At 36.3% G+C, this 1,153,433-nt stretch overlaps 4 protein-coding genes, 4 long non-coding RNA genes and 1 pseudogene across 9 annotated transcripts; 4 read left to right on the forward strand and 5 right to left on the reverse strand.

Annotated features, from left to right (window-relative positions):
- Positions 1 to 18,786: 18,786 nt before the first annotated feature.
- LOC129748113 (zwei Ig domain protein zig-8-like) lies at positions 18,787 to 889,144 on the forward strand. 2 transcript variants are annotated; one of them, XM_055742607.1, is made up of 10 exons: positions 18,787 to 20,194; positions 204,345 to 205,836; positions 318,327 to 318,669; positions 681,501 to 681,646; positions 706,089 to 706,159; positions 788,154 to 788,317; positions 839,537 to 839,748; positions 860,768 to 860,873; positions 872,342 to 872,392; positions 877,354 to 889,144. In XM_055742607.1, the coding sequence occupies exons 3-10, from the start codon at positions 318,591 to 318,593 to the stop codon at positions 877,464 to 877,466; spliced, it is 942 nt and encodes a 313-aa protein (XP_055598582.1). In that variant the 5' UTR covers positions 18,787 to 20,194; positions 204,345 to 205,836; positions 318,327 to 318,590; the 3' UTR covers positions 877,467 to 889,144. The 2 variants fall into 2 exon arrangements, with proteins under 2 accessions (XP_055598582.1, XP_055598583.1); XM_055742608.1 differs by having other exon boundaries at positions 877,358 to 889,144.
- Positions 169,491 to 170,388, reverse strand: LOC129748116 (uncharacterized). Its single transcript, XR_008737653.1, has 3 exons — positions 170,271 to 170,388; positions 170,088 to 170,214; positions 169,491 to 170,027 (listed from the first exon to the last, which is right to left on the reverse strand). It is a non-coding gene; the product is annotated as an uncharacterized LOC129748116 (long non-coding RNA).
- Positions 172,181 to 173,078, reverse strand: LOC129748117 (uncharacterized). Its single transcript, XR_008737654.1, has 3 exons — positions 172,961 to 173,078; positions 172,778 to 172,904; positions 172,181 to 172,717 (listed from the first exon to the last, which is right to left on the reverse strand). It is a non-coding gene; the product is annotated as an uncharacterized LOC129748117 (long non-coding RNA).
- Positions 512,539 to 513,948, reverse strand: LOC129748114 (uncharacterized). Its single transcript, XM_055742609.1, has 5 exons — positions 513,818 to 513,948; positions 513,657 to 513,753; positions 513,405 to 513,592; positions 513,152 to 513,324; positions 512,539 to 513,089 (listed from the first exon to the last, which is right to left on the reverse strand). The coding sequence occupies exons 1-5, from the start codon at positions 513,866 to 513,868 to the stop codon at positions 512,939 to 512,941; spliced, it is 660 nt and encodes a 219-aa protein (XP_055598584.1). The 5' UTR covers positions 513,869 to 513,948; the 3' UTR covers positions 512,539 to 512,938.
- On the forward strand, positions 515,780 to 517,321 carry LOC129748115 (uncharacterized). Its single transcript, XR_008737652.1, has 2 exons — positions 515,780 to 516,091; positions 517,164 to 517,321. It is a non-coding gene; the product is annotated as an uncharacterized LOC129748115 (long non-coding RNA).
- On the forward strand, positions 671,552 to 672,086 carry LOC129747846 (60S ribosomal protein L8-like; annotated as a pseudogene).
- Positions 889,145 to 890,659: 1,515 nt separating the features above from the next.
- On the reverse strand, positions 890,660 to 891,488 carry LOC129741509 (uncharacterized). Its single transcript, XR_008736449.1, has 3 exons — positions 891,445 to 891,488; positions 891,009 to 891,376; positions 890,660 to 890,814 (listed from the first exon to the last, which is right to left on the reverse strand). It is a non-coding gene; the product is annotated as an uncharacterized LOC129741509 (long non-coding RNA).
- Positions 891,489 to 918,879: 27,391 nt separating this feature from the next.
- On the forward strand, positions 918,880 to 921,982 carry LOC129742543 (uncharacterized). Its single transcript, XM_055734451.1, has 3 exons — positions 918,880 to 919,096; positions 921,700 to 921,826; positions 921,898 to 921,982. The coding sequence occupies exons 1-3, from the start codon at positions 918,880 to 918,882 to the stop codon at positions 921,980 to 921,982; spliced, it is 429 nt and encodes a 142-aa protein (XP_055590426.1).
- A 50,010-nt stretch (positions 921,983 to 971,992) lies between these two features.
- Positions 971,993 to 978,151, reverse strand: LOC129742548 (uncharacterized). The gene has a single exon (XM_055734456.1). It carries the CDS (start codon positions 978,149 to 978,151, stop codon positions 971,993 to 971,995), a length of 6,159 nt encoding a protein of 2,052 aa, XP_055590431.1.
- Positions 978,152 to 1,153,433: the final 175,282 nt, after the last annotated feature.

Here is a 1,153,433-nt window from a genome sequence, read left to right on the forward strand (position 1 = left end):
CGAAGGTAATCATCGCCTTTTTTTTCGGAAAAATTTAAAGAAGAATAACTCTTGTACGTCTGTTTGTACGTCCTGATATAATAAGCAACAAGGGTAGCGTGCGTGAAAGGTGCAAAAAAAATCATGATACAAAAAAAATGTTTTGAAATAAGTATCAGGCGAGAGGTCCCGAACCGTATTTTGAAATCGAGCGAGAGGTCTCGATCTATTAAAATGAAATAAAGTGAAAGAATTTGAAAACAAATGGAATAATGAAATACTGAATAAATGAATTTGTACTCTGTACTGAGAATGTGTAACTTAATTTTAAAATTTACTTATGTTATCAATTCGAGCGGGAGGTCTCGAACTAGAACAGTTAAATCAAGCGAGGGGACTTGAACTTTAATATAATACATAATCGAGCGAGAGGTCTCGAATTATAGTACTTAACTCAAGCGAGAGGACTTGATAAAAAAAAATGTATAATCGAGCGAGAGGTCTCGGTTTACAGTACTGAAATCAAGCGAGAGGACTTGATATAAAAAAAATGAAAAAAAAACGAGCGAGAGGTCTCGATCTATTAAAACAAAATCAAGCGAGAGGACTTGATATTTGAAAAAGAAGAGTAATCGAGCGAGAGGTCTCGATCTATTAAAATCAAATCAAGCGAGAGGACTTGATACAAAAATTGAATGAATGAATTAAACGAACGTATGTTTTCTAACTATTTCAATGAAATCAAGCATAATTATTTGAACATAATGAAACATAATCAATAAATGAACAGATAAGTGAATAAAAAGAGCGAATGGTTTTGACCGGAGAGAAAATTTTGATGATCTTTGGAAAACTTAAAAAAAAGTAGTAAATTATATAATTTATCAACATAGAACAAATAACCAAAAACAAATTTTTTTTCTTCAATACATGAAAAACTAAAACAAAAAAAAATATTCATGGCTGATGTGTTGGTTTTCTATTGATGATGTAAGAAAATTGATTTGAAAAGGAAAGAGATTTAACTTCACAATTTAGTTAAGCCCATAGAATGAAATCTAAAATAAATTTCTTACTAAGAAACATGTTTGGTTTTGATTGAAAAAAAGCGATTTATTATTTAAGTTGAAAATATATATTGGCGATTTAAATATTTTGTTTTGAAGGAAGAGTGAATGTCATCTTTCAATGAACTACATAAAAAAAAAGTTTTTCATCTGTGTAAAGTTTTAGAATAAAATGCCTGTAACTGTATGCCTGTGAATTTAATATTTAATTTAATGTATTTATTTTTACCTGAGGAATCTTCGAATCAGTTAACGTCATCCTTTGGCTTACAATTCACTTTTAGAAACGGAACTGCATCTACATCCGATTCTTAAATATGTTATCGAGGTTCGAATCAGAAAATGTCATCCTTCGGCTTAAAATTTACTTTTAGAAAAGGAACTTCATCTAAATTCGAATCTCAAATCCATTATCATTATATGAACAATAAACATCACTCTAAGATTCAAATCTGGGAACTGTTTCTGAAATCTGTTTACAGTATAAATGGTATAAATTCCTAAGATAATTACTTAACGCCAAGTCTTCGACATGAAAACCTTAATCTAAAAACAAACAGACCTGACTCAAATAAGACAACCGCTTAAAAATGTTACTCAGATGACTTCAAATTTGAATAAATAAGTTGTTTTTGGCATCTCAGTTCATGTCTTACTGATTGATAGCTATTAATTGGAATTAGAATTGGAGGTTAATTTGATTTAAAAAAAATTTTTGTTTAGATTTTATAAAGTTATAGATAAATTTCTTTGAAGAAAAATATCCTTTTCTATCATTTTAAGACTAGACTCGAATAATATATCCGATGTGAAATCTTACTGTGAAAAAATGTCATCTCAGTTCGTGTCTTATATATAACTGCAATTTATTTGAACCAGAAGTTTAGGTTTATTTCGTTTATAAAAAAAATTAATTATATTTAGATTGAATAAAATAAGAGATACATTCCTTTGAATCAAAACAAAGGAGAGAGAAATTAATCGGAAATCTGAATTCTTAAAGTATATCTGGAAAAGAGTGAGTTCTAAAACCTAAGACTAGATCGAATATATAGATAAATCCGCGTAAACTGGCAAGAAGTCCAATGAGACAGCCGCTTTATTATGGGTATAAGTAATGCCTATAAGAAAAGATCAAGAATATTGAACAGATATCCTTTCGTTTGATAAGGAGATATGTTCGATTTATTATACATAACAGGGTGAACCCTCTGATGTGAGGATGACGATCTTGATTAAATATCTTCAATTTATGCAAAAGCAAAATTGGGGGTTCCAATAATTAGGGTACTGTCGTTACACACATATAAAATTATTTTCTGGCTACCGAAAATAAAGAGAGGCATTTTGCTATATTGAATTGCAGCAACAAAAATTAAATTTAAAAAGATGTGTGTCAATTATATAGCCATTAACAAATCTTTGAGTTTAAACAAGTAACGAGAGAAGGTCGTACAATTTACAACGCGATTGAAAGAAAAGACTATGATGGTTTTCCGCTCGAGAAATGTTGGTTAACATTGGTTCCATGATCCGTTGTTGCGTCTCCTATGGACGTCCCTAACATAAATGTAGTGCAAGAGTCACAATCAAAAATCCTATTTTTCTCTCCGTGTTATAACGCTTAGTTTTTAGTGTGGAATACATAAACCATAGAAAAATACCGTATGGACGGCGGTTGAACGATGCTCCGTTGTGTTCTTGAAGTAGATACATGTAATTAGTCATGCATAGGGAAGTCCTCGCCGATGATTGGTACAAGATTTTGATTCTTATCTAGTTTTCAGCAGTGGCGAAGCATTGGATTTGACACGGATGAGCTTTAAAAATTGGGTCGATAAGTCATTTTCGGGTGTGTGACGTTCAATGCAACTTTTGCGACTTGCTGAGGGCGCTTGTGGGCTAGCGAGATGAGAGGTAATTAACGTCCATTGTTTCTAAAAAAAAAGAGAGGAAACTTTACTGATAGATGATACTTTTAATGGTATATTTTATAACACATCGAGATGTTTCGAGTTTCGATACCTCTATTGAATCTACAAAAATAACACTTATTCCCAGTCTTGCCGGGAGCAGCAGATTAGCAGACGATAAACCGGTAACATTAGCTGGCGAGATTTACATTCGTTTCGGAGTTTGCTTAGTCAATTTTGCTCTTAACGGACTAGGCCGACTATGCTTTTCAATTAATGGCACGTTAAAACCTTTAAAACAAAAACAAACAAAACAGTATGATTCATTGTTTACACTTTTTACACTCTCCACGTGGAAACTTGATTTTGCGTTAATGTACTCATAAGGGAAATAGGGTAAAGTGAAAATCTGAGGTCGCTTGAGACATGAACACATAGAATTATTTGTTGAAAACTTTATTTTACGAAAATCGCAGGGATTTTAATACTGTAAAGTGTACTTTACATAGTTTCACGTCCGTGAATACGAGCTTTTAAGATTCATACGGAGTTTGGAAATAAGTTTTTTGAGTATCAGTGGGTTTAGTGGGTGAGTGGGTTTAGATCCAAATAACTTTAGTTTAATTTTTAAGTAGTTTTTTTTTTCAAAAGAGATGCAGGTCTTCAATATTAAAAAAAAACAAAAACAAAAAATCACCGAAAATGATTCCAGAAGAGTTAAATAAGTTCCATTAAATAAATAACTGGTTTGAAAGTGTTTAAAATTGCATTCTTTCAAGGTAGTTGGCCTTAGTGAATCGGGTATGAAAAAGAATCTTGAATCTTGGTTCATTAAATATGAGGGTAGTGCTCAGCGTACAGATTCAAACCGATAAAATTCCAAACACCAAGGGTGCCAGTAAGAAAAAAAAAATCTTTATATGAATGATATATTTACATGATTCTTGACAAACTTTAGTGAAGAATAACCTTTAGTTAGTAATGACTGTTAAAGATACTTAATACCTTTGAGTATTTTCGATTTTGTATTTTTTGTGTGTTTAGCAATTGCTAGGATATTTTAAATACATTTTGTAAATGGGTAAAAGGAACTGTAAAAAAAAAGATGAGTTTTAATAGCAAATCACTAAAAGGTTTATTTGGAATCTTATAAATTTGATTGTTGCTGGGATGTGGTTTAATGGGACAACCCCTTAAAATTTTTTAGAAAATATTTAAGTAGTTTTGACCAACTTTATTCATAATTGTACGATAAGCATTTTAAATAAATATTCAGCACTATTTATATAAAGTTAATAACTGCAACAGAAACGTGGCTTAATGTAAAAAAAAATTGCTTCAGGTTTCCTGTACAGAAGGGGGGTAATGTAGGAAATAAGAGTGGAAGAACAGATTAAATATTATAACATTGATAAACTCATTGGAAGAAAATATACGCGTTCTTCATAGTATTACTTGAGTATAATTTGAAAGCTAAATTATTCAAATGTGTCAAAAGTTATAAAACAGCGTAATAGAAACATTAACTCTAATATGCTTCAATCGAGTCGAGAGTGTAACATGAATGGACTGAGTGACATGATGCATGAACCTGGGGTGAATGAAGAGAAAGATCGAGCACTATATAGTGCGTGAGAACGTTGATTCATTCGTAAAACTAATGTGGTTAAAATATGTCGCGTTTTTATTTTGTTGAAAAAATAATAATTGTTTCGAAAGTGGGAATACCTTTGAAGTCACTACAGTATGATCGCGTATGATGCTGTAGACTCTCCCGGCAGGGGGATCCTACAACTAGACAGGAATGATTTCCAAGCCGATTCCTCCCAAGCTACCGCAGTTACACCGGGATTAAGAAAATATTAAAATTATATTTCAATCCACCATTTGCCGAGGGTTTTGTTCCGGATCTTGTTCCAGATCGTTCCACTTACTCCGGAAGTTGTTTTTGACAAAACCTGGAAAATAGAAATATTTTTTTTAGAAGAACGAAACATTTTAATTTTTTTTTTTGCAAAATTTATATCATCCCGCTTTTAAATCGCTAGAATTTTCTGGAGATGTTCAATAGTATATGAAAAAACTCACCTTTTCTCCTGCTTTTCTTCTTCAAATTAGAGTCCCATATCCGGATCTTCCATGTTTCTATCGATTGATATATTCGGCACATTTTTCCACTGTAGCTTATCAGTTGAAAATCCGTCGATTAATGCGCCTTTCTAATCAGCGAACCACAAGAGAATATCGTAGCATTGTTTTGAAGAAAATCACCTGACTCGAATTAAAAAAAAAACAATGGCGGACGCGAAACGAAAAATGTTTGTCCATCAATGAAATTTTTAACCATTATTTTGTGTTTCCACAAAAACTTTGAACATGCTTGAAATTGAACATTTTATTTTGGTTCAAAAATCAAAATTTTGGACGTTTTTGAAAGAAAATCATAAAATAGTTAAAAAAAAATTCGAAAATGGTTATAAAAAAACGAGCGTGCACACTTTGACGAAAAGTGTTTGCCAACAATGGGAAAAACAATACAACTTGCGCTTTTACGATTGCCATCGCTTTTTTAACTTTCCCGCGAGTGTGCTGTTGCGTCGGTGTCGGAGGACAAAACCGGGATAAATCCCCATCGGAACGAGCCGACTCATAGATCTGTGCAGCGGAAGCCGTTCTTTTGGAAGTGCCGCAAAAGTTGTCCAGAACCGCTAGAGGACACAACAGCACAGACGGAGCTAGAAGTGTATCAGCACCGCCAAGACGATCCGGTACATCTTCCCTAAAATTGAGAGCCGACATTCAGTTGACGGATTGTTGGGCGAAGCCACACCATTCAGTGATTGGAGGGAAACGCAAAACCGGTGCTTGAATTGCGACAAACATCGGCCTTGAGAGCTCAGCGTTAGTTCATCTGTGGCGTTAGTTAGTGCGACTAGACCTCAAACAGGGATCTTTTGTCGGGAGCTGGAGCTATATTTGGATTGGCAGTTGGCAGTCCGATCACTTGCTGCCCGTGGTGATCCCTTACTGTTGGTCATCTGATGACGTATGAGGTCGCTGCAAAGAAAAAGTAAGAACGAGAAAACGAGAAGGAAAGGAGTAAGAAGTGGTAGAGCGAAAAGAGGCAAGAGAAGGTGTGGAAGAAGAGTGAAGTGAGAAGAAGAGGAAGAAGAAGAGCGAGGCAGAGAATAAGAAGAAGAAAACGATGAAGATAGTGTAAAGGGAAGAAGAAGGGAATTACAGCATGCGAAAGAAGGGGAAATGAGCATGCAGTAAGAAGAAGAAGGAAAAAGGCATGCAGACAATAGAATTATAAGCAACAATTTTTTTTTGGTTTTGTTTTGTGCAGTAGTTTTATTAATGTTTAAGTGATTTGTGTTTCTTCCCCAAGCAAAAGAACTTCAACATTGGCGCCCAACTAAAGCTTAGTTCTTTTAGAAATGGGACAGTTACGAATGCCTGTATCTAAAAAACCATTCGTTTGAACGAAATACTTTCTATGAAGAAAAAGAAGGTAATGTTATGATCTTTCATGAAAAAATTTGAAAAAAAATATTTACCGTTTTTTATTAAAGAAATTTCTACTTTATTCTTGGTATCTCCCATTGGCTGGCGCACACTTTTTTCAGTCAAGGTATTGATCAGTTTCTCCAACTTATGCTTCGTAAAATCTATATTTTAGGTGGCTTCACCCTCCTTCTTCAATTTCTGATACTTTTTGGTCCAATACTTCTCTGGAAACTGGAAACTGGAAGCATTTAAGTGGATACAGTTGTTTCGAAATGAAAAAATTTGATTATTTTTGACCACATTTTTGAACGTTTTTTTTTCGGTACCGGTTTTACAGCTTATGAGCTTTGGAACTATCAAAAAATGGTTGTTTGAGGTTGGATTTCAATGAGTCATCACTAGGCGACACTTTCAGCTTATCGGAGAAAATTGTTTTGGACATTTCAGCGATCTACCCTTAGTTTTTCGTTTATTGAAAATTAAAAGTGCTGGTATGAGACTTGACTTCCTTGATGATACTTAACCGTTGTTGCCGATCATGTGCTTCTCTCCAATGCTTGATTTGAGCTTTGTGGACATTATTGACAGTGTTTGCATACTTATCCACCACAAAAACTCAGTAATTCTTTGAATAATCAACGGTTTTGTCAGCTATCAATTTGATAATGACATATTTTCAAGGAAACTGTGCAAAATTATTTTTTTCTTTTTCTCTCGCATCGTACATATCTCAAAAACGCGTAAATTTTAAATTTTGAAAAAAATAGGTCGAATAGTACTTTTTACAGCCAACAAAATGCTGTCAAAATTTTCAATATCCAATAACTAGTTAACGAGCTATTAGCAAATGAAAGTGTCCCATTTCTAAAAGAACTAAGCTTTAAAAAACCATTTTAAGCCATTTTTATTAAAGTATCAGTCTTGTTTAGTTTTGGTTGTTGTAAATTTTAATTTGAATTTTAGTACCTACACCCATAGAAGAGGTTGCAAAAATCCAATGCCTATTTGGAACATCTCTGTGCCGATAATGCGCTGAAATGTGCACTGTGCCGAAGATGATATGTTTGAAAAACCGTAACTGGAATAAGGACTCGGTTCCCAACTAAAATGATGCATGACCACTACATTCAAGCAAAACAAGAAAAACATTTTATGGGATTTCGTTCCTATTGGATAATTAATCCCAGAAACAAGAAAATAAAAGTATAATCCACAGCGCCCGTAGGAAGAATCGAACACAAATCACCATCCATATGGCCTTGCCAGACCGACATCTTAACCAGTGTACTATTTGAGCTTCATGCAGGAAGAGGGATATTTGTCATACGCATTCTGCCACCGATCAATCACAAAAGAAACGCACGACAGTGGCTTCCCGACGTTTGGCCTCCTTTCAAGGTATTCATTTGTCTTGCGATGGAAACGGGAAAGGGAACGGGAGTGAAGGAAACGGGAAACCCATTGAATGAGAACTGTGCTTTGCTTAATGCCTGCTATTACATACACACGCTACATATACACAGCTGCTAAAGCCGGGCAGCTTGGCCGGTGCTTGTTTGCCGGTGAATTGAAGGAATATATTCTTGTTGCTTTTGCTACATACACACGCACAGCTTAGCCGTGGTTGTTCGCCGGCGAATTGAATTGAAGGAATGTTTTTTTTTGTTGCTTTTACTGCATACACACGCACAGCTTGGCCGTGGTTGTTTGCCGGTAGATTGAAGGGATTGAATTAGAAGGATGTTTTTGTTGTTGCTTTTGCTACATTCACACGCACAGTGCTCGGTTCGCTGGCTGCCTGGTGTTGGCCGGTATTTATTTCCATCCTTCTTCGTCTTGTGATGCGATAGGGAGGGACGTGAAAGCGTTTTTATTTTGTTTCTTTCAGACATACGCAATTCGGTTAACTTGGGAGATTAATGCCGGTGGGAGCAAATCGAATCAGCACCGATCGCGTTATCTTCTTGTACCAATGATGCTATGTAATTGAGTACACGCCATTGGCACAGAGGCTGAATTTTGGGTGTACTATTTATTTTAATAATTTTTCAAAATGGATTTTATTCACCTCACTGCTGAGGAAATTCGATATGAGCTAGCATTAACACATGTCAAAAATTTAGGTCACATGACACACAGACAAATGGCTATCAAATTGAGGACTCTGTCACTGGAAGGTATCAACTACACAAACTCTATGCATGTGATGAGCCCTACTTCCAACATAGAAACTTGTCAACGTCGAATCTATGAGCTTAGCATTTCCACATTGGGGGCTGAGCAGTGTAATGATTTAAATAGTTTGATAATTTATAGTTCGCAACTATTTCATTATAAAAAAAGGCTGTCAAGAATTGTACCTCCAAGAGAGTTGAATGAAGTGGTCGATATTTTAAAATATAGTGTCAACAGCATGCTCGAGAAAATGGAAAGTGCTATCTCCAAGTTGGGTCCGAGTTATTCTGTCACAAGGAATCCAGCGATTAGTTCAGATGCAGCTAGTGATGAACAACCAAGTTCTATCAATTCAGCGAACAATGCAGGCAGGAGAGCAGAGTCTTCACCACCATTTGCGGGCTTTGAAAACAATCAACAGCAGATCGAGTTGCAAGGTGCCAGATTATCGATTAGCGGCCCAGGACATCAAGAATCAATACAAACCAGGAACAGTCCACTCCGTATGACAGGCAGAGGTAGAGGTCGAGATAGTCAGGCATCGCAATCGGTACTCGGTCCAACACAAGGGATCGTTCCGTAGAGTGCATCCAACAGAGACGAACTATCGCAGCAAGAATGGGATGAGTTAGTTTGGCTAAGAAAACAGTACGAACTGCTCACAGAACAGAATTGCTTGGAAAGGCATCGCGCTTTTGACAACAACAATCTTCAGGATGATATTTCAAGGGCTTTGTTACGGCAATTCTACAGAGAGCCGCGTGGGAACGAACCTTCGAACCCGAGGAGATGGACCAAAGCTGTACACAACTGGTCATGTTCATCGGTGGATAATGTGCAACTCGAGACCCCATAGTGCTCATATCACCTCTTATTCACAACTCCTATCTCTACCTCCCCGTGGTACCGGCTGGGATGCGAGTAACCTAAGCGGAGATCGGGTACCCAACCCCGCAGAATGCAGAAGGTCAAGGTGCATGCATGCAGACTGAGAAGGCGTCTGTTCTCCAGGTCAGGGGCGGCTCAAGCAGCGTCTGTCTCGCAGCGAACGGCTGAATTTATGAAATGCGGCTCCCGCCAGCTAAGTCCAAGATTGCAGCCCCATCGCGGGATAGGGACTTTAGGCTAACAACCTACTGCTTCTGATACCTTGTATTGTTACAGAAACTGAGAGAAGAAATAACCGAATTGGAACTTTGGCAACGATTTTTAGCATGAAAACACGGACTAGAATTGGAACTTGGAATGTTTTGACCCTTGTCCAGCCAGGAAAGCTGGCTCAACTTGCTAGAGAAGCTTGCCGCCTCAAGCTAGAGATATTGGGACTGAGCGAAGTTCGTTGGCCTAACACTGGAGAACACAAGACACAGTCCGGGCAAGTACTGCTTTACTCTGGCATACGAGGAGAACATGCTACTCGGGAACGAGGAGTTGGTTTCCTGTTAAGCCCGCAGGCCCATGCGGCCCTCATAAGATGGGAACCGATAAACGAAAGAATAATCGTAGCCAGATTCAGAACACGGGTTAGAAACCTTACAATGGTCCAGTGTTATGCGCCAACTGTCGTTGCCGATTTGCAGGAGAAAGAGCAGTTTTACAGTCAATTGAACAGCGTGGTTGAGAGAATTCCGAAGGGTGACATTCAAATCCACTTAGGCGAATTCAACGCAAAGATTGGCTCCGATAATCAGGACTTTGAGCGCATCATGGGGCGCCATGGCCTAGGACAGATGAGCGAAAACGGAGAGCTGTTTGTAGAATTTTGTGGCAACAACAACATGGTGATCGGTGGATCGCTCTTCCCCCATCGACCAGCACATAAGGTCACTTGGGTATACCGAGATGGCCGAACAGAAAATCAAATTGACCACATCTGCATCAGCCGAAAATGGAGAAAGAGCCTTCTTGATGTCCGCAACAAACGAAGCGCAGACATTGCATTTGACCATCACCTCGTCCTTGGCGAGATACGACTGAGAGTTGCGCGTGTCCAACGGCGCGAGGAGAAAGTCGGGTGTCGATACGACGTCCGCCGGTTGGAGCATGCAGAGGTGAAAAGGGCATACGTTGAACAGCTAGAATCCCGAGCCTCGGAGTTGCCGACAGACGGAACAGTCGAAGAACAGTGGTGTGGAATCAAGAATGCCTTTATCACGACGAGCCATGGTACTCTCGGTAAAGTTCGTGGAAGACGAAGTGAATGGATGTCGGATGAAACCTGGAGGATGATCGATGATCGGAGAAAGGCGAAAGTCGGAATTGAGCAGGCATGTACCGGGTCAGCCAAAGCAGCCGCCCGCTTACGATATGCGGAGCTGGAAAAGGCAGTTAAACGAGCTTGTAGACGAGACGAGAGAGCCTGGACAAACTCCCTAGCCGAAGAGGGAGAAAGAGCCGCCGCCATTGGAGATATCCGATTATTATATGATATTTCTCGCCGCCTTAGTGGTGCAAGGACTAATGCAAGAATGCCGCTGAAAAACCGAGCAGGTCAGCTGCTGACAGATCGAACAGATCAGCTCAAGCGTTGGACTGAGCATTTTGATCAACTTTTCCGAGTTACAAATAGCAATGGCCAACAGAACCCGCAGCTCCAGCTACCAAGAAGGACATCGAAACCCAGATCAGAAAAGCCCGATTTGCGTTTGCGAGTCTCCGAAACATCTGGCGATCACGCCAGATCTCTCTACGAACTAAGATCCGAATCTTCAACTCAAACGTCAAATCCGTATTGCTGTACGGGTGTGAAACTTGGTGCACATATGCGGTGACGACGCGAAAACTGCAAGTTTTTGTGAATCGCTGCCTGCGGAACATCATCCGCGCTTGGTGGCCTGGCAACTGGTTCTCAAACGTTGAACTTCATCGCCGGTGTCATCAAAAGGCGCTAGAAATCGAGATTCGGGAACGTAAGTGGAGATGGATTGGGCACACGCTGCGAAGAGATGAGAACGAGATTTGCAGAGAGGCGCTTGACTGTAATCCAGATGGGCATCGAAGAAGAGGCAGGCCCAAAAGCTCGTGGCGGCGAAGTTTAGCCGCTGAAATCCGCACAGTTGACGAGAACCTTGGCTGGCAGCAAGTGAAGACGCTGGCTCCGGATCGCCAGCAGTGGAGATCTTTTATCTCAGCCCTATGCGCCGGTCAATCGGCGCTGGACCCTTAGGTAGGTAGGTAGGCTCTTATAGCATCCATTAAGCACCTATTGAGGAACGATGCTCTCAAATGGTACATCACAGCTATGACTACAGGCCAAGTGAACCACCGCGTCAGCGCTCAAAACACCGTTAGCCGATCGGGAGAAATCGAGCCCTTAAAGCGCAGCGAGCAACATCTTCATTTACCTCTTCGCGAGTACAACCACATCAAGCTACGTCCACTATCAATGGTAGTCAACAAGAACAGAAGAATGGTCACCAAAACACGCATAGCGGAAACCATAACCCACCAACCAAAAAGACAGCATGAGAACCCCGACAACGCAGGAGAAATCCGAGAGCAGGAAGGTGTTTACCGAAGCAAAAGGAGGTCAATGTTTGGACAACGCAAACCCACATCTGATCTAATCCACTAAAGCATGGATCACGCAGAATCTGGACGCATGTAGGGTTTTATTGCACTTTAAAGGAAAAATAAGAAAAAAATTATCTCGATGTTGTTTTGATGAAATTTCGAACTTTTCGTCTAGAACCACTCATCATAGTTTTTGGACACCCTATTAACTGACCTCAGCGGCCATTTTGTTCTACAATATCTTCATCCCTGTTACATCCCAAGTCGTCCTACCATTCTTCTTCATCTTCTACTTGACAATGGCCCAAAATTTTTCGATAGGGCGGAATTGAGGGCAGTTGGGTGGGTTGATGTCCTTTTCGACAAAATCCACCCGTTGGCCCAATACCACTGAAGTACCTCCTAGCTGTAGTGGCAGCATGCCAAATCTGGCGAAAACTTTACTGGTCCTTTGTGAAATCTAATGTAGGGGAAAACTGTACAAGACGCGCCACCGGGGTAAGATGGCCAATGTCATTCTTTCTCAAATATACACTAACCTACGGCTTCGAATGATGTTTTTATTCATTTTTTATTGAAGCAAACAATCTTTTTCATCATTCAACTGATGAAAAGTTCACAAAATTTACATTAGTTCTTAGAAACAGAGGAATTAATGGAATCCGCGTGAAACTTGTACTTTTTCATAAGTAAGGTATAAGGTTTTATAATAAAACAGCCTGCGCAATCTGATCAAACTACAGCTTATCGTTTTACCACTCATGTGCACTTTCGGAAGACTATAAATATTTTGTTGTATTTTATTAACTTCCCACAAATTTTATCAAAAATCAATCATATGAAAATTGGGGCAGAATGCCCACAAGACCACGTGTTTTACGCTCAAATTTTGAATGTTGTTAACTTTTGAGAAAACCCGAATAACAAAACAAAATGCCATTCTTTTTATTTGCTGACTCCCAAATTACGATAACAATGCATAGTTATAACATATTTTGTCCTTGTTCGAGTTATAACGGTGCACCGATATTCGACTCGAAAAAATTATCGGTCGCCATGTTTGCCGCGATATCACTATATCAGTCAATAAAATTGAACTTCGTTGCCTACTTGAAGGCGTTTTATCTATGAGGATATAAAAAAGTGTATTTTGAAAAGCGAAATTTTCGATGAGTTTAGCAATACTAAATGATTTTTAGCCAAAAAATGGTAGTATACAAAAATACGATGAACATGTAATTAAACATTTGGTGTTTCAATAATTACATTCCGTATAATCATTGTTCTATTTCTTACCACCCTTCCTGTTTGGTGCGTTCTGTCCACTATTTTTGGCGTTCTACCCCGCGGTTTGTTTTCTGGCTGTTTTAGTTTTTTACAAAAATACAGTCAAAATCGTGTTTTATAATATTTTTTCTGTTCGATATTTACGTATCCTTGAATCGTCGTCAACTTTCAATTTGGTTCTTAAATGATTGGTATCGCTGTAAATAGCAATTATGCTTAGCTGGTGCGTCTTGTACAGTTTTAGCATACGAAAAAAAAAAACGTTTTTAAGGCACTCCTCCTTGTACATTTCGAAGTCCATGGTCTTGTTTTTCACAAAAACCGGGGTTTTAATATTTGAATTTGTGTGTTATCGTAAATCACGCTTCTATTCAGTGCAATAAAATTTCTTGGTGCATACATTTAGGGGTAATGAAGTATCAAAAAATTTATGATTTACAAAACTAGTCTCCCAGCTTGCAAACATTGATTGCCATTATATTCTGGAGTCACCTGAAAACCAATATTTTCTTTGACTAACTTTTCGTTCTCCAGACAACATCATGACAAATTTCTGGCCTTTTTATCAAATGGTGGATCCGGGCATTTCTTGCCGAGAAATGGACGATGGGCGCGCTCGCAATCCTGGTATACGTTTTCTCGTGTGTTAAACAGAAAAAGCAATAGCCTTCCCTCCAATTTCACTCCGATTAGCTGTCATTCTCATGGAAATCTGTGTAAGAGTAATGAGCAAGCTTTAGCAAGCCTAAGCACAATATCCCGGTTATTAAATTTGGATTCTTACGGAAGCGACATCTGGTGGTTAGGAAAAAAAGTTGGAGCCGGGACTTTAAGGCAAGCGCTTAAAGCAGAACTACATGCAAATAAAAGCCAACTAAAATCTTTTGATTTTCTTACAAGTTCTGTGAATAATATCCATAATTGACCACAGCATACATGCAGGAATAGAATAGTGAGGTGAATAGTAATTCACTCAAAAACAAGTTGCTAATATTGATTCAATCCTTGTTACGCATGATCAAATCACACTTTAGAGTAGATCAGCCAAGTTGAAGACCATGTCGCAACTGAAAAATCTTGCACGCTAGCTTAAGGTTACCATACGTACTCTTTTAAGAGTACATGTACACTTTTTCGATCAAGAAATGGGCGTACTCTTCTTTTTGTGAAATTTTAACAAATGTACTCTTTATTTTTTGTTGAATGACAATTGATATGAAAAATCTACGTATTTCTTCCATTTTATGAGGTTATTTCACATCTTATGCAATACGACTTACAACAAATTACTTCATTATTTTGTTTTCATTAACTCGCATTTTTAGTCGTAATAAAGTCAGCGCGATAAGCGCCTTTGAGTATGCAAACTGTAATCAATGTATGCACAATTTAGGTAATATGCTTAAATGCGCACAAATCTCAAATATTTTATTATATTTATAAAGTTTTATTTAACACTTTACTAGCGTTATAGCATTCAAATAGTGGTTGTAAAGTAAATGTGCGCGTCAATAAAAAAAAGGTCTTCTTGAATAGATTGTTTTACAATGTATATTTTGTGTCTTATCAGCATTACATCTTAAAAGGTACTGATATCTCTTCGAATAATACAACTTTTGCATAACCTCGACAAATTGACAGAATTTGATTGAACAGAAGTACTACATACCTTTCGGGAGCAAAGCTCGATAATAAAATGGAACTTGTATCAACCTGATGGCTGGAGGCTCAGAAGACCAGAGTTATATCGTTTCTCCTGACTTTTTGGGTAAATGATCTCAGTGTACTCTTTTTTGTGTTGCGGGATCTGGTAACCCTAATCTAGCCGTCATTCATTAGTAAGTGCTGTACAAATGTGCTGGTAATCAAGAAGAAAAAAAATCACTTCTAGGCTTCATATCGCCACCACGTGCATTCAAAATATGCTTGAATGAGAAATACGCGCCCAAATGTTCCCACTATGTATGGAGACGCCCAAATGTTCCCACGACCATGGAGACGAAAAACAAACCCCTCAAGGGAATGAAAATCTCAAAAAACAAATGGACTTCAATGGCCATGGCAAATGACCATGACTTCAATTTGATTCAAATTATTACCAACTTAATTATAACGGACAATTGATGCGACTTTATGTTTTTTTTATTCGATATAAACCGATTCGCATGCCTACAGAATATTCTATAAAAACTTCAATTTGTTTATCAATTCATAATAAACGTTTAAAAAAATTTCGTTAAATTTTGTCGCTGAACAGAGCAGAAATCTTCGATACCGTAAAGAATTTTAAAAATTCTGAAAAGTCGCCTGATGTGACACAATTTAAGAAAAGGGCTGCATCTTGAAAACCACTGCATAGAAAAATCCCCAGTATTGTTTATCATCACATCACTCATACTTGAAAGATTATTTAAAATGGTGCCTAACTCAAGGGGCAAACAAATAGAAGAAATTTAAAAAAATCTCCTGATTTCCAAAAAAAAAACAGAAAGTCAAATTCTATTGAGAACTTGAAAGTATGTTTTTTCTCTTACGGTAGTATGGGACTTTAGACTTGTGATACCATACGTACTCATTTAAGAGTTCATGTATTCTTTTTCGATCAAAAAATGTTAGAACTCTTCTTTTTGTGAAATTTTACCTACTGTACTCTTTATTTTGAAGACATTTGATCAGAAAATCAAACGTTTTTCATTCATCTTACGCAAGAACTACGAAAGAAATAAAACTGAAAACAAATTTTTTAAACATCTTGTTTTCATAGTCGTATATAATAAAAAGAGGGCACAATAAGCGCATTTGAGTATGCAAAGAGATATCAATATGCACAATATTGAGGCAATATACATACTTAAATTAGGGATACTTTACGTACTCTTTTTCGATCGAGAAATGGGCGTACTCTTCTTTTTGTGAAATTTTACCAAATGTAGGTACTCTTTTTTTTCATTCACAGTAATCAATATGTACCCAATTTATTTAACATGCTTAAATGCGCATAAATCTCAAATGATGATTGAGAATGATTGTTTTATATCGTTTTCTTGTAGTTTTTCAGCATCATCAACATCTAAATATTGCTATCTCTTCGAATAATCCAATTTTGCATAGCCTCATAAATTGACAGTATTTAAGTTTAAATATCTCGGTGTCCAATTACATTAGAACCCCGCTTATTCAAGTTAGAAGGAGCCTCATCAGATAAAACGAAATTTGTACATCCTTTTTCTTTTGTTTTGCATACTTCAGGGCGCCATGCTCGATAATTAAATGAATCTTGTATTAACCTGATGCCTGGGAGATCAGAAACACGAATTTCTATCGTTTCTTCTGACTTTTTGGGTAAATGATCTCAATGTACTCTTTTTGGTGTTGCGGGATCTGGTAACCCTAACTAGCACATATAGCTCACACACTGGTTAGCTGGGACACAAACGCACATAACTCAAAACGTTTATTTGAGAAAAAATATCGCGCTTATTACATTTTATGCTTTGGATCATGTCTTGACAAGAAATGGTTATGAGTTATTTCTTCTTAATGATTTCAGTTTATTATCACCAGAGAAAGGGCCGAATACCTGAGAAAAAAAGCTCAATCCATATGCATGTGCTACAACATTGAAGCGTACAATTCCAAGGTGTACGCGGCTAGCATTTCACTAATGCTAAAACCGCCAACCTTCATCATACTATATGTGCCAGGTTATTTCATGACCGGGATTCGATCTCACGACCGTTGGCTTGGAAGACAAAGACACTTCCTCTAGGCCACGATCTGCTGCCATCTTAAAAAGATCAAATTTATTTCTTCCTTTTGTAGGTTTTTGAGGTAGATAAATGATGACATTTTCCCGTATGTTTAGATAACGTGCCGCTATGAAGCCTACCCCCATTCTGATCCTGGAGGAAACTTTTTGTCAATTAACATTGTCTCAGATTTCCTATCTTTCAAAATCATCTTTGCATTGGATTTTGAGTAAACGAAAGATTTCCGCATTGCCGGTTCTAGTGGGGTAACTACTTTAGCGCTACGATACTTGCTTAGCAGGTCTAAATCCGTCTCAGCATTGTTTGGTCGTCTATGAACCATATGCTTTTAAATCCTACCAAGATGCGAAGGAATATGAATCGCTTTAGATGCCTTTTCAACTTATCACCGAAGATTTTTATCATGCTGCGAGTAAATCTCTTGCTTTGTGATTAAGTTGTTTGTTTCTTTCATATCATACGACCTTCACCTTCCTCACGAGCTGACAACGTTTCAGCCATGTTCAGCATCAAAAGATTATACGCGAATCCATTTTTTTCTACCAATATCAAGCATGTACGTCGGCTGTTTTCAATAATGTGAGAAATTGCAGAATCCTTGGAGAAAATCCTGCTCCCATTCGATTTTTTATGACTTCATCCACAGCGTGTAGCGGCGTGAGAAAATCGCCTGGTAATTTTTTAGCCGGTGATACGGTGAGAAATGTGGAGTTTTATGAGCATAAGGTAATTGTTTGGACAGTGCGTGAGACAGTTGCCAAAGGTCCGGGAGAGCCGCTATACAGCTGTCACAGCGAAAGATACTTGACGTGAGAGTCTAACTAATAGAACATCATGTGAGTGGAAAGGGCTGAAAACAGCATCAAGTGGTGATGCGTAATGTTTATGCATTATGTAAGAGAAGTTTGCGTGAATGCACTTTTGGGTGTGCTTCTTTCTGAGACGAAGTTCTCTTTTGGGTTGTCTCTCTTTCTCTCAATTTCGCTCAAAAGCTCGTCACGCTGAATTGTAGAATAGCTAGCAGCAATAATTGATCTCGGACATATTGCATCCATTATTCAGCAGCTACTACTCCAGCCGCACTAGCGGCGGCAGGACCTGAATGGGAGAGTGCCCGTGAAAGCTTTTGAAGGGATTTCCTAAACCCGAGAGTGACAATTCTCTCAAAAACAAATAGTAAAAAATATCAATTGGAGAGCGAACAATTAATGCGAACAACACTGTTAAGCTTTTGAAAGCAGAATTCTTGGATAGGTTCGGGTCGAGTGTGAAGGAATTCTGTTATCACGAGAAGGATAGCGTCGGCGCAGTAATCGGAAAATGTGAAAAAGCTTTCAATTTGAACAACAGAGAGAATTTTGACATTTCTATTCTACGGTTTTGTTTGGTGCTGAATAGAATCAAAAGAGAGTCTGCCCTTGGAGGGGAACTTTGTTGGAAGAGCGCATGTCTTCAGCAAGTGTGGGAAAATTCCAAAAAGCTTTACCGTGGCCTCCCAGAGCCAGATGCGGCCATGGAGTTTGGGGGCATCCGAAATATCTAGGTTCTGTCAGATTAGAGTTTGCATTCGGTGGTAGTGCGTCACCCGGGTCGTGTTTTCCGCGTTTTCGGTCCGTTTTGTTTCAAAGAGCTCCAAAGGCGAGAAGGATACATTTCACTCAGCACAGTGTCCTCTGTGACAACAAAAACAAAAACAGGAGTCGAGTGGGTTGCCTTGCGGCATCTAGAGTAAACACATGCACGGCTGCTTGTGTGTATTTTGGCTAGAGGTGAATTTAGTGGATAGTTCACAATAGTGTTCCAATACGAATCGAATTGGTTGCGGTAGTAGGTGCCCCGCTGAAGGGACGTCAGTTTTGGTGGTGAATGATTGATTGCTCAATGGTTTGAAGCAATTTTCTCTTCTTTGATTTGACAACTCTCCCTCGGATGTCACGCTGGATCATCACCTAAGCTGGCTGGGAATACGTCGATTTAAGTGTGCATTTGTAGAGTGTTATCATTATTGATATATTGGTGGTAGCTGAAAGATGAATTATCGGCGAAATAGAATGCTAGGAAAGCTAATATCAACGCCTACTACTGCAGTTTACGGAAAGGGAGGATAAATTATTGGCGAGAGGTGTTTTGTTTCTCCCCACATAAAGTGTGAGCAAATACTGGATGTAAAGCACAACAGATGATTCCCAGGGGTAAAGTGGAGGATTTGTGTTGTGTAGATGAATCAGAAATAAGGTGAAAAACCATCAGTGCAGAACATAAGGAGTGGCGAAGATATTTTATATTCCTCGTCCTGAATCGAGCAAGTGCAAAATAAATATTAGCGAAAGAAGATATCAAATAAGAAGAAAAATCACGAAAAGGAAATTGTTGTGCAATAAAAGTGGTGCAGCAATAATACATGCTATCATTGCAACCATAAGTAAAGCCAAATTGATGAAGGACACTTCCACTCTGTTATGTGAAGTGCGACGGCAAACAGGAAAAACGGAGCACATAAGCCGAATGGTAAACAACTGCATGTGAAATTTAAAAATGTGCAATCTATCTTGATGCATATGAATGTATCTGTGTATGGTTCACTGAAGCGGAAAAGGATTATCTCTGACACGGAGACGGAGGTTGAATGAATATTAATTGGATCTAGCAGAACACGGATTACACGATTCCTTCATTACATAATATCGCTGCCGGTGTTGCTGCCGGAGATCATCGAGTGAATAAATAAATACTGTGAGCACAAAACGCTCATTGAGATAAGCAAGAAATAAAATAAATCAATTAAAAGACATCGATACCCGACCCGCATAAATATATCGATAATCTAGTCATCATTGGAATACACTTTGTTGTTCTCGTGTGTAAACGTCAAATAGTGTCCGTTCGTAATAGCGTGTTTAATCTACCCATAATAGCGAACTGTTTACTAGTTTGAAAATTTGTGCTGATAGTTGGAGTAAAAGTTAATTAGATTCAATAGGTAATTATGTTATCATAAATTAAAGATAAAAAAAAATATCACCATGTATACATATTAATCAACACCAAAGTTGTGATCTGTGCCAATAACTGGGCGACCAATTTTCAGGGAAACGTTTTTCGAATGCCAGTTTTTCTGTGTTTCGGAAAGTTTATATTTTCCAACGCTCGGGTAAGCTCTTCTGAATCTGATTTTTATTGTTTGACATTCGCCTGGGCGCGTTTGCTTCACTGTAGGATAATAAAATCAGGCGTCTATAAATTATTTATATTCCGTTAATTGTCACGAGCGCGTTTTTGCCGAAATCCCCCAAAGCCTACTCAGATGGCCAGCGATGTTTGTTCCTTTGGGGGTGGGAATCGTCGAGGGATTGGCCAATTTAGAAAGCGAGGCGGCAAAGCTGTCAACTTACTGGGAAGGCGACAGTTTGATGAATTGTATTGTAATTTTTCTGCCGCTCGTTCCAGAAGGGAAATTTGCCTTGAAATTTGAACGTCACCAGGAACGGACTTTTGCCTCTCCGATATGCTGTCATTTTGCCTTTCCTATCGAGTGACAGACGGGCTTTTAGGATTATTTAAATTGTAAGTTTCCCAATGTATATTAATTATCAGACCACGGGAAGCTTTCATTCTTTTCTTTGTTTCAATAAAGACCTTCGGCGAAGATGATTCGGAAAAATAAATGGTGACGCTTAATGATTGGGGAATCACAGGGGCCAAAATTGGTTTCTTAAAAGTTGAAAACTGTGTGAGGGTAACTTTGGTACTTTCGTTGTGTTCGATGAGTATAAAGATTCAGAAAGGAACGTAATTTGTTTCAAATACTTTTTTTTGTTCTTATGTATTTATCAGCAATGGTCATTTTCGCGCTCATTGCATAGTTAAAAGACTTAGATGGCTTACAAGGTTGGAAAGTAAGTAAAAAGTCAAGTGCCCATCTTGTTAGCGTCAGTCCCGAAATACCACTTTAACTAGGGTTGCCATGTCCCGCTTGTTTGTTGAATGTCCCGCTTTTTTCTTGGAAATTAATTTACAAAGTTAACTGAGTAACACTAGAAAAAATCAAACTTAAGTCTGAAAAAAAAATTGAATTCTGTGATGAACAATAAAATCTTTCAAATACATCTTTCCCAAATAACACTTGATTTATGAGACTCTTCAGGCCACTTATGAAACTTAAATTTGGTCTTGTAGCCTGTTATAAAACCTGAAATGTTGCTCAGATTTTCTCAAAAAAAGCAGCATTTTTCTTAGTTTATATAAGGCAATACTGAATAACTCTGGAGCTCTAGCGTTACAGTAAGATTATGATTCAGTTAAGTGTTTTCGGAGCACATTCAACCAATGTATGAAGAAAATATTGTTTAAGTTGCCTCCAAATAATTATTATAGATTATAGAATTAAAGAGATTAATTTTCGCGCCATAATCTTAGTTAAATTGCGATGTATTAGACACCACCATTTTCGACTCAATTGTCCAGTATATAAAGATGGAATGTGATGGAAGTTTTCTTGAGTTTTCAAATGTTTAAAGAAATTACCAAACAAACCAATTTTTAAACAAATTACACAAAAGTTTTTTTTTTCACGGTATCGAATCCGCCGTTTTCAAGTGGAATTGAAATATTTCCTTTTTTTTCAATGTCCCGTTTTTTCGGCTGTGTCCCGTTTTATTCTTAGTGAAATGTATCGCTTTTTCTGAAAGTATCTGACAAGCCTAACTTAAACCAATGCCAGAATCGAACCGTGTTTACATTTTCGTGCGTCGGTGGCCAGATGTCGAACGGCCTATTTTCAACAGTCTGTAAAACTTGAAGGCCACAGATCATGAAAATGTTTTTGCATGGCAAAAATTTCAAAACGTGCAAAAAGTGACAACATTTTTACCACTTTTTCCCAACACCAGTGAACTTGCTCGAAGATATGAAAAACGCCCACTTGAATGACTCAAGAATATTAAATCTACCTACTTGGTCCATTTAATGTCGTAATAATGCACGTAATAATGCAATTTTTTTTATTGTTGGTTTTCGCGGTTTTAATGGTGATAATGAATTACAAAAAATGTAGTAATTTTCATTGATTTTGATGTTTTTACAAAATAAAATATTTATCAGCCCAGATTTATGAATATTAGCTGCTTACTCAGAAAGAAAACAATGATTTTCAAGCAGAAAGTAACTGGTTTTTTCGGTTTTTAAGTAATCATTTATAACGTCCAGCACCAGGACACCAACAACTTTTATAACTTTTAATGTATCTTCAAGAGGATCGTCAACGATGTTTTGTTTTCTTCATGCCGGAGTTGGATTTCTGGAAATTGGCATGGATTTTTATCTCAAAAGATCAGTTACATCAAACCTGGTAGTTTTCACATCATTCTGTTTATCCCATATCGATGGCGGCAAGCAAATTGTGTTTATGGATCAGGAGCTACCTAAAAAAACCGTCGCAGAGTGATCTAAATCTTTAAAAAGCTGGCAAAAATTCTTTTTTACAAGTAAATGTTATTTTATACTCTGTGTTTTGATTCATATTCTGCAACAATTTAACAATAAAAATACGTAGGAATTGAATTTTAAAGATTTTTCGTAAAAGCGTAGCCTTAATTTGTCAGAATTATTTTTTATCAATAAAAACATAATTTTTCAATCACTTTTAGCAATTATTTGGATAAAAATATCGTAACAGATTTTTTTTATCGATTTAAAAAGATTCGGTAATACAAATGGATTGAGGATAATTATAGGCTTTCACTTTCGTTTCCAAAATTTTATGATAAGAAGGGGAAATATTAGCATTATTTTTTTTCGATAAATTTTCTACTAAGCCGTATTGGGCTCGACTTAAATTAGCTTCAATAATTAAAGAAACGGCTTCTTCGGAAAAAATTTTTCGTGTAAGATTAGATGAAGTTTGGCAGGTTTTCCAAACAGCTTCAGCTCGACCCGGATCCTGTGATATTAATTTTGTTATTTTGGCTCCACGTTCATATCCAGCTTTTCTCAGCTGCATAGATGCAACAGACAAAAGTTTCTCGAAAGATTTTGCCTCCCAAATTTTCTCTGTTTTAAGCCTTCTGGAGCGAGGAGCCGATTCTTCGAAAGACTTTTTTAAACGACCCGTTTTTTCGTGATATTATTACTACTGGACAATATGAATTTTTCTTGTCCATTAAGCCACTGAAAATTTCGTTTTTCGAAAGTTGGGCGATACGGTTTACTTCTCTTCCAACGAGTCAAAAACTTTGCAAAAAATGCATAAAGGACATTATTTTCTTTCAGGTTAAGTTTTGGTTGTTGAATCGTCAGTCATTTGTTCAACTAAAACGTTTTCAACATACAGTTGCAAAAATTCACTTTGAACCATTCTTTTCTTGTTGATGTTGTCAAAAATCACTCCACAGAGCAGAGAACGGCGAACCGATAGCATAATCTGCAGAAGAATAAACGTAGTTTAGTTTTAATCACTGCACGTACTTATAATCTTTTTTGATTGATATTTTTCGGTGAGCGCAAGACGAAAAAAAAGAAACAAATAAATAAAACAAAAAAATCGTGAGACGGCCGTTGAGGAAACACGCGGCAAAAATGTTTTTCTGAGGATGGCCGAAAGATAAGTAGGTCGAAAACGTTAAAAACAGCATTTTTATTTCGTCTTGCGCTCACCGAAAAATATCAATCAAAAAAGATTATAAAAAAAATAAACAGAATAATCACAAGGATTGTTGTAATAAAGCAATACTTACTATTGAATCTTTTCTATATTTTTTCCAAAATAAAACAGCTTCTACCGCTTTCCTTTCTTATTTAAACTGAATAGAACTGGATTATTGGTCAAAAAGTAAATCGTTTTCCAGATAAGAGTGGAGTAAGGACGTGGTACCTTTATGTGATGGCAGATTGAATTGGACTGTATTATATTATTGCAGTTTCACTTTTATAACTTGATGATTTCATCTTCATAACCTCACTTTAATGTTGGCATTGTTCCAAAACTAACTGTATGTGTGTTTGTGCAATTGACAGTTGTCTGCGATTGCTTTGATTGTTGAACGGCAACTGCATCTTTTTTTAATTTTTCAAATTCAATTTAAGATATTCTCCAACAGTTTACTATCTGTTCGCTCTAGAACCCGGTCATTGCAAAACAACTATGTCAGATGGTTTTTAAAACAAAAAAAAAACAAAACAAAACAAAATCCGCTTAAAATAAGATGACATAGAGATATTGAATTATTTGAACCGGAATGGTCACGATCTTCATTGAAAAACGCCATTTTTTTCTGACTAGTTTGTCTTTCGGCACTATTTCCAGGCGGTATCAAAATTATAATAATTTGTGTTTTTTTTCATAAAAGATAGTGAACTTGTATACGATTCAAAAATGGTTTAATTTATACAAATCAGTTCGGTAGTTTTGAAGATACACCCAAATAAAAAAAAAAAAAACAAATAATAAAAAAAAAACAAATAATAAAAAAAAATTCAAAATTTGCAACACGGGACCCTAACCGGTAAATTGTCCTTTTTTAACCTTAATCGGAGACTTCCCTATTATTAATTTTACTTCCAGGTTGGTTAAATTTTTTTAAAAATTTTTGTTAGTCTATTCAAACTTTCAAAGTATCTTACACAATACACAATGAGATTGATAAAGTCTACGCCAAGAGCTGTTTTTTTCAGATTTTACTGGATGAATTCTCGTCTCACTTCAAAAATGTTGTCTAAATTTTTCCGTAATTGCTGTTTTAATGCGTAACAGTCTTTCTAGCACCATTAAGGATAAGGTTTCAAAGATAAAAAAAAACCTAGTACCAGATCAAACTAAATCGGCATAAAACCAGCTTACTTTTTACGCAGAATCTTTCAAAATATGTAAATGAAGGATCGAAGTAGTCATCGACTGAAGAAAGACGTGTTTTTCCAAGCCCTTAATTTTCGTTTATTTCAAAAGTGAAATTTTAATACAAAGATATCAAGAGTTATCATATTCAAGCCGGTAAAAAGGACCCTAAATGGAAGAAGTAATTTGTGTCGGAGGGTTCTCCAGAGTCATCAGGCACGGCCAACCGCTCCGAGGGTGCAGTCAATCAAACGGCATTAATCGAGCGGCGGAAAGTGGTCTTTTCTCAGCAGAATTTAGTCTAGCGGTACATCCGTTTGTTATTCAACAGCAGAAATCTCAAAGCTAAGTATTCGCTTTAAATTTAACTTCTTTGTTTAAAAAAGGCACAAATAACTTGCAACAAGTTCTTTTGTCATCTCAATTTCAAGTTAGACTAACGAACAGTTGCATATTTTTGGTTTTAGTACTTCTTGAAAACAGCGAACTTGAAAAACTTTTAGTTTGTGATGAAATGAGAATCTTGCCCCCACTGCAGACAAACATGAAGCTTTTTCTGAGTTTAGTTTCCTAAATAGTGCAATTATAAACTCTCTAAAATTTAAACCGAGTAATTGGTCTTACAGCCAAACTATCAGAATATGTTTCTTCAATCTTAAAAAAATTGTTGCTTTCAAGTCGGTAACACCAAGTTTTTTTTGTGTCAATCATATTGATATTTATTTCGAACAAATAGTTAAACTGAATAGATTTACAGAACAGAAATTTAATATGAAAGGCAAGTGTAGAGCATGATTCTTGGAGTTAGAATTTGTACTTCGAAATACTGAAGCTATTTTAGGGCTCTGAAAGTAAAAATATTTTTTTTATTATTTGATGAATGTTTGAAATGATTTGAATTTTCGACTGCTTAATTAGAAACTCGATTTCCGTAATAATTTAATATATATTACAACCTATATGAGGATTTTTTGTTTATTTACACTATTTTCTTTTTAGGCTGTTTTACGTTCAGTGCAGAATTTACTCAAACCTTCACACTAGTCAAAAGTGTCTCCTAATCAAATCCTTTATCCCATTCCTCAAACCAAATTCTTTGCTAGGGTGCAGAGGTGACCTCGGCCCTAAAGCGCTAAATTGATCTTTCATCCTTTTCTACTTTTTCCAAACTATCTTTTGACTACTAGGACGTGGCCGGCGCCGTTATTGATGGTTCAAGGAGAGAGCATCAGTTTTGGATATTGTGAATGTGATGTCAATCCCAAACACCATTCTTTTGACCTTTGATCAAAATTGATGGCCTCGGCCAATCACGGAGTAGTAACCATTGGCAATGTTGAACTAATTCTAATGAGCCACGCCGCGATCATGGAACTCGAAATGTATTGCTCGTTACTGAATTCAAGAACCCATGTAAAAACATCTTCAATTTCACAGTTAAAAAATGTATGAAGCATCTCGGGTTCAATGATTCAAGGTGGATGTGAGTAGTCAATCAAGCTAAGCTAAGCTAAGCTAAGCTAAGAATTCTTTCAAAATATGTAAATCTAATAATCCATGCTAATGAAAACTGTTTGACTAGCAGTTGTGGGCAGTTCGAGCCCAAGAGTTTACATCGGTCACAGTTGTACCGGATAAGTTTTTCAATGACTGTCTGCCTACTGCATCGTTGATATAAGTCACGAATGACATAAAGGTTTTAAAACCGACTATAATCGAAACAATAAAAAAACCAGTTGTCAAACGATAGAGAAGCTAAGAGAAGCTTGATAACATGAGAAATCTGGAAATGGACCTATTTTTTTTTAAATCACCAATTTGGTGGCCTCGGAAATCTTTGACCCTTGACTTTTTCAAACCAAAAAAGTGATTGATAGTTTAGTCTTAGAGTTACCAAAATTCTGGATTGATTTTTAGTGAAAAAAAAATCTATGTTAGGTAGGAGAGAGGAAGCATAAACCGGATTAGGGAATCAACGACAACAATTCGAAAAATATGCGCAATATTTACTTTTCATACAAATTGAAATATCTTAGTTATTTCGAACAGGAACAATTTGAAGAAAGAGTATATTATATTTAGAAAAAAGTATGGTTGGAGTGTGTTAAAAACTACAACCGAAAAAGTGCTGAAAGTCAAGTTTCTTAGCCCCTGTGCTTATGCAATTATTGGAAAAGTTGTCAAACATATTTCTCATTTATAAAGTTTTTACTAGAACAAATGTTTGTAATCGTAAAATCAAATTTCTGTGAATTATTCAGCAAATAAAAACTTGGGCTCAAGAATACTTAAAATTAAAATTTATCAAATTTCAATAGATTGGTTAAAAAAAAATCATTACTCCTATAGAATAGCTCGTTTTAAACTGAACTCATAACTGAAGGGATCAAATTTAACCCACGGAGCGGCCATGGCGTTTTGAACTGTTGAGATTCTTGAATGCCTTTTTTTTCGCTCTCCCAAGGTATGACCTATCTAACAAATTGTTTTGCCAATCAATCATCGTGGAATAAGGCATCGATCAGCGACAGCATCGAGCCAAATTCGATGATTGAAAATTGAATCCCATCGAATTTCGTTACCTACCATACCATACCAAGTGTGTTTGTGTGCTCCTCCTAATCCGACTACGCCCCACAGCTTTTAATCCTACACGGTTATTTGATGTGGCTTATGCTCACACCAGCATCACGCTGGACTGGTTTCGGAGGTAATCATCGGTGAAAAAAATTCGAAATCTTCATTCACAGACATGTGGAGGAAAGTTTGTCAAAAAACGTAATGTCCTTTTGAATCCGTTCAGATGAATCCATCCTAGGCTGCGTCTGATTGTCTGTGCTTCACCCCTTAATCAATACACCGGTATGTGGGTTTTGGCAGCAGAAACAGCAGCCTAGAAGCTGCAGTCACACGGTCTCCGAATCGAGACCGGAACCATGGAACGGAACACATCATTGAAGCCGTTGTGGTTTGAGTGGGCAGCGCTCTACGCGTTCAAAGGATTAATCCGTGGACTGGACAGGATACGAGTTTTGTTGAGTAACAAATTCAATTACCAATTATACATATATTCCTCAACCAATCTTACTTACCACACTTCCTGCCAGGCGAAACCCACAGAAAAAAAAATCTGTCAAATTTACTATCGATTGTTTACCAAATTGGCTGACCACACCTGGATGTCAGAATAATAAAATTCAGTAGTACGTGGTAGTACCTCTATTCATCCGATTCCTAACATGATTTTTTGGACAATCATTTCCTTTGAAAATAGTGGGTTTTAACATTCATAGAAGTATTATTTAATTGATATCTTTCTATCACAAATACAGCAATAAATTTTATTATTGTCTAAATTTATTGATAAATTGCAAGTGCTGTTAGATGAAAATCTTTATTCCGTTGTACCTAATTTTCATAAGATTAAACGCCTGAAGTTATAAGACTAAATTCAATTGGCTAACATAAAATGAAGCTATCTGACGAACGACAGTATTCCTGCTACGTAAAACGCCTCAAATTATACACATGTTTTTCAGTTTCAATTTTAAAATGCAAAATAACAAATTTTCTCAGCAAATAAACTTTAAACATATTGGCGTTCATTAGAAATAATGTTCAATGGTCTCATTGGACATACTTTGCTCCTCAGTTTAGATGCTATCATATATATAATTTCTACAAATTCTGTGTTTGTAAACAAGCTATTCGATTGATGCACTTCAGATGATAATAATCTATCATAAGAAATCAAAGATACACCGATTCGAAGCTTTTGTAGGCAGTTTTCTATATTGTGCTACCTAAACCCTACCTAAAGAAAGAGTTCACCGGTTTCTCCAATTTCAAAATTATTACAAGTCTACATACAGGCGTTTTATGTTGCGTAACATTGTCATTATGCCCCTGCAGTGACTTGTTTTCAGCTTTCGGAAAAAAAATTTAAAATGCATTTTTAAACGTTTTCAACTACTTTTTCAAGTTTCAGCCAATAAGGAAATGAACTATTTTAGTGTCTGAATACGAAACAATGATGTAATTAACATATGATAGCTGATTTCTATGGTTAAATAAGCGTATTCCTTAAGGTGGCTATTATGCCCTTATCTCCCCTATGTAGCTAACTGAGGCTATCAAAGTGATAATTTTTTTTTAGAATAAAAGGTCTTTTTCGAGTTCTATCGTGAACTTTTCTTCGATGTAGCTCTTGATAACATCTTGTCAAACAGTTGTCAGTGGTATAGATTGTGAGATGAACATGTTTTGAAACATTCTTCGCAAAAAGTGAGCCAAAATCTCGCGAGAGCTTTCATTACGTCGTATGAAACATCTGAAGAATTCACAGAAGATTAATGAAATTTTTAGCGAGGCTGCCTTGTTATGTAATGATTACATGGGCAAATTTATGTTACGTTCTATGTAATGATTTTTTTGATTTTTCGGTTTAAAATTTTTGGGCACCACGTGCGCCATCTATATGCCGCCCTTTTTCCAAATCAAGGCTATTTTTGATAACGTTTTCTTTTTCCTGAAGCTTTCAAAATTACTCCATATTTTAATTTTGGTCGAAATTATGAAAAAATTTAGACGATTGTTCTCCTTCGGTACAAAAACAACCTTAAAATCCTAAATTATGAGAAATATTTCATCCGAAGACTGTATTTCGATAAGAATTAAGATGAAAAAGTTATTAGGCTTCAAAAATGCGCTAACTTTTTTAAGGATGGTATTCATCACTGTTCATGAGTCGAGGCGGTCGAACATATCGTCACCTTATTAACACTGATGAATACCACCGTTAATAAAGCTAGCCCATTTTTGAAGCCTAATAACTTTTTTACCTTAACTCTCATCGAAATGCAGGCTTAGGATGAAATATTTTTCATAGTTTAGGCTTTAATAAAATCCGTTTTTGAAAGAATTTGGCCGACGGGAATCAAAGTTATTGATGAAAAACTGGTTTTTCATGTTTCTCCCGAACAAAATGTCTCAAAATCCCACACAAACTTCAGGCTCGTTGAGCGACCCCTTCCCGTGATCCGATCTGGCCCAAATTTGGCATGAGATCTTGTACTAGGCCCAGGATCAATTTTAGCCTGCGGGGTATAACTTTTTCAAAAGTCGAGTCATTTGGGGCACTCTTGGCAACATGCAACACTTTTCAACTTCAATGGCTTCTAAAAAACTCACGCCCACAGATAACCATACCCTTTATGCATCAAAAGATTTAAGGTTAATGGTACATGGTAGTTAGAAAAATTATTGATTTCTTCAGTTATTTTTATTTTTTTCTAAAACATGCGATTTTCACTTTATTTAGAAAAATGGGTAACTTGCAACAACCTTTAATTTTAAAGAAAAACCCAATGAAAACGTATGTAAATGTATAGTTTTTGATAAATTTTTGATGCCATTAAAGCCATTAAGCATAAAACACTAAATATAGCAAATTCTGATTCTGTTGAAACTAATTTTTACAATTTTTGTGAAAATGAGGCTATTGCATACATTTAGGAGTAAAACATTCTGCTAGCTGAAATAATAAAAATGAATGATTGGATGAATGAAACTTCAATTTTGACAAATGCGTGATGCAAAACAATCATTTTCGAGCATATGGAACCAAAATTTACAAGGTGTCGCTTTAATTTGTATTTTGTTGCATCTTACCCCAGGCAGGTTACTGAATTATAAAAATATTTATTTAAAAAAAATTGGTGATTGTTCTAAAAATATTTTTACTCCAACAGTGTTGGAATGGGATGATTAAACCAGTAAAAAGTTTGAAGGTGATATAATTAAACCAATCCGTCATACTGGGTAAAGTTTTCTACGGCATTGAAAAATGTTTAAATTTGTACATTTATTGAAGTTTTTTTTTAATTTTGCATGAAAATGAAAAAAAAATCTTTAAAATACTACCTTAAGATGTGAATAATAATGTCATCATCCTTTTATATTCATTAAAAGAATTCTCCATTACGTTGCGACAGATTGCAAAGCTATTTCCCCCTATTGGTAAAATATGCAGAAGGCCTTTAAATTAATCCATAGAGATGCTTGTTTAATTCATCCTCCGAATAACCTTGTTATCACAGAGTCATTTCAGCACCAACACGTGAAAAGGGTCTATGTTCATTTATGACGTTTCGAGAAAAATGCGTTTGAAAATTTTGCAATATTTTTTAAATCGCTAATTAAAATTAACGAGGAATCTCCCAAGTCTTTAGGGTCAAAACGGTGCGTAGGATCATTCTAAATATGTTTTTATCGATACGACGGTTTTATCATTTAAAAATAGCTCGTAATTGTTTATAGACCCTAGCTGGAGTATGACATTCGTCTAAATGTTTTATACACCCTTCGCTTTGTACTGTATATCTCATGCGTGTGAGTGAGATGGAGATAAAATTTCCCCTATTTTTTGACAAAGGCTTATGGTTCTCGCTATAGGAGTGAGTGAATAGCTTTCCGCATTCTTCCACTTTTAATGTTTTGCATCTAGACCGTTTGCTTTGTTGTGGAGTAAAGGGTGTAAAAAGCAATCTGTGTGAGGATAATGTCATTTTATGGCTCTAAATTTTTTAGATCCTTTACTCAAACTGCATTATAAATCTTACGAAAACTGAAAAACTAAAAACGGTTTTTATGTTAAGTAGAGCTTGTATTGGGCTATTTGAATCCACTGAAAACCGGTTTTGTTTACTTTGTCTTTTATACCCTTTTCACATGTTGCTGCTGATTTCTTCCTTCTGAATTGCTGGATGCAACCGGATCTTATTGGCTTTTTAAAAAAAGCATCGCTTTGTAAGTTCCCCACTCTTTTACGCACGTCGCAGATGAATTTCTGTGAATAATAGTTATCATTTTGAATATACAGTTGAAGAGAAAAATTAATTCAATTATTTGCACTTTTCAAAGATTTTCTTCTACATTAAATAGATTTGAGCCCAAAACTTTCAACCTTGGGTCCAAAAACAATGCTACATTGAAGGCCATGTTGGTCTTTAATGATTCCAGGCGTTCAATGAGGGATTGAGAAACCTTGTCTTGAAAGGGATTATTTCTAGGCGACTGCACACTATCGACAGAAATCAACCAATCTAGGTAAATTGTGATAATGGATAACGTTCAGTCTGCAGTTAAATAATGATAGCGTAACTGATTCGAAATCCTTTGCATATTTCCAGACGTCCTCTGGAAGAGCTTAAAAAAACAATTAAAAATTATGTTAATTAATAAACGTAGCTAGTTCTTCAAATGTTTCTGCCATGTCTCTTAATTCATTTTCTTGTGCTGTTATAGTGGGTTCCATTTTATGTTTGCCTTCCCATGTGGTGGAAGACCAAATTGGTGGTAATTTCAATTGTTTGCTTTCTTCATAGCTCCGGAATTTGTTGAGTCGGATAGGTTTTGAAAAATTTGTTAAAAGTTATATTGTATCATCATTTTTCGGAAATGCATCATAAATGGCCAATTGTAACGCATGTGTAGCACAGCGTATCAAAGAAATTTGATCAAATTCGGAAGCTACAAACTTGGCATAGTTCCTGTTGTCCTGTTCATTAACTTCGTTAGAATTTTCTTTCAAATGATTTTGCAACTTTTTTATTGCTGCAATCATATTTTTACCATTGTTGGTAGCGATAACATTCTATTTTATAAAAATCATGAACTTGTGTTGCGGGAGCAATTAACAGAGAGAGAATTTATTTTCCGATGTTTTAACAGCCTTTATTATAACTCTTTTGTCGTTTGTGACGACGGCGGCGTTAATAAATTCCTTTGAGGAAAGGCAAAATATTATTAGTCTAAGTTATTTTTACAATTTGTTTCAAATCATTGAAGAGATTTTAGGAAAGTAAAAAAACGTGTGACTTACGTTTAGTATCTCAATCTCCTTGCTATTCTCGCACTCCAATAACGTCCCTCCATGTGAGCTGTTGGGAATTGTAGGTTAGGTTCGATTTTAAATATCTAGCTCTTTCAGTTACCTGGCGAATTAATCGTGAAGCTATATAGAAACTGATTGGACTTCCTGGCAATGTCTGTAGCTATTGTATCTATATATATTAAACAAATTTCACATTAATTGAGATTAATTTTATGATTTTCATTTTACTTACGCCTTTTGCACAACTTGCACTAGCTTTCCTCACTGACTCATGAATTCGAAAACTATCAGATTGCTATGATCAGTTCAAATCCTATAGACTTATCTAACGGCCAGAAACAAGGTGTATGCTACGGAAGGTGCTTCACTCCGTAGGTGGTGACAACTTGTAGAACTATGTCATTCAATACGGCAGCTGTTTGGCGTGTATGGATTTCCAACACAGCTAAAACGAATTATCAAAATATTGAAATTTGATTTAATCCATACTAAGCTAAAGTACGAATGACCAGTTTGCCGTTCAACTCATATTGAGCATTAATGCCAAAAATATTACACCCCTGTTTCGAAGTAGAATTCAGCTAAATTGAAATCAGAGAGTGCCTAACTTCTTCACAGATCGCGGAATGGATTCGCGACCTCGGCTTCCGATATAGGATCAACAATCATGCGCAACGCTTCCCACTCGAAAGCGCATAGAGGAAGATGATGTTTAGTCACTAGTTTCACTCTTGCTTCAATATATAGCTGTCGATCAATAAAATCAATTTTTCTGGGGACGATCGTCTATGTTTTTTTTAGATGCCCCGAAAACAGCCCGTGCCGATCTGCCATTTCTCGATGCCTGGAGCGCATGTGTCGAATGAAGTTCCCACTTTCCATGTTGCGCTTCTGCATGTAGCCACAGTTTTCCTTATGAATTTGTTGGCAATTGACACAAAACTAGGCTCGGAGCACTTGCGCTTGCCTCCTAAGCTCTGTTAAAGGCAAGTTCCAGGTGATTGGGATTCAGACTTTTTTTTTTTTTTTTTTGAGCAGGGAAAAGCCCCCTGGAGCAGTACAGTTTATCTGACTCCTCCAAAGGGCATAAAACCTCCTCATCGTTTTTATTTTGCATTTTTTCAACTTGTGTTTTTTTGTAAGGTTTGCGTACATATTTTTGTAGTTTTTCACGTTTCACACTTCATAATTATTCATTTTAATATTGATCACTAGCGATAGTTGATGATAATGGCGGTGGGTGGCGATGGGTGGCGGTAGGTGGCGGTAGGTGGCGGAAGGCGGTGGGCGGTGGCGGTCGGCGGTGCGGTTGGCGGTTGTGGTAAGCTGTAGGTGGCGGTGGGTGGCTCGGTGGTGGGGAGAAAAACAAAAAAAATATTGCAAAACTGGCATTAGTCGGATGTTTGCGCAGGTTCATGATGAGGACTGATAGCTGATGGTACCTCCAGCGAGATTTAATCTCTTTGAAGGAGGTACACTAGAATCACTGATCAGTTAGGGACGTATTGGCGGATGGTTTTTCAGATTATGTAGTTAGAGATTTTGTTACGAATATGTTGTTTGCACATATTTTTAAAATTGATAAGACTCCTTTCTTCTTTCAAATTATTTGGCAGCTGATTGTACTTCGACTTGGAGAAGTAATTGTAAGATGCTTTAGTTAGGTTCGACTTTGGACATCTAACTTCCAGCATTTGGTTTCTTCGCAGATTGTAGCGGTGGTTGCGGATTTGTAGTGTTTCGTTGTGGTGGGTTGACGGGTTGTGCAATTTATTGTGGATTTGAACGAGGCATTGTAGTTCTCTTAATGCTAGAATGGGCATTATAGATTTCGCAGCTTCTGTGTAAAGACTTATTGTTGGGTGCAATCGTGTTTTTTTGTAGATAGTTTTCAAACATCGATTTTGAGTTGCTTGAAGCGACTTTAATTTTGTTTTCGTGGCACTTCCATATATTGCTACCATGTAATTCAATCTGGATTGAACGAATGCTAAGTACATGGCTTCTAACTGCTTCGTAGGGACAAACTTTGATACTTTCCATAAGAGGCCACAGGCAGCGCTGATATCGTTTTTTATTTGGTTAATGTGGGGGTGCCAAGATAGTTTGGTATCAAAAGTTAGGCCCAGATATTTATAGCTATCGACGTTTTCTATGACAGTCGAGTCGATGGTCAAAACTCGGTGCTCTTCGAGTCGTTTTCTAGGTGAGTGGAACACCATGTACTTTGTTTTGGACAGGTTTAGCGATAGCAAGTTTTCGGCAAAATACCCCATTAACATGTGCATGTCATGTTTCATCCGGCTAATCAAATCGTCTGCGTCTCTTCCAATATATGTTAACGATGTGTCGTCAGCAAATAAGCGTGTTTTACCTTTGAGCACTAGTTTCGGTAGATCGTTCACGTACAGTAAGAACATTAGTGGTCCTATGTTACTACCTTGTGGTATGCCAACTGACATCGGTAGAAATGTACTTTGGGTATCGTTTATTCCTACGTATTGGACACGGTCGGATAGGTAACTCCGAATCAGGTCATTAGCTGTTCCTCGAATTCCATAGTAGTTCAGTTTATCTAACAACAGCTCGTGGTCTACGGTATCGAAGGCTTTTTTGAGATCGAGAAAAAGAACTGCAGCAAATTGTTGATTTTCGAACGCATCGTAGATTTCGTTAGACAACTCACTTGCAGCGGTCACTGTACTAGATCCTGTTCTGAAGCCATATTGATGACTGTAGAGAAGTTGGTGTGACTGAAGGAAACCAATTAATCTGCAAACTAGCAGTTGTTCCAATATTTTACTCAAGATTGAAAGTACAGATACTGGTCTATAGTTGTTAACGTCAGTTTTTTGTCCACTTTTGTGTATTGGGACGATCCGTGCAATTTTCAGAAACCTTGGGAATGTACCGGTCGTAATACTTTCGTTGAAAACATTTTTCAGAAGATCAGCAAAAAGAACATGATGCCTTTTCACAAATAAGGCCGAAATTCCGTCTGGTCCTATGCTCTTTTTTGCATCCAAGTTATGAATTTTGATCAAAACCTCCTGCTCAGTTGTTGGAGTTAGAAAAATTGATTCGGATAGAGCATTTGTCAATGTTCCATATTTATTTATGTTGCGTTGACTACAAATGGTGGAGGCAAGCTGGGGTCCCACATTCGCAAAAAAATCGTTGAAGTGGCTGGCAACTGACAAAGAATCGCTGGTGGCCTTTCCGTTTATGTTCAGTATTATTTTATTGGTTTTCACATTTTCCCGATTGGTCAGAGAGTTTATAGTTTTCCACATTTCTTTTTGACTTGAGGATTTGAAAAGAGATCCATAGTAGGTCTTTTTGGCTATCATTTTCGCTCGTTGAACTTTTTTGGACAGCTGCACAAGCATTTCTTGGAGTTGGGAGTCGTGTGGGTGGCGTTTGCTTCTGGCTAAAAGGCTGTTTTTAGATTTTACTAGCTTCCAAACATCATAGTTCATCCAAGGGCAAAAACCTTTTACCCTGGCACAAACTTCTACCTTTTTCGAATATTTTTTAATAAGATTCTTATGCAGGTTGACAACATATTCGAGTCTTTCTGAAGCAGGGCTTGTGGAAATATTGCGAGTTAAATTTTCAAATTCTTCGTCCACTTTGGAATAATCAACGATAGTTTTCTGAAGCTGCGTTTTGGTAATTCGTCTATCAAGGTTAACACTTGAGAATATAATACTATGGTCGCTTATATCAGTCAACAGTGTTTCATTAACTATCCTGTCGGCTAATGCTTCGGAGCATACAACATGATCTAATATGTTACCACTGGTTGGCCTAGTAACAAACGTGTTCGTAATAGTGAAGTTGTAACTATCCAAGATGGAGCAATAATCTCTAGTAGAATCGATGTGTATTTTGTTCGCAGGAATATTGATATCTCCGACTACTAAACATGGAGCACCTCTCTTGGAACCGGCTAATAAACTCTCCAGTTTATCAAGAAATATTGGTAAACTAAACGACGGAGGTCGGTAGATTGCGTGAACATGACCTCCTTACGGAGAGTTAATTTTGAACTTTCAAACCCGACCGAAAATAGCACACAAATTACTGAATTGAAAACCGTGTCAAGCAAATTAACGATATTTATCGCGTTCGAATGTCACGCAACAAAAGTTTCTGCCAGCAACATTATTACAGAAAAATGGAATCCTTTGATCTTTATGATGATGACAGGAGTGTAATAGAGATGATATTGACATAGTCTACTGTGGTGAATATAGGAAATGAATGGATGAGATTAAAATATTTAAAAATAGTTTAAAAATAAATAATTATAATTAAAGACTTCAAATTAAAAATAAGTAATAATTTTGAACCAGCGTAATATCTGCAAATAAATTCGATGAGTAATGTTTAAAGAAAAAAAAGTAAACGATGTTAAGCGTGCATTCAAGAGAATAAAAAAAAAGAGATCAATCAGTAAACGAGTTTTGGGAAGAACGGTTGTTGTGTCGTGAGTGTTATAAACAAAATGTTGAAAGAATATCAAAATACTATTTCGACATTGTGAACACACGCGAATCATACTAAAAGTACGACAGCTACCATGTTAAGAGCAAGTTCACTCGTGTTGGGAAAAAGTAGTAGAAATTTTGAAACTTTCAGCACATTGTGAAAATTTTACCATGCAAAATTTGAAAACATCTTTGACCGTTGATTTTTTTACAAAATTGTTTCTGTTTCAGCCGTATGTGATAGAAATATTGCTATTTTTGCATCACAGCATGCGAATATAGAACAGGTGTTTTAAAAAAAATTGATGACGAAGATCTTGAAAATGTTTTTGCATATTAAAGTTTTCAAAATGTTCTACAAGTGTCATAATTTCTACCACTTTTTTCCAACACCAGTGAACTTGCTCTAAGGTCGAGCAATAAAGAGCGATATTTATCAGCACTGGTACCAAGGTTGCCGAAAAAAAATGTGTTTTTGAGAAAAAAAAATCTGAATTTCTGTGATTTTACCCAAAAGTTCTGTGACGGTTTCCTGTGACTATATTTCCTTTTGAATTCATTGAAATTTTTTTATCATTTTGGTCTTTTTTACATTTAAGTTGGGAAAAATTAATCAACACTACCAATCTTATCATTCTTTTCTAATTCAAAATAAGAAATTTAAATTTTATATTGGCCAAAAAATAATAATCCCGGAAATTCATTCGAGATTCACAAATTCTGTGAAATCTATGATTGTTTCAAAATTCTGAGTGCTGTGACACAGATTCTGTGATGAAAATTTGTTTAAAATTCTGTGAAATAACAGATTTTTTTGTGATTTCGGCAAGCTTCACTGGTACCACAGACGAATATTAGTCTGTTAGATGGAACATTTTTACACCACAACAGTTATCGAATTTTTATTATAATATAAAGTAATAAAGTTATCATTTAATGACAACAAAATGATCGTTACAAAATTTCTCTTATCGTGAGATAGTTTATATCTTTTATGCTGTTCAGATTTCGACTGTTTTTTGTTGATGTGATATTGATTTTCTTTTTGAAATTGGCGCTGCAGTCTATTTTCGAATTGACGATTATTATTGGACATAGGTCTCATCCTCAGGGAAAACTACAAAGTTGTACATATTTTGTTGAGTTAATGGATTTGAGCATAATCTGTTTTGTATAATTATGTTAATTTTGGTAAGATTTGTTTAAAAATTACATTATAAAAACACCAATTAATTTTAATAGTTAACTTATTTTTTGTAGCATATTTTACCCCTAAATGTATGCAGCACCCTTATGCTTTGCCTTTAATCCTATTTTTGATAGAAAAAATGTAAAATTTAATTCGAACAAAACCAAACCAATAGACTCAATGGAATACTCAGGTATTGATTTTTTTTTTCAATTGTTTCTAAACATATGTATTTTCATTTAAATTTAGCTTGTAGGGGTTGAATTTCCAATAGAATTGTCATACCAATGCTTCAGCCGGAGTATAGGTGCTTTCCCGTACAGAAATCAATAAACAAACTTTAAAAATCATAGTAGAAAATTTATTTATTTATTTATTTTTATAAGAATTGAACCCAATAAGGTCATTCTTTCTCGACCATTAGAAAATTTATGAAGTTTACAAGAATCAAATGAGCGGAAAACGCCCAAAGGCGCTTATTTGAGTGAATCATGTTTATCGCTGCTAAAATCAAAGGGATGAGTCTCAGACTTCAAGACCCAACCTTCTGATTTTCTGCCCGACAATGGGAAGTCTTAGTAGCGCAAATGTCAAACGGAGAAGATAATCCGTGACCAGGAAAGGTCTGATCCATTGTTAAGTTTTACAATGGACTAGACGGTGGAAAATCGACTTAATTAATTTCCCAGAAAAGTTTATTCATACGCTAACATATCGCACCTTTTACGAATCCTTCCATTTGTGTAAAATATACCTTTCGGCCCTCATAAAGGCAACCTTTTCATGCGTGGACTTTACATGACCCGTAAGTTTCTGTTCATTCGAGGGTTGAAGAAAGCGCTATTAGCCGGCACTAAAGAAGCGCAACAAAGAAATCTTCACCATCAAATGGAGGAGGATCATGGTGAATGGGAATGATCCGAAATCACCTGCAAAAGTACCACTTCAGAGACTTTGGGCGTTCAGTCGTCGAAGGAATAATGGAGCCCCTTGCCTCCCCAAATCTCAACCCCTCTTTTGTCTGAGCGCTTTCTCTTCATTCACATGATGGAAAAATGGGTTAGCCAATAAAAACAAACGAGCTTCCTCGGCATGGAAAAGGTGAAATCCCACTTTCTCTCATTGAGATGGGACGGTACCTTCCTATGGCACACGGCTTCTGGCGAATGGATTTTACAAGATGAACTGGAGACTCGTTATCTACCGGGAATGACGTCAGTTGATTGCTCTTTTTCCCGGCTCGGCAGCGTCGGAGAAACTTCTCGGGCCAGATTTTGTTTATGATATGGAAAGGGATCCCGGACAGCTGATGATAATGATGTCTACCATCCTAACTGCATTTGGAGCAAATTAAAAGGTGCGTTATCGTTTCGAGCCAGCAGTTTATGGCTTTGCTCGCTCGGGCCGGTTGAACTAATTTGCAATAATTTTTTGTTTCCATCCGGAAACGATGTTTTTTTATTAGCTAACCCCCGCACAGATCAAACACTAATGGGAGGCGATAGATTTTATTCGAATGGGTTGGTCTGTTCTGTTGAGAAGATCATGGCGGTTTAGTTTTGGCAGTTTTGACCTTGAAAATATTTTTCTTTTAAGAGCTTGATATTCATAGCCAAAAAGATTAGAGAACTTTATTTTATTCACTTTGTTGAGGTAACCCATTGGAAAGGAAAATATAATTTGTAGTGGGCATTTTGGCGTTTTCACGAATGAACTTTGAAATTCTCTGTGATACACAAAAATATTGTTTCGATCGAAATAATGTTACTGCACTCATGAAAAGTTTTACACTGAATCATATTTTTTAGAGCCAGAGCCTGAATTTAAACCGCTATTCCGATAATCGCGAAGTGGTCCGCTAACTTCCGACTACCGAAGTAATATTCTCGTATTTTTTTGGCCAGTAACGGATGTTAAAATTCCGCAAATTTCTAGTTCCTATTACTAGGGAACATAGTTGGGCAGCTCCTCTCAAACAACAAAGAACCGGGAGAAATTTCGATTCGGGCTCCGGCTTCCGAGTGCAATGTTCTTTCGCTGACCTGATGATGCTCCACTCGTTATCCGAATTTACACGAGCTGTAAGCAGATTCGCCAACATTTTTTTTTCCCAAAATTCAGGAAACCGTGACTACAAAAATCAGTACAAATCAGGCTTCAATAAAAAAGCCGGACTGATGCCTCGGACTGATGATCGATAAAGGTGATATCTTAAATTATAGTTTTACACCCCATTTTCTTGCTATGTAGGGGAGAGTGGGGATACTTGATCCCCTTTTCTTATTTTCACCATATCTTTTTGGAAAAATTTAGCAACTCGCACTCTTTAACATTTTCTGACAGCGTGTAACTTCAAGTTTCTATGCTCCTAAAATTAGAACGATACTTGAATCCGTAGATGAACTATAAGCATTTTCGTGGGAGTAAAAAAATTGCGATATTTTTGAAGTTAGGGGAGACTTGATCCTTTATTCAGGAAGCCCTAATCCATGCAAAAAATCAAACAAAACCCCAAGATAGAATGTTAATTGACTATTTTGGTGATGTTTGTTCTCATTTCACAATCTATAGGGGAGAATGAAGATACTTGATCCCTGGGGATACTTGATTCCTTAGCTATATCTCGAAACTGGAATGTCTTACAAAGATCAAATGTTCTAGAAAAATGTGCCAAAATGAGCAAAATAACAATGCTTGTAGTTTAAAAAAATCTAACAGAAAAATTGTTTGAGTAATTTAACTTTGTTTGAAAAATTTCACAAAATGTAACTTGAAGATCTTTTTTCATCACTTTAAAATGTTCCTTACATGGGAAAATTATGAAAAAAATATTTGTTCCAATGTATCAATCGTTCGAGCGTAAAATGAACTTCATAATGCCATATTTTCAAAGCAATGGAAAACCCTCAACTTTTTTCGGAAAAAGTTTTCTAAAATGTTGATTATGGGTACAATTGATCCCCCTTCCTAACGGCATATTCTTCTTCTGAATTGATCGTTATGATTGCTGATTACGAAATTACTAGTATTTATCCAAAAACTAATATTTATCAAACAATTGTCTGAAGAAAAGAGCAAAAATAATTAATTTTCTCTTAATTATAACAAAAAATAGCGCCTTTAAGTATGCAATGTTATTAGCGTTGAGACAAAGTTATAGAATTTTCTTCTTGTGTCTGCTATAAATTGTGAAATGAGAACAAACATCACCAAAATAGTCAATTAACATTCTATCTTGGGGTTTTGTTTGATTTTTATACAAAGATTAGGGCTTCCTGAATAAAAGATCAAGTCTCCTTCAATAGGGGATCAAGTCTCCCCTAACTTCAGAAAAATCGCATTTTTTTTACTCCCACGAAAATGCTTCTAGTTCATCAACTGGTTCAAGTATCGTTCTAATTTTTGGAGCATAGAAACTTGAAGTTACAAGCTGTCAGAAATTGTCAAAGACGGCGAGTTGCTAAATTTTTCCAAAAAGATACGGTGAAAATAAGAAAAAGGGATCAAGTATCCCCACTCTCCCCTAATTGTCAGAAAAAAAATTCTAGAGCTTATTCTCAACCCTTACGACATTGCATACTTACGGGAGCAAGTTTTTATAAACAAAAGAAAATCAATTCTTTTAGCCCTTTTCTTCAGATAATTGATGGATGAATATTAGCTATTGGATAAATATTAGTAATCTCGTAATCAGCATACCGGGATCATTTGTACCCATATATTAGGGATCAATTGTACCCAAAATCAACATTTTAAAACTTTTTCTGAAAAAAGTTGGTTGTTTTCCATCGCTTTGAAAATATTGTATTTTGAAGTTCATTTTACACTCGAAAATTTTTCTAGAACATTTGATCTTTGTACGACATTCCAGTTTGGAGATATAGCTAAGGAACCAAGTATCCCCAGGGATCAAGTATCCTCATTCTCCCCTTTCGATACAGCTCGGTTATTTACTAAGCTGTAATTGCATTTTTGTGTGCGTGTGTATTGTATTGTAATGTATTGTTGTTCACGTTTTTAAGGCTAAACTGGACTTAACAATTTTTATTACCTTTTAATTGACAGTTCAATTATTCATTCAATGTGCGTATTCCTTAAACAACATGTTAAAATATTCTATTAGGTAAAATTTACTATTTCTCATGAATAACGTTCTTATCACGACTCCAAAACAGGTGATAAATAAAGGTAGAACAAAAAATTGTAAGAATACCAATGCAACTGTACGAAAGATCCATCCATCAACCAAAAAGAAGAATAGAACTGCGAAGAACAAAAAATCGCTCTAAGGTTTCAAGCTCACTAGTCCTAAGAACTTATCCAAAGACTATGTACGCTCATGGTCAATCTTAGTTCATTCTCAAAAAGGTTGAATTTTCGCTAATTTCAGACTGTTGAGATTTTTATTGTTGTGTTGTTCCTGAGATAAATTATCGCCATTTCGTTTTTGCGTTTGATGGTGAAAATTTTCCATGATTTTAAAGCTTTACACAGTTGGGATGAAATTAAATTGAATGAGATGATAAATTTCTCAACTGCTACGAGTTAAAAATGGGATTCGAACTCCAAATTTAATATTGGGGTTCGTTAGGGTATATTTTGCAAAAACATTAGATTTCCGATATGGAATTCATTTTCAAAGCTCGATCAAGTGTATGTAATATCAAAAATTTCTAAATAAAATAATGATTAAAAATTAACTTCATATTTTCAAAAAGAGTAGTGCATAGGCAACTTGTAAATTTGAAAGTTTGAACGATCAAATGCAAAAATACTGAGCTTACATACTCTAAATCAAGTGAAAAGAAAATTTAGGTGTTAGAATAAACACATATTAAAACGTAGTTGTAAAAACAGCTACCTTTAAAAATCCGTAGAAAATATATGTGTTTCGTATTATCTAATGATACCAGAATGTGTAAAACTACGTCAATTTTTATTACATCAATGAAAATTGTCCTGCAAGTGACTGAAACAATTTCGGAGGTTGATCGATTGTAAAGTACGGTTTTACACTTACACGATTGTAAAGTACGGTTTTATGGTTCCGAAATCACCGTGTCTAATCAAGTTAAATATTTGGGTGTCATTCTTGACTCCAAATTAAACTGGTCTGATCACATCGAATTCAGAATCAAAAAAGCATGCATGGCCTTCGGACAATGCCGACGTGCAATCGGAAAAAACTGGGGACTCAAACCCAAACATATTCACTGGATTTACTCCACAATAGTAAGACCAATTCTGGCCTATGGGTGTCTAGTGTGGTGGCAGAAAGGAGAAGTTGCAACAGTTCGGACTAAACTAAATCACCTTCAAAGAATGTGTCTCTTAGGGATGTCCGGATCGTTCACTACAACTCCTACTGCAGCACTAGAGGCTCTGTTTTCTATCAAACCTCTACACTTGTTCCTAAAACAGGAAGCCTTCTCATGTGCTTTTCGTCTACAGGCAGTTGGTTTCTGGCTGTCAGGAAATATCGAAAGATCATCGAGTCATACAAATGTGTGGCCTGAATTAGTTAAATTAAACAAGTTTAATCTAGCGCCAAACGATTTAACACTCTCGAGTAGTTTTCCCTACATGGGGTTTAAAGTCAAATTTCCTTCTCCTCAAGAATGGTTATCAGGTTTCGTAGAGGACCAAATGTCCTCTCATATTGTATTCTACACTGACGGTTCATTATCAAACGGCCGTGCAGGTGCAGGAATTTACTGTCACGAGTTGAACATAGAACATGCTCAACCTCTAGGAAAATATTGTACAGTCTTTCAGGCTGAGCTATATGCTATTATGTATGGAGTGCAAATTGCACTTCAAAAGAAGATTATGTTCAGAACAATTTATTTCTGTTCAGATAGCCAAGCAGCTATCAAATCACTCAGTGCTTCCAGTTCTAGATCAAAACTGGTAATCGCATGCCGGAAAGCAATCGAAGAACTTGCTGAAGGCAATGGATTAAACCTTCTATGGGTACCCGGACATAAGGGAATTTTTGGAAACGAATGCGCCGACGAACTCGCTAGAGCTGGGTCGGAAAAGGAATTTTACGGACCAGAGCCGGCTGTCCCAATATCACCATGTTGGTTCAGAAACCAAATTCAAACTTGGTCCTCTAACCAGCATGAACGATACTGGGAAGAGTTGGACACTTGTCGTCAAACTAAATTATTTTTAGAAAAACCATCTCCAATCATATCGAGTTACTTATTAACTTTAAATAAATCTCATTGCAGCATCTTGATCAGAGCACTCTCCGGTCATTGTAAACTCAACTATCACATGCACAACATTCAGCGTGCTGAATCTCCAGTATGTGGTAGTTGTGAATCAGATGTGGAAGATCCCTTCCATCTTATATGTAACTGCCCCTCATTTGCCAGACTACGTTTTCGTACTCTGGGATCTTACGCTTTAAGCGAATCTGAGTTTAAGAAATTAAACTTGAAAAACATTCTATCATTCCTTACCGAATGTAGAAAAGAGCTTTAATGCTAATAATCCCTAGTGGAATGGCTTTATGCCATCTTAAATAGATTGAATTTATTTCTTCCTTTTATAGGTTTTTCAGGTTTCTCAGGTAAATGATGAAATCTTGGATAAAAAAAAAAGGCTAGGCACAATTTTCCCGTATGTTTGGATAACGTGCCGCTATTAAGCCTACCCCCATTCTGATACCTGATACCTGAACCTTAAAAAAACATCCATACGTCTAACATAACGCTTTAACATAAAATTTCTTATGCACTAAGCGAAATTTTTTTGTATAATTGGTAGCTGACCTACAGCTTTTTTACGAAGCATGTTTCATCGATTATTTCCTTTGACCTTGAATATCATAAAAACCATTGATTGAAGCTGAACATTGTCTGAGTATCATATTAGAGTTACGTTGCAAGGTTTACAAAACTATAAATTTTCTACAAATTGTAAAGTTGTTTAATTTATACGATTGTGAAGCAAGAGAGATATATCGATTTAAAGCGAAAAGTGTAGAATTATTTAACACTTTCGATACCTAAAGGGACTTTTTTGTCAGGGCTTTCAGGAAGTGTTTCATGAATTCATTGGGGGTCCCAGAAATGTTTTTTTAATATTTAGGTGCCTAAGAAAAAAAGTTACAAGTTGACACTTTAGAACGGATGATTGCTAAAATGTACATTATTCTGTCTATTGAAACATATATTTTTCCGTGAAATTTAGAAAATCAGGAAAAATCAGGCTTATTTCCAAATATCAGGAAAAAATAGAGGCTTACCAGGATAAACCTCGAGAAATCAAGCACATTGGCAACCCTAGCTTTAAGTGACTCGCACACAGGGTTGAATACATTTTTTTCAAAAATCAGGGAACTGATGAAATAAAAATCAGGCTAAATCAGGCTACGTTAAAGTAACGGAAGTTAAAGCCCAAAGTGATGATTTTTTTATGTGTTGTGCTGCTACTGCTACTTAGTCGAATAATTCTACTGAATCAAAGCAATCGAAAGATTCCCTTTGATTCCCGTTTCTAAATAAGAATTAAAGGGAATCTTTCGATTGCTTTGATTTAGCCACATTTTCTCGTTTTAACTTCAGAAATGGTACCTAATCCAGCTCCTTACTACCCATTTTTCATCACATTCGCAATTATCAGACGAAATCAGGCATATTTTAAAAAATAAGGAAAACTCAATGGTTTATCAGGTTGTCAGACTGAACCTCAAAAAATAAGGCAAATCCTTAAAAACCAGGCATATTGGCATCTCTGCTCGCACAGCAATGTTAGAGCTCTCGCATCTGAGTGACAGAAAGAGAATTCTAGCCAAGAGCAAGACATGTAGATAAAAATTGAGGGGTCTTCTTGTTCGAATAAGTGATCAGTCGCATTCTTTGAAATAACTTGTGTGGCAATCAGTGAAATGTATGTTCAAAAGCATCCAATATAATGACTACGAGACAGTTTTTCTTTGGAAATTGATGGACTCTCAAAATCAGGAAAATTCTGAAACATCAGGACAGCTTAAACCTCATAAGGTAGCTCTCAGACTTCTCAATATAATACACAATAGATTTTTCCGGAGCAGGGAATTTTCTTCATCAGTGGATGTCAATGCTCTCGCTCATTCTTATGTGTTGACATTCTCACTGTTCTCACTCTTGTTTACAGTGCGATTAATCTCTGTTCGCACAGCTTGGAGGGAGATGACGAAACAAATGAACTCTTTCACTGGACAAGCCGATCTGAAGAGTTTTGCCAGCTATGCTTGGGAATTGCAAACTGCTCAAATCCATAGATTAGACGAAAAACGAAAAATGCACAGATTTTGACAAAATTGAACTTGATGACCGTTTTCCCTAACACAATTTTCAATTATTTGTAGAAAATCTGTAGGAAATGTTAAAAATCCATAGATCTACGAAGATCTTGTAACGCTGTTGGGAATGTTCCACGCTGAGGTTTTAAAAAATTGGATTACACAAACGAAAAACATCTGCTGATCGAAAAATGTTGTTTCTACTAAATACATAAACTGAATCTAATTGTGAACGATGAAGCTATGTTGAACAAATATGTTTCAAAAATAAACTCAAAACTGATTATTTTTAATTAATTAAACAGCATCACTTTTTTGGTAGTACAATGTAATGATTCGAAATGACAAACGTATGCGGTTTGATCAATCCACGGATGAATGAATCTTTCAAAATTGGGAATTGATAAGTTTTACACAACATTTACAGATTTCTCGAAATCTCGTTCGAGCAAGCTGTTTGATAATCTCCGTTAAATTTCAAGTATATTTAGTCATGAGAAAATTGCTTTTTTAAAACAAAATATCAACTATAGATGCGTTCACTTGCAACATACATTTTATCTGGATACCTACTTTCAACCGATACTCTCCCCCTACCCTTTTTTTCCCGGAAACTGTGATACGCTTGAAATACAAAGTTTCTGAAATCAAATATAATCTCATCGTTCCAATTGGATGTACGGAATCCAATAAAAGACTGCGTCCCATTGCCAGGTTTAGGTCACCAGCTCGGCCCTCATAAGCTGATTGTCACGTGAGCGGAAAGATGCATGTCCACATCCATACATACATACGTATATAGCTTTTTGATGTAAAATTACCTTGCTCGGAGGCACTGAAAAGAATTTCCCACCGTGTGGGATCGAAACTGACAGTTATCGTGCTGTAATTTGATAACTATTCCACGAAGGGTGCTGCCATTGATGCCATTTCATCACGGTGACGCTGATGGGTAGATTTTTTTACTTCTTTCCCCGGAGAAAATCATTCCCATCAAACGTCATGCCGAGATACGGAAGGCGAAAAACATGGAAAAAAGCTCTGTTTTGCGGTTTTTCCTTTGAATTGGATGATGGTGTACACATGTCAAAAAATGTTCGCCTAATAGCGATATTCAAACGGTAAACAAGTCCCTTCTCCCACCAACTCCACAGGTTTATCTTGTGTAGAAGCAGCATCAGTTTTCAAGTCAGAGGAGAAAAAATGGTTTATCTTCGGTGAAGCCTTTTCAATAGAAACGCGTCCCTTTTGGGGTAATCTACCTGTTGCTTTCGATATTCACGAGTTAAAATCATCAACTGGATGAAATAAATACCAGTCTTTTGCATTAAAAATTCATTACTGCAATTACAACTGGTGCATTGGGTCCTCGGAATTATATCTGCGTTCTTTTTTACCATAGTTTATTTATGAAGACATTTCACTTGGGAAATTTCTTTTTACCAAGTGTATCCACTTGATTATTTTCGATATTATGTGTGGTGTGGCTCAAGCATGTTCCTCAGTTTTTAACAGATATTTTGTTTTGCGGAAATTTGCTGTGTTCCAACTTTTAAATAACGGGCCCACCGTGGCTCTGGTAGTAGCTTCCTAGTCGTCTGAGCTTAGAGTCAGGAGTTAAAGCCCTAATAGTAAACGCAGCTGCATAGGATAAATTTTACAATGCCTTTTCTCCAGCTGGATTAAAACATTTTAGGTCGCATATGCCTTCAAAATACAAAAAAGTAATGATGACAAAAATACCATCATTATTGAAAACGCTTCATTGTATGCAGTTCCCCCACAATCATTAGTCAATTAACGTGTCCTTCCACAACAAAATGTACGTTTATTTGGGTGTTAGTTAACCAAATATCAAGCTTTGCATGAATTTCAGTCATTAAATACTTCCTCTTTGATTTTAAATATGTTTTTTAGTTCAATTTAAAAAAAAATAAAATAATTAAACGAAGCAATCAACGTTTTTCAAAACCACAATTATGGGTCAAAATTGTAGCTTGTAACAATTTTATTAGTCAAATCGCCCACAATTCTTAGTCACATAGAAGTCCATGGCAACACCCGAATATCAACATGAAAATCAACAAGTTTCTGGCAAACATTCAGGGGTATTCTTCGCTAGTATACATTCAAGGAGCAATTGGGTCGAGCTAGCAACCAAGAAATGTTTTGTGTTGCTTGCAAAAAAGTGGCCCATGATTGTGTGGAACTTGGTGGATGCTGTAACAATTATGGGTCATTTTTATTTTGCGAAGTATTATTGAATTTTCGCATTTCATTCACTCAGTTTCACTTGGAAAATGTAAACTCGTCCTTTGTGCTCATATGGGACCAATTCATATGGTTGGAATCTTTGAAATACCCGCATAAGGGGCTTAACGGTAAGATGTCAACTTTATAACATTGGAATTTTATGCGATAGTTCGACAGCTCGTTCTTTTTCAAGTTTAATTAGTATAAAATTCAGGAAAAATATTCAGTTATGCTTTCGCTTTTCCAAATCCGAATTGCCGGGCCTTACGCTTAACCCCTGCCATCAGATTTTGTACAGCCACCTTGTCCACCTTCTTCGCCGCAGAAAGCCAGTTTGCCTTGAACTGCTGCTCGTCCTAAGCAGTTTTTTCGGTCTTCTTTAGGTTCCGCTTGACAATAGCCCAGTATTTCTCAATTGTGCGGAGCTCTGGCGTGTTTGGAGGGTTCTTGTCCTTGGGAACCACCTGCACGTTGTTGGCGGCGTACCACTCCATGGCCTTTTTACCGTAATAGCAAGATGCCAATTCCGGCCAAAACAGTACGGAACAACCGTGTTTCTTCAGGAAAGGCAGCAGACGTTTATTCAAACACTCTTTCACGTAAATTTCTTGGTTAACTGTTCCGGAAGTTATGAAAATGCTGCTTTTCAAGCCACAGGTTCAGATGGCTTGCCAAAACAGACATTTCTTCGTGAACTTTGACAGTTTCGTGTGCTTGAAAATATCTGCTACCTTTCCCCTTCCTGTTGCCGTATAAAACTCCTGTCCCGGAAGCTGCTTGTAGTCGGCTTTGACGTAGGTTTCGTCGTCCATTACCACGAAGTTAAACTTCGTCAGCTTCGTCGTGTACAGCCTCCGGGGTCGCGCTTTGGCCGTCGTATTTTGTTTATCATCGCGATTTGGAGTCACTACCTTCTTGTAAGTCGATAGTCTGGCTCGTTTTTTGGCTCGATGCACGGTTGTAGACGATACACCCAGCTTATTTGGGGCATCTCGGAGGGAGAGGTTAGGGTTTCGCTTGAAACTACCGGCAACTCTCTTTGTCGTCTCAGCGGCTTCCGGTTTTCGATTTCCCCCCGATGCAGACTTCCTGGCTGTCGTCAAACGTTCCCCAAGCACTTTAATTACATTTGTAGGGGAGATGAGGGCATAACGAGCACCCAGGGCATAATGAGCACTATGCTTTTCTACGAAAGTACGTATTTTCTTAAATAAATTCTCATGAGGATTTGTTTCGTACTTCCCATAGTATTAATTTTTCACAAAAAAAGAAATCTCCTTATCATATGCACAGAAATATTAAAAAAAAAACTAGCTTGGTTCTCAAGTTACGAAAATATTATAATTTTTGAGCAGCACGAAATAAGCTCTTATGATCTTAAAATAACCTTGATCTATAATGTACGCACTGCAACATGATGTACACATTGTTTCTCAATTTTTACCATCATAAAATTTTTGATTTTTCACTTTTATCAATTTTAAAACACGTTTTTACTTAAATTTGTTGATTAGGGGCATATAGAGCACCATATTATCGAGGCATAATGAGCATTTCAAGCCGTAAAATCTAGCAGCGAATTAAAATTGATTTATAGCGCCACACCTTGACTAGTTTTCATCCGACGATTTAGCCTATTGGTAAGGTGTCGGAGAGGTAATCAAAAGACTAGAGTTAGATTTCTGTTCGAGGTATTTTTTTTCCATTCTCAATTCAAGATCGATTTTTTTTATTGTTACATTATACGGCTAGTAGCATCATCCTCCGAACAAAGCACTTAATGTATGAGCGTGCGTGAATTGTTTGTATTCTACAAACAGACCTAGATTATTTTGTTATTGCTTTGTTTGATGAATCTTCGACTCACCTGACTTCATCGAATTGAATTCGCTGCTAGATTCCCCGGCAAAAACGCACATCTTGCTCTGATTAATGGTGCTCATACTGCCTCAGGGGGGGTTCTCATTATGCCTCCACAGTGGCTGGTTTTCAGCTTTTCTCAAAATATTTTAAAATGCATTTTTTTACGTTTTCATCTAGTTTTTCACGTTTCAGCCCGTTAGGGAATAGGCTTTTCAAGTGTCTGAATACGAAACAATAATGTAACCTCCATATTATAGCTATTTTCTATGGTTAAATAACCGTTTTCCTTAAGGTGGCCACTATGCCCCCATCTCCCCTAACGGTTAATTTGGCAACTTTAAGCGATTTTGCCAGCTTTGCGTGCGAGTAGCTCGGATTTTCGCGATGTGCGAGCAAAATTTTGATACGCTGCTCTTCTTCCTTGGACGACATTTTGACAACTGTAGAGTGAATTACAAAATCAAAATAGGAGCAACATTCTACACACACCTTCAAAATGAGGGGTGTTCAGGTTTTTTAAATGCAAAATTGAAAGAAATACGTCAAGTTGATATTGACCAAATTTTACCGTATCACCCTTTATTTGCATAATTAATTAAAGACTTACCGGAAATAGCATTGAATCGAAACATTGATTCTGGTTGATTTTGTATTGTATCAGTAAAACTTATTATTTATTAGAGCATGTATCAGCAATGGTTATAGAAATATATTTCGTTGTTTGTTGTGCATTTTTGATATTTTTTATTATTTTTAGCTCAATTTAAATTTTGGAAAACCCTCCTCCCTCCATGGACGAGAACTTCGCACGGGCCTGATATGAAAAATACATATGCGTTAAAAAGAAACATTTAAACACTTAAATAGATATATATATATATATTTGATGTTGAGTGAGTTTTGTTTCTTGACTAAATAAAGCACAATATATCTATTGCTTGACATAATTTGATCATTATTGAAACCATTGTTCCAATGCCTAAATTTTTAAACTGCAGTTGTCAAGAGCTACAGTCTAATGTGTTGTGAGCCTACTTGGTTGAATAATTCTACTGAATCAAAGCAATCGAAAGATTCCCTTTAATTCAACCACGGTAAATTTTGTCTTTCGATTGCTTTGATTCAGAAAAGCTACAGCTAAAAGAAGTTACAAAAACACAAAAAACTAGAAATGGACCTACCTATATTATTGAAAAACTATCTCATGAGCCTCATGAGCCGAACAGACATTCATACGGCGCGCGGTCGAACTATCCATAACTCTCCGTATCCATCTCCTCAACCCTCACCTAGAGAGGCGCTAATTTGTTTATTTGTGTAAAAACATCAACGGATCACATGTTGATCCTAATGATAACTTAACCTTCCAAAGCCGTTCGCAAAATATCCGTTTCGGGGAAATTTGAGTTGTTGTTTGATTTTGTTCTCCTGGCTGTAAATGTTAACCGATTTTAATGATATTATATTCATTGAGTAGGTAATTTAGTCTTCTTACTCAACATTCCAAAATAAAGTCGAAAACTATTACCAGGTTATCAGAAACTGGTTCAGAAAGTAAAAAGTCCGGAAAATCAATTTTCTTCTTAAAATACTCATAACTCTTGATAGCTTCTCTGTATTTAAGTGTTTTTTTGATGTTTGAAATCGTGAAGAATCCATCTATCCGACAATGTATAGATATGTTGGGGTCCAATGAAAGTTTTGACCGTTATCTCAGATCTTTCGATAGAAAAAATTCTTTCCTTTAAAAAACGACATTTAGTTTTGGCTTTGCTTAGCTGTATTTCACTTACCAATGAATCGATTTTCAAAACTCAAATTTTAATTTCTTGTCGTTAATTTGATCATTATTTTCATAGAACATACTTGGTTTGTCAAAATTCTCAGTTCTTCAGTATATTGGAATGATGATAAAGAGGTTTGAAATGTGCGCTTCGGGTCATATTGACCCGAACAGCTTTGGAGGGTTAATAAAATAATGAGTTAAAAACTAGTTAAATCTACAAAGTTCTCGAAACCATTAAAATTTTTCTTCGGAAAGTAGCCCTTGAAACGTCGGCGAAGCGGTTGAAAGTTCTCAAAATTCCAATAAGAGCGCTGTTGGCTCCGTAATTATTCAGCCGGATGGGAACATAGAGCTGTAGATTTTGGTTCCTTAATCCTCGGGGTCGCACACTGAGAGGAATAGCCTCCAGCAGCATGGGAGAGTCAATCCTCGACGCAAGGAGATCCGCTACGACTAAAGCACGTGCAGCGTTACGACGAATTTGAAGCGTGTCTAAATCAATTAGGCGGCAACGGTTTTCGTAACTGAATAAACGAAACGGATTCAACAAGTTCAAGTGTCGCAGGGCATACCGTATGAAACGCCGCTGGATAGCCTCTATTCGTTCAGCTCCGTTCTGGTAAAATGGACACCAAACTGCAGAAGCAGACGTTCAGCGAACAATGTTGCAATACAGACTTTTAAGGCAGTACACATCTTTAAACTCCTTTGTTACGCGAAATAAGAAGCCAAGACTTCTAGACGCTTTCCCGACGATGTAATTCGTATGAGTCTTAAACTCCAGCCGATGGTCAAGGATAACGCTTAGATCGTTGATGTGGTCCACCCGGGCGATGATTTCGTTCCCAAGAGTGTACTATGCGTGAAGAGGGTTCCGCTTGCGAGAAAAAGAAATGACCGCACATTTGCTGTGGTTCAGAGGCAAGCAGTTGGTGTCACACCAGTGAGCGAAGGTGTTGAACTGCATTTGCAAGAGATCGATATCGTCTTGGCCATTGATGGTGTGGAAAAGTTTGAGGTCGTCGGCATACGCAAGTTTTGGGCCGTCCAAGACAGTGAGAACATTGTTAAAATAGATGGCAAAATTATCGGTCCCAAGTGGCTTCCCTGGGGCACACCTGAACAAGCGGAGAATTGTCTTGAAAAGAAATTTCCAGTTTGCACTGATAACTTTCGTCCCGGTAAATAGCTTCGAAACCAGTCCAGTAGGGGTCCACAGAATCCTTAGCGTTCGAGTTTAACAATAGCAATATCGTGATTTACTTTATCGAAAGCAGCAGACAGATAAGTATAGATGACGTCATTTTGTGACTTCATGGTGAAGCTATCTTGCACGAACGATGTAAAAGTCAGCAAATTTGTTGGCTCGTTTCGGCAGAATTCCGTGCTGATCGTTGGAAAAATATGTTTTGAGGACGAGAAAATCGAATCCAGAACAACCAATTCGAACAGTTTGGCTATCGAACAAAGAGCTGATATTCCGCGGTAGTTGTTCACATCTTTCTTATTTCCCTTTTTGTGAACAGGGAACATGTAAGCTTCTTTCCAGAGCGAGGGAAAGGTTGCGAAGTTTAGCGAAGCTCGAAAAATATGTCTGATTAGAGTCAGCAAATGTTGCATGAAACGTTTCAAGAAGATAGCTGGTATCCCGTTCGGACCAGTAGATGATGAATTTTTAATCTTTGCTGTCGCCTTTAAAATGGTTGCGTCATCACAGGGAATACCGTTTAAGAAAGAATCTAGAGGTGCGATATTTCCTACAGTCATATCCAGTTGCTCTGAGGAAATGGACCCAGTTGTGAAAACGCTAGAAAATTTCTCAGCAAAGAGGTTGCATATTTAAAGATCGGTGTTCGTTGTATGGCCGTTCAAAAGCATTTGAGACGGAAGCTGATTTTTGACGTACTTCCAGAAAGATCTCAGGTTGGTCTTGAAATTACGCTGTAGCCGGTGAAGATAGTTCTGGTAGCAACGCCTACTGCTTTTTTTGTACACCGTGTTCAGCTTGCGGTATTCTTCCTTTGTGCAGAGGGACTTGTGCTTGCTGAAGTTTCGAAGAGCACGGTTTTTTGCCGTCTTCAGTTGTCGCAGTTGATTAGTGACCCAGGGAACTCGTGGGTTGGATTTACGTTTCGGAACATGGCGGTCAATTATATAGTTCAGTAGGGGAGAGTGGGGATACTTGATCCCTTTTTCTTATTTTCACCACATCTTTTTGGAAAAATTTAGCAACTCGCACTCTTTGACATTTTCTGACAGCTTGTAACTTCAAGTTTCTATGCTCCAAAAATTAGAACGATACTTGAACCCGTTGATGAACTAGAAGCATTTTCGTGGGAGTAAAAAAATTGCTATTTTTCTGAAGTTAGGGGAGACTTGATCCCCTATTCAAGGAGACTTGATCTTTTATTCTGGAAGCCCTAATCTATATATATAAAAATGAATGTTTGTCTGTCTGTCTGTTCCCTATAGACTCGGAAACTACTGAACCGATCATCGTCAAAACTGGCATCTGAGGGTTTTTGATGCCGGGGATGGTTTCTGTAATAGTTAAAACTTCATCCGACTTAAGGAAGGGGGGGCTTCCATACAAAATTTGTAGTTTTTCGAAACAAATTAAAGTCATGACATCCATTTTCTTGAGATTTTTTTTTCCTTTCGGCGGTTTGTTTTTCGTCTCTATGGTCGAGGCGTCGCGAGGCGTCGCAAAAGGAAAGTAACCCAGGCATAGCATACTGATCAGTAGGAATATTTTGGCGCGTATTTCTCAACCAAGCATATTTTATTTGAGGGGTTTGTTTTTCGTCTCCATGGGCGAGCAAACGTCGTCGCAAGAGGATAGTAACCAAAGCACACTGTTCATTGATTGCTGGAAAATTTAACAATAAGGCGCCTGTTTCTCAAACACGTTGGGGCGATATGCAACCTAGATGCACGTGCACGATGCACAGCACGTGGTAATTAATGACGCCTAGATGTGACACGGATTGATATTTTATCAATCGAATCAAAACCAATTGAAAGATTTGCAAAAATACTTCCATATTTAGTTCGTGTTAATGTAGGTAGCATTCGACTTTTCATTCAAGGAACATTAGAACATGTTCAAACGTTAACTTTTTCTGTTAAAAAAAAAATTATGTTTTCTTCTAGAAATCGTTAATTCGGCCCAAATACACAACTGAAACTGAATTTAGAAATGAAAATGGGAGCTGAAAAAACCATCGTACTTTTTGCTTACATACCAATTCAAGTACGTACTTAACATGAAAAGTGTTTTTGTGTTACATGGCTGCATAAAAGAGACTTTTGATCCGCTTCGTTTTTGAAAAGCGAGACTTTAGAACTGATATTCAACTGGACGCAAAAATTTTAAGAGAAATTTTTAGTATACCCTTAAAATGATAAAAACAATATTCCCTTCTGTCAACTTACACGGTGGGGCAAGGGCAAACGTCGAACTTTTAAGAAATTCATCTTCAAAATGATTCAATATGCTGGAAAGACCAGAAGGGGTATTCCATATGTTGAAACTGCAGCGGATATTGAAAATTCTTAAATGTCTTTGTAAATGAAGTTAGTTTTCATTACCATTACCTTTGAACAGCATTCGTTAAAAGTGGAGTAACAAGCATAAATTTATACTGCATTAATACTGCAGATATATCAGTGAAACTTGATAGAACAAAAAACAGGAATTCGTATTAAATCCATTTTAAAGCCATTACTCTGACGCATCTGTAAATAACCTTTGCATTGACACTTGCCCCAATATATGGGACAAATGTAAACTTAGAAATTTGTTTTTGCCAACATTTTTGAATATTTGACTTTCAAAGAGAAAATAAAAAAAAAACGCTGAGAACTTATTTAGTGGTGCAACTGATATTTTTTTTAAATATTTATATTTTTACCGTAGTAAATTTATTTAAAAAAAAGAAGAAATTTGCACTGTATTTATACATAACTAATTTAATATACTTTTCATTATCATGATAAGTGCTGATTGGGTATCGAGCCAGTTTAATTTGCCTACCTTCTTCAAGCAGTGGGGAACCAAATTGAAAAAGATGGGAGAGCTCCCATGTAAATTTAAGATAAAGAGCTTTTCAAAGAAGAGACCATATTTAAAAAGGTTTTTTTGGGTACAGAGTACAAATTTCAGATCTTGAAAAACGAGTTTAGAGATCAAGTTTCAGTAAATAATATATACCATCTTTGAATTGCAATTCAGCACTGCAGCTGCAGCTCTCATTTCAAAGTTGTTGGTTCTGAAGTATGATGAGGTTTGATTTAAAAAAATGGTCTCTAAAATCTAAATTTGAATAAATTTTTACAAATTACGTTTATTTCCGGAAGGTGTAGCAAAGCACAACGGGTCAGCTAGTCCTTTATAAAAATCAAACAAAATCCCAAGATAGAATGTTAATTGACTATTTTGGTCATGTTTGTTCTCATTTCACAATTTATAGCAGACATAAGAAGAAAATTCTATAACTTTGTCTCAACGCTAATAACATTGCATACTTAAAGGCGCTATTTTTTTATAATTAAAAGAAAATTAATTATTTTTGCTCTTTTTTCAGACAATTGTTTGATAAATATTAGTTTTTGGATAAATATTAGTAATTTCGTAATCAGCAATCATAACGATCAATTCAGAAGAAGAATATGCCGTTTGGAAGGGGGATCAATTGTACCCAACTCTAGGGGATCAATTGTACCCGTAATCAACATTTTAGAAAACTTTTTCTGAAAAAAGTTGAGAGTTTTCCATTGCTTTGAAAATATGGCATTATGAAGTTCATTTTACGCTCGAACGATTGATACATTGGAACAAATATTTTTTTCATAATTTTCCCATGTAAGGAACATTTTAAAGTGATGAAAAAAGATCTTCAAGTTACAATTTGTGAAATTTTTCAAACAAAGTTCAATTACTCAAACAATTATTTTGTTGAAATTTTTTAAACTACAAGCATTGTTATCTTGCTCATTTTGGCACATTTTTCTAGAACATTTGATCTTTGTAAGACATTCCAGTTTCGAGATATAGCTGAGGAATCAAGTATCCCCAGGGATCAAGTATCCTCATTCTCCCCTATATTTGGAAAAGTCGCAGCGGCTGCATCGGGATTAGATATATCGAGCTAATAATTCCAAAAAGAGAAAAGAGGTTTAAGAGAGTTCAAGTGACTTTTTTTATGCTGAATTACACTGATCACTATCTCGAGAAATATCGAAATCAAATTAAACCTGTTGGAAGTGTCAACATCCATTTAACAGGTTATGCGCCTGGATGATATGCAAAACCAACGCAAAAGGATAAGGTTTGCAGTGTATTTCGTGTTATCCGAGATGGCACTTCCCTCGACTACCTCAGATAAGCGGTTTTCTACTGGATATGTATTGAGAAAAATCTCCGTCAATCGTACATTTAAAAAATATGACAGCTGATTACTAAAAAGTTCGCGAAAAATGTAGAAATCTGCAAGGAAACGTTCGTATTCGAATGAAAAAAAACCTCAAATTCAGCCCAGTCACGTACGACCAAAGCTAAACAGTGATGATTTTGTGTACCATCCTGAAAGTAAAAAAAAAACCGAGCTCAGCTACTTCTTGTAGAAACCGCCCAGTATGTTATTTCTATTATGTATTATCCCGGTGATGGCCTAAGTGATTCCATTTTCGGATAAGTTTACTTTAGTCCCCGTAGTGTGTCCCGTTCATTTGTTTGTGTTTACCATTCGCACATTTTTTTTCTTTCTTCTGCTGATGCTTTAGAATCATGTCAGCAGGACAAAGGACAATGAACCTATTTTCGTCTTTTTTTTAAATGGACAAAACATGTACAAAATTTCAAAGCTGACCATGAAGATTGTGGAGATCGTCAAGATTTTATCTGAAAAATTTAAACCTTTTTTAAAATTCTATTTTGCACCAGTCGAGTCACATTTTTCAGGGAGAGAATTCAAAACAAACCCCTCTAATAACGCCAAGAGTAGCGATGGGCGCCAAGTGGGTGGCATGGTGGTGGTTCTACACAGAATATGAGTGTCAAAACGTGTCCGTGAATACGGGAGGCGAAAACATAACACCACCGTCAGCAATAATGGCATAACTTTTTGATGTGACGTCACATAGAATGGCAACTAGGGTTTGCGCCCTCTTCTGCCCTTGCTCCCTCTTGTTCCATAATAATTCATACACAAACATACAGAACCAAAACTTGTCGCGGTAAGCAAACAGTCATCGTTTCTGGCGTTTGCTGTTGAGGCAGAAGGACTTTTCTGGGCACGTTCTATGAGAGCCTTCTATAGGTGCCAGCACGAGGTATGTGGGTGGGCTTTGCTGACGATGGGAATATGAATTGGCGTGGTGGAAACCACCTTGCCAGGCCAGCCCTCACGATGATGTTCGACGGGGGCTAACTTTTTTTTGTACTCCCTATTTTTTTTTGTCGCCCTTCTGGGGGGAGAGCGAATTCATGTTTTTACACCCCAAAAATAAATCCACAGTATGATGAATACTTTTCATTATAAATTTTTTTTATGACGCCGCTGGACTTTTCTTTGCAAAGTCATCTGCTGATGAACAGTTTACGGCCGCAGGGAAGCGACGAGGGAGCGCAAAGGCTGATGAATCAAGTTGATATCCACCGTAAACTTTGCACCTGCTTACGAATTATATTATCATATTTGATGTGGTTTATAGGATAGATTAACTGAGAAAACAATTTAAGTTTTGGGAACTTCTTTGGCTGGCTCGCTGCTGCTGCTGCAATAAAATAAAATCTTAAAGCATCCATCCAGCTTAAGCATTCCAGGTGTTTATCGGTTGAAAAGCTCAAAATCTTCACAATTTATGCACAAGATTTGCATGTTTTCTTATTCATGTGATTTCATTCACCGACGAAGTTATTCCCATTTTTTGCAAACGATTCAATATCAGTAAAATAAGCTGTAAGACATCAATGAAATTTGGATTTGAACATAATTTTTTTTTGTACAAACTTTTGAGAGATTGCTAGCTCAACACCCCCGAATTGCAGTTCATGTTTCTAAGGAAGTAATTTGATTTTTTTTGTATGAAATTCCATGGAACAACTAAAGCAGTAGCAGAATATTTTCATCCGAATGTAGTCTACTACACTTTCCAGGTTAAGAGATTGTTGTACTACTAGGGTTCAGCCAACTTGACCACCCCCCGTTTTGTCCCGCTTGACATGTAAAGGTGGGAAAACAGAACCATGCTGATCCTGTAGGGTTAGTTGATTAGAAGGATACCGCATAAACAAGACTTGTGTTAGGTTGTGCAAATGATCGTGCAAGATCACATTACAAAGTGAAGGAGAGGTGTTTAGTATCAAATCATGAAAAAAAAAAACATTTGACATGTTTTACTTTCATGTTTTTGAATTTTTGACTGAAAATTTATAGCTAGGCGCAGAATACACTATGGAAGATCAGGGGGACGAAAATCGAAAAAGTGCTATTGTATTACTTAGCTTTGGCTACTTGAAGAGCCATATCCAAATTAAAAATGGATGCCAACATCGTGTTCAGCATCGTGTCCCGAGCAGACTTTTATAGCAAATTTTGCTATCAAGCCCTGAGAGCCAAATGTGCTCTCATTTTGCTTGACATAAGGTGGTACACAGCAAAAATGAGAGAACAAATTTCCATACTTGGTTAGCAAAGTGATGCCTAATTTTGCTAAAACTGAGAGCCTAACTACACCTCATTTTAAGAAAGCTTGGAGAGCAAAATGAGGCCAATATAAGGCATCGCAAATTTTCGGCTATAGCAAAATTTGTTATCAAAATGCTCTCAAAATTTACGAAAAACTACAGCAGAAAAGGTTTACTATAGGATTCAATACAAGCTAAATTTGGCTTTTTGTTTATAAATATTATGCTTCCATTTTTCCGTTTTTCACCTTAAGTCAACCAAACTGGCTGTCAAGGCGTGATAACTAAATTTGAAGTCATTTTACCGTTAAAGTTTGCTATCCTTACCAGCGTTTCCTTAAATTATGCAACGTGTAAATAATATAAATAAAAATCTTATCTTGGATAAATATTCAAATTTAGGTTGCTTACCAAGTCTTCGTTAAGCCGGTAGTTTTTTTAGATGGATTCATTGTTGCTTAATACTCATAAATGTGCATGAGTTGTCGGGTTCAATTGATCGATTTTCGGACGCGATTCAGATCTTCGTCGAATTCTACTGTGTTGTCCTTAAAAAAAATTAGGAAAAAAAAATTAATGATGTATTTTTTTTAAACTGATGTGAATTTTCATAAGAACGTTGAATCTTAATTCGGAATTATGAATTCTCAATTCCGAAATTTTCATTATTAAATTCTGAAATCTACATGTAAAACTAGGTGACTGTAAAGAAACAAAAATTTAGAATTCTCAATTCATAATTTAGAATCATTTTCAAATAAACATTTAGAACATTTAAATTCGTAGAAATGAACCATCCAAATGGATTAAAATCCCGTTAAAAAAAACATTCTTTTCGAATCAGATGTTAGAATGAAGAATTCATAACTTATTAATGGAAATTCAAAATTAAGGATTCAGAATGTCTATAAGCAGTTGCCATTTTTTCGAAAACATTTAGAAACTTTATTGATATAACATACAAAAAATGTGTAATAAATGTTATCAATGTAATTGATATATGCATGTATGAATGAATGGAAAAATAATAGATTTTTCGTTATTAAATTGAATTGACAAACCACAACAAAAAGTTCCTCAAGAAAATTTTCTTTCGCGTAAACGCCTGAATGTATATTTAAATTTTCTTGAATGGAACAGAATTTGATAACGGTAAGCGCCTTTGTATAGGCACCGCAGAAGATTCAGATTACAAACAAATTTTGTTATATATAATTAGAAAGCCGCTATTATCCACACAAAGGCGTTTAAAATGCACACTCCAAGTAATTTAACATCTGCTATTTTTGTAATTGCAAGAAATGCAAAAATATAATTCACAGATATATGAAATCGTCAAATGTTCAAATAAAAACAATCAAAATGTTATCCAAAGGTTACAAAATGTCAGTTAACTTAAGTTTCTGAATATTTTTTGAAGCTGAAAAAATTTGCAGTATTATTCTTCGGTTTTATTTTATTTTTAAAATATATTAAATTCCGAGGGCAAAATATAGAGATCCATAAATTATAGTAACTTTTTATACATTTTTGTTTATTAATTATTATTTTAACATTTATCTGTGCGATATTTTTTTAATTACTTGATGATCATTTTTAAACGCCTTTGTGTTGTCAATCTTATCTAAAAGCAAATTTTGTTATCTTTCATGACAGATATAAAGTAAGCCAATTAGTTCAAATTATCGATAATTTTAGCTTAACTGTTCGTTTAAAAATATTTCGTTTCTTAAAAATTACTACAAAAATTTTTCTTCAATATTGCACGGCGTTTTTATTGACGAAATACAGGAGAGGGTCAAAATTCTTTCATTTTCTGTCCATTTAATATCTGATCGCCCTCTGATCATATTTTCCGGAATCAGATTTGGCCATAGGCTCTTAATAGAAGCAGGAGAAAATAGTGATTTATAGTCAAATCTAAAAAGAAACTCACCATGCGAGTAAGCCTTCAACGTGACAGAAAAAGCCCCTTAAGTGGATTGCCTTCTGTGTCGATCCTTCGAAAACCGTGTTCTAGTCAGGGACTGCGTCATCATTTCCTGCAGATCGGTTTTGACGTTCATGGAATCTTCAACAAGCACAACTGAGGCTTCCAACTTGAACGTCCGACATTTTGGATGATTTTGAAGAAGCTTTAATCGTAGGTATTCAACCGCTGGGGAAGAACAGTTTGCCGAGGTAGCTTCTCTCTCTCTACAATGGGGATGAGACTGGAACTAGACATTCTTTTACCGCTTCGTCGAATCCGTTGTGACGCACAGCGACGCTCAAACAAGCACCTGAAATTTTGTGATAAGTTCAACGGAATCTTTTTGGAACAATAATTTAGACTTGCATACCTGCTTAATGATAACGAAAACATCCTTCTCCGGTGAAGTTTTTCAACAAGCCGCTGTGCGTCCTCGCGGCAGAGCATCCATCGACTCCGGGATGCTTATCAGGAAGGGCCTGGAATGAAAATTTGCTGCCACACTTTCGGGTAAGGGTATATGTTTATCTAAATCAAGAGAAAAATTATAAACGGAGACTCAAAAGCACACTAAAATTTTACACAAATCCACAAAACAGGCTATGTTGTGGCAACTTACCTGCTGGTCGGTAGCAACTGAATTCTGATAAAGCCACAGTCCTCGGACGCAGACCATGCCGGCATGTGGACGGGACACTTCTCTGTTCTAGTCTGGCCATTCCTCCGGTGGCTTTTCGATCGGTTCCCTTATTCAAGGCTCCTAGGGAACAAAACTACAAAACAGACAGACAGCTGACTCGACAAATTATTTATGTTTTTGTTATCACTTTTGCACTGCGACAAAAACACTGTGCCTAATTAAATAGTTGTTCTTGGAAACTTTGAGGTGCAATTTTCCATTATTGGACGACACAGAGCCAACGAAGATAAAATTGCGTTTAAAGTTTGATTGCAAAAATTTAATTTTATTAAATTAATATCTCGAATTCAAAAAAATCCTGTGAATATTGAAAAAGTAACTATTTCAATTTCAACCAGCTAACATGTTATTTTTCATATTTGAAACATTCTTACTTTTGACAAAGCGATACTGATCTGAATTATTGTATCCAGTGTAATTAATAATTGTTAGTATAAGTTGATATGGTCACTTCATGAACTATCCAGTTATTTTCCAGCCATTGTAGAATAAATTGCATCTTAAAAATCAATTCATGTCATTCATTCGCAACTTGCATCAACGATGCAGTTGGTGGACAGTCATTGAAAAATTTATCCGGTACAACTGTGATCGATGTTTACTCTTGGACTCGAACTCATGGACATCGGCTCAGGAAGCAACTGATTTGCCAATTGAGCTATATCACAAGCCCGTGTCAAAAATATGTTTGAATAATGATTGATGATTGATTTGTAAGAATTTTTTTATTCAATATAGCAAATAAATTATGCTACTATTTCAATATTGCATCGAAGTAAATGATAATTTTGCTCTCATATAAAATCTATACAGAATAGGTTTCTATGCAGAATTTTAGTTTAAATTTCATATAAATAAAAATTAATGTTACCTCACTGATGCCTAGTTTTGCTATCAGACTAAATTCTACTTCAATTTATGCTAGCAATTTACTGTTGAAAGCTAATTTTGGTCTTCTTGTGCTATCAAATGAAAAATAATGATGCTTTATTTTGCTATCGTCTAAAACATGAGAGTAAGTTGTGCTCTCAGTATGCTGTGGATACCTTATTTTAGTCTCAATTTGCTATCAATTCAGGCATCATAGTCTACTCGGGGTATTTACAAGAACTTTTTTTTTTTTTTGCTTGGCTGGCCTCTGTAGGGAGACATTCCACTGTGCAGTGCGGAGGTTGGCGCCGCTAATATTATCTTTTTTATCGCTTTGAACTAAAGTCTTAGTTTTTTTCTCTAAAGTTGTCAAAAAATCAACTTACTGCACTTTGCAGGATTTGAACCCTCAATCTCCGGCATTCTAGGCCAACTCATTCCCGACTTTACTACAGGACACCTACACTGTCGCTGCCGGCAAGTTTGTCCCATATGCAAAAACAACGAACCGAGTAAACGGCTTTAAAGATTTTTATAAACTTTCGTGGATTTCTCGGTTGAAACTTCACCTTTTCTATTTCTTTCTTCACAGATATTAAGATAATTGTTGTAGAATTTCGTCGAATGTTTTTTTGCTTTGGAAGTTGTTGATACAGAGGAGAAAATAATGATGGGACAGCCTTGCGATTATATTTCGCATACGTATTAAATGTACCCGCGAAGCTGTCCCATATTTGGCTTTTCTTTTGTCAGTTGGTCATTTGATTCTCTCTATTTGCGCTGTATTGTTCACTTTACTGGTTGTTTACTGATGAAAATGAGTTTGAAATGATGTTTATGACATATTTAGATAACGATAACGTAAGTTTATCGTAAGAATTGAGTAGGTCTAAAATAAAATGAATAACAACGTTTCATGAATAAAACAACCTGTACTTTCATCTTTTGGAAAGTTTTTCAGTCGATTATTTTTTTAGAAAGACTATAAATACCTACAAATTGAATTAATGCTCAATCAGAAACAGCAAAGCATCTTGGCAGCAAATATTTAATGAGAAAAATCAATACAATATGACTGCGTGTCAGGGGTGCCAGGTGGTTTCGTCAAAAATCAGGACAACGCGAAGTTTAAAATCAGGATTTTTCAGCAAACCTCTTGATTCATGAAAACAATAAGGATTTCTGCCTAGATTGCACAAATAAAGGCGCAATACAGGTGCTCTAAGTGCCTTGATTTATGCAATAAAAGTACGCAGCTTGTTGGCTGGCCAGTAATTCATGTCGAAAAATACAATTTAAATATCATCTGAACCGAAGATTCCCATATGTTTAATAGGTTCAACTATTTTATAACCTATTTATTCGATTTTCTTATAGTTTAACTACAAATTCGATCATATTTAAGAAGTTTTTGTAAAAATCAGGACAAATCAGGACATTTTAGGGACACATTTTCAAAAATCAGGACATCTCGAAAGTTTTTAAAAAATCAGGACGGACTCTTGAAAATCAGAACAAATCCTGATAAATCAGGACACCTGGCACCTCTGCTGCGTGTGCTACCAGGTACGCGTATTTTGGTTCATAGATTTTATGAAAGTCCAAGCAGCCAGTAACAGCATGACAAAAACCTAAAAAACTATTGTTTTGTAGCTGACTATTTTTCATGTTTTACAACGAACAATTCAATAAGCCTCATGCGAAATAAAAAAAAAACATTTTGGTGGAAATTACCCATTAGGCTAAACTTAGCTTGCAAAAATTATGGAAATTGTTATTTTTGACTTTACTGTACTGTTGTATCTAGTCTAACTTTCCTAATTTCAATGAATGCTTATTTTGTCGCACACATTGTAAAATTAACGTAGATTAGAGGAGCAATTTTAAAGCATTCTGTAAAAATAGACATATGGGTCAGCTTTGCGGGTATATTTCATATGGGATAGACATGACTTGGTATTTTTTTCATATATGTTGAGAACAAAGTTATAAATGTTTTTAGTCTAAATTGAAGAACTAACTGTATTTGAAAGATTTATGAGATGAACTGAAAAATGGCGAAAATGCATATGGGACAGTTTTGCGAATAGCGGCAGTACAGGAGTCTGTAGTTTCGGTACCCAGGGAATTCGGGGCAAAGTAGCAATCTTACCCAGGAAGGAAGATTTTTTTCTTAATCGTCCAAATCTTTTTTCATTTCTCTAGTCTACTTGTCGTATCGTGAAAGCGTTGATTTAGGAACTGTATGTTTAAAAAAGCTTTCATCATTTTTAATTTAAATCAGTGCATGGCTTTCTGCTCAGTTGATATTCTTGTGTTTTTTAATCCTAATCACAGTAGGACCCCGTTTATCCGAGGTAGTCGGTGAATGGACCACCTCAGATTTGTTATACCTTGGATAAATTGGGAAACACTTTGCTGGTGGCTCGGACAACGCGGGATCTCGGATAAGCGGAGCGCGTATAAGCGCTTTTCTAGTGTAATCATATTTTTAATAGGAATTTTACCCATTGAGATCATTCTTCCTCTACGGTAATCATCTTTATTATCACTCACGTTTAAATTCAAAGAAATGTAAATGGTGCTACCTAACTTCAGGTGTAGAAAGTCAGAGGATTTTCATTGTTTTCTCTACTCGCAAACTTTCAGCTACTCAGTTCAGGGTGACGGCTACACAGTTGTCGCCAAAACCGCACCTTCTAAGTTCTGACTAAACTAAATCCTTAATTTCTGAGCCTTGCGGAAAAAAATCAAACCTGTGTTTTTATTTGTGTAAAGAGTTGAACAAAAACTTCTATAAAAAATCCTGGCGTTAGTCCTGCAGTTCGATCAACTTCAATAAACTGTTTGTCTCAACGAATATTACAAACAATAATTTGAAAAACTACACGACTTGACAAGAGAAAACATTCCGACAATCCATAAATCTGCCTTAACACTTCGTTAAAAAAAAACGTCTCTTATTTCTGCGCACTGAGCGCCATCGCATAAGAGTAATGAATTGGAGTTCCAAAGTACCGACAGGTGACGGCCTACACGCTCCATGTGCTCAAGAGTGTGCCCTTGAGCCAGGCAGTGGGAACTGGGAAGAGGACTTCCCGGAGAAGCAAAGAAAAAAAAATCCCACTGTCTGAGAGATATCAGAAAAACTCACCCTCTTACAAAACTTGCCCCGGTTCCCTGGGTTGATATAAAATTCATGATTTCCTTGCGGGCAAACGCTTATAATTCCCTCGTTCTTGTGCCCGGAAATTTCCAACTGCTGCAGACTTGAGGAGGGGGTGGAGGGAACTTTTTCAAAACTGCGTCTTGCGTTTGGTGACATGCGAGAGCTAAAGTGTAAATTGGGTTTTACATAGCTTATATTCGAGAATTTCTCCCAGCATGTGGATGCCACTCAAATGAAATTTGATAGAAATACCTGAGAATTCTACCCGGTCGTCGGTGTGGAGAAATCTGATCCTGACGACACTGACGAAGGGAATGAGCGACAGAAAATAGTAGTAAAGATACGTCCCACGAGATAAAAAAGATCGATAAAGATGCGGGTGTCCTCACACAACAAAGAACAGCTCCAAAGAAAAAGTTCAAAATCAATATCAGTCAGAAATTCCATTTGTGTTCGAAAAGTTCTTGATGTATCTACACAGTTTTCAACTAAACTTCATTCTACTCTAACATCGCGTTATAACTAAAGATAAATGAAAATTTCAGATAAATATATCAAATGAAGAATTCAGACGCAAGATTATTAGGGGAGATGGGGGCATAATGGCCACCTTAAGGAAAACGGTTATTTAACCATAGAAAATAGCTATAATATGGAGGTTACATTATTGTTTCGTGTTCAGACACTTGAAAAGCCTATTCCCTAACGGGCTGAAACGTGAAAGACTAGATGAAAACGTTAAAAAAAGCATTTTAAAATATTTTGAGAAAAGCTGAAAACCAGCCACTGTGGAGGCATAATGAGAACCCCCCCTGAGGCAGTATGAGCACCATTAATCAGAGCAAGATGTGCGTTTTCTGCCGGGGAATCTAGCAGCGAATTCAATTCGATGAAGTCAGGTGAGTCGTAGATTCATCAAACAAAGCAATAACAAAATAATCTAGGTCTGTTTGTAGAATACAAACAATTCACGCACGCTCATACATTATGTGCTTTGTTTGGAGGATGATGCTACTAGCCGTATAATGTAACAATAAAAAAAATCGATCATGAATTGTGAATGGAAAAAAATCACCTCGAACAGAAATCTAACTCTAGTCTTTTGATTACCTCTCCGACACCTTACCAATAGGCTAAATTGTCGGATGAAAACTAGTCAAGGTGTGGCGCTATAAATCAATTTTAATTCGCTGCTAGATTCTACGGCAGAGAATGCTCATTATGCCTCGATAATATGGTGCTCTATATGCCCCTAGTCAACAAATTTAAGTAAAAACGTGTTTTAAAATTGATAAAAGTGAAAAATCAAAAATTTTATGATGGTAAAAATTGTGAAACAATGTGTACATCATGTTGCAGTGCGTACATTATAGATCAAGGTTATTTTAAGATCATAAGAGCTTATTTCGTGGTGCTCAAAAATTATAATATTTTCGTAACTTGAGAACCAAGCTAGTTTTTTTTAAATATCTCTGTAAAGATGATAAGGAGATTCCTTTTTTTGTGAAAAATTAATACTATAGGAAGTACGAAACAAATCCTCATGAAAATTTATTTAAGAAAATACGCACTTTCGTAGAAAAGCGTAGTTCTCATTATGCCTCGGGTGCTCGTTATGCCCTCATCTTCCCTAGCTAGCGAAAATACACATTTATGCCTTCCAAACCGATAAATTTGAGATAAGATTTGAAATCCATAAGATATTTTCATTTGCTGAACCGTAAAAAATGAGAGGTCCGGGCTCTGCTTATCCGAACTTCCGCGTAATTCGAGGAACCATGTCCATACAAACTTCAAGGAGTTTAGGTACCGAGCTATGCGCCTGGATGATATGCAAAACCGGAGCAAAAGGTGGTTTCAATGTTATTCGTATTAGACTAGGGTTACTAGGGTCGCGTGACACCAAAAAGAATACAATGAGATAATTTACCCAAAAAGTCAGGAAAAACGTTCATACATTATCGAGCTTCGCGCCCGGATGGTATGCAAAATGATGTACAGTAGAACCCCGCTTACCCGAGGTAGAGGGGGAGGGTCCACCTCGGATAAGTGAAACCTCGGATTAAACGAAATACATTGACAAGCATTGCTCTGGTATGGCATATCATCCAGGCGCAAAGCTCGGTTGTTACATGGATTTTATTTTTCTATTTAATCGACATTTCCGGCGAGATATGATTTAAAACTTAACAATGTATCGCGATGATAAAACACATTTTTACACGGATTTCGGATGAAAATTGTGGCTCGGATGAGCGGAGTTCTACTGTACATATTTCGTGCTCTCTGGGATGGCACCGAGATATTCCATTTTAATCAACTACTGTTAATGTCTTGGAGGTTATGTGACTTACATGACAATTATGAACTTTCTTTTAAAATATTTCTGTACTTTACCTAGATTTTGTGCATATTGATTACTGTTTGCATACTCAAAGGCGCTTATCGCGCTCATTGTTTATAGCGGCTAAAAATGCATGTTTATTAAAAAAAAAAATTAGATAAAGTAATTTGTTGTAAATTGTATTCCTTTCGTTGTTTTTGTATAAGATTTGGAACAACTTCATAAAATGGAAGGAATTCATTGGTTTTTTTCTTATCAAATGTCTTTCAACAAAAAAAAGAGTACATTTGGTAAAATTTCACAAAAAGAAGAGTACGCTCGTTTTTTGATCGAAAAAGAGTACATGTACTCTTAAAAGAGTACGTATGGTAACCCTATATTAGACCTATCAAGCCCCGGCAGTATGACCCATAAAAAAAGCGAAAATGTTTAAGAGTCTGTTTTGGGTTGTTTTTAATGATTGAAAACCACATGTTTTTGTAAATTTAAAAATAATTGGTAGAAACAATAATTATTCTGACAACGTAAATTTGATTTTCCATCAATTTTAAACTTTTGATTTATAAGCGGTATGACTATCTGTGGCCATAAAGTTTTTAGAAACCATTGTAATTGAAAAGTGTTGCATGATGTCCCAGTTGACGGTACCTACTCAAAAACCGAGCTGAAAAAGACATATTAGAACACACCATTAAGCTGATAATACCTGATAGAGGAATGTTATCCGAACTTTTTGGTTGTTTGATCTAACAATCTCTGGTTTAATAATGAAACCATCTTTATATATCTATATACACAATGCTTGTTATGTCTGAATGTTTGCAATGGACGCGGTCACAGGTCAAATTATGGAAAATATTGATTAAATTCAACACAAGTCTAAAAAATTTACCTTTTCCATGTACCAAGATTTTCAAAGCAGATAATTTCTATCTGTTCCGTAAAATTTGGGAGTTAGGAGGAAAAATTTAAGCGACCTTTTAAATATTTTTAAACCGACCCGGCCTTGTGGCGATGTTTACTCAAATCGGCACAAGTCCAAGGCCAGTGAAAAAGTCTGAGTTATACATTGTTGAATATGGATAACTTATCGAATGACAGAATCTTAAACAGTCATAGTTCATAAAATTAAACCAGGAAAAACTTAGACAAAAAAAAAATTTCACTTTTCACCTGATTTGTAATGCGTTGTATCAACATCTGTCATCGCGGGATGGGTGAAAGTGTATCTTCTTCGAATCAAAATCGAAACAATAGCGCGCGCGGTACAATCAAAAAGTCATCAATCACTGAACGATGGCAGATTAAACGGAAACCAGATGTTACTGTTGAATGGAAATCGGTCAATCAAAGCAATCGCGACTGGCGAATGAATGAATCGGAGTAGGTAAACACACAAAGCAAAAGCAAGGCCACCTTCATTCGCACAGCTGGGCAGGCACACAAACGCAATCGCAAGTGTTTCTCCCCCTGGTGGCAGTGGTTACTTTGATTTATGACAATTTTGACGGTTTCGGTTGGCGGGCCCATCTTGTTGCCAATTTCAGTCACGTGTTGAAATTTCCTGCGAACTTTGCACTCGCAAGAGACACTCAAAGGGCCTCTCGAGCATCAAAGGATTTTCCCTCCCCCTATGCATGTGTTTTTGTATGTACGTACATACCTATTTGTGTGAGTGTGGAAATTTTCTTCTCAAATGAGGGTAGCTTCCGGTGGCAAAAAACGGCATTGCGACTTCACCTGAATTTGCGGTGAATAGCTCATCATTTATTCAGCGTTCAATGCTTGCCAACAGCAGTACCTACAAGTCTGTCCGCCCCCACTCTCCGCCGCCCCCCTCTTCCTCCTAAAAATGCCGCCATCATCATCAGCATTTGAAACTCTTCAGTACCAATCTTCATGCTTTGAAAGGGTTGGTCGGAAATTCCTTTCGGTTCGCATTACTAATACTACCGATTCGAAATTGCACATTGCTGGCGGCAGTGTTGCCAGGCACTGGTCGTTTTGTGGAATGATCTTAAAATGAGGTTTGAATTCTTAAACGCTCATAGCTTAACACTTTACCGACTATAAGCCTATTAATTTGACTTTTTAAAGGAACCCCCAATAGTAAGTTATGGTTATAATAAACGATATAAATGATAAAGCTTAGCTCATTTAGAAATGGGACAGTTTCAATTGGTTATGGCTAAGGTCCTAGTGATTGGGCATGCAAAATTTTGACAGCGTTGTGTTGCCTGTCAGAAGTTGTATACTGCCTAATTTTTTTTCAAAACTTAAAACTAACGCATTTTCGAGATATTTAAGATGCAAGAGAAGAAGACAACAATAACTGTGCATAGTTTTCTTCAAAATCCATAATTCTGAAATCGAGGGCTGACAAAATCGTTGTGTATACCGAAAATTACTATGCTTGAGAGATGAGAAATTATGAGGACACTGTCAAAAATGTCCACAAAGTTCAAACCAAGTGTAAGAGTGAAGAACATAATCGAAATATACGGATAAAGATCATCAGGGATTTCAAGGCTTATTCCCGCATTTTAAATTATGAATAATCAAAAAATTCAGTTTAGATTTCTGGAATTGCTAGAAAATCTGTCCATGTGAGGCTCGAAGTGTTGCCTAGCAATCAATCATGTAAACTTAACCTCAAACCACAAATTGTTGCTAGTTCCAGCGATTGTAAGCTGTGTAACCGCTGCCGAGCCAATGCGACAGAAAAATTTTGATGGACCACAAAGTTCGTAAAATAAATAAGGTTTCACAAATTACGACAGTTGGATTCTGTAACATCTCTGCTTCTGACAAGGTCCCTAGCAGAATAAAGTTAATATTTGCTGGTTGTTTTAGGAAAAATATCATGATTTAGCAATACGCTGCTCCTGTGGAATAAAAACAACATTTTCGTGACGAAAACTTGGAATCTCGATGATTTCAAAAGCCAAATTTAATAATAATTAAACAGAAATGAAAACTGAAAACATGAATTTATTTGATGAGTATTTTGACTTACAAAACACCATATTAAAAAACGTTGAAATAAAACATTTTAATTCTTTGTAGTTCGATGTCCCAAAATGCCTCTAAAATAACACCTTTGGTAAACTTTTTCTTCACACGGGACTTCTCTTCTTGGGCTGATCGAATACGCATTGCACTATTTGCCTAAGCTTCTTAGAAGAAAGGAGCCATGAAAAACAGAACTAATCCTACCTGAATTTATAAGAATCATGACGAAATGTTGTCTTGATTAAACGAAAACTTCAAAGATATCTGGGCCACCCACGTTCAGCGAGTCTTTAACACGATGAACGAAACACAAATTTGCAAGGTTCCGTATGCATTGGATCTGTACCTCGGATGGCCATCGGTCATGAAACTTCGCATCTGCAAACGGTGACAATCCATTTCTGTAAATATCAAATGAAATAATGCACAAGTAGAGTAAAAAGTTGAAAAGAAAATACTCACCTTCAAATCCGGTTGTTTTCAATCCCCTGATTTTTTTCTTCCGCTGTTAAACAAAGGCCAAAATGCCTGAAAGTAGAAAATAATATATGTAGATAAATTATGATCAATTGTTTTGCTTAGATGTTTTTTAAATATTGATATGACTTACCAGCAAAACAAATCCTCCTGAGCCCCACAATCCATTTCTGATTTTTCGGAACGAAAACAGTTTTGAATGTCAATTGGAATAAACAATGACTACTTGATGTATTACCACATAGCAAGTAGAAATATTACACATTATGACGCGTTCAGATCGTGTAAGTCGTTTAGATGTAATATTTTATCCGAAATCATTAACAATACATAGGTTGGCTTAGAGCAAGTTCACTGGTGTTGGGAAAAAGTGATCTGTCGCCTTCAAGTTTTTTTTTACAACACGTGTTGTATTTTCGCATGCTGTGATGCAAAAACAGCAATATTTCTATAACATACGGCTGAAATAGAAACAGTGCTGTAAAAAAATACAACAACCAGAGATCTTGAAAACATTTTTGCATGGTAAAATTTTCAAAATGTCAAAATTTCTACCACTTTTTCCCAACACAAGTGAACTTGCTCTTACATCGTCAAAAATTACATCGCCCACAGTTACTTTTTTTTGCTGTGTACATATAAAGGTGCTGTTTAAGACAGAAAGGGAAGGGTTGATATGTTTTTAGGAAATCCTACTTGGCACATAGGATTGATTAATAAGAAAAAAAATAAAATAAACACAAAAATACAAATAAAAATGGAAAGAGCTCACCAATTTTTTTATGTAATCAGAGATGCTACGATGCGAAACCATCCACACTTGTGTTGATAACCATGGGATATAAGAGTGTTGCTACTTGCGGTCTTCTTTGAATCCATTATGGAGCGACTTTTCACTGTCATTATCAGCGGCGCTTTCTACACGATTTTGTTTTCTGCTAAATGCAAATTAAGATTAGGTAACGTTTACCATTAATTGTTTTATTCGTTCAAATGAGGAAATTCTTAAAATGGATGTGTTGAAAAATCTTTAAAAAAATGTTTCCCCTTGTTATTCCTTTATGGAATAATGTAAACATCTGTCACCCCAGCTTGTAGAAGAATTTAACAAAAAATCGATGAATTTGAGGGAAATGTTTTTTTCATCGACCTAAAACTGTCAAACCATCATCACTTAATTGTTCATCCACTTTACATGGACTCCAGATTCTTGAAAGCTTCCTATACGTAAGTTTACCGAAAATTAACGTAATTGTAAACTGAACAAAAAATATTACAAATAAAAATACTTATCTTAATGAGTTCTCCGAAGTTTACCGATGAAGATGATCCTGACCAGTCTGGAAGGCGTAGCGCTAGTCTTAAGGCGGCAGCACAATAGCTCGTCGTGCGTCGCGTCGTGTCAGCGTCGCGATGACATTTAATTTTGGGGATACCATTATCTGTTTGAGCCACCACAATGTTGCTTCGCGTCAGTGAAGGCATTGTACTAAAACATAAAACTTGTTCAAAACAGCAGCGTTCTCCAGCGTCGAAGTTTTGGTTTTGAAAAAAATCAAAATTCTTGCGCGTCAGCAGGGTTTTAAATTTCCCTTTTCAAGTTTTTTTTTTGTCAAAGTTTGACACAAATAGACTTAATAATGAAATATTCGTCCATTTTTTTTCAAACTATTTTCAAACCATTCATATTTAATATTCAAATTAATCATTAATCATAATGGTATGAAGCCGTCACATGAAAATATTATTGTTGTACAAATGAATTTTCGGATTTGCAGTTTATCTTTCAACAATCATTTGAAGCCAATACATTTATAACTATATTTACATTTAAATTTACATTAATATACTAACATTTATGCCAACCTTTACTCTTCTTCCGTTTTTCGTTTACACCGTGCAGTAGTTGAACTAATCTGGTTCGTTCTACAGCTTCAACTGTTGACCGATTCAGATCGTTCCCGCAACCAATTTGGCTTCCGAAGATGCGGAAAATTAACTGGAGGTCGATTCCTTCGATGTAGCATACCTAGAAACAGAAAAGAAATCATTATTAATAATTCTGTTCAAATATTTCTGTATTGTTTCTAATCTCTTACCTGCTGTATCATTTGATGTTGATTAAATTTTCAAACTCGAATTTTCCTTCTGTGAGGCAGTAGCCGTTTTCCAAGCAGCGTAAATTTCTAGGAAATTGAACTGGGGTTGAATAATAAATTTGGGAATTTGTTCCGCGACAACAAGTTAGAACGAACAAACCAAAACAAACTTTTGGTTGCTATGATTCTTGACGCTGCATTGTGATGCAAAAACGTTTTAGTACACAACGACGTCGTTGACAGCTGACGATACGCGACGTCTGACGCGGAATTGTGTGGCTGCCTTTATACTCAGTTTATTTGGCACAACTTTCAATTCTTCAAAAATAATTTCATTTAAGGGGAAAAAACAACCGTCATAAACGGTCACAGCCTACTCTGTCCACTCATTTGAATGGATTTAAACGATTCTAAATTTTAAATCCAGCGACACGCAATGCACTTTAAAGAAAATTATCCGATTTTTTTTTGTTGAATTATCGACCAAGAAAGAGAGGAAAAAGTAATGTGAGCAATAAATTAGTTTTAAAATTTTCCCCATCATAAACATGGCGAGGAAACGAATCAAGTGCATCCATAAATCAGGCAAAATCAAAAACCCACTTGGCAACGCTCCCTGTTGTAGTAGCGTGCTTTCAAGAAAATGCTGATTGCTAGAGGTCGGAAGATCCTGCTGGAGCAGTTTCCGACCCGTCCGTGTGCTCCTTCCTCCTTCCTCCTCCCCCACGTGACCCCCACTGCTCCACTGCTCCTCGGTGGTTCGTTTCCGTTCCGTTCCATTCCGTGTGACGTTGCCAGCAGCTAAGACTCTTGTGCGCTGCCAGCAAAAAGCGGCCAAATTATGATTTTACATTTCGTTGAATATGATAATATCCTGCACATATAAGCCCCAGCTATGGCATCATCGGAAGAAGGCGAACCGGAGCTTCTTTCTACTAGCTCTCTCTGTGTGGGATCAGGAAGGCGCGACTAAGTCTGTGCGATCCGGAGCAGAAGCGTGATTCCTGCTCAATTTCTGTGCTTGTCCTTTTTTTCGCTTTTGCCTCCCTATAGGCGGACCAACAGCCAACAGCATTCAGAAAATCGCCCTCATTGCCCTGCTGTTGGAATGTCGCTGCTGTTTGATTTTTCTGCCCGAATGGAACCATATTTTGGGTATAGTATGCTCCTTTTCCATCGATAGTGATCTTAATTTCCTATGTTCGCAAATGAAGTCTTGCTTTTTGGTTGTCGTTGTGGCTTCATGGTTTGCCGATTTCGATTGTTTGTGCTCTCCGAACTTGATGAAACGACTGAATCGAGAAATGGTAGTTTGAATTTATGGTCCAATTTGATGTTTGCCAAGGTTGAGCGACTGGGCGAGCAACCAACTGGCGAAAAGACGAATGTTTGCCAAAATACTGCATAAATTTGTGCAATCGCAGTTGCGAAATTCGGTATTCCAGATTGAATCTCCGAGCAAAACAAAAATTCGTTTCATAATAAAAAAAATGGATCTAGAGTTAAACGGTTAGTTTGTATTAGACGAGTTAAGTACCGTAAACCGGGGTAACATTGATCAACATGAATTTGTTCCACATAATGATCAATAACTAAGTCTAAAGTTAAAATATCTCAATACTTTTTTCAGCGTTTAAAAACCTATAAGTTGAGTTTCAAATTGGAAAAAACTTGGTTCTTTTTTGAAAATTCCAAATGTAAGTAAAAATGTAATTTCAAAGTTTGAAAATATCTATTTTTCGAAGGCACGCAAACAAACAACCTTCCTGATGAAATGAAAACGTTTAAAAGCAAAAAGTTTAATTTATGTGAGAGTTACACTTTTTTCCTTCAAAAATGTATAGTTTCGATGTAGTTGTTGTTGTAGTTTGAGGTAAATTTAGGATATTTAAAGGCACATTTTCCAAGACTAAGCCAGTCTAAGACAAAAGGCTAGAAACCCTATCAAATGGTAAAGTTTTAAGGGGGGGGTAGGGTCTAACGGGTATAAAAAAACACCATTTTCACGATTTTTTTCTAGAGCTATCGTTCAAACGAATGTATTCAAATTTTTTGCATTATACAAAGCATTGTTAAAAGAACATTTAGTAATTTTTTCGTAGAAAAATATTGAAAAATGAGTCAGTGACGGAGCATTTTCGAGGATGCCTCTTAGAAAACAGGATTTGCGGTGGACACTGTATCTCAGCACAGAATCGTCTGAAGTCAAAAAATCAGAGCAAAATATTTTAAATAGATGTTTTTCTGGACCCCAACGTTTTTATTTAACTTAAAAATATTTTTATGAAATTTTTGTGGCTGTTTGAAGTAAAAACTACGATTTTTCACTTAAAAATCCGCCATTTTCACCTCTAAAATCACCCCAAAGTAAAAAAAATCAAAAAAGAAAAACGTTGGGGTCTGGTAATTTATATGTAGAAAATATGTTCCAAATTTGAAAAGAATCGGATAAGTAGTTTTCAAATGACGATGTCCACGGACTTTAAAAATGTGCTTTCGAGAAAAACGCGTTTGAAGTTTCTGCTTTTGCTTTCTTGCAGTATTAGATAGGAGGAGATAAAGGCCTGTAAGTTCTACAGTTTTGCTTCAATTGACTTGAAAATTTGACACAACATTCTTGAAATGTTTTACAATAAGAAAATAAAAAAATAAAAAAATCGATTTTTTGAAAGTGTTAGACCCTACCCCCCCCTTAAGGAATAAAAAAAGAGAAATAGTGCGTGGGGCTATGGAATTGATTGAAGGGAAAATTTTATTTGTTTTTGAAGTGCAAATTTCAAAAGTAATGTTAACAAATTTAGCCCCTTAATTTATGCAGCATCATTTTCCATCTTTCAATATGAATTGTTTTTCGACCGCAATGTTGTTTCTTTTGGACTGCAAAGAATAAAAACGCCGAAATTCAGCATTTTATATCTCAGAATTCACTGGACCAATTGTTACAGATTTAGTATCTTTGAGCCACCGAAAGTATTGTGCTCAATTTTGTAGAGTTTCATGATTAATTTTATATTTTTGAGTTTATTCCGAACTGCCTTAGCAATTGATAAACTAGCATTTGTAATTATTATGAAGGTGTTTCGTATTATACGGTATTGACGGTAGTTAAACACACTTTAAAGTTCACAAAAGATCGGGATAGTAGAACAAAATTGAAATTTTCAATAAAAAGGTACACCCATAGAAGAGGTTGCAGAAATCCAATGCCTTTTTAGCAAATCTCTGTACCGATAATGCTCTGAAATGTGCACTGTGCCGAAGACGGTATGTTTGAAAAACCGTAACTGGCATAAGGACTCGGCTTCCAACCAAAATTATTCATGACCACTACATTCAAGCGAAACAAGAAAAACATTTTATGGGATTTCGTTCCTATTGGATAATCCATCCCAGAAACAAGAAAATAAAAATAATAACCACAGCGCCGTAGGGAGATTCGAACTCAAATCACCAATTACATCGTCTTGCCAGTCCGGCATCTTAACCAGTGTACTATTCGAGCTTCATGCAAGACGAGGAATATTTGTCATAGGCTTTCTGCCACCGATCAATCACAAAAAAATAACGCACGACGGAGGCTTCCCGGCGTTTGGCCTCCTTTCAAGGTATTCCTTTGTTTTGAATGGAAAGGGGAAGGGGAACGGGAAACGGGAAACCCATTGAATGAGAACTGTGCTTTGCTTACTGCCTGCTATTACATACACACGCTACATACACACAGCTGCTAAAGCCGGGAAGCTTGGCCGATAATTGTTTGCCTGTGAATTGAAGGAATGTTTTTGTTGTTGCTTTTGCTACATACACACGCACAGCTTAGCCGTGGTTATTTGCCAGTGGATTGAATTGAAGCAATGTTTTTTTTGTTGCTTTTACTGCATACACACGCACAGCTCGGCCGTGGTTTGCGGTTTGCCGGTGCCGGTTGATTGAATTAGAAGGATGTTTTTGTTGTTGCTTTTGCTACATTCACACGCACAGTGCTCGGTTCGCTGGCTGCCTGGTGTTGGCCGGTATTTATTTCTATCCTTCTTCGTCTTGTGATGCGATTGGGAGGGACGTGAATTCATTTTTATTTTGTTTCTTTCAGACATACGCAATTCGGTTAACTTGGGAGGTTAATGCTGGTGGGAGCAAATCGAATCAGCACTGGTCGCGTTATCTGCTTGTACCGATGATGCTATGTAATTGACTACACGCCATTGGCACAGAGGCTGAATTTTGGGTGTACAAATTTGACGAAAGCTTGTATGCAATAAAATTTCAGAAAATCTATATTGCAGAATATCGAGTTATTTAAGAACGAAATTTAGAAAAATCTTCATAAGCTGACTAGCTGACCCGGTGTGCTTTGCTACCCCTTCCATGGATAAAATTGAGTTCGTTAAAATTATTATATTTGAAATAATCTTCCTTTTTAATAAAATTTCATCACTATTCAACAGCGAATCATCTCACTATGTGGAAACGCTTACGTTTATCAATTTTAACAGGAGGATTGTTGAAAGGCAAACATTCATTTTTATTTAGGGGAGAGTGGGGTATCATGGGCCACTTTTTTTCTTTGTTTCATAACTTCTTTATTATAAACAATAAAAAGAAAAAAAATAAATGGAATGTTTTTCTACATTTTTAAGATATCATAATGATTTTTTTTTATTATTTTTTGAATACATCAATTTTAAGAGTTCCGAATGCTTAAAAAAACGACTTTTTTGGGATTTTGGTTAACGGTGGGGAACGTGGGCCACCAAATCCAAATTGACTAGATAACAAGCAAAGTTTATGAGTAGACCCAAAACTGAAATTTCATAATTCATTTTGTTATTTTAAAGCAATTTCAGATGAGGAAATAAAAAAGAGAGTTGTGCATGATCGAATAGTTCCTTATTCCTGGCTCGCGAACGTTTCGGCAAAATTACATATACAGGGTTTATGCTCGTCTCTATTGCATTAGAAAAGATGGACCAAACATTTTTCATAACTCTTAATTTGGCATAAGAAAACTTTACATATAGTAATAACGTATTTCTAGTTCTGAATGTGTATAAAAACACCAAAATAAAGGTTGCCCAAGATACCCCACAAAATGGGGCCCACGATTCCCCACAAGCAATGAATTGCAAATTGGTTGCCTTTGTGTGACTTATTGATGTTCCATCAAAAATTCTTTTTCCACGTGAAAGAACATGACAAAACTAAGATCATAAGCGTATGAGCATATTTTTGTTATGTACTTTAGGTCTCCAACGGATGCAATTTGGCGGGTGTTTGTTTATTAATGTAAGTACATTTTTCTAGGCTAGTCAAATAAACGAAGCATATGATAAGTCAACAACATATAGAAAAACATGCTTACGCAAAGCGACAACGATGACAGTTCGATTGGGATTCTTATCTCAAAACACAGCTGAGATATTTTGAGTGGCCTACGTTTCCCCATGGCCCACGTTTCCCCATGGCCCACGTTACCCCACTCTTCCCTATATATAGATAAAATTGTCATCTTCTACTACTTCGATTTTTGCTCTTGTTATTGTTCGAATAGTTTATAATTTAACAAAATTTTCAACAAAATAGTTTACAACTTTATTTATTCCCTTTTCGAGGTTTTCGTAAATATCTATGGGAAGCTAGAGGGGGTGTCAAAATCAATTTTCTCCAGTATAATTGTAAAAACTGTGTCTTTAATGGTTTCAGAAAATATTTTCGGAAAAAATCATACCTTTCCAAAGCCGAGGAACAGACTTAAGCGACACCATCAACATTTTATCACATGAAGTGATTACACAAGGCAACAAAATTTACATTTTCCGAGGTGTAAAGAACTTAAGAGCTGATTAAGACTAATTTGGAGGCACTGATTCCAAATATGCATTTAGTTGTTTTTAGAGCAGCTCTTGGAAAACGGGTAGAAATTCATTTAATCAATTTAGGTACCTTTTTGGACAAACTGTAGAAGATTACGAGGATTTGGAAATTATGGTTTTAATCTACACAGCAAATTTTTTATTGCTGGAAACCAGCAAAATTTTGCTGGTTTTTGTCCCGCTGACTTTCCAGCAAAATTTCCAGCAATTTGAATTGCTGGAAAAACCAGCAAACATTAGTGTTGTATTCCAGCAATTCAAATTGCTGGAAATCAGCAATCCAGATTGCTGGAAACCAGCAATTTTTTTCAAAACATTCGGCTGTATTTGGTATCAAATTTATGTTTCAATTCGAAATTAAGTATTGAATACTGGCTGTACCTATAATGACCAATAAATAAGAGTTATTCCATTTTTTTCAATTATGTGGTATTTATTACCAAAATTATACATTTTTTTAATATACCAGCACCGGTTTTGCTCTGGGGTGGAAGCTTTGTGCCAAAGTGTTGACCACCTGAAATAAAGTTTTGATTAGTATCTTTCATAAAATATCTACCTATCCAATGAAAACTCACCCTTGACTTGATGTCTGCAGACCATGGTTGCTATAATATAGAGGAAAATAAGAATAAGGTACACCGGGGTAAGTGTGGACGCGGGGTAAGTGTGGACGATGGCTATAAAAACAATACTGTGCACTATTTTTTCAAACTTTTGATGCAGAATGTTCCATTTACTTGTAAAGTCTGCTTCATTTAATATTGGAACACAAACAATTGCGTGTAGTTCAGTCATTTATTAACGAATTCATAATTTGTTTTTCATACAAATGTAGCATTTTCTATACTCTTTCATAAAAAAAAATTAAAAAAATATTCATTGCTGTTTCGAAAAAATTCTCGTACTTCCCCCGTAATACGGCACATTAGGCGGCGCACACCCTTTTCGTCCACCGTTTTGGCGATTTGATTCCACCAGTTCTTCATTTGAGTCATGTTCCTAACAAGTTTTCCCTTTGCCTTAAGCCTCCGCTTCGTGATTGCCCAGTATTTCTCTATCGGCCGGAACTGGGGGCAGTTTGGGGGGTTGAGGTCCTTAGGTATTACGCTGACCCCGTTCGTTGCGTACAATTCCATAACCGTTTTGCTGTAATGGCAGCTTGCGAGGTCCGGCCAAAACATTACTGGACGGTCGTGGGCACGAATAAACGGCAGAATCCGTTTCTGTAGGCACTCTTTTTTGTAGACTTCTGATGTCATTGTCTTGTCAGTAAGAAAGACTTTGGTTTTCTGTCCACAACTGCATATCCCCTGCCAAATCATGTACTTGCGGGCGAATTTATCCGCACGAACTTAAATTTTGCAGGTACATCCCCCCGAGCCGTCGCCAAATAAAATTTTTGACCTGGGATTTGCCCAAAGTCCGCCTTCACGTAGGTCTCATCGTCCATCAGAATACATCCGTCGAACTTGGTCAGCACTTGGTCGTACAGCTTTCGAGCACGGATTCTGGCCACATTGTACTGCTTCAGCGTCCGATTTGGCTGTTTGCTGGCTCGGAATGACATTATTCCTTCCCGGAGACAAATTCGTCGCACCGTACTGTGAGCGGCCTGGAACTTATTGGCCAAATCGCGGTCTGAAAGATTGGGATTCCTCTTGACGGCCTTGATGACTTTCCCACGCAGTTTCCGGTCGACAGTTCCACTCCGACGCTTCGAATGCGGCTTCCGAGCCGTCGTCAATGTTTCCTTGTACTGCTTGATAACACGCCATACGGTATTTCTGGGCATTTTAAGCTGTTTAGCTAGCTTCGATGCCGACAACAATGGATTTTCAAGAAAACTGTGCACAATTTGATCTCTCCGTTCGGCTTCCATGGCGGTTGTTTACAAAATGCTATCGTTTGGTGTTATCACATAAATACATGGTGAAAGGTAATGAATTTCCCGACACGTGGGTGAAAAAAGTTTCCAAATCCGTCCACTAGGAGCGCCACAATGAGCAAAAGAATTTGTTCCAATATTAAATGGAGCAGACTTTAATCTATCCAATAACTGTGAAAAAGATACGATTCAGACAATAACGGTTGTTTACAGCGACTTTTTCGGAATTTTCTATTTTCAACTACGATGTCGAGTTGATGTGCATCTTTTTCAATTGCAATTTTCTCCTAAACTAGCTGGCTCTCGATGAAAAACTCTACATTGAAACAATCCTTACATTCCAAACAACCAGTTAGGAAAAGAAACGGCGGTTAAAAATTATGAAAAAAGAGTTTATTTACAAAAAACTAAAATTTTGTCTCCAACCCCTACCTGGGGTAAGTGTGGACGGCTTTAAAAAGACTTGATGTTTACACATTTTTTCAATTTTCTGTCCTTCATCCTTTATGAGTTGTATTATTTAGCTATATTAAGCATTCGGATCATGAAAATTTGAGTAAAGTACTTATTTGTTATGTGTTTTTGATGAAATCGGATCTCGTGTGTTGTAACATAAATTACACACTATAATTATAGTATCATGAACTTTTTTCAAAATTTTGGACGTTTCAAGCAAAAAAGTAACGTATTCAACCAAGAAAACACAAATTTTTTGAAAATTTCCTGAGAAATCAAAGGGAAAATCTACCGTCCACACTTACTTCATAAAGCGGGGTAAGTGAGAACACCAGCCGTCCATAACGATTTGCGTGATAACTTTTTTCGCTTTGCTTCTATCGAGCTCATCTCTTCAGCTTTTGTAAAAAACATGTTCTGCATCACATTGATAGTCAATTTATCAAAATTGCTCCACTGCTGATTTTTTAATGATTTTTAAAGTTGAACTATACGAAAACCCGTCCACACTTACCACGGTGTACCTTAATTGATTAATCTATTCAAAGTTCGTGAAATAAATTCTCACCTTTTTCCGCGTACGAAAACAAACCGACTCCAATTTGACAACTCGATTGCTGATTTTCCAGCAAACTAGATCAGTTGCTGGAAAGTCCAGCAATTTGAAATCCGATTGCTGGGTTTTCAGCAAAAATGACAAGAACACAACCGAATGCTGAAAAATCCAGCAATCAGAAAACCGATTGCTGGTTTCCAGCAAAAAATTGGATTGCTGAAAATTTCCAGCAATTTTTTTTGCTGGAAATCGATGCAAAAATTTACTGTGTAATGATCAACTTTCCCGAAGATCGCGAGTAATTTTGACTTCTGAGAAAAAAATATAGTAGTTTTCTTATTGTTTATTTATTCCAATTTTTTAAATTACGGCAATTTTGACGAAATTTTAACCCGGATTAAATCTTAGATATTTCTTAAACCATAAGTTAAATAGTCTAGCGGTGTCAGAAATAGTTGTAATATTACCGTCAACTAAGGCAACATGCAACACTTTTCAACTTCAATGGCTTCTAAAATCTTAATGCTTACAGATAATCATACCTCTTGTACATCAAAAGTTTTAAGGTTGATGGAACACCAATCTGACGTAGTCAGAAAAATTATTGGTTTTATCAGTTATTTTTAAATTTACAAAAACATGCTATTTTCACCCTACTAAGAAAAAGGGGTAAGTTGCAATAAATTTTGTAATTAACGAAAAATCAAATGAAAACGTTTGAAAATTTAAAGTTTTTGGTACATTTGTGATGTCATAACGCATAAAGCACCAATTTCAGTAATTTTTGGTTTTGTTCGAATTCAATTTTACATTTTTTCTCTCAAAAATGATTTTAAGAAAAAAGTGTTAATCTGCTGCATACATTTAGGGGTAAAAATACTACAAAATATTCAATTATCTTAAATCATGTAAATAAATCTTAGGATGGATGAAATTTTAATGTTAACAAACTTGCATGATACCCCCGTTTGACGGTATCTATCAAAAATTTCTAAAAATTAAACCTATTTTTAAAACACCATATCTCTGAATCTATAATATCTAATCTAATTTTGTATCCCTGATTGATTGGAGGATAATAAACAGGTTGAAAATCAGTTTTTGTTTTTTTTATGTAGGTTTGTTGGTTCATCCGTTCATCAATTATCAATGATTGATTTTACTCAAAATCGATCAATTTCAACAGAAACAAGAGCTGATAGACAAAATCTGACGTTTGGATATTTTTTCTAAACTTTTATTCCGTTGCACACATGGCGAACGTAAAAAAATTATTGAGATTTTTAAAGATTATTAACGTAAATCTTAGTTATTTTTGGGCTAACAATGTAGAACCAACTTCAACTCCTAAGGCTATGATCATTTAGTATCCGGGCAATTACAAACGTGTGTATTTTAAAAACTATTCATTTGATCGAAAAATTTTCTATGGAGGAAATGAAGGTGTTAATATGACATTTAATGTAAAAATATAAAAAAATATATTTATCAATGATTTCAAGAAATACTCTAACTTTTTCATAAAATCTCTTTTTTATCTTTGCACACTTTTTTCAGTCATGTATTGATTTATTTTTTTTACCACAGAAGCAAAACCTTTGCAAAATCATGATACTTTACACAAACTCACCTAGAAAAAGCAATTGGAATCTGGTTGGAACCTTTTCATGAGTAGGCATCTCGAAGAATTTGATATCTTAAATCCGGTTTTAACATAAATTGGAAAATCTTTGGAACTGATCATTATAAGTTATTTACTTGGTGTCTACTAGTCAGGCAACACTTTTTGCCTACCGGAAATGGATGTTTAGCATTATTTAAGGAGTCTGCATTCAGTTATCCCCAATAACCATATACTTTTTACCATATTGAAGATCAAGGGTTGCACTCCGACGGTTGGTTTGAACTTCGTGTGGATCCTAGAGCTGCTCCATATACTTCTTAACCATTTGTTCCGAAAAAAAATCAGAAAAAATCAACAGTTCATGAGCTTTCAAGTCAACAATGAAGAATTTTCGAGGCGCAAAATGCGTAAAAGGAAATTTATGTGCATGTAAATTTGTGCAAAATTGTTTTTACCATGTCTTTTTGCATCTTAAATATCTTAAACACACGTTAACTTAAAAATCTATCAAAAATAGGCAAGATAGTCCTTTTTATAACCAACACAACGCTACTAAAGCATGTCGCATGTCCGAGCTCTATTAACAAAGTTATCACCGAAATAAAGTGCCCGGATACTAAATGATCATAGCCTTATGTGAGGTTGAAGCCAGTGATTGGTGGTTCTTTAAAATTCTAAATATACCAATAACTGTTCTTCATACCGCTGTCAATATTAATAAGTTCATTTTTTTTCTTTGCAGGTATGTTTCATTGAGGAATCCCAACACACCAGATTCGTAAAGCGTTGATGTGCCTGAAAGCTATGATATCTTCATCAGATAGACTCTAGCTAGTCTGGAGAAACTTTTTCGGCAAAAATAAAACGAATAACGGCAAACTGTCGAAGGTAATTAAATCGTCTTCGAATCAAGGGAAGGGGAAAAGCCCCTCCTGGTGTAATTTATAGCCAGTCTTTCTGTGAAAATCGATTGCAATCAAGATTGTTGAAAATTGAGCGCGATCGCTGATATTTATACCCATTCATTTTTCATGGATCTTAATTTCAACTTTTCACATTTCCGTCACCGAGCGCACAGCTAATTAAACTAATTTAAGGATTCCAGCATCAATTGTTTGAACGTGTGGGCGTGTTTTTTGGCGTATACGTGTGCGTGTTTGATGAGTAATTACGGGTTTGTGAAACCTTCTAAAAAGCGGCTAAACAAGCACCGAAATGACGCTCTGGCTAGGCCGTTATTTATGTTGTGTCTTTTGCTAATGAGCTTATACAACCGAAAGCCCACCGCCTTGAAATTTTAAGGACATCAATGCTTGCCAACAACCACCAGCCAGAGCGCTTTATCGTTAGTCTCACAACTACCGGATGACGATAATTAAGAAGCTTTATTACGGAAAAAGCAAAATGAGTGAGAACGTGTAAAAGTTTTCTAAGGGTGAGGGAATCCTATGCAGCCATCCAGGAAGAAGACAATTGCGTTCATCCAAACTGAAACCCACTCAACGAACAACGAACCCACCCAGCTTTTCCTCCCAACCAGCCTTTTCCTCGGACCGGTTCGCTGATTAAGTCGTTCCGTTCCCAACATCCCGGAAGAAGTAGGGGAAAGGTTTCCTAAATGGGCCTATCGGGTTAAATGACCCTATGGCTGTTTGATGAAATGGCTGACTAGACAGCTTATCTGACCAATGCATTTTGATGGTGATACGCTTAGAACATAAGGCAAGAAAAATTTTATGAATTTACAAACTCAAAAAAATTTAAAAAATCATACAAGGTTTTGATACATTTTGATGTAATATTTCGACTTTTAAAAATTATACATAAAGAAGCTTAAAACAAAAACCAGGATGGTTTTTGTTTCTTACTCAAATGAACTTTAGAAATTAAACATATTTCAGCTTTTGTGGAGGTTTAATAATGATTATATAGTGGAATAATAAAGTGTTTTTGTATGCCCCCATCATGTTTGTAAAATGCCTCCATCCTAAAATAACAGGTTAAATAGAACAAATAAATGATTTTTATCATTGAACCTTCAAATCTAAGCTCTGAATAACATCTTAAGAGAGAATTGAAGATCTAAAAACAGATTTCATAAAGTTTTTCTAATGGATGAACTGCCTCCATAGTATGGCAACAATAACTTTTGATTAATTCCATAAAATTATAATGTACATAGATTTTTATAAAACTTCAGCTTTGTCGTACGGAAATCATTACTTTCTAGCAGTTTCAAATAAATTATACGGAAATATTGGCCAAGAAACAGGAATTTTGTTCAAAACAAAAATAGGCGCATTTAGCCCGCACGGTTTGAGGTTCGGCATTTTAGACAACACTTACAATAAAATCATTTTCTTGGAAACAGAAGAAAATTTTTACATAAAAATTACTCCAATGTATAGAAAACAGATGCCTGCACACGTGCATATAGTTTTTGTACACATATTCGATGTGATATTTGATTAAATCAGTGTTCTGCTTAATAGGCGCATATAGCCCGCTCCTCCCCTAACCAACGCTTGGGTGAAATTTTCCCCAGAACCATACATAGGTGAGGAAATTGCCGTCTCAACTGATTCCTTTTTGAAATCGTACCTATAGGTATAGCTGATAGAGAAGGATTGTGCGATGAAAGCGGAAGAATTATAGACTTCGAGTGTCATGGGTTATTACCTTGAGACATATTTCCTGCCTAGCATCCTGGAATTGGGCACCAGATGGATCGAACACCATTCGGCGATAATTAGTCGTGCTTCAGTTGAAATTCATCGGGAGTTTTGGCGACCGGTTTCTGGCAAGATTTTCTTTTGCTACAATTTATTAGCAACGAATAGGTGTTTTTTGAAAACTTTAATTTAGCACAATTCACAAATGGTGGCCTATGTTTATCCCTAAGATTCCGAAATAAAATTTAAATACTTGGTGAGTTATTCAAACTTCGAAACTTGGGTCTAGAGCATGGGTAACCGAAAAGTGGTCCGCGAGCCACTTTGGCCCTCGAGTGCCAATTTGTAGCCCGAGGAGCTTCGATATGCTTCATTGTTATGAAAACTTGGACTTGGAAATCCGCGCGAACTATTCAACGTATAAATTTACTCAAAAGCTTGAAATTAAAACCAAACATCAACAAAATACCATAATACGCTGAATTCGGATATGGTATTGGAATTTGTAAACAGATTTCAAGATATTGGAAAGCATCGTATGTTTTTCTGTGCATTTGGAACCCGATTTTCCGTTAACGTAAGCTTATTGCCAGGATTATAACCAAGGAACACTGAGAAATGTGTTCTGCTACCCAGTAAACGAAAAAATATCAGGATGGTCTGGAAAGGCTTCAAAACTGAATTCGGATCAAATGAAATATCCTGCATTTCATAAACATGGTTTGTTGATGAAACCGGTTAAAACCGGGTATTTCGGGAACAAATTTGGAACGTTTTTTCTTCACATTTTCAATTTAAGCACAAAATCGGGAAAATTTTCATTTTTGGAAATTTTCCCACAAATTTCCAAAATATTTCCAACTTAGAATGTAAGAAATTTTTGGGTTCAACTAAAATCTTATTCAAGAGCGTAGAAATATTTCATCAGAATTTTTGAAAGTTAACAAAAATTTTATCGCAGGCGTATGAATGAATTAATTTTATCGAAATTTGGCTTGAAATCATCTCGAGCTTAATTTTTCTTTTAATACTACATGAGAACATTTTCACATCTTTGGAGAGAGACTTCTATCCTGCAAAGTTTTTAAACATATGATTTTATTATGAGTTATACTCGATATCTTCATTCGACACTCTTAAGTTGCTTCATTTCATGTTATCTGAAAATTAAAAATTAAAGCCTGAAGGCAAATTATTTTGTATTGTTGACATGATTCTAAATTCCATCTAACGTTTTCCCAACTTTTTTTTAAATCGTCAAAATTAAAAAATCAAACTTCCCTGTTTTGGATGATATTCACTTTATGTAGTTTTAATATTACGATAAGCCAAAATGATTTTTGTAAAAAGTCTATTAAAATTTTACTTAGTACAGCTCTGGAAAAAAATTCAGGAGCCAACATTTTTACACTTGTGATTAAATCAGTTTAAAAGAAGTTTAAAAATATTAAAATTTCAATACATAGTTGTAGATCTCTTTTTTTTTCAAAATTGTATAATTTTTTCATAAGCCATGTTTTGTATTAAAAACTAATGTAATAAAATCAGGAATAGCATATTTTTCAACCGAGAAAAACCGGAAAAATTTGGGAATATTAAAACGAAAACAGCTAGCAACCCTGGAAACCTTTTTTTGCCTTTCTTACAGAAAGGTATAGCTATTGTTGACAATTGATGAAACAGTAAAAACTGTCCACATTGATCATTTTGGCCAAATAAACAATATAAACAAAATTGATATAATCGATAGACTTCAAAAATTTACAAAAATGATAAAGATTACAAAAACGCAAAAAACAAAATGACAAAAATCACAAAAATTACATAAATGACAAAATATATTGACAAAATTGGCAAAACATGTTGACAAAATTGACGAAAAATAAAGAAAAAATTGATGAAAGTGAAAAAAATCCAAATCGACCATTTTGGCCAACTGACAAAAATGACAAAATTGAGAAAAAAAATTAAGAACTCGACTTAATTATCCACATTGTCAAAATTGATAAAAAATCACCAAATCATCAAAATTGCAAAATTGTCAATTTTACTAAATTGAGAAAATTGCCAAAATAAATAAAACATATAAACTAAATTTAAGAAACAGAAAAAATGTCTTAATTGCCCATTTTGGCCGCAATAAAATAATTGAATTAACAAAATTGACAAAATTGACAAAATTGACAAAATTGACAAAATTGACAAAATTGACAAAATTGACAAAATTGACAAAATTGACAAAATTGACAAAATTGACAAAATTGACAGAACTGACAAAATTCACGAAATTGACAAAATTGACAAAATTGACTAAATTGGCAAAATTGACAAAATTGATAAATTTGACAAAATAGACCAAATTGACAAAATTGACAAAATCGACAAAGTTGACAAAATTGACCAAATTGACAAAATTGACAAAATTGACAAAATTGACAAAATTGACAAAATTGACAAAATTGACAAAATTGACAAAATTGACAAAATGGACAAAATGGACAAAATTGACAAAATTGACAAAATTGACAAAATTGACAAAATTGACAAAATTGACAAAATTGACAAAATTGACAAAATTGACAAAATTGACAAAATTGACAAAATTGACAAAATTGACAAAATTGACAAAATTGACAAAATTGACAAAATTGACAAAATTGACAAAATTGACAAAATTGACAAAATTGACAAAATTGACAAAATTGACAAAATTGACAAAATTGACAAAATTGACAAAATTGACAAAATTGACAAAATTGACAAAATTGACAAAATTGACAAAATTGACAAAATTGACAAAATTGACAAAATTGACAAAATTGACAAAATTGACAAAATTGACAAAATTGACAAAATTGACAAAATTGACAAAATTGACAAAATTGACAAAATTTGACTAAATTGACAAAATTGACAAAATTGACAAAATTGACAAAATTGACAAAATTGACAAAATTGACAAAATTGACAAAATTGACAAAATTGACAAAATTGACAAAATTGACAAAATTGACAAAATTGACAAAATTGACAAAATTGACAAAATTGACAAAATTGACAAAATTGACAAAATTGACAAAATTGACAAAATTGACAAAATTGACAAAATTGACAAAATTGACAAAATTGACAAAATTGACAAAAATTGACAAAATTGACAAAATTGACAAAATTGACAAAATTGACAAAATTGACAAAATTGACAAAATTGACAAAATTGACAAAATTGACAAAATTGACAAAATTGACAAAATTGACAAAATTGACAAAATTGACAAAATTGACAAAATTGACAAAATTGACAAAATTGACAAAATTGACAAAATTGACAAAATTGACAAAATTGACAAAATTGACAAAATTGACAAAATTGACAAAATTGACAAAATTGACAAAATTGACAAAATTGACAAAATTGACAAAATTGACAAAATTGACAAAATTGACAAAATTGACAAAATTGACAAAATTGACAAAATTGACAAAATTGACAAAATTGACAAAATTGACAAAATTGACAAAATTGACAAAGTTGACAAAATTGACAAAATTGACAAAATTGACAAAATTGACAAAATTGACAAAATTGACAAAATTGACAAAATTGACAGAACTGACAAAATTCACGAAATTGACAAAATTGACAAAATTGACAAAATTGACAAAATTGACAAAATTGACAAAATTGACAAAATTGACAAAATTGACAAAATTGACAAAATTGACAAAATTGACAAAATTGACAAAATTGACAAAATTGACAAAATTGACAAAATTGACAAAATTGACAAAATTGACAAAATTGACAAAGTTGACAAAATTGACAAAATTGACAAAATTGACAAAATTGACAAAATTGACAAAATTGACAAAATTGACAAAATTGACAAAATTGACAAAATTGACAAAATTGACAAAATTGACAAAATTGACAAAGTTGACAAAATTGACAAAATTGACAAAATTGACAAAATTGACAAAATTGACAAAATTGACAAAATTGACAAAATTGACAAAATTGACAAAATTGACAAAATTGACAAAATTGACAAAATTGACAAAATTGACAAAATTGACAGACTTGACAAAATTCACGAAATTGACAAAATTGACAAAATTGACTAAATTGGCAAAATTGACAAAATTGATAGATTTGACAAAATAGACCAAATTGACAAAATTGACAAAATTGACAAAATCGACAAAGTTGACAAAATTGACAAAATTGACCAAATTGACAAAATTGACAAAATTGACAAAATTGACAAAATTGACGAAATTGACAAAATTGACAAAATTGACAAAATTGACAAAATTGACAAAATTGACAAAATTGACAAAATTGACAAAATTGACAAAATTGACAAAATTGACAAAATTGACAAAATTGACAAAATTGACAAAATTGACAAAATTGACAAAATTGACAAAATTGACAAAATTGACAAAATTGACAAAATTGACAAAATTGACAAAATTGACAAAATTGACAAAATTGACAAAATTGACCAAATTGACAAAATTGACAAAATTGACAAAATTGACAAAATTGACAAAATTGACAAAATTGACAAAATTGACAAAATTGACAAAATTGACAAAATTGACAAAATTGACAAAATTGACAAAATTGACAAAATTGACAAAATTGACAAAATTGACAAAATTGACAAAATTGACAAAATTGACAAAATTGACAAAATTGACAAAATTGACAAAATTGACAAAATTGACAAAATTGACAAAATTGACAAAATTGACAAAATTGACAAAATTGACAAAATTGACAAAATTGACAAAATTGACAAAATTGACAAAATTGACAAAATTGACAAAATTGACAAAATTGACAAAATTGACAAAATTGACAAAATTGACAAAATTGACAAAATTGACAAAATTGACAAAATTGACAAAATTGACAAAATTGACAAAATTGACAAAATTGACAAAATTGACAGAACTGACAAAATTCACGAAATTGACAAAATTGACAAAATTGACTAAATTGGCAAAATTGACAAAATTGATAAATTTGACAAAATAGACCAAATTGACAAAATTGACAAAATCGACAAAGTTGACAAAATTGACAAAATTGACCAAATTGACAAAATTGACAAAATTGACAAAATTGACAAAATTGACAAAATTGACAGAACTGACAAAATTGACGAAATTGACAAAATTGACAAAATTGACAAAATTGAAAAAATTGACAAAATTGACAAAATTGACAAAATTGACAAAATTGAAAAAATTGACAAAATTGACAAAATTGACAAAATTGACAAAATTGACAAAATTGACAAAATTGACAAAATTGACAAAATTGACAAAATTGACAAAATTGACAAAATTGACAAAATTGACAAAATTGACAAAATTGACAAAATTGACAAAATTGACAAAATTGACAAAATTGACAAAATTGACAAAATTGACAAAATTGACAAAATTGACAAAATTGACAAAATTGACAAAATTGACAAAATTGACAAAATTGACAAAATTGACAAAATTGACAAAATTGACAAAATTGACAAAATTGACAAAATTGACAAAATTGACAGAACTGACAAAATTCACGAAATTGACAAAATTGACAAAATTGACAAAATTGACAAAATTGACAAAATTGACAAAATTGACAAAATTGACAAAATTGACAAAATTGACAAAATTGACAAAATTGACAAAATTGACAAAATTGACAAAATTGACAAAATTGACAAAATTGACAAAATTGACAAAATTGACAAAATTGACAAAATTGACAAAATTGACAAAGTTGACAAAATTGACAAAATTGACAAAATTGACAAAATTGACAAAATTGACAAAATTGACAAAATTGACAAAATTGACAAAATTGACAAAATTGACAAAATTGACAAAATTGACAAAATTGACAAAATTGACAAAATTGACAAAATTGACAGACTTGACAAAATTCACGAAATTGACAAAATTGACAAAATTGACTAAATTGGCAAAATTGACAAAATTGATAAATTTGACAAAATAGACCAAATTGACAAAATTGACAAAATCGACAAAAATGACAAAATTGACAAAATTGACCAAATTGACAAAATTGACAAAATTGACAAAATTGACAAAATTGACGAAATTGACAAAATTGACAAAATTGACAAAATTGACAAAATTGACAAAATTGACAAAATTGACAAAATTGACAAAATTGACAAAATTGACAAAATTGACAAAATTGACAAAATTGACAAAATTGACAAAATTGACAAAATTGACAAAATTGACAAAATTGACAAAATTGACAAAATTGACAAAATTGACAAAATTGACCAAATTGACAAAATTGACAAAATTGACAAAATTGACAAAATTGACAAAATTGACAAAATTGACAAAATTGACAAAATTGACAAAATTGACAAAATTGACAAAATTGACAAAATTGACAAAATTGACAAAATTGACAAAATTGACAAAATTGACAAAATTGACAAAATTGACAAAATTGACAAAATTGACAAAATTGACAAAATTGACAAAATTGACAAAATTGACAAAATTGACAAAATTGACAAAATTGACAAAATTGACAAAATTGACAAAATTGACAAAATTGACAAAATTGACAAAATTGACAAAATTGACAAAATTGACAAAATTGACAAAATTGACAAAATTGACAGAACTGACAAAATTGACAAAATTGACAGAATTGACAAAATTCACGAAATTGACAAAATTGACAAAATTGACAAAATTGACAAAATTGACAAAATTGACAAAATTGACAAAATTGACAAAATTGACAAAATTGACAAAATTGACAAAATTGACAAAATTGACAAAATTGACAAAATTGACAAAATTGACAAAATTGACAAAATTGACAAAATTGACAAAATTGACAGAACTGACAAAATTCACGAAATTGACAAAATTGACTAAATTGGCAAAATTGACAAAATTGATAAATTTGACAAAATAGAACAAATTGACAAAATTGACAAAATCGACAAAGTTGACAAAATTGACAAAATTGACCAAATTGACAAAATTGACAAAATTGACAAAATTGACAAAATTGACAAAATTGACAGAACTGACAAAATTGACGAAATTGACAAAATTGACAAAATTGACAAAATTGAAAAAATTGACAAAATTGACAAAATTGACAAAATTGACAAAATTGACAAAATTGACAAAATTGACAAAATTGACAAAATTGACAAAATTGACAAAATTGACAAAATTGACAAAATTGACAAAATTGACAAAATTGACAAAATTGACAAAATTGACAAAATTGACAAAATTGACAAAATTGACAAAATTGACAAAATTGACAAAATTGACAAAATTGACAAAATTGACAAAATTGACAAAATTGACAAAATTGACAAAATTGACAAAATTGACAAAATTGACAAAATTGACAAAATTGACAAAATTGACAAAATTGACAAAATTGACAAAATTGACAAAATTGACAAAATTGACAAAATTGACAAAATTGACAAAATTGACAAAATTGACAAAATTGATAAATTTGACAAAATAGACAAAATTGACAAAATTGACAAAATTGACAAAATTGACAAAATTGACAAAATTGACAAAATTGACAAAATTGACAAAATTGACAAAATTGACAAAATTGACAAAATTGACAAAATTGACAAAATTGACAAAGTTGACAAAATTGACAATATTGACAAAACTGACAAAATTGACAAAATTGACAAAATTGACAAAATTGACAAAATTGACAAAATTGACAAAATTGACAAAATTGACAAAATTGACAAAATTGACAAAATTGACAAAATTGACAAAATTGACAAAATTGACAAAATTGACAAAATTGACAAAATTGACAAAATTGACAAAATTGACAAAATTGACAAAATTGACAAAATTGACAAAATTGACAAAATTGACAAAATTGACAAAATTGACAAAATTGACAAAATTGACAAAATTGACAAAATTAACAAAATTGACAAAATTGACAAAATTGACAAAATTGACAAAATTGACAAAATTGACAAAATTGACAAAATTGACAAAATTGACAAAATTGACAAAATTGACAAAATTGACAAAATTGACAAAATTGACAATATTGACAATATTGACAAAATTTGACAAAATTGACAAAATTGACAAAATTGACAAAATTGACAAAATTGACAAAATTGACAAAATTGACAAAATTGACAAAATTGACAAAATTGACAAAATTGACAAAATTGACAAAATTGACAAAATTGACAAAATTGACAAAATTGACAAAATTGACAAAATTGACAAAATTGACAAAATTGACAAAATTGACAAAATTGACAAAATTGACAAAATTGACAAAATTGACAAAATTGACAAAATTGACAAAATTGACAAAATTGACAAAATTGACAAAATTGACCAAATTGACAAAATTGACAAAATTGACAAAACTGACAAAATTGACAAAATTAAAATAATTGACAAAATTGACAAAATTGACAAAATTGACAAAATTGACAAAATTGACAAAATTGACAAAATTGACAAAATTGACAAAATTGACAAAATTGACAAAATTGACAAAATTGACAAAATTGACAAAATTGACAAAATTGACAAAATTGACAAAATTGACAAAATTGACAAAATTGACAAAATTGACAAAATTGACAAAATTGACAAAATTGACAAAATTGACAAAATTGACAAAATTGACAAAATTGACAAAATTGACAAAATTGACAAAATTGACAAAATTGACAAAATTGACAAAATTGACAAAATTGACAAAATTGACAAAATTGACAAAATTGACAAAATTGACAAAATTGACAAAATTGACAAAAATGACAAAATTGACAAAATTGACAAAATTTGACAAAATTGACAAAATTGACAAAATTGACAAAATTGACAAAATTGACAAAATTGACAAAATTGACAAAATTGACAAAATTGACAAAATTGACAAAATTGACAAAATTGACAAAATTGACAAAATTGACAAAATTTACAAAATTGACAAAATTGACAAAATTGACAAAATTGACAAAATTGACAAAATTGACAAAATTGACAAAATTGACAAAATTGACAAAATTGACAAAATTGACAAAATTGAAAAAATTGACAAAATTGACAAAATTGACAAAGTTGACAAAATTGACAAAATTGACAAAATTGACAAAATTGACAAAATTGACAAAATTGACAAAATTGACAAAATTGACAAAATTGACAAAGTTGACAAAATTGACAAAATTGACAAAATTGACAAAATTGACAAAATTGACAATATTGACAAAATTGACAAAATTGACAAAATTGACAAAATTGACAAAATTGATAAAATTGATAAAATTGACAAAATTGACAAAATTGACAAAATTGACAAAATTGACAAAATTGACAAAATTGACAAAATTGACAAAATTGACAAAATTGACAAAATTGACAAAATTGACAAAATTGACAAAATTGACCATATTGACAAAATTGACAAAATTGACAAAATTGACAAAATTGACAAAATTGACAAAATTGACAAAATTGACAAAATTGACAAAATTGACAAAATTGACAAAATTGACAAAATTGACAAAATTGACAAAATTGACAAAATTGACAAAATTGACAAAATTGACAAAATTGACAAAATTGACAAAATTGACAAAATTGACAAAATTGACAAAATTGACAAAATTGACAAAATTGACAAAATTGACAAAATTGACAAAATTGACAACATTGACAAAATTGACAAAATTGACAAAATTGACAAAAATGACAAAAATGACAAAAATGACAAAAATGACAAAATTGACAAAAATGACAAAGATTACAAACATTACATAAAATGACAAAATTCAATTGTTTCATTTTTGACAAACATGGCAATAACGACCAAATTGATTTTTGTCATGTATGTTATTATGTTTATTTTGTCAGTGTTATCAATTTTGTTTATTTCGTTGGTTTTGTCAATTTAGTTTTTTTTATCACTTTTGTCGATTTTTTTGTTTTCTATTTTGTCCTTTTTAAATTCTTGTCAATTTTGTCAATTTTTTAATTTTGATCAATTCTGACAATTTCAACGTATTTTTGATGCCATTGCTGTTATAACTACCAAATAAGAGCAACGGTGCAACGACGTATTCGCTGTGATAAGTATCAGATTATTTTCAAAGTTCAATTTATCAAAAATATTTACTTGAAGCTTGTTGAACTTCGTCACTGTCTTTTCATTTCTTCCCAACAGACAAGAGTGGCTTGAGGTTAATTAACAATCATTTATTGCGGTTTACACGATGTATAAAGCCATTCAAGCAGAATAGAAAAAGTTAATCTTCTTTCACAGTGCTTAGCCCTTTCTCAACCAACCCAAAAAAATGAGAAGCCTATATCACAGAACAAACCTCTACAAGGCCACCGAAGACAGCATCCGTCATATCAATCACGCAGTAATATAATTTAATCCCGCCTGTCTGCCACAGATTGCTCCCAGACCATTTCGCCCTTTTTTATATCGCTCACTCAGCTCAGCTCATTGAATTCGACAGGGAAGATCATTCGCGTGTTTCTTACTTTCATAAGAGCACATCTTAAGTGGGGAGGAGGGGGTGTTGGTTGTGCAAATTGCTTGAGCAAAACAGGAAACGATATGTCAACGAAGCAGGAATTGGAAGGTCCAAAGGGTGGATTAAGCCAATTCGAAACACATACAAGGCCTGCAGGTTCCGCTCTTTTATCGGGATGGTACACATTTACTCAATCTAAGGCACACGCACTAGGCAGCAAGAAAACGACCGTTCCAAATTCAAAGTAAAAATTATACATATCCAAAAATAAAAAATATACGAGAATTCGCAATTACTTATTCATGTCACGTCTGTTGATTTCCCGGCACCTTTCGGGCATACGAAATTCACACGGATCCACTAGGGTTGCCAAATGGTTCGAGGTGTACTCAATTCCTGCATTCCATTTGAAAATTGTGAATGAATTTTTTAGTGGAATACTATACATCAAAATTGACCACTTCATAAAGTTCTTGAAACTTCCTTAAGTTAATGCTTGAATCTAATAGGTTTTAAATGGCTTTACACAGCCATATTAAACAGAAATTCGGTCTAGTTTTCAACCATAACACCACATCTTAGTTTGAAAATTTTATTTTAATTTTAAAGCTGAGATTCTTTGATTAAGAAATTTTAGATTCTAGTTCCATTATTCTACAATTTTAACTTCGTCATTTATTAATTAGTACATTTATACGTTGACCCTAGTTTCTTATGAACATTAACAGAAAATCTGGCAACTTTGGCCAAGCGATGGAAATACTACTGCCAGTAGTAGGGTATCATTGCATATTTGGATTTGCTTAAGCATCCTGGTTTGGATAACGAGCGACATGCAAACCTAGGCTAAATTCGACAAGATTGACGCACCAGATAACACAGAGATGAGCGGGGGGCAAGCAAAAAAAAACACAACCGGCAAACGAAAACGACACTGATTTTTCTTCTGCCCTTCGCTGCTTCATTTTACTCTTGTCGAGTGTCTTTTCCTCTCAAATGACAAACCATCAGTCAAAGACAACAAGCTTGAGCCGAGAGGCAGAAAATAAGACAAGCAACGCAGAACTTTAAATTGGAAATTGTTACTCTCTAATTAAATTTGTAATTTCCAATCTAGAAGCAGCAGAATCAGCAAAAGTAAAATGAAAAAAAAAAAAAAATTTTTTTTTCGCAGAAAAAGGCCCAAGACTGAACGTTTCTGTGCTGGCTGGTTGGCGTGGTGCTGCGGATGCTGGAGTGAATACGCCAGCCAGGATGAAGAATTTTTGAAAGCTTTGACACATTTCTTGAAAATGTTTACTTTTCCTTTGGACCGAAACCGATGCTTGGCAGTGTTTATTTTAACAAAGTTTGTTTGTGACCTTTCAGGAAAGTTTAAAAGTGTTTGTGTGAGCTTTCCGTTCTTATGCGACAACGGCCGAGAGGATCGATAGATTTTAGCTCGATAGCTCTACTATTTTTTTCTTTATAATGTGTGGAAGTCATAAAAATTTGTTCCTATTGAAATGCTATCTGAAAAATGTCATTTTATCTGAAAATGATATTCCCTGTATTTTTTTTTTAAATTTTGACAAATCTAAGGATAAGTTAATCAATTCCCCGTAAAACAAGTCACTTTTTTTAATTGAGGAGAGAATACTTCATTATCAGAACATAATGCTTGATTCGTTGGAAACTACTGAAGTATTTTCTTTATTCAATACATACGCATTTATTCCGACATGCCCGGGGTTTCAAAGTAAAGTGGACTCATAATGCAAACAAAGGTTTGAATTAGGCTCAATTTTTATGTGCTTGTTGTATCCAAATTGTTTTTTTAAGAGTTTGAAAAGAGATTGGAACGCTGCTGACGTTTTGGATAAAAAAGTTTTAGGTGATTTTAGTCACTTTATTAAAGATTTTTTATTTTCGAATTTTCACTGAATTCTGCTTAGAATTTTTCCGTATTTTATGTTGAAATTTTTGAGATCAAATGCCCGGATATTGCCAAGGCTAAGTTAAGCCTCTGGGGCACAAAGCCAACTTCTAAAAGGATGTCGTATATCTGTTCCAGTTCTTAATTTTTTTTTGCTAATTTTTTCAGCCAAAAAACTGCGGGAAAATGTTTGCTCTAAGGGCCCCTTAATTTATATTAGATTGAAACTATTCGAAATATTATACATTTTAATTTTGATTTTCATTATCATTCTTCAGGTATCAGAATGGGGGTAGGCTTAATAGCGGCACGTTATCCAAACATACGGGAAAATTGTGCCTAGCCTTTTTTTTTATCCAAGATTTCATCATTTACCTGAGAAACCTGAAAAACCTATAAAAGGAAGAAATAAATTCAATCTATTTAAGATGGCATAAAGCCTTTCCACTAGGGATTATTAGCATTAAAGCTCTTTTCTACATTCGGTAAGGAATGATAGAATGTTTTTTAAGTTTAATTTCTTAAACTCAGATTCGCTTAAAGCGTAAGATCTCAGAGTACGAAAACGTTGTCTGGCAAATGAAGGGCAGTTACATATAAGATGGAAGGGATCTTCCACATCTGATTCACAACTACCACATACCGGAGATTCAGCACGCTGAATGTTGTGCATGTGATAGTTGAGTTTACAATGACCGGAGAGTGCTCTGATCAAGATGCTGCAATGAGATTTATTTAAAGTTAATAAGTAACTCGATATGATTGGAGATGGTTTTTCTAAAAATAATTTAGTTTGACGACAAGTGTCCAACTCTTCCCAGTATCGTTCATGCTGGTTAGAGGACCAAGTTTGAATTTGGTTTCTGAACCAACATGGTGATATTGGGACAGCCGGCTCTGGTCCGTAAAATTCCTTTTCCGACCCAGCTCTAGCGAGTTCGTCGGCGCATTCGTTTCCAAAAATTCCCTTATGTCCGGGTACCCATAGAAGGTTTAATCCATTGCCTTCAGCAAGTTCTTCGATTGCTTTCCGGCATGCGATTACCAGTTTTGATCTAGAACTGGAAGCACTGAGTGATTTGATAGCTGCTTGGCTATCTGAACAGAAATAAATTGTTCTGAACATAATCTTCTTTTGAAGTGCAATTTGCACTCCATACATAATAGCATATAGCTCAGCCTGAAAGACTGTACAATATTTTCCTAGAGGTTGAGCATATTCTATGTTCAACTCGTGACAGTAAATTCCTGCACCTGCACGGCCGTTTGATAATGAACCGTCAGTATAGAATACAATATGAGAGGACATTTGGTCCTCTACGAAACCTGATAACCATTCTTGAGGAGAAGGAAATTTGACTTTAAACCCCATGTAGGTGCCCCAATGTGCTTATGCACAAACCTCTTACCAGCAGAAGATAATCATCTGCGAATCCATAGGTTGGTATTCCACGATCATTGAGTTTTCTCAACAAGTCGTCTGCAACTAGGTTCCACAAAAGAGGTGATAGTACACCTCCCTGTGGGCAACAACGTGTGCTAACTTTTGTTATTGAAGCCTGTCTTAAAGACGAATGAAGATTCCTGTTACTTAGCATTGCGCTAATCCAGTTAGTTATAACACTAGGCACTCCATGAAGTAGTGCCGCATCCATTATTGATGTAAACGAGACATTATCAAATGCTCCTTCTATGTCTAGAAATGCTCCTAGACATGATTCTTTCTGTGAAAAACTATTTTCAATATTGTGTACTACGTTGTGCAGAAGAGTTAATGTTGATTTTCCTGTTTGGTATGCATGTTGTGTCGCATTAAGCGGATGTTGGACAAGGCATTCTTGCCTGATATGATGATCAATTAAACGTTCAAGTGCTTTTAATAGAAATGAACTCAGACTAATAGGACGAAAGCTTTTGGCTTCGTGGTATGATGATCGTCCCCCTTTAGGGATGAATTTCACGGCTATCTGCCGCCAAAGTTTAGGAATATATCTGTTTGAGTGTAAACTCACCGCTCAGTAATGGTAGTAAGGGAACGAGCTGACACTTCCCGACGGGAATTTAGACCTACCCGAAAGCAATCTAAAACAGCTTTCGGGAGAAATAAGCTCTGTTCAGAACAGGGAGAAAATGCACACATAGTAAAATTTCTTCTATGTTCTCATATCATATTTTATGTACACAAACTGGTGAATGTGTTGATGCTAAATAATAGGGAATTTGTTTTATATTCATTTTCTCTGCTTCGCCACTTTTTGAACAACACAGTTGAGAACACAGTCCAAACTAATCACCCGCCGTGTTAAGTTCGCCAAAATAAAACCCCCCCATTCGCTAATCGAAATAAAAGTTGTTGCGTTTGAAGTTAAGATTCGCGAGTTCCTCAATCGTGTCCGAATAGTGTTCCGGTGCCTAAACATTTGGTCCTTCGAGCCGGATGACCGTCCGGAAAAGTGGTTCCGGAACATAAAAACGGACTTTAAGTGAAGACTGCCGATCGGCCGAACATCCAAAGTGTGAACCATTTTGTGCTCAAAAAATCGCCATTGCAGTACTGGACTTAAGTGATCGCGAACAATAAAAGTGCATCCAATTGAACGATCAAAAGCCGTAGCTTGGCTTGAGTGCACTTTTGTACATTGTTTTGTGGACAGTGTCAGCCATTGCAATTTGGAACATTGAGTGATACTCGGATACCTGAAGCAAGGACACCGCCAGGATCATTTGCCAGCTTTGAAGCAAGGAAACTTCACATCACCAATCAGCATTCAACGCAGCAGAAAACAGCTGATTTACAACCAGCAACCGACGCAGTGTCTGAAGGAGCAGTTTTTGTGGAATCTTCAAAGCAGGAAGTATTTACTGGCTTGGTGCATGAGGCCAAAGAAAGTGCGAATTAATAAAGATTTTAAGTGTGAATTAATCTTTTAGTTGCATGAAGTGTGTGCCCTGTCCGTAACTATAAATTGGTCTTGGTTCATTATTGGCATTTCTACTTTGCAATTTTCATTGGTTGTGCCCACTCGCTGCTGTCAATATCGGGTTGCTAGTCTCGGTAATTCGCGTCGCGATCGGTTGGAACGTTGAGTTGATCAAACTAAGTGCATATACCCTGAGTCAGAAGCTCATAAGGTGCATGTCAGAGCACATAAAGGTGCAAGTCAGTAGCACAGAAGGTGCAAGTCGGTTTTTTGGTCAGAATTATTCAGTACTGGACGGATTGGGTCCAAGGTGTTTGAGTTTGTCAGAAAATTCAAGTTTGCTAAAGAATTTAAGTTTGAGTCGGAATTCTTGTCAGAATCAAGTTTGATTTGTATGAAGTTAAGTTTGAGTTCAAAACTTGTCAGAATTAAGTCTGAATTAGTTTGTGTTGGAAACATTGTCAGAATCAAGTCTGAATTTGTCAGAAAATTCAAGTTTGTTTAAGTTTGAGTTCGAAAACTTGTCAGAATTAAGTCTGAATCAGTTTGTGTCGGAATTCTTAAGTGAATATTGTCGAAAATCTTGTCTGAAACTTATCAGAATTGAGTCTGAGCCTCAAAATAAGCTTGAGTCAGAATTCTTGTCTGAATATTGTCAGAAACCTGGTCTGAAATATTGTCAGAAATAAAGTCAGAAGAGATCTTGTCAGAAATCGAGTCTGAATTCATATCGTCTGAAACATTGTCAGATATTAAGCCTGTGTCAGAAACAACGTGTCAGTTTAAGGACTTGTCTGTAGGTACAAGTCTGAATTCGTTAAAATTTTGAAGCCTGTGTTAGATTACAAAAAGTGTTGCAATGTCGAGAAGTACGCTGAAGGCTTTGCAAAAACGTGAGCGGCAGTTGTATGTAATTTTTGATGGTACTGATAGATTCATCCAAACCTATCACATTGGTAGTGATCGGTGTCAATTAAGCTCGAGGTTGCAAGTTATTGATACAGTATACAGTGAGTTTTTCGAAGTACGGAGCAAGATTGAAATGTTGCTGGATGAAGCGGCCGAGAAAGAGCAGAAAGATGCTGATAGCGAAGTCAAAGGGGAGATTTCAAAACAGCGCGAAGAAGAGAACGACAAAATTCTGCAGCAGTTTGATGACCGATACTTTGCAATTCGAGGTGACCTCCTTAGACTTCAAGGCGATAAGGATGCCTTAGGAGTGAACACAACCAGCAACAGTCAGAGTCAGTCTGCGTCAGGAAATACGTCAAGAGTAAAGCTGCCCGAGATTCGCCTGCCATCCTTCAGCGGAACAATCAGAGAATGGGTTACATTTAGAGATTCGTTCCGTAGTCTCATTCACGACAACGAGCAATTGACAAAAATGGACAAGTTCACCTACCTCCGGTCCTCTCTGCATGGTGATGCATTGAAGGAAATAAACAACATCGAGCTGTCAGAGGCAAACTACGACGTCGCCTGGAAAACGCTTGAAGTCCGCTACGAAAATAAGAAGCTGATCGTAAAGGCTCATCTCGACGCTCTCTTCGCCCTCGAATCGCTAAAAAAGGAGAGTTACGATGGTTTGAACTTCCTCGTCAGCGAATTTGAAAAGAATTTGATGATGTTGCAGAAAATCGGTGAGCATACGGAGTCTTGGAGTACAATACTAGTCTACATGTTGTGCGCTAGACTAGATTCTGCAACATTGCGCCAATGGGAGACGCATTACGGGTCTAAGGAGGTCCCAACGTACGAAGAGCTGCTACTGTTCTTGCAAGGTCACTGCTCAGTTCTCCAATCAATCACCTCTGCAAGAAGTCCACCATCCGAAGCACGTCAGACAAGATCAACAGTTTGCCATACAACCATCCGATCGGATTCACGATGCCCGTTCTGTACCGAAGCATGGCACTCACCGTTTCACTGCCAGAGATTCCTTCGATTGAAGATATCAGAACGTGTTGAAGCAGCCAATCGAAGTCGAGTCTGTCGAAATTGTCTACAGCCAGGACATTTTGCGACGAACTGCACTCGTAGCAGTTGCCGACTATGTCAACAAAAGCATCACACTATGTTGCATGCTACGCGATCCTCCGTTCCATATCCGTCGTATCCGAGACTCAGTCAACAGTCAATTGCACAACCCTCTAATCAAGAAAGCACTCATATTTATCCACAGCAAGCCTATCAACAGCAAAGTCACACCATGCCAATAGTTACGACAACACACACTCAAACACAAAATGCAACAGACAATTCACCAAACACAACCACACAATTCGATTCACCAACGCCAGGCACAAGCCAAAGCTACATCGCACTACCTGTTAATTCTGCTTCAAATATTCTGCTCCCTACCGCTCTTGTAAAGATTAAGGACCGTTACGGTAACGCTCAGATTGCTAGAGCCTTGTTGGATTCTTGCTCGCAACACTGCCTAATGTCTCAAGAGTTTTCGAGAAAGCTGAAGTTGAAAGAATCACCTACGTTTTTGTCAGTTCAAGGTATTGGGTCATGTCAGTCAGTTTCAACGAAGACCATACTTGCTGAAGTCTGTTCACGTTCGCCAAAAATTTCGGGATTTCAAGATACCATGCAGTTCTTCGTGTTGCCGAAACTTGCGCTACATCTTCCCTCGACATCGTTTAAACCTTCGCTAATGACGCTTCCCGATTCCTCTTTGCTAGCTGATCCTTGCTTCTACGAATCAAAGCAGATCGATGTCATCATTGGCGCCGAGTATTTCACAGATTTGTTGAAGGATGAACGAGGAAGGGCCACGAAGAATGGTCCATCACTCCAAAATACAGTTTTTGGTTGGATAGTGTCAGGTCGAGTGGTTGAATCTCCTCAAAACGTTTCACATACTTTAGTTTGTTCTACAAGTAACTACAGAAATCGCTTATACGATCCCAGAAGCTGGAAACATTTCGGTTTACGAGCACCAACTCCCTTGAAGAATCGATGTGCGAAAAGATTTTCCATGAACCCACGGTCAGAAATGAAGCGGAACGTTTTGTCGGTACCCTATCCTAGAAAAAGTCAGTTTTGTGTCAGTCAGAACGGTTCATACGATTGCGATAGGTATGATAAGTCAGAAGGAATGAATTCAGATGAATTCAAAAAGATTTTGTGCATGTCATGAGTCAGAATTCTCTACTGAATAACCGTCTATCTCTAAGCCAAATCTATCATGAGAATCCGGTTTTTCCATGACCAGTTAAGACCAGTTTGAAGTGTCTGCGAGTATGAAGATCACTTAGTAACGTTGCACAATCAAAAATCAAGTTAAGCTCGAACCCCTTAAGTACTATTGAAGCCCCCTCCCCCTTTTTTAAACCTAGTCTCTTTTAAGCAATCAATCGGAATTCAAGTGAAGCCAATTGGAGTCAAATCCGAAATCGTTAACTTTTACGGTGCGTAATTAAGTTTCGCATGGGAGAAGGATTAAGGTGACACTACAAATCGTTTGAAGAAACATAGTCATGATGTTCAAGTTCCCCCAAATCACTTAAAGGTTCTCGCAGATCGTTTAAAGAATTCTTTCGGATCCCATCCACTGAAAAATCGTTTGTTTTTAAGCAACCAACCTTTTGAATAATCATGTCGTTTCAAAGAACCATTTCGCCCAGAATCCGTGACGTCTGAAGCATCAAATCGATTGAAGAATCTTATAAGTCGAACAACCTTATCGCATGAATAATAAATCATCATCCGAAACATAAACCCCCATGCTCCAACATTTGAAAAGGTTTGGAGAACTTAGATGAATTCTTGGAGGTCCCCGATGAGGTTTAAGAGGATGTCACCAGTTTGAATTGAAAGGTCATCAGATGTTCGTGGGTGCGCTCGCGGAGGCCAAGCGCCTCCGCACTCAGGGAAGTCCTTATTTATTAAAGTTATTTCCTAAAAACTAAGCACTTTCCCTTGACTCTAGATAAATCCATCCGTCAATAGAAAACGAGCCAGCCTGCACGCCATCTATTGATGCAACACCACCAATCCCGAGGAGCTGGACGTATCCGCGCCACCAGGTCCAGCAATCGGTAGTCCATCATCCGAGTCCGTTCACAAAGAACCCCGTGAGCAGCCATCCAAAAGGTTGCTGTCAGCGCTACACACTACTGCGCAGATTCGGAACATTGTCGATGGTTTACGTTCCGTAATGAGCCCTTTGAAGCGAACCAGGCAGCCAGTTCGCGCAGCTCGACACAGGGTCATCATCCAACCATCCACTACACACGATCCGACCCGTGGATCTGCGAGAAGAAGACCCATCGACGTCCAAGAGTCACTCTTTGCGCACATCGTCCTGTGAACATCCAGTCCATCCGTTTCGCCACAGGGAAGACGGAACCTGCCTTACTAAGGTCGATTGCATCACGTAGCACCGAGTTAGGAACAGCACTAACGGGACTAGAAGAAGATTTCGAGTCAGAAAGTATGAAATTTCACCTACAGTGGGTGGTACTCACCTGGTTTACACTGAAGAACAGCAGAAAACATCTCGTCGGCCGAATGTCGGATCGAGCTGAATCAGCAACATATCTATGATCATGTGTTATTGAACATCTACATTCCGGAGAATCCGCAACAGTTGGCTAAGGAAAACGTAGCATACCGTCTTGAAGATGTCTATTCCACACGAAGAAATAACAGCTGCAAAAGAAAACAATCGTCACTATCGTTTTCATCGGAAACTACATATTTTCCCGTTGTCCCGATGTTCTTCAGTTAAGCACAATTTCACCGAATATGAACCTCATACAAACCTTTGTCTCTTCGGTCGTCCAACACATGATCCGGAAAGCAAGGATACATCGATTCCTCAGAAATTGAAGCGATCTTCTGCAGTTCAGCGGCAGCGGCAGCGGCAACAGTCCCAGTGGTCCCAATCCAGTTTAAGGAAAACGGCTCCGGTCAATCATCAACAACAGAACACTTTACATCACCACACCACACAATGCGACAGTTTTTATTTTTTGGCACAAAACAAGATAAAAACAAAACGAAATCATTTGAATCACACAGGCAAACAGCGAAGTTAGAATGTACTGTTAGGAGAAAATTGTGAGCAAAGCAAACTTAAGAACAGGAAAGTACCGTTAGAAATTCTATAGCTTAGAACAGAAAGTAAACAAATACCGTTAGTTTTGAAATGATATTTCAAGGCGGGCGGCATATGTTTGAGTGTAAACTCACCGCTCAGTAATGGTAGTAAGGGAACGAGCTGACACTTCCCGACGGGAATTTAGACCTACCCGAAAGCAATCTAAAACAGCTTTCGGGAGAAATAAGCTCTGTTCAGAACAGGGAGAAAATGCACACATAGTAAAATTTCTTCTATGTTCTCATATCATATTTTATGTACACAAACTGGTGAATGTGTTGATGCTAAATAATAGGGAATTTGTTTTATATTCATTTTCTCTGCTTCGCCACTTTTTGAACAACACAGTTGAGAACACAGTCCAAACTAATCACCCGCCGTGTTAAGTTCGCCAAAATAAAACCCCCCCATTCGCTAATCGAAATAAAAGTTGTTGCGTTTGAAGTTAAGATTCGCGAGTTCCTCAATCGTGTCCGAATAGTGTTCCGGTGCCTAAACAATATCCATGAGCAAAACTGCTTATCATTATTTTCCTTAATATGTGTTTGAAATGATCGAAACCTTTTTGAAGCAAAACTGGAAATAAACCGTCACTTCCAGGAGATTTGTATTGAGCAAAACCATCGATTGCCCATTTGATCGATTCTGTAGTAACTATTTTCCGAGCAAAATGCAAGGAATCTAGACTTCCAGAAAAGAACTCAGGCTCTATCGATGAATCTTGATCAACACATCCTGGAAAGTGAGTATTGAATAGACAACTTAATGTTTCTTCGTCGTTTGATGTATAATCACCACTAGGGGTTTTAAGGTATGAAACCTGATAATCTTTTGATTTGGCTAAGACTTTATTTAACCTACTTGCTTCGTGCAAGCTTGAAATGTTTGTGCAGTAGCTCTGCCAACTTGAGCGTTCGGCAGCTCTTGTTGCTTTCCGGTAAGCTCTGCGAGCCAACTTGAAGGCATCAAAACCTTCCGTGCGCCTTCGGTTCCAAGAGCGTCTGCAGTTTTTTCGTAATTTACTGAGATTTGAGTTCCACCATGGTGTACTGTTTTTGTTGAATTTCAACGTTCGTACGGGACACGCTTCTTCATAAGAATTTAAAATAATTTCGGTGGTTTTTGCAACCACTTCATCCAACTCAGAAGGAGTAGTAATTTCAGGTGTATATCCATGAAATTTAATAGCAATATGCTCCAAATAAAGGTCCCAATTAGTTGTTCTTGGGTTTCTGAATGTAATTGTTTCTAAAAACTCACCTGAGTGTTCAAAATAGATAAACCTGTGGTCAGAAATCGATTCTTCGTTAGGCGCATGCTAATTTGAAATTTCCTGAGAAATTGTTCTAGAACAAAGTGTGATGTCAATCACCTCTTCTCTGTCACACCTAACAAAAGTTGGTTTATTTCCTACATTTAGAATTTCTAAATCAGTGCTGCTTAAATATTCCATTAAATTTGAGCCTCTCAGATTGATATCTGAGCTACCCCATACAAAATGATGAGCATTGGCATCACAGCCTATTACAAGAGGTGTATTTTGTGATTCACAGAATGAAATGACATTTTTTAAATCATCCGTAGGGGATGATTGTTCATATGGTAAGTATGCTGAACAGTAGATGTATTTTCTATCAGGCAGCGAAACCTGAACGACGCAAATATCTCTTGTTGTTAGATTGGGTATAAGTGTTGCATTTAAAGAATTGTTTATCAATATACATGCACGAGGCATTATTCGGGCATTAGTCATTCCAATTACACTGAACACAGTAAAGTTTGGTTTCAGCAAATTCCCTAAGTAAAAAGTTCCATTTCGGAAATAGGGTTCTTGCACCAAGGCGATTGATGCAGTTCCATTAAGGATTAAACGACATAAGTTAAGTGTAGCGGTTCTTTTGTGTTGCAGATTTATCTGTGCAACCTTAATAGAAAGCATTTCTATCAAAGAATTCCACACATATTTCCATCACACACAAGAACCCCTGCACCTTCATATCGACGCATGAAGCGGGGTATCCCATACAGGATGAAAATTTAAAAATCGTGTGTATAATCTGAATCCCACGAGTTGCCAGGAAAAATACGGCCCTTTGCACCAGTGCCTGGCTATAGTGCAGACCTTAACAACGTTCTGCTTAAGGTAGGATTATTATACACCCTCCTACCCCCACTTTGGGGCCCACAGGCACAGAACCACCCTGAAGCTGGTGTTTACAAAATTTAGGAGAATTCAACTCGTGCATGCGCATTAATAGCAATAAGCACAATTGGTGAATCCTCCCTGAAGAAAACTTGGCTTAGAACTTCAAAATCCCAAGCCAAGTTTCCCCCCCTCCCAATGTGATAGTCGCATTTGAAGAATGACTAACGCATATGGGAAGTACTGGATAAGTCGCCTTTTACGACGTGGAGTATCCCAGTGGTAGTATTCTATAAGCCGCCACCACACAGTATATCTGTTCCAGTTCTTAATTTTTTTTGCTAATTTTTTCAGCCAAAAAACTGCGGGAAAATGTTTGCTCTAAGGGCCCCTTAATTTATATTAGATTGAAACTATTCGAAATATTATACATTTTAATTTTGATTTTCATTATCATTCTTAGTATTCTAGAACTTAAAGCAGATTGATTAAAGTTATGTTTAATTTTCCTGTTGATGTGAAATATTGTGTAAGTCAGTACCAAATTATATATTTCCGTATTTTTTTTTTCATTCTCCCTTTTTCACCTGCAATGACTCGGATTCTAACTTTTGATTTTGGCCTTATATTCAAATATAAATAGTTTGTTAGTGCTGCGATATGATTCGGTATTCATATTTTGCACATTCAAAAGGTATACAGCAGAACCCCGCAAATTCGAGATAGTCGGGGTTAAACCACCTCGGATTAGTGAAACCTCGGATTACAAATAATAAATGAGAGATAGATTAATAAATTCTGATTTCTGATTAAATAATTTCGAACGTAGTGAATCCTAAATTAATAGAAGAAATTAAGATTCCAAATTGTTTATAGGATGAATGTATTTGAAATAATCATAATTTTTCTATAAATACCTAACATAATTTGCAACCAATTGGAGATTTTTGAATGACTGGATTTTGGAATGTCTTGAAAGATTCCGATTCTATGACATTATAACCTTATATCTATAAAATGGAAGAGGTATAAAAATAAAGAATACAACTTAAAAAAAGATTCCTAACCATGTGTTTTAAATAGTTCAACCTCTCTAGTGATGGGAACGAACGCATTGAAAAAATAATTGGATAAAATCACTACTGCTAGAGAAAAATACGATGGTACAATGGATGAATGAAAATTGGAGTTTTGGTAATTTTTGTCGTTTCTATCTTTTTTTGTCATTCTTGTCATTTTTGTCATTTTTGTCATTTTTGTCATTTTTGTCATTTTTGTCATTTTTGTCATTTTTGTCATTTTTGTCATTTTTGTCATTTTTGTCATTTTTGTCATTTTTGTCATTTTTGTCATTTTTGTCATTTTTGTCATTTTTGTCATTTTTGTCATTTTTGTCATTTTTGTCATTTGTGTCATTTTTGTCATTTTTGTCATTTTTGTCATTTTTGTCATTTTTGTCATTTTTGTCATTTTTGTCATTTTTGTCATTTTTGTCATTTTTGTCATTTTTGTCATTTTTGTCATTTTTGTCATTTTTGTCATTTTTGTCATTTTTGTCATTTTTGTCATTTTTGTCATTTTTGTCATTTCTGTCATTTTTGTCATTTTTGTCATTTTTGTCATTTTTGTCATTTTTGTCATTTTTGTCATTTTTGTCATTTTTGTCATTTTTGTCATTTTTGTCATTTTTGTCATTTTTGTCATTTTTGTCATTTTTGTCATTTTTGTCATTTTTGTCATTTTTGTCATTTTTGTCATTTTTGTCATTTTTGTCATTTTTGTCATTTTTGTCATTTTTGTCATTTTTGTCATTTTTGTCATTTTTGTCATTTTTGTCATTTTTGTAATTTTTGTCATTTTTGTCATTTTTGTCATTTTTGTCATTTTTGTCATTTTTGTCATTTTTGTCATTTTTGTCATTTTTGTCATTTTTATCATTTTTGTCATTTTTGTCATTTTTGTCATTTTTGTCATTTTTGTCATATTTGTCATTTTTGTCATTTTTATCATTATTGTCATTTTTTGTCATTTTTGTCATTTTTTATCATTTTTGTCACTTTTGTCATTTTTGTCATTTTTGTCATTTTTGTCGTTTTTGTCATTTTTGTCATTTTTGGTTTTTTTACATTTTTGCCGTGTTTGTATTTTTTTTAATTTTAAAAAAAATCACTTTTTCCTTTCATTTTAACCGGCCTTTTTTGTTGATTTTTTTGTTAATCTTGTAGTTTTGGCATTTTTGTAATTTAACTCTATGCAGTTATTTCTGCATTTGTTTTTTTTTATTATATATTATCAATATTCTAATTTTTCTAATTTTTCTAATTTCTAAATTCTAATTTTTTCTAAACTATGTGAAAACTTTGCCAAAAAAAATCTAACTGTGATTTTAGATTTTTTAGTGATTTTTGGTGCTGTTGTCATTAATTTTATAGAAAAGTCATAAGAAATCGATTCTGTTTGTACATTGTACTTTAGGAAAAATCAATTTACGTTACTAAATATGACATATTTATTCTAATTCATGGTAAGAAATTCTTTTTTATCATAAAAGTAATGATGATCAAAAAGACAATTTTGAAAATATGTACATAATTTAAAAAATCAATGAAATCTGTGAATAATTCCAAAATTATGTGTTCTGTGGCACAGAGTCTGTGATCAAAAATTGCTCTTAATGTGAGTTATTTTAAGAGACAGATCTGAAATATTATATATAAAGCCTTCGGTTCTTCAAAAAATCTTCCAGAAAGTCGATTTTCGTCCGAAATGTAGATTTGAGTTAACAACAGAGTTTCATTTCATTTGAAATTTAAATGTTTTAGACAAATTTGCCCATTTCATTCGGTTTAGGACAGGGGTGAGCAACCTTTTGAACCAACGGGCCAATTTAAATTTGTAATTTTGTCAGCGGGCCGCACTTATAATAACTTTTTTTTTCAATAATAAGCAGAGCTTCTTGTCATTTTTATAACCAAAAGTTTCTGGCAAAAACAAATCTGAAAAATGAGTTAACTTTTTTAATACCAGAAATTCAACACGACTTTGTGAATACTCGATATTGAGAATGTGCTTCATTAAACTTTTGTCATTTCTCAATTCTCTCAATTTTTTTAAAGTATTTCTTGGTAAACATTCGTTCATAGAACATTCTTGTTCAAATCCAAACTATTATTCGTCATCACTTCCATTTAAAAATCGCCGTCTTCTTAGCGTTGGACGTTGAATCGCTACTTGACTTTGAGGGATTTTTTTCCACAATTAAAACTTGTCCTCAAAGCCTAGATTTTTCCTTCAAACGGTAAAACCCCCGTTTCTTAAATTGAAATTGAACAAGGTGGTCAAAATCACAGAAAAATGTTCAATTTCCCATATTTTTAAACAATTAGGTATCTACAAAACTACATTCTTCATTCTAGAATTTTTATGCAGATTTTTAATTTTTTTATCTTATTTAGATATTATTGGGATATAATTTCATTAGTAATATAATGACTTTGGTAATGGGGAATGAGATTTTAAAGTGAAATAACTCAATTTATCGATGTTTGATATAATTTTTTTATCAAATTTCTGAAAGAAACATCACAGATAATTGTCAAAGACCTTTTGGGTCGAATCACAGAATTTCAGATATCTATTGCTTTTATCAAAAACTATGATTTTTATCGGTAACTTTGATGCTGGATAATTCAAGTTGATAAAAAATTCAAAAACATTCGCCCAGTTATTAAACTTTCGTAATTTTCGTCAATATTCAGAAATAAAAAATATTTTACAAGGTTTTGGTTTTAATTTTTTCCAGTTTTTTAATGCTAGCCGAACCATCCTTTTTGTCGAATTCTATAGAATAATTTTAAAATTTTATCTGCTGACCTTTTTTTTTTTATCATAAAACTTTATTGAAACGAAAATAATGACTTGACTAATGGACTTCGAAATTCCTTTGATCATGAGTAGCTTCCGATTTTTAGCTGCTCTTCCTAACTTCAATGGATTTTGCTTTTCAAAGTTGTAGGAGTTGAATTATTAGGGAAAATGTATCCTGATTCCTGAATAATAAAGAAAAAATTCCAATATTACATTTTGCCAATAGACAATATTGCATTTATGCCTTGAACAGAACATAATAAATGCTTTAAAAGCTAGGGAAAAGGTTAACAAACTGAATGATTGTTGAGAAAATGCAGATTAGCGCATATTTCACCATGTCATGTTCATTATTCCTAATAATCCATTGTAGAAAAAAGTTTAGGCATAAACATTTGAAAAAAGCTTCGCGGGCCGCACATAAGGGTCTCGCGGGCCACATGCGGCCCGCGGGCCGCGTGTTGCTCACCCCTGGTTTAGGACATTTTTGAGGGTAAAGAATTGAAACTTCGAGGTACTTTAGGCCCCCCCAAATCACGCCCAATTGTGCTTAAATTTACACAGGTAGAATGATTGTTTTCGCTGCCACCCTAGTATAAACGTGTAACCTTCAACCATCAGTCATACCGAATTGAATAACAGTAGGCGAGAAAATGCGAAAAAAAACAAAAACCCGGCTTGCTTCGCTGGCGCAAGTGTTGAATTTTAGATGATGTGAATCAGAATTTAAAATCATTACGAAAGCGTCTAACACACAGGGCCTTCCACATCCAAGTGAGCCGAGGCAACTCGCAGACTGTCAGTCAGTCACGAGACAAGTTGCCAGCCACGTGGCGTTCTTTCTTATGGTGTCCTTGCAGTGAGTGCTCTGCTGCCGGCAGTGAATTCTGTGGACGTGGCCCAAGCCTTCGTCAAATGCTTTTTTCCCACTGTCGGAAAAGTTCAGAAATCAGCATGACAGGAAGAAACAAAAAAAAGCAGCGAACTGAAGAAGGAAAGCTAATGAGCTAATTTGATGGAAAAATTTATTTTCCTCCGGATTGGAAGTGACGGATGATAGGCGCCACAGTACGATGCGTGAAATGATTTTTATTGACGGTGGAGAAGACAAATCTCGCTATGCCAGCTAGAAGCAAGTTTGGTTTGGAGGGATTTGGAGGATTTATATGGGCGATGTTTTTTGTTGGTTTGTTTTGCTCCAGCGAATACGGATTATTAAAATTAGCAGTGCAAAGCTAGCATTCTCCTGCTCATTCTGCCAGTTTGGAATGGGGAAATTTTCTTTGCTTCAGTGATCCCGCTCTTTGTACTGATCAAATTTTATCACAAAATTTCGAGGTTATACTCGTGAATACGATAACCTTAAAAATCATGCTTTACTTTTTTAACACTACAGTTTTATTTTAATTAATTTTTAAATAGTTGTTTTTTTTACTTATGTTTTCAAGGCCAGGTCAACATTTCATTGAAGATTTTCTTTGAATGTTCAGTCAACATTAATGAATATTTGTTGTGTTCATTGACAAAATTCCTGAAGAGTATTTTTTTACACCTGCTGTCATTCTCAGGCAAAGTAAATATCTTTTGCTCTATTTTTTTCTTATCGACATTCACTATAGCACACAAGTTTTGTTTACCCTATCTGGATTCGATTCCACAACCACATCTTTTCATACTTTTTATTACAAAATTGTTTTCTCAGTACCTTCTGTTCTAGTCATTGCACAATGGGTTAGAAGCAAAATTAGAGAAAAAAATATCATCGGTTCAACATAGTTCATACATCTGTCGGGGCTTCTTTGGTTAAAAATTCGAACTTGGGTCTTGTGTTAGTTTGAGACGCTGGAATGTACGAATCTTTATGCTATGCTTCACCCAGTGTTTATCGAACCACTCCATCCGAAGGACCGCCGATTTTCCATCAAGTGCACTATTTTACGGGATGAATCTCAGGGTGGTGCGTTTTATGGGGCAGATAATTTATGCAAATGGCTTTTCCTTTCTCATCACTGGGGGGTGAGCCCTGCAGTGTGGTGTATATGGATACCTACCTATATGCTATATTTATTTGCCGTTCGTGGTTGGATGCTTGCATTTTCCATTTCACTCTCCAAGTTCGGTATCTATTTCACTTCTCACCTTCAACGCTGTTTTCCGCGTAGGATTTTTTTCCTTGTTGCGGTTGGCCACTTCACGATGGAATAATGCAGGCAGGCAGAAACCGGAACTGACGCAAAGCTCGCGATTTCCTGGGTGTTTCGTTGGAACTTTTTTTCCTGTTTCTTGTGGGTCACTGAGCATAAAATGCCACCAGTGATAGACGGATGATTCAATTGTTGTCGATAATTGACAATTAACGGGTTGAAACATATCCTTAATATTTAAAAATTTAGCCTCATATACATATGGGGGTGTATTTTACTCCCCAGGATTTAAAACTTGTAAGCACAATCGCGAAGGCAATAGAAAAATTTTTACATTGAGAGTGCATTTCCCCCCTATTTGTCGGGAAGATAATATCCTGAAGCATTCCTCCGACCGACGTCACGGATTGCTTGGATAACTGCGCTAGTCCAATCGCATAGGCCGCTTGGACTAGAATGCGGGCAGGACAGGTCGGTTCGGTATGTATGTATGTCATGGCACTCTCTGTTTACCGGGAGGCCTCTCGAATATTGCATCCAGAAGACTGCATTTGAAATTACCCTACAACGGGCCACCCAAGGGACGAGTAAAGAGCACTTAGTCCATGGTACTTGATTTGCATTTGCGAAACAGCGAAAGAACCTCTCCAGAGGTCGCTGGCTGGTTTCATCGGCATCATCATGTCGTAATCATCACCATCGCAAGGAATTTTCCCTCCATGTTTTACCTCGAGGGTTTTGTGGGGCTTGAAGAATGGATCTTTTTCATTAAATCTTGAATTCTTGAAATTTCTAGCGCTAACTTTTTCTCCTGCAGTGATTGAAACCTTTATGACGATGGCCCGCATATTTGATTTTATTCTTACTTTAGGAACAATCAGGATAAGAACACTGAAGAATGTTATCAACAAAACCAATCGAAAACCTAAATTTCGAGCGAAAAACTTGAATAAATAAAACTCATAAAATAAAAAATACATCATTTAAATATCATCGGGACCAAATATTATCATCGATTACACTATGTTTTTACTGTTTTTTATGTTCTCATTACTTAACTTTAAATTTGGTTATATTTGAGATACAGTGAGCGAAATAAGAATAGTACCACTATGTGTTTCGCTTGTTAAAATATGAATATTTGAAAATCACGAATATTTTCCTAACGGATAAATCAAGCATAAGTTTACTTTTTTGGACGTAGCAATTGGCGTTGAGGACCAAAAATGTGAAAAAAGGGGTGCGAAATAAGAATACTCAAGCAACCAAAAGTCACATATTTAATTGAATGAAGGCTTTGAAAGTTACATATTGGCTGACAAAAGAATCAACTGCCCAATTCCCTTAAGTGAACCCAAAAATTGAGTAGTTCGTCGCGGATCGTGCATTGCTCCCGTAGTGGCCTAATTTTATTCAATTTTCTTAGCGTAAAAAGAAACCTTTATATGAATATCAGAGCAGATGTGATACCATAACTTGTGTTTTTTTTTTAAATTATAGCATAAAGTGAATAAGTTTCATCTTGTTATTAGGGCATTAAATATCCAATAAAGTGCAAATCGTTTTGATTTGAAGGCAAATGATGCCGAAACGCCATTGGAGAAAAAAAAACCCAATGAGTGCCCAGTGTTTCAGAAGTTGTGGTATTGACAAAGTGGACCCTATGATTCGGAATATTCAGAGTACCTGCTCCAGCAGTTTGTGTGTCCACATTTCTGTGTGTTTTGCATGCATTTTATTGTGTTTTTATGAAAACCCTAAATTAACCCTAAATGGATATAGAGAGAGCGTTTGTAACACCATTGCTTTCTTATCGGAAAATCGTCTGCGATGTTTTGCCCATCACTGATACGGCTGTTGTCCAGGTATGTGTAATTGAAGTGATCACATTTCACCAAAGCCCAAAGTGGAATATCAAATAGATGATAAAAGGCCAGGGATTTTTTTCGCTGTGTCCTGACGATGATATCCTTCGATGAAAATCGACTTTTTATAATAAATCTAGTCATTTTGTTCTATGGTTCATGCGTTCTTGCATGAAACAAATTCATTGAATTTCATAAATTTTATTTATTTTCAAGGATTAAAAAAAGTACTTATATATCTTTGAACTACTTTTGGTTCTGAAGGTTCAGTTCAACGAACTCTTCTATTTAGAGCTAGTAGTGTGCACAGTATTGTTTTATTGTATGTGCATGGTTTTGTTCAAACTTAAATGCATTGTTGATTGCTTGATTGTTCTGAAAACAAGAACAATTTAATTTGTATTCAATACTCAAGTTGTTCAGATATTTTTCTGTGACTTCACTCTCGAACAGTGGTTTTTTTCCTTTAAAGAATCTTCGAAGATTGTGGAATTTTGTTTTCTACGAAAGTTTTTTTCGGCTTTAAAATGTCACAAAAAGGTAAACTTAAGTGTAGTTCAATTTGGTCAATTTGAAAGAAAACATTTTTGTTTTGTCTTCAATATTTAGATTCATACATGGATATTACGACCGAGGAAGCTTTGCTTCAAAGTCCCACCAATGCTGGGTCGAAACGCCAAGCGAAGTCATATGTCGGAAATGGTGATAAGAAACAGCTTACAATTGACTGCAACGATTTGAAGTTGATAGTCAAATGTGTAGATGCTGAAACTGACCAAACATTCTTTGATGGAGTTGAGCATCAACTAGTAAATATCTTCCAAAGGATCCCAACTGAAGATTTCCAGCCCCAGTTCATGGGCTCAGGTTATCTATCGGGTATTGGATGGTTTCATTCGGCAAATACGGCAAGTTTTGCATGGCTGAATGCAGCGTTAGCTGATATAAACAAGAAACGGACGACACGAAACTTCGTGATTCTCCCGTTTACTCCGGTTCCGCCTTTGCGTCGTAAATGTTCCTGCGTGCCCATCTTTGGATAGAAATGGTTCTAGGATTTTTCTTAAAACCATCAGTAAGCAAAATCCTAATTTGAATATCTGTGACTGGAAAGTTATTAAAATTGGTCCCAAAATGAATAGAAAATACCAAGTCATTTTTGCGATTGATGAAAACTCAGTGAACATTTAGTTGAAAACCAATATGAAAATATTCTACTCGTTACCGCAAGTTCATGTTTCTGTAAAAAACTGAAAAAAGTTAGTTGTTACATAATGTGGTAACTAGCGATGTGCCACGGTCGAGAGTCTACATTAGAATGCCCGAGACAGTTCACCCACGATACTAGCGAGCTCGTCATAATCGTTCGCTGTGTGGGGGTTCGTATGTGTATTTGCATAGAAGATAGTACTTACAGTATGATTCGGAATTATTGTATCACCACACATAAAATTGATAAAAATAAAATAATATATATTAAAAAAATGTTATACATTTTTCATTTCCTTTAAATACAAAGAATTTCTGACTCGTTGATAACTCCCAACTGTGGTTCTGATATTTATTCGACTTTATTGCAGGTAAATGATGAATTATTAGAAAAAAAGGATTAGGCACAATTTTCCCAGTGGTTTGGATAACGTGTCGCTTAAGCCCACACACCTTTCTGATACCTGATACTTGATACATATTGGCTGACAAAGAGGATCAATTGCCCAATTCCCTTAAGTGAACTTTATGTACTCATTAATGAACTTGAAAGCTGCAAAAGTGATTCATACATATGTACGCTGTATTTGACTTATTTTGCCCAATTCCTATATGTGAACTATATGTACTCATTAATGAACTTGAAAGCTGCAAAAGTGATTTATATGCACCTTGTATGAGACTTAAGTCACATAAAGGGCACAAAAGTGCTCAAAATGGGATTTACTAAAATCAAATAACCACATCGAGTTTTAGTTTCAGTATGAACAACATTTAGGCGTGCTCTAGTGGTAGCGTGTTCGATCCTCACCACGAAGGTCGGGTTCGATTCCCAAGCCGGGCAAGTTTTTTTTCAATAAGTAATTTGCAAATTGAGTGACCATTGTGATGCGATATACAGTCGCTTTCAAAAAAGAATGAAATCGCGTGAAGCTGCGCACCCACTTCCAACTTTGACAAGCTGCCATTTCTCTCTTGATTGATATTTTTTCATGAAATTTTCATGTGCTAAATTTCGATTTGTGAAAGAAAAACCTAAAAATACATGGAATACGATGTTATTAGAGTGTCCTACCCGGGATTTCCCGGGAATTAGAAAAAATCGGGAATTCCCGCATCCCGGGAAACGCTTAAAAAATCCCGGGAATTCCCGAAGCCAGTAAAATGTTCTAAATGACTACGAATTTACACGATCTCAATTGGAAAAATTAATCATAATGAGCAAGGAAAATGATAGTTCTACCACTGACCATACTGACTGGACACTCGATTTCGTTTGTTGGATAATTTTTCCAACAGTACGCAATATCGATTCCAGAGTGCGCATCGATCGAATTGAGAAATGCTATCTCAGTTAGAAAGTGCCATCCAACTTTAAAAAAAGGCAATTTCTTCGATAAAATCGGGCTGAGCAGGTAAAATTTTTTCGTCTGTTTTGCAAACCTACAAACTTTGACAAAAAAAAAAATAGCCTGAAAAGGGTTGAATTTGTGTTCTAAGTGTCATGTCAGTGTGATCACTGACCTTGATGGCTTAGTCTTAAATTTTTTTTTCTTAAATCTGGTTAGCACAAGGAATTTGGTAAAAATATGTTTTTCCTATCGAAAACTTAGTATAATAGTGAAAAACGCCAAAGAACCAATAATGAAACGCTACGAAAGATTCTGAATGTTCTACTTTACAACAATCACCTTTTAGAACCTCCGTTTCGGGTACTGTTTACAGTAGCAAAATCATCAGCAAAGAAATGACATATTGTTAAATAAAGGGATAGTTATCTGAAAATTTACGATGTTCGATGAATAACAGTCTAGCTAACTAACTTCTACGAATAGCGAAAAATCTTTTTCAATTATTTCAAATTGTTGCAGCTAGAATCAGACCCATTTTTTGGTTAAAGTACATTCGTCCAAAAATGAATGAAATCGTCTGTTGGGCGATAATGAACCTCATTTTCTACCCGGCACCATTTTTGATTGCGTTAATCGATTTTGACAAAACTTGACCAGTTACTAGATCAAACATTTTAACATCTTTGGACCAAATTTCGAGACTTTTCAATGAAAATTGACATGTATACAGTTTATTTAGTAAAGCAACTCCAAATTTCTCTTTTTTACGGGAATAGCTGTATCTTTGTTTAAAGTCATTTTATAGACTTTAAATTTTCAAGAGCGTTAGATAGATCGTTGAACTAAATTCTGTGAAAATTTCATGAAAAAATATCAACTGAGAGAGAAATGGCAGCTCGTCAAATTTGGAAGAGAGTGCGCAGCTTCACACGACTCCATTCTTTTTTGAACGCAACTGTATGTAGGAAATGTAGGAAAGAAACAATTGAGCAATTTGTCGAGTTTGAAATCCGGCGCGTGGCATCATGACGGCACCACGTACAAAAGATAATAAATAATCAAGAGAAGGTGATATGAACCGATGCCAAGGGTGCAGTTGAGATAGAGAGAGATTTTTTGCTCATTTTACGATTTTTTTAAGCTGAATAAAAAGGCCGTTGGAAGCTGAATAGAAGATCATTAAGACTCGATTTGGAACTTGAAAGTATCCATAAGAACTTAAATTTTGAGCCGCTTAGAACGGATTTCATATCAATGATGGGGCTGAGTAAGCGTTTTTGTACCTGCTTTATGGGACTTTTGGTTGCTTGGGTAGTACCACTTGAGTTTTTCAACAAAAACAAGATTATTTAAAAAAAAATTACTGTGTAAAAGTGAATAATAATGCTTCTACGAATTGTTTGAGTAGATAACTGCATTTCAAGGAGTTTTCCAGAATTCCAAAGGTTTTCAAAGGTATTAAAAGGAGGTTTTAAGAGATGCTCCTCAAGCGTTAAGGAATTTGATATTTGAGCTATAAAACTTTATCAAACTGCTTGATTTCTTCATTAACATTCATAAGTATGATGCAAAATGATGAAACATAGATTTGAGGCTGAATTGGAATCCAAAAAAACAGGATGGAATTAAAAAATACTAATGTTTTTAATAGTCAAACACTATTTCTCAAATTTTAAGTCATAGATGGCAGCACTATCTGACGATAGTGCTGACATCTACGACTTGAAACTGGAATAAGTGTGATAAGTACTGCAAAAAAAATCTAAGTTTTCCAACCTGCTTTTTTCTGATTCAATATAAATCCTGAATGTTTGTTTCATCATTTTAATGAAGAAAGTAAGCAGTTTGGTAAAGAATTACGCTCAAATTACAATTCCTTAACGCTAGAAAAGCATTTAAAACCCCCTTTAAAAACCTTTGGAATTCTAGAAAACTCCTTAAAATGCAGTTATCTATTAAAATAATTCGTAGAAGCATTATTGTTCACTTTTACACAGTAAATTTTAAAAAATAATCTTATTTTTGTTGAAAAACTTAAGTGGTACATTTTAAAGACCTTTTTTTTAAATCACTACGGTCTCCCAAAAATAAGGACAAATCATGAAAAATCAGGACACCTGGCACATGAAGAAAAATCATAAGGGTGCTGCATACATTTAAGGGTAAAAATACTACAAAAAATCTACTAGCTGAAAAAATTTCTTGATTTAAAGGGTTTTGTACAATGATATAGTATGCATTTTTTTTGCATACAAGCTTTCGTGCAATTTATTCCAATTTATTTGTTTTTCGCATTATTTTTTATTGTCCCCCCCCTCGTGATATCCCAACTCCGAGTGACAAAAGAAGGATTTGAAATTTGTTCCGGCCTTATATTTAAATAAAAATTGGATAAGTGTTGTGGTATACAAATGTTGCATCTAACCCTGCTTTTGCATTATGCCCCGTTTAACGGTACAGAAATTAGTATAACTTTGAACGGATGTAGGAAAAACGCGTGCTTCGCAAACAAGTCAACGCCAACTTCCATCATCGCCGTGCTCTCAGAGGTTTTATCAATTAATCTCATCTCGAAGTTACCATTTGATATTGAACAATATAGAAGCAGCTCATGCTTGTGTAGCTCAACCCGTTTTTTATTCTTTCTGATCTGAACAGCATTGAACCAGGTTTTTTTTATAGACGTTGTTCATACGTAAAATTCAATGAATTTAATCTCTCTTGGAAACGTAATTAAACGTTAAACATTTTAAACCCGCACTTACGAGGAGAAATTGCATTATTTGCATGTTCAAACATTCCCGCGGCAGCACTCGAAGATGTAACACGACGATGACGACGATGGGTACCAATTTAAATGCATATAATGACAAACCCAAGTGGGTGCAAAACTGCGCAGAAGGTTTGTGCTGTGGTGGGATTCAAATTGGGTTTCCTTTTTTTCCCTTCTTCTTTTTTTAATTTTTCCCTTCCATCCGAACGTAGAGATATCTCCATTTTGCGAGGTGTGGCATTTCCATCAGCTGAAAATTGCCATTCAACAGTACTTGAAAGCTGGAATGGCCCGGGTATTCGGAATAGCATTATACCCCCATGTTTCTCGAAAGCTGCCGCAGAGATGTAGATTGACGAAAGATGATTATAATGCTCTGATGTACGAAGTCTAGCTCCAACTAGGAGTAGGTATCTCTCGGTGCTGCTCAGTCTAAATGCAAATTCCGGATTGGTGGCAGCCAGCATTTTCTAGTGCACCAGCACAAGACAAGACTTAGCACGGAAGCTGGCCATCACCGGCTACCGAAAGCCTGCGGAAATGGGCGAAGAGGGGTTTTGTGAAAAATCATTTCCCTGACGTTTGGTTGACGTGATGCAATCTCTCGAACTCTCGTCGACGTCACCGGGATCAAGAAAAGAAGCGTGTGTAGTGTAGATGCAGTGCATCCATTTCATTGCTGTGGGTACTACGGGAAAGAGTAGAAACTTTTTTTTTCATGAGAGACCCACGGGAAACTGCCGTGTACAGCATCAAGATGATCATCTTATCTCTTAGTTCATATAAGCGATGCCGAAATGACAAACATTTTCTGCTAAGGTTTATCGAAAGAAAATCAGTTCGCATCGTTCGTTTTTAATCTAGCCAAAGATGATTAATGATATAAAAAAATATGCAGAATCAAAATTTTGGTTTGATCCGAACCAACCTTAGAGTAAACATAACTAAAAAAAACAAATTATTAAACATTTAGATAACTAATACTGTCAATTGGGACAAAATGCACACTTTTCAACATTATTGGCTTTTAAAAAAAATTATATCCTCAGGTAATCGTACCACTTGTGCATAAAGTTTATGGGGCATCAAATTGACGTAGTCAGAAATACTATCGGTTTCTTAATTTATTTTTCAATTTTCCAAAAACATGCGATTTTTAATTTACTTAGAAAAATGATAACAAACTTAATTATTTACGCAAAATCTAATGAAAATGTATAGTTTTTGATGAGCTTGTGAAGCTATACAGACCAAAACGCATAAAAATCTTGAATTCCAGCATTTTTTGGTTTTGTTAAAACTATTTTTTATATTTTTCTGTCAATGAAGCAGTCATGATAAAAAGGATATGGGTGCTGCATACATTTAGGGAAAAAAAAAACAAAAATATTCTACTAGTTGAAATGATAAATATAAATGTTTGGATGGATGAAATTTTAATGTTAGCAAACGTGTGATTCAAAACAATCATATTCTAGCATATTGTAACGAGATTTGCTTTGGATTTTGCTGAATCTGACCCCAGACAGGTAACTCAAAATAAAAAAAAATTAAAAAAATTGTGATTTTCCGAAACAGATTTTTACATCAACAGTGTTAGTATATATTAAAAACAACACTGTTGATGTAAAAATATTTTTAGGAAATCACCAATTTTTTTAAAATATTTTTTTAAAAATTCAATATCAAGAGTATGTCATTTGGCATTGATAAACAATAAATTCACATGGCTACATGGCTAGCGAGGTATTGCATGACTACTTTTCATTACAGTTTACAGTTTATTGTTTATGAATGCCAACAGAAATACCCTTATTCATTAACTAATAATTTTTTTGTCTAATAAGATACTAAGTTCAATCATCGACAAAATTGTTCAGCGGAAAATTTTCTTCAGAGAATTTATAAATTGGCACAAAAAAGCCATCAGCAGGCTCGGTTTCACAGAAAAAAAACCAATTTGATGATGATTTTTCTGTAAAAAATATTTAATTTTTCGCATACAAACCTAAAAGCTTTAATTTACTCATGTAAACGTTACTTAAAAATTCTGCAAAAAGTCATGGATGAGTTTTGAACCAAAACGAAGCTTTTAAGACCCCAGGGCTTGGGAAATTCGAGAATGACGCCATATCGACTCAGTCTACTGTAGCATGCCATCTAGCGACTTTTTATCGCGTGAAATGTTCTCTCCTTGATGGTCCATGTCCACAGACGCCGGGTAGTGCAAGGCCATGGTCTGCACGCACTTTAAAAGTGGTAAAATTGGTGAAGACGAAAGTGAAGCGGAACCAGGCTTCCGAAAAGTACAGCTTTGCTATGACAGCCTTTTTCTTGCCAAACAAACTGTCTCGGTTTTCCTTGCCACTCGGTTCGCTGCTGTACCGTCGGTAACGAATCGTAATGCTTCGGCTACATCGCACACGTGCGAGAACCCAGGCTGTATCTGAACAATCTGCTCAAAGCATGCGTTGCCGAAAGTGTTGTGCTATAAGCTGTAGCGAACCCAACCGACAGTTCGGTTTTCATCCCCCCATCCTCCTGTTTCGAAAATAATTTCATCCTAACTGTCGGCTGCAGGGCGTGACAGTTTTTGCAGGACTGTCACGGGTGACTGTAGTGCCCATTCCGTACCCATGCCCGATCGTATGCGCTGCTGCTCGGTTCGAATAGCCATCTATTCGCACCGAGCAGCAGCATACGATCGGCGCGCAACGCGATGTATGGTGCCGGTGCAGGTTAGGCGAGAAGGGAAGGGGAGGGTGATTGGGGTGATCACCACCCGCAGTAGCAAGCAAGCAAAAGGAAAATTCATATGTTCGTTCGAAATTAACTCGGCCCGAGCGAATCTCGGCTACAGTCGGACGGAGTAAGTAGTACTGTCATGCGAAATTCAACGCATTGAAAACTGTCACGAAGATATTCCCAAAACTGTCACGAAGCTTAAAAAATTTTCATACCCACGAACAAACTCTCGCATGGAGTAAAACGAGGCCTCGCTGAACATCGCTCGACCGCTCCTTTTAAAACTGTCGGGGAAGAAATATTCGGGAAGCTTTCACCGAGGTGCATGTGCGACTTTCGCAAGAATACTGTCGTTCGCCAGTACTTTTCGGAAGCCTGAGCGGAACCCAGTAAGATCAATCTTAGTTGAGGAGGAAGCAGTTGATCCTCGTGTTTTTAGTACGGGTTGGTGTATTTCACTCCTGGAGGCTAAGGATGTTCCAAAGAATGAGAAATTCAAATTAATACCAAGCATCCCACGGGAGTCATGGTAAAAAGAGCAGTTGTTTCGATTGGAATGAGCTGCCTCCTGTTTTCATTAAAGCTACATTTTTCATTGAAATTTTGCAGAGTGGTTATTGAAAAAATTAAAGTAAAGTTAACATGTCTGAAATTTTTGAAAAGTTCTATCGATGGGATCAAAAGTTACGAGAGGTACAATATTTCAAGCATGAATCTAGAAATGCGATTTCTATAGAATTTTGGACGAATGTTTCCATAGGAAAATCGAATTTTTTTATGTTTAAAGTAAACCTATTTCAACCGAAAAATCAAAACAATATCGCAAGATTCTGATTTCAAAACACAAATAGATCATTTATTCCAGTTTTTCATTTCTTCATTGCTTTTGCCAGACATTTTTGACTGATTTGTGCATGGAAAGGATATTAATCTCATGAATCGTCCAAAATTCTATAGAAATCGCATTTTTAGGTTCATGCCTAAAATATTGTACTGCGCGTAACTTTTGATCCCATCGATAGAACTTTTAAGAAACTTCAGACATGCTAGCTTTATATTTCAACAATCACTCTGCAAAATTTTAATATAAAAGGTAACGTAGTTTCTGAAATATTGTAGTTTGAATGGTAAAAGTCCAAAAAGTCTGATTTTCTGATGAGAGGTATTTTTATTTTCGTTTTTCGACAAGTTTGTCGAAGGCAGCAACAAGATTACCACACAAGACCAACTATTCAGAAGTTAGATTTGTTTTATCTTACTTATAGTTCTTAATAATAATGCTTAGTTCTTTTAGAAATGGGACAGTTACGAATGCGTGTATCTCAAAAAAACCATTCCTTTGATTAAAATATTTTCTATGGAGAAAATGAAGGTTATTTTATGATAATTCCTGGAAAAATTTAAAAAATATTTTTTATCGTTTTTTGTAAGTTTTTTTATACTATATTCTTGGGTCCTCCTATCGGCCAGCGCACACTTTTTTCATTCATGATTTTGATCAGTTTTTCTAACTTATACTTCGACTAATTTCAGAAAGTTGCATCGTCCTCCTTCAATTTCTGCTACTTTTCGGTCCAATATTTTTTTTTAAAGAAACTGAGGGCAATTTAGTGGATTCAGCTGTTTCGAAATTAACAAAATTCGTTTTTAAGGCCTCTTTAAAGCGTTTTTAATGGTATTTATGCTGGCAAAATTTGTCAAAAACGAAGTAAAACCATCATGAGATTAATACTAAAGTATAGTCAGTTAGTATTGATTGTAGGTTGCGAAGGGTACATGCAAGATTTTATTTTATTTAGGATTCCAAAACAGCGAAAACCAAAGTTTTTATTTAGATTTTTTTTGTTTTTTTTTCGCAGGAGCGAAATCTTGGCAAATCATTATATTTTATGCAAAACAACCAACAAATATAAACTTCTATATGCTAGGGACCTTGCCACGACCAGACGTGGTATGGCATTCAACTGGAATTTGTTTGAAATAGAGGTTTTTCATATCGGCTATACAGATTACGAACTCTGGAACTAGCAAACAATTTTGTTTGAGGTTAGGTTTGAATAACTCATAACTAGGCAACACTTTCAGCTTATTGGAGAATTTTTTTTTTGTAGCGGCCCACCACACTCCCCCACACCAAAAGGCTCAATTGAGCCTCCTGGTAATGGACGCTACTATTCTCAACATGACAGCAAAAGGCATTAAAAAGCTATACGCGAGCAAAATTTAACTCATGCTGAGAACGCAATAATAGATTATTGAATGCGGGGAAATGTGACGATACTAATTAAACTAACTAACACCATGAATCTCAATGGAAAGATATTTCCTTTTAAGAGATCCATGTTAAAATGACATTTTACTATTCTTTCTTTTAATTCGTTAGGTAAGGAGTTATTTTTTGTAGGACCAATGAAAGAAATTCTTTTCTGACCTAAACTAGTTGTTGATCGACATCGTTGTAATTGATTTAAATGGCGAGTATTATGTGTTCTTATTGCAGTCGAGAAATGAATATTTTTGATGATCGTTGTTGAGTGTAAACTATCAAAGACGTTTTTATAGTTTGAAAGTCACAAATGTCTACTAGTGGTAAAATATTATGGGATGTGGTTGAGTAAATGAGTCTAGTTGGATAAAGCAAAGGAAGCTTGTAGATATTTTTTAAACAACGATTTTGTAAGGTTTGAAGTTTTTGGAGATTTGATTGTGATGCGCGTCCCCAAAGTAGTATAAGATAATTTAGCAAAGAGTGAATGTGTGCATAGTAAAATTTCAGCAGAACATGTTGAGGTATGAAGTTTCGCAATCTCCAAAGTACACCACAGAGGGGGGAAATTTTTTTCTCTAATTTTTTTATGTGGCAATTCCAAGAAAGATTTTCATCTAAATGTAACCCGAGATATTTAAAGTTTTTACCTTGAGTATCACAAACTCGTTCAGGTGTGGGTCCCGGTGGGAAGGTAAAATTTTTCTAATAGAATGAAATAACATGTACCTCGTTTTTTTTGTAGTTTAATGAAAGAAGATTACCGTTAAAATACATGGATAACAATTCAAGATCATGTTCTAAATTGTCGATGATTGTGATTGGGGATTTTCCTGTATAGAAAAGAGCTGTATCATCAGCGAATAACCTTGCTGTCCCTATTAGCGGAAGATATCATATATCATTGATGTACAGAAGAAAAAGAACCGGCCCTATATTGCTGCCTTGAGGCACACCAACGCAGATGTTTTAAGATTCACTTTCTGTTCCTTCGATAACGACAAATTGATTTCGGTGATCAAGATAGCTACGAATTAAATCATTAGCTAATCCCCTTATTCCATATTTGTACATTATCGCCAACTAAATTTCGTGATTTAGCTTATCGAATGCTTTCTTTAAATCGAGAAATAATGCACCAACTATATTTTTCGAATCGATTTCCTTGATTATAGAGTCAAACAACTCAGAGATTGCAACGAGTTTGCCAGATCCAGGTCTAAAACCGTATTGTAGTTTATAAAGAATATTATTTTGATCAAGAAAATTTATAATTCTTTGTACCATAAATTTCTCAAACACCTTACTGAAAACGCAAAGAGTTGAAATTGGCCGGTAGTTATTAGTATCATCCGAATCACCAGATTTAAAAATAGGAGTAACTTTGGCTATTTTATGGCACTTTGGAAAGCTGCCTGTTTCAATGATTAAGTTGAAAAATTTCATTAAAATATAAGAAAATGGAACGTTATTATTTTTCAACACGCTTGTAGGGAAACAATCTGGTCCGCAACTTTTTTTGTTTGAACTTTGAAATTCATATTCCTTAACATTTTTCTCCTGTAAATGGATCTTTAAAAAATAAAGATTCTCCAGATGACAATAATAATGCATAACATTTTCGTCTGACTTATCACGTGAATCTAAAACTTAATTTTTAATTTAAATTTTGGATTTTCTATCAAAGATCACCGACTATGGGCAACTTGGGATTTTATATACAAAAATCACCTCACCTTTTAAGCACAGTTTGTTATCTCTGAGATTGAGGCTTTGCGAAATAAATTATGCCTTCGGTCTATAAGACTGAGCTTTTTAATGAAAAATTCATTAGATGCTTCATCAGCTTCATGGCACATGAAATCAGCAGACATAAACTTCCCAGACTCAGTAGTCGGTAAAGGACTTGCACATCCGAAACTTTCGGCCTCATGCTTTGTTGGCAATCCGGACTGTGCCAGTTGAGGCGTAAGCAGCTTTCCTACATCTCATGTCAGTACAACCATCCAGTCTCTATATATCTATCCAATTTTATCTTGTCGGAAAAATCAGTCCACCAACTAGCAGACCCACCAATCTCACCCAGCTAATCTCCTCTGGTCTTTTTTTCCCTCCCAACGGCACAGAAATGATTACCCCGTGTCGTTCCAGCTTTTTTGTTTTTCTCAACTTTTCCTTTTACCTTATCTGGTTGATTTGCGCTGCACCACATCAACTGATGAAGGAACTGTAATCGCTGGGAAAACATCTCTCTGCTCTCAGAAAGAAAAAAGCCCCTCCAACCAGCAGTACACGTTCACTGCTTGATGGATGATTTAACCGATTTCGAGCAATTTACTATTTCTGTGGAAGTTTGACTGAACTTTCGAAGACAAAGTCGGAAACTCCAACCGAATCAAATGGTAGAATCAAGCTGTCTCTGAGATGATGGCAGTTCTGGGGAAAATAATGGTGGGCAAAGTTTGAAATTATACCCACCCTACTGTCTCAGAATGAATTGATCTTGGAGAAAAAAAAGAATCTCAGTAGCCTTCTTTCTATTGACTTAAAGCAAAGGTAAGAAACTTTCCACAACCAAACGGAATAAACATAGCAACCTCAAACGTGCCTCTTGAAAGCCATGTGAAACTCAATCACCCCAATTGGAAATGTTTACTAGAAAATTGGCAAGTAAGCCGTATCATCGCGAGAAATAATTGCGCTGCAATACAAAACTTCATCCCCCGGTAATTGCTTTCTACCCACGAATAATTAATCCGCGTCGCTATCTCCTAATTACAATTAGATAGCGATTGGACTCCAAGAGCAAGAGAAGCACCCTCAATCAGCTGTCGTAACTTCTTGCCATCATCAGCGCCAATCGACTTCATTTGCTGATGCAACAGATTTTTCGTCCACTCCTAGCCCAGCCAAATATCGAGGAGGTCGGTAAAAGAAAATAAGATCCACTTTCCGCTTCAATGAAAACATTCAAAACAAAGACTATTTCAAGCTAATCAGCATCTTTCGCAATAAGCCACGTTTTTTTTCTGTTGGCGAATTGTTGGCCGAAGCAGCTCAACAAGATCATGGTGGCTACACAATCTTCGAAGTCTTAGTTGGCGATGGAGAAGTTTGGCTATGACGAGTTGAGGTTATGGCAGCGAATGGTCTGCTTTTCATGGCCGGATGGTTGGAAAATTGCTCCAATAGGGGAAAATGACAAATTCCAAGAATATTTTAATCTTTGCTTGCTTCGAAGTCGGGGTGCCAGAGCACACCAGAAGCAGCATGAGCCGAATGTTCGGGCAGAAAAAGAAATCTCTCTGATTATTCGCACTCAATTTGCAGACAACCGTTTAAAAATCCAATGGCTCACGTCATCACCGCCTCCTCGAATCTGCAACGTTCTCCGGAATAAAACGACATGAAACGAAAAGCCACCAGCAAGGGAAGCATTCCTCAAGTGAAGATAATGCCTTCTGTACACTTTTTTCCTCCTTTCTGAAAAAAAAAATGAACAATTTTCCTAATGAAGTAACACAATTTCTTCACCCAAGCATGGAGCACAATATAGCAAAGTTTCAATTTATATTTTTCTTTGGTCGCATAAAAATTTGCAACCTCTCAGTCCTCGCAGGAAATTGGAATATCGAAAGAAAAATATCTACAAAGCAAATGGAAAACTTGATATTCTATAATGAAGAAAAATCTTGTTGTCGATAATGTGCGCAGATATGCTCGCTTCTTTTTCTCTGACTCGGTGAATAAACTGCTATTATCACGTTGTGATATCAAAGCAACCCGAGATTCGTCTGGAAATGAGCATTCCAGTTTTAAATTGTTTTGCGCTTTTCTCTAGCATGATGATTGAAATTGAGAAGATAGGGCCGATGCTCGGTAAAACTTTATTAAATCCTTTGGAATTGAGTTGCTGGAGATTTTTACTTAGAGAAAAAATGCAAAGTTTTTTTTTTAAATGACAGTAGATAAATTTTCGCAATCACATTAAAGTTAGAGAAAATATTGAAATGCCAAATGTTCAAGAAAAGTTAATTGATCTGAAGTTTCGTTTGTATTGTTGCTGTTGTTTGTCTATGAAATTTTATTTGTCTTGCAAGCAGCCGGTGTGTGGTCGTGCCGATCTGGTCGAAATGAAGATCGATTTTATTTTCCTTTTTTTTTAAAGGAAAAAATCTAACGAAAATGAGTAGATACCGAAATTCGGGGTAAGATTGATCCATTTTTTCAATACTCATCGAATATTTTTTCTGTTAACGGAATATGGCATATTTCACATTTTTAAATCCAGTACTGGACTCCTATGAACGTAATACATGGTTGCAGAAATTTATTAGAGTTTTTTTTTAAATTTGATGCTATAGGGTAACAGTGAACAGTCTCTATTTTGACGGTTTTCTAATTTTCTTGATCATAAATACAAAACACTTTCATTCTATTTACAAATGCTAATCTATGGATTGCTAAGGCTGTTCCGAACAAACTCAAATGATATAGAATAAATTATGAAACTCTACAAAATTGAACACAAATTCTCCAGTCGACCTCTCCTTAATTCCATTGAACACAATTTGTAACTTTTAGTCCAGTAAATTCTGAGTTATATGTACATACAATGCTGATTTTCGGTATTTCTTGGTTTAGATTTCTTCACGATTCAAATAAAAATACAACATCGCGGTCCTTAATGTGTTAAGGCCAATGATGTTGCATAAATTAAGAAGCTAAATATTTCAATATTACTTATAAAATTTTAACTACAAACAAATGAAATTTTGCCTTCTTAAATTTTCTAGGCCCTCGCACTATTCCCCTTGAACTTTTTCCTTCAAACTTTACCATTTGATAGGGTTTCTAGCCTTTTGTCCTATACTGGCTTACTCTTGGAAAATTTCCTTATTTTTTAAGAATTAAAAATTTACCTCAAATTACAACAAAAACTACACCAATACTAAAAATTTACTAAGGAAAACAGTTGAACTCTCACATAAAGGGTGTTTGTTTGCGAGCCTTCGAAAACATAGATGTTTCAAGATTTTGGAATTAAATTTTCACTTACATTTAAAATTTTTAAAAACGTACCAAGCTTTTCCCAATTCTTTTTCGCATCAGGATTCTTGTTTTGAAGGTGAATTATTAACTATTCATACGACGGATTTTGCGCCAACTTGACACAGTATCTGGCATGGCCCTCTCAGAATTCAATAAAACTCTGTGTGTGTATAGTCCTCACGTAGTTAAGGCACTAAACATACTGAGTTTTCCCAAAAAAGATCAAGACTAACATTTGAAAAAGCCCAAACTTTTCAGGCCATTTTTTATGAAAATTTTCTGCTCTAAAATAACAATTTATTCGCAAATGTGGTCTACTAGAGAGGCTTAGAAAAATTATTGACTTTCTAGAAAAAAATATTTAAAAATCCTACACAGAAAAAAATACATTTCAAAAACTAAACCTAATTTCCTTAAAAACGCCATCTTAGATTTTGTCAAATACAGGTAGCAATAAGGCCTACAAGTCGTTCATACATTGCAACTTGTGCATACTTAAGGGAAAAAAGTTTTTCTAACAAAAACTTTTTCATTATTTTTTTGAATATCATGTAATTTATGTTTTCGGTGTAGATTGTACTGATTTTGAAGAAATAAGAGCAAGTTCACTGGTGTTGGGAAAAAGTTGTAGAAATTTTGACATTTTGAAAATTTTACCATGCAAAAATGTTTTCAAGATCTTGGGGCGTTGAATTTTTTACAACACTGTTTCTATTTCAGCCGTATGTGATAGAAATATTGCTTTTTTTGCATCACAGCATGCAAAAATACAACACGTGTTGTAAAAAAAACTAGAAGGCCTAAGATCTTGAAAATGTTTTTGCACGGCAAAATTTTCAAAATGTGCCGTAAGTGTCAAAATTTCTACCACTTTTTCCCAACACCAGTGAACTTGCTCTAAGAGCTTCGATTGATGGTAAAAGTAAGTGGAAATCCTACACTGAAAAAAATGCAAACTAAAAACTTAAAGTCGATAAAAATAAGTGGCCATCTCAGGATTGATTTTTTTATTTCATGTCTGATGGAGCAGCAGCGCATTATAGAAATAAAAAGAATTTTGCCATGTAACTTTAATGAGAAGTTTGGGTTGGATGCCGAATGGCACTTCTTGGCCACTTCACACGGAAAAGGTCCTTGTGGCGGTATTGGTGGTAGAACAATAGCAAAACGAGCAAGTATTGCTCGTGATTATGGAAACACTATTACAACTCCAATAGAATTATATGACTGGACAGTTAGACAAACAGAGAAAAATTGAATGTCTGTTACGTATCTAAAGAGCAATACATACAAATGTCAGAGGAACTTGAAAGTTTTTTTTTTTTAAAGTCAAAACGATTGCCGGAACACAAAAGTTTCAATCAATAAACAAATCTACTGCTAAAAGGTTCTGCTAGTTCTGAAGATAACCCTAAAATTTCCAATTTATTTGATAAGGCAGCAAAATAAAGTTAATGCATGCTTTGATTTTTAACATTATTATTATTGTTATTGTTGGAAACAAAATGTTTATGCGAACTCAAAGCATCTGGTCATTTTAATTGAGACTTAGATCTTAATGCTCACGAAGTTTCATTGAATTCTGAGAGGGTCATGCCAACTTTATGTCGATTTGGCGTAAAATCCGTCATACGTTCCATTAACTACAGAAGTGTTACCTATAAAATCACTTTCAGAAAATGATTCTCTCTTAGAAAAGAGAAGTCTTTTTCACTCCATGTGCTCCTACTTTCCTTTTTTTCTCAGGAATTTTGAACCAAGTAAGTTTATTCATCCCGAAAAGTTCTCCTACTTTCGCTTTCCTTTGTTTGGAGCTTATTATTTGGAAAGAGCACGAATTCTTTCGATGTGCTGACAAATCATGTTTAGTGTACCTATCTTCATTTTTTTACACATTTGGCAGTATAATTTAATTTTCGTCTCCAATATCCGAAGCAGATTAAAACAAAAATGGATTGAGCTCTTTCATTATACTTCACTTTGAGTCACAAAGTATCTGGTGTAAAGCAGCTGTTCCGCAAAAAGATTAACCTTCCGTGGTTGAAATACAGATAGTGGGTTGCCACTAGTTTAGTCAAAAAATTGCAACAGTAGTTAGCAGTAACTGAAACAAGTTTGTGAAGAAAATTTTCACAATTTCTCTGCAGCAAATGTACATATCCCCAGTATCCCTTAGCAATTTGGTAAATGAGCAAATTCACTTCTCTCTGCCGGGATACAGTTTATTTTCTTTGTAACCGCATTTTCACTTGCTCGCTACATTACGCAAATAGGATGAATTCTGTGATACCCACCTATAAACTCTCGCATAAACCAACTTTCCTGGGAAAAGACCCAGTTTGTGGACAGACTTCCTTGTGGCATGGCAGAAGAAGAACCTGGAAGAAGGATGAAGAAGGAGAAACAACGCCAGCGAGCCTTTCACAGTTTCTTTCCAATGCGACCTTGCATGATTTGCCTTTTGTGTGCAGGGGAAATAAGGAAATTTATTCAACAACACACAACCACACCCACAGCATCCCAGTGTAGGACCAACTGACTGGGAGGAAGCAGACGAACGACTCAGTTGTTCGTTTTACCAAGTCCTCCTTTTCCACCGACCGACCCCAAGTACGTTGGTACCTCCCAACACCATTTCTTGATCTGGAAAGTGGCCATCCGGAGCAGCCATTGCTTTTCCGGGGTCCGGGCGGGATGTAACGAATAGAAAATCCATGCTCGCTCGGCCATTAGCATTTCCGGCGATGGGTTTAATTTAATGTGCGAGAAATTAAATTTTCCCAGAAATCCGTCCCAACCTACTAGAGGCAAAGCTTCAACCGGAAATTGGTGGCGAGAAGCAGTTTTTGAAATGTCTGCTATAGTTGCCGAAGAGCGAATTAAGGAGAGAAACAATTTGATTTTTTTTTTTGCACACATGAGTAAAAGCTGTAAATTTTTAGCACAATGTTAAAAGTTCTATAACATAAAATTTAATTTACAGGGTGTTGGAAACTTATTTTTAATAGTAAAACTTTCAATTGGATAACTTTTGATAACTTTTAATAATTGACGAATATCTAGGGGAAAATGTTCCGAAATGCACCTATTTTTTTTATTAGTTGTTAACCCAGGTGGTAAATCCAATTTACGGATTGCATTCCAAGGCACGGCGAGCCACCGAGTCCCCCCAGTTTGCTACTCTGGGTCCATGGGTGCAATTGGACGACTCACGATACAATGCTAAGGAGCACTGTACCTCCTACGCCATAAAGTCCACCTGGGGCCACTGACCTTTGTTCCCACCTCGAACTGTTTGACACACTTTACTTCAATAGTGGGAGGTCAATTCGCGCTAGTGCGCTCCAAGGCAATACTCGTTTCCGAATCCTCTACTAGCAATGCCTCATTCTAACACAACTCGATGCTCAATCCCTCCTCTGACGAGTTAGGATCCGACATCTCATCGTGTGAATGAGGTCCTCACACGCAACTACTAACTTTGTGAATCCAGTCCAAGATCCAGAAACACAAAGCGAGTTGTCGACGACACTTTCTCTGTTCAAACACGCGGGTAGGAGGGGTAAGCCCCCTAAGCCACGTGTAGGACTCAGACTCCTCCGAACTCACAAATAGTGTTGACTTAAGTCACCACTCAGCGCAACTACCCGATCTTCAAGTCGGGCGCTTGACCACCCGAAGCGCAGATCGAGCTATAGACCGCCCTCATCAGGTCACACTCGCGGTTCAGGCGCATCAATTCCCGAAACGCGTGTCGAACCCTGACACCTCCGGCAAAATGTGCCTCTCGGACACTGACGTGTAAACACGTCCCTAAGTGATCGGCCCACCATTGGCCACCACTCTGCGCATCTACTCATTTTGCGAGTCGCGCAAAACAAGTTGGCGATCGCTCTCCCTCCGGTCGCGTCCGCATATCAGGGTCATGACCCCCCGAAAGCGTGTTGGACCCTCACGCACACACCCAAGTACTGGTACCTAAGTACCCGGGTGCACCACTTCTTCCGCGCGGGTTTGGCAGACCCGTCGACGGCCTCTAGTGGGTTTGGTGTAGTTCTCTTGGCCGTACATCTGCAATACGCCGGACTTGCAGACACGTTTCCACTCTGCACCACGGGGAGGTGGAACTACGTCGCAGAGCGAAATGCACCTATGAAGCGGGTTGAATACGTCTACAGCTGTTTGGTGAATCGGCTGGTAGAACAACGTATGCATTTTGAGGGTAATACGCTTTAAACATAAGGCATGAATGAGTTTAATGAATTTAAAAATTCATACAAAGTTTTGATGCCTTTTGCTGTAATCAAATCTTATGTTCTGAGTTCGTCTTAATACATCTTCGTACCAAGAAATATTTCAACCGAAAATCGGTATGTACCGAAAACCGATTTTTGGCTAAATATACCGATTTCATAACGATTTTTGAAAAACTCCTTCAGTTAAAATAATCCATAATATAACTAAAACTATCGTTTTTTTCATTTTCGAACGATCCTAGGTTAACTAGCAAGTTTTAGCGAAGTGGATAGCATCTCCCATCTCCTGTGTCAACTGTCTTGAGATCGAATTTAAGATTACAGATAATAGCAGTTTTAGGCAGTTATTGAAAATATCTTGAAGCTGTATGTTTAAAACTTAGGAACCGATATAAGTGCACGCTCGTTATAAATAATAAAGTAGTAAAAAAATAATAAATAATAACAGACAATGTTTAGAATGTATAATAATTTGGACGTCGTGGACTGACTCTTTAACAGAAAATATGATGTTTTGAAATCGCGATATTGCGCAATTGTCAAATCGCTAATCAGACTTTGATTAAACCTGAAAAATTGAAGCGAAGATTTAAAACAGTTACCAAAGTTTCTTATGAGAAAAATGATTTGAAAAAAAAATGGTTGAAAACTTCTTACAATTTAACAAATAATTTCTTAGGACAGGTTTTCAAGTAAACACAAATGAATTTGATTACCAAACGTTTTAGGAAACAGCATTTAAAAAAACTGTAGATATAAACTTATTCTCGCATGAGCTTCCATTATGTCAGATGAAACATCTTAAGAATTCACAGAAAACTGCTGCAAAAATCATCAAAACCACTTTCAAATTTGTATTTCACATATATAGAATATGTCGTCCAGGCTACAAAAATTCTACCTAAATGGAAAGAAGTTGCGACATACCAGTTTTTGTAATAAAACTGCTCGTTTACATTATGTTTCATACGACGTAATGAAAACTGACGCGAGAATTGATCAGTCAACTTTAAAAAAATCATTTGCACAGAGGAGAAGCTTAATATGGATCGATAAGTTGGTTTTCAAAACTGTACATTTATTCTGGTATTTCAGCATTCTTTACAAGTGAGGCAAAACTTTAACTATTAACTAATTTTTACTATCGGCAATTTTGTCATTAAACAATTAAAAATATTGCATTTTTTTTTAATATTCTTTCAATAAGCTTCGAAACAAAAATTCGATATTTATACCGATTTTTGAAATTTCAATATCGAATTCTGTATTTTTTCGGGATTTAAAAGTGGCATCACTGATCACCACCCATCGACTCGAGATTTAGCTAAGCGCGCACATGGTCGATTGCTTCGGATTTACCTCCCGGGTTGTTAACATTTTTTCTCTAAATTCAGGCAACCTTGAGTATAAAAATCAGGATAAACCAGGCTAATATAACAAAAACCGAACTGATGACTTTCTTACAAAAAAGGTGCTGTTATACCGCACCCATGAGGGTCCAAAAAAGCAAGCGAGGTATTCTACTCTAGACTCAAAATTCTAAATTCATAATCAAATTATGATAATGAAGCAAAGATATTCAAGAGTAACTGGACTGGACTAAAAACTAATGCAAAAACCTTAAAAACCCATCCAAAGTTCAAAATTCTGCAACAGTTTTTCAAAATTTTCTCACTTCTTCATAGAATAATGTTGTTAGATTTTTTTTTCAGCACGTATCCGGGCCGGACAAATCCGGCTATTGTATATAAAAACCCGATAAAATCCAGGTATTTGATTTTGAAATCGTCGACCTAAATCCAGACAATACCGGGCAATTTCGTTCAAAACCTAGGAATTGCTCATCATAAATTTAGAAAAAAAATAGAAAAAAACCTTTTATTGTTTTGTTTTTGAAACATGCTGAAAGAATGTTGGATGCAAAAAAATAATAACACAATTTGTTTTTTTAGTTTGATTTAAGAATGAGAATGAGAACAAATCCGGGCTTTTCCAATGAAATCCGAGCAACTGGGTCGGACCAGACTTTTCCCAAGTTTTATATCAAATATCCAGGCCAATCCGGTTAAAACCGGGCAATCTTGCAACCGTATCATAGAAATTCAGGTCTGAATATTAAATTTTAAATCAAACCCATTTTAGAGGTTCTGGTTCTATATTCCCATAACCAAAATTGTATTTCGACATATTTTCGTATTTCTGATTCTGTATCAAGTCTAGGATTTTTGATTTTCAGTTCGAATAATCATAAGAAATTAGGAATAAAAAGCTGCTTTGAAATCCTGGTTCAAATTCGGTTTTGCATTTCATATTAAATAAATTTGAATCATGTTTTTCGACAATCACATGTATTTTCAATACTTTGGAAAAAGTTCTCCGAATGTGAAAAATAGAAGAATTTTGTTTTATATTCAAATTCGATGTTCTTAAACTTGATTCTAAAACAAAATTTAAACTTTTAAAGCTTCCAAGTGGCGATCCACAATTGAAAACTCAGATTCAGATTCATCATTTGAAATTTACATTTTAAATCAGATTCACAAAACAGAATAAAAATACAGAATTGAAATAATAAATTAAGATTAAACCAGCACAACAGAATTTAAATAATAGATACATGAATGAGGGCTCTAGGACCAAGTCATAAATTTCTAATTTGGAATTAAGATTCAGAAATCGTATTTTTTGTACATTCCAGAAATCGTATAGAAATACGGAAACAGATCAAAGTTCAATTTTTGAGTTCAGGTTTAGGATTCAGAATTAAATTATAAAAAGGTTTAGCTTGTGAATGAGTTTTTCAATCAGCATAGAATTATTGAGAAATTCGAGAGAACATGAACTTAAAAATAACCTATAAGTCAAGTAATTTTTTATCGAAAAATTCAATAAAATCAAGAAAACAAAAGGTGATAAAACTTCCATCTTCCATAATCTGTTTATTGCTCTTGTAATCTTTAGAATATTTGATAAATTTTTCAAAATTTTTATGAAATATATTCAACTTTATTTTTCCCCCCTTCAGGTTTTTTTTGGAAATGTTGAAGGGATGACAAAAGAAGAATTTGATTTTTTTCCGGCCTAAGTGAATTTTTTAAAGCAATAGATGGCTGATTCTTCGCCTTGAATAACATGAAAACAAATCATTATAGCTGAATATTGTGTGAGTATCATTTATGAGTTGCGTTACAAGGTTTGCAAAACTGAAAAATTTGTACAAATTGTACAATTTGTACGGTTGAGGAAAAAGCGACATAGCGCTTTGGTAAATTGATTCTTTAGAGATCTCTTAAGGGATTTTTTTGTCCAAGCTTTTGAGGAGGTATCTATAAAAACTAATGATGCGAAATTAAAGTTATCATGAATTCATTGGGGGTCTAACAAGATTTTTATTTTGTATTTGAGTGTGTCTGAAAAAAGTTACAAGCCACCAAACTTCCAATAAAAATCAGGCAAAATCAGGCTTGTTTCCAAAAATCAGGAAAAAAATGAGGACTTATCAGTTTACCAGGATAGACCTCAAAAAATCAGGCAAATCCTGAAAAATAAGGCACATTGGCAAACGTGATTGCCGCTACTTACGACGGTCATATGAAGAAGCAATCAGTGCTGCTCAAGGATCAGAACAGACCAGTTACATAGGGAGGTGTTGCTCTGTTGAATTCAAATCTAATGTTCTGAGTTCATCTTGGTTCAACTTCCTACCCGAAAATTATCACATTTTCATTTACCTTTGAAAATATAATAATTTTCAGGTACGGGTAGGGTGTTCGGATCAAAAAGTGGTCAAACGAAATTGCGTACAAATCGATTATTTGTTTATTAAAAAAATCAAAGTAACTTCCTTTTTGAAGTTCAATCTGTGTGTGGGTATGTCATGAAATCTGAATTCTGTTTAAAAGGCCCAAATAGCCTGTTTCCTCCATACTTTTTACAGAGTATTTACAGTGACGTTAGTATAAAAAGCAACACTACCTGTATTAAAGTGCGCGATTAAAGCATGGATCATCAGAAATCTGGACGCACTGTTTATTATACCGTAGCGCTCCTAGTTGTCGGATCTGGAATTTTTTGACAGTACTTTGTTCGGAAATGTTTCCTCTATTAGTGCTGAAAATTTCATAACGATTCGTTTTGTTTCAAAAAAGTCAAACGTGATAGAAGCCGCGAGATGAAAATTAATTTTGGACACCCACGTTCAAAAACCCGATCGCGAAATCTGATTTGAGGAGGCTTCCTGACCAAAAATTTTACAAAGCCACTGGTCGGAGTGATGTCCCCATCAAGTTCAAATTCGTTTTTGCCAATAACTTTGTGTTTGATCTGGCAAGATATTTTGAACTGCGGCCGAAAACCCCTTTTTTTGTGAAAAACAAGACCATGGACTCCGAAATGTACAAGAAGGAGTGCCTGAAAAATGTTTTTTTCTTTTTGTTAGATTTCACAAAGAACCAGTAAAGTTGTTGCTAGTTTTAGCTAGCTGCCACTACAGCGAAGAGGTACTACAGTGGTATCGGGCCAACTGGTGGATTTTGTCGAAAAGGACGTCATCCCACCCAACTGCCCTCAATTCCGCCCTATCGAAAATTTTTGAGCAATTGTTAATCAGAAGATGAAGAAGAATGGTAGGACGACTCGGGATGCAACAGAGATGAAGAGATTGTGGAAAAAAATGGCCGCTGAGGGCAGTGAATGGCCGCTGAGGTCAGTGAATAGGGTTTCCAAACTTAGATGAGTGGTTCTCGATGAATAGTACGAAATTTCATCAAAACAACATCGGAATAATTTTTTATTATTTTTTCTTAAAAGTGCAGTAAAAACCCTACATTTTGAGCAGAAAACAATTTTATTTCGTTTACATAGCTCCGAGATAGACCCTTTTTAATGCGTCTAGATTTGTAGTGATCCATGCTTGGTATAAAAGAAAAAAATATCCAACAATGCTTTTATCATGCGCTGCTATTATTATGAATATCATAAAATGATTTATTTTTGGAATTTGTCTCCGGCTTTCGATAATCAAACTATTTTTGAGCATTTTCCTATTCAAGATTTACAAACCCATTTTAACTTGTTTATAGGTGGCGACACGCAGGTTTGTACACAGTATTTTACTTCGAACTAAAGGAACATAGCTATTTTTTCGAAGCACTCTATGGAGCCACGATTATTGGTAAAAATATGTTTTCACTTTCTAATTTATCAGCATAACTTGACTCCATTTCTCTGCTCTATGAAAACTCGAAAAGAGAGCTCTGTAAGTCATGAACAAAGATCTTCATGCCAGATAGCATGCAAGGTCGAACGAGACATAAGGCTACAAGTAATTAGACATAAGGCTTAATCCTAGGTCGTGGAGGTAGAGAGACCTTGTGCGTTTTGGGGGAAAATATTAGAGATAATGCATAGGAACTACGCGTTTCTGATGAGATTGAACTGTTCATTGTTGTGAAGAAAAAAATAAGCATTGGAAGAATTTTTACGTCCTTGGACCGTCACTCTATGGAGCCACGAATTTTTATTGGATCAAAGATTTTTTTTATTTAAAAATGTTTTGATGAAAGAAATAAACTTAAACTCTCATATTTCCACAATAAAAAAATGAACTTTTGAAAGTTATTTCAAAGACAAATTTTAATTTTTTGTCGGTGTCCCGATTTATTCTCCAAATTTTCATTACTAGTTTTTTTTAAGAGCAAAGGATTTCAAATTGATTCTAGCTTAGAGAAATTTAATGTTAGGTTTAATCAAATTGCTGATCATCTTTTAATCGGTTTCGAGCGGCTTTCTATTGACCTAAAAGAAAAATATAATTAATCACAAAGTTCTTTGGTACAAAACATATAAATTCCGAGAATTTGTTGAAGCCGAAGTCGGAGATATTTTAAACAGCTAAGATATGAAAGCTTCAGACCAATCCCTGATTTTAGCCTATAGCAGACATTTCATTTTGCAATTTCCAAACCATTAGGAGCTGCCACCAACTTGATTGTTTCCCGAGAAGTTATGGAATACGAGATAAAAATGTACCTCAGAACATAACGAACCTGCGTTATCAAGTTGAAACATTCCTTGAACGCCTAAATTCTCTCCAGCGTTTTAGCTATGCTTCAATCTTCAAGGTTTGTGCCTTATCTTATTTGTTTCACTCAAATGATTTCCCTTCCGTGGACTTATGAAAATCAATCAATCTTTGGAATTCAATAACGCGAACCAATTTCCGAAGGCTCAAAGCGCAAACTGCGAATAAACTATCATCCCATTTAATCCTCATTGCCAATTGACCTTGGTGGAGCATCCTCATCGTGACCCTCTCGAGAGACACTTTTTTTCCTCCGGATCTGACCATCCGTCCAAAAAGTTATCCATTCTTCATCTCGTCAGGACCGAAAATGGATTCGGATAATACGCGTCGAAAATAAAAGAAGCTCAAAAAAAATGAAATGCCAACACGCGCGTCAGAAACCCATTAGCCTAGGCATTGACGAGTTGTTTGTGATGAGGTAGAGAGAGAAAAAAAGATATCCTCTGTGTGTAGGTATGTGTGTATGTAGGTTGGGGTGGGAGTTGCAAAAAAAAACTTTAACCAAAGTCACAAGTGCCAAGCAAAGAAATCATCTCCCCAGTCGTCGTCGTCGTCGCGGGAAAAAGGGAAAACACAGGAAAAGTTTTTTATCTGAGGCAAAAGTTTTCCAGCGCACACATTTTTCTCCACCCAAAGGAAACGAAAACATTCCATCATCAAAGCAGGCCGAAATGTTGTTGTTGTTGATATGGTCTTGGGATAATTCTGGGATACAGGAGCCTAGGAAACTTTGAAAGAAAAAATAACTCAACAAAAGTGGTAGAAATATCGGTACATTACAGCACAACAAAAATCAAAACATTGGCAGTTTTCGACCCATTGACATGTTTTTTTTATCTAGCCTTGAAATGAAGCACTGTCGTTGGTTTCTGTAGCACTTATCAAATGAGTCGTTTTGTATAACAGTAATATGAAATAACTCACGTTGTTTGAAAAAATCTGCGTGTAATTTGAATGCCTTGTTATGATACATATAAAGCCTACCTACCTACCTAAGGGTCCAGCGCCGATTGACCGGCGCATAGGGCTGAGATAAAAGATCTCCACTTCTGGCGATCCGGAGCCAGCGTCTTCGCTTGCTGCCAGCCAAGGTTCTCGTCAACTGTGCGGATTTCAGGGGCTAGAATTCGCCGCCGCGAGCTTTTGGGCCTGCCTCTTCTTCGATGCCCATCTGGATTCCAGTCAAGCGCCTCTCTGCAAATCTCGTTTCCATCTCTTCGCAGCGTGTGCCCGATCCATCTCCACTTACGTTCCCTAATCCCGATTTCTAGCGCCTTTTGATGACACCGGCGATGAAGTTCAACGTTTGAGATCCAGTTGCCAGGCCACCAAGCGCGGATGATGTTCCGCAGGCAGCGATTCACAAAAACTTGCAGTTTTCGCGTCGTCACCGCATATGTGCACCAAGTTTCACACCCGTACAGCAATACGGATTTGACGTTTGAGCTGAAGATTCGGATCTTAGTTCGTAGAGAGATCTGGCGTGACCGCCAGATGTTTCGGAGACTCACAAACGCAAATCGGGCTTTTCTGATCCGGGTTTCGATGTCCTTCTTGGTCCCACCATCAGGCGTAATCTGGCTACCAAGATACTGGAAGCACTCCACTGTCTCAACCTGTTGTCCAGCTACCACGAAATTGGAACGATTTTCTGTATTGATTTCCATCGACTTGGTCTTTCCGACATTGATTTTGAGACCTGCTGCCTTGGAGCTTTCGGTGAGGTCGTCGAGTTTGCTCTGCATGTCTTGTTGTGTTTGGGCGAGCAAAACAATATCGTCTGCCAGGTCAAGGTCGTTCAGTTGCTCCATGGTTGAAGGATTCCACGGCAATCCTCGGTTTGGTCTACAGTCAATCGATCCAGTCAAGATCTCATCCATTACGATGAGAAAAAGCAGCGGTGACAAAATACATCCTTGTCTCACTCCAGCAGTTACCGGGATTGGTTCGGACAAGACACCGTCGTGCAAGACCTTGCACGAAAATGCCTCGTACTGTGCTTCGATGAGATGGACTAGTTTCTCTGGGACCCCTCGTCGTCTAAGAGCAGCCCAGATGTTTTCGTGGTTCAGTCGGTCAAATGCTTTTTCGAAATCAACGAACACCAGCAGAAGAGAGTCCTGGAATTCGTTGATTTGTTCCAGTATTATTCGTAGCGTTGTGATGTGGTCCACACATGATCGTCCGGATCGGAATCCGCTTGTTGCCGTCGGAGTGTAGCGTCGATTTTCTCCTGGATCCTGTTCAGGATCACTTAGCAGAGTACTTTGAGGGTTGTACAGATCAAAGTTATGCCACGCCAGTTACCGCACTCTGTTAGGTCTCCTTTCTTTGGGACCTTTACGAGGATACCCTGCATCCAGTCGGCCGGGAATGTTGCAGTATCCCAAATGTCAGCGAAAAGACGGTGCAACATTTGTGCTGACAAGGCAGGGTCGGCTTTCAGCATTTCAGCAGGAATGCAATCGATCCCAGGCACTTTGTTGGATTTCATGTCCTTGATTGCCGCTTCTATTTCAGCCAGCGAGGGCGCTTCCGAGTTGACGCCATTAATGCGACTTACTGTGGGCGCCTCGAGCTGCGGGTTCTGTTGGCCGTTGCTATTTGTAACTCGGAAAAGTTGATCAAAATGCTCAGTCCAACGCTTGAGCTGATCTGTTCGATCTGTCAGCAGCTGACCTGCTCGGTTTTTCAGCTGCATTCTTGCATTAGTCCTTGCACCACTAAGGCGGCGAGAAATATCATATAATAATCGGATATCTCCAATGGCGGCGGCTATTTCTCCCTCTTCGGCTATGGAGTTTGTCCAGGCTCTCTTGTCTCGTCTACAAGCTCGTTTAACTGCCTTTTCCAGCTCCGCATATCGTAAGCGGGCGGCTGCTTTGGCTGACCCGGTACATGCCTGCTCAATTCCGACTTTCGCCTTTCTCCGATCATCGATCATCCTCCAGGTTTCATCCGACATCCATTCACTTCGTCTTCCACAAACTTTACCGAGAGTACCATGGCTCGTCGTGATAAAGGCATTCTTGATTCCACACCACTGTTCTTCGACTGTTCCGTCTGTCGGCAACTCCGAGGCTCGGGATTCTAGCTGTTCAACGTATGCCATGGTGATGGTCAGATGCAATGTCTGCGCTTCGTTTGTTGCGGACATCAAGAATGCTCCTTCTCCATTTTCGACTGATGCAGATGTGGTCAATTTGATTTTCTGTTTGGCCATCTCGGGATACCCAAGTGACCTTATGTGCTGGTCGATGGGGGAAGAGCGATCCACCGATCACCATGTTGTTGTTGCCACAAAATTCTACAAACAGCTCTCCGTTTTCGCTCATCTGTCCTAGGCCATGGCGCCCCATGATGCGCTCAAAGTCCTGATTATCATAGCCAATCTTTGCGTTGAAGTCGCCTAAGTGGATTTGAATGTCACCCTTCGGAATTCTCTCAACCACGCTGTTCAATTGACTGTAAAACTGCTCTTTCTCCTGCAAATCGGCAACGTCAGTTGGCGCATAACACTGGACCATTGTAAGGTTTCTAACCCGTGTTCTGAATCTGGCTACGATTATTCTTTCGTTTATCAGTTCCCATCTTGTGAGGGCCGCATGGGCCTGCGGGCTTAACAGGAAACCAACTCCTCGTTCCCGAGTAGCATGTTCTCCTCGTTTGCCAGAGTAAAGCAGTACTTGCCCGGACTGTGTCTTGTGTTCTCCAGTGTTAGGCCAACGGACTTCGCTCAGTCCCAATATCTCTAGCTTGAGGCGGCTAGCCTCTCTAGCAAGTTGAGCCAGCTTTCCTGACTGGGCAAGGGTCAAAAAATTCCAAGTTCCAATTCTAGTCCTTGTTTTCATGCTAAAAGTCGTTGCCAAAGTTCCAATTCGGTTATTTCTTCTCTAAGTTTCTGTAACAATATAAGATATCAGGAGCAGTAGGTTGTTAGCCTAAAATCCCTATCCCGCGATGGGGCTGCCATCTTGGACTTAGCTGGCGGGAGCCGCATTTCATAAATTCAGCCGCTTGCTGCAAGACAGACGCTGTTTGAGCCGCCCCTGACCTGGAGAACAGACGCTCGGTTGTTGTTGCACGCCGCCCCTGACCTGGGGAACAGACGCGTGCGGCCACCTTCTCAGTCTGCATGAGACCAAAGCATCCACCGGGGTTGGGTACCCGATCTCCGCTTAGGTTACTCGCATCTCAGCCGGTACCACGGGGAGATAGAGATAGGAGTTGTGAATAAGAGGTGATATGACCACTATGGGGTCTCGTGTTGCACATTATCCACCGTTTACCAGCCATATAAAGCCTGCCTTTTCTAAATTAAAATGATTGTTAACAAACTTACCAAATTAAAAGAATGCGTAAGTTGAAAACTTTTTTTTAAAATGATATTTTACAATAGTAAAGAAGCAGATCCGGATTTCAACTCTAATCCTGTGTTAGTATTTTCTAAGTTTTGAAATTGATAGACGAACTCTTCACTGTTAGTGGTTTCTGGTGCAGTATTTAGGCGATGGAAGCGCTTCCGAGTACTTCGTCCGGTAGTAAAACTTTGTTTTCTTTCTCTTACTTTTAAATTAATAAACGAACATAACCTTGCAGAGTCAGAAAAAGAACGTATTTAAATATGTCAATAATTTATCGCCTACTCATCAGAGGCTTCTCCATGACCATACACACGCTAAAAATAAAACAGGCATTGAATTTCTACGCGATAGTTAAACAAAAAACGCTTAGTAATAATGGTTTGGAGTGAAAACTAAATGAACGTCAAACTAAGTCGGGCCCCATTTTTCATTCTTTGCAAGCGAATGTATTGATCCAATAAACATGCCATCACTCAGCAGGAAAATTACGTTTGTCGAACAGCGATACGCCATCGGAAATTTATCCCGCCAAACCGACCAAACAAATACACCTCGTAAGCTCATTTTGATCCTGGCACAAATGTTGTTTCTTCTTTCTGTCGCCATGAGGTCTGATACAGCTTCTAGCAGCAGCAGCAGCAGCATTGCTCGGGGAAATAGAAACGCCACTTCCGGATCCGCCGCTCAGCCCAGATGGGAACAAAACTCCAACCGAAGGGTTGACTTGATTCGACTCGACTCGACCGAAAGCCACAGTGTAGTCGATTGGCAGGACCGTCAAGTGCTAGACAGGAAGCGAGATGCTTGTTTACACAATAGCTATCGGTGCCTGTAAAACCTGCTCACTTGCCGCGCGCCTCACTTCCCACGTCTTTTTGGTGGTCCCACCACCACCTTCCTAATTCCAGGACATCCTCCTACAGCTGGCTCGTGGCTTGAATCCGTTTTGCTAAACAATATAACAAATTCCTTAGTCTCGCTTCTCTCGCCTGTAAGCCACTTGTGCTTGCCAATCGAAAAACGCTTCCGGGATCCGGAATTTCTTCCTCCGAGCTTTGAGCCTGTCGCCTCTTCTCGTTTCGCCCAACTATGTCGAACGGAATTCATTTGCGAGTTTATTCCGGCAGTGTGGGTGATTTGCTTGCTAGAGGAATGTGAAATTTTATTGGGAAAATAATGAAAGCAATTCGAAACCATAAAATTTTACCAATAAATTTTAAAATTTGTTCGATTGAAAACTACCTCGCGCGCAAATTAATATCGTACATGCATTTAAATAGAAAAAACTTTGTGTGGTCCTTTTTTTGTGGTAGATCCAGAAGTGATATGGGTTCGATTCTCATCTCAGTACTGAGTGTTAAATGTTAATCTTAGGTTGTCCTCGTTAATGCAGTCTGTAAAGCCTCAAGTGGCTAAAACGGTGTTTGTCTTACATCTGAATCTGAAAAACATTTTTTTTTCTAAATATAAATGAGGTTGCAATAGCTTTATGTTTTAAATATCCTCAGTATAATCGGGACACGTTCTAAATAGTTTTTTTTTCTCTTTTCAGGTATGTTAGACTAACCACATTTTCATGGAGACTGGAGAACTACATTTTCATGAAGCGTAGCAGTGCTGATAGCATCCAACAGCTCAAACAGGTGATCTTATCGCATATACTCAGTCAATCATTATCAGACAATATGTCACTGAATAACGACAGTAAAATGTAAAAAAAATATTTGAAGATATTTTGACAACGAAACTAATTGAAATGGTATAACTTGTAGAATTTTTTTTCACTAACATTAAAAGTTAACATTAGAATGCGGTAAGCTTTCAATCGTTAACTATTCCCATGTTTTTCAAAGATATGATTAAAATAGAACCGTAGACAGAGGTAAGATTGATCACTTTTTTCAATATTTTTCGATTATGTTGTGGCATGTTTCATATTATTAAAAACCAGTACCTACTGGATTCCTATGAACGTCAAACATAGTTGCAGAAATTGATTAGACTAGTTTGAATTTGATGTTAAAATCGATTTCGACTCTGTTTAAAATTTGATGCTTTGGGGTAAGTATGCTTTGATCAGTATCTATTTTGACGGTTTTAACGGCCTTTTGATCATAAAGGATACAAAACACCATCTGAATTTCTGTTTTTCATGGTTTAGATTTCTTTGCGGTCCAAATGAAACACGTGTTGTTCGTGGTGCACCAAAGAAGAAACTGATATTTATTTGTGAAAAATTACACGCTCAAAGTTAAACACTTATTTTACTCTTATAGTCAACCCAGTGAATGGTTTGCTATTTTCACCCCTCCTCAAACGAATCACGGATCAACTCCCATGACGGCTCGGTGTTTTGCAAACGGCGTAACTGGAAGGCCCTCGGTAAGAATGTCTGCTGGTTGGTTTGTAGTAGAAATGTACCGCAGATTCACTTTGCCTTCTTGGACGCACTGCTTGATGTAATACAGCTTGACCTCTGTATGCTTGAGCTTCTTGGATGAACCATCTGACTTGGCGATGGCGACGGTAGACTGATTGTCTTCAAAGATGCCCGCAGGTAGACCTTCGCGAACATCTATCTCTTCGAATAAAGGGTGATACGGTCAAAATTTGGTCAAGGGAAAACGCATGTAAATCGGTGAAATCGTTTATTTAAAAAATCAAATTAAATTTAATTTCTTTTTCAAGTTTATTTGTTTGTTCCAAGTTTAATTAGTATAAAATTCAGGAAAAATATCCAGTTAGGCTTCCGCTTTTCCAAATCCGAATTGCCGGGCCTTACGCTTAATCCCTGCCATCAGATTTTGTACAGCCACCTTGTCCACCTTCTTCGCCGCAGAAAGCCAGTTTGCTTTGAACTGCTGCTCGTCCTTAGCAGTTTTTTTGGTCTTCTTTAGGTTCCGCTTGACAATAGCCCAGTATTTCTCAATTGGGCGGAGCTCTGGCGTGTTGGAGGGTTCTTGTCCTTGGGAACCACCTGCACGTTGTTGGCGGCGTACCACTCAATGGCATTTTTACCGTAATGGCAAGATGCCAAATCCGGCCAAAACAGTACGGAACAACCGTGTTTCTTCAGGAAAGGCAGCAGACGTTTATTCAAAGACTCTTTCACGTAAATTTCTTGGTTGACAGTCCCGGAAGCTATGAAAATGCTGCTTTTCAAGCCACAGGTACAGATGGCTTGCCAAACCAGATATTTCTTCGCGAACTTTGACAGTTGCATGTGCTTGAAAATATCTGCTGCCTTTCCCCTTCCTTTTGACGTATAAAACTCCTGACCCTGATGCTGCTTGTAGTCGGCTTTGTCGAAGGTTTCGTCGTCCATTACCACGCAGTCAAACTTCGTCAGCATCGTCGTGTACAGCCTCCGGGTTCGCGCTTTGGCCGTCTTATTTTGTTTATCATCGCGATTTGGAGTCACTACCTTCTTGTTAGTGGATAGTCCAGCTCGTTTTTTGGCTCGATGCACGGTTGTAGACGATACACCCAGCTTATTTGCGGCATATCGGAGAGAGAGGTTAGAATTTCGCTTGAAACTACCGGCAACTCTCTTTGTTGTCTCTGCGGCTTCCGGTTTTCGATTTCCCCCCGATCTAGACTTCCTGACTGTCGACAAACGTTCCCCAAACACTTTAATTACATTTGTAACGGTTGATTTGGCAACTTTTAGCGATTTTACCAGCTTTGCGTGCGAGTAGCTTGGATTTTCGCGATGCGCGAGCAAAATTTTGACAACTGAAGAGTGAATTCCAAAATCAAAATGGGAGCAATATTCTACACACACACCTTCAGAATGAGGGATGTTCAGGTTTTTTAAATTCAAAATTGAAAGAAATACGTCAAGTTGATATTGACCAAATTTTGACCGTATCACCCTTTAACTTGCGTATCCACAATATCTCGCAAATGCAGTCTGCCAATGCATAGCACTCAGCTTCAGTGAACGATAGTACCACCGTCCGTTGCTTCCGGGGGCTTCAAGCTGTTATAGACCTTTAGATCTGGATCAGGTATCTGGAGACTGAATGCCGATCATTTATGTCTGTGCCCCAATTTGCATCGGCATACCCCACGATTTGACGATAGGCAGGATCTTTCTTGGTATACACTATTAAGAACTTAAATTAAACGCAAGGAATAAGTTCCTCACTAGTTGGTAAGTTATCGCATAACTACTCCTAGCTAAACTCTTAACTCCAATGGTATCTAAGCACTAGTTTTACAAAGGTTCTGTAGTAGGCCAGGCTTTCTCTGCAGCGCCTTCCGCCCGCTTTGAAGCGCTGGCTGCAGGATCCTGCCGGACAAACGGACCCTTCACTGTTTTCTTAGGGTCGCCGGGTCTGAGTTCCCCGGGGGACCCTCTCTTACGTTTGCTGTTGCCGGCAAACTCAAGACTGCCCTCTGTTTGAACAAAGGCATTGACCTTCTTCGGGCGGATGGTGTCCGCCCTCAGAGGGGTCTCTGTCGGCCCTCGCTTTTTTGGTCTGGCCTCGGGTTCCGCGAGACGTTCCACCACAGCTTTATTGGCTGCGATGAAAAGCTGCATCACCCTGGCTAGCTTCTCGCGTATTTCCTTGTGGATGTTGGACTTCCCTTTCACACATTCCACAAGGTCAGCGATGCCAGCCATGGCCATGAAGTTCCGGGGAGCTCAGTAGATCCTCCAGCGCTTCCTGTACTTCATCGTACGGGTCCGCTCGAACCTCGCTCGGTATTTCCACCGACTTCGCCGTCAGGTAAACCGGGTTGGCAGATTGCCTAACCGGTGGACACCTAAGGCCACTCCTGCCGAACGGATTCTGGCTCTCGCCTTTGTCCGCTCCATCGTTTTTCTTTTTGTTGATATTTTTTGTCATTTTTAATCCCACGAGTCGCACGGTAAATAAATGTCGACTGCACCAGTGACCTGCTTAGCGCAGCTAGGACTGGGATACTCTGTGGGGTGCGTCCAGGGAAGACACATGATATACTCCGTGTATACCTCCTACTCCCCAGCTAGACTCAACCTGGGGCCACAGACCTGGAGTCGCATCGAATCGAGGTTGACTTCTCCTCTGCACAGTTCAAGGCCCGATCTTTCCTCTAGTGGCTCGAGATCTGACCTCTTTTCGTAATGACTCGAGGTGACCGCTTATACCCCTCCTCTTGTTGATTAAAGGCCTTATCTCTCCTCTTAAGACTCGAGACCCGACCTCTTATCGCAAAGACTCGGGGTTGAGCACACAAATCTCTCCTCCTTTCGAGATTCGAGGCCTGACCTCTCCTCTTAAGACTCGAAGCTCGACCTCTTACCTCCAGAATTCGAGGTTTGCACCTTTATGCCCGTCGTGTGCCTATCGAGAGCATGTAATTCTAGACTCGCCCTGGCACAGGACACGCGCGGAACTTAACGCATCTACTCGGATGATTACCGACGAAGACGTCATCCTACTCCGACTAGAATGGCTCACTCGGCGTCGAGAGCCATTCTACCGCTGGGTATTCCACGATCGTGAAATAACCTTTCCCAACAATTTCCACTGCGAAGAAGGTCAAGTCTTATCCCCGCAACTTCGGAACGCGGTGCACCCGGCGGCATCCACTACGCAGAAGATGTTGCCTTATGTTGCCTTTGTAGCTTCAAGCCGTGAGGTCGGTCGCACACTACTCGACAGCCCACCGTCGATGGGGCCAGTCTACTCCGATCGTTAACTGGTCTTCTCTTTGACTGGCAACCCCAGGATTTTCGGCCCGCGGCTTTTGCTGCTCGACGTGTGCCAGATCGAGAGCAGCTTGTATTGGACTCGCGCCTGTCACGGCACACAATCGGAACTACGCTACGTTTCAGATGTTTCCCGACAGTGACGACATCCTGCACCGACTCGAGAGGTTTGCTCGGCGTTGAGGACCCGTGGCTATCCCCCGACTGTGGTTGACACTCTTCTAGTCTTATCCCCGCAGCACTACTCGGATACTCCCCGGCGGTGGAATATCCTACACACGTTTGCGGCGCACACATGACCTTCGCTACGCAGAAGATGATGCCTTATGCCGTTATCTACTGATAACCCGCAGGTTCATCAGCCGTTGAACGCTGCTAAGTCTCTGCAGATTACATTGTCTTCCCAGGACCTGCCTCCAGGCCGCTGCTCCGAACCGCAAGATTGATGTGGTCACGCTTGCCAATATCTTCCTCTTGCTAATGCGGATTGCTGAGGAGTTCGACATCATCCGTGTGAGTGCGAGTCTTTTAAATACATAGTCGACATGACTCGTGAAACTGAGTCTGTCGTCGATCATCACCCCTAGGTACTTAACAGCGCGTTTGGACACGATATTACACGGTCCAACTGCAATGGTACCTGTTTGAAGTGATATTAGCTATGTGATCAGCACCATCTCGCTTTTGTGGTGGGCTAGACGCAGGCACTAGGAGTGCATTAAGCTGCCTGGATAGCTTTGTGTCGAAGAACCTCTCGCCAAGAGGACTACATCACCCGCAAATCCTACGAGTTCAGCTCCCGATGGGGGCTCATTCGTATAAGCTCGGGGTACGTGATGTTCCACAGGACCGGGCCAAGTATTGATCCCTGTGACACACCCGCCGCTTATGTTCGTAAGCCCTCGCCGGCCATATACTGTAGTTGGCGATTTTGGAAATAACTTTCCACAAGCCTAAACATACAGATATGCCGGGACCCTCAATTGGATGAGCGACGACACAATCGCTGTAGTTTCTGCCGCTTTTGGGGAACACCCGCTTCGTCACATATCGTTGCAATGATGTCCGGAACATTTCGGGGAGCTCCCTGCCTCCACTGCGACGTTCGGAGTGCCGTCCGGTTCGGGGGGCTTCCTTGGTTGGAGAGACTTGGCGATTTCACGAAGTTCTTCCACCGTAATCCTCTCTTCTATGCTGGTTTCCCAGTCGTACGGGACTGTAGGCCAGCGGGTAACATCGTGCTGAGGGAACAGCTCGTTAATGATCGCTCTCAATTTGTCTGGGCACGTTTCAGGTGGCGCACTCCCACTTCCTGCGGCGTTCAGATCATGGTTCAACTTATTCCAGTGGTATGAAAAAAATATAAATCTTCCCGGATCAAGCACGAAATCCAAAGTAGTTTATTCGCAATACTTCAATACGACCGACACAGTGTTCTAGAATTGTTAAGCCTGAGTTGTTGTTTCTGAGTATCAAAACACTTATTGAAAACCATTTCTTTTTGTAAGACACGAATGACATGAAAGCGTTTTTGTTTCGATGTTTTTGAGTATTTTTTAATTTGTGGTTTAGATGCGTTTGATTTTGATGTCAAATATTATACTCTGGGTTTGGTAGTTTAATGTTCACCTCAATCAGTTTTAATTTTTTTTCTTAATCTGAGATCAGCATTCGTATAGGTTTTAGTGCTCATAAACTTGATTTTCTCACTTTTTGTTTTTTGAAATTCTCCTTTTCCAACTGCTTTATCATAATTTACAAGAGACACTTAAACAGCGATACTTCAATTTCCATTTAAAAAGAAACTAGTTCAACTGAAAGGAACTAAAGATTCCCAAACCCTTCAGCTTTCCGACTTCAATTTAATAACATCAAAGGCAAGGGCATTTCCTTTGAAGTCCATCTACGAAAAACTTTATTGGCACTCTATCCGCCAATAAGCTGTTGTTTCCAAATGATGGCGACAATAACAGAATAGTCTGGGCGGCTTCCCTTACAATACCGAGAATTGGAGATCGTTTTCCACTGATTTGTCAGCAAAGAAACACGTGTCTCGCAAAGCAAGAGTTTGGTGGAATGTTAGAAATGACTTTAGCTCAATCGAACTGCCAAGACGTATCTTTCTATTACCAACATCTGTAATAGTTCGAAGTCAAAGGTCATTTTGAGTCTAGTTTATCAAATGGAATCATTTTCTATCTTTGTCTCTGGATTTAAAATTTTCTGTGAATACAGCAGGCAGGCCAAAGCTCGTTTAGTTAAAAATTAGGTGGAACTCTCGCTCAACGTGGGGGAAAATTCTCTGTAAATAAACTTCGTCCAAAGAATTTCAATTGACCCTTCATTACTGTGGAATGCGAAAGGAGACGGCTGAATTTTTTAACATCTTCTGATTGTTACCCATCATTATCATCAGATGCCAGTTCCATTTGTTGTATCGTTCGACGTTCGTTGTTCATTCATTTCAATTCAGAGCTTTGAATAGCTCAAATTTCGACCGCCACCACCTCGTACAATCGAATATCAGCATCAATTTACAGAATTCCACAGAATCGGCAATTTTTATTTAATTTGACAGTGTAAAACCATGCTCATCCATGAAAGCGGGAAACGAGCCGTGCGGCAATCAATTTCCATTGAATATCGCATCTCGCGCGCGCCCCCGTCCATTCATTAGGAAATAAGACTCGCACCCGGAACGTTAGGCGGTGTCTGTTGTATATTAAAGAGCCAGAATTGTGAAAATTGAAATAAAAGTTGAATTTCATCGATTTCTATACATCAATATCGATTCTGAACGATTCCAGTGAATGCAAATTAAAACTGAAACCTAAACTGAAAATTGATTATTGAATCTTGAACTTAATCTTGAATCTGAATCGTGAATCTGAATCTTGAATCTGAATCTTGAATCTGAATCTTGAATCTGAATCTTGAATCTGAATCTTGAATCTGAATCTTGAATCTGAATCTTGAATCTGAATCTTGAATCTGAATCTTAAGTATTGAATCTGAATCTTAAATCTGAATTTTGGATCTTGAATCTGAATTTTGAATCTGATTCTTGTGTCTGAATCTTGAATCTAAATCTTCATTCAATTCAATAATTTGTTTTCCTTTAACATTTTTATTTTGTATTATAGGGAGCAGTGTGCCTCCTTCCCATTGAATTATTAAATTCAATTTGTGAAAAAATAATGATAAAATTGACACATCCTCGACCAGTAAACTTACTAGACGTGAAGTTGAATCTCCTTCCCCCTTCCCTACCATTTTTCTTCCGCAGTCAGCGTTTATTACTTTCAAAAGTTTCCGCTGAAATTTGAATATGACTCGCACTTTGCTCCTGGGAAAAGACCGGAACCATCAACCGTGCGAAAGCGCCAATATTGGCAAAGTAAACTTTCGACTTTCTTCGTGTGCGCGTTTTATTTTTTTTTCGTCCTGCACGTTTTCTCTTTTACTCTTTCACCTTTTTTTTTTCAGAAATTTTCGGCGATACGGTACAAGCTCGGTTCAAACCTGCACTCTCTTCATCCTCCGCCAAGGCAAATTTTTCTTTCTTCGGCGGACCAAGTTCTTGCCGGGCAGAATCTTTGATCTGAGAAATTATGAGAGAATAAAATTATCACAAAAAATGCGCAATAATCGAATAAGTTTTCGGAAAGTATTAGAGAAGCAAGAGAAGTGCCAGCGGGAGAAAATTATGTCACGTTTTTTTCGCTTTGCTCCTGGTGAGAATCAGAGTGGAAAAGTTGAGCCAGAATATTCGAACTGGTTGAAACGTGATTTCAAAATTTCTAATCAATAAAAATGGGACACTAAAGTTCTTCGAAATAACAGGTTACATCATCCGCAACATCGGTTTTCAGATATCTAGAATGATCACGAATTTTATTTACCCAAATTACTGAAAACAATTTACGCAATTGGCTTAAAACGATGATTTAAGTTCATTTTCTACGTAATATATAATAAATCTCATAGCAACTACGTCATCGTACTTGACGTGGGTTAATTTCGCCCGATGTACGGTACTCTATAACAAAAATACTCCGATGGGACACTATACTACGATTAGAATGTTTTGCTGATGGAAAATTTGATGTAAAATTTTTTTTCGGTATTCTAAACCCAATGCATTGCAATGGGTTCATTCATCCCTATTAATGTATAGATCCTTGAGCGTGGAACTTATTAAGAAACCCTATGGAATTTCATAGAATTAACAATCGAACTCGAACATGAAACGATTAGGCCAAACATAAACGATTGGGTCTGGTTTTGCGTGCAAATTGCTACCTCTAGTCCTACAACAACAAACCGCTCATCGGTGGAATTAACGATAGAAAACTTTCACCAAAACAAGTATCGTCAACACTTGAAACAAGCTTCCGAGTGTGAAGGGTGGCTTCGGTTGAAAATGTATTTATGTGTTGCTTCCTGAATGCCTACGTACACGTGTATGTATGTGTGCTCGCCCGCCCTCGTGTGAAGGCTCCTGAGGGGGCCACGATGGGGCCATCACAGTTGCAAAAGTAGCAAAAAATTAAGCTAGCAAACGAAAGTTTTTCTTGGCAAACTCCTTCTTTTTTCTGTCTTGCGCCTGCCCTGCCACCTGCCGATACTTACCGAATGTGTGTGTGTTAGGTTCCAAAACAGTTTGACGTTACCCGGATGATTCCCGTTCAGTTCAGCCCCGGCCACGCTCGTACATTGCCAACAAAATACCTACCGACTCAACTTTGTTCGCCTACTACGTTCGCCGTTTCGACAAAAGTGAGAAATTTATGTACCGTGAGAATATTAACTAGTTGTTATTTTTCTTTCCGTGCTTTCTTTTAACGGGAAAACAATTTTCGTAGAAACTTTTATCCAACCATCATATCCCGTTACTGCTTGTCGGTTAGATTGCGTTGCTCTTGTCATGTGTTTCTTCTTTTTTACACCAACAATTGATGGCATCTTCTTCTGGGGAAGTTTTTTTTTTGAACAGCTATAGGTCCTATGTATAGGTAAGCCTCCCAACCCAACAATGCCCAAGTGGAAAAAAGAAAAACTTTCGATCGCTGAGCGCTGACGAAAAGTTGATTGTTGATGTCCGGAGTTTAACTTTGGCAGACGTGTGATGTCAAATAATGATTGGAAATACATTTAGTATCCCAAGTTTCTTTGCATTTCTTGTGGGGGAAAGTTGGGAAACAAAATAAAACTTGGTTTCAAATTGTGATTGTGTCGCCGAAAAAGCAAGTACGCGGGCGGTCCAATAAGTAAGTAGGTACTTGGTTTCCAATTGGAGAACGAGTTTCTGGAAAAATGAGAAATAATGTTTCACCACAGACTTTTGGAAGCTCGGCAGTCAAATACTCCTTAATAAATGAACAAAAATATGATTAATCCTCTCTGGAACTTCTGATTTTAATGCAAAATACGAGTAATGCTCTCTGGAACTTCCCAAGTAACAATTTCAGCTTTATTATGGTCAGCAAAATATCGTTTGGACTATCGCATTAGTCTTCATAAAAAGCTAAAGCGCATTCTATAACATCACCTGGACTCTAATAAAGCCAAAATCAGGCTATTTGGCCCTACCCTAGAAACGTCATCAAGACATATAATTGTTGGTCATCAATGTTGGTCACCAAAGCTTTTAAAAAGCTATTATAAAACATGTTAGAAATTTTAGTTTTTTCGGTTCTGTCAGTTCTCGGAGTGTTTTTTTTTTTTATTTTTTCTAGCAACCATAATGGTTGATGAATGATGATTATTGCATTATTCAGATATGATCTGGTAAAATTAATAGCTAAAAAAACCAATGTTTTAACCATATATTGAGCTTCTTTTCTACTGCCAGTCAAGATTTAAGGTAAAATGTATATGAAATAGTATCTTAAAATAAATGCGCCTCGTCAAATCTGACGGTCAATCATGATGGAATTGATGGAAAAAGGCCTGAAAACATTTTTTCCAATGCTTGCATTGTGAATCCATCAACATGGCGTCATTTTGTGCCCTTCGATTTTGCAACCAACATGGCGTGAGTCAATTCATAGTTTTATTATGGTTTAATGATGACCCCAAAAAAAGCTACGATTTGACGTTTCTCTCGCAAGCCAACCAATTACACGCTAAGGATGAGTTCCTCATTTCTGAGTTGTTAATCATTAGTACAGCAAATGAGGACAGACTTTTTGAATGAAAAGGGATTGGTTTTGAATGACCCGTGGAATAAATCATGAGTTGAAGTCAAATTTTGTTGTCTGACGCCATCTTGAAATCCAAGATGGCGGCTTCCGCTGAACTTTAAAATGGTGTAAATGACTTGAAATCGCATGAAACCCCAACAAAATGGGTATCGGGTGAAAGGGCTAAACGAGTAGAAGTTGAATTTCGCTATCAGACGCCATCTTGAAATCCAAGATGGCGGCATCCGCTCAACTTTTAATGCTTAATGCTGACAAAAAGTCGCATTAAACCATCACTATACGGGTATTGGGTGAAAGGGCTAAACTAGAAGTCGATTTTTTTCTTTCCGACGCCATCTTGAAATCCAAGATGGCAGCTTCCACTGAATTTAAAATACTGTTAATCAATGAAAATCGCTTGAACACAACTTTTTTCACGTAATACTACATTAAAACTACTATTTTAAGACAATTTAGATAATCTTAAATCACTTTTATTATTTTTTCATTATGTTTCTAATGCATTTAGCACTTTTCTTGTATTGTTTATAGTTTTTGTTTTTTTTGCCATTTATGTAATTCTTTTATTCCTATCATGCTATTATGTTTAAATTGTATTGGTCTTATTCTTGCGAAAACTATAAGGTTATGTTGTTTCTGTTAACCGTTTGATTTAGGCACATTTGCCAATGGCACATGATGTTGCCAAAATCGAATGTTGCCAAAAACGAACGGGGTCTGTATTGTGGTGGTTTTTGTGGGATTTTCAGTCACTTACAGATTTTCAGAGAAACGCGAAAACAGATATTTGACTTCTATCATTTAGCCTTAGCACCCAATATAGTAAGTATAATTGGGAGTTTCATGCTATTTTCATTAATTTACAGTATTTTTAAGTTCAGCTGAAGCCACCATCATGGATTTCAAGATAGCGTCAGAATGCAAAAATAAACTTTTTATAGCTTATCCCAATTGACAAACACCCATATTTTGGAGGTTTCATGCGATACTCAATGATTTAGAGCATTTTTAAAGTTTATAGAAAGCTGCCATCTTGGATTTCAAGATGGCGTAAGATAGCAATATTCGACTTCTACTCGTTAAGCCCTTCCACCCACTACCACCTGGGTTTCATGTCATTTTAAGTCATTTACTACATTTTAAAGTTTAGCGGAAGCCGCCATCTTGGATTTCAAGATGGCGTCAGATAGCGAAATTCAACTTCTACCGGTTGATTTCTTTCAACTTATACCCCTATAATATAGGTTTAATGCGATTTTCAGTCATTTACAGTATTTTCAAGTTGAGTGGTAGCCGCCATCTTGGATTTAAGATGGCGACGGGCAACGAAATTTGACTTCTACTCTTATTCTACTCACTTATTTCTTTCACCTAATAACCATATTGTGAAGGATTCACGATATTTTCAGTAATTTACAGCTTTGAAAATAAAAGCGGAAGCCGCCATCTTGAATTAATGATGGCGTCAAGCAACAATTTTTTTTCTTACTATTTGGGCCCTTTCACTCAATACTCATATTGTAAAGATATTCATACCACTTTCGGTGATTTCAAGTTTTCAAAGATGTATTTTTTTAATTCTAACTCAAAAACTGCAAGTGTAAAGTTTGTCATCATTGGACCATACGAACTGAAAAGTGAATCCAAAGAAAACTTACCCGAAAATTTGGGCACTAGTGTCCGCGTCATTTAATGTCTGGGAATCACCCACTGCAACCCTGAGCCCTCGACAATAATATATTGTAAATATTTGCATTTTTGTTTAGCGTAGGTTTGGCAGCATTCTGGTGGCATAGTCTGCAGCTCTCTTAGACGACTTTTGCAGGCTTTGTCCCATAGTGGTACAAGATATTGCAACCTCGAATGAAACAATCCAAAGTATACGTTTTTCAGCCAGTGGGTGAGAATAAACGCAAAAATTTTCCAAATGGCCGCACAGACTGGAGCCAATGTTACTTTTGAGATGCTCTATGTGGGCTGTTCAGCTTAAAGTATCGTCCAAATGTAATCCTAAACAGTCGAAGTATTCCTGGAGGACTTCCAAATCATTGTCAATCTATTCCACTATCTGAAGGGGATTGGAATTGCATTACAAGATTAGGGTATCGTCGGCAAAAAGTCGTACTTTGCGTGCAGGTTCATCAGCGGGAGATCGTTGATAAAGATCAAGAACATCAGTGGGCCCAGGTTGCTTCCCTGTGGTACTCCTGTCGTTATGGGTTATGGCGTTTGATACTACTTTTAAGGACACACATACCATTCCAGTTTCTGTAGTAGCAACGAATGATCAATCGTATCGAGCGCTTCTCTCAGATCCAAGAACAGGGCACCAGCATATTTACGATTGCTGCATCCCTCTCGGAAGCCATAATGGCGTGGGCTTCTGAGGTCATACCTTGTTAGGTATTCACTTAGCCTAGCGACAAGTTGTTTTTCGATGACTTTATTCAAGATAGAGCGCTTAGAGATTGGCCGGTAGTTGAATACATTTGATCTATCACCAGATTTGAAGATATGCGTAACGCGGGCTTATTTTAGTGCATCGGAATAGGCACCGGTTTCGATAATTAAATTAAAAATATCTGTCAGGATATTTGGAAACGTCATGTGGTGGACTTTCACTGTGGCCACGGTCATATTATCAGGACTAGGAGGTCATACTTCAGCAACAGATGCCGGTCTTAAGAATAAGGAAGGAACATTTGGACAAATAGTATTGAAACGCTGAACATACCTATTGCTGATGATATTTGAAGCCAGTAGGAACCAGTAGAACGTAGGAACTAACGTTGCAGAAGTATTCGTTGATACTATTCAAAAACTGAATGGGATCAGTTTGTACTACCTCTTCAAACGCCAGCTTTTTTTTACTGTGGTCTTCGGACTTACGACCTAGAGCTCGGTTGACGAATTTCCAAGATTGCTTTGGAGTTGTCGTTTGCAGAAGTCGAAATTAATACGACCGTTTGCATTGACTTATCAATTTTGACAGTCCGTTTGAGACGTTTTTCAGAAGAGTCTTAGCGTGTGCATTAGGGTGTCCCAAAATTGCATAATTTCTGGGAATCTGGGGGCTCACCCTCCAAATGGTAGATTAGGATGTGCCGAACAAACTTTTGTATGGGGCCGACTAAAAAAAATCATGTTTAGAGGTTCCGCAAGCGCGATCTTTAAAAAAAGTCCACTTTCAAAAGAATTGATTTTAAATAAATTCTGGGTCCAAAAATTTTCATAAAATTTATATATTTTATATTTTTTAAATTTTGTTTGAGTTAAAAACTACACGTAAAAAATACAAAATGAACCAAATTTGTATCAAAATGTAAAACTAGCAAGCTATTTTCAAGGAAAAAATTTGTTTGGTCCAAAAATTTTGAATTCAACTGACCAAAATGTGTACCAAGCGTAGAATATTTTTGATACCAATGCCATCAAAAGATGCGGATTTTTGTGCACTTAAACTTTGCTGTACAAAACAAAACGGTTTGTATCAACGTGTGAACAGCTATTAACAAAAATCACAATTTAGGATATTTTTTATTTAATTTATCAAATTTGTCTTAATAAATACCTACTTTAAAATCAAAATACTTGCAAAAAAAGACTTTGATGGTTTAAAGGAGTCATCAGAAGGCCATATGCCGAATTTGAGCAGAATCGGACAACAGGAAGGGGTTGCACTGAATCTAAAGTGTGAAAGGGATTCTGAGACATAGTGTTCTAAAGAAGCATAAAAAACTGGTTTTTCATCATACATTTTTGTCTTTATCAATCGATTGCTTGGTTATGTAAGTTTTATCAAAATTTCAATTAAGACTAACATTTCACCTGAAGACTGCAACTCGATTGGACTTAAAACAAAAAAGTTATGGCTGTTCAAAGATTGTATTTTGGTTACAAATTGTCCTGTAAAACTCAATGAGTAAAAAGTACTCATTGTGTGTTAAACAACAATTTGCCACAAAAATACAATCTTGGAACAGCCATAACATTTTTGTTTTAAGTCCAATCGAGTTGCAGTCTTCAAGTGAAATGTTAGTCTTAACTGAAATTTTAATAAAACCTTCATAATCAAGCAATCGATTGATAAAGACAAAAATGTATGATGAAAAACCAGTTTTTTATGCTTCTTTAGAACACTATGTCTCAGAATCCCTTTCACACTTTAGATTCAGTGCAACCCCTTCCTGTTGTCCGATTCTGCTCAAATTCGGCATATGGCCTTCTGATGACTCCTTTAAACCATCAAAGTCTTTTTTTGCAAGTATTTTGATTTTAAAGTAGGTATTTATTAAGACAAATTTGATAAATTAAATAAAAAATATCCTAAATTGTGATTTTTGTTAAGCATTAAATCGTGAATAGCTGTTCACACGTTGATACAAACCACATGTTTTGTTCAGCAAAGTTTAAGTGCACAAAAATCCGCATCTTTTGATGGCATTGGTATCAAAAATATTCTACGCTTGGTACACATTTTGGTCAGTTGAATTCAAAATTTTTGGACCAAAAATTTTTTTTTCCTTGAAAATAGCTTGCTAGTTTTACATTTTGATACAAATTTGGTTCATTTTGTATTTTTTACGTGTAGTTTTTCACTCAAACAAAATTAAAAAAATATAAAATATATAAATTTTATGAAAATTTTTGGACCCAGAATTTATTTAAAATCAAATCTTTTGAAAGTGGACTTTGTTTAAAGATCGCGCTTGCGGAACCTCTAAACATGATTTTTTTAGTCGGCCCCATACAAAAGTTTGCTCGGCACATCCTAATCTACCATTTGGAGGGTGAGCCCCCAGATTCCCAGAAGTTATGCAATTTTGGGACACGCTAGTGTGCATCCGCAGGGTTGCGTTTAAAGTACTTCCAGATCTTGCCTTTGGTTGACATCAATTTTTAATAGCGCGACTTGGGATTTCGTTATTTCTGTCAGCTATGAAGACGAATTTTTCATTTGCAGAAAAGCTTGGTAGAATGTTTAGAAGTGTTTCCGCAAATTCCGTGTTCAGCTGGTGGTGATTGACGATGCTTTTATTCAAGGATTGAACTTCGTTATTGGTACTGGCCAACAGTGTAGCAACGACCATACTATGGTTGCTTGTCTCTGTACAAATAGTTTCGTTAATTGTTGAAGGGATACTCAGTGAGCAGGCGACATGGTCGAGTATATTTCCACTAGCTGGCCGTTTCACAGCATTATTTAACATAAACATGTTTTGCGACTCTAAGATCCTCAGATACTCTCCGACAATGTTGTTCGATAGGTTGACTGGCACGTTCGTATCTCCTAAGAAAATCGAATCGAGGCACTGGTTATTCAGAGACAGTTTACCTTCCAGCTTCTCGACGAAATAAGCGAAACGAAATGCAGGTGGACTGTATTTACAGCAGGTGAAAGGAGTGGACGTTTACCCAAGCGATCTTGTATTCGAATGTATTGAAAACCATCATTTTCATCTGTTTCCTCTGTGTCGCCGTTCAAGTCATAAATAACGTGTAAACACTGCTAGGCCTCCATGCGATGTTTCACGTCAGGAGAATATTGCATCGAATCCATTCATTTTGAATATTTATGTGTCATTAGATTTCACCCATGTTTTACTTACTACAATTACATCGATATTTCTCGGGTTTTGATCTACAAAGTCTCTTAGCATGTCAAACTTTTCAAAATTGTTCATCCCGCGAATGTTCCATTGAAGTAATTTCAAACCATTTTTGATTACTATGTTATGTTTATTTTCCAGAAAATCATCAATAATAGGTTCGAGCTTCCGTAGGTCCTCTTTAGCACGGACAATCTCGATAGATAGACAATGCTCCATCTGTGCCGGGCCACACAAACTGCATACCAAGTTGTTCCTGAGCTCCTCGTACTTTTCGTAGCAAGTCTAGTCCCTGCGTGGTCAACTCATCGCGTATCACTACTCTTCCAGTTGATTCATTATGTTGAGCTCCATGCTCAGCTGCATTCAACGGGCCACGCAGTTTCTTTTTAGCAAAGAGCTGTTCCTTTGCATTTTCCTCCTTAAAAACAACCTCTATATGCGGATGCGTGCCATCAGACCTTGCTGAGCGTAGTCGTTTAGCTTCGATAATCGCATCACTCGGATGATCGCAGCCTATGACTGTTGCAATATTTCTAACGACGTTCTCTGTGGTTTCATTTTCCAAACAATAGCGTTTTTGCTGAGGGCCTGGCGATTGAGTCGATCCATCGATCCACCACGACACCACCATCCAATTTCCTTACATTTCCGCAAAGTTGGGCTTGTTTGTCTTGAACGTCTCCAACCTCATTCTGAAGGACACTATGGTCGACCTTAATTTGCCGGAACTTACCGATGATGCTGTCGAATTTGTCCGCTAAAAACTCCTGACTCTTTTAGATTTCCAGTACCGTCAAACGGGGCATCATGCAAAAGCAGGGTTAGATGCAACATTTGTATACTACAACACTCATTCAATTCTTATTTCAATATACTGTAATAAAGTTATCATTGAATGATAAAAAATTGATGATAACATAGTTTTTAACATCATGAAAAAGTTTTTTAAAGTTTTTGATTGTCATAAAAAATTTAAAAAATCGAGCAAAAGATGTACAAATTTTTACATTTTTCGATGCCATAAAAAACTTTACTCAGTATGAAGGATTGGCTTAATGATATCACCTACAAACTTTATATTGCTTTCATTATACTATACCAACACTGTTGGTGTATAAATATTTCTCGGACAATCACCAAATGTTTTTAAATAAATATTTTTACAATTCAGTTAGCTGTCTGGGGCTAAATGCAACAAAATGCAAATCGGAACTAAATCTCATAAATCGCGTTTCCAAATGCTGGGATATGATTGTTTTGCATTATGCGTTTGTTAACATTAAAATTTCATCCATTCTAAGATTTATTTTCATGATTTAAGGTAATAGAATATTTTGTTGTATTCTATACCCCTAAATGTATGCAGCAGATTAACACATTTTTCTTAAAAACATTTTTGTCAAAAAACATTAAAAATTTGATTCGCACAAAACCAAAAATTACTGCAATTGGTGCTTTATGCGTTAAGACATCACAAATGTATCAAAAACTTTAAATTTTTAGACGTTTTCATTTAATTTTTCACTAATTACAGAGTTTGTTGCAACTTACCCCTTTTTCTTAGTAGGGTGAAAATCGCATGGTTGTGTAAATTTAAAAATAACTGGTAAAACCAATATTTTTTCTGACTACGTCAGTTTGGTGTCCCATCAACCTTAAAACTTTTGATGCACAAGAGGTACGATTATCTGTAAGCATTAAGATTTTAGAAGCCATTGAAGTTGAAAATTGTTGCATGTTGCCCCAGTTGACGGTATCGTCTCCTTGAGTTTTTCCTGGGTCTCTATATTCAAGAACTCCTTCAGGTCACGCACTTCATTCAGGACCTTTCTCATTTCTTCAAGACTCGAACTTCGGCAACTTTGTTCCCTCTCACCCTAAGAGCAAGTTGACTCGTGTGAGGAAAAGTAGTAAAAATTTTCACACTTGTAGCACATTTTGAAAACTTTACCATGTAAAAACATTTTCAAGTTCTTCGACCTTCAAGTTTTTTTTACAACATGTGTTCTGTTTTCGCATGCTTTGATGCAAAACTAGCTCGATTTATATGACTAACGGCTGAAATAGAAACAGTGTTGTAGAAAAATTCGACGTTTAAAGATCTTGAAAACCTTTCAGCGTAGTAAAATTTTCAAAATGTGCTACTTCTCTCAAAATTTCCACCATTTTTTTTCCAACACGAGTGAACTCGCTCTAAAGTTTCTATCACATACGGCTGGCATTTGGTGTCACATAAGTAGTCAGCCTCCTGCATTTCCTAACTGCGTTTCCCCGGATGTTTTTGAAATAGAAATGTGCACACTGGTGACATTGGGAACACACAATTACTTGCATTTGCATCGCAATTTTAAAATTTTAATCAGTTACGAGCATCGATTCGTAGATCCGTAGAAGTGCTTAAAATCCGTAGATCTACGGAGGAATCCGTTAATCTGGCCAGGTCACCTTGTTCGTAGGCGAGGCGAAGCAGAAGGTTGCGATAATGGTTCAGCAGTTTTTACTGCAATTCAAACAAAGATTTGAATTTTATCAGTTTTGAATTAAACCTCGAGTTGTACAAAAAAACGTGGGCTTTCCTATAATGCACAGAAGTGGTCAGAATTCATTTTTTTTTGTTTTTTTCTTCGTCACCATCTGGCTGATTTTTTTTTTACATTTTCGACTTTCAGCTTAGCAGTTGTCAATCTTGCTACTATTGTTTCTGGTGTTTACTAAATTGAACAATGTTATGAAGGCTGATTGTGGTCGGCGCCACATAAATAAATAATTGAAGAATTTAGCTAAATTTCTATTTTGGCAATCAATTAACTCTCCCATTTTCCCCGAAATGCGTGCACTTACCGCTCTTCATTTCGTCGTCCTTGGAGGGATCTTCTCCGCCCTACTTCTGTGGCGCCTCCTGGGGTCTACCAGGGGGCTGCTGATGTTGTTGTTGTTGGCGAGAGGCTTTCACGTTCGGATTTGTAATATTTTCACAGGTGAACACAGGCTGAAGGTCTGGAAGCATACACACGCTCTTCTGTTGCTGGTGGTTCTCCTGCATCTGCGCCTCGAGTGCCGGTTCCGTCTCGGATGACGCGCTGATGGAGCGTGTCTTGGATGGCGCCGATAGTGCCACCTGCATGACTGTGCCACTCTCCTCCCTGATTTTTCTGACGTCACTGATATGGATTTTCGCGGGACACTGCCTTCGCGCACCGCTGGAGCTGCTAAAGATGAAATCCAGCCCTTGGAACTGCTGTTGCCGTCCCGGCATCTGCGCCACGGAAATCGATGAGCACCTTTACCTTGCCTTGCAGCCGACCCATTCATCTCCGGATGAATCATCGGGCGGGAACTTGATGGCTAGTTGGTCAAAGCCGATCTGTCCCACACCGGATGGAGAATGAAAACTTTGATGCCACGCTACTGCTGATCCGGACCCTCTTTAGCAGTTCCCCTCCAATTGTCGATCTGATTGTTCAAGTTTCACTGAGGATCAATTCCGCTCCGGCCGAAGAAGGAACTTGTCCCCGAAACACCAACAAAACAGTGAGGGGGTACTGGTGGAATTATCCGCAATGTCACCGTGGTTGATGGCACGGAAAAGGCGCTCCGCAAGCGACAAATGAGGAGAATCAAGGGTGTCAAAAAAAAAGGCCGTCTGTGTGGGAAAGCGCACGTTAGACTCATTTCACTGGGCTACGGGGGTTTCGCTGCTTACCTGTGCGGCCCACGATTATTTTTGCCCGTTTGTTGCTTTGAAGTTCCGTCTGGACGACTCCAATCTCGGTTCCTCTTCAGCTTAACCGCTCAGCAAGCAACGTGGCTTAGAGTGCGTCTGGATGAATCTGCGAACAATGCATTCCCGTCAGAGTTTCGGCTGATTACCGACTAAAGGACGTACCTTCGCTAGCTGCTGGTGCGAACTGAAGCCCCTCGGTTGCGTTTTCCTCCCGGAATTCCGGGTTTTCCCAGCGACAAGATTTCTCCACCACTTGCTCGTGCGGCGACTTTTGTTTGACTCCCCCGGAAACAGTGATGACAGTTCCTGGGCCGTTTCTACACGCTGAGCGTGGTATATTTTGTTTATTCACACGCCGTGTATATTCGATGTAAAGTTGGGTAAATTTTCAGCGCACGCCAATTCTCTACATGGGGATGGGTAATTTAAAAACTTTGTTGCCAGTATCGCTTATATCATATCAATGAAAATATTGTTATAAAACTCGAACGTAACACAACATTGCTGCTTTGGTAGAATTTTTCATGGATCATGAATAAGGATCCATGAAAAATTCCAAAAACGCCACAAGGAGTTCGAAGGAGATTGATCGGCGGTTGTATCGAGCAGACATCGATAATGTTTCACCGTGCACTGGTGAATATATCTAAAATAAACCACAAAATAATCATAATACTAAACTAGATCTTGACGCCAACGAATCTTGGCAAAATCCATACAGAAGCTTAAGCTAATCAACAAAACTATACGCCAACGAATCTTGGCAAAAGTGTCGATCTTCACCATCATATATGGCAGAAAGAAACTCCTTCGAATCCTGAAATTAACAAATATTTCAAAAGCAGCAAACGAAAATCAAGATCTATTATCATTCAATCAATAATGAAAAGATCTAACAAAGCAGAACTATTACAATTTTAATTTTAGTAATTTGTTTTATCTGGTTTGGAGTTTGAACACAGAAGATCAGGGTAAAGAGGGATTTAGTCCTCTAAACTACCAAGAGCCCGGAATAGAGGTTTTACCGCGCCTCCAGATCGCGTTCCTTTTGATTTTTTTTTCTTGGCAATCCCCTTACAATTGTGCATGATCCGTAAACATAATCGGTAGTGGTCAAAATTGGTAGAAGTCAAATCAGTGTCGACAAAATCGGTATTGTCACAATCGGGATATTCAAAATCGGTGGTGTCAAAATCGGTAGACATGATCGGGTAAGTCATAATCGGTAAAGTTGTCAAAAATCGTTTTTAGTTCGGTCTTGAATCGAATGTGAACTGCTGAGGCTAACGAATGTCCCCTGGACGGCTCTGCAGGAGTCGCTTCGCCTCGCAATGGATTGTGGTGAAAACGCATTGCGTGTTTTTGTGCCGGAGACGACCTTGTTGACTACCGTAGGTAGTGGACATAGCTGAAGGTTACGATGCTTGGCATTCATGATGTGTTTGTTGACATAACATTATTTCGTATATTTCGGATCCCAAACCAGTATTTAGATAACTAGTATCGAACGAACAAAACGATACTAAAACAAAGCAGTCAAATGATATGATATCTATGAATAGCGATAAAAAAATGATCACATACAATTATTGAATCAAAATCAATAATAATTATAACTGGACAATTGAAAAGTCTTTAAAATTCAATCGAACTGATAAGCTAAAATGGTTCGATTTAGTTGGGCGCCATTTGTTATGAAGGCTGATTGTGGTCGGCGCCACATAAATAAATAATTGAAGAATTTAGCTAAATTTCTATTTTGGCAATCAATTAACTCTCCCATTTTCCCCGAAATGCGTGCACTTACCGCTCTTCATTTCGTCGTCCTTGGAGGGATCTTCTCCGCCCTACTTCTGTGGCGCCTCCTGGGGTCTACCAGGGGGCTGCTGATGTTGTTGTTGTTGGCGAGAGGCTTTCACGTTCGGATTTGTAATATTTTCACAGGTGAACACAGGCTGAAGGTCTGGAAGCATACACACGCTCTTCTGTTGCTGGTGGTTCTCCTGCATCTGCGCCTCGAGTGCCGGTTCCGTCTCGGATGACGCGCTGATGGAGCGTGTCTTGGATGGCGCCGATAGTGCCACCTGCATGACTGTGCCACTCTCCTCCCTGATTTTTCTGACGTCACTGATATGGATTTTCGCGGGACACTGCCTTCGCGCACCGCTGGAGCTGCTAAAGATGAAATCCAGCCCTTGGAACTGCTGTTGCCGTCCCGGCATCTGCGCCACGGAAATCGATGAGCACCTTTACCTTGCCTTGCAGCCGACCCATTCATCTCCGGATGAATCATCGGGCGGGAACTTGATGGCTAGTTGGTCAAAGCCGATCTGTCCCACACCGGATGGAGAATGAAAACTTTGATGCCACGCTACTGCTGATCCGGACCCTCTTTAGCAGTTCCCCTCCAATTGTCGATCTGATTGTTCAAGTTTCACTGAGGATCAATTCCGCTCCGGCCGAAGAAGGAACTTGTCCCCGAAACACCAACAAAACAGTGAGGGGGTACTGGTGGAATTATCCGCAATGTCACCGTGGTTGATGGCACGGAAAAGGCGCTCCGCAAGCGACAAATGAGGAGAATCAAGGGTGTCAAAAAAAAAGGCCGTCTGTGTGGGAAAGCGCACGTTAGACTCATTTCACTGGGCTACGGGGGTTTCGCTGCTTACCTGTGCGGCCCACGATTATTTTTGCCCGTTTGTTGCTTTGAAGTTCCGTCTGGACGACTCCAATCTCGGTTCCTCTTCAGCTTAACCGCTCAGCAAGCAACGTGGCTTAGAGTGCGTCTGGATGAATCTGCGAACAATGCATTCCCGTCAGAGTTTCGGCTGATTACCGACTAAAGGACGTACCTTCGCTAGCTGCTGGTGCGAACTGAAGCCCCTCGGTTGCGTTTTCCTCCCGGAATTCCGGGTTTTCCCAGCGACAAGATTTCTCCACCACTTGCTCGTGCGGCGACTTTTGTTTGACTCCCCCGGAAACAGTGATGACAGTTCCTGGGCCGTTTCTACACGCTGAGCGTGGTATATTTTGTTTATTCACACGCCGTGCATATTCGATGTAAAGTTGGGTAAATTTTCAGCGCACGCCAATTCTCTACATGGGGATGGGTAATTTAAAAACTTTGTTGCCAGTATCGCTTATATCATATCAATGAAAATATTGTTATAAAACTCGAACGTAACAACAACCTCTAAATTTCATTAAATAGACGAAATTTCTGGTAGGTTTATAAAAAAGCATTAACAAACAAGAAAAAAGTCAAACAATTTTAAGGTTCCATGTCTAGAGAGGTGTTCATATCGAATCATTCCATTCCTCGGATAATCGAGCAGTTTTTAATTCACTGCGTGGCGTTTAATAAGTGCTTTTCCGATGGTCATTTTGGAATATTGGGCGCGACGATCGACTACTCCTACAGCTGGTCCTTTGGCCGTCGTTGGCTCTGCTTCCTTTTGTTGATGGCCGCGATGAAGTGTTTGTGTGTGCGTTATTTATATTTATTTTATTTGTTTGCTTACCAGTAAATGGAGATAGTCCTATTTCCTATTTCTTGAGTGCCGGGATGGAGGGAGAATGTTGGAACAGAATTTTCCATGACTGTAATTTACCCTAGTCCAATCGAAGCCAAGTTCAAATCTCACCGCCACGCAATCCGTGGGAATATATAGTAGGCTATTATACGTCAGCCGCGTTCCCGAATCCCACCAACAGTTTCGATGGCCTACTAGGATTGGTATGGTATTGATAGGAAAGCAAAGCTAAGTTAGAAGTTGGACCCGCTTTTGTTCCACCAGAATAGATCGTCTCTAGGGTGACTTTTATCGCAAATACATTCGGTGCGATTTATTGACATATTGGCAGTTGAAGTTGGCAACGTCTTGACTCGGTCAAAGCAGGCTGCGCGACTTGTTGGATTATTGTGAGCAGCCGATTGTAATCTACAACTCAGTAAAACGGCGGAAGCAGACTCTGAGCGAAATTATCGGAAACGGATAAAGATAAGCGGAAGGCGCTTTTCTATCGCACAATCGGGAAACGCAATTGCCTACTATGTCATTCTGGTTTTCCGTTTTTGGATTGGGTAATTAATGACGTAACCATAACTTACCACCGCTTTTCGTATCAAGAATGGCAGCAACTTTATGGTGATTTCTTAAACTCGGCTCTCATGAGCTATAAACAGCATCTGGTCAGCCGATTCTGACCCTTCCGTAACAGCTGGAACAATAACAGAGGATGAACCATTTTCCGTAGAATGGATGATTTGTAAGCTATCCTCGCTAGCAGCATACATATTTATGGTGGCTCCGAAGACATTAACCTTTTCCGCTGACTACATAATTGATAGTGTTGTATGTTGAGGCAAGGCTCAATTCGATTGATTGGTAATGGAATGAACTTATTCGGTTTGATGAATTCGTGTACGAATCGTGCCATAAATCACTTAACAAAACAAGTAGGGAACAAATTCATTCGACGAGTGAGCAAGTACATGCTATGCTATACTTGCTTGACCTTGAGATTTATAACAAAATAACTCGCATGCCAATTCGATTTCCATTCGATCCATGTTTAATGCCGGCAAAATCAATTTATCTCAAAACGTCAATTCGGTTCTGCGAGCATTCAAGACACCCATGTGGCACGAGAATTCCGCTCAGCTGAGTTTGTCCAACAATCAAACCCCTTCCCAAATCATTTCAGAAATCAATTAAAATGAACAACACAATGAACGCAATAATGGCGTCATCAAACAGTGGCGTCCCCGGCCCCTCGAACTCTTGATAAAGCTGGGGTCCGGAGAGAAGGGAATGAAAATAGCTCTTGCGTACATACATACATACAGTTACCACGGGGAAAAAAGTACCCTGTCTTTTGTCGAAACTTCCGCCGGAGGTGGGAGGGCGAAGATGTCTTTCGGCTTGTCACGTGGAAACTGATGGGCGAGGCGCGTTTGTCTGGAAGCTGTAGAGAGCAAGCGAGCAAGGAAGGAAAATCTGCCACACAACAAAACGCCCAGGATAAAGGATAATAGCAAATCACGCTGTTGTCAGTTCCTGCTGCTTGGCGCAATGGCGCTCTTCACTTTGGCTTTTCGGAAAGTGGGTATTTTTTTCGTTATTTTTAAGGTTATAGAGCGATGAAATTGCTTGGTTTAATTAATAAAAAAATTATCAATTTTTAATATGCTTTGCTAGTAAATGTTTTTTTTTTCGGAAAAACATCCATCACGAAAAAAACGTATGCGAACGGCAACTATAGGTATTGCTACCCTATTAACAGTGGTTCCATTTGCGAAACCAACGGACAAAATTATTACAGCTTGAATTTCAATGAAATTTTTTAAAAATATTTAAATTTTGTTCTATTTGTTCCTAATTTTAATTTTAATATCAACATCATTCAGACGGAATCTTTATAAAATGGGAGCTGCAAATTGAGTTTCGAATGGCAATACAAATATTACATTTAAAAATTGTTTTAAATCTCACATAAAAACTTGATTTGTGAGAAGAGGTCCCAAACTATGGTATCGGATCCCATTTTCTCGTCAGATCGAAAGGAGGGAGAGGTCTTGAATAACCTTTAAAACTTTTTTCGTACCCTGGTATCTTTTATCTCTTATGTCTAATTTAATTTCATTTGCCTTATAAATCTTGAACTTTAAAATAAAGTTTGTATAAAACCCCTATCCTTCTTCTCTCTCTCGGAAAGGAAACCAATTACTCATATTAACATTTCTCGATTCCAAATACCCTCCCCTGCAACATTTGATTTCATTTGTTTTCAGCTTCCAAGTTATTCTTAAATTATCATATGGAAGCTCCTCCTCTCCTCTTTTATGCACCCACTGGAATAATAGAGAAGTACCTATTAAAAAACTATAAAAATATTATGTGCCACTTGCTCAAACACCTTCCAATCCAAAATTTGGTTTCCATAACAAGTTTAAAATTGTATGGAATTATCTGCCCAAATCATCACAAAACATCGATTTAACATCGACATTTAACCACGGAGCTTTTAGACATAGGTCCACTTTGTGTGAATGGATGGAACCGACACCGGGCCATTCTCCCCAAACGTGCAACCAGTCAGTCAGTAAGTCGGTCGTCGAACAAGCGAGTCAAGTAGTGACACAGGAGGACACTTTGGAGCCCCGTACAGTTCTGCACATTTGGCGACCGTGATAGGTAATTTCTCGTTAACTTAGAAAAACGAGAATTACAAAAGAAATTGCAGCAAAAATGGTAAACAAAGGCAAACTTGCTTGAAAATCAAGCAGTTTATTAACCCTCATGCGCACTAGGTTTCGTTACCCTTATCAAACTTAGGAGTGTCAATTTGACACTTCAAGCTAAAATCGTTATAACTCTTTTCATACTTAACCGATTACAACAAAACTTATATTACTAGAAAAAAAATTTAAAAAAATATTTCTTGGCTCCATGATGTAGACATTAACTTTAGCTTTCATATGCATAAGGCAAATACTTTTTGGACGTGTAATATATGAACTACAGCAGTTTTCCTGAGGCATGATTTCCGGATTTTTTTCTATCATGCTGAATAACGAGAAAACTAGTAACTTTAGCTATATATAATGTTCGAAACATATTTTACTGACATTACAAGGTTTCTATTGATATAAGTTTTGTATGAAGTTCAAAATAATTCAAACGAATTAAACAGATTTTACTTTTGAAGTGTCAAATTGACACTCTAAGTCGGAAAAGGGAGTTTGTTTTGTCCAGGCTTCCAGGATTCGTCCATAAAAAAGTAAAGCTGCAATATTGAAGTACTTTTGAATTCATTTAGGATCCCCGAAGAAATTTTTGTTTTTTGAAGCTTCTGAAAAAAGTTACAAGCATTCAAACTTGCAATAGTGTCAAATTGACACTCTAATGCGGATGATGGTTAATCGCCCTGTACAAAAAAATGGTAAAAAGAGGAAACTAAAATAATCTGAAATATTAAGCGAGCGTAAGGACAACTTGATCATGTTCACAATTTCAAGCGAGTTGAGAGAATAGCTTGAAATTGAAAGGCGAGTTGAGAGACAGACTGGTGGCAGAAGGGCTATGATTAGATGTTATAGTTTATTTAGAATTGGAACAAAAACAATTGCCTGTATTTCTGTCATCTATTATTGGATTCCAGAAATTTTTTCATACAAATGTAGCATTTTTTTCATACTTTTAAGAAAAAATACGGAATAAATTATTTTTCACGGTTTCGAAGGAATTCCCGAATTTCCCTGAATCACGGCTTATTAAGGAGTGTATTCGAAAAAAATGCAACACTTTGTTTTGTGAATAACTTTTGAATACATAGATGGAATTTGATGATATTTTCAGGGAATTTACCTGGTAATGTAATGTTTACATTTGCAAATATTTGTGATATTCTGTCACGTGGATTCTAAGAAATCGTCCGTTGAAGAAATTTTTGTTTAATAAATAGCCAATCAGTCTATCTAATCCGAACATGAAGATTTTATTCAACCGACGTTTCGGTGCTTGTTGGCACCATCCTCAGGGAAACTGGGATTTAAGTATAAATTTGTAAGAATTTGGTGTTATAATTGATAGTGTCTAGTGTGAAATAAGTGGCGAGGTCCTACTTACAATAATGCATCTGTTCTTTGTTGTGGTTCTTGAGGTAAGCCTATTGTCGATTACTTGGTCGTTTTTGAATTTTTAACATGCTGTAAGGTCGGAAGTTATGGTTTACATTATTTGAATTTGAACTGTTCGCAAAACTGATATCGTTTTCTTACTGGACGAAATTTACCTCTGTAAGAAAACGATATCAGTTTTGCGAACAGTTCAAATTCAAATAATGTAAACCATAACTTCCGACCTTACAGCATGTTAAAAATTCAAAAACGACCAAGTAATCGACAATAGGCTTACCTCAAGAACCACAACAAAGAACAGATGCATTATTGTAAGTAGGACCTCGCCACTTATTTCACACTAGACACTATCAATTATAACACCAAATTCTTACAAATTTATACTTAAATCCCAGTTTCCCTGAGGATGGTGCCAACAAGCACCGAAACGTCGGTTGAATAAAATCTTCATGTTCGGATTAGATAGACTGATTGGCTATTTATTAAACAAACAAAATACAGTCGTTTTTAAAAAGTTTCAAGAAATTTTTCGACTTTAATTTTTGGGCAACACGTGCGTCATCTATAATGCATACTATGAACCACCTTTTTTTTCAATTCAAGTCAATTTTTGATTACGTTTCCTGTTTCCTGTTTCCTGAAGCTTGACCTTCAATATAATTCAAAAATTTTATATTGGTGGAAGTTATAATAAATTTAGCCGATTGTGCTCCTTCGGCACAAAAAAAACTTGACTTTTTATCACTCCACCATCGTGTTAGCGTAATGGCCCGAGTCCAGATGCAACTTAAACAGAGTATAAACTTTGTGAGACCTATTGAAGAGTTTTTCAAAGAAAACGGTCGTATTTGAAGGCAGTCTTCTTTGTATTTTTGGCCATTCATCCTGTCAATCGTTATGCAAGAATGAGTAATTTGCAGTTTCCGCAAATCGTTAGCCTCCTCAAGTACTAGACATTAAATTTTTCAATTTTCTATCCTTGTTTATCTCCAGGAAATACAGGCGAGACATATCAACGAAAAGTTTCTGGTTGGAAACCTGCCAGCTAATTGCTAAAGAGTTCGTTTTGCTGTCCATTACGAAATTTTTCAAAAAATCTCTCCACAAACAGTCCAAATATTTTGCGCACGATTTTACAACCGTATTTAGTTTATTTTACCGGTGGGCAGCTTCTACCATGAAGATATTTATCACTATATTTATCACTTCCTCTTTCATATTATGGGATTGAGCTTTAAAAAACTTCTCACATTCCTCACACTTCATTGGGTCCTCTCGGACTTTTTAAATGATTTACCATGTAAACTTTGGTCGAATAGCAAATTTCCAGCTGTTTTTGGGTCTCCCTCTGGGACTTTCTGGGTTTTTCTCGATCCTGCCCTAAAATTTTTTTCAGTATTGGACGCTATCTCAAACACCACTTGACAGATTGTTGCCAATCTTTGTGCACGTATACATTACATTTCTAGGCAGCTTCACTAAAAATTTCATTAACTTTCAACCATGCATTCAAAAGTAATCAACGAAACAAAGTGTTGAATTTTTTTTTTGAATACACTCCTTAGGCGGGGCACACCTTCTTCGTCCATCGTTTTAGCTATATTATTCCACCAGGTCTTCATCTGATTGATGTCTTTGACAACCTTTCCCTTTGCCTTGAGTCTCTGCTTCATAATTGCCTAGTATTTCTCAATAAGGCGGAACTGAAGGCAGTTTAGTGGGCTAAGGTTTTTCGGTACAAACTTAACCTCTTTCTCTGCATACCATTTTTGAACGTTTTTGCAGTAATGACAGCTTGCCAAATCTGGCCAAAACATCGCGAAATGATCGTGGTATCGAATGAAAGGCGAACTTCGTTTTTGGAAACACTTTTTTAAAATAGTTCCGATGTCTTATATTTAACGAAAACTATCGATTTTCGGCTGCCCTGCCATACCATAAATTTTTGTGTAAATTTGTCGGCTAAAACCAATATAAATTTTGCTGGAACACCCCCTGAGCCGTTGCCAAGTAAAACTTTTGACCTGCATTTTGCCCGAAGTCAGTCTTGGCATCGTCCATCAGAAGACACCCATTGAACTTGATCACCACCTGGTCGTAAAGCTTCCGAGCACGGAAAACGTTTTTCTTGTTTCGCTTGAATGTAGTGGTCATTAAAAAAATTGCATGAGCTATCTTACGAAACTCCTCGTTTTCAAATTTTTGAGTACCGTAAAACGGGGTAACTTTGATCACCGTGGTAAATTTGACCAACAATAAATTTTTCCACATTATCATCAATGACCCAGTCTATAGTTTGAATTTTTGAAAACTGTTTTCTACGTTTGAAAGCCTATCAATTGAGTATCAAAAAAAATATAGGCCAAATTTGGTTTTTATTTGAATTTTTTTCTGTAAGTAAAAAACCTAATTTAAAAATCTTAAAATATCCATTTTTTCAAGGCTTGCAAACAAACAGTTCTCATGATGATACCAAAAAGCATTTAGGAGCAAACGGGTTGTTTAATGTGAAAGTACATCTTTTTTTCTTTGTATATGAACAGTCATAGTGTTATTTTTATAGTAATTGAATGATAAATTTTTGATATTAAAAAAACAAGGACATTTTCCAAGAGTAAGCCCGTATTGGACAAATGGATAGGAACCCTATCAAATCGTTAACTTTGAAGAAAAAATGAAAATGGAAATAGTGGGAGAGCTTAGGGGAATGAGTGAAGGTAAAATTTCATTTGTATTTTGAAGTTTAAACTATTTAGCCATTATAATTATTTTTGCCCCTAAATGTAGGCAGCATCATAGTTCTTTTTACGATTATAATTATTCTTAAAATAAAACAATAAAAATCAAGGTTTAATTGATGAACTAGCATTTGTAAACATTATGAATGTGTTTTGTATCCTTTATGGTCAAGAAAACTCCTTAAAAACCATCAGAATAGAGACTGATCAATGTCACCCCAAAGCATCAAATTCTGAACAGAGACGAAAAAGATTTTTAAATCAAATTTAAAGAGGTCTAATAAATTTCTGCATCCATGTTTTACGTCCATAGGAGTCCAGTACTGGTTTAAAAATATAAAACATGCCACATTCCCCTCAACAGAAAAAATAATCGAATTATATTGAATAAAGTGATCAATATTACCCCGGATTACGGTAGTCTTTACCTAATAATTTATTATTCGCATTCGCATTCACATTCGCATAAACAGTCGCCTAAAACTTCGGTTGGCGCTACTCATCAACTCTCCGTTTTATGAAATTACAGTCATTAAGAATTGCACCACCTTCTTTCCTAGATGGTGTTACACTTCCTGACTTTCAATTTCAAAAGAGGCAAAGTCTTCCAATTCGTTGCCTCAGATTATAGAATCTCTTAAAATGAAAAACTTGCCCCACAGAATGTTGAAGGTGCCCTGGCCGAACCCTGCGGACTGTGTGGGGAAAGGGAGGGTATATTAGTCGCTTTGTGACTCATGTTTACTTAAACGTTTTAAAGCGTACATCCTATTTTAACTATAAAAACAAAGAATACATAAATGAAGCCCCGAAAAATATCGAATATTTACATATACCAAAATCTATTATTTATTTTCTTGATAAACTCATAGATTTTCAAATCAATTTTTGCTAAACATATTCATGATGAATCTTAAAAACTTTAAAATTTACCTGAACAAAGTAGTAGAAAATTCGATTTTTTAAACTATGATTACATAATTGTTTTGAAAATTCATGGTATAATTTCTAGCTAGCCTCAATTTATTATTTATTCTCATACAAGAGTAGTAAAGATATATTGATTAATCTCAAAATAAAGATCTGGAAAAATGACGATTCAAATGAAATTCACTAGCAGGAGCTTCCATGTGCTTAAAATGAATATTTGAACCCGAAATCGAAGTCTTCAGGTAATAAATACCTAAAAATTTCGTAATTTTTTATCGCAATACGTCACAAAAGTACTTATTGGAATATATTTATTCCGGATTATAAAGGATGAATTCAAGAAAAAATAATAATACTTAGCTTCGGTTTACTGCCAACTACCAATTCTGCCAGAGGACCTTCCGGGAAGACTTGGATCGAATTTCGATAGCCTGATAGATTGGTCCTGCTTTACTTTCGGAGGGAACAGCTAACCACATAATCAGTGTAGACCAAGGGGGGTGTATAGTAGGTGTACTGATCAACCAAAATTTCGAATCAGCCATGTTGGGTTTTCAAATTGGCTACCATGGACACGTTGCGTTTGTTTACCAACAAAGCACTCGAAGACGAAGACATCCGCAAGATAATCAGCCTGTTGGAGAGTTTATTTAAGGGCTACACGATATCTGTCGGGGGGTAGGTACTTATCAGCTCATAGCTACTGTTAAAAATTAGAATATTGATGCTCATTTCTATCTCCATCCAGATGCAAGCCACACTACTGCAGGCGGATTCTCGATGCTGTACGTACACAACTTGTACGAGAGTTACTCATTAAGCTACCAGACGAACATTATTTTTTGCGCCGATTTCAATAGCGTTCCAGAATGTGACTTGAACCGACAGCTGAGGGAACGCTTCGTCGACGACGAGATGGCTAGTTTAGAATCGAGGAACTCCGTTCGTTGTTACTAAAAGTGAACGAAATGTTAACATCCCGTTGCCTGCCGAGAAGGTAGTGAAGCTTGTAGTGAAATATATAGCAGAGTGCAACAGTTTAACGGAAATAAACGTTCAACACACACAAACTGGTCTTTTTGTGAAAACAATGAAAAATAATGGCGCTCAACATTTTATTAGGTTCTTAAATTTTTTTCGGGAGCAGTTTGATATGTTCCATGTACGTATGTTTTCTAGAAGAATCTCATTTCTTCACAGAGGTAAACAGATAGGCAAACATTTTTTGAATATCCGGAATGATATGCAGCTCAACTCGATTGGTTCCAGCGGTGAGTTTTGCGTTCTGCCACCGCAGAAACAGGCTGCAATGTTTTCCGATTGGCTCGAATATCCTCACCGACCCTGCTGTTGCTGCTAAATACAAACAAATCCGGCTTGTGCGCTCGTTAAGGATGAGCTCGGGTTGAACAATCCTGCGGATGATCGGTTGTCTGATGACTGCTGGTGGCATGGAAGGAATCTGGTATTCGAGGGTTTGGTTTGATGGTTGGTTGATCGCGGGTAGAAAAAACCTTTTTGGCGATGGCTATTTGGAAGCTGCCTCGTGTGGAAAAACACCGGCTCATAAGAATTCAGCTTGTTTGGAATTTCGGGTTGGTTGGCTTCGAACAACGGCCAGTAGCTGATGGAAACTGACTTGGAGACACTGAAAATGAATTCTGATGAAATTGAATCATCTTTCTTCACTAAAAATTTTTTTTCTTATGTTTATAAACAAAGATAACGATCCCAACCAACACCCGCGCCCTCCTCGCCTATTTACTGCAAAAGTCAGCAAACCTTCTACTTTAAGAACCTTGGTGTAGACATTTCACTTTTCATTTAATTTCATTAAAAAAATATTTCTTAGGACAATGATTTTGACACACGCGGAAAATTTTCTTCGTCCTATTCCGTCAATGCCTACTTTCGTTCCTCCTTCCCTAATGATTTATTATCTTGTATTAATTTAAAAATTGTTCAAGTGATAGGATCTTTAAATAAATGTACACACTATGCTTAGCCAAAGTTTTCACTCATTCCTTCGTGATGGTATCGCCATAATAAAATGTCTCCCTCATTATGTTTGAATTATTAAAACCTATGTGAGATAAAAATGAAATCTCTCGAGAAAAATAATATTATCATCCAAACTAAGCTCCGGTGAAATATAGGGGCACACGGTGTCTCTGATGGAACGATTTTATTTATCGAAAATTAGCATCGCTAATTTTTGCACCATTCGAAAGCTGGGACTTTCCCCTTTCATTTGAGCCCAAATTTGAAATAATCCACCGGGGGATCTAGAACATTTTATTTTCTTGAAGATTTTTTAACCTTTTCAATGGTACTTTTCAAAGACAAAGTCATGCTTTTAACTGTGAAAACGCTCGTCTTCCCTTAAGCATAAATCCAACATCACATGTCAATAATATGATTTAATAGGAAATTTTCCTGGCTACAATTTTGTAGAAGACACCAAAGTGATACGAATTGAGAGAAAGGAGTTGGAATGTCAGAAACAGAGTTATTATTATTATTTCATTTGAAAAATCTAATAAAACTTCTCACCACTGATTGTACTAAGACCAAAAAAAGTATTCTACGAGCTTTGTTATTGATTGTAGATTGTATGAATGTTCAAACTATTTATTTAAATTAAAAAATCAATCTTTTACATATAATTGATCAAGATTATCTGAAGTTATGAGCATTTTTGGGGTTTTATTATTCCGGAACAAATATCAAATTCTTTTTTTTTGTCACTCCGATTTTTCTAAAAATCCCAAAGTGGGGAATAAATAAAGTTTAAGATATTTTAGATAATGATTTGATACATTTTTCGAAAATTCAAACAGTTGAAAGAGCGAAAGCCAAACTGTAGAAGATGGGAGTAGTATTACCTGTCATTTAGATTTTTTTTTTCAAATGTTTGATCTTAATTTTCTCGATTGTTTGATTTCGTGCAATGTAGATTGTATACAAGTTTGTTGCAAGCCAGCTTTGGTTCAATTTTTTTTTCCAATGTATTGAGATTTGAATTAATTTTTATTTTAAAACCCATTTTTTGTTATGTTTAGGAAATTTGAAAAAAAAATCATCAATATGAACAAATGGAAAATTTCAGAAAACAAAATAAAAAAAGATTATTTCAGATCTGACAACTCAAAGTGAATTGAGAAAATATTTTCGGATAATAGTATTACATCAAATCAACCTCTTAAAATTGTTGAAAACAAAGTTGATGTTGAGATATTGTAATCTCCTTTTTTTCTTTTTATAAATAAATCAATGAAAGCAATTAGGTTCAGTTCGTGTACTTTTGAGAAAAATGAACAATCTAGAATTTTTTTTTACAAATCTAGACCACATTTTTACATACACGAGTGCCTCCAAAAACACTAATTTATGGAATCAAACATAAACAAAAGGTTAATTTTTTTTTTAAATTTTATTTATAACACTTTATCATGCTTGTGATACCCGTGTCTATGGTTTTACAATCAATCTAAAGTGAAAAGTATGAAAACCTTCAGAAATCATCAAAAAGGATGAAAGATTTTCAACAAAGATGTTGGATTATGAAATCCAGGTGAATTATTTAGAATTTTGGCTTAAATGTAAGAAGCAAATCTTATTTTTTCCTAGCCCTAGATGTTTGTTCATAAAGTATTCAAACTAAATTAGCTCAAAATATAAATAACTAAATTTTCCAGAAAGGCGGCAGACAATTGTTCTAGAATAAAACCCTTCAAATGCTCATAACTTCAGGTAATACGGCTCAATTTCATGTAAAAGAGATATTTTTTAATGTAAATAAACCGGTTTGAACATTTATACACTCTACAATCAATAACAAAGCTCGTAGAATACTTTTTCTGGTCTTAGTACAATCAGTGGTGAGAAGTTTTATTAGATTTTACAAATGAAATAATAATAACTCTGTTCGTGACATTCCAACTCTTTTCTCTCAATTTGTATCACTTTGATGCCTTCCACAAAATTCTAGCCAGGGAAATTTCCTATTAAATCATATTATTGACATATGACGTTGGATTTGTGCTAAAGGAAAAATGAGCGTTTTTACAGCGATAAGTATGATTTTGTCTTTGAAAAAACCATTAAAAAGTTTAAAAAATCTTCAAAAAATAAAATGTTCTAGATCCCCCGGTGGATTATTTCAAATTTGGGCTCAAATGAAAGGGGAAAGTCCCAGCTTTCGAATGGTGCAAAAATTAGCGATGCTAATTTTAGAAAAATAAAGTTTTCTCTCAGAGACACCGTGGGCAAATCTGTGAACCTCTCGGCACAATTGTTATGGAATTTAAACAATAAAAGTTTTAAAAACATTTGAAAAACTCATCGGTTTTTTTTTGTTTTACAAAATAAATACAATCAAACTGATCAAATACATATTTTTTAACCACGAATCGCCTACTGTGTACCACTGTTTGCGGGAAGAAGCGCCTCGCTTGCGGGCTTCAAAGCGGAAACTACGACTGTGGATAAGTGGAAAGAATACGGCGACGGCAAGATGAAGAAAGAATCGAAGAACCCGAAAAACCAATCCCACCGCACAGCTAACCCCAACAAGTATTCAGTAGACTCAAGTGAGTGTGAGAAGGCAATCGGAAGAAAGTTGCGTCAATTCATGCTTTCAAAAGGACTTTGATTGCCAAAAAAGTACTCCGCGGGTCGCGTGTATCGATTTGTTCGGTTAAAGAGTTGATTTTTTCCCCGCTTTGGCTTCCCTTCGATACCTTGGGAGGGGAAGGGGGTCTGGATTGCGAAAAATGGCTGAGGGTGGGTGGTGTCGATCATTTTTGACAGCCCTTTTCATGTCGAGATAATCGCTTCCTTACAAAAAAGAAGCTATACGTGAATCACAACGGCAACTGATGATCACTGGATGTAGCTTCTTCGGAAATTAGGAATCGAGGGCAGATTAAAAGGCTGTGCTGTGGCCATTGATGCCAAAAAGTTAAGTGATTATTGGTGGATTTTGTTACTGACAGTGGCCGTGGTGAGGTAGTGCTAAGCCAAATCGATTGGAAGCAATTTGTTGGATCAATCATCGTCCGTCTTCGTTAGACGGAGTTGTCTTCTTTCGGAACCAAGTCGAAATTTTATATTTGAAGTGCCATATGAATACACATTCCAAGGTCTGGCGTAAATAAAATTGAAAAAAAAAAAGAAAATAAAAGTTCCATAGTAACAAATTTAGGTTCGGATTTTTCAATCGGTTAATTAACTTGAATTCAGAGTTTTGGTTTTGAAACTTTGAATCTGATTTCAATTTTTTCAGAACTCCGATATCGAATTTCAAGATTCGAAACTCGGATGCGTACCACGAAGGAATCTATTTATTTATTTAAGGCTATGTAATGGCTTTTCGGCAAGGCTGGTGAATTTCAGTCAATATCGTTCCATCCTGACCAACATCTAGTAGTCAATGTAATCGGAAGCATATCAAAGTCGTCTACCAGTTGAATAACCAAGCTACAATGTCAGTCAGACTGTAATCAAGGTTGCTGAAAAAAATTCTGTGTTTTTGAGAAAAATAATTCTGACTTTCTGTGATTTTACCCATAAATTCTTTGATGCATTTCTGTGATGCTATTTCATTGAATTTCATGGAAAATTCATGGTAAATTGGGTCTTTTCACATTTTAATTAGGCGAAATCAATAACCATTACTAATTTTATCATACTTTTCTTATTCATAGTAAGAAATCTTAATTTTAATTTGTCCAAAAAACTGTTCACGGCCATTTCTGCACATTGATAATTTCTGAAATTCATTCAAAATTTTTAAATTCTGTGAAACCTGTGAAAATTTGAAAATTCTGTGTTCTGTGACACAGATTCTGTGATGAAAATTTGCTCAAAACTCTGTGAAATTACAGATTTTTCTGTGATTTCGGCAACCTTGGCTATAATGTCAATATTGAATGACATTTTTGCACTCCACTCGCATCGCATCACACATACGGTCGATTTTCTATTTTTTTTCTGGCTGTGTAGGGAAGGATTTTACGTTATAAGTTGCGCAACAGTTGAAAAAATTTAGTTGTTGGCTGTAAGAAGGAAAAAGTCATAGCAAGCATGATGTCGTTCATTCAACTTGGTCATGGCATTGTAAGCTTATTTCGCTGACCAAAATGCAGTATAGCATGACATAGACATGCTAAACAGTATAAAAGTCGCCTGATATTGGCTGTCTGACACCGATAATTTGCAGCTTTGCTTCTCGGACTTATCGGTAAGAGCAAGTTCACTGGTTTTGGGAAAAAGTGGTAGAAATTTTGACATTTTGAAAATTTTACCAAGCAAATATGTTTTCAAGATCTCAGGGCGTTGTATTTTTTTACAACACTGTTTTTTATTTCAGCCGTATGTGATAGAAATATTGCTATTTTTGCATCACAGCATGCGAATCTACAACACACGTGTTGTAAAAAAAACTTGAAGGCCACAGATCTTGAAAATGTTTTTGCATGGCAAAATTTTCGAAATGTGCTAAAAGTGACAAAATTTCTACCACTTTTTCCCAACACCAGTGAACTTGCTCTAAACGATTGAAACACTTTTATTTGTGTTTCAAGCAGGCTTATTGATATTCGTTTCATTTTCTTCAAAATTTCGTTGCCGACACAACCACAGTAACGACGCTTTTAGTATTCACACGCGAACGCATCAGAACGTGCAACAGAAGAACGCCGTCTTAGTGAACTATGAGCAATGAATTTTCGTTCTGTTTGCGTCGCCTAGCGATTTGCCTAGGTAGTTGATTTTCTCCTCCCGATTTACAGTCATTCTTATACTCCGAAAAAAATTCTTCACATGAACGCTACGTTAAAATGTACATGGATTTTTGCCACCATGAAAATCACGTGGAACCTACGTGAATTTCAGGTAGCAAACAGAGCTCGTGCAGCAAGCAGGATTCACGTAATTTTCATATGAGTTGTATGTGAAATCAACGTAGATTCAATGTGCATTAAAAATTTAAAAAAAAAAACATGAAATGTTTTGATTTTCAAAGTAAACTTTATTATTCGACGAAACTACATAACGCATATGCACTTTCCACTTTTAACCTGGCACTTTTTAGAATTCACTTCACTTTATTAATCAAACATAATTTTGTCGAAAAATGGCTGTTTGTCCCTTTACGTAACGGGTGACTACGTGAAAATCCAGGTAAATTTAACGTTCTTTTTTTCGGCTGAGTGTACTCCAGCAATCATTCGCTTCACCACTGAATCCATTCGTTAGCGAGTTGTTTCGGTGCGCGTTGATGAAGATGCTGTTGATGCTGGACAATTCCCAGGATAAACCCAGACAACCATTTGGTGGGTATTTCGAATTTGCAACGCAAATATACGTGCAAATATACGTGTAAACATATCGTATATAATGTAGCAAAACCAGTATATACGTATCATTTTGGAGGCCATATAGGTACATTAGCAAACATATTCTTGATTTGGATTGTATTAAATTACGATTTGCCCGACTTGTCATGCGCATAATTTACGACTACCCTGATTCTTTTTGGAATATACTATGACAATTCACATCATCATATAGATGATTGAGATTGTAATATACGACATTTTTCGTAACAATATGGAAAGTTCGACGACTTATTTGGTCGTCTTTTGCGACTTGAGTGCAGGGCTCTCATTTTCCGTCAGCTAAAAAAAAATATTTTTTTTGGGATTTTAAACCAATTGGTTTATTCATCACCAAAAAATAATAAAAATAAAATTGTTTCAAAGAAATGTGTTTTTTTGCTGTCAAATTCAAGTTTATATCGTACACATTTATTATTTGCCTGATTGCTGATTTTTTTCCACGTTCATGAATTTATTGTTAGCGCCTGGACTTGAACCCCTGACGATTCGATCAGCAGCTCATGATGGTTCCTCGACGCTATCTGGAATATATAAATTCAAGGGGATTTGCTTCAAAGGCATTAAACCAAAAGCAAATCGTATATTTCTATATCTTAAATCTTTTAAATCGTAGAACACGTCATCGATGATCTAAAAATAGACCGACATTTTGAAGCCTCCTTTAATACGATTCCAATCATCGATGTCCCATTATCATAAACGATTTTATTGAACTATTTTGTATTCTTTTACGATTGCCAGAAAATACGTTTTACGAAAATCAGACATGCGAATTAATTTGCAAAGGTATACGATTGCATGCACATTATTACGAATCAATGCAGTTATATACGTTTTTTATTTCGAATTATTTTATGCATAGCACGACAAAATCTCTCAATCACGGCTGATCACCGTATATCGGTCGTTCCACGGATTTTTTGCGAATTGTCGTACACAAAAGTCGAGTTCATATGTACATAAATACTTCTTGTCGTAATAAAATCATGCAATGCTTTTAAATACGATAAAGAATATGCATGGACCGCACATTGTAGGTGCAGATATACGAAAATGAGTATAAATAACATTCTATACGATGTAATCTGTAAATAAATATACGACTTCTGGTTATCTGGGAAAGACTAGGACCCATATTCGACTTCTATGTTAAGGAGCTAAATTGTTGGTGACTAGGATCGGGGGAAAAATCATTCTGATCGAAGATCAGCAACGTTGGTTTCAAGGAACTAAAATTTAAAAAGAATACATACTATTTGAAACGTTGGATGAAGCCGAAATAAAAGAGTTTTAACCCTTTACCGATAAGGTCCTATAAGACCGAGTGGCCATCACATAACCTTAAAATCATCCCAATCGGAAAATCATTTCCTCGTTATTTAAGTGCCTTGTTTGGTTTGAGATCGATTATTCAACGACTAAAAGTTGACGTGTTTTTCAAGCTCGTCAATTTAAGTCAATTTATTTCAACAGTGAGAATTTTTGAATATCAAGAATTATCAAGCAACAAATTTGTGTCGAAGGCCATTCCGAGCCATCAGGCACCGCCATCAGCTTTAAAGAGCCTGGTCGAAAATTGAGTAAGAATTATTTTAATGATAATTATAATAGTTCTTTTGTAGAAATAAGTAAAAAGAAGTTGGGATAAAAAGCCGTTCGATTTTGAAAACACGAACTGTTCGAGCGTGTTGCCAAAATTGAACAGGGTCTCAATTGCATCAAATAATTGTTTTTCTGTTATTATTGTTGTGATAGAACTCTGTAAAGTCTGTTTCACATCCCAAGCAACCAAAAGTCTCATATCTACTTAAACTCGTTCCTCCAAAGTTCAAATTTCGCTGAATAAAGGTTTCAAAGGGAATTGGTACCAAATTTTCTCGAATGTGAGCATGAAAGTTACAAAAGGTTCCTCAAATAGCCTTCTATGGACTTGAAGTTCCAAAAAGTCCCTCAAATAGCCTTTTTTGTGACATGTCAATCGCACCCACACAGCATAAAAGTTTCAAATTAGGTCTCAAATAGCCTTCTGTGAACTTCAAGTTCCAAGAAGTTTCTCAATTACCCTATTTTGTGACATGTCAATCGCATCCACACAGTATAACAGTTACAAATTAGGTCTCAAATAGCCATCTGTGAACTTCAAGTTCTAAAAAGTTCCTCAAATAGCCTTCTTAGAACTTCAAGTTCCAAGAAGTTCCTCAAATAGCCTTTTCTGTAACATGTCAATCGCATCATTCAGAATAAAAGTTACAAATTGGATCTCAAATAGCCTTCTATGCACTCGAAGTTCCAGAAAGTTCCTCAAATAGCCTTTTATGAGACATGTCCGCCATTTCATGAATATGAAATGTGAACGAACATCACAGAAGGGCATATAATAAATAAATTATTTTTTGGAGCTTGGAAATTGTTAAAATTTATAATTTGTTTTTAAACTTCAACTCAGAACAACTTAAAGCTAACTCGCAAATGATTGTTTTTGAAATGAGTTAATACTTTGACTTTATAAAATTTCGTCCAACTGTATTTACTTACCACGAATTTATCACACATTGAAAGTCAGTTGAAGCAATTCATTGATTAAATATCAAGATAAAATCTAGAACTTGTATAATTTTTTGCTTAACAGTTAAAAACATGGAATTTCATTTTTTGTAACCGATATTATTTTAACGGATGATTGATTTATAAGCCGTTTCGTAATGTTTCTTAGTAATAGGAGGAGAATTATTTTTTTGTTTTTGCTGATTAATCGTTTACTTGTGGGCTGAATAGAAGGCCGTTCAAATCTGTAATAGAACTTCAAAGTTTCAATAAGAACTTAAATTTTGGGCTGAATAAAAGGAACTTCAGCACAATGATTATGCTGATTAAGCTGTGTTCGACCGTTTTAACGAGACTTTTGGTTGCTTGGGATATAATCTGGTCGGATAAAATAGATCATTTCTCCGCAAAGAAATAACGTACAACAAAAGTAAAAATGTCTTTTTGTAGGGTTTTTATTACACTTTAAGGAAAAAAATACAGAAAAATCATTCGTCAGCTTTTCGGATGAATTTTTGAACTTTTTTTGTGATGCCACCCATCATTTTCTTCACAGTACTGCTGATAACCTCATTCGCCATCTTGTTCCACCACTTTTCCATTTGAGCGGGTTTTTTCGTGGTTCTGCCACATTTCTTCAGTTTGCTCTTAACTATTGCCCAATATTTCTCGATGGGACGAAAATCCGAACAGTTTGGTGGATTACTTTTTTGAACAGTTTTGTTGATACTTTTTTGAACAAAATCGATTCTGTTCTCCTTATACCACTTAACGACATCCCGGCTGTAGTGGCAGCTTGTCAGGTCCGGCCAGAACTTCACCGGACCTTTGTGGGACCGAATGAATGGCAAAACCCTCTTCAGGAGACATTCTTCTTTATTAAACATTTCCATTCATTGTGTCCCCAGTGATGAAAATCTTAGTCTTCTTCCCACAACTACAGATCCCTTGCCAAATCATCAACTTACGAGCAAATTTAGCTGCGAAAACAAACTTGAATCTATCCGCAACATTCCCTTTACGCTTCGCAAGGTAAAATCTGTTCCGGGTGTATGTCCAAAATCCATTTTGACGTAAGTTTCGTCGTCCATCAAAATGCATCCGTTGTAATTGGTCAACACTTTCTCGTACAAATTCCTTTCCCTAGTTTTGGCAACCAGGTTTTGTTTCAGAGTCCTGTTGGGATGTTTGCTTGCATGAGACGACCGCAAGCCTTCTCACAAAAAAATTCGTCGAGCTGTACTGTGGTTCGTCTTGAACTTTTTCGCCAAATCACGCAAGGAGTTTCCAGGATTATTGTGAATTGATCGAATTACCTTTGCTCGCAGCTTCCGGTCATATGTTCCACTTTTACGCCTGGTTTGTTTTGCTCGATCCTCCCGCTAACGTTGCAGTACCGAATTTACTGTCGGTTTTTTATATTTCAGGAATTTCGCGACCACGTCGGTTTCTCTACGTGAGTGTGCAGAATTTTTCTATCGCCTTTCGCGTTCCATCATCGATAACTTTTGACTGACTGCTTCAATCTTGATGAAATTTTCACCACTAAGTAAACAAACCATCCGGATCAAAACACTGTCAATAGATTCGCGATGTGACAACTAGAGGCGCTGTAGTAAATGAAAAGATGCGACCAGATTCTATGTGAAACAGACTTTATTTACATATTAGTTAAATAAATGTCGAAAGACCCAATTATCTGGAACATGATGAAGCGTTTTACAAGAAACTGAACAACTATATTATTTTAAGTGTAGACAGAAGACACTGATTGAGGTTACTGATGGGGTTTGCCTTTTTTGTAGTTCCGAATTCATATAGCTAAAGCACTCCGATTTTTTTCAGCAGGTACCCGGGCCGGACAAATCCTGTCAATTTTTTTCAAACCTGGCAAAATTCAGGCTCTTGATTTCGATTTTCCCAACTTAAAATGTGTAATGTGTAAATTCGGTCAGAATCCATGTCCCATTCAACAAAAAAAATACAAGAAGAGAGTGAAAGAAAAACACTTGATATATATTACAAATCTTATTTTCTAAAAAAAAAACTTATTTGATGTTTGTTTTAGTTAAGCCCTGAGTTGTTTTAGTTAAGACCCAAACTTGACTTTTTCAAATATTTTGCTTGATGATTCGGCAAGCCCGAGATTTATAATTCACATTTTAAATGATTTAATTACAACTAACTAGCTTAAATAATGCCAAAATGAAATCTATAATTTTCTTGTGGGCGAGAGAGAGAGAGGGAGAGTTCGCCTTGGTGCCGCGCTGATGAAGCAAATCGGAACATCTAGTACGTCAATATCAATTAGGACAAAGATAAAGAACTGAAGTTAGAAGAAGGTGGTGCACATTGATCAACAGTGAAACAAGGCCTACTTGGCCTTTTTCCTTCGATATGCCTGTCCGCGTCAATGAATGGGGCAGGCGAGGCAGGCGAGGGTAAATTATTTAGTCGCTGAGCACGTTGAATAATAAATCAAATTCACAAACGATGTCTAACTTTGCCGGCCGAATCGAGCAGCTACTACGGAACGAGAACCGTGTTTGGGATTGGTTCCGATTGTGTGAATGTGAATGAATGGTGGCACTGCCGGGAGGCTAGGAGGAACTATTAGCAGAATGGCCTGCAGCAGCCGTAGTAGCGTCTCCCGGAAACTCTATACAGGGCACTTAGCAAGTCGAGAGAAAACTTTGGAAGTTCCACACCGGTCAATCGTATCCCAGTCAGAGTTTGTAAGCCTGTTGTTTGTATGTGCTTGGGTTGGGTGTAGGAAGCGCGTGCTAGCTGGCCCGGTTCTCCGGAAAACCCGTTTCACACAACTTTTAGTTGAGCTCGTTTCGGTTCTTTCCGCTCGAACGATTGTTTGGAAGTTCTCAAATGCTGAATTTTGTTTGGCAAGAATAAATAGTCGAAATTGACACACCAACAAGAGCGAGAAAGAGCGAAAACAAACGAGCTTCGGCGCAAAACAACACAAAAAATTGTACATTTTATGCCTCACGCGATTTTGGCGATAAACTCTGGTTTCATCGTCCCTACCGTTAGCCGCGTTGAATACATGTAATGAATGAGATATTCGCCATTCTATTGCTCAATTTAATCGCGTATATTTCCGGTCTCGCAGAGTGCACAGCTCGATTACCCAACTTCCGATAGACGGCAGCAGTGGCTGGATCGCGCACTTTTGACAAACTGGAACATTCCGGTCACGCAAATCGGTCCGAGGAGATAATTTATTATCCGCCTGAAACAGGTGGCGGGAAAAATGGCAAACCGATAGATAAAACCGAGCCATTCTTTTACTGCCGAGCGATTAGCTTAGGGGCGTTCCTCCCGTAAAAGTTGACCGAAAAAAAAAGAGTCAGAACCGAAAACAAGAACTTGGCAACATCAACCGGAACAATAGCACGGCTGCTGTTGAGTTGAGATTTGGTTGTTTACTTCTCCCTTTATTTTCTATACAAACAATCGGCGAGGCCTGCTACAACTGCGTGGTGGCAAATGGCGGTGATTAATCACATCGGCCTTGGCGTGTTTTCATCGCCGGGACACTAGAGGCTTGCGTTTGATAACGCACCGTCGTCTTTGTCGAAGTTGCTTTCGTACGAACAAACACAGAAGGTATTCGACCCTGCCAGTTCCACCCACATTGCCGGTGAGTTTTCGACATAGGCAAATTGTTTTCGGGGTCAAAGTGTCAGCTGGATAAAGAAAGTTTCCGAAACAGCCCTTCAGGGTGGCACGAGTGGTTGGGCTCATGTCATGCGGTCCGAAAAATAATTACGCAGTGTCCGCAAGGGAAAATGCATTTTTTTTGCTTTTAAAAGTCCGTAATTTAATTCTCCGAAAACGGTGCTCATTTTGGAATATTAATTGCAATGAAGTTCTTCCTAGAATAACATGTAATTTTCCAGTTTTTGTTTTTTTGATAAAAGTGTCAATGTGCACCTAATGTAAGGATTTCAACCTCGATAAGGCACAACATACAATGTATGCTTTTTCATCTTCAAGGCACTTCAATTAAACATTGCAAGCATGATCTTTGACCATTTCTCAGGAATAGAAAACTCTATCTCCAACCTCCTATCTGATGACAGCAACTGCGGTGCTATCCGATTGATGAGTTTAGAGAACAAGAAGAAAAAAGCGGAATCCTGGCAATGGAAACCGGAAGTCGAAAGTCGAAAGGTCAAGGCAACGCAATTACGTCGGAAAATCTAAAACAGCGCCCTCCTTCGCAGACATCCTCAAAACACGGCCTACCACATTTGAGTGCCAGGAGATGAACCATCCGGAGAGAAACGCGGCCTGAAAATATCTGTTACCTTTCCCCTTCATTTTGCCGTATAAAACTTCTGTCCCGGAAGCTGCTTGTAGTCGGCTTTGACGTAGGTTTCGTCGTCCATTACCACGCAGTCAAACTTCGTCAGCATCGTCGTGTACAGCCTCCGGGATCGTGCTTTGGCCGTCGTATTTTGTTTATCATCGCGATTTGGAGTCACTACCTTCTTGTCAGTCGATAGTCCGGCTCGATTTTTGGCTCGATGCACGATTGTAGACGATACACCCAGCATATTTGCGGCATCTCTGAGAGAGAGGTTAGGGTTTCGCTTGGAACTACCGGCAACTCTCTTTGTCGTCTCAGCGGCTTCCGGTTTTCGATTTCCCCCCGGTCTAGACTTCCTGGATGCCGACAAACGTTCTTCAAGCACTTTAATTACATTTGTAACGGTTGATTTGGAAACTTTTAGCGATTTTGCCAGCTTTGCGTGCGAGTATCTAGGATTTGCGAGCGCGATGCAGTGGCAAAATTTTGATACGCTGCTCTTCTTCCTTAGACGGCATTTTGACAACTGAAGAGTGAATTCCAAAACCAAAATAGGAGCAACATTCTGCACACACACACACACACACACACACACACACACACACACACACACACACACACACACACACACACACACACACACAGGTTCAGGTGTTTTAAATGCAAAATTGAAAGAAATACGTCAAGTTAATATTGACCAAATTTTGACCGTATCACCCTTTAGTAATTATCATGATTTGATTTAATTAAATAGAAATAATATTTGATACTTAGTATTCAGACTACATTTTTTTTTGTTTCGATTATAGTCGTTTGACCATCTTTGTTGCATTCGCTACTTTATATCAACGCTGCAGTTAGCGGACTGTTATTGAAAATCGGCATCGGCTCAGGAAGCAACTGGCTTGCAAAGTGAGCTATATCACATCACAGCCTCTACAAATATATTGATTGGTAAATATTCAATAAAATTCAAAAAATTTTCATAAGAGATTCTGAAAATGTTGACAAAAATGAAAGTAAATTTCGAGCTTAAAAAAAAACAAATGTTGTTCTTAGAAAAAATTGTCGAAAACTCAGAACAATTCCATTCGAAAAATTAACTAGATCTCAAGGAAGCCGCTTGCCGAATTTTGTTGTACCTGTAAACAGGACAGTTTTGTATGCAAGCTATTCGTTAGAGGTATGGTCAACTACAATTCTCTACTGCCTGACCTGAAGCGTTTTCAATCGGAAGCAATTTTCAAAATATTTTTTTTAAATATCTCTACACATGTACACCCAAAATTCAGTCTTCACTCCAATAATGAGTTTTCAATATTTCATCGCCATGGGCATCAGCTGCGAATGCCAGCGGCGATGATAATCATAAGACAAGACAATACTCGCAAACCTCCAGCCAAACGCCAGACACTGTGTGTTTTTTCGGTGATGAGCCGTACAGAAAGACTATGCCAATTAACCCTCGTTCTTCATCTGCCTCAAGTGGAACACTGGTTAAGCTGCCGGAAGGACTAGCTGAAGGTAGAAAATTGTTGTGAGCACGATTCGGGATGGTGTAAGTGGCTAACACGCCCTGTACTGTAGCAGAAATTGCGGGTTCAAGTGCCGTCGATGAAGCGTTGTACCTTTTTTGACTACGTTTTTTCTATCTTTGATATCTCATGTTTCTCCAATACACTATGATCTTTGAAAATGTGATAAATTTAAGTACGAAGATTACCCGCTCTAAAAACACATACACCTAAGCCACTCTGGACTGACTGTGAAGGGGGGCTGCGATTGCCTCGCTCCTTCTACATTTTAAGTCTGTTCTTATGCTTATGCTTATGATACATACACAGCCACATCTCGTCAGCATCCCGGTGAGTAGTAAAAGTACATTTATTACCTGTTTCAACTCGGCCGGGCCCACTGTGTCGTATTGGACTCAGAGACAATTGGAAACAAGGGAGAAAAACCGTGGACAACAGTACCATACGTTTCCTTGGTTATAAAATGTTTCACGTAAAGTCTGCTTCATTTAATATTGGAACACAAACAATTGCGTGTAGTTCAGTCATTTATTAACGAATTCATAATTTGTTTTTCATACAAATGTAGCATTTTCTTTACTCTTTCATAAAAAAAAATTAAAAAAATTATTCATTGCTGTTTCGAAGAAATTCTCGTACTTTTCCCGTAATACGGCACATTAGGCGGCGCACACTCTTTTCGTCCACCGTTTTGGCGATTTGATTCCACCAGTTCTTCATTTGAGTCATGTTCCTAACAAGTTTTCCCTTTGCCTTAAGCCTCCGCTTCGTGATTGCCCAGTATTTCTCTATCGGCCGGAACTGGGGGCAGTTTAGGGGGTTGAGGTCCTTCGGTATTACGCTGACCCCGTTCGTTGCGTACAATTCCATAACCGTTTTGCTGTAATGGCAGCTTGCGAGGTCCGGCCAAAACATTACTGGACGGTCGTGGGCACGAATAAACGGCAGAATCCGTTTCTGTAGGCACTCTTTTTTGTAGACTTCTGATGTCATTGTCTTGTCAGTGAGAAAGACTTTGGTTTTCTGTCCACAACTGCATATCCCCTGCCAAATCATGTACTTGCGGGCGAATTTATCCGCAAACACGAACTTAAATTTTGCAGGTACATCCCCCCGAGCCGTCGCCAAATAAAATTTTTGACCTGGGATTTGTCCAAAGTCCGCCTTCACGTAGGTCTCGTCGTCCATCAGGATACATCCGTCGAACTTTGTCAGCACTTGGTCGTACAGCTTTCATGCACGGATTCTGGCCACATTGTTCTGCTTCAGCGTCCGATTTGGCTGTTTACTGGCTCGGAATGACCTTATTCCTTCCCGGAGACGAATTCGTCGCACCGTACTGTGAGCGGCCTGGAACTTATTGGACAAATCGCGGTCTGAAAGATTGGGATTCCTCTTGACGGCCTGGATGACTTTCCCACGCAGTTTCCGGTCGACAGTTCCACTCCGATGCTTCGAATGCGACTTCCGAGCCGTCGTCAATGTTTCCTTGAACTGCTTGATAACACGCCATACGGTATTTCTGGGCATTTTAAGCTGTTTAGCTAGCTTCGATGCCGACAACAATGGATTTTCAAGAAAACTGTGCACAATTTGATCTCTCCGTTCGGCTTCCATGGCGGTTGTTTACAAAATGCTATCGTTTGGTGTTATGACATAAATACATGGTGAAAGGTAATGAATTTCCCGACACGTGGGTGAAAAAAGTTTCCAAATCCGTCCACTAGGAGCGCCACAATGAGCAAAAGAATTTGTTCCAATATTAAATGAAGCAGACTTTAGGAAGCACATTTGCTGAATTTTACTGTGCTCCTTGCTGGTGGCTCTTAAGAGTTCGTCCTTCTGTGGATGGAAATGAGGTTGTGACACACACATGACTGACACAGTAACCCAAACAAATCAAATGTGTCGGAACTCCACTTTCTCAACCTGTTGTCCAGCTACCACGAAATCGGAAGGATTTACGGTGTTGATTTCCATCGACTTGGTCTTTCCGACATTTATTTTGAGACCTGCTGCCTTGGAGCTATAGGTGAGTCGAGTTTGCTCTGCATGTCTTTTTGTCTCTTGGCGAGCAAAACAATATCGTCTTCCAGGTAAAGGCCGTTCAGTTGCTCCATTGTCGAAGGATTCCACGGCAATCCTACAGTCAATCGATCCAGTCAAGATCCCATCCATTACGATGAGAATAAGCAGCGGTAGTAAAATTCATCTTTGTCTCACTCCAGCAGTTACCGGGATTTTCAAAATATGGCACGAAGTTTTGCTTGGTTCCTCACTTATGATCTATGAAAAATCAAAATAATTGTTCCATTCGTTAGAATATGATTAGAAATACCTATACTCTCTGACTGTTTCTTAGACACAAATCGCACAGATTTTAGAAAAAAAAATCGACAATTCTGTTGAACTACTGCGAAATTGTGAACAAAAATCTCTAATGTGTGCCCAACAGACCCTCTGTATGTATGTATATGTATGTATGTATGTAGTTAATCTACCATGGGTGCACGGATTCACCGCAGCTTGACCAAAGTGTGGATTAATTTGCATTAATTAGATATCTCGATCGAATTCAAAGGCAGCGTATACCATACCCGGCACCATGGCTTCGTATGAACTGTTATGCAGTGAATGTAATTCGTGTCTATGAAAGTGTGTTTGGGGGAATGAATCAATCAGCTAACAAGTTTTAAATTTATAACATTTTTAATGTTATGAATTTACTCAGGTATTCCGGCATCCGTGTATATACCCGGCCAGCTGGCAATTGATTGAACATTCTAATCTACAATTAAAATGGTATTTAATGGTATCAATAATAATGAAACGATCTCACCATAGTTTAGCTTCACAACTCCTCGCTTCCTGTTAGACAGCAGCAGTTCAGCGTTTTTGATTAGTTATCGCTGTTTTGTTTGCAACAAACTTTGCTCTTCTTATAACACCAAAGCGTAGGAACTTGGCAAGATCTTGTTGGCAATAATTGATCACGTTCGTCGCCATGGGAGCCATATTCGTGTGACGGGTGTATTTCCTGGGGGGGCCGTCACATCAAAAACGTGTGACGCTCTCTTACTCATGTCAGCCGCTCAGTTTAGACATACGTTGCAAATATTGGAGTTCTCCCTTTTTATTTGCTCGCTCCGAGAATTTGCCCAACAGACCCCCTGTATGTGCATATGTGTAGCGAAAGTCCTATGGATCATTTTTATTTTCTGATTTTACTCGATTCTGGCCAAGGCTTAGGGCATCTTGAATATAGGATCCTTCGTCTATTACATCATAACGAATGCTATTGATTGTCCGCAACTTCGGAACCAGTGTTCCGAAAATCACTCGGAAGAAACGCTCAGAATAGATTTCTAGTTGGAAAAATTCAAAGCCGAATGCTGCTGCCTGTAGTTCCCTAGAGCGTCGGCAGAACGACAATGCGAAGTCAATGTAAACAAGATTCAAAAGCGAGACCGGATCCGCATCAAAGTCGATCTCTCAAGCGCACTACCTGGTGTATCAGAAGTGATTGAGGAACTTACTGATACAAGATCCAATTCGAAAATTCACTCACTCACTCACTCAAACTCAATCAATGCGGCCTTACATCGGTTCATACTGCCTGCGTACTTTCTGCCATAGCGGCAGATACACTGCCTGCGTGTTTGAATGGCTATGTTGGTCCTCCCCGACAACAGCAACAACAAAGCAAGATGTATCAGGCAGACAGCATTTGATCATCGATCAGTAAATGAATGAGTGAGTGAGTGAGTGAGCAAGAAAAGTTATAGAGTGAAAAAAGAAACTGAAAATCAGGTAGCTCCTCAATCAGTTGAGAGTTCCAACTGGAGAAGGAACGTCTCTCTTTCAAATTTTATTTCTTTGATTCTCGGAGCAGCGCTGTCGAACACAATCTTTGCCCCGCTGGGAGATAAACCAACCGACAATTTAGGTTTTGCTTTCGCTGTTGAAAACGTTTCGGTCTCTCTCATGAGAATTCAGTGATTTTCGGAACACTGCTTTATACTTTTAACCTACGCTCTCCAGCTCGACAACTACGTTACAAAACTCTTTTCTGGCTACCAAGAAGCAGAACAGTTTTCTGCCAAAGTGCTGTCAACTGTTTAACCCTCATCCGCATTAGAGTGTCATTTTGACACTATTGCAAGTTTGAAGGCTTGTAACTTTTTTCAGAAGCTTCAAAAAACAAAAATTTCTTCGGGGACCCAAATGATTTCAAAAGTTCTTGAATATTGTATCTTTACTTTTTTTATGGACGAACCCTGGAAGCCTGGACAACTCCCTTTTGCCGACTTAGAGTGCCAATTTGACCTTCCAAAAGTAAAATCTATCTAAGTCGTTTGAATTATAATTAATTTCATATAAATCTTATATCAATAGAAACCTTGTGATGTCAGTAAAATATTTTTAGAACATTATTTATAGCTAAAGCTGCTAGTTTTCTCGTTATTCAGCATGAAAGAAAAAAAAATCCGAAAAAACATGCCTCAGAAAAACTGCTGTAGTTCATATGTTACACGTCCAAAAAAAATATTTGCCTTATCCATATGAAAGCTGAAGCCAAGAAATATTTTTTAAATTTTTTTTTAATGTCACAAAAGGTCACAAAAAGTTCAAAAAAGTGGTCTGAAAAACCTACTTTTCATTTGATTGCTAGTAAATACTGTTTGAGCGATGGTAGAATTTTTGAAAAAATATGACTACAAAATCTATTAAAATTCTAACATTTTGCTGTCTTTAGATTTTTGATGCAACAAAATTTACTGGAATTTTTCAAAGTTCACTACTTCTGGATTTTTTTACAAATTGAAATTTCATCTGTTTTTGTGGTCCACCGTCAGGTTGTACCCGGATTTTCAGTGCTTTTACTTTGTTTGGACCAATCAAAAGTATATTCATTGGAAAGCAAATTTAATCTACGATTCAGTCTACATTCTAGGTGCAAGAATTCACGCTGTGAGATTTCACAAAAATATGAAAATTATAAACGTAAAATCATTCCTGAATTTCTAGAACCACAAGCAGCACGTCCAGCAAAACGTGTTTGTTTGCTTTCCGAGTAGGTACGGTGGGTGGTGATTTGGACAGAGAGCCAAGCCGAGAGCCGAAATAATGATGCGTGTCGTGCGTTTATTGGTTGGAAATTTTCTATTGACAGTAGTTCACGTTTGCTAGGCACGACAAGCATCATTATTTCTTCTCTCGGATGCGAAACATGATAAACTACCAATCTAATGAAAATCAGAACCTTTTTTCTGTTTTTTTATTTTTTTATTAGAAAATTTCAATGTTGCAGACAGTGGAAATGGCAAAAATGCGTTGCGCCAAAGTAAATTGAGAGCCACCTTAGAGGTGAAGATTGAAAGAATGTTTTGGTCATGAAAACTGCTTTTTTGCGAAATAATTTTATGTTGGTTGGTTTTTTCGATTCTCAACAGTTCTTCGTCTCATCAAGTTCTAATATCTGATAAATTAAATGACAAAAAAACTTCCCGTAGCTTAAAACTTCATGTTGCGGATTGTTAGCCTTTGTTAAAATCTTGTTCAGCCATACTGAACCGAATCTCTTAAATTTTGTTTTCCTATTTATGAAGGGAATATTAGGATTTTTAACATTTATCAATAAAAGATGCTTTATTTTATTGCTTACTGTCGTTCAGAACGCAACCGGAAAGTAACAAACAAAGATATTCCGCATTCTAAAAGTGTGGAATTTGTATGACACGGTCGGTTCACTCTGGCTCAACGAAAAAGGCCATTTTCTTGTTAGGTGCTGCTTACAGGTGTGTGCCTACGGCTCCTACGTTTAGAACAAATTGCTCAGTCAAATAATAGTGCATGGCATTTTTGTTCGACCAGAGTGAACTGAAATTCAGTTTTTTTTTCCAGTTCTTCATAAATTGACCGACATCCCTATAAGAGTCTTAATGATATGGAAAATGACCAAAACTATCTAATGAAATAGTAACAATTGGTAGGGCTGTGAACTTTGAACCTCGATTTTCTCGAAATCAAGTTTATGGCGTTCAGTTCTATCTGGTCGAATCCCGATCATTTGTTCGACTTCAATGTACATATATGTATCCAAAGCTAAATTTGAATGTTTGATGCGTTACGTAAGCTACTTTTAAGCCTCCTTTATCACCTAATTTATGATCAAGTTAAATTTCATGGTCTGTATGACAACACAGTCAAAGACATCAAATAAATAAATAAATTCTGAGCATGCTCCTTGAAAAAACGGGTTCATGTATCGATCTAACTTTTGAAGCACATAAACTTGAAATTACAAGAAAATGTAAAAGACGACGATTTGCTAAATTTCTCCAAAAAGATGTGATGAAAATGAGAAAATGGTCTCAAATATCCTCAATTCTCACAGTTTACGGTAAGTCCTAGAATCAATCTGTTTAAAAAACAGGATAAAAATAGTCCATCTCTGTTAAATCAATCCCATCATCTTTCCTCTTTACTTTAAGGTTAGGGCTGTATGCAGAGCGCTGTTTTCGTTAAAGACTGATTTAAAAAAAACTCAGATGATATCCTATTTCTCATTTAGATAAAGGAATGTTTCTAAAACTCCTCAGTTTACTCATTAACTGAAATAACTTTTTTGCCAAGGTCAGTTTCCACAAGTTTTTGCCTTTCTTTCTTATCGGTCGATTATTAATTATGGGTCTTAGATATTTTTATCTGCAATCATAAATTTCATAGCGGTGAATTTTCAATCTGAAGCCAGAATCCACCTGAATCGTTAACCAGGCTTGTAAATTCTACATCTCTAGGTCTAGAGTACAGCATGTTTGATATTAATCGCTCTTTGATTAGTTTCAGAGCTCGAGATATCACTTTATGAGAATGTATTGATTTTGGAATCGCAATCATGCTTTTAGTTTAATTAGTTTGATTATAGTTAAACAAAACATAGGGTTAGCAAACACAATCTGAATATCCATCCATATCAATCGGTGTTTAAACCAGCGTAATAATCGAATGCCTGCAACGTAGCCAGTCAAATACCATTCATCCCACATATAATTAACGTGTCAGCAATTAATTACGAATGATATATTTTTTTCTCTTCTGTTTATCATTTCAGATTTCTAGCTTGGAGAATCCGGTGTGCAATGTTTTAAATTTAACGCTCTCCTAAAGTCAACAATAAATCGCTAATAATCAATAGTTGTACGTGCGTAGGTGCAGTGTCCAAATTAAACACAAGCAAAAGTCCATCAATTAAAGCTGACCATATGAAAACCCACAACTGTAAATAGAAATACCAGAATCAATCAAGTCGTTTCCCAAATAAACCAACAAGAAACCATCATCATCACTGAAAAAACCCATTCTGGCTGCCAGCAAGAGCAAAACAAAAACATGTGAATAATCAAAACAAACCAAAAACCTAACATCACACGAACAAAACAATAACAGCTAACAGTGCCCCGCAAAACGAAGGCAACAGAAAAAGCGCAAATAATCTAAAACCGTAAAAAACGAATTTGTCAACAGGCCATCAAATCAACCAGATTGGGTGCAATAAAACAATAACGATCCAAATCTAAAAGCTGGGCGGCGAATACGAGAGCGGCAATTGTTGAGGCCTGGAGGAATTCGAAACTGGGAGCCAATTTTGAGCAACATACAACTACGAACAGCAGCAGCGCAATAGACAGTTGCGGCAAAATAGTAACAGCATACCACGGGAATATTTGTACCGTGAAATGAAACCGTTTCGTCCCTCAGCGCTAAATTGCCACCGCTGGTAATTTAATGTCTGGCACCCGATGTGGAAACCTGCGCTTCCGGCCATTACGATTTCTATGCAAAACTCTTGGAACCGGATCCGGTCCTGTGAGGTAAAATTCCAAGTAAAGAAATAGCCGAATATTGCGACCTTTTACACCTTCCTAGAAAAGCTGCAGAAGAACCGTGCATATGCTTCCCGGGACAAAACCGAACCTGGTCAGGATTGCCAATTCGGGGGAATAAAAATAAAAGTGCTGGAAATTTCAAACATTTTACCTCTTCCGTTGTTTAACCGGCCATTTTTTCTCCTCGATGGTGCTGCTCAAAGGAAATACACAGTAGGCCCGTAATTGCTTATAGCCGCACCGTCATCATCGTCTTCGTCACCGGCAGGCTGCACAAGAAGGCGCTGGAAAATTGACATTCCCACTCTGGGAAGAAATGTTTCCGCTTCCAACGCCTGCTTGGCCGAGGCGAAACATTTACCTGCTGTAAAGCGTTATTGCACGCTGAACGAAAAGTGCCCATTCCAGTGGCCAAAAAGTGTGACAAACTGGTGTTGTGTGGCAGTGATCAAACGCGCACATCGGGAAAGAAGAGAGAGCGGACAAGGCAGAGGGCCGTGGGGTTGCCGTGAGCCGCATCCGAAAAATGAACCAATAAAATAAAATTGAACGGTATTCCTGAAAAATTTCCATCCCTTAGACAACGAAAAAAGGACGAATCCGTGCGGGCGGTAGCAACAAGAGAAATTACGGCCACGTGACGCACGCTAAAAAGATTCCGTGGCTAACAGCTATCCCTACCCAGGCATTCTTCCCAACAGAGACGCCGAGAAAAAGGTGAGTATTAAGCTCTCACGAGCACCGGGTGCTGACTTTTTCAGTTGGGGAAATATCAAAAATATTTAAATAAGTTACATAATGTTTTGTCATTAGCATCTGGGAAACTACCAGTTCTTAATTTTAATGTCCATATATTCTAAATCTAAACTCGCAGTCGGAACGAGAACTAATTGTCAATTAAACATATCCGCATATTACAACTTGAAAAATAATTATTACTATACCTCTACATAACTCAGAATACATAAACACATTTCTTGTGATTTAAATTTCAAATCAGTTAATTATGATCTGAAAGATAAGAATAGTAAAACGTCATATTTCTACCCCGTAAAAAAACGTCTTCCAAATGAAATTGTCAATCACGAACAATTTTTTTTCAGGTATTTGAAAACTGTCATCTGTGTAAGGCTGTTTCCATTTTGGTTCACCTTTTGTCGGAGCCATAGCTGTTTTTGTGGAAAATATTTCTCTCTAAAGTGGGACGGAATTTCGTTGAGATTTTTATGCGCCTTTTCCTATTTTACCTTTTTGTGGTCCTAAAAAATCTGCTGCTCCCGAGCACGCTTGTCGCCAATGGCTCTCGCTCTTACGTTGCTTGGGTGGTTGGTTTTTCTGCCGTAAATTGTGGGCAATAATACAATCTCAGATGCCGGATCAGAGCTTTCCGGAAATGGAATCATAAAAGCGAAAAAGTACCGGTAATAAGAGAAGCAAACAACCGAACCTCAGAACCGCGACTGAAAAACCACAAAGGTAAATATGCAATGCACTTTTTTGGTTGTTGGTTTTCTTTTTTTTTGGGTCACATTTAACCTGTAAACTACTGGAAACGGCACAAATAATGATGCTGGTTTGACTTCACGCAAAGTACTAAATGTTATTTCCAAATGTGATTTGTTTATTAAAAGTCAAATGATGTCTTCGCCAAAATCAGGCATTTTTAACCATGAAAAATCGAAAAAAGAAATTGTATTTTTTTACTGTATTTAAAGGTTCGCTGAAAATTAAACAAGAGAAATGTATAAAAGATAATCAACAGTTGTCTGCTGTTGAATCTGGAAAATCGACCCATCCTTGGATACGCAGCATTGAATTCGAGTTAACACGATTAAACGCATCTCTTTATTTGATACCTGGCCACGTTGGAATCACTGGAAACGTTTTAGCTGATAATCTAGCCTCTCTGGGAAGAAGTTATGAACAAATAATTTTCGAAGTTCCGGCTCAGGATATAAGGAGAATGATCTCAAGGGAGATACGAAAAACTTGGGAACAAACGTGGTTTAATAGCAGACAACTTTTTCTTCGAGAAATCAAAAACACCACCATTCCTTGGTATGACAGAACAGATCCTTTGGAACGGCGATCACTCACGCGTCTTCGGATTGGTCATACAACTCTAACTCATTCAAGCTTTTGGACAACTGGAACATCTATATGCAACACCTGTAACGAACCTTTAACCGTTAATCATTTGATTGGAGAATGTCGTATGTATGACCAGGAAAGAAAAACTAACGGCATCAGTCACGACGTTTCCTCTGCTTTGAATCCAAGCAATGAAAAAAAGTTGTTAGATTTTTTGAAAAGTGCTAATTTATTAAGAAAACTGTAATTTAGTGTATTTGTGTATGTATCTGTATTTTTTTTTTCTTTCTCTCAGAGGACGAAGGACTAGTATTAGTTAAAATCCTCTATAATAAACTATTAATAATAATAATAATAATAATCAACAGTTAAAACACTTGGCTATTTGCGTTTTGAAACTACGCTTGATGATGGATCAATACACTTGATTTATCATGAGTATGAGTTTAAGAATCATTTCTTCGCATAACTGAATTTACAAGTAAATTTCATGGTCAAAAAGCATTTCGAGGATTTTTGAGAGACTGACTTCTAGCACTCACGACTTTAACGACATTAACCATGTAAAGTTCGTTATCAAAATGCTCGTTTTTCTTGGATTATTCATAGAAAAACCAAAAAACTGTTCTGGAAAAGCGTAAAATCCAGCGTATCCTTTCGGCCAATTATTAAAAAGCCTCGCCAGACCTTACCCCTAATCACGTAAAAGTTTTAAGCATGAATTTCAACTATTTTCTGTTGTAAACGAATCCAGAAACGAGCAGCTTTCAAAGTGGTCTCGAAATTATTTGAAATTGTGTTGCATTTTTAAATTGGAACCTGTTTTTTGCTATTTTAAACCAAAATTTAGATTAAAATTCGGGTGACATTCAATAATACCATCAACTGGGGCATCATGAAACGCTTTCCAACTTTAATGACTTCTAAAAACGTAACGTTCATAACGTCGTTAAACCCCGTCCATGAGGTTCCGAAAAGCCAAGCGAAATGTTCACCTCGAAATCTTATTCCAGGTTCACAATTCTACTACAGTTTGTTGAATTTGAATAAGATAAGACTTAGCTAATCGGATTGCCCAGGTGTTGCCTGATTTTCTTCATTTCATTAGCAAAATCAAACGAAAATTTTAATTTATTCATTAGAAATGAAATTACCGTAATCCGGAGTAAGATTGATCACTTTTTTTTCAATATTTTTCGATTATTTTTTCTATTAAGGGGAATGTGGCATGTTTCATATTTTTAAAACCAGTACTGGACTCCTATGAACGTAAATCATGGTTGCAGGAAATTATAAGACTACTATAAATTTGATTTAAAAATCCATTTCGTATCTGATTAGAATTTGATGCTTTGGGATCAGCATCTATTTTGACGGTTCTAACAAGTTTTCCTGATTATAAAGGATACAAAACACCTTCAGTATTTCTGTGTTTCAACATGCGGCACTTAATGTGTTAATGCCGAACAACAATTAACACTAGAAGGACCGGCAAATTGAATATACCTATTCGGACCGTGACCAGTCAAAATGACTGGTAAAGGGGAAATTTTTTCTATCAAAATATTTTTAAATTTTTTCTTTTGAAATTATTTTGTTATTAATTCGATAACATTTTTGTTGTAAAATTGAAATATTTTTTCACCATGGGTGCCCGGAATCACCTCAGTTTGGCATAGTTGACGAATGCGTGTATGTCATAAAATGAATATGTCAAATAATTATCAAAAAATTGAAACACATTATCAATTTTATAATAAAAACATGTTAGATGGCTATGGTTATTGACCATGGGTGCACGGTTTCACTTCAGTTTTGTTTTAGTAGATGTTTTCTAGCATCCATCGCTCTGAAGTTTTTCAACCCGATGCCTATAAATTATACCTGATATTGTAAGTTTTGAAGCATATTTTTTATATAAGTAGAGCAATTTACCATGGGTGCACGGATTCACCGCCATTCATCCAAAACCAATTTTTTTGCATGTTAAAGGTAAAGAATAAAGACTTTTAAAGATTCAAATGAAAATTTGTGTTATATACATGGTTTTTCACTATGGGTGCACGGATTCACCGCGTTTTAATCAAATATTGGACTTTTTGCAATTTTTAAAAAAGTACTATTACAAATCTTAACTAAATCATAGTCGAAATCATGTCTTTCATGTTGAGACATAATTATTTAAATAACGATTTTTATTTTAAGCTCCGTCCGTTTTTTCATTCTTGGAAAAGAAATATTTCAATTATATCTTGAAATAATAAATTTATTTATTTATTATTAAAAAACAGGTTTTTGCCATCGTATATTTATCTGATAAGATCTGATCAACATCCAAGAAATTGGAAAACGGTTATCATGGATCGAGTGAATTTTAGGAATTATATGCATCAAGTTATGTCGTGCGACGGAAAACAGTGGAAATAAAAATAATGAATCAACATGGTCAAATGTACACATTGAGTTGTTTTTCCTTAAAAGTTTTTCGATTGACTAATGAATTGACTAATGTTGCATTTCAAATGTCTATCATATCTAACTCAAAAATATTTTGTGTTCTGAAGCAAGTTGAAAACTATTAATTTCTATATAATTAACAACGGCGAATTTACAGCCATTCCGTGCACCCATGTTGAAAAATTGTAGCGCCAATGTGGTCTATCAGAAAGACTGGCGTGAGTCTAGTCTAGGTATGCCAGGTGTACTGGGTTCGATTCCCGGTATCGGCAAGAAAACTCTAGGGTTCAAACCCCGTAAGTTGCCGACAGGTAAGATGTGTTTCCTCTTATAATAAGAATGTTCAATCAGTTGCCAGCTTTATACACGGGTGCCGGAATACCTGTAAGGGAACTTAAATTGGAAATTTGTCGAACCTAATAATCTAAGAATGCATGTGAATACATACTTGGGCAGAAACTGCGGTGAATCCGTGCACCCATGGTGGATAACCAACGTATGAAGAATAATCAAATATAAAAAAAAATCATTTAAATTGTTCTGTTTCATAGACATAAGGTCTTCAATTTTGAATAAATAAGTACACAATTCATAATTATTAGAGATGTACCGAATACCGAATATTGACCTTTTCAACTATTCGGCCGAATATTCGGTCGAACATTCTATTGAGTTTTAGTGAAAAAATAGCTTTGGCGATTATTTCAACGCTTTCTATTTCTTCCACATAAATGTTCCTCATGTTTTAAGTCGATTGTTTTTTTTTAACCAGATGATATTATTGGATGATGTATTACAAGATATTCTTAAGTGGGAATCTTTCAGATTTTTAAAATGTCACAAATAACTGAAAAGACATCAGATGACTAGTCGCTTCTAGGGCGATTATCACTAAAAAGATTGCGTTCCTGCGAAATCTGGGATAAAACATGTCGAAACAGGTGCCAAGCTATTTGAAATAGCTTCTCTGGTATTGAATTAGATGAAGGTCGAGTTTGAGCAAGATATCTTCAAAATAGTTGTTGAAAAGATAAATGATCTTTAACCTTAAACATACCATACTTCCAACCATACGTATCCACACGGTCAGGCATTCAAAACGATTACAGACCCCGTTCGTTTTTGGCAACATTCGATTTTGGCAACATTCGATTTTGGCAACATCCGATTTTGGCACATGTGCCGAACGGTTTTTAGAAACAACATTACCTTTTAGTTTTCGCTATAACAGGACCAATATAATTTTGATAAAGACCATACAAACGTTTCTACGTTCTGAAATGGTGATAAAATACAAAAACAAAAACCAAAGTTTTTTTTTAAATTTGTAAAGTACGTAAAAATGATAAAAAGTAAAAAATTCAAAAAGTTAAAAAACAAATACAAACAAAAGACTTAAAATGACAAATAACAACAGAAAAATGATAAAGAACGAAAAAAACAGCAAATATGACACAAAATAACATGCATTATAAACAAAGCAAGAATAGTACAGAATGCATAAACAACATGATAAAAAATAAATAAAAAATGACAAAAATGGTCGGAAATTGAATAAATATAACGTTAATGATAATAATAATAGTTATTTTTTCAAAATAAGAAAAAAAAAATTAAGAAAAAAAACCGTTCGATTTTGGCAACATTCGATTTTGGCAACACAAAATGTTCGGGCATGTTGCCAAAAACGAACGGGGTCTGTATTGAAAAAAAAATTAAAAGGGCAAAATATATGAATATTTTGAAATTTTTGAAAAATCGTTATTAACACAAAATCTAAAAAAAATTGAAGAGGAATTTGAGTTTTTGTTAGATTTAGCAAATAATATGAATAAACCCGAGCAAAAATCGTTTAATCAAAGTTTTAAACAATATCTGGACATGCCGGCCAGATTTGACTTATCTGGATTTTTTAATGGATTTATGGGCAAGCCTGAATATATCCAGAAAATCTGGAATAAACTATAATTAAAGTATAAAGCGTTACCGTTTAGCATTCTCCTGTACGATCTACAGTGAAATATGCGCGGATACACCTTAGAAGTTTTGCTGAAACGATAAGTTTTTAATGATTGTGTAGCTTTTACAACATTATTTCGATATTTTATAAGTTATCCAAAATTATTTGAAAAATTTACAAGTCTGTAGTAGATATTCGGCCGAATACTTAGCACAACTATTCGGTGAGCCGAATATTCGGCTCAACGGTTTTTCGGCGGTATTCGGCGCCGAATATTCGGCCGACCGAATATTCGGTACATCTCTAATAATTATTTTACTCATACTAGTTCAGTATAAAACATATTTATCACCTAAAATACTCGATTACTCGAATGGACATGTATTAAAACTAACATAACTTTTACAAATCTTGATGAAATTTCGCCAAATTTTGACAGAAAGTTCGATTATAGTTGAGCAACAAAACAGACCAAAAAAATTGGGAGTCAAGTGCTTGAAGCGCCACACAGCGGTCGTTCCGAGAACTTTTTCTACAAATTTGAATGACTTCGCATCGAAAATCAATAATTTCATAGCTAATGACACACTCCTGCCCACCACAAATCAACTAAGGCTTTTTGTCTTGAATGTAGATTGCAAATAAAACCAAAAGCATGCGAAAAAAAATTATCTTGTTTGAGTTATAGGTTTGTGAATTTTACCAGTCATTTTGACTGGTCACGGTCCGAGTGTCCATGGCGAAATTTTTCTCGCTTATTAAAAGAGCTAGAAAAATAAAAAAGTACACAGTTTTGTAGAGATTCAAAATTCATGAAAAGTCGTATTTTTTGCGAATTTTTAGAGCGTAGTGTTTAAAAGATATTCAACAAACAAAGTGTCCCACCAGTCATTTTGACTGGTGCGGTCTTTCTAGTGTTAAAATCGAATGATGGACAATGATGCTGCATAAATAAGGGGCTAAATTTTTAAATTATTAACAAAATTTTAACTACAAAAATATACAAAATTTTGCCTTCATTCAATTCCCTAGGTCCTCGTACTATTCCCCTTTAATTTTTTTTTTCTTCAAAGTTTACCATTTTATAGGGTTTCTAGCTATTTGTGTTAGACTGGTTTACTCTTGGAAAGTGTCCATATTTTTTTTAATATTAAAAATTTACCTCGAAATACAACATAAACTACACCACAACTAAAAATTTACCAACGCAAAAAGTTGAATTGTCACATAAATCAACCTGTTTGCTTCTAAACGCTTTGATTCCATCAGGAAGGATGTTTGTTTGTGAGCCTTCGAAAAAATTGATATTTCAAGATTTTGAAATTACACGCTCACTTACATTTGAAATTTAAAAAAAAAAAACAAACTAAGAACAAAATTCAATTTTTTTATATTGAAATCAAGTTTGAATCATCATTGGAAAAAGAAACCTGATTCGAATCCTGGTTTTGCATTTGAATCCTAAACTAGATGCATTTACCATATTTAAAACTCATTATTTTGGAATGTGAAAAAATAACATTACCTGTAACTATTGCAACATTTCAATTTCAATAATTCTGTTGCAAAATTGAAGCTTAAGAAAGTTTCATAATGGTGATCTAGAATTGAAAAAATCCGAAACAGTTTCATCATTCGCAATTTTTAATGAGATTTACAAATTGAATTTCAAATAACTGAAGAAAGAATTCATAGTAAGACGAAAATTCGGAATTCAAATAAGAGATTTTTGGTTGAGGGTTTTGATACATATTTCGATTGTTGGTTCAAAATTGAAAGAAATTATTATCTAGAATTAGGGTAAAAAATTTGTAATCAGATTCGAAATTCAGATTTTGTACCTAGATTCAAAAGGCAGGTTTCAGATACGGAATTCAAATAAAAAACTCAGATCCAGGTTCAGCTCGAAATTAATTTTATGATCAAAATAAACATATCATTGTGAGAATATCATTAAGGATCAATTTGCAGAAGATCCAGTTTTATAGTTTCAATTCTAGATTCAAAATTTTAGTTTAATATATAATCAGAGTCAGTTTGGAAACACAAACTAGCAGAAATCACAAATATAAAATAAAATTAAATATTTATTTTGAAGATATTGTTCTTTAATAGATAAAGATTTTTTTTTAATAATCTCAGGATTCTATTTATATAATAAATATTTTAGTTATGTTTATTGGTCGAAGAACTTGCACTTAATTATCTTCAAGCGAAAATTAGCCTGTAAATATATTTTATTGGTTTTCATATTGATTATAATTTTAATGGCATGTGCGGCGAAATGAAAACTAGAGAGAATTTATTTATAGAAATTTGAAAGAAAGGTATATAGACAGGCATTAGTGCGCCAATAGGAGACAGCTTGATAGGTGTTGAAATTCTAGGCTATTTAGAGGGCATGTTGATGAAAAGCTCCCATGCATTGCTCCCGGCTTTGCTCTACACTAGCTGGCATTTCGGCGAGTTGTGAAAATTCAAGGTAGAATATTTAGAAAGAACATGAAAGTATTATAGGTGGAAAGATCAAACCTAGAGCGCTTTGGGTAGAAGAAATTGAATAGTTGGTGAAAATGTGAGCAGGACTTTTGTTTTGTGAACAGCTTTCGAACTACTTGCGTGATTCTTTGCCGCTCGCCGTTTCAATGTTGATAGGAAGCGATGAAGAAACCCATCGCATTCCTACCCACATTGAAACACGGACGGGTCGAACACATGAGATTGTGTCCGACCGGGCAAAAAATCACCCCCCATCAGCGCTCACATGTGCTGTTCTATTGCTAAGCCAATTCTATCGATGCGTGCGTACGCCGAAATGCCAAAAATTATTCCATTTCCAAAAATTATTCCACCAACTATATATATTGGACCATTGCTGTTTCTACTTTATGTAAACGACATCCAAAAACTTCCTCTACATGGCGTTCCGAGGCTTTTTGCTGATGATACAGCACTTTTTTGTCCAGGAAAATGTCCAAGAAACATTGTCAAACAAATCGAAGACGATCTTAGGGTCCTTTTGAAGTATTTCAATGCGAATCTCCTCACCTTAAACTTTCCAAAGACTAAATATATGATTCTACATTCCTCTCGCAAAATCGTACCTTTTCACGATGATCCAGTAGTCGATAGATATGTAATCGAAAAAGTCTCAAATTTCAAATACCTTGGACTTTTGATAGATGAAACCTTATCTTGGAAAAACCATATTACGTATTTAGAAAGTAAGGTCTCATCACTTTGCGGAATCAAACAATTTGTACCGAGTCATATTCTATTAAGATTTTACTACGCCTTCATTCATTCTATATTTAATTATCTTATTTCTTTATGGGGACGAGCATCGATTTCTCTACTTGCACGCCTTCAAACATTGCAAAATCGTTGCTTGAAAATCATTTTTGGTCTTCCTTTACTATTTCCAACAAACCAGCTTTATTCTAATTTATCGCATAATATTCTACCACTAAATAAAATGTGTGATCTGCAAACCCTATTATTTGTTTTTGATAGTTTACATTCAGAAACGAATAGAAATATTAGCTTTATCATCGGAGAACGATTGCATAACACTCGTCAATCACGTCACCTTCAACGCAGTATTTCAACAACAACTCTAGGTCAATGTAGAATATCGTTTATTGGACCTACTAAATACAATACATTGCCAAACCATATAAAAATTATAAACAATCGACTTGCCTTCAAATCCAAATTAATACTCTATCTCAAAGAAACTCAAGTTTGATAACCATCAACCATCATATTAGTTTTTGTTATTTTTAATTTTTTTTGTTTTTACCTTTATCTATTTTTAAGACAGCCTTAGTTTAATTTAGTATAACCTTTTTTTTAACTTTTTTAATCTAGTAAATATTTGTTTTGTAGTGAATCTCTTAAAAGGATATTTCATCCACTGAGATTCACATGTAACGTAATTATCGTATTTATTCTCGTCCATTCTCTCGCAACTAGTTTAAAAAAAATCATTGGTTCCCAGCATGAGTAGAGTTTTGTTCGCGTTTGTTATTGTTTTTGTGCTGTCGACATGCTGGGAACAGAAGCGTCCATTTCCAGGGAACTCAAATGAGTTTTTTGGTGTGGGGGAGTGTGGCGGGCAACTTAAAGGTAAAAATTAGAATAAAAAAAAAAAAAAACTCACCTCAGACCTCCTCTGCTTCCTGTTTGGTCCGGTTGTCTCATGGTTCGAGTCGATGGTATTATTTTCTGGCTAGCTGCCGCTACGTTTTTCTTATCACCCGAAAAACCAAAAGGAGGCGACATAATTCCATCGGTAGTACCTTTTAGATCAACATTTTTAGTTAGAAAACTGCAATTTGTAGAAATTGTAATTACCTACTAACCTGGTCCAACTGCGGAGACATTCTTCTGGCGAATGAAAATCCTCGGGTTTTCTGAAGGCAGCAGCGGCATTAGTGGCAACAGGTCCAGCCGTCTTAACGATTCCTTTGCCTACATCCTTAGATCCAGTCGGACAGAGAAGTTTTGAGTGAATTTCGTCGATATCGTGTTCTCGTTTTTCGGCTTCTTCAGGCTAGGTCGTCGAAAGGACTGGTCACAACACGGCACAAGCTTAGGTTCATCATATTGAGCTCCTGCTTTTTGATGTTCCGGCGTTTCAGGGGGAATGCACTGTGCACACTCTGATAGGGATTCCATAGTTCCTGTTATTGTAAATTTAGTTTTAGCAATCTGGTTATTTGTTAAAATCTTGATACTACACTAACCTGATCCGGTTGCCTCCGGCCGGAGGAATGAAAATTAATTTTGGAAGAAGCCGCGCGCTGATTCGCCGTAATCGAGCTGGGTCGAGAGCTGGATTGCTTGTTACCTATTCCAAAGATGATGTCCGCACTTCCCCAAGAACCCTTCGGACTAAGTTTTGAAATTCGATGCGAATCACCGACCAAAAAAAACAAAATGGCGATTCGAAAAGTACGCACGCTGAAAGTTTAATTGGAAAAACTTTTGAGATGCATACAAAATAAGGAACGAAAAGTATGCAAACAAAAGAAAATACCAAAAATCTCTCGGTTGCGTAAAAATAACGTACTCGGTAAGTTTTCGAAAGTTTGCGTGCGAGTAGTTTTTGAGATAGCGTCTATTGAATATGTTAAGAGAATGACTAAAATGATTGGGCAACATATGCGCCATCTATATTGCACACTTTGAACTATTGTTTTCTGAATCAAGGCTATTTTTGTTGACGTTTCTCATTTGCTGAAGATTGATCTTCAAAATAACTGAATTTTTTTAGTAAATTTTACCAATCGTTATGTACCACTTATCGATTTGCATTTCCACAGATCGTCAGCTAAATTTAGAATTAGATATAATTTTTATTTTCCTCTCGTTCTTCTCCGGAACATTCAGGCAAAGCTTTTCAATGGAAAATTTCTGACAGTAGACCTCCAGGGGCCCGCTAGAAAATTCGTATCGATTTCCTTCATGAGATTTTTCAAAATTACACCCCGCTAACGATTTACCACCGTATCTTGTTTGGTTTTTAAGAAAGAAAAAATGACCTGCTCTACCACTTCTCCAATTGAAAGGTTCGCATAGGGCTTCGTTAAACCCTTCGCTTCCCATACCTTCATCAAATTTATCATTCTTTCTTTTATTCAAATTTTGGCTCACTGTTACATTCTCTAGGACTTTTAGCACGATTTACCACATGAATTTTGTTCGCATTGTTGATTTCCAGCTGTTTTGGGACGATCCTGGCCAATTTTTTTTTGTCAATGAATTAATTCATTAGACGCTATCTCAAAAACTATTTGACAGATCGCTACCCATGTCAACATTATATTACTAGATAGTATCACCGTAAATTTCATCAATTTTCATCCATCCGTCCTAAAGTTATTCACAAATGAAAATGTTGCATTTTTTTCGAATACAGTCCTTATAGGGTGGCAAATTTTCAGAGATGCCAATTTTTTCTTTTTAAAGGTCCGAAAAAGACACCGTGCCCCTTTCCAAAATTTCAAGGGTTCAATTCCATTTCACAAACTCAAAGCACTTCATTGAAAGATGGGATGAAAAGGTCACCAATTACTAAAAGGACATCAAATGACTTGTCACTTCTACAAACATTTATCAACAAATGTAATGGGGGTACCGATGAAATCTGGGACAAAATATGTCGAAACAAAAGCCAAGCAATTTGGAATCCCTAATCCGACACCGAATAAGACAGAGGTCGAATTTGAACAATAAATCTTAAAAAAAAGTTATTAATAAGAACGTTGATCAGAGAGATCTCCACAATACCTGGGCATCTGGGTCGGATCTGGCTAGTCTTGATCTCTTCAATACATTTCCGGACAAGCCTGAATATATCTAGTAAATCTGGGATAAACGATAATAAAACCAATAAAACTATAAAGATATGCTTGCCAGCATTTGGTAACACTTTCTACAGTTTAAGATACACCTTGCATTCTTGACCGAATCCTTATGTTTTTGATGATTGCGTAGCAGTAGCTTTTTCAGCGTTACTCTTGAATGTTTTACAAACTATCCATATTTTAAAGGAATATTCGACCTATTCGGTTGAGCCTAACGAATTTGGTTGATATTAGGCCTGAATATTTGATGCATCTCTACTTAGTTGAAACATTTCTTAAAAAATCATCTTTCGATCAGTTCTTCACAATTGTTTTTGCTGTTGTATGGAGATCCAACGTTTCCATGTATAATTTCAGTTTACTTATGCACTTGACAATCCAAATATTTCATTTGATTTCAGATTCATCTCCTAAATTCAAAACTGTTTTAATTTTTTCCATTATATTTGAACATTCTGAAGTGGGGAAAATGTTTATATTAGGTCGTCGTGATTTAAGGTTAACAAGAAATCTAAGATTCACCACAACCCTTTTCTCAGTTTTTTCTCCTCCAATTTTTTTTTCCCGGTCTTCCCTATGAACGGAAATGTTTCCAATGAGCGAGCTCATCATTTCAAAATCCAATTCAACAAAACCTCCGTCCTGCGTCCGTCGATCAGGCAGGGCTCAGTCCCTTTTGTGTCTGTTATTCTTTTCTTTCAAAAATTTGTTCTCGGCCAGGTTCGGTTAGTTCCGGTTTATTTGACCGGTCAGCTCGATTCAGTCCAGGCCCGCCCGTCGAGTTTGCAATATTCATTGATGGGCCCGGGAAGCTGTCGATAGGAGCTTGTGATGATGTGTATCTATTTCCCGTTGCTGTTATGGCCCTGCCTTGGCCATCCTTGGGCAGCAGTGGGCTTTGGTTTAAATTTCGACCGGGGATTTCAACAGAAAGTTGCCTGCCTCGTTATCAATGTCCGGATCCGGGTGTGCGCCCGTGTGTTGGCCACAACAGAAATGGTCCCTTCGAGGCAATAGACGGTTTTCCGCAGCGTTTGAATCTTTCTTAAAGACTTTGTCAAACTGATAGCCCCGAATGGCCGGTTCATGTAGCCTTTTTTTGGTTGGCAAATCGTTTTTGAAAGAGAGCTAAAGAAAAAAAACCCTATAAAAAGAATACAGAAGGAGGCATCAGTCGAAACGCTCCGGTACACCGGGAATCCATTTCAAAGGGCGAACGATAACATTATGGATGTCACTAATGCCCGCCTTCCTGTGTTTATCCCCTGGGTATTAGTTTCCACCGAAATCGTCAAGTCAATGTAATTCTCCAAGCCGTGAGTTTGGGGCAGTTCTCTGAACCAGTCCATTCCCTTCTTGGTGGCCAAACGATGTCGACGAGGACGCAGGTCACGTTTTATCACATTACAAAACGGTGGCCTTTCGAGGGATCCACGTGGCTAGGGCCAAGGACAGTTTTTCAAAGCCGGAAAACGACCGCCCTGAGACTACGAGTCATCGGCAGAGGGCCGAGAGTCGAGCGGCGGGTTTTAGATATTTTGCTCTAATGTCGGTGGTGCTAAAAGCTGAATCCTCACCTCATGATGGGTGCTAAATAGAGATGAATGCTCGTGATTTATGATCGGCGAAATGGGTTGGCTTATGGCCGAGAGGAGCGGCTCGTTGAAAGCGAAAACTGTCCTTTGTGCAGTTTCAAGAAACATTTTGGAATGGAGAAAATGACGAAATCGCTTTTTCAAATGTCACGTGCATGAGAATCTATTTTTTACAAATTAGAATGCCTGGTACTAGTCTTGATAAAAAAAATAAAATTCGTCAAATTTAAGGTCATGTGATGTAAGACTTCAATGTGATTACCGCGGAGAACAGGTAAGCTTTTCTCTGCCATGAAAAGATTGGGTATTAAAGGCGATCACAACATGTCTTACGAGTACGACGTTTATTGACGATAACTAAAAGTTAATAAATCGAGCATAACATTTCTGCTTTGTAACACATTTGACATCCAAAAACAATGTAGGAATTAGGGATTTTGAAAAAAGATGATTCTCACCTGTCAGAAAATAAAATTTCAGAAAACTTATCGGACTTATTGGGAATCTCCCAAATCACAGCCGGTGCTCAAAATTTAACTTCCTAGAATGAAGCCTAAAATCAACCAATTATGGGTTATTGGAAGCAATGAACTTGTTGCACACAAATACAAGAGGTCTCATGAATTCTACTCACATTAACCGTGTTTCACAGAAGGTTAGTGCGATGTACGAGGATTTTGGGATGGCCACTAAGGCCTACGACGACGCTGAGCTGGTTCTAGGAAGGCCCTAGGCGGTTGCTGCATAAGGATGAGTTACCTTTTCCCCGGAGTTTATTTTTGGGAAACGGAAACTTTAGAGTTCTTTTCGGTAGAACTGTTGAATCCAGTCTATAGGCTTCATAACAAAATTTAACCAATTGTTGAGCTTTTTAGAAACTTCCCAACTTTTTTCTATCGAATTTATTTTTAAACAAAAAGAAAATTTCAACCCATAATTCTAAAAAAACTTTGAATGGTTTAATTTCAAAACTGAATTTAAGCCAGCCAGCAGATCGTGGCCTAGAGGATAGCATCCTTGTCTTCTAAGTGAAAAATGAATTTAAAGGAAATTTCAAGTGTAAAGCGGGTCACAGACTACACAACATTTGTACAAATGCGATGAAATTCGATGAAATTTTGTCGCTGTAAACACGATTTGCATAGTGTATGGCACTGCTTGAATGAGCGTCCAAACGGTTGGAGTAAAATCGGTCGGGATCGAAATATTTTGTACAAACCATCCTCCCAGCCGGGGTGGAGATGGTTTTTTTGCTGTTGCTGTTTTCGCCAGCAATCGTTTGTGTTCGCGTGAAATATGTTTGTATAGTGTGTGGGCGAGCATAGATCAAACAATCGTCGTGGAATCATCGAATTTGTACAGGCAATTTGTGTAGTCTATGGCTCGCTTAAGAAATGTCAAAAACAACTCTAAAGCGGGCCACAGGCTACACAACATTTGTACAAATGCGATGAAATTCTATGAGATTTTGACGCTGTGAATACGATTTGCATCGTGTATGGCACTGCTTGAATGATCGCACAAACGGTTTGAGTAAAATTGGTCCGGATCGAAATATTTTGTACAAACCACCCTCTGTTGCACTGCATGGTGTATGGTACTGCTTGTACAAAATCCAAGCCATTTACTCAGCCTCAGTCGCGGTGGAGATTGTTTTTTTTTGTTGCTGTTGCTGTTTTCGCCAGCAATCGTTTGTGCTCGCGTGAAATATTTTTGTATCGTGTGTGGCCGAGCATAAAACCAAACAATCGTCGTGGAATCATCGAATTGGCACAAGCCATTTGGTTAGTCTATGGCCCGCTTAATGAGGAACTGAAGCAATTCGGAACATTCTTTTCATCAACCGTAGGTTCGCGTCTTAACTACAAAAGTTCGTGTTTGAACTTGCATTTCTATGACCACGCAGAAAATTTTGTTTATGTTTTATTTTCAACACAGGAATTTCAGCCTACTTCAACTTTTCTACGTGTAGCAAAGTATGTTGCTATGGTTCTTAATTTGTGTTGTTTTCCGCGGAATGGAAAAAAGGTCCCGATCGACGAAGCATAGCATAGCATAGCATAGCATAGCATAGCATAGCATAGGGTGACTACACACATCTTGCATTGGCTGATACACGAGGTACAACTGATAACCAAGAGCAACGCAAGATGCCAAAATGAGTATCTAGATTCAATATTCATTCCAAGTGCTGCTCTTGAAGATCAGTGTGGTACCATGATGCACACCGTGACAAGTCAATGTAATCGTAGAAGGGATTATCTGAAACAGCAAAAATAACTCTTTAGGTGCAGAGAACTCATACGACCCATAAAGCTGTTTCAGAAAGGAATGGAAGGGATGTTTTAGTGGGAAATCCTACATGGCAAATAGGATTGACAAAATATGTTTAAATATGATCAAAATAAAATGAAACAATCTCACCAAAGTCCATTGATAGGCGATGAAAGAAGGAGGCAGCGTGGGTTGATTTCTATTTGATGGTCCTGTTGCACTAATGATGATAATCCCCGCACCTTTCAGTCACTGTTGTTTGATAATCCAGCAAGTGCTTATGGATGATTTTTCGGGATTTGAGTGCTTCTTTTCTTCTGCTGATTTTTTTAACTCAATCATCACTGCTATCCTTACACAGATTTCGAAAAAGAAGCTTCAAAACAGATAAAAATCACAATATATTCACGAAAACAAACGAGAAAATTTCGAGGTCAGAAAAAACACATCCGTCCTCTAGCAGTGCTTGCTTTGATCCGGAAAAAAGGTCCCGATCGACGAAGTATGCAAAAACATCTTCAATTCGAAATTCTACATGTCATTTGAATTTTCAATTTGGAACAATTTTTTTTCAAATTCGTTTATTTTAAACGGCTTAAACCATTTAGCTTTACGGAGCCGGAAGACTATTATTTTTTGTACAACAGTTGCTTAAGTTTAATTATCAAGGATTTTTTCACATTGTTGTCCAAAACTACGATAGACTTAAAAAAGGAAAAAGAGGAAAGGAATACTTAAACGCGGAGATCGATAGATTTAAGATGAAGGTATAATTCGAACATATAGTCTAGGTCTACCACAGCCAACACATCCCTCACTGAAACATAGGTGGTTTACCTCGGGCCCGAAGGTAATCTATCAAATTCGATCTGGCGATAAGATGGTCCTCACACGACCAAATAATATGCTCGATGTCATGGTAACCCTGACCACAACGACACAAATTGCTGCTAGCTAGATTCACACGACAGAGTAACGCGTCCAAAGCACAATGATTGGACATGAGACGGGAAAATGTTTTAATAATATCACGACTCAGGTCCAATCTATTGAATAGAGTGAAGCCATCGACCCTTCTCGTCCTCGTTGCAATGTGATTTGGAACAATTGTTGATGGAAATATCACTTTTTGGCCAATACTGAATATTTCATAAAAGAAATTCTGTTGCCTTTTACAATTTCATTAAGTAAATCTTAAAATCTACTCTGCAATATGATTTTAGATTATCACAAAACACAACTCAATTGCTCTGGAGCTTAATGGAAATCAGCATTTATGTAAAAATGAATGAGCAGGTAAATGAAATAAATCTTCGGGAAGACTTTGTTTTTTTAAATACCTTTCATTTTTCGTCATATTTCGTTTGAATTTTTGAAAATTCCAAAACATGTTGAACCGATAAATCAAAATCATATATCGAGTACGAAACTTAGAAACGAAGCCAACTTACTTTTCATGAAAGATATTAAGAAAAAAAATACTTGTGTTATGGTATAATTATAATTGTCATATCGGGACACAAAGTTTCGTTGATGATGAGCTTAACAGTTTTCGCAAGAAGCTTTCGGAGAAATAAATTGACCAAGGCAACTAAGGTCTTCCCAAAAGCATTTTTTCATGATCGTAAGAACTTTCCAAATATAAGAATAGTAGGAATATTCCAACTATTCTTATATTTGCCTGGGGTCTAAATAGCATCGTTTTGGCTCAAAGCTCATCCATGATTGTTTGCAGATTTTTTAAGTAACGTTTACATGAGTAAATTTCAACTTTTAGGTTTGTATGGGAAAATTGAATACTTTGTAACGAAAAATCAACATAATTTTTGTTTCTTCTGTGGAACTGAGCCTGCTTATGTTTTTGTGCCAATTTATAAATTCTCCAAAGGAAATTTTCCGTTTAACAACTTTGTTGAAGACCGTCACTTCGTATCTTATTAGAGCAAGTTCACTGGTGTTGGGAAAAGGTGGTAGAAATGTTGTCACTTTCAGCACATTTTGAAGTTTTACTTGCTGTTTCGCAAGTTTCGCATGCTGTGATGCAAAAATAGCAATATTTTTATCACATACGGCTGAAATAGAAACAGTGCTGTAAAAAAATACAACGCCCAGAGATCTTGAAAATATTTTTGCATGGTAAAATTTTCAAAATGTCAAAATTTCTACCACTTTTTCCCAACACCAGTGAACTTGCTCTTATTTAGACAAAAAAGTTATTGGGTGTTGAATAGGGACATGTCTTTTGGCATTGAAAAACAATAAAATCAATTGACATTACTGCAGGTGCCTTTCGAAGTACCTATTACATGAAAAGTAGTCATGCAATACCGCGCTTAAAGCCAACCCCCAGCTGAAAATTTTGTTTTATAACTAAAATCAATAAGAAACTCAAAAACAACGTTTAAAAGCTTCTCCATCTGCATTCGATAACTGTTACCTCGAAGTTTAGGTATCCGTTTTTTAATAGAACCAAAACAAAACCAGTAAGGTATTTTGAAGGTTATGTGAGAAACTTTTGTCCAGCCTGTGACTGGCTAACCGATGATGTGATGTCTATCAGTTTTGATGGCGTCATGACAAAAAAATAACAACAGTCATTCCAAGCACCACGTTTTATTCGACCTCAGTCAAGGATTTTCGAAATAGACCCGAGCTGGAGCTTGTTAAAATAAATAGAAAAACAAAATGCTGGTCAATAGTAGACCTAATCGCCGTTTTTCTCGAACGAAATCCTAAAAAGAACACCGGTCAATGTCATGCTCAGAAAGGCGCGGGCCGCGGGGGCCCGAAGGATGGATAACGAAAAGTGAACCCTCGCTCGAAAAAGATTGCTCCATTCCGAGGCCATTAGAAACAGAACGGTGGCAACGGCCGGTGGATTTGGATGCTCTCTTGGATTTTACGGCTGGGCTTTTTAGCTCAGATGATGTAGGGTGAGAGGCACACAATTGTGCCAGCTTGTTTAGAATCATTGCTTTTAATCGGAACAAGAATCATCCCAAGTGATAATTCAAACACTAGAAGGTATAATGAATGAATTGTAAAAAACCGTTGTAGTAAAATTAACGTTGGATAAAACCTCGAATATTTGACCTTCAAAACGGCTTCACAACTGTTATAAACTTAACAAAAGTGTTTTACTTATGAAATCATTACAATATCATAAAATTGGGTGAATCATGACAGTTTTTTTTGCCCGATAATCTTGCAACGAATTTCGAAGGTAAATCAAGGCAAATTCGCATAGCAAATAAACTCTTGTTGGAGATGTTACAAATTTTTCGTCACTGACTTCTAACACTTAAATAGGAATAAATATTGCAGTAGAGCTTCGCTTATCCGAGCCACCATTTTTATACAAATTCCTTGCAAAGTTGTGTTTTATCATCGCGATATATTGTTGTGCCATTATTAATCGACGTTTTCGACGATTTTGAAGTCTAAATTTTCCAAAACGTAGCTTGACAAAATCCATATATTAACCGAGCTGTGTGCCTGGATGGTACGCAAATCTGAGCAAAAGATGGTTTATCAATGTTTTTCGTTTTATCCGAGGTTTCACTCAGTCGAGATTGTTGTTCTGTAATGCGGTGTTGCATAAAATTAGGGGTATAAAATAAACAGATACTTATTTTTAACAAGGATTGCGACGTAAACTGAGAGTTTTCATAATTTGAAATCAACTCAAGCAACATTTCTTTTGGATTACCCATTTCCAAAGGTAGTAGGAGCCTTCGAACCTTATTCGCTAATCAGAGCCACAAGATCCATGCAAAATTCTCACTTTTACCGAGTTAGTTTTCATCGCCTGGAAGATATGCTTCAGGCCGAGGTTTCATTTATCCGAGATGGCTTTAACGCCATAAATCAGAGTATTCTTGACAACTTGTGTGAAATTCGAATCGCTACATTAATGATGAAAAAATAATGACCATCCGTACAAAAATTGAACAAATTGATTGGGTATTAGTATTGTAAAGTTTTTCAGGTCGTTTCATACCATAGTAATGAACTGCTCTAGTTCTGCAAAAATTGAAACGGATCGGTGGTGAGTTGATCTTCGTGTAAAGTTGATTTATTTCTGTGTTTTTGCAAGCGATGCAAAAGTATGAAATTGATAACAGTCTGTTTGTGGACTGTCCTTTTTAGAAACTCGATTCGACCCGATTTCAAACAATCGAAACTCTATCAAATCTAGAAGGGTTTTTAATAAGTTTTTGATTCCTTAAAAGGAAATTAAAGATAAGAAACGTTAGCTCATTTCCAACACATTAAAAAAAAATATTAGCAATAGTGATCTAAATCATGGGTTCCCAAATCGTGGCCAGTGGGCCACGTTTGGCCCGCAAACGCCAATTTGTGACCCGCGAAGCTTTGATAAGCTTCAATGTTATGAAAAAGAATTATACTTAAAAACAGGGCAGGATCAAAATATTTGTGAACTTCTTATAAATTGAAAATTTAATGCAATCCTCGAATTGATTTCAAATGTTAGCTCTTCAGAATTTGAATCAAATAACTGTTTGTAGCTTTAGAAGCAGTAAGAAGTTGCATCAAAGGACTTTAAAATCCGTGCGAAATATTCAACGTATACATTAATTCAAAAGCTTAGAATAAAAGCTAAACATCACCAAAATGCCAAAATACACTGAGTTTTGGACAGGATGATTAGAAACGGATCACTACGAAATGTGCTGTGATACCGAAAAAATAGAAAATAAATATCACAAGGTTGGTCTGAATGGGCTCCATAAAAGAGGTTTGGACAAAGTGAAGTATCCTGCATTTTATAAATTAAGGTTGTCAAAATATTTTTAGCCAAAAAATATGGGCTATCTTATCTTAAAACCTGGAAAATCGGGGCATTTGATTCCAAAATATCCTTCAAAAATCCGACCAATATCTGGGCAAATTTGGTCAAAATCCAGGAATTACTCAACACAAATCATGAAAAAAATGATTTTTTTTCATCATTATTTTTTAAATCGTTTTTAAGGTTTCAAAAACTTCTCATGGTTATTTTTATAAAACTTGTTCAAAAAAATTCGTTTTAGACGCATTTATAAAATTTTTTACAACTCAATTTGTTTTTTTCGTATATTTTGGCAAATACTACGGGCTTTTTCAACGAAATCATGGCAACAGGACCAGGCAATGTTCCGAAAATCAATCATTTTCTATCACCCATGCTTTACTGCATTCAGAGCCAAAAAATCGAAGCAGTCAATTTTTCCTCACCAACCAAATCATATAAACAATCATGCATGACAACGACGCTGCAGTATTTGATACATTCCCGCAAAACATGACGTGGAAAAGAAGAACGCAGACTATCAGCAACGAACGTCTCGATGGTGATTGCCTTCCTTGATGGTTTTCAACCTTCTAGGATCACAACTGATATGTATCAGTTCTGAGAGATGTGTAAAGGTTACAATATGATTCTTAGTTTTTCGCTTTGCGTAGAAGAACAAAATCATCACTAAGTAACCGCAATGAACTGCCCAGAATGTGCTACGACTTTTTTGAACATGTGGTCCTGGTATTTCTTTAGATTTTTCCTTCTGAAACATTCATGATCGTCTATCAATAACGAACATTATCAACAATGATGCGAGGATAGACGTTCGGGAATGATTGAGGGAGCGACGTTCAAAATGTATCACCAAGTATGTCGATCACCGTCAATTAGCCACGTAACGAATAGCAACGGTAGCCTCCGATGGGGCATGGTATATTTTCTTGTATCAATTTAGTGTTGATTTTCGACATACATTCAATGGGTACTTTTACCACGTGCGTATCACAGCACTCGGAGATATCAGTAGTCTAGCTGAAAACCAATCCTGATTGCTTTTCTTTAACGATTTTCCCAACATTGGGACCAGGACGGATTTTTTTCAAATTTTGTATTAAATCTCTGGGCAAAACATTAAATATACGGATAAAACCGTGCAATCTGGCAACCTTATAATAAACACGGCTGTTTGAAGGAGGGTTGTTAGCGAACACAAATAGCGGTAAAAGCATAGACATATTTTCCATCAGATTTTTTTTAAACTTTTCAGAAGTTTAATTGCAGACGTGAGAATTAACTGATTTGAACAAATTCGGCGTCTATCCTGCAAAGATTTTAAGCTTATGATATTGTATATCGAAAAGGAAACAAGTTTTGTGAAAAAGTTGTTTTAGATATCTTAATTTTTCACTGTTAAATTTCTTCAATTAATCTTTTTTTCTGAAAATCTATTGTTTTTTAAAACCAAGTATATCTTTCTTTTTAGTTTTCATGTGGGTGAGTTTTTAATATTGTTAATATGATTTTTTATTTGAGCTAACGCATATCTCATTCGAATTAATATCCTTATGAATAATTTATTTTTCAAATCATCACAATTTTCTATTAAACTTTCCTGTTTTAGATCAAATTTACATTATGTAGTTTTAATAAAACGATAAGCTAACACGATTTTAAGAAAAAGTTACAGTTCTGGAAAAAAAATTGAATTAAATATTTTTACTTTTGTGGCTTGACGCGAAACAATTCTAAAATTATTAATATTTCAAAAAAGGATTGCGGATCTCGTTTTTTTAATTGTTTGTTTTTTATTTGATGAGGCATGTTTTTATATTATTTGTTTTTATGTTTTAGAAACCAGGAAAATCATTAATTTTAACAAAGAAAAACCGGGAAAAACTTGATAATTTCAAAACAAAAAAATCGCTAGAAATCCTGGATATTTTTTTTTCGATTATTGTACTCTTACCATTTTTGTGGCATTCGAAATTTTATATCAACGTTGCAGTTTGTGGACATTTTTTGCCCATTTTTATCGTGTACAACTGTCTTCGAACTCACGGACATCGACTCAGGAAGCAACTAACTTGCCAACCGCGCTTCATCACAAGCCACTACCCTTCATATCGCTTTTTTAAATGGGTATAGCAATTATTGATTAAAAAATCACAATTTTTATATGAATAACAAATTTAACAATTTTGCTTATTTCTCTCTAACATTGGGTACTGGAAGATGTTTGTTATTCATTGAGATTTAAAAGATTTTCTAAACGTAGAAATAACAGCAATAAATAATAAAAACTATTATTTTTTCATATGTAGATGACTACATATTTAAATAATGTGATAGAAATATCGTGAGTGAATTTCTTTGAGCTCTGGAATATTTTTACAATTTTTCAATGCATTTTTTTTCAAAATTTAATTTATTCAAATATGTTGAAAACATACCTACTTCAAAAGTATAAAAGAAAAACATATGTGCTAACAAGAATTTTTTGGCCTCAGACAAATCACATTTCTAAAATTTTCCGCTCCAGCTGAAAATGTTGGTCATCCATGATTTAAATTAAAAGATGCATCCAGACTTGAAAATAGGGTTAGTCGCCCTACTCTGGACCCTTTAAGCGGTGGTTTTTAAATAATCATGTTTTCTCACAAAAGAACGGGAAGTTCATATCTTTTAGGAAATTTATTCGTAGTTTATGATTTTATCTGCAAGTTTCAATGAGAGTTTTCGACATAGGTTATTGAAAGATTTGCAAAGATATGGATGTTCAAAATTTCCATCTTTGAACCTACTGTTCCTATTTTGGTACTTAACTGGAACCTTTCATTTGACCTAGTTCAAAAATTCTTTTAAAAGATTTTTCGTAAATAAAAATACAAATTCATTAAAAATATAATCTCCAACCAACTATTTAACGATTAAAAACATTTGAGTTTCTGTTATGAATATCTCAAACACTTTCACTCCCCGTCAGCTCTATCAACGAAACAATAGCTGAACTTTTTTGTGTTTACTAACTTGTAGTTTATTTGCGTAAAGCTGACAAAAAATGTAAAATATGTTCAATATTTGTTCTGAATTATGTCCCAATTAAAAATCCGCACCTACAAATTTTCCGGGGTTTTCATTGATTTTAATTTTTTTTCAGAAAAATTGGTAATATAGTTCATATTATTCACAGTAAAAGTAATTTCACTTTAAACTGTGGCTTGGACAGTAAAAAACATATTTTTTCCTTATTCACTCTAATTTTTCAGAACACGCCCACTAATTGAGCTGCCTGATTTACTACTGATGAAAAGGTACATTTTCAAAAACGATGAAAATTTTATCTGAAAGACTTTTTATGGCAAAAAGTGGTGTGGTAGGATTCAGGAAGAATAACAGTTCATTGTGTGCATAGGAGTATCTTTATCCTATGCTAGCAAAATGAATTACCGTAATCCGGGGTAAGATTGATCACATATTTCAAGAGTTCTCGATTATTTTTTCTGCTAAGCGGAATGTGGCATATTCCATATTTTTAAAACCAGTACTGGACTCCTATGAATGTAAAACCTGGTTGCAAAAATTTATCAGACTACTTCAAATTTGATTTCAAAATCGATTTCGTCTCTGTTCAGAATTTGATGCTTTGGGGTAACATTGATCATTCTCTATTTTGACGGTTTTATCGAGTTTTCTTGATCATGAAGGATACAAAACACCATAATAATATTTACAAATGATAGTGTATCAATTTTACCTTGCTTTTTAAAATTTTCTTTAAAAAAAAAAATTTATCGAAAAAATACCAATGATGCTGCATACATTTAGGGGGCAAAAAATATAACAATTGCTAAATAGTTTTAGCTTCAAAATATAAATGAAATTTTACCTTCACCCATTCTCCTAGGCCCTCCCATCATTTCCATTTTCATTTTTTCTTCAAAGTTAACGTTTTGATAGGATTCTTATCCATTTGTCCAATACGGGCTTACTCTTGGGAAAGGTCTTTATTTTTTAAATATTTAAAATTTATCATTGAATGACTATAAAAATTAGTATGTACTATAACTATACACACATAAAGATAAAAAGTTGTTCTTTCACATTCAACAACCCGTCTGCTTCTAAATGCTTTTTGGTATCATCAGGAGAGCCGTTTGTTTGCGAGTCTTGAAAAAATAGATATTCTTAGATTTAGAAATTACATTTTTACTAACAGAAAAAGAAATTCAAATACAAATTTTGCCTTTTTGATATACTCAATTAATAGGCTTTCAAATATAGAAAACAGTTTTCTAAAATTTAAACTATAGGCTGAGTTATCCATGATAATGTGGAAAAATTTATTGATGGTCAAAGTTACTCCGGTGATCAAAGTTACTCCGTTTTACGGCGCTTACAATTTTCGGAATTTTAGGACTAAAGTAGGCTCAAGGTCCAAAGTAGGAGCACTCGCCCTACAAGGGTTATATCAATAACTTCCAGTTCTCTAAGAAACGAAGTTTCAGGGGTTATACATACTCGGAAAATTAGATAGCCTAATATTGGGTAGATTGGGAAAGTTTTCAAAATTTTGAAGTAATTTGTTGTTAAATTCAAGTTATTCAGTCCAGGGTTCCGGACACGAATGCCAATAAGTTAGTAAAAGGTCTTAAATTAAATAAATAATAATAAATCAGTCCAGGATTTGTTTTGGATGATGTTTAACTATAATTTTTTTTTACATCCGTTGTTATGTTCAACAACCCCTGGCAGAAATGCCTTTCTTCAGTTCTTCTATGAACGTAGATCAACAAGCTGTTATGCGCATAGCCGTCATTCTCTTGTTTTTTTAATCACCTTTTCCATCACATCCGATATAATGCTAGTGATGATGCCGAATTTTTTTTTTTAGAACAGATAAGCAGAAGATTATAATTTTCTAGGATCAATTTTAAGGTAAACATTCTTCTATTTTACATTGTTCACTACGAACGTATGAGATTCAAGACACTGTTCAGCATATACGCTGATATACTTCATAGTAAGAGCGGCAAATAATGTGTTGTTAAAATGTTTCACAATTTGAAGTTGTTTGGATGAATTTAGTTTCTAAAAAGTATTCTTCAACGTTTACCGAACCTACAGACTTGGCACATCTCTTTCAAACCAAAGTTGTTGTGATAAGAAATTAAGCTATTAACAAATTAACAAAGCAATTGCATTCTTTTTCGTCATAAATCTGAACTGAAAACCTAAAGTATACCATTGGGCAAAATTGATATATCTTACTATGAACGCTGCTGTCCGACTGCACGCGAGATATAAATTTGCTAAGCCATTTTGAATAATAAACAGTTTAGAACCATCTATTTTCAAACAGCAGCTTTCCATACATTCACTCAACGATCATCTTTCAGAAACATTTTAATTTTCAGATTATTCTATCGTTTTTACATACATTGCTACGCACCTTAAACCATTCATTATTTGATCAAACTAACTGACTGATCTTAGCAATGTATCTGAAGGATCATAATGATAATTCAATGTTAAGTACTGAGCTCATAAAATTCTAAAGTGTCTTTCAATTTATCCAGCAAGGTCAAAGGATGAAACAACTGGATAACCGAACGCAAAAAGTAAAGTGCACACATCTGAAAAATTGCGGTGCCTTAAGTGAAATATGAACCAAAAAGTAAACACAAATCGGTTTGAATGAAAGTGGGATTCTCATTGAAACCATCAAGTCGAGTTTTATTTGCTTTATCAAGAGTATGGCTTTCTGATGCTACTCATACCCCAAAAAAAAACAGTAAACAGTACTACCCACTAGCTTCGGTCCAACATGTCGATACAAATTCCATCATCGTGTGCAGATCATAAATCATCATAACGGCTTGCCCCTTGATTTCTGCAACCTTCCCACCGGAATCTTCCAAAAGCTTTTTCGGAGAAAAAAAAGAGCATCTCGATCGACGACGGTATGCCTCATGTACACTTATTTGAGGTATTACGTGCAGCATCTAAAAATTTCATGGGATGACTTTCACATTCGCTCCATCATGTTCTTTTATTCTCTTCTCATCGCTGCGGCCATTGCTTGCCGTCGTCGTCGTACCTACAACTAGAGGAAATGGATCCGGTGGTTTGCACTCTCTGGTTCCTCAGTGCCTAAGTACGAGACCGAGACCTCAAGCGAGCGGGATTTCCGTTTGGACCACCAAGAGGAAAATAAATAAAAAAAACAGCCAAAAGTAAATTACACACATAAAATTTTACTGCGGTCGGTCGATTTCTTTTCGGCCGGCGCTCTCTCTCAATTTCCTAGTGCTAAAGTGACGAACCGCGTTCCGGATTTTTTTTTTGTCCAGGGTGGCCTTTTATGCTAGAGGCATTTCCGCTGGGTGGTTCTGAGGCGGAATCTGTGATCCGAGGAAAACGACTGTATAAAAAGGCATTTCTCCTCAAATGGATAGCATAAGGACTCTCTTTTCCTCGTTGGGGTAGCTCAGTGAGCGCATAGTGGTCCAAAAACCATTCCTAGGACGTAATGGTTCCGGAATAATTGGACGGAACTGTTTGATTGATCTTATTTTCCCAATTAAACGTCACTGAAAGTAATCATTACGAGGGTTGATTACTCGTATGTCGTATCTAGATTTCTCTGGGATGAAAAAGTGTCTCGTTTATTGCTGTTAATTTAATTTGAGTATAAAAAACACACACAAAGCATTTATGGTTTTTCAGTTTGATGTTCAGGTGTCTTCTTCGAAATTATGAAAAAACGCTTTGTTAAGTTCATTCACTCTGTTTTTAATTCATAATTCATTAACGACCTTAAACAAACCGACCAACCACCAATTTTTCAATATTTTTTTTCTAAAAATATACCATTCAATTTTTCATTGAAGAAAATTGGTTGTACTCAACGAATCAAAACCGTTCATAGCTTGATAAGTTAGTATTTTAGATTTGAAGCGGTTTATGGTTTTACGGTCTCTATTTTCAATCTGTAGGTTGGTGTTAATCAAAACATCAACATTGAAGGAGAAAGAATCATAAAGCAATCAGACACTCAGCCAACATCTTCTTCTACGACACGTTCTCTGGAATCTCAAAGCGCAATGCCATAAAATAAATTGAAATATAATTCAACCGAGCCAGCATCTTCGACTGACTTCCTGTCGAGCTGGTTGGATTTTATAATTCAAAACATGGGAAATCGATCGCAAACTGATGTCATGTTAATTTAATAACAACTGATTGAAAATAAACAGAACTTGGAATAGCTTATTGATGAAGCAAAACAACTATTTAATAAATAAATCTCAAGTTTTTCACTGTTAGCTTAACTTTTGTTTTTTTTTTTTGTATTTTAGATCATTTGCCTATATGGAACAGTATAGTGAAAATTCCTTTTAAAAAATGGTGTTGGAATGAATCTAAAGTCTGTCCCGACTCAATTTGCATAGCGGGAAAACTCTGTAGAAAATAACCGTTTTACAGTTTTGGCTCAAGCTGCAGAACTACTGTGCCGATTAAAAAAAAAAGTTAATTTGAAATCGTCTTAATAGCTAGTATGTTTTTATTGCTTTGTATAGTTTTATTATCGTCGAAAAAAATGAAGATAAATACAAAATTGTCCGATGCAGTTCTAAACATCGCCTGAAACTGCCTTTTTTTCTGCTGAAGTTTCTCGTAGCTGCTCAATAGAGTAGGGTTGCCATATCCCGTAACGCAAAAAAATAATGAAATCATTTTTCAAAAGATTTAGGAGAAACGAGAGAAAACAGATTAGCTGATGTGCATGTTGCCTATGGTTCGGGCGCTAATTGCATATTCAAAGCACTGACTGCCTTCGCAGCATATTTCAACGCCTAGAAGAACTTTTCTTAAAACCAGGTGTAAAATTATTTAAGTTATTATAATTTTCTTATAGAAAACTATTGCTAATGAAATGACAAACTCATTTTTAACGAAAAATTTCGATTTAAATCGATTTGTGATTCCTTTTATTTTGATCCTCCGTTTGAAAATTCTCCATTTAGATCTATTCTCGATCCTTCTACTTATAAAATAATGGCCTGAAGATATCTGGACCCAAGGTGGTCACTTCTTTAGACAAGGAAATGAGTCATCTCAACTTAAACCCATCGGAAAATACTGAGTAATTTTGAAGTAAACACTTGGAAAGAATCTCGAGGAGTTCAATCCTGAGGAAAAATGAAGAAAAAGTACAGCAAATTTAACACAACACTTTCGATAACTCTAAGATTTTAAATTTGTAGAATTTTGTCCTTGATTTTGGAGAAATAGAATGCCGATGTTTGGTATTTCCCCGCTTAGATCTGCTTACGGTCCTCGAAGTGTTAATTTTGTCCTTGCAGATGAAAAACAATTTTTCACCTAAATGTATTGCCGTGTTTCGCCAAAGTGACGCACAAACCATTTTTATTTTTAGCGAATAAAAGCGATTTTCTCTATATCCTCTTTATTCGTTAATCTGGCACTTTTCATAAAATGTGATCTGTAGAATTTATGCAGGATAGATGACAAATGCAGCCTTTTGAGGCACAATTCTTAATTTTGCGTAAAATTCGTACAATTGCTTCAAATGGATATGCGTCAGTTCGGCGTATAATCATCTGTTTTGATTTGATTCTCCGTCGGAGTGACGTTTATCCATAGTCTTGTCGTGCAACTGGAACAAATTTCGTTCTTCAGTTAAAATGGCCAGTGCATTGGATCTTCTTAAATTGTATTCGAGTGAGGAAGAAATATAGGGTGTTAAAGATAGGGTGTCCAGCGACCAAAACTGGCCGATATCAAAGAGGCGAAATTCGTCAGAGGATCGTTTTCGTTTTATTATAATTCTTGTTTCAAAAGAGATTGGAAGCGATTTTCATTATTCACAGTGAAACCAATCAGGAAGTATCGTGTACGGATTTAACTTAAATCCTTGCTTCATTTTAGAAATGAAAACAGAGGAAAAGAGGTTAAAAACACGATTGTGATGAAACTTTGTCCACTAATGCCAGATAATAAGAACGATTTCTGGGGAAAGCTCGATAAAAAAAGTTTTTGGTGGAGTTTTAATTTATAATAATTGAATTTTTTAAAAAAGGTTTCTCATTTTTAAAACTGGAATTCTTCTCGTTAATAAAATTCAAGAGAACAGCTTTAAAAATAAATAATACTATTGATTTCAACACACACAAATTTATTTGTAATATAGAACAACGTAACCTATATGAAATATATTTTTATTCTATCAATGTTAAATAGTTCATCTAGTTTTTAAATTAATGTACATAGATGTTGACATTTGACATTGGAATTTTATTTACCAAACAGGCTCGACAACTTCTTTGTTTGAGACCCCTTTTTTCTGAGGAAGGGGGGAGGGCTTCTCTATTGTAGTTTGAACAGATCGTCATGTTAAAAAATGATTCTTTTCTTAATCTGAGGAATGTCGGTTGAAAATTATACGGGTTATTGAAATTGTTCTGTATCACTTTCGAAAACGCATGGATATTAGGGTGTCCCAAAATTGCATAACTTCTGGGAATCTGGGGGCTCACCCTCCAAATGGTAGATTAGGATGTGCAGAACAAACTTTTGTATGGAGCCGACTAAAAAAAATCATGTTTAGAGGTTCCGCAAGCGAGATCTTTAAAAAAAAGTCCACTTTCAAAAGATTTGATTTTAATTAAATTCTGGGTCCTAAAATTTTCATAAAATTTATGTATTTTATATTTTTTTTAATTTTGTTTGAGTTAAAAACTACACGTAAAAATACAAAATGAACCGAATTTGTATCAAAATGTAAAACTAGCAAGCTATTTTCAAAAAAAAATTTTTTTGGTCCAAAAATTTTGAATTCAACTGACCAAAATGTGTACCAAGCGTAAAATATTTTTGATACCAATGCCATCAAAAGATGTGGATTTTTGTGCACTTAAACTTTGCTGAACAAAACATGTAGTTTGTATCAACGTGTGTTTGTATCAACGTGTGTGAGCTTCACGATTTAATGCTTAACAAAAATCACAATTTAGGATATTTTTTATTTAATTTATCAAATTTGTCTCAATAAATACCTACTTTAAAATCAAAATACTTGCAAAAAAGACTTTGATGATTTAAAGGAGTCATCAGAAGGCCATATGCCGAATTTGAGCAGAATCGGACAACAGGAAGGGGTTGCACTGAATCTCAAGTGTGGAAGGAATTCTGAGACATAGTGTTCTAAAGAAGCATAAAAAACTGGTTTTTCATCATACATTTTCGTCCTTACCAATCGATTGCTTGATTATGTAGATTTTATTAAAATTTCAATTAAGACTAACATTTCACCTGAAGACTGCAACTCGATTGGACTTAAAACAAAAAAGTTATGGCTGTTCCAAGATTGTATTTTTGTGGCAAATTGTCGTTTAACACACAATGAGTACTTTTTACTCATTGCGTTTTACAGGACAATTTGTAACCAAAATACAATCTTTGAACAGCCATAACTTTTTTGTTTTAAGTCCAATCGAGTTGCAGTCTTCAGGTGAAATGTTAGTCTTAATTGAAATTTGAATAAAATCTACATAATCAAGCAATCGATTGGTAAAGACAAAAATGTATGATGAAAAACCAGTTTTTTATGCTTCTTTAGAACACTATGTCTCAGAATCCCTTTCACACTTGAGATTCAGTGCAACCCCTTCCTGTTGTCCGATTCTGCTCAAATTCGGCATATGGCCTTTTGATGACTCCTTTAAACCATCAAAGTCTTTTTTGCAAGTATTTTGATTTTAAAGTAGGTATTTATTAAGACAAATTTGATAAATTAAATAAAAAATAACCTAAATTGTGATTTTTATTAAGCATTGAACCATAAATAGCTCTTCACACGATGATACAAACAACATGTTTTGTTCAGCAAAGTTTAAGTGCACAAAAATCCACATCTTTTGATGGCATTGGTATCAAAAATATTTTACGCTTGGTACACATTTTGGTCAGTTGAATTCAAAATTTTTGGACCAAAAAAATTTTTTTCCTTGAAAATAGCTTGCTAGTTTTACATTTTGATACAAATTCGGTTCATTTTGTATTTTTCACGTGTATTTTTTAACTCAAAAAAAATTAAAAAAATATAAAATATATAAATTTTATGAAAATTTTAGGACCCAGAATTTAATTAAAATCAAATCTTTTGAAAGTGGACTTTTTTTTAAAGATCTCGCTTGCGGATTTTTTTTAGTCGGCTCCATACAAAAGTTTGTTCTGCACATCCTAATCTACCATTTGGAGGGTGAGCCCCCAGATTCCCAGAAGTTATGCAATTTTGGGACACCCTAATGTATATGCGTCACTTCGACGTATAAATCGCAGTTTTGGCGAATCGTTTTTCTCGATTTTCTCAAAAACTGTTTGATATTTTTTAGATTTGTTGAAAGCATTTGAATGCTCATAGGAGAACGCAAAATAGCGTCAAAAAGTCAAAATCGAAAAAAATGGTTATGCCTCACTTCGTCATATCACGGCAGTGTATTCGTCTGAAATTATGTTAGATTTTAGATAAGGAGTTTATATTATTATGTCAAAATTTCCCAATAGTAGCACATAGCCAGTTTTATTCTTCGCATGTGTACTCAGATCACAGCCAATCTTTCAAAAATAGTTTTTTTCATAAATTTCCCATAATTCATACTTAATTCATAAAGTTTTTCAGTTTCAGTGATTGGGGTAAAATAAATTCAAAAGATTTTGTTTTACATCGGATCAACCAGAAAAAACTGATACTTTCAATGACTGTCAAAATTTGACTTTAAAGTTATCATTTGTTAAATGACAATAGATCTGGATTACAATTTTTTGTATTTTTTACGGAATCATTCCCTGAATCAAAACCTTTCCATTGATGTACATGGTGTTAAATAAGTTCGTATACACTTTTAACTAAAAGTTGTGGCAAAGCCGCAGCATATTCACTAGTTATTTTAAAAATTAATTTTGGTTTATCATCAGATAAAACGAAGAGTCAGTTTTCATTTATTGTTCATTTTTATCAGACTTATCACACCACAATTACTGTTACAGGCAAAACACCCCACTATTTGAACAAAATGAATGGTTTCCAGTTCACCTCCTTTGGCTCAATTCTCATGATCATTGATGTTGTAGAGGTATTGTAGAGGTAGCTGCGTATCAGATGATTTTCATCAAAAAGCCCATCAAAGGGGTGAAGGGTAGAATTATTCCACATCATAAATAGACGAAAACTTTAAAATATGTGCTTGTGTAACGTTGTTTTTAATTTACATTGGTCATTTGTTGATCTTATGGCTTCTTTTGTATGTACTGTTTATTTTTAAAGGCCCTGTCACACAAAAATACAGGGTTTCCGAAATTTTTTGTCTGAATTGAAGGAGCCTAGCCCTCCAAATCCAACTCTCTTGGTTTGGTTAGTAATATCATACATGATGTCGAGAATAAATAAATACATGAACCTCTCTCTCAACTCTTTATAAAATCGTAACCATTCCTATGTGGGACGAAATTTTAATAATAGGGGAGCATAACGCGTGCGGTGAACTTAAGAAACCTCTGAAGGTTATAATATTGATTTAAGATTTTTTTCCAAACAAAAGATGTGATTGACCATTATTAAGCTGCCTTTCCATTCAAGTGAAAAATGTTTATTCTGTCCAGTTAAATAAAAATTATTTTAATTTTATTTTGTATTCAAAATTTTCACTAGAGTACGTGTACAGTTTGGCTTTTATGTAACAGTGAACTCGATTCAAATCAAGGTACAACTTCGTGCAACCTATGTATAAAAGATTATTTACATCGTTTTTGACTTCATCTGAACATTTGAATACTTTTAAAGCAAAAAGTAAGATAGAAGCACTAGTTATTAAACAGGCACCACTAGTGGACACTACTCACACTACAAAAGCATAAACCAATTAAAAATCAATAAGGAGTAGAAAAATAACACAAATCGTTGTGCCACTATTGAAACATTTATTAGTTCACTTTAATTTATTTCCAGAATCTAGAACCCTTTAAGCAACAGTGAACACTGATTAAACAACAACCATAAAAATAATAATATACAGTAGAAAAATAAAACCAAATTCATGATCCATTAAAATTGATTGCGATTTTTTCCATGCAAACATTCGTCCAATTAAAAATGAAATCGCCCGTTGTGCAGTAATGCACCTCATTTTCCAACCGGAACCAGTTTTGATCGCGTGTACACATTTTGAAGAAACTTGGTCAGATAGTAGATCAAACATTTTTGCACCTTTTGGCCAAATTTCGAATTTTTCAACGAAAATTGACAAATATACAGTAACTTTAGTGCAGCAATCTTATGTTTCTTTTTTACGAAAATTGCTGTATCTTTTTTCCTTGTCATCGTATAGTTCGCAAATTATGTGGAGCGTTTGTTGGATAGATCAAGTAGATTGTGTGAGAATTGCATGAAAAAATATCAACCGAGGACCGATACAGAAATGGCAACATAAGAAAGTTGGAACAGAATGAGCTGCTTCACGTGATTTCATTCTTTTTTGAACGCAACTGTACATCCTTCAGCGAAAATAGGGAATGCGAGATTCAAAATATTCTCGGTCAACAGCGGCGTACCACAAGGGAGTCACTTGGGACCCCTTCTTTTCGTCACTGTTATGAACGAGCTTCCCGGATTGCTGAGTGACGTGTTTTTGTTCATTTACGTTCTTTTCTGTGCGGCACCTGAAAGAATGTTAGACTTGACTAAATATGTTTCATAGATTTTCAGAATGTTGCCGCAGTATCAAATTGAAAATCAATGCCTCAAAATGGAGTGTGACTAACTTTTCTCTGAAAGAGAGTAATATTGTGCACTAATATTGTCTGCAAAGCTGCTGTATCATCGCTAGAAACTCCTCCGTGAAAGATATGGAAGTCGAGTTAGCACTAAATTTTTCAAAACATGTTGAATAAGTCGTAGCCAAAACGAATTCTATGTAAGGCATGGTGAGCAGAATTTGTGACAATGCTTTCACTACCGTCTCTTTTTATGTTAGGCTTATCCGAAACACTATTGGATACGCCATTAGAGTGAGGTAGCTGTATTATAATGTCCATAAAATCAGAATCGAAAGGTTTAAAAAGGATTTTTTACATATGACTTAAGAAACCTTGGGTTACAAGATGAAATGCCGGAATTTTGAGTCTAGTGTATGTTGGTTGGACTGGAGTAACTCGGAACTCAGAGATGTTAGGACTGTTTAAAAAATATTGACCAGTCGAAAGCACTTTTAATCATATTTACTATCACAAATTTCTCCATACGAAAGATTTAGCGGGATGATTCATTTAACAGGGTGAAAAGAGCAGTTGGTGCAGCATGAGTTCAATTCAGCTACCAAATCGTATACAAAACTAAGCTCATAATGAAACACTCTACAAAATGATGCCGCTTTACAACGCACATGCTGAAGTAATCGAATTGAATACGTCTAGAGAACAAATCAAAAATATTCTTAAGATGTATTAACACAGAAGGATGAAAGGCTGAAGCCTAGAATTTGATGTATAAATAAATAAATAAATAAATTCAGCAAAATATTGACCCGAACCAAATAGCGTAGAAAACAGTAGCATTCTTTTGAGCGTCATGTATAGACTAATCGTATGACCATTCCTCGCTCTAGAATAGTTTGATGTTTTTGAACAACTGAGTAAACAAAATTGGTGTTTAGAATAAAATAAGAGATATTTGACTGTTTTGAGGTTTCTGAGACCTCATAAAAAGTTAGCAAACCGCGATCAAAATCATCATAGTTAACAAAAAACATTGTAACTGATGGTTATTCAAATTTGTCATTTTTATTAGATAAACCATAATGCGGATTTATTTTTCAAATCCTCTAAGTAAGCATAGCTAACTCGTTAGGCACCCTGCAGGGATGTCAATTGAATTTATTGTTTATCAACGCGAAAAGACATACCTCTGTTAAACAGCTTATAATTTTCTTTTTCCTAATAAGATAGGAAGTTACGGTCTTCGACAAAGTTGTTCAGCGAAAAATTTCCTTAAGGAATATCATAATTTGGCATAAAAACTGTCAGCTGGCTCGGTTCGACAGAAGAAACCAAAATGAAGTTGACTTTCCAGTACAAAATATTCAATTTTCCCATACTAACCTAAAAGTTCAAATTTACTCATGTAAACGTTACTTAAAAATTCTGCAAAAAATCATGGATGAGTTTTGGACCAAGACCAAGCTTTTTAGACTCAAGGGTTTGAGAAATTCAAAAATGACCCCAAATCGACTCAGTCTAATATAACATTGTTATTTTTTACTTTTTTGAAAGTTTCAAAACAAAATCACTGCTTGAATTATGCCGAGTTCAATGACGTGCAACTTGCACAAGAAAAAACACCCACCATGCAACGACAACCGCGCGACCATAAAAAATCGACCAAGAAGCAGCCCAATGATCGGCCGTAATGGTGCACTGCTGCCAGCCAATCCAAGTGAGCTGGAAGGAAGTATGGAAAGTTTTGCAATAAAAAGGCAACTTATTAAGACAGATTGCGTCTCTTCGGGTGAATAGTAAATATAGAACAGTATGTAGTACCATGTAGTAGGCCGGGGATGATATGGCTACTACGTGTCTTTGTAATATCTGGGGCAGAAATGATTGAAGCATATTGTTCAACTTTTTGCTCAAATATATTGCGCAAGGCGATGGACATGAAAAATGGTCGGAATTTTAGCATTTATTGACTCTTCTTTAGTGAAATCAGAAATGAGAACAAACACTCCCGTCATATTTAGGTACTGCAATGAGATTTTCACTACGGGCCCATGAGAACTCCTACCCTAGATGGCGTTCCGATGTTTACTCGGTGACTTCCTGAAGTTGTGCTACTCGGTCAATTTTCGAACCTAACAACCTTATCTAAATGCAATTACACTCGACACGACAACATCGACGTCCCACACTCTCGGAATAACGTGGTGGCCAGTCAGTTTGCGGGTGTATGGATCCAAGCGGAATGTCAAATTAATTTAGCTCTTGTCGAGCAAAGCTTCGTCGTTACATGACTGAGGTTTGTATGTTGTTTGGACTGGGTCGTTCCGAAAATGCCATTCAAAATTCATATTCCATTTTAGTTTACAATTTCATCGGCATGGGCCCAGGACACGAATGTTTTTCCCCTCGTATTGTTTAGGACGTCACTCGTCTCACTCAACAAAACTTTCCTGCCCATGCCAGTGATCGGTTTGTGTGAATTTCAGAAAAGTGGTTCAATGTAACTCGTGGTGCACCTCAAAACGGATGACTTTGGAGCAAAGTAGATTCAATTGATTGTGCAAAATATTATTCTGTTAGATTGCCCATAAGAAAGGTTGTAATCGTATAGTGACTTAAAGTAAAACTTAAAAATGCTCATTCTTCCGACTACCAAACATCCTTGAACCATTTTGCTCCACAACCATTCATCGGAGTTAACCCTTAAAGAATAAATAAATACCTTGAACTGAATGCAGCACACGCGAAAGTCGTGTCATAGTTGTTATCGTTGTGTTTCCGAATGCAATTCATAAGCATTACCCAGGTCAAGCGTGAATTGAATTAAGCAAAGATCGAATCACGAATTCAAGCAGAGCGCCTACAACAGGCACGGTGTGCCAAAATACGTTGTTAAAAATAAAAAATGACCACCAAAACGGCACTCGACATTCAAAAGATATAGTATTCAGGCAACTATCCTGAAAGTTTGGAAATGTTTTATCGGGCTTTTTTGAAATTAGAGCGATTTTAAATTTTAAGTCAATTTGCATTAGATTTCCAATGGGGTTTTTCGACCTTATATTCTATGACCATGGATTTTTCTGACTACACATATTTTATGACAATCACCCAGTTCAATGACTTTATAGAAAATTTCATGCCCGACAACTTTGTAGAAGACTGGAAAAAGATTTGAGTTGATCCTGAAAAGTTATTGGCAATTTTCTAAAACATTATTAGACTGTTTGAAATTTTTCCATGTTTCTTAAGTTTTTTTTTCAATTCCGCTTCACTAAAAGCGAATATCTTTCCAGGCGTAGTTTGAGTCGTTTTTGGGTCTTGGATAAAGTTGTTTGGGATAGAATTTTCAGCACAAATGTGTATGTAATAGTAAATCTATGGGTAATAGTCATCAAACGAGCTCACAGCTCTTTGAAACCAACTGCTCATGTATCACTTCCATCTGTACCGTTGAGCCGTCAACACGTACGCCGGAGCATCGTATCGTTGCTGTGTACCTGCAGGAACATTTTACATTATTTATTTATTTATTTTTTTTCCTTACCTGTTTTTCAATCAGCACTTTTCAGTGCTTAAATTATTTTCATTTTCTTTTATTCATATTTTCTCTTTTCTTTCCAGCATGGGGAAGTCATCGGCTGGGTCAAGGGCTGGTAGAAAGCGAATTGCCGAAACTAATTCAGGTCCATCGCCCAAAAAAGTTGAAATTTCCAATTCATTCGATGTCCTTCATAACATCGGTGATGAGGAAATATTCATATTTAATTCTGATAAGAGTACTAAGAAACCTTCTTCTTCTTATACTCTTAAAAACGAAAAGATTCCACCAATAACGGTCACGATTCCTGACTTCAATGCCTTTCGAAAAGAAATCGTCACTTCCGTTAAGGATTTGAAGATTTCTTTTCAGATCGGTCGAAGGGGAACTGCTCGTATATTGGCGGAATCTTTTAATGATTTTCAAAAAATTTTAAATTATTTGAATAATAAAAAACATCAATTTTTTACTTACGACACTAGAAGTGATCGTCCATTTAAAGTTGTACTTCGTGGTCTCACCGGCGATCAGACACCGGATGAGATCCCAGCTGAATTAAATTCTTTGTTAGGTTTTTCTCCAATTCAAGTAATTCAAATGAGGAAAAGAACCAACACGAATAATACCAGTAGTGTTGGTTTTGCTCCTGAGCTTTATTTGATCCATTTTAAAAAGGATCAGGTCAATAATTTGAAAATTTTGGAAAAGGCTCGTCTTATGTTTCATTGTCGAGTAAAATTTGAACCTTTTCGTAAATCCCATACCGTTGTCAAGCTTTTTGTCATGGCACTAAAAATTGTAGAATGAATGCCAGATGCATGTTTTGCGGCTCATTCGATCATGAAAAATCTAAATGCCTTTTTGGTGGTGATAAGCCAAAAACAGAATTTTTTAAGTGTGCGAATTGCGCAGGTAATCATTCCTCGAATTCTCTAGAATGTCCCGTTAGGGCAAAAATTGTTGCTTCTAGGAAAAATCCCAAAGTTTCCAGAAAAGTTTCTTCTCCTCCTTCCTCTTTTTCGTCTTCATACGTCAGACCGGCAAACAACCTGCCTGTTCGCAGTCAGCCTCGGCCTACATTGGAATCACGGCTGGGTAATACCCGAAGTGATTTTAATGTTACCTGGGCTGATTCTGCGCCACAGACTCGTTGTTTATCGTTCTCAGAGGTGGTTGAAAATGGGTTGCCCTCTTCAGGTTTAACTAATAAAAATGGGAAAAAACCAAGTCTCAACGTTCATGCGAAGGCTTGGGAAAATCCCCGAAATTCAAATACTTTTTCTTCTCCTTCATTTTCTGATCCTAATAATTTTGTTGATTTGGGTGAGATTACTGAGGAAAAATTAAAATTTTTGCATCAAAATTTAATGGAAATGATGCAACTTATGTTGAAAGCAAATTCAATGTTTGAAGCTTTCCAAACTTCTTTTAATTATGCTAACAAAATTATTATGACTTTGCGATTCCCTCATGGATCCAAATAGATGTTTAAATATTATGAATTGGAACGCTAGATCTTTGCTGGCTAACCAAGAAGAGTTCTTTTTATTTTTGAAAACCCAAAACATACATATTGCTGCCATCACTGAAACTTTTTTAAAGCCAGACAATAACTTGAAAAGCAATGCTTTCTTTAAAATTTTACGAAATGATCGACTTGATCGACAAGGTGGGGGTGTAGCTATTGTCATCAATAGTCGTCTCAAATTTAGACTTCTTCCTTCTTTCAATACAAAAGTCTTAGAAACAATTGGAATTGAATTAGAAACTTCTATGGGGAAAATTATAATTGTTGCCGCATATTTGCCTTTTCAATGCAGCGGCGAACAGAAAAATTTTTTGAAGGGAGATTTGCAAAAACTCACCAGAAATAAATCTAAATTTTTTATTATTGGTGACTTTAATGCAAAACACCGATCTTGGAATAATATTTCATCAAATTCAAATGGGAATATTTTGTTTAATGACTGCTCTGCAGGTTATTATACTGTTGAATATCCTAATGGGCATACTTGTTTTTCTTCAATTAGAAATCACTCCACAATTGATTTGGTTCTAACGGATTTAGGCGAGCATTGTAGTCAATTAGTTACTCATGCGGACCTCGATTCAGACCACCTTCCAGTAACATTTTCTTTATCCCAAAGTCCCATTGAAAACCCTTTAAAATCAACTTTTAACTTTCAAAAGGCTAACTGGGAGCGATATATGAATTTTATTGAACCTAATTTAGATGTAAACGTTCCACTGAATTCAAAAGAAGATATTGATTTGGCTGTAGAAAATTTGACAACTGCAATAGTCAATGCTAAAGTCGCTTCAATACCTAAAGTTAAACATAAATTCAATCAACCTTTGATCGATGATGATCTTCAGTTTTTGATACGACTGAAAAACATTCGTCGACGCCAATATCAACGTACTAGAGATCCTTATTTGAAATTAATTTATTGCGACCTTCAAAAAGAGATCAAACGTCGTTTAAATTTCATTCGTAATGAAAATTTTGCTAAAGCAGTAGAGGATATAAAACCCTACTCAAAGCCATTTTGGAAATTAACTAAAATTTTGAAAAAGCCCCAGAAGCCAATTCCTACTTTGAAAGATGGGGATAAACTTCTTTTAACAAATTCAGAAAAGGCTCAAAAATTAGCCCAACAATTTGAGTCTGCTCATGATTTTAATTTAAACGTTGTAAGTCCAATTGATGCTCAAATTTCCCTAGAATTTGATGATATTCTTTCTAAGCAAAATGTGTTTGAAAGTTCTTGTGAGACAAATATTGATGAACTTAAATTGATTTTCAAAAAATTTAAAAATATGAAAGCTCCAGGGGAAGATGGGATTTTCTATATTCTTCTTAAAAAGTTGCCTGAAAGCACTTTAAATTTTTTAGTTAAAATTTTCAACAAATGTTTTCACTTGGCCTATTTTCCCAATAAATGGAAAAATGCCAAAGTAACTCCAATTTTGAAACCTGGAAAAAGTGCTTCAGAGCCTTCAAGTTATCGACCAATTAGTCTGCTTCCATCTTTAAGTAAACTATTTGAGAGAGTTATTTTGAATAGAATCATGATTCACATTAATCAGAATTCTATTTTCCCTGATGAACAATTTGGTTTTCGTCATGGACATTCTACTACACATCAACTTTTGAGTGTAACTAATATGATTAACGCTAGCAAATCTGAGGGTTATTCAACTGGTGTTGCTCTTCTTGATATTGAAAAAGCTTTTGACAGTGTTTGGCACAAAGGTTTAGTAGCTAAATTAGCTCGATTTGATTTTCCTGTATATCTCACCAAAATTATTCAAAATTATTTGAATAGCCGAACCTTACAAGTAAGCTATCAAAATTCATGCTCTGAAAGGACACCCATTAGAGCTGGTGTCCCTCAAGGCAGTATACTTGGGCCAATTTTATACAATATTTTTACTTCTGATCTTCCTGATGTCCCAGAAGGAAAAGGTAGAAGATTATTTGCTGACGATACTTTGCTTTCAGCCAAAGGTCGAAATTTACGGGTGGTACGCAGTAGATTGCAACAAAATTTAAATTCCTTTTTGAATTACTTGAAAATGTGGAAAATTTCTCCTAACGCTTCCAAAACTCAACTTATTTTATTTCCCCATAAGCCAAGAGCAAATTTTTTAAAACCTAATGAAAATCATTCCATAACTTTCAATGGGGTTTCATTAGAATGGTCTGATCACGTGAAGTACTTGGGACTCACACTTGATCGGAATCTTACTTTTAAAAATCACATTGAAGATATTCAATCTAAATGTAATAAATACACTAAATCTCTTTATTCTCTCATCAACAGGAAATCCCGGTTGTGTCTGCGAAATAAGATGCTCATCTACAAACAAGTTTTCCGACCAGCGATCATGTATGCAGTTCCGATTTGGTCTAGCTGCTGCGCGACGAGGAAGAAAGCCATCCAGAGGATTCAGAACAAAGTTCTGAAAATGATTCTGCGGCTTCCACCTTGGCACAGCACCGAAGATCTTCATCGGATTGCAGGCATTGAATCTATCGAAGTGATGGCCAACAACATCATCTCCAACTTCAGAGGCAAATCGATGCAGTCTTCCATCGCAGAGATTCGTTCTCTTTATGTTTAGTTTAATTTTAAGATAGTGTTTAGTTTTAAGTATAAAATATTTTTGCTATTACAGGATGTTCTCCTACATTACAAAACTTGATTGCGCTCAGCAAATTTAAATCTTATAAAAAAATTTTTATAATCTAGTTACTTATAGGGCTATGAACAGTTCATTATTGAGCTGAACACCTAGTTTAATGCAATAATGTAATATAAGTGTAATCATGATTTGATACAAATAAAGACATATTTAAAAAAAAAAAAAACTGCTCATGTATCTGCCCAGAATGTGTTCGAAATGAAAGTTGACAACAACTTAAGGCTGAGGAAAACCCTTAGTATTACACGAAAAAAAGGATTTCTTCGTAATCAAGAAGTTGGGTTATATGGGAGGAAACGAAAGCGTCAAAGAAGCACCTGTAGTATACTGCGTCGATGTAAAAGAAATTATTCAAAAGATTCGAGACTCGCGAAATATGACTGATGAAGAACTAATTTTTAAATTTGGAATGGGCGGTGGAGATAGTTCTTTTAAAATTACTTTGTCGGTGATTTCTCTGGGACAGCAGTCCAAAGCTGAAAGTTTCAAGGATGGCGATGTTCGAAGGTCATTTTGTCATTTTTCTCTCTATAAGCACTTTTTTAGCAACTTTTACAGAAGAAGATAACAATAAAAGGTGTTAAACAATACAAAACTATTTTCAACATCTCTTCATCAGCATTTGTTTTCAAGTGGTTGAGCAATTTACTTTTCACAATACAGTTTTCTAGAAATATTACAGATCAGTTCACATAAAAATAAGATAAAATCACTATTGTAGCCTTCGTTTTAAGTTCAAATAGAAATTGTATAAACGTTTGCTCCGGCAAATTTGAAAAAAGGGAAAAACAGGTTCAAGATTTTAAATGAGGATGATGTAAAATAATGCAAAATAAAATGAATTGCACAATAGATTATTTGCAACAAAACCAATAAATCGAATAAATTTTTAACCCAAATTTAAATAAAAAAAGAGATATATACCTCCCAGTTTCCACATTCTGTTCTTTTGCTGGTTCTTTGATTGTTCGAAAATCGTTTGTTTTAATTTCAGAACACAGAGACTCGTTAAAACTCCTATCTTTGACAGTTTTGGTTTTGCTAATATAATTTTATGAAAATACGATCAATTTATCTAATTTTAAATTAAATACCTGAAACTTTATTAATTCCCCCTTGGAGAGTTGGAAAAATCGAAATGGGGAAATGCGTGACTAAAGAAAAATGTAATATTTGTTCCGGCTTTAATATTGGTAAACAGTTAGCGATTAGCGCTTTAAGCTTAAAGCGATAACTTTTTTGGCACATTTAGCGTATTTAATTAGCGATCGCTAACTTTGTATGAGTTAGCGATTTAATTAGCGGCGCTAATTTTTCAGTTAGCGATGCCGAACACTGTCTAATGGATTCCTCAGATGTGATTGAAGGTCATTTTGATGTGCTGGAACATTTAAAAGTAAGCAAAATAGATAAATAAAAAACACTTAAAACTGTAAAAATACCGATATCGCAGGCACTGAAGCTGTTCCAGGAGATTAACGAGGCATGCTTTAAGGAAAACTTAGATTCCGAGTACACATCACTCATTGATGAGTTTTCTACAGTGTGGGAGAATCTTAAACTGCCAAACTCTTCGAAATTCCACATTCTACGATTCCATGTAAAGTATTTTTGCGAATACACCGGAAAACCGCTGGATGTATTAGGAGAGCAAGCCTCGGAGAATGTTCATCATGATTTTTCAGAAACGTGGAAACGATATCAAACCCCCGAAACATCGAAGTTGTACTATGATCATCTCTTAAATGATGTAGTGGACTATAACAGTGGTCATCACTGTTGAATTTAATTTTAAATAAAAAATATCGTTCATTTTTATTGTTGAATCCAAGAAGGTAATCAAAAATGACTATTTAAAAGCCAATATTATGCTATTTGCCTTGTTCGACTAAGCACATTTTAGGCACGAAAAAACATGGTTGAAGACCCAAAAACGATGCAAACTACGCCTGGAAAGATATTCGCTTTTTAGTGAAGCGGAATTGAAAAAAAAACTTAATAAACATGGAAAAATTTCAATCAGTCTAATAAAGTTTTAGAAAATTTGCCAATAACTTTTCAGGATCAACTCAAATCTTTTTCCAGTCTTCTACAAAGTTGTCGGGCATGAAATTTTCTATAAAGTCATTGAACTGGGTGATTGTCATAAAATATGTGTAGTCAGAAAAATCCATGGTCATAGAAAATAAGGTCGAAAAACCCCATTGGAAATCTAATGCAAATTGACTTAAAATTTAAAATCGCTCTAATTTCAAAAAAGCCCGATGAAACATTTCCAAACTTCCAGGATAGATGCCTGAATACTATATCTTTTGAATGTCGAGTGCCGTTTTGGTGGTCATTTTTTATTTTTAATAACGTATTTCGGCACATCGTGCAGGAAATGCTTAGCGGATTACGTTTGACATTTCAAAATAAGATGTCAAAGTTTATTTTTAAATTTTTTTATTCCGGAAAAGTTTAACGTTTTTTTCGAAACGAAATACTCATACTCGTTATAATATTTATTTTATGAAGCAACGCAAAAATATTGATAAATTGAGCGGAATAAGGGAATTTATAAGAAGACATTAAATAGATTTGAAAATAGGTTCATAAGGTTGAACATGATAATTTGATAAAATGAAGTTAGCAAACACTACTTGGGTACGGATTTTTCAAGAGCCAAAAAAAGTTAAAATAATGCTGTCATTGTTGAAGTAGTTTCTTCTCTTAAATTCTTATCAAAATGTTTGTTTTTAAGGAATTCCAAAATAAAACGTGTTTATTTAATCGCTTAAAAAAGAGAAAGGATAAAGCTAGACGCATTAGTTATCAGTAATTTCGAATTATCGCTTAAAATAATGATAGCTCTTATATCTATTCACATATTTTCGTATAAATTCACAGATTTATTTCGTTTTTAAGTTCACTTGTAACGCCAATGTTTCAATAACCAAACGTTCTATATTTCTGAGTTCGTTCAAAGGCTCTCGTATATCGTTAACTGGGGAACCGTGGAGGTGAATCGGAACTAAAAAGGGGGAATATCCTAATATATTGTGGTTCGAAAATCGTGTAAACTACAAATGATTTATTCTTCTCTTCAAGACTGATTTGTTCTCCAATTTATTGTCCAAAATGGATTCAATTAACATTAAATTACTAGAAAGAATCATAATAAACAATATATTAACAGCAATGAAAATTAGCAAATTCCAGTGTGGTTCGTTGACCAGATACCATTTTTGATTGGGTTGACATTTTTTCATGAAATTTTCACAAAATCTAGTTCAACTATCCAACTAACACTCCACAAAACTTGAAAACTGTACAATAACCGGAAAAAGATGAAACTATTCTCGTAAAAATGGGAAATTTGAGATTGCTTCACAAATATACCGTCAACTGGGGCATCATGCAACACTTTTCAACTTTAATTACTTCTTAAAACATAATGTTCACATATAATAATACCGCTTGTACATCAAAAATTTTAAGGTTGATAGGCCATCAAATTGACGTAGTCAGAAGAATTTTTGGTTTCACCAGTTATTTATATATTTCCAAAAAACATGCTATTTCACCCTATTAAGAAAAATGGGCAACAAACTTGGTTTTTTAATTGAAAATCAAATGAAAACGTTTGAAATTTTATAGTTTTTCATATATTTATAATGTCATATCACATACAGCTCCAATTACAGTATTTTTTATTTTGTTCGAATTAAATTATGTATACATTTTTTCTGTCAAAAATGTTTTTAAAGAAAAAGCATAGGAATACTGCATACATTTGGGGGTAGAAAAAATACTACAAAAAATTTTACTAGCTAAATTTATAAAAATTAATGTTTAGATGAAATCAACAAACGCGATGCGAAACAATCATATTCCAGCATATGGAAACGAGATTTAAAAGGTGAATCTTCGATTTGCATATTGATGCATTTTTGCCCAGACTCATATCTGAAAAATAAAAATATTTATTTAAAAAATTTGGTGATTGTCCGAAAAATATTTTCACACCAACAGTGTTGGTATGGGATAATAAAAGCAACATAAAGTTTGTAGGTGATATCATTGAGATAATCCGTCACTGGGTAACATTTTTTACAGCATCGAAAAATGCTAAAATGGGTACTTCTATTGCTTGATTTATCTAGAGAAACTATGTCATCAATGTGTATTCATTAAATGAGAACTCGATTACTTCATATTAAAATAAAAATTGAACAAGTGCTGTGGTATACGAATGTTGTAACTTACTCGGTATCGTACAATCTGCGCGTATGGTCTAAGATGCTTCCCAATTTTTAAATTTGGTCCAAATTAGCAACTGCCACATTTGAAAGTATGTGTTTAAAATTTAATTTTAATTTTTGAAAAACTGCATGTAGTGTGTGCTTTTTACAACGTCGAAACTTATCGAAGCAGAGAATAATAACTTTTTCATTCGTTTTCTATACTGAATAAATACTAGCTAAATCGAATACCGTAAATAGGGTGAATAGGAAAATAGAGGTAAAGTTTCAAGTTGATCCCAGAAGATTTTGGCTCTCAATGTAATCTGAAAACTAATAAAAAAAGTTTTTTGATTATTTATGCCCCCTGAGTTAGGCATCATCAGTAACATTTCATAGAATATACATAAGTGTGGATGATAAAAAAAAAAGTGACTACTAGGGATTTAAAAAATTAAAAAAAATCTGATAAATGAAAAACTATGCACTGATTTTACTTTCAAATGATAGATGCTAGAAGAAAGTATTTTTATTGCTGAACAGTTTTTGAGGCAACGAGTTTGGAAATGTCATTTTTCAAACATTTTTTCTACACCTCAGTAGAAAAATGATATAGCTGGATGATTCAAATTTTATCACCAAAATTTTTAGCCATGAACACCTATGTACCTTCAAACGGGGCATCATTCAAAAGTAGGGTTAGATGAAACACTTGTATACCACAACACTCATTCAATTTTTATTTCAATATACTGTAATAAAGTTATGATTGAGTGATAACAAATTGATGATGACATAGTTTTTAACGCCGTGAAAGAGTTTTTTTTAAGTTTTTGATTGTCATAAAAAATTTACAAAATCGACCAATAAATGTACAAATTTTTACATTTCTCGATGCTGTAAAAAACTTTATCTCGTATGACGGATTGCCTTAAAGATATCACCTAAAAACTTTATATTGCTTTCATTATCCAATACCAACACTGTTGGTGTATAAATATTTATCGAACAATAACCAAATTTTTTTAAATTAATATTTTTATAATTCAGTTAGCTGACTGGGGCAAAATGCAACAAAATGAAAATCAGAACTAAATCTCATAAATCACGTTTCCATATGCTGGGCTATGATTGTTTTGCATTATGTGTTTGGTAATATTTAAATTTCATCCATCCTAAGATTTATTTACATGTTTCAAGATAAAAGAATATTTTGTAGTATTTTTTACCCCTAAATGTATGCAGCAGATAAACACTTTTTTCTTTAAAACAATTTTTACAGAAAAAAATGAAAAATTTAATTCGATCAATTCCAAAAATTACTGCAATTGGTGCTTCATGCATTATGACATCACAATTATATCAAAAACTTTAAATTTTCTACGGTTTTCATTTGATTTTTCATTAATTACAGAGTTTGTTGCAACTTACCCCTTTTTCTTAATAGAGTGAAAATCGCATGTTTTTGTAAATTTAAAAATAACTGGTAAAACCAATAATTTATCTGACTACGTCAGTTTGGTGTCCCATCAACCTTAAAACTTTTGATGTACAAGAGGTATGAATATCTGTGAGCATTAAGATTTTAGAAGCCATTGAAGTTGAAAAGTGTTGCATGTTGCCCCAGTTGACGGTACTTCTTTTTTTTTGATTTTGCAAAAATCAGGTGTTTTTTTAAGTCAGTAGAATGAACCAAATTTAACAGTTTGAATATAATCTGAAGAACTACGGCACAAGATTTTAAAAACTTCCGAGGATATAAATTGGAGTATTGAAATGGGTTAGTCAATATTCTATTCACGCCACAAGTGGGTTAACACTGTGGGTTAACGGCAGTTTAAAAATAAATATTAATGCTCGATTCTATTATCCTGATTTTTCGCTTCTGTGTTGTCCAAATCTCTGAATCCTTTTAGAAATTCAGAAATTCTGAATTAGAAATTCATCCAACATTGTAGAAGATCTCCGCTCATGCGACCCACTGCCCTCATAAAGGGTGATACGGTCAAAATTTGGTCAAGGGAAAATGCGTGTAAATCGGTGAAATCGATTATTTAAAAAAAGAAATTAAATTTCTTTTTCAAGTTTAATTAGTTTAAAATTCAGGAAAAATATTCAGTTAGGCTTCTACTTTTCCAAATCCGAATTGCCGGGCCTTACGCTTAACCCCTGCCATGAGATTTTGAACAGCCACCTTGTCCACCTTCTTCGCCGCAGAAAGCCAGTTTGCCTTGAACTGCTGCTCGTCCTTAGCAGTTTTTTTTTTTTGGTCTTCTTTAGGTTCCGCTTGACAATAGCCCAGTATTTCTCAATTGGGCGGAGCTCTGGCGTGTTGGGAGGGTTCTTGTCCTTGGGAACCACCTGCACGTTGTTGGCGGCGTACCACTCCATGGCCTTTTTACCGTAATGGCAAGATGCCAAATCCGGCCAAAACAGTACGGAACAACCGTGTTTCTTCAGGAAAGGCAGCAGACGTTTATTCAAACACTATTTCACGTAAATTTCTTGGTTGACAGTCCAGGCAGCTATGAAAATGCTGCTTTTCAAGCCACAGGTACAGATGGCCTGCCAAACCAGATATTTCTTCCCGAACTTTGACAGTTTCATGTGCTTGAAAATATCTGCTACTTTTCCCCTTCCTTTTGCCGTATAAAACTCCTGTCCCGGAAGCTGCTTGTAGTCCGCTTTGACGTAGGTTTCGTCGTCCATCCACGCAGTCAAACTTCGTCAGCATCGTCGTGTACAGCCTCCGGGATCGCGCTTTGGCCGTCGTATTTTGTTTGGCATCGCGATTTGGAGTCACTACCATCTTGTAAGTCGATAGTCCGGCTCGTTTTTTGGCTCGATGCACGGTTGTAGACGATACACCCAGCCAGCCTTGCCAGATCTACGGATTTCTCCGTAGTTCTACGGATTTTCAGCATTTGCAACGGATTATCGAAAAAATTCAAGGGATTCTGCGGATAAATGAAAATTCTACCTGACGACCAAAAAAAAAAAGGGTCATCAAGTTTTATTTTGCCGAAATCAGTACATTTTTCGATTTTCGTAAAATATACGACTTGAGCGGTTTTCAATCTGGCAACGCTGCACCCAGCTTATTTGCGGCATCTCGGAGAGAGAGGTTAAGGATTCGCTTGAAACTACCAGCAACTCTCTTTGTCGTCTCAGCGGCTGCCGGTTTTCGATTCACCCCCCCCCCCCCTCCCCCCCCTCGGATTAGCAAAATTTTGACAACTGAAGAGTGAATTCCAAAATCAAAATAGGAGCAACATTCTACACACACACACCTTCAAAATGAGGGGTGTTCAGGTTTCGCAAATGCAAAAATTGAAAGAAATACGTCAAGTTGATATTGACAAAATTTTGACCTTATCACCCTTTACAAGATCCTCAAATTCACCAGCCTATGCGCGTATGAAACGTATGAAATGTATTAGATGTTTACAATATTTAGTCTGTTCGAAAAATGAATCTTCCTTAGATCCCGTGGTTTGAAAATTGATGGAAAAGTTAATCCAGTTCCAGGGCTGTAAAGATTTTTGCTTAAAAATTCACCAAATTTTACAGGAAGAATCAAATGTATCTTTAAACTATTAAACCGTGAACCAACAAACATTTGGTTGATAATTATAAACGAACATTAAAGAACACAAACACATATAGGATCTCAATGAAACTTGATGTTTCCTCGAAGAGATTCCATTAACTTAACTCTAAGTTTACATCTTTCGAGGATATGATGGCGAGCATCTTACAAATGCTAAAATCGCCAGCCTACAGAAAGTGAGCTATGTATGCCGTGACCGGGAGATTATTCTCATATATTAAAATTCTACACTTTAATATTGTATCTACTGTCTGTTTTGGTAATTTATCTAAAAATGAAAAAAAAGCAAAGACACCAGGGTAATGCTAAAAATATTTTTTTTTTTTGGAAAATTGAATATTCAACCGTCCAAATATTGCTTGCATAATTCATAGTTTATGATAATTCTAGCGAAACGATATAATCGGCGGATCTCACAAGCGGTTAATGTGATTCAACAGACGAAAAAATCAAAACTTTCAAAGACAACCCACCACATCTACCCCAGGCTGCCATTAGAGGGCACCTTCACACCAAAATAGCCCGTCTGCACGCCTGAATGTGACACGAGCAGAATATGTCAAACACTAACAAGCAACAAAAAAAACACGCCTGAAGAAAGAAGGCTCAAGTCATCATCTCGACCCGAAGCCGACGCGTCTTTATAACAACAAAGTGACTTTGCGGTTTCGTTTCATATCGAAAGGAGGGCATGGCATTCCTACATACGACACACACACATCATCACAAGCTAGAACGTAAACGGAATTGTGTGTTTACAATCCACCTCTTCCTATGTGTACCCATCCCCGAAATCCGCTTTCGATCCAGCCAGTAGCGGTTGAGCTGCCAAGCGAAAGGAATGTTCCCCCAAAGTACACGTGCTCCTGCTCGCAGTCACCACTAGGTAGTCTTGAAGAAGTTTGTCGGTTCTAAATTCTACCACCAAACGAAAAGGGCGGCTTGATGATATTTTACCGCGTTTGGAGCAACAAACCCCAATACCGAGTCGACGACGTACGGCGCGTTTTGCTCAGGAAATACGGATCCGGATCGTATATCGCTTAATTACGGTGTTTTACTGCCAGTTTTAATGCAACAAATTACAATATTAAATTTAATTTCCAACTCCCCAAGTCAAGATACCTATGTAAAGGTAAAACGGCCTACATGGCCCGATTGGGAGTTTTGGGGCAGTTTTGGCTTTTGAAGTTTTTTGCTTTGAAAAGACAAAATCTGAAGCAAGAAAACAATGCCACAAAAATGTCAATATGAAGGTTCATTTCAAACATAATTTAAAGGTTTTTTTTGTAGGTGATATCATTTAGCGAATCCTTTAAGCTGGGTTAAGTTTTTACGGCATCGAAAAATATTAGAATTTAAAAATCTATAGTGGTCATGATCATAAAATAATTCAAAAGTATATATCTTTCTTTGGAACGTATAGCTTCTAACCACAGCTTTCATGGACACAAAAAAATTTTTTTTAGCATTTCGTAGCAGATCTACAGTCTTTTTTCGAAGCATGTTTTTTGGGTTTTTTTTTCGAATACTTTGAATAACGGAAAACTGAAGTATTGTAGGTGAATTATTTCGGAAAAAATATTAGAGTTTCATCACGAGGTTTACAAAACTAAAAGTATCTTCAATTGGGGCATCATGCAACACTTCTCATCTTCCATTACTTCTAAAAACTATGTGTCCCCAGATAATAAAAAAAAATCAGAAATATTTTTAGTTCCATCAGTTATTTTTAAATTTATAAAAACATGCGATTTTCACCCTACTAAGATAAAGGGGTAAGTTGCAACAAATTTTGTACCTATTTAATGAAAAATCAAATGAAACCGTTTGAAAACTACAGTTTTGTTTTTATTTGTGATGTCATAGTGCATGAAGCACCAATTTCAGTAATTTTTGGTTTTATTCGAATTGTATTTTACATTTTTTCTGACAAAAATGTTTTTAAAGAAAAAAGCATAAGGGTGCTGCATACATTTAGGAGTAAAAAATACTACAAAAAATTCAGCTAACAGAAATCATAAAAAATAATGTGTGGATGGATGAAATTTTAGAACTACCGAACGCGTGATGTAAAACAATCATATTCCAGCATATGGAAACGAAATTTAAATGGTGAATCATTGATTTGCATTTTGATGCATTAAAATGCCCAGACTGGTAATTGAATTATAAAATTATTTATTCAAAAAAAATCTGTGTACAGGATAATAAAAGCAATATAAATTTTGAAGTTAACATCATAAATAAAATTCGTCATACGGGGTCAAGTTTTTTACGGCATCGAAAATTGTGAAAATTTGGCCAGTGAACGAAAACAAATCCAAAATAGTCTAAAAACAGTCACAATTCACCCCATTTTAGGCTAAATAAATATAAGAATAAGAAAAGATCTACCTTTTGGCTGGATAAAAAAAGGGAAACTCTTACATTTAGTTTAGATTTTTGGACATCTAAATGACTTTCAAGCCTGCATCTTCCGTGTTTATACTGGTTTAAGTAAATTTCACTCTCTGGAGCCACTAGCACACCGTATCTTTTTTTTTAATTTACGCTGCGAGACTTATAAAATCCTACCATAATATTTCTCACTTGAAATTCATAAAGGTCTAAATAGATATTGATCATAATCACATGTTGGCATAAGCTCTTCTTTATGTTCGTATCAGACATGAGAGGTTATGACCTTAAGGCATTTGAATGAGTCCTAACTTTTTATATTTGTGGTAGAATTCAATTATCAAATTTTTTTTTGCAGCCAGTTTGTGGTTAATTTTCTAATTAAGTTCATTTTTTCTAGAATCTTCAATTTTTCATGTGCCGGTCTCAAAGCTACTTTCATCACCCGTTTAATGATTGATGTGACACATGCAACCCTTCTTCTTAAACCTAAATTAATGAATTTAAAACATTTTACCATCTACAAAAAAACACAAATTGCCCCGAGTTTGCCATCAAACGATTTTTTTTATTTCTTGAAATTCTTGTCGTCGTCGGTTGAAGGAAAGTAAGTTTACTGTTCCTTTTTTTTGCTTTCTCACTGCTGTGCGTTGTGCCCGAACTCGCTCGAGTGCGAATCAATGATCGCAAACCAGTGCCAGTGTGCGGTCCCCTTACCTACATAATTGTAATTTTTACCACAGCAAGGCTTCAGAGGCAGCAAAAGGGAGGCAAATGGCGGCGGCGCACACACACAAACTCTTTAATGGTAATTATGCATTTTTAAAGATGGAATAATTTCAACAGCCAATTACGTGGCATTGGAAGCGTGAGCCGTAAAGCACCCACTTAAGTACTCTATTAAGTTCAATGCACGATGTAAACAGGCCGACAAGCCGGTAAAAAAGTGCCCGGCAAAAATTACATTTCATGGCGTTCTCCCATCATTCGGAATCCTTTCACCTTAAACATTGGTTGGGAATTGAAATGTATATTTTTTTACAAGCCTAACAAAAACTAAAACTTCAACATTTGCTTCAAGGAGATCAAATGCTACGATACAAGGGATATTGTGTAACGCAAATGAAATCAAGGAAATCTTTAGCAGTAATTAGATGTTTAATTCCTCAAGTAAGAAATTCGAATAAGAAAGGGCATTGTATATTCGCGTCATAAAATCTGATGCTTTTCATACAAAACTATCAAGTGATATTTTACTTCAGAACGACCTGACTTGCAGCTCATAATTAGCTCCTCGATATTGGTTACAGCGGGAAATTTTTCATACAGTTTGCTGAGTCTGTCTATCCAAATCAACACCGTTAACCTTAGTTTGTTAGGTCCGAATATATCATTTTGAGTATTTTACAACACACAGAAAATAATAAAAAAAACGTTTATTCAAATTTATTTCTCTAATTCAATATGTTGATTTTTGAATCTTCAATCAGCACATTGCCTATTAGACTGAGTCGATTTGGGGTAATTTTTGAATTTCTCAAACCCTGGAGCCTTAAAAACTTCGTCTTGTTACAGAACTCATCCATGATTTCTTGCAGAATTTTTAAGTAACGTTTACAAGAGTAAATTTGAACTTTTAGGTTTGTATGGGAAAATTGAATATTTTGTACTGAAAAATCAACATCATTTTTGTTTCTTCTGACCGTAACTTCGTATCTTTTTATGCAAAAAAGTTATTAGCTATTGAACAGGGGTATGTCTTTTTGCATTGATAAACAATAAACTCAATTGACCTCACTGCTGGGTGCCTAGCGAGGTATTGCATGACTACTTTTCTTGCCCAGTGAGGTATTGCATGAATACTTTCCCCCTTCCTCCCAAATGAGGGTTCATAAAAGAATGCGAGGTATTCTACTTTACACTCAAAATTCAATTTTTTTAGGAAATTTTTGTCATTGAGTAAGGTTATTCATGAGTAACAATCTTAACTCTGGGATAATGCCAAAACCTCGAATACCAATTTCAAAATTCAAAATCTTGAAATAACATTTTTTTCGAAAGCTCGCAAACAAACACCTTTCCTAAATGTATGGTGTAGTTTGGTGTAGATTTTATCGTATTTTGAGATAAATTTTTGATATTTAAAAAGGGACTTTTTCCAAAAGTAAGCCAGTCTTGGACAAAAGCAATCTATATATATAAAAATGAATTTCTGTCTGTCTGTCTGTCTGTCTGTCTGTTCCCTATAGACTCGGAAACTACTGAACCGATTTGCGTGAAACTTGGCAGGTGGGGGTATTGGAGGCAGGAGAAGGTTCCTATTATGGTTTGAGACCCCTCCCTTTCTCAATAAGGGAGGGAGGGGCCTCCCAAACAAAAGACAATTTTTTGCATAGCTCGAGCACGCATCAAGCAAATGGTATCAAAATTGGCATGGTGTGGTATTTGGGTACGAAGAATATTCCTATGAATATTCGGTACCCCTCCCTCCTCTCAGTGGGGTGATAGGAAGGGGGGAGGGGGGCTACCTTACAATTTTTCATATAACTCGAAAACTAATCAAGATATTGGAACCAAATTTAGCACGGGAAGGTATTGGGATACGAAAAATATTTTAATGATTATTTGAAACCCCCCCCCTTTTTTGTAGAAACGGGGAGGGGGCCTTTTTCATATTTTTTTACACAACTCAAAAACTAATTAAGCAAACGGAACCAAATTTGGCATGGGCAGCTATTTGGGAACGTGACATGTTCTAATGATTGTTTGAGAACCCTTCCTTCTTTCAGTGGGGAGAATGGAAAGAGGGAGGGGAGTTTCATACAATTTTTACATCATAACTCAAAAACTACAACAGCAAATGGAACAAATTTTGCATGGAACGATATTTGGGTACGAGAAAAGCTTCTGTGAATATTTGGTATCCCTCACTCTTTCAAAGAGGTGTATGAAAAGGGGAGGAAAGGTCTCCCTTACAATTTTCAGTATAACTGGAGAGTTGATCGAGCAAATTGAACCATATTTGGCATATGAGGGAACTTGGATTCGAGAAATGTTTCTATCGTAAATTGAATACCCACCTTTTTTTCAGCGGAAATATATTTAGAGAGAAAGGGGAGCTTCCATATATTGTTTTTGCATAAGAGAATTTATCGAGCAAATGAAATCAAATTTGGCATCAAAAGGTATTTCAGTACGAAAAATACTTTTTCTATGTGAAACAATTCCTTTCTTGCAGTAGGATGATAGAATTGGGAATATAGGAAGGGAGGAGGAGGCTTACATTTAACTTTTTTTTTTTCACAAAATCCGAGAAATGGACAAAACTTTACATGGAAAATCATTTTTGTATGATTCTATGATTATCTGACACACCATCCTCCTTTCAGTGAATAGTGTTGCATTTGAATTTATTTAAGAAATTAGTCGGAAAATTGATACGATTAAAGCGATCGGCAACATAACCCATTTAAAAACCCAACCCCATGCTAAGCAGCGTTAGCGTGTACAAGGAATAAACGCAAAAACACATGAAGAATACTGAGCGTGCAGAAAATAGATTAGCAAAACTGAGCGTGCAGAAAAATGGGTAAACAATACGGAGCGTGCAGAACCGCCGAAACGTCAAGTCAGTTTCCGGTGAAAAAACGAGACGGTCGGTCGCCACAACAACATCGTGGCAGTGCGCGGGATACCGGAGTGTGTGCCAGGAAAATTAGTGCCGAAACCGATTCAAGCACATCGGGAAGCAGGTAGGACCAGCAACCAACCCCTTGCGGTGCGAAATTAAAAGAAAACGCATTTTTCTTGCAGCACATACGCGGAGAGAGTGCGCCACGCCACGTGCACATTTCACCGACGTGCACCGAGTCAGGCGAAACAAAGAAGAGCCCAGGTAAAAACCGTTACTAAAAGCCATTTCCACCCATCTAAAGTATTTATAAATAACCCATAGGGTACCCAGCGCCGAGAAAATTGGATCGAAAGAAATTCGGGCCTGGAGGAAAAAGGAAAGCAAAAGGGCCGCTTAAGGTAAATTGCCCAATCAGCAGAAAAGTGGGCTGGCGACTAACATGGGCTTTCGCAAAAGGCGGCCCTTTTCCCCCCATTTTCTTTTTAGAGAATTCCTCGCCGGGTCCCAAGGCTGTTGCGAGCACTGCACCCGTGGCAAAAGCTCTGTCGAGCTACCAGCTTCGACTGCGCTTTCAGAAAGGGTGGTCTGCGCCCCAAGGCAGCGGCTCCGTGCAAAACCAAATTCCGGCGTGCATCTTCCGTGGCACAATCTTCGTCGGGCAAACCGCTCCGACAGCGGCTCCGAGCAAAGGCACCAACTCCAGCGTGCATCTCCCGTGGCACAAGCTCCGTAGGGCTACCAGCTACGACTGCGCTTTCGAAAAGGGTGGTCTGCGCCCAAAGGCAGCGGCTCCGTGCAAAACCAAATTCCGGCGGCATCTCCCGTGGCACAAGCTTCGTCGGGCAACCCGCTCCGACAGCGGCTCTGAGCAAAATACATTCCGGCGTGCATCTCCCGTGGCACAAGTTTCGTCGGGCAACCCGCTCCGACAGCGGCTCCGAGTAAAGGCACCAACTCCAGCGTGCATCTCCCGTGGCACAAGCTCCGTCGGGCTACTAGCTACGACTGCGCTTTCAAAAGGGTGTACTGCGCCCAAAGGCAGCAGAATCCAGAATTCGTTTCCAGCGGCGTCGGGCAACCAGCTCCGACTGTGCTTTCAAAAGGGTGTACTGCGCCCAAAGGCAGCAGAATCCGGAATTCGTTTCCAGCGGCTCAAGCGGCGTCGGGCGACCAGCTCCGACTGCGCTTTCAAAAGGGTGTACTGCGCCCAAAGGCAGCAGAATCCGGAATTCGTTTCCAGCGGCTCAAGCGGCGTCGGGCGACCAGCTCCGACTGCGCTTTCAAAGGGTGTACTCCGGCATTCATCTCCAGTGGCTCAAGCGGTATCGGGCTACCAGTTCCGATTGCGCTTTCCAACAGGGTGGTCTGCGCCCAAAGGCAGCAGATTCCGGCATTCTTCTACGGAGGCTCAAGCGGTATCGGGCTACCAGTTCCGGCGAAGGCGACCGCTTCGAGGCAGGCATGCACGGTCGGCTTCTTCAGGCCTCGACGCCAACTCACCAAGCAAACCCCCGAAGAAAGAAGGTCCTCGTTCGACGTAGGCATACTGTGCATTGTGAAAGGCGGGCCGTAAGTACACGACTATGAAAGGGGAATATGGGTGTTGCCACTTGAAAATGTCACCAATAGAAACAAAATTCCATTAAATTTGCTCTCTTTATTTTGTGGCCTTGACCACGAGAATGCCTCCACAATAATAGGTACATAGGAGGAGGGAGGTAAGCCGATGTGTTAGCAAAAGTGTTAGCAAAAGTTCTCAATTTATGCTAACGAAGCCAACAAATGGAAACAAATATGGCATGGAAAGGTACTTGGTTACGAAATATCTTTCTACGATTGTTACAGATCCTTTCGCTTTACAGTGTAGATAGGAAAAGAAAGGAGGAGGGTCCATAAAAATTTTGTTGTAAAGCTTACAAACTTATCAACCAATGGAACTATATTTGATATAAGAGGATTTTTGGGAACGAAAAAATTAGGTACGATTATTAAAAATCACGACCTCCGTTCAGCAGGGGGTGAAGGTAAGGACAGGGGAGGGGCTCTCTTATCAGTTTTTCAGCATAAATCCAGAACATATCAAGAAAAAACAACCATATTTTATAAGTTAGATTGTTTGCGTACGATTAATTTGAGACCGTCCAGACAGCTTCAAATTATCAGATCTTTAACACAAATTTATAGAGCAAGATTTAGAATATTCGTTTAACTTATCTTTGTGTTGCAATTCGAAACTTCAGCTGCAGCTCTCATTTTATAGCGGTTGCTTATAAATCATGTTATAATTTGATGTAAAGTAATGCCAATAAAACAATAGAAATTTGAATAATTTTTGAAAATATCATTTGATTTTGAAAGGTGTAGCAAAGCACACCGGGTCAGCTAGTATAGTATAAAACCAATATACCTCACTCATCAAAAAACAAGGCGACACAACAAGCATGTCATTATGTGGAGAAAGTTCAACTATCACGTATAAACTTCAACGATCTGAACTACTTCTGGCGGATATCTGACTTGTAGGTGGTGCTGTTGTCGCTTAGAGCGGTGATGGTGGTACTATCAGTAACTTTAGTAGGAACTTTCGTCAGTAGGTGGTGCTGACATACGTGTCCTTGATGAGATGTATGGGGAAGGCTGACAGTGGGGTATATTTGTTTTAATATACTTGCCCATACTTAGGCAGAAACTGCGGTGAATCCGTGCACCCATGGTGGATAACCAACATACATACATACATACATACAAAAATTCACAGAAGCTTAGTTTTATGATTACAAACATTTTGTTCTACGAAAATCTTTATACCTACTTTTGCGTTCAAAATGAATGAAATGGCGTGAGGTAACGCACCGTTCCCAACTTTTACCAGCTGCCATTTCTGTCTGAGTTGATATTTTTTCATGAAATTTTCACAATTAATTAGATATTTATTCATTAATCAACTAACACTCCACAAAATTTGAAAAAGCTATCCTAGTTAAAAAGATATTTGGGATAGCTTAGGGTTACCATATCCCGCGACACCAAAAAGAGTATATTTAGATCATTCATCCAAAAAGTCAGGAGAAACGTTAAACATTAGAACCTGGTTTTCTGAGCTCCTGCGTTAACCCAGCCATCAGGTTGATACAATATCCATATTTTATCGTGCTTTGCGCCCAGATAATGTGCAAAAGGATGTACACTAGAACCCCGCTTTCCCGAGGTAGTCGGGGGAGGGACCACCACAAATAAGTGAAACATCGGATTAAACGAAATACATTGACAAACCTTTTTCTCTGGTATTGCATATCATCAAGGCGCATAGCTCGGATCTTACATGTTTTTTTTATTCAATCGACGTTTCTGACAAGTTTAAACTTGCTAGAGACGTCAATTTAATAGCTTAAGCGGAGGATCGGATGAGCGGAGCCTTAATGAACGGGATTCTACTGTACATATTTCGTGCTATCAGAGGTGGCACCAAGATATTCCAATGTTATCAAATACTGTTTAAGTCTTGGAGGTAATGTGACTTTCATGACAATTATAAATTTTCTTTTAAAATATTCTCGTACTATACTTAAAATTTGTGCATATTGATTACTATTTGCAACTCAAAGGCGCTTACCGTGCTCACCGACAAAAAATGCATGTTTTTTAGAACAAAATGTTAAAGTAATTTGTTTTAAGAGCTGTATTCCTTTCGTAGTTTTGGCAAAAGATGTGAAACAACTTCATGAAATGGAAGACAAACGTTGGTTTTTCTGATCAAATGTGTTTCAACAAAAAAATAAGTACATTTTTTTAATTTTACAAAAAGAAGAATAAACCCATTTTTCGATCGAAAAAGAGTAAATATACTCTTAAAAAGTACGTATGGTATCCCTAGGATAGCTTAACAAAATTTGCTATATTTGTGACAATTTCCATTAAAAATACTTATCTTTTTTCCCAGTCATATTGAGTACAATCTTAAAATTTTGTAGTGTTAGTCAACTGTAGATGAGCAATACTTTTTGACATTTTTTTCAAAAATTTCATGAACACAGGAGCAAACGAACTTGACTTTCAGTAAGTTTTCGGTTGTAATTCTGAGGCTACCAGATTCAAAGTTTCTTCAATTTAGTTTGCAATTTGGCTTTTGAAAAACTACAACTGCAAATGTTTAACAATTCACAGCAAATATGGAATCCCCTAAATCCTGTGGATGAAAAAAAAATTAAAAATCACATATTTTCATTTAAAAATGTCAAAAGAAACTCTAATTTGTAGTTTTTAGCTGAATGATGAAATGGCTTGTTGAAGACTTTTAAATTTTGAAATTTAACTAACAATCAAAATTATAAGAGTTCGATCTCTTGCAATATAAATTGCCCAATGAAAAAGTCATCTTGATAATTTTATTTCCATTGAGAATCTCATTTACGAGCTGATCTGAGTTTAAATTTTGAATATTAATTCTCAATCTTAATTCTCAAACTGAACTCAGAATTTGAATTTTAGATTTGTTTTCGAATTTTAATGCGATTTTTGAAATATTTAAAAAAATCTTTATTTAGGTTCCAAATCAATATTTCCATTAAAAGCCAAGTATTGAAATTTGTTAATGACTCTCATTTTAATTCTGATGTTTTAACGTTCAATCTGAATTTATTTTTTTTATTATTATTTTTCATAAGACTTGCGAATTTGAAATAAAATGTGAATTAAAAAAAAAATGACAATTTTGATTCTGAAATTTCTATTCTGGATCACCATTTTGAAGCTTTGTAATGTTTGGATTTTGCAAAAGATATAATTTTTAACTTTATTTTCTGTTCGGATTTCAAAGAAATGAGTTTACAAAATTCAAATCAAAATCAAACAAAACACAGGATGGTTTCTTATTTATTTTTTTTTCATTATTCAGAATTTTTTTTATCAAAATATTGAAAACGCACATGTGTACAGTAATGATTAAAATGCATAACCAAATTTGAGCAATTACAAAACAACCATTCATTTCTATTTTTTGATGATGATTCGGACCGGAAATCAAAAATTGCAATCTGAATACAAATTTTGAATTATGAAAACAGAAATCCAATAAAGATTTTAATAATATGGAACCAGAACCTCTGGAATAACTATACCAAAATCAAGGGTAAAATTGATAATTTTTCGCAATATTTTCCGATTATTTTTCTGTTAAGGGGAATGTGGCATGTTTCTTATTTTTCAAACTAGTACTGGACTCATATGAACGTAAAACATAATTGTAGAAATTTATTAAACTACTTTAAATTTGATTTAAAAATCTATTTCGTCTTTGTTTAAAATTAGATGCTTTGGGGTAACATTGATTAGACACTTTTTTGACGGTTTTAACGAATGTTCTTGATCATAATGGATACAAAACACCTCCATAATACTTATACATGCTAGTTTATCAATTACTCCAATGATATTACATTAATCGTGAAACTCTACAAATTTGAACACAACAATTTCAGTGGCTCAAAGATACTAAACTTGTAACTTTTGGTCCAAATAGACAATTCTGAATTTCGGTGTTTCTTGGTTTAGATTTCTTCGCGGTCCAAAAAATCACATCATCATGATCCTTAATTTGTTAAGGCCTAACAACAATAAAAATCGAAAAATGGACAAGGATGCTGCATAAATTAAGGGGCTAATTTTTATAACATTGCTTATAAAAATTTAAGTACCAAAAAAAAAATTGAATTTTTGCCTTTGTTAAATTCCCTAGGTCCTCGCACTGTACTCCTTTAATTTTTTCCTTCAAACTTTACCATTTGATAGGCTTTCTAGCCTTTTGTCAAATATTTTAAAACAAATATACCCCACTGTCAGCCTTCCCCATACATCTACAGCACCACCTACAAGTCAGATATCCGCCAGAAGTAGTTCAGATCGTTGAAGTTTATACGTGATAGTTGAACTTTCTCCACATAGGGTCAAGAGGGGTAATTATGAACACGGGGTAATTCCGAACAAGTGCCATACGCGCTGCTGTGGGGGATGAATGAAAACAAAAAGTTCCAAGAGTGGTAGTTTAACATAAAATTGATAGCTATAAGCTGTTTCCGATCTATTTTCAAATCCTTATGATATCATTTCCGAGGTTTTAAAAAACCATTACCTCGAGAAACGGAAATCGTTTTCGACAATGTTCAATGTTTTGAATATCTTATCTTAGGAAATCCAGCTGGAATGTTGTTATCACCTGTTTTACATCCAGTTTATGATGCTTTATCTTGATTTTGAAAAAATTTTGAAAAATTTTATTCGCACTGGTGCACAGATGAGTGTTCATATTTACCCCATAGTTTTCGTCCTATGGGGTAATTATGAACACACATTTCCTGACATTTCTTTGGCTTTTTGATGGTCAAATGTTTTCTTCATCAACTTAGGGGGCCATTCATTTATTACCCAAGCATTTCCAGACCCCCTTCTCCCCTTGTAAGAAATTTCTCACAAAAATACCCCCCCCCCCCCCTTCTGTAAGATCTTAACACAGGACCGTGAAGAAATCTTAGCCAGGAAAAATCATCATTTGGCATTCTATATCCCAGGAACTTACTGGACCAAATTTCATAATTAAATTAAGTCCGCAATGTGTTAAGTTTTGAATTTTTGAGAAATTGATTTTTTTTTTCTTCTAAAAACGAGATTCGGATTTAGAAAAAATGCTATGCCAGTTCTTTTCAGTCTTTGAAAAAATGTTTTGCACACAATTTTATTTAAACTTAATGAAACTTCAAGAGTGAAAAAAGTTTATAAAACAGAAATTTTGAAAAGAAAAACTAAATCAGCATCTAAACGAGTCTTAATTTTGTTTAAAAAAATAGTGGTAAGAACTTGCTTTTTGTTGATAGAAAAAATGCAGTCAAATGTTTTCTCAGATTTAGTGAGTGGTGCGTACGGATAGTAATACCGAAACCGAAAACCTGTATTCCAGGAAAAGTTTTCTAACACCGAATAAAGGTTTGAAGTCCTTTCAAAACCAGTTTTTTTGTATTGATAAATAACAAGGTTATAAACTAGACTTGGAGAAATTTTTTATTATACTAAAAATAAAATTCACCATTTTTTAACAAAAGGTTTGCTGCTCGAGTTTTATATATTACCGCGTGAAATTTAACATTATTATGAACCTTAAATCTCTGTGGTCAACAGTAAAATATATGAAAAACCACGATAAAATTAATAGATGAATAAGTCCACAAAACAAAGATCAAAAAGATAAACTTTCTTGTATGTTTGGACAACGTGCTGCTATTGAGAGCATTAGAATTACAGCAAAGAATAATTGTTTATGAGTTACATTCGGATAACAAAGATCCAAAATCTATTTTCTTGCAGTCTTATTTTTATACTTAGTTACTTTTTTCAATCTTTATTTGTTCGAATACATTTTTCTAAAATTTAGAACAAAATGAAAATCTTTTGTTTGAAGATTTTTTCTTTCAGTTTGGTGATGAAAACTTCTGCAGTAAAAATTTTGTTTTGAGAAAATAGAGCTACTTATGTGAAATTTCGTACAGGTGATAAAAAAATTAATTAGTGTAAATATTTTTAAAAATCATATAGAATCATATAGAATTGACAAGCCTTGCAAAATATGACTGTTCACTGATCCAAGAAGATTTTAATGGGTGTTTTTGAGAAACAACCATTTTTCAAAAAAATTAGAATTTTCTGTATATGTATAGGCTTCAATTTCATGATACTCGTGCGTATGTGAAAAGCATAACCAATGACATTTAGGTAAAAACTTTATGTTTGCTGTGTAGGACATTTAAAACGGATGTAAAAACAATCGAGTAGACTAACTCGCCTAAAATTTCACACGGATGGAGAGGTTCTATCAAATAAAAATGATCTGCAACGACATACAGATATGAAAGAAAAAGAAACCAACCAAAACGTAAAAGATGCAACAAAAAATTTAACTACCGTAAAAAAAGATAGAAAAAATCAATACAAAAGAACACTAAATAGCTATTTTTGCGTTGTTTTACCTCTAAATTTTGATTACATTTCTTTAACTTATAATTTCTATACATGAATTGAATTGAGTTTTTATAAAACAATCCATTTTTTTATTACTGCTAATTATTTTCATTATTTGGTGTTGAATTGAGATTTTCTGACACCATATAAATCATATTGGACAAGTCTCGGGGTAAATATGAACAGCGTTCGGGGTAATTATGAACTGGTTTTGGGGTAACTATGAACATAAGTTTTTAAGAAAAAAATCACCATACACTGCTTACTATGGGTAAATGTAACGTATAAATACTGTTACTTTTCAAAAATTTTATACCAAGTCCGTAATCCGTGTTCATAATTACCCCCTAGACAGGGGGTAAATATGAACAGACGGGGTAATTATGAACAGACGTCTCAAAGACGTGGGTTGCGACCAAGAAAAAAAAGTTGCTCTACAGAATGATGAAGAGCACGGAAACATTCAATATTGGCAGTTTTTCAGAATTTATGATAAGAAATAAACATATGGTGGCTGTGAGTGTGCCAAATGAAGAAATTTTGTTCATAATTACCCCACCTAGCCCTAATGGCATGCTTGATGCGTCGCCTTGTTTTTTAATGAGTGAGGTACCGCCAACTGAGGCAACATGCAACACTTTTCAACTTCAATGGCTTCAAAAATCTTAATGCTTACAGATAATCATTCCCCTTGTACTTCAAAAGTTTTAAGGTTGATGGGACACCAAACTGATGTAGTCCGAAACAATATTGGTTTATTTGTAATCATTCAATGATAACTTTATTACAGTATATTGAAATAAAAATTGAATGAGTTTAGTGGTATACAAATGTTGCATCTAACCCTGCTTTTGCATGTTGCCTCGTTTGACGGTACATTGGTTTTATACTATATTTGGTATGGGCCTCACATGCATTCTTAGATTATCAGGTTCGACAGATCTCCAATGCTACGCGAACGCCATACCCGGACCCCATGGCTTCGTATGAACTGTTATGGATGAATGTATTGTGTTGATGCTAGGTTTATTTTTGAAGAACGAGTCAATCAGGTGGGCTAAATAGTTTTACTTAACAGGTATTCCGGCATCCGTGTATTTATATTATTATATAGTTAGTTATAGGAGGAAACACATCTTATCTGTCGGTCAAAAATTTTCTTAACGATACCGGGAATCGAACCCAGTACGCCTGGCATACCAAAACCAGACTCGCACCAGCCTATCCGCTAGACCACATCGACCCTTTTTGAAACTAAGCTTCTGTGAATTTTTCAGCAAAACATTGGTTCTAGAGGGTTAAGACAGAAATGTAAGTTGAAAGTATTCTAAATGAAAAGAAGTTGCGACTAACATAACCTAGTTTCTGTATGTTTATGTAGTAAAACTGTGTGTTTATATTTTGTTTCATACGTCATAATGAAAGCTCACGCGAGACATTTCTTCTATTCAAAGCCCTCTAGTTTTGACCTTTCCACCTACCTGTGTATCAAAACTTTCATTTCTGTCTTAAGATTTATAAATATTTTAAGTTTTGTAAAGTAAATAGGGATGAACAAGAAATAGAAAAACGTTAACAAGGAATGCTTCTATTTCAATTCTTCTGATTCAACCACATTATATAATCGCAAAACTGTTGAAAATTGTACAATTTGTTCCTGGTTAATATACCAATCATAAATACTTTAATGATTGTTCATACCTGCTTTTACCCGATTTTCTAAATCCTATCAAGGATTCTTTACTTTTGAAATATAAGCTTTGTGTTTCTATGTTCGAATTCAATCATTCTCATCTGGGAGGGAAAATATACTTCAAACTAGCTCTTCAAATTTGTTAAGGTTTTCACAGTAAAGTACAGCTTAGCGAATAGAAATAACTGAGGAGTCAAGCGATGGCAGGTATGGCAAGTATTTTCAAATAATTATCCATGTATGGAATATTCTGCTTGTAAAACATAGTCTCCAGTTAATTAAGCACCAAGCCATAGCGAGATTGTATTGCAGTTTTCCTCATCTACGTTGTTATTGAAGTATCCCTCTGGCAGGACAAGGCTAGTCAATGGGATCGAAAAGTTTCGAAAAGATTGTGCAAAAGAAGAAACAAACAAAGTAAAATCAGCAGAATTTTCCCGCAACACCTGAAGCTGTTATGAGGTCAGGGTGCCAGTAGGGTTACCAACAGGCAGGAAACAATGTTTAATTAGCACCAACATCTCACGACCGTAGATTGTATCAATAGTAATTGCAATTGTAAGGTTGCAATGTACCATTATACCTACAGGATAGAGATGGTTTTCTATGCCTCACCAAGAGATTAGTTGCAGGAGCAATACGAAAGTCGAGGAAACAAAAAAGTACCACTTAGCTACAGGAAAAGTGTTTCCAGCACGCGAAAGTAATAATTTATACCCTAAACGAGTACTACTTTCAGCGTTTAAAATAAAACAGCTTAAAGGGCAATTTTCACGTGCCGCATATTGTGTGTACTTGACGGAAAGAATATGCATGCGGCTAAATGAAATACGACATGATGCCTCTTTACATCGACCAGAATTGAAGCTTAAATCTGTTGGCTCAAACAGAAGAAGGCGAGAGGCGGCGTCTATTCTGCAACTTTAATAACTACCCCGCACTACTATTACCCAAGTTGCTTTTTACGACTTGCTTGCTGAGCTGAGGTGTCTGCGGTTCGTGTGGTGGATGGCGATGCATGGTGGCATCAATGGCAGCGGCGGCGTACCTTTTCATTGTAAGCTCATCGTGGGAAAGTGTGGCTCCTTCGTTTACCTACCCACGTTCCCACCTGCAGCAGCACAACACTTTCCCCGCCAAACCCGCTTGATTGCAGCATATGTATTGTAGGTATTACGTTCGTCAGTGTGATCACAGTGGAGTTTAGAGGTGGGTGTGAGCGGATAAATTTGGATGCTTTTGATACGATGAGGCAAAGGACGACGACGACGACGACGCCCAACCCATCGCATCGGTGAATATTTTTCCTAAGGCAAGTCGCGTTTCACTATTGTTTGCCGATGATACCACAGGAACTTGCCGAACGTGTGCCGTCATGTGACCAGAGTTTGATATGAAGCTTACTCTTCTTCGATGTGCTTTGTCTACAACAATGTAGTGTTTTTTTTTGTTGTACCTTCTTTGAGATTTTCAACCCTCTAGTGGACGTTTTGCTTTCATAGCATAGCAAAGGAACTTTTTGTATAAGTTTTCAAATAAATAATAGGGGAGAGTGGGGATACTTGATCCCCTTTTCTTATTTTCACCATATCTTTTTGGAAAAAAATTATCATCTCGCCGTTTTTAACATTTTCTGACAGCTTGTAACTTCAAGTTTCTATTATCCAAAAATTAGAACGATACTTGAACCCGTTGATGAACTAGAAGCATTTTCGTGGGAGTAAAAGAAAATGCGATTTTTCTGAAGTTAGGGGAGACTTGATCCCCTATTGAAGGAGACTTGATCTTTTATTCAAGAAGCCCTAATCCTAGTATAAAAATCAAACAAAACCCCAAGATAGAATGTTAATTGACTATTTTGGTCATGTTGGTTCTCATTTCACAATTTATAGCAGACAGAAGAAGAAAACTCTATAACTTTGTCTGGACGCTCAGAACATTGCATACTTAAAGGCGCTATTTTTTATAATTAAGAGAAAATTAATTATTTTTGCTCTTTTCTTCAGACAATTGTTTGATAAATATTAGTTTTTGGATAAATATTAGTAATTTCGTAATCAGCAATCATAACGATCAATTCAGACGAAGAATATGCCGTTTGGAAGGGGGATCAATTGTACCCAACTCTAGGGAATCAATTGTACCCATAATCAACATTTTAGAAAACTTTTTCTGAAAAAAGTTGAGAGTTTTCCATTGCTTTGAAAATATGGTATTATGAAGTTCATTTTACGCTCGAACGATTGATACATTGGAACAAATATTTTTTTTCATAATTTCCCCATGTAAGGAACATTTTAAAGTGATGAAAAATGATCTTCAAGTTACATTTTGCGAAATTTTTCAAACAAAGTTCAATTACTCAAACAATTATTTTGTTAAAATTTTTTCAACTACAAGCATTGTTATTTTGCTCATTTTGGCACATTTTTCTAGAACATTTGATCTTTGTAAGACATTCCAGTTTCAAGATATAGCTAAGGAATCAAGTATCCCCAGGGATCGAGTATCCTCATTCTCCCCTATGTATTAAGGGAATTTATCAATTAATGTAATCCTAGTTTAGAGTTGTTTTGCTTTACTGTATAAAATTTACACTCTAAACCCCATTTTTATTTCTCTAAACTGTTCACAAATGCTCACTAGACTGCCCCAAATGACCCGACTTTTGAAAAAGTTATACGCTGCAGGCTAAAATTGATCCTGGGTCTAGTACAAGATCTCATGCCAAATTTGGGCCAGATCGGACCACGGGAAGGGGTCGCTCAACGAGCCTGAAGTTTGTATGGGATTTTGAGACATTTTGTTCGAGAGGAACATGAAAAACCAGTTTTTCGTCAATAACTTTTGTCTCCTTCGACCGATTTCTTCTTTCTTCATGTTTCTTCCGAGCAAAATGTCTCGAAATATCATACAAACTTCAAGCTCGTTGAGCAACCCCTTCCCGTGATCCGATCTGGCAAAAATTTGGCATGAGATCTTGAACTAGGACTATAATCAATTTTAGCCTGCAGCGCATAACATTTCACAGGTTTTGAATTTCCCATACAAATTTGAGGCAGTCTATTGTACATATTTCCACCTTTGGGCGACTCATCCGCCAACATTTTTTTAGATCAAAAAACACATGATGCCAAAAAACACATGATGCCAAAAACATATGATGCCAATAAAATGATAATTTTTCGAAAAGAGGATATTTTCATTTTTCTCACGTTTTTATTATATTAGCTGTAGCTTTTTTTGATAGAGAATGAGGGTGAATCTTTTTATTGGCATCACAAATCATCCAGTCATGTTCCTAAGCCCCTGTGGTTATGCAATTTTTCTTTTAAATTGTCAAGCATGTTTCCGATCTTATTTCTTTCCGAACTATCAAGTGAATATCATCCAAACTCAAATATTAAAAAAACATCAAAAATTGCAATCGAGCGCAACACCAATGGTTAACATCGGTCATTATTTGACGAAACGTCATGTATTTCACATTGAGTGTTCTGGTCGGACATTTAGTCCCCTCATTAAAACAGTGATGAATATCACCCTTAAAAAAGTTGCCAATTTTTGAAGCTTAATAACTTTTTTATCCTAACTTTAATTGAAATGAAACCTTCAGATAAAATATTTGTCATAATTTAGGCTTTAAGAAAACCCGTTTTTGAAAGAAATCGGTCGAAGGAGATAAAAGTTATTGACGAAAAACTGGTTTTTCATGTTCCTCTCCAACAAAATGTCTCAAAATCCCATACAAACTTCAGGCTCGTTGAGCCTAGGCCCAGGATCAATTTTAGCGTGCAGCGTATGACATTTCACAGGTTTTAAATTTCCCATACAAATTTGAGGCAGTCTAATGCTCACTTGTATCAAACAGCTTTTGCTGTAATATTTTTTGTTTACTCTTGGGCTCGAACTCACGAACATCGGCTCAGAAAAAAATTGGATTTGCCAACTGACAAATTAGCTACAGTGGAGTGCCAAAAAATAGCAGTGCCACTAAATTTTACGCTAAATGCTTTTAATCCATGTATATTTTAATCATAAGCAAAAAGTTTAAAATAGGTGCAGGAATTTAATAAAAAAACGGAAAATATTATGAAATTGTTTTTTGAATGGTTATGCATTTTTAAGCGGTTTAAGGAAAAAATTTTTTTTGACCGGTGTTCGAAATAATATCTGCTCTGCTATTTAACTTTAAACTTATAAAAATGAACCGAAATTTATAACCGTCGACACTTTTCAACTTATGAAATCATAAATAATCATACTGCTTGTACATCAAAAGTTTTAATGTTGATCAATAGTTGATGCGACTTCATATTGATGTAGTTATAAAAATTATTGTTATTACCAGATATTTTGAAATTAACAAAAACATGCGGTTTCTACCCTACTAACAGAAAGGGGTAATTTGCAACAAATTTTGTCTTCCATGAAAAACTTTTAAATTTATATTTTATGATACATTTATGATGTCATTTTGCATAACGCACCAATTTTAGTAGTTTTTGGTTTTGTTTGAATTGTATTTTACATTTTTTTCTGTCAAAAATGTTTTTAAAGAAAATGAATAAGGGTGCTGCATACATTCAGGGGTAAAAAATACTACAAAAAATTCTACAACCTGAAATAATAATTAAAACATATTCAAGCATATGGAAACGAGAATCAAAAAGTAAATCAATGATTTGCATTCTGATGCATTTAGCCCAGACTGGTAACTGAATTATGAAAATATTAATTAAAAAACATTTGATGATTGTCCGAAAAATGGGGACAATTTTGAAACTCGCCGTTTTTTGCACTTTCTGATTGGAATTTCAAGTGAATATGCTCCAAAAGTTAGAACGATATATGAACTAGTAGATGAGCTAGAGGCATTTTCGTGAGGCTAAAAAAATGTGATATTTTTTAAGTTACAGGAGACTTGATCCTTAACTAAAGGAGAGTTGATCCCTTATTCAGGGTGCTCTACTCTAGGCAAAAATCTAATAAAATCTGAAGATAAAAGGTCCGTTTGACTATTCCTTGGCATATTAGTTCTCAGTTCACAGTTTGTAAGTATCAGACAAAGAGAATTATAAAAGTTTGTCTTCTAACCTATTTTCAAAACCTAACCAAATTTTCAAAAAAAAAAAATCCTAGTTTTATTGCATACTTTAAGGCGCAATTTTCTTGTTTTTAGATAAATACAGTATTTTTAGCCCTTTTCAACAGATAATTACTCGATAAACATAAGTTATTGGTCAGATATTAATAATTTCATTCAGATGAAAAATACATCTTGTTGTTTTGTTCTGTTAGGCACATTTTTCTAGAACATTTGATATTTGTAAGATATTTCTGTTACAAGATGTAGCGAAGGAATTAAGTATCCCCAGAGATCAAATATCCTCATCCTTCCCTATTCATCATAGATAATGGGTAAAGTTTTTCACGGCATCAAAAAATGTTGAAATTTGCAATTTATTGCACAAATTTTTAAATTTTCAAAGAGAATCAAAGAAAACTTTCTCATGATGTAAGAAATTATGTCATTCGTTTAAGAAACGCAGATTTTTAAGACAACTTCTGCTAATTATTTGTTTTAATTTAGTCTTCTGGTGGAAAATGACGGAAAAATCTGCGCTTCAGGAGCCAATCCGTCTTTTTCCGAATCAGAAACAATTGTTCCGTAGCAGCAGCCTTTTAATCTGCGCTCCCTGTGCCAATGCGCCTTTGTACCGGAGACCGACTCAGAAATTTTTCACAGCAGCAGCCTAGATAATTTGCGCTCTCAGTGCGCGTACGAACCACGCCATTTTACGATTCTTACGAATCTCAATTCAGAGATTTACTCGGACAAGTCTGTCGCTCGCAAGATTAGATCAATGATTGACTTTGTTTTGTTTGCCAATGAAAGTCATTTTATTTCATATATCTTCAGTGTTGCGAAAACAACGATTTTTTTTTGTTTAACGATTATTTTATTTAATTTTTATTGAATATGATTTATTTTCTGCATTTCTTTCATCTCATCTCTACAACAAGATCCATATATTTATCGAGTTTTGCGCCCGGATGGTATGCAGAACAGAACGAAAAGAATGTATATACAGTAGAAAGTACAGTACAAGTAGAAAGAGTAAATTTGATAAAATTTAACAAAAAATTTGAAAGCCCACTTCTCGATCGAAAAAGAGTACATGTACTCTTACCGCGATATGCTATTTAATCGACGTTTCAGTAAGTTTAAAGTATAAATTTGCTGAAAAACGTCGATTAAATATAGCTCAAAAAATCCTTGCATTCACCGAACCACCCGCCTAGATGATATGTAATTCCATAGGAAAAGTATAGGGTTTGTCAATGTATAACGTGCAATCCGAGGATTCATTAATCTGAGATGGTCCTTTCCCCGACTGTATCGGATTAGCGAGGTTCTACTGTATTTTAAAACTTTTATGATTCCACAAAGTAGGTATACCGTATCTTTTAAGCTGATCCCGCAACTGGTATTTTTAAAGGAGCAGGACCGAAAGTGTTTTGCCCCGCGTTTGTAGTTTTGTTCCATTACTGTAGGAATATGTCGAACGCGCCCAAGTCTGCAGTTTAGAGAGCTAAGGTTTACCCACCCTGCTGGGTGAAATAAATGTTACATGTTGGCAAAGTGTATATGGTTTTGCGTTTTATGTTTTGACTTGGCCGCCTCGCAAAGCTCTGACCACACCGTCGCCGCCAAAGAACGGAATATAAACATCATAAAATGGCCCTTCCAAGTACGGTTACTTCACATGTACGAATGTGTTTTGCTGCTGCTGCTGCTGACCGGTCAAATGATGTTGGCACAGAGCCCAGTTCAGTCGGTAGTTGAGCCAATAAAACCGCCTAAAGTATGAGGCCGTACTTAATGTGTATATGGACACTTCCAGGATGTTGTTAGACTGTAGCTTTTCAATTACTTTGTGCTTCAATGTGGGGTTAACGATCGCCAATTTCTCGAAATCAGTGATCTTTAAAATGAGACATTTGGTTTGGTTTGTGTTAGTTTTCGCCCAAATAGAACGATATTTGACAAAAAGTAAAATAAAAAATCCTAGCTTAAATACGACTTTTTTTACAGTGAAAAAACACTTTATTTTGAACACCATCTTTGGCATTCAGCAAATTTGTGGCCAATTTAAAATAACAGAAGGTTTTTGAATAAAATTTTGATAGTGTTGCTAAAGCTTTTTCCACAGCTTCAAATCGATATAATTTTTCGAAAAAATATTTTTTAAAACCAACCCTTTCAACCAGCCATTTCAATCAAAATAGTTTTGGTCACAATTATTGAACACGGTGATTCTAATTTTGAACAGGTAGTGTTTTAATTATGGAACACGGAGTATTTGGGTATAATTGTATACATTTAGGGGTATTTCGTTTAATAGAAGGAACTTTGCACGGACGATTTGGGTTGAGCTAGCCACCAAAAATGTTGGTTTATATTTCCAAGCAGCCAACCGATACTTGTTCAATAATTGATGGGTACACGCATTTATTCACGGAACGGGTATTTCAAGTTCAATCTTGCATAATTGAAACAATGTTGTTTTCGGTGATACAATTATTAAACGCTATAACTTGTTAAATTTTTAGGAAAATTCATTCAATCATTCTTTTAATTTGAAAGAATCATGCCGGAGAGTATGAGACGAAGCTAGGCTCTGGGTCTCTTTCTTTCTTTGCGGGTGGCTAAAAAATTGGAAATGTTGCTGGGGCGGGTATAACAGGTCCTGGTGTAAACTTTTCAATTTCTATGGGTAATTGGGTGACCGATTTTCAAGCCGAAATCTATGCAATATTAGAATGTGTGAACATTTGTTTGGAAAGGAAATATAGAAATGCAAATATATGCATTTTTCAGATAGTCAAGCAGCTCTTAAATCACTTAGGTCCTACACATGCTCTTCAAAATTAGTGTGGGAATGCATCAATTGCCTGGAAAAACTAGTCTGCTTGTAGTCGGCTTTGACGAAGGTTTCGTCGTCCATTACCACGCAGTCAAACTTCGACAGCATCGTCGTGTACAGCCTCCGGGATCGCGCTTCGGCCGTCGTATTTTGTTTATCATCGCGATTTGGAGTCACTACCTTCTTGTAAGTCAGTAGTCCGGCTCGTTTATTGGCTCGATGCACGGTTGTAGACGATACACCCAGCTTATTTGCGGCATCTCGGAGAGAGAGGTTAAGGTTTCGCTTGAAACTACCGGCAACTCTCTTTGTCGTCTCAGCGGCTTCCGGTTTTCGATTTCCCTCCGATCCAGACTTCCTGGCTGTCGAAAAACGTTCCCCAAACACTTTAATTACATTTGTAACGGTTGATTTGGCAACTTTTAGCGATTTTGCCAGCTTTGCGTGCGAGTAGCTCGGATTTTCGCGTCGCGCGAGCAAAATTTTGATACGCTGCTTTTCTTCCTTGGACGGCATTTTGACAACTGAAGAGTGAATTCCAAAATCAAAATAGGAGCAACATTCTGCACGCACACACCTTCAAAATGAGGGGTGTTCAGGTTTTTTAAATGCAAAATTGAAAGAAGGTACTCGCTCTCGAATTACTCGTCAGTCAAATCATTTGCTCCAAAGTCGCTGTTCAACATCTTTCGGTCAACGCAGAATTTCTTACATTGGACCATTATCCTACAACAGTCTTCCAGAAGTCTTTAAAAGCCCTCACAACCGTAGCTCCTTCAAATCCCAACACATTCGTCACCTCAAAGAATTACTTAAGTCATTAACCAAATCACCAGTTTTTTTTGCGTTTTAATCAATAATTTTATTTTCAATCTGTTTATTTCCGTCCGGAATTTTTGATAAAAATTTGAACAAATGTGGAAAATCCTTCAACAGTGGCACAAAGTTTGCTGTTAAATTTTTCTATTATGTAGTTTAACTAGGGTTTAACTAATGTTCAATATCAGGTACTTTTTCAATAACACGTGGTTATCCTGAATGAAATATTTAATTTATTCTTTTGGCAACCATTCATTTAATTTCCCAATCCTTTCCATTTCGGAATGATTGGATTTACAATACACACATTTTATGGTAAGGTTTGCTCTAATAACTGTAAAACATAAGCTGATTTTTCTAGTTCGTTAAGTGCTACATATTTTTCAAGTCTTTGATCAAAACGTGACCTGGGCAATTCAAACAAAATTTACTCAGGTATTGGGTACATGTAGAAAACTTCTAAATTTAAACAATTTAATGTACCTATATTTATTTATCATTATCGTACCCTTCTTAGAAAAAGGGGATAGTTGCAATAAACTTAGTTTTTGATTAAAAATCATATGGAAACGTTTGAATATTTATAGTTTTTTTTTTAAATATATTTGTGATGTCATAACGCATACAGCACCAATTTCAATGATTTTTGGTTTTGTTCGAATTAAATTTAACATTTTTTCTGTCAAAAATGTTTTTAAAGAAAAAGCATAAGGGTGTTGCATACATTTAGGGGTAAACAAATACTTCAAAAAATTCTACTAGCTGAAATTATTGTTTGGAAGGATGAAATTTTGAAATTAACAAATGCGTGATCCAGAACCATCATATCCCAGCATATAGAAACGAGATTTAAAAGGTGAATCTTTAATTTGCATTTTGATGCATTTGGTAACTGAATTATTTTTTTTTTTAATTTTGTGATCCTCCGAAAAATATTTTTACATCAACAGTGTTGGTTTGGGATGATAAAAGCAATGAAAACTTTGTACCTGATATTATAATGTCAATCCTTCATACTGGGTAAAGATTTTTACCATAGCAAAATGTAAAAGTTTGTACTTCAATTTATCGATATTTTAAATTTTTTATGAGAATCAAGAAAATTTAAAAACTACTCACGATGTGAGAAACTATGTCATCATCATTTTTTTTATCATTAAATGATAACTTTATATCATTATCTTAAGATAAAAATTGAATAAGGTTTTTGGTATACTAATGCTACATCAAACCATGCTGTTGCATGATACCCTTTTGACTGTAGTTAACTTATAAAACGCCAGAGCATATACGGCGCATTTCTTATAAAAAAAGGTAATGTGCATCATCACATATTTTGATTCATTAAAAATACTGTATTTTTACGTTCACTCCACTCTACATATTTTCCCGTGTACTTGTTTCCAAGAAAATCTATACAACAAAGAAGCTGTAACGAAAGCTGCAGCGTTCTGTTTTCGTGCTTTTTTTTGTTTCTTCCAGACCAGGGATTTTTTCGGCTCAGCAACACAACAGATCGGGGATTTTTTTTTGTTCACCAGTTTCCAAATTTACAACCAGCAGAACAGAACCTGTGCACGAACGATGGTCGATCGTCTATGTAAAAGCGCCTGGAAACCCTTCTTTGAAAAAGCTGCTCCCCTGCAATAAAACCTTGTTAGAAGAGTGATCTACGAGAAGGCTCTGTTTTGGAAGAATGAAAAAAAAAACGAGTGCTTTCCTTTAACTTTTGAGTAATTTAGGTGATTTATGGGCCAGAGCTATTTAGACATGCTGCCCTCATAAATTATATCTGGATGAGGGGACGGTTGGCCTGCCCTATGGCTACGGCTGAACGAGGAAAAGAACGACAGAAAAAAACATAAAATTTTCATCAGGCAGCAAATTAAGCAAATGAAAGTTTCATTTCCTTATCCGGGGTGTGGGTGGCCGAATGTGGCGAATGGAATTTGTTGGCTGTTCGGAGACAATAATTAAGCTGAAAATTTGTGGCAGCTCGTAGGAGATGTTAGGGTGAAAAAATAGGCTGGACCCTTTTCCCTATAAATCATGGTCTTTCAGTACCTTTAAAAGGTCGCAATTTGCCTTTTATCAGAACAAGACAACTTTTAGGAGCCCTGTAGCAAAATGATGAATTGTACTGAAATTTCGATTAAAACATAACAGGAAAATTACGACCTGTAAAGTAAATTTTTCACCAATTATTCGAACAAATGTACAAAATATCCCACTAGCTGTTATAATGTTTTAGCTACTCGTAATTTTTATTTTCTAAACATAGAAACAAATAATCAGGTGGAATGATATGGCACACATTCAGCCACTGAACTGCTAGGCGTGCAACAAAAAAACTAGGGTAAAACGCGCTGGCCACCCCGAAGATGACAACGGTCCGGAGGCGAGGGACACTTTTTCTGGCCGCACCACGCGGGAGTTTCCTGACGACGGTTGGCCTCCGATGGAAATCCTCGTTCATGTTCCACACCGGTTGTGTTTCTGTTGCTGTTTCCTGTTTCCCAAACGACTGTTGTTTTAGTAATGTCAGATGAGAATTCGTGCGGGTTGTGAGTTGTTTATATACCGAAACATTTTCACCATTTTGAAGGCTATCATCAGGGCTCGCAGCCAACAGCGTTTAACCTAGAGGGTGATTCCGGTGGGTTCCGGTTTCAGCTGTTTTGTGCAAGGAAAGCTGTTTTTTTTATAAATTAAAACAGTACCGTAATCCGGGGTAATATTGATCACTTTTTTTCAATATTTTTCGATTATTTTTTTTCTGTAAAATGGAATGTGGCATAAAACATGGTTTCAGAAATTTATTAGACCACTATAAATTTGATTAAAAAATTGATTTCGTCTCCGTTTTGAATTTGATGATTCGAGGTTACATTGATCAGATCTTGACGGTTTTACCGAGTTTTCTCGATCATAAAGGATACAAAACACCTTAATAATATTTAAAAATGCTAATTTATCAATTTTATCTTGCTTTTTAACGTTTTTTTTTTTAAACATTTATAATTGAAAAAAGTACTTTTAGTTTGCATACATTTAGGAGCAAAAATAAAAACAAATGCTAAATAGTTTGAACTAAAAAATACAAATGAAATTTTATCTTAACACATTCCTTGAGGCCCACCCACTATTTCCATTTTCATTTTTTCTTCAAAGTTAACCATTTGATAGGGTTTCTATCCATTTGTCCAATACGGGCTTACTCTTGGAAATTGTCCTTATTTTTTAAATATCAAAAATTTATCTCTAAAAGACTATTAAAAAAAGCACTATAACTATACGCATACAAAGAAAAAAGTAGATCTTTCACATACAACAACCCGTTTGCTTCTAAATGCTTTTTGGTTTCATCAGGAGAGCTGTTTGTTTGCAAGCCTTGGAAAAAGTAGATATTTTAAGATTTTGAAATTACGTTTTTACTAACAGAAAAAATTTCAAATACAAAACAAATTTTGTCTATTTGATACTCAACTTATAGGCTTTTAACCGTAGAAAACAATTTTCAAAAATTCAAACTATAGACTGAGTTATTGATGATAATGTGCAAAAATTTAATGTTGGTCAAAGTTACCCCGTTTTACGGTACTTTCCTGATTCTTCGGTAAGGCTTTTTTCGGCTTGTGATATAGCTCCGTAGGCAAGTCAATTGCCTTCTGAGCCGATGTTCGCGAGTTCGAGCACAAGAGTAAACATCGAACACAGTTGAACAGGAAAAGTTTTTCAATAACTGTCTGCCAACTGCAACGTTGATGTAAAGTCGCGAATGCCATAAAGTTGGTAAAATGAAGTATAAACCAAATAAAATAAAAGTAAGACTTGTCGATGAAAACAATCATAAGTACATAAGTGCAGATTTCATGCCAACGGCCCTGACTTAGAGGTTGACGTATGTCTTCTAAGCCAGAGGTCATGATATCGAGTCTCGGTCATGGCATACATAGTTCTTCTTCTGGAGATTGGCGGTTTATCATTTAAAGTATGCTAGTTGCCACATCTGGAAGTTTGTAGGCTTGAGTACATTAATATGGATGGATCTTTCAAGGAAACATAACGTTACACTTAGGATCTCTTATTTGTGAACTAAGGTAACGTTAGGTTGCACTTAGGATCTTACATATGTGTGTGCTCATCCAATGCTCAACCAGTATTCACCTAGCACTTACCAATAGTGACAGTGTATTTGGAAGCAAAAAGAAAAAAGAACTCCGGGGTAATGCTACAAAAGATCTAACAATAAGTCGCTCATAGCTTAGCTTAGCTTAGCATAACTTGATTGACTGCTCACATCCATCAGGAATTAAAATTATATTTTCATTATTGATTCCAAAATTGAGGTTACATATATCCAAACATCCAAAAGTAACATATTTACTACAATTAATACTTTGAAAATTACATATTGACTGATAAAGGAAAACAACTGTCCAATTCTCTTAAGTGAACTATATGAACTCATTATAGAACTTAAAAGTTACCAAAGTGTTATTTCTTCAATAACGAGTCGATTTCCGAATTCGCATTAAGCACATTTTTCAGCTATAATAAAAATCCCTGTGAGGTAAGGGAAATTAGTTAATGTTTTAATGACAGTAGGTCTGTAAACTCACGTTTAGTGACTTGTTCCGTTTCAAGCGATGTAAATCCTCTTAGGTTCCTCTGAGACAACCGAGATCTTACTACCTTTAAGGGATTAACAAAACAATTTTAAACAAGATCCTCATACATGGTTTAAGACCAATTTGGGCTCGGTTAGATTTAAGGATCGAATATCGTTTGCGATCTTCGTCTACACCGTTCAATTTACTTCGATATCGCAACCGCCTATTATCGTAGATGAAACTAACTTCTTCAATTTGTGGTTCGAAAGCACGTTTTACTTAATGGTTTACAAGATTGATTTTCTCCTTGCTTTGTTTTGGTAAGTTGTTTGACGTCTCCAGCTGTCAGGTAAATTTTCCTAACTCGCTCGAAGTAGGTTCGATACCGATACGAGGGACCTCGTAACACAAAGTGATAACAACAACAACGTACATAGTATGCTACTTATTTTGCCCAATTCCCATGAGTGAACTTCATGTACTGATTAATGAACTTGAAAGTCGCAAAAGTGATTTATATGTACGTTGTAAGGGGCTTAAGTCAAATAAAGGGTACGAAAGTATTCAAAACGAGATTTTTAAAGTACATTGAGGTGCTTTCTTCCTGTCTGGTTGGCCGATGCGACTGTAGGTATACCTACTACAAAAATACATCGCCACTTCGAGTTTTAGTTTCAGTTAGAACAACATCTAAACGTAGTCTTGTGATAGTGTGTTCGATTCTCACGACGAAGGTTGGGTGCTGACCATACTGACTGGACACTCGATTTCGTTCGTTGGATAATTTTTCCAACAGTACGTAGGGTAGGTGTACCCTCCTCCGTCGTATTCCTCTTATTCGTCTTAATTCATGAATGCATGTTTTAGAGCCGAAAAATCACTTTCCACTTTAATAGGCTACTTCACATGCTAAACTTATGCCTGGGAATTTATTTTCTATCACAAATTTGTCACTTTTAAAACTATTTTTTAAGATATTTGATTTTGAAATCTCGAAGTGAAAATAATTATTGGCACACCCCGCAATATTGAAAGACGAACTTAGTGATCCCCCCAACGTGTTTCTTTGTTTTAACGCTTCCTGTTAATGCATATAACAATCAAAATAATGAAATTCAACAGAAAAGTGTTGAAATAAAATTAGAAAAATTATTTCAAACTAATCTGAACTATATAAATTTGTCAATTTTCGATTGAAATCGAATTGCTCGGCCCCCATAATTCGTCGTAATTTTGCGACAGGAATAGGAAACCGTTTTGCAAGAATTGGAATTAGACCGGTTCATTTTTACTATTTTTTGCTGACCACAGTCGGACTAATAGAGAATGAACATAATTGATTTCTAAGTAATCACAACACAATAAAGTAATTTTGAAGCTAGGAACTAGATGCGCTGGGAGATGAGTGCAAAAAGTCTTTTTATATTAATAAATTACTTGAATGTATTCAGCATTGCTTATAATGCATGGTTTTAAATGAACATAGAATTGATGGCTTTTTTAGCTAAGTGGTTGGTGTTTAACAAATTATTTACTACCAGTACCGTGCATAATTTAATAGACGTTTGAGTGCACGCAAGAATATCTCCAACTTTACACATTTCTAACGTTCAACTCCAATGACATTGTTTCTTCATAATTTTTTATTTTAAGATTTGATTATTTTTGGTTCGATTATCTGATGACACTAAACCTCTCTCAAGTATTTGAAACATTAGATACATCAACTATATGAAAATTAGACTTTTCCAACTTCTTTCATTCAAACAGCAATATCTTACATACGACCAAACGCTTTGTTCTACAGAATGTTCACTGAGAGATCCTTGTAAACTGAAACTTGAACTTCTCCAGTATTCAGAAATTCTCTAAATGGGAATCAATAACTACTCGAGGAAAAAAAATCAATTCCTGGACCGATAACCTCGATTTCTATTGAATTTTGACGATGCATGGAAAATCGATGCTAAAAACTCCCGTTGAAGTTCAAAATGACATGAGAATTTAGATGAATGAATAATTTAAACTTTGAAATAAGAGTTCACGAGTCTCTGGTTTGGATCGCAATACAAGTTTGTATAAAAAAAATCGGAAGATATTATTTTTTATACATAAAGTCGTTCAAAATAAAACAAAATCGAACCCCTTTTTTATGCTGATTCCTACCATATAAGTTTTAAAACTTGACTCATGTTTGCTTCAGATTTTATAAATTCTCAGTGAATTTTCAACAAAAGATGTTTTGTCATTTTTGACATATTACAGTTTGAATGAAAAAGTCGAAAAGTTTTATCGCTCGTAAAAAAACTCGAATAGATGAGCTGAACCAGTCTAATGCGCATTACACGCATCAACGTGGCGTTTCTTTGTTTCGATATCCTTCGCCAGGGTTCCCACATGTATAAGAATACACATGTTGACAAAACGCAAATGTGATTCTGCCTCTCCTCAAATGTCTTACTATTCAGTCTTATTACGTAGAAAAACATATAGTTCTATTAAAAATGGTGATGTTCTTTAAATATGAGTAGTTTCTGTGTAAATTTGTGCATTGTTATTTGTGTTAAATGTCTGTATAAATGTTATGAAATTTTATCTTACAGACAAATCCTGGATCATGGCAGCCCTGTCCGTTAGAGAGTGTGTTGGTAGAAAATACATTTGCAGGGTGGATTCAATTTATAAGGTCTAATATTGTGCTGCCTGCAATTGCCTTAGCCAAGCAACGGTACCTAGCTACAATAACGCTACCTTGAGATTTCTTGGCAAGACCATTTTATTGCGACTTAGAGCTCATTCGAACTTTGCCGTTATCCTGCACGGTTGATCCGCGCGAAGTAAATAATAGCATTTCCATGAACCGCAACCGCAAAATTTCAAATCTATACCTCATGAGGGAGGAATAGTTTGAGACAATTTCGGTATAATTGAATAGAAGGTATAATATTTTGCTGCCTACAGATGCATTAGCCAAGCAATGGTAGACCTGTTTACAATAAAGCTATCCTAGTTTCATGGCTTATTGCGACTGGTTACTTGAAAGAACTACTGCTGTTATCCTGTGCGGTTGATCTGTTCGATGTAAGCTAATGCCAATTGCATGAACCGCAACCGCAAAATTTTAAATGTATTTCTGAAGAGGGTGGAATAAATTGAGACAACTTCGGTCTCCTTGTACGACGGAATTAGGAACCTGGTAGGGGAACATGCCCTATTATGCGCCACCTAAGCGAATCGCTGATTTTCTATGTATTCCACGTACAAATTGTGTTGAAAATGGGTGCAATCGTTGAAGAAAATTGTTTTCTACAAATGCCTATGATTTTTTATTACTCAAATTGCTATAGTTGCTTCAAAAACTTGATTTTTAAAAACCTTATTCAAAGCCACAGAACAAAACTGTGTTGCAAATACGCGCCGCCGTGTATTCAATACGCGCCTAGCAGCCGAACACACCCGAAAGCAGCCGAAGACCGAAAACACACCAATACTTACAGACACTTTGAATGAAAATAAAATCAAAATGGACTAATAGAAATTTAACAAAAAATTAAAAATAGATTTTTTTGGGCTGAATTAACGCTCAAAATAAGGTTTTAGACTTTTTGTTCATTTTCAATGAAAATTGGCCTTTTTGAAAAATTAATGCTATTTTCAGCCTACTACGATTGGCGCGTTATAACGAGCGCATGGGCCGTGATAAAACATACCCATAAAAAGCACACCATAGCGAGTTCGGTATAATTTTTTAGCATTAAATCGTAGTTTAGATTCTCCTTTATCGATGTGTTAGAAAATATTGTCTTATTCGTTTTTCTCTGCTTGGTGACACCTTATTGAAAGTGTTTTAAAATTTAGATCGAAATGAAGAAAAACCTGAATTGTGAAATTATCCCGACACTGGAGCATTTTAAGGAAAAATTCATACTTGCCATGACCAATCACAGCATTTAGAACAAATTGGTAATATTTTGCAGGCTTAAAATGCTTCAGATTCTTCAAAACAAGGGTGGCGCGTATTAGCTATATGGGGCGTTATATGAACTTTTCCCCTACGACAATGAAGGAACTTGAATGAGGAAAATAAATCATAAATTGACTAAAAAGTAGGGGAACATGCCCTATTATGCGCCACCTAAGCGAATCGCTCGTTTTCTATGTATTCCACGTACAAATTGTGTTAAAAATGGGTGTAATTGTTGAAGAAAACTGTTTTCTACAAATTCCTATGATTTTTCATTACTCAAATTGCTATAGTTTCTTCAAAAACATGATTTTTAAAAACCATATTCAAAGCCACAGAACAAAACTGTGTTGCGAATACGCGCCGCTGTGTATTCAATACGCGCCTAGCAGCCGAACATACCCGAGAGCAGCCGAAGACCGAAAACACACCAATACTTACAGACACTTTGACTGAAAAGAAAATCAAAATGGACTAATAGAAATTTAACAAAAAATGAAAAATAGATTTTTTGGGCTGAATTAACGCTCAAAATATGGGTTTAGACTTTTTGTTCATTTTCAATGAAAATTCGCCTTTTTGAAAAATTAATGCTATTTTCAGCCTACTACGATTGGCGCGTTATAAAGAGCGCATGGGCCGTGATAGAACATACCCATGAAAAGCATACCTTAGCGAGTTCAGTATGATTTTTTAGCATAAAATCATAATTTAGATTCTCCTCTATCGATGTGTCAGAAAATATTGTCTTATTCGTTTTTCTCTGCTTGGTGACACCTTATTAAAAGTGTTTTAAAATTTAGATCGAAATGAAGAAAAACCTAAATTATGAAATTATTACGACACAGGGGCATTTTAAGGGAAAATTCATACTTGCCATGACCAATCACAGCATTTAAAACAAATTGGTAATATTTTGCAGGCTTAAAATGTGTCAGATTCTTCAAAACAAGAGTGGCGCGTATTAGCCACATGGGGCGTTATATGAACTTTTCCCCTACGTAATGGATTGATCTATTTCCTTCATCTATATATATAAAAAGCAATTATCTGTATGTTTGTTTGTTTGTTTGTTTGTTTGTTTGTCCTCTATAGACTCAGCCGTCTTAAGAGCTAGAGAGCTGAAATTTGGCATGGATGCTCATTAGGACCAGGAATGATGAAAAATGTTTTTAGATTTTTGGACGACCCCTTCTGAAGGGGGTCGTCCATACAAGACAAATATTGTTTTTGCGATATTGGCGTTATTATACATCGGATTGTGATGAAAATTTGCACATGAGTGTTTTGAGGGACGAACAATTGATTACAGTTATAAAATTTAGGGTTAGGGGTCGGCAAAAGGGGTCGTCCATATCCACTGATTAATGTTTTTGCGATATTGGCTTTATTTTACATAGGATTGTGATGAAAATTTGCACATGAGTGTTTTGAGAGACGAGCAATCGAATACAGTTATCAAAGTTAGGGTCAGGGGTCGGCAAAAGGGGTCGTCCATATCCACTGATTAATGTTTTTGCGATATTGGCTTTATTTCACATTGGATTGTGATGAACATTTGCACATGAGTGTTTTGAGGGACGAGCAATCGATTACAGTTATCACATTTAGGGTCAGGGGTCGGCAAAAGGGGTCGTCCATATCCACTGATTAATGTTTTTGCGATATTGGCTTTATTTTACATTGGATTGTGATGAACATTTGCACATGAGTGTTTTGAGAGACGAGCAATCGATTACAGTTATCAAATTTAGGGTTAGGGGTCGGCAAAAGGGGTCGTCCATATCCACTGATTAATGTTTTTGCGATATTGGCTTTATTTTACATTGGATTGTGATGAAAATTTGCACATGAGTGTTTTGAGAGACGAACAATCAGTTACAGTTATCAAATTTAGGGTCAGGGGTCGGCCAAAGGGGTCGTCCATATCCACTGATTAATGTTTTTGTGATATTGGCGTTATTATAAATCGTATTGTGATGAAAATTAGCACATGAGTGTTTTGAGGAACGAGCAATCGATTTCAAGTTTCGAATTGCGGATCAGAAGTTGGCTGAAGGAGTCGTGCATACCCAACTTTAATGTTTTTGCGATTTGACGTTATTCTACATTGGATTGAGATGAAAATTTCCGCATAGGAGTTTTGAGGGACGCTCTTTTGCTTTCAGGTTTCATATCTTGACTCAGGGTCGGCAAAAGGGGTTAATATCTGTTCACTGTTTTTACGATATTCTCTTGATTGAGCATAGAATTGTAATGAAAATTGACACATGGGAGGTTAACAGAAAAGATAATTGATTTCAGGTGTCAAGTTTTGAATCGTGGCCAAAAAAAAGGCCGTTTATGTTAGTTGCTCACTGTTTTCGTGATATTGTCGTGATCATGCATCGGATTGAGATGAAAATGTTCAGATGAGGGTTATAAACTATGAGCAATTGACTTCAGGTAGCATGTTCCGTGTCAAGGGTCGGCGAAAGGTGCGTCTGTATTCACTGTTCACTGTTTTCAGGTTCCTGACGTTATTTTACATATAATTTGAAAAGAAAAAATGGCAAAAGGGAGTTTTGAGGAACGTAAAATTGGTTTCAATTATCGAATTTCGGGTAATGGGACAGAAAAAGAGGGTTTGATTGAAAGTTCAGTGTTTTGTGCAATAATTTTGTTGGAGGCAGTTAATTGATACCAATTTAAGTGTGAAGGTCAAGCAAAAGAGTCGTGCACATGAACAAATAGTACATGTTTCTGCCATAATGTTTAGATTTTGCAACCGATCGAGAAGAAAACACTCTCACATAAATTTTAATAAAAAGCCAATCAACCGTTTGATTTGAATTTCAAGTAATAGTAATAGTAGCGACTTTAAACACTGTTGAATTTTTTTCCCGAAATTGTCGAAAGAATGTTTCGAATTCATTTTCTAAACTCATTTTGACATACCAATGATTCAAAGCGAAACGAAGTTCGTACGGGATCAGCTAGTAGTTTCATAAAACAATATTAGAAATATAGTTCAATTACTAAACATCAGTTTTAAAACAACGTAGAAGGCAATTCTATTGAAATAATGAAAAAAGCTTCCTTAAGCCGTTGTCTTAGGGTCCTCTACCCTAATATCGATTCTAGAGTGCGCATAGATCGATTTGTAAAAAAATGACATCCCAGTTAGAAAGTTCCACCCAACCTTCAAAAAACTTGGCAATTCCTAAGATATTGCCTACGATAAAATCGGGCTAAACAGGTACATTTTTCCTACAGGGCATTTGCATCGGAAAAATGGTAGGTTCGCTACCTATCGTCGGTATTGCGTACCTGCCAAATTTGCTTAGCTTAGCTTAGCTTGATTGACTACTCATATCCACCTTAAATCATTGAATTCGAAATGCCTCAAAAACAGATTTTATATATTCAATCTAGTGATATTTCTAGTGATTTTACATTTATTTTCAATCTATACATTTCGAATTCCATAATCGCTGGCGTGGCTAAGCAGAACAAGTTTCACATCGCCAATGGTTGCTACTCCGTGATTGATCGAGGCCATCAATTTTGCACAAAGTCAAAAAAAAATGACGCTTGGGATTAGCAGTCATTCTCATTGTACAAAACTGATGCTCTCCGTTTTTTTAAATGATTAATAACGGCGCCGGCCACGTCCTAGTAGTCAAAGGGGAAAAAGGAAGGAATGTTAGTATGGCACTCTTTAGGTTCAACTAGCAACCTCTTCTCCTGCATACTCCAAAAATAATTTTGAAATATTCAGAATCAGAAATAAGTTAGTATCACCGACTATGGAAACCGTCTGTACGTCTGCGAATCTAAATTCAAGTATCCAAGGAGGGGGTTATGTTAGTTAGTGAAAGGTGAAGATCAAGATCCATTTTGGTAAATGGTGCGATCATGGTTTCCTACACCTCCCATGCTCCTAAACATTTCCTAAGGAAACTCCTATACTATGAGGCATCCGATAAAATTCGATAAAAATATATCGAGTAAAGTATTCACTAAAAATTATTATCATCTTTATGTCATCCTAGACAAACTATTTAGCTCTTTTTCATAACTGTTATCCCTGTTTAAACAAAGAATTTTCAAAAGGGCATTTATTGTTTAAGATAGAAAATAACTTTAATTGAAAGTATAATTTAATAGTGCTCAGGCACAATTTTTTCAAGCAGTATTTAGCGTTCATTGCCATTTTGTAAATTCTTTTATCCATTATTCTCCTTTGCCTCATACATTTTAGAAATCGTGTATTAAGAATAGTATTTACAACATTCCATAAAAGTGTTTGAATATCTTCTTTATCACCTATGAGAATAGTATAGTTCTTTTATCAACTACTTTTTAACCAATTGGAATGTTTGTCCCGAAATATTATTTTTCTGTAAAAGTAACATATAGGGTTAAAAATTTTAAAAATGAAAGATGGTTAAAACTCTTGGCAAGAGTTTATTGTTCGCTTGATTCCCTGATCTTTAAAGTTCCATTATTATTGAATTTGAAAACAATATAAAATGAGATTTCAAAAATTCAGATTCATATTCAAACGTATGCAATATTGTCTCTATCAAATATTTTCAAGGAATAACTAAGTGAAGTCTGACGTCAAAATTCTATTGAATGAACTTTTTTGATGAATTGCTAAAGAATTTATAAATACGACTAACAACTAAACTTGCTTGTAGAGAACCTATTTCCTTAAAATGATTCAAAAAATTCAAAAACTCCATGACGTGCCATTCATTCTAAATTAAAGTTCCTATGTCATTTTTTAACTGAACCAGTACATGCATATCTGTTCAAATAAGGTTTGATTACAGCAATTTTTTTCCTTTGAAGTTATAATCCGAAGCGGTATGGTTCAATCACTCATCATGACTGTGTATTTACCTTTTCTTATGAGAGATGTTAACACTAAACGTACCGGAGGCGGTCAAATGACGGTTTTTGAACTTTAAACGATGATTACGCCTTATATAATTGTTTTTTCGCAAATTTAACGACAGGACTATTTTTATTTTTGAAATGCAAGTATTTTTGCGTTTTTAAATTTTTTTTAAGTGTTACGGTTTTCGAATAACGTATGTGGTAGGATTGGTCGATCTTGGATCGATCTTTGCGAGATCGATCTTTTGATCTTCAATTTCTGATTTTTTGGATCGATTCTTTAGCCTTGGAAAAATCGATTAAATCGGTTTATTTTCGATCCGATCTTTCGATCTTTTGAAGTTTTTTTTTTCTATTTATTCCACAGATTTTAAGATCAAGTTTCGTGCAGAATTTTGATACCTGTACCATCAGAATGACTGGTTTTCATCATCGGTGCTACCATGCCGCTAATATAATTGAGACCGACTTAATAAAAAGCGTTTTTTACCTTTATACTCTTGAGGAAAACCTGAACTGTTATCGATTGCTCAAGTAATCTAAAGTTTCATAGAATGGTGACTTGAAAGCCTAATCAGCCTTGAATTAGGCAACTATAGCATTTTACTCAACTCAAGATTTCAGTTCTTTTCGAAACTTTAAAGTTTCATAGTCGAAGCTCGGTAGAAAGATGTTCACAAGAGACCACAATAAAAAGTATTTCTAGAAAAATAAAGCGTTAATTTTATATTTACTTTTGAACTATTACTAAGTGAAAATAATACTTGAAAAATTAGTTGCTTGATGAATTGAACTTGAGCCTTCCAGATGATAGCTGAACACCCAAAATCGTGGTGAAAACTGTAAATTTTCAAATTTATGACTAAAACCAGGCATTAATTTCTCATAAAAAATCAAGAGAAAAGATGAAAGATAAGCATATTATAAATTATTTTTTACCGAAGCACATTAGCGAGATTGAAATTTTATCTAACAATTTTAAAACAAGGCTCAAAGAATATTGTAATTGGGCACAAAAACCATGAATTCTGCAGAAAAATTTTAGATTTTGGTCTGGATTTCTCTAATAATGAGAGTAAACCCAGAAAAATCCAGGCTATTTTTCTCTTTCTCCGGGCAACCAGGGCTGAGCCGTGCTTTTTCCGTTATTTCTCTGAAAATCCGGACAAGCCCGGATAAAATCGGGCAATCTGGAATGCTTGACTTGTATGTATCAAATGTATGAGCTTTTCTGTTGTTTTCCACTATTCAATTCGGCATAAAGCAACCCTCAGGCAGCACCTCTCACAAAAAAAAAATAATAGATCGATCTTGCAGAGATCGATCCTTTTGCTTCGATTTTTTAGGTGTATCGATCCTGGAACCATTCAGCTGAATCGATCTTGGGAATCGATCTTTTACAGAAGATCGAACAATCCTAGTATGTGGTATACCTATTTATACCGCGAGCGGTCAAATGACGGCAAACACCGTTTTCGCTAAAACTCTCTTGTTTCTCAATCGATTTCTACCAAATTTATAGTTTTGAAAAGCTTATAATTCGACTCAAATATGTTTCTCAGACAATTTTCAGCTACAATCAATAACTTTAAAGTTATTCACAGTACAAGAAAAATTTTATGAAAAAACATGCTTCAGGACAAAGGTTGTAAATCAGTTATTAAGTGCTCGAAAAAAAATTCACTTAGTGCCTGAAAAAGCTGAAGTTAGAAGCTATATGTTGCACATATGGAAAAATTTTCTGAAAATTTTCTAAGATCATGGCCACAAAAAATGTAAAAAAGTTGTGTAAAACCCGTACTTTTCAATCAATCAACCGCCAAAGCTGTTCCTGTTACAGTAGAAAATTTTGAAAAAGTGAATTGAAAAGTAGACGTAATTTGTCACATTTTGGCATCTTTAGATTTTTGAAATACGAAGTACATAATTTATGACGACTTTTCAAAGGTAGCTGTTTTTCGAAATTTTTATCAATTTGGATTTTCTAAGACAATTCCTACACCTAAGTTCAGCTTTGCACTGGATTTTGAGTACGTTAACGTAAGGTTTAGGCAAACAAACTATATGCAAAAGAAAGCTTATTTCATACTGGTTCTAGTGGTGTAACTGCATTGGCGGTGCAATGCTTGGCAAAAATATGACAAATAAAACAGTGAACTAGTTTCTGAATTTTGAGAAGTCAGCAAAAATTCTTGCTTGGCAGACGGGCGCAGTGGGTGGTAATATCTCAAAGCTATTTTGCACACGAAGACGGATGAAAAGAAACGAAAAAACAACCAAGCATTAGCTCAAATTTTCTAGTTTTACTTTCAGAAATATATTTATTATATTTTTGTAAAGCATTGCACCGCCAATGCAGTTACATCACTAGAACCGGCATGAAATTTGCTTTCTTTTGCATATAGTTTTATTGCCTAAACTATACGTTAACGTACTCAAAATCCAGTGCAAAGCTGAATTTGGGTGTAGGGATTGTTTCAGAAAATCCAGATTCATAAAAAGTTTGCAAAACAACTACCTTTGAAAAGCCGTCAAAAATTATGTATTGAGTATTTTTAAAATCTAAAGATGCCAAAATGTGACATATTACGTCTTCTTTTCAATTCACTTTTTCAAATTTTTTTACTGTAACAGGAACAGCTTTGGCGGTTGATTGATTGAAAAGTACGGGTTTTACACAACTTTTTTACATTTTTTGTGGCCATGATCTTAGAAAATTTTTAAAAAAAATTTTCCATATGTGCAACATATAGCTTCTAACTTCAGCTTTCTCAGGCACTAAGTGAAATTTTTTTCGAGTACTTAATAACTGATTTACAACCTTTGTCCTGAAGCATGTTTTTTCATAAAATTTTTCTTGTACTGTAAATAACTTTAAAGTTATTGATTGTAGCTGAAAATTGTCTGAGAAACATATTTGAGTCGAATTATAAGCTTTTCAAAACTATAAATTTGGTAGAAATCGGTTGAGAAACAAGGGAGTTTTAGCGAAAACGGTGTTTGCCGTCATTTGACCGCTCGCGGTATGAATAGGTATATACAAAGTGTCGGTATGTTTAGTGTTAAAGCAAGTGAAAATTACTTTCTTTGTATTTTAAATAAATTTAAAACACAAATTATAGTGTCTGTTGTTGATTTCATGGCTCCATCTAAGATAAGGCATTTGAAACCTTTTTTAACTGTTATCTCAACAAAAACCTTCATTCAATAGTAATCGTAACCTTGCCCATCTAAAAACACAGTCGGGTTGCGTCAGGAAATATTACCTTTCATTATTACAACCAAGCAATCTTTTTTCCCGGGAATTTAACATAAGCAATCTTAGCGCTGAATCTACAAATATAAATTTAAAATCCCAAAAAAAAGAAAAAAAAACAAATATAAATTAAAAATTACGATCGACGTTGACGTCGAATGGTACAATTATACATATTGATTTACTGTTCCTGCCCTATAGCGGTATCATCAGAATTTTATGTGTTAAATGTTTAAATTAATGTATGTTTAAAGAAAAATGCATTTAGAACTGCAAATTTGATCAATAATTCTGATTGCAGAAGTGAGAGCTCCACCTCTGTGAAATTTTTGAAAGTTCATTCTAGAGCTTTCCCCTTAACAGACCCTGTATACAAGCTTTCCAAAAATAGATTATTAGCCATGAAATATTTCCTAGAATGAAATATTTCTTGCTGCTATGATTCCTGTCTCTAGTTCCAACGATATGCTTGGAAGGAATGAAAAATCTAATTTGCTTGTGCGTACGTTGTTGCCGTAAATTTAGTCGAACTAATATATAAAAAATCAATAAAACATTAAATAGAAATATATTTATCTTCTAGTGATAGTTGTTGAGGATGAATCCGTTTGTTCACAGATTCATATTCAAACTCGTGATTTGACGCAATTATCTCGCATTCATTCAATATTGCATGCAAGTTTAGCGATAGGGACGACGCGCTCCATCTATTTTTCACTTTCATAAATTCGTCAATGAAGTTTTTCTTTTTTTTTTGCTTGTGCCCTCTCTAACATCAACCGAAATTAAGATTTTTTTTTTGTTTCGATTATAGTCGTTTTACCATCATTGTGGCATTCGCGACTTTATCAACGTTACAGTTGGTGGATCGTTATTGAAAAACTTATCCGGTACAACTGTGTTCGATGTTTACTCTTGTGCTCGAACTCGCGGACATCTGCTCAGGAGGCAACACACTTGCCAACTGAGCTATATCACAAGCCCAAAATTAAGAATGAATTAATGTAAATTATACATATCAATTTTGTCTTCATGTTAAGATCATAAACAACTCGAATAAAAATGAATGTTTCTTTATCAAAATATTTAATGAGGAGTAGTGAATACCATATTCTAATTAATATTCATTAAAATGATAAAAAGTTTCCAAACAAAGACTTACCCATAAGACTAAAAATAAAGAGCATTAAAAATAAAAGAATATTATAAAATTGTACTTAGCTTGCAACTCCAGTCTAGAAAATCGTTCAAAATAGAATTGTCTTTTTACTCGGGTGTTTTGGATGTGATCACATGCTGTACTTTCTCCAAAGCAGTAACGCCTGTAACGCTTACTCTAGCGTTGATCTGAGCTTTCTCAAAAGCTTTCCAGCACCACCTTCGTTTGATTTTGCAAACTTCACCGAAGCTCTGAATAAAAAAATTTGTCACGTCATGCAGAAAATAATAAAAACACACAATTGAAAAATGAAATTTCTCCGAATATTCCAAACAGTCCTTGAAACCTCCATGATATAAACTATCGCGTACACTTCACTAATCGATATCGCATCGAATAATTAATAAAACTCGGCTTAATTCGACTGAAATTTATTTTCAAACCCGTACGTAAACGAAACCGCGTCCTCCGCAAACCAGGGTTCCCAGCCTCTCCCCGGTATTGCGACCTGCAAAATTTGACAAAAAAAATTAACCAGAAAATGGTCGAGCGGAAGCGGAAAATCCTTGTTGGACAAAAAAATCTTCTTCTTCTTTCTGGTATCATGTCTCCTTCGGATGACGTGAAAATAGATGAGGGCCAGTATCTCAGACTATGTGCTCGTCAAAAAAAAATCATATTCAACATTTTATGATTTCGTGCGCCCCGTTTAAATCAAACGAGTTGCCCAGTGTAGTACTCTTGTCCGTTGCCAGATCTACGGATTTAAGGACTTCTACGGATCTACGAATCGATGCTCGAAATCTACGGATTTCCAGCATTTCCTGCGGATTTTCTACGGATTATCTATAAACGAAAATTCTATATGACGACCAAAAAATGTTGACTATCCGCAATACCAGGTAAATGTTTGACGTTTTGTAGTAGGAAAAATATATGGCCGTTTTCAAAAGCTTGCCGAAAGCTCCTAACTAATCGAAACTCTTCTATGGAGGACATGGCGTCGCTAATGTTTGCTAGTTTAGTAACCCCCACTGTCGTGCTATATCCGCCATGTGAGTAGTAAGGTTTTTTTTAGTATTGGGCCGTGATGTTGAAGGAAAATAGCTTGTCCAGTCAAGTGTGACGGGTGAAATCTCTCAACCCTGCATGGAATATATCCAGGGTTGCCAACATTTTTTTTTCAAAAATCAGGGACTAGTGAAAGTAAAATCAGAATACGTCAAAGAAAAAGTAATGTTCTTCCGTCGATTCACATTTTCACTTCAGCAATGGTATCTAATGCAGTTCCAACTTATTTTTCATAACATTCTCAAAAATCAGACAAAATCAGGGAAATCCAATGGCTAATCATACATCATTTAAACTTACTCGTCTGCTGACGAGTTTTTTGTTCTTTATAAAAGCATTAAGATTTTTCTCTTAAACTGATTTTTCTTTATTAAAAACCTTTGTTCTCACATTCCTAGTGAGTCAACTTTGTTTCGAGCTAAACATTGATCACATTTATTTCAAGATTCCCGTCAAAGGTTACGCATCGAACTCATCCATATCGCACAAAAAGCAAATCATTAATCAAAACATCGGGTTGGGGATCTCATTTATGGGAAGTACTTCTATCCGTCGAAAAGAGGGTAATTCAATCAAAATGTATAACCTCTAACTAGCCATTCCGGAGAATTTTCGTCACGTTTCTCCGCACCGCATTATTCGCCCTCGTTTCTGTTTCCGTATCCTAAAAGCCGATCTTGCGACCAAAATGACCCCTAAGGGACCCCACCCAATGAATGTTGTTCGGCTTCTTCAGTTGGACACATTCGTTTGCGTTCGTCGTCGGTTTTTGGGATGCGAAATGTCAAAAAGTAGAAGGGAATCCAATTAAGTTATCCCTTGGATGGCCTCTAGGCTTATCATAGACCGAATCACAGGACTTTTTTTTTACAGCGATCGGAATTTTCTTTGCCGTCTCCGTTAAAAAGTCCGCCGGCAGCCCAATAAAAGATTTCCAACCCAAGGATGTGTTAAGGTTTGTTTTAAAATATTTTAAAGTTTTTTTAATGCCACTGTAAGTAATTGCACTCAATTTGAAAACTTGAAACTTGGTCTTGCTATTCTACGTTACATTAATTTAACGAAATCCATTTTGCAACCACATTAATATTTATTTTTTTTAACCCGTGGAATAATGTTTGAAATCGAAAATCGACACGCTCTACACCGCCAATGGGAAAAGTTGAAATCAGCCCAAAGAGGAGATTAAAAGTTTTCCTTCGTGTGAAAAGAAAACGAAAACAATAAACCAAGCAAGAAAAAAGTAACTGTCGGTCACATTTCGAGTGTAAATATTGATGGGAAAATTGGAAAATGATTTCCTACGAAGGCTCCCGTTTTCGCGCCATTTTGTTTGAGAAAAGATTATGGCGAGGCGAGCAAAAAATAAAAATAGGAGAAAAGGGAGCAATCGTTTGAAAGTTAAAACCGGATCCAGGGTCGTAAAAGTTCGCACTAGCACGCTGGTTCTGGAACAGGAAGATGGTTTTTTATTATTCCCTGTGCTGTACGAAAAAATAACTGTTCGGAAAATATTAAAATTCAACCTTCTCTTGAGTTGCGGAAGGAAAACTTCGAGCCACTACGATTTTTATTGTTTGCTTGGCATTTAGTTGAATTCTCTGATAGGTAAACGAAAGACTTAAAAAAATGTAAAAATAACAAATAAGTGTTTGTTTGGCAGCTCATTTGGAAAATAATGAAAATTACAGTTTGTTCACCCATACGATAAAAAAAATCGCAACCTGTTTTCTTGCAAGCCAGATTACATCACTATGTCTTCAAAACCACCCATATATGGCACATACACGAAAAATTACAAAAAAGCGAGCTTAGCCTTTAGAATATAAATAATTTTAATAATTTGATTGCATTGATGAAAGGCGAAAACATGTATTTGAATAACTTAAATGTAGCAAAACATGCAAATAATTTTTAAGATAAAGTAACCATAAATACGTTTTTTGATGGCGAACCTTCTAACCTCTTCTGAGGTTGTAATGTTTTGCAAGTTGTTTGAAACAAATCAAACAAGAATCGTCCAACGACGGGGGGCAAAATTATTTTATGTTGTCTCAGCCGCTTCCTCCCACAAAAACTGCCAATGAAGGGACAACAACACAGCTGAAACGCAACAGCCTTAAATTATGAACTCCCTCGGGTCCGAAATGAAAGGCAATTCAATTTTCCGAAATCCTCGGTCGGACTACGGCAGAACAGCTATCGGCCAAAATTTTCCTTTTGCCTTCCCATCTCCCAAGCGTCGTCAGATGGGGGAGTTAGAAAAGTACATACCTACCCTGTAAACTCTGGCTCTGTACGGCGACACCTCGCTAGAATTCGGGGCCGGTTGACAAACCCATCAGATGACCGAATTCATGACTTGAAAACACGAAAGACCCCCCGATCTTTCTTACCCTCTGTGTGGACATCCGGCGTCCACAGGAACGTTTGCTTTCTGTTGGTTTTGCTAATTTCAGGCAATTTTTACTGTCGCACCCCGGGGCTGACTGTTCTGTCCGGATGGGAGTATGTTGGTTTATGTATGCATGAATACTTTCTACCCACAAGAGAGAAAAAAAAACCCAAAAGGTTTATGCTTAGTAGGCTTGTTGTCATCTTTTTGTAAGCTAAAATGATTGTTTGAAAACAAAATTTGAAAGAAGAAAAATGTCCTAATGCAATGTTGAAATCTCTCATAGCGATTTGATGGAGCATTACAAAACTAGTTGTTATAAACACCGAGTATAAAAATGGGCATGATTTTCAGTAAGGTTTTTCTTCAGTTCAGTGGTTTAATGTCTCGTACCAATCAAATGTTCGATCAGTCATGTCATTTGAGGCGCTCGGGATCAGAGGGGTGCCCAAATGCTAATTTCGAGAAAACACGCTTCAAAGTTGTGAGGGTGCTCGATTTTTCATGTATTTTTCGAATTCGAACAGTTTTAATTCATTTGAAAAAGAGTTCAAAAAATTATAAAAAAAAATCCGAGTTACGCACCAGATGTAGAATGAAACAAAGAGAATCGTATAAAGGTATACTTAGGTAAATTAAAAAAGAGTATTGAAAGGAGACGTAATTTGTTACATTTTTGCGTTCACTCTCCCATTCCAATAAATTGTAAAAATCTATTTACACTAAATAGACAGGTTGTTGTAATTGTACTTCAAATTTGCCTTATCGTGTACATTACATTGCACGAAGAAAGATGAACTGTTTTCATTGGAAAAGGTTTGAAGGTGTTAATTTTTTCCCGGTGACTTTAAATTTCAAAAAATGGTCTTCCAACAGAAATGACAATACCCATTCTTATATTCATGTTGAAATTTGTGTTCCATTTTAGGAACCCTCTACAAAATATGGTTCTTTGAACCCAAACATCCTCCCATGGTAAATTTTCAAAGAATCTTATTTGGATGATGAAGGCATTTTAAACTGTAAAAGAAACATTTCTCGTATCGTAAATTCCATTCCTATATCTCAATTAGTTCTCAAGTTATGTAATCAAAAATTGAGTTAAATTTATTCTAAGAGAGAAGTGGCCCTAAAAAACTCACAAACTGCATTTTATGTAAATCCATGTCCATGTAGAGTCTGAGTTGGTAGGAAAAAGTCAAGCAGGCAGGTAGAATTTATTCCCACAATTATAGGTTTTGACAGGAGATTTTTTCTACAGAACCTCCATAGTACTTTGAAATCTACAAGGTAGGCCATTCCGCTCTCTTTCAATGTATTAATAAGAGGCCCCGAAAAATCGTTATGGAAAAAACTGGCAAATGTATGAAATTTATCAAAAAATCATATTTTTCTCAATATTGACAAGAAATAAAATTATGAGAAAAACATGCACTGATGCATTTTAATGCAACGAAAAATATATTTTTTTCAACACCGCTAAATTAAATATGCAATGGGCTTTTTCTCGATTTAAAACTAAAATTTGATGATATTTTTGCCTTGTGTGGCCTTTTTCCTTTGTGATTTGAATAAAAATTCAAACAAATTGACTTTTCATTACAGAAATTCGAAGTATTTTAGATCATTTACCAAATGTTTAACATAGATAGAAGAGAATATTACATTGCATGCTCTCAAAAAAAAGAGGGACAACGATGAAAATTACTTATGGTTCAGATCCGAAACTCCAATGCAAAAAATAGTTTCCGATGAGCCTGAAGAATCAATCTTTAATCTGAAGCCCTTTTCAAAAGAATCGAATGGCTATCGACGGAGAAATTAATAATTTTGATTGCTATTCCATATAAAACTGACAAATATTCATAAATTTTTTTGTTGGTATGCAAGCATGCTGTGCTTATACACGGAGCTTTCGAGTGAGGTTAAGCGCAATGGCCTACCTGTTATTTTCCATGTACTATGCACAACCTTAACCATTTTAAATTTTGCTTAAGCTTATGCTTATGTTTGTTTTTATTATCGACTTTTTTCGGCGAATAAGTAACTACGAAATTACTTGGAAGTTGGTTCGGACGTTTCGAGCTACTTTTGGCTTTTCACTCCTCTTCAGCGGACTTAATCTAACGATCGTCTATACTACTATTTAGACGATAATAAAAACAAACAACTTATCGCGGCGATTAGCTTATTCAACGCTTATGCTTATGATCAGGGCAGGTAAATGGTTACCATCAAGTAGCCAATGTCATACAATATTGATATATTTCTAGGTATCCCTGTCATGCAACACATGTATCATGTCACCGTGATATATGCTAGGATATCACGACATTTGCAATTGAGTAACATCTAATCTAATGTGATCGTCATTTCTTTCAATTCTACATATCACAACTCCCTCTTATGTACAGCATGAAATGTGAAAATGCTCATTTCAAATATTCCAAGTTTAAACGTGATTGATTTTTTTTTTTGGGAAAAACATTAACTTAAAAATTATTTGCACATACCAGCGATGAAGGTTATCGTTTATAAGTCCTCTTAACAGACTTTTTTCTGGAATTCTATATTTATTGTGAATTTTTGCTCTCAAAAGAACGATGCCTAACTAAGTCTCTCGTTAACTCGGTCGACTTCACTTGTTGCAGGGTGGACAAACAACTTGGGGAAACGGTCAAACGGATGAAAATTGAACCAATATGTACAGGGTTTTTTGTCTATATGATAGAGTTTCAGTTCTCGTCTCTGGCGGGCATTTTATAAGCGAAATAACGCATAAATTTCAACATTTTATTATAATTAACATCTTAAGAGGATCATGGGCTAGTAATTACATAGATAAATTTGAAATTTCACTAGGATTGTTTCTCGACAAACTATGTTGAGATCTGGATCGATGGCGATGACTATGAATATACGCGAGTTGGCGGTCGGGTTTGTGGTGGTCGTCCCTTGGTATGCCTGAATCATTGAAGCACCTTCGCCACGGTTGTCTTTTTTTTTTCTTAGGCCGAACTAACAACGCGCCTTGCGTTTCCGGTTTGAAAAAAACAGAGCCGGAACTAGAGCCAAGGTGATGATAGGGCTTTCGGAGTGGGTTCCGGTAAAGTACCTGAATCAAGAACGTCGTGACCCTACACTGTACTTTGCAGTTAATGAATAGGACCTTTTAATGGCTGGGCTCGCTTAGAATAACGTTTGGAGAACTCTTGAGAGATCGTATCCTAGGTCCATTGAAGATCAAGAACTTGAAGATCTTTGTCCGGTAGCTTTCCTGATTATATACCCACCTTGATATTGACTAGGCTACCATGTTAAGGTCAGACGATAGTGAGCGACATTTATCAACACTGTATGATACATACACAGCCAGATCTTGTCAGCATCCCGGTGAGTAGTAAAAGTACATTTAATACTCATCTTAACTTGGCCGGACCCACTGTGCAGCATTGGACGCAGAGACAACTGGAACCAAGGGAGGAAGAATCGTTTCCAAGGTTATAAAATGTTTGGAATATTCTCGACAGAAGCACATTTGCTAAAATTTACTGTGCTGCTTGATCGGTAGCCTTTGTGGGTAGAAATGAGGGTTTTCAGTACAGAAATCACAAACATTGTGTTATAACTTGAATCAATTGAAAAATTGTAATTGTATCATATATGCATTAAACGTCTTATCAAACAACATGATTCAGATTTTTGTGCACCATCATCTCTGGTCATTGACCTTGGATATAGAGCCTATACTCGCTCTTGGAAAATATTGAAAGAACAGTGAAAAAATTAGTAATACCACAAAACTATTTGAAATTAACTCTTCCAAAAGATTTTGCGGAATTAATATGAAAGTTTTCAACATCGATAGAACCAAATAACAGTTTGTGACTGTATCACAATAGCCAGAATATTTAAAATGTGTCGTCATAGTCGTTTTCCGCAAAATGCGGTGGATCACCTCACGTCTCTTTATGAATCAATTGACGGTATTTCAGAATTTCGCAATGTTCTTAAACCGAGGCCCAGCTCAGTTGATGTTTTATAAGTTGATATTATTAAGCTGATGGCCATGAGTTCAAGTCCAATAGTAAACAACGAAAACCGTTGTACCGAAATGTTTTCTATGTCTGTTTGCCAGAGCTGCAAATGGTCAGTGTCAGATATCCAATGTCAGTCGACTTTGATAGTGCCTTGAATGTGATACTAAATAAGTTTTTGTCAGCGACATAAGCTTACAATGTCATGACCAAATGGAAAGATCAACATCTTGATTGCTGTGACATTTTACTCTCACAGTCAAAGATATAATTTTTCAAAATGTTGCGCAACAAATATCATAAAATCCCCTCCAACACAACCACAAAATCAAAGAAAAAAGCTGCCCGAGCGTGTGATTTGAGTAGAATGCAATAATGGCATGCAACATTGACATTGCTACCTGACTGACATCGTTGCTTGATCATTCAATTCGTAGACGATTTTGATATTCTTTTATTGACATTGTCTATTAGTCGCTGATCAGGATCGAATGAAATTGACTAAAAGTTACCAGCCAATTCCATAATTCAATAAAAGTCTCAAATGTCGCAAAGATGTTAAAATAAGGTTGCCAGATTGCCCGGTTTTATCCGGGTTTGCCCGGATATTTAATAATAAATTTGAGAACAGTCCGACCCGGCCCGATAGCCCGGATTTCATTGAAATATGCCCGGATTTTACCCGGATTTATTCACTTAATTTTGGCGAATTAAAAAAAGAACAACAAACACCCCCTAAACGAAATTTTTTAGCAATTTTTATAAAAATAATTATGATAGGTTTTTTGGAAACCTTAAAAAACGGTTAAAAATCCATCGATGAGTTTTGATAAAAAAAATTATTTTTATTTTGTTTTTTTGAGGAACTTCTGAGTTTTGAGAAAATTTGCCCGGATTTATGGTAGACAATTTGAAATCGAATGCTCGGATTTTGCCAGGTTTAAAAACAAAAATTGCCCGGTTTTTCCGGCCTGGATACGTACTGAAAAAATGCTGGCAACCTTATGTTAAAACGACTTAAGCATGGATCACTACAAATCTGGACGCACTATTTATTTTAACATAGTGCTTCTAGTTGTCGGATCTGGAATGTTTTCGCAGCACTTTGTAGAGGAATGTTTCTTCTACCAGTGCTGAAAATTTCATTACGATTCGTTTTGTTTCAAAAAAGTTACACGTGATGGAAGCCGCGAGATGAAAATATATTTTGAACACCCACGTCAACAACCCGACGTGGTCGGGTTCAAAAATCGCGAAATCGTTAAAAATTGTCAAATCATCCGTGTGTAGCGTTCTCGAACGTTTCCGTGAGATGCGTACTATAGATCGGCAGGTTCATACCAAGCGTTATAGTGGACCTAAGAATCAGAAACTGCATTTGAAGGTGTTGAGAACGATCAAGGCAAACACAGGATAGTCGGACTACGACATCGCCAAGAAATTCAACGTCGACCGGTACACCATCAGAAGGATTAGTCTCCGCGAAGGAATACGATCCTATCGGGCCAGTAAGCAACCAAACCGGACATTGAAGCAGAATTTAGAAGCCAAAGGACGTGCCCGGAAGTTATACAACAACATTCCAACGAAGTACGACGGATGCATCCTCATGGATGACGAAACGAACGTGAAGATGGATTTTGGGCAGCTTCCTGGCCAAAAATTATGTAAAGCCACTGCACTGGTCATGGTGATGTCCCCGGCAAGTTCGAATTCGTTTTTGCTGATAAGTTTGCAAGAAATTGTTTGATCTCGCAAGGTATTTGCAGCTGCGGACGAAAAACTCCGGTTTTTGTGAAAAACAAGACCATGGACTCCGAAATTTACAAGGGGGAATGACTGAAAAACTTTTTTTTTCGTACATTAGATCTCACAAAGGACCAGTTAAGTTTTCGCCAAATTTGGCAAGCTGCCACTACAGCAAAGAGGTACTACAGTGGTATCGGGCCAACGGGTGGATTTTGTCGAAAAGAACATCAACCCACCCAACTGCCCTCAATTCCGCCCTATCGACAAATTTTGGGTAATTGTCAAGAAGAAGATGAAGAAGAATGGTAGGACGACTCTGAATGGAACAGAGATGAAGAGATTGTGATACAAAATGGCCGCTGAGGTCAGCGAATAGGGTGTCCAAACTAAAATGAGTGGTACTCGAAGAAAAGTTCAAAAATTCATCAAAACAACATCGGAATAATTTTTTTTATTATTTTCCTTTTAAGTGCACTAAAACCCTACATTTAAATTTCAAAACATTTTTATTTCGTTTACATAAATGCCTTTAATGCCACGAATTCCTCTAGCAAACACCTTAACGGAGAATCGGGTAGGGCACAATCAATTTATCATGTAATTATTCATCACTGTGCTTTATCCCCTAATCCAAGGAAAAATCACAATTTCACAATAACAAACTTCGAAAATTTAAATTTCACAGTGAAAAAAAGCACTTGCGATACCAACAAACCCTCGCCTACCCCATCCTCAACCATTTTAATTTTTAAATCTAAAATCAAGACCCAGATCAGTTGATAGAATACTTGCTTTTAAGCTAATGGCCATGAGTTCGAGTCCTATAGTAAACAACGAAAACCGCTTCACCGATATGTTTTCTATGTCTGTTCGCCAGAGCTGCACATGGTCAGTGTCAAGGTGGGTATATATTCAGGAGGTGTTCCCGAATAACGAATTCCCGATTCAGCCATTTTGGCTATGTAGGCTATGCAACTATACGGAACTCATGAAGTTTGTTTACCAACGAACCCCAGAAAGGCTGAGCAAAAAATAAACAAACTCATTGAGAGCCCCGCTCACTTCTCGCCTACTTACTGTGAAAGTCGGAGAACCTAGTGTATCTAAGAACCTTGGTCAGTGTCAGATATCCAATGTCAGTCGACTTTGATAGTGCCTTGAATGTCATTGTCATGTGATACCTACTAATACCGTATTTGTTTTCACCACCCCAAAGTGTTGCACCATCCACGCTGAAAACGAGCATGAATCGAGTTTTGCACCCACCTTTGTTGGTGTACGTGAAATCGGCAGTGTCAACAGAAAACATCAAGCTGTCAAAAATCCATTACAGCTGGTATTTGTTTTCGTTTGACTTCGAAAATTGAAATGAAATTTACTTTAGTTGATCATTTTTTTTTTGAATAATATGAAAATTTTAGCATGAATTTATATATTATGTTGAATTGTGAAGATTTCAGATTTATTTTGCTTGGTAGATTCGCCTCTGGCTCTGATGATAACTGCAATACCGGCTGATTCTGGACGGTCTATGTTTGCTGCTGCTAGACTGCAATTACCCCAGCTTGAAGGTTCCGGTATTTTGAACGTTTATTCCTCGCAAATACCTCGAGTACCTATTTCCGTTTTCAGATGACAAAAGAAAAATTCTTGGAAGTCAAATTGGCGAACTCAGATCGCGGAAGTCGGGGGAGAAAATTTTGCTAACAGACCGAAACGAACGAAATTCAAGCTCCCAATGCGGGTTTAGTCTCGAACTACCGTTTTTGAAGGGCAACGGGTGGGAATCCGGGACTTGGCGCAACCGAGCATCGTCACCTTAAGGCACAGCTCGAAGCTGGCTCGAAGCAGATTAGCTTCGATGCAGCTGAACGCTTCTTGCTGTGGAGATCAACTTATAGGACCCTCCCGAACAAGAAAACTTTTCGATTTGGGCGATTCCATTAGATCTTTGGGTTGGTCTTTTTGCACTCGGATTAGCTGCTCTTTTTCGGCATCGCCTGGAACCGATTGCAGCAAGCCTTCTGGGCACATTTCTTCTTGGAAGCGTTGTTTGCTTTGGAACGTGCCATCCAGGTGAAATTCTCCGCCTCTGTTGGAAACGGCACTGGTATTGAATCCGGAACAAGTTTCCGTTCTTCGGGATAATAAAGAGAAAAAAACAGCTCGAACGCAATTTATACGGTAATAAACCAACCAGCTGATATTTGTTTACATCGGGAAGCATGTGCTGTCAAAATTCATGATAGTATTGGTGAGAGCGCAAGCAACACCGAATATTTTCAGAGTGTTCCACCGTCCACTTTATGGTGCACTACCAGTGGACTACTCATCCTGAAAACGAGCATGAAAACAGCAAAAAGTGCACTACCGGTAGTGCCCCGGTGCACCACCACACGAAAACGAATTCTCTATAAGTTTTTGTCAGCGACATAAACTTACAATGTCATGACCGAGTAGAAAGATCAACATTTTGATTTCTATGACATTTTTTTCTCACAGTAAAAGATATCGTTTTTCAAATTGTTGCACAACGAATAACATAAAATCATCTCCAACACAACCACAAAATCGAATCGAATGAAATTGACTGAAAATTACCAGCCTTGCTGTTCGTCAAAGCCACCATTCATCAAAAGTCTCGAATATCGCAAAGATGTTAAAACGACTATAATCGTAACAAAAATAAATTTAGTATTTGTCAACTCTGAAAGGTTTCTTAAAATATTCACATTCTTTTTTAAGCATTCACTTCGCAAAACAAAGCCTAAACAAACACTATGAGTGTGACAGTTTTCTTTTTAATTCCTCGCAGTTCGAGTAATGATCATTATAATGATTACAAGCCGATTGTTTCCAGAGTCGTATCGTAGTGTTGAGTCACCCAGGCGAATGCAATCCGCTGAACAATCTGAACAATGTGCTGGGCGGAAGGAGAAAAGCTTTTAGCTTAATTCTTCCCTGTGTGTGTGCGTTTAATGTCTTCCTGTTTACATTGAGGGGATGAGTGAGAAGATATATATGTTTTTTTTTTACTGTTGTCTAAACATTTAACGCCCTCTTTTGCTGCCCCCAACCTGATCGATTTCAGTGAAGAATGTCCGATTTTAATTTTTTCCCAAAATTTTATTTCTTCTTGAGAGAAGCACACAAAATATCATAAAAATGATAAATAAATATTGATATGACGCTTGCGGCTTCCCGTCGCGAGCTTAAGATTTATATTTGATCCTGTGAGCAAATAATAGCACGCCTTAACGATTCCCTTTTTGCACCATAAAATATTAAAGATTGCTTTCAATAAAAGTCCACTGAGCAGGAAAAATGCTAAATGTCTTTTGGTGTTTATGATCCGACCAAACACCCTCACTTTTTGCATCCCACAAAGCAGCGAGGAATGTAGGCATGTTCCCGAACATTTCGCCTTCCCACCAGGAAGCAAAATAATACCGCTGCTCATAGCATGAGACGGAAAAAAATCACGACCGACGACGGCAGGATTTCCAAGTTTCGTCATTTCAGCTGACTCTCTCTCTGCATGGTTGGGTGAAAGAAATTATCGCACGAAATTTATTAGCACTGCCACCATAAATATCGGTGACGGATGTTCACGTGGCGACTCCCAAGGACGAACCGGAAGCAGGAATGCAACAACGTTGACTTTCTGAGGTCAATTCCCTCTTGCGTACGAAATCACATCCCCTTGACGTCTCTGAGAAACACATTCTTGCCTAACGTTAATTCTTTTTTGTTGATTGACGAATGAATGAAAGCAATTTACAATATTTCCAGCTGAAAATTGTTTTTGATTTATAAAGTGTCAGAATGATAAAGGTACATTTCAGCGTGTCGTAACTATTTGGTGACAAACTTTTTCGGTTAAATGTTCAATGCCGAACTTTTTTCAAACTAATCACTAATCAATGAATATGTAGGTACTCTTAAAGCTTATTAAATTCTCTACCCAACACATTTCTTTTGGTCTTCTTACAGCATACAGTTTCATACACTGACAATACATTTCACAAATGCATCACGAGAAAATGTGTGAAATGTACATAGATCAACGGTCAAAATCTGTAAAATTAAGCAATATGAGCTGCGGATGGTCACAACTTCAAATTATGATCCAACGCAAAATTAAATATTTAAAAAATTCGTTGATTTTCAAAGTATTTTATTACTCAAGCTGATCAGATCAGATTTGGTGTGCATCTTCTGGTAGTAAAACTATGTTAACCTACCTTTGCGGTTAAAAAAAGGACAATTTGCCAGATATGGTCAAATAAATTATACCATTTTGGAATCCTCTACATGTTCACTATCTATCTATTCATAACAATTTTTATGGCGTCTGAAAATTGAACCGGAAAACAAAATTGACCAGAAAAAAGCGTTTGAAAAGTCAACTCTCAAGACCTGTGTTATGGAATTTGTGCTAAAATTTTTTTTATACAGGCAGCGATAAAACATGCCATCAATAACAAATCTCTCCAAATGTGAATGCTTCCCTTCACGATGTCGTTTTTTTCCAGTTAAAAAAATTAACTGCTCTATCCATAAATGTACGTACAAGTATCAGCAAAAACCACCACTAGCAACTTCCCGGAATATTTTTCCCATTGACTTCCATATCCGTTGTCTATGAAATTTTGCTTCCTGATTGTGATTTAAATCCTGCTGTTGAACCTCAGTCTTAGAATTTCGGCTTCGAATACCTCGACCGACCAGAGTTTGTAATTTATCGTTATTTTTCGATAGTTGCTCGATGCCTCGAATATTCCTGCCGCATACCGGGGCCAAAAACGAATCGCAGTGAAGTCCCAATTCTCCCCAGCAGACCAGCAATGCCCGGTTCAATTTTTGAGAAGGAAGACGAAAAACGTTACCCAGCATCCGGTTTCCTTTCCTCGAATGAAAATATGAAGTGAAAAAAGGAAGCTGAAATAAAAGCATCAGAATCGGCTCCGGGAGGCCAGAGTTTTGCTGCGAGATGGGCAAGATTGCTTCGGTCGACCGTGGCTAGGGCCGTGGAAAGGGTTTTTTTTACCTTCTTCTGTTATTTCTACTCAGTTCTCTCGATGTGGTTCGATTTGCTTGTCCGAGCTGCTTGCTTGCATTTCAATGGAATATTTATTCCCAAGGGTCATTCAGCAGAAACCGGTAGTATAGTGGCACTACTCATAGCGCTTCCATGCCAGTCCTGGTAGTAGTTCATGGTTCAATTATTATCGACGGAAATGAATACCGATTTCACCGAGCCAACATCGGCAGAATTTATCCGTGGGATGAATAGTAAAACTCAAACAAGAAAAGAAAGCAACCAAGTCACGGGAGAAAGGAGAAAATCCCTGGAAGGTTCGATGAAATTACAAACTCGAAACTGGTTCCAACATTCATTCGTCCGCTTATCGCGGGGTTTTGTTCCGAAATAATACCTACCCTGACAGGTTGAATCGATATTGGAGTCCAAATTAGAGCGGACATTATTCAAAGTTTATTTTGCCTTATAGCTTTCAATGAGTTGTAACTTTGATTCACATCCAATTTATTTAATTTGATGTTATGAACGCATTGATTGTAAAAGAAGAATGGTAAAAATAAAAAAAAACATAAATTTAAATAAAACTGAAATATACAAAAAATAAAACATTATTAAAAATTGTAGACCGATAGACCCTTATGGTCTTAGCCGTCACTTTGAAGAGTGACACACAGTGAAGAAAAAAAACTGGAATAAAGGGCGAACACGAAATTATTGCTACACCGAAAATGTCATGCCATTTTTTTAAAAATGTTTGAAATCAAACCAAAATATCAGAATAGTTTTATACATGCATTTACTTCAAAATTCAAAACAAAAAATTGTCGATGGAGCCTTGAGTGCCAAATTGAACGCATTTTCGCTTGATGTCCTCCATCAAAGTCTTTACAGTGTCATTCGGTTCCAGTTTCACTGTTTTTTTTTTTCATTTTCTAAACATGTCCTTCTCGTCTTTGACTGTTTTCTTCCTCTTCCGAAGTTCCCGCTTCATTATTGCCCAGTACTGCTCCACCGGGCGCAGCCCTGGACAGTTTAGCGGATTCATGTCCTTTGGTACAAAATGGACAGAATTGGCCTCATATCCCTACAGGACACTTTTAGAATAGTGGCATGATGCCAAATCTGGCCAAAATAGCGGAGCTTTGTCGTGCTGCTGCAAGAACGGAAAAAGGCGCTTCTCGAGGTACTCAGATTTGTAGATCTCGCCATTTACTGTACCCTTTGTCACGAAAGGCTCACTTCTCAGTCCGCAAGAGCAGATGGCCTGCCAAACGAGATATTTAAAGGCGAACTTCGACATTTTCTTCCTCTTAAATTTGTGATCCTCATCGAACTTGTTCTTGCCGGTGAAAAACTCCAACTTAGGAATTTCCTTAAAATCGGCTTTTATAAACGTCTCGTCGTCCATCACACAGCAGCCATATTTTGTCAGCATCTTCTCGTGGAGCTTCCGTGCCCGAATTTTAGCCGTCGATTGTTGCCGCTCACCGCGATTTGGTAAGTTCTCTACCTTGTATGTATGTAGTCCAGCTCTCTTCTTTGCATTCTGGACGTAGCTCTGCGACATGCTGATCTTTTTAGCCAAATCATGACTTGAGACGTTGGGATCTTCTTTAATCATCCGCTTCACCTTTTCCTCCGTCGTTTTGTTCTCGTCCCGGTTTTCTTCCAGCTCCTTTGCCGTGGTTCAACGTCAACTGCTCCTGGAACCGTTTCAACACTCTGGAGACGGTTGAATGGTGAATGTTCAATACTTTTTCTAACTGCCGGGGCGACATTTCAGAAAATTCCAGGTGTTTGGAAAGAATTTGTTTTCTCGACTTGCGTTAGTTCACCTCCATTTTCGTTGAATCGAAAACATGACTTCGAGTTTGACATCATGTAAACAATACACATCAATGAGAAAGTGTGCAAAATTTGTATGATTTTTACCCAATGTTAAAAAAGTTATGCCCTGTTGAATGTGTCGCAATAATTTCGTGTTCGTCCTTTAACAGTTATGAAGTGAAGTCTGCATGGTTATTTTGAAGAATCAGATGCTTCCGTGAAATCGGGCAAACTTCGGTGGAACCGAGAATGTTGTTTTCCAACAAGATTAAGCCCATGCCATACCTCGAAACGGATCCAAACCTACCTAGAAGAGAGTATGAAGTTTTGGTCGAAGGATCTTTGGCCTCGTAGCAAACCCGGATTTGGACCCCTCAACTATCTGATAAGGGCGTATTTTCAAGTAAATGCCTTTAAATCCTCTCACGCAAGTGTCGGTTCTCTGAAGCGTGGGCATTAGACCGCTGCAAGCTTTGTATGGAAATTTTGAACTTGTAAATTTTTGCAACTCCCATACTTTTTTTGGTTGTTTTGACTACAGAAAATGGCAATAAAATTTTTGGAAGCGATTCGTTGAGTCCTGAATTAGCGCAACGAGTTGTAAATTTGTATGGGAAACCAAAATTTTGCATTAAAAATCACTTGAGAATAATATAAAATTCACTTGACATGTCCACAACAATATATAAAAACTTCTTTCTAAATAAACAGCAGGTATTTGAATTTTTAGTAACGAATGAAAACCAAAATTAGTAAAATATAAAAATTTGGATTTACAATGAAAAACTATAACTGAAGTATGACTCATAATTATTCCATATACTTTCTTTCATTCAAACTATTAACCTTTTCATCTGATCCCTAGTGACATAAACTGCTTTTAGTAATGCAAAACGCATTTTGCGAAAGGTTTAAAAAAAGGGATTAAAGCGTAGTAAAAACTGTCTTGTTCGCACGGCTTTAGTAGAACTGAAACGCTGACAAACATGGAAAAGTAAAATAAAGGAACGGGCTCACCCAAAATGTCAAACAAAATGCCAATCCTAAGGATCTATCGATGTAGAGGAGTCCGCGTTCCACCAAAACAGCTGCTTCAATCTTGGGTGGGAGAAGGGTGGGGTTGTTCGCTTTCCGGAAGTTCCGTTCCCGTTGCTTGATTGGTAAGTGCAGCCAATTTTCCGGAAATTGTCTTAAATTTTTCGATGACAGAAAGAAACGCGTCCTTCTCACTCGGCCACAGCCTACCAAGACCTGTCGGTTGAATCTCCAAAGTCATATTTGTTTCTCGGATTTGAGATAAAGGTCGTTACTGTTTGAGTATGATCGCTAATTTTAATAAAAATGGTATCGTTTTTTATATGTGTCGGTACTTGAGCAAAGAAATCAAAAAGATTATAGGAGGGCTTTGTGCTTTACCACAGAATTGTTGTTTTTCATGCAGGTCCTGGGCTGGGCAAATCAAGGAGATTTAATCTGAAAACCTGGAACAGTCTAAGAAAATCTAGGCAGAATTCAGAATTTATTCATTAAAAACAAGAGTATCAAGAAACAAGAGTAGTTTCTGTATCGGAGCCCAGATTCGTTTGAAACATACAGTGTCGGACAATAGAATAGGACCGCTCTAATGCAAAATATTCAAATCACCTTTAAACTGCCAATTCAAATTTAATAATATGCGACACCTTGCGGTAAGCACTTATTGTAGTATGCCAACTTTGTATACTGCACGTTTGTTGCAATCAAAGCAACCCGTTTGTTCTACTCGACCAGAAAGCTGTCAGAGGGTGACAAAAGTCGCGCCATAAAATAGGACCAGCTCATCGGTTCGGCTGTTCCGGCATTTGCAGCGCTCTAGATTTGAAGAAAAGGTGTTGTTTTCGGTGTTGTTGGTCTATTTTCGTGTCCTGGTAAGTATTTCCCATAAAATTTTCATGTAAATCATGAAAACAATCAAAAAATAAAGATTTCCTTCCTCCTACTCTGTTTTTAGCGAAAAAGCGATGGGTCTGGCACAGCACTGCACGGAGGTCCAGCGAGCGATCATCCGGAATCTGTACAAGGCTGGCAAAAGCCAACGCGAGATTGCCGACTACTTAGGAAGGTCGAAAACTTTCGTTTTCAACGCGCTCCACAGCACCGGCAAAAGGGAACTGACCGGCCGCCCCCGCAAAACGACGCCGAAGGACGATTCGGCAATCAAGCGGGCCTCGCAAAAGGACCCTTTCAAAGCGTCCAAGCAGATTAGAGACGAGCTGAACTTATCTGTGAGTTCCCGGACGGTTCACAACGGTTGGCGGAGAAGGGACTAGGAAGAAAAAGTCCCCGGAAGGTGCCGAAGCACTTGAAGACGCGGCTGAAGTATGCGAAGGACCACTTCGATTGGGTCGGTCCGGAAAAGGAGAAACTATGGAGAAATGTGCTGTGGTCGGATGAGACCAAAGTGAACCTCATCGGCTCGGAAGGAAAGAGTTGAGTCCATCGTCCACTCGGCTGTGCATATATGCCCCAGTATACAAATAAAACATTCAAACATGGAGGAGGTAGTATCATGGTGTGGGGGTGCTTTTCTTGGTACGGGGTTGGTCCCTTGTACTGGATCGATCGGATTATGGACCAGTATCTCTACGCCCAGATACTTCGGGAAGTAATGCTGTCACACGTCGAGTGGCAGATGCCCCTAAAGTGGCAGTTCCAGCAGGACAACGACCCCAAACATACCGCTAAAACGGTTAAAAAGTGGTTCCAGGATAATAATAGACGTTATGGAGTGGCCAGCACAGTCCCCTGATCTCAATCTCATAGAGAACCTATGGGAAATAGTTAAACGTAAGGTGTACACCGAAAAATAAAAAAAAAACAAGCAGCAGCTGTGGGAGAGAATCCAGGCGGTGTGGTACGCTATCCCGGTGAGAACGTGCCAAAAGCTGGTGGAGTCGATGCCGAACCGGGTGCGAGAAGTGATGCGTAAAAAGGGTTATACCACCAAGTACTTACCCTGCAAATCGATCACGGTATGAATTTCCTTTTTTTTTACCATGAATTCTAAAGCGGTCCTATTTTATGTCGCGTTATTTTAGTCAGTAAGTATGCTTAAAACGCATTTTTAAATAAAGAACAATTGTTTTAACTACGGATGATTTTCATTTCTTCGAAGAATGGAATTTACAATTTGTAAATGGTTTGATGCACTTAAATGGAAATTTTTTTCTCAAAGTTTTGTCACTTTCTATTTTGGATTAAGCTGTGGTCCTATTCTATTGTCGGGTTTCCAATCAATAATGGTGTATGTTATTTTGATGAAACGAATAAGTAAAATCACAAAACTTAACTAAATCCGGTATTCGTATCTCAAATATCTGAACAACACCTTTCCCAAATATGCATTGAATATCCGGGCAAGCCCAGATTATTCCGGATAATTTGATATCCTAATGCAAGATTGCTTTTCCATGAATACGTGTTGTCGCGGAATATTAGATTGCAGTTTGAAAAATAAAGATATTTTAAAATATATTTGGAATGCTTACAATATTTCCAGTTTCTCTTCATCGTGTTGCTTAGTGAAAAAAGTGAAAATTTTCAATGAAAATGATTGATTTTTATTTTAAAAAAACAGCAATGCATAACAATCACCAGCCGTAAGCCTCGGAAAATCCATTTTGACTGAGCATTAAAGCAAATTTTACCATAAACCCCCCTACATTTATGCCATTTTAAAAACCATCTGCGGAAGACAGTGGAAATAATTCGTGCTTCATGTAATGTTTCCCCTTTTTTCCAATCTCATTTCGCTTCCAGGGACTGGCACACTTGTCATCGCAATCCGACAAAGCCACTCGCCAAGCCCATCCCCGCAAAACTCCAGTCCGGTGCCATTCCACCCCTCTTGCGTCGTCAAAAGCAGAAGCAGAAGAAGAAGAAGGAAGGTAACAACATCAAAGGTGTGGTGTGAGTGAAACAGACTGACGACGGACGCGCGCACCAGAGTGAGTGGCAAGACGAAAATAGAGGAAGTGCTAGAGCGAGTCCTTCCGGAGGGGACCAGCGAAACCGGCCAGAGTGATGATGTCCACCTCGTTAAATCAGCATAACAATATGTGCCACTCCAACTTAATATTCATCATACTTTTTATTTTTAACGGTAAGTACCCTACCTGATACATATTCGCTGTAATTTAATGCAGACGTTAGCAGCCTTGTAGAGGATTCGATTTATTGATGATTTTTTTTAAATTATTACACCTAAAGAACTTAATGAGAGGAACATTCATTTGTACATACTGTGTTATATTTTAATTTAATTTAGAGCCGAATCCTCTGCCATAATCAGGGTATAATTTACCTAATAAAAAAACGGGAAAATTTTTCTAATGAAAGCTTATTTAAATACTATAGTATAGTATTTGTAAAGAAAAAAGAGTAACTGACCGAAGAACTGGTCACATTAAAACAATTTTATTTCGCAGTGTGGTTGCTTTTTTTTCCTGCAAGAAATTTCCCAATATGGTCCTACCAAGTAAAGCCAGGCATTGGCCAAAATTGTCAACGCACTTTGGGCCGCACAGCTATAAATTCCACGGTATTCGTTCGTTCGTTCGATTCGAATGTTGAAGTGCTCTCCAGCCCAAAAGACAACGAAACAACGAAATAGCCACTCGAGTTGATGACTGCCGGTAGAATTGTATACGCTCCTTTCGAAAAATCGTTCGAGTGTCCCTGTTCACAACCTGTCAAGGTTTTATTAAATCAAAGAGCTTTAAAGAGACGTGCAGTGGGACAACATTAAGAGAAAAAAGCCTCAGTAACCCTTTATTTTTGCAAAATTTACAGATGTTTAGTTGCATGATAAATAATAAACAACTTTTGTTCTACGAAAAACTTCATCGTTGAGGAAAATTTTCAAACAATTTCTGAAAAATTGCTCAACCGCAAGGGGCAAAAAAACTTGAAAATCAATACATTTTTGAGTAAAAATCTGATTTTCTGTTATTTTACACAAAGAATGTTTGATCGCTTTCTGTGAAGCTATTTCATTGATTTCATTAAAAAGTCAAGAAGGAAAGTCTTTTCTACATTTTTTCATTTAACAAAAAAACCAATTGACACTGTCAATGTTATCTTATTTTCTTAATCATAGTTAGAAATTGAATATTTATTTTGAAATAAAATACTATATTTTTGGAAAAACGTACAAAATTCGATAAAAAACTGTGAAATCTGTGAATATTTTCAAAACTGTGTGTTCTGAGACAGAGACATATGTGATGAAAAATCGCCCAAAAACCTGTGAAATTAAAGATTTTTCTGTGATTTCGACAACCGTGAATGAGATTGCTTCAAAAATAAATTTTTATATATTTAATTGAGAAATTGTTCTACAACAAACTGAGTTATTTTATTTTCACGAAAAGGAAACTTCGAACACATACGTTTTTTTTTATCAACCCCAACTCTAGATGGGGCTTCAATTTAATTTCTTTTCAGATTTCAGATTCAGATTTCAGATTCAGATTTCAGATTCAGATTTCAGATTCAGATTTCAGATTCAGATTTCAGAATCAGATTTCAGATTCAGATTTCAGATTCAGATTTCAGATTCAGATTTCAGATTCAGATTTCAGATTCAGATTTCAGATTCAGATTTCAGATTCAGATTTCAGATTCAGATTTCAGATTCAGATTTCAGATTCAGATTTCAGATTCAGATTTCAGATTCAGATTTCAGATTCAGATTTCAGATTCAGATTTCAGATTCAGATTTCAGATTCAGATTTCAGATTCAGATTTCAGATTCAGATTTCAGATTCAGATTTCAGATTCAGATTTCAGATTCAGATTTCAGATTCAGATTTCAGACTCAGATTTCAGATTCAGATTTCAGATTCAGATTTCAGATTCAGATTTCAGATTCAGATTTCAGATTCAGATTTCAGATTCAGATTTCAGATTCAGATTTCAGATTCAGATTTCAGATTCAGATTTCAGATTCAGATTTCAGATTCAGATTTCAGATTCAGATTTCAGATTCAGATTTCAGATTCAGATTTCAGATTCAGATTTCAGATTCAGATTTCAGATTCAGATTTCAGATTCAGATTTCAGATTCAGATTTCAGATTTCAGATTCAGATTTCAGATTCAGATTTCAGATTCAGATTTCAGATTCTGATTCTGAATTTGAAATCTCGATCCAAAGTTCTATTTGAACGGCACGTTACAGATGTTAATACCTCTTTTTTTAGTCTTATTTATTTTTTTAAATGTATAACAAAGCTGAATTCTCCTTTCAAGTGGTTTGTTTTAATTTTAATGAATATGACAAATTGAGAATGACACTTTTTGATGAACCAAGAGCGTGGACTGGTTCATAGGTATTTTTGTCTGTTTAACTTTAGCAGGCAGTTATAAGGTAAAAAAATTTATTGGAAAAAAAGTAATGTCAAATTGTTCCTTAAGTAAGGTACCTAAAATTTTTACATCACCTAGGTATGAAAACTTAAACACACCTACAACAACCATCTAGCGAACTTCAGCCGATCGAAAAAGTTTAGATCCCCAGCCATCAGTAAAAATTTCGATTTACCGTGCCCCATGGAAATATTCATTGTACCGAACAATTTTCCCTCGGACACAATTCTCGTCGTTTGGCCGGGCTGGAAAATGGAGGGACGCACGGCTGGCTCGGGCTTGTTCCTTCCCCCGGCCACGCGCTTCCTGATCGGAATTGAACGCAATCGAAATATTCAAATTTGAGGCAATTACGAGCCTGTTTTAAAATTAAAATAGACCTGTGGGAAATTTAGGCCAGCTCTAGCGGTTGTTTGGAAACACATGTACTACATCTGGAAATGGAATAATGATTGAGCGTTGTATTTCGGGGCCCTGTGCCTGCCTGAGCTGTGTGTAATCTAATGGGCCCGCTCGGTTGGTATCCAATATCTCTATTACGGAACCAGGTCCCTTACATGGGGATAATCAACTGCCTAGCTAGCCCGGAACCGTATGTTCTTCATTGCTTCGACGTTGGAGAGCGTGCAGAATATTCTATTTTTTCCCTCTTCTCTCTGCTGTCAGATTGGACGCACGCATCAACGTTCTCTATAGGCAATTTTGTGGCTTTTAATTGCTTCAATTAAATGGGGTCTCTCTGCCCGTATCCCTGTGTCTGTTGTAGTCAGTCCATGGACCCATCCTGCAATCAGAATTATTTCCGGATTCGTGAGGCTGGTCATTATAAATTAAAATCACTGAGTGGATGATTGCGGCGGCTAATGTGGGTGTTCAGAATTACTCATCATCCACGGGATTGAGCAGCCATTAAACACTTCCAAGGTTTGAAAACCACCTCTAGTGGAAATTAAATTTTTTAAACATATTTCGGTTTAGGATATAAATAAGGCTTTTTTGTTTTTAATTGAAAATAAAGTATATGCAGTAAAACTTGACAAAATCTCCAACCTTTCATCATAATAGTCCTTTGAATACATCCAGATGTTTCATACTTGAGTTGCAGGGAAGTGCCTCATCAGCAAAAATACAAAATTTGCAATGTTGTATCCATGTTAGAATGAATGTGCAGCTGGAAATTTATCATTCAAATGATTGATGCAATACTATCCAAAACATTAATCAAGTAATTCTTGCTGCTTAGCTACAGACAATCGATGCAAATGCTTTTTGTTGTACATTCATATCATGCCACAAATCAAATAGAATCCCAGCAATGATCGGTGTAAAATTGCTAACAACTACAATCTAATCATTCGTCTATTCCAGCAATTTTCAATTATCGACTGGCTATCGGATAAACGGAGGCTTGCACACGAAAGCAATTATCTAATATTATTGGATTAGCATAAACATCCGCTTAGATAGAAATAATTTTCAACCGTGTAGGTAATACGAATGAGTTTTTCTCCTGTCCAGCGCTTTTCTCAGACACAACTATCGTCTCTGAAACTAGTTTCTAGACTAACGCTTACATCTATGTAACCTATCCAAAACCCCTTTATGTTTCCTTTGATGCACGGAGTAGCTACCTAACTGTTTTTGAAAAAAGGTCTGAAAGATTTTGAAAAAAAAATCTGGATAGCAATCTTTGTCTCCGGATCTCAATGATGATCTCAATAAGATAGTCTCGAATCGTATCAAAATCGTATGGTTATCTTTCTGTTTCATTGTATTTCCGCAGCATTATCCATTTATAATACCTTTTAAACCAGGGGTTAGCAACCTTTTCAAGCAACGGGCCACTTTTAATTTGAAATTCCTCCGGCGGGCCGCATTGAAAATAAAATTTAGGTAATAATGGTTTGCAGAGCTTTACGTTATTTTTTATAACGAAATTTTTTTGACAAGCACAAAGCTGAAAAGGATAAATAAAACGAATTTTTTTACTTGCATAGACATTTTTTTATGTAAGGTGATTAAACTAGCAGAAATTGAGTAAGTTCGTCAGTAAATCTTGATCATTTTTCTATAATATTTAAAATTAATTAAAATATTTAGCAAATATTCATTTTTACAAAAAAGATAGATTATTTGCTTCAGTTTATTAAAAACGAAAATTTTTGAAAGTCTTTCTATGGTTTGTAAAAAGATTTGAACCTATTTTTGAAAAAGATTCTTTTTTTTTTGTTCGAACCTATGAAATGGCACTTTTCGTCTTCAGTTTTATTAAAAAATTCCCTGGTGATTAACCATAGCGATTTTTTCTGTAAAAAGTTTGTTCAAAACTTATTTAAATTTTGTCGTGAAAGTTCTTTTTTTCTTTAAACGTTTTTTTTTTATTTGAAGTTCTGAATGAAATCATTGCATTGAAATGTTGAGCAAGGTTTTAAAATCAGGATAAATACATTATTTTACAGATTTTTAACCAGATTTGTTAATGTAACAGTTAAAATTTTTGATTCTGAATTCTTTTTACAGATTTCATAAATTTTCCTAATTTAATGTAGATACCTCTGGGATAGGCTTTCTAAGGCTGCATCATGACTTTGGTAATGTGTTTTGCTAGTTGTGAAGTAAAATGAATCAATTTAACCAATGTTTGGCATGATTTGCCTATAAAATGTCTGAAAATAGCACATAACACATAACGGAGCTGCAAGGTGTCTCAGAATTGATTTTGACTTATTCAATATTTTTTGCCAGCTCTTGTTGTCGAGATAACTTTGAAAACAAGGAAAAAAATTAATTATTCAATTTGTTTACTTTTTTAACAAAACTATGACAAAATACAAATACTTATTGACTCAATGATGAACTTTCCCAAAGACCGCAAGTATTTTTTAATTTTTTTTCAAAAGTTATGGGAGTTTTCTTTTCGTCATTTTTTCCAAACCGGCAAAAAAGGATTTTTTTTTCGAAATTTTAAGGAAAAATCAAACTGAATTAAATCTTTGATATTTTTAAGACCATAGGTCAATTCATTTCGCAGTCTGCAACAAAGCTGTTGAATGAATTAAAATTCTTAATTGCAATATTCAATGACTTTCTTAAATGATGCCTGAAGCGATTTCTATAAATCGTAGGATTAATTTTTCTAAAGGGATCTCTGATCCAAGAATATCTTGGCAATATCTGAGCCCTTGATTAAATTAAGGGTCGAAAATTGATTGAAAAACTTTTTTATTGTTTTTATGCAGATTAATTGGCTTATCAGTTATGAAAGATCAATTTTACCCAAAACTGTTCAACTTTAAAAAAAATTTCATACGCCATACCAACGAAACTAGAAGTGATAGATAAAATCTGGGAAATGTTTTGACGCCAGGACGCCAAAACCTTTCAAAATCAGTTATTGAAACATTGGCACCAAAAATGCTGTTCCCCTGAGTAATCATTACAAACTTTTTGGGTTGAATCACAGAATTACAGATATTGTTTTGTCGAGAATTCAGAATTTTGCTGAGTCATGTCTATAAGAAATCTATAATTGTTCATTCAGTCTTGTTATAAAACTTTCCTTTTTTCCTTCATTAAATCAAGAAAAAAAATATTTCACTTCATCATAAAATTTTAACTTCGCTTGAAACAAAAAAAAATGACATAAATTACTTCCATATTATATTTTTCCAATAAATAATATTGCATCCATGCCTTTAAAATAAATGAAAACAAACTAAAATCCTACAAAAAAGTCAACAATTTTTATGATTATGGAAAAAATGCAACTGCGAACATACATATATGATCAAGTTGTTGATATATTTTTGGATTAGTAGAGACAGCTATTTTATGATAATTGACAATCTATTGTAGAAAAATATCGTGAAATAAATTTAATTTGAGATAAGCTTCGCGGGCCGCACAAACATGTCTCGAGGGCCGAATGCGGCCCGCGGGGCGCGGGTTGCTCATCCCTGTTTTAAACAGCTTATTCTGTACAAACAGCACGATACACGCCACAGAGGGTTGTTTGTACAAACTACACTGTATCAAAAAATTGTCCGTACAGCACGTACCTTGAAATCCAAACAATCAAAAAATGCACTTTTTCAGTCAATAAAAATACTACAATTACATCATTCGCTGCAGAAACTAGTCCTTTTTGTAGATAAGTATTAAAAATGTTTATGAATTAAACCTTAAAAATAATCCAATTCATTTTGTATAGAAAGTCCCAAAAACGACGTCAAAAAATTGTCCGTACACTGAGGCCTTTGTCAAATATTAGTCAAGTAAACAGTTATATGTCAGTCTGTCAAACGCAGAAATGTGAGTTGAATCTCAGCAAAGACAATTTCCAGGGGTCTGTGCGATAAATACGGTAAAATGAAGCATAAATCAGTAGAATTTCGTGTTTCCGGATGTCAACGGGATTTTTTTTTGTGAGAAGCAAACATTTTCCTGTTAATTAAATCAACAAAAATTAACAAGAAAATGTCTGCTCCTCACAAAAAATATCCGTTGACACCAGGAAACTGATTGCTGACCTGAAGAAGCTTGTAAAAGCTTGTCCGAAATTGCAGGTCTGGTAAAACGGCCACGATCGTCGGTTCAGTATGTCCTTCAGAACTTTAAGAAGACTAACTCCCTGGAGACTACTCCAGGAAGAGGCCGCAAACTGAAGCTTACGGATCGTCACCATCGCATCATTGTCAGGGAAATCAGTCAGAATCCTAAAATCAGCGCCCCGAAACTAGCAGACAGCCTGAAGAATTTTGAAAACATACAGGCAGAGCTGCAAATTATCAGTGTCAGACAGCCAATGTCTGCCGACTTTGATACTGCTTTGAATGTCTATGTCATGCGATACTGATTTTTGGTCAGCGACATGTGCTTACAATGTCATGACCAAGTTGAATGAACGACATCATGCTTGCTACGACATTTTTCTTCTTACGGCCACCAGCTACATTTTTTCAACTGTTGCGCAACTTATAACGTAAAATCCCTCCCATAACTGCCAAAAAATGAAATAGAAAGATGATCGTATGTGTGGTGCGAGTGGAGTGCAAAAATGCCATTCAATATTGACATTGCTGTCTGACCGACATTGTAGCTTGGTCATTCAGCTCGTAGATGACTTTGATATTCTTTTGATAACATCGACTACTAGACGTTGGTCAAGTCAAACAAAATTGACTGAAATTTGTCAGCTTTGCATACAGGTTAATCCTCAAAGGGTACGGAACATACTTCACGAGAAAAAATACCGAGGTCGTGTTGTTCTGAAGAAGCCGTTTATATCTGCTAAAAATAAGAAAAAGCGGCTGAAATATGCTCAAAAGTATGTCCTGGAACCGGAAGAGTTCTGGCAGAACGTCATATTTACTGACGAAAGCTAATTTAATATTTTTGGGTCTGACGGACATGTTATAGTATTGCGTAATCCAAATACTGAATTGAATCCGAAAAATTTGTGACCGACAGTTAAGCACGGTGGTGGCCATGTAATGGTGTGGTATGCTTTCAGCGCAAATGGCACCAGAAATTTGACATTCATTTACGGAGAAAAATAAATAGATTTGTCAGTCATATTACGAAAAACATTATTGTTTGGTTCTGACCCGAAAATACGATCAAACCAACCATCAGCCTATACGATTAGTCTCCAGGGAGTTAGTCTTCTTAAAGTTCTGAAGGACATACTGTACCGACGATCATGGCCGTTTTACTATTCTATGCGTAATTCGAAGACAAGTGATTAAATCAATTTCGGACAAGCTTTTTCCGTCATTTTTCAGGTCAACAATCAGTTTCCGGATGTCAACGGATTTTTTTTTTGTGGGGAGCAGACATTTTCCTGTTAATTTAATCCACAAATTGTTGAAATCTACTGATTTATGCTAAATAAAGTTCATTTTACCGTATTTATCGCTCAGACCCCTGGAAATTGTCTTTGCTGAGATTCAATTCACGTTTCTGCGTTTGACAGACTGACATATAACTGTTTACAACACTAACATTTGACAAAGGCCTCAGTGTACGGACAATTTTTTGACGTCGTTTTTGGAACTTTCTATACAAAATGAATTGGATTATTTTTAAGGTTTAATTCATAATCATTTTTAATACTGATCTACAAAAAGGACTAGTTTTTGCAGCGAATGATGTAATTGTAGTATTTTTATTGACTGAAAAAGTGCACTTTTTGATTGTTTGGACTTCAAGATACGTGCTGTACGGACAATTTTTTGATACAGTGTATGTCTATACCGACCGATTTTACTCAAACCGTTTGCGCGCTCATTTGGGCAGTGCTATGCACGATGCAAATCACAGCCTTAGGCCAGCTTCACAATCTCACGCTAAATTAGTTGTTGTTCGCCAAGAATCTTAAGTTGCCACTGAAATTTCTTTATAGTTTTTGGCGGCAACAGACCCAAAACCAATCATGCGAACTGTTGTTTAGCGACCTTTTGCATGCACGGCAATTAAGTTGTTAAAACTAAATTGCACTCAAAAATGAGAAAGTCATTATGCGTCTCAAATTCAAATCATTTTGTTGAAGTTAAGTAATGACTAAATGAATTCATATTTTTATTGAAAATTATTAGAACTTTTAAAAATAGCATGGCAGGTAACATTTTCCATGCTATTAAAGTTTTTGGTTGAATTGAATGAGAAGTAAACTTGTGAAAATTGACTCAATCGAATCAAAAAAATCTAGTTATTTGTACAAAGTTTGCATAGATATAGACATTATCCTTTAAATGATAGCTTGGTATCAGTTGATGATTCAAAAACCCACTTCAGTTATATCTCCACCTTTTTGCAGGTTGGCTCATGAGTTTTCTACAGTATTCTGAAGAAACTTCTGAAATGTTAAAACCTTTTAAATTTTTTTATGATTTTTTTTTAAATTCTGCTTGATGTTTCATTATTAGAAAATGTTCTTTAAGTTAGTTTTTAACACTAGAAAGATCGCACCAGTCAAAATGACTGGTTGGACACTTTGTTTGTTGAATATCTTTTAAATACTTCGCAAAAAATTCGACTTTTCATGAATTTTGAATCTCTACAAAACTGTGTATTTTTCATTTCACTAGCTCTTTCCGCTGTGTGGCGATTCAAGCACTTGACTCCCATTTTTTTTGGTCTGCTTCGCTGCTCATTTACGGAGAAAAATAAATAGATTTGTCAGTCATATTACGAAAAATATTATTGTTTGGTTCTGACCCGAAAATACGATCAAACCAACCATCAGCCTATACGATTAGTCTCCAGGGAGTTAGTCTTCTTAAAGTTCTGAAGGACATACTGTACCGACGATCATGGCCGTTTTACTATTCTATGCGTAATTCGAAGACAAGTGATTAAATCAATTTCGGACAAGCTTTTTCCGTCATTTTTCAGGTCAACAATCAGTTTCCGGATGTCAACGGATTTTTTTTTTTGTGGGGAGCAGACATTTTAGAAAATCTAACTAACTTCATTCATTATTAGAAAATGTTCTTTAAGTTAGTTTTTAACACTAGAAAGATCGCACCAGTCAAAATGACTGGTTGGACACTTTGTTTGTTGAATTCTTTTAAATACTTCGCAAAAAATTCGACTTTTCATGAATTTTGAATCTCTACAAAACTGTGTATTTTTCATTTCACTAGCTCTTTCCGCTGTGTGGCGATTCAAGCACTTGACTCCCATTTTTTTTGGTCTGCTTCGCTGCTCAACTATAGGGGAGAGTGGGGATACTTGATCCCCTTTTCTTATTTTCACCATATCTTTTTGGAAAAATTTAGCAACTCGCCGTCTTTGACATTTTTTGACAGCTTGTAACTTCAAGTTTCTATGCTCCAAAAATTAGAACGATACTTGAACCCCTTGATGAACTAGAAGCATTTTCGTGGGAGTAAAAAAATTGCGATTTTTCTGAAGTTAGGGGAGACTTGATCCCCTATTGAAGGAGACTTGATCTTTTATTCAGGAAGCCCTAATCCTTGTATAAAAATAAAAAAAAACCCAAGATAGAATGTTAAATGACTATTTTGGTCATGTTTGTTCTCATTTCACAACTTATAGCAGACATAAGAAGAAAATTCTATAACTTTGTCTCAACGCTAATAACATTGCATACTTAAAGGCGCTATTTTTTTTATAATTAAGAGAAAATTAATTAATTTTGCTCTTTTCTTCAGACAATTGTTTGATAAATATTAGTATTTGGATAAATATTATTAATTTAGTGATCAGCAATCATAACGATCAATTTTCAGAAGAAGAATCTGCCGTTTGGAAGGGGGATCAATTGTACCCAACTCTAGGGGATCAATTATACCCATAATCAACATTTTAGAAAATTTTTTCTGAAAAAAGTTGAGGGTTTTCCATTGCTTTGAAAATATGGCATTATGAAGTTCATTTTACGCTCGAACGATTGATACATTGGAACAAATATTTTTTTCATAATTTTTCCATGTAACGAACATTTTAAAGTGATGAAAAAAGATCTTCAAGTTACATTTTGTGAAATTTTTCAAACAAAGTTCAATTACTCAAACAATTATTTTGTTAAAATTTTTTAAACTACAAGCATTGTTATTTTACTCATTTTAGCACATTTCTCTAGAACATTTGATCTTTGTAAGACATTCCAGTTTCGAGATATAGCTAAGGAATCAAGTATCCCCAGGGATCAAGTATCCTCATTCTCCCCTAATCGAACTTTCTGCCAAAATTTGACGAAATTTCATCAAGATCTGTAAAAGTTATGTTAGTTTTAATATATGTCCATTCGAGTAATCGAGTAGTTTTAGGTGATAAATATGTTTTATACTAAACTAGAATGAGTAAATGAATTATGAATTGTGTATGTATGTATGTATGTACAGTACCGTTCATAATTGTATAGAAATTGGAAGTAAGCGCACTGTCACTTCGACTTTGAACTTCCATAACTTTTTACTCTGATGATAGTTTTTGATCAAATTTTTTGCGATAGATTGATCAATTATCACCCTATTATAACACATAATTTTAGCTTTCTGGAGTTTGTGTGGCCTGAAAAACAGCAATTCTACGAAAATCGGACTTTTTGGACTTTTCTTATTCAAACTGCAATATCTCTGAAACTACGCTACATTTTTTATTGAAGTTTTGCAGAGTGATAGTTGAAATATCAAGCTCTATCGATGAGATCAAAATTTACTCGAGGCAGGCATCCATCTAGATCCATCTAGAAATGTGATTTCTAAAAAAATTTAGACGAATGTTTCCATAGGAAAATCATATTCTCTGTTTAACAACCAGTAAATCTATTTCAACCAAAAAATCAAAACAATATCGCGAGATTCTGATTTCAAAACACAAATAGATCATTTATTCCATTTTATCTTTTCTTCATTGATTTTGTCAGACATTTTTTGGCTGATTGGTGGATGGAAACGATATTATTCTCATGAATCGTCCAAAATTCTATAGAAATCGCATTTCAAGGTTCATGCCTGAAATATTGCACCTCGCGTAACTTTTGATCTCATCGATAGAACTTTTCGAAAACTTCAGACATGCTTGCTTCATATTTCAAACATCACTTTGCAAAATTTCAATAACAAATGTAGCGTAGTTTCAGAGATATTGCAGTTTGAATGAGAAAAGTCCAAAAAGTCAAATTTTTGTAGAATTACTGTTTCTCAGGCCACACAAATTCCAGAAAGCTAAAATTTTGTTTACTTGTAGTGTGATTGTTGATCTATCTAACGCAAAAAATTTGTTCAAAAAATATCATCAGAGTCAAAAGTTATGGAAGTTCAAAGTCGAAGTGACAGTGCGCTTGCTTCCAATTTCTATACAATTATGAACGGTACTGTATGTATGTATAGTTCCACCATCGGTAGCAAGGTCCAGCCAATGTCTGTGTGGCTTGGCCCTCGAATTGCTGCTCAGGCTTCCACGGCCGATGGTTCGTCGAGCGAAGGCATCCAACCTTCAGAGATCTACAATGGTTGGCAATCCACTTCGCTTGCAATAGTCTCTTCAGATTAACCCCAGATGCATTCCCTCTGAAAAATTTAGTGCATTTTAGTTATTGATACAATTAAACACATCTTACCTATCGGCAACTTAAGGGTTCGAACCCAAAAGTTTTCCTTGCCGATACCGGGAATCGAACCCAGTACGCCTGGGTTAACAGACTCGCGCCAGCCTATCCACTAGACCACATCAGCGCTTATTAAAAGAATTGTGAATTGTGCACTCATTTATTCAAATTTGAAGACATCAGCTATGAAACGTAATAATTTAAATGATATTTCAATATGGGTGCACGGAATATTTTTTATATGTTGGTTATCCACCATGGGTGCACGAATTCACCGCAGTTTCTGCCCAAGTATGTATTCACATGCATTCTAAGATTATTAGGTTCGACAAATTTCCAATGCAAGTTCACTTACAGGTATTCCGGCACCCGTTAATATACCTGGCCAGCTGGGAACTGATTGAACATTCTTATTATAAGAGGAAACACATCTTACCTGTCGGCCTCTTATGGGGTTTGAACCCAAGAGTTTTCTTGCCGATACCGGAAATCGAACCCAGTATGCCTGGCATACCTAGACCAGACTTGCGCCAGCCTATCTGATAGACCACATCGGCGCTAAGATATTTCAACATGGGTGCACGGAATGGCTGTAAATTCACCATTGTAAATTATATAGAAATAAATAGTTTTCAACTTGCTTCAGATCACAAAATCTTTTTGAGTTAGATATGATAGGTATTTGAAATGCAATATTGGTCAATCGAAAAACTTTTAAAGAAAAACAAATCAATGTGTACATTTGACATTGTTGATTCATAATAATTATTTTCACTGTTTTCCGTCGCACGACATAACTTGATGCATATAATTCCTAAAATTCACTCGGCCCATGGTAACCGTTTTCCAATTTCTTGGATGTTGATTTGATTTTATCAGATAAATATACGATTGCAAAAACCTGTTTTTTTTAATAATAAATAGATAAATTATTTCTAGATATAACTGAAATATTTCTCTTCCAGGAATGAAAAAACGGAACTTAAAATAAAAATCGTTATTTCAATCATTATGTCTCAACATGAAAGACATGGTTTCGACTTTGGTTTAGTTAAGATTTTTAAAAATGCTTCTTAAAAAATTGCAAAAAGTCCAATATTTGATTAAAACGCGGTGAATCAGTGCACCCATAGTGAAAAACCATATATATATAACACAAATTTTAGATTTAATCTTTATTCTTTACCTTTATCATGCAAAAAAAATATTTTTTATGAATGGTGGTGAATCCGCGCACCCATGGTAAATTGCTCTACTGATAGAAAAAATATGCTTCAAAACCTACAATATCAGGTATAATTTATAGGCAACGTGTTAAAAAATTTCAGAGCGATGGATGCTAGAAAATATTTACTAAATCAAAATTTAAGTGAAACCGTTCACCCATGGTCAATACCCATAACCATTTTACATGGTTTTATAATTAAATTGATAATGTGTTTTAACTTTTTGATAATTATTTGAAATATTCATTTTATGACATACACGCATTCGTCAACTATGCCAAAACTAGGTGATTCCGTGCACCCATGGTGAAAAAATATCTCCATTTTATAACAAAAATGTTATCGAATAAATAACAAAATAATTTCAAAAGAAAAAAGTTAAAAATATTATGATTTAAAAAATTTCCCCTTTACCAATCCGAATAGGTATATTCAATTTGCCGGTCCTTCTAGTGTTAATTAACAAATTATATTCTACCTAGAAGTTTATTCTAGCGAAATTTTTGCGCTTTTTTGTGATGATCTTGAATCTTTCGTTAATTTTTTTACTAAGCTTTTGTAAGTCTTTTATCAATATTCGGTCAACAAACTTTTCAATCTTGTTCCAATATATTATCACTTTTTTATGAGGATCATCCAATTGATTTGGCATGACTTTATTTGTGCCAAACTTAACCTCGAGTCTATTCTTTCATAAAAATTTTCGTCAAATATGTGCTAGTTTCTAATTTCAGTACATTTGTAGAACTTTCATTTTAATTCGAGTTTTCTTCAACCGTGTTAGTGGCTTTGAAAAAAATCTGATTTGGGTGAACTTGGAAAATTTGTAGGTTTGGTTTTTTCAAAGAAAATCGATGAACTGAAAGTTTCCATCCGTTGTAGCCCTTCGGGTACGATCTTTTAGTTCTCTGCCACTGGTGTTTCAGAACCTTAGGATTCTTTAGCCGCTATTCCTAAATCATCAAAACTCATTTAGATAAAATGTTCCTTTTTGTTCAACATATGCCTTTCTATTATTGAGGCTAAAAACCTTTTAAAAAACTTATTTTCAACAAGCAAAATGGTCTTGAAATCGTTCTACAGGAACTCTTGAAATCACTGTTAAGCTATTTTTCGATTTGGTTTGATCACTACTTTTACCCTAATTTTTCTCAAAAGTAACTATTTTTTTTTTACTTTTTTGCCTCATGATCGCTTCTAGCCCTGAACTTCTAACTTGGGAACGTTGCGATATGACGTGTTCAAGGTATTTTGTAGCGTTTCATGTAAGGGAGTGTGCTTATCACGTTTGTTGATCTATTTATAATTATGGATAATTCTTTTGAAAATTTAACAAGCTCTGAGTTTTTTTGAAACTTTTACTCGAACTCGAACTCGAAAATTTTCGTTTTTTTGTGTAGCTCAAATAAAGCGGTATCGAACCATCAACTTGTGAATTGCTGTATCTTGCTTCCGTGATCTATTCTGGAACTCGTGCTTCACCAATTTATATAACACATATGGAACCAAAAATTTGCACAATGCGCATCCTTTAATAGAATAGTGTTGCTGATTTTTGGAAAAAAAAATAATTTTTCTCCTGGGTATATGGATCCTCATTTCAACATGCAGTTTCTTAACCCTACATTCCAGTTTTTTGGTTTGCGACATGATTCAAAATTATGTTAGGACTAACGAGGTTGGTTCAATCAAGTTTTATTTAGTTTGATTTACTAAATACTTAAGAAGTTGCTACACATAAAAATTGGTAGCTTTCCGTGGGCTGCGTGTACACTTCTGTTATGTGCTTCAACATCTTCATTATTTATCAAGATATTCAAAAAATAATAACTGAAAATTTAAATGATTTGAAAATTTAACAATTTTCCAGTTGGTTTGGATAATGTGCCGCTATTAAACCTACCCTTTTCCTGATGGTTAAAATGACAAAAAAACCCTTAACCTCTAGCTGAAGCTACGAATCGAAGAACAGTGAATTATAAATATTGACGCAAGTAGGATAAACAAAAATTTAAAAATTGGCTGACCCACATCGTTTAAACGACGCGTAATGCCTTAAATGATTTATTTATTTTCCTTTATAACCACACAACGGCGGTCCTTCATAAACGTACAACAACCCGTCAACAGGAGCAACACCAAGACGGTTTTGTGCCATAAAGTTCAAAGCAAAAAAAAGTTCCATATTGCGAAAACAACATGGCCTACTACTGGTTGGTGGATTCTTGCTGTTTTTCCCTCTCAACTCAACTGAACCACCATCTTGAATTGCTTCGCGCTGTGGTTGCTTTGATAGCATCTATTCAATTATTTTTCGGCACTGCCATAAAAATCAAACATAAACGCATTTTCATCATAAAAAATAACACAGCAAGCTTGTTTTTCTTCTTTTTTCCTTCAAATATTACTTCTTAGCCTCAAGTCAACACTAAAACAGAAGCATATACGAACACCCACCGATGCACACGTGGTCGAATAAATGGTTACATTTTACAACTGCCATAAATCGTTTCCTTCCTATATCATAAGCAAGTTAGTACCTACGCGCATCGGGTTCATAAATAAGCTTTCCGCTCAGTGGCTTACTGCGATGGTCTGGATTTAGGATGCGTTCAGCCTCCACATACACACACTCTGATAGGTACACTCAAGTTGATGAGCCTTATGGGTTGCTTCGATGATTGGAGAAATGGGAATTTGTTTGCAAGTCCGGGTATCCATAACGATTCTCCCGTTCGAGTCTAAAACTGTTTTGGAATTTTGTTTATCCTCCTCCCGGAAACCGACAATTCCGCACCTTGCTTCCTTTTACTCCCCTAAGCGCATGGACAAACACCGAGAATAATATCTACCTTTTTGTGGGGTCCGGTTACATTTCGGGATACCGTTAATGTTCCCGTCAAGAAGGGTTTCGAGTCCGAAAATCCACTTTGCCTCTGCAACAGTTTTATTGCGGCTCGCTTTGCGTTTCCAAGGCCCGGTGCGCGTTGTTTGGATTCTTTGGTAAATTTCTCCCACGGGTTTGATTACACGGGAAAACTCTGGGTCCGGGTGCTTGAGTTTATTTTTCGATTGCGTCCTTCCCTTCCGTAGTCGGACACACCCACACACCGATGATGGTTCTGGTTGCTGATTTATAAACAAACCCAAACAAAATGGAGTTTCCATCAACTATACCTACAGTAGTAGATTTGGGGAACGCATTATCAAGATTAACGGCGGGGTTTCGAGACGGGCAGAACCCAACACTTCATAATTTAATATATGTATGGAGAAATGCGGTTCGAATTCGCGTTTTGCATATATGCATTTGTTTATTGTTTTTTTGCTACTTCATAGCCTCAAACTGGATCAATATATCCACTTGTTCTTGATTTTTTTTTGTTCCTATTCAAGGTAGCGTCCCAAGCCTTTCTAAATGAGTTCAACACTTGCTTGAATTAACAAAATCTTGGCTTTCACCTACGGATTATAAATTGTTTACAAGAAACAAAATCATTGTCTCTATAACCAAGCGTTAATCCATTAGACTTTTCCATTACCAAACGAGGGAAGATTAATGGATTATAGTGGAAACTCCATATAAAGCTTAGTTCTTTTAGAAATGGGACAGTTACGAATGCGTGTATCTCGAAAACCATTCGTTTGATCTAAATACTTTCTAGGAAGGAAATGAAGGTAATTTTATGATAATTCATGAAAAAATTTGAAAAAAAGTATTTATCTTTTTTTGTAAGAAAAAAATTTACTTTATTCTTAGTACCTCCCATCGGCTGGCGCACACTTTTTTCATTCATGATATTGAACAGTTTTTCAAACTTATGCTTCGTCTAATCTGAATTTAAGATTGCTACAACCTTCTTCTACAATTTCTGCTACTTTTCGGTTCAATACTTCTCTTTTAAAAGAAACTGAGGGCAATTTAGAGATAAAGCTGTTTCGAAATAAACAATACTTGATTATTTTTGAGCCGCTTTAAAGCGTTTTTAAAGCAAATTCTGCTGGCAAAATCTGCCAATAACGAAGTGAAACTATCATGAGATTGAAGCTCAAGTATGATTGGTCAGTATAGATCGGAGGTTGTGAAGTGTACATACAAGATTACTCTTTTTAGGCTTTAAAAAACAGCGAAAACCAAAGTTTTCGTTTTGAAAATTGTTGTTTTTTTTACAGGAGCAGAACTTGGGCAAATTTTTTTTATTTTATTTAAAACAACTAGCAAATACATACTTTGATATGCTCTGGACCTTGCCACGAGCAGACATGGTATAGGATTCAAACGCTGGAATTTGTTTTAAATAGGGTATTTCATAAGTTTTGTCGTTAATCAAACATCATCTTTCCCATTGTCTCTGTGCTGGCTGTACAGCTTACTAGCTCTGGAACTAGCAACAAATTGTTTTTTGAGGTTGAGTTTGAATGACTCATTACTAGGCAACACTTTCAGCATATTGGAGAAATTTTTTTTGGACATTTCAGCGATCCACCCTTAGTTTTTGCTTATTCCAAATTAAAAATGCTGATATGAGGCTTGACTTTCTAGATGATCCTTAACCGTAGTTGTCGATCACGTGCTTCACTCCAATGCTTGATTTGAACTTTGTGGACATTTTTGACACTGTGTGCATACTTTTTCACTACTCACATACATTAATTCTTTGAATAATCAACGGTTTTGTCAGGTATCAATTTGATAATGATGGATTTTGAAGGAAACTGTGCAAAATTATTTTTTTCATTTTTTCTTGCATCGTAAATATCTCAAAAACGCGTAAATTTAAAATTTTGAAAAAAATTTGTCGGATAGTACTTTTCACAGGCAGCACAATGCTGTCAAAATTTTGAGTGTCCGATTACTAGATAACGAGCTATAAGCAAAAGAAAGTGTCCCATTTCTAAAAGAACTAAGCTTTAATCAGGTTACATTATGGTTGAGATTAAAAAATTAACATCCCTCTTTCACAATGCCCGACTGGCACCCGATGTGTCCTTCTATCCGGGTTGTGTTATCCCTTTTTATGGGAAAGTCTGATTTTATGTGTCGTGCACCGAGCACAATTTTCAATGCCACATAAGAAAATGAACGTGGAAACAAAAGGTTCCTCGATGCTCTCCCGGCAAATAGGGCCATACGTTTCCTAGTTTCATAGCTTAAATCACTGCTTATTGTTCTAAGTGGCTTTAGGGTTTGAACATTTTCAACAAATTGTTTCTAAATTGTCACTCAAGATTTTTTGGGGTTACTATGGACAAGGTCAATTATAACAGAATGTTAGCTGGCGAAGTCTGATTGAATAATTTGATGAATTCAAATAAAAACCGCGATTGAGTCATACCCAACTAACACAGATTAAGCTAACTAGCATTAGGATGTTTTATTATGGTTCAATTTTGTGCATTTTTTTTGTGCAGCTCGTTTTATGACGGTTTAATTATGGTCATGCAAAATGCTTATATACTTAAATCGATCATATGTTTTCAGATAGTTTCGAAAACGCTAATAAAGCTTTTATTAAACATACTGTTTAATTGTTTAGTTGTTTTGAAAGAGTTATGAATGCTCTGTTTAAACTATAATAAAACACAAACTTAGAAGTTTGTTCTTTTGCATGTTTTATAATAGCACTCAGTGCCTGATTATTGAACCGCCATAAAACTTAGTGAAACTTCTCGATTAAGATGTTAAAACAGGAAACGCTCATGTTAGATAGCACATATTTGAATTGGAATTCCCATTTTTACACATTTCTGATAAGTTATGTGCGTTGGTTTTGAGTTAAAATTAAAGAAATGTACAAAAATCTTTGAAAACTTCAAACTACGAATAAATATTAAGTGGAAGGTCCCAAATAGTAAAAAAAAAAGTTGCTTGACGCCATGATTAATCCAATATGGCGGCTTCCGCTTTTAATTTCAAAGCTGTAAATTACTGAAAATATCATGACGCCTTCACAATATGGTTATTAGGGGAAGGTAATCAACGAGTAGAAGTCGAATTTCGCTATCTGGCGCCATCTTGGAATCCAAGATGGCGGCTTTCGCTTAACTTTAAATGCTGAAAATCGCATGAAACTTCCATAATATGAGTATTGGGTGAAAGGACCAAACAAATAGAATTCGAATTTCACTATAAAACGTCGTCTTGAAGCCCAAGATTGCGGCTTCAGCTGAATATTGAAATAAATTTTATCACTGAAAATCAAATTAAATTCCCAAAATATGAGTTTGGGTGGAAGAAATAACTATAAGAAGTCCAATTTCAATATCTGAAGCCATCACTTATCCAAGATGGCGGCTTTCGCATTTCTTTTCAAAGCTACAAATTACTAAAAATCTAATGATACTTCCCCAATACGGGATATGAGGTGAAAGGTGCCAAAAACAAATAGGGTCTGGTTCATTTAGTTAAGCCCTTTCACCAATTACCAATATTGTAAAGCTTTCGAGCAATTTTTAGTCATTTACAGTTCAGTGGAAGCCGCCATCTTGGATTTCAAGATAAAGTCAGAAAGAGGAATTCAACTTTGAAAAGAATAGCGAAAGCCACCATTTTGGATTGATGATGGCGACAGATAGCTAGATCGACTTTTTCTAGTTAAGTTCTTTCACTCAATAGCCATAATGTGGGTATTTCATGCGATTTTCTGTGATTAAAATAATTTTAAAGCTCAATGGAAGCCGCCATCTTGGATTTAAGGCGGCGTTTGATGGCAAACTTTGACTTCTTCTCGATTAGCCCTTTCACGCAATACCCATATTGTGGGAGTTTCATGCGATTATCAGTAATTACCAGCATTTCAAAGTTCAGCAGAAGCTGCCATCTTAGATTTCAAGATGGCATCGGAAACAAAAAAATTCGACTTCTAGCTTAGCCCTTTCATCCAATGGTGGTTCAATGCGACTTTTTGTCATTTACAGCATTTAAAGTTGAGCGGATGCCGCCATCTTGAATTCCAAGATGGCGTCAGATAGCGAAATTCGACTTCTACTCGTTTAGCCCTTTCACCCAACACAAATATTGTTGGGGTTCCATGCTATTTTAAGTCATTTACAACACTTTAAAGTTCAGCGAAAGCAGCCATCTTGGATTTGAAGATGGCGGCAGATAATTTGACTTCAACTCATGGTTTATTCCACGGGTTCACATTCATTCACAACCAATCCCTTTTCATTCAAAAAGTCTGTCCTCATTTACTTTACTAATGATTAACAACTCAGATATGAGGAACTCACCGTAAGCGTTTAATTGGTTGGCTCGCGAGAGAAACGTCAAATTTTAGCTTTTTATGTGGTCATCATTAAACCATTATAATACTAATTAGCCATTTATTTGACCAAAAGAAAGTTACTAGGTATTGAATTGACTAACTTCATGTTGGTTGCAAAATCGAAGGGCACAAAATGACGCCATGTTGATGGATTCACAATGTAAGTATTTTTGGGCCTATTTTCTATCAATTCCATCATGATTAGCCATCAGATTTGACGAGGCCCATTTATTTTAAGATACTATTTCACTAGAAAAGATGCTCATAATATGGTTAAAACATTGATGTTTGGACTATTAATTTTATAAGATCATATTTCAATAATGCAATTATCATTCATCAACCATCATGGTTGCTGGAAAATATAAAAAAAACTCCAGAACTCACAGAATAAAAAAAACAGATTTTGGCTTTATTAGAGTTCTGGTGATGGTATTGAATGCGCTTTAGCTTTTTATGAAGATTAAAGCTATAGTCCTAACGAAATTTTGCTGACAATAATAAAGCTAAAATTGTTACTTGGGATAAGCAAGGTTGCCGAAAAAAAAACTGTGTTTTTGTAAAAAACATTCTGACTTTCTGTGATTTTACCCAGAAATTCTGTGACGGAACGTGAAAACGAAAAGCGAACAATTATGGTGAATACAAATTCCACGTTCATTTTCACGTCCGAATAGCGAAGTTCATTCTGAAAGCATTTTTCACCAATCACGGATAAAGATTTTGTTCTATGAAAATTTGTATTTTTTTTTTTTAAACTGGCACACATTTCAAGGCAATTGTAGGCTTAAAAATACATCGAACATCCGTATACATTTTTTTTTAAACCGGCTCGGGCACCATTTCATGGCAGAGTTGGGAAAGTACGACAACAATTCGAAAAATATGCACAATATTTACATTTCATATAAGTTGAAATATCTTAGTTATTTGTGGGCCAATTTTTACAAAAACTACATAAAAATATATGTAGTCATGGGTTAAAAAACCGAATGGAAGTGTTTAAAAACTTCTACCAAAAAGTACTGTAAACTGGGGGCACATCGATACTTTTTTAATTCATTTTCGAATATTTTGGAAGAGGTTGCTTATTTTTAACACTAAAAAGTTTTAAAATACTTACTGAGATAAGAAGAATGATCATTGATAGCAGAATATTCAAACAACATTAGTAGCTATAACTAAATGTTTATTACAAAACCAGGTTTCATGTTTCGGGGTAACTTTGATCACTATTGTTTTAAAGTATCTAAAAATCTTCAAATTTTTGTTTTGATGCTAATTAGCAGAGAAGGCTTAAAACATCATAAACAGTATTTTTTGTTTGGACTCAATTGAATTTTTCAATGTATTCTTTCAAATACAAATATACTTAAAAGATGGAGAATGTTGCTACATTTAGGGGCAAAAATTATAAACATTTCTCAATATTTTTTGGCTTCAAAAACAACTGATACTGAACCTTCATGCAATTCCCTAGCTCCTCCTCCCATATGTTCTTTTTTTTTATTCAAACTTAACCATTTAATAGGGTTATCTGTCATTTTTTCTATACAGGCTTTCTCATAGAAAATCTTCGTTTTCTTTTCAATATCGAAAAATTATCATAGAATGATAATAAAAATAACTCTAAAACTATAGATACCTATACAAAGAAAAAAGTTAAGCTTTCATATAAAACAACCCATTTGCTACTAAATGCTATCATTTTATCAGAAGAGATGTTTGTTTGTGAGTCTTCGAAAAAAACAGATAATTTAAAACCTCAAAACCTCAAACCAAAGAAAAACCACATAAAGTAGATAATGCTATCGAATTTTTTTTAATCACGTCAATATGTTCCGCTTGGCGACCAAAAGTTTATATCAAATACAAAAAAAAACGTTTGAAGATATTTCTTAAATATAACTGATTTTTGTTGTATTAAAAAATATCAGAATGCTGAGGAACCTCGCTTATTCGAGCTTTGGTTATCCGAATGTTTATGTTCAGCTTTGTGTTCAGATAGTTTGCAACAACGTAGGAATAAGATAGCATTTTCAATGCATTTCATGTTACCCAAGGTGTTGCTTATCTAAGTTGTTCCTATAAGCATTTTCGGAAAAGTTGAAGTTTCATTGTTCCAAAACTTTTATTTATAAACATGTCTTTATATACCAAACATCTTTATTTTTTTATATTATATGAAATGCATGAATTGCAGTGTTCGGCATCGATAACTGAAAAGTTAGCGGCGCTAATTAGATCGCTAACTCGGTCAAAGTTAGCGATCGCTAATCAAAACCGCTAAATGTTGCGTAAAATTTATCGATCTATAGGTAAGCGCTAATCGCTAATCGATAGTACAAAGTTTTGAAATAGATTAGCAAAACACAAATTTTGCAGCCATCTTAATTATAATATTGACTTGAAAAGTTGTTAAAGAATATCAATAGGAGCAGTTTTCGAACTTGTTTTGTAATATTTCTGGCCATATCAGTTGCGTCAGTCCATTTTAATATAAGTTAGCGTATTTGGTGGAAAATAAAAGAAAAAGCTTTTGAATCACATTTTTCAGAATATTCACCCGATTATCTTTTTTTTTACATCAGTTTATGCAAAGATTCTCTTTAAGTTTTGTTTTGTCCGAAATAATTTTTCATCTTTTTTGACAGTAATACAACTCAAAACATTGATTGATTCATTGACTTGTTTTGTTCTGGAAATTTTAATTTTTCACAACTTTTTCATCTCTTTTATATTCAAAGAAGGCTTATGGTTCAGACATAAATTCAAGTGAAGACAATTAAAAAAGACGCTTATTCCTATATGATTGCAGTCAAAATCGAGATCGAATAGCTTTCGAAATCAATCTTTAACGATAATTTGAATAGCTGATTGGATTCAAAATTTTAAATTTGAATGAGGCTGAATTTATGATCTCTAAGTCTATGGCCAAATTAACACTTTAAAGATGTAGCGTTTTTCAGTTAGCGGAACTAAAAATTAGCGGAACTTTCTTATCCGCTAGCTGAAGAAATATTTAGCGTGAAAAGAAATTCGCTAACCGAAAGTTAGCGGACTAATTAGCGATTAGCGGATTAGCGTTTTTGTGCCGGACACTGATGAATTGAAAGTCCTCATGGACGATTTTTGAAGTTTTAAAATTTGATTTACGATTTGGTTTCTTATTTATTTGAGATTGTATATTTAAAATTGTTGTGTTAAATGAAGTATCCCCAAGGAACAACTACGAATTACCATCAAAACAATAAACGGAAATGGTATCGATCAATAGAAACTTTAACCGGGAATACGAGGGATAAAAACTATCATTGACAGTATCGACCATCTCAACCATCTGTTTGTTTTCGATCGTAACGTACAAATTGTCGATGAAAAATCGTTAACGTTTCCCTCCTCGACGATTGCTAACTGCATCTCATAATACTTCCCGTGAAACAACCATTAGCTACCGAATAACTAACAGCTGCCGTGGGATACTACCTATCGGAAGCTAGCTTGCTATCCAGGAGTAGCTTATAGGTTGTAGGAATAAGTAAGAAACCGATCCGAGGGTGTGAGTGCGTGACTTTGGGCCATCGATACTTTGTAATTTATATCCAATTATAGTGAACCCTTGCCCACGTCGTTCGTCTTGTTTCTCCCAGGATGGAAGCCAGGCCAGGTGGTGAGACTTTGGGGGTTTCGAGTCACACCTCCTTGCTGGCGACTACTACCCTGCCTCACTGGGCTAGTTTGTAATCTGCCACAAAATACTAATGTACCCAGCAGCTATGTGCATGTTGGAATGCGAATGGTCAGTGGTTTTCAGAATTCAAAAGGAGCATTATTTATGCTATGACATAACGCCTTTTTTTATGCAAAAGTTTTTTTTTCAAATCAACGAATTTTTTGCTTAGCATGTTAAACATTTTTAAATTTCTCACAATTTTGTAAAAATCTGAAAATATTAAACTCTGTATTGAATTTTCCTTGCTTATTATTTTGCATTACTCGATTAAAGTGAAAACATCTTTGGGCTGGTATCGACATTATACAAAACTTTACAACACACTCAACCAAGTCACAAAATTTGGTTGGGCGCCACTGGCCGAACCATCTATTTAGATTTGATCAGGTCTGGAGGATATCTGTTTTGCATGTTTACATTTACACCGTTTGACACGGAATTAATATTTAATTTATGGCCCGCCGTCAGGCACTGACCAAACAAGTCTAGATCGCGATTGAAGTAGTTTAGGTAGGTAGGTACCTTTGCAGCAAAAATAGATATCTATAGGTGAGGCATGTCAAAGTTTTGTCGAGAGGAACTAAATATGTAGTCCTACCAACATCGATTCGGTGAGCACTTTCTAGGCCATGAGATCATTGTTCTTGAAATGTTAAATTGATTGATGGATTCAATGGTTTACGTTGCCAAGAATTAGTAGAAGAAGATAACATCATCTCCTAGATGATGGCACAGATTTTTCTACATTAAATCTCGCGTAAGCTTTCATTACGTCGAATGAAACAAAATTTGAATAAAAACTGAGATTTTCACTAAAAATGCTTTCTTTAGCATTATCTACCTACATGATTGATAAAACAATCAATTTAAACCCTTTTAATGTATATAATTAATGATTTTGAAAATGACGAATGAAACAAAACCTTGGTTTCCAATTTCAATGTTGCCTACGTCCCTACTTCCAAACGACGAATGTGCAGAGGATGAAAAAACTAGCATATTCGCTATGGATTCTATGAGCAAACAAGTGTATACAAATTGAGCTACCCAATGAGAATACTAACCCGGCAATAAATATTATTTCAGATTCTTGTGTTGATGCGATCTTAAATCGATACCGTCAACTCGGGCATCATGCAACACTTTTCAACTTCAATGGCTTCTAAAAACAATTAAAAGATTGTACTAGCTAAAATCATAAAAAATAATGATTGGAAAAATTAACAAACGCGTGATTAAAAAAAAAATTTCATCATATGGAAACGAAATTTAAAGGTGAATCATTGATTTGCATTTTGATGCATTCTAGCCCAGACTGATTACTGAATTATAAAACTATTTATAAAAACAAAAATTGGTGATCGTCCGAAAAATATTTTTACTCCAATAGTGTTGTTATAGAATGATGAAAACAATACGAAGTTTGTAGGTGATATCATCAAGCTTATCCGTCACCCTGAGTAAAGTATTTCACGGCATCGAAAACTTTAAATATTTGTTTATCTATTGCTCGATTTTTTAAATTTTCTATGTGAATCACTTTAAAGAACTGTCTCACGATGTGTGAAACTATGTGACAAAGGAATAAAAATTTTGAAGCTCACGTGAGAAATGTTTATAAAAAGTTTTATCTTCATTAAGTTTTAAAATTGAGGGAACCGTAATACACTCATACCTCGTTGTACGGTCTAGATACGTTCTGAAAATCATGGCCGTATAGCGAAACGCCGAATAACGAATCACTGATTTTCATTCAAATCCGTATAACTTAAATGGGATTGGTTTTAAATTTCATAAATAAGTAACACGCATTATAAGATTATATCTTTTTATTGCATTCTAATCGAATGTATTTATAAACATAAAAAGTACATTCATGTGTTCATCAATAACAGAAGTTCATAGAAAATTGAACATCTTCGGAATTGAAATAATCCTTTTATCAAAAGACACTGAAAAAATGTCGTCCAGTATTCACAACCGTCATCTTTTGACGTAGAATTACGTCTTACGGCAACACTATAGGGGGGCAAATTGAAATTGGCGAACAGATCTCGCGTCACGAAAACTTTCCATTTCATGGACATCCTATCTAAAGGATTATGACGTCATCACCAACGCCTGCTGTGCTGGGTTTTGTTTTTCCCTCCCTACGAAAGGTATAAAACAAAGGGATCTTTGGTCAACTCGGTTTCTTCCTCTGTTTGCCGTCGAACTGAGCAGACGTTTGCTGCACTTCGATCTGAGTGTGGACCCCACCAGTGGTAATCCGACTCAGATATCGATTTGCAGTAGTTCAGTGGCAACCGTGGACCGTGGATGACGGGCAGCAGTGATGCCGGGCAGCAGTGATGCGGGGCAGCAGCGTTGGCAGCCAGCGGCGGAGGCGTCCAGTGGATCCTACAGGTCATCGCAAGTGGCATTGTTTGTCAAATTCTATCACATAGTCGAATAATGTTGCATAATCAAATTATGTCACATGGTCGGATTATGTCACATGTTTCGATTATGTTGCATGGTCGGATTATGTCACATGGTTCGATTATGTTGCATGATCGGATTATGTTGCATGATCCGATTATGTCACACAGTCCGAATATGTTGCATGATCGGATTATGTCACATGGTCGATTATGTTGCATAACCCGATTATGTTACATGTTCCGATTATGTTGCATGACCCGATTATGTTGCATGGTCGAATTATGTTGCATGACCCGATTATGTCACATGGTCCGATTATGTTGCATGATCGGATTATGTCACATGGTCGATTATGTTGCATGTTCGGATTATGTCACATAGTCCGATTATGTTGCATGGCCGGATCATGTCACATGATCCAATTATGTTGCATGGCCGGATTAGTTCACATGGTCCGGTTATGTTGCATGGTTGGATTATGTCACATGGTCGGATTATGTCGCATGGTCCGATTATGTTGCATGATCGGATTATGTCACATGGTCGATTTATATCACATGGTCGGATTATGTTGCATGGACGGATTAGTTCACTTGGCCCGATTATCCATGGTGCATGATCGGATTAACACATGGTTGATTGTGTTGCATGGTCGGATTGCCACATGGTCGATTACGTTGCGTGATCGGATTGTGTCACATGGTCGGATTGTGTCACATGGTCGGATTATGTCACATGGTCGAGGTTATATAGCATATTCAGATTGTGTTGCATGGTCCGATTATGTCACATGGACTGCTTGCTCAGATTATTTCTGGTGATAAATTTATGTCACATGGTTAAATTCTGTTATATGTTTGAAATTTGTCAGTCATATATTGCCATTTTTACACTGTCATATGTTGGTCATTTCGGAAAAAAACACCATAAGTTCTATTATTGAAGAAAAGAATTGCTTAATTCTACGTATAGCGGTCGTAGCTTAATTACTACCTCTTCCACTTTTTCTTATCAGCGAAGGGCTTGGCTTATATAAAAAATGACGAACGTTGTTGTCTTTTTGTCCATCTCTTTCTTAACACTAAACGTACCGGAAGTAGTTAAATCAATTATTCCTATTATTATTTTTCTTCATGACTACTATTTTAATTTTCTTTTCATAAAAATTCTACTGTGACTGAAACAGCTTTGGCAATTGATTCATTTAAAGGTACGGTATTTACGCCACTTAGAGCAAGTTCACTGGTGTTGGGAAAAAGTTGTAGAAATTTTGACATTTTGAAAATATTAGCATGCAAAAATGTTTTCAAGATCTTGGGACGTTGAATTTTTTACAACACTGTTTCTATTTCAGCCGAATGTGATAGAAATATTGCTATTTTTGCATCACAGCATGCGAAAATACAACACGTGTTGTAAAAAAACTAGAAGGCCACAGATCTTGAAAATGTTTTTCCATGGCAAAATTTTCAAAACGTGCCGTGAGTGTCAAAATTTCTACCACTTTTTCCCAACACCAGTGAACTTGCTCTTAGTATTCAAAAATTACTTCACGTGTTCTAATGACACGTAGAAATATATATAGATATTTCATTTTCTACCAAGCATTTTCAGCCTGCTTAAATTTTTCGGCATGCAAAAGTGTAAGTTGATATGGTGTTCAATTTGTGTTTTGTTTTCTTTCGAGTGAAAAAGGTCCCGATGGTTGAAATGTACTAGATCCATTGAGCTTTCCATTTTGAGGAACAAAATTTGAAACATCAACTAATCATATTTAAAAAAAAATATCCCAATTTATCCCAAATTTAAAAAAAATATTTCATAATATAATTGAAATTGAAATATTTCTTTAAATTTCTATTAGCGAACGTATAAAACTCATAAATTTGAAGATTTGTAAAGCGAAAATGTACTTAATCTTATTGAGGAAAAAGATTCGCAGTTCTTTAAAAGAGGATCTTCTGGTGGTCGATTTAAACTAGGCAATTTATTACAGAATTTTCTTCAATTTTACCCTCTGGATAAAATTTTCAAAAGTTCAAAACACTATTCTTCAATAAGAATGGAATTGATCTGATGCCTTGAAACTTATTTACGAATTATTAAAAGAAAATTGAATGATTTTCGAAAAAAAAGTCGATACATAGTTATTAGTATCTTTACATGATCGGGAAACGAAGCTTAGTATGATGAAACCGTCCTTCAGATAGTCTTTTTGTTTAGGACAATTGTTATGAATTATAAAAACTATATTTTCCTGTGTTTAAGTCAATAAAATTTCTGTTGTTCAATCTGAACAAATTTTCTATAATTTAATGTGAATTTTTTTTGGATCCAGTGTGATTGGATATTTGGAGCAATAAAACAGTTTGCCTAATCACCACACATTCTCAACCTAATTTCCATTCTCAGTTCCTACAGCGCAGTGATAGCCCAGCTGTCAAGTATTGGTTTTCTCATGTCAGGGCAAAAACTGGCACACAGTTTAGTTTTAAGTTTATTCAGCACACAATCCCCGGATGTCGTATCACACTGTTTGCTATTTATTGATAGGCACCAACTTTTGCTGCTTCCGTGATTTGGCCCGGCCCAGAGTGGCCGTCCAAGCTCTATGTGTCCAGTCCAGTGTCCAGAACATGTCTCTGTGCTCCCTCCCCCTGGCAGTAGGCAATCGATGGGCCCTAAAATCGACATAACCGGTCACTCTGTAGTCTGAGGGGGTGAGGGTGCTGTATGACTCTGGTGGTAAAGAGGACATGGTCGAGTAAAACACAGGACAAAATGGCAACGTCAGCACTTGATGTTCAATGAACAGGCGTCCGGTAGTCATCGCTGTTGTGTGTTAAAAATGTGATTTTATTCAAATGAGCCCGTGTTTCATTAGTGATAACGACCCCTCCACTCCTGTTTTATGTAAATGCTCCGATTTCCCAGCCCGTATTATTTTAATGAGTCAATCGTCGTAACTTTACGAGGCAGGCATTCGAGAGCAGAGGATTGCCTCGTTGTTGGGGACAGAACAATGAATTTTTGGGGGGCACTTTCTCTCGGTTATGTCAGTGATGATTGATGCACAAAAGTACGGAAATGGAAAAGTCAATTTGATGCGTAGAACTTATTCCGAGCGCATTAGTGATCGAGCAACTCGTAGGAATGGATTTGGGATTTTTATTAGTGATTTGTGAATCAATTACGATGGATCTACTTTGATTTAAGTACAATGGATAGAACTGTTTTATTCATTTCCTACACTATCAGTATCAACACCTAAAACGTAATAAAGTATGATACGGTCAAAATTTGGTCAAGGGAAAACGCGTGTAAATCGGTGAAGTCGTTTATTTAAAAAATCAAATTAAATTTCTTTTTCAAGTTTAATTAGTATAAAATTCAGGAAAAATATTCAGTTAGGCTTCCGCTTTTCCAAATCCGAATTGCCGGACCTTACGCTTCACCCCCGCCATCAGATTTTGTACAGCCACCTAGTCCACCTTCTTCGCCGCAGAAAGCCAGTTTGCCTTGAACTGCTGCTCGTCCTTAGCAGTTTTTTTGGCCTTCTTTAGGTTCCGCTTGACAATAGCCCAGTATTTCTCAATTGAGCGGAGCTCTGGCGTGTTTGAAGGGTTCTTGTCCTTGGGAACCAGCTGCACGTTGTCGGCGGCATACCACTCCATGGCCTTTTTACCGTAATGACAAGATGCCAAATCCGGCCAAAACAGTACGGAACAACCGTGTTTCTTCAGAAAAGGCAGCAGACGTTTATTCAAACACTCTTTCACTTAAATTTCTTGGTTGACAGTCCCGGAAGCTGTGAAAATGCTGCTTTTCAAGCCACAGGTACAGATAGCTTGCCAAACCAGATATTTCTTCGCGAATTTTGACAGTTTCATGTGCTTGAAAATATCTGCTACCTTTCCCCTTCCTTTTGCCGTATAAAACTCCTGTCCCGGAAGCTGCTTCTAGTCGGCTTTGACGTAGGTTTCGTCGTCCATTCCCACGCAGTCAAACTTCATCAGCATCGTCGTATACAGCCTCCGGGATCGCGCTTTGGCCGTCGTATTTTGTTTATCATCACGATTTGGAGTCACTACCTTCATGTAAGTCGATAGTCCGGCTCGTTTTTTGGTTTGATGCACGGTTTTAGACGATACACCCAGGTTATTTGCGGCATCTCGGAGAGAGAGATTGGGATTTCGCTTGAAACTCTCTTTGTCGTCTCAGCGACTTCCGGTTTTCGATTTTCCCCCGATCCAGACTTTCTGGCTGTCGACAAACGTTCCCCAAACATTTAAATTACATTTGTAACGGTTGATTTGGCAACTTTTAGCGATTTAGCCAGCTTTGCGTGCGAGAAGTTCGGATTTTCGCGAAGCGCGAGCAAAATTTTGATACGCTGCTCTTCTTCCTTGGACGGCATTTTGACAACTGAAAAGAGAATTCCAAAATCAAATAGGAGCAACATTCTACACACACACACACACACACCTTCAAAATGAGGGGTGTTCAGATTTTTCCAATGCAAAATTGAAAGAAATACGTCAAGTTGATATTGACCAAATTTTGACCGTACCACCCTTTTTATATAGGAAACATGACTTAAAAATAGCTCTAATATTTGAAAAAAAAATTGAATTTATTATGTGGATTATCTGACACAATAAGTTTCCATGGATATTGCAATTTTTTTAAGGGTTATCGGTGAAAGAATAAAAATAGGATTTGAAAAATTTCTCTCCCATTTACCGAAGCATTTTTCTCGGTTTGAAAGCTCACGCGAGATTTGTGTATCAGTGTATTTTTGGATCTTACCTCGCAGGTGCGTCTTGTACAGTTCTCCATTACTTTTTTTTTTACAAAAAAAACCTTAAATAGAAGCAAACAACCGCAGGGTGCATTGATTCCAACTTTTTGTTTTCAACTGTTAATCGATGCTTCCGGGTTGAAACATACAATAAGCTTTCCGCAACTTCCATTTGGCGTAATGTGAAACAAAGCCTCAAACAGAACAACCAATCAGTTTACCTTTGCTGGCGCTCATTGTTTGTGTGTGGGTGTTTTTTAATATCTTCCCTGCAAGGATTAAACCATTCGGATTCTGGCGGCGGTCCCTCGAGGTCACACACGCATTCGAGTCGATGATGTCGGTAGCAAGCTAGGTAGGAATGTATCTCTAGGAGAGCAAATTACGACAGTCTGCCTTGACCAAACACGTACCGGAATTTAATCCGAATCAAAAGCTAATGTTGTGCTCTAATGGATGGTTGCGAGCATGGGTCGTTGCCGAACGACGACGACGACAACGACAGTCAGTTTAGAGGGATATGGCTGAAGATGGCCAGTTTGCCGGCCAAATGGTGGACATAAACCGAAAGCTGACACCCGGCCAAGGCATTTGCCACGGACCTGCTAGCTTTCGGTTCTCAGTATGGGTTCAGATCAAACAGCCTCGAGTACGACGACGGGTGAGCCTCTACACAAAGAGGATTAATTCCTGGGGATAAGCATAACTTTTTCCTGGGGATTGAAGAGTAAAGTATCGAGAGAGGTAAATAGCAACGGTAAGCTCAAAACTGGCGAATCGTCGATCACTTTGCAAGTGGGTGCACCACATTCATAAAAATTCGAATCCTACGTCTTAGGTCTTTATTGGTGACTTGGCTAAGAGTGTTTGCAATCTTTTATAGGTCTTAAAATATATAAAAGTCCCCAATTAAAAGCAATTACCGTTTCAAAGTAGTATTTTTAAAGCCAAAAAAGCAACACGGTGTCAAACAAGAAAAAAATCGGCAACTCTGGAAATTTTCGGTGATAATTTTTTTTTTCATGAACGTTTTGCACGTATTTCTAAAAATCTAATCTTTTATGTCAACATTAATTTGGATTTATAACTTTGTATAGGATAGTCATGATATTGTTTATTAATTTTTCTCAAGTAAAGCCCGGTTTACAGTTCTTGTGAATGCGGGCGCAAACGTGAACTCACCACACAAGGAATATTTAAAGAAGGTAGTGCCAAGGCAGCCCTGCTCTAGTATTGGCCACAATAACGAATAATTTGCAAATTTACTAAGAAACTTATCTTTTTCGTTGATAATTCGAAGAATCTGCTAGAAATTTTCCACTTTGAGTGCATGTTATTCAAGAAGGATTCTTGCTCTTCAAGATCGGTACAAAAAAAGTTGCATTTTCGAATATTTTTCTATGAAATAGACCATCGAAGTTTGAAAAAATTGAGGATTTTCCCAACTGAAATTTGCAAAACTTTAAAATTATTTCAAAGTCTTCCATGAAAATGTTCAAGTCAGTGCAGTTTAAGCTCCTCGATACAATAAAGTGATCAAAACACATTTTTTTTATTCAAAACCACAATCTTTGGTTGGCATTGTTAATGAGTTAATAATCATTAATTGATATTAATTGTACTACATAAAAATTGTGTAAGGGTGAACCGATTGAGTAAAAATCATGACAATCATTTGAACAGTCAATAACTATCAGCTAAACGTTTTTAAAGCTGATTTTTTCTTCATTTTTGCACGTCTTAGCTTCGAGGCGACATTGCATTCATCAATAAAATAAGATAAAAATCATAATGCAATCTTCAAAGGAACAAAAAACTTCATAACATAGTAAAACAGAGGCCTTACAACACAATCAAAATGAAATTGAAATTCATCTTCGTTATAAAACGTGTTTTCCTTTGAAATTCCTACCATTCTCATATAAATTTTCGATACAATCGTTTTTGTGACGTCACAAAAAATCCAATATGGCTTTCGGCACTACCTTGTTCAAATGTTCCTTGCTCACCACAGTAAAAAAATATTTCGTCGCGCTATATCTAATCAGTCAAACCATCAAATTTAGCAACAGGTTTGTTCAATGACGGATAGAATTTGGTTTCGACTGGTAAATGACGGATCATTCAACCTTTTTTGCCTTTCTTACAGAAAGGTATAGTTATCGGTCGATTTGGGAGATCCTTAATTTTGGGTCTTAGATATACCTTTATAGGTACCTATCGAATCAGCTCGACGAGTTCAGACGATGTCAGTGTATTTGTGTGTGCTGGTGTGATTTTTTGTAAACATTGTCCACACGTTTTTGCGAAACTGGGAAGTACAATAAAAATGATTTTCGTCTTAAAAAATTTGATTTTTTTCCCTCTTCAATGTATAAAAGAAAGAAAAAAAAAACAAAATAGTTTGAAAAAAAAATTTTCATAGTAATTATCATCAAATCATCACTCCAAAAAACGTGTCAATTGGGCTTGCTAGCCACAACCAGCAATCACTAAAATCAAGATTGTTGTATATATGACGTCATATTTTACATGACGTCATAAACATGATGGGCGCGCTCACTGTGTGCGGTGGTTAAAATTACAGCCTCACTCACACTCATGATGTCATCATGCCGACAAAACGAGTAAGAGGAAGTGGTAGAACGAATGAGAATATTTCCTACTTCAGTAGAGTACCAGTTCAGTATAAACCGAACCGGTGTCAAAAATTTTTGAAGTCGAAACTCCAAACCACATTATAAAAATATGAATGAACTTAATATATTCAATCGATGGGTGTAACATCTGACATCGCATTTTTCTGCAGCGATGGCGGGCTTCGCTTCGATAGCCCAACGCTATATTCGCAAGCAAAGGTTTCCTTTAGAAGGAGAAACCACATAAGGGACGCGAGCGGAGCACACCATCTCAATTTCTCTCATACCGTTCGAGCTTATGTCGTTCGTGAGAGCATGAGACAAATTGAGTTGGTGTGAATCGTCCGAATCATACGCACACAATTTCTCCATTTAGTAGCATTGACTCAAACTTTTAGCCTGTGCCCAAACCGCGATCGTTTTGTGCTAAAATTTTAGAAGGGTTATAAGACGCAAGCGGGAATCTGTCAGATAATTCTGTAGTAAATTTGTATAAGGACGAACGCGCAAAATGTGAACAAACCTAGCGTTGCATTTCATGAGGGTGAAACTAGCAGTCAGCTCGGTTCTCATTCCGAGCTGACTGCTAGTTTCGCGTTTGAAATATCAGAACATCTAATCAAATCCTGTTGGAACATCGCGATAAAATATAATAAATAAATAAATAACAAACAAAATAATGCGAAAAACAAAAAAAATGAATAAATTGCACGAAAGTTTATGTGCAACAAAACTGCATATTACATCATTGCACAAAATCTATAAATCAAGTAACTTTTCATCAAATAAATCAATAAAATCAAGAATACAAAAGGTGAAATAACTCCCATCTTCCAAAATTTGGTTTTTAATCTTGTAATTTTTCGGATTTTTGATTTTTTTTTTAAATTTACATAAAACATTTCATACTTTATTTATTTCCCCCATTGGGTTTTTTTTTAAATTTCGGGGTGACAAAAGAAGAAATTGAGATGCAATGTAGTTCTTCGAATGGTAATTTTTCACTCAGCTGACAACTCCATTTGTTTACATTTGGCCGTACGTCCTTTTGAAATAATCGATACCGCTGCTGATCTCATGTTGGGTAGGGAAAATAGAATCTTATTGGAAAAAAATAATGTCATACTGGGATCAATTCATCTAGTAGTAGCATGTATCCTGACGAGACAAACATCAAAAATACATATTTTAAATATTGTCGAGTATAAGTTTTTATTAAGAAAATTGACAAAATTGTCAAAAAATATTGTCAGTATGATGAAACAGGAAAAACTGTCCAAATCAACAAAATTAAAAAATTGACATAATCAGCTAAATTGACAAAATTGACACAATTGGCAAAATTTAAAAAAAATTACAAAATTGACCCAATCGAAAATTTTACAAAATTGGGAATTTTACAGTGGACAAAATTGACTTAGTGGACAAAATTGAAAAAAAATGACAGAATTGACAGAACAAATTGTCAAAATTGACAAAATATATTGTCAAAATTGATAAAACAGAAAAAACTGTGCCAATTGGCAAAATTGACAAAGTTGATAGAATTAACATAATTGAAAAAAATTGACAAAATTGACAAAATTGAAAAAAATGAAAAAAATGACAATTTTGACAAAATAAAAAAAAATTGACAAAATTAACAAAAAATTACAAATTTGAAAAAATTAAAACAATTGACAAAATTGAAAAAAAAAACAAAATTGACCAAATCGACAAAATTGACAAGATTTACTTAGTGGACAAAATTGAAAAAAATTGACAAAATTGAAAAAAATTGACAAAACATAGTGTCAAAATTGACAAAACATATTGTCAACATTGACAAAACATATTTTCAAAATTGTTGAAACAGAAAAAAACTGTGCTGATTGACAAAATTGACAGAATTGAAATAATTGACAAAATTGTGACAAATTTGACAAATTAACAAAATTGACAAAATTAACAAAAATAAAAAAAAATGGCAAAACTGTAAAATTGAAATTTTTTTTACAAAATTGACCAAATCGACAAAATTGACAAGATTGACTTAGTGGATAAAATTGAAAAAAAAAATGACAAAACATATTGTCAAAACTGACAAAACATATCGTCAAAATTGTTGAAACAGAAAAAACTGAGCCAATTGACAAAATGGGCGAAATTGACAAAATTGTAACAAATTTGACAAATTAAAAAAATTTACAAAATGTACAAAAATGACAAAAATTACAAAATTGACGAAATTGAAAAAATTTACAAAATTGACAAAATCGACAAGTATGACTTAGTGGACAAAATTGAAAAATAATGGCAAAATTTACAAAACATATTGTCAAAATTGACAAAATTGACAAAACATAATGTCAAAATTGTTGAAACAAAAAAAAATGTGCCAATTGACAAAATTTTGACGAATTTGACAAATTAACAAAATTTACAAAATTAACAAAAATGACAAAAATTAAAAAATTGACAAAATTGAAAAAAATGAAAAAATAATACAAAATTGACTTAGTGGACAAAATTGGAAAAAAATGATAAAATTGACAAAACAATATGAATTGATGAAACAGATAAAAACTGTGCAAAATTAACAAAATTGAAAAACTTAACAAGATTGCAATTTGTCTTTTTTGTCAAATTTGTCAAGCTTTTCAATCTTGTCAAGTTTTTCAATTTTGTTAATTTTGCTCAGTTTTTTCTGTTTCATCAATATAGACAATATGTTTTGTCAATTTTTTCAATTTTTTTAAAATTTTGTCCACTAAGTCAATTTTGTCGATTTGGTCAAATTTGTAAATTTCTTTAAAATTTTTCAATTTTCTAATTTTTATCATTTCTGTTAATTTTGTCAATTTGTCACAATTTTGTCAATTTTTTCAATTACGACAATTTTTTCAATTACGTCAATCTTGTCAACTGAAAAGTTACAAAAATGACACAATTCTCAAAAACGAATATATGACAAAAAATTAAATTGAAAACAAAATGTACTAGTAACAAAATGACACTTTTGACAAAATTTGAACGTTTGTCTAAAATGACGATAAGTTCACAATGGAACCAGATTCAGTATTAACAGAACTGATTTCCATTATTTGGAACCGAAGTTCCAATTATTTTGCCAACAAGAATTCTTCAATTTCACTCCAATCGATGGGTGTAACATCTGACATCGCATTTTTCTGCAGCGATGGCGGGCTTCGCTTCGATAGCCCGACGCTATATTCGCAAGCAAAGGTTTCCTTTAGAAGGAGAAACCACATAAGGGACGCGAGCGGAGCACACCATCTCAATTTCTCTCATACCGTTCGAGCTTATGTCGTTCGTGAGAGCATGAGAGAAATTGAGTTGGTGTGAATCGTCCGAATCATACACACACAATTTCTCCATTTAGTAGCATTGACTCAAACTTTTAGCCTGTGCCCAAACCGCGATCGTTTTGTGCTAAAATTTTAGACGAGTTAAAACCCAAGCGAGAATCTGTCAGATGATTTTGTAGTAAATTTGGAAATGGGCGAACGCGCAAAATGTGAATAAACCTAGCGTAGCATTTCATAAGGGCGAAACTAGCAGTTAGCTCAGAACGAAAAAACGCGTTTGAAAATTCGGAACATTTAATCAAATCCTGTTTAAACAACGTGAGGGGGGGGGGGGGGGGAGGTGGGGGCTGATAATAAATAATTATGGGAAAAACAAATTAATTGGAATAAATTGCACGAAATGTTGTGTGCAACAAAATTGCATATTACATCATTGCACAAAATCTATGAATCAAGTATTAATTTTTCATCAATTAAATCAATTAAATCAAGAATAGGGGAGAGTGGGGTATCGTGGGCCATGGGGAAACGTGGGCCACTTTTAATATCTCAGACGCGTGTTGAGATAAAAATCTCAAACCAACTGTCATCGTCGTCGCTTTGCGTGAGCATATATTCCTATATGTTGTTGACTGAAATACGCATCATATGCTTCTTTTATTTATCAAGCTAAAAAAAGTTAGAAAAATTTACATACATAATTAAAAAAACACCCGCTAATTTCACCGATGGAGAACCTAAAGTGCATAACAAAAATATGCTCATACGCTTATGATCTTAGTTTTGTCATGATCTTTCACATAGAAAAGGATTTTTTGACGAAACATCAATAAGTCACACAAACGCAACCAATTTGCAAATCATAACTTGTGGGGAATCGTGGGCCACACATCTTGAATCACTTATATTTTTATGTTTTTATACACATTCAGAACTTAAAATACGTTTTACCTATCTGTAAAGTGATCTTATGCCAAATGAAGAGTTATAAACAAATATTTTGTCCATCCTATATAAGAAATTTGCCAAAACGTTCGCGAGCCAGGTTTTGGAATCTATGCGATCATACACAGCTCTCTTTTTTATTTCATCATCTGAAATTTCTTTAAAATAACGAAATTGATTAGGAAATCACAGTTTTAGATCAAATCATAAACTTTGCATGTTATTTGGTCAATTTGGATTTGGTGGCCCACGATTCCCCACCATTTTTCAAAATCCAAAAAATATTGCTTTTTTTCAAACAGTCAGAATTTGGGGAAAATAACATATTAAAATTTTCAAAAAAATACCTTATGATACCTTGAAAATGTAGAAAACCATACCATTTTTTATTTTCATTTTATCTTTTAAAATTAGGAAGTTAGGGAACAACGAAAAAAAGTGGCCCATGATTCCCCACTCTCCCATACAAAAGGTGAAATAACTCCCATCTTCCAAAATTTTATTTTAAATCTTGTAATTTTTCGGATTTTTGATTTTTTTTTAAAATTTACATAAAATATTTCAAATTTTATTTATCTTCCACTTCGGGTTTTTTTTGTTAATTTTGGATTGACAAAAAAAAGAAATTGTGCTGTAATGTAGGTCTTCGAACGGTACTTTTTCACCCAGCTGAGAACTCCATTTGTTTACATTTGGCCGTACGTCCTTTTGAAATAATCGATACCGCTGCTGATCTCATGTTGGGTAGGGAAAATAGAATCTTATTGGAAAAAAATAATGTCATACTGGGATCAATTCATCTAGTATAAGCATTCTCTGTGGTATTAGCATGTATCCTGACAAGTTGTTGAAAACAAATATCAAAAATACATAATTTAAATATTGTCGAGTTTAAGTTGTTATTAAGAAAATTGACAAAATTGACAAAACATATTGTGAAAATTAATGAAACAGAAAAAAAACTGTCCAAAATGACAAAATTGAAAATTGACAAAATTGGCAAAATTGATAAGATTGACAAAATTGATAAAATTGACAAAACATGATAACTCAGGACATTTTGAAGACAAATTTCCTAATATCAGGACAATTCGAAAGTTTTTGAAAATTAGGACAACCTCTCGAAAGTCATAACAAATCCTGAAAAATCAGGACACCTGGCACCCCTGACGTGCATTACAATTGTTCAGTTGTTGTTGTTGTTCCTCTTGTGCTCAGAGGTGCCAAGTGTCCTGATTAATGAGGATTTGTCCTGATTTTCGAGAGACTGTCCTATTTTTTTTTTAAACTCTCGAGTTTTTTAAATTGGTGCATAAAACGTCCCGAATTGTCCTGATTTTTTGAAAACCTCTCAAATTTAAACGAATTTGTATTTAAACTATGAGAAAATCTAATAAATCTATTATAAAATAGTTGAATCAAATTAACAGAGGATAATCTTCGGTTCCGATGATATTTAAATGGTTTTTTTTTTAGTTTTTTATTTAAAGGTTTGTTTAGTTCAAAGAATAAACCCTTTGTTCCAAAATTATATCTTCAGAATCAAACTCATTATACATTATTTCAAATAAAAAGAAGTTTGTTTCAATAGAACTTTTTTTTTTATCAAAATCAATTTTGTTTTGGTTTCAACGCCAAGTTTTCTCTAAGTGAATGATAAAATTATAAATATGTCTTAACTAACAAAATTGACAAATTTCTTAAACTTGACAAATTAAACCAAAATGACAAACATGACAAATTTGGAAAAAAAAATGACAAATATAACCAAAATGACGAAATTTACAAAATGACAAATCAGAAGAGAGAGAAATGGCAAATTTCACATAATTGACCAAATTCGCAAATTTTAGATAGGATACACATACAAACAAAATTATCAAAAATTACATTCATTGACAATATTCACAAATCTGACAAATTGGATAACAATGACAAAAATTACAAAAACTATTCAAACTTAATTTACAAAATTTACCAACTTGAAAATATGCCAACAAAACTGACACAAATATGACTTATACACCCATAGAAGAGGTTGCAAAAATCCAATGCCTATTTAGCACATCTCTGTGCCGATAATGCGCTGAAATGTGCACTGTGCCGAAGATGATATCTTTGAAAAACCGTAACTGGCATAAGGACTCGGCTCCCAACTAAAATGATGCATGACCACTACATTCAAGCAAAACAAGAAAAACATTTTATGGGATTTCGTTCCTATTGGATAATTCATCCCAGAAACAAGAAAATAAAAATATAAACCACAGCACCCGTAGGGAGAATCGAACTCAAATCACTAATTAAATGGTCTTGCCAGACCGTCATCTTAACCAGTGAACTATTTGAGCTTCATGCAGGAAGAGGGATATTTGTCATAGGCATTCTGCCACCGATCAATCACAAAAGAAACGCACGACAGTGGCTTCCCGGCGTTTGGCCTCCTTTCAAGGTATTCATTTGTCATGCGATGGAAACGGGAAAGGGAACGGGAGTGGAGGAAACGGGAAACCCATTGAATGAGAACTGTGCTTTGCTTACTGCCTGCTATTACAAACACACGCTACATATACACAGCTGCTAAAGCCGGGCAGCTTGGCCGGTGCTTGTTTGCCGGTAAATTGAAGGAATATATTCTTGTTGCTTTTGCTACATACACACGCACAGCTTAGCCGTGGTTGTTTGCCGGCAAATTGAATTGAAGGAATGTTTTTTTGTTGTTGCTTTTACTGCATACACACGCACAGCTCGGCCGTGGTTGTTTGCCGGTAGATTGAAGGGATTGAATTAGAAGGATGTTTTTGTTGTTGCTTTTGCTACATTCACACGCACAGAGCTCGGTTCGCTGGCTGCCTGGTGTTGGCCGGTATTTATTTCCATCCTTCTTCGTCTTGTGATGCGATAGGGAGGGACGTGAAAGCGTTTTTATTTTGTTTCTTTCAGACATACGCAATTCGGTTAACTTGGGAGATTAATGCCGGTGGGAGCAAATCGAATCAGCACCGATCGCGTTATCTTCTTGTACCAATGATGCTATGTAATTGACTACACGCCATTGGCACAGAGGCTGAATTTTGGGTGTATATATATGTATCATGATTGAAAGTAAGTGAGATGCAAATATGCTGCAACCCAACTATTTTTTGCAAATCCCCGTATCCTGCACTCCAGAGGTTTCTCAGAATAAACGTTGAATCATTTGAAACACATGGGTGGGCATCCTTTTTTTTTAAATAGTATTTTTTAATATGATTTCCGGTTTTTATTAGGAATTTTGTATATTGTGTCTTGCATATGCATCCAAACATAATTAACAATCTGTAAGAAAGGCTACAATCCACTGTCAAGTGTATTAAATCGGGTTTTTTAACTATCATTCAAAGCCAATACATCTAAAACTGTATTTACATTTAAATTTACATTAATTTACTTGCATTAATGAGAAACCTTTCATGCTTACTCTCTATCCTGATCTGGTCCGTTCCACAGCATCAACTGTCAAGCGATTCAGATCGTTCTCGCAACCGAATGGCTTCCGAAGATGCGACAAATTAACTGGAGGTCGATTCATACGGTATAGCATAGCCTGAAACAGAAAAGCAACCAATATTAATAAATAGGTTTAAATTTTTCAGTATTATTTCAAATCTCGTACCTGCTGTATCATTTGAATAAGCGAATCAAAACAGAGTTTTGGTTGCTATGATTCTTGTGATGCATAAATCGTCGAATGCGTCGCGTCAGCTACTTTTTTACTTTTTTTGATTAATTTTTTTCACGAAGCCCCTTTAGGTCGAACAATATTCATAACTATATTATAAGGATGATCGATGGCGAAGGCATCGCCCTCCATAAAACCAGTTAGGTTACCGGCTGCACTTTCGCCCGAATGTCAAAGTGTGACCAAATCACACAAAGGAAATCTAAATTTGCGCCCGACAGGATAAGCTCCCACCATGAGGGGCCTATCGAAGTGCCTCTGCCTAGCATCGAACTGCATAAATCCCAAATCCGAGCCGAGGTTATTGTTTGGGTCTCCTCTCTGACTGAGGACGGCATTTTTAAGCGCATTTCACTCCCCTACACTCTCAATTTGTCGTAAACAATAGGGTTTTTAGCGTGCGCTTAGTAGAAAGGAACAATTATCTGCACCGTCGTCGTCGGCGTCGTCATTTTCCAAACAAATGCTACTGGCAGGGGGGAGCAAATCGTAGGTGATGGATTTGAACTCCTGCCATCGGTGAGCCCAAATAACGGATCCTGGAGCGATTTGTTTCGGTTAGAGGGACGATTTCTGGATGTTGATGAATAGGAGAAAAGGTTCTTGGAAGCACTTGCCCGTAAAATTTGTATGCTCGGACCACATTTGCACTAGAGGCAGTTGGTTGGTATTTCAGTACGAGGTCATGATGACATATATGGCACTGGCCCTAACAGTTAGCCAGCTCGCCAGCCATCCAGCCATGGGAATAAAATGGTAGGATTTCTTGCAAAGCCTAGCGATATATGTACGAGGAATATTGCTCAACTCAACTGAACTGTGGCAGCAGTGCATTTGAAGTGAGTGAAAACATTGTTCTATGATGCATATGAACACGAAAATTATCATTCATCGCAATATGATGGGAAAATCGCGTCGGAGTCTACAGTTTTCCATCCGCGAGGAAACGTTTTGGGCATTCAGACACACAGACTTACATAGTCATACGTGCAAAAGTGGCGTGGCCGCGTGGGTGCCTGCCTCTACTTCTGTGTATGTACGTAAAAGCGATGGCCTATGAGCGAGGCCAAATAACAGCAATTGAGCGTGAACAAGAAGTGCCGGGGAGTGCATTTATTGTGCCACCATGCACATTATTGCTGCGGTGTAGGCCATCATTTCGGTCACACCACGCGATTTATTCCGCCTTGACACCACACGGTGTCGGGAATCGGTCACCGAGGCAGATTGTAGGTAGACTGTCATGGATGCAACACACGACGACAACGACGGTCACGTGGCTCCATTTGGCAGAAATTGCGGTCTTTATCCGACGTGTATATTTTTTATTCAGTACATACATTTTCTAACATTGTTGGAGCATCCCTATTGTTGCTAGTCGTAACTTGAAAACCACAAATTAAGATTATGTGCACAGAGGCTTTCGCTATTCGACAAAAACCGATGTCGGGTTAACTGATGCTCAACTGTTCACTGCAATTTGATCCATCTCTTCCATACTAACTAACATATTCAAAAACTCTATCACAACACATTTTATTTTTGATATTTTCAGATAAAAGAAAAGTTGTTGAACATATTTATTCAAACGATTCAAACTAGTTTAACCCGATGAACCCAAACGAAATAGGTTCATTTCCAATTTCTCTCACGTTTGCATTTGACAACTGCTTGTCAAACAGTTACCGTAAGCATAAATTGTAAAACAAACATGTTATGAAATATTCTGCGCAAAAAGTTAGTTCAAATTGGCCTTAGTTTTATACTGTTTTAAGTTAACCCTATCAAAATGCACGATTGGGTTTTAGGTGGGTGGTTTCAATGTTATATAAGGAGAATCAAGTTTACTTATAAAACAGATAATATATGTGAACTCCTTATAAAATGGCAATTTTTTAAGAGATTCTTCGAATCTTTTTCAATGTTTCGCTCTTGGAAATTTAAATGAAATAATTATTCTTTATTTAGGAGGCATTAAAATGTCGCTTTATTAACACAGACATCACCAAAATGGTAAATACGATGAGGTCATATCGGACTTGATAATCGATAAGAATTGATTTTAAGATTTATGTTTGTTTTAGAATTGCTTTTAGCACCAACATGTGAAAAGGGTATAATAGACAAAGTAAACAAACCCCGTTTTCAGTGAATTCAAATAGCCCACTATGAGCACTTAACCCAAAAACCGTTTTTAGTTTATCAGTTTTCGTAAGCAAAACATTAAAAAATTTAGAGCCTTCAAATGACAGTATCCTCGCACAAACTGTTTTATACACCCTTTACTCCACAATAAAACAAACGGTCTATATGCAAAACATTAAAAGGGGAAGAATGCGGAAGGCTATTCACTCCCTCCTATAGAGAGAACCAGAACGTTTGTCAAAAAATCGGGCTTGTGCCCAAGGTTGCCGAAATCACAGAAAAATCTGTAATTTCACAGAATTTTGAGCAAATTTCCATCACAGAATCTTTGTCACAGAACACAGCATTTTGAAAAATTCACAGATTTCACAGAATTTTTGAATTTTGAATCGATTTCCAAAATTATGATTTTTCAGCCGGTACAAAATTTAGATTTTTTTACCTGAAATTAAAAATGTATGATGGGATATGTAATTTTAATTGATTTTGCCATACTTAAATGTAAAAAAGACCCAATTTATCATGAATTTTCTATGAAAGTAAAGGAAAAAACATCACAGAAAACCATCACAGAATTTTTGGGTAAAATCACAGAAATCCAGAATTTTTTTCCTAAAAAACACAGATTTTTTTCGGCAACCTTGCTTGGGCCTTCTAAAAAGAATAAAGTTTGATACTTTACAGATTTCCAAAAGAATGGCAGCTAATCGGAGTGAAATTGGAGTGAAGGCTATTGCTTTCTGTGTTCAACACATGAGAAATCGTATACTAGGATTGCGAGCACGCTCATCGCCGATAGGCAAAATTTTATCTTTATCTCACTCACACATATGAGACATACAGTACAATGCAAAGGGTTTATAAAACATTTAGACGAAATTCATACTCCAGGTTGCAAAATATTCAAACGCGCAATGAACATAGACCCTTTTCAGGTGTTGGTGCTGATTTTACGTTTTCGAAAGTCTCGAGTGCATTTTTATGTATGTATTTTCTGTTACGTTGGCTACCAAAGTTTTAGAGAGTTCAACAAATTAAAGGTTAAATTAAAAAAGGGAAGTGTGAAATAGAACGAATTATTGAAGAAGATCGCTGGATTTGGAGATCGGATAAACTTATTACGGTCGAAGTCGGAGTCCATGTCTCCGTTAAGTACTGGATTCGGTGAAGAAACGGCTGGAGATGGCATCTTGGTTGGAATGGTCAATCCGAAGTCATCCAAGAAAATTGAAAGTGGTGTTGGTGGATTTTCGAGATTGATTGCGGTTGATGATTTCCACTCCCAGTGGTTCGCTTGATAGATCTTGGCGTAAACAAAGTCGCTTTGTTGAAAGCTTTTGTGGACTGCACCGTTCTTCCACCTTTTCCTTGGTTGAGTCAGCTTGTCGACCTGCTTCGCTTTGACTTGATTACAAACCAAATCGATGGGAACTGACCAAAAGTCGAATTTTTCAATCCAGTCGATGCCAAATTCGGACAAACTGTGACGTTTTGTTGTTGACGCTCGTCTTCCACTGGAATTCTCCGATAAGATTTAGTGGTTTTCCTGACGCGTTGATGGCTTGAATTTATGATTCCTTAGGAGTAGGCCTACCCAAGGTCTTCCATGGTTGGTTGGAGATCACCGTGATGTACTTTCGCTTGTTGGGGCGCTGAGTGATGTGATTCACGATGTACACAACAATGAATTTTGCCTTCGGAGATTCCATCGGTCTTTTTTCCCGCCGGTAGGTTTGGATTTCGAGAGACCGCCCCGGTATCCTTCCTTGTGGCCGACACGATTCAAAAAAGTGTCATACATAATGCATCTGACCGTATTGCCAACAGGGAGTGCGCGGCAGTTTATTTTCTGTCTTTGAAGATGGCTGCTGTTGGTAAAAATGTTGTCCCTTCTTCTCATGTACAGCGTGCACTGAGGGTATCGAGCTTGACTGGCGTTCGATCATGGTGGTGTCCGCTTTGAGATTAACGGGAGCCTCTGTGGTTTCGTTCTCGATCCAAACACTTGAATTGATCAATCTTGACATTTTTGAAGTCAAAATCTTCACAGGCACCTTCCCTCCGTATCTAATAATTTCCTCTGCGTTTGACTTGACGAGCTGCAAACATTGGAAGCGCTTGTGGAAGATTGAGGTCTGGGTTCCAAAGATTTTCTGAAGGATTTCGACGGTGTCGTCAAAATTGACATCTCGAGGAAGCTCGAGATGTATAGTTGAAGAATTGCTTCGAGAATATATGCCATTTCCATCACTAGCAGAATGAAACTAGTTTATAAACTGTAAAACTTGTTACTTTATTTAGAACCAAACTTAGACTAACTTTTGTATTTTTTTTTTTATACGGGATTTTCATCCTCCGGGATGATTCATCCCTATAGACTAACTTTTGTACTGACAAATATATGGTTTTTATAACGCACCAGCTAGTAAACGATTGCTGTGTTTAAATATAAATGGTAATTCAAATATGTAACGATTGCTTTGATCTAACAATAGTAATGAACAAGATCTTCATGGAAACAAGCTTGCAGAAATGTTGTGCTGGATCCTTTTCTAATTGAATCATTCGATGCGCGATTGTCATCGTCTTTAACTTTGATAAAAAAGGAACTGATGGTATGGCACTGATCGTTTTCCTGAGCTGTTTTTCTGTCCTGAGATCGTCCTGTAATTTCAAAGATTAAGGAAGATTAAGTGTGTAGACCAGAGGTCGGCAAACTTTTGAACAGAAAGAGTTTAAAATAATTAGTTTTAAAAATTGGTAACCAAGTTTAAAAGTGCCAATATTTGTCTTGCAACAGTGTATGAAATGAAATTAATCGCGTAATTGAATCTCGTGTTTTTTTCGACAAATCATTTGGATCATCAACAAAATTTTCAGATAATTAAAAAAAAAACAATAGGATCAAACATTTGATAACGATCCAAAAAACAAACAACAAATCTTTTCAATGTTTTAAATTTCGCTGTGCACTTCTAACCTGAGGAATCAGTGTAAATTCTGTCATTTTGCTACACACTAACCGATCTTTCGATAACTTTTCAAGTCATCAGCGTAAAGCATTCTGCACCTCGATGGAAGAGCTTATGAGTTTATGCTGAACACGAGCAGTCAAATATTGCTTCCTTGGGGCATTCCAGAGTTATTCTGGAACACGAAAGACTCTGCTTTTCCCAGTCGAATGATGAGAAAACGATTAATTTTTTTTTTTCGTTGTTCGTTGTCTATGTTTTTTTGTAGTCACAGGCTCACAAGGCCCGCAGCTAACCCCACTATCTCGCAGGAGGACCGTCATGATGTTGCTGTTTTGGGTCCCGAACACCACCAGGACGTTGTTGCACTCCGCACGCCGCCCCAGACATGGAGAACAGACGCGTACGAAGCCCCCTGACTCAGTCTGCATGGGACCAAAGCATCCACCGGGGTTGGGTACCCGATCTCCGCTAAGGTTGCTCGCACCCCAGCTAGCACTACGGGGAGGTAGAGAATCGGAGTTGCAGACAAGAGGTGATATGACCACTACCCGAAAGTTGGGTGAATGGGGTCTCGAGTTGCACATTGTCTACCGTTCACTAGCCACCAAAACGATTAATAAGGAATGAGTCGAACCGAAGACCAAGGCCTTCACCAAGCCCAAAGTTTAGCTACGAGCAAACAGTGGTCAATGCGATCCTATCCTCTAGGTGACAGTCGGCGGCAATCGTATGCGGATCAAAAATTTATCTTTTTTTTTTTTTATTAAGTCGTAAAATACTTATTTATTATTACCTAATCTTTTTGCTGTATTAGTATTCTGCATCTATCATAGATCAATAGTTTAAAACTATCCATTTCCAAGGGTTTAGATCTACAGCTCTCAAAGATAAGGGTCTCCTGATTGATTAGTACCTTCATTTCTCAAATGATTTTCTGTGTCGCTCTATCTGTAATGTTTGTAACCAGTCGAACATAAATCGGTTATACTATAATTACTAATATGATAACAAAATCGCATTAATTCCAATCGTCATCAGACAACCACAAAGGGGTTCCTCATAGGAATACTAATTTTTGGAACTGTCAATTCTGATCCAGCTGGCAGCCATTGCCTTTGATTGTTCCTCCAAAAACTAATTTCCTACGTTGGCCTAAAACGCGCTCTGGGCCTCCAGGCTCCGGAATTCCGGAATCCCACCCACACTCGAACCTTTCCTGATAGGTCTACGCCGCCGCCAGTTGTCACTAATTTGAATAAATAATATCAGGCATTCATTTGGCGCATTTTCTGCAAATCTAATTCGGCACTCGGTCGTCCGTGTGTAGCGTGGTGGCCTGGTCTGTCCAGTCAGGTAGGACATCGAATCTGGCCAGGCTTCGGTGGTGGGGAACGATCGAACGACCACCTACCCGGATTGTGTCGCACCGAGCCAGAACCAGAGACAGAGAGAAAGGCACTTTCATGGCGATTTTGGAAAATCGCCGCGGGATGTCTAAATCATCCTAAAACGGTCACCGGTGGGCACTTTTCGGATGCCACCAGGCCCGGGCTCACAAACATAGACAAAAATCGTTCGGCTGAATACAAATCAACCGCTTTTGTTCGACTTGTATGAAGCAAGGTGCCACGACATACCTACTTTACTTTACTTTGCTCTGGGTGGGTACTGATGCGATATGGGCCGAAAAGTCGAAACCGACCAGCCGAAACAAACAAGTCGGGCGAATTTCAATTTTAGGGTGATTTGATCGTACCACAACCGAAAATGTTAAACCATTCCGATGCAGCTTGATTGGCGCCTCGGTCGATTCAATTAATTTATCTCAAAAGTAATTTTGCATGCGGGTTCACGTTTCGGCAACGAAATTTGTTTACGTAAATTATTTTACACGCATTATTTGCAGTTGAGCTTTCGTTCGAAGCGCTATTTCAGCAAATGACCTGGAACGGTACCTCGCCTTGGATATGGAAAATTTCATTTCCTGGAGGAAAAAAAATTATTCATCTGAATTTTGATTATATATGACTCCGGCAACGAATAAATTAATATTAAAACACAGATCCTCGGCGTGATGAGATAACCTATTCCCATGCAAGATTATGCAGCCACATATTCGATATGAAGATTTAAATTTAGAACAACAATTCAAAACAAACAACACATTTGTCAAATAAACTAAGCTCATGCATTTTTATTCTCTTCGCGAAGCTTTGCTATGGCGATTGACGGTAGTGTAAGAAATTAAAAAAAAAACTCTGAAAAACCTGGTTCTAAGAGCAACAATCATAGAACTTAGATTCAATTTTCAGAATAAGACGTAATTGTCGAGTTGATTATTTTCAAAACAAAAAAAAAGTTCTGAATTCAGATACAGAATCGAAAGTTCGAATACAGAATCGAATGTTTGACGCGTTTTTTTCTGTCAACGAAAAAATTTTATATCTCAAAAAAATGGGAATTATTCTTGAAATTTTATGAAATGCTTAAGATAGTTTTATAATCAGTGATAAAGTGATTGTTGTTTGGAATAAACCAACACCAAGAGGACCTGTGCTTCCCGGAAACCTGCCGAAGATCAGCGATGCAGTTCTAGATCCCTTGAACATCAGAGACGGACGTTTGAAAATGCATTGGTGAGCCCGTTCTTTTTTTCATTTTCTCGGGGTTTTCCTACTCTCGATTATACTGAAAGCTGTTAAATATTGGTAAATCGTGTATCAACGAAACAGATCCATCAGAAGCAAGATAAGTCCCATTTGGGGAACATTTTAACCAGAAAAAAATAACTTTTATGTAATATAGTTAAACAAAACTTTGCATTTTACTTAATCTTGAAGAACTTAAAGTCTGCTTCATTTAATATTGGAACAAATTCTTTTGCTCATTGTGGCGCTCCTAGTTGACGGATTTGGAAACTTTTTTCACCCACGTGTCGGGAAATTCATTACCTTTCACCATGTTTTTATGTCATAACACCAAACGATAGCATTTTGTAAACAACTGCCATGGAAGCCGAACGGAGAGATCAAATTGTGCACAGTTTTCTTGAAAATCCATTGTTGTCGGCATCGAAGCTAGCTAATCAGCTTAAAATGCCCAGAAATACCGTATGGCGTGTTATCAAGCAGTACAAGGAAACATTGACGACGGCTCGGAAGCCGCATTCGAAGCGTCGGAGTGGAACTGTCGACCGGAAACTGCGTGGGAAAGTCATCAAGGCCGTCAAGAGGAATCCCAATCTTTCAGACCGCGATTTGGCCAATAAGTTCCAGGCCGCTCACAGTACGGTGCGACGAATTCGTCTCCGGGAAGGAATAAGGTCATTCCGAGCCAGCAAACAGCCAAATCGGACGCTGAAGAAGAACAATGTGGCCAGAATCCGTGCTCGAAAGCTGTACGACCAAGTGCTGACCAAGTTCGACGGATGTAAAGTGTGCTTCATTTAATATTGGAACACAAACAATTACGTGTAGTTCAGTCATTTATTAACGAATTCATAATTTGTTTTTCATACAAATGTAGCATTTTCTTTACTCTTTCATAAAAAAAAATTAAAAAAATTATTCATTAAAAAATTCATTGCTGTTTCGAAGAAATTCTCCTACTCGTACTCGTAAGAAAACTGTGCACAATTTGATCTCTCCGTTCGGCTTCCATGGCGGTTGTTTACAAAATGCTATCGTTTGGTGTTATGACATAAATACATGGTGAAAGGTAATGAATTTCCCGACACGTGGGTGAAAAAAGTTTCCAAATCCGTCCACTAGGAGCGCCACAATGAGCAAAAGAATTTGTTCCAATATTAAATGAAGCAGACTTTAGTTATTTCAACTTATTTTTGGATTTCATCGCTCAATTATTCAGGAATGTTTTAATTAAATATTGAACCATTACACTTTATTATCGGAATTATAGTTTTGAACGGTTTTGAATGTGTTAGGGAAGCATAAAGCAAACCAATTTTAAACATTGATTGTGGATTTTAGTGGAATGACATATTCCCCATATCTTTTAATTCGCTTTTTGAGTTTTGTAAAATTATTGGAAAAAGGCGTGTCAAGAAAACATACACGTTATTTTCTTCAACTTTCTACGTGTAATGAACAATATTTTGGTTAATACAACTGTTACTAATGGATCGGAGGTTAACAATTTTCTAGAAATAAATCTGAGGAAATCAATAGAGTAGATAGTGATAGTTTAAAACATTTTTATTTAGATAGTAATAGTGATTGGCAGTTGAAATTATGATGAAAGGAGATCTCTATGAATTAAACTTACGAATACCTTAAAAAAGCATTAATTTAAATCAATCTTGACTTCCATGTATCCATTGCTGAAGAAAATTTACATGTTATCTTCAAACATTGTTTACAGCTTTAAAAATGCATTTAAGAAATGATTCCTTTTTAAGTTCAAAGGCTCTATAATTCTAGACATTCTCAAAGCGAGAAAACTTCAATGATATTTATTCATCATTCGAATTCACGTCATTTTCATTTGTTTTTCGGTAATATAGATTGAATTTTATTTCCGATTGATAAGTTGTTCTTGTAAAAGGTATGTTAGAATGGATAATTAAAGACGGATGAGCTGATGTTTTGTTTATAAAATATAATTAAAAAATTTCATCCATTCGGTCGCCAGGTGGACTGAAGTTGATAGCAAGCTCAAGCTACTTCTTTTCAAGAGTCGTATTGAAAATCTATGATTTGTTAGATATTATAGTGAGGAAAACAGCTGAATATCTTGTAGGAAATTTCGATGGTTGCATTCTATCTATTTGAGTGTTCAAAATTTTGTTTTGGATATTCAAATTAATAAAACCTTGTAGATATTAATACGAGTTTCCTCAGGAAATGTCTAGGAGCATAGAAGGTGTAGGTTAAACGAAAATCGCATCATTTTCCAAAAATGGCCCCTGATCCAAACCTCTCCCTTACTAACACAACCCTTCCTGAGATACTTGGATATAGATTCGCAGACGTATAGACGGTTTCTATAGCTGGTTATACTGACTTATCATTGTTTCAGAGTTTTTCAAAACAAGTTTTTGAAGAAAACTGGAATAACTGATTTATGGTTGATCCTAAAAAGTATCTTACTAACAATCCTTCCTTCATCGTCGTCGTCGTTATTGATCATTTGTTAAAGGAAGAGCATGAGTTTTGTGCATTGAGAATGAATTGCTAATCCCAAGCTGCATTTTTTTGGCCCTTGCACAAAATTGATGGCCTCGATCAATCACGGAGTAGCAACCATTGGCGATTTGAAGTTCATTCTACTTAGCGGCGCCAGCGATCATGAAGCTTAAAATGTATTCAAAATGTTTTTTAAATAATTAAAAAAAATATATAATGTTTGCATGCATTTCGGGTCCAATGATTTAAGGTGGATATGAGTAGTCAAACAAGCTAAGCTAAGCTAATGAACTTGAATGTTGCAAATGTGATTTTTAATTACGTTGTAAGGGACTTAAGTCACAAAAGTGTTTTAGTTTTAGTTAGAACAACATTTAGGCGTGGTCTTGTGGTAGCGTGTTCGATTCTCACCACGAAGGTCGGGGTTCGATCCCCAAGCCGGGCAAGTTTTTTTCTTCATTAAGTAATTTGGTACTTGAGTGACCGTTCTTATACGATATATGTAGGAAAAAAGCAATTGAGCAATTTGTCGAGATAGGGGTCCTGCGCTTGGCATCATGGTGACACCATGTACTGAACATAGTAAATAATCAGGAGAAGGTCATATGAACCGATGTCAAGGGTTGCAATTGTGATAGACAGAGAGTTTTTTTGCTCATTTTTGATTTTTTTGGAAGCTGAATAAAAAGGCCGCTTAAAGCTGAATGGAAGATTATTCAGACTTGCTTTGCAACTTGGAAGTATTAATAAGAAAATAATTTTTGAGTTGCAAAGAACGTACTTTATATCAATGATGGGACTGAGTAAGCATTTTTGTACCTGTTTTGTGGGACTTTTGGTTGCTATGTCTGGCATCGCCGCTCCCAACTAAACTAACAGTATTCCAAAACTTCCCCACGTTTATTGGTGGATCGTAGAGATCAGAGGTGCCAGGTGTTTGCGCTAATTTTTGAGAGACCTTCCTGATTTTTTAAAACGGACTAAGATTGTTTCTCATTTTTCAGATTTTCATTCAGATTCAGATTCATTCAGATTTTCAGAAAATTGACTTTTTTTTTAATGAATTTATGTTAAATGATGTGAACATCAAGCAAGTACCTATGTTATATAATTGATTAACTCCTTTAACCGATGATAATCCTCGGTTCAGATGACATTTGAATGGTAGTTTTCGATATAAACTGCAGACCGGCCAAGATTCTGCTCTCTAGGTTGCATAAATTAGGGTTTCTTCAGTAACTGTATTTCGCCTTCATTTAGGCAATCTAAGCAGAGCTGTACACACAACAAAAAAATCTGAGTTTTACATTTGATGTAAAATTTGATTTCATGTAAAAATCGGTCAGATCTGTTGTATATTATAACGCAGCCCTAGAAAAAACTATGCGTTTCCTAATTCCGGCCAATTTGTTGTAATTTTACATAACTTTTGCTTGAAACGATGTTTGGAATCAGAAACGTTGCAGTCGTTGCACCCTGTGACTTATTGTTTGCCAATTTTTATTAATATAAAAAAGTGAATTCCTTTTAACAATTTTCACCAAAAACAAATTATGTTTTATTGCTTATTGCAAAAAAACATTTTAAAAATAGTATATTTCTCGATAGAATTTTGTAGACTTTATTTGAGAAGTGATATTTTGTTCTAAGCATCAGTTCACCTGTTGTCTTTGATTCTTAATTTTTTTTAAAATATAGTTATAACTCTAACCGATAGCATTGATACGAAATCTAACAATTAAAAATGAATGGCAACAAAAAGTAAACAAACTTTTGGTTAAAATAAAAATTGCACAGAAAGGTCAGCAATATTCTCAATTTGTAAATTCAAAAAAATCTGGTTCTTGGATTTATATACAAGTGAATCGTTTTGAATTGTTTAATATTTATACAAACAAATTACAAGACTCACTACCCCTTCCTCACATTCCATCATTTAGCAAAGGACATTTCAATGTACAACGAACAAATAACAAGTATTAATAATCAAAAAATATTCTTAGTGCTACCTATTTTGAAGAGTAATGAAAAATTGTTTACTAAATCATCCATCAAAAAAGTATTAACGAAACTAAAAGAAAATTCAGATACACCCTGTAGCAGGATCGTTTCACAAACAAACACAGGACGGCCGACGGGTAAGCAGCAAGTTCGATTTGATGCGCGAAGAAAATGCTGTTTCAAATCTGGAGCTCGTGGATTTCAAGTTATCATAAACATTATGAACATCATTTAAACGATTGTTATGCTTTGTTATTAAGCTGATGGCAAGAATTTGATAAAAAATCATTCAAAAACTAAAAAGGGATAATGAGCCGGTACGGTTTCATTGTGATGGTCATGTAAATTCACAATAGCATTTTTTCCTTTTCGGGAATTTGCATTATATTATAAACCATGTAAATTTAGTAAAAATAACTTGTTCCAATTATTTGCAGGTTAAAACATGTAAAAATTTAATACTGTGTATGTTATTTATCCTAAAAAAATCCTGATTTTTTTTCATCGTGGTGTCCTGATTATAGACAAATACACGTGGCACCTCTGGAAGAGATCATCACCTTGCTTGTTGCGTCTGTTGTGTGAAGGAAATATGAAATCAAAGTGTCAAGTTAAGCTTACAAAACGAGGTTTACCATAAAGTTTTAGCTTTTTATCAAAGCAGCCTTAACCCTCATCCGTCTCTGAAATGTTTACGCGTAACAGATCCTGGAATGTCAATTTGACACTCCTGACTAAATCCAATATATCTCTCCTGCCTCCTAACAAATTTTTACAAAATTTTAGTTTTGGAAACCTCGTAATGTAACTTAAATATATTTCTCAGACAATATTCACTTACAACTCTTCAGTTTTCCGTTATTCAAAGTCTAAGAAAAAAAAAATCTGAAAATCAAGCTTCGGATAAAAATACTAATTCAGCGCCGGAATGCTCAAAAACAATTTCATTTAGTGTCCAGTAGAGTTGCATTTATAAGCTATACGTTGCACATAAAGATATATTTTTTGCATTTTTTTTTTAATCATGACCATAAAAAATGTAAAATAGTGATGTAAAAAATGCACATTTCAATCAATGATCGTAAAAATGGTTGAGCTTACTCCAGATACATTTTGAGAAGAGGATTGACGTAATTTGGAACATTTTTGCATTTTTTAATAGTCGAAATACGAAACACAGATTTTTTGACTAATTTTCAAAACTAATTGCTTTGAAGCTGTATTTGAGTTACTTCACGAGGTAAAAATCGGTGGAGAAACAGTAGAGATATAGCGGTTTAAGGCGAGGAGTATCAAATTGACTCTCAAGGTCTGATTAGGGAATGTTTTTTCTGGGCTTTCAGGGTGCATCCATAAAAAAGTAATGATGCAAAATTAAAAATTTCAAGAATTCATTGAGGGTCTCCAAAGAAATTGTATTATTTGGATGCACCCGAATAAAGGTACAAGCTATCGGGGAGAGTGGGGATACTTGATCCCCTTTTTTATTTTCACCATAACTTTTTGAAAAAATTGCGGAATTCGCACCTTTTTACATTTTTTCGTGTAAATTCAAGTTTCTATGCTCCGAAAATTGATACGATACTTGAACCCGTAAATGCACTAGAAGCATTTTCGTGGGGTAAAAAAATTGTGATATTTTTCAAGCTAAGGGAGATTGATTCTCTATTCAAGGAGACTTGATCCTTTATTCAGGAAGCCCTAATCCTTGGAAAACAATCAAACAAAACCCAAGATAGAATGTCAATTGACTATTTCGGTAGTGTTTGTTCTGATTTCACAATTGATTACTGCCAGAAGAAGAAAATTCTATATCTTTGTCTCAACCCTAAAGACATTGCATACTTTGAGGCGCTATTTTCTATAACTATGAGAAATTAATTTTTTTTAGCCTTTTCCTTTAGACAATAGTTAAATAAATAATATCTTATATATAAAAATGGAGGCATTTTCTTTGTAACAACATCACGTATGAATGGTCGGTCGGAATGAAGTGAAATTTGGTATCCGAGGGTTTTTTGGGTCAGAGATGGCTTGTATAATAGTTTCAACAATCTTTTTTTTTTTAATGAAAGGTGGTCCCAATACAAATTCCACTTTATTTGTTACGATTTCCATAAAAATCTATTCGCGAACACGATGCAGTTAAGGACGTGTAGATAAAATTAAACATTTATTACGATTATTTTTTAGAAGGTAAAACGAAGTTTACCGGGTCAGCTAGTTATTGGATAAATATTAGTAATCTCGTAATCTGCAATGATTTTACGATCCGTTCAGAAAAAGAGTATACTGTTCTGAACAATAGGGATCAATTGTACCAATAACCAACATTTTAGAATATTGTTCCTGAATAAAGTCGAGAGTTTCCATTGCTATAAAAATATGGTATAATGAAGTTTATATAACACTCCAACGATTGATATATTGGAATAAATAGTGTTGTTATAGTTTTTCCATGTAAGGAACATTTATAAGTGATGGAAAAGATCTTCAAGTCACATATTATGAAGTTTTTCAAACAAAGTTCAATAACTCAAACAATTAGGGTAAGAACACTATATATTGAACACCATCTTTGGGATTCAACACATTTGTGGCCAATAAATAATAACGAAAGGTTTTTCTGATAAAATTTTGATAGCGTAGCTTAAGCTTGCTTCGAATCGATATATTTTTTTCGTGGAAATATGTTTTGAAATTATTATTTAAGCCTTTTTATTCAAAATTACTTTTGTACCAATGATTAAACACAATGATTCAAATATTGAACAGGCAATGTTCTAATTATTGAACACGTAAAAATTGAATATCATTGCATATATTCAGGGGTATTTCGCTTGATAGTATGCCTTGCAGGGGCGATTTTGGTTGAGCTAGCAACCAAGAAACAGTTTGTTTACATTTCCAAACACCAATCGATGTTTGTTCAATAACTGGTACATGCATTTCTTTACGAAACGAGTACTGCAAGATTGAACGTTCAATAATTGAAACATTGGCGTTTTCTGTGATCCAATGATTGAACACTTTAATTTGTTAAATTTTAAGAAAATAAGGATAATAAAAGCTGCCACTCTTCCAGAAATCATTCAAAAAGACTTAGTTGAAAACACTTATATCATTATCTTGGACGTTTATTTGTCTTTTATCCAATTTTTCCTCCAATCAAAAATAGGCTGTTTTCTTCATCCAGTCGAAAATTCAAGCCAAAATTTGAACACATATTCAAATTTCGGGGATTGTGGCATTAAGAGTCCGAGATTCTTGATAAAAATTTGAACATAGGTAGAAAATGCTTCAACAGTGGCACAACGAATTTTGATTCATTTTTCTACTGTATATTATTGTTTTAATCGGTAAATGTTTTACTAGTGTTCAATATCTGGTACCTGTTCAATAACTAGTGCTTCTACCCTATTTTGTTAAAAATTTTGAGCTTCAAGCATTGTTGTTTTGCTTCATTGCTCACATTTTTCTAGAACATTTGATCTTTGTTAGAGATTCCAGTTTCGAGATATAGCCAAGGAATCAAGTAACCCCAGGGATCAAGTATCCTCATTCTCCCCTACTTTTTTTTGGGTTTCATTTTTCACATTTCATCAGCATTATGGCAATCGTGTCTAGCTTATTATCTTTTTACAATGTTTCATAGATTTTACATTTATATAAAAATTTTAAGAGTGACCGTTCATGCAAGTCTTCATGTTAAGCTATGTATACTATAAACAGTTTGCTACATGAACTACTAATGACTTGGTTTGGAATTTCACTGATTAACAAATTGGCGTTCTGCATATTGTGGGTTTACTGTTAATAATCATTTATATACTTCTTTATTTAGATTTCATTAGATTATATGTAAAACTCATTTAAGAATCATGAAAACATTTAAGGTGAAAACCAAATCTAAAAACATAAAACCAAACAGAACTTTTTTCTACACATTTAAAGCAAACTGAATCTTTGAAAATAAGCTACGTATCTATTACGAGAGCGATTTGAGATATGGGGATTTTTTTTTATTATCTGACAATTTGCGCCGGGGGTCTTCAGATTTTCCCCAAAATTGAAAATTTGTTTCATTTTTGCGACTTAAAAACACATGTATTTTTTCAGATTTCTAACATTTTTATTTTTTGAGTTAGCTTCGGTTAGATTTTTTTGTCAATAAAAAATAACCATTTTTCAAAGCTACATAACTCTGTTGTTTCTCAACGGAAATTATAAAATAGCACATCAAAATGCATTGAAATTTTATCAGCTTTCCAAATAGAATAGTTGAAAAAAATTAAATAATGACCTTCAACATGAAAAGTTGTAAATAAACTTTAAATGGCGTCTAAAAGTACCGTCTGCACCACCGAATATTTTGCAATATATACCATTGTATAGCTCGATTCATGATGCAACTTTCATCTGAAGACACCAAAGTGGGCCATTAACACCTTGAAGAGTTATGAAAGAAATAATGACAATAAATCTCTTTTTTTGCATCGAAAACAAACAATGGTGGAACAACTACACTCACATATGGATGTAGCGCGCACTTCTAACAACATGGAAACAAAAGAACTTACCTAAGCAGGTAAAAAACACTACTTTTTCGTGCTTTGTAGAGTGTTTGCAGCAAAACTGACTTGAAATTTTTACCAAAATTCTGAGTATCGTATTGTTTATGTGATATAACTAATTATGGGAATGTTGTTTTTACAACCTGGTCATATACTATATAACTTATTAATTTTTCGATCAAAGGTCATTATGAAGCATAATCAATGCCAATAGTAGAAGGTTCAGTCCCTGTGTTTGGGATCACAAAAATGTGATTAAAAAAATGAAATATAGACGTGCTTTACATAGTTTTTATATCGGAAGCTAAGCACTGGAAACCGAAATCCTTTCCCATTGATCAAAAAAGTATGAGAAAGTGGCACAAATGTTGTATAAATAATCAAAGAGCTCAGTATGGCCAGCCCAGGCTGTAAAATGATGAAAATATGATACTTTTACCGTATTCGTTTTCTACATTCGCCCAGTATTGAGGTTTACTATACTAGAACGAACATAATTCGTCGTAAGTGTTTTGCTACCTCGATCGCTCACACACGAATCTTCAGTGTTTCACCGTCCATTTTAAATCAAATCTGGGGAATTACGGATGCAAAACTTAGCACATAAACTTCTAAACATGACAGTAAAATGTGCATAACTTGTTGTGACCTGGTGCAAAACTGGGTATAAACGAATACGTTATTAGATTTTTGGATATAACATGAAGTCAGTTAAGTTGCAACAATCTACCGCCCCTTCTTTCATAACAGTTCCATATACAAAAATAAGCAAGCGAGACAATCAGCTTTTTCTGTTTTGGAATATATTTTTAGGGGCCGTTCAGATACCACGTGGACAGAAAAATGAAATTTTTGACCCCCTCCTCCCCCTCCGTGGACAAGCGTGGACATTTGGCTAACCCCTACCCCCCTCCCCGGATGTCCACGTGGACACATTTCAAAAAGTTTTTATTTTAAATACCTATAATTTGACAGTAAGAAAACACCACTTTTTGCCTTTTTGTTATAGATATGGCTGATTTTGTAAAACCGATTGGATTAAGAATGTCCTGATATAAAAAAAATTAATGATCATATTTATCACTTGCTTTCAAGTAGCTACTTATTGTTTAAACTTAAACTGGAAAAGTATGCCATTTGCCAGATTTTGTTTTAAACATCTCGGTAGTGAATTTTGAATAGGGCGATTGCGCCAAATGTAAACAAATGGAGTTATCAGCATGGTGATAAAGTACGTTCGGAGACCTACATTTTGATGGTACAACGTTAAGTGAAAGATAATTGGTTTTCGAGAAGTAATGAAAACAAAATAATTTTTTTGCTGGGAGCTTATAAAGATGTCAAACTTTGAACGCGTTTTTTCGAAACAGTGATGTTGGTGCAATTGCCGTATTCAAAATTCGATACCGATCTTAATATTTATTCACCTTTAGAAAATATTTTGAAAGTAAGTTTGTCCACGTGGACATGACCCAAACCCCTACCCCCCTCTCCGTGGACAAACGTGGACATTTCAATAACCCCTCCCCCCCCCTGAGTTGTCCACGTGGTATGTGAACGGCCCCTTAAATTATGACCACCACTTTCAGCATAAACGAAAATCGTTTCTAGGGTGTCATGAAATTTTCGAAATTGGTTTAATGGTAAGGTCCAGAGCACCATTTTTATTCATTATGTTAATCGACCATATTTGAAACCTTTTTCAAATCTACTCGCATAACAGTCCCATACAAAATATATTTTTCTCACCAAGCTACTTTCTAAGACTTAAATTTAATCATTTTTGAACTTCTAAATGCAATTGTCAGAAAAAGAAACATACATTTGCAATAAAATATCACAAATTCCACATTGTAAGTTGAATCTTTTTACGATTTTTGATTGCATCCGATAGTTTTTCGCTCAGGAAATCATTCCTAAGAAAGTCAGACCTGCCTTCGAAAACTAGTGTGCATCATTCGACATCAAGTGAGTTAAAAAAATGTTTAAATGATTCAAAGCAATAAGCCAAAGACTATTTCGCCGAAAGAAACATTGAAAAGTAACCAAATCCGTGGTATTTCACATATGGGACTGTTATTCAGGTATATTTCATATAGGACAGCCACGAATTGATTTTTTTTTCGAAATTTCTAGAACCAAACCTCTTTTTTAAAGTCTTTTATGTTGAAGCCTTATGTTGACCTAAAATGACGAAAATTCATATGGGACTGTTATGCGAGTAGGGGCAGTCTGAAAAGGACGAAAAAATAGTGTTTTTACCAGCTTTGATAAGTTCTTTTGTTTCCATGTTGTTAGAAGTGCTTGCTATCTCCATATGTGAGTGCAGTTGTTCCACCATTGTTTGTTTTCGATGCAAAAAAAGAGATTTATTGTCATTATTTCTTTCATAACTCTTCAAGGTGTTAATGGCCCACTTTGGTGTCTTCAGATGAAAGTTGCATCATAAATCGAGCTATACAATGATATTTTTCGCAAAATATTCGGTGGTGCAGACGGTACTTTTAGACGCCATTTAAAGTTTATTTACAACTTTTCATGTTGAAGGTCATTATTTAATTTTTTTCAACTATTCTATTTGGAAAGCTGATAAAATTTCAATGCATTTTGATGTGCTATTTTATAATTTCCGTTGAAAAACAACAGAGTTACGTAGCTTTGAAAAATGGTTATTTTTTATTTACAAAAAAATCTAACCGAAGCTAACTCAAAAAATAAAAATGTTAGAAATCTGAAAAAATACATGTGTTTTTAAGTCGCAAAAATGAACCAAATTTTCAATTTTGGGGAAAATCTGAAGACCCCCGGCGCAAACCCGTCAGATAATTAAAAAAAATCCCCATATGAAAATTAGAGCAACAGATATCTACATATGTATGTACCTACCAAAGTATTCTATTGAGGTATGCGATAAATCCAATCAATTTTTTACCATCAATTCATCACTTCTACATTCATCCCCGCACAAACTCATACGGGTGCCTTTCCGTAAATTCGAGTCCGAGAATGTTAGAGCAATGTATTTCATAGAAGCTATTCGAAATCCCATCTGGCAGATACAATTGCGGATCCAATCGACAGACCGAATCAAAAACAGTTTATCTCCATTTTTTTTTTGCTGCCACACCATCACCTGTCTCTTTTTTCGATCTTTCCCCCTATTGAACTCTTCTGACGAAGCTGTCAACGTGCCCCGAAAAGTTCAATCAACATGACAAGCGAGCTTCGAAATCATCATCTATCCATTTCCATACTCGATGGACGAAGAATAACGAAAACTCTCTCTATCTCTCGTCAATTTGTGAATTTTACTTTTTCCTAAACTGTGAATACTGTTTTTGCTGTTCACGGACTTTGATTAGTTCGGGATAGTTTTAGTTTTATTATCTGGGACTTAAGCTAAATGATTAATCTACTACGGTGTTTTTAAGCGATTGGAAATGTTTAATTGGTTTAATCGTTTTAACTAATTTGAAAAAAAAAATTATAAAAAGTAATTTGAAGTAGATACCAAAAGGCGTATTTGATGAAATATTGTGTTTGTATCATGATTGTAGTTTTAAAAATCCTCGATTCAAAATTATCGATTTATTTAGCTTTTGAAATAGCGGACAATCTTAATTCTGTTCTTCATTTAATAGAACTGTGAATAGTAACTGGATGCCTGTTGCAATGCAACAGTGTTGCATATCATCTCCAAACAATTGTGTCTAGAACTTACATTCTCTCCATACAATAGTACCGCCAAAATGAATCATTAATTTTCTGAGAAAAGATTAATTCACTTCATTTTAAGGCATAGATTTTTAATATACAGTAGAACCCCGCTTATCAAAACTTCCGCCTTTTCCGAGCTACCAGGCTTATTGGCGATTTGCAGCTCGAAACGACGCTCAAAGGGCACTGCGATCAAAATGATGATGTTAAGGGCTCAAATGTCATAACCAGTAGTATTTTTCGAAAACATCAAGAATAATTCTAAAATTTTGGAGTTGTTTTACATATTCATAGGGATTTTATTTGAGGAAATGGTAAAAAGTGAGAATTACGCTATCGTTCATATATTTAAAATCTGTTCGTTTTTGTATCTGCGTTAATGTTTAGGTTTCCGGTAAAAATATCGTGAAACGCCAACTTACAGCGGCCTGAGAAGTTCATGCTTTTGGAATCAAAGCGTGTTTTTGTTATTAAGAAACTACTCGTAATGTTATAATCTCCAACATTACTAAGTGTACTAAAAAATTTATAGGATTAACATATTTTCGAGTTTTAGATTCACGTCGAGTTTGAAGAAATATAACTCTGGACAGAAAACTTAACGCCCGTACCAACAAACATTCGATCATAAATGTTAAAGAAAAAAAGAGAAGAAAAGAGAAAAGTGCTAAATAGAGAACGTGTGTGAAGAAAATCGTTTCCCTGCTTTCAACATGCAATTGGCGAAATAAGGAAGCTGCTTGAAATAAAAAAGATATTTGAATTTTATGGAAATAATTGTGTGCGAATGTCGTTTCAAATATGTTTTTCAAAAGATCATTCATCTGTTACTACCTAACAGCAATGAAAACAAGCACGTGTCCACAAAGGCATTCAAAAACTGTTTAAAATATAATGCTGCTTTTTATGATTTAAGAAACTCCTTCAAAATCACAAAAATTACAGGATTAAATAAGGTATTCGAGTTGAAATGTATAATGTTCAATTAAAAGTTCAAGATTTGAAAATAATTTAGATGACGGAATCATTAAAGAAATAGAAATACAAACCTTTTTTTAAATTGAAGAAAATTATCAGATGGTTGGATTTTCTAACTTAAAGGCTAGTAAATTGACTTAAAATTCATAGGAATTTTGCAAGGTTAAATGGAATAAGAACTTAACAAAAATTTTATGGCAAAGAATTCAAGAAGGGGAATTCTAAAGCTTTCCTAAGGTAAGAAACTCAAATAAAATTTTGTGAGACGCTCATGATTGTAATTTATTCAAATATTTTATTTGGTTTGTTTTCCAAATTCTAAATCATAAGTTTAATATTCTTAAACTTTAAATATCTCTTTTTCAACTTAATGATTCATGAAGCAACATTAGGAACGGAACCAGACGATAGAAATTCAACATCAACTATTTCTTTTAATTTGTCGATAATTTGTGGGGTTCTGAAATTCAGCTCAGGTTGAAAACTGGTAATCACTAATCTTCTGGAAATGGTTTCTCTAATGTATATTTCCTGATGATTTCAAATTGAAGAGTTTTCAGCAAATGTAATGTGAAACATAGGTTGACAGCTATATAATTCAAGCTTAAAACCTATGTTTTCTAACGTATTAATTTAATGATGTCTTCAATATCGATTTCAATCGATGCAACATCCTCGTGGTATGAATCTTAAAACTTATAAATTGAATTTTGCCAGGAGAATCATGAAAACTTCACTTTCTCATAAGAATGGCATAGAAATCAATAAATTAAAGATTTTCTTAACTGATTCAGTCATTAAAAGTGTCTCAAATTTGAGAGTTTCCACAAAAATCGTAATTTTCTAAACAATTTGTATTCACTGCCGTTTTAAAAAAAACAGCTATCATCACCCTTTTGTTAGTTCCGTAATTGAAATCCAGATGGCGCTGCATGTCAAAAAGTTTTGCTGCAAATCGCCAATAGATTCCACACCTGTGCAAAAAATTGTCCGAAGTGTGCCTCCGAATAGATGCGATCTGGATTCTAGCTTTTCAATGGTGGAATTCTCACTTGCTCTCCTTTCTTGTAACAATTCAGCTCCGGGAGTTGATAAAATAAAATTCAACTTGTTGAAAAACCTTCCGGATGCTGCCAAATTTCGCTTGTTGAATTTATTTAATCAATTCTTGGAGCTTAACATTGTTCCCGAAGATTGGAGACAAGTGAGAGTTATTGCTATCCAAAAGCCTGGGAAACCTGCGTCCGATTTTAATTCGTACCGAACAATAGCGATGTTGTCTTGCATTCGGAAATTGATGGAGAAAATGATTTTGTTCCGTTTGGATAAGTGGGTGGAAACAAATGGTCTCCTTTCAGATACTCAATTTGGGTTTCGCAGGGGCAAAGGGACAAACGATTGCCTGGCTTTGCTGTCTTCAGAGATACAAATGGCGTACGCGAAACGTGAGCAAATGGCTTCAGTGTTTCTAGACATAAAGGGAGCATTTGATGCAGTTTCAATAGAGGTTTTGGCAGACAAGTTGCACTCCCGGGGTCTGCCTCCCTTTTTGAACAACATCTTATACAGCTTGCTTTGTGAGAAACATCTGAACTTTGCTCACGGAGATATTGCAATCAGAAGAACCTCTTACATGGGCCTCCCGCAGGGTTCATGTTTGAACCCACTTTTGTACAACTTTTACGTAAGTGACATCGATTGTTGTCTCTCTGAAGGCTGCACTCTAAGACAACTTGCAGATGACAGCGTGGTGTCTGTCACAGGATCTACTGAGTCGCATCTGCACAGACCTTTACAAGATACTTTAGACAGATTGTCTTCCTGGGCGTTGGGACTTGGGATTGAGTTTTCCCCACAGAAAACGGAGATGGTTGTTTTCTCCAAGAAACGTCGACCTGCTCAACCTAAGCTTCAACTCCTAGGCAGAACGATCACTCAATCGAGATGTTTCAAGTATCTTGGAGTTTGGTTTGATTCCAAAGGCACTTGGCGAGCTCACATTGAGTATCTGAAAGGAAAATGCCAGCAAAGAATCAATTTTCTACGTTCAATTACCGGCACCTGGTGGGGAGCTCATCCGGAAGATTTAATAAGGTTATATAGAACCACTGTTCTCTCAGTGATGGAGTATGGCAGTTTTTGTTTCCAATCGGCTGCCAAAACACACCTGATAAAACTCGAACGTATTCAATATCGTTGCCTCCGCATCGCTTTGGGTTGCATGCCCTCAACGCATAACATGAGCCTTGAAGTTTTGGCAGGCATACTCCCATTAAAAGATCGATTCAGCTTATTATCACTCCGGTTCCTCACCAGATGTGAGGTCATGAATCCATTGGTGATCGATAATTTTGAAAGGCTACTTGAGCAAAATCTTCAAACCAGATTTATGTCTATATACCATGTCTTCATGTCCATGCAGGTAAATCCTTCTTTGTATTCTCCAACTCGTGTTTACATCCCAAACTACGGCAACTCTTCTGTCCAGTTTGATTTGTCTATGCAGCAAGAAATTCGTGGAATCCCTGATTCGCATCGTCCACTTATGATTCCAAGAATTTTCGATGCTAAATATAGACACGTCGATGCTGAAAAAATGTACTTTACCGACGGGTCCCTTATCGAAGAATCAACGGGATTTGGAGTGTTCAACCAGATTACTAGTGCTTCGTACTGTCTTCAATCTCCATGCTCAGTATACATTGCGGAGTTAGCAGCGATTTATTGGGCACTAGAAAATGTAGCCTCACGACCCGTTGAACATTACTATATTGTAACTGACAGTCTCAGCTCTGTTGAAGCTATCCGTTCGATAAGACCAGGAAAGCACTCACCGTATTTCCTCGGGAAGATACGGGATGTTTTGAGTGCTTTATCAAGTCGATGCTTTGTCGTCACCTTTGTTTGGGTCCCCTCACATTTTTCGATAGTGGGCAATGAGAGAGCAGACTCGCTAGCAAAGGTGGGGGCGATGGAAGGCGACACGTTTCAACGTGAAATCGTCTTCAACGAATTTTACTTTTTGGTTCGAAGAAACTCTCTTGTCAACTGGCAGCGCAAATGGAACGAGGATGAGTTGGGTCGGTGGCTTCACTCGATTATCTCAAAGGTAAGCCTCAAACCCTGGTTTAATAGGTTGGACCTGAGTCGGGATTTTATTCGTATATTTTCCCGTCTCATGTCCAATCATTATCCCTTAGACGCGGTACTCTTTCGTTTGGGTATTGCTGGCAGCAATTTGTGCAGTTGCGGCCAAGGTTATCACGACATCGAGCATATTGTTTGGTCGTGTGAGGTCCATCTTGTCGCCAGAACGACTTTCATAGATTCCCTTCGGGCCCGAGGAAAACCACCTAACGTTCCAGTGAGAGACGTGCTAGCTGTGCTAGATTTGGACTACATGTTCGAAATCTACTTCTATCTAAAAGCTATCGATCTCCGTCTATAACCCTATTTTATTTTCATATTTCCCTTTCTATCTTCTTTTTTCTTTAAAAAAAAAGTGCTAGACTAAGAAAATGATTGTGAAAAACAAAAAACGAGTGTGGCTCCTTAAAACTTAAACGTATGAGCCGTTTCAAATAAAGAATTATAAAAGAATTATAAAAAAAATCGCCAATAGATGTTACCCTTATTTTCCGAGCTATGCGCCTGGATGATATGCAAAACTGTAGCAAATTGATAGCGTTTTTAATGTATTTAGTATTATTCGAGATTTAACTTAATCGAAGGTGCCTTGCCCCGGCTATTTTGGAAAAGCGGAGTTCTACTGTAGAGGATAACATGGCGAAATAAGCTCCAGCATGCGTACACGTCGAGCTCCATCGGTCGACTGCTGGATCTTCTATCGAGACACTCCATGTACATCTCGTCACTTTTATGCTTTTTCTTTTAAAACATTTTTGACAGAAAAAAAGTGTAAGATTTGATTCGAACAAAACCAAAATTTAGTTCAATTGGTGCTTTTTGCGTTAGGACATCACAAATAAAAAAAAATTGGCTAAACCAATAATTTTTCTAACTACGTCAATTTGATGTCCCATCAACCTTAATTTTTTTGATATACAAGCGGTATGATTATCTGTGGAGATTTAGAAGCCATTGAAGTTGAAAAGTGTTGCAGGATGCCCTAGTTGACGGTATCTGTTAAATTATTCATCATGAGAATACATCAATTTTAATCTAGATGAACGAAAGACTCACAAAAATGCTATCAATACAACAGATTCCTAAAACACGGATACAGAAGTTGAACGAATAAATTTTCCAAAACGCTCATATGGCTTGCATTGATAGATGATTAATTTAATATTTCTCTAACAGAGTATCTGACCGACATACTCTAAATAACTCGAAACATTCAGTCAATCAGTTTTCTTGACAGGCAGGCCCATGCTAGCAAAAGAAAAATCAAACCCGACTGCAAAACAACAATTCCAATTAATCGTTGAGTTATTCATAAATTTTCGATCCACTTTGTTCGTTTCTTATCCCGGATAGCAATTCTACATTCAAATTTCACAAACCTCAACCGGTTCTGTCAACAATTTCATGACTGAAAAAACTTCGACACAGATTTCAATTCATCCCACTTTCTCCCCCAGTCCGTTTTCATCGAGTTATAAAATTGAAAAATATTTCCTCCATACATATTCAAACCTGTCTTCGTTCGTCAGCCACCAATCAACTTCCACTTTTCTGTCGCTCCAAGTTTTTTCTGTGTTGTTTACCTTTTAAATCCTGGTCACATTTTCAATCGTCCGTGCTCGGAACTCATTTTTGCTTACTCGGTTTTCCTCTTCCATTCATCTGGCAGCGCTAGTTTTCTTTTTTTTCTGTACTCTTTCTGCAAATATAGAAATAGGAGTCTTTCCTTTGGTAGATTTTTTTTGTGAGTGCCCTGTCTAGGTCGTCGGGCACACAACATCCCACTCGAAGATGGACATTTGATTCTGAAACTTGTTCGATTCTGGGCGATTCCCCCGGTTTAGTTTCTATTTGAACATTATTGAATCGGCCTTGAACAGGAAACGCTTGATTTTTATGTCCGAATTGATTCGATGAAAATTTTACAAACACCTTTGAAAATCTGGTAGCTTGCTGAGGCTGCGCGAGAACTTTCGATTTATGAAATGTAGGGTATGAGTAGTGTAAGTTTGAGATGAATTCTCGAGCAATTGAAACTTGATTAAACCTTTTATCATACCATGTTCATAAAACGCCTGAAAATATGCAAAAAAATATGTGGATGAAATTTTTTTGCAAGACTAAAACATTGTGTAAAAGAAACACATGGATTTAGGATTGAAAGAAAAAAAAAGATTAACGGACAAAAACGATTCTCTACACAGGTTCATTCAGAATTAAAGGTTTGCAAAATCAGTCAACCGCTGTGCAACATGCAGTTCCGATCGTAGTCCCAGAACATCAGAGAGTTGGAGACAATCAACCCCTTTCCTTTCGTTCGGTTGGTCGGCCCCGGAAATCGGCGTTGGTTTTGGGTTTTGTTCCACTCGCTTCGTTTCCATTTTAATCAGCCTCGGTAGCTTCCGTTTTGACACAACAAACTAAACTAAACTGAACCGGAAGAGGAAAAAAGAGCCGGCTTGTGGGAAAAAAAAGAAAGAAGTGCTTTAGATCGACTCCAAACGAAATTGGATTTCACTCCTTCCTATGTTGATTTTTTCTTGCTAGTTTTTTTCAGTTGGGTTTCGGATGTAAACTCTACGTATTTAGCTTTTTTTCACATTTCCTCTGCCAATTGATCGTTTGTTTGTGCGAGTATACAGGAAAAAAAAGGAAATTTGTATAGAACGGTGAAAAAGGTTCAGTTCCCAAGGTAATCGTAAATTAAGGGTTCATTTTTACTTCAGCCTACAGTTCGCTGCCGTTGCTGGAAAGCGGTATCGTTTCTATTTTCCTTTCGTGCTGTCATCGTATTTAATTTTTCACAGGTTTTTTGCTCCAAACCCGGGGATCGCTGATACAAATCTATTGGGATATTTACGTAATGAACTGGCAATGACAAATTTTACTGCACTCATTATTCATTTTAAAATATCGCCTTTAACCAGCTTCAAGTTGCTCAATTTCAAGTGACAGAGAAATGGAACGTTCTCCTTTTCTTCATTTTTTATGATCTACTTTATAAAAATCAAGCAATTATTTAAATATGCAAAACTTTCACCTCTCTCTCAATGTATTGCGTGTTTTGTAATACATACTGAAATGCATATTTAACACTAAACATACCGACACTTTGTATATACCTATTCATACCGCGAGCGGTCAAATGACGGTTTACACTGTTTTCGCTAAAACTTTCTTGTTTTTCAACCGATTTTTTCAAAATTTATAGTTTTGAAAAGCCTATAATGTGACTCAAATATGTTTTTCAGACAGTTTTCAGCTACAAACAATAGTTTCAAAGTTATTTTAAGTCCAAAATTTTTTTTATGAAAAAACATGCTTCAAGAAAATAGCTATAAATCAGTTATTTAGTGCTCGAAAAAAATTTTATTTAGTGCCTGAGAAAGCTATATGCTGCACATACGGAAATTTTTATCAAATTTTTTTTAAGATCATGCCCACAAAAAATGTAAAAAAGTTGTGTAAAACCCGTACTTTCCAATCAATCAACCTTCAAAGCTGTTCCTGTTACAGTAGAAAAATTTCAAAAAATGAATTGGAAAGTTGACGTAATTTGTCACATTTTGGCATCTTTAGATTTTGTGAAATACGAAATACATAATTTATGACGAATTTTCAAAGGTAGCTGTTTTTCGAACATTTCATCAATTCGGATTTTTTATTCAATTCCTACATCTAAATTCAGCTTTGCACTGGATTTTGAGTATGTTATCGTAAGGTTTTGGCAAAAAAATTATATGCAAAAAAAAGAAAATTTCATACCGGTTCTAGTGACGTAACTGCATTAGCGGTGCGATGCTTGACAAAAATATAATAAATATATTTCTGAAAGTAAAACCAGAAAATTTGAGCGAATGCTCGTTTGTTTTTTCGTTTCCTTTCATCCGTCTTCGTGTGCAAAATAGCTTTGAGTGAGATATTACCACCCATTGCGCCCGTCTGCCAAGCAAGAATTTGCGCTGACTTTTCAAGATTCAGAAACTACTTCACTTTTTTATTTATCATATTTTTGTCAATCATTGCACCGCCAATGCAGTTACACCACTAGAACCGGTATGAAATTAGCTTTCTTTTGCATATAGTTTTATTGCCTAAACCTCACGTTAAAGTACTCAAAAACTAGTGCAAAGCTGAGCTTAGGTGTAGGAATTGTCTCAGAAAATCCAAATTGATAAAAAGTTCGAAAAACAGCTACCTTTGAAAAGTCGACATAAATTATGTATTTCGTATTTCACAAAATCTAAAGATGCCAAAATGTGACAAATTACGTCAACTTTCCAATTCACTTTTTAAATTTTCTCTACTGTAACAGGAACAGCTTTGGCGGTTGATTGATTAAAAAGTACGGGTTTTACACAACTTTTTTACATTTTTTGTGGGCATGATCTTAAAAAAAATTTGATAAAAATTTCCGCATGTGCAGCATATAGCTTCTAACTTCAGCTTTCTCAGGCACTAAGTGAAATTTTTTTCGAGCACTAAATAACTGATTTATAGCTATTTTCCTGAGACATGTTTTTTCATAAAAAATTTGTTGGACTTAAAATAACTTTGAAACTATTAATGGTAGCTGAAAACTGTCTGAGAAACATATTTGAGTCACGTTATAGGCTTTTCAAAACTATAAATTTTGAAAAAAAATGGTTCAGAAACAAGAAAGTTTTAGCGAAAACAGTGTAAACCGTCATTTGACCGCTCGCGGTATGAATAGGTATACCACATGCGTTATTCGAAAACCACAACACTTAGAAAAAATTTAAAAACGCAAAAATACTTGCATTTTGAAAATAAAAATAGTCCTGTCGTTAATTTGGCGAAAAAAAAATTATATAAGGCCTAATCATCCTTCAAAGTTTGAAAACCGTCATTTGACCGCCTCCGGTACGTTTAGTGTTAAACGAATTATTTAAGATCAATTTTGCGAAACGAGTTATTCATTATTCAATGTTTGGCATATTTTACGTTTTAGAAAATCGAACAAATAAGTTTCTGAATTTAAAAGGAAATGAAAAATGAAATCTAATACAACTTTACAGTTTGCTTTCATAAAAGTAGTTTAAGTGAATCAAACTAGACAGCTTTTTTAGAAGAGTCTAATTGAAAATCGTATGATGTAAGTCAGGGGTGAGCAACCTTTTGAAGCAACGGGCCACTTTTAATTTGAAATTCTATCGGCGGACCGCATTAAAGTCAAATTTAGGTAATAATAGATTGCAGAGCTTTACATAATGTGTTATAGGGACAATTTTTTTCATAAAAATCACACTGAAAAGGGATAATTTAAACGAATTCATTTTTTTAATAAAGGTGATTACACCAGCCCAAATGATAGGATCATGACTAAATCTTGATCATTTTTCAATAATTGATTTGAAATGTTTAGCTTATATTCTTTTTTTACAAGAAGAAATCATCCTTTGCTTCCCTTTTATTTATTAAAAATAAAAAAATTAAGAAAATTTTTATATGATTCGTTAAAAGATTTGGACCGTTTCCTGACAAAAAGCCTTTTTTTGTCATCACTTCCATTTAAAAGTTTCATGGAGCTCAACCATAGCGATTCCTTGATCCATTGATATGTTACAGCTTTTATTTTTGGTTTTAGAAAATTTTAACGGATTTATTTTTTTTTATTAATTTAATTTAGATACCTCTGGGGTAGGCTTTCTTAGGCTGAATCGTGAAAATTTTATGAGTTTGGTAATGTGGATTGCTAATTTATAAGGAAAATAACACAATTTAATCAATGTTTGGCATGATTTGCCCATAAACTTCTGAAAATAGCATCACCACAACACATAGCAACAAAATTCACAATTCTTCGAGGTGCAAGGAATCTCAGAACTGATTTGACTTATTCAGAGACGCTGGATCCAAATATTCAAATAGTTTTTCTGGCAGCTCTTGTTTTTCAGTTAACTTGAAAATTATATTAAAAATTAGTTATTTAATTTGTTATTAGTTTTTTAATATGATCACCGGGGTAATATTGATCAACATGAATTTTTTGCAGATAATCATCATTAACTAAGTCTGAAATTAAAATATCTGAAAACTGTTTTCTACGTTTGAAAATGAGTTTCAAATAGGCTGAATTTGGTTTGTAGTTGGAGATTTTTTAATGAACTTTAAATGTAGTTTTATCATTTTAAAATATTTGTTTTTTCGAAGACTAACAAACAAAAACATCTCCCGATAAAGTTATAGCATTTAGAAACAAATGGGTTGTTTTACATGAAAGTTGAACTTTTTTTCTTTGTAGAGATATTGTTTTAGAGTTATTTTTATGGTCATTCTATGATAATTTTTTGATATTTAAAAAAACGGTCATTTTCAATGAAATTGTTCTATCTCTTAAAACCCTATCAATTGGCTAAGTAAAAACATAGGAACAGTGGGAGGACCTAGAGAATTGCATTCATTTGTTTTTGAGGTCAAAACATTGAAAAATGTTTATAATTTTTGCCCCTAAATGTATGCAGCAACATTGCCCATCTTTTGAGTATAATTCTTTTTGGAAGAAAAAGTTGAAAAATTCAAGCATTTCCCTTCTTCAGAATCGTTTTCGGCTCAAACTTGAAATTTCGTTTTCGCTTACGGTACCCCTTCATGATGTGACCCGCTTTCTTGCAGTAATGGCAGGTCTTTTTCCTTACTTGTCCAACCTTCAATGCTAAATCGGATTCAGCACCTTCCTTTTTCGCTGCTTCGTCTAACAGCTTCCGTTTGACGAGTTCGAGCGTCAGATCGTTATCCGAACGGCTCTCAAGGGCAATAGTCAACGCGTCGAATGTGCTTGGCAGGCTTCGCAAAATCATGGCGGTCATAAGATTGTACTCCAAGTTCTGCCCGGCATTTGCTAGACTACTGAACAGCTCCTCCATCGAAAAAATATGCTCCGCCATGTCCTCTCTTTCCGAGTAGCGCTTGTCACAAATGTCTTGAGTAACGAGACCTTCGATGTAAGACTGACCTTTTGATGGTTGTTTTCCAACGTCTTCCACGCTTCCTTCGCGGTCTTCGATGAACGGATTAGCGGATGCTGATTGTCCTCAATGAATGACCCGATGGTAGCTTTCCAGCTTTCCAGGCAGCTTCTGCTTCGGTCACTGGATTCTCAGCCGAATCAACGCCACAAGTCTTCTCGAACCAGCAAAAGTTCAACCATGAAGCACCAGCTGGAATAGTTGGAATTGTTCAGCTTCTGTAGGCTAAATTTGCTTCCGTCCATAATGCTTCTAGAATATTCTGCTTTCGTTCTAAGAATTTCACGCAGGCCCATAACCTATTGCAAAACATTGATTATTGAAACAACTTGTTGGCTTGGCTGTTGAACATTGACTTACTATATTTTATTTCTTAAAAACTACATGCCTTCTAGGATGATTTTAAATTATTCTAAGACTACTTTATTGCACATAATTAGCATATTTACAACAAAAATTACTGTTATTGATGTTTTAAGCCTTCAGCAATAATTGGCATCAAGAAAATAATTTTGAAGATGTTGTGATACGTTAAAACCATAGCGATGAAAGTTACCCCGAAACATGAAATCTGGTTTTGTGACAAACATTTGAATATTCTACTATAAATGATCATGCTTTATACTACTTACCTTAGAAAGTATTTAAAAAATTGTTAGTATTACAAAAAAGCAACCCCGTCCAAAATAATCGAAATTGAATTATATAAGTGATCAATGTCCCCCCGTTTAAGCTACTTTTTTGACCCCACTGACTCAATAACCAACTTTCTCAAAGACCGCGTGTTATTCTGAATTCTGAGAGAAAAGTTAGCAAAGTTTTCTTTTCGTTATTTTTTCCAAAGTTGAAAATAACGGATTTCCATATTACGTAAATCTGACGAAAAACGCAAATAATTTTTTTAGGTGTTTTTCATACAATTTTCAAACTTTTATCGTAAGGAATTTCGGCATTTAAAAGCAGAAAAAATCACCTGTCATCTGTTTTGATGATGAATGTTGGTCTTTATATTCATCAAATAACGATTTTTTTTATTTCTGTTGTTTTAACGATTTTTAATAAACGTGTCGAAGATGGGCGAAGCGCGCCATGTCCGTTTATTTATAAGCATGTTTTATATTTGTTTAAATTTATGTGTAGTTTTTATCACAACACTTATACAGAAATGTTTAATGTTCTATGTTGAATTGGAAAACATAACTTGAATATAAACGGAAATTTTTGAAATTCCTGAATTTCAAAAAAAGATTTAATTAACTATTTTCCAACTGTAAAGTAAAATAGAAGTGTATTTACCTGGCAAAAACTTTCGTGGGCACATGAACCAATTAACACGTATTGAGCCTCAACCAGCGCGTTTGGTTACACACATATGCGTACTTTGCCCTTAACGAAATGGATATCATACTTACTTCATAAAGACTTTCAAACTTCAGATTAGGACGCATATTATCGGTTTAAGTGTTCTTGTTTTTAGATGTATGGTCAAGAACAGTCCTCTTTTCAAAACTATTATTGAATTTACTGCGTTACATTCTTAATGCACGAGTTGTAAAAGATTCTTTGTTGAATCTTAACACTATTGGTCACCCTGAGATGTTAGTAAAAACGCCTGGATGTATACTAGCTGATTGGTTTGTTTGGACTATCGCTATAATGATGCCAGGAATCAAGGCATATTGTTTATTTGCTAAGATTTGCGCGGTAAAAGACAATAAAATAAAGAACAATCTTCTTAACGTGTGCGTTTTACCCCTAGTTCCCCTACACCTAGTTTTTTTTTTCTGAAGAGCGCATCACGATCGGAGTTAAAATAAAAAAGGTACCTATTGCATTTTAAAGTTTGCATAAAGTTCTTAAGGGTCTGCTTATGTAATGTAGCACTGCATGGACTTTTTAGTTACAACTTCAATCGTGATGCGGTTTTCGGAAGAAATATTGGTTTTGAAAAAAACTTTAAAAAAATCGATCATGAAAACCAATCGGCCAGTAATTAAAAAAGTTATTAATGAAAATCCAGTACTTTTTTTTCTTTTTACGAGCAAAATGTCTCAAAATCCCAAATCACACTGGCTCAATACAACCTTTTCCTGTAGTCTATCCAACCATATTTTTCAAAGTGTTTTAAAAATTGATTCCGAAAGATAATGGATCCAAATTTATACTGAAATCATAGACAAACATAAAATGTCTTTCCAATTATTTTTTTCACCCCTGAATTTATACACCACATTGCAATTATCTTTAGCATGATTGCCGGATAGGATAAAAAATTGAAATTGACAAAACGGGAACATCTGCCGAATGAAAAACTTAACATTGATTGATTGAATTTATGTGAAAGTTAATGAACGGGATCATTTTGATTAAAAATTTGTTTAAAATCTTAATCTTGAACTGACGAAGCTAGGTTGGTCAGAAATAATTTCCAGCTAAATTTTTCTAGTCTAAAAAGTGTTTTGTGTTTTGCTAACATTTTTTTATTCGTTCTCAGTAAACAATAAGCGCACTGCATTGAAGATCGCCATCTTTGAGACAATATTTTGCGTTGTCGATTCGCGACCGCTAATTTGATCCAAGTTGGCGTTTTAATAAGCGCCGCGAACTTTTCAATGATCAATGCCGACGTTCAATGGTGGCTCCAGAGAGTATGTTCACAATCGGATTTCCCTCCTGGAACCTATTTGCCTGTCAGAGCTATAAACTGATTTATATGACCTAGAAAGTCTAAACCAGTAGCAACACAATCACTTTTTTATGTAATGACGGAAATCAAATCCAAGTGAAAACAAATTTTATGCCACGCTACTAACAATCGCCACTATGTTCGATTACCATAAAAATGTTCATTTTGGAGCGGTCGGTAGCGCTCAAATATTTCCGATTAGCATTTAGAAAAGGCACACGGGATAGAATTTTCCCCATAATAGACTCAACAATCATCGCCATCATCATCATCATCATCACCATCGCCATGGCCATAGATGAGGGCCCTCCCCAAATTGTTGGGGTACCATGCAATGGAGGCCGAAATAAAAATCCCTTACCATCGCCATCATTGTGTAGGTTTATGTTTACATGACTAACCGTTGAGGCCGCTATTTTGAATGGCAATAAAAATAACCGAAACGTACTGATGGTTTTTACAGATCGATGGTTTTCGATTTTGGGCCGGCATTTCTAGCGGCTGCCGATGATGACGACGGACGGAGGAGAGCGTTAAGTGAAAAGTGAACAGATTGTAGTGCTTTTTCTGGGTTTGTTTGATAAACTCAACTTGGGAACATTCCTGCTTGACTGGTTGCTTGCTGGTGAATACATATATGAACAGGAAGTGTTTGCGTTATTCTTTGCCGTATTTTGGCGAATAAACTTATAAACTGATGATTATTGAAAAATGTGCTTTAGTTTATACAAATGTTATAATTTATTTAAATTATCAACAATAATCAGCTTGAATTAATTTTCATTCATAAAAATTGTTTAAATAATTTTTTTAAACTCTATGGGAGAACAGAATAGTATCTTTTCAAAACATGTACCTACTCGATAATTGTTTCAAATGGGAAAATTGAATCCACATACAAGCAATCTGTTTGTCAAAAGAGTTTTAAATAGTTGCTAAGCATTGTATTTATAATCATAAAAAAACATTTGGGTCATGTCTGTATAACAGTTTGAATATCTATAATTCTGCATAATTTCAGGCGTTTCCTAACTTCATCTGCTAAGCCCCAAACCAAATTTTGTATTCGGGATGAATAAACTTACTTGGTTTAAAATCCCTGAGAAATAAAAGGAAAAAAACAATTTTTGTATAAGGATTAGGTTGTATATTCTGTTTATGGATTTAGCTTCTGAATCTTGAATCTGATTTCGATTCCGATCCTTAATTGATAAAATGGAGAGTTAATCACCGTAAATTTATTTTAAGAAGTTATGTTATCGGCTATATCAGTGAAATTCTACATTTCTTGAGAAAAAATATTCAAGAATTGCAAGCTTATATACGTCTATAATCTTTCAATTCTGAAATATTCTTTCTCAAAGAATATAACATCTCACCGATACTGAATTTTGAATCTATATTTTTTTAACTTTGGTTGCGGGTTCTGAATCTTAATCTAAAAAAGTAATAAATGTTTCAAAATATGTATGAATATCTTCATAGGTACCACTGTCAATAGTATTTCCATCAAACCTGTGAAAGGAGATCAACGAAAAAATACAAATCGACAGAATTCGAGGTGACGTTGATAACGATCATTCACTTCAGAACTTTTTCCGGCGAATGCACAAAAGACATGCACAGAAGACAAATTATTTAAAACGGTATGATTTGCCCCAGTTAAATTTATCAAATCGTTAGGTCAGTCTTATGTGCACAGATAATAAATCTGCAGTGGATTCACAGCTCAAAGTTACTCCAGTCTCCAGTCATTTGAAGGTTTCCCATCAAAAGCTCATCAACGTCGCTTCACTCGTTTGCATTTTCGTTACCCATTCAAAAACCTTTCCGCATAGGATGAGGAAAGAAAAAATATGGGTGCTAATAGACGAAACGAGAATAAACCTCCCACCCAGTGAGCGAGCACCGAGTCGAAGTGATGATATCGTGATGTACAAGAGTTGCACCTCATCAAATTGATCTGTCGATGGCATGGCTGGGGGTAATTAAGTTTTCAACAGCGCCAACCGACTCACCCCTTTTAGCGAACGGCTTAGCCATATTTGTATGATATGCGACACGAACAACCCCCGCGGGGATTCGTTTAAGGTACAGGAAGGTTTTACGAGTTTGTTTACTAAAGCAAATGATTAAAAAAATGCGAAATTTTGGAGGTTCTCATAAAAATTGTGAATCTCGAAAGAACAAACTTTTCTTAAAGATGGTGTCTAGCAAAATATGAGGATTTAACCTTTAACCTTTATCATCTGTATCTTTGGTGAAGACAATTCATTGAAACCGTACTTTAGTAGGGAAAGCTAGGCGATCCTTGACAGAATATTATTGTTAGGACGTTGTAATCTCTCAAAATAAGTGCAAAATAAAAAATTACGATCAACCACTACTTGTTCAACTTTTCATTTCACGAGTTCCTTGAAAGAATTTACAGTAGATTAAAATTTAAATATCGTGTATTTTTTTACCCAAACATTCGTCAAAATAAACGCGTCCTAAAGAAAGCAATGCCATACAGTAGATAAATGAACCGTCACGATTGATGAGCGCGGTCGATGTTCGTTGGTTGGCAGACGAGTTCATATGAATGAATGACGGCGGGAGTCCCCAAACAGGAACACCTACATGCATACGTTACGCAAATTTCACCAGGACTTGGTGATTATGAAATGCCATGATAAATTGGCCAGCGGTGGGTATTTGTTCCCGGTGGAGATTTGAGCTGCGGCACTTTGTTAACCCAGATTCTCGGTAGGTAGGAACCTAAGTACGTGGAAAACGCGAATCCTGATAGAATGGAAGGGAGGTTGAATTTCCGGTTTCTAATATGGCGGTCACCAATGGCTGTGGCATATAATCATCAAACCAAACATTTTGTAATTAGAATACGCTGCCTTTCTTCACAGGGTCCGACAATTTAAAAACGAACACACACACAAGATCTCAGCGAAACTTTTTTCCTTAATTCTAACTCTAAGCAAACATTTCTCGAAGTTATTATGGCTAGCAACTTACAAATTTTAAAACCACTAGACCACAGAAGGTGTACTATGTATGCAATGACCAGGATTCAATCTCGTGAACCGTAGATGACTTGAACTCTAACCGCTACACCAAAGCCGCTGGAGTGATGATCAGATGCAACCTTGGCACTTTGTTAACATTATGTCTAAGCTGTCAGAAGATATTTTTGTTAATCAAGTGTTTTTTTTTATGAAAATAGATCTCAAATCTGTACGTAGTGCTTTGATTGCCAAGTTGGGCCGAAAGACATATTTCGTGAGCTGTTCAATGTATTGTAAACTGGAGGAACTTTGATCCCCGGGGAAATTTTGGTCAACATGAAGTTTTTGCAGATTATCATCAATGACTAAGTCTGAAGTTAAAATATATGAAAATTGTTTTCTACGTTTGAAAGCCTATCAATTTAGTTTCAAATAGCCCAAATTTGGTTTGTAGTTGGAGATTTTTTAATATTACTTAAAATGTAATTTTAAAGTTTTAAAATATCTGTTTATTCGACAGAAGTAAGCCATGACTTCTGGGCGACGCACGCATTTTTATTTTTCTCTAGCAAATGTTTCTATTAAAAATTAAGTTGACTAGAAATTGAAGAGCAAAATAGTGGAAAATGTTTTATAAGTGAGCGGTGAAAGTTTCCGGAGTGTTGTATGCTGTATTTCAGAATGCTAAAGCCAAGAAGGGCGATGGAGTGATGGCATTCTGATACTATATTTTTGGTGATCTATGAAGGAATTTTTTTTCACTTGATTAGTTGGATATGCGGAAAATTAGGTGGAAGCGCATCCTTTTCACCAGATTTAGAAAATTTCAATTGTGCGCGAATGTGAAAGAAACGTGCGGATGCAGTCTCCACAACGGAAAAATAGTGAAAATATTAGGTGCTAATAATTGAATTGATGAAGCTAATAATTGAATGGGAAAGATATGTGCCCTGATCCAATTGAAAAAGTAAATATTTTAACAGATTATTGGGCTGTTAAAAAAAGTGTTTGTAAAATTTCCCTGGAATTCAGCCTTGATTTGGGGAGAAAAATTTCATAACATTTCAAAGTGTGTAAAATAAAGAAAGAACTGGTAAGAGTCACAATAAATCAGTGTACAGGAAATTTAAAGATCATACTTTCTGCCGATTCATGTGCCAGTAAAAGTAATTATGTACCAGTTAGTGAAGTGATGTTGGTTTTCACTGCTGTGACTATCCCTGTCTATTTATCAACTGTTTATTAGGAGAACAATTGAAGGTTAGAGTATGGGAGCCACGAAAGATAAGTATCCTTGAGAATTTGTCAACAATCATACATTTTGAATCTTGTTGTAAAACTAAATTTATTTTTATAAGTTTACTGTTTTGTTTTAAAGTTATAAATAATTGTAGAGAAATGAATCCAACTTAGATGAAATTTCAGGGACTAGATAAGAGAAAATCGATGTTGAAAAACATGCGAAAAAAATTCGCCTTGTCTCCCGGTGAGACTTGAACCCACATCTTGCGCCTCTCCGGGGCCCATGTATTAACATTCTACTACAGGAGACCAACCTAGCATACGAATCTCCAATGGGCCCCGGAGAGGCGCAAGATGTGGGTTCAAGTCTCACCGGGAGACAAGGCGAATTTTTTTCGCATGTTTTTCAATATCGATTTTCTCTTATCTAGTCCCTGAAATTTCATCTAAGTTGGATTCATTTTTCTACAAAAAAAGTTTCGCTGACTGAATGTTTGAGTCAAGACCCATCTCTGGGTCGCAATTTAAAAAAATAAGTTATAAATAATCTTAAAAATATTTAGTGATATTAAAAACTTTATGGTCCATTGAGCTACCTACTGGAAAGTGATTAAGGAATTGAATTTATTTTTTGACAATTATACGTTGCTTTAACTGTGTTCGATGACTTTTTGGTAATTTAAGCATTTAAAACTTCCACATTGATTTAACAAAATTTTTTGAATGAGTGAATATCAAAAAAAATCGAGGCTATACTAATTTTGTCTGTTCCTTCATAGTTACTTTTCAAGAGCGAGCAAAGGCGCTATATCCAAGGTCATTAGAGGATCAGAGATGATGGTGCACGGAACTCCAAGACATGCAATCCAATGAATCGTTTAACACAGATGTCATGCAAATTTTTAACAAGAGATTTGATTAAATTCAGCATTATTTACTTTCTATTCATAAATTAGTTAACTATTTTGCGAAATTTTCGAGTTCTGTGCAGTAAAACCTTATTTCCATCCGCAGAAGGAAAAAATCTCAACGACCATAAACATCAAGGAGCACAATCAATTTTAGCAAATGTGCTCCCAACGAGAATAACTTAAACATTTTATAATACTGGGAACGTATGGTACTGTGTTTCAGTTGTCTCTGCGTCCAATACTGCACAGTGGGCCCGACCGAATAAAGATGGGTAGTACATGTACTTTTACTACTCACCGGAATGCTGACAAGATCTGGCTGTGTATGTATCAAAAGCATAAGCATTAAAATATCAGTTTTTTCGAAGACTTACAAACAAACACCTCTCCTGATAAAATGATAGCATTTAGAAGCAAATGGGTTGTTTTGTGTGGAAGTTTGACTTTTTTTTCTCCTTTGTATAGGTATAGCATTAGAGTTATTTTTATGGTCATTCTATGGTAATTTTTGGATATAAAAAACGGATATTTTCAATGAGAAAGCCTGTATAGAAAAAATGGCTAAAACCCTATCAAATGGAAAAGTTTGAATAAAAAAAGAACAAAGAACAGTGGCAGGACCTAGAGAATCGCATGAAGGTAAAATTTCATTTGTTTTTTAGGTAAAAAAAAGAGAAATGTTTATAATTTTTGTCCCTAAATGTATGCAGCAGTATTGTCCATCTTTTGAGTATATTTGTTTATAGAAGACAATGTTGAAAAATTCAATTGATTTCAAACAAAAAAATATTGTTATTGATGTTTTGAGCCTTCTGCGCCAATTGGCATCAAAACAATAATTTTGAAGATGCTGAGATACGTTAAAACCATGGTGATCAAAGTTACCCCGAAACATGAAATCTGGTTTTGTAACAAAAACTTAATTATAGCCACTAATGTCGTTTGAATATTCTGCTATCAATGATCATGCTTTATACTCCTTGCCTCAGTAAGTATTTTATAACTTTTTAGTGTTACAAAAAAGCAACCCCTTCCAAAATATTCGAAAATGAATTAAAAAAGTGATCAATATTACCCAAGTTTACGGTACGTATAAGCATTTTGCCTTGCACTTGAAGGATACCTGGTGATCACAAGTACCAAAAAACGATATGGTGGGGGTCGTCAAGCAACAGTGGCGACACCTACCATGGTGAAGACCCTCAGGATGCGCCTTGAGAGAATTCCTCGACGTAGTATCACAAAATTGGCGATAGATGTTAATACCTACACCGCATCAAAACCGCCGTCGGATTTTGAAAGATGATTTTTAGACTAAGCCTTACAAGATGCTAAGGTATCAAGACCTTCCGATAGAACAGAAGCAAGAACGCGTAGAAAGAGTAAAGGCGCAGTTTACGCGGGCCGCGCGGAGAAAATCGTGTTTTCTAAAGGGGACTGAGATAAACGGAGAAAATACGTCAATGATCACACAAATTGTGAAGCCAATGATTGAATTTGTGGTAATTTGTTATTGGCAATGAAAAGGTTTGAGTGAAAATGAGAGAAATTAGTGCTCAGAGAGTTAGAGAGTTCAAATGAGCTAACTGTTACAATTTGTGTAGCAGTTGTGGAATTTTCATCATTACCATTCAAAATGGAAAGAATTCTCTCTCCACTGCAATCCCTCTTTTCTGACGAAGATTGACCGAACACCCGGATGAGGTGAAGATCAATAAATTTATGTATCGGGAATAGTTCTACGCAATGTCCTCGAACTAACGAAGGGAAGCAACTCAATTTTTGTGAGATATTTTTTTCAAAGTTTGATTTTGAGTTCGGAGTGGCCGGTGAATTAGATGATCGCAGCAAGCCGTGCTCGAGAACGGTCATGTTTTTTTTTGCAACGTCGCGTTTTTCTCGTTTGTATTTTCGCGAATATCAATTTTGGTGAAATTTAGGGGTTTTGAAGACTTCTGTTTGATTCAAATGCATCAAAATAATAGAAATAGATGTTTTTCATTTCTAAATTTGGTGTTCTGTTGAGCTTGGCGAATCATGCGAGAAGAAAATCAATCGTTGGTTATAGAAAAAGGAATTCTATTTCTGGTCGTCGTGATTTTCATACTTGAGATCAAATAAGTTAAGTTTCGATTGTAGCGATTTTGATGATCTTATGATCAATCAATCGATGACTGTATTTCCGTTAAAATTTTGGTTCTCGTAAAATGTTCATGTAGATTTCTCCGAGTAGAATAACGAAAAATAAAACAAACTGGAGGTCTGAGAAACATTTACATTCGGCTCGTATTTGCTTTTTTAGTTCTTGAAAAAGCCAAAGGTAAACGCGAACAATCAATTGGCACCTGATGTTAGGCGGTTGAAATTGACGGAACAGTGATGTTGGGAACATGTGAATGCAACCAATTCGAAGATGACCGGAACCAGGAAAAAAGGGAGATAGCACCGGAGGGAACCTTTGGAGTTTGGTGAGATCGTTTCTTTTTAAAATTACTCCTTTAACCCTTTTTCGTCCCAGATTTTCCCCAATTACCAATCAATCAATAGTGTTAAATTTTAGCAAAATATCATATGAAGCGTTTGGCAGGAAACTCCACGCTCCATTCCTCCCTTGTTCCTGTATCTTTCGCGGTATTCATCACATGGTTGGCCTGGCCGTAGTAGAATCTGCAATGCATGGTAATATGTAACAGATAATACGCTGAAAAGAAAAATGAAAGACGCAAGTTTTCCATTTTCCAGGATGCCCACATGTTTTGGCCATGTTGATGTAAGAAGCAGAAGAAGAAGAGTTCGGAGTGGCCGGTGAATTAGCCTGACACCAGGCCAGAAAAACAAGCGAAGTATTCTAATCTACACTCAAAGTTTTAAATTCGTCATCAAATTTTGATCACTGAGTGAGTTTGTAACAATTTTAACTCAGAGACAATGCCAAAACCTCGAAAACTAATCCCCGGTTCTGAATTCTGTTCCAGTTTTTCAAAATTGTCTTGCCTGTTGATAATTTTTTTTTTCTTAGAATTAAATTTTAAATAAAATTATAATTATTCCAGAGGTTCTAGTTCCATATTATTGAAATCTTAATTGCATTTCAGTTTTCATATTTCAGATTCTGTTTCCAGTTTGGGATTTTTGATTTTCGGTTCGAATCATCATTAAAAATTGAAATCAAAACTGTTTTAGGCCTTTTTAATATTTGGATGATAATTTTTCAAATTTTTAAAAACAAATAAAACTAGAAACCATCTTAGGTTTTGTTTGATTTTAATTCAAAGTTTTTAAACTCAGTTCCTTTAAAACCCAATTAACAACCCAATGAACAAGTTATAAATTAATTCTTTTGTAAAATCCAAATATTATAAATCTTCAAACTGGTGATCCGAAATTGAAAACTTGAATCATATTCAGATTTTTTTATGTTCACATTTTATTTTAAATTTCGTATGGAAGTTATAATAAAAATAATAAATTCGGATAGAAATCCAAGATGTTATCACGCACGAGCTCTTCTTTCGACTCCATTTCGGCGAGTTTTGATCACAGGACGTAAACAATGCACTATGAACTAAATGCACCCAAATTTTCATTAAATTCTACCCAACGGTTAGAAAGTTAGAGCAATTTCAGAGTGTGGCAATTTCTCGTGGACACTCTTTATATTCGATACTCCGAGCGGTAAATAGTGATGACGTGACGTGATGACGTGATTTCGGCGAAAATGCAAATCGTCGCAAAAACCAATTAGCCAAACAGTTATTTTGCGTCCTTTGGCTGCACGGCAAATCAGTTCAGCGCAAAACGTCGTTAAAACCAAAATGCACTCGAAAATTAAAAAGTCATTATACGTCTTAAATTAAAATCAAGTTATAAAAGTTATTTATTGATCAAATAAAATCAAATTTTTACTTAACATAGAAAGCATGTTTATTAATCGTTTGCAGCCAATAACTCAGTTTTGTTTATATTGGTTCATACGACCTAATCAAGACAAACTCTTGAACTCTTTTATCATCAATTTATAGCTAACAATAATCTCGGAACCTTCTACAAACTTTTACTTTATGTTTGCACAAACAATTTTCTGAAAATCTTTGCCGAATCAAAGAAAATAATGATTTTTTACGACCTAGCATTTTCAACAGTTTGTTTACATTTTCTCGCACGCACATGATCTGTAAAAATTGGCTCTGTAATCGACAATCATTTCTCGTTACATTTTCAGGCAGTTAAATATTTATGTACGTAATTTTGGCAGCCTAAATCTAAATTTAGTCGAATAATTGAGGCAAGGCTGCACCCTTCAGCTAATTATTTTTCTTAACCCAACCAGCTTAGTTAACCATAACTGTTTTTATTTCTTTTCAGGTACGTAAACATGCCAATAAAACGAATAACCGCCGTAAGTAAGTACCATTCACTGACTGACTGACCGACCGTATTTTTGTTATGACTGCTTGAAAACACCGTCAATGGTTTACGTTTTAAACATGATTTCCAGTGCCATGAAGCCGCAGCCGCTTGAAATCTCTCGAAACAAGTTCACTGCCAATTTGTTGCATAATGATGGCTTTTCGCCCACATTGCCGAAACCGCACCGACCGACTGCTCGAAAATATCACTCCAGAGCTGAGCAAAGGCAAAAGGGTGGTCACAGAAGGCGCTGACTTACTGCTTGCTGGCTGGCATAATGGGGTGGTAATTTTGCCCCCCTTCAAGAGTGTTTGTGTTTGTGAGTATGTATGGGCACGTGTACATAACCGAAACAACCATGTTTGCATCAAGCAGCCACTTGCACTCCATAATTTGATTTAAGTGGACTCAACACCGTGTACTACACAACAGGACATTTTGATTAAATTTACAAAGCATCCCGTCAAGGCCTCTCCAAGATTCGGGACCGTGTTTGTTTCCGGTCCAGGCCTTTGTCTCATCCGCCTTTGCTTCCGGTGTCGATGCATCTTCGAGTTGTTGTGGCTGGCTGGTTGGTGCGTATGTTTTGCAAGCGATTATAAACGACACATCCTACGAGTGGCCTACTGTTCTTACTTTCGCTCGATTTCCCTAAGCTGTCTCCACTTTTCTCCCCTATTCCTTTCGATCACCCTAAGTATATGTTGTGAACGATGAATGTGTAATTCTTCCACCACAACGACTGGCTCGGATCAGGTGAAGCTCAGCCGGTTGAGTGGCGGCGGAGGAACACAAGGAACGCACTGTGTAAAAACATGCCCAGTAAACCGAAAAAGTGCCACTTGGCCTTATGTTTGCTCCGGCTGGCTTCAAGATGCTTACACAAGTGCTCGAAAGGGCTTACGTTAGGATTTTTTTTCTAGCTGCAACCGTGTCGTCTGCTTCCGGAACAGAGGCTAAACCTATGTACCAAGTACCTACCTAGTAACCTGCAAGGTTCCCACTAAACCATATTGCGATGAAGTGGTAAGAAGAAGTTGGATCGACGAAATGGACGATAATCCGTTTGGTACTTTGGATCGTACTTACCGAGCTTCCTCCTACACACGCAAAAAGATTTTTCCTCGAAGTGGCTGAACCAACTGAACGTCCGTCTTCCCACACGCCTCCTACCTACATCAGATGAAGTTTTTTCTCTGTCCGAAAGTTTATGCTTATCTTATTTTTGCAGAGCTTTCCAAAGTACATTCTAGGAACGTACCCGTGTGGGTCAGATATTGGATTTATAAAACCTACGATACGAATTGTTAGTGTAACCACTAATTTTTATTGTAATACTAGGGTTAAACATGGCGATCCATCATAAAAAAATCCTATTTTGATCAAATCAAACAATTATTTTACGGTATTTTTATTACCATCATTGCCTCCACATACCATATACTTAAATTTAAGATGAATGCGGAATATTTTTCCATCCACTCTTTAATATCACAAAAATTTTAATTGAAAAAAATGAGATTATTCTTTTTTAAAAGACATACACCGTCTTAGCCGATTTAGGCTTTACAGACTGTATAAATGACGCGGACAACATAAGATTAACATTTTTTTTTTGGCCCGTAACACTCCCCCACACCAAAAAGCTCGAAAGAGCCCCCTGGTAATGGACACTTCAGTTTTCAGCATGTCTGGCAGCAACAGGATAAATTTAATTTAAAAAAATGCGAGCAAAAACACAAAATTTACGCATGCTGAGAACACAATATATTTTAACTTTAAGGCGCGGAAGAATGTAATAAAAAGTAAGCAAATACAGTGAATCTCAGTGGAAAAAAGTTTTCCTTTTAAGAGATCCAAGAGTATTCAAGAGTATTAACAAGCTAAAAAAAATTAAAATTAAATTAAACGAAAATAAACTAAGTTAAAATTAGGTGAAATTAAACTAAACTACAGACAAACAAGTTAAAATCAAATATTCTATACACATTTTAAAAAAAATCAAGTTTGGTGATTCATTGTTTATTGATTTAATAAGTTCTTAAAGTGTTGCATCAGTTTGGTCTTGAAAATATTCCTGTTATAAATTATCTTTAACTCTTCGGGTAGATTATTGTACTTCGTAGGTCCGACAAAAGAAATCCTATGTTGACCTAGGCTTGTTGATGAATTACTTCTCAATAGGTGATGAGACTGTCTTGTGCTATGAATACGAATCCCTGAAGTAAACCTGAGATTTCGAGATATAAATATGAGAGGAATGCAAATTATCAAAGACATAAGTGCAAGTTTGGAAATTACAAAGTTCAGCCAATGGTAAAACATTGCGAGAGCGGTTAGCGTACAACAGATTGGATGGATGGATGATGAAAGGGAAGGTTGAATATAATTTTCAGACAACGATTTTGTGAAGTTTGTAGACGAGATAAGAGAGATAAGGAAGCTCTACCCCACGCCGCAATCGAATAATTCAAGTGTGAATGAACAAACGCAAAATAAAAACGCAACATTACATGGCGTGGTACAAAATGTTTCACTCTCCATAAAACGCCACTAAACGATGATATTTTTTTTGTGTAAGTTATTAATATGCGATTTCCACGACAGAGTGTCATCTAGTGTTATTCCCAAATACTTGAAATTATATACTTTTCCAAAACATTATTTACTATTTTTGGACTGCTGTGGGGTTAGATCGTTTTTCTAGATAACCGGAATAACAAGTATTTTGTTTTTGCAAAGTTCAAAGTGGTAAACGGTGGATAATGTGCAACACGAGACCCCATAGTGGTCATATCACCTCTTATTCACAACTCCTATCTCTACCTCCCCGCGGTGCCGGCTGGGGTGCGAGTAACCTAAGCGGAGATCGGGTACCCAACCCCGGTGGATGCTTTGGTCGCATGCAGACTGAGAAGGTGGCCGCACGCGTCTGTTCCCCAGGTCAGGGGCGGCGTGCAACAACAACCGAGCGTCTGTTCTCCAGGTCAGGGGCGGCTCAAACAGCGTCTGTCTTGCAGCAAGCGGCTGAATTTATGAAATGCGGCTCCCGCCAGCTAAGTCCAAGATGGCAGCCCCATCGCGGGATAGGGACTTTAGGCTAACAACCTACTGCTCCTGAAATCTTTTATTGTTACAGAAACTGAGAGAAGAAATAACCGAATTGGAACTTTGGCAACGACTTTTAGCATGAAAACACGGACTAGAATTGGAACTTGGAATGTTTTGACCCTTGCCCAGCCAGGAAAGCTGGCTCAACTTGCTAGAGAAGCTAGCCGCCTCAAGCTAGAGATATTGGGACTGAGCGAAGTCCGTTGGCCTAACACTGGAGAACACAAGACACAGTCCGGGCAAGTACTGCTTTACTCTGGCATACGAGGAGAACATGCTACTCGGGAACGAGGAGTTGGTTTCCTGTTAAGCCCGCAGGCCCATGCGGCCCTCATAAGATGGGAACCGATAAACGAAAGAATAATCGTAGCCAGATTCAGAACACGGGTTAGAAACCTTACAATGGTCCAGTGTTATGCGCCAACTGACGTTGCCGATTTGCAGGAGAAAGAGCAGTTTTACAGTCAATTGAACAGCGTGGTTGAGAGAATTCCGAAGGGTGACATTCAAATCCACTTAGGCGACTTCAACGCAAAGATTGGCTCCGATAATCAGGACTTTGAGCGCATCATGGGGCGCCATGGCCTAGGACAGATGAGCGAAAACGGAGAGCTGTTTGTAGAATTTTGTGGCAACAACAACATGGTGATCGGTGGATCGCTCTTCCCCCATCGACCAGCACATAAGGTCACTTGGGTATCCCGAGATGGCCGAACAGAAAATCAAATTGATCACATCTGCATCAGCCGAAAATGGAGAAGGAGCCTTCTTGATGTCCGCAACAAACGAAGCGCAGACATTGCATCTGACCATCACCTCGTCCTTGGCGAGATACGACTGAGAGTTGCGCGTGTCCAACGGCGCGAGGAGAAAGTCGGGTGTCGATACGACGTCCGCCGGTTGGAGAATCCAGAGGTGAAAAGGGCATACGTTGAACAGCTAGAATCCCGAGCCTCGGAGCTGCCGACAAACGGAACAGTCGAAGAACAGTGGTGTGGAATCAAGAATGCCTTTATCACGACGAGCCATGGTACTCTCGGTAAAGTTTGTGGAAGACGAAGTGAATAGATGTCGGATGAAACCTGGAGGATGATCGATGATCGGAGAAAGGCGAAAGTCGGAATTGAGCAGGCATGTACCGGGTCAGCCAAAGCAGCCGCCCGCTTACGATATGCGGAGCTGGAAAAGGCAGTTAAACGAGCTTGTAGACGAGACAAGAGAGCCTGGACAAACTCCCTAGCCGAAGAGGGAGAAAGAGCCGCCGCCATTGGAGATATCCGATTATTATATGATATTTCTCGCCGCCTTAGTGGTGCAAGGACTAATGCAAGAATGCCGCTGAAAAACCGAGCAGGTCAGCTGCTGACAGATCGAACAGATCAGCTCAAGCGTTGGACTGAGCATTTTGATCAACTTTTTCGAGTTACAAATAGCAATGGCCAACAGAACCCGCAGCTCGAGGCGCCCACAGTAAGTCGCATTAATGGCGTCAACTCGGAAGCGCCCTCGCTGGCTGAAATAGAAGCGGCAATCAAGGACATGAAATCCAACAAAGCGCCTGGAATCGATTGCATTCCTGCTGAAATGCTCAAAGCCGACCCTGCCTTGTCAGCACAAATGTTGCACCGTCTATTCGCTGACATTTGGGATACTGCAACATTCCCGGCCGACTGGATGCAGGGTATCCTCGTAAAGGTCCCAAAGAAAGGAGACCTAACAGAGTGCGGTAACTGGCGTGGCATAACTTTGATCTGTACAACCCTCAAAGTACTCTGCAAAGTGATCCTGAACAGGATCCAGGAGAAAATCGACGCTACACTCCGACGGCAACAAGCTGGATTCCGATCCGGACGATCATGTGTGGACCACATCACAACGCTACGAATAATACTGGAACAAATCAACGAATTCCAGGACTCTCTTCTGCTGGTGTTCGTTGATTTCGAAAAAGCATTTGACCGACTGAACCACGAAAACATCTGGGCTGCTCTTAGACGACGAGGGGTCCCAGAGAAACTAGTCCATCTCATCGAAGCACAGTACGAGGCATTTTCGTGCAAGGTCTTGCACGACGGTGTCTTGTCCGAACCAATCCCGGTAACTGCTGGAGTGAGACAAGGATGTATTTTGTCACCGCTGCTTTTTCTAATCGTAATGGATGAGATCTTGACTGGATCGATTGACTGTAGACCAAACCGAGGATTGCCGTGGAATCCTTCAACCATGGAGCAACTGAACGACCTTGACCTGGCAGACGATATTGTTTTGCTCGCCCAAACACAACAAGACATGCAGAGCAAACTCGACGACCTCACCGAAAGCTCCAAGGCAGCAGGTCTCAAAATCAATTTCGGAAAGACCAAGTCGATGGAAATCAATACAGAAAATCGTTCCAATTTCGTGGTAGCTGGACAACAGGTTGAGACAGTGGAGTGCTTCCAGTATCTCGGTAGCCAGATTACGCCTGATGGTGGGACCAAGAAGGACATCGAGACCCGGATCAGAAAAGCCCGATTTGCGTTTGCGAGTCTCCGAAACATCTGGCGGTCACGCCAGATCTCTCTACGAACTAAGATCCGAATCTTCAACTCAAACGTCAAATCCGTATTGCTGTACGGGTGTGAAACTTGGTGCACATATGCGGTGACGACGCGAAAACTGCAAGTTTTTGTGAATCGCTGCCTGCGGAACATCATCCGCGCTTGGTGGCCTGGCAACTGGATCTCAAACGTTGAACTTCATCGGCGGTGTCATCAAAAGGCGCTAGAAATCGAGATTCGGGAACGTAAGTGGAGATGGATTGGGCACACGCTGCGAAGAGATGAAAACGAGATTTGCAGAGAGGCGCTTGACTGGAATCCAGATGGGCATCGGAGAAGAGGCAGGCCCAAAAGCTCGTGGCGGCGAAGTCTAGCCGCTGAAATCCGCACAGTTGACGAGAACCTCGGCTGGCAGCAAGTGAAGACGCTGGCTCCGGATCGCCAGCAGTGGAGATCTTTTATCTCAGCCCTATGCGCCGGTCAATCGGCGCTGGACCCTTAGAATAGGTTAGGTCAAAGTGGAATGGGGAAGATTGGAGTTAAAATATTTCTGCAGAATGTTGAGATCATGTTTTAAATAATTACATTAGGACATTTTCCTGGGTAAAAAAGTGCCGTGTCGTCCGCAAAAAGTCTTGGTATTCCATGCAATGGCAGGTTACTAATATCATTGATGTACAAAAGAAATAGGATTGGCCCAATGTTGCTACCTTGCGGAACGCCGACTTCAATTCTTTTTAAGGAACTTGATACCTCATCAATACGAACAATTTTTTTTCTTTCTGATAGATAACTGCAAATCAAGTTGTTTGTGATACCTCTGAGGCCATAACATTTGAGTTTTTTTAGAAGTATTTCATGGTCTAAAGTATCAAAAGTTTTTCTAAGATCTGAAAAAAAGGCCATCAACTATATTATTCTTGTCAATGTTATCAATTATTGAATCTAAAAGTTCACAAATAGCTGTAAGAGTACTTGAACCCATTATTGGTACTCAAAAATGAAATTATTGGCACTCAAAAAAGAGTTTATTCTTTGAATTAAAGGTTTTTCAAACACTTTACTAAAAACTCTCAAAGTTGAAACGGGACGATAATTATTGACATTTGTAGGATCACCAGATTTAAAAATAGACAATACTTTTGAAAGTAGATACCGTAAACTGGGGGAACTTTGATCAGCGGGGTAACTTTGATCAACATGAAATTTTTGCAGATAATCATCATTTTCTATGTATAAAGTTGAAATATCTGAAAACTGTTGACTACGTTTGAAAGTCTGTAAATTGAGTTACAAATGAGATAAATTTCGTTTTTATTAGGATATTTTTAACAATACTCAAAATATAATTTTAAAATCATAAAATATCTGGTTTTTTGATGGCTCACTAACAAACAACCCTCCTGATCAAATTTGAGCATTTAGGAGCAAATGGGTTGTTTTATGCGAAAGTTCAACTTTTTTCTTTGTTTAGTTTCAGTTTACGTGTTATTTTTATGGTCATTTGATGATAATTTCTGGATATTAAAAAAAAAACGGTCATTTCCCATGAAAAAGCCCGTATAGAAAAAATAGCTAAAAACATTGAAATGGTTAAGTTTGAAGAAAAAAAAGAACATGAGAACAGTACGAGGACTTAGGGAGTTGCATGAAGGTAAAATTTTGTTTGTTTTTGAGGCCAAAAAATATTGGGAAATGTTTATAATTTTTGCCCCTAAATGTATGCAACAGCATTGTCCATCTTTTGAGCATTTTTGTTTTTGTAAAAAAAAATTGAATCCTTCAATTGCGTCCAAACAATAAATTACTGTTATTGATGTTTTGAGACTTCTGTGCTGAATGGCTTCAAAACAATAAATTTGAAGATGTTGAGATACGTAAAAACCTTAGTGATCAAAGTTATCCCGAAACTCGAAATCTGGTTTTGTAACAAACATTTAATTATAACCACCAATGTCGATTGAATTTACTGCAATCAATGATCATGTTTAATATTCCTCATCTTAGTAAGGGTTTTAAAGCTTTTAGATATTAAGAAAAAGAAACCTCTTTCAAAATATTCAAAAATGAACGAAAAAAGTGATCATAGTTCCCCCAGTTTACGGTACTTCGGTTGATATTGTCGGACGTAAGAACAATGAATTGGAAACTCTGTGAATGTAATTTGATCAGCCAGTGATTTGCCAATATTTGTAAAAAAGTCAATAACAGTCTGGCAAACTTGGAGTTTATTATTGATTGGGCCTTTATTTATTTCAAGGGTGATCTCGGGTTTGTTTTTCCCTCTACCTAAAATTGAGTTGATATTTTTCCACAACTTTGAATGGGGAGTGTTACTGAGAAGTTTTTCATAGTAAGATCGTTTACAACTTCGCTTTCTGGAATCAACTTTTTTCGAGATGTGTGCAAGAAGTTCTTTCAAGTGCTGACTTTCAGGATTTCGTTTCAGTTTTTTGATGTAGTTATTCTTCAACCTAATGAGAAACCATAAATCGAAACTCATCCACGAGCAACAATTATTTTTCAATTTGACGTATTTTGTAATTTTCTTTGACGATGCTTCAAGAATCGAATTATAAGTGGCAGTTATATCTTTTAGGAAAGCATCAAAATCTTTAACTAAAGGGTGATATGGTCAAAATTTGGTCAAGGGAAAACGCGTGTAAATCGGTGATATCGTTTATATAAAAAATCAAATAAAATTTCATTTTCAAGTTTAATTGTATGTATGTATGTTATGTATGTTTGAAAACCCACCAGTGGCTGGTAGGTCTTTCGACCCGAGTCGGTACGGGAAGTCTCGATCGCACATTCAAATATTGTTAATGCTTAACTCATCAACAATAATTGCATCACAATCAAGGGGTCCGTTACCACTGGCTTGGGACAGGTTTGACTCATCTCACTCCCTTCCACTGTTCGAAACAAATAAAGAATCCTGAAAAGGTACATAAGTAACCTACACATGATTCCAAATTTGCCGAGATACTCCGGCTGGCTTGAACCCACAATCCATTGTATATCAGTTTTCCGATCGTTTGATGTCCTGTCCATTCCCCCCACAAACCCCATGATAGAGTTAAGCTATTTAACATTTAGTTATTTAATCATTGATCATCATTTAAACTTACCATACCATCAATGCAAAAGAAATTATCACGAATACTTATCTTTGTGTAGCCAACTAATAATCTTCAACAATTTTTTCAATATATCTACAAAAAATGTCTGGCTGTAATAAGTTTTTACATTTAAAAACAAAAAAAATAAGTGTTATGCTACATACGAGTAATTAGGATGAAATGTGATAAGTTTGCAGCTACAAATTTACAAAGACTTTAGATGTTTGGATTTGAATAACCTAATTAACGGAATAAAATAGATTTATAGTAAAATGACTATATAGCGTCCCACGTTTACGGATTAACTGATTTCCCGTAACCTTGAAATCAAACCTGAAAACCAAACAACTGAAAATATAGAAAACCTTATCATTCACTGTGTTGTACAATTTTAAATGTTTCTGACTGCTTGGAGAATCTTGGATACTTGGAAAAAAAATCAGAAAAATTTTGCCTTGTTTACATATTACTTTACAAAATATATGCAAGTATTTTTCGAATATTTATATTGCGTATTTATCAAATTTTAGCTTCCTGTTTTACTATAACGCATGGAATTATCTACGATCACAGCAGTCCATAAAATGACTATATTTACACGCACGCAGCCCGCACCAAGGAAATAAAAATTGAGGATTAATTTGTTGTGATTAAGAATTTTTAAACGGCTTTTGAACTGATGATGAACAAAAAACTTCAGCTTATGTAACAAGCATGAAAAAAAAAACTCCTGGAATCTGGGAGATTTCTGATAATCACTTTTAGCGCTGCATCCAAACAATCTTTATCGTTAGTACTTCTTTCATTGCAATCCGCATTTCCCACCGAAATTGTGTATAATATGGAATTGTTATATTGCATTGGCAACGTTGTTTCACTGGCGATGGAGAGATACATAAGCGCAAAAAGTGTAAAAAAAGGATATCATCAAAAGCCATATGTTAAAAGTCAAAGGGTCCGAAGTAAAGCAAAAAAAAAAACTGGAAAGCTCTCACCGGGATTTCTTGCCCTTGACGTTCCTGTCGCCTGCCATCTTCCGTTTTATGGCATCTTTGTTTGCTCGGACGTCTAATTTTTCCTGCCACAAATCACTCGAATACATTCTAATTTCAATCCGCACTTTAGTTCTTATGACACAATTAAAGTTTTTTTGCAAATTCCACTACAACTGATTCCAAAAACCACTGAAAATTGTACTTTTAAGAAACAAAAAAACACCAGCAACAAAGAGACAGAAAAAATTTCATTTTCAAGTTTAATTAGTATAAAATTCAGAAAAATATTCAGTTAGGCTTCCGCTTTTCCAAATCCGAATTGCCGGGCCTTACGCTTAACCCCTGCCATCAGTACAGCCACCTTGTCCACCTTTTTCGCCGCAGAAAGCCAGTTTGCCTTGAACTGCTGCTCGTCCTTAGCAGTTTTTTGGTCTTCTTTAGGTTCCGCTTGACAATAGCCCAGTATTTCTCAATTGAGCGAAGCTCTGGCGTGTTGGGAGGGGCTTGTCCTTGGGAACCACCTGCACGTTGTTGGCAGCGTACCACTCCATGGCCTTTTTACCGTAATGGAAAGATGCCGAATCCGGCCAAAACAATACGGAACAACCGTGTTTCTTCAGGAAAGGCAGCAGACGTTTATTCAAACACTCTTTCACGTAAATTTCTTGGTTGACAGTCCCGGAAGCTATGAAAATGCTGCTTTTCAAGCCACAGGTACAGATGGCTTGCCAAACCAGATATTTCTTCGCGAACTTTGACAGTTTCATGTGCTTGAAAATATCTGCTACCTTTCCCCTTCCTTTTGTCGCATAAAACTCCTGTCCCGGAAGCTGCTTGATGTAGGTTTCGTCGTCCATTATCACGCAGTCAAACTTCGTCAGCATCGTCGTATACAGCCTCCGGGATCGCGCTTTGGCCGTCGTATTTTGTTTATCATCGCGATTTGGAGTCACTACCTTTTTGTAAGTCGATAGTCCGGCTCGTTTTTTGGCTCGATGCACGGTTGTAGAGGATGCACCCAGCTTATTTGCGGCTTCTCGGAGAGAGAGGTTAGGGTTTCGCTTGAAACTACCGGCAACTCTTTTTGTCGTCTCAGCGGCTTCCGGTTTTCGATTTCCCCTCGATTCAGACTTCCTGGTTGTCGACAAACGTTCCCCAAACACTTTATTTACATTTGTTACGGTTGATTTGGCAACTTTCAGCGATTTTGCCAGCTTTGCGTGCGAGTAGCTCGGATTTTCGCGATGCGCGAGCAAAATTTTGATACGCTGCTCTTCTTCCGTAGACGGCATTTCGACAACTGAAGAGTGAATTCCAAAATCAAAATAGGGGCAACACACACACACACACCTTCAAAATTAGAGGTGTTCAGGTTTTTTAAATGCAAAATTGATAGAAATACGTCAAGTTGATATGGACCAAATTTTGATACACCCTTTATTGTTAGACTCCTCAAATAGTTCTCGAAGGTTTCATTCAGCTTCGTATGGTCTATAATAGTTTTGACAAGTTCGATTTCTTTTTTTTTTCGAAGATCAAGTCGAAACTAGTTATAACTTGACAATGGTCACTTACATCAGATTGATTGTCAGGAACGGAAAACAAAAGAGATTCCAGATGATCACAGAATGTATTAAAAGGAAGCGATGGAGGCCTATAAATGCCATGTACTTCAATAAACTCTTCATTGATAGAAAGTTCTAAACTTATGTTGTGGAAACCCTCTATGAAAACGTTATTCAAAATTCTTAAGTTTAAGTTGTTCCTAAACCACCATGCGAATTGTTGAGGCGTTTAAAACACACACTAGGTTTGTAGCAGATATATTTATCAGCTTCAAAGCTGCAATATTAGAGCAAGGTTAGGTTTAGGCATTACACTCAATTATCTGGTACGACTTACAATTTAGTGCTGTTCTGTAAGGCTTTGCCTCTTCCTTCGAGCCCTTAGGCTAGTGAAGATGAATCTATGAACCCTTGTAGACTTGGTGAGCCTGGCAACTAATTTAATGATTACATACAGATCAGCCATATATATGGTATACTAGTTACCTTGTGGGGTAAGTTTACTTTTCGAACTGTCTTCTATCGCTTCTCCTAGTCTGAGTAGAAATCTACTGAAATCTGTGGAACCTAAGGGATTTGCGAACTTAGAAACTTCAACCTAAACTGTTAAATGAACTTACTTGATGCCACACTGTTCACTAATGTATTCCAAGATTGCCTACTACTGAACTAGAGCACAGCGGAAATGTTAATGATTGCTCTAAACGTGGTAAGTATACAACAACCCTAACTTGTTTGGTCGTTACAATTAAGGAAGTTACGTATATCAATTTTGTTTTGATCACTAAGGTTAAGCTGATGATGACATCTCTGGCTAGGATCATCATCATCGATACTAGTTGATGACAACAGCTGCAGGGCTGCCAGCTGGCTTAACATCCTCCCCCGCGTGTATCTCGGTGGACACCGAGACTGCACTATCGCTAGAGACATCCAGTGGAGCCAGGTAATGAACCGCCCGGCAAAGCGTCCCGTTCGCAGTTTCTACGATTACCCTACGGGTATTCCCATCAGGTGCTGGTATGGTTTCTCGAACTCTTCCCCGAATCCAACCGTTACGGGTCTTGGTATCAACTACCATAACCAGGTCTCCAACCTCGATCGGCTTGGTAGGGGTAAACCATTTAGTTTGTCGACGAATAACCGGAATATATTCTTTGACCCACCGGTTCCAGAATACATTTAGTTCGTGTTGAATCAGGTCCCAAGTGTTTTTTAGATTACGATTGTGTTCAATAGGGACAGGAGGTTGCTTGATCCCGTTGGAGCTTCCCAAGAGGAAATGGTTTGGGGTGAGGGCTTCGTACTCAGCAGAATCTAAAGGGAGGTAGGTCAGAGGCCTTGAGTTAACGATGCCCTCAGCCTCCACAATCAAAGTCATAAGCCCTTCGTCATCCAATTTACCCTTGTTGTACCCGTCATTCAAAGCTGTTTTAACAGACCGCACTAGTCTCTCCCATACCCCGCCCATATGAGGAGCCCCTGGTGGATTAAAATGCCACTTTGTGTAGCAGTTTGTAAATGTGTTTAACATTTCTTCGCGTATTTGCTCTTGTAATACGTTGGACGCTCCCACAAAGTTTGTACCGTTATCTGAGAAGAATTCTGCAGGAGCGCCCCGCCGACTCACGAATCTCCGAATTGCGAAAATGCAAGAAGTAGTGGATAGAGAATGGACAACCTCTAGGTGCACGGCGCGTGTGGTGAGGCAAGTGAAAAGCGCGATCCACCTTTTCACTCTGGAACGACCAACGATAACTAAAAGAGGGCCAAAGTAATCCAGGCCAGTATATGTGAACGGACGGTGTCGATCAGCCAGTCTGCCGAGTGGTAGAGGCGCCATTGGGGGTGGAACAGGCTTTGCATTTCGCAACTTGCACATTTGGCATCCTCGGCTTATCTTTTTGGTTAATGAGCGAAGTCCTGGGATTGTATAGAGTTGACGAACTTCGTTTACTACGGTTTCAAAATTGGCGTGATTATAACGGCGATGGTACCACTCTACAACTAGAAACGTCACGTGATGCTTTGTTGGTAGAATTATAGGAAAGCGCGTCCCGAACGCTACTGTCTCGGAATTCCGGATTCGACTGTTTTCTCTGAGTAGACCTTCTTCATCGAGGAACGGTACATACTTCCGAAGCAGGCTACTTGATTCGAACGTTCCTTCACTGTTTTCTTTCAAGGTTGCTACTTCTTGAGGGTACACTTCGAGTTGGACTTGTTTAAATATCTGATGTGATGCGGCTAGTAAATCCGTTTGTTCCAAAGGATCCGACAATTTAGTAGAGCTCCTGCGGTGATGAGCGAAACGTAAAACGTAGGCCATTGATCGATGAAGGCGTTCCCAACGGGAGAATCTTTCATAGGAAATTAAAGGTTCATACGTCGTTATGTGCAGTAAAACCGAATTTCGTAATTCTTCTTCAGTACTTGTTACTTTCCCTGCTATACTTGGCCAATGAGATTCCGGCTGCCGGAGAAAGTTAGGTCCACTGAACCAATTTGAATTATTCGTAAAGTAGGGTCCACATCCCCATTTGGTTGCTTCGTCTGCCGGATTCGCTTTCGAAGGCACCCATCGCCAGTTGGCTGGTGTTGTAAGTTCTAAAATCTCACTAACTCGATGAGCTACGAAAGGGCGGTAGTTTCGGGGATCGGAATGTATCCAGGAAAGTGCAGTTCTTGAATCGGTCCAGAGAATTGTACGGGAAATATCAATCTCGTGTTCCTTTTTTATTAGACTAAGTAGCTGAGCTCCTAAGAGACAGCTCTGAAGCTCGAGTCTTGGTATGGACAGGGGTTTTAAAGGGGCTACCTTCGATTTTCCCGAAATTAATGCAAGGTCCATCGATCCCTCATCTTGAACCACTCGGAAATAAGCCACGCAGGAGTACGCGACTTCGGATGCGTCTACAAAAACATGTAGTTCCGTATTTTTATAGGTGAGCTTCGTAGCATTGACAAAGTAACTACGAGGCACTCGAATGGTTTGAATAAATTCTATCATTTTCGCCCACTCGTTCCAGCGTGTAAATATTGGGTCTCCAACCTGGTCATCCCAACTGATTCCAGAACGCCATAGGTCTTGAATCAACACTTTTCCATGAATAATAAATGGCGCAAGAATGCCAAGGGGATCGAAGAGAGACATGACGCATCGTAATATCTGTCGTTTGGTAGGCCTGCTCTCAGACCGCAGCAGATCTTGTACATCACTTCTCATCAGGGTAGAGAATCCTAGCTCGTCGGTGACTGGGTTCCAGAGCATTCCTAGGACACGCTCCAACTTTTCTCCGTCCACCAGTTTAAGTTCCTTCGCGGTTGGATTTGGCAGAACTTCAAGGTGATTAAGTACTTCAATACTATTAGACCTCCAGTTGTGAAGGGTGAAGCCGGCTTGTTTCTGTATAGTTCTAACATCTACTGCGATTCTTTTGGCCTCGCTTTCGTCATCGAAACTCTCGAAGTAATCATCGACATAGTATCGATTGATGATTGATTTAGCTGCGTCTGGGTATTTCGAGGCGTGTTGCTCTGCATTTAAGTTTTTCACGAACTGCGCGGAAGCTGGTGAGCAGGTAGATCCGAAGGTCGCTACGTCCATTAGGTAGACTTCAGGATTTTGTGTAGGGTCTGATCGCCACAGGAATCTTTGTGAGTTTTTATCTTCCGGGCGTATCTGGATTTGATGGAACATCTCCTGGATATCTGAACTAACAGCGACATGGTATAATCGGAATTGGAATAAAATACTGGATAGAGATGAAAGTAGATCGGGTCCCTTCAGCAGGTTTTTATTTAATGATACACCGGAAACCTCGGCTGCTGCATCCCAGATAATTCGGACTTTTCCGGGCTTCTTGGGATTCGTTACGGCACCTAAGGGGAGATACCATATACGACTAGGGTTTGCACAGCTTAACTCGTCAGGCGTTGCTTTATGTGCGTATTTTTTGGTTACGTATTCCGCTATCTGATTGTGCAAATTCTCTTTCAACTTTGGTTTGCGGTCCATTTTACGCTCGAGACATTCGAGCCTCCTTTGAGCCATATTATAGGAATCCGGAAGTTTTATCTTGTCGTCTAACCACAAGAGCCCAGTCTCGAAACGTTCTCCTGTGCGCTTCGTTGTCTGCTCAAGAATTGATAAAGCACGACGTTCCAGCTTAGATAAAGGCTTAGTTGTTGTTAGATGAATATTGTCTATGTTGAAACAAAGCTTAACCAACTCGTGGAGTTCGTAGTCTGCTGACTTTTCACAAATGTGGTAGCTATATGAAACGGATGTTTCTGGTGAAGATTTCCCGTAAACACACCAGCCCAGTCTTGTTTTAGCCGCGATAATGCTCGATCCATCCCCTTCCTTCACTTTTAAAGGAACAGCCAATCGCAAATTATCGAGCCCTATCAATACTCGTGGTTTAGCGTTGTTGTAGCTTTCGATGGGAATTCCGCGAAGGTGCTCATTGTATTCAACTGCTTGCTCTGCGTCGAAGGTTTGTGCTGGAAGATTGAGACTAGCAACGGTTCTAGCGTTCGTAAGAATGGATCGTCTTTTTTGTCTCACACCCGAGAGTGCAATGTTAACTATTTGTGATGTTTTTTTCCATTCTGGTGTTATTGCCCGTCCATCGAAGGCATAGAGGCTGCACACTTCCTTTGAGTCCAAGCTCCGTCACGAGATCGTTTTCGACCAACGTCAAAGCGGATCCTTCGTCTATAAACGCGTAAGTTTCAACCGAGCACTTTGGGCCATACACGGTTACAGGAACGATTCGGAAAATAGTTGCTGAATTGTTTGTCTGATGAGCATGATGATCTGCTACTTGAACCGTAGTATTTTGATCAGTGTTACTAGCGTGGAGTAACGGGTGGTGTCGGTATTCACATCCATCGATGTTGCAGATTGCTCTGCTCCTGCAAGAACGTCTACCATGGCTGCAGAGGCAGGAGAAACACACTTTAAGCGTACGAACCTTATTTAGCCTTTCTGCGACTGACAAGTTTTTGAATTTATAGCACTCTTTTAATCGATGACCAGCTTTCCCACAGAAAGCGCACTCTGTTGCCTTCTGCCTGCGTTGTTCCTGGGCGTCTGACTGATCCGACTCTTCACCAGTTTCGTGATGTAAATTGATGAATCCTTTAGACTTTGGTCTCTCTCGATTCACACTCCTAGTTTTTGAACTGAAACCGATAACGCGAGAGGCATCCTGGGCGATGATAGACATGAAATCTCCGAAGCATCGCAAATCCACATACAGCAGGTCTCGAGAATATGCAGACCATCTCATTTGATAGTCCGTAGGTAATTTTGCAATTAACTCCTTTAGCAGTTGTGGATTGGCAAGATGGACATGCTCATTAGCCGCTTCGATGTGGTCACACAACTCCTGAACGGTTTCCCCATACTCGATGAGTCCTTCTAATTTATCCGATCTTTGTACTGGGATTGCTTTCACCTTTTCTAGAAGAGAATTTATTAGAATATCTGGGCGGCCAAATCGTTGTCTCAGAGCTTCGATTACTTGTGGTACTGCAGCAGGTAGGACAATGCGGCTTCTAACCTTTTCCAGAGCGTAACCCTTTAGACAGCGTTGCAACCTGAGCATGTTCTCTCCATTCGTAAATCCGCAAACAGCAGTTGTATATTCATAATTCGCTATGAACATAGGCCATTCCGCTGGATCCCCGGTGAAAATAGGCAAGTCACGTGCGAAAGATTGTCTGGCTGCTAACTGTTGAGGCGAGAGGGACACCGGATTCACGAATTCACTGGCTGCATTCGTTAAGTGATCGGGTCGGGCTGAATTCATTTCTAAACGCGGGTTTGACAGCGGTATCTTTGAATGAAATGTGGGTAATTTGTTAGTAATAGTTTCAGTTGATGCCTTCGGTTTGGGCAAAGTTGTCGTAAGATGACCAGTTTGTGCAGTCATTACGTTCATTGGCGTGGACTGTCGAGGCTGATAAAGTACGCCTGGGTTACGCAATTTTTCGAAAAGACCCCTCTGGTCTTCTGGAGCCGGGTGCAAGAAGGGTGCAACTTCCGGTTGGTAAAGGGTTTGGGCTTCATACATTTTTGGATGAGAGGGAGGATATGACGGGTGCGCGAATTCATTACGCAGCTTCCCAGTTTGATTTTGTTTGTTGATTGTGGGGCCGATATTTTGGGCAAAGTAATTTATAGTTTCAAAGGCTTGACACTTACCTGAAAGAGGCTCCGTACTTGCTTGAGCGGCGTGAGGCAATTCAGATGGCGCATAATTCCTGTAAGGCAGTTCTGCCGTGGCTGGTTTGTATTGTTGGCGAGCCTTCTCTACGATGGTGACGGTCTTAGGAATAGTGCCGGTGTACTTCCCGCGATGCTTGTTTGTCGGAATCATTCTTGTTGATTCGACGTTCGGTTCCGCTGATGAGAACACTTCGAGCATTTCTTGACACTGATTTAGTTTTCGCTGGAATTCGGTTAATTTGTCATCCGTGTTATCCTTGCGTTGATTTGAAGCAGGGCGAAGCGTGCTCAAAGTTCCGGGCGTTCCTCCGACAGCACCATCGTCACTATGTATACTATCGACCCATAGTTGAGTTCGTTTTTTAGCTCTAACTATGGTACCTGAATTTCGAATACCTTTTAAATCTTCAGCGTTAATGAGCGCTTTCTGTTCATCAAGGAACTTTTTGCGCAACTCTATGTCGACTTGTTGCCGTTCAATCTCTTGACGATCTTTGAGACGCTGGAGCGCGGTACCGGAACGCGACCCTGATCGGTGGCTACTCGCAACCTCGTTGCAGTTTCGGCAGAACCAGTCTCGATTTTCGATTGAATCGTTGACTCCCGCACATTTGAAATGCCACCAAGTCTGACAACCATCGCATTGGACCATATTATCATATGTTTCATTCAGGTCACATGCTTGGCAGATACGGTGGGTAACTTGGTCCTCATCTGCCTGGCCACCATTTCCGGGATTGATGGTATTCACCGATGACATCCTTTGATGTGTAAATTCTTTGAAGTTTGTTGAGGCGTTTAAAACACACACTAGGTTTGTAGCAGATATATTTATCAGCTTCAAAGCTGCAATATTAGAGCAAGGTTAGGTTTAGGCATTACACTCAATTATCTGGTACGACTTACAATTTAGTGCTGTTCTGTAAGGCTTTGCCTCTTCCTTCGAGCCCTTAGGCTAGTGAAGATGAATCTATGAACCCTTGTAGACTTGGTGAGCCTGGCAACTAATTTAATGATTACATACAGATCAGCCATATATATGGTATACTAGTTACCTTGTGGGGTAAGTTTACTTTTCGAACTGTCTTCTATCGCTTCTCCTAGTCTGAGTAGAAATCTACTGAAATCTGTGGAACCTAAGGGATTTGCGAACTTAGAAACTTCAACCTAAACTGTTAAATGAACTTACTTGATGCCACACTGTTCACTAATGTATTCCAAGATTGCCTACTACTGAACTAGAGCACAGCGGAAATGTTAATGATTGCTCTAAACGTGGTAAGTATACAACAACCCTAACTTGTTTGGTCGTTACAATTAAGGAAGTTACGTATATCAATTTTGTTTTGATCACTAAGGTTAAGCTGATGATGACATCTCTGGCTAGGATCATCATCATCGATACTAGTTGATGACAACAGCTGCAGGGCTGCCAGCTGGCTTAACACGAATGATTCCTTCTAGAGAAAAATGAAGAATACCCAGGAATATTATAGAGAGAACAATTTTCCTCTTTCACTCAGGGTTTAAAAGGTCATTAATAAAATTTTAAAAAAATCCTCTTTTAACCATGTTTCACTAATTACTATAACATCGATCACAACACAAGACTGATCAACAGTTTCTAAAATATTGTCAAATTTTGATAATTCATTCATTCCGCATATGTTCCACTGTAAAATTCTAGTAAATCTTAGAATTCTGGGGATAAATGAAAATTCGACCTGACGACCAAAAAAAAGATCATCAAATCAGTAGGGGAGAATGAGGATACTTGATCCCTGGGGATACTTGATTCCTTAGCTATATCTCGAAACTGGAATGTTTTACAAAGATCAAATGTTCTAGAAAAATGTGCCAAAATGAGCAAAATAACAATGCTTGTAGTTTAGAAAATTTTAACAAAATAATTGTTTGAGTAATTGAACTTTGATTGAAAAATTTCACAAAATGTAACTTGAAGATCTTTTTTCATCACTTTAAAATGTTCCTTACATGGGAAAATTATGAAAAAACTATTTGTTCCAATGTATCAATCGTTCGAGCGTAAAATGAGCTTCATTATGCCATATTTTCAAAGCAATGGAAAACTCTCGACTTTTTTCAGAAAAAGTTTTCTAAAATGTTGATTATGGGTACAATTGATCCCCTAGAGTTGGGTACAATTGATCCCCCTTCCAAACGGCATATTCTTCTTCTGAATTGATCGTTATGATTGCTGATTACGAAATTACTAATATTTATCCAAAAACTAATATTTATCAAACAATTATCTGAAGAAAAGAACAAAAATAATTAATTTTCTCTTAATTATAAAAAATAGCGCCTTTAAGTATGCAACGTTATTAGCGTTGAGACAAAGTTATAGAATTTTCTTCTTATGTCTGCTATAAATTGTGAAATGAGAACAAACATGACCAAAATAGTCAATTAACATTCTATCTTGGGGTTTTGTTTAAGTTTTATACACGGATTAGGGCTTCCTGAATAAAAGATCAAGTCTCCTTCAATAGGGGATCAAGTCTACCCTAACTTCAGAAAAATCGCAATTTTTTTTACTCCCACGAAAATGCTTCTAGTTCATCAACGGGTTCAAGTATCGTTCTAATTTTCGGAGCATAGAAACTTGAAGTTACAAGCTGTCAGAAAATGTCAAAGACGGCGAGTTCCTAAATTTTTCCAAAAAGATATGGTGAAAATAAGAAAAGGGGATCAAGTATCCCCACTCTCCCCTATATTTCTTTTATTTTCGTCAAACCTACGGACTTGAGCGGTTTGCAATCTGGCAACGCTGCACCAAACTCAAGACCGTGAGAGAAAATCGACCTCACCCGACTGCAGCTTACTAGCTCAGATCTCAGCTCAGAACAAAGTCTTTTCGATTTTCACTAAAAATCATGGGAAGCGTTAAGCCAAAGGGATTGGGAAGTTTAAAGACAACTTTTCCTAAAAGCTTCAAAAAATTCTAAAATTGGGTCCAATAGATTTTGAAAAATGAAAAATTGACTAACATTATTAACTCAGCAATGATAATTTTTGCACTTATGGGGTGTTATGGGGTGGGCTCTGAGGGCCTTTATTTCTGTCTTAGATTTTTCGGAGAATACCTTTTTACCAAACGCAGCCAAACATAACCAAACGAAAGATTTCCCTACAATCTCGGACTGATATCAGAGGCGCAAGAAGAATGTTTCAAACTCCAACTGTGACTACCGTATCGCCCGTTCAGATCATCCGGGTGACATTGATAGAATACCTCTCGATTTCGGCTGGCATCAGGCAGGCAGGCAGGCAGGCCGACAGGATGCAAAGTTTTCCTATCCCGAATCGAAAAGCGGACCCCCATTAATCAACGCGATCGATGACCCGGAAAGTTGAAAAATGCCCCACTTTGGCCCCGTGGCTGGTATCATCCGGTGTTCCGCCGTCCGTCGTTGGTGCTGTCTGTTGGTGGTGTTGTACTACGTACATAAACAATCCGCCAAACAGTTAACTCAACTCAGCTGTCACCTGCGAACTCCCCCTTTTAAAACTTCCACACAGGCCACAGCGTGTTGTACTACCTACTATATTTGCTACCTCGCTCTGTTATAGTTGTTTCGATCCACCAAACTCTGCCCTGCCTGGTAGTCGGGAGTTCTGATTTATTGGGAAGCGTTTTAAACGGACAACGCCTGAATTGCGGCAACCGAGCGAGGTCAGTTTAATCATGATAGATTGCCTATACGGCGTTCAACTTCGTGCTTATCCTGCGAAGTAAAAGGGGGTCGCCCCAAATGCATATGTGATGCCCTACATTCAAACATGGAGTGTGTACATTGTTGCTCATAATCCGACCGTCTGTGGGGCTGGTGGAGCTGCGGTTGACTGTTTTTGTGTGTTACACTTGTTGGGGTTTGGGTAACCAGTTGGTCATCACTGGAAAACTTTTTTTTAGATTTTTTTAATCGGTGTGATTTTAGCCAACGAAATGAATCGACGACCGTAGAAAAAAAATTCATTGATAAATCGATTAATGAACTTTGAAGTGCGCTCGGTTTCGTTACCTTTACCCCATTTCCGGTAACATCGTATTTATTGTGTACATCCGGTGTTATTTGCACCACCGAGCGATAATTCCAAGCACCATAATTCATATTCTTAGCGTGATTGTGTTGTTTGAGTTTTGTTGGGCGGCAGTTTTTACACTCTATTTGTTAACTGCAATTTCATGGATAAGCTTTAGAATCTGAAAAATTCCCTCGCTGGTGAAACAAAGGAAGATATTTTGATAGTGTTTGCGTTGAAATTTAATAATTTTATTTGAAATCACTAAGAAACCTATTCCAATTTAATTCAATCCAATATTTCTCGCGTGAGTTTTCATTACGTCGTATGAAACAAAATGTAAACAACCAGTTTATTACAAAAAAAAAATACTAAAACTGACATGCAGCTTTTTTCCATTTTAGAATATTTGTAGTCTGGACAATATATTTTTAATTTTAAAGTTGTTTTGATTACTTTTGCAGCGGTTTTCTGTGAATTCTCAAGATGTTTCATGCGACGTAATGAAAGCTCAAGCAAGAATTATAAAATTGTGAGTTCCGTGAAAAAAAAAACACGTCCGCTGTCATTCGGTCATAGCCTGCGTTTCAGTATTCAGTATAAAGAATTAAGTATCTAAAAACTAAACTAAACTGAACTAAATTTAATTGACAAACAGTTAGAGTATCAGCATATTAGCAAACTTATTGAATTAATTGATCATTTTACTGTACAAAAATCATTTTACACAGAGTTGCACAGAGTTTCTTTTGGATCTTAAGATAAGAGGTTATTAAAACTGTATATTTATACTGGTGTTTCAGCATTCTTTTCAAATTTCATGGAGAAAAAGAAATTTTCTTTATTTAAAGAGGAATATATTCAATGAGCTAAACAACCAAAATTTCTAAATAATTGGCATTAACGAATTTTTTTCCATTTAGCTTTTTAAAACTATCTTTTTTTTATATTCTTTCAATAAACTTGGTCGGTATTTATAGTGATTTTTGGAATTTTGACATCGAATACCGATTTTTCAGGCTTGATAATTCCGATAATCATGTGGTATCCCTGGTGGTCTCCTGACTCGTCGCGTTTCCATTGGTTTTTTTTTTTCAAAAATAAGTTTTTTTCTCGATTCTTTGAGTAAATGTAGTGTTATATCAACTTGATGTAATAAAACGAGAATAAATCGATGTTTTTTTTATATAATTGGTGGCTTTTGAAAGAAAAGCATGAATAAAATTATGGCACTTGGCAATTTTTTTGGCTACAGCGCAGTGCGAAAACCAAAGTAATCGTATTTAATTAGCTTGTTTTGCTGGGTAGGAAAGAGTGTTCAATAGTGCTTAAAGGGTGATTTATTCTGGGTTTAACTGTTTGAAATGTAAATGAAATAAATTAGGCGAAATTAGGTTCTGATTCTTTCGAATGTGTGGAATTTTAAAGGGCATGTCAAACTCGACGAAACCGGGGATAAATATATAATGGCTTTGATGTGTTTTTTGTGGGTTGTTTTCTTGTGGATAGAGTTGCTCGCTTTGATTTGGTGGATAAAAAAATGAGCACATATTTTTAGTATTGTATATTGCCCAAATGTAAAATTTGTGAAATCATTAATTTTTTTTAAAGAAACACGAAATGGATTATTAAAAGGATTAGTTGAAATTTGTTTAATATCTGCTTTATCTGAACGAAGCAATCCATGACCCTAATATCAACTATTCAACATCAACATCCACGCTAAGTATTTTAGTATTAAGATCTTCAAGTAGAAATGCTATTGATAGTTGCTTTTTAACTTATTTTACTAATAATTTTTCAAATCGTAGAAAATGATGTGTTTTTGTACTTTTTAAAAATTTACTTGAAAGTTTGAGTTTATTTTATTAAGTGACACTGTTGTATTTGTTTGGAAAATGTTCATTACAGTGAAAAGTGATATATTTTTGGTTTACCACTGATTTGGATAAGTCTTTTTTCTCATGACAACAATCTGATTTGTTTCGGAGGTTATATGAATTACTTAATGCTTTACACTTTACATTTTGATCAGCAATTGAAAAACCAGAAACTTCCCTACTTGAAAGTACCGCTTGATTGAACTTAATTAATGTTTTTAGCAGTGGTCGGAAAATCGCTCAAGAAAAGCAATCAGGAATGATTTCTAGCTAGAATGATGCTACCTCCGAGTGCTGTGATACGCACGTGGTAAAAGTACCCATTGAATATATGTCGAAAATCAACACTAACTTGATACAAGAAGATATACCATGCCCCACCGGAGGCGTCCGTTGCTATTCGTCACGTGGCTAATCGACGGTGATCGACATACTTGATGATACATTTTGAACGTCGCTCTCTCAATCATTCCCGAACGTCTATCCTCGCATCATTGTTGATAATGCTCGTTATTGATAGACGATCATTAATGTTTCAAAAGGAAAAATCTGAATAAATACCAGGACCACATGTTCAAAAAAGCTGTAGCACATGCTGGACAGTTCACTGCGGTTACCTAGTCATGATTTTGTCCTTCTAGGCAAAACGAAAAATAAAAAATCATCTGATAGCCTACATAGATCGCTCAGAACTGATACATATCAGTTATGATCCTATAGGTTGAAAGTCGTTAGGGGAAGGAAATCAGCATCGAGACGTTCGTTGCTGATAGTCTGCGTCCTTTTTTACCTCATCATGTATTGCAAAAGTGTTTCAAATACAGAAGCGTCGTTGTCATGCATGATTGTTTGTATGATTTGGTTGAAGAAGGAAAATTTGACTGCTTTGATTTTTTGGCTCTGAATGTAGTCAAGCATGGCTCAGTGAAAATGATTGATTTTCGGAAGCATGGTTTTTAGACACACATTCAAAATGAAAGATACAAAGGGAGGAGTAGGCGATGACAGATTGACGCGTTTTTTCCGCTTCGCTAATAATTCCAATTATTTTCGTTTCGTTACAAAATGCGAATTAACTTCCATCTTCCAAAATTTGTTTCTTGGTCTTGTAATCTTTCGGATATATGAATTTTTATTTGAAATTTACTTAAAATACTTCAAACTTCATTTATTCCCCCCCATCGGGATTTTGGAAATTTCGAAGGGGGGGGGGGGGGGTGACAAAAGAAGAAATTGATATTTTTTCCAGCCTAATTGAGTGAATCTTCATAAACTGAATCTAAATAGTATTAATGTGTGGCTGGATTTTCACAGCAGAGATGGCTACCAATTAAGTGCTCCAAACTTAGAAAAAGTGTCTTACAGAAAGCTTAAAAATTTGCGTCATGGAGTTGAAAAAGCCATGCTTGGTTTCGGTTTTGTTTTTCGTGCCAGTACTTGGATTTCGTTTTTCACTCAATGGACCTGAAAGTGGCATTTTTCAAACATGTGTACTTAGTTTTTTGATCTTGTTAAATCGCACTATTTCAGGGATAAGCAGAACGGCTAAATAAAATGCGAAAACAACGGTGATAACCGTCAATTTGACTCCAAAGATCAAATTGGCGCTCGGGAGGAAGAATTGAGTTGCTTCGATTGAAAAATGTGAGAAGAACCAGGTACTATCGGCTTCTGAGAAATTTTTGGGACAAAACACTAGCGCCAAAATAATATTGACGAATAAGACTTTAACCATTAATTCGAAGATTTTAACAGCATGCTTTGGAGTTTTTGTTTACACCACAATCGATGAAAGCTCCATGATTCATTTTTTCGTGTGGGAATGATTCGAGTTTCGATGAAATCTCACAGCAACGTTCCGGACTTTAGCGCTTCCCGGGAAAAGAATAAACTGGGCTTCCTGACGTTCGATCTAAATAGATTATTAAACTGGAGTGTGAAGCAGCTATTCTTGTGCCCGACGGCCGAATACCAGACGGAACAGAACGAACTCAATCGCTTTGCAGGACTTCAAGAACATGATCACCGAGAACTCCTTCTGGGACGATGGCAATGGTTTGAAGTGAGTTTCGAACTATTAAAAGATTTTTGGTTTTCAATCTGAAAATTTGATTTTGTTTTTCAGGGGCAATTAAAATCAGAAACGAAGACATGCCCTTATCATGAACTGTGAAAAACCTCGGCCTTATGATGGACTGCAACCTAAATTGGACACGACATGTAAACGATGTTGTTTCAAAAGTGTTTGGTACTCTCAGAACGTTCAGGCGTTTCTCCTCAGTACTTTCTCAACCCACTCGATTGAAGCTGGTAGGTACAAGCTGTCGTAGTCCCCATCTTGACATATTGCGACATCGTTTACTATCCTGGCATGTCTTTTGGACTCAGAGAGCGTACCGTCAACTGGGGCAACATGCAACAATTTTCAATTTCATTGGCTTCTAAAAACTTTATGTTCACAGTTAATCATACCTTTTATGCATCAAAAGTTTCAAGGTTGAAGGGACATCAAATTGGCGTAGTCAGAAAAATTATTGGTTTCTTCAGTTATTTTTAATTTTTTAAAAACATGCGATTTTCATCCTCCTCAGAAAATGGGGTAACTTGCAACAAACTATGTTTTTGATAAGAAATCAAATGAAAACGTTAGAAAATGTATAGTTTTTGATACATTTTCGATGAATTCAAGATCATTACGCATGAACACACCATTTGCAGTGATTTTTTGTTTTGTGAAAACTTATTTTCACATTTTTTCTTAAAATTAGGGTGCTGCATACATTTAGGGGTAAAACAATAGTACTAAAAATTTGAAAAGCCGAAATCATTAAAAAAAAATGTTTGGATGATAGAAATTTCAGTGTTGACAAACGCGTGATGCAAAACAATCATATTGCAGCATTTGGATATGAGATTTACAAGGTGTTTCTTTGATTTGCATTTTGTTGCATTTTACCCCACACTGGTAACTGAATTATAAAAACATTTATTTAAAAAAATTGAGTGATTTTTCGAAAACTATTTTTACATCAAAAGTGTTGGTATAGGATGAGGAAACCAGTATAAAGTTTGTAGGTGATATTATCAAGCCAATCCTTCATACTGGGTATAGTTTTTTACAGCATCGAAAAATATCTTTATTATATTATATATATTATATATATATATATTATATATATATATATATATATATATATATATATATATATATATATATATATATATATATATATATATATATATATATATATATATATATATATATATTATATATATTATATATATTATATATATTATATATATATATATATATATATATATATATATATATATATATATATATATATATATATATATATATATATATATATATATATATATATATATATATATATATATATATATATATATTATATATTATTATATTATCTTTATCTCATTACATTAAATTAAAAATTGAATCAGTGTGGTGTTATCTAAATGTTGCATCCAACCCCGCTGTTGCATGATGCCCCGTTTGACGGTATAATTAGAGCATTCAAATCTGCTATTCGGTTTGTTTTTCATCTGAACCGTCTCGAAACTACCCTACCTGTGCGCAAGGCAATTCTCGGACATGAACTAGGTGCAAACTATGATCTTCGGATAGCATATTTCATGCGTCAGGCCTACCACCAAGCCCTACCAGAGTACATTCAACAACATCTGCAACGAGGACGACACGAACGGACCCGCTGCTTCATCGTACCACAACATGTAACATCTGACGGAAAGAGTCTGCTGGTGTATGGTACTTCGTGCTGGAATAGAACTCCACTGGACGTGAAAAGCAAAACATCTTTAGCTAGCTTCAAAAATGCCTACAAACTAACATTAGATTAACTAAAACATATTTCTAGTTAAATTTCACTATACCTTGTTTGAAATGTTAAATCTTTGTTCAGTTTATTTTTAACAGTTGTTCAGAAATGTAACACTTTGTTTCGAATGTACTTAAATTTCCTTGACCTTATAAAAAGGCCTGTGCTAAATGGTTTTCGTGTGTAAATAAATCAATAATTACAATTACAATAACAATTAGTTCTTCAATTATGTATGTTCAGTTGAAAGGAGAAAATGTTCGAAATAAAACGAAATTTTATATTATTTGATTTTAATTTTCTCCAAAATCCGCCCTATTGACAAACTCAATGTTCACCGATGCCTTGCTTGAACGGACAGCCGAAAGAAATCCTTTCCATCCAACGAACTAGGCAAAAAGAGAAAAAACCTGAGCCAAAGTTTTTTTTCACAAAAATATTGTTTTGGTAAAGTAACGTTTATTTTTTTATGATTACATAGTTTTATCGGTCGCAAAAAATACTTGCTTGTTTTTCAACTTGCATGCAAGTTTAAAGCTTGAAGACTTTTTCGCTGAGTGGCAGCACCGTAAACAAACGTATCGATGTCCCAGACTACTAATTCGAAAATTTATGCAGCCGGGTATCTTGATAGAATATAATATCTTTGGAAGAACGCACCGCAATGGATGAAAAATCGTGTGTGTTATGTCATATTTAATACTCCTGAACGACGAGGTACTTTTGGTGAGATTGTTTCATGTTTCATTCATTCTATCATTAATCAATCCTGTTGTAGATTGCAGAAGTCGAATAGCATGACATAAATGACGCAAATTACTTATGACAACGTTTATTCTGAGATCGACGTAAAAACTAGAGTAGCTTGGCGCGCAATACATAAAGTAATTTAATTCCGGATATCCATTCGGGATTTATAATAAGCCTAAAGTTACAACTTCGCAGGGTTGTGCACTTTATTGCAGTTCCAAGGGGTCCAACACCTCCCCCTTAATTGTAGAAGAACGGGTTGTACCTCTCCGGCATCCGGCGGATACGAGTTGACCGCCGAAGAATGCTTGATGGCCTCGTTCGTTGTCAGCGTGGTGGTGGCATCGTAGCTGATGGTGCTGTTTGTTGAACCTCAGGTGTTGCTGGATCTTCGCCGAGATCGAAGTCTTGGAGCAGGATGTGCAGAGGCAGCTTGACCTCCGATGCAGCTTCTTCCGGGTAGGCCTCGACTTTCGAGTCCCCCGAGCACGGAGTTGGTTTGCATTTGACTTAATGAGTCGCTTCTTTTCTTCCAGCCATACGTTGTAGTTTACAGTACCGATGCGTTCGTTAATAGTGCCAATCAGCCAGACGAGCTTTCCTTGAACCAAAATGCTGGCGGTGAACGAACCAATTAATCGGTGAACGAACATTGTCGTAATTTCTCGATCCATTCTGAATAGAATTCAAGAATTGTCGGGATTCTCCGTCGAGGATCCAAGGTTTGCCGTTTTCTCGGAGGCTGTTGCAGGAACCATCTTCTTTAAGGATGTAGGAGGCCGTCTTCTCAACCATTCTGGAAGATTCAGGGGGAACGAATTGTTTGTCCATCCTGAGGATGTTTACACTTCAAGATTAGTTAAACGAAATGAGCCCAATCGAGCTGGATACTCTCATTTTATAACGTCAAGTATTCGAGGGTCAGAGAAATGGGCTAAGCTATATCAATGGGTTCTCGCTGGATTAAAAGTGATAAAAGAGAGGATTTTTCGTTCAGAACCTTTTCTGCATTGAATGCATGCATATGGATGATCCGTTCTATTGGAAAACCTATACTTCACTTCCTCATCTTCGTCGCATGTAGGGAATAACAAACATAATTTGCGCGAGCAAATTCGATCACTTTTTGTCTTAAATCTGGTTAAATACGGTAGTCTGATTACAATTTTCAACCCAAAATCTGGAAAACGTCTGAATAAAATCCTGGTTTTACAATTTTTTTTTTGTTATTACACTAGCGGAGAGTAGAAGAGAACACCTGTCTATTTTAAAGAAAATAGTTTGAAAAAAATGGATGTCGGACAAAAACTAAAATTTGTTAATCAATTTCTATTGTTGTTAGAATTTCCGTGAAATTAAAATGAGTCCAGGAAAATCAAAACTTCATCCAACCAACCGGATTTATTCCGAGCAATGAACAATTGAATTTGCAGACAAGTCCGGATAAATACGGGTAATCTAGAATGCCATGCCATAGTTTAGAATTTTAGAACAAAAATGGAAACTTCTTCAATGATGACAAATAGATTTTTAAAATTCGTGTTTTGGTAGCGGTTCCCCTATCTCGATTGAAGTTTTTCATAGGAAATCAACAAACCCAATGATAATAATCATCAAGAGGATTTAACAATATGTATTTTTGTACGTTTTGTTCATCAAATTCCCCTGAAGAAAGCAGCACAATAACGGAGTCCGCACATCAAAATTTTATGTGTTTACGAAGTTGGCAACAGCCATGCTAACTTTCTGCGCCTGAAAGCGTCAAGTTTTTTTATTCTACCCACCAAAGTTTTAACTAGGTAGTTTATTTGACTTCCATCAGCTGGTACTCTTCTTTTAAAGCATTGCTCTTTTTTGAGGATTTTTTCCTCTCCTTGAAGTCGTGCATATTCTGCACGATGCAACGGAATGACATGATGGTGTTTCTACTATATATCTAGGATTTTATTCTTCTTTCCCCTCATTCCAGTTCAAGTGGTGTATTTCCTGAACACAAAAAAAAACAGTAGGTACACTTTCGAACATTCGATTCTCACAACCCAGCTGCACTAAGATATAATTATTCGTGTTCCGGAATGCAAAAACACAAATGGATGGAATGAATTTATATCAACCGGAAGCGACCAAGTAGAACGATACAAGCAAAACCCAAAACCCCTACGGAATATCCCATTTCCCGCAGGGGTATTTTCTGTCTCGATTATTACCGTGTCGTGTCATAAATATATTGCAAATTACTTGATTTATAATTTAAATCCTGTATTCAGGCTGCGATTCCGTCGGTGATTCCGATAGTATATCTACTGGCGAAGTTTGTCTCTGTTTGTACATGTGTTTCCGTTATCTAGCCGAGCTGTCAAATAAAATGTTATTCCAGCACCTCTTTCTTGCCTTCGTCCTCCGCCGGTGATTCTTCCTCGGCCTCGGCCAGCAATACCCTAGGTCCCCGAAGGCAATCTGACACATAGCTAAATCAACGACGACCCGGTCCGGCCATTCCGTTCGAGGAGCGGCAGCGGCTGGTTCAGTATGGGTTAAATTGATGAAGGGGAAAAATGCCGAATTTGCCGGCTCTCTGTGGTGGCCGTGCTAGCTGTGCCATGCCATGTTATGCCAAAACGTGCCCTCCAACTTTGACTCCAGCCAGAGCGGTGGATGTCGATGACTTTCGGGTTCGGTGCTATCCATATCTGTTCGAAAGATTGACATTTTTGCACATGACCCGTCAATTTGAAGCTCCGGGTTTCGGGATCGCGGGAACGTGATGAAGCGAAAACTGAAACGACGACGACGGTGGAATTACAATCGAGTTGGATGATATGGAAAAATCTTGAATTAGAACAAGTTTGGCGAAGAACAATAAATAAAACTCATTTGCATGAGGTATGCATGTTTAATGCAGTACCCGTTCGATCATCCGTAGCTGTTGGAAAAAGGTAATGATTCTTGGTAGTATTTGCCCGAGAGGTTCTCTTTCGACAATGTCACTATTGAATAAAGATGTGAAAGGAAAGTGTTTACACCTTTTCCTCATAATTTCCAATCAATTTGCTGCTGTGTTTGAATACTATTGTATTATATTTTAAGTACTTAAGAGATATTAATAGCCAATCAAACAAATAAAATGCTGAAAGCATACTTTAGAATTCATTTGAAACTCATACATACCGTATAACGATGATCCTCAAAAAGTTAAAAAAAAATTTGACCCAAGGCACAATCAGTGAATGCAATGAAATTGTATGTATTGTGTACATCAGGATGATTCATTTAACGAATGTGTCTTGGCATCACAACTTTGAGGAAAATTTCGATCTTTGACAACCACAAAAAAAAACAAATTTGAGTCCATTTGGCCAACTATTTAATGTTTAAATGGGATTTTGACACCATGTGTTTAGCTTATTTTGTTATGTATTGTTTCAAAAGTCGAAAAAGAGGTCTCTCGTTTGCATATTTCGCAATTTTCAATTATTTTTTTAAATTAAATCTCAAATAATTTTTCCGACCGGGATGATTTTAAGGTTATGTAATGGCTTTTCGGTCTTATCGGTTAATGATTAAAACACTTTTATTTGTGCTTCATCCAACGTTTCAAATACTATGTTTTCTTTCTCAAGGAACTAAAATTGAATAGGGAAGCATAAAACATATTTCTATTGATTAACAATTTAATATTAATCACTTACTCGGACATAAGTGTTATCGTCCAAAACAGATCCGCTCCTATAGCGTTCATCGATCGTCGATATTCTGGCTACAAATTTGAATTCAAAACTTTATTCCAGTTTTAAAAAGTGAGGAGGAAACTGTGCGACTTACGTACCCAATATGTGATGGTATTGGCCTGGGCTGCGGCGCCTATTCCGTCGTTATAAAACCGTCCGTGGCAAAACTTGGTTCACTCCACTCACTGTTTGTTGTTGTTTGGGTTTGCATTGCTTTTCTATTGTAGCCAGAAATCGGCGTCGATGAGTGCTTGTGAGTTGTTTTTGATAGAGTGTGGAACACTCCGCCGTATGAGATTGCTCGTCCATCGGTGTCGCTCTGGATGTTGACAGTACTCGGAGTGCTTTGAATATAGCACATCTCGAGTACCTCTAGGTGCTTGCGGTGTTTGTTCGAGTTGTCGAGAACGGTGGCCTTATCAAAATCGAACATGTGTCCCTGGTCGAAACAGTGGTCTACGACGGCTGATTGTCGCAGTTCTTTTATGCTCGGGTCTGATGCTGTGGACCCCGTGGCTATGATGCGTTTTAGTTTGTTCACATCGCACTTATGTTTTGACATTCTAGTACGTAACTTGTAACTAGTTTGTCCTACATACCGTTTATCGCATTCTTCATTACGTTCGGGTGCGCCCGCACATGGTATATTGTAGACCACATTGGAGCGATCGATCGGTAATATCGGATCTTTCACCACTGGCAGTAGGCTGCGTATTGTGTGCTGTTGTGTGGTGCCGATGCGTACATGCGGGTAATCCGTTCTAAGCGCACGGACTACATTTGCAGTTAGGCCGTCGATCTGCAATATGGATCGGTAGTGTTGTGTGAGTGTTTCTTGTGTGTTTTGGGGGGAGATGTCGGTTTCGTTTGCTTTCCGGATTAATCTGTTGATCAGGGACGTTGGGTAATCATTTTTCTTTAGGTTCTCATGAATCAACCTTATCGCATCGTCTGGGGGAACGTTTGTTGAGAAGGTTTTCACTCGTTTAATAAAATTAAATGCCGTGTTGATTTTGAGGTGCGTGTTGTGGGCTGATCGGAAATTCAGAAAACGTCCCGACGCTATCGATTTCTGATACCACTCGGTTTTTATAGATTGGTCGGATTGTCTAATCAGTACCAAGTCCAAATACGGAAGGCGACGATTCGATTCGATCTCAACCGTAAATTGGATTTTCGGGTGGTACTGCTTAAACTTTTCTCTTACCTTCTCACTTTGTTCACGGGGCAGCGCTAGTAGTAGATCGTCGACGTATTTCCTTAGGATCGGTATCTGGAAGTCAAGTGTCCGTGTCACATTGTCCAACAGTGATTTTTTTTTTGTAAATTCTTTATTTGAAACGGCTCATACCTTGAGGTTTTAAGGAGCCAAACTCGTTTTTTTTTTTCACAATTTATTTCTTAGCTTAACACTTTTATTTTAGAGGTAAAGAAAGATAGAAAGGGAAACATGAAAAATAAAAAGAATCATAGGCGAAGATCGATAGCTTTAAGGAAAAGGTACATTTCGAACATGTAGTCCAAGTCAAGCATAGCCAGCACATCCCTCACTGGAACGTTGGGTGGTTTTCCTCGGGCCCGAAGGGAGTCTATAAAATTCGTTCTGGCGATAAGGTGGACCTCACACGACCAAACAATATGCTCGATGTCATGGTGTCCAACAGTGATTCCATGACGAAATCAGCTATCGGGCTGGACACAGGATTGCCCATCGCCGTGCCGTATGTTTGTTGATAGTATTTATTTTTGAACTTGAAGTAGCTGCAACTCATGCAAAAGTTGATGATTTCGAGAAACAGGTCTCAATTGATGTTGGTGTTCTTCTTGATTGTATCCCAATTGTTGATAATGTTGCTTAGAACGAGGTCCCTGGGAATGCACGTGAACAAAGAGACGACGTCAAACGAAACAAGAACGTGATCTGGAGGTAATACAACTTCATTGATAAACTCGCAGAACTTGAATGAGTCTTTGACGTTGTATCTGCTGTTGATCGACGCTTGCAATATTCGGCCCACATATTTGGACAGCTCGTATGAATATTTGTAGCAAGAATATCGACGATCGATGAACGCTATAGGAGCGGATCTGTTTTGGACGATAACACTTATGTCCGAGTAAGTGATTAATATTAAATTGTTAATCAATAGAAATATGTTTTATGCTTCCCTATTCAATTTTAGTTCCTTGAGAAAGAATACATAGTATTTGAAACGTTGGATGAAGCACAAATAAAAGTGTTTTAATCATTAACCGATAAGACCGAAAAGCCATTACATAACCTTAAATTAAATCTCGTAACCCAGTTTTCTTATTCCAGTGTCGAGGATACGCTGCCACGAGCTTTTGGGCCTGCATCTTCATCGATGTCTGTCCGGAGTCTAATCAAGAGCCTCTAATATAAATCGCGATCTCGTCTCTTCGTAGCATGTGCTCAGAAGACTGAACCGATTTGAGGTCAAATTTGAATTTTAAAGTAACGGTTTACATGATAACCTCATTTTTTAGGTTTTTATGAGAAAGTTTACTAATTGTTTTGAAAAATCAATTCAATTTTCATTTTCCTGTTGAACCGAAAATTATAAATGAATAAAAAAATACAAATTCTTTAAATGAGGCGTTTAAGATCAGAGGGGTGAAGTGCCTAAATGATAGTTTCGAGAAAACGCGCTTCAAAGTTATGAAAGTGCACGATTTTTCATATATTTTTCGAAATCGAACAGTTTTAATTCAATCAAAAAAGTCTTCACAAAAATTATAAAAAATCTGCAATCTGTTTAGCACCAGATGCACATTGAAACATGAAAAATCGTTAGGTATACTTAACTCAAAATTGGTGATTTTGGCTCTTGCACCCCTCTGATCCTAAGGGCCTCAAATGAAATGTTCTTCTGAAGAACTCGTCCAAGACCGTAACTACGTATCTTTTAAGGTAAAAAAGTTGTAAGCTGGTGAATAGGGGTACGTCTTTTAGCGTTGAACAGAATAAATCCATCTGGCATCACTGTTGGTGCCTATTGAGGTATTTATTATAAGTTGGCAAGGTACCAACAGTGATGCCAGTTGAATTGATTTTGTTCAATGTCAAAGAAAATACCCCTATTCACTAGCTTATATCTATTTGGGCCTTAATTCTAATCCACTTTCGAGTGTCAATATGATACTATTGGAAGTTTGGCGGTTTGACGGCCTTTGTAAGATCTAATGTATATTTGGAGACCATGGTCTTGTTTGTCACAAAAACCGGAGTTTTTCGTCCGCAGCTGGAAATACCTTGCCAGATCAAATACTTTCTTGCAAACTTATCGGCAAACACGAATTTGAACTTGCCGGGGACATCACCCCGACCAGTGGCTTTGTAAAATTTTTGGCCAGGAAGCCGCCCAAAATCCATCTTCACGTACGTTTCGTTATCCATGAGGATGCATCCGTCGTTCTTCGTTAGAACCTTGTTGTATAACTTCCGGGCCCGTCCTTTGGCTTCTACATTCTTCTTCAATGTCCGGGTTGGTTGCTTACTGGCCCGATAAGATCGTCGGCATTGAATTTCTTGGCGATGTAATAGGCCGACTGCCCTGGGTTTGCCTTGATCGTTCTCAACACCTTCAAATGCAGTTTCCGATTCTTAGTTCCACTATGATACTTGGTATGAACCTGCTGATCGATAGTATGTATCATACAGAAAAGTTTGAGAACGCTGCACATGGTCGATTCAACCATTTTTAACGATTTCGCGATTTCTGAACCTCACCATGTTAATTTTCGTTTCGCGGCAGTGCAACCAGATTTAAGATGAACTGTACTTTAAGTAAAGGCAGAAACACAATACAGCGTCGGCCGTCGCGTCACGTCAGCGGTCAACGCTGTCGATAAGTACTAAAACGCGGACGCGACGCACCCGACGATTTTTGCATCGCAATTCAGCGTCAAGAGACATATAAGATGTCTCTTGACGCTGAATTGTGATGCAAAAATCGTCGGGTGCGTCGCGTCCGCGTTTTAGTACTTATCGACAGCGTTGACCGCTGACGTGACGCGACGACCGACGCTGTATTGTGTTTCTGCCTTAATCAAAACATAAATAATACACACATTCCAAATATTTTCAGGCTGCACAACAGAAATAAAATTTACCGATTTTTGTGAAAAGCTGTTCAAATTTTATACTTTTTCTGGACACATAACTAAATAGGGGAAGTGTGGGTAAAATGGACAGGGGTGGTAAAATGGACAGCCCCTTAAATCTTACTTGTTTCTTTATAAAGTAGTGCAAACTTCATGGCCACCCTATCACAAAATCACTAGAGGCTATTAAAGACACCCTTTGGAACACGGAGCTGTCAAACACTGAAAATAATAAATGAAAAAAACAAAACACACGTGCACTTTCCAGGTGGTGATGTCGTTTTCGGCTTACAACAACTAACGTTATTTAAAGTGTTAAACGCCTTTCCGCCGAGTTGTTTGTACAAATATCTGTGCTCAGAGTACTTATCAACAGATATAATCTAAGGTAAGTTTTTTTTCAAAAATTTTTTTGTTAAATTTAACTGTTTTCAAAAAAAAACAAATAGTGCGGGTAAAATGGACACTCAATGGGGGGTGGTAAAATGGACAGTGTATATTTTCATTTTAACTATCCAGATGCCACGAGCTTATGTCAGTAAAACGTTACTCTATTGAATTTAAGGTTATCTGGGACATGTCTGGACATTACAAATAAAGTTTACAGAACTTGATCCCTATTTTTAGATTTCCGAGTATTTAGAGTGGTCGCATGATGTTTTTTTTTGTATTACTCAGAATCTGGTTCGATTGGGTATACGGAACATGCACCGGGAAAGCCTGGTCCCGACCAGTCTCTTGCTGTGCACTTGAAATGACCACAGACAAACAGATTTTTTCAATTCCGAGTTATTTGCGTGGACACCCGTGCCAAGTATGCCAAGTATATTTCAAATCATTTGCTTACAAGTGGAAACGATTTTGTGAATATTTAATTGAATATCAGAACGGAATCAAGCAAAACTAAATGAAAATTAAGCCAACCATCATTGTAATGCACATTAAACGGTTCCCCCCGATCCTATGTTGACGTCTATCTTAGAAAATTTTGAACCTGTAAGATGAAGTTAAGAGCTTTGATCACAAAAGATTAAGAAATATTCATCAACATTTGTCCTGCTTTCATTGGAAATACTCGTTGTAAAACATCATAATTTTTTTTCAAAGAACCTAGCTCGAAATCAGAAAAAAAACACAAACAAATCAAAAAATATTCTTACTTTTGAAAAATGTGCCGAACACAAGAAACCTCTCAATAGGTTTCTCAAATTCTTCAAAAAATATATATTTTTCGTAGATTTTTTATTTATTTCACATGGGGCTGTTATATTTGTTTGCCCAACGGCGTACTTATACTGATGCACTGTGCAAATGCCCTATTAACGTGTTTTGAGCTTATTGTCAAAATTTGTATCCTTTTAGAACGATTTGAAGAAAATCTCGAATATTGACTCTCTGGAGCCACGATCGTAAATGTTAAAAAAAAAATATTACAATTTCTTCAAAAGCACATGAGCTAGATCTTGTTAAGCTGTTTAATGCATCAAGTGGTTTGATTTCGAGAACGCAAATGAAAAACAACTTTTTTTGCCAGCTTCATTTACTCTCTGGAGCTACGTTTTTCGCCCATTATCATTTGAAGCCACCTTATTTTTTTTTTGCATTAATTGTCAGAGGCTTTATGCGTTGAAAGTTTACAATAACGTAAGCTATCAAACAATACCAGCACCAAAACAACCGCAAACGGAATGCCAAAACCATCACATTTCCTCTCATCTCGATGCTTTAGCTCAAGGAGTGGCCTTTTGACCTTTCGCCGGCAGGCCCAGTTCTAAAAATTCTTCGTCTGCAAAATTCCGTTGACAACAAGCGTCCTACGGGCCGCAAATAGCTTTCCTCTATCTTTTTCAATGTTCGAATGCATCTGGAGGCGATCGAAGTTATGCCTTCGTTGGTAATTTTACTGCGTTCGAAGTTTTCACGAATTTTCATTCAGCATTCCAATCTGTGTTTTACGTTATTCAAAGACAAAGATAAAAAAAACCTAAAAACATGCTTGGGAAAAAAAATGTAGATCAACTAGGGAATCCTAATAAAAAATATCACTAACTGTCTACTTCCAAGAAAGCTGTACGTTCCGCATAAGGATATATTTTTAATTTTTTTAATTTTTTTTTTTTAAGATCATTACCACTGTTCAGGAATTAGCCCCTGACGACTTCTGCGATAGCATCAGATCTATGGGTTTGCCTCAAAGGAGTAGGGAAAAAATGGGGACTAAGGCCGAAAACCGTCCAATGGATATTTACAGCTATAATAAGACCCAAAATCTCCTATGCCTCCTTAGTATGGTGGACCGAAACTGTGCAAGCTACGGCCCGGAAGAAACTAGCGAAGCTTCAAAGAATAGCAACCCTAGCTATAACTGGCGCTATGCGAAGCACATCAAGCGAGGCTCTGAATGCACTACTAAATATTCTGCCACTACATCAATTTATTGAGTTAGTGGCAGAACGTAGTGCCTTGAGACTCTCAAAAATCAAAACTCTCTATGAGGGGGATCTTACAGGACATCTAAAAATCCTAAATAAATTTAAAATAAACTCACTTATTGTAAAGAATGATGACTGGATGGAGCCCGTTTTCAACCTAGACATATCAATGACATATCAATGTAACTATCAACGATAGGGACGTGTGGGAGTCAGGTGGTCCTGAGGTTCCTCCCGGATCGATTAAATTCGTTACTGATGGGTCAAAAATGGATAATAGAACTGGGGCAGGGGTGTTCGGACCTAGACTCAGGATCTCAATTCCTATGGGAAACTGGCCAACAGTATTCCAAGCAGAAGTTCAAGCAATTCTAGAATGCACTTTAGCCTGTTTGAAAAGAAAATACAGGTACACAAGTATCTATATATTTTCTGACAGCCAGGCCGCTCTCCGGGCACTTAGTACGTTCACATGTTACTCCAAGCTAGTATGGGAGTGTATTGTTGCACTAAGAAACCTGGCCATACGGAACAGAGTATTTTTATTCTGGGTTCCAGGCCACTGCGGTATCCTAGGGAACGAAGAAGCAGACCAGCTAGCTAGGGAAGGATCTCAGGGCCTGTTAATTGGACCAGAACCCTTCTGCGGAGTATCGAGGAGTGCCTTAAATATGGAACTCAAGAACTGGGAAAGCACCACTATTGGCTCCAACTGGAGATCAGCAGAGGGAGCAGCTCAGGCGAAAAGATTCATAGAACCAAGCGCACGACTCTCCAAAAACATGTTGAACTTAAATAAGCACGAGTTAAGTACTCAGGTCTCTTGACCGGACATTGTCCAACAAAACAACATCTCAAACGGATGAACATTATTCAAAACGACGACTGTCGGTTCTGCGGGTTCGAAAAAGAAACTGCAGAGCATCTTCTATGCAACTGCTGCGCCCTCCTTAATAGGAGAGAGCGTGCTCTTGGGGCAAAGTTAATAAGCGCACAAGACATATGGTTGCATATCAGCCCTAAGAAGGTTATATCATACATCTTTGATATCATACCAGATTGGGATAAAATGCTTAGTCAGCAATCAACTGACACTTCAACCCATAGTGCAGGTGAGCCTGATAGCATACAGTAACGCGGGGTAATTACCACAATAGATCAACTACTGGTCGCAGTGGGCTCTCCCCTACGAGAAAGAGATCAGATTTACTTGGAATGGAATAAAAAACACACTCATTCAAACAAACGATAATTAAGTAGGCTGTATTACATTCTAACGATCTTTACTAATAACTAGAGATTTACCGAATAGTGGTATTCGGCGAACGGCCGAATACCGAATATTGACCTTTTCAACTATTCGGCCAAACGAATATTCGGCCGAATATTCTATTAAGTTTTTGATGAAACAAAACTTAAGCGATTATTTCAATGCTTCCATTTTTTTCCATATCAATGCCCCTCGTGTTTGAGTCGATTATTTTCAACCAGATGATATTGTCGGATGATGTATTACTAGATATTTTTTTAAGTAGAGGTCTTTCTGATTTTTACAAAGTCACCAATAACTGAAAAGACATCAGATGACTCGTCGCTTCTTGGGTGTATATCCCCAAAGAGATTGCGTTCCTGTGAAATCTGGGACATAAAATGTCGAAACAGGTGCCAAGCTATTGGAGTTTGTTTCTTTGATATTGAAATAGATAAAGGTCGAATTTGAGCAAGATATCTTTAAAATAGTTGTTGAAAAAAAAATTATGTTTAACCTTAAGCATACCATACTTCCAACCACACGTGGCCGTGTGGATGGCCAGGCATTCAGGACGATTTTTGAAAAAAAAAATGCTTAAAAAAGGGCAAAATTTATGTTTATTTTAAGGTTTTTGAGAAATCGTTATTGAAAGTTATCTAAAAGTTTTTAAAGAGCTATTTGAGTTTTAATATGATTTAGCAAATAATCTGACAAAATTTGTGAAGTTTTTACCAATAACTGGACATCTCGGCCGGATTTGACACATCTGAAATCTTTACTGGATTAATGGGCAAGCCTGGGTATATCCAAAAAATCTGGAATAAACTATAATCAAAGTTTAAAGCGACACTTGTCAGCATTCTCCTATACGATCTGCAGTGAAAGATACATGAATACACTATAGATATTTTGCTGAAACCATAAATTTTCAATGATTCTGTAGCTTTTACAACATTATTTTTGAATTTTTCATAAATTTTCCAAAGCCATTTGAAAAATTTTACAAGTCTGTAGTAGATATTCGGCCTATTCGGCTGAATACTTAGCTCAACTATTCGGTGAGCCGAATATTCGGCTTAACGGTTTTTTGGCGGTATTCGGCGCCGAATATTCGGCCAACCGAATATTCGGTACATCTCTACTAATAACAATAACTTTGTACTAAAACTCAAACTGACTCTGGCCATTCCGGCCCCTGACTTGCCCATTCTGGGCCTCTAACACAAGCCACTTCGACCACTTACTCCAAACCTTACTCTAAAACTGCTGGTCGAGTAAAAAGATCGAACCAAGAATCAACTTTTGCTCGACCTTGTGTTAATCGTCTTCGTAGACGATGATGCCCGATGTTTTTTCGAACGCATAGCTGCCGATAAAGCTGAACGGTGATGTACTACTGGGCCCTTTTGGTTCAATAGGATGGTTCAATTTTACCGTTCATTCCACAAAAAATGTGAAAAAAGTGTTGTAACGACTGTACTTTTCAATTAATGAACCATCAAAATGTTTTCAGTCACAGTAGAAAAAATTTGAAAAATTGATTTGAAAGTCGACGTTATTTTACAAATTTTCACATCTTTAGATTCACAGAATACGAAACACAGAACTTTTGATGATTTTTATCAGTTTACAATTTCTTAGATTGTGTAACACCTAAATTCAATTTTGAACTGGATTTTGAGTGAACAAACGAAAGATTAACATAACAAAATTATGTTCAGCAGAAAGGCGATTTCAAAATTTTAAAAAATATATCCTTATGCGTAACATATAGCTTCTAACTTCAGCTTTTTAAGACACTTAATGAATTTTTTTAGCATTCCGTTGCTGATCTACATTGTTTTTTTTTCAAAGAATTTTTTTTCAGATTTTGTTAAGTCTTTACTTACTACTTACTTAATGATCCCGCGCTGATCCTCCGGTGCATAGGGCCGTGGTAAAAGACCTCCACTGTTTACGATCCGGAGCCAGCGTCTTCATCTGGTCCCAGTCAAGATTCTCGTCTACAGTTCGGATTTCAGCGGCTAGGCTTCGCCGCCACGAGTTTCTGGGTCTGCCTCTTCTTCGATGACCTTCTGGATTCCAATCTAGCGCCTCTCTGCAAATCTCGTTTTCATCTTTTCACAGCGTGTGCCCAATCCATCTCCACTTACGTTCCCGAATCTCGATTTCTAGCGCCCTTTGATGACACCGGCGATGCAGTTCCTCATTCGAGATCCAGTTGCCAGGCCACCAAGCGCGGATAATATTCCGCAGGCAGCGGTTTACAAATACTTGCAGTTTTCGCGTCGTTACCGCATATGTGCACCAAGTTTCGCAACCGTACAGCAATACGGATTTGACGTTTGAGTTGAAGATTCGGATTTTCGTTCGTAGAGAGATCTGGCGTGACCGCCAGATGTTTCGGAGACTCGCAAACGCAAATCGGGCCTTTCTGATCCGGGTTTCGATGTCTTTTCTGGTACCACCATCAGGCATTATCTGGCTACCAAGATATTGGAAGCACTCCACTTTCTCAACTTGTTGCCCAGCTACCATGAAACTGGAGGGATTTTCTGTGTTGATCTCCATCGACTTGGTCTTTCTGACATTGACTTTGAGACCTGCTACCTTGGAACTTTCGGTGAGGTCGTCGAGTTTGCTCTGCATATCTGGTTGTGTTTGGGCGAGCAAAACAATATCGTCAGCCAGGTCAAGGTCTTTCAGTTGCTCCATTGTTGAAGGATTCCACGGCAATCCTCGGTTCGGTGCACAGTCAATCGATCCAATCAGCATCTCATCCATTACGATTAGAAAAAGTAGCGGTGGTAGAATACATCCTTGTCTCACTCCAGCAGTTAGGATTGGTTCGGACAAGACACCGTCGTGCAAGACCTTGCACGAAAATGCCTCATACTGTGCTTCGATGAGATGGACTAGTTTCTCTGGGACCCCTCGTCGCCTTAGAGCCGCCCAGATGTGTTCATGGTTAAGTCGGTCGAATGCTTTTTCGAAATCAACGAACACCAGCAGAAGAGAGTCCTGGAATTCGTTGATTTGTTCCAGTATGATTCGTAGCATTGTGATGTGGTCCACACATGATCGTCCGGATCGGAATCCAGCTTGTTGCCGTCGGAGTGTAGCGTCGATTTTCTCCTGGATCCTGTTCAGGATCACCTTGCAGAGTATTTTGAGGGTTGTACAGATCAACGTTATGCCTCGCCAGTTACCGCACTCTGTCAGGTCTCCTTTCTTCAGGACCTTTACGAGGATACCCTGCCTCCAGTCGGCCGGGAATGTTGCAGTATCCCAGATGGCAGCGAAAAGACGGTGCAACACTTGTGCTGATAGGGCAGGGTCGGCTTTCAGCATTTCAGCAGGGATGCAATCGATTCCAGGTGCTTTGTTGGATTTCATGTTTTTGATTGCCGCTTCTATTTCAGCCAGCGAGGGCGCTTCCGAGTGCTCAGTCCATCGTTTGAGCTGATCTGTTCGATCGGTCAATAACTGACCTGCTCGGTCTTTCAGCGGCATTCTTGCATTAGTCCTTGCACCACTGAGGCGGCGAGAAATGTCATATAGTAATCGGATATCTCCATTGGCGGCGGCTCTTTCTCTCTCTTCGGCTAGGGAGTTTGTCCAGGCTCTCTTGTCTCGTCTACAAGCTCGTTGAACTGCCTTTTCCAGCTCCGCATATCGTAAGCGGGCGGCTGCTTTGGCTGACCCGGTACATGCCTGCTCAATTCCGACTTTCGCCTTTCTCCGATCATCGATCATCCTTTAGGTTTCATCCGACATCCATTCACTTCGTCTTCCACAAACTTTACCGAGAGTACCATGGCTGGCTCGTCGTGATAAAAGCATTCTTGATTTCACACCACTGTTCTTCGACTGTTCCGTCTATCGGCAACTCCGAGGCTCGGGATTCTAGCTGTTCAACGTATGCCCTTTTCACCTCTGGATTCTCCAACCGGCGGACGTCGTATCGAGAACCGATTTTCTCCTCGCGCCGTTGGACACGCGCAACTCTCAGTCGTATCTCGCCAAGGACGAGGTGATGGTCAGATGCAATGTCTGCGCTTCGTTTGTTGCGGACATCAAGAAGGCTCCTTCTCCATTTTCGGCTGATGCAGATGTGGTCAATTTGATTTTCTGTTCAGCCATCTCGGGATACCCAAGTGACCTTATGTGCTGGTCGATGGGGGAAGAGCGATCCACCGATCACCATGTTGTTGTTGCCACAAAATTCTACAAACAGCTCTCCGTTTTCACTCATCTGTCCTAGGCCATGGCACCCCATGATGCGCTCAAGGTTCTGATTGTCGGAGCCAATCTTTGCGTTGAAGTCGCCCAAATGGATTTGAATGTCACCCTTCGGAATTCTCTCAACCACGCTGTTCAGTTGACTGCAAAACTGCTCTTTCTCCTGCAAGTTGGCAACGTCAGTTGGCGCATAACACTGGACCATTGTAAGGTTTCTAACCCGTGTTCTGAATCTGGCTACGATTATTCTTTCGTTTATCGGTTCCCATCTAATGAGGGCCGGGTTGGCCTGCGGAATTAACAGGAAACCAACTCCTCGTTCCCGAGTAGCATGTTCTCCTCGTATGCCAGAGTAAAGCAGGACTTGCCCGGATTGTGTCTTGTGTTCTCCAGCATTAGGCCAACGGACTTCGCTCAGTCCCAGAATTTCAAGCTTGAGGCGGCTAGCCTCTCTAGCAAGTTGTTCCAGTTTGCCTTGTTGGGCAAGGGTTAAAACATTCCAAGTTCCAATTCGTGTCCGTGTTTTCATGCTAAAAGTCGTCGCCAAAGTTCCAGGTCTGTCATTTCTTTCGGATTCCGTAACAATTTCAAATCGGGAGCAGTAGGTTGTTAGCCTAAAGTCCCTACCCCGCGATGGGGCTGCCATCTTGGACTAAGCTGGCGGGAGCCGCATTTCATAAATTCAGCCGCTTGCTGCAAGACAAACGCTGTTTGAGCCGCCCCTGACCTGGAGAACAGACGCGTGCGGCCACCTTCTTAGTCTGCATGTGACCAAAGCATCCACCGGGGTTGGGTACCCGGTCTCCGCTTAGGTTACTCGCACCCCAGCCGGCACCGCGGGAAGGTAGAGATAGGAGTTGTGAATAAGAGGTGATATGACCACCATGGGGTCTCGTGTTGCACATTATCCACCGTTTACCAGCCTGTTTAGTCTTTGAGTAACGTAAAAATGAATAATTGTAGCTGGATGTTACTTGAGGAACATATTTGATTTACAATACGAGGCTTCTAAACCCTATAAAATCTGTAAAAATTATTTGAGCAACAAGCGAGATATAGTGGTATTCGTCAAGAATGTCAAATACACTCCGGGAACTCAAACAGGTAAAAATATCTGGGATGGATGAGAGTTATGTGATGCAAAGTTATGGCCTTTGGCGAAGTTGCTCAGCAGTTAATTTAAAGAATTGCACTCAGTGATATTTTCTTCAAAAATCATTTTAAGGGCTAGACAAGATTAAAGTACATTGTTATTGTTATTGGTTGTTAAAAAGTTAATAGAATATGGTAGATGTACTTTTGAGTCAAATGATAACAAATATCGAAATATTGTCATGCCTCTGCTGTATCAAATAACGAAAATGTCTAAATAAATAGTCCGTTACTCACTGCGGAAGTTAATCGTCCAGTGTGCTTGTCTGTGATTGCACCCTGCTGAAACAACACCCAGGGAAACAAAATGGCGAGCTTTAAGCGTCGTCGTTTCATCCGGAGCTTATCCGAATGATACACGAACACGTGCTGCTGCAGTATGTTGTAGATAGCAAACTGCCACCTCCGGTCCTTCAGCTCAAATGGCTCAGGGGATAATTCTCTGCCTATTTTTCCACTTGACCAGCTCTGCGAAAAGTTACATAAGTCCAAATGATGCCTTTTTGTTCCGGGTGTGAAAGAGGGACAGTTTTACACTTGCAGGAAAATATGTACCTATGCAGAGCGAGAAGGCAACAGAGCGATACACACGTACAATTGTGAGGTAGTATTAGTGGGGAAAAAAAAGTTTTAAATGGCAATGGCAACCATTTTTCAGAAAGTTAAATGAGAATTTTCATTGCATTCGATAAAACTGCCCTCGGGTCAAGTGCAACCGGGTCGATTAAGGAGAGTGCGATATGGGGAATTTGGAGGCTGCTGGTGGTGCTACATAGAAGATGAGAAGCCCCAACGCTCGATTACCATGGCTGATGATGAGAGCAGTAGGAGTTTTTTGGGGGATTGGGCTTTGCACGACTAAAATTTGCATTTAGAAAGTTCATCTCCGAATTGAGTGAATTAAAAAAAAAGTGATATAACCTCCCTTGTTACTGTTACGAGGCTAGAAAGTTTCGCAAATTAAGAGACGTAAATTGCCATGCTATGTGAATGGTTTTGTAAACTTGCTAATAGCTTTTCTGGATAAAAAATTCTAAGCACTTAACTTTAAAATACTCGCCGTAACACTCCCATCACAACATTTTGAACTTGAATGTTTGTTTGTTTAAAATAATATTTCCAAAAAAAATATTCCAAAAAAATCAAGTAGACCTTATGCACTGCCAAGGCAATCTAAGCTTTAAATTTCAAGCCTTCAGTGTCATCACTTGAATACAAAAGTATGCTGCCCATGGGGAAATTCATTGTCTTCTGCTCGTTTGTGTGTGTGTTTTTTTTTTGGATTTTAATATTTTTAAGTGACCTCTATTTCATTACGCGAGTCTCCCTCGAGGCAAAACAAGGAACAAAAGCCCCGATGGAAGGTCATAAATATCCAAAAAAAAGGTCACGACTTTTTGTTCTTTACTTTTTTTTTGTTGCTTCATAATGTAGAGCATCTTGGCGCTGACAGTCCGGAAGCTGCAAAGAGCCCGTGCAAACTAACGGCGACAACAACGGGCGGGTGGGAAAATAGAGATAAAAGTGTTTGCAAACTGCGAATTGCGATGACAAAAGAATAAAGATATTTTTAGTAGACTCATCCTTTCGGTTTCACGCTAAGATGAAGTGCTGGCTGACTGAAATAGGCACCGGAAATATGGCATGGCGATGAAAATACGCCGAGACTTGTTGTACTGAAAATAGCCAGTTTTATTGTGTATTAAAAGTAGTGTTGATGATCCTCAAAATATGATAACAACAATGAGGAATTTCCATTGCTGCATGTTGGTAGGGATTTTTAAAGAAGGGAACTAAAATTTCTACGAACAAATTTTTTGAACGTTTTTGGCTATTTGTGGGTTTGGATTGATGAAAGATAGGTTTTCAGTTAACAAAAAACACTTTAAGACAGTAGAGACCGCGAAAATACCTTTGGTATTTTCTTTCAGATTTTTAGATTTTTTTCATCATTTTTTTTACTTTGACCTTTCATTTCATGATTTTTTTATTTCTTACAGTTGGAAATGATGAGTACACCAAGAAAAAAAATTAAAATTAAATACGATTTTTCACTATTTCCATACACCTGTTTGTTGCAAATTTGTTACTTTATGAAACGAAGGGTTAAAGGGAAATCCTTGAAAAATACTTTTAGCAAAACAAAAAAATCACCATCCATTTATTGGCTAAAGGTTAATGATTCACGTTTTTTTTATCGGTTTTAAAAAGAAATTGGAATTCCATATTTATAACTTCTAAACATAAATAAAACAAATTCCTGAGTTTATCTAGATATTTAATTCATGAATTGATTCAACTGACTTTCAATGTGTGATAAATTTGTGGTAAGTAAATACAGTTGAACAAAAAATTTTTTAAAGTGAAAAAATTTACTCTTTTCAAGAACAATCATTTGCGACTTAGCTTTAAATTGTTCTGAGTTGAAATTTCAATATAAATTATACATTTCAACAATTTTTCAAGCTACAAAAAATGAATTATTGATTATATGCAGTTTTGTGATGTTCGTTTACGTTTCATATTCATAAAATGGCGAACATGTCACAAAAAAGGCTATTTGAGGAACTTTCTGGAACTTCAAGTACATAGAAGGCTATTTAAGTAGGCTTGACAGATACTTTCAGAAAAAAGCGAGACATTTCACGAAAAAAAAGCGGGACACAGCGGAAAAAAGCGGGATCATCTAAAGTTGTTCATAGAAAGTACACTAAGGTTTTTTATTATCGCAGATGGATTTTTCTCAGTTTTTCTTACACAACTTTTATTTACAGTGATTTTTGACGTACCGTCAAACGGGGCATCATGCAAAAGCAGGGGTAGATGCAACATTTGTATACCACAACACGCATTCAATTTTTATTTCAATATACTGTAATAAAGATATCATTGAATGATAACAAATTGATGATGACATAGTTTTTAACATCGTGAAATAGTTTTTTAAAGTTTTTAAAAAATTCAAAAATTAAAAAAACCGAGCAATAGATGTACAAATTATTACATTTTTCGATGACGTAAAAAACTTTACCTAGTGTGACAGATTGGCTTAATGATATCATCTACAAACTTTATATTGCTTTCATTATCCTATACGAACACTGTTGGTGTATAATATTTTACGGACAATCACCATTTTTTCAGATTGTTATTTTTATAATTCAGTTAGCTGTCTGGGGCAAAATGCAACAAAATGCAAATCAGAACTAAATCTCATTAATCACATTTCCATATGCTGGGATATGATTGTTTTGCATTATGCGTTTGTTAACATTAGAATTTTATCAATCCTAAGATTTATTTACATGATTTAAGATAATAGAATATTTTGTTGTATTTTTTACCCCTAAATGTATGCAGCAGATTAACACTTTTTCATGAAAACAAATTTTACAAAAAAATGTAAAATTTAATTCGAACAAAACCAAAAAATACTGCAACTGGTGCTTTATGCGATATGACATCACAAATGTATCAAAAACTTTGAATTTTCAAACGTTTTCATTAGATTTTTCATCAATTACAAAGTTTGTTGCAACTTACCCCTTTTTCCTAGTAGGGTGAAAATCGCATGTTTTTGTAAATTTAAAAATAACTGGTAAAACCATTAATTTTTCTGACTACGTCAATTTGGTGTCTCATCAACCTTAAAACTTTTGATGTACCAGAAGTATGATTATCTGCAAACATTAAGATTTTAGAAGCCATTGCAGTTGAAAAATGTTGCATGTTGTTTTTTCCACGGTTCTCGCAACTTAACACGTTATTTGGGAAAATATTTCAAGTCGTACATGTGAACGGCAGGTTTGATACCGCGTTTAAAACCATTGTGTAATTTTTATTTAAAAAAAACAGTTTGTTTGGTATTTTGTTCAAAAGTTTGATAACATCAAAAAACTTATATTCTTTGGACAGTTGAGTCGAAAAAGGTGGTGTATAATATTTGGAAATTAAACTAAGATTCCAGACAAAAAGTTTATCTCCATAAATCTAAAATTTATAGTTATCTGTAGGCAACTTTAATAATATTTTTATCATAGATCGGCTTACGTGCTGCAAGAACACTTAACTGAATCGGAATCTTACTGTAATGCTAAGAGCTTTAGATTAATTTTATATTGTCTTATAAGAGTTATGACAAATGCTGCTTATTTTGAGATTTTCTGTTCATCTGTTCATCAAAGTTTTCCAAGAAAAAAGCGGGACATTTTGAGGAAAAAGCGGGACAGTGGGACAGCGGGACATTCAACAAAAAAGCGGGACATGTCTCGCTTTTGCGGGACGGATGGCAATCCTAAATTTGAGGCCCTATTTGTAACTTTGGTGTGTCGGGAACATTTTGTAACTATCAGCTCGAATTCGAGAAAATTCGGTACCAATTCCCTTTGAAACCTTTGTTCAGCGAAATTCGAACTTTGGAGGCACGCGTATAAGTAGGTATGGGACTTTGGCCTGCTTGGGTTTGCACAATTTTGAACACGAAACTGAAATTTTGAGCACGAAATCTTCAAGAGTACTAATTGACAGCTAGACCAATGTTTACATTCAAGAATGTTGTAGAATACACACTTAAACTCTATAAAACACGCATAAGTTGTAGTATCCGTTTCAGGGAAGATAAACTTTTTTGCGTATTTTTTTTTACTTTTTCCGTGATTTATCACATAAAATCTCGACAAAAGATATTACGCCGTATTTAATAGCAATTTCATATATCAACATAAAATGATAAATCGGGGAGGAACACTCATTAAATTTCCCTGATTTTTGCAAAAAAAAAAACAATTATAAATTGGTATATATAAACAGCAAATTTAATAACAAGCGATATACTCCACTCCTCAAAAAAATGGCAGACACATCATGTGCGCCTCCATGTGAGAAAAGTTTTTACTAAACGTAGAAATATTATGTAAAATTACCGAAGTTGCATTAGTAAAAAGTAACAAACTAAAGAAAAATCAATTTATCATTTTAACCATACATTTGAAAAAAGATAGTTGTGAAAAAGGTAATTTGCGAGAATGGGTAGACGATTAAAATAAATAATTGACTGTCCCAATATAAAAACCCCTTCTACCTCATTATCTTTTTTAACATGTTTGCGAAAAAAGGTAAGATGGATTAAACTTTTTTCATCCATCCATGATCTAACCTACGAAAGTCTTTTTGTTTTTAGAGCTTGGAAAAGTTGATTGATTTTTGTCAAATCACGTCTTTGACTTATAGCAAGATTTGTTCTGCTCATTTCCGGAAAACAGATTTTTTAAATGAAGACATCAAAATGCAGGGGTAAATATTTTGTGGTTTTGTTTGTTTTATTTTTTATTTTTTATTCTTTTTGATATTGAAATCTTACATCTATGCAATCTTATCATTGCTCCCACCCACGCTCAATTTGGGAATAATGGAGACGGATCATGTGGATGAATGTTCTACAACAGGAAGCATGGATTTTTTTTATACTGCATTGGATTTTGGACGAGAAGATGGGATAAGTGATGAATTAGAAAACGATTTATTGGCAATACACAAGACTGCCAACAACCTGAAAAAATATGGTGCGCTCAGTCGTGATTATCACAGTACAAAAATATGTTAATTAAAGGGAAGCTCAGATCTTGAACATGAGTTACAAATTTTAAAAATTTAACAAGACTTCAACAAATAAAACTTCTTCAGACTGCATATAAAATAATTTAATGAATGATTTTTGTGAACAACTTTTCGAGTTATCTACTATTTTCGGACCCATAACTAGATAAACAAAAGAGTGTAATAATGAACCAATGGCATGAATAACGGTGAGCCTCGGGTGCATTTGTTGAATTTATTTTGAAGCAATTATTTTTTTCACCATCCCCAATCTCTTATAGTATGTTAACAAACGATTGATTTCTTTTAATGATAAAATTTTTGACGTGTTTTGAGATTATTGACTTCTTCGATTTATGTCAATAAATAGTTCTGTTTTCTTTCTGAACGATTTAGAGAAAATCACCAATATTGACGCTCTCTGGAGCCCCGATTCTAAATACAACAGCTTATATTACAACTTCTTCAGATTCACATGAGATAATCCTCGTTGAATTGTTTTACGCATACAGTGGCTGATTACGAGAATGGAAAAATGGAAAATTTGAGCTTTTTTTGACAGCTTCAACTACGCTCTGAAGCCACGATTTTCGCACTTCATCGTTTGAAGCCACCTTGATTTTTCGCGTTATTCATCACAGGGCTTCTATGTTGAAAGTTGATTATTGAAAACAACTTTCACTACGCTTGGATTAATTAATTTCTAAAATTTTCATTTAAATGGTTATAAAGTCAGTCAGCAATTAAACAACGCAAGCATAAAAACTTTCCCCAACCATATAAACGGAATGCGAATGCCATTACATCTTCTCTTGATGTGTGTAATATTCCTCGATATTCATCTTAAAAAATTAGCTCAATAAGTGGCATTATGCCAGACTACCTTTCTCTGGCTGACCCAGTCCTAGAAATTCTTCATCTGCAAGATTTGGCTGCGTCTCATGAGTCACAAATGTTTTGCAGTGCCAAATTTGCGCTTAATTTTTCAAAGTAAGGAGCCATCTGGAGGCTATCGAAGTTAAGCCATGGTATGTAATTTCACTGTGTTCAAAGTAAATGCAAGGTCGTTGATTTCTCTCGAGTTTTCATTCAGCATTCCAATCGATCACACAGTTCGATAATCTGAAATGCTAATGTGAGAAATTAAAATCTGCAAAATGAAATTTCAGGATTTGTATTTATCGTTGTTCATTGATTCAGACGATGCAAACTTTGTTGACATAATAAAATCACTGATAAAATCAAGAAATTTCTCAACATAACACGCCAACTCGACTCTTTTAGTAAGAATTTTTCCCATGGGGTGGTGCTGATATGCATGTCCTAACTGAAGTGTATGAAGCATGCTGAGAGTGCCAAAATAACTGTTATGGTAAAGTAACCATAACTTCTTCAATTTTCAGCCGATTTTGATAAATAACCACTTGAAATCTTTGTTTTGAATTGACAATGAGGGCCAATACGAAATCAGATTTTTTTAATGTAACCATCGAGTCGAAAACTTCCGCCGAAACAAAATTTTCTCTAAAAAATGCGTTTTTCTATATCTTTTCTGAACTTCAGATGATCGATAGAAAATTTAATCCTCTTTAATATGCAAAAAAAGAAATTTTAAATTACTGTTATGCAGTCCGAAATATGTTTACCTAAGTACAAGTACTTTTTTATTTTTCCAAAATTCCATATTTGGAGCATAACTCGAAAACTCTTCTACTGAGATTTTTTTTTTAATTTCATTTTCGGATTCAGCGCCCGATTTCACATGAAAAATGATTATCAGTTTACTTAGTTAAAAAATGCTGTAAACTAGTGTAATTGAGAAAAGAAAAACATTCTCTGATGTTTAGTAAGAAATGTTTGCACTCCATTCTTGAAACGAAGGATAAAGATAATACAATACTTTTTGATTGCAAAAAGCATTGTCATCAGTGAGCCAAAAAAGAAAACCGATCATTGCGCAAGGGCGGCAATTGATGTATGGGCAAAATTTCAAGATCGTATTTAAAAATCCAACCGTATTCATTTTCTAAATTGGCCCAATAAATTGACCTTGGCTAGTGTCATCCCAAGTCAAATTTTTACCAAAAAAATTTTTTCGAGATAATACTAGTTCTCGACATTCCGTGCATTTCTCAGTCATTTGGCATCAAAATTAAAATTATTTTCCGAATTTTCTTTTGGTCCCCCTTTAATGATTATTGAAATTTTAATGTCGTTTTTTTACAAAAATTTTTTTTCAAGATAACACTATAGATTTCGACGTTCAATGCATTTTTGTCATTTGACATGAAAATTCAAAGCTTCGATTTGTAGTTATTTTTAAGGTAAAATAAACGAAACTTGAGCGTTTTGAGGCACCTCTTATCAAGTTCGATTGAGCTGAAATTTGCACAGGTCAGTTCTTTGGGCCAATCGACGAAATTCATAAGGTCAGTTTTCGAAATTTGACATGAACCATTTGGCTGCCACCATAATATGCCACCCTAGTATGCCCTGCCCTGTGCATAGCTTATGGCAGCACGAAAGAGCGTGAACTCTGAGCGAATGGTTAAAAAAAAAGTTCCATGCCGCTATTATTTTTAGCTCTTGTCTTGATGAATTTTTAAATTATTTCACATGGAACTGGGCGATCTCTTACATGCGGACAGCAGTGTAGATTAATTGCCTTGGAAATCTCCATTGAATGAAGTGTGTATGTTCCTAGGCTCACTTGGATATAGTAGGGGAGTGTCATCACTGTGAGCACATGTACCTTTTCCATGAATACTAGATCTGCATTATGCCACTGTCGTTCCCATTTTAATCTTGCAATGTGTACCGCCCCTTTTTTTGCAGGGTGAACGCTTGCAGAGAAATTCACAAAATTTTACGACTTCCCTGAATATAATGAATAGTTTAGTTGGGATTACAAGTTTTGCCGCTTATTCATGCTGGAAACTGCACTCGTCCATCACAATCTATTCATTTTACATGTACACGAACAGCACCAGGAAGGGAGAACAGCAAATGACAAGATAGAAACGCTCGGAACATTGGCACTTCAGCCGAAGGGAGAACGAGCTTTAGCCGTATTTCGTTCTTATCTTGAATGTGTGTTTTCGTTGCCAATATGAAACACCGAGAGATATATCCATTGGCAACGCAAAAAAAACAGGGCCGCCTCAACATGGAAATTCAGGAAAATATTTTGACAGTCGATAGAGCAGAACAAATCCGTATTTTTCTTCAATCTTGTTTGCTAGAACGACTTGTTTTACAGAAATATGACACATATGAAACGAATCCTTGCTCGACAAGATTTCCTACACTTGCCTAGTCTACCTTGGTCTGACAGATGAACGCCGGCCCTGCCCTTCCGGAAGTCCTGTCTCAGCGGATGGTCCATTAACTTTTCCCTGGGATTTCTGGCACGGACGGGAAACATTACTGCTGACATTTTACTACATCAACGCGTTTAATTTGATGGCTGATTACACTGTGGCCCCCCTGCATCGCATGCATGTACGAGCACATCTCCTCGTGTATGATCCCGGTCATTTTGAGTGGCGTTCGGTCTCTTCTTGGTTTGGTTTGGCTGTTGGCTTAGTCCGAGTCATTTATATGTTAGGTATCCCGTGCCTAATCTGGATTCCTTATGGCGATGTCACAGCACCCTTGGATGTGGTCTCGGATGCACCGAATATTCTCCAGCTTCTACACACAAGGACACATTGCGGATCGCCAAACATTCGTCCATCTCTATAGCACTCATATCAACCGATGGTGGTTGGCCGATGGATGCAAGGGTTGGCTGTCAGAATTTTTGGGTCACATAAGAGTGGCCGAGACGTGGGCACCTCTAGCTTTCCAGGATGACAGCGCGGCGACCGAGTTAGAAAGCGTGTATGACATCCGGTAAACCGCACCCCTCTGGCCTGGTTTGTGCGAAAGTGGTCGAATATCTCTGGTATAGAATAGCAGATTCAAGTTCATCACATCAACGAGGAACAACAAGCACTATTTTTTCTAATAAAGCAGTTGATTGTCCGATTCAGATTTAATCGCCTAGGGCTTGTGATATAGCTCAGTTGGCAAGTCTGTTGTCTCCTGAGCCGATGTCCGCGAGTTCGAGCCCAAGAGTAAAAATCGAACACAGTTGTACCGGATAGTTTTTCAATAACGATCCGCCAACTGCAACGTTGATTAAGTCGCGAATGCCATAAAGATGGTAAAACGACTATAATCGAAACAAAACAAAAAAAAAATTTAATCGCCCTTTTAAAAGGAAGAATCTTAATGTAAAATTGCAATACATTTTTTGCATATTTTTAAATGAGAATAATGTACCTACTCGGGTTTGGATTTGAAATTTTTAACATATTTTTTCAATCCCATTGCATCTGGTGAATCTAAATTTCTAGTTACCCCAAAAATATTTCTGAAATTTGGACGAAAAAACTGGGGGAACTTTGATCAACGGGGTAACTTTGATTAACATAAATTTTGCAGAACATCATCATTAAAATATCTGAAAACTACTTTTGTTTACTACTTTTGATAGCCTAAAAATTGAGTTACAAATAAACTAAATTTGGTTTTTATAAGAAGATTTTTGAAATAACTTAAAATGTAATTTTAAAATCTTAAAATGTCTGGTTTTTCGAAGGCTCCCAAACGAACATCTCTCCTTATCAAATTTAATTATTTAGGAGGAAAGGGGTTGTTTTCTGTGAGAGTTCAACTTTTTTCTTTGTTTAGGTTTAGTTCAAGTGTTATTTTTACGGTCATTTGGTGAAAGTTTTTGGATATTGGAAAAAACGGTGATTTTCCATGAGGAAGCCGGTATAGTAAAAATGGCTAAAACCCTGGGAACACATGGGAACAGTGCGAGGACCTAGGGAATTGCATGAAGGTAAAATGTCATTTGTTTTTGTGGCCAAAAAAAATGAGAAATGTTTATAATTTTAGCCCCTAGATGTATGCAGCAAAATTGTTAATCTTTTTATTATAAATGTTTTTGAAAAAAAATCTTTTTCAACAATCGGACGCTTCCAAATACAAGTTTGCGTTCTGAGAGAAAAATGTGCGAATATTTATTTCACACAAATGCCTGGAAGACATTTTTGTTGTATGAATTCATTGACAAAATTTAGAGCCAGAATACTGTTTTTTCGACACACACCCTAACATTTTAATATTCAAGTATCATAACTCGCTCACGAAACATCATATGTGTGTGGCGTCTTCAGTAAAGTTAGGGGAGATGGGGGCATAATGGCCAATGGCCACCTTAAGGAAAACGCTTATTTAACCATAGAAAATAGCTATAATACGGAGGTTACATTATTGTTTCGTGTTCAGACACTTGAAAAGCCTATTCCTTAACGGGCTGAAACGTGAAAAACTAAATGAAAACGTTAAAAAATGCATTTCAAAAAAATTTGCCAAAAGCTGAAAACCAGCCACTGTAGAGGCATAATGAGAACCCCCCCTGAGGCAGTATGAGCACCATTAATCAGTGCAAGATGTGCGTTTTCTGCCGGGGAATCTAGCAGCGAATTCAACTCGATGACAAACGCAATAACAAAATAATCTAGGTCTGTTTGTAGAATACAAACAATTCACGCACGCTCATACATTATGTGCTTTGTTTGGAGGATGATGCTACTAGCCGTTAAATGTTACAATAAAAAAAATCGATCATGAATTGTAAATGGAAAAAAATCACCTCGAACAGAAATCGAACTCTAGTCTTTTGATTACCTCTCCGACACCTTACCAATAGGCTGAATCGTCGGATGAAAACGAGTCAAGGTGTGGCTCTATAAATCAATTTTAATTTGCTGCTTGATTCTACGGCAGCAAATGCTCATTATGTCTCGATAATATGGTGCTCTATATGCCCCTAGTCAACAAATTTAAGTAAAAACGTGTTTTAAAATTGATAAAAGTGAACAATCAAAAATTTTATGATGGTAAAAATTGAGAAACAATGTGTACATCATGTTATAGTGCGTACATTATAGATCAAGGTGATTTTAGGATCATAAGAGCTTATTTCGTGATGCTCAAAAATTATAATATTATCGTTACTTGAGAACATAGCCCTTTTTTTCAAATATCTCTGTGAAGATGATAATGATATTCCTGTTTTTGTGAAAAATTAATGCTATAGGAGGTACGAAACAAATCCTCATGAAAATTTATTTAAGAAAATACGCACTTTCGTAGAAAAGTGAAGTGCTCATTATGCCCTGGGTGCTCGTTATGCCCTCATCTCCCCTACCTAAAAACCGTTGGCTAAAACTTTGAGAAAGACAAAAATGACACACTCTAATTGTTGATTTAAGATTATTAAAGCGCATGATTTGATGCGCATTTTTGTTGACGAGACCATTTGTCTGTCTCTTATAGTATCTTCGTAGGTAACTAATTTTGTCACGATAAAGTTCCTTCGTGGACCACTTTGCAATCGTAATCGTAATCATTCACGAGATTTACATTTTTTAGAGATTAAATCTCGAGAAATTGAGTGAATTTGCATTACAACAATTGTCCATGAGGCCACGCTTAGTTAGGGTCTTTTTCCATAGGATGTTTGAAAATTTTGAGAACTGAGTTGGATTTTTTTGTTCTTAATTTATATTCACATAAATGTTGAATTCATTGTGTTTGAATGTTGTTTGTTTCTTTGTACTTTATCTTTTTAATCTTAACTTTTTTTAACTTAACGTGTCTGAGTGAATCTCTGAACTGAAATTCGTAAGAATTGTAAAATCACGACAATGGCGTAGTTGGTAGCACAAAAAGCGCAGATTTTTAAGGCTGCTCCTACGATTGCTGGTTTATAATTTGGCCACCGGTGAAAAGACGGATTGGCTGAGAGAGCAAAGATTTTCAAGGTAAAAAATTTTTCTGATTCGGCCACCGGTGAAGCGCAGATTTTAAGGCTTCTGCTAAAATTGTTTGTATATGATTCGGCCACCGTTAAAAAGACTAATTTGGTTGAGAGAGCGTAGATTTTTTAAGGCTGCTGCTACGAAAAAAATTTTTCTGATTAGATCAGCGGTAGAAACCCGGATTGGCTCAGTGAGAGCAGATTTTCAAGACTGCTGCTACGATTGTTTGTTTAAGTTCCGGCTCTGTTAAACAAAGATAGAGTGGCTGGAAAAGCACAGATTGGATTGGCTGTTGCTAAGATTTTTTTCGAGTTGTTCCGGCTCTGATAAACATAGACAGAACGTCAGGAAAAGCGCAGATTGGGGAGGTTGTTGCTAAGAATGTTTTATGCCTTGCTTCGGCTCTGGTAAACAAAGACAGAGCTCTAACTAAAACGAGAGAACTTTTGTAGCCCGTTTCTTGCACGGTTTTCAAGCATAATTATTTGGAGCCAATTAAATTCTTTGAATTTTCTGCCTACAGTGTGGTAGCAGGAAAATCTAAGTTGAGGAGTACAGATAGTAGGAAAATTAATATCGGACGGTAATATCGGGGAAAATACGCGTAATTTCAGCCATATATCTGGTTTTTACTGAACTATTTTAAATCTGCATGGGGCCTTATGATAGACCAAGGAACAATTTGAACATCCGAAGCTTTGAAAGGTTTGTTTTTTTTTCAGAATTAACTTCACATGTTCGCAGACTCTTCATAAAAATATTGATGCTGGCTGATCAGAGTTTGAGTTCATACCACACAAATGATAACACTACATATATAAATTTTGATAAAATCAACCTCAATGACGTATGGCCAAATCAACCAGAAATCGGTCTGTTTCTTCAGTCGACTATTGAGAAATCGGTAGAATCGGTAGTTAATTTTGAATAGGCCGAATACGCCAAATGTAAACAAATGGAGTTATCAGCAGGGTGATAAAGTACCTTCGGAGACCTATATGTATTTTGATCGTACAACGTCAACGGAAGGATATTTGATCTTCGAGAAATAAAGAAAACGAAATAAAATTTCTGCTGGGAGCTTATGGAGCTGTCAAACTTTGAACGCGTTTTCCTCGAAACAGTGATGTTGGCGCATTCGCCGTATTCAAAATTCGATACCGAAATGTTTTCAGTATGTCTTTTTCTTTATATAGCTCTAAGTCCTGTGCTTTTTGTACCTGTTCCTGTTTTACTTGGTGTCCTTTTCTATCAGATAGCTCATTTAAGATTTCTCTAAGGGAACTTACCATAAATTATTCATGTTGTAGAAATTGTTCATTAATTTTCTAGTTCTGTCGAGATTTTTGAAGGTAGAGGTAAATCTAGAGAGCCAAATCATCTAAGATTTTTGATTATTTGTTATCAGACAGTTATAAAAATGCTTATAAAGCTTTTTCTAATTATATTCAAGTTGTTTAGAGCGATTTCTGAATGCTTTATTAAAATTTCAACAAAACATAAACTAAGAAATTCTTAATAAGCTTTTTGCATTTGGTTTGTGCGAAAGTGGTCGAATATCTCTGGTATAGAATAGCAGATTCAAGTTCATCACATCAACGAGGAACAACAAGCACTATTTTTTCTAATAAAGCAGTTGATTGTCCGATTCAGATTTAATCGCCTAGGGCTTGTGATATAGCTCAGTTGGCAAGTCTGTTGTCTCCTGAGCCGATGTCCGCGAGTTCGAGCCCAAGAGTAAAAATCGAACACAGTTGTACCGGATAGTTTTTCAATAACGATCCGCCAACTGCAACGTTGATTAAGTCGCGAATGCCATAAAGATGGTAAAACGACTATAATCGAAACAAAACAAAAAAAAAATTTAATCGCCCTTTTAAAAGGAAGAATCTTAATGTAAAATTGCAATACATTTTTTGCATATTTTTAAATGAGAATAATGTACCTACTCGGGTTTGGATTTGAAATTTTTAACATATTTTTTCAATCCCATTGCATCTGGTGAATCTAAATTTCTAGTTACCCCAAAAATATTTCTGAAATTTGGACGAAAAAACTGGGGGAACTTTGATCAACGGGGTAACTTTGATTAACATAAATTTTGCAGAACATCATCATTAAAATATCTGAAAACTACTTTTGTTTACTACTTTTGATAGCCTAAAAATTGAGTTACAAATAAACTAAATTTGGTTTTTATAAGAAGATTTTTGAAATAACTTAAAATGTAATTTTAAAATCTTAAAATGTCTGGTTTTTCGAAGGCTCCCAAACGAACATCTCTCCTTATCAAATTTAATTATTTAGGAGGAAAGGGGTTGTTTTCTGTGAGAGTTCAACTTTTTTCTTTGTTTAGGTTTAGTTCAAGTGTTATTTTTACGGTCATTTGGTGAAAGTTTTTGGATATTGGAAAAAACGGTGATTTTCCATGAGGAAGCCGGTATAGTAAAAATGGCTAAAACCCTGGGAACACATGGGAACAGTGCGAGGACCTAGGGAATTGCATGAAGGTAAAATGTCATTTGTTTTTGTGGCCAAAAAAAATGAGAAATGTTTATAATTTTAGCCCCTAGATGTATGCAGCAAAATTGTTAATCTTTTTATTATAAATGTTTTTGAAAAAAAATCTTTTTCAACAATCGGACGCTTCCAAATACAAGTTTGCGTTCTGAGAGAAAAATGTGCGAATATTTATTTCACACAAATGCCTGGAAGACATTTTTGTTGTATGAATTCATTGACAAAATGACAAAATGTTTTAAAAAGGCACGCAGTGCTTAATTTTAAAGCCGTAATAGGACTCGATAGATTGCACATATTTGAATTGGAATTCTCATTTTTATACATTTTTATAAGTCACTAGCAGAACCCGTACGAACTTCGTTTCGCTTTAAATCATTAATACGTTATAATGAGTTTAGAATATTAAATCCGATACATTCTTTCGACAACATTGGGGAAATCATTCAACAGTGTTTAATGTCGTCACTTTTTCTAGTTCTTCAACTTGAATTTCAAATTAAGAGGTTGGCTTTTTAATAAAAGTTATGTGAGAATGTTTTCTTCTCAATCGGTTTCAAAATTACGACATTATGACAGAAACATGTACTTTTTTTTTATATTCACGATTCCTTTGCTTAGTCTTCATTGGCTACCAAGTATCAATTGGCTGCCTCCCACAAAATTATTGCACAAAACACTGAACTATTTATGAAAAAACTCTTTCACCGTCCCATGGCCGACAATTGAAACCAATTCTAAGTCCTTCAAAACTTCCGTGTGCGATGTTTTCTATTCAAATCATATGTATATCAACTTCAATACTTACTTGAAAACAGTTAACAGTTAATAAAGACGACCCCTTCTGTCGACCCGTGACCTGAAACTTGCTACCTAGAGTCAATTACTTATAGCTCATAACCCCAATCTGCAGATTTTCATCTCAATTCACAAAAACAGTGAACAACTAACATGGTCGACCCTTTTTATGGATAACGATCTAAAACTTGACAACTGAAATCAATCATCTTTACTGCAAAACTTTCATTTGCCAATTTTCATTACAATCCGATGCACAATCAAGAGAATATCGCAAAAACAGTGAACAGATAATATGGACGACCCCTTTTGCCGACCCCTGACTGAATATTTGAATCCCGAAAGCAATAGAGCGCCCCTCAAAACTCCTATATGAAAATTTTCATCTCAATCCAATGTAGAATAACGTCAATATCGCAAAAAAAAACTAAAATGTTGATATGGAAGACCCCTTTGGCCGACCCCTGACCCTAAATATAATACATAGAATCGATTGCTCGTCCTTTAAAACACACATGTGCAAATTTTCATCGCAATCCGACAAAAAATAACGTCAATATCTCAAAAACAATATTTGCCTTGTAAGGACGACCCCCTTCAAAAGAGTCATCCGAAAATCTAAAAACATTTTTCATCATTCCTGGTTCTAATGAGCATCTATGCCAAATTTCAGACCTCTAGCTCTCAAGACGGCTGAGTCTATAGAGGACAAACAAACAAACAAACATACAGAAATAGCTTTTTACATATATAGATGTGAGTTGTTTTTGAAAAATATATGAAAATCTTTTAAATATTTCAAATTGCCGGAAGTGGCATGAATATCTCTACAATATGAGTATTTAGTGAAAGGGCCCAGCTAGTAGGAGAAAATATTTCTTGCTTGACGTCATCATTAATCCAAGATGGCGGCTTCCGGCTTCATTTTCATAGCTTTAAATGAATGAAAATCCCATGCAATATCCACAATTTGGGTACTGGATGAAACAGCTAAACGAATAGAAGTCGAATTTCAATCTTATGACTATAACGAAATATATATAAACAAATTACATATGTTTAGAACTTTAATGTGAAAAGAAGTTTCAATGAGAAACTTTAGAATTTTTGGAGATGAGGAGCATAGGTTTATAGTGGTCACATGACTTACGTGATTCCCATACCACATGTTTACCCCATACATTCATCATGTGAGATCATAATTGATCATTTTATTGATCATTTGATCTCTGCAAAACAAATTATCACATGTTCTGCTCTTCCCTTCCTCATATCGACTGTGGAGTTTGAAAAACCTACAACCAAAAAAGTGCTGAAAATTAAGTTTTTTAGTCCGTAAGGTCGTGCAGTTCTTGAAAAACAAATTAACGATGTAGAAATTGGCTAAAGTAATCATGAAACTAATCCTCTATTAATCATGGAAAAAATAATAGGGTTTTTTAACCCTCATCCGCATTAGATTTCATTACCCTAATCAGCACTAGGAGTGTCAATTTGACACCACAAGCTCAAATCGTTATAACTTCTGGCGTGTTCAACCGATTTAAACATAACTTATACCAATAGAAACTTTGTAATGTCAGTAAAATATGTTTTGAACATTATATACAGCTAAAGTTACTAGTTTTCTCGTTATTCAGCATGAAAGAAAAAAAATCCGAAAAAACATGCCTCATGAAAACTGCAGCAGTTTTCATGAGGCATGTTTTTTCGGATTTTTTTTCTTTCATGTTGAATAACGAGAAAACTAGTAACTTTAGCTGTATATAATGTTCTAAACATATTTTACTGACATTACAAGGTTTCTATTGATATAAGTTTTATATGAAGTTCATAATAATTCAAACGACTTAAATAGATTTTACTTTTGTGGTGTCAAAATGACACCAAAAGTCGGAAAAGGGAGTTTTTTTGTCCAGGCTTCCAGGGTTCGTCCATAAAAAAAGTAAAGATGCAATATTGAAGAACTTTTGAATTCATTTAGGGTCCCCGAAGAATTTTTTGTATTTTGAAGCTTCTGAAAAAAGTTACAAGCTTTCAAACTTGCAATGGTGTCAAAATGACACCCTAATGCGGATGAGGGTTAAAGGGTTGACAAATAACATTTAGACAGTTACTTAAGATCAGCATAGTGTAATAAATTCTAGTAGAGTTAACTTGCCAAAAAAGAACAATATCTCATTGATTTGAATGGTGACAAATCAGGCCAAACTATCCGTTAAGAATTTACTGTTGTTCATCTTACAAAATAGCCTACTTGAAGGCGTTGTATGTCATTTATATTAGAGTTCAGTGTAATGGCTAATTGAATTTTGAAATTATTGATGTCAATTTATTGAAATAAAATATATCATTAAGTTTTAGAAACGTAATACAATTTTTTATCAAATTCAACCATTAAAAAATGCCAAAAACATGCCGAAAGGATCTAAAGATCTTGAATTTTCGGGAGATGATGTTTGTACTGTTGATTCAATTAGTGTTCACAGGTATGCTTTAAATAAAAGGTTCCACCGTGGAAAAAAATAAATTTTCGTTTGGCTGAGAAGCTTGAATGGAATTCATTTAGCCCATCAGGCCGCTTGCCTGAGCTGAAAGGCAATGCCAATAGGAAGCACAAAATGTACCCACTCTCCACGTGGCATTTCCGGGCGGCCGGGAGGTCGTGGATTCACAGCTCAGTCGTGCGGATTGATGACCAGTCTTCTCTCTCATCGACCTGCCACTCCGATGTCACGGTGTGTGCGATGTTGGGGCCTGCCTTGGCCATCGCTTGGCTGAACGGGCCGACGGATGGACGTGGACAAGCGTGTTTAGTAGACAGCGATTCAGCAGCAACAACACCAATCTCACGGCTCGTTTAAGTCATGTCAAGCTTCCTGAGCAATTCGGTCTTCCTTTTCGTGCTTTTTCACTCTTTTACTTTTCTCATTGTGGCAAATCCAAAAGACCGGGGACACGCCATGTCTGGATTCGTAATTCAGATATAGCTTCTCTAGCCTTGAAGGACATTTTTTATTGCCAAAAGCGGATCTATTCGAGTTACATTTATTTCGAAACGCTTCTTTTGTTTCAGTGTGACACCGTCAGAGCGACTGCCGGGACAATTTCGTTCTTTGCTGCTGATGGTATTTTTGTTTGTGTCCCCTTCACTGGAGTGGAGTCTCGAGAAGACCTTTTCATCACCAGGGCTTGATTGAAGGAATTTATCTCAAGAAGATGTGCGAAAGCCATGAGACGATTCCCTGACGAGTGTTACCTTGGGAACATATTGACAGGACATGGAACGGAACACTTCTTCGTCTGGAAATCAATACAATTCTCGGACAGATGAGCAGTTACACATGGAGTGGATGTATTTTCCACCCGAAAGAGCTCTGATTGATTGCAGATTTAGGCATCGACTGATTGGATTGAAATTCGAATCTGAAAGCTTAACCCACAAGGTTCTTTGTTGATCCTTCTCGGCTGTGACACCCATATCAAAAACTAATAACTTTTTTTTCTTCTCCTTTTTTACAGGTAAGACGAAATCACTTCATATAATTCAAAAGGTAATTCTTCAAATGATTCATGTCATAAATTAGAATTGAAATTTTGCAAGATACGAAGAAAGGACAGGTACGAAATGGAATTGAATATCATGCGTTGTACCGCTAAAGAAGAATCAATTCAAGTTCCAGCATGTAAATTACTCATTTTAGGTCAAATTAGGTCTTCATATTTAATACAACATTTCTACAATGTAACTAATCTATGAAACCTCTAAAAAGCTTAGTAAAAATCATATAAAGTAAATTACCTTGATAAAAAACGCGGTCACTTTATAAAAGGTTCCGCATGTATGCCTTTGTATGAATAGTTGAATTTATTTGCATACGATGTCATCATGGCAAGGCTTTTTCGGCCCTTGCTTGGGCATGTAATGTTGCCTTGTGCTTATATGCAGTTTTTTCTCCACTGTGACATGCGAGCAACAATTTGCATCATGCCAGTTAACGCGACAAACATGAAAAAATATTATACTGACGGAATTTTCATCAAGCTAGAAAGGGCAAAAAAGAAGCTATCAGCAAGCAGCAGGGTTGGGCAAAAATTGGTTACAAAGATAAGAGAACGTGAATTACCAAAAAAAAGCTCGTTTGAAAAGACCCACTTACAACTTAGAAGAATTCAATATTTTACCACCAACTTTTTACCAGTAGATTCACATCCGTACAGCGAAATTGACGAGCTTAGTTAAACTATTCATTTGGAAAATAAGAATAGGAGAATGCACAATAAATCAGTCAACATGATTGATTAAACAATTGATTTCCATAAGAACCGACTTATTTTAATATTCTGAGGTCACAACGTATGGAAAATGAGAAATTTTAAATCACTTTACATACCGTAGCATAAGTGAAACTTTTTTTACTTGTTTTCTTACACTTTTGAAATATTTATTTTTTCGCTTACTTTGCAAGACAAAAGCACTTCGGACAACTTTTCCGGGTTACGAATAGCGCTAGCCAACAGAACCCGCAGCTCGAAGCGCCAACAGTAAGTCGCATTAATAGCGTCAACTCGGAAACGCCCTCGCTGGCTGAAATAGAAGCGACAATCAAAACATGGAATCCCACAAAGCGCGGGGGATCGATTGAATCCCTGCTGAAATGCTGAAAGCCGACCCTGCCCTGTCAGCACGCTTTCTTTTCGCTGACATCTGGGATACTGCAACATTCCCGGCCGACTGGATGCAGACTCTCCTCGTAAAGGTCCCGAAGAAAGGAGACCTAACAGAGTGCGGTAACTGGCGTGGCATAACTTTGATCTGTACAACCCTTAAAGTACTCTGCAAAGTGATCCTGAACAGGGTTCGACGCTACACTCCGACGGCAACAAGCTGGATTCCGATCCGGACAATTTAAATCGGATATGATAAAAAGTCCGCCATGTTTGCAGATTTTGAAGACGATTTCGTTCCTTTGCTTTCTCCCGCGTGGGTCAAGTGCGACAACAGCTTTGATGTTCTCTCTGCGACCAGCAGTGCAACCAGATTGCTAAAAATCAGATGATGTATTTGCAAGAAATGCCCAATGACAGAGGCAGTAAATATTGTCGCTGGCAACGGTTCGCATGCGTTGAGAAAAAAAAACTTGTGCTCTCTTGCATTCTTTCAGTATGTATGAATATGGTGTGCTATATCGTCCAAATCGTATCGCTTTAGCCAGAAGCTGAAAATATGTATGTACAGTACATATATTGCCTCCACTTTGGTAGGTAAATGCTGTTTTTTTCGAATTTCATACGATCAGTCCATAATGTATATGAGACGTATAACAAAGTTGTAGATAAATATACCTACAAAAATGTTTGCTGGGAGTCTGGGACAGTACGAGGCATTTTCGTGTAAGGTCTTGCACGACGGTGCCTTGTTCGAACATATTCCAATAACTGCTGGAGTGAGACTAGGATGGATTTTATCACCGTTGCTTTTTCTCATCGTAATGGATGAGATCTTAACTGGATCGATTGACTGTAGACCAAACCGAGGATTGCCGTGGAATCCTTCAACAATGGAGCAGCTAAACGACCTTGACCTGGCAGGCGATATGGTTTCGTTCGCCCAAAGACTACAAGACATGCAGAGCAAACTCGATGACCTCATCGAAAGCTCCAAGGCAGCAGATCTCAAAGTCAATGTCGGAAAGACCAAGTCGATGGAGATCAACTCAGGAAATCCTTCCAATTTTGTGGTAGCTGGGTAACAAATTGAGAAAGTGGAGTGCTTCCAGTATCTTGGTAGCCAGATAACGCCTGATGGTGGTACCAGAAAAGACATCGAAACCAGGATCAGATAGGCCCGATTTGCGTTTGCGAGTCTCCGGAACATCTGGCGGCCACGCCAGGTCTTCAACTCAAACGTCAAATCCGTATTGCTGTACGGGTGTGAAACTTGGTGCACATATGCGGTGATGACGCGAAAACTGCAAGTTTTTGTGAATCGCTGCCTGCGGAACATCATCCGCGTTTGGTAGCCGGGCAATTGGATCTCAAATGAGAAACTACATCGCCGATGTCATCAAAGGGCGCTAGAAATCAAGATTCGGGAACGTAAATGGAGATGGAATGGCCACATGCTGCGAAGAGATGAGTACGAGATTTGCAGAGAGGAGCTTGAATGGAATCCAGAAGGACATCGAAGGAGAGGCAGGCCCAGAAACTCGTGGCGGCGAGGCTTAGCCGCTGAAGTACGAACTGTCGACGAGAGTCTTGAATGGGACCAAGTGAACACGCTGGCTCCGTCAACAGTGAAGGTCTTTTACCACGGCGCTATGCACCGGAGGATCGGCGCGGGAACATTAAGTAAGTAAGTAAGTTTGCAAGACATTGTAACAGTGCTCGGTTAGTAATGTCAGCGTTTGCAGTAATTTTGTCCGGAATCTTTGCAAATGCGCCAACAATACGTTTTATTTGTGGAGAAATCAGAAACTCTACGCACCAACCAAATAAATAAATAAATAATCGACAGAGGAATATACTACAGATACTATTACGGCCAGACCAACCATGTGATGTAAACCACGAAAGATACAGGAACAAGGGAGGAATGAAGCGTGAAGTTCTCTGCCAAACGCTTCATTATCGAACGGCTTTTCCTCATTTTTTTTTTAAACCTAACTCGTTACTTGTTTTATCAATTCTTAATTATTTTTATCGCTTTTTTCATGTTAAGACAAATTTGGCATTTTATTTCATTTGTTTATAAACTTTTTTAAATTTGCTTCATTTGTATTTTTATTTTGCATCACATTTTAGTTTTCTTTTCCGGAAGCGGAAGCGCACATCGGGCATGACCCCCGCCACACCATCAGCTGCTACCGAGGACACTGTTCGGTATGCGCTGATAATCCGCTGGTTCAACAGCCGCTGCCGCTGCAGAGTTTCTGCAGATTACACTACCTGCTTAAAGTTGCCGCTCCGTACCGCAAAATGTACGAGGTCACGCTCGTCAGAACCCTCTTTCTGGTGCAGTTGTAACGGGTACATCGGATTATAGATATTAATTTAATTTAATATACAATGCAGAACACAGGGCCGTAGGAAGAACCAGCTCATGGGGGGGGGTTTTGATGACAAATTTTTCTCAATAACATTTTTGCTTAAGCAATGCCTACACAAGTGAAAAATTGTATATATACTTAGTGCAAATTATTCAAATTAAAGTTATTTTGCATTGAAAGTTGTTTATTTTTGAAATTAAGTCCTAGGAGAAGCCAATTTTGTTCATGAAGCTTTCAGAAATATAGGTACTTGTGATATAGCTCAGTTGGTAACTGCATCGAAAATCGAGACAAAAAAAAATTGGATTTTGAACCTTCATTCAGAATTTTTTTTTTGTAAACTCACTTACTTTAGCAAGGTTCTGAACCATAAGCATAACCGTTTTAAGCATTGGATGAAAATGTATCGAATATTCAGCAATAAAAGTAAAAAATAAGATTTGCGGTTCAAATAAGGTTTTTTTACTACTCTTGTAAACTCGATTAAAATTTAAGACTAAGTTAGAAATTTTGATTTTGAAGAATCTGCAATATATGTAAGTTTTGTAAATAAAATTTCCAGCTGAATTTTTACATAAGGATAAAAACAAGTTCAAAAACTATCATTTAATATTTAATATTTCATAATTTTAATCCTGTTGTTAAAGTTTTGAAAATCAAAATCTAGATTTTTCTAAACACAAATTCTTTGAAATGCATTCAGATCTTATTTTTTATATGTGATTTTCACCAGGTTTGTGTTTCTAATCTAACTTTGATAAATTTAAAATTTTAATTTTGAATCAAGAATCAAAGTTATCAAACTCAAATCTCCTTCAATTTGAATCCCTGATGAAATTTTAACATCGATATTTTAATATTGATCATAAAACTTAAATTTGAGCTTAATCTGAATACAAACCTTGAATTTTAGTTCCAAGTCTGAATTCTGCATTTTGAACCCAAATTCTAAGCCTGAATCTAAATTCCGGATAAGAAATCCTATGAATTTGAAAACAAAAAGCGAAATTTGTATCAGAACCCTTGACCAGAAATCTTTTTTTTGAATTTGAACTTATGGTTTTCAATATGATTTTTTTTTAAATTATTTATTCGTAATTGAACTTAAAATATTTTAATAAAATTGTGAATAACGAAATTTTTACATATTTTTAATTTCTGGACTCATGAAACTTTTTTATGACTCAACTCTGCACATGAATTCAGAATGAAAATTTCAGATCCCAATCTTAAAAGTGGTTTGAATTTAAAATTTTTTTTTTCATATTCCGAAAATTCATCACATTTAAGATTGAAATGCAACACTTATGTTGGATCAAGTATCCAAGCTTGGCAAATCCAAAAAAAAATATTTGGAGACAAGATACATGATTCTAAGGACACAATTGAAATTTTCATTTGATTTTGCGAGAATAGATAGAGCGAGAAAATCTGGTCTAAATCCGTATAATCTGGAAAGTTTAGTCTAACTTTATTGGGATTCAATATTTGGGACACAATTACTATCAACAAGTGAGAAATTTTTTGAAAAATTGTTGTAGAATTGTGGTCCTGGAATGAGATTTCGAGGTTTTGGAGTCAAAATTGTTACACTATTGTTACACTTGAATCATTTACGTAGTTCATCAAAATTTGATTAGAAAATTCAAATTTTATGTTTAGTACAACATTTCACTTGGCATCTTTGGAGCTTCATGGGGGGGGGTTTAACCCCTAAAACCCCCCCCGTTCCTACGGCCATGGCAGAACATTAAATCTTTTGACATTTAATCTGAAACTTTAAATAACTAGAGCTAACTTAAAAATATTCCCTTATAGTAATATAAACGTGACATCAAAACTTTCAAATTACAAATTCATAGAGCCACCCTTAGCGAGCAATCATTAAAAGCAATGACTTTCCTTCTTAACGACACGATTCTTGGCGAAAGCGTGGCTTAAGCTGCTTACTTTCGAAGATCATCGACCACATTCTTGTTTGGCGTCAGTTGAATGACCTCTTTCGGGATATTTTCGTACACTTTAGGTTGGCGAGAGAAAAAGTTAGGCCCCTGAAATGGATCCCCGAAGGGGAAGACAAGGCTTATCCGAACATTCGCGAAAATGGATTTGATCGTTTAACTTCGTGATTAGATTCCATCCTATCGGGTAGTTCAGGTGCGAAGTTGAGCCAGATCTGGTCGAACGAATGGCTTTAGAGGATCTCCATTTCATTTACCTTTGGTAATAAGAACAGGCAAGATCGTTTAATTTAGCTCGCGGGTCGATTAGTGTTCTTGGTAATTTAGATTTGCAAACCCCCAAACTAGCATTCTAATTGTTAATCAGCCCTCTTTACGTAGCCTATACGGTCTCGAAACGGCATAGGAAAGTTGAAGTGTGCTTGTGGTGCCAAGATTTGCTACATAAAAGGCACGTAGGGTGAAGATAAGGCGAAGCAGAAGGTGAATCGAAATGTGTTTGTTCCGTTGCACAGAGATGCGCAACACCGCTACGCCGTTGCTGGAAACTCGCTTGGTAGCCAACACAGCAAACGGGTTGTCACCAATGTTCCGAAAATCACTCATTTTCAATGAATGTTCCTGATTGCACTTTGCACCTGAACGTACAGCGGTCGGGTTTAGTTATTGATTGCTACTGGACCTACCCGATCATTGATCGTTCAATTCATCGCTAAAATACAGATCACCTCGCACGATGCTTGCTGTCAAAACATGCTTGCTGAGTAATACATGAAGCCGATCATTAGCGTATTTTGTTTGATTTGATACATAGCAAATTAATAAATTTATTTGTTGTTATAACGTTTTTTAACATCAGTATGATCAAAATCAAATTGAAGTTGTGTTTGTGAGGGAAAGATGTTCACTTTCGCCGTGTTTTTCAATTTTCACAAGATTTCTTATTAAAATATCGTCCGTCACGTTAAAACTACTGAGAATTTATGGTGTCCCGCACAACTGTTTGATTTTTCTCGTCCTGCAAAAAAATAATTTTGGATTTCATATAATTCAGGCAGATACTGAGTGAGCTACATTCAGAATGGATCAGTTTGTATCTCACTCATCTCCGATATGCGATGTTTGCTAAACCGATGATTCTGAATGATGCGACTCGGTTTGCATAGCTGATAGGAGCGCTGATCGAGATTGCATACCAGCCAGGCGAAGCAGTTGCGAGAGGCGCTATCCCATTATACAATCAGAATGTTTTCAACAGGAAACGCATCCTGAGTGTTTGTTTTGATTGATTTTCGGAACACTGGTTCAGAGCTCAAAGAATTCATATTTATTGACCGCAGTAGGGCATGAATGAGAGAAAAATAATTTCTCCCCCACGTGTTTCGAAAGACGGCGAAATAAAACCAAGCTACCCTAGACGAACTTCATAATGACAGTGAATACATTTTATGGTTTCGTCATCCACTCCACACTCATTCAATCCACAAAGTCGTGACAGTGAACAAATCGGTGACATGATGACATGACCTGAAAGAAAAATAATGGGAAACCGGCCTTGCATTGTTTGTAGCGGTTAGGCATTAAAAACCCAAAAAAATGCATTCCAACTCTATCATGATCATCAAGTTTAGATGACTGAGTTTTTAAAAAGTTCATATTCACAGGTACGAAATTGGAGTGACTTTTTTTCGACAGTCAGTCAGAGATTGCTATTTTGACTGATTGGGGGCAACGATGGAAACGTGAAATGTAGACCTTGAATGGAGAATTATTTCACATTCATCCAAGCATTTCAATAGTTTTGAGCACTGCACTGGTTGTCACAAACCATCATCCTGCCGAGTGCGTCGAGATTCTACAGAACGCACTCACTTTGGTCGGTCCCCGAAGCCAGTGAATCGCGATAACGCAGCGAGGATTTCACTCGTCACCCCGCCTGCCGGGCATCAATTTACACAATACAAATTTACAATATTGCGCAACAATTTACACTATCGATCGATTGTACCATTAATTCAAGGCCCGCAACTTTGGCCAATTTATGTTGCGCGTGAAGGAAGATGAATCCGCGCCGTTCATTCTGCCGGATTGCCGAATTGGGTCGGACTGGCGAGCCGGTAAAGTAGCCACATTCCACCCACGGATGGAAATTCCACAGTAAACGGAAAACTGTAAATGTAAACATTACAAACGAATAGTCACGAAACACCATGCACCTCCATACACGTACCAACAGAAAGATGAAAGCTCGAAGAGGGTAAACGGACATAGTTTGGTCCATACACAAAAGTTTAAGCCCACACACACGATGACGACGAATAAAAGGAGTTTTGTACATATATCACGTAATATAATCTCGAGTGCCGTATGATTTTCTAATTAGGTATTGGGGAGGAGGAATGCACCTTGGTTTCCTGTATTTGATTTCGATCGTTTTCACTGCGGAGATTGGCCGCGAATCCAATCACGATCTTTCCCGTTCCTACCGTAAAGGGGTGGGTGCTCGCCCGACGATTTTGGACCCCTGGTTCACTTTGCTTGCATCGAACAACGGTCAACTCCTCTTCCGCGAATCGTTTCGGGTATTTCTCGTTCTCGGGGCGGCTCGCAAGAGCCGAAGTACGAGATTCTTTCCAGATCCTCTCCACTTCTTTCCCAAATAGGGAACCGAAAAGGAGCTCACGATCGAGTCTCATCAGCTGGGCCAGACAAGAAAGGGTGGATGGTCTTCCTTCAGGAAATGGCGCTAAAGCCATCCGTTAGAAACCGGAAGTGGGTCGAGGCCTCTCGTTATACAGTGAATCGCTGAGTTGTTCGATGTGGCCCGTAAGAGGGCTACCGTCGTCATTGCCGCTCTTTTGCAGGCGTAATCGACATGGCTCGTGAAACTCAGCCGATCATTTATCATCACCCGCAGTACTTGATTGCACGCGTGAATTCGATTGCGCACGGTCCAGCTGCAATCGTCCCTGTTTGTGCCGATATCAGGTTTGTGATCAGCACTATCTCGATCTTGTGATGAGCCAGACGCAATGGCTCCTGTGGAGAGTAGCTGGACTTCCTCTGTTGATGGGCTCGATGCCAGTAGAACCACGTCGTCGGCGAATCCCACAAATCTCACTCCCGTGGGGAGACGCAGTCTCAGCAGTTCGTCGTAGAAGATGTACCACAATACCGGGTCAAGTATCGATCCTCGTGAAACTCCTGCCGAGACACTCACTGTTTCCAGTCCCTCACTGGTCATATACTGTAGTTGGCGGTTACGTAAGTAACACTCCACCATCCTACAGATATATGCCGGAATCCTCATACGAATGAGCGACGACGCAATTGCTGCCCAACTGACGATGTTGAAGGGTCACGTCAAGGGTAACGGCTGCGCAAAACCGGCCTCGTCTTTTTCAGATTCAAGGTTCATGATAACCAGCAGCTTTGATCATGACATGTACATAGTAAGGTTGTCGAAAAGAAAATTCTGTGTTTTTGAGAAAAAAAAAATCTGACTTTCTGTGATTTTACCCAAAAATTCTGTGATGGTTTTCTGTGACGCTATTCCTTTTATTTCATTGAAAATTCACGATGGATTAGGTCTTTTTTACTCATCATTTTTTCCTAATTCAAAGTACGAAATCTAAATTTTATACTGGCTTAAAAGAAAATAATTTTGAAAATCTATTCAAAATTCAAAAATTCTGTGAAATTTGTGAATATTTATTTCAAAATTCTGTGTTCTGTTACACAGATTCTGTGATGAAAATTCTGATGATGATTCTGTGATGAAAATTCTGTAACATTACAGATTTTTCTGTGATTTCGGCAACCTGGTATATTGTACACTTTCTGTGATTTGGTGGTTTTAATATGCGTAAGAGCAAGTTCACTCGTGTTTGCAAAAAGTGGTAGAAATTTTGACACTCTAAGCACATTTTGAAAACTTTACCGTGTAAAAACATTGTCAAGATCTGCAGCCTTAAAGTTTTTTTACAACACGTGTTTTATTTTCGCATGTTGTGAAAAATTGCATTTTTTTTTCTATCACATACGGCTGAAAAAGAAACAGTGCTGTAAAAAAATACAACACACAAAGATGTTGAAAACATTTTTAAATGGTAAAATTTTCAAAAAGGGCTCAAAATTTCTACCACTTTTTCCTAACACGAGTGAACTTGCTCTAAGATGCTAGCCATCATAACTTTGGAAGATATACGCTTTTTATGTTAAGGAAAATAGATCTATTCGAAGAAACATGAAAATTCACTAAGATCCTATGTGTGATCGTATATATTAATAAAAAAAACAAATATGCTTCAAAATATAAAACCTCATTTGATGTCACGAGACTTTAACACGCAGTGTCATTCTTTCCTATGAAATGTATTTCATTTATCTTAGTCTTTCTCCCGATAATCTCCGATAAGCAGAACTCTCCTGTTCTTGATAAAACCCACGGGTTTTTGCATAACTTTCGGGCGCTTAGCTAAATAAATGTGAGGCATTAATATGAATAAGTTATCATAAAAAGATATAAAAATATCAAAAATTGTTTAGAGTTACTTTCAATTTAAATAATTTTGATGAGTAAGTTTATATCGCGTACTTATGTTCATCAGTGTAAATCCTTTTGTTTTCGTTGAATGAAATTTCATACCAAACTTTAGGATTCAATGTTAACATTCTTTCTAGGGTCAAGCGTATAAACATTTTTCTTCGTTAATTTTTTGTTTGGATTCCTCTCAGGACTTTTCACGGAGCCATTAAACCGCATAAAACACAGGAAGCAAACCACTTGCATAGAAAAAGCTTTCAGGGAAGTTTCATTAGTGGGGTAAAAAAAAGAAAGCGCCGCGCATACAAAGATTTTATTCTGTGAAAGTATCCTTCTAGTACCTACCGACTAGTCTTATAGGATCCCGGACATCGATAGGGAGAACGAAACGTGACGAGGGAGGGAAAAAAAATAACCGCATTTGACCCAGAAAATGCTGTGTGCTGCAGCCTTCAACGCCACCACTGCTAAATACCGAAGATGGTGAAGGTTTTTTTTTGTTGAAAAATTGAGGTTTGTAGGGTTGAATTTTTGAAGAGATTGTGTTTGCAAGCTGCATTATTGATACATCGTTTTTTTCTCGTTTGTTTGTTTCCGTTGCACCAGAGACGACGACCAGAGAGAACTTCAATGGAAAACGTTTGTGGCAAAATGGGACATCTCATAGCGGGAGGTAAATTTTCCAGCTCAGGTACAGGACAAGTCAACGCATTGAGCGGTCATTTTGTGACCGTGGTGATAGCCCACAACATTGCACAGTGTGGCAAAAATTTTATCAAAAAGGGCTTAAATTTGTGTATTCTAATATTATCTGATAAGTTTTCGGTTCATTATTTCAACTTAACAAAAACCAGTTGAAGAAGTCATCCAATTCACGCCTTCGAATTCTTTTGTTTTTGAGTCAAAGTTTGTTTCGCTTACCTGTTTGGCAACAATGTGCACAACGCGGCGTTACTGCAACCTTTCGATGTCCGATTCAAGTCCGGCTTCTGATGTTGTCCTGCTGCAGGGTAGAAAAAAATGAACGAATCTTCGTCTTAAATTGCGGCAAGGTACCCACGACACGGGTCAGAGCTGCAGATAAAGAAGCAGACGGTTTCTTTTTGCACACTAGGGCAGATTTAAGCATCTTTCGTAGTTGGTTGTGCTAGTTGAGTTTTTTTGCATCATTTTCTTGCTCCTGTTTTCTTTTAGTTTTTAATTTACTTGCGAAGATACCGGTATAGTTAGTGCTGCAGTAGAAAAACATAAAAAGGATGGAAACCATTGCGAGAACAAAGAGATTTTAATTAACTTGTTTAAGGATCAGTGTTCCTAATAATGTTCTATATTTTATACAGCGCTTTTGTCGTTTGAAGTTGCTAACTTTATTATTTATTCGGAAGAAAGTTTGAAATAAACTTCAGGAAGTTCAGTTAACAGTAGAACCCCGCTAATCCGAGACTTCGGGGGAAGGACCACCTCTGATTATACAAATTGCATTGAAAACCTAATCCTTTTGCTCTGGTTTTGCATAACATCTAGACGAATAGCTCGGTAACTACATGAAGTTTGTATGAACATGGTGGCTCGGATTAGGCAGAAACTCGGATTAGCGGGAGTTGTACTGTATCTATGAACCTGTACTGTATTTATGAACCTTACTGCGTAAAAGCGCCTGAATTGCTACAATCGAGTTGATGACAAATATATCCCGTATAGAACTAGCAGTTTTAAACTTAATTAATTACTTAATGTTCCCGCGTCGATTCTCCGGTGCATAGGGCCGTGATAAAACACTTCCACTGTTGACGATCCAGAGCCAACTTTACTTGGTCCCAGTCAAGATTTTCGTTGACAGTTCGTATTTCGGCGGCTGGACTTCGCCGCCACGAGTTTCTGGGTCTACCTCCTCTTCGATGTCCTTCTGGATTCCATTCAAGCTCCTCTCTGCAAATCTCGTTCTCATCTTTTCTAAGCGTGTGACAAATCCATCTCCACTTACGTTCCCGAATCTCGATTTCAAGCGCCCTTTGATGACACCGGCGATGTAGTTCCTCATTTGAGATCCAGTTGCCAGACCACCAAGCGCGGATCATATTCCGCAGGCAGCGGTTTGCACCAAGTTTCGCACCCGTACAGCAATACGGATTTGACGTTTGAGTTAAAGATTCGAATTTTCGTTCGTAGAAATATCTGACGTGATCACACCAGATGTTGAGGAGACTCGCAAATGCAAATCGGTTTTTTCGGATCCGGTTTTTTTTTGTCTTTTTTGGTACCACCATCAGGCGTTATCTGGCTACCAAGATACTGGAAACACTCCACTTTCTCAACTTGTTGCCCAGCTACCATGAAACTGGAGGGATTTCCTGCGTTGATCTCCATCGACTTGGTCTTTCCGACATTAACTTTGGAGCTTTCGGTGAGGTCGTCGAGTTTGCTCTGCATATCCGGTTGTGTTTGGGCGAGCAAAACAATATCGTCTGCCAGGTCAAGGTCGTTCAGTTGCTCCATTGTTGAAGGATTCCACGGCAATCCTCGGTTCGGTGCACAGTCAATCGATCCAGTCAGAATGTCATCCATTACGACTAGACAAAGAAGCGGTGATTAGATACATCCCTGTCTCACTCCAGCAGTTACCGGGATTGGTTCGGACAAGACACCGTCGTGCATGACCTTGCACGAAAATGCCTCTGTGTACTGTGCTTCGATGAGATGGACTAGTTGCTCTGGGACTCCTCTACGTCTAAGTCGGTCGAATGCTTTTTCGAAATCAACGAACACCAGCAGAAGAGAGTCCTAGAATTCGTGAATTTGTTCCAGTATTTTTATTTATTTATTTTATTTATTTATTTATTTATTTCAAGATCACTTTGCAGAGTACTTTCAAAGTTGTACAGATCAACGTTTGTTACGGACTAACCGTAGCAACAATTTAAATGCGAACCTTCATGTGCTGGGGCCTCGGATTTTGAATTGTATAACGGTTAGGGAAATTAGTATATATGTACATAGGTCCCTTGTCCCAACCAATGTCCCCCATCCATCATCTGTCAGAACTCAGCGACAACATCATCGTTCGGCCGGAATACTGGCAACTCTTCTTCGATGACATTTCCGGAGCGAGCGAGAAGAGGCGCTGAAAGTAAACGGGTCATTCAACGTGTGGTCGCTGATCAGTGCGGACGTCCAAATCCGTCCGCCTACAAACCAACAAAGTACCACGTGGCACTCATCCAAACGTGCCAGCAGCCTTCGTGCCAACAAACCGAGGCTCCTTCCTCAGTCCGGTCCGGTCTTCAAGAGCTTCACTGCAAGGTCACCGACGGGCCCAGCCATCTAACGGCCCCATCAGGTCCCAGCTCCAAGGACCCCGCGGTCTCACCAAGATCTCGGCCCATCAGAACCGTTGCTCCTAAGGTCCGGGCTATCACCCTGCCCCTAGTTCCGGCCCTGCAAACCGTGGAGGTTAGCTTGGCGCGCCTTCAACCGAGTCATCGGGAGGAGGAACTACCCTGCAATCCCGATAGATCCGGCAGTGCATTACCGGTCGGGAGAGTAGGGCGCGCTGGTAGTTCGGCCTCGAAGAACACCCTCGTGGTACAGATATCACCACGTGCGTCCATGGGCCAGGCATTCCCCGGGAGGATCACACGACCCAAACAACTAGTCAATGCGCATGGTCATCGGCATCGCTCGGAATCCCGTCATCGTACTCCTGCAAGTAAAATTTTTGTTAATGGGCCCCAACGTTCCCTAATCCCTGTATCCTTTCCCTTTGTTGAGTATACGTCCGAAACCCCCTGGTACATATTGGTTCTAGTTCCGTCAGTTTGCTTGCCTCTTCCTCCCCAGGTCGTTTGTCCACTCCCCAGCAAGTGAAGCCAACCCTGAAGTAACGATTGACTGAGCTAGCCGTCGTTATACGTTATGCCTCGCCAGTTACCGCACTCTGTTAGATCTCCTTTGTTGGGACCTTTACGAGGATACCCTGCATCCAGTCAGCCGAGAATGTTGCAGTATCCCAGATGTCAGCGAAAAGACGGTGCAACATTTGTGCTGACAGAAAAGGGTCGGCCAGGGCGACTTACTGTTGGCGCTTCGAGCTGCGGGTTCTGTTGGCCATCGCTTTCGTGACTCGGAAGAGTTGTTCGAAGTGCTCAGTCCATAGTTTGAGCTGATATGTTCGATCGATCAATAACTGACCTGCTCAGCCTTTTAGCGGCATTCTACCATTAGTCCTCGCACCACTAAGCCGGCGAGAAATGTATCGTATATCTCCATTGGCGGCAGCTCTTTCTCCCTCTTCGGCTAGGAAGTTTGTCCAGGCTCTCTTGTCTCGTCTACAAGCTAGTTTAATTGCCTTTTCCAACTCCACATATCGTGAGCGGCTGCTTTGGCTGACACGGTACATGCCTGCTGAATTTCGACTTTCGCCTTTCTCCGATCATCGATCATCCTCTAGGTTTCATCCGAAATCCATTCACTTTCTTCTTCCACAAACTTTAACAAGAGTACAATCGCTCGTCGTGATGAAGGCATTCTTGATTCCACACCACTGTTCTTCGACTGTTACGTCTGTCGGCAATTCCGAAGCAGATTTAAACGCCTTTGTTTATCCAATGCATGAGTCAGATAAAGAGTATTTGTATGAAAACTATTCAACGACTAAGTTACGTATTTTAAACTATATAGGACACAATTTTTACCGTATTTGATTTGCCTAATTATAAATATTTCAAACTTCCCAGCTCTCATTCACGTAAACGAAAATCACGACTTAAGCCACATAACCGTTAATTTGTCTCAAATCATGATTAAATTTGCTGAAACATTTTTTTTTTGCATCATTCACTGACCCGACCAGCAAGAAGCGGCAGCGGCACTAAGTAAGGTGGATGTAATGCAACACAGCAAATCAAATGTCTTGGTGGCAGCATCTGGATTCCACGATTTCCCCATCAAACCTTCCCGGTCGGTGGATGTTTGGTTGGTTATTTTTCTGGGCCAGCTAGCTAGCGTACGTGGTAATCTCGCGCTAAGGAGTAACGCTCAGCGTTTCAGCGTCGTCCGCGAACGCGACAGTTCACCTTCGTTAGGCGGGAGCTTCGGGAAACCAGAACAAATAAACAAAAATAAAACATCTTTGTCGAAGATAAAATTTTGCTAGATTTCAAGTTTTTAATATGATATTCCTGATTCCGGTTCAGATTTCGGTTAAAATTTTAAATTCGGATCTGTGATACAGGTTCTAAGATTGAGATTTAAGATGTAGATTTCAGATATTTAATAAATATCGATCCAAAAAGATAAAATAAAGTCAAACTAAGTCACTTAAAACAAGTAAGATTCCAGGTTTCTGTTTGAGCGGGTGACTACTGTACACGCTGCAAGGAAACATTCCGAAATAACATAGCCTTTCTTTCTCTCTTGCTCTTGCAAATGAATTTATCCCAAATTAAGAAATTAAATTATTTCCTCTCTTGCCAGTTCTGCCAGCGCCTGTGTTTTGTGCGGCCATCAAGCCGGATTTTATTCCGAACATTAAAACATAGAAAACACGTTCTAACATATAGCTGTGCTTCCGTCTGTTCTTTTCCCCCATTCAAGGCCGGAGAAGAACCGGTAGAGTAACGGAAATGAACAGCAGTCATAATGAAGCATGGCGTTGGTTCGTTCGCCAGAAAGAGGAAAAGTATGCTCCCATTTTTTCGCATAACCTCAACTTTTTGGGCATTTTCCTTCTGTTTGCGAGAAATCTTCTTTTCTCGCTTATTTTTATATTTTTTTTTCGTGGCTCAGCTTCTCAGGCTTGATTTCCATTCTGCGGTGTCGTTTCTTCGCTGTCTTGGTTTGCTGCTCCCTGCACCTATTGCTTGTGCAAATTCAAGGTTGATAAACAACCCGGCTTAAGCACCTATTCTATGGTTGACATTTCGGTTGCCATCTTTCTTGCCTCTTCCAATCCGTGCGCTCGAGCACGTTGATTTAGTTTGGCTCGTTATTTATTTCAATGTCTTGTTCATTTCGGCTGACTGGAACAAATTGCTAATCAGGAGGAGCATTTTTATTTTGTTCTAGCACAAATTGATTCCTCGAGGTTATCCGGTGCCTATTTTTTACGTTTTCATGGCAACCATAAAGCCACTTAGAATGAGATGAAATCGGAATTCAAAATAAATTCTTTTTTCACACATATAGGATCTCACTGAAACTTCATGTTTCTTTGAAGAGATCTAAATTGTTTTTGACACTAAAGCGTACATCTTTCAAGGATATAATCGGCTAGCCGCTAGCATCTTACTAATGCTAACATCACCAGCCCGACCGAGACTCGATCTCATGACCTCTTGCTTAGAAGACTTAAACACTATCCTCTAGGCCACGGTCGGCGGCGTTAATGTAAAGCGGCACAAACCTGCCGAAGTTCCCAAATTCGAGTTAGCCGTCGACCCGGCGTCGGAAGTGACGGCCCTAATAAAATTTAAGTCATTTAGAATTGGGACAACTACGAATGCGAAACATACTGGCCACCTTTTTTTATATTGAGCTTAGTAATGTTTGCTATCGATTTTCTTTAATCATAATCTTTTTATAGATTAATTATATGGGAGAGTGGGGAATCATGGGCCACTTTTTTTTCGTTGTTCCATAACTTTTTTATTATAAAAGATAAAATGAAAATAAAACATGGTATGGTTTTCTACATTTTCATGGTATCATAAGGTATTTTTTTAAATTTTTTAATTAGTTATTTTCCCCAAATTCTGAATGTTTGTAAAAAAGCAATATTTTTTGGATTTTGAAAAATGGTGGGGAATCGTGAGCCACCAAATCCAAATTGACCAAATAACATGCAAAGTTTATGAGTTGACCTAAAACTGTGAATTCCTAATTCATTTAGTTATTTTAAAGCAATTTTACATGATGAAATAAAAAAGAGAGCTGTGTATGATCTTATAGATTCCAATACCTGGCTCGCGAACGTTTTGGCAAAATTTCTCATATAGGTTGGACAAAATATTTTTCATAACTCTTCATTTGGCATAAGAAAATTTTACAGATAGGTTAAACGTACTTTAAGTTCTGAATGTGCTTATGCTTATGCTTATGCTTATGCTTATGCTTATGATACGTACACAGCCAGATCTTGTCAGCATCCCGGTGAGTAGTAAAAGTACATTTACTACTCATCTTAACTAGGCCGGGCCCACTGTGCAGTATTGGACGCAGAGACAACTGGAACACAGGGAGGAAGAAACGTGGACAACAGTACCATACGTTTCCATGGCTACTTAAAACTAAGATTTTAACGTTGGAAGCACATATGCTAAATTTTCTGTGCTCCTTGATGATGGCCCGTATGCATTCGTCCTTCTGTGGATGGAAATGATGTTTTTCTGCACAGAAATCCAAAACTCCAATATTTCCTTCCAAATTTCCTTAATTTTCTTTTTGATCTGTATTATATTAACGTGGTTAATAATAGAAACTTAGAGTTTCGGATTTCGACGCACTATCATTTCTGGTCTTTGACCTTGGATATAGCGCCTTTGCTCGCTCTTGAAAAGAAATATTAGAAGAACAAAAAAACATAATTAGTGTTCCCAAATCCCCTTCCCCCAGGAAAACTTGTTTCAAAATAATTCAACGATAAAAACATATTGCGCATTTTACAGCGTCAAATGCGGTTCCAACTATCTATATAATATTGGAGGGAATGCTGTGGATAACATTCAGTGGGTTAACTTTAAAGTGAATTTTTCAATTGAAACTTACTTGTTATAATAAACCTGTTGAAAATCTATTTTATTCATCTGGATTCATTCATTGGAAGTATTTAACTAACTAAAGATTAAGAAAAACACGTAAAAATCTATCACTAGTACGAAAAAACGAGAATCAGAAAGGCGAAAAATTGGAATTGGCTCACCGAGTTTGCTGCATTCGCTCGTAGTTATCACATATACTCGGGTATGTGCCAAATGTGTTTCGCCGACCCAGGGAAATCATCAAGCACACATCGATTCAACTTGCCTTTCTTCACTTCCCACCACAAATCTACCCCCCTTCCTCGTTTCACCCACACATACACTGAGAAGCCATGGAAAACATTGAAACTTTTCCATGTATCCAGAAACAGTTGACATTTTCGCCTAACCCTCAAAATTCTGAGCATTTTTGGGCATAAACTCATTCGGGACACATGTTTTTTTTTTCACTTTTTCAACGTCTTAAACATTGAACCAATTGAAGTGATCGCAGTAAGCCTCGGTATGCAACTTTACGACGTTCGCTCAATCGTAGCAAAATAACAAATAATGTCCGCTTCCTCATCCATTTCAAAATTTGTTTCTCAGGTGCCTTCCAAAATACAAAAACATGCACTCAAATGAATACAGAAATCTTACAAATTTTCATTTTTCTTCCAAGTCTCGTCTTGTGGTTGTAAAAACACTCTTAAACGCACAGTTATATCACTTCTGACACTATGGACTTCGAAAAAACGCGTGCGCTGCATCAAAGTCAACGCCTCTAACCTGATCTGATTGTTCTTACTGAAAAAAATGTTCACTAAACAACTTGAAATCTACGCATCTTAAGATTTGGTACAAACACTCAATCACTTCAACTCTCTCTGAAAGTTAGAATTTCGAAAACTCTTAAATTTTCCTAAAAGTTATTTTCCAAAATTTCCACGACAGAAAAAAAACGCGTGTTGTCCGTTCAGCACCCGCCTACTCATCTAAACGTATTTTAAGTTCTGAATGTGTATAAAAACATAAAAATATAGGTTATTCAATATGTGTGGCCCACGATTCTCCACAAGCTATGATTTGCAAATTGGTTGCGTTTGTGTGACTTATTGATGTTTCTTCAAAAATTCCTTTTCCACGTTAGAGATCATGACAGAACTAAGATCATAAGCGTATGAGCATATTTTTGTTATGCACTTTAGGTTCTCCATCGATGAAATTAGCGGATGTTTTTTTAATTATGAGAGTAAATTTTTCTAACTTTTTTTAGCTTGATAAATAAAAAAAGCATATGATGCGTATTTCATTCAACAACATATAGGAATATATGCTCACGCAAAGCGACGACGATGACAGTTGGTTTGAGATTTTTATCTCAACACACATCTGAGATATTAAAAGTGGCCCACGTTTCCCCATGGCCCACGATACCCCACTCTCCCCTATATAATTCACAAATAAGGATTCCATTATTGTGTCATTTATTACCAAAGATAATTGACATTCTGTAAGAAAGCCTCCAATCCACTGATAAGTGTATTAAATCGGGTTTTCAGTCATGTTATTGGAAAGTGTTTCCCACTTATAGTTCGTCAAATCTGTATTTTGGGTGACTGAATCCTTCTAAGAACTGAGCGCAATTTTATGAATTAAGCTGTTTCGAAATTAACAAAAGTTGATTAATTTTGTGCCACTAAAAACTTTTTTACTGGAATGTCGGCCAGCAATTCAAATTGCTGGAAAATCAGCAAACCAGATTGCTAGAAACCAGCTATTTCTTTCAACACAACCGGCTGCATTTTTAAGTATCAAATTTATATTTCAAATCAAAATTACATTTTGATTATTGACTGGGCATATGATTAGCAATAAAAACAATTATTTTCTCCCATTTTTCAAAAAGGGATTTATTTATTAACAGAAACACAATTTTCTTTTCAACTTTCTAACATCGGCTCTGGGGTGGCAGCTTTGTGACAAAGTGTTGATCATCCGGCACCTGTAAAAACAGTTTAGGTTAGTATCTTTTATGAAATATCTACCAGTCCAATAAAACTCACCCTTAACTTGATGTCTGGTTGCTAAAATATAGAGGAAAATAAAAATAATTATATTATTTAATCTAACCAAAATTCGTCAGTGGAATCTCACCTTGCTTCAGCGTACGAAAACAAACAGATTCCAATTTGACAAGTCGATTGCTGATTTTCCAGCAAACTAGATCAATTGCTGCAAAGTCCAGCAATTTAAAAACCGATTGCTGGGGCGGGATTATGGAACTCGAAAAAAACGAGTTTCGTTCGATTCGACCGACTTTGGCATTACCGATCTTGAACGAGCTCGATTCGATTCGAAACGTTGATGATCTTCTAGCCGGTTTACTCGAAATCTAGAACGTTAAAATTTAGAACTCGAACAAGATACGTAAAACCGACTTTAATTCGATTCGAGTAAAACTCGAAACGAGTATCTCGAATCGGATAGGATTCATAATTTCATCCCTGATTTTACAAGCAAAAATGACAAGAGCACAACCGAATGCTGAAAAATCCAGCAATTAGAAAACCGATTGCTGGTTTTAAGCGAAACTTTGTATTGCTGAATGTTTCCAGCATTTTTTTTTGCTGGAAATCGAGGCAAAAATTTACTGTGAAGTTTCCAAAAATTATCTGAGATTTGAAATGATTTGAAATTCTGAGATGGAATTTGGGAAATTGAGTGTTTGACTTTGAAATGCATTTTTCTCAATGAAGGTTTAAAAAAAATTCGATATTTTTTTTCTAAAATTTCACTCATTTTTCCAAAACTCCCTCATGAACCACATTTGTGTAGAAATGGTAATATTCGACCTAAAAATGTTCATAAAATTTTGGTCCTTTTCAAATGTTAATCTAGATAATTTTTGGGAAAACTGAGTATGCCAAGTGCCTTAACTACGTGAGGACTTGACATACACAAAAAATTATATGCCAGATTTGTCGAGTTGGTACTAATATATTTTTGGTTTAAATTATTAACAAGGAAACATTTTGACAAAAAATCTCAGTGAAAACTATTCCGCATGATATCGTATAGTCGTCTTTGCTTTTATGCGAACCTAATTACTATTTTGAAAGATTAATGGCCCCGATGGATAACGAAATCTGGACACATTTAGTTTTTACTAATGTTGATCGACTGTCATCTTACTCAAAACCAGACCATCCATCAATTATTGAGAACCGGCTTCATTAAACCTAACCCTGGGATAGGTAAACAGAACATGTTCTCAAATTAACTCCCGGCAATCCATCAGCAGAAGTTCCGTTCCGAAGACCCGCAGAAGGGATCAGAGCATCCCTCCTCATGTATGCCAGCAGTGAGAGGACTATTATGCGGTTGCTTTCATTAGCAAAAGGTCATCCCTAATTGGCACCCTGGTGAATATGTTATAGAATACTTTCATTCGGGGTTCTTTCTAAAGCATTCCAGCGTAACCCCAGTGCCAGTGTGCCCCGGCGCTGCTCCTGGGGGGTGTAAAAGTGGACGTCGTCGTCGGGATCAAGGAAGCGGGACATTGCGGTAGGTACCGAGAAGGGGGTCATCGTCATGAGGAAGACGGGGGTTGATTGTTGGATACGTTACCCCGGTGGATTCCCGCAGCCACAGAATTTAAACCAGCAGCAGTTAGTTGGACCAGAAAACTCATTTCAGTCTTTCAGCGCTTTCTCGGAAAGAAGCTTTTCGTTCGGTTCCTGACAAAAAAGGAGTTTCATGAGAGTAACAAAAAGTAATAGAGTTTGTTGCTGGAAATTTTACAGCGAAGTTAAGATATAGTTTTTCATCATGAGGTTTCCTCGCAATTGTAGTTTGATGAATATTGACATTTGGAAAACAAAAATGTGCGACATTGAGTTAAAAACCTAAATTGAAATGATAAGTTTTAATTAATTATTCGCAAAATTCTCTTTTGCGTGAGGAGTCCATATGTTGTTGGAAGTTATGTAAATTCTTAGGCTCATTTGCTGATTTTTTCGGATTTAAATCTTGCCGGATTATTTGTAGTTCTTTGAGCAAAATAGGAGATAGCTTTTTCCAAGAAATCGCGCTTTATAGCAAGACAATTTATGAATTAAAACATTATTTCGGCAGATGTAAGCTCTTAAATCTTTGATCTCGACCAATGTTATCTAGGCATCTAGGTTATTAAAGTAGCCGTAGTCTACGGTAAATGTTCGGTGTGTTTTCTTAAATTACATGGACGGTGCAGCAAAAATGCTGCAATATAGAAACGATGTTTGCAGTCATCTTTTAACCAAAATTGTTTGATAAGAAAAAAATAAAGTCATAAATCCACATAATTGTATTAACAAAATTACGTTTGAGTGTTCTTTTTCGAACTTTAAAAACTGATTTCGGATTCACTGAAACGGGTGAAAAGAATGAGATGTACCAATTTCCCTGCTTCTCTTTAATCAGCTCAGTCGACTTCAACGTTTAAAACATTCACTCAAAGCTTCTAATCTTTCCTGAACGATGCAAGCTAACCAAACGGAAAGATAGATTACATGTGGTGGTTTATGCTTAAGAATGCTTAGCTTCCTGTTTAGCCCTTCTCTTACCATTTACCGGTCTGCATTTGGTCGGTAGGTCGAGTGCTTGCGAAAGTATAAGTTCTCTGACACAAAATCGACCAAACCAACATTCCCGCAATTCAACTCAGCATCCTCCGAACATTCTACAGGGCGAATATTCATTCAATGCAGGAACGCACGATATGAGGGAACCACTCCACTCCCGTTCAACAATGTTTCCATTTTTTCAACACAAAGCCTGCACCACACTGCACCGTATATATCCTTCCTTCTACACAGCATTTGTATCGCAAGATCTGGCTGAGGTCGACGTGGTGGTACAGAAGAAGCCTCAATTTCCTTTCTTTTAACCTTTTCCGAATACTAAACGCCCGACTGGTACTGAGAAGGAATTTTAATTTGTATAAATAAAACCCTGCATGTGCGGTTGGTTGCGTTCGCCGGAAAGATTAAACATATCCTTATGTAGCAAATAGAGCTTGGACTGATTTCGTCTTTTTTTTTTAACTTAGCAGGAACAGCGATTCTTAAATTGGCTTGTCTAACTACATGTAAGTTTGAATAATTATTTTTCCAGTTCCAAATTGCATATTTATGTTGTCTTAGCGGCGTTTATGATAAACTTACCGACCCGATATTTTTTTAGATATAGAATGTTTTAAAGTATGTTTTTAAGCAAACCCGATGTTTTTTAGATATAGAAGTCTCTGAAGTGCCGATTTTTTTTTTCCTAAACCGCTTTCCTGATCTTCTCGATTGAAGGCACGTGATGCGTAGCTGTCGATATTGCATAGAAAAATACCGGAAAACGCCTAGCAGAGCAGAATACGCGTTACTTGGGCTCCGCTTCTTCATTGATATTAACTTACTCGGTTCTTCAGAAGTAGAGGAGCACCCCCAACGATGAGTGAATTTAAGGAAGCCATTCGCCAGCTTAACTAATAGGATGGCATCGATCAACTCATCAAAATGGGCCCGGACAAGTTGGCCGATTGCCTGCAGAGGTTGATGGTCTGGATCTGGGACATGGAACAGCTACCGAAGGAGTGGAAGGAGGTAGAGGTAATATGCCCCATCTACAAGAAGGACGACAAATTGGACTGTGAGAACTACCGAGCGATCACTGTCCTAAATGCCGCCTACAAAGTGCTGTCCCGAATCCTACGGGTCTACGACGGACTAGATCTTCACACTATGGCCAATTCTCTAAAAACACCGTGAACACCAAGTGCCTACGCACCATCTATTCATCGACTTCAAAGCTGCATATGACACGATCAACCGTGACGAACTATGAAAAATCATGCTGACCAAACTGATCAAGGTGACGATGGATGAAACGCAGTGCTGTGTGCGGATTTCGGTTGAATTGTCGAGTTCACCAAAAATACAATTTGGATAGTTATTTAGACTTTTTTTTATTAGGTGATCATCCAGGTGGTAAATTCTTTTTACGGATTGCATTCCAACGCACGGTGAGCGACCGAGTCTCCCAGTATGCTTCTCTGGGTCCATGGGTGCAATTGGACGACTCATGATACTAAATACCCCTACGACATAAAGTCCACCTGGGGCCTCTAGTCATAATTCCCATCCGGACCTGCATCGAAGGCTGTACCCGAGATGGGAGACGAAGTCCGCGCTTAAACCCTCATCGGCAAACTCCAGTTTGAGTAAAAACTCTAGCATATATACCCTGCCTCTTGTTACGATTCAAGACTAAGGACCTCTCTTCTAATGACTCGAGGTCCGGCCTTTACTCACAACTCGAGGCTCGCTTGGTTCCCACGACTATTGTGCGCTCCGCCTCTGTTCGAGACCACTGCAAGAGACCAATGACCTCTCCTCTAACGACTTCTGGTTTGGCTCGAGGCCCTCTCCACTTTGCCCGGCCATGTGCCGAATCGAGAGCAGCTTATTCTCGACTCGCGCCTGTCACTCGAATGATTCCTGGCGAAGAATTCATCCTACACTGACTCAGGTGACTCACCAACCGACGACGTGAAGTCACCCTACCCGAGAGTATTTCGCGGCATAATCACTCTTCCCCCTACGAGTTCGACTACGAAGAAGGTATAGTCTTATCCCCGCAGCTTCCCTCGTAGGGAGCGCGTTTTACTCAGATACTCCGCGGCGGTGGAGATATCCTACACAACGTTAGCGACGTACCTAACAGCTCGGCGTACGCAGAAGGTAGAGTCTTATCTTTGTATGCTTTACTTCTAGGATCGGGCGCACACTACTGGAATGCCCCCCGCCGAAAGGGCACGCACGGGTGTAAGACGGTTGAGACTCAGATGAATCCCAACGGTGATGTCATCCTACCCGACTCGAGTGGCTCATCCGACGGCGACGTGAGACCACTCTACCCGAGAGTATTCCGCGACGTGAATACTCTTCCCCCTACGAGTTCGACTGCGGAGAAGGTCATGTCTTATACCCACAGCCTCCGTCGCAGAGAGCGCGTTCGACTCGGATACTCCGCGTCGGTAACGTTGGAGGTATCCTATACACAGACGCGCGACGTACTTAACAGTTAGGCAAACGCAAGAGGTAAAGTCTTATCTTTGTATGCTTTACTGCCAGGATCGGACGCACACTACTCAGGTGCTCCCCGACGAAGGAGTCACCCTACACCGGTCGCGGACTGGTGCTGGTTCCAACTCCTCTGCAGGGCAGTCATGATCCGGGTGAACCCATCGCTGACCACGCGCCAACTATTGACATGCTCACACATCCTCCGCACGATGTTGTCGGCTGTCGTATCTGATCCGCAGGCGGCAAGCATGTTAGCACGTACCCCTTCGAACCTCGGACAGTTGAACACTACGTGCTCTGGTATCTCTATTTTGTCACGCAGATTGGACAGGATGGCGAGGCCACGTGTCCAAACCGATGGGGGTACTGCATGAAACATCCGTGACCAGTCAAGAACTGTGTCATGCTGAAATCCACCTTTCCATGTCTCCGGTCCATCCAGGATCCGATGTTAGGGATCAAGCGATGGGTCCACCGGCCACGTTCCGAGCTGTCTCACTGGTGCTGCCAGTTGGACATCGAGGCCTCTCTGGCATGTTTCCGCACGTTGGGCATGTGCTCGTAGCAGAAGATATCTTCCTCTAGAGATGGGCATGACCCCCGGTCCCGCCACGACATCAGCAGCTACCGAGAACACTGTTCGGTATGCGCTGATTACTCGCAGGTGCATCAGCCGCTGCACACTGGAAAACTTATCAGGTTACACTGCCTGCTCAAGGCTGGCCGCTCCGTACCGCAAAATGGACGAGGTAACACTCGCCAGGACCCTCCTTCTGCTGTAGCGGATCGCCGAGTTGTTCGACATGGCCCGTGAGAGGGCTGCTGTCGCCATTGCCGCTCATCACCCCCAGGTATTTGATCGCACGCTTGGATTCGATTGCGCACAGTCCAGCTGTTTATTTAGACTAGAGAACAGACCATATGTATAAGTTGTATAACTATTTAGGTTTCAAATCTATACTTTGTTATCTTTGTTAGTCCAATCATAGTTTTCTTCTTCAATTGAACCTCAAAGCTTAAAAATTTCTGAAAAAAACTTCATTGAAACTTCCTGTACAAAGACTTTTTTAGTGCATTTTAAACCTAGATCTTTTTTTCAGTTGACAGTATAGCAAGCTTGTCTGATAATAATCAGCATGTAGGGGAGATAAGGGCATAATGGCCACCTTAAGGAAAACGCTTATTTAACCATAGAAAATAGCTATAATATGTGAAGTAAATCAATGTTTCGTGTTCAAACACTAAAATAGTCTATTTCTTAGTTGACTGAAACTTGAAAAACTAGATAAAACGTTTAAAAATGCATTTTAAAATTTTTTTGCTAAAAGCTGAAAACCAGCCACTGTAGGGGCATAATTAAAACCCCCCCCCCCCCCCCCCCCCCTCAGAGAATTTTAACCACCATTGATCAGGGCACGATGAGCGTTTTCTGGCGGGGAATCTAGCAGCGAATTCAATTAGATGAAGTCAGGTGAGTCGTAGATTCATCAAACAAAGCAATAACAAAATAATCTAGGTCCCATACATTATGTTTCTGGTGTTTTGTTTGGCGTATGATGCTACTAGCCGTATAATGTAACAATAAAATAAAACTAACGTAGAATAAAAATACTTAGCTAAGGTTTGATCGATTGGTTGTAGTTCAGATCTTCCTCCCGAGGAATCTAGGATTACCGATTTCACTTTTTACCAGTACCCAGAGTTAATATTTTCACTGAAAATCTGGGATATCATCTTCCCTCCTCTTGTTGATCTGTCCACAAATTTAAAAGCACCGAAACATTTATTTGTTCAATATTCTTCAATACTTTTGGGACAAAATGAAAAATCTTCGAAAAATTTTCGAAGCTTGAGAATTTAACGTCAGTTGTTACAGCCGACTACTTTGATTTCAATTCTCAGCGGAAAAAGACTGCAACCTTCTTGAAAAACTGATAACTGCAAATTCACTGCGATTCAATGGCAGGCAGTTTAAATCATATCAATGTGCGAAGAGGTTGAATTGATTTTGTAGGAAATCAAAATTGTCCTGGCTGTTGATGTTGTGAAATCGTTTTAGGTCGTCAGCATAGCATAATGTAGGGCCGTCAAGGAGTTAGAGCGCATCGTTAAAGAAGATTAAGGAGATAATCGGTCCTAAATGGTTTCCCTGAGGCATACCCGTAGAAGCAGAGAATTGCCTGGCGAAAGAGTCTCCCGAAACATGTAAGCCTCTTTCCACAGTGAAGGGAAGGTAGTTCTGTCAAGCGAAGCTAAGTATGTCCACGTGGACATGATCCGAAACCGTTTATTTAAGAACGCAAAGTCTATTGCTTCGACAACAATAATTCGTTTTCTAACGCCACATGGTTTGGTCGTTTTATTTCTCCAAACATGGCACTGATACGACCATCCTAGTGATATGCAGATAAGATCAAAACCAAAACTAAGATCGTGCGAATGTAGGGTTGTTACTTCTGCTAGAAACCGAATATTAAATTTCATTTCGTGAAAAACTTTCTCTCTACGGTATGCATTTTTCAAGCCTCGTACGTCGTTGGCAACATTGCAGCGCCACACCATCCAAACGAAACTGCATCAGTACCGGCACAACATGTTGCTGGTGCTGCGCATTTTTCCCCTTTTTTGCATTGCACATATTAATTTCATCGCAAAACTTGTGTACACCGCAATTGTATTTTCAGCAGTCGAGGCGGTTTTCGAAACCATTTCAAACAGTTGGAAAAATTCCATCAAATATTTAATTGCACACTTCTAAACTATGTTCTATACTGCATGTACGCCAGTCTGGGTAGGGAAGTGAAAACAAAAACAACGTGGAAAAAAACATCGACACCCCCATTTCCAGCTAGAATTTGTAATTTGTTCGGAACAGTTGCATTTGCATATCCGTAGTTCTTGTTTGTTTGAAACATGCCAGCAGCAGCATGCTGGAAAACATCGACCTTTCAATACTTTTGCTGAGGCAGTATTTTTTAATCATTATCTGTTGAAATTTCTTCACGAAAATTGAAAATCTCCTCAAGTTCTATGCAGATTGCCCTCACAATACATTATTGAAAACAAGTGTCTTCAATGAGACTTATAGTATGAGAAATAATAAGCTTATAAATATGTGAAAAACGCTTCATTCGATATTAGCAGCTCACCTGGAGCATTCTGAAAGCGCACACCTAAAATTATATAAACAAGCAATGCTTAAGTCTGCATGTGAAACATAGATTGCAGAACTTCCAGGAAATTTCACTATTCAACAAGTGGAGCTAAAAAAAAGGGAACTGCTCGTTCACGAAACAAGAGAAACTCAAAAATCGGGGATAACATCTTATCTTCTTCACTCAAATCATGTTAAATCTCAAAATTAATTCACAAACAACCCCCAAAATGATGCCGTCTTCCATTCGACACCTGATACATCCACCGAGAGAAAAATAAGAATGAAAACGAGATGAAATTTAACGCAGCTAAACGAAAGTTCTATTGGGGCCTCACTGCACAAAATGAAATGTGTGTAGCTGCTCTTCGCAAAGTTCTATCCTTGTAAAAACAATAATATTATTCATTTCACCTCCGGTGAGATTTAGACAACGTAAGCTGGTAACTAGAAGGGAGACGAAATGCACTTACAAGGCATGAACAGGTTCTTTCCTTATTATCACGTAACGTTCTCTCTTCCGAGTCCAGCTAACCATATTCGGCGTTTGGACTCAACCTCGTCGTAAACTCGATAACAATTTCCTTGGAAGGAGAACCGTGCCATAGGATGAGGAACTAGCCACGGTAGGAGCTGGGATGAATCAACCAATGGGATGAAAATCCCCGAATAAAAATAGGAAGAAAACTTAAACGCAGTAGGTGTTGATGTGAATTCCAGTATATTTTCCCGTATAAATAACCCTACGAACAAGTTTGTGTTCTTCATCCGATGCATTATTTTAGCTCAACACCTTGCACCTTCTTAGCTTGCTGTGATTTGTGAAGATTCTAGAGTTGCCAGAATTTGGATTGATGATGGGAGCAGCGAGATCATTAGGGCTCTATCTTACCATAGTTAGAAAATAATATAGTGGAGGCATCCTATGTGATCATATTTATCTGGATTATTAATTGGATCGATTTCTTGTAGACGGAAATCATTCATGGCGTGCTTTCATGTTAATAAATGATTAAAATTAAGTTATCTGTAATTGAAGCAAATAAAAAATATTAAAATTTACAAAGCTTCTGCTTATATAGTGTCATTAAATAATTCACTTCTAACGAATGATCAAAGTTTATTAAATCGTTCCATTTAAGTGTAATTGCAATGGTAATTTAAATCCTCTATCAAGTACTACGGTGCCTTGTTAATGCCAGTCCTAATTATTCCTTAACTCCGTATAACAGCTGCCAGTGTGTTGGCAACACTGACCGATGATGCCAACACTATCAGTCAGTAGGTAGAGGTAGAGAGCAACGTTTTGTGGGTAAAGGAGCGAATTAATTCGTAAAACCGTGAGGGTAATAAATTTGCCGCGCGCCGCTCAAACACAACCCCATAGCCACATAAACATCCACGTGGTGTTGCAGCACCAGCAGCCGTGGCGTATTGTTTGCCACGTGTAGTAGGTAGCGTCGAGAGGTGAATAACAAATTACTTCTTTTGAAAAAATTGTTGCCACTTCCAGGGATGGGCTAAGACGGGGTGCCATCAGCCCTATATATAGATAGACCTACCAACCCAAAGAAAAGATTTTTACGGTTCTCATTTCTTCTCCTATTGCACTTGTTTAAATAAGATTTAGCCTTACCAGTGCTCAGAGATCGTCTTACCGCAGCAGTGGAGGTACAGTCGAATAGAATAACCCCTCTTCTCGTTGAGAGAAATGAAGATTTTTCTCCATTTGAAAATCTTTGCTATGAGAACTCTGATCCTACGGCCGGGCCGGTTTGCTTTAACACTAGAAGGACCGGCAAATTGAATATACCTATTCGGACCGTGACCAGTCAAAATGACTGGTAAAGGGGAAATTTTTTCTATCAGAATATTTTTAAATTTTTTCTTTTGAAATTATTTTGTTATTAATTCGATAACATTTTTGTTATAAAATTGAAATATTTTTTCACCATGGGTGATCGGAATCACCTCAGTTTGGCATAGTTGACGAATGCGTGTATGTCATAAAATGAATAAGTCAAATAATTATCAAAAAATTGAAACACATTATCAATCTAATAATAAAAACATGTTAGATGGCTATGGTTATTGACCATGGGTGCACGGTTTCACTTCAGTTTTGTTTTAGTAGATGTTTTCTAGCATCCATCGCTTTGAAGTTTTTCAAGTCGATGCCTATAAATTATACCTGATATTGTAGGTTTTGAAGCATATTTTTTATATAAGTAGAGCAATTTACCATGGGTGCACGGATTCACCGCCATTCATCCAAAATCAATTTTTTTGCATGTTAAAGGTAAAGAATAAAGACTTTTAAAGATTCAAATGAAAATTTGTGTTATATACATGATTTTTCACTATGGGTGCACGGATTCACCGCGTTTTAATCAAATATTGGACTTTTTGCAATTTTTTAAAAAGCATTATTACAAATCTTAACTAAACCAAAGTCGAAATCATGTCTTTCATGTTGAGACATGATTATTTAAATATCGATTTTTATTTTAAGCTCCGTTTTTTCATTCCTGAAAAAGAAATATTTCAATAATATCTTGAAATAATAAATTTATTTATTTATTATTAAAAAAACACAGGTTTTTGCCATCGTATATTTATCTGACAAGATCTGATCAACATCCAAGAAATTGGAAAACGGTTATCATGGATCGAGTGAATTTTAGGAATTATATGCATCAAGTTATGTCGTGCGACGGAAAACAGTGGAAATAAAAATAATGAATAAACGTGGTCAAATCTACACATTGATTTGTTTTTCCTTAAAAGTTCTTCGATTGACTAATGTTGCATTTCAAATGCCTATCATATCTAACTCAAAAATATTTTGTGTTCTGAAGCAAGTTGAAAACTATTTATTTCTATATAATTAACAACGGCGAATTTACAGCCATTCCGTGCACCCATGTTGAAAAATCTTAGCGCCAATGTGGTCTATCAGATAGACTGGCGTGAGTCTAGTCTATGTATGCCATGTGTACTGGGTTCGATTCCCGGTATCGGCAAGAAAACTCTAGGGTTCAAACCTCGTAAGTTGCCGACAGGTAAGATGTGTTTCCTCTTATAATAAGAATGTTCAATCAGTTACCAGCTTTATACACGGGTGCCGAAATACCTGTAAGGGAACTTGAATTGGAAATTTGTCGAACCTAATAATCTAAGAATGCATGTGAATACATACTTGGGCAGAAACTGCGGTGAATCCGTGCACCCATGGTGGATAACCAACGTATGACGAATAATCAAATATAAAAAAAAATCATTTAAATTGTTCAGTTTCATAGACATAAGGTCTTCAAATTTGAATAAATAAGTACACAATTCATAATTATTTTACTCATACTAGTTCAGTATAAAACATATTTATCACCTAAAATTACTCGATTACTCGAATGAACATGTATTAAAACTAACATAACTTTTACAAATCTTGATGAAATTTCGCCAAATTTTGACAGAAAGTTCGATTATAGTTGACCAACAAAACAGACCAAAAAAATTGGGAGTAAAGTGCTTGAAGCGCCACACAGCGGTCGATCCGAGAACTTTTTCTACAAATTTCCATGACTTCGCATCGAAAATCAATAATTTCAAAGCTAATGACACACTCCTGCCCTCCATAAATCAACTAAGGCTCTTTGTCTTGAATGTAGATTGCAAATAAAACCAAAAGCAAGCGAAAAAAATTTATCTTGTTTGAGTTATAGGTTTGTGAATTTCACCAGTCATTTTGACTGGTCACGGTCCGAGTGTCCATGGCGAAATTTTTCTCGCTTATTAAAAGAGCTAGAAAAATAAAAAATACACAGTTTGTAGAAATTCAAAATTCATGAAAAGTCGTATTTTTTGCGAATTTTTAGAGCGTAGTGTTTAAAAGATATTCAACAAACAAAGTGTCCCACCAGTCATTTTGACTGGTGCGGTCTTTCTAGTGTTAAAAGGGAAAGCATTTTAGCATTTTCCTAATTTAAACGATGGAAATTTACCTTATTTTTCCGAAAAAATAGTTTAAGCATCAATTAAATTCATGCAAACAATTACATGGTGCGCCCTCTTTATGTATCTGATTTCAACATTGAATAACTCCACAATTGTTCAGCCGACTTTCAGAAATAAACAAGATTCTTTGCATAGATGTTACATCGGGAAAGCAGCTATTTGCAATCGATTTTGTTTTGTAAATTCTTTGCCACGAATAGAGACTGGCCAATGGAATGGCTATTCGATAGTGTCTGAAGCCTAAGCAGAGCCCAACGATGAGCGTAAGGTGGCAAGTTTAAAGGATTCTCCCAGGGTAGCTCACGAAGAGCATAACGCAGAAATCGTCGTTGGATTGCCTCAAATGCGTAGTCCAAGCAGTTTCGAAAGGCCACCATAACAGGTTTGCAGATTCCATTATTGATCGAACCAGGCAGCAATACAGAGCTCGCAAGCAGATCGGATTGGTGAATTCTTTACTCAAACTTATTATGAATCCTAGCATACGGTTTGCCTTCTCGAGTACCACAGAGTAATGACGTTTAAAAGTCAGTCGTATGACTCCAATAAAACGCCAAGATACTTTATTTCCTCCACACGATGCAACTGTTCGCTTAGGATATTGTAATTATACAAGAACGGATGTTTCCTGCGCCCAAATGTGATAATACAGCACTTCGAAACGCTCAAAACCAATAAATTATAGGCACACCAGCTCACTATTTACTATGTCCATGAACCGTTGTGACAATCAGGTAGAGTTTATAACTAAATATAGTTTTCGGTCGTCCGCATACTGGAGAACTCCACATCCAATAAGAAGCAAATTTATGTCATTACAGAACAGCCTAAACAATAATGGACCCAGATTGCTGCCTTGTGGTACGCCAGAGTTTGAAAATCAAATGATTCAGCAGAACCAATATAAACAGCTAATCGGCGATTCGTTTGGTAACATTTAATCCATGCACACAGTCTTTCGGAAAATCCAAAGCGTTGCAATTTTTCCAGGAGGATTTCAAGGTTCACTGAATGGAATGCAGTTGAAATAATTGTGTAAAAAGCAGATGTAAAAACTGTTAGGTTTGAAATTACCGAACGATTTGGGAAAAATACATGCTGGTTCTCAGAAATCCAGTTCCGAAAAGCTGAGAAAATAACATCGTTGACGATCCTCTCCAATACATTTGAGCATGTAGCTCGAGATGTGACTTCCTGTAATTAATGGAAAGGAAATTTCTGTTGTCCTAGGGACTGATTAAAAATGTGGGTAAGAGATTTTTTCCAATACGCACGCCTGTATTCCATCTTGTCCGAATTAATGCTAGCCTCTGAGTCACTAATAGCAAAAACGTCAGAATCCAGAACATCAATGGGTAGTCGCGTGACGGCAGCATTTTATTGATCGGCAGTTGGCGATTCGACTGAAAAGACAATGGAGAAGTGCGTCGAAAAAAGCTTGAATTTTTCAGCTGGTGACGTGGCAAATCTATTATTTAATAAGAGTATCGTAGGAAGACCGGATTCTTTCCGTTTGGAGTTTACATATTACCTGAACTTTTTTGGATAGCGTCGAAGCTCCCTCTGAGTAGTCTACAATTTCCCACCATTTTTCAAAATAAAGAAAAAGCTTTTTTAAAACAGCCAGAACACGGGGAAAAATTTATTAAAAAATTTAAAAAAAAACGTAATCAAACGTTAGAACTACCATTTGTTTTCATTTTATCTTCTATAATAAAAAAAAAGTTAGACCGGAACAAATTTCAAATCCTTCTTTTGTTACTCAGAGTTGGAACATCGCGAGGGGGGTTGTAGTTGTAAAGTAAAAAATAATGCAATAAATCAATAAATTGGAATAACTACACAATTAACACATGACGTATTCTGCCCCTATTCGCATATGAGTCCCATGTGTAAAAACTGCAAACCGAGAAAAACGCTTGTAAAGTTTAAAACTTGTTTTCATGAAAACAATCGTATGCATCGTTTGTTGGCAAAACCTATCGATAGTTCGGATAGAAAACACTTCAAAGAATACTTTTGTTTACTTTTGCGCTAATACTAACTAATAATTACGGAGAAATTTCATTAAAACATTCATGTGACTCATATGCGAATATTCTAAACCCTCGATCAGAGATTAGTCTCTGGTGCTAAAGTTATCGGCAAGTGGCAAGTACTTTTCTAACATATTTTGTCCATTTGTTTACCATTCTTTTTGATGAAGGAAGAAAATTTTCGAAAGATCTCGATTCTAAACTGATTTCAATCAAGGTTTTTTCGTCAAGTGGGATGTGTTTTTCAAAAACTTTGTTGTCATTTGTGTGAAATTGCTGAGAATTTATAAGACATCAGCACCATTTAAATCAATGCGTGTTACGGATACGTGGATAACACCGACCAAAAGTCTGCTGGATTCAAGAAAAAGAAGGAGATTTCTTCCGGGAAAATCTTCCTGGGTAATAAACGAAAACAGTGGTATTGATATTGTTGTGCATATAGAAAAAAGTAATGAAAAAAGTTTGTTATTTTGTCACCGAAACAACACTTCAAGTACCTACCACCTATCGATCACACATTAGATCGTCGAAATCTCCCACGAAGGATCCATCCTGACCGAAGACTGGGGTGAAATTATGAATCCTATTCGATTCGAGTTACCCGTTTCGAGTTGAACTCGAATCGAACTAGAAGCAGTATTACGAATCTCGTTCGAGTTCTAAATTTTAACGTATTAGATTTCGAGTAAATTCGGTAGTAGATCATCTCGAAAAGTTCCATTCGAATCGAGATCTGTAATGCCAAAGTTGGTCGAATTGAACGAAACTCGATTGTTTCGAGTTCCATAATCCCGCCCCTGATCTATTGAGCGTTGTTCATCGGTTGATTTTTGTCGAAAAAATAATTTTGGTAGAATTAACCTGTTACTTATTAATGTTTTTTGTGACTATGAACCAGATTTCTTCGGAATCATTTAGCTACTTTACGATCAATTTTTATGTAAATTAATGTTTAAAGCATTAAATAATTGATTTACTTCATTTTCTATCTATCCTTTCCTTTAATTGTAAGCTCTGGCGCTGAATTTTGGTCATGGGACTCATATGCGAATATTTTTCACATGGGACACATCAGGGGTCATGTTTTTTTTCGAAATGTTGGGAACAAACTTCGAACAAAAACTTGTTTTATTGGTAAATTGAAGCACAAAGAAGCGTTTTCCATCGATAACTCAAAAACGATGAAAATGCACATGGGACTCATATGCGGGGCAGTATTACAGTACATGACACTTAACGTTCTTACTAACGGAAAAAAGTCTACCGGACAATGTTCGAGTCGGACATCGTCCTGTAGATGGGCAACATCGAGCCCGAAACCGGTCAACAAAAAGGTAATTTTAGTTTCTTTTTTCCGTTAGTAAGAACGTTATCGTGTCCTGTAATACCACAGACGTACAAGCTCGAACAAAAAATCTTCAAAAAAGTGTGCAAATTTCAAATGCTGACACCTAAAAAATACGTTGAAAATTGACTTGAAACAGTGCCATCTGTTGCGCCGTTCAAAAGTTACAGATCAAATTTCTAAGAGCCCAGTTTTCGAAAAGGCGTAACCGTATATGGACTCAATAATAATTAAACTAATGCCGCTCTAAAATAGACGGGTTAATTCTTTTTCTAGTTATATTTAATAAGAGTTGCTTTTGCTTGGAAATAATTGCATTCTTGATATAATAAAGACGGATTACGGATTACTTCCAACTAAATATCACTTTTGCATCCCATTGTTCATAATTTAGTACTTCTAGTTCTAATTCTATTATGCAACGTAACGAAAGTGTTACGAAACTTTAACAGCGATTCTCTTGAAACATGCCAAACAATTCATACGACCTGTTAAAAATTGATCAAAATTCTGTATATTTTTCTCAGTTTTGTTTTGACAGTTCTCTTTGGCGTGTTTGGAGACATCTGGTGGCCCATCCAAAAAACAAAAATTACTTCTAAATGGTCGTTGGAAATTTTACACAAGTTTCGTGGGCTAGCTTGTACGTCTGTTCTCTGTGGTAATACATCGTCTGTTAATTGTGTAGTTAAAAGGTCTTACGTTGGCACAACTCACTAAAATGAGTGAAATTGGAATAAATTGCACGAAAGCTTTTATGCAACAAAATTGCATACTATATCATTGCACGAAACCTATGAATAACGTAATTTTTTATCGAAAAATTCAATGCAATCAAGAATACGAAAGTGATAAAACTCCCATCATTCACAATTTTATTTTTGCTTTTGTAATCCTTCGAATATTTGATAAATTTTTCGAAATTTAAAATACTTCAAACTTTATTTATTCTTCGTGTTTTTTTTTTTAAATTTTGCAGGGAAGGGGGGGGGCTTGGTTGACCAAAGTAGAAATTGATATTTGTTCCGGCCTTCTGGAGCAAAGAAAAAAAGTGTCCCATGATACCTCACTCTCTCATACATATCTCGAAACTCATCGTAATAAAACAAGAAAGTGTGTTATTGATTTTTGTTTTGTTTTTGTTTCAAATACAATATAAGCTGTGTACCTGTTTGATTTATAGGTATAAACAAACAAGAACGGAATGAATAAAACCTGTAAATATGCTATTGTTAAGAATTTTCTGATTCTTTATGATTCTGCACTTCAATCAGCTTGTGTTACGAGTTTCTAGTTCAACAATTGAAAATGGGATGAAAACTTCCAATATTAATTATTTCAAGTATGCTATCTTGTTATGGCCTTACTAAGATTTATTTATGGACGACCCTTCTTAGTTTTTCTTGCCTAATTAATCACGCGCATAAAAAACGTTTGTTTTTTTTTTAAATCCCTCTTGCGCAGTTTTTCGCATGCAGTGCCGAATTGTATTCATTGGAAAGCTTATGAATGTACCTAAATTTTGGATAAAGTCACAACTGTGGCAACACAACTTTTATACGGTGTTATCGGTGTAAATCACTTTATTCCGCATTTAACCGCCTGCACATTTAACTTTTTGAATATTGTGTTTCAAAATTTTCCCTTTAACGCTTTGTGTCGTTGTAGTTTTAGAGGGTTTCGCAATGCATTTTTCAAATAAGGCCGGAACAAATTTCAAATCCTTCTTTTGTCACTCGGAGTTGGAACATCGCGAGTGGGGGCCGGATTTAAAAAATAATGCGAAAACAAACAAATAAATTGAAATAAATCGCATGATAGCTTGCATGCAACAACATTGCATTCAATGTCATTGCATAAAACCTATAAATCAAGCAAATTTTTATCGAAAAGTTCAATAAAATAAATAATATAAAAGATGAAATAACTCTCATTATTATATATTTGTCTTTTTTCGAAATTAACATAAAATACTTCAAACTTTATTTATTTGCTGTCGTAATCTGAGGGTTTTCCTTGTCCCGAAGGCCGTCTTCTCGAGGTCGCTTACTCCACTTGATGTTTACTTCACAAAATTCGATTTAAGAATGACCCGATTACCACAAGTGCCGTTCTATTTATAGGTAAAAGATACCGCGCAACAATGAACGCAATGAACATTTTTTTAATCAAAGTAGCCAGATTTTCTCAGATTTCGCATGTTGTTCATTTGTCCTTCAATTATTAGTGCGTGTTGAGAAACTCTAAGTGATTAATTTACGTTCTTTTCTTTAACATAAATTATTTGATTTTATATTTTCCATTATCTCATATCTATCCTACAATACTCCCCTTCTGTACTCTCTCAAGTATCATGTCGTCAAAATTAAAATGATTCATAAATTTAAATTATTCTCATATTTTTACTTTTGCGAAAATATTTAGTTTTTTTTCAGAATGCTACAAGCATTGAATAAACTTCTTAATCGGAGAGGTTTCTACTTCCAGTCGCCATCGGGGAAACATGAACGATCTTTTTACAAATGATTTTTTTTTATAGGTTCGGCCATTTAGTTTTTCGGAACTCTGATTTCAATCTTCTGTTTTCTCATAGGAGACAGATAACAATTTTCTTTGTTTTCATCATAAAGTTTCAAATCTTTACATCCGAGTTCAACTTTCTGTCTTCCGCCTTCTCAACGGGGCAAAATGTGCCTTTCAATTTCATGTAAGAGTTCAGCCTTCTCCATTAGATTCTATCTCAGTCTTCTGTCTTATCATCGAAGACAAAAATAAGCATTTTTTATCCTTATATTTTCGATTCCATGTTAGAGTTTCTGTCTAATCCATCAGAACTCTATCTTGATCTTCCGCCTTCTCATCGGAGACACAATTGAGCCATTTTCTGCTCTTAATACATTCAATTCAATTTAAGAGTTTCTGCCTTCTCTATCAGAACTCTATTGCAGTCTTCCGCCATATCATCGGAGACATAAATGTGGTTTTCATGATTCATCAAAGAGTTTCTGCCTTTTCCATCAGAACTCTATCTTGGTCTTCCGCCTTCTCATCGGAGACACAATTGAGCCTTTTTCTTGATTCGTCCTAGAGTTTCTGCCTTTTCTATCAGAACTCCACAAACTTATAACTTCGTCTTTCCTACCGAAGCTATTCCAACAAATATCGACAAAGTACATATTGTCTTTACATTCGAAACTCACTTTTCGTGGTTTTCTATTCTTACTGAAAAGTTCAAAACAGAACCCGAAAAAGGATTTAAACTCTTCGTTTTTTTTTTAAAGTTGAGATTTCTTCCTAAAAGACTTTTTTTCAAGTCTTCATGAAAAAAACCTATCGGATGGTAGATCCCTAGCTGCTGCCGACTGCGCCATTGTCGTAATCTGAGGGTTTTCCTTGTCCCGAAGGCCGTCTTCTCGAGGTCGCTTACTCCACTTGATGTTTACTTCACAAAATTCGATTTAAGAATGACCCGATTACCACAAGTGCCGTTCTATTTATAGGTAAAAGATACCGCGCAACAATGAACGCAATGAACATTTTTTTAATCAAAGTAGCCAGATTTTCTCAGATTTCGCATGTTGTTCATTTGTCCTTCAATTATTAGTGCGTGTTGAGAAACTCTAAGTGATTAATTTACGTTCTTTTCTTTAACATAAATTATTTGATTTTATATTTTCCATTATCTCATATCTATCCTACATTTGCCCCTTCGGATTTTTTGAAAATTTCGAAGAGGGGAGTGACAAAAGAAGAAATTGATATTTGTTCCAGCCTAAGTTGTTAGTTAAATAATTCCAAAATTTGAAAGGAAAAAAAACTAGTCTGTGAAAATATTGATGTTTTCTGCCAACAATTAGATGGATAAAGCAGTAATCTCGTGGAATGAGACTTAATGCAAGACATTTGGTTGGCATTTTCTTCATTCTAAATCTGCATACATACAGATAGCGATAATAACGAGGCTCACAACAGAATACATCTGGTTTTTTGGTTCAATCATGATTTACATAGAACAATGTTTTGATCATTTTGACATTGTTATTCTCATTTACTGATGATGCATATTGATATGGGCGGCGCAAAAACGCGATCAAAATGATTCAAGCGAAAATAATGTTTTCCAATCGTATGCCACCGAACAGATACCTGGTACCTGGAGCTTTGATGATGGTAGCATATCAAAGTGATAAAATACACCTAAAAACGGTCGGAAGCCTTTGTGAAATTCTATCTGGGCGGGTGTAACATTTTCATCTGGCTTCGGCCGCGCCACATTTTAACGAGACTGAAATAAAATTGCGACGGCAAAAAGAGAGCTGCTGATTGAAACAGGCAAACATGCGATTGAGTTACAACAGCAGTTTCGCCTCTGGATAAAAATAAATAGAGACCATTATGCAATAGCTAAATTTACAGAAAAACAGCGATTCGTCAAGGCTCTCGAATATTCGTACGTGAAACACGTTCATTTAGTAAACTTATAAATTACTTCCAACCAGCGTTAACAATAGTTCCATGTAGATTTATACAGATTAGACATTAGCCTAGTTTTCCAGATTTTTTTTTATAGCGAATTAAACACGTTTTATTACATCTATCAGAATCTCAGGTTTAGCTTTGCTCTTCAAAAACAATCGACAATAATGTACAACTTCGAAGAAAAGATAGATTTCTTCAAATTCTCTCTGGAGCCACTTGCAATTTTCGCTTGCAGGCACCGATTGTTTTTCTTCTAGTGTCGAACAAATTTTTTTTTGTTAATTTTTGTGATGTCATTATACCTAATTAATTATTTTCTTTACTTTTTCAGGTAAGTGTGATGGATTGGAATAAAGCGCGAACCAATGGTAAAGTAACTATCCTTGCTGAGAATGAGAACAAAACGTATCGAAAATAACAAATTATTATACATACCTATATCCTTTCGTAAAAAATATTCAACTATAACAATGGGCCCTCAAAATAATGTCAAAAATTATCGCACACATAATGTACACATATCGCACACATACATCAGTGTACTGATCTCATCTGCCGATTTAAATTTTATTTGCTAAATAATGCGATAATACATGTCTCTTCTTCTTCTTCTTCTTCTTCTTCTTCTTCTTTTACCAACATGGCCAAAACGTGTAAGCATCCTGGAAAATGGAAAGGACTTGCATCCTTCATTTTTCTTTTCAACGTAATCTCTGTTACACGTAAACGTGCATTGCAGAGATTACTACGGCCAGGCCAACCATGTGGTAAACACCGCGAAAGATACTGGAGCAAAGGGAGGAATAAAGCGTGGAGATCCCTGCCAAACGCTTCATATGCAATGTTCAATTGATTACATAATTAAAACTATAAAGATCATTTAGTTATAATGAGAAAAATAGTTGTAGAATGTGAGAGCTGGATCTATCGTGAAAATGAGATGAAAGATACATTTTGAAAACTGGAGTTATAAAGTTGCATCTACTACAATAAAATTTATTAATAGTTATAAACTCGATACGTAATAAGCAGAAGCTAAAAATGGGATGACAAAAATTCGATTCTGCTCTGAACTTCTTTCTAATTACTTAATATCTCGATTGCTTTATTTCATGATGCAAGGGAAAAACGTTATTATGGAATGTATCAACAAGAAATAAGCTCTCTTTAGATATAACATCAATCAAAAGGAAATAAATCAAATAAATCGGAACGGGCTCACCAAGACAAGATAACGGGTTTAATTTCCAGCAAAGTCCTATCGAGTAAAATTCCGTCTAACTATATCTTGATGTTCTTTTTTCGCCGATTTCGTGGCGCTTCGTTTCCGGTAGCAAGTTTCATGAAGCCGTCGTCCAATTTTACGAAAAACAGTAGCACGTTTTGACGACATTATTTCTAATCTTACTGTCCACATTGTAGTCCGATTTTGCGTTTTTCAATTTTAAAATTTCACTTCCAGAAAAATCTAACGAGATACATTTCGCGGAGCTGCCATAAACACGACCGATCACTATTTTTTCTCATGGCCAACTCTTCTAAATAATGCGATAATACATGTCTCCAAGAAAAAATTGAAATGGTTTTTCGAGAGAAAGTCTCCTTTTTCGGAGTGGCCAGGTCATAATCTAGCTCTGAATCCATCATAGGAATATCTTTGCCAGATGTGTCTAAAGTTATTATCAGAAGTTGGAGTAGTTCATCAACTGCAAACATGTAAAAGATAGATGGAACCTAAAGGTTTTAAATTTTTAGTCGATTAGAACAAAAAGTCACAGAAATCATGGATTGACTCAATGCCAAACCAAATATTATTCATTATTTTGATAATAGGCACTTCAACCAATGATTGTTTTTAGCAGTTTTAGGATTTGTCATTAGTAATTCGATGTTCTTTCTAATAAAACTTGAAGTATGCTTATCGAAATTCTCAACCAAAAATGTGTATTTTTCAATTTACTCAGCTAATCAGGATAGAATTGATTTGTGTTATGATAGAATAAGTGTAATTTTGAATCGTCTGTCAAATGGTATACTGATTTTGGTGACATTTTTTCCTGACGTTTTCCACATATTTGAGTATGTCGTGAACTGGATTTTCGGAATGCCCATAACTTATTCCGATAGCTAAAAACTAGAACCAACTATCACTAAACTCTAATTAGTTTCGAATTCGGGTGATAAACAAACTTAACATTTAAATTTATACCCAAACTTTGGCATCTAATTTTACCAAACGTGGAAGATCAAACTTCGAGTTCGTAAACTGCTCACTAGTTCCGGCAAATTAAAATGAATGGGATGAGAAATTTTTCAGTACAGGAGCTATTAAACTGGAAGGCATATTTATCGTTATCTCGCAACACCTTCATACCGTTTCGTGTCAAGCTTGAGTTACACCTTCGACAAAACTTATCTACTGACAACTTTTAACAAAACAACTTGCCCTATAAAATTGTCAGTTAGTTTTATTGCTCAGTTGCGTTCATTTCCCTTGGCATGCAGACGATGGCCTACACAAACACAATAAACCTTTAGAAACTGGAAGACACCGGAAAAGCCCGGGGTAGCCCGAAAAAGCGATTCCACCCTTCACGCCTCATATAGAAAACATATGACACACACACAGCACGGTGACGATGATGGTGATAGCGATGCTAAAGGAATAACCTGGGGACACCGTGAAGTAAACGACTTGTTAGTGCACTTCCTTATTAGGTACCTACCTGGCTTGACTTCCGTAGGTGACATCACACCGGATCGTTACCGAGCATGGAAAGGCGCCAGGAGCGTATGCGATAATGGAAATAAATGGCGGGGAAAATAGTGCACTAAGTCATCAATTAAAGCAATAAAAGTTACTCCAACACAGGAATGCATGCATGGGCCCAACGACAGGAAAGTCGATTGACCTGCTCATGGTATGTAGAAAGTCAAATGATGTGTGAATTATTTTCCAACGAGGTTTTGATTTTTTACAAACATTTATAACCCATACCTACAAAATATAGAAAACACCATTCGAAAATCTGTGTAATTCAAAAAGATTGTCTGGAAAAATAGCGACCATATAAGAGAAATGTGATTTCAGGTTATCTAAATTCAAGGAGAAAAGCAATAATTAGTTGATGTTTTCGAATAGATGAGTTTTCAAATTATTCAATTTTCTTATCATACCTCTATTTTTTCAGAAGGATTTATGTTTTCATATTCATTTAATTTTTATTTGTACTTAGAATAACGAAAATAAATAAACCTCCTTCAATAATGCTGCAAACGAAACTGCGCTCTCACATACAAATTAGGGAACAAAAGTTCAGGATTCGGAAACAGATCAAAAAGTAAGACATGTCAGCATGAAAACAACGAGCAGAATTATAATCTAAAGTTTGAAATATATTAATGTTCTAGGTAGGTACCACAGTTTAGGATGAAGCGTAAGCTTATTGAACAATAAAATATAAGATTTTAAAATGAAGGTTTTAGTCTGGTTTGAGGATTCAAATGTAATAAGAGAAACTAGAACAAACTGAAAGGTTTGTTGTGCAAGGTCAAGAGACAGTTGAAATTTAAGAGGTAATTTAAATATTTCACTGAAAAGTGTTAAACGAACGATTGAATTACTTATGATAATTCATGAATTACCTTGTTAGATTATGTAGTTTCTATTACATTTGTTGTTGTTGTTGTTGTTCAGGTTCTTTGTTAGCTTCATTGAGGACTGCCATCTCTTCCATCAATCGGTCAAGCTCTTGAGCAAGATGCTCGGAATCAGTCTTGAGTTTTGATTTATAAGCTTGTTGTGCAGCACGCGTATTCCTGCAAAAAAAAATTATTAGTACATTTATAAACATTTCCTCGAATGTTTCAATAATTATTACTTCAACTTGTTTAAAACATCTTGCATGAGATTATGCTCATCAGCTAATTTTTTCTCTTCTTTTTCAAAATCAATTCGTAGCATTCGCATCTCCCGCTTGAGGCCTGCTTCTTTTTCCTTGATCTCGGAAATTTCATGACGCAACTGTTCGATCGTCTTCCATATTCCAGGAACCTATAACAATTCATTGAATGTAAAGAATTCTATATTTCCTGCCAAGGAAACAACGTAGTTTTAAAAGGAACGAAACTAACAATGCCAACCTGCTCCTCGGATAACATGTTCAGGACTTCTTTTTCCTTTTCCAATTCTGCCTCCAGAGCGCTCGTTTCCTCTTCCAGTTCGGTCAAATCCAATTCTGGAAGTTCAACTGGTGGTCCTTCTGCTGCCTCTTTGCGTTTCTTGGCAAAGTTTTCGAAAACCTGTAGTCTACGATGGAGTTCTGAAAGAATAGTGTAAAGTAAATTTAAAATAAATCATTTAGAACTTGCCAATGATAAACTTACTTCGAAACATAAAATTGGCTGAGGGTATTCTACATTCGGAAATCGATCGATGAATTTGGACCATCAAGTTGGAAAAAATTTCGCACTGCTCCTTTTCCTTTAAATCGGACAACATCCATTAAAATGGTTTATACATATTATTAGTCGAAAAAAAATCTTACCATCTCAACAATTCGCTTTTTAGTAGCCTCGTAACTCTCCGCTGTAGCCATAATTTTATTGTTTGTTATAGAGATTTTTAGTAAAATTTGAACAAATTTTATGCTGCAGCATTAAATACACAGTTATTAACTTAACACGTTTCAGTGTAAAATTTTACACAATATAAATTTGCATACACGCAAGTTTGTTCGTAGCCATTATTGGATTAAGAATTAGCATTTCGATTTACACATTCTTTTAATTTGATTAAAACTAAAAATGAAATTTCAATTTTAAAAATAATTAAGGCAGATCCTCCATTGCCACTCTTCTCATTTCAATTCCTACAACACTATCTTATCCTAGGATACTCCTATGGTGTTCATGGTATCACTATCCTTCATTTCAATTAAGTTAACGAAGATTGAAAAAAAAAATACGTTATGTCTCGAAAATGAGCTTGAAGTGGTTTTGTTTTTTTCTGTTTTACTATCACAATATTAAAAAAAAACATGTTAACCTTTGAAAATCAAATTTTTCTTCAATGTTTTGCAGTCACGGTTATCCGTGCAAAGTTTGATTACAAAATAGCAAGCGTGTGCAAAAAATCATATAGGGTAACGGACATATTTTGGACCAGAGGACCTATTTTGGACCATCTTGTCAAGCTCTCTTATAAAGTACCTAATCATAATTTTTTCAACAGATAAAGTTAAAGCTCGGGCACTTAATGTAATGCACTAATTTTTTTTATAATTAGTTGCTTTATAAGAGTGCTATAGACAAGGTGGTCCAAAATAAGTCCGTTACCCTACATTCTTCATTCATCATAAAGTGTGAAAACTTGAACAATTACAGCTAAAAAATCCATAAAAACTCGTTTTGATAGTTTTTCCGCAAAAATATTTTGAATCCTTATAAGGATTTATAAATCAACTGAAACGAGCACATGCTCTTTTTTTTAACTCAAAATTAAGTATGACCGAGGTTTAAAACATAGTTCGATTCTATGAACTTAAAGTTAAGTTATAAGGATTTATAAATCAACTGAAACGAGCACACGCTCTTTTTTTTTAACTCAAAATTAAGTATGACCGAGGTTCAAAACATAGTTCGATTCTATGACCTTAAAGTTAAGTACCCTTTTTCCTCCTTGCGATGGATCAAAACGGAGTTCGAACTGCGAACTCAAAATTGATCGCTTTTTTTCCTTCGGCGAGGGATCAAAGCTGAGTTCGACCTTATGAACTAAAAATTGAACTCTCTTTGTTGGACTGAAAACACTTAGCGAGTTCAGTCCGAACCGGAACAGCAACCAACGAACACGTCGAAAAAATTTTGTTGCTCCGGAACAATAACCGGAAGACTATGAAGGAACTTCATAATGAAATGCATGTTCACCGCGTCAGCGTAAAGTTCTGTCCGCCATTGTCATCATATGGTGAGCGGCTTGGAATATCCGGAAACTTCCGGATGTTGTTTACTTCCCGTGGGGAGTAAAATCCGAAAGTTGTCTGTGACCGGAAGTGTCAAAACTTTCCACCGCTCTGTACCGGAACAGCAACATCCGGGTACAACAAATTTTAATCATCCTTTAATTCCCTGAAAATAAGCTACCCTCGAAAAAAAGGATAAATTCGAGTTCAACTGCCGAACTTAGTATTGAGTATGCCTATCAGAACTTAGTTTTGCTGTTGCCCAGTTAAACTCAAAGTTGAGGGATGCCACCGAAGTGCTGTTTTGAACCAAAACTACTTAATTTTAAGTTTAAAAAAAGAGCGTGCAGGTGAATAATTTGTTTTTATCTTAAGATGGCTATCTTCAACCGATCGTGTAAATAATTCGCCCGTTTAATTGACCTTCAGGCGAATTTACGAAAAACTTCAATGCGAGAAAAAGAGTTCGAACATCTACAAGATATTGACATCTCACTTCCGCACATAGAAACCTGTATGCCGAACACACGGAGCAAGCAGAAGAAAATTAAAAGCGTTCTTTACTGTTGACCAGGTTGGAAGTATTTTTTACTTTGTCCGATTTCGTTAGTTGATTCTTATGTAAAAATCACCTTTTTCCGCGTTTGATAGGAAGGAAAAGTTCGAAACCTATCCGAAATGCAATCAAAGAAGCAGCAATATACATTTGTGTCGAAGAAGCCGGCAGAAAGGTTGGCCGAGACACGTGACATCCAGCGGGGATGTATCTGTCTGCGACCAAAGACGAACGTAATTTGTGTTTTCTGTCCGTACAAAGGGGTCGGAAGGGTCCAGAGAACATGCCCGGTCCATCGGCATGTAAGTATTTTTGAACTTAGTATTTTAATGTGGTTTTATCAACTTTTTAGTTTGTGAAAAATATTAATTGGATGACTCCTTGTAAACCATTGGTAACTTGGATTTCCCATTAACCTCAATTTTCACATTAAATAGGAGAGACCGGGTTCCAATGAATTTGAGTTTATTATTCGAAATTACGGTAGCCTCAAAGTTAAATATAACTGTTGTACAAGGTCAAGGATAGTAAACGTTGAATGAGATTACAAAATAACATTCGGTTTCTTGAATTTGATTTCTTTTTTTGATTTCTGATGATCTTGATTTCGTTTAATTACCACGATCTTACCGGCTGTTTTGAAAATTAACTCATCAACGCAGTCCGTTAGGGGTTTTTATACTCTAAAAAATAGAAAAAAATGATCAAATTAAATACACTGGATTTTTTAATACGATTTTTTCACAGTTTTGATTAAATTTTTCAAAATAAGACGACCAACATTTCAAAAGGTCTTATAATTATTCCTGCTTTTTTTCATGTCATTCGAAAGTAGCTTCTCGACCGGTTCATGGACTAAAATCTGTAATTTGTAATTTATTGTTTATCAACTTTAACGTAGCCTGTTAGTTACAATTAATGGCCATTACAAGATCCTAAAAATCCGTAGAAGTGAACAATATACAAAAAAGTCATTTTTCCTTCCGATTTCATCCAGATCACTTCAGAATGGCGAACTGAGAAAATGTTCGGTTTATAATCCTAGTTGGCCACTTTCTCTTTTTTTTCTTTTTGATGGGAGTTTAACATGCTGTTTTATTCTTCCCTGAAGGGCCAGTTTTCTCGATTTGAGTGATGTTTTTGGCACCTTTGTTTGTAATCTCTCTTAACGTTTTCTATCCTTGTCCCTGTATAACAGTTACATGTAATTTTACATACAATTTCGAATAATAATATACTTTTTAATCGTCACAATAATCGATTTAAAAAAGAATCCAGTGTACCGAAAGCGGGTGACTAAATTTTTCATTTTCTTGTATTTAGTAGATTTAAAACGACGAATGATTGATTGTGGCTTTTAATTCCTTTCTTTAGATTGTTTACCTGATGGACTTCCAGTATTGCCCTAATTGCAGAAGCAGCTACACTATGCTCAGAGAAGTATAGCATAGGCTGGAACTATGATTCGAATATGTGAAAACGTTCATTGTTTTGTTTTATTTTGAACTTGATGAATAAAACGATCGAAATTAGATTATTGTTTTTGTTGTTTCTTTGAATATTCGAAGCTGCTAGTTATTTTGTTTAACCTGTGTAACTGGATCGAACACTAAAAGAAAGTTTCGCTCCAATTTACTACTTGAGTTTTTGCTTTGCTTCGTCTAGCTATTATTAGTTTGTTATTTAATCCCGTTTCTAATAATTCCGATAAATAAGTAAATTTGTTTTCTTTTATTAGTAATATTTCCTCCCACTTTTTTACATGGTTCTACAAAGAATATAAGTTTAATGTAGATAATGGTCTTCCTGGAATAAGTTTAAATCAAGTACAATCGAGAGCAGTTGATCATCAATTTTTGACAGGTGAGTTCAAAACTACTTAAGAAATCACTGAGAAGTTGAAAAGTAAGTACGTCTGAGAAAAATTTAAATTGTATTTGATAATTTGAAAGTTAGCCAAGTTTTCTCAATACCACATCGTATCAACACCTCGGCTCAGCCTTGAAAAAAACCAGCAGTACAGTGTCTTGTGCTTGAGATGGGACTCATGGACGTGTGACTTTCTTGTGAGCTGGCAAAGCTGTGCCAGACGAAAACAAGCTATTCAAAAAGGACAAAGTTCAGTTGATACAAGCTAACGCAAACATTGGTAGGTATCTTCCATATAACAATCACCCAGCCACTGTCTAGGTACTACTTCTGCTTTGAATGGCCATGTATAGGAAGGATTATAGGCTGAAGGGAGAAAAGTGAAAGCAATTACGTTAAGTGGAATTAGCATTCGAGCGTGTACGCTGGGTCACAAATTGGAACGCACCAGACACGTGCTCAGGTACGGCAGCAACCTTTGGCGACCTCCTATACCTGTACCTATCCATATCATCTGGGCACAGAGGATGTCACTTTCCATTGTTGTCGTTCATTTTACCCTCTTTTTTGTCACACTGATTGCTCCAGGTTAGGGTTAATCTTCATTGACGCGGGGAAGTTATTGGGTAGATCTATCTATTTAATGAGAGCATCATTGGGCTATCATAATCTACCAATTTAACAGATTTATTTTTGCTATCAACTTGTTATTTTCTTGATGTTCATTACTCAAACTTCTAGAGGCCGGATGTAGAGAGGTTTTACGCCAAAATCTGTTGTTTCTAAACGTATATTGACAAACCATATTTTTTTAATATTTGAAAACAATGATGTATGATAATGTTTAATTTCTATCCATGTGATGATGGTATTGTTTCTATATGGAATCTTAAAGTCGAAAATAATTTCAACTTTTCTATTGTATTAAATTGTTCAACACATCTCTTTCATATGAAATTTTAAGGTATTGAGAAATGAGAAATTTGAAAATCATATTTCTTAAGGTCTTGAAAACTGTCTCAATTTTCGAGCATTCTATTGAACGATCATATTGGTCCCATGAATAACTTTTACAACACCTCTTCAAGATTTGAATTATGTTAAAATTGTTTTCAGCTTTTAAGCAATTTTTGATAAAAAATTAGAAGTTAATTATTATAATGATTTTATAAGAATAGAGGATCGAATCGAAACTAGTCGTTTTTGTTATAAAGAAAGTGTCAAAGAACCAATAGTCAATAACAGTTAAATAGGAACTTTCGAAGTTCACATTTGGCTGAGTGAAAGGTACCCGAAGAAATTGAAAACAGGGTTTCCCCCTTGGTTCTCATTTTGAACTCTGAACGAATTTCATAATACGTTGAATTAGAAATCGAGAGCGTCATAATGAATCGCAATTGAACTTTCATGTTTCTTACGACACTTTCATTAAGTTCACTGAACAGTTTCTCCTACGACCAAATCGAATAATTGCAACTTTGGATTGAGCAAAGTTACTATTTAGTAGAAATAATGGGGCAAAAGTATCAACCTATAAATAGAAATCCTTCAAGACAAATCCCTACAAGTTGCAGTACGGAATTACTAAAGTTTAGATTTGGTGGTGATGCACTGCAGCGGTGCTTACGAAAATGTTAGGATTATTCCATATACTTACCCGTTTCACTTTGATCACTCTCCAACTTGAAACTATTGCTGGCGAGTTGAGTGAAGCGCATGATTTTCGGAGCACTATATTATCGATAACTACATTACGGATGATGATACGCTGACCAGCAAGCGTGATTGAGAATCTCTGAAGCATAGTACATTCACTGGACCCATTAACATGACAAGACACTACGAAATCCACCAATCAGCAGGAGACTCGCAGAGCCATCAGCATCGCTACACTCGGGATCATATGCATTAACTCTGTCCGCAATCTAATAAAGCCTCGCAGAAGCCCCTCCGCTCACAACTTCCCCGATGCCGATGGTCAACCCGAAACATACGGGAAGTTTCTACAACGCATATTTGATGCCGCGCCGTGTCGTCTCCAAAGTTCTGACAATGACACGGTAACATCGCTCCCAAGATTTCGCAAAGCTTCTCCTGCTGGCGGAGACGATGAAAACCACATCATTCATCATGAAATTAATTAGACAATCGGGTAAAGGCTGCGTTAGTATAGTTTGGTTGGTTTGCGATTTTGGCTCCGTTTACGTATAGATAGAGGTCGGTATATGTGTACACATTTTATAGGCACCGAGATGCTGCGGAGATGAATCCGGACTGTCATCGTGCTCGTAGACCGGAATTCATCACGGGTTGTCACGCTTGCACATCTTCAACTTTTACCAATGGAGGCGCCTTGAGGTTTGGTTGACGTTTCGTGAGGCCTGGAAACGCAATGTGTTTCTTGTAGCTGGCGAAGGATGTGGTTTAATTTGGTCGTGCGAGAGATGGATTGCTTCCAAGAAAGATGATTTTGATAGGCATGCATCAGATGTGGGGTATTTGAATGCTGTATGACAAATTACAACCAGTCTGAAAAAGTCCCACACTATTGCCTTGCGACATTTTTTTGTAAGTGACACTTTTCATTGACATAAAATACGAATATTTAAAATAAAAGCACAGATTGTATAGATAACACACATCACTCAATTATAATTGAAATTATATGCTTCTTTCATAACATATGAAAGTACTGAAACAAGAAAAAGCTAATGGAAAACTGCTATTTGGATGTTACAGTAATACCGTATTTGTTTATGCCGAGTGTTGCACTAGTGTCAAATCCTTGTTTAATTTCAAAACTGGCTTGTATGAAATTGGAGTCACTTTACTCAACGGAGCTTTGCCATGAGGCATTAGCAATTGAAAGTTTTCTTCCGGTAGGTATATTTAATGGCTGGGAGTTTCGACAAACCTATAGCGAAAACCACTAAGCAGCATGTTGATTGAGGGGGGCATTGGAAGCACTTATATTTGCTGAATTCGACGGAAAACTTTTACGCAGTAGAGCGACAATGTAGCCAAACAAGAAGTAGGCAATTTGTAACTTTTGGTTTGAAGCTTTTTTTTAGAGAAATTGAAAAATTGTAGATAATTTGGAGTTTATTGTAGAGTTTCCATTTCCCGGTCATTTGAGTGTTCCCGGAAATCGGGAAATCTGACGTTCTTTTTCTCGGGAATTCTCGGGATCCCGGGAAAAATTGGAAATGAACACTCTACATTTCAAATTTAAAAATTAAAAAAGTACTGGTACTCGGATTCAAATATCTCAGAATACACAATATAAATTTGAAATCTCATTTATGCGTATTAAAGGTGAATTTATTTGCTATCGATCATCTGAACTCCATTTTTGCATATGATCAACATTATTGTTGATATTAGCAGGGCCGGTAGCGAGTCACTTTTTAGTGACTTGGTCACTTTTTTTTGGGTCAGTCACTAAAAAGTCACTTTTTTCATCATTGGGTCACTAAAGTCACTATTTTCCGAAAAATGGTCACTTTTATCACCAAAAGTCACTTTTTTCACCGAAAATAAACCAATGAAAGAGTAATTTGAATTGCGCGTGTCAATATTGACGGTATAGTAACGGTAAATTACTTGATCAGTCAGTCAGAAATTTTTTTCGCCTCCGGCGGAATTTTGGCAAAAATACCCCTTGGCTTGAGACATTTCGATCTACGACATTATTTGACGTTCATGAATTGAAACTAACTTTGATTGTAGATTTTAATTTTTAGTTCAATCAACCTTTTGTATTGGAACTCAAAACTTGATATACAAAAACCCTATCTCGTCTTTAGAATGGGTTTTTATTAAGAAGTGTAACTAAGATTGAGATTTAAACGAACCATTTTTTTTTTAATTAAAAAAACTTTTATGTCATAACAAATGTTATGTTGATATGAAATATTCTTTAAAAAACAATTTCATACTCAATTTTATTTCGTGTTTTTTGTTCTTCTAAATATTTAAAAAAAGGGTTTTAAAAATTTACATAAGGCCACAAAATTTACATTTTTCTAAGTTGCAATGAATTTAAACGGTAATTTAAACTTATTTGGGTTCCCCGAATCTAAATATGTATGCAATATTTCTATCAGCTTTTGTTATTGAAATGACTTTTGAAAATAATTAAAAATCTTTAGAGAAGTTTCTGCACTTTTTTTTTTACAAAAACTCAAATCAAAAACATATTATTTAAAAATAAAAGTTTTATATGAATTGATGAGCTTTAAATAGAGAATCAAGTTTTTTTTACACTTTTTGCTGTGATGTCAAAAATACTTGTAATGACATTTTTCCATAATCAGTTATCTATCAATGTTTGATTTTACTAGAAATAAACTCTTTATCACTAAAACTAAATGTGTTCGGCCGAATTTGACAAAATTTCTAGTTTAGGACACTATTTACCAAAACAACAATTTAAAAAAATAAGCACCAGAATGGTTATAGTGAAACATGTTTATTGAAAAAACTCTTCCTGAAATGTTTTTAAAAACTAATCTTTTTTATTTCCATATTGTTTTTTTTTAATTTTCAAATAAATTTATCGAATTTTATTGTACAGTTTTTTTCAATTTTCTAATCAACTTGCGGGACTTTTTTTAATCAAACTTTTTAAATTTTTAAGACATATTTTAAACAATTGTTTCCTTGTTTTTAAATTCTAAATTTTCGTGTTATTCAACCATAAGCCTTTAACTCCAAATTTTTAATATTAAAACATAATTTCAATCTTCTGTTCTTTCAGGACCCAATATTTTAATCAAGAGAGACAAAATATTCAGAGCTTGTAATTTAAAGCTTAAAAACCTGCGATTGAAAATTTATAAACTTTGTATTAATATTTTTTATATGAAATCATGTTTCTTGGATCGAACATGATTTTTAAATAAATCTAAAAAGTTTGAAAAATTGTTCTAAGTAGCAACTTTAAAAATAAATTTTAATACGCAGTGTTAACAAACTTTGTATTTGATTTGTGCTTTCAATATTAATAACAAAAGTTTTGAACTCTTATTTTTAATTTTTCATCAGTTTTTATCATTCACGTAATTACTCATTTTCTAATATTTCTTTGTCACTGTAGTTGAACATGAAGTTATTATTTAAGCTTCAAAAATGAAATTTTGATAGCTGGAGGATTTTACTTTATTAAAGGTTTTATGTCTGGCTTATATAACTGGCACTTTTTGAATAATTATAAATATATTCTTCTTTTTATCAAATTAAATTAAACCATCGAACATTGAATAAACTCTTTTCAAAACTCATTTCTCATTCAGTAATCGGTAATTCACATTTTAAATCGTGATTAAATATTTTTTGTTCAAATTAAAAAATTACGGCGGAATTTCTCACAAAATTTCCTGTTGAAAATGAGGAAAAGAATTCCAAATTTAGATGAATAAAAATTAACAATTATTATTATTTTCCCAACATCTATTCATGGTAAGCTTGTACAAGATTGGACATTTATTTTAGAATTCAGATTTTCAGATTTTAAATTTGCTAAGAAATTCTATTGAAACTAATTTATTTCTTACTTTCTTGACTTATCGAAAATTTGAAACATTCATTGTAATATGTTTCCAAAATTTTCTTTATCAGTCATTTTTTTTAGTTTATGTGTTGAACATGAGTGAAAAACGGTGTAAGAAAACCCTTTCCTTTTAAATTTTGTATTTTTGGTATTGTTATTATTTTTATCTAAATTTGAATTTCGAAACCCCCCCCCCCTCCCCTCCCCTTTCGCACGGGCCTGATTTGGTCACATTTTTTTGTATTTCAAAGTTACTTTTTTCGTTCTACATAGTCACAATTTGGTCACTTTTTTCGGTCCTCATAGTCACTATATGGTCACTTTTTTTCAAATTTTGGTCACTAAAGTCACTACTTTTTCATTGTCAAACCGCTACCAGCCCTGTATTAGTGACTTTATGATAGAAAAATTTAAAAAAAAAATATTTTTTTTAGAGAAAATTTTGTTACTCGAAGGTAACATTTAAAAAATCTGATTTTCTATTGGCCTCGAAAATCAATTCAAAATGAATATTTCATAACAGTAATTTTCGGAATTTTGAATTTAACTTAACGAAGCGCGGTGTTCTTAACATAGTATAGGAAGAATTAAACATGGTAAATCTAACTCGCTCTAAGTCAAAATTTATTATATGCTTACCAAAAGGTCACATGCCAAATTATTAGAACGATATGACCATGAAGAGGGGTTGCTTGAGTCTCCAGCGTGAATGGGATTTTAAGGTATTTTGCTCGAGAGAAGCGAAAAATACAAATTAATTCACCTTTAATATGCAAAAAAGAGCTTTCAAGTTTATATTATGGATTCAGAGATATTTGAATCCTAACTTAAAAACTACTGAGATTTTTTTTATATATCTTTATTAGAGAGACTTTTAGCCTTTGGCTGGTTCGCCTCTTGAGGAATATTAATATTTACACATCATTAACAAGGTATGATTCCTTAAGGGGGGGGGTAGGGTCTAACACTTTCAAAAAATCGATTTTTTTATTTTTTTATTTTCTTATTGTAAAACATTTCAAGAATGTTGTGTCAAATTTTCAAGTCAATTGAAGCAAAACTGTAGAAATTATAGGCCTTTATCTCCTCCTATCTAATACTGCAAGAAAGCAAGAGCAGAAACTTCAAACGCGTTTTTCTTGGAAGCACATTTTTAAAGTCCGTGGACATCGTCATTTGAAAACTACTTATCCGATTCTTTTCAAATTTGGAGCATATTTTCTACATATAAAATACCAGACCCCAACGTTTTTATTTTTTTGTTTTTTTACTTTGGGGAGATTTTACAGATAAAAAATGGCGGATTTTTTCGTGAAAAATCGTAGTTTTTACTTCAAACAGCCACAAAAATTTCATAAAAATTTTTTTAAGTTAAATAAAAACGTTGGGGTCCAGAAAAACATCTATTAAAAATATTTAGCTCTCATTTTTTGACTTCAGATGATTCTGTGCTGAGATACAGTGTCCACCGCAAATCCTGTTTTCTAAAAGGCATCCTCGAAAGTGCTCCGTCACCGGCTCATTTTTCAATATTTTTCTACGAAAAAATTACTAAATGTTCTTTTAACAATGCTTTGTATAATGCAAAAAATTTGAATACATTTGTTTGAACGATAGCTCTAGAAAAAAATCGGGAAAATGGTGATTTTTTTTACCCGTTAGACCCTACCCCCCCCTTAAGAAAACACAAAATTGTTTCTTCTTCCACTGCGTCGTCTGCGAGGGCATTCCTTGTGGATCCATCTATTTGATATGCATTCCTAGGTCCTTCAAACTGTTGGCATTCCATACACACGTGTACCACCGTAAGCCTTGTGCCACACAAGTCTCAGATCGTTGCGGTTCCTCTGGAGATGTAGTATCGATGCGTGTATCTGGTGTGCCCCACCCGCAGTCTAGATAGCAGGATTTGTTCCCTTCTGTTCGCTCGGTCATTCCATTTGAAGGGTTCTCCTTTTATCTTAGCCAGGCTAAAGGTTCTCTGTGAACCCCATTCAGCTAACCACGCGTCCCATATTTTCGATTTAACCCAACGAGATAGATCCGGTTTAGGTATACCAACTTCGTATTGGACTTCGTTGCGACCTAATTTGTCGGCTTTAATATTTCCATTGATCCCGCAGTGCCCAGGAATCGAGGGTTCGAAGTAGGCCTTGGTTGAATAAGCAGCAAAAAATATTTGCTCCTGCCAAAATTCCAGAAATATATTAAATGTTTTTCATAAATATCATAAATTGATTGATCCTGTTAAGTTTAGTGAACGTAAATAACAGCCTGCCATTAGTTATTGGAGCGATCTGGATATGTGAAAATTTGAAGAGGAAGCCGCACATCCGATAGATACCGCAAGAGCTTCCGACAATTAGAAGATGCACGAGAAATGACAAACTAAAAGCAACGGAAAATTTATCAGCAGCTAAGTATTTTTATATATTTTAAACTTTAATATTCATTGGTTGATAGGAAAGTCGGTTTGTTTCCGCTTTACTTTCGGGTTCATGACTTCTTTTTCTGAAATGTTGCATGTAAATTTTGCTACCTTATACTTTTTACGTCGAAAGATCAATCAAAAAAATATCAATGAATTTTATTTGGGAATAGACTAGTTTTTTCACTAGGCGGTGGACGGAAAATATTAAAAGTTTGTAAATTTCCTGCCTTTTCTTAGCGGTTACCAGTATATTTTTTCACGAATTTGTTCACATATTTGGAACGTTTGGACCGTTGCCAAAAATGGACCTCAAAAGTTGCTTCAAGGCCGGACCCCGAAAATATAACACAATGATAAAGCCCCAATCTATTTCCCGGAGAACCTTGAAAGCAGCTCGGACCGCTGTTCAGGAATTTCAATGATGTTTTGCCTCGTTTCAAGATTTGAAGTGGCATTACAGGTTCCTTTATAGTCCATGGTAGTAAGCATCTACTCGGGTTAAATCAAAACATTGATAAGCTCTTTCCATTTTATTTTTCTGAAACAGCATCTTTATATGTAGGGTCGTATGAGTTCTCTGCACCTGAAAAGTTAATTTAGCTGTTCAGACTATCCCTATATGATTACATTGACTTGCCACGGTGTACATTGTGGTACCACACTGATTCTCAATAACAACACTTGAAATGAGTATTGAATCCAGGTACATACTCATTTTGGCATCTTGTGTTGGGCTTGATTATTAGTTGTACCTCGTGTATCAGCCAATGCAAGATGTGTGTAGTCACCCTATGCTATGCTATGATCCCACAGTGCCCAGGAATCCAGAAAAACGTGAAATGTTCAGGAGCTATGTTTTGTATGTGTCCAGAAATCCAGGGATTTCTTGAATTTTCCAAAGCAAGAAGCACACTTGCTGACTCCAAAAATACGACAACATTGTTGGTAGAAGTTTTATGGTTTAGCGCCAATTCTATGGCAGCGGCTTCAGCTGAGAAAACCGATGTTTGTTTTGGAAGGCTTCGAGCAATTTGTAGGGTATTGCCGAACAGACCAGCTCCCACTTTTTCATCTAGTTTAGAACTATTATGCTTGAGATTCCTGCAATGTGCCTCAAAATTGAATCGTCTGCCGAAAGTGATTCCAAAGATTTTGGGTTCCTTTTTGTTTCCATGGTATGTGGTTTTTAGACAGATGTGGCTCCTGAGACAATTCTAGAGTTTGTTTTGATTAGGCCGTATGAGCCACATTGCATGTTCCGAGAAAATCGCTGTTGAAATTATTAAACACATTTTTAATTCTAATATTTTAAATAACACTGAGAGCTGTCTGGAAAACTGGTATGAGATGTGGAAATAGTTGGAGAACATGCTTATGCATTTAATATGGCTATTCGTTTAGTTACATTCAGTGAAAATGTACTTACGACATTCTGCATTACCTACTTGGTGCTAACGTCGTTATGCAGATGAACATTAATTCCATTTTAAATTGATTGGATGTTTCTCAATCTTTGTAATTTCCATCGAAATCAATGGAAAACTTATATTCAACTTAATAGTATGCAGAGAGGTGTTACCTGAAAGTTCCCGTACAGTGACTACCGCAATCGATGCTGCGAGGGACTGTCCATCACGATTGATTGTAGTCGACCGACTTAACATTGATGGCTTGCTGTTCTGTTATTCCAATAATCGTTCCCAGGAGTTCGGAAACGTATCCAAATAGCCGCTAGTTGTTTTGATTGCCCCTGTACAATATGAGACTGATGATTTGCTATTTTGCGCAGCATAAATTAACATTAATTAAACTTACCTAGTTACACATTGAAGGCCTCTATTGTACCAAGATAGTAAAAACTACCATTTATCACGACCTCCGATTAATATTTTCACTTTTTTACACTTTCCGGGGCACTTCACGGAAAAAAAGGCAAAAGGTCACTTCAACCACTACGCCGAATTGTTGTTTTGCGACTTTTTGCATGCACGGCAAATTAGCGCGATGCAAATAGTCGTAAAAACCAAATTGCACTCGAAAATGAGAAAGTCATCATACGTCTTAATTTTAATTCATGTTCTAAAATTTATTTATTGATCAAATGAAACCAAATTTTTACCTGACGTAGATTACATGTTTTTCAATCGTTTGCAGTAAATAACTCAATTTTGACTATGTTGGTTCATACGACCTAATCAAAACAAACTCTAGAATTCTCTGGAGCCATTTTGAATCCTATTGATTTGGCGCACTTCGATATTCTTGCCACTGCTATTTGAAGTTTTTTGTTATTGACTTTCAGACTGCGACCAGTTACAACAACAAGCATATCATTCGCGTAGACGATACGTGCACCCCTTTATTTAAGTTCCGAAACATTGAGTTCAGCGCAATCGAAAATAAGGTTACTGCAAGGACAGATCCTAGCGGTACGCCATTTTCTTTTTTTTTTTAATACTAGACAGTATTGTTCCTATGGTGACTTGGAATGTGCGATCAGTGAGGAAATTTTGAACGAACTTACCAAGTTTTCCACCGATTTTCCAATTATGAAGTTTCAAAATTCCCTCTTTCCATGTGCGGTTTAAGCCTTGGAGATATAGAGTGACGCAATATCCACATGGTGATCATTGAAAAAGGCTTCGTTGATGACTTCTCCTACGTCTGCTAAGTACGTGCTAGTCCCATATTCTCGAAGAAATGCATCTTGAAGTTTATCTAGCAAATGCCCTTCTGCTACGATAGTAACAAGTCGACTATTCACCATGCGTTCCATTATTTTAGCAGGACAACATGTGAGGCTGATGGGCCGAAAGTGGTTCGGCTCTCGACTTTGACATCAATTTGTTGGTATCGGTACAACGAGGCTAGTTCTCCAAATAGCAGGAAAGTGGAGCTTTTTCTGGCAGCTTCAATTACTCTCTGGAGCCACGATTTTCTCACTTCATCGTTTGAAGCCACCTTGATTTTTCGTGTTATTCATCACGGGGCTTCTGCGTTGAAAGTAGGTTATTGCACACGACTTTCCCTACTCCTGGAATAATTTTGAAGCATTCAGAGTGTTATAAAAAATTTGAAATGGTAATCCATTCAGTTAGCAATTAAACAAGCCAATTACATCTTCTCTTGATGTGTGTAATATTCCTCGATGTTTGCCTTAAAACTTTAGCTCAATAAGTGGCAGTATGACAGACTACCTTTCTCCGGCTGACCCAGTTCTAGAAATTCTTCATCTGCAAGATTCCGCTGCGTCCCATGTGTCACAAATGTTTAGAACTAATTTTTCAAAGTAAGAAATTTTAGTTTCAATGTATCGGATCAATTCTATTCTTGTTGAAAAAGAGTGTATGATCTTTAAAAAAAGTGGAAATTATTTATAAATAAATCGTTCACCAGAAGATCCTTTTTTAAAGAACTGAGATTTTTTCCTCAATAAGATGAAGAACATTTTCGCTTTGAAAGTCTTTAAATCTATAATTTTTATTCATTTGCTTAAATTAATTCTTAAAAACTGTTAAACTTTAATTCAATTATATTATGAAATTACTTTTTAAATTTTAAGGCATGGATCACGATGAATCTGGACGCACTGTTTACTATATCATTGCGCTCCTAGTTGTTGGATCTGGTATGTTTTGACAATACTTTGTTCGGAAATGACACGTGATGGAAGCCGCGAGACGAAAATGAACTTTGGACACCCACGTCAAAAACCCGACGTGGTCGGGTTAAAAAATCGCGAAATAGTTAAAAAATTTCAAATCAACCATGTGCAGCGTTCTCAAATGTTTCCGTGAGATGCATACTATCGATCGGAAGGTTCATACCAAGCGCCATAGTGGAATTAAGGATCGGAAACTGCATTTGAAGGTGTTGAGAGCAAACACAGGGTAGTCGGACTATGACATCGCCAAGAAATTCAACGCCGACCGGTGCACTGTCAGAAGGATTCGTCTGCGCGAAGGAATACGATATTATCGGGCCAGTAAGCAACCAAACCGGACTTTAAAGTAGAATTTAGTAGCCAAAGGACGTGCCCGGAGGTTATACAACAAGATTCCAACGAAGTACGACGGATGCATCCTCATGGATGACGAAACGTACGTGAAGATGGATTTTGGGCAGCTTCCTAGCCAAAAATTTTATAAAGCCACTGCAGTGGTGCATTGAACTGGTCGGGGTGATGTCCCCAGCAAGTTCGAATTCGTTTTTGCCGATCAGTTTGCAAGAAAGTGTTTGATCTGGCAAAGTATTTGCAGCTGCGGACAAAAAACCCCGATTCTTGTGAAAAACAAGACCATGGACTCCGAAATGTACAAGGAGGAGTAACTGAAAATCGTTTTTTTTTCGTACATTAGATCTCACAAAGGACCAGTAAAGTTTTCGCCAGATTTGGAAAGCTGCCACTACAGCAAAAAGTACTACAGTGGTATCGGGCCAACGGGTGGCTTTTGTCGAAAAGGACATCAACTCACCCAACTGCCCTCAATTCCGCCCTATCGATAAATTTTGGGCAATTTTCAAGCAGAAGATGAAGAAGAATAGTAGGACGACTCGGGATGCAACAGAGATGAAGAGATTGTGGAATAAAATGGCCTCTGAGGTCAGCGAATAGGGTGTCCAAACTATGATGAGTGGTACTCGATGAAAAGTTCGAAATTTCATCAAAACAACATCAGAATAATATTTTTATTATTTTTCCTTTAAAGTGCAATAAAAACCCTACATTTTGAGTACAAAACGTTTTTATTTCGTTTACATAGCTCTGAGATAGACCCGTTTTAAGGCGATTCATAGTGATCCATGCTTTAATATCCTTTTAATTGGAATAGTTTTTTTTTTAAATATGAAGAATTGATTTTCATATGTAGGCAAGTTTTCAAATTTTGTTCATCAAATTTCAAAGCTCAATGAATCTAGTACATTTCAACCATCGGGACCTTTTTTCACTGGGAGGGAAAACATAACAAAAATTGAACACCATAGCAACTTATACTTTTGCACGCAGAAAAATTGAAGCAGGCTGAAAAAATGCTTGGTAGATAAGGAAACTTCTATATATTTTTCTACGTGTCATTAGAACACGGGGAGTAATTTTTGAATGCTAGCGCCCCATCACAACCAGTACTGTATTAATCACTAACTAAGCAGTTAAGACACGAACCTTTGGTTGATGGAAATGTGGTGCAGAGTTATATCAGTTTATCAGTGCTTCTCGTACCGACTCGGGTCAGAAGACCTCAGCCACTGCTGGGTTTTACTACTTACATACATACATAAAATAACTCGATTTTCCGCTTTTGTACATGAAGAAAGTACCTACACAATTTTGTTGCAGTTTATTCCCACAAGTTGTGCAGTTTGTTCCAATTTATTGTAATTTTGGATTGTTTTCTATTATCGAATTTGGGCTATGCGTCATTTTTTCATTACAGTCACAAATCACTATTCACTAATCTTTCTTCCATAGCCAGAACTTAAGTCAACAATAAGACAGTTATTATTCTTCTTGTCTTTGTTCATGTTTTTTAATTATACTTTAACATAAAAACATTAAAATGATCAAAAACACAAAGTGGTTGGGCTACCATGGAGCAGAGAACGCATAGACAACCGGAACACAGGAACAGGAAGAAACGTGGACCACCAGTACCATACGTTTCAGATGGGCAGTATCGATGGAAACATGCTAAGAAAAAATGCTTCTTGATGAAGAATCCAATAAAAAGGACCTTTCTTCAATGGCTGGAAATGATTTATTTTGTACAAAAAAATCTCAAAACCCAAGAACAGAGAAGCATTTTGAAGGTTTTGATGAAATGAAAAGGAAATTAAGATTTTTTTCTAAGATGAACTGTTTTGGATTTCAGTATACAATCATTTCTGGTCATCGACCAAGGATAAAGCGCCTTTACCCGCTCTTGGAAATAAAAAATGATAAACAGAAAATATTAGTAGAACATAAAACTTTCCGAGGTCTGTTAAGAGCCCAAAAAATTAAAACTTAGAATTACCCATTACGTATGTCCAGAAGCCCCATTTACTAAGATACAGTGGATATTTAGGTACTCAGCTTTACTATCAGATCCTCATACATGTTCAGTAAATCCTACTATCGAAGCAAGCCGAAAAAAAGCAAATTAGTAAATTTGTCACGTTGCACGCTTTGCTCATTCAGCCTTTTTTTTCCCCTTCCAATGAACTTAGCTTTGTTGCAAATTTTTCAGTCAATCAAACTAAATCATTCCGGAAACCACGACAATGAAGATTCGCAAAGTTCAACACTAAAAAGCTAAAAATATTTCAGAGTTTTACGTTAACTAACACTGAACCCAAATTCACTCTTAAAATACACATGATTTTTCACTCAAAAACAAGGATCCAGTGATTTTCTTCCATTCAAGTGCGACATGTACATTTCACTTGGCAGTCACTTAAATTTCAAGTGAATTCATCCACATTCACTTCAGTCGTCACTTGAACTTGAAGTGAGAAAAAATATTCACTTCCCAATCACTTGACTTTCAAGTGAATGTCGGGTTGTAGTTGTGTTTATTTTCAGAGTTCAAAATGGCAAATTCTAAAGAGCAGCGTTTAAAGCTTGTGCTGGATTTGGATTTTCCCAATTCTTTACTAGGCGATTTTGGCGGTAGTTTGTGTAAAACGTGATGTAAGAAAAAGTTATTTAAAGGTGTTATCATGTTTCAGCTTGTGGGTTGGTCTTGACAGATTTTCTAGTTTGCAGCAGGGAGGATTTAGAAGTCGCACTATCCGCAGTAACCGATCTGCCTTGGGATTACGATGAAATTTTCCAATCAATAAATTTATGGCGAAAGCGTAATGTAAGTATTTGAAATCGAAGTGGTGTTCTATAAATGTTCATTTATTTAAAAACGCGAGAGATAAGCAACTAGAAACTTACTTAGAAATTCAGATAAATTTCACTCGAACGTCATAGTGTAATTCACTGGACCGGTCACTTAAGTGAATTCACTTGACCCATCACTTAAAATTCAAATGAAATTACGTATGGCGAGAATTTACTACAGATGTCACTTATTTTTTAAGTAAAAATTCTTTTGCGTGAATGGTTGCTCCATAAAATGTGATGTGATTTTCCGTTAGAAACAAATTCCACCCACGCACAAAGCATATTTATTCCATACTTTATAAGATATAGGGTAATTTTGAACACGTGCTTTCTACGTTACATTTATGGAGTAGCTGATACATCAAAAGAATGTAATATTAGGTACCATTTGCGACTCAATTTATGTGCACGTTTTTGATGTAATATCGCAACACTTTTTTTGCTGTGTATTCCTTTCGTAGTTTTTGCATAAGATGTAAAACAACTTAAAAAATGGAAGAAATACCTTGGTTTTTCTGATCAAATGTCTTTTAACAAAAAAAACTTGGTTAAATTTCTTAAAAAGTATAGTACGCCCATTTATCGATCGGAAAAGAGTACATGTACTCTTAAAAGAGATACGTATGGTATCCCTAGCTGTGACGTCACTTTTACTAAAGATCTTTTTAATCAGTGCGTTGCAAGGGAATTCCCTTTTTTCGATAATTCAAACAACCTCAAATAAAATGGTTTCGTATTGGATCGAATCGCAACACAACATAAAGAAAACAGCTCCGAAAAATAGAAAGGCGTTATCCGTGCACTATGCAATAACACATAGTCTGTTGACTCTGTACCTGTGCTCACAATCAATTTTTTCTGCGAAAACCACTCTAAACAACTTCTAGGAAAGCTAAACTTCTTCTCGAGTTAGCCAATCGGTTCACCTAAATTGTAGCGAGTTGCTTGGAGACCCAAATGCAATCAAAATTACCTACCGTAGCAAAAAGTTCCATTTGAACCATTCTAACTGAACGTAGAAGAAGATATGGGAAAGAACATTCGTGCAACCTACATATCGAGTTGTGCAACAACAGCAACAACAACCCAGTCATTGCAACTCCTCCGATGGGAAAACATTATTGCCGTTTTGTCACGTAAAAACTGGAGGAAAAGTTTTTAATTGTCACGTCAAAATGAAATAGTCGTTGGCTTTCCGAGGATGAAGTTTTCGTTCTGTTTGCAAGGGTGTATACTTTTCCCCTAGTGTTTCTCCATTTCCTTCGAATGCTCGCTGTTCTCCCTCACCCACCACCCTTCCAGTGACTACGCCCATGGTCAACCACAACAAACCTTCTCCGACAGTGTTTCACAATTTCGTCAGCGCAGAGTTTCCAACTTCGAGTGACGTTTTTCACCCCGCACTGGCACATTTTTTGTGCGCTTTTTCAGATGGTTCAAATGCATCGGGGTTTTTTTTTCTTCGTTTCCTTGGGTAAATTTTCTCGATTCCACTAGCTGTTCAAACTTCACATGGCTTTGCCTTAAAATTGCCACCACCATCATCGGTTTTGGACGGTGGATTTTCGAACGATTCTCCAAAGTCATGGGGTTTTGTCGCTTTTTCGGAATGCGGACGTGAGTTTGGGCAAGTTTGGAACTATAGTTAATTATGTCTATTTTGCCTGATAAGTTTTCTCATTAAAGTTGAAATCTATGGAAAACCACTCTACGCTACACTTGTACACGTCGCACCTCGTCTTTCATCGGCGATGAGCCTGTGCTTGTAAGTTCCAAATTTAGAACTCGTTCTCATGCACGTCGGAGAAGAACTTCTTTCTGTTTGTTTTAAAAAAAAAAACCCCTTGAATGTACCTACAAAGTTCTGACCGATAGAAACTTGAGTGGGGAGTGATTATTCGGTGGATTCTTCCTTACAAAGACAACGGTGAAACGGTATTCAAATGAATTGAAGTTATTAAGAAAATTCAGTTTCAAAAGACGTTCATTGCTAAATGACTTGAAATTTATAACCGAAACAAAGAAAAAAACGCAATTCTAAAAGATATACCTAACAAAAAAAACCTATCACTCTAATAAACTAATACCGTATTTGTTTATGCCGAGTGTTGCACTAGTGTTGCACAGGTGCACCACCAGGTGCTGTCAAACTGTTTGTTTATTCGGACGGTATTGCACTGGTTTTGACCTGTCGGAGTTCTGCTTACGGACGGTGGCCCACCGATAATTTTGCCAGTGGTGCGAGAGAGCGTGTGAGTGAGCGAGGTAGCAATACACTGGCGAGGATTTGTGTTTGTTTTTATCGGGTACGGTGGAACACTCCACGAGTGGAGAAAACAAATACAGTATAAGTGGAGTTATTGCATAACTATAGGCGATATATAAACAGCTAGCTAAAAATGGCCAAGTAATTATGGCGCCTCTACTTCTGCAATCTATGAGACTTCTGTGTTAATTTTTTGGGGATAGTCATTTATGCTAATTTTGTTAAAGAATCAAAGCTCTAAAGCTTTAGATTAGTCCCGATTTTAATATAAAATAAGAATTCGGATTTCAAAGCCAATATTCATTGAGGGCAACTTTTTTTTTAAATCTTGGCCACCGACCGTGGCCTAAAGAATATCATTCAAGTCTTATGAGCCAATAGTCATGAGATCGAATCTCGGTCTCGGCATATTTCCTTTTCTCCTTTTATATAAAACTAGCTGACCCGGTAAACTTCGTTCTAACCGTTACTTAACAAATCGTTGGAAAATGCTTTCAGTTCTTTAACTTCTTTGTGTACGTGAATCAGTTTTCATGAAAATAGTCTTCAAGTTGTTCGAATTTTGTCTCGTTTCGAGTTGATTTTGTGTAGAAGCCCGCCTTCCATAAACAGTAATAATCTCGAAACTATTATACAAACCATCTCTGGCCCGAAAAACCCTCGGATACCAAATTTCACTTCATTACGAACGACCATTCATACGGGACGGTGTACAAAAAAAGGCCTCCATTTTTTTTTTTTATATAAGATCTGAAAACGAATGATAAGTGGGTTTAAAAGTGCTCAAATACCGTCAATTGGGGCAACATGCAACATTTTTCAACTTCAATGGCTTCTATAATCTTAATGCTTAAAGATAATAATACCTCTTGAACATCAAAAGTTTTATGGTTGATGGGACACCAAATTGACGTAGTCAGAAAAATTATTGGTTAAACCAGTTATTTTTAAATTAACAAAAACATGCGATTTTCACCCTACTAAGAAAATGGGGTAAGTTGCAACAAACTCTGTAATTAATGAAAAATCAAATGAAAACGTTTGAAATTTTATAGTTTTTAATACTTTTTTGATGTGATGCATAAAGCACCAATTGCAGTAATTTTTGGTTTTGTTCGAATCAAATTTTACATATTTTCTGTTAAAAATGTTTTTAAAAAAGAGTGTTAATCTGCTGCATACATTTAAGGGTAAAAAATACTACATAGTACTTACATAGTACTAGTACTTATTTTATATTTTTGCTAACATTTAATGAAATTTCAACTGTTTTATGAGCTGTCGAATACTAGCGCTGAAAATTCACCTAATAATCTATTTTTCGACACCCATCTTCTTCGGTATGTTTATACTGTTTCCATGGTGTAAAAAACGCCGTGAAGTAGACAAGCAATTCCAATACGCAAATATTCATATTGCTGAACTATCAAAGGAGGTGGAAATATGCTTGTCGAAAACTAAAACTTTTTGTGACGAAAACTAAAATTGAATGTCGAAAAAGATCATCGAGAGGTTTCAGTAAAAGAATAATAAAACGCTGTTTTGAAACTTTTGATCAATAAAAAATGTAGAGAATGAAGAAAAAAGTCTGATTCATATAACCAATCATATTTGAAATGAAAAACTTGAGTCATATAGTTCATTTACATGGTTTTTTTTTTTGAAAAATCAAGCAAAAACTGTCGAAATCTAGGTATTTTGCCCTGATATATTGTTATATTTAGACACAAATTTTTCCAAATTTTCTGGATCGATTAGGAAGGCGAAGTACCAGCCCCTTGGATTCGTCCACCTCCACCAACTTTACACACGATTATGACTTACGTTTATTGCACTCCACTTGAAGAATTGACCGATATAAAAGAATTTACCGCACTGTCAAAATTATTGAAACTTGGTCATTAAACATGAAGGAAAAATAAATTGGAAAAATCACGAAGCAAAACACGACCGCGGAAAAATATGCCACCGCACATGAGCAGGCCAACTTTGTTCCTCCTGCGTCACTATCAGTATTTCACTAAACAAACATTTTTCAACATTTCTGAAAATTCCAGTCTGTTATATTTACACTGTTATGCGATTATAAACATTTGTGGACCTTCTAAGTTCTCTATTCTAAGTAAATTTGACGGAAAAGGAAAACAAAGTACTTGCTTTAAAAAACGAAAAAAACGTAGCATTTAACATAGTACGGTTTATAAACCACTTTTTTACATTTTTTTGTGGTCATGATCTTAAGAAATTAAAAATAAATATTTCCACTTCCATCTGTACCGTTGAGCCGTCAACACGTACGCCGGAGCATCGTATCGTTGCTGTGTACCTGCAGGAACATTTTACATTATTTATTTTTTCCTTACCTGTATTTCAATCAGCACTTTTCAGTGCTAAAATTATTTTCATTTTCTTTTATTCATATTTTCTCTTTTCTTTCCAGCATGGGGAAGTCTTCGGCCGGCTCAAGGGCCGGAAGAAAACGGATTGCTGAACCTAATCCAGGGCCATCTGCCAAAAAAGTTGAAATTTCCAATTCATTCGATGTTCTTCATAACATCGGTGATGAGGAAATATTCATATTTAATTCTGATAAGAGTACTAAGAAACCTTCTTCTTCTTCTTCTTATACTCTTAAAAACGAAAAGATTCCACCAATAACGGTCACGATTCCTGACTTCAATGCCTTTCGAAAAGAAATCGTCACTTCCGTCAAGGATGTGAAGATTTCTTTTCAGATCGGTCGAAGGGGAACTGCTCGTATATTGGCGGAATCTTTTAATGATTTTCAAAAAATTTTAAATTATTTGAATAATAAAAAACACCAATTTTTTACGTACGACACTAGAGGTGATCGTCCTTTTAAAGTTGTACTTCGTGGTCTCACCGGCGATCAGACACCGAATGAGATCACAAATGAATTAAATTCTTTGTTAGGTTTTTCTCCAATTCAAGTAATTCAAATGAGGAAAAGAACCAACACGAATAATACCAGTAGTGTTGGTTTTGCTCCTGAACTTTATTTGATCCATTTTAAAAAGGATCAGGTTAATAATTTGAAAATTTTGCAAAAGGCTCGTCTTATGTTTCATTGTCGAGTAAAATTTGAACCTTTTCGTAAATCCCATACCAATTTTTTACAAAATATTACGCAATGTCGTCGTTGTCAAGCTTTTTGTCATGGCACTAAAAATTGTAGAATGAATGCCAGATGCATGTTTTGCGGCTCATTCGATCATGAAAAATCTAAATGCCTTTTTGGTGGTGATAAGCCAAAAACAGAATTTTTTAAGTGTGCGAATTGCGCAGGTAATCATTCCTCGAATTCTCTAGATTGTCCCGTTAGGGCAAAAATTGTTGCTTCTAGGAAAAACCCCAAAGTTTCCAGAAAAGTTTCTTCTCCTCCTTCCTTTTTTTCGTCTTCACACGTCAGACTGGCAAACAACCTGCCTGTTCGCAGTCAGCCTCGGCCTACATTGGAATCACGGCTGGGTAATACCCGAAGTGATTTTAATGTTACCTGGGCTGATTCTGCGCCACAGACTCGTTGTTTATCGTTCTCAGAGGTGGTTGAAAATGGGTTGCCCTCTTAAGGTTTAACTAATAAAAATGGGAAAAAACCAAGTCTCAACGTTCATGCGAAGGCTTGGGAGAACCCCCGAAATTCAAATACTTTTTCTTCTCCTTCCTCTTCTGATTCTAACAATTTTGTTGATTTGGGTGAGATTACTGAGGAAAAATTAAAATTTTTGCATCAAAATTTAATGGAAATGATGCAACTTATGTTGAAAGCAAATTCAATGTTTGAAGCTTTCCAAACTTCTTTTAATTATGCTAACAAAATTATTATGACTTTACGATTCCCTCATGGATCCAAATAGATGTTTAAATATTATGAATTGGAACGCTAGATCTTTGCTGGCTTGGTTAAGAAGAGTTCTTTTTATTTTTGAAAACCCAAAACATACATATTGCTGCCATCACTGAAACTTTTTTAAAGCCGGACAATAACTTGAAAAGCAATGCTTTCTTTAAATGTTTGCGAAATGATCGACTTGATCGACAAGGTGGGGGTGTAGCTATTGTCATCAATAGTCGTCTCAAATTTAGACTTCTTCCTTCTTTCAATACAAAAGTCTTAGAAACAATTGGAATTGAATTAGAAACTTCTATGGGGAAAATTATAATTGTTGCCGCATATTTGCCTTTTCAATGTAGCGGTGAACAGAAAAATATTTTGAAGGGAGATTTACAAAAACTCACCAGAAATAAATCTAAATTTTTTATTATTGGTGACTTTAATGCAAAACACCGATCTTGGAATAATATTTCATCAAATTCAAATGGGAATATTTTGTTTAATGACTGCTCTGCAGGTTATTATACTGTTGAATATCCTAATGGGCATACTTGTTTTTCTTCAATTAGAAATCCCTCCACAATTGATTTGGTTCTAACGGATTTAGGCGAGCATTGTAGTCAATTAGTTACTCATGCGGACCTCGATTCAGACCACCTTCCAGTAACATTTTCTTTATCCCAAAGTCCCATTGAAAACCCTTTAAAATCAACTTTTAATTTTCAAAAGGCTAACTGGGAGCGATATATGAATTTTATTGAACGTAATTTAGATGTAAACGTTCCACTGAATTCAATAGAAGATATTGATTTGGCTGTAGAAAATTTGACAACTTCAATAGTCAATGCTAAAGCCGCTTCAATACCCAAAGTTAAACATAAATTTAATCAACCTTTAATTGATGATGATCTTCAGTTTTTGATACGACTGAAAAACATTCGTTGACGCCAATTTCAACGAACTAGGGATCCTTATTTGAAATTAATTTATTGCGACCTTCAAAAAGAGATCAAACGTCGTTTTAATTTCATTCGTAATGAAAATTTTGCTAAAGCAGTAGAGGACATAAAACCCTACTCAAAGCCATTTTGGAAATTAACTAAAATTCTAAAAAAGCCCCAGAAGCCAATTCCTACTTTGAAAGATGAGGATAAACTTCTTTTAACTAATTCAGAAAAAGCTCAAAAATTAGCCCAACAATTTGAGTCTGCTCATGATTTTAATTTAAACGTTGTAAGTCCAATTGATGCTCAAATTTCCCTAGAATTTGATGATATTCTTTCTAAGCAAATTGTGTTTGAAAGTTCTTGTGAGACAAATATTGATGAACTTAAATTGATTTTCAAAAAATTTAAAAATATGAAAGCCCCGGGGGAAGATGGGATTTTCTATATTCTTATTAAAAAGTTGCCTGAAAGCACTTTAAATTTTTTAGTTAAAATCTTCAATAAATGTTTTCACTTGGCTTATTTTCCCAATAAATGGAAAAATGCCAAAGCAACTCCAATTTTGAAACCTGGAAAAAGTGCTTCAGAGCCTTCAAGTTATCGACCAATTAGTTTGCTTCCTTCTTTAAGTAAACTATTTGAGAGAGTTATTTTGAATAGAATGATGATTCACATTAATCAGAATTCTATTTTCCCTGATGAACAATTTGGTTTTCGTCATGGACATTCTACTACACATCAACTTTTGAGTGTAACTAATATGATTAACGCTAGCAAATCTGAGGGTTATTCAACTGGTGTTGCTCTTCTTGATATTGAAAAAGCTTTTGACAGTGTTTGGCACAAAGGTTTAGTAGCTAAATTAGCTCGATTTGATTTTCCTGTATATTCCAAAATTATTCAAAATTATTTGACTAGCCGAACTTTGCAAGTAAGCTAACAAAATTCATGCTCTGAAAGGATACCCATTAGAGCTGGTGTCCCTCAGGGTAGTATACTTGGGCCTATTTTATACAATATTTTTACTTCTGATCTTCCTGATGTCCCAGAAGGAAAAGGTAGAAGATTATTTGCTGACGATACTTTGCTTTCAGCCAAAGGTCGAAATTTACGGGTGGTACGCAGTAGATTGCAACAAAATTTAAATTCCTTTTTGAATTACTTGAAAATGTGGAAAATTTCTCCTAACGCTTCCAAAACTCAACTTATTTTATTTCCCCATAAGCCAAGAGCAAATTTTTTAAAACCTAATGAAAATCATTCCATAACTTTTAATGGGGTTTCTTTAGAATGGTCTGATCACGTGAAGTACTTGGGACTCACACTTGATCGGAATCTTTCTTTTAAGAATCACATTGAAGATATTCAATCTAAATGTAATAAATACACTAAATCTCTTTATTCTCTCATCAACAGGAAATCCCGACTTTGCCTGAAGAATAAGATGCTTATTTACAAGCAAGTCTTCCGACCAGCGATAATGTATGCAGTTCCGATTTGGTCTAGCTGCTGCGCGACGAGGAAGAAAGCCATCCAGAGGATTCAGAACAAGGTTCTGAAAATGATTTTGCGGCTTCCACCTTGGCACAGCACCGAAGATCTTCATCGGATTGCAGGCATTGAATCTATCGAAGAGATGGCCAACAAAATCATCTCCAACTTCAGAGGCAAATCGATGCAGTCTTCCATCGCAGAGATTCGCTCTCTTTACAATTAGTTTAATTTCAGGATAGCTTAAGTTTTTAGTTTAAAATATTTTTTTTTTCACTACAGGATGTTCTCCTTTATAAAAATGCTTGATTGTGCTCAGCAAATTTAAGTCGAATAAATAAATTTTAGTGATTATTAAACTATAGGGCTCTGAAAGTTTATTATTGAACTGAACACCTAATTTAATGTATTAATCTATATATATATATATAAATGAATGTTTGTCTGTCTGTCTGTTCCCTATAGACTCGGAAACTACTGAACCGATCATCATGAAACTTGGCATCTGAGGGTTTTTTGGGCCGGGGATGGTTTCTATAATAGTTACAAACCGCTCCGACCTAAGAGAGGGAGGGCTCTCATACAAAATTTGTTGTTTTTCGGAACAAATGAAAGTCATGACATCCATTTTCTCGAGATTATTTTTCCTTTGGGTGGTTTGTTTTTCGTCTCCATGGTCGAGGCGTCGCGAAAATACGTCGCGAGTGGATAGCAACCATGGCATAGCATACTGATCAGTGGGAATATTTTGGCGCGTATTTCTCAACCAAGCATATTTTCAATACAAGGGATGGCGATATGAAGCCTCGATGTGATTTTTTTCTACTTGATTCCTAGCTCATTTGTACAGCACATGGTTATGAATGACGCTTAGATGTGACCCAGATAGACATTTTGCCGATCAAATAGAACATATACCTACATTTTGCCAAAATCTGAAACTAAAAAGTCATGGCATCCATTTTCAGAGATTTTCTTTTCTTTGAGGGGTTTGTTCTTCGTTCCTATGGTCAAGCAAACGTCGTCGCAAGTGGATAGTAACCAAAACATACTGTTCATTGATCGCTGGAAAAAAATTACAATTAGGCGCCTGTTTCTCAACCAAGTACCTATATTTCTTATGCACGTGGGGGCGATATGCAACCTGGATGTGTTTTTTCTTGCTTAATTGTACACATCACGTGGAAATAAATGACGCCTAGATGTGACACGGATTGGTATTTTATCAATCGAATCAAAACCAATTGAAAGATTTGCAAAAATACTTCCATATTTAGTTCGTGTTAATGTAGGTAGCATGTGTTGTCTAAAAAATATAAGTTTAGTTCTGAAGCTAATAAAATAATGGTATGACTCTTTGCGGACAATTGAAAAAAAAAATACAGAAAGTAAAGAATTTACATACCAATTTTAACCCATTTCACCTACAAGGTTATTTTAGAATCATATTGATAACAGAAATATGAATAAGATGTTTTCTACAGAGGTACCTAGATCGGAAACATTTAATTGAACATGTAAAAATGTACTTAACTGAAGTTTTATCAAGCGCCATTTAAATTCAAAGAAGATAAAAAATCCGATCCGAAAACAAACAGAAAAACGTATTGAATCCATTTTAAAGCCATTACTCTGACGCATCTGAAAATAAGCTTTGCATTTACACTTGCCCCAATATACGGCACAAATGTAAACTTAGAAATTTATTTTTGCCAACATTTTTGAATATTTGAATTTCAAAGAGAAAATTAAAAACGCTGAGAATTTATTTAGTGATGCAACTGATATTTTTTTAAATATTTATATTTTTTGGTTTAAAGAATTTATTAAAAAAAAAAGAAATTTGCACTGTATAAAATAGATAATTTTCATACCATGATAAGTGCTGTTTGGGAAAACTTCAAGCTTTAATGTCTCATGTGCACGAGTTTGGCAAATGGCGAAACATTTTTTTAACATAATTTTTGCGCAAAAAGATAGATATTCAAACTGCTTCGAAGGGCAAGGATGGTGAAAAAAGCTGTTTGAAAATGTTTTTTAAAAATCCTTTTCATTGTTTTTTTTTTTCAAATTTCGATTGCTTATTTTTTTAACTTCAAAAAATACACCATCTAAAGTTAATCAGGGGATGGAATTGCTCATAATAAAGAATTTTAGGAATATACTCAAAAAAATGTCCCGATTCACGCTATTGATCGGTTTTCAAAATTCTATTTCCATAAAGTACTATGTGCAATAGGTTCCAATATGCAAATCTTTTTCTTTCAATTAGAAATTCATGTTAACTCGAGCCGGGTAAATCAGCCTACCTTCTTCAAGCAGGGGGGACAAAATTGGAAAAGATGGGGGATCTCCCATGTAAGTTTAAGATAAAGAGCTTTTCGAAGAAGGGACCACATCTTAAAAGAGGGTTTTTTTGCGTACGGATATTTGGCATAACTCAAAAATAGATGTGACAAATGTTTTTATGGGAGTTCATAACTTCCCACTTTGGGAAAAAGGTGGAAAATCCATAAATATTGACATTATTTGAGTCATTATGAAGCTTTAAAAACAGAGTACAAATTTCAGATCTTGAAAAACAAGTTTAGAGATCAAGCTTCAGTAAAAAATATATACCATCTTTGAATTGCAATTCAGAACTCCAGCTGCAGCTCTCATTTCAAAGTTGTTGGTTCTAAACCATGATGAGGTTTGATTTTAAAAAAAGTGCTTACAAAAGTCTATATTTGAATAAATTTTTACAAATTACATTTATTTTTGCAAGGTGTAGCAATGCACACCGGGTCAGCTAGTGTAATATAAATGTAATGATGAATTGGTACTAATAAAGATATGAAAATATAAAAAAAAAATAAATATTTCCATAAATGACACATATAGCTTCTAACTTCAGCTTTCTCAAGCACTAAGTGATTTTTTTTCGAGCATAACTGACTTACAGCCTTTTCCCGAAGCATGTTTTTAAATTAAATTGTCTTAGACTTTGAATAACCTTAAAATAAATGATTGTAGCTGAATATTGTGTGTGAAACATATTTGAGTCACGTTACAAGCTTTCCAAAACTAAAAATTTCGTGAAAATGAAAAACAAAAGAGTGTTAGGGGTCATTTGACCTCCAGCGGTATAAATAGGTATATAAAAAGTGTCGGTTTGTTTAGTGTTAAATTTGAAAAAAATATTACTAGCATCTTATGAGTAATTTGGGACTTACGCCCGGCAGGATCAGCGCTGAAATGTGCGGTTTGGAGCTCTACACAGTCAACAGCCATTATTCAACTTCGGCCGCCAACGCAAAGAACACTGTGCCAACTTTGTATGCATACTCGTTTGAATGCATGTGAATACGATCCCCCGCAGAGGCGCAGGAACAGTTTGTTTGGCTTGAGGTCAACGGCGCCAAAATTGGTGAAGTTGCATCCAACCAAACAAGGCGGGCGACCGATGGATGTAAAACCGAAACCGGAAGCAACGAACTAACCGCCATCAGGATCAGAAAACCCCACAATCCGAGCGCTGGCTGCAATGAAAGAGTTTATCGGAAAACCGCGAAACGAGTTGGTGTGTAGAGTAATGGAAAATAATACACTTCCAGCCAGAAATGCCTGGAAAACCCTGAAGCAGGAAACAAACCGAAATAAAAGAATAAACAACCCGAACCCGAAAAGTGTGCTAGCTTGCCGGAGAGGGGGAACACGATGTTGATTGAGCTTTCATTAAAATGGTTAAGCTTTTTTTCGGTAACTCTCTTTATCCGGTACAATCTGTCGAAAGAAGGACTGGCCAACATCCGGCTGCTGGGTATCGTTTCGGCGTAGTTTTTGTTGCTGTTAAGTAAAGTAGCTTGTATTTCATCATTCAGCATAAACATTATGCAGAACATATAAGCGCGTTTCTCGAAAAAAAAAAAGAAATCCGACAACTGAAAATTCAAGGGAACTTTCTCCTTCTTATTTTGATTAACGTTAACTCCAACATTTCTTTTTTTAAAAAGGGACATACATATACTTACATCCTATGTACGTTTGTGATTAATCGGGCTTTACACAACGAATTGGCATAGATTTGAACAATTTTTTCCATACATTTTTTCTTTAAAATTTTCTTTGAATTATACAGCAGTATGACGATTTAAAATAAAACTTAGTTTAGATGAAAAAGCTTTTGTCGTCTCTCTGAATTCGAGAGGAAGAACACCTCAAGACATTCTGTCTTCATCCAGTTTAATCTGGCCCATTTTGAATGAACAGCAACTTTTCTAACTACTTATATCAGTATAAGAACGATAGAAGAGAATGGGAATGGATACTTAGACGCATTTTCTCCGAAACCCCAATGTGCTCCAGAAACAATTTCTTCAATTCTACAAGAATCACTGTTTCGGAAAAAAATGCACTCAATCAAAAACAATCATGTTGCGAAGCAATTAACAACTGTGCACGTATGTTTTATTAAAAGTTTTTATTTATCCGAAACATAAGCTCTAGAGGTCCTTTCTCTCAGGAGCCATTCCCATTTGCTACAATTTAGCTAACGAATGCTGAGGGAAATGATATCGCTTCTGCGTCTGCCATTGCATGGTAGGAACACTCGTAAAATGCGGATTAAAACTTTGGGGACGGTGGAATTTATAATTCGATGCATTGCATTTAGTCCATACTAAACCAAAAAAGATGTCGGTTACTTGTCCAGATATGCACTACACTGCTGTGAATTAGTTATTGTCTCAAAATTGTTGAGATACTAAATCTTTTTTCAGCTTGTTTCTGTTTTTTAATGCTGTACAGATCATCCTATGTCTGTTTTCGTTAGATGTGATGCAAACAGTGTTGTAAAAAAATTGACTGCCGCAGATCTTGAAAAAAAATTGACATTGTAAAATTTTCAAAATGTGCTTGAAGCGTCAAAATTTCTACCACTTTCTTCCAACACGAGTGAACTTGCTCAGATATTACAACACAGTAGTCCGCGGTTTTCTATACTTTTATTTGTTTTCCTCCGCGCGTCAAAACTACAAGAAAAGATTTTGCAGCCCAGAAGGATTTGTTTGATTGGTAAGTTACATCAAAATTCTCAGCATTCCTGAGAAAATCTTTTACTGAAAGGTTTATTTGAGTTCTTTTTTTTATTATTTTTAGGGAAATTACCAGGAATCAAATTATTCCATTTGATTTTCTTTGGAATAAAATTCAATTTTTTAAAATGCGTACTTGTGCAGTACTGTATATAGATTACCTTTTCTCAGCTTATTTTTTTTTCATCTACTTTTTTCCCACCCAAAAATCTTCGGCATAAACGTATTACTTCAAGAAAAGAAATTTGAAATGTTATTTGTAGTAAGAAAAAGTATAATCGATTTTCCGTTCAACGCAAACAAGCAGAAGCTACAACGCCACAATGCTAACCAAAAGAGCCAAACGGTGGGTATCTGGTCCTGGTCCTATACTCTTCCACGTTTGTCTCAACGTGCAGGGATGCGCAATCACAGCTGCCGCCTGCTGTGGTTTCGTCGCCAGATTCTACGCTCCACCAGCGCAGCATCAGCATCAGCAGGGTGACCTTTTCATGTTCCATGTATCTGTATCTGCTCTCTCTTTCTGGATACCACAGTAAGCAGTCTACTTAGATTCCGTAGTGTGTTTTCCTCATGTTGATGTATTTTTTTTACAAAAAATTTCTTCACTTTTTATTGCTCCTTTATTTTCGTCTTATTTTTCTCCTTTTTCCGACGCACACCAACACAAGTCCCATCTTCTATTCGCGTTGATTGCATTCCCCCGAGTGCTTTTATAGACCCGGAATCCTCCGGTATAAGTTCCAATCCAGTTAATGCAGTTTAGCAGCGACTGTATTAAATTGCTATTTATTCGGTTTGGGAGAGTGGGAAATAAAACTAAACTCAAACACTTCTTTTTCACGTGTTTCGTTACACTTAGCAGGAAAGTGAGGAATTTCTAGCTGCGAATGTGGGACGCCAACGAGAACCAAGTTGAATGGGAAAGTTTTCCGGGCCAAAACTATACGAGACCGTAGCGCCACCACCTAGCAAAGTCAACAGTGCCGCCGCCTTTTTCAAATTTATTGCTGTCTAACGAAATATTCTAAGCAAATGAAGGTTATTAAGACAAAACGCACCGTTCGCTTCGGCGAAATTTCTCTTCAGCCGGACGAGAGATGATTGGGGGTTTTCAAAAGGTGGTGATTAAGAAATAAACTTTCCTGGGTAGAGTAAAATGTTTGTTGAAGAAAAAAAATCACATCGTTAAGGATGGTTACTAGAGAATTTATCCGACCTTGCACATTATGAGGGTTCGTTACAATTGTGAAATTGTCAGTATCCAAGGTTTCCCTAGAGTTTGAACTAAGACAAGTATTCCAATCGAAGATCGCATCTTGATTAGAGTTATGTATGTATGTATGTATGTATGTTAAACCCACCAGTGGCTGATAGGTCTTTCGACCCGAGTCGGTATGGGAAGTCTCGATCGCACTTTCAAATATTGTTTATGTTTAACTCATCAACAATAATTGCATCACAACCAAGGGGTCCGTTACCACTGGCACTGGCTTGGGACAGGTTTGACTCATCTCACTCCCTTCCAACTGTTCGAAACAAATTAAAATCCTGAATAGGTACCTGAGTAATCTACTCAAGATTCCAAATTTGCCGAGATACTCCGGCTGGCTTGAACCCACAATCCATTGTATATCAGTTTACCACTCGTTTGATGCCCTGTCCTACCCCCCACTAATCCCCAATAGAGTTAAGCTATTTTACTTTATAATCAATCATAAATACAAAATGTCTACATGTTACCACCTGCAATTCACCACCTGTTATCAAAGAAATATTGAGAATCTTTCCATTGCCACCTTATTTTTACGTCTCAACAAGTATGATTATCTCTATACGAGAAAACATTAAAACATAATGAAAAAATTTAAACACAGAAATAAAGAATGTCTTACTACATGTGTTAATCGCAATTCTTTTAAAATTAAATTGAATGTAAAAAAATGAAGCATTCTAACCCTTTTACGGGAGGATTGAACAACCATACTGCACAGAATTTAAAAAGTAGTTAAGGTCGCAGCAAGCGTAGCACTACCAGACTGCAGTTTGACAAAAGCATGGAAAAGAAAAAAAAACCTCCCAATACCGGCGATCGCAGTTATTTACCTGTTTCCAATTTATAATTTCTATCATATCTATTATCACTTTGATACAAAATTTTATACTCTTCACTACATAATCTCCTCTTAACACAGATTCATATGATAACAGAATTGCAGGGTAACTAAGAATAATGCAAAGAACGAGCTCACCAAATGCTAAGCAGCAAAATCCGCATCAGCTAGCAAACACTCCCAGAAGGTATCTTCCCACGATTTGAAAGAGATCAGATAAAGATCTTACAGAGGAACTTTCACCAAATATCCTGTGCTCATCTTCCTTGAATCTTCCAAATAAATGTTTTATTCACTGAAGTTTTTCTTCATTCTTGAATTACCGCACGCATCGCACTTTTCCATTCCGTTCATTATTAAATTGTTGAAATTAATGAATAGCAGCACTTTAATCATATTCAACTTTGGAACAAACGATTTCACTACCTTATCAACATAAATTTAATCGAATTTGATAAAAAATCCACTTGGTTAAGGGAACCCTGCCGCATCTCCATTAGAGTTATAAGAAAAAAAAATTGAGTACGGTAACCGTACTAGAAACTACGGTTTGAAGATAGCCTGAAATTCTTAAGGATCAGCTTATTTAAAAAAAACTGTTGCTATGTACTTTAGCTGACTATGTGCGCCCGAAACACTCAAATTGAAAAGCTTACCGTTCTGTTAAAAACTCAGACGACTGAACCAGCTGCCAGATCAGTACCAGTCTTTGTGTCTAATTTGTCTTTTCTGAAGTCAATTTACTCAAAATTCTTAACCGCAAGTGAACAAATGTGATAAGTCCAAAATTAAGATTGAAAATAACGCTGATTTTCGGAAAAGTACGATTTTTTAAGGGTTCGTGCTTTAAGTTTTTTTTTTTTGGTGCATCAAAAAGAAATAAAATTGAAAAGCCAACTTGATAAAGAACTTGAATTTTCAATAATTGTACCATCTACTTCCAGTAAAATGTTTTCAATTTTAATTGAAATATATGTGCTGGCGACCTTTACTTCCGTTTCAAGCAACATTGTCCCATATTTTGTTCGTACTCGTCGAACCGCAAATGTAGAAAATCTCCTTCAGTGTAAGAAGTTCCCATGTATTTGATACTTTTACAGTAGAAGTGAAGATGTTCATGAAAGCCCTGGTCCATGAAGAATGCTTTTTCCTGTTTTTCAAAACCATCGAATTAGCATCTAAATCTGTTCATTTGAGTTGAGTTGAGAGGCGCTTGCCTATATTGATAACGTTCAGCGTTGAGTACATAGCTTCAATATATTTTAACAACGAACACAAACACACACAGGATCTCAATGAAACATGATATTTCCTCGAAGAGATTCCTTTTTTCTTAACTCTAAGCGTACATCTTTCGAGGATATGATGGCTAGCATCTTACAAATGCTAAAACCACTAACCCACCGAAAGCGTACAATGTATGCCGTGACCGGGATTCGATCTCACATCCCCTGGCTTAGAAGACTTGAAGGCTGTCCTCTACGCCACGGGCGGCGGCATTTTTATAGTTGTTAGCATGACGCAGCGCACTTTTGAAATAGGATTGTTTCCTCTCACTTATAAGAGTAATTAATGGTTGCAGCAGCGGTCCAAACTGTGGAATCAAAATGTAGAATTAAAATCCAAAGGAAATCAAATGGAATAATTTGATCCCCGGTAAACGCCCTTTAAATAAAAAAGAACTCAGATAAACCTTCCATTAAGAGATTTGCTTAGTAATTATGATAATTTTGATGTAACTTACCAACCAAAACAAATCCTTCTGGGCCGCAAATTCCTTCCCTCTTGTTTTGAAACGCGGAGGAAAACAAATAAAATTTTCGACATCCGCGGCCTACTGTGTTGTAATATTACAACGGATGATGTTATATTACACGTGTTCACATTCCTTACATCTTTTGGATGTAATTAAATGCATCCAACATATTTAAAGTTTTTTGTTTTTTATGTAAATGCATTGAAAGCGACAGACGTGTAGTATTACATAAGAAAAAAACATGAATAATTCGTTGGTTGGTTCACATCTACTGAAATTACATCGGCCTACGTTACATTTTTTTTCTGCTGAATACCGTAGTAGATAAAGGGTCGGATTTCATTTCAATCCTCCCGTAGATTTTTTGGAAGATCTCGTATCAGTACACCGGATGACATCCCGATGGATTGTGAAGTAAGATCCGGTAAATTATCAGTTTTATCGATATCGATTTCTAACGATCGCAAATCATCTACAAACAGGTGAAATTTAAATCAGTCTAAATCACGGCACGGGTCGGTAAGGAAATGAGAAAGGAAAAGCCGGAGTCCATTCCCTGCACCACAGAGTCTGTGGGACAGACTCCAGGTTTTGGAAAGCCAAGTGTTCTTCAGAAGAAAGAATATTTAGAAGAACGTTGCTAAATAGTTTAACTGTTCTGATTTTATCATAAAAATGCATCCAGTTGGATGGTTGAAATTTTGAAATTAACAAACCCGTGATGCAAAACAATCATATTTCAACATACGGAAACGAGATTTAAAAGGTGAATCTTTGATTTGCATTTTGATTAGGGAAAAAAGACCCTGGCAGTTTCACTCCCTTCACAAAAAAATGCATTTTGATGCATTTTAGCCCAGACTGGTAACTGAATTGTAAAACACTGCACAAAATTGCAACACTGCAATTTGTTTGATATCGTGTTTTGATAGTGCTCCGAAAAAAACATTGTTTTCGTCTGCATATTCAGCACCGACCTTGCCGGAAAACCTAACAGTGACCCAGATACCGCCAACAAACCTGCACAACAAACCCGTAAAAATCCACAAGCACCCAAAGGTACGGAATATACAATATTCGGCACGGCTTGAGATTGAGATCGAGCGCCCACTGACCGCCATATATGCTCTCCCACCTCGCCGTCACCTACCTGCCCGCCTCCCGCCAATAACACCGCAATAGCCACTGCAAAACCAAACGCTGCTCCACCAAAATCCGCATTTTACCACCTGCATCATCCGTGAATCACATCAGCTATCATCGAAAGAACCTGTTAAACCTGTACCATCACTGCAAATAAAGCCTTCATTCGCTTCTGCTGTTATCATTTATCAATCCGATCGCCCGGCCAGCTGAACCCCAACATAAACAATAGCCTCATCTCGCTCCCGCATACTGCATATATCGATCTGGACTACTACTCCGTTCACGCATGCACAATAGTTATCGCCGACAACCACAAAACAGGTAAACGTCACCTTTATCAAACGTCATCGTCCTTACTGATCAAAGCGCCATCTCCACCTCAAACTGTAAAACACAAACGCCATTAATTTAACCGATAACAGCGACACCTACATTTCAAATTGCACAACACAAAATTTTCGATCATCATTTTCAATAACGATGTATGTTTGTGAGAAATGTGCGCATGAATGCGAAGGTGATTTTTGGATTTGCCAGAGATTTTGCTCGACCAAAGTGTGTATGAGTTGTTCTGGTATGACACCAGAGCTTCTTTCCATGTTCAAAAAAAACCCGCACTGCACTTGGATGTGTCACGGTTGCAAGAGAATATTGTCTGATGCTAGATTCTCAAATGCAATGGTTTCCATGAAGACAGTTAGCGATGACGTCATCGATTCCCTTAAACTGGCACTGAAAAACGAAATTCGCGAAAGCATTCTGCTAGAAATAAGATCCGAGATCCGAACGAATTTGTCTCCTTTAAAAAACCTCTCAACTCCTGTAAACGTTCGTGCAGATAATCGATTGAATGTACCCCCTATCAGCGCTAAGCGTCGCAGAATTGAAGGAATTCGAAGCAATACACCTGACCGACGTTCCACGCCTTTTTGTGCAGTAGGAACTAATTTGATGGACATTGATATATCCGCCCAACAAAATGCTCCACGAAATTCAAACTTATTCTCATTGTACCTATCAGGAATTGGTCCTAGAGTACCAGAGGAAAGAGTATTGGAAATGATACGGAGCCATCTTGGTACGAGTGAAATAAGTCTGACGAAACTTGTTCCGAAAGGGAGGAGTCTAGACTCATTATCATTCGTTTCCTTCAAAGTTGAGGCACCATTTGATTTAAAAAATAAGGCACTATGCACCGAAACTTGGCCAGTCGGTATAAGATTCCGTGAGTTCACTGTTGACCGTAGCACCAAACCGGGGTTTGCGTGGGAGCCGAGACCTTTAACACCAGCAATCACCGTAAATCCCATAACACCCTTCGTGACCCCAGTTCAATCGTAGACCCAGTAACGTACCAAAGCAACCAGATAAAAGAAAATCATCATTTGGCCATTTATTATCAAAATATGAACAGTATCCGCAGCAAAAAGAGACTAGAAGCCGTTTTTTTGTCATCACTTGAGCTGGACTATGACGTATTTGCATTTTGTGAAACGAATCTGGATTCATCAATAGGAGACCGAATGATCTTTCCTGACGCATTTTCAGTTTACCGCTGCGACCGCTCGCCTACTAATTCCGATAAAACTTCTGGAGGTGGAGTTCTGATTGCTGTAAATAATCGCTTTACGAGCACTTTGATCAATGAATCGAGTAGTAATGAAGAGGTTACAGTTAGATTAGTTGTCGACAAAATTGAAATTTTTGTATGTTGCGTCTACGTACCTCCGGCCTCCGGTTGTGAAAGATATTCTTCCCATACTGCTAGCATAGAAACTTTGTTAAGGACTGTATCACCCGAAAGCAAAGTCATTATAATTGGAGATTTTAATCTGAAGAATACCACTTGGTATCGAGAAAGTGACTCTGAACTATATCTTCTGCCTTCTAACGTTCGTCTACCTGAAGAAACGATTCTCGTTGACGACATGACTGCCTGCGAACTGCGGCAAGTTTGCGGAATCGCTAATCAAAACAGTCGATTTCTCGATCTCTTATTTACAAACGATGAAGAAAACTGTCAAGTTGAGGAAATTTCTCCATTGATACAGAACGAGGCGCATCATAAAGCAATGGGGATAAACGTCAGTATAGAAATACTTCAGTACGCAGATGTCCCACCAGCCCAGGAACACAAAGAAAAAATTGACATGAAGCATTATGACGAGGTTGCTGTCTCTCGAGCATTGTTAGAAGTTGATTGGAATACAATTTTTATATCGGAAGACGCTTACAACTTTGAAATCGCTAACTCAACTGTGCGAAATATGCTGGATTTCTTAAGCAGGTTTGGAGTATTCGACAACATTTGCGAAAACGACCGCTCAGTAGACTGCGCTTTGGATTTTAACGTCTTGTCGTTCTACACTTTGGTTTATAGCATACTAGCTGACCCGGTGTGCTTTGCTACACCTCTCAAAATCGAATGCTATTTTCAGAATTCACTCAAATTTTTATTGTTTTGTTGCCATTATTTTAAATCAAATTATAACATAATTCATAAGCAACCGCTATAAAATGAAAGCTGCAGTATTGGATTGCAATCCAAAAACATCTTTAACTTATATTCTGAATCTTAATCTATAAATTTGTGTTAAAGATCTGATAATTTAAATCTGTTTCCTTAAACTTCGCCCTAAAAAAGGAGGGTCTCAAATAAATCGTACGCAAACAATCCAACTGATAAAATATGGTTGTTTTTGCTTGATATATTCTGGATTTATGCTAAAAAACTCATAAGAGAGCCCCCCTTGTCCTTCCCTCCCCCCTGCTGAATGGGGGGTGATTTTTAATAATCATACCCATTTTATTCATTCCCAAAAATCTTGTATCAAATATTGTTCCATTGGTTGATAAGTTTTTAAGCTTTACAACAAAATTTCTATGGAACCCCCTCCTTTCTTCTCCTCTCTACACTGTAAAGCGTAAGGGTCTATAACAATCGTAGAAACATATCTCGTATCCAAGTACCTTTCCACGCCATATTTGTTTCCATTTGTTGGCTTCGTTAGCATAAATTGAGAACTAATGCTAACAAAATTGTATTGGGCTCACTGCTATGTACATACTCACTGAAAGTAGGATGGTGTGTCAGATAATCATAGAATCATACCAAAATGATTTTCCATGTAAAGTTTTGTCCATTTCTCGGAAAAAAAAGTTAAGTGTAAGCTTTTCTCTTCCCTTCCTTTATTCCCAATTCTATCATCCCACTGCAAGAAAGGAATTGTTTGACATAAAAAAATATCTCGTATTAAAATACCATCCCATAGCAAATTTGGTTTTATTTGCGTTGTAAGTTCTTGAGTTATGCATAAACATGAAAGGAAGTACAATCCCTCTTCCGTTCTCCCCATTGAATGGAAGGGTGAGAACTTAATATTCAAAAAAGTATTTTTTGTTCTAAAATACTTTTTGATACCAAATTTTATTTCATTTGCTCTATTAATTCTCGAGGGATGCAAAAAATTGTATGGAAACACCCCTTTCCCCCTTTATATCTTTCCGTTGAAAAAAGGCGGGGCTTCAATTTATGATAGAAACATTTCTCGTATCCAAATACCCTCACATGCCAAATATGGTTCAATTTGCTCGATCAGCTCTCCAGTTATACTGAAAATTGTAAGGGAGACCTCTTCTCCCCCTTTTCATCCACCTTTTTGAAGGAGTGAGGGATACGAAATATTCATAGAAGCATTTCTCGTACCCGAATATTGTTCCATGCCAAATTTGGTTCCATTTGTTGTTGTAGTTCTTGTGCTATGCAATAAAAATTGTATGAAACTTCCCTCTCTCTTTCCTTTCTTCCCGCTGGAAGAAGGAAGGGGTCTCAAACAATCATTAGAACATGTCACGTTCCCAAATATCCGCCCATGCCAAATTAGGTTCCATTTGCTTGATTAGTTTTTGAATTATGTAAAAAATTAAAAAGAAGGCCCCTCCCCCCTTTTTATCTCCTTTCTGGAAAGAGGAAGGGGTCTCAAATAATCATAGGAATATTTTTCGTATCCAAATACCTTCCCATGCCAAATTCGGTTCCAATTGCTTTATTAGTTTTTGAGATATGTAAAAAAAATATATGAAAGAGGTCCCTCCCCCTTTCAACTGTAAAGAGGGAGGGGTCTCAAATAATTATTGACATATTTTTTGTATCAAAATACCTTCCCATGCCAAATTTGATTCCAATATCTTGAATAGTTTTCGAGTTATATGAAAAATTGTAAGGTAGCCCCCCTCCCCCCTTCCTATCACCCCACTGAGAGGAGGGAGGGGTACCTATTATTCATTGAAATATTCTCCGTTCCCACACACCACCTCATGCCAAATTTGATACCATTTGCTTAATTGGTTCTCGAGTTATGCAAAAAATTGTCTTTTATTTGGAAGGCCCCTCCCTCCCTTCCTGTTAGGGGGAGGGGTCCCAAACCATAACTGGAACCTTCCCCGGCCTCCAATACCTCCACCTGCCAAGTTTCATGGAAATCGGTTCAGTAGTTTCCGAGTCTATAGGGAACAGACAGACAGACAGACAGACAGACAGACAGACAGACAGACAGACAGACAGAAATTCATTTTTATATATATAGATTACATGACCACTGTAGGAAGCTCAGAGTAAAATCGTCTCGCTCCAAATATCCAGAATGATTTGACGCTGACACTATCCGACTGCTTAAAGACAAGAGGAAAAAACATAACAGATACCGCAGAAGCAAGACTGATCAGGACAAATCAGCATACCGAGTAGCGGCTAACTTGTTTAATAGGTTGCATAGAGCTCAGCGATGTACGTATTTAAATGATCTTCAGAAAAATATCCAAACTGAACCAAAATGTTTTTGGAAATATGTGAACTCCAAGCGAAAGTCGAACTTGGTCCCGAAAAATGTTGCATACAATTCGAAAAAAGCCTTATCGTTGGATGATGCCTCTGAACTTTTTGCTGAATTCTTCCGCAGTGTGTATACTTCGGATTCTTTAAGAACTAGTCAGGAATCTTTTCTGCCAGCCGAAACTTTTCCTGATCTTACAATTTCAATGACAGATGTGCGACGTAAAATTTCAATGCTCGACGAATCCAAAGGATGCGGCCCAGACGGAATCCCGAACTCACTCCTTAAAAAATGCGTGAATGCACTCGAAGAGCCCCTACTGTTTCTTTTTACTGCCTCGATTCATGAAGAACGTTTTCCTAAGTTCTGGAAGATTTCACATATAGTGCCCATACACAAGAGCGGTTCTAGGATCTCCGTCGAAAACTACCGTGGTGTAGCAATCCTTTCAGCTATACCCAAGCTTTTCGAAAGCATTGTCTATGACCAGATGTACCCATGGATAGAAACAAGAATTTCCGATGTTCAACATGGCTTCCTTAAAAGGCGGTCAACCGTGACGAATTTAACGGAGTTTGTCTCAAGAGTCTCACAATGGATGATGGAAGGTCTACAAGTCGATGCTCTATACACCGACATGTCTAAAGCTTTCGACGTGATCAACATAGACGCACTTCTGTCGGCGCTGTGCAAAAATGGAATAAGCGGCACTTGCCTACAATGGATTCGCTCATACTTAATCGAAAGAACGCAATACGTTAAGCTGGAGAACGTGAGATCCAGGACTTTCTCGGTAAACAGTGGTGTACCACAAGGGAGTCACTTGGGACCCCTTTTTTCACCACTGTTATGAACGAGTTTCCTGGAGTGCTGTCTGATGTGTTCGTGCTTGTGTATGCCGATGATTTAAAGATGTTTCTGCCAATTCGTCACCCAAAAGATTGCACGACTCTGCAAAATGCTCTATACAGGTTTACGGAATGCTGCAGCAGATTTGGATTAAAAGTCAACGACTCTAAATGCAATGTGGTTACTTTTTCTCGGAAAATGAGCAACATCATGTACGAATACCGCCTGGGAAATGATTTGATTGTTGCACGGCAAGCTTCAATAAAAGATTTGGGAGTTGAGTTGGACTCAGAGCTAAACTTTTCGAAGCACATAGAAAAAGTTGTAACAAAGGCTAATTCAATGTTCGGAATGGTTAGCAGAATTAGTCCAGAGTTGAGTGATCCCTATACGATTGTGTCAATTTACGTCGGATTGGTTCGGACCGCAATGGAGTACGCGAGTATTGTTTGGCGTCCATACTATAACATTCATATCAACAGACTAGAGAGAGTTCAAAAGAAGTTCCTGAGATACGCCTTGAGAAACCTTGGATGGCAAGCAGAAATGCCGGAGTATCAAGTGTTGTGCATGCTGGTAGGATTGGACTCCCTGGAAACCCGCAGAAAATCGATTGACGCACTGTTTTTAAAAGATCTGACCAGTGGAAGATATTATTCACCGTATTTAACATCTCAAATATGTTATAACGAAGGCCGCAGTAGTTTGCGTAGCGTAAGGCCATTCCAGTTAGCTAATCGGATTCAAAATTATGCTATGAATGAGCCTATGTACTACAAACTTTCTATTAACAAAAATTTGGTGATTGTCCGAAAAATATTTTTTCACCAACAGTGTTGCTATAGGATAATAAAATCAATATAAAGTTTGTAGATTAAGCAAGTCCGTCATACTGGGTAATGTTTTTAAGGCATCAAAAAATGTTAAATTTGTAAATCTTTTGCTCGATTTTTTTAAATTTTCTAACTTCAAAAAACTGTCTCGCGATTTGAGAAATTATGAATTGAATGAAAAATTGAAAAGTGTTGTGGTATACAAATGTTGCATCTGACCCTGCTGTTCCATGTTGCCTCGTTTGACGGAATCTGTGGACATAAGTTTTTTAGATTAAATCAGACTTTTCAGGCGATTTAATTTTCATATCAGGCTTTCAAATGCAGCTGATTCTTATTAAGCCACACAAAAAGCTTTATTTTTCGAGTGGAAATTGCATTTTATTACCCATCGCGCTTCACACGGTGTTCTGTATTTCAGTAAAAAAAAGCGCAGAACCGAGAGCGAGACTGAGTGAGACCGATGCCAACCGGGCAATTTTTAAGAACACCCGTGTAACGATGACGGTCGGAAAGCATTTAAAATCATATTTTCAGCTAAAACAATCAATCATCTCGATGATGGTAAATTTCCGCAATCAATCAACCTGGAGAGTGAAGACGGTATAAATATATGTAGGTAGGTATATCGCGTTGAGCTTCGTTTTGCGGACGCAAAAGCTTTCGCAAACGGTGTGATGTCGGTTGGATTGCAGGGCTGCGCTTGAAAGGTGTTGATTTCATTTTCGTTATATTTTTGAGATTTATTTATTTTGGTAATTATTTATTAATTGAGATTTCAACAAAAATACTCAAAAGAACATTGATACAGCGTAGACTAAATTTTTTGTATCTGGAATATAGAAATAAAAAATCCTTTCAAATCAAATGCATGTGGTTATGATCAATATTCTCTGTTGAATAAGAAAATTTGATAAGATTGATAAAAATCATTCATGAAAAATACAATTTTCAAATGTAACTTGAATTGAATTAAAATCTAGTTACTAAAATTAAATCAACACATCCTACCAAACGAATCACTACAGGGGCTGATGAGAAAATCCTCTAGGAGAAAGCACTTTCTACAGCAAGAAAAGCATTACAGTACAGGTACCTGTACCTTCAGTAAAACATTGTAGTGTAAATCTTCATTGCTGCAGGAGAAAAACATTTTGTGTCGTTTTTATTCTCCGCTCTGCTGGTTTCTGAGGAAGGTTTCTAAGTGGGTAGCTACAAGGATCTTGCTCTGATAAATATATAACTGTAAGAACGTGGAGCTGTTGTAAGAGGTCAACATGACTTTCTATCAGTTGGCTTCTCGTTGTTTCTTAGATGTTCGAGCAACATAGAGATTTAAATTGGTTCAATAAGTGTTGATGGACGCTGGAAAATACCTAATAGCGAGGTTAAAGTCATCACAAAACACGCTTGGTATGTATGATGCATAGATAATTGAAACCTCTAGACTTTAATATCGCTGCTGTTAGATGATCAGCTGAAATTTTTATTTCTTTAATTTTTCAAACGTGATGATCAACGTATAAATCTTAATCATCCCAAATTTATGCTGAACTATTATCAAACAGTTCCAGTAGGTCTTTCTTTCAACGAACCTGTACTATTTTATGGCGTTGTGCGCATTTTTTAACTAAAGAGAAAACCGCTGAGCACACGTTTGGAAATATTTAAGGCATTAGACAAGCAACGAAAGGAATGCTAGAATGCACTGCAATCTTTTCACAACAGCCTTGCAAAACTGTCAGCAGTCTTTAGCTATTAAGCTCGGTCAAAGGATGTGGTAATAAAAAAAAGGTAGAGTAGTTTGGTGCAATAAGATTCCCATGGTGAAAATATTTGACACAACAAACTGACTATCTTGTATTACTTAAAATTTTAGGGCAACAATACAAGGTACCTACAAATTTATATTTCCGAACGGATTTCGCTTGTCGAAAACGTGTCTCGACAAAAGACATCACTTCAGAGGGATTTTCGGAACCGTTGAGTAGCCCATAATTGTGGGGCGACTGTTTATTTATTAAAATAAAACTTTGCCATTTTGTCTATTGACTCAGAAACTACGAAAAAGATTGGCATAGAATATTTCCCACCCAAAATTGAGGTTTGCGGACATTGTAGCGTCAAATTAGGAGATGGGCTTAGGAGTTCTACTTTCTTCTCACAGAAGCACGTGGGATACACGCCTTATTGGCCACAGTAATCGCTCGATTTGAGCCCTCTAGAGCTGTCCGCCTGATCAACCAGCGGCATAATTTCCTAAATGTTGGCATCAAAGATTCATGAGTGATCAAACAATAATGTCTGTGAACTGCTTTCTATCAAGCACATTCTCCATACCGGCTGGTGTTCCGTAGGGAAATCTACTGAGTCCTCTGCTGTATACCTGCGTTATTCCTCCTCAGGATTAGATCTGGCTTGCTTTTTTCATCGATTTGAAGTAGTAATTATTTGTTCAAATATGTCTAACAGTTTTATTGGAGAGATCTTGTCGTAGTGATCTGTTGGGCTCTCGCCGTGTGGCGCACTTTTACCAGCGTTGGGGCACTCAAATCCCTACTAGTTCCACCGATTTCCTCGCAAATTTCAAATGGAAATGGTTCTGCTAATCATCAAATATAATCACAAAAAAGGGGGTGTTGCGAAAATGTGCACTTTCCGATGGACGAGCCTTCCAAAATTGCCAACAAAATACACTAAATGCTTTCTATAGGGCTTCAGCAACTTCTAAACCCATCATAATGTATGAGACAATTGTAGATCGTGGCTTGTTACAACTTTGTTTCAAAGACAGCGAACCACTATATGCAATCTACAAAGTGTCAGGTTCAAAAAACTGTTTTTTCAAGAGATTTTTTTCAACTTTGACTGTAACTTCTGAGGGTAATGTGATAGGTCTTTAACATATTCAACAAACTTATTTATTTTGATCAGATTAACAACTTTGTCGAAGACATCAAAGCCCTCATTTGAAGAACAAAAAAGTTAGCATTTTTATCTCGCTATCGGTGGACCCTTCGGGAAAAATTTTTATATTAGAATATGCTCCTTGTAAAAATAAACAATGTTGCTCAAGACATCAAATGTCTATTTCTTCATCCCTGGGCACTATTAATTTCGTACAGTTAGATAGATGTTCTGCACCACTGTGCAATGATATAAATTATGAACAAAAGTGGGCCAAGAATTTTTCCTTGTGGAACTCCCTGTTTTATAGTCTGCAGTGAATTATTTTTGTAAATACGACTGGAAACGGCCAAAATATAATGTGATCATAATTATCAGCCGAAGAAGATTTTCTTGTGCTATTTGGCGTTTAATTTGTGTTTCGTGTGTGATGTGACGTTTGTGAATACGCTTACTGTGATTTGGGGAAAACTGAGACGTAGTTAAGTGGCAGAGGCACAAAGAATCGCAACTGATATTAAGAAAGAGTAACAAGTTTTATCTGGATTTTTTTTTTTGTAGCGGCCCACCACACTCCCCCACACCAAAAGGCTCAATTGAGCCCCCTGGTAATGGACGCTACTGTTCTCAGCATGTCTGGCAGCAATGATAATAAAAGTTAACGCGAGCAAATTTTAATCATGCTGAGAACACAAATTTTTGAATGTCGTGCGAGGAAATGTATTATTTAACTTAATTGACTACAATATGAATCTCAATGGAAAATAATTTCCTTTGAAGAGATTCATTATGCTATATTTACTATTACACTATTTATTTTTTGCTTATTTTATCAAGTTATGTTCAATAATTTAATATAATAAAATTACAAACTACAAAATTTTTTTAAAGAATAATACTATTAGAAAATAACGCTACAAATGAACAAAAAGTAAACAAAACAAAGACTGGTTGATGATCGACTGTTTTAATGGTTCAATTTTTCTTTCAAAAGCTGTATCACTTTGGTTTTGAACATGGAACGATTCGTTATATTTTTAATTTCAGTTTGTAAGGTGTTGTATTTAGTAGGTCCAATAAACGAAATTCTTTTTTGCCCTAATGATGTTGTTGATCGGCTTCGTTGCAAGAAATCTGACTGGCGAGTGTTATGAGTTCGCAACCCCGTAGTAAAATGGAGGTTTTGAATATTTTCAATTGAGTGTAGATTATCATAGACATATATAACATTTTGCAAATCACAGAGTTCAGATATTGGAAGAACGTTATGCGTTCTTAAAGAGTATAGCTGAAGGGTAGGGAATAACAAAGGGAGCTTTAAGATGTTTTTCAAGCATCTATTCTGGAGCGTTTGAAGTTTCTGTAAGTGGGACAAAGAGGCTCTTCCCCATATCATAATAAGGTAGTTCAAATGAGAGTGAATAAACGCAAAAAAAAAATTAAAGAGAACATGTTGTGGAACAGAATTTCTCAGTTTCCAAAGAACACCGCAAAGAGGAGTAATTTTTTTTTCCAGGTGTTCAATTTGAGTAAATTCCTAAGTATTTGAAACAACTAACTCTCTCAATCGTATTACCATTCATAGTTGGGTCATTAGTACGAGGCAGTTTTTTATGTGAAGAACGAAACAACATGTATTTGGTTTTTGTATAATTAAGTGAAAGTAAGTTTGAATTGAAATATTTTGAAAGCAGTTTTAGGTCGTCTTCTATGTGCTGAATTATAATTCACAAATAAGCTGTTTAGTTTAGAGTTGTCAACTATCTCTTTTCTTAGAATTGTTACATTTTTATCACCTAATAAATTGAAGGATGTGAGTATTTGTAAATGGTCACTAACATCAGAAAAGATTGTATCATTTTTCAATCGATCTAAGTCAATTTGCTTCGATATTACGTGATCTAGAATATTCCGAGTTGTTGGCCTAGCAGGAAAGGTGTTTGTACAAGCGTATCCAAAAGATTCTAAGATAGATCTATATTTTGCTACGGTATTTAGATTAACCAGATTCACAGGAACGTTTGAATCACCTACAATAAAGCAGGAGTGATTATCAGCAACAGACGTTAGAAGAGATTCAATTTGATCACAAAACTTGTTAAACGAAAATGCAGGGGGTCTATATACGCCATGAACACACATTACTTGACCATTTGTACAAATTTTGACACTAATTCGGTGAAAGCCATCAATAGTTATATTTTCAGTAGTTTTAAAATTCAAATTTGTTTTTATATACATAGCTAGGCCTCCATATGGTTGATCACGGCAAGGGAAAATAGATGTGTATCCCGGAATGTTGTAAATACAACAGTTATCTTTACCAAGCCAAGTTTCACAAATAACAATAACATCGATACAAACATTAAAATGATCAATAGTCTGTAATATGCAATCAAATTTATCTAAATTATTCATACTACGTACATTCCATTGCAAAATTCTAAAGGATCTTGAATCATTATTAAAACTACTTAAATTAAAATCTTCTACATTTTCGTGGTATCTATTAATTAGACTATCCATTGAATAAAATATATAAAAGTTATTAAACAGTTGTAAATTTAAGATCTTATTTTGATCGTGGATCAGCATTGTTCCTTTTTCGTTTGGGTGAAGGACTTTCATTTGGAATCGTAGATGTGTTATTTCCTTGCTGAGTGACATGCATGCTCGTATAACGATTCATTTCGAGTTTAGTTTTAATTATATCAGGTTTTGAATTATCTGTTTGTTTGACCAGAATGGCACCATTTCTTCCGGGCCAGATGTATTTGGCTCCAATTAAATCTTGATATTCGCGCAATTCAGTTAGAATTTCCATAGATAAGGGCGTCAATTCATCCCTTAAAGGTGTTTGGTGTAAAATCATTCGATACAGTCATGAAGTATTTTTGTCGATCTTTTCTTCTGTTTTTGCTGTTTTGTCTGTTTCCGGTTTTTAACTTTAAATTTGGTTATTTTGAGAACAACAGAAGGTTTAAGTATTCGTAGTATTCGGCACAGAATGATAAGTATGCATGAATATCTTCTTTAATCTCTTTTTGGAATTTTGTTAAAGATTCTAAGTAGATTAGTTAAAAACTTAGGTTTTCAATTTGCAGTGTTGTAAATACCATAAATTGATACCTCCTGTGTATTCATGAGAAATGTTAACAAAACAAGTAAAAAATTATGTCTTATGGTTTTAGAGTTAAAAAGACCTTTCGAGATCTTTGCTGATCTCAAGAGGTTTTCTGTTGTACTAGTTTTTTATGTTCTCTTTATTTTCAAGAGCGAGTAAAGGCGCTTTATCCTTGGTCGTTGACCAGAAATGATGGTAAACAGAACTCCAAATGATAATATTCTAATATTTTTAAATCACATTTTTCTACTTTTTTTTTTGTTAAAAGGTCTTTAATAAATATTATTAATATTATTCTACTTTTTTTGTTTTGTGATTTCTGTGTACAAAATAACTCATTTCCAGCCGTTGAAGGATGATCAGAGCCAGACTCAACAAGGAGCACTTTCTAGCGTGCTTCCAACAAATTTCCCCTCGGAGCGTATGGTATTGGTGGTCCTCGCTTCTTCTCTTCTTCTGTTCCCGACGGTTCTGAGTTCTCTGCTCAACAGTAGGCTATTTTAAGTTCCTGATAATTTTAATGTTTTTATGAAAATATAATTGAAAACATGAACAAAGACTAGAAAAATGATAATACATATGCGTTTATTATTCTTCGGGACAAAAAAAAGTTCTGGTTGTGGAAGTATGATTAGTGATTAGTGTTAGAAACAGTAGTCATTTTAACGTATAATTTCTCAATATGTTGCTATTCAAGTGCCAGTCAAAATAAGGAAAAAGTTAGGAAAAGATACTGAAAATGTATTGTTGAACAAGTCGTAGTATCGAATTATCACTTTTAAAAGTAAACATACTGAACATACTGAAAATGTATTGTTGAACAAGTCGTAGTAACGAATTATCACTTTTAAAATTAAACATAAAATTTGAAGACTCTATAGAATGGTTCAGAATAACTTGAAACTTCGTGACGAGAATTCAGTCCACTACTCTGTTATGTTTATACTGAATGAATTCACGTCACAACTTTAAAAAGGCATAACTTTGTTCGTTTAACTTTAATTTTTTTATCAATTTATTTGAAACGGCTCATATGTTTAAGTTTAAAGGAGCCAAACTCGTGTTTTGCTTATACAGTTGATAACTTTTTCGTGAAGGATTGAAGAAGATAGAAAGCGAAATGTGAAAAATAAAAAGAGTTATAGACGGAGATCGATAGTTTTTAGAAAAAGGTACATTTCGAACATGGAGTCCAAGTCAATCACATCTCTCACTGGAACATTGGTACTTTGTCCGACGTTGTTCAATTGAAAAGCTACGCACATCAAATTGTGTGTAATTGTTTTCTCTGTAACTTATTTGAAGACACCTTTATCCTAATTCAACAGAGAAAACAGAAAATGGTGGTAACAACTTAATTTTTTTTAATGTCCAAATTATATTCATTTTGAAAAAAAAATCAATTTGCGACCATTGGCTACTATTTTTTATCATTTTCAAGTAAATTGGTTGACTTCTAGATTGATAACAGTTCAGAAAAGTCCGGAAAAGCGATTTCGCGTCTCGGTGGAATGTATCATCATCTGATTTTAATGTTTTAAGTGATGCTTTACTTATTAAACTTGTCTAATTACATATCTCTTTGATTGCCGGAATTTCCGTCCAAAGGGTGCGTGCTAGCCTATGCTACTCTTTTAGCGTACTTACGTATCAATGCAACGGATTCTTCCAATTGGTACCCACCTAACAATAGTCTAATGTCCCCAGATCGGCAATTAGGAGAAAATCGTCGAATCGAAAGTAGGTACCTTCCTAGCACATCTGTGAAAGAAGCGCATTCAACAGGATTGAAACTGTCACACAGCTGTCGTTTACATCGTTCTCCTGTCGATTTTGCGGATCCTGCCGAGCGCCAAATTCCTGTCCTTTGGGATCCAAACCGATTCAGTTCGTCGTCGTCGTGTGCACCAATACGGCACCGGGATGTACCACCGGGTCCTGATAAACCTTCTCCCATTCTTCGGAATGGTTGGATAATAGTTTGTTTCCGGCAAGTTCTCTTCATTTCAGTCCGTCTGGTTTTCCACTGAATTGGAAATTTGAAAACCGCCTATCGTCGGTCTCCTGGCAATATTACTGTAGTTTGGTTGGAAATTATTTCATTCATTTCGATCGTTTGGATTCCTTCGCTTGCCGTTTGCAGGATACGAAGTCGCCCCTGCAGCGAGCACACAACCTCCCATCAGGCACACAAACACACATCACATCCAAACTGAGGCCGCCAGGGTTGGGGAAAATCTGCTGTCTCTGGCAGATTCTTTTTCGTGTTCAACCCGTTCACTTCCTATATCGAACCCAACCCAAGACGGCCAAGACGTGTTTTCTCGGTCTGCTACATGGCCTCCTTTGGGAAAGTGAGGGAGATATTTATAACACTTCGCAATGGTTGAATTCGAAGAAAAATGGCACGTTTAGCACTTCATGTGACGAAGCAGTCTCCATAGATTGTTCCCAATGCTTTTTTATATTCTTTTTTCATTCATTTTTTTTTATTCCTGCCCAACTCAAGGCTGAGCTGGTCCGCCCAAATAGACGACGTGCGGATTGTTCCGAAGCTGCTTCCGATTCCGATTCCTTCGTTTTGGACAGGATAGTTTTTATTTTCGATCGGTGGCAGGTTGGAACCTCCTAAAATGCTTCCAACCAACAGTTATCCAGCATCCGACCAGAGTCAGATATCTTGAATAAAACATTTTAATATATATGCTACTCTCGAGAAAACTGACAGCATTCAGTGGGATAGCGTAGGAGGAGGGATGGGAAAACGATATTTCACTTTTGCAACCTCTGGGTGCGCTTTGGATTTGATACATTTTATTGCCGTTCAATAAATTTCGCCAAAGGGGCTACCGCAGAACGCCTCCAGTTTTTCCACTTTAGATTGGATGGTGTTGGGTAAACGTGCTGGTTTTTTTTTCTTCTCACACTCCCACCAACCACTTGGGAAGCTCGATTCAAACACAATAGGAGGAATCCAGGGTTGAGCAGGGTTCTCCTGTTGACGATGATGATGAAGGTCGGTTTGTCCGAGATGGATGAAAGAAAGCGCCACGCCACCGATCCAATGGCAATGAGGGGCCGGTATCATATCCGCAATTTTGTGTCGCCGATTTTACAGAAACTTAAATCAATTTTTGCTACTTCATCGGGTGTCCCTCTACAACTCAACACGACAGGGACTTTGCTGCCTGAGCGATTTACGACAAATCCCGTCTAGCAACAAATCAAAGGTTTGAGTGTAATTGAATTATGATCAGTATTTATTGAAGCATTATCCCTTAGTTTTATGGGTTTCGAGATTTCTTTGGAAAGGAGTTTTTAAGAAGAAATTATCGTACTTATGATGAATGCCTTTTAGAAATGCAGAATTGATTTTTCACTCTGATGTATATATTTTATAACCACCATTATCAATTGAAAAATCATTTATTGATTTGAGTTCTTTACTCTTTAACTCTTGAATGTAGAGATTATAAAATATACGCTTCCAAATGCAGTGATGCTTCCTACATAAATAACCTATTTTTCTTTTTCTTCTTTTATTGCAGGTAAGAATTATCGATCAATCATCTAAACTAACTACAAAAGTAAGTTTTTCTGAATCTGCTTCCAATATTAGAACCTCAAAAAGAAACCCACAAGGCCAAGGTATTATTTGGCGTGCTGAGGGTTGCGCGATCGAATATTTATCCGCCTGTTCAGTAAAACGGGGTTCCGTTACACAGCACCGTTGCATAACATACATGCGACATGAGTATCTGACGGTTGTTTTAAAACTCATGAATATAATATTGTTATTGTATAACTTATGCCACTCAAAACTTCAGCAACTCAGGAGACCATGTAAATAAATTATTATTTTTCTTAAGTATTTATTTGCTAGTGGTTCATGACAGCATCATTGAGTTAATTCCTCTACGAGTAGTAGGCTTCCTTTTTTGCCTTTCGTGTCTATGGACAAACACACATCACATACATATATCGTGGAATTAAAAAAAAACGACAAAGAAAAGTCGAATAAATTAATAGAGTTCATCAATATCAAACGCATATGCACTCATTTGTCTTCATTTTATTGCAATTTAAAATTCCTCATTTGCACTTGGCAGTCATGCCTAGAAGGCCAGGCCGAAAATCATGCCATGACGAATCAATAAATCATAAATACATTTACATTGCCATGTAGGTATTTGTATGGTCCCCTGGGAAGGTTTCCGTACTGGTACTTAATGGGATGATTTTTATCTCACATTGATCGAATTGAGCACGAAAAATTGGTGTAATTGTTATGATGGTTAATCTTGTATGGTGTTCAACGTAGCACTAGAAGGTGTCTGTCGACGAGCAGTGGGGGAATTGCGGAGCACGATTTTCAACAGATCCAGTCAACTTATCTGTTTTGCCGACGACATTGATATAGTCGGCAGATCATCTGCGGCGGTGGACGCAAACTGAAACCCGAAATAGAAAGGATTGGGTTAATGATTGATACGTCCAAGACGAAGTATATGCTGGCCTGCGGATGCGAGACCGACCAAACCCACTTGTCCAGTAATAACAATACAAGATCACGATCTACGTTGACGAGCTGGAGATAGTCAAAGACTTTGTCTATCTCGGCTCACTGGTGACCTCAGACAATGATACCAGTCGTGAGATACGGCGGCGAGTTATCAGCGGAAGTCGTGCTTACTGTGGATTCCGCAAGCAACTGCGTTCGAGAAGACTTAGCCCTCGCACAAAGTGTAACCCGTACTCGACGCTCACTAGACCGTTTTTCCTCTACGGGCACGAGACGTGGATATTGCTCGAGGAGGACCTGCGTATACTCCGAGTATATTTGAGCGACGAGTATTATGAACCATCTTTGGCGGCGTGCAGTAGGACGGAGTGTGCAGGCGAAGGATAAACCACGAGCTCGCGTGACTCTACGGCGAACCCAGTATCCAGAAGTTGGTGAAGGCTGGCCAGGAACGCTGGGCAGGACATGTTGTGAGAATGCCGGACGACTGTCCTGCAAAACTGGTGTTCACTGCCAATCCGGTAGGAACGAGACAAGCAGGGGCGCAACGAGCGAGGTGGTTAGACCAAGTGGAGCGATGGCCATGGACCGAGTGAATTGGAGGAATATTGTTAATCAGGTTATGTCGTGAGACGGAAAACCATGTAAATAAATAATGGTGTAGCATATTTAAAAATTCAATCAAGAGCAACGATTTTACTCTTTGACTTCTTGTGGCTCTACACACAAAAAAAATCTGAGTTTTACATTTGATGTAAAATTTGATTTCATGTAAAATTCGGTCAGATGTGTTGCATATTAGAACGCAGCCCTGAAAAAAACCATGCCTTTCCTCATTCTGTTCAATTTGTTGTAATTTTACATGACTTTTGCTTGAAACGATGTTTGGAATCAGAAACGTTGCTGTCGCGCACAGGGTGTGTCTTATTGTTTGCCAATTTTAATGAATGTAAAAAAGTGAAATCCTTTTAACAATTTTCACCAAAACAATTTTTTTTATTGCTTATTGTAAAAATTGCACTTTAAAAATGCAACTTTAAAAATAGTAAATTACTAGATAGAATTTCGTAGACTTTATTAGAGAAGTGATATTTTGTTCTAAGCAACAGTTCACCTCTTGTCTTTGATTTTTAATATTTTTAAAAATATATGAATAACTCCAACCGATAACATTGATACGAGTCCTAACAATTTAAAATGAATAGCATATTAAGTAGTCAAACTTTGAGTTTAAATAAATATTGCACAAAAAGATCAACCATATTCTCAATTTGTTGTTACAAAAGATTCAGCACAATAAAGCTTTTTTTCGCTTTATTCTTCGATTTAAGTATAAACTTCTGAATTAAAAAAAACAGGTTCTTAGATTTATATACAAGTGAATCGATTTGAATTGTTTAATAATTAAACAAACAAATTACAAGTTTCATGAACTCTTCCTCACATTCCATTATATTGCAAAGGACATTTCAATGTACACGAACAAAAAACAAGTATTTTTAATCAAAAAGCAATCTAGATAAACTTAGTGCTACCTATTTTAAAAAGTAATAAAAATTGTTTTCAAAATCATCCATCCAAAAAGTATTAACGAAACTAAAAGAAAATTCAGATACACCCTGTAGCAGGATCGTTTCACAAACAAACACCGAACGGCCGACCGGTAAGCAGCAAGTTTGATTTGATCGCGAATAAAATGCTGTTTCAAATCTGGAGCTCGGTGATTTCAAGGTATTGTAAACATTATGAACATCTTTTAAACCATTGTCATGCTTTGTTATTAAGCTTATGGTAAGAATTTGATGAAATAATGATTCAAAAACTAAAAAGGGATAATGAGCCGGTACGGTTTTATTGTTATGGTCATGTAAATTCACAATAGCATTTTTTTCTTTTCGGGAATTTACATTACATCATAAATCATGTAAATTTAGTAGAAATAACTTGTTCCATTTATTTGCAGGTTAAAACATGTAATAATTTAATACTGTGTACCGACTAAACGACACAACGACGTTTTACAACTTTAAATACAGTCGAAACTGAATGAGCGAGAATCCAAGGGACAGAATTTATTTCTCGCTTAAAGAGGGTTTTCACTTTTCCAAGTTCCATTTTCTATGCTTTGAATAAACGTTCACTTCAACGAAGAGAAGATGTCCCTGTTTTAAATTTTGTAGAAATTTGTTAAATCTTAGGTTTACTGAGAATTTATTAAAGCTCAAAATCCTCTTAAATAAACTTTTTGATTTGAATTAAGTTTTAGAAAAAAAACGTTTTTAAATAATAAGAAACTTTTTTGCGCCCATAGAAATTGACATATTTTTTTCCTTGATTATAAAAACGCTGATTTCCTGGCTATTTCTCACGAGTCTCTCAACAGAGTCAATCTGTTGATTGGGAGGCTGAGCTTGATCGATCCGATCCCAACGCTGCAGCAGTAAAATTTACCAACATCATAATCACATAATAGATCTACATGTGCCAAAACGTCTTGCTGTTGAAAATGTTCGAGCGCCTTGGATTATTTAAAACGCATGCAAACTTTGAAGCGCATAGCTCTTCGAAACTACAACATGCTCAAATCACCCTCTTCAAATGATGAATTTCATAAGCTGAATTCAGCGTTTAAAAAAAGCCAGCGCCAAATGCTACCAAAATTACTTGTCTCGATTACAACAGAATTTTAAACAAAAACTTAAGTCTTTTTGGAAAGAGTCTGGATTACCAACAAACTTGTTTCTGGATGACGAGACGGCCTCGTTGGACCACGATATAAATTTGCAATCTTTTTGCTAAAAATAATTCTAGCGTCTTTACTTCCGGATCTATACCCTCCTAACAAATGGCTAGTGCAACTAGAAACGTTCCATCTTTGAAAACCCTTTTAATCAACATCTCTTTTGATGAAGAAACTATTCTGCAGGCGACTGTTAAACACAAAAAATGTGTTTCCTCGGGCCCCGATGACATGTCAGCTATTTTTTTTAAAGCTTTATGCCTCATTTAATAATTCATATCAAACGCATATTTGACGCATCGCTAGACAGAGCTATCTTTTCGTCGTTGTGGAAGAATGCTTTTATGTTCCCGGTTTACAAAAAAGCCAATGGAGGAATATTGATAACTAAAAAGGAATATCGGATTTGTGTGCAGTAGCTAAATTGTTCGAACTCGTTATCTTTGACTCAATTTTCTCGTTTTGCAAGCAATATGTTTGTAATGATCAACGATGCAATCTACACCGATTTGTCGGCTGCTTTTGACAAGGTGAACCACGAAATAGCTATTGCGAAGGTGGAGAGGCTGAGAATTTGCGGATCCTTATTAGATTGGTTTTGCAGTTACCTCATTGGACGCAAATTCTCTGTAAGATTTCTGGTAACTCGAGTTCCAAACAATTCTTTGGCAAAATCAGGCGTGCCTCAAGGCAGCCACCTAGGCCCAGTAGTGATCCTGATTTACTTTAATGACGTGCTTTTACTACGGTCCAAAACTCGCCTATGCAGATGATCTGCAGGTTTTCTACACTATAAATTGTTCTGGAGATACTGTTCTTTTACAGCGACAGTTTGAAAATTTTGCCAAATGATGCGACGACAACTGCCTGCCATTAAACCGCACAAAATGCTCGGCCATTACCTTTTCCCGTAAACGGCTTCCCGTAACTGCTGATTATTTTCTTAGGAACAAGATAATTGCTCGGGCAAAGCACTTAAATAATTTGGGTGTAATTCTTGACCAACAGTTGGACTCTAAGTCGCACACTAACTATGTAGTCGACAAAGCATCGAGAAGTTTGGGATTTATCTTTCGCGTGACTTAAGACTTTAAAAACATTTACTGCCTAAAAAGTCTCTTTTGTAGTCCTGTACGCTCAACCTTGGAGTATACATCTGCTGAATGGAGTCTCTATTATCAGAATGAAGCTGATTGGATCGAGGCCATCCAAAGACGCTTTATGCGTTACGCTTTGAGACACTTGATTTGGCAAGATCCGTTCCGCCTTCCACGATACGAGAATTGTCGCTACCTCATATCCTTGGACACGCTCAAAGCGCGGCAAGCTACTATTCGAGCATTATTTGTCTTCGATTTTCTGGCTTCGAATACAGACTGCCCCATGCTGCTGGAAACTATCAATTTGTGCGTATGATCTACAGGACTAAGAGATCGGAACCTTCAGCTTCACATTCCTCTTCGCCAGAACAACTATGGAATGCCAATAGTGCCCTGAGCCAGAGCTCAGAGCTTTTCAGCAAAAGAATAGATCTAGTGATGTTAAGAACTGTGCAGTCTGTAGTCTATACCTTTTTGTTAATTTTATATTAGTGATACTTTTAACACTAGAAGGGCCGGCAAATTGAATATACCTATTCGGACCGTGACCAGTCAAAATGACTGGTAATGGGGAAATTTTTTATCTATATATATAAAAAGCAATTATCTGTATGTTAGTTTGTTTGTTTGTTTGTTTGTCCTCTATAGACTCAGCCATCTTAAGAGCTAGAGATCTGAAATTTGGCATGGACGCTCATTAGGACCAGGAATGATGAAAAATGTTTTTAGATTTTTGGACGACCCCTTCTGAAGGGGGTCGTCCATACAAGACAAATATTGTTTTCGCGTTATTGACGTTATTTTTCGTCGGATTGTGATGAAAATTTGCACTTGAGTGTGTTGAGAGACGGGCAATCGATTACAGTTATCAAATTTAGGGTTCGAGGTCGGCAAAAGGGGTCGTCCATATCCACTGATTAATTTTTTTGCGATATTGGCTTTATTTTACATTGGATTGTGATGAAAATTTGCACATGAGTGTTTTGAGAGACGAGCAATCGATTACAGTTATCAAATTTAGGGCCAGGGGTCGGCCAAAGGGGTCGTCCATATTCACTGATTAATGTTTTTGCGATATTGGTGTTATTATACACCGGATTGTGATGAAAATTTGCACATGAGTGTTTTGAAAGACGAGCAATCGATTTCAAGTTTCGAATTGCGAATCAGAAGTCGGCTGAAGGAGTCGTCCATACCCAACTTTAATGTTTTTGCGATTTTGACGTTATTCTACACTGGATTGAGATGAAAATTTCCGCATAGGAGTTTTGAGGGACGCTCTTTTGCTTTCAGGTTTCAAATCTTGACTCAGGGGTCGGCAAAAGAGGTTATTATCTGTTCACTGTTTTTAAGATATTCTCTTGATTGAGCATAGAATTGTAATGAAAATTGGCACATGGGAGTTTAACAGAAAAGATAATTGATTTCAGGTGTCAAGTTTTGAATCGTGGTCAAAAAAAAGGCCGTCCATGTTAGTTGTTCACTGTTTTCGCGATATTGTCTTGATCATGCATCGGATTGAGATGAAAATGTTCAGATGAGGGTTATAAACTATGAGCAATTGACTCCAGGTAGCATGTTCTTTGTCAAGGGTCGGCGAAAGGGGCGTCTATATTCACTGATCACTGTTTTCAAGTTCCTGACGTTATTTTACATATAATTTGAAAAGAAAAAATGGCACAAGGGAGTTTTGAGGAACGTAAAATTGGTTTCAATTATCGAATTTCGGGCCATGGGACAGAAAAAGAGAGTTTCATTGAAAGTTCAGTGTTTTGTGCAATAATTTTGTTGGAGGCAGTTAATTGATACCAATTTAAGTGTGAAGGCCAAACAAAAGAGTCGTGCACACAAACAAATAGTACATGTTTCTGCCATAATGTCTAGATTTTGCAACCGATCGAGAAGAAAACATTCTCACATAAATTTTAATAAAAAGCCAATCAACCGTTTAATTTGAATTTCAAGAAATAGTAATAGTATCGACTTTAAACACTGTTGAATTTTTCCCCAAAATTGTCGAAAGAATGTTTCGAATTCATTCTCTAAACTCATTTTGACGTACCAATGATTTAAAGCGAAACGAAGTTCGTACGGGATCAGCTAGTATCATAATATTTTTAACTTTTTTCTTTTGAAATTATTTTGTTATTTATTCGATAACATTTTTGTTATAAAATGGAAATATTTATTCACCATGGGTGCACGGAATCACCTCATTTTGACATAGTTGACGAATGCGTGTATGTCATAAAATGAATATTTCGAATAATTATCAAGAAATTAAAACAAATTATCAATCTAATTATAAAATCATGTTAGATGGCTATGGGTATTGACCATGGGTGCATGGCTTCACTTCAATTTTGTTTTATCAGATATTTTCTAGCATCCATCGCTCTGAAATTTTTCAACACGTTGCCTATAAATTATACCTGATATTGAAGGTTTTGAAGCATATTTTTTCTATAAGCAGAGCAATTTACCATGGGTGCACGGATTCACCGCCATTCATCCAAAATCTTTTTTTTTTTGCATGCTTAAGGTAAAGAATAAAGATTTTTATAGATTGAAATGAAAATTTGTGTTATATGCATAGTTTTTCACTAAGGGTGCACGGATTCACCGCGTTTTAAATAAATATTGCACTATTCCAATTTTTAAAAAGTATTTATACAAATCTTTATTAAACCAAAGTCGAAACCATGTCTTTCATGTTGATACATAATGATTTGAATAGCGATTTTCATTTTAAGCTCCGTTTTTTCATTCCTGGAAAAGACATATTTCAATTATATCTTGAAACAATAAATTTATTTATTTATTATTAAAAAACATGTTTTTGCAATCGTTTATTTATCTGATAAGATCTTATCAACGTCCAGGAGATTGGAAAACGATTACAATGGACCTAACAGATCAAATTTACTCATGTAAACTTAACTTAAAAATCTGCAAAAAATCATGATTGAGTTTTGAACCAAAACGAAGCTTTTTAGACCCCAGGGATTAAGAAATTCAAAAATGACCCCTAATCGACTCAGCCTAATACGCAGTGTCTAAGAAAAAATAAGCCGCATCATGAAAGGGTTTCTGCGAGATGAAATTTAGCTCCACCTTTGACGTTTCTTAAACGAAAGAATGCCAACGTAATGTTTATTCCAACCAAAGCATCCTTCATTTGGTTAAAATCAATATCGATAGTCATCACATTATTGCCATCGAAGTTCCATCATCGCAGCATGCGTCGTCGTTGTCACTGGTTGTTGCTGTAGGACACTTATGTATGTCGAAGCAAGCGATATCGATCCATGTGTGGGTGTGTGCCTGTATATATGTATGTTACCGGGTCACTTTCCCATTCATTCATCCATGAAATAGAAAATAGCTTTTTCGAATAAATCAAATCCTCTGTCTCTCTCTCTTTTTCGCACACTGCAAAACTTTTTCTTTTATTTTTTCCTCTTGTTCGGTCTTTAGGCTCAACAACCCAAGGGTTTCAAGTAGCTAGCAACAATAACAGAAAAAAATCCGACTACAAGATTTCTTATGATAAGCAGGGATCGGATGCCGGCGCAATTCCCTGTATCGGACCCGATTTAACGAATGTTGAAAGTTCAGCCAACAGTAATTAATCAATTTCTAGCCTGGAGTGTCCTCTCCTTCTAAGATAGGCCCTGTTTTAGATAGGCCTAGTGTTTTTTTATGGCTCATGTTGGTTGCCAAATGGCAAAATGGAAATAAAACCAAACGAGCCATTTTTGCACAAATAAAAGTACAATTGTGGAAGTTTAAGGGCAGTGCGGGGGTGGGATGATTGTGGTCATGCCCGTCCGATTACAACCCTAAACGGAAAACTTGAGATTCGAAAATGCATTAATCTTTTAAGTAACGTTTAGTTCAATTTCGATCTTTAATTTTGAAACATATAATGGCAAGGTAATTGAAATCTCAGGTTTTGGTGAAGATTCGTTACAATCTTCAACTCTCACCGCATTTTGCAGATCTAAAGCTAACCGTCCCAATGACGCACATCGAGTATGAACATAAAGTTCCGGTACAGAGCATTTATTCCGTAAAAATGCTACCATGTCCGAATGTTTCACCGACAAATTCCATGCACGGAGTCGATGAAATTCAAACAGACCGGGGCATGGAAGTCCTCCGGTAAACCATCGTCTTCGGTTTCCTAGGATTTTTTTTCCGAGCTCTCGATACATATCCAAATCCAATCATTCCTGAACCAGACAGGGTGCTTAGAAATTCTCCCATCCCGGATAAAAACGGACCAAATCGGACCGGACCGGATGGTTTTGTTGCAGGTACTCGGAGTCGGAGTTGAGTTTGACCAAGGCAACAATTCATTTGCATTGGAAAGAGGAATGCCAGGAATTGCTCTACATCGACCGCACGGTATAATTTATGGAATTTCTTTGGCATTCGTAATGAGTGGCTTCTTGAATGTTGTGGCCCATTTGACCGGAAAGCAGTGAACAAGTTAGTCGGCAAAACAGTTTAGAGGGCCAGGTTTCCGCAAACTTCACCCGTGGAATGAACTTCTCTGCCAGTCCTTAACAACAACTCAATGATGAGGCACGGTGGCAGTCAGCAGTTATTAGGAAAAGCTTCTTCAAACTTTGCTATGCTGTGGCACGTGGCATTCCATCATGTGAAATGTGATATGGCAAATGTGTCTAGGGTGGAAGCACCGTTGATGGACCTTCCTAGCTGTTCTTATATTGCCTGAATATTTAATTAGGAGTTTTTCAACTTACTAAAAGTTGGGTTTTCCTCCATTTGATTGTTTTTTTTTAACATAATCACTAAACATTAAATGTCCGTCGAATGTAAATTTCCATCTATTCGATTAGTTTCCTCAGAATTCCATAATTGATTATTTCTGTTTTGAATTTTCCTACAAAATAGCCTAAGTCCCTCTTAGCCATTCTGGATAATTCACCCTACAATGAATGGGAGGTTAAGTGACCCGTGATGGATTACTGAAAATTCCTAAGACGCCCCTCGTTGGCATGTTTCGTTCAGTGCGAGTAAAATGCAAAAATTCGCTTCTAGGAAAGCGATCAATGGAGTTTACTTCGAGGCAGTCATAGCATACCCGAGGAAATCTTTTCTTTTTCCACTGCTGGAAGATGGGTCTTCAGACAGAATGCTTTCCAATGCTCGAATGTTATCTGCCAGATACCAAAAACGTTCAGGTTGTTGAAAATTACCTATTGTAATAAGCTGTGCTTTCGAGCTATCCATTGGAGAGAGCTTAATATTTCTCAAGACACGGTTATATTTCAGCAAACAAACGTATCTCATCTTGTAATTAAAATGATAATTATGAATTCTGAACGATTATGTACTTTTGAATGGTTTTCCCTTGCTTACCCTTGAACTACTCAATACTGATACAGCATCTGTATTTTTATTCTGAATAAATGAATTCCTATTGTTGACAACCACCTTCTACCTTTATAATTTTTAAATAAGACCAGAATAAATTTCCTTTCCTTCTTTTGTACCTTTGAGTTGGATGGAACGTCTGAAGGGGGGAGGGGAGTGGGGGTTGTTTTCTAATAAAAAATAATTTGAAAAAAAAAATCTCCGAAAAACATTGCAAAAACAGAATAAAATATATTTAGGGATAATAACAACTATCTTTTCTTAACACTTCGACCTTGCGGCTATTTTACAGGGATTGAACCCACTTTTAGATTATAACATTGTTCACAAAAAATAATTTTACTTTGTTTAAATCTTGGGTTTTCCGAAAGGCAAAGAGCGCACATGTTTTTGTATCCTTTGATTTATGAACATTGGTAATAGTGGTAATAGTGTAAATGAATTGGATCAAAACAGTTTGTTTTATTGTTTTGAAATATATCTGGAAATTTCCTCGAGATTTGCTCCGTAAACATAGAAATTTTCTTCAAAAAAACGTTTTAGTTTTGCTAGTTGCTGCGCGCTAGGAGTGTATTGGGAGTATAATAAGCGAGGAAACTTGGATATTGTGTACATCTTACTATTAACCGCGCTCTTGTAGAAGCTAACGGAAAAGATGGACGTGGTAAACAATTTTCGCTTATGTCCTTCAATTTACTTGGTTGATGGACATTATTTGAGTCCGAGCCGTACATTTCTTCAAAGGGTTTGAATTTATCGCCATGAACTTCTGGTGTTGGCAGCCAAGCGATGTTAATTTTCTCATCCAATCGCTTTGGTTGATGGTATTCACAATTTATGTTCTCGCACTTTTTAACCTAAAACTTAAACATGAAATGTATTTAGTTAATGTATTCATATATTTTTTACAGTATTTTTAACCTGCAACGTGTGTATATGATGTTGCCTTCACATGTTTTTCAAAATAGTTTTTAAAACTTGAATCGTTCATAATTTGAGCTTTGGATATTTTTTTCCAAATTGATAGTTGGCCAGAGATGTTTTATTTTTGATTTCATTGCAAGAATTTCTGTATCAGTGGCAGCTGGTTGTACTTCAACTTTCACTCCTTTATAACAAGTAACAATTACGAGCATCTTCAGTACCTTTGAGTGCCAAACCTGGGTAATCGTTTTCGGGATGTCGGTCTTGAGCCTCACGCCACTGCTTTTTTGAGAGCAGATTTTGAATCAATCCTTACCGCCGAAATGGTTCCTTGACAAGGAAACTCCGATCAATGCAATGTTCGCTGTTGCCATAAACCTTTCCGCGGAATTGATGAATGAGAAGTTTAGTGGAGGGCGTACTGCACACAGAAAATCTAGGTCCAGAAGTAGAATAATCGAAATGTAGCTAAGCATAACCATAATAGAGGTCAAGTTGTGATCAGGACCTCCATCCGAGCCAATAAATAATATTGGTCTTTCAAGATCTTCTTTCTAAATGCATCCTTGAGAACTATGCATGGCTTTCCAGCATACCATGCATTAGAGAGTTCGGTTGGTGGTTCGAGCTTTATTGATATGGAAGGAGTTATATGCTGTGGAATATTGTCGTGATCTAAAGCGTTTAGACCTCCGTCGTCCAAACCTGCTTCAAACACGAAACGCTGCCTTGGAAACGCTGCTTTGTCATTCAGGAAAACACCAAACTTTTTTCATCAAATTTACCTATAAAAAAGTTTAACCAAAATGTAGATAAGATGCTTGAAAAATGTATGCCAAAAAATCCTACCTGCCATCATTTCATGTTTTGAAATTGTTTTGCGCCGTAATGTTGATCCGGATGTAACTTCCGAAGCGTACGTATTTGCAATCCATGCTTGATATCAAACATGCTATAAGCACTGACCATACTGACTGGACACTCGATTTCGATTTCTGGATAATTTTTCCAGAAAAAAAAAACAAAAAAAATCATTTTTCCAACAGTACGCAATGTCGATTCCAGAGTGCGCATCGATCGATTTGAAGAAATGCTATCCCAGTTAGGAAATGCCACCCAACTTTAAAAATAAAACACGCAATTTCTACGATAAAATCGGGCTAAACAGGGCCATTTTTCCTTGAGGGCATTTTTTGTCAAATTTTTCAGGTTCGCCACCTGCCGTCGGTATTGCGAACCTGCAAAAGCTGACAACAAAAAATTAGACAGAAAATGGTTGAATTTTTGTTCTAAGAGTCAAGTCAGTGTGGTCAGTGCTATAAGTATGGCAATAATAGAATAATATCGTTGTTATTGTGATTGATCTGTTTTGTTTATGGACCTTTAAAAAGTACTTACTTTTAAGTGTTTTTCACTGTTTTAAATACTCCCGTGTGATTCTTCATCTCGATACGTCGGTGCTTAATCCGGTTATTGTCGAGTATTTGTTTTAAGTGCGTGGCAAATAACTGAAATCGCGTCGAAATTACGGGTTTTTGAAACTGTGCTTTCTTGTTGTTTGTTTACAAAACCACCTCAATTCAATTTTTCCCGATCGAAGCGACATCTAGTTGCAAAAAAGAGAGGCTTTCGGCTAAATTTCAACTGAGAATACCCTGTTGCATAACTGCCGGGCGCAATGAATAAGACCTGCTCGACTTGTGACGAAGCGATTAACGGTATTGAGCAAATAGTTTGCAGAGGTGTTTGCGGCAAGCTATATCATTTCGGATGTACGGGTATAACAAAAAGTTTGGCACGACAAATAGATACATTTTCTAAGAATGTTTTCTGGTTTTGTAACGATTGTGCCGAATTATTCTCTAACAATAGTTTTCGTTCTATGGCCTTGAACAAACCGCCCGAAATTAATGCCCTGGATCAGCTTACAAACGCAATTACCGAAATGCGCTCAGGCAGACAACCGCTTGCTCCAAAACCTATTCCTGCCCCCGTATGGATCAAGGCGACACCTACGTCAGAATTAAGGCGCCCACTTAAACGAATTAGAATTCCTGATGCCGCCTCGACTGAACCATGCAAACTTGGATCAAAACAAGCGACAGGAGATATTGCATCCATTCCATTATGCGATGAAGAAAACTCGAAGCTATTCTGGATCTATTTGTCACGTATTAAACCTGATGTACAGTTAGGGCTATGGCCCAAGCCAACCTTGGCGTGGATGAAATAAATGTAACAAAACTTGTTCCTAGAGGCAGTGACATAAGCTCGTTCCGGTTTATTTCATTTAAAGTTGGCGTTTCTCCCGACTTAAAAGTGAAAGCGCTGGACCCTGAATCATGGCCAAAAGGATTGTTCTTCCGCGAGTTTTTGGATTACAACTTCAGACAATTTCGTGGACCGCTGTAGAGATCACCGTTTTAAACCCACCATTCCTGCTGCAAATGAAATCAAAAACTACGAATCTGTTTCGCCGCTTTCTTATTGGATATCGGGACGCACCTCTCAAGCCAATTCGGAAGCTCTTTTCTCTGGCCACCAACGACTGATTGTTCCTGCATCAAGCCGTCCCGTTTTTCGGTCAGGTGGTCCAGGGGGAGGCTTCCAATTGCCATGTCAAGGCAAGTATTTGTCCCATTTGAGCACTTCTTCCGGTCATGCATCTTTGCCTTTTAGCCTCGCTTCATGCGCATCTGATGTTACTATTTTTTCGGCTTATTACGACAATCGAATTCTCGAGGACGTCAACTCATCGCTTCAACCTGCCACTAGCAACATCTCGGACAGCGAAACTATTTCGCCATATTCTCAATGGTCACCGGGGCGGCACCACTCATGCCAATTCGGAAGCTCTCTACTCTGGCCACCTACGATCGATTGTTCCTGCACCAAGTCGTCCCGTTTATCGATCCGGTGGTCCAGGGGGAGGCTTCCAATTGCCATGTCACGGCAAGTATTTGTGTCATTTAGGCATTTCTTCCGGTGATGTATATATGCCTTCCAGCCTCGCTCCGTGTACATCGGATATTATTTTTTCTGTCGACGAGGATATCAACTTAACGCTTCAGCCTGCCACTGGTTCACCGGGACGCAACGGATTGAGCACAATGGAGACCCCAGAGCCCTTCGTCACAGTCGCGCAGTTTCCAGCCAGCGTCAGCAGTCGTCCCGGCCCTGTGTTCGAAGAAGGCAACGGGGTTCTCCAGCCTATGCGTTCAGGCAAGTATCCATATTTATTTCCCAATGCGTTCAGTGATTGCCCATCGCCTTCCAGCATGCGCCCCATTCATCATCGTCATACTGCGGGAACAACACATCGTACTACTGATCCGCATGGTTTGCGCGTATACTATCAAAATGTTCGTGGGCTGAAATCAAAAATCTCCGAGTGTTTTATCTCAACATCAGAGCTCGGTTACGATATTTACACCTTTACCGAAACCTAGCTTGACTCTTCTGTACCTTCAAGCAAAGATACCGTCACTTCAAGATAAAGAAGTGGGCTTTGCCGCGAACATTGATTCTTCTATACGGACTCTCGATGTTCGCAACGCCACCTTAAGAGTTCGGGCAACAAGATTCATGCATCTAGCCATGGTTACCAATGTGTGTCTTGGAAAAACAAATCTGCTTTAAAAGTATATCTGTTAGAAGTGAGTACTTCAGAGCCATCTACAATGCTTTAAATGGTAAAAATAAATTTAGGTAGACCTTTTGGACGAATTATTAACCATATATTGCCATTCGGAAAAAAATTGATTTGAATTTGAATTAAACCGAAACTCTGCTTTTCTAATTTTACTCTGTTCGAGAAAAAAAATCATCTATTGAATGCTCAATTGGGAATCTTTTTGTTCATAAAAAGAAGTATGTTGAAATTGATACCAACAGTGCGAATACGAACAACGGTTGCTTTGATAGTTTTGTATGTTATTTGACGTTGAGGTTGTTGAATACTCAAACCATTGACCCCCATGGAGGGTGTACAAGCTAGTTTAGTCGCCTGTTATGATACCCCTTCTCAGAAGGGAGCAGCACTGAGCGTATAGAAAGAATTTTCGATAAGTTACATGGGTCTGCTTCAAGTCAACTTTTCTGTTCAGACTACACTGTTTTTCGCTGTGACAGAAATATTTCCAACAGTAGGCGTATTTAGTCGTGGTGGAGGAGTCCTTGTGGCTATTTCGAGCAAATATAGCTCATCCATCGTAACAATTGGAAATGCCAGTAGCATTGAAAACATGTGGGTGAAAGTGTCTTATGCACATAGTTCGTTTTTGATCGGCTTAGCGTATATTCCACCGGAAAAAAGCCAGGACATATCAATTCTAGATCTTCACGTGAATGCTCTTTCGGAAGCTAGATTGCAACATTCTTCATGCGGTATGATTTTTCTAGGCGATTTTAACCAACCTCAATTACTGTGGATCCCTGGTCATGGCAACAGCTTGTCGATCGATTCCACATCAGTGATGAGTACGGCAAGTGCCTCTTTAGTGGAATGCATCAGAGAAACGGAATACGGAACCAGTATAATCGAATGTTGGATTTAGTATTCACTGATGAGTCTATTTTGATAAGCACCGTCATCGAGGCCAGCGAAGTTGTTGTTCCAATACACGTACATCATCCTCCGCTTGAGTTTGATATTTCTTTCCCGAAACCTGTAGGTTTTGTTGATGAATTCGATGCATCTGCTCGTAATTTCTGTCGTGCAGATTTTGAGTTAATGAACCGAGCGCTATCTGAAATTGACTGGACGATTCTCCAAAGATGTACTGATGTAGATATGGCTGTGAGTACATTCTGCGACATTATGACTGAAGTTTTCGAAAATTCTGTACCGCTGGTTCGGCCTCGGCTCCGACCTCCTTGGACAAATATTCGACTAAAACGGTTAAAACGGCTTCGATTAAAATGGTTACGACAGTTTAGTAGCTCCCGCTGTCCGTTTATCAAAATGAAACTAAATGATGCCACCAGAAGATATCGGATCTACAATCGTTTTTGCTACCGTCGCTATTTGGATCGCAAGCAATCTAAGCTTCGCCGCAGTCCAAAAATGTTCTGGAAGTTTGTTAACAATAAAAGAAAGGAGTCTGGTCTACCAGCGATGCTTCATTTGAAAGACAGAACTGCCAAATCTTCTGCTGAGAAATGAAACCTCTTTGCCAGTCATTTTTCCAGTGTTTTTCCGATGCATTCGTTAAGTACAGATCAAATCAATGCAGCCGTCACTCTGTTACCCAGAGATGTGTTAGACCTTGACATCTTCGCGATTACTGAAGAAATGGTTCTTGATGCTATCAACAATTTGAAGTTTTCTACCTCAGCCGGAAAAGACGGAATACCTTCGTGCGTTTAGAAAAGATGTAGCGCCATACTAGTAAAACCTCTAACTCACATATTTAATCAGTCCTTCGATCAACAAAAATTTCCAGACATCTGGAAAAGATCATTCATGAGCCCTGTGTTTAAAAAAGGTGACAAACAGGATGTGAGTAATTATCGAGGTGTCGCGTCACTTGCTGCCTGCTCGAAGGTTTTGGAGAGGATCGTCAATTATGTAATGTTTTCAGCGTGCCGGAATTGGATTTCTGAAAATCAGCTTGGATTTTTTCCCAAATGATCAGTAACTTCAAACTTGACAGTTTTTTCCTCATTATGTTTATCCAATATCGATGGCGGAAAGCAAATTGATATACGGATATTACAGCCGCGTTTGATTCAGTGAATCACGAAATTTTGCTCTGAAAGTTACGTCGTTTAGGATTTTCGGAAAGACTGTGTATATGGATCAGGAGCTACCTAACAATAGGGTAAAAGTTCAAGACTAAAAACCCTCTTTAAATAAATGTACAACAACAACAGCTACCTAACAAACCGTCGTTTAGCTGTCAGAATTGGCTCCACTGAATCAACAGAATTCAATCCGAGTGCAGGGGTACCACAAGGTAGTAATTTGGGACCATTATTGTTCACGCTGTTCTGCAATGATATAAACACGCTTCTTGCTGGATGTGGAGTACTCATGTATGCGGATGATCTGAAAATATTTCTGATCATAAACAGTCTTGCTGATTGCTACGAATTACAACAATACCTTGATACAGTAGTGAACTGGTGTGCTGTCAACTCTCTGGTTTTGAGTGTTGCTTAGTGTTGTATCATAACATTTGGACGCAGGAAACAACCTTTCTTGTACGATTATAATATTGTTGGCGAACAATTACATCGTGTAGACCGAATAAAGGATCTTGGTGTTATTTTAGACAGTCATATGACTTTTAAGCACCACTACTCTGCTACTATTGAAAAAGCTAACCGGATGCTGGGATTTATAATTCGTTTGAGCAAAGAATTTACTGATCCTGCCTGCCTGCGAGCTCTATACTGCTGTTTGGTTCGTTCAACATTAGAATCTGCAAGCCTTGTTTGGTGGCCATTTGAAGCTGTATGGATTGCACGTTTTGAAGCAATTCAAAGAAGATTTGTGCGATATGCTCTTCGGGAGTTGCCTTGGGAGAATCCTCTAAACCTGCCACCGTATGCTCAGCGTTGTGCTTTACTGGGTCTTCACACACTCTCGGATCGTCATGCCATCGGCCAATCACTGTTCGTGGCGAAGGCTTTACGAAATGAAATCGACTGTTCATGGTTGCTATCTCGCTGTAATATCTATGCTCCAGAAAGAGCTCTTCGAAATCGAGACTGGCTTTCATTAGAATCAAGAAGTACGCGGTATGGTAGTAACGACCCTTTACGGTCTGCAAAAATTAGCTTCCTACGATTTTATACGCTTTTCGACTTCAATGTATGTACCACAACCTTTAAACGTCGTATTGAAGCTTATCTAAGAGACGAATTGAGAAATAATAGTTGAAAAATCATCGCACGAGCAATTTATTTATGTAACCTTAAATTAAGTTTTATCATTAAGACAACTATGTCAGATGATTTAAAAGCAACAATAAACAATAAACAATAAACAACGCTTTGCGCAATGAGAATGATGATTTCTTGGTGTAAATTGTAAACGAAAATATTCCATGGATGGAATGTTGTTCTCCGATGCCACCATGGTTGGCATGGCCATGGCTACTAAAATTCAATGTTCAAGCTTCCATTGAAGAAAACCACTACCTGTACAGATGGTTTGGACGATCTAAAGTCAGATTTAGCGCGTTGTTGATTTTCGACATGAATCCGTGCGACCAGGTTAGCTTCTAATTTCAAAATAGTGTTTGAAGTTTCGATTCTGATGGATCTTCAGGTTTCCATACAAAAGTGGCATTTGGCTTAAATGATCGATAAACGTTCAAGTTGAACTCGAAACTTAATCCTTGGATGTATTTATATCCAGCTTTGCGTTCAACGGGGGCAAACAAAATTAAATTGAGTGGAGTATACGCTCGTTGCTCAACCAAAACCCGCTATAAATTGGCATACATGAGCTTAGTTGGAACAGGTTGGGAGGTACTAGCCGTAACGCTTTTGAGTTATCTGTTGTCAAGAAGCTTTACTTCAGTACAACTTTGATTTTCAGCTCGATCTTCGGCTTGACTAAGGTAGTTGATGTAACCCGAAAATGTTTCACGCAAACTTTCCACATCTGATCGAACTTCTGGCCAAGACTTGGATTTGATGAATCCTCTTGCACACAGAGCCTCCAATCGCTCATAAATAGTGATCATTTCATTCCTTGACATACGTGGCAGAGTTTTTTTTCGTTCCCATGATAAATTAAGATTGGAATCGGAATGTTTGCCTATTTGTTGGAGTGGTAGAAAGGTTTTTTGGTATTTTTTTTTTTATTAGTTGTTAACCCAGGTGGTAAATCCATTTTACGGATTGCATTCCAAGGCGCGGCGAGCCACCGCGTCCCCCCAGTTTGCTACTCTGGGTCCATGGGTGCAATTGGACGACTCATGATACAATGCTAAGGAACACTGTACCCCCTACGCCATAAAGTCCACCTGGGGCCACTGACCTTTGTTCCCACCTCGAACTGTTTGACACACTTTGCTTCAATAGTGGGAGGTCATTTCGCGCTAGTGCGCTCCAAGGCAATACTCGTTTCCGAATCCTCTGTCAGCATAACCTCATTCTAACACAACTCGATGCGCGGCCCCTCCTCTGACGAGTTAGGACCCGACATCTCATCGTGTGAATGAGGTCCCCACACAGCGCAACTACTAACTTTGTGAATCCAGTCCAAGATCCAGAGACACAAAGCGAGTTGTCGACGACATTTTCTCTGTTCAAACACGCGGGTAGGAGGGGTAAGCCCCCTAAGCCACGTGTAGGACTCAGACTCCTCCGAACTCCTAAATAGTGTTGACTTAAGTCACCACTCAGCGCAACTACTCGATCTTCAAGTCGGGCGCTTGACCACCCGAAGCGCAGATCGAGCTATAGAACGCCCTCATCAGGTCACACTCGCGGTTCAGGCGCATCAATTCCCGAAACGCGTGTCGAACCCTGACACCTCCGGCAAAATGTGCCTCTCAGACACTGACGTGTAAACACGTCCCTAAGTGATCGGCCCACCATTGGCCACCACTTTGCGCATCTACTCATTTTGCGAATCGGGTCTATACCCACCGAAGCGCAAAACGAGTTGGCGATCGCTCTCCCTCCGGTCACGTCCGCATATCAGGGCCATGACCCCCCGAAAGCGTGTTGGACCATCACGCACACACCCAAGTACTGGTACCTAAGTACCCGGGTGCACCACTTCTTCCGCGCGGGTTTGGCGGACCCGTCGACGGCCTCTAGTGGGTTTGGTGTAGTTCTCTTGGCCGTACATCTGCAATACGCCGGACTTGCAGACACGTTTCCACTCTGCACCACGGGGAGGTGGAACTACGTCGCAGAGCTTTTTTGGTATAGGGGAAACTCCAGGAGTAGAAGTTATTTTTTCTGTTTGGGCATCCAAATACCACAAAGCTGACACGAGACCACTCATGAAAATCTCCATGTTTTCCTTATTAAACCTTCCAGAACCAGCTTTTTAGCTCGAGATAACGAACAACACAATTGTGAAGTTCATCTCGGCCGTCTTTAATTTCTTTTCTTTGGGAGAAAATAGAAGCAGCAGCGTTTACCATCATTTTTTGGAAAGCATTTGGAACTTGTTTTGGAGGGTCAACTGTTGGTGTTAAACAGATCAGTATTTTGGTACAAGTACCCAAAACTGTCATTGCGTCCCTAAAAATGGTGTTGCCCTCAACTTCGAATAAATCTTTTTGCTCAAAAGATTTGCAACCGGTAAATATTTTTCCGACTTTCTCGTTTTCTAAAATCTAAACTTACCGGAACTGCTAGAATTGCCTGTGCTATCTGTTTCGTCTCCTTTTCCGCACGAACCGCAATTGATACTTGCTCGATTGTGAAACAAACACCAGAGAATATCAAAAAATGGTGTAATGAAAGCAGTCCGCTGAGAGAAAACAAATAAAAAAACAACTATTACCAAAACAAAGATATAAATTTAATTTTACCTGGTTCAGCGCTGAATATTTAGGGATTTTAGTTACACTTCACCACTGTTATTTTGTTCACCAAGGTCAATTTTAAAAATGCTTGAAATTGATGATTGTGAATTCTGATTTGGATTTTATATCAAAAGACTCAATAAAAAAAGTTAAAAGTGACCGAAATGACGAATATGTACATAGCTCCATGTTAAGCTAAAATCGTTTCAAAAAATAAAGAGATGCATCGCAATTTGAAACTTTTTGAAAAAAACTCAGAACTTTAACCCGTTATTCTTTCAAGGGGATTTTAAACCGGTTGGTTTATTTATCACCATTTATCGTGTAAATGATACTAAATCTACCTCCATTTCGTTGTTAAAAAAACCTGTTTGCTGGTTGGAATCAGGCGCAAAAATGATTGAAAATTTTAATAATGCATGACTCCAAATTGTCAACCTTTTTCTGAATATGTAATGTGGTCTATCATATCCCGCAATCAACTATGAAACCCAAACCAATTACCTTTGTGGAGTCAAACCACAAGTCAAATGCACGGCGCAGGGACGCGAGTTCAGAAAATAAAAAGAAAATTCGCCGGCCAATCAGTCGAGACCATTATCCAGCAGCATCCGCATGAGGTCTTCCGGTCAAGGGCTGGTCCGGTTGAATTGATACCGATACTTCCTCCTCACTGGCACTGCCACTACCGGTTTTGTATTCGGGTCACCGGTCTGCTAATGCCAATTGGCAATAGCCAAACCGCAGGCTGCATAACACAAAATAAGACAGTTTGTGGCCCAGCGCTCTCTCTGTGGTGGTACCTGGGTATCTTTTGAGCTTGACTTTCGAAACTTCCTCCAGCTGGCAGCTATTCAGGTTAGATAATTAAATTATTATGGACATACATACATAGATACATACACACAAGCAGACACTCATACTCACAGATTGCGCATCGGATGAGGAAAGAGTGGCGTAGGATGTTTGTTGTTGCTTGTCGCCAGTAGGTAGGCAGCCACCGGACACCGGAACCAATTGGCCAAATGCTCCACTGGGGCTTCCGCTAAGTGCTACCGAATAATGGAACAGGATGGGGCGGGACGGAAAGCAAAGGCAGCAGTGAGGTTCCTATAAATGGCCATCGGAGTTGGGGTCCGGATTTCGTCCGGAGGCACGTGTATCTCTCGCCAATCTCTCTGTATCTGTCTCTGTCGCTTGCTTCCGTAAGTGCCTCGGATTTGCTATCGATAATAATGGCACGAAACGAAGCCCACACTCTATAGAATACAGGTAAATTGAGTTGTGCTAATTAGTTTAGCTTGACATAATCGTCTCGGACAAAGAGAATATTTTACGAGCTTGATGGAGTGTGTATATTGCTGGAAGCTGATAGTCTCATTAAATAAGGGCGACCCCGTAAGTTGAAATGAATAGTTGTGAGATTTGCCGAATTATTTATTATTTAATTTGATTTCATTCTATTTTTATTCATGTTTGATTTTACAGGTCATTCGCCTAACGTTCTAGGAAATGAGAAATCGTCTATCCTTCAGGCTTGAATTTTAGCGTCTTTCAAAAATCACCTAAGTAAATTTATTATTTTGATTTGCGTCTATAAGTGATTTTACTTTGCATTGAAGGCAAGTGCCCAAAATAATCTGTGGATATAGGCAACTACTAGTGTCGGACGTATTATTGTCACATGGTACATTTTGAATTTTTTTTATATTTTATGTGTCTTATCGGCTTGTGACGATATATTTTTGAACAATTTCATAACATTATTAAAAATGGTACTGATTGAATATTTCAATAATTCGTATCGAAATAAGACGTTAGATACCAAAATCTGGCAAGTATTTGAATGACTCGTGCCAATTATGCCTCAAACGGCAGTGTACACAACATTGCATAATCAAACACTAATCAATGTGGTGCATTTCAGGCTTGAAGCGATATCTTTTTCGAACCTCTTAAAATTAATTATTACTTTCCTTAGTTTCGAACTCTTCCTTCCTAAAATTGTATTTAGTAAGGATTCCAGCACATCAATAAATTCGTTGTTCAACATCGACTTCAATTTTCAGTAGAAATTGAATTTCCGTTTTTATTTTGCCGAAAATGTAGGTGTGTCCCACGGTATAAATATATAAGGTAGGTTACTAACCCGAGTAAACAATTCGTTTGAATATAAACAAGTGACGTCATTACTATCTGCCTAAAGCGTGCCAGGCAAAAAGTTTTGCGCGCGTAAGATAATGCTGCATACACCGAGGATCACTAGATGGATAGTAATGACGACACTATCGGGAAGATATCACCTTATTATATTGTACACCGTGGGTGTGTCCCTTTATTTCACATCACAGAAACAACCTTCGTTCAGCAAACGCCTACTCTGTATTATCCTAAACAAACGCAGTGATTAGGGGAAAAGTTCATATAACGCCCCATGTGGCTAATTCGCGTCACTCTTGTTTTGAAGAGTCTGAAACATTTTAAGCCTGCAAAATATTACCAATTTGTTTTAAATGCTGTGATTGGTCATGGCAAGTATGAATTTTTCCTTAAAATGCCCCTGTGTCGTGATAATTTCACAATTTAGGTTTTTCTTCATTTCGATCTAAATTTTAAAACACTTTTAATAAGGTGTCACCAAGCAGAGAAAAACGAATAAGAAAATATTTTCCGACACATCGATAGAGGAGAATCTAAATTATGATTTTATGCTAAAAAATCATACTGAACTCGCTAAGGTATGCTTTTCATGGGTATGTTCTATCACGGCCCATGCGCTCTTTATAACGCGCCAATCGTAGTAGGCTGAAAATAGCATTATTTTTAAAAAAGGCCAATTTTCATTGAAAATGTAAAAATTGTCTAAAACAATATTTTGAGCGTTAATTCAGCGCAAAAAATCTATTTTTCATTTTTTGTTAAATTTCTATTAGTCCATTTTGATTTTCTTTTCAGTCAAAGTGTCTGTAAGTAGGGGAACATGCGCTATTATGCGCCACCTAAGCGAATCGCTGATTTTCTATGTTTTCCACGTACAAATTGTGTTAAAAATGTGTGTAATCGTTGAAGAAAAGTGTTTTCTACAAATGCCTGTGATTTTTTATTACTAAATATGCTATTGTTGCTTCAAAAACTTGATTTTTAAAAACCATATTCAAAGCCACAGAACAAAACTGTGTTGCAAATACGCGCCGCTGTGTATTCAATACGCGCCTAGCAGCCGAACACACTCAAGAGCAGCCGAAGACCGAAAACACACCAATACTTACAGACACTTTGACTGAAAAGAAAACCAAAATGGACTAGTCAAAATTTAAAAAAAATGGAAAAGTGGATATTTTGGGCTGAATTAACGCTCAAAATATGGTTTAAGACATTTCGTTAATTTTCAATGAAAATTGGCCTTTTTGAAAAATTTATGCTATTATCAGCCTACTACGATTGGCACGTTATAACGAGCGCATGGGCCGTGATAGAACATACCCATAAAAAGCATACCTTTGCGAGTTCAGTATGATTTTTTAGCATAAAGTCATAGTTTAGATTCTCCTCTATCGATGTGTCAGAAAATAATGTCTTATTCGTTTTTCTCTGCTTGGTGACACCTTATTGAAAGTGTTTTAAAATTTAGATCGAATTGAAGAAAAACCTAAATTGTGAAATTATCACGACACAGGTGCATTTTAAGGAAAAATTCATACTTGCCATGGCGTATCACAGCATTTAAAACCAATTGGTAATATTTTGCAGGTTTAAAATGTTACAGAATCTTCAACACAAGGGTGGCGCGTATTAGCCACATGGGGCGTTATATGAACTTTTCCCCTATTGGTGTGTTTTCGGTCTTCGGCTGCTCTCGAGTGTGTTCGGCTGCTAGGCGCGTATTGAATACACAGCGGCGCGTATTCGCAACACAGTTTTGTTCTGTGGCTTTGAATATGGTTTTAAAAAATCATGTTTTTGAAGAAACTATAGCAATTTAAGTAATGCAAAATCATGAGAATTTGTAGAAAACACTTTTCTTCAACGATTACACCCAAATTTAACACAATTTGTACGTGAAATACAAGCGATTCGCTTAGGTGGCGCATAATAGGGCATGTTCCCCTATCACTTTCTTAGAGTTGTTAGAGCAAGTTCACTCATGTTGGAAAAAAGTGGTAGGAATTTTGACACTTTTAGCACATTTTAAAAACTTCACCATGTAAAATCATTTTCAAGATCTGCGGTCTTCAAGTATTTTTACAACACGTGTTCTATTTTCGCATGCTGTGATGAAAAAATAGCAATATTTCTATCACATACGACTGAAATATAAACAGTGCTGTAAAAAAAAAACGCCCAAAGATCTTGGAAACATTTTTGCATGGTAAAATTTTCAAAATGTGCTACAAGTGTCAAAATTTCTAACACTTTTTCCCAACTCCAGTGAACTTCTGCTTAGTATGAAAGTATGAACTGATACACAAAGTTGTAGCAATTATGCGCAGTAATCATTGTTCGGCACAAAAACGCCAATCCGCTAATCGCTAGTTAGTCCGATGACTTTTTGTTAGCGGTTTAATTTTGCGCTAAATTTTGATTGAGCTAGCGAATTAAAAAGTTCCGCTAAATGAAGAACGTTATCTTATTTTAATCGCCGCTGGGATATATGCTTATTTAATTCTTGGCATTTCGGCGAGTTATGAAAATTCAAGGTAGAATGTTTAGACAAAACATGAAAGTATTATAGGTGGAAAGATCAAAGCTAGAGCGCTTTGGGTAGAAGAAATTAAATAGTTGGTGAAAATGTGAGCATGGCTTTTGTTTTGTGAACAGCTTTCGGACTACTTGCGTGATTTATTGGCCCTCGCCGTTTTAATGTTGATAGGAAGCGATGAAACGGCGACAATGACCCTGTATTGTTTGTTTACATACTGTAGTGAATTTCTTTCACTACAATTCAATATTTCTAATAACTTATTGTTTCTATCTAATTTTAAACTATGTTTAAGAGTGAACTTCCGTTCGCGACAAGAACAGTTTTCTGACTGCCTTGAGAACTTGCTTTCTTTCCGTTTGTTCTCAAGACTCTCACAAAACCAAACCGTTTCGTGATCTCTCTCTTGAATTTGTTGAATGTGTGTCATATGAGAGTGTGTTCTTTGATGTCGAAACACTGTATATAGTTAAACTACAAGAATTGCTAAATTTGTCATGTATTAGCATTACTAGATCCTACACATACCAATTCAAGTACGTACTAAACATGAAAAGTGTGTTTTTATTTTACATATTTTGACTACACATAAGAGACTTGATCTGCTTTTTTTGTCGAAAACTGAGTTTTTGGAACTTATTTTCAACTGGAAGCAGGCATCTTTTGAGAAATTTTAAATACACCAGCAGTACGAAGTGTTGTGAATTATATTCATTTCTCTCAAATCATACGTTGCGCAAACATAAACGCGCCTTTTAGCTACAAACACAGGCACGCGTATTCAATTTATTTTTCAACCTTTACACTTTAAACTGACGCATCTGAGAACAAGCCATGCTATGTGGTTTCAATTGCCCCAATTAACGGGACAAATGTAAACATAGAAATTTCTTTTTGCCAATATTTTTTTAATAGTTCACTTTCAACGAGATAACTAATAACGTTGACAACCTAATTAGTGATGCTATAACTGATATTTATTGAAAATATTAATATTTTTAAGGTTTTGAGTGCTAAAAAACCATCGTAGCCCGAACAGACCAATTTTCGAAATTCTGCTTTCCAATATTTTTTTTTATTTACATAGTATTCCGTCTCACGACATAACTTGACGAACATAATTCCTAAAATTCACTCGGTCCATGGCAACCGTTCTCCAATTTCTGGGGCACCCCACGTGCCTTCCAAATAAATGTTATTGAACAGATAAAGTCACTTAATCTTAAATGGGAACGCAGATCACCACCAACAATGCCGCTTCCCGTGCCGTAGAGGATAGCCTTAAAGTCTTCTTGGCCAACGGTCATGAGATCGAATCCCGGTCACGGCATACATAGTACACTTTCTGTGGATTGGTGGTGTTAGCATTTTTGAGATGCGTCATCGTATCCTGGAAAGTCAATGGATTCTCTTCGAGGAAACATCAATTTTCTTTGAGATCCAATTTGTGTTGGTTTTCGGGAATTGTTCAAGAATTTTTAAAATCAGAACCTTTAAATTCGAATAATTAAAAAAATAGGTTCAATAGGGACATATCTAGCCCTTAGAGTCAAGGGGGTATAAGTGCATTAAAGCTCATTTTGAGAAAACACACGTTTAGCCATTTTCCATACATTTTTAGAAATTAACAGACAAATTGAGCGAAATGTTACGTTTTTTAGATTACTTAAAAATTTTCTTAAGTAATTCGTAGGTTCTTCTCGCATAGCAAGGGGTAGAGGTAGGGGAGTATATTCCAGTAAAAGATGAATTTTGGCATAACTATAACAACAGATTTGGAATGTCAGCTTTTGAAAAACAAATTTAGAGATCAAGTTTCAGTAAATGAGATGAAATCTTATTTGAATTCGAGAATCCAGCTGCAGCTCTCATTTTAAAGTGGTTGCTTTGATTTAAAAAAAATGATGCCTACACAAAACCAAAATATAAGGCAAAGGCAACAGGCCTGAACATTTAAAAAAACGAATTTAAAAATCGAACGGTTTTTTCTCACCTTTTTTCAATTCTTACTACAAAAACTATGTTTAATATCATTAAAATAATTTTTAGATAATTTTTGAACATTTGAAGTCATTTTGATTTTTATCATGTTTTTGATCCATTTAGCACTTTGCTTGTTTTGTTCATAATGTTGTTTTTTGTCATATCGGCTATTTTTGTCATTCTCCATAATTTTTTCAATTATTTTTTGTCATTTTTATTGTATGTATTTGTTTTTTAATTTTATGAAATTTTCATCTTTTTTTGTCTATTTTAGGAACTTTATATTTTTTTTGAATTTTTATATTTGTTGTTGTAATCAACAACGTATTTATGGTTTTTTTTCCTAAATTATATTGCTTAACAACTTGAATTCCAGAATGGGTTAAAAAATAGTTTGCCCATTCTAAATTTTCTCAAATCATAATTTATGGCAGTCAACAAACTAGTCCGTATTCCGTAGTAATGTTTTTCAGTAACCCTTTAGAATCCCGCACAACGCAGTATGAATCCATCAGAATCATCTTCGCGATAAAGTCAGTAAAATTGATTACACAACTCATGATGGATAGATATTTAGACTGATAATTTAAATCAGCTCGAAGCTCATCATGATCGATGAACGTCATAAAACTCCAACTCGCTAACATTATCTCTCCGGCAAGCACATCGTCGTCATCGCAGTTGAATTATCATGATGCTGGAAAAGATTCATTTCCCCTCTAGGTCTAGAGACTAGAGAGGAACCCAAGGCGCCGCTTGGTTCCTCCGTTCGGATTTGGATAGGAGTCACGTGATAACGGAGGAAAATCTTAATTTATTTCCATCGGCATCCAGCTAGAGAGAGGGACAGAGCGAGAGCGAGAGAAAGAGACCGTCGTCGAAGCAACAATTTGCAGGCCCCATTAACACTTTAAGAAAACGTGCTAATCGAATCTTTCCTATACACTCAGTAGTAGTTTTCTTCGATGTTCCAAGCCAGCGAGCGCCATGAATGGCTGAAGGATAATAATGGCGCAGTAATTATTAAATAGCTCGAATGCCTTCCTTGTCGTGGTGTGGTTTGAGACTAGATCATGGAAAATATGTACTTTATGGTTTTCTCTTGTCTTGAATAGTGTTCTGATTGACCTCGATTGTGTGTTGCTACATTAATGAGTAGCAATCAATAGCACGTGTCATTTATTGCTACTGGAGTTATTTAGGACTTGAGCTTCATTCGGTTGTTGAAAACAGAATCGAGTTTCATGATTTACCAAGGCGGCATCCATGAATTACCTAACGCGAAAATGCACTTTTTTTACCCTTCTCCCCCGTATGTCACAAATTGTAAAGTTGCGATGTACCCCCCGATGAAAGTTTCGTAAAAATGAACCCCCCCCCCCCCTCATTTCGTTTTTCGAAAATCGGTGGATATAAAAAATTGTTTACATTTTTTAAACGATCTTTATAGTAACTTTGAGTTTTCGTCGGATTGCAATGTTAGAAGCGTTAACTTACTAAACAAATGACAGAACACATCTTCACTATCGGTATGGCAGCGCTTATGTTATTACACCACTAGAATCGGTATGAAATTGGCTTTCTGGTGAATATAAATTTATTACGGAAATCTTGAGTTAATGTACTCAAAATCCAATGCAAAGTTTAAATTAAGTGAAAGAAAATCTGAAAAAATTGCAAATTGACAAAAAAAAAAAAAAATAGAAAAACAGCAACCTTTGATAATTTGTCAAAAATTCTTTGTTTCGTGTTTTGACTACCTACACCCAAAATTCAGCCTCTGTGCCAATGGCGTGTAGTCAATTACATAGCATCATTGGTACAAGAAGATAACGCGATCGGTGCTGATTCGATTGGCTCCCACCGGCATTAATCTCCCAAGTTAACCGAATTGCGTATGTCTGAAAGAAACAAAATAAAAACGCTTTCACGTCCCTCCCTATCGCATCACAAGACGAAGAAGGATGGAAATAAATACCGGCCAACACCAGGCAGCCAGCGAACCGAGCACTGTGCCTGTGAATGTAGCAAAAGCAACAACAAAAACATCCTTCTAATTCAATACCGGCAAACAACCACGGCCGAGCTGTGCGTGTGTATGCAGTAAAAGCAACAACAAAAAAAACATTCCTTCAATTCAATTCGCCGGCAAACAACCACGGCTAAGCTGTGCGTGTGTATGTAGCAAAAGCAACAAGAATATATTCCTTCAATTCACTGGCAAACAAGCACCGGCCAAGCTGCCCGGCTTTAGCAGCTGTGTATATGTAGCGTGTGTATGTAATAGCAGGCAGTAAGCAAGGCACAGTTCTCATTCAATGGGTTTCCCGTTTCCTTCACTCCCGTTCCCTTTCCCGTTTCCATCGCAAGACAAATGAATACCTTGAAAGGAGGCCAAACGCCGGGAAGCCACTGTCGTGCGTTTCTTATGTGATTGATCGGTGGCAGAATGCCTATGACAAATATCCCTCTTCCTGCATGAAGCTCCTATAGTATACTGGTTAAGATGTCGGTTTGGCAAGACTCTTTGGTTAGTGATTTGAGTTCGATTCTCCCTACGGGCGCTGTGGTTTATGTTTTTATTTTCTTGTTTCTGGGATGAATTATCCAATAGGAACGAAATCCCATAAAATGTTTTTCTTGTTTTGCTTGAATGTAGTGGTCATGCATCATTTTAGTTGGGAGCCGAGTCCTTATGCCAGTTACGGTTTTTCAAACATATCATCTTCGGCACAGTGCACATTTCAGCGCATTATCGGCACAGAGATGTGCTAAATAGGCATTGGATTTTTGCAACCTCTTCTATGGGTGTAAAAATGCGGAAAGGTGCCAAACTACGTCCTCTTTTCAAAATTTTTCTGGTGTGACTTAAACAATTTTGACGGTTCATTGATGGAAAAATATGGTTTTAACAACACCTTTTTTACATTTTTGTAGTAATGATCTTGAAAAATTCCAAAAAAAATATATCCTTATGTGTATAGTATTCTTCTAACTTCATCTTTTTTGGACACTTAGTGAATTTTTTTGAGCATTTTGTAGCTGATCTGCAGTCTTTTTTCCGTAGCATTTTTCAGTTTTTTTTAGACTTTGAATAACAGAAAACTGAAGTGTTCTATTTGAATATTGTCTGAAAAACATATTTGAGTTACATTACGGAGTATCCAAAGAGTGATTGACCGTGTGAAGGCCAAGCAAAGCGCAACGTTGTGCATAAGGTGGCAGGTTTCGAGGATTATCCCACGGTAGATCACGCAGAACATAACGAACGAATTTTCGCTGAACTGCGATGAAACGCTTGATTCCAGTAGGTTGACAGCACACCAATTTACAACCGTATCGATGAAATACAGCGATTCTGACAATCTGCCAAGCTGTTAACGATAAAAAAAATTCAAATCGTCCGCGTACATAATTACTCCGCATCCAACAAGCAGCATGGTTATATCATTACAGAACAGGGTGAACAATAAAGGTCCCAAATTACTTCCTTGTGGTATCCCTGAAGTCGGAATGAAATCTGGTCAAATCCCGCAGTGATGTCCGTGTAAACTGCGTCGACTTGTTTGCCACAATCTATATTAGATATGCAGAATGATGTGAACACTGCCTGGTTTGACGTAACCGAACGTTTCGGGAAAAAAACCGTGTTGATTGTCCGAAATTCAGTTCCAGCAGGTTGAAAAGATAACATCGACAAACATAACATGACAATTCTCTCCAAGACCTTCGAGCAGACAGCTTGCGATGTGACACCTTGATAATTACGCACCTCTTGCTTAACACCCTTTTTAAAAGATTGGGCTCATGAAGGGTCTTCTCCAGGTGATGGGAAACTATTGTTGTAGTAAGGACTGATTGAAAATACAATTCAAATGCAGCACTGCTTTAAGTCTCGAAAACCATTTCTTCGCTAACAACAAACATGTCGAGATTTAACACATCGGAGGGAAATCTTGTGACGGCTGCACTAATTTCATCTACAGTTGGTGTTTGAATTGAAAATACACTGGAGAAATGCTTTGTAAAAAGAATACATTTTCAGCCGGTGATTTTGCAGCTCTGTGATCAAAATGTACCTCCGCAGGTAGACCGGTTTCCTTCCGTTGGTTATTCACGAAATTCCAAAACTTTTTCGGGTTCCAACGAGGTTCACTTTGAGTGCGATTCACATAACGGCGATAGCATAATCGATTGTAGATTAGATATTGTCTGGTAAATTTGGTAGATTCCTGCTGAAATGCTGAAAGCCGTCCCTGCCCTGTCAGCACAAATGTTGCACCGTCTTTTCGCTGACATATGTTATACTGCAACATTCCCGGCCGACTGAATGCAGTCCCGAAGAAAGAAGTCCTGACAGAGTGCGGTAACTGGCGAGGCATAACGTTGATCTGTACAACTCTCAAAGTAGTCTGCAAAGTGATCCTGAACAGGATCCAGGAGAAAATTGACGTTACACTCCGACGGCAACAAGCTGGATTCCGATCCGGACGATCATATGTGGATCACATCACAACGCTGCGAATAATACTGGAACAAATCAACGAATTTCAGAACTCTCTTCTGCTGGTGTTCGTTGATTTCGAAAAAGCATTCGACCGACTTAACCACGAAAACATCTGGGCGGCTCTAAGGCGAATAGGAGTAGGTTCCAGAGAAACTAGTTCATCTCATCGAAGCACAATACGAGGCATTTCCGTGTAAGGTCTTGCACGATGGTGTTTTGTCCGAACCAATCCCGGTAACTGCTGGAGTGAGACAGGAATGTATCTTATCACCGCTACTTTTTCTCATTGTAATGGATGAGATTCTGACTGGATCGATCGACTGTGCACCGAACCGAGGATTGCCGTGGAATCCTTCAACAATGGAGCAACTGAACGACCTTGACCTGGCTTACGATATTGTTTTGCTCGCCCAAACACAACCGGATATGCAGAGTAAACTCGACGACCTCACCGAAAGTTTCAAGGCGAAAGGTCTCAAAGTCCATGTAGGAAAGACCAAGTCGATGGAGATCAACACAGGAAATCCTTCCAGTTTCATGGTAGCCGGGCAACAGGTTGAGAGGGTGGAGTGCTTCCAGTATCTTGGTAGCCAGATAACATTTGTTATAACTCGTTATTGAATGGTTGACCTTTTTTCCGTCGGATTTTCATTACCTGTTTTTCGTGTGTTTTATACCGTTTTAATTGTAAAAGTCCAATCCGGCTTTATATTAACTTCATACCAAACTCGGAACTGATCGAGTGCTGGTGATAAAAAAGGAAATTTAGGCAAAAATCGTGATCAAAGTGTCAAGTGCATCACCGTTTGTTTATCACTAAAGTTGCTTATGTAAACATCCCATTTCGATTTTTTTTCGACCGAAGCGTCATCTAGCGGTAAAATTCGGAACCATAAAGCTGCATTTCCGAAATTTTATTGCATACCGAAAGGCGCAATGGAATATAACTGCTCGACTTGCCACGAGGCTATAACCGGAATCGAGCATATCGCCTGCAAAGGCGTTTGCAGCAAGCGATTCCACACCACGTGTACAAGCTTATCTAAAAGTCTTGCCAGACAAATGGATGCGCATTCTAAGAACCTGTTTTGGTTCTGTGACGACTGCGCTGCATTGTTTTCTAACCCTAGTTTCCGTTCTGTGGCCTGCAACGCTCCGCCTGAATCAAACGAACTAGTGCAGTTGACGAACGCGATCACAGAATTGCGTTCGCAAATTCAACAACTTGCTCCGAAACCAATTCGTACCCCCATGTGGAACAAATCTACGCCCTCGCCGACACCTACACCACTCAGACGTCCATTGAAGCGGGCTCGGGTTCCAGATGCGGTTTCAACTGAACCTTGTCAACTCGGATCAAAACATGATTCAAACGATCTAGTTTGAATTCCACTTTGTGAAGATGAAAATCCAAAGTTATTCTGGATTTATTTGTCGCGTATTAAGCCGGAAGTCACTGAAGACGCTGTTAAAACCATGGTGCAGGCCAACCTTGGTGTGGAAGATGCCACGGTGGTAAAATTAGTTCCGAGAGGTAGTGATATCAGCTCTTTCCGGTTCATATCGTTTAAAGTTGGCATTTCTCCGGATTCGAAACCGAGGGCGCTGAATCCTGAATCGTGGCCGAAAGGATTGTATTTCCGAGAGTTCATGGATTACAACTCAAAACAGTTTCGTGATCCTCAATAATAACCAGTCGCCAGTTTATCTCAGCTTGACATCGGAACGCACCAATCATGCCAGTTCGGAAGTTCTCTTCTCTGGCCACCAACGACCGTACGTTCCTGTTTCAAGTCGTCCCTTTTATCGGTCAGGTTGTCCAGAGAGAGGCTTCCAATTGCCATGCACTGGCAAGTATTCCTCAAACATAAGCTTTTCTCGAAGTCACGCACCTCTGTCTTCTAGCCTCCCATCGAATCAGTTTTATTTTGGCCGTCACGATGAACAAATTTCCACGGATGTTAACTCTGAACTAGAGTCTGTAGCGAACGTTGCCCCTGATATTGACCATTTTCCTGCGAACCTCAACCGGAAGTCGGGACGCACCAATCAAAGCAATTTGGAAGTTCTTTTCCCAGACCACCAACGACCGACTGTTCCAGCTTCAAGTCGTCCCGTTTATCGGTCAGGTGGTTCTGGGGGAGGCTTCCAATTGCCATTTCATGGCAAGTATCCTTCAGTTTCGTGCTTTTCATCTAGTCACACAGCTCTGCCTTCTAGCCCCGCACCATGTGCATCGAGTCGGATTTATTGTGGCCAGCACGATGCACGGATGAACACGGATTCAAGCTTAAAGCTACAGCCTGCTGCTAACGATATCAACAGTTTTTCTGTGAACTGTCGACTGAATGGAAACGGAAATGCATTATGTGATTATCGCTCAATCGAAGCCGTCGCTAATCACTCAAACATCAAATCCGTATTCCTGTACGGGTGCGAAACTTGGTGCATATGCGGTAATGACGCGAAAACTGCAAATATTTGTAAACCGCTGCCTGCGGAACATCATCCTCGCTTGGTTGCCTGGCAACTGGATCTCAAATGAGGAACTACATCGCCGGTGTCATCAAAGGGCGCTTGAAATCGAGATTCGGGAACGTGGAGATGGATTGGACACACGCTGCGGAAAGATGAGAACGAGATTTGCAGAGAGGCGCTAGATTGGAATCCAGAACGACATCGAAGAAGAGACAGACCCAGAAACTCGTGGCGACGAAGCCTAGCCGCTGAAATCTTGTCAAATTACAAAACTCACTAAAATTAAAAATAAAAAAATTCAACTTGTTTGTCAATTCATGCAAAACGTTTTTAACAAAATTTTCTATAAATTACGTCGTTAAACAGAGCATAACTCACCGATACCGTCAAAAATATTGAAAACGCTAAAAGGTCGCCTGATGTGAAGCAACGGAAGAATAAGAAATCTTGTAAACAACTGCATAAATAGAAGAAAAATGTATTGGTTGCAATTTAAAAATAAACGCGAACCAGGTACGGCGATAAATAGTTTGTCTGGTAAAATTCAAACTTCCTAAAAGTAATCACAACAATTATTGAAAAAGTTTTTTCAAATGAATTGAGCAACGCTGGAATGGGTCATATTCTTTTGCAATCAAAGGATGTAGAAATGTTTTTGTCGAAAACTCAAATTCGATGTCGAAAACCAGACCATTGAAAAGCTTTAGTTGAAAGCGAATAACAGACTTTTGATCATTATAAAAGGCAGGTAATAAAGAAAAATTCTGAATCATTAAACCTATCATATTATGAGAGATAAAAAATATTGGTCAATCAATTATTTAAAGAATTTTTATCAAAAAATCTAGCAGAATCTGTAGAAAATTTCATATTCTACCTACTTTGTTAATCGTTATAAACACCATAATTTTCTTCTGAAACTTATAGGAGTTTAACAGCCAAGTTCAAGAGCAACATTACCATCAATGTACGATTATCAAGGGCACTTTGGTACCGTAAAACGGGGTAACTTTGATCACCGGGGTAAATTTGACCAACAATGAACTTTTCCACATAATCATCAATAACTCAATCTATAGTTTGAATTTTTGGAAAATCGTTTTCTACCTTTGAAAGCCTATGAATTGAGTATCAAATAGGCTAAATTTGGTTTGTATTTGAGATTTTTTTCTGTTAGTAAAAATCTAATTTCAAAACCTTGAAATATCTATTTTTTCCAAGTTTCACAAACAAACAGCTCTCCTGATGATACCAAAAAGTATTTAGAAGCAAACGGGTTGTTTTATGTGAAAGAACTTTTTTTTCTTTGTATATGAACAGTTATAGTGCTATTTTTATAGTCATTGAATGATAAATTTTTGATATTTAAAAAATAAGGACATTTTCCAAGAGTAAATAAACCCGTTTTGGACAAATGGATGGGAACCCTACAAAATCGTTAACTTTGAAGAAAAAATGAAAATGGAAATAGTGAGAGGACCTAGGGGAATGTGTGAAGGTAGAATTTTATTTGTATTTTGAAGCTCAAACTATTTAGTAAATATGTATTATAATTTTTGCCCCTAAGGGTAGGCAGCATCATAGTTTTTTTTTCGATTTTATAATAAAACGGTAAAAATCAAGATTAAATTGATAAATTAGCATATGTAAATATTACTAAGGTGTTTTGTATCCTTTATGATCAAAAAAACTCGTTGAAACCGTCAGAATAGAGATTGATCAATGTCACCCAAGCATCAAATTCTGAACAGAGACGTAAACTATTTCTTAATCAAATTTAAAGTGGTCTAATAAATTTCTGCATCCATGTTTTACGTTCATAGGACTCCAGTACTGGTTTTAAAAATATAAAACATGCCACATTCCCCTCAACAGAAAAAATAATCGAAATATATTAAAATAGTGATCAATCTTACCCCGGATTGCGGTATCTATGTAATTGCTTTACAAGTTGTTGAAATAAATAGAGTTTTGTATGTATCCACCACCTTTCCAACTGTTAATTCGTCCAATATATCCCCAAATCAAACTTCAATTCTCTCTTGTTTATTGCTTTTTTTTATAAAGATTTAGCTTGTTCATTTTGACAATTTTCCTTCCTGTTTCTTGATTGAAGATTCATGCAATGCCCACGTCGATGATGTAATATTACTTTTACATTTCTGGGCTCTTTATCCACGAGTCAAGCAACAAACTTAAAAAAAAACACTTCAATCCAGTAATCTTAGTAAATTTAATACAATGTTACATTTTGTCATTCATCAATAACAGAAACAGACGGTAATTTTTGGAACCTGTCAAATAAATATGTTATGATGAAAGGTGCAGATAGGTAACATATTGTACGATGTCAAATTCAATCGCAATACTGCAGCAGACCCTGAAATGAAGAGGAAAATTTGGGAAACGGAACCGATCCCTTTCCCCCATTTTTCGAGCCAGATATCTGTCCTTCCCATCCTTTCGAATGCACAGCATATGGTGGGATGCTGCTCCATGAGGTAAATTTCCTCGGAAAATGAAGTTTCTTCCGGTAACGGGAGTGAGCCAAATTGTACGCCACCCAAAACGATGATTGGATCTCTACGCTTTCGGACTGTGTGCCAGACCCGGTTATTGGCGACCTAGCAGCAGCAGCAGCAGCACACACATTCCTACTCGGTATACGTTATCCCAACCAACCACCAGCAACAGCATCATTTGCCGGGATGCTGAGAGAATTTAATCTGACAACAGCAGCATCGGTAGCAGCAGACCCGCCTTGTCTTCCTCGCTCGGTCGGTTATTTTTTTCATATGTGAAACAGATGATTTTCTTTGAAGTGAGTGGAAATTTTGTGATGCGATAACTCAATTAGGCGATGTGCTTCTTCGTCTGGTTCTTTCCGTAGCATGGCGTGGCTAGCCTGTTGGTTGATAGAAAAACATCATGGGAAACAATCCTTCGAGGCTCGTGAGAATGTGGCAAGTTTGCGTGCTTGTGCAAACATTTCTACACAGCCTTGGGATGCTGGCGTGCACTTTCACTTCACTTCAACATGCCCCAAGTATGTGTGTTAGCTTAAATTTTGGCAAACAAGTGGGAGCTGTGAGTTGAGTTGAGTTTATAATATAAAAGGTGAAGGATCACACACGCTTTGGTAATGTTTTGACAGGTACATTTCTGTAAGGCATTTACTTATGGTAGTTTCTCTTGCAGAAAGAGTATCCATCCCTTGGCATTAAAAATTTATAAAATAATTACAAGCCTGTCATGAGAGATTATCCTTTTACATTGTTTTAAGAGCGATGGGTTTGGTTTTCTCAGTGAAGGCTCAGTTGTCAAAATAGAAAATCACGTTTCCAGGATAATACATTTTTAACACACACTGCGGCACTGGGTAAATCAACTCGATCCACAACTTCTGTGTCGTATAACAACTTTTATAAGAATTACTGAAATTTCCCATTCTATGTAGGATCTTGGTTCTTTTTTTTTTGAACAATTAACTGGGTGATGAATCTCATTTGTATTAGCCATCTTGAGACTAAACGCCTTAAAGTATAGTGGAAGTTAGAACAGTTTATCAACCGTAGCTGACAAACAAAACAAAATTACTGAAGAATAATATTTATCAAAAATCAAAAGCTTCGGAGATATTCCAAATATCTTTTCAAAATTTTAATTATGTTCACACATAGCTTCAACAGTGGTTTTTCGATTTTATCACACTAAAATAAATCACTGTGAAAATGGTGAAATCGTGAATTTGGTAAAACTTAAAATTAAAATGAAAAAATGTATTTTTATTGTCTTGAATGATAAATTTTAATGTCCTAAGTAGTGGTAACGTCAATCCATTTTGATCATTACATGTAATTTTCAAAGTTTATTAAACACATAGTATCGATTTCAGTTAAAATTATTCTTATCTATAGCAATTTCACGATTTTTCTTGAAGTAGAAGCATACAAAATATAAATTGGATAGTGTTCATCCAATTAAAGTGAATTATATAGTTTTCATGGAAATTTATCAACTAGGGTTGGCATCCGTCCCGCAAAAGCGGGACATGTCCCGCTTTTTTGTTGAATGTCCCGCTGTCCCACTTTTTCCTCAAAATGTCCTGCTTTTTTTTCTTGGAAAACTTTTACAAAGTTGACTAACACTGGGAAAAATCAAACTATAGTTTCAATTTGAATTCGGTGATGAACAGAAAATCTTTCAAATACGTCTTTTTCTCAAAACTAGCAGGATTTTTCATAGTTTATATAATACAATACTGAATAACTCTAAAGTTCTTAACATTACAGTAAGATTATGATTTAGTTAAGCATTCTTGGAGCACGTTCAACCAATGTATGAAGAAAACATTGGTTACGTTGATTCCAAAAATTATAAATCAATGAAATTTAGAGATTAATTTTTCCGCCTGAATCTCAGTTAAACTGCCTTATATTATAAACCACTCTTTTCGAGTCAATTGTTCAAAGTACAGTGAGGGGCAAAATAAAGTGTCCAAATTTATTTTTTCAATTTCTTTTATTTTTCTGGATTAAATTCAACGAAAACGCATCGTAATAATTTTTTAAATATTGTTTATTATGTTCTTTTCAATTTTTGTTAATAATGCGCAGTTAAAAAAAAAAGTTTTTCTGATAGAAAAAAAAACAGTTAATATACCAAAAAAAAACAGGGGCCAAATAAAGTGTCCAGATCGGTACAGCTTCAAATTGATTCAAACTGAAGGCAAACAAGAACGATTTAATAATGGGTATGGCCTCCTTCGGCCTTCAACACCTCCTACAAGTGCTTCGGTATACTATCAACAAGGTTGTGCAAGTGTTGTGGGTCGAGTTCCTCCCACGCATGCTCCATGGCATCAAAATAAGTATTTTTAATTTGTCACATCAGTCTTATCAATCAGAGCATCGAGGTTAGCCCACATATTTTCGATGGGGTTCAGATCAGGACTTTGTGGTGGCCATTCAAGGGGTTTGATGCGGCAGGAACGGGAAAATGACTTCATCAGATTGGCCGTATGCTTCGGATCGTTATTCTGCTGTGAAACAAAGCGCTCTTCAAGGCCCGCCTTGATGAGGGATACATCGAGGTTTTCCCGCAGGATAATTGGAATATGACTCAGCTGTCATGATTCCGTCAAATTTTACCAAATTGCCCACCCCACCCCAAGAAAAGCACCCCCTCACCATCACGTTACCTCCTCCGTGCTTGACTGTTCCTTGGATATGGCGATCTTGGAGCTCCTCACCCGACTTGCGCCACATATGATCCCACTTCTTCCGGTTGAATAGCTCGAATTTGGATTCGTAGGCCCACAACAATGTTTTCCAGTACTCGAGCCGTTTATCGACGTGTTCCTTGACGAACTTGAGCCGCTTAGTCTTGTTCACCTGGCTGATGAAAGGCCTTCTCACTGCGATCTTTCTATGGTACTCCTTTGCATGGATGCGGCGACGGACAGTACAACGCAATACCGAAAATTGGAGCTCTTCCTTTATCTGCCGGATTGTTATTATTGCGTTTTTCTTCACTTCAAGAATGATTATCTTGTCCGTTCTGGCATCTGTCTTGGGCTTCAGTCCTCTCCCTGGGCGATCCATTTCCGATCCAAACGTTTTCATCTTCTTCATGGTTTTTGATACCGCTGTCTTGCTGATTTTGTAGTGCTTGGCCACTTTCCGGTGCGATCGTTATTCACATCACGAACAACCAGTTTCCGGATGGACAACGGAATGGAACCAGAAATTTATGCGTGCTCCATATTTTAAAACTTATTCGAATGTTTGAATACTAGACACCTGTTTTTTTTTTTCGTTTTTTTAATTTTGGCACGGACCATGGGTGTTCCATAAAGCCAATGGTGTTGAGTTTTATGTCGATTGACAATAATTATTATACGTTACGCGGTCAAAATATCATTTGAGTGAAGTTTAGTAAACAATCATATTAAAATCTTAACTTTACAGGTTCAAACATTTATCTTTACTTCATCCAAATAATCTGCGAAGAGTTTATACTCACTATATTGTTTTCTTTCTAACATTTTTAGGAAGCTATTTTTATTTTCAAGAAAATGGTAGACTGTACGGTGAGTGGTGAACTTTGTGCAATCAAAAAGGAGATGATCGAGGTCTTCGATCACCCCACAGTGGTCGCACAGGTTGGAGCTAATTAGACCCCAGTTTTGGAGACGATCCTTTGTTGCAGTATGGAATGTTCTTATCCTTGATATTTGTACTGTCGTGTTGGTGTTGAAAAACATATTATGAAACCATGGTTTGGTATGAATGTTAGGCATAATTGTGAAGTGTTTTATTCCTTTTTCTTGGGATATTATTTTGTAATTCTTATTCCATTCGTTAATTATTTCGTTTTTTTGTGTTAAAAGCGCATCTCCTAAGGTAAGACCGAAGGGTTCAACATAATTTTTCATTTTAGCCATTTTGGCAGCAATGTCAGCTCTATCATTCCCTAAGATGTTAGAATGTCCAGGAATCCATTGTATTGCTACTTTCTGAAAACTTGCATTTGCTGTGAAGTTGTTTATTTCATTTATGATGTAATTGTCAGTTTTATTGTTTTCCAACAGCTCACAACTACTTTTTGAGTCTGTGAGAATACAGACGTTACTTAATTTTTTATTATCCGCATATTTAATTGCTTCTAGAATGGCTAGTAGCTCGGCATTTGTTATAGTGAAATTTGGGTTGAGTTTAAAACTTTTAGAGATCTTTTCGTAATCATCGTAAAAACCGTAACCCGTATGTTCTTCGGTTTTTGATCCGTCCGTATATATTATAGAGAATTCGTTTTCGTGTGGTGGTGCACCGGGGCACTACCGGTAGTGCACTTTTTGCTGTTTTCATGCTCGTTTTCAGGATGAGTAGTCCACTGGTAGTGCACCATAAAGTGGACGGTGGAACACTCTGAAAATATTCGGTGTTGCTTGCGCTCTCACCAATACTATCATGAATTTTGACAGCACATGCTTCCCGATGTAAACAAATATCAGCTGGTTGGTTTATTTCTATACCGTATAAATTGCGTTCGAGCTGTTTTTTTCTCTTTATTATCCCGAAGAACGGAAACTTGTTCCGGATTCAAAACAGAGGCGGAGAATTTCACCTGGATGGCACGTTCCAAAGCAAACAACGCTTCCAAGAAGAAATGTGCCCAGAAGGCTTACTGTAATCAGTTCCAGGCGATGCCGAAAAAGAGCAGCAAATCCGAGTGCAAAAAGGCCAACCCAAAGATCTGATGGAATCGCCCAAATCGAAAAGTTTTCTTGTTCGGGAGGGTCCTATAAGTTGGTCTCCACAGCAAGAAGCGTTCAGCTGCATCGAAGCTACTCTGCTTCGAGCTGTGCCTTAGGGTGACGATGCTCGGTTGCGCCAAGTCCCGGATTCCCACCCGTTGCCCTTCAAAAACGGTAGTTCGAGACTACACCCGCATTGGGAGCTTGAATTTCGTTTCGGTCTGTTAGCAAAATTTTCTCCCCCGATTTCCGCGATCTGATTTCGCCAATTTGACTTTCAAGAATTTTTCTTTTGTCATCTGAAAACGGAAATAGGTACTCGAGGTATTTGCGAGGAATAAACGTTCAAAATACCGGAACCTTCAAGCTGGGGTAACTGCAGTCTAGCAGCAGCAAACATAGACCACCCAGAATCAGCTGGTATTGCAGTTATCATCAGAGCCAGAAGCGAATCTACCAAGCAAAATAAATCTGAAATCTTCACAATTCAACATAGTATATAAATTCATGCTAAAATTTTCATATTATTTAAAAGATAATAATCAACTAAAGTAAATTTCATTTCAATTTTCGAAGTCAAACGAAAACAAATACCAGCTATAATGGATTTTTGACAGCTTGATGTTTTCTGTTGACACTGCCGATTTCACGTACACCAACAAAGGTGGTGCGAAACTCGATTCATGCTCGTTTTCAGCTTGGAAGGTGCAACACTTTCGGGTGGTGAAAACAAATACGGTATTAGATAAAATTCATTGTACAGACACCTGTTTGAATACTCCAGAGCCAAGCCAGTTGTTTATGAAACGTCAAAATACACAAAACAAACAAATTCGAGGGGCCTCGCGATGGAAACTTATCGAAATTATATCGATTTTTAAGTTGGACACTTTATTTTGCCCATGTTTTTTTGGAATATGATTTGTTTTTTTTTCTATCAGAAAAACTTTCTTTTTTTACTAGCGCAACATTAACAAAAATTAAAAAGAAAATAATAAACAATATTTTAAAAATGATTACGATGTGTTTTCGGTGAATTTTAACCAGAAAAATAAAAGAAATGATGAAAAATAATTTGGACACTTTATTATGCCCCTCACTGTATATAAAGATGGGAGTGTCGTGATCTTACGAATCTCAATTTAGAGATTTACACAGACACGCCTGTCGCTCACAAGAATAGATCAATGACTGGCTTTGTTTTGTTTGTTTTTCCATTGCCATTATTTTATTTTTTTTGTCTTCAGTGTTGCCGAATAAAACTTTTAATTTATTTTTATTAAATTTAATTTATAGTCTGCATATTCTTCATCTCATCTCTACAGGGAGTTTACTTAAGTTTTCAATTTTTCAAACTAATTGCCAAACAAACAAATTTTTATACAAATTACACAATGATTTTTTACGCGGTTTCAAATCCACCGTTTGCATGTACGACTTGAAATATTTTGTCCCAAATATTGTAATTCGTGAAAACCTTGGAAAATAACGGGGCATATGGCAAAAAACCTGTGTAAATAGAAGTCATGTAAGAAAAACTGAGCGAAATCAGTCAGCGTTAAAAACAAAACCTAGTGTACTTTCTATGGCTGTAGGTAAACGTATAAGTTTACCTTTACAATTAACCATTTTTTTAAGTTTTTCTTAAATGACCCGCTTTTTTCGGCTGTGTCCCGCTTTTTTTTCGAGAAATGTCCGCTTTCTTCTGAAAGTATCTGGCAAGCCTATGTTAAACCCCCCCATGAAGTCAAAACCTCGAAATCTTAATCCAAGTCCACAATTCTAGTTCAGTTTTTCTCACATGTTGATTGAAATTGAGATCCGAATATCGAATTTCAATTACAGATTGTCCAGTAGTTGCCCGATTTTGTGCACTTTATTTGCAAATTAAACTTTAATTTGATTCATTAGAATCATGTTTTTGGCCTTCCAGTTTTTTAAAGCAAATTTCATCAAACTTGGGGAAAGTAATTGCACGGCACTGATATTGGCGGAAAAATATCTGGTAAGCTTGCGAAATTCCGGATTTGGTGGTTTCAAGTTTGCTTATAAACATTAAAATTTATCTGTGATCAAATTTAGCATTCTTTATTTAGTGTTTTGTTCTTGAAATCCAGTTTGGATCATCATCGGAAAAAAACCTGATTCGAATCTTGGTTTTGCATTTCAAACCCATCACTTTGGAATGTGAAAAGACAAAAAATACAACTATTACAACATTACAACTTTAAATTCTTTTGCTTTATTGGAACTTAAGAAAGTTTCATAATGGTGATCCAGAATTGAAAACTCTGAAACAGTTTCATCATTCGCAATATTCATTTCTTCTTCTTCTTCTTTTTAATTGTGGATTGTGGAAATCCACGAATGTGACAAAAAAACAGGTGAGTTGAGAATTTTATTATCCTGGGATTCACCTCTGTCGTATATTTAATTCAAATATAAAGTATTTCAAAATATCAAACTGAGTTGAAAGATTGATTATGTTTACTAGTACCTTAAACTGGGGGAACTTTGATCACCATGAAATTTTAGCAGTTAATCATCATTAACTAAGTCTGTAGTTCAAACACTGATAAGGTTAAAATATCTAAAAACTGTTTTCTACGTTTGAAAGCCTATACCTATAGAGTTTCAAATAGGCTACATTTGGGTTGCAGTTGGAGATTATTTTTAATATTACTTAAAATGTAGTTTTAAAGTTTTAATTTTTTTTAAAGACTCACAAACTAACAACACTCCTGATAAAATGATAGCATTTAGAAGTAAATAGGTTGTTTATATGAAAGTTTAACTTTTTTTTCCTTTGTATACGTATAGCTTAAAAGTTATTTTTATGGTCATTCTATGATAATTTTTGGATATTCAAAAAAATGGACATTTTCTATGAGAAAACCTGTATGGCACAAATGGCTAAAACCGCTATGAAATGGTTAAGTTTGATTAAAAAAGAACATAAGAACAGTGGGAGTAACTAGGGAATTGCATGAAGGTAAAATTTCATTTGTTTTTGAGGCCAAAAAATATTGGGAAATGTTTATAATTTTTGCCCCTAAATGTGTGCAGCAGCATTGTTCATCTATTGAGTATATTTGTTTTTGAAAGAAAATGTTGAAAATTTCAATTGAGTCCAAACAAAAATTACTATTATTGATGTTTTAAGCTGTGCTAATTGGCATCATAACAATAATTTTGAAGATGTTGGAGTTTTCTCTGAGTATCAACAATGAAAAGTTGAAAACAAAGTGTTGACCAGTAAATCGATCGTTTAACCGTGTTATCATCTAGTTTTCGATTAGAAGGTTGTCAAAATAGTTTCTTCGAAACACGCCCTATTTCTGAAGATTCGAGTCTGCTGTGATTAATAATTGTATCGAGTACATTTTCCAAAACAAAACTAGTGGAAAGCATCGTTAAATCCAAACAACGACCAGTCATCTTTGGGTACTCAGTTTGTATCAACTTTAACTGCTGCTCACGACCACGGATACATCATGGTAAAAGGGAACCAATCCAAACGAGGAAGGGACGACCTGGACAAGTCTACGGATTTCACCGAGCAGAGCGGTTTTCTCAGCCGGATTCAAGATATGATCGATGCCGCTATCCAGGAGGTGGTGTCTAAAATACAGGAGACAAAATCTGAATTGCACACCGAAATCAACACTCTTCGAAACGAGGTTCAAGCGTACAAGCTGGAGTGTATGGCAGAAATAAAACAGGTAACCGACTCTATTACGACGATTAAGGCAGATCAACAAACGACCAAAATGAAAGTTGACAACGTTGATAGAGGGTCCGATCTTATCCTCTCAGGAGTTCCCTTTCGAAACAACGAGAATCTCCCTGATATTTTGTTGAAAATTTCTCACTCTCTCGGGTATGTCGAAACGGATAAGCTGCTGCTGTATGCGAAACGGCTAGCTCGTGAGCCCATCGTCGTGAATACTTCTCCTCCGATTTTGCTGCAATTTGCATTCCTATGTGTTCTTGACGACTTCTATCGACAATATCTTAGGACTCGCAATTTGTCTCTCAAAAACGCTAGTTCCCAGTGATTTTTAAATTCATTTTCCGCTTCGCAGCGAAATAAATTCGAGGCGGGCCGCTTCGGATTTATTTCGCTGCGAAGCGGAAAATGAACGGTAATGAATATTTTTCTTGCTGGGTTTCGATGTTGATCGTACCCAGTGATTTTTAAGTTCATGTTCCGCTTCGCAGCGAAATAAATTCGAGGCGGGCCGCTTCGGATTTATTTCGCTACGAAGCGGAAAATGAACGGTAATGAATATTTTTCTTGCTGGGTAGAATTTTCATTAATGAAAATCTTACGGAAGCCACTCGCAAAATACGGGCCGAGGCACTCAAACTTAAACGTTCACAGAAAATTCATTCTACATACACCAGAGAAGGTTTCGTGTATATCATACCAACAGAGAGAGCCGCTGCTAAATTGATAACAAGGATTGATCAATTATTCGATTCAACCCCTCCCTGTTAAATTCATTTCCTTCCCATACTTCCCTTTGACTCCCATCCTTGATCCATGTGATTCCGTCCTCTCCTGAAAGTTATTAAAATAAACAACAACCTTTCCAACAAGTTTCTCTTTGCTCCTTCCGGCTCCCCGGTGTCTCCCATCCTTAGTTATCCCTTCTCTTCCAATTCCGTCCTAAAAGTAACGTACGAGATATGCTTTTTTTTTTTATTTTTTTTATTTTTTTTTTTATTTTTTTTTTTTATTTTTATTTTTTATTTATTTTTTATTTTTTTTTTATTTTTTATTTTTTTTTTTGCTTGTTGCTGCTGCTGCTACGGATGTGCTATTGATGGCAGATGCTGATAACTACAAGTGAGAAATTTGTGCTTCGATGATTATATCTTTGTTTAGCAATATTACTGGTCATGTTGTGAAAATTAGTTGTAAATTAAATATTGATGAAATTTGTTGAAGGCACACGTCAGTTTACTGGTTTATCATACATAAGGAAAGATCTGTTCTCTCGTCTCCAAAATTTTGTTTTTGATGTCTACTAATCGCGCTAATAACCCTGGCAACAATGGTAACCATAATATCCCACGTACTATTATGAATTGCTCGCTTCGACCTGATTGTTTAAATATTTGTCACATGAATATCCAGAGCATTTGTGCAAGAAATATGACCAAATTTGATGAACTCACCGAATGTTTCTTGAATAGTATAGTTGATATTGTCTGTATTTCCGAATCATGGCTGAATAGTTCTGTAGATGATAGCGTCTTGTCCATTGAAGGTTACCAGTTATTGCGACATGACAGAAAATATGCCCGTGGTGGTGGAATATGTATATATCACAAAAACTTTCTTAAATGTAACATCATAGCATCTTCCCATGACTCCCCAGAAATATCGAACAAAGTTGAATATTTACTAATTGAAGTGTCACATAATCATAGAACTTTTCTGTTAGGTACGTTTTATAACCCACCTCGCAACGACTGCGTCGAAACATTAAGTAACGTCATAAGTGACTTTTCGCTTGCGTACGAAAACGTTATCTTACTAGGAGATTTTAATACCAATTTACTGATCCCTAATGATTCTACTTTTCGCTTCAAAGATATGATTGATTCCCATGGTTTTTGTTGCTTCAACACCACACCCACCCATTTTTTTTCTTCCGGTTGTTCGCTCATCGATCTTATGATTACCAATAATAGCAATTTTTTACTAAACTTCAATCAGGTTTCTGCTGCTGGGTTCTCCAAACATGATATGATTTTTAGTTCTATTAATATGAATCGGGATATAATGCACACCAACAAATCCGTAAGAGACTACTCACGCATCGACTTGCCTGAATTGATAAGAACGTTTAATTCATTTGACTGGAGTTTTTCTAGCCGCGTAAATGACCCCGATATAGTGATTGATCTATTCAACAATCGCATTCTAAGCCTGTATGAAAATTTTGTACCATTGAAAACAGTTCGGCCAAGGCAGAATCCTTGGTTTTCTCATAGCATTCGTGAATCTATGCATGATAGAGACTTAGCTTACCGCGTTTGGAAATCATCTAGATCATTATCGGACTTTTCACAATACAAACGTTTAAGAAATGCTGTAAACAATAAAATAAAACGTGCAAAAGTAGATTTTGTTTCAAACCAAATGCAATCCGCGAATTCAAGCCAAGAACTTTGGAGACGAATAAAAAGTATTCATAGATTCAATTCTAAATCTGATGTTATAGCATCTCACACATGCAACGAAATTAACACCTACTTTGTATCTAATTTTTCACCAGACGATACATCTTTACCCATTTTACCTTCGAATCAAAGCGGCTTTAAATTTGATCCAATCAATAATAACGATGTAGTTTTGGCATTAAGTTCTATAAAATCAAACGCGGTTGGCCACGATGGAATTTCTTTAAAATTTATCAAATATCTACTACCATCAGTCATTACTCCCCTGCGTGAAATCTTTAACACAATCTTAGTATCAGGAAAATTTCCAAAACTTTGGAAGATTGCTAAAATAATACCGATTCAAAAAAATACTAAAGCTAAAGGAATTTCAAATCTTCGTCCCATAAGCATTCTAAGTTCGCTTTCCAAAGTATTTGAACGCATAATAAATAAACAAATTCAGTCTTTTATTAACAGTATGAATTTGCTAAGTCGATTTCAGTCAGGATTCAGGGCACACCATAGCACAACGTCGGCAATGCTTAAAGTAATCGACGACATTCAAAATCTGGTCGATAAGAAACAAACTGCCATTCTATTGATGATAGATTTTTCTAAGGCTTTCGATAGAGTTTCGCACGTTAATTTACTGAAGAAATTATCCTCTCAATTCAATTTTTCACGCAGTGCTATTTCTCTTATACAATCATATTTAAAAAATCGAACTCAAATTGTTTTTACAGGAAATAATCAATCAAATCCGGCTAACGTTTTATCAGGAGTGCCACAGGGTTCCATTCTGGGGCCATTATTCTTCTCTTTGTACATTAACGACTTAGAAAACGTTTGCTTAAATTCAAACATTCATTTATTTGCTGATGACGTGCAAATCTATACTTGTTTATCAGAAGCCTCCCCATACCAAGCAATTAACTTGTTGAATATAGACTTACGAAGCGTTTTTCAATGGTCCATACATAATTCGTTACCTATTAACAATGATAAGACCAAAGCATTATTTTTTCCTTCGACCTTCGACTTGACCAGTACCCCACAATTAGTCCTCGGGAATCAAAATATTCAGTATGTCGAAAAAGCAACAAGCTTAGGTGTACCTATTCAAAGAGATTTACAGTGGAATTCGTTCGTCAATGCTCAGTGTACCAAAATATATAATGTTTTACGAACTCTCAGACTTAAAACAAGTATTCTTCCTTCGGCCATTAAACTAACTCTTTTTAAAGCACTTATCCTCCCACACCTCATCTTCGGGGCTGAATTCCTGTTACAAGCTACAGCAATGTTAATGAATCGTCTCCGCTTAGCTTTGAATTGTTGTGTTCGCTATATATTCAATTTGAATCGATTCCACAGAGTAAGCCACCATCACCCTCAGCTGTTGGGGTGTTCTTTTAAAGATTTTTATAAATATAGAGCTTGTATTTTTTTGCACAAAATCGTTCACACGGGTAAACCAGCTTATCTCAACGAGAAAATCATTAGATCTCGTAGTTCTCGAGTAAGATTTTTCATTATTCCGCGTCATCGTACCGAGTCATATGGACGTACCATTTTTGTCAAGGGTTTAGGTATTTGGAATCAGCTTCCAAATAACCTACGAAACTGTAATTCTCTTTCAACTTTCAGACGAGATTATAGAAATTTCCTTAATGTAAGAAACCAGTAATTTTTGTAGATTTTAGAGATTTTATAATGTTATAGAATTGTTACTTGACCAGAATACAAATCAGAGAATGACCTTAATTTATACTAAGCAGTGCAAATTGTAGTAATTTATAAGGAATTGAATTACCTTAAACTACATGATGATCAATAAAATAAATAAATAAATAAATAAATAAATAAATGTTGAGATACGTTAAAACCATATTGTGAATTTTAATAAAAATTTTAGAAACGTCGCAAGTGAACTGACAACAAAACACAGACTTCCGAAAATCTAGTACTTTACTTTCCTTTGTCGGAAAGTCTTACGGAAGTCGGAAGCCCGGACTTCCGAAGTAAAATTTAGTGCTGGCGCTAGTGATTAATGTTACCCCGAAACATAAAATCTGGTTTTGTAACAAACATTTAGTTATAGCCACTAATGTGGTTTGCAACCCCTTCCAAAATATTCGAAAATGAATTAAAAAAGATATCAATGTTCCCCCAGTACACCGTACGTCTAAACTTTGCTATCTCCCCAGGAACGGGTCAATCCAGAACGGGTTACCCAGCAACACCCAGTCTCTGATCTAAGCCACGGCCCACGGGGACTATTGGGTTTGAGCGCTCAAGTGTTCATTTGTTTCTAGGGTCTCAGGGCGTATTGGATTGGACTCAAATGTATGAAGCTCGGTTTTCTGGTGTACACAAATGTGCAATACACAGTTCAAAAGATCTTAACAAGACGAAAAATAGTCCCCAGATCATCAAAACATTTAAGCAGTAATGAGCAATAAAAGATTGGAAATTCTTGAAAAATGGTGCAGTCACCTAAAATATATTGATTAGACGAAGTATTTGCGGGTAACTGATCAATACCATGTCTGAAAAATGGTTGAGCTTTCTGATGGGATGTGCCAAGATTAGAGTGGAAATACTTCTTATGTAAAAAGTAATTTTTTTTCTTATTTTATTCATGAATTGTCTTAAAATTACCTTCATTTACTTCTTAGGAAGTATTTTCACACGCATTCATAACTGTCCCATTTCTCAAGGAACTAAGCTATAGGTATTATGTGTACACTAATAGATTTATATTCAGTTTACATCGTTCGGCCATTCAAACACTTTTAACCTTTTTTCTTTCTAAATTGATCTTGTTTCTGATACTTCCTCAATTACCCACCAAAGTGCACGGTAATGGCCTTAGGATTAGGAAAAAAGTTAGCAAATTTGAAGGATCACGTGCACATCAAGCATTATTTCTGATTCGAGGGAAAAGTTGTCCTTTTCAGACAACCTACACCAGCTTTCATAAATGCGCCGCGCGCTGGAAGAAGAACGATAAAGACACTGACTGGAATAAAATATTCAATGTAACGGCATCCATCACACTGGGATCAGATTCGCGATGGCAGTTGCAAATGTCAACTTTAGCGAAGGAGAACACTCACAGTTCCATCCGAGGCAACCCGTTTTAGTCGCTCGAGAAGCCAAGTACACATACGACCTACCAAGCAAGCAACAATCTGTACCCACTATATGTACCCTTTTTCGGCACAACCCGACGCGTATCCAAATTTGCATATCACTCATCCGCACCGAATGTGTAATACCTACCAGTGTGCGGCAATGTTCATTTCCCATTTTCCCACACTTTCCACGGAAAACCACAAAAGTACACAATCACAGATGTACTCACCCAAATCCGATAGGCCGGGGATCTGTAGGACGTTGAGAAAGGCCGCTACAAAACAGCGAGGACGAGGACTTGAATCCGAAATCACCCGCAAGGCACAATCAATAGAAGGGTCTCCGATTGAAATTGTTGAGCCAAGCCGATACCTTGGCATTACATATTCCGGGGACCGGAAAATGAACCCCAAGTGTGTTTGCTTCAGCTACGGGAACGTTCCGTTGTGCTACCTTTGAACCTTTTTGGGAGAAACAACACAACAAAGCTCCCAAAGCTTGTGCAAACCCTAAGTCTACGCGTTCATATGCTTAGGTACATGTACCTAGTCATAACCTATACAGAGATACACCGCACGATAGAAGAAAGTTTACCCAATTTTTGAAATTCACACCCAGTGGCGTCTTGTTGCTTGACGTTAGCTTTCCATTCGTCATACTTCGATCGGGTGAATGATTTAGCAACTCTTGGAATTTACAAAATCATTCTACAGGAACATAGACGTCTCCTGCATAGTAATGTAGTTATTTCTACGCTCGGTTGTTTAGTGTCTTTTTTGAAAGATGGATCAAATTGTTTCATATTGGGCAATCTTTAATTTTTTATTTTTTTCAAAACAATAAATTTGTCGGAGAAGATTTTGAAGGAAAAAGCTACATTTTCATCACTTTTTCCAAAATCTTTAGTTACTGAAAATGAAAAAAATATTATTCTTTTTTTTTTCTTTGAAGAATTTAAGTTGCCGAACAATACAGCAAATTGTAGTAAATCGAAATTCATGTAAATCAGCTCATTCTAGTGTTGAGAATCAATTCAAAAAACTTCCTCTTTCATTCAGTCATTAAACAATCGGGATTCGACCAGCCTGAACGCCGTCAGCATTTTTCCAGAGACACATGAATTTTATGTGCATAAGTTTTTGAACCAGAATCGATAATTTTTACCCCAAGGAATTAATTTCAATCAATTATATTCCCTTTTTAGATCAAGAATATGAATAATACGAGGTTTATATTTTGTTGTTTCTAAATTTTCCATGGCGCTCAGTTCGGTCTCGTCGAAGCACGGTCCAATAATGTTGTATTTCTTAAGATTCAATTAATCTTTATTTTCACCAAGGGATAATTACCAATCCTGCCAAAAGCATGTGAACGCTGAGGAATGTTCAAAAGTGTTAAAAATGTTTTCCTCGGAATCAGTTGTTTTTCAAGACTATATAGTCTGATACGATAAATCACATCGCGACAAGTCTATGTAACCATCATATAGGCATTCTGAAACAGCTAAATCAATCCTTTAAGCTGTTGAAAGCAGGGTTGGTAAATTTCGCCCGTCACGCTTGACCTAACTAGTTTTGTTTCATCAATCGATCGGCACTGTACTCAATTGACGGAACCTCACTACTCGCATGACCTTTCGTTGCGACTGGCGAAGCTCTATACACTGTCAAATTCATCCTGCGAGCAGGGATGCCAATGTGCCTAATTTTTCTGGATTTGCCTGATTTTTCGAGGCTCTGCCTGACAACCTGATAAGCCATTGAATTTCCCTGATTTTTTAAAATATGCCTGATTTTGCCTGATTTTTGTGAATGTGAATATGATGAAAAATGGGTAGTAAGGAACTGGATTAGGTACCATTGCTGAAGTTTTAAAGTGAAAATGTAGCTGAAACAAAGCAATCTTTTTTAAAATAGGGAATCAAAGGGAATCTTTACTCGATTACTATTACTATTTACTCGATTTTCTCATAGTTTAACTACAAATTCGACCATATTTAAAAAGTTTTTATGAAAATCAGGACAAATCAGGACATTTAAGAGACTTTTTCAAAAATCAGGACAATTCGAAAGTTTTTTTAAAAATCAGGACCGTCTCTCGAATATCAGGACAAATCATGATAAATCAGAACACCTGGCACCTCTGGCAAAGAGCAACAATAGCAATAAAAAACTGAAAACGGGTTTGCTGGAAGGACCAACAATAATAATAGGGGAAAGGTTTCCTAAATGGGCCTATCGGGTTAAATGACCCTACGGCTGTTTGATGGAATGGCTGACTAGAAAGCTTATCTGACCAATGCATTTTAAGGGTGATACGCTTAGAACATAAGGCAAGAAAGAATGTTATGAATTTACAAACTCAGAAAAATTTAAAAAATCATACAAGGTTTTGATACATTTTGATGTAATATTTTGACTTTTGAAAATTATACGTAAAGAAGCTTAAAACAAAAACTAGGATGGTTTTTGCTTCTTACTCAAATGAACTTAAGAAATTAAACATATTTCAGCTTTTGTGGAGGTTTAATAATGATTATATAGTGGAATAATAGAGTGTTTTTGTATGCCCCCATCATGTTTGTAAAATGCCTCCATCCCAAAATAACAGGTTAAATAGAATATATATGAATAATATAAATGATTTTTATCATTGAACCTTCAAATCTAAGCTCTGAATAACATCTTAAGAGAGAATTGAAGATCTAAAAACAGATTTGATAAAGTTTTTCTCATGGATGAACTGCCTCCATAGTATGGCAACCCTTACTTTTGTTTTATTCCATAAAATTATAATATACATAGATTTTTATAAAACTTCAGCTTTTTCGTACGGAAATTATTACTTTCTAACAGTTTCAATGGAATTATACGAAAATATTGCCCAAAAAACAGAAATTTTGTTCAAAACACAAATAGGCGCATTTAGCCCGCACGGTTTGAGGTTCGGCATTTTAGACAACACTTATAATAAAATCATTTTCTTGGAAACAGAAGAAAATTGTAACATAAAAATTACTCCAACGTATAGAAAACAGATCCCTGCACACGTGTATATAGTTTTTGTACACATATTCGATGTGATATTAGATTAAATCAGTGTTCTGCTTAATAGGCGCATATAGCCCGCTCCTCCCCTAAATGTGTTTCTTTTTCGTCTTCGGTCGTTTGAATGCGATTGGTGAATGCTTGACTATGAAATTCTTTTAGCTTCAAACGACTGGGGAATGAGTGACTGGCAAACGAAGTGACTGGCGTACAGTCAACTGAGTTTGACGGACCAAGAGGCTTCACAGTCACAGTTTTTGGACTAATGACGATGACTTTTGCCAAGCCTGGTTGAAAGACACTCGATTTTGAGCTACATATTTTAAAGAAATGGACGATTTATACTCTCTTGGTGGCATTCTTATTCTTCAACTTTTGATTTCCGATTCCGGTTATAAAACTATTGCGAACTTGGTTGAAGAATGCTTTCTCTCGTGTACCATCAAGTCACAATCTACAGCCTAGTTAAGCGGTTTATCAACTTCTAACATATGTAATAAGAATTATGGCAGAAAGCAGGCACTTTCTTTTTCAATATATCTCAAAATTGCTCTACTTTCTCACAAGACGGAACGGTTCTATTCAGTATGGTCCTTATTAGGAGCTGTCAAAACTATATTTAGGATCTTTAGAGAATGCATTTAGTGAAATTTTTCCCGCAAATTTAGTACAAATTTTAACAACTTGAGTTGACCGACAAAATGATGATTCCTGGAAAACTGCCTCACGTAAGCTTGCATAGGCTAACATGGTCCAAATTTCAATACAAACAAATACCAACACAAAGCTCGCAAAATTGTGAAAAGTCAAACGACTCATTTTGATTTATATTTTATGTGAACCCGAGCAAGGCCGGATAAAATCAACTAGTGTATATCTCTAAACTGCTTGGTTATAGTGGTTGGTTATAGCGATAAACATCATTTTCAAACGTAATCAAACTATAAATGCTACTTAGATATAACAAACAAATTTGACACAATACATGAGAAAAAAACAAAGCAATTGTGTGTGCACCAGAACTTTTGTTTCTTTTACCAATTTCCGCCCATAATTAAACGCTTCCGAGGACTTAGCTGCATTATTTATCCGAACCATGAACACCGAAACTGCTGTTGTTCTTATTAAAGGAATTTGCTGGAAATCATAGCAATCGATGCAATTCTTCGAAGTTTCCAGTTTTCCTTGCAGATTTTTTTAAAGACAAGCGCTGTTTTTGCCGACTATCTTACGGATAGGGGGAAGTGTTCCTAAATGCGCATATTGGGTAATATGCGCATACAGTGAGCCGATTGACGATATGGCTGGAGGTTTAACATATCTAATCAGTGCAGTTTGAGAGTAATACGCTTTTGACACATGGCATGAAAAAAATTAGCTGTTATATAAAATTTAAATTTGCTTATGCTTGCTTATGCTTATGATACGTACACAGCCAGATCTTGTCAGCATCCCGGTGAATAGTAAAAATACATTTACTATTCATCTTATCAAGGCCGGGCCCACTGTGCAGTATTGGACGCAGAGACGACTGGAACCAGGGGAGGAAGAAACGTGGACAACAGTACCATACGTTCCCATGTTAATTTTATATTTATTCGTTGGGAGCATAGATGCTAAGATATTTCTATGCTCCTTGGTGTTGGGCCTTGCGATTCTTCCTTCAGGGGATGGAAATGAGGTTTTTCTACATGGAGTCCAAAATTCAACAATACAATATTAAAGAAATTTCTTTAATCATTATACACTGTTTAGTTCTGGATCCCTGTACCTTCATCTCAGGTCATCGACCATGGTTATAGCGCCATTGCCCGCTTTTGAAAAGATTTGAAAGAGCAGAGAAATTATTAATACAGCACCAAAATCCTTAGAATTTTTCCATTCTAAAAGATTTTAGCGCCAAAAGGAATACATACACATTATGACATACTAAAAATATCAAAAGCAAAATTCTAAAAACAATTCTTTATGATAAATTTGCAGTAAAAGATAAAATTAAATGATTATGAGCGTAAGAAATATAATCTTTAATCAATCAAAGTTAAATGCACTGTTGAATATAAAGTTTTGACCCTGTTGCAGACGAATAATCATAAGTGTAACAAGTGTGGTATGCAAGTTTTTTTTGTTACATTTTCCTAGAATGAATAAATACTATTAAATAGAACTTTTAACCTTCCCATGCCGTTCGGGTCAATATGACCCGAAGCGCACATTTAAAATCTCTTTATCATCATTCCAATATACTGAAGAACTTGGAATTTTGACAGACCAAGTATGTTCTATGAAAATAATGATCAAATTAACGTCAAAAAATTGAAATTTGAGTTTTGAAAATCAGTTCATTGGGAAATGAAATACAGCTAAGCAAAGCAAAAATTGGATATCGTTTTTTTAAAGTTAGATTTTTTTCTACCGGAAGATCTGATATAGCGGTCAAAACTTTCATTGGACCTCAACATATCTATACACTGTCGGATAGATGGATTCTTGACGATTTCAAACATCAATGAAACACTTAAATACAGAAAAGCTGTCAAAAGTTATGAGCATTTTAAAAATAAAATTGATTTTTCGGACTTTTTACTTTCTGAACCAGTTTCTGATAACTTGGTAATACATATCGACTTTATTTTAAAATTTTGAGTAATAAGAACAAATTACCTACACAATGAATATAAAATCATCAAAATCGGTTAACATTTACAGCCAGGAGAACGAAATCAAACTATAACTCAAATTTCCCCGAAACGGATATTTTGCGAACGGCATGGAAAGGTTAAAAAATAAAGCCTTTGCATATTTTTGGCGAACCGAAATCAATTTAAACAAAGGATCTGAAATCAATTAAAAATCGAACATATGTTATTTTGAACTCCACACACATCAACATCTTGTACATAACCACTATAATCTTGCCAACTGCATTTTAGTTATATAGGAAAAATAGTGCTAGTACTGGTACTTGAAATCTATTTAAACTGGCGCATGTTAGTGAATGGTGTCAATCAAATATGTTTTGAGACAAAATATTTTCATTTAGTCAAAAAAATAAATTACAATGTAGTATTAATTATCGTTGCCCGAAAGATTTATGTCGCCGGATAAAACGCAATCACTCAAATCGCTTAACGCCCGACCTAAATCGTTACGCTTAAGCGTTACAAAACCGTGACGGTGGTATACGAGTTTAATCCAAGGGTCGATTATAATATGCATGTATGCTTGATTATGAAAAGTATACTTAGCTTCGGGTTAACTTCGGATATTTTCGATATTCCATCTGAAACAGGGACCAGACTAGAAGAAACAGCATTGAAATTGGAGCTAGATTGCAACTAGCTCAACATGATGATACTCGTCCACACATTCATTATTTCCCCTTCTTCGACGATTCCAGCTTCGCCTCATAAGAATAAACTTTGAATTCTCTCAACTAGAAAAACTCGTCCCACATTCCCGAAAAATACATGTCGCCCCGACCCATCTTGAGCCAAAAAACACACGCGCGGTAACAAAAAAAGAAAAACACGTCGGCTCGCGAACACAATCACACCGTAGCGGAATGCTTCCCTTTCCTGAGGAGCTAACCTCACGTCTCAAAATTTTGAAGCGAAACGGCACAACCAAAATTTAAGATTTTCCCGAAAACACCAAATGGTTATTAAAATCTTCATGATGTAATAAAGAAAGCACTCTTCACTTATTGGTTCCACTAAAGAAAACTACTTAAACCCGGCCGAAATTGATTTAAATTAACTTTAAAATTTCACGGAAAAACAACGCGTCCATTACCAACCAGTGTTCCCAACGATGTTATATAAAATTTAAATTTAAATTAAAAGTTATTTAAATTAAAAATTCACACAAAATTTTTATCAGTTTTGTTAAAATATATTAAGCTTTAATAATCGTGCATACAGAATCTGTAAACAAAAATGTTAATGGTTTTTCTTTCTTATTCATCTGGAAATCGAAAATTCAACCAATTGAAGCTTTTGGCAAAGTTGTAAATGATCAGATATTGACAGACAGGTTTTAAATGCACATATCATGCAGGTTAAATGCCTATACTAAGAAAAAATAGATAAGTCTTGTAAATTTTTAATTTTTTATCATTGAAACATTAAATCTACGCCCAAATCACATTCTTACAGTGAAAATAGGAGAGCTTATACTGATGCGATAAAAATACGATAAATATGAACAAAACGTAGCATAGCATAGCATAGCATGGGGTGACTACACACATCTTGCATTGGCTGATACACAGGGTACCTACAACTGATAATCAAAACCAACACGAGATGCCAAAATAAGTACCGTAATCCGGGGTAATATTGATTACTTTTTTCAATATTTTTCTATTATTTCTCCTATTAAGGGAAATGTGGCATGTTTCATATTTTTAAAACCAGTAGGTACTAGACTCCTATGCACGTTAAACAAGGTTAAATAAATTTATTGGACTACTACAAAAAAGATACAAAACACCTTCACCCAATGTTATCTTGCTATTGAACATTTTCGTTTGAAAACATTTATAATTGAAAATAAAACAGTGATACTGCATAACATCTAGGGGCAAAAATTATATTAATTACTAAATAGTTTTAACTTCAAAATACAAATGAAGTTTTACCTTCACACATTCCTCAAGGCCCACCCACTATTTCCATTTCCATTTTTTCTTCAAAGTTGATCATTTGATGATATTCTATCATCAAGCATATCAGCAGATATCAGCAGTTGATCGGCAGAGCTCGATTGCTCGTGTTCGCCGGTTCCATCACGTTCACCGTGGTGGAATTGGCTAACGCGCCGTTGTACCGAAGCGGAGATTGCAGGTTCAAGTCCTGTCGGTGAGCCGTTGTATCTTTTTCGAAATTTTCATGATATTTACGGCTTATGTTCTTTCGTTCTTTGATAGTTCATGTTTCTCTAATTTCTTTCATCACATATGAAAATGTGATCATTTTCAGGTACAAAGATGTACCAAGCGATTTCATAACATCAGTATTGATTTCAACAGAGCAACACCTCCCTGTGTAACTGGTCTGCTCGGAACCTTGAGCGGCACTGATTGCTTCTTCATCTGACCGTAAGTTGCGGCAAACCCGAAGCAATCGACCATGTGCTCGCTCGGCTAAAATCCCGAGTCGATGGGTGGGGTTAGAGAAACAAGAGAGATCAATAGAGGGAAAGATCACATGCGGGATATAGGGGAACATGCCCTATTATGCGCCACCTAAGCGAATCGCTGATTTTCTATGTATTCCACGTACAAATTGTGTTGAAAATGGGTGCAATCGTTGAAGAAAAGTGTTTTCTACAAATGCCTATGATATTTTATAACTCAAATTGCTATAGTTGCTTCAAAAACTTGATTTTTAAAAACCATATTCAAAGCCACAGAACTAAACTGTGTTGCAAATACGCGCCGCTGTGTATTCAATATGCGCCTAGCAGCCGAACACACCCGAAAGCAGCCGAAGACCAAAAACACACCAATACTTACAGACATTTTGACTGAATAGAAAATCAAAATGGACTAATCAAAATTTTCAAAAAAATGAAAAGTAGATTTTTTGTGCTGAATTAACGCTCAGAATATGGTTTTAGACTTTTTGTTCATTTTCAATGAAAATTGGCCATTTTGAAAAATTAATGCTATTTTCAGCCTACTACGATTGGCGCGTTATAACGAGCGCATGGGCCGTGATAGAACATACCCATAAAAAGCATACCTTTGCGAGTTCAATATGATTTTTTAGCATTAAATCATAGTTTAGATGCTCCTCTATCGATGTGTCAGAAAATATTGTCTTATTCGTTTTTCTCTGCTTGGTGACACCTTATTGAAAGTGTTTTAAAATTTAGATCAAAATGACGAAAAACCTAAATTGTGAAATTATCACGACACAGGGGCATTTTTAGGAAAAATTCATACTTGCCATGACCAATCACAGCATTTAGAACAAATTGGTAATATTTTGCAGGCTTCAAATGTTTCAGATTCTTCAAAACAAAGGTGGCGCGTATTAGCCACATGGGGCGTTATATGAACTTTTCCCCTACATGGTGTTTCGATAGAAGGTCCAGCAGTTGATCGGCAGAGCTCGATTGCTCGTGTTCGCCGGTTCCATCACGTTCACCGTGGTGGAATTGGCTAACGCGCCGTTGTACCGAAGCGGAGATTGCAGGTTCAAGTCCTGTCGGTGAGCCGTTGTATCTTTTTCGAAATTTTCATGATATTTACGGCTTATGTTCTTTCGTTCTTTGATAGTTCATGTTTCTCTAATTTCTTTCATCACATATGAAAATGTGAAAAATTTATCATTCAATGACAATAAAAATAGCCCTATAACTATACATTTGTATATGTACAAAAACTAAAAGTTGTTCTTTCACATTCAACCACCTTTTTGCTTTTATATACTTGTTGTATCATCAGGAGAGCTGTTTGTTGGTGAGCCTTGGAAAAAAAAGATATTTTAAAATTTTGAAATTACACTTTTGCTAACAGAAAACAGTTTCAAATGCAAACCAATAATCAATTAATAGGCTTTCAAACGTAGAAAACAATGTTCAAAAATTCAAACTATAGACTAAGTTATTGGGGATAATGTGGAAAAATTTATTGGTGGTCAAAATTACCCCGAGGATCAAAGTTACCCCGTTTGGTACCATAATGCACACCGCGACAAGTCAATGTAATCATGGTGGAGAAGGTCTGAAATAGCAAAAAACTCTTTAGGTGCAGAGAACTCATACGACCCATATAGCTGTTTCAGATGGGAATTGGAAGGGTAAGCCATAGGAAATCCTACATGGCAAATAGGATTGACAAAATTCAATATGAAATAATCTCACCAAAATCCTGAAGTGACGCCACACACTTTTATTTTCTTTTCCAGTAGTATGCAGCCCATTGTTTGCCACGGGCTCCTCGAACTTATTCATTTATTTCAAATTTTATTTCAAATAATCACAGCAAGCTATAACATTTTTTGTCAATCTTTGGTGAAATTTTCTGGTAGCACAAAAATTCACATTCTTCACTCAAAACGACACTCTATTATTCTAATTAAAACATCGAAAAATAATAATTTGTACTATAGGCCAGCCAGTGTAAGATTCGATTTAACTCTTATTGCAAGAGACCAAATGTTGCGTAGTACCACGCACGCCCAAGCGGGTGGTTCCCAAAAAAACACACAAATTCCCATGTCGTATATCACTTCCGGTAAAATACATCTTCGGCCTTACCGGATAGGCGTCATTCATAAGTTACGTAACGCAAAAAATGCACTTTTTTGACCCCCTCCCCTCCGTATGTCACAAATCGTAACGTTTCGACGTACCCCCCTATGAAAATTACGTAACGCTGAAAATTACCCCCCCCCCATTTTCTCATGTTTTTAAATACTGATTTTCGAAGGCAAAAAAAGATTTTAACATACATTTTTTCAACGTTCTTCAAAACGGAATTAATATCTTTTCAAATCGCTTCTTAGTCCTCATTGATGATAACTCTCTGATAAAATAAATTAATTGCCTTATTACGAATTGATGCTTGTTAACTGATGATCTACCTTGTTAACTTTATTTTGTTCAAGGTGCATTACTTGTTATGCATAATATTCTTCACTTAGCAATATTCGTCGGAAGAATCAAAATAGCATTTTTAGAATCAATTGAGAAAATATAATAAAATTTCCGTTTTAAGATTGGATTGAGTTTTTGGGGGTAAATGTACCTAATATTCGGGTTTTCATCGGTTATTTCACGGATATCCAACGCACATTTTATGGAGTCTATCACAGAATATTTTAAAAAGGAAAGGTTACAAACCAGTTTCAATCTTGTTGAAGCTTACAAATTTTAAGCTGATTTTGGTTTGCTTATTATTCTGTAAAAATTGCATGACATCTAAAAAGCTGCAATTAAACGGAAATTTTTAATAAAAAATCGTTACGTAACGTTGAGAACCCCCCCCCCCCCATCCCCTATGTTACAATTCGTTACGCTCGAGCTTACTCCCTCCCCCCTAGGAGCGTTACGTAATTTATGGATGCCCCCTACCTAACAGCTTTTAATCAAATATTTTCGTAAATTTCACAACTTAAAGTAAATAAATATCGGAATTTTCACGGAAGGTGAAAAAAACGTGTGCGCTGCTGTCGAGTCAACGCCTACTCCTCTCATTTATTTTTAAGAAGGTATAACTTTAAAAAATACGATATGCACAGAATATTACCATAAAATATGGCCACATGGCATACCTAACTATGTTTCATGCAAAATAACTAGTGATAACTAAAATTTCGACAAAATTTCAGCCTCGACGTATGGTTAATATCCGTTTCTACCATTTTCAAATAAATAATATCAAAATATTGCAAGTGTAAAAGAAATGTAGCTAAAAACATCAATATGCGCATTTTGGCATCTAGTGTTGAGCTTGATTGTTAGTTGTAGGCCTCGTGTATCAGCCAATTCAAGATGTGTGTACTCACCCAATGCTTTGCTATGCTATGCTAAGAGACATACCTACCCGAGATCAATAGAAATGATTGACTTGAAATGCTGAGTGATTTTGTAAGAATCTAATCTTAATACACATTCTAAGATAAGTTGTCATCCTAGCAGTGAATATTTCCATAAAAGACATATTTAAATTGATATTCTTAACACTATTCCAAATCCCTAGCATGGGTGCGCTCCAATTCTCGAGAAATAAAATTTTTGAAGTCAAATAAAATAACGATGAAGCCTTTTCTTCATACATTTCAGTTGAACTGCAGGCAGCCTCGAGAGAGATTCAACTTTCGTTCGAGCCCAAAGGCTCGGAGCAATCTTCGGAAAAAGGATTTCAATTTCCATTCAAAGGTTGTTTTTTCTACTGACTGCTCACTCAATCTGAATCCGAGCTGGTTTTGTCGTTTGTCGATATGAGGGCAGGTGCCTACCGCTTTCTTTTGGGTTTGTGCAGATAGAGCTGGTGGAAAAAATAAAGCCGAAGGCTTGGCAGCGATTGAATGTTAAACTGGTTAACATTCAGCCGTTAAAATACCGTTTATATTGTAAAAATAGGAAAAGGAAAATAAGAAAGATGCTAAATCAGTTTGCTCGTAGTTTTACGATTAACTTAAAAAGTTTTCCGATTATGTATCTTTGTTTGGCTCTAAAATTTCTTTTAAAGTCAAAATAAGGAAGAAAAAACAGAACTCTGATGACTTTCATGATAAATGAAATATAAGAATCTGGTTTTATTTTTATAGTTGAAATTGAAAAAAAAAAAGAAATACGAAGGAGTGCTCAATTTCGCGTGGTGGCGTAGTCTTGCCGCTAAAATCCGCACAGTTGACGAGAACCTTGGCTGGAATGTGAAGACGCTGGTTCCGAATCGCCAACAGTGGTGATCTTTTATCTTAGCCCTATGCGTCGGTCAATCGGCCCCGGACCCTTCAGGCAGGTTGGGTAGTGCTTGATTTCCAACATGAAAGCAAAACATATGAATCTTATGTATCAAAGTGACGAAGCAAAATGGACACATGACAGCAGGTGGTTACCTACTCTACCGAAAGAGGTCAGCCCTTCTCAACCGAACAAGAACGTTTCCCAAAAAAAAAACAAAGTCCCAAGGTCAGTTTTGTCAAACTTTTTCATATTTCCATCGGCTTAAATTTTACCCATTTCAAATTATTGCTGATTGGCCAGCATTTCCCCAAAGCGAGATGCCGTGGCACTAATGACTGATGATTAGCAACTCTTCCAATATAATTAAAACTTACAAGCAAACAACAGAAATTTTTCGCGTAACCCAAAAGTTGTACAAAACTCCCTGCGGGTATGGGGCTGGTTTCGGCTATTGGGGGGTTGTAAAAAACCCTTTTCAATTAGTTCGCCAGGCCAGGGGTGGATGTGACTTTCCGTTTCTGATTCCGCCACTTGCCCCCTTGTTTATACCATACCAACTAGTGTTGGGTTAATGAATTTCCTGAAACGAAACTGGCAGTCAAGATTGCCGATAGCTTTGCGAGTTTTCGATGTATTTGTGTTTAGGTTTCTGATTTCCCAAGTTTTTCAAACCACCCGCAATTTTGGACGAGTTAGCATTTTCTTTCATTTGACTAAGGTCGGAAAAAACTTGTTCTGAAAATGCGCCATTTGTTGGATCCTTTTTATCGAAATTGCTTCTCTAAAAAGGCGCGTCTTAGGGGTTGGGATCAAGATTTTTTCTCATTTGTACTTTTTCTATCCATTTTGTTGCTGTTTTAATTTACATGAAACACACATTAACAATATTATTTAACTGAGAGTTGGATTTCAAATTAAAATTTATTCAAATGGAATGCTTTTTTGCTTCTAGACAGCACCCCTGGTGAATTGTAGGCTTGTCAGAGGACAAATCATTGACAAAGAACAAGTTAAGGTCAACAATTCTATTTAACTACAATTGCAAAAATGTATCGTGTTCATTTAGGTACAATACAATTGTTATTTTCAGAAATGAAGTGCGATTGATTTCAGTAAAATACATGACTACAGGAAGGTGTTGCCTTTTCGCCTACAGAATGAGTAGGAAAAACTGTCACTGAAGTAACCTATTCCCAATAATCAGTAACAATCTAGGTTTTCAAAGAAATTGCAAGATCGCTAATAAACTTAGCTTTAAGATTACGTTTTATAAACACTTATGGAAGCAAAACTGATCAAAATAAGATCTCAAGTACCATATACAGTCTAAAGGTTTCAAAGACTTATTCAAGATAAACAATTCTCGAAACAGAAAACAATTTTAGCTTGAACCCAATCACTACTAAACTAGAAGTGTATATGAAAATTACGTAAAAAATACATCCCCTCGAGCCGTTGCCAAGTAAAATTTTTAATCTGGGATACACCCGAGGTCAGCCTTGACGTAGGTTTCATCGTCCATCAGAAGACACCCGTCCAACTTGGTCATATAGCTTCCGAGCATGGATTTTGGTCACACTATTCTGTTTTATGATCCTATTTGGCTGCTTGCTAGCTCTATACGATTCCTTCAAGGAGTCGATTTCTCCTCACTGTTCCAGCTGTTCAGTTAGCCTAGATGCAGACCACAATGGATTTCCCAAATAACTGTGCACAATTTTTCCCTTCTTTCGACTTCCATGTTGATTGTTAACAAAGTACAGTCAATTTGTGGAATGTCAAAAATACATACGTCAAGCAGACAAAATTCCCGACACGAGGGTGCCAAGAGCTTCCACATCCGTCCACCAGGAACGCCACAATATGATCAAAAGTTTGTTCCAATTCAAAATAAAGCAAGTACTCACAAAAAGTTCAACAAATAAACTGAACCACATTGAACAGTAAAATTATATTTCCTTACAAAGTCTCTCACCTACAAATACCCCTGAACACCTTTCCGGCTGGTTGAAACTGGATGCTGTTCCTGGAAGAGAGCGAATGTTCCATTCGGTTGGACGTAATTTGTCTTGCAGTTTCTTTCCGACTTGATTTTGTAAGAACAGTTGGTGAATAGTCGATAATTTATTCTGATTTGCAAATTAATGAAATTAGGATCACATTATTCGATGAACGACCTAGTGGAAACGTGTTCCCGTGACTTTTCGGATAGAATTTTCTTTCGCAGCTAGTCAGGTTTCCATTTCCACGGGAATGAAAAGCTGGGAAACCGGAGTCTTTATTCGATCCCTGGGTTAACTACTACCTTTGTGATACCAAACAATGAACTACTGAATTCGTATGAAATGTTTGGCATGTTATCACGCAATCGGATAGAGATTCTAATTAAACGCATTGATGCAAACACGGCCAAATCGTAGCAACCTTTGACCTTGCTCGATTGAAAGTGACAAATGAGTTTCCTGATTTTTCTTCTCTTCCTGTCTATACCTACGGTGTTCGCACATGTTCACTATGATCGGAAAAGCAGAGCCTGCTTTGAGTGAAAGGCGATTCAAAACATATTTACGGAAATTAGATAAGTGCCTGGAATTCACACCTTTGGCATCGGAACACCTTTGATATCCAGCTGAGAATAGTATCAGAAACACGCCCACGTTGCTTAATTGTAGCATAATTTTCCAAAAGAATTTAATTGCATATCACGCGACAAAAATGGAATTTTATGTCGTCTGGGAGAAAATCTTCGTTTGTGCATCCCCAACAGATTTTCCATAAGTTCTGTTGAAAAATTGTGCTAGACCTAGGTCTAAGTCAGCAGCCTGATGGCGTGTGGCACAAAACACCTTCTTTCCGTGTCCGGAAGCACATCCACCCACAAACACACCAACTCACATATGCCCTAGTGGGCTCTTCAGATGTATGTAGGAACAGGCACAGGAGGTTATTTGCTGCATGCAACCTGCCAGCTAGACCAAAGAGTTTTCGACCGACCGACATCTGACGAGTCCCATCGCAACAAAGAAACACGGCTCACCCCACCCTCAACTCCCTCTATTTCTTAACGTCCTAGTTTGGCCTTTACTCAACCACTTGAGCTTCGTAGCAATGATGGCAGCGTTCAGCCAGCAAGCAACGACAACAATAAATACGTAGAAATACATTCTATCAAATAAGTGGAGTCTATTCTTCTCGACAGCCCATTGAACAGAGCAGGCAGAGCAAACGCAGGTTATCTACATCATCACTTCGTTACTTGACTAGGATTCCCTCGCCTACTTTGTACTACTACTGACGAGCTGAAAGTGTTTTGGAGTACATCTATTTCTTACTATAAAACAATTTTCAAAAAATTCACCATGTATTGATTTTGCGTCAACGCTACCTGCTTGTACTTAGGGTTTATTAAGCAAATGAGGATTTCATGTTCACAGCATGGAGTGTTTAATATTTTCCAAAACAATTTCCAGAACCATCCTATTCCGCCAGTTTTTCACAGCTGCAAGAACTAAATTCGAAAGCATAAATGCGGTTAATTCACTTTTCTTGGCACAAAATCCTTAGTTATTGTTTTTTTTTTTAAAATGTTAAATTCAAACACGTAAAACTAATTTTCAATGATTCAAAGGCAATTTATTTTACGAAAAACAAATAAAAACAATTTTAAATTATTAGAGCATGAGAAAGGAAAATTACCACTAATTTTCACGAATCGCAATATTTCATAGTTGTAAAAGTTAATATTTTGTATAAACAATGCCAAAAATGACAAAAATGACAAAAATGACAAAAATGACAAAAATGACAAAAATGACAAAAATGACAAAAATGACAAAAATGACAAAAATGACAAAAATGACAAAAATGACAAAAATGACAAAAATGACAAAAATGACAAAAATGACAAAAATGACAAAAATGACAAAAATGACAAAAATGACAAAAATGACAAAAATGACAAAAATGACAAAAATGACAAAAATGACAAAAATGACAAAAATGACAAAAATGACAAAAATGACAAAAATGACAAAAATGACAAAAATGACAAAAATGACAAAAATGACAAAAATGACAAAAATGACAAAAATGACAAAAATGACAAAAATGACAAAAATGACAAAAATGCAAAAATGACAAAAATGACAAAAATGACAAAAATGACAAAAATGACAAAAATGACAAAAATGACAAAAATGACATAAATGACAAAAATGACAAAAACGACAAAAAATGACAAAAATGACAAAAATGACAAAAATGACAAAAATGACAAAAACGACAAAAATGACAAAAATGACAAAAATGACTAAAATGACAAAAATGACAAAAATGACAAAAATGACAAAAATGACAAAAATGACAAAAATGACAAAAATGACAAAAATGACAAAAATGACAAAAATGACAAAAATGACAAAAATGACAAAAATGACAAAAATGACAAAAATGACAAAAATGACAAAAATGACAAAAATGACAAAAATGACAAAAATGACAAAAATGACAAAAATGACAAAAATGACAAAAATGACAAAAATGACAAAAATGACAAAAATGACAAAAATGACAAAAATGACAAAAATGACAAAAATGACAAAAATGACAAAAATAACAAAAATGACAAAAATAACAAAAATGACAAAAATGACAAAAATGACAAAAATGACAAAAATGACAAAAAGGACAAAAATGACAAAAATTACAAAAATGACAAAAATGACAAAAATGACAAAAATGACAAAAATGACAAAAATGACAAAAATGACAAAAATGACAAAAATGACAAAAATGACAAAAATGACAAAAATGACAAAAATGACAAAAATGACAAAAATGACAAAAATGACATAAATGACAAAAATGACAAAAACGACAAAAAATGACAAAAACGACAAAAATGACAAAAATGACAAAAATGACAAAAATGACAAAAATGACAAAAATGACAAAAATGACAAAAATGACAAAAATGACAAAAATGACAAAAATGACAAAAATGACAAAAATGACAAAAATGACAAAAATGACAAAAATGACAAAAATGACAAAAATGACAAAAATGACAAAAATGACAAAAATGACAAAAATGACAAAAATGACAAAAATGACAAAAATGACAAAAATGACAAAAATGACAAAAATGACAAAAATGACAAAAATGACAAAAATGACAAAAATGACAAAAATGACAAAAATGACAAAAATGACAAAAATGACAAAAATGACAAAAATGACAAAAATGACAAAAATGACAAAAATGACAAAAATGACAAAAATGACAAAAATGACAAAAATGACAAAAATGACAAAAATGACAAAAATGACAAAAATGACAAAAATGACAAAAATGACAAAAATGACAAAAATGACAAAAATGACAAAATTGACAAAATTGACAAAAAGGACAAAAATGACAAAAATGACAAAAATGACAAAAATGACAAAAATGACAAAAATGACAAAAATGACAAAAATGACAAAAATGGCAAAAATGGCAAAAATGGCAAAAATGACAAAAATGACAAAAATGACAAAAATGACAAAAATGACAAAAATGACAAAAATGACATAAATGACAAAAATGACAAAAACGACAAAAAATGACAAAAATGACAAAAATGACAAAAACGACAAAAATGACAAAAATGACAAAAATGACAAAAATGACAAAAATGACAAAAATGACAAAAATGACAAAAATGACAAAAATGACAAAAATGACAAAAATGACAAAAATGACAAAAATGACAAAAATGACAAAAATGACAAAAATGACAAAAATGACAAAAATGACAAAAATGACAAAAATGACAAAAATGACAAAAATGACAAAAATGACAAAAATGACAAAAATGACAAAAATGACAAAAATGACAAAAATGACAAAAATGACAAAAATGACAAAAATGACAAAAATGACAAAAATGACAAAAATGACAAAAATGACAAAAATGACAAAAATGACAAAAATGACAAAAATGACAAAAATGACAAAAATGACAAAAATGACAAAAATGACAAAAATGACAAAAATGACAAAAATGACAAAAATGACAAAAATGACAAAAATGACAAAAATGACAAAAATGACAAAAATGGCAAAAATGACTAAAATTACAAAACATGACAAAAATTACAAAAATGACAAAAATTACAAAAATTACAAAAATTACAAAAATTACAAAAATTACAAAAATGACAAAAAGGACAAAAATTACAAAAATTACAAAAATTATAAAAATGACAAAAATTACAAAAATTACAAAAATTACAAAAATGACAAAAATTACAAAAATTACAAAAATAACAAAAATTACAAAAATTACAAAAATTGTAAAAATTACAAAAACTATAAAAATTACAAAAATTACAAAAATGACAAAAATTACAAAAATTACAAAAGTTACAAAAATTACAAAAATTACAAACATTACAAAAATTACAAAAATGACAAAAATTACAAAAATTACAAAAATGACAAAAAGGACAAAAATGACAAAAAAGACAAAAATGACAAAAATGACAAAAATGACAAAAATGACAAAAATGACAAAAATGACAAAAATGACAAAAATGATAAAAATGGCAAAAATGACAAAAATGACAAAAATGACAAAAATGACAAAAATGACAAAAATGACAAAAATGACAAAAATGACAAAAATGACAAAAATGACAAAAATGACAAAAATGACAAAAATGACAAAAATGACAAAAATGACAAAAATGACAAAAATGACAAAAATGACAAAAATGACAAAAATGTCAAAAATGACAAAAATGACAAAAATTACAAAAATTACAAAAGTAACAAAAATTTCAAAAATTACAAAAATTACAAAAATTACAAAAATTACAAAAGTAACAAAAATTTCAAAAATTACAAAAATTACAAAAATTACAAAAATTACAAAAATTACAAAAATTACAGAAATTACAAAAATTACAAAAATTACAAAAATTACAAAAATTTTAAAAATGACAAAGTTTACAAAAATTTCAAATATTTTAAGTATTTAGTTACCACTTGGGCTTAATTGTATCAAAATGCAAATTAAACTTTAAACCTCGTTTCCATATGCTGGAATATCCTTGTTTTGATCAACGCGTTTGTTTATTTCAAAATTTCATCCACCCAATCATTAATTTCAGCAAGTTAATTTTTTTGTTATATTTTTTACCCCTAAATGTATTTAACACCCTTATATTTTTTCTTTTAAAAATATTTTTGACAGAAAAATGTAAAATTTAATTCGAACAAAACCAAAAATTACTGCAATTCGTGCTTCATTCGTAATGACATCAAATATTTATTGAAAACTTTAAATTTTCAAACGTTTTCATTTGATTTTTTTTAATTGAAAACGAGGTTTGTTGCAACTTACCCCTTTTTGTTAGTAGGGTAAAAATCGCATATTTTTAAAAATTTAAAAAGAACTGATGGAACCAATATCATTTTTAACTATGTCAATTTAATGTCCCATCTACTCTTAAACTTATCTGTGAACATTATTTTTAAATAGCCATTGATGATGAAAAGTGTTGCATGATGACCCAGTTGACGGTATCTCGTAATTGGTCTGCAATTTGTTAAGATGTTTAGGGTGAGATTTTCTTGTTTAAATTTTAAATTTGCTTAAAATAAATTGTGTACCTATGACTGAATGTTAGCCACCAATAAATACAAAATTTTCTGGTGGTCAAATTCTATATAAAAGTTTAAATTTAATAAAGCCTTCATTTTTTTAATAGGTTTTTTTCCATTGGATTTTGAACAAGCTGTTTGTATTATTCTGAAATTGTGTAATCAGTTGATGCTTGATTTAATTTGTTCTAACTTTTGAATGCAAAAAAGAATAACTTAAAAACAATGCGTCATATTGTTCTTCTAGAACTTTCTCTGAATTATGTTGTTGTTGAGCTCCGAAGCCACAAAACAACCGCCAGTGGCTAAAGTCTTTCAGCAGCCAAGTTGTTTAATTTGAACTTATGATAAAAAAGTTTCCAGGCGATAACATTGTTCATTGAAAAAGCTTTCCACGTCGAAGCTGAAATCTTGATATTCAACATAAATTTTGGCAACTTTTTGTACGCACAGCACAAAGGTTTCCATCTATTTTCCTTTTACTCTCACGCTATACAAATATCAAGAGAACATCGAAACGATCTCAATATTTCTAGCGTTTTTTTTTCCAGTTCCTGCTGCCCATTGGGCTTAAGCTATCGCCCAGCATCAAATAACCGCTTATCACAAATGTAGTAATATAGTTGTCACTGCGGGCGTGATTAAAACTCGATACTGGTTCTGATAGCAACTGCTTCAAACTAGAAGAATATATTTTTATAAGTTTTAGGGTTCAGATATAACATTATCATAGAGTTTACTTACAATTCAGTAAGGGTTGGTAGGTTTTAGCGCTCCTGCAGGGACAGTTAAGACCTAACCTCAATTCTGCTGTACTCTCCTAGAGTAATTATATTATGTTAATTTACGAGCTGAATGATATTAATAGATTTCAATAAATGTACCAGTAAGTCTAAAAAGGCTCAACGGATGTTTTAGACTATTTTCGGAATCTTGGCGGCTATTCGGTAAATCTCCGACCTAATAGTTGGAAGAGTTTCACGTGTTCATCAGCATATAGGATACCTTTAAGTGACTACATTTACCTCACTAAGTCGACTATTTCAATTCAACTTTTAACACGATCTTATGCCCGGCAATAATGAAGGGTTTAACCGGAATTCGATATAACGCGTTGGAAATGATTATTATAATAAATATGAAACTTTTAGCGGACTTGCTTTCACAGCGCAGCGTGGTGATTTCGCGTGTTTACAGTATCGCAAGAGAATACGAGGAAAAGTGATCTATAATATTTGTTTGACGTTCTGTTTTGCTCGTTGACTGACATCGTAGGCACGTGTTAGCTACAGTGTGGCCATTTCTTCGTTCGCTGCGGCAACATTCTCCCCCGGGTGTATCCCTGGGACTCGTGGGACTACACCTTTAACATCTAGAAGAGCTAATCTGGTCACCGGACGAACGTGCTTTGTCTTGCCTATTTGAACCACCGCTCTTCGCACCTGGCCATCATCATTCATCAGCACACGATCGACACGACCTCGTTCCCAGCCGCACCGTTTAGTTGGATCCGTTACCAATACTAGGTCACCTGCTTCTAGTTGTCGAGCCTTTTCGAACCATTTTGTTTGTCTCCGGATAACCGGAAGATACTCCGTCAACCATCGTTTCCAGAAAGTTTCCAACTGACGCTGTATTAAATCCCAGGAAGCTCCCAAGTGACTTCTTCTCGCTTCGAAGTCCACGGTTTTTGGTGCATAATCTACCCGCGAGCTATCCTCGTCGTTAATCCTTCTTTTACCATTGGAGTTCAGCAGCAGGAAATGGTTGGGAGTTAGAGCTTCAGAGTGGGACGAATCCAGTGGTAAGTATGTAAGAGGCCTTGTATTTACAATTCGCTCAGCCTCTACGATTAAAGTCTGTAGGCCCTCATCATCCAGCTTACCCTCGCAGTATGCCTCGTTCATGGCCGCTTTTACCGATTGTACGAGGCGCTCCCACGCGCCGCCCATATGCGGAGCTCCTGGTGGAATGAAGCTCCACTTTGTATCGCTAGAAGTGAAGGTTTCCGATAACCCCTGGCTTATTTGATGTCTTAAAATCCGCTCGGCTCCCTGGAAGTTTGTTCCGTTATCGCTGTAAAACTCTGCTGGAGCCCCACGGCGACCTACGAATCTTCGCACGGTAGAAATACACGACGCAGTGGTGAGACTATAAGCGACTTCCAGATGGACGGCTCTTGTCGTAAGACACGTGAAGAGAGCTATCCACCTTTTTACGTTGGCTCGTCCTATCTTGACGAGTAAGGGTCCGAAATAGTCTAGTCCGGTATAGGTGAAAGCCCGCTCGTGATGCGCTAAGCGTGCCGGAGGAAGCGGAGCCATTGGCGGGTTGACTGGTCGTGTGCGTCGTATTTGGCACAAGAGACACTTGCGACCGATGCTTTTAACCAAAACGCGTAGATTAGGAATCTCGTAAACCTGGCGCAACTCGTTTACGATTGTTTCGGAGTTTCGATGGCAGAATTTACGATGGAAATGGTCAACTAACAGCTCGGTTACGTAATGTTTTCCTGGAAGTATTACTGGGAACTTCGTGTCGTAGGGTACTTCCTTTGCTGCTCCAATACGACCAGTTTGCCGCAGGAGCCCTCGATCGTCAATTGTGGGCGCTAGCTTATAGAGTGGACTTTTCTCAGTGATAGGATTTAGATCTGGGCTTTTCTCTTTTAAGGCAGCTATTTCTTCGGAGAAACACTCGAACTGAACCATTTGAATAATGTTTTCTTCGGCAGATTTCAGTTCGTGTTGTTGGAGATGTGAGTCGTACCTAGGTTGCAATTTTAATCGGTTGTGAATGTATCGCAGCACGTATGCAACCACTCGTTGCAGTTTTTCCCAAGACGCATATTTTTCGTAGATGATAACTGGCTTCCAGGAACGATGGTGCAAGACTGAGGCCCGCATTTCTTCGGTCGTAGCGGTTAGTTCTTCCTTTGGTTTCGGCCAATCTTCTTCGGTCAATTGCAGAAAATGAGGTCCATTGAACCATTGACTATTGCGATCAAAAAATGGTCCTACTCCCCATTTTGTAGCTTCGTCCGCCGGGTTTGACCGCGATGGTACCCAACGCCACTGACTTGGTTCCGTGTGCTCCAATATTTCTCCGACTCGATTCGACACAAACGGTCTGTAGTTCCGGGGGTCTGCTTTGATCCAAGCGAGTGCCGTTCGGGAATCGGTCCAGATATGTGTGCTTGAGATCGTGATTTCGTGGTGTTGCTTTACGTAGGTCATCAATCTAACCCCCAGCACACATCCTTGAAGTTCAAGTTTAGGGATCGACCAGGGCTTTAGAGGTGCGACTTTCGCCTTGGCTCCGATCAAGCAACACTGCGGTTGCCCACTTACGGTAGTGCGTAAATAGATTGCACAAGCATACGCAACTTCACTAGCGTCGACAAATAAATGAAGCTGGACATTATCGTAAGTGTGTTTCGTGGCTTGAGGGAAGTAGCATCTGGGAATTCGAATCTCTTCTATGTGTGCTATAACTTCGATCCACTTCAACCATCTTTCGTAGACTCTGTCGGGTACTTCGTCGTCCCACTCGATTCCTGTTCGCCATAAGTCTTGAATAAGTACTTTGCCGTGAATCAAAAAGGGAGCAAGGAGTCCAAGCGGGTCGAATAATGTCATCACGCATCTGAGGACTTGACGTTTTGTAGGACGGGTTGAGGACGCGACCAGGTTTTGCACTTCGTGACTCAATTGTGTGGAAAAGCTTAGCACGTCTGTAGTAGATTCCCACAGCATTCCTAAAACGCGCTCGGTCTGCGTAATTTCGACCAATTCCTTCACTTTGAGGGTGTCTTCAACTCCAAGTTGTTCAAGTACCTTCTGGCTATTGGATCTCCAATTGTGTAGCTGAAACCCACCGTTCCCGTGGACGATACGGACGTCGTTGCCTACCTTTGTGGCTTCTTCTTCGGTGCTGAAGCTTTTCAAATAATCGTCCACATAGTGATGGGATATGATATCTCTAGAGGCTTCAGGAAAAAGCTCATAGTGCATCTCTGCGTTCCGGTTTTTGACAAATTGAGCGGATGCCGGTGAGCAGGTGCTTCCGAAGGTAGCGACATCCATCAGATAAATCTTAGGGCTAGAGTCACGATCGAACCGCCACAGGAACCTCTGGGAGTGTTTGTCTGCGTTGCGGATCTTTATTTGGTGGAACATTTCCCTGATGTCAGAAGTCAAAGCGACGCGGTACATGCGAAATCCAAACAGTACTGCCGGCAGAGAGGCAAGTTGATCGGGACCTTTGAGCAATACGCTGTTCAATGAAGTTCCTTTGACTTTTGCGGCAGCGTCCCAGATAACACGCACCTTTCCTGGTTTTTTTGGGTTCACGATGGCGCCGATCGGGAGGTACCAAATGCGACTAGGGTCCGCCTCATTTAGTTCTTGTTGTGTGGCAACATGAGCGTAACCTTTCAGTTCGTATTCCCTGATCTGACGGTGGACATTCTCTTTAAGAGCCGGATTTTTTTCCATTCGTCGTTCGAAGCATTCCAGCCTCCTTTTGGCCATGGGATAGCTGTCGGGGAGTTCAACCAGGTCTTTTTTCCATAGCAAGCCGGTTTCGAAAGAATTTCCGATCTTTTTGGTGGTGGATTCTAATATATCTATTGCTCTTTGATCTTCTTTCGTAATAGGAATCTCAGTTGGAGCTCCTAAATTATCTAAGGCACAGAAATTCTTCAGCGCCGTTTCTAAGTTATCATCGCAGGAACATTGGCACACGTGGAGATTGTAGGCTTTATTAGCATTTTGGTTGCGTGGTCCATAAACACACCACCCGAGTCTGGTTTTAACGGCTACTGGGCCTTGGCTGTTTCCTTCTCTTGTTTTCAATGGCACAGCAAGTCGTAGATTATCTAATCCGATAAGCATCCTTGGTTTCGCGTTCTCGTAGCTGGCCAACGGTATACCTCGCAGATGATCATACTTCTGAGCCGCCTCTTCTGCGTAAAAGCTTTGATATGGTAAACCTAGGTGTTTTACAGTTCTGGCGTTCATAGTTTCCCTTTTAGATTTCTTTGCAATACCGGATATGCTCAACTGGACGGAGTGAGATTCATTTTCCAAACGTGAAGTATTTGCAGTCCATCGCAGACACAAAGGGTTGGGGCTGCCGCGTATTCCCAGACCTGAGACTAGGTCACTTTCAATAAGTGTCAAGTCAGACCCCTCGTCTAAGAAGGCGTATGTAGCGATTTGCCTGTCCTTGCTGAAAAGTGTGACGGGAATTATCCTGAAGAGTGCTGCTGTATCGAATAGTCTGTGTGTAAAGGTTTGACCCACGTTTGCCTTGTCTTCATTAGATGAATGCAGTAGTGTATGGTGCCTATTTTTACACCCGTCGATTCCACATACTCCCTTCACTCGACACGCCCGACGTCCGTGAGAGGATAGACAATTCCAACACAATCGCAGAGCTCGCACTCGAAGCCATCTTTCATCCACCTGCAACGAGCGAAACACATCACACTCGCGCACTCTATGTCCATTTTCTTCGCAAATCGCACATCTGTAGAACTCCAACGGATGCTCTTCGGCATTGGGAGGAAGTGGTCGCTCATTTTGCTGTTCGGTTATGTTTCCTTCCGCGTGGGAGAAGACAGTTCCTCTGAACTTAGATTTTTCCCGTACATTAGATTTTTTGCCATCACCTTCATACACCACGACGCTACTTGCATCTTCCACAATTATTGCCATATAACTTCCGAATGTCCTTAGGTCCACAGCAGCTATGCTTCGTCTAAACCCAGCCCACATCATTCTTTGATCGGTTGGGAGCTTCATAACTAGCTCTTGAAGAAGGGCCGGATTCACTAGATGGGCTGGTTCATTCGCTGCATCAATGTTGTCTACCAATTCCTGAACGGCTGTGCCAAATTCGATAAGGCTTTCCAACCGGTCTGATCTTGGTGGTGGAATGGCTCGTACTTTTTGGAGCAACACGTTGATCAACACCTCCGGTCTGCCGTATCGCATCCGCAATATTTCAATCACTTGTGGGATTGCAGATGGGAAAATCAGACGACTGCGCACAGCATCGAGCGCTTGGCCTTGCAGACTCCTTTGAAGGCGTAGCATATTTTCACCGTTCGTGAAACCGCAGGCTTCCGTTGTGTATCGATAATTAGCTATAAAGATAGGCCATTCTGTTGGGTTCCCGGAAAATATGGGTAGGTCTCGAGCCAGAGACTGTCGTGCCGCCAGCTGCTGTTGTGTGGGTAAGTTTTCTGGTCTCAAAGGCACCGATAAGTTATTCGACGTGGAACCCCTTTTTCCAAAGGCTGGAATCTGTTCATCTATCAGTGGAGTTGTAAATACGTTTCGTGATTCTCGTACGATTTCCTCGTCTCCTTGAAGGGGCATCGCTAAGATGGTGTCGGCAGTGTGATACGGCAAACTGAACTGCTTCTCTGACGTACCGGAATTTTGTTTTCCATTTGGGCGGGAAGTCAGATAGCTATCCGACAGGCCGTTGGTAGTGGTTTTGGTTGCAGGTCGTTTATTATGCAACAAAGGCACTTGTAAGAAACCCTCTGATTGCGTTTGGCGCTGGCAGAATGTATCTTGACCATGTGGAGTATTATTCTGGTTGTTCGGGATGTCACTTATCTTCAATTCTGGTCGTATTGGCATTCCTGTACGTTGGGAATTTGTAGGTACCGGCAAATTTCGCATAGTTGTAGCTTTCGGGAAAGCTCCGCTGCAGCTTCGTGATGAAGGATTTTGTTTATTAAAATCAGCTGTCAATCGTTCTTGCTGGCTGCTTGCAAGTAATATTTGTAGTTCTGCATTTTGCGCTCGGGCGTTCCGCTCGAGCTCTTCTATTACAAGTTTGCAGTTTTTAATTTCCTTTTCCAAGTCGAGTGGCTGTCTACTGGTTGTATCTCGTTGACTCTGTCCGGGGAATCTGGGCAAAGGATCGCGTAATATCGAACGACTGTTCGAGCTTTGTGCTGCTTGTGCATCCATTGGCGAATCGGAAATCGGCGACAGTCGTTCAAAGGCTACCGATCGGTTGGGCAGCTGCTTTACACGATGAGATGCTTGCGAAGAAAGTGGTAAATTTGGACGAGGTCGATTCATAGTTGATTGCATCTTCGGAACCGCCACCGACGGGAGCAATGGTGGTGATGGAAGTATGGCTTCCGATCCTCTGGTGTTTGGCACATTCGATTGATTTGATGGAACTGCTTTCAATGACTCCGCAATTTCTGTCATTTGGGATGGCTGTTGTTGTTGTTGTTGAGCAGATGAACCTACGGCGCTGGCTGTGGCTACGACTTCGTCTACCCACGCGCGTATACGTTGTTCACTTTGTCGACTGCTCACTCTACTTCGTCTACTGCGATTTTCCTCCAAACCTAAACTGTTACTTATAAGCGCTTGTTGTTCTTCAGTGTGGCGTCGTTGAACGTCGATATCTATTTGTAATCTTTCCAGTTCCTGTCTTGCGCGAAGCCGTGCTAGACTTTCGGCCAAGTCGGACACTGAAGACAGGTTTTCCTGTGTTTGCTGATTGGTACATGTGGCGCACGTCCATGGCACATCTTTGACCCACTCGTCCACATCCGCACACGAATAGTGTCTCCAAAGGTCACATTTATCACATTGGACCATATTCTCTGCTCCATCTGGTCGCGAGCAATCCACACAATTGAACCCATTGCTCACCTCTGGTAAAGTGCCGTTACGGATTGAAGCAGGCATTCTTGGTGAATTTTTGAAGATCTGTCACTGCGGGCGTGATTAAAACTCGATACTGGTTCTGATAGCAACTGCTTCAAACTAGAAGAATATATTTTTATAAGTTTTAGGGTTCAGATATAACATTATCATAGAGTTTACTTACAATTCAGTAAGGGTTGGTAGGTTTTAGCGCTCCTGCAGGGACAGTTAAGACCTAACCTCAATTCTGCTGTACTCTCCTAGAGTAATTATATTATGTTAATTTACGAGCTGAATGATATTAATAGATTTCAATAAATGTACCAGTAAGTCTAAAAAGGCTCAACGGATGTTTTAGACTATTTTCGGAATCTTGGCGGCTATTCGGTAAATCTCCGACCTAATAGTTGGAAGAGTTTCACGTGTTCATCAGCATATAGGATACCTTTAAGTGACTACATTTACCTCACTAAGTCGACTATTTCAATTCAACTTTTAACACGATCTTATGCCCGGCAATAATGAAGGGTTTAACCGGAATTCGATATAACGCGTTGGAAATGATTATTATAATAAATATGAAACTTTTAGCGGACTTGCTTTCACAGCGCAGCGTGGTGATTTCGCGTGTTTACAGTATCGCAAGAGAATACGAGGAAAAGTGATCTATAATATTTGTTTGACGTTCTGTTTTGCTCGTTGACTGACATCGTAGGCACGTGTTAGCTACAGTGTGGCCATTTCTTCGTTCGCTGCGGCAACAATAGTTGAGGAAACTGTTCCTAAAAGAACATAAAGAGGCCTAACGAATCACACTTTTCAGTCGATGCGATGTTTGGGCCTTCGCTAGACAAAGTTTGGTGCCTTTCGTCGGGTCGGGCCCGTCTTTTGACTGGCAATGAACATATTTTCCTGACACCAAATAACCACCGAAACAAGCAGCAGCGGCAACTCTATCAATGGGCTTGGGTGAGGGCTCGAACTAAAGAAGGTATACATCCAGGGGCTGGGGAACAAAACCGTGATCCTAGGAAGGTCGGGGGAAAGGAATATCACCTCATTTTCAACTTTTCATTTTATGCCAACAATTCCGATGAGGGAACCCAAACCCAGCCTTTCCTGGTTCTTTCATCGACTGAAATCACTTTGGCCCTAGCTTCTGACAGCAGCCTTTGCTGATATTCAACTGATAGCATTCATGGCATCTTCAAAGCAGAAAAAACCAATTTTCAGGAAGCCAAAATTAAACTCCTCCGTTCAGCAAATTCCCATATGAACTCTAATACAAACAACTCTTCCATGGGCGACGCCAACGCTCGAGACACCTGCCAGTAGTAGTAGTGCATATCGCGTGCACCAAATATCCAGACCTAGCCACCACCCACATGCGGATAAGCCAGGACCTGTACTGTAGGTACCGCTACATGATATGCTGGGATATGCTGTGGCGTAAGTCAAACAAGGCAAGTGGGGTTCATTGCAAGAATTTACTGAAACTGTTGCTGGGGATGTCTAAGTTGAGATTCTGAATTCTGCTACCCGATATAAAGATTCGATTTCTGAATTCGGATTTTGAATTATAATTTGGAATTCTGATTCTGTACTTTGATTCTGAGTTTAAAAATGTGATTCTGAATTCTGATTCTGAATTCTGATTCTGAATTCTGAATTCTGATTCTGAATTCTGATTCTGAATTCTGATTCTGAATTCTGATTCTGAATTCTGATTCTGAATTCTGATTCTGAATTCTGATTCTGAATTCTGATTCTGAATTCTGATTCTGAATTCTGATTCTGAATTCTGATTCTGAATTCTGATTCTGAATTCTGATTCTGAATTCTGATTCTGAATTCTGATTCTGAATTCTGATTCTGAATTCTGATTCTGAATCCTGATTCTGAATTCTGATTCTGAATTCTGATTCTGAGATCTGATTCTCAATTTTGATTCTGAATTCTGATTCTGAATTCTGATTCTGAATTCTGATTCTGAATTCTGATTCTGAATTCTGATTCTGATTCTGAATTCTGATTCTGAATTCTGATTCTGAATTCTGATTCTGATTCTGATTCTGAATTCTGATTCTGAATTCTGATTCTGAATTCTGATTCTGAATTCTGATTCTGAATTCTGATTCTGAATTCTGATTCTGAATTCTGATTCTGAATTCTGATTCTGAATCCTGATTCTGAATTCTGATTCTGAATTCTGATTCTGAATTCTGAATTCTGAATTCTGAATTCTGAATTCTGATTTCTGATTCTGAATTCTGAATTCTGAATTCTGAATTCTGATTCTGAATTCTGAATTCTGAATTCTGAATTCTGAATTCTGAATTCTGAATTCTGAATTCTGAATTCTGAATTCTGAATTCTGAATTCTGATTCTGAATTCTGAATTCTGATTCTAAATCTTCATATTGAAGTACAATGCTCAACATGTCACTTCTTTGAACGTTTTCAATATTTTTTTTTCTCGTTTTAATTCTCATCTTTTGCTTGTAAAGTCTCAGTTCCTACCTTCTAAATAATCTTTTTTGTAGTTTATCTTTTTGTTTTATTCATTGTTTCATTGTTCTTTTTAACTTCTAACTTTTCAGTTATTACTCCTGACCTCTCATTAATTACCTCTTATTTCTGTTCCTCTTGTTTGTTTCCAAGTGTGTCAACTGTTCTAAATTGTTGTCCTAAATTTATTTTCTTATTCGTCTCTGATTTAAGATCTATTAAAAAATTTTTATCATTTGTAACTGGTCAAAAACAAAATATCTACATACTACTACTACTACTACTCATTTCTAACTTCTTATATTTTACTTTCTACCGCTTTTATGCCTCACTTACTTATTGAACTTCTTATATCTCGCTTCTCTTGCCTCACAATACAACTGTTAGAATTTCTTCTAACTATTCTTTCCGTTCCCCTTTTCTTGATGTGATAAAATAAGTGTCAACTATTTAAATTTTGTAAAATATACGTGTTTTACTTAGTAAGGTAAAACTTCCGATCTCTCCCTAAGACAAATGTTATATATTATATCCATAATCAGGTCTCATAATCAGGTCCATTTTAACATCTCAATTATGATTCCTCAACTCTAACCTCTTACTTGTAATTCTCAGTTCTAACTTTCCATATGGCATGTTTGACTTTACCTTTTAACTTTTTATGCTTCACTGCTCACTTCTTGCCAGCTCTTTCATAATAACTTTTTTCCTTACTCCAGAATCTCATAACTTATGCCTCATTTCAATCTCTTTCTGTGTGGCCTTTTCACTCATCACGTTTAATTTCTCAAATTCCTCTATTCTCACTTCGCGTTGTTCACTTCTTATTTGTGACTTCTAACTTTTATTTCTAAATCTTAATTAATCGCCTCTTAGTTTCAGTTTTTCGCTGCCCACTTTAAGTTCCATTTCTGGTTTGTGTCGATAATTTGCATTTGTTTTATCTACTTTACACATTTCTTAGGACTTTCTTTAAAAAAAATCTTATTTAAACAAAAACCCAGTCTATGAATATTAAGACACTAACGATAGCTTTAGACGTACCGTAAACTGGGTTGAATCGGGACTGTTTACGATATACCATCAACTGGGGCATCATGCAACACTTTTCAACTTGAATGGCTTCTAAAAATTTAATGCTTACTGATAATTATGATTATAATCATACCGCTTGTACATCAAAAGATTTAAAGTCGATGGGACTTTCACCCTACCATGAAAAAGTGGTAACTTACAACAAACATTGTGTTTTAATGAAAAACCAAATGAAAAAGTTTAAAAATATATAGTTTTTGATATATTTGCGATGTCATAACGCATAAAGTGTCAATTGCAGTAATTTTTGGTTTTGTTCGAATTGAATTTCACATTTTTTCTGTCAAAAATGTTTTTAAATAAAAAGCATAAGGATGCTGCATACATTTAGGGGTAAAAAAATACTACAAAAAATTCTACTAGGTGAAATCATAAAAAGTGTTGTTTGGATGGATGATTTTTTTTTTATTTTGTTATCGTTAAATGATAACTTTATTACATTATATTTATATAAAAGTTGAATAAGTTTTGTGGTGAACAAATGTTGCATCTAACCCTGCTGTTGCATGATACCCCGTTTGACGGTACATATTTGTATAGGAGACCCGGTAAACTTCGTCTTACCATGTTGAACTTGTCGTCCATTCTTAATTTTTTTCTTTGCTGATCAACTTTGAAATCGCAATAAGTCAGTCATCTCGCTTTTACGAACATGTTCTCGTTTTTTTTTGTATATTTCCCTACACCGAAAATAATTTTCACTTAAAATATAAGTGACATCTGGAGTGAATTTTCGCCATACGTAAATTCATGTGAATTTTAAGTGACAGTCAAGTGAAATCTTCTTAAGTGAGCGGTCAAGTGAATTGAAAGTGATCAAGCATGTGGATTGTAAGTGTATGCTCAGGTCATCCAAATTTTTCTGTGAAAGCAATTTTTCTGTGATATTTTTTGTATTCGAGCAGATAACAATGATTTTTTTCAAAGGATGTATTTATTTAAATCAATTTTAACCAATCAGACATTCATAATTATACTTTCATTTATTTGTTTTGTCCAACAGTTCCTTAGCAGAAAAAATGTTCCGATTCCGAGAAGCAATAATCGTCGCGAAAAGCTCCTCCGGCACCTATTTTGTATCCAAATCTGAAAAATACAAGAAAAATGAATAATAAAATATACAACCTGTGATTTATTTGTGATAATAACTTACAATAAACCGTTAATCGCCACATTGATTGATGATTTCTCATAAAAATTAACATTTTTTTTTCTATTACCAGATCTAATTGCTTTTTTGGTGAATCGCTGCAAGCTCCAAGCGACATTGTCAGCAAGTTCTGAAAATAATATTATTGTTTTGAATCCAATAAATTACTATTTTGCTCTACTTACGTGCTCCGTTGAGTTCAATTGAAACCAAAATAAAAACAATGATTCCCAGTGCAGTCGGTCGACGATAGAATTTCAAATGCCAGTCACTTAAAATTCAAGTGATGTATGAGTGGATATTGGATCGTTCACTTAAAACTTAAGTGAGAGTCAAGTGAAATGTACATGAGCCACTTGAAACGAAGAAATTCACTTGTCCCTTACTTTTAAGTGAATTCTCAAGTGTATTTTAAGTGTGAATTTGGGTTCAGTGTACTTACCGTTTACTCGGAATCTTTCGCATTTTTCTATCCATGTTACATATCTACATAAAAACATTACCTAAGATTTTTAAATCAATTATACTTAAATTATCAAAAAATTAACCTGAATAAATCATACATGCATTTAACATAAACAAATTTTTTATTTACTTTTCTTTGACTCGAATTTTTTGTTTATCACCAAGATAGATTTTTAATAAATTAATCGACTTTTTTCGGTGAGTTTTGGGATGATAAAATTTTTTTTTTACCAGTTGTCCATACGTTTCGAGCTACTATGGCATTGGCTCCTCTTCAGTGGACACATTCAGCAGACAGAGTTCATGTATTTAACTATATCTATAAAGTCTTTATGCAGGTAGGAAAAAATAAATTCGCCAATTTGTTAAAGTTTTTTACTTTTCGATAAAAATCACACTTTCAAGTGAAAAACTATTTCAAATTAAGAGAGACATGAAATAAATTAGAGGAAACCTAACATTTAAGTTGTGAAATTTTAAACTGAGAGCAAGTTCACTGGTGTTGGGAAAAAGTGGTAGAAATTTTGACATTTTGAAAATTCTACCATGCAAAAATGTTTTCAAGATCTTTGGGCGGTGTATGTTTTTACAGCACTGTTTCTATTTCAGCCGTATGTGATAGAAATATAGCTATTTTTGCATCAGAGCATGCGAAACTACAACACGTGTTGTTAAAAAACTTGAAGGCCACATATCTTGAAAATGTTTTTGCATAACAAAATTTTCAAAATGTGCTAAAAGAGACACAATTTCTACCACTTTTTTCCAACAGCAGTGAACTTGCTCTGAGAATATACTGTATTATATGAGAATAATTGTATCAAAGTCTGTTTCACATAGAACCCGGTCGCATCTTTTCATTTACTGCAGCGCCCTTATTTGTCAAATTGCGAACCTATTAACAGTGTTTTGATCCGGATGGTTTGTTCACTTTGTGGTGAAAATTTCATCAAGATTGATGCATTCAGTCAAAAGTTATCGACGATGGAACGCGAAAGGCGAGAGAAAATTCTGCACACTCACGCAGAGAAACCGACGTGCTCAGGGGTAAAGATCGCGAAATTCCTGAAATATCCAAAATCGACTGTAAATTCGGTGCTGCAACGTTACCGGGAGACCCGATCAGGAGAGCATATCAAAATAATAACTCAAACGTATCTCACCAAGATATTTACATCTGATTCAGTTATAATTAAGTACTGAAAAATTTAGATTTTAAGTTTCTCCAATCTGAATTATATCTTATTCTGATTGACAGACTTGAATGCCCGATCAGGAGAACATATCAAAATAATAACTCAAGCGTATCTCACCAAGATATTTACATTTGATTCAGTTAAAATTAAGTACTACAAATTTTCGATTTTAAGTTTCTCCCATCTGAATTATATCTTATTCTTTTTTTTTTTTTTTTTTTTTTTTTTTTTTTTTTTTTTTTTTTTTTTTTTTTTTTTGTTTCGATTATAGTCGTTTTACCATCATTCTGGCATTCGCGACTTTATCAACGTTACAGTTGGCGGATCGTTATTGAAAAACTATCCGGTACAACTGTGTTCGATGTTTACTCTTGGGCTCGAACTCACGGACATCTGCTCAGAAGACAACAGACTTGCCAACTGAGCTATATCACAAGCCCATATCTTATTCTGATTAACAGACTTGAATAGGGTTGAGCTCATTTTCAATGATCAAGATTTTTTTCGGATTATCCTAAAATAAAATGATTATATCTTATGTTGATATACGTACAACTTTTTCTGAAACACGGACATCGAAGTCAACGGCCCAAACCGTACGTTTATGAGTTTCGCTCAAAAAGATTCATAAATTTGAATCCAAGTTTTAGGAAACCAAAAATGGGGCATGGTTTTAGCAAAAAATGTGGTTTATTGAAATTCCACTTGAAAATTTTCTCGAAGCATTCATATCTTGATAAGTTATAATTTTGATAGGTTTTGTTCTGCCCAATATCAAACTATGCTATCTGAATAAGATATAATCTTGAAAGGAGCATATCTAAAATTGGTATAATTTAGCTATGATCGCATAGATTTTTTGATATAATTTGAGATATTTTAACATCCTACGAGTACTGAATAATAACTCATTTAGATAAGAAGAATATTAGTATCAAAATATCTCATCTTGATATAATTTAGATTTTCCCTTCTGATCGGGTGGGATTTAGATAATTTTCAATGATAAAGAATTTTTTCGGGTTGTCCCAAAATGAAATGATTATATCTTATTTTGATATATGTACAACTTTTCCTGAAACACGGACATCAAAGTCAAAGGCTCAAAACCTTACATTAACGAGTTTCGCTCAACAGATTCATAAAATTGAATCAAATTTTTGGGAAAACAAAAATGGGGCAGGGTTTTATCAAATAATGTGGTTTATTGATTCCACTAGAAAATTTTCTCGAAGCACTCATATCTTGATAAGTTATAATTTTGATAGGTTTTGTTCTGTCCAATATCAAACTTTGCTATCTGAACCAGATATAATCTTGATAGGAGCATATCAAAAACTGATATGATTTAGCTATGATCGTATAGATTTTTTGATATAATTTGAGATATTTTAACATCCTACGAGTACTGAATTATAACTCATCTAGATAGAAAAAAATTAGTATCAAAATATCTCATTTTGATATAATTTTGTTTTTCCCTCCTGATCGGGGACCCTTACGGTGGATCGAACAAAACAAATTAGGCGTAAAAGTGGAACATATGACCGGAAGCTGCGAGCAAAGGCAATTCGATCAGTTCACAATAATCCTGGAATCTCCTTGCGTGATTTGGCGAAAAAGTTCAAGACGAACCACAGTACAGCTCGACGAATTTGTTTGCGAGAAGGCTTGCGGTCGTATCATGCAAGCAAACACCCCAACAGGACGCTGAAACAAAACCTGGTTGCCAAAACCAGGGCAAGGAAGTTGTACGAGAATGTGTTGACCAAGTACAACGGATGCATTTTGATGGACGACGAAACTTACGTCAAAATGGATTTTGGACAAATACCCGGTAACAAATTTTACCTTGTGAAGCGTAAAGGGAATGTTGCGGGTAGATTCAAGTTTGATTTCGCAGATAAATTTGCTCGTAAGTTGATGATTTGGCAAGGGATCTGTAGTTGTGGGAAGAAGACTAGGATTTTCATCACTGGGGACACAATGAATGGAAATCATTACAAAGAAGAATGTCTCCAGAAGAGGGTTTTGCCATTCATTCGGTCCCACAAAGGTCCGGTGAAGTTCTGGCCGCACCTGGAACTACAGCCGGGATGTCGTTAAGCGGTTTAAGGAGAATAAGATCGATTTTGTTGAAAAAAGTATCAATCCTCCAAACTATCCGGATTTTCGTCCGATCGAGAAATATTGGGCAATAGTTAAGGGCAAACTGAAGAAATGTGGCAGAACCATGAAAAACCCCGCTCAAATGGAAAAGTGGTGAAACAAGATGGCGAATGAGGTTACCAGCAGTACTGTGCAGCAAATGATGGGTGGTATCACAAAAAAGTTCGAAAATTCATCCGAAAAGCAGACGAATGATTTTTATGTATTTTTTTTCCTTAGACCAACCAACCAACCAACCAAAACCATATAAAATGTCATTTTTACTTTTTTTGTACGTTATCTCTTTGAAGCAAGAAGCTGGATAGTTATGCTGTTTTTTGATTGATCTTGTGTCACCAAGTTTCTCATTTCGTCTTAATTTTTGGAAAATGAAATAAAATTTTATTTTTCAATTTTTTTTATTTTTTTGCATTGAAATGCCTGAGGTATGGAGCTTCACACCCCTTTTTTCATGTTACTTTCTCACTTATTTTTTTAATTAACTAAGGAAGTGTTTTTTTTGAATGCCTCGCCGAATGTTACGACATTCGTGTAAAAACACCTTTACCTTTTGATTAGTAACTTTGTTTCTAGTCAATAACAATATAAAATTATGATAATATTACATCTTGTTTCTACTAGTATGAAAATGTTGGGGTTTTGAACACTGGATCATGAAGAATAAGTGAAAATTTTCAAAAATAATCTGTGAAGTGCTTTTGCACACACGATGTGCAATTCGTCTCGAGCGGGTTGAGGAAATGGAAACTGCATTTTAGGGTGCCTGTCTATGTTTTAAAAACTTAGCTTGGAAGATTTGAGAGTCCTTAACTCTAATCGTCAGATTCTATCCTCCACCTCTAGTTTTGGTGATACGGCGTGTGAAAATTTTAAAATGAATCATTTTTGAGGTAAATCGATCTTCTCGATCTGACATCATTCAAAAAAGTCTATGAGTATTTGTTATTTGTTGAAGTTGTTTCTATGAATTAAAAATTATTTGCGATCTTGAGGAAAGTTGATCATTGAATTATTTTTGAAATCCTTGTAATGTTCCACAGTTATGCCAAAAAGTGCACAAATTTATTTAACGAATGTTTAACTTTTTTCAGTTACCTTTCAAAAATAGAGATGATAGAAAAAACTATGCACACATGTCGGTTGAATTTATTCGCGGTCTGTGTTGTGTTAACAAAATTTTTACGTATGAACTCACTCAACTTTCCTCTTTTCCATCTGCTAGTGATAAATTTTCACAGTTAATCTCATGTCACTCACTTACTGGTTAGTATATTGATGTTTGAATTAAAACTCATAACTTTTTCTGAGGTCGTGTCATAGATGTACCTACCAACAATTTGAACGAGCTCTTATATTCTTTAATTTCCATGAACTGTTTCATTTGACGCTCTCTTTTTAGAATCGAAGCATCCCTAATCATTTGTCGAGTAATTGAACGTGGGTTTAGATTTTACTGTTGTTGACTGAATTTAAGATAGCATCCCCCCTAACCTATCTGAAACTCCCGCGACTCCCCCGATCCCCCTCAAACTTAGACCAAGACAGCGGAACCGTGCAGATAGATTGGAAGCGTGCCCGATGTTGACAGGTTTCTTTTCTAGCGGCTTAGAAATTTTCGAACTCGATAGAGTGCTACAGCCTTACCGTTACCTATATGTTCCTACAAGTATGGAGGACTTTGTTACTGTTTTATCCATGCATACATAACTTCCGCCCGAAATAGTTTAGCAGGGTGTATTGTATGGGAATACAATTTCCCACCAGTTTTAGCGGTAAGAAGATATGGGTTTTCGCTGCTTTTCCTTGCGGTATTAGTATAATTGAAAAGTGCGGCTGATTTCGGGAGTAGTCTGAAATGTAATTTTTTTTCATATAGTAAAAAAAAGCAGTCGATTTGTTTACTGCAGTGCAGCAAAGAATCAATTGAAAGCAATTTTGAAAAGTAATGCTAGCTCAACGACACGCTTCGTTTAAAGTGAGGTATACTGGGAACTTTATGTTTGCAAATCATGAAACCTTCTCCGTTACAATTTGATTCAATTCATCTTCCACGTGTTCCGAAGAATGCTTCTGGTAGCGTTATGAGAACTCTTTTCATCGTCATATGTTATTTTTTTGTCATTCTCAATCTCATATTTAGCTCCAGCCAGGAATGAAAGGCTATGGTTCGTCACAAACGAAACAAAAAGGGCACATACGAGAAATAGATAGGAACGTCGCGTCGTCTTCGTCACCGGTAGAAGCGCATCGACCGTTGCTCTTCAACATGATAAGCGTAATTGAAAGAATGGCGAACGAAATATGGAGCAGGATCTTTTTTTTTGTGACAGACGCTAAAAGAGCAATGGCACAGCGTCCTCGAGAGTCATTTGCTTGGCAGTATGCAATACATATTTGAATTGATATTCAAATTGTGAAGCTTTAGCAGAACAGGGATTTAAATATTGTAAGTTATAATTTTAATGCAGCTTTTTTTGCAGTGAACGATTGCACAGCTTAAAAGCGTTATATTTGGTGTTTGGTTTTCATTTTAAAAATTGTGATTTTCAAGAAAATGTGATGTAGAAACTTTGGAGCTGGTTTTAATTCTTTTTCGGTTTTTAAGAATATTTCATCTGAAAGACATAAAATAAATCAAATTGAAATATGCGACAATTGAGTTGATCTATTGTGGTATTACCCCGCGTTATTTTTTTTACTTTGCTATGCTACTTGACAACTCTGCACATTTGGTTGAAGTTGCAGTTTATTACAGGTAGCACTACGAGCACACACATAATTAAGTAGGATCTCTAAGTGCAATCTAAGTTCCCTTGAAAAGATCCGTCCACATGCATGTGCTGCATCATTGAGGCGTACAATTCAAAGGTATACCCGGCTGGCATTCCACTAATGCTAAAACAAGCAACCTTCATCATACTAGGTTATGTAACGACCGGGATTCGATCTCTTGAACGTTGGCTTAGAGACAAGGATGCTATCCTCTAGGCCACGATCTGCTGGCTCAAATTGAAATAACAAGATAATTTGATTATAAATATAAATAATGAAAGTACATATGAGGCCCTTGGAGCCAAAGGTGAATAGTAGTATAGTTGCATAAAAGCTAATTTCAAGAGAATCGCTTTAAAGTTGTTGTGTTTGGTCATTTTCCATATATTTTTCGAAAATTGGCATTTTTCTATCGAATATAAAAGCACAGACAGCAACAGACAGGACACTTAGAGGACATTGTCATCTAGCGTCGACATTGCCTACCAGCCACTTTTACCTTTCATCTAATGATCTAGGATGCCTATGACATTTTGATGTTACAAATACAACGTAATCGAAGAAAATTTGCATTGACATAATTGGCAGAAGTACAAAAAATTACAAAATTTCAAGAATTGTTGAAAATTAGAAAATTGACAAAATTTGCAATGAACATAACTGAAAAAGTTTTAAAAAAATGACGAAACGAAAAAATTGACAAAATTTAATATTGAAAAAATTGGCAAAATTTCAATAAAAATGAAAAAAGTTATAAAAATGATAGAAATGAAAAATTGACAAATTAGAAAATTGACCAAATTAATAAAAAGATATCTTTGGTAAAATTGAAAAAAAAACAACATGGACCAAATAGACAAAATTGAAAAATTTGATATATTGGACAGTTCAATTTGTCGGATGACAAAATCGATAAAAATACAAAAAATAATAAAAACAAAAAAATGACAAAAATGACAAATATTTAAAAAAAAAATCCAAAAATGACGAAAAATATAAAAAATGACAAAAATAACAAAAATTACAAAATTTAAAAAACATGCAAAATTGGGAAAATTGCAAAAGTTGAAAAAAAATTTATAAAGTTAGCAAAAATGATAAACTTAACAAACTTAACAAACTTGAGCAAATTGACTCTATTAATAAAATTGACACGTTATGTCGCTTTTGTCGATTTCGTCAATTTTATCAGTTTTTTCAATTTCATGAATTTTGTCAAATTAGTCAATTTTGTCAATTCCTTAAATTAAGTTTAAATTGTCAATCTAACCAATTTTGTATTTTTTTTTCAATGTGGTCAATTTTGTCAATTATTAAACTTAGTCAAGTTTGTTAATTTTTAAAAATTTTCAACTTTTGCTATGATTCAAACTTTCAAAACTTTTTTTCATTTTTTTTAAATTTTGTCCACTTTGTCAATTTTGTCAATTTCGTAAGTATTTTCAATAATGTTCATTTTTTCAATTTGGTCAAGTTTTCTTTTTGCCAGTTTTGTTTATTTCTAATTTTTATCAATTTTGTCAATTTATCTTATTTTCATTGAGAGAAAAAAGTAAACGTTGAATTATTTTGAAACACATGGCTGAGCATCTTTCCTTAAACTGTATTTTTTATTGGTATATTTATTTTATTTTTAAGATTTATATAATTCCAAAAAGTGAAAATTGAGAGATTGAAATAGTAGGGGAGAGTGGGGTAACGTGGGCCATGTGGAAACGTGGGCCACTTCAAATATCTCAGCTGTGTATTGAGATAAAAATCCCAATCCAACTGTCATTGTCGTCGCTTTGTGTAAGCATGTTTTTCTATATATTGTTGACTTATGTACGTATCATATGCTTCTTTTATGAAACTAGCCTAGAAAAATGTACTTACATAATTAAACAAGCACTAGCAAAATTGCATCCGTGCGAGACCTCAAGTACATAACAAAAATATGCTCATATGCTTATGATCTCGGGTTTGTCATGTTCTTTCACGTGGAAAAGGAATTATTGATGAAACATAAATAGGTCGCTGGCTGAAATAGAAGCGGCAATCAAAAACATGAAATCCAACAAAGCACCTGGGATCGATTGCATCCCTGCTGAAATGCTGAAAGCCGACCCTGCCCTGTCAGCACAAATGTTGCACCGTCTTTTCGCTGACATCTGGGATACTGCAACATTCCCGGCCGACTGGATGCAGGGTATCCTCGTTAAGGTCCCGAAGAAAGGAGACCTGACAGAGTGCGGTAACTGGCGAGGCATAACGTTGATCTGTACAACCCTCAAAGTACTCTGCAAAGTGATCCTGAACAGGATCCAGGAGAAAATCGACGCTACACTCCGACGGCAACAAGCTGGATTCCGATCCGGACGATCATGTGTGGACCACATCACAACGCTACGAATCATACTGGAACAAATCAACGAATTCCAGGACTCTCTTCTGCTGGTGTTCGTTGATTTCGAAAAAGCATTCGACCGACTTAATCATGAAAACATCTGGGCGGCTCTAAGGCGACGAGGGGTCCCAGAGAAACTAGTCCATCTCATCGAAGCACAATATGAGGCATTTTCGTGCAAGGTCTTGCACGATGGTGTCTTGTCCGAACCAATCCCGGTAACTGCTGGAGTGAGACAAGGATGTATCTTATCACCGCTACTTTTCCTCATCGTAATGGATGAGATTCTGACTGGATCGATCGACTGTGCACCGAACCGAGGATTGCCGTGGAATCCTTTAACAATGGAGCAACTGAACGACCTTGACCTGGCTGACGATATTGTTTTGCTCGCCCAAACACAACCGGACATGCAGAGCAAACTCGACGACCTTACCGAAAGCTCCAAGGCAGCAGGTCTCAAAGTCAATGTCGGAAAGACCAAGTCGATGGAGATCAACACAGGAAATCCCTCCAGTTTCATGGTAGCTGGGCAACAAGTTGAGAAAGTGGAGTGCTTCCAGTATCTTGGTAGCCAGATAACGCCTGATGGTGGTACCAGGAAAGACATCGAAACCCGGATCAGAAAGGCCCGATTTGCGTTTGCGAGTCTCCGAAACATCTGACGGTCACGCCAGATCTCTCTACGAACAAAAATCCGAATCTTCAACTCAAACGTCAAATCCGTATTGCTGTACGGGTGCGAAACTTGGTGCACATATGCGGTGACGACGCGAAAACTGCAAGTATTTGTAAACCGCTGCCTGCGGAACATCATCCGCGCTTGGTGGCCTGGCAACTGGATCTCGAATGAGGAACTACATCGCCGGTGTCATCAAAGGGCGCTAGAAATCGAGATTCGGGAACGTAAGTGGAGATGGATTGGGCACACGCTGCGAAAAGATGAAAACGAGATTTGCAGAGAGGCGCTTGACTGGAATCCAGAAGGTCATCGAAGAAGAGGCAGGCCCAGAAACTCGTGGCGGCGAAGCCTAGCCGCTGAAATCCGAACTGTCGACGAGAATCTTGACTGGGACCAGGTGAAGACGCTGGCTCCGGATCGTCAACAGTGGAGGTCTTTTACCACGGCCCTATGCACCGGAGGATCGGCGCGGGATCATTAAGTAAGTAATAAATAGGTCGCACAAACGCAACCAATTTCCAAATCATTGCTTGTGGGGAATCGTGGGCCACATTTTGTGGGGTATCTTGGGCCACCTATATTTTGGTGTTTTTATACACGTTCAGAACTTAAAATACGTTATTATTATTTGTAAAGTTTTCTTATGCCAAATGAAGAATTATGAAAAATGTTTTGTCCATATTTTCTAATGCGATAGAGACGAACAAAAATCCTATATATGGAATTTTGGCGAAACGTTCCCGAGCCAGGTTTTAGGATCTATTCGATCATACACAACTCTCTTTTTAGTTTCCTCATCTGAAATCGCTTTAAAATAACTAAATGAATTATGAAATTTCAGTTTTGGGTCAACTCATAAACTTTGCACGATATCTAGTCCATTTGGATTTGGTGGCCCACGTTTCCCCACAGTTTTTCAAAATCCAAAAAAAGTTACTTTTTTTCAAAACAGTCAAAACTCGGAAAATTAATGTATTTAAAAAATAACAAAAAATTCCAAATGATACCTCAAAAATGTAGAAAACATTTCCATTTATTTTTTTAATTTTATCTATTCTAATGAAGAAGTTATAAAACAAAGAAAAAAAGTGGCCCATGATACCCCACTCTCCCCTACCTACTTATTTTATAGAATTCTATTATAAATTATAAATTATTCAGGATTTTCAGGATCCAGCCAATCAAGCATCACCAATTGTTTTAAAATCATCCAAATACTAAGGATTCATTATTGATTAATTAAGAATTTACTGCGTTCGAAAGTCTTTAATCTTAATTTAATGATTCAGTATTTAGAATTGCATCATTTGTTTATTATTTTGTGTCATATGTTTTAATTAATAGGCTGTAAGTAAGGCTACAATCCTCTGTTAAGTGTATTAAATCGGGTTTTTGACTCCAAACATCGTTTCAAGCATAAATCATGTAAAATTACATACAATTCACCCGAATGAACAAATGCATAGTTTTTTTTCAGGGCTGCGATATAATGAAGCAAGTAATACAACACATCTGACCGAATCTTTCATGAAATGTAAAGCTCAGATTTTTTTCTCTGTGTATGTTTCATTTCATTTCTTTATTAACACACTAGCTGATCCCATACGAACTCCGTTTCGCTTTCAACTTGGAATATGCCATGAACAGTTTGTATGAAAGCCAATTGCCAAGCATTTTTCAGATGCACTTCTGAATTCATTGTTAAGTAATAATTGCAAAAATATTAGTCGATCCTTTTGCCTGTCGTCTACTACTAATTTTGAAATCAGAAATCCTTTGACCGTGCCAAAAACCACGTTATAAATTTCGACTCGATCATTGCATAACAACGCAATTATTGCCAAAAAGCTAAACCCCTTTCGGGGGCTCCTATACAATCTTTGATGACTGAAATCGATTGCCCTTCCCTCGAAACTCCCGTGTGCAAATTTTCGAAGCAATCCATTGTATAATAACGTCAATATTGCTAAAAACAGTGAAAAATTATTCTATATGGACGACCCCTTTCGTCGACCCCTGGCAAAGCATTTGACATCTGAAATCGGTTGCTCGTCCCTGAAAACTACCGTGTGCAAATTTACATCCCAATCTGATGTAAAATAACGACGATATTGCAAAAATATTGAAAGGTTTATATGGACGACCCCCTTTGCCGGCCCCTTACACTGAATTTTAAACCTGAAATCCATTGCTCATCTGTCAAAACTCTCGTGTACCAATTTTCGTCTGAATCCGGTGTATAATAACGACAATATCGCATCAACAGTGAATAGTTAATATGGACGACCCCTTTGGCCGACTTCTGATTTTAGTTTGGATAAGTGAAATTAGTTGTTTGTCCCTAATTACTCCTATGTGCAAATTTTCATCCCAATCCGATGTATAAAAACGTCAATATCACTAAGATACTGAAAATTTAATATGGACGACCCCTTCTGCCGGCCCCTTACACTGAATTTGATACCTCAAATCGATTGCACGTCACTCAAAACTATCGTGTACCAATTTTCATCTGAATACGATGTATAATAACGTCAATATCGCAAAAACAGCGAACAGTTAATATGGACGACCCCTTAAGCTGACCCCTTACACAAAATTAAACACCTGAAATCGATTGCTCGTCTTTCAAAACACTTCGGTGCAAATTTTCATCACAATCCGACGAAAAGTAACGTCAATACCGGAAAAACAATATTTGTCTTGTATGGACGACCCCCTTCAGAAGGGGTCATCCGAAAATCTAAAAATATTTTTCTTCCTTCCTGGTCCTAATGAACATCCATGCCAAATTTCAGCTCTCTAGCTCTTAAGACGGCTGAGTCTATAGAGGACAAACAAACAAACAAACAAACAAACAAACAAACATACAGAAATTGCTTTTTATATATATAGATGTAACATAAGATCAATGATCTTTTAAATCGCTACAGTTTAGGATATAATATTAAGTCGAAAAATTTAGCTATTCCTGAAGTTTCTTATAATATGTTTATGCAAAACAATTTGTGATATCTAAAATTTCACAAAAATTTCAGCTTTGACATATGATAAAAGCTTTGTTCTTTTAGAAATGACTCAGTTACGAATGCGTGTATCTCAAGAACCATTCGTTTGATCGAAATATTCCTATGAAAAAAATGAAGGATATCTTATGACAATTCATGAAGAAAATTGAAAAAATTATTTATCATTTTTTGTAACAAAAAATTCTAATTTATTCTTAGTATCTCCCATCGGCCGGCGCAAACTTTTTTCAGACATGGTATTGATCAGTTTTTTCAACATCAACATCTGTATTTCAGGTGGCTGCATCCTCCTTCTTCAATTTTTGCTACTTTTCGGTCCACTCCTTCTCTTTTGAAAGAAACTGAGGGTAATTTAGTGGACAAAACTAGTTTTTTTTGACCCACTTAAAAGCGTTTTTCATGGAATGTCTGCTGACAAAATCTGACAAAAACGAAATAAAATCATCATGAGATTGAACTTAATGTATACCCGAGCAGACTTTTATGGCAAAATTATACCTTATTTAGCTATCATGCCTTGAAAGTAAAATGAGGTATCATTTTGCCCGAATAAAGGTGGTACAATGCCAAAATTTGGGTCTCAATTTTCATATACCGATACCACAATTATGCCAACTGTAGGTTTCACTGAAACCTTAATGATGCCTTGTTTAGCCAACGTTTCGAAACGAGTTTTGAGGGCAAAATGATGCCACTTTTTAGTGTCGAGTACATCCAAAAGTTGGCATCACTGTGCCCTCAAAAATCTTTTTGAAAGCTAGCTGAACGAGGTATCATTGAGCTTTGAATTAAATCAAAATTTGGCATTACTATGCTATCCGCATATGAAAAATGCGAACCAAATTTTTGCACTGCATCCTCTTTTTCTAGGCGAATGAAACCAAATTAGCTTGAAAGGCTTGATAGCAAAATTTTCAACAGTTTCACCCAACATTAAATTTTTTATGGGATTTTAAACCTTTAAAACTACCCTGACGTGGCATCAATTTTAAAGGTTTTGCTGAAATCGCCTGCTTTTATGCAATGTTTGGCGTTATACTATAAAAACTAGATAATCGGTCATGTATTAGAGAATCGCCTTTAGTTATGTAACGATTTTTCACTTTTTTTTTTAAATATTTAGTTTGTTTTTTTACGCTTATTTAAAAAAAGAAAAAACCTATACTAAACATATATTTAGGTTTGAAAATTCATCGAATTGCTTTTCCTTTAACTGTACGTCATCATAATAATTTCATATTTCTGGATGCAAATAAACTGCCGACCTCGAAGCAGGTTTGGTTCGAAGTTGTTGATTAAAACCTCGACGTTACTAAACAAAAGCGTAAAATTTTTGTAAATTTTATATTTTTTCGATGAACCTCAAAATAATATTTCTTCAAACAACTGACTAACAAATTCTAAGGAGAAGCCGCCTCGTTAGGAATAGGCTTAAAACTGAAACTCGCATTTGAATCAGCATAATAAATTTAAATTTATTGATATTTATTATCAAATTTGTGCTTATGAATAATATTTATAATCAAAAATACAAATCCTTAAACTACAATCTGACACTAACATGTATTGAATTAAATCATATCTGGTTATCAACTTCCAATACTTAAAATCTGACAACCAACAAAACATTTAATCTCCAACAACTTTTTATCTATTACTAGCTGATCCCATACGAACTCCGTTTCGCTTTCAACTTGGAATATGTCATGAACAGTTTGTATGAAAGTCAATTGCCAAGCATTTTCCAGATTCATTGTTAAGTAATAATTGCAAAAATATTGGATGATCGCTTCGTCTGTCGTCTGCTACTAAATATCAAATCAGGAATCAAAAACCACGTGTATAAATTTCGACAAAACCATTGCATAACAACGCAATCATTGCCAAAAAGCTAAACCCCCTTTGGGGGCTCTTATAAAAACTTTGATATTTGAAATCGATTGTCCTTCCCTCAAAACTCCCGCGTACAAATTTTCAAAGCAATCCATTGTATAATAACGTTAATATTGCTAAAAATAGTGAAAAATTAATTTATATGGACGACTCCTTTCGTCGACCCCTGGCAAAATATTTGACATCTGAGGTCGATTGTCCGTCCCTGAAAACTACCGTGTGGAAATTTTCATCCCAATCCGATGTATAATAACGTCGATATTGCAAAAATATTGAAAGGTTTATATGGACGATCCCCTTTTCCGGCCCCTTAAACTGAATTGAATACCTGAAATCCATTGCTTATCTCTCAAAACCCTCGTGTACCAATTTTCGTCTGAATCTGGTGTATAATAACGACAATATTGCATCAACAGTGAATAGTTAACATGGACGACCCCTTTGGCCGACCCCTGATTTTAGTTCGGATAAGTGAAATCAGATATTTGACCCTAATAACTCCTATGTGCAAATTTTCATCTCAATCCGATGTATAGAAACGACAATATCACTAAGATACTGAAAATTTAATATGGACGACCCCTTTTGCCGGCCCCTTACACTAAATTGAATACCTCAAATCGATTGCACGTCACTCAAAACTATCGTGTACCAACTTTCATCTGGATACGATGTATAATAACGTCAATATCGCAAAAACAGCGAACAGTTAATATGGACGACCCCTTTGGCTGTCCCCTTACACAGAATTAGACACCTGAAATCGATTGCTCGTCTTTCAAAACACTCATGTGCAAATTTTCAACACAATCCGACGGAAAATAACGTCAATATCGTGAAAACAATATTTGTCTTGTATGGACGACCCCCTTCAGAAGGGGTCATCCAAAAATCTGAAAACATTTTTCATCCTTCCTGGTCCTATTGAGTATCCATGCCAAATTTCAGCTCTCTAGCTCTTAAGACGACTGAGTCTATAGAGGACAAACATGCTTTTTATATATATAGATTTAGAAATCAAGCACCTCTAAATTTTTTCCTTCAATTATTCTCTGCATCCAACATTTATTCAAATTATGAGTGTTTATAAATAACACTGTATTTCCATTTCTTTTAAATTTTCAACAATTATACGATCACTATTAAGAAAAAATCATTTCTAATAGTTTGTTTGTGAATTTTGTGTTCCCACGCCTAATAAAAAATAACGTCTCATCTTATGATGTATTGTTTAATATACTTATATTAACTAAAACGCCTGGATATGGAAAACGTTTGAATTGGCTTTTTATACTTTTATGTTTCTCATCACTTAGAAATATAATTGAAGATGAATAAGTTTTAAAACATTGCCGTTTGCTTTCTATAAATTGAGGCGTCACAATGTATGGCATCTTCTAGTTAAATAAAACTTTCTCAACTACTGTATCGTTTCGCAAGAAAATAATACAAGAAAAATAAATTGCTTATAATACTAAAATCGATCAATTGGTGAAAGCCTATAATGCTATCAGAAATAAAAACTAATTTTTTTCGCAATTTTCGCTAAGCTATCTAATATTGTTAATTCTGGTTCTGGTTTTTGTCTGGCCTGGTTTCTGGTATATTTGTGTGAAAATAAAATGTTGATGTTAAAATTGTGGATCTTATCGTATTTTTGAATGATATATCTCGCCTCATCCAGAGATATATTTCTTCTTTTTTGTCACCTCCACCAGTTGAAAGGTCATCATTGTACCAAAGGCGAGCTTCTTTACTGAAATTAGAGGAAAAAGAAAGAAAAAAAAATATTAAAGATGCTTCTATTCACCAAAGCTAACAGTGTGATTTGGCTCAATTCAAGATTATTCAACGCAATTAAGCAGATAGCTCATTAAATAAATTTATAACGTTCTTATGACTTTAGAATGGAACATAACTTCAGTCATCCATAATGTACATTTTTGTTTAACAACTGTTAATGTTTTTCGTATGTGCGACGACGATAGTTTTGAGTTATTTTCTTAAATTTATAACAATGACCGAATGGACAATTTTTGCTGGTGTAACAAATCTCAGGTCTGTCATGTTGTTGTCAACAGTCGAGAGTCGAGACATGTCTCAAAGTATTTAAATACTCACTTAATGGTCCAACGTCGATTCTTCGGCGCATAGGGCCGTCTTAAAAGACTTCCACTGGTAACGTTCCGGAGGCATGTCTCAAAGTACACTGAATAAAACGGGGGATATGAACTTGTCGTAGCAATTAGAATAATCTATTGTGGGCTATGTCGACCATAACTTTAACAGCTTAAGATTGAACTAGGTTGTCTATTCCTAAAAAACAAAACTTAATGATAAACTCTTGAAGATTACAAATTGTAAATCCAGAATAGAACTTTACGTACCTACCTGTACGAATGGCATTGAAGAGCTGTATTTTTGTTCAGTTAATCACACAATACTTTAAATTACCGGCCAGTTAGGCACATACCTAAACTTGGAAATCACACAAGAGGTAGGAAAGAAACATTGCAGTCCAACAGCTTCCGAGTTGATATCCAACAGCGCCAGCGATGGGATCGAAGAAACTGAACAGATCCCTGATTTTTACACATTCGCGGCACGAATTATAGTGACGGAACTATTTATAACGCGAGAAAGTTACTGGTTAAAGGAAAATTGCTGGTGAATCGCAGTATCGATGCACATTTGCACTGGTAAACAACACAACTTTGTTTACTTTTTGCACTTTGTTGTCATCCACGATTGGATCAGTAACATCGAATATATGTCTAGAGCATACTTTTGTTCAGTTTGGAAATCGTTAATTGTGATTTGAAGTTGTGAAGTAAAATGCACTTTTCCTGTTAATTTGTCGTTTCTAACGCAAATAAGAAACTGTGTTGGTTATCAACCATGGGTGCACGGATTCACCGCAGTTTCTGCCTAAATATGTGCTCACATGCATTCTTTAGATTATTAAGTTCAACGAACTGTATGAATTAACTGTATGAATTGTTATGGATGAAATATTGTGTTGATGTAGGTTTATTTTGGAAGATCGAGTCAATCGGGTGGGCTAGTTCATCGGCGCTCTGTTTCTAGCGCAAATAAGTAACGGACCTTAATATTTATTTTCTTAGGTTTCAATCGTATTCAAATTTCTTTTTAAATATGTAATTCGTTTCACAAATTAGGGTGTTGGTTTTTTTTCAAAATTAAAATTTTAGATTTGTTTTCTTTTCTCCAGATTCTATCGATCTTAAAGCTAGACTCGTTAATTGAAATACAATGTTTATTTAAACATTTTTTTTTTAAATTTACAAATGGTTTTATGAAGGTATTTTACTTATCAAGATTTAAACAATTCGTAAAATAATATTTTGATTTTTTTTCAAAAACAATTATTTTCATCAAATTCAAGTTGAACAAAATGCTAGAATAAAAATCACTTGCTATTTTAAATCATATTCATTATTTATTTTGTTTATTATTAATTTATCAAAAATCATATTTATTTAAATAAAAATCGTTGTCTTATAGATTTTTTATGTTGAATAAATTCTTACAAAAAATCAGTTGATGATTTTTTTTTCGTTAAGCTTCGTTAGTTTGCTATTCGATAAAAATAATGAATCCTTGAATAAGCTATCATGCCTTGAAAATAAAACTTGGTATCATTTTGCCCGAATTAAGGTGGTACAGTACACAAAATTTGTTCCGTTACAGTCGCAACGACTCAATTGTAAGAAATAGTTAAATAAAAGAGAAGGAGTTTATATAAGCGATTTAAAAATAAAAGATACCTTAATGATGCCTATTTTTGCAATGACCGAAAATTCAACACAGAAAAATGCGCGCAATATGCCGGTAACGAACAAATTTTTCTGTTGGTTTTCAGTTCGATTTAATTTTTAACACATAATTAAATCTGATGTTTCATCGGACAAAATTGAATACCAAATCATGCAATCATTTTGATTTCACTTTTCTGCTCTATCGTAATAAATGAAACTTTAATGATGCTTCGTTTTGTTATCATGAAAAAATAAAACCCAATAGTGCTTTCATTTTGGTCTCAACGCCTTATTTAGGTTTTGATTTGGCATCATATTTTGGCATATCGATGCTTCAATGAAACCTAATTTTGCCATCGGGATAAATTCGATATTAAATTATGCTATCGTTTTGGCATTGATAGCTCATATTGGTTACTGTTTGCTATCGATTCAGGCATCAAAGTCTGCTCGGGTAATCGGTTTGTATAGATCGTAGCCTAGCAAACATGAAATCTTATCAGAAATGATACCTTAAGTCGTTTGCAAAGATGTTGGGAGTCGCAATTCCAACTGCAAAGTGGTAAGGTCTAAATCGGATATGATAGAAATTCCGCCATGTTTGTAAATTTGAAATGATTTTGCGCCCACGCGGGCTTCAGATGAGAAAATCATGGTCATCCCAAGTAACCATAAACACTAAAACCCTAGCCCTTAATCAACACTATATTCCCATATATAACTCTGAATTAATGCTTGTTTTGCACTATATGCGTATATAATGCAGATTTAATGCTAAAAAGGCGAAATAGCGGGCTGATTAAATGCTATCACAACATAGCCTTTAATAAACATTACAAATACTGAATTAGAGCACCATCAAAACGTCATTTTTCGCCAGCCGTATAAAAGCATTAACAATGCATACTTAGAACACCTTTTAATTGATTGATCATGATTGATGTGAAACGGAAATTCAAAATAGGAAATTATTTTTTGATTTAATAAAATGGACCAAAATTTAAAAATAAAATCATTATCTACAACATCAATCAACCTGCTGAATGAAGGATTATGCTTGCTTAATGAAGTGTTATATGAAATGAGAAGTGATTATAATTGAATTATGAATTAACTTTGATGAGTCTCGAACTGAGGATCCCTCAGCAGCCTTTATCTTTCCTTGAGCCTTTACCATTTCGACCACTCTTGATGCTGATAAGGTAGGTAAAAAAACCCGTACTTCAAGTACTGTTCGGGTCACACAACTTCATAGACAATGTATACATGAGAAGGTTTGGAAATGTATTGGAAAACTTTGGGAGAAGACAACTGCAACTGCCCGCTCTGATTGTTTTCGTTTGCTGTCTTGCTTACTCACACGCAGCAAATGAAAAAATCATTCTTGTTTACATTCGCGGGTTTGACGTTTCTGCGCTTTATAAAAGCTTTATATAAGCATAAACAGGAAGTTCTAGTGCTACAGTCTTAATGCTTGTTAACTTTATATAGTTGCTCTATATGTGCATATAGTGCTATCATTAGTGCTAATTTTTGTTATTGCTTCTATGCATTAATAATGCTTATATAATACTAAAAGGCATTATGAATGTTGATATAATGCTAACTTGCATTAGATATGTTGATTTAATGCTGATTAAGGGTTATGGCTTAATGCTTATGGTTACTTGGGATGTTCTCTCTGCAACCAGCAGTGCATCCGGATGGATGAAAATCAGATGGAAATTGAGTAATAATGACTTATGAGAGAACTGGAAGATATTGTCGCTGGCAATGAAGGCTATGAGAGCAAAATCTTGCGCTCTCTTGCATTCTTCCGTTAGCTACGAATAAGGTGTCGGATATCGCCCAATTAGTGTAATTTTCGTCGGAAAGAAATCAAATTTATGTATGTATGTATGTATGTAGTTAATCCACATAATTTCTTGGAATCTGAGGGCTCACCCTCCAAATGGTAGATGCGGATGCGGAAAACAAACTTTTGTATGGGGCCGACTAAAAAAAAACATGTTTAGAGGTTCCGCGAACGCGTTCTTTGAAAAAAGTTCACTTTCAAAATATTTGATTTTAAATAAATTCTGGGCCCAAAACTTTTTACAAAACTTATATATTTTATATTTTTTTAATTTTTTGTTGGGTCAAATCAAACATATTATAATCAACATTGGTAACTCTCAGCATGCTTCATATAGTCCAGCAAGGACATGCATTTCAGCATCACCTTCAGGGAAAAGTTCTTACTAAACGAGTCAAGTTGGCGTGTTTCGTCGAAAAATTTCTTGATTTGTTTTTTTCAGTCATTCTTTTCGTCAACAAAGTTTGCATCGTTTGATTTCATTAATGCTGGTAATTTTATTTTCCTCTAATAGAACATTAAATGTGCTAGTCAGTCTTAATAAGAAAAAGAAATGCTCTTGTTTTAGAAGGTAATCATTTAATAACATCAATATTTCCTACATTAGTTATGACAATTTGAAAACACCTAAAGGGACAGCGAAAGGGACAACCCAAACTGCTTCTTCTGGATTATGCCGAGCGACATGGTTACATGAAGGGAGTCGTGAAACAAATCATCCACGATCCAGGCCGTGGCGCCACGCTGGCCGTCTTCCACTTCCGGGACCCGTACAAGTTCAAGGTCCGTAAGCAGCTGTTTATCCCCGCCGAGGGTATGTACACTGCACCTGTCAGTTTGTGTTCTGCGGAAAGCGCGCCCAGCTGCAGATCGGAAACGTGCTCCCGATCGGTCTGATGCCCGAAAGTACCATCGTGTGCAACCTGGAGGAGAAGACCGGTGATCGGGGCAAGTTGGCCCGTACCTCCGGCGAGGCATAGTTGCCCACATTGCCCACAATCCGGGTACCAAGCGTACCCGTGTGAAGCTGCCGTTCGGCGCCAAGAAGGTACTTCCTTTGAACAACCGAGCCATGGTCGGTATCGTTGCCGGTGGTGGTCGTATCGAATTATACATTAATCTCATCAAGGTCCGCAGATCCCTCGGTGTATACCTTTTATAAAAAATTTCAGAACATCAAAGTTGGTTTGAGAGTTTTTGAATATGGCTTTTTTTTAGTAACAAGGAATAATTACGAAGGAGCTAAAAATGATTTTTAACCACTATTCAAAACGTAGGAAATCTGGTAAATAGTTGTTAAAAATTGATTGAAAATTTTAAAAATTATACGAATTTTGATGTTTTCGGATAGAAAATAAAAAAAAACTTGAAAAAACTTTAGTTTCAATTTTGATTTCTTTAATACAACGACTAGTTAAATGATGTTTAGGCGTTCCGTAGAGCTCCTTCTAAATATAAATATTGAATGAGAATTGATTTGCCTCTACCGGAATTCTTTTCACAGCTATCATCCAGTTTTTAAAACCCGAGACACAGGGGATCCCAGAGTATCGGGAATCCAGTATTGATTTATCGGGCCCTCCGAGAAAAATGATTCGATGTTTTGGAAACCTAAAAGATCAATCTGACAATAAATTGCAGCCAAGGTATCAAAAACTTACCTTATACTTGTTTTAAAACATTATTGTTGAAAACAAATCCGAGGAATTCTTCAAAACAACGCACGTAAAAGTCGAAGAACAATTTGCTTAACAACGACGGTATGGTTACTGTGAAATATTTTGACATATTTGTTTTGATAAACTTCGGTTATTTTCGTGAGTGTTTCCATGTTTAGTAAGAACTTTCGTCACATGAAGGCGCGCATGGTGTGTCTCCAATTTTTTTTGGGAGTGAGGTATATTGATTATTATTATATTTGGTTAAATACTACACTAAAAAATCAAAAATTAATCAAATTTGAATCTAAATTGAAACTAAGCAAGGTATTTTCGAGAAAAAAACAATATTTTTGGTCCAAAAATTTTGTACTTAACTGACCAAAATGTGTACCTAGCGTAAAATATTTTTTTTTTTATTACCAATGCCATCAAAAGATGCGGATTTTTTTGCACTTAAACTTTGCTGAACACAGCAAGTTCTTTGTATGATCTTGTGAAGAGCTATTCACGGTTGAATCTCTAATAATAAAAACACAATTTAGGATATTGTTTATTTAAATTATCAAATTCGTCATAATGAATACCTACTTTAAAATCAAAACACATGCAAAAAAGACTTGGATGGTTTGAAGGAATCGTCAGAAGGCTACATGCCAAATTTAAGCTGAATCTGACTACGGAAAAGGGTTGCACTGAATTTCAAGTGTGAAAGGGATTTTGAAACATTGCGTTCTGAAGAAGCATAAAAACTAGTTTTTCATCAATTTTTTTTTCTTCTCCAACGATTGCTTTATTATGTTGATTTTATTAAAATTTCAATTAAGTTGAGAAAAAAAATGTTCGGATAGTACATGTTACAGGCAGCAAAATGCTGTCAAAATTTTGAATGTCCGATTACAATTAAATGAGCTATTAGCAAAAGAATGTGTCCCATTTCTAAAAGAACTAAACTTTATCAGCAGTTTCAACAATTTTCAATTAAATTCTACGAAAATATTGCAAGTAAAACTGAAATATTTCCCAAATCATAAATAAGTGCATTTAGCCTGACCGGTTTCAGAAATCAGATATTTTGATAACCTTTAGTATAAAATCATTTTCTCAAAAAACTGTTAAAGGTTTTGAAATAAAAATAGCTTCAATGGATAGAAAACAGATTCCTGCTTACGTGGATATAGTTTTCAGAAACCTTGAATATTGGATAAAATAAGTATTTTCCTAAACATGCACATATATCCCCTATAGATGCCTATCCTCTAATCAGGGTTAAGATATTGAAATATCAATGAATTAGTCACCTGAGTTGACGTCAGCCTCGATGGAAATTACAAAATGCATCCTTCCATATGTTCGAGCGATTGAGATGAACTTACAGAGCTCTGAGCTGCTTCCAACACTACTGCTACACTGTAATAAGGTTCTGGCATCAGAACATGTCCCGCATGCCGGCAGCAAAACTACATAAAGAAACCATTAAACGAATGTAGTAGGTACACATCCGTACAAACGCTCGGTAGGTATTCACATTCAACCAGATGGAAGCAATAATGCTCTTGCGAGGTGGAATGAATTTTTTTCTTCATCCAACCGGGTAGCGCGTGTTCTTGCAACACACAGTCATTACTGGCGGCGCACATTCGCTGATTTTCACACGGAAACCAATAGGGCGTGATGACGCACATATGGGTCATTCCATGTCGAAATTGTGGCAAGGTACTTGAACTCACCATCTCAGAAATTAAAAAAAAAACAGTTTAAAGATGTCACTTCTGATTGTAAAAATTCGCTGTTTTGTTCCGTGTTACTCAAATTTTTGTCACGAAACAAGACCTCGACCTAACAGGAAGGAAGGCATCTTCTGTTAAAACTATGTTACCTACTAATGATAAAGCATCTCTCTAACAATCCCTTAGCAGCTGCAAAAACCCTTGAAATTTTCGCCCGGAAATGATTCATGCGTTCAAACTTGAGAAGCAGCAAAAATAAACTTATCGAAACTCGAGCTCAACACGCCCAGCATCATCCGTGTGGCAGCATCAATGCAGTGAGTGTTGTTAACGAGCATGGTAAGCAACATCACGTGTTTACGTATTTTGTCTCCGAGCGATTGTGTATCAACACAATAGCATAAATATATAGGAGTCGAGTAAAAGTGCCAAAGGACTCTCTCCGACCATTCGGTTCCATTTTCCCGAACCCGGCTCTGAATGTCACGAATGGCAGAAACTTGTCCGTAGTTTGGTAACTCCTACAAGGCGAGGTTGCTGACGGTGGGCGGCAAATAGGCAACATGACACCGGAGAAAAAATAAACAACACCATGAACATCATTTCTGATGCTGTGTATTGGAATCGTGGTGGAAGAGCACTAATGTCACCCATTCACGTTCCGGTATTGTTGATTCAAGCTGGATGTATGAAATAGTTGTGTTTACTTTTGCTTGTCCACGAATTACTGCAACACAAACTACGTGAGGCAGCCAGAGAAGGAGTGGAGGCGAGAATTTTAGAGCACCGCTCCAGGAGTCGGAATCGGAGCATCGGAACATCGGAATCATCCCGCCTTTCTCCTAATATGCCCCCGGGGAACAATAAAATGGATCAGATTATTTTTTATTTATCGTATTTTCGAATCATTTTTGCTTGTTATTGTCAGTTAGCATCCCTTCCGGATTTGAAAGTGAGATAGCATTTCCGGTACATGTTGTGATACGAACATAAAAAATGTATTTGTATCAACAGGATGCGATTTCTAAAAAATATGTGGAGCTCGTAATGTTAAACTTGCAATCAGGAGAATAATCACAATGGTGTAAATATATAACAACATTTATTCAAGCATGTGTTTCCGATGTTAAATGTTGAATAACAATAAATTTTATGTTTACAAGTTTAGCTGCAGCTTTTTAAAACATTCAAATCGTTAGAAGAGAAATAGTTCAACCTTAAACGTCACATAATGGATTGTAACTGTTAATACAAAAGGTTAGATCAGAGTTGGCTTCCATTTGAACGGAACAATGTGACAGAAAATCATAAAAGTTGAATAAAATTCTGCCTACTTTATTTAGGGCTATCCATTGTTTACGATCCGAATTCCATACGATGTCAGTCAAGATTCTTGTCGAAAATTGGTAACTATAGGGGTATTATGGGACCCTCCCCCTGGGGCAGTATAAGCATCATTAAGAGGAAGGGAAGTGCAGCACATGTGATGATTTGTTTTGCGGAGACCGGTTGTAAGCCATCCCTCCACAAATCTCACGCTGAATGTTTGGGTGTGAGCGTAATGTGGCATGGAATTCACCTTGGTAAGCGATGTGGCCACGGTAAAACCTATTCTTCTGAGCTCCTGAAAGTTTCCTGATGAAACTCCTACTATGTGTCATGATGCAATGCAAAGGTTCGCAGAAATAATTTGTTAATCAAAGTTTTGAAATATTTTGGACCCCTTATATTTGGAATATTTTTAAATATTTATAACTGGTTTCTCCCTAGCTATGTATACTCCTCTTTCGAATTATGAACATTCACGATTAACTTTAAATAAAATTTATTTCAGCACCCAAAAACCGCGGGACTACAAACTGATGAGAGAGAATTACCGGAACCGCTACTGGATTAGCTTAAACATCGGCCGTCTGTTTGTCTGACTGCATCACCGAAGTGGTTGGTTATTCCATTTAAGGTCTCCTGCCCCGGCATGATTATGATAATCTTGATATTGGCTTTTAAAAATTTCACTTTTGAAATTCATCAAAATTAAGAACTTTACGTCGTAATACGTCAATCTTCAGTCGATGACTACTGCGATCCCCCTAAACTCTTGACAAATCTGAACAGATAAACTAATTATCCGGTCATAATATAAACTTGTGTTTACTCAAGAACGAGTTCAGGTTCTTCCACCTTCTTGATTCGGCTGACTCCAACGCATAACATCTTTCCTACTCTCCGGCTTATCTAGAAGTTCATATTTACTCATGTCAACTTTACTTAAAAATTCTACAAAAAATCAAGGATGAGTTTTGAACCAAATCGAAGCTTTTAGGCACAGGGTTTGAGAAAATTCAAAAATGACCTAAAATCGACTCAGTCTAATGTCACATGTCACCATCACAACCAGTTTGCGCATTCATCACTTCCTTATAAACTTCAAACAAAGGCCTGAGACCTATGTCTATGGAACTTCTTCATCAAAATCAACACTTTGGGCGTCAAATATCGCATGTCACCGGTAGGGAAAATTGTTCCTATATGCGCTTAGCGCCTAAGGCCGTTTGACGAAATGGATGTCGAGACAACATATCTAATCAGTGCATTTTGAAGGTGATACGCTTTGAACACAAGGCAATAAACTAACTCATAAAAATTCACTCATTCATTTGTTTTTATTCAAATAAACTTAAAAATTGCAAATTCATTTATGGAGGTTTCATAATGTTTACCAAATAATGTTTAAGAGAGTGTTTTTGTGTGCCCCGATAACGTTTCTAAAATGCCTCTATCCTGAAATAACAGGTTAAATATAATAAATATATGATTTTTATCAATAAAATTTCGAATCTAGATGAACATCTTAAGAGAGAAATGCAGATCTCAAAGCAGATTTGATAATGTTTTGCCTATATCCTCAAAGCCCAAGTCAAACCCAAACTTCTGTTTTATTCCATAAAATTGTACAAGTCATAGATTTTTATAAAGCTTCAGCTTTGTCATATGAAAGTCATCAATTTCTATCATTTTACGGAAATATTGCCAGAAAACAGAAGTTTTGCCAAAAACATAAATAGACGCATTTAGCCCGTACGGTTCGTGGTTCGGCGTTTTAGACAACAGTTATATTAGAATCCTTTTTTCGAAAATTGAAGGAGATTTCAACATCAAAATTACTCCAATGTAAAGAATACAGATGCCTGCTCATGTGTGTATAGTTTTTGTACACCTGTTCGATGTAATATTTGATAAAATCAGTATTCTGCTTAATGCATACAGCCTGCTTCTCCCCTAAACTCCATTTTCACCTTCAAATTGAGCCATTTGCTCTGGTCTCAGTTCACCCCTTTCTCACAGCGACAAAAAAAATCTGCGAAAAAATACCCTCATCGGTCATTGCATCAAATTGCTTCACAACTTTCGAAGAAGTTCAACTCTTTTATGTTCTCACTTTATTCCACCGAATTATTGACTAAATCAGGGGTGAGCAACGCGCGGCCCGCGGGCCGCATTCGGCCCTCGAGATATGTTTGTGCGGCCCGCGAAGCAAGTTTCAAATTATTTATTTTTTCTGTTTTTGTTAATCATCATAAAATAGTAACAACTAAAAAAAAAGTTCAAAAAAAAAACCAAAAAAACAAAAATTCCAGCTGCATTCGCCCCATAGTTATTCAGATTGTTGACTTTTTTGTAGGATTTAAGCTTTTCATTGAGTTCTTATGAAGGCATGGATGCAATATTATTTATTGGAAAAAACGTAATATTGGTTCAGTCTTTCAAGCAAAATTAAAATTGTATGAAAATGTGAAATATTTTTGTTCTTGATTATTGACGGAAATAAGGAAAGTTTTATTATGAAGACTAGGTGAACGATTATAGATTTCTTATCGACTTGACTCAGAAATTTTTAGCGCCTATGATTCAATAACTGATTTTATAAGATTTTGATGTCCTGAATTCAAAACATTTAACAGATATTGTCTCACACTTGCGTGTGAAAGTTTTAAAATTGATCCCTTTTAAGTATAATCGATCTTTCATAAATGACAAACCAATAAACCTCCATAGAAATCAAAAGCTGACTTTCAATAATTTACTAGCCTTCATTCAATCAAGGACTCAAATATTGCCCAGATATTCATGTATCCAAGATATAATGCTTTCAAAAATTGAGTTCTACTTACAACTTATAGAACGAATATGAGACGGAATACTATGTAAATAAATAAAATAATTCCAATTTATAGAAATTCAAAAAAATTTGATTAAACTTCTTCTCACATCACTAAATAGGGTCATTGAATATTGGATATTAAAATTTTATTAAACCAACTTAGTTTTTTTCTCGAGGGATTTTAAGCGTCTTTATGGCTTGTTCATCCCGAAGTTCGTTGAAGACTGTGAAATGATTTGACTTACGGTTTAAAAAATATCAAAGATTTAATTTAGTTAAATTTTTCTATAAAACTTCGTCAACATTCCTTTTTTTGCAGGATTGAAAAAAAAATGAAAACTTCCATAACTTTTTTCTCAAAATTCAAAATTACTCGCGGTCTCTGAGAAAGTTGATCATTGAGTAAATTAGTATTTGTATTTTAAAGTTTTGTCAAAAGAGTACGCAAATTAAATAACTAATTTTTTAACCTAGCTTTTAAAGTTATCTCGAAATCTAGTGCTGACAAAAAAAAATATTTGGACTCAGCAACTCCAAATAAGTAAAAGTCGGTTTTGAGATTCCTTGCACCTCAGGAAATGAGAATTTTGTTGTCTGGTGTAATGCTATTTTCAGAAATTTGATGGGCAAATCAAGCTTGATGAACATTGATTAAATTAAATTGAAAGAATTGAGTCATTTTACTTCAAAATGAACAATCCACATTACCAAGATTTTCATAGTTCAGCCTTAGAAAGCCCATACCATAGGTAACTGAATTAAATTAAGAAAATTTATGAAATTTGTAAAAAAATTCTAGAATCAAAAATGCAAACTGTAACATCGACAAATCTGGTTTAAAATCTGTGAAATTATGAATTTTTCATGAATTTGGAAGCAATTATAAAAAACCGTTGATAGGAAAAAGGAGGCTTTACGAAAAATATTAAATAAATTGTAGAGAAAACTTTTTCGAAAATGGGCACAAAACAAAACGCTATAGTCAAGCTCCATGAAACTTTTCAATGGGAGTGATGACGAAAAATACGATACGGTTCGAAGAAAAAACGGGGTTTTTTCAGAAAATGGTTCAAATCTTTTTACGAATCTTCGAAGGACTTTCGAAAATTTTCGTTTTTAACAAGTTCGTCGCCACGCTCAGTTTGACAGTTTTACTAGCCAGCCCCAAAAATTTTCCTGAGCGAGGAAGTAAAGAGAAAAAACTCCAAAATTTGAAAAATGGAAGCAAATGATGTTTGCTTTTTGTAAAAATAGAATCTTCGCTAAACATTTCAAATCTTTAAAAACATTCAAATTATTGAAAAATGATCCGGTTTTAGTGATGAAACTAAAAATACGTTTAATTCTACCAGTTATTATTAACTAAATTTTATTTTTAATGCGGCCCACCGAAAGAATTTCATATTAAAAGTGGCCCGTTGCTTCAAAAGGTTGCTCACCCCTGGACTAAATCATTGCAACTTGATACTATTTTCTCTATGTTTACTGACAACATAATATTCAAACCAGATAGGGGCAGCTAGGAGCACACTGGAGAAAAAAAAAACGAACCGCGCCCAACGAAAGCGCAACGATGACCGATTTTAACAAAAACATTTCTGGTGCTCCTAAATTCTTTGATTTTATCAGGAGAGTTGTTTGCCTTCGCAAGAATATAAATGTTAAGGTTTTGAATTTAGGTTTTAAAAACATAGATAAAATCCCAAAAAAATTGAAACTCAAACTTCTTGAAAATCAATTTTTAGGCTTTCAGACGTAGTCAACAGTTTTCAAATATTGAAATTTCATTTATCGGTGATCAAAGTAACTCCAGCTACCGGTACCTGGCGTCTCAGTGTATTGTCCAAGAAAAAGGCATTGTTAATTTGATTCGCGATAAGTAACTGTGGATTTTTCTCCAAATGTTTTCAACGTGGAAAAGATGAAAATATTTTATTTACTATCTGACGTATAAATTAACGATGATGGATTCTTTTTTCACTTACAAATGTGAACTTATTCAATGTTTAAAGTTTAAAGCTCTGACCAGGTATTTTTTTTTATGGTGATATTAAGATTGGCTTCCTAGCAATCACTCGATCAATTAATTAAATTTGAATCGCCGCATAACTTCCTCCAACAGTTAATGAACAAGTAGATTAATCGGGATGGTATCACATTTTGGTCTTTGGCCAATTTAAAATGTCAATTGTGATTGATTCATTCGCTCCAATGCGTACACGTACAGTTTGTCACATCACATAACTTAATGAGATCCCCGTTCATGCGACATCGGAGCAATAACATCAATTATTTAATCACTTCAAGGGTTGGAAATTCCATTTCTGCTAGCCACTCGCCATGTGAAGTGCAAACAAATGATTGAATTGTCACCACGATGCAATTGTGCCATTAAAAGCTGTTATTTTACATCCACAAATTTGTGCCCGGTATACGAAGATTCGTCGTCCTGCCCATTCGTCCCTAAAATAACACACTAATCGGATTTTCGTTCATTTCCGGAATTACTCCTACTCCTGCCACTTCCGGGTTGCAGTGCGTCGTTAATGTCATCGCTGTTGATGGCGTCGAAAGGCATGCCGGAAAAGTGAGTGGCTGTGTGGACTACAAAATAAAATTTTCATTTGTGTTAATACCCTATAATTTAAGCAGGACATTAGCAAGTAGGGCATCAGAAGAAGAAATTCCGGAGGTTCAACCAAAAGGGCGGTTACATCATAATCAAGTAGTTAAATTTTCATTACTCTGATACATCCAATTTACTGGCTGACGATAAATCTGCTTTATGGGCCCACCGACATGGAACCGACGTATCTTGGAACACCGGGTTTTTCCTCCATCAAGGCAGGGCGACCAATTTTTGGAAGGGTGGCACGATCGGATTCGGTTTACTGTAATTTGTTAAAGTAATGTAATTTCAGCGGCTTTAAAACAGTCATATTTCAGATTTACTTCCCCCCACCCAGAGCTGAATGTTCTCATTAGTCTAACCTGCGTTTCCCCCTCTCTCTGTTCTCCAATTTCAGATTACGTCACAGGCGATATTAGTACGTCATTAGCGTTAAACAAGCTAAACTCCGGAGGAACATTTTTCGCCGGTCCATACTTAGACGGCAGCGGAGTCAGCAATGTAACCACACAGATAGGAACACATGCATATCTACCGTGCAAGGTGAGTCAAAGAGGCAAAAAGGAAGGGCAAAATGAAATGGGGACACTCTGAAGGGGGGAATTGCGAAGGAAAAGAAAAATACCAGGAATTTATGCATACTGTGCTGTGGTGCCAAAATCTGTTTTTGCCGAGATTTACCTCGACAGTGCCATGGTGACCTCTCTGAAATGAAACCCCACTGCGCATGGTCCAGAATGTGCAAGGTTCCTGTTTCCTCAGCAGCAGCAGTAGCACCCATCCCAAGCTCGAACTCTCACCACCCACCACGAGGTTGGCCTCTTGTAACGAACATTTTCCGTTGGAGTTTGGGCACAGTGGAATAAACTGATTGAAAAACTCTACCCAAATTTATTTTTGAGGCCATTGCAACAAATTTGTCCTGGGATTCCATGATTACTCATAGCTTGAAGATAATTAAACATGTTCGTTATGAAAGTCTATAAATTTTTTTTCTACAAATGTTTGATCCTTGAATCAGCAGAATATTCAAGATTTCTTGATTCTTTAAAAGAGATAAAAGTTTATACCTACACATTGGTAGGAGTAGTTTCCCATTTAGAATCCGTTTTATTGTAGGGTTTCAACCAAAAGGAAACCGTAAAATGGGGATGAATAGGGAAATGAAGGTGAAATGGAACAAAATTGAGGAAATCGTTGTGAATGCATTATCAAACAACCCACAAATAATTTCTTTTTGATTTTAGGATAGATAAGTTCCTTGATTTTTTGCGTAGCAGCATGAAGAAATACAAAAAAATTAACCTTAAAAACTATTAATTTTCACGCAATACGATATTGACTCATATTGTGGTAAGCAGTTACGCTGCAGTGTTTGCAGATGATAATGAGTAATAACCTCATTTTACTCATTGAGAACTGAGTAGTTTCCCGGTTAGGGAATAGAAGTGGAGAAAAATTAGTTAATAGCTATCGCTTACTGCCAGTTATATTTTAGTGACTTGACGATTAAACCTGAATAAAGATTACTCTATTCCACCACTAAAACCTGCTTTTTCAATAGGTTATGGGCCCAGATACGTCTGTAATATTGGAAAACGAGCTATTGGAAGGAATACTCTCAATACTTTCTCTTACACTTAGCATATTCATCAGCGACCAGCGCAGAAGGATATTACAGTATAATATTGTTTGTGAACGTTAATGGTTAAAATATATATGCTGTCAGTTTGAGGTTATAAAAATGAACAGTAAACCAGAGTTCTCGCTGTACTTCAAAAAATAAGATGCCCCCGCAACAAACAATCCATCTGTCATGTAACACTTAAGGGGGGGGTAGGGTCTAACGGGTATAAAAAAACACCATTTTCACGATTTTTTTTCTAGAGCTATCGTTCAAACAAATGTATTCAAATTTTTTGCATTATACAAAGCATTGTTAAAAGAACATTTAGTAATTTTTTCGTAGAAAAATATTGAAAAATGAGCCGGTGACGGAGCATTTTCGAGGATGCCTTTTAAAAAAACAGGATTTGCGGTGGACACTGTATCTCAGCACAGAATCATCTGAAGTCAAAAAATGAGAGCAAAATATTTTTAATAGATGTTTTTCTGGACCCCAACGTTTTTTTTTAAACTTAAAAATATTTTTATGAAATTTTTGTGGCTGTAGGAAGTAAAAACTACGATTTTTCACTTAAAAATCCGCCATTTTTCACCTCTAAAATCTCCCCAAAGTAAAAAAATCAAAAAAGAAAAACGTTGGGGTCTGGTATTTTATATGTAGAAAATATGTTCCAAATTTGAAAAGAATCGGATAAGTAGTTTTCAAATGACGATGTCCACGGACTTTAAAAATGTGCTTTCGAGAAAAACGCGTTTGAAGTTTCTGCTCTTGCTTTCTTGCAGTATTAGATAGTAGGAGATAAAGGCCTATAACTTCTACAGTTTTGCTTCAATTGACTTGAAAATTTGACACAACATTCTTGAAATGTTTTACAATAAGAAAATAAAAAAATAAAAAAAATCGATTTTTTGAGAGTGTTAGACCCTACCCCCCCCCCCCCCTTAATCAACTGATCAAAAATAAGGAAATTTGACACCGCTTGACTTCCGCTTGACAAACTGACGCTTATTCTCTAAGAGGCTTGTAAAGAGCGTGAACAAGTTACCAACAGTGTGCTAAAAAGTGAAATAAGTGACAAGCTAGCCCTGTAAAGGTAAAGAAAAGTAACCACTAATGTATGGTAGCTAAAATGATTCAATTCTAGCCTAAAGAAGCCCAGAAGAAAGCCACAAAACAACCGGGTCGCGCATGCCAAGCCAACAAACCTAAAGGTACTGCTTAACATTAACCAGATTTGTAATGCAACAAACTATTATAGGAATTAACCAAAAGCGTGGGATAATAATCGAACGGGGAGCGGCACACAGCAGCGATATCATTCCCGAATCACTCCGCTTATTCGGTAATCAAAATGTAAGTAAGAAACAAACGCACGTGCTATAGCTTTTCCCATTATCACCCCACTAAACAGCTCATTGCCAACACGGAATCAAACAGGCAGTTCCTGACAATTCCAGCCTATTTTCTGATCAGGTTACAGATAACTGCGAGTTATAAATTCTCGAAGCTAAGTTCATTGTACATCCCTAGAATCCCGAAGACGTTGACCGAACATCAACCGTGAACTTCGATCCACCGACCACCAGTGAACGTACATACAGGAAAAGAGGGCTCTCATCGAGGTACATTCGTAGACCCGAAAGTTATAACCGCCCTTGCTAAATCATTCTCAAAATTACAGAGCCCTTTAAATGCTGTTTCAAGTCCTGGTGCATCGAACACCTCGCAACTACGGTGGAAATCACACATCGATGGCCAGTCGTGACTAGGTACATAAACAAGCCAGTCTTCCCTGTGGTAGTGGAAAGCCGAGCCAGTTGAGTGCCGATCGAAAGCTCCAATTACCTCACGGAGTATTGGTGACCAATTTCTCGCATCAGCCAGTACGAGCGCTTTCTCTACTGTATACGGTGGTTCGGATCTGCGTCGTCGAAGGAAAGCGTATCAAACGCGTCGGCTGTGCCTAGTAGGCACCGGTACGCTAGTGAAAGTCACGGGAACGAAGTTTATCGGTATCAGGTGAATCGGCGCTGGAATGCTGACGCTGCAATAGTCGATTGTGAATGGTTTGCTGAAAGGGCTACGGCCATATTGATGTCAGCATAGTGTGGGGAATTAAGGGATGACCTGCGGGCAACAGTGTGTGTAAGAGCCTGGGTTGTATGCTAGTGGTGACGCCGCTAAGCTGCATGCAAGAGTGTTGGTGTAAACAAGCAATAAGTGAGTCGTGAGCAAAAATCCAATTGGGGATTCCCCGATGCATTTGAGAATAGGGTGGCTATGTCGAATTGAAAATTGAAATATCGAAAAAGAAATCGATCAATAGCGTGCATGGGAGTGCGCTGCATGTGCATGGATGCAGAGGAAACACCCGGGGCCCCGTGATCACTGCTGAGGAGGACGTCTTGGAGAATTAGCAAGTAAGCTGAATTTTGTGTAATTTATGTAGGCAGTTAGAACATAAGCACAATGTTGTATCATCCTCACAATTTCTCGAATAGTCTCAAATAAAGTATTTTATGCGGTTCACATTACATTCATCCAAACATCGCGATTCTCGTACCTTGGTACCAAAAACCTATCGTGTTCATTAATAATTCTTACGCAATATATGAGCTTGTAATAAGGACCAGCCAGGTCGAGGGGCCAGCCACCAGCCAAAGGACCACCGCAAAGGGCCAGCCAGCTGTCGAGTCCGGGGAGGTACTTGGACCGAAAGGGTTACTCCCGATGCCGTCACGAGCCACATTGCGGTTAGCAAGCGTGAGCTCACGTCCGACGGCCGGTAGAAGTCTCAGGATCCGCAACCGAGCTCCGCAGAAGTGGACAGGTCCAGCGGGAGCAACACCCCGAATTAATTGGGTGGTGCTGGATAGCCGAGAGGATAACTCTCGTGCTTTGCTTGTGAAGCGTGGTCAGCATGCAAGTGCTTCAAGTCAGCTAAAAGGCGCAACTGGAGTTCGTCGCCAGAAAGCCGGGTTTAGAGAGGGTTGCTCTCGATGCCGTTACGACTTAATCTGTGGTTAGCAGCGCCTGTTAATTTCCGACGGTCGAGTTCTGCGACCAGGATTGGTCATGGCTGAATGCTCAAGATGGAGGATTAACCCGGTCGAAAGTTGGAAAAAGCTGCTTTTAGAAAGGGTTACTCACGTGATGTGGAGCTACGCTGCAATAAGTACGCGTGAGCTCATCCAAGCCCACAGTACAATTTTTCTGTGGCTTTGGAGGAGATGTTTTGGGCTACGGTTAGTTGCCAGCAACTTCATCAACGCATCAGAGCCAGATCGAACTCATGCTGCTGAACGTTGCCTTCCGGCTTTTGGACCGCTCAAAGCGTTGGAACAACAGGACAAAACTCCATGAAACTGAAAGCCGAGATGAATATTCTCGTGCTTTGGAGCTGCGCTGCGGTTAGCATGCGCGAGCTTGTCTTTGATGTTAGGAAGCTGTTCCTAGTGCTGAGGAAAAGGTGGTTCAGGCGACGGTTAGTTGCAAGCAATTTCAACCACTTCTTTATTTATACGGCATTTTGCAGGAGTGCTGCCGATCGAAGTCTTGGCTAGGGCTGAAGCGTATTCTGCGATACCTTCTAGTATGACCGATATGGCTTCGGTATACCGCAGAAACGCGACACCGGAAACACTAATCGGATATGCAGATGCAGAATATGCCGATGATTCCGATGCCCGAAGATCTTCATCGGATCACCCATACATGATTTTTGAGAATCTAATTTCGTGGTCAACGAAACGTCAGTAGACGGTCAGTCTTTCATCGACCAAAGCTGAGAACAAAAGAGTTTGTTTTGGTTTCGCATTAGGGTGGCTCAAAATTGCCTTATGTCTGGAATTCTGGGGGCTCATCCTCCAAATGGTAGCTTAAGGTGTAAGAAACAAACTTCTTAATGGCGGCGACTCTGAAAAATGATGTTTAGAGGTCACACTGGGTCAGTTTTTGGAAAAAGTCCTTTTTTCAAATTTCGTACTAAGAAAATTTTAATTCATAGAAATCACGCTAAACATATGTATGAGTTTTATATTTTGCGAATTTTTACGTACAACAAAACGGGATTCAAGTTGCAATATTTAAAAAAAATCCCAACATTTCTCAGTAACAAAATCTTCCAATGAGTTTCTGAAAGAAAATTTAAGTTTCATAATATTGCTCTACTTCAGTAGATTCTGGACCATGTTTTACTTCAAAACGGCATCAACTAGCTCATAATAAAAAGCCAGACAGATGTTAAGCTCTGACAAAAACTATAAATGTTTTTCGAATTTTTTTTTTACGTTTTTAGGCTCAACTCTTCATCATCGTAGTTTTTGAGGTTGTTTATAAATGTAAGATTGTTCATTGGTGCACTAGTAGCAAGAGGATCTTGATACCACCTTCTTAAATAAACTCGTACTACATTCTGAACGAACTTTTCAAGTTTAAAATTTCCACTTGAAATTTTTCTCTAAACAAATACATTTCAGGCCGTAAATTGCTCTTGCCATCCACTTTGCGTGATGTAGAGCACCTGGTCTTTTAAATTTAACTTTGTGTTCTTTATTTGGACAAACTAAAGTTAGTTGAAGAAGTTCTAGATAATCTTCACGAACGAATTTCTGAAGCATCATTCTTTTGCGAAATGATATCCAAGAGGCTGTTCTGTTTTGGTGATTGTTCCTTAAAAGAAAAAAAAAAGAAATTCATTTGAGAAAATACTAGAAATATTACCAGCACCAGCGTAATGATTTTTGTTGATTCTGTCCCATTCATATCTGAATTGTTTAAAAAAATTTTCATATGTGATGAAAGAAATTAGAGAAACATGAACTATCAAAGAACGAAAGAACATAAGCTGTAAATATCATGAAAATTTCGAAAAAGATACAACGGCTCACCGACAGGACTTGAACCTGCAATCTCCGCTTCGGTACAACGGCGCGTTAGCCAATTCCACCACGGTGAACGTGATGGAACCGGCGAACACGAGCAATCGAGCTCTGCCGATCAACTGCTGGACCTTCTATCGAAACACCATGTATATCCCGCATGTGATCTTTCCCTCTATTGATCTCTCTTGTTTCTCTAACCCCACCCATCGACTCGGGATTTTAGCCGAACGAGCACATGGTCGATTGCTTCGGGTTTGCCGCAACTTACGGTCAGATGAAGAAGCAAGAAGCGGAGATTGCAGGTTCAAGTCCTGTCGGTGAGCCGTTGTATCTTTTTCGAAATTTTCATGATATTTACGGCTTATGTTCTTTCGTTCTTTGATAGTTCATGTTTCTCTAATTTCTTTCATCACATATGAAAATGTGATCATTTTCAGGTACAAAGATGTACCAAGCGATTTCATAACATCAGTATTGATTTCAACAGAGCAACACCTCCTTGTGTAACTGGTCTGCTCGGAACCTTGAGCGGCACTGATTGCTTCTTCATCTGACCGTAAGTTGCGGCAAACCCGAAGCAATCGACCATGTGCTCGTTCGGCTAAAATCCCGAGTCGATGGGTGGGGTTAGAGAAACAAGAGAGATCAATAGAGGGAAAGATCACATGCGGGATATACATGGTGTTTCGATAGAAGGTCCAGCAGTTGATCGGCAGAGCTCGATTGCTCGTGTTCGCCGGTTCCATCACGTTCACCGTGGTGGAATTGGCTAACGCGCCGTTGTACCGAAGCGGAGATTGCAGGTTCAAGTCCTGTCGGTGAGCCGTTGTATCTTTTTCGAAATTTTCATGATATTTACGGCTTATGTTCTTTCGTTCTTTGATAGTTCATGTTTCTCTAATTTCTTTCATCACATATGAAAATGTGATCATTTTCAGGTACAAAGATGTACCAAGCGATTTCATAACATCAGTATTGATTTCAACAGAGCAACACCTCCTTGTGTAACTGGTCTGCTCGGAACCTTGAGCGGCACTGATTGCTTCTTCATCTGACCGTAAGTTGCGGCAAACCCGAAGCAATCGACCATGTGCTCGTTCGGCTAAAATCCCGAGTCGATGGGTGGGGTTAGAGAAACAAGAGAGATCAATAGAGGGAAAGATCACATGCGGGATATACATGGTGTTTCGATAGAAGGTCCAGCAGTTGATCGGCAGAGCTCGATTGCTCGTGTTCGCCGGTTCCATCACGTTCACCGTGGTGGAATTGGCTAACGCGCCGTTGTACCGAAGCGGAGATTGCAGGTTCAAGTCCTGTCGGTGAGCCGTTGTATCTTTTTCGAAATTTTCATGATATTTACGGCTTATGTTCTTTCGTTCTTTGATAGTTCATGTTTCTCTAATTTCTTTCATCACATATGAAAATGTGATCATTTTCAGGTACAAAGATGTACCAAGCGATTTCATAACATCAGTATTGATTTCAACAGAGCAACACCTCCTTGTGTAACTGGTCTGCTCGGAACCTTGAGCGGCACTGATTGCTTCTTCATCTGACCGTAAGTTGCGGCAAACCCGAAGCAATCGACCATGTGCTCGTTCGGCTAAAATCCCGAGTCGATGGGTGGGGTTAGAGAAACAAGAGAGATCAATAGAGGGAAAGATCACATGCGGGATATACATGGTGTTTCGATAGAAGGTCCAGCAGTTGATCGGCAGAGCTCGATTGCTCGTGTTCGCCGGTTCCATCACGTTCACCGTGGTGGAATTGGCTAACGCGCCGTTGTACCGAAGCGGAGATTGCAGGTTCAAGTCCTGTCGGTGAGCCGTTGTATCTTTTTCGAAATTTTCATGATATTTACGGCTTATGTTCTTTCGTTCTTTGATAGTTCATGTTTCTCTAATTTCTTTCATCACATATGAAAATGTGATCATTTTCAGGTACAAAGATGTACCAAGCGATTTCATAACATCAGTATTGATTTCAACAGAGCAACACCTCCTTGTGTAACTGGTCTGCTCGGAACCTTGAGCGGCACTGATTGCTTCTTCATCTGACCGTAAGTTGCGGCAAACCCGAAGCAATCGACCATGTGCTCGTTCGGCTAAAATCCCGAGTCGATGGGTGGGGTTAGAGAAACAAGAGAGATCAATAGAGGGAAAGATCACATGCGGGATATACATGGTGTTTCGATAGAAGGTCCAGCAGTTGATCGGCAGAGCTCGATTGCTCGTGTTCGCCGGTTCCATCACGTTCACCGTGGTGGAATTGGCTAACGCGCCGTTGTACCGAAGCGGAGATTGCAGGTTCAAGTCCTGTCGGTGAGCCGTTGTATCTTTTTCGAAATTTTCATGATATTTACGGCTTATGTTCTTTCGTTCTTTGATAGTTCATGTTTCTCTAATTTCTTTCATCACATATGAAAATGTGATCATTTTCAGGTACAAAGATGTACCAAGCGATTTCATAACATCAGTATTGATTTCAACAGAGCAACACCTCCTTGTGTAACTGGTCTGCTCGGAACCTTGAGCGGCACTGATTGCTTCTTCATCTGACCGTAAGTTGCGGCAAACCCGAAGCAATCGACCATGTGCTCGTTCGGCTAAAATCCCGAGTCGATGGGTGGGGTTAGAGAAACAAGAGAGATCAATAGAGGGAAAGATCACATGCGGGATATACATGGTGTTTCGATAGAAGGTCCAGCAGTTGATCGGCAGAGCTCGATTGCTCGTGTTCGCCGGTTCCATCACGTTCACCGTGGTGGAATTGGCTAACGCGCCGTTGTACCGAAGCGGAGATTGCAGGTTCAAGTCCTGTCGGTGAGCCGTTGTATCTTTTTCGAAATTTTCATGATATTTACGGCTTATGTTCTTTCGTTCTTTGATAGTTCATGTTTCTCTAATTTCTTTCATCACATATGAAAATGTGATCATTTTCAGGTACAAAGATGTACCAAGCGATTTCATAACATCAGTATTGATTTCAACAGAGCAACACCTCCTTGTGTAACTGGTCTGCTCGGAACCTTGAGCGGCACTGATTGCTTCTTCATCTGACCGTAAGTTGCGGCAAACCCGAAGCAATCGACCATGTGCTCGTTCGGCTAAAATCCCGAGTCGATGGGTGGGGTTAGAGAAACAAGAGAGATCAATAGAGGGAAAGATCACATGCGGGATATACATGGTGTTTCGATAGAAGGTCCAGCAGTTGATCGGCAGAGCTCGATTGCTCGTGTTCGCCGGTTCCATCACGTTCACCGTGGTGGAATTGGCTAACGCGCCGTTGTACCGAAGCGGAGATTGCAGGTTCAAGTCCTGTCGGTGAGCCGTTGTATCTTTTTCGAAATTTTCATGATATTTACGGCTTATGTTCTTTCGTTCTTTGATAGTTCATGTTTCTCTAATTTCTTTCATCACATATGAAAATGTGATCATTTTCAGGTACAAAGATGTACCAAGCGATTTCATAACATCAGTATTGATTTAAAAAAATTGTCCTCAGGGCCGGTATTTTAAATTCCGAAACAGGTTCGATATGCCATTTATACGAGATCATACATATATGTGGTGCCTGCAAGGAAAATAATGCAGTTTTCTCCCGAGCAGACTTTCTAAAATGGGCGCAGCACCGTTCTTTTCACCCGAGTTAATATTGGTTGTATCATAGTACTTTTTTATATCTCAGCCCTATGCGTCGGTCAATCGGCGCCTGACTCTTAGGTAGGTAGGTAGGTAGGTAGGTAGAGTACTTTGTGCAAATAACTTTTTCTTAGTTCCATTTTTTTAAACTTTAGTATACTGCTTCTGCAATTTATTTTCCTGTACCGCATTCAATAAAATTACAACTTATTTGCTCCATTGAATCTGCTGCAGTCACCACAACAGCCAAGTTTTCTATTTTTTCCTTCTATGCGAAAGTTGCTTTGAATCTTAAAAACACCAAGCACCGAGCGAATTTTCCGGTTAGACAACGGTTTGTAAGACGTACATATGATGTCGAACCGCTGATGGTTGGTTTATAAACTCCGCGTTCGGATTGTTCCATAATGGTTGCCTAGCAGTACATCATCAATAACTTTTTTAATGTTTAAACAAATAACATACTTCCTTCGGCAAATTTGTTGTAAATAAAAATTTGCATCTTTTGCAAATGTGTATAGCGCAAAATACACTTTCTGGACAATTTAATTTAAAATTGATCGACAAAATAAAAAAAAATAGAAAAAAGCATGCTAAAAAATCTGTGAAACATAAAATCGGTTTTTTTATATTTTTCACGTAAAGTTTGTAACCTACACAAAATTTAAAAACATTAAACTCATATGTTTAGTATAATATATCTGAATCAAAATAAACTTATTATGGAGTTTAAAAAAAAAGGACTTATTTCAAAAATCGACCCAGTGTGACCTCTAAACATAAATTTTCTGAGTCACCGCTATATTAAAGTTTGTTTCTTACATCCTTATCTACCATTTGGAGGTTGAACCCTCAGAATTCCACACAAAAGCCAATTATGAGCCACCCTATTCCGCATGCTTTGAGTCAACTAGCAATTGAAACAATAGCCGCAATGATTGCTAATGACAGGAATGAAGATATTTACATTACAAAAGATGACATCGTGTTGCACACACGCAGAGCAAAGCCAACTCAAACTGTGGTTAGCATTTACACTGCAGTGCTGGCAGAAGATAATAAGTAGCAGCCTCATTTGTCATTTTACTGACAAATAGCTATCGCTTATGTAGAAAGTAGTTATATAAGAACATGACGAATGATTATGAATAAAGATTAACTCTTTTTCACCACTGAATTCTGCGTTGAATCGTTAATTTCAACATATTTTCTATTTGATTTAAGGATCGATAAGTTCCTTGATTTATTGCCTAACAGCACATAAAAGAAAAGCAATGAAATAAAAAAACAACTTAAAAAACTGAATTTTATACCGTGAAAAGCGTTGTTTGGAAACACTGCAAAAAGTGATGTGCCATGTCTGCATGTTTGGTATGCGGAGGCACATTTGTCTCAATTTTCATTGATAATTTCGGCCTCACCCTGGCGAAGCCTTTTCTGCTCTTTGAATGGGTGTACGCCTGGCGTCTAAGCAGAGCTGGGAAAGTTTTTCAGAACGAAAAGTTCACTGAGTTGCATTAGGAGCCGCTCGGGGAGAAATGGACAACCATGGACATATTCGCTCAAAGTTTATAATTAAAAAACAAGTTATAGAGCTAATTCAACGAATTCTTTTTTTTGGCATTTATTAAAATGAGCTCAATAAAAATTCATTGAAATAAAAAGATCTACTAATTACAAAAATATGATCTGTAGTTCAGCTCAGCTCTTTGCTAGGACATTATTAAAATCTACCAAAAAAGAGTCAGTAAAATATTGTTTAATTGCCTTTGGCCTAGCCAAAATTAAGCTCCTTGGTACTTGGTAATTAATTGAGTAAGTATGTGTGTGAAACCAATATTATATAATAGTGTTTGAGTTCTTCCAAATCAAATTATTCAATCGAAGAAAAAAAATTAATTTCCTGATTTTTTCCAATAAAAACTATTATCGCTAGATATTGGAACTTTAATGCTTCTTTTTTTGAAAGTTAACTTGTTTTCCTTATTTGAATGTTTTTTTTTTAAATTTTTTCAATAGTACGAACTGCAAATCATGAATTTAATTTGTATCAACAAAAGAGATGTAAAAAAGTAAAAGTGATTGATTAATCATTTCAATCTGACACTTCTCCAGCTTAAATTAAATGACAAAACATAAGAACGACCAGCTGTTTAATGGTGGCTCCAGAGAGTTGAATGGTTACCTGAATGGTTACCTAAATGGTTACCTTTTTTCTATTTGTTGCTCAATATTCATATGGTTTAAACGTAAGATCTCAATCAAATCCGAAACCTCAAAATTCAGCAAAGTTGAGTTCCGCAGAAACAGTTCAAGAAATGGAATGTAAAAACTGGATAAAGCAAACATTTTTGGTTGACTATAGATTTTCCAAAACTGCCTTTCATAACATTTGTCTTAAAAATTGTAAAAAATATTTAAAAGTATCATCAGGTTTAACCTTCTTATAATGAAGTTTCTTATCCTAAATCCTAAATCTCATCGATATTTTTCAAGTGACCTACGTAAATTGCATCATCCAAACAGTCTCAGTAGCTGTTCCAAATCGTGAATAACATTACTGTGCACTTTCATTTCTGGCCACATAACAGTTAAACTTATAATTAAAGTGCTTGGGGTTGAAAAGTGAAAGATCACATATTTATTAGCTGCCAATTTCGTAAAGCTTATTATGAATTTGAAAATTCGAGATAAAGGATAATATGAGTTTTTTAATAATCGGGGGTGTGGAGTTTCGGGAAGCAACAATTCCAATTTTTTAATACGTTTTAGACTGTATTAAAATATTTCTGAAAGTTAACAATTGTTTAGAATAAATCTTATGGGATACAAAATTAAATTGCTTACGTTTAATGCTTCTCTTAAATAAACTCCTGGATCCGACCTACAACTCTTCTGCGTGACTTTTCTAACCTCCAAACACGACTTTGTATCAATTACAGCACTATCAGAGGACCTATTATGATGATCACTTTTTGAATACTTTTGAATAATATTTTTATCATTAAGAATTCACCTTAGACCAACGATGGTCGTTCCGGATTAGCATCAATTGTAGTTTTCTGTTAGTCGTGCCTACGTGCCTTTTAGAATAATGTTACCAAAAGCTTATGTAACGAATTAAATATATTATTCTCAGAAACTTTGATTCTTAGATTGATCTTTGATTTATTACTTGTAACAAATGGCGTAAAACTTCAAATGTATAGCTTCTAGTTTTCTACCTCCTATGATTATTGTTATTATTTTACGTGCTGCATTTTCGAACATTATTGATGTTAATTTACCGAAATGTCATAAAACTGCTGTTGAGTTTCGCTGAGATGAGACGTGTCGACTCCTAGTCGTGACACTCCCCCTCAAGTATGACATCTCAATGGCTTACTTCTACTTTACGTCTAAATCTATCAAGACTTACTTAACGGCAGGAAAATATTTGTGGTTCGTAGTTGCTGTTTTTCTTCTTCTTCAGTTGATATTACTGTTTCCATGACCCGGCAGTATCTTGAAAGATCTGGATCCACTATAAGTAGATTTCACGATTACTCATTGGTTTTATCAGATCCAACATCTTGATCGTCTAAAAATTTTCGGTTGATAAAATCATATCCAAAGTTCTGAGTTTCCGCTTTGATTCTAGATCGTGGTACGTCCTGATCCGCTATTGATTTCCAGATAGATGTGAGCCAGTACTTGAGTATCTGAGCAATCTAAAGTTATCTTCCGCCCCAAAACGGCTTTCCATGGTACCTTCAGCCGTTCCTCATGCGTCCCTACCAAGTGTGCGACAGTTACAGGTAATTTAATCTGCCCATCTTTCTTCTCCAGAATGCTACGGTCAGTCAGAAATATTTCTGTAACTGAATAAGTCATTTTTCCACCCCATCGTTTTTCGGTTTTTTGTTCAACTAAATCATACAATGGTCCAGTGATGTCTATCCCAGTAAATGAAGAAGGCTGTTTGAATGGCGAAGAACAAGAAATTGGCTCCACATCGATCGGATAATTTTGCATCAATTTGAGATTATTATCTTTTATTAATGAGTCTCGTTGTGAATTTGAATGCCATTTCAACCCAAGAAGTACAAGTCCAAGTAAAAGTACAAGTGTGAGTGACTTGTTGTTGGGTAAGTAGCATTTGCGGTACCCAGAACGAGAGAATTTCTCACAACGATCCAGACAATTAGTTTGCGCGCGAGGAATCGCCCTCGTTATTGTGCCATCCTGATGATCTGGTCTTGATTCAAGTGATACAGATGACTCAGAAGAATCCAGATTATAAATAGGAAGAAAATCCTGCGCTCCCGTTTGTGCTGCTTCAGTTTCGCGTTCAGATTGAAATTTGCGAATATCATGATATCCGAAGAAATTTAAATTAGAAGTTTCCCTGCCTCCATAAACAAGCCATCCAAGGCGTGTTTTCGTCCCGACTGGTTCGTGCATTTTACCTTTGCGGCCTTTGAGAGCGTAGCCAAGATTAGCATTATTAATCCCAATGAGAATTTGTGGTTGAACATCACTGTAGGATTCTGCTGGAACACCTCGCAAATGTTTGTACTTCTTACGAACTTTTTCCATGTGCAAAGATTGTTGGAAAAGATCAAGGTTTTCGACAGTATGAACTTCGTTCAGTCGATATTTCCGCTGATGATTACCGGTTCCAGATATCTCCATAGTAACATTCTGTGAGTTCTGTTCTGTTCTAGTCAGGGGCGGTCCTAGAGTCGGCTCTTGGGGGGGGTGATTTTCCAATTTTCAAAAATCAGTCAAAGGAACGTTAATATCTGGTGAAAAAAACAATCATTTAGTGAGCGAAAGGAGAGGGAGGGGTTGCCGGGGGGGGGGGGGGTGTTATCCCGTTATAAAACAACCAGCGAATCTATAATAGGTAACCACTGCGAGAAAATGTTGATATTTTTTTTATTTGTCGGTATATCAGGTATTTAAGAATTGTCATTTTAAGAGCCTTTTAAAAAATTTCTCGTTATAAATGTATTTTTTGCAATGAAAATAATACACACGTTGTTGAGAGATGAACACGTAGAAAAAAAATCAAGTTATCTTCATTTATTTCCTGAGCTTCTAAATATTAGAGCTCTGGTATTTTATAATTTATCGAAAGTATTTTACTTTTCACCGATAAGCCCGATAAACAAATTAACAAACATAACTAACGGGCATTGAATTCTTCATAGGGGTATTTTACTAAATCGTGATTTGGAAATAGTATTATATTAATACTTAAATACTTAATAGTATATTAGAATTATAATTTTCAAATTTTTCAAACACAATATATAAAATCAACATTTTAAATATATATTAAGTAGAAGAAACCGATTAAAAAAATCAGTTTCTAAATTTTGGAACAGAAATTTTATTTGATTTGCTCTTGAATTTAAAGTTTTCATCAAAAATTTTCAATTTAAATTGTATTACAACAAATAAATTACAAACAAAAGTGATTAATCTTTGTTCACCTCCACATAATTACCAATTTTTTAAATAATTTTGAATTATAAAGAAAATAATGAAATGAAGGGTTAATTCTGAATGTTAATACTCTTCTTTAGTTAACAGTCTCAATAATTTGCAAGCTAAGCTAAATTTTAAATTAAAATTTCAATATTATTGTGTAGATGAGCTGAAAGCAGTATCGGTGACATAATTGCTGTAGATCTATAGAAATCTAGGAGTGTTGGTTAAAAATCGCTAAAAGATCTTCTGACTGTTTTGCATGGTAGAATGCCTTGTTGCCGAAAATATAGTGGAATGCTAAGGAGAAAGTTTTAATTCACAAGGGAAAAATTAAAACCGTGGCAAACTGATTTTGGAAGCTTTTTGCGTCTTAAACTCGATTTTTTGTCTATTTTTTCCCTTCTTATTTTCTGGTATTGAGTAATTTTAAAACTTAGCAGTTCAGAGTGAAATCGATGAATGATAATTGTTGAAGTAACTAACCTGAACAACAAGAAAAATGGTAAATCTTTTCATTATCCTTTATTTATTCAACGATGCAGGTCAGAGGGAAGAATACTAAAAAGTTACAAATTCCCGAAAAAAACAATACAGATTTCGTCTAGATAATCTTCGTATTTTACAAAATGGGGATATAATTTTTTCTCATGGTAAATTACTCACAGTCTTTATGAAAATTGATCATTAATTTAATACCTTTTTTTCAATTTTTTTTTTGATATTTTACACTTTTGCTAAAAATGCACAAATTTCTGCAATGAGCCTTGTATTTTCAAGATTTGTACCGGAAAAAAAGCGCTGATAAAATAATACAAATTTGCATTTAGAGCTCCTAAATAAGTTGAAATCAGTTTCAAATTCTTTGCACTTCGGAAAATGTGAATTTTATTTTCCTGTGTTATAGTTTTGAATGCAGATTTTGCGTTCTAGAGATGAGTTTTTGAATCTCTATCTCCAACACCAATTCCTGAAACAGCTGATATAAATACTTTTTTGTTCCTTTTTGGCACTAAAAACTCATAGGAAACGCAAAAGTCATAAAACGTAATCTCTTTCTTCGATTTATTATTGCTGAAATCTCTTGAAAGGTTTTTTTTTTAAATTTTTAAACTCTTCCCGATCAGGAGGAAAAATCAAAATTATATCAAAATGAGATTTTTTGATACACAATTTATTTCTATCAATATGAGTTATAATTCAGTACTCGTAGGATGTTAAAATATTTCAAATCATATAAAAAGTCTATACGATCATAGCTTAATTATATCAGTTTTTGATATGCTCAAATCAAGATTATATCTCATTCAGATAGCATAGCTTGATATTGGGCAGAACAAAATCTTACATAATTATAACTCGTCAAGATATGAATGCTTCGAGTAAAATTTCTAGAGGAATTTCAATAACTCACATAGTTTGCTAAAACCATGCTCAATTTATGGTTTCCCAAAAATTGAATTCAATTTTATGAATGGGTTGAGCGAATTTCATTAAAGCACGGTTTGGGCCGTTGACTTCGATGTCCGTGTTTAATGGAATGTTGTATGCATATTAAAATAAGATATGATCATAATATTTTATAACAATTTGAAGCAAATTCTTTATCGTTGAAAGTGAGTTCAATCCTGTTCGAGAAATTCAATCAAAATAAGATATTACCCAGTTTTAGGAAACTTATAGTCGAAAACCTTGAGATCCAAATTTTATCTAAGAAATATATAAATATCTCCTTGAAATATGTTTTATTTATTGTTTTGACATGCTCTCCTGATCGGATTACTATGAATATTTTATATTCGATTTTTGTTTGGCAGTACTTGTATTTTTTTCACAGTCATCCATAACATGAATGTTTGATGTAATACATTTAAAACAGAATTAAATAATATCAGATCTAAAATTTAAATTTTTGTTTTTCAATTTCATAATATAGGTTATTAATTTTAAGTTTATAATTCATATTTGAATGGTGGATTAATTGAAGGTGAAAAATTCTCGCGAAAGAGAATCTCAACTGTGATTCAGAATCTGATTTTTTATTTTGCAATTGAAGGCAATAAATGTATGATGAAAGCAGAACAAATATTTGAAGTATTTCAGTGTTATAACCATTTTCACCCCCCTGTATGACTTTTCCAAATTTTTCATTTCATTCAAATTCAAAACAAAATCAAGAATTCAGAAGCTCTGAATTTTAAGCAAATACTAAAATTTGTTGCGATTTGCTTGTGTTAATTGAGGCCTATGAGGGAAATTAGTGACAATTTAAAAAAAAAAGTTGTTTATTAATAGCAAATTCCAAATCAACACTCAACAACAACCTTTCGTTGAGTAACTTATCAACAAAAGTTATTTGGTATAATTCAGTCCAGGAAATCCTAAGTTACAGCTGCTTGAGTTTGGTGAACCGACTTTTTTCAATATTGAGCCTTTTATGTGATAAATTAACTTTTTTGTGGAATAAACACCCCCACGGAATGGAAAATTTTTAAAATTGGAAAGCACATCTACTAAGAAAAGTTCCAACTTTTTATAGAAATTCGAGCATTTGCGGGTATTTTGTAACGGATTTTTGCCGCTTGGGGGGGGTGATCACCCCGATCACCCCCCCCCATAGGACCGCGCCTGGTTCTAGTTTTGCTATTGGCCCAACGTAAACATAACGATTCATCTTTACCTTCAACCCCAAGCTCGGATGCAAGTGTTGATTCGATCAGAGTTAATGAAGAACCATCATCCAAAAAGGCATACGTGGAAACGCTTTTTTTGGGGCCGTACAACGTCACGGGGACTACTCTAAATAGTGCCTCATTGTTGGAATAGTGATGCAAATAACACTCGCGTGAAGAAGGATTAGAAGTAATTTGAGACTCTGGAGTTGCGGTGCTACTACTCCCAAAATTATGCAACAATACATGGTGTTTATAGGAGCATCCCTCTTCCCCACAAATCTTCTGAGACCTACACGGAGTTGTGTGATTTCGTAGGCATATTTTGCAAAGCCTAAACTCATTCACAGCCGACAAACGAGCGTTATAGCTGAGAGCTTTGAAACGTTTGCATTTTTCTACGTTTGAACAATCGCCTCTGCAGATTTTGCAAAGTTTCTCGGAGAACTGCTGTTTAGCTGGGAATTTGGCTTCAAATTCGGAGCGTGGACTGTTCCTGAGCTTAATGTTGTGCGGTTCATTTAATGAGAGCTTTGCGATTGGTGAGACAGTCTCAGCTAGTTCATATAACCAATTAGAGAACGTGAAGAGCGTTACGTGAGTGATCGTGCGTCTGTACTTAAGCCAATCGACTTGGTGCGATGTTGGAAGTTTTTCCACTAGTTCTCGCAAAAGGGAAATGTCGTACGTGAATTCATCTAATTCGCACGCTTCAATCGTGGCGCACAGATTTTTAACCGTAAGAGCGAATTCAACAATGGTGTCAAGCTGATTTGCTTGAGGGGATGAAGAGTTCCGAATTTTGGTTACCAGGTTGAAAATAATTACTTCTGGATTTCCGAACAACATTCTAAGTGTGGAAATAATGATTGGTACGTTGGCAGGGTGCATCAGCATACATCGAACTGCGTCATGCGCTTTGCCTCTCAGACACTGTTGGAGTCGAATAAGGTTTTCGTCTTGCGTATATCCACACATGCTAGTAGTTGTGTTGAAAGTGGAGATGAATAAGGGCCACTCTTCTGCAACTCCGCTGAAGCAGGGTAACTCGCGAGAAGCTGCTTGACGTGCTGCCACTTGGCTGCTAGAAAGATCATGATTGTCAGAGTCTCTCCGAGACTCTTGGGTATTCATCTTCTGCGGGGTAGAGCGGTGTGGTGGAATGAAAAGACCATCTCCAATAGGTTGCATCATCGGATAGTTTGTGTGCTCTCGATCGTTATGTACTGAACCTCTTGGACCGAGCTGTTGGCGATCCAGTGTGTGAACGTCAGCAAACTGGGTCGGATTTCCATCATCAGGTCGTCTTCTGGATTCACAGGATTTCATCTGTTCCGGCTTTCCAGAATCAGTCAACCACTGTGCCACCTTATCCTGTGATTTATTCAACGGCTCAATTTCATCGACTGATATCTGGGAAGAATCGCTGACAATTTCTTGAAGTAAATCGAAACGTTTGTTGAGATTATCCATTTTACGCCTATGTTCTTCTTCTTCCAATCGCTGTACCTCCTCCAATTTTTGTAGTTCTAAAACGGCTCGGTTATGAACTACAGAATGTCTGGAACTTGGAGCCCGATGAGTTTGTTGAACTGGAACGCCTTCGCGAAATTGATTGTAAGGATAGGTAGCTGGGATTCCAGCTATTAAATTCGCCGAGACAGTAGCTTCTTTAGATAATGTTCCGGCAGCAGAAACGGTTGTGTTGTGAGGAATCAACAATTTTTGATTTGCATTTTGCGATTCTACTATAGAAACACAGTTTCCTAAGCTAGCAAGGGTGATTGAACTATCCTCTATGTTCCGGAGTAGTGGGACCGACGAACTGGCGATGGGGGGAATCACTTTTTCTGGTAGATATAATATGGATGCATTCATAAGGGACAAATTTTTGGGCAAATTATTTTCGTTCGTAGCAAGTTGGAGATTTTTTGTACCGATGGTATCGAGTGGAGAATTCATTGTAACACTTTTTATAACTTCTTGCGGCTGGGACAAACCTCTTGAGATATGAATGACACTTACATCATTTTCGTTGCATCCAGCGCAGATCCACGGTTGGTCGTCAACCTCCTGTGTTACTCCTACACAACTGAAATGGTACCAGGATTCGCAGCTATCGCATTGCACCATTTGGTCCGTATCTTGATTGGTGCAAGCTTTGCACCGGTTAGCGGACTTCGATACCATCTTCTTAGTGGTTCCTCCACTCTTCAGGGTAGCAGTCGTTTTAGTAGTCTTACGCATATTGGACTAGTAAACAAATATTTTAATGTGGAGTTTCGGGAAGCAACAATTCCAATTTTTTAATACGTTTTAGACTGTATTAAAATATTTCTGAAAGTTAACAATTGTTTAGAATAAATCTTATGGGATACAAAATTAAATTGCTTACGTTTAATGCTTCTCTTAAATAAACTCCTGGATCCGACCTACAACTCTTCTGCGTGACTTTTCTAACCTCCAAACACGACTTTGTATCAATTACAGCACTATCGGAGGACCTATTATGATGATCACTTTTTGAATACTTTTGAATAATATTTTTATCATTAAGAATTCACCTTAGACCAACGATGGTCGTTCCGGATTAGCATCAATTGTAGTTTTCTGTTAGTCGTGCCTACGTGCCTTTTAGAATAATGTTACCAAAAGCTTATGTAACGAATTAAATATATTATTCTCAGAAACTTTGATTCTTAGATTGATCTTTGATTTATTACTTGTAACAAATGGCGCAAAACTTCAAATGTATAGCTTCTAGTTTTCTACCTCCTATGATTATTGTTATTATTTTACATGCTGCATTTTCTAACATTATTGATGTTAATTTACCGAAATGTCATAAAACTGCTGTTGAGTTTCGCTGAGATGAGACGTGTCGACTCCTAGTCGTGACAGGGGGAATGTTGCTAAAACTTAATCATTATTGTACTGTAAACAAACTTAAAACTTGCCATGATTGCAGAACAATTCCATACCGTTATGCTTGTTGAACAAAGGAGTTTGACCATTTCTACGGATTAACGGATCAATCCTCAGGATCATTTTCTCAGGATACATTTAAAAATAATAAGGTCTACGCACTATTGAGAACATTTCAAAGCTTCTAAGTTCCCATCGCTTAGAATAATTCGTTTTGCATTTTCGCAAACTTTTCTACCTACAATTGTAAACATCCATATGATGAAGGTAAAATCAAACAACGCAACTTTTAAAGCTCAGGAAAGAAAAAATTCTTTCCAGAAATCTTAGTTGTTGAAAGTCTAGGATTAAACTAAAACAGAAAATACTGAGCCGAAAGTTCATGAAGTTAAGCGTATCAGTAGAACATCAAGCTTGAAGTATATGTCTACAATAAGGATTTCGATTTTCCCTCCTTGAGGGACACTCTAGGCCAAAGAACACAGCATGTAGCCTCAATAATCAGGCAATAGTTGACAGTGACATGACACGAAGAAGCCATATGAAATAACTATGTTTAAAGTTTTTAGAATCTAATCTTGGTACAAACCAGCGATCAATCTAATCAGTTCAAGGATGGTGGAGAGTAAACTCATAATTTCACCCTACCTCAGTGATTGAATTTTGCTGAGCATGAATTGATCAACCATCTCTCGCTCAACGCTTTACTCGGAAGCAAAGGTTGCGTTGAAGCAGCGAAAACGACAAAACCGATGATGCATACGCTCTCACATGGCCCGCCTTCACGAAGCAATATACATTCGAGGCAGCAAATCCAAAAAACCAAACGAATGGCTCTCACTCATCTCCTGTTACATTCTTTAGGGATCCGAATTCAAAAGGCAGAGCAAACCCGAGTCTCCTCGTTTGTGCCTGGATCGAATACCCGAGGTTTTTCTGCTGTTGCTATTATTGCACAGCAACCGCACGCAGGCAGCTAGTGTTTTCGTTTCTTTTTCCTCCCCCCTCCTTGCTCCATACGTTGCGGGCCTGTGCAATGCAATAAGTTCGGTTGTTGTCGTTGTTGCCTCAACCTTTGCGGCGAGGTTGAAGATGTTCTCCTCAACGACAGCTATCGGCTTGAGTCCATCAAATTCAATAACGTAAATGAGTATGTGTGTCTCGTCTTCTTCATGCATCATGTAGCAACCGAACGTTGAGAGAGTTCGTTCGGAGCAGCGAACGAATAGTGTCTCTCGGCAGGGTTGCCACCTATTTTCAAAAAATGTCTGGAACTATTGGTCCGAAATGTCTGGAAATGGGTATAAATGTCTGGAACATTGTAGTGTTGAGCTAGTCGGAGAGAACAAAATCGAAAAACGAGAAAAACGCCCAAACGTCAAATTTTTCTGATCATTTCACCGACCAGTTCAAACATTGATGCTTTTATTTTCTTTGGGTTATTGTATTAAGCTTTATCATGACTTTTAGGAAATTTGAAAAATGATATCACGTTGAACTTTTGTCGGTTCCAAAATGCAAAGTTTCAACAGCTCTATCCAGTTATTGGGTTAATCTCTGCCAAAATAAATGATTTTTCAAAAATAAGAATGCATTTGGTTGGTAATGCACATCACCAATCCTTGAAAACGAAACACATCAACCCTTATATTAATGTTTGGCTATGAAAAATGATGCAGCGACTATCTATCCTCCCTATAACAAGGTGTTGAGAAGCTTATTTAAATACTTAAATTTTAAAATAATACGTTAGATGAAAAATTAAAAGTTCAGAATATAAACCATCATCTGCTTAGCAATTCATATTCCGGAATCCAGATTCATTTTGAAATTCTTATTTCGGATCGCAGATTCATTGTTTTAAAACAATGGATTATAAATTGAAAGTGATCGGGATCCAAATTGAAAAAAAATAAAGTCAAAGATTTTGTTCATTTCTGATGGCAGACAGTCATATCTAGATTGGTAATATTGAAAAACCTTTTTTCATTGTTTAAACCTTTCTTTCAAGTAATGCAAAAAACTCAGATTAAAAAATGGATTTAGAAGGAGGAGAAATTGTAAAAGTAAAAGATATTTTAAGCACGACTAACCACAGCGTGAATACATTTGTGTATAAAATATCTTGTATGCGAACCATTCAGTGGATTCTAGGGTATTGTGACCGGAAGTTATAGATTATCGAAAAACACTGTAAATATAAAAAGCAAATTATTTAAATCTTCGTGTCGAGCATTTATCCAACGAGGCTTGTCTAGATTATTTTTGTAACAATAAATAACATAACTTGAGTACATACGATTTTAAACAAGATATCGTAGGTTTCGAAGTTTATGTATTCAGAATATCAATATTCTGATTTCACTTTTAGATTCTTTCTAAATTCTTTCTTTCTATTCTAAAGTTTTCGTTATTTCTTTTGCAATTTAACAATATATACCAACAGAGCTGCTGAATGTTAACAAAATAGTATTGATTAGATTTGAAAATTTTGAAGCGTTTATGTCTGGCGTAAAATTTGATAAGTTTTGATGTATGTAGATAATCCAGTTTGGAATGTTACGTAGGCACATTATTGTGAATTTTTAATAACTATTTGTTGTAGAATGAAGTCGATCAATAAGATGTTTAAACTAAAAACAAATGTAAATTGATTACAGTGTTTTCGTTTCTAGTAACTGATTCGAGTTAGGAAATATGCCCATTAAATAAGATCTTTTCAGATTCTGGCTTAGAAATCATATCAGTCTTTTCATTTCAGTCTCAGGTTTCAGATTGAAATAATAAATAAGCTCGGGCATGTTAAAAAACTTCTTGCAAACGTTACCATTTTGAAACCGTTATTTCTCTGTCTCGAACTTGGGAAAATTTCCGAAAAACCAGTCACTTTTCGCGGACGGGACGCCAGAACGCGTGTTTTCATGCCACGGAAACACCAAGAAAAGAATGACGAATGGCCGCGCCGGCTGGTCGCATTGTATTTGGATAGGCCTTTTCACACAGCCCAGTGATGAAATAAGTTCGGTACGAAATGATTCCAAATTCTCCCAGTATGGACGTTCGGACCGAGTAATGTCAAAAAACTAGACAGTTTTCGTCCGAATTCGGACGATTATGATTCAAACCTGGTCAGAGTCATTCGATGGGAACAAAACCCACTGGGCTGTTGATTAGAGCGAAGTGAGCTCGAGCAATTCTACTCCATGCACCCCAGCCAGTTAAAGTAGTCAATGATGCCAACATAGATTAAAGTTTTGAAAAAAAAACTTTGTCAATCAAAAAATGTCTGGATTTGTCTGGAAGAAATACTAAAAATCTGGAAGTCTGGATACCAAAAAAAAAGTCTGGCCGTGGGTCGAAAAGTCTGGAAGATCCAGACAAAATCTGGAAGGTTGACATCCCTGTCTCTCGGAGCAGATCCTCCTCATGGGGGGAGGTTTGAATGAATGTATATGTATCGTCTCCTGTATTACTGTACGAGGCCTCAAAGTGTGTATTTTAAATGCCTCTGATGAGAAAATGGTTGAGGATTTCAATCACTGCCCTACCTTCTAAGACACGAATGCCGCAGAGATGGTAAAGTGTCTCAAATAAAACAAAAAAAAAAACCCTACCTTCTAATATACTGCTTAATATTTCAACTTAGGATTCATTTTATAGTAACTTTACACAATTTAGGAAATCTCACTCCAGACCCACTGTGCTGGTACGGTTCTAAATCAGATTTTCTCTGCTCTTCTTTTCTCCCAACCCCAACAACAGGTGAAACAGCTGGGGAACAAGTCGGTGTCATGGGTACGAGTGCGGGACGACCACATCCTAACCGTGGACAGGTACGTAAATGTAGACACTTTTATCTGTGTGGATTTTCTGGTAAGCCTCTGTCTGTAGATAAAGCTTAGTTCTTTTAGAAATGGGACACTTTCATTTGCTAATAGCTCGTTAACTAGTTATCGGATATTAAAAATTTTGACAGCATTTTGTTGCCTATAAAAAGTTCTATTCGGCCTATTTTTTTCAAAATTTAAAATTTACGCGTTTTTGATAAATGTACGATGCAAGAGAAAAAGAAAAAAATAATTTTGCACAGTTTTCTTTAAAATTCGTCATTATCAAATTGATAGCTGACAAAACCGATGATTATTCCAAGAATGACTGAGTTTTTGTGGTGGATAAATATGCAAACACTGTCAATAATGTCCACAAAGTTCAAATCAAGCATTGGAGTGAAGCACATGATCGGCAACAACGGTTAAGGGTCATCAGGGAAGTCAAGTCTCATACCAGCGTTTTTAATTTTTAATAAGCGAAAAACTAAGGGTAGATCGCTGAAATGTCCAAAACAATTTTCTCCGATAAGCTGAAAGTGTTGCCTAGTGATGACTCATTGAAATCCAACCTAAAAAAAAACGTGTTTTGATAGTTCCAAAGCTCTTAAGCTGTAAAACCGGTACCGAAAAAAAAACGTTCAAAAATGTGGTCAAAAATTATCAAATTTGTTCATTTCGAAACAACTGTATCCACTCAGATGCTTCCAGTTTCTTTTAAAAGAGAAGTATTGGACCGAAAAGTATCAGAAATTGAAGAAGGAGGATGAAACCACCTAAATTATAGATTTTACGAAGTGTAAGTTGGAGAAACTGATCAATACCATGACTGAAAAAAGTGTGCGCTGGCCAATTGGAGATACCAAGAATAACGTAGAAATTTCTTTAACAAAAAACGGTAAATATTTTTTTTCAATTTTTTTCATGAAATATCATAACATTACCTTCATTTTCTTCATAGAAAGTATTTTGTTGAAACGAATAGTTTTTGAGATACACGCATTCGTAACTGTCCCATTTCTAAAAGAACTAAGCTTTAGTATAACCCGCATCTTAGCCGATGTAGGTGGTGTGACAAATTTTCTACCGAAGAGGTCACATAACGGCTGAATAAAACGGCCGTCGTCGGACGTCGACCATAATGCCTAATTGTCGTTGGCCGGTGCGCTTGGGCAAACAAACGCGATGATGATGACAGTCTGTGTCTCTCCGTGTTTCCACACCTGATGGCGGCAGGAGCACTAATTTATTTCACCAGCCAGCACCCTCACCAATATGCAATGATGGCCGGCGCTATCTGCTACTGCTAGCAAGAGAATAGATCTAATTGAAACTCGGTCTGGGGTCTGTGGAATCCCAAATGCGATCAGACCAATTGAGGTGGAATTTAGACAGTTCTGTTTGGCTGGATGCTGACAAAGTTTAGAGGGATTGGGAAGTGGGACGATTGTGTTTTCAACCAGCCGACGTAAAGCTGTTTAGCCTTCATGTTACATAAGTATTTATTGTCCCAGTAATTTTGTCGATTGGAGCCGATGTTTACTTGATCATAAATTATTCATTTTACTGGAACAGCTTCTATTATTATTGAAATAGCGCTTTTAGGTTTGTATTTGAGCACTGTTTCAATATTGGATGCTGGACAGCATTGCAATAACCAAAAAAGGGAAACTCGTGGTTTGATTACTACCACATTTTAAACATTGCAAGAGAATGGGAATGTTGTGTTCAAAATGGAGTGAAAAGGGTCGGTTTTTGTTCTTTTCCTGCCATATTTAACTCTTTCAGACCACAATTAAATTTGAAATGTGTTATGTAGATGTAAACAAAGCTAAAATCTTTATGCAGTATTTTTAATCATTCATTTTTGTGCATAAATTCAGTGGGTTAAAATAATCACACAAAAATATGTCACACTTTTTCAAGGATCACCTTCTCACTTTTTGAAAGTGGTTCAATTTCCATTACTTCATTTGTAAAAGATTTGTAAACAATTTTCACACATTTTTTTACAATTTAGTTGAAAATACAAAAAATCAAATTCAATCCCTTGATTCTTTATTCCGTTGATTCCTTGATTTTTTATTCTGTTAAGAGGCATAAATTTAAAATTTTATTCTTTTAAAACAACACGCACTAAACGTTGACCTCTGAAACGCGTAAATATTTTGAGTCATTTAATTTCTGATGTTGTGTTACAGAATCAGCCCAGTATGATGTTATTACTGATATATTTGTTATTTATACAAAAGTTAATTGAAGAGATATGTAAGAAAGTTAATTTTATCGGCTTAAGCCACAAATGGTTACCTAGTAGGCCTTAAAAAGTTAAAACAAATTACACATTGGAAATTTGATTACTCGTACAAGATTCAAATTACATTTTGAATATCAAATTTAACTGTGATTTGTGATTCAGAAAAACTCAATATGATTGACAATTTTTCAATGAAAATTTCTAAATATGGGAAAAAAGAGTAGAGATAAGATGAGAAATAATAAATGAAGATGAGATAAGATGAAGGAGGAATAAATCAGTTTCAATAAAAATAAAATAAAATAACAGTTATTTTAGTAGTAAAACTTCATGCATACAACTTTTAGAAATATTGAACAATAAAAACATGCAAAAAATATAAAAAAATTATCACTGATAGGTGAATTGATCAGAAAAAATTTACAACAAAATATGCGTATTTAAAGCGATGAAACATTGTAGAACATGCCATATTGCTATTTTGATATTTAAGACTTCAAAAAGCCCATGATCACGTTTTTCGGGTTATAAACCACTGTGCAATGCGTGGTGGGTAGAATAAGCACAGAGAGCGCAGATTGTCAACGCTGCTGCTACGAAAAATTGGTTTTTGATTCGACCTCTGGTAGAAAGACGGATTGGCACATGAAGCACAGATATTTAAGGTTAGTTTTAATGGCATTGCGGTGAATGTTACGACGAAAATTCTTGATAGAAGAATTGAAGATTGAAATTAAGGGACGGATAGATAAAGCAGATGCTTAGTAGGAAAAAATTTATAGAAGTTGAAAATGAGCCAAGCGCATGTTTTATGGAAAGCTTAAAAGGTGCGTTCTAGACCCTTTGTCCCGATTGGGAAGCACGTGCTTTACCAATCCATCGGGTTGGATGTATGGGTGAACGTAATTGCGCCTCTCGCTATTACTTCTCCCAGCCATTCAATTGATGCGGGACAAAGAGTATAGAACGCACCTTTGAAGCTCCCCATAAAACATGCTCTTGGCTCATTTTCAACTTCTATAAATTTTCTCCTACTAAGCATCTGCTTTATCTATCCGTCACTTAATTTCAATCTTTAATTTTTCTATCAAGAATTTTCGTCGTAACATTCACCGCAGTGCCATTAAAACTAGCATATTATAATACTCAACGGTGACTATTCGTTAAAAAGAAAAAAAAAGATATTAAAGGCTGTTGCTACGAACAAAATTGTTTTTGATTTGGCCTCCGGTAGAAAGATGAATTGGCACAGGTTTTAAATGCTGCTGCTACGAACAAAATTGTGTCTGACCTGGAAAAAAATGGATTAGCTTAGAAAGCGCAAATTTTTAAGGCTGCTGCTGATTATTTGTTTTGATTTGGTCTTCCGGTGGATAAACACGGAATTGGCTTAGGAAGCGCAGATTTTTAATGTTGCTGCTGCTGATTGTTCGTTTTGATTTGGCCTTCCGGTGGGAAAGACGAAATTGGCTTAGAAAGTGCAGATTTTAAGGCTGCCGCTGCTGATTTTTTGAGTTTATATGACCTTTCGGTGGGAAAAGATAGGCTTGTGATATAGCTCAGTTGGCAAGTCAGTTGCTACCTGAGCCAATGTCTGTGAGTTCGAGCCCAAGAGTAAACATCAATCACAGTTGTACCGGATAAGTTTTCCATTGACTGACCGCCAACTGCATGTTAACCCTCCAAGGCTGTTCGGGTCAATATGACCCAAAGCACACATTTCAAACATCTTTATCATCTTTCCAATATACTGAAGAACTGAGAATTTTGACAGACCAAGTATGTTATATCAAAATGATGATCAAATCAACGACAAAAAAAAAATTAAAATTTGAGTTTTGTAAATCTGTTCATTGGGAAATGAAATACAGCTAAGCATAGCCAAAATTGGATGTCGGTTTTTAAAAGTAAGATTTTTTTCTACCGGAAGATCTGAGATAGCAGTCAAAACTGTCATTGGACACCAACATATCTATACATTATCGAATAGATGGATTCTTGACGATTTCAAACATCAATGAAACACTCAAAAACAGAAAAGCTGTCAAAAGTTATGAGTGTTATAAAAATAAAATTGATTTTTCGGACTTTTTACTTTCTGAACCAGTTTTTGATAACCTTGTTATACATGTCGAGTTTATTCTGAAATGTTGAGTAATTAGTATGATTTACCTACACAATGAATATAATATGATCTAAATCGGTTAACATTTACAGCCAGAAGAATGCCTTCAAACTACAACTCTAATTTCCTCGAAACGGATATTTTGCGAGCGGCTTTGGAAGGTTAAAACGACTATAACCGAAACAAAAAAAGGAGGAAAAAGACGGAATGGCTTTGAAAGCGCAGATTTTTTGGTTTGGTCCTTCGGTGGAAAAAGACGGAATTGGCTAAGGAAGAGCAGATTTCAAGGCTGTTGCTGCTGATTGTTTGAGTTGATTTGGCCTTCCAGTGGAAAAATACGGAATGATTTTGGAAGCGCAGGTTTTTAAGGCTTCTGCTGATTGTTAGTTTTGGCCTTCCGGTGTACACAACGGAATTGGCTAAGGCAGTGCCAGTTTTTAAGGCTGCTACTGCTGCTGATTATTTGTTTTGATTTGGCATTCTGGTTGGGTAGGCTGTTTCTAAAAATACTATTGAATTATTCCGGCTCTCGAAAACAGAGACTGAGTGACAAGAAAAGCACAGTTTGGAAAAGCTGTTGCTAAGAATGTTTTCGGATTGTCCGCCTCTGGCAAACAAAGACAAAATGACAGGAAAAGCACACATTGATAAGGCTGTTGCGAAGAATATTTTTGGATTAGATTAAAAAATAAGAAAAAAATAAATAAAATTTTAAGATTTGAAAAGCTTTTGTGAATGGAATGTAGAATTGAGATGAAAGATGTTTGAAAATAATATTTTTGTATTTGAAAAAAAAGTCAGCAAATAAAAGAATCTATTGGTAATAGGGTTGAAAGGAAAGTAGAGGTGAGATGAAGGATGTGCAGAAATTAATGAAAATTGGTAGGGTGTAGAATAAAGATGTGGAATATATAATAAAAATTACGGATATTGATAAAAAATTGTTTCAGAGAAAAAAAAACAAAAATCGATGCGTGAAAAGTTTCAATTTAGAATAGAAATGAGAAGCAATGTAGAGATGAGATGGAGGATATGCAGAAAATAAATCAATTTCAATAAAAATAAACTTTTTAAAAACGACTGTATTTTGTTTGTTTAATAAATAGCCAATCAGTCTATCTAATCCGAACATGAAGATTTTATTCAACCGACGTTTCGGTGCTTGTTGGCACCATCCTCAGGGAAACTGGGATTTACAGTGAGGGGCAAAATAAAGTGTCCAAATTATTTTTTTTCAATTTCTTTTATTTTTCTGGTTAAAATTCAACGAAAACACATCGTAATCATTTTTAAAATATTGTTTATTATGTTCTTTTCAATTTTTGTTAATGTTGCGCTAAAAAAAAAAGAAAGTTTTTCTGATAGATAAAAAACAGTTAATATTCCAAAAAAAAAACAGGGGCAAAATAAAGTGTCCAGATCAGTACAGCTTCAAATAATTCAAACTGAAGGCAAACAAGAACGATTTAATAATGGGTATGGCCTCCTTCAGCCTTCAACACCTCCTGCAAGCGCTTCGGCACACTTTCAACAAGGTTGTGCAAGTGTTGTGGGTCGAGTTCCTCCCACGCATGCTCCATGGCATCAAAATAAGTATTTTTAATTTGTCACACCAGTCTTATCAATCAGAGCATCGAGGATGGCCCACAGATTTTCGATGGGGTTCAGATCAGGACTTTGTGAAGGCCATTCAAGGGGTTTGATGTGGCAGGAACGGAAAAATGACGTCATCAGATTGGCCGTATGCTTCGGATCGTTATTCTGCTGTAAAACGAAGCGCTCTCCGAGGCCCGTCTTGATGAGGCATACCTCGAGGTTTTCCGGCAGGATATTGCAATATGACTCAGCTGTCATGATTCCGTCAATTTTTACCAAATTGCTCACCCCACCCCAAGAAAAGCACCCCCCCACCATCACGTTACTTCCTCCGTTGCTCCGTGCTCGATACCAATCGAAAACGCTTACTGAAGAAGATAGTAAGTTGCTATCGAAATACCGGTATCTGAACTTTTCATTTACCGTGGTTGAATTAAAAGGAATCTTTCGATTGCTTTGATTCAGAGGAAAACATTGTTGTAGGCCGACGAATCCAAATTTGAGCTATTCAACCGGAAGAAGCGGGATCATATGTGGCGCAAGTCGGGTGAGGAGCTCCAAGACCGCCATATCCAAGGAACAGTCAAGCACGGAGGAAGGAATGTGATGGTGTAGGGGTGCTTTTCTTGGGGTGGGGTGGTAAAAATTTGGTAAAAAATGATGGAACCATGACAGCTGAGTCATATTGCAATGTCCAGCCGGAAAACCTCGAGGTATCTCTCATCAAGACGGGCCTCGGAGAGCGCTTCGTTTTACAGCAGAATAACGATCCAAAGCATACGGCCAATCTGATGACGTCATTTTCCCGTTCCTGACACATCAAACCCCTTGAATGGCCTTCACATAGTCCTGATCTGAACCCCATCGAAAATCTGTGGGCCATCCTCGATGCTCTGATTGATAAGACTGGTGTGACAAATAAAAGTACTTATTTTGATGCCCTGGAGCATGCGTGGGAGGAACTCGACCAACAACACTTGCACAACCTTGTTGAAAATGTGCCGAAGCGCTTGCAGGAGGTGTTGAAGGCTGAAGGAGGCCATACCCATTATTAAATCGTTCTTGTTTGCCTTCAGTTTGAATTATTTGAAGCTGTACTGATCTGGACACTTTATTTTGCCCCTGTTTTTTTTTTTGGAATATTAACTGTTTTTTATCTATCAGAAAAACTTTCTTTTTTTTTTAGCGCAACATTAACAAAAATTGAAAAGAACATAATAAACAATATTTTAAAAATGATTACGATGTGTTTTCGTTGAATTTTAACCAGAAAAATAAAAGAAATTGAAAAAAATAATTTGGACACTTTATTTTGCCCCTCACTGTAAGTATAAATTTGTAAGAATTTGGTGTTATAATTAATAGTGTCTAGTGTGCCACTCGCCACTTATTTCACACTAGACACTATTAATTATAACACCAAATTCTTACAAATTTATACTTAAATCCCAGTTTCCCTGAGGATGGTGCCAACAAGCACCGAAACGTCGGTTGAATAAAATCTTCATGTTCGGATTAGATAGACTGATTGGCTATTTATTAAACAATAAAAATAAAATAAAATAAAAGTTGTATTCGGCAACACTGAAGATAATTAAAATGAAATAAATTATAATAAAAATGTCAACATTCGTCATTCTGGCAACACTAGACAAAACAAACAAAACAAAGACAGTCATTCGCGATTCCAAAGCTAATTTTTGACAGGTCGTGTGTGTGCAAGAAAATGTAAACAAACGGGTGGAAATACTAGCTTGTAATAAACCATTATTTTCTTGGATTTGGTTAGGATTTCCAGAAAATGACGGATACAAATTTAAAGTAGAAGGTTCAGAGATTATTGTGAGTTATAGGAAAAAATGTGTATATGTCGTGAAGCATCGCAAACCGACAACAAAAAAGGTCAATTTTTTACTACTCCAAAAGCCTTTTTTAGTGTTTCACATATTTTTGAATGAAAACTTAAGCCAAAGGCACATTTTCAGTTGCAGTTTGTTAAAAGAGTAGTCAATTAACGTTCCTTTAAAATTTGGGAAAATCCCAACAATTGGTAAGCTAGAATTTTTTGTTCGAAAAAAAATATTTTTTTTTCTTTTTTTTATTAGGTTTTCTTCTACAGCTGCATACAATCAGGCGTAATAAATTTGAAGCTGGAAGGCGGATTTGGATATTTGATGGTGGTTGAAATGAAAAAAAAAGTTATATCTTTGGATTACTACACAATTTAAGTTTACTTTGATGCTATTCAATTTACATCGTTCAATGGTTATATCATGTTTTGTATTTTTATGGAACCTCATGATCTGATTTTTTTTATTGAAAATTAAATTTATACAACCACTAGCCGTACAAAATTTTAAATTAAAACTTAACTTTTAATACTGTCTTAGGCTGAAAATGTTTAAATTTTTATGTAACGTATTTATTAAATGTAACAACTAAACCAAATCAAATAGCTATAGTTTAAAGTAACAACGAAAAAATCGTTCTTTTAAACAGACCAACGAGAAGCGCATAAAGTTTAATATAAAGATGATATAAAAATATAGATAATTGGAAAAAATTAAAAGTTTAGAAAATGGACGAAAAGATTGATTTACATGTTAGTTTTCTCTGACCGACTGACTATTTTAAAATGGAACTATCAGATTGAATTGACTCTCCAAACAGGCTAATTTATTCAAATTTAATTGAAAACAAACACCAATTTTTCAAAAGTGTTTTTTTTTTCATAACCATTTGGATTTATGAAAACTCAACTCGAAGCAATGTAAAGTCGTCTATAATTTATCGTTCCCCCAGAATGTTCCTCACGCAACATCGTACTACCCCAGATGGCAGCAGTGCAGCTTCGAAACATCGGATTGATCTATTCTTGTGAGTGACAGACGTGTGTAAGTGAATCTCTAATAAAGATTCGTAAGAATCGTAGAATTAAAAATTCTGTTTAACATTGAGATTTTGTACTCAGATCCTGAAATCAAATTACAGAAAGTGTTCAATAGAAAGGTGACAATGCCTTCATTTTCTTAATTGCTTTTCATTGACCATCGTGTTTCTCTTAAATTTTCTCTCAACTTGAAAATTTGATAACTTTCAGGTACGAAATGTACTTTGACAGAATCATAAAATTAAATTTGTTGTTGTTATTTTTACACAAAGAGGCTGAAGTACTTAATTTGCAGTGCTTTTTCGGTTGTATTTTTTACACACTTCAACCATTTTTTTTTCTGCTAAGACTGACTCAGCTAATTTTTTTTAATAAAATAATTGATTAAATTGTTCTACAAAACATTGCTATATTTCAACTATGCGAGAAGTAAACTTTGAACGCTCTAGTCGATCTGTTTTCGTTTTTTCACAACCTCGTCTTAAGAATAAATATGCAAAAATATGCGAAAATTTACTTTGTTTACTGCAGATTCAGTTAACTGGAAGGATGAAAATATGATACCTGTCCTACACAATACTACAGGCTCTCGATATCTTGAACCTTTTAGCGTGCTACTATTTTATTAATTTCAAATAACAGACCTGTCCCTTTCTTCAACCTTTTCACATTTTCTCTGCCTGCGTAAACCCGCGTGACAATAATGTCCTACTGTTTTTTTTGTCCGTCCTTCCGGTCATGTTTTTCCTACAGAGAGTGGGTACTTGAAAGGTTCGATTCGTTCCCAGCACCCTCCTTTTTGAGCACCGGATAAAATCTAAAAGAATAATATCTCATCTGGTCCTGCACTTTTGGTATTAATTTTTTTTCTTCAAACCCTCCACTGTTTCGCCAGAAGAGGATTTTTACGATCGATAATTAATTTAAAATCAACCATTAATCACCGACTGTAAATTTCGCAAAAGCGTCTCCCATTACGCAGCATCATTTCATTAGCCACTCGTTTTTCGTTGTTCTTAGCCAGCTCGTTGTTGTTGTTTTGTTCGCTATTTTTGTGTTTGGTTTAGCGTGAGCGTTTCGGTTTTCCCTTGAATTACAAGACTACGACGACGACGACGACGACGATGCTTTATATTTCACACTTTCCCAACATCCCTACCTTCCTTCAAATGAGCAGCAATCAAGCGCGGTTCGTCATAGGAAAGGTGAAGCGGGAGGTCTCTTGCTCAACCTGGGGATTTGAAATTTGAAATCAGCTGCCACCCGCTGCTGCAAGAGGGGGGAGGGAGGTGTGGAAGAAAAGTTGGGTGGGAAAAACGAGAAGGATCCTTTTTCTGCAACGGAAGGGCTTTTGTAATTTGGTAACGTTGTTTGTCCTTTATTTTAGTTATACTGTATGCGGAAACCAAAATACTGAACTGTCTAGTCCTTTTCAAACACAACAGAACTTGGATATTTCCAACAATTTGAGTTTTTTCAAACGCACTATGCAAGCTTCTGTTTAAAATATAATGTTAAAGTTTTTGGGGCTTCTATGGTTTGAAATAATTGTGAATGTACAAGAAAAATGTATAATTGACATAAAATTCAATTACTCAAAAATCACAGTACACGAAGAACTTGTTTGGTTGGACTTATTAGATAAAAATGTTACGATTTAGAAAAAATGCAAAAAAAAACTTTCTGGGATTTTGAACTTGATTGTTTTTCAAGTTCAGTCCGTACAAACTTTGTCTTAAAAAATATGCACAGCTTTTCCCGTCATTTCCTCTACCGCAGACCAATCCTTCACATCTTTCTCGTGTTTCGCTTTAAGATGGCTTAACAATCTTCAATCAGTTGAAGCATTCCCGAGCAGACTTCTATGGCAAAATTATAGCAAATTCTGCTATCACGCCTTGAAAGGAAAATTTGCTCTCATTTTGCTTGACATAAGGTGGTACACAGCAAAAATGAGAGCATAAATTTTCATACTTGGTTAGCAAAGTGATGCCAAATTTTGCTAAAACTGAGTCCCCAATTACACCTCGTTTTCCGAGAGCTTGGAGAGCATAATGATGCTAATATAGGGCATCAGAACATTTTCTTTGAAAGCAAAATTTACGATCAATATGCTCTCAAAACTTTCTCTTACGAAAAGCGAAATTTGACATCATTCTGCTAATTAACGTACGAAAAGTTTACTTCCATTTTTGCTGTCAATCAAATGAATAACAAATTCTGCTCTCATGAAGTGATAGCCAAAAATGATTTTAAATTGCTGTAAAGTTTGACTCTAGAAGTAGAATTTCAATTTTCCGCCATCATTTCCTCTAGTGCATGGTTTTTGAAGAAATCTTCAATTTAAATAATTTAATTCGCTCCGAGAATAAAATGGATAGTATACATAAAGGCGTTTTACCATGCACGGCGTGCGTTGCTGTTCCTATCATGAACATTGCTGAAACTATAAGTTGCATAAACAAAGGCGCTTTTATTACCTAGCAAATAACATGAATATTCCATCGTACAAATTTGGTCATAACCCAAGAATTACCTAACAAAAATGAAGAAAAAAAAATTACAAGCTATGACTTACAATTTAGTGGCTTATTATTATAAAGTTTAAATTTCACACCGGCGGAATTGGCGGCGCTCGAGAAAATGTGCGTACATCCTGATTTTTGCGTTGAATAAAGTAGCACATGCGTGGGAATCAGATGCAGATCAGAAAACTTCATGATTCATTTACTGTTCTGAAGCCTTGTGACATGTTTCGAAGCATCTGGGGGCCTGCGATTTGTCCCAGCAATTGAAATCGCCCAATTGGACAAGACAAAGACAAAATTAAACCAGTACTTACCTAAAAATCATCTCATACAATTTCTCGCTTGTTGCTAGCTGGGGAAGGAACAGAAACACAGCGCCAGAGGTTCCACTTCTTTGGAAACAAATTTATCAGTTTCGGAACTGTTTAAAATTTCCCTGAAGTTTTAAAATTGCATCCAACAAGCTACCCGCCGGGTCTTTTAGCGTTCTGCATTCCCATCTCGATGTCCTTCTGCATAGAGCCAGTGTCACCCACTTCTTCGTTTTCTTCTTCCGCAACAAGGGCGACAGAGGTGGTCGTGCCAGAGGATCCTCCATGGGGCAGGTTAGCTTCTGGAAACTCTAACTTTTGGCGGTGGCACATTCTTTTGCTGGGTCAAATTCTCAATCTTTGCATCGCCGAAGATAATATCGCTGTGGAGGCTCTTGTAAGCGCCCGGGATTGTTTATCACGAATTAAATGTTCTAGATTTGCAGATCGTAACCCGGTTGACTCCCTGCACTGGCATCAGATAGAGCTTGGACGAGATTTTGCGGGCCTTCCCCTCACCACGGGTTGGCTTTCAAGACCAGATCCTGCAAACCACCGATCAACAGCTAAGTTCCTGCATCCTCCAGCTGTGTCTTCGGATTCCGTGTCGCTAGAGGCATCATTAAGTTTTGCCTCTTCCACGGCTCGGGCCACGGAGACAGCAGAAGCTGCGGCCGTGTAAAATTGACGCACCGTTCACTCCGATCGACTTCGATAAACCCGATAACCCGTCACGAGAACTAACCGGGAAACAATTTTTCTGTTTATTTTTTTTTTGTTGCGTGTTGTGGTATATTGAGTCGGTTGGATCAGTGACTGGATGTATATGTACATATGAAAATATGTTTTTGCGCATGCAAAAATAAACAAATTTTCTTTCGATGTTTATTCCACACCAATTGTTATTATTGCTTCCGAAAAATAATAATTATGCATTTTTTTAATATTTTATCTTTTCAATTCTTCAATGTTCATTTAGCGATTGTCAGAGAGAGAAAAAAACAAATAAAAAAGGGTACCGATTGTATTAAAAGTAAAAACGAGATTTGCTCAAATAATATATAACTAAATAAGCAATGAAAAATGTTTTTGATTTTAATGATGAGTATTGTTTTTTTAATGATTGTTTACATAGAAAAATTAGATTTTTTTTTTTAAATTTATAATCAATTCCATAATTAAATGCTCATTTGTCGGGAGCGAGCCACATGTTTCTACAGATTTATAAGGGCTATTTCAACTTTATAAATATATTAAGGATTATAAAAAACCTTATAAATTCAAAATAGAATGTAGTGTGGACAAAATGCAAATGTAGATGCTTATGTTTCTTTTCGTTCGAAAGGCCTCATTCATTGAGCAGAATAATGCAAGAAAATAACAACATCGATAATTCGACGTTCGGTTTTCAAAGAGTGACTTTTTTATATTCGATTATTTTTAAGTGCACAACGTGGAAAAATGTCTCGCTACCCATGCCCAGAATCAAGCATTTTGCTAAAATTAATGAATACAAATAGTACTAAATATAACACGCTTTCTTCCAAATTATCATTCCAAATAATTCTAAGTTGTTTAGGTTGCTAAAATCACAGACAAATCTAAAATTTCACAATACTTTAGACAATTTTACGTCACAGAATCTATCTCACAATTCCTTTAAGTTTTACCCAGATTTCTCAAAATTGCAGTGTTTTTCACGAATTTTCAAAATTATTTATTTTTTTTTTTTTAATAGTATCAAGTGTTTTAATATTATTAACATATTCACATATTATTTAAAAAAAATTCTTTTGAATTTTAAATGCATTGAAATAGTTTGAAACCTTCTACAGTACTGCATCAAGCTAAAAAACCTAAACCCAAGAACATAATCAAATACTTGGTTCCGGTAGAGTTAAGTGAAAATCCTTACATTTTTATGCTAACTTCAAGAGCATTTCACAAACTTCTATACATACATTCAATTCACACACATCATATATCCAATACACAAAATTCGGAGTAAAGAGGCTCCTACCAACAGTTCACAAAATAAAAGCAGATATAAAAAACGAATAATATTTAGCTGTTTGAGTGCTTGAGTCACTCTTGGATGCTTGAGTTTGAATTGTATTTAAAAAATATAGATTGCTCAATGATGCCCAATTTTGCTATCAATCTCTATTTTTATGCAGAAATAAATGGAAACATTCTTCTTATGCTATAATTCTGATTTCCGATTTGTATTCAGTCAAAATTGAAGTTGCTCGAATGATGTCAAATTTTGTCTATTCGATTAGTTCAATAGCAAATAATGCTGTAAATGTGGTCTTGGATTTATATTTTGTAAAACAAATTGACACCTCTTTTATACCTTGTTTTGCTATCAAATTAAATTCTATTCCAAATTTTGCTAACTGTTTACTGTTGATTCCAAAAAGAGGTATCAGCATGCTGTCAAATTAAATTTATGAAAGCTTAATTATGCCTAATTTTGCTCTCGTACAAAATATGACGGCGAAAAATGCTATCAGTTTGCTGTTAAAACCTTATTATGGTATCAGTTTGCTATCAATTTTGGCATCAAAGTCTGCTCGGGTTTATATGTTGGTGAGTTTTTGTTATTAGAGGCCATAAGGACGTTGTTTACAGCATACCAATCCATGTTTTATTTCGGTAATGGCTGACCCTATCAATTATTGAAAGTTCAAAATCTTATTCAATGGAGTACTTTGTCAAAAAAAAAAGATCTTTTTCATTTATATTGACAGTTTTGAATTATACTTTTTCACAACCATGAAAGGTTAAGAATCTTATTTTTTTTGTTACATTTAGACATCCATAACAAACAGAAATTTCTTAAGAATCCATAAGTCCTACCAAAATATAAATATTTTTAACCTACCATTTGTATACCGAACCATAGTTTCACGAAATTTGCCTATCAGGTAAATACATATTACATGCCAATTTATGGGATCATCTGGAATGGCTTGAATTGTGGTTAAAATTGCAAAAAATCCGTTAAACTTAACACCACTATCATTATGGCCGAAATAAAAATGACAGGATTTCGGTCGATATATAGGTCAGTAAGTCAAGCTGACGATTTATTGCTTGTCTGTAATTTGATCCGAGCTCAACACGTAGGTACTTACAGTCATCATAAATTAAAGATTGAACAGCTGCTATCTCTTTCATTTTTGACTGCGTCAAGAACGTCGAAATGAATACCACAGTGATATCGAATGCATATTTTAACAACACCCTAGAAGTACCGTCAAACGGGGTAACATTGATCACCATCGTAACTTTGATCAACATGAAATTTTTCCACATAATCATCATAACTTAGTCTAAAGGTTACAATATCTCAAAACATTCTAAAACCTATGAGTTGAGTTTCAAATTGGAAAATATATGGCATGTTTTTGAAAATTTCAAATGTGAGTAAAAATGTAGTTTTAAAACCCGGAAATATCGGTTTTTTCGAAGGCTTGTAAACCAACACCCTTTCTGATGAAATCAAAGTGTTTATAAGCAGCAGGTTGATTTAAGTGAGAGTTCAACTTTTTTCCTTTTGCTTATTAGGCAAAAGGCAAGAAACCCTATCAAATAGTAAAGTTTGAAGAAAAAAAAATAGTGCGAGGGCCTAGGAAAATGAATAAAGGCACAATTCCTTTTTTTTTGTAGTTGAAATTTTATAACTAATGTCAAAACAATTAGCTCCTTAATTTATGCTGCATCATTGTCCATCTTTCGATTTTAATTGTTGTTCGGCCTTAACACACGAACTGCCTTAGTTTATCAATAACTAGCATTTGTAAATATTATGAATGTGTTTTGAATCCTTTATGATCAAGTAAACTCGTTGAAACCGTCAAAATAGAGATCAATGTTACCCAAAGCATCAAATTCTAAACAAAGACGAAATCGATTTTTAAATCAAATTTTAAGTATTCTAATAAATTCCTGCAACCGTGTTTAACGTTCATAGGAGTCCAGTACTGGTTTTAAAAATATGAAACATGCCACATTCCCCTTAACAGAAAACATAATCGTGAAATATGGAAAAAACTGATCAATCTTACCCCGTTATACGGTACTTCAACCGACAAACTAGACTGAATTTTGCTTCAAAAATTTGAAATAATCGATAAAAGCTGGTTATCTAGACTTCAGGATATTCATAAAATCTCGTTAATTTTTGAAATAACTATCCTTTTGTTTCATAATATGTCATTTCTTTAACGATGATTTTATACCGTAATCCGGAGTAAGATTGGTCACTTTTTTCACTATATTTCGATTATTTTCTCTATTAAGGGGAATGAGGTATGTTTTATATTTTTTAAAACCAGTACTGGACTCCTATGAACGTAAAACATGGATGCAGAAATTTATAAAACTACTTTAAATTTGATTTAAAAATCGTTTACATCCCGCATGGAGCGGTATCATACAATAACTATCACCATTATCTTTTTCCCAAGACACCCAAAAGATTTCCCTTATCGTTTTTGGATTATTAATGAACGATTACACTAATCGTTTTTTCGTGATTTGGAATCGTTTAGACACAAATAACGATACAGGGAATGGGTTGTTAAGTACATAAACGATTAATTTTTTTGCTTTTTTCTAAATTCAAAATGTAGCCGAAAGCAGCTGAAGATACACGTAATCGTTATCTTAACATTTTTTTTCCAGTATTGCTGACGCTACAGCTTATCTTGAAAATATCTTTTTTCTATCAAAAATAAAAAGGGAAACGATTCATTTCATAATCTCCTAGAGATAATATTATTTATTGAACTATTGTACCCAATTGTTCTATTTTAGTTTGGCCATCGGACTTGGCATCATACTTGAACGGGATGGAGGTTTTAAGATAGTGTACTTTGATTGAATCTTCCAAGAATCACCAAGCAAAATGTCCAGACCAGCTGACGTATGCTTGACTCCGTTGCAGTTGCAACGGACGGAAGACGTTAGACCACTAGCTCCAATCAATGGACAAAATTTTACCGGGCTTTAGTAGCTTATTGCCATTGGTTTCACGAGCAGTTGTTGGTGTCAATCGATGTGAACGTGGCTCAAGTTGTCCGCAACTGTAGCATCGATGGCCAGCACTTCTTTTGGGAGTGTTCTTCCTGAGCAATAGAATCGTGATTTCTGTAAAAAAAAAGTTGATTTAAGTCGTTAAAATCACCATATTGAAAAAAATGTTCAAATGGACTATGAAAAAAAACTTAACATTAACTGGACACTTCGTCCACTCACCTGGAAATGTATTCTTTCGTTTCTGGCTTCCGGTAAACGCATCCTGACCGTGCTCACAAGTTCCCGAACAATTGGTCCGGGAATTCGATGACGACGATGGCCGCTGAAGCCTTGCATGCAGACAGAGCAGATTTTGGATTTGGTGGTGCTCCTGCTGCCGCTGATAGTGGAAGGTGGTACGATCGGTAGCGGATCGCAATCCTGACTAAGAAACTGGACGAGCGATTGTTTTCTTCCGCCAGAATAATGTTGATAAATTGGTGCTGATTGTTCCGGCCCAGTGTTCACGTCGTTTGACGCCAGAACTGCTCTAGTGTTAATACGGAGCTGTACGGAGGATACAAAAGATGAAAACTTTCGCTAAACAAAATTTACAAACACTAACTTACCTTCACCGGTTAAGTTTTTGTCCGTCTCGGGGCTCCGGCTGGTGGTGGTGATTGTGATACCATCAGCAACGGCTGTTGCCTGTCGTCACAATCGTAACTCACGATTGATGATCGTGGACGAGTGATGTTTCCTTACTCCAGAATCAACTGCAGCTTCTGTTGATGTGGTTATGTTTGTCGGATTCTTTGATTTGATCGATGGAACGCACAACTAACTGCATCTACAGTCCTGAAAATTCGTTACTAAACTGACTCTTTTTCGTTACTCGTTTCGCCATCTCTCTCGTTATTGAACTCTCTCACTCTTTCAACGTTCTCATTTTCGTCAATTCTTCGATAAGCAAATACACGATGAAATGAAAATCTATTAGTTTGTGTTATATTTTAAGTTGCCACAGATATCGCAAGTTTTTCATTATATTATTTTCCCATTATTTTTTCTAAATCTATAACCTATTCATCTGTATCCTACAATGTTCTGTGAATGTTCCGCCATTAACTGACTGCTCTTGCTTTTGGTAATTCCACTTTCATTTATGGACCATCAACCATCAACGGTTTGCGGTCCCGATCCGAGTCCAGAAAATTTCTTTTTGAAAACGTCACCGGTATGGACATATCGGACATAGCTAGTCCAGATTGCTCTTCCTGCAAAAAATTAAGCGAAATTTAAATTATTTTTGTTAAATAAATATTATTAAATTGAATCTTTACCTCGAATCCGTATCAACAGGTGCTGATTATAGTTGCTGCCGCTTCTACGCGGTCTAGCGTTTACCAGGTTTGGCGCTGGAACTGCTCCGGTGTTTGCCTGGGTGGGTTATCTTGGGCTTCGCATTTGTTGTATTTCATGGAGCTGTACGGGGGGTTAAGAAAAACAAAATTTTCGTTGAACAAAACACCTTTTTCACTTACCTGCATCGTTTGCGTTGTTGTCTGCCTTGGTGCGCTGATTTTGAGGTACTGTAATGGCCATTCATGGTTCCTCTGGCCAAATTTGAGGGGGTTTTCCGGAACCGCACCAGATCTAACGCCTCGTGTTTTTTTCCTTTTGTGACGTCACAGCAGCAGCGAAGACATATAACGAATAGATGCGCGAGAATTCATTTGGATCTGAGATTATAAATCTTATCTTTCAGAAATCTTTTTTAATCATTCTCAGCAAAGACGCCATAAGCAAAGTCGCAAAATTAATCGTGACCATTCACGTAATCAGAAGAAAATAATTTAGACGATTAAGTGAACGGTATTCGATTATGCGGGATCTCTGTTCAGAATTTGATGCTTTGGGGTGACATTGATCAGTCTCTATTCTGACGGTTTAACGAAGTTTCTTGATCATAAAGGATACAAAACACCTTCATACTATTTACATATGCTTATTTATCAATTAAACCTTGATTTTTAACGTTTTATTTTAATATTATTTATATTCGAAAAAATGACTATGATGCTGCCTACATTTAGGGGCAAAAATTATAATAATTGCTAAATAGTTTGAGCTTCAAAATACAAATTAAATTTTACATTCACACATTTCCCTAGGCCCTCCCGCTTTTTCCATTTACATGTTTTCTTCAAAGTTAACGATTTGATAGGGTTCCTATCCATTTGTTCAATACGGGTTTACTCTTGGAAAATGTCCTTATTGTTTAAATATCAAAAATTTATCATTAAATGACTATAAAAATAGCACCAAAACTGTTCATATACAAAGAAAAAACGTTGTTCTTTCACATTAAACAACCCGTTTGCTTCTAAATGCTTTTTGGCATCATCAAGAGAGCTGTTTTTGCGAGCCTTGGAAAAAATAGATATTTTAAGATTTTGAAATAAAATTTTTACTCATAGAAGAAAATTTCAAATACAAACCAAATTTTGCCAATTTGATACTCAATTAATAGGCTTTCAAACGTAGCAACCAGTTTTCAAAAATTCAAACTATAGACTGAGTTATTGATGATCATGTGGAAAAGTTTATTGTTGGTCAAATTTACCCGGTGATCAAAGCTACCCCGTTTTACGGTACTACTAAATGATGGGTGTTGCAAAATGGAACATTCAGATTCTTTTTTTAGCCGTTTTTTATTGGATTTGGTCGGTTTTGATTCGTTTTTCACTATTCACTAAGTTTTCGAACGAAAAAACATATTTTATTAAATTTAATGTATTAACTAGTTTATAGAAAAAACAATCTCCGAAGATAAAAGGTTCGTTGACTATCTTTGACAATTAGTTTTCATTTCAGAATTTGAAAGTATCAGTCAAAAAGAATTCTAAAAGTTTGTTTTTCACCCATTAAGCATTGCATCCTTTAAGGCGCAATTTCTTAGTTTTAGACAAAAACACTTTTTCGAGTCCTTTTAATCAGGTTTATCCAGCTGGATAAATGTTATTTATTGGGTAAATATTAGTAATTTAGAGCTCAGCAATGATTACGACCCATTCAAAACAAAAATATATCCTTCTCAACTAGGAATCAATTAAACTCATATCATATATTTTGGAAAACTTTTTCTTAACTAAAATTAGGAGTATGGCTTTGAAAATATGGCCGTGTTTAGTTTAGTTGCTTAGTTTAGTTTAGTGGGAAACATTTGAAAGTGATAAAAAAGATTTTTAAGTCACTTATTTTTAAAAAAAAGTAGGTACAATAACTCAAAAATCAAAATTTTGATAATTGTTGTATTGTTGTTTTGTTCTATTAAGGGGGCATCCATTTATTACGTAACGCTCCTTGGGGGAAGGGAGTAAGCTCGAGCGTTACGAATTATGACATAGGGGAGGGAGGGAATATGCTCATCGTTACGTAACGTTTTTTTTGAATTTTTTATTTCAATTGCAGCTATTTTGATGTCATGCAATTTTTGCAGGGGAATGATGAACAAACCAAATTTGTAGATTTGTAAGCTTCAAAACTGAAGCCCGTGGCGTAGAGGATAGCCTTCAAGTCTTCTAAGCCAGCGGGCAGAAGATCGATTCCCGGCCACGGCATACGTAGCATACTTTCTGTGGGTTGGTGGGTTCAACATTTGTAATATGCTTGTCATCATATCTTCGAAAGATGTACGCTTAGAGTTGTAACCGCATGTTACATATTTTTGTGCGTGGCTCCGCCACAAAATCCAGTCATCCCTGTCCTTTACGGAGAATACCACAACAGTAGCTCAGTAATAGAACGGCTAACCGCTAACATCCCACCTATCTGTCATCTCACAGCCACTCTCTTTCTGGGTTATCCATAGGCGTCGTGCTCAACCACGGGGCGTTACGGGGAAGTGTTACCACCCGGAGAGCATCGCCCTTTTCTCAGTTCTCGCAATCTTTGCCGACGTCTTGATACATATCGGCATTGCAGAGTTGGTTCTTTCTGTTCGTGACCGTTTTAGATGTCGGAAGTGCGCGCGTTTTAGAGTACGTTAATTTTGTGAAAACATGTGGTGTAAAAGTTTCAATTTATTATTTCTACTATTTACAGGCTAGTTTAGCATAATCAACAAAGCTAGTTGAACAGAAACATATGTACTAAAAGTTAAAAGTGTACGATCTGTAAAATAAAAAAAAAACATAGTACGGTTAGTAAGGTACAAAAAGTAAAATATAAGTGAATATTGTTAAAACTTATTCTATTTATAAATAACAGTTAAAACAGTGGTTAAAATTACAATCACAATTATAAGAAATAAGCCGATACAAACAAAAACTGTAAAAAAGGTAAATTTAATGGAAAAATGTAAATGTTAAAAAACCACGTGCAAATCCTATGACGTCACAAGTATTATAACCTCTTGCGCAGGTCCAAGAGGGCCTTTTTTTTTGTATGTTTCGTTTCACAAAACAGCTCTCGACGCACCTAACCTAAAAACGGACAGAAAGGGTTAATCGGACCACCAAAACTTCCGATTTAACCACGATTTGGAACACATCAACATACGATCGACATCGAATCGGAACACAACAACATCCGATCGACACTAAATCGGAACCCCAAAAACATCCGATCGTACGACGAGGTTTACCGACGCAGTTTCCACCGTTGGCAACCGGACGACGAGGTTGGAGACCGACATTCGCTGGTCGGGGGCTCTTCCGGGACGCCAGAATTGAGCCTGTGACACTCCAGAAGCTCATCGAGTCGTCCCTCGTGTCATCGTTCGTCGCATCACCACACCCCGAACATTAAATACAACGGAATGTCCATCTGCCTGTTAAGTGCCCGTAGTAAACCGCAAGTATAAACAAACGCATGTGACGTCTGCAGGGAAATTTTTGTAATAAACCCCAAAATTGTACAAATTGAACCCATTGGTAGCTTTAATGTAGCTAGTAGAATAATCTCGATCCTTTTACACTACTTTTGCTCGTGATTCCGTTTGTGGCTAAAAGCTCCCCCCCCCCCCCTTTACTCTTCTCTCTAAATCGGTCCGTTCTGGGAATTATCGACTCCGCCCACTTTGATCCTAAACTTAAGTTGCAACGGTTGGTGACATGAGAGGTACCCACCCGTCTACGCCTTTGGTTGTCTTGGCCCCGAGGGTTTCCCTAAGGTGAGTTCCTCCGAAGGAGAGTGCTGTGTTATCCCGACCCTGAGTTCCCTTGTTTACACGCTGGGATATGTTAAACCATTAATGCCTGAAAAATAACCATAATCGAAGTTTTCCTGGGTTAACTCGTTTTATGAGTTTTCAGCATAAACTCATAAAATGAGATTTCAAGGAGAACTTGCATTATGGTTATTTTTCATCCGTTTTCGAAAAGTGAGATAATGCTTGAAAAATAACCGTTTTTAGAAAAAGGAAACTCTTATAATCATTTGTTTATGAATAAGGAGGCAGATTTCCGCAATTAGTTTGATATTTTTCAAAAAATTACGAACAAAATATCTGATATTTATTATTTTTCATTTAATACAAAAAAAAGTTGAGCAAAATGTATATTCATTTTTCGATGATTTCCTCTGGGCCTCTCGATGGATTCCACTGACTGGGCCATTCCGTGCTGTAATAGGCCTCGAAAGGCAGGGCAGATGGCTTCAAGGAACCTGAACTAATTTCCGGAGCACTACCGGAACAAGGGAATCGAGAAACCCTCTACCAGATCCGACAACAGGTTGCGTCATTTTAAACTCTTGTTCTGCAATTTTCTCGTCCGGCTTTTTACTCGTCCCGGATTTCCTCCGGACTTGGGTAAACAAAGTTTTTCACTTTGCACTGTCTGAAAAAGGAATTATAAAGTTGGTGAGTGGACGAATTTCATTGATTGTATATTGACTGTTTCCATTTAACTGTGATTCAACTTCTACTTACGATTAGAATAATCCGTCAATTGCAGGAAGATGCAAACCTAACTAAACAGATTATAAAGCGGAGTCGAAAAAAACAGATACTTGAGCTGCGATTTCAAACATGGCGACTTTATTTTTCAGTCATTTTATTATTGATTTTTAACCATTATCATCATTTTCATCATGAACTCCTAAAACGGTTGAAATTGAACAATTCATTATGATTCAAAAATAACAATTATGGGAGTTCTTTCAGAAATACCATAAAATGGTTCAATAAAAGGCATAAATGGTTAAATAAAAATGAGCGTGTACCTCTTATTACATCCACCCACCCACCAAACCACCCACTGAGCTTTCTCCGAGTTATAGAGTAAGGGTGCCAGTTTTTTTCAGCACTTATCCAGGCCGAACAAATCCTGTGAATTTTATATAAAAACCTTGCAAAATCCAGGCATTTGTTTCAAAATTGACTATTCAAAATCCAGGCAAACTTTGTCAAAACCCATAAATTACTAACCAAAAATCAAGAAAAAAAAATGAACATGAATGCTATTTTGTAACTCATCGACTGATTTTAAATCGTTGCTAAGGCTTCTAAAAACCTTTCATGATTAGTTTTGCAAAACTTGCTCAAAAAATTTCAACCGGGCCTAGTTTCAATTTGCTTAATTGAACAACGATCTGACTAGTTTTGACCAAAACATTGGCTCATGGAATAACTACCAGTTGACGAAACCAGTAGAAACCTATTTCTACTTATGTATTTTGAAAAACATTAAGAAAATATCATGTTTAAACTCTTTCTTAACCTTCGATTCAAAAAATTTAGAGGGGGGGGGGGGGGTATTTATCAGCGTTACGTGATTTTACGAGTGGGGTTCGTCGCAGCGTTACGATTTGTGACATATGGGGAGGGGGAGGGGTCAAAAAAGTGCATATTTTGCGTTACGCAATTAATGGATGCCGCCATTAGCACATTTTTTTAGAACATTTCATATTCGTAAGACATTCAGGTTTCAAGTATCTCTAGGGATCAAGTATCCTCAGCCTCTTCTATTGACTTGTCAATTTTTTTTTATTTGATGTTGGATAATAAATAAAATGTTCAATAGTAGAGGAGAATGGAGATACTTGATCCCCTGTTCTTATTTTTATCATATCTTTGTGGAAAAATTTAGCAACTCGCCGTATATTGCAGTTTCTAACAGCGTGTAATTTCAAAATTATATGCTCCAAAAGCGGATCGATTCATGAACCCGTAGATGAACTAGAAGCATTTTTGTGGAAGTAAAAAAAATTGTGATATTTTTTAAGTTGAGGGAGACTTGATCCTTTATTGAAGGAGACTTGATCCTTTATTCCGGGGGCCCTAGTTCTTGGAAAAAATCAAACAAAATTTCCAAAAAGGAATGTTGATTGACTGTTTTGGTCATGTTTTTGTTCATTTCACAATTTATAAATGTCAGAAGAAGAAAATTTCAAAACTATGTCTCAACTCTAGTGTCATTGCATACTTTTAGGCGCTAGTTTCTGAATTTAAGAAAAAATTAACTTTCTTAGCCCTTTTTTGCCAGAAAATTATTGTATGAATATCAGTTATTCGATAAATGATCATTACGATGTAATCATCCATGATCACGATGTATGTATTTAGAAGAAAAAAAAACATATTGAACTCTAGGGAACAATTGAACCCATAATGAACATTTTAGAAAACTTTATCTGAAAATTGTTGAGAGATTACTATTGAAAATATTGTATTCTAACGATTTATGTATTGAAACATGTATTTTCGTTTTAATTTTTACATGTCAGAAACATTTTAAAGTGAAAAAAAAATCTTCAAGTCATATTTTGTGAAAATTTTCAAACAAAGTTTAATAACTCAAAAAATTATTTTGTTAAAATATTTTGAAATTATAGCATGGTTGTATTGCTATACTTAGCACATTTTTCTAGAACATTTGATGCTTGTAAGTCATTCCAGTTTCGATATACAACTAAGGAATCAAGTATCCCCAGGGATCAAGTATCCTCATTCTCCCCTAATGATGGAGAAGCTACGCAATCACCAAAAACTTATGGTTTCAGTAAAATATCTTAAGTGGATTATCTTTCATTGTAGATCGAGCTGGTGATTTCGGAAAAGTATTGGTCTTTGTTGGATATATCTAGGGTTGCCCATAAATTTAATAAAAAATCGAGATAATTAAATTCTGGCCAGGATACCCAGATGTATTTGGAAAATTTCATGGCTTTTGGCTGGGTTTATTCACACTTTTTGTTAAATCAAAACTCAAATTCATCTTTGAATTTTTTTTGCTTGTGTACAAAAACGATTTTTAATATTAAATTAAAAAATGAACATCAATTTGTATTTTGAGTCATTAGATACGATTTGAACGCTGCTGATGTGCTTCGATGAAAAAATTAGAAATAATTAGGTACCTAATTTTCTTTCACTTCCTTCTTGTAAGTTTTGAATAATACCTAGATTTGGTTCAAATTAGCCGTGTATTTTCTGTTATCTTTTCAATTAGTGATAACATTTAGAAATCATTGATTTTCAAATGGATTGCGTTGAAATCAACTTTATCTGTAAAAACTAGACGAGAGACTCATACTTGAAGAAGATCTTATGCATTCTTTTTATCTTCTCAGCGAACCACCACACTCTTCCACACCGTTAAAACAAATTTGAAATCTAATCTCATTTTTTAGTTCAATGCATCTCTGGTAACACTTATTTCGTAAACAAATAAATTACAGAAATCACGAGTCTTCAGCGCAGAGCAGACGAGTAGTTTCCTCAAATAAACTTAACGAATCCGATGCTGAATGAAATTCAATGAACTTCACCTCAATTCTTAGCAAAGTGTTTACAAACGTGGAAAAATATAATCGATTACATAACATGAGGGGCATTTAGATGGAAGAAATAGACGAGAATTTGAATAATTGCTTCCAATCCTGTTAGAATCATAAGCATATACTGTTCTGCTCTAGAAACAATTGAGCATAAAAATTTCAAACCTTTATAAAATTGTCAAGCAATAATTAATGTTTTTTTGAATTTACACTCTTCAAAAGCATCGTCCTCAATTACTTTGTATATGTACAAAAAATTTAGAGTTTCGGGTTTCAACAAAACATCCAACAATCAACTAAACTTGATGTGTAAGCTGTTTTGTTGGTTGTTTCTTTTATATCTACCTTATAACGAGACAGAATATTTCAAAAATACCGATGTAATGGATATTTTTCCAATTTAAGAAAACGCCTTCTAAAAGCTTAAATAAATAGAAACATTCAGAGAGGAATCCAAAAAATGTTTTTAAACAGCTTAAAACATATATTTACATACATCCATAGTTCTCGAAGCTAACACTGTTTCAAACCACTAACTCCGTTTGCAAAGAAAATTTGGGTTGATTCTTAACGTTAATGCTGAAAAATTTTCCCGATTAAATGACGCAGCATTTGATGTTACCAACCCCCCACTAGCACTGAGCTTAGAACGACCAGATGTTTGATGTGGTGGCTCCAGAGAGTTGGTTTTATGTTACCTACCTTTGGTTTGTGAAGTTCTAGCTAGAGCAACGAATCCAAGTTTAATGCTCGAACTTTAGCGATGAGACGTGCTTTTTGTATGTGAGATTTTTTCTTCTTTACTCAAGTAACGAAACGACTACAACCAACTACAGAAATTGATGATAGCTATCGTAATTGACGTTTAAGCTGACGCTGTTTGATTAATAGCGAATTTGACGAAATATTACAAACAAACCATTTTTTTTCCTCTAGTTCCAGCTGATCGTTCAAGAGTCGGGCGCAGAGTGAATGTAAAAAAAGAACAATGTCTTTGCATTCGTGTTCCCCATTGTTTGGCGTAATCCCACTTCAGGAGCCACACAAACGTTAATGGAACTGCTAAGGACTCCATTGTGGCGCCACCACAACATTTTTTTTTCGTTTCACTTTTTCTGCTCTTGTTTTTGACGCTCTGTTTGTCCAGGAGGCATCACACAGCAGGAGAATTGTGATAAAATGATTTTTCTTCCCAGAATTTTGAAGCCAAACCGAAAGCTTTCATTCGGTGGCTAGGAGTGGCTAAGCAGATTGTGCTTTTCTCCCACGGGTGTGCTTATCTTTGACGGTTGAATTAACACAAAATTAAACTGTGAAGCAGGAAATTACTTCAAACGATTTCGAAATTTTGCATTTCTTTTGTTTTGTAGCTTCCTAATATTCAGGCACTGTTCACATTTCACGGGTTTTTCTCTTCCCTTATTCGTTCAAGTACTTAGCTCTAGTGCCCGGAATCCGGGAGCACCGTGTTTTTTTTTTCTTTTCATCTTATTCTACAAAACAAGTTGATCTCATTGCTGTTGGAGAAAAACTTTTCGATCTCGATAAAAGGCACTAATAAACGTCTTTCCCGTTTTTTGGCAGCGAATGGTTTTCTTCGTTTGTTAAGTTCCGCGCAAAAGCCTATAGAAAGAGAAAAACAGCAGCAGCCAAAATGTTGCCAAAATTGACAGGGATTTTCAGACAGCGGTTTTTATGGCTGCCGGTTGAAGCCAGCTAATTCTTTCATCTTTGGATTTAATTGGACTAATTAGGAAAGTCGTGTTGCGTGTGAAATGCCTACCGATTTTCGGTTGCTGATGAGCTCAAATTTGTCTGTGTTGGGAAAGAGTTTTGCGTCCAAATCCGGAAACAGGACGTGTTCTACTTCACGTAGTTCGAGGCGTTTCGCTTAAGGTGGTCGAACTATTTCAAAACACTCAGCACCCACAAGCACCTAGACGCAATCAATAACGCTCGCAGCTTCGCAGAAACTTGGCTTTTATCGGGCACTGAATGTTCTGTCTTCCAATGGCAGGCAATCTTTCATGCGTGTCGATATTTATCGGTTTTGTGCTGTTGATAAAAAAAAAAAGTTCCGTCGCTCCTTTGCGATATTTTCGCACAACAACTTTCCGAGGGCAAGACCCTTCTTTCGTTCCGCTTAGCTAGTTTCTGAGAAAGTTCACGGAAAGTTGATGTTAAGTTACACCGTGAGTAGAACTACTGGGACTGAACATCAACATAAGGAACTTTGCAAGTAAATAAATATGAATTAAAGTGTTTAGCCTGGTATATCAAGATTTAAACTTCATCTAAACTGAATTTATTATTAAAATATTTCGATATGGATCGTTATATGGCTCAGTTGGCAAATCACTTACTACATAAGCCGATCTCCATGTGTTTGAGCTCAAGAGTAAACATCGAACACAGTTGTACCGGATAAGTTCATCAATGGCTGTCCGCCAACTACATCGTTGATATTAAAGTGGCGAATTATTATTATTATTAATTTAATTTAGGACATTTTACCAACTTTTGGCATTAAAGTGGCGAATGACACAAAGATGTTAAAAGGAAATCGAAACAAAATTGGATGAAAACGACGGATTAGCATACGACTTTTTTTTTACGATGAAAAACATGATCTGAAAAATACGTGAAATCCATTTTTTTAAACGCTGCACGAAACTTATAATTGAAACACTCAGATTTTTATGCCCACTCCAAAGCTTGAAATTGACATGAGTTTTTGGTAAGAACAAATATGTTGAATATGTAAAGTGAACCATGATTTAACCTTTAAATGTCTTTGCATCAAACATCAACCAAGGAGCACACACTTTTTAATTTTGAATCAATAAATTGAACAATTTTGATTGCGGTGACATATAATTACGATTGGGGAGAATGGAGATACTTCCCACATTCTTATTTTCATCATTACTTTTTTGAATAATTTAAGGCTAGGATCATTTAGAAACCGGGCAGTTACAAACGTGTGTATTTTAAAAACTATTCATTTGATCGAAAAACTTTCTATGGAGGAAATGAAGGTGTTAATAAGATATTTAATGTAAAATATAAAAAAATATTTATCAATGATTTCAAAAAATACTCTTATCTTTTCATAAAATCTCTTTTTTTATCTCTGCACACTTTTTTAAGTCATGTATCGATCTATTATTTTTAACACAGAAGCAAAACCTTTGCAAAATTATCATATTTTACACAAGCTCACCTGGAAAAAGCAATTGGAATCTGGTTGGAACCTTTTCATGAGTAGGCATCTCGATGAATTCGATCTCTTAAATCCGGTTTTAGCATATATTTCTTTGTCCATCAGAACACATCTGTCACATGGCGTAAAAATCGGTTGCACAGATTGCGATCTATTGAACTGCTCACTATTAAATAGTTATTTACATGGTGTTTACTAGTCAGTCAACACTTTTTGCTTGACAGAAATGGATTTATTGCATTATTTAAGGGGTCTGCATTCAGTTATCCTCAATAACCATAGTCTTTTTAACCATATTTAAGATAAAGGGTTCCATTCTGATGTTTGCTTTGAACTTCGTGAACTTCTGGCAAAAATAGACAAGATAGTCCTTTTCATAACCAACCCAACGCTGCTAAAGTTTTGCATATCAAAGTTCTAGTAACGTAGCTATCGCCGAAATGAAGTGCCGTGATACTAAATGATCATAGCTTTGGAAGTTCGCCGTCTTTTACAGATTCTGAAAGCTTGTGATTTCAATTTTATTATTCCAAAAATTAGAACGACAATTTATCCCGTACATAAATAACAAGCGAAAAAAAGTGAGATATTTATCTAGTAAAAGAAGGCTTGATCCTTGAGCTTGAGCTTGAGCTTGCTATCAACTACGGTCCACCTACGGCCCCTCATGGCCAATGGCATAATGGTTTCACTCCGTGATTGGTCCGAGATAATCAACATTGCACAATGAACCAACTGAAAGGTGCTGGGAGCAAGCACTGTACAATTTTGAGAATCTCGCTTTAACATAGGAACCAATAACGACGCCGGCCAAGTCCATGTAGTCGATAGGAGGAAGGGAAGTGCGGCAAGTGATTTGTTTTGCGGAGACCAGCTGTACGCCATCCCTCCACAAATCTCTACGCTGAGTGTTTGGGGAAAGGGAAGTGTGGTCCGGAAAATCATCTTGGTAGACAATGCAGCCACATTAGACCTATGCTCCTAACACCAAAAAATCCTAAGTGTCCTATTGAAACTCTTGAACACTCATGAAGAGGCCCTACTTACAAGAAAATTATCTTTGAACAAAAGGTTCATACTCATTCGATTTTCTCATGTACGATTTATTTGTATGATGTTTAAAAAAATATTCATATATACAAATATGCACTTCTTAGAAAATTGAATCCATATTTGTAAATGATAAATTTCGCTAAAGTCAGTTTATTATTCCCAAAAATGTCTATTTAACTGTATTTCTTTCTTTGCCTAGCTACCTTGCCTCTTTCGTTTTAATTATTTCAAAATCATGATACTTTTGTAGAAATGATAAATTTAAGCCTTATAACCATTTATGCTTTTTTTTGAAAATATGTTAAAAATATGTTGAAAATATGTTGGAAATTTTCAAATATTATGTGATGATAGAATCTTCTTCTACTATTTGTTTTGTCAGAGGTTATTTGTTTGTGCATATTGTATCTGAAAACATTCTATATGCTCCTTCAAATATAAATCAACTATGTATTTGTTATTGAAATTTTTAAAACAGATAAAGGTTATTTTTATCCCTGAAACAAATTATAAACTATCTCAATTGATTTGACATATAAATTCTATTAATCTAAATACGCTCTTATATATCAATTTTTTGCTGCTTTTCAACATTCATCATAATTCTTATGCATAAAAGTTATATCGATTATAAATTCCATTTATTATTTATGCATAATGACCATTTTTAGAAAACAGATAATCGCACCAAAAATATAACTTCATCGATATCAGTTAAAAAAATAAATTCCCTAAAACATCCTTTTCCTGTTGTGGTGTGCTCTGTAAATTGTCATTTTTTACATCAAATTCAATAAAAAAAATGGTTGATTATGAGATTTACTCTTTAAATTATTTGAATTTTCGAATAACTCGATACTGTAGGAAAAGTTTACCGAAAAATGACAAAGATGGAGAACGGATAATTTTGTTCATTTATTTCTTTTTTACTTTAAAGTAGAAACCCTTCCAATTATGTATGTATCCTTTTGGTAAATTTCACGAATCCGCTTGAGATCTTTCTAATTAATTATTACATTATACAATATTATTTTAATAAATTTAATCTTATGGTAATCTCTTCATTAAAAGAAAAGAACAATGTTTTGGAAAATTTAATTTTTTCTGTCAAAATACGTAACCACATTCATAAAAAAAAATAATAGTAAGATCAACTTCCAGGTTTGTTTCTTCACTACATAGTAGAAGTTCAAAACTTCAAATTTAAATAGTAAAAAAAGTCTTAAGGAGTGAAATATTTTCTCAAAATTATTCCACCTAATTATTAACTTATTTAATTTGTATTTTTAAAATTTAATTTCATTATGCCTTTAAATTCAAATTAAAAACTCTTCATTTGTAAGATTGATTCATTTTTGCTAAGAAAACAACATTAACAATCAATCAACTTACATGACACGACGTTATTGGAGAAGGTATATATTCATTGCATGCTTTAAGGAGCAGTTAATTAAGTTTTTAATTTTTCGAAGTAGGTTCACAACCTTTTTGTTGACAAACAACGTGATCTTTACCACGTTTATATATAAGTCTAAAGGTATCACGAATATTCCTGTTGCCCTCCTCAGAAAAAACTTTAGGTAAAAAAATAATAAATGAATCAATAATTTTGGAAAAATGCCTTCAATTTCAACGATAAAAAACTTTAAAAAAAAACTGGAAAAGCGACCTCAAGTCCATTTAGTTATTTTATTAGAATTGCTAAACGGAGGTGCGCACAAAACGAAAATAAAAAATCTAGGTACCTAACCATCGATCGAACGATATTCGCACAATAGAAGACTTAACAGAGCAACCACATGCTAAATTTTTTGTCCGTTCGGCATACACATAAAAAAAAGTGTTGCTATATTACATAAAAAACGTGCACATAACTTGAGTCGCAAAACATCTCTAATATTACATCATTTTCACGTACATTCGATTTTTTTCAACGCAGGGATTAGCAAGTTATTGAAACTTATTCTGCGGGTGCGATAAGTCAATTTCTTTGTCCCGACTCGGGAAAATGCTCCAGGAAGAAAAGTATGTTCGATTTGGCTTTGAAAGCCAATCGCATTTCATCAGAAATAAAATGCTTGCTTCACAAAAATTATATGCTCTCACCACACAAAATAAGAAAACGACAGTCGTGTTTTCATCAATGAAAATCTGGCTCAACATGCGAGAATTATTAGATCTGAGGCGATTAAATTGAAGAAGATGGGTGCCCTACAAAACGTGCAGACGAGAGATGGAATTGTATTTGTGAAGCTGACTGGCTCATCCGTGTTCACACCGATTCATCGAGTTGATCAACTGCCCGGCCGACGTCATCAAACCCTTCCTTTATAGATATTCTTTTCCTTCCCAATTATTCCTTTGACTCCCATCCTAGAATCCTTTTGACTCCATCCGCTCCTGAAAGTTAAAACGAAACACACATTACCCTTCCTTGTTAAAATCCCTTCTCCTTCCCCATAATACTCCTGTGAATCCATCCTTAAGTTATCCATGTATCCATGTCCTTCCTGAAAGTCTGTAGCTGATGTTGCTGATTGGATCCTGCTGATGCTGTTCCTGATCGTTTTGGATATAGAAGCGTGAGATACAGCACAACTGTGCTTCCCAAAATACGCGGTATGATGATAATAATATTTTCCCTAATTTGTAAAATCACTGCTCAAAATAGTTCGTTTGAATTTTGTTTTTTTTCTCTTTATACTTGTACCCCCTTGATAGTTTCTTACGATTTTTTTTTTCATTTGTTATCAGAAATGGTTTATATTCCTATTTCCATACCACTCACATTAGCTTTAAGTTTTGCCGAGACGCTCTTTCTGTTCTTTCTCATCACAACTTTTTTAATTGACAATGGTTAGTCCTCCTTTTAACGATACCTCTTCACATATAACTAAGGCTGTTTTAAATGCTGCCATGAGTAACAACTTTATTAATGTTTGCCATATCAATGTCCAAAGCCTCTGTGCTCGCCATATGACCAAATTTGAAGAACTCAAGAGTATTTTTTATGATAGCAAAGCAGATGTTATTTGCATGACCGAAACTTGGATGGATGATTCAATTCGCAATTCCCAAGTACATATCAATGGTTATTATATTCTCCGCAATGATCGAAATCGTCATGGTGGAGGAATTTGTGTTTATATTCGAAGCAACCTGAAACATAAAATCCTTAAAAAATCTTCTACCCATGTGGATTCTACTAATTCGTTGGAATTCTTTATTTTTGAATTATCTATAGGCTCATCTCGAATCTTGATTGGTGTCTATTACAACCCCCCAAGAAATGACTGTTCCGAAACTCTCGTGAACCATTTTCATGAATTCGGTCTTAATTACGAACACACATTTTTTATAGGTGACTTTAACACAGATCTAAAAAAGCGATCTTCACATTCTCAGCGATTACTTGATTCTTTACAGTCGTTATCGTTTGACAGCGTAGGTACAGAGCCCACTTTCTTTCACAATACTGGTTCCTCTTTACTCGATCTTTTACTGACTAATTCATCAGAATTTGTAAACAAGTTTAATCAAGTGTCAATTCCCGGAATTTCTCACCACGACCTTATTTTTTGCACACTCAACTTTTCACGTGATGATCCAGTAACGGGATACTGGTATCGTGATTACTCGAACTATGATTTCAATGGTTTGAATTCTGCTCTTGAAGAATTCAGCTGTGAAAGTTACACTTGTGTTAACGACCCTGATATAATATTGAACATGCTGAACATTGAGCTCAATCTTATTCATGAAAGGTTTTTTCGTTATAAGTTCAGAAAATTTAAGAAAAATATGTGGTTTACAAATGATATACAATTTGCAATTATCAATAGAGATTTGGCTTACCGTAATTGGAAACGCAATAAATCCTCAGAAAATTTATCATTATTCAAACAACTTCGAAATCAAGTGAACACATTAATTCAAAATGCAAAAAGAGAAATCGACAAAAAAACTATTGATTTTAATCTTCCACCCAAAGCTGTGTGGCGAAATATAAAAAAACTTGGTCTGACTAAAAGATCTTCCGAATCTCACCAAAATAGTAACTTCACTGCTGATGAAATAAACTCCTATTTCTCTACAAATTTTACTGATTGCTCAAGTTCATTTACAGCTCCTCATAGATCAAACGGATTTAAATTCAGGCTCGTTGAAGATTATGAAATAATTAATGCAGCGTATTCTATAAAATCAAATGCAACTGGATTTGATAACATTCCAATACAACTTATTCAAATTGTTCTCCCGAAAATTCTTCCTGTTCTGAAACATTTATTTAATTGTATTATCATATGTTCCAAATTTCCTTCTGATTGGAAAACATCAAAAATAATACCTTTGCCCAAAAAATCTAATTGTGATACGATTTCTAATTTGAGACCTATTAGTCTACTGTGCTCTTTATCAAAAGTTTTCGAGAAGATAGTCAAGGAACAAATATCGATTCACATAAATCAAAATGGACTCTTAAACGAATTCCAATCTGGTTTTCGTAAAAAGCACAGCACTGAAACTGCTTTAATAAAAGTACACGACGATATATCCAAATGCATTGATAGAAAAGGGGTAGCCATTCTACTCTTGATTGATTTTTCAAAGGCCTTCGACCGCGTGTCCCATGCGAAATTGTATAACAAACTAGTTTCATCTTTTTTATTCAGTTCATCTGCAGCAAATTTAATCAGATCATACTTGGATGATCGGAAACAAGCAGTTTTTCATCAGAATAATCTATCTGGATTTGAAAATATTAAATCAGGTGTTCCCCAAGGATCGGTACTCGGTCCCATTTTATTTTCAATGTTTATAAATGATCTACCACACGTTCTTTCTCATTGCTCGGTCCATTTGTTTGCCGATGATGTACAATTGTATTTTTGCAACTATGGCAAATATAATCGCACTGATTTGACTCTCAAAATTAATCAGGACCTTCTTAGCTTATACAGATGGTCAGAAAATAACTTGTTACCCATAAATGCATCCAAAACCCAAGCCGTCCTGATTGATAAATCGAATCGTTCCTATGTACCACCTGATTTAGTTCTCAATTGTGAAACACTGACTTTTGTTGACAAAATTAACAACCTTGGTGTAATTTTCGATCATAGCTTCAATTGGGGAATGCAAATTAAACATCAATGTGCTAAAATTTATTGTAGTCTCAAGCAGTTGAATATCACAACTAGATTCTTGGACGTTCAATCTAAACTCAAGCTCTTTAAAACATTCATCTTACCCCACTTCACATACGGTGTTTTTGTTATATCGAATGCCTCAGCTTCTTCACTGGCAAGACTCAAAGTGGCTTTGAATGCCTGTGTGAGATATGTATTTAAACTTTCTAGATTTTCCAGAGTAACTTACTTACAGAAGCATCTTCTAGGCTGTAGTTTTGATAAGTTTTATCTGTTCCGCTCTTGTATGGTCATGCACAACTTGATAACTAGTGGCACTCCTCCGTATTTAAGATCTCTACTTATACCACTTCGAAACTCACGCTCTTCCAGCTTTCAAATACCAAACCATAGATCCAGTTACTATAATTGCTCATTCATGGTAAGGGGTATCGTAAACTGGAATCAACTACCCAACGCTATCAAGAATATTACAAACAGAGGAAGTTTCAGAGAGAGTTTATTGGCAAAACTGAATAGTTAAAGTTAGGGTATTTTTACATTTATAATAGGTACATTTTCAGAAACAGTTATATCTTAGTTTTTTTTTTCATATCAAACGAATTACTACTCACAATGTAACAAATTAAAAGATTATCAATCTTACGTTGCATAAATAAAGAATAAATAAATAAATAAAATAAAAGGAGTTTGATTTAGGAATGGAATCATAGAAGATTGATTTCGAGACTCTTCGTATTAGCTATCTATAAAATTAAAAAATGAGAATACAGTGAAAACCCGATTTTGTCACACACCGATTTTGTCTGCCCCCGATTTTGTCTACCCCCGATTTTGTCTCATTTTTCCACCCGATTTTGTCATCATTTTTTATTCAACGCAAAAATACTAAATATCGCCTTTTTTCATTTCCGTTGAACATCTTAGGGTTGAAATCATTCTGAAAGGACAAAACTGATGGATGATTACATCGATATTGAAAGTGAAGATGATTGATCAGGGACGTATCAAGATTTTCATACAAAAAAGTCAAGTTTTAAACAGGTTTTTTGTTTTTACAATTTTAAACTAAATCAAAGTTGTTGAATACAATTATAACTAAATATAATGGTATAAAAGAACATATTCAAGTAATCTTAGAGCTGTGTTTTATTTGTTTGAGCATTCTTCAAAGCAATCTCTCTGATACGTTGCAAGAAGATGACATCATTTATAAAGAGATCTGAAGCATCAGCACAATCAACTATGTCGTCCAACATACGTACAGCTTCAACATCAATTATGTTTCTTGAAATTTCACATGAATCATTTGGGGTAGATGCCGCTGATTCTGAGTCTGGTGCTACATCCGAAATTTATAATGGCTCCAATGATTCGAGGGGCTTGTTTAATGCTGACTGATCATCCAGCGTCATGTTCAGAATTTCTTCATCCGTAAATGCTTTATTTACATAACTCTCCTCAGAGTCCTGTGGCAAAATAGTTTTATCGCGGTTGTTAACATCAATCAAATGGATCAAGGGAACAACATCTTCGTGAACGAGTTTGTGATTTAAAATAATTCCAATTTTCTTCCATGACTACTGGATTACTGTACGCGTTATTTCACTCCAAGCATCGTGCATCCAGAAACATAAATCCCTCAACGTTAAGCTCTTCAAGCTTTGACCGATATCGATTTCGCGAGCCATGACATGTAGCAAAAGTTTTTGACGATATTTTAGTTTATAGTTCTGAATTACATTCTGGTCCATGGGTTGAATCACTGCAGTCAAATTTGGAGGCATAAAAAACAGTTATCAAACCATCATCGATTTTTAGCTCATCATTCATGTGATGTGCTGAGCAATTATCCAGTAACAACACAGCTTTATGAGGAATAGACATTTCGGCTGAAAATTTGCGTACTGCTGGTACGAAGTCCTGGAGGAACCAATTTTGGAAAATCACTCGAGTCATCCAGGCATTTTTAGAGGCGAAATATGTGACAGGCACATTTTTTTTATTTTGATTTAAACGGAAGCTTTGAATCTTATCTTCAGGGAATTATAACCAAAAGAAATAATAAGATCATTAGGATTTGAACCATAAAAGATTATTTAAGGGGGGGGTAGGGTCTAACGGGTAAAAAAAAACACCATTTTCACGATTTTTTTCTAGAGCTATCGTTCAAACAAATGTATTCAAATTTTTTGCATTATACAAAGCATTGTTGAAAGAACATTTAGTAATTTTTCCGTAGAAAAATATTAAAAAATGAGCCAGTGACGGAGCACTTTCGAGGATGCCTTTTAGAAAACAGGATTTGCGGTGGACACTGTATCTCAGCACAGAATCATCTGAAATAAAAAAATCCTAGCAAAATATTTTAAATAGATGTTTTTCTGGACCCCAACGTTTTTATTTAACTTAAAAAAAATTTTATGAAATTTTTGTGGCTGTTTGAAGTAAAAACTACGATTTTTCACGAAAAAATCCGCCATTTTTCACCTGTAAAATCTCCCCAAAGTAAAAAAACAAAAAAACAAAAACGTTGGGGTCTGGTATTTTATATGTAGAAAATATGTTCCAAATTTTAAAAGAATCGGATAAGTAGTTTTCAAATGACGATGTCCACGGACTTTAAAAATGTGCTTTCGAGAAAAACGCGTTTGAAGTTTCTGCTCTTGCTTTCTTGCAGTATAAGATAGGAGGAGATAAAGGCCTATAATTTCTACAGTTTTGCTTCAATTGACTTGAAAATTTGACACAACATTCTTGAAATGATTTACAATAAGAAAATAAAAAAATAAAAAAATCGATTTTTTGAAAGTGTTAGACCCTACCCCCCCCCCCTTAATTTCCACCGGTCGAAACAAGGTGTTTAAAGATGCCTAAAACCGATATTGTATGATGTTTTGATGTAAAAAGGACCTATAACTAGTACTATGTCAAAAAAGGGAATATCTACTACAAAACCTCTACACTGTTTTATTGGGTTAATATATGTTTTTGCAGTAATTTATAAGATAATGACGGATCAAAATCATTTTTTCAAAATCTCCCAATTTTATCATTCTCCCCGATTTATCACTCTAAAATTCATCATGGGGGTGATAAAATCGGGTTTTCACTGTACCGGTTTTTTATTGGTATCATACCAATAAAAATATCGATATTCTTTATCGATCTGAGAAATTGATTACATTAGCGAACCACCAAAACAATCGGCCAAACCGACGGCCACACACTACTAGTAACTTCCTCTTTGGTCATTAAGCTTTTCAGGGAAGAGTAGGCGGTGCTCGTAGAAAGTGGTCAGCGAAATTTTTCGAGAAGAAATTCATCCAAGCAAAGAATTTTGAATCAGTGGGTGTATAATGCAAACTGGACACGGCGAGACCATTCTAAGCGGCTACGACTTCAGCCAGACAAGACCAGGACCGGGATGGAAATCGCGAAATCCGAATTCAGGAAAAACTTACGTTCAGAAATCCTAACTGGAATACCAGATAAGTACCATCTTCTTTACCCGAAAAGTGGAGCTATTGCTAAAATGGTTCTAAATTTTAAAATAAAACCTCTAAAATATGAAAATCTGTGAAAAATATAGTAGGTTATAGTTTGATTTCAATAATCAAGTTTTGAAATTTTGATTTTCACTTTCACCGTATTTGTTTGGTCCACTCGTTCAGTTTTGCACTCATTCCGACAACAACTAACACAAATCGTCGTCAGTATATTGTTAACTTACTCAGTAATACGCGCATCTGCAACACTTACAACATCTTCAGCGTTCCATCGTCCACTTTCAGTTCAAATCTATGATACTACAGGTTCAAATCTGAGCGCATAAATGATCAAAATTACAGCAAAAAGAAAAGCAACACCTATAGGGACTTGGTGCAAAACTGAGCATAAAAGAATACGCTAGCAAATTACACAATAACAAAGTAGATAAAGTTAAACAAATTATGTTTTAAAACACAATTGATTTGTTATGTTATTTTAATTTAAAAAATAACGAAATGTGATCGTAAAATCATTCGTAATGTTACCATTTTTAAAGGTAACCTGAATCGACTCAACGACTCAACGACAAAAGATTGCACAAGGGTTTTTTTAAACAAACGAAACAAGGATTAAAAAAAACTAGAACTGTAATCTTTAAGAAAACGCGATTGCAAAAATTAATAATAAATTTGAGTAAGTACCTAAGGTTGCAGGTATGCAACGTTTGATTATTATTTCCATACGTTTAGAAGTCCCAAGTTTTGATAGTGTTTTACAACAATAATTTAATGTTAACAAATTTAAAATTGTTTTTTGTAATGAAGTTTCACAAAAAGTTCATAATTTTTCTGGACATCTTTAAAATTGATTTAAAATTCATGAAGGGGAAATCAATTGGGCAATCAACTAGCTAAATTGGAATTATCAGATTTCATTTAAATAGCTACTGCCACAATGAAGTGCCTCGATAAATAGACTAGGAATTTCCTTAAGAAATATATAGGAGCGTAGAAGGTGTAGGAAAACAAGGTCGCACCATTTTCCAGAATAGATCCTGATCTATACCTTTCCCTTACTAACAAAACACCCTTCCTTGAATACATAAATATAGATTCGCAGACGTATAGACGGTTTCTATTGTTGGTGATACCGGTTTATTCTTGTTTCTCAATTTTTCAAAATAATCTTTTGAAACATGGGGAGACGAGGGATTGCTGTTAGAACCAAAAAATATTCTACTAATATTCCTTCCTTTTATCCCCATTGACTACTAGGACGTGGCCGGCGCCGTTATTGATCATTATTGGAAAGGAAGAGAGCATGAGTTTTGTGCATTGAGAATGGACTGCTAGTCCCAAGCACCATTCTATTGGACTTTGAACAAAATTGAATAACAAACAACTAAGTTGAGTAATAAATAAAAAAAAACAATACATTGTTTTGTAATTGGATAATTGACATTTTCATATGTGATGAAAGAAATTAGAGAAACATGAACTATCAAAGAACGAAAGAACATAAGCCGTAAATATCATGAAAATTTCGAAAAAGATACAACGGCTCACCGACAGGACTTGAACCTGCAATCTCCGCTTCGGTACAACGGCGCGTTAGCCAATTCCACCACGGTGAACGTGATGGAACCGGCGAACACGAGCAATCGAGCTCTGCCGATCAACTGCTGGACCATCTATCGAAACACCATGTATATCCCGCATGTGATCTTTCCCTCTATTGATCTCTCTTGTTTCTCTAACCCCACCCATCGACTCGGGATTTTAGCCGAGCGAGCACATGATCGGCAGAGCTCGATTGCTCGTGTTCGCCGGTTCCATCACGTTCACCGTGGTGGAATTGGCTAACGCGCCGTTGTACCGAAGCGGAGATTGCAGGTTCAAGTCCTGTCGGTGAGCCGTTGTATCTTTTTCGAAATTTTCATGATATTTACGGCTTATGTTCTTTCGTTCTTTGATAGTTCATGTTTCTCTAATTTCTTTCATCACATATGAAAATGTGATCATTTTCAGGTACAAAGATGTACCAAGCGATTTCATAACATCAGTATTGATTGGATAATTGAAATTACTGAAGCATTTCGGTTTTGACGATTTAAGGTGGATATGAGTACACACTATTAATTTTTTGGTGTAAATTTATGTCAAAAAGGATGCACAAAAAAGAAGCATCACTTTTGACATAAAATTACACTGGAAAATACAGAAACGCTTGAAGACATAAAATTTCCGGCTATAATTGAATAGCACATTCGACATAATGTTACATCATCAATGATGTAAATTTATGTCAAGTAGGACGCACAAAAGCGTAGCATCGTTTTTCACATAAATTTAGATCATTCATGATATAATATTGCATCGTACATTCTAATATGTGAATAATTCTACTGAATCAAAGCAATCAAAAAATTCCTTTTAATTTACCAACAGTATAAGAAAAGTTCAGATATCGGCAATTCGATAGCAACTTACTATCTTCTTCAGTGAGCGTTTCAATTTAAAACGCTCACGGATAAAAATTGTAAGTTGCCATAAGTTACTATCGAAATACCGGTATCTGAACTTAGCTTATAACGCTGTTGAATTAAAAAAAAATCTTTCGATTGCTTTGATTCAGCGTCGTTTATATTTTTAGTCACACAGCAAAAAATAAAAGCTGTAAAATTACGGCAAATATTCTGTAACAAAAAGGAGCAGGACATTTAGCGTAAATTTACAAGTCGAAAAAAAATTACACGACATTTATTTTGAAGTGAACAATTTTTTTACAAGCTTTTTGAAAATTACAGTACTGTAATATTTTTGTTCATTGAATTGCTTCGGCTCGATTTGTTGAATGTTTTTTTTTCCAAAATTAGGTTATTTTTTCAGTTAAAATAAAGATATCAAAATACGGTCCAAAAAATTTGTTTAACAGCTACAAATCTACATTTGCCTTGTCATTAATGATTAAGAGTACTCTGAATTTAAAAATACATCAAAATAACGGTTCAAATAGTTTTCTAAAGTCTAAACGAAACACCTGTAGCATGTTTCTCATCTGTAGTAATGCACCGAACTTATTCCTTTAAATACTTAACCTTCCCATGCCGTTCGCAAAATATCCGTTTCGGGAAAATTTGAGTTGTAGTTTGATTTCGTTCTCCTGGCTGTAAATGATAACCGATTTTGATGATATTATATTCATTGTGTAGGTAATTTGTTCTTATTGCTCAAAATTTTAAAATAAAGTCGATTTGTATTACCAAGTTATCAGAAACTGGTTCAGAAAGTAAAAAGTCCGAAAAATTAATTTTATTTTTAAAATGCTCATAACTTTGGACAGCTTTTCTGTATTTAAGTGTTTCATTGATGTTTGAAATCGTCACGAATCCATCTATCCGACAGTGTATAGATATGTTGGGGTCCAATGAAAGTTTTAACCGCTATCTCAGATCTTCCGGTAGAAAAAAAATCTAACTTAAAAAAACGATATCCAATTTTTGCTTTGCTTAGCTGTATTTCATTTCCCAATGAACCGATTTTCAAAACTAAAATTTCAATTTTTTGACGTTAATTTGATTATTATTTTCATAGAATATACTTGGTCTGTCAAAATTCCAAGTTCTTCAGTATATTGGAATGATGATAAAGAGATTTTAAATGTGCGCTTCGGGTCATATTGACCCGAACGGCATGGGAAGGTTAAGTTATCTTATTAGATTTTGGTTATAGATGAATAATTTTTTTTTGTTATATTTCTCAAGCGTTTCAATTTTCCTGAACAACCTCTAACAGAGTACAATTCCATCTATTTTCTTTACCCTTGATGGTAACTACCTTGAGGTCATTCGATAGTCTTAACTTGCTCGACTGATTCATCCTGGAGCTGAAGCACCTGCAGTTTGAATTATCGAGCCGAATGACAACATTTTCAAATTATTAATACTTGACTGCTGATAAATTCATCTAATAGTCGGAATTGGTCAAACAGAGAATTACTTAGCTTCAATATTAGAGCACAATTATTTTCTTTTTCTAGGGCGTTGTTTTTGACATACCGATGTTTGATGTAGGTACTTAAGGAAATCCATCAAAATTCGCGCTGTCTATCAATTGCCAAAGTCAGGATTGAACTATCTGTGGGAATCGTGGGAACGTGATCGACACCGGCTCCTTTCGTATTCCCTCCATGGGAAAGAATTGTAATTTTATGTAATCATTAACCATTTTAGGTAGCATCTACAAAGAATGAATTAAAGTTAGAATTGTTTATCTAACAAATTACTTTTATGTTGACTTACCTTAGCATGAATCGAATTGAGCTGGGTTCTACCATGGTAGGAAACATGAATGGCGCTCACTCCAGTTGCTTAGTGAACTTTTCATCTTCCGTGGTGAGTGCATTCTGAGAATGACCGGCAAATTGATGAATCTTCACCCTTTTGAAATCTTTCCATGTCAGCGAGGGATTCATTCCGACTTTTCTGAGTGGATCTTCCGATGGAGAACGGCACAATTGATGGTCAGATGTATGCGCAAAATCCGTTCCCTTACGCTTTTCCTCTATGTTTCTGGTGATGGGTCGGTTCTTCTGGAAGTAGATTTGCATCCTCGAAAACTTATATAGAGCTGCTCTGGCCACTTCAGGATAATGCTTTTGGTTGTGTTCCGTCGGTGAACGATCCGCACCCGCAACCACTTTGTAAACAAGAAAACAGTTTGTTTATGTTGTATTTTGTTGTCCACGGCTGGATCACTAACATTGGCCATATGTCCAGTAATTGTTAAAAGCAGTCCAGTATGAATTTCTATACTTACTTACCATCAAAATATTTCGATACCTTTAACATTCGCTGCGCTTTAACCGTTTCCTGGAATAGCAACTCATGAATAATTTGCTCGATGGACTTCTAGTAGAGTCCTTGTCGATGACGGACTTATTTACACCTTCAATGCGACACTTTTCTGAATGACTTTGAAGGCCAACTGCTTACGCGACACGCTTTAAACCGAATGCTTTTATTTGTTTTGTTTCTATTTTTTCGCAGGGTTGTCAAATTGTAACCTCGCACATAATTTTACATCTTCTTAAATTTAAATTTAGGTCCCTTTTATAAGTTTATTTTCAATGTGATTGAAAATTACATCTTTAGTGAATTAGATCATGATACAGTTAAGTCTTTCGAAAATTATGGCCCGTAAGCTTGGGTGTTTGTTAAGTTTAGATTGAAAATGATGTGAAATTAAATCAATTCCTAATTAGAGCGAAAAATAATTAGGTCTTCAAGCGTTTCTGTCTCGAGTAATTTTATAAATTTTTTGGTGTGTAGTCAAACAAGCTAAGCTAAGCTAAGCTAAGCTTTGGTCATTCAGCTTTTTAGTTAGGATCTGGAAGGCGATGCGATCGACATCCGATTAGCCCTAGATGAATAATTTGCGATTTCCCATAGTTTTTTTTTCAGCTGCTTTAATCCATTTCTTAACCATTTTTAGCTTTCCGGTTCTAATACATCCGGAAGAGACATTCAGGTTGCCCAATATATTGAGGTAAGGGTCAACATTGTCCTGATCATCCTGATCAATTAGAGCGTAACCGGAAAATGGGGTGAAAAAACATATTTTCTTCAGCCACATTTTGAGATCCGGATGATCCGGATTCCTACAAATAAAAACAAAAACTAAATAAGTTACATATCGATTGATTTGCTTACTTTTTAGCTGAATATTGATAGTACTTACAAATTTTAAAAAAATCTCTGAGTCGTGAAAAATAATAAATGACAGCAGAAAAAACCTTGGCTACTTTGGTGTAATAACGCATAGCAGGTTGTGATATTACATTACCAGACGTGCTCAAAATTAGTACATTATTAAGATGTAATATTAGCATCAAAAATATGTTATACTTTCGAATACGAGAATTACATCGTTAATCACTAATAATACGATGAGTGGCTTACATTTTTTTGCTGTGTATGTACACTAGGGTGTCCCAAAATTGCATAACTTCTGGGAATCTGGAGGCTCACCCTCCAAATGGTAGATTAAACTTTGCTGAACAAAATATGTGGTTTGTATCAACGTGTGAACAGCTATTCACGATTTAATGCTTAATAAAAATTACAATTTAGGATATTTTTTATTTAATTTATCAAATTTGTCTTAAAAAATACCTACTTTAAAATCAAAATACTTGCGAAAAAAGACTTTGATGGTTTAAGGGAGTCATCAAAAGGCCATATGCCAAATTTGAGCAGAAACGGACAACAGGAAGGGGTTGCACTGAATTTCAAGTGTGAAAGGGATTCTGAGACAGAGTGTTCTGAAGAAGCATAAAAAACTGGTTTTTCATCATACATTTTTGTCTTTACCAATCGATTGCTTAATTATGTAGGTTTTATTGAAATTTCAATTAAGACTAACATTTCACTTGAAGACTGCAACTCGATTGGACTTAAAACAAAAAAGTTATGACTGTTCAAAGATTGTATTTTTGTGGCGAATTGTCCTGTAAAACGCAATGAGTAAAATGGACTCATTGTGTGTTAATCGACAATTTGTCACAAAAATTAACATTTAATTTAATTAAATTTGACATGAAAGACAAAGGCGCTTGTTCTGACGAAAAGGAGTGTACAGCTGTAAATTCCGGTTTCGTAGTCCTTGGGGTCGAACACTTAGATTAACTGATTCCAAAAGCGGAGGACAGTCAATTCTTGAGGCCAGGATATCGGAGATAAGTGAGGCCCGTGTGGCTGCTAGGCGGGCTTGAAGCGTGTCTAATCTTATGAGGTTGCAGCGGTTCTCGTAGCTTGGAAGGTGGAACGGGTAAGACCAGTTCAAATGGCGTAGAGCATATCGCAAAAAACGTCGTTGTAATGCTTCGATCCGATCAGCGCCATTCTGATAGAAGAGGCTCCAAATAGCCGCCGTCTACTCCAGAATGGAGCGAAATAAGCTGCAATAGAGGCTTTTCAGGCAGTACACGTCTCCAAAATCCTTCGCCACGCGGAATATAAAGCCCAAACATCGGAAAGCTTTATCAACTATGTAGTTAGTATGTGTCTTGAAGACAAGTTTCAGATCAAAAACTACACCTAAATCCTTTCTGTGATCCACACGAGAGATTAAATGGTCCGAAAGGAAATAATCGGCGAGGATGGGATGACGTTTGCGCGAAAATGTTATGACGGAACATTTACTGCGTTTCAACGCTAGGCAGTTTGTAGTTGTTGTTGTACCAGGTAGCAAAAAGGTTGAATTGTCTTTGTAGAGAAATAGTGTCTTCAGGATCATTAATTGCGTTAAACAATTTCAAATCATCAGCATAGGCGAGTTTTGGTCCGTCAAGCAATAGGAGAGTGTCATTGAGAAATAAATGAGAAAAACAAGAAATTGATTGGTTTTCCCCTGAAGGTACACCAACCTTCAACGTTTTATCATGACATGAGACCAAACCCACCAGGCGTTGCTATTTCGGTCGGTATTTTAGATGGTTTGATTGGTTGCGTTTTTATCTACTTACTGATTTTCGCACCCATTGTTGCCATCCAGGTTGGCATTTGTGTTTGTTTATTTTCTGATAGCGACGACCGGCTGCGTTGCTACCGGGTTGCTACATAAACGCATCCTGTAACAACCTACTGCTCGAATGCGATTTCTCGAATAGCGACTTCTGGTGCGATGATGGGTTGATAGATATGTTGCTCAATATGCTCGATTCGTGGTTTAGCAACCATTGGGTGGGCTTGGCCTGAATGGCTAAAAAATACAAACTTTGAATTGGACAAATTGGGAATGAAAATTGCAATGATTCTTGATCCTTGTAAATTTGAGGATTTGAATTTACATACGTCTTATGTTATCTATAGTAATACTACAAATATTATCCGAAAACTATTTCAATTAACTGACTGATGGTTTTGTGCGTAATTTTTTCATATTTTTGTGGCTATGCCTAAAATAGTATAAAAATTAAAAAGTTTAAATTAACTTATTTTCTCTGTCTAGCTCCGATAAATCTAAATTGTGACTAAACCCATTTTTCATGCACAAAGTAAGGTGGTCGGCTGCTTTTAATTTCTAAGCCACTCTCTCCGGTCTCCGAGAGGCGTTTAGGTTTAGACGATGCTTTTCCGCCAGCCAGCCAAGGGACGCTAAAGTTTTTGCGGTAGGTCGTATAAATTTAATGAAACACTACTAAAGAGCGGTAAAACGTGGAGGAAATTGTGTGACATTGACAAAAACCGGAGCGACGTAAAGAATTAATTCTATTTAATTAATAGCTTCTCCCGCTGGCACGGAACCGAAAGACGGTGTGGTGGCTTGGCATCGAGGAGAGGCGACCAAGCCAGGGAGTCTGGGAGTAAAAATGGCGGCGAGCGGAAAGTACCATGAATTATTGGTTCTCGCATACAGGTTGCGGTTGAGTGCCCGTTTCCGGGAAATTGTGGCTTATACAAAAGGCATTTTTCTTCTCGCCAGGCGGTGTACTTCATGCTGATGCTTAGGATGATCGTTTCCCTCTTTTTTTTTGTTTTCGGTACTTAGGTACTTGCGCATTCACGAGTGATGGTCATGCTGTTTAATTTGGCGGAGAGAGGGCGTGTTTATTAAAATGTGTATAATTCATGGAAACATCTAAATTATCCCCGAACCTTACTTATTCATTAGCCCGGCAACAGTGTTTGCCGACACAAATACCCCACAACCTGCCAGCTCAATCATTCACTGGACAAAATTTGCTAGAAAGAGTTGAAACAACCTGACGGTCATTAGAACTAATGGTGCAAACATAAACACATTTGAAGTCATTTGAAAAATGCTTCAGCCTTATTGAAAAATTTCAGGTAATTTGGACGTTTGTAGGAACTTGTTCAACCATTAAAGATGTAGCTAAAGAATGTTAAAACTAGAATTTCGTTTGAATTTATTGTTTCTGTAGAAGACAATGAGGATACTTGGTCCCTGGGGATACTTGATTCCTCGATAAGCTATATCTCGAAACCGGAATGTCTTAAAAATATCAAATGTTCAGCAAAAATGTGCCAAAATTGAACAAAAAAACAATGCGGTTATCTCAACCAATTTTACCAGTACCAGTTATTGAATTTTGTTTGGAAAATTTAACACAATGTGATTTGAAATATTTCCCACAAGATTTTTTTAAATAAAAATATTTATTCCAATATGTCAATCGTTAGAGTATGATATGAACTTCATAATGCCATATTTTCAAAGCAAAAGTAAAGTAAGAATGAAGAATTCAGTACAACGTCCGCTATTTTTCATAACAACTAGGTACATCATCTGGAAATCTTACAACAAATATGGCGCATGAGGTAACCTTTTATTTCGAACCAATTTGATCTAGCAGAACGAGATTTTATTAATGTCCAATGTCAAAAGCCTTACAACAAACTGAAACGAAAGTTATGTGACTGTGGTTTGAAATTGATTAACAAAACAACGACATTTATTTTTCTAAAAAATGCATTCACCTTGAAACAATCGATAAAATACATTTCGCCCACACAGCTCCGATAAATAGAATCAAACTGTTGTGGAAAAGTTTGGCGAATAATCTCAATGAGATTAAAATTACCACAGAACCAAGCCAAGCCAAGCGAACGTTTGGGTAGCGTTTATTTAGGGTTTTCCATCCAAAAAACCATCAATCCGTGAAATCTTTCATTCTGCGGTTTGGGTTAAAATATTGGACTGTCCTCGAGACCATCTTTGTCGATCATGATTAATTATCTTCATCCTTGCGGGTGGGACCAGTTGTGACGTGGCTTTAGACGGCCAATGACATCGACGAACCACCCCCCAAAAAAGAAGAAAGAGAAACTTCTTCCCAAAGCAGCTTATTTATAAATTTCTCGAGCCAAAGTAAACAGTGTGCAGTGCAAAGTTTGGGCATTGATTTTCCGCTTCATTTGAGCTGCGGGCGTGCGCGGACATTTGCGGTGAAATTGGGTGATGGCACCCAGTGGGGCGATAAACTGACGAGCGATGATATTTCCGGTGAATCTCCGGAACGTCAAACGTTCAACGATATAGCAATGGCACTACAACCTAGTGTGGATCTAGCTAGCAGCAACAACAAAAATTTGAACGTTTGATTTTGTGATTGCCAAGTCGGTTGATTTCCTGCAGTTAAACGGTTTGGTGTCATTGCATTGCATCGCCGGCTGCACAACGTGGACTTTGGTTTGTGGATTTTGCGATTGGGTGGTTTTTCCGAGTGAACCCAAGGGAATGAGAGCAAACGTAGAACATTTATTGACGTTCGGTATTCGGTGGTTTAAAACTTATCTATGTATCTATGTGGAATTAATCAGTTTGATCAAAATTTGTTGAAAATTCCTGGAAGTTATTTCCAGCAGTAATAATTATGAAATATTCCTCACTTAATCAAACACTATCCGGATTGGAATCAAAACAAATCAATTACTGTGAACTGTACCTGCAACATGTTTAAACTTCAATGGCTTCTTAAAAAAATAATACATCCAGAGATAATCATTTAGGGGTAAAAATGATAACAAAAATTTATACTTCTTTAATTCATACTTGTTCGGTCCGTTAAACTCATTTGACTTTTCCTTAGCTACCGTGCCGACAAGTCTGTCCAATATGCAAAAACAACGAAACGAAAAAAACGCCTTTAAAGATTTTTAGAAACTTTCGTGGATTTCTCGGTTGAAACTTTACCTTTTCTATTTCTTTCTTCACAGATATGAAGATAATTGTTGTAAAATGTTTTTTTTGCTTTGGAATTTGCTGATGCAGAGGAGAAAATAATGAGCCTTGGCGGTATATTTCGCATGTGTAATCATTGTACCCGCAAAGCTGTCCTATTTATGGCCATTTTTTTGTAAGTTGATCATTTGATATTATTCACTTTACTGGCTGTTACTGATGAAAATAAGTTTGAAACGATGTTCAGGATGTATCTCGATAAAGATAACGTAAGTTTATCATAAGAGTTGAGTAGGTCTAAAATAAAATAAATAACAACGTTCCATGAATTATCAACCTATAGGGGAGATGAGGGCATAACGAGCACCCAGGGCATAATGAGCACTCCTTATTTCTACATAAGTACGTATTTTCTTAAACAAATTTTCATAAGGATTTGTTGCGTACTATCCATAGTATTAATTTTTCATCAAAAAGAAATATCCTTCTCATCTTAACAGAAATATTGAATAATAACCAGCTAGGTTCTCAAGTGACGAAAATATTATAATTTTTGAGCACCACCAAATAAGCTTTTATGACCTTTAAATCATCTTGATCTGAAATGTACGCACTGCAACATGATCTATACATTGTTTCTCAATTTTCAACATCATAAAATTTTTGATTTTTCACTTTAATCAATTTTAAAACGCTTTTTTACTTTAATTTGTTCACTAGAGGCGAACAGAGCACTTTCAATGAAGGCATAATGAGCATTTTCTGCCGGGGAATCCAGCAGCGAATTCAACTCGATGAAGTCAACTGAATAATAGAGCTACAGCTTGGCTTGTTTCGTCTGTCGATTTGGCCTATTGGTAAGGTGTCGGAGAAGTAATCAGTAGACTCGAGTTCGATTCCTGTTCGAGGGGATTTTTTTGCACATACCATTCATGATTGATTTTTTTTATTGTAACATTATACGGCTAATAGCATCAAAGCATCGTCCGTCAAACAAAACACCAGAAACATAATGTATGAGCCTGTGTTCATTCTTTGAATTCTACAAACAGACCTAGATAATTTTGTTATTGCTTTGTTTGATGAATCTACGCCACACCGTTTAGTGCAATCATGATCATGAATGATAAATGAAAAAAAAAATCACCTCGACCAGGAATCGAACTCGAGCCTACTGATTTCCTCTCCGACATCTTACCAATAGGCCAAATCGTCAGACGATACAAATCAAGCTGTAGCTCTATTACTCAGTTGACTTCATCGAGTCGAGTTAGCTGCTAGATTCCCCGGCAGAAAATGCTCATTATGCCTTCATTAATGGTGCTCATACTGCCTCGGGGGGTTTCTCATTATGCCTCTACAGTGACTGGTTTTCAGCTTTCGGCAAAATTTTTTAAAATGCATTTTCATACGTTTTTATCTACTTTTTCAAGTTTCATCCAATTAGACAATAGACTATTTGAGTGTCTGAACACGAAACAACGATGCAATTCACATATTACAGCTGTTCTCTATGGTTAAATAAGCATTTTCCTTAAGGTGGCCATTATGCCCCCATCTCCCCTAACTTCATTTGATATGAAAAAAAAACTTAAGAAAATATAGCTTCGTAGCTGACTATTTTTCATGTTTTTCAACGAAAAATTCCTCATAGCTTCCTACGATATTTGAAAAAAAAATCAGTTTGTAGGAATTTATCCAATAGTCTAAACTTAGCTTGTAAAAATTATAGAAATTGTTATTTTTTACTTTACTGTACTGTTTTATCTAGTCTTACTTTCGTAATTTCAATGAATGCCTTTTTTTCGCACACATTGTATGAATATTTGTAAAATTAACGTAAATTAGAAGAACAATTTTAAAGTAATCTGTAAAATAGACATATGGGAAAACTTTGCAGGTATATTTCATATGAGGTAGACATGAATTGGTATTTTTGCATATATGTTGCGAACATAGTTATGAATGTTTCTAGTGGACATTGAAGAACTAAGTGTATTAGAACGATTTTTGAGATAAACTGAAAAAAAAAGATATTGCATATGTGACAGTTTTTTTTACGGGATTTTCATCCATTAGGATGATTCATCCCTTCGTTGGGACAGTCTTGCGAATAGCGGCAGTTAAATGGGTTCCTCTTCGTTTGCCGGTCACTCATCTCCAGTCGTGTGAAGCAACGTTGCTAGATTGTAAATCGCCCAAATCCGTAGATTCAACGAAAAAAATGCTGATTTTGACGAAATGAAACTAGATGACCAAAGACAAACAAGAAAGCATTTAGGTAGATACTCTAGATTTCGACAGGAGCTATTTTTGGACAAATTTTTAATGAAAGGCTTATCTTCCGTTTTGGTGGCTCAAACTATCTGTTTATGTTTATATTTTTTTTTCTATTTTGGTCCTCCCACTGTAGTGTGTACGTTGAATATAAAAATTCTTCTACAGTAGTAAATCAATAATCTGAATGTAAAATTCTAAATCACCTGTGAAATTGAATGTTATCGACCAAATAAGGATGATTTTGAAACACAAAAAAACTCCCCTTTTATTTGATTAAAAGCAACATAAAAGGGATCAATGGATGGATTAGGTTCTGAAATCAATCTTTTCGGTAATAATGGTAAATTTCACCTGTTTTTTGAGCTATCGAAAACTAGCGCTAAAAATTCACCCAATAATCCATTTTCCGACACCCATCTTCTTGGGTATGTTTATTCTGTTTCCATGGTGTAAAAAACACAGTGAAGTAGACAAGCAATTGAGCTAACAAAGGAGGTGGAAATATGCTTGTCGAAAATTAAAGCTTTTTGTGTCGCAAACTAAAATTGAATGTCGAAAACTGGATCATCGAGAGGTTTTAGTAAAAGGATAATTAATACGTTGTTTTGAAACTTTGGATCAATAAAAAAGGGTAGAGAATGAAGAAAAAAGTCTGATTCATATAACCAATCATATTTGAAAAGAAAAACATTTGTCATTCAATTTATTTAAATGGTTTCCTGACAAAACAAGCAAAAACTGTCGAAATCTAGGTAATTTGTTATTTATCCTCCTGCCAGCAAACCCGTTTTCAGTTTGTTATTACTATCTGAAAGCGTGACGGGTCAATTCTTGCAACTCTGAAACTTCAACACACTAGGACAGGGGTGAGCAACCTTTTGAACTAACGGGCCAAACTAAATTTGAAATCTTGTCGGCGGGCCGCAGTTAAAATAACATCCGTTTAAATAATTAGCAGTGCTTCCGTCATTTTTTAACAACTACAAATTTTTGGAGAAAATAAATCTGAAAACGGAAAGATAAAACGAATTAAAATGTTTAAAAACAGATACTCAACGACTTTACAAATACCCGATATTTAAAAGGTTCATCACTAAATCTTTATCATTTTTAAATTCTCTCAATTTTTAATAGCACTTTTTGGCGAACATTCATTTTTACATTTTTCTTGTTAAAACCGTCTGTTCGTCATCACTTGAATTTAAAAATCTTCTGGAGCTTACTTACCACAGTGATAACTAAGAGTGTGAAAAATATATATATTTAAAGAAAGCACCGTCTTCTAAGCGTTGGACGTTGAATCTCTAATTGACTTTCTGTAGTTTTTTCCAAAATTAAAACTTGTCCTCGAAACCAAGATTTTTTTTCTCTACAAAAGATTGAAAAAATCCACTTTTTCAATTGAAGTTCTGTATTAGATCATTGCATTGAGATATTGAGCAAGGTTGTCGAAATCATAGAAAAATGTTTACATTTTTAAAGCAACATATTTTAAAGCAACTATCTTCAATATTACATTCTCGTTTCGAGATTTTTTTCCAGATTTTTATAATTTTAAATCTTGTTTAGATATCATTCATTGGGATAGGATTTCTAAAACCATATTATGACTTTGGTAACGTAGAATGCGAATTATAAGTGAAATAGCTAAACTTATCAATGTTTGTTATAATTTCCTATCAAATTTCTCAAACAAGCATCACAGACAATCGTCAAAGACCTTTTGGATCGAACCACAGAATTTCAGATATCTATTGTTTTTATCAAGAACTAATTATTTTTTTCGGCAACTTTGATGCCTGCTGGTTCGTGTTGATAAAAAAAATCTAAAATCGTTCCCAGGCTTTATTATTAAACTTTCGTAATTTTCATCAATATTCAGAAATAAAAAATATTTTACAAGGTTTTAGGTTTAATTTTTTTTTACATGTACTTGGATGCAAACAGAACAAGCATTTTCGCCAAATTGAATAGAATAATTAAAAAAAAAAAATCTGCTGGCCATATTTTTAAAATACAACTTTATTTGTGCTTGAAACGAAAATGATGACTTCAAACAGACTTCAAAATTTCTTTTATTATGTGTATTTTCCGATTTTTGGCTATTATTCCGACTCACTTTAATGGATTTTGCTTTTCAAAGTGGTAGGAGCTAAATAATTAGGAAAAATGTACCCTGAATAAAAAAAACTCTAATATTACGTAACGTAATTAACGTTATACCAATAAACAATATTGCATTTATGCCTTGAACAGAACATAATAAATGCTTAAAATGCCAGAAAAAAGTTAACAATCTGCATGAATGAAATGTAGATGTGTGTATATTTGATCAAGTCATATAAATTTTCCTAACATTCCGTTGTAGAAATAGTTAAGGCATATAAATTTGAAAAAAGCTTCGCGGGCCGCACAAAAGGGTCTCGCGGGCAACATGCGGCCCGCGGGCCGCGCTTTGCTCACCCCTGCACTAGGATATTGAAGTCACTTTTTTATTCGAGACAAAACTAATACAATATTCATATCAAAACGAAATAAATTCTTTCGTTTAATATTTCACTAAGATTAATAAAATGCGTTAGGGGAACTAGGGGTAAGACACACACGTTAAGAAGAATCTTTTATAACTCTTAAATGAATAATATGATTCAGTAAATTCGGAAATAGTTTTGAAAAGGGGACTATTGTGCACCATAAATGCATAAACAGAAACACTTAAATCAATACTTACGTCCTGTATGTGAAATATTGAAAGGCTTTTAAAGTATGATTTCCATTTCGTTAGGGTCAAAGTGCGCATATGTGTGTACCCAAACCCAAGTTCAAAATTTCGATGAATTTAAAACTCATTCTACTATGGCTTTTCCCTTCAGAGATCTCTTAAAACAGTAAGTAAAATCAATTTTAAGATCTTTTTCTAGTATTTCAAACAATGGTTGAAAAAAATACTAACTAATTGAGTTTCAAAAACTGTTGTATTTCTTGCCATCAGAGGTGCAAAGAGATCCCATCATGAAACATGCAGTGCCGATTCTAACAGCCCGACGTCAGCTCCGAAAAAATCATCTTGCAAAGTTGCAGACTGATTCTATTTCCCTTACGTGCAGAGCGTCGAACGTGTCTGCAAGTAAAAGTCGCGATGACTGCACGTTACGAAAATTTCAAACTTGCAAGCCCGAAGATAAAATCCCTTGAGCCGAACAGAAAGAATCATTTCCGAAGATAGCTACAGTCTGCAAGTTGCTTGCATGCAGCGCGATGATGCGATGTACGTTTGCAAATTTGCAAGTTGCAACTTACAAGTTACAGGACGGTGGACTCGTTCTTGTGCGGTTGGATTCGTTCCACTAACCTAGGACCGACCGAACCGAGTTCATGGAGAAAGAAAGTGATAGGCCGAAGAGCCACAGCCACCGACCATCAATTCAGTTGCCGTTCAGCCATCGAAGCGTGCGTGTGTAGCGTATGTACATGGCTGTCTGCAAAACACTCGGCGCGCCGCCGTACTACAGAAGTAAGGACATGTTGGAGTTGTTGTTGTTGTTGGTGCCTTCGTGCTCGTTTCGTTTCCTTCTAAGACGGATTCGAAAGGAAGTGGTGCCCAAATTTTATTTGAGTTTTCAATGATCATTCTAGGGTGTTTAAGATAAATCATCAAAGCAAATAAAAACTAGTTTGTTTTGATTATAACTTTGTCATCTTACAAGTTATTTATGAATACAAAAGTGTTAATAAAAGCTTATCTTAAAAATGTTGGAAAATCATCTTTATTGTTTTATAACACAGCTGCGGCCCGAAAAATTCAATCCATTCTCCATGGATAGGATCACTTGATAAAATAGAATCACATATTAAAGATTCAGTATTGAGAGCAGGGTTGCCAACATTTACAAATTCAAGGAGCTTGAAAAGAAAAATCAAAGAAAATCAGGTTAACATAAAATGATCGAGCTGAGTGCCTTTTTTGGTCACCGTTGTAAAATGAAATGGAGTTGATACACATTACCGTTCATAGTTCTATTAAATAAGCTAAGTGCTCACTGTCACTTCAACCTTTAAACGCGATGTTATTTGATTTCATGCCATTAATTCATATTTCGTATCAAAGCGTTTTTTTAATGTGATTCAGCGTTTTTCAAATATGTGATTCAGCAGTTGTTTGAAAATCTACTTTTTTGGATTTGTTTTATTTAAATTTTGATATTTGAGATACTTATCAAAGCCTTTTGCAAAAATTCTTCATAGTAGTTCTCGCGAAGTTAAACTTAAAAGTGGCAGATTTCAAAAGTTCGTTACGAAAGATACGCAAACAGTTTAAAAAACTTGAATAAAAAATTCCGATTTGTATGAAAATGTTCATTCATGTTAATCCTTTAGTCAATTTATTTTGATAAAAAGTACATAAGTTGCTGACTTTGAAACATAAATCAATAATTTATTCAGTTTCCATACTTCTTATTTTGAAGATTATGCAATTGACTGATTGATGGGCGAAAGCGTGATATGTTTAACCGTGAAACGTCCAGCTTTTTATAAGCAGTTTCGTAATATCTGAGATAAATAGCAACCGTTGAGTAAGATTTTTAAAATTTAAGTTTCTACGAAGACTGCAAGTAATTTTGGCTTTGAAGTAAAAGAAATTTTTTCTTCCTTCTGTTGAGACGAAATTCTGATGAAATTTTATACCAAAATGAATTATAGATATTTTTCAAAGTATAACTTAAAACGCTTTACAGTCTTCAGCAAAGAAGTAAAAAATAATATATAGACAGTTATTGATTTATCATAGCACTGATTTTTAAAAGCCTTATCAGTAATACTGGATGCGATAGACAAAATCTGACCAAAAATTCGAGTTCAGGACGCGAAATTAATTAAAACCAAGTTATAAAACTTTGACAGAAGATTCGAATCAAACAGTGTGTGAAGTTTTTGAGTTCAAGGTTGGAATGACGACGAGCAAGCACTGAATTTCTATTGAGTTTTGTACCGATCTGTAAAAACTTTCTGTAAAAACTGTAGATAACTTGGTAAAGATGACGTGATTCTTATACATGTCTAAGCAAATGAAACTGAATTCTAAAATTGAAATTCACACAATTTAATCTGTGATCCTACTAATCAAGTGATCCTGCCTTTGGAGAATCGATTGAATTTTTCGGAACGAAACTTTAAAGAATTTTAAGGCAGCTCTGTTATAAAACAATATAGATGATTTTCCAACAGTGTTTGGATCAGTTTTAATTAACAACTTTGTGTTTATAAATAACTTGTAAAATGACAAAGTTATAATCAAAACAAATTTGCTTGTATTTGCTTTGATGATTTATATCAATCACCCTGGTATGATAATTGAAAATTCAAATAAAATTTGGGCACCACTTCCTTTCGAATCCGTCTTAGAAGAAAACGAAACGAACACGAAGGCACCAACAACAACAACTTCAACATATCCTTGCTCTTGTCGTACGGCATGCCGCTTCGCTGGCTGAACGGCAACTGAATGGATAGTCGACGGCACCTCGGCCTATCATTTTCTTACACCATGCCATGGATTCGGTTCGGTTTTAGGTTGGGTTGGGATGGATCAAATCGAACCGCACAAGAACGGGTCTACGGTTCTGCCTGTAACTTGCAAGTTTGCAAACGTACATCGCATCATCGCGCTGCATGCAAGCAACTTGCAGACTGTAGCTATCTTCGGAAATGATTCTTTCTGTTCGGCTCAAGGGATTTTATCTTCGGGCTTGCAAGTTTGCAACTGTTCCTAACTTCGGAGAATCGTTTGTAATTTTCGGAACGTGCAGTCAAAGGATTTTACCGCGCGGTTGGCTTTTACTTGCAGACACGTTCGACGTTCTGCACATAAGGGAGAAAGAATCAGTCTGCAACTTTGCAAGACGATTCTTTCGTGGCTGACGTCGGTCTGTTAGAATCGGCTAAAAGTCGTGCGCTGCATGCTACATGTAGGGATCTCTTTGCACCTCTGCTTGCCATTGAAAACTCACCTAAGTATTTTAGTAGTGTTTGAATGAAAAAGTGATATTTTCACAAAAACACACATTCAAAATGAAAGTAGAAGATATTTGTAAGCTAAATTAATGAAAGTCCTGCTTTTGAAAGCATTCTAGCGTGGAAAAAAAACTGTGAAAAAAAATGGAAATTTTTCCTGTTTTCTGTTAACCAAAGTGACAAATTTGATGGTTTTCCAGGTATCGACGGAGTGTTCAAATTGTTTATCGGAAGAAGATATAAAATTATTTAGATTTTCATAAATTTATTCAAGTGTCGTATTCCGTTTATGAAAAAAGCACTTCTGCTCTTATGTGAGTGCTCTTATGTGTACTGTTTGCACATTTTTCATAATTTGAAAATTGATTTGTTTCATGATGAAACTGGTATGTGTTATGATAAATATTAGTTTGCGCGAGGAGCTTGATTTAAATAGTAAAATTACTATGTATGTTTAATTGTTTATTTGAATGCATGCATTATAACATTATTCAAAACATTCAAATTCACACTTCCGACACACGTCGCTCAATGTTAGTGTGTTCTCCCGATGCTCTGGAAAGATTTTCGAAGTTATGAAACTTGAAAGCAGCTTAAAATTTGTTTGTTTACTCACGGGTTTGATGAATTATGATCCTGAATTAGTATGAACAATAAGAATGTTTACCATGGTAAAATTATCATACGCACTGATGTTTTTGAGTCAAATTTATTTTGTTCTCAAAAGTACCATAAGTGTAGTATTTTGTTGATATGAATTGGTGCCACAATGTCTAAATTGCTATGCGGACGCTAGTTGTAATAGGAATTATGATGAAATCATCATGACCATAGTATTTTCGACAACAAACAATGACAGTTATCGAAGATTACCAGGTACATAGTAATTTCAATGATGTTTCATGCGCACTTTTACAAAATTGATGTTATACTTTGCGTGGTTGAAAATACTATAACGCAGAAATGGTAAAATTATTATGACAACGTCTCTGGAATAGCAACACAATTTTTTTCCTTGTAGGCACCCAGCAGTGATGTCAGTTGAATTTATTATTTTTCAATGTCAATAGACATGCCTTCATTAATCATCTCATAACTTTTTAGTCTAATAAGATACGAAGTTACGTTCTTCAACAAAATTGTTAAGCCCAAATTTCCTTTGGAAAATTTATATATTGGCACAAAAACCATGAGCAGACTCGTTTCCACAGAAGAAACAAAAAGGATGTTGATTTTTTCAGTACAAAATATTCAATTTTCCCGTACAAACCTTTAAGTTCAAAAGGCTACTCATGTAAACGATAATTAAAAATTCTGCAAAAAATCATGGATGAGTTTTGAACCAAAATGAAGCTTATTAGACCCCAGGGTTTGAGAAATTAAAAAATGAACCCGAATCGACTCAGTCTAGTGCGCAGCTCAATTTAGTGCGCTGCGTATAAAATTTTGGGGTGCTGATGATAAATCCCAACTTTACATCGATTTTGTATGAAAAAGGTGGCTCGGATTACACGGAAGCTCGGATTACCGGAGAACGGATATGCGGGGTTCTAGTGTATTTATATTTCGTCTAATCCAAGGATTCACTCTTCCGTAGTAGTCTTTCCCCTGACTACGTCGGGTAAACGGAAATTTACTGCATAAAAAATGCAGATACAGTATCTGTATATCGCCTTTACTTTGATAGATTTCAGAACTGCATAATATTTTTATAGATTCAGTGGTCTTGGAAAACACAAATTTTTTTGACACAGTGTTCTGATTTTTACAAAAAAAAAAACATTTCTGCTAGGCACAAAAACTTGCGTTGCGTGATGTTCGTTTTTAGTTTACCAAAATAAATTAAACTTATTACAGTAGAACCCCAATTATCCTAGGTAGTCGGGGGAAGGACTACCCCTGATACGTCGAAATACATTTTACACGATTATACGAAATACGTTGAAAATCCAATACTTTTTCTTGTATTGTGTATCATCCAAGCGCATGATTCGTAAATACATGGATTTTTTAATGCAATTTAATCAACGTTTTTCGGCGAGTTTGGACTTTAAATCTTTTCAAAATAGCGCGACAAAATACATGAATTTTGTACGAAAATTGTGAATAACGTGAAAACTCGGATAACCGTATCTCGGATAAGTGGGGTTCTACTGTAGACATGTTTGAGGGATTCAAATGGAAGGTGCTTTCTTAATCATAATTTATGTTTCGTCATAATAAAAGGCACTAATTTATCATGAAGGAAGAAAGAAATGCGGTATAACTTGTGCATGGGTCAAATAAAACTATATTTGTCTTTTTCAACTCCATTTTACGATACCTTGCCAATGAGTATGATAACAAAATTATGTAAAACACATTTGGCACTAATACAATGTGCAACGCAACGGAATGCTGAATTCGGAGTTTGAATTCTAATCTGAATTTTAAAATTTAATGGTTCTAAAACATCACCTTAAGAGTATTCGCACTTCCAAGCGTCATCGTCCAGAATCATCAACTCATTTATATAAGATTCAAGGACATAACGAGCTGTTTTTCTTCCAAGGAACAATAATTCTGTGAGTCAGTATGTATCGGCTTCTTAAAGTAGGTACCACAGCTCGAGGCAAAGGAAAATTGCTCCCACAAGCTACAAAACCACACCGTGCCATTATTGGGGTCAAGCTTAAATATGTAGAACAAATTTGAAATGATTTCACCAATGGAGCAGCAGCAGGAGGAGCCCTTCCGAGGACTATAGAAAGGGAAGCTGTGCAACGTTGAGTGGCTGTTTTGTTGCTCTTTTTGCCCCAGCATCAGAGCCCCCAAACTGCTGCTTGCCTGCTTGCTGCTGCCCCTGAGGCGTGTGTTGTTCGAAATAAATGGTTTAACTAGGCGGAAGCAGTTTCCCTTAAACCACAAAAGTTGTTTGTTGGGTAGGTGCCTTTTCTCCCTGAGAACCTGGAGATATTTTTCAGAGGATATAGCAAGAAACGGAACGGGAAAGTTGATATGTCTTGTTCGAAAAGAAGCTTTATGTGCTATTATAAATGACAACTCGCACTCAAACAGAACGGAAAAACCGCACATCCACCCACTTCTGTTCGCTTTTTGTAAAGCTTCCTTGCTCTTCGGCTCAGTCGTAAAGGGGGAGTAAAGTGGTATACCGCACAGAAAAGTTTTCGCTTAGGAGATGCTTGAGAGAAATATTTTCCAAACACGAAGTGAGACAGCAGCAGCAGAAATCATGATGATGATGATGATGCGAAGAATAGGTACGAGTTAGCAAACCTCTCTTATCACAAATCGATCAATGAAGGAATGATGATGCTGATGATGATGATGACGGTGTAATGGTTGAAAAGCAAAGATTGGATGTTGGAAAAAAAAAACTTTCAAATACTATAGAGATACTTCGAACTCTAAGGTGCTTGTTCAGTTGTAAACAAATCATGACTTCCCTCCTGCTGTACTTATGTATGGGGAAAACTTTCACGCAGCTATTGAACGGGAAACATTCTAACGACTTTTAGCTTCATTTCAATCACGAATCGGAAAGCTTTGATGATCTCTCATACAAACTTAGATTTTTTTAACAATTAGACCTATTTCGAGAGTCAACAGACCAGATATGTAAGTATTTGTGAAGGACGAGTAATTCTCGTTGTTACAAATGTTCTAACTTTGGATATCTATTGCTTTTCATCTTTGAGTATTGGACTCGAGATGAAAGAAAACTATGTTTACATCGATGACAAAAGAAGAATCTCTACGTGGACAAGGTGAAAATTATTTCTGTTAGTAGCATCAAAAAATACTCTCTTTAAACGTATTACAGGACGACACCTAACGTTCTTGCTTATCGGAAAATAGATTTAATAATAAAAGCTTACCTGTCGATCGGTTCGAGGATCGATGTTGCCCTTCTACAGGACAATGTCCGAATGATCTTTAAGACTGATCTTTCAGTCGAACATCGTCCTGAAGATGAGCACATCGAGCCTGGAACCGATCAACAAAAAATCCTATTTAAATATTTTTTCCGTTAAGTAAGAACGTTAAGTGTCCAGTCCTGTAACACGTAAGATTATTATATTCAACAGGCTGTGTTCCAATTATTCAACAAGTAAACATTGTAGATGATTGCATACATTCAGGGGTTTTCATTCTACGATGTATGAAGGGATAATTTTAGTTGTACAAGAAATCAAGAAAAAACTGGTTTACATTTCCAAGCATTCAATCAATCTCAGTAATCAGTAATCAATATCACTTTACGGAGTAATCAGTATCACTTTACGAAACGAGTACCGTAAAGTGGGGGAACATTGATTACTTTTTTCATTCATTTCAGAATATTTTTGAAAGGAATGCTTCTTCGAAACACCTAAAAGTTTTAAACGAAACACCTAAAAGTGTTCAAACGACTTGAGTGGCTATAACTAAATATTTGTTACAAAACCAGATAACATGTTTCGGGGTAACTTTGATCACTTTGGTGTTTACGTATCTCAACATCTTCAAAATTATTGTATATATATGCCATTTAGCAAATAACGCTTGAAACAAGAATACCTAATAGTATTTACTGTTTGTTTAAACTGAATTTTTCATCGTTTTCTCTAGAAAAAAATTATGCTCAAAAGATAGTTGCTGTATACATTTAGGGGCAACATTTTTTTCTCAATATTTGTTGTGCCTCAAAAAACTAATGGAATTCTACCTTCATGCAAATCTCTAGGTCCTCCCACTGTTCCCATGTTCTATTTTTTCGTCAAACTTCACCATTTGATAGAGTTTTAAGCCATTTGTTCTATACAGGCTTTGACATGGATAATGTTCGTTTTTTTATTATAAAAAAATGATCAAAAATTTACCATGAAAATAACATTGAATCTATACCTATACAAAGGAAAAATGTTAAACGTACACATAAAATAAGCAATGTCCTTATTTTTTTAGCGGCCCACTACACTGCTACATACCAAACGCTACTGTTTTCGGCACGTCTAGCAGCAAAAATAACAAATAAATGCTAAATGCTTGAATTACATCAGGAGAGGTGTTTGCTTGTGAGCCTTAAAACAGATATTTTACGATTTTCAAATATCATTTTTAGCAACATCAAAAATCTCCCAATTCGAACCAAATTAAGCCTATCTGAAACTTAATTTCAGGCATCAAAAATAGAAAACAGTTTTCAGATATTTTAACTTGAGACTAGGTTAATGTTGATAATCTCCGAAAATTTCATGTTGATCGATGTTAGTTATCCCGGTGGTGATCAAAGTTTGCCAGTTTACGGTACTGGAAGTTTGAACGTGCAATAAATTGAAACATTGACGTTTTTGTGATCCAATAAAGCCGATTTAAATATGAAATTGTTCTCTTACCCTCCTTCTCTCGATATTTTCAATAAACTGGAATGGAGAAATAAGTTAAGTTCAGAGAATTTTATGAAAAAAATCTGTTAATTAATGGAACATTCCAACATATACGAGAGCAAAAACAAACCGTGATAGATTGAATTTTTGTCAACGTTTGAATTCATGATTTTTTAAAGATTTTGATCTGAAATAATTTGATTTTTTCGATTATGTTAATGGAAAAAGTATGCAAATTCGTTGCATGAAAGGCGTTGTCTAAATAATTCAAATTTATTGGTTTTTAAAATTATTTTTTCATTTAGAAACCCCCTCCTCTCGTAAAGCTTTAACTTAAATACACAAAAAAAAAGGATTTCAATTTTTTTTTCGGCCAAATTACACAGTTTAAAACAGGAGGTCGAAAATGCAAATCGAATTTCAACATAAGTATAAATAGCAGAAATTGATAATAAAAAAAATCTATGAGCAGAACGATGCTTCAGTGATGTTATTACTGAGTTGGTAAAGATGAAAGACTTTCTGGGAAATTGAATTTGAAAACTGGTGGATGCTATTCTTCAATATGCGATGATCTGTGGGTGTTTTCATCTTTATGAGCATATTGCTTCACAAGCTTTTGTTAATCTATAGGGGAGAGTGGGGATACTTGATCCCCTTTTCCTATTTTCACCATATCTTTTTGGAAAAATTTAGCAACTCGCCGTCTTTGACATTTTCTGTCAGCTTGTAACTTCAAGTTTCTATGCTCCAAAAATTAGAACGATACTTGAACCCGTTGAACTAGAAGCATTTTCGTGGGAGTAAAAAAAATACGATTTTTCTGAAGTTAGGGGAGACTTGATCCCTTATTGAAGGAGACTTGATCTTTTATTCAGGAAGCCCTAATCCTTGTATAAAAATCTAACAAAACCCCAAGATAGAATGTTAATTGACTATTTTGGTCATGTTTGTTCTCATTTCACAATTTATAGCAGACATAAGAAGAAAATTCTATAACACTGTCTCAACGCTAATAGCATTGCATACTTGAAGGCGCTATTTTTTATAATTAAGAGAAAATTAATTATTTTTGCTCTTTTCTTCGGACAATTGTATGATAAATATTAGTTTTTGGATAAATATTAGTAATTTCGTAATCAGCAATCATAACGATCAATTCAGAAGAAGAATATGCCGTTTGGAAGGGGGATCATTTGTACCCAACTCTAGGGGATCAATTGTACCCATAATCAACATTTAGAAAACTTTTTCTGAAAAAAGTTGAGAGTTTTCCATTACTTTGAAAATATGGCATTATGAAGTTCATTTTACGTTCGAACGATTGATACATTGGAACGAATATTTTTTTCATAATTTTCCCATGTGACGAACATTTTAAAGTGATGAAAAAAGATCTTCGAGTTACATTATGTGAAATTTTTCAAACAAAGTTCAATTACTCAAACAATTATTTTGTTAAAAAATTTTAAACTACAAGCATTGTTATTTTGCTCATTTTGGTACATTTTTCTAGAACATTTGATCTTTGTAAGACATTCCAGTTTCGAGATATAGCTAAGGAATCAAGTATCCCCAGGGATCAAGTATCCTCATTCTCCCCTATGGAAATCATATCTTATTGCTGGTTTGAGTTTGCTTACATGGTGAAGAAAACTCTTTCCCATTTTTCTAGTTTTAATTTTATTTTTCAGTAGTGTTGTTGGGCTTGTGATATAGCTCAGTTGGCAAGTCTGTTATCTCCTGAGCCGATGTCCGCGAGTTCGAGCCCAAGAGTAAACATCGAACACAGTTGTACCGGATAAGTTTTTCAATAACGATCCGCCAACTGCAACGTTGATAAAGTCGCGAATGCCATAAAGATGGTAAAACGACTATAATCGAAACAAAAAAAAAAAGTAGTGTTGTTTTTTCTGATTCTGCATCGATTAAGCATTGCTGCTCATCAGAGTTCGGCATCGCTAACTGAAAAATTAGCGCCGCTAATTAAATCGCTAACTCATACAAAGTTAGCGATCGCTATTTCAAAACGCTAAATGTGCCAACAAAGTTATCGCTTTAAGCTTAAAGCGCTAATCGCTAATCGCTAACAATTTACCAACATTAAGGCCGGAACAAATATTAAATTTATCTTTAGTCACGCACTTCCCCGTTTCGATTTTTCCAACTCCCCAAGGGGTAATTAATGAAGTTTCAAGTAGGGGAGAGTGGAGTATCGTGGGCCATGGGGAAACGTGGGCCATTTTTAATATCTCAGATGTGTGTTGAAATAAAAATCTCAAACCAACTGTCATCGTCGTCGCTTTGCGTGAGCATTTATTCCTATATGTTGTTGACTGAAATATGCATCAGATGTTTCTTTTATTTATCAAGCTAAAAAAAGTTAGAAAAATTTACTTATATAATTAAAAAAACACTCGCTAATTTCATCGATGGGGAACCTAAAGTGCACAACAAAAATATGCTCATACGCTTATGATCTTAGTTTTGTCATGATCTTTCACGTGAAAAAGGAGTTTTTGATGAAACATCAATAAGTCACATAAACGCAACCGATTTGCAAATCATAGCTTGTGGGGAATCGTGGGCCACACATCTTGAATCACCTATATTTTTATGTTTTTATACACACCAGAACTTAAAATGTGTTTTACCTATCTGTAAAGTTTTCTTATGCCAGATGAAGAGTTATGAAAAATATTTTGTCCATCCTATTTAAGAAATTTTGCCAAAACGTTCGCGAGCCAGGTTTTGAAATTCTCAGTTCTCTTTTTTATTTCATCATCTGAAATTGCTTTTAAATAACGAAATGAAATAGGAAATCACAGTTTTGGGTCAACTCATAAACTTTGCATGTTATTTGGTCAATTTGGATTTGGTGGCCCACGATTCCCCACCATTTTTCAAAATCCAAAAAATATTGCTGTTTTTCAAACAGTCAGAATTTGGGGATAATAACTTATTAAAAATTTAAAAAAATTACCTTATGATACCTTGAAAATGTAGAAAACCATACCATTTTTTATTTTCATTTAATCTTTTATAATAAAGAAGTTATGGAACAACGAAAAAAAGTGGCCCATGATTCCCCACTCTCATATTTAATTTAAAATTAGATACATTGATTGTATTTTCATAAAATTATATGAACAAAACCAAAACTGTCAAAGATAGGTGTTTTAACGAGTTTCTGTGTTCTATAAATTAAAATAAACGATTTTCGATCAATTAAAGAAAGAGCAAAAGAACAGAATGTGGAAAATGGGAACAATATCTCTCTTTCTTTTATTTAAAAGTTGGTCAAAAATTTACTCGATTTATTGGTTTTGTGCAAAGTAGATAGTATGCAATTTTGTTGCAAATAATCTTTTGTGCAATTCATTGTTTTTTTTGTTTTGGCATTATTTTTCATAATCCTCATTTAAAATCTTTAACCTGTTTTCTCCTTTTTCAAATTTGCAGGAGCAATGTCAAACGTTTATACAATTTCTATTTGAACTTAAAACGAAGACTTCAATAGTGATTTTATCTTATATTTATATAAGCTCGTCTATAAAATCTCTAGAAAACAGTATTGTGAAAAATAAATAGCTCAACCACTTGAAAACAAATGCTGATGAAGAGATGTTGAAATTAGTTTTATATTGTTTAACACCTTTTATTGTTATCTTCTTCTGTAAAAGTTGCTAAAAAAAGTGCTTAAAGAGTGAAAAATGACACTAAACACATCTTTTCTCTATCTCTAGTACGCATTCCTCCAATGAATCCAATTAAGCAATCAGAATGATGCACAATGTCACTTTGACTTGATTATTGAAAAAAGTTTATTCTATCACTAAGAATTCGAGAGATTGATACAAATCTATGGGAGTTAGCGATCTTCAATTAGCGGAACCAAAAAATAGCGGAACTTTTCAATTCGCTAAATCAATCCAAACTTAGCGGCAAAATTAAACCGCTAACAAAAAGTTAGCGGACTAACTAGCGAATAGCGGATTAGCGCTTTTGTGCCGAACACTGCTGCTCATGTTTTCTTGTGCTCCGTTGAATTGATGGAACTTCTTAAACGTCGTCATCTGAATCGATATAATCTTTTATTTCGAAATCCATTTCAATTGTGCCATCCACACACATTTCTTTGTATCATCTATCATCAGGAAGTAAATTTTAGCCTGATTTTACTGACATCATGTGATCTCGAAGGTCCAAGATCCTCGAAGCTGCCTGAGAGAAACTTTTAAAACTCCCGCACAAATCCATCTAGCAGAAATTTGCATCGTTTTTCAATGGCTCCCGCTAAAAAACTCAAATTAATGTGACATACATTGTTGAATAATGTCGAAAGATTGTTTACTTTGCAACTACACCAAGGAATATTTGAATAAGTTAGTGCCAAGGCAGCCCTGCTCCAGTGTTGGTACACACCGCGACACCTGAAATCAATAACCTTGTAACCTCTTCACAATCCCATGCACAATCAAGACAATGTCGAAAAGCAGTGAAAAGATTATACAGACGACCTCTTTTCCGACCTCTGACTCAAAATTTGAAACATGAAAGCAATAGAGTGTCACTCACAACCAAGGCCGTGCGAACGGGGGGTTAGAGGTTTAACCTCCTCCATTGAGATTTTTTCCCAGTAAAATTTTCACCGTAGTATCAAGGAATTTCTTTATTTTAAAAGTTGTTCAAATACAAGTGTTAACAAGCAAGTCAGAAATTTGACTCGCCTCCGGTGGAATTTATTTATAAATCACCCTAGGTTTGAGACATTTAATTTTATAACACTATGACGTTCAAGAATTGAAAATAATTTCTAATTGTATATTTCGATTTGGAAATCAATTACTTTTTTGAATTAAAATTCTTAACTCGACATACAAAAACCTTACCTCGTCTATAGAAAGGGGTTTTATAAAGAAGCGTAGCTAAACAAGAACAGAGTTTGAAACGAACCATTTTAACTTAAAAAGTAGGTAATTCATCAAATGTTGAATAATAATTTTATACATCGACATATTGGGCACCATGTAGATAACAGGCGTATACCTCTTACGATGGTCCTAAGAATTAGAAAAAAAAATAAAAAAAACCGATATTTAATAATAATCTTATACAAATTTTGTTTCAAAAAACCGTTTATGTCTCTACAAATGTTATGCTGATATGAAATATTCCTCAAAAAACCAATTTCAGCTTCAATGCATTTTTTCTTCTTGTTCATCTCAATGCTAAACATTACATTTGAAACGTTTTGATAAATTACATAAGGCCACAAAATAGATTTTCAAAACATTAATTTTTCTACTTTGGGTGCCCTGAATCTAAAGATGTAATCTTTTATATTAGCTTTTGATATTGAAATAACTTTTGAAAATAGGTTAAAATTATTTAAGAAATTAATTTTTACGGCCTTTTCGGTGCATGTTATATTCTCATAGTGAGAACATTTCAATAGATGGATCCATTAGATGGATAGAAGAAAATTACAGGTGTAGAAAATGAACGGGTAGAAATTTTTTAAAAGCATTTTCACTACATTCTTAACTTTTGAATTAATTATGAATTTCTGAATATTCTACCGCAGGTATGTAGATGACTGTTTTTGCGTTGGTGTGAGTGATCAAATTCCAGTGATTCAAGAAACTTTTAACGATTTCCATAACAAGCTCCAATTCACGATCGAACTGGAAAGTGATGGAAAAATAAAATTTCTTGATATGCAACTAACAAGAAATAATGAAAAAATACAAAAAACTTGGCTTCCAAAACAAAATTGTGGCCGATATTTGGATTTCGAATCAGAAAGTCCATACACTCACAAACGTAATACAGTTATTGCTCTGACCGATCGCGCTATAAAATTAACAGATGCGACGAATAGACCACAGATGATTGAAAAAGTGAAAAACATATTAAAGAAAAACAATTACCCGACATATTTTACTGAATCAATCATCAAAGATAGAGTTCATAAACACTACAACACATTACAAAACAACAAAGAAAATGGTTTTAAGAGATATGTTTCGACACCATATGTACCCTGTTTAAGTGAAAAACTGCAAAAAATACTAGTGAAACATGATATGACACTAGCCACAAAACCGAAAGAGAAAATTAAACACGAAGTTTTCACTAAAATGAAAGACCCTATTCCAAAAGAAGAACAACGAAATGTGGTCTATTCCATACCATGCAAGGACTGCCAAGATCTAGTGTACATTGGCCAAACAGGTAGAATGCTTGGGAAAAGATTACAGGAACATGAAAAATTAATCGCAAAAAACGAACCAAAATCGGGATTAGCGCAACACGCAATAGAAGCGCAACACTGTTTCGACTTCAAGAAACCAGGAGTAGGGGAGAACTGTACAAGACGCACCAGCGAGGTAAAATGGCCATGACATTTTTTCTCAAAAATACACTAACCTTTGGCTCTGAATGGTGTTTTTCTTCATTTTTATTGTAGCAAACGAGCTTTTTCATCATTTTTTAGATGAAAAGTTCACATAAACGACTCTAATTCTTAGAAACAGAAGAATTAATGGATTGTGCCTAAAACTTGTTATTTTTTATGGTTAACATATAAGGTTTTATGGTAAACCAGTCTGCGCTATCTGATCCAACTGCAGCTTTTCGTTATAACACTCGTATGCACTTTCGAATGGCTATTAATATTTTATTATATTTCAATAACTTTCCACAAATTTTAACTAAAATTAATCATATCAAAATTGGGGCAGAATGCCCGCAAAACCACGTGTTTTAGGCTAAAATTTTGAATGCTGTTAACTTTTGAGAAAACCCAAATGTCAAAACAAAACGTCTTTCATTTCATTTGCTGACTCCTACATTACGATAAGAATGCATAATTACAACAAATTTCGTCCTTGTTTGAGTTAAAAACGTGCACCAATATTTGACTCGAAAAAATTATCTGCCGCCATGTTTGCCACGATATCAGTCAAGAATTTAAATTTCGTAGCCTACCTGAAGGCGTTTTACCTATAAGGAAATAAAAAAGTGAATTTTGAAAAGCAAAATTTTCGTTAAATTAAGCAATAAAAATGATTTTTTGCCAAAGTATGGTTAGTTTGAAAAAATACGATGAACATGTAATAAAAACTTTGATGTTTCAATAACTATATTCCGTATAATCTTTGTTCCATTTCTCACCACCCATTCGGTATGGTGCGTTCTGTCCACTAGTTTTGGCGTTCTACCCCGCGGCTTGTTTTCTGGCTGTTTAAGATTTTCACAAAAATATAACCAAAATCGTGTTTTTAACATATTATTTCTTTCTGATAAGATGTAAATATGATCCCTGAATCATCGTGAACTTTCAATTTGATTCATAGATGATGGGTATCGCTGTAAATAGCGATTATGCTTAACTGGTGCGTCTTGTACAGTTTTCCCCTACTCGAGCGGAATCTGAGAGTTCGGGAAACCAGAGAAACTGCCGAAACCCTACACATCCAAGTAAGAGGAAAGGAGCGAACATCGAATCAACAAACCGAAGTAGGAAAACTAGCTACATACAACGGTCTCATAGCCAAACTGAGAGGAGAGACAGTAAACAAACCGACAAGCAGCCGAACAGAATAAAATTGTGCTGCTTTATTTTTTGTAAGTGATGTGAAGTATTGTAATTTTGATAAATGTAATTTAATTTTAAAAGTTTAAAGTTTTTAATAAAAGTAAATATTTTTAGACGTCTGATGATGGGTGAAGAAAAGTAACCCGAAACGTTACGTAAAATTTAAAAAAGTTGTTTCACTCACCGAAAAAACTCAATAAGAAAAAACCGTATATTCTTAACTTTTGTTCAAGCACGGATAAACTATTTTGAAATGTTAGAATCGGACAGGGTTGAGTCTAACCAACCCCCTGGCAACTTGACAGTTCGGCCGAGTTTCGTGTGTCTGTTTCAAAATCGCAGATGTCGCATGTGTACCGCTTGTTTACATACTTTTCGAGTCATGAACATGGAATAGGCATATCATCAAATGTGGTGCGAATCAGGCAAATTCATAACTTTCGAATGAAGAAAAGGATGTTTCAACCGAAATTATTATTCTCATTCAATATTTTATCTATTTACTTTTTGCATAGCTTCCATTTAACGGTTAATGTTTAGCTAAAATGTGGCTTTTTTGCCATTCCAAAGTATTCTTATGCATCGTAGTTTATGAAAATCACTTGATGATTGACGTGGTGACGTTGTATTTTACATGTATTGACGACGATTGCCTTCTATGGTTTCGGTGGGGGGTCCTTGTCCTAAAAAACTACTGGATATCAGTCAAATATTGTGATCAGTTCAGAAGTTTCAGAACACATGAAGAACACACAGATTGACGTCCTATTAGTTTCCTTGGACTGAACATTTGAAAACAGATAAACTTTACATAAAACTAAGCTATAAACTTCAAATTCGTAACGTTTTTTTTTTATTTATTGAATCAATTAAAAGAAAATGCGCCCTTCCGACATGTTAAGTTGCTTGATTTTGGATTTGACAGAACCAGAGAACCAGAAAAACTGGCACACGCAATTTGTATGGAAAACGTCAAGTTGCCAGGGGGTTGAGTCTAACACAACACAATAGTTGGTCTTGTGTGGTTCGCACCTTCTTCTATTCATCTATAATTTTAAATTCTTGAAATGTTCTCACTATGAGAACATAACATTCACCGGCCGTAAAAAAAAATACATAAGGCCGTAAAATAATTTCAAAACAAAATTCACGGTGATTAATATTAATTAATAAAATTATTTAAGAAACTTTTGCACTTTTTCGACAAAACTTTAAAACAAAAACATTATATTTGAAAATAAAACTTTTAAATCAATTTTCCTTAAGACATCAAATAATTTTGATTTCATCAAAAAAGTGATAAAAGTTTTTTAATTTGTTTGCTATTCTTCATTCAACGATTTTTTAAAGAAATTTTAAACCAAATTGAATTTTTTATATTTTTAATGCATAAATATAATCGTTGTGCAGGTTTCAACAAATTTGCTTAATGAAATCAAGTTTTTTTTAACTTTCTGCAGAAATGTCACAAATACTTGTACCTAATGATAATACCATATTTAAACAAAAAACCCTTGAATTTCAGTTTTTAAGATCATTCGTCAGCATCATCATCAAAATAATATTCCTGAATTGAATGATGAATGATAAATAAAATCAGAATCCGAGTTTTTCTTAAATTTATCTTTGATAGTTTATCAGTTATCAATGATTGATTTCACTAAAAACTGATACATTTTGAAACTCCATGTCACCAAAACTTTATGTGATAGTTTTCAATTCTGATATTCTTTCTTCAAGAATATACATTTTACCCATATACCGAAAATAAATTTACATAAATTAGTGTTTTAGAAATATTTTTTTCAAATTTTGAAACTAGACTGCATAGAAATTGTTATGAACAAATTTATAGTTCAGAATAAGAAACATCATTTTTGAAAAATTATCAGTTTTTATTGTACGCTTTATTTATAGAGGGATTAACCAACTTACTCTTCAAAATTATCTTGATTTTAAACTTTTATTGTGATTGGTTGTGGAAGTTTCAATTTATTAATTCAGTAAAATTAATTATATTTGAGTTTGTGTGATAATAATGAGTAAGAAAATGGTGTAAGAAATCCATTTCCTTATTTATTGTGTATTTTTGGTCTTGTAATCAAGAACGTAAAACGTGGTAGCAGACATTTGATTTAAAAATCGATTTCGTCTCTGTTCAGAATATGATGCTTTAGGGTGATTGATCAGTCTCTCTTTTGACGGTTTAACGAGTTTTGTTGATCATAAAGAATACAAAACACCTTCATAATATTTACAAATGCTTTTTTAGCAATTTTACCTCGCCTTTAAGCGTTTTCTTTTAAAAGCATTTATAATCGAAAAAAGAACAATGATACTGTATACATTTAGGGGCAAGAATTATAACAATTGCCAAATAATTTTAGCTTCAAAATACAAATGAAAATTTACCTTCACACATAACTCAAGGCCCTCCAATTAATTCCATTTTAATTTTTTTTTCAAAGTAAACCATTTGATAGGGTTCCTATCCATTTGTCCAATACGGGCTTACTCTGGGAAAATGTCCTTATTTTTTAAATATCAATTACATTTTTACTTTCAGAACAAAATTTCAAATACAAACCAGATTTTGTCTATTTGATACTCAATTAATAGGATTTCCAACGTAGAAAACAGTTTTCAAAAATTCAAACTATAGACCGTGTTATTGATGATAATGTGAACAAAATTTATTGTTGGTCAAAGTTACCCCGGCGATCAAAGTTACCTTGTTTTACGGTACCTAATTGTTATTTTACAGTGTTACAATTCAGCGGAGTTTGTCAATTAATCAATCATAATATCGATTCGCCATTCACAGTTTATGAACTAAACTATTCAAAAATGGAAAAAAATCTATTCCTTTAAATTGCCTCGTTTAGTGTTTTACATACCTCCGAAATGCACAAAGTTCTCAACTTAGCTTCTATGTTTAGAATGCAAATGCAATCTGGAATTGATTTTTTCCGGTAAATTACGGAAAGTGATTTGTTCAGTTCATCATAACCTTTGGTTTTAAGTTATGGCTAAACAAACAATAAAATGTATAAATTATAAATTTTCTATAAATGAAAATACACACATAGGGGTCGGCTGTTCTGGGTTTCTTCCATTGTGAGGGTGTATATTAAAGGCATGAAAAATAAATTGTTTGTGTTTTCATTGCGAAAACAGCATGATTGCATCATCAGCAACAATCACCTGCGGGTATGATTCTGTGTGATTTTCAGCGAACTACTAGAGCTACAATTATTTCCTTCGCAAAAATGTCAATAATTTCACCGAAAATGTTAATTGTGGTATTTTAACATGAGTGTATTGGAAAAATTTAAAGATAATTGAATAATAATAATGATCATTGTGTGCCGAATAAATGAATCTTCATTTATTGGCAAGATGAGAATTTAAACCGAACCAAAAAATTGTTAAGGCATAGAAATTAAGACTCTCAGAGTCTCTATATTGTATGAATTATGTACCTTAATCAGTTTTGTAATTTACCAACTATCACTTACAGGTTTGAGCATTGTAGTGATCGTCGGTTTCTATATGAAAGAATGCGCCTGAGCTTATACTGTAATAAACCACCCTACTACAAAGTTTTCTTAGAGATATTCGTCGACATTTCATTACTTGAAAATAAAAAAATGTCCATTTAAATTGTATTATATTATAAAAGTATTAATTAATTTATTAATCTTAAAACTAGAAAATTGCGCCTTAAAGTATGCAAAGACTTTAAGGTAGTAGACAAACGTTTAGAATTCTCTTTGTCTGATTCTAACAAACTGTGAAAAAATAGTCAACGGCTTTTATCTTAGAATGTTGCTAGATTTTTGCCTATGGTCAGGACACCCTGAATTAAGCATCAAGTCTCCTATAACTTAAAAAATATTACAATTTTTTTCGTCTCACGAATATAGAGATATTCGTCGACATTTCATTCCTTGAAATTAAAAAAAAAGTCCATTTAAATTGTTTTACATATATTGTAAAAGTATTATAAAATTTATTTATCTAAAAACTTGAAAATTGCGCCTTAAGGTATGCAATGACTTTAAAGTAGTAGACAAACGTTTAGAATTCTCTTTGTCTGATACTTACAAACTGTGAAAAAACAGTCAACGGCCTTTTATCTTTGAATTTTGCTAGATTTTTGCCTATGGTCTGGACACCCTGAATTAAGCATCAAGTCTCCTTTAACTTAAAAAATATTACGATTTCTTTCGTCTCACGAATATACTTCTAGTTCATCTATGGGTTAATGTATCGTTCTAATTTTCGGAGCTTATAAACTAGGAATTACACGCTGTCGGAATATGCAAAAGACGGCGAGTTGCTAATTTTTTTCCAAAAAGCTATGATGAAACTAAATAAAAGGAATCAGGTATCGCCATTCTCCCCTATGACTTTGTTTCGTTATTCTCCAAAAACTTTCCTATTTTTATCAAAAACTAATTGATAAATGCTGTGGCGTTGCTTATCGAGCAAACAAAGTTCGATGGAACATTGTGTACACAGCAATTCTAGCAGCAAATGTTTCGAAAAATTGTTCCGAGTCATTCGGGACCTAGCTCTTGAGCGAGAGGAGGAAGATTTATGTGCATCGTGTGCCACCATCATTCTAAATAGAGAAAGAGAATACTAGAAGTGCACTGTACTGTAGTAGCTATCCAGTCATCCACATGAGGCGGGCGTCTCGTCTGATCTTTCCTTCTAGGAGTAGCGCGAACCACATATCCTAGTACGTAACTTCTACTTTCGTAGCGCTAGAATATTTCCGGGTTTTTCCTCACCATTCACTCAACCGCCACTCGGTTTCAGACGCAGACGGGCGAATTAAAGAAAGCTCACCAGGATCCAACGCAAAGCACAAAGAAAAACATTGTAGATCTTGATCCGATTATATAGCTTCACTAACGACATTGTGCAGCAATCGTAAAGAATGAGCAACTTCTTCTGGGAACTCGAGCAAACTAAATTTGATAAATGATTGCTAGCTTTCCCATTTGTGCAATTTTTTTTCTGTACTTCGATGTTTTTTTTTTACTCTCAGGCGCTTTTCTCAGCATGCTCCATGCATGGAAAGATATTGTTTTTTATTTGCCCTTTTTATTTGCCTTGTTCAATTTTCGTTACGAATATGTTTTCCTCGATGCTGCGGGACGTTATGTGATAGTTCTTCTAATTGTCCTCCCAGGGCTAGTGTTCGGAAGGGCTCACGATATTTTTCATTCATCATCAGTAGAGGAATGATTCCTAAGTATCTACATTGAATTTTTCTTACCCAAAATAAGTTCGTTTTGTAGAAATTCTTTTTTATAAGCTTTCCACAGATTCCGTTGCTTTTGTCAGAATTCAGTTTTGATTAGGTTATAAAATATCAAAATGAAATTTGTGATAGAGGAATGCATTCGCCAACCATTTACGATAGATGGTTTCCATGCATTGCTAATAGGATTAAATCGTCCGCCCATTTATTGCAGACACTCTTTTGGCCAGCATACTTCTGTGTGGTCCAGTTTTGCTTCGCATTTAATCCCTGGCCGATCAAGTTATGGGGACAATTTCTGAGCAAAGTAATCTTTTACCGCAGCTCACATACGCTTAGTGGCTTCAGATCTATTGAAATGAGATATGGAAAACAGTCTCATGAACAATTAGATATTTGTGGTTGTGAATGCTATGAATTTATTTTTTAAGTGCCATTCGGATCGTTCGATTCACAATGATGTGCTGACTCTCTTTATTTTTCACATCGCTCGTCATGACATTTTTATGTATTTTTCATTTGACGTCTTCAAAATACGTTAATTGTTCATATTTGTTCCCCTAACTTTAAAAATATCGCAATTTTTTTACTCTCACGAAAATGCTTCTAGTTCATCTACGAGTTCAAGTATCGTTCTACTTTTAGGAGCATAGAAACTTGAAGTTACACGCTATCAGAAAATGTAAAAGAGTGCGAGTTGCAATTTTTTTCCAAAAAGATATGGTGAAAATAAGAAAAGGGGATCAAGTATCCCCACTCTCCCCTACATGTCAAATAGGGGAGAGTGGGGATACTTGATCCCCTTTTCTTATTTTCACAATATCTTTTTGGAAAAATTTAGCACCTCACCGTCTTCGACATTTTCTGACAGCTTGTAACTTCAAGTTTCTATGCTCCAAAAATAAGAATGATACTTGAGCCCGTTGATGAACAAGAAGCATTTTCGTGGGAGTAAAAAAATTGCGATTTTTCTGAAGTTAGGGGAGACTTGATCCCCTATTGAAGGAGACTTGATCTTTTATTCAGAAAGCCCTAATCCTTGTATGAAAATCAAACAAAACCCCATGATAGAATGTTAATTGACTATTTTGGTCATGTTTGTTCTCATTTCACAATTTAAAGCAGACATAAGAAGAAAATTCTATAACTTTGTCTCAACGCTTAAAACATTGCATACTTAAAGGCGCTATTTATTATAATTAAGAGAAAATTAATTATTTTTGCTCTTTTCTTCAGACAATTGTTTGATAAATATTAGTTTTTGGATAAATATTAGTAATTTCGTAATCAGCAATCATAACGATCAATCCAGAAGAAGAATATGCCGTTTGGAAGGGGGATCAATTGTACCCAACTCTAGGGGATCAATTGTACCCATAATCAACATTTTAGAAAACTTTTTCTGAAAAAAGTTGAGAGTTTTCCATTGCTTTGAAAATATGGCATTATGAAGTTCATTTTACGCTCGAACGATTGATACATTGGAACAAATATTTTTTTCATAATTTTTCCATGTAAGAACATTTTAAAGTGATGAAAAAAGATCTTCAAGTTACATTTTGTGAAATTTTTCAAACAATGTTCAATTACTCAAACAATTATTTTGTTAAAAAATTTTAAACTACAAGCATTGTTATTTTGCTCATTTTGGCACATTTTTCTAGAACATTTGATCTTTGTAAAACATTCCAGTTTCGAGATATAGCTAAGGAATCAAGTATCCCCAGGGATCAAGTATCCTCATTCTCCCCTATACTTTAACAAAATAATTAGCGATGAATTCCAGTAATTTCATTAATTATCTAATTAGCTGTAGGGTTATAGGTTTCTAGTAAATTTTGGATCGAATGAAAGCAATGTAGAATCTCAACACTATTGGTCACCCTGAGATGTTAGTGAAAACGCCTGTATGTATACTAGCTGTTTGATAAAAACCCTATTAAATGGAAATTAAAATAGTGGGAGGGCCTAGAAAAATGTGTTAAGATAAAATTTTATTTGTATTTTTTTAGCTCAAACTATTTAGCAAATGTTTTAATTTTTGCCCCTAAATGTATGCAACATAATAATTCTTTTTTTTTCAACTATAGGGTGTTTTTAAATGAAAACGTTAAAAAGTAAGATAAAATCAATAAACTAGCATTTGTAAATATTATAAAGGTGTTTTGTATCCTTTATGATCGAGAAAACTCGTTAAAACCGTCACAAAAGATACTGATCAATGTAACCCCAAAGCATCAAATTCAAAACAGAGACGTAATCGATTTTTTTTGTTAGATTTCAAGTGGTTTAAGAAATTTCTGCAACCTTATTTACGTTCATAGGAGTCCAGTACTGGTTTTAAAAATATGAAACATGCCACATTCCCCTTAACAGAAAAAAAATCGAAAAATATTGAAAAAATTGATCAATCAAGCCCCGGATTATGGTACCTACGTTAACGCAAAGTTTTCACAATAAAACTATATGCACAAAATCACCGTTTTTGGTGATTTTATTACATTGGTGGTGGGATGCTAGACAAAATTAGCTATTGGGGCATGGGTGGCAAAACTCCTCAGATCGGCTTGTCCAGTGAAAGAGAGTGCAATTTTTTTCGTCTGCTCCCCCAATCAGTGCGGGGAGAGATAAATCGCACTGAAATGAAGAGTGAGATTGTCAACACATAAGAGTGAGCGAGAGCATTCATATCCGCTGATGAAGAGAATTCCCATCTCCGGAAAAATCTGTTGCGCGATATGCTGAGGAGAATTCGAGAGCTAACTCAGTTTATTCTTGGTACGTTCACGAGAAAAGATGCTACTTTTCGAATCAAAGCTCCCAGCGGTGTCCTGATTTTCTAGAAGCCGTCCTGATCTTAATTGCAATTGATTTTGTATTAAAACAGTTTAACCTCTTAAACCAATGGTAATCTTCGGTTCAGATAATATTTGAACGGTTTTTTCGGTATAAACTAAAAGCCACATATCTCTTCTGCTGCATAAATTCAGGCGTATACTGCACCGCTATTTCGCCTTTATTTATGCAATCTAAGAAGAGCTGCATTTCATTTCAACCAATCTACTGGGGTCCTGAAAAATCCTGGTTTTTGTTCTTCGCGGTGTCCTGATTTTTTGATGAAACCACCTGTCACCTCTTCTTCGAACACTACCTTTTGCAAAAAACAAGAATTCAAAACAGCTAACAGCAGTGGGCATGGTAGCGAAGTAGAAATTGTTTATATGTTTTCTACGTTGTGTGGTGGGAGTCTAGATAATTTTTTTCTTCTTTACTCTGAGGTGTATGACTGAAATTCAGGGCGCTCTTTGTTCAGAATTCTCTTTTTCCCACTCGAATGCAAATGCTCTCACACTTGCCGTCCGAGCCACTTACAACTCGTGTAAACTCGGGTAACGAGTGGAGCACGATCAGCGAAAGAGGATTACAAGGATTGAAGGAGACTTGATCTTTTATTCAGGAAGCCCTAATCCATGTATAAAAATCAAACAAAACCCCAAGATAGAATGTTAATTGACTATTTTGGTCATGTTTGTTCTCATTTCACAATTTATAGCAGACATAAGAAGAAAATTCTATAACTTTGTCTCAACGCTAATAACATTGCATACGTAAAGGCGTTATTTTTTATAATTAAGAGAAAATTAATTGTTTTTGCTCTTTTCTTCAGACAATTGTTTGATAAATATTAGTTTTTGGATAAATATTAGAAATTTCGTAATCAGCAATCATAACGATCAATTCAGAAGAAGAATAGGCCGTTTGGAAGGGGGAACAATTGTACCCAACTCTAGGGGATCAATTGTACCCATAATCAACATTTTAGAAAACTTTTTCTGAAAAAAGTTGAGATTTCCATTGCTTTGAAAATATGGCATTATGAAGTTCATTTTACGCTCGAACGATTGATATATTGGAACAAATATTTTTTTCATAATTTTCCCATGTAAGGAACATTTCAAAGTGATGAAAAAAGATCTTCAAGTTACATTTTGTGAAATTTTTCAAAAAAAGTTCAATTACTCAAACAATTATTTTGTTAAAAAATTTTAAACTATAAGCATTGTTATTTTGCTCATTTTGGCACATTTTTCTAGAACATTTGATCTTTGTAAGACATTCCAGTTTCGTGATATAGCTAAGGAATCAAGTATCCCTAGGGATCAAGTATCCTCATTCTCCCCTATACAAAGTGTCGGTATGTCAACCTTCTTTCATCTGTCGTTAGTATGTCAAAATACTACCATTCATCAGAATATTTAGAATTGATATTCCACAAGTTCACTCGTGTTGGGAAAAAGTGGTAGAAATTTTGAGACTTGTAGCACATTTAAAAAATTTTACTATGCAAAAATGTTTTCAAGATCTTTCTTTGAGCGTTGTATATTTTATAGCACTGTTTCTATTTCAGCCGTATGTGTTAGAAATATTGCCATTTTTCCATCACAGCATGCGAAACAACAACACGTGTTGTTAAAAAACTTGAAGGCCACAGATCTTGAAAATGGGTTTGCCTGGCAAAATTTTCAAAATGTGCTAAAAGTGTCAAAATTGTCTACCAATTTTTTCCCAACACGAGTGAACTTGCTATAAGAGCAAGTTCACTGGTGTTGGGAAAAAGTGGTAGAAATTTTGACATTTTGAAAATTTTACTATGCAAAAATGTTTTCAAGATCTTTTGGCGATGTATTTTATAGATAGATTTATTATTTATAAATAGAAATATTGCTATTTTTGCATCACAGCATGCGAAACTAAAACACGTGTTGTTAAAAAACTTGAAGGCCACAGATCTTGAAAATGTTTTTGCATGGCAAAATTTTCAAAATGTGTAAAAAGTGACAAAATTTCTACCACTTTTTCCCAACACCAGTGAACTTGCTCTAAGCGAAAAAAGATACAGGGATAAAAAAAAATTGACTTTAATGTGTCCAGTACTGTAAATCTAAGTCAACATTTTCGAAAAATTTGATAAAGCTTCTATCAAAAAGAACTCAGTCTACCTGCATTGAATGTGCTCACCATCAATAGGTACACTTTTGCTATTCTCAAAAGCAGCTTGTCCAATCGTTTGATTGACTGTTAAAATACGTTCTCGCATCCATCATCATATCCGACAGAGCTTCTAGGATAGGGAAGCAAAACCAAACGTCTAAGTTTTGTTTGTCTAATCACTTTCCGGCAGCCAGCGAACGTGAACCAATAAATATTTGTCAGCTCCCAAAAAACTGCCAGCCGGAATCGTCCGATGAATAAATATAACAGAGACAAATTTTGACAAACGAAGCATAAAATACTCTCGAGATTTATGACGTTGAACAATCAAATGATGAACATTCTTTCACGGAAAATGGGCGGAAAAATATTAATGGAAGGTGCGATAGCAGCTAGGAAGCTGAAGAGCGAATGGTGCAGGTGAATTTTGCCACCTTTTGTCTCGGTCAGAAGTTGATTTGCCATCGGAAACACGGAGAGACAGATTTAATAGCCCGTATACCTTAATCTCGGGCTGTATTATCGCCATATTTCACTTATTGTGCCACGTAGCGGCCGGCTATCTGTTTCTGTGTGATCCTCTTATTAATATTTCACACTTTTTATTCTTTCCATTTTTTCATGCTCTATCTACGGTGTTGGCCGTTCCTGGTTTGGATGCTGTTTTCGACTGTCACCAACATCATTGCCATCATCATCAACAAAAAAAAACGGGGGCTCAACTTTATCCTGCAACCACTACTGGACGACGACGACAACGACGGCGATGCAAAAATTGCTACGTGGCATTACTTGGCAACTGAACCACCTCTGGCTGAACAACGACGCATCGACAACGGTTGTGCTGACGTTCGCACATGGTCCTACACATGGTGGCATCCTGCAAATGTGTCCCAAAACGACGACGACGCCCGACGACGAAAACGACGACAACGGACCGGCATTGGCAATCGATTATTATTAATGTGAAACCGACCTAACCGACCTGGTCTCGAATCTGATCCGGCTCGAAACCTTCTCTTGAGCTGCACCAATTTTTGTTGTTATTTTATCTTTTATTTTCCCCCACATCCACCCACTTCACCTTTGCATTCTTCGTTGATGTGGCCCCATCCTACCTTTCGTGAACTGGAAAATACCGACCGCTTCTTCTGTTGAATGACTTGGCGCATTGCTCTGCATCCGGAATTGGATTTTCCTGGGTCCATATTGTGCCCGCTTCGTCTGGACGTGTGTGTACGTTGTGTGTGCGTCCACCATCATCTCGCATCGAAATCGACGCCCACGCCTGGGATGAACTACGTTTACCAATGACGACGTTGATTCACACAGAATGACATTCATAGCCGACGAACGTTTTCAATCATTCTACGTGGAGAACAGCGGCGTCTGGACGCTGCAGATCAAATACGTGCAGGCACGTGACGCCGGGATCTACGAGTGCCAGGTGTCGACGGAGCCGAAAATAAGTGCTAGAGTACATCTGCACGTTGTTGGTGAGTATCTACATATCTCTAGGCGTACGAACATATGCATGTATGGTATTTTGAGCGGCTCTGTAGCACATTGTGGGCCTTTAGTCAGACGACGAACACAGAAGAACGTATACTTATTGGCAACCGACAAACCAACCAATCAGCAGCAGCAGTACCGTCAGATTTCTTGTTTGTCGACTCTGAGGCTCTATACTCCTCACAGGGTTGTTGCAGGAGCGGGTTTTGCAGTGCCTGTTTGAACCAAACGGGATTTAACGCAGATTCTAGTGCTCCAGCGCAAGCGAAAGCAAACAACAAACATTAGAGGCCTCATTGGGCAGGAGAGGCTGGTCGATCTCGAAAGGTTCTTTCCTAGGGTAACCGGATTTTTGCAGGACAGACATGACACTGACATTTTATTTATAATCCACAATTTTTATGCCAAGCAATGACCTTCAAATTGGGGAACTTTTGTTAGCGTTTACCTGTTTCTGATGATTATATAACTCGAAGATAGCTAAGTGGGTGGCAGTTTGCAAATGTAAACAAGGGAACTCAGGGTCGTTTGAGTAGCACAGCAGCACATCCCTTCGGAGGAACTCATCATAGAGAAACCCGAACCGTAGCAACTGAATGTTATAATCAAAGTAGGTGGAGTTGGCAATATTATTTTTATTATTGGTCCCGCGTCGATTCTCCGGCGCATATCCGGAAGAGGGGATTTCTTGAAAAAAAAATCTCCAGCGCGGGCCGTGGTAAAAGACCTCCACTGTTGACGATCCGGAGCAAGCGTCTTCACTTGGTCCCAGTCAAGACTCTCGTCGACAGTTCGTATTTCTGCGGCTAGGCTTTGCCGCCACGAGTTTCTGGGTCTGCCTCTTCTTCAATGTCCTTCTGGATTCCATTCAAGCGCAAATCTCGTTCTCATCTCTTCGCAGCGTGTGCCCAATCCATCTCCACTTATGTTCCCGAATCTCGATTTCTAGCGCCCTTTGATGACACCGGCGATGTAGTTCCTCATTTGAGATCCAGTTGTCAGGCCACCAAGCGCGGATGATACTCCTCAGGAAACGATTCAGAAAAACTTGCAGTTTTCGCGTCGTCACGGATTTGACGTTTTAATTCAAGATTCGGATTTTCGTTCGAAGAGAGATCTGGCGTGACCGCCAGATGTTTCGGAGACTCGCAAACGCAAATCGGGCTTTTCTGATCCGGGTTTCGATATCTTCCTTGGTACCATTATCAGGCGTTATCTGGCCACCAAGATACTGGAAGTACTCAACATTCTCAACTTGTTGCTCAACTACCACGACATGGGAAGGATTTACAGGTTTGGTCTACAGTCGATCGATCCAGTCAAGATCTCATTACGATGAGAAAAAACAGCGGTGATAAAATACATCCTTGTCTCACTCCAGCAGTTACCGGGATTGGTTCGGACAAGATACCGTCTTGCAAGAACTTGCACAAAAATGCCTCGTACTGTGCTTCGATGAGATGGACTGGTTTCTCTGGGAATCCTCGTCGTCTAAACTGTTGTGCACTGTGGTACAAAAGGGCTAAAAGTGGAACTTTTTTCGTAGCGCCTCTGTCTTTTATCTTATCTCTTAAGTGTCTTCAGAACATTTGCTTTTTCAAACATGTTTCATAACTTGATAGCATCAACAGTTAGTCAAAATCCACTATGAATAAGTTGAAAATTCTAGCTTTTTTATTTCAATAGAGTTAGCTATATTTTATACTACAAAGTTGTAGAATACGTAAAAATATGAAACTTTGTTGAAGACATCAAAACTCTATCGCTTTTCAGAGCAGAGTTATAAAGGTTTTATGTTGAAAGTTATTTAAAAGTTAGTTTTTAAACTTAACTATAGTTAGATGAGAATTTACATTAATAAGATGTTCTGAACATTTGTTGAAGCATTCAAATCACACGTTTTGCACAATATTTCAACATTCTACGACGCTTCCTAGCCAACTTATAGCAACTTTAAGTTTTATTTTTACTCTACTTTACGAGTGCTTATTGCAAAAACAAGGAAGTGAATTTTTAAAACTAATGAACCACATTGAAGCTTGAACTAAGTGCAACAAATTGGTGTTATTGTCATTTATCTCCACTTGCTTATATTTGAATACAACAAACATATATTTAATGTATTTTACGTGTTTCCATACAAAAATAATTTCCAACTGCCTTCTGCTTTCGTTGTGCGTAGCCTGAAAATCAATTTTTTCATTTTTTGTATGGAAACACGTAAAACACATCAAATATATGCTTGTTGTTTTCAAATATAAGAGCCTGGAGACCAATGACAACAACACCAATTTGATGCACTTAGTTCAAGCTTCAATTTAGAGTTTTGGTGTATTCAACAAAGTTTCATATTTTCACGTATTCTACAACTTTGAAGTATAAAATAAAGCTAACTCTATTGAAATAAAAAAGTTAGAATTTTCAATTTTTTTATAGTGGACTTTGACTAACTTTTGATGCTTTCAAGTTATGAAACATGTTTGAAAAAGCAAATGTTCTGAAGACACTTAAGAGATAAGATAAAAGACAGAGGCGCTACGAAAAATGTTCCCCTTTTACCCCTTTTGGGCCGCTGTGCAGTGGTCTATGAGCAGCCCAGATGTTTTTGTTGTTCAGTCGGTCAAATTCTTTTTCGATATCAACGACCATGCAGAAGAGAGTCCTGGAATCAAGGTTGCCGAAAAAAAATCTATGTTTAGAGAAAAAAAAATTCTAACTTTCTTTGATTTTACCCAAAAATTCTGTGATGGTTTTCTGTGATGTTATATCCTTTAATTTAGTTGAAAATTCATGATAAATTGAATCTTTTTTACAAGCTAACAAATCTTCCACTCAGAGTTGCTTAAAAATCTTTTCAAGTCGTCAAAGTTGACAAATCGCTCCTTTTCGGAAGTTTTGCTGTTCAATAGCGGCACTTTGAACATTATCTCCGGGAAGGTCTTCCAAGCAGCTGCAAGTTGACACTATTAACCTTCCAAAGTCGTTCGGGTCAATATGACCCGAAGCGCACATTCAAATCATCATAACTCTTCGAGAAAAAATCGCAAAAATTTGATTTTAAAAACCTCCCTGGGGAATCACGAAATACACAATCTGTAGTACCAGGCAACTTCCTGTGACCACCGGAAGTGCTCCCTCAAAAAAATCCGTAATTAGGCTGTTCGGGTCTATATGACCCGAGAGATTGCGTAAGTTCCCCTGGCCGCAAATATTGACCGATTTCGATGAATTTTAATTCATTGCATAGATAATTTATTCTAGTTTCTCAATATTGAAAAATAAAGTCGAAATATTTTACGAAACCACCAGTAGCTGATTCCGAATGAAAAAAGTCCCGAAAAAGAGCTCTTTTTAGAATGCCTATAACTTGAGACAGGTTCCAAATATTGCGCTGATTTTATAATATTTGGAATTGTCAAGAATAAATCTATCCATGGATGTATAAATTTTTGGTGGTCCAAAGGAAGTTTTGGCCGCTATCCCGGAACTTCCGGTAGAAAAAATTCTTACTTCAAAAAAATCATCCATTTTTGGCTTTGCATTGCTGTATCTCGGTTACCAATGGATCGATTCTCTAAGTTCAAATTTTAGTTTTTTTTCGTTAACTTTATTATTATTTTCGTAGAACATAGTTGGTTCCTCAAAAATCTCAGTTGTTCAGTATATTGTAATGAAACTCACATCTTTTTTGTCATTTTTCAAACTCTCCCTCGTGTCGGTGGGTTTACGCGATTTTGTTAGCGTGATTTCTCTAAAATTTTAACTCAAATTGGTCACTTTTTATATACCAAGAGATTCATTAGAATCTCCTCTTTCGATTGACATACATTTTGTGTGGTGTTTTGAAAATTTGTAGCAACGTTTTTCGAATTTACTGAAAGCTGCCAGATTTCAACCAGTTTGACCAAAGTTTTCAGCAGGTTGGTGTACAAATCTCGCACCCCTCACGTAGCCGCGGGAGAAACAAATCCTTTAGCTCTCTTTCTGTCGCTCACCAAATCTACCACCCAACCCAACAGCAGGAGGAACTGCCGTCTCGCCGCGTGGTTTGTTGATTGATTGTGCTGATGCTGATAACGATAAAAATTTAAACTTTTAATGATGATCATGTTTGGAAAAGTATAAGCGGTTCAAAGAATCAATTTTTCTTACCTTATTCTCACAAAAAATCCAACATGGCTCTCGGTTCTTCCTTATTCAAACATTCCGTGATGCCTAATGAAAAAATATTTTAGCAATTTGATTAAATGTGTTCGTGATCTAAGATTTTCAAACCACTCGATATACAGCACTCTATTTCTTATTTCTACACCTGAAATCCGTTTAATATAGCTGATTTAATAATTAGATGACTGTTCAGGGAAAAATTAGACATGTTAATGTTATTTTGTCATTTCATAAGGACCGTATCGTAAATAATGAATGCACGTTATAAGTCTTCTATTTATTTATTGCTCTTTTATTTTTCAATTCTGGTTGTTTGTACATGTTTATTAGACTTAAAAGAATGGGATAACAGCAAGGATCATCTAATTATCCTGGGATCTGCTCAGTTCACGCACTTTTCCGTTGATTCCTCGCATTCAGTTTTGCACAACGGTTGCATCGATGGTTTTGCTTACATTTATCCAGTTCTTCTTGAACTGATTGATGTCAACAGCTCCATGATCCTTCTTCTGCAGATTCCCTTTCATCAGGGCAAAATACCTTTCGAAAGGCCGGATCTCTGGGCAATTTGAAGGATTCATCGCTTTTGCCACGAAATTGACTTCCATCTCTCAATACCACTCCAAGACTGAACGCGCGTAGTGCCATGATGCCAGACCTGCCAAAATAGTGTCTGACCTTTATGCTTCTGAATGAGTGGCAGAATACGCTTTTGAAGACATTCAGTCCGATATATTTCGGCATTCATGTTCCCGAAAGTGAAAAAAGGTGATGAATTCATTGACACATTGACAAATTCCTTACAAAACCAGCACCTTCTTGCCAATTTTTTCACAACTTTTGAACTACACAGATGCTGACTTCTTCCTGTTTCGTCAATTTTCTTACCTTCAAGCTGGGTTCAAGCGAAAGTCTCTTCATTGCTGCGCCGCGACTCAAAACTAAACTTTTTTCGAGATATTCTGTTTGTTTACTATGTTTATAACACGCGATTACTGAACAGCTGTCAAAACACTTCATAGTCTTTTTCACAGAGAGGCTTAAATTTGTATTCATTAATTACGGTACGGTCCTTATTAGGTGACCTTTTTTCAAAATCCTATACAATATGTTTTTAAACTATCAGAACTCGGGAAAAATATTTTATTAAAAAATAAATAGGTAATATTGCTAAATAATACCTTCTTTCGATACTTTCTGAGCCACGGAGGAGGAAAGTACGCGATATTTTTCTTCTGGATCTCCTCAGGAATCAGTTGCTCAGATTCACTGTAAACAGTTTTCGCCTGAATGTCCGATTGCAATTAATTTTCCATCCTGTGATCGGAAGGCTCTTCTTGGATTTGTCCGGAACAACACTGAAAATTCGGATCATAAATATTGCAAAACAGTTGAAGACAAAAATGTAAAAAGTTTCAATTTACCTGTTCTTGGCTATTGTTTTAAAGATTCCATTTTAGTCCTCAGTGTCCCGGAGCATATCTTAAAATTTTTTTATCCGAAAAACGCTCGTTTCAGAACTGCAACAACTGAATATCTAGCACAGAAAAAATATTCAAATTTCGAGTCGGATTGAGAAAAAACAATGGCGGAACATCTCTAAATCATTTTTGAACGCTCAAATTTTCAACTAATATTTTGGTTTTCCACCAGAGCTTTTAACAATTCATTCAGGTTGAAAAACAACAATAATCGAACTTATCGGAAGAAAACCATAAACCGGTTTAAAAAAAACTCGAAAAAGTTTATAAGAAAATTAGCGTGAACATAGTTTTGCGCTATGTCAAAAAGTTTGGTTAGAAGAATACTTTTAATATGTTTTTGACGAAAAATAGAAAGTGAATTATTTTTAAGTGCTTGTTACACATTTCAACAAAACCTTTTTTCGCACACTAGTCATGGAATTAATCGGGTCATGTAAATAATTGTGATTAAAGTGATTAGGGATCCCCTAAGATCTTAGAAAATAATCCAAACCGGAAGAAAATTTATTTTCAAGTAGATCCTCGAAGTTTGTAGTTTCCATTTTTCGCTAGAAGCCTAGACAAAATTTAAAAAAAAAACAATCTCTGAGTATTTTTGCCTATTGATTTATGCACCACCTAATATAAGCGTGTGTAATAAAAAAAAAAGTTTTCTCAGTGAAAACAACGCTTGATTTACGTTTAAAAAGATGAAAGCTTGATTGAATGCATTTTTATTGTTCTACAGTTCTAATGATTTACGAGTTTTTCAATCAATAAGTCACTGTTTCACCCCGCTCGAGAAAATCCTTGTTGCTTATTTATATTTATTTATTTAGTTTTGTTTAAGTCTACAAAGTACACCATTTTCTGAAAACTATCCCGATTAACTCATTTCCTCTTGCTGATATTTTTCTAAATGTTTCTAACTCCTCTTTATCGCCATTTTCACCACCCACTCTTTTTCGGAACATAAGTTAATGTTGGAGCCTAGCTCTAGGGGCAAAATGATAGAAATTTAACATTATTTTGCTGGATTTTCGGGGAAAGCTGGAAGCCAAAATCGTCTGGAATCAATTTCAAAGTAACAATTTCCCTTTCACATTATTGTTAAGACCATGAGAGATTTTTTCATTTACGTGTCCCGATTAATCCCATGATTAGTTTACCAAAGAACATGTTGTAAAAAATTGTCACCTTAAAAAAGTGTCCTTTCAGAATTTGTATCATTTTAAAACATTACTTGTCATGAGTGGCGATTTTTACAGACTACAACTTACCTTTTATTTTTTTTAATTTTTCAAGCAGTTGCTTGATAGTAGTTTTTTTTAGCAATTAAAAAAAGCAGGGTTAATCTTCCCTTTAAGAAGTTGTTTAGTTTAGTTATCATTTTTTTTTTTTAATGACAAAACGAACACAAAAACATGCAGGATCTCAATAAAACTTGATGTTTCCTCGAAAAGATTCCTTTTTATTTAAATCTAAGCGTACAACTTTCGAAGATATGATGGCTAGCATCTTACAAATGCTAAAACCACCAACCCACTGAATGTGTACCATGTATGCCGTGACCGGGATTCGATCTCATGACCGTTGGCTTAGAAGACTTGAAGGCTAATCTCTACGCTACGAGCTGCGGTAATTCAGATCAACATGTTATCCGTTGATGCTCATCAACAAATCAACAAAAAAAGGCCATAGCAAAGAAAAAAAAAACTGAATCAGAAATTCTAATGCTGATTTCTGATTCTGAATCCGGATGCTGAATTCTGATTCTGAATTTTTGTTTCGAAGTCTAATTTGATCATGATTCCAGAATCTGAATTATGATTCTGAATGCTTAATGTTGTTAATGGGTTTTTTGTCGAATTGATTGTTGAAACAAATTAAAAATATGCTATATACATATATGCTTTCTTTCAGGTACAACTCGTTATTGCAGCTCAATTTCAAAAGTTATTGGAATTAATTCTCAGGTGCAACCGCTTACCTTCTACAGGTATACTTTACGGTGGCATGAACACTTGATAACCCTAGCCTAGCCAGAAAAAAAGCCAACCGAAAATTGGACTCACGCTCTGCGACAAAAAAGGCACTTTCCCACCCACACTACTCACGGGGCCAATTTCGAAGTACAAAACGACCTAAATTCACTTTCAAGCCGTTACCGGTGTTTGAGATTACCATTAAAGTTGGAAATTCGATCGAACGAATCGGAATTGAAATGAAGGCCTTCCCCCGTTTTTGGTCCAGAAAGCTCCCGCAGGGCTCTGAGCTCTCTCGGCTGGAAGTTGGCAAGTTGGCATGTTGGCAGAACTGGGATAGACACACGGCATGGCACCTGCACTGACTGGAGAACAGTTCTAAAATTACCTACCAGTCAGTGCATGCATGAAAAGAAGCACATTTGCGTGTTACCTTTCAAAATCCTCAGCCTGATCCTGACGAAATGCGACTTGAGTGGGACTGAGCTCAGCCCTTTTTTTTAACCCGGGCCGCGTGTTGTGAAGATGATTTACTGCCAGCTGGAAATTGAAACAGACTGATGAGGAAATGTGTCGTATGTTTCAATTTCCAGCAACGAGACTACCCGGCTACATTGTACAAATGGAGCTTTCACTAAGGGTTAGCTCGTTTACTTGACATTTTTGCTTCGCTGGAATTTAATTTGGTTTTATTTGTAAACGATCAAATGTGTATGATAATAAACTTTGAAATTAATAATTTTATGGTTCTCCAATGGAAGATAAGATTCAGAATAATGTTAATAAATAGTTGGTGAGAATAACTTTAAAAAAATAATTCTAATAATAACAAGTTAGATGAGTCCAATTCAAATTTTCCGTCTTTTATGCTATAATACAAAAAACTGTTCTGCTTTACATAAACTTAGTGTGAATCAAAATGTTTTGAATAAGGTCATAATTTAAGAAGTTTTAACATACTTATAATTTTTTTTTATTTTTCATTGCCAACTTTTTTATAAAATAAAGGTACAGTGTTTCCACACTAAACGTATTCTATCACTTCAGTATGTCCATTTATTTGGGTCTTCAGAGACCAGATATAAACCTTTGCATAAATAAACCGGTAAAAATTAGCAGTCAAATTGGTCACAATAATAAGCAACTTTGAAGTCTATGGTAGCACATTAATATAAATATGAAAATGGCAAACAAATCATCACAATCAAACAAGTTTACACTGAAGGGGTATTACCCAAAGGTTGAGCTGGCAAACATGAAATTTTATTGTTGCTGCCTAACTCCAGGGGGAAAAATCTCAAATTTCTTTCAAATTTTCATTTCTTTGTCTTCTAGGATCAATTTAAAAGTATTATGTTATTTTCTTATGTTTTTATTATTTTCCACAATTTTTAGAGCTCTAAAACAGTTCTATGCACATGTCTCGATTAACCCCACGATTAGTGGGCCAAAGAATGTTTTGTTAAATTCGAAGCAGTTTGAACTGATGGTATTTCTCATTTTTCAAAATCATGTTGAGAGAATGCTTTTTTTTGTACCCACCAAATTTGTAATTGCTGGAAAAAGTAAAAACTTTGCAGGTTTTTGTCCCGCTGACTTTCCAGCAAAGTATTCGGCAATAGTTTTTGCTGGAATATCAGCAAACTAAATTGCTGAAAAATCAGCAATTCAAAAAGGCATCCGGAAAACCTTCAACAGTTCGGTTTAATTTGATTAGTTTTCTTATTCCTTTTCCAAAAATAATGAATTTCTGCATGATTTTATTAACAATAATCATCATCAAGTCCACACACAATTTTCAGCAAATTACTTTATTTTCAGCAGCTACAATTCTTAATCCTGGATGTTGCCATGGTCCATCAGCAGATGTGTCTGGTTATTTTCCTGCCATAATTATGAATTGAATATTCTATGAAACAGAAAAAAGTCAGCTGTGTGTTTAATTTATAGCAAAAGGATTTACTAAGAGCAAGTTCACTCGTGTCAGGAAAAAGTAGTAGAAATTTTGACACTTGTCGCACATTTAAGAAATTTTACCATGCAAAGATATTTTCAAGATCTTTGGCGTTGAATTTTTTACAACACTGTTTCTATTTCAGCCGAATCTGATAGAAATCGAGCTTTTTTTGCATCACAGCATGCAAAAGTAGAACACGTGTTGTAAGAAAACTTGAAGGTCGCATATCTTAATTTTTTTTTCGCATTGTCAAGTTTTTAGAATGTGTCGACATTTCTAGCACTTTTTCCCCACACGAGTGAACTTGCTTTTACAGAATGTTCCGGTATAACATTCTCACGAACTCTCGAAAATAACAAGTCCCCAATTTGACAGATCGATTGCTGGTTTTTTAGCAACAGCAAGCAACAGGATGGTAGTTGAAATTTTCTTTGCCTTTTCGCTATAGACCAAGGAACGTTTTGGTCCTGAAAGGGGGATATTAATGTTTAGATTGCTTGGATCACAACAATTTTTCCCGTTTTTCTCCACCCAAAATAAGTGACATCTGTAGTCTCGCCATACGTAATTTCATTTGAATTTTAAGTGAAGGGTCAAGTGAATTCACTTAAGTGACCGGTCAAGTGAATTACACTATGACGTTCGAGTGAAATTTATCTGAATTTCTAAGTAAGTTTCTAGTTAATTATCTTTCGCGTTTTTAAATAAAAGAACATTTATAGAACAGCACTACGATTTCAAATACTTACATAACGCTTTCGCCATAAATTTATGGCGATAGAAAAATTCCATCATTATCCCAAGGCAGATCGGTTACTGCGGATAGTGCGACTTCTAAATCTTCCCTGCTGCAAATCAGAAAATCTGTCCCGTTCAACCCACAAGCTGAAACATGATAACACCTTTAAATAACTTTTTCTTACATCACGTTTATCACAAACTACCGCCAAAATCGCCTATTAAAGAATTGGGAAAATCCAAATCCAGCATAAGCTTTAAACGCTGCTCTTTGGAATTTGCCATTTTGAACTCTGAAAATAAACACAATTACAACCTGACATTCACTTGAAATTCAAGTGATGGGGAAGTGAATATTTTTTCTCACTTCAAATTCAAGTGACGACTGAAGTGAATGTGGGTGAATTCACTTGAAATTTAAGTGACTGCCAAGTGAAATGTATATGTCGCACTTGAATGGAAGAAAATCACTCGATCCTTGTTTCCAAAATTTCATGTGTATTTTAAGAGTAAATTTGGGTTCACTCATTTGTAAGTTTAGGTTTAAGAGTAAATTTCACTCCAATGCACAGTGGTTTGGAGGTCGGAAAACCTGATCATGGGCTTTTTGAAGGCTTAAATGTCAAAGTAGGTTTAGTTGTAATTGTTTTCCCGATGAATGTACTTAAACGTGAGATTTTATTTATTGTATTTATCATTTTATTACAAAAGCGTTTTGATAAAAGTTATAAATCATTTAATTTTTAAAAACTTCGTTGAAGACATCAAAGCTCTATCTTCTGAAACAACATGTTTTAAAGACTTTTTTTAACTTACATTCCTTTAAAAACGAAAAATTCGTTAATCTATTTTCGTTGCTAGTTTTGAGGTCTACTTTGTATGAGAGAGTTGTGATAATGGTAAATCTTCACAACTTTGTTGAAGATATATAGCCACTATTTTGATGTTAAATGGTACTTTACTAGTGGTTTCATTTCAAAATTACATGTGCTCAAGCTACAATAACTTTGAAAGTTGCAAACATTTGAAAACAAAAACATATGCATTAGACTGCCTCAAATTTGTATGGGAAATTTAAAACCTGTGGAATGTTATACGCTGCAGGCTAAAATTGATCCTGGGCGTAGTACAAGATCTCATGCCAAATTTGGGCCAGATCGGACCACGGGAAGGGGTCGCTCAACGAGCCTGAAGTTTGTATGGGATTTTGAGACATTTTGTTCGAGAGGAACATGAAAAACCAGTTTTTCGTCTATAACTTTTGTCTCCTTCGACCGATTTCTTTCAAAAACGGGTTTTCTTAAAGCCTAAATTATGACAAACATTTCATCTGAAGCATGCATGTCAATTAGAGTTAAGATAAAAAAGTTATTAAGCTTCAAAAATTGGCTAACTTTTTTAAGGGTGATATTCATCACTATTTTAATGAGGCGACTAAATGTCCGATCAGAACACTCAATGTGAAATGCATGCCGTTTCGTCAAATAAGAACTGATTTTAACGATTGTTGTTGCGCTCGATTGCAATTTTTAATGTTTTTCTTATATTTGAGTTCGGATGATATTCACTTGTTAGTTCGGAAAGGAGTAAGGACGGAAAAATGCTTGACAATTTAAAAAAAATTGCATAACCACAGGGGCTTGAAAACATGACTGGACGATTTGTGATGCTAATAAAAAACAGTTTTTCATCAATAATTTTTGTTTCCGTCGGCCGATTTCTTTTAAAAACGGGTTTTCTTAATGTCTAAATTATGAAAAATATTTCATCCGAAGACTGCATTTCGATAAGAGTTAAGATAAAATAAAGTTATTAGGCTTCAAAAATGGGCTTACTTTTTTACGGTGATATTCATTAGTAATTACTGTTAATGAGGCATCAACATGTTCGAACGCCCCGACTCATTAACAGTTATAAATACTATCCTTTAAAAAACCCGTTTTTGAAAGAATTCGGCCAACGGGAACTAAAGTTAATGATGAAAAACAGGTTTTTCATGTTTCTTCCGAGCAAAATGTCTCAAAATCCCATACAAACTTCAGGCTCGTTGAGCGACCCCTTCCCGTGATCCGATCTGACTCAAATTTGGCAAAAGATCTTGAACTAGGACTAGAATCAATTTTAGCCTTCAGCGCATAATATTTCACAGGTTTTGAATTTCGCATACAAATTTGGGGTAGTCTATCGTACATGTTTCCGCCTTTGGGCCTTGAAGCCTAATAACTTTTTTTTTATCTTAACTCTTATCGAAATGCAGTCTTCGGATGAAATATTTTTCATAATTTAGACTTTAAGAAAACCCGTTTTCAAAAGAAATCGGCCGACGGAAACAAAAATTATTGATGAAAAACTGTTTTTTATTGGCATCACAAATCGTCCAGTCATGTTTTTAAGCCCCTGTGGTTATGCAATTTTTTTTAAATTGTCAAGCATTTTTCCGTCCTTACTCCTTTCCGAACTAACAAGTGAATATCATCCGAACTCAAATATAAGAAAAACATTAAAAATTGCAATCGAGCGCAACAACAATCGTTAAAATCAGTTCTTATTTGACGAAACGGCATGCATTTCACATTGAGTGTTCTGATCGGACATTTAGTCGCCTCATTAAAATAGTGATGAATATCACCCTTAAAAAAGTTAGCCAATTTTTAAAGCTTAATAACTTTTTTATCTCAACTCTAATTGACATGCAATCTTCAGATGAAATATTTGTCATAGTTTAGGCTTTAAGAAAACCCGTTTTTGAAAGAAATCGGTCGAAGGAGACAAAAGTTATTGACGAAAAACTGGTTTTTCATGTTCCTCTCGAACAAAATTGTTCAAAATCCCATACAAACTTCAGGCTCGTTGAGCGACCCCTTCCCGTGGTCCGATCTGGCCCAAATTTGGCATGAGATCTTGTACTGAGCCCAGGATCAATTTTAGCCTGCAGCGTTTGACTTTTTCAAAAGTCGGGTCATTTGGGGCAGTCTAATATGCATTCAAAAAAGCAACTTTTCAGCTTTCCTAAGCACATTATTTCAATTTGAATGCATTAGATTTAATTATAGAATTACTTTACTAAAAGATGGTAGTTTGACAATTTTCCGTATTTTATTCACACACAAACAAAAGTTCTTCCTAAGGTTGCCAGATTGTTCAGTTTTACCCGGGTTTGCCATGGGTATTTAATACTAAATTTAAGAACAGTCCGGCCCGGCCTGGTTGCCCGGATTTTGCCCGCATTTATTCACTTTATTTGGCAAATTGAACAAAAAAAAACAACAAACACCTCCAAAACGAAATTTTTTGAACAAGTTTTATAAAATAATTATGAAAGGTTTTTGGAAGCCTAAAATACGGTACAAAATCTATCGATTAGTATTGATCAATTTTTTTTTTAATTTTTTTTGAAGAATTTTTGAGTTTTGAGACAGTTTGCACGGATATTGCCCGTATTTATGGTCGTCAACTTGAAATCGAATGCTCTGATTTTGCCAGGTTTTTATATCAAAAATGCCCGGTTTGTCCGGCCCGGATACGTGCTGAAAAAATTCTGGCAGCCTTATAGCTCCTTTCGCTAAATTTGTGTATACCTTTCGGGCGCATAGCTCGGTGAATAAATAGATCTTGTGAAAATGGTGGCTCCGATCACGTGGAAGCTCAGAAACTGGTGCTCGGATAAACGGGGTTCTACTATACATACAGATGAAATCATATGTTCTTAAAATTTTAAATGTTGCCCGCTCAAATGCATATGTTTTTTTTTCAAATATTTGTAGCCTTCAGAGATATTGAAGATGGAAAACATGCTATTTTAACGTGAAATCACTGGGATCACCATTATTAAACTTCAAAAATAGAGGCTTGACTCCTTGTATGAAGTTGTGCAGTATTACTATTGTCACAAATCTCTCATACAAAGAAAACCTCAAAACTCTAAACGTTCTTTTAAGTTGATCTCGGAAGTTTATGGCTTTCTACTATCGCTGAATTTGTGGAAAAAATTGCTTTGATTCATAATTATTGCCCCTAGATGTGGACATAGTTGACGTTCTTCGCATAAAAGCATCATGTGTGATGAAAAGGCCATTATTTTTTCAAAAATAGTCCAACTTATGGCTACGAATGATGTTTTTCTTCATTTTTGTTGCGGCAAACAAGCTTCTCAATCATTTCTTAGATGAAAATTTCATTAAAACGACTTAAATTTTTGGAAACATAAGGATAAATCGAATCTGCCTGAAACTTGTAACTTTTTCAAAGATAGCATTTAAGGTTTTGTGGCAAACTAGACAGCGCAGACTGATGAAATTTCAGCTATTCCTTTTTCCAATCCTATGCCCCTTCGGATGACTATAAACATTTTTTCTATATTTCATATAATTTTCACAAATTTAAACTAAAATTAATCATATAAAAATTGGGGCAGAATGCGCGTCAGACCACGTGTTTCACGCTCATATTTAAAAAGGTGTTAACTTTTGGGAAAAACCGAATATCAAAGCAGAATGTCATTCATTTTATCTACTGAATAGCAAATTACGATGAAAATCAAGGAATATTTAAAGAAGGTAGTGTCAAGGCAGCTCTGCTTTAGTATTGGTACAGACTGTGTCGTCACAATCACGGAAAATCTGTGAATTTACTAGGAAATTTGACTTTTTCGTTGATAATTTTCATAATTTGCTGGAAATTTTCCACTTTTAAAACATGTCATTCTAGAAAGATTCTTGCTCTTCAAGATCGGTACAAAAAAAATGGATTTTCGAGTAATTTTTATAGAAAACTAGCTGATCCCATACGAACTCCATTTCGTTTTAAACTTGGAGTATGTCATGAATAGTTTGTATGAAAGTCAATTGCCAAGCATTTTCCAGATGCACTTCTGAATTCATTGTTTAGTAATAATTGCAAAAATATTGGACGATCACTTTTTTCTGTCGTCTGCTACTAAATTTGAAATCAGGAATCAGTAGACCGTGCCAAAATAAACTCCGTGTATGAATTTCGACACGATCGTTGCATAACAACGTCTCGGTGGCCGAGTGGATAGCGTGGTGACACTGTAATCGCATGGACCACCTGAGGCATGGGTTCGATTCCCATCTTGGTACTGGGTATTAAATGTTTATCTTAAGTTGTCCACGTTTATTCAGTCTGTGAGCCTAAATCGGCTAAGACGGTGTATGTCTTTATAACAACGCAATTATTGCCAAAAAGTTATACTTCTTTCTGTGGCCTCTTATACAATCTTTGATATCTGAAATTGATTGCCTTTCCCTCAAAACTCCCGGGTGCCAATTTTCCAAGCAATCCATTGCATAATAACGTCAATATTGCTAAAAACAGTGAAAAATTAATTAATATGGACGACCCCTTTCGTCGACCCCTTTCGTCGACCGTGTGCCAATCCAATGTCAAATAACGACGATATTGCAAAAGTGACGAAAGGTTAATATGGACGACCTCCTTTTCCGGCTCCTTACATTGAGTTAAATACCTGAAATACATTGCTCGTTTATCAAAACTCTCATGTACCAATTTTCATTTGAATCCGATGTATTATAACGACAATATCGCATTAACAGTGAATAATTAATATGGACGACCCCTTTGGCCGACCCTTGTTTGTAATTTGGATAAGTGGAATCAATTGTTTGTCCCTAATAACTTCTATGTGCAAATTTTCATCTCAATCTGATGTATAAAACGTTAATATCACTAAGATATTGAAACGTTGATATGGACGACCCCTTTTGCCGGACCCTCACACTGAGTTTGGTACCTCAAATCGATTGCACGTCACCAAAAACTATCGTGTTCCAATTTTCATCTGAATACGATGTATAATAACGTCAATATCGCAAAAACAGCGAACAGTTAATATGGACGATCCCTTTGGCTGACCTTTAACCCAAAATTTGACACCTGGAATAATTGCCTGTCTTTTAAAACATTCATGTGCAAATTTTCAACACAATCCGACGAAAAGTAACGTCAATATCGGGAAAACAATATTTGTCTTGTATGGACGACCCCCTTCAGAAGGGGTCATCCGAAAATCGGAAAACATTTTTCATCATTCCTGGACCTAATGAGTATCCATGCCAAATTTCAGCTCTCTAGCTCTCAAGATGGCTGACCCTATAGAGGACAAACAAACAAACAAACCCACAGAAATTGCTTTTTATATATATATAGATACACTATCTAAAATCGAAAAAATTGTGGATAAAAATTGCAAAACATATAAAATACTTCAAATTCTTCCATGAAAATGTTCATGTCAGATCCTTATTACAATAAAGTGATCAAAACACAAACTTCTATACAAAACCACAATCATTGATTGCCATTTTAGTAAATCGAGTTAACAATTATAAATTGATGTTAATTGTTCTACATATGAATTGAATATGGTAAACCGGTTGGATAAAATCATGACAATCAGTTGAACAATCAATAACATACCAGCTAGACCTTTTAAAGCTGAATTTTTCTTCATTTTTGCACGTTTTAGTTTCAAGATGACATTGCATTCATCAATAAAATAAGAAAAAAAAAAAGTGCAATCTTCAAAGGACCAAAAAATTTCATAACATAGTGAAATAGGGGCCTTAGAACACTATCAAAATGAAATTGGATTTCATTTTCGTTTTAAAACGTTTTTTATTTGAAATTTCTGCCATTCGCATATAAATTTTTGATACATTCGTTTTTGTGACGCCACAAAAAAATCCAATATGAAATCCAAAAGGAATCTTTCGATTGCTTTGATTCAGTTGAATCATTCAACCATGTAGGCTCACAACACAATAGGCGATGGAAGCGCTGACGAATTTGGGTGATGGTTTTGCATTAGTGCAAGTGGGATGCAGCTATAATTTCACCCAACTTTTGACAGTTCTAAAGGCGTTTTTCTTAAGGAGAGAAAGAATAACTTTTCGCTTCCATCGCCCATAGAGGGAAAAATGCTTTATTATATCAAATTTCGTCCTTTTTCAAGTTTAAAGGGTGCACCAATATTTGATTCGAAAAAAATATCTGCCGCCATATTTGCCGCGATATCAACCAAAAAATTGAATTTCGTTGCCTACTTGAAGACGTTTTACCTATAAGAATATCAGAAGTGTATTTCGAAAAGCGAAAAAGAAGTGTATTTCCACATAACCATTATCCTATTTCTGACCACCCTTCGGTATGGTTCGTTCTGTCTGCTAGTTTGGGCGTTCTACCCCACGGTGTGTTCTCTAGCTGGTTGAGTTTTTAACAAAAATATCAGCAAAATTGAGTTTTATAGTTGTTTTTATTTCTAGTAAGACGGAAAATAAATCCCTGAATCGGCGTAAACGTTTAATTCGGTTCTTACATGACTTTTAGCACCTTACATGGTGCGTTCTGTACAGTTTTCCCCTACCGATGTAAAGTTTGCTACCAGTAATTAAGAGACGTAATGGAATCATCACGGTCAAGGTTGATCTTGTTTGAAGTAAGTTGGGGCTGCTACCTTTTCTCTTGAGATAAAATCATTTAGGTTAAGCGTGAGAATCCTAACATTCTTCCCCGAAACAGCTATAACAGTTTTCCTCAAGAATAAGCTCAGTGTCGGTACTTATGCGCAGAATGTTGCTAGCAAAGAAGCTCTCAATAACTCTCTTTGGCCGAGCTAATCCACAGTATGTTAATGATGATGGTAATTGCCATTAGAGAAGATTAATATCGTACACAGCATCCAGGGCCGGAGCATGCTAGCCAATATAGTAGAATAGTAGGAAGGTATACCTAGTAGCAAACACGCGGATAGTTCTCCAGTCAGTGTCATACAAACGGGAAGCACACGAGAAGGACGTCACTCGTTACGATGTTTTGTTACGTACGAATCATGCTAAGTGTGTGTCTAGGTACGCCGAAATTCTCCCCCATGCAGACTTCAGACGCTCGCAACATCGCGAAGCAACGCTCTAAACCGACCGACAGCAGCCTGCCCGCCTCAGGCTGAATCTAGATTTTAGTGTAGAAACGTGTTGTTATTTTGAATTTCCTCAAGCTTGTGCGCTTGTTTACATTGAACCTAACAAGGAACCACCTCGCCTCGCCTCGTTTCGGTTGGAGTTCCTGAGAAACATATTAGCCTGCCCACACCCATCCACACACATACAATCCTCCTCAACAATTTTGCGGGCTGGAGTAGTCTAGAGCAAAGCATTCTCCGTGCTTAAGTTCAACCCTTCTCGTAGTTTGAATCATTTGCGACTTTTCGTCCCAACTAGGTACTCTGAAATATTAACTTTAGTTTAAAAAAAAAATGGGATCCTAATAAAAAGTCGTCAACTGTATTTTTGGGCCCACAGTACCCATGTTGAAAAGTATCAACCTTTAGAAGACAGATAACCAACCGTATATGGCTGTTCGGAAAACCGGCAAATCTTTTGATACTGTTTCCCAGTTGGCATACCGGGGTGTCTCGGTTGCACTAATGACGTCTCTATCTTAATTTTGGGCTGCTACATAAATGTAGCAAGATTGATATGAAAATTAGAAGAACGAATTTCACATAAAGATATGGTGAAGGTGATTGATTTAAAAAAAAATCTTTTAATTATTTTTGTTTCTCCATTGTTGTTAACTATAGGTTTTTGGTTCGCTCTTTAAATCAATTTAAATGTTTCTTATCAATTTTCTTAAAACACCGCCAGGGAGGTTTTTTTTTCATAACAAATTTTTTGGAAAATACGTTGCTTAGCTATTCGTTTCAGTCATACGCTTTGACACGATTCGACTTAGGTTTAAAAAAATATCAAATATTAAAATTGGTTCACATCTTTTTTTTTTTTTTGAATTCCATCAAATTTACTGTATTTTTGCAGGATTGGGAAAAATTGACAAAAAGAAAACTAATGTTACTTTTTTCTCAGATGACAAAATATTATGTGGTCTTCAGAAAAGCTGTTCATTGAATTTAAAACTTTGTTTTCAAGATCTTCTAAATGTTTAATAGTTTGCAAAAAAGTGCACAAATGTATTTAATGATTTTCAATCTATTTAAAAAATTATCTAAGAAAACAAGAGCTTATAGAAAATAAAACTAATGGTTTTGGAATCAGCGCTCCCACATTACCGTCAAACAGGGAATCATACAAAAGCAGCGTTAGATGCAACATTTGTATACCACAACACTCATTCATTTTTTATTTCAATATAATGTATGTAATAAAGTTATCATTAAATGATAACATATTGATGATGACATAGTTTTTAACATCGTGAAAGAGTTTTTTAAAGTTTTTGATTCCCATAAAAAATTTAAAAAAATTGAGCAATAGATGTACAAATTTTTACACTTTTGGATGCCATAAAAAACTTTACCTCGTATGACGGATTGGCTTAATGATATCACCTACAAACTTTATATTGCTTTCATTATTCAATACCAACACTGTTGGTGTATACCTACATATTTTTCGGACAATCATCAAATTTGTTTGAATATATATTTTTATAATTCAGTTAGCTGACTAGGGCAGAATGCAACAAAATGCAAATCAGAACTAAATCTCATAAATCGCGTTTCCATATGCTGGGATATGATTGTTTTGCATTATGCGTTTGTAAACATTAAAATTTCATCCATCCTAAGATTTATTTACATGACTTAAGATAATAGAATATTGTGTAGTATTTTTTACCCCTAAATGTATGGAGCAGATTAACTCTTTTTTCTAAAAACATTTTTGACAGAAAAAATGTAAAATATAAATCGAACAAATCCAAAAATTATTGCAATTGGTGCAAAAACTTTCAATTTTCTAACGTTTTCATTTGATTTTTCATTAATTACAGAGTTTGTTGCAACTTACCCCTTTTTCATAGTAGGGTGAAAATCGCATATTTTTGTAGATTTAAAAATAACTGGTAAAACCAATAATTTTTCTAACTAAGTCAGTGTCCCATCAACCTTAAAACTTTTGATGTACAAGAGGTATGGTTATCTGAAAGCACTAAGATTTTAGAAGCCATTAAAGTTGAAAAGTGTTGCATGTTGCCCCAGTTGACGGTAGTGAAAGTTAGCTTTTAAAGTCTTTGCATCTCTGAAAACTGTAAATTTGGTTGCTTTGTGTTATCTGTACTTTCCATCACATATTAGGTATTTTTTCCGATTGTTTTTGGATATTTCTACCATTGGTTTTTAAGTGATCTACACAGTTGTTTGGGCATTGTGAGGTGTCGAGCGGACTCTAGCTTTAATTTTGGGGAGTTTGAGGGTCTCAGGAAAGATTCCCAGGCTCAAGACTACATTAATTAAAGATAGTGATAAGAAGACGAAGAAATAACACTTAGTTACCGAATTTGATGATTTTTATTCGGCACTTCAAATTCTAACATCCCCTAACGGCCCTAGCTAAGTTTTGACAATAAGAACTTACTTTTTATGTGTGTGGTGTTAGTGTCTGGGCCCGTCTGGGAGATCCGATACACCGATCGGAAGGATTGAGTCTGCTTAAGTTCGCCTGAATCCGGGACAAGTTCCTTCGATTTGGAAACGAAACCACCAGGCCGTCGGGAAATCGGGTTTTGCCTTTGGATGTTTTGGGGTTGTATCGGTTCGGCCACCAAAGGGGGATCCCACACCAGCTTCCGGTGCGTCAGACCACAGGGCCGTCGGAGCGTAGGTTGTTCTTCGCTCTTTCCGGAACTTCCGACCACGAGGTATGTTAGAGCATAAGTTTGTTTAACGCTATTCCGGAGTTTCCAAAATTCAGGAATGCCACCTCAGCCTTCTTCGAAACCAGACAGATCATAAGGCTTATCCTGGTAGAAATTGGCGCTATCCACGGATTAAGCCAAAGGTTTTGATCAACGAGGTCACTTAACACGGATAAAAACTTCCGGAACTAGTAAGGGACGAAGTAGAGGTAAACTTTTCCAAAAAAAACTTTTTTGTAGCGTTGCGTTTTGCTTTCTTACTGGTCCGAAACGAAGTGGAAGATCAGTGAAAGTCTCACTTTTTCCAACTCCGGTTTTCCATTTTTGAACTTTTACCATAGGGAAATATTATACTGAAGTTCTGTGATGTTTTGTAGAGAGAGTGGTGTTGTTGCTACTGTCTATAAAACCTAGCAGTGTACTGTAGTTTTGAAATTGAAAAAGACGTTTTACCACAACCTACTCTTAACTCTTTCTGTAATTTTTATTATATGTTTTATTTTTAGTAAATTTTTGATTGCATTTTTAGTTTGTTGGTTGGCTTTTTGACCTTAAAACTACCTTAACTATCAAACTCGGTGGAAGTGTGATTTTAACCTTATATTCAATAATAATTTTAAGAAAATTGAAAAATGTACAAATGATTGAGTGAACGCTCAAATATGGACGGTTACATATTTTAAAAGTTTCTTCAACTATTCGTAATTGATTTTTTTTAAAACATCACGTACCCATCAATATTTTACAACATTTGCTTATTTTTAAAAAACTCGAAACTCTTGTACGTAAGTATTTAAAATTCGTTATGTTTTTTGCTGTCAAAAGCAAAAGGTATAACTATGGAAATTAAACCAAATTTAAATAGCTTAGAACTGGTAACGTGTTCTTAAAAATTTGTTAGAATTTACAGTGAGGTAACTCTTGTCTAGATTACAACCAGTTTACAAGTACAAACTGTTTGGTTTTGGAAAATCTCTCAGAAGGGTGACTTATTTAAATATATTATCTTTTTCAAAGGAAATTGTTTTTTTTTGTTACTATTTTTTCAATAAAAAAAAGGTGTAATAGTTATTAATAACCACATGCATTTTCATCCTGTTTATGGTTGACTTTCCCGATATAAATATCAAATCAAATATCATTGGATATTATGCAAAATTTGTCTTAAGTTTTCTGTGTGCAAAAAAGAATAAATTTTGAGATTAAACTCGAAACAGTTTAAGAGGTCCGTGCTTATAAGGTTTAGTAAAAAATCTTCAAAATGCCGAGAGTTTATGAACGGTACAACTTTGCAACAATTCCATTCTATATAATGTTTTTAATTTTAATTAGAAAAACCTACAAATTTTTTGAGGAAGACTGGTAAACTTGAAATTGGGTTGCAATTCGACATTAACTATTATAACGTATTCTGTTTTTCTGAAATATTAAAGAAAAATTACTTGTTTGGCCCAAGAGCAAATCTAAAATTAAAAATTTGGTCTACCTGTTGGAAATGTTGGCCGCCCGTGGTGTAATGCCTAAATCCAAAAAAACGGTGTGATGGATAAATCTAAGTTTTTTTTCAACATTTTTGCTACAACAGCAATATTCTCGGGTGTTCTTGAGCGTCATGCACGGGTTACCTCACTGTAGAGAATAGATGTAATGGATAATTGATATCTGAAAATAATTCTAGTGTTTGGTAAATTTCGATTGAAAATGAGTATTCTTTATGAAGCGTGTAAATATCGTTTTGGAGGGAGAATCATAGAAACGAAAAGTTTGTCAACGGTCAGTCTATTAACGAATTTTGAAGGCAACGGGCGCGACTGTTTCATTCCAAATGGAAGTTGTCCGGAAGTTTCTGGAGAAGAATCCGACACTCACGAACTTGTCTCAACAGCTCAAATTTTTCACAAATTTCTGTATTGCGGTCCGACTAGGAGCTTCATGACGACCGAAAAATGACCCAGTTTTACGAAACGTCCCTGCCAAATTTTCACCACATTTGGGTGAATTTTAATAAATTCAATGTGTTGCTGTATTGTTCCATTTTAACTAACCGCGTAGTTTTTACTTGTCAAATGCTTCAACAGCATCTAAAGGGATAGGTACCAAAATAACACATCTTATTGGAAAAACCTACATTTGTAACAAAAATCTTAACATTCCTAATTATATTGTATGAAAATTAAGGTGAAAATAGACACAAAAACCAACGAACGATCTTCGAATCGATTTTCCTGGATCGATGTTTGCGCGAATGCAATCAAACGTCGTCGTGTATTTAGCCGCTTCCAATTGTCAAGTTACACTACTAGCTGTCAGCATACAAATCTCGTTGAAATCTGTAAGCTATACCTATTAAAATAACATTCCAAGACCGACTGCTGGTGCTGGTGAGACGTTCCCTGTAGGGACATGATGTGCAACTTGCCGAAGATCCCTTCGTCCTTAGCCACCCATCACACGAAACGTCCCTGTGTTGTGGAGTGTTGTTTATAGACATGTGTTACCGAGTGTTCCGTAGCCAGCCTTCCAGTAGTAGGTAGATAGGTATCATCAAGCTCTGTTTTGCCCATCAACTTCAGATCCCCGCGCACGTGTGTTACCTACCTTTCGTACTAGGTAGGTATATGTGTAGGTACACAGGCCAACAAACAATTCCATGAAATCCGCCTTTCCGTGCGAGGAGGTAACTGCTAATGAGAAGTGAATAATGAAAGACAATGTTAATTAAGTTGTATTTATAATCCGCTTCTTGCGGTGTGCTTAAGGCAAAATAAATATGTTTCCCTGATGGAAGACTATCCTAACTCGGCCCTGCTGCTGATTTTTGGGTTTTTGCTACCTTCTACTTACCAGTCTGTCTGTCTGCAGCCACACGATGTCGCGAACTTTTTTTTTGGTGGCTCATCTTACTCCCCTCAACATACATAGTTATCAGCAGATTCAGAGACGACAAGCAAGTACCAAAGCCTTGCAGAACAGGGATATTTGAGTTACACGAATCCTTGTTGTCGGGATGCGGGACAGGAAGATAGATGACTAGTATGAGTGGCTGGTGAAAATTCCCAGCATCCATGACAAAAGGCCTCGACGCTCACCAGAGCACATTTGAATAATAGACGATATTAAGGCAGCTTCGTTGTGCCCTATCCACCTGCATGCATAGCTATAGTTATAGGCTGGTATTGGGCTTTTCAACGGCTTAGCCATGGCGGATACACAATTGTGATACGGCGTTGAGTCTCGCGAAGATTACACGGGGAGCTGAGTTAATTAAACAACTGCAAATGGTTCGCACCAAGGGAATCTGTGACTTTTTTTTGAAAGTGGGATGTATATGTAGTATCCAGCCCATCTGAGCAAGACAAGCATTTGACTTTATTGGAAAAAGACTTAGTAGTTTGTAAAGTTTCTGTAACCTGGATCAATGATTAAGACTTTAAAAAAATATTTCAGAACTGTTCGATAAGCGAATTTGAAATTCGATACCTAAAATCTAATTTCGATTTTCAGATTAATTTCCCTTTTTGTTGGCGGGTCTGTTTCGGATGTGTTTCTAGTGTTTGATTGTAAAATATTCCCCCAATCATTGATGTATCGTATTGGATGGCTGCAAATGAGTACAATGAAATGTAATGCATTCCACAATAATAGAATTACAAGAAAAATTGTTCCCCTTTGTCTTCTACAAGTGAAACCCATGCTTTAGAACCTTTTAAAAACTAAAGCCTTTAGAAGGGATTCACTAAAACAGGTTTCAAACCAAAATCCATCATTAACTTACATTCTGCACAGAATGTTTCAAAACAAGCAAATCTTATCATTCATATTTTTGACAGCGGATTGACAAGCAGTTCTCGAAAGCTACAACGCAGAGAAGCTTTAAAGCATTAATCAATTTTGATGTTAACGAGCTTTGATCACCAGATCAACCAGAAAAGCCAATGAACCTATTTTGCAATTTTTTGAAAAATTAGGATCTATTAGTTGGGAAGGGAGGGACATCGACTTGTTGTCGTTTGCATTGTGGAACTACACTGCAGAAGCTCAGAAATGATAACTTAACTTGGTTGACTACTCATACTCACCTGAAATCATTTAACTTGAAATGTTGTATAGGTATTATGATCATTCATCCTAAAGTTTAAAATAATAGTTACTTCTGTATAATATATTAAAATCTGCCTTTGCTTAGCTTACGCATTTCAAATTCCATGATTGCGGGCGTGACCAAGCAGAACACGTACTACCTCGCCAATGGTTGCTACTCCGTGATTGATCGAGGCCATCAGTTTTGTGCTAGGGCCATTAGAATGGAGTTTGGGATTAGCAGAACATTCTCAGTGCACAAAACTCATGCTCTCCCTTTGAAAACGATCAATAACAGCGCCGGCCACGTCCTAGTAGTCAATGTTCAAAACTGCAAAACGGAAGCGATGACTGATGATGGCAATACAACGCGCCCTACGGACATTTTTGTCTGTTGGTTGCCTTCCGGGATTCCCTGCGTCGGAGGCTCCCGAGTTTTTCCGGTCGAATCCAAGCTGCTCACCTCACCGCTTTTTCCACACTGAATCAAACGATACTCTCATTTCTCGTACTTGTTTTTGGCGTTTTCTTTGGACGAGGGGCGTCTCGACCCTGGAACAAGTGTATCCACACTGAAAGGACTCGTGTGGTGGGTTTTTGTTTCTGAACTCATGATCAATGTTTTTCTTCTCTTTTTAAAACATGCATAATCAATTAATTGTAACACACTCATTTCAAATTTTCTGGATGTATCCTGGCTTGCCCAAGAATTCAATAAGGAATTCGATATAAGTAAAATCTGACCGAGATGCCCAGATATTGTTTAAAATATCCTGGATTTTTCCAGAGTTAATTCAGATTATTCTCTTGAATTTAAAATTCTCATTAAAAACTTTTAGATTTTTTGTATCAAAACTATTTAAAAAAAAATCAAAATAAGCACAATTTTTTGTTTAATCCTCAACTACAATTTTTATCCGTACAAAGGTTGACTGAAAAGAGGCCAGCTAGTAGAACTCCGACAGATTTTACACCGATTTGACAGGTCGCACGAATGTATAAGTTCGCACAAATGTCGCAGTCATGAGTGCGCCGTCCAATTTAGTGCGCTGCGATTAAGAAATTTCTTTCTTTTTTCTATTGTATGTTTGAAAATAATGCATAAAATCGTCCTGGATTGCCCGACCATGTGGATACGTGTGGTAGAAGTATGGAGTGGCTTAGGTTTAAAGATCATCGTTCTTTTTAACAACTATTGTGATGCTATCTTGGTCAAATTCGACCTTCATCTAATTCAATATCAAATAAGTAATTTCAAACTGGTCAATTTTTCTTTATTCAACCAAAGCATATAAACTATTATGCATGAAAACGACGCTTCTATATTTGTAACATTCCTGAAAAAACAAGCTGTGGCAGGGAAGGACGCAGACTATCAATATTCGAGCGTCTCGATGGTGATTGCCTTCCTTGATGATTTTCAACCTCCTAGAATCACAATTGATATGTATCGGTTTTGAGCGATCCATGGAGGCTATCAGATAAATGTTTTTCGCATTGCGTAGAAGGCACCAATCACTACAAGCTTTCCGCGATGAAGTGCCGAGTTTAATCAACATGCGGTCCTGGCATTTCTTAAAATTTCCATTTTGAAACATTCATGATTGTCAATCAATAACAAACATGATCGACAATGATGATAGGCTAAATGTTTGTGAATCAGTCAGTGAGCGACGCTCAGAATGTATCAACAAGTATGTCGATCACCTCTGATTGACCACGTTAGGACTAGCAAAGGAAGCCCATGATGCCGCTCGGTTGATTTTTTTGTATCTAGTTAGTGTTAATTTTTGAAAAATGTACAACCTCAACCTTAACCACCCACGTGCGTATCGCAGTAATGAAAGAAGACATTTTCTAGCTAGAAACGAATCCTGATTGCTTTTCTTGAGCGATTTTCGGAACATTGTTTTCAGTTATTGGTGACATTTCGCAAATCAGAGACACGCCTACTTAAAAATACCTTGTTATACATAAACTGGTTGAAAATAATCGACTCATAAACATAAGGAGTATTAAAATGGTGGAAAAAGAAGGGAAATGAAATAATCGCTTTTGGTTTTTTCATCAAAACCGCTATGAAATATTCGTTTGGCCGAATAGTTAAAGAGGTCAATATTCGGTACTTCTCTTCTATTAATCAATAAACATTATTTTAAAAAAATCTAGGTACCGTAATCCGGGGTAAGTTTGATCACTTTTTTCAATATATTTCGATTATTTTTTCTGTTAAGGGGATTGTGGCATGTTTTATATTTTTGAAACCTGTACTGGACTCCTATGAACGTAAAACATGGTTGCAAAAATTTATTAGACAACTTTAAATTTGATTTAAAAATCGATTTCGTCTCTGTTCAGAATTTGATGCTTTGGGGTGACATTGATCAGTCTCGGTTTTATCGAGTTTCCTCGATCATAAAGGATACAAAACAGCTTCATAAAATTTACAAATGTTTGTTTATCAATTTTACCATGCTTTTAACGTTTCCTTTTAAAAACATTTTTAATCGAAAAAAGAACAATGATGCTGCATACATTTAGGGGCAAAAATTATATCAATTACTAAAGAGTTTTAGTTTCAAAATACAAATAAAATTTTACTTTCACACATTCTTCTAGGCCCTCCCACTTTTTCCATTCTCATTTTTTTTCCAAGTTAACCATTTGATAGGTTCCTATACATTTTTCCAATACAGGTTACTCTTGGAAAATGTCCATTTTTTTAATATGAAAAATTATCATTAAATAGCACTATAACCATACATATACAAAGCAAAAAAGTAGTTCTTTCACATTCAAAAACCCGTTTGCTTCTAAATGCTTTTTGGTATCATCAGGAGAGCTGTTTGTTTGCGAGCCTTGAAAAAATAGATATTTGAGGATTTCGAAATGACATTTTTACTAACAGAAAACAAATTTCAAATAAAAATCAAATTTTGTCTATTTTGTACTCAGTTAATAGGCTTTCAAACGTAGAAAACAGTTTTCAAAAATTCAAACTATAGACTGAGTTATTGATGATAATGTAGAAAAATTTATTGTTGGTCAAAGTTACCCCGGCAGATCAAAGTTACCCCGTTTTACGGTACCGTACTAAATTTGCAATTCAAAATTACTGAATGCTTTTGCGACATTATAAAAACATTTTTGATTAATTTTTATGTTGCAAACATTGCAGTCAAGGTAAATAGCAGTCGGTCAATTTCGTTTGATCCTGACCATTTTGACCATTGCTTTGTAGAATTTAAGTACAATTTACAACAAAGAAGTTTAGTTTACTAATAATAGAAAAATCGCTTAGAGAGAGAATACTTAGCTTTAACGTTTCTCGGAGACAAACGAACTTGAATGGTTGGCTCCGAAATTTTCATCCCAATCCCACCCTTTTGGAACACATCACGAGCGTTAGATAGTTTCTTCTTGGATTTTATCATTAACATTAATAAACAAACTTTTAAAATAAGGGATCGAGAGCACTTAAAAACACTTCCGTCATTGACGGTCACAGCCTACCGAGTTCACCGAGTTCAGCTCAGAAATAATAGTTTGAATAAGTAGATTTGATTCGAGGTGTGTAGTGTGTATATACATAGGAGGTGTAACGGTGGTACGAATTCTCGATCCAGCCATTTTTGTATTGCATCTGTGGACTTCATGGAGTTTGTTTACCAACAAACCACTGAACAGCTGAGAATCAGTGAGAGATCTAAGAACGCAAGTTTCAACGATGGGTGACTTTGAGGAATTCGGCGGATGAGGACAGTGCGGAATTATTAGACAATTTACCAGAGAGGATGATGATAACGCGAGTGATGGAGGTTAGTTGATGCCTTGTTGTTCAGACAAAATGATTTAATTTACTAATATTTCCGATCACAGGCTTCTATTTGTAGGAAGGATTCCGGCGAGGATTGCATGCCCGGGCCCACTAAATAAGATAGTAACGGGATGAGAGATGTTCACGACGAGTATTCATTGTCCAAGGAGCGATCTCTTATAGGTACCGTATGAAAATATGTATGATAAAAATTTACGTTTATTTATTTGTATTATGGAATCCGTACAGCCCGTTCTGCAAAGTCCACCAGAAGCAAAGGCAGACACCATCTAGTCGAATGAGCACCGCGGCAAAGGCAGCAGCAGCGCAAACAATGATAGGTACATAGAGGCTCAATTGGTAGTGATGCAGCAACAGAAACCGTCAGTCATCGCTACGGACTAGTGCTGGTGAAAAAGTCGCTTTGATAAAGCTTCGATTATTGCCGGAAGGGGGGGGGGGGCAACATTTTTATCGCCAAGGTATGGATTTAGAATTTTCATCGGAGGGAATGAATCCAGCAGAGCTATAATATAATGAACTTCATTGACCTCAATCATTGGCAGAAAGTCGGGTGGGTCCAGTCAGGTTCTAGAAGTACGAACGCTACCAGCATGAGCTGAAGCTGTAAGATAAAAAAGTTGCAAATACATTTTGCCACCTTAAAAAAAAGCGCTCCAAGCTGAAGGCTTCTAATGTGTCATCAATTGTTGTCAAATTTATTTGCTTTTTTTATGAAATTATAAACGAGTTTTAAATACAATATTTCATCATCTGCTGCTAAAAATCTATACTTGTTTTATAAACTTATAGAAGGGGGTTTCAAGTTGTAGAAAAAAAAACAAATAAAAAACTTGTTTTAGAGTTTAGACATATTGTTTTATTTTCATATATTCATTATCCCTTAAAGTTAGCTGGCACTGTTACCAACAAGTACACTTTGGCCGGCAACGGACTGATCGTAGCTGGTTCACTTACCGTTGATGGAATCATTCTCTAAAGAACCAGAAACTGCCTCTGATCGCGAGAGCCCCAATGGTGCACGGAGACTGGGTATGGCTAAAAGTAATTTTCAGAATAAATAAAATGGATTGGAATGCGCAAATTATGTTTACCTTTTCGGATGAGACGCCTGGCCCTTTTTTAACCGGTAACAATCTGCCCGCATTCAACCGAACTATAACAATTTGGTTCAAAGTGTTCCGAGCAGATGCCCTGATTTTTTAGGAGTATCCATCCATCTTTTCGACCACAGAAAGATATCCACACATATCCACGCCTCCAATTGCCTTCCATTTTTCGGAAATTTTGAAACACGATCGTATCGATGTGTTTCGTTACCGATTTCTTGTTAATACAGCCTTTAACTGCACAAAAATAAGCCATTATATTTTTTCACAATCCAAAATCTAAAATAATTTGATGGAGAGCAAATTTTCTTATGTTTATAAACAAACTCAATGAACATCACCGCGCTCTCCTCGCCTACTTACTGAGAACCTGGTGTATCTACTAACCTTGATTTGATTTAGAACTTTCATTATCCTTGATTTCCAAATACAGGTTCAAACTTCTAGTAAACGTTATGCCTTTTGGAAAAATCTGTTTAAAGTTGGATGTGTCAAAAGTTATTTATCTTTTCCCTCGTCTGACAGCATAAATCGCGTTTAAAACCCTAAAATGTTAGATGTAATTGCGAACGACCAAGACACTTTAAGCCAATCAAAGCCAGAACTAACTACACATGTTTCACTTATCGTTAAACTCAATAAAAGGAGAATACTTCTTTCGCCGAAAAAAAACTTCCCAACCTTGGAGAGCAAGGAAAAAAGAAGCAACACACAATGCGCTATTGCTGCCAGTCTGAAATGACCATACAAAGTGACTTTGGCTTTGATGTTTCCGAGTTGAGCAAAAATACTTAACAGATAGCCCGTTTCACGCGTTTAACACAAACCCTGATGGGAGATAGCATTTTTCCACAATCGCACACAAAAATGTCTTGTGCCTTGCCGCTGCTGCTGGCTGTCTCGTCCTCGTTTCTCGTCGGTTTTTTTTTGTCGTAATGCGAACATGCTGCAAGTTTGCACGTATCCAGGCCAAACATTCCGATCCAGGGCATTGGTCTTTTCCGTTCAGCATCAGCCAGCAGCAAACCCGCCAATGTGCGGAACTCGTATAGCATCGAGCAAGCAGTTTAGCAAGGTACTTATCGCAGACTTTATTTTGTGAACAAGCAGTAAACCGGGCTGGGGGAAACGCAGTAAAAAAAAAGTCTATGCTTAAGTGTGCTTTTAGCATTTACAACCAGCTCAAAGCAGCTGCTTGCCACCTTCCTACTACTCTTGGTTCTCGCCAATATCCCCTGACCTTGCGCTTCCCGTTCGGTAGCAAGTGGTGCTGCTTTCAAATTTACCGGAAAAGCCGGAAAATGTGTTTCGAAAAAGGAAACACAAATATTACCTTGGTTCGGCTTTTTTTTTTTGCTGCGACCATATACTTCTAAGCGAGAGAGAATCTCCTAATCTTCACCGCTCGCTCTAAACTGGCAGCTAATCCACATTTCAAGTAGCTTCAAAGGGAAAATGAACGAGAGTAGGAGGGTCTTTTGCCATTTTACTGGGAAAGCTTATTTATTGAAGTGCCAGGTTGATGCTGAGCTGAGTTGGGCTGGGCTGGATGTGTCCTTTCTCAATTCACCCGGTGTGCAAGCCCAAAATGGCTACGGTACTGAAAAGCCGTCAAGAGAAGCTATCTGCATGTGTTTGACCTTGAAGAAAGACTTTCTTGGCAGCAGAAAAAATTACACACACTCCCCTCGTGGGAACGTATTTTTTCCACTTATGTACGCTAAAGGTCAGATTTAATAATTTTGAAAAATAGTATAAAGAAAAAACGGTGTTTTGGTTATACTGACTCGTTTATTAATCTCTGATTTTGATCTGTTTAGATGAATTTTATTGATAAAATCATCGCTTTGAACCATATTATTTGAATTCTGGATATATTCTTAAAATTTTCATGCATTTTTATTAAGATTATAATAAGTGAGCTCTTATTAATATTTGGTTATTTTGTATAATTAGTGTGCTCTTATTAATACATGGTAATTTGGTGTAGTTCAAGAAATTTGGCATCATAAGTCTCTTGGTCCTGAGAATGGTTAAAGTAACAATTCTGTACCCTTCCCAGAAAGTCGTTGGCTCAATAGCGGCACCTTATCCAAAGCAAACATATGGAAAAATTGTGACTTGAAAATAAGGGAGCTCCCATTAAATTTTCCAGTTTATTCTTAAAGGCGTGTAATAGTTAATAGTGGTTAAAACTGGGCGAAGAACATTCGAAAAAAATATATCGGTAAATTTTTATCTTTTCTGAAGAAATTTTGGAGCCGGGAATTTTCCATGCGGTTCTTAAGCTCACTGCGCAAATATGATAGGTAACGGACCAGAACCAAAAATCGTTGAAAACATTAGCACTCTTTTGATCTACATGTAGAGTAACGGACCTATATCGGACCGCTTTGGGAAGTGGCTATGCTATTTTTTAAAACGAAGAAGTACATGTTACAATTTTTTATTGCTTTATCCGTTCATTACGAAGATCAAGACTTATTCTATCGAGCCATATCGTCGTTTGTTGCACTGTGAGCTTAAAAACTCGTTTCTTCGATCATTACTTTGGTCGGTATTTTGGACCATCAGGTTTCAATTTTGGACCACCTTCTGGATATATTTTGGACCACCCTTAACCTAAATATTTTTTTTCTAAATTGTGCTAAATTAACTATATTGGCGATTGATGCGCAATTCTGCGAATAATTCAGTAAATCTTGTACTTTCTTATTCTTGTAGTCAAGTTTTGTTTGTTCGATAAAAAATTGTAAAAACAGGAAAACTCCCCCGTTATATCGTGTGTTTGAAATGTTTTGGAAATTCTGATAGCACACTGCAATCTCGACGAAATTTGGTCTGCAGTGTTAAATACTGACCAGTTGGCTTACCTTTAGAATCAATTCTTAGAACGCAAATCTCTTTCAGGCAACCCAATGATTAGTTAAGAAAGTCTGACATCAATTGATGCATTTTGACCAGGCCCGTGCGAAGGACCCATCCATGGGGGGGGGGGGTTTTCGAAATTCAAATTTAGCCAAAAATGATAACAATTCCAAAAACACACAATAAATAAGAAAATTGATTGCTAAACCATTTTCTTACTTATTATTATTATTACACAAACTTAAAAATAGTGAATTTTACTGATAAAATAAATCAAAATTCTCAAAACAACTCAAAATGACTGTTTCAAATCAATGCTATTTCCGGTAAGTCATTGATAAATTATTCAAAATTATGTTCCTAATTCTGAACTAGAAATTAGCTTGAAGATGAATTCTAAGCAGTCTAGTTTTCAAATTTAAAATCAAAGCTTTTTTTTCAATAAACTCGTCTAACCAGTTCAAAATCGTATTAATAGAACAGCAAATTGGTGCCTAAGATTGAATTATTGATTTGGTAGAATTAAGCGTCCTGAGCTCGAACAAATTTGGACTATCACCTTGCGTTTGATGTTTATTAGCTTAATTATGTATCAGTTTTAAGTGACATCAATCATTAATAACTGATGAAATAACAAATCTACGTTTAAGAAAAAAAAAAGATTTTGATTTTGTTCATTATACCTATTTAATTCAATTAAGAAATGATATTTCAAAGATGATAATGCAAGATCTAAAAAAGTTAAATTCCGCAGTTTTTTTTTATTTTAAAAGGGTATTATCAAAAGTATTTCAGATACAACTGAACAAAGCTTAAAAAAAAATTAATCCATTTAACAAAATTGTTCAAACTTGCAATACGATTCTATTTTTGCTTTAAAACAGCTAAAATTTAACTTGGAAAAGTAAACAATTAGAAAACCTCTATAACTTTTTTCGCAGAACTCAAAATAACTTAAAGTCTTGATTTAATACCTTTATTTTGAAATATTTGTTTTGTTTTAAAGTTTTGTCAAAAAAATGCAGAGATTTATTAAATGATTGTAAAATATTTTCAAAAGTTAATTAAACAACAAAAACTGATAGAAAAGTTCCATATATAGATCAAGGGCACCTAAATTAATTAAAATCAGCTTTTAAATTTTTGTGAATTTTGTGGCCAAGTGCAATTTCTCAAAACGTTTTTGAGTGTGATGTTGAGCATTTAGAAGAACAAGAAACACATAATAATATTGAGAATGGGATTGATTTCTTGAAGAATATGTCATATTAGCACGATTTTTTGAGAATCAACATTTTTTGTAATAAAGAAGAGGATACTAGGTTCAAGATTTTGTTTTGCTATTTCTGATGACCATCGTGGGTCATATGATATATGGCTTCCAACATGTTGATTTAAAAATAAGTATTCGTATTAATTTTGAAGTTAAAATGGTTGGTCTCCAATTCTGAATCTGTTTGGTTACACTTCTTAATAAAAACTCATTCTAAAGACGAGGTAGAGTTTTTGTATGTCAAGATTTGAGTTTCAAAACAAAAGATTGATTGAAATGCAAAAATTAGTTTCAATTTGTGAACGGCATATATGTATGTAGTGTCATGAAATAGAATGTCCCAAGCCTAGAGTGATTCAAGAGTAATTTCCGCCGGAGGCGAGAAGAAATTTCAGATTTTTTTTTACACTTATGGAACATCTTTTAAGATCAAGTAATTTTCCTTTACTACGTTGAAAATTTTACTTGGAAAAAATCTCCATGGGGGGGGGGGTTAAATCCCTAAAGCCCCCCCCGTTCGCACGGCCTTGATTTTGACTATACTAAGCCAGATTTTTTTTGCTGAAAAATAAACGAAAATTCGGTTTAATATTTAAAACAACTTTAGTTCTACGAAAAAAAATATCGTTGGAGGAATTTTTTTAACAGTTTTTTTTTCAAAACTTGCATATTCAACGGGGCTAAAAAACTATATTCTTAGTACATTTTCGCTTGTAGTTTTTAAACACATTTCAACAGTTGTTTTCCTAAGTTTTAAAACATAGATAGCTATAGCTGAATATATAGGGGAGAATGAGGATACTTGATCCCTGGGGATACTTGATTCCTTAGCTATATCTCGATACTGGAATGTCTTACAAAGATCAAATGTTCTAGAAAAATGTGCAAAAATGAGCAAAATAACAATGCTTGTAGTTTAAAAAATTTTAACAAAATAATTGTTTGAGTAATTGAACTTTGTTTGAAAAATTTCACAAAATGTAACTTGAAGATCTTTTTTCATCACTTTAAAATGTTCCTTACATGGGAAAATTATGAAAAAAATATTTGTTCCAATGTATCAATCGTTCGAGCGTAAAATGAACTTCATAATGCCATATTTTCAATGCAATGGAAAACTTTCAACTTTTTTCAGAAAAAGTTTTCTAAAATGTTGATTATGGGTACAATTGATCCCCTAGAGTTGGGTACAATTGATCCCCCCTTCCAAACGGCATATTCTTCTTCTGAATTGATCGTAATGATTGCTGATTGCGAAATTACTAATACTTATCCAAAAACTAATATTTATCAAACAATTGTCTGAAGAAAAGTGCAAAAATAATTAATTTTCTCCTAATTATAAAAAAAACGCCTTTAAGTATGCAATATTATTAGCGTTGAGACAAAGTAATTAGATTTTATGTAGTCGGCAATACAAGAATGGAAATACTTAGCTTTGTCCTGTATTCCGACGTCTTTTCTTCGCTATCATCAAGAAGAAAGTTATTGCTCCAATTTGCTACAATTTTCGCCCTTTACCGGAAAACAGTGTCCAGGTTCTTTGATCCCTCTGGCTAAATTTGGCGTTTCATCCGAATGCAGTTTTAAGAATTTGCTAAATTTTCTCTTCTCTTAATTTCGTAGCAAAAAAACACACACGTCATAAACAAGCGTAGCCTACTCTTTCAAATAAAAGTTCGAAAAACAGCTACCTTCGAAAATTCGTCAAAAATTCTGCCAAATTACGTAAACTTTTCAATCCTCTTCTCAAAATTTATCTGGTGTGACTTAAACAATTCTGACGTTTCATTGATTGAAAAGTACGGTTTTAACACCACTTTTTTACATTTTTTGTGGCCATAATGTTGAAAAATTTCAACAAAAATATATACTTATGTGCAACGCGTATAGCTTCTAACTTCAGCTTTCTTGGACACTAAGTGATTTTTTTTAGCATTTCTAAGCGCATTTTTTGCGAAGCATGTTTTTTTGATTTATTTCCTTAGATTTTGAATTACGGAAAACTGAAGTATTGTGGTAGAATAATGTCTGATAAACATATTTGAGTTACAATACGCGGTTTCCGGAACTATAAGTTCGTTGTAAAGCCGCGACGTACCTTTCTGCTTAAAATGCGTAACGCTGAAAATACGCTTCCTCGTCATTGTCTTTTCTTTAGTTTTGATTTTCTAACGTTCGAAATAATTTTCAGAGCAATAGTTTTTAATGTTCTTCAAAGAAATTTGAAAAATATAAACGAAAAGGCAAATAAGATTATTTCGAAAATCTTCTCAAAAATTCTCCCCATTCGAAACTTTGGAAGAATATAAATTCTATCTTAGGGAGCTCCAGGGAAAATTCTAAAGCTGAGATTAACCTGACTGTTAATAACCGAAATATTTACTAACAATACAAAAGAAATTTGTGAACTTTTCAACTTTTATTTTACCAGTATTGCCAGAAATTTGTTAGATAATATTGTAGTCGATCCATCTTTCGACAAGTTATCTTTCCTAACACCATATTCTTGAAACCTGCTACATTTAATGAAGTTGTTCAAACTATAGGATCATTGAGAAACAAAAAAAACTGTGGTCCTTGTAGGATCTAATAAGGCTAATACATGACAAATTTAGTATTTCTTGGAGATTAACTTAACTCAGTGTTTCGAAATCAAAGAACACTCTCATACATGACACAAATTCTGCAATTGGAAGAGAGAGATGTCACAAAACGGTTGAGATTCGAGAGAGTCTTGAGAACAAACGAAAAGAAAGCAAATTCTCAAGTCAGTCAGAAAACTATTCTTGTCACGAACGGAAGTTCTATATAAACGTAGGTGGTTTAAATTTTGTTAGTTAAAAAAAGTTATTAAAACTGAATGTGGTGAAAGAAATTCACTACAGTCCTGATAGCGTTCCCTGCAGGTTTTTAAAATCTAACTGCTTAGAAACAGCACGTAGGGTGAGTGCTCCTACTTTGGAGCTAGAGCCTATTTTAGTCCTAAAATGCCGAAATCAGACATAACTCATTTCTTTAGCATAGAATCAAGACACTGTTATGTAAATAATGAACTTTCATTCTTCCTTCATCCTATCATACATTCATACCACTATTCACATAAAAAGAAATTTTTATAAAGAAATTAAACGTTTATCAAAAAGTACGTTTTCTTTAGTGGTAAAACAACTATGCTTAATTAGTGGAAAGCATTTCGAAAAATCAGAGAGATTAAGAAAAAATCTCATTATTTAACCATTGCTGTGATGAAAATAAACTATACTGTCTATTTTTCCTTAAATAATTGAAAACCATAGATAACCCCGAAAAACAGATAAAGAGTCCAAAAATAGGACCCTCTCGGCAATGATGTTTCATTTTTAGACCTGACATCAATTTTTTTTTTCAATACTAACCAATCAATTCATGTAAAAATTTTCATAAGCACATAATTCAGAACCTATATTGATCATTTCCAACATTTTTGTCAGTTTTAGGTAAATATGGTACAAGTAAACACAAAAAACCTTCTAACTATTATACTGCTGAGAAATGTGCTAATGAAGAAAAAGTTTGAGATATTCATAACAGAAATTGAGGTGTTTATTTGAACTGTTAAAAATCCATAATATAAGTTTATGGAATTTTTTATTTGAAATAGAATTTTCCTATTTACTGGCATTTTAGATCTAGGTCCAATAAAGGGTACAAGTCCAGTACCAAAACAGGAACAGTAGGTACAAAGTAGGAAATTTTGATCATCCATATCTTTGAAATCTATCAAAAACGGCATAACCAAGGATCAAGATTCTCATTGAAACTTGCAGATAAGACCATAAACAACGAATGGTTTTTCTTCCTTACACTTATGAGAAAAACATGGGTTAATATAAATCACCGCTTAAAGGGTCCAAAGAAGGGCAACTAACCCTATTTTAACTGCAAGCTTTAATCCTGTTTAGGTATCGGGGCGCTATCCCGAAAGTCCAAAAGCCGCTAGAGTGGTTCTCATCTTCAAAGCAGGCGATGTAACCAATATAAATAATTACCTACCGTCCAATTTCAACCCTTAGTGTGTTTAGCAAAATTTTCGGAAAACTCCTCGTAAGTCGACTCAATAAATTTAGAAAAAAAAATAACATCTTATATAGCATACAATTCGGTTTTAAATGTGGGTCTAGTACGCTTATTGTAATGCGTGAATTGATAGATTCGGTAATTAAAAATAAAGACATAAGAAAAATGTAGGAGGATTGTTTCTGGACTTAAAAAAGCCTTTGATACGTTTGATCATGACGTTCTCCTTAGGAAGCTGGATCGCTATGGAATAAGAGGAGTTGCTAGTTATTATCATTCGTAGCCACCTTACAGGACGAAAACAGTATGCAGGGTCACCATTTCAGCAAAAAAAATAGTTTATTGCAGCAATAACCTTTCTTCACTACAATCGAAAAGGTGTTAATATTTAGGGCTAACGCTTAATGAAACACTCTCGTGGAGTTTTCATGTGAATAACCTTAGAAAGAAAACATCGTCCTTTAGTGATATTCTATTGCGAGTTAGATTTTTTTGTCACGTCATGTTTTAATTAAATTTTCATCATCCTAAGTTGATTATTACGGGCGTAAGGGCACGTGTTTCAATCGGGTTTTTTATGAGCGATTTTCTTGGTGGTATCGAATTTTTTGGTCTTCTATTTTCGGTTCGTGTGAAAGGTTAGAAGAAGTACTGCGTGGTGAAGTCCTACGCTTCACTATCGAGCAAGAGCAGAAATTCATCCAACACTATTTTGCCAAAACATCCGTCGAATAGTGTTGTTATTGTTTTGGGTTGGTGGCAAGGGATTGCTATAATCAATACTTACACATCCAGCTGCCATAATCTATCCTGCGCTTTTGTGCTCGACAGCTTAACTCCTGGCGTTTAACTGCTCGAGTACTCGAAATCTCTTCTGCCTCCTTTTGGCGCAGTAAAGGTGACTGGCTGAACCACGTATCAAGTGTTGGAAGTCCTTGGATTGAGTACATAAACGAAACGTGGTACCTTCGCCCTTCGCGTTCTCGTATGCGCCTAGGGTAAAGGGCTATACTACTCCTCCAGCGAGTGGGTTTTTTTTCCGTAGTAGTTGTACCTTAGCCTCTTGCTACTACGTGAGGCGCTATAGGTCAAAAGGCTTCAACGACTTGTACCTTCGTGCGCCTTTGGTCGTTGATATTGGAAAAGGACTGCGTGACACAAGCAAGATTGATTCCTAACGAAATCTTCGGCTAGCCGCATGGCTAGCTCCGAAAGCCCCCCGGGGGGAGGTACCCCGCCGGGATTAACCTTTAGCAGAACACTACCAGAGTGGTTTGGACCACACGAAGACGTCATCATTTTGCAATTGAACCCGACTGTTTTAAATAACCTTCCAAAGAATCCATTTACCATCAGCAAGTCCGTCCAACTTGATGGTGGAAAAATTGAATATGCGAAAACTGAAGCCAAAGGAACCAAATACGTCATCAAGGTTCGGGGCCGAAAGTTAGCTGAAAGACTGATGAAGCTGGAAAATCTTATTGACGGAACACCAATCCAAGTGATACCTCATCCACTACTTAATTTTACGCGCTGCGTTGTCTCTTGCCGTGATGCTGTAAGCATCAAGGAAGATGAACTCCTGAACGAATTGAAGGATCAAAACGTAACAAACGTGCGACGGATAACGAGGAAAGTTGAGGAGCAAACGGTAAATACTGCCACGCTCGTGTTAACGGTAGCTGGCATTGAACGGCCTAATTACATCTATTTTGGTCTTCTCCGCATACCAACTCGCCCCTACTACCCAACACCTATGCTTTGCTTTAAGTGTTTGGATTACGGCCACACAAAACTAAAATGCACGGGTAAGGACAGATGCCAAAATTGCTCCCTTGAACATGAAGGAAAATGCGAAAATCACCCTTATTGCCAGCACTGCAAAAGCGGACATTCCTCTCTAAATCGACAATGCCCACGGTATATTATGGAAGAGAAAATTTGCAAGATGCAAGTAGACCTTAAAATCACGTTTCCTGAAGCCCGACGATTGTTTGAATCGAAACACAAACAACAGTCATACGCCCAATCATCTCTGCAAAACGAAATCGACAAGAAAGATCAGCATATACAACAATTGGAACAAAAATCATCGAGTTGGAAGACACCTGCAAGGCCCTGCGGTCGAACTTCCAGAAAGCTAAGATGTGGATCCAACGCTCCCAAAGCCTTGACAAAAATCGCTCCAGAAGCCAAGACAGAGGTCATCCATTATTAACAAATAACACCCAGATTGTCGTCGAACCACCCAAAAACGAAAACCCATCAAATGCTTCAAGGGCATCGTCACAGCAGACCTATCGTCCAAGTCGTTCTTTGGCACCAGCTCAAGTTCAAGTCAATCGCTCAACAACACCAGTGAAAATAAATCAAAACGACTCTCCCAAACAAACGCAGCCACCTCAGAAAAAAACAAGCAACTTCCCAACCATCCACCGAATCCGAATCCACCGACTTAGCATCTGGGAACGAAACCCCAATGATGTACTCTAGCCAAGATATGTTCTCCCAAAATTAAAACGACATCATGATCAATCCACCAAATACTCAAACAACAAACGCATCAGTATCAGACTCGGAAATTCTACCAGCATCACCACACCACAGTCCCTGTGCAATATCACCCACGACTCCAGACATTCCAAATTATAACAGCTCAATCACACCGAATCGTAGCATCAACAGAAGTCAGTCACCACCTAGAGAGGAAACCCTAGTTTTGCAGTGGAACCTGTGCGGGGCCCGCCCACGCAGAGCCGAGCTCCAGCACCTAATTAACCGCTTCGATCCAGTAGTAATTGCGTTCCAAGAGCTTCGTACTCCAAATCTACAAGGGTACCGTCAAACGGGGCATCATGCAACAGCGGGGTTCGATGCAACATTTATATAACACTACATTGAATCAATTTTTAATTTAATTTATTGTAATAAAGTTATCTTTTAATGATAACAAAATGATAATGACATAATTTCTCGCATCTTAAGCTAGTTGTCTTAAGTTTTTTATTTTTATGTAAAATTTGAAAATTCGAGCAATAAATGTACAAATTTTAACATTTTTTGATGCCGAAAAAAACTTTACCCAGTATGACGGATCGGCTTGATAAAACTACCTACAAAGTTTTTACAGGTTTCCTCATATTATACCAACATTGTTGGTGTAAAAATATTTTTCGAACAATCACCCAATTTTATTAAATGAATATTTTTAATATTCAGTTAGGTGTCTAGGGTTAAATGCAACAAAATGCAAATCCAAGAAATACCTTGTAAATCTTTTTTCCATGTGTTGGAATATGAATGTTTTGAATCACGCGTTTGTAAACATTTAAATTTCATTCATCCACACATTTATTTTTACGATTTCAGCTTTTAGAATTTTTCTTAGTATTATTTTACCCCTAAATGTATGCAGCATCCTTAATTTCAGAAAAAGTGTGAAAATTGGTTTTTACAGACCCAAAAACTACTGCAATTGGTGTTGTCATGCGTAATTATCTTTAAGACATCGCAAATATATTAAAAATTAAGAATTTTCGTACGTGTTCATAAGATTTTTCATTAAAAACAAAGTTTGTTGCAAGTTACCCCATTTTCTAAGAAGGGTGAAAATCGCATGTTTTTAGAAAATTAAAAAAAAAACTGAAGAAACCAATAATTTTTTTAACTACGCCAATTTGATGTCCCAGCATCCTTAAAACTTTTGATGCATAAAGGATACGATTAACTGTGAACATAAGTTTTTTAGAAGCTATTGAAGTTGAAAATTGTTGCATGTTGCCCCAGTTGACGGTATGTAAACAATTTCACCTGGCTTTCTTCTTCAAGTACATACCCCTATACATCAAGCGCCGGTCTTGGCGTTCGAGATGGCGTTCCCTTCTCCCTAGTAAGTTTAAACACAAACCTCTCAGTTTGTGCCGTTACCATTAAAGTGCCAATCAAAGTTACAATTTTATCAGTCTACATACCAACGGTGAAACACTCGCCTCGCTTGAGACGCAATTTGAAAACATAATCCAATCTCTCCCCCACCCCCTTCTGATCGTTGGTGATTTCAACGCCCATAGCACCACATGGGGTGGAAAACGTACCGATCAGCGTGGCTGTCTTATCGAAAAGCCAAGTGCTGAAAATGCTCTTATCATACTAAATTCTCTCGATCACACCTACTTCCACCTCTCCAACGGCACAACCAGTGCTATTGATCTCTCCATGGCCTCACTATCCATCTGCAATCGACTCTCATGGCAAGTTGAAAATGACTTGTGCGGCAGCGATCATTTTCCGATAAGGATAACCATGAACGCTCCTTCAAAAGCGCAACAAGCTCGTCGTCGCTGGCTAGAAAGTCAGGCTGACTGGCAACTTTTTGAAACAACCCTGTTAGAAATACTAGACCCCAACGCCACACCTACATTAAATGAAATAACAGAGGCAATTATCAAAGCTGCCGAGGCAAGCATACCACGTACTAGCGGATACTGCCGCCGCAAAGCTGTTCCATGGTGGAACGAAGAAATTAAACAATTGATCCAAGAACGCAGAAAAAAGTTAAGAAATCTACGGAATTTAGCACCAGATGACCAGAGGTTCACCGAAGCGCTCAAAATGTTTCAAACAGCCCGCAACGCGACACGTCGCGCTATATGTGAGGCAAAAAAATCGTGCTGGGAAAATTTTATTTCGTCTTTTTCCTCAGACACTCCAACTTCGGTGATGTGGCAGAACTTCAATCGGTTTTCTGGTAAACGTAAACATCCAAAAACAGTGCTCAAAACCCCCAATGGAATTTTAGATGACAGCCAGCAAATCGCTGATTTTCTCGGCGAACACTTTCAATCGATGTCAGACCAACCACCACTCCCTTTTCCTCCGACACCACGGAGTAACCGACAGAATAGAAATATCACATCGGATATGGAGAAACATTTTTCCATCCAGGAATTTTTCATCGCAACAAAGTCTAAAAGAGGTCGTTCCGTTGGACCTGACGAAATAAGCAATGAAATGTTGCGTCGCCTCCCGATTGCAACAAAAACACAATTATTGGACCGCTTAGCAGGAAACCAGAGATCAATATCTCTTACAAGTTGCCTTGGAAAAACCATGGAACGCATGGTAAATCGTAGGCTCGTTCAGTGGATTGAAGATCGTAAATTATGGAGCGCGAACCAGTACGCTTTCAGAAAAGGTAGGGGAGTGGAACAGTATCTTACGGAATTGGAAGCAGCTCTGGATACTCCCTTCGATAAAATGCAACACTCTGAGTTAGCATTACTTGATCTCAGCAAAGCATACGATACTGCACAACGAGCACCCATACTCACCACCCTCGCCAAATGGGGTATAAGTGGAAAACCTTACATGTTCCTACAAGACTTCCTCTCTAACAGGAAATTCAAAGTGTCGGTTGGAGGAGCGTTTTCTGAGTTCTAACCACAAAAAAACGGAGTTCCTCAAGGGTCAGTGCTCGCCGTAACTTTGTTCTTTGTCGCAATGGAGTCACTTTTCGCAAGAATTCCTCGGGAAGTGAAAACCTTCGTTTATGCAGATGATATTGTTCTCCTTGTCTCCGGAACACAAGTTAAAAGCTTGAGAAGCAACTACAAAATGCTGTTACCAAAGTTATAAAATGGGCTGATGAAATTAAGTTCTCAATTTCATCAGAGAAATCAAATATTTTACATGTCTGCAGAAGGAGGAAGCACAAATCAGTCCCACAAATTTTAGTTCACGGAAAAGGCGTTCCGGAAGTTAAAAAAGAACGCATTCTCGGGGTGACTTTTACCAAAACACTGAATTTCTCGCCTCAGATATTTGAAACTAAGACAGCACTACAATCTCGTTTGAATCTCCTACGTGCAACAGGTGGTCGGTCGTATGGCGGTCAGAGGAATTGCATCCTCAATTTGTTTAAAAGTATCAGCGAGTCGAAAATTTTCTACGCTATCAATACAATAGGAAGAAAAGGCACCAACTCATTGAAAGCACTCATGCCTGTTTACAACTCTGGGATACGCATCGCATCTGGAGCTATGCGCAGTAGTCCAATCCTATCAATGCATGCTAAAAGTGGTACATTACCGTGGAATTTCCGACTAACTGAACGACTTGCTATAAATACAATACGCATGCTTGAAAAACCACATGGTGTAACCACTCCCGCTTCAAAGCGGTCGAAAGAGACATTCGAAATACTAACTGGAAAAACTATACCTATCCTTGCTCGCTCTTCAACGGTTAGCAGTCGAGCCTGGAACGCGGAAAATCCAAACGTGGACTGGTCTATTAAAAAGCTATACAAGGTAGGAGAAAGTAATCAAAAGGCAGTCCAGTTATTTAAGGGGGGGGGGGGGGGTAGGGTCTAACACTTTCAAAAAATCGATTTTTTTATTTTTTTATTTTCTTATTGTAAAACATTTCAAGAATGTTGTGTCAAATTTTCAAGTCAATTGAAGCAAAACTGTAGAAGTTATAGGCCTTTATCTCCTCTTATCTAATACTGCAAGAAAGCAAGAGCAGAAACTTCAAACGCGTTTTTCTCGAAAGCACATTTTTAAAGTCCGTGGACATCGTCATTTGAAAACTACTTATCCGATTCTTTTCAAATTTGGAACATATTTTCTACATATAAAATACCAGACCCCAACGTTTTTCTTTTTTGATTTTTTTACTTTGGGGAGATTTTAGAGGTGAAAAATGGCGGATTTTTAAGTGAAAAATCGTAGTTTTTACTTCAAACACTTACAAAAATTTCATAAAAATATTTTTAAGTTAAATAAAAACGTTGGGGTCCAGAAAAACATCTATTAAAAATATTTTGCTCTGATTTTTTTAATTCAGATGATTCTGTGCTGAGATACAGTGTCCACCGCAAATCCTGTTTTCTAAAAGGCATCCTCGAAAGTGCTCCGTCACCGGCTCATTTTTCAATATTTTTCTACGAAAAAATTACTAAATGTTCTTTTAACAATGCATTGTATAATGCAAAAAATTTGAATACATTTGTTTGAACGATAGCTCTAGAAAAAACCCGATTTAATACACTTAACAGTGGATTGGAGCCTTTCTTACAGAGTTTAAATTATATTTGGAAATATATAAAATAATATAGAATATACATGATAGATTCCTTCCCTCTGAATCATATAAGTATGATTTCAGATATTCAAACACGAAAAATTCCAATCTCAATATAAAAAAATGATGCCTGATACGTTTTTTTGGGGAAAAGCGAACTGGTATGTAAGGAGCTCATTTTATGTATGGAAAGAATGGTATTTAAACAGTAGAATTTCCAAGATTTATAACACGCTGAAATGGTGCCGTGGTAGCAACCAGAACTTTCACGTTGCTGGTCACGGTTCGAATCTTACTGTTTTTTTATGCTTTTTTTTACTGAATAAGTAAAACCAACTACAATATTGATGGATAGCCGTGACGCGTGCCCTAGCATGATACCTTTTTTAGAGCTCAACCATGCATAGAGGAAAAATTCCCACAAAAGGAGGGGAAAGTAATATGACTATTAAATGATTAATCTCATTCTGTAAACTAAATCTGAAATCTTATTCTGATTCTAAAGTTTGAATTTTGAGTTACAACACTTAGTCTAATATTTGAATATAAGTTCCAATTTCAAATTCCAGGTTGATCTTTAATCCAAATTCTTAATCAGAATTCTAAATCTGAATTCTCAATCTGAATTCTGAATCTGAACTCTGAATTTGAATTCTAAATCTGTATTCTGAATCTGAATTCTGAATCTGAATTCTGAATCTGAATTCTGAATCTGAATTCTGAATCTGAATTCTGAATCTGAGTTCTGAATCTGAATTCTGAATCTGAATTCTGAATCTGAATTCTGAATTCTGAATTCTGAATCTGAATTCTGAATCTTAATTCTGAATCTGAATTCTGAATCTGAATTCTGAATCTGAATTCTGAATCTGAATTCTGAATCTGAATTCTGAATCTGAATTCTGAATCTGAATTCTGAATCTGAATTCTGAATCGGAATTCTGAATCTGAATTCTGAATCTGAATTCTGAATCTGAATTCTGAATCTGAATTCTGGATCTGAATTCTGAATCTGAATTCTGAATCTGAATTCTGAATCTGAATTCTGAATCTGAATTCTGAATCTGAATTCTGAATCTGAATTCTGAATCTGAATTCTGAATCTGAATTCTGAATCTGAATTCTGAATCTGAATTCTGAATCTGAATTCTGAATCTGAATTCTGAATCTGAATTCTGAATCTGAATTCTGAATCTGAATTCTGAATCTGAATTCTGAATCTGAATTCTGAATCTGAATTCTGAATCTGAATTCTGAATCTGAATTCTGAATCTGAATTCTGAATTCTGAATCTGAATTCTGAATCTGAATTCTGAATCTGAATTCTTAATCTTGTAAATCTCATTTTGATTGTTTTGCATCACACGGTTTTCAACATTGAAATTTCTTTCATCCAAATTTTTTTTTATGATTTCGGATTTTACAACTTTTAATAGTATGGTTTTACCCCTAAAAGTATGCAGCAAACTTAATTTCAGAAAAATTGTGAAAAAAAGTTTTCACAAAACAAAATCGTGTTTTCATGCGTAATGATCTTTAAGTCATCGCAAATTTATCAAAAACTGTGCAAATTGGTATTCTTGGAGAAACAATTCCAGAATTGAAAATTGATAAAGTGAGGAGAAATTTTACGGATGATGAAAAGAGCGAAAGAACATTTTTGCAAGGAAAATTTATTAACGTACACCATACTTTACCTCGCAACATCCAGCTTCATCAATTTTTAATTCTGATATTCTTTCTCCATGAATCTAAATTTTTCACCGATATGCCGAAAATAAATTTACAAAAATTCTGAATCTGAATTCTGAATCTGAATTCTGAATCTGAATTCTGAATCTGAATTCTGATTCTGAATTCTGAATCTGAATTTTGAATCTGAATTCTGATTCTGAATTCTGATTCTGAATTCTGAATCTGAATTCTGAATCTGAATTCTGAATCTGAATTCTGAATCTGAATTCTGAATCTGAATTCTGAATCTGAATTCTGAATCTGAATTCTGAATCTGAATTCTGAATCTGAATTCTGAATCTGAATTCTGAATCTGAATTCTGAATCTGAATTCTGAATCTGAATTCTGAATCTGAATTCTGAATCTGAATTCTGAATCTGAATTCTGAATCTGAATTCTGAATCTGAATTCTGAATCTGAATTCTGAATCTGAATTCTGAATCTGAATTCTGAATCTGAATTCTGAATCTGAATTCTGAATCTGAATTCTGAATCTGAATTCTGAATCTGAATTCTGAATCTGAATTCTGAATCTGAATTCTGAATCTGAATTCTGAATCTGAATTCTGAATCTGAATTCTGAATCTGAATTCTGAATCTGAATTCTGAATCTGAATTCTGAATCTGTATTCTTAATCTGAATTCTGAATCTGAATTCTGAATCTAAATTCTGAATCTGAATATGAGTTCTGAATCTGAATTTTGAATTCTGAATTTTGAATCCTGAATTCTGATTCCTAAACCTGTATCCTGAATTTGAAAACTGAATCTGAATTCTGCATCTGAAATTGAATCTAAATTATGTATGAGTATGTAGAAATGAAAAAAAAAACATAAATTCATTCTTCAACGCGGGTAAAAAAAACGAGGGTCATAAGATCTTCATATAAATTCCCCCCCAACGCAGTTTTCTGTACGGCTCTGCATTTTGTTGACACCCGGCATGGCTATAGACACTATAATTTCATATATGAAATTATAGTGTCTAATAGGCATGGCGACTCTGAAGGAAACGCCCATCCGCCATTTGCTGCATTGAAAAGCAAGAAGTGTAAGATATAAACACTGTTGCCGTATTTGCCCCAGCAGACTGAGAAACTGCCCAGACCACGGTGCGTCTTAGTAATGCCTTTTACCTATTTGAGTTTGAGCTGCTTTCAATCAAGCGTGCCGATGGTTTATTGGATAGCGCTTGCAACTTTGGATCTGAAGGGTTTTGGTTCAATTCTCGAGTTAATAAAAATATTATTTTTTTATTTTGATTATCTCCAATTTATAAATGATTGCTGGTGCTGCTGCTTCGAGGCGCCACTAGCAACTTTTTTTTATGCCATAATAAGTATGATATGTATTTCGTAAAGAAAACGGTTTCAACTATTTTGTTTTTTTCCCGTTTTTGAAAGGGTTGTGTAGAAAAAAAAATGCATTCTTTTGAGACTAAAATCATTTTAATTGTGCAGCCCAGTTTCGCAAAAACGTTCTTGACATTTTTAAAATGGCACATACAAATCCACGGACATCAACAGAACTCGTCGAGCTGAGTCGATAGGTACCTATAAAGGTATGTCTAAGACCCATAATTAATGATCTCTCAAATCGACCGATAACCAAACCTTTCTGTTAGAAAGGCAAAAATCGTGAAAATGGTGTTTTTTTTATACCCGTTAGACCCTACCCCCCCCTTAAACATCATGTTGAGCAACGCTATTCAAGTTTTCAAGAAATTTACACAGACGGATCAGTAGCAAACAATAAGGTAGGATTTGGCATTTTCTGCGGAAACCGAGAGGTGTGTCTTCAACTATCCGAAGAATGTACGATATTTTCTGCTGAAGCTATGGCGATCCTTCATGCCCTGAAAAATATAGCAAAAAAATCGAGATATCGTACAGTAATTTTTTCAGACTCTGCCAGTGTCTTGACTGCTGTAGAATCCGGTAATTCCTCGCATCCATGGGTTCAAGCGATAGAGGAAGAATTGAAAAAACTTAAACCACACTATGCTGGATCCCTGGTCATGTTGGCATCGAAGGAAATCAAAAAGCTGATGAACTTGCAGCAGGTAGAAGTGGTCAGAGAATCTCAAATGAAGTACCAGCCCAAGATATTATCACCTGGATAAGATCAGAAATAAGAGCTAAATGGGAGGAAGAATGGCAAGGTAACCGGCAGCTGTTTCTAAGAAGGATTAAATGTGACACATTACGCTGGAACGACAGGGATAAACCTATGGAACAACGTGCTTTGACTAAGTTGAGAATAGGACATACACTGCTAACACATATGGAATTCTTTACAAAAGGACTTTTAACATGCATATCGTGTAATGAGCCACTGACAGTGGCCCATATAATCGGACAATGTAGGCGTTATTCGAATGAAAGGCAAAGTAGTGGTATAGGTCATGACATCGCAACAGCATTGAACACTGCAAATGAAGATAAACTGATAAAGTTTTTAAATAGTGCAAACATACTAAGTAAGATTTAAATTTAAAAAAAACTATGTAACCTTCTTTTTCCATGAGGAAGAATGACCAAGATGGTTAAAATCCTTTATAAATAAACAAAATCCATCCATCCAATTAAATTTTATTTTGCTTTCATTCACTTTCAAAATTAGTTGCAGAATGGTTCGTTAAGGGAAAAACAAAATTTAAGTTAGGCTGAGCATACCTTCCCCTTCCCTGTGTAACAATTCGTAACGTAACTAGTCCCTCCCCCTCCTGAGGGCGTTACTTAATTTATGGATTCCACTATGCCAAATTCACCGATTCCGGAAGATGGTGATCAATATCTAGTACTGTTACACTATCGATATTGAGACAGTACGGATGCTGGACAGCACCTGATGCTAAAGATTCTCGATAGATGATGTTATTTTCTGGTGACATTATAGACCATATACAATATTATACATATACAAAAATACCTGTTTATAATCTCTCTTGTTACACTCAATGTTTTGAAAGATTTGTATAGCTTCATTCAATATCCATTCGATTCTTATTCCTTTACCACAGTCCAGTTAGAAAACTGTTTTTCTTTGAACTATTGAAATGTTATCCGAATGTTTTAATTGTTTTTAAGACTGCAATTAGGTAAATCACTTTACGGTTAACCAGGTTTAGTTACTTCAGTTTCTCTCCAAAGATACCTACGCCGCAAATGCCGAAGCCGTTCCGCACAATTGTGCCCACCGTGACGCACAGCAAGCAAAAGCCAAGGATATGCTCGGTACCTACAAGGAAATGTTGAGATTTTCCATGTTGCTACCATATGTAATCAGCTTAAATAAATCTACTCAAGAGGCATTGCTAAGAGATATTTATGACGATTTTCGCAGAAGCTGCCGGAAGCGGGGGGAGCATGAGCCGGACGCGGGCTTTTTTTTTGTTCGTTGCTGCTCGGCTTCTAGAAAGCCGGAAGCCATTCTGCGGCATGTGTAAGGATAAGAAAGCACAAAATGCGAGGCAAGCGAAAGAAATTGAACCAACAAAGCTCCCCCTCAGCACGCGGGAACAAGATCATCGCAGTCTGTGGACTCATACACACAGGTGGGACCAAAATGATGGCAATTCAAGCCACACAAAGAAACGCAAAATCGCGCGCTTTTTGCTCTTTGTAAAGCAATTACAACTTTTGGGGGAGTGGGGAGGCCATACAGCACCGGATAAAGAAAATTAAACTTTTTTAATTGATGTTATTTTAACTACGAGGGTGTTTGACTACACAAGGTTTCTTTTCTTAAAATTTGGTCACACAGCACCTGCCAAATTATATGTCTTCATGTTCCAAAAATTAGATATTTTTACTCTGGGATATGCACGGTTATGCTGCTTGAAATAATCTGAAAAAGCATAGTTAGATAGATCTTAAAATTTTTCGCAAAACTCGGAGTGTGCTGTTTCCACGAAATAAAAACGATATGATAATTTGTGTGGTCTGATGTGGTATTTCCGGTGGCCTAAAGCAGAAAAGTCAATCTTTTTCGCCAAAAAAAATTTGCACACATTCACTGATGTCGCTTATCTGACGTCGCTGCTGCTGCTGTTGAAGAAAATATTTGCGAGCCAAAAAAAACTTTTTTTTTCTTTTAACCAACGAGTGAATGGCACCTAAACAATTTTCTCTCGTTTTTTTTTCCTGTCTTTCCTCAGTGCCAAGAACCGAGCTTATTGGTGACTCCGACCGGTACGTCAAGGCGGGGAGTGCCGTAATCCTGCGCTGCGTGGTCCGTGGTGCCCTGGAGCCTCCGTCCTACATCATCTGGTATCATGGAACCCAACAGATTTTCACCGAAAATCGACGAGGTTGGAGAACGCAGTTGGATCGCGGAGCACCGGATCTGGACGGCGACATCCACAGCACCGTAAGTATCCAACCCAGATGGGTGGGGGGCATCCAGGTTAGCAGCAACCATAACCAAAACGAACAAAAAAAAAAAGAAGTAAAACACGGCCTCATTTCCTTCGCTTTCTCTTTCGGTTCAAGTTGTCTAGATTTATGGTCTTCATCATTCTCCATTTTATGTGTCGCTTTGGCAAAAATTTCTCATCTGTACTGAATCTCCAGTGCTCTTTTTCTCTTCACCTCCCGTCGGTTTTTAGTCTGCTTTCGGATTGCTCCGAGGGGCAAAGTTTATAAGCCACGGTTTATTGCACACAGTGGCTTTAAGTTTACTTTTGTGCGAGTTTACCTTTCTCCACTCATGGAAACGCAATTGCTATTTAAAATGTCCGAAAATAATTTTTGTATCGTACGGCTAGTTTATATTGATATCTTCTTTTGTATTAATCATTTACTGCACGATTTTCTTCAACAACAAAACTGTTATCTCAATCTGTAAACATAATGGAAACATCACAAACAGTGTTGGGCCATTTTTAAAATTTGTACTGATACAAACTACTCCAAATAGAGATAATTTTTAGAAAAATGCACATTTGCTCACAACATTCATTACTAGCTGAATCGAATAAAATTTCAGGCGATGTTCTGTAGAAAAAATTCAGAAAAAAGTAGACACCTAAATAGGACACCTTTATTGCCAACCATTGCGCTCTTATTTTTATGAGCAGTTTCTTAACGATGATTTCTTGTTTAGATAACTTTATCTTTCAACTTGTTTGGTAACTGAAATTTTAGAGAAATAAGCAAAAGGTTGTTGACTCCTGCGCTTTGATTTCTATTTATTTTATTTCGTTGTTCTTTTTTAAACATATCCATATATTTTCTTCAGCCTCCTTTTTAATTTTTATTTGGTACAGTTAACACAATGTGATCTGCGATTTGTGAAGAACTTTAGTTATCTCAAATATATTTTTGTTGTGTTTTGTGAATAAATTAAATAATATACCAGAGCAAACTAAAAACTACTGGTGATAGTGGACATTAGACTGCTGCAAAAAATGACTTTTTGCTCCCATATGTTTTTTCGATGCCTTTTGGGTCTCCAAGCATCATTGTAAAATTTGAGATGATTTGGTTGATTCCTGAGTTAGCGCAACGCGTTTCAATTTTGTATGGAAATTTGTATGGAAGAAGAAATTTTTGCACATCAAATCTTCCAGAAAGTTCAAATAAGCTTGAAATCAAGTCGGTTTTTAACTTTTGGTTTTGACTATTCTTAAGCTTCATTTTTTGCTTACATGACAAGCAGCTAAGAATTTCATGGAAAAAGTTATAACTATTTCAAAATCAAAAATCTAAATCCATTGAAAAGTATTCAAAAATGACAGATTTTGCTTGCTAGTGCTGTTAATAATTTCATGAAATGTTATGGCAAAGGTTATATTAATCAATAAATTCTCTGGCAATGCAAAGCAGTTTTTTAAGATTTTTTATTTCCATCCTACTGTTACACAGCTTTCAAACAAGCAGTCAAAAACGATATAATTGAAATAATAAATTTTGAAAACAAAAATTTTATATAACATTGAATATCTTTTCTGGGGTACAATTTAGGTTTTTGCTTTGTTGGCAAGAAGTTTAGTGCAAGAATCAAGGAATATTTTTCATCCAAAGTTATATTTTTTGGAACTTTCAGAAAATCTCTGGCGATTTTTGAATGAAAAATTTTGTTTTCCCATACAAATTTCCATAAAAAATTAAAACTCGTTGCGCTAATTCAGGACTGGATGGATCGCTTAGAAAAAAAATATTGCTATTACTGGCAGCAAAAATAACCAAAAAAAGTTATGGGAGGTGTAAAAATTTAAGAATTTCAAATTTCCATACAAAGCTTGCAGCGGTCTAGTGGACATCCTTGTGGGAGACCTTGATTTTTATGTTTTGAAAAGAATTTTCCCATCAAATGTATTGTAACTTTTCTTTTCGTTTCAACCAATTTAACCAGTTCAATATTATTGTTATATATACTGAGTCAAAAGCTTTCGTCAAGTCGAAAATTATGAATATAGCAAAAAGGGCAAGAACTTTTTTTCAAGGAATTTAACAGCAAACAATAATTCTTCCCAAAAAGAGCAAGCACTGCTCTCGATAGCGTTTATTACCCGCTTCAAACTGCTGTAATAAAAGATAACACATTATCTCATTTAAAAAAGTAAACATTGTGACAACTTACATTATCAGCACATATGAACAAATGCACAAGCTAAGCCTTGAAACGTGTGTTAAGTCTCAACGACCATTTTGAATTAATTTTATGCTTTTTGGTTGAGCCACCAGATGTCTCCAAGGACATAGGAGAAAACTGTCAAAAGAGAAAATACTGTGTAAACCAAAAGAAATTAAAAAATGTAGACAATTTGAACGGGTCGTATGAGGTAATGTTCTAGAAATGCTTTTTTTCTTACTGAAATACTTTAAGAGTTTCAATAAAATTATTGATGAAATTTCGAATCACATTCATGATTTAGCAAATGATAAATGGCCGAGCTTCGACCAGGCTGAACATAGCGCCATGTAAAAATTTTTAAACAACAGAAATTGGATCTCGTATAAATCAAAATGTAGGTTGAAAGATTGAATATGAAGGACTGAAACAAATTCCTTAAATTATAATCTATCAATTCTGGCTCATAAACATCCAAGATATCGTCTCTTGATTTAAATATTTGCCCATAAATTTGAAGTGTCTCAGAAAAATGCTGACGGCGTTAAATTCGGTCTGGTCGAATCCCGACTAAATAAGTACTCAGTGTCACACATGAAAATTTACGTTGCATAGAAATAGCACTGTTTCGTGGGACTGTTTGTCAGTAATAGCTTCGTTCCATCGTTGGTGAAAATCGGCTTCAACTGGTTTCTGTCAACTGGTAGATGTTCAACGAGATGTTTTGATCGAAACTAGTCAGGTCGTTGTTCAATGGAACAAGTTGAAACTAGTCGAAATCGATCCACCTCGGCAGCAGAATTCGTTTCGACGTGGGTGTAATCGGTCGAAGTCAATTAGAAAGAGAAAGGTGATCAACTGTTAACCCATTTCTACTTTTATCGACCCTTTTCGATCAGACCTCATTGAACAGACATAATGTTTCTATTGGATTAGACATAGCTACATATGTTAGGTGACTCTCATGATCGTTCGAAAAGTGTAAAACCTTATTAAAGGCTTTTTGTAATTTTAGGCTTCTGTAGTGAAGAAACTATGATGATGCAATTTTTCTCAGCTAAAAGTTAGTAATATTCAGCAATTTGAAGTTGTACAATCTATTGAAGTATATAAGTAAATTTTATAAGTTTATACACAGTTGCGCCCTTTCGAAAAATTGCTACTTCTAAAAGTGCCATCTATTGCGCCGTTCAAAAGTTACAAATAAAGCAATATATGGCACTGGTTTTCGTCAATATTTAACGGCTTCTTTAAAAGAGAGCATTTGAAATTTTAAATAGGTTTCTGAAGAGTTTTTGTTCGAGCTTGAACATCTGTTCATCTGTAATTCATCAGTAATGCTTTACTTAGAAGAATTATATTGAATGTTTTAATGTGAATAAGATAAGTCCTGCAAGGGCAATTCATATTTAATATAAAGTGGTTAAACCTAACCTCGAATAGTGCATACTTCAGCTGTACTCAAATGTAAATTAGCTGCTTATATTTTTAGCATGAAATAAGTTTATTGTTAATAGGAACTTGTCAAATATATTTTTCTTGGCTTGTAATCATTATTTTATATGCATTCCGTATGTGAATTTTCTTTTGAAAATTTTAACCTTTTTTTGCTGGTTTATCATTTAATTTCATTTAAAAGTATCCTTTATTTTCAAAAATCCTCTAAACCCTTCATACAACATGGTTAATTAAAATCACATCCTCCTCTGTTCTCTAGCCGAAATTTGGAGCAGAAGTGATATTTCCTGTTGATGTTTTGGCTTTACAAAGTTGAACATTTTTTGAGTGGGTGACGTTTGGCGACGAACGTGTTAAAAATCTATGTCTGCTTAATTGCATCACCAGTTTTTTTCTGGGACAATGTGTTCTGTAATGTTTTTTAAATGATATAACTTATCACTATGCAGTTTTATATTTGTGTTTGTGAGATGTCTGATTTGATTATCTTTGGATGCTTTTTGCTGGACTGATTGTGCCTGAAAAGGAAGGGCTGGTACACGGTACAGTGCCTTTCACATCGATGCTCAACAATATTTCGCTCTGACTGGGAAAATTCACTTTTAAGGTAGATACTTATGTTTTCAATAATTTTGCCTATGTGCATTTTGAATGTTGTTCTTATGTAACTAGCGACAAGAAACAGAAGTAAATTGAATTGTGCGTTGGAAATGTTTGGCAAAATTTCATTACAACCTCGAAATATTTCAATCCAGGTTTTGACAAAATTGTGCACAAGTTAAATAATTAGTAGTAGATATACATTTTTTTATTTTCTTAAGCACATTTGAAAAGGATGAAGACGGTTTGCTTGAAACCTCTAATATATTACTTCTGAAGTACCATATTAGTATATTTTTCTAATTTTTTTTCCAAAAACTTTTTTTTTATTTTTGAATATCTGGACATGAATACTTCAACATTATTGGATGTACCTACCTATTTATCTATTTTTCTTAGATCTCTGTTGTATACTATTTGAAGGATTGCTTTAGAGATGCTTTAGAGAAAACCGCCAAAAACCGTTAAGCCGAATATTCGGCTAACCGAATAGTTCAGCTAATTTAAATACTTATTTTTAAAATATTATACACTAACAAACTTGTCAATTTTTAAAACTGATGTTGGATAATTTATGAAATATTCAAAAGTAATGTTGAGAAGGCTCCAAAATCATCGAAAACTTATGGTTTCAGTAAAAGATCTTTGGTGTATCCGTGTATATTTCACTGTAGATAGCTTTATTGTAGCTATCACTGAAGATTAGCTTAATTATTGTTTATTCCAGATTTTTGACCGGGATGGCCAGATATTTTTTGAAAATTTCCGGATTTTCTACGGTTTATTCAAATTATTTGCTCAATCAAATAAATACTCAAATTTCTCTTTGTAAATTTTGAGATTTTGCGTTCAAAAATTGTTTTTTAAGAGTAAATTTAACTATAAACATCAATTATTCTTATACCCTTAGATATGATTTTAACGCGCTGTGATTCGATGAAAACATAACATTTTAGGTAATTTACTTTCTTTCTTCTCTTGTATGTTAGAGAATTATGCCTAGATTCTGCTCTTTTTTTACAAATTATCCAAAAAATCGTCCAGACCCGGCCGTGTGAATTCATTTCGTAGAAAATCTGGTATTCTTAAAGTTAAACGTCATTGTTTTTTTGGCTACTAATTTGAAGACATCTAGCTGGAATTTGACATTCATCAGATTTAGTATAAAATAAGCTATTTCTATTAAAAACTCTACAGAATATTCGACCTTATATTTGGCCGAATATTCGTTTGGCCGAATAGTTGAAAAGGTCAATATTCGGTATTCGGCCGTTCGCCGAATACCACAATTCGGTACATCTCTAGATTGCTTATTTCAAGCACATTACCTTTTTACCATTACTAAAATGAGCGTTAAGTAAAAATAGCGAGTAAAACTTTTTCATTTCTTTAGCACTTGTACCTACTATTGAATTCATCATAGTTTCTTTCATTGACATTTTTTAGAATATCTTAAAGAAATCACTTTAGCTTGGGAAAGAAGAACCAGTAGGGGAAGGCGGGTAAGACGGACACCCTAAGGTAGTATCGCAATAGAAAACCAGATATTGCTATTTTCATCGCAGTTTTCGTGCAGATGGGCAGTTTAGGTTGTTTGCTATCGCATTAACAACTGGAATTAGTAAATTTCCTTCATCAAGACGGTTTTTATAGCCATCTAAAAATGCTTGCAATTACACTTTTCAAAAATGGTCGGGTAAAACGGACACTGCTCAGAAAAGGTACATTTTGCTCCAAAAATTGCTGTAAATGTAGATATTTTTGTGAGTTAAGTATAAGAAAACGTTTTTAAACCAAAATGGAACCAGCTGGTCCGAGTCCAGAAGCGAAACAGTGTGGTTTCGGAATTTCGTATTTTAGAGGCGCTTTCTTCACCGGAGATCATGTTTTTACAGTTTGTCGAGGGCTCAGGGTAGCAGTGGGTGATTCCCAGACATTAAACGATGCGAACACCAACTCCAAATTTTCGGGTAAGTTCTTTAGCTCACTTTTAACGGTCAAATGATGACAACTCGCACTTGGAGTTCAAACAATTTATTTGCACAACTCACTAAACATTTATTTTGGATTTAAACGAACTTTAATTACTAATATTTAATTTATTTCTAACACTTAACAATGAATCAGACAGTATATCTTAGAAAATTGCGGCCTGCCCGTCTTGCCGTCGTGATGGAACAAACTGAAGTGAAGTGATCGCTGGAATGGCGTTTCGGAAAACCCAAGCCGATCGTCTTTTCTGCTGTTGAATAGAACGTCCTTTTCATCCGCTAAAACAATTCGCGGCTTTCATAACAAGACTTCTATAGCGATGAAATATTTCGCACGCCACGCGCGCCGCTTCCTACTACGACGTATCGAAATCCTGCTGACTACCTCGCTACTCGATTACCATGCCTGAACACAGTTTTTATGGCCTGTTTGAGATGTTGAGTGCTTTTCGAACGGCAATTGCTCTTGCCAAGGTCTTCTGTAGGCATATGGAGGATCAAACCGATGAAAAATTTAAAATACCTGGAGAAACTTATGTGTCCGTTTTACCCGACCTTGAGGTGTCCGTCTTACCCGCCTTAGCAACTTTTTTTTTCTAAACGATTGATGTTCAAGCCCTTTGACCGAAACTCGCTGATTATACTCCATATGGTTAAAAAGAAGCCTAATACACACTTTTCTTTTGAAAACGGATGACTTTTTCGAAAATTTTGCGAGTTATGAACTATTTTATGAGGAGAGAAAATTACATCGAATAATGGATTCTCTAAGTTTTTGTTTGTTTTGTAGCATAGCATAGCATAGCATAGCATTGGGTGACTACATACATCTTGCATTGGCTGATACACTAGGTACAACTCATTATTAGAATCAATACAACAAGATGCCAAAATGAGTATCTGGATACAACACTCAATTCAAGTGTTGATTTTAAAGATAAGTGTGGTAACTTAATGCACACCGCGACAAGTCAATGTAATCATAATGGGGATATTCTGATACAATGAAATGAACTTTTCAGGTGCAGGGAACCCATGCGACCCAGGGTGTTGTATTCAGAAAGATGGGGGAAGGATTTTTTTTATGGGAAATCCTATTTGGCAAATAGGATGAACAAACAACAAAAAATGAAAGAAATATGATTAAGAAATAATTTTCAAATAGAAACGATCTCACCAATTTCCATTGATAAGTGGTAGGTTTCCACCGGTGCTGTCTTCCAATTTTTCCTGGTTCCAGTGATCTTGAAACTGATTTGAGACATCACTTATCGGTCCCTCGTATTTTTTTTTATTCACGAGAAGAAATATAGCAGGAGCAAATGCAACCTCACAAGCATCCATAAAATTCTTCCGAATGTTTCTTCAATACAACATTGCTACTTTACTAATTGCTTAATTTGCGGCCAAAGGATTTCACAACTTTTTTGTTTCGCAAAACATTTTGCCGGATAAACAAAACCGTACTTTGTGGTTTTTCATATAACTTCGTATATTATTTCTTCTTGAATATGTAGATATTTTGTAATTACTTCTAACAATTTACATACACAAACTACATAGACCGTTTTTTTCGGCAGCTCACGAACGGCTATCATGCATGTTTCACACGCACAACTTCTGAAAAACACTCAATTCGCACATTTATAACAATCCCTTGTTGAATTATTTTTCAAAATCCTCGTAATTATTAGGTTTTTCTCAAAATTTTAATGAAATTTTTCCGCACGAAAACAAAACACGTGCTGACGTTTCAGGACACGCCTACTCTTCTCTCTCAAAGTTTTTGTTTGTTTTGTTTACTATTATGGGACCTTGCTTGCTATAAATAAACAAAAGGTCTCGAAAGTGTTGATACACTTAGGCAAACATATTCCCATAATTAGATGAGTGCCAAACATTGTAATTCTCGAAATATTGAAAGTGTTCGTTTTACCCGCTGGGTCCGTCTTACCCGACTTTCCTCTATATGGTACTGGGGTTAACATTGATCACCGGGGTAGCTTGAAATGAACATGAAATTTTGCCACATACAGTAATTTTCAATAACTCAGTCTAAAGTTTATATATCTTAAAACTTTTTTCAAGTTTAACAACCTACATGTTGAGTTTCAAATTGGGAAAAACTTGGTTTGTTTTTGAAAACAAACACCGTTCCTGATGAAACCAAAGCGATTAGAAGCAGCTGGTTGATTTATATGACAGTTGAACTATTTCCTTAGTAAATTTATTGTTTTGGTGTGATTTTTGTTGTATTTTTAGGTAAATTTCTGATATTTGAAAAAAATAGGGACGTTTTCCAAGAGTAAGCCAGTCGAGGACAAAGGAAAAAGTTAAAGGGGAATAGTGCGAGGGTCTAGAGAATGAAGGCAAAATTTCATTCTTACTATGATTTTAAATATTATCAAGGTGTTTTGTATCCTTTATGATAAAAAAAAACTCATTAAAACCGTCAAATAGAAACTGTTCAATGTTACCCCAAAGCATCAAAATCTAAACAAAGACGAAATCGATTTTTTAATCAAATTTAAAATAGTCTAATAATTTTCTGCTACCATGTTTTACGATCATAGGAGTCCAGAACTGGTTTTAAAAATACGAAACATGCTACATTCCCCTCAACAGAAAAAATAATCGAGAAATATTTAAAAAGGTGATCAATCTTACCCCGTTTCACAGTAAATAATTAGAGGTGATAAACTGTTTCAATTCATTAGGTCAAAAAATGTCACTCAATATCCGCTTTTTTTCGCACTGAAAATGTTTAGAAGCATTAGAAAGTTAAAAAAAATATTTCAATACAGAAAATTGCGCTAAACTCGTCTTAAAAAGTTTTTCTATATAGAGAACGACAGATATCATTTTATCTTATATTTTAAAGAAGGCATTCTACTAAACATTAAACGAATACACGAATCACTTATACCTTAAATACCTTATCAATATGCCAAACTATCATAAGGAAAAATGGAGAAGCCCTCCGATGACAATCAGCGATGGATTTCTAAATTTGTTGTCCTGTTTTAAGGTCACACATAGCTAACTCTTAATCTTCATTAGCATATTCAATATTTTGTATCCCTCGCATCAGTTGACCTTAGTGGTAGATACATGAGAGAAAAAAAACCCTCCGCTTAAAAATGCAATACCTAAGCAAGTTCAAAGGCCCACTCCCAGCTGAATGAGTTTAGCTTCCGGGAAAATCTCCGTTTGATCCCATCCCATCCGGATCCGAGCGACCGATTGTGCGAGCCAGTCCTATCACATGCCATCCAGCCAGCATCAGCAGCAGTCAAGAAGACGAATCCTTTTCGTATGTAAAAAAGTTTATTCTTCCCGGTTTGCCAACCGACCGGGATCCCCGAGAGAGTCAAGATGAAAAGTGCAAATCTATAAATATTCTAAATTTATTCCTTTGTTAAAGTAAAACGGAGCGAGTTCTTCCCTAGCTCGATCCTACTTTCTCTTCTTTTTTTGCTCTATATTTGTGAGCACAGAGGGAGAATTGCATTTCTAGTGTATGTAGTCAGTTCCTGCCTGTATGGGGATATTTTACTGACCGGATGTGACGCTGGATTTAACCTACATAGCATTGCTGAAGGCTTGATGGACAACCGGCTTCTGGGTTAGTTTATGAGAGCTTCAACAAATTTAATCTTAGGATTTCTAATGAAAATAAAATAAATCAGGACGAAGTCCTTGTGAGGATGAATTCATTACCACGATTGATATTTGTGTGCATGGCAATCACAACCAATGATGGCAAATTTTCGAATCTAAAGCAAGATCAAACAAGCACCTTTGAATACTACCGAAAATAAGTAATGAGTTCCGAACACTGGACTTGATTCTTACTAGAAATGTATTCAATTTCGATTTTTTTTCTAGTTTTATAAAGGTCAATTCCGATTTCAATCTTTTAGATTTTGATCCAAGTTCTGTCTCTGAAAAAAACTTCCATTTACTCTTAAACAAAAGAAGAAGAGAAACATCGGGCATCGGGTGAAAATCTGAAAAAAAAACCCAAAACTTTGACACGTTTAAGATACCTGAAAGGCATTTGAATCTTATATCTGAGATTATTTTCTTATTCTTGTGCCATAAACCGAACAGTCAGTTTTCCTTTCGAAGTCCTATTAACATGGAAGCGAGAATCGGTTAACCGCTCAATAATAATCAACCAAGATTAACGATCCCTGACCGAAGCTTGTTCAGAGCTCATTCATAAAATCGCTTACAATAAAATAGAAAAGGTTTTTGGCCATCTATAGGTATCTACCGTAATATGAATGACTTATCTCCCAATTTCGATAAAGTCGCATCCTCAGAAGAAGAAAAAACATCTCGCGAAGCTTATTTACGATTCTGCTGCTTACACATTTTGTGTGCAGAGTGCCACTCACCGAGAGCTCTCTGGGGGAAAAAATAAATGAAAATTTATGCACCGGGAAAGAAACATTCTGCAGCCTTGCAAGGCAGAAAAGAAACCCAATCTCAGTTGGGAAGAAGTTTGAAGAAGATAAATCTGTGCCAATCTTGTGCCATTGCAGTTAAATTCGGTTCCTTTTTGGAAAAGAAAATCCATGCACTCAGAACACTCTTTCGGATATTTTGGAATGAAAGAGCTTTCAATCTCTGGCGTTTATAATAAAAAAAATGTTTGATTGGAAGTGTAATTGCGAATGACAAAAAGAAAACCAATCTCCATACAAAGAAGTTAATGACATGATATTTAAAAAAAGGCGATCTGCTCAAATATTTATCTTTACTTCATTCCATGAGTCACAGAATTCGGCAGCATGATTTACTGTAGCAAAAATATTCAAATTCAATGGCTTTCAATTCAATGTCGACAATTCCACCCATGGCGTTTTATTTTATTCACTTTTTTTTTCTTGCCAAAAGAGAGAAAGTATAGGGAAAATTGTGCTGTGCAGTATGTAGTGAAAACATGAATGCACCTTATCCATATTTCTGGTCCCATTACAAGGGCGCTAGACTGATTCATGATTGGTGGAAATCAGACAGGACTGTGTATTTTGAGCGAAGTCCTTACATCGTTTAACTTTCGGAATCCTGTTTATGTACATTGTATCACTTCTGGATGATTAAATATTACAATTATAATTGCGTCTGAAATTGATTGATTAGCTTCATGAGGAATTAAAAACAAAAACCAAATTACAGCTTATAGAAAATTTCAATTATTTTTTTTTTCTTTAAGTTCAATTTTTCAATCATTTTCAATAAAAAAAAAATATTTGAGTCATAGCCATGTGTCGAGGTAGAACAATAATTTTCCTTGCTGAATCTGAACATTTTTCCCTATTAAGGCTAGTGATTGTCTAGGACTAGAAGAAAAGGATTTGAAAGATTGACGGATTTCCGTAAACAAAGTGTTAATGGTGCTGTATACATTCAGGGGCAAAAATGGTCGACTTTTCATTAGGATTCTTGCAATTCTTGCAATAGGTAATAACAATCTTTTATAATTCTATTCTATTCTATTTTGTTTATTTATAGAGAATTTTAACCAGCTTGGTAATTCTTCCTCTTAAGAAAGTGTGTACATTTCGTCTCAATTCTGCAGTTTATCCAACAATTTTGCACTTTTCAGGACTATCAATAGTTTGTTCTCGTTCGTTATGTGTAAAGCTGCCGATGAGTCGTAAATCTTTTATAATGAACTTTTAAGAACGTATGGTCTATTTTTGTAATAAAACTAGCTGACCCGGTAAACTTCGGTTGGCTGGAGAAGGCAAGTTTGGTGACAAAATTTTTCCTATAAATTTTTTTTCTTGCGTAATTCATAGGGTGAGTGCTCCTACTTTGGATCTAGAGCAGCGGTCGGGGAACCGGGGTAAATTACCCCAAATGGGGTAAAAGTGAAATTCTTGGGGGTAACAGTAAATATTTTGTAAGTGAAAAGTGTATATTTTCATTTTGCAATTTTATGAATTTGTTGGTTTTATTTCGAAAGTAAAGGATTAAGCGGTATATGCAGAAGTGAATATTTCCCCCTGAGACATTAAAAAAAAAGGCTTTGAGAGCTCGCTTAGTGTTTACGGATACGTTTTTTTTGCTCTTCGTCATGGGGTAATATCAACTTAAATAAAAATGTTTTGGGGTAATGATTCAAAAAGCTCCCCGACCCCTGATCTAGAGCCTACTTTAGTCCTTTAATGCCAAAAATCGGAAATAGCTCATTTAAATACTAATGGTTTTGAACAATCAAACATTATGTCTCCAGTTTTAAATCATATATGGAAGAACTTTCTTGCTATTAAACGGAATTGAGCCCCATTTTCAACTTTCCGGGATTAAGGTGTGCTGGATGATTTTGATTTAGAAATATGTAAGTACTTGGTGTGAACGCCTTGGTAATTCTAGATCACTAAATAGAAAATTTTGATTTTTTTTCATCAAGGTCTCATTAAAAAGTGAATTGGAGATTGGACCAATAATCAGAATAATGTTGTACTTTCCGATGTTGCTTGATGTCTGGTCCAGCAGGTCTAAATAGCAGTATTACTGGTATGATTGAGTATTACTGGTATCGGAAGTTCAGATGAGCAGGAACTTTGGCGGAATATCCTTGTGCTGGTGATTTTTTGCAGATTTGGAAATGCTTCCTGAAACGTTAGCTTCATCAAAACTGTGTTGGAAAACTAAAATCCATATTGAGACTTCGTTTGGTGTTAACTGTAATAAAGTTCGGCCATCTATGATTTGAAACTGGAAAAAGTGTGTTTTATTGAAATAAAATTCTAAGTTTTTGAATTCCAATCTGTGTGTCTAATTCAAAATCAGCCTAGAATGTTTGTTTCATCATTACACGTTATAACAATAAAGAAAGTAAGCAGTTTGGTAAAGTATTACAGCTAAAATATCAAATTCCTTAGTACTAGGGGAGCATCTCCCTTTAAAACCTTTGGAATGCTGGAAAAGTCTAAAAATGCAGGGATCTATTCAAATACTTTGTAGAAGTAGATATTATTATTAACCTATACGTAGTCAATTTTAAGAGTTAATCTAGATTTTTTTGTAGAAAAACACAAGTGTTACTATTCTTATTGAGCACCTTCTTCCATATTTTTGGTCCTCAGCGCCAATTGCTTCGTCCATAAAAAGTAAACTTATGTTTGATGAACAATTTAAAACAAGTTGTAGTTGATTTTCTATTCAAAACAGAAAACACAAAACACTATTCCTGGTTCGTTCACTGTATGTGATTTTAAACTTTGAGTTATTTTACATTAAAAGTTAGGTATTTATTTCAATCCCAACTTTCGAAATGAAGGCTGATAAGTTGCAAAATTTGATTATGTAGTTAAAAAATGGATTTTCAAGGTTTCATTTAAAAGAAACTTTTTGAAAATACTTCAATAAGCGAAGAATAAGCTAATTTTTTTCAACCACAAAATATTCAGAAATTAAATTGAGAGATTAAGTTCGCAGTTTAAATCAGTTTTCTTTTCTACGCTTGCAACCTTGGTAAAAATTCAGATATCATTTTGTAACTTTGTGTCTTAATAACTTGCAATATAAATAACGTTAAACAACAAACTAACAAAATGAATTCACAGCTTATTTTTTGCTTGAAGATGAGGTACAAGCAAGGTTGCCGAAATTGCAGAAAAATCTGTATTAACACAGAATTTTGAGCAAAATTTCGTCACAGAATCTGTGTCACAGATTACAGGATTCTTAAAATTGTAACAGATTTTCAAAATTATAAAGTTTCATCATACTTTCGAGTTTTTATTTTCGATTCTTATTCATGAAAATTTGGAAACAAGTTAATGTAAAATGATTTATTTCTATTAAAAAAGTAAGTACTTTCCAATATGTTGATGTTTCACATGATTTCCTTATGAACTTCATAGAAATAGCGTAAAAGAAAACCGTCACAGAATTTTAGATTCAAATCACAGAATTCGAGAACCTTTTTTTGTCAAAAACACAGAATTTTTTCGGCAACCTTGGGTACAAGTTTTTCCATCATTAATGATATATTGCATAATCGGAATCCTGTGAATTAAAAAAAATTGAAATCAAGATTTTTCAAAGAAAGATTCTTTTTAAAATTAGTCCAAATTTTATTTTATATTTGTGGTTTCTTCTGGTTTATTTTCCAAGCCGACTTTGTTTGATAATCATGATAATCATCATTGATTGACCATTGATAATCAACTTTGATTCCAGAATTAAAACTGTGAAGCTGCGATCCCCTGCAATTTGAATCCCTAATGAAACTCTCAAATTGATATTTGTATCTTGATTATTAAACTTAACTTCGAGCTGATTCTGAATCTGAATTTTTAATTTCAATTCCGGATTTGAATCCTGCCTTTTGAATCTGAATTCCGAATATGTAAACGATTTTTAATTTATTAATTTATTGTCCTCGAATACAAATATTTCGCACAGACTTATTATAATAATAGTTGCCTTAATCTATTTTTTTAAACCTCTTTTGAGATTCCACAATCAAAGATGCTAGCACATCAATTGTAATAGCGGTTCACGTGTCCAGTGGGTTGTAGAAACAATAAGTAGTCCGATGACCGGAATCTAAATTCCAGATAATAATTTCTTTTAATTATGAATTTAAAAGCGAAATTTGTACCATACCCTTAACGAGAATTCCCTGATTTCACTTCTGAATTTTCGGCTTCTAATATGAATCCTCCTTAAGTAAGGTATTTATTTGAAATTCAATTTGTAAATCTAAATGGATATTGCGAATGAAGAAACTGTTTTAGATTTTCCAATTCTGGATCACCATTATGAAACTTTTTTAGGATCCAATTCTGGAAAGTTTTTTTATTCTATTCTCTTTCCGAAATGATGAGTTTCGAATATGCAAATCCAAAACCAAGATTCAAATCAGGTTTTTTTTTCAATGATGATCAAGAACAAAACACTGAATAAAGAATGCGAAATCTGATCACACAGACATTGCATTTTTATGTTTATAAACAAGTTTGAAACCATACAATCTGGAACAGGGCCGTAGGAAGAACCGACTCATGGGGGGGGGGTTTTGGTGACAAATTTTTACCTATGATTTTTTGTCTATCAGCACACGAATAAAAAAACATTAAAACAAATTATGGTTGTAACTATATGATTACTCATTTTAAAGTAACTTAAGTAACTGTGTCTTCTCTTAACACGAAGTGTCTTAAAAAAAACCTCAAAAAAAGTCACTTTAGAAAAGTGGTTCTTAGCCTTAAGGGTGAGTCTAATTTTTTTTTAACGAAACCTCTAGGAACAAAATATGAAATTTGCTTTTATAGATGATAAAATTTTTTGAATTTGTTCAAAAGTCTGGTAGATCAAAGTTATTTGATTTGATCATAAAATATGTTCTTTTTAGGGTCGCCTTCAATTTCTTAAAAAAAACTTATTCTATACTCAAATAAAACAAGCTCAATCTTTTAAACTCTTTTGCAAATTCCAAGATTCAAACCATTAATGAAAATTAATAAAATTTTCCAAAAAAAATCAGTAAGAGATAAAAAATTTTCAAATCAAATTTGCTTGATGCAAACTTGAACTAAATTTATGATTTTAGTTTGAAATTTGGCTTTAAAAAAGCTGTAGTATTAATAATGTTATCCGATACACCGAAAAAATTTAAAAATTTGTGCAGATTTTTTAGGTGAAGATCAGGTACATGTTTCTTAAACAGGAAATATTTTTCATAAAGAACCAATTCCATACTAAAAATCCTGTGGATGATTCTTTTTTTAAATAATTTGGAATATTTTGCATGAATCAAAACTTAGAAAATTAACTCAAATTCTAATTTTTATCTGTGATTTTCAGCTGAATTGTGTACACAAACTTATTCTGATAAAAAACTTTGAAATCTGGAAATTGAATTGACAAACAAATTTTTGAGTTTATGTTTTCTTGAATTTCTTAACAATTTTATGTTGATTGAAAAATTTATTCACAAGCTGAATCTTTTTCTGAATTTTCAATCTGAATTCTAAACCTGAGTTCAAAAATTGAACTTTGAATCTATTTCCGAATTTCAATACGATTTCTGAAATGTACAAAAAATACGTTTTCTGATCCTAATTCCAGATCAGAACTTCATGAACCAAATCTTAGAGACTCCATTCATGAATCTTTTATTAAAATTCTGTAGTGCTGGTTTAATCTTAATTCATTATTTCAATTGTTTATTTTTTATCTGTTTTGTGAATCTGATTTAAAATGTAAATTTCGAATGATGAATCAAAATCTGGTTTTCAATTTTGGCTCGCCACGTAGATGCTTCAAATGTTTAAATTTTATGTTACAATAAAGTTAAAGAATTTCGAATTTGAATATAAAACAAATTTCTTCTTTTTCCATATTCGGAAAACTATTATCAAAATATTGAAAATGCATTTGATTTTCGAAATACATGTTTCAAATTTGATATGAAATGCAATACCGAATTCGAACAAAGATTTCATATCAGCTTTTCATTCCTAATTTCTTATAATTATTCGAACTGAAAATCAAGAATCCTTAACTTGATATAAAATCAGAAATACGAAAATATGTAGAAATACAATTTTGGTTATGGGAATATGGAACCAGAATCTCCAAAATGGATTTAATTTAAAATTCAATATTCAGACCTTAATTTCTATGATAAGGTAGCGAAATTGCCCGGTTTTAACCGGGTTGGCCCGGATATTTAATATAAAATTTGGGAAAAGTCCGGTCCGACCTGGTTGCCCAGATTTCATTGGAAAAGCCCGGATTTTACCCGCGTTTGTTCTCATTCTCATTCTTAAATCAAACCTAAAAAAACAAATTGTGATGTAATTTTTTAATATGCATGCGTCCGAAATTTATGCAGCAAGTTTCAAAAAATATTATGAAAGGTTTTTCAAGTTATTTTTTCTAGATTTTTGATGAGCAATTCCTAGGTTTTAATCAAATTTGCCCGGTTTTGCCTTGAATTGGTCGACAATTTTTAAATCAAATACCCTGATTTTGTCAGGTTTTTATATAAAACAGCCCGGATCCGTGCTGAAAAAAAATCTGACAACCATATTCTATGAACAAGTGAGAAAATTTTGAAAAATTGTAGCAGAATTTTGAACTTGAAATGGGTTTTTGAGGTTTTTGTATTAGTTTTTAGTTCAGATAGTTACTCTTGAATATTTTTGCTCTATTATCATAATTTGATTATGAATTACAAATTTTGAGTGTAGAGTAGAATACCTCGCTTGCTTTTTTGGACCCTCATGGGGGGGGTTTAACCCCCAAAACCCCCCCCGTTCCTACGGCCATGATCTGGAATTATTCTAACCTAAGCTTACCAGATATTTATTTCAATATGTCAATCGTTAGAGTATAAATGAACTTCATTATGCCATATTTTTAAAGCAATAGTAAACTTTCAATTTTTTTTAAGAAGGAGTTTTCCAAAATGTATGTCATAGCTTTCAAAATGTAGGTTATAGGTAATTAATCCCTAGAATCCAAACAGATATATTTTTCTTCTGAATGGATCGTGATCATTGGTTATCATAATATTACTAATATCTGTCCAATAAATAATGTTTATTCAGTAGTTTTCTGTTGAAAAAGACTAAAAATACTGTTTTCATCTAAAAACTTAAAAAATGCGCCTTAAAATAGGCAATGATTTTAGGATAGTAGACAAACATTTTCAGAATTATTTTTATCTGATACTTACAAACTGTTAAATAAAAGCAAATATGTCGAAATATGGTCAACGGACTTTTTTTCGGATTTTACTCGATTTTTGCCTAGGATCAGGGCACCCTGACTAAAGGATCAAATCTCCTTCAGTAAAGGGCCAAGTCTCCTGTAACTAAAAAAATATCACAATTTTTTTAGTCTCACGAAAATGCTTCTAATTCATCTACAAGTCCATGTACCGTTTTAACTTTTGGAGCATATAAGCTTGAAGTTACACGCTGTCAGAAAGTGCAAAAGAAGGCGAATTGCCAAATTTTCAAAAAAGGTATGATGAAAATAAGAAAAGGGAATCAGGTATCCCCATTCTTCACTAGTGATTAATATTGAAGTAATATAGTTTAAAGTTAAGTTTCTTATCTAAGTATAGGAAGAATGAAACATGATACATCTTTAGCGCATTTGGCTGAAATTGGTCATTGGCTTACCAGAAGGTCACATGCCAAGTTTTAGCAAGTTTTGACCACAGAAAAAGGTTGAATTGAGCGTTCAGTCTATATCGGATTTTGAGATATTTTACTTGCAATAAGTTAAAATATTGGTTTTCCTATAATAACTTTTTCTTCACAAGCTTCTAAATTAATGATAAATTTTCTAGCTAGTTGTTCGCTCCAAAACCCCATCACGATTGGAGTTTTGACAAAAAAGATATTGCATCAATACTAATGTTGTGAATTCGTCTTGGTACATCTTTGTACCTGAAAATAATCAAATTTTCGAAGGTTATGGAAAGTATTAGAGAAACATGAGATATCAACGAAAGAAATAACATAAGCCGTAAATATCATGAATTTTACGAAAAAGATACAACGATTCACCGACAGCAGGACTTGAACCCGCAACCTCCGCTTCAGTACAACGGCACGTTAGCCAATTTCACCACGGTGGACATGATGAAATCGACCAACACGAGCGTACACATCGAGTTCCGCCAATCAACTGCTGCACGCTCTTTTTTTTAACTCAAAATTAAGTACGACCGTGGTTCAAAACATAGTTCGATTCTATGAACTTAAAGTTAAGTACCCTTTTTCCTCCTTGCGATGGATCAAAACGGAGTTCGAACTGCGAACTCAAAATTGATCCCTTTTTTTCCTTCGGCGAGGGATCAAAGCTGAGTTCGACCTTATGAACTAAAAATTGAACTCTCTTTGTTGGACTGAAAACACTTAGCGAGTTCAGTCCGAACCGGAACAGCAACCAACGAACATGTCGCAAAATTTTATCGTTCCGGAACAATTACCGGAAGACTATGAAGGAATTTCATAAAGAAATGCATGTTCACCGTGTCAGCGTAAAATTCTGTCCGTCATTGTCATCATATGGTGAGCGGCTTGGAATGTCCGGAAACTTCCGGATGTTGTTTACTTCCCGTGGGAAGTAACATCCGGAAGTTTTCTTCGACCGGGAGTGTCAAAACTTTCCACCGCTCTGTAATTACAATGCAATGTACCGGAACAGCAACATCCGGGTACAACAAATTTTAATCATCCTTTAATTCCCTGAAAATAAGCTACCCTCGAAAAAAAAGGATAAATTCGAGTTCGGCTGCCGCACTTAGTATTGAGTATGCCTATCAGAACATAGTTTTGCTATTGCCCAGTCAAATTCAAAGTTGAGGGCGGCCACCGAAGTGCTGTTTTGAACCAAAACTACTTAATTTTGAGTTTAAAACAAAGAGCGTGTTCTATCGAAACACCATGTAGGTATATCAAAAGATGCCAACTGTGGCATTCCTCACTTTGCAATTACTTATTCGAATCATTTCCGAAATTTATTTTGACTGTTTTGTCAAAAAAAATCATGGTGTAACTCAAAAGTCTAGAAATGTCTGGAAGAAATAAAAAAAAGTCTGAAGGAATAACAAAATAAAAATAGTTTAAATGCACTTATGCCTCTTTGGGCCCATATTCAATTCTACACTCGGGTGAAAACGAGAAAAACTAATCAATATGAATATCAAAGAAAAACAAATCATTTTTTTATGACTTCCAAAATTTTTCAAAACTTATTTTTATGATATAGCTCAAATCATTTCGACTTTAAACGAAAAACAATGTGAACTATTTTGATTGTACTTTGAGTTTTTTAGCTTTTGGGAAAAATATGTACTGGTCCGAAACAAATCAGGACTTTTTTATTGCATCCCGGAAATAAGATATTACAAATTATCTAGTGAATATTAAAGTATTCTTGAAAACTTCGTTTGTACACAACAAAAAGTTTTCTACATCTGCATTGGCAATGTCAACACGGCAAAATCAAAATTGCATAATTCCTTCTTAGTATTTACCTCCTCCTCCCTTAACTTTGTGCTGTATCAACTCAATGATGTAATCCATGTGTCGATAAAATTATTATCTATACACCCAACCATTTATTGATGATGCTGATGATGTGCTGACAGTTTTATAACGGCCATGAAGATCAATCTCTCGCCATCATGTTTGATCTTAATTAATTATTCCTGCATACATTCAGGCGTTATTGTTATCGATTTGAGGGTGACTTCAAAGAAAGTCTCAATTAATTTCGTCGAATTATTTCGACTCAAGTAGGTAGTTAAAGCCATCGCTCTTGGCGTCGTAAAATAAAATCAAATATCAAAAGTCAATAGTTTGAATCATTCTCAGCATCCCAACAGAAAAAAAACGCTGGCACTTGCAAGTCGAGAGCAATTTATGTTCACTTTTTCTCCACTTCAGTCAGGGGCACAAGTATTTTTCGCAAGAGCATCTACGTTTGGGAGCTTTTATGCAAGTATGTACTGTTCGTTGGTATATACGAATGTATGTATGCCATGCATGTATTTCACCGAACGTCTGTCGAGTGGGCGATTTATGATTTTACTTTAAAAAAAGGTCGAATTTTACTGTCACTGTTTCATCCATTTTTTTTTTTGTTCGTTCATGCTCAGCTCAACAGTAAAACCTCTACAACACACCAACCCATATGGGGAGATGAAAAGATTTTTCAGCAATATCCGTGTTTCATCGAAGTTTCACCTTTTTCTCTGTTCAATTTTGCAGATTGGCTCATTGATCATCGAATCGACAAGGAAAAAAGATTCCGGGAATTACTCCTGCAGCCCATCGAACAGTCCACCGATCACCGTTTCGTTGCATGTCATCAATGGTAAGTCAGAAAGCTGAACTTTTTTTTCTAGCGGCGAATCGCTATTTTTGAATTTTCCAATATACACCGGTTTTTCGATGAACTCTTGGAGTTGTAATGAACATATGAGCCTTTGAATTGCGTGCCGGTAAACAAGTAATTTTGCCCATCGACATGCGTGTTGTAAAAAAATCTTATTCTCATTAATTCAATCGAGTTGTAAGTGTACTCTACGCTTTCATATTGATGGGGATTATATAATCTTGAGAACCAACCCGTTCGATTTAAAATTAAAATTACGTTTAAAAATTGTTTCTTTGTAGATCCTTACTTATGCATGAATGACACACTGAAAATTTGAAAAAAAAGACAGGCTGAAAAATATGTCTATCCTTTAGCAAAGAACTAAAAAATGGCAGTAGTGACTTAGTTTGTATTTTTTCAAACATTCAACATTTACTTCTTGAGTTATAATTTCTCAGTCTGTCTCTAAAGTCACTATACCAAAACCGATAGGTACCTGAAACCTACCTTTTCCATTTCGTTCGCTTTGTTTATCAAGTGTTCTAATAAATTTTTTTGAGACTTAATTTAACCAAAAAAATTTAAATCAATGAATCTCTATTACACAAGTACCGTCAAACGGGGCATCATGTAACTGCAGGGTTAGATGCAGAGTTTGTATACCACAACACATTCAATTTTTATTTTAATATAATGGAATTAATTTATCATTCATAAAAAAACTATACCCGGTATGACAGATTGGCTTAATGATATCACCTATAAACTTTTTATTGCATTAATTTTCTTATAACAACACTGTAAGTGTAAAAATATTTTTCATAAAATCATCATTTTTTTTTAATTATTATTTTTTTCAATTTAATAACCAGTCTGGGCTAAATTACATAAAAATGCAAATCAAAGATTCACCTTTTCAAAATCGTTTCCACATTAATTTTTATGATTTCAGATTCCAGAATTTTTTGTAGTATTTTTTACCCCTAAATGTATGCAGCACCCTTATGTTTTTTTTAACATTTTTGCCATAAAAAATGTTACATTTAATTCCAATAAAACCAAAAACTACTGCAGCTGGTGCATTATGCGTTATGAGATCACAAATTATCAAAAACTATAAATTTTCAAACGTTTTCAATTGATTTTTCGATAAAAACGAAGTTTCTAACAACTTACCCCCCTTTTCTTAGCAGGGTGAAAATCGCATGTTTTTGTAAATTAAAAAAAAACTGGTGAAACCAATAATTTTTCTGACTACGTCAATTTTATTTCCCATCAACCTTAAAACTTTTGATATATAAGCGATATGATTATCTGTGAAAATTATGTTTAGAGAAGCCACTGCAGTTGAAAAGTGTTGCATGATGCCCCAGTATACGATAAAAAGCGTTATTATAATTTTCACACCCATTAATCAATCGATACATACAATCTTTGCTGAAATTTTTTTTTGCGTTTTCATGTATTTTTGTGAAATGGATTGTTATTGCAAATAACTGCAAAAATAACTTGAACACATAATCTTTTAAAAGCTAACAAACAGAGAAAATGATAGTTAAAAACAAAATCAAAGTTTTTGATTTCCAACCTTTTTTTCTTAATCAAAATTCATCCCGAATGTCTGTTTCATCATTTCACGTCATTCTAAGTTTGATAAAGTTTTATAGCTCAAATATCAAATTCCTTAACGCTAGAGGAGCATCTCTTAAAACCGCATTTAAATACCTTTGAAAACCTTTGGAATTCTGGAAAACTCTTAAAATGCAGTTATCTATTCAAATAATTTGTAGAAGCATAATTATTCACTTTTACACAGTAAATTTTTAAAAAATAATCTTGTTTTAGTTGAAAAACTCAAGTGGTGCTATTTTTATTTCGCACCCCTTTTTCACATTTTTGGTCCTCAACGCCAATTGCTACGTCCAAAAAAAGTAGACTTATGCTTGATTTATCCGTTAAGCAATTCAGAACAAACTGTGGAAGAAAATTTTCGTAATTTACAATCATTCATATTTTAACAAGCAAAACACATAGTGGTGCTATTCTTATTTCGCTCACTGCATAAAACAAAATATTATTGAATTGGATTTTCTACTCTAAGAAGGTATGATTTAAAAAAGGAAGGTAAAAATTTACCATTCTTTTCGTTTGATGTGAATAGTTGGTTTTAAAAATGATTTTACTGAATTCGATTCAGACTAGTGTTTTAAAAAGATAGCTTATAATTATCTCCAAAACATAAAGGACAAAGCACAGGACGACAAGCATTTTATTAATAATTAAACTCTTCCAAGTTTGTTATAAAAACAGGAGGAAACGAATCAGTTTTGCCCCGGAGAATTTAAAAAAAAATGTCGGAATTCGATCCCTTACATTTTTTTCCTAAGAGAGTGGTCAGGCGAGTCAGTTTCCTGTTTAAAAATAGGTCAAAATGAGGTAATAAGAACCAAAAACTTCGGCGTAGTAATTGACCCACGTTGGTTCGTCACAAATTTGATGACTAAAGGTATGGTGGCTCCAGAGAGTAAATGCGGTTCAGTAATTTCCTACTGTTTGCAAAACACACGCAAGAATTTCAATCGTGACATTCTACAAATCTGATATTTATAATTTTCTCAGATTGATTTTTGTATTATTCAAAATTCAACAATAGGCGAAATCCGAAATACAAGATATCTCATGTTAAATTCGGAACGTGTAAAACTTTCCTAAAGCAAAAACAAATTTAATGCAATTTAGTGGGAGAACAGATAGACTTTCGCAGTTATATCATGCGATATGGTGGACGAAAAACCAATAAAAATTCTACATCAGTTTATTCAGTTGCTATACTAATCAAGGCAAGCATTATTGGTTTAGAAAATCTTAACCGATTGTTTGATTCATTTGCACTTTGCTGACTATTTCTGATGAGCTTGAAAAACATGGTTCGGAAAGATAACCAACTCAAAAAAAGTGTATAAACCGCGAAGAAATTAAATATTTTCCCTTTTTCACGAAAAAAAAATCCATGAAAAAATAGAGGAAAACTGTACAAGACGCACCAGTTAAGCATAATCGCTATTTACAGCGATATCAATCATCTAAGAACCAAATTGAAAGTTTACGATGATTCAGGGATCAGATTTACGTATTATCATAAAGAAAAAATATAATAAAAACATGATTTTTATTATATTTTTGTAAAAAATACTTAATCAGCCGGAAAACAAACCACGGGGTAGAACGCCAAAACAAGTGGACAAAACGCACCATATGGAAAGGGTGGTGAGAAAAGAACAATGATTATACGAAATCAATACGAAATCTTTAATAATTGAAACATCAAATGTTTAGATACATGTTCATTGTATTTTTGTAAACCAACCATACTTTGGCAAAAAACCATTTATTATTGCTAAACTTATCGAAATTTTCGCTTTTCAAAATACACTTTTCTATATCCTTATAGATAAAACGCCTTCAGGTAGGCAACGACATTTAATTTCTTGGCTGATATCGCGGCAAACATGTTGGGGGTTAGGGGAGAGTGGGGATACTTGATCCCCTTTTCTTATTTTCACCATATCTTTTTGGAAAAATTTAGCAACTCGCCGTCTTTGACATTTTCTGACAGCTTGTAACTTCAAGTTTCTATGCTCCAAAATTTAGAATGATACTTGAACCCGTTAATGAACTAGAAGCATTTTCGTGAGAGTAAAAAAATTGCGATTTTTCTGAAGTTAGGGGAGACTTGATCCCCTATTGAAGGAGACTTGATCTTTTATTCAGGAAGCCCTAATCCTTGTATAAAAATCAAACAAAACCCCAAGATAGAATGTTAATTGACTATTTTGGTCATGTTTGTTCACATTTCACAATTTATAGCAGACATAAGAAGAAAATTTTATAACTTTGTCTCAACGCTAATCACATTGCATACTTAAAGGCGCTATTTTTTATGATTAAGAGAAAATTAATTATTTTTGCTCTTTTCTTCAGACAATTGTTTGATAAATATTAGTTTTTGGATAAATATTAGTAATTTCGTAATCAGCAATCATAACGATCAATTCAGAAGAAGAATACGCCGTTTGGAAGGGGGATCAATTGTACCCAACTCTAGGGGATCAATTGTACCCATAATCAACATTTTAGAAAACTTTTTCTGAAAAAAGTTGAGAGTTTTCCATTGCTTTGAAAATATGGCATGATGAAGTTCATTTTACGCTCGAACGATTGATACATTGGAACACATATTTTTTTCATAATTTTCCCATGTAAGGAACATTTTAAAGTGATGAAAAAAGATCTTCAAGTTACATTTTGTGAAATTTTTCAAACAAAGTTCAATTACTCAAACAATTATTTTGTTAAAATTTTTTAAACTACAAGCATTGTTGTTTTGCTCATTTTGGCACATTTTTCTAGAACATTTGATCTTTGTAAGACATATAGCTAAGGAATCAAGTATCCCCAGGGATCAAGTATCCTCATTCTCCCCTAACTTTTTCGAGACGAATAATGGTGTTAGAATTAAGCATTGTTATCGTAATTTGGGAGTCAGCAAATAAAAAAAATGGCATTTTGTTTTGACATTCAGATTTTCCCAAAATTTAACAGCCTTCCTAATTTGAACGTAAAACACGTGGTCTTGTAGGCATTCTGCCCCAATTTTGCTATGATTGATTTTAGTTAAAATTTGTGATAAGTTATTTAAAATATTTAAATAAATGATGAAAAACTTTGTTTGCCACAATAAAAATGAAGAAAAACATCATTTTTCAGAAAGATTGGCATAGGCCATCTTACTCTCTTGTACAGTTGTCCCCTACTTTCCTTTAGTGAAAATGTCCGGAGAATCGATAAGACGTGGTTTCAGACGCTGCACGAGTGACGAACGGAGTTCTAGTTCATGTTTGGACTTGAAAATTTTGAATCAAATGATCCGAATCTTGTGTGATTTATTCCAAGGAATCCAATGAAGGCTGTTTGAGCCACCGCACGCTTCGAAAATGGAGTTATGGCCCTCAATTCCCTTACATTTTTCAAACAGTCAAGAAAACGCATGTTTGGACTTGAAAATTTTGAACTAAATGAGACGTATCTTGTGTGATTTTTTTTTCTTCGAGAAATCCAATGAAAGCTGTTTGAGTTACTGCATGCTTCGGAAAATGGAATTATGGATGTTTAACCCTCACTTCCCCTACATTTTTCAATTATTTCAGAAAAAAGCATGTTCGGACTTGAAAATTTTCAACAAAATGGGATGTATCTTATGTGTTAATTTACCAACATTTTTCAAATAGTTCAGAAAAAGCATGTTCGGACTTAAAAATTTTGAACCAAATGGAACTTAAAATGTGTGATTTTTTTTGCCAAAAAATCCAACGAAGTCTATTTGAGTCACCGCACGCATTGGAAACAGAAGTTATGTTTGGCCCTCACTTCCCTAAAATTTTTCAAATTTTTCAGAAAAAGCATGTTCGGACTTGAAAATTTTGAACAAAATGGAACGTATCTTATGCGATTTTTTTCAAAGAATCGAATAGAGGTTGTTTGAGACACCGCACGCTTCCAGAAATTAACAATTTCCTAACATTTTTTAAATAGATTCAAACTAACGGAAAATTTTTGCAAAGTCTTTTTTGTTATACATTTCATCTGTTTCTCTCCTAGGGATAAAAATCATAATTTCAAGATTTTGTGTAATGTTCACGTGAAACTTTCCCAGAAATGGAAGGAATGCATGAAATCGTTATAGTATTTTCTAGATTCAGAAACTACATTTCAGTTAAAATTTCAATCAATCAAACAACTGTACAAATAACATCAAATACTTGTAATCTTTCGTTGTTTGTCAAGTTCTCATGAGAAAAATAGCATGCATTTAAAAATTGTCTTAAAAAGTACTGTAAATCCCAAAAATGGGCAACTTTTGATATGTATTCAAACCGAGCAAAGCCGAATAAATCAGCTAGTAGGGTAAATGATCTTGAGCGGAACTGAATGGCTCCATTCGACGCAACCTGGAACAGTTGATCAAGCGATATGGATAGGGGTTATAACCGAACAATTTTTTTAAGTTCAGCAGATAGATCTTGGTTTCTGCTTTCTAATGATGATTTGTAGAATATTTTAGAGTAAATCCTAGAAACTCTAGAGCTGTTTCACTGAAGAAAGAATTCTGATCTTGAGCGAAACTAAAATATGATCTTGAGCGGAACCATTTTGTACTGTAAACATCTTTAAAAGCTCTCATTCCTCATCTTTGTGTAACTGTGAAAACTTCAATTAAATTTCATCTTTAAAGATTCTAAAGTTCAAAAATAAGGAATTTGGAAGGAATTTGTGTTTAAAATAATATGAATTTGTTTTATTAGTATATCGTTTTCAATTGGGATTTCAACACCAAGAACAACCTCTCTAATAAAAGCTGCTTCTTAAAGCTCGAATAGTAATGGCAATGAAGATTGATTCTTATTCTGAAATAATGAATTTACTTTATTGGCTTCTTAAGTTCTCGAATTATGCAAAAAATATGTATTTCTTCTCCTTCCTGTCTTCCCTCTGAAAGAAAGAATCAAAAAACATTCCTTATACCCCAAAAAATTAATCTTTTTGTGTGCCTCTTCTGGTACGCTGTGACACTAATTAAAGTCGATCGAACTTAATTTAACATCTTGTCTTTCCCCAAATTTGATATAATAAGAAATATACAAAGGTGCTGCATACATTCAGGGGTAAAAACCGCGTGAGAGACATAAGGCATAAGGCAACGCACCTCGCGGTTTATTTTGGAAGCTAGTAGTTCCGCTCAAGATCAAAGATGGTTCCACTCAAGATCATATTTTACTTTAAAAAACTAAGCGATTAATTGATATTTTGATGAAAAAGTTTTAACAAAACCCCGAATATGAGTTTTTCTACAATTTTACAATTTTAATCATTAAGAATCAGTTTATAACGGTCAAGGGTCACATATTGCAGGTTAAATGCGTATATTTTTAAAGCTTCTAATAACATTACAGACCCCGTTCGATTTAGGCAACATTCGATTTTGGAAACATCCGAGCAAAAACCGTTCGTTTTGGCAACATCCAAAAAAGACGGTTTTTTTTGTCTCTTTTTTATTTTCATTTTAAAATAATCAAAATTAATGTAAAACGTAATATTAGCAAGAAATTTTACAATTCGGCTTAATTATGATTGTTCTAAACAGTAAAAACAAGAGTTTTTCCATGTTTTACTGCTTAAAACTAATATTATTGAGTCAAATTAAAAAAAAAATATGCTAATGTAAGGGTTTACATCAATTTTGACTAATTTGAAATAAAAATCAAAAATAAAAAAGTGACAAAAAAACCGTTCCATTTTTGGCAACATAAAATTAACGGGCGTGTCAGATCTCATCGTGCTCTCGTCGCGTACGGTCGTGTTTTTCTTTCTCTCCGGGCTCCGGGCGTTGTTTTGCGTTTCCTGTCTTTAATTGCATATAGTGTTAGATTCGTTATTGTTTTATGGTAGAATTGTTGAAATGTGAAGGAAATTCGTGATTCAACATCATGAATATGGAATTAAGCTGCAGAGTGTGTGCTCCGTCACTAGAAATAGTGGTTGAAAGAAGATAAAATCATCTACATCGTGGCATTGAATGCGGTGCAGACAAACAATTTGCTTTCTGGATGCGGAAGATTTTCGATAGAGACAGAGTTGGTAGATTGACGTGAAATGGTGTAAATCTATTAACTTAGGTATTTGCAAATGCCTGATACCCGCTCGGTGAAAATAAGTGTGAATCAAGCCAGTTTTCCTCCTGTATTTTCTTTTTTGGGCAAGGCGTGAGAAGGCGTTTAAAATGATGCAGCAACGCGGTGAAATCTTTTATTGACCGGGTGTGGTTTTTTTTCTCTTTCGGTTTGGTGGGCTGTAAGTGTATGTGTGCTACTTGGTGGATAGAGATTAAAGCAGAAGTGTGTCTATCTTACGTCCTGCGCTCGCGACTCACACATTTTTGTAAATGATAATGTGAGTGGTGGAATGTATTCTGGCGGGTTTGCCGAAATGGATAACTCAACATGTACGAATACGAGTGAACCAGTTGGAGAGGAAAAACGATTGGTGAGAGCGTTCCTTTTTTTTAACTTTTTATGTTATCTCTTTCTCTCTCCTACTTGAATTTATTTTATCGTTTGTATCGTTTTACGCATTTGAAATACGTATGATGTATCTCCTCACAGGAACAAAGAGCTTAGATAGCTCTAGGGTCCACACTGTTTACTCGATTTCAGTTGCTTAACGTATCTTGTTGACTGATATCGCTGTTTTTGGAAAATTGAGACAATTTCAATGCCACCCAATTCAAATAGGGAGTATTGAGATCGTTTCGCAACCAAAGTAGAACAACCGTGTTTAAGTGTGAACTAGGCTTCAGACATGACTTCAGAATTTTTTCATTCCAGCGTTTATATTGTCCTAAGTTCCTGCTGTTATCGCTAAGTGGTTTCAACTCCGGTGGCAGATCGTAAATGTTTCATGATTGTCGAACGTTTCTGATCATTTTTGTCTTACTTATTTAGTATTGACTGTTTTTGTTCTTGTACAAAATTTAATTCGTCACACTTTTTTCCAGCTACCCCGTTTTCTGATATTTAAAAGTAATATCATTTCCATTTATGTTAGTTTTGGTTGTTAAATTCTTTTAGTTGTTCATGTAGGTACATTTCTTATACATATATATATATATACATCCAGTTAGGTTTTGTAAGTTGCACTTTTGCCTTTTCAATCCGGTTTTTTTTCAGCACGTGGAGGATTGGATAATACAAAACCTCTGCCTAGGTTATTTTACTGGAAAACGACTTATGGAATTTTTTCTTTAAAAAGTAGGTGTTGAAACAATGATTTTTTACATAAGAATACTAAATAAGGTAATCGAGAAAAAAATCAGTAGAATCACTATTTTATTTCAGATAATTGGCTTCAACACAGGATCATATTTTTGATTAAAGCTCTCTTCAATTCTTACATTTTAACTTATTTTCAGCTCATGACCGTCATGATAATAAATTGTGTACTATATTAAAGCAGTATATTAAATATATTATATTAATTATCATTAACTCAAATTTCTTGGCACTATATATTATCTATGCATAGTTGATATTATATATCCTCATCAAATTATTATTGTAGTGTCCATTTTGTGAGTAGTTTTTATTTATTAAATTGCCTGATAATTAAACTGATAACCTATTTTTTTCTTGTTAACAATTTTTTTATATTCATGAATGGTTTTTAGATCCAGGAAATCAGAAACAATATTGTTGATAAAAATCTCTGTCATTAAATCCAAAATATATTAATTTAGATCGCAGTATTTCGCAATATCATTATTGAGTGACTCATTAGAATATTGGAATCATCGTTACTCGAATTGACTAAATTAATATGTTTTCAATTATCATAAATAATCGTATAAACAGCTTGTGTTCAAAGTTTATTTACTCGTACATTGAGTCATTCGCCTTAAAAAACCTATTTTCTCTATCTTGTAAGTTTTGGTGCCATTGGTTTTCGATATGGTTAGTTTTGTTCAGGATAATACTTAAGGATTGAGCTTTTTATTCATGATATTATGTCATTAATTTATTTCATTTCAAAAGTTGTAAAGTCGAAATAAAAATTCCTTTTCAGAAATGAAGAAGCGGTAACACATCAAATGAAAACAATAAATTAACCTGTGACTTATTTTATTTTTCAGAGGCGGAGCATGACATATTTTATATGTTTGAATAGATTCCTTTGTACATTTTATTGCATAATTTTAAAATATATTGTTTTCTGTTTATATGTTTTATTATACTAAATTATCTTGTTATATTATATTGTATTATACATATTATATTTTGATATATTATATTGTATTGCATTGTTTTTTTTTATTATATTGTATTATATAAAATATATTCAAACAACTAGGGTTGGGGCATCAGGGTATCCTCGTTTTGCAAAAGGAGCAGGTAGCAGTATGTGCTTGTTACCCGTTTCGAATACTGGACATTTCTCAATTTATGTCAAGGGAATTTGGCATGGTTAAGAAAGACATAGTATTTGATTACTTTTTGTAAAATAAGGACGCACTCTTTTTTCGGAAGCCTTGGGGGCGGGATTATAGCTTGCATGCTACCTTGATTAGTCAACATTGTGGTTATGGCTTCTCGAGACTTTCCCCCCTTATAACCCTGGATACCGTAAGTGCCTCTGCTTACGATTCTACTCCTTTGAAAGTCTCATTGGGCGGCTATAGCTGTATTGTGTGGTAAACAAGATGGACGCGTGGGTTATTTTCTTGGCCATAACCGCGGCGCTGCCGCAAACCCAAGGTGGATACATACATACATACATACATACATAAAATTAACGGGCGTGTTGCCAAAAACGAACGGGGTCTGTATTTCATTTCATAAATTTTAGCAAAAATGACAAAGCTGGTATGAAAAGATCTTGAAAAAGTGTTTTTTTTTTGTAAGTAAATGGTTCCGCTCAAGATCAGATTTCGACTAGTTCCGTTCGAGATCATTTACCATATGGGATAAATAAAATATCGGTCAGCTAGAAAACTTTTAAGCGCATTTTCTATAAAGTAGCTTGAATCTTGATTTTTTAACTGAGATTGAAAAAAAGGACCAAACGAGAAATCTTTAGAAGATTTTTATTTCCTACAACAAATATTGCCCAAAAATCACTAAAGTTTTATAGCAGGCTACTAGATTAAGTTTTGGTTTTATAAGGGGCTTGTGGAGTCTAATGAATATGAAACTATCGGTGTTACTTGGGTTGGGTTGAAATATTTGAAAAGAAAGTTAGGTATTAAATAAATTTTCTTTGAATTGCGCTTAAAGTGTTGCACATAATTTCTCGAGTGAACAAAACTAACATCTAATGATTTTAAGCCTGAATTGCTTATTTGCTTTGATATTCTTAAGTTATTGAAATCATGTTTTTTCAACAAACCAATCATTGAATCAAGCTTTTTAATGTGAAAAAAGAGATGAATTTTGATGTTGCAATTTTGTCAAGCTTCTAATTTCCAATTTTTGATTTTTCTATAAAATGTGACACTAAATGTTAAATACTCAATTTCAATCCTTAATCATTATCGTAACTAAGCTTTCGTCATTCAGAATATATTTGAATATTTGAACTCATCTGATATTTGATTGTGATGTGAAGTTACAAATTTAAGGACGGTTGTAGTTTTTTTTTAGAATTACTAGGGCCTTAACAATTTTTTTGAGGTTTTGATTCAGAACTTTGACTTTGGGAACACTTGTCATTCAATTATGATTCTAGGATGATTTAAAATGTTTACTGTCATAAAAAAAATGAATATTTATATTATTTCTACATAGCAAAAATCGATGATAATTTTGAAGTTTGTATAAAAAGTTGTTCTTATATAATCTTTATTTCCTCATTTTCAGGAGAATCCTCCGCATCGGCTGTAACTTCATCTGCCGGATCCCTTTTTGATGGTAAGTTTTGTCTATATATATAAAAATGAATGTTTGTCTGTCTGTCTGTTCCCTATAGACGCGGAAACTACTGAACCGATCATCGTGAAACTTGGCATCTCAGAGTTTTTGGGGCCGGGGATGGTTTCTATAATAGTTACAAACCGCTCCGACTTGAGAGAGAGGGGGCTTCCATACAAAATTTGTAGTTTTTCGACACAAATTAAAGTCATGACATCCATTTTCTCGAGATTTTTTTTCCTTTGGGCGGTTTGTTTTTCGTTTCCAAGGTCGAGGCGTCGCGAGCAAACGTCGCTAGAGGATAGTAACCATGGCATAGCATACTGTTCAGTGGGAATATTTTGGCGCGTATTTCTCAACCAAGCATATTTTCAATGCAAGGGGTGACGATATGAAGCCTTGATGTGATTTTTTTCTACTTGATTCCTAGCTCATTTTTACAGCACATGATTATGAATGACGCCGAAATGTTATCCAGATTGACATTTTGCCGATCGAATAAAACATGTAGATTTTTTTTGCCAATATCTGAAATTGAAAAGTCATGGCATCCATTTTCAGAGATTTTCTTTTCTTTGAGGGGTTTGTTTTTCGTCTCTATGATCAAGCAAATGTCGTCGCAAGTGGATAGTAACCAAAGCTGTTCGTTGATCGCTGGAAAAATTGAACAATTAGGCGCCTGTTTCTCAACCAAGTACCTATATTTCTTATGCACGTGAGGGCGATATGCAACCTAGATGTGCTTTTCTTGCTTAATTGTACACAGCACGTGGAAATAAAAAATATAAATTTAGTTCTGATGCTAATGAAATAGTGGTATGATACTTTCATTATCATTTGGTATTTTGATTTACACACAATTTTTTAACCCAAGGTGTTTTTTGAATCATATTGATAACAGAAATATGAATAAGATGTTTTCTACAGAGGTATATCGGAAACATTTTGTTGAACATGTAAAGATGTACTTAACTGAAAAAGAAGATAAAATAATCTGATGTGTCGGATACACATGAACTGATCAAGAGCCTTTTCTTTAAATTAGATAAGATAGGACTGACGTGTTCATAAGTGAAAGGTATCAGTGAAATAAACTGATTTTCATTGACCAAAAGTGAAGGAATTCATTTTCAAAAGAATTTTTATTCAAGTAACACTAGAGCATGTTCAAACGTTCAACTTTTCTCTGTTCCAAAAAAAATTGTTTTCTTATAAAAATTGTTACTTCAGCCCAAATACACAACAGAAACGAATTTAGAAATGAAAATGGGAGGTTTTTATTTTAAATAATTCTGAAAAAAAAACATCGTACTTTTTGCTTACATACCAATTCAAGTACGTACTTAACATGAAAAGTGTTTTTGTGTTACATGGCTGCATAAAAGAGACTTTTGGTCCGCTTCTTTTTTGAAAAGTGAGACTTTAAAACTCATATTCAACTGGAAGCGAATTTTTTATGACAAATTTTAAATATACTTTGAAAGTGTTCAAAACAATATCCCCTCCTGTCAACTTACACGATGGGGCAAGGGCAAACGTCGAACTTTTAAGAAATTCATCTTTAAAATGATTCAATATGTTGAAAAGACCAGAAGGGGTATTCCGAAAGTTGAAACCGAAGCGGATATTTAAAATTCTTAAATGTCTTTGTAAATGAAGGTCATTTGCTTTGAACAGCATTCGTTAAAAGTGGGATAACAAACATAAATATATACTGCAGACATACTGCAGATATATCAATGAAACTTGATAAAACAAACAAACAGATATACGTATTAAATCCATTTTAAAGCCATTACTCAGACGCATCTGAAAATAAGCTTTGCATCTACACTTGCTTCAATATACGGGACAAATGTTAACTTAGAAATTTGTGTTTGCCAACATTTTTGAATATTTGACTTTCAAAGAGAAAATAAAAAAACGCGGAGAATTTATTTAGTGATACTACTGATATTTTTGCTTTAATATATTTACTAAAAAGAAAACAACTGCACTATATAAAATCGATAATTTTCATACCATGATAAGTGTTTTTTTGGAAAACTTCAAGCTATAATGACTCATGTCCACGAGTTTGGCATATGGCGAAACATTTTTTTAAGATAATTTTGACGCAAAAAAGATAGATATTCAAACTGCTTCGAGAGGCGAGGATTGTGAAAAAACCTGTTTGATAATGTTTATTAAAAATCCTTTTCATCGTTTTTTTTCTAATTTTAAGCTTATTTTTTTTTACTTCAAAAAATACATCATCTAAAGCTAATCAGGGGCAGGAAGTGCTAATAATACAGAATTTAAGGAATATACTCAAAAAACTGTCCCGATTCACGCTATTGATCGGTTTTCAAAATTCTATCTCCATGAAGTACAATGTGCAATAAATTCCAATATGCGAATCATTTTTTTTCGATTAGAAATTTATGTAAACTCGAGCCGGGTAAATCAGCCTACCTTCTTCAAGCAGTGGGGGACAAAATTGGAAAAGATGGGGGAGCTCCCATGTAAGTTTAAGATAAAGAGCTTTTAATAGAAGGGACCATATTTTAAAAGAGGATTTTTTTGCGTACGGATATTAAGCATAACTAAAAAATAGATGTGACAAATGTTTTAAAGAAGTTCGTTACTTCCCATTTTGGGGAAAAAGGTGGAAAATTCATAAATATTGACATTATTTGAGTCATTATGAAGCTTTAAAATAGAGTTCAAATTTCAGAACTTGAAAAACAAGTTTAGAGATCAAGCTTCAGTAAATAATATATATCATCTTTGAATTGCAATGCTGAACTCCAGCTGCAGCTCTCATCTCAAAGTTGCTGGTTCTAAACCATGATGACGTTTGATTAAAAAAAATGCTTGAAAAAATCTAAATATGAATAAATTTTTACAAATTACATTTATTTATACAAGGTGTAGCAATGCACACCGGGTCAGCTAGTAGTTTATATAATATGATTTTTTTTAGATTCTGATTGAATGGTTATTTCTCCATTACTATGTCAACCTTCATTTTTTATTGTTCAAAATCTATGTTCAACACTGAAAATATCAGGTCAACACCAAAGTTTATATTGATTTTTTTCAATCGTTTTTTGTTTCAAATTGAACAAAAAATCCAGTAAAGAAAGTGTTATGTGCTTGAAATGTTAACATGGCCAATAACTGTTGAATAAGTTATTGTGCAAGATTCACCCTTCTGAAATTTTGTACAAAGTTTCAGACACTATTCAGGAATTCTATTTGTGCATGAATGATAATGCTCAATTAGAATGACAATCCAACTTGTGTTGCGATGACTGATTTTGGTCGTCAACGGCTGTTTCGGCATCGTTTCGTGGCTGATGCTTAAGACCCAACGTTTATTTTACAGACAGTTCAGCCCGCAGCCAACCATGTCATGGACCATGGGATGCTGCTGAATCATAAACTAGCATAATCAAATCTCATCCGTGATTGATGCCGTCTAGCCAAACAGTCTAGTTTTTCATTAAAGCCGATAAATAATTGCCGACTGGCTTTGTGGGCAGCCTTCAGCGAAAATTTTGCTCATACATATTTGACACGATCACATGACATCACAAGTTTGGTTTTTCTATGGCTGCAGAAGCCTTCATCCAATGCATCTCTGCTGCTGCTGCTGCTCAGATTCAATTTAATATGCGAAATGGAGCAACGCCATCAAATGTTTAGCTGTTGTTTTTCGTTTTGCCGGTGCTGTTGTTGTTGTTCTTGTTAGAGTGGAACAGATTTCGATTTTGGCTTCAGGGCACGTCTTTTCTCTTGACGTTTTTCTGCTCGCACATTCCTGTGCTCGTATCGTACTCAACGAGGAGCATTCATATTCATACCCACGCGAATGCGAATAAACAATAGCACAAACTTTTCAAATTTTCAAAGTCTTATAAGAGTTTTCTATTCTGAGAAGCCACAGAGATCGTTGGCTGGAAGGTAAATTCTTCGGCTTAAGTCTCGGAATCTATAATGTGTTAACTCAGAATATAATCCACGTATATGACGGTTAAGGGTGGTTAAGGGTGGCAATATTTTATTTCATGTAAATTAGGAATAAGTAATTGCTGCTGAGAAAATAGGTCAGAACCTTAAGATTGAATGATCCTTTGTTGATGCTGAATTGAATGACTCCTTCCATGGCGACCGTTAAAAACATTTGTACCGCGGCGCCCGGATTAATCGAAATCGGAAACTGTCAATTGCCGACTGAAGAACAGCATTAAACTATCAGAATTTGAAGAACATTTAACCTTAAAAAAAAAGTAAATACAGTAGATTCCGTGCCTCGATTTCATTTTATTGAATTAGATTTTTACGTTATGCTTAAGCTGTCAGTTTTTATTTTATTTTTTCTCTACTTTTCGACAGGGTATTTTTGTTTATGCTCCCCAAAACAATTCGTAAAAGTTATTTCTACATCGCTAAAAATTTCCACTTCAACGCACTAAAATTAAACCGAATCTTTAAAAACAATAACTCACTTCCACTAAAGTCAAATGTATGTAGGGAGAATGGAATACAACAAAGCAGAAGCATCTGTCCGGTTTCACGCGTTCCGGGTCTTCGGCCCAATGACCGAAACTTGCTGGTCAAATTCTAGCTTTGTTGGAGATATGGTATCATCCACTGTTGCTCTCAAACATACTTATGAATGTACATATGTAGCTGCTAAGTTGCTAGATGACAATAGACACTTTAAGACAAATTCTAGGGCATCTACCCTTTACAAGTGTGTGTGTACTTGCCTTTGCAATGCTCGGTTGATTCCGTTCTTCTTTTTTTTTTCAACGCACACACACAGTATGGTACAGCAATTTATGTGCACAATTTTACACCGAAACTAATGTGTTCCATCACCACTAAACTGCATTCCTTTTTTTTGTCTTTTTCTCTATTTTCATGGTTCTCGTTCCGGCCCTCGGACATGCTGCTGCATCGCTTTCTCCCAGACAGTATATCAATGGTTAAGCAGAGGAACATCTATATTTTACTGCAGCATAGGTCATTTGTTATGTTCCTCGTTTTGGTTATCTACGCTCAGCTAAGCTGTCGCATATACTAGTTAAGAGAATTTATCTAAGTTAATAAATTTGCAGAAAAAATCATATACAATGCAAACCAAGCATGAAGGGCTCAGAAAAGAGCCATATGTAAACAGAAAAGAGTATGAAAACAAGTATATGAAGAGAAGCATACATTCCGCCACAAATTTGTGTATAGGTGAGATTTGGGAATGATCCTGGACATTTGCTCACAATGTACATCGACTGAGATATTTCAAACAGTAAACTGTAGGAGAAAACACAAGAACAAAAAAAAAAAACAAAACGACCGACGGGGAAAGTACGTTAGTTCTCTTTAATCGTTATCACCGATCACCCATCGCCGTTTTTTGGCAGCAGAATCCGACAAAATGTGTCGCCATTTGAGTAAGATTCATCTATCGTTTTAGAAACTTACGCTAAAAATACGAATATATAGTCAATACTACAGAATGAAACGAATGAAGTTAAAAAACACTCGAATCCACAAATCGCAGCAACCATAGCGGTAACCAACTAGTAACCATAACAAAACAAAAAAAAACTACTGCACCGCCTACTAGTGATGTGTGCAGCGCTCGCCATACGGTCAGTTGAAATGGGCTGGGAAATTGGACATCCTAGTGAGCTTTCGAATTTGCTAGAAGCAGAAGGTATCCCCATTTGCATAAACAATGGCTGCCCACTTTGATGCGCGATTCCGAGATTACCCAAAACGCATACTGCGGATCCAGAACTGGGAAAACAATAATAACATACGATCAGCCCGCTTCCGCTTAACGGTCACAGAGCACGTGGCGTCCATGAATAAGGTTCACTGGAATAGATTGATGATTTTGTGCGGAAGAGGATTACGTTCCGGTATCGAAGGCTATCTTCTAAACAAGCGGTTGATCCAAAACTGAATTTCGTAAAAAGAAAACAAAAAAAATATGGTATAAGCTCCACTTCTGCCAAACGGGTGGAACTGACAAATTTTCAACGAACAGATTATGGCATTGTTCGGGATTTTTCTGAGTGGTTTCGTGAAAAGTCGTCCGATTCATTCAATTTTTAAATTGAAGCGAATTTTGCAATGCATCGGGGCTTAGAAAATGTTTATTAATTTTATGCTGATTAAATTGTTCGAGTTAAGGTTCGGGGCCTTACACCTCAACAACAAGAAAAACACGATTTGAGTTTGATGTTTTTTTCTGAAGCCACACAAGATTTGTTTCCAGAGTAAAACAATACTTGTTTATGACATGAATTCCAGACTGATCAGAAAACGAACGAGTTTTAACCTTTTTTTGTAATCTAACATTAATTCTACTGTTGTTTAGCTCTTTTATTTAGAGTTTTTATGGGTTTATAGTCTGCTATATATTTTTTAAACTTCTACTACTTAATAAATAAATTATTGAGTAAAGTGAACCACTTTTCACCCAGAAATTCTTTTTTTTTTTAATAGAGGTTGTCCCATTATGTCTAAGCACGATGACGTTAAAACAAATTATCTCCGCTGTGTATAGTTGTTTTCACTCTAACTTAAAACTGTATGTATCGTATGCTCTAGTTTCCATAATTTTCATGAATATGAGAAGCGTTTCCAAAAATATCGTGCATGAATGATGTAGGTACTTCACCAACATTTCGCTGAGTCAGATGGCGAAATTTGAAGAAGTAGTCATTGAAGCGATACAATAAATATGCGATTCGGAAGTATGAATAGGAGATCTGCTTGAGTGGAAACCGCGTCCGGTGGACAAAACTTTGGACCGAAAAGTAATGCGTGCCTACGCCAGTAAGAAGACTGCTTTAGTTCGGGATGTGGCCAAAAACTGGGATCCCCTCACGAAACTGCCCATCGTGCCAAGGTAAGATTGGGTCTAAAGACATAAGAAGCCGATGCGGAGTCCAAAACAAGCTGCTTTCATAAAACCAAGAGCTCGACTGTTGATCAACTTCTGTGTGGAAAATCTGCGTGCGTTGTCATCGACTGTGAAACCTATTGCAATTTTGATTACAAATCGCTTTCGGGCGACCAGTATTCTACTGTTCGGCCAAGTCATTGACGTCAATTTTAACCGAAAAATTCGGTAAAAAGGCAATGGTTTGGCAAGCCATATGTGAGTGTGGCATGCTTTCCGATCCGTTCGTGACTAGTTCTTCTTCTTCTTTCCCCAACATACCCAAAACGTGAAAGCATCCTGGAAAATTAAAAGACTTGCATCCTTCATTTTTCTTTCAACGTTATCTCTGTTCCATAAAACATGCATTGCAGAGATAACTACGGCCAGGCCAACCATGTGGTTAATACCGCAAAAGATTCTGGAGCAAGGGGAGGAATAAAGCGTGGAGTTTCCTACCAAACGCTTATTATGGATTACTTATATACCTACAGCATAATTTAAAAATAGCTACACTAATCTAATGACATTGTGTATTAGGAAAATAATACAATAAAAACGTTTAATGTAATGGAAAAGGTTGGATCTCACCAAATAAGTCTTGCAAGTTTTCGACTAGAAACCTCTTCCTCTAGTCCGGACCAGCTGACTTTAAAATTCCTTTCGAACTCCCCCAACCAGGATTCAGCATTCCGAAACAAAGCACAAACCACTCCGAGAACTACCGCCAGTCACTTGATCTTTCGTTCTCCACTGTTTAGTTCAAAAATTTCTAGATTTATTTTAATTTAATTAAAAAAAATTATGGATGAAAACAAAAACGCGTGCGTTGCCCAAAAGTCATGGCTTACTTCTCCCTCGAGCCGTTCGTGACTACTTGCTTAATTAATAGGGGAGAGTGGGGATACTTGATCCCCTTTTGTTATTTTCACCATATCTTTTTGAAGAAATTTAGCAACTCGCCGTCTTTGACATTTTCTGACAGCTTGTAACTTCAAGTTTCTATGCTCCAAAATTTGGAATGATACTTGAACCCGTTGATGAACTAGAAGCATTTTCGTGGGAGTAAAAAAATTGCGATTTTTCTGAAGTTAGGGGAGACTTGATTCCCTATTGAAGGAGACTTGATCTTTTATTCAGGAAGTCCTAATCCTTGTATACAAATCAAACAAAACCCCAAGAAAGAATGTTAATTGACTATTTTTGTCATGTTTGTTCTCATTTCACAATTTATAGCAGACATAAGAAGAAAATTCTATAACTTTGTATCAACGCTTATAACATTGCATACCTAAAGGCGCTATTTCTTATAATCAAGAGAAAAATATTTTTTTTTTCTCTATTCTTCAGACAATTGTATGATAAATATTAGTTTTTGGATAAATATTAGTAATTTCGTAATCAACATCCATAACGATCAATTCAGAAGAAGAATATGCCGTTTGGAAGGGGGATCAATTGTACCCAACTCTAGGGGATCAATTGTACCCATAATCAACATTTTAGAAAACTTTTTCTGAAAAAAGTTGAGAGTTTTCCATTGCTTTGAAAATATGACATTATGAAGTTCATTTTACGCTCGATCGATTGATACATTGGAACAAATATTTTTTTCATAATTTTCCCATGTAAGGAACATTTTAAAGTGATGAAAAAAGATCTTCTAGTTACATTTTGTGAAATTTTTCAAACAAAGCTCAATTACTCAAACAATTCTTTTGTTAAAATTTTTTAAACTACAAGCATTGTTATTTTGCTCATTTTGGCACATTTTTCTAGAACATTTGATCTTAGTAAGACATTCCAGTTTCGAGATATAGCTAAGGAATCAAGTATCCCCAGGGATCAAGTATCCTCATTCTCCCCTACAGCTCTTTGCGTCCGAGAGTGTTCACCAAGTAATGTTTTGGCTGGATTTGGCATCAGTTCACTATTAAAAAGACACGATGGCTTTGTACAAATCGAACAATCGTATCGAATGAGATAAATCTGCCAAATTATACTCAATCGAGACTGATTGAAACTTATTGGGCCCATTCCAAATCAAAGTAAACATGTGTAGTAGAGTGCCCTAAATGACCCGACATTTGAAAAAGTTATGCGCTGCAGGCTTAAATTGATCCTAGGCCTAGTACAAGGTCTCATGCCAAATTTGGGCCAGATCGGATCACGGGAAGGGGTTCGTCAACGAGCCTAAAAGGCCCAAATTTGGCATGAGACCTTGTACTAGGCCTAGGATCAATTTAAGCCTGCAGCGCAAAACATTTCACAAGCTTGAAATTTCCCATACAAATTTGAGGCAGTCTAATGTGTATCCTACCGATTCTATCGAACACATCGCAATGAGCGAGACTGCTTTCACTGTCTCACGATTGAATGGAATGTAATTTTATATAATATCAATGAAATAGAAGACTATAGAAAAAATAAGTTAAATATAAATTGAATTTGCTCTTAAATTGTATTTGTATTGTTCTTTTTAAATCGTTCTTAGACATAATCAGGCACCCTAAACCACTTTTTGGACTAGATTCCAAAATTTGAATTGTCATTTTTTCCCCATGATCGGATAATGTCACATGCTCGATTTTATTGCGTGGTCCGTTTATGTCACATAGTTCCATTATGTTGCATGCGGATTATGTCACATGTTCCGATTATATTGCATGCTGGGATTATGTTGCATGATCAGATTAAGTCACATGGTCAGATTATGTCAGATGGTCAGATTATGTCAGATGGTCAGATTATGTTACATGTTTCGATTTGCATGATCGGATTATGTCTTAAGGTCGATTATGTTGCATGATCGGATTATGTCACATGGTCGATTATGATGGATGGTCGATTATGTCACATGGTCGGATTATGTCACATGGTCCGATTATGTTGCATGGTCAGATTATGTCACATTGTCAGATTATGTTGCATGATCGAATTATGTCACTTGGTCCGATTACATTGCATAATCGGATTATGTCATATGGTCGATAATGTTGCATGATCGGATTATGTTGCATGGTTCGATTATGTTGCATGATCGGATTATGTCACATCGTCCGATAATGTTGCATAGTCAGATTATGTTGCATGGTCCGATTATATTGCATAATCGGATTATGTCATATGGTCGATAATGTTGCATGATCCGATTATGTTGCATGGTCCGATTATGTTGCATGATCGGATTATGTCACATGGTCCGATAATGTTGCATAGTCAGATTATGTTGCATGGTTGGATTATGTTAAAACGAACACATACAGGATCTCAATGAAACATGATGTTTCCTCGAAGAGATTTCTTTTTTTCTTAACTCTAAGCGTACATCTTTCGAGGATATGATGGCTAGCATCTTACAAATGCTAAAACCACCAACCCACCGAAAGTGTGCTATGTATGCCGTGACCGGGATTCGATCTCATACCCCCTGGCTTAGAAAACTTGAAGACTGCCCTCTACGCCGCGGGCGGCGGCCATGGTCAGATTAAGCCACATGGTAAGATGAGGTCACATGGTCCGATTATCTTGCATAGTCGGATTATGTCATATGGTCGACTATATTTCATGATCGGAATATGTCACATGGTCCGAATATGTTGCACGGTTGGATAATGTCACATGGTCGATTTTATTGCATGGTCAGTAGACTGAGTCGATTTAGGGTCATTTTTGAATTTCTAAAACCCTGGGGTCTAAAAAGCTTCGTTTAGGTCCAAAACTCATCCATGATTTTTTGCAGAATTTTTAAGTAACGTTTACATGAGTAAATTTGAACTTTAAGGTTTGTATGGGAAAATTGAACATTTTGTACTGAAAAATCAACATCATTTTTGTTTCTTCTGTGGAACCGAGCCTGCTTATAGTTTTTGTGCCAATTTATAAATTTCTTAAAGAAAATTTTCCGCTGAACAACTTTGTCGAAGCCCATAACTTCGTATCTTATTAGGCAAAAAAATTATTAGCAGTTTAATAGGGGTATGTCTTTTCACATGGATAAACGATAAATTCAATTGACATCACTGCTGGTTGCCTAGCAAGGTATTGCATAACTAATTTTTATGCAACACTTCGCGAGGCTCCGGCAGTGATGTCAATTGATTTTGTTTTTCATCAAAGCGAAAAGACATACCCCTGTTAAACAGCTAATAACTTTTTTGCCTAATCAGATACTAAGTTATGGTCTTCGACCAAGTTGTTCAGCGGAAAATTTAAGAAATTTATAAATTGGCACAAAAACTATAAGCAGGCTCGGTTCCACAGAAGAAACAAAAATTATGTTTATGTTTCAGTACAAAATATACAATTTTCCCATACAAACCTAAAAATTCAAATTTACTCATGTAAACGTTACTTAAAAATTCTCCTAAAAATCATGGATGAGTTGTGGACCCCAGGGTTTGAGAAAATTGAAAAATGACCCCAAATCGACTCAGTCTAATGGTCAGATTATGTCTCATGGTCGATTTTGCTGTATAGTCAGATTTTGTCACATGGTCGATTATGTTACATTGTCAGATTATGTCACATAGTCGATTTTGTAACATGGTTAGATTTTGTCACATGGTCGGATTATGTCACATGGTCGGATTATGTCACATGGTCTGATTATGTCACATGGACTGATTTTAATGCATGCCCAGATTATGACTCATGATTTGATTATGTCACATGGTTCAATTATGTTATATGGTTGAAATTTGTTATACAATTAGATATTGTCATTTTGACATTGTCGTGGTTCTCTCACAAGATAAAAACTTGCTGTGCGAACGAACGCTAGGCCTACTATTGTGTGGTGGTAGCTACAATTCTATCTGTATCTACCACTGCAAGGTAGTAGGCCCGTGAGGAACAAAAAGATGAAATGTGATGAAAAGTTTTTAAATTATAAATCTTTCACCCTATTCTAATTTTCTATGCGTCTATAATGTTTCAATTCTCAAATATTCTTTCTCAAAGAATATAAAAATTTCACCAATATACCCTATAAAATAATTTTATAAAAAGTTTTTTCGTAAGAAAACTTGATGTAAAAGTGAAAAAAAAATAATTAAAAAAAAAATAATTTCATAAAAAGTTTTTTCGTAAGAAAACTTGATGTAAAAGTGAAAAACGACAAAAATTCTATGAAACCAAACTGTTCGGGCGGTGAACAAAATGCGGGTAGACTGTATAAGGTTGGAATTGGCGTGGGCGTCGGACGATTTCGGGTCGGAAAATTCTTCGGGCGAATTTGGGTCCAATTGATTGAATTCCATCTATCGGAGAAGACGGTTCCACTTTGGAATGAATGAAACTTGCAATCAAACTTTAACAACTTAAACTTTATTGATAAGAGAACCACGAGATTTTGATGTTGATCGTATACAAATTTTCTCTTAACTGACCGTTATTTTTCACTCGTGTTGCCAGTATTTTTCAACGGTCATTTTTTGTCGACTACTTCGACTACTTTTGACAGAAACGGAACACAAACTATTCCAATAAAAAAAACCAAACGAAAAAAATTGGAATGTGCAACACTCATCATTTAGAACTCCTCTTTCGCAAACTGTCGACAGTAGTAAAATCATAAGCAAAGAAATGATATATTTTGAAACAAAAGGATAGTTATCTGAAACTTTACGAGATTTGATGAATAACCTGATTCTAGCTAACCTACTTCTATCGATAGTGAAAAATCTTTCTTAAATATTTCAAATGTTTGCAGCAAGAATCAGACAAGTTTTTCGGTTGAAGTGCTTAGTTTTAGAGTCTTGGGTTTGATTATTTCTAACTGATTTTTTGAGGTTGGAATGGTTAGCAATACTTGTAGCTAAAATTCAAAAAAAAAAAAAAAAAAAGAACCCATATAGATAAGTTTCGTATACAGTAGAGTGTTTAAATCTTCAGTTTCAATTTTTCTCGAGATCTCGAGAGTTCCCGGGAAAAGGATCGTCAGATTTCCCGATTCCCGGGAACGCTAAAATGGCCGAGAAACGGACACTCTACTAGGGATCAATGGAACCGATAACGAACATTTTAGACAACTTTTTCTTGGAAAAGAGAGTTTACCATCACTTTGAAAATATAACATAATGGAGTTAATTTCTTGACATATTTTTATTAGATTTTTTTCATGCTGGAAACATTTGAAAGAAATCTTCATAATTCTTTTTTTTTCCTTTTTTCTCGGGGATTTTAAACCAAGTGGGTTTATTCATTCTGAAACTACATAATTCAAAATATGCATTTGTTTAAATTTTGTGAGCAAACAGCCGAGCTGTTTTGCTTGATTGGGTACATTTTTTATAAAACATTTGATCGTTGTGATTTCCGGTTGATAGTTTCCGGTTTTGTGATATAACTAAGGCATCAAGTCACCTAGGGATCAAGTCTCCCCACTCTAACCCTGTAGAAAGCAATTCCTAAGAGCCCTACCTATATTAAATGTCAATGCCGTGAAATACAACAATTGAAATGTTGAACTCAAAATGCCATTTCCTGAATTTTCTAAAAAAAACACATTTCCTTAAAAAATGAATCCTTAAAAAAACACCACACGAAAGAACTTTTACGTTAGCATTTTAATCTTGTTTCGCTCAACCGGAACCGGATCAACTTACTGACTATCGCACGGAACATTCAACGATTGATGTAGAGGCACCTTTAGGCTTGGAATCTCTCTGCGCCGGGACAATAAATCGCTGCACTTGCATTTTACCGTACGCCACTTTCTGCATATGTATCTATGTATGTAGGACCTACACACCGGCTTCGAGTTTAGAAAGAGGGTACGAGTTTTTGAACTCGAGTTTTATCACTAGGGCGGTCTTTTTTCGAATCGAACAAACCTCGGAAACGCACCAGCAAATCAGTACGATTTGCCGATACTTCCTTCCGTTTTGGATGTTCCTCATTCTGCTATATAGGACGCCTAGTAGTTCAGCTCCGAAGGCCAACGCAACGAGCTGGGGGCGGGCGGGATGATCTGTGAACTTTTATCTGATCGACTGACTGAATCTGGTGAGGCAAAAAAAATGATTCGAAAGCTGCTGAATGAAACATCGAAACTAAACAGAAGATAAAAAAAATCCCCAGAAATTGGTCAAGCGCGCAAAATGGCGACCATCAATTGGGCAAAACGAATCGCTGCTCGTCGTCGCTAGAAAACGAGAGGCACAGAAAGTGGAATATAGACAGACCTAGGACATGAATGGAATGCATGTTGTGATCGACAAAAAAAAAGAATGTAATCTTTCGAATAGTGTGGGAACAATAGGGGAAAAAGGGGTACCACCACCAGATAAGAGACGAACTAGAGCGAAGAAGAGTGGGAGGAACATATCATGGCCTAGCCAATCTGAAACAGATACAGTCCAGTGACTTGAGTTATGGTTAATCTACTCTCGTTCAGCTCTACAACGTATATACCTACGAACTAGTATATATTGGGTGAAAGAATGAAATAGAGACGTTTTGTGTTGCTTAATGGTGCCATAAGCGGAGCAGATAATGGTGCAACATTTGTTATAATTCTTTCCGGAAATCCTGTCATGTTTCTTGGTTTAGTGTTTCTTACTTTAACCCCAAATTTGATGCCATTCATCTTCGCCAGTGGAGTGTGGAGCGATGGCGATTTTTGCCAAAGACCGAATGCCGGTTCAATTTATCAGCATGAATATTAAAAATTGGCACAAATGTGCTCCGAAATAGATTCTCAGTTTTAATTCAATCGTTGGTCGAAATATTTCATTGAAGTTAAAAAAAATTCTGATTCAAAACTCTCATTCGTATTAAAAAAGCTGATATTGATTTTGTGATCAAATTCTGAGAACTGATTATAAAATCTTAATTTGGATTCTGATTCTGATTCTGAATTCTGATTCTGCATTCTGATTCTGCATTCTGATTCTGATTCTGAATTCTGATTCTGAATTCTGATTCTGAATTCTGATTCTGAATTCTGATTCTGAATTCTGATTCTGAATTCTGATTCTGCATTCTGATTCTGCATTCTGATTCTGAATTCTGATTCTGAATTCTGATTCTGAATTCTGATTCTGAATTCTGATTCTGAATTCTGATTCTGAATTCTGATTCTGAATTCTGATTCTGAATTCTGATTCTGAATTCTGATTCCGAATTCTGATTCCGAATTCTGATTCTGAATTCTGATTCTGAATTCTGATTCTGAATTCTGATTCCGAATTCTGATTCCGAATTCTGATTCTGAATTCTGATTCTGAATTCTGATTTTAATATTCCTCTGGATCTGGAAAAATTCGAAATGGCTTTCAATTTGCTAAAACGAGGTTACATTTTTGCGATTCTATTTAGTTCGAATCGAAATCATATTTTCAACCCCTTGAGTGGTGATTAAAAAGTGCTCGCTTCCCATAAATGAAACCCAATAACCTGTTTTTTTGTCAACATTCTGCAGCACCGACCCAAAAATGGTGCGAATCAATTATTAAAAGTACCTCTATCAACAAAAATCACTTAAGTTGCCCTCTTCCAATGGTCCGCGATTGAAAAAATTAAAATTCGATTGTTTGGCGTATCTGCTAACCGAAAATTACAATGAACCAAACCTCGAAACGATTCAGTAATTGAAAAGCAAAAAAAAAAAATGACATTTCCGATCCCGTAGAGTTTTCCGAAAAGCGTGTTGGGCGAGCACATGGATAGCTGAACAATAGAGGGATGCGCCCTGTGAACAATAGAAAGCAGAAAATAAAACATAACAAAACAGAACAGAAGAAAAAACACAATAGCTGAACATACTACATACAAATACCGTGAACGTCCACTTTGAAAGCAAAACAATTAAAAACAGAGTCAAAAAGTATATCACCATGCTCCGATGTAAAACAGAACAAAACGAAACGATTGATGAAAAAATCAGAAGTAATTTGCTTCGAAAATTCTCACACAGACAAAACTAGTTTGGCGGTGGGGGAGCGAAAAAAAAACTCAGCTGCAAAACAGTATCTGGAAAGGTGTGTAAAATAGAACTACGTAAATACATATGGCGTGGCATAAGCACACACTCACCCACCCACCCACGTGTTCGATGAAAAACACGTGGAGTGCGAGAAAGCGCATGTAAAATAAAGTGGAAACAATTAGACAAAAAAAAGTATTATTTAACGGGAGGATTAATTTCGATCCGGTGGTTGTCTGTGTGCGCGCAATTATGCAATAGTAAAATAGTTATTAAACTTAAGCGTGCGAGGGTAGGATTTGGAGTGGATAATTGAAATAGTTGAGGCAGCAAATAAAATCCGACAAATGAATGAAAGTAATTAGCTGAAGGCGAACGGTTTGCACGATAAATACATCAATATCAGCAAAACAAAAACAAACCAAACATATTCAACAACACACAAAAAAACAACCATTATGTATCAAACATTTTCATCGGATGAATGAGACAGAAATTTAAATGCCAGAGTATCGATGCATACTGTTATACAAATTCAAATAATGCATAAACAAGTAAAGTAAGTTAAAAAAAAAAAGCATGACACAACAAAAAGCAAATTCAATTTTAACGATACCATAAAAAAAGCAAAAATAAAAGTTATTTAAAGAAACTGGTCGTGAATCAAAACATCCGTACACAGAAATGCAAAAAGATAACTATAAAAATTGGTAATGCAGTGAAACGAAGAAAAACAACCAGAAGAAAATAAACAAACTTAACTAGTGTAGTTATATATTAGTTAGGTAATTCATGAAAAATTATACTGTAAATATTTTTATATTTTAAATTTCAGTTGAATAAACAAAAGTATTTTTTTTAATAAAAGTTGAACCGTAAAGTGTTTCAGGTGGGTATTTATTTCAATTCGAAATCCCCAATTGGCGAAACCAACCCAGTTATTTAATGGTTGATTACATTTGGTTAGATAAATTATTAAAATGCGCCAGCGTTTTTAATTTTCAATAAGCAAAAAACTAAGCGTATATCGCTGAAATGTCCAAAACAAATTTTCTCCGATAAACTGAAAATGTTGCCTAGTAATAAGTCATTCAAACCTAACCTCAAACAACAAATTTTCGATGGTTCCACAGCTCGTAAAGGCGCCCGCACAATAGCCCGTCGAACGTCGCGTCGCGTTGACATTAGTTTTGGGGATATACCACAGACTAATACAGACAGGATACTCTTTTTCAGTTTTTCGCTAATGTTATGCACACTATTAATTTTTTGGTGTAAATTTATGTCAAAAAGGATGCACAAAAAAGAAGCATCACTTTTGACATAAAATTACACTGGAAAATACAGAAACGCTTGGAGACATAAAATTTCCGGCTATAATTGAATAGCACATTCGACATAATATTACATCATCAATGATGTAAATTTACGTCAAGTAGGACGCACAAAAGCGTAGCATCGTTTTTGACATAAATTTATATCATGGATGATATAATATTTCATCGTGCATTCTAATACACACTATTAATTTTTTGGTGTAAATTTATGTCAAATAGGATGCACAAAACTGAAGCATCATTTTTGACATAAAATTACACTAGGGAAGACAGAAATGCTTGAAGCTATAAATTATCAAAGACATAAAATTACATCGAAAAGAATATAATTTTATGTCATAATGGATGCACATAAATAAATCATCGAATTTCACATAAAATTACATTGCCTTTGACATAGAATTCAACACAGTCCAATCAATACATCAATACAGGGAATTTTCAGGAAATAATAAAAATAATTCATAAATTTGCACTGTAACTCCAGTTTATTTCATACATATAAAATTACTCTATCATATTCATATAATTCATCTACACAGCAAAAATTCAATCATTTGATTTTACATTGAATGCGATGTTAATTATTGGACCATCGCTCCAAACATAAATTTATGTCTTGATTTTAAATTACATCATGGCATATAAGATTACAAGCGATAGAAACTATACCAGTTATAAATTAACTTCGCGCGATGTATGATACTGCTTCTAATTTTACATCTTTTGAATCATCAATTTAGACTAGACAACTGGTAAGAATTTTTTTTACTTCTCAAATTTCTTATATTGTGCAGGAGACATGAGACAAGTCTCAATAATCTCTAACAATATTGGAGACCTCGACTTGTGGCATAAATCAAAATAGCGAACCCGTGGCTCGTGTGAATAAGACCATAGAATCACAGAAGGTTTATTAAAGAGATGGAATTCTTGAATTCATTGATGTATTTTTAACAGAAATCATTGTTTTATAGGTTCAAATAGTGTTCTTGGAAAGAAAAAATAAAAGTTACTATTGAACGTTTAAAATGAGTATGTATTTTCCTTTTCCTCTATTTATTTTCATGAACTAATACAAATAAAACTTTAATTGATTGATTGAGTAATAATTGAATGACGATGATAAATCGAATTCGCTGTTTTTAAGAACTGGTTGTCTGTTTATTCACTTTGTCTTTATGAAATTGGCAGGTTCATCAATTATGGTGGCCTGTGGAAAGATAGAGAAAAACAACTAATAGAATAAATAATCAAATAATAAAAACATGGGTTTATAAATCAGTTCTAGGCGATAATTTACGATTTTTTTTTTGTTAATTAATGTTTTTGTTTTCACAATATACAAATTTGAATTTGAAAGCTTTTTTTACATCCGTATGTAAGATAAATTAAAACAAAACTTACTGCGAATTAAACTTCTTTCCAATCTTGTTGCTGCATTGAATCCACAATTGCATTGTACTTTCCCAGGTCCTCTTCCGTTTATCGACCAATAGAAGCAATATATTCGGCTGGAAATTTCCTTGCGCTAAGCTCTTGATATCGAGCGGTAATCGATGAAATCCGAAACTGTCGTGGACAAGACCCGGAATCATTTTTATATTTGAACCCATACTGGATTCCACCGATTCCACAGGGTACAATTTCTGGCCAGCCACTGTGAATTTTAAATCTCAGATCAGCTGGTTCCTGCCCCGTCTTCAAACTTTCTGTTTTCGCGATGGTTTCCGGTAGGTTTGACAGTTGTTTTGAACTGTACTCTTTGTCCTTTTCTAAAAAAATAAAATTTATCCACTTTAAATACTTGGATATTAACGATCAACTTATATTTTTGATTTACTATTCCATGTTCGTTCCAGAGTTCCAGCCGTTCCAAACCATACTGGCCTATCTCGTCATTTATGTGTTCCATACCACAGCATATTTTCAGGACTTATGTATAAAAACAGACACAATTTGGGATAAAAAAAAACCTTATATTTTATTTTGAAATGTAATTCAAGATTTAAACATAAACAAATGTATTACGGATTTTACTTTTAAACCATTTTTATTCTTAAAAAGTTCCTATTCCATATTGAAATAAACATTTGAAGTCTAGTTCTAATTATATTATTATTGTAGATTTAATTATATAATAGTTAAAACTATTTTCCAGTTCAGTCTAAATACTTTCAATGCATTTGATTGATAATTGTGCGATAATTTAGAATTAATTTTTTGTATTTTCTTTGCATTAAAAAATATGTATTTAGTCATTAGGTCCTAATGATTTGTTGTGCTACTGATAAGTGTGTGCGGCAGTGCTGCCAGGTGATTTTGTTGAAAATCAGAATACCGCGATGAAAAATATCAAGATTTTGCAGGACACCTGAATTCAATAAACGCGAAATACAGGTGTTGTAAACACCTTTATTTATGAATCATAAGTGAGTAGCTTCTTCAGATCATATCGAAAAACATCATTTTAATATCATCTTAATCGATTATCTTACCATCGGTTAACTGGGTTAAACAGATTTGTTAAAAGTTATCATTGTATACCATAAAAATAAGATAATAATTGATTTTTTTTTAAATTCAGGTCAATACAAGACATTTTGAAGACAAATTTTCAAAAATCAGGACAATCTGGTAGTTTTTGAAAAATCAGCACGGTCTTTCGAAAATCAGGACAAATCCTGAAAAATAAGGACACTTGACACCTCTGGTGTACGGGATGTGTGGCGAGATGGTCCAATATTTTCACAAATGCAAAATCCATAAACAAAATTTGGCAATGTAAACAAAATATCTAGCAAAAAATTGTTCGACGGCGCTTAATACCAAGAAAATGTTTAATGTTTTAGTTATTTTGCTTAGAATAAGATGATTAACGTAAAGCTCCAGCAGTTAAAGTGTTCTCATTAGTCAGGGTGCTCAATATTGACACAACTAATTCTGTCTAGCAGGGCCAGACTAGAATAAGTTCCATGGGATCCAGAAGAATGGCTGATGAAAAACTTTTACAGAGAATTACGGATGAATACTGCCGATCCGGAAGTTCAGGGTATTGACGGGAACAGTTAGGAGGCATTATTGTGAATATGATAATTTCTTTTCGTTGCCGGGATTCCTAAAGTTCGACAAGTTTTACACAGCTGTTATGTGCATTAATGAGGTACAGCAGATTAATGCTAATCCTCGAAGAAGTATGCTCTTACTGAAGCTTCTTTAACTACATTATTAGGAAGAGACGGAAAAGAAATTTTTTTTTTCGGGGTGATGTAATCTAGCTCTACCCTGCAATGATTGATGCTAGAAAGTTTTTTTTCCTGTCGATCTCCGCTTTCCAATCTTGAGTTTTGTAGTAACTCCACTATCGTCAAATGAAGGTTAATGTATGTTTTTTCCTCTTCCATTCTTATTTCAATTAGTTTAAATAGTTTTATTTAATAGAATGAACCAACTTACCCTAAAGATAATAATGATTCCGCATGGACAACATATGGTCGTTGATATTTGAAAATTTACCGTCTCCGATTGAAAACGTCCGATTAACGAGCGAGTATTGTATTTGCTCTTGACGTTTAGAAGTTAAAAATTTAAATACATAGGATAAATCGGTTTTTTCCCGAAACGCTCGGTTACATCAAATCTGGCAGTATTTACATCATTCTGCATATCCAATATGGATTGTGGCAAACAAGTCGACGCAATTTATACGGACATCACTGCGGCATTTGATTCAGTTAATCACTTGATTTTACTTTCAAAATTGAAACGCCTGGGATTATCTGAGAGATTATGCGCCTGGATCAGAAGCTACTTAACTAATCGTCGTCTCGCTGTAAAAATCGGATCTTCTGAATCTCCCGATTTCATTCCGACTTCAGGGGTACCACAAGGAAGTAATTTGGGCCCTTTATTGTTCACCCTGTTCTGTAATGATATTAACATGCTGCTTGTTGGATGCGGAGTACTCATGTACGCGGACGATTTGAAATTTTTTTTGGTCATTAACAGCTTGGCAGATTGTCAGATATTACAGCGATTCCTCGATACGGTTGTAAATTGGTGTGCTGATAACTTACTGGCCTTAAGCGTCTCTAAGTGCTGTATAATAACATTTGGGCGCAAGAAACTTCCATTTTTGTACAACTACAATATCCAGGGCGAATTCCTACATCGTGTTGATCAAATTAAGGACCTTGGCGTTGTTTTGGATAGTCATATGACATTTAAGCGTCACTACTGTGCTACACTTGAAAAGGCTAACCGAATGCTGGGATTTGTCATACGTCTGAGTAAAGAATTTACAGATCCTATTTGCCTACGAGCTCTGTATTGTTGCCTGGTCCGTTCAATACTAGAATCTGCAAATCTTGTGTGGTGGCCATTTGAAGCTACATGGGTAGCGCGTTTTGAAGCGGTTCAACGGAAATTCGTTCGTTATGCTCTGCGTGATCTACCGTGGGATAATCCTCGAAACCTGCCACCTTATGCACAACGTTGCGCTTTGCTTGGCCTTCACACGCTGTCGGATCGCCATTCCATCGGTCAATCACTATTTGTAGCGAAAATTCTCAGAAACGAAATCGACTGTTCTTGGATACTCTCCCGCTGTTACATTTATGCCCCAGAAAGAGCTCTGCGAAACCGTGACTGGCTTTCACTGGAATCGAGAAATACACGCTATGGCAGCAACGACCCCTTACGTTCCGCAAAAATTAGCTTCTTACGCCATTATGCTCTCTTTGACTTTAATGTCTCAACTGCAACATTTAAACGCTTGATCGAATCTAACATAAGTGACCAGTTAAGAAGCTAGATATCTCAAAATGTAAGTTTAGATAGACCTAGATTTAAGTAAACCATTAAGACGCTTACGTCAGATGGTCTTTTTTTATAAACAATAAACAATAAACAATAAACAATCTGATCTGATCTAATGCAAAGTATTAGGTATGACTTTTGAATTTCTGATAGTGATATATTCTCTACGCAATTTTAAAGTACTTATCGTTTTTATTGGAATGAATATTATAGGGTACTTACGGTTTCCTTGAGCCCTTTTACACAAATTTCTGCTTTATAGATTTGGTGTTGAAATGGTAGGAACCCAATAAGATCCGTCATGATACTGCTTGAAACGGATCCTCGGTTGTTGTTGCCGCTACGATTTTGCCGCTACTGCCAGTGTGCCGCTGTTGGTTCCACTCATCTAGCAGCTGCATGGATTTTTTCAACAGGCCCCGTTTCAGGGATCCTACTGCCTGCCAGCTCCGGATTGATGAATATCTGTTGAATTGAAATAATATTGAAACTGAATAACATATGTAATATTACTTTAGAAAACAAAAGTTTACTCACATTTCTTTTTTCGGACGGCAACAGCAAAAGAGAAACTATAAATTCCACTCGATTCCCAAAACAAACGCAGCTTGTTCATTGCTTCGATAGACAGACGGTAAATATTCTCAGGCAGCTTTGTTGACGATGTCCATTCTTTCCGTTTCTTCTTGTTGGTTGTTCACGGTTTACACTCATCATAAACGGAAGAGGAAAATGTTATTATTTATGTCCTTCAATAAACCCGCGCAAACTGAATGAAAGTCAATGACTGTTTGATTTTAATTTTAATGCTTTTACATTCACATAACATAAAAATACATCCCTTATGAAATAAATTTAAATCTTTTTGAGCTTAACGTTCGTTCAAAAGTGTAAATTTTGGTGGTGTGTGTAGTTTAGATAGAAAATTATGTAAAATTAGATCTGATCTGAATTAGGTTAAGAAAACAATTAGGTGTTGAAGCGTTTCTGGCTCGTTTAATTTTAGAAAATTTTTGGTGTGTGGGCAATGTCGGCAACAGAGGCGCTTCCATCGCAAAAAATTAACTGGCATCATCGAAGCTGGCGATTTTATTTTGGTAAAATTTTCAAAGGTGAAATGCAAGTTGACATGGAGTGATTGTTAAGTCTAACCGAAGAAATGAAACGCGAGAGTGGAAAATTTAGGAATATTGGTGTGGCAAACATCTTGCCGAAAACAAACGGGATAGCGAGTGTTGGACGAATGTTATGCAACAAGTTGGTATTCGGCTTTCAGTATTTTTTTTTCGGTTAATGAGTTATCTGAAAAAATTCCTTCCAGCTCACTTATTTCAACTACCGCTCATCGTCGAATCCAGAATCCTGCACTATACACATGGCTTGACCGTTGGGGCCAACCATGTGCAAGCCCATCTAAGCAGAACAATTCGTGAGTGTATTGTACCACGCTTCTTTCGTCCGCACCGGGCTTCGCAAGCTAACCAGCAGCCAAGAGCAATCCTGCAAAAAGTGATCCTACCCAACTGTCGAGAATTGCCGGTGGCAGCAGTTTCACAAATTTGCCCGCCTCCGACAAACGCCGCATAAAGCGGGTAATGGCATCTCCCAACTCGGCTCGCTGCTGCCGTTCCGCACTCGGCCCTGCTGCGGACTGCTGCTGTTTGGTTCCTTTTTGCTCAATTCTCCACGGCTTTCGACAACTGAATCAACCATTTTTGAGATGCTGAATAAACTTCGGAACGAACTCTCACTTCTGAAAACTTTCCCAGCTTAACGAACGCCCTGGGACCCAGTAACCAAAAAAACCTTGAGAACCCAAAACGAGTAGTCACCGTGGCGCAAACCAGGGACTAATTATTGAAATCTTTTTCCTTCTGGTCCTGGTGAAAACTTGTGTCTCAACGTTTCCATCCATAGTCAGATTTACCGATTGGTTAGCGATGCTCATACAAAAAAACTCCATGATACTCCAACTTCTGAAGTTAGTTAGGTTCACACAAAAGCAACTTAGTCAAGAAGCCTAATGAAAGTCTTGCTATAGTTTTCCTCAGCTTGAGGGCTTCGCAAGTACGCTAAACTGAACGGCGTATTCGATGACATTGATTGCCTTATTGAAATTAATCTAGAAAGATTCAACAACTAGTTTTTGTAAAATATAACAGTTTTCATAAAATACTTCTTTTTGTTTACTTTACATTAAAATGGTCTTTTTTTAAAATTAATCTTTATTGTATGTGATGTTTGTTGTGTGATAGTAGCAGTAGTAGAAGTTGTTGACAGGTTTAACTCAACTGGTCCAAGTGGTGAGTTTTGCCTTCTGCCTCTACATGCTGTAATATTCTTGTATATCTCTGCTATTGTCCCAGAAACAATACCGGCTTGTGCGATCGTTGAAGACAATATAGGCTGGTGATGAGCACTGGTTGAGTAATCCGGTGGATGATGATCGGTTGTCCAGATGATACCAGATCATCGATAGGGTACTATGTCGTGGAGATCACGGATAGAAAAATGTCTATGTGCGTTTTTTTAAGATCGTTCGTTGATCGTTGCACGCTAGCACCGTCGCACACAAGAGTACGTAGAAGAAAAAGTTGGCCAAAAGTATTTTTTAGTTTTGAAATCAATAAAATAGTTTATTTTGACTTATCAAACGTTTTTAAAATCATTTAAAATATTTTTTACCGTTTTCGTAATTTTTCATAATTTTCTATTAGAAATTTTCTTACATTTATATGACATGATAGATAATCCAGTTTAGAAAAGTTGTAAAGTTAAAAAAAATCTATTTTTTTTATTTGTTTTTGAAAGTTAAATAACATTCGAAAATATTCGAAAAGGAACATTAATTTTACTGAGCTTTAATTTAAAATAAACGAAGCCCTAGTTGACTTTTTTTTTGGAAAAAATCTATCAATATTTTTAAAGTTCAAACCTTAAAATATCAAAAATGCGCGAGTTTTTTCTTTTGCATATGATTATTGAAGTTATCAATTTTCTAATGATATCAAACATTTTGCCGGGACTTGCTGGGAACATAAACAAAAACACTAATTTGTAAAAAAAAAATCAAGGTTTAAAACAAAAAATGAATAGAAGAATTTTCAAAGCACTGCGTACTGTCTCTATAGTCATCGAATTTTGTCTATTTTACTTAATATTATTAAACACCCCTCCATTGAAGTTTTCCATTTCAAATTTTCATTTTTAGTCACTAAAAAAAGTTTTATTCATTGATATGTAGTAGTCACGCTGATTCAACGATTTGTAGAAAAATTCTATCTCATAAAAATACTAAAGTTACGACAGCTGCAAGAGCTTATAAACAAATCAGATGTCAAAAAACTAACCGGTGAATGGGGCGTAATTTATTCAGGAATCAAATAAACATTGATATAAAAGTAACCAATGATATTTGAATTTTGAGTTTTGGCCAGGTTTTTGGGTGAAATACTCCTGTGTGCGTCGTCTGAAAACACCGGCCCGAGCAAGATGGGCTGGTTTGGAATTTGGATTGATGGGTTGGTTGCCTTTTTTCAATCGTGTCACTAGATTCACCTAAAAATAACAAATTTTGCGCAGTGGAAACGTAAGATATTCAGAATTTATCCATCATTTATCCTTCATGTATCAATCACCGACAGATGTTCTGATGTTCCGTTGTTATAGAATGCGATCACTTAGACTACTTTGAGTCAAGCCACGATGGAGACGCATTTCATCAAATATTTGTTTGTTTTTTGTTGACTTATCAAGATTTTTCATGGTTTCTTAGACTATTTTTAGTTTTTATAATGGTAAGAGCAAAGATATTTTATTTTATCAAGATACCCGGCTGCATATTTTTTCGAACAAGTAGTCTGGGACATCAATTTTTTGTTTATGATGCTGCCACCAGCGAAAAAGGCTTCAAGCTTTCAACTAGCATTCAAGCTTGCAAACACATAAGTTTTGCTCGACATAACAACCCATAAAGAAACGTCGGTAGCGCTCGACGCTCATATTTGAAAAATTATTTCTATGACTTCTCCGTACGCGAGAACTCATCAGATCATTTTAAAGGAAATTGAAATATATTTATTATTTCAAACAAATGGAATTGGAGCGGAGAAGTTAAAAAATGTTTATTTTAAAGAACAATTTACGAAACTTCCGGTTTAAAAACCGAAAATTTGAATTAAAGGGATTGGACAAGAAGAGACAATAACAATTGTAGTTTTGACTTTATTAAGCATACTGGTGGTCTACAGGTGGCCTAAAAATAATATGAGAACAAGGTAAATGCAGCTCAATAATCGAATCATATAGCGATAATACAGCGCTGATTCCCGTTAACCGCACTGTTAAGCTGCTAAATATGATGAGAATTTAATTAATGTTTCAAGAGCAAGATTAGCGCTTTTGGAACAATAAATTCATGGATTCTTTTGAGTGATATTTCATTATTGACCGAATTAAGTTGAATTCCATTGAAAAGGGACTGAAACATAGCCGAAACCGAACTACTGGTTTCTTTTGTCGATGATGGTATCCGGGCTTCAATATGTCCAAGACAGGGCTGTTTGACATCTTCTGAGAAATCCTGCTTCTAAGCCAAGGTTTTAATTACCATTTTTGCCGCAGTTTGACTATTTTTTTTTTTCATAAAAAGCATGTATTCTAGAAGAAACAAAATTGTTTTGAATGGCTACTTCCATGCAAAAAGTAAAATTAACAAGTTACGTATACCAAAACCCACCAATCAATGATTCGGCGTATCTTTAGCTCCCGTTTTTGTCCCCTGTTTGATATCTTCCAGCTCCTGATGCTGCTATTTGGGCGAAAGGATTCGAGAGATTTCTCATTTCCTTTTCAATTGGAAACTATAGAGAGCTGTCGAGCTTGAAAGCAGCAGCAGTAAAGATGTACTTTCCTTCATATTAATTTTTCGTAGTTTTTCGAAATTTTCACACGTATTATGTCGAATGTCCAGATTCATTAGCAGTTTCGATGATAAAGCTGAAGATAACATAAAAAAAATTGCGAAAAAGATTACTCAATTGTGATTAGGTAAACTAGCGAAAAAAGACTTACTGTTTTTCTTTCCAAAACAAGATATTGAAAGAAGGAGACCGGCATCGAATCTGCCACATACTTTTGATCGGTTACTAGGTAGAAACAGGAACTATAGCACTGCTGACAACTGACGAAAAAAATCTTCTGCTCCCGATGTAAACAAAAACTTCAAAGCATGCTGTTAAAATTCTCGAATAAATGGTTAAAGTATTATTCGTCAATATTATTTTGGCGCTAGTGTTTTGTCTCCAAAATTTCTCAGAAGCCGATAGTACATAGTGTCGACAGAAGATGGCAGTGTTATCACTTGGAATCAATTTTGCGAAAAATTGACTAGAATTTTCTATAGAGAGTAATGTCTGTATTAGTCTGTAGATATACATTTCCTTTTGAGCCACCACAATGATGCGTCGCATCGGTGCTATTTTTGTACTAAAATACAAGACTTGTTCTAAACAGCAGCGTTCTCCGACGTCGACGTTCCGTCTTTGAAAAATTCAAAACTGTAGCGCGCCAATGAAAATTTTTGGAAGTGTTTGTATGAATTTTGACCAGAAATCAAATTTTTTATTCTCAATTCTATAAAAAGGATTTTAAGATACCGTAAAACGGGGTAACTTTGATCACCGGAATATCTTTGACCGTCAACAATTTTTTTCATTTTATCATCAATATTTTAGTCTATAGTTTGAATTTTTGAAACATTTTTTTTTCTACGTTTGAAAGCCTGTGAATTGAGTAACAAATAGACAAAATTTGGATTGTATCTGAAATTGATTTCTGTTAGCAAAAATGCAATTTCAATATCTTAAAATATCTATTTTTTCCAAGGCTCGCAAACAAACAGCTCTCCTGATGATAACAAAAAGTATTTAAAAGCTAAAGGGTTTTTGAATGTGAAAGACAAATTTTTATTCTTTGTATATGTAAAGTAATAGTGCTATTTTTAAAGTTATTTAATGATACATTTTTGATATTTAAAAGTAAGTACATTTTCCAAGAGTAAGCCCTTCCCAGCTAACATGAAATCGTAATAGAAATGATAATCCAAATCGAATATCAAGACATTTTCAATAACCATCGTAAAGAAGTTGGTATTGAGTGATTTTCTATCATTCATTTACGACTAGCTTTGCCCAAGAAAAGTTGAATCGGATAGCAGTTTAGTCAATCCGTAAATATGTCTCCAAAAAGTTGAGAATATGCTAATTCAACATTTACGATTTGAGTGAATTGATTTACGGTAAATGGGCGGTCCTTCAATTGACGCTCTATCCGGTCTCCTCCTTTGACCGGTTCGTAAAAGGAGAATCTCACCTATAGAGCTAAAGCGTGGATCATATCAACTGATGCGATGGCATCGTGGTAAGATATCTGACAGCCAATTCGGAGGACTGGATTTCAAATCTCGGTCGGGGAAATTTTTTTTCGTTAATTTTACTTTTTGTGGGAAAATCGAATCGATGGAATCATGTCATTGTAGATATATCGCCTCCACTTTTGTAGCTATATGCTATTTTGGTAAGTTTAATACAATCTTTTCATCTGGTATATTTGTTTGAATAATTCTGTTGTTCCTGTGTTATACCTTCATAAATGTTTGCTGGGTTATTGGACAAATGGATAGGAATCCTATCAAATGATAAACTTTAAAGAAAAAATGAAAATGGAAATAGTGGAATGTTGGAGCCTAGAGGAATGTTTGAAAGTAAAATTTCATTTGATTTTGAATCTAAAACTATTTAGTAATTATTATAATTTTTGTCCCTAGATGTATGCAGCATCATTGTTTTTTCGATTATAAATATTTTTAAAAGAAAATGTTAAAACGCAAGGTAAAATTGATCAATTAGACTTTGTAAACAAAAATGAAGGTGTTTTGTATCCTTTATGATCAAGAAACTTGTTAAAACCGTCAAAATGGAGACTGATCAATGTAACCTCAAAGCATCAATTCCTGAACAGCGTTGAAATCGATTTTTTAAATCAACTTTTAAGTAGTCCAATAAATTTCTTCAACCATGTTTTATGTTCATAGGAGTCCAGTACTGGTTTTTAAAATAAGAAACTTATAACATTCCCCATAACGGAAAAATAATCGAAAAATATTAAAAAAAAATTGATCAAAATTACCCCGGATTACGGTACTCAATTTAAATAACATTTTTAGTATACGAAGTTTCTCTAAGACGTCTCAGAGAATAGGGTAGCCGGTTTGTCCCCGTTAACCGTATAACGTTTTGGGTTGAATTGAGGATGGGGATAATAAACCTCATCAGTCGAGATACTGAATAGTTCCAAAGATCACAACTTAATTTTCCCAATTTAAACTGGACGCCCTATTAGAATGTTAATGTGTGCTACGAAATCAACTAGACCGGATAGGATGAGCCAAAAGCGAATGAGTATCACGAATTGTAGTCAACAGATATTGATGTCGAGTTCAATATATTAAAGCCTAGCGGAAAAGTTATTGGGGACTGCGTTTAAAAATCCTATTAAAATAGAATTAAAATGTTAGGGGTTTTGGATATAATATATTATAAAACATATGCACAAAGTTATTGCCACTAACACCTGTACAGAGTTGGTGTTTAAGGAGCAGTTGCTTAAAAATTATCAAGTTTCAAACATGTGTGTCGAAACCGACCGAATATTTTTCCTTTGTTGCACACGCTGACAACCACAAACCGAACCTCACTTCATGAAATTCGTCTTAAAACTGATCCGTTTTTTTTTCTCCCACACGCGTTCGTCATCTCTTTCTCAACTTCACCGCTTCCTCATAATTTCTCTCCGTTTAACGCTTTTTAACGACGGGTCCTGTCAATTGCTTATTCATTATGAAATAGGGGTGCCTATGAATATTATTCTTTTGTCTGTTTTACTCAGATGTTTATTCACCCTCATCTTATTTCCTACAATGGGGATACTGAGAATATTAGCTGGTTATGAGTGTTTTGGTACGATAGATCTAACCATGGTCTTATAAAGCGCCAATATCAGTGGACTAAAAATGCTTCGCACTAATGGCATAGCTCCCCTGCCGAAAAGTATTACCACTCATGATATTTGGTTAGCTAGGCTTAAGTCATCGTTAAGGATCTAATTGTTGCTTTTAATGCTTAAACTGTCTATTTACTCGGTGATGATATCCCCATTAGGAAATTTAAAATCTTTTACTTATTTTGTGATATGAAACGTTAAAAGTTTATTTTGAAGTAGGATGAAATACAACGAAATTAAAGATATAAAAACATAAGAGGTTTAGTTGAAATCGGAATCATCGTCTTGCATCAAACTAGATAAAATGGATTAATAATTTTCTCGATTCAATTGAATGCTCAAAATATCCGATAATGTGTCCTCGCCAAGTGTGGCTCTATGGTCAGCAAGAACCAGGTGAAAGCGCACTGAACGCCCTCTCAAACGATATTTACCTGCGACGCAGGTACGGCCAGAAGCACCATGGCCACGGCATGCAGTTCAGGGTGCGTCGTCTTTCGCTGCAACCAATATTGCCAGACGTCAAAATGATGGTTCCGCCGTGGTTCAATATCAACCGTTCTTACCTGCTGGAGGAAGCTTGACGTTCTAACGGATGTTTGAGCTTCAAGAGTTCCTCCAAACAGCTCTGTTAGGTATTCTTCAAATTCGTCGCTAAAGGTTAAAAACTCATCGGTAGAGCTGAAATGGACGGGTTGAGAGCATTGATGCGATTCCATGTACACTCACTATGAAATCCTGTAATTGATCAATTAAATAATTATAAAGTGAATGGTAAATTTAATCTCAGAGAGCACTTAAAACTTTTACATTACCTGGATTTCTAACTTTTCCTTAGGAGAAAAGAGCTTGGAGTCGAGATAATTGAGTCTTGGGTCAATGTAAAGTTAAGCCTTGAAAGCCATCGGCGTACGCAGATTTTCAAGCGGTTGTTCAGGAATGGGGTGAGTTTTTTTGATCACTAGTTAGATTTCCTATCAAGAGATGGCACTTATCAAAATGGTTCCTTTGGACAAAAATTTGTATGAAAAAATTGAGAGTTACCTTTTTTAAAATTTGTTGGCGTAACTGGCACACTTTTTTGAGACTTCCAAAGGTTCCCACACATTTTCCGGATCGTTTGCACCCGGTGCTGGTATCGAACGAGGTGGTGAAAGTTGTTAAAATCGCGAAAAACTGTCGGTGAGAGAGTATTTTTTTTTGTTTTGGTTTTCTATTCTAGGGCCAGCAGGGCTGCCAATTGGAATATGATTTTTTACAAATTGTTTTTAAGGCATTTCATTTATAAAGTTTTATGTACCGGTGGTATTTTTCCTAACTTTGGGTAAATATGAGGGGATGAAGTTGGAATATATGTTTCGTTTTTGTAAAATTTTCTCAATTTGACACATTTACATGCAAATGTAGGATTTGCCTTTTTTGGTGAATTCCTACTGTTTTCAGCAAATCGTCATGGCGTTTGTAAATAGAGAATTCTCTATTGAAGGAATTTGATGGTGATTAAGCTTGAGTCAGTTATAAACAGTTTTATTTACTTCAGTTTTGTACACAAAATATTTAAAAGAGAACCCTTTGACTAACAGTTTGACGTTTACGATGCATAAAAAATATTTTCTCTTCAGGCTAGCTAAGAATTCAATTAAAAAACAGACAAAAAATTCAAATAAATTTTGTAATTGTTATATATGTGTATATTCGAAAAAACTTAGTTTTCTGGACAATAATTTTGGAAATCAAAACATACGTACTATCTTTTTCTTATTGAATCAAATGTTTAGAACCGTCGCTTAGTAACTGGCAGGAAAACGGAAATTCCGATAATCCATGCACTTTTATTTGTCGGAAGAAAGTTCGGAAGTCTGACTTCCGGAGTAAAATTGTGTGCTGGCGTGATAATGTTTTTTGTATAGAGCTTTACACTAGGAAACGGCGTTCTATATGGGTCACAGAAACTAGTTGCAGGTACCATTTTGTTTGGATATACTGAAGACATGTCTCAATGGCCCACGAACAAAATGAGAGAGTTGGAATTAGAGCAACCAATATTGGTCAACTGGCAGGTTTACATAATTAATTCTTAACCTAAATAGTTCATTGTAACTGACAGGCTACTTTAAACTTAATAAATTGCAAAATAATAAATTTGTAAAATAATATTTTAAAAATTACAAAAGAATTTTAAAAAGTTTGCTTTGGCATCCATGCTTCCAACATGTTTTTCGTTTTGCTTTATTCCTAATTTTATTCACGCTTTGAAATTTTTGCATTATAAATAAACATTATAACCCCCCCCCCCACACAAATATTTCACTATACACGCTCCCGATCCTGACTTTGGTGTCCAGTAATTATTTTTTTTTGTTTCGATTATAGTCGTTTTACCATCTTTATGGCATTCGCGACTTGTAGTAATTATTAATCATATTATTTTGTTTGGCAAATCGGCTAACAATAATATCAATGGTTTAATTATGTCAGAATCGGAGGCACAATGCTGCATAAATAAAATTATTAAACTATTCGACGTGATTTTATCATCACAAAAATATTATATCGTGAAAATGGAGAATTGTTCAGTCCTTTTTCAGTAAGAAAGAGTCTCCTTGAATTGGATACTGCTGTCCGTGAATAGTATCGTAGACGTGTTAGTGCATAAGTTTGTAGCTTCCAGTCCAACATACACGAGAAGCTGCTAGACATTCGAAGTGCTTCAGACAGTATATTCAACACAGCAAAATAACTGCAGAATCCTCAACAGCACTTAAAATAGAAGACAACAATATTACCCGAAACAGAATGCGTTTTTTATGTAAATTTACACATTTACAGGAATAAAAACTCTAAACATTACTGAAATTGAAATTTTATTAATATTACATGACACGGATTCCTTTTGAGTGATAAAAATATGAAATGGAATCCAAATAAAATTGCCATGTAAATATTAGGTTATAAGAATCGATTTCAAACCAAACAACTGATATTTCCTTAAACAAACAAAACAAAATTATGCAATTATTTTCCATCGTTATCGCTATTTATATAGCTGCCTAAATATAACTTAACTTGTTGAGTTAAATTTGGTTTCGTGTAATAGTCGGTTTTTAAGATTTTGTTTTAATTGTTCATCTTCGATTTATCAAAGCAATCCAAAATTGCGAATTGTATCGAAAAGATTGGGGCAAACTTCATAAACAAACAAAATCGTCGCCCGGGACGATGCATATTAGACCCGTGCTGGATGAGAAAAAAAACTTCACCCTTGTTTACGAACCTACTGGCTTTTCATCAAACACGATCCTCACGGCAGCCTCGGAGGGCTGGGCGAATGCCTGTGGAAATTATTGTCCAAAGGAAAAGTTCCAAACGTAAGTGTAATATCTATGCCTTTTCAGTGGCTTTGTATGTTTCTCTCCATTGTACCTTTGATTTTCGCAGGAGTTTGAGTTATATGCTAGTACTACGAGATGGACGCTAAGGGTCGTAAAAAAACAATCGGTCTAATTAATTTAAAAAAAAACCCAGCGAATCCCTGAGTGGCTCCAGTCACTGTATAAAAGGGAAGCCGAAGTATCCCGTTTCTGGCAAATTCAAGGTAAGTTTACTTGAACATAGTGATGAAACTGATATGATTTCTATAAAAATTTCTCATATTTTGCCATAATAATATAAATGATTGTAATTGCTTATTAGTAAAACTTATTTCATTGCATTTAAATAAAAATCACAATTTTGTATCAGAATTACGTTTACAGCTCAGAATAAACATTCAAAATCAAAACATTTAGCAAATTTTAGATCGATTATTTAGAATTCGAATAACGAAAGCTTTAATTAAATAAGTGTTATAGTTTTATTTAAAAAAGGCAGGATTTTGTTCATGAAATAAGACATGTGAATGTTATAATAATTGATAATAGAATAATAAAATTAATACAATTTAATACATACCAAGTGCAAAATGAACCCAATCAAAGAAGGTTGTAATAACTATTATAAACGAGAACTTTTAAATGAATGCTTTATTAACCTCACTTAAATAGTCATCAACTTTCATTATCTTGTTCTTATCATAACTCATCTTGTTCATTTCAGAATCACACGGAAAAAATTTAACGGAACTCATACGATCTGGTTGTAAATGATAACGCTAGGTAAAATAACCAGGTCCTTTACTAATCAATCAGGGTTAGAAAATATATCTTTTTTCTTAATTTTCTTTTGCAGGAATTCACCCTGAAGATTGATCAATAATAATAACAAGCCGAGTCTAATAAGCGAGCCATAAGGGTTAGTTAAACATGAACTGGAAAAGAAAAAAAAAATGATATAATTGAGGCATGTTCGGGAAAAGGAAGAAGTCTTGGAGCTTGGAAATGCACTTTTCCAAAGTGGAAACCAGCGTTCTCATTCTGAATCTAGTTTCCGATTCTAATCACGCTCTGGTTACAGATTAATTCATTGTGCTTCGCGTTCGATATAGAACTTGAATAACAGTAAACACTTTATTTTAATATTACATTCGTTTAAATAAATGCATGTCGAATACTGGCTAAATTTTTTTTATCTGAAATTTAAAAAAAAAATATCAATAATAATTACGGATAGGTCTCAATTTTTGTTTTGAATCTTAACAATTGATTTGAAAGCAGCCTGTAAAAATGAAAATGACAAGAAGCATCAGAAATGACGGAATTTTACATAAGAAAATCGTGTTCTGTGTCATGTAATATTAGGGGTTTTCATTTCCAGTGCTTTTAAGGATTCAGATTTTTTTATGTACTCAAACCGTTTGCGCGATCATTCAAACAGAGCCATACACGATGTAAATTGTATTAACAGCGACAGAATTTATTCGAATTTTACCACATTTGCAAAAACGAATGTTGAAAAGTTCTTTTTTTGAATTCCCTAAAAAAATTAAACTTTCTTTTTAATACAGATAAGAAAATGCGTGAAAATTTATATTTCGTTTTAAGATTTTAATGTTTTATCTTCCTCAAACTGAATTTTGAGTTTCATTTCTTGACCTTGCAACAAAAAAAAAATCAATTTATAAAGTGTTCCAAGTTTAGTGTGTAAAATCAAATTGGAAAATCAAGATCATAACAAAACGGATAAAATTTTCTCTCTTTCAACTGATTCCCTCTCTCCACTGAGAGAGAACTAGTGGCGGCTCCAAGCGGTCGTTATGTGCGGGCGCTTGCCGACACAGGCCATTGTATCAATAGAGGAGAAAATGGGTTCTTGGTTATCTTACGTATTTCACTGGATGCCATTAGCTATTGTAAATAAAAATCACCCAGTGAAAGGTGTTCGGCCTGCATTTTTTTTAGTTAGGTAGAAGGGCTTGGAGGCTTGTTCAAAATTTTTAATGAACACCCAAAGATTCGAAAGAGCTATAAAAAAATGTGCAAAAAATATCATTCGACTTTATTTTTACATAAAAAGAAATAAGCTTCGGTTAGTACAAAAGCTTAAACAATGGCTTACCAAGCTCAAAAAATTCCAGATTGTCAAAGAACGTCTGTTGGTTAACAAAGGACTTCATAGTTTTATACAGGCCGCTCCACCTTGTTTGTCCGTAGATAGGAGGCAGCGAAGCACCATGATGCGTGAAACGCGTTTTGTACCTAATATTTCTATACTTTTTGGCAAATAGCGCTGACGCAATCGGGTCGTTTATTTGCTTGCGTCCGTCCCATTCCAAGCTGGCCAAGAACACATTGTGCATCGCAATATCCTTGATTAATGAATCTATGAATATTTGCTTATCCATATCAATACTAATTTTCTTAACGATGCGAGGTTTTTTTGCAAGCACATTTTCGTTTAACAAACCAACTTCTACAGCTCTTGCAAAGTGTTTTGATCGAAAATGTTGGATCATGTTGCCTACATCGTACACCAATAGCTCATATTTACATTTGGTTCTTGAGTCCGGCTCTATTGCACACCCGGCCTTTGGTCCATCTCGGTTTATAAATTCTGCTGCTATTTCCGCGAGACGTTTTCTTGAGCTTCTTGATGGTCCTGGTTGCTCCATTTCGATTGTTGAATTTCACTAGCCGGGATCACTGAAATTTTCAGTCACTTTTATTGAATCTGAATTTCACAAAAAGCTTTATTCACTGACTGGTCGACGCGTGTGATAGAAGTGTCAAAAAAATTAAAGCTTTCGCAGCACTCAAGTGAATGAAACTTATTCAGGTTCACGAGTGAACAGCAAACTAACTGAAAAATACATTGATAAAGCTCGACGCCAGCATGAAAAGGATCAGGTAGTCCTCAAGATAGGTAGAGAAGAAGGTAAAACAATGCGCTTAACCTCAATCGACAGAGCCGTGTAAACGCAGGGTCAAAAATAGTTATGGAATTTCGAACGATATATATGGGATTCGAAACAAAATTACAGTTTATGGAAAATTGCAAGGGGTTATTGTTCCAATAAGTATACAGTCGCATTCTTTGAAATAACATGTGTTGAAATTAGTAAAATTTATGTTCTAATGCTTTCAATATTCTGACTACGAGACAGTTTTTTTTTTTGGAAATTTAGCAGTATTTCTGCAAAACATTCGAATTTCGGAAAGCATTTTTGCAAATATAGTTGTACAGATATGCTAAAAAATGACTTGTTGCAACTTGTAATGAATGCTACTTAATTTTAGGTCCAACAAAATTTAAAAACAATCAGTTATTAGGAATTTAGCAAAAAGCAATTTTTTAACTCAATAAAAAATCCACGTAAAAATTATGTTTTTCAACCGCATAAGCGCCTAATTAATTGTAAATACATTGGTTAACATTTTTATATTTTTTGCAGAATTTTAAAATTAGTAGTTTTTCTAGAAAACCAATAGTTTAAAAAAAATCCATACATTTTTGTGGAATTTCTATGACAATTTTTTGGTTGGCCTACTAATACATATGCAAGCAACGGAGTAGCATACCTAAAGAATCTAGCTATCCTGGGTAGTCCTAAAGGTTTGGACTTTGTTGACCTTTCACTTGCATCATTTCATTTCAGATATAGAACACCGAAAAAAAATCACAGTCATTGTCAAATAAATAGTCAGACAAATTGCACCACTGGTCAGAGGTGCCAGGTGTCCTGATTTATCAGGATTTATTCTGGTTTTTCAAAAACTCTCGAGTTCTGATTTTTGAAAATTAGTCTCTAAAATGTCCTGAAATGTCCTGATTTTTTTAAAAACATCTCAAATATAATAGAATTTAAAGTTAAACTTTGAGAAAATCGAATAAATCTGTAATAAAATAGTTAAACACATTTAACGGATGGTTATCTTCGGTTTAGATGATATTTAAATGGTGTTTTCGATATGAACTGCAGGCCAACCAAGTGACTGCTTACTGCTGTTGCATAAATCAAAACAGTATCTGTAATTCGCCTTTATTTATGCAATCTCCGCAGAGCTGCTTGTTTTTTCCGTGTCTTAAGAGGTGTCCTGAAAAATCCTGATTTTTTTATTCGCGTTGTCCTGATTGTTGACAAAACAATCTGGCACTCCTGTAATCGGTCGAGTGCCGATGGAATCAAGGTAGACCGGTAAGCTGCATACGCGTCTCGTTGGGTGGCCAAGTCGTTGATTAAGGTCGGTTCCTGTCGCCGCTGTTTGGTGCAGGCATCTTATGCCATTGAGCTGGCCGAGCCGCTCTCGATCACATTATTCGAATGAAACAATGATTATAAGGAATGTAATGATTGGAACATAATATATTTAATTACAAGTTCATCGTATTTTTGTAAACTAACCATACTCTGGCAAAAAATCATTTTCTTATGCTAAACTTATCGAAAATTTCGCTTTTCAAAATACATTTTTTATAGGTTTATAGGTTAAACGCCTTCAAGTAGGCAACGAAATTCAATTTTTTGACTGCTATCGTGGCAATGTCGAATATTGGTGCACCTTTTTAACTCGAACGAGGACGAAATTTAAGAATTACAAAAAAAAGAAAAACGAAAAAAAGGACGACATTTGTTATATTTATGCATTGATATCGCAATTTTGGAGTCAGCAAATAAAAAAAAGAATGGCATTTTGTTTTGATATTTGGGTTTTCTGAAAAGTTAACAGCATTCAAAATTTGAGCCTAAAACACGTGGTCTTGTGGGCATTCCGCCCCAATTTTGATATGATTGATTTTTGATAAAATTTGTATGAATTAGTAAAACACAACAAAATATTTATAGTCTTCCGAAAGTGCATGCGAGAGGAAAAACGATAAGCGGTAGTTTCATAAGATTGCCCAGGCCAGTTTATCATAAAACCTTAAATGTTAACCATGAAAAATAACAGGATTCACGCCGATTCCATTAATCCTTCTATTTCTAAGAACTAAAGTCGTTTTTGTGAACGTTTCATCTCATAAATGATACAAAAGCTTGTTTGCTACAATATAAATGAAGAAAAACATCATTCGAAGCCATAGGAGAGTGTATTTTTGAGAAAGAATGACATGTTCCATCTTACCCCGCAGGTGCGTCTTGTACAGTTTTCCCCTACTTGGAAATGGAAAATTAGTGAAAGTTAACCGGTCTAATGCTAATTCTTGCAAATAGGTTTCAAAAGATAATTTTAAAATTAACAAATTTAAGGTATAAAATAATAACAGAAGCGTAAGTTCATCAAGTTGAACAGGGACACTGGCTTATTATTTGAGCAACATTTAAACATTTTGAATAAACCTATCCTGTTTACATTCAGACATACAGGCAGACATTCATATAAGTTTATATGATTTAAGATATAACCAATCCAAACCAAGAGATAACACTTTATTTTTACATCTCTGTTGAACAAAAACAGATTGGTTTCACTGCACTTCCTCTAGACAATATTTTCGGATTAAAGCGCTGTGCTCACTGGAAGACACATATCCATTCCATTCCACGAGATGAAAGAAACAGACCACCGTGAATTGTGGCTCGAAGTTTGGCCCCAAAAATACGGCGAAAATTGCTGAAAAATAAGAGCGGTAGCAGCAACATATGCGCAAACAAAAGGGACCAAGTGCAAATATTAGCAATCTTCTCCTGTACACCTTCATACTATGTGAGAAGATTTGCTGCACTCAGTGGTGCTGTATATGCTGGTACTTATATGAATGCATTCTTTTGCTACTCACGACGACTACCTATCCTACATAGTAAAGTGTATAAGGAGGACATGCTGAAGCGTAAGAATTTACTTTTCCACATTATGCATATGTAGCGCAGATTGGAGTCAAGTGGTTTTTCCTCTTTGGAGGAAGTTGGATGTTTTGCCGCATACGAGTCGGGTTTAAGGATAGAGTCGGGGATAATATTCAACATAAATTCAGGGCTTCAAAGTTCAAGTGTCTGGAACTAATTTTAATATAATGAGTACTGGTACCTTTTCTATATTTTTTTGCACAGGAATGTCGAGCTAAAATACCCAAAGATACCTCACTATACGTGATATTTGATAAATTTTCCACTCAGTTAGTTGTTAATCGAATTGTAGAAATTAGTGTGGTGAAAAAGTTCCAATCCAATGGAAAATGTTAGTGATTTTTTTTTAAATTTATATAATAAGTTTGGAAAGAACCACCTCGAATGAGTGATACCTTGGACAACACGAAACACATAACAAACCCCGATCCACTTGCTTTGGATTTGCATATCATCCGGCGCATAGTGCCGTCAAACACTGATTTTGTTTTTCACGTTTTTCGATAGGAATAGGCTTTAATTTGCAGGAAATCGTCGATTAATTAGCATAAAATTGTATTGTGGTGACAAAACACAACTTTAAATGGATTTTTTTTATAAAAATGGTGGCTCGGATAACGCGGAAATCCAGTGCTCGGATAAACGTTGATGTGAATTTTTAAAACCCCTTCCTCCTAAATCTTTAATTTGAACATATTGTTCAACAGATTTAATAAATAGGGGAGAATGAGGATACTTGATCCCTGGGGATACTTGATTCCTTAGCTATATCTCGAAATTGGAATGTCTTACAAAGATTAAATGTTCTTCTAGAAAAATGTGCCAAAATGAGCAAAATAACAATGCTTGTAGTTTAAAAAATGTTAACAAAATAATTGTTTGAGTAATTAGACTTTGTTTGAAAAATTTCACAAAATGTAACTTGAAGATCTTTTTTCATCACTTTAAAATGTTCCTTACATGGGAAAATTATGAAAAAAATATTTGTTCCAATGTATCAATCGTTCGAGCGTCATAATGCCATATTTTCAAAGCAATGGAAAACTCTCAACTTTTTTCAGAAAAAGTTTTCTAAAATGTTGATTATGGGTACAATTGATCCCCTAGAGTTGGGTACAATTGATCCCCCTTTTTTGGTACCGATAGATTCGCACCACCCTCCAATTGTCTTCGACTTACCCACTGATGTGTTTACGAACGAAGCCACATCACACTCTATGGAGCGTAGGAGTAGAGCTCTGAACTTCAGGAAAATGGACTTTTCACAACTCGCACAATATTTGAGTAGCATTGACTGGGACGATCTCTTCGGCACCTCATCGGTTGATGCCATGACAGAATTGTTCTGTGATTTGATCTGCACCTGGTTGAATTCTCACGTTCCTTTGTATAAACCACCGGTGTCACCTGCTTGGAGCACGCCTACTTTACGCGCCACGTCTTGCGTTTACAATCTAGTTTACGCACCAACCCCCGAAGTTTTTGGACATTTGTGAACTTAAAACGGAAATCGAGCTCCCTACAAACCTCTGTAGTTTACAATGACGCTGTTGCTAACTCTCCAGGTGCATATTGTAACTTGTTTGCAGAGCATTTCAAGTCCGTTTTTCTGAACACCGTTTCATCCGAAAGAGAGTGCAGTGAAGCCATCAATCATGTACCTGTCGATGCTTTTGAATTGAACACTTTTGAAATTAATCAAGATCTTATTGAGCGCGCTGCGAAAAAGCTAAAAAGCTCATTTGCTCCTGGACCTGATGGGATTCCAGCTGTTATCTATCGTCGCTGCATCGAAGCTCTTTCTTTGCCTCTGGCTAGGATCTACAACAGATCATTCCAGCAACGAAAATTTCCAGACAAATGGAAAAATTCGTTCATGTTTCCGGTGTTCAAAAATGGCGATCGTCGAGATGTTAAGCAATATCGTGGTATTACCAGTTTGTCTGCAGGGTCTAAGCTCTTTGAAATAATTGTTGGCCAAGTCCTTTTACGCGCTTCATCGCAGTACATCGCCCCTGAACAGCATGGTTTTATGCCTGGTAGATCGGTGAGTACTAACCTCATAGAATACACGTCGTTTTGCCTCAATCAGTTAGAGAACAAAAAACAAGTCGATGCGGTGTATACAGATATCAAAGCTGCTTTTGACGCGATTGAACATAAGATTTTGCTCGCTAAGCTTGCCAAGCTTGGCATTCATGACAACATGATTGCTTGGCTAAAATCCTTTCTCACCGAGCGCTGCATAAGGATCAAGTACGGCACAAGCATTTCATATCCTTTTACCAATCGATCTGGCGTCCCCCAAGGGAGCAATTTGGGGCCATTATTATTTGCGCTATTTTTTAACGATCTGATTACTAGCCTAGAAGTCGGAACGAAAATTGGTTACGCTGATGACCTTAAAATATTTCTACCAGTGGAATGTGCTGCTGATTGCATTCGCCTCCAATCTCTGCTGAACCAGTTTGATGAATGGTGTAGACTGAACAAACTAACAGTCAGTGTCTCAAAATGCTCTGTGATAACTTTTCATCGGAATAAAACACCGATCGCTTATGACTATAGTATCGGCAGCCAGTTTTTGAAGAGGGTCTTTGAAGTGGATGATCTTGGCGTGATCCTCGATGCGCAGCTCACTTTCAACAGCCAACGCTCTTCAGTTATCAACAAAGCGAATCGTCAGCTCGGCTTTATCACCAAAGTGTCACGTGAATTCAAAGATCCTTTGTGCTTGAAATCACTGTACTGCGCCCTCGTCAGATCTATAACTGAGCATGCTGCTGTGGTCTGGGCTCCGTATCAACTAAGTTGGATTTTGAGGATTGAACGTGTATAGAAGCGGTTTGTCAGATTCGCCTTGCGACATCTGCCTTGGCGTCATCCCGAAGATCTTCCAGCATATTCGGATCGGTGTCAGCTTTTGGGTCTCGAAACCCTCGCATGTCGCCGAAAGACTCAACAGGCTTCTTTCATTGTTAAGATTATGAATGGAGAAGTTCAATCGCCAAATCTTCTAAGGATGATAAACCTCAGTGCCCCGTCGCGAACTCTGCGATCTAATTCGTTGCTGTCACATCAAATCCACCGAACATCTTATGGCTACAATGAACCACTCAGTGCAATGATGCGTATGTTTCAGGATGCTGAACACCTGCATCAGTTTGAAGAATCATCCAGCCGATTTATTCGTCGAATTCGTCAGTCCAAATTGTTTTACTAATTAGATTGTAACTAAACATATTCATTTAAACATTTATGTTCGATGAACTTAATTATAATAAACAAATAAACAAATAAACAAATAAACAAAAAAGCATCAAATGTTGAGTTTTTAATCGTTTCACTTTCGTGGACATGTCCTAGTTTTTTTTTACATTTCCCTCCTTTTCGTTTACTCAAATTCTACGGGTCTTAAATCATCATAAAATTACCTCAAATAAATCTCACATGCATCTTACAATAAAACTTTTTTTACTTTTCTTTAATTTGGATGTTCTGCTTAATGGTATCAGCTCTCAGCTTCCCGTTGCAAAATAGCTTTTTTCAGCACTAAACGTAACCATCAAACTTAAAAAGCTTACAGCTAAATCCACGTTTTTGTAACTTGTTCCATGTATAACGATATGTTGATAATATCTTTGTTTCATTTATTGAATACCATTTAATTGATTTACTCCGCCTTGCTCGAGTTCACTTTAACACTTTAATGCATGACTTTTTTTAATTTTTTTTTTAATTTCAGTTATTGATTCAGTGAAATAATAATATTTTAATTCGAAAAACAAAACTCAACAGGTTTGAAGTCGTTATTTTGAGTATTATAAAAGTTATGGCCCATCAAAGATGAAAAATTATTTTTGAAATTCTTAGTTCATTTCAATACGATTTTGCTAATTTCTTAAAAACTTTGTTAATTGCATGCAGGAAGGTGATTGTGGTTGGTTGAGAATAAAAAAAATTGTTAGAATTTGCAAATTTTAAGAAATAACAGCAGTTTTCCAAAAACAACTTAAAAAAAAATAAAAAATTTGATTTTTGCAATTTTTCCGCAAGCATTGTTCGATATTTCACACATACATTAAAATATCGTGATAAAAATACCATGGCTATTTTCATTAAATATATAGAATATTTTTTGTGAATACATCACTCAAAAATATCCACGCGTTTTAGAGATGTTTGGATTTTGATTAATGTTGTTTTAAAACAACACTATGCATTAAATGGTTAAGGTTTAAATCGAATTCAACAGTTTCTCATTATTTGGAATTTAGATTTTATTAAGAATTTTGAATATCGGGACAATTTTTGGAGTATTTGCCTAATATTCTGCCTAACGCAGCACTTTCACCTCCCGATTAGCTTTGGATGGTATATTTTCTAGATCTGAAGAAATAAAAAACATAAGAGAAGATTTTTACTAACCATTTTCAAGCAGCCTTTTGTTCACCATGCTCACCTATAGAAGCAGTTTGAGCTACATATTTTCACCAAAATCATGTCCAAAAAACGCCGTTTTTTTATTTTTCAAGCAAAAAATGCTAATTAAATTCCTTTGAATTTTAATCCAATTAATCAAGCAATCGATTGGTTTTGATTTGATTTGAAATTCGTTTATTTGGAAGGGTGCCGTGCTCCATAATATTTTGAAAGGAGGTAGAAAATATGTTTAGATTTTTTGTTATTCAACTGAATCACAGCATTCATTTTCTTTTTGATCCTATAGGACATATATGCCCAATTCAGCCCATTGTTTTTGAAAATTCTAACTGAAGCACTGGGGTGTTATGATTTCAAAATTCCCTGAACAGTGTTGGAGATGATCTGCGATTCCATTTAAGATTATGCGATTTTTTAAAAATTCAATAACATTTAAGTGAAAAGCAGATTTAAAAAAAAAATAAATATATTGAGAAGAATTAATCTGTTAAGGCTACGATGATTTCATGAGTTCATTCTTTTTTCTAGAAATTTTCATATAAACATAATTCGAAACTATATAAAAATTTTTTATTGTGAATTGCTATTTAAAAAAACGACGGGTCAAGTGCAAATGGATATCATCACAGTTCAACTTTCATATTATTTCAAAAAGAAATGTCTTAGTATACATTTGTCCCATTCATTGGTGCATGTGAAAACACATAGGTCTTTTTCAGATGCGTCAGTATAAAAACTTTCAATTGAATTTATTTCTTGTTCCTGTTTGCCTTTTTTATCAACTTTCATTGATATATCTGCAGTTTTTCTCCAGAATAAAATTATACTTTATGATTGAATTTCACTGAATACTGTTTAACCAGAAGACCTTCATTAACAAAAACGTTTAATAGTTTTGAATATTTGATTCATATTCATCACTCGGAATACTCTTCTTGACCATTTCGGAGATAAAATTTTTCAAAAGGTAGATGTTTTATGGCTAAAAGGCGCGATGCACTTGATTCACCGTATGAAATGACAGAAGTTGATATTATCTACAACATTCTCTTTCAAGTAATAATAAAATCTTATAAAAAACACTCTGCTTCTGGAATATCAATCACAAAAAAACTTTTCAACAAAAAAGCGGATCTAAAGTCTTTTCTATGTAGCCAAAATATGCAAAACAAAAACACACTTTCATGTTAAGTACGCACTTGAATTGTGTGTAAACCGACAGTGAACCTGTATACAGTTTTTCAGTGAATGATTCTTAAAAAAATTTCCATTTATTAGTGAAGAAATAGTTTATACATTTTTTGTAAATGTTGAACGTTTGCATTTGGTCTGGTGTACATTTCTAATTGAAAATTCTTCCGAAATATGCATATCCTCACTCACTTTTTGTTATGAAAATGTGGTTTATTTTATTGATAAGTTTCTCTTATGCTTGCAAAAAATCGAAAAGTTCTTTGCATTCGGCCTTTAAATAAACATCAATCTTATATAATCCACTTTGAAGGACAGGCTCTTGTTCAGTTCATGTGTCTGTTCATTTTCATCGGATTTTGTTGTTGTTCTAAAAATTTAAAAGCGCTTGATACATCTTCAATCAAGTACATTTATACATGTTCGAAAAACTTTCTTTTTTTTCTACGTCCACGAAGAATCATTATGTCATATGCATTAGTACGAAATTCATATTTTTGAGATAAAAATTGCTGCTTTAATTAACACGAAATCAAAATAGTTTGAATTTTTAAAATCGTTTATATGGTTCTGATTCGATCGGCAAAATTTCAAACTGGGTCACAGGTAGACCTCATTCATAAATATGTGCTGTACAAATGAGCTGGTAATAAAAAAAATCACATCTAGGCTTCATAGCGCCACCACATGTATTGAATTATGCTTGGTTGAGAAATGCGCGAGTTAACGCCGTCTCTTGCCAGACGTCGTAGTCAGCTTTTTGGGTGTCACCTGAATCAGTAGCGGCATCGAGTATCATCAACCGGCAACGAGGACGACCGATTCCCACAATGGAAGCGCTGAGTAGGCATTCCACGAGTCGGTAACATGTATGAATGTAAAAGGTGTGTTCTTTCTGAAGCAGGTTGAATAAAATCAGTTTTAGTTGAACAGTAGTCAGGTGTAGACCTTTTTTTAAAAGAAATCCCACTGGCAGAATTCTTAACTGGCGCCCGAGAATAGGGACCTCGTGAAAGTGGGAAAAGTATAAGTCTGTGGTGAAAAATCGTAAACAGTGCAAAGTGCAAAAATCCTCAAAGTGGAATATCACAATATTCCAAGTGTTGGTCCAAGGAGCCAAGCAATATCACAACCTGGTTCAACGAGCCATCATCACGAAGACGAAAGCGGAGATTAGGACACCGAAGCCAACCGGCTCAATCGCTACTAGGGACCTTAGTAGCAGCGACGCAAACGACGGGCAAAAAGGAGAATCCCAACATAGCTGCCTGGTTTCCCCCCACGAGCGAAGGTCACCCCGAAGCTTACCCACAAAGTCCAGCAGGAATGCTTAGCACCTACTTGTAAGTAAACTAAACTCATTCCCCCCCGTGTAAAAAAATTAACTAATTAATAGACACCGAAACGTCGGAATAAATAAACGTCGTTTATAAAAATTAATTGGAGTGATTTGCCGTAAATAAAACACTAAAACATACAGTCGACATCTTCAAAATCAATATTAACTAATTAGTTTAAAGAAAGTGAAGTGTGTGAAAACTAATCATGGCAAACCCACCAGCCGCTCTGACCACCCAACAGTTTATTGATCTGGGTAAAGTTCCCGATTTTGTTCGGGACGTAAAACCATTCACCGGCAATCCGACTAAACTTATCGATTGGATCACCGATGTCGAATCAATCTATAGGACTTATCGGGAAAATGGTGCGACTGCCGCACAAATGAATATTTTAGAAAGAACGATTCGTAGGAAAGTCGAAGGTGAGGCTGCAGATATTTTAAATTCGAATAATATTACTGCGAATTGGCCCGATATTAAAAATTCTCTGATTTTATATTACAAAGATCAGAGAGATATTAAAACTCTCGATTATCAGCTGACGTCAATTAAGAAGTCAGCAAATGAAGATTTGAATAGTTATTATAGCCGGGTCAATGAACTCCTTTCATTATCCATAGCGCAAATTAAAACAGACGATACAATGAGACTCAATGCCAACGCACACATAAGCTATTTTCGGGAAAAAGCTCTTGATGCTTTTATCAGGGGACTGGAAAAACCTCTCAACATATTGCTCAAAAGTTCAAACCCAGCAACACTTAGTCAAGCGTACAACTTTTGTATAGAATATCATAATTTGGATATGAGATCCGCACCATTCAGGAATGAATTAGGTGGGCAACCAGTTCCAAAACCCCGTGCTCTTCCAGAAATTCCACCAAAAGTACAGATCCAACCAAAGTTATTTTTTCCACCTCCTATTCCACCAAGGAGACAATCTATGAATCCATTTCAAAATAATTTGCAGCATACTCGAGGTTTCCCATTCCAAAATCAATTGCAAAATAACCCATTTCGCTCACACCCGCAAAATAATCCATTCAGACAGAATCCATTCCAAAACAATCGCCAAAATAATCCTTTTGGGCAAAATCCATTTCAAAACAACGCATCTTTTAGACCAGAGCCCATGGAAGTTGACCCCAGTCAACAAACGCGAGCCCTCAATTACGGTAATCGACCGATGATGAATATGAAACGCCCGCACCCTCCTTCAACACAACAGAACAATTTTAAAAGACAAGCGCACCCGCTTGCAGCCGTTAGCCCCTATCCCGAATATTATGATGAAGATTACAATTATGGATATGATAGTCAGTACTGGGAGAACAGTTACTACGATGACTCATACCAAGAATTTGATCAACTAGCACCTGAAACAGGAAAACAGAATAATCAATCTGAGGTTGCCAATCCTGAGCCACAGGAGGCAAATTTTTTAGAATGGCTCCCGAGTTGGTAATTCCAACTATGCCATATATTAATCTTAAAACAAATATAGGAGATTTCCCCTTCCTTATTGATACCGGTGCCAACATAAACCTTATTCATCCAATGTTAGCATATAATTATTCACTTTCTAAACCGTACTGCTTTAAAGCAAATAACATAGGAAGTGCTAATGGCAAATTCAATGCGGACACAGCGATTGATATTAATTTTTTCCAGCCCAGGATAAATTACATTGCTCAGTTTCTACTACACGACTTTCACCCATTTTTTCATGGGATAATTGGAACTGGAATTCTATGCTCCTTAAATGCACAAATAGATTTTTATAAGAACATGTTGCAGCTGAGTAAAGGAAACCAAACAATAAATATCCCGCTCCAGCAATACTATCCCGAACAAAGCGCCCCTACAAAAACAACAAACAGTATATCTCAACCGACGGTACCTCATAAAACAAACATAGTACCTCGGCAAAATAACACCGAGCAAACGTTTCGCACGTCTCATCTTTCACCCAACGAAAAAAATAAACTTTTAGAAGTGCTACAGCGACATAGAGAAGCATTCCATAAACCGGATCAAAAATTAACTTGCAGCACGATAGTGGAATGTGCAATTAACACTGTTGATGATATTCCAATTCATCAAAAGGTTTATCCATACCCTGCTGCCTACACGGAAGAGGTGAACAAGCAAATCGAAAAGCTTTTGCAGGATGGAATCATACGGCCTTCGAGATCAGCATGGACATCGCCTGTTTGGATTGTTCCAAAAAAATCTGACGCCTCAGGCGAAAGGAAATTTCGGATGGTAGTAGATTACCGAAAGTTAAATGAAAAAACAATTTCGGACAGGTATCCTATGCCTGAAATAAATTATGTTATTGATCAGTTGAAAGGCCAAAAGTACTTTATAACTCTCGACTTAGCGTCTGGTTTTCACCAGATAAAAATGAAGAAGAGTGACGTCGAGAAAACAGCATTCTCGATAAATAATGGCAAATACGAGTTCACTCGTATGCCATTTGGCCTCAAAAATGCTCCTGCAATATTTCAACGAGCAATCGATGACGTTTTGAGGAAGCATATTGGTAAAATATGTTACGTCTACATTGATGACGTTATCATTTTTGGCAGAACACTCGAAGAAGCACTTAATAACTTGGAAATAATTTTGAAAGCTCTGAACGATGCCAATTTAAAAATTCAATTGGATAAGTCTGAGTTCCTACGCAATGAAATTGAATTTCTCGGATACGTGATAACGTCCGATGGAATTAAGCCGAACATTAAGAAAATTGAGACTATCGAAAACTACCCAGAACCGTCATCAATCAAGGAGCTGAGATCATTCTTAGGAATGATGGGGTATTACAGACGGTTTGTGAAGGACTTTGCAAAGATAGCAAAACCCCTTACAAACCTTCTGAGAGGGGAAGGATGTACATCAAATAAAAAAATTAAACTAAACGAGGCAGAGAAGTTTTGTTTTAGGAAGATGAGAAAAATTATCACATCATCTGACGTTTTAATTTACCCTGACTTCAATAAACCGTTTTTACTCACGACAGATGCCTCCGACTATGCTATCGGAGCTGTCTTATCACAAGGTGATATAGGTAAAGATAAGCCGATTCACTTCGCCTCAAGAACTCTTTCCAAAACAGAAGAAGGGTCCTCCGTTCCGGAAAAAGAAATGTTAGCCATCTATTGGGCCCTACAAACTTTTCGAAACTATTTATATGGTTCAAAATTCACTATCCTCACAGATCACCAACCATTAACTTTCTCACTTTCTCCGAAAAACACCAACGCAAAGCTAAAGCGTTGGAAGGCATATCTAGAAGAGCATGACTATTCCATCCAATATAAACCAGGTAAGAGTAACGTAGTCGCGGATGCCCTGAGCCGGATAGTTTGTTCAATGACTGGTACGCAGCATTCAGCGGATAACAGCCAACATTTTTATATAAAATCTGTTGATGTGCCAATCAATGTATTTAGACATCAAGTAATTTTAAACCAAGGACCGGATCAAGTGACAATAGAAAAACCATTTGAAAATTTTACTAGAATCAATGTATTTATCAAAGATATTAATGAAAATTCACTTTTGCAGGTTCTGAAAAATCATTTTGACACCAGTAAGTTAAACGGACTTTTAACAACGGAAGAAATCATGGGTAAATTACAAGAAGTATATAGAAAGCATTTCGGAAACCAAAATATGTTAAAAATCCGTTTTTCGCAAAAACAACTTCACGACATCCAGGAGGAGGACAAACAATGGAACGTTATAAAAAAGGAACATTGTCGTGCACACCGGGGTGCAGAAGAAAATAAGTGGCAAATTTTGAGGAGGTTTTATTTCCCAAAGCTTTCTCAAAAATTGCATGAATTCGTAACAAATTGTCAATTATGCCACGAAAACAAATATGATCGAAACCCTATCCACTTTCCTTTACAAAAAACTCCCATACCAAATCAACCATTTCAAATAGCTCATATAGACATTCTTTTCATAGACAATCTCCAGTATTTAACGTATGTCGATAAATTTTCAAAATATGCTCAAGCTTATTTAATTCAGTCTCGAGCTGCAGTAGACCTCGTGCCTGCTGTAAAAGAGGTGTTATCCAAATTCAAATTTCCCGAAACTTTGGTCATGGATCAAGAAAAATCGTTTATGACAGGGGATCTAGTACACTTCTATAACACCAATCAAATAACGCCTTATATTGTGGCAACTGGGCGAAGCGAAATGAATGGCGTTGTAGAACGGTTCCATTCCACGATTTTGGAAATTTATCGAATCACGAAGAGAGAAAATCCGACAAAACCACCTGAACAATTAATGGAAATTTCAATAGTCAAGTATAACCACACTATCCACTCTTCCACTAAATATACCCCATACGAAATCGTTATACCAAGCTCACAGAGTTCACACATAATCGAGACTGTTTATAAAAATTTATTGACGAAACAAACGAAAGACTTAAAATACCATAATCGTAAGACAAAACATAAACACATCATAGAAGGGACAAATGCTTTCGAAAAGACTAGACGTAGAGTTAAAACGGTACCTAGGTACAAGAAAATTAAGATAGACAAAGTTAATAAGAGTACTGTTAAAACAACTGACGGCAGACGTATTCACAAAAACGACATAAAAATAAGGAAATTTTAGACGAGACTTATAAAAACCTTATTTTACTCTTTCAGATTCCTGACACTTACGGTGCAGACATGGACATTCGACATAAAAAGACTGGACCAACCAATTTTCGTGTACAAGATAGGAACAGCAAGGATACAACATCAATCCATATATTACATACACCATTTTAACATAGAAGCAATACGTACCCATGTAATGGATTTGAAGATCAAACTTAACGAAATTGAAGCAAACCAGTTTTCAAAAAATATACTTGAGAAATTTGATGAAATTGATACTTCACTTAAAAACATAATCCCTACTAAGAGACAGAAAATATGGGATGCTGTAGGAACTGTTTGGAAATTTATAGAGGGAACTCCCGATGCAAACGATTTAAGGATGATAAACTCTAGCATCAATAATCTCATTTACAACAATAATGAACAAGTAAAAGTTAATAAAGAAATGTCTTTGCAATTAAAAGAATCAGTATACAAAACTAAAGACGCTATCCGACTGTTTAAATCAAAATCGTCAGAATTGTATTCTATCAATATTTTATTCAATCTCAAAAATCTTAATGAAATGATAAATAATATAATCGATACTATAATGTTAGCTAAGCTAGGGATTTTAAATGAAAAAGTTTTGACTAAGAACGAATTAGAAATGTTAAGGAAGGATTTAGAAGATCAGAACGTTACAATTCACTCCTCGTCAGAAGCAGTCAACTACGCCAAGACGTCGATAGCTACCAACCATCAAGAAATCGTACTCTTCATAAAGATACCAAAGCTGGATTCCCGAACCTTCCGCAAAGTCCGAGTTTACCCAATACTTCACAACCATCAACAAATCCATACAACCAAGAAATTTCTCCTGATTCATCCAACTGCAAAATTAACCGTCAAGACGTTAGAACCGACAATCTATAATATTGAAGATACTGAAGTGGCTGATTCTACATGCATACCAAATCTCTTAGATGGAAAAGCAGCCATCTGTAACTACACATTAAACCCGATACAACACGAAGTTGTACAGATTGATATGCACCATATACTTATCAACGCCGCTAATAACTTTACCCTATCATCCGATTGTATCACTGCTGAGAGGATCCTGTACGGATCTTATTTACTACAATACGAAAATTGTACATTGATAATCAACAATAATTCATACACCAGTAAAATCCGGAATGTCACTGGTATACCCCTTCACCTGCCACTGGACGGAATCTCCATTACCAAAAATGGTGATGTACTAAACCTGAGCATGGAACACCTCCACAAGCTTCACATAGAAGCTCGAAAAGATCTGGATTACCTGCGTCTAAACAACAACAGCTTGCATTTCCCACATTGGACAATATTTGGAGGAATAACTCTTCTTCCTCTTATAATTGGTATCGTTATTGTCTTCAGTATTTTCTTTCACAGAACAGCACATATTAAACTACAGACCACACCAAATGTCAAGGAAAAGGTTGAAAATCTAGAATCAGGAAAAGGCATTGAAAATTTTAAACCACTTTCCATAACGGATATCATGAACCAGGAGGTTCATCTTTAAGGAAGGGCAAGTTAACGCCGTCTCTTGCCAGACGTCGTAGTCAGCTTTTTGGGTGTCACCTGAATCAGTAGCGGCATCGAGTATCATCAACCGGCAACGAGGACGACCGATTCCCACAATGGAAGCGCTGAGTAGGCATTCCACGAGTCGGTAACATGTATGAATGTAAAAGGTGTGTTCTTTCTGAAGCAGGTTGAATAAAATCAGTTTTAGTTGAACAGTAGTCAGGTGTAGACCTTTTTTTAAAAGAAATCCCACTGGCAGAATTCTTAACTCGCGCCCAAATATTCCAACTAATCAGTATGCTATGCAATGGTTACTATCCTTTTTCGACGTTTGCTCGCGACGCCTCGACCATGGAGACGAAAAACAAACCGCCCGGCGCCCAAGCGAAAGAAAATCTCGGAAAATGGAAGCCATGACTTTTATTTGATTCAAAAAATTACAAATTTAATAATTACGAACAATTGATGGGACTTTGTGTTGTTTTTATTCGATATAAACCGATTCGCATGCCCACAGAATATTCTAAAAATAATTTCATTAGAATTAATTCAGTAATTTCGGAGGAGTAGTACTACAAACACCGTTACAAGAGAATTTTATATAATAGATAGATAATAAGCTATCACTTTATGATAAGAAAAGCATGATTATAAAGTTTCTCACATTGTGAGATGGTTTTTTGAAGTTTTTGATTCCCATAGATTATTTAAAAAATCAAACAATAGATGTACAAATTTTAACATTTTTTGATGCTTTAAAAAAACTAGACGCAGTATGACGGATTGACTTTATGATATCATCTACAAACTCCAGATTGCTTTCATTATCCTATAACAAAACTGTTGTTATGGGGGTCTGTGTTTGCTGGTAAAGATAGAAGTTGTACACAACAGGGGTTTGAGAAGTTAAGGTTATTCAGTCCTTCGTAACGTGGAGACAGGCAGGCCACACTGTTGTTGTAAAAATATTTTTCGGGCAATCAACAAATTTTTGAAAATAAATATTCCTAAAATTCCTAAAAGAAATATTCCTAAAATTCAGTGACCAAATCAAAGATTCACCTTTAAATAGGGGAGAATGAGGAAAATTGGCTCGCCTCCGGCGGAATTCACTTCTAAATCGCTCTAGGGCTAAAAAAATTCATTTTACGACACTATTTGACGTTCACTTATTGGAACTAGTTTTCAATTGTCAATTCCGATTTATTATTGCGATTATTAAATTGCAATAAACTCTTTGTATTGAAACTCAAATCTTGACACACAAAAACCCATACCACGTCTCAAATATGGGTTTTTATTAAGAAGCATACTACTGAACTATCTAAACAAGTTTAGAAAATGAAACCAACAATATTAACTACAAACTTCATTCATCGAATACCGATTTTACACATCAACAAGTTGCTAGCAATTATTACTAACCACTTTGATTATTAAAAAATCGTTTAGGTATGTGATTACAAATGCTCATTAGAAATAAATACTTATCCCCTATTTTATTTTGGGTTTCCTGTGGATTCTAAAGATTTGAAGAGCTGATTTAGATTAATTTAGGAGCCCTGAATCCAAATATGCAATAAAATGTATTTTATTTCAACATTTTTATTTTAAAATATTTTTTGGAAATAGGCCAACATTTTAAAAGTTTAAAAGTTTTAAAGCAACGGATTTAATTCAAATATCAACTTTCTTGAAAATTGCAAGAAGTTTTAAATATGGAAGTTTTTTTTGACATTTTTCTCAACTCTGTAAACAACAGGAGTTTGACAAATTTTGAAAGAAATTTTAAACCAAAATTAATTTCTAATATTTTGAATTTGAAATTAAATCGTTTTTCAGGGTTTGAAAAAAATTGTTAAATAAAATAAATCTATTTTCTTTGCTTTTTTTAGTAATGACAGGAAAATCGGTAAAAAATTGAAGTTTAACTTTTTTAGATCATTCATCATCATGAGCATCAAAATAATATCCCTTAATGGAATGAAGTTTAACAGACAAAATCAGAATCAGATTTTTCATGTAAGTTGCTTAGTTCATCATTTATCAATGATTGATTTCAAACAAAACTGATTCATTTTAAAACTTATACACTACATATCTGACGAAATGCTGTTTTCTAGAGTTCAATTAAATACTTTAAAAAAGTTTAAAAAATGGTAGTACATTTTTATCAAAAATAATTTCATTCTAAAACCGAATTTAATAGTCAAACTATTCAGCTTTTTTTTAAAATAAATTTGTCGTTGTTTTTCAATTCAAAATTTTTGTGTTCTGGAAACATAATATTTTTGGAGGCCTATAATTTCTAAATTTTCAAAAAGAAAAACATCATTTATACATTTTTGCCCTTTTCAGGACGCTTACAATTTTGGGTTTATTCGTAATTTTAATTGGCATTAGTTTTCTGGTGTTTCGGAAATATTGATTTCAAATTTGTATACTAGACTTCAAGCAAATTTATTGTTTAAAATATGAAATATAATTGAGAAAAGTTTAAATAATAGCTTTGATTCAAAACTTTTACTATGATTTTTTTATTTTAGTTTGTGAGATGAGCATGAGTAAGAAAATGCTTCTAGAAATCCTTTAGCATTACCTTATTTATCGTGCATTTTTTGGTATTGTTTTTTTTTTGCCAAATTTCAATTTCGAAACCCCTCCCCCTCGCCCCATAGCTATAGACGGGTTCTTCGCGCGGGTCTGCTTGAAGCTCAAAAAAATTTGAAAAAATAGTTTTTCGAGTTATTGAACTTAGTTTGAAAAATTTCACAAAATGCGATTTGAAGATATTTTTTTATTACTTTAAAATCTTTCTAACATGAAAAAAATAAATCAAAACTAGATATTAATATACATAAATCGTTAGAGTGTAATATGAGCTTCAAAATACCATATTTTCAAAACAATGGTAAACTGTCAACATTTTTCAGATAGAGTTTTCTAAAATGGTCATTATGGATTCAATTGATCCCTAGAGTTCAAGTTCCTATTTCATCTACGGATTCAAGTGTCGTTCCAATTTTCGGAGCATGTAAACTTGAAATTACACGCTGTCAGAAAATGCGAAAGACGGCTAGTTGCTAAATTTTTCCAATAAGATATGATAAAAATAAGAAAAGGGGATCTTCCCTATCGTTTCCATATGCTGGAATATGATTATTTTGCATCATGCGTTTGTTAATTTCGAAATTTCATCCTTACAAATATTAAATTTATGATTTTAGCAAGTAGAACTTCATGTTGAATTTTTTATTCCAAAATGCATGCAGCACCTTAATGCTTTTTCTTTTAAAACAGTTTGGATAGACAAAATGTAAAATTTAATTGAAAAAAAAAACAAAAAAATACTCCAATTGGTGCTTTATGTGTTTCGACAGCACAAATATATCAAAAACTATAAATATTCAAACGTTTTCATTTGATTTTTCATTAAAAACTAAGTTTGTTGCAACTTATCCGTTTTTCTTAGTAGGGCGTAAATCGCATGTTTTAGTAAAATTAATGATAACTGGTGAGACCAATATTTTTTGATTACGTCAATTTGATGTCCCATCAACATTAAAACATTTGATGTACAAGCGATATGATTATCTGTGGACATTAAGTTTTTAAAAACCATTGAAGTTGAAAAGTGTTGCATGATGCCCCAGTTGACGGTACCCATGTGATTCATATCGAATAATATTGTACCTAGAGCAGAGATTTTACGCATTTGAGTCCCATGTGAAAAAGTTATCAGCGCTTTAGTTATGGCAAGTACATTAATAAAAAAAAAATTATCATCGGTTTATCATTCTCTTCGGTGATAGAAGTAAAATTTCAAGAAGACCTGATTGGAATTCTTTTTATTTTATTTCGATTGCGAATAAATTTTTATGGCTGCTAGCAACCATCATATTGTCGCTCTAAAGCATACAATATGTGGCATTAAGCATATAATATGTGAGCTCGTATGCAACAGACGGTTGAATATAAAGTGATTTTAAAAATTTGAGTAGTTAAATAAACACCGAAAATCTTCTAAAGAGCGAACATTTTCCCGGTCCAACCTCTTTTGAAATAAAAATACGGGCTCGACGTTTTGCTGCTTTTTTTAAGCTGATCAACACTTTCCAGGCTAATTTTTTTTTCAAAGATCAACAAAACTTCTGGCAAAAAGGCAAAAATCTTTTGTTATTACCTAATTAGATCGAAAAAAGCTTCCGTCTAAGGCTAGCACAAAGCTGGGTTTGAAAGCATCGTAATTAGCTTATTTACGGAAACAACAAAAACCAATATATTTTGTTTGGGACTGTTGGATGTCTCGGTGACTGATGGATTTCACTCATGGTCCATCGTCCATTTCATACCTTCTTAGAAAGAAGCAAAAAAAAAACTTCAACCATCATTTATACAACGGACAGAATCCCGTTTTTTCCTTCCATAATGCCCAAGACTCCCGAAACTCTGAAAGTGATTCAGTACCCTTATTATTCCTGTTTTGATTAATAATGGAAAACTTTTGCACGCCATTCAGGAAAACAAAACTAAGTCACAGCCAGAAGAAACAAAAAAAAAAAAAGATCATCCCAAAAAGGATTTTCCCCGGCATTGCCCAATGCTTATCCCTGTTTTCCATTTCTATCAACTTTGTTCTACAAAAGTGAGAAACTCTCCTGCCCGCGCGCGTTTGTCGCCGTCGGTAGCTTTAGAAATATTCAGCTCAAAGTGTGACTGTTTGCCACACTACTTTTCTTGAGGTTTTGCCGCCTTACTTACGTAGCGTGGTGTTTGCCTTCCACAATGCTGATGGAAACGTGTGGAAAATTCTGATCTCATTTGAATAAGTTTGGATGAATAATTCGCACTGGAAAAGTGAACCCAACAGATTAAAAAGTGAAACAAGGCAACGTAAACCACATTTTTCTGTGGATTTATTTCATTTTTGCTCCAACTCACTCGCTGGTGCTCTCTGGCGTCGGAGCCGATCAGTTGCCAAAGGTATATCTACATGAAGGTGCTCGTACTTCCCATCAAGGGCCGCTGAGTTTTCGAAACACTGAACACATTTTTACTGTGCCGTGTGGCAGTGGTTTTCATGCCGTTCAGAGTTTGAGTAGTTGAACTTCTTTCGATCCAATTATATGTAACAATATGTCTCATTTCATTTGTTTGAATCAATCGATAAAGGTCATATTTCAATCCATTTTTCAATTAATATGAAACTGGCGTAAAAGTCTACATTACTTTTGAGAGTACTGAAATTGCGAAAAAAGAAACTTTCCTGAATTGTAATATTTTATTTTCTTGATCTATTATTCTTAGGACATGGATATATTTACAGTTTAACACTTTTAACACATTTTCTTTTTCACATTATCAGGGCCGTAGGAAGGACCGACTCATGGAGAGGAGTTTGGAGATTTTTCTATAAAATTTTTGCTTGAACAATGCATACACAATAAATAATAAAAAAAAAATTGTAGGTACTATTTAATTATTTAGGATTAAGTTATTTTCATTAAAAGTTATTTATTCCAAATCAAAATTTTCGGAAAAAGTACTAAGAGTTGCCAACTTTTTACATGAAGTTTCGACAACTATGGAGACTTGTGATGTAGTTCAGTTGACAAGTCAGACAAGTTGAGCTTTTGTTCGTGAGTTCGAGTCAACATCGAACACAGTTTTACCGGATAAGCCTTTTTATGACACCTTAGATGTTAAAACGATTAAAATCGAAAGCACATTTTTAAAGTCCGTGGACATCGTCATTTGAAAACTACTTATCCGATTCTTTTCAAATTTGGAACATATTTTCTACATATAAAATACCAGACCCCAACGTTTTTCTTTTTTGTTTTTTTTTTACTTTGGGGAGATTTTACAGGTGAAAAATGGCGGATTTTTTCGTGAAAAATCGTAGTTTTTACTTCAAACAGCCACAAAAATTTCATAAAATTTTTTTTAAGTAAAATAAAAACGTTGGGGTTCAGAAAAACATCTATTATAAATATTTTGCTCTGATTTTTTGACTTCAGATGATTCTGTGCTGAGCAACAGTGTCCACCGCAAATCCTGTTTTCTAAAAAGCATCCTCGAAAGTGCTCCGTTACCGGCTCATTTTTCAATATTTTTCTACGAAAAAATTACTTAATGTTCTTTTAACAATGCTTTGTATAATGCAAAAAATTTGAATACATTTGTTTGAATGATAGCTCTAGAAAAAAATCGTGAAAATGGTGTTTTTTAATACCCGTTAGACCCTACCCCCCCCCCCCCCCCCCACCCCCCCCTTAAGTTAAAAGAAAACAAATTTAACCACAAGCATAACCGTTTTAAGGATCTTTGAAAATGTGTCAAATATTCAGAAATAAGAGTAACAAATCAGGTTTACAGTTCAAATAAGGATTAAACTCGTTGTAAACTCGAATGAAATTAAAGATTTTCATTTGAAACATTTATATTGCATGTAAATAATGTTAAAAGTTAAAAAAAATTTCCTGCTGAATTTCACCTGATACAAGTTCTTTTATCAACAAAAGATATCGATAAAAAATTAATCCCCGTGAATAAAGTTTTTAAAATAAAAATCTCGATTTAAAAAAAAATCTTTGAGTTTTAATCCAGATCTGATTCTATTTTTGTTATTTTTTTCAGGTTTGTATTTCTAAACTGACTCCGATTGTATAAATAAAAATTAATTTTGAATCAAGAATCAAAGTTATGAATCTACGACCTCCTTAAATTTGAATCCTTAATGGAATTCTCATATTGATATTTTAATTTCGATTATAAATCTTAAACTCGAGCTAAATCTGAATACGAAATTGGAATTTTATTTCCAAGTCTTAATTCTGCATTTAAAATCTAAACTCAAAATCTGAATATCAGTTCCACATAAGTTTACCTATGAATTTAAAACCAAAATTCGAAATATGATTTGAACCTTCAACCAGAAATCTTTTACTTGATTCTGAAATTATGGGTTTTAAGTTTTAATATAAAAGATAAATGAGAAATGGGGATAAAAATTTCATGTCCAAGTCTTAAAAATGGTTTGAATTTAAAATATTTTCGTTTTACATTCCCCGAAGATAAGTTACGAATATGGAAATCCATCTTATTTTAGTTTGAAATGCAAAACCAAGATTCGAATCAGGAAGAGCGCCGATGTGGTCTAGCGGATAGGCTAGCGCGAGTCTAGTTTTGGCATGCCAGACGCCAGACGGTTCAATTCCCGGTATCGGCAAGATAACTTTTGTGTTCAAATCCCACTAGTTGACGACCGGTAAGATTTGTTTCCTCTTATGTTTTATGTGTTAGAAACTGCGGTGAATCCGTGCACCCATGGTGGATGGTGGATACAAGTTTAAAGTAACTGCTAAGGTGTGCAAAATTGTAAAGTGTGTTGCACACAGCAAAAAAATGTAACGATGGACCTTTTAATTTCTGGAGATGATGTAGTATAAGGGTATTCTGTTGTGATAAAACATCTGAACGATGTACACAATGCGATCACGACGTGTTGTGTAACATTATCACAACCTTCTATGTGATATCGCATCAAGTAGTCAATGTTTTCCTCAATTGAAATTGAAATTCTATTAATTTCAAAAAGTAAGGAGCTGACTACCTCCGGACCTCAGCTGAATTTGTTTGACTTGTTAGTACCATAATCCGGGGTAAGATTGATCACTTTTTTCAATATATTTCGATTATTATTTCTGTTAAGGGGAATGTGGCATTAGACTGGCTCAAATTTGTATGGGATGATTTTTACAACATTTTTTTCAACGCGGCACCCCCTAGTTTGGTTCATTTAAGAGAAAACTAACTTTCTAAAAGTTTCAGGTCATTTGGCAGAAGCAAGAGCTGGCGCAAGGTACTCGCAATTTGTTTGGAGATTTTCGGAAAAATGTATGAAAAATCGACATACTTTTACTCTTTGTGTTCTAAACTATGTTTCCAGTATGCTAAAAAGCTCAAAATTTCAGGAATTGTAGTTCAAACAATGACAAACAAGTTTGTAAAAGAATGTGATGCGATACGAGTTGACTGTGATGAGTTATTTGCATTTGAATGTGTAATTTTTTCGCATTTTACCGATATATCTTGAACGGTGTACAGGTGGTTAATTATTAGTACTAACTTGATCGCATTGTCACACAATGAGAATAACAGATAGAAAGGTTTGAAAAACTATGAACTGCTGCATTGTTTTGTGATTAGAAAAAAGAGTTTTTAGTTAGTTTAATTATTAGCCCATACACCGTTTACGATATATCAAAGAAATACGAAAAAAATCACACACTCAATTGCGGATAACTCATCACAGTCAACTCGTATTGCGTCACAATCTTTTACAAACTTGTTTGTCATTATTTGAACTACAAATCCTGAAATTCTGAGCTTTCTAGCATACTGGAAACATAGTTTAGAACATAAAGGGTGAAAGTATGTCGATTTTTCATACATTTTGTCGAAAATCTCCATACAAATTTCAAGTCATTTGCATCAGCTCGTGCTTCTGCCAAATGACTTGAAACATTCAAAAAGTCATTTCTTCACCTGAAGGCACCTAGGGGGTGCCGCGTGAAATACAAAGTTTTTTTTGTTTAGGGCCAGTCTAATGTGGCATGTTTCATATTTTTAAAACCAGTACTGGACTCTTATGAACGTTAAACATGGTTGCAGAAATTTATTAGACTACTTTAAATTGATTTTAAAATCGATTTCGTGTATGTTCAGAATTTGATGCTCTGGGATAACATTGATCAGTCTGCATTTTGACGGTTTTATCGAATTTTCTTGATCATAAAGGATGCAAAACACCTTCATAATATTAACAAATGATTGTTTATCAATTTTACCTTTTTTGCTTTCCAACGTTTCCTTTTAGAAACATTCATAATCGAAAAAGAACAATGATGCAGCATACATTTAGGGGCCAAATTTATAACAATTGCTAAATAGCAGAGATGTACCGAATAGTGGTATTCGGCGAACGGCCGAATACCGAATATTGACCTTTTCAACCATTCGGCCAAACGAATATTCTATTGAGTTTCTAATGAAAAAAAAACTTTAACGATTATTTCCATGTTTCCTATTTCTCCATATTGATGTCCCTCATGTTCTTTAGTCGATTATTTTCTACCAGATGATATTATCGGATGATGTATTACAAGATAATTTTTAAGTAGAGATCTTTCTGATTTTTAAAAAGTCACCAATAACTGAAAAGACATCAAATGACTAGTCACTTCTAGGGCGTTGATCCCCAAAGAGATTGCGTTCCTGTGAAGTTGAAAGTTTGAGAAATTTAAGTTTTTTATTTGATTTAGCAAATAATCTGACATAATTCGGGAAGTTTAAACATCCTCGCCAGATTTGACTTTTCTGGAATCTTTACTGGATTTATGGGCAAGCCTGAATTTATCCAGAAAATCTGTAATAAACTATAATCAAAGTATAAAGCGATACTTGTCACTTTCTCTTGTAAGATCTACAATGAAAGATACCCTGATAGGCCTTAGATGTTTTGCTGAAACCATAAGTTATTAATGATTTAAATATCAAAAAATTATCATTAAATGACTATAAAAATAGAACTTTACCTAATCATATACAAAGAAAAAAGTTGTTCTTTCACGTTGAACAACCCGTTTGATTCTAAATGATTTTTGGTATCATCAGGAGAGATGTTTGTTTGCGAGCCTTAGAAAAATAGATATTTTAAGATATTGAAATTACATTATTATTAACGAAAAAAAATCAAATGCAAATTAAATTTTGCCTATTTTGAATTAGACTAATAGTCTTTCAAACGTAGAAAAAAGTTTCCAAAAATTCAAACTATAGACTGAGTTAAATATTGTAATGTGGAAAAAATTATTGTTGGTCAAAATTACCCCAGTGATCAAAGTTACCCCGTTTTACGGTACTACCAAAATTAAATAAAAATGTTAGTAAACCCACAGTTCAAATATTTTTTTTATTTTCTTTTTAAGGAAATTAGGCCCATTTGCATCAGCGGTTCAAACGTATTCTTCTATTTCAAACAACCGGAAGACAATGTCAAACACATCAAGACAATGTAATATTAAGTACCATTTAAGACTCAAGTTAAGGGCAGGTATTTGATGTAATATTGCAATACTTTTTTTTTGCTGGATGTGGGAAGAAACAAATCAACTTCAGAAACTTTTTCCTTTAAAACTGAGGAAAAAATATTGAAATTGAAATGAAATATTATTTGTAAAGATCACTTACTATATGCTGTAAATCTTAGCTCGAATTGTCTTTTTTCATAGTTAATTTCCGACATTAGCTAAAATCAATTTCGAATTATGATGTTCATTTATGAATCTATGTGGCATTTTTAAATTTTAAATCGTCCATCTGATTTTATATTTGGATTCAAACATAAAAAATCCGAATTTTATCCTTTTCAAAAGCTTATGTTTTTCATTGCCCTAACTTTTCAGTACTGAGTTTTCTAGAATTTACTCATTTGACATTTTAATTTTAATGTACCTGTAATTTTGATTTCAAACTTGTAAACCTATCAGTTTAAGATTCACTTTCTTGCAAACATTCAACTCAGGATAAGAAATATCATTTTGAATAATGAATCAACGAATTGCTGCATTTATTTCAAATATAAAATTGTTACGCTTACGCGTGGTTTAAAAATGAGATTAAGTTTAAACTTGAGACTTACTTACTTGATAGATGGCAGTGCAGGATGTGAGACATTTAAAAAGATCATAAGTTGCAAAAAAGACCTGGCCAAACTGCTAAAACATTGAATACAGTAGATACTAACTATTCCGACGGTTTCCATTTTGTACGTTATTTCCTCATGAAAATCAAAAGTTTTATGCGGCCAAATATTATGTGGAATAATGCTTAGAAGTGATTGAAAATGGGTGAACATATTGTAGGATTTTCATTTGTAACAACAAGGCATATAACCCTAGACTGAGTTGATTTCGGGTCATTTTTGAATTTTTAAAACCCTGGGGTCTTGAAAGCTTCGTTTTGGTTTAAAATTCGTCCATGATTTTTTGCAGAATTTTTAAGTAACGTTTACATGAAATTTAAACTTAATTTAAACGAAAACGATGTTGGTTTTTCGGTACAAACTATTCGATTTTCCCATACAAAAAAATGAAGGTTCAAATTTACTAATGTAAAAGTTACTTGAAAATTCTGCAAAACATCATGGATGAGTTTTGAAACAAAACGGAGCTTGTTAGACCCCAGGGTTTGAGAACTTCAAAAATGACCCCAAATCGACTCAGTCTAATGTTATGAACCCGTAAATGAATATAAGCACCACTGGCCGGAACATATAAATCTCCCCCGGCAAAGTTATTCTCTACCCGATCGTATCGCACTCGCATATCGTATCATGAAGGCGTGAGCATCAATATGATAAATAATGTACAAGCTCGAAGTAGTTTTCCATCCAGAAGGGAAATGCATCAATGGCTTGTTTGATATTCCAGCTTTCATTGATTTTTGCACCGCGCTGCCCGGATAGAGTTGGGTGGTGTGTAATGTTTCCTTACCAGCTCAAATGTAAATGGATCTTTGCGAAGAAACTTACAAACCAATCTACCGTTATCCGGAATAAAAAAATACGTATTTTGTTCTTGATTTTTCTGGAAATAAATCAATCTTTATACATATTTTTTTTTTTAATTTTCATTTATATAACAGCTTAATTTGTTGAATCAAGGGATACAAAACCAGTAACTCGTCTATTTCATTTCATTTCGTTTCATTGCAACCATGTATCTTGTGCGCTTATGAACTTTGCCACAAGTATACGCACTCTCCTATAAGAAGAGCGCATAGAAGATGCTCTGCATTTATCCTTCTGAGATGTTATTTTGTTGGATGATGGCCACATTTATTTAGTTATTATGCTCATTAAGTAATGTAGTGGAAGTAAATTCGCTATTCGCATGATAGTGAATAATGAATCGAAGAAATTCATAGTTCGAAAAAAGGAAATTTCAAAATAACAGTTAATGGGGTTTAGTTGAAGCAGAAAGGAATGAAATGCATAAAAAATGTGTCTTTTACACCAGATTTATACCAAACTAACTGACCCGGTAAACTTCGTTCTGCCTTTCACTTAATAAATCGTTAGAAAGTTTTTAACTTCATCTACACGTCTTAAACTTCTCTGTGCTCGTAAATAAATTTTCATGATATCGATTTGAAATTGTTCGAGTTGTGTCTCATTTCAAGTTGATTTTATATGGGAGCTCCCCTTCCATAAAAAATGAGATTCTCGGGCTATTATACAAACCACCTTTGACCCGAAAAACCCTCGGATACCCAATTTCACTTAATTCCTACCGTCCGTTTATACGTGATGGTGTTACAAAGAAAACGCTTCCATTTTTATATTTAAATAAGATTTTTTTTCGAATTTGTTGCCTAGCTCTAAAAAAATATGGTGCAAAGTCAAACGAACGTTTTTTTTGTTTGATTTGTTACTCACGGTCTTTCCAAAGTATACAGTGGCATACACTCGAAACTGCGGTCAGAAGGTCAAATTATACAAATCAACCCGATTAGCATAAAGGAAATACTTTCCAACTTGTGGATGTGGATAATTTCTCTTATTTCCAATATAACTGCAGTCCCGCAAAGCACCAGGCAAGCAATAAAACATTAATATCTGATCAGGAACAACAAAAAGCTAATCGTATGCCTAAATCTCATTGAAAATGGTGAATAATTAATTTCATACCTACCACCATAGGAGGAGAAATGCAAGCGAAATCTAATCGTTACTTTTGCCTTGCGATTTGTGGAGTTGTGTTAGATTCTAGCTATGGTGGTTTTGGAATTGAATTTGGTTTAAACATTAGAATAGAATTGAGGTTGAATTTGAAATTCTCTTAATCTTCTGTAGTTTCAATAAAATTCAATTTCCGGTCGAGCCGAGACTACCAGGGAGATTGGGGATTTTGTACAGGATTTTCTGGTTTTGAGCAACTAATGATCTATTAAAAAGTCAATTTAAAAATATTTTACTTTAGAATGTCGTGTTATAGTCTCAAAAGACGTCAGGACGAAAATCATATAATAGAACCCCGCTTATCCGAGCTCCGACAATCTAAGCATCCGCGTTATCAGAGTCACTATTCAAAAAATCGATGTTACGTTGTGTTTTATCTCTGTAATTTATTGTTATGCTTTATGCTTTAATCGACGTTTTCTGCAAATTTATATCCAAAACTTTCCAAAAAACTTCGATTGAAATGCTGACAAAACCCAAATGTCATCCAAGCGGTGCGTCGGGATAATATGCAAACCAAAGCGAAATAATAGGGTTTGTCAATGTTTTTCGTGTATTCCGAGGCATCACTAATCCGAGGTATCTCGACTTCCTCGGATAAACTGGGCTCTACTGTACTTAGTTTTAAAACGGTTGTCTAAGCAAAGGCGCCTTTTTTAATTCAACTTGGAGTTTATATCAGTCAGAAATCGATGATTATCTAAAAAAGTTCTAAGTTTGGAAATAAAATTTGCAATTATCTTATAAAGAACTTTAAAAAAAATTAGAACTTCGCTTATCCGAGCTCCGGTTAAGCAAGCCACGTTATTCGATCCACAATTTCCTACAAGATCCCCATATTTGCCGAGATATGCGCTCGAGCGTTATGTAAAAATGATGGGAAAGATAGAGTTTTAAATTTAATTTATGTTATGCGGGGCTTACTAATCTGAGGTGGTCCTCCTTCGTCTAACTCGGATAAGTGGGGTTCTACTGACACATTTCATGCGCTTTTTATTTTTATTTATTGTACATCAACAGATCACATATTGATCCTAATGAAAAAAATAAATAAATTTAAAAACACTACAAATAAAATGGTCTACACTACACTTCGGAATGCATCCCTCGAAACGTCAAAATCAAAATGTTCGGAGTAGCGGTTTAATGTCTTGACTACAGCGTTAGCCCCATAATTATTCAACCGAAGAGGGACGTAGAGCTGGAAATCACGATTTCTCAAACCATGTGGTCGTACGTTGAGTTGAAGACCTTCCAACAGTGCGGGACAATCAGTTCTAGAGGAAGGCAAATCAGCTACGACAGAGGCTCGTGCGACGGTCCTGTGGGCTTGTAGCGTGTCGATTAGACGATAGCGGCTCTCGTAGGTGTCGAAGGACGAATCTCTTAAAGCGCCGTTGGATAGCCTCAATACACTCGGAGCCGTTTTGGTAGTAAGTGCATCAGATAGCAGAGGTTTATTCAAGGATCGAACGAACCAAACTACAATAGAGACATTTTCGTAGATGATGAAATGAATTGGAGAAACATGAGGTATCAAAGAACGGAAGAACATAAGACAATAGAGACTCTTTAAATAGTAAATATCTTTCAAGTCTTTTGTCTTGCGGAACAGTAAACCAAGGCTTCCAGAAGCTTTATCGACGATGTAAGAATGACACCAAGATCTTTCACGTGCTCAACTCGAGCGATAAAGGTTGAACTGGTCCTGCAGGAATTTGGCATCATCAGTGCCGGAGATAGGATAAAACAATTTCAGGTCGTCTGCGTAAGCTAATGTTGATCAATCGTGGAGCTACAACACGTCGTTAAAATAAATCAAGAATAGTATTGGTCCTAAATGGCTCCCTTGAGGCACTCTAGAGGTGTTTGGAGAAGAATTCGGCCGTTCGGACAATATGTTTCCGACCTACCAGGGAGCTGCGAAACTCTTCCAGTAGAGACCCACAAAAACCAATGCGATCGAGTTTGGCGATAGCTATTTCCCGTTTCAGTTTGTCGAAAGCGGCTGACATGTCCGTGTAGATGGCGTCTGTTTGGAATTCTGAAGCAAAACTGTCTGCCACCTTAGAAGTAAACGCCAGCAGGTTTGTGGTCGTAGAGCGCTTGAGTATAAAACCATGTTGATCATAGGAAAAATATGGTTTGCAGAAGATAGGGTCTAAACAACTAGCTCAAATAGTTTAGAAATTATGCATATGGCAGAAATACCGCGATAGTTGTTGACATTCCTCCTGTCGCCTTTCTTGTAGACCGGAAACATGTAGGCTTCTTTCCATATAGGGGGGAACGCAGACATGTTGAGCGATGCTTGGAGGATTCGTTTTATAGGGGTTAGCATATGTGATACGCAGCGCTTTAAGAAAGTGGTCGGTATAGCGTCCGGACCTGCAGAATGACTGTGTTTCAGCTTCACAGATGCCTTCAAGATGGTATCATCGTCGACTGCAAAATTATCAAATGAAGTGTTCAAATGAAAACGTTGCTTGTTGCACTATTTAACTGCTCCGAAGATATTGACCCAGAGTCGAGAATATTACGGAATTTCTGTGCGAAGAGATTACAGATTCAACGGTCATATGTCGGCGACTTATAATCCAAGAACATGTATGATGGTAAGCTGGATTCTTTCTGTTGATCCTTGATGTACTGATAGCAAAGCGTGCTAATTATTTTATAGGCCTAGTTAAGTTTGCGATACTGATTTTTGGCCTGAAGATACTTGTGCCTGGTGTAATAACGGAAGGCTTTATTCTTCAGCGTTTTCATTTGCCGCAACTCTTTCGTGACCCAAGGTGCTAGTAGATTTGATCACTACTTTAAACCAGGCATATTGAAATCTACTATGATAAAGATGTCGTCTTCAGGATTAAATAACGATTGAGCATACTTTAGAAAGGCTTCGAGAAAAGGATTCAGCAAAAATCGCATTTTTAGCACGATCGGGGGGAAGGTACACAGCACCAATGTAAAGCTTCCGTTCGCCTAAGTCGATACGAGTCCAGTGGCTGGTAAGAGTCCTGTTCTTAAGCCAAGTTTCGGTGAAGACAACGATATCGTAACAGGAACTTGAGGAGGCAAGCAAATATCCTTTAACACAGGCATTGATGCCGCCGACGTTCAGGTAGTAGAGATAGATATACCTAATCACTTTACTGCCATGCAAACCTGGTCGTGCACTGGAACGGGAAGGTCCATCACGAAGAGGAAAGCCAATATTTAGAAGATGGATACTTGCCTGGTAAGACAGGCTGGAGAACCCCTACGCCACATACGAACTCAGGGCCAGGACGACTGGTGACGTTGGCAGGAATCAGCGCGACTGAGTCGAAGGGCACAGCTAGGGGTCTCCCGTAAGGCCCAAAGCGTTGCGTCCCGGTGATGAGGTCCCAGTCGTGATGTTCTCGGGGTGCGAAGAAAAACAAACTGAAGTATTGACGAGCGCAGCTTGGAGATTACAATCGAGTGATGTTATGTTGGGCAGAAATTTATCACGCAAAAATAATAAATATTTGCCTGAAAACCTCAACGCCACGATCGATCAGGGCAGGGACGACTGCTGACGCTGGCAGGAAGTTGCGCTACTGAGCCGAGGGGCTCCGAGGTCTCGCATAGTTCTTTGCGTTCCGGTGAAGAGGCCCTTGCTGGTAAAGCATTAACTCTCAGATGTGGTTGAAATTCGATGAATCTATTAAAAGGCAGGAAAACATCACGCGCAGGAACAGCTCTCAAAATTGAAGAATGTATCGTTTAATTGTAAAAGATTACAATATCCAATATCCTACTTTAAGAAGATGTTTAGTTTTTCTCCACTCCTCTATATTTGGCTGTCATCTCAACTGGCGACGAGGATGAATTTCGTTCTGAACAAACTGCGTAAGTTTCGTTTTTTCTTATACAAATTGAGTGATAATATCTAAATGGTACTCTACAGGTGCCACAGCCTATTTATAGCTATCTTTGTAATTTTGATTTAATCAAACTTTTATCTCAGAATTTTATTTTGTCCAACGGAGTAGTTTTTTCCCGGAAATTTTGGTGAAAATCCGCATTTTCCGAGGGTTTTGTAACGAACACGTTTATTCTGGAATTTCACCATTTTGATTTTTTTGCATTTGATAATATTTTTTTCTCTTCAGTCTTTGAAGAGGTAAGCTGCTTTCTTTGTTTCATTTCAGCTAAATTTTTAGCCGCATTTTTTGTGATTGGCACTCATTACGTCAACAAGAAAATAGAACTCAGATACAACCCGCATAAGTCTGCAATCAAAAAGGTCAAGTTGTGGTCGTTTTGGCCTTGGAATAGAATTTTTTCGACATTGCTGGTTACAACATTTTCAACTGAAGTGCAACGGACGCCTGATTCTGAAGAGTGGTTGCGGTTATTTAGTTTTTTTTGTTGGTGTCACGAAAAATATGCTAGTGTATCTTGAAGATCTTCCACTGTTATCCAGGAAGAATGTTGCTGAGAACCGATGGTTTGCTGTTTACAAATATGCTGGTTTTATGATCTCGACGTGGAAGAAGATATCAACGCGGTTTGCTGAAGTGATATGAGTTTTTTTTTACTATTTTTTGGATGGATTGAGTACTGTAGATGTTTTTCAAATGTTTTTGGAGCACGCTTGCCTAGCAACCAAGTGTGTGGTAAGATATGTTTTTTTATAAGTGGTTTTTTTATTAGATGTTTTGTTTAGATGTTTTGTGATAAGAAATTAATAATTGATTGATCTTTGTGATATGATGATTTTAAACTGTTATGAATTTTCAAACAGATTTTGTTTAACAATATTGACTTACAAACTCCACAGTTTGTTTAACAACTGCCTATCCCAATCTAAAATTTATTGAACAAATACAAACTAAAAATTGGTAAAAAAAAATCTTAATATTTTGAGGCATGCATTTTCAGTTGAATTTTTTGGTTTTGATGTTTATCAAATGTTTAGGCAGAATCAATAAAGATCTTACCTGAGATAAATTGCGACGCACGTATCAGTTCATGTCGTATGAAACTTTTGTGATGATATAATTATTCTCATTTCGGAGGGAAGGATCTTACCGTTTTAAATACAAGGATTTTCTTTGATCTAAGCATAAAAATAATCGATGGTATTGAAACCTGATCCTACAGGAATAAATGCTTCACCTTGAGCCGAAATCGACTTAACTAGAATAAAATTTTGATTACCTTTAGATCAGCTAAAGGTGATTTAAAAAAAATATGATTACACCGGTGTTTTTTCAATAAAAACATGATTATGGTACAAAAGAGCTGTTTGGAATCTGTGAATGATTCTTAATGGAAGAAGAAACTTTTCGTTTTTATTAGAATCAACCAACAGAGTTTTTGGCAATTATAAGATGATTTTCAACAGCATTTCCATGCTGTTTCAAAAACCAGAGGAGATAGGTGTTAAAGCAAAATTATAACCGAAAGACTAAATTTATTTAATTTAAATCAGTAAAATAAAATCAAACAAGTTTTGTTATAGATTAAATTTATTTTATACAATCGATTTATTGTCCATGTTCAGGATTTCTAAAATTAAAGTAAAGTTTTGTATTTTAGAATACTTTCGAAATATAATAGTAATATGTATGAATATTTACAGTTAGGAAGATAAACTTTTTCATTTTCCAGTAAAATAGTTTTAGCTTAGGGTGGAAGAGTTGTAATATCCACCACATCACGTTTCGACGTGATAGCCAAATCCGTTTTAGAAACTAAGTCGACAAAGTCGTGAGTAAGAGAGCTGCGCTCATATTGTATAAAGAAAGAATGATAAAATAAATAAATGAGTCCTTCACTTTTGGAGTGACTACAAACCAGATCGGACGTGTATCGTTTAATTGTAAAAGATTACAATATCCAATATCCTACTTTAAGAAGATGTTTAGTTTTTCTCCACTCCTCTATATTTGGCTGTCATCTCAAAGAATACTTGCCTGCGCTTTTACCACTCACAAGTGATTTTTATCCGTTCGCGCATCAAAACATCTCAAACTTGTCAATTATTTTGATAATTCAAATCACACAAAACCAATGGAAAAAAGAGAAAAAAAAACCTAATGTAGGGATGAGATGAAGAATATACAGAAAATAAATCAAATTTAATTAGAAATAAAATAAAATAATAGTTGTATTCGGCAACACTGTATATAAATAAAATAAAATAAATTTCTATGAGAACATTTGCTATTTTGGCAGCACTTGACAAACAAACAAAACAAAGTCAGTCATTGATCTATTCTTGCGAGTGACAGATGTGATTAAGTGAATCTCTGAATTGAGATTCGTAAAATCACGACAATGGCGTGATTGGTAGAATAATCACAAATTGCGCAGATATTTAAGGCTGCTGCTGCTGATTGTTTTGATTTGGCCTTCCGGTGGAAATAAGACGGAATTGCCCCTGAAAAGCGCAGATATTTAAGGCTGCTGCTGCTGATTGTTTTGATTTGGCCTTCCGGTGGAAATAAGACGGAATTGCCGTTAAAAGCGCAGATATTTAAGGCTGCTGCTGCTGATTGTTTTGATTTGGCCTTCCGATGGAAATAAGATGAAATTGCCGTTAGAACACTGATGAACTGATGTAGAAGCTAAGCCTTGAAAAGTGTGTAAAGTCCCGACGACCGTTTTGAATCAATTTTATGTTTTTTGGTTGAGCCACCAGATGTCTCCAAGGACACCAGAGAGAACTATCAAGAAGAAAATGAAATGTAAACAAAACAAAACAACAAACTTTTAGTCAATTATGAAAAGGTCGTATCTATTTGACGAGTTTCGATCAAATTGATGTTGAAGATTCGTTACACATTTCTGATTTGCATTATCAAAATTTTACGCCTAACGCTGTTTTTCAAATTGCTTCAAACTAGCATGAAGCACTTAATATAAACAGATATAATGCGTGATAATGCCCGCTCAGAGAAGCCTAGAATCTGTATTTCTTCGTTGGATTATTGTTAATTTTTAGCTCAACTGGATAAAATAACTGGTTCGTTTGGCTTGTTCAAAGTTGTTAGTTAGCCTCTTTAGTAAAAAGAATCGAGGTAAAATGAACCAGATGAATTTACCTTGCTGTGAATATATTGAAGCTGTCCATTTTTCTACGAAATTAGTTTATTAATTTTTGAGATCATATACAATTGCGCTCTTCCAAGAATCAGGTACTTCAAAAGTTGATTCGGCTTGTTTAAATGATAGCATTTGAAATTATGAATACGTTTCTGGATTTGTATAATTCAAGCTTGTATATGTGTCATTTCGTCAGTCTCTCTAGTGACAATATTATAATTATGCTATTTTTCTCAGCTGAAATTTATTCTTAGTTCATCTAATTATATACATAGAGCAATTCATCTAATTGTGTTTAAATTTATTAATTAATGAGTTCAAACACCATTTCGCCCTCTCGAAAAATTCATACTTGCAAAAGAGCTATCTAGAAACAGTGCCATCTGTTGCGCCGTTCAAAAGTTACAAATCAAGCAATAGATGGCACTGTTTTTCGTCACTTTTTAACGGCTTCTTTAAAAGAGAGCACTGGAAATTTTACACAAGTTTTTGAAGATTTTTTGTTCGAGCTTGTACATCAGTTCATCAGTGGTTAGAAGCACAGATATTTAAGGCTGCTGCTGCTGATTGTTTTGATTTGGCCTTCCGGTGGAAATAAGACGGAATTGCCGTTAAAAGCGCAGATATTTAAGGCTGCTGCTGCTTATTGTTTGTTTTGAATAAGCCTTCTGGTTGGGCAGGCTGTTTCTTAGAATACTATCGAATTATTCCGGCTCTTGTAAACAGAGACAGAGTAACAAGGAAAGCACAGTTTGAGAAAGCTGTTGCTAAGAATTTTTTTTTTGCGGATTGTTCCGGCTCTGGTAAATAAAAGCAGAGCGACAGAGAAAGCACAAATTGGGAAGGTTTTTGTGAAGAATATTTTCGGATGAAATGAAGAATATGCCAAAAAAAAAAAGATTTGAAAAGCTTTTGCAGAGAATGGAATATAGAATTGAGATGAGGGATATTTGGGATATAAAATTTTGTATTTTAGAAAAACTAAAGTCGGTAAATTAAAGATTCTATTGAGAAAAGAGTTGAGAAGGAATGTAGAAATGTGATGAAGGATAAGTAGAAATTAAATAAAATTTGTAGGATGGAGAATAAATATGTGGAATTGAGATTCGTAAAATCACGACTCCTAACATGTTTTATATAATAATGAAAATTATTTTGTTTTTGTTGGAAAAATTGTAAATGTCGACAACTTTAAATAAAAAAATTACTAAAATATGTTTATTGATTGTTTTTATAAGAAAATTTTTTTAGACGTTTTGAATAAAGCCTCATTTTGTAGCGAAAAAAAAAGAATTTGTTTAAATCCAATGGGGTTGTTTTAAAAAGCGAACAAAAACAGTCACAAATGAGTGAATTCACGTCACAAAAAAGGAAACTTTGTAATTTTACGAGAAAACTTTGACATTTTATAATAAAAAAAAGATATTCTATGAAAATGATGAGACGATTCTGAAACACTAGATTTTTAAGAAATCTGTTGGAATCCAGCTTAGTTAGAACAGCACAAATATATGAATCCACGTCACAAAATTTTATTTTTTTGTAAAATTTCTACAAAAAAAATTATTAGTAACGTATATTCCACCGATAATATTTAACATACCTACATCCATTCAAATGTCTGCAGTTGCGGCTCAACGGGAGATTTTCTACAATAATGAAGCGAAAGCTTAAGAAAAGTGGAAAAATGCCTAGGGCCCTCGGGACGCGACTCAAGTTGGCAAAATGTGGAACAATTGTGCCTTGAAAGTTGACTCCAGAAGTGTGCAGCGTTTGATAAGGGAATAAAAATAATGTGCAAATTTTCATTAGAAACAAATAAAAATGATTTGATTTGATATTTTTCATTAAGAGCAATTCGTTTCCAAGATACAGGTGATTTATTATTTTCGGATTCTAAGTGGATGTAGCTTTATTTATTTATTTTTATTTATTTATTGTTCACGGTCTTCGATAACTCAATATCATGCAGACTGGTTACTTAAACTACGCTTAAAACTATCCTTACTTATATTAAAATCAAAATACACATACACTTGGTTGAACAATCTACAAGAGATGTCAAATGGGTTATAAAATTCATTTCTTCCATAATTGTTTAATCCTAGCGGCTCGATATTTCTTAGGGAACGAGATGGGACACACGGAAAATAATAAAAAGGTAAAATTTACCGAGTTAGCAAAGGTGAACGCTCGTGAAAGCCAAAAAGGTAACTTCTACCTCTTCGAGGTGAAACTCACCTCACAGTGAGGTAAAATACCTGAATCGAGGTTGGAAAAAAGGTACAATTCACCGAGAAAAAAGGTGAATCCAAAAAAGGTAAATCTTACCTCGTAGCGAGGTGAAGTTCACCTGAATTGAGCTCGATAAAAAAGTATAATTCACCTAGAAAAAAAGGTAAATCCAAATAAGGTAAAACTTACCTCGTAGCGAGGTGTAATTGACCTGGATTGAGCTAAACAAAACGGTACAATTCTTCTAAAAAAAAAGTAACTATTCGCCGAACCCGGTTAAGCTGTTTTGTCATTCTAGGAACAAGTTTTGCTTTGTGCCTAATATGTGAAAATCGGAATAGAATGGTAAGTGTTCTTAAGTATCATTTAGTTGTGCTGGTTCTCGTCATAATACTATTGATTTTGTTTCAGATCGGCCCATAGAGCTTTGAGGTGTATTTCACGTCATCCTCCAGCCGGAAAAGCCGAACCTGACCGGATTAGTCGAACGGAGGAGGCCATGAATGTACGCAACGCAGGTGGATTCAGCGGCCATAGCGGCTCAGAAGAACGCGAAGCCGCATTACCAGTCCCTATTTATCTCCAATAAATATCATTTTTGAAAGAATTTTGTATTTTTTTAATTCTTATTGAAGAAAACAATCAAACCAACCAGCATACCTTTTAAATCAGTAAATGGGAAAACGGTATTATTTACTATTTTGCTAGGTGAATGCGAAAAAGGTAAAATTTACCTTTTTGCTAGGTGAACGAAAAAAAGGTAAAATTTACCTCGAAAGAGGGGTGGAAAAAATTCACCTCGCAAAAAGGTAAATTTTACCTTTTTTTTTATTTTCCGTGCATGATAAAGTCTGTTTCACATAGAATCTGGTCTCATCTTTTCATTTACTGCAGCGCCCCTAGTTGTCACTTCGCGAATCTATTGACAGTGTTTTGATCCGAATGGATTGTTTACTTAGTGGTGATCGCCATCCAAGTATGTCAAGATCAAAACAGAAAACTGTTTGTTTACAACAATCGATTCAATTCAACGCAAGGTAATTCATTCAATTTGATTGCTTCATTGATTTTCTTTCATTCCAGGTTCTCTCTACTACAGCGGGTAGATTCAAGTTTGTTTTCGCAGATAAATTTGCTCGTAAGTTGATGATTTGGCAAGGGATCTGTAGTTGTAGGACTATGATTTTCATCACTGGGGACACAATGAATGGAAATGTTTACAAAGAAGAATATCTCCAGAAGAGGGATTTGCCATTCATTCGGTCCCACAAAGGTCCGGTGAAGTTCTGGCCGGACCTGGCAAGCTGCCACTATAGCCGGGATGTCGTTAAGTGGTATAAGGAGAAAAAGAACGATTTTGTTGAAAAAAAAGTATCAATCCACCAAACTGTCCGGATTTTCGTCCCATCGAGAAATATTGGGCAATAGTTAAGGGCAACCTGAAGAAATGTGGCAGAACCATGAAAAAAACCGCTCAAATGGAAAAATGGTGGAACACGATGGCAAATGAGGTTACCAGCAGTACTGTGCAGAAAATGATGGGTGGTATCACAAAAAAAAAGTTCAAAAATTCATCCGAAAAGCTGACGAATGATTTTTATGTATTTTTTCCTTGAAGTGCAATAAAAACCCTATAAAATGACATTTTTACTTTTGTTGTACGTTATTTCTTTGCGGAGAAATGATCTATTTTATCCGACCAGATTCTATGTGAAACAGACTTTACGGTATCATTTCGATGAGACTGGCACTATGTATCTATATTCCCGGATATGACGTCGAATATAAACAAACGACGAAGCAGCACAGCACGTGAGCCGATGGGTCGATATTCGAGATTCCACATCGGTCATGGTAGAAGGGAAGTCGCTGAGGTTTATTCCATGGTAAATTTGGAAGCGCGTATCGCAGGAACCGCCTCTAAACTGACTCAAGTAGTTTCAGCCCTCCAATTGAATTAGGTGCCCATATTTGGATATTGTACTCCAAACCGCTGCGAACGAGTGGGCAGTATAATGCTTTGAAAGTGGTAATGTCACTGAATCCTTTGGTGTTCCTTACCAGATATCCCAGCACAGTTTTTACTTTGGTCACGGTTACCGCTAAATGCTCCTTGAATGTCAGAGATTTATCCATAATCACACCAAGATCCCTAATAGACTCAACTTTTTAAAGAGAGACGCTAACTGCTGTGTACAGATGGGTAATCTCAATCCTGCTTCTGGTGAACGTAAGAATCATACATTTTTTTTGGTTGACTTCCATAGCATTCACTTGGCACCAGAGCATTATTGAGGCTTTAAATTTATTTACAAATTTGTTGCAGACTGTTAAACGATTAAGTCCGCCCTGAAGAACAGAAATGGGTTTCAATCTTCTACTTTAGTAGTATGACCATAGAAATTCCCTTTTTCGAATTCGGATGGTATGCACGTAAGCTATCTGATTAAGCATTTGAATTCTTTTGAATTTAGAAACATTTTTCAGCTATACATTCAGCATACATTTTTCTCATATCGGATCAGAACGCAAAATACCATAATGTCCAGTTTGGCGTTATTTAAATAACTCGACAAACTCAATGTTGTTAATGATCCTGCTTAGGTATGAACCGTTAAAAAATGAAAATGTATGCTGTTTAAAGCAATGAATCTAAGCTACAGATACCAAGCCAATTGACTAAATCCGTATAGCAAATCTTACACTTCACCTCGAGCCTCGAGCACATAATATTAATCAGTGAGTACTGCGATGTCCAGCAAGTGCAATATTGAGCATCATAAACAAGAAACCGTGACGCTAGACAATCCTCACTGGAGTCAAAACATATTTCTCCTTTCAATAGCTCACTTGCCAAATCCACCTACAACAAGTTTGGTTTACTCACGACACTCACTCGCTATCCCAAGATGCGTGTGGATTTCAATATTAGCGAGAAGGTGTTTCCTGTCCGTCACTGAACACAGCTATTGTCGGTCGGAGCTTAAATATTCCATTCGAATCATCCTGTAGCTCGTGCCTTTGATGTTTGGCCTTGTCGTGAATTAAATCACTAGGCTTGAAGATGGAAATTGATCCGAGGCATTTCGCGTTCTTAACGCTTATCGAATCATTCTCATGAAAAGCTATTCTGGATCCTTACCTCAACCTTGTCCGATTGTTATGGATGTCATCGCTTTGTTGAAACGATAACAAAAACAAACAACGCAAACCTGATTGTACTGTTCGAAATATTATGAATCTATTCCTACTACTAACAATAAAGACGAAGGTTTTCTATGAAGCAAGGAAGCATTGTTTAACGCCTTTGTGTATGCAACCATTTAACCCACTTTTATGATAAAATGCCATCAATAAATATTATTATGATTAATACAGGTGTATGTTGAAATGTATGTAGGTTGAAATTAATGTATAATGTTTTAAATAAACAGGATTAAAATAAACGGAAATATAACAAAGTCTGAATGAAAAATCTTAATTCATAATTCCAAACAGTATGAATTAATAAGCAAATTTGAAAAATATGTACCACGTCCTATGAAACCTTAAATTGACTTACAAATCTTAAGACTGAACCTGAAAGTTTAAAAAAAACAATAACAAATTATAAATGAATAATGTATCTCAATTTTGGATTTTTAATCTCTAATTTTCACGTTGAGTTCTTTAGTAATTTAGGCGCTCATATTTTTCACAATTATAAAATTTTGAATCAAATGACTAGCTTCGTTTTGCGGTTAACAGCCACTCTAATAAATTATTTCAGTTTCAGTTAGTCCCTTTAAAAAAACTAAATGAACTTTCACTTCAACGCAACAAAAAAGCTGAATGCCGAACATTTCAATGATTCTGACGTTGAATACCATCCTGTTTAAAATTTTCACGTTGCCTCATCCACCCACAAAAATGTACACAGCATTTGCTGGGCTGTCCGTAAAGTTTCGTATAGTTATACCTATTTAGCTTACCTCTTTTTTCGGAACTCTTCCTCATCGTCCTTCGGGTATAGGAGCTGGAGGGAGAAAGAAAACTATTTTTCTTAAATTGAGTATTTCTTCCGTTTTATTTCAATTGTGCTTTCTTAATGTGCTATGCAACAATGATTTACATTTTGGGATAGTTGGTTTAGCATTTTATTTTTTTATTACTGCTCTTCTATTTACTTTCCCTCCCCGGTGCAGAAAGAAACTCGAGCGAAGTTTCGACGCAAAACCAAAGCAACGATCCGAGTGGAATTTATCGTGGACTTTCTGCTCCCTACACATTCCAGAGCGGTTGTTCGTTGGCTCCCTGCCAATCGAGTAGATAGCTTTCGGGTGGAAAATCCACGTCAACGTCTGACCTGAAACACCAGATGAGGAATTGAAAGAAAAACTTTGGAATTATGACAATAACAGATCATGAAGGCGGAAACTTATCACAGCTGTAAGTCCGAAACGTGATACTTGTGATATGAGCTGGAATGATTTGTTGTTTTAAGGCAATCTATTTTGGGATGGTTTATTTTCAGGCCAGATTGTAACGATCTTTTAATCTCTTTCGCAGGTTTTTGAAGGTTAACATAAAATGCTACGAGATTCGACTTTTATTTCCTTTCAAAAGTTCTAGTTAGTATTAACTCAAAAAAGTTGTAAAGATAATGAGTGAAATTACAATCGTAGGAACTCTAAACATTAATTCAAATAAAATTTGTCGAGACGCCTTCAAGTATGTAATAAACTTTTCGAAGATAAAATTAACTTATAACATAAGTGAGTTCCATGATTCATTCATCAAGGTAACTGATTATAACTTTGCTTTACCAAAGTTTAATGAAATAGCCTCGAGTTATGCGATTGTATGAATGATGCTCTGTATAAAAATAAATCGTTTCAACACTTTTTTTGTTTGTTAACTATACACAACGAGTCAAATTTTCTCCAAATGGTCAACCGACCATTTTCCAGAGCTCTCAATTTCACAATCCTTACTTCTGCATGCCAACTTCCAGAAGGCCCGTTCTATATGTATGACTGCACTTGTTGCTCAGTGCCGGCCGTTCCATTTCCAGTGGGTCACATAAGTCGTTTATTATTCATGATCCAGATCTCAATAACCATCGTCCTAGTTTCGATTCAGTCGGTCAATTCGTCAAAGGTTAGCCCAACAATCAGTTGCAGATTAGATGGAAATTATAAAGCTCAATGCGATGAAATTGTACGTACCGGTCGGCGATTGATGTCCATCTGTGGTAAAGTGCTTCGGAAAGTTGCTACGGCACCAAAGTGCAGCATCCTCTCGCGTGCCCCTACAGTTGCTCTCGAAATTGAATCAGTGATCGCTGTTTCCACAACAGTAAGTATTTGCATGCTTTGACAAAAAAAAAGTTGAACTCAAAGTTTTATTAAGTCAAGACATTCTATCATTTTTCATAAACTCATCATTAAAACTTGATCTTGATTAAATTCTATTTGAAAATAATGAATTTAGTAAAAACATAATGATTAAAGATTATTTTCTTTTGAATGTAACTGTACGATGAGTTGAAAGTCTGCTAAGCTCACCAGGGCTATTGATGTATATATGTATGTAGGTAAGAAGAGTCCATCAGTCACAGAACAACATGAACAACATATATGGCTGAATATTTTTTTTAATTTCAACTATCGAAGATTGAATTCAGTTGATAAATGTTTTTTTTTTTAAACGCTTGGCTTAGCTAATATCACAGGTCAAAATCTTCTAAATACAGCAGATAACTATGGATTAAAAATTAAATTAATAAAAAATAAAAAATCGAAAATGTTAAAATAACATCCGCTGTAGAAAGGAGCGGAAAGGACCAAATAGCAAAATTGCATTTTTTTTGGCCTAATTTTAAATATTTTTGCTATCACTGTTTTTGAAGCATTTAATTATTTATTTCCTAAACGTGTGTATATTTTCTAATCAATCTAACACAAACGTTGAGCTGTAGCTAACAGGAATACCAAAGTTCATCATTTGCAAAACAAGTAAAGCTCAGTTCTTTTAGAAATGGGACAATTTCTTTTGCTAATAGCACGTTTACTAGTAATTGGACATTCAAAATTTGGACAGCATTTTGTTGCCTATAAAAAGTACTATCAGACCAATTTTTTTCAAAATTTAAAATTTACGCGTTTTTGAGATATTTACGATGCAAGAAAAGAAGAAAAAAATAATTTTGCACAGTTTCCTTCAAAATCCATCATTTTTAAATTGATAGCTAACAAAACTGTTGTTTATTCAAAGAATTTTTTTTCTATTTATTTGATCATTGGGATTTTAACAGCTATGGGGTCATTCATCCTCATTTAATCTTTCGGATACCAAACCTTAATTTTAATTTGAAGCACCATGTATCACTGAATTTAAAAGTTTTCGAGATGTTGAAATGAACTGCAATTTTCATAGCAGCTTTTATCAAACGATCTTTTAGATACATTATTTTAGAAACAGTTGTTCTGTGCACTCCTAAATTTCGGGCAATCTGAGCTTTTTTTTTACCTGCTTCGTCGACCGCTGGAATATCACTTATTTTCTGTTCTAATGTTAATGAAACATGCTTTTTATGATCCAATTTTCACAATCTTACAACACAACAAACTCAATATTTTGATGCTCCCAGGCAGGGTGATACGGTCAAAATTTGGTCAATATCAACTTGACGTATTTCTTTCAATTTTGCATTTAAAAAACCTGAACACTCCTCATTTTCAAGGTTTGTGTGTGTAGAATGTTGCTCCTATTTTGATTTTGGAATTCACTCTTCAGTTGTCAAAATGCCGTCCAAGGAAGAAGAGCAGCGTATCAAAATTATGCTCGCGCATCGCGGGGAATCGGGGGGAAATCGAAAACCGGAAGCCGCTGAGACGACAAAGAGAGTTGCCGGTAGTTTCAAGCGAAACTCTAACCTCTCTCTCCGAGATGCCGCAAAAAAGCTGGGTGTATCGTCTACAACCGTGCATCGAGCCAAAAAACGTGCCGGACTATCGACTTACAAGAAGGTAGTGACTCCAAATCGCGATGATAAACAAAATACGACGGCCAAAGCCCGATCCCGGAGGCTGTACACGACGATGCTGACGAAGTTTGACTGCGTGGTAATGGACGACGAAACCTACGTCAAAGCCGACTACAAGCAGCTTCCGGAACAGGAGTTTTATGCGGCAAAAGGAAGGGGAAAGGTAGCAGATATTTTCAAGCACATGAAACTTTCAAAGTTCGCGAAGAAATATTTGGTTTGGCAAGCCTTCTGTACCTGTGGCTTAAAAAGCAGCATTTTCATAGCTTCCGGGACTGTCAACCGAGAAATTAACGTGAAAGAATGTTTGAATAAACGTCTGCCGCCTTTCCTGAAGAAACACGGTTGTTCCATACTGTTTTGGCCGGATTTGGCGTCTTTCCATTACGGTAAAAAGGCCATGGAGTGGTATGCCGCCAACAAGGTGCAGGTGGTTCCCAAGGACAAGAACCCTACCAACACACCAAAGCTCCGCCCAATTGAGAAATACTGGGCTATTGTCAAACGGAACCTAAAAGCAAACTGGCTTTCTGAAAGAACCCTCTCAGATGGTATCAAAATATTTGTTAACTCTGTGTAAATCTCATTGTAGTATCCTGATCAGAGCTGATTTTTCCAATTCATTTATTACGAAAAAACGGTCACAAGTTTTGAATTAATTGAAGGGCCACATTTTCTGAGTGCTTTGGAAGAAAGACGTGTTTTTCCAAGTTCTTAATTTTCGTTCATTTCAGAAGTGAAATTTTAATACATAGATATCAAGAGTTATCATAATCAAGCCAGTGAAAAGGACCCGAAATGAACGAAGAAGTAATGTGTGTCGGTGGGTTCTTCAGAGGCATTAGGCGCGGCCAACCGCTCCGAGGGTGCAGTCAGTCAAGCGGCATTGATCAAACGGGGGAAAGTGGCCTCTTATCAGCAGAATTTAGTCTAGCGGTACATCTGTTTGGCATCCCAAAGCTAAGTATTCGCTTTAATTTTAACTTCTTCGTCTAAAATGGGCATAGATGACTTGCAACAAGATCTTTTGTCATCTCAATTTCAAGTTCTAAACCAACGAACAAATGTAATATTCTATATTCTAATTATTACAGCGGTGAGTATAATGTTGGTAGGTATCGTAATTTACTAATTCCTTAACAGCATTTAATGTATCAATATTATATGTATACTAGACTAGTTCACTTTTTGGCTTTTTTCGTTGATCGCAACGCCACTTACAGGGTTTGATCCTCATTCATTTTCAAGTACTCTGGCCAAATTTGAGCTCATTTGAGTAAGTTTCCAGCGTGCGCTAGGAGTTTTATTGAAAAAAGTCCATTTTTCTGAAAAATTTTCGTAGATGTGTTCCTAGCAAGCTGTTGTTAATATAAAATGATAATTTTATAGTGCTCGGTGATTGGTATGACAAGCATTCGTATGGACCTGTTTTAGATAATTGGCTAAATCAAACCGAAAAAATTTAAAAATTCATAAACTACCAACTTTTACAGAAAATTTACTTACAAGTTGAGAGCTTAAAATCAGTAGTAAATAGAAAAAAAATATTTTCGATATAAACTTTTCATAAAAAGATAGCCTTATTTATAACCTTTAATTTGATGTATAACACTTAATGATCGCAAGAGTGCTGGCAAAGTTATTCAAATATCTATGCAACAAATTTGATTTGATAAAATATTTTTCATTCAAGTTTGCTTCACACCAACTTGTGCACAAGAAAGGATATTTTATTCAATCAAGTACCCCATGACGGGGCCAGGAGTTAAAAAAAGCGCGCGCTTTGATCAAGTTGTAAGCAAGTCCTCTTGATGCCACGTTTTGCAGGTTGCATGATGCTAAAACTTGAATGGAGACAACATTATGATTTAAAGAATGTGATGTGAATGTTTGAATATCTTTGTTTGTACTGTTGCGATAATTAAGTGTTATACATCAAATTAAAGGTTATAAATAAGGCTATCTTTTTATGAAAAGTTAATATCGAAAATATTTTTTTTTCTATTTACTACTGATTTTAAGCTCTTAACTTATAAGTAAATTTTCTGTAAAAGTTGGTAGTTTATGAATTTTTAAATTTTTTCGGTTTGATTTAGTCAATTATCTAAAACAGGTCCAAACGAATGCTTGTCATACCAATCACCGAGCACTATAAAATTATCATTTTATATTAACAACAGCTTGCTAGAACACATCTACGAAAATTTTCCAGAAAAATGGACTTTTTTCAATAAAACTTCTAGCGCACGCTGGAAACTTATTCAAATGAGCTCAAATTCGGCCAGAGTTCTTGAAAATGAATGAGGATCAAACCCTGTAAGTGGCGTTGTGATCAGCGAAAAAAGCTGAAAAGTGAACTAGTCTAATGTATACTTTCCAAATGACATAAATTCATATTTAGGTCTTTCCATATTCAAAATATTATATGAAGCGTTTGGTAGGGATCTCCACGCTTCATTCCGCCCCTGTATCCTGTATCTTTTGCGGTTTTCATCACATGGTTGGCCTGGCCGTAGTAATACCTGCAATGCATAGGAATATGTAACAGGTATTACGCTGAAAAGAAAAATGGTAGACGCAAGTCTCCCATTTTCCAGGATGCCTACATGTTTTGGTCATGTTGATGTGAGAAGAAGAAGAAGAAGAAGAAGAAGAAGAAGAAGAAGAAGAAGAAGAGAATGTAGTATCCTGATCAGAGCACTCTCTGGGCATTTCTATTTTATTTACATAGTATTCCGTCTTACGACATAACTTGACGAACATAATTCCTAAAATTCACTCGGTTCATAGCAACCGTTCTCCAATTTCTCGGGCACCCCACGTTCGCCAGATCACACTCCACTTGGTCTAACCACCTCGCTCGTTGCGCCCCCGCTCGTCTTGTTCCTACCGGATTCGTAGCGAACACCTGTTTTGCAGGACAGTCGTCCGGCATTCTCGCAACATGTCCAGCCCAGCGTATCCGGCCAGCCTTAACCACCTTAACTCTCTGGCCATTGTAAGCTCAATTATCACATGCATAAAATTCAGCGTGCTGAATCTCCTGTATGTGGAAGTTGTAAATCAGACGTAGAAGATTCTTTCCACCTGATATGTAACTGCCCATCATTTGTTCAACTACGTTTTCGTATTTTGGGACAACACGTTATAAGTGAATCCAATTTTAAGAAACTAAACCTTAAACACTTACTATCTTTCCTTGCTCTTCGTGGAAAAGGGCTCTAAAGCTTTAAACAGTTTTTAAACTTCCTCACTGGACATAGGTTCTCTCAGGTAAATGATGAAATCTATAAAATAAAAGGCCAGGCACAATTTTCCCGATTGTTTGGATAACGTGCCGCTAACTGAGCCAATCCCTTTCTGATACCTGAAACCTGATACGTACAAACATTTGCCAGCTGGGCAGGTATCTACACGAATGCGGAATACCTGCCGTAGATTCCTAACACTAAATACGTTATGAGTCTTATACGGTTGCGAAACTTGTAACGTTTTGATGTAGCAAAAAGAAAACATAAGGAATATTTCGAACTTATTGACCGAAAGACCCCAAAAAAATGAAGGCTTAAGCGCCAAATTCCACAAGAAATTTGCCAACATTTCGTTTTAATTTTGCCCGGCGGCTAGCGGGAAGTCGTGGTCCGTAGCATGTTGTGAGGACACTAGTTCGATCTATTAAAACACTCTTTCGTTAACAAAGTTATATTGAAAATACAACAATATTTTCATTGGCCAAAAGTAAAAATAACACTACGTGAGCGCTCACGAATCAGCTTCAGGTCCGGCAGGAGCGGCTTCCGTCGGCTGATCCGGATTCGTTTAAGCATACTCCAAAACAGAGCAATCCAAGAATAGAGGCCGCTGGTGTTCTGTTGAAAACCAGGGCGGAACAATTAGCACCACAAATCAGCAAATGATTATTGATTGGACTTACGCGGCCTCTTTTTGGTCCCAAACTCCATCTGGTGAGAGCGATCAAATTTCTTTTTAATACTCTTTCCGTTAATCGTATAGTGGCAATGAAAATTGCCTTTTCCGCGTGAAGCGGTCAAAATTATTACGGGTAGAACGGCCTCAACACCCCGATCGCTCTCGCGGCTCTTCTCCCGGGGCACGATCATCGCCTCAGCATTAGACTGCTGCCAGAACAAACCGCTGCTATCAACAGCAAAACATGGCACGGCCACCACAGCACGATACAGCAAGGCAGGAAACAGCACGGCACGTCGCAACATGGCACAGCACAGCACTTGGTCGTACTTTCGACCGATCGGGAGAAGGCCCAGAAACTGAATGATCCTCGCGCGAAGAAATTGCGCCCTTTTATAAATTTTAACCACGTACTGTGTGCAGTTGACGATCGAGTGTATCATCGATCGACACTCGAGGTTTTTCTCGTCTCTCGAGTTTCTCCGCTCATTCGTTGGAGGTTGGAGTTTTTGCTATCGAACTCGAGGTCAGTGGTGCTCAAATAAAATGCTACAAACTGTTTGTTCGTCCTACAAATAAGACATACACCTACACGAAACATTTTCATTACATGACAGTTCACACGAAGCCATGGTGTCAGGTATGCGGTAATTTGCATTGAAGATTGGCCGAACTAATAACCTAAAGGATACAAGTTAGCGCGTGCGTTGGCGAAACTGCGGCGAATCCGTGCACCCATGGTGGATTTTCTACATACATACGTACATACATACATAATACATGTGACATAAACCGCAGACACCAGATACCCAGACTGATCAGTGGCGCTTGAATCCATACAACTACAAGTCGCCCAGAATCATACGCCATCTGTCGGGGCATCGTGAAACTACTGTGCTACATCAAGAAAAAAAATTACACTTGATAATTAACAAGCCAAATGAAAACCGTCACGATTGAATCACCTATTAGCATTTGAAATTCTATCTCAAACATTTTCATTATCGTTTTTGTCTTCAATGTTAATTGTTTATTTTAATTTACTGTATCATAATAAGAGATGAATGTTATACAAACAATGACTGTTGATCGATTGAGATGGAAAAAATACAGACGCAACGTTATAGCGGTCCTTAGTTCAGAGCCAATTAATTTTGAGATTCAGTTTTGATTTCAAAATTAATTTATCCGGCTGAGTAACAGTATGAAAATTATAATGTCTGTTATAAATAATTCATTGAGTTCGGAATTGTTTGTCTTAATCTGAAAGGTTGACCGCGACCAAAAAGACAATCTATAATAAATCCTTGAAAAACTTGAATTCTAATTTATCTTAACTGTTTCTTGGCTCGTACCTAGATAGGTTTGAGGAGTGAAATAAGTTATTGACATAGGTATATTGAATAATATTTAAAAGTGATGAATGTATTGATAAGATCTTAAATCCTATTTGCCGCTGGAAGTGTTCGTGATATAATGCTGGTAGTTTCACTAAAACTTATAAATTTTTGGAAAAATAACCTCAGAAACGACCGTGTTTGTCGACCGGGTATTTTTCCCTGCTCAAATGTGCGTGAGAAATGTCAAAAAACAACTGGTTTTGGCATAATTCTGGACTGGACTGGAAATAAAAGCGACCATGTTCTTAGACTTTTTTCCCCATCTTAATCCGTACACGAGAGCAAGTGCGCGTGAGAAATGTCAACTTAAAAATCTTTTATTCGAAACAAATTTTTGAAAAACTGCACTGAATTTGGAATATTTCAAAATGTAGGTTTCAAATCCATTTCTCTCTGCTTCCGAAATTTTTTCACCTTTGACATTCAACCAAATTCTTTGATTCAAGGTTTTCTTAAAACCATATTTCGAAAGTAATTAGTTTACTAAATGAATCCATTCTTCAAAAAACTATAATTTTGAATAAGGGTCATTTTAATGTTCCTTAACCGATGCCTAATAAAAAAAAATAATTTCGCTGTAACTAAACTTATTTATTAATTTCAATGCTTTTCCACACCACCAAAACGAATTTTGAATGGTAAAAGAACAGTACTATCTTGATGCAAACGAAAGTCATTTTTATTTTCTTGTCGTTCTATGGAATGTCAAATATCGTATGTATGTGTGAGTGAATTCATTTAATGTTTTGATTTTGATGTGACGAATTCACGTTTGTTTTATTTTACCCATGGATAGATTCAATTACACGTGCGATATTCAAAAAATGGTTCAAAATCTAACCAAAAAAATAATAATGAAAAAATATCTCAATAACAGAACAGGAAAAGCTAAGCTAAGAATAGCTAAGAATAAACAGACTCGGATAATTGAGATTGTTAGTCACGAATCATCATTATGTCAACCAACGCACTTTGTTAGAAATTGTACTAAATTTGATGGGAAATGAATCATCTCGAAGCCAAAAATATTTTTTCCACAACTGCCTCTTCCAGTGGGCAGTAAAAGGGCTAGTTTGATATCCATGTTTAGTTAGATATTTTGAAAAGAAAACAATTTTCGAATGTGACTAAATTTTTCATAGAAAGGGAAGTTTTAGGATTTATTGGAGGAAAAAGTAAATAAAAATCTGACACCGGTTTTTTGTTGTAGATGGTGACTTAATGGTATATTTCGTTGTTGCGATTTTCATTAAGCTTATTCTGTTAACAAAATATTGCTTTACAAATTTTATAAATATCACGTCTACTTTTGTTTTATTCAGTTTTTGTAAACCTCTATAAATGCGGCAATTCGGCTAGGTGAAAGGTTTTGAGAAACTCTAACTGAAACAGATTGTTCAACAAAATTTTGTAAGAATCTCGTCCATTCAACTGATTTAACAGTTCTAAACAGTAATATACAATCAGTGGAATGTTTATACGATGTCATATGTCGTTTTCTCAACAAGTCCTAGATCGTTTTATAACTATTTACAAATAATTGGGTTTGTCACAATATTTATCTACTAGGGAAACTTGAACTTACCCTTGACGGAGGTTTCGGGGTTAACGAAGTCTTGCAGTGGTCTTTACAAATGAAGCCAAAGATGTCATAAAATGGCTATTTTTCAACCACAACGCAATACGGAAGTGGAGCAGAAAATCTCAATTTTTCAGTCAATTTTCATTTCTGTCGAAGTCGATGTATTCTTTATAAGCTTTATGGTTGAATTCTAACCACATTTGGTTAATGCGCTCCAATTAAAAAAAGGTTCTTTAGTGGTTTCAGGTATATATCGTGTTATTTTTTCTTCTATCAAAAGTAGGTTATCAAAAACGACCGTGTTCATCGCTAGATGTAAAAAAACAAATAGCACAATGCAAATGTGTGTGTGATATATCGAGATTTTTCCTTTTGTGTATGTGGCCGTTAGTTTCACGATAACCCGTAGATAGCGCTGCGGAACAAGCGCCAAAATCCGCCTTCAGTGGTCAGTCTGGGTATCTGGTGTCTGCGCATAAACCTTGTAGTAAGGTTTATTGAGCTTGGATTTTGAAGCTGATTGAACAAAATTTGAGTATTTATACTCATAAATATTTGGTAAAAAAAAAAATTATTTCTGTCAGTTTTAGAACAATGACAAAGAAAAATTCAACCGGAAATACCGGTTTTACCGACCCAAAAGTCTGTATTTCCGGTATTGAAAAAATGGACGGTTTTACCGTTAACAGTTAATTCCATTAACAACCATTCGGAATTATTATTAGGAAAAAAATACCATTTTCAATTCGGTGTATGAGTTGAGATGTAAACCTCAGCGTGGTTTGAAAAAAAAAATCGAAAAAAAACTTAAAATATATGCAGTATTAGCTTTTCGTAAAAGTTTAAATTCTAAAAGAAAATGTATAAAAATATAATTTTGAGTCAGTCTACACTTAAGCAGGGACCGCGAAAAAAATCTAAGCCGGAAAACACACAAATTTGGCACTGTATACCTCAGAAACCAGTATCTTAGAGATTTTTTTGAAAAAAAACCGAGATATCTCGTTTTCGGCCCGTAACGTGTTAAAAAGTTTCAAAATTTAGAAAAAAAAGGTTGAAATGTGTAAAAACTGCAATCCAAAAAGAACTGAAAGTCAAGGTCCGTAGCCCCTGTGGTTATGTAATTTATGGTAAAATTGTCAAAAAAAAATTCCGCTACTGTAATATTTTTCGATGAAAATAAGATTTTTGTTATTTTAAAACTGAGCTTCTTTGAATTTTCAACGAATATAAAATTTGGATTTGGAGGGTTAGATATCGATTTGAAGAACGGAATGTATTTTTCTATAAAGGGAATAATAAGGTTCACTCATTCAATTCTGAAGATAATTTTTCAAAGGCAACATTCAATGACAGTAATGCTCCCTTCCGCAATCTACTTTCCTTCTATCTCCTGTTTTAAAACTTACGCATCCTGTAAACCATCTTGGGAAAACCATCGATTCACCAGTGCATGGTTCGGATATAGGCATGCTGAACAACATTTCCACCGGAACAAATTGGCCTAAAGTGGAAGCTAATTTTGCCTTCTTCAGGAGAGAACGAAAAAAAAAACTGCAAAAGAGAAAACTATGGAAAACTTGGCCAACTTGGTCGATGGAAATCGGTATGATGGTGGTGACTCGAGCAGGATATTGTGCTATTCAGTGTAAAGCAGCAAGAATAAGACGAAAGATTAAACTCGAAGAGTTTTTGAAAGGCTTCGCTGATCAAAGTAGCCTGCTGAATAGAAAGACTGAAAATCAACTGGTCAGGCCAGCATTTTACGGTCGAACAATTTGCAAACATGGATCGGAACGGAACTAACTGGTATGGCCTGGTTCTGTGGTTTGGCCGGACAGAATGGATTACGATTCCGTTCCGATATTTAAGACACTGATCCTGTTCCAGTGAATGTTTCGGATTAACCAAGAAATCGCATGGAAGGGTCATTCTGATTTTCTCGATTGATGATAAAATCGTTTATTGGGATTAGTCATTCGGAAAACTCATCAAGGCATGTTGCAATTCAATAATAGACAGATGCCTATCACACTGCCATAGTTTTACCGGACCTATAAATTAAAAGTTAAATCGCCATTACCGATTCTAAATAATGCCGTTTTGATTCAATAAAAATCAATTAATTGATTGTTTAGAAAAAAAAAAAAGAACAAATCAGGATGGAAAATTTTGCATCAGACCGATTTCAAATTGGATTATGTTCAATCCTCAGTGAATAGAATACCGCAAAATAGGTTAAAGTTTTCGGTGTATTTTTGTGATGTTTCTTTCAAACTCAGCTCTTTCATCCCACGATGTGTCTGAAATCATGTATTTCGTGGACCTTGACCAAACCACAAATCAATGAATTGAAAATTTTTTAGTATTTTTATATTTGGGCAACTAATTTGGGACCAGATGTTACAAGTGAATTCAGGATTTGTCATGATTTTCAAGAGATCGTCCTGATTTTTTAAAACCTTTAGAACTGCTCTGAATTTTAAAAATTGGTCTATAAAATGTTCTGAATTCTTCTGGTTTTTAAATAAACATCTTAAATTAAGATTCTTAATTATGGTCGAATTTGTAGTCAAATTATGAGAACATCGAACAAATCTGCAATTAAATATTTAAACCCTTTTAACCGGAGGTAATCTTCGGTTCAGATGATATTTAAATGGTGATTTCGAATAATTTCGATATGAACTGCAGTCCAGCCAGACAAGAAGCTGTCCGTTTTTGTTGCATAAACTAAGGCGTTTACAGCACTATAGTATACCAATGTTGCATGAAACCCCGCTGTTACATGATGCCCCGTTTGGCGATAGGTATTTACTTTTCATTCATCGAAGACCAAACTTCAATTTAAACAAACCTAAAATTTTAATGAAAAAACGCCTTTTTCATAAGTTGAATCTCGAATTTCAATCGGTGTAGGGGAGATGAGGGCATAACGAGCACCCGAGGCATAATGAGAAGTCCATTTTTCTACATAAGTACGTATTTTCTTGAACAAATTTTCATGAGGACTTGTTTCGTACTACCTATAGTATTAATTTTTCACCAAAAAAGAAATATCCTTTTCATATTTACAGAAATATTAAATAATAACCATCTAGGTTCTCAAGTGACGAAAATATTATAATTTTTGGGCACCACCAAATAAGCTTTTATGACCTTTAAATCATCTTGATCTGAAATGTACGCAGTGCAACATGATCTACACATTGCTTCTCAATTTTCAACATCATAAAATTTTTGATTTTTTCACTTTAATCAATTTTAAAACGCTTTTTTACTTTAATTTGTTCACTAGAGGCGAACAGAGCACTATCAATGAAGGCATATTGAGCATTTTCTGCCGGAGAATCTAGCAGCGAATTCAACTCGATGAAGTCAACTGAATAATAGAGCTACAGCTTAACTTGTATCGTCTGACGATTTGGCCTATTGGTTAGATGTCGGAGAGGTAATCAGTAGACTCGAGTTCGATTCCTGTTCGAGGGGATTTTTTTTGCACATACCATTCATGATTGATTTTTTTTATTGTTACATTACACGGCTAATAGCATCAAAGCATCATCCGTCAAACAAAACATCAGAAACACAATGTATGAACATGTGTTAATTCTTTGAATTCTACAAACAGACCTAGATTATTTTGTTTTTGCTTTGTTTGATAAATCTACGCCTCACCGTTTAGTGCAATCATGATCATAAATGATAAATGAAGAAAAAAAAAATCACCTCCACCAGGAATCGAACTCGAGCCTACTGATTATCTCTCCGACATCTAACCAATAGGCCAAATCGTCAGACGATACAAGTTGAGCTGTAGCTCTATTACTCAATTGACTTCATCGAGTCGAATTCGCTGCTAGATTCCCCGGCAGAAAATGCTCATTATGCCTTCATTAATGGTGCTCATACTGCCTCGGGGGGTTTCTCATTATGGCTCTACAGTGACTGATTTTCAGCCTTCGGCAAAATTTTTTAAAATGCATCTTTAAACGTTTTTATCTACTTTTTCAAGTTTCATCCAAATAGACAATAGACTATTTGAGTGTCGGAACACGAAACAATGATGTAATTCACATATTACAGCTATTCTCTATGGTTAAATAAGCATTTTCCTTAAGGTGCTCATTATGCCCTCATCTCCCCTATCTGAATAGTTTCAGTCATGAATCATAAACATTTTTTTCACAAATTGACAACTTACACACTAGGGGAGATGAGGGCATAACGAGCACCCAGGACATAATGAGCACTCCTTTTTCTACATAAGTACGTATTTTCTTAACAAATTTTCATAAGGACTTGTTTCGTACTAAACATAGTATTAATTTTTCACCAAAAAAGATATATCCTTTTCATCTTTACAGAAATATTGAATAATAACCAGCTAGGTTCTCAAGTGACAAAAATATTATAATTTTGGAGCACCACCAAATAAGCTTTTATGACCTTCAAATCATCTTGATCTGAAATGTACGCACTGCAATATGATCTACACATTGTTTCTCAATTTTCAACATCATAAAATTTTTGATTTTTCACTTTAATAAATTTTAAAACGCTTTTTTACTTTAATTTGTTCACTAGAGGCGAACAGAGCACTATCAATAATAGAGCTTCAGCTTAGCTTGTTCCGTCTGTCGATCTGGCCTTTTGGTAAGGTGTCGGAGAGGTAATCAGTAGGTTCGAGTTCGATTCCTGGTCGAGGGGATTTTTTTTTTGCACATACCATTCATGATTGATTTTTTTATTGTTACATTATACGGCTAATAGCATCAAAGCATCATCCGTCAAACAAAACACCAGAAACATAATGTATGAGCATGTGTTCGTTCTTTGAACAAACAGACCTACATTATTTTGTTATTGCTTTGTTTTATGAATCTACGCCTCACCGTTTTGTGCAATCATGATCATGAATGATAAATGAAAAAAAAAATCACCTTGACCAGGAATCGAACTCGAGCCTACTGATTACCTCTCCGACATCTTACCAATAGGCCAAATCGTCAGACGATAAAGTCAAGCTGTAGCTCTATTACTCAGTTGACTTCATCAAGTCGAATTTGCTGCTAGAATCCCCGGCAGGAAACGCTCATTATGCCTTCATTAATGGTGCTCATACTGCCTCGAGGGGTTTCTCATTATGGCTCTACAGTGACTGATTTTCAGCCTTCGGCAAAATTTTTTAAAATGCATTTTTAAACGTTTTTATCTACTTTTCCAAGTTTCATCCAACTAGGCAATAGACTATTTGAGTGTCTGAACACGAAACAATGATGATTCACATATTACAGCTGTTCTCTATGGTTAAATAAGCGTTTTCCTTAAGGTGGCCATTATGCCCTCATCTCCCCTACTTCTGAGAATTCTAAAAAACAAAAGCAAACGAAACGAAAACTATGCAATTACGTGCTGCAGCATGTCGATTAAAACTAACAACATTCCCTCTTCCTATTTCCTCATGTAAATACAAACGTATTGCTCGGAACCGTTGTTAGATCAACATTTCATCCGTCACCGTATTTAGATTAATTATCTCCACTCCAAAAGTAGCTGACGAAGGTCGGCACGAGGAGGGTGATTCATCTGACAAATAAATGAAAAGTAACAGGCCACTTGTGTTGTAGAAAAGTTTGATAGTTAAAAGTTTTAAGAACTCTTCCGTCGACTCTGGGCGTAAGAGGAATGCAAATTGTTGCCAATCTTTTGGACCAAGAAACCTAGGGGGGGTAGAAGCTTGGTTGGTATTACCTAATTTATGATCCGAATAAGTGATGAAAAATTAAATTTTGTAGTTTCAAATGTTACACCAATTAAAATAACCAACAAACATAAAAAATGATCTTACAGAAAAAAGTTCAATTACTGAAGAAAAATTATGACACCGTGAAATAAGCCAACTTTACTAGTGGGTCGATGTTAATTGCTTATTACAGAAGGTGAAATGCAATTGATTCCATTATTTCAATTCACCAACCAGCACCGGCAAACAGAGGTGTCAGGCGGTTTTGTCAAAAATCAAGACACCGTGATGAAAAAACCAAGGACTTTTCAGGACACCACTAAATTGATGGAGATAACAGCACCTCTGCTTAAATTGCGTAACTGAAAGCAAAATACAGGTTCTGTTGACGCCTTAATTTATGCAATTGAGGCAAGCAGAGTCTCGGCTGGACTGCAGTTTATATGAAAAACCTCATTTAGATATTGTTTGAACCAAAGATTATCATCGGTTAAATTGGTTGAACTATTTTATCACAGATTTGTTCGATGTCCTGATAATTGAAATATAAATTTCATTAAAATTGAGTTTTATTTTAAATCAGGAAAATCCAGTCCATTTTAAGACCGTTTTCAAAATCAGGATAAATCAGGACAATTTAAAAAGTCAAGACGGTCCAGGAGTGTCAGGTGTCCTGATTTTTCAGGATTTGTCCTGATTTTCTTTTTTTTTTTGTGATGGTCCCACAGGCCCATTTGGGTCCTTCCTCCACCCCATACGCTTCTTTAGGAGTGGGAGGGACTATTTATCCTCTGGATAATTATGTTTACATTATTCGATCAATTCCTGTACGACTTGTTTGTCTTACTCCCGCGTATGTCCATCACCGTACATTTTATTTTTATCTGATACTTCTTCAGATCTTCATCACATCCATATGATCCTTTTTAGGATTAGTCATTATTTCAGGTTGACTGTTTAACATATTGTATTGTCAGTTTCTTAAAGACATTTAGGTTCGAACTGTCTTTGATGTTCAGCGGCAGGTTATTATACATCTTCAGTCCGTTGTAGAAAACAGAACGTTTGGTCATCTCTTTTTTCGTGTTTGGTAATCTAAAATCTTGAGCTCTTCTTGTATTGTATCTGTGTATATCGATACCATACTGCAGACCGTCCAATAAATAAGATGGTAACATTCCTTTCTTCATTTTGTGTATAAAAATCAAACTGTTGTACGCAATTCTCTGCTTAACTGTCAACCATTGCAACATATCAAGCATAAGAGCACTTGGAGTATATCGATTGCATCGTAACACTACTCGCATTATCTTGTTTTGTATTCTCTGCAGCCTTTTTGTTTGTGTATCTGATGCATGAAGCAATATGGTAGCGCAATAGTCGAAATGTGGCATAATAACAGATTTTACGTAGATAATTTTTGACCAGAAAGTCATATACACAGCAAAAAAAGTGTTGCGATATTACATCAAAAACGTGCACATAACTTGAGTCGCCAATGCTATCTAATATTACACTGTTTTGATGTATAATTTTGTTAGGTAGAATAATACACTAAATGTATGTATCGCATATATCGCAGTAGACAATTGAGAACAACAGGATACAATTTAAAAAGCGATAATATTATCCATCTTTGCTCAAGAACCTTATGATTTTTCAAAAATATTCGTGTTTTTAACTCGAATTATTGCCAAGAATCAACTGTTATTCTTTAATTAAGTTTCAAATCCAATATAGATTAGAAAAAGATGGATAAGAAATAGAAATCATTACATAAGATGGACTCAAGTGATGGCTTGCGATTTATTTTCGTTATCATAATAAAAAGATGGACTCAAATGAAGATTTAGGATTTATTTTCACATTTTTATAGAGCAGTCATTTTTCCTTTTCACAGATTTTAGCAACTCCCTGCTCACTATTTTGCATAATAATTTCATCGCAAAGTGAGGAAGCTTTTCTATTGGACTTATTTTCTTCAGATGCCATGGTAAGAAGTTACACGAAGCTGCGCTCATATTTTCACAATTAGAATAAAACGCTTCCTATCCGAATGAGCCTCCAATTTTTCTCATCACCCTCGGACTGTAACTGCATCACTGAAGTCGTACACTGTTTATTCCTGGAGTGGTAATTTGGACACAAATCGCTTTTCGGATAAAGTTGACCTTTACATCCGGTTGTTTTGAAAACATCGAACCTTTTTTCTTCAGGCATGTGATTGGTTAAAATTCCCTAAAAATGACAAAAAAAGATATTTAAATATAACAAAGATTTTGCTTATCTAAAATATTAATTTTAATAGTACTTACCGATAAAACGAATCTTTTTTAACTTCACAATCCGTTCACAACTTATCAATATGGGAATTATTTTGAATGTCAAAAAAATCTAAACCGATTACTTTGCTAGAGTAATACATAGCGGATTGTGAAATTACACTGAACGACCTGTTCGCTCTGTGTACGTCGATTAGATGTAATTTAATAACCAAAATCATGTTCGTCGCCTAAATTACATCGTCCAGCCTTACATTTTTTTTTGCTGTGTATCTGCTTATCCGACAAAGTATTCCATATTTCATGGCAATCTTCTTGACAGTGTAGTCGATATGAGCTACGAAATTCAGCTTTTCATCTATTTGTACTCCTAAGTATTTAACTTGGCGTACTCTTTCGATTTCACATCCATCGATAAACAGATTAGAACTAGCTTCAGCGTTGCGATTTCCGATAACCATCCAGTTGGTTTTAGTAAGATTCAGACACAACTTTCGTAAATTTATTTTTCGGCATATCGGTGAAAAGTAGTTATGAAATTGATAAAGATGGATAGAGAAGTGAGAAGAAAATTTACAGATGTTGAAAAGAGCGAAAGAGCATTTTTGCGAGGAAACTTATTAACGTACACCATACTTTACCCTGCAACATTTCATTACTTAGGAGAAGTAGTACCGGGATAGAGGTGGCACTACCTTAACCTATACAATGAAATCTGGTTGGTCCGAAGTCTACATGTGGTGGACACGTATACTCCGGACGGAGTATACGTGTCCACCACATGTAGACTTCGGACCAACCAGATTTCATTGTATAGGTTAAGGTAGTGCCACCTCTATCCCGGTACTACTTCTCCTAAATAATGAAATGTTGCAGGGTAAAGTATGGTGTACGTTAATAAGTTTCCTCGCAAAAATGCTCTTTCGCTCTTTTCAACATCTGTAAATTTTCTTCTCACTTCTCTATCCATCTTTATCAATTTCATAACTACTTTTCACCGATATGCCGAAAAATAAATTTACAAAATTAATTAACGGTGGTTAACTTATCTTAAAAAAGACACAACTTTCTGTATTTCAAAAAATTAGCAATATTCTTTAAATCCGCATTAGCTTCTTGTATAACGAGTTCTAAATCATTACCGCTCCAGTAGGAGACTGAGTCATCCGCAAATAGTTTGAGACGACCGTACTGTAAACATTTTTTCATGTCATTGATGTACAAGATAAATAACAGGGGACCCAACACACTACCTTGGGGGACACCTAAATTATTTTCTCTATATCGTGAATAAGATGATCCATACTTTGTTCTTTGCATTCTGTTCTCTAAATAGTTCTTAATCCAGTTAAGAACAGTACCATCGATACCAACTCTTACCAACACATCCATTAAAAGCAATCGATCAATAGTCTCAAATGCTCTCTTAAAATCAAGAAACACAGCAACAGTGTAGGTCAGGGATGAGAATGTCATACAAAAGACAGTCGCGATCGTGACAGTCGCATAACATTTTCCAATGACATTCGAAAATGTCGCAATGACATTTTAGGTCATCCAAAAAAATGTTAAACGACTGGAAAAAATGTCATTCGATTTTGCAATGACAGTCGCTCAGAAAAATGTCATCGAATTATTCATCTCGATAACATTTTTTACTTGCGACAGTCGAAGTTTCTGTTGGTCCTCTGACTGTCGGAATGACATTTTTGAATTTTCGATTCCGTGACTGTCAAGGAAAAATTTTAAAAATGTCATGGTTTTGACAGTCATTGGCCAAGGCCAATCTGGCCGGTTCCGAAACCCGGAAAATCAAAATGATCAGATTTTAACTTGCGACACATCATTGGAAAGCTCTTGGCCTGTACATGATGGGAATTGATAAGAAAAGTGGTTCGGGGCCATCTGGTCCTGGCCACGGCCAATCTGGCCGGTTCCGAAACCCGGAAAATCAAAATGATCAGATTTTAACTTGCGACACATCATTGGAAAGCTCTTGGCCTGTACATGATGGGAATTGATAGGAAAAGTGGTTCGGGGCCATCTGGTCCTGGCCACGGCCAATCTGGCCGGTTCCGAAACCCGGAAAATCAAAATGATCAGATTTTAACTTGCGACACATCATTGGAAAGCTCTTGGCCTGTACATGATGGGAATTGATAAGAAAAGTGGTTCGGGGCCATCTGGTCCTGGCCACGGCCAATCTGGCCGGTTCCGAAATCCGGAAAATCAAAATGATCAGATTTTAACTTGCGACACATCATTGGAAAGCTCTTGGCCTGTACATGATGGGAATTGATAGGAAAAGTGGTTCGGGGCCATCTGGTCCTGGCCACGGCCAATCTGGCCTGTTCCGAAACCTAGAAAATCAAAATGATCAGATTTTAACTTGCGACACATCATTGGAAAGCTCTTGGCCTGTACATGATGGGAATTGATAAGAAAAGTGGTTCGGGGCCATCTGGTCCTGGCCACGGCCAATCTGGCCGGTTCCGAAACCCGGAAAATCAAAATGATCAGATTTTAACTTGTGTTGTTGAGGCGAGATTTTCGGAGGATTTTTTAGCAAACCCGATGATGATGTGGTACAGCTAAAACTATATTTTTGAAATTATTATTAGGATAAGGATAAGGAGAATAATAAATATGTTTCACTCACATTGGCTAACCTCAATTTCGCAACACCTCAACAATGTTTTGGTTTTTAATGATGTGGAATGATTTCTGCCTAAACATATTTAAGTTTAACAATAATATATGGGTTTTCAATTTAGAGGTGTAAATACTCACATTCGTAATTAAATTATACGAAAAAATGCAGAAACTGCGAAGTGCAAATGTGTCACTATCCGACAAGCTTAACGAGCTCCTTCAGAGCGCGGAATTATTTTCCTGTCTTTTCAAATCGCATATTTTAGAATAAATTTACATATTTTATATGGAAATACTCACGATCGCAATAATTATTAATAGGAAATTGATAGAGTAAAGTAAACTATTTTAAATAATGCCGCTGTCCGCTTCGTTTGATTCACTTCCTTACTTCCCGGAATTGATCTCCAAAATCACAAGTCACGATGACGTCGTCTCCGGCCCGATCGCTGTCATCACCACTGACGTTTGTTGGATTCTGCTGCTTCAACAAGGGAGCGGCCAAAGTTGCGGCAACATCCCCCCGCTCGTAAGACAGATGGTCCCCTGAGGTCTTACCGATATCTAACACAGCTAACTTTGCTACCGGCCTGGTAACAAGTCCCTTTGAAGTTTGCACTGTAGCTCGTCGTACTCTCCCATCGGCACCTTTTGTAACACCTACTACGCGTCCTCGAACCCAGCCATTCCGTATCGTCTCGTCGATGATAACCACCAAGGTTCCTGGTTCCAGCGGTTTCGTTTCTTCGAACCATTTGGTTCTTCTCGCGATGGTAGGCAAATACTCTTTCACCCAGCGATGCCAGAAAATATCGACCAGATGCCTATTATGATTCCAGTCGTCCCTAAGGGCCATTCCAGGTTGGAGAAACTTCATATGTGGCTGACCAATGCCCGAGGAACTCATGAGCAGGAAGTGGTTGGGGGTCAAAGCTTCCTGTGTGTCGTTTTCCAAAAAAATGAAAGTCAATGGCCTCGAATTGACCACTGATTCAGCTTCGACAATGACGGTAGAGAATGTTTCTTCATTCGGTGTTCTAGATGTCGTCATGGCATAAAAGGCGGTTTTAACAGATCTTACAAGGCGCTCCCACGCACCACCCATGTGAGGCGCGGAAGGAGGGTTGAAGTACCATTTCGTGGCGGCATTCGTAAACGTCGTTGCGAGTTCGTCGTTGATAGCTTTGCACTCTTCGATGAGATCGTTCTTCGCACCTAGAAAGTTGGTGCCATTATCCGAATAGACTTCGACTGGTGAACCTCGACGGCCAATGAATCGCCTCATAGCCATCTTGCATGACGTTGTGGTAAGTGAATGGACGACCTCCAGGTGGACGGCTCGGATGGTCAAACAGGTGAATAATGCCACCCACCTTTTCACCGTACTGCGTCCTACTCTCACTTGCATTGGTCCAAAATAGTCCAGTCCCACGAAGGAAAAAGGTTTGCAGAAGGCCCTCAAGCGGGCGGCAGGCAAAGGACTCATTCTGGGCACGTTAGGGGAAGCTTTGTGAACTCGACAGTACACACATAATTTTTCAACACGTCGAACTAACGTTTTTAATCTGGACACGTGGAATCGCTGTCTTATCTCGTTCACGACGGTGTTCGTATTGCAATGAAGGTATTTCTTGTGATACCATAAAACGATTAGCTGAGTAGCGTAGTGTTCCCTTGGAAGAATGATAGGATTTTTAGTGTCGTACGATACGAACGCTGCTGCGGTAATTCTTGATTCCATACGCAAAATCCCGTCTTCGTCGATGAAAGGGGAAAGCTTCGCGAGGGGGCTCGAACGATTCAATCTTCGACGCTCAATCGGTAAATTAGTTTGTTTTAACTTGGCAATTTCTCCGGAGTAGAACTCATTTTGTATAATTCGAAAGACAAGTTTTTCCGCTGCGGCCAGTTCGATTTGCTCTAAGTACCCCTGTCGACCGGTGACGTTCCTCGCTTGGCAACGCCGGTTATGTAAGTAACGAAAAACGTATCCGATCGAGTGAACTAGGCGATTCCACTGGGAAAAACGGTCCCATTTGATGGAAATAAATGTGCTACCTGTAGTGTGATGAACATTCACGATGTCTATTTTTTGCGCTCTTAATTCTTCTTTCGTTCCAGCCCACTCGGCCTGCTGGGTTGGCCAGCGGTCTTCCGGCTCGTACAAAAACGAAGGACCATTGAACCACCTACTCGTCGACGATAGGTCGGGTCCAGTTGTCCACTTGGTGGCCTCGTCAGCAACGTTGAGTTTACTTGGGACCCATTTCCACTCAAACACATCTGTTGTTTCGAGAATCTCCCCAATACGACAAGAGACAAATTGATTATACTTGCGTGAGTCGGAATTAATCCAGGCCAGCACGGTGCGTGAATCAGTCCACAGGATTCGACGGGAAATCTTCAACGAATGTGTTTCGATAGCGCTTTTCGATTGACGGCTCCCGATAACTGCCGCCTGTAGCTCGAGTCGAGGGATCGATAACGTTTTCAGAGGAGCTACTTTAGATTTCGCTGCAACTAATATGCATTTGATGACTCCATCTACCTCCGCTCTGATGAAAGACGCGCAAGCGTACGCCAACTCGCTCGCGTCCACAAATACATGTAATTGGACTGATTGAAGCTGATGTGTGGCATACTCACCAAAGTAGGACCTGGGAATTCGAATATCCTTCAGCATCGGGAAAAGTGAAATCCATTGCGTCCATCGGATTTGTAAGTCTTCAGAAATCGGCTCATCCCAGGATTTTTGACTACGCCAGATATCCTGAACAAGAATTTTCCCATGTATGACGAAATGAGAAAGTAAGCCTAGAGGATCATAAAGGCTCATGACAATTCTTAACACCTCTCGTTTAGTCGGCCAGTGAGGAATGTGTCCTAAGTTAGATGAATAGGTGAAAGCATCTTCTTCTCGAAGCCAAAACATCCCAAGTACACGTTTGATTTCACTGGGAGAAACGTTGGGATCACACACATCGAAGGATTTCACAGCTGACGGATCGGTTTCACCTACGGCTTCTAGCACACGATTGGAGTTCGACGACCAGGAGTGAATGTCGAATCCGGCTTGCGAGTGGACGAATTTTACTTCCAGAGACCTTTTTACCGCCTCAGTTTCATCGTCAAAGCTCTGCAGGAAATCGTCCATGTAGTGGTGGTTAAGAATCGATTCGACTGCTTCCGGAAATTTATCGGCAAACTCTTTCGCATTCATGTTTTTGACATGCTGCACAGAACAAGGGGAGCTAGTCGACCCAAAGGTGGCTACTGTCATGAAGAATGTTGTAGGCGGCTTGGAAGGGTCATCGCGCCAGAGAATCCGCTGGGCTTGAATATCTTCTTCGCGAATCATCACGCGATGAAACATTTCGCGGATGTCCGCGCAAACCGCGATTTTTCGTTCCCGGAACCCAGTAAGAACTTTCGGAAGCGATATTAATTGGTCCGGTCCTTTAATAAGCATGGCATTCAAACAGACTCCATCTACCTTAGCGGCTGCGTCGCAAAAAATTCGAATTTTCCCGGGTTTTTTAGGATTGATTACAACCCCTAACGGCAGATACCAGATTCGGCGAGGATCCGTTTTCTCCAATTCCGCTCTTGTGGCTTCTCGCAAGTAGCCTTTCTCTAGATACTCTGAAATTTGTCTCCTCACACTGCTTCCGATAATTGCATCCGCTTCCATGCGTCGCTCTAGGCATTGTAAACGTTTAAATGCCATAGCATAGCTATCGGGAAACTCGAAAACATCGTACCGCCACAGTAAACCTGTCTCAAATCTGCGACCTATTCTTTTTGTCGTAGCTTCGAGAATCATTCGAGCTCGTGTGTCTTCGGAAGATTGAGGTGCGTTCCTAACAGATACTCCCAAACTATCGACAGCAAACGATTGTTTAATCAGGTCATGTAGTTCATCTAATTTTGTGGAGCATTCACAGATGTGCATATTGAACGCCGAGACAACTGCGTTCCCATCGGAGATCGGTCCATGGATTGACCACCCTAGTCGCGTTTTTGTGGCAAGAGGTGAATATGCGTCGCTTTCTCTTATACGAAGAGCTACTGCCAAATGTGCGTTGTCATTGCCGATCAAGATTTGTGGAGTCACGTCGTTGTAATCGCTCAGCGGTAGACCCGAAAGATGAGGATACCTGGCAGCCAACTGCTGGTAACATAACGATTGACGAGGAAGAGCAAGATTCTTCACCGTGCGCACATTTAAAAGCGAATACTTTCGAGATCGTCCTTCTCCAGCAACTTCAAGATTTACTCGCTTCGAGGCGACTTCTTCTCTACTAACTTCCGCTGTCCAAGTTAGGCAAAGTCTCGCACTTTCTCCTTCTAGACCCAACTGATTCGCAATATTTTCCTCTAGCAAAGTTATTGAGGACCCATCATCGAAAAACGCGTACACTGTCAAGGACCGACCATTGCTGAATAGCGTCACGGGAAGAATTCGAAACAACGAGGATTGACCTTCTTGGCGATGATTATTTACTTTTCCGGTAAAGCTTGACGGTTGGGTTTTTGTTGTTGTTGTGTGCAGAAGAGGATGGTGTTTTCGTTGGCACCCTTGTTCTCCACAAGCTTTCTTCAGCTTACACGGCCTTCTTCCATGTTGGAAAAGACAAGTCCGACAAAGCGGTAGGCTGTGTACTACTTGCCAACGATCTTCGAGATTCATTTTAAAAAACTTCGGACAATCTGGGTTTTTGTGATCGGCTTTCGAACAAATCTTGCACACTTTTGGACCGAAAGTTTTTAACTCGTTCTGAGGCAACTCGTTCGTTGGATAAGATGGCTCGTGAGCAGTGTGAGCGTTCAAAAAACCTCGATCTTTGTGCTTTTCAAATTTCGCATTCCGGTGATCCTGTTTCCCTCCAACGGGAATAGTCACTTGCGTGGCTGCGTTTACCAAAATCGACATAAAGTTGGCAAAAGCTCTTAAATCGGGTTCTACAAATTGGTTCTTGTACAAAACCCAATCGATTTTCATATCATCTGGCAATTTACTAACAAGCTCGTGGATTAGAGTCGGATTGTTCATGTGGGCATAGTGTTGCCCCGCTTCGAGATGGTCAACCAAGTTTTGAACAGTCATTCCAAAGGTAATCAGCGTGTCGAGCTTTCCTGGTTTTGGCCCGGGCGTATCATTTAGTTTTCTTAGCAGCGTATGAATCAATATTTCCGGTCGACCGTACAAGGATCTTAAGGTTTCCATGATCACCGGAACCGACGATGGAAGTAGCAATTTGCTCCGAACAGCATCCAAAGCTGGGCCTCGCAGGCAGCGTTGTAATCGTGTTAAATTATCGGCATCAGAATATCCGCAAGCTTGACTGGTGTTGTAAAACATCGTAGAAAACAGTGGCCAATCCTCCGGGTCCCCGGAAAATTGTGGCAGGTCTTTGGCCATGAGTTGGCGCGCGGCCATCTGACTGCGATTTGGAGTAGAATAATTCTCGAACGGATTGTACACGGAATTTGGTAGCGTTGCCGCGGGTGCCAACATGGCGGAGACCGGAACGTCATTAGTGAATGCATACGGGTTTTGGCAATCATTCACGGTACTCATCACCGCAGGTTGGTTTACAGACTGGGTGTGAAAGGATGCTGGGATAGCTGTTTGCGGAATGGTACTTGATGGAGGAACCACTGCTGGAACGGACGAATATTGTTGCGCTACAGGCAACCCACTTGCCACGGGAAGTCCTCTGGAAACAGGTGTCGATGTTTGTTGACCCACAGGATTAAATGGGGCCGATTTGGGAATTGCTCCGGTCGACATTAGCGAACTTCGCAGGGAATTAAACACATTAGTATTCACTGCGCCTACGGGCAAATTCTGTTGAATGTGATTTCCTGCCGAAAGATAGTTTTCTCCACTTGAGTAAAACGGATAGGCCATGCCTGATGGTTCTTGGATGCGATTGGAAGCAGAAACGGGAAAAGAAACGGTTGATTGCCTCGTAGTTACCGGAGCTAACGTATATTCCATCGCGGAAACTACTGGAAAACCGTTGTTAGACGTAGCCGGGGTAAATTCTGTCTCTGGGGCTAGTGGGACTACAGTAGAGCTCACAGCACCGCCCAGAAGTCGGTCCACCTTCCATTGGATAATCTGGCTGGAATTACTCCGGTTGGATTTTCCACTTTGCCTTTCGTCTTCTTCTTCTTCCTCTGCCCCTTCTTCGAGCACTCGAAACTTATCCTGGATGAACTTTTTCTCCATTTCTAATTTTCGTTGATCAAGACGGAAACGATTTTCTTGTTCCTGTCGTTCAAGGTCCAACTGTTTGTCTTGAATCGCTTTCATCTCCTCTAACTTCTTCAAACGCAATTTCGCCTTCCGGGCAGAACAACTCGTCGACGCTTTCGAGCTGCAGATGGATTCAGCAGGGGGAACGATAGTGGTTTGTTTATCTTGTGGTTGGGTACAACGAGGACAAATAAAATCCTTTTCGCCGATGCTATCGCTTACTCCCACGCACTCAAAGTGCCACCACGAATCGCACTTGTCACAAGCCACCATCCTGCTTGAGTCCGGGAGATTACAATTTGCACTGCAGCTGTGCCCGGGTACGGTAGGAGCGTTTGTCGTCATCGTTTGAGTCCAATTTTTAGTGTTGTTGAGGCGAGATTTTCGGAGGATTTTTTAGCAAACCCGATGATGATGTGGTACAGCTAAAACTATATTTTTGAAATTATTATTAGGATAAGGATAAGGAGAATAATAAATATGTTTCACTCACATTGGCTAACCTCAATTTCGCAACACCTCAACAATGTTTTGGTTTTTAATGATGTGGAATGATTTCTGCCTAAACATATTTAAGTTTAACAATAATATATGGGTTTTCAATTTAGAGGTGTAAATACTCACATTCGTAATTAAATTATACGAAAAAATGCAGAAACTGCGAAGTGCAAATGTGCCACTATCCGACAAGCTTAACGAGCTCCTTCAGAGCGCGGAATTATTTTCCTGTCTTTTCAAATCGCATATTTTAGAATAAATTTACATATTTTATATGGAAATACTCACGATCGCAATAATTATTAATAGGAAATTGATAGAGTAAAGTAAACTATTTTAAATAATGCCGCTGTCCGCTTCGTTTGATTCACTTCCTTACTTCCCGGAATTGATCTCCAAAATCACAAGTCACGATGACGTCGTCTCCGGCCCGATCGCTGTCATCACCACTGACGTTTGTTGGATTCTGCTGCTTCAACAAGGGAGCGGCCAAAGTTGCGGCAACAACTTGCGACACATCATTGGAAAGCTCTTGGCCTGTACATGATGGGAATTGATAGGAAAAGTGGTTCGGGGCCATCTGGTCCTGGCCACGGCCAATCTGGCCGGTTCCGAAACCCGGAAAATCAAAATGATCAGATTTTAACTTGCGACACATCATTGGAAAGCTCTTGGCCTGTACATGATGGGAATTGAAAAGAAAAGTGGTTCGGGGCCATCTGGTCCTGGCCACGGCCAATCTGGCCGGTTCCGAAATCCAGAAAATCAAAATGATCAGATTTTAACTTGCGACACATCATTGGAAAGCTCTTGGCCTGTACATGATGGGAATTGATAGGAAAAGTGGTTCGGGGCCATCTGGTCCTGGCCACGGCCAATCTGGCCGGTTCCGAAATCCGGAAAATCAAAATGATCAGATTTTAACTTGCGACACATCATTGGAAAGCTCTTGGCCTGTACATGATGGGAATTGATAAGAAAAGTGGTTCGGGGCCATCTGGTCCTGGCCACGGCCAATCTGGCCGGTTCCGAAATCCGGAAAATCAAAATGATCAGATTTTAACTTGCGACACATCATTGGAAAGCTCTTGGCCTGTACATGATGGGAATTGATAAGAAAAGTGGTTCGGGGCCATCTGGTCCTGGCCACGGCCAATCTGGCCGGTTCCGAAACCTGGAAAATCAAAATGATCAGATTTTAACTTGCGACACATCATTGGAAAGCTCTTGGCCTGTACATGATGGGAATTGATAAGAAAAGTGGTTCGGGGCCATCTGGTCCTGGCCACGGCCAATCTGGCCGGTTCCGAAATCCGGAAAATCAAAATGATCAGATTTTAACTTGCGACACATCATTGGAAAGCTCTTGGCCTGTACATGATGGGAATTGATAGGAAAAGTGGTTCGGGGCCATCTGGTCCTGGCCACGGCCAATCTGGCCGGTTCCGAAACCTGGAAAATCAAAATGATCAGATTTTAACTTGCGACACATCATTGGAAAGCTCTTGGCCTGTACATGATGGGAATTGATAAGAAAAGTAGTTCGGGGCAATCTGGTCCTGGCCACGGCCAATCTGGCCGATTCCGAAACCCGGAAAATCAAAATGATCAGATTTTAACTTGCGACACATCATTGGAAAGCTCTTGGCCTGTACATGATGGGAATTGATAGGAAAAGTGGTTCGGGGCCATCTGGTCCTGGCCACGGCCAATCTGGCCGGTTCCGAAATCCGGAAAATCAAAATGATCAGATTTTAACTTGCGACACATCATTGGAAAGCTCTTGGCCTGTACATGATGGGAATTGATAGGAAAAGTGGTTCGGGGCCATCTGGTCCTGGCCACGGCCAATCTGGCCGGTTCCGAAACCTGGAAAATCAAAATGATCAGATTTTAACTTGCGACACATCATTGGAAAGCTCTTGGCTTGTACATGATGGGAATTGATAAGAAAAGTGGTTCGGGGCCATCTGGTCCTGGCCACGGCCAATCTGGCCGGTTCCGAAACCCGGAAAATCAAAATGATCAGATTTTAACTTGCGACACATCATTGGAAAGCTCTTGGCCTGTACATGATGGGAATTGATAGGAAAAGTGGTTCGGGGCCATCTGGTCCTGGCCACGGCCAATCTGGCCGGTTCCGAAACCTGGAAAATCAAAATGATCAGATTTTAACTTGCGACACATCATTGGAAAGCTCTTGGCCTGTACATGATGGGAATTGATAGGAAAAGTGGTTCGGGGCCATCTGGTCCTGGCCACGGCCAATCTGGCCGGTTCCGAAACCTGGAAAATCAAAATGATCAGATTTTAACTTGCGACACATCATTGGAAAGCTCTTGGCCTGTACATGATGGGAATTGATAAGAAAAGTGGTTCGGGGCCATCTGGTCCTGGCCACGGCCAATCTGGCCGGTTCCGAAATCCGGAAAATCAAAATGATCAGATTTTAACTTGCGACACATCATTGGAAAGCTCTTGGCCTGTACATGATGGGAATTGATAGGAAAAGTGGTTCGGGGCCATCTGGTCCTGGCCACGGCCAATCTGGCCGGTTCCGAAACCCGGAAAATCAAAATGATCAGATTTTAACTTGCGACACATCATTGGAAAGCTCTTGGCCTGTACATGATGGGAATTGAAAAGAAAAGTGGTTCGGGGCCATCTGGTCCTGGCCACGGCCAATCTGGCCGGTTCCGAAACCTGGAAAATCAAAATGATCAGATTTTAACTTGCGACACATCATTGGAAAGCTCTTGGCCTGTACATGATGGGAATTGATAGGAAAAGTGGTTCGGGGCCATCTGGTCCTGGCCACGGCCAATCTGGCCGGTTCCGAAATCCGGAAAATCAAAATGATCAGATTTTAACTTGCGACACATCATTGGAAAGCTCTTGGCCTGTACATGATGGGAATTGATAAGAAAAGTGGTTCGGGGCCATCTGGTCCTGGCCACGGCCAATCTGGCCGGTTCCGAAATCCGGAAAATCAAAATGATCAGATTTTAACTTGCGACACATCATTGGAAAGCTCTTGGCCTGTACATGATGGGAATTGATAAGAAAAGTGGTTCGGGGCCATCTGGTCCTGGCCACGGCCAATCTGGCCGGTTCCGAAACCTGGAAAATCAAAATGATCAGATTTTAACTTGCGACACATCATTGGAAAGCTCTTGGCCTGTACATGATGGGAATTGATAAGAAAAGTGGTTCGGGGCCATCTGGTCCTGGCCACGGCCAATCTGGCCGGTTCCGAAATCCGGAAAATCAAAATGATCAGATTTTAACTTGCGACACATCATTGGAAAGCTCTTGGCCTGTACATGATGGGAATTGATAGGAAAAGTGGTTCGGGGCCATCTGGTCCTGGCCACGGCCAATCTGGCCGGTTCCGAAACCCGGAAAATCAAAATGATCAGATTTTAACTTGCGACACATCATTGGAAAGCTCTTGGCCTGTACATGATGGGAATTGATAAGAAAAGTGGTTCGGGGCCATCTGGTCCTGGCCACGGCCAATCTGGCCGGTTCCGAAACCCGGAAAATAAAAATGATCAGATTTTAACTTGCGACACATCATTGGAAAGCTCTTGGCCTGTACATGATGGGAATTGATAGGAAAAGTGGTTCGGGGCCATCTGGTCCTGGCCACGGCCAATCTGGCCGGTTCCGAAATCCGGAAAATCAAAATGATCAGATTTTAACTTGCGACACATCATTGGAAAGCTCTTGGCCTGTACATGATGGGAATTGATAGGAAAAGTGGTTCGGGGCCATCTGGTCCTGGCCACGGCCAATCTGGCCGGTTCCGAAATCCGGAAAATCAAAATGATCAGATTTTAACTTGCGACACATCATTGGAAAGCTCTTGGCCTGTACATGATGGGAATTGATAAGAAAAGTGGTTCGGGGCCATCTGGTCCTGGCCACGGCCAATCTGGCCGGTTCCGAAACCCGGAAAATCAAAATGATCAGATTTTAACTTGCGACACATCATTGGAAAGCTCTTGGCCTGTACATGATGGGAATTGATAGGAAAAGTGGTTCGGGGCCATCTGGTCCTGGCCACGGCCAATCTGGCCGGTTCCGAAACCCGGAAAATCAAAATGATCAGATTTTAACTTGCGACACATCATTGGAAAGCTCTTGGCCTGTACATGATGGGAATTGATAAGAAAAGTGGTTCGGGGCCATCTGGTCCTGGCCACGGCCAATCTGGCCGGTTCCGAAATCCGGAAAATCAAAATGATCAGATTTTAACTTGCGACACATCATTGGAAAGCTCTTGGCCTGTACATGATGGGAATTGATAGGAAAAGTGGTTCGGGGCCATCTGGTCCTGGCCACGGCCAATCTGGCCGGTTCCGAAACCCGGAAAATCAAAATGATCAGATTTTAACTTGCAACACATCATTGGAAAGCTCTTGGCCTGTACATGATGGGAATTGATAGGAAAAGTGGTTCGGGGCCATCTGGTTCTGGCCACGGCCAATCTGGCCGGTTCCGAAACCCGGAAAATAAAAATGATCAGATTTTAACTTGCGACACATCATTGGAAAGCTCTTGGCCTGTACATGATGGGAATTGATATCAATTCCCATCATGTACAGGCCAAGAGCTTTCCAATGATGTGTCGCAAGTTAAAATCTGATCATTTTGATTTTCCGGGTTTCGGAACCGGCCAGATTGGCCGTGGCCAGGACCAGATGGCCCCGAACCACTTTTCCTATCAATTCCCATCATGTACAGGCCAAGAGCTTTCTAATGATGTGTCGCAAGTTAAAATCTGATCATTTTGATTTTCCGGATTCCGGAACCGGCCAGATTGGCCAGTCCACACGGCAAAGTCAGCAAGGAACCGTTGTGACTGTCGCGACAGTCATTTTTATAACATTTCATTTTGATTCTGATAAATGTTACGATTACATTCTGTGACATTCAAAATGTTAAATGTCGCCATAACATTTGCCATTATAAATGTTATCGAAGCAACGACCGACATTCATCAGCTTATCGTAACATTTTTTCCCATGACTATGACTGTCTCGATGCAAGCTGTGACATTCGTCCCAAATGTTATTTGACATTTTTTCGAAGGAATTTCTTAGCGATGACATTCACAAAATCCAAAAAGGACATGACTGCGACAGTCGTTTTCGTACTGATGAATGTCGCTCTAGGCTTCAGAAAAATGTCGAATGACATTCGGACAGTTATCATCCCTGGTGTAGGTACCATTTTCGATGTTGATCTTCCAATTACGAAGTAATAAATTCACTGCAGATTCTGTTGAGTGTTGCTTCCTGAATCCAGACTGTTCGGCGATAAGTATATCTTCGGACTCAATGAATCGCAAAAACTGCCTTTTAACTGCTAACTCTAGCACCTTTTCTTGGATTTCCAACATGTTTATAGGGCGATAAAGTGATGCCTCTCGCGCATTCTTCTCTTTTTCGATAGGAACAACTGTTGAATATTTCCACGTATCTGGAACAATCCCTGATCGAAGACTTGTGTTTATAACATCTCGTAACGGATTTGCTAGTAAAGACAAAGAATCTTTGAAGACTCTCAAAGAGACATTTTCAATACCCGCAGTGGGTTTCATATTGTTAACGATTTCATCAAACTCTTGACTACTTATTGCTTCAAATGTGCGAAATTTTCCGCCGGTATAAATAATCTGCTCAATGCAATTATTGGAACTTGCCGGAATACTATCATGAATTTGCATGACACTATCGATGAAGAAGTCATTGAACTTCTGCGCAATTTCAGATTCATCTGTTATTTCAACTCCATTGAATGAAATCGAATCGGCTTTGGCACCATTTGTACTTATTAATCGTTTTATCGTTTTCCAAAGTAGGTTACCATTAGATTTGTTCTTCTCCAGTTCATCTTGAATAGATTTATTTTTTGCTTCTTTAATTTTACGCGAGTACTCATTTCTCACAGCTTTGTAATTACGCCAGCTTCTTTCACATTTGTTTCTTAAGAATTTTTTATACAGTTTGTCTCTTCGTTTTTTCATATCACTAAGATTTCTTGAGTACCATTGAGTACCAGAACCAGTACCATTAAGTACCAGTTTTTCACGAACTCTTTTTTGCTGTACAAGTGCATTAACACTATTCTTCAATAATAAATCGATACGTCTTACTAACTCATTAAAGTCTGCCCCAGCAAACATTTCAGAAGGTATATCGCAGGAACAACAAAATTATTCAAACAATTATACCAGATGAAAAGATTGTATTAAACTTACCAAAATAGCATATAGCTACAAAAGTGGAGGCGATATATCTACAATGGCAAGATTCCAACGATTCGATTTTCCACAAAAAATCAAAAAGAAAAAATAATTTCCGCAACCGAGATTTGAACTCCAGTCCTCCGAGTTCGCAGCCCGGTATGTTACCACGATGCCAACTCATCACTTGAAATGATCCACGCTATAGCTCTATAGGTGAGATTTTTTTACGACCGCCCCTTTATCGTAAATTAGTTCACTCAAATCGTAATTGTTGTAACAGCATATTCCCTACCTTTTCGAGACATATTTACGAATTTCCTCAACTGCTATCCGACTCAGCTATTTTTGGGCAAAGCTTGTCATAAATGAATGATAGAAAATCCATCCATACCAACTTGTTTACGATGGTTATTGAAAATGTCTCAATATCGGATTTGGATTATCATTTCTATTACGATTTCATGTTAGCTGGGGCGCATCTCAATGTTGGCAATCCTGCCTCAAGAAGCTGACGTAATGAATTTCTGCTATAACGACTCCAATCATTTAATGTGTGATAGGTTTCGGGTACGGCAGCATTAAGTCCTAATCCAGCATAAATGTTGACTGACTCATGGTCTGACACTCGAAAATTTGGAATGATAATCGCTTCAGCACTTTCCACATTTGTGAACACCAAGTCTATTCTAGTACTGCTGTTAGTCGTTATCCTAGTGTCTTCAGTGACAATTTGTCGAAAGCTGTTTGCCTCCATGATACGCCTCAAATCTCTACACTCAATCTCGTTATTGAAATTAATATTGAAATCTCCACAAAAGAAATTGTCGATTTCATCTATAGCAATTTCATTCAGCCAAGTATTTTCCAGAATATCTAAGAACCGAGCATTGCTTGTACTTGGGGAATGATAAATTCCTCCAATGACAATTTGCTTTTTCCCATCATTAAGTTTTACTGCCAGAATCCAGTTCATTTCAACACATGCATTTAATACAATGTCAATTTTAAAAACATTCCGTACATACATTGTAACTCCTCCAGTACAGGGGCGGTCCTAGAGCTGGCTCTTGGGGGGGTGATTTTCAAAATTTTCAAAAATCAGTCAATAACGTAAATATATTGCGAAAAAAACGTTCATTTGGAGAGTGCGAGTGCGTGGAAGGGAGGAGGGGGGGGGGGGGGGGGGGTATTGTGTGCAGTTTCAAATTATACTTTAATATTTGCTGCACACCAGACCCGTGCGATGGACATGTCCATGGGTGAGGGGTTTCGAATTAAAAATTTGTTAGAAATTATAACAATACCAAAAAAGGACAATAAATAGGCAAATTGATTTCTAAAACCATGTTCAAACCCATAATCATCACATAAACTCGAAAAAAAAACTGATACGAATCAAAATAAATCAGAATTAAAATTTTAAATCAATTTTATTTCCGGTTAGTCATTAACAAATCATTCGATATGTTGATTCTTTTTCTGAACAAAAAAAATCAAGCAAGTATATTCAAAACATCAGAAACGGAATAAGAATTTAAAATTGGAATAAAGCCAGAATTTAAAGCTTCGGACATAAAAATCCCTGCACAGAAGAAGAATAGATCAAATGTGATAAAAAATTAAACTCGAATTATTACAAAAAAATCAGATCAGGTCAAAATCATTAATAATAATGTAAATTATCAACCATATTAATTTACATTTCTTTTCTTCAATTTCAATCGTAGTTTTGGTCTAAAAATTTCTCTGTAATGTCATCCATTTGAAATACTATTCAATCACAATTTGAAATGTGAACTATCGATGAGGAAAATATATCAATTTTGAACTTCAGAGAATTTATTCGAAATTAGCAGGTGATTAATTAAAAACTAATTAAATAATGAAAACCCTAAATTAATATTCAAATTCTACCAGTAATCATTATAAAAGGCAATAAAAGTTAATTTTATTTTGTGTTCGCAGTTATAACTTTATGTATTTAAAATACAACAACAATTCATCATCACTGACAAAGTACAATTTGGGAAATGGAGGAGTTCTTGAATGATCAAACACGAAACTGATTCCTTTTATTTATTTATTTATTTATTAATTTGTTTATTATCTTATCCATGAAGAATGAATTGATGACATGTGATTAAAATGCTTCTTATAAAATTCTTCTCTCTCATTTTCAATATCCATACATTTCAAACTTTCTAGAATTTTTATAATGTTGAAATTTTCTTAGTAATGTTCTTTTAATTTTCATCGATAAGGTCGATAAATAAAATTAACAAACAAAATCACGGTGATTAGCTCTTCATAAATTTAAATATTATATGAAGACGAAAAAGATTAGTTTTTAACAATTGAAAATGATTTTTCCTAATAAAAACGTCTTACCAAAATAATGCAAGAGATAGCATTTTGTTGTCTTTGTTTTAATGATTGATTTAGTAGATTTTGATGCGCTGAACTCGAATCTTCAACTAGATTTTGTTTATCACCTCTCGTTTTGGTGATATGGAGTTTATATGGAGTTTTGAAAAGAATCAGTTTTGAGTGAAATCAATCATTTATAACTGATGTACTTACAAGTTAACTTGAAAAAAGCTGATTCTGAACTTGTTTATTATACTTTATTCAATTAAGGAATACTACTTTTTTTTCTTTTTTGATATACTTTCATGATGATGAATGATCTAAAAAAAATCTACAGTGTTTACTAATTCTGAAAGACAAGAATTTCTTACATTACTAAAGAAAGTTTTAAAAACAAAGATTTTATTTCATTTAAAAATTTTGCTGAAGTCTGAAAAATAATTTGGTTTCTGCTTTGAGAAATATCTTAAATTCTATGTAGTCATTACTTCTTTAAACATTCGTTAAAAGTCTATTATTTTACAAAATTGGGAACAGTAAATAAACAGAAAACTTCAATAAAAAAAATTTCACAGATGTCAAAATTACTTGCGTTCTTGCGGAAAGAAATGTGATATGAACCGTTATTTCGAATTTTAATTGTAATGTTTAAAAGCTTTGTCACAAAAGTGCAGAATTTTCTAGAATAATTTTCAACCTATTTGAAAATAATTAAGGGCATCAATATAAATCAAAATTAGCTTCAAAATTATTTTGATCTAAAAAAGTGTTTATCCTGTGAATCCATGTGAATTTATAAAAACTCTTTTGAATGTGGAGTTGAACATTTAGATAAAAAATAGAGGCTGAAATTGGGTTCTTGAAATAATATTTCATATCACCATACAATTTGTAATGATTCAAACAATTTTTTTTATCTAAGTGATTAATCATCAAAGTAATGGATGAATTTGATTAGATATACTTTTAAAAAAATACAATATTTCACGAACATGATGCACACTGCTTCTCCTCTTCCCTTCCAATTTCATTTAAATTAATTAGAGGTTTATATTAAAAAAAAATTGAAATCAGAGAAGGTTAAAAAATTTTCTCTACATACTTATTTTGATATCCTTTTACAGCTCATACATCCTTTTATAAAACAATCTGCGAATCTTGAATATTCACTGCGAACATTTGTTGACAATAAGATAATTTCCGTCATTTGTATATTGAGCAGTTAAAAATTATCAATTTCAGAACTCTTTAAGGAATCTACCGATATAAATGTACTATACAAATAAAAAAAATACACTCATGTGAAAACAACAGTTTATTCGAGAATGTGTTAACAATTGCTATGAATTTAAAACTGAATGTTTTCATATTTTTCTAAAGTATATTGCTGAATCGTGATTCGAAAAGCTAATTAATATAAACTCTTGTATCGATTCTTCAATTTCTAAATATAAGTTTAATTCTAAAACAAAATTATTAAAATCAAATTCTTAGGTATGCAGCTTTTGGAACTTTATTTTTATTTGTGTTCAATTAAATTTCAAGCTCTCATAGACTTTAAAATTTATTGGAACTGAATCGAAAGATAAAGTTACAAATTTGAAACGAATGATTTAATAAAAAAAAAATGAAAAATTGTATTTTTGCTTCATGCATTCAATATTTTCAAACAAAATGTATAATTTAAAATGAAAAAGATTAATAAAGGATTAATTGCTTATAGCTGATAATATTTCTCAATGAAAAGTCCTTTTTTTTTTTTGTGGCGTTTAAATAGCTGTGAGAAGCTGACGCTGAAAAGGAAATGTGGGTAGAGGGGTCAGGGAAATAAAAGTTTAGAGTAGGCAGCTTAGAATAGTAAGCGATCTTGAGACGTTGGCTATACCATCTTGCACTTCCTTAAGTCCACTTCGGATGAATATGAACTTAAAGCAGAACAAGATAGTGAACTAACCCCTCATGATACCAGTTGGAGGAAATACGTTGGCGGTTTGAGACAGGTCGCTTAATTAATCCCAACGAAACTAACTACATTATTTATATATAATTTAAAACAATAAAATATAATGGAACGCTCTCACCATGTTATAGAACTCTGTTATAGGTGTTCATTAAATCCTTGGGATTCGAAACCATCTTAGGGGTCCAATGTTGAGAGGATATGGCTTGAAGGCTCGTTCGTCATCATTAGAAGGTCACATGCAAAGAAATACAAAAGAGAAAAAAAAAAGAAAAGAAAAAAGAAAAAATAGGATATTAGTTCATTTTATCTATCAATATATAATATGAAGCCTAGCTCAAACCAGTAATAATTTAGCTTTAATATCTTGATCGATATCGTCTACTTGTCAAAAGAACTGGAAATGCACAATGCTGTTCTTCTAAAACCTAATCACTTATTCTGGTCAGCCTCTCTGACAAACTATGCTAAGTTTACATAGGGGTTCTATTAAAATATACCGTGTGCCTATTGTAAAATGCCCGAAATTAGTGATTTGGACTACCTACTCATTGTTATTCTTCAAAACCGTACATTCTATTATATACTTCCATAGATGAATTTCAAACCTAATCGAAAAACGTAAAGATCTGGTAAAAGTGAATAATTAAATAAAAAAGCAAAAAACGTCTAACCAAATGAAATATAACATTCTTCAACAACAGCATTTCCATCCAATGAGCCTCTAATTCTTGTAAAATGCTTGATTTAAGAATAAGCCAACGAAATTCATAAACCGCAAATACACACTTACTAGAGCATTGGGGAGGCGAATACCATAACCTTTACCTAACATCCATTACAAGCGCACGTTTTCTCTATTTCTAATTCTGTAAGACTAAACTAACTAACTACCTAACCAAACGAATTATGCCCTATTGAAAGTATCAACTTTTATTATGGTAAATTGTGATACTTTCACTACCAAATGTTGCGATTGTTCTGCGGAAGGGAGGGCAAGTGTTTCAACTCCCATTCATCTTATCAACATGGATCATGAAAAAAAAAATAGACATCTTTGAACCTACTGCTGAATTTAAACTAAATAAAGATGTCCAGCTCCTCTTCTAATTTAGGCCATATTATGACACCATGTTTAATAAGATTTTGTGTAACGACACTGTCAGGAAAATGATGGTTTGATCCATCATTTTCACAAACATACACACCGCAGCCGTTAACCCATTGCAACTTAGGGTACGGTATTTCTCAATGAAAAGTCCTTGATCCCGAAAAAATAGGCGAGTTATGACGGGATATTATTATCACTGGTTTTATCTCATCTTAATACATAGGCAAGTTTTTGGAGCCTTTTTTTAATCTGTTCTTGGAATATGAATTCCTGAAATCAATTTTTATCAGGTTTTGTTCATCACCTCACCATCACCAATTTCGGATTAAACACTGTAAGTGCCTTAACAAAAGTAATTTGGTGAAAATTTTTACAGCTGTTTTAGTTTGGCGGATCGATTTTTTTCCAATTTTAATAATTTAAGAAATTAATAAATTCTTTTATTCAACAATCACCCCCACGGAGTGGAAAATTTTGAAAATTCCCAAGACCACCCATTAGGAAATGTTCGAACTTTCCATAGAAATTCCAGCGTTTGCGAGTATTTTGTAACGGTTTTTTGCCGCTTGGGGGGGGTGATCACCCCGATCACCCCCCCCATAGGACCGCGCCTGCTCCAGTATGTCTTGAGTGCGAAAAGCAGTGTATCATGGTGTAGCCCATTATATCCAATGAATTTGAATTCAAGTCTTCCGTTAGGTGAGTTTCAACTAATACTACAATTAAAGGTTTCAATTCTTGAGCTATTACGCAAATTTCGTCGAGGCTGCTTAGCAAACCGCAAACATTTAGATATAATATATCAGATGTTGATTGCTATTTGCCGTAATCGATAAACTTTCTTGCATTTGAGGCTTTCCTTTTATATATTTCACAATCATAACTCCATGCAGGGTGACAAATATCAACTTTTTTCTCCAAGTCTAACTTCACTGTACTATCACTAATCACTAATCGTACTTCCATAGCCAGAACTTATGTCTGAGTCCCAAAGAATAATAAAAGTGTTTAATTATTCTTCTTGTCTTTAATTATTTTAACATAAAAACATTAAAATGATCAAAAACACAAAGTGGTTGGGCCTACCATGGAGCAGAGAACGCAGAGACATCTGGAACACAGGAACAGGAAGAAACGTGGACCACCAGTACCATACGTTTCAAATGGGGGTTATCGTTGGAAGCATGCTAAGAAAAATGCTCCTTGATGAAGTAACCATGCGTGAGGTAAATAAATTCTGCCAATCACTAGGACCATTCTAGAAGGGCTGGAAATGATTTACTTTGAACACAGAAATCCTAAACCTCAGAATAAATGAATTTTTAAGAATTTGATGTTTTAATGAAAGGATTCCTAAGTATAAAGTTTTATTTTCATCGTTAAACTGTTGAGGATTTCAGTGTTCAATCATTTCTGGTCATCGACCAAGGATAAAGCGCCTTTACTCGCTCTTGAAAATAAAAAAAGAGAAACGGAAAATATCAGTAGACCATGAAACCTTTCTAAGTCTGTTTAGAACTCGAAAGATTTTTTTCATAAAAATTACTCCCCCCTCACATTCATTCGGCAAGAAAAATGCACAAAAAAATAGAAAAATTCCTGGAAATGTACTCACCAAGCCTTATAAATATCGGAAATACAAACATTTTAATGCAATCTTCTTATACATAAAGTAGGTATAAATAGAACGGGCTCACCAATTATGTCGACAGGGACAGGAATCACATTAGGTGTGAAAACATAGGAACGTGGGTTACGCACTCTGCAATCAATTTTTCTGTCACTGATTTTAGGGACCCTTACCAGTTCTTTCTATACCTCGAGCACTTAGAAATGTTATCAGTTTTTACACCCAAAATCCAGGCTAAATCAGTCGGAAAAAAAACCAGTACAAAAAGGAACTATGCAGGAAACCATGTTCACATTTTTTTTGATATTTTTACGCAATCAAGATAAAAACAAATCCATGATATGTCCTTAGAATAATTACTCGGTTATCATTCCAATACTAAACACTTTTTAACAGCCCAATAATCTGCCAGAACATCACTTGTTTCAAAGCATGCGTGCACATTTTCTCCCATTAAAAACCACTGACTGAACCAAAACTGAAAAAAATTCTGGAAACTCCATCCATTCAATAATTTATACCCAATATATTCATTGTTTTTCTTCATTTTGATGACTGCATCCACCCGTTTATTTCACATTGCGCACAATTAAAATTTTCTTATTTTTGAAGATCCCGAATGTACTGCAAACTATGTTCCACTAATCTGCTTGATAGAATGCGATATATCTTTCACCTAATTATCCGTACATTAAATCAGCCAAGAGAGAAAACAAATTCCCTTCCCAAACCATCAACAATATTTTCAGAATTTTGATCGCCCATCACTTCCCCCAACCAGGCAATGGCATTCTGAAGTACACCACCCAAGTAACAATTTTAGCTTTATTATGGTCAGCAAAGTGTCGTTTGGACCATAGCATTAATCTTCATAAAAAGCTAAAGTCCATTCTATAACATCACCTGGACTCTAATAAAGCCAAAATTAGGCTATTTGGCCCTATCCTAGGAACGTCATCATGACCAAATATTGGTCACCAAAGCTTTTAAAAAACTATTATAAAACATGTTAGGAATTTTTTTTTTTTTTCGATTCTGTGAGTTCTCGGAGTTTTATTTTTATTTTTTCCAGCAACCATAATGGTTGATGAATGATGATTGCATTATTGAGATATGATCTGGTAAAATTAATAACCTAAAAATCAATGTTTTAACCATATTATGAGCCTATTTTGTACTGCCAGTCAAGATTTTAGGTAAAATGTGTATGAAATAGTATCTTAAAATAAATGCGCCTCGTCAAATCTGATGGTCAATCATGATGGAATTGATGGAAAATGGGCCTGAAAAATATTTTCCAATGCTTGCATTGTGAATCCATCAACATGGCGTCATATTTGTGCCCTTCGATTTTGCAGCCAACATGGCGTTAGTCAAGTTAGCCTATTTACGGTTTAATGATAGCACCAGAAAAAGCTAAAATTCTGACATTTCACCTTGTTATTGAAAACGATTACACGCTCGGTATGGTGCTACTATCTTTTGGGTTGTGAAGCTTTGATACAATAATTGAGAACAGATTTTATGAATAATTTAATAATTTGTTTAGGAAAAGAACTCAAAGAAGTATGGTGAATAGAACGGAAGAATAGAAGTTATCATTGAAATTCAAAAATCTTGTTTGAAGAACACTCCAATCTTGTTGTTCAAATGAGTAGACGGTCCGAATAAACCAGGATTGTTACAATAAGTTTTGAGATACATCGTAAAACGAATTGTTGAAGCTTGGAGAAGACGATAATTTTTTTTTATTATAATTCCTTTATTTGAAACGGCTCATGCCTTTAGGCTTTAAGGAGCCAAACTCGTTTTGTATTTTTACAATTGGTATGCTAGCTTAACACTTGTTTAGAAGACAAACAAGAATAGAAAGGGAAATATGAAAAAAAAAAAAAGAATTATAGACGAAGATCAATAGCTTTTAGGAAAAGATATATTTCTAACATATAGTCCAAGTCCATCACAGCTAACACATCCCTTACTGGAACTTCAGGTGGTTTTCCTCGGGCCCTAAGACGATAATTGATAATATAAAAAACATTAGAACTGGAATTGTGTAACAATTTAACTTTATATTCCGTTATGAGTACCTTATTAGTAATCGTTCGTGAGAGGAGCACGCATATATATGGATACACTTTTCTTAATTTTTATTTAAATATAAGTTATTATATAATTAAATATCGTTTATTTCAGCTTAAGTAATAAATATCACAACCACCTACTGTAAATTATGTTGGATGTCGATGTTATATTTAATTAACACTGGGGGTAACTTAGATATACTCAGGAAAATATGGGGCCAATCGGTTGGACTCAAAGACAAATATATTATTGCCCAATTGAAGGCTTCGCCACTGATTTCAGCTAAGGGATCCGTGATATTGCCACTAAAACCTGCTTGGATTCCAGCACATGGCATTTTCCTCCGTCTGTGTTGCTGAAACAAAAACAAAAGAAAAATTTAGTATAACATTAAAGAAATATTAATATTAATATATTTGCAATAACACTACGAACCTTTGATTTTAACCTTCTTTGTCCTGTTCCGTTTATCATCCCGACCAGTCGATAAGTCCACCTTTCTAGCTGAAACAAGATCGCCGGTGCTGCCATTATGGCTGGTTCCTATTTTCGATGCTGCTGTACCGTATCAAAATGGGTTTGCTTCCGGTTGGTTGAATATTGTATATGCTTTTTGTTGACTTTATCGTGTCCGATACCGCGAAATAAAATGCAAATATGCCCAACACGAACGAAACTGAAACTCTGCTGGGAACAAAATTCAAAACAGAAAACGTCATTTTGATTTCTTGTTTTGATTTGTTGTAGGCAGTGATGCCAGTTGACTGGTCATAAAAAATAAAGGAATTATAAAAAAAATTATAATAAATGAATTTGTATTTATTACATATCAGAACAGATTCTAAAATTCATATGATAATTATTATCAGCACATATGGCCGTTTGATTAAAATGTTTAATTTTTTTTTTTCATATGTGGGGTACACCTTAAGTTTTGGAGCAGCCGAATTTGTTTTAATGGTTTACTTTTGCTTTGCACTTCCAAATGAAAAAAAATTAAGGATGGAAAATTTTGAACAAGAAGAATTATCACTAAGTTTTATTATTGAGATGAATAAACCTTGTATGTCACAGTCGCTCAACAATAAATCAATTTATAAATATATATAGAGATGATTAAACTTAAGAAATGAATCAACAAAAATATGTTAATTCGAATGTTTTTTAAATTTTGACCTTTTCTTATTACCTTTCACATAAACATCACATTTTACATAAACGTGTATGTTTCGTTTTATTCGTTCATGAGAATTTTTTTGAACACGGTTCAACGTAATTTCTACAATTCCATGAGTACTCACTGTTTCTGGATTAGTTTATAGGAAGTAGGTATTGATCATTAAAATGATAATTTTTTCACATGTGGGTTAGCAGAATTTCGAAAGAAATCAAAAGATTTCCATAATTTTTTTTAAAGAAACTGGCATCTATTGCATTTTGCACTGAATGAAATTCCTTATTGATTTAGCGATTGCCACACTGGAATAAATCTTATACAAGCAGAATACACAGAAACAAATGGAATTGGTATTTAGAAATACGGGTCATGATAATTTTACCATTTCAGCTGCTTTTCATTTCAAATTGTTATTTAGTATTTTTTACCACAAATCATATGGTGTTGTTGGCTTTATAAACGCTAACGGAAAGCATATTGAAATTACTGTATCCCAGGTGAATACCATCAACACGCAACCATATTTTTGGATCCAAATAAATTTGCTTTTTTAGTATATAGTAATTCAAATGTATTTTCAAAAAAACTAACAGTGAAAGGTGATAGTATGAGTTATTTTACTTCGTGCAAGGTAAAATATGCTAATATGCTTTACTCCAAATTATTTTTATTTCGAATCATACTTTTTGTATTTACTTCAAACCTATTTACACGGACATACTGTACAGATTCATAATTTTCAATAAGATATTCATCAATTGATAGATTGGCATGAAACAAAGCAATATGTTAACAAACGCCGTCTACATTAACAAACAGCGAGTAGTTCTTAAGATGTAACTCTGTTGACTGATTTTTAAAACGGATTCCAGCGCTGCTTAAGACACCTCTTGGCGACCTAGATACTGATGAAAATAAACATTCTTTTCATTTTAATGCCTCTTATTTATAAATCTGAAACTTACCGCTTGTGCAGCACAATTGATAAGAAAATTTTGATAACCTGTCCGAGAACAGCTGCTTGCTCATTCAAATCGGAAGCCAGTTTCCATGTAGTCGACCAATCAACTGAACAAAAGAGCATTGCTAATTTAGCCCCTTGAATGCCTTTACTTCCTTTGCATTACCTCCGACGACTCTGACCTGGTGGTTATTTGTTTGATATCTATGATGAGAATATGTATATCAGACCGGCAGTAGACTTGCAGACGGCAGCGATAACGAAATTATCTAGTATATTTTATTCTTCGATTTCCTTCAGTGCAAGAGCTTCGACATTTGCGCTCCTCCATCTTTGCTTATACCCCTGATGCCAGGTTTTTAGATACAGATAGATCATTGTACTTCCAGTAAAAATCCGTGTCTTCGAATCGAACGTTAAATCATCTGTATTCTACAGGCTTACAAACAACGAGTGCCATTCACACCATACATATTACTTGAATTTATATGTTTCATGTTATCGCAGCATATTTATTATTGAATAAGTATTTAATAATTTTGAAACTTGCTGATTTTCTTATTTATTTTTAAACTCCATCCTTTTATTTTAGATTGAGCCTTTTTTATCTTTTCTTTCAATTTGACTACCATTTTGTGAAATACAATTTGTGTTAAATTTCAATTCAAAATACAGAATTATCAGTCAGTTTCTTTTTTCGCAAGGAAAATATCACGTCAATTCAATTATGATCTGCCAAGTAAAAAAAATCATCATATTAATCGCAGCGCACTAGTTTGAACTGCGCACTCATGACTGCGACATTCATGCGCACTCGTACATTTGTGCGACCTGTCAAATCAGTGTAAAATCTGTCGGAGTTCTACACGCTATCTGCTTTGCAGTCAACCTTTGTACGGATAACTGCGATCGCTAAACATTGCACGAAATCCAATTTTCAATGAAAGGGACAATACTATAACTGTAAAAAAATAGATTCGAACGAGTTTTTATAATATGAATTGTTGCATTTTAAATATTCAGTACACTTGGCATCACTGCAAACCGCTGTCAAGGCATTGCAATAAAAAACAGAAACGCCGTTGCTCGCCTGATCCTGTTTCGGACTAGCTTTGGTTGCAACACTTGACTAGGAAGCAGAATACTTCTACCAGGATTACGAGGCGCTCTTATCGGTCTCTGTAGGTGAGAGCTTTTGGAAAATATATTATGTTTTACAATTTATGAAAGTATTCATTCAATTATTCCAGCGTTGGATGTTTTCGAAAACCATTGGCAAATTTTTCGCCAGTCAAGCAGAGAATTGGATTCCAAACGGTCGTCGTTCGGTGCAGATTGTCAAGAAAAGGATGCAGATTGGGCGATCAGGAAGTCTCCAGGATAAAAAAAGTTCACAGAAAACGTCCTCCAGCACGGATGCTGTATGTTTAATATTGTGTAATAATGAAATAATAACGAAGACGCAGATATAGTGGGCAATATTTGTGTGGATAGATGCATGAGTAATAAATATGATAGATAAAGAAGTTTTTTTTAAGAAATTGATGGAATTATGAGTCCTAACCTTAATTTTTGAGTGATACCTGAAATTTTATCAATGAAGATGATTTTTAAGTTTTTGATGAAGATGAGATTTTAATTGCAGTGTTTGACAACCATTAAATAACTGAAGATTTTTATAGAGTATTTTACTGTTCTGGGAAAACGATTGAAGCAGTATCTTTCTTTATTTCAACTAAAGCAATATAGCTAGTCCGACGTTGCAGCTTTTTTAAAGTGTTGGGAAAAATCGATGACATCCACATTTTACCCGATTTCACAAGACCGCTTAATATATGATTCGATTTACAATAAATTAAAAGGAATAAAATATATATAATACATGAAAGTATCCCTGTTCATATTTAATCGTTGAATTTTTTTCAATATTCTGTGAAGACATCTAAAGCAATAAGACTTAAACATACGAATGATATTGAACACCAAATGAATTGATTATTCCTATTTCAAAAAGTTTACATTAATTAAAATGACATTTTGGCCTAATTGGGAACAATCAAAACGAGCTTTCAAAACGTTGTATTCTATTGTAAAAAGCTAATTGAATAAAAATTATCACCATAAACATATTTTTCAATAATTCTTTAAGTTCATTGCTTGATTAACTTAAAATTTGATTCCAGTTGCAGTAAAATGTAATTTATTTGCCAGTATTATTCCTTCACCAATATTATTTCGTTACTATTTTTTGGTCTTTCATCAAACTCAAAAACAGCTTCCAAAACCTCAAAAATGTGTAAAATTGGGCGATCTAAACTCAAAGATGTGGAAACTAACTTGAACGTGTCCTGTTTTGACGTCTTGATCGAGAACTGTCACTAAGTTTTATGGCGGTTTAAAAAACAGGCACTGAGTGCTACTATAGAACATGTTGAAAAAAGCTTGAGGCCGAATGAAAAGTATAAGTTTAATCGAAGTTTTATTAAAGCATGCTGGACTATTTTAGAACATCACAAATACGGTGTTTAATTAAAGCTTTATTAGCACTTTCAGAACTCTAATAATATCCCTAATTTTAAGCATTTCTTAGTGCTCCAATAAAACAGTGATAAAACTAGCTGCACAGAAAAATGCTTTCAAAAAACCATAATAAAACTTAATAATGCTAGTTGGCCAAATCTGTGTTACTTGGGCATAAACCACTTCGGCAACTTCCGTCAGTCACTTATAAAAATATTTTCCACTATGCTGCTGTTTTACCCCTAGTTAATTTTAATTTTATTGAAAATTTCCCAAGTCTAACTTCACTGTACTATTATGATTAATACAATTTATACACTTTTCACATTGTGCAGTGCACTCATTTGTATTGTGACCTTCGCCGCACTTGGCACAACGGAATGACTCTTTGCAGAACTCAGCTTTGTGACCAAAATTCCAACAATTATAACAACGCCGAACATTAATGTCTTCAAAAAGTTTACAACGTTCCCAACCGATATTTACTCTACCTCTATTTATAAGTTTATTAAACGTTTCCGAATCAACTTCCATAGTAGCAATCATCGGATTATACTTCCATTTCTTATTTTTTTCAATATGAACTACCTGAATTTCAGAGTCTGGCAAACTGTTTTGTTTTTTAAACATTTCTACAAAAATTGTATCATCAAAATTATCCTCTTCTGCAAATCCCACAACTTTAATCTTAGGTTTTGCAGGTTGTTTTATATCTATTGAATACTTCTTTCCCAAAACTTTCAAAGCATGTGCCATAAAAGTCTGTGCCTTTTCCTTCGTCGCACATCTCACCAAAACTTCTGCTGTTGATTCAATGTAACGAACTGATATTACACCCAAAGCCACCGGATCAAATGAAGATTTCAAATCTTTACGCGTTACATCAATATTTTGTTCTTTAATTGGTTTTAAACGAACTGTTTCCTCCAATTTAGCTAAAGAAGTATTTTGGCTTATGCTATTTTTGTCAGCGTTATCACGTTTGGCCGAATTTCTATCATATGGCACTTGCTTATTAACAAATTTTGACACTACTGGTGTTTGTGCAGTTTTAACTACTTTAGAGTAAGACAGTGTTGGAGTTTTTTCATTATCACTTAATTTTATTTTTTTGGAAGTCGAACGTAAAGTATATCTGGCAACTTCAACCTTATCATTATTAGTTGATCCAGAAAATGGTTTCATTTCCTCACGCACAAAATTCTGAATCTGTTTCTTTAAGTTAGACGAAACTATCATTTGCTTATTCATCTCATCGATTTTCTCTTTAACATTATTTATCATATCAACCAAGTTATTAGCATTACTATTCACACCAGAATCAATCAAACATTCATCACACACAAAAACAAAATTTTTTATTTTTCGAACTAATTCATAATTTTGACACACCGTGTGCGTCAAGCACGTGATGTGAAAAGCTTTCTTGCAACTTCCAAAACAGAGAGCTTGTTCATCCGTCGTTGTTATTCTCCCACAGCACTGAGAACACAACGCGGGATTTTCGAGAGGCCGTTTTTCCAAATCGCTTGAATTTTTTTGATATTTGAAAAATTACCCTTAAAATGTCCTGATTTGTCCTGATTTTTTTTAAATATCCGAATTATTACTTAATTTATTGTTAAATGATGAAAAAATCAAACAAATCATTAATTAAATAGTGATATTTAAATGATGTTTTTCGATATTAACTGAAAGCCAGCCAAGATCCTTCTAGAATCAGTTGCATAATTTGAGGCGTCTTCAGCACTTGTATTTCGCTTTAAGTTATGCAATCCAAGCAGAGTTGCGTGTTATTTTTATCAATTTAGTGGTGTCCTGAAAAATCCTGATTTTTTATCGCGGTGTCCTGATTTTTGACAAAACCACCTGGCACCTCTGAGACGGTCTCTCGAAAATCAGGACAAATCCTGATAAATCAGGACACCTGGCACCTCTGCCGGCAAACAACCTTCCCGGTGGTTGCTGCAAAAGCTGCCCGGCCGAAAGCCTATGACAAATATCCGTCGTCCTCCGTCCGGCTCAGGTAGTAGATACACTGGTTAAGATATCGTATTTGTTAGACGATATAAAAATGGGGTTGTGAGTTCGACTCTCACTTCCACAGCACTTTGTTTTTTTTTTACTTTGATTTTTCTGGGATGAATTATTCAATAAGATGAAAATTCCACAAAACGATTTTCTCGTTCCGCTTGAATTTTAGTGGTCATGCATCTTTTTGCTGGGTTGCTCGAATCTCCCAGTCGAATCGCCAGTATCAGGTATCAGGTATCAGAAAAGGGGTAGGCTTGATAGCGGCACGTTATCCAAACAAACGGGAAAATTGTGCCTAGCCTTTTTTTTACAGATTTCATCATATACCTGAGAAACCTGAAAACCATAAAAGGATTAGAAAATAAATAAATATTTAGGGCATAAATCCGATCCACGTAGGAATTTTGAAGCATTGAAGCTTATAACCACATTGGGTGAAAAATGACAGATTGTTATTTTAGTTTAAATTCTTAGAATGAGATACACTTATATCAGGATAGGCGAGAGTACATAAAAGCTTTCTAGCAATCGAAAAACAGGCATATATGAGCTAAAAGAATCATACATTATTGATTCACAACTACAAAATTCAGGAGATTTGAGTTTACAATGATCAGAAAATGTTCTAACCAGGATGCTACAATGAGAGCAAATAAACGATTTTAGAATGGCAAAGTTGGTCATTCGAAAGGGCAGATTAAGCCAGATTGAAAAAACGGAGAGGAGATCGGTTCTGCGCAGTGGTCACTCTCGACGTAAAGAATGCGTTTAACAGCGTCAGTTGGGCAGCGATTGCGTCGTCGCTCATCAACATGAGGATTCCGGCATATATCTGTAGGATGGTGGAGTGTTACTTCCGTGACCGCCAACCACATATACTGTAGTAGTTTCCAGTACCAGCGAGGGACTGGAAATAGTGAGAGTCTCGGCAGGGGTTCCACAAGGATCGATACTTGGCCCGGTATTGTGGGATTCGCCGACGATGTAGTTCTCCTTGCAACGGGCCCGTCAACGGAGGAGGTCCAGCTACTCGCCACAGTAGCTATCGAGAAGGTGGAAAATTGGATGCGCTCCAAGAGCCTACGTCTGGCTCACCACAAGACCGAGATGGTGCTGATCACAAACCTGATCTCAGCACAATCAGGGACGATCACAGTTGGACCGTGCGCAATCGAGTCCAAGCGTGCGGTAAAATACCTGGGGGTGATGATCGACGACCGGCTGAGCTTTACGGCCCACGTCGACTACGCCTGCAAAAGAGCGGCAATGGCGACAGCAGTCCTCTCGCGGGCCATTTCGGACAACTCGGCGATCCGCTGCAGCAGAAGGAGGGTCCTGGCGAGTGTGACCTCGTCCATTCTGCGTTACAGAGTGGCAGCCTGGAAGGCAGCCTTGAGCAGGCAGTGTAATCTGCAAAAGCTCTGCAGCGTGCAGCGGCTGATGAACCTGCGTGTAATCAGCGCATACCGAACGGTGTCCTCGGTAACTGCTGATGTTGTGGCGGGGGTCATGCCCATCTCGGTCTTGCTAGAGGAAGATACCTACTGCTACGAGCACAGGCACATGCCCGACGTGCGGAAAAATGCCAGAGAGACCTCGCTGTCCAACTGGCAGCACCAGTAGGACAGCTCGGAACGTGGCCGGTGGACCCATCGCTTGATCCCTAATATCGGATCCTGGATGGATCGAAGACATGGTGAGGTAGACTTTTGCATGACACAGTTCCTGACTGGTCACGGATGTTTCATGCAGTACGACCATCGGTTTGGACACGTGGCTTCGCCATCCTGTCTAACCTGCGGAGACATAGAAGAGACACCAGAGCACGTAGTGTTCAACTGTCCAAGGTTCGAAGAGGTACGTGCTAACATGCTTGCCGTCTGCGGACCGGACACGACAGCCGACAACATCGTGCGGAGGATGTGCGAGGACACCAATACTTGGCGCGTAGTCAGCGATGGGTTCACCCGGATCATGACTGCCTGCAAAGGAGTTGGAACCAGCACCAGTCCGCGATCGGTGTAGTTTGACTCCTTCGTCGGGGAGCACCTGAGTAGTGTGCGTCCGACCCTGGCAGTAAAGCATACAAAGATAAGACAATACCTTCTGCGTATGCTAGGTACGTCGTGCGTCTGTGTGTAGGATACCTCCAACGTAACCGTCGTGGAGTATCCGAGTCGAACGCGCCCTCTGCTACGGAAGCTGTGGGGATAAGACAATGCCCTCTCCACCGTGGAAATCGTAGAGGGTAGAGTATTCACGTCGCGGAATACTCTCGGGTAGAGTGGTCTCACGTCGCCGTCGAATGAGCCACTCGAGTCGGGTAGGATGACATCACCGTCGGGATTCATCTGAGTCGCAAGCGTCTAAGACCCGTACGTGTGCTGTGACAGGCGCGAGTCTAGGATAAGCTGCTCTCGATTCGGCACACGGCGGGCAAAAACCCTAGGATTGCCAGCCAAAAAGGGAGGAGGAAGACCGGACCACGGTCGGAGTAGAATGCCCTTTCGGCGGGGGGCATTCGAGTAGTGTGCTTCCGATCCTAGCAGTAAAGCATACAAAGATAAGCCAATACCTTCTAAAGCGAGTAAAGGCCGGATCTCAAGTCGTTAGAGGAGAGGTCCTTAGTCTTGAATCGTAACAAGAGGCAGGGTATATACATATGCTGGAGTTTGACTCGAACTGGAGTTTGCCGATGAGCGCTTAAGCGCGGACTTGGTCTTCCGTCTCGGGTATAGCCTTCGTTGCAGGTCCGGATGGAAATTATGACCAGAGGCCCCAAGTGGACTTTATGGCGTAGGGGTACATAGTATCATGAGTCGTCCAATTGCACCCATGGACCCAGAGTAGCATACTGGGGGGACTCGGTCGCTCGCCGTGCCTTGGAATGCAATCCGTAAAAAGGATTTACCACCTGGTGTAGCAGTCGCTCGTTTGAAAATTTTAGAACATAAGATCCAATTCTCGAAATCGACCAAACTATATTGGATCCGCCTTAATGTACTCTCTTTTCGATCCCTTTTTCAATCCGATCAACTGGTCGGTCGATTTGTGGCTCAGGATGGCTCACTTTACAGTCGATTTCGACAATTGTTCGAAAAGTTTTGGAAAGAGACGGATAGGACCAAAGAAAGTATGTAAAACGCGCCGCACGTTAGATTCGTAAATTTCCTGAAGATTTCTAAAGAATGCTCGGGAAATGACATACTTCCGCTGAGGTCGTAGGTCCGAGGTCATTGGCCCTGAACTGAGGATACACGCTGCAGTTCACTTTGATCTCGGCAGTTATCGCGGGTGGAAGCAAGTTGATCGCGTTTAGAATTCTTTTATAAAAGTTAGAGTTTTTTGAACGGTAACATAAGTGGCGAACATTTGAATTCCGAAGCTTATTTCATTTATTTTATTTTCCCAGCTAGTGCCAATATAGTTGGTCAGAATAGGGCTAGATTAACAGTGCGTGTTTTAACTAAAATCCAGGTAAAGTCGTGCTAAATCTTGAACCATACACCGTGCATGTGCTAACCATTACGCCGTATGGCCATACATAGTTTCGCCCTACAATCAGCTAACGAGGCCTTCCACTACAAGTCAACCGGAATTGCCGAAGATCAGCGGAAGAACCATCAGGACGACAGCGTCAGCCGCCACCCACGCCATCGTCCACGCCGCGGTTCACAACATCCAACCGACATCGCATTCTTCCAAGCGACCAGGGTAGCAGAATCACTCAGCAGCATTGGTTCTGCCAGCCAGCAGTCTACGTCACATCATCATCTCGAGAGCGAAGCGCCATCGGCTATGTCATCGTTCGAGCAGCAGATAGCCGGTGGAGTAAGTACAGCAGCCGAAACAAGAGAATTCCTTTGGTGAGTCGATGACTATTGTATTCCTTTCTCTTCTGGGATTTACAGCGCATTCTGCCAGACATCGACCACGCTGTGCTCTCATCTATATGGTGCAGCGTGGGGTTTTCTTAACGTCCATGAATGACGCCATCTAAAATTGCGCATAATTAAAAATTATGATTTTTCGGAAATTATAAGATCCGGATCAATTAAGAATTTTAGGCTGTGTGGAGCATAAAAGTATGCATACATTACCGAATTTATAGACGCCCACACAGCCCAACTCTATTCACTCGAGTGCCGGCAGCGTTACGTTTTTCTGCCGGAGAAGATATGGCCCGTTAGCACCAACGGTTCAAGTTTCGCTAATATATTTTTGCACGCACTGGATTAGGAGAAAATATTAGAGTAATAAGAAGAAGATATTTCTAATCGCATTCACCCATGTACATTACACGCTTCGAATTATAACACATGTAAAATGAACAACACAGATTTGAATTTACTTACCGAATTGAATAAAGGTTCACACATCTATGTAATTACACCAAATTAGAATAAATTACTAGAATTCCTCCAAATAAATGTTTTAAGTAGAAGAATTTTTATGTCTCGTCACTTTCGCGTAACGAATTCCTTGCCCGACGCCACGTGCGTCAATTTGAATTGGGCTTTTCTGTTTCCACGACCGAAACGTGTTGGTTTAGAGTGTTCTGAGGCCCAATGATGAGTAACTCAGGTATGAGTGACTTCTCACCGTATATTTTTTAGGAATCTTGGGGTGATTTAGGCATTCTAATGAAGTGAGTCCAAGATCTTTTCTTGAGTTTTACATCACATTCATTGTCAGCCTATCTGAATCGGTCCTTATAACATTTCGGACTATCTTCGGGACCTGCCCAGAAGAGAGTCTCAGCCGGGCAAACAAACCGTGGTGTGTAGTCTCCGGAAACGGAGTGGCGCAAAAGCTATACGCTTAAAGGGGACCGACCAGAGCAGGCTACACTGGGTGATTAACTAATAAAAAAAAGACTTGTAATTTACAAGTTGTAAACCATCGACATTTTCTCCGACAGTCGCACAGGCTGCTGATTACTTTGATTAAAAACGCACACAAGTGCTGAAGTAACGTTGGACTTTTAAAGATTTTTTAATGCCGTTTTTCTCATTTCAACAAAAGTGCAAAAGGGACGGACTTGCTATGAGCGGCAGTACTGTATTCAATACTTTAAAAAAAATTCGCCTTTGGGTATCCAAAAACTCGTTCAGTCCCAAATGCAGCATTTGATTGACTCTTTAATCAAATAAATGATTTCTATCATAACCTTCTATAATTTTGCTATCTGAATGTGTTATGTGAACCCATCACATATGTAGTCATTTGATATAAATAAAAAATCAGCGCCAATAATCCAAGTCTGAACTCAAACAAAATACGCGAAAATTGAATAGAATTCTTAGCCCGAACAGTCAAAGCCCTTTTTTCATAACCCATTTTCATCTCGACAAAACTGGGTCATGAAATTATGAATCCTGTGCGATTCGAGATCGTTTCGAGTTTCAACTCGAATCGAATTAGAATCGGTATAACGCATCTCGTTAGAGTTCTAAATTTTTAACGTACTAAATTTCGAGTAAACCGGGTAGTAGATCATCTCGAAACGTTCCATTCGAATCGTTTAAGATCGGTAATGCCAAAGTCGGTCGAATCGAACGAAACTCGATTGTTTCTATTTCCATAATCCCGCCCCTGGTTACTAATTTCCTGAATATCAAAGGTTGAAAGTTTCAATTCTATTTTCGTTTGGTCGAAAAGGTCCAAAATAAATGAAGATAGTAAAATCAGATATGAATCTATTTTGATTTAATATCATGTTTTGTAATACTTACTTTGTTGTTAACAACTGCTTGAAATATTATTCAACTAGATGGAAAAATTATCGCGTAAATTGTTATGGACGAACATTTTACATGTCATGGATTGCTAATCATGTTTTATCTATTAGAACAATATCAAGAAACAAAAAATGGCATCTCCGAATATTTACCATATTTAAGAGAAGACTCTCTTCTATCCTCTATCCGAAACATGAGTATTTTTTAAAAAATTTCTCAAATATCTTTAAAAAAATTTTAACTATCTAGTTCTAATTGAAACCATTAACTCAAGTTAGAATAAATCATTCTCATTATGGTTTTTATTTAACCAGGTACTGGAGATCAAAAGCAGATTTCATTCCCGGAAGTTTTCAGGTTTCCTGTTGATGTAATTCGTATCCGTATTCAAACTCACCCACGAATAATACATATACGAAATTATTAACCAACATTACAAAAACCACCAGACCCATGTTAAAACTTTGCACTCTTGACAATATGACATTTCCTATCCCGAAAAAAAAAATATAAAAATCCCATCCACGGCTCAGGACAAAGCAAAGCGCACACCCAAGGGCTTGTCAACGAATTTCAGCCACAGATTTGTCCCGATTTTTTTCGTGTCCAACCTATGCAGTTTGATCCCAAGGGCAAAGCTTTTTGGGCAGCTTTATTATAATCAACGAGGGAAATACATTCGAGCGCCGAGATGCTTGAGGATTTCGGAAATCGTTAATGTGACTGTCTTTGTGTTTCTGTGTTCTGGGTTTGTGTCCAAAATTTTAAACGGAATGTCGCTGCTAGGAACTGAGAAATTTCATCAACCAATATCATTCCCGGGAAAAAGGTTCTGCTCTAGCGGAAATGGCTTTTGTTGAGATCCTGTCATTCGGTTAGAAAAAAGGGAAGAAATATTCAGATTGTTCCTGCATGCATGGAGGCTTTTTCGGTGTATGAATTTATTCAAAGTTATATGAATAAAATAAATGGACCGAAATTCGGAATCAAATAGGTAATCCAAACCAGATTCAAGTTATTGGACAGGAAAACAGCAGAAGTCATGAAAAAATGGGTATGCTATAATTATATATTAAATTATGAGAAGGTATTTTGTCTTTAGTCCTTGTAATCTTAGTGTAAAGAAGAGTAATTTCTGTTTAAAAATAGTTTGTCATAAATGCTTTAAATTTACAGCATCTTTAAGCGAGATAAAAAGTTCAGTCCCTTGAACTCTTGATTATTCAGGTTAAACCGTAACACAATGTTGTACTTTCAGAAACATATAATTAAGATGAATGATGAATTTGAAAAATGTTGTGTAAATCTTTGTTTTACTTTCAACTAATATAAACAGATGTGAAATTAATTTTTTTATTTGGTCTGGTCTCACCTTAAAAGAAAAATATTAAAATTTTTAAGGGTAAAGCGGACACTTTCAATATTTGCACTTATCTTATAATGATAATATGTTTGCTTGGAGTGCATGAACACTTTCGAGACCATTTGTTGATTTACATACATAGCATAGTCTCATAAAAGCCTACAAAACAAAGAAATCTTTGGGAGCGCCGATGTGGTCTAGCGGATAGGCTGGCGAAAAAATTTTTGTTGCTTTGGTCATTTTTTTTTTAACATTCAGAGATTTTTGTTTAAGGCATTCGGAATAACTTATATTTTTAAGGAACTTTTTTCTTGTTTATACATGTTAACTCGGTGAATTCCAGTTTACGTACTTCAAATTTGTTGTAGGTTCTAAAGAGAGGTGATGAGAAAGAAAAGTTGCAAAGGTATACTGCAAAAAATCCACACATCAGGCACATGTGTGGGCCTATATAGATTTTTGCCATGTGACTCACATATAAAAAACGTATGTCGGCATTTAATATTATGCGACACATAAAAATTACGATATTACGCACATAGATATTATAAGTGTACTACAGTTTTCAAACGCCTTAAATTAGGCAAGGATTTTGTTTGATCCATAGGCATAACTTTAGAAATATTCGAACTCCTTAAACTCCTATAGAAAAAAAAAAAAAATTCGAACACGGTTTCGACAAGTTTGGAAATATTAAGATTACGATTTGCAATCTTGATTGATTTTATTATTATAAATTGTGTTTATCTGCAATAAAACATTAAAAATTATCTGTAAAATCCGCTGTTTTAACAACTCATGGCTACTGAAACATTTGTTTTGCATTTGAAATAAGTGTCTAGCAACTTCAAAATCCCATCACCCATCAGGTATCCAAATTATTTTCGATTCTGGAACTGAAAAGGCAAAGTTGAGAGCAGTCCGGTATCACCGGTTTTCCCTGCAAACGAAAATAGATGTTGAGAAAAATCTGATAAATGTTGAGAAAAATTTGATTACAAATCTATTAAACTTTGCTGCAACATCCACAAAATATCCAACTAAACCAGATTGCAAAGACACTCTTCAGTTGCGCCATCCCTGCAACAATTATGTATATCTACAAATAGTTATGTATGTTGCTACAGCGGTGAATTAAATCTTCCAACAATAGATGTACAAACTTCTTTAAAAAAATCAAATATTTTGTTTTTAAAGGCATTGCCGGTAAAAACACGCCCACTTTTTCATCAGCGGCCATTTTGAGAAAGTGAAAAATTTCAAAGCCGAAAACTATAGAATTTTTGTGTCAGATACAAATGCACTTTATATTCCGGACATAAATGTTATTTGTGGCAAATACATATTGGCCCTTATTCTGCGCCGCGCGTGACGTGACGCTTGTCACCTCACCTCGGAGTCACCGTGAGTTTTGTCACCTTATTCCCGTAGTCGATGTGGGTGAAGTGACAGAGGTGAGTGACTGAATGAACACAATGGTAGAATTTGTTCTGTATTGATTTGTTTTCGTTCGCGCTTCGAGTTTTCCAAACTGATTTTTAAAGCGATTAGTGATAATTCCGGTTCGCAAAAGGCCACCAACGAGTCATAAGGTGACAGCAAGCAACTTAAGAGAAAAAACGGGCATTTTTGTGCGTCCTAAGTGGAGAAAGCTGAAACCAGAAACTCCAACAAGAAGGAAAAAATAACAATCGACAGCTGCTGCTGCAACCAACAGGTGTCCAACAGGCGGATTCAAGTAAGTAAGGTGATTTTTCTTTTGTATACCGCTTGGCCAGAACAGCTTCCGGAATTTGTGTCATTACACAAATTACACGATATAAGCGATTAACGCGATTTTTTTTTGTTTTCAGTGGTGCTGCCGATCTAGGTGCTTTCCCTGAGCCATCATAAGCCCACAGCCCAGTCGCCAATAGGGATTATGGAATGCCGAGCACTGGTATCGAAGTCAACAAGGCTGCAGCAGCACCAGAGGGCAGCATTGGTTGGCAGTTTGTAGTGGATGCGAAAATTTGATTAAGTTTCTACCTCGTCATTACCGGAAACCATACCGGCAATTCTCCCTTTTTAACCATAAATTTTTTTGTTGATTGTCAGATCCGATTGCCGTTTCAATTCAGCAATTCAAGTTAATTCTGAACCCACAATTCGGTTTTAAATTGAATTTATAACTGATTCTTTGCAACCTACAATTTTGATTGAATTTCTAACAACTCCGCTTTACAGTAATTTTCGTTATATTTCTTTTTTTTTCTTACTCGTCATCACCTAGAAGGTACCGCCAATTGTCACCTTAAATCGTAAAGGTATGAACCAAATAAAGATGTTACAAAAAAAACTTATCGGTAACAAACAGTTTGAAATTTAATTCAGCCAAATTGAGCAGAAATCCCTAAAAAACCCTTCAACTCCAACACGTTTATAAAAAGAAATTTTCGTCGTTTAAAATTTGATAGATAATTGAAAGCTTTAAAACATGCTGGATATATTTTTTGATTGATTTCTAACAACTAACAACTCCGGTTTACTGTAATTTTCGTAATTTTTCATTTCATTTCCATCTCGTCGTCACCTGAAAACGTACCGACAATTGTCACCTAAAATCGTCACCCGAATGCGACGATTCTCACCCACGGTGACTACGAGAATAGGGTAAGAACTCACTAAGTTCATCCGAAGTGACAATCCTCACCTAAACCGACTGCTGGAATAGAGTGACTTGGGTGACTCTACTATCGTCACGTCACTCGAGGCGCAGAATAAGGGCCATTATATCAATAGAAAAAAAAACCTATATGTAGAGCAATTTGAGCAGACGTAAATGTAAGGAAATATACATCTTAAGTGTGGTCTTTTCGCAGTGTAGTAGTAAAGTTTTTTCTTCGTAAACATAGTTACCATTACAAAAGTGACGTTACTATCGACAATTTTTGCGACATATTTTGCCTAGGATAAATGAAGCTCCCTGACAACGACGCGTCGCGACGCAGGCTTTTTTATGTTTGTTTCTCTTTTTCTCTCCGACGTGCAATAGTGTGCGTTCTCTTGCGCTTCCTTAATAAAAGTGTACCTCATTGGGTTTGAGCTTCCAGATGAAGAAAAAATGAAGAATACATTGGGAAGAATGGGGAGAGTTTTTTTTTTCAATAACCAAATTACACTATTGTTAATAATATATTTGAGATTTAGTTTACAATTTTATCACTAAAACTAATTTGAATTTTATCCACAGCTTTTCTTATTGTTTTTGTTGATAAGCTGGAATGTGGGTGGTGGTCGGTTGCTTGGTGGCGTTGAAGGAAATGGTGAAGCATCATTCGACTTGAAACATAAACTTTAACAAGATCTTTGAATTTCAGGAAGTTGTGTTCTGATTTTATGTAATAGGACATTGTATCGAGGTATTTAGCCGACCGAATAATCGGTACATCTAATAAATTCAGACACCTGATATGTACACTCAAAATAATCTGCACGTAGCGGCTACGTGGAAAACTATATAATTTTTATCCAATTGATTTTCACGTAGCTTCTACGAATCAACAATGTAAACCCTCCCCTAATAAGAATCGGTGCTTCATGAATGTCATCTAAAATTTACGTGAATTTAAGATGGTTTCAATTTGGTTTGATGGTGAATATGACGTGAAATTAATTCAGTATCGAGATGCTATTTTAATCAGTTTCATTGTTTCTATTAATCATTCAAACTAACGAGCCTATAGTAAACAAAGAGACGAAATGTCATGATTGGAATTTTCAATTTTCTGTCAGTGTCATTCCAATCGAGCAAAACCAAGCAATCTTAAAGGCAGCCCCACAGCAGGGTTGCAAGCTTTTTATTTTAGAAGGGATCAGATTGCGCTTCTTTGTATGTAGCCTCTTTAATTCAAACTATTATTATATTTCGAATATCAATTCAACAATAAATTTACGTATAATCGTTTATTTTGCGGAATATTTTCAACTTATAGTTGCCATTGCATATATTTTTTTGCTGCTGCTTATTGTACCAACCGTGTTGCTGTGCCTGTAAGGTTATAGTAGAAATTAAAATTTATATGAATATGCCACCTGCAATCTTGACTTACCGGTAGATGAATTTGAAGACCACCAGTTTTACAACCTCCGGTCTTTTCCTGAATGCCTTGATCCTCCAGCCGCTGAAGGATGGAGAAAGGCATCACCATCACGTCTTTTTTCTTCGACACCAGGACCACTGTCGTCGTTCAGTTCTAGAAATTAGGCCGGAACAAATTTTAAATCCTTCTTTTGTCACTCAGAGTTGGAACATCGCGAGGGGGGGGGGGGACAATAAAAAATAATGCCAAAAACAAATAAATTGGAATAAATTGCACAAAATCTTGCATGCAAAAAATTGCATGCTATATCATTGCACAAAACCTATAAAATAATGTATTTTTTTATTGAAAAATTGAATAAAATCAAGAATACACATGGTGAAATTACTTTCATCTTCCAACATTTCTTTTTTGGTCTTGTTATCTTTCGGATACTTGAATTTTTTTTCAAAATTTCCATGAAATACTTAAAACTTTATTTATTTCCCCCTTCGGGTTTTTGGAAATTTCGAAGGGGGGGGAGACAAAAGAAGAAATTGATATTTGTTCCAGCCTTAAAAACAAATGAGAAATTTTGAGAAAAAACTAAAAATTTCTTTCTATTCACTGCATAATGAATGTTCCGTTTTTTTTTTCTTATAAGAATCGCATACTACAAGCTCGTTTCAAAAGCTCCAAACGGATTTCAGATCATTTACGTGAATTTCATGTGACGTCTATGTGGAAGGAATGAAGTTATTACAAAATCACGTATAATCGATAAGATGCAACAAAACCTTCGTTTACGTGAAAAATACCGTAGAATAAATTTCTAAATTATTTTGGGTGCAGAAAAACAAACATTATGTTACAAGTTCATAATCTCCAGATTGTTCACTCACAGTTTCTGCACTTGAAGATTGCTTGTAAATCCTGGTTTTCATTTTTTGAAAGTTGACTTTGTTTTTTTTATGACCTTTTGGTTTTTACGGGCTTTTGCTTTCAACAATTTCTTTCCATAAGGAGAAGATGTCAAATCAGTAGCCCCTTCATTCCGACCAGATCTCCCTGTCGGCTTCGCAGTTTTTGGACCACCAAATTTTGACACCAAACCATCGCTACCCAGCATGTAATAAACGTTTGGATTAATGACGATATTGTTAGCTGAAGAATTTGAAGAATCATCTGAAAAGACATGAAGTTTGAAGCAAGGTGGGTATATATTCAGGAGGTGTTCCCGAATAACAAATTCCCGATTCAGCCATTTTGGCTTTGCAACTATACGGAACTCATGAAGTTTGTTTACCAACAAACCACAGAAAAGCTGAGCAAAAAATAAACAAACTCATTGAGAGCCCCGCTCACTCCTCGCCTACTTACTGTGAAAGTCAGAGAACCTAGTGTAGTGTAGTTTTGATTTCCATTCTATAAACACGTACGTTTACCAAAGTCAAATCCAAAAGAAGTTCCACTTTCGAAGTTCGTAGTAGCGTTTGAAAAATCGTCTGAAACAGTATAGAATATTTGTGTTATTCAGTCATAGCAATTGTGAATTTCATTTTCACGTTTTATTTTCGAAGTGTTTTTGTGTTTTTGTTTAACTTGGTCGCTACGGACCTCAGAAAAAGTATTTGGATTATGTTTTTGCGTGTTTTTCGATTTCGAAAATTTGTGGACTGACAGTTGCACTCTCGGTATGTGTGCCTACGTCTGGATCCATTAGAATTGTATCCCATTTACCCGAAAACCATTGCCCAGAATGGATTTTTCCCAGAATGACAAATACCCGAAATCAAACCCCAGAATGAATCATTTCCCAGAAAAAAATTCCCCAGAATGCACCATTTACCAGAAATTTTTTCCCAGAATGGACCATTTCCAAGAATTTTTTTCCCCAGAAAGGAACATTTACCAGAATGGCTCAAATCCCAGATTTTTTCCCCTAGTATTTTTATTTGTTTTTTTTTTTCTAATGAATTCTTGAATATTTCATATGATTCGTAATTAATTTTTCAAAATGATTTTTTAAATGAAGCTACGAATTTGAAATTTTCCAACTAAATTTATTTTAGAACCAATACTGTGCTTTGTGTATGGTTTGGGTACTTTAATTGATTCAATGCTTACCATGGTCCTTTAAAAAACCGTTTTGGTATCCGACTCCTCACGCTGCGCGTTCGAACTTGAAAGACGTTTTGTCCTTCACGCTGTCGCGTGGCGGACGGGGCTAAGGGATCACCCCTAGCTTTCACGCAGACCTAGGAAGCCCCGGCAGACCTAGACCAATGTCTTAGGGCCGCCGCTTCCGACGGCGGGTCGGCGGCCTCCTCGGATTTGGGAGCTTCGGCGGCTTCGTGCCGCCTCAGCCCCTTCATCCTCGTTGGTTGCGGCCTTGCCGCAAAAGAATAAAGTTATGAAACTTCATTTTTTTTTTGTAACAATTCCTTTTTTTTTTAAATAATTTCTAGTAAGGATAAATGTTTTCAATTTTCTGGGAAATGGTCCTTCTGGCGAAAAAAATTCTGTTACATGGTTCATTCTGGTGAAAAAATTTCTGGGAAATGGTACATTCTGGCGAAAAAATTTCTGGGGAATGGTTCGTCTTGGGAATGGTTCTTTCTGGCGATTGGAATTCTGGGGATTTTTCATTCTGGGCAATGGTTTCCGGGTAAATGGAGTACAACCTCCATTAGAATGAGTGTTTGCCCTGCGTCTAGCTGAAAAGTTTTGTTCGAAACACTGGAAGACCGGACACATTCTCGATATTGGATTCGCTTCGGCAATTCCTGACGAGGTGCTCGGTTGATCAACTAAAAAATTGATAGAAGAAGATATAAGTACATAATTTTGTAGGCGAAATGAAAATTTCAATTTGTACCTTCGATTGCAGGAATACTGTGGTTACCATTGTTACTTTCCGTATGTAACTCCATATTCGGTTCAAAAATATTTAGGAAATCAGCAGCAGCATAGTCTTGCCGTAGCGGTGTAAGCTTCATTGACCAGAGCTGCTATATCGTAAAGAGTCACTTTGGAACCGGGATTGCGACAAAGGAAATGTTCCACAGTGCGATTATAGTGCCGTTTCAGTGGTGCCATAAAGACCACATCTAGTGGTTCATCATAAGCTTTCACTTATGATAAAAAAAAACATTTAAAAAAAAGGAAACAGTCAATTGATCATCGAATTTTAATTGTCTTTAATCCAAATTTTATCTCATCCAAAGAAGCCTACTTTCTTCATCCGCTCGAAAAATCACGAATATTTTTTAACATACATATTTTCTAATGTCTAAGAAAATTTTTAAACAGAAAATATAAATCTCAATAGACAGTGTTTAGTACAATCCTGTATATGTAAGTTTGAATGACGCATATCAATTAGGGCAAATCAAAAATCTTATCAGTTCATCCCACAAACACACATCTCCGGTTAGGATTATACGATTATTTTAGACTCCATATTTCTACTGAAAAACCTTTATTGATACCACTGGAAGGTTTTTCAATGGAAAGGACAGCGGTATACCACTCTAACTCAAACTGATGTGTCAATAACTTGCCTCCATCGAACAGTTAACTTTTTACGATATAAGCCATTTTCGCACTATATTGGGCTCAACAAATGTCAATCTTGTTCAATGAACTATAACGCATTTCCTAGGTCGAATAAAAATGTCACCGGAATGACAACGGCATCACAGGCAGGTGTGTGACAGGTGTTTTATTTTCATTTTGATATTTCTTTACAAAAGCTGGAGCTTCGCAATTTCTATCCAGCGGCCGGCGTCCAGCGTTTAATGGACGGTTGGGATGAAAATAAACCGAGCAGCTGATGACGGTAGCCCACTGGCGGGATTAATTTCCAACATATAAAACCATACCATAAAATAACAAACTGACGTGACCAACATTTCTCTCTATATCTCATGACAATCTCATGGCGGAAGCGAGAGTAGAAATGAAGAAAGAACGCGCGAAAAAACTCTACAGAAACCATATTTTTCAGCTAAAATCATGTTCCTTTCCTGGAGGAAGAGCACAAAAAATACTCATCACGTTCATACATTTGGAAAGTACCGGAAAAAAAAGTTCCTCCTCCCACGCCACAGATCCGCTTTTGGTCGAGCTCAGCTCAGTCAGTGGACAGTGGGTGCATTTTAATGAGTTTTCGAGTGTGCTGGTGCTATTTTGTTTTACTTTCTGGAGATTTCTCCCCTTCATTTCGATGGTGGCCGAAATGCAAAAGTGGAATCTGAACCGGAACTCTAATTTAGTAAACTTTCATGGCGCAATAAAATGTACAAACGAAGCAGAGCGTATTTCTCTATCATCAAACGGACAGAGACAGAGAGTGCTAATGAAAAGTAGTGTTTTAATCGCAAGCCTATTAGGCTAAGTGCTTTGTTTCAATGGTTTTCTTTCTTAATGCCAATAAATTTTCCATTTCATTTCTTGTTTTTGTACGCACATTCTTAGCTTCTAATTTTGAAGCAAAGCTATCACTGGAAACAATAGTTTTCATCTCGGATATTTTCATGGAAAGAAAATCGACGCTCCACAAAAAACTTTTGATGAAAATGCTACAAAAGTATCAATTATGAAGGGTAAAGACACTAGTTTTGGCACAGGTACCATTAATTGAACACTAGTAAAACTTATTAACACCAAAAAGAACAGTTGAAAAATTAAACAAAAATTGTTATGCCTTCATCAAAGCATTTGCTTCATTTGTAGAAAAAAAAACGTGAATAGTTTCTGGCTTAATAAGCCACAATCGGAAAAACAGCCGCCGACCAAGGCCCAGAGGATAGCGTTCAAATCTTCTAAGCCAGAGGTCATAAGATCGAATCTCGGTCACGGCTGTTGGTTCTAGCATTTGTAAGATGCTAGCCATCATGTCCTTGAAAGATGTACGCCTTAGTGTTAAGTTTGAATTAGATCTCTTTAAAGAAACATGAAGTTTCACTGAGATCCTGTGTATGTTCGTTTAAAAAAAAAACAAGGAATTTCGAAATTGGACGTGCTTTTTCCACCCGATAAAAAAAAAATTCCTTTTTTTGCATTGAGGGAAAATGGGAAGAAATGCAAATAAAAGTCCATGATAACGTCATGACTGTTATCACATACTTCTTTTCTAATGATTTACGAAGAAGTGGCAACTTTCATCATCTATTTTTCGAATCATACTCCAAAATTCACCAAAAATCATCAAAAACGCTGATGTTTCAATTTTTGAACGTTCAATCTTGCAGTACCAGTTTCTTAAAGAAATGAATGTACCAATTATATTAAACAGAGATTAATTGGGTGCTCTGAAATGTAAAAAAATTGTTTGTTAGTTGCTTGTTGCCCCTTGTATACTTTGGTTGTAAGGAAAATTACCCCTAAATGTATACACTCGTTTCCAATGCTTAAAGGGTGATACGGTCAAAATTTGGTCAATATCAACTTGACGTATTTCTTTCAATTTTGCATTTAAAAAACCTGAACACCCCTCATTTTGAAGGTGTGTGTGTGTTGAATGTTGCTCCTATTTTGATTTTGGAATTCACTCTTCAGTTGTCAAAATGCCGTCCAAGGAAGAAGAGCATCGTATCAAAATTTTGCTCGCGCATCGCGAAAATCCGAGCTACTCGCACGCAAAGCTGGCAAAATCGCTAAAAGTTGCCAAACCAACCATTACAAATGTAATTAAAGTGTTTGGGGAACGTTTGTCGACAGCCAGGAAGTCTGGATCGGGGGGAAATCGAAAACCGGAAGCCGCTGAGACGACAAAGAGAGTTGCCGGTAGTTTCAAGCGAAACCCTAACCTCTCTCTCCGAGATGCCGCAAATAAGCTGGGTGTATCGTCTACAACCGTGCATCGAGCCTAAAAACAAGCCGGACTATCGACTTACAAGAAGGTAGTGACTCCAAATCGCAATGATAAACAAAATACGACGGCCAAAGCGCGATCCCGGAGGCTGTACACGACGATGCTGACGAGTTTGACTGCGTGGCAATGGACGACGAAACCTACGTCAAAGCCGACTACAAGCAGTTTCCGGGACAGGAGTTTTACACGGCAAAAGGAAAGGGAAGGGTAGCAGATATTTTCAAGCACATGAAACTGTCAAAGTTCGCGAAGAAATATCTGGTTTGGCAAGCCATCTGTACCTGTGGCTTGAAAAGCAGCATTTTCATAGCTTCCGGGACTGTCAACCATTAAATTTACGTGAAAGATTGTATGAATAAACGTCTGCTGCATTTCCTGAAGAAACACGGTTGTTCCGTACTGTTTTGGCCGGATTTGGCATCTACCCAGTGAACATTTTGGTCCGTATATTTCAGTTGTTTCTGAGATATACACACTTTTGTACAATCTGAAAAAGTTGTATAGAATATTCTATATGAGCCTGTACGTACCAAAGTGGAGGCAATATACGGACCAAATTTTGCTCACCCTGAAAATATAAAACTTTGTTTTGCGTTTTCAACAATTTGAAAGCAACTTTGCTTTGCATAAAATCTTAGGATTGTACAACTTACAACTTTCTATTGCCTGCCCTACAATTTGATTACAATTTCCTTTTGCAGGTAGCCTGAGGTTTGTACAACTTTCTTCGCCATGTAATAAAATTTATCGTTAATGTATCCCAAAGAAATTATATTTTTCCCTTATAACGATTTTAATATGAATCGCCTTGAACATTAATACAATAGAATTTAATGTTTACTGCGAAAAAAAATTGAACCTTATACAACTTTATGTGTCTCTTTTTCCTCAGTTTCGAACTCACAACGTTCCGATCCCTGTCTTTTGATACTTCCTCGGCGCCATTTCATGTTGATACAAACAAGCAAATTTGTTCATGTACAGTTGAGAGTTCCGTTTGAAAATTAGTTGATCGTATAAAATACCACAGACTGCATCATTTCGGACTTCAAATCTATTTATAGATGCCGTTTTTTGAAAAACAACTTTGATCTATCTCATAGACGATTCTATAACAATCAATAATTGTATTCAGTGCTGTGCGATCTTAGCTAGCTATTTACTGTACTGTTAAACTATTTGACAATCTACAGATTGTTTAAATTCCATTATACGATGTCCTTACAATTACTGTACGACCTTTCATGGAAATAATATGTCATCGTAGATCGCAAACATGAAAGATTGCGTAATTGTACAGTGGGATATAATATTGAGCTTTACACTATTCTACTGCAACTCAAAACAACTTTAGTGATCTTTCTATACGATTAACAAAATATTACCGTATATAATGAACTATACAAACCATAAACGATAAAATATAACTTGGTTTAGCTACAACATGATGTTTATACAATTTCAATTGAAACTGGATGCTTATACAATCTACAATAAACACTTCTTCACGATTTAACCGGATTTTTTAAAGCGTCGGCTGTGTTTTTGCAAACGCCGACTGTATGTGCCACTTTTTTCATTTTTATATTTTTTTCTTAACCCTCCAAAGCCGTTCGGGTCAATATGACCCGAAGCGCACATTTCAAACATCTTCATCATCATTCCAATATACTGATGAACTGGTAGTTTTGACAGACCAAGTATGTTCTATGAAAATAATGATCAAATTGACGCCAAAAAACTAAAATTTGAGTTTTTAAAATCGGTTCATTGAGAAATGAAATACAGCTAAGCAAAGCCAAAACTGGATGTCGTTTTTTTAAAGTAAGACTTTTTTCTACCGGAAGATCTGTCATAGCGGTAAAAACTTTCATTGGACCCCAACATATCTATACATTGTCGGATAGATGGATTCTTGACAATTTCCAACATCAATGAAAAAATTAAATACAGAAAAGCTGTCAGAAGTTATGAGTATTTTAAAAATAAAATTAATTTTTCGGACTTTTAACTTTCTGAACCAGTTTCTGAAAACCTGGTAATATATATCGACTTTATTTTGAAATGTTGAGTAATTAGAATAAATTACCTACACAATGAATATAATATCATCAAAATCGGTTAACATTTACAGCCAGGAGAACGAAATCAAATTACAACTCATATTTCCCCGAAACGGATATTTAGCGAACGGCTTTGGAAGGTTAATTAAAACGGCCTTCATGTTTGAAACAAAATTTGTCAAGGATTTCCATTTTTGCAATTGTTGTCATAAGATGATTACGATATTACTAAGCATAGGAATTGCATTATTAACAATTATTTACCGATTAAGTTAATCTCAATAAGCGGCTTTGAATGACATGTATGAATAGATTGTTTAATTTACACTATACGATTTTCTCACAATTACTGTACAAACTTGCAAGGAAATAATATGTCATCATAGATCGCAAGCATGAAAGATTGCTTAATTGTAGTGGGATTAAATACTGAGCTTTACACAATTCTACTGCGATTCAAAACAACTTTATTGATCTTTCTATACGATTAACAAAATATTACCGTATATAATGAACTATACAAACCATAAACGATAAAATATAACTTGGTTTAGCTACAACATGATGTTTATACAATTCCAATTTAAACTGGATGCATATACAATCTACAATGAACACTGCTTTACGATTTCTGGTTATCTGGGTAGCCACTACGGTAAAAAGGCCATGGAGTGGTACGCCGCCAACAACGTGCAGGTGGTTCCCAAGGACAAGAACCTTCCCAACACGCCAGAGCTCCGCCCAATTGAGAAATACTGGGCTATTGTCAAGCGGAACCTAAAGAAGACCAAAAAACTGCTAAGGACGAGCAGCAGTTCAAGGCAAACTGGCTTTCTGCGGCGAAGAAGGCGGACAAGGTGGCTGTACAAAATCTGATGGCAGGGGTTAAGCGTAAGGCCCGGCAATTCGGATTTGCAAAAGCGGAAGCCTAACTGAATATTTTTCCTGAATTTTATACTAATTAAACTTGAAAAAGAAATTTAATTTGATTTTTTTAAATAAACGATTTCACCGATTTACACGCGTTTTCCCTTGACCAAATTTTGACCGTATTACCCTTTACGTGTTAAAAAAATTGCAACCTGCCTTTTCAATACGAGAATCATCGTGTTCAACAATTGTGAGTTGTGAGTAGAATAATTTTTAACAAAGTGGCATGAACAATGGTTCTGATTCATATTTTCAAGAAAAAAAAACACATCGATTCGAAGCTGTGTGTAGTTCAAGCTTAAACTACACAAACAAAGTTCTATCCTAAAACCCTTCCGTTATTTTTAATTGATCACAAATTAAATAAATCCCAAAAATGGTGTCCATTATACAGTCCTTTTCCCCTAAATACTTTTGAAATAATTTTTATAGTCCCGAAATTGGCGTTATTACAAAACACAGATATTTTAGTGAAATTGAGGGGTAATTCGAATCATAGTAATAACTTGATAGTATACATTTAAGGGGTAATTTGGGTTCAACTATCAACAAAGCTGTAGTTTGTTTACATTTTCAAGCACCCACCCAACTGTTCAATAATTGATACATGGGGTACATTTCTTTACGAAACGAGTAATGCAAGATTCAACGTTCAGTAATTGAAAATTGGTGTTCCAATAGTTGAACACTTTAATATGCAAAATTTTAAGAAAATACACATATAATGGAAGTGGTAACTCTTCAATTTAATTCTATCCAATTTATCATTATTTGGTCGGAATTCGGAATAGTTATCTATTGAAGGATATGCGAAACATGATAAACTACCTATACAATGAAGATCAGAACATTTGTCCTATTTTTTATGATTTTATTAGAAAAAAAATCCATGTTGCAGACAGTAGAAATGGCAAAAATACGATGCGCCAAATTGAACTGAGAGCCACCTTAGAGGTTAAGCTCAAAAGCATGTTTTGGTCATGAAAACAGATTTTGTGCGAAATAATCTTATGTTGGTTTTTTCGACTCTGAACAGTTCTTCGGCACGTCATCAACTGATATCTGATAAATAAAATGATAAAAAACATTCTCGTGGCTAAAAACTTAATGTTGTTTGTTAAGCGTTTGTAAAAATCTCGTTTAGCCAGACTAAACCGAATCCCTTGAATTTTGTTCCCCAATTTACTTAAGGGAATGTTAAAATTTTTAACATTTAACGATAAAAGATATTTATTGCTCTCTGTCGTTCAGAACGTAACCGGTAAGTAACAATCAGAGAAATTCCGCATTTCAAAAGTGTGAAATTTGTATGGCTCGGTTTACTATGGCACGACAACAAAAAAAAACATTTTTCTAACATCAGCCATACTCGTTAAGTGCTGCTCGTTAAGCGCCTGTAAGTAGGCTCCTACCTTTAGAACAAATTACCCAGTCAAAAGTACATGAATTTTTTTTGAATATTTTGGTAGGTACGACCAGAGTGTTTATGTGTTTTTTATTAAATTTATCTCATAATTCAAAATAGTCTTTTTCTTCATCCAGCAGAATAACACTTCAAATTTTGAACAAATATTCTGTGGCTTTCAGAGTACGAATACGAATTATTGAATAGTGAAAGAAAACGCTTTAATGATGCCGTAATGATTTTTGTTTGATTTTTCTGCATCATAGAATTCATTGATTCGCGTTTCACTGGTGTTCAATTTTATGATACCTGTTCAATAACAAGGGCTTCTACCCTTCTAAAATTAAATCTCTATTGCTGAATCTTGTTGTGTAAGAAATATCTACTTATTTTGTTTAAAATCAATCGGAACTAGGTCGTACAAATCTTATTGTGTCAAAAAATGTTTTTCTTAAATGTAAAAACTGAGATTGAATCAAAAGAAAATCGTACTGGAGAAAATTTATTACACGCTTAACTGAAAGGTTTCTTACGCCTGACCTCATTTACCCCCCTTTTTCTATCTCTTGGAGTTGTTGTTAGTTTGTTCTGTTCTCTTCCTTCAAGATTCGATCTGTGTGTCGATTCTATTGTCGGGTTGTTCCGAGCAGAAGAAAGAAAATGCCACTGGAAAACAACGACCGTAGAAGGTTCTCAAACAGAAGATATAGAAAAGAAAAAAAAACATTTTCCCCAACCTCCATCATCGGTTTGTGCAGAATTCAATACTTAATATGGATGAGCGCTAACTAAGAGATGAAATACGATCAATATTTAAAGTCCTAAAATGGACTCTCTCTCGCAGTCAAACACCTCGCATCACTTGTTCCGATAATCAACTTAGGGGTTCGTTTTCAGCTTTCCATTCTTTTTGGTTTTCGTATATAGTGTATGTATGTGTGTTCCGGTTTACCTTTTTCTTTGGAAGTTATACATATTTAATATTTGTCTGCTTACTTATTGCTGCAAGAATTGATGCAAAATGGCAATATGGGAAAGTTTTTGCTAACACAGAGTCCAATGGATGGATAGTCCACCCAATCGCTAAATAGAAAGAAAAGTTTAAAATAATAATTACGATTATCTGGCAATTTAAAAATGATTACCTACTTACCTTAAGGGTCGCCAGATTTCGACGTTTCATGCATTTTTAAGTCATTTGGCATAAAAATTTCGATTTCCTTTAGAGCAAACGCACCAACACGGGAGTATACGCGGCCCGATTTTGCTCATTTCAGCGGACCGATTTTGGTATACACACTCTTTCGCGCACCGGGCGGAAGCATTAGAGCAAACGCACCAATGAGTGAGTATACGCGGCCCGGTTTTGCTCATTTCAGCGGCCTGGTTTTAGGATACACACTCTTTCGCGCACCAGTTGGGTGAGCATCGCGGGCGAGTCTTAACTGTTACACTGAAAAAGGGAATTAAAAAATCATTCATATTAATAAATTCAAAGCGGCAGTTATTTATTCATTCGAAAATAAATTATTTTTTCAATTGTATTCAAATATTGCACTGTGTTATGGTTAAAAAGATACATTGAATGCTATGCATTGAATTTTTTTCATAGTTTAAAAAAATTTTTAAACAGTTGCCTGATAAATTTTTAAATTAGATTCTTACAAACTCGTTCTGTTTATTTTTAAGAAATTGTACAATATCGTACGTGGAATAATCATGAAATTCAACCTTATATCGATACTCCCTTCGGGCCCTAGAAAAAACCACCCTATGTTTCAGTGAGAGATGTGCTGGCCGTGACTTGGGCCCCATTTTCGAAATATACCTTTTCCTCTTCTAAAAAAAGTGATGAATAAAGAAGTTCCAAAAAACCTTATATCGATATACGTTCACAAATGGTTATAGTATTTTATAAACTGTTTAGGAAATCTTAACTGTTCTAAACTGTTAAGAGATCTTTAGAAAAATAATTCGCATATGGTGCCACCCAGACAGTCATCAAAAATCCCAAAGCACATTTCCAGTTAAGTTACCATGCGATCATTACTATTTTGTTATTTTAAATTGAATTTATCATGCATTTTATTCAACATTTTGAAAAATAAAGAATATCATCAATAAACATTTAGTAGTCTATAATTTTTCAGTGCATGTTTGCTCTCGCCCCTTTCTTGTGAGCAAATTTGGTGACTTTGTCGGTCCCGACGGCAACGGCCCTATTTTGCTCACCCATATACTAACCCCCGGTGCGGTATAAAAGTGATTAAACTCGTGAGCATTTTCACTTTGCTCGCGATTGCTGCGGATGCTCTTATATTTTTAAATTGTGCAGTACACCGAGAAATTTTTTGCAGAAAATCTTAAATTAAATTTATACTGATCGAGTAAATTGTTAGAATCGATAGTTTTTTCGCTTTAATTTCGATTATTATCATTATTATTAATAATTATTATAATGCATGGTGATTGATGGCGGTTATTCGACGGGTTGACTGCAATCCGTTACATGACGTCAATGTTGACATGCTGGTTGAACATGTCATACAGCAGCAACAGGTCCAAGCAGCTTCGAGCGACCAGTAACCGGGTCCGGTGGCGGATGCAGCAGGAACTTCTGGACAGTAACAGCCGGAATCATCCGAAAGTCAGCGGAACTTGCGCGAAATATGCCAGCTGCTGTGAAGTTCCATCATCAAGCAGGAGCCGCCGCTGCTCCCAAGACTTCGGCCTCAGTGAGTCGGAACCGTTTGCCCTGGTGCAGCGCAGCGAGGAGGATTGTATGCGCCATTGCCTCGGTCAAACCTATCTGCTAAAGATACTGCTTATAGACCTAGCAACAGTTTCAGCGAATTGACGACCGATAAGTGCAAAACGTTACTCATACGGTCTCTGTCAGAAACAGATAAAGTGTGGAACGACTAAATACCGGATTGTGAATCTTCGCCACCGGCCCGGGTTAGATTATTCGAATCGTATCTATTCTAAAAAAAGAAACACTTCGAGTCAAGCTACATTTTAACATGTAATCAACAATAAAAATAAACATTTATATCAATTTTTTGATTATTTATTCATACGATAACACACCATTTTTATTCTAAAATTTTTCGTCTATAAATTGAAGCTTTTTTCTCTTGACACTTCTATTTGTAATTTATTGCTGCAGCTAACGTAGTGCCAATGCTGGGAGGTTTCCGTGTTATTGAATCTGTAAAAAAGGAAGAATGAATAGGTGTTTTGCTTTGCTTTTGTCGATAGAATTTACATTTTTGTTAAAAACAACAGCGTAGCGGGCGGATAAAGCTCGAAGGCTAACTCCCATGAATGAGACCGCGGTGCCAGCTGAGTCGGTGGAAATCTTTTCGACTTTCATCCTCAAATACATCACCGCTTCCGGTGGTAGTTGTTTGGTCAGCGAACGTTTAGCTTAGCTTAGCTTAGCTTGATTGACTACTCACATCCACCTTAAGTCATTGAACCCGAAATGCCATTTTAAACTATAACTGAAACTGATTTGATACTTTTGTGTTAGACTTTATTACGTCATCATTAATACTTAAACATTTCGGATTCCATAACCGCAGGCGTGGCTAAGTAGAACGAATTCCACATCGCCAATGGTTGCTACTCCGTGATTGACCGAGGCCATCATTTTTGTCCAGAGGTCAAAAGAATCGTGTCTGGGATTGACAACATATTCTCAATGAACAAAACTGATGCTCTCTCTTTATACATCAATAACGGCGCCGGCCACGTCCTAGTAGTCAATAGATAGAGAGGAAAATAAGTGAAAAGGATGAAAGAAATCAAACTTATGCTTTAGGACCGAGGTCACCTCTGCATCCTAGCAAAACAATTTTGGTGCGGATGTGGGGAAAAGGGATATGATCAGGAAACACTTTTGACATGTGTAAAGATCTTGTTCTCGAAACCTATTTTCCTATGCTTCTAGTGTTTAGTATAAGGATCTTATTTTTGAAAAATCCAAAAAAAAATGTGACTGGCACTATTGTGATAACTAATAAGAAATAATGCAATGATATTTGTTTTTTATAATAAATAGGTGCTTGATTTTTTCATGAGTAATTAAATTCGCTGTTTTTTTTAGTTCATTGACGTGTAACTAACATATGCCTCATTTAGAATAAAACAATTTACAATCTTTCCTAACTCTAACAGTAAGGCTTGTGAACAACAAACTCGAGAGGTTTGATATAATCGAAAGCAATTTTGTGAAATGCATTAGTATTTTAATTTTATGAAACATAGAATTTTAAACAAACATTAAATATATTTTAACAATTTTTGAAATACAGAAAATTATGTAGCTCTATACAAAAATCTTTCATAATTTCCTCACTATTTTCCCTGATATTCTTAAAAAATGCCAAATCAAGCTTTATTCTTTACTTCAATGAAAAATTTGGTAAACATATCTATGATCAGTCAGATTCTACAATTGTGCTTTAGAGGGAATTTGACCTCGTTAATAAGACTTAGCTATTTGTTTTAAAAGAATGATCTTTAAATTTTCTAAAAAGCCTCCATTTTGATAGGTATGTATTTCATTCTCAGTTATCAGTGAGAATTTTAAAATCTAAATTTATAGATCATGAAAATGAAATAATGCATTAGGTTAAGTTTTAGAAATATCTCTGATATTAGAATAAAATTGTATTAAAATTCCACGAAAGATTGAACTTTTCAGACAGGAATCAAGCTGCTCATGCCTTTCATTAGTTAAGAGCCTTTCAGTGGTTGAAAAGTAAATAAAATATTCAATACTTAGCTTCAGGTTTGAAAGGTCCCCAAGAGTAACCATTTGTGTTTTGCAGATTTGACCGATGATGTTCCGCTAGACTTACAACCTCCTACATTCCGCTGCTTGATATGCTAGTTAGCTCGCTCTTGTTGACCGTCCGGCTGACTGGCCTGTCACCCATACCGATAGCTCCATTCTAGGTCTTCCAAATCGGCATTTTAACGATGATTAAACTTAATTTTCATAAAAAAAATTCTCTTATGAAACAAACTGAAATTCAGGAGCCTGAAAAACACGTCAGTTTCCTGTCGATGACTACTTAGATCCAGTTGTTTGGTCAGCGAACGTTTCCTGAAAAAGAACAATGTCGTCATTTTTAGTTGAAAATAGACAAGAAACATCCTTACACAGCTCCTTTTTTGTCCGGTACGACTAGCTGCGGTTTCTAAGTCTGTGTTGAAGTTGATCACTGTTTCGTGTCATTGGCCTTAACCGAAAGAAAGCCACCATCAAATATCCACTCCAGCAAATTGCGGCTTTTTCATGAGCGTGTCCAGGTAGGGGAGTTTCTACCAGCCGTTTGCGTTTGAACGGCAAACATTGGGAGGCGGATGAAGGCAAAACGAGCCCGACTGTTCGAAGGTGTCGTTCGACTCTTGGAGCATGGGTTCTTTGCAGTACTTGTCGCCGGGAACTCTTGGTGCACTGGAGCACTGTGTGAGCTGACGGATCGTTTAACAGTACAGTGCTTGGTGGTCATGCTGCTGCAGTGATGGGAAATTTTTCACTTTTCTCTTCTCGACGATGAGCTGCTGCTGCTGTCGTCGTTCTCGACCGAGGCACCACTCGGAAGCGGGGGAAGCTTGGGCGGGCCAAGTTCGATCGGTAGAGAAGTATTGTTGCCCTCAATGCACCGGTCCGTCGGCCGACGATTCAAAATTGTAAAATTGATCCGTGGCAAACTGAACTAAACTGAATGTCAACAAATTCTACACGCTGAACGTATTTTTTTTTTTTTTGTTTTTTTTTCCGGGATTTTAAGCCCAATGGGTTTATTCATCCCAACACGCTGAACGTAGTTTGTTAACTCAGCATTAAAAGGTAGATTTTTTTTCAGTGCATGTTTGCTCTCGCCCCTTTCTTGTGAGCAAATTTGGTGATTTTGTCGGTCCCGACGGCAACGGCCCTATTTTACTTACCATGATACTAACCCCCGGTGCGGTATCAAAGTGATTAAACTCGTGAGCATTTTCACTTTGCTCGCGATTGTTGCGGATGCCCTTAGTACCACCTGTAGCAAGCTACAGTTATTAAGAATAAGCTACCCAACATTTCACTCGAGCAGAACACTAAATATTTAGAGTGGTTTTATAATGCCTAAGGCGACGAGGGGTCCCAGAGAAGCTGGTCCATCTCATCGAAGCACAGTATGAGGCATTTTCGTGCAAGGTCTTGCACGACGGTGTCTTGTCCGAACCAATCCCGGTAACTGCTGGAGTGAGACAAGGATGTATTCTATCACCGCTACTTTTTCTAATCGTAATGGATGAGATTCTGATTTGATCGATTGACTGTGCACCGAACCGAGGATTGCCGTGGAATCCTTCAACAATGGAGCAACTGAACGACCTTGACCTGGCTGACGATATTGTTTTGCTCGCCCAAACACAACCAGATATGCAGAGCAAACTCGACGACCTCGCCGAAAGTTCCAAGGCAACAGGTCTCAAAGTCAATGTCGGAAAGACCAAGTCGATGGAGATCAACACAGGAAATCCCTCCAGTTTCATGGTAGCTGGGCAACAAGTTGAGAAAGTGGAGTGCTTCCAGTATCTTGGTAGCCAGATTACGCCTGATGGTGGTACCAGAAAAGACATCGAAACACGGATCAGAAAGGCCCGATTTGCGTTTGCGAGTCTCCGAAACATCTGGCGGTCACGCCAGATCTCTCTACGAACAAAAATCCGAATCTTCAACTCAAACGTCAAATCCGTATTGCTGTACGGGTGCGAAACTTGGTGCACATATGCAGTAACGACGCGAAAACTGCAAGTATTTGTAAACCGCTGCCTGCGGAATATCATCCGCGCTTGGTGGCCTGGCAACTGGATCTCGAATAAGGAACTACATCGCCGGTGTCATCAAAAGGCGCTAGAAATCGAGATTCGGGAACGTAAGTGGAGATGGATTGGGCACACGCTGCGAAGAGATGAAAACGAGATTTGCAGAGAGGCGCTAGATTGGAATCCAGAAGGTCATCGAAGAAGAGGCAGACCCAGAAATTCGTGGCGGCGAAGCCTAGCCGCTGAAATCCGAACTGTCGACGAGAATCTTGACTGGGACCAGGTGAAGACGCTGGCTCCGGATCGTCAACAGTGGAGGTCTTTTACCAAGGCCCTATGCACCGGAGGATCGGCGCGGGATCATTAAGTAAAAGTAAGTAGTTTTATAACGCCTTAATTGCCAGATTGCCACTATCTGACAAACCTCCCACCTGGGTGGAATTGCATCGCCGATAAGAACATCAGAGCGCAAGTTTTCTCTACTTCACAGCGAGCTTTCCCTTTGAACAATCGGGACTTGAATTGTTAAAAGGGAAGAGAGAGTTTCGGGAGAAAGCCGAAGTTAAAGCATGGATAACTACAAATCTGAACGCACTATTTATTTTACCGTAGTGCTCCTAGTTGTCCGATCTGGAATGTTTTGGCAGCACTATGTAGAGGAATGTTTCTTCTACCAGTGCTGAAAATTTCATTACGATTCGTTTTGTTTCAAAAAAGTTTCACGTGATGGAAGCCGCGAGATGAAAATAAATTTTGAACACCCACGTCAAAAACCCGACGTGGTCGGGTTCAAAAATCGCGAAATCGTTAAAAATGGTCAAATCAACCGTGTGTAGCGTTCTCAAACGTTTCCGTGAGATGCGTACTATAGATCGGCAGGTTCATACCAAGCGTCATAGTGGAATTAAGGATCGGAAACTGCATTTGAAGGTGTTGAGAACGATCAAGGAAAACACAGGGTAGTTGGACTATGACATTGCCAAGAAATTCAACGCCGACCGGTGCACCGTCAGCAGAATTCGTCTACGCGAAGGAATACGATCCTATCGGACCAGTAAGCAACCAAACCGGACATTGAAGCAGAATTTAGTAGCCAAAGGACGTGCCCGCAAGTTATACAAGAAGATTCCAACGAAGTTCGACGGATGCATCCTCATCCGTGGCCAGCTTTCTGGCCAAAAATTATGTAAAGCCACTGCAGTGGTGCACTGCACTGGCCATGGTGATGTCCCCGGCAACTTCAAATTCGTTTTTGCTGATAAGTGTGCAAGAAAGTGTTTGATCTGGCAAGGTATTTGCAGCTGCGGACGAAAAATTCCGGTTTTTGTGAAAAACAAGACCATGGACTCCGAAATTTACAAGGAGGAATGCCTGAAAAACTTTTTTTATCGTACATTAGATCTCACAAAGGACTAGTTAAGTTTTCGCCAGATTTGGCAAGCTGCCACTACAGCTAGGAGGTTCTACAGTGGTATTGGGCCAACGGGTAGATTTTGTCGAAAAGGACATCAACCCACCCAACTGCCCTCAATTCCGCTCTATCGAAAAATATTGGGCAATTGTCAAGCAGAAGATGAAGAAGAATGGTAGGACGACTCGGGAAGCAACAGAGATGAAGAGATTGTGGAACAAAATGGCCGCTGAGGTCAGCGAATAGGGTGTTCAAACTATAATGAGTGATACTCAACCAAAAGTTCGAAAATTCATCAAAACAACATCGGAAAAATTTTTTTATTATTTTTCCTTTAAAGTGCAATAAAAACCCTACATTTCAAGTACAAAACATTTTTATTTCGTTTATATAGCTCCGAGATAGACCCGTTTTAATGCGTCCAGATTTGTAGTGATCCATGCTTTAGTATTCGCTTTACGCAGATCGGTTAAAGAATGAATGGACGGCTGCAATTTTATGAAGACAAGGAGCAGTTCGATTATTTGGTCTGAAATCGTGGATTGAGTTAGGTGTGTGGCTACAGTTTCGATAAGTAGAACGTAAAAAGTGAGGTGTTTTTTTGGGAAAGGGTCCGTCGCAAACCGATCACAAAAACCCATCTGCGGAAAAGATAAAAGTTTGTGGGAGGTAATCGTTCACGCAATAATCCCTTACGGTTTCGTTAAAAGGTTTACCTGCGAGAAGGAGGCGACAAGCACCCCACGTACGCACCAACAATACCTTCCCCTGGCTCAACAACAAAATTCACCACGCGAACCAACTTTTTCCGGAACAAACCCCGCCGGAAATCCGGACTCCGTCAACATAGTCCGGAACCTTCAACTTAATTTCGAATTCGCCAACAACAACCACGGGATTCGAAATTGAACGGAAACGCCGTAAAAATTAGTTTCCCATCATCGTCGCGACACTCGATGAAGAAGGCCAGCACAACAACATCTGGATTCGACATCGAGCGACAACACCGGTAGGTTCCGCTAGAGCGGAAGCAATAACAACCATCAACTGTTCGCCAAAACATATCCGAAATAAACCTGATTTCCCGATGAGCCGGTAGAGAACGACACCGAAGCAGCCTGCATCAACAACACATCAAACTACAGATGCCGTAAGTAGGCCTTCTCTCAATATATTCATGCGCATAAATTTTGGGTGGGTACTAAATTGTGTCCAGTTTTTTGGGTCGTTGACCCTATTGTAATCTAATGCCGTATGGGATATGCACGACCACTATACTTTTGCCCCTCCACCAAACCCGAACGATTGCTAGCAGCCCGCAGCACCACCAGCTAATGTGGTCGAGCGGTTAGAGTGTAACGTTGTTACAAAATGATTAAGAGGTTTAATAGATTGTTGTAAATTTTTGCAGCAATCGATTAGATCTTTTTATACGATAAATTGGCGAACTTTCTTCCTTACGTTAATCGAGTCGAGGCATAGTTGCTCAATTTAAAAGTAGTAATTTCAGTTCCGTTTAAAATTAGATTTGCGCCCCTAGTGGTGGGAGGTAGAACCACAATTTGGTAACCGATCGCCGTCCGATCATCCATCTCTCCGGGTTAACGGAATTTCTGACCAATTCCGAGAGATTAGGATCGGATAATACATTTATTGTATTAGTGGGATTTGTTTCGTATTTACAATTTCCGGGGGTCAATACCCTCGCTTGCCAATAATCATTCTTTTCTCGATTTGTGCGGCAATCAGTTGATACGTTTGCCAAGTAAAAAGTTTGTGGTTTGTGATTTGAGTAGTCATAATAAGTCACTAATTGGTTGAGTATCACAAAGTAAGCTTTTAAGTAAAACCACTGTGAACAAATTACTGTGAATTAAAAATTATAATTACAGCTACCGTTTCGAGAAAAAAAAATACCGCGACGTTGATAGATCGTCGCTATCTTTCGGTTCAAGTGATCTGCCTCTACGCTCCACGTGAGTAATCAAAAATCTGATGCTGTGAACAAGATTTTAAAACACCCCCTTTTTAGTGGCAGGAACCGAATCCGGTTGTCTCGATCGACGACCAGGGTAACGTAGGAATTGTTTAAAACCCGTAAGTTAGCGAAAAACAAAATTTTGAAACAATTTTTAATGAAAAAAAATCTTAAATCCAATACCAGGATCGAACCCAGGTCCGCCAGCAGGGTGGAGATCCAAGCTTTGAAATCCTAAAAGGTAATTAACTTGAACTAAGAAACATTGTAAAGGTCACCCTTAAAACCTAATTTGTAATTGGTGCGTTTTTCGTCTCGCTTGAAAGATTTTCCTTCAAGCTAAGGGGTTACTTGTGGGTGCAGGAAGTGCCGATCAGCCAGATCGACGCTCTCCAGGGATTGGTCCCGTACCCTAGGGTCAGCGTCCAACCTCCCGCGCATTCACGGACCCAGGTGGAAACGTCTGTTCACTTGAGATCACTGGTGGTCGTCAATTGCCCCTGATCTTCCGGAGTCCGAAATCCAGTGGTACGACACGCAGGCAAACCACATCATCGCTCGGTTAGCACGGACACACATCGTCAGAGGAAACTGACAACATCGACTCAGTTAGCCGCCCGGAGGATAAGTAGCCGCTCAAATAAGGTCAGATCCAATTTGATTGTTCTGTGCCGTTCTAAAAATAACTCCGAAGTAGCGATGGTATCTATTTAACAAACTTGGCTGAATTGTTAAAAATAGCACATGGTGTGCCGATAAAGAAGAATAGGTTCGATAGGTGGGATCCCAAAAATATCTGTTCAGATTTGAGGCCTAGGTGGTAAACAACATAAATACAAATTGTAAATCTGAATTTTCAGCTGATTGTCGTACTTTGAGAGAAAAGTTTAATTATTGGTTGTTTCGCGTTGTAGGTTTTGTATCCCTGTTTGGACAGATTTTCGGGTTAACTCGGGTGTAAATGGGTCTCGGATAGCGATTGGTTCGGGTTGATTTTTTTTGAAGGACTCGCCTTGAGGAGTCTAGCCGGGCACTAACGGAAATTGCTGCTTCACATACGAGCACGATTGTCACGTGCTCGTTTGGCGCTAAGTGAGGGCAGTTAATCAATCTTTTGATCAGCAAACTTCGAAAACCGTTACAACCTAAAAATCTCCAAATTCCCAGAGAACATGAGTTCAAGTCTCGAAATGGAATAAAGTTTTTGTCGAAGAAATAATTTTTTTCGAAGATTTTTTTTTGACAAACGGTGGAATGTCTTAAAATCGAAGCCTTATCTTTTATTGAGAACTTTCCAGTTAAAGGCATTTCACGTTTCGCAGCGTTTTTTTTTAAGGAGAGCGTTGGACTCCTGTTATTTCCAACTCACATCTGACTTGAAATGCGACCTAGATTGGTGGTCGGCAGACGCTCAACTGATGATGCTAAGCGGCTATGTCAGATCTTTTTTGCCGACCTGATCTATTTTAGTGATCAATTTAAGTTTTTCTAATATTTTGAACTTTTTTTAAGCACTTGACGCCTTTGGCGGAGTACTTTCTAACTTTTTGGGGAATGGTCGTTTCAGGAGAAGTATAGCAGAAGAAGGAAAAACTCGCCCTTTGGTGAGTCTCATTGGCCGGGCAAACCATAACCAGACTAACGGTCTCCTCAGGGAGTGGCGCATTAAGCCGTTAGCAAAACCTGCACAGTCTTCCGAGGATAGGTCTCGCCTTACACACCCTCTTTGGTGATTTTTGAGCGTCAAAAAACCAAAACTTCGAGCGCTTTGAGGCACCCTTAAATCAAGTCCTATTGATCTTAAATTTGCGCAGGTCAGTTTTTGGGTCAGTCCACAAAATGTAAATGATCGGTTTCCAAAATTCGACCATGAAATTTTTCCCGTACATCCATTATCACCCTAACTAAGGGCTATGTATTCTTTCTTTTATGTAGCATTTTGGAATTAAATAGGTACTGTTTCATACCAGATGAAGCACCCTAACGATCACAGTTGTTATAACGATGATAGAATGACAGAAAAGCCCCGACAAACAGCAACAGACAACCCTTGCCGTCGTCGAGGAAAAAAGTTGATAAAAGGGCAGCGAAGGCGACGGATCAGTTTCATTCGTTGCTTGGGCCTTTTCTCGGCAAGTCGGAAAGTTGCGACAGTGAAACCGTGCGAACAAAATCGAAGCAACCCAGAATTTGATTTTCCCATAGTGTATGGTTTCTGAAGTTTGTCGCTGGAGTCTTTCGGGAGCCGATTGCAGACCATGGCGTTAGGCCACGCACTTCTTTGGATGAGTTTTTGGAGTAAAATCAGTAACACCGCTTGGCGGAAACGACTGTTTTCAGAGGAACAAAATTGTTGGAAAGAAACCGTGAAAGAAATCGTACTTGTTGCTCTTGTACTAGCTGTGAACATTTTTAACATGTGTGGTTTACTACGACAGAAAATCATCAGCCTTTTCCGTTTAGTTCTCAACGCCTGATTATCAGAAATTCAACTGAAAGATGCTGCTTCTGTCGGGCTGTAGGCTTAATCCGTGAGCGCGTATTTAGCTGAGATCTTTTTTAGTCAATAAGTTACTGGGCAAGTAAATATTGAGAAAAGCAATACTAATATTTGAGAAGACGTTCATGCCATTATTGAACGGAATACCATAATTTATTTTTTTTAGGCATGGTTCTTGGGGAGGAAAGTCTAACAGCATCTGTATTGTCATCTAAAATCCTAGACTTGTTGGTTGTAATGTTCTCGTTGACCATACTTGGTACGTAATTGTCGATGACGGGGCCAACATGTTGGCAGCGGTCAAAAAGCTTCAAAATGAAATGCAGATAGGTCTAATGAAGACATTGGGAGACGACGATATGGACGACCTCGAACTTCAAGCAGAATTAACGGCAGATGCGGCATTGGTTCGATGTTCATGGAAGTTTGTGTATCCACTTGTACACAAATCATTGTGCACAAGTTCCCATCTAAATTCACTTGCACCCAAGTTTAGAGTGCGAGTTCGAGCTCATTGGGTGCGTACCCAAGTTTAAAATTTTGGTACAGCAGTCGAGTGTAGAATCATCGAACCCATTTTGCACCGTGAAGACTGGATTGATAGATTTTCTCGAGTTGGCAGTGGCCAAGTTTCGCCAACAAACGATTGTCTGAGAACCTTTCTGGAGTGGAATTTAGATTTGCAACTGATTTTTTTACACACAAGTTTTTTTTTCTTTTTAAATAAATACATCTAAATTAATTAGGGGATGGGGTTCTTGATCTTATTTTACATTTTATAATTGCGTTATTCTTTTTATAAGACTATACTCACCGGAAGATTTTGGGTTTAGAACTTTAATTGATGATGATTACGCTTAAAATCATTCTGAGCTCATAAAGGCCAGCAAACACTACAAAAATCTTTGTTGCGTAAAAGAAGAAGAGTATGAACCTAAATTCTTCAGCTCCTTGAAAGAATACAAACCAGCAAAACGCATTATACGAACATTCATGTATCTGAAAAATTCAAGACCAATAGAAAATGATTTAACACGGTTTAGCATCTCATTGTAGATTTTGCAGGACCTGGAATTCGGTGAAGATGACAATGGACCTGAAGTTTACGGATTGTAAACGCAATGGAAAACGGGAAGGCAGCCGGCCCTAACGGGATCCAAACCGAATTGCTAGAGTACTCGGACGAAAGTACACTAAGTGAACTCAAGTTCCTCTTAGGAAGAGTGTGGACAGAAAACTCAATTCCATCATCATGGAAGAACATCGTAGCAGTACCGTAACCGACGAAAGCCAATCCCAGAACAGTCAAAGATTACAGCAAAAATGTACTCACTAGCATAGGATACAAAATCTATGTACACTGGATTCTTTGACACGTGCTTAGTATAATTGACCCCATAGGCTCTGACCAAGTAGGGTTTCTCTAGGATAGATCCACCGTTGACCACATTTTCACTGCAAGGCGTGTAATGGAAGAAGAATGGAATGCCGGAAACAAGCTGATGGTTATGGTACTAGACCTGGAAAAAGCATTCGACAACATCAGCCTAAATGTTCTTCCAGCTATACTGCGATTCAAAAAATCATCAACAAAGCTTATTAAAAGTGCGACTAACTGCCTAATTGGTAAGAAACCCAAACATTGTGGACGGGAAAAAAAGGTACCCCTACACGAGAACGAAGGGAATAAAACGCTTTCCGCTTTCCCCGTTTATGTTCAATTTAATTATGGAGGCCGTGCTAGAGACAGTAGAGAACGCAGTTGGCCCTCCATTTCAGCTGAACCAACGTGGGAGATTAAGGCCATCTCTGAACGGCAAATCGGGATGATCCTATCAGTACTGAGTGACTATCTAAAAGAGGTAAATCTTGGTTTAAATGCTGAAAAAAAATCCAATGCTTATTTAGCAAAGCTCTGTGCCAAAAATGCACTAAAAAGTGTAAAGCCGGCGGTCGCAAATCGATTTTTTTTCCTTATGCCAATCACGGTATGAAATTGATTACTCATGATTGTGATAAAGGCTTTAAGCTTTTTTCGCCTTGAGAGCATTGGAGTAAAGCTTAAATTTGAGAAAAAAAAGCTTAAATTTGACAAAAAACCTTAAACTTGAGAGATGCTCTCCACACACCCGGATGTAACGTTATAGAAGCCGTGTGGAGAACATCTCTCAAGTTTTTGATGCCAAATGACTTGAAAATGTATAAAACGTTGAAATCTGGTGTTGGCTCGAAAAAAATTTTGTCAAAAATCGACTTAAAATTTTTGAAAATCAAGTAAGGAAGACCTGCATAAATCGAGGGCAAACCATCATCAAACTAATTTTTCAAATTTTAAATTTTGTTGTTTCCTCGAAGAGAATCCATTAACTTGACACTACGTCGTACATCTTTCGAGGCATCTTACAAACGCTGAAACCACCAACCCACAGAAAGTGTACTATGTATGCCGTGACCGGGATTCGATCTGATCTGATGACCGTTGGCATGGAAGACTTGAAGGCGATCCTCTTTGCCACAGGCAGCGGCAAATTTCTACTGAGAATACAGCTGAAGTTGGGTTACATTCTTCCTGGATAAAATGTTATTTTGAAATGTAATGGAACTTTGTTTTCCGGTAATCGCTATATGTATGTTTTGGCTGATTGTTTGGCAAACAGGATGAAAAAACATCACTTCAAACAATTTGTGGCACAGCTAATAATATAATTGCTACACAACGAACGGTTGCATTGAATTTTCCGCTTTTTGTGTATGCCTACGCACCGTTAACTGGAGCATCATGCAACTCTTTTCAACTTAAATGGCTTCTCAAATCTTAATGTAGACAGATAATCATACCGCTTGTATATAAAAAGTTTCAAGATTGATGGGACATTAAATTCTCATAGTCAGAAAAATTATTGGTAGAATTAGTAATTATTAAATTTACAAAAACATGCAATTTTAACCTTACTAAGAAAAAATGGTACGTTGCAATAAATTTTATTTTAATTAGAAATCAAATGCAAACGTTTAACAATATACAGTATTTGATATATTTGTTATGTAATAACGCATGAAGCACCAATTGCAGAAATTGTTTGTTTCGTTCGAATCAAATTTCATATTTTTTTTTTATCAAAAATGTTTTTAAAGAAAAAGCATAAGGGTGTTGCATACATTTAGGGGTAAAAAATTCAACAAAAATCTACTAGCTGAAATCATAAAAAATAATGTTTGGATAGAAGCAATTTTGAAATTAACAAACATGTGATGCAAAACAATCATATTCCAGCATATGGAAACGAGATTTAAAAGGCAAATCTGTGATTTGCATTATGATGCATTTTAGCCCTGGCTGGTAACTGAATCATAAAAAAAAATATTTTAATAAAAATTTATGATAGTCCGAAAAATATTTTTACGCCAACAGTGTTGTTAAAGGATAATACAAGAAATTGAAAGTTTGCTGGTGATATCATTAAGCAAATCCGTTATACTGAGTAAAGTTTTCTTCGGCATTGAAAAATGTTAAAATTTGCACATCTATTACTCGATTTTTTCAATTTTCTATAAGTATCAAAAACTATAAAAAATTATCTCACAATGTGAGAAACTATGTCATGATCATTTTGTTATTATTAAATGATAACTTCATAAGAATAAAAATTGAATAAGTGCTGTGGCATACAAATGTTACGTTTAACACTGTTGTTTGCTGTTACTGTTAACACCGTTTGACGGTACATTATTAGTTTTGTAACACCACCTCGCATGGCACAGCCTTCGTCGGTAGTTTGCCGTTATCAATGAAATTGTTACATAATTTTCGGCACATTTTCCCATTTTCAGATGTGATGGTAGCTCCTACATCTTTCAATGCCTCCGCACAGCATTTCGTCACTTGTGAATGCACGCTAATACCTACCGTTTGTGTGTCCGGAGCTGCAATTTGTAAAATTTATACACATTTGATCGCGGTAAAATGTTTGGCAAGATGATACCCACGAGCAAAAATAATGATAATTATTATTATTTGCATTCTCCCAAAACTTGATACACCAGCAGCCCCCGGCTTACTCACCGGAAAAGCTAGTTTGATTGATGGAAATTATGGAATTGCAAATTTGCCCGGCCCTGTCTTCTGGGGAAAGCTCTTTGATTATTAGAAAAAAAAAATCGATTCTATAACACAGCAAATAAATTGTTGGGATGATTGTTTAACATTTTGTCAATCAGATAAAAAATGTAATGCTGCATCGATCGGTTGATAGTTCGATCAGAACGTGTAATGTATTGTTGATAGGATGAAACCTGGAGTGCTCTATTTAGCAACACTGCCAAAGCAAAGTGTATAGTGTTCATGATTGTTTTGCATCACCCGCTCGCTAGTTAATTTCAAAATTTCATCCATCCAAACATATTTTTTATGATTTCAGCTAATATAATTTGTTGTATTATTTTGTACCCCTTAATGTATGCAACACCCTTATGCTTTTTCTTTAAAAACATTTTTGACAAAAAAAAAATGTAAAATTTAATTCGTACCAAACAAAAAAAAATACTGCAATTTGTGCTTTATGCGTTATGGAATCAAAAAGATATCAAAAATTATAATTTTTCGAACGTTCTTATTTGATTTTCCATTAAAACAAAGTTTGTTGCAACTTACCCCTTATTCTTAGTAGGGTGAAAATCGCATGTTTAAAAAAATCGAATAACTGGTGAAACCAAAAACTTTTCTAAGTACGTCGATTAGATTTTCCACCAACCTTAAAACTTTAAATGAATAACCGCTATAAATAACAGATTATAAGAGGACATTAAGTTTTTAAAAGACACTGATCAGACACTGATTATAATGCGCCAGTTGATGGCATAAAGCACGGATCACGATGAATCTGGACGCCTTAAAATGGGTCTAACTCAGAGCTATGTAAACGAAATAAAAATGTTTTGTACTTAAAGTGTAGGGTTTTTATTGCACTTTAAAGGAAAAATAATAAAAAAAATATTCCGAAAGTGTTTTGATGAATTTTTGAACTTTTCGTCGAGTACCACTCATCATAGTTTGGACACCCTATTCGCTGACCTCAGCTGCCTTTTGTTTCACAATCTCTTCATCTCTGTTGCATCCCGAGTCGTCCTGCCATTCTTCTTCGTCTTCTGCTTGACAATTGCCCAAAATTTACCGATAGGGCGGAATTGAGGGCAGTTGGGTAGGTTGATGTTCTTTTGGACAAAATCCACCCGTTGGCCCGATACCACTGTAGTTCCTCTTTGCTGTAGTGCAGCTTGCCAAATCTCGCGAAAACTTTACTGGTCCTTTGTGAAATCTAATGTACGAAAAAAAAACATTTTTCAGGCACTCCTCTTTGTACATTTCGGAGTCCATGGTCTTGTTTTTCACAAAAACCGGGGTTTTTCGTCCGCAGCTGCAAATACCTTGCCAGATCATACACATTCTTGCAAACTTATCGGCAAAAATGAATTCGAAATTCCCGGGCTCATCACCCTGACCAGTTCACTGCACCATTTCAGTGGCTTTAAAAATTTTTTGACTGGATTTCGCGCCAAGATTCTGCGAATTTTGAATCCGACCATGTCGGGTTTTTGACGTGGGTGTCCAAAATTTAATTCAAAACAAAACTAATTGCAACTAAATTTTCAGCACTTATAGAGGAAACATTTTCGAACAAAGTACTGTCAAAACATTCCAGATCCAACTACTAGGAGCGCAATGGTATAATAAACAGTGCTTCCGATTCATTGTGATCCATGCTTTATAAGAAATTTTTTACCCTGGGTTTAGGCACCAGCATTCACATTTCTTCGAATATTTTTGCGTGGGTAATGGTCACTCAGATATTCCAACTAAGCTTTCTAATCAACTTAAAAATCAATCCTTTTGATAAAATTTTGGCAAGAAAACAATTTTCTCCAACGTAAGTATGTGATTGAAAAATCACATTATTACATACATCCAGGGGCAAACCCCGGAATGGGTGGCTAAATCAGATTGTCGCCTTTCAATCTGAGCTCGATTGTTTTATAAACATAGCAGCAAAAAATTGATTACACCGACTGCCGTCTGTCGGAATAAGGGGTAGCAAAATAAAGATATTTCCTCCGGATGTGCAGATTGTTTCTGTGCCAACGACGATTCCTTCTTGACTTGACACAAACACGAGGGTTTGTTCTAACAACGGATCCGGCCGGATGGAAAGTCGTGACGACGGACACGGTGCAGATAAATGAACGAGCAACCCTCACAACGTCAGCACGGTTCGGACAGACATTTTTGGCGGGACGATATGGTGAAGTCAGAGCAGTAGAAAATTTGGAGAAACAGACTGATTGAGAACATCAATGTTGAAGACTTATGAAAGCGATTTAAGCTTTAAATTATTTTCTGACTAATATTGGAAGAAGCTGTAAGCTCACCCACAATTTTGAATCATACGGTGAAACGTGTTTAGTCTAGTTCCTTAACTTTGACGTCGCCGTTCATTGGGTTTCGCAGAATAAAGACCAATGTCTGTTTGCTCAGCATAGTGAAGTGCCAAAAGACTTCAGCCCAAGAACGATTAAGTGGAATGCAGTTTCTGGGACTAACGCTGACGGGAAATAATTTCTGGAGTTTGTAAACATTTTTTTTGTCTTCCTGCTGGCTGACAATGCTTATTGTGCATGTATGCTGCGAGTGGGTTGTTTCCAGTGAGATCCTGAGTGTAGGCCAAACATTTTGCCGCTGTTACATGTTATGGCAGAAACAACCGAAGCAGATACTTTTTCGAGTTTTCCTCCCACTCCTGCTGCTGGAATTTTGCCTTGATGTAATCAAATTTAGTGCAAAGTTTTCGTTACCGCAAATAAAAGTTCCCCTGCTCGTCCTGAATACACGACGCACACATCCACTTATACGAACCTACTCAGCCTCCAGAGTGTTCCTGAAGGTCTCCGAAATTTCTTCCGTCCCTCGCCATAATGCCAATCCAGAATTGAAGTGAATAAGTTTAGCCAAACCACCCCTATTCTAAATACACTGTTCTTTTGGTGGGCTTTTTTCCCAGTAGGATAAGATTGCTTTTTCTCGTCTCGATTCAGGGTAACACGACCATATGCTGGCTTGGTGCATGAAAATTGCCAAAATTAGCACGATGCAGTTATCGGCTCTCCAATCCACAAACATCAACTCAAAGTCAAACAGTTGTATCGTTCAATAAAAACGAATAAGACGAAACTTTCTGTAGCGATTTTGCTTGCAAGAAGCTTTCTGTTTAAGTTGCGGATGTTCTTAGAAACAGATAAATTTCAGTTTGCGTCATTGCGACTTGAGCTGAGGCCGAGGAGTGCAAACAACATTTTCCCAGCTGCAAATTTTCCCGCCATACTGTGGTTGCAAGAAAAGCCCGAAAATAATCATGGCCCGTCTCATTTTCGGTGCTGCTGATTATGTGGTGTCTATGAGTGGTTTGGTTACAAAATTAAGTTGATTGCGTCGGGAGTTTGGGATACCAGCTTTTTTTTTGCTTGCACAGGGTATAACATAACGAAAGGCGTTTTTGATATCCAAATTGAGGCGCCTTATATGAACACCAAACGCAACCAATTTGCAAATCTTAGCTTGTGGGGAATCGTGGGCCACTTTTAGTGGGGTATCTTGGGCCACCTATATTTCGGTGTTTAGGAGGAATTAGGAACTACTAGACCATACACAACTCTTTTTTTTTCCTCATCTGAAAATGCGTTAAAATAACTAAATGAATTATGAAATTTCAGTTTTAGGTCAACTCATAAACTTTACACGTTATATAGTCAATTTAGATTTTGTGGCCCATGTTTCCCCATAGTTTTTCAAAATCCAAAAAAAACTTTTTTTAAACAGTCAGAACTCTGGACATTTATGTATTTAAAAAATAAAAAACCGTAAATACCGTAAAATGTAGAAAACTTTCCATTTTTTTTCTCTTTCTTTTATTATAAACAAGTTATGAAGCAAAGAAAAAAGTGGCCCGTGATACCCCACACTCGCCTATAGAAATCAAGCGTGAAAGTGGAGATACACCCTTTAAAAGCTGTTCACCCTTTCATACACAAATTTTCATTAAGTTGATTCATAATTTCAAAATGAAAAAGTAAAAGTTTTTATTTTTGCCTGTACTTTCCATTTGCATCATAATCATAACGATAAGCAATATTGTTCTAAAAAGCTTTCGAAGCGCCTGGCAGCCGAAGAGAGAATATAAACCGCATTAGGTACACATGTGGAGATCCAAGCAGCGTGGGAGATTAATCATCCCGAGAGGGCGCACCTTGAGCATTCCAGGCGTTTTCAGCCTGGCGCTGACACGTTTCCAACTGGCAAAAGGCCTAGAATATTAAAAGACGTACGCAAGTCGTTAGTATCATGAGTTTAATTTCGGAAAAAGTCACATAAGTCGGTTATTTGGTTTAGTTTTACTCTTAATGATAACTACACACTATGAAATTTTTGGTGTAAATTTAGGTCAAATTGGATGCACAAAACTGAAGCATCATATTTGACATAAAATTACACAGAGAAAAACAGAAACGCTTGAAGTCATAAATTCTATGAAATTAAATGTATGACATATTTGACATAATTTTCTATCATTGATGATGTAAATTTATGTCAAAAAAGATGCACAAATCTAAACCATAACGTTTGGCACACATAAAATTTAATTTCCGGTGCTATAATTTTCTGTCATATTTAGTGGTATGAATAAGGTTTAGCAATTGCTTCGGTAGCTTTTACTTTGCTCGAAATCAAGCAAAGCAAAAGCCCAAAGCATTTGCTTAGTTTGGTATGAATAAACGTTTGCTTAGCAGATGTGTACTAAAGTCTTAGAACATAGCTTTTGCTTCGAAAAAAAGAGCTATCCAACCAGCAGAATCTGAAATTTTCTAAAGTAAAATGAAAGAAGACGATCAAAAAATTGAAAAGTACGGCTAAAATAGCCATGAAATCGACGGTGCGGGTGGTGGGTGTAAGAACGATCGGAAAAACTTAAGTCAATACATGCTCGTATGTTGATGTTTGAAGAAAATTGAATATTGTCAAACAAAAAATGGCCTAGTTTTTTAACATGTATCATAAGCTCTCCCACACGTTTTCGGATCGGGATAATCCGATATATAAAAAAAATAGGCAATAGGCGCGCATCTTAACTTAGATGTTTTTTTTAATCTTTGAATTATAAAAAAAAAATCATATAAATTTGGGAGATCTGAATTATGTTTTAAATTATTACAACTTTCTTCCAACTTCAAGCCGATTGGGACTTCTTCCACTGTAGCTGGATTTTTTTAATTTGAAATATTTACTAATTGATTTGTTTTGTTTTACTTCAGACGAATCATTTCATACAACGACAGGAATATGAAAAAAGTTGGGTTATCACTTCGACTGTTCTTTATCTATGTTGAAAATGCCTTTTTAAATTGTATTGAAGTGTAATATTGCTAATTTTATAAATTCATGACGTTGTTGAAGAATTTGTTTATTGGAAAAGTCTGCTACCAAGCATGCTTAGAAAATAAAGTAATTGCTAGGAGATTTCTCGAGCGATTGCTTCAGATTTGGGCTTTATTCATACCGAACTAGCTTGTTCTAAAAGTAAAAGCTCCTGACTGAGAAAACAGCTGTCAGAAAAAACTTTATTCATATCAACCGAAGCAATTGCTTTCCGCGACTGCTCGAATGCTCGATTTAGTTTAGCAAAAGCAATTGCTAGGGGTTTTTCATACCACCTATTGTATGCACAAAAAAAGAAGCATCGTTTGTAATGTATAATTAGGTCCCCTCAAAATTTACATGTTTGTCGTAAATTGTTGACCACCTGGTTTGTGAATGAGATCTGCGTTAAAGAAATAGATGTAAGAAATACTATTACGAATTTTTATTTGCCATATACATATACAGTTATTGATCTTAATTCCTGATACATAATTTAGAAGTTTCGTAAGCATTTAAAACCTGCTCAAGGACCTGGGCTGCCTAAACCGGGCCTTGTAAAGGACCAGTCGGCGATAGACCAAGTCAGATCCGCAGAAGGAGAGACGATTGGCGAAGGTACCACTGAGGCCTCATCAGATCTCAATGAACTGGAGTCTATGAACCAGGGCCAACCTATGGACCAGGGACAAGACCCCGGGACAAACGAGGAGAGCCACAGTGGATCCAATGCCGATTGCGCACCAGAAGGAACTGGTAAGTTGTATAAGGGCTGTATTTTGGAACTTAATCAACAGAAACCAGGACCGAGCGGGATGAGCACCCGATCAGGAAGGAAAAACAAAATTATATCAAAATGAGATATTTTGATACTTATTTTTTTTCTATCTAAATGAGTTATAATTCAGTACTCGTAGGATGTTAAAATATCTCAAATTATATAAAAAAATCTATACGATCATAGCTAAATTATATCAGTTTTTGATATGCTCCTATCAAGATTATATCTGGTTCAGATAGCATAGTTTGATATAGGACAGAACAAATTATATCAAAATTATAACTTATCAAGATATGAGTGCTTCGAGAAAATTTTCTAGTGGAAGGTCAATAAACCACATTATTTGATAAAACCATGCCCCATTTTTGGTTTCCCAAAAATTTGATTCAATTTTATGAATTTGAGTTTTTTTTTTTTTTTTTTTGCCTGGAATTTACCATTTTGTGGCATTCTTCCCTTTGAGCGAAACTCGTTAATGTAAGGTTTGAGCCGTTGACTTCGATGTCCGTGTTTCAGAAAAAGTTGTACGTTTATCAAAATAAGATATAATCATTTTATTTTAGGACAATCCGAAAAAAAATCTTGATCATTGAATATGAGCTCAATCCCATTCAAGTTTGTCAATCAGAATAAGATATAATTCAGATTAGAGAAACTTAAAATGGAAAATTTGGAGAACTTAATTATAACTGATTCAGATGTAAATATCTTGGTGAGATACGTTTGAGTTATTATTTTGATATGCTCTCCTGATCGGGCAGCGTTGGGGGCATTTTAACCTCCAATAAACCTGTTAACACAAAACCGAAGACCGATAAAACGGCTCCGAAAAAACCGAGCACATGGAGCAAACCGAAAAAGGATAAGCAAACATGTGCTGTGACCGCCCGAGTAGACCCCGGTCACCTTGTAACCCTCTACGCAAATCTTCCACACAAAATACCCCTTCTTCAACCAAAAAAAAAACTTCAACTACTCAAACCCGTCGTCCGATCAAACTCCGAAAAACTCTTCGATATATAGCGATATGATTCCTTCGACCGATCACTTACCCGTCTCAGTAAGCACTGCCTCTCCTTGGTAGTTTCATTATTCACCTGCTTCTGTCCTTCACTAGGGTGGACCGTCACAACGCCCCCCTCCTAGCGAATACTGCGAATGGCACATTTGTTGTTTCGCGATATTTGAAGTTTTTTTGCCATTCGCAAGAGTTCCCTTTGATGGGATTTAATGCTTGGTTTTTTGGTCAAAATAGAACGGTTTCAGCAAACTGATATGGAACCGTCCTCGCTCCTTCTTGTTGTGTGGATGGGTCAAACAGTAAACATCTTCGTGCAAGACTTTCGAAATCTCATAAGGCCCTTCGTAGACCATAAAGAATTTCTTTATTTCACCGTGTTGTTCTGAAGAAACTGGATTTGCTTTTACGAGGACCAAGTTGCCCACATTGAACCTTGGGGATGGTTTTGGAGCTTTGCGGTTACGTTCCTTAGCTTTACGAATAAGGGTTGCTCGTACGACCTCTAAGTTGACTCCCATGGGTTCTTCAGAATTTGTTGGATATTCTACCAGATTACGTAGAGTATCCATCGGTTTCTTTCCAAACTGCAGCTCGAAAGGGGAACACAACGTCGACTCATGACAAACGGAATTAAGCAACTCTGCAAATTTTCCTATCTTATTTGCCCAAACTTTGTGATTATCCTGGCAATAAGTGCGGCATAAACGGGATATCTCTTTCATAACGCGCTCGACTGGATTGGCTTGTGGATGTCTGACACAGGTATGAATCAGTTTTACTTCAGCTTCTTTACAGCTGTTAGTCCATGTTTTTGAAGTGAACTGCGTTCCCTGGTCGCAAAGAATGACCTCTGGTTTTCCATGCATATCCATATATTTCTCGATGCGGCGCCATAGAACGATAGATGTGGGTTTACGTATACTGTACAATGTTACGTATTTGGTAAAAACATCGAGAACTACCAAGATGTGTTTAACCCCAGCGGTACTAGTAGGAAGTGGTCCATAGAGGTCCAACGATAAGATTTGGTTCTTATGAAGCGGAAGCACATTCCTGCAAGTGCCTGCTAATTTAAAATTTTGATTCTTCGCTAGCTGACAGACCAAACACTGCTTGATGAATAGTTTTACATCCTTACGCATACCACGCCAGTAGACGTTGTTTTTCATAGCTTGGTATGTTTTAAACACCCCAAAATGGCCTTTATCTTCGTGGTAAAACTTCAACGCAATTCTTGTGACATTTTTCGGCAACACTAGACGCCAATCTCCGCCTTTTTTTTTGGCGAGTGAACAATTTTCCGTTGAATATTTGATAATTCGAAGTCTGCCCCGCTGGAGATTTTCTTTTGGTGCTCTCCAGAATCCTCTTTACATCCGAGTCCGCTTCTTGTAGCTCAGCTATTTGGTGTAACATAGCCCGAAATTCCTTCTCCCCATTAGACATACTAGTTTGAGTGGTAGCAATGTTGAAAGTGCTGCTAACTTCGCTTTGACTGCTGCTTACCGATCCTTCCGGAAATCGCGACAAAGTATCTGCGAGGGTGTTTTCTGTCCCTTTGCAATGTTGGATATCGTAATCGTACTGTTGTAGAAACAATACCCACCTTGTCAGTCTTCCATTCAATAACTTGCACTGCTTCAGGAAAATAAGTGCTTTATGGTCGGTGATAATGGTGATGTGCCTGCCCAATAAGTACTGTCTCCATTTGTCCAGGACCCATACGATTGCGAGGGCTTCGAGTTCTGTAACCGTATAGTTTGTCTCAGCCGCCTTAAGAGTTCTACTCGCATAAGCGATGACCTTTTGACCGCCGATTTCGTCGTTTTGAAACAGCACTCCTGCAATTCCCTTATTCGAGCTATCCGTTTGTACGGAAAATTCTCTTTCCGGATTGGGGTGATGCAATAGCGTATGATGCAGAAACATTTCCTTCAGTTTTCCGAAAGCTGATTCTTGATCCTCAAGCCATTGCCAAGCCTGCTTCCCTTGCAACAAATCGTAAAGTGGGCGGGCTATTTCCGCGAAATGGGGTACGAACCGAGCAACATAACTGGCCATTCCAATAAAACTTCGCAAATCGTGAACCGAACGTGGGACCGGGAAATTCCGTATTGCAGAAGTTTTGCTTGGGTCGATGGTAATCCCTTCCAGGCTAATGATGTGACCTAGGAACGTGACTTCAGGTCGAAAAAATTTAGACTTGGATGTACTGACCCGTAAACCTGCCTCGCGTAGTCGCGTGAATAAACGCCGTAGATGATCCATGTGGCTTAAAAAAGACTCTGAGTGGACTAACAAGTCGTCAACGTACTTTTCAACGAACTCTAAAATCTCTGGGCCTAATATAATGTCTAAAGCTCGGGAAAAACTTGCAACGGCGGTATTCAAACCAAATGGAAGCACATTAAACACAAAAGTTTTTGAATTGTGCATAAATCCAGTGTATTTCCGATGCTCTGGTTTGATAGGAATTTGCCAGTAGGAAGATGTTAAATCCACTGACGAAAAGTATCTTGCCCCGTTAAATTTTTGAAGCAGTTGTTGGATGTTCGGTGGTTTTTCATAATCCTTGATCAGCACCTTGTTTAACCTACGCGCATCCAAACACACCCGTACATCTCCGTTCTTTTTTATTGTGGTTACTAGTGGGCTAACGTATGCCGTCGAACTCCTGGATATCACGCCCCAGCTTTCCATCTGCGACAACTTTTCTTCGACTGCTTTCATTCTAGCCAAGGGAACTGGGTATTGCTTTAGGTTAAAGGGTTTTTCATCGGAGACATGAATCTGATGTTGGTATTCATGGGTCAATCCTGGCTTCTCCTCTGAAAAAATGTCAGAGAATTCATGCAGCAGATCCTCCCACACATGTTGTTCGCCTTCCAGTAAAACTCGTGGTTCCTGAAAACCTGCTGGTTTCTGTTCGATCTCGTCTGATCCTTCAATGAAGTTAATCATCCTTTCACATAATGATATGTTTTCTATGCATCCCAATGCTTCAGATCCACGACAGAAAGGCACCCAAATTTCTGTATCTTCATGGTATATTCGAATACGTCTTTCATCGTGATGCACCCACACTGAATGATTATCCAGGAAATCTTCCCCCAATATCATTTTATTTACCAGCTCTCCAACAATCACAAACGAAACGTCGATCCATTGATTACCAATCCCCAAGTTAAGTAAAACTTGGGTAGTTACTTTCTTGCTTTTCTTCCCGAATGGGCCTCTCAGGGAGATAGCAGGTAATGGAAGCTCGACCAGAGGTATGCCTTGTATTTTAAGTTGTTCGTAGAATTCTCCTGAGATACATGACAGCTCACACCCACTGTCGATTAACGCTTCCACAGGAATTTTGTTGACCTTCACCGCAATATAAGGCGATTGCTGGATTCTTCTAGTTTTCGGCTGTTCATTTTCTGGATCTTCTCTCAACAATTCTTCTCTTCCCACGAAGACTGTCAAGACCGCAGGTTCCTCTGGGATTTCCTCAGCGATTGTGATGTTGCGATTGTGGCTGATGTTGCTCGTTGCTGATCCGGTTGCATTATTCGGAGGTCTTAAAGATCTTCCTCCGTTCGGTTCTCTCCAGGACGAACTGTTACCTGTTCCATTGTTATACCGGGCACTGGAATTTATGAATCGGTCTTCCGATTGCAGAAGTTGGTATGCTGATCCTTTTTGCACGTACGTTCCTCTTGTAATCTCCTCTGATACCTGGCGTTGGGCCGTTTGTCCCCAATAATTCTCCAGAAAATGGAACAGAAAATAATCATAGTTCTGAAATAAGTGCTCAAAACCACGAGCCCAAATTTTTGCTTCCTCCTCCAAACAGGAAAGAGCTGTGTGAATGGAATAAACCAACAGCGCGTCATTCGCCTCAAGCGTGCAGGCAGTGAGTCAGTCGGTCGGCGAGCAAGCGAACCAGTCGAGTAGGTCGTGCGTTTCCCGCGGCGGTTAGTGATCCAGAGGGCCACCCGTGCAACTTCCGGGCTTCGGAGCTCCGGACAGGTCTGCACATTTGGCGACCGTGACAGGTGGTATCTCGTGGTCTTGATAAAGCGAGATATCATTAAAAATAAATCGAACCGAAAAGCAAAACAAACGTGATTAATGATTCACGATGAATTTATTTGCATCACACTAGGTTAAAAATCAAACAGTTTATAAATACCCATCAAATAACAACTGTGAAAAACAATGAGTAATTCGAATACTTATTATGTGAAAATAAGATGAAATAAAAAAAAATGTTGCTGGATGATCTACAGAAGTGATCTAGATGGAAGTGGAAAAAAGGTAAACGTGACATATATTTTTGCAAATGAGCGGTTATGAAATAATTCCGAAACTAAAATTGATGAATTTGGTTTTATTGAGATTCCATAAAACAAAAATGAAATTTTGAGCGAGTCATAAGGACAGCTTGACCATGTTCACAATTTCAAGCGGGTTGAGAGGACAGCTTGAAGTTGGAAGGCGAGTTGAGAGGACAGCCTGAACATATCGATAGAAATTCCAAGCGAGTTGAGAGGACAGCTTGAAGTTGGAAGGCGAGTTGAGAGGACAGCCTTAACATATCGATAGAAATTCCAAGCGAGTTGAGAGGACAGCTTGAAGTTGAAAGGCGAGTTGAGAGGACAGCCTGAACATATCGATAGAAATTCCAAGCGAGTTGAGAGGACAGCTTGAAGTTGGAAGGCGAGTTGAGAGGACAGCCTGAACATATCGATAGAAATTCCAAGCGAGTTGAGAGGACAGCTTGAAGTTGAAAGGCGAGTTGAGAGGACAGCCTGAACATATCGATAGAAATTCCAAGCGAGTTGAGAGGACAGCTTGAAGTTGGAAGGCGAGTTGAGAGGACAGCCTGAACATATCGATAGCAATTCCAAGCGAGTTGAGAGGACAGCTTGAAGTTGAAAGGCGAGTTGAGAGGACAGCCTGAACATATCGATAGAAATTCCAAGCGAGTTGAGAGGACAGCTTGAAGTTGAAAGGCGAGTTGAGAGGACAGCCTGAACATATCGATAGAAATTCCAAGCGAGTTGAGAGGACAGCTTGAAGTTGGAAGGCGAGTTGAGAGGACAGCCTTAACATATCGATAGAAATTCCAAGCGAGTTGAGAGGACAGCTTGAAGTTGAAAGGCGAGTTGAGAGGACAGCCTGATCATATCGATAGAAAATCTAAGCGAGTTGAGAGGACAGCTTGAAATAAAAGGCAAGTTGAGAAGACAGCCTGAACATATCAATACAAATTTCAAGCAAGTTGAGAGGACAGCTTGTAATTTGAAAGCGAGTTGAGAGTACTTTGTCTAATTGGAAACCAAGCGGGTTGGAAGGTGCTTTGGACCTTAGCTTGCGATAAGATTGAAATTTAAAGCGAGTCAAGAGCACTGCTTGAAATGTAAAAACATTGGATCGAAAGGGCATTTTAAATATCTTCAAATTGAAAATCATGCGGGTTGAGAGATTATCTTAAAGACAGATTGAATTGTGAAGCGCGTCGAGAGGACAACTCGAAATGAGAAAACAGCGTGTCGAGGAGACAGCTTGAAGATCACGTAAAATAAGGATGAACCATATAACGTTACTAGATGTCTGCTCAAATAAGGACAAGAACAAATGATGAAAAAATGTAAAATGCGAGTCGAGTCGAATTTTTGACGATGAATAGAATACCTTGACAGCATGTTGAGACAACAGCTTTAGTCTCTTGTAAAATAAATAATCAAACGAGTGGTGGGATGAGAGTAACCAGTGATAAAAGTAGAGAAATAACTGTTATGAGTTCCAAGTTGAGAACACGCTTGCCCAAAATCTTATCGATTTGCACCAAGCGGGCAGTGGAAAAAAATTAAAAAAAAAAAAAAAACAAGATGAGTTGAGACAACAACTTCAAATTGTACATCGAGTTAAATGAATGATATGATAACGAGATATGAGTGAGCAATAATTTTATTGATGATATCTGTAACTGTCCAAATGTTGTTTCCTATTCAAGAATTTCGTTGAAACTGAAACAACCCAGAGAGAAACCATAAAGAGAAAAAGGTCTGTATCCAATACTTTATGCATAACTTAAATAAGCCATCATCTGTGCAAGAGCACTCTTAGCCTGATAAATTTGGATCTTCATGTTAACTTCCCGTAATTAATTTTCGAAGTTTCGTGATCATGTAATTGAAACAGGAAAATGAATGATAAAATATGGAATATTGGTTTCTCAATTCAGCTCGGAGATCAAATGAGTAATCGTCGAATTATAGCACCGTTTTATAGATTATTTGTTAACCGTGTATTATATTTTTAAAACGCCAACAGTAAACTTTTATGCAAAACATAAACAAACGAGACTAGGCTTAAAACCACTACGATCCAACATGCCTACATAGTGTTATATAATTTGCTATTAGGGTTACAGTTTGCATTTTTTGGGAAAATTGTCACTTACATTGCGTAAATCCTCGTCGCAAAGTAAGTCGGTGATCAAACAGTGATCTCATTTCGTCGAAGGGTTTAAGATTTTTTCGTTCAACGGAGATTGAAAAAGACTATAATTGATAGGATGCAGGTCAGAAGCCCCATTTAGACGAGTTTCTAAAACAGAAACAAACTTGCTGTCATTATCTTTTTTTCTTGAAAACTTAACGATTGAGAACGATTTCAAAACTTTTTTTTTCTAAATCATTCCAAACTTATTTTGTTTGGGATAGGAAGAGGATGTGTGAATGGAATAAACCAACAGCGCGTCATTCGCCTCAAGCGTGCAGGCAGTGAGTCAGTCGGTCGGCGAGCAAGCGAACCAGTCGAGTAGGTCGTGCGTTTCCCGCGGCGGTTAGTGATCCAGAGGGCCACCCGTGCAACTTCCGGGCTTCGGAGCTCCGGACAGGTCTGCACAAGAGCAACTAACAGTTTTTCATACGAAGATACACTGTTGTTGAAACAGTACTGCTCCAGCTGCTTAATGAATTCCATGGGGTGTTGTTCATCCGAAATTCCTCTAAACGATGGTCTAGGTAACAAAGGATTTCTAAATCCTCTACCTTCTACCCCTGTGCTCCCACTGCTCCCATCGACCACAGGCGCGTGCACTGAACCAGGTAACCACTGTTGATAAAACCCTGACTGATTGGCGAATCCAGCTCCCCGAATCGTACTGCCTGGCCAACCGGATGTTCCTAGCCCGTTTGCTGGTCCCGTTGGCATAGTGCACCCCGGGTAAAATGGGGGTACCATGGTGAACCTGTTTCCTGTGGTTTGGAATGGTAGCTCGGACGCTCCTCCCATCGTTCTGGGGTCTGCTCCGTATAGTTGTCTTGGTACAAACCCAGCTCCTTCAGTGGTTGAAATCCTTCTCGGAGACTGTCTGCCTCCATTCGGATCAGCAAGACCCGTAGCCCGTAATCCTTCCGGATGATTACCACCTACCTCAGGTTGATCCGATCTCTTTTGGTTATTTCCGGTTTCCTTCAAATTCTGCTCCAATTGGTTCATCCGAGTCTGCAAAGCCTGCATCATTTCGATCAAAACATTTTGTCCCTGAATGTTTTGTTGCAGTAAACTAGCAGTTCGCTGACTATCAGAGATGTCATAAACCTGATCATCGTGTCCTGGATTTGCTGGAACTAGTTCGGATGTTCTCACTTCTTCCGTGCTCGCCTGGACTTCACTACTGATAGCATGTTCGTTGTTTGGCCTATCCGTTTGAACTAAGTTTACATCACTTCGCGGTGTCGATGCAAACTGCACACGTGGTAACAATCTCGGACCGGGTGGAACACCGGCCGCTGGAATACTCATCCAGGAAAAATCGCTACATCCATGATTTTCCATCTTATCGGACTCAAACTGCTACTTCTCAATGTAAACAAACCACCCACGAAAACACGTCTGCTACAGAATGCACTACCACTTAACCATCCAATTTCTCTGAACGAATACTCCTTTAATTCACTTATCTTCCACTTATACCAAGCATCTTTGGCAAAACACAATTCTCTCTCTCTGCCGAAATTCAACCTCCCGCTCGATGCTACGCGCTGTCACCACTACTAATGACGCTGAGAATTCCGATCGCAAATTCACCACAGATCGATCTTGTGCTTCAAACCCTTTTAGAGCTTTGCTCTCCCGATCTCTCAACCGATAGTTGTCACAGTGCAAATGGCAAAAAGCCGGTGCATTGCCCCACATCCGCGGGCAAAGCACTACCAAAATAAACACCTTAAAATGTGTCCAGGTGAATCTTCACCATGCCGTAGGAGCCTCGTGCACACTACTCAGAAGATTCGCCGCCGAAGACCTGGACATTGCCTTTATCCAGGAACCTTGGATTAATAAGGGTAAAGTTAAAGGGCTAAGGATCGAAATACCAACACCGAAAGGTAAGCACACGGTAAGTGTAGCTTCAGCGTATTTCCCCGGAGATAGCACCGATATACCCCCACCGATGGTTGTAGAATACATGAGAAAGTGCCGGGCTCAGAGCCAGCAATTCCTCGTATGCTGCGACGCTAACGCACATCACACGATGTGGGGAAGTACCGACATCAACGCTAGAGGTGAGTCCTTACTAGAGTTTCTTTCACAAATTAATATCGAAATTTGCAATTAGGGAAACAAACCAACGTTTATAACGAGAAATAGACAAGAAGTCCTCGACTTAACTCTATACACACCACTACTTCTAGATAAAATTAAAAACTGGGAGGTATCGGATGAAGAATCACTGTGTGATCACAGACATATCTCATTCGACATAGTGGGAGGGGTTATAATCAAGAACGTTTATAGAGATCCCAGGAAAACCAACTGGAGTCTTTATAAACACCAGTGATTGAATTTTGTTGAGCATGAGTTGATCAACCATCTCTCGCTCAACGCTTTACTCGGAAGCAAAGGTTGCTTTGAGGCAGCGAAAACGACAAAACCGATGATGTATACGCTCTCAACATGCCCGCCTTCACGAAGCAATATGCATTCGAGGCAGCGAATCCAAAAATAACAAACGAATGGCTCTCACTCATCTCCTGTTACAAGCTTGATGGAACCGAATTCAAAAGGCAGAACAAACCCAAGTCTCCTCGTTTGTGCCTGGATCGAAAGCGTGAGGTTTTTCTGCTATTGCTATTATTGCACAGTAACCGCAATCGTTTCTTTTTCCTCTACTCTCTTTGCACCATACGTTGCGGGCCTGTGCAATGCAATAAGTTCGGTTGTTTTTTTTGTTGCCTCAACCTTTGCGGCGAGGTTGAAGATGTTCTCCTCAACGACAGCTATCGGCTTGAGTCCATCAAATTCAATAACGTAAATGAGTATGTGTGCCTTGTCTTCTTCATGCATCATGTAGCAACCGAACGTTGAGAGAGTTCGTTCAGGGCAGCAAACGAATAGTGTCTCTCAGAGCAGATCCTCCTCATGGGGGGAGGTTTGAATGAATGTTTGTTTTGGATTGCTTTGTTTTGAGTTTTAAGCCACGGTTGTTCCGGAACTTCCGCAGAGTCTCTAAAGGCGCCCGCACAATAGCCCGTCGGACGTCGCGTCGCGTCAGCGTCACGTTGACATTTCATTTTGGGGATACCACTTTCCGTTTGAGCCACCACAATGGTGCGTCGCGTCAATGAAGGCATTGTACTAAAACGCTGAACTTGTTTTAAACAGCAGCGTTCTCCAACGTCGACGCTCTGTTTTTGAAAAAAAAACAAAATTGTCTCGCGTCAGCAGCGTAATAAATGTTCCGGCTTTGTGTTTTATGTCAAAGTTTGATACCAATAGACTCAAATCTCTTATAATCGTCCATATTTTCTTCTCGATTTAACAAATTTTCGAAACTATTATAAGAATGAACATTTAAATATGCTTTGACACGTTGAGGAAATCAATCTTTTTTTCGGGGATTATCATCAATGAAAAATCACAATATTGTGTAATTATAAATGATTGCAAACGGATTTCCGGATTAATAGTTTTTCTCAAAACACTTATTGAAATGGATACATTTATTTCTTATCAATTAAAATTATTTTTATACAAACTTCCTCAATCTTCATATCCTTCCGTGTTAAATTAACACCGTGCAGTTGAGGAGTTGGGGAGCCGCATGAGCATACTCTTCCGGTGAGGTTGGTTGGTTTTGATCCTCACTAGCTTACCCAAACACAAGACTGGCTTTAACTTATTCGGTCCGTGCAACAGCTTCAACTTTTGATCGATTCAGATCCTTCCTGGAAAACCTAAAAGAAACCATATGATTGTAATTTTAAAAATTAATCAGTAATTCAGCACTATTTGAACTACCTTACCTGCTGTATCCTTTATTTTGAATATATTTCACAAGGCCTCCCTTCTGTGGGGCGGCAGATGCCCTTCTACCAGCGAAAATTCCGGAAAAATTGAATTCGTCCTTGTTTCGCGACAACAAATCAAAAGATGGGACGAAAACCGCAAACCAAAACAAACTTTCGGTTGCTATGTCTTTCGACGCTGCATTGTGATGCAAAAATCGTCGGGTGCGTCACGTCAGTGTTTTAGTACTTAAAGACAGCGTTGACAGCTGACGCGACGCGACGTCTGACGTGGTATTGTGCGGGCGCCTTAAGTGGCCATTCCGGTAAATGTTTCCGTCGGGAAGCAACGTCCGAATCCATTTACCACCCAAGAGTGGTTCGAACAAAAAGCGGGAATGTGTAGAATCTGTTTTTGACATGTTCAAAAATCGTCTTATTTCGAGAAAATCGTTTAAAAAAAGTCGTTTAAAATAAAACCGTGTAAAATAAGATCGTTTAAAAGAAGAATCCAGTGTATATGTATCGTCTTCTGTATAGCTATGCGAGACTTCAGAGCGTGAATTTTGAAAGCCTCTGATGAGAAAATTGGTGAGGATTTCAATCACTGATAAACACACACTTGAAGCTTGCAATATTAAGTCATATTTTAAGCATATTTTTAGATTTTGCTAAAGTACTACTTAATTTACTGAGAAAAACTGTCTCATAGTCAGAATATTGAAAGCTTTTGAACATAAATTTTACCCTTCAATATTTCATAAATTGTAATTATGTTTGCAATCCCACACACAGGGTTGGTCGGCTTTTCTCAAACAACAATGAGTCGGGAGAAAACAACACTGTTTTCAGTTCGGCTTCCGAGTGCAATCCTCTTTCGCTGATCGTGCTCCACTCGTTACCCGAGTTTACACGAGCTGTAAGCAGGGATGTCAACCTTCCAGATTTTGTCTGGATCTTCCAGACTTTTTGACCTCCGGCCAGACTTTTTTTTTGGTATCCTGACTTCCAGATTTTAAGTATTGCTTCCAGACAATTCCAGACATTTTTTGATTGACAAAGTTTTTTTTTTCAAAATTTTAATCTATTTTGGCATTATTGACTACTTTAACTGACTGAGGTGGAACATCAAAACTAGCACAAATCCTGCTCTAACATCAGCTATAGAGCTTAATTCTGTGCATCATATAAGCCCTGTGAGCCAGTTTTGGCGAAATTAACTTCTGCTTTAGTGCAGAAACTGGTATAACCCTATAAAAGCACTGTGCTATGCTAAGTTGATGCTATAGCGTTGGCGGGCAAAATGCTGGGAAAATGCAAATGGCGTTCAAATGAGGTACAACCATGCGGGTAAAAAAAAATCGATTTTTATAGGCACCATTTTTCTGCCATGATAATTAATTTGGCTTATGTTGGATATTCGCTTATTCATGTTATGGGGATCTCTCGGGTTGAATTTTCTACTTGATTTTTTTTTTCATTTTTCGGGTGAAGATGACCAGGAATCGAACTCATGACATCCATGGATCGGACATTTTTCAGTATCTCTGCTTGTGGACCTATCAGGTCCGCGTTATATCTTTGAAAAAAGCCCTATTTGAATCAAATTATTGGCAACCGGTGCCCTAAATTTACATTATTTCTGCATCAATCAATGCTAATGCGTGCTTTGGCCTAATGCCACTGTAGTGCTTACGTAATGCTAAAAAGCATTACAGCAAGCTTAAGTGATGCAAATTAAATGCTTAGAAATTATAGCATTTTTTATTCTGATTTAGAGCTATGTTGCATTTCAAAAGCATTGTGAAAAGCTGATAAAATGCTGGTTGCATTTTAAAATAGTGGTCTAATTCTAATATGATGCAGCATAGCACTCGAAGGGCTGTTTTGATGCAAAATTGCACCTGATGTGCTGATATAGTGTTATTTAGCACTTGAATGCTGGTATATAGCTATAAAAAGCAAAGCTTTAGTGCTTATGGTTACTTGGGTTTGTTCCCACCGAATGACTCTGACCAAGTTTGAATCATAATCGTCCGAATTCGGACGAAAACTGTCTAGAATTTGACATTACTCGGTCCGAACGTGCATACTGGGTGAATTTGGAATCATTTCGTCCCGAACTTATTTCATCTCTGGGATGTGTGAAAAGGCATATTTAAATACAACGCGACCAGCCGGCGGCCATTCTTTTCTTGGTGTTTCCGTGGCATGAAAACACGCGTTCTTGCGTCCCGTCCGCGGAAAGTGACTGGTTTTTCGGAAATTTTTGAGAAGTTTGAGACAGAGAAAGTGCGGTTTCGAAATGGTCAGGTTTGCTAGAATTTTTTTAATATGCCCGAGCTTATTTATTATTTCAATCTAAAACCTGAGACTGAAATGAAAAGACTGATATGATTTCTAAGTCAGAATCTGAAAAACTCAGAAAAAATTGTTTAATGGGCATATTCCCCAACTCGAATCAGTTACTAGAAACGAAAACTCTGTAATCAATTTACATTTGTTTCTAGTATAAACATCACAAGTAGTTATTAAAAATTCATAATAATGTGCCTACGTAACATTCCAAACTGGATCATCTACATACATCACAACTTATCGAATTTTACGCCAGACACAAACGCTTCAAACTTTCCAAATCAAATCAATACTATTTTTGTTAAAATTCAGCAGCTATGTTGTTAAACATATATTGTGAAATTGCAAAAGAAATTGAAAAACAGTTTTAGACGTTTCATAGCCATTGAAAAAGTAGACATTGACTAATTCAACGTCGCAATCTAGGCTCTGCTAAACTTGGCTGAGATTTCTCAAAATGGTGTTAGTTGTCTTTAACGAAAACTTTAATCTGAATAGTTATCTAAAAGTGAAATCAGAATATTGATATTCTGAATACATAAACATTGAAACCTACGATGTCTTGTTTAAAATCGTATGTACGCAAGTTATGTTATTTAATGTTACAAAAATTATCTCGACAAGCCTCGTTGGACAAATGATCGACACGAAGATTTAAATAATTTGCTTTTTATATTTACAGTGTTTTTCGGTATCTATAACTTCCGGTCAAAATGCCCTAGAATCCACTGCATGGTTCGCATTCAAGTTATTTTATACACAAATTAATTCACGCTGTGAAAATATACTTCAAAAGTCGTGCTTAAAATATCTTTTACTTTTACAATTTCTCCTCCGAGGAAAAATTCTAAATCCATTTTTTAACCTGAATTTTTTACATTACTTGATAGAAAGGTTTTAACAATAAAAAAAGGTTTTTCAATATTACCAATCTAGATATGACTGTATGCAATCAGAAAGGAACAAAATCTTTAACTTTATTTTTTTCCAATTTGGATCCCGATAACTTTTAATTTATAATAACAATAATAACAATTTATAACAATGAATCTGCGATTTGAAATAACAATTTCTAAATGAACCTAGATTCCGGAATATAAATTGCTAAACAGATGGTTTATATTCTGAACTTTTAATTTATGATATAACGTATTATTTTAAAATTTTAGTATTGAAATAAGCTTCTCAACACCTGGGTAGGAGGATAGAAATTCGCTGCATCATTTTTCATAGCCAAACATTGAAATAGTGGTTGATGTATTTCGATTTCAAGGATTTGTGATGTGCATTACCAACCAAATGCATGCATTTATTTTGGCAGAAATTAACCCAATAACTGGATAGAGCTGTTGAAACTTTGCATTCTGGAACCGACAAAAGCTCAACGTGATATCATTTTTCAAATTTTCTAAAAGGAATGATAAAGCTTAATACAATAACCCAAAGAAGATAGAAGAATCAATGTTTGCACTGGTCGGTGAAATGATCAGAAAAATTTGATGTTCGGGCGTTTTTTTCGTTTTTCGATTCTATTCTCCCCGACTAGCTCAACACTACAATATTCCAGACATTTATACCCATTTCCAGACATTTCGGCCCAATTGTTCCAGACATTTTTTGAAAATAGGTGGCAACCCTGGCTGTAAGTGACTCCGACGGCAAGTGTGAGAGCATTTGCATCTGAGTGGGAGAAAGAGAATTCTAAACAAAGAGCGCCCTGTGTTTCAATTGTACACCTCAGAGTAAAGAAGAAAAAAATATTTAGACTCCCACCACACAACGTAGGAAAAATAGCAACAATTTCTCCCCCGCTACCATGCCCACTGCTGTTTGCTATTTTGGTTTTATTTTCTTGCAGAAGGTGCGTTCGAAGAAGAGCTGTCAGGTGGTTTCGTCAACAAATCAGGACACCGCGAAGAACAAAAAACAGGATTTTTCAGGACACCAGTAGATTGGTAGAAATGAAATAAAGCTCTTCTTTTGCATAAATTAAGGCGGAATAGCGGTGCAGTATACGCCTTAATTTAGGCAACAGAAGAGATAAGAAGTTAGGTGGCTTGTAGTTTATACCGAAAACACCGTTCAAATATCATCTGAACCGAAGATTACAATTGGTTTAAAAGGTTAAACTGTTTTTATTACAAAATCAATTGCAATTAAGATCAGGACGGCTTTTAGATAATCAGTACACCTCTGGGACCTTTGATTCGGAGAGCAGCATCTTTTCTCGTGAGCGTACCAAGTATAAACTGAGTTCGCTCTCAGATTTCTCCTCAACACAATAGAGTTGTTTTTGACATTTCTTACACAAACTTGCTGAGCGTGTACAGATGAGACGGGACAATTAACCTCAAAAACTCTCGGTACAAAAAACGAGCAGCCGATCGACACACATGGTCGTTTTAGAGGTTGATTGTCCCAAAACTGAAAAGTATTGGTGAAACAACCAGCATTATATCACGAACACTACCAGCGGCAAATAGGACTATACGCAACAGATTTTTCCGGAGAAGTGAATTCTCTTCATCAGCAGATGAGAATGCTCTCGCTCACTCTTATGGGTTGACAATCTCACTCTTGATTTCAGTGCGATTAATCTCTCCCCGCACAGATTGGGGGAGCAACGAAAAAAAATTGCACTCTCTTTCACTGGACTAGCCGATCTGAGGAGTTTTGCTATCCATGCCCACACATATCGTTAGGAATTTCATATCTATTTTGACCCGTTTACACGGCTCTGTCGATAGATTTTAAGCGCAGCCTTTTCATCTACCTATCTTGGATATTTTCATCCTTTGCAGGATGATTCATCCCGATACTAGAATAAATTATTCTATTACTTTATTATTATTTAAGGATATATGGGCCGAGCCCGTCATCCGAACTACTTAAAATTATCTTACATAGAGTTGATTTCTTAAATATAACACATAGAGCTTCTTGATTGTCGGGATGCTTAAATTGAGATCTATTACACCGTTAATATTATTCACCTCCCTCATAAAACGGAAAGCTGGTTCGTTGCGGCTGTAATTCGTCCTGCGATGGTCAAGCGCATAACGCCTGCGTCGCCTCAATGTCAAAGTGCTAGTGTTCGCTGTCAAGCGGGAACATAAAAACGTTGAGTCCACCAAGCCTCTATCTACCTTAAGAAAAAAGGTTAAATCATTTATGCGGTGCCGACTTTCTAACAGGTCCAAATCTAGCAGATAACATAAATGTTTATATTCCGGTAAACTCTCTCCCCAGGCAAGATTCCTCACTGCAAATTTGACGAAACGCTTTTGAACAGCTTCCATTCGGTTTATGTGTGTTTGGTACATAGGCCTCCAAACTGTACTCGCGAAATCAAACCTCGATCGCACTAAGCTAACGTATAAACTTTTGATGGTGTATGGGTCCTTCAATTCTCCAGCGAAACGTCTCACGACTCCGAACAAAGCAAGCCCATCTGCTACTACACTGCTGATGTGATCCCTGAAACTCAATCCAGAATCCAATTTGATGCCTAAATCCTTAATGCAGGTAACTCTTGCAATACTTTCGCCGCTTAGAGAATACGTAAACTGGATCGGTGTACTGTTCGCATTTGGAATTGTTTACTTTCAGCTTGTTTCTGATTATAAACTCAGAGAACACATTCAAATCGTTCTGAAGTTTTCTACAATCTTCTATCCTTTTTACTGGTAAAAATAATTTCACGTCATCTGCGTAAATCAGTACGAAAGCATCCGAAAGGGAGTCCGGCAAATTATTCATTAGAAGAATGAAAAGCAAAGGTCCCAAGTGACTGCCTTGAGGCACTCCGGAAGACGTTTCAAAGGGTGCCGAGCACACAGAATTTACAGACACGTACTGTTGTCTATTCACCAAATAAGACTCGATCCAGGGTAGGATGTTACCTCCAATACCAATTCGCGCTGATGCATCCAAAATTTCGTTGATTCCTGCTACATCAAAGGCCTTCGACATGTCGGTGTAGATGCAGTCCACTTGGAATCCCTTGACCATCCAATCCAATACGCGTGTGGTGAACTCGCAAAGATTTGTGACCACCGATCTTTTTCTGAAGAATCCGTGCTGATGGGGCGAAATTCTATTCTCTACCGCTGGATATAGCCGATGATAAACCAACTTCTCAAAAAATTTTGGCAAAGCAGATAATATTGCTACACCCCTGTAATTTTCTGCAATGTTTCTGGATCCCTTTTTGTGGATGGGAGTAACTCGCGACAATTTCCAAACAAACGGGAATAATCCCGAACGTAACGATGAATTGAACAAAAGAGCCAAAGGACGTGCCAACTCATTGCAAAAAGCCTTTAAAAATCTGTTTGGTATTCCGTCAGGACCAGATGATTTACCTGCATCTAGCCTATTCAAACCTGACTCTATTTCCTCTAAGGTCAAACAAATATCGTGTATGACAGGATCGATGGGCACCATTATTCGACCGGAAGCTTCCGTTGTTTGATAGTTCGTTTTGAAAAACTCTGCAAAAAGCTGCGCTGTACTTTGTGAGTCCGTCGACATATTGTTTTGATACTTCACGTTCGTTAATTTTCTTTTATTCTTCTTTTTCGAGTTGACAAATTTCCATAATTGCTTTGGGTTGGACTTATTTTCCCGTTCGACTCTCGCAATGTAAGCCGAGTAAGCCTCTCGGTGGGCCTCTTTGAAGAGGCCGAAGATCACTTTATAATTTTCTTGATCATCCTGCAAATGGCTTCTCTTCATTCGATTGTATGACTTCTTTTTCTGTTTGTACAAAGCAATGAGATTTCTATCAAACCATTCGGGAAATTCCCGCTCTGAAAATGTGCGCAATGTTATGACGGGTGCATGGGCAGAACAAATTTCGTATAACATTTTGTAGAAAATCAACACATTATAATCTTCAAAGCCTATCCCTGGCATACCGTCAATGCAAATATTTTGAAAAGCACTGACTGATTTCAAATATTGAACGATATAAATCATTTCGTTAATATAATAGCCCATATTTCTGGCATAAGTATCAGCCGTTATAAAAATTTCTTGCCATTCGATTCTGCTGAGTTCATGTGAAACTGTACTTTCATCAATTAATTTCCAATTTAATTGCTTGAGCATTCCTACCTCTTGTTCCATTGATGCCGTCACGTTCAGTGTTATCTCCATGGCGTTATGATGTCTTTCGTTTCTTAGTAGCGGTTCGGCAAGCGAGATTTGACAGTCAGAGGTGTCGTTAACAAAAACAAGATCGAGAAATCGATTGTTTTCGTTCGGAAGATTACAAACTTGAAGAAGACCAGCAGCCGTAAGATCATCAACAAATATTGACTCGAAATCGTTCAGGCTTTCCGGTAAGAGAAAAACATTGTCGTTACAAATAGTCCACTGATTCCAATTCAAATTTGGCAGGTTGAAATCGCCAACGACCATAAATAAATCATCTGGTGCAACGCTAGCGGAAATGTTCATCAAAAAAGAGGTAAGACTTTTATATCGTTCAATTGTTTCTGCCGGTGATATGTACGCGCAGCAAACAAAAACGGTGCAAGAAGCAGTTTGCAGTTTAATACAAATTGCTTCATTTGTTTCAGCTACCGAATGTTCTACAGCTTTCCAACGAGAGTGAACAGCAATCAACGCGCCACCTCCGGCTGACCTGCTACTGGTTTTCAAACTTCTATCGCAGCGAAAAACATCGAAGATAGACGGGAATAGCATACTGCTAGGAAGTGACGAATCGAGGTAAGTTTCCGTGAATGCGAACACATCGAAGTCAGATTCAATCGACATTCGATAAATATCTTGCATTCTTTTGCGACCTCTTGTACTGTTCATATTCTGATAGTACATATGAATTTTTTCTTCCTTTGTAGGCTTCCGTTCACCACACGACGTGGCCGAGATTTTGGAAACCACCGACGAAGGTGTAGGTACAGAAAGTAATAGAGAAATTTGAGAATCGGTATGATCTTCTTTTCTGTTCACAGATTGCATTGCGGAAATTAACAGTTCGGGCCTCTGCTCGCATGGACTAGATAAGCAAAAGTCGTTCAGCAGGTAATGATCGCTTTCATATCGCTTGTCGTTTATTCTATTTTTAGACGTTATTGCAGATAAGGAATCCTCATCAGTCGCGCGCTGGGCTAGCGTATGGTGTAGAACCGGCCTCGGTCGAGATTGTTCTTGCGGGCTGTTCGTTTGTGGGAGCGTGTCGAAATGTGAAGACGCTCTGCTGCTGTACAGCCGCCGACTGTGTGTGAATAAATTCACGGAAATAAATTCCCCTCTGCCACGAGGAGGGGTCCATTGCTTTGCTTTTTGTTTCAGGATCCAATGCTACTTTGAATGAGATGAATTTCAACTCATTCACATCCGTTCCTTTTCTTACCAGTTTAGTAACTTCGATGGACTGGTCAATTCCTAAATTTTTCTGGACCAAATTCGAAATATCATTTTCAGTGGTGAGCGGATGAAATCTCGATAAAAATAGGAGGAATTTAGGCGGGGGAACCGGGATCGTTAGAGATGACGCGATAGCTTGGTCACTTTCTCTGTTTCCACATAGCAGCCCTTGTGAAAAGTTATTGATTTTTGGGGAATCAATAACCGTTCGGGGTAGCTTTGCTGGGCGCAGGTTGAGGTCCAGCCGTTGCTTTCTCTTTAGGGGAGTACCGGGATTGTTCGACAACATTAGGTTAATCTTCTCTGAATTTGTGCGTATTTCATTTTTCAGATCGGTGAGTATCGTTTCGTGATGGGCAATGAGGGATTCGATGCAATCCCCCAAACCCGAAATAGTGTTTCGAAAACGAGACTTTTTCATTAGCTCCGTGCAAGCTGTGCACATCCAAAACGTTTGTTGAGAAGCTTTTATATTCTCCCAAAACTGTTCTGGCAGTCTGCTGCATTTCAAATGAAATGTTGACTTGCAGAAACCTTGGCAAGTCACTACGGTTTCCTGTTGCTGGGTATCGTTAGCACAACTATGACAACACGCCATCTTGTATGGAGGGTTTAGAAGTAAATTTGAAACACCTTTCCTTGTGGTCTTTTTGCGCTTAAGATATCGATTTTCACAATGTTGCAGTACAGGACAAACTTCGCGACTTAAAATCGTTCAAATGTAGTGAAATAATTGCGGATTTACAACCAAAATTCCGAAAAATTGTAAGAGCCTTAGAGACACGTAAGTAAACAATAACAAACAAAAACAAGCTTCAACAAAAACAAATTATTCTATTACCACCTTTATGACTATGGGTTCGTTTAGTTCGTTAAGTTTATTTTCAATATTAAAACGTTTTGCAGTATCGTGTCGTGCGTTAAAAGAATAATTTGATAAAATGCAAAATTTCGAAGTCAATTCAAAACAGTTGATAGCGTATAAAATACGCGATAAAAACTTCTTCTGTTTCAAAAGTAAAAGTGCGTGGCTTACCTGTTTAATTGTCGAATGCGAATCGTTTCAATTTAGGGGTTTGTTTAGGGTTTCCAGAGGTCTTGAAATATTGTGATAATTAAAATAATTGTAGCAGATGCTGAAATTTAAATTTACGGTAAGTATATTCGTGGGTAGATTTCTATATTTTTTTTTTATTCAATTACCTTTTTTACTATTCCAGCGTACTGTCACGTTTGTGCTGCATCGGAACACAATGCTTGGTAAAAAGGTATTCAATACCCTTTTCTTTATAGCTCTCTAAAGGACTGCGGTCTACAAGGTTCTCAAGTTTTTCTATGATAGTTACTGAACTTGATTGATCAATTATAAAGAGGCCTCGATTTTCTAGTTTTTCAACTTTTTTCCGCTCTTCTAACACAAATATTTCATCCTTCGTTTTATTCATGATCAGTAGACTAGGTTTCATTACGTGAAATGTTAGACCAGAATTAGGGGCATTGGTATTCAAAAACAGATAGTTATTTTTCACATATAAGTAACCGTAATATGTCGCTTCTTCGGTATAAATATACATATCGCCAGGTAATCCGTTGCGTTTCAACAGGTTTTCTGTTGTCGGTATTAGATCTTCAAACTTTTCCACAACCTTGTCGACGATGAAATCTTTTTCAAATCGTACGTTATCAAGTGCTCCCTGGTATCGCTGATGTTGTTCAGCACATGTTTTTAAAACGTTTTTATAATTCATTGTACTCCGCAATACCCGTTTAAAAAGCAGTGCTTTCGCTCACAAAACATAGTGCAGTAAGACGAAAGTGGTCCTAACTGCTCTATTTGCTCAGGGTAGTGGACCAAATAATGACGTTTTGGCCTCAGTGGTTCTTGAAAACCTTGGACCCTTAACTCCAAGTATTTTTCGATCAGTTTAGCGAGTAGATCTATTTCATCCGCAGATATTACGGGCGACACTGTTATATCCGTAATTTCTTTCAACATCATTAGCATTTTGAAATGATAATCTTCCACGTCGATGTTGGTGTCGATGAAAATCAGCGGAACAACTTGTATCAAATGCCAAATATCAGCAGCCTTCGCCCTTATACTTTTTGATTTTCTTGAAAAATCAATGCTGATTTTGGTTTTTATTTTTAGGATTTTAAAAATTTCATTAGCTCGCGCTTGTAGATTGCTTGATGTATAATTGTATTGACCAAGTTTTTTGAAAATCAAAAATAAATCGTTATTCGCCCAACCCTCGAACAAATCATGCGCTATGCATGGCGGGGCTCCATATTCAAATAAGTTGAAAAACTTCAGTTCGTTCAAAACAGACTTCGTTTTTGTACCCCTGCTATGAGTACGTGTGGGTTCTCTTTCTATTCTGTTGAGGTCATCAATAATGGATAACTGTGTCCTACGATCTGCACGCATTCGAAAATCATTTCGGAAATCCTCATAATGTCTGTTGCAATGTCTGCAAATATAGGCACATTTTGAAAAGTTTTCCGTCATGCCGGCTATTTAGTGCGCTCCAAGGTTGTCGTTTAGGGATGCAAAAACCGAACCTAAAAGACACCGCCTTGAACAACTACTCATGTTTCTTCCAGTTCTTTGAGGTCTTCAACCAATCTTCTTAATATAACGTTTGGCCCAAAGTAGCAAAAATCTTTGTTTTTGCTAACAGGACAACCTGTGAAGATTTAGTTAAAAGATTAAAACGTATGTGGTATATCTACTGAGGTTTAAATGCACACCAGAATAATATAAAATTTATTAGGGTAAATGTACCCAATCGTGGTCCCTAAGGCATGGTTGACTAGATTTCCCATGATTGTAGTCTTCCTGTAATGTGTACCTACAAAAGTCCTTCGACAAATATGATTGCTTACTAGCCTGAAATGCAGTAAAAATATGTCTTTGCTTGAAAGCGGTTGATAATTTGAGATAAACCTGATAAAACTATTGATTGAAATGCTCCTTATTGTAGCCCCCGCGCCAAATTTTGGCCCTTTATGAGTTCCTTAAATTGGCCGTCTCTAGGAAAAACTTGCTTCACTAATACAACAACAGCCCCCACGAATTCATTGAAAATATCCCGGAAGGAAGCACATCAATGTTCTGTATTGTTTTCAAAAAGTCGGAAGTGCGAAATGTCAATCAATATTTTTAATTGATATTTGCATTTAGAATTATAATCTTACGGAAAAAAGCTTAACTTGTTTATTCCAGTTTTAGTGTGTTTATAATTACTATTATAAGTTCCAAACTATTGCATTGGTTAACATAAATGTGTTCATTAATCAAGCAAACAAATCGTTTGCTAAATCTTTAACATGCAATCATGATAGATATATTTCCATTGAAGTTAACAGATTAACATAAGATAGTAAATGTTCATATTTGTTTTTATTCCACTCCCATATAAGGAGGACCGACATTTTAAAAACCATTATGATCGAGGCAAGAAGCAAGCTAAACCTTAAACTTAAGTAAGCGAACGATTCTTTGAATCATACATATCTAATATGTCGCCCTTAGGAATTTTCTAGCAATCGTTTGCGTACACCGGGATAGCAAAACAAGACGAACTTTCGCTCACTCCAGCCAGCCTGATAGAAATAGATTGCCTCTCACTCATTCGTTTGGAAACTATAGGCAATGGAAGCGAACAGCAAATTCAAAAGCTGGGTGAAATTCAAGCTGCATCCCACTCGCACTCATGCAAAATCATCACCCAAACTCGGCAGCGCTTCTTTCGCATATTCCATTCCTACAGAGAACAAACGTCATCACCTCCTGCTGATGCACAGTGATCTATAATAAAAAAACAAACTTGGTCAAAATATTATTTTTTATTTCACATGAAATTGCAAAAAATAAAAATTCATGTTCGTTACAACATAGTATTTCAACATTGCAGTGTAATTATTTCCTTAGACAAACATAATATTAAGAGTGTCATAATTTGAGCTTTATAACAATTCCTTTCAAAGCGACAGATATGCAGCAAATGTTCATTTTCAATACAAATAAAATTAAATCAAAATACGTTAAACCTCATTTCATTTTTGGGTATGGATATAGTAACTTCAACATTGAGATCCAAGATATCAATTCGGATTCGGATCCGGTAAATTAATTTACTGAGAGGTAAATTTTATTGAGAAGAAAAGTTCTCGAAATTTACCATAAAAGAGCAGCTCAAATTGTAGCATTATAATTCCAACAAAGATGCCAAACACGCTTGAGTCGGCTTGAGAGATAAATAAATTGATCATAGTCCGAAATACATTCATTATATTTTTAATTAATTTCAATCATTCATTTTACTTTCGACCGGCTTTTCAATTTCCAGACCACTGTGCACCGTCGGCCGACGAACGGCCGCCGGCTGCCGACTGCCTGCTGATGTCGTTTTCACACATTGTTTATTGTTGTTTATTAGAGTAAAATCAACGGATCATATGTAGATCCTAATGATAACTTAATAGTAATTACAATACAAGATAAAAATTAACATAAAAATCAACACAGGTTTATACAGTTCTTGAAACAGTTAAAAATTTTCTCCGGAACACGTTCCTCGAAACATCGAAGTCGAAATGCTCAGAAAAGCGATTGAACGTTTTCAATATGCCGATAAATGCGCTGTTCGCTCCATAGTTGTTGAGACGAATAGGAACGTACATAGAGCTGCAAAAGTTGGTTTCTCAATCCTCGGGGGCGCACGCTGAGAGGAATGGCCTCTAGCAAAACGGGACAGTCAACTCTGGACGTTAAGAGATCAGCAACAACTAGAGCGCGCGTAGCGTTTCTGCGGGCTTGAAGCGTATCTAGGTCTATAAGGCGGCAGCGATTCTCATAGCTTGGTAAACGGAACGGGTCTTGCCAGTTCAGATGACGTAGGGCATACCGCATGAAGCGACGCTGGATAGCCTCGATTCGTTCAGCCCCATTCTGGTAGAAAGGGCACCAAACAGCTGAAGCATACTCGAGGATGGAACGAACTATACAGCAGTAAAGACTTTTCAGGCAATACACGTCTTTGAAGTCTTTGGCCATGCGAAATAAGAATACAAGGATTCTGGATGCTTTGTCGACGATGTAGTTTGTGTGAGTCTTAAAGTCCAGGCGTTGATCGAGAATAACGCCCAGATCGTTGATGTGGTCCACCCGAGAAATGATTCCGTCTCCGAGAACGTACTCCGCAATAAGAGGGTGTCGCTTACGTGGGAATGATACGACCGAGCATTTACTGCGATTCAGGGGCAGGCAATTCATGTCACACCACTGAGCAAACACATTGAACTGCTGCTGCAGGAAATTAGTGTCCTCTTGGCTCAAGGTGTGAAAGAGTTTCAGGTCGTCGGCATATGCAAGTTTTTTGCAGTCAAGGAGCGAGAGTACGTCATTAAAATATATCACGAAAATTAGTGGCCCTAAATGACTTCCTTGAGGCACACCGGAGCAGGTAAGAAAATAATTTGAAAAAGAGTCACCAATACGAACGGATAACTTTCGACCTGTTAAGTAACTGTGGATCCAGTGCAGAAGGGATCCACATAAACCCAGACGTTCCAGCTTTGTGATAGCGATATCGTGGTTCACCTTGTCGAATGCAGCAGAATGGTCAGTATATATGGCGCTGTCTTGCACAAAAGATGTGAAGGTGAGTAAGTTAGTAGTCGTGGATCGTTTAGGCATGAACCCGTGTTGATCATTGGAAAGTTGGTGCTTGAAGAACGAATTTATGGGATCCAAGATAACCAATTCAAACAATTTGGCTATCGCGCATAGAGCTGAAATTCCGCGGTAGTTGTTAACATTTCTCTTGTCACCCTTCTTGAGAACAGGAAACATGTAGGCTTCCTTCCACAGTAAGGGAAAGATTCCAACATCCAGCGATGATTGGAAAATAAGCCGAATAGGAAACAGCAAAAGTGGCATAAAACGCTTCAAAAAAGTAGCAGGTATACCATCCGGGCCTATAGATGAAGAGTTTTTCAGCTTAGCTGTCGCTTTCGATATGGATGCATCGTCGATTATGATACCGTTAAACGAAGAACCTATAGGCAATATATTTCTCACAGCTCTAGCCAGTTGCTCAGGAGAAATGTATCCAGTTGTAAAAATGCTAGAGAACTTAGAAAATAGATCACAAATTTCGGGATCAGAGTTCACTGTGTCGCTATTCAGGAACATGTGAGACGGAAGCCCTGATTCTCTTCGCTGATTTTTCACGTGCTTCCAAAAAGATTTCGGACTGCTTTTGAAATTCTGTTGTAACCGATTAATATAATTCTGGTAGCAACGCTTACTGGCTTTCTTATAGGCAGAATTCAATTTGCGATATATGTCCTTAGTGTAGAGGGACTTATGCTTGTTGTAGTTGCGTAGTGCGCGCTGCTTGGCTCATACATGCATACTTCTATTTGTGGAATTGCATGCCAAGATTAGGCAAAAAATATGTTTATATTTTCTTGAATTCTAGATAGAAAATGTACGTTGTTAGGAGTAAGTTATAATTTTATATTTTTTGCCATGTTTTGCTGCAACCAACGGTAATTTTTAGTGATTTTTCCATAAGGAAGTATGTTTTCAAAATCAATCCGAAGGTGGCAGATGCACTAGCAAGGTAGGTTCATTTAAGATTTTTTCCGAAGATCATAATTTTATTTGCAGTTTGTCATGCAAAAAAAAAATTATTACGCAGTCATTTGGATTCAATTGTGGACAAATGCTATGCAAAATGTTGCCATATGCGATTTCCTTTTATGTTTAATTTTTTTTCATTTTTAGGCGTATGTTTGACATGAAAATCACCAAAATGCATTTTGGCATGCCAAGATTAGGAGCATGCCAAGTTAAGGATCACTTACCCTACACGAAAACAACTGGAATGAACTTTTTTATTTTCCGCATTTTTCAGAACTTTTTCCCGATTTGATAGAGTTTTTATCTTAATTGAGCCCTCAGGATCGGAGGGGTGCTAGTGCCAAAATCGTCAATTTTGATGTAAGTATACTTAACGATACTTCATGTTTCAATGTACATCTGGTGCAAAACTCAGATTTTTTAATAATTTTATTTTAAACACTTTGATTAAATTAGAACATCTCGAATTAGAAAAATATATGAAAAATCGAGCACCTTCACAACTTTGAAGCGCGTTTTCTCGAAACTATCATTTAGGCACTTGCACCCCTCATATCCCAAGCGCTTCAATTATAACTTTTTTTTAATTTAAAAAAAAACACATTTCATTAGATTTCCACCACTTATCGGTTGTTTTTTATTTTTCTGAAAATAATAGCTTTTTGCGAGGTAAAAAAAACATTTTTGGATGATAATTTTAGAAATAGTTATAGTAATAACCGAAAAACTTATGAACCCAAAAAAAATATTTTAAAATACAGGGTTAGGATTCCATGTCATCAAAGACTCTAAATTTAGAGTATAATTTCGATGAGAATGTACAATGGGAACTGTTTTTTTTTTACGTATGAGCACGACAATATAATAACAATTGAGTGAAGTTTTAAAAAAGGTTATTATTTTGATTTACACAAGCAATCATGGGCTTGTGATATAGCTCAGTTGGCAAGTTAGTTGCTTTGTGAGCCAATGTCCTTGAGTTCGAGCCCAAGAGTAAACATCGATCACAGTTGTACCGGATAAGTTTTTCAATGACTTGTCCGCCAACTTCATCGTTGATATAAGTCGCGAATGACATAAGGATGTTGGTTCGGATTTAAAACAGAAATCAATCCAGATAGCTGTACTTTTGCAAGCTTCAAAGCTGTAATAAAGAGGACAATGTATTTCTGTCGAATCATCCGAATTTCTCAATTTGTGTACATTTTAGTATTCCTACTCACGTATTCCGATCCGAACCAAATTTGCATATGCCCGTAAACACCAACTACCTGTAGTGATTTAGCATTAACAGAGTTAGTCATCCAGTTTGTTTACAATTTAGGTTACTTACAATGGAAACAATGTTTCGTAAATTTAACAGCTGGTAAACGACTTATACGTATTTCACGAATCTACTCTGGTGGCTAACGATCGTCGGAACACCGATATATTGAGCTATGCTTACTATGCACAGTGAACGTAACCTATATATATATGTATAGAAGTATACCGAAGAAGAAATATACTTAGCGTGATGCCATTTCTGCTTATACTACCCTCTTATATCATCCGAAGCTAATTCACTGTCTTACAATTCACTCACTTCAAATTAATAATTTTAATAATAATAATTCGCCTTTGCGCGAAACTGTAGAAAGGCTACCAAACTCGTGTAAATATAATCACAACTCTTCCCGCATGATCTCAACTCTTGTTTGTCGACATAAATCTAACCGTCACTTCTGGGAGCTCCTGGAACTCACGATACTTGTACCGTTGAGCCCAGGGGTATTCTCAACAAGGATGTTAAAACGACTATAATCGAATATAAAAAAACAAGCAATCATATACGTATTTGATTATTTCGAAAACCAAAGATCATTAGAAAAGCATGAACGTTTTCCAAAGTATGCTAAGGAATTCAAAATTTTAAAATAGTTATAATAATAAAATTTTATGTGCAATCCGGATGAGCTCAAGCGTTGGACTGAGCATTTTGATCAACTTTTCCGAGTTACAAATAGCAATGGCCAACAGAACCCGCAGCTTGAGGCGCCCACAGTAAGTCGCATTAATGGCGTCAACTCGGAAGCGCCCTCGCTGGCTGAAATAAAAGCGGCAATCAAGGACATGAAATCCAACAAAGCGCCTGGAATCGATTGCATTCCTGCTTAAATGCTCAAAGCCGACCCTGCCTTGTCAGCACAAATGTTGCACCGTCTTTTCGCTGACATCTGGGATACTGCAACATTCCCGGCCGACTGGATGCAGGGTATCCTCGTAAAGGTCCCAAAGAAAGGAGACCTAACAGAGTGCGGTAACTGGCGTGGCATAACTTTGATCTGTACAACCCTCAAAGTACTCTGCAAAGTGATCCTGAACAGGATCCAGGAGAAAATCGACGCTACACTCCCACGGCAACAAGCTGGATTCCGATCCGGACGATCATGTGTGGACCACATCACAACGCTACGAATAATACTGGAACAAATCAACGAATTCCAGGACTCTCTTCTGCTGGTGTTCGTTGATTTCGAAAAAGCATTTGACCGACTGAACCACGAAAACATCTGGGCTGCTCTTAGACGACGAGGGGTCCCAGAGAAACTAGTCCATCTCATCGAAGCACAGTACGAGGCATTTTCGTGCAAGGTCTTGCACGACGGTGTCTTGTCCGAACCAATCCCGGTAACTGCTGGAGTGAGACAAGGATGTATTTTGTCACCGCTGCTTTTTCTCATCGTAATGGATGAGATCTTGACTGGATCGATTGACTGTAGACCAAACCGAGGATTGCCGTGGAATCCTTCAACCATGGAGCAACTGAACGACCTTGACCTGGCAGACGATATTGTTTTGCTCGCCCAAACACAACAAGACATGCAGAGCAAACTCGACGACCTCACCGAAAGCTCCAAGGCAGCTGGTCTCAAAATCAATGTCGGAAAGACCAAGTCGATGGAAATCAATACAGAAAATCGTTCCAATTTCGTGGTAGCTGGACTATAGGTTGAGACAGTGGAGTGCTTCCAGTATCTTGGTAGCCAGATTACGCCTGTTGGTGGTACCAAGAAGGACATCGAAACCCGGATCAGAAAAGCCCGATTTGCGTTTGCGAGTCTCCGAAACATCTGGCGGTCACGCCAGATCTCTCTACGAACTAAGATCCGAATCTTCAACTCAATCGTCAAATCCGTATTGCTGTACGGGTGTGAAACTTGGTGCACATATGCGGTGACGACGCGAAAACTGCAAGTTTTTGTGAATCGCTGTCTGCGGAGCATCATCCGCGCTTGGTGGCCTGGCAACTGGATCTCAAACGTTGAACTTCATCGCCGGTGTCATCAAAAGGCGCTAGAAATCGAGATTCGGGAACGTAAGTGGAGATGGATTGGGCACACGCTGCGAAGAGATGAAAACGAGATTTGCAGAGAGGCGCTTGACTGGAATCCAGATGGGCAACGAAGAAGAGGCAGGCCCAAAAGCTCGTGGCGGCGAAGTCTAGCCGCTGAAATCCGCACAGTTGACGAGAACCTTGGCTGGCAGAAAGTGAAGACGCTGGCTCCGGATCGCCAGCAGTGGAGATCTTTTATCTCAGCCCTATGCGCCGGTCAATCGGCGCTGGACCCTTAGGTAGGTAGGTAGGGATGAGCACACAATGATAAAATAAGGAAAAGGTCGATTCTTTACAGTAATGTTCAGTATCAATCTTGAACTTTTATGTCTTAAAACAAGTTCAAAACACTAGTTTGTGTAGAGTAAAGTCATATTCTAAATGTCATGTTTTTGTGATGTTTTTCAAAATGTTAATTTTAAACATCGGTTGCTAATGATTGAGAAAAGCACTTTCTTCAAACCATTTTTATGAGAACTAAAATTTAAATTAAATTCAAATGAATTCAAAAACTGTTTATCAAATGTGTAAGCTAAACGTTAATACAGATACGGCGAAATTAAGAGGACGAATGACCAAGTTGGTGAAAATCCTCTATAATTGAAAAATATAGAATAGAATAGTTATGGTGAAAACCGCCAGTACATATTTTGGAAGTAATAAAAAGTATAAGAGATTTTGCCTAGGTTTTTGTCCTTTTTTAACTAAACTTTGAATCGACTATCTTTTTTTGCTTTATCATATGTGATCCTTTACACCAACTCCAAGAAGAGAAATTATTGGCACAATTCAAAAACTTCTACTTAGATATATTTATCTCAGTATAGAAAATTATATCTAGATGTTGGATAGTAAGCTTATTTCAGATAATTCTTCTGATGTGATGAACCCAAAAATTATATAAATTACCTGAATATTTTCTGTTAGCGAACGAAGATGGGGATCTAAATTACCAAGTAGGGAAGGAGCGGGATATATGCGCTTATTAAGCAGACCACTGATTTAATCTAATATCACATCGAATATCTGTACAAAAACTATATACACGTGTGCAGGTTTCTGTTTTCTATACATTGGTGTAATTTTTATGTTAAAATTTTCTTCTGTTTCCAAGAAAACGATTTTATTATAAGTGTTGTCTAAAATGCCGAACCTCAAACCGTGCGGGCTAAATGCGCCTATTTATGTTTTGAACATAATTTCTGTTTTTTGGGAAATATTTCCGTATAATTTCATTGAAACTGCTAGAAAATAATAATTTCCGTACGACAAAGCTGAAGTTTTATAAAAATCTATGTATATTATAATTTTATGGAATAAAACAAAAGTTAGGGTTGCCATACTACGGAGGCAGTTCATCCATGAGAAAAACTTCATCAAATCTGTTTTTAGATCTTCAATTCTCACTTAAGATGTTATTCAGAGCTTTGATTTGAAGGTTCAATGATAAAATTCGTTGATGTATTCTATTTAACCTGTTATTTTAGGATGGAGGCATTTTACAAACATGATGGGGGCATACAAAATCACTCTATTATTCCACTATATAATCATTATTAAACCTCCACTAAAGCTGGAATATGTTTAATTTCTTAAGTTCATTTGAGTAAGAAACAAAAACCATCCTAGTTTTTGTTTTAAGCTTCTTTACGTATAATTTTTAAAAGTCGAAATATTCATCAAAATGTATCAAAACCTTGTATGATTTTTTAAAATTTTTGGAGTTTGTAAATTCATAAAATTCTTTCTTGCCTTATGTTCTAAGCGTATCACCCTCAAAATGCATTGGTCAGATAAGCTGTCTAGTCAGCCATTTCATCAAACAGCCGTAGGGTCATTTAACCTGATAGGCCCATTTAGGAAACCTTTTCCCTACCATGTAAACGCACAGTAGTTTATGACGACCAACAGCATTCCCTAATGGATTAACTACAGCCTCGGTTGCATCCTGGTACAGAAATAAATTCAGAGTTTTCCTTGTGAAGAAACCACTGTTTCGAAATTTTGCACCGTCGATATAATCTCCCATATATCCAGCTTGTGGAGTTATTTTATCCCGAAACACGGCATTATAAATTTTTTGATCATTGAGCATGCTTCTCAGCGTTTCCAAAACGGGAACATAGTAAAAAAAAACCCTATTGATGGTCATTATTCCGTTGAAGTGTTATTTTCACTGGACACACCTACGCAAATTTCCTTTGAAAATATTGTTTTCGTTTGAATGCTGAACGGAACTTTCCCTTTGGTCCACACAAATCATTTAAGGGGTTATCCTGGATAAAAAGTTTACTCATTCGTTCTTCGAAGACGTTGGATTCGGGCAACATTTTTTGAAATTCCTCTCGAATCTTTGAGCATTGCTCTTGAAGGAAATTTCTAATTACAGCAACGGATTATTTTAACATTTTATTTTAATAAACATGCATTTTTTATCAATACAAAGCAAATATCAATATTCATAAAATTTAGGAATACCGTCAACTGGGGCAACATGCAACAATTTTCAATTTCAATGGCTTTTAAAATCTTAGTGCTTACAGATAATCATATCTCTTGTATATCCAAAGTTTCAAGGTTGATGGGACACCAAACTGACGTAGTCAGGAAAATTATTGGTTTTACCAGTTATTTTTAAATTTACAAAAACATGCGATTTTCACCCTACTAAGAAAAAGGGGTAAGTTGCAGCAAACTCTGTAATTAAAGAAGTATCAAATGAAAACGTTTGAAAATTTGAAGTTTTCGATACATTTGTGATGTCATAACGCATAAAGCACCAATTGCAGTAATTTTTGGTTTTGTTCAAATTAAATTTTACATTTTACTGTCAAAAATGTTTTTTAGAAAAATGTGTTATTCTGCTGCATACATTTAGGGGTAAATAAATGCAACAAAATATGCTATAATCTTAAATCATGTAAAGAAATCTTAGGATGGATGAAATTTTAATGTTAACAAACGCATAATGCAAAACAATCATATCCCAGCATATGTAAACGCGATTTATGACATTTATTTCTGATTTGCATTTTGATGCATATACCCCCAGCCAGCTAACTGAATTATAAAAATATTTATTTAAAATCATTTGGTGATTGTCCGAAAAATATTTCAACACCAACAGTGTTGATATCGGATATTGAAAGCAACATAAAGTTTGTAGGTGATATCATTAAGCCAATCCGTCATACGAGGTAAAGTTTTTTACGGCATCGAAAAATATAAAAATTAGTACATCTATTGCTCGATTTTTTTAAATTTTTTATGAGAATCAAAAACTTTAAAAACTCTTTTACTATGTTAAAAACTATGTCATCATCAATTCGTTATCATTCAATGATTTTTGAAATAAAAATGGAATGAGTGTTGTGGTATATAAATGTTGCATCTACTAACCCTGCTTTTGCATGATGCCCCGTTTGACGGTATTGTAAGAATATTTTAAAAGAAAATTGAAAATTCTCGTATTCTCGTAAACCTCCAAGACATGTATTCGATTAAATTGAAATATCTCGGTGCCACATCAGATAGCACGACATATTTATGTACAGTAGAGTGATGATTATCCGAGCTTCCGCGTTATCCGAGCCACAATTTTTATCAGAAATCCATGTAGAAATGTGTTTTATCATCGCGATATACATTCAAGCTATTGAATTGACGTTTTTGGCAAGTTTCAGATCTAAACTTGCCAGAAACGTCGATTAAATAAAAAATAAAATACATGTAAGCTATGCGCCTGGATGATATGCAATACAAGAGCGGGGTTCTGATGTGCATCCTGTGCAAACCATCCGGACGCAATGCTCAATGAATACATGGATCTTGTGTTAACCTGATGACTGGGAAAACGCGGGAGCTCAGAAAACTGAAGTTCGGATACGCGGGGTTCTACTGTTTAACGGTTCTCCTGACTTTTTGGATAAATATGATCTCAATGTACTCTTTTTAGTGTTGCGGTAAATGGTAGCCCTAAACTAGGTATCTCTTTTTCCCCGAATTTTCAAAACCAGATGTCGTTCAAAAGTCACCATTTTTTCTCTGAGGAGCCGCGTGAAGGGGCAAAAATGATCCCATTATATGAACTGTATATTTTCGAGAGAAAAAAATCATGCCAGGTTGAATTTTCGGTCTCGTTGGACGAGTGCTGAACGTGGTGACACGGTAATCGAATGGATCATTTGAGGTATGGGTTCGATTCCTATATCGGTATCTTCTGGGTGTCAAATGTAAACACATTGCGGACCAAATAGGTACGAGATTTTTCGTTTTTCGCTTGACATTAGTGCGCTTCACGGAGAAGCAAGAAACTTTATTGTACATAATTGTGTACAACAATGGTCAGAAAATCAATCAAAATAAACACTCAGGATACGTTTCTTATTTGAAACATTCTGACTGTATAATAGGAAAGCGCCTCTCGCAACTGCTTCGCCCGACTGATATGCAATCTCGATCAGCGCTCCACTCAGCTATGCAAACCGAGTCGCATCATTCAGAATCATCGATTTTGCAAACATCGCATATCAGAGATGAGGGAGATACAAACTGATCCATTCTGAATGTCACTCACTCAGTATCCGCCTGGTTTTTTTGAAATCGAAAACACGGCGGAAGTGAACATCTTTCCCTCACAAAGACAACTACAATTTGATTTTATTCTTACTGGTGTAAAAAACGCTGTAAATTCAAATAAATTTATTAATTGGCTATGTTTAAAAACAAACAACATTTGCTAATGATCGGTTGAATGTATCACTCACTCACTTCCTGAACCATTCACTCCTGATCCTAGACGAACATGATTCACCATATGCATCGCTCTTTGGTGAGATTCCAATTGGATGATAGTGCTGCACTGTTTTGACAGCAAGCATCGTGCGAGGTGATCTATATGTTAGCGATGAATAGAACGAACGATGATCGGATAGGTCCAGTAGCAATCAATAACAAAACCCGATCGCTATTCGTTCAGTTGCGAAGTGCAATCAGGAACATTCATTGAAAATGAGTGATATTCGGACCACTGGTGTACAACACTTTCGATTACTCAAAGATACTAAATTTGTAGAATTTGATCCAGTCATTTCGGAGATTGAGAATGCCAAATTTTAGTGTTTTTGGGCTTAGATTTCATAGCTTTCCTTAATGTGTGAATCTTAAGTTGTCCACGTTTATTCAGTCTGTAAAGCCTAACTCGGCTAAGACCTTTTCAATTTGACCAGCGAATAACAGAAAACCTTATCAATTCATGCAGCTTTAATTCATTAAAAAATCCATTCAATAGCAGTTATTCTTTTATAAATTTCTTATTTGTAATCGATATGAAAATTTGAACTGTTTTGTTACACGTGAGAACACCTAAAATTAACTTTACAGCAATCAATTTGTTGAAACTGGAATTATCTCTCACAATTTTTGCCAAACCACCCAAACTTTATTTTACGTAACAAATCGTTCTGTTTGAACAGATAGTGGAATCCGCAAAATAGACAATAAATAATGCCATTTTAAGGGATGTTCGTTCCTTCACCAGTCAGTGGTCACACAATACAACAACGCTAAAATATACCAGAACAGAAATAAAATCATCCACAAAAAGCTGGTCGTTTTACTTTTTCGCAACTCGGGTTGCCAATTGTTGTCGGAAATAAACTGCAAAAGCGGGGAATAATAAATCACCATTCGCATCAGCAAGCAGACAGAGAAACGAAGAGCTAAGTGAGAGGGAGCGAGATATTGCACAAAGTAGCAGCATCAGTAGTAAGTGCAGAGTCGTGGGAAATCCGGTTCAATGGGAATTCGCATTCGATAGCACCAACTACCTCAATGTAGTGCACTCTTTGTTGGTGCAAAATTCACACAAAAAAAAGGAGCACAATAATCATCATTCACCGATACCCTACATGTGCTGAGTGAACTGTGAGAGGTACCGACTGGGTTGATGCACAATATTTATTCCTCTCCATTCCATCTTTGATTGATCGGAACTGGTTCAATTAGTAATCCAGAATGCCGGATCTCTTGTGGTTTTACGAGCAGCTTACTGGAGATTTCAATCATAATGGTACCTTTCTTCCATCTAGTTCTTTAAATGTTTTCAGTCGATAAGACTAGCGTTGTCCATTCGAAGCAAAAGAATGATTAAAAAAAGTGTCTGGGCTGAAACTTTGAACTAGTGGCATTGAATTACTATTGCTTCAATACAATTGTGCTTTTTATAGCGTCAGTTTGTAGTTCAATTCTCCGTTGAATTGTCAATTAAATATGGACATTGATTCATTCTCGACATTTTTTTAATTAATGAAAAGTCACTGATAAAATAAATTTATTAAGTATTTTAACAAACCTTTTCGATGAATAAGTTTCCGAGATTCAATTTAAGTCTTCTTGAACTAAAATATCAGTTTTGTTCGAAATACAGTGAGCGAAATAAAAATAGCACCACTATGTTTTTTGCTTGTTAAAATATGAATGATTGGAAATTACGAAAATTTTCTTCCACAGTTTGTTCTGAATTGCTTAGCGGATAAATCAAGCATAAGTTTACTTTTTTTGGACGTAGCAATTGGCGTTGAGGACCAAAAATGTGAAAAAGGGGTGCGAAATAAGAATAGAACCACTTGAGTTTTTCAACAAAAACAAGCTTATTTTTAAAAATTTACTGTGCAAAAGTGAATAATAATGCTTTAACGAATTATTTGAATAAATAACTGAATTTTAAGGAGTTTTCCAGAATTCCAAAGGTTTTCATAGGTTTTAATTAGGGAGTTTTAAGAGATGCTCCTCTAGCGTTAAGGAATTTGATATTTGAGCTGTAATTCTTTACCATTCTACTTATTTTCTTCATAAAAATGACGTGAAATGATGAAACAAACATTCGGGATTAATTTTGAATCAGAAAAAAATTGGTTGGAAATCAAAACCTTTGATTTTGTTCAGTAAACCACACTTTATTCCAATTTCAAGTCGTAGATGGCAGCACTATCTTGCAGTTAAAACCAAATTTAGTCTCAATATTGATTTTCCAGGTTTATTTAGGCCCATATTCATCAATTCGAGGTATTTTCTCATCACAGTTTTGTGTAAGTTCACGCTGCAGAAAGCTTTTCCGGATTTGCAAAATAATCACCACCACAAAAATGTACAACCGCCAGGATTCCTGCTCATCTCAACTTCCGATTCAATTGCAAATCATACCAATAATACTGCTAGCCGCCTGCCAAGCTCCATCGCAAAGTATAACTTTATTCTGATAATCGGTCCAAAAAATTCACTTTTAGTAACCTTGATGCGATTCTATTTTTTTTTTTTTTGGATTTAGTGATCTTAGAATTTTCAAAGCGTGCACACGGTACATGAATTTTTTTCTTAATCAAAATCATCCAGCACTTCCTAATTAATCCCGGATATTCGAAAATGGGTATGAATTTGGTTAAATGGCAAGATAGTGCTGCCATCTATGACTTAAATCTAGAGAAATAGTGTTTGACTACTAAAAAACATTAGTATTTTTGAATTCCAACCTCCTTTTTGGATTCAAACTCAGACTGAAGAATGAAAGAAGAAAATTAGTAGTTTGGTAAACAATTACAGCTCAAATATCAAATTCCCTAACGCTAGAGGAGCATCTCTCAAAACCCCCTAATTAAAACCTATGAAAACCTTTGGAATTCTGAAAAACTCCTTCAAATGCAGTTATTCATTCAAATAATTCATGGAAGCGTTATTATTCACTTTTACACAGTAAATTTTTAAAAATAAGCTTTTTTTTGTTGAAAAATTCAAGTGGTGCTATTCTTATTTCACACCCCTTTTTCACATTTATGGTCCTCAACGCCAATTGCTACGTCCAAAAAAAGTAAACTTATGCTTGATTTATCCGTTAAGCAATTCAGAACAAACTGTGGAAGTAAATTTTCGTAATTTTCAATTATTCATATTTTAACAAGCAAAAAACATAGTGATGCTATTCTTATTTCGCTCATTGTATCTTCACTGCTTTGTTTGAAAAAAAACTCAAATGTTTGGGATTGCTTGCCTACTTCAAGGCGTTTTAAAACCATAGCAACCGGAGTAAGGAGGAGGAGGAGGTGGTGATCGGGGTGATCACCTCCCTCCCCCCCCCCCCCCCCCCCCAAGCGGCAAAAACCGTTACAAAATACCCGCAAATGCTAGAATTCCTATAAAACTTTAGGACTTTTCCTAGTAGATGTGCTTTTAAATTTAAAAAAAAAATATCCACTCCGTGGGAGTGTTTATTCAACAAAAAAGTTTATTTATGACCTAAAGGCTGAAGATTGGAAAAGAAAGTCGGTCCACCAAACTCAAGCAGCTGAAACTTGCAATTCCCTGGACCGAACTACACTAAATAACTTTGTTGAGTTACTTAAACTGTATTTGTTTATTCCGAGTGCACTTGCACTGGTGCTGCCATCTTGTTTTTTATTCAGACAGTGTTGCACTGGTTTTGACCTGGTGTCGTACTGCCGTCGGGTGGTAGTGCCCCGAAAATTTTGTAAGTGTTGCAAGAGAGCGTATGAGTGAGTAAGGTGGCAATACACTGGCGACGATTCTTGTTTGTTTTTGTCGGGTCAAGTGCAACACTGAACGAGGAGAGAAAACAAATACATACAATATTAGAGTGCAGGCTTTGATTTTTATCCAGTAAACCATTGAGCTAGATTATGAAATGGAGGGAAATCTTTTTTTTTTAATTGACATTAGTTTCCCCTAATTTTTTTTTTTTTTTAACGAACACACACATATATGATCTCAGTGAAACTTCATGTTTCTTTGAAGAGATCTAAATTCTTCTTAAGACTAAAGCGTACATCTTTCAAGGATATAATGGCTAGCATCTTACTAATGCTAACACCACTAGCCCACAGAAAGTGTACTATGTATGCCGTGACCGAGACTCGATCTCATGACCTCCGGCTTAGAAGACTGAAACGCTATCCTCTTGGCCACGGTCGGCGGCTAAATTATATTCATGCCTAACTTTACATAAGCAAATGGTTATAAAATTCGTATTTGCTACAAATTCTGAGCATCTAATTTTTCATTTTGTTATGAATTTTAATGGAATGAAAAAGTCGAGGGGGTGACTATGGTTAAATGACTGAATTTTTTTCAGCTGACGTCATACATTTATTGCCTTCACCATGCAGTTTCTTTTTTATTCGCTCAGATAGAAGAAAACGAAAAAAAATTCTTAAACTATATATGTAAGGAATCATGTGATTTGCAATTTTCTTCAATTTGAGACAATTTTACCAAGTTTGATGGATCTTGGTCGTTCTAAGAATTTGAAAAAGATCTTTGGCTTTCAAGTGTTAAATATATAGTAAAAAAATTGCAATTGTAGTCAAATTTTCCATAGGAGTGATCAGTTTTCCAGTAGAAGCATAAGAAACGTCAGCCGCCGACCGTGGCCTAGAGGATAGCGTTCAAGTCTTCTAAGCCAGAGGTCATGAGATCAAGTCTAGGTCACGGCATACATAGTACTCTTTCTGTGGGTTGGTGGTGCTAGCATTAGTAAGATGCTAGCCATTATATCCTTGAAAGATGTACGATTTAGTCTTAAGGTAGAATTTAGATCTCTTAAAAGAAACATGGAGTTTCACTGAGATCCTATATGTGTGTGTTCGTTTAAAAAAAAAACGTATGACTTTAATTGTTCTTACTTTCTAATCTTTCTTTTTAACATAGTCACAATATTTGACAAAACAAATTAAATCGTCATATACATCAAGTGTTAATGCCGATTTTTAAATGATGTTTTGGGCAACAGAATGTTCCTCATTCGGATTGTTTTTGTATCCCAAAATATTTTTAAAATCGTAGTAAAATCATGAAATCGAAAACAGGACAAAAAATTCTAATAGAACTTTATTTTAAGAATTAAAACCTAAAACATATCTTGAATTTAAATAGGAATATATTAGAATTTGAAAAAAAAAAAAGGATTGAGGTTCTGAATCACAGTGAAGGCACGAATTTATATCACCCTCAATTTTCCATCATTCAAATATGAATTATGGAACTTCTAATAAACCTTTATAATGAAGTTCAAAAATAAAAATTTAAATTTTAGATCCGATTCTATTTAATTCTGCTTGAAATCGTAAGACTTGCAATTTTAAAAAATCTACTCAAGATTTCTAAATTTAAGTTAATGCGTTTAAACAGGAAAGATTCCAGCATCAATAAATCAAAAGAAGAGTTGTGTGTGAAAACTTTTGCGTTCCTAGGAGCTTTTAGAGCCAAAAAAGAATAAAAGGTGTTTCGATATGAAGGAATTGGTTTTTAGGATAGAGATTTAAATCATTTCCAAAACTCAAAATATACATTCACAATTACAACAAAAAGAATCACTTTTTTCGTTCATTTATGAATTTTTTGGATGGGGTTGCTTTTTCGTTATACCTATAAGCTTAAAAAACTTACAGACTGAGGTGAGGAGTATTAAACATGATCATTGATTGCAGTAAATTCAAACGACATTGGTGGTTATGATTCAATGTATTTTACAAAACCAGATTTCGAGTTTCGGGGTAACTTTGATCACTATGGTTTTTACATATCTCAACAACTTCAAATTTATTGATCTGATGCAATTTAGCACAGAGGGCTCGAACATCGATAACAGCAATTTTTTGTTTAGACTCAAATGAATTTTTCAACGTTTTCTTTCAAAAACAAAAATACTCAAAAGATGGACAATGTTGCTGCATACATTAAGGGGCATAAATTTAAAACATTTCTCAATATTTTTTGGCCTTAAAAACAAATGAAATTTTGGCTTCATGCAAATTCCTAAGTCCTCGCACTGTTCCCATGTTCTTTTTTTCTTCACACTTAACCATTTGATAGGGTTGTTAGCCATTTTTCATATACAGGCTTTTTCAAGGAAAATGAACGTTTTTTTTCAATATCCAAAAATTATCATCAAATGATCATAAAAATTACATTTGAACTAAACCTAAACCAAGGATAAAGTTGAACTTTCACGATAAACAACCCATTTGCTCCTAAATGCTTTAATTTGATCAGGAGAGATGTTTGTGAGCCTTCAAAAAACCAGATAATTTAAGATTTCAAAATAACATTTTAAGTTTTAAGTAACATAAAAAATCTCTCAATAAAAACCAAATTTTGCTTAATTGAATCTCAATTTAAAGGCTTTCAAACGTAGTAAACATTTTCCATATATTTTAACTTCAGACTTAGTTAACGATGATTATCTGCAAAAAATTCATGTTGATCAAAGTTCCCCCAGTTTACGGTACTCTTTTTGGTGTTTTGGGATATGGTAACCCTAATCTAGGTGCGTAATGGATTGAAATGCTGCAGAAAGAGAAACCCTTTTTGGTTGTAATAATCTTGAAGTTGATCGAAAATTGGCCCGTTTTAGCAAACATTTTGCCGTCATGAATGAATACTTCATTCAATTTAATATTAATTGTAATTTTAAATTGTAAGAATAGCAACTTTGTGATGATCGGCACATTTATGGTTGCTTTACGAAAGTGCCTTCTAGTTTAAGATGTGGTTTAATAAATGAGGATAAAAAAGTCACTGATAAAATTTTTATTTACTTTTTTAACAAACCTTTCCGATGAATCAGTTTCCGATATTCAATTTAGGTTTTCTTCAACCTAATTTACAGTTTTCGTTCGGAATATTTTCACTCCTTTGTTTGGAGAGAAACTCAAATATTTGAAACTGATTGTCTACTTTAAGGCGTTTTAAAACCATACAAAACCGAACTAACCTACCGCCAAATGGGGTAACATGCAACGCTTATCAACTTAAATTGCTTCGAATAAACTTATGCCCACAGATAATCAAAAGGGCTTATGTTATGTATCCAAAAAAATTTTTTGGAATATAAATTCTTTTCAGAACTGTGGAACAAGCTTAAGCTGAACTATTAAAGAATTTTCGATTAGATTTAATTAAAAATTAATTCATAGATTTCGTTTCGAAAGATGATGTTCAATGTAAAGTTTTCCTATCCTACTGTGTTATGTTCCAACTAAAACAAAAACGTACGTTAAAGAAGAAATTTAGCGATTAATGTTGCTCTTTAACCTACTAACTATTAAAAAGAAAATAATTCCCTTTCTTCTCGGTTTACTATGCAATATGTGGATTAATATTTCAGTAACTATTGGAAAGTTGTAGTGCAACACTGAAAGCAACATGAAAGCAGACTATCGTCACAAAACACCAGGTAAAAGAAACCATCCAATCGGTTCCAGAACGAGTTGGTGTGAAATGTGGCCCAGTCCTGCTCAGACCAGTGTTTGGACTGGAACTTCGCGGACAGTCAGAGTCGTGAAACCCTTCGACAACACGTTCCTGTATGAAAAAGTAATTACTGAAAAAATGTGTTCCCCATAATCCGATGCGATTGGTTAAATGGATGTTGCTCAATTATGTAGCGAAATTTATTTTCATCCGAATGACAAAAAATAATTATCCGCAAACTTGAATAATTAATTCCTGATGCCCGGCTTTTGTCATGCTGCTGGCTGGGGTGTGTGAGATTGGCTTGACTCGGTTCAACAACCAGACGACGAAGGCTCGCTCTGCTTATCTGGGACTACGCATAAAGCCAAAGGGCAAACGGGGGTGCAGTGATGAGTTATGTTGTGCGCATTCTTCAGCTGGCAGATCACACGCGTACGCTATTTGATGAACGAATGCGATCCAATAGTAACCCTCCATCCACCACACATGAATTCAGTAAATACTCGTGACAGGCTAGCCTACATGCTATGCTTGAAAAATAAGATCATATATGTATAATTTAAAAACTGGAACATTCCCTGCTCAACTACAAGTGTAATATTTTGATATATTCAAATATTTCAACAATTGGGGTTTAAAACAAAATAAACGAAACAGGAGGAATCAAACATCCCTTATCAGCTGAATTTTAAAAGCTGTTTGTCAGTGGAATGATTTCGAACTAGTGTGCTCGTACGAAGCAATTAAATGTTCAATTAAATTCGACAGATGTGCACTGCTAGATCGAAATGATAAGCAATTAAAAAAAGTATAAAATTTGACAGCGCTCGTTAAACGTCTTCTGACTCATAAACTAATTTCACTTTTCTCAGTTTGATTTAATTAATTTCAGAACACAACCGATTGAATTGATATCTGAGTTTTGCTAAATGTGATTTTTCAACAAAACAGATAACGTTAAGTTACTTCTAAAAGTTTGTTAAAATGAGAAGTATACCTTGACTGACTCATTATGACCTGTATTGGTACACACAATCCTAAGTTCTTTAAGTTGATTTCAGAATAGACTGTCTCCCAATTTTGCCGAAATCCTAGTTCAAATATCGAAAAATATCATTGAGTGCTTTAACCCGTGAATGGATACATTATTTACAACATATGCATCAGGGTGGCAGGCAAAATGACCAAGTCGAATTTCAAAAACCGACCATATACATTTGGTAGATTGGTCCGAAAACCTGATCCGTGCAATATTTTAGGTCAATCGAAATTTGGTTTTGGTGCGGTTTTTTATACCCTTGATTTTTATACCCTAAAAAAAATCACCAGAAAAGGGAACCAAAGGAAATCGAAAAATCGAATTTTCATTTGATGCTAAATAACGGCGAATGCGCCAACATCATTGTTTCGAGAAAAACGCTTTCAAAGTTTGACAGCTCAATGATCTCACTGCAAAAAAAAATTGTTTTCTAAAGAAATAAATTTCTCGAAAACCAAATATCCTTTTTATTCACAATATTTAGAAAAGAGGTAACTTGCAACAAACTTTGATTTGAATGAAAAATATGATGAAATGTATGTAACTTTATAGTTTTTGATAAATTTTTGATGCCATGAAAGCTATTACGCATAAATATACCAAATGCAGTAATTTCTGGTTCTGTTGAATCTAATTTTTACTTTTTTTTTGTGAACAAAAGGCACTTGCATACATTTAGGGGTAAAAAGTACTACAAAAAATTCTACTAGCTAAAATAAAAAAAAATAAATGTTTGGATGAATGAAATTTCAATGTTGACAAATGCAAAACATGCAATGATGCAACAGATGCAAAACAATCATAATCGAGCATATTGAAAGGAGATTTACGAGAAATTTTTTTAAATTTAATTTGGTGATTGTTCGAAAAATATTTTTACACCTACAGTGTTGAAACAGGATCATAACCTAAACCAAAAAAAAGTTTGTTGGTGATATTATTAAGCCAATCCATCATACTAAGTAAAGTTTTTTACGGCATCGTAAAATGTTAAAATTTGTACATTTATTGATGGATTTTTTTAAATTTTGAATGAAACTGAATTTTTTTAAATACTGGTCAAAGATGTGAAAAATTATGTCATCATCATTTTGTAGTCTTTAAAAGATAACTCGATTACGTTATATAAAATAAAAAATTATATCAGAGCTGTCGTATATAAATGTTGCATCTAACCCCGCTGTTGTATGATGCCCTCGGCGATGATGACGGTACTCAAAAGATAGACAATATTGCTGCATACATTTAGGGGCAAAAATTATAAACATTTCTCAATATTTTTTGGCCTGTTCCCACGTTACTTTTTTCTTCAAACTTAATCATTTTGAGGCCATTTTTTCTATACAGGTTTTCTCGAAGAAACTATCCGTTGTTTAATATGAAAAATTATCACAAAATGACCATAAAAATAACACTAAAACTATAGGGGAGAGTGGGGATACTTGATACCCTTTTCTTATTTTCACCATATCTTTTTGGAAAAATTTAGCAACTCGCCGTCTTTGACATTTTCTGACAGCTTGTAATTTCAAGTTTCTATGTTCCAAAAATAAGAACGATACTTGAACCCGTTGATGAACTAGAAGCATTTCCGTGGGAGTAAAAAAATTGCGATTTTTCTTAAGTTAGGGGAGACTTGATCCCCTATTGAAGGAGACTTGATCTTTCATACAGGATGCCCTAATCCTTGTTAAAAATCAAACATAACCCCAAGATAGAATGTTAATTGAGGGACTCGGTAGGCGGTGGCCGTCGATGACGGATGTGTTTAATTTTTAAAGAAAATTTTCGAGACCGTTCAAATTCCAGTTCAAACCTAGTTGAAGTGTTGCTGAAGTTAATTTCAAGTCAAAACCGAAGGTTTTTCGGTATCAGCTCTACAAGACGGAAAAATTTTCAAAGGGTCAAACCCTCATTTCAAAAGTTTATTTGTCCTATCTTCCTGGAATGATGTCGGCCACTCATACTAATCGGGGATGAAACCTTCGGAGTCATGTATTGATGTTTGGTATTCGGAAAACGTTAAAGCTAAGTATTCTCATATTTTATTTATAATCAGTTGATCAAAACTTGTAAGTTTAATTTAAATACTTAAATGTTGTCAATGGGAAGTTCTTCTTTAGGCTGCTTATAAAGATTGTACTGCCTCGAGTCGCGGAGAAAATATTTTAATTGTTCGGGAAAAGTTGCGAGAAAAAGTGAAATAGTATTGTAGCGTGATTAAGAAAGAAGCTCTGAAGTGAAGTGACTAAAAGTTTTGGCTGTAGTTCCTTCGAAGTGATCAAATTTTTGCGTAAATTGATATGGGTAGCAAATTTTCATTGTTCCGCTTTCCAAGTTGTTCCATAGCGGTCGAAGAAAGTGCTCCCAAATTGTGACCATTCGGTTTGGCGTTACGTAAACTAGAAAGTGAAACGTAACGCCTTTGTCGCTCAAACGTCAATCCCGACGAATGCGGAACAAAACAAACGTGAAAATGAATGTTGTTTTCATGTCCTGCTGACTGAAAGCGAGAAGGAAATTATTACAGAATTTTGAGGATTCTGGATAGTCTCAACACGAAATGGATCGAAGCTAAGTACCTTTTCATATAAATAAATCTCTATTCCAAGTAACTAGAAGTAATGTTTTATAGCAAGCAGGCATTAAACCGTAGCTTTCCACCCGAAATGAATATGACAGGAAGGCGAAAATTAGTGAGAATGTATTTTTATTAGAAAGGTGTTAGATAGAAGAGAACAAAAAATAGAATTTTGTCGAAAATTTATACGTTATAAGCAAATAACAGTGAGTAACCTTTCATTTAGTGTCGATATACGGGTAACTCAAATTTTCATTCGGCTCTTTGGCGCGCGCGCGCTCGTTTGTGTGTGTGTGTGTGTGTGTGTGTGTGTGTGTGTGTGTGTGTGTGTGTGTGTGTGTGTGTGTGTGTGTGTGTGTGTGTGTGTGTGTGTGTGTGTGTGTGTGTGTGTGTGTGTGTGTGTGTGTGTGTGTGTGTGTGTGTGTGTGTGTGTGTGTGTGATTGATTAAGCCTATTCTATTTAGATTGCGAAGCGTGGGAGTGGGCAATTTTAATTGTTTTTTCGGGTCGCGGGCTGCCCACTCCATTCGGAAGACTTAAAACATGTATCAAGGCTACCTGCAATCGGTTTGAAGGGTAGGGGCGAGTTGAGTCTTGCTTGTTGTTTGCGTCGTGTAGGGGAAAGGATTTAAATGTGTAAATGGGTTGTTAGCGAAGCGGGAAGAACTTAGGAAGTTTTTATATCTCGGCGAAGAACCAATAAAGCACCTAGTATTTCAAAGTATCATGGGAAAACTTTTAATGTTTTGAAGTTTTCTACGGAATTTCAGAGCTATTTCAATATATATGTCTTACTCTGAATGAAGTTTTCGACAGTCTCGTTTAATTTCACCTCATAAGCATGTAAAACGATTTTGCAAGCTTGAGCGGATTAATTCTCATGAAATGTTTTTTTTTTAATTTTCAACCATGTTTTTGTTTATAAGTCAAAACGGAATTTCAATCGCCTTTTAAAAAAGCTATTGTATGATCTCTCTAAATCTGTTGTCTCTACCCTAATAAAATAATCTTGTTACATTTTTCCAATAATCGCTTAAACGGTTCATATTTAGCCTTGTCTCATTAGCGAATCTTTTGCTCAAATAACTAGGTCAATAGTTATACAGGAATATTGACTATGTTTTAGTAATTTCGAAAAAGAAAATTCAACATCCAAAATAATCTTTTCTCAGATTCTAATACATGGAGGCTTATTATAGTTACGGTTTAAGGAAGAATAAATTATAGAGGTGAAGTTCACATATGTTTTCCAAGGCCTCACGAAACTATACTAAAAGCAAAGAATGACTATCGGAATATTTTAAAGGCAATGATTTTTTTTCCATCACTGAATCAAGTTGTATTGAATGGATTAGACCGAATCGTCCGAAACTAATTATTCTTAGTCGTTTTGGTCAAAGTTCATAGCAAGCTCATGCTTTTCTTCTCAGTAATAGCGAAATAAATATGAGGCAAAGAGCAGAATCGAATTGATGAGTTTCCAAAAACGATCTTTATCAGTTATTAAAACAGAAATCTCATTAATTCTTTTTTCATTTACACAACGAAGCTCTAAGTATTTATTTAAAAACATAAAGATATCAAAAATATCATTTTAATTATACTTTGAAGTATGACCTATCTATTTTTAAGGGTCGTTTTTGAAAATACATCAATATAACAGGAATAATAGCTAGAAAAATAAGTTAGCTTCAAGGAGATTGTTGAAATATGCTTTATTCATCAAAACTGCATTATAGTTATACTTTTGACTTTTCGTCGCTGCCTCATAGATAGAAGTAGGAGTTTCCTTAGGAAATATCTAGGAGCATAGGAGGTGTAGGAAAACTTGATCGCACCATTGACCAAAATGGATCCTGATCTACAACCTTCCCCAACTAACAAAACCTTTCCTTGGATATTTAAAAATATAGATTCGCAGACGTATAGACGGTTTCTATAGTTGGAGATATTGATTTACCTTTGTTTCTTAATTTTTCAAAATTAATCTTTGGAATATAAAGGGGCGAAAGGTTGTTTATTGATCCTATGAAGTATCCTACTAACAATCCTTCCTTCATTCCTCATTGACTACTAGGACGTGGCCGGCGCCGTTATTGATCGTTTTTAAAGAGAGAGCATGAGTTTTGTGCATTGTGAATGAACTGCTAGTCCCAAGTACCATTCTTTTGGCCCTTGCACAAAATTGATGGCCTCGATCAATCACGGAGTAGCAACCATTGGCGAAGTAGAACTTGTTCTGCCTAGCCACGCCAGCGATCATGGAATTGGAAATGCGTAAGTTAAGCAAAACCTAATAAAATTTGCTATCTGATGTCTTTAAAATTGTTGTTGTATAAACATATTTGCACAGCATTTCCAGTTCAATGATTTAAGGTGAATATGAGTAGTCAACCAAGCTAAGCTAAGCATAACCCCAAGATAGAATGTTAATTGACTATTTTGGTCATGTTGTTCTCATTTCACAATCTATAGCAGACATAAGAAGAAAATTCTTTAAGTTTGTCTCAACGCTAATAACATTGCATACTTAAAGGCGCTATTTTTTATAATTAAGAGAATTTTTTGCTCTTTTCTTCAGACAATTGTTTGATAAATATTAGTTTTTGGATAAATATAAGTCATTTTGTAATCAGCAATCATAACGATCAATTCAGAAGAAGAGTATACCGTTTCGAAGGGGGATCAATTGTACCCAACTCTAGGGGATCAATTGTACCCATAATCAACATTTTAGAAAACTTTTTCTGAAAAAAGTTGAGATTTCCATTACTTTGAAAATATGGCATTATGAAGTTCATATTACGCTCGAACGATTGATACATAGGAACACATATTTTTTTTATAATTTTCCCATGTAAGAAACATTTTAAAGTGATGGAAAAAGATCTTCAAGTTACATTTTGTGAAATTTTTTAAACAAAGTTCAATTACTCAAACAATTATTTTGTTAAAATTTTTTAAACTACAAGCATTGTTATTTTGCTCATTTTGGCACATTTTTCCAGAACATTTGATCTTTGTAAGACATTTCAGTTTTGAGATATAGCTAAGGAATCAAGTATCCCCAGGGATCAAGTATCCTCATTCTCCCCTACCTATACAAAGGAAAAAAGTTAAACTTTCACATAAAATAACCCATTTGCTTCTTAATGCTATCATTTTATCAAGAGAGGTGTTTGTTTGTCAGTTTTCAAAAAAAAAAAACAGAAAAAAGTAAAAGAAATTTGCAAAGTTACAGCTGATTTTGTGGAGGAATATCGAATGTTCCTTTGTTTGACGGTAATAAATATATATATATTAATATATATTGCGTTAAATATGCTTAAAGATGGGTAAAATCGTTTCTATCAAAATTTCATGACAAAATACAAACAGAGTTCAATTAAATACAAATATTAAGAAAATAATGTCCTGAAACAACCCTTTCTACGGAACTGTATTTCTGTATAAAACACTAGCTATACCCTGTGTGCGGTGCAACACATACCTGTATAAAAAAAATTTATATCATTCTTGGAAAAAAAAATTGAATCCCTTGGCTCTTCTTGAACTGAACAAAACTTTGTTTTGTATTATAGCAAAAGTGAGCAGTGTGTTACTTTAGGGAAAAATGGAGATACTCGATCTCACTTTCTAATTTTCATCAAATCTTTTTGGAAAAAAATTGGCAGATCATCGTCTTTTACATTTTCTGACAGCGTGCAATTTCAAGTTTATATGCTGCAAAAATAAGATCGATACGTGTACCCGAAGATAGACTTAAAGCGTTTTTGGTTTCGATTTTTTTTCCATTTGCAACCCCATTTTTATTGCATACTCAAAGGCGCATTTTTTAGAAAAAAACGCTTTTTGAGACCTTTTTTATCCGGAAATTATTGGATAAATATTAGCAATTGGATAAATATTCAAAATTGTGTGCTTAGCAATGATAAACATCCATTCAGAAGAAAAATATATCTTTTTGGACTTGGGGATCAAGTGAAACGATAACATACCTACATTTTGGAGATTTTTTTTTCATTAAAAATATTAGAGTAATTGCTTTGAAAATATTGCATTAAGAAGTTTATATTATACTCTAATTATTGACCTATTGAAATAAATATTTTACTCATGGTTTTTTTCGTGTGGGAAACATTTTAAAATGATAAAAAAAAGAACTTCAAGTCACTTTTTGTTAGACTTTTCAAACAAAGCGCAAAAACCCAAAAAAAAAATTTTTTTTGTTTTTTTTTTTTAATAACAGGTTTGTTGTTTAATTTTATTTGGAAATTTTTTCTAGAACATTTGTTCTATTTAAGACATTCCAGTTTCTAAATATAGCTGAGGAATCAAGTATCCCCAGGGATCAAGTGTCCACATTAGCCCCTACCCATCTGATATTAATAATTTTCAACCCAATCATAAAAAGGTGCCAATCTATTCGTTTTTAATTTCTTCTTCTCAAAATATGATTTTCTTTTATGCATTAAATAGTTTTTCAATGCTGTAGTGATATTTTCTTCACCAAATCCTCACTCCCGATTAAAGATTCCATAGTTAACATAAACTCGCAACTTTAATGTATATTGAATATTAATAACTGCTGAAGGTTTTTCGAATAGTTCGAATTATTTTCTTTTGTTGTGATAAGCAAAAAAAACTATTTAGATTATATATGCATGCGTCAATTTTGGTTCGGTATTTAGCATTTTTTTCTCTTTTTTATATGTTTAAGATAAGGTTGCCAGATTTTTTTCAGCACGTTTCCGGGCCGGAAAAACCGGGTAATTTTGTATAAAAACCTGGCAAAATTCGGGCGTTTCATTTCTTAATTGACGACCGAAAATCTAGACAATATACGGGCAAAATTTGTCAAAACACAGAAATTACTCAACAAAACCCAAGATAAAAATAATGTTTTCATCAAAATTCATAAACAGATTTCAAGTCGTATTTTGGCTTCCAAAAAACCTCTAATAATTATTTTTGCAAAATCTGCTCAATAAATTTTGTTTTAGTGGCTAAATGAAAAAAATTTACAACACAATCTATTTATTTTTGTTTGATTTGCCAAATAAAGTTAAAAAATCCGGGCAAAACCCGGGTATTTTTCAATGAAATCCGGCCAAGCGGGCCGGGCCGGCCTGTTCCCAAATTTTGTATCAAATATCCGGGCAAACCCGGATAAAACCGGGCAATCTGGCAACCTTAGTATAAGAACACTAATTCGTTTCGTTGCTAATTTTTTGTAATTTCATATTTGCATATTTGTCCGTTTGTCCACGGAGGGGGAGGAGGGGGTCAAAAATCTCATTTTTCTGTGCACGTGGTATCTGAACGGCCCCTTTCATATTTTTAAAACCAGTACTGGGCTCCCATGAACGTAAAAGATGGTAGATGACTACTTCAATTTCATCTTTGTTTAGAATTTGATGCTTTGGGAAACATTGATCAGCCTCTATTTTGACGGTTTTAAGGAGTTTTCTTGATCATAAAGTAGGGGAGAATGAGAATACTTGATCCCTGGGTTACTTGATTCCTTAGCTATATTTCCAAACTGGAATGTCGTACAAAGATCAAATGTTCTAGAAAAATGTGCCAAATGGAACAAAACAGCAATGGTTGAAGCTCAAAAAATTTTAACAAAATAAGTTTTTGGGTTATTGAAGTTTGTTTGAAAAATTTCACAAAATGTGACTTGAAGATCTTTTTTCTTCATTTTAAAATGTTCCTTACATGGAAAAATTATAACAAAAATATTTATTCCAATGCATGAATCTTTCGAGTGTAAAATGAACTTCAAAATACAATATTTTCAAAGCAATGGAAAACTCCCAACTTTTTTCAGAAAAAGTTTTCTAAAATGTTGATTTTGGGTACAAATGATCCCGGTATATTCTTCTTCTCAATGGATCGTGGTCATTGCTGATTACGAGATTACTAATATTTATCCAATATTTAATATTCATCCATCAATTATCTGAAGAAAAGGGCTAAAATAACTGATTTTCTCTTGTTTATAAAAAATTGCGCCCGTTAGTATGCAACGTCATAAGGGTTGCGAATAAGCTATAGAATTTTTTTTCTGACAATTATAGATTGTGAAATGAGAACAAACATGACCAAAATAGTCAATTAACATTCTATCTTGGGGTTTTGTTTGATTTTTTCCATGGATTAGGGCTTCCTGAATAAAGGATCAAGTCTCCCCTAACTTCAAAAATATCGCAATTTTTTCTCTCCCACGAAAATGCTTCTAGTTCATCTACGGGTTAAAGTATCGTTCTAATTTTAGGAGCATAGAAACTTGAAGTTACACGCTGTCCGAAAATGTAAAAGAGTAAAATTTTGGTCCAGTAATTCTGAGATATACAAAGCTGAATTCCGGTGTTTCTTGGTTTAGATTTCTTCGCGGTCCGGAAAAAACAGCATCGCCGTCCTTAATGTATTAAGGCTAAACAACAATAAAAATCGAAAGATGGGCCATGGTGCTGCATAAATTCAGGGGTTAAATTTTTTAACATTACTTATAAAATTTAAACTACGAAAACAAATGAAATTTTGCCTTATTAAATTCCCTCGGCGCTCGCACTATTCCCCTTTAATTTTTTCCTCAAAACTTTACCATTTGAAATGGTTCTAGCCTTTTGCCCTAGACTGGCTTACTCTTGGAAAAAAATCCCTATTTTTTTTAAATACCAAAAATTTACCTTAAAATATAACAAAAACAACACCAAAACTATACATTTACTAAGGAAAAAAGTTGAGCTCTCACATAAATCAACCTGCTGCTTGCCATAATAGTCGGGTCTGCTCGTGAAGCGCCTATAAGTAGGCTCGTTATTTAAGAACAAATTTCCCAATCAAATGATACTGCATGGCATTTATTTAAACATTTTGGTGCGTCCGGAGAGAACTGAGTACAAACATTTGACTTTAAAAATTCAGTATTATGCTGATTGTGTTACCATTAATCGCCAGTATAGCCTCGACGGCATTATAAGAGTCTAAATGTGATGGTAAAATGACCAAATAAGATATCTAAAGAAATGGTATCATTTGGTAGGGCTGTGAATTTTGAACTCGGTTTTCTCCAAATCAATTTAATGGCGTTTAGTTCGGTCTGGTCGACCATTTTAGAAAGGGTTTATGGTTTTTTTTTGTAATGACTAACATAGCTTATAAAACTTATCGTTTGATGGTTGAGATTATAACAACCTTATCGTTTGTACGATATTACAGTGATTGGCATTGCTTCACCCTTTCAAATGCCCCATTCAGGCATTTTCAAATGATCCAGATAGAAGCACAAGTCAATAATTTCCATCCCCGTTTAGGACAGTTAAGCGTTTCCCGGGCACAACTAGCCGAATAATATCGTCTGCAACACCCGACAACCAAACGGCTCAAGTCATGTGTAATTTCATCGGCATCACCATAGTCATCAGTCATATTTGTGTTTGAAAATACTAGAGTGATATGATGATGGAGGCAAATATGAAAATGGAGAATAAAGCGTACTCACTCATTCAGTCATCGCGCGCCGGCAAATACAACATCATTCGAGTAAGGACGCCCAAGTCCATGTTTTCCGTATACAACACACTGTCAAATAACCATGAACAAACCGACCGAACGAGACCGGAGAGGCCCAACTCGATCCCTGCTGCTGCTGCTGCTTCTGGTACCTACTGGCTGATTCTGGTGCCCACTTCCTTGTGCTGCTTTTCCGAAAAGTGTGCTCAATATAACGATGGCTTACGATACTCGGTGATGTTCAAATTGAGACTTTACTCAAAATTGATGTCGATGAAAACTTTAAATGATTTTCCTGATTCATAGGAGAAAAGAATTCCACATCATCAGTTAACATCTAAATCCTAGTTCACGCAAGGTAAATGCTCGATTTTGGTTGCGAGGCGCAGTTTTGTTGTCTGTTGTTGTTGGAAACATTAGATGAACAACGTGTCTTTATTTTTCAGGCTTTGTCCTGATTTTTGAAAGACCGTCTTGATTAAAAAATAAGTCTTTAAAGTGACCTTGATTGTCCTGATTTTAAGGAAATTATCTAAATTATAATTAATTTTCCTATTAAATGTTGAGAACATTAATAAAATTTGTGATAAAATAGTTTAAACTATTTAACCGATAACAATGTTCTGTTCAGATGTTATTTGAATGGAGTTTTTCGATATGACTGTAGGCCAACCACACTAAGGCGTCACCGGTACCTGTATTTCGCCTATAATTATGCAATCAAACCAGAGCCTTATGATATTTTCATCAATCTTATGAGATGCAACATTTGTATACCACAACATTTCTTCAATTTTTATTTTAATGTAGTAAAATAAAGTTATATATTGATTACAAAATGATCATGACATAGTTTCTCATATCGTGAAAAAGTTTTTTAAAGTATTCGATTCTCATTGAAAGATGTAGAAATTTTTACATTCTTCGATGGCGTAAAAAATTTACTTTTACTTTTACCAACACTGTTGGCGAGAAAATCATTTTTCGGACAACCACCGATTCTTTTAAAATAAATATTGTTATAACTCAGTTACCAGCCTGGGGTAAAATGCATCAAAATGCAAATCAAATTCACCCTTTAAATCTTGATTTCATATTCTGGAATATGATTGTTTTGCACCACGCGTTTGTTAAGTGGGGGGGTGGGGTCTGACGGGTATAAAAAACACCATTTTCACAATTTTTTCTAGAGCTATCGTTCAAACAAATGTATTCAAATTTTTTGCATTATACAAAGCATTGTTTAAAGAACATTTAGTAATTTTTTCGTAGAAAAATATTGAAAAATGCGCCGGTGACGGAGCACTTTCGAGGATGCCTTTTAGAAAACTGGATTTGCGGTGGACACTGTATCTCAGCACAGAATCATCTGAAGTCAAAAAATCAGAGCAAAATATTTTTAATAGATGTTTTTCTGGACCCCAACGTTTTTATTTAACTAAAAAAAAATTTATGAAATTTTTGTGGCTGTTTGAAGTAAAAACTACAATTTTTCACGAAAAAATCCACCATTTTTCACCTGTAAAATCTCCCCAAAGTAAAAAAAAAAACAAAAAAAGAAAAACGTTGGGGTCTGGTATTTTATATGTAGAAAATATGTTCCAAATTTGAAAAGAATCGGATAAGTAGTTTTCAAATGACGATGTCCACGGACTTTAAATATGTGCTTTCGAGAAAAACGCGTTTGACGTTTCTGCTCTTGCTTTCTTGCAGTATTAGATAGGAGGAGATAAAGGCCTATAATTTCTACAGTTTTGCTTCAATTGGCTTGAAAATTTGACACAACATTCTTGAAATGGTTTACAATAAGAAAATAAAAAAATCGATTTTTTGAAAGTTTTAAACCCTACCACCCCCCCCCCCCCCTTAATTTCAAAACTTTCTTCATCCAAGCATTAATTTGGAATTTTTTTGTGTTATATTTTTACCCCTTAATGTATGCTGCACTCAAATGCTTTTTCATCAAAAACATTTTTAACAGAATAATTGTAAAATTTAATTCAAACGAAACCAAAAATTTCTGCAATTAGTCCTTAATGTGTTATGAAATCATAAAAATATTCAAAATTTTAAATTTTCAAATGTTTTTATTTGATTTTTATTAGTATCGGGTGTAAATCGTATGTTTTTGTAAATTTAAAAATAACTCAATTTGATGTCCCATCAACCTTAAAACTTTGATGTACAAACAAGCTGATGATTAGCAAGATGAGTTTTGTCTGTGGACAAGATAATGATTATCTGTGGACGTTAAGTTTTTAGAAACCATTGAAGTTGAACATTTTTGTATGATGCCCTAGTTGACGATATTTGACGATCAATTTTAACAAATATTCTATTTATATCCAGGTATGATGTAGTCTCAATTAGTTCGAGATTTTGAAAAAAAATGAGTTGAAGTGTGTTAAACTACAACCATAAAAGTAGTTTAACAGGAGTATGTATTTTCGCATTGATTCAAAATAAATTCAATTGACATCACTGCTAGAACCCCGTGAAGTATTGCATGCAAAGTAGTCATGCAATACCTCGCTAGGCACCAAGCAGTGATGTCAATTGAATTTATTAATTTTCACTGCGAAAAGACATATCCCCATTGAATACCTAATAACTTTTTCGTCTAATAAAATACGAAGTTACGATCTTTAACAAAGTTGTTAAGCGGAAAATTTCCTTTAGTACATTTATAAATTGGTACAAAATCATTAGCTTGCTCGGCTCCAAAAAAGAAATAAAAATGAAGTTCATTTTTTAGTACAAAATATTTAATTTCCCCATACAAACCATAAAGTTTAAATTTTTAAATTTACTTATGTAAACGTTACTTGAAAATTCTGCGAAAAATCATTGATGAGTTTTTGACCAAAACAAAGCTTTTTAGACCCCAAGGTTTGAGAAATTTAAAATTTACCCCAAATCGACTCTGTCTACTGACTATGGAAGCGCAGATATTTAAAGCTGCTGCTGATGGTTTGTTTTGAATCGGTGATTTACGGTGAAAAAGACGGATTGGCTTAGGGTGTGATTTATGAGGCTGCTGCTGCTGCTTATTATTTGTTTCTGAATTGACCTTCCGTTTGAAAAGATGGATTGGCAGAGCAAGCGAAGCTTTTAAAGGCTGTTGCTGCTGATTGTTTAGAACAGATATACACAGAAAATCTTAGTGAAACTTCATGTTTCTCCGAAGAGTTCTCATTCTCTAACTATAAGACGTACATAATTGGCAACACGCTAACTTTTCGCTACCAGACATAAGTCGTAACACTGCCTGTTATTGAGAAACCTGCACGATCTATCAAACAACGGGTCATTATTATTTCGAAAAGCTCGATTCCCTTCGAAAAGGGTAATTTAAGATGTTGCAACATTCAAAACGTAAAATTTTGAATGTTGAGAGAGTTTCTGGAAGGTGTTTCACTGAATGTTTAAAATGTATTCTTCCAGAATATACATTAACTTGTTTTGTTTCTTCAACACAGAACAGTTCCGGCGATTCAGGCTAAAACAAGAAGATATCCACCCTTATTCTTGTTTACGGCGTATCTGTCGTTCGTTCGAACGGATACTTTCGATCGAATTCGAAAAAGGTATTCTTGTTTTCGTTCGAACGCGATACGTTCGGTGTTGGTGTTACCAGATGAACTTCGAAATTTCTAAGCAGCCCTGTTGTATCAAAATGACATTTCTCGTCTGCCAATCGAATAGAAACATTCGTTCTTTGTGATTCTGTGAAATTTGGCTATCGGACCGGAGTACGGCAAAGAAACAGGAACCAAGCAAACGACCCACGGACAAGGACAAAAAGTAAATTATTAACGAAATGGTGTGGCTTGTCAACAAAACCGTCAACAGTAGCTGCTAAAACCAGTATACACTCTAAGAAAATTTTACGTGTTGAGACAGTAAAAAGTTCATACTTTGAAGTACAAACCTTTTTACGTAGAAGTGAGTACCAGAAATAACATATTTTGCAAGTTCTTTCTGCTTTTGAAGGCCCTAACTGTGAAAACAACTTCAAAGTATGTAAAATTGGAAATCAGTCTTAGCGGCATCCTGTTCTGGTAAATATGATAACATTCAATTTGTGTGCGTCGCGAAAACTTTACACACGGGAGAATTGCTTCGAATTATTTTGTTGCTACAGGTAAGTTTATGAGAAACTAAGCTCTGCGACGTTTGTTTTCCATCAAAATCGATATTATTTTTAGATTGTTGATGTCCACCGCCAGCCTGATTTACTTCATCATCGAATCCAAAGATTGATATCGACGTATAGGGAATCCGCAATCTGATGCAATTGAACCGGTTATGGGCTTCAAAACAAAATACATCGACTATAAAAGGTAATACTTCTTCTTGTTCTGAGAAAAATTAAAACTATACTTCAATATCCAACTCTTCGATCCATTAGGATATGTTACTCCATGGACACCAGTTCAAGTGAACGAACCAGAGATATCGACTTGGCATCAAAATGTGGCTTCCATGTCCTCCATCATTCTACAGCCATTAAACAGAAATCTCGAAGAAAAACGATTGAAAGTAGCTGGATCTCTTGGACAAACCGGAGGGAAAAAGTGAAATAAGAATCGCGAAATCTTGTGATATTATTATTATTATCGTTCATTATTATTGATAGATAATAAACTTCCTTTTGAATGTATTAATAAAAGCATCCTCAATTTGAAAGAATTCCTTGTCTTTAAATTACTAATTGATTTTTTTTACTGTATGTGATTCTCCTACTCTATGTAATTTTAACATACTTGGGAGTACTTTCTACATACTCGTCCGTACCAGCCTTGCTACATACTTTTTCGTAAAATCATTTTTACATACTAGTGACTTCCTGCACTTACGGGTTGTTATGACTTCTTTTCACTTACTTTTGTGTAGGATTTTCTTAGCGTGTAGAGGCTTTTTTGGAAGAGTGATCGCAGTGTTCTCGGCGGTGATTGCAAAAAGTTCAACAAGTCGGAGCCGATACCAGCTTGTGGAGATGTTAATTTCGCTGTTGCTGCTTAAAAGTTGCCCCGCCGGATATATAGGTCATAGGTTAAAAATTGTTTTAATAAAAATGAGTTTTTTTAATCCAAAAAAAATGTTATTTTTCAACCAAAGGTACCATCCATTTTGTAACATTGACAACGAAAAAATTATATTTTAAACTCTACAATCGATTTTGTACATTGGCAGAGGTTTCCGAGTTAGTTGGTTAAATTCGGTCTGGATAGAATTTATTTATGTTTAGTTCACGTACCTACCCCCTTTTTTCTCATTTCTTCTCGAATTGACCCAAAATACATATGTTATTTTGAACCGCTTTTGTTTCAATCGATATTAAATTGATTGCTTCAAACGGTAATGATTCGTAGTATCAGACTCGCGTTTATCAGTCTATAGAAAAAATACGTACGATCGAAAACGAGAATGTAATGTTTAGTTCGTACGAATGATGTTCGAAAGATCGAACGGTTATCATTCGTTCGAACGAAAACAAGAATGCGAAATTGCAAAACTTTCGAACGAATGCCTTTCGATCGAAAACAAGAATAAGGGTGATCAACTTGAAATCCTGATCTGCGGTGGATTAACATTGATGGTCAATTTAGTGGTATTTGTTGTTTAAATTTTCATTCAGGATTCATCTAATATTATAAACCGCACATAAGATGAGAACACTTTATCCAAGCTGGGAAACGTAGGATTCGAATCAACTATCAGTGATAAAAGTGAAATTGTGAAATAAACATTTAAAAAAACAAAACGAAACATAATATTTGATTATAATTTATTTCCCAGAAAACAAATTTTCTCTTTTTCATAAAGTTCTAGTCTTACATTCAATTTCAAATGTTATGAAGTTTCATCATTCAAATTCGGAAATCGAAAAAGAGCGGGCGTGTATAAACGTGTCGTCGCTAGAGTTGTTGCCAAAACCGATTGTTGCCTGAGCACCACTGATAAGTAGTAGTAGCGCCTAGTACCAGTAGAAAAACTCATTTCGAATTCAAAGCGCTAAATCTAGTAAAACGAGTTTTGACGTAATTGATGTCAAAATCAGAGCATGCAATTTTCTAACATATGAATACAGGCCCTGATTGAATACCCAGCAGAAATTGAATCAAACATTTTTGTACGCGTACAACGATGTTGCCTGATGCTTTAGAAGGGAAAACTCTCGCTGCTTCTGCTGCTGCTGCTCCTTTTGCCAAACTGCCAGCCATTATTCGGAAAAATGACGATGGTCGATCGCTTCAAACGGTACAACCGAACGGAACCTACTTTCAAGGAATTGCAATCCGATGCGGGGGCGTCTCGTGCAAGGCTTAAACGGAGACAGCAGAACAGGCATCACGAGCAACGACGAGGCGTTCCTGATAGGCGGGCGGAACCGGAAAATGTGTTTCTGTCCGAATCGTTTAACGTTTGGGTCCCCCCTAATGCCTCCTCCTTTCAGTTATGCGCCCAGAAAGCTAAAGCTTAGCGTAATAGTTTTGAAGTTTTGCATACGCCATTTGTTTCCGGCTTTCATTCAAAGTAAAACGCGATGCTGATTTCTTTTTATTTTCACTCTAATTCTTGAGTGTTAAATAATGGTTTTCAAGCGCCAAGTTATTTGATGTGTTGTGCAGCGTTTACGGTTAAATAAATAATAGAGAAAGGGAGGTTCGTGAGTCGCTGAAACAATTGATGGATATCACTTTGAAAATTACTTTCCATTGACACGTGCAATTAAAACTTTAAACTTCTTACTTGGGTTTAGGTATTTGCTTCTGAAATGTTTTTAACAGTCAACAACATTATTTCTTTCTATGGTTTATTTTGGAAACTTGTTTCAAATTTCCAAGCCTTTCTAACTGATAGATAGATACCATTTATTTAACTGCACATAGGGGGGAGTGAGGACACTTTAAATATCTCAAACCCGAAATGACTTGTGTTCTTCATAAAGATCTGTTTTTATCACTTTCAAGAGTTTCCAACTTGAAAATATATGATTTAAAATTAAATCGTGTTCATCGCTTAGCTCGAGATAACAAATAACTAATACAGTAGTTTTTCGATTTTATAACGGTCGAAAAAAATTTACCATGAATTTGGCGAAACTAAAAACTAAAGTGGAAAAGTATTTTTATTATATTATATTATTTTTTATAAATTATTGATTAAAGATAATTGAAGACAATGTTTTCAAACGTGTCCACTTTTTGTATCAATAAATTTTGATCATAAGATGATATTATCAAAGATTACTTAACACAAAGGATTGATTTCTGTTCAAATTATTATTAAAATTATAGCAATTTTAAGATATTGCCTTGAAATTAAACCATGTAAAATATCAATTTCATAGGCTACATCTAATTAAAGTTAGTTATTTAGTTTTAATTGCAATTTAACAGTCGCTATCTCTGTTGTAGATTTTGAAAAAGAGTTCAAAGAAAAATGCATCAAAAATTTTTTCTTCTGCAAATTTCAAACTTCGATCTTTTAATCTTCACACCTTTGATTAACCAAAAAACTAACCTTTTTGAAAAATATTCGTTAATTTGCTCAACTTAGACTTTTAAAGCGTATTTTCCGAAATTTGCTTTATGGACAGATAATCCTTTGTTTTTCATAACGGGTGTTAAATAAAAAATGAGAATTTTTTCAATCACATATAAAAAAATTGTTGTTTTTTTTTCATCGATTTCAGTATTTTTGATTAATAACATAATGTATTTTCTTCAAAAAAATGTCAGTGAATGTTTGAGTAAGGGCCGTGGTCTGATATTCGACGCAACTTTGTCGCGATGCTCTCACAAGAACGTTGTACGGCACTTACGTCCATTTTCCGGATACAATTCCGGATTCTTGTAGTCAGTTGCTTCGTGTCCTTGGCCCTCCAATTGTTTTTATACACTAGGGCACTGAGTGAGCCACAGAAATCCTCTATTGGGCGGCACTGGGGCACGTTTGTTGGGTTACGATCTTTCGGCACGAACGGTATCTTTTTCTCCTCAAGGTACGCCAGCCAGCCAGAACGAATGACGTCCCGCGGTATTTTTTGGTCATCCACCGACTCTGTGATTTAACATTCTCATTTTTTATTTAACACCCGTTGTGTAGAAAAACAGAAATCTTAGTCCTTTTTTCCATATTTCAAGGCAAAGCTAAAAAAATTTCAAATTGATCTTCCTATATTATCCATTTAAAAAATGCTAAAGGCTATCCAATCAGGATTGCACACGCCACCCTTTCTAATAAACAAATTAAACGAAGAAATCAGAGACACTTATCTCTTTTCAAAAACGTTTAAATTCACCCACATCTTTAAATGATTCGCATGACCAAAAAAGTTTACTTTTTAGAGCGACTAACCAAGCACAAATAACAACACTTTTATTAGCGTGACGTTAAAATACTTAAGTCGATTATTACTAGTGTTTTAAAAAGCCAAATGATTATTTTAAACACTATGTATAAAGCTTTTTTTGTTTCGATTATAGTCGTTTTACCATCTTTATGGCATTCGCGACTTTATCAACGTTGCAGTTGGCGGATTGTTATTGAAAAACTTATCCGGTACAACTGTGTTCGATGTTTACTCTTGGGCCTGAACTCGCGGACATCGGCTCAGGAGACAATAGACTTGCCAACTGAGCCATATCACAAGCACCTATGTATAAAGCTAAAATAAGCAGTTCAACGGCATTTTCATATTATTGAATACCTATATACTAGAACATAAACCATGAAAAATATCATGAACAAAGACGCTCTAACGAAAATAATGGTCCTGGAAATGGTTTCTGATTGATTCTGAAAAAGCGTGATAAATTCGAAACGATAACCGTGATAAAATCGAGCGTGAATTTGGCGAGTATTGATAAAACAGTGATAAAATCGAAAAGTACAGTAGTTATATAATAATCACCTGGTTAAAAAGGTTTAAAAAATTGAATGTGCCCACAAATCAGAAAACAGCGCCTTTAAGTATGCTATGAGTATAGAATTGTAGTCAAACAACTCAGGATCAGAGGGATGTTAGTTCCTGAAGCATCAATTTTAAGTTTAGTAAACCAATCGATTCGTCGTATCTCAATCTACATCTGGTGCAAAACTTAGATTTTCTATATTTTTCAACACTCTTTTGGTTGAAAAATAGAGCACTGACAAGGTTGTCAAAGTTTTAAAGTTAGCTTAGTTTAGTTGACTGCTCATATCCACGTTAAATCGTTGGACTTGAAGTGCTTAGATATGATCATTCATTTAAAACTTAAAATAGCAAACTTTGTTCAACTTACGCAATTTAAGTTCAACGATCGCTGGCGTGGCTAAGCAGAACAAGTTCTACCTTGCCAATGGTTGCTACCCGTGATTGATCGAGGCCATCAGTTCAAGGGCCAAAAGAATGCTGCTTGGGACTAGCAGTGCACTCACAATATACAAAACTCCTGCTCTCACTTTGAAAATGAACAATAACGGCGCCGGCCACATCCTAATAGTCAATAAGGAATGAAGGAGGGATTGTTAGTAGGATACCTCATAGGATCAATTAACAACCTTTCGTCCCTTTGTATTCAAAAGGTTTGTTTTGAAAAATTCAGAAACAAAGGTAAGTCAATATCACCAACTATAGAAACCGTCTATACGTCTGCAAATCTATATTTAAATATCCAAGGAAAGGGTTGTGTTAGTAGAGGAAAGGTTTTAGATCAGGATCCATTTTGGTGAATGGAACGATCGAGTTTTCCTACACCTCCTATGCTCCTAAGTTTGGTTTGTTAGCTGTTTTCCAAGTCAGGGACATCTACTTTTAGCACAAGCTAGTTTAGTATGAATGAAGCTCAAATATAATGTAATTGCCGACAAACTTCCTAGCAATTGCCTTATTTTCTAAGCATACTGGGTAGTAGACTTTTATTCATTTATTTATAAAAAAAAAGAAGTGGAAACCCAACTTTTTTCATATATTTTGTCGTTGTATGAAATGATACGTCTTATTTGGAATGAATTTAATAAACCAAATGTATATTATTCCAGATTTCCCGGATTTATCCTACTTTAACTCTAAAAAAGTTACCGTGAATAGTGGAAAAAGTCCTAATAGTCCTAAATTAACAAAACAAACATTTTTTATTCTTAGAATTCTTAAAAATCATTTGAAAGCAGCCGATTTGAATGCATGAATGTATGAAGTACCATTATACTTTTTCTTTCGACACATTTTTGACAGAAAAAAGTAAAATTAAATTCGAACGAAAACAAAAATTACTGCAATTGGTGCTTTATGCGTTGTTACATCACAAATATATATTAAACTATAATTTTTCAAACGTTTTCACTTGATTTTTCATTAAACACAAACAATTCACTCCTTTTTCTTAGTGGAGTGAAAATCGCATGTATTTGTTAATTTAAAAATATTTGGAGAAATCAATAATTTTTCTGACTACGATGATGTCTCATCATCCTTAAAAATTTTCATGTGCAAGCGGTATGATTATCTGTGGACATAAAGTTTTAAGAAGCCATTGAAGCTGAAAAGTGTTGCATGATGTCCCAGTTGAACTAACTTTACTAGCTTTAGCACTAATGCTTTTGAGTTCGATTGTACTTATTTCAAAGCTTTGTTTTTATGTAAACCTTCCTATAGCTTTTCTCGTTGGATAATTTCCGAAAACATTTCAAATGATTCTATTTTTTTGATCCATTTACCCCACCAACGGGATCAGGTTTTCGCATATCCAGACCCACCCCAACAGTGAAAATCGAACCCAGATAAACACTCGTATTTAAATCAAATAATACGGACAGGCCTAGCGATTGGTCAACCCGATATTGATTCCCGAAACAAGATAAACAGAGTGCCGATCTTCCGTATGCCCGCTGGAAATGTAACTTTTTACTTATTTTCCACTCGCAGAGGGATCGTAAATGGGAGCGAGATGGAATAAAATAGAATCGAAATCCCCGCAGTGCCGCATTCTGAAGGAATGAAAACATAGAGCGGGAAAACGCGACCAACTCCATTCAACGTGCAAAAAAAAGATGACTGCAAACAAATATTTACCCACTTCCCAATTTTTGATATGATACGGAAGTCGGTTTTTATTTTTCTTGTCATGGCGAGCCTGATAAAACAATTGCTGTTTTGGTTCCTGTTTATTTTGCATAAATTTATCTCGTATTACAAATTGGTATTCGAAACATACGAGCTGAGAGACTTTTTCCCTACCGAGGAAGATTGCCCCTGAAAGAAGGCACCTTAGTAGAAAATGTTTCGGTGATGATTGAAAATGCAGTTGCCTACTTTTCCTGAAAAAAAATATCGACATGTAAATCAGCTACGGACTAAAGAGACTTTATACAAAGAGGCGCAGTCTGATCCCCTTTGAAATAATAAGCTTGCAACCCTGCAACACTGCAACCCAACTCATGCTGCCTTTAAGACTTCTTGATTTTGCCCGATTGGAATGACACTGACAGAAAATCCAAAATTCCAATCGTGACATTTCGTCGCTTTGTTTACTATAGGCTCGTTACTACGGACCTTTACTGGAGTCCAGTGTAGGAATACTAAAATTCGCCAGATCGCTTAATCAAACAACTATTATTTTTCAGCTTCAAGAATTTCAACGAAATTTGAGCTAATTAGCACGCAGGAATCTGCAAGAATGTGCCAGAACAAAACAAGAACTAATTATATATTTGTTAAATGCAAAACTGATGCTATTCAGCATTTAAAAGCATTTATTGAAAATCACTATATAATCAAGTAAAATTTGAACCATCGCACTGGTCCGTAGATTTATGAGAGAAATTTGACCTTTTAATGATTTCTTTCTTTATTTATTCAGTCTTCCTGCGCTGGGTTAGATACGTAATCTTTTACTGTCTTAGCCAAAATATAACCAAACTGACTGTTGGTGACTTGCTTACATACAACTTTTTTCTCTCGTTCTTCTGAATATTGAACACATATCGAAGTTTTTTTTTGATTCCTACTGAACAAATACCATTGAAAAAAATTAATGCCGCATTTTACGAAGATATTCTTTGCTTAAATTTGGCTTTCAAAAGCTCACTCACAGTGCATAGTTTATTTAAATAGTTAGCATAAAGAATTTTTGATTTTCATCTCTGTCTCAACTGTGATGATGACATACCCCGTGCTGCAAGCAATCAGTCGGGAAGCAATGAAAAATCGTTGGTTCTTATGAAAAATTTTCCCATTACCAACTATATGTAGCCACGTAAGCCGAATTTTATCAGCAATTGTTTGTAGAATGCATGCAATTCGTCAGGGGTGTCTATGGATAAAACTCTTGCTGCATGATTTTCCGTGTGTCTGTGCAACTTCCGAGACCAAATGTTTTCACATCAGCTCGGTGGGTGTTTCGAATATTTATTGTGTCAAAATTGAGTTACACATATTCATTTAGGTTTTATTTCGATGAGTTATTTACATTCGCATTAAAGCTAAAGGGTGATACGGTCAAAATTTGGTCAATATCAACTTGACGTATTTCTTTCACTTTTGCATTTAAAAGCCCTGAACACCCCTCATTTTGAAGGTGTGTGTGTGTGTGTAGAATGTTGCTCCTATTTTGATTTTGGAATTCACTCTTCAGTTGTCAAAATGCCGTCCAAGGAAGCAGAGCAGCGTATCAAAATTTTGCTCGCGCATCGCGAAAATCCGAGCTAAAAGTTGCCAAATCGCTAAAAGTTGCCAAATCAACCGTTACAAATGTAATTAAAGTGTTTGGGGAACATTTGTCGACAGCCAGGGAGTCTGGATCGGGGTGAAATCGAAAACCGGAAGCCACTGAGACGACAAAGAGAGTTGCCGGTAGTTTCAAGCGAAACCCTAACCTCTCTCTCCGAGATGCCGCAAATAAGCTGGGTGTATCGTCTACAACCCTGCATCGAGCCAAAAAACGAGCCGGACTATCGACTTACAAGAAGGTAGTGACTCCAAATCGCGATGATAAACAAAATACGACGGCCAAAGCGCGATCCCGGAGGCTGTACACGACGATGCTGACGAAGTTTGACTGCGTGATAATGGAGGACGAAACCTACGTCAAAGCCGACTACAAGCAGCTTCCGGGACAGGAGTTTTATACGGCAAAAGGAAGGGGAAAGGTAGCAGATATTTTCAAGCACATGAAACTGTCAAAGTTCGCGAAGAAATATCTGGTTTGGCAAGCCATTTGTACCTGTGGCTAGACAAGCAGCATTTTCATAGCTTCCGGGACTGTCAACCAAGAAATTTACGTGAAAGAGTGTTTGAATAAACGTCTGCTGCCTTTCCTGAAGAAACACGGTTGTTCCGTACTGTTTTGGCCGGATTTGGCATCTTGCCATTACGGAAAAAAGGCCATGGAGTGGTACGCCGCCAACACCGTGCAGGTGGTTCCCAAGGACAAGAGCCCTCCCAACACGCCAGAGCTCCGCCCAATTGAGAAATACTGGGCTATTGTCAAGCGGAACCTAAAGAAGACCAAAAAAACTGCTAAGGACGAGCAGCAGTTCAAGGCAAACTGGCTTTCTGCGGCGAAGAAGGTGGACAAGGTTTGTACAAAATCTGATGGCAGCGTAAGGCCCGGCAATTCGGATTTACAAAAGCGGAAGCCTAACTGAATATCTTTCCTGAATTTTATACTAATTAAACTTGAATAATAAATTTAATTTGGTTTTGACCGTATCACCCTTAAAAGCCGTTTGAAGCAAACAAAAGATCTCGAGGTAAGCGTAGCAAAATCTAACTCAATCAGTAACATTCCTTCAGTTGACGTGATTTAAGTAAGTGTGGGGTAAGTGTTGACGGTTTTTGGTATAGTTCAATTTTAAAAAATCAGCAGTGGATCAATTTTAATAAACCTACGTTCAATGTGGTGCAGAACATGTTGTTTACAAACGCTGAAGAGATGAGCTTGATAGACGCAAAGCGAGAAAAGTTATTACCGTAATCCGGAGTAATATTGATCACTTTTTTCAATATATTTCGATTATTTTTTCTCTGAAGTAGAATGTGGCATGTTATATTGGAAATAAGAAATGAAGAAGACATCAGCATAAATATTCCAGAATGAAATTCACATTTTCTACCGGTGATGCAAAAAAAGCCTTCTGAAGCTCAATGTAAAAAAATGCAATTTAATATCATTTAGCAGAAAAAGAACAACACCAAACATCACAATTACATTAGGATTTAGGAATTATCTTAGACTCTAAACTTACTTTCGCAGACCATTACAATACTATCATCCATAGGGCAAATAACATGCTGGGCTTTATTAAGCGCTTTTGCTTTAATTTTCAAGACCCATACACAATAAAAACGCTAAATATTGCCTATGTAAGGTCTTTACTGGAATATTGCAGCGTTGTTTGGTCCCCTTATTCAATTTCACACGAAGAAAGAATAGAATCAGTACAAAAGCAATTTCTACTATATGCCTTTCGTAAATTAGGTTGTACATCATTTCCACTTCCATCATATAAATAAAGCGCGCTGCATGCTCATTGACATACAAACATTAAAAGAACGCCGCGAATTTGTAATGGTTTCATTTGTAAACGATATTGTTTCGCAGCGTATTGACTCAAAAGAAATTCTATCAAAATTAAACTTTTATGCACCTTCTCGGCAACTCCGAAATCGAAATTTACTTTTCATTAATCACTATCGCACAAACTACGCGAAAAACGGGCCAATAAATCGCATGATGGCCTCTTACAATCAACACTGCGAAACCATTGACTATACAATGTCTCGGCAAAAACAATATTTTAATCGAAGAAATCTAAACTCTTAAGGAGAAATTGTAAAGCAGACACTACTTAAACCTATTCTTAAGGAAATGCACATGTATCAAACTAGTCTACGTTACGGTTGACGAAATAAATAAATGCATAAATATTTTTAAAACCAGTACTGGACTCCTATGAACGTAAAACATGGATGCAGAAACCTATTAGACTACTTTAAATTTGATTGAAAAATCGTCTCTGCTCTGTTCAGAATATGATGCTTAGGGGTGAGATTGATCAGTCTCTATTCTGACGGTTTTAGCGAATTTTCTCGATCATAAAGGATTCAAAACACCTGCATAATATTTATATATGCTAATTTTTCAAATTTATCTTGGTTTTTAGCGTTTTATTTTAAAAATATTTATAATCGAAAAAATAACTATAATGCTGCCTACATTTAGGGGAAAATTTTTTAATAATTGCTAAAAAGTTTGAGCTTCTAAATGAACAAATGAAATTTTACATTCACACATTCCCCTAGGCCCTCCCACTATTTTCATTCTAATTTTTTCTTCAAAGTTAACGACTTGATAGGGTTTCTATCCATTTATTCAATTCGGGCTTACTCTTGGAAGATGTCCTTATTTTTTAAACATCAAAAACTTATCATTAAATTACTATAAAAATAGCACTATAACTGCTTATATACAAAAAAAAAGTGGATCTTTCACATTAAACAAACCGTTTGCTTCTAAATGCCTTTTGATATCATCAGGAGATCTGTTTGTTTGCAAGCCTTGGAAAAAGTAAATATTTTAAGATTGAGAAATTTGATTTTTACTAACAGAAAAAAAATTCAAATTCAAACCAAATTTTGCCTATTTGATACTTAACCAATAGGCTTTCAAACCCAGAAAACAGTTTTCAAAAATTTAAACTACAGACTGAGTTATTGATGATAATGTGGAAAAGTTTATTGTTGGTCAAATTTACCTCGGTGATCAAAGTTACCCCGTTTTACGGTACATAAATTGATATAGACTGCTGGTGTCTTCACTTACCTCGCTATATGGGGTAAGTGTGGACGGTGGATTTTCCCTCTGATTTTTCAGGAAATTTGTGTTTTCTTGGTTAAATACGTTACTATATGGCACGAACTGTCCAAAATTTTGAAAAAAGCTCATGGTACTATAAGTAAGGCATCTTTCAATGAGTATTGTATGTACTTTATGTTGCAACACACGAGATCCGAATTTATCGAAAATATAAGCTTATTTATATTATTTACCCAACTTTTCATGATCCGAATGCTAAAAATGGCTAAATTATATTGGATGAAAGAGAGAAAGTTGGAAAAATGTGTAACATCCAGTCTGAATAAAACCGTCCACATTTACCTTAGATAGGGTTTAGAGGCAAAATTTTAGTTTTTTGTAAATAAACTCTTTTTTCTTCATTTTTAACCCCCGTTTCTTTTCCTTACTGGTTGTTTCGTTTACCATACGTTGTTTGGTTTACCATACGTACTCTTTTAAGAGTACATGTACTCTTTTTCGATAAAAAAATAAGCGTACTCTTCTTTTTGTGATATTTTACCAAATGTTCTCTTTTTTTTTGTTGAAAGGCATTTGATAAGAAAAACCAATGAATTCCTTCCATTTTATGAAGTTGTTGCACATCTTATACAAAACAACGAAAGGAATACAGCTTAAAACAAATTACTTTATCTAACATTTTTTTTAATAAACATGTATAAGAATAGCACCACTATGTATTTTGCTTGTTAAAATATGAATACTTGAAAATTACGAAAATTTTCTTCCACAGTTTGTTCTGAATTGCTTAACGGATAAATCAAGCATAAGTTTACTTTTTTTGGTCGAAGCAATTGGCGTTGAGGACCAAAAATATGAAAAAATGGTGCGAAATAAGAATAGCACCACTTGAGTTTTTCAACAAAATAAGATTCCTCTAGCGTTAAGGAATTTGATATATGAGCCTTGAAACTTTATTAAACTGCTTGATTTCTTCATTAACATTCATAAGTATGATGCAAAATGATGAAACATAGATTTGAGGCTGAGTTTGAATCCAAAAAGCAGGTTGGAATTCAAAAATACTAATATTTTTCATTAGTCAAACACTATTTCTCTAGTTTTAAGTCATAGATGGCAGCACTATCTTGCCATTAAACCAAATTCATGCCCATTTTCGAATATCCGTGATTAATTAGGGAGTGCTAGATTATTTTGGTCAAGAAATAAATACATGTACCGTGAAAACGCTTTGGAAATTTTAAGATCACTAAATCCAAAAAAATGAGAAATGCATCAAGGTCACTAAAAGTGAATTTTTTGGACTGATTATCAGAATAAAGTTATACTTTGCAATGGAGCTTGATGGAGCAGACGGCTAACAGTATTATTGGTATGATTTGCAATTGAATCGGAAGTTGAAATGAGCAGGATTTTTTTCGGTTGTACATTTTTGTGCTGGTGATTCTTTTGCAAATCCGGAAAAGCTTTCTGCAGCGTGAACTTCCACAAAATTGTGATGGGAAAATACCTCAAAATGATGAATATGGGTCTAAATAAACCTGGAAAATCAATATTGAGACTAAATTTGGTGTTAACTGTAAGATAGTGCTGCCATCTACGACTTGAAACTGGAAAAAGTGTGGTTTACTGAACAAAATCAAAGTTTTTGATTTCCAACCTATTTTTTTCTGATTCAAAATTAATCCCAAATGTTTGTTTCATCATTTCACGTCATTTTAATGAAGAAAGTAAGCAGTTTGATAAAGAGTTACAGCTCTAATATCAAATTCCTTAACGCTAGACAAGCATCTCTTGAAACCCCCTTTTAAAACCTTTGAAAAACTTTGGAATTCTGGAAAACTCCTAAAATGCAGTCATCTATTCAAATAATTCATAGAAGCTTTATAATTCACTTTTACGCAGTAAATTTTGAAAAATAATCTTGTGTTTGTTGAAAAACTCAAGTGGTGCTATTCTTATTTCGCACCCTTTTTTCACATTTTTGCTCCAAAAAAAGTAAACTTATGCTTGATTTATCCGTTAAGCAATTCAGAACAAACCGTGGAAGAAAATTTTCGTATTTTTTAAGCATTGATATTTAAACAAGCAAAACACATAGTGGTGCTATTCTTATTTCGCTCACTGTATACAGGGTGTCGACTACCTGGAAAAACTTGGAAAATCAGGGAAAATCAGAGAATTCAATTTGCATCAGGGAAAATCAGGGAACATCAGAGAATTTTTGCACCAATCAGGGAAAAATCCTGATCCTGATTTTATTTGAAGAAATTGAAACGTCATAGTTTATTATCTGCTTAAAAATATGCGGATATGACACTAAGAATGCTATGAAAAAATGTCCTAAGCTCAGCAAAAAGCAAGTTCTGCAATTTCGTATCGAATGCAAAGGAATGCTGAAGGCAATTGTACTTAAGTTAATGAAGCGATCGTCATTAACTTATCCTCTGACCAAGGCCGCCTCTTGCCTTGATCCGGCAGTTATCAGCAGCGATACCAAATTGGCCAAAAAACAATTTAAGAAAACTTTGACTATATTGACAGATACTGGACGCATTAGTGGATCCTCGGCAGATTTAGCAGTACGGCAGTATTCCGGAGTGATTGCCAGAGGCGATAAATTTGATAACTATAACTGTAGCAAAGAAAGGCTGGATCATTTTTGGAGTGGAGTGCTAGCAAATGCGAAGTGTCCAGAATTCCTCAACATCGTCAAAATGATCTGCTGTCTTTCACACGGCAACGCGAATGTTGAACGTGGTTTTTCAGTAAATTCCGAATGTCTCTTCGAAAATATGCGTGAAGAATCAGTGGGGGCTAATAGGGTTACCATATCCATCAACGCCAAAAAGAGTACGTTGAAATCATTTTTCAAAATATTTAGGAGAAACGGGAAAAAACAGGAAAATAGTGACAATTAGTTGCTAGTTATGTAACTTACCTGGCAATAACGGCAAAACATAGTTTTACAAATTGAAAGTTGTCGTTTTTAGTATTTCTAGAGTTTGTTTTGATTAGGTCGTATGAACCAATATAAACAAAACTGAGTTATTTGCTGCAAACGATTGGTAAGCATGTACTTTATCATTGGTAAAAAATTGGTTTCATTTTATCATAAAATAACTTTTACACAATGATTTGAATTTAGGACGTATGATGACTTTTTCATTTTTCAGTGTAATTTGGTTTTTGCGTCATTTTGCGTTGCCGTGTATTTGCCGGGATGCAAAAGGTCGCTAAAAACAATTCGTCAGGTTGGTTTTTACGACGTAATGCTTCGTCGCGATGTTTTCTTTGTCGAGTTATGAAAATTCGTGTAAATTTCAACGAAAACTGTGTCCGGGAGTGACCTTAGCTGTCCTGATAAAATAAATGGCTCCAAATTTGTGTTGGGTGAGTACCATCAGCTTCACTTTTCACTGTGTGAATGAGTAGGGGAGAGTGGGGATACTTGATCCCCTTTTCTTATTTTCACCATATCTTTTTGGAAAAATTTTGCAACTCGCCGTCTTTGACATTTTCTGACAGCTTGTAACTTCAAGTTTCTATGCTCCAAAAATTAGAACGATACTTGAACCCGTTGATGAACTAGAAGCATTTTCGTGGGAGTAAAAAATTTGCGATTTTTTTTAAGTTAGGGGAGACTTGATCCCCTATTGAAGGAGACTTGATCTTTTATTCAGGAAGCCCTAATCCTTGTATAAAAATCAAACAAAACCCCAAGATAGAATGTTGATTGACTATTTTGGTCACGTTTGTTCTCATTTCACAATTTATAGCAGACTTAAGAAGAAAATTCTATAACTTTGTCTCAACGCTAATAACATTGCATACTTAAAGGCGCTATTTTTTATAATTAAGAGAAAATTAATTATTTTTGCTCTTTTCTTTAGACAATTGTTTGATAAAACTAAATTTTTTGGAGAAATATTAGTAATTTCGTAATCAGCAATCATAACGATCAATTCAAAAGAAGAATATGCCGTTTGGAAGGGGGATCAATTGTACCCAACTCTAGGGGATCAATTGTACCCATAATCAACATTTCAGAAAACTTTTTCTGAAAAATGTTGAGAGTTTTCCATTACTTTGAAAATATGGCGTTATGAAGTTAATTTTACGCTCGAACGATTGATATATTGGAACAAATATTTTTTTCATAATTTTCCCATGTAAGGAACATTTTAAAGTGATGAAAAAAGATCTTCAAGTTTCATTTTGTGAAATTTTTAAAACAAAGTTCAATTACTCACACAATTATTTTGTTTAAATTTTTTAAACTACAAGCATTGATATTTTGCTCATTTTGGCACATTTTTCTAGAACATTTGATCTTTGTAAGACATTCCAGTTTCGAGATATAGCTGAGGAATCAAGTATCCCCAGGGATCAAGTATCCTCATTCTCCCCTATTATTTTTTTCATTACAGAGGCAAACGAAATAATCAAAACAGATGTGCGATGCTTTTTTACACTTCTTCAACGGTTAGTAGCGCCAATGGTAGTAGTCGGAAATATCCGGGTGGACTCCCAATGGCAAGTCCCACAAAGTTATAATTACAAATGCCATCGCTCAATGATTTCTGCATACTAATTGGATAGGATTACCATTCAAAACTTTTCTTCAAACATCTCCGAACGAATAACTGAGGATTTGGGCTAATGAAATCAGTTTTTGTAACCAGAATTTTCAAATGATCAAAAGGACTTTTGCGCCAGAAGAGAAATGCAGTATGTCGTATGTACATTTTCATTGATAAGAACTGATGTAATGCTAGTTTCAAGTACATCATCATGTTCTGCGTTCAGTTTAACATTAAATTTCGAGTTTGCAGATGAATTTGACCAGTAATAAAAAAGCAAGAATTAAAAAGGTGTTTCTGAACTTTAACATCGATTTTCTCAAAACATGCCAGGTGGTTCATACGACCTAATCAAAACAAACTCTAGATTTGATCATTTTCTTGCAGATTTTTAGTGAAAAATAAAAGGGTCGTTGGATTATTCGAAAAGATAGAGATCAGAACATCGTTAACATGAGAACACGTTGCATTTCAAAAAGAGTTCAAATTGCTGTTGTGCTCTCTGCCAACTGTTTGGGCGCTAATTGCGTATTCAAAGGCGCTGATTGCCTGCACAGTTTATTTCGACGACTGGGAGAAGCTTTTGTCAAAAGTGGGTTTGAAACTTTCGAAATTATTGTGTTTTACTTATAGAAAAGTTTGGCTAATGAAACAGAAAACTTGTTTGTAACGAAAAATTCAGATTTTAATCGATTTGTTATGCTTCCTATTTTAATATATTGTTTGGAAAACTCAACAAAGTAGAGAAACCTGAAGTACTGAGCCATGAATGCATAAAGTGTTGCATTTCTTTCGGACTTCTTGTACATATAGAAACACTAACTTAAGAACTGGAAGAAATAAGTTCGTTTCTCGTTAAAATGCCTTTCAACAGAAAAAAAAGAGTACAAACCGCAAGATTTCACAAAAAGAAGAGTACGCTCATTTCTCGATCGAAAAAGAGTACATGTACTCTTAAAAGAGTACGTATGGCAGCCCTATGCTAAACGACAAATCTATGATGCTGTTTTTTATGCTGGAGGGATAAAATCAGTCCAAATTTCCTACAAACTTATTCAGAGAGTTGGAAATTCACATACTCTGTATTTGTAAGACAAGATCGCCGCAAAAAGGAAGCTCTTGAATCAGATCAAACAAAGCTGATGAAGCGTCATCGAGAAGCGGAAGTAAAATCGCTTGAGGTGAAACGGAGGAAAATTTTGGAAGATGCTCAGAAGAAGGCTGATAGCTTGCAAGAGAAAATTGTTATGCTGAAATCATAACAATTTCTACAAGTGGATCCGAACTGGCCGACTTATCTTAAAATGTTTAATATCACAAATAATACTACCATTAAAATTATCGTAATAAATTAGTATACTCGACTCAAAGCTTTCTGTGCGTTTATTTTCGGGGGAAATATTTTTTTATAACTTTAAGTTGCTTCCTTAGGTTGTTTTTCAAACCTGGAATTTTGTTGAAAAACGACTGGAAAATCAGGGAAAATCAGGGAATTTCATTACCAGATTTGAGTCGACAGCCTGTGTATATCAGTTCTCTGGTCGTTGTCCAGTTCTCTGGTCGCTGTCCAATCCCCCCGCGAATCCCCAATAACAGAGTTAAGCAGTTATGAAAATATGAATATAATTTGAAAAAAAGTTACACATTTTAAACATCTTACCATTTGAAAAGGATTCTAGAATACACAGGAGAAACACTTTGCCTCATGGAACATCTGACAGAATTCCGGAAAGGTTAAAATTTATCATGGATTGGACGTTGTACATTTGGTTGAACCAGTTGATGCTAAGTATGCAAGCAATAATCAATATATACACAATTTAGGTAATATGCTTAAATGCGCACACATCTCAAATAATGATTGTAATGGAAATGTACGCGTCGATAAAAAAAAAGAAAAATGGACTCTTCGGAAACTTAACTGGAATCCCGAAGTCAGGACACCCTATGAACATCGATGTAACCTGATTCATCTTGAAACGCTATCCCGTAGAAGGAAGTTCCTGCAGTATACATTCACATACGACTTACTGAGCGGCAATATTGAAAACAACGATCTCCTGGATTGCATAAATTTGTATGCTCCTACACGCCCGCTGAGGAACCAAATGCTTCTTTGGATTCCATCTCATCGAACCACGTATGGCTTCTACAACCCAATAGACACATGTAACCGTTATTTTAATGAGTGTGTTAGAATTTTTGATTTTGGTATGTCTAAGCAATCATTTAAAAATAGGTTAAGGCATCTCTTAGAACAATAAGTCTGTCCGAAACAATATTTTTTCGAAGACTAATAAATAAATAAATGGATTGTTTCATAACGTTTTTGTGGTTGCTCAGCATCAGCAACATCTAAATACTGCTATCTCTTCGAATAATCCAACTTTTGCATAACCTGAATAAATTGACAGTATTTGATTGAATTGAAATATCTTTGAATATTACAGTAGAACCCCGCTTATTCAACGTAGTAGAAGTCTCCTCAGAAAATACGAAATATGTACATCCTTTTACTTTTGTTTTGCCTACCTTCCGGGCGCAAAGCTCGATAATTAAATGGATTTTGTATCAACCTGATGGCTGGGAGCTCAGAAAACCGGAGTTATATCGTTTCTCCTGACTTTTTCGGGTAAAAGATCTCAATGTACTCTTTTTGGTGTTGGAGGATCTGGTAACCCTAGTCTAACCCCGCTGTTGCATTATTCCTTTTGACGGCATTAATCTTAATGCGGTTTCGTTCTCTGAACGCACCAAGAATAAAATATATTATTGAAATTTTTGATCAAATTTTTGTTGATCAACTCTAATTCAAAATTTAAATTCTATTATATTTCAGATTTCGATATCAGTTTCATTTTACTCCGTTTTAATTTATAACGCAAATCTTACAAACGATGCATTTCTGTTAAAAATTTCGCTACCTTAGAAGGTACCGACAGTTCTCACCTAAAATCGTCACTTGAATGCGACATTTCTCACCCACACGGACATGAAAATCTACCCACTTTTATTTACTCAGAATTTTCTTCACAATTCTTTTGTTTGATTACACTTCGTTTTTTACCTGATATTTTTTCTCTACTGTATCTTATAAGTTTGAATAATAGTCATGTTTGGCATATCGATATTCAATTAAATGAATATGTGAGGATTTGTATCTTTTCATATAATTAATCACTTATTACTTTTAAAAGTCTCTTTGTTCACGTTCAAAATTAATCTTTGATTATTTTTCATCGAAAAAGATTTTTTATACACAGGCTTGAAAATTCGTAGTTGCAGTTAGCTTTCGGGGCGTTAGTTGAAACGCTTGCAGAATTTTTTGTGTGTTTCGATTATAGTCGTTTTACCATCTTTATGGCATTCGCGACTTTATATCAACTTTGCAGTAAACTTATCCGGTACAACTGTGTTCGATGTTTACTCTTGGGCTCGAAGTCGCGGACATCGGCTCAGAAGCCAACTGACTTGCCAACTGAGCTATGCAGGAGTTTTTGTGCTAAGGAGTTGGTATTTGATTTAGTTAGTTTTGCTTGACAAATAATCCAATATGTGTCTAAATCGCTGAGAGCAAAGAGGTGCTTTTGAAGCTGGACTGTTTAAATAAATAGGGCGTCGATAGCTTCCCGAAATTAAATCTAACTCATTAAAATGTCCAGTGAATGAATGCTACTGAGTCCAAACACAGGCTTAACACCAAAGCATGACCGACCTTAAGGTAATCCGTACCAAGGTTAAAACATTGCGCTGGAACTTTTTTTTTCTGTCCCTACATCATGGAAGAATCTACACCGAAGCTTCATAAAGTAATCTCCGTAATTCGGCTGTTAAACTCAATTCAATAAATTTATTTTCCATGCATATTTGTCCCACTGCTGCTGCTGCTGCTGATGCCGCTTGTGAAATTCACAATAAGCTGGATGGGAATGTGTGAGGCACGCTATCAGCCTGTTGTTGTATGTATGTGCCTGTTTCCTATCTGAAATGCATTCATTTTATTTTCCCAGCCTCACTCACTATTGAATTACAAATGCACATATTTTTTCCGCTTGAATAAATCCAACTTTACGCTGTCACATACGAGGCTCCATTCGAGAATCGAGGTGGAAAAAAATACACATAACAAAGTTTTTCCGAAAGGTCTCACCAGGTTTACGACCAAACCTCAACCGAGGCGCGTAGGTATAATTCCATACACGCGGGATTTTTTGCCTAGCCAATTTATAATTTCTTTGGTGTAACCGATCCCGATTGAAGCGATTTCATCAGCTGCATATTATTCCATGCCTGTAAGTTAATCTCAGTGTTTTTTAAAGTTCAATATTGAAAGGTTGGTTTAGTCATACCCTTTCTTTATCTTTACACGAATCAATCCTTGACTTTTTTGTCTCATAGAATTGTTGAACAACGCTGTTAGCAAGAATTTAAATCCTGCAGTACTTATGAGGGAAAATTCGTATTGAAATTTTTATCCGCGTAAGGGCAAGGTCTAGAGATCAAAAATCTAAATAAGAACACACCGTCTGTAGGCTGACTTTAAAACCGGTCTTCATTTCACCGAATCGAATTTTGCATTTCAAAGGCACGACGGAAAAAATAAAATCCATCGGCGGTCACGGATGAAAATTCATGAGCAATTCGGTTCGTACTTGCGATGTTTCGAAGTCATAAATAAAATTCCATTGGCAAAATTATTCTTAACATAAATCAACCCATTTTTCAATTAACCACTTTCTCCTCCGACAGCATTATAACGTCCCGGAACGGTTCTTATGTGTGTTTGGGTGTTTTTGTTTTGTTTTTACATTTTCCACGAAATTGTGATTCACGAATTCAATCGTTTGCTGCACAGTCTGAGTTCGTTCGGGTGGGGTTTCGTTATTTCTGCAAATAAAAAAATCACATTGCTTTTTCAACTCGGTTTCACATGGATTAATATTATTTTATCACCGCAATGTTTTCGCATATTTTTGAATGGAATAGTTCATGAAAGTATTAAAAGTATGATAATGCATTCTTTTCAATTTCTACCACTCCTTAGAGAGTAAATTATAAACCTCCCAAACTTTGTACCCGAGAATGTACATTATACACCGTCAAAAGCAACCTCAATTTTGAATGTCAGTGTTGATCTGCATAGCAGGCTTTGCAACATAACAGAGCCGGTATTCGATAAGGAAACATTTTTGGAAGTCGCTTAAAACAATTTTGAGGGAATTAAAGAAGCCAATGCAAACGAAATCAGGGACAATATAATAGCTTCTTCTTTTTTAAATCTTTCTTTTCTTTTTTTAACCTATTATCACTTATATTAAAGATGTGTACTATTATTATTATTATTATTATTATTATTATTATTAGCACTATAGCTTTACATTTTTATAGCTTTACACCAACATTCAAGTGCTTAATTACTTAATATCAGCACATCAAATGTAATTTTGCATTATAACAGCCCTTCGAGTGCTAGGCTGCCTCATGTTAAAATTATACCACTCTTTTAGAATGCAACTAGCATTTTATCAGCTTTGCACAATGCTTTTGAAATGCAACATAGCTCTAAATCAGAATGACAAATGCTATATTTTCAGAGCATTAAATTGGCACCACACAAGCTTGCTTTTATGCTTTCAAGCACTATGTAAGCACTACAGTGACATTAGGCCAAAGCACGTTAGCATTGATTGATGCTGAATTAATGCAAATTTAGGGCATCGGTTGCCAATGGTAATGGTAATGTTTGAATTATCCTAAAAATAAAATCGAAAATAATTATATACTTAGCTTTGAAGAAAACGTGAAGGTAAATAAAAAACACTGGGACACTCATAGTAAGCGGTTCATTTCCACCTAAAAAGTTGCATCATGGAATTGGAAACAACCGCTTGCACTGCGATGCGAATATCTGTGCCGGAATAAAACAAAAAAGAGTTATAATAAGAAGAAACAAAAAATGTGGTTCATGGGTTCAAAGTGAAAATCCAAGAATTTCTTACAATAAATGCAATGAAATAAATGGAATAAGACTATATTTGATAAATTCGATTGTTTAGGATAGATTATTTAAGTTCAGAAAAGTGATAAAAGGACAGTTAGAATTGGATAGTATAGATTAGGTATGAGAAAATAAAATTGAATTATCTTTTATATTGGCGCCATACAGAAGAGAAAATGCTAGCACGGAGTAATTTAGAGCTTAGAGGAGAAACTTAGAGTGGTCATGAATAAAGGACATCCCATGACCACTAATTTTAGCCGAACATTGCACGATGGAACACGAGCTCGGGAAGCCATATTGATGCCTTGGGGCCGTTCAAATATTAAGTAACGCAATTTTTGGTCATTCTCAACCCCCCCACCCCCCTACGTAACACTTTCGTCTCAGATTTTCTATCCAAAATCCATAAAGCGTAACAAACTCTTACACCCCCTCCCCCCCCCCTAAACGCGTTACGTAATATTTGAATGGCCCCCTTTCGTTTTCGATATCGCTCACTGAAGCACGGCCGCCTGGTCGCACTATGTTGGAATCATTCCAACAACTATAGTTCCGTCCTAACGTTTTCGGATGATGCGTTACGATCAGCAGTTATTTTTACCGTACCTTCACCGTATTTTAGCCAGTTCGTTCCGTTTAGTTGGCTTCGACAACTACGTGTGTAAAATCTACTGACTCATCCTTGTCACGTCGTACCAACATGATGAAATGATTAATGGATGAACTCACTTAACGTTTTAATGTCAGGTACTCGAACTGTAATACAGAAACGCAAACATCCCACATAGCAATTGTTCTACTAGTCCAGCGGTCGGGGAACCGGGGTAACTTACCCCAAATGGGGTAAAAGTGAAATTCTTGGGGGTAACAGTGAATATTTTGTGAGTGAAAAGTGTTTATATTAATTTTGCAATTTTATGAAATTGATGGTTTTATTTCGAAAGTAAAGGATTAAGCGGCATATGCAGAAGGGAATATTATAGCGCCAGCACTAAATTTTACTTCGGAAGTCCGGACTTCCGATCCCGAACTTACTTCCGAACTTTTGACGGTTGTGTTTAAAAAAATAACGTTGCCACACATAAATTTGTATCCACCAGAGTATCTCTACATACATTAAGCGGGCCACAGACTACACAACATTGGTACAAATGCGATGAAATTCGATGAAATTTTGTCGTTGTGAACACGATTTGCATCGTGTATGGCACTGTGTATGAGCGCCCAAACGGTATTTGAGTAAAATCGGTCGGGATCGAAATATTTTGTACAAAACATCACCCTCTGCCGGGGTGGAAATGTTTTTTTTTTGTTGCTGTTACTGTTTTCGCCAGCAATGGTTTGTGTTCGCGTGAAATAACTCTTAAGTGGGCCATAGACTACACAAATGGCCTGTACAAATTCGATGATTCCACGACGATTGTTTGATCTATGCTCGCCCACACACTACACAAACATTTTTCACGCGAACACAAACGATTGCTGGCGAAAACAGCAACAAAAAAAAACATCTCCACCTCGGCAGGGAGGATGGTTTGTACAAAATATTTGGATACGGACCGATTTCACTCCCAACTATTTGGGCGCTCATTCAAGCGGTGCCATACACTATGCAAATCGTGTTTACAGCGACAAAATTTCATCGCATTTGTACAAATGTTGTGTAGTCTGTGGCCCGCTTTACGGGCAAGAATGAGATACACAAACGATTCAAATGAATTTGTGGCAACGTTGATCTTATGTGAATTTGAAAATAGAAAATTTCCTGGCGCACGCTTAAATAAAACGACTCAATATGTTTTGGTTGGAAGTCAGCCATGATGCCAGTTTACCAACGACGTTTATAATTTTTTTTTATCTAAACGCACAATATTTTCTCCCGAGGCATTCAAATAACAAACTTTGAGAGCTAGCTTAGTGTTTACGGATACGCTCTTCGTCATGGGGTAATAATGATCTACGGGCTCCCTGGGTCACTAAAGAACTGCGGCGACTGAAGACGGCCAAGAAACGTGCACTCCGAAACTACAGCAAGCACAAATCCCCTTACACTAAGGGAGAATACCGCAAACTAAACTCTGCTTATAAAAAAGTCAGTAAGCGTAGCTACTTGAGTTATCTAAATCGGTTACAAAGGAATTTCAAGACCAGTCCGAAATCTTTTTGGAAGCACGTAAAAAATCAACGGAAAGAACCAGGGCTTCCGTCTCACATGTTCCTCGACAGCGACACAGCGAATTCTGATCCAGAAATTTGTGAACTTTTTGCCGAGAAATTTTCTAGTATTTTCACAACTGGGGGAATTTCCTTGGAGCAACTGGCCAGAGCTGTACTGAATATATCACCCCTAGGGTCATCTTTGAATGGTATTCTGGTCGACGATGCAGCCATCCTAAAAGCCACAGCTAAGCTAAAAAATTCATCTTCTACGGGCCCGGACGGTATACCAGCTACCTTTCTGAAGCGTTTTATGCCATCTTTGCTGACACCTATCAGGCATATCTTTCAATCATCGCTGGACGGCGGAATCTTTCCTTCATTGTGGAAAGAAGCTCACATGTTTCCTGTCCACAAAAAGGGAGATAAGAGAGACGTGAGCAACTATCGTGGAATCTCCGCTCTATGCGCGATCGCCAAATTGTTTGAACTAGTTGTTTTGGATCCCATTTTCTCATTTTGCAAGCATCACTTCTCTAACGATCAGCACGGGTTCATGCCTAAAAGATCCACGACTACAAACCTACTGAGCTTTACATCGTTCGTGCAGGACAGCTTTGCCAAGAAAAGTCAAACAGACGCCATTTACACAGATCTCTCTGCTGCGTTCGATAAGGTGAACCACGAAATTGCAATCGCAAAGCTCGAACGTTTAGGCTTCTGTGGTTCCCTACTGGATTGGTTCCGGAGTTACTTAATGGGACGAAAGTTATCCGTTCGTACTGGTGAATCCTTTTCTAGGCAGTTCGTTGCTTCTTCAGGAGTGCCTCAAGGAAGTCATTTGGGACCGATCATTTTCGTGATCTATTTTAATGATGTACTCTCGCTCCTCGGTGGCACAAAGCTCGCCTATGCCGATGATCTGAAACTTTTTCACACTATAAACGGCCAAGACGACATCAACTTCCTCCAACAGCAATTCACCGCTTTTGCTCACTGGTGCGATATCAACTGCTTGCCCTTGAACCGCAGTAAATGCTCGGTAATATCGTTTACCCGTAAGCGGCATCCTCTTCATGCAGAGTACATCCTCGGAGACCAAACCATCATCCGGGTGGACCATATCAACGATCTGGGCGTTATTCTCGACCGAAGGCTGGAGTTCAAGATTCATACGAACTATGTTGTCGACAAAGCTTCTCGAAGCCTTGGATTCTTGTTTCGTATGGCCAAAGATTTCAAAGACGTATACTGTCTGAAAAGTCTTTATTGTTGCATAGTTCGTTCTATTCTCGAGTACGCTTCAGCTGTTTGGTGCCCTTTCTACCAGAACGGAGCTGAAAGAATCGAGGCTGTCCAGCGGCGTTTCTTGCGGTACGCTCTACGACACTTAAACTACATTAGGATCAACATGTGATCCGTTGATGTTTTAAACAATAAACAATAAACAATAAACAATTAAACAATAAACAATATCAACTTAAATAAAAATGTTTTGGGGTATTGATTCAAAAAGTTCCCCGGCCCCTGTAACTAGACTAATGTGGTGGAAAGAGAGGTGATAAGCAGGCGTGCAATTTCTCTAACGTGAACACCGACCAGCTCGGTTTTCGATTCTCGGTAGAGATTCTCTGAAACTCACCGCAGAGATTTTCATTAGAACCCCCGTTGAAAATCTGTAAAACAACACGACAGAGCGAACAAACCTTACAGTAAACAAACGTTTTCACCATGGAGAGCTACAGCGTCGATTGGTGACTTGGCTTTTTGCGTTTATCAATACATACAAAGCTGAACACTCGCCCGAAACATTTTTTTGAATAGGGAAGAATGACCCTGGCAGTTAAACTCCCTTGAAAAAAAAAAAAAAAAAAAAAAAAAAAAAAAAAAAAAAAAAAAAAAAAAAAAAAAAGCCCGAAACATTTATCGTTTTTTGATGCTATAATTAAGCGGGCCATAGACTACACCTCTTTGTACAAATGCGATATTCGATGACATTCTGTCGCTGTGAACACTATTTGCGTCGTTTATGGCACTGCTTTTATGAGCGCTAAACGGTTTGAGTAAATTCGGTCCGGATCGAAATATTTTGTACAAGCCACTCTCTGTGGCATGATGTATGGTGCCGTTTGTACAAAATCCAGGCCATTTACCCAGCCCCAGCCGGGGTGGAGGAATTTTTTTTGTTGTTGCTGTTGCTGTTTTCGCCAGCAATCGTTTGTATTGGCGCGAAATTGTTCGGATCGTGTGTAGGCGAGCATAGATCAAGCAATCGTCGTGGAATCATCGAATTTGCACACGCCATTTGTGTAGTCTATGCCCCGCTTCATGCATATCATCGTGGTTGTTTTTGTCTTTGCTTTTTCGTGGCTTTGCTTGTCGCACCCCAGAGCAAATGGAATTAGGTGTGTGTGGCTCTCGAAACCTGGGTGAGATTAATGTGTGGAGAGAAACAAAAAATCTCACCGGGGGGTTTTGTAGCTATTGTACTGCACGCAGTTTTTCTTCTCCGTACTCGGTCTTTAACGGTAGAAAGTGGCATCCCTGGTGATGAGAAAGTAACGTTGCCAAGGAAGTAGTAAAGTTTTTTCTTCGTAAACATAGTCACCATGACAAAAGTGACATCACTACTGGCAGTTTTCGCGACACATTTTGTGTGTGTGTGAGAGAGAGAGAGAGAGAGAGAGAGAGAGAGAGAGAGAGAGAGAGAGAGAGAGAGAGAGAGAGAAAGAGAGAGAGAGAGAGAAAAGAAATATAAGTTTTCACAAATTGTATGTTGAAATTTTACCAGAAAAACTATACTTCGCCCTGCTTTGCTCGAGTTTACCTTTAATTTGCGACCAACTTTTTTTCCAATGCATTGGTTATGAATGAGATAAACCATTTTTCACCGTTGCGTCACATCATGCGATTGTTAAGCGTTTTCAAAATTCTTCACGGTATCGATGATTTCTGCTCTGTTTTACGACGGAAATTAACGAAATTTTGTGAAACCGTTTAGCAGGAATTGACAAAAAAAACTTTTTATTTTTGGTTTTCGATTTAAGTGTGCCTTGTGCGAGCGATTTTCTTTCGTTGCGTCCAGATGTGACGTAACGGAAAAGGTAATGTTTTGGGACGGGAACACTTTCGGACTGGTTCGATTAAACTTCAAATAGACTTCAATTTTAGTCCGTCGTCTTTTCCCCGGAACGCGTGAGAAAGTGTGAAGCTACTGAAATGGATCAGGACTTAGCAGAGATCCCGGCGGACATACGTGAACGTGTGATTTCTAAAGTTTTTCAGAAATTTCGCATAGATCGCCTTTTGGAGCCATAATGGAAGGCGATTTGGATTGTTTATAACAGCTGGTTTCCGGGAACTCCCTGCAACTATAACTTTGGAGCTTTTGAGCCCAGGTCGTTCTTATTATGGAGCAGGAAGTACGGAAAACTAATTACAGTAGTTTCTCGATTTTATCACTATTCGATTTTAAAAATACTCGCCAAATTCACGCTCGATTTTATCACGGTTTTAGTTTCGATTTTATCACGATTTTTAAGAAATCATTCAGAAACCATATCCAGGTCCTTAATTTTCATTCAAAAGCATAGAGCGTCTTTGTTTATGATATTTTTTATGGTTTATGTTATAGTATAAAGGTATCCAATAATATGAAAATGCCATGCCTTATTTTATCTGTATACTGTTTAAAATCGTCATTTAGATTTTCAAAACGCTTGTAGTAATCGAAACAAGTATTTTAACGTCACGCTGATGCTAGTGTTGTCACTTGTGTTGGTAAGTTGCTTTAAAAAAATTAACTTGTTTAGTTATGCGGATCATATAAAAATGTGGGTGAATTTAAGCGTTTTTGAAAAAAGATAAGTGTCTCTGATTTCTGTGTTGAACTTGTTTATTGAACTTGTTTGATAGCCTTTAGTATTGTCTGAATAGATAATTTTGGAAGACCAAAATGTAATTCTGCTTGCTTTGTCTGAAAATATGACTAAGATTTCTGATTTTCTACATATAAAGACAAGAGATTATCTGCCCATAATGCAAATTTCGAGAAACACACTGTAAAAGTCTAAGTTGAGCAAATTTTTAAATATTTTTCGAATAAGTATACTTTTAAGTTCATCAAAGGTGTTGAGATTAAAATATTGAAATTAGCAGAAACAAATTTTTTGATGCTAATTTCTTTGAACTTTTTTTCAAAATCGAAATAAGAGATAACGACTGTTGAATTTCCATAAAAACAAATAATTCACTTTAATTAGATGTAGACTATCAAATGGATATACAAAATGTTTTTATTTCAAGAAAAACCTAAAAATTTGCGTTAGAGAAGAATAGTTTGAACTGAAAACGATCCTTTTTGTTTAGTTATCTTTGATAGTTACGCCTTATGATCAAAATTTATTGATACTAAACGTTTCCACTACTGAAAACATTATAAATTATTGATTAAAAACAGTAAAAATACTTTTTTCTTTTTCAGTTTTGCCAAATTCACGGTTTCGCCATATTCAAGGTGATTTTTTTTTACCGTGATAAAATCGAAAAACTACTGTATTTGAATAAAAAATGGATTTTTTTTTTTAGTATGGCTCCAGTTGGCGATCCAGATCGAAAATCCATTCGAAGGAATGTTTTCCGGCCGGATCGACTACGAAACTTTACTAAATACCAAATTCAAGTATTTAAATCTTCTCGTTACGGCCTCAACCCATTGCCGGGGCACAATCATACGTGCCGCTCTAGCAGCATACTTCATCCTGGGGAGGCCGAATTACACCATTCACTTCACTAACATAGTGCATTAAAAACTTACCTATCATAACAAATTTCTTCTTGCTAGGATTCAAAGGGCCACCCTAGCGATAAGTGCATATGTTAAACCTAAAAAGTTAAAGGTAACCAGCTTATCTCTAAAATAAATTCCGAAACCTCAGAAGACCTAAAGGTATTATCTATTCCACCCCTGCGGTAAGTTCTTTTTTTTCCAGACGTTCCTGCTTGTTCCGAGAGTATCGGTATGACTCGGCTATAGAATGCTATCCCGGCGAAAAATGGCGAAAGATTAACAATCATCATAGGGATATTTAATAGATGGATTGGAACCCGAAAGATTCAGAATAAGAAGGGAAAAAGTAAACATATGTACCAAAATCTTCATTTTTTCTTATGCATGAAAAATTTGCATTGAATAAAGATACACCCAATTAAACGTTTGTTCTTAATATATTTAGTAGTTCAATTTATCGGTGAAAAGTGATGTTCTTTTTAGTAGGGACTTCTTAAGATTATGAAATTTTATAGATGGATAGAAAGTCAGAAGAAATGAAAGATGGTGAAATTGGGGGGCACTGGGGGCCTTGGAAAAATCAAGTTCCTCTAGAATCGTTTCAGGTGACCAGGTCAAGCAGGTGCTGCTTGTGCTCCGCTTCCTAATTAATCGTAAAGATGGTCTCTCTTGGTCCTAGTTTTGAGCTTTCCAATCTCCTCGACATATGATCCTGTAATGTGTTTCTGAGGATTCCAAAAGTCTGGGAGGCACTTTTGACAGAAGCCCCACAAGCGATAGCCTTTTTCGCAAGGGTAAGGCTCTCTTGGGCCCAACTACCACGAATCGTTCTCCTTTGGTACTTGCGAGGCATCTGAAGTAGGAGAAAATATGTTTTAGCAACACAAACTATGCCGGACTTACCCGGCTTAAAGAGTGACGGTTTTAGCCCCACAACATGCATATTTTAAGACTAAAATTTGAATCACTATAAAGATTTAACTTACCTCAACTCGAATCTCAGCTATAACTTACAAGGAAAGATACCAACTGCATACCAACAAAAACGGATTTTGAGCTTTATTCACCAATTAAACCCCGAATTCCAACCGCAAAAATTAAAGCCAATTGCGCATCAGCGGCACTGCGGATTGATTTGATTATTATTTTGACGTTCGACGTTGCACGGTGGGTTTGATGTACGTCAATATGTCTAAAATTAGAAATACTTAAATATACAGTGCTTGAAAACACTGATAATCTAGGATTTCTGGTAAAACTCCGAGGGTGACGGTCTGTAGGACCTCCCCTTCTCCTACACGTCCATAATATTTATTACTTTAATTTGATATTCTTTCTATTAGAATGTATACTTTACTGAAATGCCATTTTTCAATTAATTGAAATCATAAACCAGCGGTGATAATCGGTTAACACAAAATCTTTTGAAATGAAAGTAATTAAAATCATAAAGGAAGTTCTAAAAAATTTTAAAAGGTTCTATGAAGGACGCCTTAATTTATTAATCAACATAATGCCTTTTACTCATTCTTCAGTTCGGATTATTTTCAATCAATTTTTCCTTCAAACAAAACAAGAAATACCCTCCAGTTTTCCGAAAGAAAAAGCAAGGGAAAAGAAACTCAATCGATCGCAAAACTTGGTCTTCACTGAAGCCCCGCCATCAGTTCAGTTCAGACACTTAAAAATCATTAAAGCTAATTGCGCTAATTGCATTCCATTCGAAGCTCGATAAAGTCGATTTTCTGCATAATATTGCCTTAATTTGAATCGCTCAACCAGTAGGTAGATGGGAGAAAATGAGGAAAACGCTCAAGTATCAATATTCATACGAAAATAATATAAAGCAGGCTTCGACCGAGGCTTGGTGGTTGGTTGGATGGTTGGAAATCGAGCAATCTTTGAATATGGCCTGCTGCGCTATCATTGAGAAAACGTGAGAATAAAATACCTACTGACTACCTAGCACCTCGTCATCCAACTCCTGCCTGTCACTTTATAATGGCAACAGCAATGAGTTGGTGGCGCGAAGAAAATCGTGGCATACTTTTCACTGCCCGCTTGCTGTTAGTCATTCAGCATTGCCATTCTGAACGGTTCGGTTCATTCAAATCAGTCAATTCAACTTATTTAATACTTTGAAATTGAATCTCAACCGTGATGAAAGTTTGCTTCAAAATCTAAGTTTTAATTTTCCACGTTTATTTTTTTTTTCTTGCCATAATCGAACTTCTGGGATTTTTTTGGCAACCGAGGACAGACTCTGTTCATTTTTGGCAAAACGCCCGTATACTTTGTGTTGCAAAAATCAAACGGGTTTTTGACACTCTTTTTATGTTCACTATTAATTTATCAAATTTAATGTAATTTAATGTTATTTAATTTCGTTTTTTTTTTTGGAATATTGCCAAATGCGAACGGTTTAGCACCAATGTTGCCAAAATCGAACGGGTTCTAAATTTGAAAGTGACTTTTAGAATGATAAGGCTGCTGAACATGATTTATCATTAAGGTTGGCTCATTATTTTCACTTAAGATGGTCCCTAAATATTTTTTTTTGTCATGGAATTCCTTGAATAGGTTCATATTTCAATTGTTAATAAATTATTTGCGAATTGGGTAGGTACTTAAAATAGTAATATTATAAATTCGTTCTAGAAAAGCGTAACTCGAATCCTCTGGCAACCAAGGTTGATCATTCAATTTAGCAACTGTTTGCAAATCAAGGCGGAAAATTGCACCCCCTCACAGAAAAATAAGTCCGGATGAAAATAATATTGCCCGCTATCTCATCATCGAAATCATCGAACGGCGCACAGTGGTCCAAAAGGGCCTCTAGTTTAACTTTTTTCTTAGTGCTTTTGTCTTTCATTTTAGCTGTAAGCTATCTTAAGAACATTTACTTGTTAGGACGTTCCCCATAACGTGAAAGTATCAAAAATTAGTCACAGCCTACTACGATAAAAAATGCTAACTTTTATGTTTGATGAGTTAGAGGCAAAATTTGTTCTACAAAATTGTAGATATGATCAAAATATGAAACTTTGCTGTAATAATGAAAACTCTATCTCTAATCAGAGTTATAAAGCTTCTAGATTAAAACATACATCTAGTTCAAAACATTTTTCCGAAAACCCAAAAAGGGGAAATAAATAAAGTTTTTATTGAAAATTTGATATTTTTTTCGAAAATTCAAACAATTGGAAGATCAAACCACCTTTTATATTCGAGATTTTTCCAAATTGTCAATCTTAAATAATGACACACATTCATTACAAACAATTTCCAAAATTGAGTTGGAGCTGTCTTTTTCTAATGCTATGATGTCCTTGACTTAAGATTTCACACCAATCGGCCCTATCTTTAGAAGAGGGACAAAATGCTCTTCAAATAATTCACAAGCTCTTACAAAAAAGTTAAATATACTTTCGCTTGGTGTGACTATTTTTGATTCAGGTCTACATATAAAAGTTATTCTATCCGAAATTTGATGTTCATCACTTGTAACTTTTTGAAGCATTCTTTATGAGTTATTTTTCTACACGTCGAGCCAGTAGTCCAATGAATGCTGGACAGGGTTCACTTCCATGTCAAATTCGATAGCTGGAATATATTCTTGCCGAAGCAAAATTCAGCACAAACGAAAAAAAGGATGAATTTTAAAACTTTGAAAAAAAACCTTGATATCTGTGGGTTCTGCTTTGGACGAGGGAAGATCTTCCGGTTTATTGGGAACTGTCACCTGTGAATCCTTCGGATATATTTCTGGAACATCTGGCACTTCACGACCGAAGGGGCTGCGAGGAACTTACGCGCAGGTCTGGTCTACGCGGACGCTGACCGGAGAAGGGGGCGCGGGAAAAGTGCGCATCGCATGAATGCGATGGAATGACGAATGACGAAGGGAGATAGTGAGAGTGCAACTGATCGACCGACCGATAGCATTGCCGGCTTGCTGCGTCAACACTGAGGCAAAACGCGCATTTTAATATACACGATATATTAGTACTCCACAATATCAAGGAAAACCATTCAGGTACATACTGTGTATCGTTCTAAGAAAGAGGTTTTCAAGGAAATAAGGATACATTCAAAAAGTTAGAATTTTCGAAAATATCTTACCATGGTAGCTTTCGACTTCGCAAGAATATAACAAGCATCCGGTGAAATTGGTGAAAAATCAGTAGCTTTGAATACGTTTTCAAAAATCTTTGGGTCATTAAGTGTTGGTTTCACATTTGGAATAAGGCTAAAAATCATAAATTAATTGTTCAGTATGTTTCTACGTACGATTTAACAATGAAATCATTCTCTGAGAAATGATTCTCGCAGATTAAGTGGTGAGGCTTCATGTATGGATTGCCGCTAATTTTTTTCCAGCACTCAAATGATCTGTAATGTTAGAGATCATTCAATGTAACAGAATCTTATAATTTTTTCTTTTACCTGATTTTACCAGATGCACAAAAGAATGTTTTATTTGCTATTCCGGATCTGGAAGCAAAACATCCAACAACTGCACAGTTTTTGCGGCTCATTTTGGTTGAATGACTGCTTGAAATTTATGCTAACAAACGAATTCAAACAACGGTTACTTTGTTTTTTTACCTTTTTTGAAGTTTAAACACGTTATCAAAGGAAAAAAAAATCTACTTTAGGCCTTTCTGGACCACTGTGCGGCAGCGTGGCGTCTTGGCTGCAATATAGTCGGTCGTCGTCGGGATCTTTTGGTGTTGAAGTTTGCTTCCGGTAAGCAGAAACCGGAGAGCGAGCGTCGATTCGTTTCCGCTCGATTTTCTTTGCTACGATGTTCCATTCACCCTCCTATGCACATTTGGAATAAATTAGTCGATTTATTGGAAGTGTGGAAAATTAGCGAATCACAATAAAATGTAATTGCCACCAGTATCATTTTGTGGAAGTGAAAATTGTTGTGGGTAGGGAGCAAAAATATCGGCAGTCATAAGTAGATGGATATTAATTTCCTTACGTAGAAAATTACACATCGTCTTTTTGTATCTATTAATTATTCATCATCAATTTATTACACATTCTCTTTTAATATGTATCCTTAAAAAACCAGCCTTTTGTAACAATATTCATAAATCGAACATTTAAATGAATCGATATTATCAAATACAACTAACTCAAATTATTTCTCGATTCTAAAAAAATAACTCGAGATTTTTCAATACATTTACATCAAATTAATTGAAAATGAATTACCATCGTCATAAGAGAAGCATCATACAATTACCATCGACATCATCATCATCATCATCAACGCAATCTCGTTTAAGCTTGTCTACGTTTAATTACTCCTTCTACTGAAATTTAATGTTGCGAAAATATTACATAATTAGCAGATGTTAACAAAGTAAATTATATTCCCGTAAACATAAGCAAATTTCGCCCGGTGGAAAACATGGTGCTGTGCTGTGTGCGCTATGCTGTGCACCTTCACACGAAACATACTTACTCCTAGATATAGATATTTACCAACACGTGGCAGGTATGACAAACTGGGGTCGGGATGCACGATAGAAGCAAAACAGAATTATATTTAATATTTTTGTCCCCTGTTTTTACTCCTCTGCTTTGGCAATTTGGCCCCATCTGGAGGCAGTTTTGATAAAATTTATTAATTTTACAATAGCTGATCATGGCCGTTGATCGCTGATTACTTTGCGCTTACTATTATGGATTAATTGCAGTTTGTTTTTTTTTGTTTAGCCTCATTGAACGAGTCGCGCGGATGTTTTCAGCTTTAAATCGATAACAAATGCCCTTTCGCATTTCGATTTTAGGTATTTGCTGGTTTAATTAGGTTGCATTCTGTTTTTGTGTCCATAATTGCTGTCGTTATGTTTCAATCCTGTTATGTTTGTTACGAAAATGGTGTTTTATACAAGATTGTGTATAAAATCTTTGCCCTCGTAAAGCTGATTTTAAATTGAACCTTACAAAAAAACAATATAATTTCAACTATAAAACCTAAAAAAACTTTTTTAAATGCGTGGTTTACATACTACTAACTTTTGGTTTCTTTTAAAACCAAAGTCAGATCTATTCGATAAACGTATAACTGAAAAACAATAATTCTAAAAAATAAAATAAAAGTGATGAGAGGTCAAGATAGATAGATGAAAGGTATAAAACTTCTCTTATCCTCAATAGACGGAGCCGTGTAAATGCAAGGTCAAAAGTAGTTGTGAATTTTCGAAATTTATGTTCAAAAACTTTAAAAAATATAAATGCTTATCCCTTCAATGCATGACTTTTTTTTAAATTAGATTAGCAGTTATTGATTCACTGAAATAATATCATTTCAATTTAAATAACACTACTGAAAAGGATTGAAGTCTTTATTTTGAATATTATAAAAGTTATTGAGCTTGAGCTTGAGCTTGAGCTTGCTATCAACTACGGTCCATCTGCGGCCCCCACAGGCCAATGGCATAATGGTTGCACTCCGTGATTGGTTCGAGATAATCAACATTGCACAATGACCAAATGAAAGGTACTGGGTACAAGCATCACAATCTCACTGTACAGTTTTGAGAATCTCACTATTCAATATGAACCAATAACGACGCCGGCCAAGTCCATGTAGTCGATAGGAGGAAGGGAAGTGCAGCACATGTGATGATTTGTTTTGTGGAGACCGGCTGTACGCCATCCCTCCACAAATCTCACGCTGAGTGTTTGAAGGTAAAGGTAATGTGGCATGGACTTTCACCTTGGTAAGCGACGTAGCCACTAAAGCCTACGCTCCTATGCTCCTAAAATTCCTAAGTCTCCTATCGAATTTAGTAAACGATGAGATTTTTATTTTCAGAGAGTGTCAGCAAATTTTAACAAGTTTTTTAATTCCTACTAAGGTTTTTTTTCGCAACGTAATATTGTGTAGTTCATTCCCTAAACTTATTGAAACCAAATCCAAATAGTGCCTTATTTATTATCAATGTTGTTTTTAGATAACACATTAATGCAATTGATTTGATTGGATCATATCAATTTAGAATTCTTAGGTGCTATAAATTATCATTTTAATCAATACATTTTTCGTTGGAACAATTACGGTGTAATCCATTAAATGTCACCTAGTCCATAACAACTTAAAAAAAAAACACAGTATCAGAGGAAATGCATTCAAATTTCATAAAGTTCAATAAACAAAAACAATAGTCTGGTTGACTTGAAAAAAAAAAACATTTAAATGCACTATATTCTTACTTTTACAAATCAAGGAAAGAATTATCATTCATGAGTCGACCTTAATAAGAACCGTATTCGAATACTGATTCATTATTCATTTACCAAACTCAAAATAATTCATAAGTTTTACGATTATGTTCCTGGAATTGGTTTCCAATATGCTATTGTAACTAATCTTGGCCTCGTTTAAAATTTGATTGAAATCGTTTTCAAATTTCAATGTAACATATAATAAAAAGTCTTCTTATAAAAAAAACTGAAGAAACTATCAAATGTCTGTTTTTTTAAAGTTCTTGAAAAATTTTAAACAAAAAGATTTTTCATTAAATATCCCAAATCTTCCTTCGGAGAAGCGTAATTAGAGCAGTGTTTTTCGGAAGAGCGATGTCGCATTTGATTTCTTCATCTCTAGTAAAACAGCAGGATGAATAAGAAAGGCTATAGGTTAGCCAGATCAATAACAAACAGTTAATTTTGTTTTAAACGTATGTGATCGTGGTAATATTTTTTATGAAATGATAGAGGATATCAACTGCTTGATCTGATATACGAAATTACTAGGAAATGCACCACAACAAAGCCTAATGTATATTTTCGAATAACTTTTTTTAAGTTGTCCTTGGACAAAATGGCCCCAATACCTCATAAATCTTTCGAGTCCAATCGAGAAATCTGAGTATGGTATGAATAATTCTAACGATAAAAATGAATTTGAATTATTGTCAATGAAAATGGAATTTTCGTTTCTGGTAATTTAACCTGATATCTGGATTGGTGTTGATTTTTAAATGTTTCTTTTCCTCCCTTGTAATCAATCACTTGGAACTTTTACTGTTACCTATTTATATGACCCATTCCAGCGTGACGTCACAACGTTTGCAAAACAATTTTTTGGTATATTGTATGTAAGTTTTACAGGTCATATCGCACATTGTTAAAAATTGTACATTATAAGGTCAAAATTTAATTCTCTACAATTTGAAACCAAAAGTATTTGTATTGAATAAATAGTTAACAAAATATAAGCGAAAGGAGTCGTGACGTCACAACACGCCTCTTTTCCCACTTTTCAGTTTTTTTTACAACGCCGCAATTTTCTGCTCTTCTATTTGATCAAATTTTATGAAAATTTCAGGAAAGTATCGATTTATTACAACCAACAAATCGCTGTTTTTGATTTTTTTCAAATTTTGATTTCAATTTATTTTAGAGCGATTCAGTTTCGTGACGTCACAACGCACGATTTTTTTAAAGCAGGGTTTTGCAAAGCGTTGTGACGTTACGAAATTTTATGATAAGCTACATGAAATAAATCAAAGTAGAATCTTAAAATGCATGCTTGATTTAATTAAAATGCTAAAAAACTTAATAAATAATGTGATTTGGTGATGAAATCGATCCATTTATTCCCAAAAGTTAAAAGGAATAAAATCTCAAAGGCCCATATAAGCAGATAAGGTTTGCAACACTGCTCACATCAATTTTATTCGAAGTTTTTTTGTGCGATCGTATGAATATTATTTAGGACGAAACTAAAACTAGAAAATATTTATTCGTAAAAGCGTTGAATTGTATTTCTGAATCTTTTTAATCTTTAATTGCGAAGGACAGGGAAAAATAAATGATAATTTCAAAGCCTTCGATCTTTTCAAAGATAGTTAATCGACACTAGAGTGCCTAAATCAGCCATCTAATGAAAATCTTATAAATTGCAAGCTTAAATAAATCCTAGGCCTAACACAAAGTCCAGTGCCAAATGTGGGGATTGGCCCACGGAAATAGAGGGCAAAATGAGCCTAAAATTTGTATGGAATTATGAGAAATTGGGTTTGGAAGGACATTAAAACCAAGTTATGCACCAATTTCTAAAGTCCCTATCGGCTGATTTCTTTTAATTATAGTCATTCACAAAACTTTCATTATGACAAATAGTTTATCTCAAGATCCCATTTCAACAATGGTTTAGTTAAAAAGGTTTTTGAGTTTCAAAAATTAGCTTCTGATGGGACAAATACAAAAAAAATACCTGAACGATCGTTAATCGACGCTAATTTTGAACGTTATAGCTGTTTTATGATCACTCTAATCGAAACGCTTTCCACAGATGAAATATTGTCATAATCAAAGCTTTAAAATACTAAAATGAAAAGAAAAATTGGTTGATAAAGACCTAAATTATTGACAAAAAACGGTTTTTTTTATCATGCCGAACAAAATCTACATAATTCCAAACAAACTTCAGGTGCGTTGCGCAACCCCTTCCCTTAGAATAATCTGACCCAAATTTTGCATGAGACTTTGTGCTATTACATATTTGAATTTATTTAATTTTGTAATTCAGTTCAAAGTCTCTTTTGTGAGATTTTATGTGAACACGGGGTTTGATTTGGATTTTCTAGTGACGTTCTTTGAGGTGGAAATTTCAATAAGGGCAGTTTCTATTAAAATAATTTATTTAATTTTATTAATGAATTTTTTATGAAAATCTTATGAATTTTTCAATAAAAAAAGTTAATCTGTTAAGTTTACCATGTTAAAAGATTGTTTGAATCTAATTACATTTATTTCATGGAACTTATTTTGTTTGAACATAATGCCAGAAAGAAATAGAAGCTACTAGCGGTGTTTTTCATTCTAACATAGATATATGAAGAACTTGATCTATTGCAAGATTTTTATTCAAATCACAGATAACTACCTGCTTTATGATTCACGAATATTCTTTTACAAAATCGATGAGGATTTCATTTGTTTGATAGTTTGTTTATTCTTGAATCAAGCGTTTTTAAGCGCTGTTTTATATGTTTTATTAGAAATGTTTAAAAACAACTAAGTTAGTGAAAAAAGAAATTAGTTTCTTTAAAAACTTGATAATAGAATTCGTTTATTGAAGCACATTGTTGTGTTGAACTTGAATTGAAGAAATAGTATCATAGTGTTGAAGTAAAAAGTCTTGAACGTTTTCGAAAAAATGTAAATAAATTTTCGTGACGTCACAACGCATTATTTACCCGGGTGTAACTCGAAACCTGCTAAACCGATTTTCAATCTAAAAATTGCATTAAATTCCACTCAAAAAGTTTGAAGAGACCTCCAATTTTTGACAATATGTGAAATTTCAGTAAATCATAAATTTAAAAACAGTAGAATTTTCGTGACGTCACAACGCTTAAAAATAGATACCTTTATCAACGATTCTAGAGCGTAAACTTGCAGTAACTGTAATTAATCTTATATTATGCTTAAAAGATGGCTTTTCTACCATCATTTTGCAGTAATTTTTTTGACATAGCTGAATTTTTGACAAAGTTATGTTATAAGTAAAGAATATTTGCAAAAATCAATTTAATTTCATACTAAAATTTTTAAATTTCAACGTTAACATACTCAATTCTAAAAAAAGGTAGCTGAAAATCTTTTAATGGAAAATGACACTCAAGAAATAACCTTTCTAACGCTATGTAATTTATTTTTGGATAATGAAAAATAAAAATCGGTTCTTCAGTTGAGGGGTGCTTGGAATGGGTCATATGTATTTGCACGTTTGGGACTCTTCACAATTCAAAAAGGAAAAATTTGTAATAAGTGTGAAAATATCTAATGAAATTATCCTATTTTTGAAAATGTTATATTCAAATTTCCTAAGTTTAGAAAAAGTAAAAACCAAATTAGATTTCACCGAGAACTCTAACTATGCAATTCAAATCAAAATTACAAAAAAGAACCTTTCCTGGCGTAAATTTCAGAACTAGAAAGCAATCAAAGTAACCGTTGCACGATTTCGCAGAACGCGCACACACCACATATACAAGATTTTTCTGTTCTGCCACACTTTCCTGCCGTTTTACGATGAAAAATAGTTAGAATAATCATGTCTATGAAAAAGATCATCAGTTGGGAGAAAAAGTTGAAATTTGAAATAAACTTAGCTGTTGTTAATGGTGTTATTGATAGTCGGCCTCCATGGTTTGATGATGATGATAGTTCAGCGTTTTTCTTGTTGAGCCTCCTCCGCCTGTAATGTTACTCAGCAAGCATTCCACACTCACTATCTGGCATCTGTTACTTACCGTCAAACGGGGCATCATGCAACAGCGGGGTTCGATGCAACATTTATATGACACTACATTGAATCAATTTTTAATTTAATGTATTGTAATAAAGTTATCTTTTAATGATAACAAAATGATGATGACATAATTTCTCGCATCTTAAGCTAGTTGTCTTAAGTTTTTTATTTTTATGTAAAATTTGAAAAATCGAGCAATAAATGTACAAATTTTAACATTTTTTGATGCCGAAAAAAACTTTACCCAGTATGACGGATCGGCTTGATAAAATTACCTACAAACTTTTTACAGGTTTCCTCATGTTATACCAACATTGTTGGTGTAAAAATATTTTTCGAACAATCACCCAATTTTTTTAAATGAATATTTTTAAAATTCAGTTAGGTGTCTGGGGTTAAATGCAACAAAATGCAAATCAAAGAAATACCTTGTAAATCTCTTTTCCATGTGTTGGAATATGAATGTTTTGCATCACGCGTTTGTAAACATTGAAATTTCATTCATCCAAACATTTATTTTTATTATTTCAGCTTTTAGAATTTTTCGTAGTATTATTTAACCCCTAAATGTATGCAGCATCCTTATTTTCAGAAAAAATGTGAAAATTAGTTTTAACAGACCCAAAAACTACTGCAATTGGTATTGTCATGCGTAATGGTCTTTAAGGCATCGCCAATATATTAAAAACAATAAATTTTTGTACGTGTTCATAAGATGTTTCATTAAAAACAAAGTTTGTTGCAAGTTACCCCATTTTCTAAGGAGGGTGAAAATCGCATGTTTTTAGAAAATTAAAAATAACTGAAGAAACCTTTATTTTTTCTTACTACGCCAATTTGATATCCCAGCATCCTTAAAACTTTTGATGCAAAAGAGGTAGGATTAACTGTGAACATAAGTTTTTTAGAAGCCATTGAAGTTGAAAATTGTTGCATGTTGCCCCAGTTGACGGTATTTAATTTCAACCTTTCCCTTCCATCCAGCACAAAAATTGAACAAATTGAACCAACCATTGAACTTAAACACTTTTTAAACTACTGGTTGTTTATCGATCGATCGAATCGATCTAAATCGCAAATTTTGTTTAGCGTTTACACCACTATGGTCAGCAGAAACAAACAAATTTACACCCGTTCGACCGAATATCCAAATCGCAAAAATGATGACGTCCATTTTTAAAAGTTTCAACGTTTTCAACTTTTCACAATTCGAACAATGAGCATCGGGGAAAAAGTATGCATTTTATACACGAACGCCGTTCTCGAGAAACTGTTTATTCCGGAAAGGAAAAAAAATACGAGGAATAACGATGCAAAACGCGACCGTCGAAAAAAAAAGCTATTTTGAATATTATAAAAGTTATGCCAACTAACTTGTTTTCCTAGTTCTTGTTCCTGATACACTAATGTGTTTTCAAAAACGACGCTTTAGATTGAAGATACTTCTATCAAACTTCGAAGAATATTTATTAGCATATGTTTAAATTACTTAAGTTTTGTTAATACATGAAATGATTCTCCTTTTTGTTCCTTTTAATTTTTTATTTATTATGTAGGTTGTAATAACTGAATCAATTCGTTTCTGGAAACTCATCAGTGCATTTGCCTCAGTTTGATTTCGCGATTGCACAGAGAGAACAAAAAAACCAAAAATGTTGGTTATTGATATTACACAAGTGAGATGATATTCACTTTCATGTAGTGGATTAAGGTTTACTTTTAAGAATTCGTTAAACAATTTTAAGAAGAGAAAGTATTTTGTAATGGTGTTGGAAGAGGATTCAGAATCTTGGTATCTACTATCAACCGTTTTAAGGAAAGCTTGCCATTATCTGTTGTACGGACACTCTTTATTTATTCGTCAATTGAAATTTGAACTAAGCGATTCATTCATTTCTTTATTTACAACCTTCGCAAATAACCACGTTTTTATTTGGGTAGGTTTTTTTTGCTCATGTACACGATCGCAGTAAGCTACACCTCATAGCCCCATTTTTCGTCAACAACCCATAAGTCACAATTGGAAAAAATGATGCTCCACTTTCAACGAATCTTCTAAACTAAATATCAGTTCTCATGTTTTCACTAAATGCAAAATTAACAGTTTTTCTTTTTTCACGCGTTTTAACCAATATAACATCACATTTGCTCCTGCATAAGTAGCAATTCGAGAAACAACCATTTGATTTTGGGATAAACACAATCGCACTCGTGAAAAGAAAAGACACTTTCGAAAAGGATAAACAACGAACGGAAACTTCGACATTCCTGAGTCAATACAATGGAGAAAAAAGTGCTGAACTGCCTTTCATCAGCTTTAAGAACCGAATTTAAGCATTTTTTTTTTTTGCACTAAAAGCACAGAACCTTACTGAGGATCCTAACTGTCCCGGTCCCACGGTCGGTGGTCACTACATACATATATGGTTTATCATCCTAATCCGGTTGTTTCACTTTTCAATAATTTCAAAATTATTATTCATCGGTAATTTTCGCGGACGAAGAAAAAAACGCGTGCGGTATGTAGAAGGCATCGCCTACTTCGTCCAGATTAGGCAAAACCTTTTTATATATTTTCTTCAATACTTGATAGAAAATGTACGATGTTTAGAGCAAGTTCACTGGTGTTGAGAAAAAGTAGTAGAAATTTTGACACTTGTAGCACATTTTGAAAATTTTACCGTGCAAAAAGGTTTTCAAGATCTTTGGACGTTGTATTTTTTACAGCAATGTTTCTACATATTTCAGCCGTATGTGATTGAAATCGAACTATTTTTGCATCACAGCATACGAAAATACAACCACGTGTTGTAAAAAAACTTAAGACCCAACTAAATTTAAGATCTTGCGAATGTTTTTGCATGGTAAAGTTTTCAAAATTTGCCACACGTGTTAAAATTTCTACCACTTTTTTCCAACACCAGAATAGATCATAATTTCATATTTTTGCTATGTTTTCCTGTAACAAACGGTATTATTTAGTGATGTTTCCATAAGGTATTGTGTTTTTAAAATAAATCCGAAGATGGCAGATACTCTAGCAAGGTAAGTTCATTTCAGTTTTTTTTTCGAAGATCATAGTTTTAATTGCAGTTAGTCATATGTCAGCTAAGCAGGCAGACAGATTCCGTCTGGAGGTGTTCTCACATAACTGATAAAGTGCGTTCAGCAATAATTCCATTTGATACCACTGCACTAAAGGTTTTATATCTTCCATTTTTCACAAACACTTTATTTACACTCGCACAAACTTATACTTGAAATTGCAAGGAGAACCGATTAAAAATACCACGTGTTTTTGAAGAATAATTCAATCCAAATGACATTCTAGTTTTTCTTATAAGAATTCATTAACATTACATTTTCTTGTCATGTAGTAAGGGAACATCCATAAATGACGTAGCTTTTTTTCGAATTTTTATACCACCCCCCTTCTCCCTCGTAGCATTTCGTCACAAAGTCATAGACCCCCCCTAGATAATAACGTAGCTTTAATAAACCCCTCCCTCCACACTTTTAAAAATCGATATTTAATTTAGAATAATACAAAAAATAAAAGAAGGGGGAAGAAGTTATAAATGAAAGTTTAAAAAAGCATATCAATCAGTCAAAAAAAATCAAGCTACCTTTCAACAAACAGGATAGCTAGTAAGAATTCAATCAGTTGCGTCGGTCCAAATTATCTCCATTCGGGATTCCAATGAAATCGTTGGGCAGCTTTCCTCCATCGTCTGTTCGGCTGGAATAATTGCATCTGCGATGTCAGCTGCCTCCACCCACTCTCTATCGTCCTCCGTAGTGATGACCAGCACTTCTTTTCCTCTTTTCCCTACAATTCGCTTTGGACGAATTTTTCTATCCGAGGCTGGGGCCTTGTGGATTTTGCTATGCTCCTTTTGGAGAACATTTGAAGCAAAATATAAATTGCATTTCTTGTATGTACGCCCCTTGATACGCTTGAAAACAGTCGGGCAGTAGGAATCAAAAGCTACATGTTCAGACTGGATTGAATTAGTTAGGCATAATTTTGCTCAATTTTTGCTCATTTTTTCGATATTTAATCAAAGCTACGTAGCTTTATGTGAACCCCTACCCCCCTCTCGTCACACATCGTCACACAAAGTTAAACTCCCCCCCTCTCCCTCAAATTCTACGTCATTTATGGATGTTCCCTAAGCATGCGTAATGAAACGGTTCCCATGTTAAGGCGTGTGCGCAAGTGGAATTGCGGTCAATTTCATATCTCACATATTCACAAATTCCATGATCATCAAATCAAATTTTGATGCATAAAATCATTCGACTAAAAGTCAAATTATAAATCCCAGACTTTGTCCCTTTTTACATATTAACACAAGCGACAGATTCTTGGTTCGTCTCATTCTACTGGGTCATACACATTTAGAGGCACAAATAAACAAATACAACAACCGCTGATCTCCTACAGAAATCCAGAGAGGAAAAATCTTACCTCGAACTTTCCGATTGTTGGACTGTGGAAATTATGAATTGCATTCCCATTCACAGAGTTAGAACATTTAGGCTTAAGCACTAGATACAAGTGAACACAAAAGGTGAGTATAGTTCGATTGATCTCACCAAACCATAGGCGTTGCAAAATTCTGTCATGATGAATTTCCCAATTTTTTCTGTTTTCGGCGGCCGTCATCCTTTCCAATACATACGAACGGAATCTATCACACTACACACTCAATTTTATCCCCGGTAACTGCTCTTCGTTCAAAAGGTTGCCGAAATCACAGAAAAATCTGTAATTTTGTAAAATTTTGTATGTCACTTTCGACTTTTTATTTCTGACTCTTATTCATGAAAACATTAAAATAAGGTATTGTAAAACGATTTTTTCCTATTAAAACTGTAAGTAGTTTCCAATTTGTTGATGTTTCACGTGATTTTCAATGAACTTCATAGAAAAAGCGTAACAGAAAACCGTCACAGAATTTTAGGTTCAAATCACAAAATTCGAGAATTTTGTTTTTCAAAAACACAGATTTTTTTTCGGCAACCTTGTTCGTTCATTTGCTTTTATAGATCACACAATTACCATCATCACCTTTTTCACTACTGGTAGAGGCCGTTCAAACATTACGTAAAAGAAAATATCGGCTACAAAAGTCAACACTATTCACATTCATTCACGAGGCCGACCAAGACCAAGACCAAAAGATAGAGAATAATGGTAGGTTGATATTTAAGAGGTCTACAACTGTACATCAGATATACTATGTCAAAACGTAAAATATATCATTGTTCCATTTTGTGCAAGTCCATTTACCTTGTTGCCTTTTATAAAATGGCGAATTTCTGGTGATAAAAAATCCATTATATGTCGCTCAAGCTAATCATATGCGCCTACAATCAAATTCGTGACTCATTGACAATTTCCTCCTAAAACAATTGCAAACAAAATAACTCGATTCACTTATTCACATGCCGTTGCTTTACCAAGACTACATAGCATGCATGGATCAACCATCACGCAAAATTAGGTCAACACCGCCAACACAAATTGAGGGATTATCCCTATTCGTTCGCAAAATTCAAACGAAAAAATATAAACAACACAGCAAAAAAAGTGTTGCGATATTACATCAAAAACGTGCACATAACTTGAGTTGCAAAAGGTATCTAATATTACACTCCTTTGATGTAAAAAAAATACATTAGATGCATGTATCGAGTAGACAAATTCGAGCTCAAAAATATTTAATGTTGCCTTTTCAATGTGGTTAGATGTTTTGAAATTCGCTTAAGTTTCTTACAGACTTGATTATTGGTTCTGTTTGTTTTTGTATTTGAGTGTCAAATTCTAGCCCCTGATTTAAAACATGGATTTGTTACGATACAATGATCAGGATATCAAATGAGAATAAAATTGAGGAATCATTCAAACTGTTAGTATGTCGTTTATTTGAAATTACAATGAATATTTACACCTGTATCCTCAGGTTTTTAGTGCGCTTATTCTGAGTGAGATCTTTCCTTTTTGGGATATCCGGATACGGAGTTCATACCTAACTCTTGCGTGGAGTCACTAGTCCTTTTAGAAGAAATTTTCTTATGCTAAACGAATCCAGCGGCTCCCATTGCGTTGGATTCTTCGTAATCCAATAGATTCATCTCACTCGATTCACTACAATTATTTATCACGGACTTTGCGATGAAAGATTGGTGAGAATACTTCCTTACGGTAGTTAGAATTTTACAGCCAAATTCCTATTTTCGAGGTATCCTTAACTTGATATTTTGACCAGTTCGAGGTTTCGTAACCCTAAGAAGACATAGCCAGTATGTTTGCAAACGGTAACGGATTTTATTTTCTATAAGAGTGAGTTGAAAATTAACATACGATGGATAAACATGTCGAAGAAATATACTCACCCTAATATCCGGATGATTTAAAATCTTTCTTCATTTCCATAGGCTAACCGGCGTCTCTGGGCAATACTGGCCAGCACTGAAAAATGAAAAACAAAACCTTGCTCAATGTTTTTGCTAGGTTATCATGAAAAGATTGATACCACTCACCAGAAAAACAAATCCTCCTGAGTCTCGCAATCCTTCTCCAAATTTTCGATGTGTATAACAAAACAAATGTCAATTTGGATTAACATTGGCTACTTGATGGAATATTACAATGCTGTTTGTGATATTACACTAAAAGACTTGCTCAAATGGTGTACATAGAAATGATGTATTAATAAAACGAAAATCATGAATAATTCATAGGTTTGCTTACATCCTCCAAAATTACATCGGCTAACGTTACATTTTTTTTTGCCGTGAAACGTGGGTTGTGATTCGATCCCGTGTTTTTTTTATTTGCGAATAAGTTTAACCCGAATATGTTTTTTCGCGATATTGTATTTGCGAAAAGGATCTGTTGAGAGCGGTTCCGGAATCTGTTCACGGAGTGCTATCCAAAATGAACATTACCGGGCCGATTCCCCCGTAGGATCATCACTGGCTAGAGGCGACTCTCCACTTGCTTAGCCAATTCATTAAGCGCCTGGAGGAACAGATGGGAACGGAAACCCTTCTCGTTGTTACAGCAGGTAAAGGAACGGGAGGCTACCCAAGCTGCGTTGCTTCCGCTACACATTGAGCGATAGGTGCTACTTTCTTTGGCTTGTGGTGGATTAGCGAATATTTTTAAAATATTTCCGAAAGATGAGTGTAGCAGGAAGTGAGGAAGATGTGAGTGGATTTGGTGGGAATAATAGTGATGCTGGTGGTGGTTAGTTTGTTGGCAGTAGGATTTTTCATCTGGTGAAGAAGTGGGAGTATGGAAAGTTCAAATGTCAAAGCGGTCGTGGTGGTTAATGATGGTTTTCGGAAAAGAAAGCAATCGTTTAGAGATATAGCCGAGTCTTGCATGAAATTGCAAGACGATTTTTTGCTATGTGATATTGATCCAGCAGGATGTCGGGCCAAATTTAGGAAAAACCCGCAGCGGCTGGATATTGGCATACGGACTTTGCAAGGGAACGCGGGCTCTTCAAAAAACGCAAACCCTTCTTCAGCAAAGAAAAGACGGATTGCTAAAGTGTCAGTCGCCATCGATGCGCGAACTGTCGTCGAGTCGGTAGTGCGAATCGTAGGAGTTGAGGAGCTTCCATTTAATAAAGTTGAGTCAGGAGTATTCCGAATGATCCTTGACCCTCTGTACCATGCGTTGGAGTTGACCATCAACGTGAAAACGAGTATGGCCCACGTAAACAACTGGGCGGATCAGATTCGCAAAGAAATAAAAAAAGAGGTGGAAGGAAGGTTGCTTTCGCTCAAGATTGATTCTGCGTCGCGACATGGCCGACACATCTTGGGCATTAATGTTCAATTTTGGAACGGAAAAGAGGTTCTTATCCGGACTCTTGGTAAGTACGAATTATATCTGAAAGATTGAACAATTTGTCACAAGATATACCATAAAAATAATACAGATTAATAATCCCGCTGTCAAAATGTGCCTTGGGTTTCTGATTTCTGGTTCAGTATTTAGATTGATTTAAGGATCCAGATTCAGAGATTCAAATTTCTGTTTAAGATTTCAGATGCAGGTTTTAGATTCTTGTGTCAGGTTCAAATTTCAGAATCAGATTTCAGATTCTGGTTTCAGATTCAGATTTAGTAATTAAATTTCATTATTTGATTTATCGGCTCTATCGGAAAAAAGTGATGTCCTTTTTAGTAGGGAAATCTTAAGATAATGAAATTTCATAGATGGATAGAAAGTTAGTCGAAATAATAGATGGTGAAAATGAGCGGGTAGAATTTATTTAGAAGCATTATCATCACATATCAAATTATTGTTTAGCACGGGCCAGCTACTATGAAGTGGTAGATACAATTAGAGTTGCATCTAGCACCACACATTAGTAGGCCAAGCGTGGTTCGCCACACAAGAGGAAATCTTGCAGTGCAAACGAACTGATTTAAATTTCAAATTCAGATTTCAGATTCAGCTTTCAGATTTAGATTTCAGATTTCATACTCAGATTCAGATTTCAGATTCTGGTTTGAGAATCAGATTTCAGGTTTAGATTTCAGATTCAAATTTTAGATTCAGAATTTAGATTCAGATTCAGATTTCAGGTTAAGATTTCAGAATCAGATTACAGAATCGAATTTCAAATTCAGATACCAGATTCAGATTTCAGATTCAGATTTCAGATTCAGACTTCAGATTCAGATTTCAGATTCAGATTTTAGATTCAGATTTTAGATTCAGATTTTAGATTCAGATTTTAGATTCAGATTTTAGATTCAGATTCAGATTTTAGGTTAAGATTTTAGAATCAGCTTTCGGATTTCAGATTCAGACACCAGATTAAGATTTCATTTTCAGATTTCAGATTCAGATTTTAGATTTTTTTTTTTTAAATAAAATAAAGTTCTTTATTCAAAAAACATACAACTTAGTTACAAAGGTTAACATATTTCCCAAAATGTTTCTTCAATACAACCCTATGATTCCATTTGTATTCGTTCAGGCGTTTTTTAAAAATGTATAAATTTCCTACTCTTCCTATATTGAAACTCATTCCCCTAGCGACTAACCATAGCACAGTTTTTTGGCTGTATTTTCCACGAAAGAATATCTTCAAGAGATTGTACAGATATTTTAAATTTTTCTTTAATGACTTTTTCTATCCATTTCCATACAGGCTTTGCATTTGTACATTGTTTGATGCGATGTAGATTCGTATCTGGCTCTGAGCAAATTTCGCAATTGCTGTTTTCAAGGCGACCTATGTTATAAGAACGTAATTTTTCTTTGTTTGGCAACAAATCATTAACTAGCGCAAATAATCGCGATCTATCTTCAGCTGCTAAGAAGTTGCTATTTAAATATTCCCAAATTGTTTCCCAATTTATCAGTAGTAAATTTTCTTCAATTTTTGGAATGATCTTTTTTGTATCAATGAAATACCAATACAAAGCTCTGACATTTGTCAATGAAAAGTTGGTTTTTAAAAATATCGCTTCTTCAATCCAAGCTCTCCCATTCCTCGGTAAAATTTCAAATGATCTTAGGTTAAGGAGGTAGACCTCATCTAAAAGATTCAGATTTCAGATTCCGATGTCAGATTTCAGACTCAGATTTCAGATTTCAGTTTTCAGATTCAGATTTCAGATTCAGATTTCAGATTTAAGATTCAGATTTTAGATTCAGATTTCAGATTTCAGATTCAGATACCAGATTCAGATTTCAGATTCAGATTCAGATTTCAGATTCAGATTTCAGATTCAGATTTCAGATTCAGATTTCAGATTCAGATTTCAGATTCAGATTTCAGATTCAGATTTCAGATTCAGATTTCAGATTCAGATTTCAGATTCAGATTTCAGATTCAGATTTCAGATTCAGATTTCAGATTCAGATTCAGATTCAGATTTCAGATTCAGATTTCAGATTCAGATTTTAGATTCAGATTTCAGATTCAGATTTCAGATTCAGTTTCCAGATTCAGATTTCAGATTCAGCTTTCAGATTCAGATTTCAGATTTAGATTCAGATTTCAGATTCAGCTTTCAGATTCAGATTTCAGATTCAGATTTCAGATTAAGATTTCAGACTCAGATTTCAGATTCAGATTTCAGATTCAGATTCAGATTTCAGATTCAGATTCAGATTTCAGATTCAGTTTTCAGATTTCAGATTCAGATTTCAAATTTCAGATTCAGATTTTAGATTTCAGATTCAGATTTCAGATTCAGATTCCAGATTCAGATTTCAGATTCAATGTTTGCTTTGTTTGTTTTGTAGAATTGGAAAATAAGGAATCGAAACAGGAACTGCGAAGTGTCAACAACAGGGAGGTCAGCCAGTGCGTGAAATGACCTATGATCGACAAATTAATCATGCAAGCTTTGGCAAAAGTATGTTCGTTAACTGGAACATTGTCGTTTTTC

The sequence above is a fragment of the Uranotaenia lowii genome, chromosome 2 (genome assembly GCF_029784155.1).
Source record: "Uranotaenia lowii strain MFRU-FL chromosome 2, ASM2978415v1, whole genome shotgun sequence".
NCBI lineage: Eukaryota > Metazoa > Arthropoda > Insecta > Diptera > Culicidae > Uranotaenia > Uranotaenia lowii.

What these genes read in the sequence shown, in the direction of transcription:
- LOC129748114 (XM_055742609.1), bottom strand. Translation starts at nt 513,868, where the DNA reads ATGGCTACAGCGGAGAGTTACGAGGCTACTAAAAAGCGAATTGTTGAG. An exon ending in AAAAGCGAATTGTTGAGATG is followed by an intron (nt 513,754 to 513,817) that starts GTAAGATTTTTT and finishes TCCGATTTAAAG; the next exon opens with GAAAAGGAGCAGTGCGAAAT. An exon ending in AGCCAATTTTATGTTTCGAA is followed by an intron (nt 513,593 to 513,656) that starts GTAAGTTTATCA and finishes CTATTCTTTCAG; the next exon opens with AACTCCATCGTAGACTACAG.
- LOC129742548 (XM_055734456.1), bottom strand. Translation starts at nt 978,151, where the DNA reads ATGGTGGCTTGTGACAAGTGCGATTCGTGGTGGCACTTTGAGTGCGTG.
- LOC129748113 (XM_055742607.1), top strand. Translation starts at nt 318,591, where the DNA reads ATGATGTCCACCTCGTTAAATCAGCATAACAATATGTGCCACTCCAAC. An exon ending in CACATCCTAACCGTGGACAG is followed by an intron (nt 706,160 to 788,153) that starts GTACGTAAATGT and finishes TGATTCACACAG; the next exon opens with AATGACATTCATAGCCGACG. An exon ending in AGTACATCTGCACGTTGTTG is followed by an intron (nt 788,318 to 839,536) that starts GTGAGTATCTAC and finishes GTCTTTCCTCAG; the next exon opens with TGCCAAGAACCGAGCTTATT.
- LOC129742543 (XM_055734451.1), top strand. Translation starts at nt 918,880, where the DNA reads ATGGCAAACCCACCAGCCGCTCTGACCACCCAACAGTTTATTGATCTG. An exon ending in GATTCGTAGGAAAGTCGAAG is followed by an intron (nt 919,097 to 921,699) that starts GTGAGGCTGCAG and finishes TACTCACGACAG; the next exon opens with ATGCCTCCGACTATGCTATC. An exon ending in TCCGTTCCGGAAAAAGAAAT is followed by an intron (nt 921,827 to 921,897) that starts GTTAGCCATCTA and finishes CTATCCTCACAG; the next exon opens with ATCACCAACCATTAACTTTC.